We start from the raw sequence: 1,153,433 nt of genomic DNA on the forward strand, positions 1-1,153,433 counted from the left end.
AGGTCAGGGTGCAGAGGAGGAGAAGAGCACCGAAGAACACAGATGAAGAAAAAGAAGAAAAGAACACGCAGGTCGGGGTGCAGATGAGAAAAGAACACAGAGGAAGAGCAAAGCAGGAAGAAAACGCAGTGAGGAAGAGGAGCAGAAAAAGATGGCTACCAGAAGCAGGAAGGAGTCGCAGAAAGCGAAGGGAAATGGACAGCAGAGGTGCGGAGAGAGGTTGGAGGAGAGAGCGGAAGGCAGAAGACAGAAGTCCAGGGAAAGAGAGGTGAGTGGCGCGGGGCTGGGCGAGGGGCTGGGCGGGGGTAGTACTTACGGTTTAGCTGGTCTTGCTGGGAGGTGTCAGGAGCCTGGGCAGGTGGAACTGCAGCAGCGGGGATGTGACCTACCCTAGGGTCAAGGGTCGCTAACTCTGCTGCGCAGCGGCCGCCATAAGAGGGACGAGGGGGGAGGAGGGGTCAGCTGGTGGATGGAGGGGGGGGCCACGAATGGGAGCAGGGGGGGCAGGGCCAAGCAGGAGGTGGCGGCGGGAAAGCGGAGGGCGGGGGGTTCAGGTAGAGGGGAAGGGGAAAAAAGATAGGGAAGGGGGATTACAGAGGGGGAGAGGAGTCAGGAAGAACAGAAGAGAGGAGTAGAAGAGTCAGGAGAGAAGAGTCAAGAAGAGGAGAGAAGAGTGAAGAGTCAAGAGAGAAGAGTAAAGAAGAAGAGGAGAGAGAAGAGTCAAGAAGAAGAGTAAAGAAGAAGAGGAGAGAGAAGAGTCAGGAGAGAAGAGTCAAGAGAGAAGAGTAAAGAAGAAGAGGAGAGAGAAGAGTCACGAAGAAGAGTCAAGAAGAAGAGGAGAGAAGAGTCAAGAAGAGAAGAGACCAGAGAAGCAGAGGAGGGAACCGTCCAGAAGATGACGAGAAGGCCACAAAAGAAGAAAAGGAACACGCAGGTCAGGGTGCAGAGGAGTTGAAGAGCACCGAAGAACACAGATGAAGAAAAAGGAGAAAAGAACACGCAGGTCGAGGTGCAGAGGAGGAGAAGAGCACCGAAGAACACAGATGAAGAAAAAGAAGAACAGAACACGCAGGTCGGGGTGCAGAGGAGGAGAAGAGCACCGAAGAACACAGATGAAGAAAAAGAAGAAAAGAACACGCAGGTCGGGGTGCAGAGGAGGAGAAGAACACAGATGAAGAAAAAGAAGAAAAGAACACACAGGACGGGTTGCAGAGGAGGAGAAGAGCTCCGAAGAACACAGATGAAGAAAAAGAAGAAAAGAACCCGCAGGACGGGGTGCAGAGGAGGAGAAGAGCACCGAAGAACACAGATGAAGAAAAAGAAGAAAAGAACACGCAGGTCAGGGTGCAAAGGAGGAGAAGAGCACCGAAGAACACAGATGAAGAAAAAGAAGAAAAGAACACGCAGGGCGGGGTGCAGAGGAGGAGAAGAGCACCGAAGAACACAGATGAAGAAAAAAGAAGAAAAGAACACGCAGGTCAGGGTGCAGAGGAGGAGAAGAGCACCTAGAAACACAGATGAAGAAAAAGAAGAAAAGAACACGCAGGTCGGGGTGCAGATGAGAAAAGACGAACACAGAGGAAGAGCAAAGCAGGAAGAAAACGTGGTGAGGAAGAGGAGCAGAAAAAGATGGCTACCACAGGAAGGAGTCGCAGAAAGCGAAGGGAAATGGACAGCAGAGGTACAGAGAGAGATTGGAGGAGAGAGTGGAAGGCAGAAGACAGAAGTCCAGGGAAAGAGAGGTGAGTGGCGCGGGGCTGGGCGCGGGGCTGGGCGGGGGGAGTATTTACGGTTTAGCTGGTCTTGCTGGGAGGTGTCAGGAGCCTGGGCAGGTGGAGCTGCAGCAGTGGGGGAAGCGACCTACCCTAGGGTCAAGGGTCGCTAACTCTGCCGCGCAGCGGCCGCCATAAGAGGGAGGAGGAGGGAGGAAGGGTCAGCTAGGGGCGGGAGGCAGGAGGCAGGAGGGGGGGCGACGAATGGGAGCAGGGGGGGCGGGCCGAGCAGGAGGTGGCGGCGGGAAAGCAGAGGGCGGGGGGGTCAGGTAGAGGGGAAGGGAAAAAAAGATAGGGAAGGGGGATTACAGAGGGGGAGAGGAGTCAGGAAGAACAGAAGAGAGGAGTAGAAGAGTCAGGAGAGAAGAGTCAAGAAGAGGAGAGAAGAGTGAAGAGTCAAGAGAGAAGAGTAAAGAAGAAGAGGAGAGAGAAGAGTCAAGAAGAAGAGTAAAGAAGAAGAGGAGAGAGAAGAGTCAGGAGAGAAGAGTGAAGAGTCAAGAGAGAAGAGAGAAGAGTAAAGAAGAAGAGGAGAGAGAAGAGTCACGAAGAAGAGTCAAGAAGAAGAGGAGAGAAGAGTCAAGAAGAAGAGGAGAGACCAGAGAAGCAGAGGAGGGAATGCGTCCAGAAGATGAGGAGAAGGCCACAGAAGAAGAAAAGGAACACGCAGGTCAGGGTGCAGAGGAGGAGAAGAGCACCGAAGAACACAGATGAAGAAAAAGAAGAAAAGAACACGCAGGTCGGGGTGCAGATGAGAAAAGAACACAGAGGAAGAGCAAAGCAGGAAGAAAACGCAGTGAGGAAGAGGAGCAGAAAAAGATGGCTACCAGAAGCAGGAAGGAGTCGCAGAAAGCGAAGGGAAATGGACAGCAGAGGTGCGGAGAGAGGTTGGAGGAGAGAGCGGAAGGCAGAAGACAGAAGTCCAGGGAAAGAGAGGTGAGTGGCGCGGGGCTGGGCGAGGGGCTGGGCGGGGGTAGTACTTACAGTTTAGCTGGTCTTGCTGGGAGGTGTCAGGAGCCTGGGCAGGTGGAACTGCAGCAGCGGGGATGTGACCTACCCTAGGGTCAAGGGTCGCTAACTCTGCTGCGCAGCGGCCGCCATAAGAGGGACGAGGGGGGAGGAGGGGTCAGCTGGTGGATGGAGGGGGGGGCCACGAATGGGAGCAGGGGGGGCAGGGCCGAGCAGGAGGTGGCGGCGGGAAAGCGGAGGGCGGGGGGGTCAGGTAGAGGGGAAGGGGAAAAAAGATAGGGAAGGGGGATTACAGAGGGGGAGAGGAGTCAGGAAGAACAGAAGAGAGGAGTAGAAGAGTCAGGAGAGAAGAGTCAAGAAGAGGAGAGAAGAGTGAAGAGTCAAGAGAGAAGAGTAAAGAAGAAGAGGAAAGAGAAGAGTCAAGAAGAAGAGTAAAGAAGAAGAGGAGAGAGAAGAGTCAGGAGAGAAGAGTCAAGAGAGAAGAGTAAAGAAGAAGAGGAGAGAGAAGAGTCACGAAGAAGAGTCAAGAAGAAGAGGAGAGAAGAGTCAAGAAGAGAAGAGACCAGAGAAGCAGAGGAGGGAACCGTCCAGAAGATGACGAGAAGGCCACAGAAGAAGAAAAGGAACACGCAGGTCAGGGTGCAGAGGAGTTGAAGAGCACCGAAGAACACAGATGAAGAAAAAGGAGAAAAGAACACGCAGGTCGAGGTGCAGAGGAGGAGAAGAGCACCGAAGAACACAGATGAAGAAAAAGAAGAACAGAACACGCAGGTCGGGGTGCAGAGGAGGAGAAGAGCACCGAAGAACACAGATGAAGAAAAAGAAGAAAAGAACACGCAGGTCGGGGTGCAGAGGAGGAGAAGAGCACCGAAGAACACAGATGAAGAAAAAGAAGAAAAGAACACACAGTACGGGTTGCAGAGGAGGAGAAGAGCTCCGAAGAACACAGATGAAGAAAAAGAAGAAAAGAATCCGCAGGACGGGGTGCAGAGGAGGAGAAGAGCACCGAAGAACACAGATGAAGAAAAAGAAGAAAAGAACACGCAGGTCAGGGTGCAGAGGAGGAGAAGAGCACCGAAGAACACAGATGAAGAAAAAGAAGAAAAGAACACGCAGGGCGGGGTGCAGAGGAGGAGAAGAGCACCGAAGAACACAGATGAAGAAAAAAGAAGAAAAGAACACGCAGGTCAGGGTGCAGAGGAGGAGAAGAGCACCTAGAAACACAGATGAAGAAAAAGAAGAAAAGAACACGCAGGTCGGGGTGCAGATGAGAAAAGACGAACACAGAGGAAGAGCAAAGCAGGAAGAAAACGTGGTGAGGAAGAGGAGCAGAAAAAGATGGCTACCACAGGAAGGAGTCGCAGAAAGCGAAGGGAAATGGACAGCAGAGGTGCAGAGAGAGATTGGAGGAGAGAGTGGAAGGCAGAAGACAGAAGTCCAGGGAAAGAGAGGTGAGTGCGCGGGGCTGGGCGAGGGGTTGGGCGGGGGGAGTATTTACGGTTTAGCTGGTCTTGCTGGGAGATGTCAGGAGCCTGGGCAGGTGGATCTGCAGCAGTGGGAGAAGCGACCTACCCTAGGGTCAAGGGTCGCTAACTCTGCCGCGCAGCGGCCGCCATAAGAGGGAGGAGGAGGAAGGAAGGGTCAGCTAGGGGCGGGAGGCAGGAGGGGGGGGGCGACGAATGGGAGCAGGGGGGGCGGGGCCGAGCAGGAGGTGGCGGCGGGAAAGCGGAGGGCGGGGGGGTCAGGTAGAGGGGAAGGGAAAAAAGATAGGGAAGGGGGATTACAGAGGGGGAGAGGAGTCAGGAAGAACAGAAGAGAGGAGTAGAAGAGTCTGGAGAGAAGAGTCAAGAAGAGGAGAGAAGAGTGAAGAGTCAAGAGAGAAGAGTAAAGAAGAAGAGGAGAGAGAAGAGTCAAGAAGAAGAGTAAAGAAGAAGAGGAGAGAGAAGAGTCAGGAGAGAAGAGTGAAGAGTCAAGAGAGAAGAGTAAAGAAGAAGAGGAGAGAGAAGAGTCAAGAAGAAGAGGAGAGAAGAGTCAAGAAGAAGAGGAGAGACCAGAGAAGCAGAGGAGGGAATGCGTCCAGAAGATGAGGAGAAGGCCACAGAAGAAGAAAAGGAACACGCAGGTCAGGGTGCAGAGGAGGAGAAGAGCACCGAAGAACACAGATGAAGAAAAAGAAGAAAAGAACACGCAGGTCGGGGTGCAAAGGAGGAGAAGAGCACTGAAGAACACAGATGAAGAAAAAGGTCTGGCTCCAGCTGGGCACACAGTTCCTGGATTGTGGCACGGTCAAACCTGTAGGTGATGATCAAATGTCTTTCCTCCATTGTCGACAGGTCCACCAGCGGTCGGTACACCGGAGGGTTCCGCCATCTCCTCTCATGTCCCAGCAGACGGTGCCTAGGAATGACAACAGAGTCAAACAACTCAGAGGTATGTACCCACAGTCTACACAGAACACCATTCACACACAAAATCTGACCTGTATTTGTATTAGTGTTGTGCGACAAGGCCTAGGTCTGTGTGACGCAGTTGGTAATTAGGCCATGTGGGCCCCTGAAATGGCGGCTGCCTGACCTCTAAAGTGGGACAATGGGATGTGAGGTAACTGCGCTGGCGTTGTACACCATCGCGGTAGGCAGTCGAAGACCGCGGCGCAATGCTGCATTGGTTAACATTGGACCCTATGGGTCCCAGGAGCCAATAACGATGTACGCCGGCGGTGATGGTACGCACCGCCGCGGACGTGACCGCCGCGGACGTGACCGCCATTTTCTATCTGTTCAAACACTCAATACCTGATCTTCGACAGGAGAGGACCTACACTCCAAGTGCTGCTGTGACCTCAGTCTGGAAGAGACAATGGCTTGTGCGTCTGGGGAAAGGGCGCCTGCCTTCACTGCAGAGGAGTTGGAGAAGCTTGTGGACGGGGTCTCCCCCAGTACACGCTACTCTATGGTCCTCCAGACCAACAGGTAAGTACACAGGGAGCACGTTGTATGGGCTATGCCTGTGTAGAGAGGGCTGGTTGTAAGAATGAACGGGGCACAGTTCTGCATGCATGAAGGACTGTGAATGCATGTGCCACATGGCAAGGGTAGGGATGTGAGCCACTCACTTCGACGGTGCAGTTGGTAATGACTTCTCTTCTTCCCCTGTACATGTCATGTAGGTCAGCGCCCACCAGAAGAAGGATATTTGGCGTGCCATCGCCAAGGACGTCCGGACCCTGGGGGTCCACCACAGATGGAGCACTCACTGCCGGAAAAGATGGGAGGACATTCGCCGCTGGAGCAAGAAGATGGCAGAGGCTCAGCTGGGGATTGCCTCCCAACGTGGGAGGGGTGCCCGTCGAACCATGACCCCCTGATGTTCCGGATCCTGGCGGTGGTCTACCCTGAGTTGGATGGGCGCTTGAGGGCATCACAGCAGACACAAGGGGGTGAGTACAACATCATTCAGCGGACTTTGCGCGCAGTGAAGGTGTCTGGGTGGGGGAGGAGGGCTGTGGGTTTCCCTAGGCCAGGGCGAGTTCCGTAGGCTAGGCCCCTCTGTAATGCAGGCCATGTGGCACCCCACCCCACCTCTGTAGAGTGCCAAGTACATGTATACATGCCCCTGTGTCATCTATGTGTGCAGATGTCGACCATAGCCATGTAGGCCATATCCCAGGAATTGCATCTGTAGAGCCCAACAGCGCGAAGTAGTGCAGGGGGCTGCTGTGTCTGTATTGTCCACCAATGGTAGCAGTAAGCCATGCACTCAGCCTGTCTTTCTTCTGTCGTCCCCCCCCCTTTTTGTGGTCTCCCTGTTCTTGTGTGCATCAGCATCATCAGGCGGAGGTACAGTGGCACCGGAGCACGAGGGATCTGCAGCCCACATGGTCATGGAGGGCCACACCACGGACTCGGAATACACCAGTGGGACGGAGGGCGAGGGGAGCACCACAGCGGTCACAGGATCAGCAACCAGCGACACAGACTTGTCCTCCGATGGGAGCTCCCTTGTGGTGGTGGCAAAATCTGTGCCCCCCACTTCTACAGGTACAGCCGCCACCCCCCCTACCAGCACCGCCCTCCCAGCACCCCCTCAGCCTTCGCACCGTGCCCGCTCACCCTGGAGGGTGGGCATCACCTTCGCCCCAGGCACCTCAGCCCCTGCCCTTGTCACCTCTGCTGCCCTCAGTGAGGAGGCCATTGACCTCCTCAGGTCCCTCACTGTTGGGCAGTCTACCATTTTGAATGCCATCCAGGATGTAGAAAGGGAATTGCGCCACACAAATGCATTCCTGGAGGGCATTCATTCTGGTCAGGCTGCCCTTCATCGAACCCAGCAAACTCTGGCCTCAGCACTGATGGCAGCCATTGTCCCTGTCTCTAGCCTCCCCCCTCCAACTTCCTCCACCCAGACCCAATCCCCTGTACCCAAGCCTATCCCAAGCACACCATCAGACCAGCCTGCACACACCTCACCACACAAGGGAAGCTCAGGCAAACATAAGCACCACACATTCCACAGGCACTCACACAAGCATCACACACATACAGACACACCAACATCCACTGCGTCCACTGTGTCCCCCTCCTCGTCGTCTCCCTCCTCCCTCCCAGTCTCATCTACACTCTCACCTGCATGCACTACCAATACAGCCACTACGTCCCGCACCAGCACAACCACCACCACACCCCGCTCATGTGCAGTCACCACCCCCACTCCCATTTACACGTCCCCTGTGTCCTCTCCCAGTGTGTCTGTGACGCCCCCTCCGAAGATACACAAATGCAGGCACACACCCACCCAACAGCAAATCCACCTCACGACATCCTCCAGCCCATGCACCTTCACCCAAAGTCACCAAACGGACATCTCCTACAACCACTACCTCTTCCTCCACTCCCAGACCCCCTCCAGCTACCCATCCCAGTGTTCCTAAGAAACTTTTCCTGGCCAACCTTGACCTCTTTCCCACCCCCCCCCTCCAACTTATAGGTCCCGTACTAGCACCTCAGCCAAAAAATCGCCGGGACCAGTGGTGCCTGTTACAGGTATGTGGAGTGCACCGGCCACCAGGCCAGCCAGTGTGGCACGGAGCCACAGCACAGCCAGTCCCCCCGTGAAGCACCAGAAGTTGGACAGTGCCCGGTGGGAGAGGGGGAAGACTCCAGCCAGCAAAGCCGCTCACAAGGGTCCCGGGGGTAGTGTCGACTCAGCTGTGATTCCTCCCAAGGGGGGAAGGGGCAGAAGAAATCTCCAAAGTCTGGGAGGAGCAGCACAGCAGAGAAGACCGCCATCATCCCCGCTGGCCAGGAGGCCACCGCCTGCCCAATCATCACTGGCCAGGAGGCTACCGCCAGAGTCACTGCCCAGGAGGCCAGCCCAATCGTCACTGGCCAGGAGGCCACGGCCAGAGTCACTGCCCAGGAGGCCAGCCCAATTGTCAATGGCCAGGAGGCCACCGCCAGAGTCACTGCCCAGGAGGCCAGCCCAATCGTCACTGGCCAGGAGGCCACCGCCAGAGTCACTGCCCAGGAGGCCAGCCCCATCTTCACTGGCCAGGAGGCCATCGCCAGCCCCAGAGTCACTGGCCAGGAGGCCACCGCCAGAGTCACTACCCAGGAGGCCAGCCCCATCGTCACTGGCCAGGAGGTCACCGCCAGAGTCACTGCCCAGGAGGCCAGCCCAATCGTCACTGGCCAGGAGGCCATCACCAGCCCCAGAGTCACTGGCCAGGAGGGCCCCGCAAGCCACAGCCCAGCTGACCCATGAAGGACCGCCAGCCACAGGCCTGCTGGGCAATGAAGGACTGCCTTGGCAAGCACCGCTGAACAGGCCAGGGACCACTGAACAAGGCAAAGACCGCCATGGAATGCACAGCTGAACAGGGCAAGCACCGCTGAATAGGTCAGAAACTGCCAACTCAAGGACCGCCGAACAGGGCAAAGACCGCCATGGCAAAAACCGCTGAACAGGGCAAGCACCGCTGAACAGGTCAGAAACTGCCAACTCTAGCACCGCCGAACAGGGCAAAGACCGCCATGGCAAGCACCGCTGAACAGGGCAAGCACCGCTGAACAGGTCAGAAACTGACAACTCAAGCACCACCGAACAGGGCAAGGACCGCCATGCCAAGCACCGCTGAACAGGGCAAGCACCGCTGAACAGGTCAGAAACGGCCAACTCAAGCACCGCCGAACAGGGCAAAGACCGCCATGGCAAGCACCGCTGAACAGGGCAAGCACCGCTGAAGAGGTCAGAAACTGCCAACTCAACCACCGCCGAACAGGGCAAAGACCGCCATGGCAGGCACCGCTGAACAGGGCAAGCACCGCTGAAGAGGTCAGAAACTGCCAACTCTAGCACCGCCGAACAGGGCAAAGACCGCCATGGCAAGCACCGCTGAACAGGGCAAGCACCGCTGAACAGGTCAGAAACTGCCAACTCAAGCACCGCCGAACAGGGCAAAGACCGCCATGGCGAGCACCGCTAGCCCAATGGCGGCAGGGGCAGTGACGCAACTGGGACCGTCACGGGGTGAGTGCTGCACTCTGGGCACCAGTCCCCCTCCAGAACCAGTGGAGACATGCATCCACTCCGTCTGTCCTGCACAGGATGAAGCACTCTGGGCACCAGTCCCCTTCCAGAACCAGTGGAGACATGCATCCACTCCGTCTATCCTCCACAGGATGAAGCACTCTGGGCACCAGTCCCCCTCCAGAACCAGTGGAGACATGCATCCACTCCATCTGTCCTGCACAGGACGAAGCACTCTGGGCACCAGTCCCCCTTCAGAACCAGTGGAGACATGCATCCATCTCCGTCTGTCCTGCACAGGATGAAGCACTCTGGGCACCAGTCCCCCTCCAGAACCAGTGGAGACATGCATCCACTTGAGAGACTGTGGCTTTGCACTCCCCAGGATATGGCAGTGGGCAACCCACCCACTGTAGAGACTTGAGAGACTGGCTTTGCACTCCCCAGGATGGTACAGTGGGCAAACCACCCACTGTAGTGAGTTGAGAGACAGTGGCTTTGCACTCCCCAGGATGGTACAGTGGGCAGACCACCCCCTGTAGAGACTTGAGAGACTGTGGCTTTGCACTCCCCAGGATATGGAAGTGGGCAAGCCACCCACTGTAGAGACTTGAGAGACTGTGGCTTTGCACTCCCCAGGATATGGCAGTGGGCAAACCACCCACTGTAGAGACTTGAGAGACTGTGGCTTTGCACTCCCCACGATGGTACAGTGGGCAAACCACCCACTGTAGAGACTTGAGAGACTGTGGCTGTGCACTCCCCAGGATATGGCAGTGGGCAAACCACCCACTGTAGAGACTTGAGAGACTGTGGCTTTGCACTCCCCAGGATATGGCAGTGGGCAAGCCACCCACTGTAGAGACTTGAGAGACTGTGGCTTTGCACTCCCCAGGATATGGCAGTGGGCAAGCCACCCACTGTAGAGACTTGAGAGACTGTGGCTTTGCACTCCCCAGGATTGAACAGTGGGCAAACCACCCACTGTAGAGACTTGAGAGACTGTGGCTTTGCACTCCCCAGGATGGTACAGTGGGCAAACCACCCACTGTAGAGACTTAAGAAACTGTGGCTTTGCACTCCCCAGGATACATCAATGGGCATGGAGCCCCCTCGTGGATCTGGTGTGGTGCACTCATCCGGATGAGGTGCCCCCCCTTCCCTTCCTCCTGAGGTGCCTGTTGTATTTCTATCTGATGCCCCTGCAGTGTTCTCTCCGTTTTGATCCGGTATCTAGTGTGGGCCTCGCCCATGCCTTTTGGGCCCAGTGGTCTACAGACAATGAATGGTGCATTACCTGCTCTACTAATTGTGGTGTATATTTTGTTTAATGTGAATATATATATATATGTATATATTTGGTTACTGTATTTTGTTATATTACAATGGTTCAACTCATTTCCTTTTGTCTTTGCATTTTTCCGGGGGGGTTGGAGGTTGTTACTGTAATGTTTGGATATGCATTGGTGTGTGTTGTAGTGGGTGAGGGTCGGGGTGGGGGTTGGGATGTTGGTTGTGTGTGTCCCTGTGTTTTTCCCTCCCCCCTCCCATATGTCGTAGGTGCAGTATTCACTGTGGTCTTCGCCGCCGGCGTTGTAGATCCTCGTATGGGAGCAGGAAGACTATCGCTGGCAGAATATGGAGTTCCGGCTCCATGGTGTCGTCGTTCCTCGTTGAGTGTGTAGCGGTGAGCGTTTTCCCTTTGAAATGGCTGTTTCCGCCATGTTTTTATCCGCGGTGAATCCGCCCCGGAAAAGGTGGCGGATTGGCCTGTTGTGATACTGTGGGCGGTACATTGTCCTCCGCCTGTCTGTTGGCGGTGACCGCTGCGCTGTTTGTCTGTACCGCCGTGGCGGTCTGAGTGTTAAAGTGGCTGTCTTTGTTGGCGGTTTCCGCCACGGTCATAATTCACATTTTTTTACCACCAGCCTGTTGCCGGTTTTACCGTCGCTTTAACACCGACCGCCAGGGTTGTAATGACCACCATAGTATTTATCTATATTCTAGGTTCTGACATGTCAGTCGGGCATCTCAGCTCGTCTAATATACAGGTGCTCCTCAATCACAATCCCCCACTCGCCCAAACCCAGCCCGCCACTTGTCAAGCCATGTGCATGTAAGCCCCCCCATCATCCCCATATTTTCTCCCACTTCTTGGGGCAGCCCCTGCTCTCAGAGACTACTTTTTCAGCGTTGCACCACCAGTCCGTATCCATCTCCCATCCCAGAATACTGGGCAGAGAGTCAGCAGTACCCCACACCCGCGCTATGTTTCTTTTGGCAACAATTGCAGCCATAGCCAGCCATGGTATGTGATATTTTGGCCAATATTCCTTCCCTGCCACATTAAGCAGAAGCCGCTTCGGGTCCAAAAGGACCTCCTTCCATAGCACCCGGGACGCCACCCCGTAGATACCCGCATCACCGCAGGCCTGTGAGGTTGGCGCTCTGCCCATCTTATGCAGCACTACCCTAGAGTAGTAAGCTCGGTGTAGGATCCGCAACTGGATCAATCTGAATCGCGCTTTAATCACCACCGCCCGGTGGCCCCCTCTCGCCTCCGCCCAGTCCTCGTCATCCAGGGCCCCTACGACCACCTCCTATTTTGTGCGCAGAACAGTCATCGGGCCCGGGGAATTATTCATCAATGTCTTGTACAATAGGGAAATGGCCTTGGCCGCCAGAGGCTCCGTCAACAGACGGGTCTCCAGGGGGGCCACCTCAGGCAACTGCTCGTGCTCGGGACGTACCTGCCCAGAGCAGTGCGAAGCTGCAAGTATCTGAATCGCTCTGACCCCGCCATATCATATTTTTGCTGGAGAACATCAAATGTTACGAGTGCCTGGCCTCTCCAGACATCCCCTAAATGCTCAATCCCCGATAGAGACCACCCGCGGAATCCACCCAGAGTCTGCAGATCCCCCAATATATCGCTACACCACGAGGATGTCTGTGTTGTCAAGGTGGTACTCCAACCAAGGAACGGGTAGCGTCGCACCAAGTCTTCACCACTGTCGCTGTGTGCACTGGCAGCGCACGCTCACTCGCAGGGGCGTAAAGGGCCCACTCGTAGTCGCCCCTACCCACCATCTGTCTGTCTACTAGAAAAGCTGAGTCTCCTTGGTCTGGGAAGGCCCAGTCATTAACAGTCACCAGTTGGAATGCCCAGTAGTAACAAAGCGGGTCCGGAACAGCCAACCCGCTCTCGTACACCCTGAGTTTCAGCTTTGTCAGAACCACACAGGAACTGCCGCAGTCCCACAATAATAGCCTAATGTCACGGTCCAAACACCTCCGCCGGGACCCTGTAGGGGGTGTTCCAAAAAATATATAGGAGACGAGGCAAAGTCCTCATCTTGTAGAGGGCTGCTTCCCCACCAGGGAGAGAGGCAGGGTCCTCCAGTGGGCCACATCTCTTTGAAATCTGTAAAGCACTGGCTGCACATTTTCCTGTAGAATATATATACATATATCCCAAAGTATTTGAACCCATCTGGTGAAGTCTGAACTTCACACCCTAGGGGAAAGGTGGGGGACTCACCGCCAAAGAGAATATCAATGACTTGGCCCAGTTAATCCCAAAGCCGGAATGGTCCCCGAATATGTGAATAATCTGCATAATCCTGTCGATGGACCATCGGGGTTTGGTAACATACAGCAAAATATCATCTGCATACAGGAAGACACGTTCCTCCCATGTAGCTCCAGAATCAATGCCCAGGAATCAAAGGATCCTGCCGGACCCATTCCGCCAATGGCTCGAGTGCCAATGCGAAGAGGATCGGAGAGAGCGGACATCCCTGCTGGGTGCCCCTAGGTAAAGCGAAGGGCCTGGAGTGCATCGCATTGACCCGCACCCGAGCCACCGGATTGCAACATAGCAGTCGATTCCACTCCAAACAATCGAAGGCCATTTTTGCATCAAGGGACAGCAGCGATGCCTGCTCACTGTCCTGGTGTGCCGTCATATGCAGAACCCCATAGAGCCTCCTCAAGTTCAGACGCGTGGATCTTGACGGTATAAAGCCCGGCTGATCTGAGTGAATTAGCTTGGCGATGTATGTGCGAAGCCTGGTTGCGAGGACCTTCGCTAGGACCTTGACCTCTGCGTTCAAAAGAGAGATAGGCCCATATGAGGCGCACATGTTCGGGAGCTTTCCCTTCTTCCGGATCAGTACAATAGTCGCTGTCCGCTGATCCGCAGGCAATAACCCCACCTCCCCTGCCTCTTGAAACATGGACAGCATATGTTTAATGACCTTGCTCCCCACACACTTGAACAACTCCATAGGGAGTCCATTGGGTCCCGCCGCTTTACCCGACTGGAGCCAGAGCAACGCCTCAGTGACCTCCTCCTCCATCAGATCAGCATCTAGCACATTTCTACCTTCTACCAAGAGCTCTGGAAGCGGGATATCCGGTAAGAGGTCCACACAGTCTGCCTCAGTCATCCGAGCCACTGAGGTATAAACCTCCTCGTAGTATGCCGCAAAGGTCTCCACGATGGACTCGTCGGTCTCACACATAGCACCCTCCCTGAACCTCACCTCCCTGACCCAAGATTTCAAGATTTCTCGAGGTCCCTCCCATTTAGCCAGGCCAACAGTTTATCAGATTTGTCACCCACATCATATAACTGACGCTGAGTCGCCAACGCGTGGGCCCGCGCATATTCGGCCAAGGCGCGCAACTCATAACGCTTGAGTCGAAGTTGATGCTGCAGATCGTCCTCAGCCACCCTTCTCGTGGCAAAACAGGCCTCAGGTGTCGCTATTCCCCGCTTAAGATTCACTGCTTGCATGTTCAGTTCCTTTTTTTGCCCACCAATCATGTTCTCTGTGTGGCCCCTAATTAATGTTTTGAATGCTTCCCACAGTGTACACGCCAAGTCAAACGGATCCCAGATTCTTCAAAAAATTGATGTTTAACAACCCCCAACCAGAAACTCCCCCCACCCTGCAAAACCGCTTAGCAGGCTTCAAACTGCCCACCCCGCCCAATCTGCAGAGCGCCTGTCACCCAAAACAATTGATACTTCTGTGTGGGTGGGCTAGGGCCACCTACCCTTCCCTTCACCATCAGCAACACTAATGTTCGAGCAATACAGTCCCCCAATGTACCAGTCAAATGCTTTGCTTCCCGGCAGCACTAACAGAGCACCGGGCTTTGCGCGCCCCGGCCTGATCCATGAAACATAATCGTTCAGCCATTGTAAACACCCAAGTGCATCCAAATCGAAGCCACCAAACATTAAGGCAACGCTCTCTCTGACTACTGCCCTTGTTCCTGCCGTTGCAAGGAGAAGAGTGCCTTGCTCTGTCCTCCGCATCCTGCCATAGGGCCCTGCCACTCCGAGCGGCCTGCTGACCGGGACCCCTCCGGCCACTTCCACACCTCCTCTGGGAAGCCAAAGTGCCACGTCTTCCCTTCCACGATGACCCTCAGCCTTGCCGGAAAGAGCATCATGTATTTGAGTTCACGGTCCAGCAAAACTTTTTTGACCTCTTGAACCTTTTGAAGCTGTTGTTGGACCCTCAGCGTAAAGTGTGGGAAAAAACATACCGCAGCATCTTCGTACAGTAGATCACCATGGGATCCGGCGGCCTGCAGGATGGCGTCTCTGTCCTGAAAGTTAAAGATTTCCACAATGATGGTCCGCGGATGAGCCCCTGGCCTCGGAGAAGGAACTGGAGCCCTGTGCGCCCTCTCAACAGTGAAGAACTTCGAGAGTCTCTTAGGGCGCAGCGAGTCCGTGATCAGGGTCTCCAGAAAGAGTTCAACACTCTGACCCTCAGCTCCCTTCGGTACCCCCACAACTGTTTCTTCAGGCCCTCCCCTCCTGATCCTCCAGGCAAGCCTCCATTTTCTTGTGTTCCGTGGTGAGAAACCGTACCTGTTCCACAAGCCTCTTAGATGTAGACTATAACCGGGCAACATCCTTTTCTGCGGTGGTTACCTTCTCGGCGACTTTCTTAGGTCAGCGCGAAGAAGGGTGACATCCACTGTCACCGCGTCTAGCTTGGGCTCCAGTGAGCCCCTCAGGTCCTGACTGGCAGTCATTATTGCACCAAGCGAGGGTTCGACAAGAGGGTCTTGGTCTTTCCAGTGTCCTCCTTCTGCGCTGTCCGACACCAAGGACCCCCTTGTTTGCCGTGGCACTGTGTACTTGTCCATTTTATTCAACTGCTGCAGGGGGTGCCATTTATTTCTGACCATGCCGGAGGGGGTCCCCAACCCAGGAGGATCTAAAGCGACCCCCTCCACCAGCGGAAACCTCTCCTCTTCTCTGGTCACCACTGTCTCCTTGCAGAAAATAAACGGGCCGGGCAGTTCCCCCTTCACCAAGACACAAGGCCCTCACCAGGGTCGCACCATTCCACACAGAGGCCTGAGGCATTATCATTGGCCCATCGAAGGGGTGGTAAGTCCACGGCGCCCCCCCAAGCACTCACAAGCAGCAATTGTGCTATCGATGATGAGGGGGAGGGGGTCAATCTCCTGCCACCCAATAGTGGTGCACCGCAGGGCACTGGCACTGTCCTCATGCCACTCCCCCATCCACTGTTGTGGGCCCCAGCACCTCGTGCCTCCAACTCGTTCTGCAGCCTACCTGAAGGCTCGCCAACCCCTGGCTTCACAGCACTCTGCCATGGCGGTCGGGGCATATGGTAGGGGTGCCAGGCACCCCCTTGGATGCCCAAGACCGCATCGCCCCTCCGCAATCCTGTGCTCCTCGCTCCTGTGCCTGGCCCATGCGGCTGCCCCGGGAACCGCCCAGCCACCAAGCAAGCTCTTGTTGGCTGCTGGGGCACACGGGGTTCGTCCGCACCTCAATGGATTCCCCCATTGCCTACACCGTTCCCGCACTTGCCAGAGGGAGATAGGATAAATGGACAGATATTTCAGGGGAATTAGAGTGCCGAGAGCAGAGCTCCGCTAGAAGATGACCATCTTGGCTGGCGCCTAGCCACACCCTCCAGTACAAATCTTATGCTAGTTAGACAGCGCACACACACCTCTGCGTCATGGTGTAAGTCTGTGCATTGGGCAAGAAAACCTAATTAGAGCTATGGCGCAAGGGATAACAGCAGCAGCAGGCTGATCTTGGTGACTATTGCTCTGGACTGTTTTTTTTCCAATTGTGCTACACAATTCACATAATTTGGTTGATGCATGAAAAATTTGTAAATCTGCCTGATGATTTTGACCTATGATAAAAATGTTAGTGAAAGAGATACAGTGGATGGTAAAGCCAGTGGTAGTAGTGGGTTTGAAAAGGTGGCTGATTCAATGAAAGGCAAGTTCCTGAGATTATTCTTTTGAGGTCGTGCAAAGAAAGTCTTGTTAAAATGGAAATGTGAAGAGCAATAATTAATTTTGATATTTGCTTTACTCTATGAATCAAGGTACATATGATAACCTTAAACTATCATAATTAGAATGCAAAAAGAACAAGGACTGCGTGAAGTACAGCATGGTTTATAAAAACCTGTGCTTAAATAGTTCCATCTTTGAATATTAACATTGAAAAACTCCATAAAGTTTGCATCTGTCTTAAAGGTAGACCCCCTCTAGATCAGCAAAGTTCTACATCAGAAAAATCAGTGAAGGAGAGTTGTTTAAAAAAATCTTAGGTGTCATATTCAGATTTCACAGAGGAGGCAAAGACCTTGGAATGTGACAGATGGTCAAAATTGGCAGAGCTGTCTTACAAGAAATGTCTGCATTGGTGCCATTTGAATGTAAGCCTTCTGTAGCGACACAATCCATGCATGTCCAAATCCTTCAAGGCACTCCGGCAGGGGCTTTGAAGTTCCCATATCACCAACACATTTAATAGCTGCCACCTGATGTGTTGACAAATAATATACCAATCCTAAATATAAAATATTTCCTTCCCTGTCACTGACATGGGACTTCCACACCTACCTCTCCAGTTGCCCCCCACCCCTCCTACATCCACAACCCCTTCACACACACATACACGCATACACACACTCATTCACAAATACATACACGCCTGCATACATCCAATCACACACACATCCGCACACACTTCCAAACATACACGCAGACACGCAGACACATTGCACAACATACGCACTCACATGTCCGTACATGCACACACGCATTCAACACACAACACCCCCACCCCCCTCCCATGTCAGAGACCCGACTTACCTGGATCCAGGGAGTCCTTCGGCAGGAGACGAGACGGGGCGCAGCTACCGCCAGCAGCACCCACCAGCAGAACACCGGCAGGGCCTATTATTTTTCATACTACGGCTGGCAGCGGTCTACTGGCGTGGTGCTGCTGGTGGTAGCAGCGCAACCCTACCGCCATCCACCGGTATGGCCACAGCTGGATTTCCGACATTCTTGTGGTGTTAATCTGGCTGTGGTCATAATATGGCGGACGACTGGTAGCCGTGGCAACAGTCTTTTGGCGGCCGTCGCTGCGGCAGTAGGCGTTTTTTACCACCAATGCTATAATGAGGGCTTTAGTCTTTTACAACTGGTGTTGAAGTGGCCTACCTTGTAGTTAAGGTTCAGTTGCATAACCAAAATGATGCCACTGCATCCACAGAATGTGATGAGGGGCCCCTCTAGTGTAGTGTTGACTTGCCCTTTCAGTTCAGGTGGGTATAGTGAATTTATTTCTCATGTCTACCCTGTGGGTATCCAAGGATTAGTTCAGCCTGATGTCCGATGTATGCGGCGGAAAAAAATCAGAGATCATGTGCCAGGCATAGTCCACAACATCGAGCATTAAAATGGGCCAGTGTCCTTAATCAGAGCAGCACACCCTGGGGGCCCAAACTCTAAATTGGCGATAAGGACGTCAAGTGCCCCATGTGTCACGGAAGCCTATCTCACCTGACCTGAGCACATCTGTACAGCTGGCATGGCCCAAAACCACCACACACCCCTGCAGAAGGGCTGCCCAGTGCCACTAGACTGCAACGCCTTCCCAGTGTCCTGATGTGCAACCGAGAGATGAACCGTGCCCTCCCAATGCTTCATGAGGGCTGCCCAATGCAGCAGCGGTTCCCTTTATTCTACGCCGTTCTGCAGCCCACCTCACCCAGCGGCCGTCAGAGCAGATACAGCATGAAGAGACACATGGTATTCAGAGCCAAGAGGCCTAAGTGATGCCACCCACTGTGAGGGTAGGGGAAAGTGATTTATGCACCAGCCCTGCATCAAAGTCATTGGCTACAGCTGGGTGTCGAGACCTGACCCTAATTTCACACTGCTCACTACAGTTTTTTTTTTCAAATGTGCCATCAAAGCAAGATGAGATTCCTACGACTCCTGTTGGGCTGTTCCCCTGCACAGTAACTGGAGAGTAGTTCCCACCCCTGCACTTTCCATCCAAGGCCCATATGTCAAGCAGTGTCATCATCTCAGTGATGACACATCTACACTTAACACCTGCAGTAACCTGTGGCATTACACTATCTCCTCCCCTCTCAATTTGACTTAAAGTGATGGCATCTGTCCCAGCACAAGAGCCTTTTTCCATAACTGGACCTCCTCCACTTCAAGCAGCAAGGTGGAAGGTGTGGGTAGAGTGCCTAGAGGCCTACTTTCTGGCAGTAGACACCACTGAGGAGAGGAAAAGGCTGCTACTCCTTCACCTAGGAGGGGTGGATGTGCACAAGATCTCCAAAACAGTTGCTGAGGCTGGGCCATCTTGCACATATACTATGCTCAAAAATGCCATCACTTCCCATTTTGAACAGTTTGCAAACCCAGACTAAGAATGGTTCCTCCTCTGGCAGGAACACCAAAAAAACAGATGAATCAGTGGACATTTTCTATGCATGGCTTTGGAATCAAGCCTGCACGAGCACCCTACCTGATGAGGAAGATGAAATCAGAGCTCACAAGGGTACAAGGGTATGCCTCAGTGGAACTGTGAGAACAAGTCCTGTAGGTAGCGAAAATGTTAATGAAAAACAAACTTGCTCGGGGTGATTCAAAGGACTGTCCAAAGCATGTGCAGCACTCTTAGAAACAGTCATTCAATAACCGATCAAAGCAGAACGGTACCAAGGACATCAAAAGCCTGGCGGAAACACTGCACAGAAGTGAAAGGACTCACCATTGGAGACACTAGGAAGAACCACGCCACCATGGAGCCGGAACTGCATGTCTTCCCCATGATCTTCTAGGATCTGCTCCACCACAATCACCAACGCTGGCCAAGACGACGATGGCGAATACAGCCGCCTAGCACAGGGAGGAAGGGGGGGTGGAAAAAGAGAGTGACACACACACGCACCACACACACAACCTCCCAACACCACACACACAATCAGCTGCATTACAAAACACAATTTGACCTGGTAACTCGGATGAGTAATGCAAGGACAAAACGATTTAGAAAAAGTGAATGTAATGAGATTAACACAGCATGAAAAATAAGATAGGAAAGATAATAAATATATACATATGTACACAAAAAGGGACACAGCCCAGTCCACAATGTTCGTAGGCCTCATGGCCACAGGCCAAAGTGCAAGGCCACGCATGTCACCTGCATCAACATGGAGAGAACACTGCATTGTCATCAGTTGGTAAATAGCCAGGCACCTCAGGGGAACAGGTGGTGGGGAGGCACCTCAGCCGGGAGATGGAACAAGACCACTGGCTCCTGGAGGGGTCAACTTGCCCTGTGCCTGGGGAGTGCAAGGCCACAGTCTCTCATGTGGGTGACTTGCCCACTTGCTCTGGAGGGGGAAACATGCCCTGTGCTTGGTCCTGGGGAGTGCAAGGCCACAGTCTCTCAAGTGGGTGACTTGCCCACTTGCTCTGGAGGGGACAACATGCCCTGTGCATGGTCCTGGGAAGTGCAAGGCCACAGTCTCTCAAGTGGGTGTCTTGCCCACTGTTTCTGGAGGGGGCCTCGTGCCCTGTGATCTTGATCCTGGGGAGTGCTGGGCATGTGGGTGTCTTCCCCACTGTTTCTGGTGGGGGCCTCTTGCCCTGTGCCCTTGATCCTGGGGAGTGTTGGGCATGTGGGTATCTTACCCACTGGTTCTGGAGGGGGCATCGTGCCCTGTGTTCTTGATCCTGGGGAGTGCAAAATCACAGTCTCTCAGGTGGGTGTCATACCCACAGGATTTGCAGGGGGCAGTCCGCACAGCAGCCCATGGAGGCAGGATTACATACAGTCTGCCGTCGGTGACGGCCGCTGAGTGGTGCTGCTGGTGGGGGGAGTCTCCTGCCTATCCCCTGCAACCTCGGACGGCTGCCCAGTGGTGGTGGTGATGCTGGTGAGGGGAGGCTCCTGCCCATCCCCTGCAACCACAGACGGCTGCTCGTTGGTGGTGCTGCTGGAGGAGGAGGCTCCTGCCCATCCCTTGCAACATCGGACGGCTGCTCAGTGAAGGTGGTGGTGCTGCTGGTGGGGGAGGCTCCTGCCTATCCCCTGCAACCTCGGATGGCTGCTCAGTGGAGGTGGTGGTGCGGCTGGGGGGGAAGGCTCCTGCTCATCCTCTGCAACCTTGGACGGCTGCTCAGTGGAGGTGGTGGGCTGCTGGGGGGGAGGCTCCTGCCCATCCCCTGCAACCTCAGATGGCTGCACAACCATGGTTGGTGGTGGGGGCTCCGTCACAGTTCCTGCCCCAGACCCCTTGGTCTTCCTGCCTGCTGGTGCAGGCTCCTTTCTTCTCCTGGCAGCTGAAGCAGGCTCCTTTCCCTTCTTGCCTGCTAGGGCAGGCTCTTTGCTCTTCCTGGCAGCTGGGGCAGGCACATTTCCCTTCTTGCCTGCTGGGGCAGGCTCCTTGCTCTTTCTGGCAGCTGGGACAGGCTCCTTTCCATTGAGGCTGCCTGGTGCAGGCTCCTTCACCTTCAGGACATGTGTCCTGGATCCTTTTCCACCACGGCAAGGTGTGGTGACAACTGGACCCTGTGGACTGGGTGGCTGAGGTGCTTGGCTGGGTTCTTCATACCCTGCCCATACGTGCAGGGCGGGGAGGGTTAGGGAAGAGGTCAATGGTGGATAGGAACCAATTTTAGGGACGTTGGGGTGGGAAGAGGGAGAAGGAATGGGAGTGGAGGAAGAGGGAGTGGTTGTTGGAGGTGTCTGCTGCTTTTGGGTGCAGGTGCATGGGCAGTATGCTGTTGTGAGGTGGATGGCTGTTGGGTGTCTGAGTGCTTGCGTTTGTATACCTTAGGAGGGGGGGCACAGGGGATGTGTGCCTGGCTGTTGTGGAGGGGTCTGCCAGTGAGGTGTGTGTTCTGCTTGGTGTGGTGGTGATGCTGGTAGTGTATGATGATGTAGTGCATGCAGGTGTGAGTGTGGACGGAACTGGATGGGAGGTGGAGGAGAAGGAGGAGGGGGAGATAGTGGAAATAGTGGATGTTGGAGTGTCTGCATCTGGATGGTGTTTGTGTGAGTGTCTGTGGGTTGAAGGGTGGGGCTTGTGTTTGCCTGTACCACTCCTGTGTGTTGTCTTGTGTGCATGCTCGTATGCCTGTGTGCTTGGGATGGGGGTTGAGGAGAATGGGACTGGGAAGAGGAAGTTGGAGGGGGGTGGGGGGGAGGGTAGAAACAGGGACAATGGCTGCTATCAGAGAGGAGGCCAGAGCCTGGATTGATCTCTGTTGGGCCACCAATCCAGTGTGAATGCCCTCCAGGAATGCATTAGTCTGTTGCATCCGGGCTGCCAGCCCCTGGATGGCATTCACAAAGGTTGACTGCCCTACAGAAATGGATCTCAGAAGGTCAATAGCCTCCTCACTCTGGGCAGCAGGACTAAATGGGGCAGGGCCTGAGGTGCCTGGGGTGAAGGAGATGCCCACCCTCCTGAGTGAGCGGACATGGGCAACTCACTGAGGGGCTGCTGGGAGAGCAGTGCTGGTACAGGGTGGCGGTGGTACCTGTAGCTGGGGTGGTCACAGAAGGGTCCGCCACCACCAGGGAGTTTCCATCGGAGGAGGTATCTGTGTCTGAACTGTCCCCTCCAGTCTCCGCCATGGTGCTCCCCTCGCCCTCCATCCCACTGGTGCCCTCAGCGTCAGTTCACTCTGCCTCCTGGGTCCTGTGGGATGCAGTTCCCTCTGTCGCCGGTGTTGAAGTAAGCCTCAGCAAGGCCTACTAGTGCAAGGAGGGTTCACCTTTCTCTGCACAAAGTCCTCAGCCCATGTAGGAAGAAGTTGGCACAGGAACTGAAATAAAAGACAAAGTTTATTAACCTCATGAGGTGGTACTACAGTTCAAACAGCACCCTTAGGTAATGCTTGAAGAGCACACTGAACTGAGAGAGCATGGTCCTTTTATAGCCACGCAGGGGCTAAAAGGAGGGGGTAGCAATTATAGAAGCAAGACTTGTATACATGTAAGGTCATGTGGAAAATGCACAGTCGACAGGTAGGATGAGCTAACAGTTTTCAAGGACTAACAGCTGCAGACCTTACTGAGCATGTGCGAAAGTGGGAGATGCTAAATATAAATTGTCACTAGGCAGATTTCAAGAGTAGTTAACAGAAAAGTAGGACAGAGCACATGGTGAGCGCATGGCAGAGAAAATGGCTGCCATGAATACAAAATGGATTCCGCGAAATGTTCACAATAATTACAAAATACAGATGTCTTCTGCTAATGCTTAATCTAATCGCTGCTAAACTACAACACCGGTGCCTCTGCTCCTCCGCCAGATGATGCTGATGCACATAAGGACAGGACGACAAAACAAAAAGGGGGAAAGAGAAAAAGGATACACTTGGTCAAAGGCTGCACCAACACCCTCACATACAGGGAACAGGCCTACGCAATATGCCATAGCACTACCAGAGAAGTAGTTAGCAGGCAAGGCATGGGAGGGGCACACACCGCCAAATGCAGAACACCTGGGACCCACGCAGCCCTGACCAGTAGTGGATGCCTATGTGCTAGGTAGCAAGATTTGCCCTTCTGAACCCCAGCCACCAGGGGACCTACGTTGTCATGTCAGGCCTGGCCTAGGGGCACCCACTGACACACATCCCCCACCCAGATACCACCCCACCAGCTGTAAGTTGTCATTATGGCCACTGTACTCACCCCCTTGTGACTGCTGTGATGCCCTCAAATGCCCATCCAGCTCAGGAAAGGCCACCGCCAGTATGCGGGCCATCAGGGTGCTCTGCCTGCCATAGACCCCCAGGGTCTGCACCTCCTTGGCGATGGCACGCCATATACCCTTTTTTTGATGGGCACTGACCTGCAGAGGCAATAGACACAGGAAAATATATTTAGACAAACAGTCCTGCATGTTACAATTATGGCCCACCATTCCCCTTCACCTCGCCATTTACACGCACATGGCCCAGCACACAACCTATTCGCCGCCCAGGGGATAACCACCCACCCTCTTTACACGAGGCCTTCATACACACCACTCCATGCATTCATGCCACATGCATCATGCCCACAGTGTACTCACCTGTTGGTCTGGTGGCCCATATAGCAGTCTGTACTGGGGTAGGACCCCATCCACCAGTCTCTCCAACTCCTCCGAAGTGAAGGCTGGGGCCCTTTCCCAGTCACGCGGGCCATGGTAGGTTCCAGACACAGGTCACAGCAGCACATGCAGTGTAGGTCCTCTCCTGTGGATGATCAGGTAGCAAGTAAGGGATCAGTTAGAAAACAGTGGTCACGTCCACGGTGGTACATACAGTCACAGCCGGCGTACATCACCATTGGCCAGTGTACCCCATAGGGGCCAATGTCAACCAATGAGGAATTGCACGGCGGTTCCCGACCGCATCCCGCAATGGCGCACAACGTCAGCGGAATTACCTCAATTCCACCTGTCCCTCTACGCCATTTCGGGGGGAGGCAGGCCCTCGCAAATTGCTGTGTCACTGGTGAAATTAGGACATAATGGACAAATCACACTTACCCATTACAGGTTGACAGCACGCAAAGTACTGTTGTAGCTCCATTGTTCAGTTTGTGACCGGATCCTCACACTTTGGCCCCATAGATTGCTACCGCAGCGGATGAATAGGAGATGGAGACAAACCCTTGTGTACAGATCCCTGGTAGACTTGGCTACACTGGAGGACAGGCACATAATACTCACCTATAGACTGTACAGGGCCACAGTCACAGAGCTGTGTGCCCAATTAGAGCCTGACCTGATATCTCCTATCCGTCACCCCTCTGGGATCCTCCCCTCTTGAGCAAGTGCTCTCAGTTCTCCATTTCCTGGCAACTGGTTCTTTCCAAGTGACAGTGGGCTTGGCAGCATGAATGTCACAGCCAATGTATAGTTCTGACAAGAGAGTTGTCTGCCCTGATTAATCACATGTGCAACTACATTGTATTTCCCCAGGTTGAAGATTTGGCCACAGTAAAGGCCAAGTTCTCTGCAATGGGACATATCCCCAACATAATTGTGGCGACTGATAGAACACATATTGCATTCGTCCCCCCCCGTCAGCTTGAACAGGTGTTCAGAAATCGGAAGAGTTTCCACTCTATGAATGTACAGATGGTGTGCCTTGTGGACCAGTACATCTCCCACATCAATGTTAAGTATCCTGGGTCAGTGCATGATGCCTTTGTCCTACCGACTAGCAGCATCCCAAATGGGATGGGCCAACTACAGAGACACAGGGTGTGGCTAAAAGGTGAGCACTGGTTCCCACCCAGTAGATGTCAGTGTATGGGTATGATGTGGGCCGTAAAGGATAGTGTGTGGCTAAATGTTGTCCCTCAATATTTGCAGGTGACTCTGGTTACCCAAACCTGTCCTGGCTGCTGACCCCTGTGAGGAACGCCAGGACAAGGGCAGAAGAACGTTATAGTGAGGCACATGGGTGAACCAGAAGGATAATTGAAACAAACTTTGGCCTCCTGAAGGCCAGGTTCAGGTGCCTCCATCTAACAGGTGGATCCCTGTGCCACTCACCCAAGAAGGTCTGCCAGATAGTAGTGGCATGCTGAGTGTTGCACAACCTGGCCCTGAGACATCATGTGCCTTTTCTGGAGGAGGAGGAGGCTGAAGATGCCCATGTGCCAGCAGTGGACCCTGTGGACAGTGAGGATGAGGAGGCAGACGATGAGGATGAGGACAACAGAACATCAGGGATCAGACAATACTTCCAATGACACACAGGTAGGACAGTGTTACTTCACATTTCAATTACACTTTCTGGAATTTGTATGGCACTGGCATGCTGATATTTCCCACTTCTATGCCCACTTACTGTTCCCTCTCGCAATTCTTTTAGCAGATGTTGGTGACCTCACAAATACTCCTGGTGTGCCATTAATTTATGCTGATTTCAGTACAGATGAATTGCAATGTTTGTACCTGTTTCAATGAATACATAATTGAAAATATGACATACTCCAGACTTCTGTTTTTTTTCAAGGGTGTTTATTGAAGTGCTAAGAAATAGAGGAACAAGCACAATGGGAAGGGGTGATGATAGTGGAAAGTCCAGGGTATTGTTCCAGTATTTTTGTAGCACAGGTGCATTGTCCAAGGGGACATAGGAAGGAGATCAATGGCAGTTCAGAGTGGACAGGGTGACAGAGTGGGACACAAGGGTGACAATCAGGAGAATCTCATTTCCTGGCAGGGGTCTTAGCAAGTGTCTCTGGCTTCTGTCTGGATCGCAGGGAACGTTTGTGGCATGGTTCTCCTGCTGCAGGGGGAGGGGTGCTGGTGGCCTGTGAGTCCTGTGGTGGGGGCTTCTGGACACTAGCAGCAGTGGAGGGGGAAGGCTATTCAGATATCTGGCTAGTGGCAGGGGCCCGCTGGTGTGAGACTGCCTCCCTCATAATGTTGGCCATGTCTGCCAGTACCCCTGCTATGAAGATAAGGGCGTTGTTGATGGCTTGCAAGTCCTCCCTGATCCCCTGGTACTGTCCCTCCTGCAGCCGCCTGTTCTCCTGCACATTGTCCAGGATCTGGCCCATCGTGTCCTGGGAATGTTGATAGGCTCCCAGGATCTCTGCAAGTGCCTCCTGGAGAGTCGGTTCCCTGGGCCTGTCCTCCCCCTGGGGCATAGCACTCTTCCCAGTTTCCCTGTTGGCCTGTGCCTCTGTCCCCTGAATCGTGTGCCCATTGCCACTGATCCCAGGTCCCTGATTATCTTGGGTATGAGGTGTAGCCTAGGGTCCGTGTAGAGGTGGACACACTGCTGATTGATGTGTCCTGGAGACAGAGGTGTGGGTATGCTGGGTGGGTGCTGTGGTGGTGTTTCCTGATGGGGGAGGCTCTGTGGTGGTGTGTGACCAGGCCTGGGTAACCGGCTGTCCAGAGGTCCCTGATGAGCAAAGTTGGTCATCCAGATCCTGAAGACCAGAGTTGCTGTCATCACTGTGGGCTTCTTCAGTTGGGGGATTGGACATTGCTGGCACCTCCTCACAGCTGACATTGGCTGGGATACCTGTGGGGATGTTAATGATGTGTTATGGTTTCTGTGTCTGACATATTGTGCATCCGAGGCTTGCCCTCTTTGGTTGGATTTGCCCTGGCAACTTTCCCTTGTGTTTGTTGGTGTATGGTGGGATTGTTAGTTCTCTATGGTGTGCATGCTGTAGTGGTAAGTGTCCATGCAGGGCTGTGAGTGGTGTCCATGCATTGGTAGAGCATGCAGGGCTTGGCATTGGGATCAGTGAGATGAGATTGTGGGGTGTGTGGGAAGTGGTGCAGTGATGGGCGTGAGGGTGGGGGTATGTGATGGCATGCAGGTAGGGGGGTGATAGTGGAGAGTTGACTTACCAGAGTCCAGTCCTACTCCGACTCTGACCAGGCCCTCAGGATGCAGTGTTGCCAAGACTTGCTCCTCCCATGCTGTTAGTTGTGGGGGAGGAGGTGGGGGTCCACCGCCTGTCCTCTGTACAGCGAGCTGGTGTCTTGCTGCAATGGAACGTACCTTCCCCATAGGTCGTTCCACCTTTCCTGATGTCATCACTAGTTCTTGGGTGCTGTCCCACAGCGCTGACCCTGTCCACGATTCTCCGCCATAGCTCTATCTTCCTAGCTATCGATATCTGCTGCACCAGTGCTCCAAATAACTAAGGCTTTACCCTGATAATTTGCTCCACGATGACTCTCAGGGCCATATTTATACTTTTTGACGCAAAACTGCGCTAACGCAGTTTTGCGTCAAAAAAAAATTTGCGCCGGCTAACGCCATTCTGAAGCACCATGCGGGTGCCGTATTTAATCAATGACGTAAGCCGGCGTTAGCCGCCGGCGCTGCCTGGTGTGCGTGAAAAAAAACGACGTACACCAGGCAGCGCCGGCGTAGGGGGATATGGAGCTTGGGCGTCAAAAAATGGGGCAAGTCAGGCTGAGGCAAATTTTTGCGCCTCAACCCGATTTGCGCCATTTTTTTCGACTCCCAACCCCCATAGAAATGACTCCTGTCTTAGCAAAGACAGGAGTCATGCCCCCTTGCCCAATGGCCACGCCCAGGGGACTTCTGTCCCCTGGGCATGGTCATTGGGCATAGTCGCATGTAGGGGGGCACAAATCAGGCCCCCCTATGCCACAAAAAAATAAAAAATAAAAACTTACCTGAACTTACCTTAAGTTTCCTGGGATGGGTCCCTCCAGCCTTGGGTGTCCTCCTGGGGTGGGCAAGGGTGGCAGGGGGTGTCCCTGGGGGCTCAGGAGAGCACCTCTGGGCTCCTTCCGAGCCCACAGGTCCCTTAACGCCTGCCTTTTCCAGGCGCTAAAAAACGGCGCAAAAGCGGCCGTACGTCATTTTTTTTGACCCGCCCACTCCCGGGCGTGAATTTTGCCCGGGAGTGTAAATACGGCGCACATGCCTCGGAGTCAATTTTTTAGACGGGAACGCCTACCTTGCATCTCATTAACGCAAAGTAGGTGTCCACGCAAAAAAATGACGCAAACTCCATGGACTTTGGCGCTAGACGCGTCTAACGCCAAAGTATAAATATGGAGTTAGTTTTGCGTCGGAATTGCGTCAAAAAAAACGACGCAATTCCGGCGCAAACGGAGTATAAATATGCCCCTTAGCTCCTCCTCTGTGAAGCGGGGTTGTCTTTGTGGTGCCATGGTTGTTGTGTGAGGTGTGTAGGTGAGGGTGTGTTGGGTAAAGTTTTTAGATGTGTGATGTGGGGTGCGTGAGAGGTGTATAGGTGTGTATAGTGTGTTGCTCTGGTTGTGTCTGTGGTCTTGATATCTCTCTGCTGGTAATTGTTTGTAATGGTAAAGGGTTGTGGGTAATGTGGGTGGGTTTTTTGTGGTGGTGTGGGTGTGTGGGTGTAGTGTGTGTATGGGTGTCAGGTGTGTGTTTTTGAATTGTCCAATTTTTTGTGTGGCCATTTTGAGCCCGGAGGTATGTACCGCCAATGGTTTACTGCCATTGAATGTCCGCCGTGGTGATTCGTGGGTCATAATGTGGTGGGCGTTGTTCTGTTGGCTTAACGGTGTGGGCTTTGAGACCACCAGTTTATCACTGACCTTTGGTGTGGTGGATTTGTGTGTATGGCTGAATAGTGATGGAATGGTGTGTGTGTGTCATAATATGGTGTACGGATATCCACCGCGGCGGTGGTAAGTTGGCGGCAGTCAGCATGGCGGTAAGTGGGAGTTTTCACCAATGAAATAATGAGGGCCTATGTTCCACAGTCCGTGCCTCCCCCAAGTATTAAGTTAAAATACAGGACTGTGCAGTTACCACCCTTCTGGATACAGGGGCCTCTATCAACCTTATGGCTGCTGAGATGTATCAAGGACTAACTTTGCCTCTCAAATTGGACACCACCAAAGTAAAAGTAGATGCAAATGGCAACAAACAACCTCTCAACCATGCACAGGTGTTCCATACCATCCTTGACCACCACAACGTAAGCACAAAAGCCAAGATATCTTTTTCGCAAGAGGAAAGTGGTTTCCTGATCAGTTGTCTGACTGCCCAGGAACTGGGCTGGGTACAATTTACATTCAGCCTTCACACCAGCAAAATTGACAACCTCACACAAGACTTACCACACTGTTTGAAGGCATTGGGTGCCTGAAAGGTTCAGCTATCTAATTACACATTGACAAAACAATTTAGCCTGTAGCCCTCCACCACCAGCAGGTGGTGTTCCGCCTTCATCCCAAGATAGAACAAGAACTGCAACTCCTGGAACAAGCATGCATCATCGAAAATGGTACTAGCCCATCTCCCTGGGTGTCCCCAATCATGGTTGCCAAGAAACCAAAGTAGCCTGAAGCAGTTTGAATCTGAGTAGATATGAGGGTACTTAAGGCACCCATTAAGAGAGAGCGTCACCTAACACCCACTATTGACGACATAATAGGTGAGTTAGCTGGCTCGCAATGGTTTTCCAAAATGGATCTGTGTCAGGGTGCCACCAGATTTGCCTCTACCTGGACTCCTAGTCCATTGCAACATTCTCAACCCATGTTGGTCCCAGATGATACAACAGACTGGATTTTGGCATCTCCAGCGCAGCTGGACTATTTCAAAACATTATAAGAGACATACTAGCCGGACTACCTGCGATCCTCCATGTCAGTGATGACACTCTAGTCCATGCCTCCACTCTTGATAGTCACCTCAAGTGCATCCATGCAATGTTTCAGAGACTCAGCGATGATGACCTGATGTTACAAACAGAAAAATGTGAGTTTCTTTGGCTCTCAGTGCTCAGGTAAAGGCAGTGGGTCAGATCTGGTGAACATGCAAGATATCCAAGAAGAACCTGCCCCCACGAGGGTGTCTGGAGTCTGGGATTTTCTGGGCATGGTCACTTATCGTGGCCGGTTTATGCAAAACCTATCTGACCTCACAGAGCCACTCTGGGAACTAACAAAAGCCTCCAGCCTCTGTGTGTGGGGAGAGGAACAGGAAAAGAGATTCAAAAATACAATAGATGCTCTGACAGCCTCAACTACCTTGGAATAGTTTGATCCAAAGAAGAAGTCCGACTGGTCATGGATGCCAGTCCCACAGTGCTAGGACCAATACTGTCCCAATGGCAAGACTGTGGTGAATGGACCACAGTTGCATGTGCGAGCAGAACTATGACACCTATGAAACAGAGATGCTCTCATATTGAGATGGAGGCCATAGCGATCCAATGTGGATGTCGAAATGTTTACGTCTACCTATACGGCTACCCCTTCCTTGTGTATACAGACCATAAACCATTAGTTCCCCTTTTTAAAGGGTCAAAATTATAGAAAATGGATCCTGCAGCTGCCAGAATTAAACTTTACTCTATTCTACAGACACAGTACTTGAAATGCAGCCTATTTCCTGCTGCGCCACGCCAGACTAGCCACCCCAGCAGTACCCAGAGAAGCACAAGATACAGAGGAGTTTGTATGGTTAGTAGTAAAGAGAGCTAAACCATTATCCATGTCTATGGTGGATGTTGTGGTTGCCACTTAGTAGGACGACCACCTACAGCTGGTCATCAAGATAGCCAGTAAAAGCCAGTGACTGGAAAGAATTGCACCGCAACTCAGCTCTAATGACAGAAGAGGCCAAGTTGAAACTACAAGTGCTAAATGTGGTGGGGCAAGAACTCTCCGCAAGAGGGCTGTCTGATGAAAGGGCCCCACCATGTCTTGCCCATAAGCCTCCAGTACCAGGTAGTTCAGCTGTCTCGTGGACTGCACCAGGGATTGGTGAAGACAAAGAGCCAGTTCTGCAGAAAGGTATGGTTTCCAGCGCTGGATCAAAGGGTGGAAGCAATGGTAAAGGACTGTACACTTTGCCAAGCCAACAACCCCCTCCTAGATGGCACCTCTGCTTAAAATGATCAATGACTACTCTTGATGCCCGAAGCAGAAATTGTGGCTCCACCTCAGTGTCTGAGGTGATTCTGAAAATGGAGAAGGTCATGGCTACCAGGAGGCTCATAAAAAGCTCTGCGTGAACAATGGGCCTTCCTTCAACAGCCATGAATGTGCCTGTATCTTCAGTCTCTTAGAACCAAACACAGGAAGATCACCCTACGATGGCCTCAAGCCAAAGTAGATGTGGAAAGATTTCTGTGCATTCTGACCAAAGACTTCTGAATAGCCAAAGCTGAAGGCAAGAATGTGGAAAGTTCCCTCTATTCGTTCATGGAGGAGTACCATATGACTCCGCACTTCATCACTGGGATATCCCCCAGCAGGATGTGCCTAGGGCAGACAACCAATGATACTATTCCCCATCACCGCATGAGGCCCGAGTGCCAGGACCCTCCAAACTAATCAGACACCCGCCGAGCAAACAACAACGACTATGCTTCACAAAAAAGGGGTGCAACAAGATGCCAAATCCAGACAGGAGATTCAGTGCTAGTGAATGACCGATACCCAGCAGAAAAGTTCCATCCATCTTTTGAAGTAACCCATTGAGTTGTGACAGCAGTGAAGGGGACAATGGTCACTGCCAGCTGGGGAGTTGAAACTATTGCACAAAACAGCTCACATTTCAGGAGAGTGTCCTAATTCTCAGGACGCAAATGGCCTGATCATCGGTCATGGTGCAGCAGATAAGATTTTGAGATGCCCTCCTAGGCTGACAAGACCGAGACTGCTGCCAGGTAGAGAGATACCAAGAGCGTGATGCTAATCCCATTTAGCGTTGCACACCCTTCTTCCCAGCCATTGACATTGACCTGCATAGTAACCTCCCCCCCCCCTCACACAGACATGTTTTGGGGTAGGTTTTCACTAGGGTTGCCACATGACCCGTATTTTAATGTCACACCCAGTACAAATATGAGGAAAATCAACTAAAGCCCTTATTTTTTCCCTTATCAGTATGTACTCTTATAACCCTAGTTTCCACCTTTCCCAGAAAAAGATACCGGACATCTGCTCACATTTTAATATTCAGCATAAACCCAAGCATGATTTTATCTCAAGACCCAGAGGCCAATATTATGCAGTAAATCCCTTTATTGCCACCACTCAGCAGCCACTTTAAAGCCAATGAATTTAAAAAAACGGAGACATTCTAAATATAACAAAACCATAATCCATAATAAAACCATAGAACAAGTTATAAAGCAATATCTTCTTACATTTACTGTTTAAATTAAGTACTTGTCATAGGAAAAATACAGTCTTTATGTGACTTTTCCATTATTTGTACTGGTCGGGATTCTAAAATGTTGGCCATACCAGTATAAGACCGACAAGGTCACAATATTAGTTGGGGAGGAAGGACCTGAAGGGGTGGTGGCCCTTCTCAGGCCAAAGAAGTTTATTTTAGAAGCCATCTCACAGTAATTGGATGTTCAGCAAACTACAGTAGAAGTCATTTTGTTGTCATCTCACACCATCAATCTCTTAAAGGTCATCAGCAAAGTTTTAGGAACCAGGCCTGATGATCTTGGGATGATTTGAAGATGACTATCTGGCTTCTCCTAGGCACAGACAAAATAACACTGTTTCTGATGATTTGAAGGTGGTATGACAATTGCTTTAAGAGTCTGTCAACCATGTTGGCTTTGTTTTTGTTAGAAATGTTGAGCCTAGAGGGTGATTTCAGAATTATTTGCGGATTACTCAAAATTGAACATCATGTAGCTAATACACGAGTCTTCTCCTATATGTATATAGGCATACTGTGTGCTATAGGGAACTGTGGATAATGTCAGTCACAGCTTAACTATGCAGCATAGAAAGGCAAATAATGCTAATGTACATAATTTAACACATTTGCTGTTAAGCCACCTCTTTTAACATTTTAATTAAGAATGTATAAACTGTGAGTCCTTTTTTTCAACTTTGCGGGTTTTGTAGAATACAATACTGAAAAAGTAAAAAAGGCAGCTTAAGTGGCCCTTCGAGGTAACAAAAAACACTCAATCTACCCTGAGGTTCAGCTGGTGGGCTGGGGATACTTGATGATGATTATATAATATTTGGACAGCAAGTGATTACCCATAAAAAGGGTGGCATGGTGACACTAGAGCAGAGAGTTCACTTTCCTCAGAGACATTAAAAACCAATGGGTTTTGAGCAGTTTGAAAAACCTAGTTAGATGAGTGGCGGTGAGCTGAAAAAAGGCAATGTATTTGATCACCTTGAATGCTAGGCCACCCAACCATTTCCGTAGAAAGCATGGCCGTGCACCAGTATCAAACTGGTAGCAAATAAAATGCTTTCACATGTAACTGGCTAAACAAATATAGAGGACTTTTTGACAGAAGCACAAACCTTGAATTGGCTTCTTTTAGGAACATGTAATCAATTTAAGAAGTCAAGAAGAGTAAAACACAAGACTGTCTACAAGGCTATGGATTAGATGGGGTGCAGCAATCAGGTTATGCAACATTCCCTGCTCTATTTACCCCCTGTTGCTCCCTGGCAAAGTCAATTTCTTGACCCCCTCCCCCAAACACATTCAACACAGCTCAAACCCCATAATCCTTAACATATACTGTTGCAGGAAAACCTGCAGCTAGAAAAAGAGTTCAGTGTTCATAGGGAATCAGGACCCTATGTCCACCTTCATTGAGAGCAAAGTTTCCTGACTTTGTAAATCTTATGAATTGAAGGAAAAGCCTTCACTAGCTCTAACTTTAACACACAGAGTTATGGATATAGCATAAGCTAATGTTGAGAAAATTATACATATTGCATGGATATGTCTGTCTTTTAGTTATATTGGGTTTTATTATTGAATGTTTAAAATCTTCTGTTTCACAAATAAGACGAGTGTGGTTTTAGTTTTTTGTTCTACTTTCAAAATAGTTTCAGAACATTTTAAAAGAACAGCATCAACATCAAAACTGATGCAGGATAAAATGGTACTTAAAATGACTTCAGTTATTAGCCCCTTTTTGCAAACTATAGTTAAGGTGACTACATTTTTAAACAAAAAATCCAAGACTAGCCACAGATATGAAAACAGGATTACAACTTGCCAATGTCAATGGAATGAGGGTATGTGACCTATTCTATATTGAGAGCAACTTTTGATTTAAAAAAATACTATCCAGAACTACTATCAAATATTAACACTATTTACCCCTTTTCCTCATCACCGCAGTGGATCAAGAAAATATACCCACAGTAACTTCTTAAAAAAGCCTCATCAATATGAAATGACACCAGATGAGTACAGAAAGTAACAGCTCTAGCAGGAAGTGATCACTGGCATCTCAAAAATAACACAAACCAAAGATGCCCAAAGTATGTCAAGAATATGCATCATCATACCTTGAGCAGCCACAGGATTGGCCATGCATATCCATATTATGAAAAGGGTGTCCATGAGTATGCCAGAAGAGTCTACATCCATGCTGGAAGGGGTCATCTTAAGGCCAGGAATCCTGGCAATGTGCCAAGGATAGGCACCATTATGTAGGGGAGGACATGCTTAGGTCAAACATACAAAAATATGTCAAGAATATTCGCCATTATACAGTGGTATCCACCTTTAAACAAGGAAGGTGTTGCTGTGTCATGAGTGTGCAGGACAGTGCTCTTCACCATTTTGCCATATTGCTCTATTGGATTAGGATTCAGTTGAGTGGTACTCTTTCTTTCTGTCAGTGGCTAACCTCCTGAAGCCCCTGCTATGATATTGCTAACATTTGGTGACAGCAGATTCTAGTGCTAATGTGCAGGTCTTCATTAACCTAAACCACAATGGGGAGCAGACTACTAATTCACCCTGGTAAGTCTATGTATTAGGCCATAACTTGAAACTCATATTCCCCTTTCTCAATTAGATATGTCCATGTGTGGGCTTCTGCACATGTGAGATGGAGTTTTTGGTTGAGGTTCCTCTGGTCTGTATGGACCCTAAGTAGTAAGGCACTCCATAAGGTAACTGGTTGCCAGATGTAGATGTTTTCTCTTTCCAATGTGTCCCCCTTCTCTGTTGCTTTGCATTTCACTTTCCCTCCAGAACATGTGGCATAATGAAGTGCACTGTCTGCTTTTCAAAACTCATTACCAGAAATCATATTTTGTGCTCCAGCTGAAACTACAACCCTATTTCAACAGAACTGTTTGGATAGAGACATTTGATGATTTCATTGAAACGCTAGAAGAAAAAGATAGAAAGAAGATTGGCAAATACCTTAAGAATCTTGCTGGTGATGGTGAAAGAAGTCATAAAGAAAATGCCATAAGCTGATGGAGTTACGTACTGTCAAACTAAAGAAGCTTTGATTCTCAGGTTCAGTCCAATGCCACACATATATTATGATACATACATTTTCAGTCAAGAACAACAAAAAATTGGTGAAACCAGAGATAAATTTGTTGAAAGACTGAATAGGCTTGTCAAACACAGTAAGTTCAATTCATTTAATGATGAGAAAGTAATGTGTCTGAGTTATTGACAGAGGCCTATCAGATTCATTCAGACAATAAATGCTGAGAGAAACTCATAGTCAAGAGCGAGTTCTCGTAGCTGCCAGAGCTGAACACCACGCCGATAGACAAGGTGCTGACATGGAGTTCAGAGGTGCCTATAATCAGTCAGTCATGAGCATGAAAAGCAAAAAGAAGTGCAAGGATGAAAGACACAAAGTGATGTTTACACAGAAGAAGTTCTGTTTCAGTTGTGGATTGTCATTTCCACATGAAGGTAAATGTCCCGCCACTGGATTGATATGCAAAGGCTGTGGGAAGGAGAACTACTTTGTACCAGTTTGCAAAGTGAAGGAAAAAGTAAGTGTGTCATAACGAGAAGACAATATGGCCACTCGAATGTTTTAGAAGCAAATTTCGACGTACACCCACAAGGCCAAGTGACATCAGTTGCAACAAATTGACACCAAACAAAGTTGATCGTCATCTAAGTAATTGTCAAAAAGCTCATCAGGATCATTATCAAGTGAAAGTGAAGAAGATGATTATGCAATGTTGTTGTTTACTTCAGAAAAATGTGCACATACTGGACTGGCTGCATGTGAAGAGAAATATCAGTCAAGGAGAAGTTGACAGAAAAAAGCACTCAAGTCATTCGAACATTGTCCAAAGATTATGCTGAAAATAAATGTTTTTTCAGTACCTTTCATTATTGATTGTGGTGCATCAATAACTATTATGCCTCAGGAGAAATATAATGAATTATCTCCATTGCCACAACTGACGCCATTAGAAACTAAAGTATACACATGGGCTGATCAATGCCATTAAAAAGCAAAGGTTTGTTCAAAGTGATGATGAAACATAAGAATACTTTCAGGTGCTTCAGGGTACTACATCAAGTGCCTGTTTACTCAGTTTCTGCACAGCTTCTAATATGGTACTTATTTCAGTGAACAACAACCTGAATGCTCATCACAAAACAAAAACTCAGTTCCCTTCGCTATTTCATGAATTAGGAAGGCTTAAGACTATGAAGGTATAATTGTATATTAATGAAGATGTCCTTACCGTTGCTCAAAGACACAAAAGAATTGCTTTTCGTTTACAAGAAGCTGTTAAAAAGAAAAACAAATCATTACTTAAACATGATATCATTGATTGTCCTACTGGCCCAATGCCATGGGTTTCTTCCTTATTGGTAGTACCCAAAAAGAACAGTAAATGAGCTGTACGCATGTGCGTGGATATGCTTCAGGTGAACAAGGCAATTGAAAGAGAACGACATCCAGGTCTGCACATTGCTGACATGATAGTACAATTGAATGGTGCGAAGGTCTTCTCATGCCTTGATTTAAATAAAGGATATCATCAGTTGGGACTTGAGGAGTACTGCAGGTACTTTAGAACCTTTTCTACACATATTGTTCTGTTTCGATACAAAAGACTTAGGGTCTGATTTAGATATTGGCAGACAAGTTACTCCGTACAACAGTGACAGATATCCCATCTGCGGAAATCTAAATCCCATTATGTTCTACGGAATTTAGATTTCAGCGGGTGGGCTATCCATCACCGTTGTGACCAAGTAACTCATCTGACAATATCTAAATCAGACCGTAGGTTTCTGGGTGTCATCAAGTGCAGAGATTTTTCAAGATGTCATTTGATGTAGCAACCAGCCTGTCATGAATGCTTTAAACTATAGCAATTACATATTAGTTTTCAGAGCTACACAGAAGGAGCATGATAAATCTCTCCGGCAAGCATGTTGTTTACTTGTTGATGCAGGTTTAACGTTGAATGCTGAGAATTGGAATTCAATAAGACAAAGCTAAAATTCTTTGTCCATGTCTTTTCTGATTTGGGCACGACACCAGATAAAGTACAAGCGTTGTCAAGTGCAAGTCCCCCACAAGATGTTTCCGTGTTACGGTTGAGAGAGCGTAGCTTATATGATCTATATTAACATAAATGTTTCTGAATTAATGTAATGCTGCATAGAAAACTATAATAATAATTTTGCTTAAATATGACCACGGGGAGTGGCTGCCAATGTATACGTAAACTAATAATAATGACTAAACTGTTTATATTATGTTTAAATAAGTTTGTACTAATGATTGTGTTATTGAATCTGTGCTGATCCTCATAGGCCTTAAATTAGCATGAGCCGAAGCTTATCTGCTTGGCTCTCATATTAAATGTATTTTTCTATTTTTCAGTATGCTGACTCACAAAGGGACATGACCCTGCGTGTTCTTTTTCTTCAAATTAGAAGACAAATGTAACCATGTTAGAACCGTTCACACAGCCTTTGCAGAATAAATGTTAAAATAAACTGAAACAGTGTAGATTAATGTAATGTACAAGGTCATTCAAAATGAAGACGATGAAACTGCTGACCAAAAGATGTGCAAAGAATTACAGAAGGATGAAATCATACCGGACGTGCCACCTCTGAAGATGTCAATTATGAACACCAATCAAAGACTTGTAAAATAATATGGGGTGAAGAGTTAGGTTACCTAATGTATTCTCTGATAGGTTAAAGATAGTGGGGTATAACAGATGACCAATAGAATTTTGGGGGAATGTACAATGGAAACGGGATAAAAATCCATGTCACGGGGAGTCATTTAGGTGAGTTAGGGAATGCTATTGATTTTATCCAGAAACTCTGTCACTCTGTTTGGTGACTTGTTGGTTTACTTAAATCATCCTTGCCCTTAGCTTGTCCATTTTTACACTTTGCCTCCTTATGAGGGAAGTGCCCTTTTGCCCCAGAGCTGTGTCCTGACTGATGGCGAATTGACTGATGTCCTGAAGACGAAGACTGAACCTGTGCACTGACCTAAACCTTGGAGGGTAATTATGACAATGCATTTGTGATCTGTCTGTTTGCTTTCCTTTCTAGGTACCAACTGCTTACTTTTGACAGATACCTTAGTTAGATGTTTCCAAATTGGTGTTCTAAATTGTTTTGCATGAAGCCTAAAATGCGAATGCTAATCAGTGGTTAGGACAGGTGTTCCTTAAACTGACACAAATAGACAAACGACCGAATCGATGCTTTGTTGAACTGACGCATTATTGACACTCTGCTAAAACTTGATCTATGTTCACCACGTGTTATGTTCTGATGTTTGTGATTCTCGCTTTAATTAAATCTTATCAAAGTTGCCATATTGTGACTATGCGATTATGTTTCTTGGTTTTGAGGTTAACGCATCTGCTCTTAGATTGTAACTAATAGGGAATAAAACTCCTAAAATTCTACTAAACTGGTGTGGTTATTTATGGCTGCAAGGTTATGGTAGAGTCTTGAATTGATTAATGCCTTTGACTAAAGTGAAATATATTGTCGTGATAAATATTGATGACATTATTGACGTATTGATTGATATATTGATTAGCTATCTCGTCCTAAGGTGTCTCTCAACTGGGTCAAAAGATTCATTGGCCTAAAACGAGTCCTGATGTGTAATAAATTAACATAAAGGGACGCGTTAACACGGTCATTCCTTAGCATGGCCCGTTACTGTTCTAGATACATATGAGACTTTGCCACTGTGAGTGTTCCATTGAGAGACTTGATGAAAAAGAATATTTGATTTCATTGGTCACATGAATGCATACACAATTTTAAAAGAATCAAACAATCTCGAGAACACTACTGAAATGTCATATTTTGGTTCAAAAATACATACAGAAGTTGTTGTGGATGCTAGCCTAGTCAGGTTAGGCACAATCCTTGCACAGCGCAACAGACACCCAAATGCTCAAAGACATATTGTTGTATATGGAAACAAAAGTTTGTCCCAAACTAAACTTGCTTATACACAACCTGAAAAGGAAAGTTTAGCAGTGGTGTGGACTTGTGAACATTTCCATGTGTTCCTTTACAGAAAACCTTTTATGCTTGTGACTGATCATCAAGAATTGCTAACCATCTTTGGCAATCTAAAGGCCAAGATGCTTCCTTGCATTGTACATTAGGGTCTTCGATTATAAGAGTGCAACTAAACAATGAGCATCACCCATGGAAAGATCAAAACCCTGACAACTATTTCTCCAGAGTGGCAATACAGCGTCAAGGTATACCTTCTAAGTCAGCTGTAGCCTACATAAACTTCACTGTGAAATCAAACACACCAACTGCCATTTCGTTGGAAAGAATTGCCACTGTCATGAGTCAAGATAGTGACATGTTAAAACTGAAGGACATTATTACTCACCAATCATGGAACCAACATACTCAACCTCTTGCCCAGTGACAGTGAGTACCAGAAGTTTAAAAATGTGAAAGATGAACTGCCTATAACCTAAGAAGGCATTATTATCAGAGGTTTCAGAATTGTAATTCCAGAGAGTCTGCAACATTAGATAATTGAAATAGTCCCATGAATGACATAGTGAAATTGTTGCCACAAAATGAGCTCTCTGGGACTGAGTTGATTTTCCTCATCTCAATGAAAGAGAGTTAAAGGCCTGTCACCTATGCAACTGCCTGTCATTGATAGTCACTCAATACCCCTTAAGCATGTCAGAGTTGCCAAAGCATGCATGGGAAAGAATTGCTGTTGCCCTTTTTGGTCCTCTTGACAATGGACATCACATAATGATGATTAATGATTAATACTCCTGTTTCTCATTAATAGAAGATTTCTCATCTTTTACTCAAGAAAGAGCCATTGAGAGATTAGATGACATCTTTGCGACAATGGGCATTCCTGCAATTTTTTAATCTGACAATGGCCCACCTTTCAACACTGGAGAATTCAGAATCTTTCTCAATCATCTTAACGTGAAGCATCAGAAGAACACACCTCTTTGGCCACAGGCTAATAGTCTTGTTGAACATTTTATGAGTACATTAAAGAAAACTGTTCACGATGCTGCATTGGGAAAGCTCGACCTTAAAACTGTCTTGAATTCTACCCCACGAGCTTACCGTTCAACTCCTCACTTGACCACAGGTGAAAGCTCTCAATGTTGATGTTTGGGTGAGCAACGATGACCATGTTACCTCAATGGATTAACACGAGATCAAATACTGAGTAAGAAATCTGTACTAAAGACTTCAATCGTAAAAAGAAAATGAAGATTTATGCAGACAAGAAACGACATGCAAAAGACCTTGTCTTCACAAGAAGAGATTGAGTGCTCACCCATCAACTGAGAAAATGAAAATGTTAGTCTGGTGTTGCTTTTGATGCTGAGCCATTCAGCATCGTAGCCAGCAGAGGACACATGGTGACTGCCCAACCTCCTGGAAAATCCATTACCTAGCATTTCAGACATGTACCTCATTACTTGCCAGGTAATGATTTGGAAAGGACAATTTGAAAACCCCAGAATGCATTTGCTCCTACATCACCAATACAGGTCATTGACACTCATGTTGCCGATTCCCTGTTTCCGAAGACACAATCAGAACGAGTAATCAAAGCACCACAAAAGCTCATTGATGAGCTATGATACCCCACATGTTTGTAAAAATTATATTTTTTTATTTAACAGAGGTGGAGATGTAGTGTTTTGTGAGCATGAATGACGGAACTCTTTTGTCTCCTGAAGGACTCCGTAGAACTGTGATGTAAATATTAGAACGTGGTGAAGTGAATGCAGGACTAGAATGTTGAGTTTGCGGTTATGTGCAGACGAATGAAGACATGTAATACATAGCTCCATGTGTGGTGAAGTTATTGGCCAGTACCAAAGCTGGGAAGACGCTACACTTTCTTTCATCCCTCCGTCAAATTTATATGCAGTAGTAATCCTCCTCTCGAGTCCGCCCCCCCCACCCTTGAGAATATGTAATGGGACAAACATGTTTATTATTGTCATGGAAAGTGGGATAAATACAATATAGCATCTTACATTTAAGGATTATATCTGCTAAATAATAAAAGTCTTATTCTTTATGCATAAAAAACACAGCTTTGACCATCTTATTGTTGTGAGTGATACAGGTGTTACCTGGATCACATTTCTAACCCCTCGCCAATCGAAAAGAGGAAGCCTTGACTGCATGACTGCCACACCTCGAATAACAAGGATCAAATAAAAGAGGTCCCTGGCACTTCAGTGTGTTTGCAGTAGTACCTGGTTTAAGAAAAGTTGCGCTGCAGGGGCTTGTGTTCATGTTAATATACAGCTCAATGTTGTAATCTGCACAATAACATGAAATACAGGTCACTGTGTGCTTTGCATTCTGCGCACCATTGTAGACTCACCGGCTCTGAACCGAAAGCTATTTCAGCTGTTTGTACTTTGAACTTGAGGCGGGCTAAGTGAAAAGGCAGTGGACCGTTCTAGTTGCTGACTGGCCACCTTCTGTTCATCCTCACTGACGTTAACCAGAAGCCCACGTTCATGTATAGCCTTGACGTTTGACTGCAATCAAGGTAGTTGGAGCGCGGGCCTGTTACTCACGTCTAGCACAGGGCTTAAACTTCCAAGATGAAAATCGACATTCATAGCCATATTCTTCCGAGGGATTGGCCTGACCTTAAAGAGGTAAAAACATTTTATTTTTTTTAAACACATTTTTTACTGTAACAATCGGGTCTCTGTCGCACCGTTGTTTCTTGCACTTGACAAGGATATTACAAGTGGAAAGGCGCTGTTTCCGGTGTAATTCTGTACAAATACCTTCACTGAAGTTTTGACCTTTTGTCCGGTACAAACTAATATTTTTGCACTGATCAGTTAGTATAAATGTTGGATCATAACTGCATCAACCCCAGTGTTATTTATGCTATCCAGAATGTTAGTGTACAAGTAAATGTGTGTGCATTCTGGTCCCTGTTAGATTTCTAGTAAAAAAAATAGCTAATGTTGCAGATGGTAGAAGTTCAAATTTCTGTTCCTCAAAGTATATTCTGTTCAATTTAAAACAGGACAGAGTTTTTGTTACGTTTCTTTACGTTTGTTGTAGTAGTATTATAAACAGGTTTACTGTCAGTTAGTGCAAGATGCAGTCTGTCTATGACTGTAGCATTATGTAGTGTTAGCCTACGCAGACGCGCATGGCCTGTTATTCTAGTTTGTTACTTTTTACGGTGTGTGCATTACATGCCACAAATGAATCGTTTGTGTGCAGAGTTTTCAAATATTGGTTTCTAGCCTTCATTTTGCTATGCAAACAGATTGTGGGCTTTGTAATGTCAATCGTTGTTCTCCAGTAAATGGTAGAATAACTTTTTACGACGTCACAGCTGAGGAAGCACAATACATGTCTGCATTTCTTTGCACTTTATACATTTCTCACTGTGATCAGTGCACTTTTCTTTATAAAGTGCTACTAACTGTGGCAGATACACTTCTCATTGTAATCTGTGCTCTTCGTATTGATTGGTTCGTGGTACCTAAATCGCGCACACTGTCATAATGGTTTTGTGCTCAGTGCATGTATAACTCAGTGCACTTTGCAGTGTGTCCAATGCACTTTAAGTCCGAGTCAGTGTACTTTTCGATGCAATGAGTGCACTTTGTATTGTGATCAGTGCCTTTCCGATTACAGTACTAAATATCGAGTATAGAATATCGTTGTACCTTAATATGTAGTCAACATATTAAGGGGAAAAATATCTACAGATAATTGCACAGCGGGGGTATAGGTTTGCTCTTCCTAACTCCTCATCGAAGTACCTGGGGAACATATATATTCAATGTACATATGTGTGCTGTTAGATATAAGAAATCAATATCAACCTTTCGATATTTTCCGCCTGGATATTTTGGCTATTGGCTGATATTTGAATAGCACGATCTTTCATACTCGATATTCCAGACCACTACCGCATTTCCTATACCGACCAGTGCAATTGCTATTTCAGCCATTGCACTCCCCGTTAAAGTGAGTGCACTTTAAAATACTATCAATACATTTTTCATCAGTGCCCATCGCCGTGTAATTAATGCACATCCTGTTGTGACTGGCACGCTCTACATTGTCATTAATGTCCATCACTTTTTATTTTTCGACCTACTTCCTAAGATTTGTCCCTCTGGAGGCAATGCAGGCTAACTGCTGTCTCCTTGCAAACTTTTGGGGTGGGATTTCTGGTGGTTCACTCGGCGACCCAATGCTTCCTCGAAAACCCTAAGTAGGTAAAGGCACCTGGGACCGCTCACTGCTGGATGTGATAAGTATGGGAGGACATTGTCGGCATAGAGGCGATGCGGTCCTCCTCACCCCCCATCCACCTTCATCCCGTGAGGAAGGCATCCTGACGAATCAAATATGCCAGGGGTTCTATGGCCAGGGCGAAGAGGAGAGGGGACAGCGGACAACAGAGCTGCGTCCCCCTCCCCACGGGAAAGGACTCTGATAATACTCCATTGACAAGGACCCTGGCAGTTGGTATCTGATAAAGAAGTTGCACCATACGGCGGAAGGTGCCTCCCAGACCCTTTTTCTCGAGGACAGAGTCAAGATATCCCCAGTCTACAGATCAAACGCCTTCTCAATATCTATCAATAGTAATGCCAGTGGGGAACCAATGCTCCGTAGGTGTGCCAAAGCGACGTGTAGTTTCCTTAGACAGTGTGGAGTCCCCCGAGTGGGTATGAAGCCACACTGATCGGGGTGAACCAAGTGGCGTATGACCTTCTTAATGCGATTGGCTAAGATAGCAGCGAATATTTTAATTTTGCCATTTATTAGGAAGATGGGCCGGTATGCGCGCATGACCTGGAAGGGGGATGGGATATTTGGAGGACTACAATAAGCACAGGAGAGCCTTAGCATGGCCCCGGATAGCCGCCTTACCCCCTGCCCATAGCATTACCTAGGAGTGGACGCAACCCATGTTCTTACAAAAGTAATGTTCAATTTCAACATCGACAGCGGCCGAGTAAGTTGCATCCTGTAGAACCCAGGCATTAAGGTGCCTTATCGGTCTCCGAGAGGCATCTGGGGAGCCAGTGGTCAGGAACATTGGTGCATGGTCCGAGATACCCCGCACCAGTATCTGCCCCTGGGTGAGCAAATGAAGGTCAGTGGCCGGCATAATGAGCATGTCTATGCGAGCGTGTGTGTGATGGGCCGCTGAAGTATGGGTATACTGCTGGGAGCGAGGATGCCAAGTGTGCCAACAGTCACATAGACCAAGGTTACGTAACCATTTGTTGAGAAGAGCAGAACAATTGCATCTGGATTGTGAAGGGGGGTCCATAATGTCCACATCTAGATCAATAATGGTATTCATGTCATCCCCTATGATGGTGGGGCCTAAGGGCATCTGGGCAATTATGTCTGTCAGTGTAGTGAGGATGTTTCCAACCCTGTAGGAGGGGCGTATATACTAAGAAGGTTGATGGGCTGTCCCTATACCATTCCTGTTAGGGCAATAAACTGCCCGTGGTGATCCAGCAACGTTCAGTGTACCACCACCGGGTAGGTGCGATGGAGGAGTATTGCAACTCCCCTGGCTTCATGTGTGAAGCCAGCATGATGAACCCTGTTGAAGCCGTATCAGGCAAGGATTGGGCAGTTAGATCCCATTAGGTGTGTTTCTTGAAGGAGTAGAATCAAAGGACGTAGACGCTGGGAGTATAATAGGACAGGAGCCCTTTTGATTTGACATGCCATGATATTATGGTGTGTGGAGCCATGAGACTGAGGAATTAAAGAGTAAAGCCCAGGTGAGCCCTCAAATGAAGAGTCCCTGGGGCCTAGAGAAGGGACCTATGGTATACGTATGAGCTTGTGCCTGGATCCTGTGTGTTTGGTGCCACGTGACAACAACATAATAAACAAAAGATATCTAACTGTGCATCCCTCAACAGTCCCCCCTCCCCACACCTCACTCCCCAGCCAGAGAAGCATCTGTCACCCTTCAATAACTGCTAAAATAACTTGAAAAGAAAAGAGCAAAAACATGAGTGCTGAACCCCTCCAGGAAGCAGGATCTTTATGGCTGTTCCGTCCGCTGAGCTCAGCAGTCGTTATCTTGAGCCCCCAAATTCATTCAGATTAATGGTGATTGGTTTAGTCTTTCCCCCTCAGGCGAAGGGAGCTGGGTCGGCCGGGTCGGGCTGCAAGGTGTTTCAGCTTGGTGTGGATCCGTGGAGCCGGGGCCTGGTGAGTTAGACAGATGAGGCGGTTTCCACCCCTTCTGTGGGATCGAGTGCGGGAGCGTTCAGGGCGAACATCCTCTCATGTAGTTGTCCTAGGTCCAGGAGCCGAGGACCAGCCAGGAGGACTCATCGTCGCCGGACATGGGAGGAGCAGCCTTTCTTCAGTTGCCCATTCCCATGCTGATTCAGGCATATCAAAGAAGTGGGCCTTTCCCTCGTGCAGGACCTTAAGGGGCCCAGGAAAACGAAGCATGTATTTTAAGTGGAAGGCTTTCAGTTTCTGTTTCACTTGATCATAAGAGCGTCTTTTTGTTTGGATTTCATGAGAATAGTCTGGAAAATAGCTTCTGTCAAGATGCAGTCACGATTGCGAAAGTTAAGGAAAAAGTCTATCAGAGGCTTGGGGGCAGCACCCAGGGGTGGTCTCGCTGTAAGCACCATGTGGGCATACTCCACAGTGAACCATGGAGACAGTTTGTTGGAGGGCATCCATGTCTTAAGCCAAGTCAGAAGAAAGTCACCAGTGCAGGAGCCCTCAGTTCCTTCTGGAAAGCCAATGAAGCATAGGTTGTTGTATTGCGATCTTTTGTCTTCAATTCCTGGACTTCATCCTCCACTGTGGAGATGCATTCTTCTGTTTCAGTGATACGCATCATAGTGTTTTAATGGTCTTGTCACAGTAAAGCCATGTTGACTCTTCCTTCCCTAATTTTATGTTCAACTGCCGTTTGTGAGGACTGGAGGGCTTGTAGGATTTTTGCAGTGCCTCCTGTTGCACTGGGCCCCTCCGCCATGTTCTCACTAGCCGGTGTAGTGGATTTATCTATACAGGCCTGAGACGATGATGGCGGCATCCGTTTCTCCTTTTCCATGGCGGGTTGGTTGTGGTTGCATCAGAGTAGTTGACTGCGCAGTGGGTTCGATGTGAACCAGGGGCAGAGAAGCCATTGTCCCAGCCTCCCACTGGTTCTATTGCCCTCTCTGCAGATCTAAAACGGGCAGAATCAGAGCTCCCTGAGCTGCCCACATACCTCCCTGTGGCCCCTTCGGCCCTTATTTATCTCAGTGCACCATTACGGTATTCCCTGGTCTTAGGCAGCGGTGCGCCTGAGGTTCTTCACTGTCTCAGTCCAGGCAAGCGGAGAGGCTCTGAGTGTGCCGCGCGCATCTCACCAGTGATGGATGAGCCACCAAGTAGGTCCACTGGGTGTTCTTGTACCCCACAGTCGCTGATTAACCTCCTGTTTGTCTTCTCATTCCAAGTGCCTGGTCTCCTCAGCACCCCGGTCTCCTTTGCATCTCAGCAGCTCCAGGCCGCGCTCTCATCTTATGGCGAGCCGCTATCGGGGCAGATTAGGATGCAGTGCGGCATCTACGGAGCGAAGGGCCTTGGCTGCCTCGTCGTAGTGTTCCAGGCAGCAGGGGCCCCTTTCCAAGGCCTATAGTGCACTGTCGCGCTCCACTGGGACTACCCCCACCACTCCACAATGATTTCAGAGGCCCAGCGAGGCCTTGGAGGCTCCAGTGAGGGTGGAGGGCCGGTGATGAGGCAGCACAGAAGGCGGGCCGTCCAGTAGGATGCAGGTCAGATCCGCAAGGCTGCATCCTTGCCACCTGCCCGGCTGGACCCCCGAATACCCAGGCACACAAGGAGGTGGCCACAACACCAACCGGTCCCCGTTCGTGGGGGCAGCAGGCGGGTGATGCATCCAGCCCCGGGCCTGCTCGCTGCAAGGGTGAAGGGCCGTTGAAGAGGCAGCACAGAAAGCAGGCCATCCATCAGGCCGTGGGTCCGTTCAGTGTGGCTGCATCTTTGCCGGCTCAGCGGGATCCCCGACCCCCAGACACGCAAGGAGGGGGCCAGCACCAACTGGTCACTGTTTGTGTGGGTGAGCAGGCAGGTGATGCGGCATGATTCTGTGGCGGATGACAGAGGGGTCTGGAGCACTCTCAGAGTGCGACGGCCATCTTGACACCCCAAGCCACGCCCTATAAATCATAGTTTTAAAGTACTTTAGGATAGTAGCATTGGTGAAAGCTGGAAAGAAGCTAAATACAGCATGATAGGTGTGGGCATGGAGTCTCCTGCAGGTCATTTTTGGGAAGGTGCTTGGGGCATGGTGCATAGTGGGACAGGAACATTGGTTCCTGAGTGTATCACGCTCCGGAAGTGTTGGCTGAAGAAAAGATGGTGGCAGGCTGACGACTTTCTTGCACCGCTCCGGAGTCCTCAGCAGGATTAGATCATGAATAAGATTGACTAATGACTTTCAAACCGTTCTTACATCATATCCATCCTGAACTGTTACAAGATGCTGCCCAGTCAAATCAGTTTTAAATAAAAATTATTCTGACTCCTATACGATCCTTGGGTAGGCTGGTGTGTTTCCACTATACTTTTCGGGTCACGCAGCTTCTTTAATAGCTTTGCTCAGCAGCTTCACGTGTTTTCTCAAAACAATAACGTCCAAAGACGCCGATGCACTGCCAGGGTTTCTGTCATACAATGGGAAGTGATCCTGTTAGGAGATGGGGACAGGGATCCGTACATTATAGAGACACAGAAAACCCCCTGCACCGTAGACTCCTAGGACCTGGAATCCCCCAATGAGGCAACCCTCCCTATCCCTCAAGCCCACGATTCAATGACAGGCAACAATCGGTGTTTGGGAAGAGGCCCTTATTTATTACAAATATCCGCATAAGCATTACATTTATTACATTACCTTATCAAAACCGTAATTCAAAACATAACAAGAATACAGAATATCCTAAATCAGCTAATAGACAGTTTGAAAAATTCAAAAATTCACCTCATAATTACAGTTTTTTAGACTTCCAGTTGTACTGTTCCCTCAGATTTACATTGAACAGTGCCCACATTGTTATCAATCACACTCTTATGAAGACTTCCAGCACTAAGGTATAAGCCAAACTTCATCCATCCCTGGAAAACCACGCAGGCGCCTCCCACCTGCATCCCTTGAAGGGCGATCCCACCTCTCAGTGACCTTGTTCGCATACCTGGGGACCGCCCCTCCAATACTAGGCTGCCCACAAGGGTCCACAACTGAGACGAGAGCCTGGAGCCCCAGGCCCTCATTGTCTATTGGTGCACCCTTTGTTCCCCCAGCTGGTGTGAACATTACTCCTCAGGATTCAGATTACTGTCCTTCCTGCATCAGTGCTGCCCTCGGCCTGGCTGTTGGACTCCCACTAGGGGCAACCAGGGTCAACCGTCCCTTCTCCCCGCACTCCCACCAGAAAAGAGTTGCTGAGCGAAGGCCCAGATGCCATCAATAAACACATTGGTACCTTCATCTGACAAGTGAGCCCCGTCTTGGTGAAATAGGAGATCCCCTCTAATCAGTTTGTGAGGAACATTCCCCAGATGTCTCCACCCTGGGCACAGTTTGGCCATTTCAGCATTAAGACGCCGGACTGGGACATTCATGGCCATAGATTGTAGCTCCGGACTCCATGTATCAGGTGGGACTAGGCAATGACTGCATCAGGGAAAACCTTAACCAAACAATCAAATTCCCATAACAGGGCTTCTCTTACTGCCCTACGCCCCAAGTTCACCATGTTATTCCCACCAATATGGATGATGATCAGGTGCTGGAACTGCAGTCGCGCGCGACCCCGCATATCCCTTACGATTCGGCGTGGATGACTGATCTTGAGGCCCCCAACTCCCCACCATCGAAAATAGACATCCTCCGCCTGGCCGGCTTCTGTCTACTACGCAGTTGCACACAGTAGGCAACTCGTTGCACAAAGTAGTTACTGAGGACCAAGACAACCTTGGAAGGCATGCTGAAAGAGAAAGTAGAGAGTGAATAGCAGAGCACCATAGAGCCATACCTTTGGTTAAATTGGGGCGATTGGGCAATCACAGCAACTCAGGGGGGATGTAGTGCTTCAAGCGGGATGACAACCACAGCCCAATTCACTTGACATCAAATGACAATAAACCAGCCGTTGCCGCTACAGTTTCCACCCCAATTCTAAATGAATGGAAGGAGTAACCTTCAGGGTCAACACCAATGGTAGTAAGAGCTGAGCGAAAAAACATCACAAAATGGTACCACAACAAGCAGTCCCCATTCACATGAATTGACAGAGTGGAGGCTTGCTCCGCAGGCCTTACAGAAAGGTATGCCTCATGCTCCCTACTGGGCACAGGTCTGAGCCATGTGCCACACAGAGCTCAACTGCAGTGCCTTTGCCAGCCTAATCAGTTTTGGACCTCCTGAGCCTAAGGGTCATCCTATCAGGGTGCAGCTGTATGTCTGCCCTTTGCAAGAGCCTGAGCAAATACTTTTGGAGGAACCAACCAACTCGCCAACCCTGAAGGCCCCATAGAAGGCCACAGAGAATACAGCACGAAGCAATGCAACCTTGTAAGCTCATCCGCATACCAAATGGAGGCTATGTAACATGGCGCCTAGCACCCGTGCGTCAATGGGTCTCCTCTTATCACTAATTGCACCCTCTAACCTGGAGCAGCCAGCCAAAGCTTTCTTCACCACAAAGCAATTGCCTACATCCTAGCATCCCATCATCTTCACAAAAAAATTGATGGCCGCCAAATGAGCCCTAGCATAACACACTGGTTTGCACTGAGATCTTAGACAACCCAAGAACATGCAAACTGAAGTAGGCGAAAATGCCTCAACCACCCCTTGCCTTTCCAAAAAGGTTCTGTAAGTCCTGAAGCACTTCTGGTATGTACCTCGTGTGCGCTCGATCAAGGATGCTGCCACTAAATCTGGTAGTGCGGGGTCCAATTCTCCACAGAGACGATGGGAACTCTGTCGTCTGCTCGGCCGCATGTGGGTGACACTACCAGAATTCCTGCAACTTTGAGCGAGACAAAATATCAGCCGCCTGATTGTATACAGCCGGTACGTGCCTAGCCTTAAACACAGACGAAGCAAGACCAACTGTTTTAGTAGTCTCTAGACCTGCTGGCAAGTGGCCCCCTGTTTCTTAATTGCCTGAACCACTGTCATATTGTTCGACCAAAATACCATTGAATTTTTCTGGAAAACAGGCAACCAAATGGTGACAGCCACCACTATGTGGAACAGCTCTAGGAATGACACATTCTTTGTTAGGCCCACCTCATGCCACTAGACTGACCAGTCTGCCCTGCACCACAGATGCCCCATTTATTATGGCAGCAAAACCAATGCTTCCAGCCACATCAGTTAACAATCCCAATGACTCTCTAGACATAGGTGATGATGGCCAGACCATTGCTTAGTTAAATTGCTGAAGGAAATCCAGCCATATCATCAGGTCATCCCTTACTTCAGAGTGCAATCTGACATGGTGGTTCCTATGTGTAAGACCTGCCATTGCCCTAGCGATTGATCTAGAGAAGTGGCGCACCATGGGGATTATGCAGAGTGCAAAGTTAAGTTGGCCCACTAAAACCTGCAGTTCATGCAAGGTTACCTTTTTCTGTGAAATGGTGACATCAATAGTCTGTGTAAAGGCCCAGACCTTTTCTGGAAGCAGTCTGCACTCGCCGGCCACAGTATCGACCTCAATACCCAGGAAAGACAAACAAGTAGTTGGGCCATCTGTCTTGTCTGGTGCAAGTGGGAGCCTCAGATTGCAAAATAGCGCAATCAGTTCTCCCAAAGCCCAATGGTAGGTCTGGAAATCAGGTGGACCCTGTAGGAAGTTGGCTCTGTATATACTATCTCAAAGTAAGAGATAATGTGCACAGTGTCCAAAGGTTCCCCTTAGAGGTAAGATAGTGGCAAAGTTAGATAATTCTAATGCTCTATTTTGTGGTAGTGTGGTCAAGCAGTAGGCTTATCAGAGGGTAGTGTTAAGCATTTATTGTACACAAACAGGCAATAAATAAGGAACACACACTCAAAGACTTAACTCCAGGCCAATAGTTTTTATATAGAAAAATATATTTTCTTAATTTATTTTTAGAACCACAAGTTCAAGATTTGAAGTAAATGCATAAAATGCAAAAGTACTCCACATAGGTAAGTTAGGAACTTTGAATTAGAGAAATAACATATACAGTTTTTGTTAAAATGGCAATAAGCTATTTTAAAAGTAGACAGTGCAAAAATCAACAGTTCCTGGGGGAGGTAAGTATTGGTTAGATTGTGCGGTAAGTAAGACACTGCCAAGTCTCAGTTCTTGAGCATAGGCAGCCCACCGTTGGCGGTTCAAGGTAACCCCAAAGTTTCCATACCAGCAGCTCAGAGTCGGTCAGGTACAGAGGTCAAAGAGGTGCCCAAAACACATAGGCGCCTATGGAGAACAGGGGTGCTCCGGTTCTGGTCTGCCAGCAGGTAAGCACCTGCATCCTCGGGGGGCAGACCAGGGGTGTTTTGTAGAGCACTGGGGGGGGGACACAAGTAGGCACACAAAACACACCCTCAGTGGCACAGGGGCGGCCGGGTGCAGGGTGCAAAGCAGGCGTCAGGTTTTCGATAGAAATCAATGGAGGGATCCGGGGTCACTCTGGCGGTGCAGGCAGGGCACAGGATGGCTTCTCGGGCCAGCCACCAACTGGGCTAGGCAGAGGGTCTCCTGGTGGTCACTCCTGCACTGAGGTTCGGTTCCTTCTGGTCCTGGGGGCTGTGGGTGCAGTGCTTGTTCCAGGCATCGGGTCCCTTGTCACAGGCAGTCGCGGTCAGGGGGAGCCTCTGGATTCTCTCTGCATGCATCGCTGTGGGGGTCCAGGAGGGTCGTCTCGGGCTACTCACAAGGTCGCAGTTGCCTGGGAGTTCTCCATGTGGTGTTTGTTCTCAGGATCTCGAGCCGGGGGCATCAGGTGCAGAGGGTGAAGTCACACGCTTCCGGCACAGGAAGAGTGAGGTCTTTGAAAGTTGCAGAAAAGTTGCAAGGTTGTTACTGTTTGCTGAGCAGAGCCGCTGCTCATGGGAGTTTCTTGGTCCTTAAGTTCAGGGCAGGCCTCTGAGGCTTCAGAGGGTGCTGGTCCCTGTTGGATGCGTCACTGTTGCAGGTTTTCGAGTCAGGAGACAGGCCGGTAGGGCTGGGGCCAAAGCAGTTGTTGTCTCCATCGTCTCTGCAGGGCTTTCAGGTCAGCAGTCCTTCTTCTTAGTTCAGGTTGCAGGAATCTGATTTCCTGGGTTCTTGGGTGCCCCTAATTACTAAATTTAGGGGTGTGTTTAGGTCTGGGAGGGCAGTAGCCAATGTCTGCTGTCCTGGAGGGTGGCTGCACCATCTTTGTGCCTCCTCCCTGAGGGGAGGGGGGCACATCCCTAATCCTATTTGGGGAATCCTCCAAACTTAAGATGGAGGATTTCTAAAGGCAGGGGTCACCTCAGCTCAGGACACCTTAGAGGCTGTCCTGACTGGTGGGTGACTCCTCCTTGTTTTTCCCATTATCTCCAGCTTTGCCACCAAAAGTGGGGGCAGTGGCCAGAGGGGGGGCATCTCCACTAGCTGGGATGCCCTGTGGTGCTGTAACAAAACGGGCGATCCTTTGATGCTCACCGCCAGTTGTGACAGTTCCTGCAGGGGGAGGTCAGAAGCACCTCCACCCAGTACAGGCTTTGTTCCTGGCCACTGAGTGACAAAGGCACTCTCCCCATGTGGCCAGCAACTCGTCTGGTTGTGGCAGGCTGGCAGAAACTGGTCAGCCTAACACTAGAAGTCGGATTGGTATTCAGGAGGCATCTCTAAGATGCCCTCTGGGTGCATTTTACAATAAATTTCACACTGGCATCAGTGTGCATTTATTGTGCTGAGAAGTTTGATACCAAACTTCCCACATTTCAGTGTAGCCATTATGGAACTGTGGAGTTCGTGTTTGACAAACTCCCAGACCATCTACTCCTATGGCTATCCTGCACTTACAATGTCTAAGGTTTTGCTTAGACACTGTAGGGACATAGTGCTCATGCACATATGTCCTCACCTGTGGTATAGTGCACCCTGCCTTAGGGCTGTAAGGCCTGGTAGAGGGGTGACTTATCTATGCTACAGGCAGTGTAAGGTTGGCATGGCACTCTGAGGGGAGTGCCGTGTCGACTTAGTCCTTTTCTCCCCACCAGCACACACAAGCTGTGAGGCAGTGTGCATGTGCTGAGTGAGGGGTCCCCAGGGAGGCATAAGACATGCTGCAGCCCTTAGAGACCTTCCCTGGCATCAGGGCCCTTGGCACCAGGTGTACCACTTACAAGGGACGTATCTAAGTTCCAGGGCTGTGCCAATTGTGGAAGCAAAGGTACAGTTTAGGGAAAGAACACTGGTGCTGGGGCCTGATTAGCAGGGTCACAGCACACTTTCAATCATAACTTGGCATCAGCAAAAGGCAAAAAGTCAGGGGGTAACCATTCCAAGGAGGCATTTGCTTACAGACCCATGATCAGAAAGTCATCCAGGTAGGGCATTAGGTCCAGATAGGTCCATATAACCAGTCTTGTAAGTGAATAACCACTGCAGCATAGAGCTGAATTGTTCAAAATGATTACAAGACACTGAGCAACCCTTTGGCAAACACCTGTCATAGAAATATTTGCCACCATTTGGAAGCCCAAGAGATGGTAATCTTTGGGGTAAACCGGTAGAGCCTAAAGGTGGACTCAATATCAGCCTTCGATAATAAAGCCCCAGGGCCCAGCTTGCGTAATTTTAAGGGTTTTGTCAGCAGAGGCATAAGTCACAGAACAGAGCTCAGGGTCGATTGCATCATTGACAGAGGAGCCCTTTGGTGGTGAAAGGTTATGGATCAGACGGAACTGGCTCATCCGCTCGTCAGCCACTCACCCTGCCGCGAAGCATCAAAAGGACAATACTGTAAATGGGCTAAATACATCTGACTATAGCGATAGGGGGAGAGGCGATTGCATTATCCCCGCTGCACAATGCTCACCCTGCGTCGTCGCAAGTAAAGGTTCCGGAACTTCCTGGAACTTCTACCCCCCCAGCCTTCCGGCCAGAGAGTCACTAATGAGGGATGGGGAGGGGCTGCCCCTGCGACCTCAAGCCCTAACGCAGCACTCAGGTAAGTTGGGGCACTCTCCCATAAAAAATTGTATTGGCTACGTAATTACTCTGAGCCTTTGTATATCAACAGTGCAATTTATAATCCTCAAAAGGTTATTTCAGGTTTACCACACACATGTGAACAAGCCTAAAAACCAGACTGAAAACATTTATTTAAAAAACTAAATTAGCATAGTTGAAACACAAACATTCTGCACAATTAAAACATTATTTAGACTTTTTCTTTGGTCATATAGCACAAATAAAATAAGCTTTTTGCAATGCATATCCATGAAATTAATTCACACAACTTGGGGCCTCTTACAGGGTACCCAAACAGCAATTCAAAGGGGCTTAAGCGAACTACTTTTTTGTGGGTCCTCCCTGTAGACAAACAGTAGGCATGGTAGGAGAACTTTCTCACATGGCCAAACCAGAGGAAATGGGTAACTAACCTACATCCTGGTAGTCCTCATCGTCTGAGTGGAAAAACCACAGTAGGGTATTTAGAGTAGGGAGAGGCTGGGAGGCACTAATCTGAATCCTTCTTGGTGTCTGCGGCAATCGGTAGTAGAGGACTGGCCTTATAGTTATTTTTAACATGGTCAGTAGACGCCTCTCTGTTTCTCCTTGAACCAGGCAGAGGAGGCAGAATAACAATTCTGTTACCTTCCATCACAAGAATAGTAATGAATGTCCTACATGATGGATAAAAGGCTTGCTTGTCATGGATTTTCTCCAGAACTAGGTCCCCAAACTTGGGAACCTACCTGTCTGTAGCAATGAAACACTTTTATTCACAGGTGGCGGTTTCAGAGTGGTTTATGTTAGTTTGTCTCTGACTTCTTGAATACTCTGTAAAACAATCAAACATTTCTCCAAGTCAAATTACCTTCATCCTCCACCTTACCAGAATTATCTAAGCCAGGCACATACATAGGAATTCCAAGGAAAACCTTATTTAGAATGTGTCTTCCCAATACTCATCTAGGCAAGTTACTTAATGCTCTGCAAACTCCATACAGATCCTGGTATCAACTAAAACCTGAATTTAGCAAGTTAGCAGTCAAAACTTGTTTAATCATGCTATTAGCAGCTTTGAATGGGTTTCTGAATCGGGAGGCGTGAAACGACTCTACTTGGAGGCGGTGCTGCACAGGAGCCCATAAAATTAATCACTCGCGCTCCCGCTCTACGGGAGGCGCAAAACAACTCTACCGGGAGGCGGGGCTGCACAGGAGCCCATAAAATTCATCACTTGCGCTCCCGCTCGCGGGACGCGCCTGGGCCAAGCCCGGGCCAAGGGCGGGCCCGTCATTGCCAGGAAGAGGCAGGGCAGGGCCCCCCCCCCGATATTCCCCTCAATGTCTCCAGGTTTTCGTAATGTATAGTTATTTAGCTAGCAGGGGGCTTTTTTGTTAGTGCTTTCCCGCTTCCCTTTATTGTCTTGTTATTTGAATGTCTGAAGTCTAATTTTATGTTGTTGATTAAGTAAAGTGAACAACAAGAGTAGCATTTATTTATTGCTATTGGGGTAGGTCTAAACTTTCATACATTTGATATTGTGCTCATATTACAGAGTGTTGGTTCTTTGTTTGCAATCATTGGAAGTGGGACTAAATCCTCACAAATTTTATACTGAGTATTTGAAAGATTAGACTTTTTTTTTTCTTGGGCGTTTGGTGTGGGATTCACCTTCCACAAATTCATTTCTGTGCTCCCTTAGCTTCCTCCCACGTGCTAATCTTCCTAAAGGGTTCTTAATAATCCATCAGGATGGGGAAAAGGAAAGCCAGCGGCAATTCCACTGGGCTGGGGGGGCAAAGAAAGTACCTTGTCATGCAGCTGAGAATTGTACATTGACCCAAATTAATGACTTAATAGAGGAGGTGGAAAGCTTGTTAGCTACTAAACCCTCAAAGCCCCCCAAAAAACGGGTTGCCCCCGCTACCAACGCCATAAAATCCTTTTTACCCCTGTAAACAGAGAATCCCCGCTACCTTTACTGCAAGGATCAAACCTAGAAAACACACCATCAGAAGTTTTAATAAATACAGTAGAGAGCCCCAAACTGAGCTTGCCCAGCAAGCAGGGTAACGTACTACCTCTCATAAATTGTGACAATCGTTTTCTACCGCTTGCCTCCTTGGCAACTTCTGATTTAGAGGAAAGTGCCTCAAGGGAAACTGAGGAGCCACTAATGTATCTAGCTACCAAGAGTGAACACCCAGCTGAGGCCCAGTTAGTACAAATAAGAGCTGAAATTCTGACCCTCAGGGAGTACCTTACATCCTTTAGCCATATGATACATGAAAAGCTGGACGGCATATTCGCCGCAATTGGGGGCATAAGGAAATCTCCGTCTAAATTTTAGCACAACCCTTCACCTAGACAAATCCAACAAGTTGAGACATTTACAACAGGAATGTATAGGGGAAACAGGGCTGGAGGGGTAATACAAAATTACCATGGAGAAGGAAGTGTACCTCCTGTCGTGGTTGATTTAAAAAAAGGCGATACAAATCAGAAAAAAGGGACCAATCAGGAGGCGCACAGAAACAAACCCTTAGATAAAAGCTCTACAGGTCCTCTGCGAAGTGCCCTAGCAAGTCAGACCAATTACAGCCAGTATGAAGTATACATGATAAATGTCCTCAAGTTAAATAATGGTCTAAAAGAACAAGGAGATTCCCTGAAGAACAAATTAATCCATTGGATAAGGGGGGTAAAGAAGTGTAGATCTATTATAAGGGACGATATAGTCGCTGCCCAGAGATACTCAAGAGAATGCACAGGAACAGACCTCATAGGGTTGAAACTGAGCAGCCGGAGCCTAGTAAAGGGCCTCCTGGCCCTTGATGAAGGATCGAGACCAGGCACTTCATCCCAGGTGCCACTTGCCCAAACAATTCCCCAGTCCTTGGCAAATCTGTTCTTTAAAGAGAGATATAAAACCTTATCGTCCCCTAGTACACGTATATCAAGAAGGGACCATTGGAGTAGCCCAACCTCGACCATTGATTGACGTGAAGCCCCCATAGTGAAGGACGGGAGAGATGGTATACCAAGCAAAATGGCCTTCAATCTGTGTACAATAAGTAATCAGATATTGGGTACACCAAGGGAAGAGCCAAGAGCACATTGTAGTGATCAAGTAGAGGAAATGTATTGTGGAGTAACGCCTTACTCAAGTGAGAACAGAGAGGATTTACAAGAGTTGGGGGATGGAATCGCTCCACCAGTTAAGCTTCTATCATGGAACGTGGCAGGTTTGCACCAAAAAATAGCCAACCCTGATTGGTGTAGTCTTATAGACCAACACCATGTCATCTTATTGCAGGAGACATGGACCCCTGCCATGATTAATAGAGCAGGCTACTGGACCTTCCAGAAGCCCGCACTTCCATCACCATCTGGCAGGGCATCAGGGGGCTTGATAACTTGGTTAAAACATGACTTGTTCCCAAAGGCGAGGGAGCTAACAACCCATATCAGGGATATACTAGCTGTTGAGGTCGAATTTAGCAACCCAAGGGGGCCTGTCCGTATAGTATTTGTAAACATATATGTTAGACCTGGCCCCCAAAAGGCTCAGACCATTTTGATAAGCACACTAACAGACCTTTTGAATTGCTTACCAGGAGGGCAGGGCTTAATTCTCGCAGGAGACTATAATATGCAACTGAATTGCAGAGATGATCACCAACAAAAAGGGACCCAGTTTGCTGATTCATGGGATAGATCCGGGCCGGTTCAGACTATAATTAAGAAAAAAGGGGGAGCATTAGATTTATTGGAGGATCTAATAAAAGTAAAGGGGTTAAGAATTGCAAATGGGAACACGAAGTCAGACATCCCGGCGCAGCCTACATATAAGCGAGGCCTATATTCAAGCTACCTAGATTATGTCTTAGTAGATGACGCACTTTGGAAATCTCTCATTGATATGGTCGCTCTTCCACGTAATGACAGTGACCATCAAGCTCTGAGTACTACCTTCTCCACTACCCTGTTTGCTTGTAAAACACTGACAAAGTGGGTCAAGGGCAACGCCCTAGCGATGACGAAGGATTGCAAAAATGTAAAATGGGAATTGGTGGAAAATGATGTAAATCTCCAGTCATTAATTTATGAAATAGTTATATCTACACTTTCACCCTTGAAACATACTGATCTTGTACAGGTGGATTTGATTAACCTACACAGTATTTTAACCAATCGGTTAAAACCGCACTTTCAGATAGTAAGGAGGCGGACAGAGGCTGGGACAAGAACGCTGAGGTGGTTTTCTAACTCCTGCCGTCAGGCTAAAATACAGTTATTGGGAGCATTGAAGATAGGGAATCGTCAAGAGATAAGAGAATCAAGGGCTAAGTAGAAAGCAGTGCAAAAAAACACCAACACAGAGTGGGAAACAAAATATTGGAATGGGCTGGTAGATGCACTCCAAGAGAAGAATCTTAAATTATTCTGGAAATTAGTGACAGGCAAAAGCAGCTCCCGAACTGCGGAGAACTTCCCTGTAATTCAGCCAGAAATTTGGGTCTCACATTTCAACAACTTATATAGATTGGCTCCAACTAGCAGCACTACCGTCCCTTTATTAAAACTTAATGGGTCTCCTTCCTCCCACATACCAACTGATGAGACAGTGATACCACCAAAATTTGACCTAGATCTCTTTTCTCTAAAAGAAACAGCTTTGGCTCTCCAATCAGTACGCAAAGGGAAGGCTCCCGGGCTAGATGGCATCCCAGGCGACTTATACCTGTCACGACCAACAACTTGGTCCTTATACTTAAACGCGCTCAGCAACGAGATACTGAAGGGTGGAGGACTCCCCCCCACGTGGCAAGGATCAATCATAGTCCCTATTTTTAAGAAAGGGCCTAGGGAAGAACCAACCAATTATAAGCCAATAAGCTTAATTGATGTTAGCCAAAAAATATTTTGTAAGCAGGTACTGAACAGATTACAGGCATGGATAGAGGATTCTCACGTCCTTTCCGACTTCCAGGCAGGATTTAGGAAAGGAGTGAGCACAATTGACCAAGCGTTTAGATTTAACCTTCTCTGCTGGAAATACCTGTCACTTAATAAGAGCCACTTGTATGTGGCTTTTATTGACCTAAAAGCCGCTTTCGATATGGTCCCACGGGACTTATTGTGGAATGCTCTGAAGAGCTATCAAATAGATAGTGAACTATTAAGATTGATTAGGTTCCTACATGAGGGGACTTATGCTCAGGTACGCTGGTCTCAAAGTGGTGATTTAACAGAAGCTATACCTGTTAATAGGGGGGTTAGGCAGGGGTGTGTCCTGGCCCCCACATTGTTCAATCTTTTTATTAATGGTGCTGTGGACCCGTTGTTACACTGCAATCATGATGCTCCAAAGCTAGCAGGAGCTCCGGTTCCCACTTTAATGTTTGCTGACGACACCTTATTAATTTCAAGAACTCCAATGGGCTTACAAAATGAACTTGATGCTTTTTACAACTTTTGCTCCACTAGAGGACTTGAAATAAATCCAACCAAATCAAAGTTCATGGCTTTTAATCCACATAAATCATTTAGGGGGACAATGACCATAGCAGGCCACTTGGTAGAGAGAGTTAGCCAATTCGACTATCTGGGGCTCAGGCTAGCAGACAACCAACAGTGGTCGGCGCAGATTGAGAAGAGCCTCACAGTCCTTAGACAGAGGTCAGCAGTGATAGGGAAGGAAATCGCCAATATCTCGGAAGGGGAAATCTCACCTGCCATTACAGTCTACAAAGCAGCGGCAGTGGCAGCTTCAATTTACGGCGCCGAGCTTTGGGGGCATTCTAACTCCAGGTGTTTGACGATGGTAGAAAACCACTTTATACGTAATTTTTGGCGTCTCCCGATGAGCACTCCTCTTACACCCCTTAGATTTGATTTAGCCCTAAATGAGGTCCACAATGAAATCGCTTTAAGACCTCTTATGTACTGGGTACGTCTTTGGTCTTCTGAGTGTTTCTCCACTTTCCAAATAGCAAGAGACGAGCTCCTTATGGATGATTGTGCATCAAAAATTCCCTGGTTTAGATACATCAGAGATATGTGTAAAACTCTTAAAATGGAGGAGGTATGGAGAGATCCTCACAACTTGACCAAGGAAGCAAAAGTGCGCATAAGCAGGTGCTACTGGGAGAACATTTTGGTGCAGATCTGGACTAAACAAACTCATGGCAGTCCGACCGCGCAGTTCTTGGACCATAAATGCAGCCCTAAATTTGAGGCCTATATGAATAATATAAATCCTCCATACACTAGAACCCTTTTTATTAAATTTAGATTAGGGATTCTCCCGCTCAAGACATTTACTGCGAGATGGAGCGTAGAGGACTGTAACCTGATCTTTTGTCATCACTGTCATGAGAAACCAGAGACACTTGCACACTTCATGTTTTTCTGCCCGAGATACTTGGTGCCCAGGAAGAAGTGGATTATTCCACTATGTAGGTTAATGGGGACAGAGGAATACAAGACATCATTGCGTATCTTGACAACTGATACAACTGATAAGGTAGTCTTTTCAGCTGCGAAATACTTGCAAAGTGCATGGGCTATAAGAACCAGAGAACTGTTATAATTGTGCATCTTAACAAATGGATTTTAGAATTATTTAACGTAACAGCTGTTAAACGATTGATTTTAAGATATAGTGGCACAGTATATGTTAACATCTTAACACTTATGGATTTTAAGATTAATGTTTGCTTATGCTGTTTTAATTGTAATTGATTTTATAATTTATTCAGGGTCTTTTAACGTATTAACTTATACACTCTGTCTATTTCTTCCCTGTAATATGGTATCGCATAATCGTGATAAGTGCTCCTTATATACTTTTATGGTTTTTAGCTGAAATAAAGGTATTATTGGATTATTGGATTGGATTGGGTTTCTGAATTTTCAGAAAAGCTCCTAGAGCAGACATTGAATCCCTGTAAGCCTTAGAGGCAAAAATAGGACCATTATCCAAATTAAAGGAATGAACTGCATCCATCACTTCCAGGCACAGTAAATCTTTTGTTGCTGAAGTGCTTGCATTTCTCTGTGGCCAAACCCATAGGAATTGAGAACAGGAATCAATCGCCTACAACATGTACTTATATTGGCTTTCTGAGAGTAGTGGACTGATGTGATCCAAATAAATTAATCAGAAAGGAATATTTGAGATCATGAGAGGAGTGGCAAGGGTCGTTTGACAGTGGAGGATTTAATCTGCTGACATATTGTACTGTCTAATATAATCCCTATTCTGTTTACATAAACTAGGCCACCAGTAGCGTTGCTGTGCCATTGCTGTGGTTGTGTTTATTCCTGCGTGCGTAGATGCCAACCAGCCATGGACTCCTTTGATTGTATCTAATCTAGACAGTCTATTAAGAATTACTATGTCTCCCACTTCTGATATTGTGACTTCAGTAACGTTATCTGAATTAAGGGTGTAGGAGCTTTTTGGAGGAAAGCCTGCAGGAGGTTTTCCACCGTGCTTGATTCCATTTATGGCTGTTTAAGTATCTGTGTCGATCTTTGCATGAGATCTGGTTAGGACTGCTACTCTAACAGTCTCAATTGCAACCTTTGACACTAGGCTTGCTGCACAGTTCTCTTTGGCATGAATACCATCACACTGAGAGCTCAAAGTGTGCTCCACATGTACCAATGTAAACAGATTTTGTAAGACAGCTACTTTTCTTCAAAGATGTTTATTCTTTATAGGTTTTCCCTTCAAATCCTTTACTCTGTTCAACCACCAATGCTGCAAATCAACACTGTTACCTTGCACGTAAAATGATGAGTCAGACACAGTAAGTGTGGGAACTGATGAGCCAGTCGTTTTCAATGCAAACGACAGTGCATGTAATTCTGCATGTTGTGCAGTACTGTCACCTAAGATTTTAGTATGGGAGCACTGTGAGATGAATTCACTACCCTTCACTATACCTTGTACTGCCATGCAGCCTGTGGAGCATTTGTATTTTGTTTCCACTGCAGGTTGGGCAGAACCATAATTTTAGAAGATGCTCCGGTAAGACTCAATGAGTAAAGTGGCTTCAGTTTTAACAATATGCTGTATATATCAGAGGGAAGCTTGTGTACAAAGAGAGGGATCATACTGAAACTTTACATCCACTGCACTTAGGAAAGAGATCTACTGTACCCATTTTGGGTGTACGGCACACACATTAAGAATGCTTACCTTGGTGTCCACTTCTAGTGCTGGTAGGAGTGAAATAATGTTTTCCTTGCACCAAAAGGCTCTCCTTTAAAAAAGTTGTTTGTACAGTCGTCAGGAGTTTTTCAATGGAAGCAAAATGTGCTTCAGCTAAGCAATACAAGTGAAACTTGGAAGTAATAGGGATGGTCTGTTCTTTGTTGTATGGATACCATATATATAACCATAGTGACTGGGTATGACTGTGATAACTAGGTTGGTTTTATTGTCCCTAGTCTGTAAATGTTTAGTCTCAAGTATGACTATTGTAGCGCATGCAAGATATAAGTGTGCAAAAAACTGGAAGAAATCAGGTCATACAAGGACTTCACTCTCTCAGTATAGTGAGGCAATAGGAACGTCCAAAGTTAAGAAGTCCCGGATGTGTGGCCAGGGAGGCCAAGATGGCAGACGCAGCATAGCCAAACACCCTGAGGCTACAGCATAATCCTCAGTGACCTTTAGTCCCCTGCTGGAACACAGGGACCACTGACAGAGTTGGAGAGGCTGCAACAGTGTGCACTGTCTCTGTGACACACTCAGGCGACATATTACAGACTGTGGCCCTCACTGGGACTGTACGGCCTATCGAAGCCTGAGGACATGTGTGGCTCCGAAGTCCACTCCTGGACTCGAGGCACCTCCCTTTCTTCTCTTCGCTTCTCTTTCCTTGCTCCCCTCTCCTACCTGCTCTGAAGTGGGAAAGCTATTGGGAACTGTTTGGGGTGCTGATCCCCCTTGGAGAAGCAGCACCCGGTCAAGACTAGTGCAACTCACTGAAGAGCGCAACTCTGTGCGCTCCCACAGACTGGAAAAATTCCTGCCAGACCTGGAAATACTGACGAGCAGACCCTCCTTGCAAAAACTGCTTCTCTAGGCAAGTGGGGCATTGTCACTAAACCAAAGGCGAGCAGGAGCTGCACTTCCTTTACTCTTCTGGACCAGGTGAAGGCCTTCACAACAATTTGAGATCTACAAGGCCTGGGGGGTGAAGACCCTTGGACAATCTGACAAAATATTGGCACACAGGTGGATTGTTTCATGTGGTAAGCCTGTGCTGGGACTTGACGTCCACTACTGGAAATGACAGGAGAGGGTGAGAGAGTGCGGCCCCACGAGAGGCATATGACACACACAGTAGACACTGGAACTGGGTGTGAGACCCAATTGCTGAGAGGTGTGTGTACACCACTGGAGCCCGCTATACTTGATGTATGGGGCAGAGCTAACATCTCTGCAATCACACTGGGCCTGTGAGATGGGCCGACTTACCAGAGGAGCTCAATGGAGTCCCGCTAGCTGAGTGGATGATCTCTCCTTCCCGGTGATGCCCTCCCATGTGGATGCAGTGATTCCCCCAACTGAGGATTGCTGCTTATGCACAGAGACCCCACCCAGGGTTCGTGCACTCTAGACTACGTCTTGCAGGAAACCTATGTGGGAGAAATGCCTAGAACTACTGGAATTTCTGATCTTATCTGTGAGGAGTGCGCTGCAGCCTTCCTGAGTGATCTCTGCGGATTACCTGCCAGTCTATTTCCCAGGACCTCGAACCACATTGGGCTGCTCATGCTGCGTGTTGCTGGTGCAGTACCTGGCATGCGCAAGCAGGCCCATACCTGAGGTGTACTTCTGTGCCTCCTGGGTGAAGTCTGTGCCTCACCACCAATCATGGGGGCACCTCAGATCTGGGGCTCAGCCTTCGCACTCGCGTTCATTGATGCTGAAGCTCTGCAGTCAGTGATCTGTTGACTCTATGGAACACTCCTCCAGTCCTACATCAGTGGAAGATAAACTTGATGCTTTACTCGCAGCGATTGAACAATGTCGTGTTTCCCTGGAACACAAATAGATGCTGTAGCAAAAGATCTCATCCTATTGAGAGACGATCACTGGAAGCTCACTGACAGAGTTCACACAGTGAAACAATCAATGGCGACTATCCCACCACATACACAAGACACAGTCCCGGCTCCACACACTAAGTGAGAAGATCCGTGCCTTTGAGGAATGTGCTGAGGAGGCCAAGAGCCGGTCAAGATGAGACAATATACGACTGGTGGACTTCAAGACTCCTAGGAACCCTTTGAGGGTCCTACATGTCAATCGCCTCAAGCCCCACTTCGAGAGGTCTGAGTTGACTATGCTCCTAGCCACGGATGCTGGTGTGGAAAAGGGAAGTGAACCTTTCCCCACCTCCTTTATTCCAAGGAGCAGATGGAGGGTGTCAGCCTCTTCCCTACACTGACCCTAGACCAATAGAGATACTGCCACCAGTTGTTGAGGCAGTTTGCCTTTTTGTTCTCCCTTACCTCAGGACTCACTACATGGTGCACCCATGATATTGATACTGGGGAAAGCCCGCTTGTAAAGAATAAAGTTTACAGGTTGTCTGACATGGTGTGAGCCAGCATTAAGGAGGAGGCCTCCAAGACTAGGTCTGGGTGGTAAAATCCGCTCCGCTGGTGGAATTTGTGGAGATTTGCCTACTTCTCACTCTGCTTGGAGTGTGGAGTTTGGCAAAAACGGAAACTCACCCACATGGCGGAGTTTATCGCCCACTACCCCTCTGTCAGGATTGTCCTATTACTACTCCTGTTGGCCTTGAATGATTAATGTTGGGGGCTGTGCGTCACCCACCGTGGCACATAAGTGTAGAACAGAATCCCTGAGTCGTGGAAAACATCACCCTGAGGATACCAAAGCTGACTGGAAGGCGTGTGAGCTCCCAACTCGCAGTCACAAGCGAGAAACTGGTGACACAGGGACTGCAATAGTGCAGTTAAGATTGCTTGCGGCTGTGCCCGGGAGCAGAATGAATCAGATCTCTGTCCATCTTCAATATAGGCAGAAGCAGTTACTTTGGAAGGCAGAGAATCAATCCACAATGTATGGGCACCATAAAATGTAAATACGGACACCCTGCCAGATGAGGAGAGCTTGTTGGGGGCTGACAAGTGACAATGAGGTGCCAGGGGCTGCAAGGAGGAATGAGATGCACTGCAATAAGGCGGCCTGAGGGTCGGAGAAACATCTGAGAAACATTGTGAGTTTTGGAGTTTCTTTTAATTTTTAGGCATGTCACATGGCACCACTAACATTCCTGTATCTGGTTTCTCCACAACATATGTGTTTTGTCACATGTACACTATTACCTGATTTGATATATTATGGATGTGTTTCGGACAGGGACATGACTTGCCCACTTGCCCGACCAACATGGTGGGGGACTTTAATGAGGCAACACTACACCGTCCCATTATCCTGAAACAAACTTGCTCTAGGTCGACCATCCGGCCCTTATAAATATGACTGTAGTCTATTGAAACTGAGAGCCTTCGATCCACATGATCTGCAGACCAGGGGAGGGACGCGCTGGACCATCAGCCTTCCTCTACAAGGTAGGCCGCCCCGGTACCAGGCCAGACACGAGATGAAGCAGGCACTTCCTACTGCCGACACATTTTGCTGCCCAGGGCCAGCCGCCAAAGAGGGGAGGAAAAAGGAGGAAGAAGCACCATGACAAGTCTGACAGGCGCCATGGCGGTGGTTGGGTCATCTTACTGGGACCTCTGAGACCTGTGGGCAGGAGGGTCCCTGCTTGGAGGCCTCAAGGAGGACTGTGTTACTGGCTGAACTTGCGAGCTGCCACCACTACAGGATCAGAGGCGCACCCGCTGGATGGGGTAAGTGGCATATGTTGCCTACATGTAGAGTGGAGAGGCCGGGCCCACTACATAAGAATTATGCCCCTCTTTGAAGTGCTGAGGACTGTAAAAAACCCTCAAAAAGCAGAATCCCAGCTGTAGCCGGATGAGATGACATAGCAACGTAGTGTTGACAGACTGGCACGACAGAGAACCTGGGCCCAGTGGTAAGTGGGGGAATGGTGGTAGCTTCCTGCTGTGGCGCATGCCTTTCACACGTGTAATACCCTGTTAATGCCCTTAAGGCCTGCTAACCAATCAGAGGAGCCTGGGACAGTAAAACTCCCATGGGAGGCCCGCACGTCTGGCTCACGTAGACCTGCTGGGGTTGACCTAACACTGGGCATTCGCCTTGTGTTGAGCTGCCTCTGGTGTACGTGCCACTCCTACCTCACAGCTCTCTTGGAAACCCATTTCTACAAATGACTGTGCTGCATCAACTTTGGACTGCTTCCTGTGCCTGCCGCTGAACCTCCATCAGAGAGAACTTGCGTGGTCGACTGTCCGTAGCACTGGTAGAAGCAGTGAATTCATGCCACCCACCGAGGGGAAAGAGGGGGAAAACCTAAGACATATGCAGCTGCCCATAAGCCTTGCTTCTGGACCTATGCCGATTGCCAGAACCCTGGTGTGGGTACCTACCCAGCACTCCCATGGGTACAGAATAACTCTGCCAGCACCATAGCAACAAGGCCAGACATGAAGGCACAATCGGAGCTGATCGTGCCGCAGTGAGCTCAAAATCTTGAGTCACTGACAAGCAGACTCTGCTACATTACCCTACCTATTGTCGCTCATCCTGGTCATAAGACCTTGGAGATAAAAAGAAGGGCCATTTGCGTACCGTGGGACCCAGCACCTCCTCAAGGCCCCGAACACCTTCTGCCAAAATAACGTCTTCACCAACTGCAGGAGATCATGGTGAGCATCCCACCTCACAGGAGGATAATTTGGATGCAGTACTTCTGGCCATTAAAGAATCCAGGACCTCCTTGGAAGCTCAAATAGAGACAGTTGCATCAGACCTTACCCTCCTGCATGGAGACAAAGCTTGCAGACAAAGTTGCAACAACTGAACAAATACTTGAAATCCAGGACGCTAGGCATGGTGTCCTCTTTTCATACATTAGCGGTCCGTGTTCATACACTGGAAAGGTGAGCTGAAGATGCAGAAGGAAGATCTCAGAGAAATAATGCCCCCGTCGTGTGTCTGCCAGAAGGTATAGAGGGTAATGATCCAGTGCAGTATGTGGAAACCTGGCTATGGGAAATTCTTCCTTTGGCTTCACTCTCACATTTCTTGTCAGTTGAGACTGCCCATAGGGATCACATCTGCAGACCCCCACCTCACGTTAACCCACAGCCAATGGTGATCCGTTTCCTTCAATACTAGGACAGAGACTCAGTGCTGAGGGAAACACAACAGTTAATTGAAGTAAATGTGGACAATGCCAAAATCATGTTTTTTCTGGATTACACAGATGCTGTTCAGCAGCACTGCAATTCCTTTCTCATTGTCGAACACCGTTTGCATGAACTGGGACTAAAATACTGCCTTCTCGGCAAAACTGTGTATAGTAGCCGAGGGTGCCACATACTTTTTCACCACCACAGAAGACACAAGGAATTGGATAGAAGAATCAGGTCTTCAGCTCAACAATTCCAAATGCCCGGAAGGCAAGGGGAACCCCTTAGCCTTACACAACCAATGACACCATCATAGGACACAGCTGTAGATACACCAAGGCCCTTCAGCTACACCTGACCTGCAACAAATAATCGCAGAAGCTGCGAAGCACTAAAACAGACAGCTGCACTGATGGACGTCCATCACAGCTCCAGCCCTGACACTTTGGACTCCAGCTCCTTCGATCGGGAAAGCTCCATCACCACCTGGCCTTCCGGGCAGGAGTCCCTGGCCCCGCCATACATCACCCCAGAGATGGTGGATGACATCATATAACCTGGCCTCTGCAGATAGTTCCTTAATAACATCTGTCGACACACAGACGAGATAATATATAACGTCACTAGTAGCTAACATTACATATATGCCCCTCATGAGCACTATGAAGGGCAAATCGACCTTATACAAAATAGTCGACACAGGGTAGTCCCCACATGATGAACTACATAAACCTTCTCTAATCTTCCCTGCTAGCATTGGATTCCACCTAGACCCCACCCACCACAGCACAAATTCAATTGTTTGGGTGGGCACCTGTTTCCTTGCACTGCTCTTTTGTTATTAACCATGTTATGGTTTGTCCATAATGTTGATTGGTCCTTTTTTCAAACAATGCTTTTCCTTTGGCGACCAGAGACATCATTTACCACTGACACTTTTGCTCTTCACAGGCCAACACTTCTGCTACGCAGATAGCACATTATGTGCCACACGTCAATCACTAACATCACCCATGACCCGCATTAAGTACTGACTTGGAATGTGGGATACACATCCCTGCCACACAATTCACTATCTACTCTTGTCTTAAATGTCAAGAAGCACATATTGCCCTACTTGAGGAATCTCATCTGACGGCTTTGGAAGCTGACAGACTCAGACATGGCACAGTAAGCACAATCCCAAAACTACTCTTCCTAAGCCTGGGGGTAGTGGGGAGAACTAATATGGATTCGTCTTGGAGACCTGTTTGAAATGGAGGAGGAGGTTGTTGATGATGGGGGATGCTTTGTGTTCATTAAGGGGAGACTAGACAGCAGACATATACTTATTGGTAGCATCTATGCACCCAATACTGACCATACCCCTTCTTAGATACACTCATAATGGGGTTCTCCGGCTGGAACATTCTCCCTTGGCTACTAGAGGGTGACTTCAACAGTTGCTTTAGACACTCACCTCGACCGCTCCTTCCCACCACTGTCCTGCACTGCTGCATCCACTAATTCCCTCTCACTGACAAGTTTGTTACATCATTGGAGCCTATTAGAAGTATGGTGCTTCCGTAATGACTCCTCCAGGGTACATTCATTCTACTCGGCCCCACATGGATCCATGTACATATTGACTGACTGTTCTGCACAACAGATCTTAAACAGGGGATCACACAAACTGACTTCCTAGGCTGACCGCACTTGGATCACAATCCTCAGTACCTCTGTCTAAACTGGGATGCAGGCCACCCTCCCCCATCACCACATGATGGCTGCAACCAACGGCAATCGAAGATCCTTCATTTTGAGCATCTGCAGGCCAGATGATTAATGAGTACTATGACATGAATGAAGATTCAGCCACTACACACTCTGTAGAGTGGGGTGCCTTCAAGGTGACCCTCCATGGCCACTGCTTGGGACTGACTTGGAAAATGCACAGGCAGTTGGACGGGGAGGTGCTTGCAGTGGAAAGACAGTTGCTGCACATTGAAACCAAGGTGACCCGAGACCCAAAAGCCAGCCACTATTAAGCGAAAAGCGCAAAGAACACTCCAAACTTCTTGAAAGACTGCAATGCTTAAATTACGCAGCCCACTCTGCCAAAGAACACGCGAAAGTGGATAGAACAGGCTCCCTCCTTGCTTGGTTTATCCATCAAGATTGACCTCAACACCTTATTGTAGCACTCCACTCAGCCGCTGGCTTATCACTTTAAACCAGCAAAAGACTATGCAGCACTATATCAATCCAATATAACCTCCCCCCCGCTGCCATAGATTTGTTTCTCTCTGACACACCCCACCACTGTATCACACTAGACCAAAGGGTGGAACTTGAAGAACCCATTACACTGACTGAAATCCAAGAAGCTATACGAGCCCTCACCAATGGAAAAAACCCTAGCCCATATAGACCGCTAGACGAATGTTACAAAGCACATGCATTGCAACTTGTGCACCATCTCCACAAACTCTATGAGGAAGTCCTCACTTAAGCGCAGCTCCCCAATATACTCCAAGACACCAAGACCCGACCAACATACACTCATACAGACTGCTGGAACTGCTGAACTTGGATACACAACGTTTCTTTCAAGTCTTGAAAATGCTCCATTGGCCTCAAGCAGGATGCCTAGTGCTTGACTCAGAAAAAGCATTTCATTCCCTTGAGTGTCCTTTCTTATTTAATGTTCTGCCATGGTTTGGACTGGGGCCCTTATTCATCCGACCAATAAGACTACTATACACATTGCTGACTGACAGAATAGGAAAAGGCCCCCTTGTCTACTGCTCCACCACTACAGAGAGGCAGGCGAGGCAGGAGTGCCCTCTGTCTCCCCTCCTCTTTGCTCTAGCCCTGGAACCCCTAATTGTAGTGCTGCATATGCAGGGCTATGACTGGGAAATACCCTTAGGAGACCGGATCCACTCCGTGTCTCTCCATGCTGACTATCTCCTCATCTATTTGAAAGACATATCCTAACTCCCCACATCCTTAACAAATACACTTACCACTTAACTGTCCTTATTAGGTCCCCAAGTCAACTGGACTAAATGTTGTATCTTCCCACTGAACTCCACCACACCTGACCCTGGCCCACTCTCCTCTTCCCCACCTTACCCTGGCAGCCAGTCACATTTAGGTACCCAGATTTCTAGATCCGCCACATAGATACTGACTTAATCGACGGAACCTGTCATGCACAATTACCCTCCTCAAATCCCAGATTACATTCCAGAAGAAACTGCCCTTGTCAGTGATGGGTGGGTTGGCACTCATCAAAATGGTCGTCTTTCCCCCCTTTTCATATTACTTTGTCAACCTACCATTGTATGTCCCTACCTCATTCTACCACTCCTACGAACGTGTCATGCGCTGATTTATTTGGAACACCTCCCGCTGTAGAGTGGCCTTCTCCAAACTCTATTAGATGAAAGGGCCAAGGCGTACTGGCACTCCCGAATCTGGAACATTACTACCTGGCAGCACAGCTGCAATGGGTGGAGCGCTTGCTGTCTTCCAGGCATCTGTCAGACACTGCTACAACATCCAACCCCTGGACACCCTCTAAACTCCTCCACCCATGAGCCAAACCCCCTGCGTCTCAGCCCCTATTACCATGACTGATGTAGTGCTGCTATCGCAAATATTTATATCTCACCAGAGCAATGATTCCCTATGCTCCAGCCATCGCCCTTCTAAGGACGCCACAAGGCCCTCATATCAACACAATGACAGAACTATTACCTTGGCATGCTGCAGGAGTCCACTCACTGGGCCATCTTTATGACAATGGTATGCTCCTCCAATACGACTCCCTAATAGATGGTGCTGGACTACCCACCAGTGGCTTTCTACTCTACCGCTCCTTCATCAGCGCACTGCAACAGGCATGGGGAGGCTTAACACAATTTACCCTACAGTATTTACATGTGTTTGGCAGCGGGAGACATCTGGTATGTTAGTTGGCAGACTCACTGCAACATCAGACACCTGAACCACTTGTGGCCCTTTGCGTTCATTGGGAAACAGAGGGAGACCATTAATGGACAGAGAATGGTCAGTGCTGCTAGAAGGCCCCACACATATACCACGTAACACATGGGTTTCATTAATACAGTTTTATATCACACAGAGAGCCTACCTTACACCCGATAAAATTAACAGATACTATAACCGAACTGTTAATAAGTGCCCGCATTGTCACTTGATAAATGCAGATCTTCTGCACATGCTGTGAACATGTCCGTTCCTACATCATTAATGGACTATGGTACTACGCCATTTGTCTGACTGTGTAAACCGAACTCTACTACAAAATTGAAAGGCCTATCTCCTGGAGCTCTTCCGCAGACACATAAAACACAAAGCCACATCCTGATTATTAGACCTGGGACTGGTACTGGCTAAATGACTAATCATCAGTAGATGGTGCTCATCAAACCTGACAAACTATGAAGCATGGCTGCAATCCTTCAGTGTCTAGGCACAGCCAGAGGGAACCACCCTTTACTGAGAGGACACTCTCGGCCAGTACAAATACCTGCTCGCCGACAGTTGGGTCAAGATCATGACTGACCTTCTAACATCCATACCCACAACATCAGAACACCAGACCACATTATCGCTGAGTATCACTGCTAATATGTTGGATTCCACCCCCACCCTCTGCCTTATTAAATACACAGTGGAGAACTGGCTAAACGCCCCGCTGACTGCACGCCTGGCACATTCCATTGCTGCCATCAATGCCATAGTTACAAAGGCCTCCACTGTGCTAGTTGAGGAGAATCACCAACATTCACCTGAATTTAAACAAACCTGTTTCTGGATCTAACCGCCTACAGCCTCTCCTTTCATTTCCCCTTCCCCTCCTCATTACATCTGACCCAGCATTTCCCCTCAATAATTTCCTTTTTCTTTCTCATCAATTCCAGTTTCCTAAACTGTTTCATTTTATGATACCACAGATATAGCTTGTTTTAAAAGGTGAATCTAATGCATCATCTCTGATCCTGGAATTGCAACTATACTGTTAGGGATGCCAATCCTGACATCTACCAGCTTAAAACTACATGAATATATTTTAGAACATCTTTCAATGATTTACTCTTCAGATCCTCGCTCCAAACAACAATATGTTATAAGAAGTAAGCCTTTAGTGTACACATCATTGGATGCAAGTTGTCTATTAATGTCACTGCTTCTCTTACAGCTGCTTTTCTTCTGTAACAGCACAAATGGTGCAGTGTATGTTCAATGTATCTAAACAAAATGCAATTAAACAGATTCAAGCAAAGAAAATGGATGTGTGCCTGATGTTCTTGCTAAAAGTGTTCCAGCTGCCATGCAGTGCTGGTGCTCGGTAGAGGGGTTAGACCCTATTTATGAAAACAAACAAAAATTAATTTACTTAAAACAAGGTATGGCACACAAACATTAAACATTTGCTGTTTGACTGCCAGGCACTGTGAGGTGGAATGTAGTTGCATCAGTTTATTTATGGCCAATTTTTGTTTTTATTCTTGATGATGAATGCTCTATATTTAAAACAGAAAAAAGGTTTTCTTTTAAAACTGACTAGTCCTATTCTCCAGGAGAACTTGTTCTAGAGACATTTGCTATTTTCTAATATCACGCAGGTTACTCTTCTTGGTGCTGGGCATTGAGCAGTTATATAGTTAGAACTAAGATTAAGGTTATTTCCACTTGCTTGTTTGTTTAGGATTAACTTCAAAAGCAAGTTAATCCTTTCATGGTTCTTGCCTTTCACACTCTAGTGGAGATTTCTTGTGAGTGCATTTGTTATTTACTGTAATAATTACCTTGGGTATGAAAGTTATTCTCCTAATGCGTTTCTCCCTTCATGCTTATGCATGCAGCTATTCCCCCACCCCTTCCCTGTTTGCTTGTTTAAGGATTAACTCATACTTGTTTAGATGTGACTTGATGGGCCATCAGTGTCCTGATGGGCCCTCTTGGGCAGGATGGTAGGGGGGAGCTGGACCCAGCCTTACATACATCTGAATAGGCTGAGTACTGTCCACACGCAAAGGGCTACATACCACCCTGTAGTGAGTTTAGAGCCTGAGGAGGAAGGGCAGAACATCTGTGCACTTCAAAGGCCTGTGTTTGAAGTCTCTCCACATCAAAGGCACCACTGGGTATGGGAACTGGACGTCTGAAACCACCAACTCAGTACACTTCTGGATCTGTGGATACTGTGGAAAAAAGGACTGCTGTGCTGCTGAAGGCCTGCTGTGCCGCTGAATGCCTGCCACTCTGCTGGACTGCTGTTTGCTGGATGCCTGCTTTGCTGTGCTGACCTGTCCCTGCTGCACTCTTGCCTGGAATTGAGAAAGACCGGACTTGAATCTCTTCAACCCAGATCCCAGAGTGACTCCAATGGCTAGTTGGCTGGCTTCCCGATCTGAAGTCCCAGGGACCTAACTGACTTCCAACCACCCTGCTCCTGAACTCTTCCATTTGTGAGTCTATCCTGTCAAGTGGTGCAACCCCAGTCCTGGACCCATTGAAGTGGGCCTAGGGTGCTGGCTCCAGCAGAACTTATCAAGGGGTGAACATATCAACATATATCAAGAAAATGCATCAGCTTCGTCCAGAAATCACCAATATTTGTAATTGAATGCATATTTTTGTAATTTACATAATGTAATGTTTAATAACACTGATTATTTGAAACTGTTTATTAAAGTTTTAATTAAAAAATAAAATCAGCACGTCTTTGAGTCCTTTTTTAAAAATAGTTTTTGATCAAAATTTGTGGACTGAATAATGTTGAAAGAAAGACTCAGAGACATTCTCTTTAAAATAAAAACAACATGTTTGGAATCTTTCTTTCACAATGTTTTCAGCCTACAAGATTGGGGTTGGCAGAATGTTTCATTGGCAGAATTTTGGTCAATCCAAGTTTCTTTTTAATGCAGAGTTCTGGCCAAATTCTGCCAATCGCCAGCTGACAAGATTTTTCTCGTGCGTGGCTCCAGAAAATGTGAGATGGTGAGCGCGAGTGAGATTTGGTGTCCCCTAGTGCAATTTTCTAATGTGGGTGGTCAAGGTCCATAGGCTGCCTCTTCAGTAGATTTGCTGCCGCTTGAGTCGATTTTCTACATGAGCAGCAGTAAAATCAATTTGAATGACTGCGTGCTCTTCTGCAATGCAAGGTGCCACTTGCTCTGATTTTTCAGCGCTGCTCACACGACCTGTGCTAAATTGCAGCAACAGCTGCATAATTTTCACCTGTTGGCAGGACTTCACAGAAACTCACAGAGTTTTTGTGTATCTCCACCTACTTCCACTGAGAGAAACTCGGTGAGTTCCACCCACCCCTAAACAAAACTTTAATGATAAAAACTATAAATTTTATGTGTTTTAAGGCTGAACATGTGTCATTCTATTTTATTTTCTCCCTTTTTATCAAAACATTTTGTATTTGAATGTTGTTCTTTGCTTTTATGGTTGAAAGTAACCGAATAAAGCTATGTGAACTCGAATCACAATCACAAGAGGTGCTTGGCTTCCAGCAGAAGAGCATAGAACTCCAGCCGGGACAGATTTAAAAAATATATAGTAAGTTCTCCTGGGGTCATGGATTTCATGACAGAGGAGACATACTTTTTTGTATGTTGCTAGGGGGCTGCTGCAATTTCCTGCAACCGCCCACAACATTCATAGATTTCTCTTTTTATGGTGTTTCTTGAGATTAGGAGACAGGACTAGAGCAGATTCCAAGGGCAGGTTAGAAAACTACATATCCCATATTGTCCCAGTTCAAAGGGAAAAGATGAAAAAAGAGTATTCAGCATCATTCTTCTTGTTCCTACAGCTTCTGGAGAGTGCAACCAAATAATTTACTTAGAGAAAAACTTATTTATTATATCATTATGAATGGAGACCTTGCAGTGAATCATTTTAATTGTATCCCAGTATGCACTTAAATAGGGAAACAAAGAATCCAAATGTACACTTTAGCAAGTCTCTTAATGTGTGGTGCTTATAGAATCATTTTTGTTAGTATGAAGTAACCTCTACCTTCATGACTTAAGAAGTGTTCTTGTCAATGTCACATGGCCATTTTCCTTTGATACTTCTGTTAAGGAGATTTGCAAGTAGCTGCAAGCATTATCATGTTCTGGGTGTATGGTACTTTCATAAAGCTTCTTGTAAAGATAAAGGGGGTCATTCTGACCTCGGCGGTAAAAGGCCCTTACCGCCGGTCAGAAGTCCGCCATTCTACTGCCGCAGCCGCGGTAGACCGCCACGGTCATTCTGACCACCAACTGTGAAACCGCCAAAAATCCGACATCCAAGGAAGGCCGCCACATCAGCGGGCCGCGGAAAACTGGAGATGACCAAACCTCCACCGTCACGCCAACACAAACACGCCCATGCCATTCTGACCCACGAATCCACGCGGCGGTCTTTCAACCGCGGTATTCCATTGGCGGTACACACCGCCGCGGTCAAAATACACACACAGCTCCAAAACACTGCCACATTGGACATTTTGAAATACGCACACCTGAGACACATACAAACAACGCTCCCACACATCCAATCAACTATAAAACACACACCCACATCACCCACAAACCCCCACCAGTTGGAAATCGGAGCGAAGGCGAGAGCGAGAGAGATAGAGATAGCGAGCACAGCAATAGAAAACCCCAACACACACAGGAACACAACTTCATCACCCACACCACATCTACGCACACATCACCACATATCACCACGCACATCACCACAAACACCACCCCACACCTCATCCACACCACCCCATGGCACCCCAAAGACACCCAAGGTTTTCGGACCAAGAACTCCGGGTCATGGTGGAGGAAATCATGAGGGTTGAGCCCCAGCTCTTCGGCACACAGGTGCAGCACACCACCATAGCAAGGAAGGCTGAGCTATGGCAAAGGATCGTAGACAGGGTCAACGCTGTGGGACAGCGTCCCAGAAATCGGGAAGATATCAGAAAGCGATGGAACGACCTACGGGGGAAGGTGCGCTCGATGATCGCCAGGCACAACCTCGCTGTGCAGAAGACTGGCGGCGGACCCCCACCCACCCCACCCCAATTCACAGCATGGGATCAAGAGGTGGTAAACATCCTGCATCCTGATGGCCTCGCTGGAGTACACGGAGGAATGGACTCTGGTAAGTCGAATCTCAACTACTTCACCCCCCCCCAACCACCAGCATGCAACCCCCCCCCCTCACCCCCAATATCACCCCCCAGCACATAACCTCCCTGCCAATGTCTCACCAGCACAACCCACCCTAAACAACACCAACCCCTGAATGCCAACACAAACCATAGACAGCCACCACCAAAGCATGACCATTGCACATACCCATACACCCCCCCCAAACCCTCACAACACCTCCCACAAGGGAATGCCAGCACTGGGGGACAAGGGCACTCAAAATGCACGCCATGGCACACACAGAAACAATAACCATACTCCTTCACCCCTGCAGGGCCCGAACGCCAACACACCGCCACGGAGGGTCCAGAGATGTCCATCCCACCCCCAAAACAGGCCCCCAGCGAGGACAGCAGCTCTGTCGACCTAGAACCTGACGACCAGCCTGGACCATCGGGGACCTCTGGACAGTCGGTTCCCCACACACAGACCCAGGCCACAGCAGACCCAAACCCCTCTGGGAACACCAGCACAGCTCCCACCCAGCGGGCCCATGCCTCTGTCTCGCGGACGCGTCAATCAGCGGTGTGTCCGCCACTACAGGGCACCCAGGCTGACCCAACACCCCAACAACAACAGGGACCTGGGGGCAGTGGCAGTGGGCACACCGTCCAGGGGACAGAGGCCCGGGGAAACAGGGCAACTGGGAGGGCTGCTGTGCGACAGGGGGGGGAGGACAGGCCCAGGGAACCGACTCTCCAAGAGGCCCTCACCACCATCATGGGAGCATACCATCACTCCCAGGAGACGATGGCGACGGTACTGGCCAGGTTCACCGAGATCCAGGCACAGCAGGAGGAACGGTACATGGGGTTCAGCAATGAACTCCGGGACATCGCTACCGCAATGGGGACCATAGTCCAGGCCCTCAACCGGATAGAAACCACATTGCGGGACCATGTGGCACCGCAAAGGGCCCCTGTCACTAGCCAGGAACAGCCTACCACCTCCGCCGGTGCTAGTGGTCAGGAGGCCCCCACAGAACGACGGGCCACCAGAACCCCACCTCCTGCTGAAGAACAACCACCCCGCAAGAGGAACCTGAGATCTCAAAGGAAGACAGAGTAGGATGCCAAGACCCCCGCCAGCCTAATTTCCCCCCGGATGTCATTCCACTGTCCCACAGTGTCACCCTGTCCAACCTTGAACTGCCCCTGCTCCATCCTTCCACAGCCATATGAACAATGCACCTGTGCGACCGAGAACTGGACTCTGCCATGGACATAACTCCACCCTCACCCTTCACCGTTTTAATATCATGTACCAAAATATAGCACTAAAAATAAATCACTCATTGCACATAAATCATTCTGGAGTCAGCCTGTATTAATTACAAATGTATAACACATTACTTATCAATAATGTTCTGTTATTTATGTGTGGACATACAGCACTGAAAAGGGAAGGGAAAAGTAAACTTCAGTTTAAAAGAACTGGGGGGAAATACACAAAGTACAGATGCAGGGGGCATTCAGTAAATGTTAAATGGCGTGGGTGATTCCTACCTGTGTGCTACTGAAAATACTGTTGGATAACTCTGTCCCTGTTGTCTGGGTCGTCCTCTTCGTCTTCCTCCTCTTCACTCTCCGCAGGCTCCACAGCTGCCTCAACCCCACCATCTGGACCATCCTCCTGCAGGAAGGGCACCTGACGTCGCAATGCCAGATTGTGAAGCATACAGCAGGCCACGATGATCTGGCACACCTTCTTTGGTGAGTACATCAGGGATCCCCCTGCCATATGTAGGCACCTAAACCTGGCCTTCAGGAGGTCAAAGGTTCTTTCAATGACCCTCCTAGTTCGCCCATGGGCCTCATTGTACCATTCCTCTGCCCTGGTCCGGGGATTCCTCACTGGGGTCAATAGCCAAGGCAGGTTGGGGTAACCAGAGTCACCAATTAGCCACACACGTTGTCTCTGTAGCTGTTCCATCACATAAGGGATGCTGCTATTTCGCATCACATACGCGTCATGCACTGACCCAGGGAACATGGCATTCACATGGGAGATGTACTGGTCAGCCAAACAGACCACCTGGACGTTCATCGAATGGTAACTTTTCCTGTTTCTGTACACCTGCTCATCGTCTTTTGGGGGTACTAAAGCCACATGGGTCCCATCAATGGCACCAATTATGTTGGGGATATGTCCAAGGGCATAAAAATCACCCTTCACAGTGGCCAAATCTACCTCCTCAGGGAATACAATGTAGCGCCGCATGTGTTTCGTCAGGGCAGACAACACTCTAGACAAGATTTTTGAAAACATAGGCTGAGACATTCCAGATGACATGGCCACTGTTGTCTGGAATGAGCCACTTGCCAGAAAATGGAGGACTGACAGAACCTGCACTAGAGGGGGAATTCCTGTGGGTTGGCGGATGGGGGACATCAGGGCTGGCTCCAGCTGGGCACACAGTTCATGTATAGTGGCTCGGTCAAGTCGGTATCGTAGTATGATGTGGCGTTCTTCCATTGTCGACAGGTCCACCAGCGGTCGGTACACGCGAGGATTCATCCTTCTCCTCGCAAGTCCCAGCGGACGGTGCCTAGGAAGGACAACATGGAGCACAGAGTCAAGCAAGTCACAGGTACGTTCACCACTGCATGCATAGCACACGATTATCTATGTCTTGAAAGGCGTGTATGTGTGGCAATGCAAGGCCTAGGCCTGTGTGACGCAGTACAAATTATGCCATGTGGGCCCTTGAAATGGCGGCTGCCTGACCTGTGAAGTGGGACAATGGGATGTGAGGTCAATGCGCTGGCGTGGCACACCGTGGCGGTAGGCGGTCGAAGACCGCTATACGAAGCCGCATTGGCTAACATTGAGGCCTATGGGTTTCAGGAGCCAATGACGAGGTGCGCCGGCGGTCGCGGTACGCACCACCGCGGTACGCACCGCCGCGGGCGTGACCGCCATTTTCTATCTGCTTAATCACTCGAGACCTGATCTTCCACAGGAGAGGACCTATACTGCAAGTGCTGCTGTGACCTCGGTCTGGAAGTGACAATGGCTGCTGCGACTGGGGAAAGGGCCCCCGCCTTCAGTTCCGAAGAGTTGGAGAAGCTCGTGGACGGGGTCCTCCCCCAGTATGCGTTACTCTACGGTCCTCCAGACCAACAGGTAAGTACACTGGGTGCACATTGAATGGGCTATGCCTGTGTGGAGTGGGGTGGATGCTAAGTTGGTGGGGTGGGGGGCGAATGAGGAGTGCAACGCACGACAGATGAGAGCATGTGCCATATGGCAAGGTTGGGGAGGGGGGGCCAATCGCATCTAACATGCAGGAATATGATGATTTCTCCTTCCCACCCTGTACATGTCAAATAGGTCAGCGCCCATCAGAAAGTGGACATATGGCGTGCCATCGCCAAGGAAGTCCGGGCCCTGGGGGTCCACGTCAGACGGGGCACCCACTGCCGCAAGAGGTGGGAGGACATCCGCCGCGGGACCAGGAAGACAGCCGAGTCACTGCTGGGGATGGCCTCCCAACGTAGGAGGGGTGCCAGTCGTACCCTGACCCCCCTGATGTCCCGGATCCTGCCGGTGGCCTACCCTGATTTGGATGGGCGCTTGAGGACATCACAGCAGACACAAGGGGGTGAGTATCAGCACATTCTGCTATCTCTCTGCACAGTGGAGGCGTCTGGGTGGGGGAGGAGGGTTGGGGGTGACATTAGGCCAGGGCGCTTTCTGTAGTGTAGTCCTCTCCTTTAGGCATGCCCCTGTGCTCCCGGCCCCCACCTCTGTAGGGTGACTAGTACAGCTATCGATGGTCCAGCATCACACATGTGCGCCTTTGTCGTCTCTATACCTGTAGTCCTTGTCAGAAGTACTGAGTAGTGTACCCCGAATGCGCAGCTTAGTGGATGAGGCTCCTGAGTTTGTCCTCTCCGCCAACGGTGTTGACATTGCATGCACTCAACCTGGTCTTCGTTTTTCTCCCCCCACCCTTCTTCTTCGTCTTCTTGTGCATCTGTGCATTAGCATCATCAGGCGGAGGAGAATTGGCATCGGAGCACGAGGGAGCTGCAAGTCACAAGGCCCCGGTGGGACCAGGAACAGACAACGAGGGCACCAGTGATCTGGAGGGCGAGGGGAGCACCACAACGGGGACCGGTGGTGACACCAGCGACAGCGACACGTCCTCGGATGGGAGCTCCCTAGCGGTGGCGGCAACATCCGGGCCCCCTGCCTCTACAGGTACAGCCGCCACCCAGCGCACCAGCCCCGCCCTCCAAGCAGCCCCTCAGCCTACGCTCCGTGCCCGCTCGCCCAGGAAGGCGGGCGTCTCCTTCGCCCCAGGCACCTCAGCCCCTGCCCCTGTTACCCCTGCTGCCCTCAGTGAGGAGGTCATTGATCTCCTCAGGACACTCATTGTTGGGCAGACTACCCTTTTGAATGCCGTCCAGGGGGTAGAAAGGGAAGTGCATCGGAGCAATGCCTACCTGGAGGGCATTCATTCGGGTCAGGCTGCCCATCAACAATCGTTCAATGCTCTGGCCTCAGCACTGACGGCAGCCATTGTCCCTGTTTCCAGACTCCCTCTTCTGACTGCCTCCAGCCTGTCTCTGTCTCCTGTTCCTCAGCCTATCCCATCCACACCATCAGACCAGCCTGCACACACCTCAACACCCAAGGGCAGCTCATCCAGACACAAGCACCACAGAACCCACAAGCATTCACGCAAGCAACACCCAGATGCAGACATTCCAACAGTCACTACCACCTCTGTGTCCCCCTCCTCCTCGTCTCCCTCCTCCCTCCCTGTGACGTCTACACTCACACCTGCATGCACACCACCGTCAGCCAGTGCTTCCATCACCAGCACACCCTCCAGTCCAGTCCGCACACGTGCAGTCACCACCCCCACTACCATTTACACGTCCCCTGTGTCCTCTCCCACTGTGTCTGTCACCCCCTCTTCCAAGACACACAAACGCAGGCAGCCACCCACCCAACAGCCATCCACCTCACGACAGCCTCCAGCACATGCACCTGCACCCAAAGACAGCACACCTGACTCTCCTACAACCACATCCTCTTCCTCCACTTCCATCTCCACTTCTCCTACCTTTTACCTTGGTCCTAAGAAAGTTTTCCTTGCTAATCTTGACCTCTTTCCCTCCACTGACCCACCCCCTCCATCTGCAAAGAGTCCCAAGAGCACCTCAGCCACCACCAGCCCAGCTTCGAGTGTCACTGTGGTGCATGGGTTCTGGAGCCCACCCTTTGCCAGCAGTGACACCTCAATCAGCAGCAAGGGGACAGCCAGCCCCCCACCAGGCAAGAAGACCAGGAAGCTAAAGGGCCGCCGTGAGAGGACTGACACGGCTGCCCCCAAGGAGCCAAGTTCTCCCACTTCACCAGCCACAACAGCTAGGGGAGGCAAGGGCCCGAGAGCCCCATCTAAGGAGCGAAAGGGCAGCAGGGCGGAAAAGTCAGCCAGCAGGAGCGCGGAGCAGGAGGGGCCCACAAGCCCCATTCCGGGTGTTAGGAAGGACACCAAAGGGCCCAGGACTCCGTCACCGAAGGGTCCAGCAACAGCACGATCGGAGGGCGACTGAGCAGGGAGTCCAGGCCAGGTCTGGCTCCCTTGACCTACTGGGCGAGCACCGCTGAAGAGGGCCCCGCCGTGCAGAAGAGCACCGCTGAAGAGGGCCCCGCCGTGCAGAAGAGCACCGCTGAACAGGGCCCGCCGTGCAGAAGAGCACCGCTGAAGAGGGCCCCGCTGTGCAGAAGAGCACCGCTGAAGAGGGCCCCGCCGTGCAGAAGAGCACCGCTGAACAGGGCCCCGCCGTGCAGAAGAGCACCGCTGAAGAGGGCCCCGCCGTGCAGAAGAGCACCGCTGAACAGGGCCCCGCCGTGCAGAAGAGCACCGCTGAAGAGGGCCCTGCCGTGCAGAAGAGCACCGCTGAAGAGGGCCCCGCCGTGCAGAAGAGCACCGCTGAAGAGGGCCCCGCCGTGCAGAAGAGCACCGCTGAACAGGGCCTCGCCATCTCAAGCACCGCTCCGCTGGGCCCCGCCATCTCAAGCACCGCTCCGCTGGGCCCCGCCATCTCAAGCACCGCTCCGCTGGGCCCCGCCGTCTCAAGCACCGCTCCGCTGGGCACCGCCATCTCAAGCACCGCTCCGCTGGGCACCGCCGTCTCAAGCACCGCTCCACTGGACCCTTCATCTCAAGCACCGCTCCGCTGGGCCCTCCATCCCAAGCACCGCTCCGCTGGGCCCCGCCGTCTCAAGCACCGCTCCGCTGGGCACCGCCCTCTCAAGCACCGCTCCGCTGGGCCCTTCATGTCAAGCACCGCTCAGCTGGGCCCCGCCGTCTCAAGCACCGCTCCGCTGGGCCCTTCATCTCAAGCACCGCTCCGCTGGGCCCGCCATCTCAAGCACCGCTCTGCTGGGGCCTTCATCTCAAGCACCGCTCCGCTGGGCCCTTCCTGTCAAGCACCGCTCCGCTGGGCCCCGCCGTCTCAAGCACCGCTCCTCTGGGCCCTTCATCTCAAGCACCGCTCCGCTGGGCCCTTCATCTCAAGCACCGCTCCGCTGGGCCCTTCCTGTCAAGCACCGCTCCGCTGGGCCCGCCGTCTCAAGCACCGCTCCGCTGGGCACCGCCCTCTCAAGCACCGCTCCGCTGGGCCCTTCATCTCAAGCACCGCTCCGCTGGGCCCTTCCTGTCAAGCACCGCTCCGCTGGGCCCCGCCGTCTCAAGCACCGCTCCGCTGGGCCCTTCATCTCAAGCACCGCTCCGCTGGGCCCCGCCATCTCAAGCACCGCTCCGCTGGGCCCTTCATCTCAAGCACCGCTCCGCTGGGCCCTTCCTGTCAAGCACCGCTCCGCTGGGCCCCGCCGTCTCAAGCACCGCGCTGGGGCCTTCATCTCAAGCACCGCTCCGCTGGGCCCTTCCTGTCAAGCACCGCTCCGCTGGGCCCCGCCGTCTCAAGCACCGCTCCGCTGGGCACCGCCCTCTCAAGCACCGCTCCGCTGGGCCCTTCATCTCAAGCACCGCTCCGCTGGGCCCTTCATCTCAAGCACCGCTCCGCTGGGCCCTTCCTGTCAAGCACCGCTCCGCTGGGCCCCGCCGTCTCAAGCACCGCTCCGCTGGGCACCGCCCTCTCAAGCACCGCTCCGCTGGGCCCTTCATCTCAAGCACCGCTCCGCTGGGCCCTTCATCTCAAGCACCGCTCCGCTGGGCCCTTCCTGTCAAGCACTGTTAACGGTTCCCTGTGCCCACCATGCCTCCTCCTTGACCAGTGGAGACTGTATTCCACCTGATGGACTGTGGCTTTGCACTCCCCAGGATTGATCAGTGGGCAACCCACCCACTGTAGAGACTTGAGAGACTGTGGCTTTGCACTCCCCAGGATGGCCGAGTGGCCAAGCCACCCACTGTAGAGACTTGAGAGACTGTGGCTTTGCACTCCCCAGGATGGCCGAGTGGCCAAGCCACCCACTGTAGAGACTTGAGAGACTGTGGCTTTGCACTCCCCAGGATGGCCGAGTGGGCATGGTGGCCCCTTCGTGGATCTGGCGTCGTGGACTCATGTGGCTGTGGTGCCCCCCCCCCTTCCCTTCCCCCTGAGGTGCCTGTAGTTTTTTCATCAGATGCCCCTGCAGTGTTCTCTCCAAAGGACTCAGGTCTCCTGTGTGGGCTTTGCCCTTGTGTTGCTACACTTTGGCCCACGGACACTTCGAATCTCGTCAGTTGTGCAGGACTTATTGCCTCGGTTTTTCGTTTGCACTGGATATTGAATTTGGATTTTTGAGTTGTTATTGCTATTTGACCGTGACTTATCAGTGGTTTTTATTTCCCATAAATTTCGAGTCACTATTTAATTATGTCCTTGTTTTCTTTACGGGGGTTTGGGTGGTTTCACTGTGACTTGTTGCTCTGCATTGGTGTGTACATGGTTTGGGGGGTGGGTGTATCGCGTATGTGTGTGCACGTGACCTTTCGTCCTCCCCCCTCCCCTGTGTCGTAGGTGCAGTACTCACCGTTGTCGTCTGCGCCGGCGTTCGTACTCGTGGTAGATGAGCAGGTAGACGAGAGCAGGTAGGATGTTTAATTCGGGTTCCATGCTGTCCTCCTTCCTCGTGGAGTGCGTAGAGGTGCGCGTTTTCCCGTTCGTAGTCTGTTTCCGCCGTGTTTTTATCGGCGGTGCTCCCGCCCCGGAAAAGGTGGCGGATTGGCCGGTCATGATAGTGTGGGCGGAACATTGTCTGCCGCCTGGCTGTTGGCGGTAACCGCCGCGCTGTCTGTCGGTCCCGCCGTGGCGGTCGGAGTGTTAATGTGGCGGGCTGTGTTGGCGGTTCCCGCCAGGGTCAGAATTCCATTTTTTGGACCGCCGGCCTGTTGGCGGGTTGGCCGCCGCTTTATCACCGACCGCCAGGGTTAGAATCACCCCCAAAGACATTTAGATCTGTGTATATAAATGTAATTCATTTATTGTTATTACTTATGAACTATTTTAGTTATTATGAGATATAATAAATCTCCTTAAAAAAGGCAAACTTCTAAGCTTACCGATATTGTGAAATCACTCTCAAGCAAAATGGTAGCAGAGCAGAGAATGCCAATTAAGTTATACAATTGCCAAACATAAAAGGAGTTCCCATCCTCCTTGACTATCTGTAGTAGCTTGAAGTCCTGGTTCAAAGGAGGTGGTATGAGGGTTTAGACTAGATACAATAATATACAATTGTTGTTGATGCAAATAAAGGTATAACTTCCAGACAGAGTAGTCATTGTACTTAGAACAACACTTCAGTAACACCATTAGGCATATGAGTAAATGTGCAGTAAAACAATGTCAAACAAATTAATAGGGGGCACAATTTCATACAATACATTTACAATTATATATATGTACTGTTTGCAAACCATAACAGGAACCAACCGAGGAAGAAATCAAGAATGTAGAATGACTAAATCATATATTTCAGTGTTTTGCGGTTAAACATTGCTTGATTGGGAAACCTTGTATTTTGTCCCCTTTAGGTTTTGGCTTGTCTGTACCTTAAAACCTGACTATCTGGTGACCCACTATCACACATGTTGCCAGGTCAATGCCTCTGCCACCCTTCTGTACGGTGCAGCAGATTCTAGTGCTAGTTTATGACAGACTTGAGTTTGGATCCTCTGAGAGGTTTAGCTATGGCTTCAGAGGCATGAAGGGTTCACACAAGGATGATGCAGGACTCCTTTGAGCTTCTGGACTCAACTTGTAGTGAACATATGTTAGTCAAAGCAGGCTAAGGGAAACTGCAAGTGTGATGCTGATGTGTTTCTTCCACCATCCAGGCACTGAGGTCTGTGAACGGCTTTTTCTCATGCCACACCAGATGGAGACCTTTGGTTATCAAGAAATAGTAAGTAAGGGCTCCCACAAAGGTGAACAAAAAGGAGGCAAGTTTTGTCAAACCCAATAGGTCTTGCCTTTTTAAATGAGCATTGCCAAATCCAACAGGTCTTGCTTGTAAACGAATATGGAAGCCCCACCTATCAGCTTCAACAATACCTTTTCATAATGCATGCTCATACCCACTAAGTACTGTTTTAATACTCTACACCATCCAAAGACAGAACATTTGAATAAAGAGAAAGCCCACAAGAAAGAACCCTCCAACAAATGTGGCATTCACATGCACTCAGCATTTGGAAAGCTGCAAAAGGTACTTTCTTGATGTTCGCTGCATTTACCTAACACTTTTACTAGTCCATTGAGTCACATGCAAACCCCTTCTGTAGCAGGCAGTTGGGTCCTAGACCATTTTGAGTCAAAAACAAGTCTGTTCTGTCACAAACTGCCGTACATTAAGCCATTACTAGACACCCCTTAAATCAGACACAAATGTTTGCTTTAGCAGTCTGCAGAACCTCAAACCCTCCATAGAGGTCCCATAAGTCAGACACACGTTTCCTGTTACAGACTGCATTAGCTTACTGTTGCTATTGATCCCTTGACTCAAACACAAATACTTGCTTTAGCAGGCTGCAGTACCCCAGGCTCTGAGTAGAGGTCCACAGACATCCACTTCTGTCTCTTCAATCCCATGTTACCAACACATCATGAACAAAGCAGGAGACCTTTCATGTCTCTTTTTGTTGAAAGTGAAAAGAAAGAATGGAAAAAATCCAACTGTGCTTTTATGTTCCAAAGGATATGGCTTCAGCATTTGAATTTGCACATCCACGTTCTTAAGTCTGATGCATTTTTGCTAGTTTTCTACACCCAAAATAATTATGTCAATACGAGGCTGTTAGGATGATAGTCTTAATCAAGGTTCTGGGTGCATCCTCTTTATGTTTTCCAGGAAGTGATCCTAATATTCATTGGCATTACTAGTCACTTGTATTGAAAGAAACTACCTCTAGTCAATATCTAGACCAGCTTTCTAGCTTCTAGCTCTGTTTCAGAAGGTGTTTGTGTTCCAATAGCAGGAAGCATAAGGGAGTAGTGGAGAGAGAAATATTCTCAAAACATGGAGGCAAGATGAAGGGGAATGGAAAGGAGTCGGGGCAAGTCAGATTACATAAAGAAGGCAGGAGGGAATTATGAGGGTTTTCAACTGAACTTTGTAATTATCGGGCAACTCAAAGCAGTCAAACATGGGGGGGAAGCGATCAGGGGAGCAAGGGAGGACTGGATGGAAAGTGAAAGAAACGGGCAAGCCAGTACAGACAGAAGGAAATAATGATATGTAAATTGATAGCTGAGGAGAGGGAGGGAACGACAATGCAAATGAAAAGTCGAAGAGGAAGAGGATGGGAGAGAGAGGGAAAGTGAAAACATATGACAGGTGAAAACTAAATGAGGATTGTTAATGACGGATGTATTGATCTACTCCGTGAATTCCAATACTCAAACATAATGGGAACAATAATGGAATAATATAATCTTCCATAAAGTAGCATTAACTTAATGTACAGTTCACACAAGCATTGGAAAACCAAGAAAAACAGAGCAGCCATTGACTAAATGTGGCTAATCCAAACCCACACACTCTGTAATCTTCCTTATCTTTATAAATGTGAAGTATTAGTAAAGTGAGTTCTCCTAGACAACTAAAGCTAGCTGTAGCAAGACCTAAACATGTTAGCTAAGGGATGGAGTGTGCTCACCAGGCAGAATACCCATTCACCTGCACATGTCAGAGACTATTTTAGGGACTCCTTTACTTTGATGAGGAACAGTGGTGTCACTAAAGAGCACCGAAACTGCGATTTGAGCGGTTCCTCTGAGTTAGTAAAATAATTGAATAACAACTAGACTTCTAGTTGCACCATTACCAGCCTTGACTCATTCTCCTGGTCACTGCTGGTAATGTTGCAGCATGTGTTGCTCCTAACTGAGACGTACTGTTATTCCAGACCCACTTAAATGGCTCACATTTAGTGGTATATATGATGTATGATATGTTGGGACTTGGGAGTTCCCAATAAAGTTTTATACAAGAAGTTTTAGAAGATGGTGGATTTTAAGTGGTCAGAAGCCTTTTGCTACAGTATTTTTATTATTGCACTCCTGCTTCTGCATACGCATTTGCACTTTCCAGGTGATTACACCTATGCATGATTTAAATTTCTCCTCCAGAGGATGCTGGGAGCTCTCTGTTTGATATATGCTGACGGTTGGTGATCATATTGAAGAAGTAAAATGTATGTATGTATAATTTAATTTGAATCTAAGAATAAAATACATACCTCAAGTGTCTTGAAGAAGGTGTTTTTCACTGAATGTGACCCACTGAAAAGGATTGACCTACATGACAAGGCTCAGTTCTTGTCACATTTAGTTTTAAAAATCTTAAAAATATGTATGGATTCAATACTTGATGATGTTTGTAAGAAAGTGCCAAATACATTAGTATTTTGTATACAAATATCGTACTTCTTTCATTTAATGGAGATTCTTTGTTTGTGGTTTATGTTTCATATATTTTCATGAGTATATTTTCTATTGAGTTATTTGTGATTATATTTAATACATGATATATTTTAGTAACCACAGCACTGAGACCACCCTTCTTGCCGCCACAGACAACATCAGACGCCAAATGGACAATGGCGAAACATCAGCCCTCATCCTCCTGGACCTATCTGCCGCCCTCGACACAGTCTGCCACCGCACCCTGAAATCACACCTCCACGAAACCGGAATTCGAGGAAAAGCCCTCGACTGGATCATCTCATTCCTCTCCGGCAGAACCCAGAGAGTCCGCCTCCTCCCCTTCCACTCCAAAGCCACCGACATCATCTGCGGCGTCCCCCAAGACTCATCCCTCAGCCCGACGCTGTTCAACATCTCGCACAAGTGGCCCGACAACACAACCTCAACATTCTCACCTACGCCGACGACACCCAGCTCATCTTCTCACTCATCAAAGACCCGCGCACCGCCAAACCTAACCTCCACGAGGGAATGCATGAGAAACAGCCGTCTGAAACTGAACTCGGACAAGACGGAGGTCCTCATCCTCGGACCCACCCCCTCCGCCTGGGACGACTCCTGGTGGCCTACCGCACTAGGAACCCCACTGACACCGACCTACCACGCTCGCAACCTGGGCTTCATCCTCGACTCCTCCCTCACACTGTCTAAACAGGTCAACGCAGTTTCCTCCTCCTACTACAACACACTCCGCATGCTCCGTAGAATCTACAAGTGGATCCCAACAGAAACAAGAAGAACGGTGACACAGGCCCTCGTCAGCAGCAAGCTGGACTACGGCCACGCACCCTACACAGGCATCCCAACAAAAGACCTACTACGCCTCCAAAACGCCCCCGCCACAGCCACCTCTCCCACCACCTGAGAAACCTTCACTGGCTCCCCGTGGACAAAAGGATCACTTTCAAGCTTCTTACCCACGCTCACAAAGCGCTCCACGACACCGGACCAGCCTACCTAAACAACAGACGCAGCTTCTACACCCCCACCCGCCAGCTCTGCTCCACTAACCTCGCCCTCGCCGTCGTCCCCCGCATCTGAAGGAAGACCTCCGGCAGATCCTTTTCATACCTCGCCGCCAAAACCTGGAACACCCTCCCCACCAACCTGCGACAGACCCAAGACCTACTCACCTTCAGAAAACTCCCCAAGACCTGGCTCTTCGACCAATAACAACAGCACCCCCTCCCCCCAGCGCCTTGAAACCCTCACGGGTACGTAGCGCGCTTTATAAATCCAATGATTGATTGATTGATTGAGTATATCGTCGGTTGTGTTGCATTTTGCACAGTTTGAACTAATGTCTGTCCTTAACTTACCTAGGGGAATCGTATTTTTTGTTTTCTTGACTATCCCTTGATTTTCTCAGGACTCTCTCTCTCTTTCGTTTCTCATATGTATTTCACAGTTCAAGCAGTGGTCAGTGGGCCCGCATCCTTCCTTGCACTATGGTCCAAGACACACTGGCCAAGGCACTGGCCACGTGTGCTGTCAAACCCACTGTCACCTGATCTCTGACTGTGCTCGTCAGTGTTACAATGCTAGGAATATAATATGCAATTAGTTTAACTAGAATTGTGATTTTTGCTTTTTGCTCCATGTCCAGAACCTCCTTTTATTGCATGCATCCTTTATTTTTTCTTTTATTTACTTATTTTATATAATGGTGTCTTAACACCAGCAGGCATAAACTATTAAATTGGTTTACAGGCAGCTGGGGCAGATGGACAGAGTATGCATTTCCACCCTATGCAAAAAGAGTCATTCAAAGGAACTGCAGGATGCATCAGTACTTCGAGGAAAGCATGGTGCAGTGATCTTCTTTTATGCAAATTAATTCATCTCCATATAGGAATAAGGAGCACTAGGTTTTGGCAATGGAAGCTGAAGCAATTCTGCTATCTAGTCCTGTTTATTTTGGGAGTTTCCATAACCACCACTTCCTGGCTTCATAAGCTAATGCTGCTGTTGAGGGCTCCAGAAGGAGCACACCCCCCCCCAAAAAAACAAATATTTTGTTTTTCTTAGAAAAATAATTTTTCCTAAAACTATTAATGTTTATTGGGACATGGCAAAAAATCAACCCTGGGGCGGTTTTCCTTTTCTAGCTTGGCAGGTTGAAGGGGTGGAGAGATTTGAAAAACTCTCAGAGTTGGTCTTAGTCACCTTTGCTACGTTGTGTGATTAATACAAGTTTCACAAGTTACATGCTGGATGGAAATTCTTCATATGAACCAGCAGCCAGTGGCGTAGCGTAGGGGGTGCAGGGGGGGCCGGCCACACCGGGCGCAACATCTGGGGGGGGGCGCGCTCGCACTCGCGAGTGCTAAAATCCACGGGTTAGGGGGCGCAAATTACTTGTCTTGACCCGGGTGCTGACAACCCACGCTACGCCACTGCCAGCAGCACAATCTCTGCAGCACTTTACGGTGGGGTTGTGCCAAGTAACGTAAAACAGCACCTTCCACCTACCTTTATTGAGGGATTTTTTTATGAGAAGTAACAGCTGCTACAAAGTGGGGGTATATATTTCAGATGTTTAGTGTTTGATAAAATGTAAAAGTTAATGGCACATCTGTAGTTTAATACTGCCTCGACTTCTGGTGACCTCAAAGTTAATCTGAGACTCACAGCCCAATATACACAGGAAAATAAACACATTATGAGAACAAAACCAGAGCGGGAGACAAGTAGGGTGATGATTTTGCAGCAGGCGTTATAATGCTCAACTGCCCGCCTCAGTGAGTGTGTTAATTTAAGACTTGAATCCAGCATGTTGAAGTTAATGTGAGAGCTGAGTAACCCCCAAATTGTGATTTTATTTACCAGGGATGAGACCTGAGTACAAACGGAGGGAATAGCAGAACTGGCGCGAGCAGAATATAAAGAATCTTTTTTTTTTAGCTGCAACATTCAGATTAAAATGAAACACATACTTCAACGTGTCATGACATCAAACTTTGCATTCTCTAACTACAGTCATATGACCAAGACATTTAGGCCCATATTTATACTTTTTTGGCCCTGCATTTGCTTAATTTTTTGACGCAAAAGCGGCGCAAACTTACAAAATATAAATGTAGATTATGTTTGCGCCGCTTTTGCGTCAAAAAAAGTATAAATATGGGCCTTAATCTCTCCCCACAAAATTAACTACATGTTTACAATCACTTTATAAACACTGTTTCAATAAACAGCAAGTATATTGCTGACTACAAAACAAAAAGACTACTTTCCCATCCACTCTGCCTTCACAACACATAAGGCTACACTTCCACTCCCTCTCCAGAGCAGGAGACAGAAAGACAGAATTGGGTGAAAAGGGAAAGATTAGAGAGATGAGAAAATAGTTACACAAAGTTAAGGCCGGATGAAAAAGAACTTCGGGAGTGAGTTAAAGAGACAGAACGTTTAGGGGCATATTTATACTCCGTTTGCGCCGAATTTGCGTCGTTTTTTTCGACGCAAATTCGGCGCAAAACTAACGCCATATTTATACTTTGGCGTTAGACGCGTCTAGCGCCAAAGTATGAGGAATGAGCATCATTTTTTTGCGTGAACGCCTTCCTTGCGTTCATGAGATGCAAGGTAGGCGTTCCCGTCTAAAAAAATGACTGCAACGCAAATGCGTCGTATTCATACTCCCGGGCAAAAATCACGCCCGGGAGTGGGCGGGGCAAAATACCCCGCATTTGCGCCTCTTTTTAACGCCTGGGTCAGGGCAGGCGTTAAGGGACCTGTGGGCTCAAAATGAGCCCACAGCTGCCCTCCCATGCCCCCAGGGACCCCCCCTGCCACCCTTGCCCACCCCAGGAGGACACCCAAGGATGGAGGGACCCATCCCAGGGACATTCAGGTAAGTTCAGGTAAGTATAATTTTTTTTTTTGTAATATTTTTTTTTGGCATAGGGGGGCCTGATTTGTGCCCCCCTACATGCCACAATGCCCAATGACCATGCCCAGGGGACATAAGTCCCCTGGGCATGGCCATTGGGCAAGGGGGCAAGACTCCTGTCTTTACTAAGACAGGAGTCATGTAAATGGCGTCTGGGCGTCGTTAAAAATGGCGCAAATCGGGTGGAGGCGATTTTTTTGCCTCAACCTGACTTGCCCCATTTTAAGACGCCCTAACGCCATTTTCCCCAACGCCGGCGCTGCCTGGTGTACGTGGTTTTTTTCCACGCACACCAGGCAGCGCCGGTCTGCTAGCGCCGGCTAACGCCATTCAATAAATACGGCGCCCGCATGGCGCTTCAGAATGGCGTTAGCCGGCGCTAATCTTTTTGGCGCAAAACTGCGATAGCGCAGTTTTCCGTCAAAAAGTATAAATATGGCCCTTAATGCAGTGGAAGAAAGAAGCAAGAGGTGAAATCAAGACTAGGCAACCATTTACGGATTAATTTATGACATTTCGTGGAGACAAAGCTACTGACTGAGTAAATGTTGGTTTTGAAAGCTAAAGGTGTCCAACATGACGATGCAATTTGTCTTTAAAATCCTTCGGCTTTGCTGCAAAACCCACCAACGCTCCAATGTCAGCAAGGCACAAACAAATGCTGAATATAATAAATAGCCTGGTATCCCCTATTCTCAGATAATCGAATTCAGAATTATTAGAGAAGTCTTCAAAAATTTCATTATGTTGACCGAAGACGAATTTAAGGCAGCCAGAAGCAGACAAACTGACTTCTTTGTCTGTTTCACCAACTGCCTGATATTTGCTTCAATGCAGCTCTTTCTAGGTATTTTGAGGCAATCAGTAGCGAACGAACTACCGTGCACCGTATCTGCAGAGCCTTTCACTGCTGTTTAAAAATTAATAGGCGGGATAAGGTGACCTTCACTTCAGGGCTGAATCATGGAAGCCGAGGAGCCAAATCGATATGCCTCAGAGTTACAGTAGCTAATGATTACCGATGAAGGTCTTTGTAAGGCTGGGGACATCTGCTATCCCTAGTGCGCCTGGTCATCCGGTTCCGATTAACCAACAAGGCAGGTCTTAAAAAGGCGTAAATGCACCTGGGAGGTTCCTATAGGGCCATGTGCTGCTTCTTAAACTATTTGCAGCACCACAAAGTAAATAGTTATTCAAATTTGAAAAAACAAGGATGATGGACTGCTCCTGGCAAAGGAGAGTCTAGAAGGACTCAGCAGCCAATTAGCCATCTTCCCACACACTGCTCCCTCATCGAGTTTATAATTGCTGGGCAATCATGCCCAACTAAACCACAGTGTTTGCTGACATCACTAACCCAGCAAGCCCAGCCTGGCATGCTGTTCACAGTGATTTGTGGCTCAGCCAAGCCCTATGCCTAACGTCCACCTGCAGTGTCCAAGCTTTCTTCGCCCTGGCACCCACTCATGCAGGTGCAGCCTTTTCTATTGCAATACCTTCTCCAGAAGATACCATCCTGCATAATGAAATAGTCCCACGAGGCAAGTCGGCTAGGGACATATCACATAAAGTGAGTAGTGAATGTGCTAATTTAAGACAGGTCTCCACCAGAGTTTGAGGCTGACCGTTGTTGTAAACAGTTGAAGAGTTGGAGCACTGCTATTTTACCACTGTAAACAATACTAAATGCTGGTTTATCCCTGAAACATCCGAAGATTGTGTAACATTCAGCTGTGTATGTAGCAATATGTTTTGGCAACTCTGACAAGAGGAACAGAATATAGTATTTAGTCAAAACATAACTCAACACAGTAACAATGAAGTCACGCATAATAAAATCAAAACAGTAAAACAAAACATAAAAACACTTCATCACCACAAAAAAAGCAACATAACAATTGTGCACAAATATTCTTGTTACATACTGCAACCTCTACAAATCTGGTTTAATAATACATTTATGAAAAATGATTGCAACAAGCTGTTCCTTAACATTCTAGAAAGGATGTGTGTTAGAAATTGGGTCTTTAGTTGGCAGGGGTATGCACCCTGTCCAAGTAGGGACTACAATCCTAGTCAGGGTCAGTCACAACAGAAACCAAATTATCCTGAGCTCACCCTCCGGTAGCTAGGCACAGAGCAGGCAGGCTTAACTTATACGGCAATGTGTGAAGTATTTATGCAATAATTCATACAGTAACGCAGTGAAAAAAACACAAAAAGTACTCCACACCTGTTTAGAAAAATAGATTCGATTTATCTGAGTAAAACAAGACCAAAATGACAAATGTTCAATATGCATAAGTCAATATATCACTTTTTAGAGGTTTAAGTAAGTCTTAATCCATGGGAATCAATGGATGTATTTCTTTAGCACAAAGTACCTGGGATGCGTCTAAAATAAAGACACTGTGGTCCACAGGGGAGAGGAGGTGATGGAATGTAAAGCGTTGCATTATTTTTCCATCACGGAGGACGTGATGCAGCAATTCTTTCCTCGCAGGCAAGGTTATGCATCAATTTTCAGGCACACAGCCTCGGTTCCTTACTACGGTGCAGGGTTTGATGGCAAACTGGTGCCCAGGGCCGAAGGATTGAAAATCGTAATGCGCTGTGATATTGAAGCAGTTGATGCATCGATTCTGCAGGCACTCGGTCAGATTCTCAGATGCAAGACAGGCACTGTGTCGATTCTGCAGGTGTTTTGTTGATGTTTCTGGCGTTGTGGATTTTCTGTCTTAGGAGAAGTCTTTGATGGCCCTGATACTTTTTAACAGGAGGCAAGCTGACAAGCCTTTGGAGATGACTTGGGGGGAGCCAAAGACCTTCCACAGAGTGAGAGAGTAGAAGGCAGCAGGGCAACAAGCAGTGGAGCTGTCCTTCAAGAAAAGCAGTCCAGATGAGTCCTTTGGGTAGCACTGCAGTCTTTTTGACAGAGTCCAATTTTAAGTCCAGAAGTGTCTGATTTTAGGGAGTCACAGTCCCAGTATACCAAAATGTGCCTTTGAAGTGGAGGAGACTTCAAAGAGTGGTTTTGAAGTGACCCAGTTCCCGTTTCAGCCCAGTCCTGTCTGCCAGGAGATCTGTGGGGGGTTATCAGCCCTTTGTGTTGGTCAGGCCACTAGCCTTTGAAGTGTAAGTGAGAGCCCCTCTGACCTTCTTGCCCAGGAAGATCCATCAGTATGCAGAGAAATGCAGATGCAGCTGAGTGTCCTGTGTTTATGGCTGTCTGGGTGGAATGCACCAGGGGAGCTGTCAACCAGCACAGACCAGATGTGGATTTGAGACAGGCTGTAAGGCACAGAGAACAGTGAGTGCAGAGAAATACCTACTTTTTAAAAGTGCCATTTCTAAATTAGTAATGTTAAATCCAACTTCACCAGTAAGCACGATTTCTCACTACCTTTCCAACCATACCAAACACAACAATGCCACTACTTTCAGATCAGGAATTACCACTTAAAAGTACATAAGGGAATTTCCAATGCTGGCATATGAGAGGAGCAGGCTTCACATTAGTGAAAAATTACTTTGGGAGTTTTTCACTACCAGCACATGTATAAAAATTACAAGGACATGTCCTGCCTTTTACTTATATAGTGCCCTGCCCTATGGGTACCTAGGGCCTACATCAGGGGTGACATATGTAATAAAAGGGGGGTTTAAGGCTTGGAAATTCGTTTCCAATGCCAAGTCAAAGGGGCAGTGAATCTGTACACAAAGGCTCTGCAGTGGCAGGCCTGAGACATGGTTAATGGGCTACTTATGCGAGTGCACAATCTACTTAATACTGACTTGCCCATAGGTGTGCAGTATCAAATGAGTGAGTGAAAATCTTTGAATGCAAACTAGAACCACGTTTAGCAGCAGTACTACTCAATGTTGTAGGGGTGAGACTGAAAAAGGGCAGTGATCAGTGCTGGTGACCTTTATAAGTGTTGTTGCATATTTTCCTCGACTTGCAGTGAGTGAGTCTGACTTCTCAGTGGGGTCATGGGAGTAGAAAGACTCACTCAGTCCCACTCTGACTCACTTGTCATTCGGTCTCATTCTCACTCTGACTGTCTCACTCATTCTCATTCAGTCTAACTTGGTCTCACTCAATCTCATTCATTCTCACTCAGCCCACTCATTCCCACTCAATCACTCTGATTCACCTATCACTCAATCTTACTCTGAATTCCTCATTGTTACTAAGTCTCACTCATTTCCAGTTTGTCTAACTTATTTTGACTCACTCTCTCACTCATTCTCTGACTCACTCAGTCTCTCTCATTCTCAGTCAGTCTCACACAGTTCCACTCATTTTCACCCATTCTCAGTCAATCAATCTCACTCTGATGTAGCCAATCTCACTGACTTACCAATCATTCTCACTCATTCCTACTCAGTCCATCTCATTCAGATTCACCCTGACAAACTCAATCTCACTGACTCTCACTCTGTCTCACCCATTCTGCCTCACTTAGACTGTGACTCACTCAATCGTACACACAGTAATAGTAACAGTAACACTCACTCATTGTCCCTTACCGTTACACTCACTGTCATTTCATTTTCCTTCACAACAGCACTCACCATCACTTTCTCTCACAGAAACATTCACTGTAACACTCGCTGTCCTCTCTTATAGTTGCACTCACTGTCATTCTCCTTCTCAGTAACACTCACTGTCATTCTCCCGCACAGTTACACTCACTGTCATTTTCCCTCACTCACTATCATTCATTCTCACTCACTCTCTCCCTCCACTGAATCTCACACTTTCGCTCACATACTCATATCCCACATGCACCTGCTGTGTCTTATAGGCACACTCCTATCCATATACATAGTACACATTTAAAAGCATTAAGGCTATATTTTCTTACTTTGCTGCAGGTCCCGTTTGGCTCTTGCTCCTTTCAGCTTCTGGAACAGGTTTCAATCTCTCCTTTTCACCTCACCCTTTCCCAACTCTGTAACAAGTTTGGGAACAAGTTGGGAAAAGGTGGAGTGACAGACTGATTGGAGTGTAGCCGCGGGCACTGCAGGGCTTAAGTCTGAAGCACTCATGTCTACTTTTAGCTGTAGCTCTTAGCACATTGCGAATGCGGGAGACAAAGAGGTGTGCAAGGGCCTCAAAGCAAGGGGTGGGATTTCTCCAGCTTGCAGGATTCTTCATTCACCTACAACAGTCATCAGACAGAGACTGTTGCTGAACCAATGAAGGTCCGCATTTTTTATATAATAATAGATTATTATTCACTCTTGGTATAATAAAGATAAATGGGCAAGAAAACAAGCGTGGGCGTAACCAATTAATTCATTAAGAGGAGCTACCATTGTCAGTGATGTATACTTTGCTATTACGGAATTTTATTAATTTTCTAAATAGAAAATTTGGTTAGCCGAAAATAAAAAGAGTAGCCCTTTTATTATGAAGCACATCATCATCAAGTTTAGCCCAGGTTGTAAAATACAATGCCAATATTATTTCACAGGATAAAATCACTTACATAAGTATCAGTATATATTTTAACAATATCACCAATAGGAATAGTCATTGCACTAAAAGCATTATTATGGGAATATAGGTTTGGATCTTTGTTAAAGAAAATGTTTGGTAACAGTTGGGTGACTATATGTGTCCTTATCACCTACTGCACAATAGCACAACACTTTCTTCTCTTATTACTTTTTAAAATTAAATATTTGGATGCCACCAGGATAACATATTGCGTGGCAGCCGTTCTGTATAACCACATTGCACGCTGAAACAAATCATAAGGAAAGAATCCTTAGCACATCTCACCACAGAGGCACAACTGCACAATACTTTCTTCTCTTGTTTAACGTTTCAGTGATATATTTGGATAATTATATATGGCATATTGCAAAGATGGTGTTCTACACAATTCATTTGGATGCCACGTCACACCGAAAGAGAGATGTAGCAGTATTAGCCAAAAGACCTTTTCATAAAGGATTCCAACTGTAAAGTGCACAGCCAGAATGTAACAACATCTGAGAATGTTTCTGAAACCACAAACCCCCACAATCATAATTGGAATTCGTAATCGTTAAATTTGATTAAGCATGTGTACTGAGATGTGGAATTTTGAAAAAGTTGCCCACTTAGGTTTCAGTTAGAGGCTAGACAGAATTTAATTAACCCGTTGGATAGCCAGTTGAACAAATAAAAATACTTCTTAAGCTTGTCTTAGTGTGAGGCCAAACCAATCACAAGATGTACATTTGCTTGCACAGAAATCTATTGTGTTTGATGTTAGAATTGTTGGTATGCAATAATAAAAGCTGGACATATTTTCATTGCAAATATTTCTTTGTTCAACAATCATTGACAATGCTAACAGATTGCTTAATAAATGAAAGTGCATTTGTGTTATTGACAGGTTTAGGCACTCAATAAGTCACCATACATGAACTCTGTCACTCATCTTTGCACTCTTGCATCCATTCATCCATCTGCTGACTCATTTTTGCAATCACCCCTTAACACAATGGCAATAAAACACATACAAATTCAACAACACACGGAAGATAAATTAAAAGAATACACATAGAAAAGATAAAATATTCTACAATCTAAACACAGTTGGCATGTGCTTGCAATAACAAAACTAAACATAGCAGCAGGTGTCCTTTTTGCAAAGGTATTTTGCATAGTCTATTGTAGTATTACATTTTCCAGCCTGGCTGCCTTATTTAAAACCAGCATTTTGCCCATCTTGGAACAGTAAAACAATGATACACTATGGACTACAGTGCTCCATAATGCTCTCCTGGTTTGGAGGAAGTGGCTACATAGAATAATGCATAATGCAAATGACATGAGGGGCAGGCAAGTGTCCAGTATGGATAGTTGTAGTATCCTCTTAAAAAAAATAAAAAAGGAGAAGGAAATAAATGATAGGGCAACTATGAAAAGAGGACATTGAAAATTAAAGACTGGTCAATGAGTCATAACATGAAGTGCATTAATTTTCAGGTGGACATTCACATGTGAAAAACACCAAAACCTTAAGCATGCACAGATCATCCACTACATCATAAATTTATTGATCAAATATCAAAGTCCAATAATGTTGAGTCCAATCTTTATTAATCCTTTTCTCTCTGACAACACATGTTTCGTCAATTGGGCATCTTGCTCTATGGCTTCATCAGGACTAGAAACAGAAAAAACTTATATTTTACACAAGCCAGAAAAAAGTTTTCTGTATAAAATCTAATCATACTGTGTCATAATATAAACTTGTTTCATGCCAATACCAAACTCATAATCAAGTGGAAACCCACATACATGTAAGCAATCACTGTGATATTTATATCAATATTCGTCCATCAATGTGCATCCATAGATTCTTGTGTCACATGTCAATTGCCCTTCCACCTCATTCACAAGCCTCTATGCGGCCTGGTTAAACCAAATGAGTCAAGTAGCAATCCACTAGTTACCTTATAAGTCTGGAGTTAAACAAATTCATATATAAGTGTCCAAGACTGACTAGCACCTTATATAAAACCACCAGTCCCAGACACCAAAGCAGTGTTATACATACCTACTATTAGTTATGTTTCTCTGTGAAACCAAGGAGACAGTTTAGTGTCAAGTCAAACTATCAACAACTATTGTGTATCAATCCCAAATAAAAGACTCATACGTCATGACCACACATCCGTCAATATCTACACTGTGAAATCCACTTTTAAACCGTGCTCTGCCCTTGTCAATTAGCAGGAGCAAGAAAACCCTTTCTTCATCATGAGATTGCTGCTCTGAAAGAGGAAAGGGTGTTAGAGGTACATCAGGGACCATAATCAAAACTTCACAGTTGTGATAAATTGCTCCATTCATCTCCACCCCCTTTTGTTTTTGAGCCGCGATTCCCAATCACCAAGTAAACTGGGCAATTCAAATATAAAGGCACGCACTGCTCATATCAGTAGATAAACACAAGCATGCCTTTCTCTTATTACATCATCATATCTGTAAATAAGAAAAATAGTAGAATCAAATCAAGGACCACATCCCAACTACCGTTACCTCTATATAATTTCCCATATTGACCCGCATCCCGGCTGATGCTTAGGTACCCTCATGCATTCACTGGACAACAGCACTCTATCCGTGCTCAAACTGACAACATGTACGCTACAAATCTCAACATCCCATTTGGGCGCCACCCTTGTTGTCATATATAACAGCAGCACCAGAACAATTGATTAGAGGATGGACTGCCTATCAACTTTCTTTCTAATAGGCATGTCTGAAATACCAAAATTGTGTTCAGTGCCTAAAAATGCTCAAATACCTGAAGATCCACTAGGACTCCTAAATGAAATCTGATATTAAAAGCGGGTAAAATTTCTTTAAATCCCTCTGAGGATCAAGGGGTCAGTTTTAGCCGCAATGTTGGAAGTACTAAAACCCATGCAGTGCCCTAAATAACACAAATACCAGCTCATTTAAAGGAAAGCCATAGCTTGCAAAGAACAATATCATTATTAGTATAATGTGAAATTACTTCAAATCACTCTGGTTAAACCTGATCTCCAACTTCAATTTTTAGATCTTGGCTAAATGTATTTTCTATAAGACAGCAACCATTTATTCAATTTAGTAGTATCAATTTTAACATGTGTATTCACCACAGAGATATTCTTCTGCAATTCTAATTTCAACTTCAATTTTCATACTTGATATCCAATCACTTTTACAAGGTGCACTTGTATCATGTGTATAACAGTATATTAAGTGACATACTATATTTAGGCCATCATCCTTAGGAGAAGATAGTTATGTCCACAAAACATGCCTCCCCAACAGTCAACCATATGGTAAATATGTACATTCCAAATAGTGTCTGGAATTGCTGTCCACATGTTTATCATCCAAATAATATTTTCGATCTGTCAACCACTTATCCTCCTCAAGGGAAAAAAGTCCCCATATCATGGCAAATGTTAAATATTTGTTGTGAATGCTCTCTTTTTTAAAAAGAAGTTCCCACCAGCTCATTAATCAACTGAAATTGGATCCAGTACATTCCCTTGAATTTCCCTTATTTAAAATTACACCTCCCCAATAAGGGGTGTTAAACCAATATGATTGTAAGTCAATCACATCTCGTAGTTAACATTATTATCACAGTGGTGGAAAGGCATTTTATGCACCTGGCACATTACAAAGTACAACAAAGTTTGAAAAGGTTTAGTGTCCCAAGAAATACTGTAGTTAATTGTGACTGTTTAACCCTTTCTTTACCTCTCCTAGTGTCATTATTCACACAGCTTCTTTTAATCTTAACTCCAGTTCTCTATTTCCCCCCTGGGATTCCTGTCACCTGGTCAATTCCAAAGAATTGAAAGTGTCTGTGTTGTACCTGTGGTTTGCATTCCATGGCATAAACCTCTATCAGATACTTCATACCACCTCATTTTACTGCCCTCATGTGTTCGGCAACTGCCACCAGGAGAGTGAATAGAGTGAATACGGACTTACTGAGGAGGACCGAGTGGATGATTCCCTTTGTCATATGCTGGACATCCCAAGGTCCGCTGCTGACACTGATATTCTCTGTGTGTAACCATTCTCTGATAGTCAGGTGTGGCCGGGTGTGACGGGGGAGACCACTCCCCTTTCTTCTACTTCTGGGAGTGGAGGACAGACAAGGATTTGTGGGAGTGGACCATTGGGGAGGAGAAACAAGGAAGTGGGCCTCATAAAGAGCTGGAGAGTTTGAAAGGCACGCACGACATCTACAGAGAAGCAGAAGAAGTTGGAGAAGCAGGATAAGGTCCAAGAAGAGGGAAAGAAGAAGGGTCCAAGGACGGCAAGGACGCCAAGACTGAGATGCCAGGAGGCCACCGTCAATAAAAGTCACCCCGCCATGCTCCAGGCGGAATGTGGCTCACCAAGGTACACAATCAGCTCCTGGGTAGAAGTGGGAGGTGGGGAAAGGAACCAACTGGGTCAGAGTAAACAAATGACCCACGGAGTTCAAAGGGCTTCTCTTGGGAAGGGGGGTTATAAGTTGTGTGCACTAGACCCAACCAAGATGAATAATTGCAAAATAGCTGTGTTTATGATTTTTATTTGTTATGGTTTTGCTCTGGCATTAACATTCTAGTGGCTGAGAACTAAAAAGTAAGCTAAATTCCCCTGCACAAGGGCTCAGTCTTTTGTTTTTTTTTCACATTGTGACAGAAACACTGGATAACATTGAGCACATGGCGAAGATCCCTCACATGGGCACAAACATTGATATGGACTTCCTTAAAATAGGCACTTGCCTGAGTTCTTCTCCTTCTCCTGAGGGGTACACTCCAGAACAGTGGCCCGATGGCCAACATCGTTAAAATGAAAGAGAAGAAGGATTAACCGACGCTGGGTTCTAAACATCCCTATACTTATTTTGATTAATAAAGGAAAGGAGCTCAATGCAAAATACAATTCAGTTTCCTGTGCTCATGCCCGCATACCTGGACTTCAACCTAATTCCTGAAGGCGCTAGTTGTTCTCCACACATAAATGAGATTGCACTGACATACAATAACATACAGTTCATAGTTTATACTGCAGTTAATATTTGAGCGTATCATAAAATCATGGGTATCAGCATTCTTAAAGCTTTTAGTCCTATCAAGTGTCCATCTACACATTCCACATTCTTCAAAATTGTCAAAACCTAGTGTGTGAGGTGTCAGCCATATCTTCCGTTGTGGCTGTTTAGGAAGGCTGGGACTCAAAATAGTTTTCAAAGATCTCCCTCCACAAAAGTAGTACTTGGTGTATCTGAAATACAATCCCCTAACATTTTATTTCCTGGTACAAGGTGCCAATGTCACTGCAAACACCTTTGAAACTTATATGCAGCTCAGCTACGTTCAGCACTGAATAAGACCATCTCCGATGTATCTTTGTCCCATTTCTTCATGGTAAGGGTGCTTGGCCTGTCTACCCTCAGAATCCTATCACTGAATTTACGAATAGTATGTGTGTTGCAACCTCTTTGTGAAAATGTAATTTTCATGTCCTTTAGCCACTTTTGAAACTCCTGCTCATCGCTACAGTTGCGTCTGCCCAGCATCATTTCTCCAAACTAAATTGAATTTATGTGGCATTTAGGATGCGAGCTAGTCACATGTAAAATTGAGTTGTAAGAGGTTGACTTCCAGAATAACCCACTATATATTCAATTATCCCTGGCATCCAGCTTAACATCAAGGAAGACTATATTCTCATCATTGCTACATTGGTTTTGAATTGCATGTTGGAATCATACATATTCATATATGCACAGAAAGCTTATAGTTGCTCAACAGTTCCTGTCTAAATCATAAAACAATCATCAATAAAATGCTCCCAATATAAGATATACTCATTCCACTTAGCGCCACGCGGGCCCCAGGTTTGGCCCTCCTCAAACTACCCCATGAAGAGGTTTGCATACGGAGGAGCAAATCCGGTGTCCATCACAGTACTTGTCTGGACCATGTATTCTTAAACAGACGCACATTATTCTGCAAAATAATCTTAGCTATTGACAACAGCATTTCTGTATGCTCTAAAAGAGTAATAGGTCTAGCAGTGAGTATATGTCTTAGTGCCGTTATTCCTTCATCATGTCTTATTCTCATGTACAATGAAACTACATCAAGTGTTACCATAAACATGCCTGTCTCTCATGTTATGTCAGTCAATAGATTCATTACATGTGTCGTATCACCTATTTGGGAGGGCAAGAACACATCTACAAATTCTGATAACCTTTTGGTTGGGCCACCAATACCCGAGATGATAGGCCTCCCAGGTGGGAATTAAGGTCTTTATTTACTTTGGGGAGAGTAAAAAGACAGGGGCATCTTGGGCAATCAATCCGTAAGCAAAAATATTCATCATCATTAAGCAAACAGTCTTCATGCCATTTTTTCAGTTCATTGTTAATCTATCTGACCGATTCAAATGTTGGGTTGGTATACAATTTCTCATAACATGTAACATCATTCAATTGAGTATATATTTCTTGATCGTAATCAGAGGTGTACATAACCATAATATTCCCCCCTTTGTCAGCTTCCCTCATCATCAGGCTATCATCACATTATAAAAGTTTGAAAGCAGGACTTTCACCAGGGTGGAGGTTTTCTATACCTGTTGGAAAATACCTTGCTTATTCCATTTATCTAGATCCATGCTCACCAATTGATAAAATAAGTCAATGGTATTACCACTTGTCAATTGAGGTGTTCAACGTAACTTGCGTTTAAGCCCACTGTTGATACTAGAATCACTGCTCACATCCAAGTCCTCTAGAACCCTGATAATAATATGTCTGTATCATATATGTCCTGCATTGACAAATCAGTAGGGAACGTACTAGCAGCATGTGTCTAAGATGCTTTATGTTACCCCCTTACTAGTCTATCTTGGACACATATGATTTTGTTTAACTCCAAATATACATCTGACTTATAAGGTAACTGGTGGATTGCTACTTAACTGATTGGGTTTAGCCAGGGCACATGGAGACATGTGAATGAGGTGGAGGAGCAATTGGCATGTGACCCAAGAGTCTATGGACGCATATTGATGTGAAATATCACGGTGATTGCTTACATGTATGTGAGTTTCCATTTCATTATGAGTTGGTCTTGGCATGAAACAAGTTTATATTATGACACAGGATGATTAGTTTTTATACAGAAAATTTGTATCTGGTTTGTGTAAAACAAATGTTTTTTTAATGTTTCTAGACCTGATGAATGCGTAGTGCAAGATGCCCAGTCGATGAAACACGTGTTGGTGGAGGGCGAAGGATTGATAAAAATGATACTCTTGACATTAATGGACTTTGATATTTGATCAATATCTTTATGATCTAGTGGATGATCTGCATGTGCTTAAGGCTTTAGTGTTTGTGATGTAACTTTTTGTTTTTTTGAGGGTGTAGGAAGGGAATCCTCTCTTTTACCACCCACCGCAATTACTAAGTGAACATTTAATGATAGTCTGTACTTTATCAGTGAGCACCTGATCCCCTAAAGTTCCCCTCTTTTGGTATGTGCACATGTGAGCAGAAAATGTTGGCATTCATAGGTCAAGAAAGCAGTGGCTAATGTGGACCGAGACATTACCACATACATTAAGCTTTTATGGATGGAAGCAGGGTGTAAGTGATACCCAGACAGACCAAGGGCAGAGAGCTCACCCAGAGGCCATCTTTATTTCTATGTGTGTGTGTGTGTGTGTGCCCCCTTTCAGGCTTTTAGTGGCAAATACATTATGAAAAAAAGGAAGCAGGGAATTCTAGGTAGCTCCTAAGTTTAGGTGGATAGCAGCTCCTATATAGAGCACACTGCCACTGCAACACAAGTAATACTCTGAATCTGCTCACCTCAAATGTCTGTTTTTGTAGCCTCTTTTAATAGGAGAGGCATTTTTTCGTTTTCCTAAGACTTTGACATTGTTTAGTGAGTCTTCACAAAACTTTCTTTAAAAAAATACCATCCATGTACATTCCTTCCTGGAAAGTTTTAGGGTGAACAGTCACGCTGGGGCCAAGAAAAAGAAGGGGGTCCCAAGACATGCTTTTCCCATTCATTTTCCATTTTAGGACTCTGGGACTGAGTCCTCTGCCTAGAAATGTTTACACAATTGTGTGTGTTTGGGGAGGGGTTTACTGGGGAACCCTAGGCCAAAAACAAATTATTTTTCTTAAACTTTTACAACACATTTACTGAGGATCCATGGTAAAAATATGTTAAAAAGTGTCTGCTCCCATGCTGGTTGGTCCGGGGGTCAGGGCTGTGGACCATTGTTTTATTTTGGAGAGGGGAGTAGGAGGCCCCCCTCCCTGAGCCTCAATGTAGCCATAGGGATCCCATCCGCAGGACCATTTTGATAATAATGTGAAGAGCTGTGTGGTCCCCCTCAGTGAGCTTCTTTGAGACCCTGGAGACCCCCATCATGGGGATTATTAAAATTTTTAGGGGAAGGGGCACATGGCCCAACCTCCCCTAGCATCAACCAGGCCCGAGAACCCCTTACCCTGGGATTTTTTATTACTAGAGAGAGTTGGCAAACCACCTCTATGAGCCACTAACAGACCCTGGGGACCCCATACCCCAGGGACATTTTCAATTTTATAGTAAGGGGGCATGCAGTTCCCGCCCCAAGCCAAAGTATCGACCTAGGGACCCCATCCTCCAGGGTTACTATTTTTTTATGGGAAAGGGAGCATCAGAACACCTTCCCCGATCCTAGATAAGCCCCAGGGACCCTATCCCCCTGTACCATATCCAAAAATTGTGATAAGGACCCCATCCCTGCAACACTGCTGGAGCCGCCCATTATTATTCACTGCTCTGTTGAAGGAGCGCCACACAATGCCCTAGGGTTTTGTAATAATGTTTTGTTATTCTCATTAGTCCGCCTAGAAGGGACCTGGGCACCATCACCAAACTTTTTCAAAGCTTTGAGGGACCACATGGAGTGCAGCAGCCCCCCAGCAACATTAAATAAACATACATACAACACATACTCAGGGTCATTGAATTCATGACTCCAGGAGAGGTTATCATATTTTTTAAAGCTGTATGCACTACAGCTGGAGTGCAACCAACCCACGCTGCCCATGATGATTGATATCTTACTTTATGTTAAAAAAATACAAATTCACTGAACAAAATGAAGGTTTAAGTGACATTATAGCTAGCAATTGTAAAAATGTTACCTTACATTAAAAACATCTTTAGAAATTCACTAAAAAAAGGTTAAAGGAACATTATAATTAGGAGAAAATGTCAGTAAAAACATGCCATTGTAAATTAATAAAACCACTGAAATTCACTAGTTATGTTTATCTCAAGTAACTATAACTTACACCCTCGCCATGCACTGCTAATTACCTCATATTTTACATTACTCATGATATGTTCTATGACATCATTGATAGCTTCACTGCATAATGATATCATTGATAACAATACAGTGCACTGAGCAAAATCTACACTTGCCTTAAAGCACGCTTTTCTTAATTACTATGTCAGAGCTACTGCTCCTATCATACCCGTTTGTCATAAGAATCTGATGTATAGCCTTTGTCATAAGTGTAACAAAGTGGATTATTACTAGGGATGGGGTAACTGGTGTAATTTCCTCTAGCATAATTACTGCCAAATTACTCAAAATTATGCATAGTTGCATGAGAAGCATAATCCAGCATTTGGCGCTATTTTCTTTGCAAAATACACCCTTTCATTCAAAATGGGCCAGAGAATGAATTTTGCTCTAAGAAAATAGCACTAAATGCAACAGGCGACAGAAAGCAGTAGCCACCAGCTGCACAATCTCTCTTTTTTGTTGTTGCTGTGCTCTGGCGATAGGATTTGTGCCCCAAACTACTCTTAATTACTTAATTACTCAAACTGGTGTAATTGTATAATTTCAGTAATTTTACATCACAAGAGCAATGCGTAATTACTGAAATTGCTCTGATTACTCCAGCATTATTGAAGTTTTGCCCAGGGCTAATTGTTATTTGGAACAGTCATCACACCCACCTCAAGGAATAATGACATCAACTTGTCAGTGCAAATCCCAAAGTCACCAACTTAACTTGTGCTTAACCCCCTGGTAGCTATGGCACACAGCGGACAGGTTTAATATGGGGCAATCTGTAAAGTATTTGTGCAGTACCAAAACAGTAATAACGTCAAACACCAAACAATGCAAACATCAAGCCTATCAGACAAAGATTAAAGTTTAATAAACATACAAAACACCAAAACAACACCAAAGATGTGAATCTTTATTTAGTAAAAATAAAACCAAAAAGCACTAAGTGCTAATTGAAGATGTAGACAAGGGCTTATGCATGATTTCAGACCAACCGCAGTGCAGCGTTGTTTGGATACCACAAGTGGGTTCATCCTGGTCAGGATTTTCTGTTCTGATTTTGTATTTTTTATGTAGTTCTAAAGGGTTCTTAGGGGCCTGGACTGCAAAGGCCACTAGCAAGGTACAGTCAAAGTCCCATTGAAAAATGGTCAACTGGTCACTTCTGCAAAAAGGCCTCTTGTAGCTTGCTATGTCCCTGAAGTCACACATGAGGTCAGACAGATGACCCTTGGAGTCCACATATTTGTCCTGGACTCAGGAGGGGGCAGTCTAGTAGTTCAGGGCTCCTCTAGGGTCACAGAGAACAGATACAGCCCTCTTGTGATCTTCTGCAGTTTCAGAAAGTGTGCTGAGGAGTGTTCCTTGGGGTGCCACATTTATGGATGGCACAGGCTAGTGAGTGGGGGTGAATCCTCGATACACCAATTCGAAAAACGTTTCCTGGGGAAACCCTACATAACTTATTAGAAGTTCCTGTTTGCCCTACTGCAAACAACCCCACAGTGCCCCTCCTAAAATCCACCATGGGGAATCCCATTCTCCTTTATGCAGAGCTCTTACCTCTAACTGGAATACAGATTTTGGCGCACATTATTTAGGCTAATGGACATTTTGCCATCTGTACTGCCTAATTAACAGCAATGCAGTTGTAGAAACTGAAATGCCTATGGGCACAGTATGAATGGCAGAGGGGGAGGGCATAGAAAGAAAACTTTATTCCTGTAATGTGCACACAGTTAAAAAAAAAACGCAAACATAGGGTCCAGAAAAAGGCAAATATTCCAGGTTGACCATCCAGAAAAGGCAGATTTGCTACACAGGCCCTACCCCAAGCCAAGAACTAGGGTAATCCCTCGATGGACTTGCCTACTCAGGCAATAGAACAAGGACAAGCAACCACCTTTGCAGTGGCACATGCCTGTGTTATGCCTCTCTGAATCTACCTGTACCCTTCCATTAACATCTGTGAAAGCCACTAAACCTGCCCATGGGGAATCCCACTCCTCACCTGCAGACCCCACCCCGAAGATAACTAACCTTCTACTGGAAATACCCTGTACTAGTGCTATACTAGTCAACTCTGTAGGTGTCCACTAAAGAGAGCTTTCCTGAGACACAAGGCATCTCCCTTCATATGCCCTGGATGATGACACTCAAAGAACCTGCTGCTTTCAAAGGGCTTCTACCAACTGGGTCCCTGCCCTTCTGCTTCCATGACGTGGATTGGTACTCTCTTTCTCTTGTCAGAAGTTTGGGGCTCTAAGGGGTTTTTACTTTTTTCCTCCAGTTTGGGGTCTGACCCACTCTTCTTATGGTCACTTTTCTTAGTTACTATGGTGCTAAGCCAGAGTTTCTTTTCATTCCCAAGCTCCAGAGGGATGATGAGATTGAAATCTATTAGTTGCGGGCACAAATCTGTAAAACAATAAAGATGTGCTCCTGCATATTCAAATGATATAGTCCAACATAATCTTTTACTGTACTGCCCTTCAACCAACCATCCAGTTACTACTTGGTAGGTCCAAATATCTTCCAAAAGCTGGTGTGACTGTTTCTGGCTATCATTGAACATAAGGTGATAATTGGCTGAGATTAGACCATATTTGCATGTAAGGACCTCCTTTGTGGGGTATACCCAACCTGTTCAGCTCAATCTAAGGTCAATAGTTTATCCCACCCAATAATGTGCAAGTTGTTGCTTTGAATAATCCTCCAATCCTCATCTGGAATTCGATGCATGCACAAGGCAACCTGAAAAATGCAAACCATTTACCAACGACATCCAGCATCACACAGCTTGGTAATGGGTCTTTCAAGAGGTGACCCCTATGTTTTCCTCTCCTAGGCACTTATAAGTCGCTGTCACAATCATCACAGGACTTAGATACCTTCCAGAACCTCAGGTCCATCTTGCACAAGGTCATCCTGTCTTCTAAGAGAAAGATCAACTTTTTTACCTCAGCAACCAAGGCCACCCTTTTGCTCATAAGGGGAAGGATAGCCAGCTGCAGATTCAAGACCTTCACATTCTGCTTTTCCTTCATCCCTGTTGGGAAAAACTGTAAGAGGACACACTGCCACCTTCCCTGGACAACACAGGTCCTTGGGGAGAACCCCTCTCTGAGGATGGGGCTTCCTCAAGTTCCTCCTCATTCTCTTCAATTTCATCCTCATTTTCCTCCAGGGTAGACAGTTTCTGACAGAGCTCTTTCCAGGCTCTAATGGTAATATGATAATCCTACTTCTTGGATTCTATGTTCAAATTCAGTCCTCAGTTTTTGCACATGCTCCTCAGCTCTGCCATGCAAAGGCTCTCCACATTAGCTAGACACAACTCTATGTTCCGCAAAGACGTATGGAGCACAAATTTATTGAGGTAAAATAAAAAATGGCCCAATAAAACCAAAAACCAAATAAGAATTCCAAAGGTAATTTTTGGATGCCAATTTAGAAAGGGTAGTACTGCTAAACACAGACCTAGATTCAAAGGCTGAGCACCAACGTACAAAAAATTGATTAGTGTTTGGAATTGCTGATTGCCCACCTCAAGGAATATGACACTAACCCCAAAAGTCACTTAATTACCTCAGCCGAACCTCACTGGCAGCTGTGTCACAGATATGCTTAACTTACAGCAATATGTAAAGTATGTATATAGTACCAAAACAATAATAAAACAAACACACCAAACAATAAAAATATCAGACTGTGTTAGGAAAATAGAGTAAAACCTAATAAACAAAATGACTCCAATATAACACATATCCAATGAACGGGACATGAGATATACATTTCTAAATGTGTCAGTAAAAATATCATCAAAGAGTGCTAAGCGCCTATGGTAGTTTATGGAAGTGGATGACCAGGACCTAGGGGCAATTTCAGGCCAACCACAATGAAGCACAGGCCAGATACCCCATTCAAATTAGAATAAAACAAAGATTTTACATTCTGACTTAGTCTTTTTATGAGGCTCAGAATCCTCCAGTGTGGTATTCCTGAAACTGTATCGAGGAAAGTGCAGTGAAATCTGACATTTTTTCAGTCCCAACTTTTCAGGGTTTCTGGAGCACCTCTTCTGAGCCACTTCTAGCGCTCACAGGACCTCAGAGCCAGCATTTAGTGGCTAGAACTCACTTAAACAGAGGCAACCAGCAAGAACCAGGCCATATCATGTTCATACTGGTCACCTGATCACTTCAGGAAAAAGGCCATTTAACACTGGTTGTGTGCCTGTAACCACACAGGAGGTCAGCAAGTTGACACTTGGAGTGCTATTCTTTGTCCATGGTTCAAAAGGGAGCATGTCCAATCCTTCATGTCTCCTCTCAGGCCACAGACAGCAGGTCCATTACTCTTCTGATCTTCCACAGGTCCGGAAAGTGTTTTAAGGAGGGCTTCTTTATGATTGCCACTTGTCAATTGTTTGGTGTGACCCCGGGTACACCCTAACCCATAGGGAGAAAGTTCTTGAGGGAACATTATCCACTTTTTCAGCAATTCTCATGTGCCCTACTTCAAACAATCCCACTGTGTCCCTCAGTCCTAAAATCCAAACTAGGAAAAGCCTTTGTGTTTTGTGCAGAGCTCGTGTGTAACCCAAAGGTTGGCCATGGAAATTAGTGTGACTCCTCCCCTGTGTTCACTCCAATCTGGTTACCAGGGGAGGTTCACTCCCATCTTGTTTATTGCCAGTGTGAATCTTGTTCACAAAGGTGTTCTCTTCTCCCAGTTCCCCCCTTACACTAAACTATGAATGAGCAGACTTTACCACTGTCATGTTCCAGTTAATGAAGTTCCTTTCTCCATATCAATTGTCATCCCTGAGCTGACAGGAATCTCATGCCCCACATCAGTCCTTTATGTTAACAGGCTTAAACCCTTGTTCTGCTCTTGAAACAGTTTTCATTCTTCGTTAAGGTCAAGCACATGCTGGGCAGCTGCAACCAGGCTTTTGCAAATTAGATTCACACAGCTTTAGTCAGGAAAAAAGTAACTTTCTAAAAGTTAAATATGTATTAAAACTCTAGCTTCACCAATTAATGGATAAATATGGAAAATTGTCCTTGCATGATTATTTTAGCCGTTTCCTGTCAAAAGAAATAGATTCACATTTATAATCTATACTTTGACATTCTCTAAGATTCAGCGACAGCCCTGCCAGTGAAAATAGTTTTTGGGGGCCTATTTACTAGATGAATATGTCAATTTTCATTTTGCACAAGTGGGCAACAAGATCTATTTAGGAGTGACGTATTAATTAATAATTATCAGCAGGGTTTCCCATAATGATTATTGTGATAGGTGTGACAGCAGGATTTTGCAGGCTGCAGCCAGGATATACATGGTAGGCCTGAAGCCATGTGTTACCGCTGAATCCTGTAGATGGCACCATATACTACCGATATATAAGCAAGTTAACTATGTCAATCAGGGTAAGCCAATTTAGCCATGTTTAAAGGGAAGCACAGGCACTTTAGTCCTGTTTAGCAAAGTGTGCAGAGTTCAAAAAGCAGCAAAATAGTGTCCAGTGTTGATTTGCTCCAATGCTGACCTAATGCATGTCATACTGAAAACTCTCTACCCCTGTGGTTTGCTCAGATAGGTCACCAGCACTAAACCCTTGCCTCTGCTGTAATCTGTGAAATTCAGTGTAACAAAGTACCTTCCTAAAGACGTAAGCGCAGTTTAATAACAATCCACCCTTTTTATTTTATTTTATTTTTATTAGTACCCAAAGCAGCCATAAATAAACATATGTATAGTTACCAACAATCGCAACAATAGATCTGCAGATCATTTAGCCACATATAACATATCTAATATAATCATCACTTATTGGCAAGCCACTCACCCAAGATCCCCCATATTTCTCGCCCTTTTTGTCTCCCTCTTTTCCCTTTTAGCTCATACAGAGCCTTTTCCAACTGGTATACTGCAAGGAGACAATCTAACCAATTCTGATATGTAGGAGGTGCTTGATCAAGCCATCCAGAAGAAATACACAGTCGATATACTGACATAATCATAAAAATAAATTTTCTGACAGTAGGCTTCCTTTGCTCCGTAACTCCTAATAAAACCACCCCGGTGTTAACTCAATTTCTAATCCTACAGCATCTTTAAGAAACTTTTCCAGTTTCGCTTGAATATTCACTAATTTTATACAAGTCGCAAACATATGGATTATATCCACCCCATGATGTTGACAACTAAGGCAATCTACCCCTTGTTCCCGACCCCATTGTGCTAATTTCCTGGTTGTAATATACAAGTCGAATATTGTTTTATAATGTTGTGCCTGGAGAGATGATGACAGCAGGGAGGTACACCCTAACTCTAGAGACTCATAAAAGGCTTCCTCTTCCACATTTAGCTTAACACTCCATTTTTGACTATACTTCATTAAATCATCAGGAAGGTTGTTTGTCAATTTCACATATAATAATCGTATTGTATTCTTGTCAGTTGAGTTCATCTTATCTAGTAAAGAATTCTTAACAAACCCTACAGGTCCACCAGTCTTTCGTGAAATCAAGTCTCTTACTTGGAGCTATTTAAAAAAGCTTGGTTTGGGCTAATTCGAATTTCCCCCGTAGGCTTCCAAAAGCCATAATTGTAAGGTCCTCAAAAACATCCCCAAGCCTTTGTATGCCCTTTTGATTCCACTGCTTCATAATTCTGTCGTGATAAATCCCATGGAGGAACCTATTATCTTTAATCAAAGTATAGTAATTATACCTTCCCAATCCCATTTTCTTTCGCAGTGGACCCCAGATTTTAAAAGCTGCCTGAAGAACTTTAAACTGAGTTTTCTTAAAATAGCTTGGTTCCAAGAGCTTGAACATCGCCCCTTTTGCATCCGGGCCAATTAATAGCTCATAAATAATAGGGACATATTCCTTATCATTTACAAATTTTCCCCTTATGAACAATGATTGCATATACTGAATTGCAACTGCCATCTGGTACAATTTAAAGTTGGGGAGGGACCATCCGCCCTTTCCCCTTGAGAGTGTCATATATTTGCTTGCACTGCGTATCTTACCGTATGACCAAACAAACCGCATAATTAGTTGGTCTAATTTCCTAAACCAGGATTTCTCAATTTCCAATGGAATTACACAAAATAAATATAGTATTTTTGGTAGAAACGTCATCTTTATCAAATTACACCGCCCCATGATTGTCATGTGCAAGTTATTCCATCTACTAAAACTATATCTGGCATTTTCTATAATAGGCAAAAGGCTAGACCGGACAATCTCTTCTACCTGAGGTCGAATATCAATCCCTAAGTACACTGCGTGATCTACTTTCTGTGTATCTGACGATCTACAATACTCATTCATAACTATTTGTGTCTTATCTCTGTTGAGGAGATAGCCAGAGACCGCCCCAAAATTTTCTGCCACATCCTCGATTTCTCTCAGGGCAAGATCAGGGTTTGCGGTTATAACTGCCACGTCATCTGCATAAGCCCAAATTTTTGTTGACCACCCATGACGAATAACTGGCTGAACATTCATACTCTTTTCCAAAGCTCGTAGGAAAGGGTATAAGTAAAGCGCAAATAATAATGGTGAACATGGACATCCCTGCAGTGTACCCCGTCTAATACTAAAGGAATAGGAGCAATCTCCCCCGATCCGTATGCTAGCACCAGTGCTTTGATAGCTGTAGTGAATCTTTCCCCTAAGCGATATACCCTTAATATATCCCAAAGATACTTCCAATTAACTGTGTCAAAACCTTTCTCTGCATCCAATAAAATCATAGCCATAGGATCTGCTGCCACATGTCTAGCATCAAATAATGCTATAACCCTCCTTATGTGATCAGTTGTATCCCTACCGGGAACAAAACCATACTGGTTACAACTAACCAGCTTGCGAATGCATCCAGACAATCGTGTCGCTAATATTTTGGAGTACATTTTTGCATCACTATTCATCAAGGTGATAGGGCGATATGAGCTTAAACTATCCGGATTCCTCCCTTTCTTTAAAAATACCACAGTATTCGCGGAGCCCCAGGATGTGGGAGGATTACCACCCGTCTGCACATGAATCATCAGTTCCAACAAAACTGATAACAGCACCTTCTTAAAGTGTTTGTATAGCTCTAAAGGAATACCATCTGGCCCCACAGATTTCCCACTTGGAAGTGCCTCAAGTGCGTCTAACATTTCTTCCACTGTCACCTCCTGTTCCAAACTTTTTTGATCGTCTGCTGTAATCTGGCTACACCTAGTCGGCATCAGCCAGTGGCTAGCAATATGCTCCTGTTCCATGTTAGCTGTGTCATATAATTCTGTATAGTATTCCTGGAAGGCTTCCTTAATAGAATCAGGTCTCGTTACTGTCAGCCCAGCCTTATTTTGTACTTGCATGATTATACCTGAAGTTGCCTTCTGGCGGGTCAGCATAGCTAATATATGCCCTACTTTTCACTACATTCATAACACTCACTTCATTTTGTTGCTATTTTCTCGCTAACCTCTCAGTTGAATAGTTCCCGAAGCCCATTTTTGCGGATAGATGTATAGCATCCTCGACCCCAACATCCTTCCTAATAACCCGGATAAGCTGCTCTTCTGCTGTCTGTAATTTCCCCATATATGTCTGAAGCTGAGCTGTCGCCTGCTTCCGTCGCTTTATACTATACCCCATAGTTTCCCATTCCTTGTAGCTGTTTTGTAGCCAGCCGTGCCCTACGTCTTTCTGCTCTTGTCTCAGTTTGTAGCTCCTTTATTGAATTGTATATGCACTGTAGCATTTCAGAATCTGTATGTCGATCAGCAATTGTATGGGCTGGGCCACTTACCGATTCATCGGCCCCCTTAGTTGCATTCTGGGAGGGATGGGCCTCTACTGTGCTCATAAGATTTGTACCTGAATAATCCCATTTAAGAGCTTTCCGGGTCTGGGCTGAGGGCTCTACATTATCTCTACTGGGGTCCAACCCCTTGCTTTTCCGCCGCCACTGCCTCTTCTCCTTTCTCCCCAAGATTGCAATTGTTTTTGGGCGCCATGATAACCATAAGACTGTTAATAATTGAATCACAAGTTTTATCCAAACGTATTAGCCCAGTTTGCACGCTCAGCAACAATGCGCCAAAAGTTTTCAAGGAACATAAATTCACAAACTTCAAGTAGACTTGGCTGTATATATCCTGATGTCTAATCCAGTTCAATTTCCGAGCACAGTTGTCACTCTGAACATTTTCAAAGGACCATTACTCCTACAAGCTTAGCTTAACAGTCTATTACTTTTTAAATACTGTCCCACAGCCCCATTCAACCATGCATCATACGCTATGTAAGAGCCAACACATGAGAAAGGAAGCGAAGAGCACACCAAGTTTGTAGATTGATATTCAGTAGTCCAGCAGAAAAAGAAGGTGAGCTGAAGATAAAATAGTATGGCCCTAATGGAGCCTTCGCCTCAGACCTGGTACCTGATCACATTTGTTGCCCTGCCGCTCCTGGTTCTCCTCCTGGGGCTTTAAATCTTGTTTTCCTCACCCTCCTTTTCATCCCAGACATGGGGAAGGGAGGGGGGGCACGGGGCTCCACGTCAATGTCGATGTTCCTATGAGCGGAGCGGAGCAGAATCCAAAAAGAAGGACGCTGACATGCCGGCGCGCGCCGAGCCCCTAGGCGCCAGCTGGCCTCGGTGTGCAAGGGGACTCCAAAAATCCACAGAGAACGGCGAGGCGGCGGTGTCTCAGCGACCTCGCTCGCTCCGTGCAGAAACACGCAAGGAGCTCCGGTCGCCTAAAGCTTTAAAAAAAACTCCCTCAGATACGGGCAGAAAAAAAAGTAAGAAAAAGGGGGAACATTTTCCCGGGCTGAGGAGTGTCTTCAGCCCGCTCTCGGCCTTCGTCCGAGCCGGTGGGCGTGGCGTAGTGTTGATGAGACTACGCTGACGCCATCTGTCTCCAATAACAATCCACCCTTAAAAATGCATAACCTTTAAGAGATGCTTTTCATGCTTTCTCAATATGATGAGTCAGGTCTACTTCTTGTCATAATTTATTATAAAGACATCACTCTTGAGGAATCTGGCATACTTTTTCATTGTGAGCTGTAAGGCCTGTAACCTTTACCATTGATTTGACACTATATCCAACACAGGCCTACTGAGATTCCCATAAACTGGCAATCCTCATGTATTCAGTTATAAAACAACAAATATGTTCAAAATAACATACAGCAAAATATACAACCAATTCAGTGGGACCTAACAAGAATCATTGCAGTGAGAATCGTCTACTCCCAGGGTTTGTTAGACCCTTGCCTCCCATAGCAATCTGTGAGATTACAGTTAACAAAACAACGCTCCACAACATATAACATAGTGGGATAATGGTTCACTGTTGAAGGGCTATTATAATTTAACAAATCGTTTTTACAAAAAAGCCATGCTGTTTGCATTAGTCATACCTCTTCCTAATAAACAGATCAGACCTATGATTTCTGGCATATGTTTTCCCTGACCACAAATCAGGCATATAGCTCTTATCATTGGCTATAACCATAACCAATTCAGCATAAGCTTTCCTACAAAGCAGCCATCAGGCATGAAGTCTTAAAACTCCTAATGCTCCGAAGAGAGCCTACTATGGATAATCATGGTGCTTATTTTCTATGCCCACAGTTTATTCAGCTGGATCACTAAAACCCAAATCCTTAGCTACTACAATGATGTGTGAAATTCCATGTAGCAAAATGCATGCCTACAAACATTAGCACTATGGAATAACAGACCATCCTTAAAAGGCTATTGCTTCTGACACATGTTTTTCACAATAAGTAGCTCGGCCTACTGGCTTTTGCCATACCATTTCTTAAATAAAAGATCACCCCCATTGAATCTGTTATGGCTTTTTCCAATGAACTATGCCTGTACTACTTTCAATTGGCTGAACATCTTACCCATCAAAAGCACATAAACTTGCATATAGTTATTGAATTACAAATGATTAGAAAGTTTGCAAAACTATTTAAATCCCCTCTCAATAGGACCATACAAAGATCATCACAGTGAAAATCGTAAGGGTTTGTCTGAGTTGGTGACCAACATCAAATCATTATCTACTATGGTAATATGTGAGATTACATATAACAAAGTTCCCGGCTATAGCCTGTAAATCAGGGTGATAATAATCAACTGTTAAAGGCATATTGGCTTTAACTGATTTTTTTCACAATAAATCAGCTAGACCAACTGCCTTGTTAGAACATTTCATAATACGCATACCAGATCCTTTAAATCAGATATATTTCCCAGTGCAAGAGTCAACCCTTCAGCTGTCTTCATAACCACTTATACCTACTGTTTTGAGCATAAGCATTTCCACAAGTCAACCAACAGACAGAAACTCATAAAATTAGCCAAACAATTCGAAAGGTATACAAAACTATACTTGACAAAGCAAAAGACTATTGCACCTAAAAGGGAATGACAAGGGTTGCCACAGAGCAAATCGACTATATGCACGGATTGTCACAGGGGTAACCAACATCAAAATGGCTGGATACTAAAGTAATTGGTGAGATTCCATCTGTGAGATTCCATTCCAAAATACCTATCTGAAGGCTCTATAGAATATTAATAAATTAACCTACTGACAGTAACATATGTCAGGCCTAATGCTTTTGTTTTAACCTTTTATAATAAACAGATCAAGCCTATAACAATGATCAACTAACTGGGTCCTGCTGTATTAAATATAAGCATTGTTATAGGTTAAAAGTGCAATAAAAGCAGTTTTAGGGGAAGCACACAATGTTGGTCCAATCCTGTACTTAGGAAAACCAGTATGTGGTTGAACTTGAGTCTCTCTCTCTTTAGTACTATGAAAGCTCTTTTGTGTTGTGTGCTGCACTCCCAAGCCAACCTAAAAATCCATAATGTAGCCTTGTCCTTGGGCATCCCATACTGTTTTCTAACACACAACTGTACTCTGAAGTCTAAAGTTGATGATGAAGGGTGGGTGTTGAGACTGAAAACAGCAATGCATTCCTCTTAACTGCCCTCCTCTCATCTGTACTGCTGTCAGAGAAAAATAAACACTGTAAATTATATACTTATTGATTGCAGCACTTCACTGCCACGTGTCTCACCCAAAAGGTCAAGAAAACTGAACCTATTCTGGCTGAGGCAGTTGAATAAACAAACAAAATAATCACAGCTGTGTGAAGGGGGAACATTGTTCTCATGGAAGCACACAACGTCTGCCAAACTGAATATGTACTCTTGTCTTCCAATATATTTGTGGTGCCAAATCCCCTCTCTCTGGAACTCCTGAAAGCTCTTTTGTAGGTTTACCAAATGACAGCAATCTAAAACTGGGACAGGACTTGAACAAAGAAAACAATGCAGTTCATATGTGTGTGTCAACTTCATTACTACGTTTCCAGACACTTGTGCCCCCTGTGTTGTTTGGTCATAATGCTTCATTTTCAGAGAAGACCAAGATCTTGGTGGTTCTAGGGGTTGCTGTCCTAAGTATGAGCTCCTAGACTGGACAGTTTTTCAGGGGATTTCCTTTCACCTGTGACAGCCACACTGATATCCAAACTGATTTCTATCCACTGGTAATAGGTGTCTTACCTAATAATAGACAATTCCTATCTTATACCAGGTGGGTGGTGTGAGTACTGGCACCAGTTTCTCCTCTCCTGCAATGTGAGAGCAGCCTTTGTTCCTGGTTCCTGTCTGTGGTGGGAGTAATCTTGGTTCTCCTGAGGCCCGCGGTGGGGGTCATGGCACCCTGTCTTTGTCTTCAGCGACCAGGTGATGTGGTCCCTAGCCCCATTAAAGCTTTTATCGGCCCAAGCAAGGAGTCTCCAGGCCCAGTAAGAGTCTGGGATCGGGGTGCCACACACACAGTCTCCCTGGGCCAAAATACACAATGAATCTTGTGTCAACCCTTAGTCACTGGCCCACCGTGGGGCTATCTTTAAAAATTGCAGTAGAGAGCCACGTGCGTCACCTCTTCAAGCCAAAAGGTCAAAGGCCACAATCTTTAAATCTGTATAACTTGGTTGCTCGTTGGCGGATTATAAAAACCTTGGGATTGTGTGTTGCTCCTGATGGTCACATCTAGCCACTGGGAGTGCATTCCACAGGCTCCTGGCATCCAAAAAGGGGCACTTTCCATGGAGCTTGTTTCACTGGCTACCTGCACCAGCTTTTTTCTTTGCCTGGCTCCTGGTGTTCCTCTCCTTTTTCTGGGGAACACAAGTCCAGGTCTTCCTCAGCTGATTCTCAGACGGCATATGGGGGTCAGCGCCACTGGGCCTCTAGAGACCATTTTAGTCCTGTTGGTCAGCTGTAATTCAAAGTCCTTAGTCCATCATGCAGGTCATCAGGTGGCTTCCCCTCGCATAATATTGCTGCTGTCTCTGTCCAGGTCCAGAGACTTACTCTCTGTCTCTCTTCCCCCTTGTTTAGGCATTTTAAGTGTGGATGGAAAGTTCTATATGCCAAGCACCAAAGGCCAATCTAGGATATAACATCATCCCTCTATCCCTATTCCAAATCTCCTGCACAGCATTTTGGGACAATCCAATATGACACTGCCATGTTTTCTCTGTTCAGCGCTCCTCTAGGGGCCTCAACTTCACCACTAGCTGACTTCACTGCCAGGTACCTTCCCAACAATGCTTCAAAGGGGAGCCCCTCCTGTGTTGGCTCCAAATGTCTGGGATTTCTTCATGTGTTCAGTAGGCAAGGGCTGTCCCAACCAAGGTATAGTGTGACAGCATATCACTAGATGCAGAATCTCCTTCCCCTCCTCTTCCTTCTCGGGAACCAAGTGAAGCACTGATAGTGGCTTCTTGTGTGTGTGAAGGCCTTTGTACCCTCTGCTTGGAAGCATTTTAAAATTCAGCCTTATAATGCAGATGCTGTATTATGGCAATTCAAATCCAGAAAGCGTGCAAAGTTCATGAACAACTTGTGCCAATGTTCTTTAACTACAGTCTCTGAAAGCGTGATTAGATGCAAAATAATTCAAACATACTCTAACACTGTGCTCAATTTTAGTTGACATGCTCTGTATCTACAAAATCAAATTGCTCAGAGTTCGTAAATATAGGTTCCACACCTCACCCAAAACATTCATATGTGATTTTCAATGTTCTTTTCCACATTCCCATCTGATAATTCAAATTGCTCAACATTCACGTTCAGGATTGCTGATAAAACTTCACCTCTGTTTATAATACAGTGATACAACAAATAGTCCTGTAAACCCTACTGACTTATCTATGCGTGCCTTCTAATATTGTGAGACCTACCCCAGGTCAGCACCTACCAGTGTCCCTTCTGTGCCAGGATACCTGTGCACAATTACAAACCTGCACATGACGGCAGTCTTACAGTGCAGCACACACACATGCGTTCATGCATGTGCACACATGTTCACAAAACCAGCCCAGTGCCCCTTACTCTAGCTGCCCCACAGCAGCTTTATTTTAACTCTTTCTCTGCTATGCCTTTCCCCTGAGACTGCTAAGACCTTTTTTGTCTATTTGATGTAGTTTGCACTTAGACCTATATAACTGTTTTACAAATAATGTATTTATGCTATATTTGTGTCTTTTTTTCAATATTCTGGGGAATTTAAAGGCAGCGGGGTTGCAGATTCCCCTGAAGGGGGTCTGAGAAAATAGCCAAAATATAGCTAAATATTTGGGATTCTTGGAGAAATAGAAAACATTGGTGATCCTGGAAATTTATAGATTGCTGAAAAGTAGACAAGATTCTAATTTCAAAAAAAGGTATAATTTGCATAGATCCTTAAAGATTGTCTCAAGAAAATAAAACGTTGAAATAAAAAGGTATTGAAAATGAGTAGGAAAAAAAGCTGTTTGTTAGGATGTTTACTTCTGTAAATTATTGTCAAAATGGATGAGTTACAAAAGCAAAGCACTGCTACGTCCACTAGACCCTTCTAGTCATAGATATACATAGGGTTTGTAGGTTCTCCAAGAACTCAAGGTACCCAGAGCCAACATCTGAGCTGAACCTTGTAGTGGGTTTTCATTGTGTACCAGCTATACTGCAATTTATATAGTAAAATATAAACAGTGAAAAGCAGGTATGAAGGAAGCCTGTGTATTTCTGAGATCTACACCAGACACTGAGTTTAGAAGCAGTGGCTATTTGTACATCTCTAAATTTTTGGGCACAAAGAAATCCAGCAGGTAATAACAAATGTTCTACTATTCTGTGTTCCCACATGCCTCCTAAAAAAATGGCACCTCACCTTTGTAAGCTGGCCTAGTGGCCGCAACAGGAAAGTTCCCAAAATGCAACAGGGAGACCTAATAAATCTGCACTTTTATTTGGTAACTAGACACCCGTGGGAGCCCAAGATACTGTGCCTTTTGTGGTTCTCATGATGTTTTCTTACCTAGAACACCCTGCAGACTTCAAGCTTTGTCTAAAATCACAGATTTGCCTTGCATCTCTGCAACATAAACGTATGGAAACCACAGGAAGCTACAAAATTCCTACCATCCAGCCATCCCCCACTTGTCCCGATAACAATGCTACCTGACTTGTGTGGCAAGGGATATTGACAGGCACAGATAAAATGATGGTTAATGGGAGTTCCCTTGCAAGGACTACCACTGACCCCCGTTTCATCCAATGATAAGAAATAAATCAGTTATGGTTACAGCACACTGAAATCTTCTCTGAGGGATAGATCAGTATCAAAAGACACTGATTGCTCTGCTTGAAAGGAGAGATAGAGGAAGTACACAAAACAAAGGCAAAAAATTGGCGTCATCCAATGAGACTGACTCTTCCCCAGAGGCAAATCCAACATACAAAAGCATATTACCTGGTGTCTGAAGTTTGGCCATCCACCTTGGGACCTGATCCACTAAAAAAATGGCAGAAAACAAAGAAAGTGTATGGGCCTTGGTGAACAACCGATATCTAAGGGCCCCCCACTCTCACATACGTATAGACAAATCCCTGGTGTCTAGCACATCACCACTCCCCTGGTGGGCAGATCACCCAAACAAATGGTACATCTTCCCCCTGGAGGCACAGAAAGCACAAAAGAAAAGGAGAGAGACCCTTTCCAAGAGGCCACTCTCATACAATCACCAGAAAAAAACATTCCCTAGAGCCTAGTGGGCTTGCACCGCCCTGAAACCCACTCTCATAGAGGCATATCACTCTTAAAACAGCCAGTGTGCCCTCAGGAGGGGCAGGAAAAAAACAAAAAGAACATATCCCAAAAGGCAAGCAACCCTTTCCTAGGGGTCGCTCACCTAGAGTGTAACATATGAAGAGTCCCTGGTGTCTATTGGATTTCCTCCCCTTTCCTCCAGAGGAGCAGATTAGCCTAAAAGGGTACAGTCTGCGTCCAAGGGCTGGTGGAAACACCAGGACATATTATTGGCCATATGGGGAGTGACTTTTGCCCAAAGTGCTGCTTCACCAACCAAAAAAAAAAATCCTGATGGTCTCGTAGTGAGTATTCCTGCTGCGCAATTGCAGTCCTGCGACCTTGCAGCAGGAATATACTAAAAAGACACACTGAGGGAAAAGAGAAAATCTTCCTTTTCCCCTGGGATCTTTCTTCCTGCCTGATTTCTCCCCCAGGTGAAAGAACTTACCTTAACATCTTCCTTCACTGACACGCTGGAAACAAATGCTGATTGCTGTCAGATGCCTGGATGCTGACTTACGCGGGTGTCCTGAGCTGATCTGCGCGCAACCATGATTAGTTCGGGACTTTCTTCTTTGACACTTCATACCCATTTTTAGTACCCACTCATTTTCTCACCCAGGACAATTGCATACAGGTCTTTCCTGCCCTGATGATGACCCGCCCATCATCTCAAGTCGAAACCCTGTCTATATTCTAGGCTATAAGAACAACATTGACATGTTGTACTGGGTGTCTGATTGTTAGGGACTCACTCTTTGTACAAACTCTTATCCTCTGTTGAATGTCCATTGTTCCATGGTTGCATTCTATTATACACACTATACTTGGGGTTATGGCCTTCAACAGTGTGATCACTTCAGCACTAAGCACTGAACATTTATTTATGGAAACTGTTACTCTGTATGAATTAAATATAAGTTTCATATACTGGTCAAGATGTATTGCTGATTCTTGAATGATTTGCTGCCCTCATGGTATTCGCTATCCATCTTTACAATTCCTTTCTGGAATCCCTGTTTCCATTATTCCTCAGATGCCTCTGGTTCCAAAAGGTTATTGGTTTGCCCCTCCCCATGATTGCCATGGATCCTGGGTGAAACACAATATTCAATTTCTCTGACACGAGCGGTCAAGCTAAAGTTACTCATCACCACCACACTGGCAGTGTCAGGAAGGCTGAGGACTCCTGTCATGCAATCCAGAAGCACACTTTCATCGGGTTGCTCCACACAGGAAACCCCATGAGAACCTAGATCCCCCCCATTCTCCATAGTGAGAACATGGGCAATGTCCACCACCCTAGGAACTCTGAAATCCCTCTCAGTATTAGGAAGACTGATGTCTGCCATGGGAACCATCTGTCAACCTGGATTCCCCTGTCCTCCCTGGGTACAGGTTCCATGTACTCAGCTCAAGAATTCTCAAGCCATATAAAGTCTCAGGAGGGCTAATGCCTTTCCAATGAAGAACTGCTCAGCAGCTCCACCCACAGGAACCACCCTGGGAAAAAAGGTCTCCCTGTCCTCTACAGCAAGAACAGGGTCTATTTTCCCACTCTCGGAACACTCAAATCCCTCTCGGTCTTAGGAAGACTGATGTCTTCTAAGCAAACCATCCCAGGAACATAGAGCACCCTGTCCTCCGTAAGAATAGGGTCTAGATATAAACCAAGAATTCTCAAGCCCTATAGGGTCAATTAGCAATGCTGGAGGGCCATGGGTCTGCCTCACCCAACACCCACTGTTACAGGCAACTCCTTGGCCTCCTGGCACTTAAGCTGGAGACCAATTAAGGACCCTAAACATCCCTCTGTGAAATTTGACAGATGGCCCTGTAGGCGCACACTACCACCTTCCCCCTCATGGATATCTGCCCCACAGCTGGCACACCTAAAGTGCACCCTCTGAAGTCTGCCAGGTAAAGTCCTAAGCAGCCTGCCCTTCTGTCAGCTCAGAGCAATAGTCTTGAACAAAAGTGTCCGGCACTAACCCAGACTGATGCACAGTGTTGCTTCACTCAAGAGAGGCCTCACCTGGTTGTGCTCCTGTGGCCACACCCTCCTTCTGTACTATCTGACTGTGGGTCGTGCCCACCAGCCAAAACACTGCTTGTCAAGCCAGGACTTCAAGGGGCCTAAGGCTTTCCACACAAGGCTAGTACACCTAGAGAGCACCAGACTGAAATCTGCTAAGGAAGAGTCTTCAAAGCCTGTCCTCCTGACAGCTCTGAGCAACAATCCCTAACAGACACCGGGGGTCATTCCGACTCCCGCCGGCGGCGGTAACCGCACGCCCGGCGGGAGCCGCCAGAAGACCGTACGGCGGTCAGAAGACCGCGGCGGTCATTCTGAGTTTCCCGCTGGGCTGGCGGGCGACCGCCAGAAGGCCACCCGCCAGCCCAGCGGGAAACCCCCTTCCATGAGGATGCCGGCTCCGAATGGAGCCGGCGGAGTGGAAGGGGTGCGACGGGTGCAGTTGCACCCGTCGCGATTTTCAGTGTCTGCTTGGCAGACACTGAAAATCATAGTGGGACCCTGTTAGGGGGCCCCTGCAGTGCCCATGCCATTGGCATGGGCACTGCAGGGGCCCCCAGGGGCCCCACGACACCCGTTACTGCCATCCTGTTCCTGGCGGTAAAAACCGCCAGGAACAGGATGGCGGTAAGGGGGTCGGAATCCCCATGGCGGCGCTGCAAGCAGCGCCGCCGTGGAGGATTCCCTGGGGCAGCGGGATACTGGCGGGACACCGCCGGTTTCCCGTTTCTGACCGCGGCGGTACCGCCGCGGTCAGAATGCCCATGGAAGCACCGCCAGCCTGTTGGCGGTGCTTCCGCGGTCGGTGACCGCCAGGGTCAGAATGACCCCCACAGTTTCAGGAAAAACAATCTCTTCATTGTACTTGGGCAGTTGCCTACTCTAACCTGATATCTTAGGGTCCACTACTTCCAGAAATCTAGGATGTCCACCACCCCTTCTCAGATCTCCTCCAGCCCTCTGGAGGAAACCAGGGACTATAGCTTCACCTCTTATCTCAAGAATTATCTCCATGCTTGGCCATCCATCTCTGTCGGCCACCTTTGGACACATTGCTAAATTTGTAAAAAAACATAAGTGATAGGGCCCTTGTCAGGAGGATACAGCAGCATGCATCACCCATTGTCTCTGCCAGCTCTGCCAATGACAGTAGCAGCATAACTACTAACCATCACACTCCTACCAGTGTCACAAGTTAGACTCTTCCAGGCCCCCAAAGCTAAAGGAATGGCTTGGGAAAAAGGTATTAGTAATTTTTAAAGTATACTAAATTAAAAAACAAATGTTGTTTTCCCATCTCTAAATTAGACAGACAGCGCTACCATGTGGCAGACTGTCATAAGTGCAGGTGTCGACAATTAAGTGCTGGTGCTGAGCATCAGAAAGCACTGCTTGGACAGCTCCCCCTCCCCAATTGATGAGGTCCCTGTGAACTACAGCTTTTTCTTACACCCCCACCATGGGAAACTTTCATGGGGCCACCCCACTCTCCTTGGGGTGCCACTAACGTCTGGGTACTCTACTGCCCCATCCTTTCATTGTTTTTGGCCTGTGTCATTGGTGGGAAAATCTCTGCAAGGAGAATTACTCAATGTGGGCTTCCTCACAGATAATCAGCCCTGTCCATGGCAAACATGCCAATTTCCTTGAGCCCCCAAATCTCATTCTACAACCCAAAAAGCAGGGCCTGCCCCCTTTATCCCATAATATGATATGGTTTTCTGTTGCAGCCAATAAATCTATACAGAAGACTCCTTCTCATACAAGCCTATTGTATGTAGTATTGGGTTTCAAATGACACTATGGTTTAGAACATTCTTTTTTTTATTTTTTATTAATTTTTATTAGTACCCAAAGAAACCATAAATAAACATATGTATAGTTACCAACAATCACAACAATAAATCTGCAGATCATTTAGCCACATATAACATATCTAATACAATCGTCACTTATTGGCAAGCCACTCACCCAAGACCCCCCATATCTCTTGCCATTTTTGTCTCCCTCTTTTCCCTTTTCGCTCACACAGGGTATTTTCCAGCTGGTATACTGCAAGGAGACAATCTAACCAATTCTGATATGTAGGAGGTGTTGGATCAAGCCATACCGAAGAAATGCACAGTCGATATACTGACATAATCATAAAAAGAAATTTTCTGACAGTAGGCTTCCTTTGCTCTGTGACTCCTAATATAACCACCTGGGTGTTAATTCAATTTCTAATCCTACAACATCTTTAATAACCTTTTCCAGTTTCACTTGAATATTCACTAATTTTATACAGGTCGCAAACATATGGATTATATCCACCCCATGTTGCTGACATCTTGGGCAGTGTACCCCTTGTTCCCGACCCCATTGTGCTACTTTCCTGGGCGTAATATACAGGTCAAATATTGTTTTATAATGTTGTGCCTGGAGAGATGCTGACAACAGGGAGGTACACCCTAACTCTAGAGACTCATAAAAGGCTTTCTCTTCCACAGTTAGCTTAATACTCCATTTTTGACTATGCTTCACTAGATCATCAGGAAGATTATCTGTCAATTCCACATATAATAATCGTATTATATTCTTATCAGGTGAATTCATCTTATCTAGTAAAGAATTCTTAACAAACCCTACAGGTCCACCAGTCTTTCGTGAAATCAAGTCTCTTACTTGGAGCTATTTAAAAAAGCTTGTTTGGGCTAATTCGAATTTCCCCTGTAGGCTTCCAAAAGCCATAATTGTAGAATCCTCAAAAAAATCCCCGAGCCTTTGTATGCCCTTTTGATTCCACTGCTCCATAATACTATCGTGAAAAATCCCAGGGAGGAACATGTTATCTTTGATCAGAGTATAGTAATTATACCTTCCCAATCCCATTTTCTTTTGCAATAGACCCAGATTTTAAAAGCTGCTTGTAGAACGTTAAACCGAGTTTTCTTAAAATAGTTTGGTTCCAAAAGCTTGAACATCGCCCCTTTTGCATCCAGGCCAATTAATAGCTCATAAATACTAGGGTCATATTCCCTATCATTTACAAGTGTTCCCCTTATAAACAAAGATTCCATATACTGAATTGCAGCTGCCATCTGGTACAATTTAAAGTTGGGGAGGGACCATCCACCCTTTCCCCTTGAAAGTGTCATATATTTGCTTGCCCTGCGTATCTTACTGTATGACCAAACAAACCGCATAATTAGTTGATCTAATTTCCGAAATTTCCAATGGAATTGCACAAAATAAATATAATATTTTCGGTAGGAACGTCATCTTTATCAGATTACACCTCCCCATGATCATCATGTGCAAGTTGTTCCATCTACTAAAATTATATCTGGCATTTTCTATGATAGGCAAAAGATTATACCGGACAATCTCCTCTACCTGAGGTCGAATATCAATCCCTAGATACACTGCGTGTTCTACTTTCTGTGTATCTGACGACCTACAATACTCATTCCTAACTATTTGCCTCTTATCTCTGTTGAGGAGATAGCCAGAGACTGCCCCAAAATTTTCTGCTGCATCCTCAATTTCTCTCAGGGCAAGATCAGGGTTCGCAGTTATAACTGCCACATCATCTGTATAAGCCAAAATATTTGTTGACCACCCATAGCGAATAACTGGCTGAACATTCGTATTCTTTTCCAAAAATCGTAGGAAGGGGTCTAAGTAAAGCACAAATAATAATGGTGAGCATGGACATCCTTGCTGTGTACCTCGTCTAATCCTAAAGGGATGGGAGCATTCCCCCCCGATCCGTATACTAGCACTCAGTTCCTTATATAGCGCTTTGACAGCTGTGGTGAATCTTTCTTCTAAGCCATATACCCTTAATATATCCCAAAGATACTTCCAGTTAACTCTGTCAAATGCTTTCTCTGCATCCAATAAAATCATGGCCATAGGCTCGGCTGCCACATATGTAGCATCAAATAATGCCATAACCGTCCTTATGTGATCAGTTGAGTCCCTACCGGGAACAAAACCATGTTGGTTACAGCTAAGCAGCTTACGGATGCATCCAGACAATCGAGTCGCTAATATTTTGGAATACATTTTTGCATCACTATCCATCAGGGTAATAGGGTGGTATGAGCTTATACTATCCGGGTTCCTCCCTTTCTTTAAAAATACCACAATATTAGCAGAGCCTCAGGATGGAGGGGGATTCCCTCCCATCTGCACATGAATCATCTGTTCCAACAAAACTGATGAGAGCACCTTCTTAAAATGTTTATATAACTCTAAAGGAATGCTTTGGGAGTGCCTCAAGTGGGTCTAACATTTCCTCCACTGTCACCTCCTGTTCCAGTGCTTTTAGATCGTCTTCTGTAATCTGGCTAAATCTAGTCGGCATCAGCCGATGACTATCAACATGCTCCTGTCCCATATTAGCCGTGTCATATAATTCTGTATAATATTCCCGGAAGGCTTCCCTAATAGAGTCAGGTCTCGTTACTGTCAGGCCTGCCTTGCTTTGTACTTGCATGATTATACCTGAAGTTGCCCTCTGGCAGGTCCGCATGGCTAATATATGCCCTACTTTTTCACTGCATTCATAACACTCACTTCGTTTTGTTGCTATTTTCCCCGCTAACCTCTCGGTTGAATAGTTCCCGAAGGCCAGTTTCGCGATTGAAACCTGATGTATAGCATCCTCGACCCCAACATCATTCCTAATAGCCCGGATAAGCTGCTCTTCTGCTGTCTTTAAATTCCCCATATATATCTGAAGTTGTGTTGTCGCCTGCTTCCGTCTCTTTATACTGTACCCCATAGTTTCCCGCGTATAACTGCCTTTAATGTATCCCAAACTATTTCTATTGGGGCTGTTCCAATATTTAAATCTAAAAATTCCTTTAGCCGCACACTCATGTGCTGTATGTACAAAGGATCATTCAACAAACCACGCTCAAATGTCCAATTCCTCTGAACTCTCTGGCGTTCTCTATCCTTAATCACTAATACCAGTGGGTTATGATCCGCCATAAAGTGAGGGTATTACTTAATCTCTAATTCACCTAGGAATATTGGAGATACTAAAAAATAATCCAATCTAGCAAATTTCCTATGTGGTGCAGAGAAATAAGTATATCCTGGTTTAGGACCTTCCAGAGCTACCCATGCATCTATTAATCCAATCTCCCTTTGCATATTCTTAAGAGCATGAAAAACTCTAGACTTCCGCCCTGGATATTCATTCCTTCTAATATCTCTTAGGTTCTGTGCCCCATCCCATGACCCATTAAAGTTCAAATCACCACAGATAATATATGGTGTGGGCCATAGTATAAGTTCAGCAGATATAAAATCAAATAATGAGGGGTCGTCTTCCACTGAGCCATATAATGAGCATAACGTAAATCTAACATTACCTACTAAACATTCCATTATTACCCACCTACCAATTGTATCTACTTTCTGCCGGTTAACAATGCAGCTAGTACTAGCTGCCCTGATCGCAACGCCCTTTGTTTTAGTCATCTATTCAGTACACCCTAATAACCGCAACCCCAGGCTTCCTAACAATTTCCTATCTGCCTTTTCTACGTGTGTCTCTTGGAGGCAGTAAATATCTGCTTTTAACGTTCTCAAATCATCTGTGTTTTTTTTCCTCTTCCGGGGGGTATTTAACCCACATATATTAATGGTTGCTATCCTAATACTTGACATGTGTACAATCTTAATTGACGATTTTTGACTAACTTGGGTGGTTTAGCCTTACACCTAGCCAGTGACCATCTTACATTGGTAGAATCATACATAACACTACACATCTTTTTGGGTACAAATCTTTCCCTTTTCCCCCCCATCCCCTACCCCAAACTGAGCTTGTCCCCACACCCATCCCCCCATTTCCCCCAGATTCCCCCTGGCCCCCTACTCTTCACCCCCAAAGACTCCCCACTCCCTCTCCCTCCCCCACCCCCCTTGAGACAGTCAAACCACCGGTGGCCTGAATGTTGGTGTCGCCTAGGTGCCTCCTACCACCCACCACCATCACCCCTTAGGTGACAGGCCTCTTATGCTCCCCTCGAGGACACCAAACCCACATAGATTCTTCACATCATATTAGATTACAGCCCAAGCAAATACTCTTTAGCCTGGACTTCAGAATTAAATACTCTAGTTTTCCCATTGAACACAGTTGTAAGACGAGTCTTGAAAGAGTTTAATCAGCTGCCGCAGTCTCCACCTTCGTTTCACTGTAACATGACAGTAATCGGGTCGAGTGAAAAAGGTTGCTCCATCACCACTGCGCAGGGCATCGGGACGGGCTTTTTCATATATAGACTGTCTCAAAAGATAGTTCCCGAAATAGACCAGGATAGCTCTAGGATGTTTAGACTCCTCTCTGCTGCCTTCCCGGCGTACTAGTGGGTACCTATGTACCCTCTGGATTTCAGCTTCCCAGTCCCAGTTGGAAAGCTCTGGAAATTCTTCCTGCAATACTCTAATCACATAAGCCCTAATATTGCTGCTTTCTGCTTCTTCTTTGATGCCAAGAAAGCGCAGATTATTCCTCCTTTGCCTATTTTTCTGATCCTCTAGCTTCCACATGATGTCAGTTAATTGTCCTTCATGCGTTGTAGTTTGCGCTCTCAGAGCCTTGATCTCTCCTTCAACGACCAACATCCTCTCTTCCATTGAACTTAGTTTCCCCTCAATTTCTGTGCAGGATTTGACCACCTTGTAGCTGTTTTGTAGCCAACTATGCCCTACGTCATTATGCTCTTGTCTCAGTTTGTAGCTCCTTTATTGAATTGTATATAGACTGTACCATTTCAGAATCCGTGTGTCGATCATCTATTGTATGGGTTGGGCCACATACCGATTCATCAGCCATCTTAGTTGCATTCTGCGAAAAATGGGTCTCTAAAGTGCTCACAAGATCTGTGCCTGAATAGTCCCATTTGAGGGCTTTCCGGGTCTGGGCTGAGGGCTCTGCATTATCTCTACTACTGGGGACCAACCCCTTACTTTTCTGCCGCAGCGTGGACTCTGCGAGGGACAAAAAGCTAGAAGATTCAGAAGAAATACTATCTCTACTTTCACTTGCCCCTAGATCACTGTGAGTAGAGTCTGAGTCCTCTGTTAAAGAATACAATTTGTCCCTTCCATCTTTGGACGCTTCTGGCACCCTTGCAGACTCTTTTGATGTACAAAAAACTTCTTGTGTGACTAGGGGTAGAACACAATTTCCCTGTTCTTGGGATCCGAGTTGAGAATTCCCTTCATGGGCCGTATATATCTCTGCATCCTTTGGCCTTACGGACTCCCCTCCCCCCTTGAGCACTGCGCTCTCAGCGATTTTCAAGAACGTAGAAGTTTGCTCCCTGTCCGAAGGGAGGTCCTTCTCTTGACTTCCATCCTCAGGAAGCACTTTCACTTCTCTATCTTCCACCTGTTTCGTGCCTACTGTTGATTGCGTTCCTACTTGGGGGGGAGAGAAATGCGCAAGATTGCCCTCTTGTATGCCTCCCTTCCAAAAGCCCATAATTAAAGGCTGTGTTTTCTTTCCCCCGGGGGGAGACATTAGAGGGGCATTGCTTTTGGCTTCTCTACTTGTTCCCATAACCTGTTTCCCGCTTATTTTCCCAAGCGTTAGGGTCGGTCTTTTATTACCGGAGGCCATTTTGCCACTAGATTTTTTTGCCCGGGCAGCTCGTGTTCCTTCTCCTTTCTCCCCAAGATTTCAACTGTTTTTGGGTGCCTTGATAACCATAAGATCGCAAATAAATAAATCACAAGTTCTTTGCAAACGTACTAGCCCAGTTTGTGCACTCAACAATGCGCCAAAGGTTTTCAAGGAGCAGAAATTCACAAACTTCAAGTAGGTTTGGCTGTACATATCCTAATGTCTGATCCAGTTCAATTTCTGAGCACAGTTTTCAATCAGGATACCTCAAAAAAATAATTACTCCTACAAGCTCCTACAAGCTCTAGCTTAGCAATGAATCAATTACTACTCTTTAGCACTGTCCCATAGTCCCATTCATATAATATCCATGCATCATGCACCATGCCAGAGCCAACTCACGAAAAGAGGGGGGGGCTGGTCCCATAGAAGATAGCGTAGTGCAGTCCTTATAGAGCCTCTACCACATACCCAGTACCTGGTTACGTTTGTTGCCCAGCTGCTTCTAGATATCCTCCTGGGGGTTTGTCCTTCTGTTTTCTCACCCTCTTGCTGCTCCTTACGTCCCAGGAACGGAGAGGAGGAACACGAGGGCCCCAAACAGATGCCAATGACACTGATAATGTAAACAAAGCGGAGTCCGCTTTAATTGAGCAAAAGAAAAAAATCCAAGCAAAAACACGCCGACAGGCCCGTACACGCCAAGCACTAGGCGCATCCCGGCCTCAGGGTGCAGGGGACTCCAAACTTCATTGTGGCACTTGGATAGCTAAGCAGAGCATTCCAAGGCCTTCGCAGCAGAGGTGGTGTGGGCTACCAACAACAATTCACTGGCACCCAATGACAACATTGAATAAATGATTGTGTAACGTGCTTTTTCTATGAAATATATTTGTTACACACACACATTACTAAATACTGTGCATTTATTTACTAATATATAGACCAGGTAGATGGCATTACCTTTGGTGACATTCTGAAATCACATTTGATCCAAAATTGGACATGACCCCCAAAATCATAGTAGCTTCCCACTTATACCAGACAGAACATCACAAAATAGGGGAGTGTCATTGCAGCCTGAAGGCAATTTTAAACTGCCATGTTGACTTGGCATTTAAGCTCCCTTGCCACGCTTCAAACTCCCCTTTTATTACATATAAGTCACATCTGAGGTTGGACATGTGCTTTTATATTTTACATTTCCTGGTAGTGAAAAACTTCCAAATTCATTTTTCACCTCTGTGAGGCCTACCCCTTCCGTAGAATAACATTAAGAATTCCATATTACATTTATGAGCTGCAATTACTTGATGGGGAGCAGGTATATATGCCATGTTTGGCACCTATGACATTGTAGTTATCAATCCTTTTTAATAATAAAATTGCATTTTTCATTACAATTTTGAAAATGCCACTTTTTAAAAGTTGCCATTTTCTCCTGCCCTTTCTGCCTGTGGCCTGTCTTGGACCACATAACTAGGTGTAGCTGACAGTTGGACTTTGTGAATTACTCCCAGATAGTCACACAATGTGGGTATTGGGAGTGCCTCAATTGGCAATGTGCTGGCAGGATGGGGGCAGGGTAGAGCTGAGCACAGCCCCACCTGCAACTGAATAGCCTGTGCTCTGCCTTCACACAAAAGGTCCTAACAACAGTACATAGTCACTGCAGCCAGCATGGAGCAGGGCAGGGAAGTTAAAAAATTAAATGTGCTTCAAAAAACATTTCCAGAAGCCTCTCCCATCTTCCAGAAGAAGGGCACCAGGGTAATGAAATAGGACCTTCAAACCCACTCTGCAGTTCACTACTGGGCCTGTGGAAAGAGTCTTGGAGGACTGCCTGCTGCTGTGACCTGCTGTGCACTCTGTCAGACTGCTGCTGCACTTGGAAGCACTCCTGTGCTGCCTGGAGCCTGCCTTGGACCCTCAGAGGTCACCCCTGATACTGAGCCCGGCATTTCCACCTGCACCCAGTTCTACCAGCAGTGACTCCAAGGGCTAGTTTGCTGACCTCCTGTTCAGAGCCACAGAAACATGAGAGGTTCCCACCATCTTGAACCTGCACCTGGACCCAGCTGAATATGAGTCCTGAATCCCCGAGAGGTCCCAACAATCCTGGACCCTTACTTGCGGCACTAATGTTGTCCAGATGGCCAAATTCCAAATCTGAGGACTTTGAGAACTTTTGGCCAAAAATTGCTCTGAGAACCAGTAAGAGACTGGGACCAACCTGCTCGACTATCAGACCAAGGTGCATTGCCATTGGCTACTTTTCGCACTACAGTCTTCTCCTCAGCAGCAAATCCTTTTCAGCTCCCCCTTCGCTAAATGGGTATCACTTCTATGTTTTTTACTCTGACCATGTCTCGCATGACTAGACATCTGCAGTTGCCGCTTTGATCTTTTAGGCAATATTTTTTTCTAAAAACTTTAAAAAATTCATAACTCCAGTTCTACTAATTTGATTTTCGTAATTTTGGTGTCAAATAAATTAAAATGGACTCAATTTTTCTAAATTGATCTGCTGCTTGCTTTCCATTGCATTCCACTCAGTGTGCTTTCTCAATCAATTCCTTTTTCCTTTAAGATGGGTGCCCAGGTCTCACCCAGAACACCCAGAGCCATGTTTATAATTAAAACCAGTGCGGGGAGCCCACTTCTGCGCTGCCCAGCCAACTCCGTAGGGGTCTTCCAATAGTGGAAAGGGAGCCAGCAGCAGATTCTCCTGCTCCCATAAGGCTGGAGCAGTCTTTGTTCCTGTGTCCCGAAAGCATCCTCCTCACCTCTAAAAGGTTGTACTCTATGAGGAACTGGTTTTGCTCCCTGCACCAGTCTTCTCCTTTGCCTGGCTCCCGGTGCTCCTCTCCTCCTGTGGCACAGAAGTCCAGGTCTTTCCCTAACTGGTATTCAGGTGTTATATGTTACCTTTCAACTGTCCATGGCATTTCTACTGTTGCTGTCAAGGTCCATGGTCTTACTCTCTATCTTTCCCCTGTTCAGGGAGTTTGTAAGTGTGAATCAAAAGTTCAAAGTTCCAGGAACCCTGGGCTAGTCCTACGATGCCATATCATCCCTTCACCTCATCCCAACCCCCCTACACAGAATTCTGGGACAAGCTAATATGCTGCTGTCAAGTTTTCTCTGTGCAGAGCTCCTCTGAGGACCTCAGCTACACACCGAGCAGCCAGACACTTTCCCAACACTCTACTGTGCTGACATAATTATGAATACCATTACAATGAATGGCTTTAGAACTTTAGAACGCAAGTGTTATAACAAAAATGCCTTCACATGAATGCCTTTACCATGAAAATGTAAGTATTTAACAAGTAAGTAAAAATGCATTTTAAATGTATATATATATATATATATAAATATATATAAATATATATATATATATATATATATATATATATATATATATATATATATATATATTCACTTAAAAAAACAAATGTTACAGGGAAGTTTAGTTCTGAATTTACTCGCACAAAACCTTTGAAGTTTAGCAGCTGCAGCTGGAGTTATTTCAAGTAACAATAACTTGCACACCAAGGTAACTATAACTTGCGCCCACGCCATGCACCGTTTTTTTTCTCAATAATTTGACTGTTAATAATACCTGGGGGGCGTGGCCAGGAGCCAATGGAGTAAGACGTGACCCGTCGAGGTCCCGCCTGGCGACCCGACAACCCTGAAGATCCTGACTATCCAGGGGCCCTAACACAGCGGGGGCCACTGAAACCCCTTGCCTGAAGTTGTCAGGGCGGTGATGCTAAGTTCAAAATACAAAAAAATGCACCAGAAATGGAGACAAGCCTAGCGGTGACCCACCAAAGGGAAGCAGAGACAAAATGGTTACGCCCGGCCAGGAGAGAGACGGCCTGAGAGCAGAGGTCGGAGAGAGATTCTAGAGGCCTCGGAACAGTAAAGACTGGCCTGACCAAAACGGCGAACACTGCAGAGCGCTAGTGAAGTGCACAGGGGACAGCGCCTCCTCCACAAGATGGAGAGTCGGAGGTGAGAAGGGGAGGAGCGGGTGCACGATGAGGCCTTCGGGCAAGAACTATGGGCTCTTGCCCTGGAAATGGACCCAGGCCGTGGAGGTGAGCAGCTGTGTGGGAGGCCAGTGAGGCAAGCAGTTCAGAGAGAGGCAGAACCCCTACCGAAACCCCTGCATCTCGGGGTCCCAGGCAGATGCGGGAAGGCTGGAGGGACAGAATAGCGTCCAGGGAAAAGCAAAATGGCAGACGATGCAGAAGAGGGCATAATGGCAAAATAGACTTTCACATGGAACAGATCGATAGATTGCACCCACCCCTACCAGGGGCACAGATTGAGAGGGTGGCCCGAGTATTCACAAGATGGCAAACAGAATGGAGGCTAATAGACTCATGGAAAAAGAGACTATTCTTTCCATTCAGGTGTTTACGACTTACATCTTCATTTGGATATTATATTATGCATGATCAAGTACAGGCGACAGAATATTTGACTCACACCATTTCAGATCACAACCCACTATTACTTGGACGGAGACGGGGGAGGAGCGACCCAGTATCCCGACATGGCGCTTGCGACCCGAGATGATCCAACTTTTCGGGCGGAAATAAACACAGCTATCAATCACTATTTTGATGAAAACACAGGAACAACAGATTCCCCATTAGTGGAATGGGATGTGTTCAAGGCAGTGATTAGAGGGAGGTGTATGTCAGAGGCCATTGGAGTCCGTAGAACACTATTACAGGAGATTCGAGAAGTGGAAACATTGCGTAGGGAATGTGGAAGGAAACAAACAGGGCACCCGGAGATCCACCAGGAACTCCTCACGGCCAAGAAGGAGGTGGCCGCTAAAGTTGAAAAATTGTTTCGCTCTAACTATCAAACTATATAGTGTGAGCTCATGCGGAAGGAGGTCGCACGGGTACCCTCCTAGTCTGGTTCCTACCAAAAGAGGGTCGGTTATTATAGAGTTGGAGGCAGAGATTGGCTCGAGGCAAGCAGGAAGAGATTAATACAATATTTAAGGAATACTACGCTCAGCTTTACTGAGTGCACGCTGACCTACCAGTAACAGAGCTGGGGAGGCTGCTGGGCACCCTCCACTTACCAAAATTACCTCCAGAGCAGGTAGAGACATTGGGGGGAGGCAGCACAGTGCAGGAAGTACGGGAGGCAATTGAACTATAGCTCAAAATAGGACGCCAGGCACTGATGGGCTTCCTGTTGAATTTTATGATCAATATAAAGAAATCCTAGCTCCTAGATTGAGCAACATATTTAATGTGACAAGGGTCCTTGGCATGCTCTCTCAGACTACCAGAGACACCCTAATCATACATTTGATAAAAACCAGGCAAAGAACACCATGACATGCGAACATATAGACCGTTATCCATGTTAAATACGGACTATAAAATACTCAGCAGTCTACTAGCAACGTGCCTGTTACCACACATGACTACGCTAATTCATGTAGACCAATCAGGATTTATCCCAGGTAGCAGCACAGCACATAACACACGGCGCCTTCGCGCAGTCATGAGGCCCAGCGCAACTGGTAGACAGGAAGCAGCAGTGCTAGCAGTTGACATCGAAAAGGCCTTTGATAGTCTGGAGTGGCCTTTTTTTCTATAATGTGATGAGACATATGGGCCTGGGCGAGGCGTATGTTGCCTGGACCTGCCTGCTTTATACATACCCCATGGCTAGGGTCCGGACAAGGTAACATATATCCCCGGCTTATAGCGTAGAGAGAGGAACCAGACAGGGGTGTCTCCTATTGCCCCTGCTGTTTGTACTAGCCCTAGAACCCCTAGCATGCTGGGCCCAGGAGGGGCAGATATTTAGGGGATAGGAAATAGACCAAAGAGAGCACTGTATATCACTGTATAACATTATATGAAGATGACATGCTCCTTTTACTCCAGAATGCCCGAAGAGACCTCCTGGGAGTACAGGATATGTTGCAGCTTTATGGAGCCCTCTCGGGACTCCAGGTCAACTGGAGCAAGTCCGGCCTTTTTCCCATTCAGGCAAATAATGAGCACCCAGATGAGCTGGGGCCTTTGCCCTGGCAACCTCGCTCTATTACTTACCTGGGAGTTCACATATATCACAACACGAACGACTTACTGTAAGACAACTTGGGAAAAGCCATAAGAGGCCTGAAAACAAGTATAGGATTCTGGTCTACGCTGCCGTTCTCCATGGCAGGGAGAGTGGCCTTACTTAAAATGGTGGCACTTCCAAGATTACTATATTGCTTCACAACACTACCCCTCTGGATACCAAGGGTATACTTTAAAGAAATAGATAAGATTATACTGGTATTCATGTGGGGCAAGGGCTGCAGGCAAGTTGCTTTTGCAGTTCTACAAAGACCAACAACCGAGGGAGGAATGGCGGTTCCGGAGTTTGAGGCTTACTACTTAGCTGCCCAGTTGCAATGGGTGACACAGTGGGTGATGGGGCGGCGGATACCAGGAGCACCACTCCCTATATTGACCACAGACCTCAAGGAGCTGAGTAGGGCAATATTACAGCTCCCAGACAAAGGTAGAGAGCCTAGATCTGAATTCCAAGTCCTACAGCCCTGTTGGGCACAACACATTAGGAAGCTGAACATGAGAACGCCGTACTCCCCAGACTTACCGATGGGGTTCCTAGACGAACCTCCTCATGGGGAGTCTTGGGGGAGGGAGGGGCTGCAGGCATGGGTGAAAGCGAGAGCAACAGAAGTGGGAGCACTCTATGGCAATGGAATTCTCCCTCCTTTTGAGGACTTTAGGGAACAAAACAAATGACCTAATGCCATTTCCTATTACATAGAGCTGTAACAGACACCATTAAGAGGCACTGGCAAATGGGAGTAGAAGACCCAAACAAATCCATCAGCTGTCAATACCTGGTGATATCATCAGGAAAGCATAACGCAATAACCTTCATGTACAAGAGGTTATGCACAGAACTAATGAAACCGCTAGAGAGCCTGAGAACTAAATGGGAGGCAGACCTAGGCAAGACAATTGGGGACAAGGACTGGGAGAATATCCAATATAACGCAACAAAAGCCACAAGAAATGGCAGGTTTTAATTGATTAATTTTTATACATTGCGCAGAGCCTATCTTACACCCGAAAAACTCAATAGAATATATCACATACAGAAAGCAAGGATAGAACAGGAAAAGATCCAAACTGGTGAGACCATAGAGGTCGACTTAAATGAATAGGAACATCCTTCAGTAGCCACCTGTATCTTAGCCCTGATAATAAAGCAGTCACACACACTGTGACTAGTGACAATAGCTGAGCCATATCAACCAAACGTACATGTAAAACCATAGAAAAGCGGGGATGTGACCGAGACGCACCCACTAGGAGGGAGGAGGAAGGGTGAGGGGGGACAGTTTTGGAAGTTAAAAAATGTCATATCAATAGCGAGAACACACCGAGTGAAGCATCAAAAGGGACAATGAGACATAAAACAAGACAGATTGGACAAAGATACTAACAACCGAATAAAGAGGATACTAACCAATTCAGTAAATGCTCCTAATACAAGACAGAGTACCGTTCTAATGTTGTATGCATGTATGAATAAGAAAATGCAATAAAAATCTGTTCACAAAAAAACGAGTGCTGTAATACCTGTGGTAATTAGCAGTGTATGGCGAGAGCGCCAGTTATAACTACCTTAGGGCTCAAGTTATAGTTACTTGAAAGAACTCTAACTATAACTGCTGAATTTCTGTGATTTTGTGCAAGTAAATTTAGACCCTAACTATTGCGACCCTGTAACCTTTCATTTTTTTAAGGAAATTTCTTTGTTTTTAAAAATTCTATTTCCTAACTAAAACGCCCCCTTACCTTTGTTTTTTCAGTGAATCTCTGTTTTTTTAAACGTAAAGTAATTTTAATTGCTACACATTAATCCAGCCACCACTGTGCCTACGGCCGTGCATGGCAGGGGTCGGCAGGCTCTGCTGCCAACCCCCCTATAACCACCCAATCCTGTGGCCAAGCCCCTATATTCACCCAACCCATCGGCCATGTGCAGTGTGATTTGGCCACAAGGCCTGGCTGCGCCCTGGCCGTCGTGGCCAATCCCCTATAACTGCCCAACTCTGCACCGCCGTGCCCAGAAGGTGTTAGCCACAGAGCGTGGCCTGCGGCCACCCCCCTATAACCACACAGAGAGTTTTTCTATACTGTGATGAATAATATACTTAGAATGAAATATTTTAGGACAAATTGAAAAGAAAAATTTATTTGTTAAATAAAAAGAGTAGGATTACATTTTGGTATATATCTTAAATATTTTGATTTGAAAAGTAATTAAAGCAGGAATGTGACTACTGACACTCCTAGACTGGAACACTCAACCTTAAGGGATAGAACCTGAGACCTTAACCTCCAGGCCACAGGTGACTCTTTGCTATGTAGTCTCCAGACATGCACATGAAATTTTGATGGAAAAAACATATATTTTCTATCAGCAGGAATGTTTAACAATCAAAACACTAATAAATAAACAGACACACTGCATGAGATGCCAGGATATAAACCTTCAACCTACTGAGTGACAGTCCAATATTTTTACCAGTAGCCCAGATGTCACTTTTTTATAGTTTTCAAAATGTGAACTATAACGTTTGAACAAAACATCTTGCTAGTGTGACACTTTGTAGTTATTGTATAGAGAGACCATCGCAATAACAATCTCTTTCTCTATCTCTTCCATTCCCATTATGAGATGGAAGAGAGAGAGAGAGAGAGTGACAGGACCTCAGGGAGTGCTTGAAGGCCCCTGTAATCCTAGCTGGCCCTTTGTGTCCAGCAGGGGCTGGCTTTGCTCCCACAAGCAGGGGGCAGCTTTAATGAGCTTTTATCTGTTTCCCTGCATGCATATTTCCCCGCAGAGGGCCCGCCCGCATACATATCTTAAGTGACGAAGGGGATGGTGATCCCTGGGTCTGTGGGGGGGAGGGGCATTCAGGCCCCCACATTAATTTAAGTTGATATGTCCTGTGTGAGATGGCTGCCCCTGGGGCTGCAGGGAAGGGCATGTGGACCCCCCACATTGATTTATAAAGATTTTCCCCGGGGAGGTGGTGTCCACAGGGCTTGGTGGTGCAGCGCAGGCACCCCCTGCATGCATTAAAAGTAATGCCCTGAGGTGCTGGTGGTCCCCGAGGCTTTCATAACTCGTGCCCCTGCCGTGCACAGTTTTTTATGAATAATTTTACAACAAATGTTACAGTGATATTATCAATGATATCATAAAAGACGTCATGATTGCTGTAATAACTGGGGTAATTAGCAGAGCATAGCAAGGGTGCAAATTATAGTTACCTTAGGGCACGACTTATAGTTACTTGAAATAACTGTAAGTATACAAATAATTTCAGAACCTGACTATAACGTCCCTGTAACCCTTGTTTTTTATGTGAATTTCTATTTTTTTTCTTCTATTTTCTTCCTCTATCGTCCCTTGATCTTTGGTTTTTCAGTGAATTCCTATGGCTTTTTTATTGTAAAATAATTGTCATTACTATATGTTAATCCAACCACTGCCACGCACGGCCTTTGGCCTTTGGTTGAAATAAGACTCGCCGCGGCATTGGTGGTCCCCTGGTGGAACCGCCAATGTCGTAATTAGGCCCTTAGACTAGAGGGCAGTCCTCCGCAGGATATATTGACCAAGGTGCAAGTGACAAAAGGAAAAACTGATTCACCGTGATTATTATTGCACCTCCAGCAAAAGAATATGTCTGCCTTTAGCGATGTTTGTTAGAAAAATGCCTTCTCACATCCAAAATGAGTGTGAGAATGTATTTTGCACTAAGAAATAGAGCTAAGTGCAACAGAACATGAATATCAAGCAGCTGCTCACGTTCTCAATTGCTAAATGTGCTCCTGGAGTAGGGTTTTCCCCCAACTTATTCCCAACATTTAACACTATTTTCTTAGTGCAAAATACCCCCTTGCATACAAATTGGGCGCAAGAATGCATTTTGCACTAAGAAATAGCTCTAGATGTGCTCTTGGGGTATTTTCCTCCAACTAATTGTCCGCATTTAGTGCTATTTACATAGCTGAAAAGGAATGTAAAGAATTGTAGTTTTTAAAGGCAATAGAATTAAGCAAAATTATTTGACATAACTGAATTAATTCCCAAATTTAGATCTACTTTTATGATTAAATGTTTGTATAATTTCAAAAATAAGCATTATTTCGATCTCCCAGATTTGCTGAATGATATAGATACCAGCAACTCATACAAAAGAGTTATCATTTATCTTCAGGTACTGATTGTGCCACGGGGGCACTTCTGCTCCCATTTCTACAGTAAGTAATCTCTCACTTGCCAAATACTTTATAACAGTCTATACAATGCTTCTTTCTTTTGCGCTTCCTCTCTCAAACATCCCACCAGGGCCCAAGTAGGTTCAATATATATCATGACGTTTGCAAAATCATGTTTGCAATACACAAAATATGAATTTATTATTCTAAATTGGTTTATCCACATGTCATATAATATTGCATCAGTATGGTGTAAAATGAGGTCAAAGTAAATTTGATCACAACAAGAATTGTTGAGCTTTGAAGGGTGGAAATACTTTGCAAATTAGGTAAACAGCCACCAATGAGTTACTGTGCGGATATTCACAAATATTTGACAAGCCATTTGCACCTTAGACACGATTAGAGATGTACTTTTCACCGGGGGAACAGTAATCTACAAAAAACTAGTGGGGGTTTTCCATGGAGAATTATATTTTCCCGGTGGAGAAGATGAAAGTTAGCAAATGCACATTTACACATGTGTACATTTGCACCATTTGCATTTAGGCATGTGTAATTGCTTATGTGGCCTGTGGCTGAGAATACAATTAAATATTATTTCTAGTATTACACATTAATGGGACTATTTGTATTATTCATACTTCATAGTACTCTATGTCATCCAATTTCTTCTTCATCAAGACAAGACACTCCGTGGAACATTAATCAGCTTGAATATCACCAAGCAGTTTTGACAAATATCTTAACTAAATAGTAATAACTGAAGATCATCATATAGTTTTCAAATCCTTGGTTATATTCAAGGAGTGGAAGAAAACACAACCACATCTCCACCATGTGACCTCTAATTTTATTGTGACCTGGATTTAAATCGAGGGTCATGAAAGTGTGAATTGCTCGAACAATATGTTAACCTCCTCCGGTTGTGTCCATCACTTGCAGGAAATGAAGTTGACATTGGTGCTCTCTCAGTATGGCAGGCTGACATGAAAAATGAACTGATATTTGTTCTTCTGATGTCTGTATAAGTAGGATGTATTGATTTAATGTATTGAACCCATGATCACTTTATTAATCAAGGACATTTGAAACACACCATGGTCCTCGTTAGGTGTTGCCCTGAGTGGTATCCCAGGGTGGGGGGGCAGGTAAGGATGGGTGCACCAGGGCCGTAATTATTAGGTCTGTAAACCCCAAACCTGATTGGAGCCAGGAAACACCAGGCCTGGTCTTTACAGATGAGTTGCTGGGGTGATGGGCAGCTACTGCGACCCCCTTACCAGCCTCCTGTTTGGCAGCATGGGGAGAAGCAAACTCCCCCCCGGCTGTACCTAATCTACTGTGTGCTCGCCACACACTCCCCCACTAGAGGATTCCGGCCCTCTGGTATCCTGGTACATACATTCGGGATCTTGTAATGTGGAGCTGAGAACTGTGCACAAGCCATTTAAGCAAATAGTTGCTTACTATATTTTTCTAGATTAGCAATAATTACACAAAACTGTTTGTGGCTGTGTCGCACCCTGGTCTCATTTACAAATCTCAGCCTTTCTGGATGTCTTCTTCCTTTAATTCTAACTGTAGTCAAAAGTGCCGCTGAAAGGTAGGTTGAAGCCTGTCAGTTGGACAGATATCATAGACATTGGTTGTTCTGAGTATGAGAAGACTTAGTCAAACATTTATCAAAAAGAAAATCAATCCCTAAAATGGAATGTAAGCTACTAACATACCTTACTCCGCCATTCTTAATGCATATGTGTATATATACTGTGGACATGAAGGCCAAAATCTACTGAGTAATGTCTGTGGGTGGAGGAGGAAAGGAGCTGCTGTTCTCCAGTATGGAGTGAAATGGAGATAACCATTGAGGGGAAGTGGGAGCAAAGAGGAGAAGCAGTAGCTATGAATGCAATGAAGGAGGGGGGAGGGAAGATTTGAGCATGGGGTCATGCTTGGAAATCTCAATAACGTACCATTCCTTGGAAATTCATATTTAATATATTGTATTAATGATAATAGCCACCAATCTCTGACATCAGGCAGCGTTAAAAACACCGATTACAAGGAGCACAATAAGCTTGATATCTATACAGACAGCATTAGCAATAATGGCTGTATAGTTCAGAATTTAAAATAAAGACCGTTTACCCAGGAAAAGATATACTATATCGGTTGGAATGGTGAACTGGCACTGTCAATTGTCTTTTGCAACAATTACTATATTTGTCGGGATTAGGAAAAAATGAACACAGCAAGCATGATTTTACATAAAGATTTATCTGTAATATTGTAATGAGACCCTGAAACAGAATGCCCTGATTTATACAAAGTCCTTAATTTGCCATCCTAGTCAGGCAGAGGCATAATACATTTTATTGCAAAAATAATAAAAACTGAAGTCATGGCAAAGACAAAACCAGTTTATAAGGACGTACAGTGGCTAACCAACTCCAGAGTCGCAAAGTGCAGAGTTAAAAAACGAATTCACTAAAATCATACAGTGGTTAACAAACTGAGCTGTAATGAAATACTAAAAGGCTCGTTTATATGGTAACAAATAATACGTCCTGCGTAGTTAAGGAGAGGCAAGTGCTTTTAAAGAATTTTAAAATGTCTAAATGTTGAAAATCTATCTTACTGTACAAGAAAAGGTAAACCGAGTTTGCATTAAGAAGTACTTAAGAGACTACTATATTCAAACGCTCGATAAAATTCATCTTGCAAAATGGATTGAGCAACAGTAAGGCTCATAAAGTGCATCAGTGCTGTCAGTTACAGGATGGGCTAAAGAATTAATCATAGGTAGAAACGCAAAAAAACTATCAAACTTGAACTCAAAACTGGCTCATTTAACTTCACTTTTGGCATGTGCTGGTGTAATACAAAAGATAAATGCTCAAGGAGGCAGGTAAATTCACGATGATTTATTCCAGTTCCAACAAGATAAAAGTCCATGACGCTGCACGATCTGCCAGTCCATATCCCAACAGCAAACTGTCTTCTGCCAAGGAATACCCACTGTCAGTTCACGATGCATGTAGTAGCATACATTGAAAAACAAGCATTTACAATGCAACGGGTCTCGCGTTTGCTCATGTTAGAGCTGATCGCGTTGTAAACTCTTAACCCGACTTTTCACCTATCGGTCAAAAGTGCATTTATGTACAGAACCCGAAAAAGTGAAAACAAGTATGTAAAGCGCTCGACTTCTACCAAGCGAGATCGTGCTCGTAAATTAGAGAAAAAAAAGTCCACGAGCCCAATGGAAAACAGCGAGCCTCACATGTTTTCTGTACTTGGTCGCTGCGCTCGAGGAGGGCTTGCCACCGGAAAAGGAATGACATATGGGTGCCTTCGACTAATGAAAGCAAGCAGATTTTATTAGGGAAGCCCAAGGACCAATAAAAAACACTGACGTGAAGTTGCCAGGGCTCCGAGCCCTTTTCTAAATACAAAAGAGTCTTGCTGCATACGCATGGGCGAGCGCATGCAACGCAGGCTCGACCCTAATAACAAAGCATGGGTCAAAGCATTCGCATAGAATACATTCATCACATCACCTTCCTGCCTTTAAATTAAAAAACAGAAATATATTAATATAAACATAAAGTAACCAATGAAATGCAACCAAAAAACTAGAAAGAACACATACAGAATTAATTGAAATTGCAGACATAATTACGAGAGTACAAAGTCATCAAACTTTTTAGGATCTCTTCTAAAACAGAAACCCAGAGAACTCATGCAAGACTCCACTGAACTCATATTTTCACTTCCACTGGGAACCACATTTTTGTCAATATGCACCTGGTCGCTTATTGCACAGGTACTCATGCTATCTGATCACTTGAGGGTTGTAAATACTGTGCCTAGTCAATATTTTGTGCAGCCCCTTTCTTCTTACGCATGCTGCTTACCTGTTCTGAGGTAAGCTTTACTGGCTGCCTCTTCTTCCACCAGCCTTTACCCAAAATGAGTGCAGCACCTTTATTAACCCTGTCCACTTGAATAGGAACAGAGAACTTGGACTCACCTTTCCTAGCTCTTATGGGATTGTTAATCATAACCCAGTCACCTACCTTTAGGTCACCCTCCAGGTGACCATATTTTTAGTGACATTTTTGCTTCAGGTAAGACTGTTGTGCCAACACCTTAGAATAACTTAGAGACTATGGTGGTCATTATGACCCCGGCGGTCGGTGCAAATGTGGCGGTCGTACCGCCAACAGGCTGGCGGTACATACCTCCACATTATGACATTTGCACCGACCGCCGGGGTCATAATGACCCCCTTAATGTTGGAGCAGTAACAATTCTTTAATGTTCTCAAAAGCTTTCATTAGTTCTTCTGACCAAACATACTTTTGTCCTTTCCTTAGTAACACCCTCATAGGTTCGACAGTTTGTGCATAACCTGGGACAAAGTGAGTGTATTACTCAGTCAGACCCAGAAAATCATGAAGCATCTTTGTCCACTGGTGCACTTGCAGTCTTGATTGCCTTGATGAGAGGCATTTTAGGTTTGATACCTTTGCATGATACAGTATGACCCAAGTATTCGAGCTCATTAGTAACAAATGTGCACGCTTCAAGTCTGATCGTAATACCTCTTTGCATCAAAATAGATGAAACCTTTCTCAGAATCATGTTATGTTCTTCCAAATCTTTAGTGAAAACTAAAATGTCATCCTGGTACGCCTGTATGCCAGCAATGTCTCCAAACAAATTGTCCATGTGTTTTTGAAAAATGCTTGTGGCAGATGCCAGACTAAAAGGCAGTCTGAGATATTTGTAGACACCATAAGGCATCACAAAGGTAGTTAAATCTTGTGTCAGAGTTGTTAGAGCAATTTGATTATGTACGGACCTTAGGTAGATTATAGAAACCACTCTGCCCCGCCCAGGCTGGCTAACAGATCATGGGTCTTGGGAAGTGGGTGAAAATTCACCACAATATTTTTGTTGAGAGCACGCAACTCAGCACATAATCTGAATTCACCAGACTTTTTGTGTGCTACACCTACAAATGCCACCCATTGAGAAGAGTCACTGGATTGTATAATACCTTGAGAAGACACTTCTTTAAGTGTTTTCTTTAGCTCTTCCCTTACTCTAAATGGTGCTTGGCATACTTTAAGGGCTACTGGTTGTGAATTAGGTACCAACTTGAACAGAGGTTCAAATCCTTTGACATTGCTCGGAGTCTCAGTAGTTCATTTCATTAGCAACTGTTCTCATATACTTTAAAAAATAAAACATCATTTGTCTGGAGTACCCCTTTAAGCAAACATCCACCGCTGTTGCACAATATCAAATAGTCAGACATCTAAACTCAGTTTTACCCACCATTTTTGCATGGCTACTGTATTAAGGCAAATATAAAAAATGTGAGTTAATGACTTAGAAACTGCCCATACAAGCAACATGATTAATCCTGGCCATTCCCCAGTCTTCCCAACCAAACATCTTTTAGGCAGAAAAGCCCAAAGTGATGTCTCATCAGGGCTATTTTCTCTTCAGATGGCCAGGGTTGCTTCAGACAATGAGAGTCCACCGGTAAGTCATTAGGAGGTCGAGCGTGCTTAGGTAGATTTTTTACTGATAACAATTTTGCCTGCTTAGTCAAATTTTGTAAAAACGTTTGTCTGGAAACCCCTTGTTTTAAGAGGTCTGTGACTTCTAAGTGCTTCAAAGATCTTTCCAGATAGATCAATCAACCAGAGCTACCTTTCGTTATCACAGCCCACAGATGGGACTTCAAGGCATTGGCCTCCGCCCTTCTGGACTTGTTGCAGTACAAAAAAAATGTGGCTTGAAGGAGTAGTTTACAGTCACTGAGAACGAACTCCCATTTTAGCTGGAATTGCGAGGATGCATTTGGAAGGCAAAATGTGTTGTGTTGGCTGTTACATTGTATTGTCTTTAGTCAATATCCCATCTTGTCTTTAAAGACGATTATGTCATACAGACTAATTGGCCAAATTTTACAATTCGTAGCTTGGCTGAGTTAGCTTGTGTCTGGACAGGAGACATTCTTTGGTAAATGCCAGAATAAATTCTTGATTGATGTTTTGTGCAGCATGGTCCGTCCTCTCTCATCAAACCCTACCCTCAAGAATTGTAGCTTGTGACTCTCTTGATGTGCTCATTACCAATCAACCAGTGACCCTTCTATTTTATCCTTCTCCCAAAGGCTATAATTTTTGTTTTGGCACATTGATTTTGATCTTGTGAGCCACATAATCATTCAGCTGCCTTTGGAGTCAAATTCCAGTTTGTTCTAACAAGGCGGCATATTTTGCATACTAGAGGATGTTAATTTTTTGTTTTAGTCAGCAAGCTTAGGCAGCCAGCTTGCTATTTACAGGGGGCATTACTAATATCCACCAAATATAGATCAAAATGTAGAGACGCCAATATATAGCCATCCTTTAATCCCTTATTTGATGGAATTTTCCACAGGGTAATCCAATGGGAGGTTAATCTGATCTTCAACCCATGTGTTTAAATATAAATTGATGATTACATTTAACAGAGGCTGGGGATACCTCAGTTTTGCCCAAAGCTTATCTCTATTTGTGTGATTCAAAGAAGTAGTAAAATCTTTAAAGGCAGCACAGAGGAGATTAGTTTTGATTCCAAGATATTTTCCACCAGGGTGGACAATGTCTGCATGTTGTCATCAATACAACAGCCTTTTGTGAATCCTATTTGAAGAAAAAAAATAAGACTCTTCTCTCCTCAAGTTCTTTTAGCAGCAGTTTCCATAGATCTTGCCTTCAACATCTAACAGTGTTAGAAGGCAAAAATGCTGTGCGCCACTATTGACCCTTCTTGTGTATTGGTACCAACGGATAGCCTCTCCAGCTATTTGAGATTTTCTGGAATATTTGGCCAACTTTGTTCAAGACAAAGTAAAACTCGTCCATCACTACTGCAGGTCCAAATTACCTATCTCAGGTTATCCTGTGGCATGATATCATGTCTGAGTACCTGAAGCAGTCAACAGCAACCTTTACCTGCACAGGCAGAGGTGATTTTCAGTCAACAGTTGACAGAGTAGCAGTGAGTGCCACGAGGTCAGAAAGTGATAGCTCAGATGCATGAAGGGGTGAGGGTACTACAAGGCAGCAGAATGCTGCTTAGATGTGGGGTGGGCAGATGACACCACTCAGGATTGTTCCTGAGGGACTGGAGCATGATACATGGCAAAGAGGACTGCGGTTGAGCGGCGGCAGATCTCCAGAAAGCCTGTACAGTCCCCCACTGCAGTGGGTATGGTTTCCTGTTGCACCAAATGTGTGCTGAAGCTACTCTTCATTTATCATGAAGCTTGAGAAGTTAAAAAATATGAAGTTAAGAGCCACACAACTTTGTACACCATTAATAATGACCACCTCACAACAAATATGGATGATTATCCTACACACACATCAACCTTCCTTCAACAGTCACACTCATACCAATAAACCCAGACCTCGCCTCAGACTCACATACTCAACATGAACACAGAGGATCCCCTGGAACCAATCTCACAGATTCCCCAAACACACACAAACCTCATTGAAATGTCTATGACACACACAGTCAAATACAGACTCCTCAACAGGCACATTTGCTCTGCACACTCTCCCTCAAGTAGACTGTCCCTTGCATAGTCTCTACATGCAGACACACATACACACACACTCACACAAGATCCCAAATACTGACCTATCCCCACAAAGTGAACCCAGATCGAGCTGATGTGCACAAAGCCTCATACGCAGAGCCATATACACACAGAAACTGAAAGACTCCACACACATAGACCCCTTACATAGTTTTCGCAAACAATGACATTACCACACCTAGCCCCACAAATATGCCTACAGTCTCTATGCTTGACTCATACACAATACTAATTCCTCATTCAATGACCCCAAGCAGATTTTCACACATAACAGTTGCATATTCAGACCACCACATCCACCGACAATTACAAACATACAGACAGTCCACACACAGAAAGCTTCACTCTCAGCTCTTTCCTACACCTTCCTACCCTTACTCAACAACATTTGTTCTGAAAGGTACAGTATTGGCTCACAGAACGCTGACAAGGCCCATGCCAGAGAGCCAGGGAATCAAGTCAGAAATGGGCTCCCATTTCTACAGCTTTCTACTTGACTGCCATTCTGATGCACGGGGATGTGAAGGGGAAACAGGGACAAGGAATAGAGCTTGTGGTAGTGGTGGGCCATAGTGCAGTGTTCGGGATCAGGACTAGAGGAGCAGGTCAGAAAGGAATCAGGGTGGCATCAGAGGGAAAATAACATCAGAGGTGATTAGACCAAGGAGATTAGTTGCACCATGTAGTTGCAGCCATTAATGTGGTACCGCCCTGATGGGATTCTTAAAACAATGGAGGTTTTGATTGAACCAGGGAGACAGCTTTGCAGCACTCTCAATGTTACCCATTTGGAAGCATTAGGGGGCCACATTTAATGGAAAATGAGTGCGCACAGCACTGCGCCATCATTTTCAAACTGCAGGGATGCACCGTATTTATTAGAATACGGTGCACCCCTGTGTTTCCCCCTGCGCCAACGCTAAATCTGCTGCCGTGCCCCAACGCAGCCATCATTGCACAGTAGTGCAAGGATGGCTGCGTTGAGGGGGAGATTGTTTTTGTGAAGGAAGGAAGCACCTTCCTGCACAATAACAATCTTAAATGGCGGTTTGCTCTTTCCATGTGTGCTGCAAAATGCAGCACACATAGAAAGAGCAAAAAACGAGGAGAAATAAAAGAATTTCTCTCGTTGTGCGACTCTAAAGCCACCCTTAGGGTGGCGTTAGATTTTGGCGCTGCCTCGGGTTTAAGAATACTCGTAAATCTTAGGCAGCATCAAAATGCTATGGGTGTTGCTGTGGCATGCCCACAGCAACACCCATTGCACGCCCCTTCCACGCAAAGTGCTACGTGTGAAGGAGCCGTATTTACAAGATGGCATTAAGCCACATTTTGTGGCTTAACGTCACCTTGTAAATACGGCGCCACCAGAGCATCACGAAAAGTGACACTCCGGTGGTACTAGGGAATCTTAAATATGCCCCTAGGTGCACTCTAGAGACTGAGAGTAACTAGAGGTAGAGTGTTAGCGGGCTGGGGTCAAAAGACTTAGAACAGCAGCTTTTATGAATATGATGTCTCCTTAAATGTGTCTCATCTACAAATCTTTCACAGATCACTGGCCAGAGAGTGAGCATCTTGGGAGCAGTGGACACTCAAATAACAGTGCAAATTTGGTCTACATTGTACACTGTTAATTTATTTGAGTCTGTGTTTTCATTTACACAGCGGCACCTAAAGGGGTAAACCTTGCAGTGTACCCAAATAATAAAATCCGTAGTATACAAAACATCTATTTTTTTTTATTAATCGAGACTTGCTGTGCTTTATCCTTTCACCCAAAATGTGCTTCATTGCAACGCTTTCTCTCTCTCTCTTTACAGAAATACGGTTATGGGGGATGGATTCAGCTTCACCACAACTGCAAGGTCTGTAATGGTTCCAATTCCCTACGGCATTCTCTAGCGCTCATCCATCTGTAGCTGCTAAGGAGCTGGCTGACAGTGACATGCATTTGCAGTGTTTAATCTTTATCTTCATTAGGATGTGTAGCTGCAGGCAAATCAGAATACTAAATATACCTGCCCACATTCTGTGCTTGAATGTATAGAAAATGCAATAGTGATGCGTTGATACAATACTAGCTCAACTCTTTTTGCTTTGTTTTTAATCCATTTCCCCATATTTTTGACTTCAGCACACCTCAGTGAGAAGTTGACAAGGATATCAGCTGAGGGGGGTAAATCATGCAAGTTTACACAAAGCCGACATAAATCTGGGATTTATCTAATTGATGGTAGCACAATTACATAGTATTCATTCCAGGGAGGCAAAGTCATAGATGTTCAATCAAAATACATTGCAGGCACATTAGTGAACTGCCACATTAAAGTTGCAGTGTAGAAATATAACAGTGAAGTGGGTTCACAGCTTAAGGGCTCAAAGAAACTGGTTTCCATAGAAACAACATCCACTATAGGTGCAGTGGATAAACAAAGCCACATAGAAAAGCCGTCCATAGAGGATCTGGGGAAAGTGAGCAGTCTTCAGTGTTATATTAATGCTAAAGACTTGTCATTCATAAGCGCGACGAAAATGACAGCTGCCTCCAAGCATAAAAAAAATAAGCTGCTACCCTTCAAACATGTCCTTGGAAGCTAGTGACACACGGGCATCACCTGTGCCCAGGTACAACTTGTTAAAGTTCAAGAAGGTATTGGACCTGATTTAGATTTCGGCAGACGGGTTACTCAGTCACAATGGTGACGCATATCCCGTGTTCCGAAATATAAATCCAATTATTTCATATGCGATTTAAATGTCGGGGAACGGGATGTCCGTCACCGTTGTGACAGACTAAAACATCAGCCGAAATCTAAATCAGGTCCATTTTTATCACTCGTCCTGTAAATTGATTAAGCTATTGTGTGATGCTTCATTGTAGTATTTAGGTAACACAATTCTAGCTGAGTAACTGCAGAGTTTTTGAGACAGTGGAACCAGATATAAATGTCCAGAAGGAGTTTTTTAGCTCCTCAATAATCCAGAATAACTCTATTGAGGAACTGTGGTTTATACAGTGCATTTCGAGTAGCTCAGTGACACCCATGTGAATCAACATACATGATGTGTGCCCTGTCTCCCGGGGATAACAATGTGGAGAAGCTCAGCATGATGTCTGCTATGTGCGAGCAGGGCTGGGGTCTAATCTCTGACACTCCTACCAGTTCCAGCTGGGTGAGAGGATATCACCAAAAGAAAGCAAGACCATCTGCCCCGGGCCCTGGAGAACCAGTGCTTGCCTGCCAGTACAGGCCAGGGGACACAGTGAGGAGGAGAGTGACTGGAGGGGGTGAGATCCAGTGGGAATCTTGGAGAGTGGATCTGTGGGGTGAGGTGTGAGATAACTTCCAGAGGGGGACCAAGGAAGATGTCGCTGCTGTTGAACTGATCGACCAATCGCCTCAGTGCGCACCCAAAGTCATCTCCCATATATGCCAGAAGGGACTGGCATGAAGATATCAATGCAGTTTCACCAATTGGGCTTTACGCCTTTGTGCTGACCAATAGTTGGTAACCCCATATGCCAGAAGGGGCAACCATAAAGATATCCTCCTATCATACTTATCGGCTTGTCCACCTGCCTGCTGATCAAAAGTTGGTAACCCCATAGGCCACAGGTGGCTAGTGTGATGACATCGCAGCTGTTGCAAGGATCGGGCCAGCTGCCTGAGTGCTGAGAAAAGTCGGCGGCCCACTATGCCACAGGGGACTGCAGTGAAGATATTGCTGGTGTTGGACAGAACAGCTGTCTGCCTTTGTGCTGAAAAAAGTCAGTGACCCCGTATGCCAGAGAGGGCCGCTGTGAAGATTCTGGTGCTGTTGGTCTTGTTGGGCTGTCCAGCTATCAGCTGAAAAAAGTCAGCAACACCATATGCCAGAGTGGGCCACTGTGAACATATTGCTGATGTTACCCTGATCGGGCCATCCCCCCATGTGCTGACCAAAGCCAGTAACTTCTTAGGCTATGCTAGAGGTGACCACCATAAAGAGATTGCTGTTGTCGCACCAATAGGGCTGTCCACCAGTGTACTGATCAAAGGCCAGTGACCCCATATGTCATAAAGTGGCCACGTTGAAGAGCAGGGGCCATCCCCCTAGTGCATCGCATGCTATGAGGGAGAGCTGTTGCTGGCTGCAGCATTTACCATGAAGTGCAGTGTGTGCTGACTCAAGTGCCCTGAGTGATTACTGAAGCAATGGAAGCCGATTGAATGTTCCAGATCCACCAGGAGGATCAGAGAAAGTTACTGCATCCTCTGAGGAGCCCAACAGATGACCAGCCACCATGCCTGCAGCAACTAGGCTACTGCTCATCCTCAGTAACTGCTCCAGTCTGCCATTTCAGTCCTGGTTTCAAGCTACTGCATGAGTACCTGATGATAATAAACGCAGTACAATCATTGAGTGTGAAGTGCCCTGCGACTCTCCTCAGGAGGGGATTCTCACAGATCTGGACTGCCCCTCATGTGTATAGAATAATCCCTGCTAGTCCCAGTCCTCAATGAGCTCCTAAGCCTGTGCCAGAAGTTGTGTCATTCTCGTATACCTGTCAGTCTGATCAGTTAAAGTCTGAGGACCAATCCATCTCATTATTACAGAGACAATCTTCAGCAGTGTGCTTTGTTCTGTTCTGTTGGTCTACCCCATTCTTGGGCAGTGTCTGTGCTTACATTTTGGAGGATGGTAGTGTTTTTCAAGCACGCCACTAAAGAATGTTTTGTTCGGGTTTTCCCCTGGTTGTGTTCTGAATTTTGATATTGTTCTTTTGATGCAGCCAGGTAAACAGATCGGCTGTCAGACCATGCAACAGCACTTCCTGGTCATGCTGTCTGCTAATCATGTGTTAGTGTGGGTGCTACGGCCATGCTGGACTGATAATTCTACAGGCGGTAGAAGTCAACTTCAGATGAGTAGTATGGATGCTCCACATCTGCTTGTGAGCAGCTGTTTTGATAATGGGATGCACTGGTGGCTGGGATTATTGTGTGCAGTGGGCGTCACCCTACTATCTTAACCCCTTAGCTGCTGGGCCTTTCCCCCCCCAGTGCTGAGCCCTTTTTTGGCTATTTGGGGTAGTTCGCGCTTAGGGCTTCATAACTTTTTGTCCACATAAGCTAACCACACCAAATTTGCGTCCTTTTTTTCCAACATCCTAGGGATTCTAATGGTACACAGAGTTGGTGGTTTCCCCTGGAGGAGACCAAGAAAATAGCCAAAATACAGTGAAAATTTATTTTTTTCCAAAAAAATGGGAAAAAAGGGCTGCCGAAGAAGGCTTGTGGTTTTTTCCCTGAAAATGCCATCAACAAGGAGTTTCTGGTGCTGAAATCACTATCTTCCCACCTTTCAGGAACGGGCAGACTTGAATCAGAAAACCAAATTTTTCGACACAAATTTGGCATTTTACTGGGACATACCCCATTTCTACTATATTTGGTGCTTTCAGCCTCCTTCCAGTTAGTGACAGGAATGGGTGTGAAACCAATGCTGGATCCCGGAATGCTAAACATTTCTGAAAACTAGATAAAATTCTGAATTCATCAAGGGGTCATTTGTGTAGATCCTAAAAGGTTTTCCTACAGAAAATAACAGCTGAAATAAAAAAACTATTGAAATTTAGCTGAAAACAACAGCCATTTTTCTTTATGTTTTACTCTGTAACTTTTTCCTGCGATGTCAGATTTCTGAAAGCAATATACCGTTTTGTCTGCTGGACTCTTCTGGTTGCGGGGATATAAAGGGCTTGTAGGTTCATCAAGAACCCTAGGTACCCAGAGCCAATAAATGAGCTGCACCCTGCAGTTGGTTTTCATTCTATACTGGGTATACAGCAATTCATTTGCTGAAATATGAAGAGTGAAAAAGAGGTATCAAGAAAACCTTTGCATTTCCAAAATGGGATCAAGATAAGGTTTTGAGGAGCAGTGGTTATTTGCACATCGCAGAATTCCGAGGTGCCCATACTAGCATGTGAATTGCCGGGCATTTCTCAAATAGACGTCTTTTTTACACACTCTCTTGTATTTGGAAGGAAAAAATGTAGAGAAAGATAAGGGGCAATAACACTTGTTTTGCTATTCTGTGTTCCCCCAAGTCTCCCGATAAAAATGATACCTCACTTGTGTGGGTAGGCCTAGCGCCCGCGACAGGAAACGCCCCAAAGCGCAACGTGGACACATCCACATTTTTGGAAGAAAACAGAGGTGTTTTTTGAGAAGTGCCTACCTGTAGATTTTGGCCTCTAGCTCAGCCGGCACCTAGGGAAACCTACCAAACCTGTGCATTTCTGAAAACTAGAGACCTAGGGCAATCCAAGGAGGGGTGACTCGCGGGGCTCGGACCAGGTTCTGTTACCCAGAATCCTTTGCAAACCTCAAAAAGTGGCTAAAAAAACAAGTTTTCCTCACATTTCGGTGACAGAAAGTTCTGGAATCTGAGAGGAGCCACAAATTTTCTTCCACCCGGCGTTCCCCCAAGTCTCCCGATAAAAATGATACCTCACTTGTGTGGGTAGGCCTAGCGCCCGCGACAGGAAACGCCCCAAAGCGCAACGTGGACACATCCAAATTTTTGGAAGAAAACAGAGGTGTTTTTTGAGAAGTGCCTACCTGTAGATTTTGGCCTCTAGCTCAGCCGGCACATAGGAAAACCTACCAAACCTGTGCATTTCTGAAAACTAGAGACCTAGGGGAATCCAAGGAGGGGTGACTTGCGGGGCTCGGACCAGGTTCTGTTACCCAGAATCCTTTGCAAACCTCAAAAAGTGGCTAAAAAAACAAGTTTTCCTCACATTTCGGTGACAGAAAGTTCTGGAATCTGAGAGGAGCCACAAATTTCCTTCCACCCGGCGTTCCCCCAAGTCTCCCGATAAAAATGATACCTCACTTGTGTGGGTAGGCCTAGCGCCCGCGACAGGAAACGCCCCAAAGCGCAACGTGGACACATCCAAATTTTTGGAAGAAAACAGAGGTGTTTTTTGAGAAGTGCCTACCTGTAGATTTTGGCCTCTAGCTCAGCCGGCACCTAGGGAAACCTACCAAACCTGTGCATTTCTGAAAACTAGAGACCTAGGGGAATCCAAGGAGGGGTGACTCGCGGGGCTCGGACCAGGTTCTGTTACCCAGAATCCTTTGCAAGCCTCAAAAAGTGGCTAAAAAAACAAGTTTTCCTCACATTTCGGTGACAGAAAGTTCTGGAATCTGAGAGGAGCCACACATTTTCTTCCACCCGGCGTTCCCCCAAGTCTCCCGATAAAAATGATACCTCACTTGTGTGGGTAGGCCTAGCGCCTGCGACAGGAAACGCCCCAAAGCGCAACGTGGACACATCCAAATTTTTGGAAGAAAACAGAGGTGTTTTTTGAGAAGTGCCTACCTGTAGATTTTGGCCTCTAGCTCAGCCGGCACATAGGGAAACCTACCAAACCTGTGCATTTCTGAAAACTAGAGACCTAGGGCAATCCAAGGAGGGGTGACTTGCGGGGCTCGGACCAGGTTCTGTTACCCAGAATCCTTTGCAAACCTCAAAAAGTGGCTAAAAAAACAAGTTTTCCTCACATTTCGGTGACAGAAAGTTCTGGAATCTGAGAGGAGCCACAAATTTCCTTCCACCCAGCGTTCGCCCAAGTCTCCCGATAAAAATGATACCTCACTTGTGTGGGTAGGCCTAGCGCCCGCGACAGGAAACGCCCCAAAGCGCAACGTGGACACATCCAAATTTTTGGAAGAAAACAGAGGTGTTTTTTGAGAAGTGCCTACCTGTAGATTTTGGCCTCTAGCTCAGCCGGCACCTAGGGAAACCTACCAAACCTGTGCATTTCTGAAACCTAGAGACCTAGGGGAATCCAAGGAGGGGTGACTTGCGGGGCTCGGACCAGGTTCTGTTACCCAGAATCCTTTGCAAACCTCAAAAAGTAGCTAAAAAACAAGTTTTCCTCACATTTCGGTGACAGAAAGTTCTGGAATCTGAGAGGAGCCACAAATTTCCTTCCACCCGGCGTTCCCCTAAGTCTCCCGATAAAAATGATACCTCACTTGTGTGGGTAGGCCTAGCGCCCGCGACAGGAAATGCCCCAAAACAGAACGTGGACACATCACATTTTTTCATAGAAAACAGTGCCTACCTGTGGATTTTGGCCTCTAGCTCAGCCGGCACCTGGGGAAACCTAGCAAACCAGCACATTTTTGAAAACTAGAAACCCAGGGAATCCAAGATGAGGTGACTTGTGGGGCTCGGACCAGGTTCTGTTACCCAGAATCCTTTGCAAACCTCAAAATGTGGCTAAAATACCACGTTTTCCTCACATTTCGGTGACAGAAAGTTCTGGAATCTGAGAGGAGCCACAAATTTCCTTCCACCCAGCGTTCCCCCAAGTCTCCCGATAAAGATGATACCTCACTTGTGTGGTTAGGCCTGGTGCCTGCGACAGGAATAGATCACACAACGGTCAATGTTGGTCCTTACGTGAGGCAGCTGTTGACCCTGGGGTGATCCATTCCTGACACAGGCACTAGGTGTAGGCACTCAAGTGGGGTAGTGTTTTTATCAGGACAGGTGAGGAGTCAGTGGGTGGTAGGAATGTTGTGGATCCCAGCATATTCCTGTAGTTTGTGTGACAGAAATGCAAGAAAAATAGAGTTTTTTTTCAACATTTCAGCTTTGCAGGGTATTCTGGGTAAGAAAACTTTGGGGAATCCACACAAGTCACACCTCTGTGGACTCCCCCGAATGTCTAGTTTCCAGAAATGTTTGGGTTTAGTGTGTTTCTCTATATGGCCGCCGAATCCAGGACCAAAAACACAGGTGCCTGCCTTACAAAACCAGTTTGTTTTGCCATAGACAATTTTGATGTCTCCACAATTTGATTTGGGTGGTGGAATTTGGGGCTGAACTAAATTGGTGAGCTCCCAAGAGAGCACTCTCTCTCTGCTTGCCGCCGCATTCACCTGCTCTCTGGGTTGGCCTAACCCACTATTACCCAGTTGCACGAACAGCTTGCGAAGGGACAGCAGGACTGTCCTCATCACCTCCCTCATAATGTACTGGAAGAGGAGTTTTCGAATGGGACTCCTCTGACTGAAAAATCACTCCCAGAGTCTGCGCCATTGTCCTATCCCTCAGATGCTGTCTCAGTATCTGATGTCTCAGTCTCTGATCCTATGTCAGAGCGGTCCTCTATAACCCAAGTGCAGGCAGCAGTCATCCATCAAGATGCCATCTCTGCTATTGGCTAAACTGTTGCTCTAAAACACTAGCCTACGTAGACAGTCACAAAATCGATGGTGTGTGTGAGATACGTGCAACAGTAGAGGCCACCTTACCTGCGCTTCTTCCCTCAATCAGCACGTACTTTCAAGACACTCAAAAAACACCTTGTCACATACCATTCGTCACAGTCTTTAGCACCTCCTGCGCCCAGTCCAACAATCATTATTGGTGCTCCCACTCCCTCCTCCTCGGATTCCCTCATTACCACCCAGCAAAAGTTCCCTTCATCTCTCCATAGACTTTACTAATGTACTCAGCTATTTACATAAAATACAGATGTGCTCTTTGCAGTAGGCATATAAACCTTCTGCGCTTCTTTATGGCACTAAAACTGCCACTAGACAAGTCGGACCCTTTTCCCCCCAGGGAAACCACACACATATTGACAAAAGTGATGTATATATGACAGCCAACCACCTGAAACTCAACTCAAGCAAAACCGAAATAATCCTCTTTGGCCCTCACCAAAAAAACCTGGGACCCCCCATGGTGGCCCACCACGCTAGGCCCTGCACCCACCCCCGCCAACTACGCACGCAACCTCAGCATCATCCTAGACTCCTCCCTCTCTATGACCCAACAAATCAACGCTCTTACCTCCTCTTGCTTCAACAAACTCCGTATACTGAAAAACATTCAAATGGATCCCCACAGAGACCAGAAAAACTGTCACTCACGCACTCATCAGCAGCAGGCTTGATTACAGAAACGCCCTCTACGCCGGCACCACTCTAAAACTCAAGTGCAAACTACACGCATCCAGAACTCAGCAGCACGACTCATCCTCGACCTCCGCCGACACGAACACATCTCTCCACACCTCAAATCCCTCCACTGGCTCCCCATTGACAAAAGGATCACCTTCAAGATCCTCATCCTCGCACACAAATCACTCCACAACACAGGCCCTGCCTACCTCAACGAGAGTCACCTTCCACACCCCCACACGAAACGTCCGCTCAGCTGACCTCTCTCTCGCCTCTGTCCCCCGCATCAAACACACCACCACCGGGGGCCGATCCTTCTCCTACATTGCACCCAAAACATGGAACGCACTCACAACCCACATTCGCAAGACCCAAAACCTACTTCTTTTCAGGAAGGGCCTCAAAACCTGGCTTTTGAACAGTGAACCTCCTTTCCCTCCCCCCGTCACCCCCCCAGCGCCTTGAGACCCTCACAGGTGAGTAGCGCGCTTTATAAATCTCTTTGATACAGATCTACCTATATATATATATATATATACATATATATATATATATATATATATATATATCTACATAGATATATCTATAGATATATCCATGTACCTAGATATATCTATCTACATAGATATATATATATAGATATATACATATTTTTTTTTTTAGTTGCTGTATGGTTTCCTTGGGGGCCAAAATGCCCCCCAGGGCAACCCTACAACATCTAAAAAAAAAATTGCCCCCACAGGGGGTCACCCTGCCCACGGGCGACCCCCTGTCATTTAATTGTTTTTGTTATTTTATTTTTTTTTGAAAAAAAAAATCCCCTGGGGGGCACCTACCTTTTTTTTTATAAAAAAAAATTATGCCGGGGGGGGGGCGGCCCGTTTTCCGGGGGGGGGCCGCCCCCCAAAAGTGAAATCCCTGGTGTCTAGTGGGGTTTCCTGGCCCCCAATCGCAGCTGTGCTGCGATCGGGGGCCAGGAAACACTTTCAGGAAGGCCTCGTAAGAAAGGGGAGACACTCCCCTTTCTTACAAGGCCTTCCCGAACGTGTAAAAGGCCGTTTTCCCCCATGAAAGCAGGAAGCGGCCGCAAGGCTGCTTCCTGCTTTCATGGGGAAAACACCTTTGCAACGTCAGCGTGCCTCGCGGCGCGCTGACGTCACAAAGGGGCGGGTGGGGGGTGGGGGGAGACACAGTAGCTTCCGTGTCTCCCGGGGTGAGTAAAAAAAAAAAAACAAATCCTCGGGTGCGACGCACCCGAGGATTTATTAGTGCCCTTCCTGGTGTCGGACACTGGTCGTGACCCGCACCAGGGAGGGTGTGTGGGCGTCGGCCAGTGGCGGACGCCCGCACTTAAGAGGTTAAGGGGAGAGACAAAAAGAGGAGACAACACACTGATCAGCTGGATAATAATAGCTACCCACTGCTCGGTGACGTGTTTCTCTGAATCTATGATTTTTTTCTAATGGGAAAGGGGGTTGGGCTTTGATTGTGGCTTGATGTGTATGTACTGGGCTGGGAGAGGTCTTCTGCAGCCCAGAGGCACAAGCCACACCAGATAATGTGTTAGATTACAATGCAGGTGTTTACATTGGGGTGTTTATTTCTATGACCTAGGGCAGAGTAAATGGAGCGCCATTCATTTAAATTTTCAGAGGCAGGGCAGACCAGTGTAAAGAATGTATGAGTGGGTGGCAACCATTGTTTGGCATCATGAGGGAAGAGGCAGAACGAAGACTGAGAAAGTAGCACTTGAGGTGATTTTTCAGTTCCTCAGCTCAGCGTTGCATTTAGGGGGCCGTATTGCAGAGATAAAGCTCAACCTGGTCTTTGTGAGTGTATTCGAATCATAGGCAGGACAAAAAGTGGATCCACAATGGGAAAAATAACATGCTGGTACAAGAAAGACATGTGTGCAATCTCTTCACAACCTGGCTAGCCAAAGGATGAAGAAATATCAGCCCATGACCAGAACAGTTACAGTAACCTCCTGCGTAATATAATGACATTGTCAGGAGCAGAGAAATATCCTGTGAAAATCACCAAAGTCCAGGGACATGAGATAAAAATGTCAGGTTGTGAGGTGGTTAACTTCTCCTTTGAGAAAATGCAAAGTAAGGGGCACAATCGAGCAGATGGGTGGAATACATAGACCCCAGGCACTACAATCTATTTTAGCTAGAGGTAGGCAAGCCACGGAAACCATGAGCCAAATGTATGTCTGGCTCACCTCAAGGTGCTCTTGACAAACCCAAGACAAGTCAAGTTTTCACAGGGGTCAATGTAGTCTACGAGTTACTACTGCTGACCATGTTACATGGGAGTATTAGGTTTCTAATCCCAGCCTGCCCTCTCAGCAACTTGTGCGTCATGCCAAATCAATGCAATTGTGTAACATATTATGTGCTTGGGTGAACCATTTATGTCCCTGGCAAAGGTCACATTATGTAAACCTATCAAAACTTAGATGTGGATTCTGCCTCTCCACTGCTCTCCTTTCTGCCTCCAAACATTAAGGACAAAAGAAAAACCCTCTTGCGTTTAGTGGCCAATATGTTGTCCCGTCTATAAAAATACACAGAATACACATTGGATACCCCTGACCCCTGACATCACTTAAATCACTAGTAGCATTATCATTAGGATGAGGGCAGAAGTGTTTTTCAGTTCATGGTTAAAAACTCACTTACAAAAAATACTGCCCAAACAATCTGATGCACTAACGTGACATGCTACTAAGTGGTAAAAAAGTAAAATTTTGAGAATTTTGAGGAGAAGTTATTCTTTTTACCATGATACTTGTTGCATGATTTACTTTCCAAGTGTTTTCAAGGGTTGGTTAGAGCAAAGCCTCTCCCTGTTAATTTACTGGTTCACCTATTCCTATTTTTATTCACTGCTTATTTATGGAAGACTATGGCCCATATTTATACTTTTTTAGCGCCACATTTGCGTCATTTTGTTTTACGCAAAAGCGGCGCAAACTCACAGAATACAATTGCATTTAGTAAGTTTGCACCGCTTCTGCGTCAAAAAGCGGCGCAAATGCAGTGCTAAAAAAGTATAAATATGTGCCTATGGTGGTCATTCTGACCCCGGCGGTAAAATGCACTTACCGCCGGTCAGAAGACCGCCATAACACCGCCGCGGCCGCGGAAACCCGCCACGGTCATTCTGACCCGCAGAAGGCAAACCTCCGAAAATCCGACAGCCACAACCGACCGCCAGACCAGCGGTCGGCGGAAAGGTGGAGGTGACAAAACCTCCACCGCCACGCCAACAGAAATACGCCCATGCCATTACGACCCACGAATCCACGCGGCGGTCATTCAAACGCGGTATTCCATTGGCGGGACACACCGCCGCGGTCAGAATACACACAAACTAACAAAACTCAGCCACATTGGACGATTTGAATCCCACACACCTGATACACATACACACACCACTCCCACACACACAATACAATATAAAACACACACCCACATCACCCACAAACCCCTACGCCAAAAAATTCTGAAAGAAGGCCAGAGCGAGACACCAGCATCCACAAACTAGCAGCCACAGCCACTCAACACCATCACCCACACACTATCCACACACAAAACAACACACACCACCACACTCAACACACTTAACTACACATACTCCACCCCACACATCATACACACCACCCCATGGCACCCCAAAGACAACCCGCTTCACAGACGAAGAACTCAGGGTCATGGTGGAGGAAATCGTTCGGGTAGAGCCCCAGCTGTTCGGCACACAGATACAATACACCAGCATTGCCCGGAGGACGGAGCTATGGCAGAGGATTGTCGACAGGGTCAACGCTGTGGGACAGCACCCCAGAAATCGGGAAGACATCAGGAAGCGATGAAACGACCTACGGGGGAAGGTGCGTTCCATGGTATCCAGGCACAACATCGCCGTGCAGAAGACTGGGGGAGGACCCCCACCTCAACCCCCACAATTCACATCATGGGAGGAGGAAGTCTTGAACATCCTGCATCCTGACGGCCTCGCAGGAGTCGGCGGAGGAATGGATACTGGTAAGTTGAAGCTTCACTACTGCTTCCCCCCCACCTGCATGCCAAATCATACCCCAACCCTCACCCCCATCCTCGAACCCCACCCTCACCCCCACCCCCACCACCATCCTCACCCCCACCACCATCCTCACCCCCACCCCCAGCACACCTATTCCCCGCCAATGTCTCACCATCACAACCCACACATCCCAAAACCTAGGCCTGCATGCGTCCACTAAGCATGGACACCCATCACCAAAGCATGCCCAATGCATATACACATCCCCCCCACAAGCCACCCTCACCAAAGCCCCCACACACGAATGCCAGCACTTGGGGACACGAGAACCCATAGATACACCCATATGCCACACATTGAAACTATAACCATACCTCTATACCCCTGCAGGACCCGACCGTCAACACACCGCGGCGGAGGGGCCAGAATTCTCCACACCCCCCACCCAAGAGGCAGTCAGCGATGACAGCAGCTCTGTCGACCTGGACACCGATGACCAGCCCGGACCATCGGGGACCTCTGGACAGTCGGTTCCCCTCACACAGGCCCAGGCCACTACAGACCCAAACCCCTCTGGAAACACAAGCACAGCTCCCACCCAGCGGGCCCATGCCTCTGTCTCCAGGGCGCGTCAATCTGCGGTGTGTCTACCACTACAGGGCACCCAGGATAACCCACCACCCCAACAACAACAGGGACCTGGGGGCAGTGGTAGTGGGCACACCGGCCAGGGGGCAGAGGCCCAGGGAAACAGGGCAACTCGGAGGGCAGCTGTGCGACAGGGGGGGGGACGGGCCCAGGGAACCCACTCTCCACGAGGTCCTCACCACCATCATGGGAGCATACAACCGCTCCCAGGAGACGATGGCGACGGTACTGGCCCGGTTCCAGGAGATCCAGGTACTGCAGGAGGAACACTATCGGGGGTACAGGGAGGACATCAGAGCCCTCAACACCACCCTGGTTACCATGGTAGGGCTGCTGCAGGACCTCGTCAACACCAGGGCGGACACTCAACAACACCCAAGGGCCCCTGCCACTAGCCTGGACCAAGAACAGCCAACCACCTCCGCCGGCGCTAGTGGACAGGAGGCCCCCGCACAGCAGCAGCCCACCAGACCCCCACCTCCTGCAGGAGAAGAACCACCCCGCAAGAGGGCCCTGAGATCTCGCAAGAAGACAGAGTAGGATGTCAAGACCCCCGCCAGCAATGGATACCACCTGATGTCATCCCACTGTCCCACATTGTCACCCTGTCCATCCTTGAACTGCCCATGCTCCATCTCTCCACAGGCCTCTGGACAATGCACCTGTGTGACTGTTACTCTGGACTCTGCCATGGACATTCCTTCACCATAGCCCCCACCCACTTGAAACCACCCATCCCATTTTGAGCACTTAAATAAACACCTATTTTGCACAAAACTATCTGGAGTCTGGCTGTGATTTCAATATATTGTAATTGACATGACAGTGCAAATATGTCCTTGTACATGGTGAAGTCAACAAACAGCTGCCACAAAGCTGTAGTCCATGGGGAAACGAAGCACAGGACTCGTAGTGGGGACCCCAGATCTGAAATAGGGAGGGAAAAGCCACAACTCAGTCATCATACACTGGGGCAAATAGACAGGCAGCAGAGATGCAGGAGAGTAGTTCACATTTACTAAATTATCTTTGAAATGTTACCTGTGTCCTATTGGAAGTACTGTTCAATAATTCTGTCCCTGTTGTCTGTTTCAGCCCCGTCGTCTTCCTCCTCGTCACTCTCCTCAGGTTCCACAGCTGCCACAACACCACCGTCTCGACCATCCTCCTGCAGGAAAGGCACCTGGCGGCGCAAAGCCAGGTTGTGAAGCATGCAGCAGGCCACGATGATGTGACACACCTTCTTAGGTGAGTACATTAGGGATCCACCTGTCATTGCAGGCACCGAAACCTGGCCTTTAGGAGGCCAAAGGTGCGTTCGATCACCCTCCTAGTACGCCCATGGGCCTCATTGTACCGTTCCTCTGCCCTGGTCCGGGGATTCCTTACTGGGGTCAGTAGCCACGACAGGTTGGGGTACCCAGAGTCCCCCACTAGCCATACACGGTGTCTCTGTAGCTGTTCCATCACGTAAGGGATGCTGCTATTCCTTAGGATGTAGGCGTCATGCACTGACCCTGGGAATTTGGCATTTACATGCGAGATGTACTGGTCAGCCAAACACACCACCTGGATGTTCATTGAATGGTAACTTTTTCTGTTCCTGTACACCTGCTCCCTGTCTCTTGGGGGAACCAAAGCCACATGGGTCCCATCAATGGCACCAATGACGTTGGGAATATGTCCAAGGGCGTAGAAATCACCCTTCACTGTAGCCAATTCGCCCACCTCAGGGAAAATGATGTAGCTCCTCACGGATTTCATCAGGGCAGACAACACTCTGGATAACACCTTCGAAAACATGGGCTGAGACATCCCAGAAGCAATTCCCACTGTTGTCTGAAATGACCCACTTGCCAAGAAATGGAGTACTGACATGACCTGCACCAGAGGGGGAATCCCTGTGGGTTGGCGGATGGGGGACATCAGGTCGGGCTCCAGCTGGGCACACAGTTCATGGATAGTGGCACGGTTAAGACGGTAGGTCAGGATAATGTGGCGTTCTTCCATTGTCGACAGGTCCACCAGCGGTCGGTACACGGGAGGATTCATCCGTCTCCTCGCCCAACCCAGCGGACGGTGCCTAGGAAGGACAACATGGAGCACACAGTCAAGCAACCCACAGGTACGTACTCACAGCTTGCACAGTAAACGATTCTCTATGCAGTGAATGGCATGTCTGAGTGGCTATGCAAGGCCTAGGCCTGTGTGACGCAGTTGAAATTGAGCCATGTGGGCCCTGGAAATGGCGGCTGCCTGACCTGTGAAGTGTGACAATGGGATGTGAGGTCAATGCGCTGGCGTGGCACACCGCGGCGGGCGGCGGGCGAAGACCGCGGCGCGAAGCCGCATTGGTTAACATTGAAGCCTATGGGTTTCAGGAGCCAATGGCGAAGGGCGCCGGAGGTGGCGGGACGCACCGCCGCGGTACGCACCGCCGCGGACGTGACCGGCATTTTCTATCTACTTATCCACTTGCGACTTGAACTTTCACAGGAGAGGACCTATACTGCAAGTGTTGCTGTGACCTCGGTCTGGAAGGGACAATGGCTGCTGCGCCTGGGGAAAGGGCCCCTGCCTTCACTGGAGAGGAGTTGGAGAAACTTGTGGATGGGGTCCTCCCCCAGTATGCGCTACTCTACGGTCCTCCAGACCAACAAGTGAGTTTAATTCAATCTGGATTTGGGGCCACTGGCTGGCTTGGGGGCCTGGCGGGGATGGGGGGCATGTTGGGCCTGGCGGGGGGCATGGCGGGGGGCCTGGCGGGGATGGGGGGCATGTTGGGCCTGGCGGGGGGCATGGCGGGGGGCCTGGCGGGGATGGGGGGCATGTTGGGCCTGGCGGGGGGCATGGCGGGGGGCATGGCGGGGATGGGGGGCATGTTGGGCCTGGCGGGGGGCCTGGCGGGGATGGGGGGCATGTTGGGCCTGGCGGGGGGCATGGCGGGGGGCATGGCGGGGATGGGGGGCATGTTGGGCCTGGTGGGGGGCCTGGCGGGGGGCATGGCGGGGATGGGGGGCATGTTGGGCCTGGCGGGGGCATGGCGGGGGGCCTGGCGGGGATGGGGGGCATGTTGGGCCTGGCGGGGGCATGGCGGGGGGCCTGGCGGGGATGGGGGGCATGTTGGGCCTGGCGGGGGCATGGCGGGGGGCCTGGCGGGGATGGGGGGCGTTGGGCCACTGGCAAGGAAAATGCTGACAAACTTGAACGTGGTATTTCTCCCTCCCTGTACGTGTCACATAGGTCCGCGCCCATGAGAAGATCGGGATTTGGCGTGCCATCGCCAAGGAAGTCCGGACCCTGGGGGTCCACCATCGACGGGGCACCCACTGCCGCAAGAGGTGGGAGGACATCCGCCGCGGGACCAAGAAGACCGCCGAGTCTCTGCTGGGGATGGCCTCCCAACGTAGGCGGGGTGCCTGCCGTCAACTGAGCCCCCTGATGTTCCGGATCCTGGCGGTGGCCTACCCTGATTTGGATGGGCGCGTGAGGGCAGCACAGCAGACACAAGGGGGTGAGTACAAGCATTATCTACTCTGTTGTCGCGCAGTGGAGGTGTCTGGGTGGGGGAGGAGGGCTGGGGGTCCCCCTAGGCCAGGGCGATATCTGTAGGCTGGGCACCCCCGTAAGCCCCTGTGTCCCCAGCCACCACCCTCAGTAGTTTGTCAGTACAGCCATCCCTGGGCCGTGTCATCCATGGGTGCAGTTGTCAACTCTAGGCGTGTAGGGCATGTTCCACGGAATGCGTAGCGGACCACAAGTGCGCAACTTAGTGCAGGGGGCATCTGTGTCTGTCATGTCCGCTAACTGTACCGGAGATCCATGTACTCAATATCCCTTTATTTCTCTCTGCCCCCCCCTTTTTGTTTGTCTTTCTGTACTTGTGTGCATCAGCATCATCAGGCGGAGGAGAAGTGGCATCGGGGCAGGAGGGAGCTGCATCTCACATGGCCCAGGAGGGCCATGCCACAGAGTCAGACTGGACCAGTGAGACGGAGGGCGAGGGGAGCTCCACGACGGGGACGACTGGACCCTGCAGCGACACGGACACGTCCTCAGAAGGGGGCTCCCTTGCGGGGGTGGCACCATCCGTGCCCCCCGCCATTACAGGTACAGCCGCCACCCAGCGCACCATCTCCGCCCTCCCAGCAGCCCCTCAGCGTTCGCCCCGTGCCCGCTCTGCCTGGAAGCCGGGCATCTCCTTCGCCCAGGCACCTCAGGCCCTGCCCCTGTTACCCCCGCTGCCCTCAGTGAGGAGGTCATTGACCTCCTCCGAACGCTCATTGTTGGGCAGACTACCCTTTTGAATGCCATCCAGGGGGTGGAGAGGGAGGTTCATCGCAGCAATGCGTACCTGGAGGGCATTCATTCGGGTCAGGCTGCCCATCAGCGATCGTTCCAGGCTCTGGCCTCAGCACTGACGGCAGCCATTGTCCCTGTCTCCTGCCTCCCTCTACTAACTCCCTCCTCCCAGTCTCCTGTTCCTCTGCCTGTCCCACCCACACCATCAGACCAGCCTGCACACACCTCAACACCCAAGAGAAGCTCATCCAAACATAAGCACCACAGATCACGCAGACATTCACACACGCAACATTCCGATGCAGACATGCCAACAGTCACTACCACCTCTGTGACCCCCACCTCCTCGTCTCCCTCCTCCCTCCCTGTGACGTCTACACTCACACCTCCATTCACCTCACCATCAGCCAGTGTTTCCATCACCAGCACACCCTCCAGTCCAGTCCGCACACGTGCAGTCACCACCCCCACTGCCATTTACACGTCCCCTGTGTCCTCTCCCACTGTGTCTGTCACCCCCTCTTCCACACCACACAAACGCAACCACCCACCCACCCAACAGCCATCCACCTCACGACAACCTATCCCTCCTGCACCTGCACCCAAAGACAGCAAACGTGACTCACCTACAACCACATCCTCTCCCTCCACTCCCATTCCCACTGTACCTACCACTCTCCATTGTCCCAAGAAACTCTTCCTCGCCACTACTAACTTCTTTCCTGACCCTGAGCCCCCCCCTCCTTCTCGTCGGGGTAAGAAGAGCACCTCAGCCACCACCAGCCCTGCAGCCCCCTTGACAAGGGTGCAGGGGTATTGGAGCCCGCCAGCCCGCATGTCTGGATCTTCGCCCAGCAGCAAGGGGACAGCCAGCCCACCCCCTGGGAAGAGGAGCAGAAGGCGGAAGGGGCGCCGCAGGAGCCCGCCTTCTACATCCCCCCCGGACACCACCCAGAGACAGTCACCAGCCACAGCTCCAAAGGGAGGAAAGGGCCACAGGCCCACGACTAAGGAGGGCAAGGGCAGCAAGTCGGAGAGGTCAGGCAGCAGGCCTGCTGCCCAGGAGGAGCCCACAACCCCCATAGCCGCTGCCCCGGGAGGAACCGGCACAGCTGCCCCGGGAGAGCCCACCACCCCCATAGCCGCTGCCCAGGGAGGACCCAGCCCAGCTGGCCAGGAGGGCCCCACCACCCACAGCCCAGGTGGGCATTGAAGGAGCACCATCCCCGCTGCCCAGGAGGGCACCACCAGGCAATGAGCAGTTGGCCATAGACCGGCCGCCGTCTCCAGAACCGCTGAACTGGGCCCCGCCGTCTCAAGCACCGCTCCGCTGGGCCCCGCCGTCTCAAGAACCGCTGAACTGGGCCCTTCAAGGCAAGGACCGCTGAACTGGGCCCGCCGTCTCAAGAACCGCTGAACTGGGCCCTTCAAGGCAAGGACCGCTGAACTGGGCCCCGCCGTCTCAAGCACCGCTCCGCTGGGCCCCGCCGTCTCAAGAACCGCTCCGCTGGGCCCCGCCGTCTCAAGAACCGCTCCGCTGGGCCCCGCGTCTCAAGAACCGCTGAACTGGGCCCCGCCGTCTCAAGCACCGCTCCGCTGGGCCCCGCCGTCTCAAGAACCGCTGAACTGGGCCCTTAAAGGCAAGGACCGCTGAACTGGGCCCCGCCGTCTCAAGAACCGCTGAACTGGGCCCCGCCGTCTCAAGCACCGCTCCGCTGGGCCCCGCCGTCTCAAGAACCGCTGAACTGGGCCCTTCAAGGCAAGGACCGCTGAACTGGGCCCCGCCGTCTCAAGAACCGCTGAACTGGGCCCGCCGTCTCAAGCACCGCTCCGCTGGGCCCCGCCGTCTCAAGAACCGCTGAACTGGGCCCTTCAAGGCAAGGACCGCTGAACTGGGCGCCGCCGTCTCAAGAACCGCTGAACTGGGCCCCGCCGTCTCAAGAACCGCTGAACTGGGCCCGCCATCTCAAGCACCGCTCCGCTGGGCCCCGCCGTCTCAAGAACCGCTGAACTGGGCCCTTCAAGGCAAGAACCGCTGGCCCTTTGGCAGACGTGGCAGGGCAGGATCTATCTCGGGCAGGGCTGCAGGATGTCCTCTGGCCAACTTGCCTCCTCCAGTGGCAGTGGGGTCTGTTATGGACTGTATGGACCGTGGCTTTGCACTCCCCAGGATGGCCCAGTGGGCAGGCCACCCACTGTATGGACTGTTTGGACTGTGGCTTTGCACTCCCCAGGATGGCCCAGTGGGCAGGCCACCCACTGTATGGACTGTATGGACAGTGGCTTTGCACTCCCCAGGATGGCCCAGTGGGCAGGCCACCCACTGTATGGACTGTATGGACAGTGGCTTTGCACTCCCCAGGATGGCCCAGTGGGCAGGCCACCCACTGTATGGACTGTATGGACTGTGGCTTTGCACTCCCCAGAATGGCCCAGTGGGCAGGCCACCCACTGTATGGACTGTATGGACTGTGGCTTTGCACTCCCCAGGATGGCCCAGTGGGCAGGCCACCCACTGTATGGACTGTTTGGACTGTGGCTTAGCACTCCCCAGGATGGCCCAGTGGTCATGGAGCCCCCTCGTGGATCTGGCGTCGTGTACTCAAGTGGCTGAGGTGCCCCCCCTTCCCTTCCCCCTGAGGTGCCTGTCCTATTTTCTTTCTGATGCCCCTGCAGTGTTCTCTCCGTGGAGTTCTTGTCGTGGGACTGGGCCTTGCCCCTTTGCACAGGACCCCTGTGATCCACGGACAGTGGTTGGACTACATTTAGTAGCTGTGTATATTTTGTACATAGTTTATTTATTTATTGGGATTACTGGTGTACATATTTCAATATATCTGCCCGTTTATGATCTCTTCTTTTGGTCTTTGCATTATTTCGGAGGGGGGGGGTTTGTGGGTTGTGACAGTGATCTGTGGGAATGCATTGATGTGTGTGTTGTAGTGGGTGTGGGTGGGTGGGTGTGTGCCGGTAATCTTTTCCCTCCCCTGTGTCGTAGGTGCAGTACTCACCGATGTCTTCCGCGCCGCCGGGCGTGCTCCTGGTATATGAGCAGGTATAGGAGTGCGGGATGACCTGCAACTCTGGTTCCATACTGCCGGAATCTCGCGTGGAGTGCGTAGAGGTGAGCGTTTTCCCGTTCGTAGTCTGTTTCCGCCGTGTTCTTATCGGCGGTGCTCCCGCCCCGGAAAAGGTGGTGGATTGGTGGGTCGTGATAGGGTGGGCGGTACATTGTCTGCCGCCTGGCTGTTGGCGGGGACCGCCGCGCTGTTTGTTTGTACCGCCGTGGCGGGCGGAGTGTTAATACGGCGGGCTGTGGTGGCGGTTCCCGCCAGGGTCAGAATTGCATATTTTAGACCGCCGGCCTGTTGGCGGCTTGGCCGCCGCTTTATCACCGACCGCCAGGGTCAGAATGAGGGCCTATGTGTCTCAGTGTGGGGCTGGGAGGCGTGGCCATGAGATGGCCACTTGGAGAGCAGTGGTGTATGAAAATGGGCCATTAATTGTTTGGTCTGCCTATATAATGGGTCTACATCTGTCCTTCACTGGGAAGTAAACACCCAATTGTAGCATTGTTACACAATAATATCATTCAATAAATTAATGTCTAGTCTGTGGTTTTTCTTTTGAAAAAGGAAAAAATACATTTATTACATACACACTACTCAATAATATGCAGCAATTTACAAACATACATACATTGATAGAAATACTTCTTGATCACATTGTGTAATCAGTCCTCCCCCTTCCAAAAAGGGGGGGGGTTCTATTTTAACAAATCACATGACAAAACATAAACATGTATTAAAATGCAATAACTGAATATAATTATGAATGGCTGCACCTAATACTGGCAATAAAGCATGTATACTTTGCACATGAGTGGTTGTCAGCATCATCACATTCATTAAAACATTCAAGAGAAGAAATGTCAATACAAGTCTGGGTGATTTCTGTACTCAGCATAACTGTTAGCATGAATAACACAACTAAAACATAGCCCCTAGAGAGCATCACATGTATAATCACAACACATGCAATTACAGAATTCCTTACAGAATTTCACCACTAGAGGGTGCTGCACAGCACAAAAACATATGTTCAACACCTTCAGGCCACAGAGACTGCAGCCATAGACTTTGCCCCTAGAGGGTACAACACTCATAGCTGAAGATCACATGCTCCAGCCTAGGGAGTGCTTGGAAATTTTGAAAATGCCTAGAAACTCCAGGGAGGTTATCTTTTTAGAGTACCACCCAACATAAGGTGAGGACTCTGGAAATCCTTATGGGGGAGGCTGTTCTGTTCCTGCAGCTCCCCCATACTCCTGGCGAGAGCTGGTGGTGACCCCACCTTCCTAGGGACACTACACACCTCAAATTAGTGTTTTTCCTTTTAGAATATGGGCGAGACCCACAGGGCAAAATAGGGTGCTCCTCGGCGAGCGTGTGCATTTTTATAAGTGGCTGTGCCATCGAGCCGGGGAGAGCCATCCCTTGGTTTCTTTTCCTTTATGTGGCCTCCTACCTTTTTTTCACTTCGTGGGTGCCTGGTCCCATCCGGGCAGCCTATGTAGTTCCACACAGGGGGACAGATTAGGAAACCCACACCTGGCTGTTCCCTCCGACTCCCCGCATGGACAACCGCCACTGTGCTAACACGGGAGCTAGCAGCACTCTTCTTTCCTGCCCCCTCCTGTGGGCAGATGCGTTGCTTGTGGCTGGCCCCAACTGCCCTGTCACAGGCAAGGGGGCTGAGTTGGCCGGTAACTCAGAGGAGCATGGCAGTGCTCCTGCCATCGGGGGCCCAGGGATGGGGTCATGGGCCCCTTCCAGAGACAGCGCTCCTTCACCAGTGTCATTTCTTGGGGTCAAGGGATGGGGTCCTGGCCCCCTTAATCCTTAAGTGGGGGAGTGCATTGGCATCCCTCACATTAGTCTTCTCTTCAGGGTCCAGGGATGGGGTCCTGGGCCTCTTCCTGCCTCATAAGGAAAGGACCATGGCACTTCCCCATAGTTTTCATGATTTCTTGGTGGCATCGGGGGCCTGGAGATGGGGTCCCCAAAGATAAAACCGGCCAGGGAGTTGGGGTTCCCAGGCTCTTGGGATGCCCTCTCCCAGCCTCCCTTTTCTCTTAGCCACATGCTCCAAACATGAGCTTGGGGGAACAAAGGTTGCCATCCTTCTGGTCGTAACATCTCAGGCCCTGGTCCAATTTCCTTGGTTTTTGCCTTATTTTGCTCCTGATGGTGAGCCACTGGGAGCATGTTCTTTAGGCCTCTTGGCCTTGAAGGTGACCAACCTCGCTGGGCGGTGGTTTCACTGGCTCCCTCCACCAAACTTTTTCTTTGTTTTCCCCTGAACCTCTTGCCTCCTTGATGCAGTTCCCAGCCCTTCGCACAACCAGTCCTGTGGAGTGTAAGAGGACCCACTTCCCTGGTCTTGGGGAGTGCCCCAGTGGTTCTAGTCCAGATGGCCATCAGGTGGTTCTTCCTTCCATTTGCCATTGCTGCTGTCTCCAGCTCCAGTGTCCAGCAGAAAAGCACACCCAAGAGAGAGCTCTCTCCCTTGCACTGAACCTTTTAAGTGGAGACGGGAGGTTCCAGCAGGGATGCACCTCTGGGCTACCCTGAAGTTCCACATCACCTCTCTGCCCTTTTCCAGCCTTCCTGCACAGCCTGCTGGGGTACTTCAAAATAATATCACTCAGACGTCACAGGCCAAAGCTGCTCTGGGGGGTCTCAATTCCACCCTTTGCAGACATCAGTGCCAGGGCCTTCCCCAGCAAAACTTCAAAGGAGGCCCCCTCCTGGTTTGGCTCCAGAGGTCTGGGCTCCAGCCTTTGTTGAGTGGGCTTAAGCAGACCCTCTTTCTGGAACAGGTGTCAGCTCATGATTGATGTAGAGCAGTCCGCCCCACGTCTTCCCTTCACAAGAACTGACATAAGCACTGTTAATTGCTTCCTTTGTAGGGGGGGGGTGTCTTTCTTCCTGCAGCTAGTGAGAAATGTAATTAACCCAGCCCAGCCGGGTGACATAAGGCCCCAGCTCTGATCAAGAGCTGAGCCAGAGAAATATGACACTCCAGAATGACCCAGAAGCTGTACAGGTATGTCTTTGGACTTTGCAGAATTGATCTTTTCACACAGGTTATGCTGTAAAACTATATGCCTCTCATGTCTGTAGACCAAGGGGAGCAGAGCTGCACGCTAAGGCAGCCTTCCCCATATGTGTAGAATGGAGTGTTACTGAAGACAAAACAGTGAACCCCACTGACTTTCCCTAAATGTCTATACCATCATTATATGGCCTACCCCAGGCCAATATCCAACCCTGCAGAGTCCCTTTTGCACCAGGATATCTGTATGCAGTTTCTGGGTTGTACGTGACAAGAGTCTCCCATGCACAGCCCCCTCACACGTGCACCTGCGTGTGCACATGTTCATGTGTAACCAACCAAGTGTCTCTTACCTTTGCTGTACCACAGGTGCCTTATCATAAAAGACGGACCCTCGCGGTAGACAATCAGAGTCCATTTACCAGGAGTTAACTGTGGGTAAGTCACAGGTTATGAGGCTCCACCATAGTAAAAGGTCTAAAGCCAGGCGATCAAAAAGTGAAAAATTCATTAGGTGGGCAGAACCCATCTTCCTTCAAGTGGTTCCCGGTAGCCGGTATTAATTATTTGAAAATTCTGCTTCAGCAGTGCTGTATTTAAGTCATATGGGGCTAGATGTATCAAGATTTCGGTTAGCGATTTCCAAATTGCGATTTTTAAGTAATCGCAATTTTAGAAATGCAAAAAGCGATGAATCAAAAATCAAAATCGCAAATAGCGATTTCTTAAAATTTGCAAACGCTATTTGCGAGATGCAAATACAGAATCGCAAAAAAATTTGAGATTCAGTAAATTAAATTCACAAATAGCAAAAATGGCAAACCGGAACAGCCTGATGACATCACAAGCAGAAAGTGAGTCAGTCCATGCTGTTTCCAGGAGCCACACCCAAAGGAGCAGTGAGAGAGACACAGCCCAGCACCAGGGAGTCAAACTGTAACATGGCCAATGCTGGCAATGGGAAGGAGAAGGGAGACAGGAAGAGGAAGCTGAAATTTAGTGAGAAATGTTAGAAATGGGGTCTTTGGCTGGCAGTCAGGTTACCCCCTGTCCAAGCAAGGACCCTCACTCTAGTCAGCGTAAGTCACACACAATCCAAATTATCCTGTGCCCACCCTCTGGCAGCTTGGCACTGAGCAGTCAGGCTTAACTTGGAAGGCAATGTGTAAAGTAGTTGTGCAATTAATCATACAATAACACAATATAACACCACAAAAATACACCACACAGTGTTTAGAAAAATATATAATATTTATCTGGATATTTGCAGGTCAAAACGATGAAAGATGCAATAAGAAAATGTAAGGATACCACTGAAAAGTGATGTAAAGTGTCTTAAGTCTTTTAAAAGCAAACAAAGTCTCTTTCAAGCACAAAATACCTGGTTTGTGTGAAAAATCTCCGCAAAGGGCCGCAGGGGAGGAGAAGCGGGAAAACAAAGGGGTGTGCATCGGTAACTCAGGCCGCACACGGTTGATGCATCGTATAGTTTCTACACAGGGACGGCTCTGCGTCGATTTCCGGCGCTCGGTCGTGGATCCTTTTCGGATTGTGGGGGTTTCAGACGCCCCGGGGTCTGTGCGCGGAATCCTGGGCTTGTGACAAGCTCTGCGTCGTTCCGGTGGGCGGTGCAGGGAAATTTCTCCCGCACGGCAGGCGCCATGTCGATTTCTCCTCTGGAAGTCGGGCTGCGTTGTCCCAGGTCGGTTGTGCGTCATTCTGGTGGGCCGTGCGTCGAAGTTCCGCTCGCACCGCAGGTGCCACGTTGATCTTTTCCTTGCGAAGTCAAGCGGCATCGTTCTGGTTCAGTGTGCAGTGAATTTTTCACTGCGGGACAGGCTGTGTGTTGTTTTTGGCAAGCTGTGTGTCGAATTTTCGCCGCACAAGGAGTCCAGTTGCAAGAGAGAAGTCTTTTTGGTCCTGAGACTTCAGGGAACAGGAGGCAAGCTCTATCCAAGCCCTTGGAGAGTACTTCTTCACCACAGCCAGGGAGCAGCAAGACAGCAGGGCAACAGCAAGGCAGCAGTCCTTCACAGAAAGCACTCAGGTGAGTCCTTTGGGCAGCCAGGCAGTTCTTCTTGGCAGGATGCAGGTTCTGGTTACAAGTTTCTTCTCCAGGAAGTGTCTGAGGTGGTAGGGCAGAGGCCCTGATTTTATACCCAAATGTGCCTTTGAAGTTGGGGAGACTTCAAAGAGTGGCTTAGAAGTGCACCAGGTCCCCTTTCAGTTCAATCCTGTCTGCCAGGGTCCCAGTAGTGGGCGTGGCAGTCCTTTGTGTGAGAGCAGGCCCTCCACCCTCTCAGCCCAGGAAGACCCATTCAAAATGCAGATGTATGGAAGTAAAATCCTGCTGACTGGTGAAGTCGGATTTAAAATTACTATTCTAGAAATGCCACTTTTAGAAAGTGAGCCTTTCTTTGCACTTAAATCTTTCTGTGCCTTACAATCCACGTCTGGCTAGGTTTAGTTGACAGCTCCTTGTGCATTCACTCAGACACACCCCAAACACAGGATACTCAGCCTCACTTGCATACATCTGCATTTTGAATGGGTCTTCCTGGGCTGGGAGGGTGGAGGGCCTGCCCTCACACAAAGGACTGCCACACCCCCTACTGGGACCCTGGCAGACAGGATTGAACTGAAAGGGGACCTGGTGCACTTCTTAGCCACTCTTTGAAGTCACCCCCACTTCAAAGGCACAATTTAGTATAAAACAGGGCCTCTGCCCTACCACCTCAGACACTTGCTGGAGAAGAAACCTGAAGCAGAACCTGCATCCTGCCAAGAAGAACTGCCTGGCTGCCTAAAGGACTCACCTGACTGCTTTCTACAAAGGACTGCTGCCTTGCTGTTGGCCTGCTGCCTTGCTGAACTCTTGTCTGGCTGCAAAAGTGCTGTCCTAGGGCTTGGATAGAGCTTGCTTCCTGTTCCCTGAAGTCTCAGGACCAAAAAGACTTCTCTTTTTCAACTGGACGCTGTGTGCGCTGAAAAATTCGACACGCAGCTTGCTCCGTGGTGAAAAATTCACTGCACACCGATCCGGAAAGACGGCACGCGATGCCTGCGCTGCGACCGTAACTTCGACGCACGGCCTCGCATGAGCAACGCCGCCCGACTTCCAGAGAGGAAATGGACTAAACGTCTGCTGTGAGAAAGAAAATTCCACGCACAGCCTCACGGAACGACGCCAAGCCGGATAAAAAGCAGAGGAATCCACGCACAGACCCTGGGACATCTGGTCATCCTGCTATCCATAGAAGGAGACGGTCCGCGTGCCAAAAAACGACACACGTCTTCCCCGAGTGAAAAATAACGACGCAAGTCCATGTGTGAAGGGGCGAAACCGACGCACACACCATTTTTCTTCCCGTAGAACGACGCGCGTCTCCCCGCGTGAAAAATAACGACGCAAGTCTGTATGTGAAGGGGCGTAACCGACGCACACACCATTTTTCCACGCATCTACACTTCTGCGGCCCTCTGTGGAGATTTTCCACTCCAAACCAGGTACTTTGTGCTTGAAAGAGACTTTGTTTACTTTTTAAAGACTTAAGACACTTCATATCACTTTTCAGTGATATCTTTACAAATTCATATTGCATCTTTGATCGTTTTGACCTACAAATATCCAGATAAATATTATATATTTTTTTAAACACTGTGTGGTGTATTTTTGTGGTGCTATATTGTGTTATTGTATGATTTATTGCACAAATACTTTACACATTGCCTTCTAAGTTAAGCCTGACTGCTCAGTGCCAAGCTACCAGAGGGTGTGCACATGATAATTTGGATTGTGTGTGACTTACTCTGACTAGAGTGAGGGTTCTTGCTTGGACAGAGGGTAACCTGACTGCCAACCAAAAAAAACATTTCTAACATTGGTGATCAGCTGTGAGGATAGGACTTGTATTTGTGCAGTGACATACAGTAGCTAAGTATTTCACTACCTACCCACAGTTGAAGGTCAACTTGATTTTTCATCTTTTTGCTTTTGGTTCTCTGATGTCCTCCTGGATATATTATTGATATTTTGGACTTTGGATTTTGGTTTTGACTGTGATACCTTGTCAGAATGGGAATGGGTACCTACCGTGTGTCATACGTTGTGCCTACTGAATCCCTCACCAAGGCTGAGCTAAGGGAGCTTTGCAGAAAATGGGGACTTCCTATATCAAGGAGATCCACTAAGATGGAACTGCTAGATATCTACATAGCCTGGGGGGAAGAAAGATGGGCAGAGGAACAGGCAGCAAAAAACCAAATGACTGAGGACTCCTCAGATGAGGAGGAGGACTGCTCAGGTGAGGAATAGGACTACTCATATGAGGAAAGAGAACCAGTGAGAGATGAATGGCTCCTAGAGGCAGAGCGGTGGAGATCGGAGCTAGATGACTTTATTGAAAGGGTTGAGGCAGCAAGAGCCTTAGCCCTGGAAAAAGAAAGGATTGCAGCTCAAGAGCTGAGCTGTGAACAGCTGAAACTGGAAGCTGAAAGGTCTGAGTCCAGTTCAGATGGTGGCAGCAAAAATCTTGCATCCAGTGCTGCTGAAGAAGTGCACAAGCCCAGAGATGTGGTGCCCAACTTGAAGAAGGGAGTTGACACACCCTAGAAGTTTCAAGAGTATGAGGTAGTTCCCGTTATGCACAGAGTCCCTGAGAAGGATTGGGGAACTGGCACAGGGAGTCATATTCCTACTGGGGGGAGGGACACTTTATTGGCTCTAGAAGAGAGTGACAGGGAAAAGGGTTCCCTCCTGGTGGACGTCCTGGATATAGAATGTGGAGACATCCCAGAAGAGTATGGGTTGAGTGTCAGGGACAGTCAGATACTGTCTCACCAGTCTCAGGAGGGTGAGGTAGAGTGCTTTTTCAAGGCTGAGTCACTGGATGGTTGGGTGAAGGGTACTGTGGTTAATACATGTGAAGGGTAGAGTGATGTAATTGCTGGAGAGCATATGTCTGGTCCTTGTTCTCCAAAGCTATGCCAACAACAGGTGGAGTGTGAGTTCTCTGACCCCAGGGAGCTTACAATGGAGGCAGACTTCTGGGTGAATACCAGAGAGTCTGAAGAGGCATTTGAGGGTGCTCCTGAAGGGAGTGGTCTAGGGGTTTCCCAACCAAGTGAGGTGGGAGAGGATTGTAGTGTCCCAGGTAGGTCCCAGGTCCTAGAGGGTTCCATGAGGGAACACCAGGAGGGAAGCCTAACCTATACTGTAGGGCCACCTGTTGAGGGAGGCCCTGCAGTGTCAGAAGAACTTGGGGGGGGGGGGTGACTGTAGCCAGCATCCCACCAGTACTGGTGTCTGGCAGTACCACTCCTAGTGAGGGGGTGCAGAAGTCCAGACAGAGGGTTGAGAGGGGGTTGCGGACCCCAGTAGAGGACCTGGAGAGTCAGGGGTCAGCTCTGAGAGCAGAGCCCCCAGGAATGACCCAGGTGAAACCGTTTCTGGTTTGGGGGAGATCCAGACTCTGCCAGATGGGCAGAGGTCAGGAGACCTGCACCAGCCAGACTCTTGTGTAGCCCTTGGGAACGGTGTGTCCCTTCTGGGGGGGTGAGCATGCCCCCTAGGAAGTCCTGGCATACCAGGCAAATGTTCAACCTCAGGGTGGTGACTCTGGCTTGAATGACCAGTTTCAGGGGTTAAGCTCTGGCCTGGTGGGGGGTCAGTGTGCCCCCAAAGAAGTCCTGGTGTGCCAGGCAATTGTTCAGCCTCAGGGTGGTGACTCTGGGATGGATGGCCAGGTTCAGAGGTTAAACTCTGACCTGGTGGGGGGTAGGTGTGCCCCCCCCAGAAAGTCCTGGGTTGCCAGGCAGTGATCCAGTCTGAGGGCACAGACCCTGGGCTGGAAGACCAGGTTCAGGGTGTCCCCCCGGACCTGGAGGGAGGCGCTACTGATAACAGTGCCCCTACCATGTTGTCTTCTGAGGAGGCCACTCCTAGTTGGAGGGGGCTGGACCCCAGAAGGGAGGGCAGAGGGAGGGAAGCCTCACCCGGGCCCTAGTCCAACCTGAAGGTACAGACCCCAGGTTGGAGGGCCAGTTGCAGTTTAACAGCCCTGCACTGGTGGAGGAATGGTGCAGGGCGGCTTCTATAAGCACCCTGACCATATTGGACTCTGGGGGTACCGCTCCAGGAGGAAGGTTACAGAGCTCCAGAGAGGAGGACCAGTTACAGGCTGTCATCCCTGACCCGGTAGAAGGGAGAGTGGTTAAAGGGTGCCCAGCACCTGGGGCTACAGCCCCCCACTCTCCACAGCCACTGTGGTTGGAGAGCTTTGAGAGGCCTGGGGCCTGGCTCTCATACCTGACAGCTGTCAGTTACCACTGTGGCTTGCTGTCCGGGTGGACAGAGGTATACCTGGGGAGGGGACAAGTGTCACACCCCAGGAGCAGAGTGGGCAACACCACTGTGTTGGTCCTGGTGGTACTATCCTGCTCCTGGTATACGTCTGTGAGCAAAGTAAGGTTAGGTGCTGCACAGATGGTATCTGCAGGTAAGGAGAGAGGTTCCCCATGGGTTGGCTTAGTGGGCCCTGAGAGTATGGACAGAGGGATCCAATTGGAGTCAGGAAGGCAAAGAACTGGAGCATGCCCCTGCTGTTGTGGGCCTGGGTCCTTGTTCTATCGCCTCAAACAGGGAAGTACATCAGGATAGTGATTTTTCTCCCCTGGCATTAGGCTGATGGGGGGTCATGTTGGACCTGGCTTTTTGACAGGGTCATCCCCAAACCTTTTTTGCCTCCTTCCTCCTATTTATTCTGACCTGTTGTTGTTGGCTTTTGAACTCTGGGCACTTTACCACTGCTAACCAGTGCTAAAGTGCATATGCTCTCTGTGTAAATTGTACTGTTGATTGGTTTATCCATGATTGGCTATTTGATTTACTTCTAAGACCCTAGTAGAGTGCACTTTATGTGCCTAGGGCCTGTAGATTAAATGCTACTAATGGGCCTGCAGCACTAGTTGTGCCACCCACTTAAGTAGCCCCCTCACCTTGTCTCAGGCCTGCCATTGCAAGGCCTGTGTGTGCAGTTTCACTGCCACTTCGACTGGGCATTTAAAAGTACTTGCCAAGTCTAAAACTCCCCTTTTTCTACATATAAGTCACCCCTAATGTGTGCCCTAGGTAACCCCTAGAGCAGGGTGCTGTGTGGGTAAAAGGCAGGACATGTACCTGTGTAGTTTATATGTCCTGGTAGGGTAAAACTTCTAAATTCATTTTTACACTACTGCTCCCTTCATAGGCTAACGATGGGGCTGCCCTCCTACAGTGTTGAAGTGGCAGCTGCTGATCTGAAAGGAGCAGGAAGGTCATATTTAGTATGGCCAGAATGGTAATACAAAATCCTGCTGACTGGTGAAGTCGGATTTAATATTACTATTCTAGAAATGCCACTTTTAGAAAGTGAGCATTTCTTTGCACTTAAATCTTTCTGTGCTTTACAATCCACGTCTGGCTAGGTTTAGTTGACAGCTCCTTGTGCATTCACTCAGACACACCCCAACACTACTCAGCCTCACTTGCATACATCTGCATTTTGAATGGGTCTTCCTGGGCTGGGAGGGTGGAGGGCCTGCCCTCACACAAAGAACTGCCACACCCCCTACTGGGACCCAGGCAGACAGGATTGAACTGAAAGGGGACCTGGAGCACTTCTTAGCCACTCTTTTAAGTCACCCCCACTTCAAAGGCACAATTTAGTATAAAACAGGGCCTCTGCCCTACCACCTCAGACACTTGCTGGAGAAGAAACCTGAACCAGAACCTGCATCCTGCCAAGAAGAACTGCCTGGCTGCCTAAAGGACTCACCTGACTGCTTTCTACAAAGGACTGCTGCCTTGCTGTTGGCCTGCTGCCTTGCTGAACTCTTGTCTGGCTGCAAAAGTGCTCTCCAAGGGCTTGGATAGAGCTTGCCTCCTGTTCCCTGAAGTCTCAGGACCAAAAAAACTTCTTTTTTTCAACTGGACGGCATGTGTGCCGAAAAATTGGACGCACAGCTTGCTCTGCGGTGAAAAATTCACCGCACGTCGATCCGGAAAGACGGCGCTCGACGCGACGCCTGCGGTGCGACCGGAACTTCGACGCACGGCCTCGCATGGACAACGCCGCCCGACTTCCAGAGAGGAAATCGCCGAGACGCCTGACGTGAGAAAGAAAATTCCACGCACAGCCTCCCGGAACGACACCCAACCGGATAACAAGCCGAGGAATCCACACACAGACCCTGGGACACCTCGTAACCCCGCGATCCATAGAAGGAGACGGTCTGCGTGCCGAAAAACGACGCACGTCTTCCCCGAGTGAAACATAACGGCGCAAGTCCGTGTGTGAAGGGGCGAAACCGACGGACACACCATTTTTCTTCCCGTAGAACGACACACGTCTCCCCGCGTGAAAAATAACGACGCAAGTCCGTATGTGAAGGGCGTAACAGACGCTCACACCATTTTTCCACGCATCTACTCTTCTGCGGCCCTCTGTGGAGATTTTCCACTCCAAACCAGGTACTTTGTGCTTGAAAGAGACTTTGTTTACTTTTTAAATACTTAAGACACTTCATATCACTTTTCAGTGATATCTTTGCAAATTCATATTGCATCTTTGATCATTTTGACCTACAAATATCCAGATGAATATTATATATTTTTCTAAACACTGGGTGGTGTATTTTTGTGGTGCTATATTGTGTTATTGTATGATTTATTGTACAAATACTTTACACATTGCCTTCTAAGTTAAGCATGACTGCTCAGTGCCAAGCTACCAGAGGGTGGGCACAGGATAATTTGGATTGTGTGTGACTTACCCTGACTAGAGTGAGGGTTCTTGCTTGGACAGAGGTTAACCTGACTGCCAACCAAAAACCCAATTTCTAACACTACTCCTTTCAGATCAGCAGCTACCACTCCAACAATGTATGAGGGCAGCCCCAATGTTATCCTATGAAGGGAGCAGGCCTCACTGTAGTGTAAAAATGAATTTAGGAGTTTTACACTACCAGGACATGTAAACTACACAGGTACATGTCCTACCTTTTACCCACACAGCACCCTGTCCTAGGGGTTACCTAGGTCACACCTCAGGGGTGACTTATATGTAGAAAAAGGGGAGTTTTAGGCTTGGCAAGTACTTTTAAATGCCAAGTCGAATTGGCAGTGAAACTGCACACACAGGCCTTGCAAAGGCAGGCCTGAGACAAGGTTAAGGGGCTACTTAAGTGGGTGGCACAATCAGTGCTGCAGGCCCACTAGTAGCATTTAATCTACAAGCCCTGGGCACATGTAGTGCCTTCTACTAGGGACTTATACGTAAATTAAATTGTCCAATTGGGTATGATCCAATGTTACCCTGTTTAAAGAGAGAGAGCATATGCACTTTAGCACTGGTTGGCAGTGGTAAAGTGCGCATAGTCTAAAAACCAGCAAAAACAGTGTCCAAAAAGTGGAGGGAGGCAGACAAAAAGTTAGGGGTGGCCACCCTAAGGCTTTCAGGTCTAACATGTGTCCCCCCTAGCCGAAAGTGGGGAGAGCTACCCAACCTCCTGGGAGCTCTCATCGCTAAGGCGGAAGTATCTGGAGAGACCATCAGCGTTGGCGTGGTCAATCCCCGGGCGATGCTCCACGTAAAGTCCATCCCCTGTAGGGAAATGGACTACCTCAAGAGTTTTGGATTCTCACCCCTCATCTGCATGAGCCACCTGAGGGGCCTGTGGTCTGTCTGAACCCGGAAGTGAGTCCCAAACAGGTATAGTCTCAGCCTCTTCAGTGCCCAGACCACAGCAAATGCTTCTCTTTCAAAAGCACTCCACCTCTGTTCCCCTGGCAATAGCCTTCTGCTAATAAAGGCTACTGGTTGGTCTGAGCCCTCCTCATTTAGCTGTGCTAGAACAGCCCCTATGCCATGCTCTGAAGCGTCTGTCTGCACAATAAATTCCTGGGAGTAGTCAGGGGCCTTAAGCACTTGGCCGTGCACATGGCTTCCTTCAGACAATCAAAGGCTTTCTGACAAGCCTCTGTCCAATTCACCAACCTAGGTTGTTTCTTGGAAGTGAGTTCTGTCAAGGGTGACACAATGGTACCATAGCCCTTGACGAATCTGCGGTAGTATCCAGTGAGGCCTAAAAAGGCTCTCACCTCAGTCTGTGTTCTAGGTGGTTGCCAGGCCTTGATAGTTTCAATCTTGGCCTGGAGTGGCTGCACCTTGCCACCACCTACTAGGTGTCCCAAGTACAGCACAGAACCCTGTCCAATCTGGCACTTACTAGCCTTGATGGTCAGGCCTGCCTGTTGCAGAGCCTGAAGCACCTCCTTGAGGTGGAGCAGGTGTTTCTCCCAGATGGAACTGTAGACAGCTATGTCGTCCAGGTAGGCTGCACAGTAGGCATCCTTGCCAGCTAGGACCCCGTTAACCAACCGTTGGAAGGTAGCTGTGGCATTTTTCAACCCAAATGGCATCACCGAAACTGGTAATGGCCATCAGGTGTGGAAAATGCTGATCTCTCTTTAGCCCCCTCAGTCAGGGCGATCTGCCAGTACCCTGAAGTAAGGTCAAAAGTACTCAGGAACTTGGCAGCGCCTAGGCTGTCAACGAGCTCATCAGCTCGGGGGATGGGGTGAGCATCAGTCCGTGTGACTGAGTTGAGACCCTGGTAGTCCACACAGAACCTGAGTTCTGGCTTCGCACCGGGGGCAGTAGCCTTAGGGACCAGCACCACAGGGCTGGCCCAGGGACTACTGGATTTCTCAATAACCCTTAAAGTGAACATCTTGGAGACCTCCTCCTTGATGCTGGCCTTCACCATATCGGATAACCTGTAAATTTTGTTCTTTACAGGGGGACTGTCACCTGTGTCAATGTCATGAACACATAAGTGGGTCAGTCCAGGAGTAAGGGAGAACAGGGAAGAGAACTGCTTCAACAGCTCATAGCAGTTTCCTCTCTGATTCAGAGTCAGTGAGTCAGAGAGAATGACACCCTCCACTGACCCATCACCTTCTTTGGTAGAGAGGAGGTCGGGGAGAGGTTCACTCTCCTCTTCCATGCCCTCATCTGTGACCAGAAGCATACTAATCTCAGACCTCTCAAAGTGAGGTTTGAGCCGGTTGTGATGGAGGACCCTTAGGGGGTGCCTAAGGGTCTTGAGGTCCACTAGGTAAGTGGCCTCCCCTTTACTCTCCTTGATCTCAAAGGGGCCAGTGTAGCGGTCCTGGAGAACCCTGGGCTCTACTGGCTCCATCACCCAAACCTTGTCTCCAGGTGAGAACTCAACCAGAATGGTCTCCCGGTCATACCACTCCTTCATCACCTCTTGACTGGCCTCGAGGTTACTCATGGCCTACTTCCAGAAGCGTTGGGTTTGGTTGCGGAGGGTCAGCATGTAGCTGACCACATCTTGGGGAGGTGTCTTGGGAGCTTTCTCCCAGCCCTCTTTAACAATGCTTGTGGTCCCCTGACAGGGTGACCATAGAGAAGCTCAAAGGGGTTGAACCCCACCCCTTTCTGGGGCACCTCTCTGTAAGCAAACAGCAGGCATGGTAAGAGGATGTCCCCCTTACGCCTCATGGCTTCAGTCAGGCCATTAATCATGCCCTTCAGGGTTTTGTTGAATCTCTCAACAAGCCCATTGGATTGAGGATGATAAGGGGTGGTAAACCGGTAGGTCACCCCACACTCATCCCACATGGACTTCATGTACGCAGACATGAAGGGCCATATTTATACTTTTTGATGCAAAACTGCGCTAACGCAGTTTTGCGCCAAAAAAATTAGCGCCGGCTAACGCCATTCTGAAGCGCCATGCGGGCGCCGTATTTATTGAATGGCGTTAGCCGGCGTTAGCCGACCGGCGCTGCCTGGTGTGCGTGAAAAAAACCCACGTACACCAGGCAGCGCCGGCGTAGGGAAAAATGGCGTTTGGGCGTCCAAAAATGGGGCAAGTCAGGCTGAGGCAAAAAAATCGTCTGAACCCGATTTGCGCCATTTTTTTTTGGCGCCCAGACGCCATTAACATGACTCCTGTCTTAGCAAAGACAGGAGTCATGCCCCCTTGCCCAATGGCCATGCCCAGGGGACTTCTGTCCCCTGGGCATGGTCATTGGGCATAGTGGCATGTAGGGGGGCACAAATCAGGCCCCCCAATGCCACAATTTTTTTTTTTTTTAAATACTTACCACAACTTACCTTTTCTTCCCTGGGATGGGTCCCTCCAGCCTTGGGTGTCCTCCTGGGGTGGGCAAGGGTGGCAGGGGGTGTCCCTGGGGGCTTGGGAGGGCACCTCTGGGCTCATTCTGAGCCCACAGGTCCCTTAACGCCTGCCCTGACCCAGGCGCTAAAATGCGGCGCAAATGTGGGTTTTTTAGTCCCGCCCACTCCCGGGCGTCATTTTTGCCCGGGAGTATAAATACGACGCATATGCATCGCAGTCATTTTTTAAGACGGGAACGCCTACCTTGCATATCATTAACGCAAGGAAGGTGTTCACGCAAAAAATTACGCTAACTCCATGAACTTTGGTGCTAGACGCGTCTAACGCCAAAGTATAAATATGGAATTAGTTTTGCGTCGAATTTGCGTAAAAAAAAACAACGCAAATTCGGCGCGAACGGAGTATAAATATGCCCCGAAGTTTGTGCCCCTGTCAGACACAACCTCCCCAGGGAATCCCACACGGGTAAATATTCCCAATAGGGCTCTGGTCACCACCGGTGCAGTCACTGTTCTCAGAGGGATTGTCTCTGGATACTGGGTGGCGTGGTCCACCAAAACCAGGATAAACCTGTTTCCCAAGGCAGTTTTGGGGTCCAAGGGACCAACAATGTTGATGCCCACCCTTTCAAAGGGGGTGCCAACGACCGGGAGTGAGAGCAGGGGCGCCTTAATCTGTTTCCCTGTCTTCCCACTAGCCTGGCAGGTGGGGCAAGCTCTGCAGAAATTATCTGAGGGTATCTCATTCTGGGCCAATGGAAGTGGGTGACAAGCCTGTTAAAGGTCTTGTCTTGGCCCAGGTGTCCTGCCAGGGGGATGTCGTGAGCCAGACCCAGTAGGAAGGCCCGGTAACACTGGGGGACCACCAGCACACGAGCTGCCCCAGGACCTGGAACCTTAGGCTCACTGTAAAGGAGATCATTCTCCAAGTAAATATGGTGAGTGCCGGAGGCGTCACCTGCTGCTTGGGCTGTGACCTGTCACCTCAGACCCTCAAGGGTTGGGCATTCCTTCTGCGCCTTGCAGAATTCTGCCCTAGTTGGCCCAAACTCTACTTGCGCACCAGCAAGTTCAGGTAGGTTACCCAGGTCAGCTATGTCCTCCCCAGTTGGCTCAGGGGCCTCCTCCTCCTCAGGGGCATCGTCCACCACCGTGGGAACATTTGAGGCGGGTTTCCCGTGCCTCTTGCCCTTCCTCTTTGCAGCTGTCTGGGCCATTGTTCCAGGCTCCAGACGCCCTTGACTCCCTTCCCGGGCAGCCATGGACTGTGTGGTCATGCAGACCCACACAGGCAAACCTAACATCTCCAGGTGAGATCTGAGCTCTACCTCTTTCCAGGCAGTATGGTCAAGATCATTGCCTAACAGACAATCTACTGGCATGGCATGGCATGGCAGGACTCACAGCTACTTTCAGAGTACCAGAGACCCCCCCCACTCAAAGGGAGCCAGAGCCACTGGTAGGTGACTCTCACGATTGTCAATGACTATGACCTGGTGGAATGTATTTGGGACTATCTGCTCTGATGACACCAGCTGACCCTTGACAGTAGTCATACTGGCTCCTGTGTCACGCAGAGCCTTCACCCTTTGCCCATCAATGGTGGCCCACTCCCTATACTTTGAAGTATTTTCTGGCATGTAGGCTTTAGGCACCATCTCTCTTTCTCCCAGGGACACTAGGGAAACCTCTGCCTGCTCCCCAAAGCTAACTGGGACTGTCTCCCCCCGAGCGCTACACTAGCCAACCCAGGTGTCTGTCCAGTGGTGGACTGTGCCCTCTTGAGGCTCTGGGAGTCGCCCTTAGAGTGTCCAAACTGGTAGCACTCTCAGCATTTGGGGATAACCTATCTAATGCATTATCAAAATACCCTGGCTTCTTTGCATACCTAGAAGAGGAATGGCATCCACCCCCCCTTGGGAATTCTTTTGGGGGCCTCTTGAGAACTCCTTATCTTTAAGTTTTTCTCTGCCCTCTTTCTTCTGTTGGGAACCCTGACCACCTTTGTGGAAGTCCCCCTCAGATGCCTTTTTGGACACTCTGGTGCTAACCCAGAGGTCTGCCTCCTCAGCAAGCTTCCTGGGGTCAGTCAGCTTACTATCTACCAAGTGCTGGCGCAACTTTGTAAAAGAAATATTGAGTATATGCTCTCTCACAATCAAGTCATATAACCCTTTATAATCATCTACTTTTCTGCCCCGCACCTAACCATTCAGTGCCTTACTGGAAAAGTCAAAGAAATCTACCCATGTTTGTGTGGACTGTTTGGTGCTGGCCCTGAACCTCTGACGGTATCCCTCAGGGTCAGCCCAAACTTGGCAAGTAAAATGGCTTTCTGAAGTGGGTATGTGTTTCGATCCTTTGGATCCAGTGTGAGAAGTGTGTCCCTCCCCAGTGCTGGCACATAACTCCACATAGCTGTACCCCAATGCCCTTCAGGAACCTCATGAGCCCCTAGTGCAACTTCATAAGCAGCTAGCCACTTATCTATGTCATCTCCCACCACAAAACTGGGCACCAAATTTTTGGGTATACGAACCTTCATTTCTCCAGCAGGTCCTGTTTGTATGCTGCCACCATTACTGCTGGACTCAGACTGTCTCGGCTTGATCTCCAGCTCCTTGAGACTCAGTTCATGAGCCAACAATAGTTTCTTCTCAGCCAAGGCTCTCTCAGCTGCAGCTTGAGCTCTTTCAGCTTCAATCTGTTTGGCTGCTCTTTCAGCCTCAGCTTGCTTGGCTTCTCTCTCTACCCTCCTTTCCGCCTGTTGAGCCTTAATTTTTAGCCTTGCCATTTGCAACTGAAACTCTCTATCCTCTCTCCTTTCCTCTGCAGTCAGGCTTTGATCAGAGACACTGCTCCCCGGTTTTGCAGGGGGCACAGTTGCAGTGGTAACATCCACTGGTGGAAAAAAATACTCTGGGGAGCATTCTTCTGGCTCCTCCTCCTCAGCACCCTCCTCTGAATGGGCTCCTGCCCAAGCCCTCAGCGCCTTTTGAAATTCCTCCTTTCTGGAGGCACCTTGGGTAGGTACTCCCATATCCCTGCAGAATCCTTTCAGCTGTTTGACAGTGTATGTCTCCTGCAGGGCTAGGTCAAAATCTCCTGCTTGAGACCCAGCCTGAGACATGTTGAGTGAGGATTTTGGTCAAAACATTGACAGGAAAAAAGAAATTGCAGAAAAAAATATAAAACAATCAAGTTGACCTTCAACTGTGGGTAGGTAGTGAAATACTTAGCTACTGTATGTCACAGCACAAATACAAGTACTATCCTCACCGCTGATCACCAATGTTAGAAATGGGGTCTTTGGTTGGCAGTCAGGCTACACCCTGTCGAAGCAAGGACCCTCACTCCAGTCAGGGTAAGTCACAGACAATCCAAATTTTCCTGTGCCTGCCCTCTGGTAGCTTGGCATTGAGCAGTCAGGCTTAACTTAGAAGGCAATGTGTAAAGTATTTGTGCAATAAATCACACAATAGCACAATATAGCACCACAAAAATACACAATACAGTGTTTAGAAAAATATATAATATTTATCTGGATATTTGCAGGTCAAAACGATCAAAGATACAATAAGAAAATGTAAGGATATCACTGAAAAGTGATATAAAGGGAGTCATTACAACCCTGGCGGACAGTGTTAAAGCGGCGGTAAGACCGCAAACAGGCCAGCGGAAAAAAAATGGGAATTATGACAGTGGCGGAAACTGCCAACAAAGACAGCCACTTTAACACTCCGACCGCCACGGTGGTACAGATAAACAGCGGGCGGTCACCGCCAACAGACAGGCGGAAGACAAAGTACCGCCCACAGTATCACAACCTACCAATCCGCCACCTTTTCCGGGGCGGATTCACTGTGGATAAAAACACAGCGGAAACAGCCATTTAATGGGAAAACGCTCACCTCTACACACTCCACGAGGAAGGAGGACACCATGGAACCGGAACTCCAAATACTCCCTGCGATAGTCTTCCTGCTCCTGTACAACCATCATCAACGCCGGCGCCGAAGACAACAGTGAGTACTGCACCTACGACTTAGGGGAGGCAAAAGTCAGGGACACACACATGCAACACCCCCACCCCCACCCCGACCCTCACCCACTACAACACACACACCAATGCATATCCAAACATTACAGTAACAACCCCCAAAGCCCCGGAAGAATGCAAAGACAAAAGGAAATGAATTCAACCATTGTAATATATCAAAATACAGTAACCAAATATATACAGATATAATTTCACATTCAACAAAATATACATCACGATTAGTAGTGCAGGTAATGCACCATTCAATGTCCGTGGACCACTGAGCCCAAAATATATGGGCGAGGCCCACACACGGTACCTGAGCAAAACGGAGAGAACACTGCTGGGGCATCAGATAGAAATACAATAGGCACCTCAGGAGGAAGGGAAGGGGGGGCACCTCAGCCGGATGAGTGCAGCACGCCAGATCCACGAGGGGGCTCCATGCCCATTGATGTATCCTGGGGAGTGCAAAGCCACAGTCTCTTAAGTCTCTACAGTGGGTGGGTTGCCCACTATTCAATCCTGGGGAGTGCAAAGCCACAGTCTCTCATGTCTCTACAGTGGGTGGGTTGCCCACTGTTCAATCCTGGGGAGTGCAAAGCCACAGTCTCTCAAGTCTCTACAGTGGGTGGGTTGCCCACTGTTCAATCCTGGGGAGTGCAAGCCACAGTCTCTCATGTCTCTACAGTGGGTGGGTTGCCCACTGTTCAATCCTGGGGAGTGCAAAGCCACAGTCTGTCAAGTCTCTACAGTGGGTGGGTTGCCCACTGTTCAATCCTGGGGAGTGCAAACCCACACTCTCTCATGTCTCTACAGTGGGTGGGTTGCCCACTGTTCAATCCTGGGGAGTGCAAAGCCACAGTCTCTCAAGTCTCTACAGTGGGTGGGTTGCCCACTGTTCAATCCTGGGGAGTGCAAAGCCACAGTCTCTCAAGTCTCTACAGTGGGTTGGTTGCCCACTGTACCATCCTGGGAAGTGCAAAGCCACAGTCTCTCAAGTCTCTACAGTGGGTGGGTTGCCCACTGTTCAATCCTGGGGACTGCAAAGCCACAGTCTCTCAAGTCTCTGAAGTGGGTGGGTTGCCCACTGTACCATCCTGGGGAGTGCAAAGCCACAGTCTCTCAAGTCGATAACAGTCTCCACTAGTTCTGGAGGGGGACTGGTGCCCACAGTGCATCACTCTCCCTGTGACGGTCCCAGTTCCGTCACTGCCCCTGCCGCACATGGGCTAGCGGTGCTTGAGTTGGCGGTGCTTGCCCTGTTCAGCGGTGCTTACCATGGCGGTCTTTGCCCTGTTCAGCGGTGCTTGCCATGGCGGTCTTTGCCCTGTTCAGCTGTGCTTCCCCTGTTCAGCGGTGCTTGACTTTGCTGTCTTTGCCCTGTTCAGCGGTGCTTGCCCTGTTCAGCGGTGCTTGCCATGGCAGTCTTTGCCCTGTTCAGCGGTGCTTGCCCTGTTCAGCGGTGCTTGACTTTGCTGTCTATGACCTGTTCAGCGGTGCTTGCCATGGCGGTCTGTGCCCTGTTCAGCAGTGCTTGCCCTGTTCAGCGGTGCTTGCCATCGCCGTCTTTGCCCTGTTCAGGGGTGCTTGCCCTGTTCAGCGGTGCTTGCCATGGCAGTCTTTGCCCTGTTCAGCGGTGCTTGCCATGGCGGTCTTTGCCCTGTTCAGCGGTGCTTGCCATGGCGGTCTTTGCCTTGTTCAGCAGTGCTTGCCATGGCGGTCTTTGCCCTGTTCAGCGGTGCTTGCCCTGTTCAGCGGTGCTTGCCATGGCGGTCTTTGCCCTGTTCAGTGGTGCTTGCCCTGTTCAGCGGTGCTTTACTTTGCTGTCTATGACCTGTTCAGCGGTGTTTGCCATGGCGGTCCTTCATTGCCCAGCGGGGCTGTGGCTGCCGGGGCCCTCCTGGGCACTGACTCTGGCGGTGGCCTCCTGGCCAGTGACGATGGGGCTGCCCTCCTCGGCACTGACTCTGGTGGTGGCCTCCTGGCCAGTGACGATGGGGCTGTTGGTGGCCTCCTGGGCAGTGGGGATGATGGCGGTCTTCTCCGCTGTGTTGCTCTTCCCAGACTTTGGCGATTTCTTCTGCCCCTTCCCCACCTTGGGAGGATTCACAGCTGAGTGGACACTACCCCCGGGACCCTTGTGAGCGGCTTTGCTGGCTGGAGTCTTCCCCCTCTCCCGTCGGGCACTGTCCAACGTCTGGTGCTTCACAGGGGGGGGACTGGCTGTGCTGTGGCTCCATGTCACACTGGCTGCCCTGGTGCCTGGTGCACTCCACATACCTCTAACAGGCACCACTGGTACCGGCGATATTTTGGCTGAGGTGCTAGTACGGGACCTATGAATTGGAGGGGGGGTGGTGGGAAAGAGGTCAAGGTTGCTCAGGAAAAGTTTCTTACGAACACTGGGACGGGTAGCTGGAGGGGGTCTGGGAGTGGAGGAAGAGGAGGTGGTTGTAGGAGGTGTAACTTTTGTTGATTTGGGTGCAGGTGCATGCGCTGGAGACTGTTGTGAGGTGGATGGCTGTTGGGTGGGTGTGTGCCTGCGTTTGTGTACTTTGGGAGGGGGCGTCACAGACACACTGGGAGAGGACACAGGGGACGTGTAAATGGTAGTGGGGTGGTGAGTACAGGTGAGCGGGGTGTGATGGTGGGTGTGCTGGTGCGGGACCTAGTGGCTGTAGTGGTAGTGCATGCAGGTGAGAGTGTAGACGACACTGGGAGGGAGGAGGGAGATGACGAGGAGGGGGACACAGTGGAGGCAGTGGATGTTGCTGTGTCTGTATGTGTGTGATGCTTGCGTGAGTGCCTGTGGGATGTGTGGTGCTTATGTTTGCCTGAGCTTCCCTTGTGTGTTGAGCTGTGTGCAGGCTGGTCTGATGATGAGCTTGGGATAGGCTGGGGTACAGGGGATTGGGTCTGGGTGGAGGAATTTGGAGGGGGAAGGCCAGAGACAGGGACAATGGCTGCCATCAGTGCTGAGGCCAGAGATTGCAGGGTTCGATGAAGGGCAGCCTAACCAGAATGAATGCCCTGCAGGAATGCATTTGTGTGTTGCAATTCCCTTTCTACACCCTGGATGGCATTCAAAATGGTAGACTGCCCAACAGTGAGTGACCTGAGGAGGTCAATGGCCTCCTCACTGAGGGCAGCAGAGGTGACAGGGGCAGGGGCTGAGGTGCCTGGGGCGAAGGTGATGCCCACCCTCCTGGGTGAGCGGGCACGGGCGAAAGCTGAGGGGCTTCTGTGAGGGCAGTGCTGGTAGGGGGGGTGGCGGCTGTACCTGTAGAAGTGGGGGGCACAGATTTTGCCACCACCACAAGGGAGCTCCCATCGGAGGACGAGTCCGTGTCGCTGGTTGCTGATCCTGTGACCGCCGTGAAGCTCCCCTCACCCTCCGTCCCACTGGTGTATTCAGAGTCCGTGGTGTGGCCCTCCATGGCCATGTGGGATGCAGCTCCCTCGTGCTCCGGTGCCACTGTACCTCTGCCTGATGATGCTGATGTACACAGGAACAGGGAGAGCACAAAAGGGGGGGGGAACGACAGAAGAAAGACAGGTTGAGTGCATGGCTTACCACTACCGTTGGCCGACAATACAGACACAGCAGCCCCCTGCACTATGCCGCGCTGTTGGGCTCTACTGATGCAGTTCCTGGGATATGGCCTACATGGCTATGGTGGACTTCACCACACATAGATGACACAGGGGCATGCATAACTGTACTTGGCACTCTACAGAGGTGGGGTGGAGTGCCACATGGCCTGCATTACGGAGGGGCCTAGCCTACGGAACTCGCCCTGGCCTAGGGAAACCCACAGCCCTCCTCCCCCACCCAGACACCGTCACTGCATGCAAAGTCCGCTGAATGAGAGTGTACTCACCCCCTTGTGTCTGCTGTGATGCCCTCAAGCGCCCATCCAACTCAGGGTAGGCCACCGCCAGGATCCTGAACATCAGGGGGGTCATGGTGCGACGGGCACCCCTCCCACGTTGGGAGGCCATCCCCAGCTGAGGCTCCGCCGTCTTCTTGCTCCAGCGGCAAATGTCCTCCCATCTTTTACAGCAGTGGGTGCTCCGTCTCTGGTGGACCCCCAGGGTCCGGACGTCCTTGGCGATGGCACGACAAATATCCTTCTTCTGGTGGGCGCTGACCTACATGACATGTACAGGGGAAGAAGAGAAGTCATTACCAACTGCACCATCAAAGTGAGTGGCCCACTTCCCTACCCTTGCCATGTGGCACATGCATTCACAGTCCTTCATGCTCGCAGAACTCTGCCCCCTTCCTTCTTACAACCAGCCCTCTCCACCCAGGCATAGCCCATACAACTTGCTCCCTGTGTACTCACCTGTTGGTCTGGAGGACCGTAGAGTAGCGTGTACTGGGGGAGGACCCCGTCCACGAGCTTCTCCAACTCCTGTGCAGTGAAAGCAGGGGCCCTTTCCCCAGACACACCAGCCATTGTCTCTTCCAGACCGAGGTCACAGCAGCACTTGCAGTGTAAGTCCTCTCCTGTCGAAGATCAGGTATCGAGTGATTCAACAGATAGAAAATGGCGGTCATGTCCCCGGCGGTGACGTCCGCGGCGGTGCGCATCATCACCGCCGGCGCACTTCGTCATTGGCTCCTGGGACCCATAGGGTCCAATGTTAACCAATGCAGCATTGTGCAGCGGTCTTCGACCGCCTACCGCGACGGTGTACAACGCCAGCGCAGTTCCCTCACATCCCACTGTCCCAGTTTAGAGGTCAGGCAACCGCCATTTCAAGGGCCCACATGGCTTCATTTTCAACTGCGTCACACACACCTAGGCCTGGACTCAACACACATACAGACAGCTTTTTGAATTATGTTTCGTGTTCTGTGTAGACTGTGGTTACATACCTCTGTGTTGCTTGACTCTGTGGTCGCTGTTGTCCTTCCTAGGCACCGTCAGCTGGGACATGTGAGGAGATGGCAGAATCCTCTGGTGTGCCAACCACTGGTGGACCTGTTGACAATGGAGGAGCGACATTTAGTCATCACCTGCAGGTTTGACCGTGCCACAATCCAGGAACTGTGTACCCAGTTGGAGCCTGACCTGATGTCAGCTTTCCGCCATCCCACAGGGATCCCCCCTCAAGTGCAGGTGCTATCAGTGCTCCATTTCCTTGCAAGTGGGTCTTTTCAAACAACAGTGGCCATGGCATCAGGGATGTCCCAGCCTATGTTTTCCAACGTGTTGTCCAGAGTGTTGTCTGCCCTGCTGAAACACATGAGGAGCTACATCATTTTCCCTCAGTTGGAGGATTTGGCTACTGTTAAGGGTGACTTCTATGCCCTTGGACATATCCCCAACATCATAGGTGCCATTGATGGGACCCATGTGGCTTTGGTCCCCCCCCACAGGAGTGAACAGGTGTACAGGAACCGGAAGATTTATAATTCTATGAATGTACAGATGGTATGTTTGGCAGACCAGTACATCTCACAGGTAAATGCTATGTTCCCTGGCTCAGTGCATGACGCCTACATCCTGCGGAATAGCAGCATCCCTTATGTTATGGGGCAACTCCAGAGGCACCATGTGTGGCTATTAGGGGACTCTGGTTACCCCAACCTGTCATGGCTACTGACCCCAGTGAGGAATCCCAGGACCAGGGCAGGGGAACGCTACAATGAGGCCCATGGGCGGACTAGGAGGGTGATCGAACGCACCTTCGGCCTCCTGAAGGCCAGGTTCAGGTGCCTCCATATGACAGGTGGTTCCCTATTCTACTCACCAAAGAAGGTGTGCCAGATCATCATTGCCTGCTGTATGCTTCACAATCTGGCTTTGCGACACCAGGTGCCTTTTCTGCAGGACGATGGTCCAGATGACGGTGTTGTGGCAGCTGTGGAGCCTGTGGACAGTGATGAGGAGGAGGCAGAGGAAGAAGACATTGACAACAGGGACTCAGTCATCCAGCAATATTTCCAGTGACACAGAGGTGAGAACACATTCTTGCCTACTGCAAGTACATTCACACTTCTACCTCTATCCTGTCTGTCAATTTCAAGCAGTATATGGTAACTGAGTTGTACATTTCCATTACGGTTTCACAGGTGTGGTTACCAACGTGTGTCATATGCTTACATTCTTTATGGACTTGTGATGTGTGACATAGGTATGTTGACATTACATTTGAGAACGGATTTTGTCACTGTCATTGCTAATACACATTTTCAAAATCACAGACTGACTCCAGATTGTTTTGTGCTTCAAGGGTGTTTATTGAAGTGCTAAATATTGGAGGGGGGTGGTAAAATGGTGAGGGGTGATGGTGGAGGAATGTCCATGGCAGAGTCCAGTCTATTAGTCTCACAGGTGCACTGCCCATATGGGCATAGGAAGTGGAGCTGGGGCAGTTCCAATATGGACAGGGTGACAAAGTGGGACAGTGGGATGACAATCAGGGTGGTCTCATTTCTTGGCGGGGGTCTTGCCATCGTGCTCTGTCCTGTTCCTGGATCTCAGGGACCGCTTTTGAGGTGGTTTTCCGTCTGCAGGGGGTGGGGTGCTGGTGTGGTGGTCCTGTGGCAGTGCCTCCTGTCCACTAGCACCAGCAGAGGTGGTGGGCAGTTCATCGTCCATGCTAGTGTCAGGGGCCCCTTGGAGTGCCACGGTGTCCCTCCTGGTGTTCAGTATCTCCTTCAGCACCCCTACAATGGTGCCCAGGGCGGAGCTGATGGTTCTGAGTTCCTCCCTGAACCCCTAATACTGTTCCTCCTGCATGCGCTGGGTCTCCTGAAACTTGGCCAGGACCGTAGCCATCGTCTCCTGGGAGTGGTGGTATGCTCCCATGATGGAGGAGAGGGCCTTGTGGAGAGTGGGTTCCCTTGGCCTGTCCGCCCCCTGTCGCACAGCAGCCCTCCCAGTTCCCCTGTGTTCCTGGGCCTCCGTCCCCTGGACCGTGTGCCCACTACCACTGCCCCCAGGTCCCTGTTGTTGTTGGGGTGGTGGGTTATCATGGGTTGCCTGTAGTGGTGGACACACAGCTGATTGACGTGTCCTGGGGACGGAGGTATGGGCCCGCTGGGTGGGTGCTGTGCTGGTGTTACCAGAGGGTGGAAGGTCTGTGGTGGGCTGTGCCTGTGCGAGGGGAACCGACTGTCCCGAGGCCCACGATGGTCCGGGCTGGTCATCTGGATCCAGTTGGCCAGAGCTGCTGTCATCACTGTGGGCCTCTTCTGTGGGTGGGGTAGAGATATCTGGACCCTCCTGTCTGGTGACGTTGGGTAGTGGTCCTGCAGGGGTGTAAAAGCATGATTATTGCATGTGTGTGTGTCATGGTGTGCAATGGGTGGGTGAGCGTGTACCCCGGTGCTAGCATTCCTGTGTGGGGGCTTGTGTGATGATGGTTGGGGGGGTGTTATGGGTATGTGCAGTGGGCATGCTTTAGTGAGGGGTGTCCATGCTTTGTTTTGTCATGCAGGGCTTGGTGTTGGGATGGGTGGTTTGTGTTATTAGTACATTAGTGAGGAGTTGGAGTGATAGGGGAGGGGGTGAGGGTGGGGGTCTGTGATAGCATGCAGGTAGGGTGGGGGATATGATAGTTAAGGTTTGACTTACCAGAGTCCATTCCTCCACCGACTCCTCTGAGGCCCTCAGGATGCATAATGGTCAAGACCTGCTCCTCCCATGTTGTTAGTTGTGGGGGAGGAGGTGGGGGTCCGCCGCTAGTCCGCTGTACCGCGATGTTGTGTCTTGAGACCACGGAACGCACCTTCCCCCGTAGGTCGTTCCACCTCTTCCTGATGTCCTCCCGATTTCTTGGGTGTTGTCCCACTGCGTTGACCCTGTCCACTATTCTTCGCCATAGCTCCATCTTCCTAGCTATGGCGGTGTGCTGCACCTGTGATCCAAATAGCTGTGGCTCTACCCGGACGATTTCCTCCACCATGACCCTGAGCTCCTCCTCGGAAAACCTGGGGTGTCTTTGCCGTGCCATGGGGTGGTGTAGGTGATGTGTGGGGTGGTGTATGTGGTGATGAGTGTGGTGATGTGTAGTGGTGTGTGGTGTTTTGTGCGTGGATGTTGTGTGGGTGATGGTGTTGTGTGCCTCTGTGTGGTGGGGTTGTCTATGCTGTGCAGTCTCTCTGGCCTTTGTCAAAATCTTTTGTCGTAGGGGTTTGTGGGTGATGTGGGTGTGTGTTTTATATAGTGTTGGGTGTGTGGGAGTGGTGTTTGTATGTGTATCAGGTGTGTGTATTTCGAATTGTCCAATGTGGCGGTGTTTTGGAGATGTGTGTGTATTTTGAGCGCGGGGTGTGTACCGCCAATGGAATACCGCGGTTGAAAGACTGCCGCGTGGATTCGTGGGTCGTGATAGCATGGGCGTGTTTCTGTTGGCGTGACGGTGGAGGATTTGTTTTCGCCAGTTTATCACTGACCTTTGGTGTGGCGGACTTGTGTGGGTGTCTGAATTTCGGCGGATTCCGAGATGTGGGTCATAATAGCTGTGGTGGATTTCCACGGCCGCGGCGGTGTATTGGCGGTCTTCTGCACGGCGGTAAGCGGCTTTTACCGCCAATGTTGTAATGACCCCCAAAGTGTCTCAAGTCTTTTAAAAGCAAACAAAGTCTCTTTCAAGCACAAAATACCTGGTTCGCATGAAAAATCTCCGCAAAGGGCCGCAGGGGAGGAGAAGCGGGGAAACAAAGGGGTGTGCGTTGATTTCTCGGGCCGCACACAGTCGATGCGTCATTTAGTTTCCATGCAGGGATGGCTGTGCATCGATTTCCGGCGCTCGGTCGTGGATTCTCTTCGGGTTGCGGGGTTTTCAGGCACCCCAGACGTCTGTGCGTGGAATCCTGAGCTTATGACAAGCTCTGCGTCATTCCGGTGGGTGGTGTGGGGAAATTTCTCCTGCACGGCAGGCGCCATGTCGATTTCTCCTCTGGAAGTCGGGCAGCATTGTCCCAGGTCAGCTGTGCTTCGATCTGGTGGCCCGTGCGTCGTAGTTCCGGTCGCACCGCAGGCGCCGCGTCGATATTTTCCTTGCTATGTCGAGCAGTGTCGTTCTGGTTTGGCGTGCGGTGAATTTTTCCCTGCGAGGCAGGCTGGGCGTCGTTTTTGGCAAGCTGTGCGTTGAATTTTCGCCACATAAGGAGTCCAGTTGCAAGAGAGAAGTCTTTTTGGTCCTGAGTCTTCAGGGAACAGGAGGCAAGCTCTATCCAAGCCCTTGGAGATCACTTCTTCACCACAGCCAGGGAGCAGCAAGGCAGCAGGGCAACAGCAAGGCAGCAGTCCTTCACAGAAAGCAGTCAGGTGAGTCCTTTGGGCAGGCAGGCAGTTCTTCCTGGCAGGATGCAGGTTCTGGTTACAAGTTTCTTCTCCAGGAAGTGTCTGAGGTGGTAGGGCAGAGGCCCTGATTGTATACCCAAATGTGCCTTTGAAGTTGGGGAGACTTCAAAGAGTGGTTTAGAAGTGCACCAAGGTCCCCTTTCAGTTCAATCCTGTCTGCCAAGGTCCCAGTAGGGGGTGTGGCAGTCCTTTGTGTGAGAGCAGGCCCTCCACCCACCCAGCCCAGGAAGACCCAATCAAAATGCAGATGTATGCAAGTGAGGCTGAGTATCCTGTGTTTGGGGTGTGTCTGAGTGAATGCACAAGGAGCTGTCAACTAAACCCAGCCAGACGTGGATTGTAAGGCACAGAAAGATTTAAGTGCAGAGAAATGCTCCCTTTCTAAAAGTGGCATTTCTAAAATAGTAATATTAAATCCAACTTCACCAGTCAGCAGGATTTTGTATTACCATTCTGGCCATACTAAATGTGACCTTCCTACTCCTTTCAGAACAGCAGCTACCACTCCAACAATGTATGAGGGCAGCCCCAATGTTAGCCTATGAAGGGAGCAGGCCTCACAGTAATGTAAAAATGAATTTAGGAGTTTTACACTACCAGGACATGTAAACTACACAGGTACATGTCCTGCCTTTTACCCACACAGCACCCTGCCCTAGGGGTTATCTATGTCACACCTTAGGGGTGACTTACATGTAGAAAAAGGGGGGTTTTAGGCTTGGCAAGTACTTTTAAATGCCAAGTCGAATTGGTAGTGAAACTGCACACACAGGCCTTGCAATGGCAGGCCTGAGACAAGGTTAAGGGGCTACATAAGTGGGTGGCACAATCAGTGCTGCAGGCCCACTATAAGTATTTAATCTACAAGTCCTGGGAACATAGTGCCTTCTACTAGGGACTTATAAGTACATTAAATAGTTCAATTGGGTATGATACAATGTTACCATGTTTAAAGGGAGAGAGCATATGCACTTAAGCACTGGTTAGCAGTGGTAAAGTGCACAGAATCTAAAAACCAGCAAAAACAGTGTCCAAAAAGTGGAGGGAGGCAGACAAAAAGTTAGGGGTGACCACCCTAAGGGTGTCAGGTCTAATAAGAAAGAATTGGAGGTGCTCATTGAGGAGGTTCTTGTGAACCATGACAGACTCTTTGGCAAGAGCTCACTCCAAGTACCTGAGAGTGAGAAGCGGAAACTCTGGTCTGACATCCAGACAAAAATATGCGCAGTGGGTGTTGCGCAGCGCTCTGTGGAGGAAATATACAAGTGATGGTACGTCTTGCGGTCCGGTGCCAAGGAGAGGGTGGCCAGCAGGCTTAGGGAGGCAAGGAGCACCTGAGGCGGACCATCCACCCACACACCCTCCACCCCTATAGAAGACCTGGTGGAGTCCACATTGCTGCCAGAAGCTGTCAGTAGTGTAATTGACATCAACACCTCAGGGACACCCAGCACCAGCAAAGGTAAGGCCAGTGATTATGTGTATCCCCACATCTGCATGTACACATGCCCCTTAGGAAATAGAACCTAGCTTGATGCACAATGAAAAGTTGTCCATGTCACATCTTACATGCAACACAACAGTGTCTTCTGGGAGTGGTAGTATACAACCCTAAGGTGAAAACACCACATAAATAGCAAGATAGTGGGCAGCCACATAAAGAAACCCCACAAATGATTCAGGGTGACACAATTTATGTGTACATATAAAGCAACACTGTGGAAATCTGTGACAAATGCTAGAACTGACATGCGGCACATTATCCTTGCAGATGACTCGGTCCCTGCTGCTGCAGGATCAGAAAACGTGGGGGAAGCAGAAACATATCCACAGTCAGACTCAAATACAAGTGATTCCTACAGTATTATTCCAACTAGACGCAGGGCAAGGGTGTTACCACTGCCAGAGTACAACCTGGACTCACATGAGATGCCAGAACATAACCCCACACCACCACCAAAGCGAGGTCCTACAGGAAGACAGCAGTCCATGCACCAGTGCCAGCACCAGTCTACTCCCCTCAGGAGGCGTCACGATGCAGGCAGACAGGGCACAGAAGAAGGAGTGGGCCCATCAATCTTTGACGGCCTGGAAGCTTCCATGCTGAAGGTGCAATGTCTGCAATGCTAACATTTGAAGTCACTGCACAGACAGTTTGTGTCTCACAATAACAATATGGGGTTACAAAACAAGCACTTGGAGACCCTGATTGAGGAACAGCAAAGAGTTGCTGAGAACACCAAGGAGTTGACACAGGCCATTGGGGAACTATGCTCAGAGAAACGGCAGGAACATGTCAGCCAGCGCAGGCGCCAGCACCAATATTTGGCTAAGTTTGACAGCTTCTGTAGATCAGTCAATCGGCTTGCAAGTTCAACAGCCCTGATATCACGGCGTGCTGTTGCCACACAGGTGGAGATGGAACATTGCAGTAGTGACATTGCACAGGGACTGGTGCAAATTACCAACGTAGTGGATGCCATGCAAACAGCACGCAGTGCCACAACCAGCGAACTAGGTGTTGGTGACAGTGAGGAGTCCTCCAGCCTCAGCTGTCTGACAGTCCCTGTGATTGATCCGAGGCGTCGCAGTGCCAGACACAGTACTGCAGGTGAACCTGCTACTAGAGGTGCCAGCAAGGGCACTGAGCACTCGAGTGGAGTGCGTGGACGAAAGAAATGATGTTGAGGGCTACAGGGGACCACCTCAACATGTGTAATTAAGTCATGCTATGATGATAATAGTGTGACACTGTTAATAGATCATGTCTGCCCATTGTGAATAGCTATGTCCAACTGACACAATGTTTACCTGAAGTCAAGGTAATAAAGATGCTAACTACTGAAAAACATATTATTGAAGTGTATTTGTCATTACTCACGTAAAAAATGGTTGCGTGTGATGTCAGCCCGTCTTTGCCTGCCTTCTGCTGCACTGGTCCTGTCTGCTGGTAGAAGGGGTGGTAAGGGATCATCATCTTCATCTGAGTCTGGCTCCGTGAGTTCCACTGGTATGCCCCTGATGGTTGCTATGTTGTGCAGGATAGCACATGTGGCCACAATTTTGCATGTTGTCTCAGGGCCGTACTGTAGTGCACCTCCACTCCTCTGGATGCACCTGAAATGGCTCTTCAGCAGCCCAAAAGGGCGCTCCACCACATTGCGGGTAGCCCTATGTGCAGCATTGTACCTCCTCTCTGCTGGGGTGGCAGGGCTCAGACAGGGCGTTAGCATATAGGTGCTCACTGCGTAGGCACTGTCTCCTGAATGCACAGAGAGTACAATGAGTACATTTGCTGTGTGACGTTATGCTTACATCAATGCATTATTGTGAAGTATCAAATTACCTAGTAGATATCCTTCCCCAAACTCCCCAGCTAGCAGTCTTGTGTGTATCCCGCTGTGGCGAAAGATGTAGGAGTCATGTGTTCTCCCTGGGTAACTGGCCACAAGATCGGTAATGATGTAGGAGGCATTGCATATCACCTGTATGTTCATGGAATGATGTTTTTTACGGTTGCGATACACATACTCACTGGCCGATGGTGGACAGATTGCTACATGTGTTCCCATCAATGGCACCTAGCACATGTGGGAACTGTACTATCTGGTAAAAATTAACTTTGGTTTGTTGTACTGCCTGTGGGGTGCTGGGGAATCTGATGTATAGTTGTATTCTACTCAGCATGGCATTGAGAAATTCATTGAAAAATCTAGAGAGGGCACTCTGTGATACCCCTCCAGCTGTTGCTATGACCCCTTGATAGCTCCCGGAGGCTAGTAGGTGAAGGGAGCATAATACCTGCACATGAGGGTATGTTATTGGTCCTGTGTGTTGTGCGCTGCAGCATGGGTTGCAGCTCAGCTATTAGGTCAAGTATCATGGCTGAGCTTAACCTGTACTTATCATAAATTTCCTCCTCAGTATGGTCAAAAAGGGTTATGCGCACTCTGAAAATGCACTCCTGTCTCCTCCTCTCTCTCCTCAAATTTGCCAAGATCCTCATTCTCCTCGCCATGACGTAGAGTGAAGCCATTGTGGAAGAGGGGCTGAGGCATTTTGGGCCTCTTTATATAGGTTGCACCTTGTTACCACCTGGTTTCAGTTTGTGGTAACTTGCATGTGCAAACGGCCATTCTGCGAATAATCGCAAATTGTGACTTTTTGCTACATCGCATTGCGAATCCATTTTTGCTTGTCGCAATCTGCATCTCGCAAATAGCGGCACGATTTTGGAAATCGCTATCTGCGATTCGCATATCTGTATTGCAATTAGCGCTTCGCTAACAGCGATTCGGTAAATCATGTCGCTATTTGCGATACGCTTCTTGCGACATGCAAAATCGTCTCTCATTTTAAAAAATTCGCAGTTTTTGCGATTTCTAAAAATCACACTGCGAATGCGTTTCATACATTGTGAAACACATTTTTGCATTCGCAAACAGACATTTGCACCGTTTGCGAATGCAAAAACCTTTGATACATCTAGCCCATGGTGTTTAAAGAAACAATAAACTCACCAGAATGTCCTCTTCCTTGATCTTCAACTTCAGTTTTATCAGATGTTTTCTGTTGAAAATATCTTTGCAAGTTTTTTGGGCTTATTTCTTTTTCACCTTGTATGCTATGGAGGAGAATGGTAAGCAGAGCCAGCCCCATAAGGAGTTGAAATATCTGACCCAACACACTTCTCTACAGTAAGCACATTACCCCTATGGGCTACCTCTTTTGTGGCCCCTGGTGGTGGTGAAATACTATCCCTCTAAAAAGCCAAGGGTTTATTTGTCACAGTGCTTTGGGGAGGTAGCAATTGACTCACTAAATACATTTTATTTGAGCCCTTTGTAGTGGGTATTTCTTTCCTGCATTCTGTGAAATGCATGCATAAACACAGTCGGACCAATTATGCATTATACTTTGCATATTTTTCGGCTTGCTTTTAATTTGATCTTGTGCTTTAAAATAATTAATTAGGACAGCTTTTTTCCAAATTATTTATAAAATGTTTGCTGTAAATTCCACCATTTCAATTCCTTTTTTTTCAAAATGTTCTTGTAGGACACTCCCCATGCACCCACTCTTTCAGTTTGGGCTTGCACGCTATGCTTGCTTGCACATTATATTGGGGTCTATAATATCCTTAGCCCCACCACTTTTAAAATCGGCCAGCCGTCACTGATGGGACGGCACTCATCAGTGGCTGAAGCTGGCAGGAAGCATGAGCGGGAAGAGGACATGGGGAGTGAGATAAGGAAAGCATTCAGTAGTTCAGATATAGACCATCTTTGATTGGGGGTACGGTGAGAATCCTCTCCATGTGAAGCCGGAATCGATTGCACCCACACAAAGACTAGGGTTTTGTGTTTTTGGGGAAGTAGATTCTGCACAGATCAAATTCTAAGGTCTTTATGAAGTTATGATAATTCTTTTGGAACAAAGATAAATGTAACGTACCTTTAGTAAAGATTTGTTTTCATTGAGTATACATACACAAAAAATACCCAGCAGCTTTCTTACAAATGCCTTTTATTTGATGCTTGTTTTTCATGTTTCATAATTATAACCTCTATAAAGATTGTATAGCCCATGCCCTGCATAACACTCATCACTTCTAAGCCCCTGTAAATGTTCCTGACCCAATTTCAGTTTCTAACAACTCCTACAGCATTTTTCCTGTTAATATCTCTAACAAGTCGCTTTCCCAAGTGTCATTTCACAGTCTTTTCTCGCAGTCAGACTACGTGCTGGATTTAAGGCGATTTCCAGGCTCCACCGTCAGTTGATTTCCCATTCTCTTATTTTCATCGGCCCTCGTGGTCCATGACAGTGTCTAAAGCAAAACCTGCAACATAGCAAAAATGTAGATTAATCTTCTTTTTGCGTGAAATGGCGACAAAGGTGTATAAGGTTTCATTCACAAACGAGGGGGGAGATGTGAAGCATAAATGTGTGTACTACTTTTATGGCATGGATGCGTAGAGCCTTTTACACGGTTTCTAAAACATATTCGCGCATTGTTTCAAAACACCTATTCGCAGAACCATGCTTTTTTTTACTTTTGAGATAATTAAATGCCTATCGGAAAACATCTGTTGTAAGGTTCCATGCTCGCATATTTGAGCTCTGGCCGTCTTCTTGCTCAGGATTTCTGTAACTGTCATCGGAAGCCATGGATGGCATTGAAGGACATTGAAGGGCCATATTGCATAAAAGCCTACAGGACATCACTATAATATTTTATGCATAAACTGTGTTCTTTTAACCCTCTATTGTAAATGTACATTACTCATGCATTATTTAAAATATTATTCTAAATATACAAGTCATCAGAGCATTGACGTATTTGTCAATACATATTATACATATTGGGCCAGATGTAGGTAGGAAAAAAATTGCGACTGGGAAATAGCGACTCTATGCGAATTGCTATTTCGGACTCACAAAACCAAATGCCAGAAAGACTCACCATTCCAAATAGCGAGTCGCAGAGGTGTCGCACCGCATTTTGCAACCTCTGTTTTTAGCGAGGTCGCAAATTGCATGAAGGGTGTGGTCTGGTGTCGCAAATTGCGACTGACTCGCAAATTGCCTGCAGGTGGAACAAAACAGTTGGGATACCCACTTCCTGGCTCTCGGTGATGACATCAGAACCAGGAAGTAACCAAATAGAACTGGGGGGAGGGAGGAGCCCACCCAGCCCAAACTGCAGAGCCACACCCAGGTGAGAGGAGCTGCAGTGACAATGGAGAAGGAGACACCCAGTGCTGGCAGGAAGAGAAAAATCAAGTTCTCTGACAAGGAGTTGGAGGTACTAACTGAGGAGTGCTGCCTGCACCATAAATAACTCTTTGGCAAGGCAGCAATGAGTGTCCCTGACACCCAAAAAAAAAAGATATGGCAAGACATCCAGGACAAAATCAATGCCATTGGGGTAAGCCACCACACCCTGGATGAAATAAGGAAAAGGTGGTATGACCTTCACTCTAGGACCAAGGAGAGGGTTGCAGAGCGCATGACGGAGATGCAGGACACTGGAGGAGGCCCATCCACTGTTCCACCACCTACAGCAATTGAAACCATGGTGGAGACAACACTGGAGCCGGAGGCTGTACTGGGCATAGGAGATGTGGACAGTTCGGCACCTGGAACATCAAAAGGTAAGTACCAAAATATATGCTTTCACACCCACAAATGCACTATACACACAATCCCAGTACACATCAGCAGGCACCTCCAGACTAGCTCCATTCCAGTCTAGCAACCTCTAGAATAGTGCATTATGGGCAATGTAGTACAGTAGTCCAAATATAGGCAAATGTTTATTGTGAGGCAAAAAACATATGTGCGACACTGACAGTGTATCCCCTATGTCCCACAGGTCTCCCACAAGGCCCCCCCATCAGCGGCAACTTGCAGGGAGAGAAACACGGAACAGACCCACTGGAGGAGGCTGACACTGACACAACAGGGGAGTGCAGGACAACACCACCTGTGGAATTGGCACTGGAGTCCATGGACGATCCTGCGCTGGATATGGAGGCAGCAGTGGTAACACCAGGGCCAATGCCTACGGAAAGGCACACACAGCCATCATCAGGCGCAGTGCGTAGACGCCGCCGCAGATTGCAGTCTGTGCACAGTGAGGATGTCGCAGATGTCAAGTTTGCGGGACTTGAGGCATCCTTATTGCAGGGTCAGCGCCTGCAAAATAGACAGTTGAGGTTATTGAATCGGAACCTCACAAGAATGCAGACCACTGTGACCTATGGGCTGGCTAATTTGGACAATCAGTTCACAACAATGAACACGCATCTGGGGAACCTGGCACACTCCATTGAATTTTTGGTCAGGGAACTGTTGGCTGACAGGGCACAGGCACGGCGCAGGGAGCGCAACACTGCAGCCTGTTTAGACAGACTTGCTGCATCCATAGGGCGCCTGGCAACTAACACTACCTGCCTGTCAAGGCGCACTGTCAGCCTCCAAATAGAACTGGGGCATTTTGCTGGAGATGTGGCATGGGGACTTGGCCGCATCAGCCATGTGGTTGATATCCTGGAGACCAGACAGGCTGCAAGGGGCACAGGGGATACCCCGCAGGACAGTGAGGAGGGCTCAACAATCAGCAGTGTGTCTGCCACTGATGCACGTGTGCTGCGGAGTAGCAGTGCATGGCAGGGCTCAGGGGACCAAGCTGGAGTGAGCCATGGTGGCCGCAGTTGTAGGAGGCTGTGAGCTACTGACATGTACTGGTACTGAGGCACATGAAAATAATCTGTCTGATTTGACTGTATCCATACCAGACTGTTGCATACTGCACAGTTATATCAATGGTATAGTTTAGCAATAAAAAGGTTTTGTTTGTTTGACTAACCAACTGGGCTGTGTGTGGCTGACATTACTGAGTGTGGTCACGTTTGCCACGTAACTACCAAAGTATTGGGTTGCAATGAGGTTCCGTCTCTGTCTGCCCTCATTTGCGATGCTTCTATCCCCAGGCTGTTGGTGTGGTAGCTCTTGCTCCTCATCCTCTGTGTCTGTGTCTTCGGGGTGAGATGTAGCCTACGTCTGGTGGCAATGTTGTGTAGGATGGCACAGGTGGGAACTATCTTGCATACTGTTTCTGGGGCATACTGGAGTGCTCCTCCACTTTTTTGGAGGCATCAGAATCTTGCCTTTAACAAGCCAAAGGTCTTCTCGACTACAGTTCTGGTCTGCCGATGCGCAATGTTGTATCGCCTCTCGTTCTGATTGCCAGGTGTTAGGTATGGGGTGAGTATCCATGGTCTCAGGGCATATGCACTGTCACCTGTTTGACAAAAGAGGCAAATTTAGCAGGGCATCACAGGGTTACACAGTGACCTGTATGTAAGGCTTCAGAGTGTAGTCACCAATACCTAATAAATATCCTTTTCCAAACTCCCCACGTGCTAGGTGTTGGTATATCCCACTGTGCCTGAATATGTATGAGTCATGTGTACTCCATGGATATTTAGCTACAATGTCAGTAATGACATTATGGGCGTCACATACCACCTGGATGTTTAGTGAGTGGGTACATTTCCTATTGCTGAACACATGTTCCAGATTTGCAGGTGGGCAAATTTGTATATATGTCCTGTCCACACACCCTATTACATGGGGGAAGTTGGCAATTCTGTAGAAGTCCAACCTGGTGCTGTTCATTTCTGCCTCATTTCTGGGTAGGTAGATGTATCTGGACATGTGTGTGAGTATGGCATCTAGAAAACATCTGAAGAATCTTGAGAGTGCACTTTGGGATACCCCACCTGCCACTGCAATCACCCCCTGATAGCTACCCGAGGCCAAGAGGTGCAGTGAGCATAGCACTTGCACATTTGTGGGGATGGCGCTGCCGCGCATTGTCTATCGTCAAGCTGAGGTTTCAGCAGTTCAATAATCGCTAAGATTACAACACTGCTCAGTCTGTATTTGTCATAAATCTCCTCCTCAGTTTGTTGAAATAGTGTCTGCCTGGTTCGGTATATCCTCTCCTGTCACTGCCTCCTCCTCCTCTGCTGGGCAGCCTGGACTCTCCTCCTCCATGCAATCACGTACAGTGCAGCCATTTTGAGTAGCCCAGATGCCTTCTGGTTCTCCTTTCATACTTTGGTACTGGTTACCACCTGCTCTGAATCAGTGGTAATCTGGATGTGCAAAACGGGCTTTTTTGTGAGTTGCTTTTGCATATGGTTTTCAACTCGCAATTTGCGACTTCCTGCTTGCGGGTCGCAAAATCAGATCGCAAATTTTGCAAGTCGGTGATGTGTTGCATCGCTATTTGGTGATCGGAAATGGGATTTTTACATCCCATTTCGGATTTTGCGGGGTCATAAATAGCGTTGCAAGCCATTTGCGACTTGCAAAACTTTGCTACATCTGGCCCCAAATCTCTAGCCGAGCGTAGAGACCCTTAGGTTGAACTGTTCAGTCCAGCTCCCAACACCATGATTCTCATTCGACTCACTGTGTACTGCCCATCCCTCACATTAGTCGCAGGAACACTTTATAAACGTACACTACATCCGGACTTCCCCCCTCAGCTTAATTTTCCTGCTGGAACCGCCCTCCCCCACACTATACCATGCTTGTCTCACCCGTCCCCCTACCAAGGATTTCTTCCAATCTGCCTTCTGGTGAAGGGGCAGTGATACACAGTCACAGCTTGTTTGGGATCATCTTAGATTCTCATGAGGGCTATTGTGTACCAAGCAACAAATTGGGGGACTATTTAGTTTAACTCACACGGGGCAAACCCTAAAGTGTGGTTTATAGCCTTTCATTCCAAATTGTTTGCATATTAACACATTGGCTCCGGTCCCGCACTGAAAACAATCTCTCTGTTGCAGAAGGTAATTTCACAACGTGTCTACACAATTCTATTGCGTGCAGCATGAAAAAAATCTGATTTCCTCCCAAATAAAAGCAAATTCGCATAGCGCAACAAAAAAATGCATTATAAATATTCCGACTTGAACTAATGTTACATTTTTTTCAAAACTAAAATTAGCATTGCAACATTTCCAAAACTATTTGTTGCAAAACAACACCAACAATATTCTGTTGTGATTATTTAAGAGTATTAGGTGCTGTTGCCCTCAGCATGTTTGTGCTCAAGCAAGTACAGAAGACCAAGGGGCATATTTATACTCCATTTGTGCCGAATTCGCATAATTTTTTAACGCAAATTCTCTGCAAAACTAACTCCTAATTTTTATTTTTACGTTAGACACATTGAACGTCAAAATATTGAGGTTTGCACCATTTTTAGATGTGTTACGCACTGGTGGGAGGAGGGGCTAAATAATGGCACCATTATTTAATGCCTGGGTCAGACCAGGCATTAGGGGATCTTTGGACCCATTTCAGTGGTTCAACAGCATGGAATGGGTCCACAGGTGCCCTCGTCAAGTCCCAGGAACACCCCCACCACCACCTGAGGGGCACTGGATGATAGGGGACCCCATCCCAGGTGAGTAGGGTAAGTATAGGTAAGTATTTAAAAAAAAAATTAAAGTGCAATCAGGAGCCCAACTTGGGGTCCCTTGCAGGGCACAGGGTGCAATGGCCATTCCCAGGGGACACTGGTCCCCTTTGCTGACCATTGGAGTGGTGGGCATGACTCCTCTCTTTTCTAAGATAAGAATCATGTGTTATGGATTGTTTTGTGTCAGAAAATGATGTTAGGCTAGTTAGAGGCTTTTTTTTTTGCCTCTAACCAGCCTTGTGTCAATGTTTGCTGCAAAACTCCCTGCTCCCATACTTCCACCCCCACCCGGCTCACGTCTTTTTTTTTACATTAGCCCACCCTTTGCACTGGCTTGCGCCATTCCATAAATATGGTGCCGGGCTGGTGCAAGCCGGTGCTAAAACTTTTGATGCAAAACTGCGTTAATGCAGTTTTGCATTAAAAAGTATGAATATGCCCCAAAGTGCACCTCCACAGTGCTCAGGGGACACAGAGATCTTTGCTAGCGCAGTCATCATAACAACTGATGTATCCAGCGCAGCATGGCAGGTGATCGCTTTGCATTTGAAAAGTTACAATCATTTTTATTTCATCAAAAGACACTCAGGGGCAGATTTAAGAAAAGTGGTGCTGCATCCAATGAAGAGCCACTTTTTTTTCACCCCCTAATGCTACCATGTGTGCGCTGTATCCACGATACAGCACACCATGGTAGTAGTTAACGAACTAACGTCAACATTTTTACGCTAGTTTGGTGCTTTGCAGGATTAGCGTAAAAAATTGTGATGCCAATCCTGCAAAGCAAATTGAGTCCCATTATAAATACTGGTGTGCCTCCTTTTAACACCTTCTCTGTGCAGGCGTTAAAAATGCCTCAAAAAATGCTGCAAAGAAATCTTTTAGATATCTTTGCATCATTTTTCCAGGCCCGCTAATGGGGGAACGTCCCCCTTGAATACGTTATGCCTGGCGCAGGCGGAATGTGGCTCAGCGGGTAACAAAGTGGTGCAATGCATGCATTGTACTATTTTGTAAATCTGGCATGGTGATTTTTGAAGCCTAACTCACATTAGCATTAAAAAAATTACACTAATGTGGGGCTGGAGCTTCATAAATCTGGGCCTGAGTGTCTATTCATTTGAATATCGCAAGGAAACTTGGCTGATTGAGGCAGATACATCATATTGTGTATGTGTTTTTTCTGCAAGGGAGCCACGGATATCAGCAAGGAAACCATAAGCCATTCATAAACCACCCCTATTAATGCAATAAGAAAAATAAGAACGTAAATGATTCTCTGGTATCGACATTTCAGCATTGTCCTTGTCTGAGCTTCTTAGCATTTTCCATAATAATCTCCCAAAAAAACCTTGAAAAAATCACAGATAGCTTATTAACATAGAAAGTCAATGGTCTGTTCACAAACTGCACTTTGAAGTACGATTATTAGCACTACTATACTATTGCTCATGTTGTACAAAATGCTATTCATAAGCCTATATGCAGAGCCCTTTGACTCTTCTATCTTCTCTACGCTCAGTTGCTTGCCCCATTTGCAGAGCTCTCCACTACATAGGTGTACGTTTTAGAACAGAATGTGGAAGGAAACTGGGAAAGTTGCATGAAAATGGTGGAATACTTACTGCTAAATGGGAGGGGATTAATGAGGGTTATTGAACTGAAGGAGAACTTTCGGGAAGGACATGCAAGTGCAAACACCCACCCATGACAGAGTAAGCCCATTAAAATTCACTAACTACACTACTTACTTTACTAGAGCCATTAAAGAACCTGAATAGTCAAAAATTTACTCTAGCCAGGCGTTGGTGTAAGTCCAGCACTACACATGGTGACACACAGCTAAGGAAACACAATCCCATAACAACAATGGATACAGGGGCTTAAAATAACACAACAGGGGACATAATATTATAATAAGGTACATTATTTTGAAACCTAAATAACATAAATGTACACATAATTTTAGGTGTTAAAAGTTAAAATCAATTTAAAATATTTTTAATTAAATAATTTCTTATTTACATGTTTGTTTTTACATAATTAAAAAAAGCCATTTAAACTTTTCATAAAACAGTTATATAATTAAAATCAAATAAACAAATGTGATTTAATAAAATGTTCTAAATTATAAATATAGAAATGATAGCGAGGGTGGATCGATTTCTTTTATGTAATTGTTTCTAATTCTGCATATAATTATTATATTTAAGTTGCTTGATTTTTGTATTAAAAAACTAATTTATATCATTAAAATTGCATCTTATTTTACATTAAATTATGTTTGATTAAATATTAAACATTTTTATTTTTCTCTGTACTTTACCTGGTGGAGACATGTAAGACTGCATCTAGTAGTAAATTTACATTGCAAAATAGCTCAATAAAGTTCATCATGCAGAGCCCACAATACACACCAGCAACTGAGAGCCACATTAGGCTAGAGGCCTCAGCTGCACCTTCATTAAGATGCAGCCCCACCTGTCTGTCCAGAGGGACATGGTGGGGTTCAAACTGGGTAGCGTTGTGGGCTAGCAGTTACCCAGGTCTAGATTGAGCTCACTATTCACCAACATCTGCTACAATGTGGCATCCTTTTTGCACATTGTGGGAGCAGTAGCACCTCAAAAGATTGTGTTGCAATGGCTATCACCTCTTTATATGTGCAGGAGACTCCTTGGAATGACAGCAGGGGGGTTTGTGGCAGTGAGTGCTGCAGGAGAACCATTGCTAGCAGCTTCCCATTGACTGAGTGATTTTCCTCCATTCTTTTTTCCTGTACTGCATATGCCAGCTGTAGGGATTGTTTTCTTCATTTGCAATTGCATCAATTTTTTTTTTAATTGCCCTGCATTGCAATGCTCCTTGGTTTTCCCTTCATTTCTGACAAAATTGACATAATGTTTAATTTCAGTTATTTGAAACAGTGAGCACTATCGCCATCTTTGAAATCAAGTTACGTGAACAATCTCAATAGTCTTCTGTTCTGGGACAAATTATGGATATGTACAAGTTCTCTGCATCATCGGAGCTCCGTTTTGGGCAATACCGCCTCCCTTCTAGGTTGAACTGTGAGACTTTAGATCGCACATGGAAGAATCTGTTTATAGTGAAGAAATCAGTGTTTGTAATTGTAGTTGCTTTCATCGCTGTAGTGAGTTAGTAGAGAGTTGCCAATTTTTTAACAGACTAGGATTGGCATGTTCCTATCCCACACCTTCTATGCTAGCTGCACGTTGGTTTTGCAATGCTTAATAACATCTTGTATAATAGGGTTTTCGGTTTTACTGACCTAGATATCCTTGAGGTTTTGAAAGTCTGCACTCTCAAACATTCAGTTTCTTGGCCCAAGCATGTACCTACAGGTCCTTGAACATTTAGAATGAGTGTACATTTAGACATGTCCATACCTTTAAGGTTTTAATGATCCAGTATCTGCTAGGTTTCACAGAACCTTGATTTTAACCAGTTGGAGCAGCACACTGTTAACACGTTTTTTCAGTCTTTCACAGGAATCAAGTGCTTCACTGAGGTCAATGAACTTTTTGACCAAGTAAGAAAAGTGGTTAACCATACAAATTACTTCAACCTAACCCCTACAATTTAGACACCATGACCAATGTGGCCAAGGAAGGAAAAATCCAATCAATGAAAAGTTTTGAAGCTTTATTTTACATCCACAAAGCTAATGTCATGAAGACTGCATAAAATGAAATTATAAAAATGTATCATCACCATTGGCTACCCAAATCAGTGAAACAAGTTTAATCGAAGAATAATACATATCATTAAGGAGATTATCTGAGAAACAGAATCATATCTCAGGTCAGACTGTTTTCAGCATTTGTCAAGCTCAATTAAGCAGAGTAAACAATTCAGGGCTGGGCATGGGTAGTCCCTGCAGCAAATCAAATTAGGCTTTGCATGTGTTGAGATGGGATAACACATGCGGGCAAATCACAAAAGAGTCAAAAGTAATTTGAAAGAGAATATATCTATGGTTACAGAATACTAACTGGGAAAATAAAGTAGATGAGTGTCAGCATATTAACTTCTATTCTAGAAAAAGAAGAACATGTTAAAAGAAATGGCAATTGGCAGAGAGATATGCCTCTCCAAGGTTCGGCATTCAAGAGTTCTTCATCAGCAAAGCAAGTTGATAAGCAGCAAATCTAGTCCAAAGAATCATTAGGAAAGTGCAGAGGGAGCTGCACAGAGTCAAAGAACGACTGACTAAAACTTACAAAGTGCATCCCTAATCAAAAAGAATATTTTACTCTGATACGCAGAAGGGGCAATGTTCAATCAAATTAATGATGTGTTTTCAGCTTGCATCAGTCCGTTTAATTCTCAGGCCTAGCCTGAGATCATCTCCTCTTTCCGTGTGACTCCAAGTAGTTTTGCACCAATTTATTTTCATTTGCAAAAATCCCATTTCTTTCCAGGGTGTACAATGTTTTTGTCTCAGTTCCATGCGAATCTGTACGCCAATCAACATTTTTTTATTTCACGTCCCCAGGCCTAAATATTCTGGACCAAGGTCATTAAACTAAAAGTCTCTGTGCAATTGAACAAAGAACCTATTGCTACGCATGGGAACAAATCCTAATGGAAAAATTGACGTTAGAAAGAACAATGATTCATCACTTTACATGACTGCGCATATGACCTCTACAGGCTTAGTTATGCTAGCAGAAGAAATATATAAATGCATTAATATACTTGTTTATAAATGCACTTAATATGGAAACTTATACATTTAACATTAATAATGTATCATCAAAAAGAAAAAAACATTTAATTATAAATTGCAAACTTTGTTAATGCACTTATTTCTATGCAAATGTCTAGTTAAAATCATAAATCACAAATTAAACATAAAAGATACTAATTTGTTTTAATGCTAGAAGTTAATCTAGTGTCTAACATATGATTTGGCATTATTTAAATCTTATCAGCATATTGTTATATCCGGAAGGCGCAGTTATGACCGCACAAATGAAAGCATGAACACTTTTAAAATACGTGTCAGTACAGCTTTCTATGATAGGCTGTTAAAAATGAGGCATACTTTGTCATCTTCTGCTGACTTCTGGGTCACTAAAAGCATTATTAGAATTCATGCTTCAACAGTTCCTCCTCTGATGGCAATCCATGACATCACAAAAAGGACACTCTCTCATTTCTATGAGACAACTCAAAGTTTTGATGTCTTTTGACGTTTTGGTCTGCTGTAATTCACAATTTTGTTGAGGTTTGAATACTAAACACTTCTCACCTTCTCTATTCCAATCTCTTCCCTCTTCTGTCTACTCTTTTCTCTTTCCATAGTTTGTATAGTTTGTATGATCCAAGTGCAACCAAGGCACACAAAGCCACAATCAACACAAGTCTCATGATCATTCATACTACTCCCTTTCCCAGGTTTCCAAACCACTTTCCAATGGTTGAAAATCCATAACCTATTGCCTCCCAGGCACTAGTGGCTTCTAATCCTTTCAGGTTATTGTTTAGTTTTGTGATGTTAAAGATAAACTTCCTTATCTCCTTACTATTGTCTGGTGTGTAAGTGCAACAATGTTGTTCATGCAAAACTTTACAAACTCCACACTCCCAGACAATTCTACAAAACCATTGATCTCACAGCAACCATTTCCATACCCATTCAAAGCATAGCTTGAGCATAGTCAGTAGATATTGTATCTACTATTGTTGACAATTTTCTAATCTTGATATCTTTCAAGATTACCCTAGCTGAATGATGGCACCAAATATGTCTCCTGTAATCTCTGCTGCACTAGCTTCTCTCTTCAATCTGGAATTTGGTTTCTCTCTCTAGACTGGATTGTCAACATTTCAGAAAATACTACTCCCAGGTAACATGCACCATAACAGCCTTTCTGTAGCTTGTGATAGGCATTCTTTCCACAAATGAAATAAACACCTTGTATGGCGGGATCTTTTCCATTCAGCATAAAAGTCCAAGCACTCTTAAACAAAAACACATGTCTGCATTCACTAGTACCTACAAAATGTGAGTTTGTCTGTGATGTAATTCTATATATACATAGTTCTCCTACATGTTGCCAGTCTAAAGCTTAGTGTCCTTGTGTGTAGAATGTGCAGGGTCTCTTTGCCAGTCTTGCAAAACTATTTTTTTGTTTTCATTGCTTTTCTTCTATCATTGACTTGTCCAATGAACTCCTTTCTACCAGTGTAAGAATGCAGGTAAAACTGTTTTGGTGTGCATATGCAGTTCCAAAACTTGCGGTCGGTTCAAGGAAACCTCCCACAATGTCAATGGTTTTCACTTTAGCAATACTACTCAAGTGCTGATTTATAAGCATGAAAGGAAACACAAGATCATAGGTTGAATAGAAATATTAGATATACTCCTGGTCATACAACCATGTTAGTAACAGACTGCAAGAAATTCCATATGTTAGTGGCAATCTGTGAAATGTGATTCCTTATGGAACCGATGAAGGGATCTGCGTACAAACATAACAATCACTCAACTCCATAGTTTCAATGTATTCATACAATAGCTTGTTTATACATTGGATGACAAATCTCCCTTACACTGGCCAGTGTGAAACATGCTCTCTTCCTCGTACAGGAGTTCTTGTTCTATATTTGAATCTCCTAACATTGGTGTGATTGTGCTCTCAACCTTTCCTTTCTCTTGCAGACTCAATCCAACTATCAATAAAATGCTCACAATCACACACACATACCTGCATTTACTCCATTTACTTTGACCAGATTTCAAAATATCAAATTCAAAAATAATTTTTAAAAAAAGCACAAAAGCAACTCTCTTATTCTACAGACTCTTTTCTTTTCCGTCTGCGAGCAAAGCAAAAACAAAAATCAAAAATCTTTTCAAACCTTTGCACTTTTTTAGAAGATTCCTGATCGTCTAGAAAGTTCATCAAGATTTTCACTTCTAAAAGTTCAGATGTATCTAATAATAAACCATCTGATAATCAATGATTAGCACTTCCAGCAAATAATGGCTCATCAAGCAGTAATGAAATTTCAAAGTTCCAAGATATTCAGCTGAATCTGAATTGTCAACACAAAAGGCAATTAATTTCTTCTCCCATTTATTAGCTACATAATAAGTCCATTTAGGAGCTGAGCATTTTCGACTGGGTACTCCTTTTCTTTTTGACCTACTGCTGTATGACCTTCACTACCACTTCGATCTAATTTTTCAGTTACTTCAGCAATAGCAAAAGGGACATATACTAGTGGGTCTGAACATTCCGCGGGCCACTGGTGTCCAACCACAATTCTTCAGGCATAACTGGGATTTCAGCATTCTCTGAGCTAGCAGGAGTCGACTGACTTTGACTTGACCCTCCTGCACCTTTGATTGCCTTTGATACACTCAGATTTTCACCAGACTGTACATGTTCTGCAATAGCCACTCGTCCAGTCCTCACAGCTTGGCTAACCTGGACCTCTTCTCTCACTGTATTCGACCCTGGAGGAACAGGCTCTGTATCATCAAGAGAACTTGGAACTTTGCGTTTGTGGCTCACATGAACCCAGTTCGGCAAACCAGCACATTTCACAGCAGTCATGGTAACTTGAATAACTTGAAACAGCCCTTTCCAGTGCAGCTCTAAGCGTGATTTATTGACGTGCTTCTTCACCAGATCCCAATTTCCAGGACACAAGTTGTGGTACTGTCCTTGTAGTGGTTGAGCAGTTGCTTTTTCAACCTGATGAGACAAAGAGCGAACCACATCAGCTAGTCCTTTGCAATAATCCAGTACCAAGCCATCTGTAATGTTCACAAGTGCATTGGCAGGCACAGCTAGCAACCTTATAGCATGCCTCATAATGATCTCATGAGGGGACAATCCTATCTTTCTGTCGGGTGTGCTGCGCATGCTCATCAGAACAAGAGGCAAGGCATCCGGCCATTTCAACCTTGTAGATGCACACACTTTTGCCAGTCAAGACTTTAAAGTTCCATTCATCTGCTCAACTGATCTTGAGGCTTCTGGTCTGTAACTGCAGTGCTATCTTTACTCAGTCTGTAAATCCGCACACAACAATTTTATAATCTCATTATTGACATGAGTTCCTTGATCTGATTCCAGAGAAGTCAGAAATCCAAATCGAGGAATAAATTCCCTCAAAAGTAGTTTTGCAACTGTAAGTGTGTCATTTCTGCAAGTTTGGTAAGCCCCCATCCAATGTGAGAAGACATGCACCACCACGAAAACACACCTCAATCCATTGCACACAGGCATTTCAATGAATTCAAGTTGCGTTCTGTTGAAATGACCTCCTGCCCTACTCGTGTGAGACAGGTTAACCACAGTGCGTTTCCCTACATTCATTTGTTAACATGTTGCAGATCTGTGACACACTGCTTCTGAAACCAATCTGAATCGGGGGTTGTACCAGGTTTGTGTGAATGTTCTGATTATTGCATATCTGCCTACGTGTGCTTGTCTGTGATCATACCTAGCTGTCGGAGGCAACAAACTATTTAGCAACACTGCTTTTGATTTACTGGAAACCCAAACATCATTTTCATCTCTCTGAACACAACCTCTTCATTGTTCTTCTGTCACTTCTTCCTGCAACCTTTTGACTTCCTCCCAAGTATCAATTGCTTTCATAAAGAAGATTTGGTTTGTCTCACTGGTGCTGCTTTCATCACTCCATTCCTCATTAAAGGACGTGCCATGGAGAGCACAATAACGTGCCACTTGCCCAACATAGGCATTGCCTAATGAGGTGTAATCATTTGACTTTGGATGTGCTACACATTTATCAACTGCAATTTTCACAGGTAACTGTGATGCTTTCAATAGTTGTCACCGTTTCGGATAGGTGATCCAGAAGAGGTCATAAACCCTCTCTGGGACCGCAACTGTCTGAAATCATGAGGAACACCAAAAGTATACTGGCTGTGAGAATGGTCAATTTGAGTTATTCTGAAGTCCAGGACACTCTAGTAAGAGCAACCAATTCAGGTTCTTGGGCAGAAAAGACTCCTTGAAGCCATGAAGCTTCTATCACTCCCGAGACTGTGCAAACTGCATAACCAGCTCTCAGAGTTCCATCAGTTTCTTTTTTTAAACAGGAGCCATCAGCGAACATAACATAGTCACTAGAGGGGTAGCTTGAATACCAAGTCTTGGTTTGGTGCAAAGTTCAGTCACATTGAGACAGTCATGCTCTACCTCACTCTTGGGGTCCTTTACATTTTCAGCAGTAATTGGTAGAAGTGTTTAATGTTAACATTGGGGGATCCCAAAATAAGCTTCTCATTATCGGTTAATCGGACATAGGTCAGGTACTGGGCCTTCGTCAAAAGAACTTCTACAGCGTGGGGTACACAAACATTCAGGGGCTAACCCATGACAATGCCTTTGCATTGTCCAGTGCTGGCACCCACTGCAGCTACAGCTTTTAAACAGCCAGGCTTTGCAGCAGCTACAGGATCAAGTGTGGCTTAAGAATAAGCCATATGCTTGGTGGCACTTACATGTAACTTCGTCAAAGCTGAAAGCGCACAACTATCTCTTTTGTAACAAAACAAAGAAAGACATTTGTTGTAATCAGGCATTCCCAGAGCTGGGGCTTGGCACAGGTTTCCTCTCAGGTCAGAGAAGGCTTTCATGCATGTGTCATCACATGGTACCGAATTAGACACATCTTTGTGTGTCAGCTTCAATAAAGACTTGGACAGAAAGGAACAATTAGGAATCCACTGGCAGCAGTAGCCAATCATTCCCAAAAACAATTTGACATCTCTCTCTATGTCACTGGTGGGTTCATCTGCATGATTACTGAAATTCTTGCGTCAGACACCTTTGTTGTACCCTTTTCTTTGTGGTCCTAGATTTTTCACTCCTTTGTGACTGTACTGCAACTTTACTGGGGAAACTTTATGTCTACTTTCTCCTAAAAGATTTAACACGGCAATTGTATCTCTTATACAGGCTCACATGAGTTTGATGCAAAAATCAAATTGTCAATGGATTACACCAAAACTGAATGAAAAGTCATTTTAAGATGCTCCAAATACTTTTTCAAAACCTGATTAAAAATTGATGGTGACTCCATATAATCTTGAGGCATACAACACCATGAGAAAACACGGCTTCCGAATTTAAAAGCAAATAAGAACTGGCTGTCCTCATGAAGAAGAATGGAGAAAAATGCATGACACAAGTCAGTGACTGAAAACCATTCCACCTCACAAGGAATCTGGAACAAAATCGCTGCTGGATTCCGTACCACAAGACAACATGAAACAGCTATCTTGTTCACTTTTCTCAAATCCTGGACTATGCATTTTTTTCCATCGGGCTTCTGCAGTACTAAAATAGGGGAATTACAAGGGCTTCCAAAGATTTCTTTTAGAACACCTTGTTCAATTAAGTTTTCAATTACTGGAGTTATTCCTGCAATTACTTCTGGGGCCATGTAATAAGGCAGTATGCCCAGATACACTTCTTTTATCTTCACTGTTATTTTTACTGGCTTAACTCGTTTTATGAGTCCTATCTCTTTTCCTAAAAACTCTCATCAAAACTGTCCTTTGCAACCCATCAGGCTAATCTTTAACTGTCAATATTGGGAACAATGTGATAAATATGCACTGTTCTTCAATTTTACAGGGTACTTCTTCATCATCATTTGTTTGAATTTCAAATCCATTGGATGTGCAGCTAATGGAACGATTTAGCTTGTGCAATGGATCACAACCAAACAGGCTAACAGGACTTGAATTGCAATACAGAAATTGGTGCCAATCCTCAAATTACCCTATTTTAACTGGGACATGTTCTGTAATTGGATTTGTTAATTGTTGATTTGCTACTCCTACCACCTAAATCTTTCTTCCTGACAAGGGGGCATTTGGTACTTCTGTGGTTCTGACAGTGGAACGTGTAGCTCCAGTGTTAACCAGAAATGAAACATTGTGTCCCATAACGCTGGCATTTACATAGGGACCACGTTGATCTACCTTCTAGGAAGCTGCTAGCATAAAATCCTCAGCATCAGAACTTTCACTATTAAATGTTTCTGAAAACCTAAATCAACCAGGAAAACTGTGTCACCAACATATTTACATTTGCATGTGCTCTCTGATTCATGTTTTGCTGAGGAACATTCACTTGCTGCAGTGTCATCGGAGCTTGTGGAATCTGCATTTGTTGAGGGACCTGTATCTGTTGTGGGACCTGCATCTGCTGTGCTCCTGTAGGAACAGCCACATTTTGGACTCTGGGTCTTTGAATTCCCTGAATTTGAACTTGATCACTTCTAACAGTCGGAGCAACACCACCATTCTGCACAAAATTATTCATATTATTATAAGGACACTCCCATCTCCAGTGTCCAAATTTTCCGCATGTGTGACATGGATACATTTCAATCAAATTACTACTCTATTTATCCAAACACCACAACCTCTATCTCTACTGTATATGGCGGAGCGTTGTTAATCTGCTGTTGCCCACATTGCATTCTGCTAGTGTTCACCATCATTTGTGGTCTCTGGTTTCCTGTCTGCGCAGATTTCAATTTCATCACCAACAATTTCTCTTTCAACTTTTTCTGCTTCAATCCAATCTTGTCATTAGAGTACCTTGCGTACTGTAGTACTTCATCAATAGGCTTGTTGTGCCAACAAATTAAATTCGGCTATCCTCAGGCTTCAGTCCTTGCACAAATCTAAATACAAAATGCCTCATGTCTTTTGACTCAATAGTTTGGGAACCACTGTGCTGGTTGTAAGCTTGCAACAATCTCTCCTAATAGGTATGAATCAACTCTTTTGCTTCCTATGCTTTCCTATGAATCTTTGCCAATCAACATCTTTTGGTGAAACTTTGTTTTCCAGGAATTCAATCACTTTATAATGCCCTTTCATCACCTCTTCAGATTGCGTACCTATTACTGGATCTCTCGGTGGTTCATGATTAGGCCAATCAACACTATGCTTGCACTCAACCCACAAATCAACTGGAACCACAATATCAAACAAAGTGTTCAAATCCTCCCATAGTTATTTTGAAAGCTTCACAAACCTCTCTGTTTGCTTATACCACTCCACCGGCTTTTCTCCCAGTCTCAGGTAATCATTTGTGAATGACAGTATGTTACTTGTGCTCAACAGGACATGTGATAACCTCCAGCTGGATTTTCTCTCATTGTCATCATTTTTACATGATCATCAGCTTGATTTGCTCCAGTCAGAGTCAAATTCTTCTTTGCTTTCTTCTGATCTCTTTTCTTTGCCCATTTGCCTTCCCATGTATCTAATGCACCCCATGTTTGGATCTTTGTAAATAATTCCTTAATGTGAATTCTCATTCCAAGTGGTCTCACGTTTGCTATGTCTTTGGTACCTGTAACTCCTATAGTGTTTTGATTTTTCTAAAACTACTTCGTATTTCTCGGCTAATTCTGTTAATTTCTCATAAGTCAGTTCTGCACCTTATGTAGCATCTTTGCACATAAAGCACAAATTTGTCCTCTGTGTATGTTTCTAATTGCTCCATTTCAAGCATTCCCACAATCAACTAATTTAATTCTAATTTTAATCTGGGCACATTTACTGTTCAACCTTTATTGGTCTCTCTGCTGTTCTAACATTATCATGTGTTGCACCTGTTGCTCCTTTTGGGCTCAAATTATCTAACCACTCAGTTAAATGCTGTGCTGAAAAACCTTGCAAACTGTTAATATTTCTCTGGGACATGTTTAACGGGGTAATGTACTGTACTGTATTGACAGCTGGAATTGGTGGATAACCACAGACACTTGGGTCACTGAATCCACAGTTGTACTTGGAACTATCTGAATTGGGCTCTGTGTAACTAGAGCAGTTGGCACATTTGAGGCTATATTCTGTACTGCTTCCTCAACTGTATGATGTGGCGGGGGACAATTCATTAAAAGCTGATTTATATACTCATCTTCTGAATCACTCTTATGTGTAGCTATCTTTTTACCCCTTTCTGTTGTCTGTTCTACCTTAGCTGTCTATTTCTTTCTTGTTTTAGCTTTTGTACTTCCATCGTATTCTTCTGTGATAGCTGGAAACATTCTCACTCCATCTACTACCTCAGCTCTCTGCATTTTCTGGGGCAGGATATTGTGGCAGGTGATTACAATTGCTCACTGGAGGTCAATTTAAAATCCACAAATTTATCAAATAAAAAGAAATTAGCAAAAGAAATTCTGCTTATAACATTTGGGATGCAATTAGCATAACCTGTGTAACAGTTGGCCATCGTATTGCAACCAGCAACCAAATGCCCCATCAATAATGGATTTCCACTGATGATTCCCCCCCTGCAAAGACATTAATATTGTAGTGTAGCTGAAGATGTGCTTAAGATAAATATATTTACATTACCTTATTTGAGCTGCAATGGTGGAATACGACTTTGTGACATGAAAGGAGTTACATGCATGAAGAGCCAACATAATATCTGTATTTTTATTACCATGCAGTGTGTAAACACAAAGCTCATTATGTTTTGATGAGAAGTATCCAATGTTGTGCCAATAGGAGAAAAGTTACAAGATAATTGGTCCATAAAAAGCCTTCATGAAGCAATATAGTTAGTGACCTAGTGGAGTTAATTGAAGTAATAATTGATCTCTCAATGATGAACAAAGCTGCGATTTGGAAGTATACTTCGATCTCTTACAAAACTTGCAAGAAAGGTAGACTAAGGCAGGGACACACATAGTTTAATTGTAACTTTAATGCAACAAAGTCACACTCCACAGGTGTGTGGCAAATGTGGATCTGTCACGACTTACTCGTTGTTTGTGCCTGGAGTCCGCTGGACGTGTGGCGAGGTTCTTGTTCTTGCAGGTTCTGCCTTGACCCAGATAGGGGGTGACTTTTTCTGGTACCCACAGTGCTGCAGGGGATGGGAACGCCAAGGGCAGTCCGTGTCCTTCAGAAGGAGTGCCAGAGGGAAAAAAAAACTTAAAAAGGGGAAAGAAAATCAAAAAGGACCTCCTGAAATAAGAGCAAAGGATCAATAATTTCAGAACACATGGCAAAATGAACAGGAAAAAACTGGAACAAGAGCGGAATCAGTATCTGATGCAAAGGAGAAGGAGCAAAGATCACCATCCAAAAGGAAGTGTTGCAGCGCAAGAAGAAAAGGAATCACAGCCCTTAAATACCCACAAAACAGGAAGTAAAAGGACACCATATGGGATAGGAAACAATACACAGAAGGCAATAGACAAGGCAGCATTGTGAATAGGGAACCAAGGCATGCTGGGAAAGAGAGGGGAATCATGGGTAAAGGAAAACATAAAAATGGAGAGAAAACGAGGGCGACACCAAAAGAAAGGGAGCAAAACAGAAGGTAAGTGGGGAGAAACGCAGGAGTTAATGGGGGCGCGCTGCACCAGTACAGAAGCGAGGCCCCATGCCTAATTTGGGGCCTCAATTAAGATAGGAAAGGATGGGGAAGCGGCGTGTTCTACGGCTGCGCACCGCGTCCCGAGCCGAATGTTCGGCTCGCCCCGCGTGCCGCTGTGCGAAAGTTAGTCCACCCCCAGAGTCCCAGGTTTGTGTGGAAACAAGCGGAAAAATTGACGAATGAGAAGAGGGGCGTGAACAGAAGAGGCATCTTCCCAAGAACATTCACTAAGAGGATAGCCCTTCCAATGGATCAGATACTGAAGATGTTTTCGGAAGAAACAAGAGTCACAAATCTCCTGTACCTCATATTCTGGTTCATCATCCACCAACAAGAGAGGAGGACACGGAAACTGCTGGAAGAAAGGATCAGGCGTATAGGGTTTCAACTGAGAAACATGAAAGACCGGATAGATCTTCCAGGTTGGAGGTAAGCGGAGACGGGAAGTGACAGGATTAATTATCTGAAGAATACAAAAGGGACCGTAGTAACGAGGTTTAAACTTATTCTGAGAGAGTCGCAGGGGCAGAAATTTCAAAGAAAGCCATACCTTATCCTGGATGTGATATACTGGGGTCTCACTGCGTTTTTTATCTTCCACTCTTTTCATGTATCTCTCTGTGTCCTGTAGATTAGATCGAATCAGTCTGTGGATTTCCTGTAGTCATCTGGAAAAAGAGGTGATAGCAGGTAGAGAAGAGGTAGACTTAGTGGTATTAGGAAAAGAGGTAGTGTGATAGCCGTAGGAACAGAAAAAGGGGGTAACCTTGGAGGCACTATGGACTGTGTTGTTGTAAGAGAATTCTGCGAAAGGAAGATAAGTGCTCCAGTTACTCTGAGTGGAGTTACAGAGGCAACAAAGATACTGCTCTAGTCCTTGGTTGAGACGTTCGGTCTGGCCATTGGTCTGGGGATGAAATCCAGATGACAATGCTTCATTGATGTTCAGGGTTCCTCAGAAATGTTTCCAGAACTGTGAGATGTATTGAGGTCCCCTGTCTGACACAATGCTGTGGGGGAGTCCATGGAGACTAAAAATATGTTAGATGAAAATCTGAATTAATTCTTGTGAGGTAGGTAATTTCTTCAGGGCAGTGAAGTGAGCCATTTTCATAAAGGAATCTACCTTTACCATGATAACCCAATTTCCTGCTGATGGAGGTAGTGAACACATGAAATCGGTTGAAATCCTGTGCCAAAGAGCTGGTGGGACTGGTAATGGTTGCAGTAATCCTGCTGGCCTGGTATGGGGTATTTTCACTTGGGCACATATCGGACATGCGTTTACATAACTTTCGACGTCCGGCTTCAACGTAGGCCACCAAAAGGATCACAAGAGTAATTCCTGCGTGGCTTTGATACCCCTATGACCAGCGATTGGAGAGTCATGACACATCTGAAGCGCCCTTTCTTGCACTCTTTTTGTGGGGTGGAACAAAAGGTCCTTATAGTAATAATATCCTTTCTGTTTGTGTTTCTGGGGGCATAAATCCTTAAGTTCTTGTTCAGAAAGGTTTGAGTATTCCAGCTGTACTTCATCTAGGAATGATTGAACTACACCAATGATTTTGCTAGGTTCAAGTAGATACTGTGACGTGGTAGGAGTACAATCAGGATAACGGCGAGATAGGGCATCGGCCAGAATATTTTGGGACCTGGGAATATAGGTGACATAGAAGTCATACTGACTAAAGAAAAAGGCCCAATGAGCCTGATGACTGTTTTGGAACTGAAAACTGCGTAAACATTGCAGATTACGATGGTCTGTTCTCACTTCAAAAGGCTCTTTGAAACCCATGAGGAATTGTCTCCACTCCTGGCAGGCAGTTTTAAGGGCTAATAATTCCCTTTCAAGTACTGAATAATGCTGTTCAGACACAGAGTACATGGGACAGATAAAAAACTGGGTGTTCTAAACCATCGTCGTCTTGTTGTTGTAGTCATGCTGCTCCAATGGCTCTTTCGGACGCGTCAGTAATTACAACAAATTGTTTATTGGTGTCCAGATGTCTCAGTATAGGTGCTTGAGTGAAGGCCTGTTTTAGGTTTTGAAAAGCTGTTTCAGCTGCGTCTGTCCAGGTACATCCATTTTGCAGACTCTCCTTTTTGAGTGTTTGTGTGATTTGACTGGTCTGTCCCGCAAAGTCCAAGATAAATTGACGGTAGAAGTTGGCCAGCCCTAGGAAACATTGAGTTTCCTTGATCGATGAAGGAGAAGGCCAGTCTAGGATGGCTTGAACCTTCTCCGGATCCATAGATATACCAGTGGGACTGATATGATAGCCTAAGTATTTAACCTCGGTTTTATCAAACTCGCATTTCTCCGGTTTACAGTAGAGTTGATGTTGCCTGAGTCTCTGTAGGACTTGTTTAACGTGTGTAGAAGGAAGTTCAGGACGTCTGGAATATATGAGAATATCGTCTAAGTATATCACAACTGTGTGGTTGAACAAATCAGAGATCACAGAGTCCATAAATCTTTGGAATATTGAAGGGGCGTTAGTTAGGCCAAAGGGCATAACCCTGTATTCATAATGCCCAAAAGGAGTTCAAAAAGCAGTCTCCACTCATCTCCCTTCTTGATGCCAAAATGTGGTAGGCTCCGCGAAGATCTAATTTGGTAAACCGTTGCGCCCCTCTGACTGCTTCCAGAATGTCTTTAATTAGAGGTAACGGATAACGATCTTTTATAGTGATTTTATTTAAACCACGAAAGTCCAAACAGGGGTGAAGATCTTTTGTCTTCTTGGGTACAAAAAAAACGGAAGCCCCCGCCGGGGATGGAGACGGTACAATAAGACCACTGTGAAGATTTTCTTGGAGGTAGTCTTTAAGAATTTCCCTTTCAGGTTCAGTGAGAGAATACTTTCTCCCAAAGGGAACAATCGCCCCAGGTTCCAGGGGGATTGCACAATCATAATCTCAATGTGGAGGCAAAACAGTCCTGGATGGTTTTTTAACTACATCTTGAAAATACAAATAGTGGTTGGGGACCCCCTGGACTGTATTTATGGAACAACCTGCAGTAGGTTCAGAGGGTATCATTTTCTTGGGTGACCAGTAAGTGTCTGAGGCATAACAATGATCGTGACAAAACTGCGAAGACAAAGAAACAGTCCTGGTTTCCCAGTTTACGTAAGGATTGTGTCTTATGAACCATGGAATCCCTAGGATTATAGAATGACTGGGAGAAGATATTAAATCAAAGGAGTCGTGTTCTTGGTGGTTCCCAAATTGTAGACCTAGAATCAAGGTAGTAGTAACAACTGGGCCAGAGAATATTAAGGACCCATCTACAGTGTGTACTCTTTCCGGGACATCCTTAAGCTGTGTTGATATTTCTTGTGTTTTAGCCCAGGTCATATCCATATAAATGCCATTAGCTCCACAATCCAATAGTGCCACAGTTCAGGACCTCCTGAAATGAGAGCAAAGGATCAATAATTTCAGAACACATTGCAAAATGAACAGGAAAAAACTGGAACAAGAGCGGAATCAGTACATGATGCAAAGGAGAAGAAGCGAAGATCACCATCCAAAAGGAAGTGTTACAGCGCAAGAAGAAAAGGAATCACAGCCCTTAAATACCCACAAAACAGGAAGTGACCGGCAGGAAGTAAAAGGACACCATATTGGATAGGGAACAATACACAGAAGGCAATAGACAAGGCACCATTGTGAATAGGGAACCAAGACATGCTGGGAAAGAGAGGGGAATCGTGGGTAAAGGAAAACAGAAAAATGCAGAGAAAATGAGGGTGACAGCAAAAGAAAGGGAGCAAAACAGAAGGTAAGTGGGGGGAAACGCAGGAGTCAATGGGGGCGCGCCGCGCCAGTACAGAAGCGAGGCCCCATGCCTAATTTGGGGCCTCGATTAAGATAGGAAAGGCTGGGGGTGCGGCGCGTTCTACCACTGCACGCCACGTCCCGAGCCGAATGTTCGCCTCGCGCGGCGTGCCGCTGCACGACAGGATCAGGGCAAAGGAAGATAGAGGTGTCTAACTTATACTCAATAGCAGCATAAGATATTGGTGAGGGATTAAAAGTGTGATTTTGGATATAGCAAATGGGAGTAGATCAACAGAAATGCTTCATAGGAAGGCAATCCAGGGCGAATCCTCTGCAGACGTTTTGCATGTGGCCTGTTTAAAGAGATAACACTGAACTCAGAGATTCTCCAGGCTAGTAAATGAAACACAGAAGGCATCAGTCAAGCACAATTCAAATCTGAGAAGGCCCTGACACCATAAGGAATGGTCTAACCCAGTCTGCTAGGTCACGTCACCACTGAGAGGAAAGACAAGCTTCCCAGTACTGGTTTTGTTCTTATTTCCCAGCTAATCTCTAGTTGGCATGCCAATCTGTTTATGTATCTTCCCAAACTGGTCCCTACCTAACATACGAAGGGCTGCTAACCAAAAGGGATCTTTTTATAATTTCTAGGAATACCATTATCATTACCCTCATCAAACAACCTTCCTCTCATTTCACGGGCCACAGTCACCACATACATAGATGTTTTAATGCCAATAGAATATCATTTGGGAAGTAACTGAAAAAGAGTGAGTAATATGAATCCATAATTAGCTGAACTAGGTTAGAAGAACATAAGGTATAATTCTCCTCCCAGTTCAAGATGGCTCAACCACAGCAGCTTTGTCTACCTCTTATGAAGCAGGTGAGAAGAGACCCCAATTCTGTGTTGTTCTGAGTACCTACGTTGGGAGTACCATTCACCACACGAAAAAGCTAATTTAATGTCCTTCCATTTATTTTGGTTAATCATTAGGTATTTGTTCTACCTCAAATGATAATAGCAAGACCAAGTCCCACAATATCATACTACAGTTCACTTATTTAAATTTGTTCGGACCCATCCTACACCATGATGCAGTGATGTTGTAAATGACTTATAACTAACATTTTTATGTTCATAATTTAAAGTGGATCAAAATCGACCTTCAATAGACAGGTGTTTAATGGGGAATAGGGCTTTTATGTATTAGAAATTATTACTGAACATCACATTTAAAAGTGATTAACAAATGGCTTTTCTTACCATCTATGGATCACTCAGGATACCCCGAAAGAGAGATGATAGGTAGTATAACTTCCATTCATATTTTGGGATAAGCTTCTGGGGAAGTAATCAATATCTAGAGGAACAACACATCAGTAATAGTGTGGAAAAAAAGATAAACAAAGAAGAGCCGAGTCTTGGTTGCAATAGCCCTTTCTCATGTAACTGAGCTAGAAAGTTTCAAGTGATGAGACCTATTGGGGTATCCAAAATGGTAGATATCCTTCACCAAGACTCACTACTGACACTTGCGAAGCCTAAGGAGGTATATAGGCTACATAACCTGATCTCTGCAGTGGTTGGCATTGAGGCATGTCCTAGAAAAACTGGGGAGTACAGGACTGGAATTTTTTGCAGTCCAGGTTGAGTTGCCCAGAAGCAGACATGAAATGAAACAATATCCATTATATACGTAATGCTCTAACATAACACAGCAATCACTCTGGCTAAACCCCAAGAAAAATGGGACAGAGACAGAGATGAAAACTAGCTTTTATCTCAAATAATTGACAAAGCTTCACAGAACATGCAAAACCACGCCCAAGCCTGTGCATAATAAGATGAAACAACTGTACACTCTGCTTGAAGAGACAGTAAGAAACATTGAAGTGAAATGAGCACCATAGTGGCTGGGTGGCAAGGGTGGACTTTATACAGGAACCAAAACTATTGCTGCTGGGAAGTTATGACAAAAACCCGTAACCATTTGGTATGGTAGTGGCAAAGTATTCTACAATGGAAATAACATGCCTTTTCAATGGAAAATTACTTATGGAAAGGAACAAGTGTATACTCAACAAAACAAAGGATGCATAATTGGGTGCCAAAATATTCAGGGTAATCTGGGAACCATGGAAGAGATACCATCATTTAGATTTAATGCCAGAGGGCAAACACTAGGTTTAGTAGAACATAGGGAAGCACCCCTGCCAGAAAATATTCTGCAAGATCACACAATGAATCGACAAAGACCAAAATGAAATACATCATCCTAGTTAATGGAATGTGTAAAATTTTGCTCTGTCAGGGCTTAATTTGATCCAGTGATTTTCAGTGCTTGGCATCTGCACTTAAGTTTCGACACTGGCATTAATTCCAGTCCACCACATAGTGACATTGTCTGTCTAATTTTGAGATGAGCATGCAACAGTGTTTAACTATTCAAAATACATTACAAATTAAAATTCAGACTATTCCAAGCCATTCTTATAGCTTTGGGTGGCCTGGAAAAGACTGAATTGTCACAATTGTAGCAATGCAATGGGTAGTGTTAAACCTGGCCTTCTTGGTGTTGTCTCCCCTGTCTTTTTGCTTTCCATGTTTTGACTGTGCTGGTCTGATTTTGGTACTCTGGGTACTTTATCACTGCTGACCAGTGCTAAAGTGCAAGTGCTCACTGTGAAAATTGTAGGTGTAATTGGCTTTTCCATGATTAGCATATTTTATTTACCAGTAAGACTCTAGTAAAGTGCACTAGAGGTGCCCAGGGCCTGTAAATCAAATGCTACTAGTGGGGCTGCAGCACTGAGTGTGCCACCCACATGAGTAGCCCTATAAACATGGCTCAGATCTGTCACTACAGTGTCTATGTGTGCAGTTTAAAACTGGCAATTCCACTTGGCACGCGTAGCCACTTGCCAGGTGCAAACCTTCCCTTTTCCTACATGTAGGCACCCCTAAGTTAGGCCCTAGGTAGCCCATGGGCAGGGTGCAGTGTATGTTAAAGATACAACATGTACTGATGTGTTTTACATGTCCTAACAGTGAAATACTGTCATAATTGTTTTTCACTGATGCAGGGACTATCACTTGCATAGGTTAACACGGGGGCTGCCTTTAAATAGTTTTTAAATGTAGTTTCCCTTTGGGAGCAGATAGAGCTATTGTGTTTGGGGTCTCTGAACTCACAATTAAAAAATACATAATTTGGAAAGTTGGTTTTTAGATTGTCCATTTGAAAATGCCATTTTCATGCGTAAGCCATTCTGTGATTCTGTCTGCTTCTGTATTCCCTGTTGAGGTTAGACTGACAGTTGGGCTATTTTAGTATCTCCAAAAGTCAGTGACACAAAAGGAGCTGGGGTATAGCCTGCGTATCCTGATAGGTGATCTGGGCTACAGTGGCGGGAGGAGCTGACACTTAAACCTAAATGGGCTGTGCCTGCCTTCACACAATGCAGTCTCCAAACCCCTGGTGTGTGTCTGGAGCCAGGCCTGGGCAAGGCAGGATCTTGCGAACAAGAGAGACTTTCTTTTGAAGCTTTCCAACTTTAAAGGCAGAAGGGGGTATAAGTAGTGGACCCAAAACACCAGATTTTTAGATTACTTCTGGACTCAAGAGGAACCTCTTCCAAGGAGAAGAGCTGAATAGCTAGAGGAGGAGTACTGCCCCTTTGCCTGTGTTTGTGCTTTGCTGGATTGGCCTGCAGTTGCTGCTTCTGCCTGAAAGAGGACAAAGACTGGACTTTGTGGTATAATGCTACTTGTGAAGTGTCGCCAAGGGCTTGGACTGAGCTTGCCTCCTGTTTTAAAGTCTCAGGGCCATCAAAGACTTCCTCTGCCAGCACCTGGACTCTCTGCTGAGACTCCTACCCTGCCAAGTGGTGCCCACTCCAGTCCCTCGGCCCTTGAAAAGTGAAGCTGGTGGAACCAAGGTGGAAATCCACACAAAGGAGCTGTGCGGGGAAAAAGTTTATGCACCTCCTGCAACGCGGCTAGAAAAATGATACACCATCTGCATCGCGGTTGAGAAATTGACACACCACCTGCATGGTTGCTGGGAAATTGACGCATCACCTGCATTGCGGCTGAAGAAACGATGCTTCACCTGCTTGCGACTGCTGAAACCGAAGGCAAGCCCCACGCAGAGCGGTTCCTCATCACCGTGCAGCCAGATTTCGCACACATCATAGCTGGCCATCAGCATCAACGTGAACCTGCCTGGACCCGAGGTGCCCGACCAGAAATAGATGAATTGCTCGCTTGCGGGAGAGAAAAATGATGCATCGCCTACCCGACTGGAAAAGAACATGATGCATGACCTCACTTTCGAGTTAAGAATCAACGCATAGCTGACTTTTCCAAGCACGATCACCCATGCAGCTTTATTTCTGACGCAAACTAGGTTCTTTGTGTAGCTTCAACGCATCCTTTGTTTTCTATGAAGTAAGACTCTTTTTAATTTAACAATTCATAACTTTACTTATGTATGTTGGATGTTTGTCATTTTGGTCTTGTTTGATTTAGACAAATATTGGCTACTTTCAAAACCTGTGTGGTGTCCATTTTATGATGTTTTCACTGATTCCTGTGTGTGTTGGTACAAATACTTTACATGTTGCCTTTGAGATAAGCCTGACTGCTTGTGCGAAGCTACCAAGGGTGTGAGCAGGGGTTATCCTAAGTGTGTATCTCCCTTACCCTGACTAGAGTTAGGGTCCCTGCTTGGAGAGAGTGCAAACTGACTGCCAATAGGTAGTAATTGTGTTGGTACTGTCACTGGAAGCAGGCAGGGGAGATGTGTGGTGCAGACTGCAGTGGCCTCCTGAAAAGGCCCGGTACACTTATTTCTTACAAATTAAGCACTGCCTCTGTCACATATTTTTTGGCCTTATCATAAAGTAATAAAAATATGTATTTTAAAATAATAATCCATCTGCAGCAAGAAGATAATATCACTCCACTATAATATGTTTTTTTAAATTTGAGTAGTGATTTCACAGTGCCTCAAACCAATGCTAGCGGTCACTTTTAATGGAAGATTAATAATCAGAATTACAACAGCTACTTAAACATTTCAATGTACAACTCAGCTTTCAAATTATTCTAAAGCATTTGTTCCTGAAAATTCACAGTCATTAGTTTACGTGGAGGATTTCTTAGCATATATATTTCTCTGGTTTGGTGTTTGTAGCTGTTAAAATGCTATTTTGATGGACTAAAGCCAGTTTATGAGTCAGAAAGCTTTTACCAATTTCTAAGATGGCTTTTAAAATGGATACTGATTCTCAATTTGAAAAGGTGTGTTGTAGATGTCCATCCCACAGTGTAAATTGGTGTCTCAATGTTTTGCAACCGTAATCTAATCGCAAACATTGAAAAATTTCCGACTTCCAATTTTGATAGGTAACGGTTTTGCAAAATGGAAAAAAAACCTTTTTGTTTTTGTGAATCTTTTAAAAAGTTTGTTTGCTAGTAGGCAGTGGTCCAAACGCAGCCCCATTGCCTTTTAGGAAAACTAGCTTCAACTTAAAAAAAGTTTCTTTATTGGGAGCCAATCACAAACATTGTAGTCTGCTGACCCTAGCAGGCTACCATTCCAAGTATGGCCTCAGCAGAGTGAGCTGTAGTTGGAAACCTGTCTCATGAATATTTATGGACTAGGATGCAGTGCAACTCGCTCCAAATCCTTTCTTTGCAAACAGACCTCTTTTTACAAAGCCCGATTCCCAAAAACATGTTCTGCAAACTGCAATCAGTATTTGCAACCAGAAAGAATGTGAATCTAGCCCGAAGTGATATCGGACCTGATTTAGAATCTAGCGGACAAGTTACTCAGTCACAACTGTGACAGATATCCCATTCACCAAAATATAAATCCTAAAGGATATAATGGGATTTATATTTTGGATATCAATCACCGTTGTAACGGAGTAAATCGTCCGTCAGATTCCAAATCAGGCACAAAGTATTAATGCACTTTAAATGTGTTAATCCTGCATTAGTAACATAGTAATACATTAAAGCATGGGAATTTTTGCTTCTGATCAATAGATTGATGTTTACTTTACACCCATACGTGTAGAAAAATAGTCTTTATAAAACGTATTGCCAATTTGCAGCTAAAAGTGCAGTAATACCTTGCATACTACGTGTGGTAATGCAATTACAATTCTTTGATTTATTGCATATTTCTAACTGCGGGTTTAAGGACCTCAAAGACTGCTTGCAGGATGCATGATGTTGTGGCCATATATTGTAAGGCACAAGATATTTCCTACTGTGTGTTTCAAGGACATTATGATTCATCTTGGAATCATAATGCCCTATTAACGCAGTGATCTTCTAACTTTTTAATTCCTTGTCCCTCAGAAAAAAACCATTATTTGGGAATTTCACCACCTTCCTTCTCCCAGGAAAGTAAAGTATTAAAACTTTTAACAACATTGATCGTTCCTGCCAGATATGTTATGTTAAGGGGTATTATGGGCTAAACTCAAAGATAGCAAAACTGCCATGACATTCAGTAGGGTATACGGTCACATCTGCCCTATAAGCAAGAGATGCAGGATATAAGTAAGCTACATCTTACTTCATCCTAAATCAGTTGTCGTAGTTGGACTCTTGCTCTAGGCAAGACTGCTGGTTTAAGGAGGACAGCACTTATGTTTGCAGGCAACTATGCCAATCCTACAACAAAACACAACTGTCGTCCCAACCCTTCCGGCTCACAAGCAGAACCTCGCCGAAACTCTAAATAGTCAAAGGTGATTTGTGGCAGCGTTTAGGCATGGACTCAAAAACATAACAACTCAGGGAGCGTCGTGGTTAAACGGAGATTACCCCTTTCTCACATTAACAACATGTCTAAAACACACAGGCAATGAGGAAGATGCAGTAAAAGGTTCAATAATATTTATTTCATCAAAACTGCAATCTACGATAAGTTGCATGGGCTGCAATGATTAAGATAATGAACAGTGCAAGAAACAGAATGGTAAAGACAAGAGTCATTAATACAAAGACCCCCACCATCTTGCAATATCACTAGATTTCATGAAGTGCGTCCTAATACCATAGCCTGTAGGCCTAACCTCTAACCCAGAAGAGAGCTAGGTATGTTAAACCTCAATCTACCAATGCCGTGTTCATGAGAAGAGCCCCCCAACCCTCATTACCTTGGAATGAGGTCTCAAGCTCAGGTTCCACAGGAGCACGAAGACTGGATCAGTCTCATGGCGACGTGCTGCAGCGATATCCGCGATGGCATCTGTTCGGAATCCCTCTACCTATCTGATAAAGTGAGGAGTATATATACAGATCTGCCTGGACCCCTGACGTGGGTTAGTTCCCAAACAGTAGATAACAAGGCGTACTTGGGACGATAATTAGTATAAACAATTCCCTCGAAAGTGTGAAGAGGGAAGGTACCTAACGTGGACACTTTTAGTTTGTTTGTATTTGTCGCCTGATTTTGACGCCTTAGCGCAATGGCAATGATAAGGAAAATCAAAACATGGGCCTGAGTCAAAACAAGGCAGCCATCTTAAAAGAATTAATTAAATAAATGTGCTAAAACAGAGCAGGCTAAGTAGGGTAAAAGTCACTAGAAACGGGGGCACGAGCCTGCAAGCCAACGGCTAAGCTAACTCCTGTATCCCTATTTATACAAACCAGGATTCACTACACCCTCCAAACAATGAAATGCTCTGGACTAAAAGCATTAAAACAAGCTAAAAAATTTGTTTGAAAATGTGTAAAAACAATAGCTAAAAAACATATCAAGAGACATAGGCGGTCATTATGAACACAGCGGTAAACACCACTGACCGCCGTGGCGACGGTGAACAGAAGACCGCCATTGGCGGTGAATAGAAACCCGCCTTATAATGAACCAAAAATCTGATTCTGACAAAAATCACCAGTCCACCAGTCTGCGCCAGGACCTTGTCGGCTGAAATGCTGGACCTCCCACCCCGCCACTGCCGAGCACACCCACATCCCGCCCTCCAAATAATGATGCACAAATCACCTTGACGGTCATTGGAAGCCGAACGACCATTGGTGGTGCAGACCGCCACGAGCGGCAAGTGGACCCAACAATAAGAAATGCACACATTGGATAAGTTAGAAACCCACACATCTGGCACACATCCACAACACCGTAAAGCACTCACAGACACACCCACAATCCTTTGCAACAAAAGTAGGCCAACGAAGACAGAGATCACCAGAAGCAGACACCGAACACCACAATCCACGAATCTTACACCCAACCACAGAAGAGCACCCTCACCGAGATCCACACCAGACACCATTCACAACACTCACCATGGCACCCCCCCAAACACCCATGCTTCACAGAAAGGGAGCTAAGGACCATGGTGGACGAGATCCTGAAGGTCAAGCCACAACTATTCGGGGCTCAGGGGCAGCACGCGCCCATCACCAGGAAGATGGAGCTATGGCAGACGATTGTCAACAGGGTCAATGCAGTGGGACACTATCCACGCACCAGGGACGATATCCGCAAGAGATGGAACGACCTGCGGGGGAAGGTCAGGGCCATGGCATCCAGGCACCACATTGCAGTCCAGATGACTGGGGGAGGACCTCCACCAACACCACCCAACTACATTGACTGGGAGGAAAAGGCACTGGCCATCCTGCACCCTGAGGGCCTCACTGGACTCATTGGAGGAATGGACTCGGGTAAGTCATCTACATTTACCCCATATCCATCACACCTGTAATGCATGCACCACCCCACCCCTCCAACACCCACCAGGACCACTGCCCCACCCAGCCCACAGGCACTGAATCCACTAGCCCTGCATGCCCACAAACCCACTAACAGGCCCAAATCCCACCCCCTGTGCACAGCCACACACCCCTGCAAGGAAACACAATGGCCTATAACACCCACAATGCACCTCCACATCCTAAGCTAAAAGCGATGCTAACCCCACTAAAGCATCCTGCATGGCCCCAAAGTGTGTAAGCTGCACAAACCCGCCCAGGCGCTCGCTCCCCATCCGACCATGCAAATGTAACAGACATGTCCATTTACCCCAACAGGCACCACCATCCGTGCCACCCTGACAGACAGGACAATGAGTGGCAGTGGCCCCCACGGAGACAGAGGCACCTCACAGGACACTGGGGATGGAACCCTGGACACTGATGAGCAGGCTGGCCCCTCACACAGTCCTGGACTGTCACCATCCAGCAGCCCCACCCAAGATACCACTGACACCCATACCACCCAGCCAATCACATCAGCCCAGGGCAACCGTCCCCACACCTGTGTGTCCAGGCCACAGACTGATGGAACACAGGTACAGAGGCCACAGTCACCCCCTACCAACAGGCAGGAAGACGATTGCCCCAGTACAAGTGGTACCACCAGACCTGTGCAGGGGACACAGGCACAGGGGGCTAGGCCCAGTTGGAGGGCATCACTGGCCCAGGCGGGAGGCCACAGGATGCATGCTGCAGCCCAGGACATGATCTCTGAGGTCCTGGGAGCCTACCACATCACCCAGGACAGATTGGCCCAGATCTTATCCACCCTGGAGCAGAGTCAGACAATGTAGCAAGCACACCACCAAGAGGCCATGGAGCAGTGGAAACTGCACAATGCCACAATAGCCAGCATAGCATGTGCACTGCAGCAGCTTTTCCAAACACAGCCTTAGGCCCACACAGAACGGGAAGCCCCCACTACAGCACAGGAGACAGACCGGACAATAAGAGCATCAGCAGCAACTTCACATGTACTACCCTCTGAGGAAACACAGGGGACATCCATCTCTTCCCCTACAACCTGACAACAGGTGCACAAACTGACCCTCAGGCCAAGATATCGGACAGGATCACCTGCCAAGAACAAGGCCCCCTCTAAGAAGTGACTCTGCAAAAAACTTTCCACCAACTATCCCACTCAATCAACCACCAAACAGTGCTACCAATAATTAAAAACTCATGTAAGCATTGATGGACTTAACAATACTGACAAAAATGCTGCCACCATGTTGCCATTTTGGATAACCACCATTGACCCACTGCCATCACTGTAATTTGCACAATTGTATCCCTGCATCAAATAAAACACATATCACACCGGTTACAATGTCCCCTGTCATTATGTGTGAATAAAGTGAAGTATGGATGCAACTGGTTGATAACTCCTTTATTTGTACCTGCATAGCATGAAATGCACCACTCACCTTACATGTTGTTGTGCGTAAATATGTTTAGAAAAAATACACTAAATTGTATTCTGTCCTATGCAGACCTGGACACAGTGGCAATTAGTATATTCCAACCCCCCTAGATGACAAGGCACACTGACAGTATGATGCACAGACACCAATCTCATCCAATTATCCCACATAGTTACTGGAAGTGGAGTTGTATCAGTTGGGTCCTGGAATTTACATCTTCCCCTTCCTCATCATCACCATCACTCTCGTCCCCTCTCTGAGGAAGCTGGTCTGGGTATACAGCACCCTCCTCCTCCAAGAGGGGGATAGAATTTCTCACAGCTACGTTGTGCAGCATGCAGCAGGCCACCACTATTCTACACACCTTTTCAGGCCCATTGGCCAGGGAACCGCCAGAGATATGTAGACAAAGAAATCGAGCCTTCAGGAGACCTATTGTGCGCTCTATCACCCTCCTAGTACGTCCATGGGCCTCATTGTAGTTCCTCTTTGCATCTGTTCCAGGATTCCTCACTGGTGTCAGGAGCCAATACAAGTTGGGATAGCCAGAATCACCTAGAAAAAGGTTAACAACACAACTTAAAATGACAAGCCTCAGAGACAGACAGGCTGGCTGTCTGCAGGGTGGCAATAAGTGACAGAAACACCTACCTATGATCCACTCTCTGTCCTCTTGTAGTTGATCCATCTTCTGTGGCACACTACTGTTCCTCACCACAAAAGAATCATGGACTGGACCAGGGAACATGGCATTCACATGTGTGATGTACTGGTCTGCAGTACACACCAATTGAATGTTCATGGAGTGAAAGTTCTTCCGGTTTCTGTACACCTGTTCACTTACTATTGGGGGGATTATAGGTTTGTGGGTGCCATCGATGGCACCTATCACATGGGGTATGTTGGCAAAGGCATAGAAGTCTGACTTGATGGCAGGGAGGTCAATACTTTGGGGAACCTCACTTAGGACTGCAGGTGTCGTACCAATGCATTCAGAAATCTTGTCAGTATAATGCTAACCATTGGCTGTGAAACACCTGCAGCCATGCCCACTGTCACTTGAAATGAGCCCGTGGCCAGGAAATGGAGCGCAGAAAGCACCTGCACTTCAGTAGGGATGGCATGCTGATTACGATTTGCCAGAGTCAGTGCAGGATCCAGTAATGCCCAAAGTTCAAGATTAGTTGCACGGGTGAGTCTGTAATTGATAATGATGTTACGCTCCACTATGGTCCGCAAATCCACAAGTGGTCTGTACACCGATGGGGCCCTTCCTCGCCACAAGGGTCTGTACCTAGGAGGAGTTGGAAATACGTGTGAGGAACGCACATACATGGGCACACATTGTCAGTCATTGAGCACTGCTGGCTTTATTGTTGGGACACAAATGCATGATGTGTATGACATAACATCAACTTGACCACAATGATGGATCATGGCTTGTCAGGTGAGGTAATGTTAATTGGCACATACCTATGTGTGTTTGGGGAACAGTAGGGCCTGCATTGTGCAGATGGGAGTTTTATAAATGCCTAGTTTTTGCCAAAATGTCTGCCCCATGTAATGCAGATCTGTCCTTGTGGAAGTGACCTCATACCGCTAGCAGTTGACGTAACAGCGTAAGGGGGTGTATACCGCTGTGCACAAATTCATTGGTTAACATGGATATCAATGGGGAATCCTAGCGTATCATTATTGCCGCCGGCGGTGATGGTGCACACCGCCGTGGTGCGTACGTGTACTCCTCACCCCAACTTCACTTGACTCCCTGATCTCGTGCAAGTAGGTACTCCACTGAGTGTACTGCTCTGTCCTGCCTCTGGTCATGGAAGTGGCACGTGTTGCAGGGGAAAGGTCCCGGGCCTTCACCCAAGAGGAATTGGAGAGGCTCGTGGACTGGGTCCTGCCCCTGTACACCAAGGTCTATGAACGCCAGAGGTACAGGTGAGTAGGAGGATTGGGGACCATGGATGTGTGTAATGCTTGGTGTTGGCAGCATACATGTGTGCATCTCTGACCCTGGATGGGCCAGGGTTCCTGACATGCTGCGTGTGTATGTGCTGTTAGTCCGTTTGTACTATCCGTCCCATAGTGGACATATAGCCAGCTGTATATGATTGCCCAGTGCCTGACCTCTGTGTTACATTTATGTGTGTCCCTTTTAGGTAAGCGCCCACCAGAAGAGGGCACTTTGGCATGCCATCGCCAAGGAGGTGCGGTCCCTGGGGGTCTACAACCGGCGGAGCACCCACTTCAGGAAGAGGTGGGAGGACCTGCTGTGCTGGGCTCGAAAAATCTGCGAGGCCCAGCTGGGGAAGTCCTCCAAACGGGGAAGAGGTGCCCGTTGGGCACTGACCCCCCCTTATGCTACGCATCCTGGCAGTGGCGTACTCAGACCTGGAAGGGCGATTGAAGGCTGCACAGCAGTCACAAGGGGGTGAGCACACATACCACATATTTGACCCTTGATGGATGTCTGTGTGTGCATTTGGGTTTATGCTGCTTAGTTGCAGGGACTCTGACCGATGTCCATCTACATTATGGCCCCTGTGGGGAGTAGGGGTGTTTTGGTCAGGTCTCCTACACTTCGGGTCCTTAAGTTGTTTGGGGAATGGCTGTAGAGCAGGGTTCTGGGCACTAGTAAGGGGCATAGGCATCGGTATAGCGGTAGGTGCTGCCTGTTGGAGGGTCTTCTGGGTGGGTGTATGTATGAACCACTATGTTCACTCCATTCAGCTATTTACAAATGTCTCTGCTTTTTTGTCTCCCCATCCCTGTTCTCTTGTGTTGTCTGTGTACATCAGCATCATCTGGTGAGGGAGCTGAGGCACCGGCAAGTGGGGATGCAGTGGCCCACATATCCTCGGAGGCAGAGTCGTCTGACGCCAAGGGGACCAGTGGGTTGGATGGTGAGGGGAGTACCACGGGGGAGGCAACTACCACTGGAGGTAGTGACTCCGATACCTCCTCCGATGGGGGCTCCCTGGCAGTGGCAGACCCACACCTACTGTGTCATCTTTTGCCATCCCCCATACCATCACCGCCCTCCCATTTGCTCCCCACTGAGTTGCCCGTGCCCACTCACCCAGAAGGATGGGGGTCTCCTTCGCCCCAGTAACCTCTTCCCCTGCCCCAGTCAGCACTGCTGCCCTCACGGAGGAGGCTATTGACCTCCTGAGAACCATCTCTGTAGGGCAGACAACCATCATTAATGCCATCAGGGACTAGCATCAGAGATGCAGCAGACCAGTGCCTATCTGGATGGCATTCACGGTGCCGTGTCTGGCCTACAGAGATCTTTTCAGGCTCTGGCCTCCTCTTTGACAGCAGCCAGTGACCCTGGTCATTCTGTCCCCACTCCAACCTCCTCTACCCCTTCCAGCACCCCACACCCTTCACCCGTCCAAAGCACACATTCTGACACGCAGGCACACACCTCAACACACAAGAAGCACACTTCAAAACACAAGCACCACACCTCCCACCACAAGCATTCACACAGCCAACATACACAGGCACACACAGCAACATCCACTTCCCCAGTGTGCCCACCTCTTCCGCCTTCCTGTCTGTCCCCTCTACATACACACCCCTGGGCACTGCACCTTCATTCACTGTTGCTGACACTATTCCTGCAGTCACCACAATAGCACACATCCATACATGCACCCCAGACACCACACCTGCACTCACCACAACTACTTTAGTTGACACATGCAGCACACTCACCAGACTTGCAGACACCTAAACAACATACATTCACACTGTAAGCCTGTCTTGTCCCACTGTGTCCACCCCCCTCCTCCAAAAACATACAAACGCACCAAAACACCCACCCATCACACATCCACCACTCCTCAGTACACTGTTCAGTCACCTGCACCCACAACACGCACACTTCCACCACATACGACCACACCCTCTACCTCCACTCCCATGCCTTTCTCCAGGCTCAACCCAATTGCACCAAAGAAACTTTTCCTCACCCGTGCTGACCTATTCCAACCCACTGGCCCACCCCGTCTCGTCCCTAAACGTGCACACCTCCTTCCCCTTTTCACTCCTTCCACGTCACAGCCTGTCCCTGTCCGCCCTTCACATTCCCGTGCCCCTTCCCCAGAGAGGAAGAAGCCCCATGCTGAGCCTATTCCATTTGGCTCCACCCGGTCCAAGCACCTTCCAAGGCTCAACCCAAACCCCCTCCACCTTCCGAATGCAAATCCAAGCCCCACCCCTGTCGTAAATCCCCACCCCCACCACTTCCTGCCCCTGTTCCCTGAGGTGCCTGCATGCCCCATTGTTGCCCCTATGAGGCGGAGTACCGTAGCACTTGTGGGAGTCAGGTTGGGGCCATTGTGGCCCATGGGACTTCTAGCACTATGGACTGGCCATTGGCCTTATTTACAATTCGTTTGCTCAGAGATCTAAATTACAAGTTAATGTGTGGCCTGTGTTTTGGTGGCGCACTCTGGATCCCTGGTCCCTCCTTTCATTGATTGTGGGTGTGGGGCACATGTATGTACTCTGGACAGCTTGGATTTGCCTTGTGTCGGGTAAGTCCCTCTTGCTGTGGGGTGTATGGCTTGTGCTGCTGTGAAGGGTTGTGGGTGCGTTGCGGGGTGGGTGGAGTGGGTGGTTATGTAACTGTGCCTTTTCTTCCCTTGTTTTGTAGGTTGCGGTACTTACCGTCATTGTCTTCATCTGCGGTCTCGGTCATGGAGGTATATGGCAAGGAGAAGGGCTGGCATGATCTGCAGCTCTCTATCCATGTCTGCTTCGGTGTGTTGTTTTAGCCTCCGATGAGTGTTTCCTTATATTTGGTTTGTTTCCGCCTGGCTTTGCGTGGTGGTGGTTCCCGCCCCAGAACTGATGGCAGTCTAGTGGTTCATTATTTGATGGGCGGGTTGGGCCTTTCCGTCAGCCTTTGGGTGGGCTCTGCCGGCGGTGTCGGCACTCCTCTGCTGGAGGTGGGTGGTTTTCAGGATGCCTGTGTTTCAGTTGGTTCATTATTTGGCTGTCCGGACCGCTCCTTTGTTGGCGGTTTTTACCGCCGGCGGTGCGGTTTTTACTGCTGTGTTCATAATGAAGGCCATAACATGACATCAGACAACAAATGGACAACGGCGAAACCTCATCCCTGATCCTCTTAGACCTATCAGCCACTTTTGATACAGTCTACCACCGCACCCTACTAAACCGTCTCCACGAGGCCGGCATCCAAGACAAAGCCCTCAACTGGATCTCATCCTTTCTCGCCGACAGAACTCAGAGAGTCCGACTCTCACCCTTCCGCTCCAAAGCCACCAACCTCATCTCCGGCGTCCCCCAAGGCTCCTCACTCAGCCCAACGTTGTTCAACGTCTACATGGCCCCCCTCGCACAACTGGCCCGCCAACACAACCTCAGCATTATCTCCTACGCCGACGACACCCAACTCGTCCTCTCCCTGACCAAAGATCCTCTCACCGCCAAAACCAACCTCCACGAGGGACTGAAATCCATCGCCGAGTGGATGAGCAACAGCTGCCTGAAACTCAACTCCGACAAGACGTAAGTCCTCATCCTCGGACGCACCCCTTCGGCCTGGAACGACTCCTGGTGGCCCACCGCCCTCGGCCCGCCACCCACCCCTGCCAGCCATGCACAAAACCTGGGCTTCATCCTCGACTCCGCTCTCACCATGTCCAAACAGGTCAACGCTGTCTCCTCTTCCTGTTTCAACACCCTCCGCATGCTCCGCAGGATTTTCAAGTGGATTCCAACAGGAACCAGAAAGACGGTGACCCAAGCCCTCGTCAGTAGCAGACTCGACTACGGCAACGCACTCTACACAGGCATCCCAACGAAAGACATCAAACAACTCCAACGCATCCAGAACGCAGCCGCCCGCCTGATCCTCGACATACCCCGCCGAGGTCACATCTCCCCCCACCTGAAGAACCTCCACTGGCTCCCCGTGGAAAAGAGGATCACCTTTAAACTCCTCACCCACGCACACAAGGCACTCCACAACACCGGACCCACCTACCTGAACTCCAGACTCAACTTCTACGTTCCCTCACGTCAACTATGCTCTGCCAAACTCGCCATCGTCCCCCGAATCCAGCGCAAGACCTCTGGCGCCAGATCCTTCTCCTACCTCGCCACCAAGACCTGGAACTCTCTCCCCACCTCTCTTCGCCAGACCAAGGACCTCGTCACCTTCAGGAGACTCCTCAAGACATGGCTCTTCGAACGTTAGCAGCACCCCCACCCCCCCCAGCGCCTCGAAACCCTAACGGGTACATAGCGCGCTTTATAAATCTTTGATTGATTGATTGATTGATTGAATGTCGACCATCACAAGCAAGGCAGGCCAAAGTAAGAACAATAGAGCTATACTCTGAATTTTAAATCAAAGCCAATCATCAAATTATTTACAATAGTCATGATCTAGAAGAGCATCCCCGGAGTCATTAAACGGAAAAGACCCCAAGAAAGAGGCCACATCATCAGATGTTAAATCGATCACGGGATAGGCAATGGGTCCACAGAGCAGTAGTGCATAGAAGTCTCTTGTGCAGGTGCGCCCGTAGTAGTATCATACTCCATGGTGTATCAAGCCAACTCTGTGAGCATGGAAGGCTCATAGGAGGCCTCGCGAATCAGCCTTAGTCTCAAGGGGCACGACTGTAAATCAACCCTCATTGGGGACATCAGCAGTTCTTGGTCCACAGGAGGCACCGGCGTAACAGCAAGGCACACTGTCAGCAAGTGTTCGAAGAGGCACCATGTGCAGTGAAAGACTGGTTGCACGCACCATAGGAGTGGTCGAAATGGCCATGTCCAGTGACGCTCCAATTCCATCAGCAAGGAAGCATCGAAGATCTGAACCATATGTTCACGGCACAGTTGAGCTGGTGGCAGCGGCTCCATTGCTGTGTGTAGCTGAAAAGACACAACCACTGTGAATCAGAAGAAACAGCAGCAGTATCCCACCAATCAATGTCAAAATAAGTGGAAAGCCGCCAAACACACTTGAAAAGATTGAATGGATGGCCGATGGGATGACTCCTAAGATAGTCTGGAAGATGGACACAAATCCATACCCTACAGCCTTAAAGAAATGTGCAATCCCAACTGTGCTCGAGGCGTTACAAAGTCTGGAAAGCAGTTCTCCAAAGTGCTTGGGGAAGTTGGTATTTAATAGGGATTGTATCTCGGCTGATGATCTTGCAATGTGCAGAGCATACGTCTCTCTGGCTGATGTCAACGGGACCTGTTTTTGAAACAGTAGCACCTTTAGTCTGCTCAGCTTGTTATAATTTACATTAATAGTATCAATGTGAGGCCACATGTCTGATACCTTTATCTCTCGTGGTGGGGGGGAATGAAACATGTCCACAACATGTAACAACTTTAGAGACTGAAATTGCGTAGGCCATTCCTTGTCGCATACCGAAACAACTTTGGTCGCTCAGCACAACATAACTTCCATTCCAAAGTACATAAAATGGCAGATGAATCAAAGGGACGGGAGTACCCTTCAGAAAACAAGCCAAGTTTGCGACCCCGGCATTGCAAAGGCCGTGAAGGGACACCTGTTTGAAATCATGGAATGACTAACAGTAGTCTCACATTCGCTTCCGCTAATAAAGACCTCTGTTTTCCCTTTCAGACATTTGTAATCAAAGGGCAACTCCCATTCTTCCTTAATATAGCTATCGCCCAGTCACTCGTACCTGCCCACTGAAAGATGTTTCATGCATTTCGAAAAGCGAAAAGTAGAAATGGGCAGATTAATGATGCCATGTAGGAGACATACTGTTGAGGACTCTCTGTAACTGTAAAATGCAGCTTTTCTAACTTTTCTACATGGAGCATGGTGAAACTCACTTCCCTTTTAGCCATTGTCTGCTGTTCCTCTGATAAATTAAAAGCAGTGAACAATTCACTATCATTATTAAACTTCCATGGAATTCGGCCATTTTTCAAAGTCTGTAACGTCCAACCTAACCGCACGATGGAACGCAGTTGACTTTGCCCATGATAGAAATGAGACATGTTTGTCTGAATTATATCTATTGTAGATGACACTATATTTGTCAGTGAATAAATTCTGTTGGACAATGTATTCAAGCCATTATCGACAACAGCTAAAGCCTTCTCTAAGTTTTCCTTATCTATTTGCCTTAAACGTGCAGCAGCTTTCATTTGAGAAAGCTTCCAGATCTTGTTGTACATAGCAAAGAAGAATCTTTTAGAGCGTGGCTTCCTAGGACCTATAAAAAGTCCTGCAAGTCTACATCTTCAGAAAGAGTGTTAAGAGGTTCTTTAACTACGGCTAACGTGTTAGACGGTACCCATTGTTGGCACAGCTTACCCACACTATGGCCCTCATTACAACCCTGGCGGTCAGGGGTCAAAGCGGCGGTAACAAAAAAAATGGGATCACGACCACAGCAGAAACCATCAACATAGACAGCCACTTTAACACTCAGACCGCTACGGCCATAGCAACAAACACCGCGGCGGTCACCGCCAACAGACAGGTGGAAGACAATGTACCGCCCACCGTATTACAAGGCACCAATCCGCCAGTTTTCCGGGGTAGTAACAACGCCATTAAAAGCACAGTGGAAACTGAACAACAAAGGGGAACCACTCACCTCTCGACACTCCACAAAGAACCAGGACGCCATGGAGCCCGAATTGCAGATCCTCCCCATGTTGGTGTATTTACTAACACACCACGAAGTAGAAAGAAGGCGGCGACGATGACGGTGAGTACTGCATCTAGCACACAGGAGAGGGGAGGAGGGAAAAGAGAGTGACACACACACACGGCACGCAACACCCCCACCCACCACCCTCACCCACAACAACATACACACAATCACATCCAACAACAATACAGATACACCCTGTCACCCCCTGGAAGAACGCAAGGACAAAAGGAAATTAGTCTAACCAGTGTTATATTGGAACATTCAGATATATCAAGAGAAAAGCAAATAATCAGTAAATACAAATACTTACATTATGTACACAAGGCCGTACGCTGTCCATTGTAAATGTCCGTGGACCAGTGGTCCCAAAAAGCATGGGTGAAGCCCACACATGACACTTGCCTCAAAACGGAGAGAACACTGCAGGGGCATCAGGTCGAAAAAACACAGGCACCTCAGGGGGAAGGGGAGGGGAGCACCTCAGCCGGAAGATGGTACGACGCCACTGCTCCTCAAGGGGGCTCCATGCCCACTGCTAGGTCTTGGGGAGTGCAAAGCCACAGTCTCTCAAGTCTCTCAAGTGGGTGGGTTGCCCACTGCTTGGTCCTGGGGAGTGCAAAGCCACAGTCTCTCAAGTCTCACAAGTGGGTGGTTTGCCCACTGCTTGCTCCTGGGAAGTGCAAAGCCACAGTCTCAAGTGGATGACATGTTCCACTGGTTCTGGAGGGGGCTTTGTGCCCAGAGTGCTTCATCCTGCCAAGGATTGGGTGAGTGGATGCCTTTCTCCACTGGTTCTGGAGGGGGATTTGTGCCCAGAGTGCTTCATACTGCTAAGGATTGGATGAGTGGATGCCTTTCTCCACTGGTTCTGGAGGGGGCTTTGTGCCCAGAGTGCTTCATCCTTCCAAGGATTGGGTGAGTGGATGTATATCTCCACTGGTTCTGGAGGGGGCTTTGTGGCAGTGATGCTGCACCTGGGGAGTGGCAGTTAACATCCGCTCACCTGGGTGTCTGAGCCACGTGATGTACCTGGAAGAGGTAGCATGATACTCCATGGAGGCAGAGCCACACTCCATCCTGCGGGGACTTAGGCTGCCAACTGCTGGTCGTGCCAGTGCTGGAGGTGGTGCCTCAAGTGCGTTGTCCAGGGTCCAGGATGTCACCTGCAGACTCGGACGGCTGCCCACTGGTGATGCTGCTGACGTCCGACAGAGTGGTACCGGCTGGGCACGTGGTGGTGCAGATGATGGTGCAGGTGGCGGTGGCTGCGGCGGAGATGCTGACGGTGCTGGCTGTGGTGCAAGTGTCTGTTGTGGTGGAGGGAGACACCATACCGTCTCCGGCAGCCTCGGATGGCTGATCCTTGGGGAGGATGCTGCAGCCTGATGTTGTAGCAGCGGCGGTGCAGGTGGCGGTGCAGGTGGCAATGTAGGTGGCGGGTCAGTTAGCAGTGCAGGTGGCGGTCGTTGCGGCGGTGGTGACTGTGGTACAGTTCGCTGGCATTCCTGACAAAATGGTGGTCACCAGCCCCTCACCAGGAGGCATCGTGCCCTGAGGTGACTTGCCCTTTGTTTTGTGGCCCTTCCCTACCTTGACAGTCGCTGCTGGGACCTTGGCACTGTCCTCTCTGTGTTTGGGTGAGGCCTTGCTGGGTGGTTGGTGCGACTTTCCCCTGCTGGAAGCCGGCCCCTTTTTTACCTTTGCAGGTGGCGGAATAGGGTGGTCCTTCAAATCTGTAGGTGGCATACTGGCAGCTCTGACGGGTGCCCCCTTCGATCCACCCCGACTTGCACGGATCACAGCAGACGCAGATATGGTGGCTAAGGCGCTGGGCTGGGCTTTAGACATCCTGGCCCTAGGGGACGGATGTGGGAGGTGTAGGGAAGGGGTTCAAGTTAGCTAGGAAAAGTTTTTTAGACACATTGGGACGGGAAGATGGAGGGTGAGTGGGAGTGGAGGAAGAGCTGAGTTTGGGTGAAGGTGCATGGGCTGGAGGCTATTGTGAGGTGGATGGCTGTTGAGTGGGTGTGTGCCTGCGTTTGTGTACTTTGGGAGGAGGGCTCACAGACACACTGGGAGAGGACACAGGGGACGTGTGAATGGTAGTGGGGGTAGTGACTACACATGAGCGGTATGTTGTAATGGGCGTGCTGGTGATGGAGGCAGTGGCTGATGATGCAGAGCATACAGGTGTGAGTGGAGATGAGATTGGGAGGGAGGTGGAGGACGTGGAGGAGGGGGACACAGTGGAGGAAGTGGATGTTGGTATGTGTGCATGGGTATGGTGCTTGTGTGAGTGCCTGTGTGATGTGTGGTGCTTATATTTTCCTGAGCCACTTTTGTCTGTTGATGTGTGTGCATGCTGGTCTGATGGTGTGCTTGGCATAGGCTGAGGTAGAGGGGATTGAGTCTGGGTAGTGGAAGTTGGAGGGGGGAGGCTCGACACAGGGACATTGGCTTCCATCAGTGCTGAGGCCAGAGCCTGAAATGCTCTCTGTTGGGCCACCATGCCAGAATGAATGCCCTCCAGGTATGCATTTGTTTGCTGCAAATGCCTCTCGACACCCTGGATGGCATTCAGAATGGTTGACTGCCCAACAGTGAAGGATCGCAGGAGGCCAATAGCCTCCTCACTGAGGGCAGCAGGGCTGACTGGGGCAGGGCCTGAGGTGCCTGGGGCGAAGGAGATGCCCACCCTCCTGGGTGAGCGGGCACGGGAAACACGCTGAGGGGCTGCTGGGAGGAAGGTGCTGGTAGGGGGATGGCGGCTGTACCTGTTGTTTCCATCAGAGGAGGAGTCGCTGTCACTGGAATTCCCTCCTGTCCCCGTCATGGAGCTCCCCTGGCCCTCGTTCCCCCTTGTGCCTTCACCCTCCGTGGATTCACCCTCCTGGGCCATGTGGGATTCAGCTCCCTCCGTTGCTGGTGCCTCTGCTCCTCCGCCAGATGATGCTAATGCACACAAGGACAGGGTGACAAAACAAGAAGGGGGGGAGACAGAGGACACACGGTCAATGCCAGCAACACCACTACCATTGGTGGGCACAACACACACAGAGTTGCCCTGTGGACTAGGCCTTGCCCAACCAGTCACTATGGTAGTCACCACCCCATGGGGTACAATGCCTAACGCCAACATATGCACACCTGCCACCCACAGGACCCTGCACACTAGTAGCTGTCCAATTGTACCATTGGGGTAGGGGTGCTTCTGAGCCTGCAAACAAGGGAGCTACCCTGGCATGACCGCCCTGGCCTAGGGGCACCTACAGCCCACACCCCCCACCCAGATCCCTCCTAAACCACGCAGAGTCAGCTTTATGACACTGTACTCACCCCCTTGTGGCTGCTGTGATGCCCTCAAATGCCCATCCAACTCCGGATAGGCCACTGCCAGGATGCGGAACATCAGGGGGGTCATGGTGCGACAGGCACCCCTTCCACGTTGGGAGGCCAGCCCCAGCTGGGCCTCTGCCGTCTTCTTGCTCCAGTGGTGCAGGTCCTCCCATCCTTGTGGCAGTGGGTGCTCTGTCTGTGATAGACCCCCAGGGTCCGCACTTCCTTGGCGATGGCACGCCAAATACCCTGCTTCTGGTGGGCGCTGACCAAGAGGAAAAGTAGAGGAGGAAAGGAAATTACTCACCCGTCTGGCCCATCATACTCATTGCCCACCAGTTCCCACCCATGCCCTGACGCACATACACTGACAATCCTCACAGGCAGCCCTCAGCCCCCCCACAGCATGTGGCTTCCATCCACACCACTCCAAACAGGCATTGCCCACGCATTATGCTCACAGTGTGCTCAGCTGTTTGTCTGGAGGACCATAGAGTAGCGTGTACTGGGGGAGGACCCCATCCACCAGTTGTCCAACTCCTCTGCAGTGAAGGCAGGGGCCCTTTCTCCAGACAAATGAGCCATTGTCGCTTCCAGACTCAGGTCACAGCAGCACTTGCAGTGCAGGTCCTCTCCTGTTGATGGTCAGGTATCAAATGAGTGGACAGATAGAAAATGGCGGTCACGTCCACGGCGGTGCATACCGTCACCGCCAGTGTACATGGCCATTGGCTCCTGGAACCCATAGGGCCCAATGATAACCAATGGTGAGTTGTGCGGCGGTCTTTGACCGCCTACCACGACACTGCACAACGCCGGCACAGTTACCTCATTTCCCCTTGTCCCTCCTCAAAAGTCAGGCAACCGCCATTTCAGGGGTGCACATGCCATGGCACCTAACTGCATCACAGCACATATTGGCACATATACTGACTAACTATTTCACACACGGATCTACTAACATGACTTCTGACACAGTTGTGCTACCTATGTGGTAAATGACCCTCTGCTCACCGTTCTCCCCCATAGGCTACAACCGCTGGGGCAGATGATGAGATGGTGACATCCTCCAGTGTACATACCCCTAGTGGACCTGTCGACAATGGAAGACAGACACGTCATAATCACATACAGACTTGATCGTGCCACAATCCAAGACCTGTGTGCCCAATTGGAGCCAGACCTGATGTCATCTATCCGCCAGCCCACAGGTATTGCCCCTCTAGATCAGGTCCTGTCAGTGCTCCATTTTCTGGCAAGGGGCTCCTTTCAAACTACAGTGGCCATGTCATCTGGGATGTCTCAGCCAATGTTTTCTAGTGTGTTGACCAGAGTTTTGTCTGCCCTGCTGAAACACATGCGCAGCAACATCGTGTTCCCCCAGGTGGAAGATTTGCCCACAGTGTAAACTGACTTCTGTGCCCTGGGACATATCCCCAAAATCATTGGTGCCATTGATGGTACACATGTGGCATTTGTCCCCCCACACAGAAATGAACAAGTTAACAGAAATAGAAAAAGCTACCATTCGATGAATGTGCAAATGGTGTGTTTGGCGGACCAGTACATCCTCCATGTGAATGCCAAGTATCCTGGCTCTGTGCATGACGCCTATATCTTGCGGAAAAGCAGTATCCCTTATGTGATGGGCCAACTCCAGAGGCACCGGGTGTGGCTAATAGGTGAGCCCAAGGTCCCTACACAGTATGAGTAGGTGTATGGGTATGGGGTAGCCCCTAAGGGTTAGTGTGTGCCTAACAGATATCCCTCGAAATTTGAAGGTGACTCTGGGTACCCCAACCTCTCATGGCTACTGACCCCAGTGAGGAATGCCAGGACAAGGGCAGAGGATCGCTACAATGAGGTACATGGCCGAACTAGGCGTATTATTGAGAGGACATTTGGCCTCCTGAAGGCCAGATTCCGGTGCCTCCATCTAACAGGTGGCTCCCTATACTACTCACCGAAGAAGGTGTGCCAGATAATCGTGACATGCTGCATGTTGCACAACCTGGCATTGAGATGGCAGGTGCCTTCTCTGCAGGAGGATAAGCCTGGTGATGGTCGTGTGGCAGCGGTGAAGCCTGTGGACAGTGAGGAAGAAGAGGCAGAGGAAGAAGATATTGACAACAGAACAAACATCATCATGCAGTACTTCCAGTGACACACAGGTAAGAGAATGTAACTCCTCCTCACATTTCAGAATACTGTAGGACATTGTACATGTCAGCCTCTTCATCTCTGTCTATGGACACTGACTGTTCCCTTTGGATTTACTTTTTGCAGATCTGGGTGCCACATTCTGCCTTCTGCTATATGTACTGCTGCCCAACAACTGTTATACATTGGTATGAGCAAATGAACATTTACATTGCTATTTGTTTCTTATGTTGTAATAATACATTTGTGAAAGATCAGACTGACTCCAGATTGGTTTGTGATTAAAGGGTGTTTATTTAGGGGCTAATGAGTGTAGGGGTATATGAAAGGGGCTGGGATGATGGTGGAGGAAAGTCCAGGGTAGAGTCCAGTCTCTTGGTATCACAGGTGCAGTGTCCAAGGGGGCATAGGAAGGGGAATAATGGCAGTTCAAGTTGGACAGGGTGACATAGTGGGACAGAAGGGTGACAATCAGGAGAGTCTTATTTCCTGGCGGGGGTCTTAGCAATGTTCTCTGTCTTCTGCCTGGATCGCAGGGACCGTTTGCAGGGAGGTTCTCCTTCTGCAGAGGGTGGGGTGCTCGTGGCCTGGTCCTCCTGTGGCGGTGCCTCCTGTCCACTTGCGCCAGCAGGGGGGGAAGGCTGTTCCTTGGTTTGGCTAGTGTCAGGGGCCCTTTGTTGTGCCACTGCCTCCCTCATGGTCTTGCCCATGTCAGCCTGCACCCCTGCTATGGTGACCAGGATGGTGTAGATTTTGGTGAGGTCATCCCTGATCCCCATGTACTGTCCCTCCTGCAGCCGCTGGGTCTCCTGAAACTTGGCCAGTACCGTGCCCATGGTCTCCCGGGAATGGTGGTATGCTCCCATGATGTTGGAGAGTGCCTCCTGGAGAGTGGATTCCCTGGGCCTGTCCTCCACCTGTCGCACAGCAGTCCTCCCAGCTTTTCTGTTGTCCTGTGCCTCTGTCCTCTGAACCCTGTGTCCACTGCCACTGACCCCAGGTCCCTGACCGTCCTGGGTTAGTGGGGTTGCCTGTGGTCCCTGTAGTGGTGGACACACTGCTGATTGACGTGTCCTGGGGACAGTGGAATGGGCCCGCAGTGTGGGTGCTGTGCTGGTGTTTCCTGAGGGGGGAGGTTGTGTGGTGGTTTGGGACTGTGGCAGGGGAACCGACTGTCCAGAGGTCCCAGATGGGCCAGGCTGGTCATAGTGATCCAGGCGTGCAGAGCTGCTGTCATCACTGTGGGACTCTTCTGTGGGGGGGCTGGATATAGCTGGCACATCCTGTCTGGTGACATTGGGCTGGGGTCATGTTGGGATGTAAATGCATTGTTATTGTATCTGTGTGTGCCATCTTGTGCAATGGGTGTGTTCCCCTGTATTAATGTGCTTGTACTGTCTCCTTGGCCTTGTGTGATTGGTGATTATGTGGGTTTGGTGAGTTTCTCTACTGGGCATGCTGTGGTGATGGGTGTCCATACAGGTCTGTGATGGGTGCCCATGCATTGTTGTTGCATGCAGGGCTTGGTATTGGGATGTGTGGGTTGTGATAGTGGGGTATATGTGAGGTGTTGGAGTGATGGGGGTGAGGGTAGGGGTAGGAGTTTGTGATGGCTTTCAGGTAGGCTGGGGGGATAAAGTAGTTAAGATTTGACTTATCAGAGTCCAATCCTGCTACTCCTGCGAGGCCCTCAGGATGCATGATTGCCAAGACTTGCTCCTCCCATGTTGTTAGTTGTGGGGGAGGAGGCTGGGGTCCACCGCCAGTCCTCTTTACAGCAATCTGGTGTCTTGAAACCACAGTACCTTCCCCGTAGGTTGTTCCACCTCTTCCTGATGTCATCTCTGGTTCTGGGATGCTGTCCTACTGCGTTGACCCTGTCGGCGATTCTCCGCCATAGCTCCATCTTACTTGCAATGGAGGTCTGCTGCACCTGTTATCCGAATAGCTGTGGCTCTACCCGGATGATTTCCTCCACCATGACCCTCAGCTCCTCCTCAGATAACCTGGGGTGTCTTAGAGGTGCCATGATGTGGTGTGAGTGATGTGTGAGGCGAAATGTGGGGTGATGTGTTGGGTTGTGTGCTGTGAGGTGCGTAGATGATGTATTTGTGATGGTGTTCTGTGCCTCTGGATGATGGTGTGCTCTTTGCTTTTCTCTCTTTGTGCTTGTTCAAACTTTTTCGCTGTAAGGGGTTGTGGGTAATGTGGGAGTGTGTTTTATATTAGATAGGGTGTGTGGGTGTGTGGGTGTGGTGTCTGTATGTGTGTCAGGTGTGTGTATTTTGAATTGTCCAATGTGGTAGTGTTTTGTAAGTGTGTGTGTATTTTGAGCGCAGCAGTGTGTACCACCAATGGTTTACCGCGGTTGAAAGACCGTCGCGTTGATTCATGGGTCGTGATACTATGGGCGCATTCCTGTTAGCGTGACTGTGTGAGTTTTGCTATCACCAGTTTATCACTGACCTTTGGTCTGGCGGACTTGTGTGGGTGTCTGCATTGTGGCGGATTTCTCTATGTGGGTCAAAATACCTGTAGCGGAATCCCGCCATGGTCACTGTATGTTGGCCATCTGCACGGCAGTAAGCAAATTTTCCCCCAGGGTTGTAATGAGAGCCTATATGTTTTAACTATACCAGTGTGTTGACCTGAGATAATGCGAGGGTCTGGCCAGCTAATCTTGAAACCCCTTGAGGAATTCAAAAAACGTGCCTGTATATCCATTGGTGTCAATTGGACAAATTAACCACCCACTGGGACTGGAAAGTGAAGAATTATAAGTACCAGCCTGAGCCTTTGCATCTAGCTCTTCCTCTGTGACATTCAGGAAGGAGTGCCACTCGATAAACTTCACAGTTGTGGGGATACTGGGCAAGTTCATTTCATAACCTTTTGCTAACCCCAGACAGGATGTCTGTTGAATGATGTAATTTAAAAAGATCATTTGGACAGGAATCAGGCATTCTCTAAACAAGGCTTCCCTACCCTGTATCTGCCAATCTTATGTTCCCCATACACTCTTTAAGTCAACAGTGTTCTTCCAGTATTCGTAACCTTCAACTGTAAGACGGGAAACCAAGGACCTTCAATAAATCAGTTTAGTATTGGTTAGCAAAAGTTTCCTAATTTTCGAAGGAGGCAATTTAAAATATTATGTTGCTGAATTTTTGGTGTCATGCCCAGTGAAGTAAGTGATTTTGTGTAAATAGTGTTTAGGGCTTCCTACTGATGGTGTAGAACAGTGGTCCCACTGTGTGAAGTTAAATACTGGTCTGTGCCTAGTAGCGCGGTGCAGGTAGTAATGTCCCCAGTTGTTATAACAGAACATTTCCCCATAATTCCTTGTATTCCTATATACATCATCACTTTCAAACACTGAATAGTCCTTCATTTCAGTTAACATAGAATCAAGTGTCTGGACATCCCAATCATCAGACACAACACCAGGTCTAATGACATCTGTCATAGATTTTTTTAGCACATATGGAATTTGAATGACCTCAGTAGGCCCGTATATATCAAATGGAACATTGTCCAATACAATACTACCAGGAATCGGTACAGCTGAAATATTCACAAGGGACAAGTCTCTTTGGACCTTATGTGGTCCGAAGTTCAACCGAGGAGCGGTCAGGAAGGTAATGACCATTTATGAGTAAAAAGAAAACAGTCACAAACCTAATCCATAGGAACAATGCAACAAATTTCAAACAGAGCCAAAAGTAGTTCCATGGGCGAATAAAATAGTTATTTTTAAACCACAGGTATAGCTTACGTGTGTTTGATACATTTTCAATTGCTGGAGTGGATGAGTCTGAAGAAAAGGCATCAATGTCAATGACATAACCAGAAGCAGTCTCTGCAAAAACCGGAGCAGGTGCATTACTGGTCGATTGATCCACGTCACATAGAAGCTCATGGTAGATGGTGTCATCAGTCTGTGTAGTGTTGGTGTAAAAAACAGCCAAATCCTGGATAGGTGCTGTCATTGATGCGGGACTGGAATCAGCAAGAGCTCATTTTCCGCCCTCCCCATGGTCGAGGAGGTGTTTGAAACATCATGGGACATTGTTACGTAGTCTGAAGTAGTGTTGTTAATTGTACTTTAAAGAGGTATGTCCTGTTGGGTAGTGAGAGGGAATCGAGGACTACCCAAGGGACCTCTGGATCTACTGTGCAGGATTGGCCACATGGTGAACTTTGACATCATCAATGGAAATTAATCTGTTTGTTCTCGAACCAGGCATGGGTGGTAAGATGACAGCTCTAGTACCTTGTATTCCCAAGACTAAGATGACCGAATTCCTTTTTCATAGCGATCTTCTCACATACCAGATCCCCGACTTTAGGAATCCAGCCAGTGGAAGTTGTTGGTGAATCCCTTATCCCTAAAGTGGCAGTACTGGCAGATGATTTATCATCACAAAATTGCTGAAGCTCCTGTAAGACAGTGAGACGTTCATTTATGTCAAACGGTGTGTCTGCTGCCACCAAACCAGGCCATCAAGATCTTGGACATACATAGGTATCCCAAAGAGAACCTCATAAGGAGTGCATTCCCCCAAGGACCGTCTTGGCAGATTGTTTAGTGCTCTCTGGACCCCACATAGGTGATGAAGCCATCTGCGTCCAGAACCTAATATTCTGGCTGTCAAGGACTGCTTTAGATCACGGTTGCGCCTCTCCACAACCGAATTTCCCTCGGAATGGTATAGTGAGGAGTAATGGAGTTCAACAGCCATCGTCCCCATGGTGTCCCTGAATGCCTTTGAGCAAATGCAGGGCCCTAGTCCGAATGGAATGCTGCAACCGCATATGTACCGATAAAGATCAGCAAGTCTTTTATAACAGTTTGAGCGTCAGCCGACGGCTGCAGCCATACCCACAAGAATCTAGAACAAGAATCTACAGTGACTAAGATGTATCTGTATGCACCATCAGGTTGTAGTTGGACACTAAGAGGGATATCTGCGGTGGGCGTTTCATATTAGAGGCCTTTATTTGCTGGCAGATGTCACAACAAAGGACGTATTGCTTTGTCTAGACCTGGCCACCAGAAGCATTTCTGTAAGAGTGTTACTGTGGCAGAAATGCCAGCATGTGCAGAAGCGACACCCTCATGCGCTGCTTTTATTAGACCTAGGCCCTCATTCTGACCCTGGCGGTTTGTAACCGCCAGGGCAGAGGGCAGAGGAAGCACCGCCAACAGGCTGGCGGTGCTTCCGGGGCAATTCTGACCGCGGCGGTAAAGCCGCGGTCAGAAAGGGGAACCAGCGATTTCCCGCCGGTTTTCCCCTGCCCCAGGGAATCCTCCATGGCGGCGATGCATGTAGCGCCGCCATGGGGATTCCGACCCCCTTCCCGCCAGCCTGTTCCTGGCGGTTTACATCACCAGGAAGAGGCTGGCGGGAACGGGTGTCGTGGGGCCCCTGGGGGCCCCTGCAGTGCCCATGCCACTGGCATGGGCACTGCAGGGGCCCCCTAACAGGGCCCCATTAAGATTTTCAGTGTCTGCAAAGCAGACACTGAAAATCGCGACGGGTGCCACTGCACCCATCGCACCCCAGCAAATCCGCCGGCTCCATTCGGAGCCGGCTTCATCTTTGCTGGGGCTTTCCCGCTGGGCCGGCGGGCGATCTGCTTGAGATCGCCCGCCGGCCCAGCGGGAAAGTTGTGATCACCACCGCGGTCATTTGACCGCAGTGCGGTGTTTGGGCGGTTTCCGCCCGGTGGGCGGCACCCGCCGCCCGCCGGGGTCAGACTGACCCCCCTAGTCTCTGGTCTTCGTTGGGGATCGCTCGATCTCCAACCCCTGGAATTGTTGCGTAAGCAACATTCTGTGCACTGATGTAGTAAGAATATTTTGCAGGGTATGCTTTTGGGAGGGACTTGCCTTCAGCTGAAGCCTTCACGGAAGTCTGTATTTCATTATCCAATCTCATCTGAGAACGAGTCACTGCAGCCACAGAAGCCGTAGCTACTGCAGATTTGGCTGCTTCATCAGCCAAAGTGTTACAGATAACCTGTACTCCTACACGTTGGTAGCCCAATGTATGTACTACATGGACACACAGTAGTTTATCCTTAAGATCAGCCACCCTCCCCCACTAAGTTTTGTGTTTTATGGTGTTCCCTTTAGAATCTCTAAACCGTTCAGTTTCCAATGGTTAAGGTAATCTGGATACTGGATGCAGTAGTGTGAATCACAGACAATCAAAGTCAGCAATCCTGGCTCTGTGTGTTCTAGCACTAAAAGGAGGACTTTAAGTTCAGCCAGCTGAGCTGTGCAGTTCCCTAGGGTCTGCGTGTGGGTATTTTGAGGGTAGAAAACTCCATCCTTCATCACTCCACTCACGGCTGCGCAAGCTGCTGATTATTGATGTTTGGTACCTAATGCTGGTTGTGCTGAACCATCCGTGTAAATGACAGTATGGTATCTGTCAAGTGGTAATATATCTAGAGGAGTGGGGTACTCCTGTTCATATTGGAGATATTCTTGTGTCTGAAGTTTTGGGTCAAAGATGTAATCAACATCATTGGCGGTCAAGGAGATAGCCCACTGAATCCATTGTCGATGCAGTGCTTTAGCGTTCGGAACTCTTGCTTTAGAAACAGCCTCCAAGACTGGCACTGGGGTAACGACAATAATGCATTTACCTTGGGCTAATGGCCTCTCCTTTATGACTGCCATTTGAATAGCAGTTAGAATGTTTTCTGTAGGTGCAAAGCAATGTTCTGCATTAGAGTATAAATGGGATTTATACGCCCTGGGCACTGTGTCACCCTAGTTGAAGGTGACATAAGTAAAGCCAATGGCACCAGCAATTATTCTGATGACTAAATCTGTTTTGATGTCACATGTGTGCAAGTGTTTTGCTTCTAGCATGTCCTGTTGCAATTCCCTAACGATGCATGTGTGTTCAACTGACCAGTGTTTGCTAGAAAAATCTGGACATATTAAGTCATAAAGAGGCTTGATACGTTGTGCATAGTCAGGAATGTTTGTTCTGCCGAAATTAAAAAAGCCAAGTAGCGACTGTAGCTTCTTGAGCGTGTTAGGTGGGTGCAACTGTGCACATTTCTCTAGAAAGTGCGGGCCAGGCTCTTCCCCTCGTTTGACTGTTCATATCTCAGGAACAATACACTGAGAAAGGCTATCTTACTTTTCTTAAAGTTAAATTTGTAACTGAGGTCTGAAAATCCTAAAATGATTCGATAGACCCTGACAAGATGAATTGTGAGGTCGCCGTCTGTGAGATAGATGTCATCCACATAGGATAGCGCCTCTAGATCAAGATCATGTAATATTGACGTTACACGGGCAAAGAACAGTCCTGGACTATTCTTATAGCCTTGGGGCAAACGGCAAAAGTATTTCTGTGAGGCAAATGAGAATGCACTCAGGTCCCTACTTTCTTGTGCTAAGTTTTGGCAGAAAAACCTGTTGGAAATATTCAACGTTGTTTTGTACTTTTTGCGCACTATATTGTTAATAAGTGCTGTGCTATGAGAATTTTGTATAGCTTATGTGCGTGTATGACTGTTTAAGTGTCAATAATCTAAGGCTATTCTATAGGAATGGTCAGGGTTTGCAACTGGGAATAGCGGGTTAATCATTGCAGAGGCACAGGGTTCAATTACTCCCTAGTACTTTAGCTGAGTGAGGATCTCCCTCACTGGAGCTTTTGCTTCGTGTTTAACAGGATATTGTGGCTGAGGTTTGGGTGTGGACCTAATAGGTATTATATGAGAAGGAGACCCCTTGTCCCAACCTACATGATTGCAGTATAGTGCAGGAGGCTACACTAAAGCCCAATCGACAGCGTAGGCTTGTTTTACCACCTCTGGAACAAGATCAGAGAAAGAAGGCAAAATGACATCTTCCCCATGTGGGAGCTTAAGGACGTGCTCAGGTCGCCAGTCTTTTTCGGCCAATAGGATATCACAATTAAGTTCATCCCACAATATCACTTGAATAGTGCGTTCTATGTCTCCCTGTATTTGAATTTTTAAATCATAAACCCTATCGGGTGGGAGGACGCACCTGTCCGCTGTTTCAACTGCAATAAAATCGCTAATTGCTGTCGCATCCAGATGATCTATCACACTCTGGCGACATATCGTGACCTCTTCTGCGCTGTCTAACAGTGTCACTGCCCATGTTTTATTCTTCAGCAACGCTCTTAAGTGTACTTTCATTTTTGATTGACAGTGCTGCCACCTTTTTCTTTTTAAACTGTGTTTTTGTTGTGGGGACTTATCTTCTTTTTTGTCCGAAGACTGCAGCAAGTCTTTCTTTTGTTTCACGTACTCAGGATGTCGATCAGAACGCCCCCCTCTCTCGCTACGTCTATCCGGTGCGTCCTGAAAGGAACAAGAGGGACGTGAATCAGTATATCTGTCAGGAGTTTCTATAATTTCTCTGGTTCTGAGAGTGTATCTCCTTTCGGTGGTCTCCGGATGTGGAGAATCTGCGCTCTTATTTCATCTATCATGAAATTGTTTTTGTTTATCCCAGCACTTCTTGGTATTTTCTTGTTTTTGTTTAGCACCATCCTTTGGGGTGCTACTTTGTATTTCAAGCTTTTTCGGTTTGGTTCCCAAACTATCCCGTCCTATACCAGTATAGGAGTCGGAAATGACTCTCAGTAACTCTCTCTCTTGCTCCAAATGTGGAATCTCTCGGAGACGCTGGCATTTAGCCAATGCTACCGCTTCCCTTTTAGTATTGCTGAGTATTATTGAGGAGACTGCATCAAAGTTACGCATTAGTTTCCTCCCAAAATCTAGGGCTGGTGCAGCCCCGTGCTCATTCTGTATTTGTTTTAAAACTTCTGGTAAATTAGCAAGTGGCGGGGTACCATGTGTGGTAGAGTATATTGCAGTGAAGACTGTACCCCATGTGGTACAGTCATCCACTGAGGGGACCATCCCGAAGGGCAAGCATGTAGTGAGAATTATATTTTTCTTCTGTGGTCCCATATGGGGAAACACAACTTCCAGCTGATTTGTTTTCTGGGCTATTCAGAAAGGTATTTTCTCCCGTTCCGTGGGTACTTTACCCATAATGGTATGTACTGTTTGTGGATTAATCCCAGTGGCCAATTGGTATCCAGCAGGTGCTGGTGCTACTGGACGCGCTGGTGTTGTATTCAAAGTTCGCATTACAAACTGAACTAGTCGTCTGTATAGCATTACTAATTCAAGATATAACTCTCGCAGGTCTGCTGCCTGCATGTTTTGTATACCTGGGTGAGGTGTGTAGGTGGCAAACATAGGCCATGTTGGTCCATCATTACCAAAAGAACTTAATTTCACTCATTGTATTACATGTGGTAAGGCGCCTTCAAACCATTTCTGAGGCTCTTGGTGAGTGGTATGTAATGATACTTGTATGCTTGGTATCGTGGAGGTACGTTTGCAATTCTATATGTGTGAAATGTGACTGACCTGGGATCTTCTGCAGGAAAGGTGACCCAGGAGTAGAATGTTTCTGTTTGGTAAGCTTCATTAGCTTCTAATATAAATGTAACATCCCCGCCCTCTTCTGTTAAGCCACGCGACACTAGGTGTAAAGTTAATGCTTGTCTAGCATTCTCAGGAATGTCTATGGCATTAGACATATTGTAAAATGAGTGAAGAGATGTAACACCAAGTGGTGAGTAAAGTCCTTTTATGAGTTAGAGCTGGAACAACCTACAGCCTAATTAGGTAATCCCTGTTCAGCTGAGGAGGATCTTCCCCAAGACCACAGACGTCTCCGTTTAGTGGTACCTAGGGTACCTGTAGTATGTGAGACTGTGATAATTGGGGTATCCATAAATTAGTGCCTAAACACCATCGTTGGTGGCGCCATGTCATAGTTGGACTCTTGCTCTAGGCAAGACTGCTGGTTTAAGGATGACAGCACTTATGTTTGTAGGCGACTATGCCAATCCCACAACAAAACGCAACTGTCATCCCAACCCTTCTGGCTCACAAGCAGTACCTCACCAAAACTCTAAATAGTCAAAGGTGATTTGTGGCAGCCTTTATGCATGGACTCAAAAACATGACATCTGAGGGAGCGTCGTGGTTAAACAGAGATTACCCCTTTCTCACATTAACAACATGTCTCAATTACACACAGGCAATGAAGAAGATGTAGTAAAAGGTTCAACAATATTTATTTCATCAAACCGCAATCTACAATAAGTTGCATGGGCTGCAATGATTAAGATAATGAACAGTGCAAGAAACAGAATGGTAAAGACAAGAATCATTAATACAAAGACCCCCACCATCTTTCAATATCACTCGATTTCATGAAGTCTGTGATATGTCCTAATACCCTAACCTGTAGGCCTAACCTCTAACCAAGAAGACAGATAGGTATGTTAAACCTCAATCTACCAATGCAGTGTCCATGAGAAGAGCCCCCCAACCCTTGTTACCTTGGAATGAGGTCTCAAGCTCAGACTCCACAGGAGTACGAAGACTGGGTCAGTCTCAAGACGACATGCCACATCGATAGCAGTGATGGCATCTGGTCGGAATCCCTCTATCTGATAAAGTGAGGAGTATATATACAGATCTGCCTGGACCCCTGAAGTGGGTTTGTTCCCAAACAATAGAGTACAAGGCATGCTTGGGATGGTAATTAGTATAAACAATTCCCTCGAAAGCGTGAAGAGGGAAAGTACCTAACGCTGACACCTTCAGTTTGATTGTATTTGTCGCCTGATCTTGAAGGCTTAGTGCTGTGGCAATGATTAGGAAAATCAAAACATGGGCCTAAATAAAAAAAAGGCAGCCATCTTAAAAGAATTAACAAAAATAAATGTGCTAAAACAGAGCAGGCTAAGTAGGGTAAAAGTCACTAGGTGACAGGGGCACGAGTCTGCAAGCCAATGGCTAAGCTATCTCCTGTATCCCTATTAAAACAAACTAGGATTCACTGTACAGTAAAATACATTAATTTCCCCCACTGCATCTCACATGCAAATAATGATGCCTCTTAACAAAATGGCTTCCTCAATAACCATCACAGTACAATTCTACGGGGCAGGTAGATCTTCTGTAATCAAACATGGTACCAACAAACTACTTGAATCTGGTGCATGACAATCACAGAACTGACAAGGACACGAAGACTCCAAAAGTGCAACAGCAAAGTACAAATGTTAAAAGCGTGCATTTCAAGTGCCTGTTCGTGTACCATTACAGAAAAAAGCAAAACATAATGTAACATAATGTCACAGAACGTAGAGTATAGATTTGCAACATAAAATGGTGCAACAAGGGGTTAGCGCCTCGCCATAGGGTACAGAGCACCTTGTTTTTCTGGAAAGAGTTCTTCAACTGCCACACACACAGAAACCCGCCTATATTCTAATTCTGCAATACTCTGCACACTCCACATTGCAACCATTTTACTCCACCAGCCCCCACACGTTCTCCCTCACTCTGAAGCCATCACAACAGTGAGGGTGAGCTGAAATAGAAAAGGGCACAGAGAGGTGAGGGAACAAGAGGCGGTAATGATGAAGCACAAGAAGTAGAAGTAGAGAAAGAGCGGTAGTGAGAAAGAAGTAAGGTAGTGAAGGAGACAATGGAGTGAAAAAAATGGCAGAGAGAAGTGGAGGGGTGAATTATCGCGATGAGGTAAATTGAGAAGCTATGTAGAGATCAAAAGGTAGGTGGGTTACAGCTTTGGGATGAAGATAAATGTGAGGTAGAGAAATGGTGTAGAGCAAGAGGTGAGGTACAGAGACAGCTGAGGGAGAGGTAAAGAGAGGCATTGACGAAAGAAAGGAAGAAAGAGAGAACGGCTTGAGAGGTAAATAGTGATGAGACTGAGAGAGTGGTGAAGCAGAAGGAGGAGCGTTACTTGGCGTTGAGATTGAAAAAGAGCAGTGAGGTTCAGAGAGAGTGATGAGTTAGGGGACGTAAAGAGTGGGGTAGAGAAGGACTGAAGTAGAAAAAGGTAGGGTATTGAATAGTTTACTTAGAGAGAGGTGAGGTGGTTAGAGATGAGTTTAGGTGAAAATGAACTGATATGCAGAGATCAAGATATAAGCAGAGAGAGAAGGAGAGCAGTGAGAGCAAGAGGTGGGGTGGATTATGGACACAGACAGAAATTGTCTGAAAGAGTGGGGGTTAAGGTTGGACAAACCAGGCATGCGCCCTAAGGCCTCTGTGAAATGCGCATGACCAGCCGTCACATTAAACAGAATCCATTTTTATCCGCAAGTTAATGAAGCAGGAATCCTGACTGCCTTGATCTGATCGTTCTACAAGAGAGGCGCTTGTAAGGTCGAAGCCCAGGGCAATTGCTTTGGACTCATGACACCTCCTCCAGTGCATTAACGAGCAGGGTAGATGCATCCCTCATTGTTCCACTAATCTCTGCTCTGCTTTACAGCATTAAGCTGGGCCTGTAACATGGCAGCGGGAGCTGTGTGCAGTGCACAAAGCAGTGTTTTTGCAGAGGGCTCCGCGCCGCCCCTCTGACATGATACCATGCACCCGGTGTGGCTGGGCTGGGGAGAGGTGGGTGAGTCGCGCCCCACATTTTGAAGACTGTTATAAAGGAACTTAGCCTCCGGACTCGTTCCTAGGGCCATATTTATACTTTTTGACGCAAAACTGCGCTAACGCAGTTTTGCATCAAAAAAATTAGCGCCGGCTAACGCCATTCTGAAGCGCCATGCGGGCGCCGTATTTAATCAATGACGTTAGCCGGCGTTAGCCGCCGGCGCTGCCTTGTGTGCGTGGAAAAAACGACGTACACCAGGCAGCCCGGCGTAGGGGGATATGGGGCTTGGGTGTCAAGAAATGGGGCAAGTCAGGTTGAGGCAATTTTTTCGCCTCAACCCGATTTGCGCCATTTTTTTTCACTCCCAACCCCCATAGAAATGACTCCTGTCTTAGCAAATACAGGAGTCATGCCCCCTTGCCCAATGGCCATGCCCATGGGACTTATGTCCCCTGGGCATGGTCATTGGGCATAGTGGCATGTAATGGGGCACAAATCAGGCCCCCCTATGCCACAAAAAAAAAAGAAAAAAAACACTTACCTGAACTTACCTTAATGTCCCTGGGATGGGTCCCTCCAGCCTTGGGTGTCCTCCTGGGGTGGGCAAGGGTGACAGGGGGTGTCCCTGGGGGCATGGGAGGGCACCTCTGGGCTCCTTCAGAGCCCACAGGTCCCTTAACGCCTGCCTTTTGCAGCGGCCGTACGTCATTTTTTTTGACCCGCCCACTCCCGGGCGTGAATTTTGCCCGGGAGTATAAATCCGACGCACATGCCTCGGAGTCGATTTTTTAGACGGGAACGCCTACCTTGCATATAATTAACGCAAAGTAGGTGTCCATGTTAAAAAATGACGCTAACTCCATGGACTTTGGTGCTAGACGCGTCTAACGCCAAAGTATAAATATGGAGTTAGTTTTGCGTCGAAATTGCGTAAAAAAAAACGACGCAATTCCGGCGCAAACGGAGTATAAATATGCCCCTTAGTCTCCATGATTGTGTATTTATGTGGCGACATAACTTCTCAGTAAGTTCCAATAACTTAATAAGCGACAGTAGGGCTTACTATATCTCGCATACAAGATAATAAGTTACTAAAGAACTGAAAACATGAAGTTGAATTTTGAGGACATCACCATCTGGTGACCATTATTTCAAACAATCTTGCAACTGTCAGACATCCAGATATGCCCATTACGTTATATTAAGGCAATCTACAAATATTTATCAAGGAAATGTATTACTTTTGAATGATGCATGACACTCATAACAAATTCAAGTTAAAAAAAATACTAGACCTTGGTAGGCTGAAAACATACAGAGATCATCTGTGACAGAAGTGAAGAAAAAAAATTCTGATTACACGTGCATGGCTGAAATTAAATTTCCAGCACTTTACATATCCAATGACAGTATGCTCTTCAGAAACTGTCACAACAGTTCAAATATGCCCATTATAACCCACTAATATCACTTTCTGCTGAAGTGTTTTTATCATCTATGGACATTGTTGGCATACTACGCAAGTACGTACTCTGAGGTTGTCTCAAGATATGCAAGTGTATTTTTAATAATCCCTAGGCAACACTGAAATATATGAATAACACAGCACCTATATAGGTAGCAGGAATGATCCGCCACGCTCATACCAGCAGTCGCTCCTTCACCTGTTTTACCCAAAGCTCTGGACCAATCTTTCTTCTAACCTTAAGATTACAGAGAAAGATACCTGCAGTTTGCAACCTAAGGCCAGATGTACAAAACCGTGTTTCTGTCGTAAATGCTCTGTTTCTGAGTTTCTGAATAAAAACTGCTTTTCGCACCGTACTTATTCCATTTTAGGAGCCTGTACCTTTTTACTGATTTCAAAAATGGGTTTGGAAATGAATAAGGAATTGCTATTTGAATGAGAGCATTGTAGGCAGCTCTTCCAGATAGCGATTCGTATCCATACATATCAAAGCCGTAGGACAGAAATTCTATGTCAGGAGGCTCCGATTATGCTTTCTCTTTCTTTACTGACTTAAACAGCAGCCAATGTAATACAAGTAACAGAAAAAACTACAATACCCAGGACACCCAATATCCTGTCACATGGTCCAATCACCATCCGTGTCCTTTGCTATAAGTCCTTTGAACTATGAAGTCACTTGCTCTTTCTTTGCTGCTTCGCAGCAGATAAGTACATGTTTATTTTCTCTCCGACATATCGATGTGATTGGAATGGTATTTTTATGTATATTGATGTTAGTCAAGCGTCGCGATTCAGCGCGCTTTTATTGTTATTAGCTTTAGCGCTCTCGCGCTTCGGATTATTGGCGTTTTGACAATTTTAGTAGGCCGTTTTTCATGTGGAGCAGGAGCTGGGCTGCCCTCGGGCAGTCTTTTCTCTATTTTTAGCGCGTACACGCACGTGCACGCATTCGAGCCGATTTCCTTTAGTTTTTTAAATCGATCGGCTCGAGTGTGCTGTGTGCTCGTCTTGGTCTCCCTCCTTGCAGTAACAAATTGCTCCTTGACGCCCAGCAGGCTGAAAACTGACTGGGTTGTAAAATATATAACAGGTTATTGCCTAGAGTGCCCTTCAGGTTGCTCCCTCCACACTTTAATTCAAGGGCTCTTTTGATTGTTTCCTAACCTGAAATTGGGGTTTTTGCACTCCCCCACTAGGTATCTTCATTGAATCAGATTAAACATATTTTTCTTATAAGATTTTATTACTATCTTGCATCATGTCTCAATGGTAAGAACAGGAAACTGAATACTACCCAGAGGAGCTGGGCAATCAACTTGAAGTTGATCTGGTGGAGGCCCTTGATACCAGGGTCCAACAATCAGTCAATGATGCTCTAGTGAGAGCTCTAGGCCCATTCTCTGGGCAAATATTTGATATCGCTCGATCACAGGTTTGGTCTCAGAGGCCCAAAAAGGTAAAAGACAAAGCAAAAAATCTGGAACCCAGTGCAGAGGTCAGCGCTATCCACGCGGATGCTTTTGAGAAACTGCTGAAAAAACACAGTGGCGAACATAATTATAGTTCGAGAAAAGGAACTCCCATTTCTACCTCCTCCTCTGATAAAACCTCTTCCTCAGACGACTCAGATGACTCTGATGTCCCGGTTCCGAGTAAGAAAAGTAAGAAAATGCCCCCTCCGTCCCAAGTCCTGGACTTTGATCCTACAGAAATTATTCACCCCAGATCTTCTAATTGGCTCCCTCCTCCAGAAGTAGCACAGTATGTCCAATCCAACTTACGTAAGAGTTTTGATAAAGAGGTTAGATCACGTCTGAAAGCGGAATGCCCCAGGCCTGATCTGGAGGGTAAAGTTTCTGAGACCCCAGAGATAGACCCCACCATGGTCACTTTTATGAAGAAGTTCGCTAAGGATCCTAAAAAAGGATTAGACCGTTCATGGCGTAGCTGCCAAGACAAACTACTGGACCTTTCCGGTCCCTTGACCAAGATCCTCGAACTAGCATATGTAGCCAAGGGATCTGGTACTCCGGTAGACACCGATGTCCTCATCGGGTGGGCACAAAGGGCTGTGTGTCTATTAGGAAATTCTAACTGTGCCATTTCAGCAGAACGAAGGAAATCAGTGCTTATGCGCATTGATCCCAAGTTATCGGATCTTGCGTCCTCAGAGGCGGGACCTTCGGCTGAAGGATTACTTTTTGGATCCTCATTCATCAAGGACTTAGCCAAGTTCTTCTCCACCTTCTCTTCCCTTGACAAAGCACAAATGCCACTCAAGAAGGTTTTCAAACGAGGCCTTTTTGGCAGGGCCGGTCGTTTCGGAGGACGTATGCCCGGATGTAGCTCCTTTAACAGTCCCCAAAACTACTACCCTAGAGGCAGAGGGGGTTGGTTCGGAGATCAGGACTCCACCTTCTACCCCACAAGACACAGAGGGGGTCGTCCCTGCTTCCGCAGAGGTCACCGCAGGGGACAACAAGGAGCCATCCAAGACTCAAGTTTCTCAGGTGAGCATTATTGATTTTTCTCAGGTGAAAACTTGGGGGCAGAATTGCATCTTGTTTAAAAAATTGGAAACGGATATCCGGAGATCCGTGGATTCTTCAAACAGTAGAAGGATTTTGTCTAGAGTTTGTCAGTACCCCCAAACAACTCTCTCCCCCCTTACAAATGTGTTTTTCCCAAACAAATCAAGATTTTATAGACAAAGAAGTACAAGCTCTCTTAGACAAAGGAGCCGTACAATTTGCTTCCCCTTATCCTTTCGGTTTCCTCAGCCCTATTTTTGTAGTAGACAAAAAGGGAGGAGGTCACCGTCTAGTCTTGAACCTAAAGGATTTCAACCAGTGGATCCTGTACAGGCATTTCAAGATAGAGTGTATTCACATGTTAAGAGACATCCTATTAGAAGGGGATTGGATGGTGCGTCTGGATCTAAAAGATGCCTATCTATCAATTCCAATATTTCCTCCACACCGGAGGTTTCTACAATTTCTATGGAAAGATCAATGTCTAGAATTCCTAGCACTCCCATTCGGCCTATCGTCAGCCCCTTGGTGCTTCACGAAGTTGCTGAGACCTGTGATGGAATATCTCAGAACCAAAGGAGTCAGATTGATTATATATCTGGACAATATCCTGCTGAAGGCTCAGTCACCTCAAGTCCTAATCTCACACTTGGATGGGACCATCAGTCTCCTACAAGATTTAGGTGTCCTGATCAATGTACAGAAGTCATTGTTGAAACCTTCTCAGATAATAGAGTTTCTGGGCTTCCAGATAAATTCCACTTTATGCGAACTTCGTCTTCCCTCTCAGAAGATACGCAACATCAAGAGGGAATTGAGGTGAGTACTGACATACCAAACCGTATCATTGAGGACCATAGCCAGGATAGTGGGCTTATTAGCTTCATCTATTCAGGCGATTTTTCCTGCACCCCTACATTATCGAGCACTTCAAAGGCTCAAGATCAGACACTTACAACAGGGTCTGAGTTACTCAGAACTAATCCCACTAACTTCCGAAGTAAGATCCGAAATTCAATGGTGGCTGCACCACATGGAGGCATGGAATGGCAGAGCGATTTTCGGCTCTCGCCCGGAAGTAGTGATAGAATCCGATGCCAGCAGATGGGGTTGGGGAGCTCGCTGCAAATCCCTAGTGACGGGGGGCAGATGGTCAGAATGGGAACAATCCCTTCACATCAATTGTTTGGAGCTTCTAGCGGGCTCATTTGCTATAAAGAGCCTCTGCCCGCAGAAAACAGATTGTTGCATACTATTACGGATAGACAATATATCGGCAGTAAGGTATGTCAACAAGTTAGGGGGCACGAAGTCCAGGAATCTAGCGGAGATTGCCAAGGATTTCTGGCATTTTTGCCTAATGCAGCATTTAGTGGTCATAGCGGAATATCTGCCTGGAGACCAGAATGTCATAGCAGACTGGAACTCCAGATACCTATCAGACTCCAGCGACTGGAAGCTGGATCCTCTGATTTTTGCCCAGATAGTGCAGGAATGGGGCAATTGCGAAGTGGACCTTTTTGCCTCTTGTCTCAATTGCCAGATTAATTTTTTTTTACAGTTGGCGTCCAGACCCTTATGCTCTAAAGACAGATGCCTTTCTTCAGGACTGGTCCCAGTTTTGGGGTTATGCCTTCCCTCCTTTTCTGATGATTGCCAGAGTCCTGGCTCAAGTGCGGAGACAGAAAACAGAGATTGTTTTGGTGACTCCGTTCTGGAGAGCACAGCCTTGGTTCCCCAGTGCTCTACATTTAGCTTGTGCCTCTCCTCTTCTGATTCCGCCTCGTCCGAATCTTCTCTTGAGTCCAGAGGGCCTTCAACATCCTCTAATCTTGTCAGGGAAGCTAACACTTCTAGCCTGGTTAATTTCAGGTCGAGATGGAATGCCTCAGATGTTTCGCAACAAGCTGCGTAATTCATTAATCAGGCCTGGGCCAGTAGTACACATAAGAGATATGATTCAGCCTGGCGCAGATGGTCTAGTTGGTGTGATGGAAGGGGTGCCAATCCAGTGGAAGCACATATTAGTTTGATTGTTAATTTTAGCAGAACTAGCCAGTTCCGGGTTAGCTTACCGGACGGTCAATAATTTTAGGTCTGCCATTTCAGCAGGGCATTCACAAGTAGAAGGTAAGCCCATTGGTGAACATCCATTAATTTGCAAGCTTTTGAGGGGTATACGTCTTTCTAAACCACCTCAGGCAAAATATACTGTTTTATGGGATGTTAATATCATATTAAAATTCCTTGATTCATGGCCTGCCAATAGATATTTGTCCCGCAAACAGCTTTCAGCTAAGCTAACCATGCTTTTATGCCTTGTCTCTTGTAAAAGAGTATCGGACGTCAGGGCTTTAGATTTAGCAGTCAGAACTTTTTCACCAGAAGGAGTCTCCTTTTCGGTGACAAGAAGAACCAAAACAAATTGCAGGTCAGTATCTTATCCGGTTTATAAGGAAAATTCAAAATTATGTGTGGTTCAATGTTTGAAGGATTATGAAATTGTCACAGAGGAATTTCGACAGAATTCTAAGGGTCAATTGTTAATTGCTTTGCAAAAACCTTTTAAACCAGTATCATCAGCTACTTTAGCTAGATCGATGAGATGGTTGATGAATGAAGCAGGTATTGATACCTCTGTATTTGGGGCCCATTCTGCGAGAGGGGCTATGGCTTCAAAATCATTTGCCTTAGGTTCTAGGTTAGAAGACATAATGAAAGCTGCAGATTGGTCATCAGAAAATACTTTTCGTAAGTTTGATCATAAACCTGTATTGGATGTAGCCAGTGTGGTGATGGAACAGCTTTAAACTAGCATAATCGGAGCCTCCGGTCCTGACATAGAATAAAAACAATTCTAGCTATCGCGTCAAGAATTTTCAATTCTATTAAGGACACGGAGGCGAGGATTATCCCTCCCTGGTTATATTTATACAATATTTATACAATATTATCATTTAGGATTTATATCTGATGTGATATTGTCATTTAACCCTCCCATTATTTGCAATCATAAAGTTTGAGACACATATATTTTATGAGATATTACCTACCTGTTTATTGTTACAGCTTCTGATCAGAGAACACCTGAAGGAAGTAACTTCAAGGGAAGTTTGAGATATATGTTTTACCGGTTGTTTCTCCGGCATGGAGTCTCCAAGTTTCAGTTCTTCAGTATGGAGAAGAGGTTATGACTCCGGATTCAGGATGGCGTAAGAAGTTTGCGTTTTCAAGTTGACATTATCTTTGAACAAAGAAAGAGGAAGTGACTTCATAGGTCAAAGGACTTATAGCAAAGGACATGGATGGTGATTGGACCATGTGACAGGATATTGGGTGTCCTGGGTATTGTAGTTTTTTCTGTTACTCTTATTTCATTGGCTGCTGTTTAAGTCAGTAAAGAAAGAGAAAGCATAATCCCCGCCTCCGTGTCCTTAATAGAATTGAACATTCTTGACGCAATAGTTAGAAAATGTTTTATTACGTTCGTAAACCATTGTAAAATTTTCGACACCGATGGTAATGTATTCACAAAAGGGAAGGGGTCCCTTGAGGCTCCCGTCCCCTTTGTGAAGGTTAAAAACATTTGTTTGAGAGTAAGCAGTAATCTTCAGGACCACTGCAAACTTTCAGACAAACTAAAAAAAGGAATATCCCTCAAAAAAACAGACTGTATTTAAAAAAAAGTTTATTGAAGCGCTCACAAACATGGTGGTCTCCTGACCCTGGTAGGCCTCCATCGTCATGATACCATCCTATCGCAGTGAGTCACAATTTAGACTAACTACATTGATAATTATGAAATAGGTCAATTTCCGACCAACTATGATATTTATTTTTAAAAAGCAACATTTTTGTATATAGGTCGACTCTTAAAAAGCTTTGCGTGGTCGCAAAACTACTAGTCACAGTTTGCAACCAGTATTTAGCGACAAGATATTCGGACATCTGGCCCCTTAGCTCTTTAAATCTTAATCCAGAGGCTCTTTCCTCAGATCTCAGTCTAGTTAGTACTTGGACAGCCTTTCAGGCAATAGTGCACTTTGTGAACCACACATGCATTCATTATTAATTATCCATTAATGTATATGCAGGAGAAACCTAATATATGTACACACATTGAGATATACACTCATCTCCTTCAGTTCTGAAAGAGTATTTTACACTGTACTGAAAATCAGAATGTCCTTCAAAAAGGACGAAACAGGTATGTTTTAGTACAGTTTTGAAAAGCAAGTGAAACTTAAGCCATCATATTTATTTTTATTATTGTGAAAGAGTAATTTCATATTGCCATTTGACACTTTGGACCAGATTTACAAGGCCCTAGTTCCTCCTTGTGCCATATAGCATAATTTTTTTACGCTAATGTTGCTCAAGGAGGCAATTTTCGCCAAGCCATATTTACACAGTTGTGCAATACATGAATTGCAGTACTTTGAGATCCCTTGCGCCACATTGTGTCTGCGTCGGGCATAATGTATGCAAAGGGGGCATTCTGATATTAGGAGGCCCGTAAAAATGGCACAGTGAAATCTAGAAGATTTCACTGTGACATTTTTTGCCGTCATTTTTAACACCTGCTCAGAGCAGGCGTTAAAAGACGCACCCATTGAAATCAATGGGCCTCCTTGTACTTTGCTACACTAGCGTCAACATTTTATATGCTAGTGTAGCAAAACACCAGAACTGCATAAAAAATGTTCATGCTATTGTTCTAACAACTGCCATGTGTGCTGTAATATAAATGCGGTGTACACATGGTGTCATTAGGTGGGGCAAGGGCGATGCAAGAAAAATGGCTCATCAGTACTGATGCACTACTTTCTTGTAAATGTGGCCCTCTGAACTTTGAAAGTATAGGCTTACGGTTTTGAAAACAACATTTGTATGCATGTCATATATGGAATACAAGGGGAGGATCTGCGTATGTAAGTGAAAGAGTGGATTTGTAGTCAAAGAGACTGTAATTCTCCTGAGACTCCAAAGCATTGACCGCTTCACCTATGGGTACTATTTTGTTTGTATTAGGTTAAAGATTTGTTTTTGTGTCTCACAAGTGTCTTTCTGCCCCTACTCAAATCTCTTCTGTATTGTTTGATTGACTCCCTATGCAGAGTGCTAAACTGCTTTGCATCATAAACCTGCAGTGAACTTTTTGCAGGCACTCACTGATACGCAGTAGGATTTCTGAACCTCTTTTGCCGCCTGGATTGATTGCTGTGCTGTGGTTGTTATCGAGAAACTGTTAACTCTCTTCTCAATTGATGTTTGCTGTCCTTAATTTTGTAAAGTATGGTGAAATGGCAAAACTCTCAGCATATGTTCCCTGTTCGTGCACACCACCCATTTCTGGAAGTGGATTTTTATATGTTTGCTGGAACTTCTTAGGTCTGGCCTGACAGCACAGCTGTCTTCCATAGCCTTTGTAACTACTCTCCTAAAAATTTACATACAGTGGGCTATAGAAGCGTAAACATATTTCACAACATGCTACAGGCATCGTTCTACTTCCTAGCTAGAGTTGCATTGTTTTCACCATGCGACAGAAATTATTTGAACACATAAACCATCTTGGAATTTAGGCTTTTCCAAATAAAAAACAAACACTATACAAGAACGCCTGTTTTGATATCTCTCCAGTTTCCTGTAGACTACTAAACCACAACTTTTAAAACATAGTTTCTACTGCATAAAACACATCACCAGACAGTCCCTACCTTCACTGCTCTACTGAATTAGGCAGTGGAGCATGTACAAGTAGGAAAGTATTAGGCTTGAGAAGCAATGGCACCAGGGTTAAACGAAATAAGCAGAGGAATAGAAACCAGAATCCCATGAAGGGAAAAAGAACAGCAAGGAATACAGGCCTCACAGCTAATATAATACAAACTCACAACAACAAAGGGTTAAACTGCAGAAGTAGATCACAGATATTCATCCAGATCGTCACCCACCACTCCAGCCTCCCAAACCAGAGAGCCACTCTAACCGGGAAAAATAAGCCTTCAGGATAGGGATGGTACAATAAAAAAAAAAGGTATGCACAGAGGGTTAGGAAAGGGGGTAAACAAAGTGGCAATATCTCAGAAGGATAATCACCAGTATAGAGTGAGAATGGGTGAATTTCCAATGAAAAAAGTTCTGGAACCTCCAAACATATGTTATGTACTCTGTTAGAAATTGTGGTTGACTGGGGTGGGAACCAAAGTCAAAAATCAACCAAAATCCTAATCAGGGTAAGTGTCAGGCAAACCCAATGTTAGCCTTTGCTCGCTCTCAGGTAGCATGACACAGAGCATTCAGGCTTAACTTAGAGTCAGTGTGGAAAGCATGTGTGCAACATTTCAATCATTAAAACAGTGAAAACACCACACAAAACATTCCACACTATGTTAGAAAAATAGATCTGACATTAATAAATAAAACAAGACCAAAACAAAAAAAATCCAATACATAGAGCTTGAGAGATTGATTTTTAATGGTTTTAGGTAAAAATAGCACTAAGAAGCATAAAGCTCTAAAAGGGGTCATTCATTCACACCGGCCAGGGACAATGTTAAAAGTTCAGGCTGACTGCGACGGAGTAAAGGCCGACTACAGGGACCCAGTTAGGCCCACTGGACAAAAGTACCTTAATCCGAGGTTGTGGAGCATTACATGGATTTGGATCAAAGGTGCGTCGCGCATCAGTAACAATGCAGTGGTTTCAAAATGCGGCGAGGCTGAAGTGTAAGATCCCAATGTATCAACGCCAAAGATCCTATTGCCAGGGCTTGTGATACATCAAGGATGTGTCGCGCAGTCGAAGCGGTGTGTTGGTTATGATGAGCGGTGAAGCTATGATTCAGAGTTTTGGCATTTGATGCTGCCATTGACAGGGATGCGAGGACCTTGTGCAAGGAGAAAGCAACGTGCAGTGGCGGTTCTGAAGATGATGTATCAGGTCCAGTCTGCGCAGCAGCTGTGATTCATCGGTTCTGCTTGAAAATGCACTGCTCAGCCAAGGCGGTGCATAAGATCGACTCAGAGTTGCACTGCTCAGCAGGGGATACATCAGTTCCTTTGGAGCAAATACTTAAGGCCCACTTCCAAGGGTACAGGACTGGAGTGGAACCACCTGGAAGGGTGGACTCACAGAGGGCAGAGTCCAAGTTCAGACGCAGGGTGGTTGGAAGTCTTTTATGCCCCTGAGACTTCAGACCAGGAGGCCAACCAGCTACCCCTTGGAGTCACTATGGGTTAAAGTGATACAGGTCCAGTCCTTCTCACCCAGGTTGGCAAAAAATAGGCAGCAGGGCAGTACAGGAAAGCAGGAGTCCAGCAAAGCAGCAATCTAGCAGAGTGGCAGTCCTTCATCAGCACAGCAGTCCTACTTCCTTGCAGGGTATTCTCAGGTCCAGAATTGTACTGAAGCTGTGGTGTCAGAGGTCTATACCCAGTTCGGCCTTTGAAGTGGGGGAGACTTCAAAGACAGGCCTTGGAAGTCCACAAAGGTCTTGGTCTTCCTGCCTGGGCTTCAGACTCACTACAGGATGCTATGCAGCCCTTTCTGTGGGTACAGGACACAGCCTATTCAGGTGTAAGTGAGGCTGGATCCAGCTCATCCCTCCTATCCTACTATGATGGCTTGTCAAATCACACCTAAGCTGAGACATGGTGAGAGGGCCACTTAAGTGGGAGGCACAATCAGTGCTGCAAGCCCACAAATAGCATTTAATTTACAGGCCCTGGGCACATGTAGTGCACTTTACCAGGGACTTATAAGTAAGTTATATATGTCAATTGGAAAGAAGCCAATACTACCATTTTTAGAGGAAAGAGCACAAGCACTTTAACTCTATTAACAGTGGTAAAGTGCACAGAGTCCTAAGGCTAACAAAAATAATGTCAGACAAAATAGGAGCATTGAGGCACAATGTTTGGGGGTAACTCTGTAGAAAGAGCCCGATTCAACATTCTCTTCCAAGTGGTACAGTGTAAAATAAAGAACATTAAATATAATGTTTTACAGAATTTCATAACAGTGATAAATTACATTATTTGTGGAGAAAAGCTGACAAAGCTATAGAAAGTCTGTTATGTTTTGTCTGACATTTATTTTCTCAGATGCCAATAAAATATCCCTGAGGGTTATAGCATAACACTTACACTTTGGCTGCTGCTTTGTTTGAGGAGGGTCAGATTATAAGAAGGGGCATCATAGATTCAGTCAACCTATATTGGTATACGGTCTACGTATCATAGTCGCTATCAGTCATTTGTGTTGTCTCTTTCAAGAGGACATCATTACTTCTCTAGCAGGTTTGCAGCATGCTTTTTTGACCTGTCAACACCTTAAATAAATAAAATAAAGGCACTTTTTAAATACTAGGGTCTATTGACATTAATACATATTAGGGTTTCTTCACCTGCTTCTTCAAACCATACAAGAGGTGCACTGAGAGTCGTAAGAATGCTTTTTTAGACTTTTGAAGGGAGTCAAAACATCTACAAATCTAGTTGCTGAAGACGATCCCGCTTTATAATCTGTCCTGCTTTAAAGCACTGTCAGGTATTTCTCTATTAGTCCATTCCACTGTCAACAAAATGAGTCAAAGGGTTCTGTTTTGTTGATAATTCTCTAACAACCTAAGCATGAGGGGGAAATGGGGGTTATTTTAATTGGGGATAACTCCTTTGGACTCTAGTAATGGCCAAAGTTACTGCTGCCTGTTAGAGCAAGAAAGTGTTCTGACTTAAAACTGTTCCTTTGTGAAAGGCTTAAGAATTTGTGATTGCCTCGAGAACGGCATCTGGGTACTAGCTCCCGGTACTGCAGTTTGGAGAAAAAATCTTCAAGCACTTCTGTCTGACTGAAGAGGAACATCTGCTAATGGCTTCCTCTGATGCGCCTTAGTGATTTGTCCTCAAGGACTTGGCACCTAACTCATCTAATAATTCCGGGTGGCACTGCCTCCTTGTAAAAGAAGTCACACAATGTCTCAGTACCTTTGGCATACATTGTTTGGCTAGCAATGTAGTCTCCACCTTGAGTGGGCGTGGCTTAGCCGCCACTTTGTGAGGCTCCGCTGGGCAGGAGCAATTATCCAGCATTTCTCCTGCTGGGACCGCCTGCCAGTCTTGGTAGTGGTTGCCCCTGGTGCGGGGGCGGCGGGCTGCGGCAGAGGATGGGGACGTGGGGGGTTCCTCTGCTGGCAAGGTGAACAGCACGCAGCTCGTGGGCGTGGCGCTGGGCCTGGTGCTGTCCCCATTGGATTTGCGCGGGAGCTGTCTGGAGTAGAGGCGATGCCTTGGTCGGAAGTGTGGTGCAGCCGCCCCCTCCCCGTCTTTCCCTACTTGCTTTCAGCCCGAGGCTTCCAGGCAGCGCTCCGGGGACCATTGGTGGTGAAACCCGAGGGGCCGCATTGGTGGGTTAGTCGGTCCGCAGGCACCTCGGGTGTTGGAGTGCGGGCGCTGACGGCCTAGGCGGGCTGGTGGGGCTACACTAGTGCTCTGCTCCACCGTGAGGCCTAGAGGGAGAGCCCTGCGCTCCCCTTGAAGGCCCCCCTGCTGCAGCCTGCAGAAACTACGCCTGCGGCTAGCGACGCATGGCTGCAACTGTGGTGGCTACTGCCGGGACCATGAGTTGGCGCCTACATCGGAGGACCTTGGCGCTGCGTGCCAGGGACCATCCAGCCTCATTTCCGCTGAGACTTGCTGCGGAGTGGGCGCGGTCAGCTGGCAGCCCGCCACTATTTTTGGTGGTGTATTTCGGGGCCCCTGCCTGAAGCCTCGAAAGTGGGCCTCCTGCTGCAGCCTGCAGGAATGACGTCTGCAGCTGGTGACCCATGGCTGTTGCTTTGGTGGCCGCAGCTAGGACTGAGAGGCGGTGCCGCCATTGGAGGAACTTGGTGCTGAGGGCCGGGGCCCATCCCGCCTCCTTTTAGCTGCGACGTGCTGGAGTCGACTGGGGTCTACAGGTGAGGCTGCTCGGCCCCGGACCTGTAGGGTAACTGCTGACGCCTCCTTCCCTGCTTCTCGCCTAGGTGGCTGCCCCTGCTGACGTGCTTCGGGGTGCTCGCCTGAGTCACGCAAAAAGTGCTGTTCAGCATGGGTAAGGCGGATCAAAAGCAGCCCAAACTTACCTTTGAGGGCAAGAGGAAGAGCAGCCAGGCTGGTCGGTCGTCTGACAACCTACCTCAAGAGGAGGAAGTTCAATCGCCCTCTGTGAATGTTTGTGGTCCTTAAACACAGCCTGGCTAGCATTGATGGGAAGCTGGATCACCTGACTGAACAGATGGACCGTTTGAAGGAGAGGGTGTATGGCCATGCCACCGTCTTGAGCACGTGGAGTCTCGCACATCAGATCTAGAGGATGGCCGTCGTGAAGATGAACAGAAGCTACTGCGGATGGAGCGGGTATTAGAACTTATCCGTAATAAAAACAAGGAACTTGAGGCCCGGTCCCGTCGCAATAATGTGCGCATTTTAGGTCTGCTGGAGTTGACGGCTATGGGACGTATGGAGGATTACATGGAGACTATGGGGGTCATTCCAACCCTGGCGGTCGGTGTTAAAGCGGCGGCCAACCCGCCAACAGGAAGGCGGTAAAAAAAATGGAATTCTGACCCTGGCGGGAACCACCAACACAGCCCGCCACTTTAACACTCCGACCGCCACGGCGGGGCAAACAAACAGCGTGGCGGTCACCGCCAACAGACAGGCGGCAGACAATGTACCGCCCACCCTATCACGACCCACCAATCCGCCACCTTTTCCGGGGCGGGAGCCCCGCCGATAAAAACACGGCGGAAACAGACCACGAACGGGAAAACGCTCACCTCTATACACTCCACGAGGAATCTGGACAGCATGGAACCCGAATTAAACATCCTACCAGCTATTGTCTACCTGCTCCTCTACCAGGAGCACGAACGCCGCAGCAGGAGACAACGGTGAGTACTGCACCTACGACACAGGGGAGGGGGGAGGAGAAAAGATTACGGGCACACACATACGCAACACACACACCCCCCACCCCCAAATCCCCACACACCAATGCAGAGCAACAAGTCAGAGTGACACCCCCCAAACCCCCGCAATAATGCAAAGACAAAATAAAATGATCATTAAAATTGAAGTATATTAAAGCATATTTGAACTTAAGTGAAATATGAAATTTATAAAATAAATACATTACAACATGAACAATGTATACATAGTCCAAAAGTCCGGCACATATCGGCTACATGCCATTGTTCGTGGGCCAATGTGCATAAACACATGGGCAAAGTCCACACACGAGACCTGATTCCATTGGAGAGAACACTGCTGGGGCATCAGATAATAAAACCACAGGCACCTCAGGGGGAAGGGAAGGGGGGGCAGCTCAGCCACATGAGTCCACAACGCCAGATCCACGAGGGGCCTCCATGCCCACTGTACCATCCTGGGGAGTGCAAAGCCACAGTCTCTCAAGTCCATACAGTGGGTGGTTTGCCACTGTTACATCCTGGGGATTGCAAAGCCACAGTCTCTCAAGTCTCTACAGTGGGTGGATTGCCCACTGTACCATCCTGGGGAGTGCAAAGCCACAGTCTCTCAAGTCTCTACAGTGGGTGGATTGCCCACTGTACCATCCTGGGGAGTGCAAAGCCACAGTCCATCAGGTGGATTACAGACTCCACTGGTTATGGAGGAGGCATGGTTCCCAGAGTGCTTCGTGAAGCCCTCCCCGACACAGATCCGGCCCTGCCCCTTCTGCCAATGGGCCAGCGGTGCTTGAGATGAAGGGCCCAACGGAGCGGTGCTTGAGATGAAGGGCCCAGCGGAGCGGTGCTTGAGATGAAGGGCCCAGCGGAGCGGTGCTTGACAGGAAGGGCCCAGCGGAGCGGTGCAGAGACTGCGGGGCCCAGCGGAGCGGTGCTTGAGATGAAGGGCCCAGCGGAGCGGTGCTTGAGATGAAGGGCCCAGCGGAGTGGTGCTTGACATGAAGGGCCCAGCGGAGCGGTGCTTGAGATGAAGGGCCCAGCAGAGCGGTGCTTGACAGGAAGGGCCCAGCGGAGCGGTGCTTGAAATGAAGGGCCCAGCGGAGCGGTGCTTGAGATGAAGGGCCCAGCGGAGCGGTGCTTGAGATGAAGGGCCCAGCGGAGCGGTGCTTGACAGGAAGGGCCCAGCGGAGTGGTGCTTGAGATGAAGGGCCCACCGGAGCGGTGCTTGACAGGAAGGGCCCAGCGGAGCGGTGCTTGACAGGAAGGGCCCAGCGGAGCGGTGCTTGAGATGAAGGGCCCAGCGGAGCGGTGCTTGAGATGAAGGGCCCAGCGGAGCGGTGCTTGACAGGAAGGGCCCAGCGGAGCAGTGCTTGACAGGAAGGGCCCAGCGGAGCGGTGCTTGAGATGAAGGGCCCAGCGGAGCGGTGCTTGACAGGAAGGGCCCAGCGGAGCGGTGCAGAGACGGCGGGGCCCAACGGAGCGGTGCTTGAGATGAAGGGCCCAGCGGAGCGGTGCTTGAGATGAAGGGCCCAGCGGAGTGGTGCTTGACATGAAGGGCCCAGCGGAGCAGTGCTTGAGATGAAGGGCCCAGCAGAGCGGTGCTTGAGATGAAGGGCCCAGCGGAGCGGTGCTTGACAGGAAGGGCCCAGCGGAGCGGTGCTTGAGATGAAGGGCCCAGCGGAGCGGTGCTTGAGATGAAGGGCCCAGCGGAGCGGTGCTTGAGATGAAGGGCCCAGCGGAGCGGTGCTTGACAGGAAGGGCCCAGCGGAGCGGTGCTTGAGATGAAGGGCCCACCGGAGAGGTGCTTGACAGGAAGGGCCCAGCGGAGCGGTGCTTGACAGGAAGGGCCCAGCGGAGCGGTGCTTGACAGGAAGGGCCCAGCGGAGCGGTGCTTGAGATGAAGGGCCCAGCGGAGCGGTGCTTGAGATGAAGGGCCCAGCGGAGCGGTGCTTGAGATGAAGGGCCCAGCGGAGCGGTGCTTGACAGGAAGGGCCCAGCGGAGCAGTGCTTGACAGGATGGGCCCAGCGGAGCGGTGCTTGAGATGAAGGGCCCAGCGGAGCGGTGCTTGACAGGAAGGGCCCAGCGGAGCGGTGCTTGAGATGAAGGGCCCAGCGGAGCGGTGCTTGAGATGAAGGGCCCAGCGGAGCGGTGCTTGACAGGAAGGGCCCAGCGGAGCGGTGCAGAGACGGCGGGCCCAGCGGAGCGGTGCTTGAGATGAAGGGCCCAGCGGAGCAGTGCTTGAGATGAAGGGCCCAGCGGAGCGGTGCTTGAGATGAAGGGCCCAGCGGAGCGGTGCTTCTCACGGCGGGGCCCTGTTCAGCGGTGCTTCTCACGGCGGGGCCCTATTCAGCGGTGCTTCTCACGGCAGGGCCCTGTTCAGCGGTGCTTCTCTTGGCGGGGCCCTGTTCAGCGGTGCTTCTCACGGCGGGGCCCTGTTCAGCGGTGCTTCTCACAGCGGGCCCTGTTCAGCGGTGCTTCTCACAGCGGGGCCCTGTTCAGCGGTGCTTCTCACGGCGGGGCCCTGTTCAGCGGTGCTTCTCTTGGCGGGGCCCTGTTCAGCGGTGCTTCTCACGACGGGGCCCTGTTCAGCGGTGCTTGTCTTGTGTTCCTATGGAACCAGATCTGGGCAATGATTCCCGCTCAGTCGCCATCCGACCTATCGCTTGCGGGGCCCTCCTGTGCTGGAGTCCTGGGTCCGTGGGTGTCCTCCGTCACACCCCAAATGGGGCTGGTAGGGCCCTCCTGGGCAGCTTGCCTGCTGCCAGACTTGTCCGCCCTGCTGCCCTTGCCCCCCTTGGCCGAATCTCTGGGGCCCTTGCCTCCCTTTGTGGATGGGCCAGGTGACGGTGCAAGGGTGGTGTCCTTGGGGGCAGCCGTCTCAGGCCTGTCGCGCCGGCCCTTCCCTTTTTTGGTTCTTTTCCCAGGGGGTGGGCTGGCTGTCCCCTTGCTGCTGGCCGATGTTCCTGCCCTAGGAGCTGGTGGACTCCAATAGCCCTGAACGATGGTCCTAGTAGGTGCAGGGCTTGTGGTGGCTGAGGTGATGTTTGGACTCTTACGAGATGGAGGGGGTGGGTCAGGTGATGCAAAGAGGTTAATTTTGGAGAGGAACAACTTTTTAGGAGCAATGGGAAGGGTAGGTGCAGTGGGTATGGGAGTGGAGGATGTGGTTGTAGGTGAGTCAAGTGTGCTGTCTTTGGGTGCAGGTGCTTGTGCTGGAGGCTGTGGTGAGGTGGATGGCTGTTGGGTGGGTGGCTGCCGGCGTTTGTGTGGCTTGGAAGAGGGAGTGACAGACACACTGGGAGAGGACACAGGGGACGTGTAAATGGCAGTGGGGGTGGTGACTGCACGTGTGCGGACTGTTCTGGTGGGTGTGGTGGTGATGGACGTAGTGGCTGATGGTGGTGTGCATGCAGGTGTGAGTGGAGACGTCACAGGGAGGGAGGAGGGAGACGAGGAGGAGGGGGACACAGAGGAGGCAGTGGCTGTTGGCATGTCTGGATGTGGATGTTGCTTGGGTGAATGTTTGTGTGATCTGTGGTGCTTATGTCTGGATGAGCTGCCCTTGGGTGTTGAGGTGTGTGCAGGCTCGTCTGTAGGTGTGTCTGGGATAGGCAGAGGAACAGGGGAGTGGGACTGGGTTGAGGAAGTTGTAGGGGGGAGGCTAGACACAGGGACAATTGCTGCTGTCAGTTCTGAGGCCAGAGCGTTGAACGATCGCTGATGGGCAGCCTGACCCGAATGAATGCCCTCCAGGTATGCATTGCTCCGATGCACCTCCCTTTCTACCCCCTGGATGGCATTCAAAAGGGTAGACTGCCCAACAATGAGCGTCTGGAGGAGGTCAATGATCTCCGCACTGAGGGCAGCAGGGGTAACTGGGGCAGGACCTGAGGTGCCAGGGGCGAAGGAGATGGAAGGCTTCCTGGCTGAGCGGGCACGGGGCAGAAGCTGAGGGGCTGCTGGGAGGGCGGAGCTGGTGCGCTGGGTGGCGGCTGTACCTGTTGTTGCGGTGGGCATGGATGTTGCCGCCACCACAAGGGAGCTCCCTTCCGAGGACGTGTCGGTGTCGCTGACGTCTCCACGGGTCCCCGTTGTGGAGCCCCCCTCGCCCTCCGTCTCACTGGTTAACTCCGAGTCGGTTGCAGGGCCCTCCGGGGCCATGTGAGATGCAGCTCCCTCGTGCGCCGATGCCACTTCTCCTCCGCCTGATGATGCTAATGCACACATGAACAGGAAAACCAAAAAAAAGGGGGGGGGGAGAAGAAAGAAAGACATGTTGAGTGCATGCATTGGCAGCACCGTTGGCGGAGAGGACAGACACAGAAGCCCCCTGCACTACGCCGCGCACTCGGGTACACTACTCAATTATAGTGACTTGGCCTACAAGTCTATGGACGACAAATGCACACATAGGTGAGCCCGGGACATGGATAGCTGTACTTAGCACCCTACAGAGGTGGGGGGCGGGGGCACAGGGCCATGTCTAACGGAGGGGCCTAGCCTACAGAAACCGCCCTGGCCTAGAGATAGCCACAGCCCTCCTCCCCCATCCAGACACCTCCACTGTGCGCTAATATAGCGGAATGTGCTGATACTCACCCCCTTGTCTCTGCTGTGATGTCCTCACGCGCCCATCCAAATCGGGATAGGCCACCGCCAGGATCCGGGACATCAGGGGGGTCAATTGATGACTGGCACCCCTCCTACGTTGGGAGGCCATCCCCAGCAGAGCCTCAGCGGTCTTTCTGCTCCCGCGGCGGATGTCCTCCCACCTCTTGCGGCAGTGGGTGCCCCGTCTGTCGTGGACCCCCAGGACCCGGACGTCACAGCAGCACTTGCAGTATAGGTCCTCTCCTGTGGATGATCAGGTCTCGAGTGATTAAGCAGTTAGAAAATGGCGGTCACGCCCGCGGCGGTGCGTACTGCGGTGGTGCGTACCGCGACCGCCGGCGCACATCGTCATTGGCTCCTGAGACCCATAGGGTTCAATGTTAACCAATGCTGCTTTGCGCCGCGGTCTTCGACCGCCTACCGCCACGGTGTGCCACACCAGCGCATTGACCTCACATCCCATTGTCACACTTCACAGGTCAGGCAGCCGCCATTTCAAGGGCCCACATGGCTGCATTTCTACTGCGTCACACAGGCCTAGGCCTTGCATTGCCACTCATACAAGCCATTCAATGTATAGCGAATCGTGTACTGTGCATGCTGTGGTTACGTATCTGTGGGTTACTTGACTCTGTGCTCCATGTTGTCCTTCCTAGGCACCGTCCGCTGGGACTTGCGAGGAGATGGAGGAATCCTCCCGTGTACAGACCGCTGGTGGACCTGTCGACAATGGAAGAAAGACATGTCATACTGACATACAGACTTGACCGAGCCACTATACAGGAACTGTGTGCCCAGCTGGAGCCAGACCTGATGTCCCCCATTTGCCAACCCACAGGGATTCCCCCTCTGGTGCAGGTTCTGTCAGTACTCCATTTTTTGGCAAGTGGATCATTCCAAACAACAGTGGCCATATCATCAGGGATGTCTCAGCCTATGTTTTCTAAGGTTTTGTCCAGAGTGTTGTCTGCCCTGATGAAATACATGCGGAGCTACATTGTTTTCCCTGAGGTGGGCGATTTGGCTACAGTGAAGGGTGATGTCTATGCCCTTGGACATATTCCCAACATCATAGGTGCCATTGATGGGACCCATGTGGCCTTGGTTCCCCCCAGTGGAAGTGAGCAGGTGTACAGGAACAGAAAAAGTTATCATTCTATGAATGTCCAGGTGGTCTGTTTGGCTGACCAGTACATCTCCCATGTAAATGCCAAGTTCCCTGGGTCAGTGCATGACGCGTACATCATGCGAAATAGCAGCATCCCTTATGTGATGGAACAGCTACAGAGACACCGTGTGTGGCTAATAGGTGACTCTGGTTACCCCAACCTGTCGTGGCTACTTACCCCAGTGAGAAATCCCAGGACAAGGGCAGAGGAACGCTACAATGAGGCCCATGGGCGAACTAGGAGGATTATAGAAAGAACCTTCGGCCTCCTGAAGTCCAGGTTTAGGTGCCTGCATATGACAGGGGGATCCCTAATGTACTCACCAAAGAAGGTGTGCCATATCACCGTGGCCTGCTGTATGCTTCACAACCTGGCTTTGCGACGCCAGGTGCCTTTCCTGCAGGAAGATGGTCCAGATGGTGGTGTTGTAGCAGCTGTGGAGCCTGTGGAGATTGAAGAGGAGGAGGACGACGGGGACGACACAGACAACAGGGACACAGTGATACAACAGTATTTTCAGTAGCACACAGGTACGAATCAACCACGCCATTTTACATTTACTTAAAGTCTCCTGCCTCTCTACTGTCTGAGTTCCCCCCCAGTTCCTGTTAACTGAGTTGTGACTTTCCCTTCCGTTTTCAGAGCTGTGGGCCCCACTGCGTGACCTCTGCTTTGTTTGCCCATGGACTACAGCTGTGTGACAGTGGTATGTTGTCATCACAATGTAACTGAACATTTTGGCACCGTTATGTCTAATACATTTGTTCAAAATACAAGCAGACTCCAGATTTTTTTAGTGCAATAAGTGATTTAATTAAAGTGCTAAATTTAGGAACATGATTGTAAAACGGTGATGGGTGATGGTGGAGTAATGTCCATGGCAGAGTCCAGTTCTCAGTCGCACAGGTGCATTGTCCATATGCCTGTGGAAGGATGGATCAGGGGCAGTTCAAGGTTGGACAGGGTGACAATGTGGGACAGTGGGATGACATCAGGGGGTATTGTTTGCTGGCGGGGGTCTTGGCATCCTACTCTGTCTTCTTGTGAGATCTCAGGTTCCGCTTGCGGGGTGGTTCTTCTTCTGCAGGAGGTGGGGTTCTGGTGGCCTGTCGTTGTGTTGGGGCCTCCTGTCCACTAGCGCCGGCGGAGGTGGTAAGCTGTTCCTGGTCCAGGCTAGTGACAGGGGCCCTTTGTGGTGCCACATGGTCCCGCAATGTGGTGACTATCTGGTTGAGGGCCACTACGATGGTCCCCATTGCGGAACTAATGCTCCTCAGTTCCTCTCTGAACCCCATTTACTGTTCCTCCTGCAGTACCTGGATCTCCTGGAACCTGGCCAGTACCGCAGCCATCGTCTCCTGGGAGCGGTGGTATGCTCCCATGATGGAGGAGAGGGCCTCTTGGAGAGTCGGTTCCCTGGGCCTGTCCCCACCCTGTCGCACAGCAGCCCTCCCAGCTCCCATGTGTTCCTGGGCCTCTGTCCCCTGGACGGTGTGCCCACTACCACTGACCCCAGGTCCCTGTTGTTGTTGGGGTGGTGGGTCAACCTGGGTGCCCTGTAGTGGTGGACACACCGCTGATTGACGTGTCCTGGAGACAGAGGCATGGGCCCGCTGGGTGGGAGCTGTGCTGGTGTTCCCAGAGGGGGTTAGGTCTGGTGTAGCCTGTGGCTGTCTGAGGGGAACCGACTGTCCAGAGGTCCCCGATGGGCCGGGCTGGTCATCTGGGTCCAGGGAGACAGAGCTGCTGTCATCACTGGGGGCCTCTTCTGGGGGTGGGATGGACATCTCTGGACCCTCCGTGGCGGTGTGGTGGCGTTCGGGTCCTGCAGGGGTATAAGAGTATGGTTATTGCTTCTGTGTGTGGCATTTTGTGTAATGGGTGGGTGGCCGTGTACCCCAGTGCTGGCATTCCCTTGTGGGGGCTTTTGTGACGGTGGCTTGTGGGGGTGATGGGTGTGTGCAGTGGGCATGCTTTGGGGATGGGTGTCCATGCTTTGGGGACGCACGCAGGGCTAGGTTTTGGGATGGGTGGGATGTGATGGTGAGGCATTTGCAAGGAGTTGGTGTGATGGGGGTGGGGGTATGATTTGGCATGCAGGTGGGGTGGGGGGAATGAAGTAGTGAAGATTTGACTTACCAGAGTCCATTCCTCCGCCTACTCCTGCGAGGCCCTCAGGATGCAGGATGTGCAAGACTTCCTCCTCCCATGCTGTGAATTCTGGGGGAGTAGGTGGGGGTCCGCCGCCAGTCTTCTGCACCGCAATGTTGTGCCTTGATACCATGGAACGCACCTTCCCCCGTAGGTCGTTCCACCGCTTCCTGATGTCGTCCCGATTGCGTGGATGCTGTCCGACAGCATTGACCCTGTCCACTATTCTTTGCCATAGCTCCATCTTCCTGGCAATGGTGGTGTGCTGCACCTGTGCCCCGAAGAGCTGGGGCTCTACAAAAACTATTTCCTCCACCATGACCCTGAGTTCTGCGTCAGAGAACCTGGGGTGTCTTTGGGGTGCCATGGGGTGGTGTGGATGAGGTGAGGGGTGGTGTATGTGTTGTAGAGTGTGGTGAGTGTGGTGGTGTGTGGTGTTTTGTGCGTGGAAATTGTGTGGGTGATGTTGTGATTTGCCTCTGTGTGATGGTCTACTCTATGCTGTGCTCTCTCTCTCTGTCCTTCACTCGCAATTGTGGTCGTAAGGGTTTGTGGGTGATGTGGGTGTGTGTTTTATATTTAATTGGGTGTGTGGGAGTGGTGTGTGTATGTGTCTCAGGTGTGTGTATTTTGAATTATCCAATGTGGTAGTGTTTTGTAAAGGTGTGTGTATTTTGACCGTGGCGGTGTGTACCGCCAATGATATACCGCGGTTGAAAGACCGCTGCGGGGATTTGTGGGTCGTAATGGTATGGGCGTATTTCTGTTGGCGTGACGGTGGAGGTTTGGTCATCGCCAGTTTCCCGCTGACCTTTGGTGTGGCGGACTTTTGTTGATGTCGGGTTTTTGGCGGTTTGCCAGTTGCGGGTCAGAATGACCGTGGCGGGATTACCGCGACCGCGGCGGTGTTATGGCGGCCTTCTGACCGGCGGTAAGCGCCTTTTACCGCCGAGGTCAGAATGACCACCTATATTTGCATCTCTATTCCCTGGTGAGTTATCTCAGGTGCTGGTGGTGGAGCGGGCACACCGGTTGCTTGGTCCCCAACCTCCTCCAGGAGCGCCGGCACGGCCCATTATTGTGCACTTATTGAACTACCGAGATAGAGACACAATACTCCGGTTGGCTCGTGAACGGCGCCCATTGATATACAATAACATGGAGCTCAACATTTTTCCGGACTACACTTCTGGGGTGCAGGCTGCTCGCAAGGCGTTTCTCCCAGTTAAGTGCACCTTGAGTCAGACGGATGCCAAGTTTTCTCTCATTTATCCTGCTAAGCTGCGAGTATTGCATAAGGGCAAATTGCACTTCTTTACAGACTCAAAACTGGCCGCCAGATATGTCAAGACTATCCCTAAAAAAACACCTCCGACCAGTGTGCAGGCGGAGAGGGTGGAGGTGGAGCCCCCTGCTGGTAGTGACACTGATTGACCTTGGCTCTGCTACTGCGGTCTGGGGTGCCCCTCTGCTTGGGTGATGGATCTGATCCAGATTGGCTCCGACTGACCTTGCAGTGTTTGGTCCCAGACTCTTCACATTATTTTGATGCTCCAGCCCATCCACCCCACTTGGGGAGGTTCCTGGATGGCCTTGCTGATGCTCTCTTGGATGAGTCCCATTAAATTGAGCATTGAGTTGTACTGGGTTTTGAGTTTGGGTGAGGGTGGGCTCGTCAGACTGGCCAGATTGGGGGGCCAGCATGGGTGGGATTGTAAGCTACTGGTTGAAGGGATTGTTGGTGCTATACCTTTTTCCTCTCTTTTTCTTCCTCTTTCCTTAGCAGCTGCTGCTTAGTGCAGAATGGTTGAGGAAGGCATGCGACTAGATGGTTGTTGGGGCGGTGAATACCAGTGCAACAGCTGTTAGGTGCCTCACTTGGAATGTCAGGGGGCTAAATGATGGCCACAAGATGAGCTTGGTGTCGGCTTGTGTGCAGCACCATGCGATTGATATCTGCATGCTGCAGGAGACCCACTTGCATGAGGGCACGAGAGTGTGATCTGGCTAAATAGGCAAGAGTCATATGGCGATGTACTTGGGCTATGCACGAGAAGTGGCGATTTTGATTCGAAGGGCTTGATGTGGTGCACCGGTGGGGTGGTGGCTGACCCGGGGGGACGATATGTCATGCTCACCGTTCTGTTTGATATCTCTTTATGGGCTTAATGTCGATGACCCTGATTTTTTTGGGGAAGTTGGGTGTCTGATTTGTTTGCTCGGCCCTGGCTCCATTTTGTGGGGCGGTGACTTCAATGTGGTCTTGGATCCGGTGGCGGATAGTGAGAGCTGGGCCAGACCTCAACATATGGCGGCTGTGAGGGCATTGGCGAACATCATGGCTCAGGGCACTTTGGTGGATTTGTGGAGGGCCCGACATGGTGGAAACAGGCAAGGTACGTGTGTTAATTCTGCGCATGGCAGCTGGTCTAGATTAGATAGGTGGCTGGGTACCAGAGACGTGGAACTATAAACAACGTCCATTGAACATATGCCTGCACTCCTACGGATCACTCCCCAGTTTTGTTGGAGCTCCATGTGCCTGGTGAGCCTGGCCGCGTGTTTATGTGGCGGCTGCCTAATAGAGCGCTGAGAGACCGCGTTTTTCGGGAAGAGTTTTGTACTGCGATCGAGGACTATTTCTGGATTAATCAGGGCACGGTGTCGTCTACTGGCACTCTCTGGGAAGCCTTCAAGGTCATGATCCATGGTGTCTGTCTGGCTAAGCAACATGGTGTGCTGAAGGCAATTCGCCGGGAGTTGTCAGCGCTGGAGATGCACCTTGCCGTGTTGGAGAGGCAGCTGGCTTCCGACCGGTTGACAGATCTTTTGGCTGAGGCTCGGGAGGCGCTGTCCTGCTATGAGACGGCGGCGCTTCGCGAGGTGTGCTTCCTGGGTAAGGAGGCGCGAGCGCGTCAGTATGGCGAAGGTGAGCGGGCCGAGCGGGCATTGGTGACCATGCTTCGCAGGCCGTGGGTTAGGAATTACATTGTAGAGCTGACTTTCTCAACTGGGACACTTTGGACGGGTGCTGCAGAGGTTCAGCGTGTCATGTCCCACTTCTATTCGGATTTATACATTGAGCAGCCAGGGATGAGTGGTTTGGATACTACTGCTTACTTGAAGAGATTAGCCCACTTTGGCTTGAGAACTCTGACAGGCAGTACCTGGATATCCCTTTTTCAGTTTAAGATGTGATCCAGGCTATACGTAGTTTGCCAGGTGATAAGGCTCCGGGGCTGGATGGTTTGATGCCGGCCTTCTACAAGGAATATGCAGATGTCTTGGTGCCGCACCTTCTCGAGGTCTATGCTGAGGTCCTTGAGAGGGGTGTCTTTTCGGCTTCGCTGCTGGAGGCTCTTATAGTGACAATTCTGAGACCAGGGAAGGACCCTAGTAGCTGTGACTGGTATCGGCCGCTCTTGTTGATAAACATTGATAACAAGATCTTGGCAAAGCTTATTGCAACGCGCCTGCAGCCCTTGCTTGCAACCTTGGTTTTGCCGGACCAATCCGGCTTTGTGCCTGGGTGTTCGACACTGTATAACTTGCGTACCTTTTTTGCAATTTCTAGTATGATCGGGCCTGATGATCATGCGGCAGCAGTCTTTGTGGACGCGGCAAAGGCGTTTGATTCGCTGGACTGGTCGTATATGTTTGCTCTACTGGCCAGAGTGGGTTTAAGTGTCAACTGATTCGCCTATTGTATACTCAGAGGTCTGCTCGAATAGGAACCAACAGGATGTTGTTGGCTCCTTTTTCGATTGCTAGGGGGCACTCCTCAATTTTTGCGATGGCCATGGAGCCCCTAGCGGCACGACTGCGACAACACCATAATCATAGGGGGCTGGCATTTTGGCAGTGGCCTGTTCCAATCTCTCTATATGCGGCTGACGTTGCGCTGTATATCCATTATCCGCAGGCGCATCTGGATGTTTTGCTAGATGAGGTTGTTCAATTCGTCCGGCTCTCTGGGATAAGGATTAACTGGTCCAAGCCAGTGGTACTGGTCAGTGGTACTGCCTTTGTCTGATGCCACTGTGCAGTGCCGATCTAGGTGTCCCCTATCCTGGGCGGACGGGCCAGTGCGCTATTTTGGAATTTCGTTCAGCCGGAAGGTGGATGAGCTGTGGTCGGCTAACTACGGCACAGCGGTTACATGGCTGGAGGATAAGGTGACTGTTTGGAGCTCGCTGCCATTGTCGCTGACTGTGCGCATCACGATAGCAAAGATGGTGGTATTTCCCAAGTTCTTGTATCTGTTTGTTAACCTGACTCTGTCGCTTATGATGGGTTTCTAGAGACGGCTGCAGTCCTTGCTGGTGGCTCTTGTGTGGGCAGCGGGACCTGCCAGAATTGCATGGGAGAATCTGACTCCACCGTTTGAGCAGGGAGGACTTGTGGCCCCGGATTTGGAACTGTATTATTACTGCGCGCAGTCCCACGTTACACATTTCTGGTTGCACTGCATACGCTATTTGCCGCATTTGGCAGCGGAACATGACTCGGTTTGGCCGGATAGGCTGGATGGGGTAATTGGAAGACCATCTGTGCCCTGTCAACAGGATGTGGACACCGTGAGATGTTCAGTGCGAGCTTGGACGTGTCTTCTGAAACGGGCAGGAGTGCGCAAGGTCTTTGCGCCTTCGATGCCGGTGCGTGTTGCGGTGGACTTCCCCCTGCTGGAAGATGGCCAAATATCTGAACGTCTCCGGGAGCTAGATATGGTTACTTTGGGGTCTTGGTTCTCGGCGGGGATATTTATCTCCTTGGAGGATGCGCTGGGTGTGCGTGGTGACGCTGCATTATATTGCTTGCTCTTTTTTAGGTTCTGGGCTCTGCTGCGGGCGTGGTATACCTGCTTTCCTGCGGAGCCCCCTCTTTGCCGTGCGCTGGAATTATTGTACAAGGCACCGACTGCTCACCGTCTCATTACGAGCCTGTATACTTGCTTGCAGACTACGGAGCCCCTGGCTGATTCCAAGGCCAGGGTACACTGGGAGGTGGACTTGGGTGCATCTATCTTGGAGGAGCAGTGACGCTATTGTTGTGCTCAGATGCGGGCGCTCTCATCTAATTACAGATTGAGCCTAATCAATTTTAATTCACTGCATTAACTGTACCACTGAAGAAAATGGGTCTTATAGCGGATGCTAATAGTGCATGCTGCTCGGCCTTGGAGGTGGATTTCATGCATTTGGCGTGGGACTGCGGAGCGTTGTGCAATTATTGGTCTGAGGTGCTGCATGCAATTGATGAGATGACTGGGTTTCCGTTGCCGCGTTCTCCCATGCTGGCACTTCTGGGCTATGTGGAGGAGATACCTCTGCATCCAGACAACTGGTGGGTCTGTTGCTGCTACTGGCTAAGCGCTGGGTGGCGATGTGCTGGGACAGAAGCAGGTGCCTCGCTGTGATGAATGGCTGAGAGATGCTTCATACTGTCAGTAGCAGCTGGCAGTGTACAGGGAGTTGATGCCGGAGGGTTCCCGACCAAGGGATATATGGGCCCCCTTGGTGATGTTTCTTGCAGCTCGTGCACATGGAGATGACTAACTTTCTGAGCCTCCTCTTGTTGGTTCAGCTGTGGCGGTTCTACTTTATACGCTACAAACGTGTGCCCCTTTTCTTTGAGGGTGATATGTTGGCAGCGCTGCATTCTTTTTTTTCCCTCCTCTTGCTACGTTCTCTTTTTCCTCCTCCTTTCTGTTTCTCAAGTTCACCTGCGATAATGAATGGAGGTGCCCATGTATGGGATAAGTCTCTCCTGATGTTTCCTTTGCAATTCAGACACGTTAGCGTTTCTGTGAGCCCTCCCAGCAGAATCTGTTCTATGTACACTATATGTGAATGCTGGTTTGTGTTGTTTGATGATGTTTGCTTTTTTTAAATGCAAAAATAAATTTAAAAAAATGTAGTCTCTACCTTAAACATGTTATAGTTTCAGCAAAAAGTGTAACCTACTCATAACTTGCTTCTTGAGCTGTATGTAACTCCAAACAGATATAGAGCTATTAATGTACAGAATAAATACACTTTCAAAGTGCCAATCACTGGTAACACCCATACATAACGGGATGTCTTCACCTGCTCCTTCTTGCATACACAACATATGCAGTCAGTTGATATAATGACCTACACCACCGCAATCCATCATTGAGCATACTTACTTAGCCCATAGAGAAAAAGTAAGAAGCATTAGATAAGCAAAAATAAGCATGCAGGTGTATGCATTGAACCCTATTCTTTTCTATGAAGTTTGTCGACTTGATAGTCTCTTTGAGAACTTCCACCTGGCTCAAAAGGAACCTCTAGTAACAGTCTGTGGTGCTGCATTTTGTAAAAGAGTCACTACAGACACGCTCCTGCCTCAGAGACATGTGACATTTTTTCAGGGACTTCTTCCTGGCTCAAAGGAACGTCTACTCACAGCTTGTGGTATTGTATCATTGTGAGATAATTATCACATACTGTTTCTCACTACATTTTAAAGGTGTCTTGGTTACCAATGTCATGTTTATGGGAGGCATGATACATTGTGATCTAAGAATGAGAACTCCCAATCTATTTTTTGAGCTCCTAGGAGCTTTAAAAATAGAAAGAGTTCCTCATATGCAGAATAAAGACACTTTCTAGGTACCAATAACTCGTAATATGTACACAAAGTAAGACATTTTTGCGTTTTCTGTCATATACAGGGGTGCATTTAGAGCCCCTAGAATGATTAACACTATCACAACTCAGAATTCACCTATTTATTTAGCCCATACAAAAGAAGCAAACATCATTAGACTAGTGGAAGTGAGTATGAAGTAATATGTGTTGAATCCACACCCTCTCCTTTAGGCTACTCAAAAGGACAATCAAATGTTTACCATTGTTCTGCTCAACTTTTAACAAAAGGAGTCGTACAAGTGATCTTGCTCTCTTCATGTTTCTCTAGTACTGGCTTAAGGTAATGCGGCCTAGTATAGAAAGGACTTGTGTCTGACTCAAGAGTGGCATCTAGCATCTGTAGTAACACATGTTCTTTCAATGTGTTACCTAGTATCCTTTGTTTCATTTCACCTTACACTGTGGGGAAAAGGGGAGGCTCAGGGTAGTACTTGTGGCTCTGTCACTGGATCCCTTAGGGGCCCTAGTTTTGGATACAGGACCTGATCTGAGTAACTTATCTGATGTAATGTAATGTAATTCGAGATTTATAAAGCGCGTTCCTACTCAAAGAGCATCGAAGCGCTGGGAAGAAAGCACGTAGTAAAAAATAGACAGAGGATAAGAAAAATAACAGAAATAATGAAGATAGAAAAACATCCAATAGAAGAAACTGAAACAAACTAAATCAAAGACCCTGATCTTGATGTACCAAAAAATTAACGAGGAAAGAGCCAAGTTTTCACCATTTTCCTAAATTTCATGTAACCTGATTCTTGCCTAATATTCTGTGGGAGAGAGTTCCATCCTCTGGCTGCAGCTACTGTAAAAGCTTTGTCTCCCCATTTGGCTTTATGTGTGCTAGGGACCTGAATCAACTGAGCTTGGGAAGACCTCAAGCTTCTTTTAGGTACATGCAGGAGGAGTCTGGAAGTCAGGTACCATGGTCCTATTCCATGAACTGCCTTAAAAGTAAGACAGAGTGACTTAAACTGGATACGCTGCGCCACTGGTAACCAATGTAATTTCCTAACACTCTCTCTAACTGATATACATCATGGGAGATTAAGAACCGCTCTGACAGCGGAATTCTGAACTAATTGGAGTCTTTTTATCAGCCCCTTATCCAGATTAAGGAACAGTGCATTACAGTAGTCTATCTTGGACATTACCAATGCCAGGATAGCAGATACTCTCCATTCATGTAACAGATAGGGGAAGATTTTTCTGAGCATTTTAATGATGATTCCTAGACTGTCCCCCTGCTTCCCGATTCCCTAGATATTGCTTATATATGACACACACTGATTTACACTTTGCAAAAAATTGTTTGGGATATTCATACTTGAATCATTGTGGAGCACTTGCTAGGCCAAAAGACCATTGTGACAGAAGGCACATGGTAACGGCCCAGAACATCTGACTAAAAAGGCAAAAGCATCTTCCTGTGCAGAGCTTTACCTAGATCACCCCAAGCATGCAAGTCATCTATGAACAATATTTGTTCTTATCAGGCCTTAAAATTAATTCTTCAGGAGAAGCTGCAAAGGCCAGTGTTAAAGGAGCTGAACACAACTCCAAGTACCTTTTAGTGTCTTCCTTTGAGGGGATTTACTGATCTAACATGACATCAAGCTATACATTAATTGTTAGACATGTTGTGACCGAAATGTGTCCCCACTTGTGTCTCATAAACATATGTGGGCCACTGATTGCTCCTGATTGTTCAGCTTCTACTCTGACTAAGGGAGAGCCACACCCATTCTTCATGGAAGTAATACCTAAAGATGTAACGTAACTACCATAAGCGGGGAGCCAGTAATCTTGTCACCTTGTGATGGCTTGCTGATGACATTTGGTTTGGATACAAATGCTTTGATTGCACTCGCATTGGGTGATATCCCCATGATGAGGCAGGTATTCCCAGCTTAGGGTCTGTTGGAAATATCATTGGCAGAAAGGTATGCTGCTGAAGGCCTTTTCCATACAAGTAATTATGTACTGTGTGAGCATGTGAAGCTTTTGCTAAACTTAGATTCCATGAATCAACTCAGAACTGCACAATGAGGGCACGTTAAGGGAGGTTATTTTACCGTATCTACCTTTGAGTACGTCTGGAGGCCAGGCCCTTTTAACATACTGCCTCCTGGCTCATGATTCTGGTATCTTAGCAAGCCCCATCATCAGCTCATTGGTTCATGTGTCTACTCCCAAAGAGGGGTGGCTGAATTTTTCCCTAGGGATGAGCTCTCTAAAATGTCATAGTCTTCTGTTGTTTATGAGTGCTGTTTCCTTAGAAAAAATAAAAGCCCAAGTGTAGAAACGCAGATTGGTGGTGTGGGTCATTCAGCACGTGGTAATATTTATACTACATCAAATGGTGAAAATATAATCCTGACCCAGCAAACACTGTAGTCACTCCAGGCAGTACCCAGACGCCAAGGGTGGATAATGCATTCATGCATGTTGATGGGGGAAGGTTCTACTCCCATTGCTAATGCTGTTGCTCATTAATATGAAATAGTTGATGACAAATGTGTTGTGGCTTAACAAATAGATCACTGAGCATTGGTTCAATGTGGGTTGCCGTTGTTGTCCAGGACCCTAATGTGTATTGCAATTCACCTGTCACTGAGTTCTTACATTGGTTCCTTTCTTGTGACAAGGGGAGGAAGGGGAATGGTAAGAGGAAAACTGCTGAGAAAGACCCTCGTCCAAGAGGGGTCACCTTCTTCTGACTTGTGTTGTTTTTAAGTAGTGAAGAGGAGAAGAGTCCCAATACAAGTGATGAAAGATTTTATTAGATGATTGAGAAGAGTAACAAGAGTAATAAGACAATTCTCTCTAGTCAATATCATATTCATAGAGTCACCATAGTTTCAACTAAGGTTCTCTACAGAGCTACACACATATGTGGCAAAAACAATAATAGTGTTTACTCAAATTGCATAAAAAATAAATATATAACAGAAAATATCCAAATTAGCATGTCTGTATAGTACTTCGAGCTAAAACCAGCCTCAGAGGAGGAGGGGAGCAGCTGCCTCCTCACAGCAATTCCGTAATGCTGAAATAACTATATTCCAGTCTTCCATTAGATATTTTACAAGGCAATCCTATCATGTCCTTAATTATTTATAGACAATCAAGGCTTTCTGTAGATTATTACACCACACTCCCTTAATGAATAATACTTTGTTTGAAATAATAAATTCTCCAAACATCCAACAAGCAACTGAAGACAAGCAGTGCCTCGTTATAGGGTTCTTGAGGCTCTGAAATAACTTCTGCAGAAATCTGTGGAAGACGGAGATTCCATATAAAGCGATTGGGAAGCACTGACAAGCTGCTGGACGCTTCCTTATATACTCATTAAATCTTGCAAGACTACCAAATCTCACAAGATTATGGCTGCCATCTTGGTTATGGAATAAGACATCCTAATAGCATATGCATATAAAAGAGTGGTCTCCGTTTATACGTCTTCCGTCGCCTTTGGTACTGAGTCCTGCTATCTACAAGTAAAGGAAAAATAGTAGTACATATACTGTAAATAGCTGCTAATGCAATGTACCCATATAAACCACCGTAACCCACCCTCTTCTATGTGTAATAGTTCATGTCTTTACATTGTGCTGGTGCCTGACATGACAGCTGAAAGCCAAGGGCAGAAAAAGTAAGAAAAGGAGAAGAAAAAAGAAAGACTGGTCTTTGAAGGCACAAAATAAAGTCTTAGAAAGGTTGTTTTAAGAAAGGGGGTCACTAAGGTTAACATTTTGCAGTCGATGTGGCCACATTTGGGAGGTTGGGGATCAGAGATGTGTGAGATTGTGACTAGTGAAATACCACTGAGCGAGGTGTGGTCTGCAGCATTTGTAAATATGGGTGACTCCTTAAGTGTTGAACATGGCCTTGAAAGCAAGAATGTTGACTTAAGCAAAAAAAACTATTAGGGTGGAGAGGTCTAAACCTTTAGAGACAAACCCTTAATTGGAATACAGATGTGTTAAGAATTAGAAGAACTAAAGACTATTTGGTTTTGGCACCTCTGGGTGAGCACATAATACACTATCTTTTTATTTTTCACTTTTTTATTGGCAACAGGATATGGGAAGCCTTATAAGAGAGCAAGTATTCAATCATGTCCCACAATAAACGATTACTAACTCTAACAATTTTGAGCTGGTCTGCTTTGTGGCTCACTCACAAACAATGAATCTGGTCTGAAAAGAAGGAATAATGAAGGTTATTCTTGAATGCATTGAGAAAATGTGTATATTAGAGGTGCATATTTTTCCATTGACTGGCAAAATCTCGATAGCCTAATGAAGACAAAAATAAGGAATAGATTATGTGTCAAGATGCTGGCCCTGAAGCACATGCACTAGCCTCACATCCTGTCATTGAGGGTGCAAACATCCTTTGAATGATGTCAAATCTGAAAGCTATCCAGTGTGAGTTGATGGCTCTCTACCAAAATGTTGAGTTTAAATTCAGGAGTAGTCCTGAAGTTGTTTGAGGGTGATAAAGAATTGGAGGGAAACATGCCACTTATAAACAACATGAACACTGCTAGTAAGAAACAAGCTGTTCCTGTATTGATAAGGCAATTAAGAGGGACATATGGTTGCCATAGCAAGAGAGAGAGAAAGAGCGATTTGAATGTAATACATTGTACACTACTCAGGTAATTACCATTTGTTAGATTCTTTTCTTGTTTACCAATTTTAGGCATATGTGATATTTTCCTAGTACACAAAACATGGGGAGTTAATCTCTCATATTTTGACACTATATTGTGGTTGCTAGAGATGTACTTCCATCCTAAATGATAAACCTAAAGGCGGTTTTTGGACTGCCTTTAGGAATTGCAGGGATAAAAGCCAGTGACAGCTCCTCCACAATGGCGGAGGAGCATCGTCCTATTGGCTGAGAGCCAGCAGCTGAAAAAATAAAACAATATTTTGTTTTAATTTTCAGCTGCTGGCTCAGCTGAGCCCGCTTGTGAAGGGAAGGTGGGGCGGGTCCATGAGGGGAGGGAGGAGGAGGAGTGAAGTGCACTTAAGTACGTCTTAGGCTAGCCAAACTGACATGCGCACTTAGGTTTCTCCAACCCGGCTGTGTTACATACCTGGGCTGGAGAAACTGCACAGGCTCCAATACAGTGTCTGAGTGGCAGACCAAGCTGCTTAGACCAATCCTGGCACTACTCTCATGCTAGGTAAAGCATGAGAGGAGTGCCAGGATTGTGTGGGGAGCCCATGCTGGTGTCCTAGGGACTGCTGGGACACCATCAGAAGAGGATCGCGAGGCGGCCGGCAATGTTGGGATAGGTAAGTTTATTTTTATTTACCAGCCCTACTCCACCCCTGCTCCCCCATTTGAGATTTGCTGTGGCCGCTCCTAATAAAAGTTTAATTAATCAGTAAGCAATTCTTTGTTTGTCGGATTTTCTACCTAGCCCAATGGAACTGGATCAATAGATCTTGTGTTGGTGAATGTAATTGAAAAATTCAAGGGGAAGAGATATAATTTTAGTTGGTGGGACCCAAACAAGCTCCAAGTGTAGTCATAAACGGATGCTGGAGTTAGAGTATGGAAACTGATCATAAGTAAAGTTGTAGTGGCTAGACAAAGTGCTCTGCCGAAAAAGGACTAATTGGGCTGATGAGACCTTTTTCAATACAGCTTTCTTCTTTCAATTGCATGTCTTTATTCTGACCAAGACTGCAAATGTTAGCTTTGAAGAAGTTCCTTCAGGAGCAAAACTTATGTTTCCAACTTTGAACCATATGACTAACAATATTTTCTATTGTTTTGTTTTGTATCTCTGGACATATTGTGCTATGGATTTCTTAGGTGGTCCAACACTTGCTATTGTCATATGATGAATTCTGTTCATTAATAACCCCCCTGGCTGGTTGCTAACCCCCTCAGTGTTACCTTAAGGCATTCCATACTATTGTCTGAATTGCACTATTTCTTGAGAGTTGGGGTTTAACTTTGTCTTTTTTATCTTCAAATCATCCAGTTCTAATTGGTGGAAAGTAAACACTAATTATGCCAGTGGCTTAATCTCCAGATTCGTACAATGATTAGCACCCCCTTGACTATGTAACTTTATAATATTACATACTATATTTAAAGAAGAAAGTAGATGTTAGCTGTGAATGTGTCTGCTGATGTCACAATCACCCAATTGTAATTAGTTGCTTCTCAACATTGCTTAAACTTAAAACCCTGTGCTTCTGCAGCCAAGACTAATACTCTTCATGTGAGTCTTAGGTTTCTCTGGGTGTGGGTGGTGCTGGTCCTTGAACCCTTGCTTCATTTTGTGACATATGTATTGCTTACTGCCAGACAGTGCCTACATCTTTTATCCTTTAACGCATCTTGTGCAGACAGTGCACATTCCGAATGTGTTAGTGTGTGACGGCATTGGCCTCAGCACCCTGAAGGCAGCGAAGGTCAATGCCGCCGCACTGTTTCCACTGGGCTGACCAGCGGAAACGTCACAATACAACATTTCTGTTGGTCAGCCCGGTGGAAACAAAGTAATATGACAGGGGGTGAGGCCGCCAGGTTGACCATGGCCTCATGCCAGTGGCTTTGGACCGCCAAAGTTGTAATGAGGCCCTAAGTAACCACAGTCATTTCTCATCACCAAGTATCCTTATTTTTCATGGTTGTATGATTCAATCTGTTAGTCAGAAAAATAAATTTTGCTTATGAGAACACTCACCTCTAATCCTCTATTTAACCGTTATTACATTCTTGCAATACATTGTATAACTTTGCAGCTAGTTTTCATCATTCACTTGGTTCAGGAGTTTGCATTAAAATTAACATTCTTCACTTGACAGCAAAGTGCAACTTCAGCTATTCAAGCTAAATATGTGTAACTATGGCTGTCTTGCACATGATTTTTTTCTTCTGCAGTTTAAAGCATTTGTTTTTGTTACGAGGCCTACATGTTAATTCTGCATGTTATCAATGTTAAATGCATTTCTTTCGTAGTTTTATAAAATCTGCTCCTTCAAAACAAAGTCATGCAATATGTTATTACTTCACATGTACTTAAGAGAAAATAGGACTTGAAGGCACGTTTTTAACATTCGGTGGCCCCCTGTGGAAGGTGTGCTTGCACTGTAAGAATGTCAAATGTATTTGTGAGTAATTACACAAATACCAATTTAAATGGCACTTACCAGGGATGTCTATCCCAATGTATGGTGTGAGAGTGCTTTACCTCACACATAAAAAGGTAATAAATCATACAAGAGTGTAAGTCATTGTACAGGAAATGTTACATAAGACAATGAGGGTTAGAAGGTGTAGTAGTCATATACCATCCATACTTGTAGACTCTATATGTCGAGTACAATGTCGGGAGAATCACAAAGTTAGGATTTAAAATGCAATACAGTGGTTGAGGTTGTTTGTACTAACAAGACTTTATCACTAACCAAAGGAACCCTTTTTTTTACAAATGTAGAATAGTAACAGATTGAGAAGAAAAAACAATGTGGATCTAACCCCATTACTTGTAGTTTGCATGCAGCTCCTTGATGCCAGTTAGTAGCACACTGGGTCATATTAAAAGGACTGCAACTTATGAACTGGAAGTAACAAAATCATCTCTCTGTCAAAAGCAGTAACCCACTTACCTATCTACAAACAATGCAAATCAGTGATCTGCTTGTTAAACAATGTGCCTTGCAGCAGGCACATTAACCTTATTGCTACTTTATTAATCAAAACTGTAACTAGACCAGTGTTTTTCAAATTATTTAATGCCGTGCCCCCCCAGGTCGAAAAAGAAAATCATTGGGCCCCACTCAGAATGTTTTTACAATTATTCTACTAAGTTGTCAATGTTTAAACATGTCTAGACCTATTTAAACATTGCAGTTAAGTTGTTTTACCATTTAAATAATTTAATAAATTATTTTCTGTTGAAAACAAAGCACTGTCATTTGCATAATACATTCTTGGGCCAGATTCTGGCACCCCCCCAACCTGGAATCACTTGAGGCCCACTGAGGGGGGCCCACCCCCCAGTTTGAAGACCCCCCTGAACTAGACAAAACACAGATTTTTCAAGTAAGTACATTAACCAGCAGAGTCTGCATATGATTGTTATTAGCCCTTAAAATCTGCTAGACACACAAGGATCTCTGCAGCTAATGCCTTAACTCATAAGATACTTTAAAGTCCAAACTCTTTGTGACCAATTACTTAAGCAGAACAAATTTACAGTTACATTTGTCCTTTTGCCAATTTCTTTGTGACACATTTAAAAAACTTAAATGCACACCGTCATTGTTCTTTTCATCGCTCGGCTCTTCGTGACGTCTCCCTCTTTACTCTGCCACACCTTGAGTGCCAATTTATGAGTATTTTCTCCAGTACCAACACTGATCACATCTGTTTTGCTGTTACATTAACATAGTAGTTCCTTGCCGATGCTTTATTGCAAAAGTGTTTTGAGTGCAATACTGTATTTCGTCTGAAACTTTAAATAAGTAGATACTTGAATGTTTAAAAAGTAAATAAAAGGCAGTGTGGCTATATTATGTCCATTGTATCTCCTATTATTGAATAATGGATCTGGGTGTTTATTGTGAATGCTGCTGTACACGTTCTATGTTCTACACCTAGAGTGCAGAGAATGGGTATTTATAACTGTAAATGCTAGTAATACATAAATAAATATAACGTTTTTATTATTTTCAAAAAACATATGTTTTCATTTATGTCTTAGTAATTAGTATCTGTTCTAATGCACTATATAATAGCAAACCATTTTTTTTTGTATTATTTTACAATTATGAAGGACTTTGGTGATCCACACCAGCTGTATGTCAACAGGAATGCGTGAGATTTACACTAAAAAGATGATTTTTTTTATTGGTCCGTAGGGCGAAGCAAACATGATAAAGGATGGCAACATCTTTAGAGTTGTGCAAGAGAACTGCTGGGATCCGGAGGTTCGCATAAAGGAGATGGATCTGACAGGTCTGTATAAGAAAAGGCATTGACGTTTTATAGGAAAGGGTACAGTCTCTCAAATTTCCTGTGAAAAGAAAACAACATGTGTAACTGTTTTTAGACTATAATGTCCATATAGTAATGATGTAATGATGTTAATGGCTGATTACCCAGTTTGGGAGAATGGGTTGTATCGGACTACAAGACCAAGCATTGGTACAGAATGAAGCGCTCCTCAAATATGCCTCTAGGCTGAGACATGCACAACTGGATACACTAAAATCACTGATGTGAGAACAAATAGGAATGCACTTTCCGGCAGTTGTAAATCCATGGGCTAAGAGAATCACCTTAGCAGTAAAGCACTTGCAGGCAGAAGACCTATGGCTAAAACCCCTACCACAAACTTTTCAAGCAATTATTAAATAAGCAAATCAAGTGACTTTCGTGGAGCACGGATAAAGATAAATTTCAAACACGATTGCATGCATGGATGACAATTAACACTTACAAGGCCCTACATGGCAGAAATATTGACAAAGATGCTAAAAACAAAGCTGCTCCAAATCCGACTTGGACTACTCACCGCTTTGGACTCTGCTCCAAAATGGCGCATAACTCCAAGCAGTGGGAGATGCAGGCTTTGTGCTTATCACCGGATAGAATTTCTTCACATTCATTGTATATGTCTTGCACTCTTACCTCGGTGGAAGCTGTACCTCACAAGTATCTTCAACTCTAATGGTATTAGATTGTGCCGGCAGGCAATTCTGTTTTTGTCTCAAAGAACTGATGACGCAATACATGGCATGCTTGGCCAAATACATCTTAAAAGCTGAACACCTCCTACAGCAGGCACCAAACAACCAAGAATTATCCAAGCTATCAGCCCCTGTCGAAATTGAACACTGCCAGCCCTCATTGCACAAAGACCTGACACAGCCCTTCTTCCTTAGCTGTAATTCCTCACCCAGTCTCTATGCTGAGTAAACTATATTTTATTAAGCTCTTTATACAGGTAACCAACGCAGCACCCCATTAGGTACTGTCTGCCAGTCATCCTCTGAGTTGCCACTAAAGACACTTGTAACTTGACGCAGTTTTGAAAATGTTAGTGCTTCCTTTGGGTGGCCAAATATGTTATCACGGTTTTATTCGGTTTTTAGCAATTTGTGTGAAATATGGTTTTTATCCACACTTTTGAAAGCTGCATTCTTTTATATGGAAATGTGCTATGATTTTTATTATTTATGAAAATAAAGTATTCATTCACTTTATATTAATATAAAGTTTACATTGAGAAACCATAACGCATTCACTATCACACAATATACAAGAAAAAATAAAAATAACTTTTGAGAAAATGACAAGGGAATTTTACCCAAAATGCAGGCCCTTAACTATTACAGGTCACTAATACATGTTCAAAATACTTAAAACAGCATTAAGAAGCCCATTAAAAGCACAACATATTCCCAATCTCAAACTCTGTCAGTTTTTTATTCCTGGAAGTTGTGATTAATAAATTTAGTGGTACAAGAGATCATTGATGATTTGGTCTCAAATATGAGGTTCCCTAATTACTTTTCTTCAATGAGATTGCATATGTTGGCATTTGATTGCTACCTTTAATGTTGTAACCCCTAATTACTAGCAAATTCTATATTGTTTATTCCCTCAGAATCATAGTATGTCATTGCAATGATACAAACTATTACATTATTAGCCACACTGTACCCTAGTTGAGTGTGGTCCTTAATTATCCCATCATTTGCAAAGAATGGCAGTAATTTCCTCTCTCTGAATCCTTTGTGTTATTTCTCACCCTATTCCTTTCTGCCCACCTCATTTCACCAACAAGTCACTTATGTAGATCTTAACACAAAAGAGATTGTAGATTCAGACTCTAGGACCCCAGCACTGCTGGCTGTAAAGGGAGATGAGGTACCTAAAACCCGGGGGAAACAGGTAGGCAAGACCTGAAGGAGAGGCAGGGGATAGAACATCCAGGACAGGGAGAATACAGGTTGTAGCAATGTGCCGGCACAAAATAAAAAATGCTGTTCACCCCAGTTCCTGTTGTTCAGGGCTGTAATTTTCCTTTGGCCATCTTGGATTGGGAAAGTCACCTGAGACAGAATTCAACCAGTGGCAGCCACTTTGGATTGGGCAAGTCAGCTCCATAGAGCGACCATCTTATGCTGGCCTCTAGCCACCTGATAGTGGGAGACACACACCAAACTGCACACCCAGAAACTCACTTCAACACTGCCACTTAACAACTCCTGATGAACTAACAATCATCTTGTCTCATGATAGGAGAACCTCATATGATGCTGCAGATTTCTTGAAACCATCACTCTCATATGACACAACAAAAAAAAAACAACAGAGGTGCAAGATGGGCTGACTGAATAGAAATGTTTGATGACTTCATAGGGACACTAGAAAAACAAGACAATGCTAAGGTGACCCAGTATCTCAAGCACCCAGCAGGAGAAGGTATCAAGCAGATCCTGAAGAAAATCCCACAAGAGGGCGTCAACATGTACAAAAAGGTGAAAGACGCACTTGCTAAGAAATTCGACCCAGCTATGAACGTACACTATGGGAGATACACAACGAGGCCTGCCAGTAACCAAGTAAAACAATGGATGAATTTGTGGACACCCATGAAGATCTCCTTAAGGACTTCAATTTCAATGAATTCCACAATGAATTGATCAGGATCTTTAACAGATGCCAGTCAGAGGTTTTCTGAAGATGCACACTCAGAGAAACTCACTCACTTAAAAATATGCTAGCAAGAACAAGAAAGTAGGTACGAGCTGAGAAACAAGCAGGAGCAATGGAAGCAGGGATGACTCTCACTTCCACCTGTTGGGCTCAGGACAGGCAAAAGACTTCTGAAAGATGCAGACCCAGGGCTGAAAGAGCAGGCGCTGTCTCAGGTCCAAAGGCAAAGCAAGGCATCAGGTGCAGAGCATGTCATCATCGCCCAGATGTTAACAATCCACCTCATCCTCCTCCCAGCCGATCACACGACAACCAGTGATAGTAAAGATACATCTTCTGGTGGTGGTGCAGTACGAGGTCAGGAGTGCAAGAGGTCCACAGTCAACTTCCTCATGGGAGGCACAGTAGCAGACTTCATTGATATTGGTGCATCAATAAATGTAGTAGGCATGCATGATATAGAGAACGTACCAGACCACCCACATCTCACTGAGACTCGGAAGAAGATCTACTTGTGGGCTGAGGAAAAAGTGCTGAACTGCCTGGGGAAGTTCATCACAGTCCTCAAGCATAAGGAACGAAAGGAGACTGACAAATTCTATCTACTAGAATAATGGACGTCTGAACCCAGAGTTCTGTGCCTGACCACTGCACTAAACTGGGGTTCTAGATGTAGGGCTGGGGTGCAGAGATACTGCAAGCGAAGCACAAAGAAGGTACCAACAAATGGGCAGTTGTACATCTGAGAGTGAATAACCACACCATACCATTCATAATTGACAGTGGGGACTCCATCAATGTGATGACCCTATATTGATTCAAAGAATACACACCTATCCCAACCCTAAAACAATCTGACATTCAAATCTACATGTGGACCACATTCAAATCCCTACACAGCCAAGGATCATTTACAGCAACTGTGAAACACTGTAAGACAGCCATCAAAGCAACCATACATGTACTGCAAGGCCAAACAACCGGTGCATGTCTCCTCAGCTTTGCCACAGCTGCAAAAATGGGTCTGCTGTTTATCAACTACACATACAGGCCAGAGACGCAATCATAAAACAATACCCGGCACTCTTCAGTGAAAGGAGTTTTTGTCTAGCTTCAAGTTAAAGATGATGTGTGCCCTATACCACAGAGACACAGGCAAGTGATGTTCCATCTGCAAGAAGCAGTAGCGAAAAGATCCAAGAACTTCCTTCAAACTAGACATCATCGAGCCATCTACAGGCCCCACCCTTAATGTGTCCCCAAATGTTTTGGTGCCAAAGAAGGACAGACCAGGCGAAATCAGGGTTTGTGTTGACATGCGCCAGCCTAATAAAGCCTAATAAAGCAATCGAGCATGAACGTCACCAGGCCCACACATTGTGGACCTGATGACTTAGCTGAACAGAGTGAAAATCTTCTCCAAGATCGACCTAAATGAAGGGTATCAGCAGATGGAACTTGAAGAATGCTGCCAATACACTGCAGATTTCTCCACATTCCTGGGTCTCTTCTGATATAAACACCTAAACTTCAGCATCTCGTCGGCAGCTAAGATCTTCCAAGATGTTATTCTCAGGGTCATCAGCCAGTGACCAATGCACTCATCTACAGCATTGGCATTCTGCTATTCGGGACCACGCATGTGACACATGATGTGGCACTTGAAAAATTCTGTCAACTGCCAACTGAAGCTAGGCTCACTCTCAATTCCTAGAAATGTGTGTTCTGCAATACCAGACTAATGATCTTCTGAGGCATATTATCAGAAAAGGGGACCATACCCAGAAAACGTTCTAGCCCTCACAGCAGCTAGTCCGCTACATGATGCAAACATGCTCTGATCCTTCCTAGGGATGGTGAGGTACTGTGCCAGATAGATACATGACTACACCTCCATCAGTGCCACACTCTGCCACCTAATGGGATAAAACGTAACCTTCCAAAGTTACACAGATGTGTGAAAGAAGGGGACCCAGAGTCCCAGCACTACATTGTAGCATATGCCAGCAGAAGCCTATCAGAGACTGAGAGAGCATACTCCTAACCTGGAAAAGAGAATCCGGAAGTATTCTGGGCCTGTGAGCATTTCCACATCTTCCTATTTGGTAAACAGTTCACCATCATAACCAACCAACCACTAGGCCCTCCTGACAATTCTCACAAGCCAAAATGCCACCCAGCATTGAAAGGTGAGGCATTAGCCTCCAAGAATATGACTATGTTATCATCGACAAGCCTGGCAAAGAACATAACCCCTCTGACTATTTTACAAGACACCCAATACCACAGTCCAGGCAGCACACACCCACTGCTGAAGAGTACCTCCACTTTACAGTCAACACAAGCATCCCCCAGTACTCTTGGTTCCCCAGCTAGACATCGCCACACAGGAGTAAGGGAACCTCGCACTCGTCAATCATCTGATCAACACCAAAACTGGAAGCCCCGCAAGGACTAGGAGCTGCTCATGGTAAAACAAGAAGGACTCATTTTGAGAGGCTTGCATATCATACTCCTCAAAAACCTACATAAATGAGCCACTGAACTGGCACATGAAGGACACAGAGGAATAGCCACCATCAAACGAGCCCAGAGAGAGAGACTGTGGTTCCCTAAATTAGATGCCATGGTGGAGGCTGAACTGTGAGCGTGTCACATGTGTACATGCCTATCATCTGCTGCGAGATAACTGCCACTAGACATATGCAAGCTGCTCGTCAGTGTGTGGGATCATGGCAGTTGACTTGTTTGGCCCACTAACCACCAGCAAGTACAGCCTAGAAGTGCTAAATGAATATTCGCAATTCCCACTGGTTCCCAGTGGTCAAATTGATCTCATGATACAGCGCTGTCAAGGTAACCTGGACACTAGGTGACATCTTCGCTACGTGGGGACTCTTGAAAGTCCTGAAGTCAGACAATGGGACCCCGGTCACCATTAGAGAATTCAAAGACTTTCTAGACCTTTTGACCATTGAACATCACAGGATAACTCCACTGTGACCCCAAGCCAATGGAGCAGTGGAACGACTCATGGGCACCCTCAGATGAATTGTGCAGATGGCCACTGAGAAGGGTGGGGTGCTTGAGAAAGAGCTGTGCCAAGCCCTACATGTTTATCACGGCACCCCTAACTCGATGATAGGAGAAAGTCCAGCCATGCTCATGTTCAGGTGATATGTCAGAACCAAGCTCCCACAATGGACACCATCTTGCCCTGTAGATGCTGACAAGTACAGGATCAATGACAGGGTGAAGAAGGAGAAAATGAAGGCGTAGCTGATGCCAAACAGTGAGTGCACAATGGTTGAGACCTGTCTTGAGCCCGGTGAGTGGGTGGTAGTAAAAACAAAGACAGAGAAGAAAAGCAGACATCCTTTATGATATCGAGCCTCTCCAAGGGACAGCCCAGAAAGAGAGCATGGTCACGGCGACCCGCACTGGGCAGTCCATCACACGGAATGCATTGTAGTTCAAATCGATCACCCCTCTGCTCAAGGAAGACAAACAGGTTGAAGAATCAGTGAAGCAAGAAGTGTCCACAAACCTTTCATGTCAACTGGGAACAGAAGAAACACTCCTCACAAACAATGGCAGTCATTCTGGCCGCCAGGTTACTCGACCTTGACTCATTGAGGAGATGTAAGCACAACAGATACTGAAGTCCATGTTTAAGGGAGGTGTGGAGTTGGACTCTACGATCCCAGGGCTGCTCAGGACTGTAAGGGAAGCTGACATATCTACCTCCCAGGGGAACAGGGAGGCAGCACCTGAGGGAGAGGAAGAGGCCAGAACATCCGAGACAAGGAAAATACAGTTTGTAGTAACGTGTGCGGGATAAAAAAAAGATACAGTTCACCCTAGTCCCTGTTTTGTCATTCTTGGTCTGGAGGAACGGGGACATAACAAATGTATGTCAGTTCCCTTGTGTCTCTTTATCTTTGCGTATTCATATTTTATGCTGAACACGGGACTCTGTGTTCAGTTGTAAGCTTCTGTGTAAACTTTCTATGTACATTTAAAAAAATAAGTTCTTGAATTGTAATTGTGTATTGGGTTAACACGCTGGGAGATTTGTTTGTTATTTGGGATATGTTTGGTGTGTGTATGTGTGTGTTAGACCTGACATCTTTAGCCTGGTTTCCCCTGTCTTTTTGCCTCCTGTATTTTTTAATGTGTGGTAGATTTTGTTTTTGCTGGTGTTGGTACTATGGGAACTTTACCACTGTGGCGCAGTGATAAAGTGCAAGCTCTCTCTCTCTAAATTGCAATTATGATTGATTTATCCATGATTGGCATATTTGATTCACTGGTAAGTCCCTAGTAAAGTGTGCTATGTGTGCCCAGGGCCTGAATAACAAATTATGCTAGTGGGCCTGCAGCACTACCTGTGCCACCCACATGAGTAGCCCTGTAAACCTGTCTCAGACCTGCCACTTCAGTGTCTCTGTGGGCTGTTTTAAACTGCCATGTTCACCTGGCAAGTGCACCCCCTTGACAGGCCCAAATCTTCCCTTTTAGTACATGTAATACAACCCTAAAATAGGCCCTCAATAGCCCCAGGGGCAGGGTGCAGTGTATTTAGAAAGTAGGACATGTACTGATGTGTTTCACATGTCCTAATAGTAAAATACTGCCAAATTTGTTTTTCACTATTGCAAAGCCTGTCTCTCCCCTAGGTTAACATGGGGATTGCCTTTAAATATATTATAAGTACAGTTCTGCATTGGGAGCGGATAAAGATATGGAGTTTGGGATCTTTGATCTTACAATTTAAAAATACATCTTTTGGTAAATTTAATTTTTAGATTGTCTGTTTGAAAATGCCACTTTTAGAAAGGGGGCATTTTCTTGCTTAACCATTCTGTGCATCTGCCGCTGACAGTTGGGCTGTTTATGAATTCACTTTAGACAATGACACAAAGGGAGCTGAAGTGTGTCCTGCATACCATGATGAGTCATCCTGGGCTAGAGTGGGAGGGAGGAGCTGACACCTGCACTTGAAAGGGCGGTGCCTGACCTCATACAATACAGCCTCTGACCGCCTAGAATGTGGCTGGTCCAGGGTAAGGAAGATGCAGGATCTTGTGCACTACAAAGTCTTTCCTTTGAGGTTTGCCTTCTTCAAAGGCAGAAATGAGTGTCAGTATTGTAATGCTGACCCAACAACATTAGAACACTTCTGGGTCAAGAGGAACCTCTGCCAAGGAGAAGAGCCGAAGAGCTGTGAGGAGTAGTACTGCCCCTGTGCTGTGTGTGTTTTGCTGGGTTGGCCAGCAGTTTCAGCTTCTGCCTGAAAGAAGACAAAGACTGTATATCCTGCTAGTGAAGTTTCTCCAAGGGTTTGGACTGAGCTTGCCTCCTGTTAAGAAGTCTCAGGGACATCAAATACTTCATCTGCCAGCACCTGGGCTCTCTTGCTGAGTCCCCCTGACTTGCCAAGTGGTGCCACATCTAGTCCCTGGGCCCCTGGAAGGAGAAGCTGACAGACCCCACGCACTGGAGCCAATCAGCAGAAAAATCAACACAGCACCCACCTCGTGACTGTAAAATCGAAGAAGCACTTGCCTCACAACTGCAGAAATCGATGCATCGCCAGCTCAGCGTGGATTCATCATTGCCATGCGTCCAGATTTTCAGCACATCATTCCTGGGCGTTAAATCTACAGTATCACCGCACAGACCCGAGGCTGCTTGCCCAGAAATCGATGCATCCCTTACCTGCAAGGAGAGAATCAATGCACCACTTACCCGGCGAGGAAGGAATCAATGCACAGCCTCATTTGCGAGTCAAGAATCTACGCATCGCTTGCTTTTCTGATGCACCCTCCCCCCTGCAGCTTTATTTTTTATGCATACCAGGGACTTTGTGCTAAAACAGCACATTCATGGATTCTTAGGATTAAGACTCTTCTTTAACCTTAAAACGTAGTATCTTAACTTGTGGATTTAGAATTTTTGTCATTTTAATCCTGTTTGATTTAGATAAATATTTTTGTGGTGTGGAGTTCTTTTGTGGCGTTTTCACTGTGTTACTGCATGTGTTTATGCAAATACTTTACACATTGCCTCTGAGATAGGCCTGACTGCTTCTGCCAAGCTACCAAGAGGCTGAGCAGTGGTTATCTGAGCTGGGTATGTGCCTTACTTTGGCTAGAGTGATGGTCCCTACTTGGACAGGGTGTAAACTGACTGCCACTAGAGACCCCATTTCTAACAGTGTGGGTATTTGTGTGTGTGCATGTATGTGTGTGTGTACACGCACTTGTGTTGGGAATGTTCTATGTGTGCATTTCATGTAGGCATTTAGACATGGACATCTGTAAATGCACATGCACATGTTTGGCTGTGTGTTTATGTTATGATTCTCCTTGGAGCTTATATAGTGGAGATAGCAGTCTCTTCACAGATTTAGTCTATGCTACGTTCTGATACTTCCCTTTCTAATGCATGCATGTGAAAAGTCTTCTCTGCAGTGTTTTTGCACTTGCGTGGAGACAGATCCATCACCCAGGCTCTTGAACATAGGATTGGCACTGATTATGTCACTTGAACTATTTTGAATACTCACACTCGCTTACTCACTCACACAGACAAGCAAATAGACCCCCCCACACACACACTGTAATATTATGGAACAGTGGAACACACATGCATTTATGTGGGGCTTTTAGACAGATCACACTTGCTTTCTCGCTTCTTTTTGGTGATAGTATCCTTGGGGCTATTCGTACTTGAGCTCCTGTCATCTGTGCAGTGGTGTAGAGGACCCAGAAATACAATGAGATTATCCTAGTTTTATACAATCATGTTACTCCCTTTGGGGTTCTCTAAATGAATCCTTGATCAGTCTGATGTTGGAGCGTATGCTGAGAAGACACTGTGTAATTTTCTGTAGGGTGTGATGGATGCCTTGACTTATGTTACCAGTTTTAAGCTGCAGAGTGTAGAGGTCTTCACGATCAGATTAAGAATACATTACACAATTTCCTTGCCCTGAATCTTTAGCTGGAGTGACTGAATTGTCTGACAGATGAATAATTGTTTATGGGAAGACAGAAGGAGAAGAAAAGGGAAAGAACCATTCTATATTTGATGCTCGAATCGGATTGGGTTTGCTTTGTTCTTACCATTCTCCTTTCAAAGGGCAGGGGAAATTATCAGAGCCTTCTAATGTGTTTGAGTGCTCCCTTGATTTTTGGACATTGCTATATATTTATTAGACATTTTTCTGTTTTCCGGCTCCATTTCATGCTATAATGTGCTTTGACTGTACCTTTTTTATTTTTTAGGTATTTTAATTGTTTAATAGCAAATAGCTTGATCTCGAGCCTTCAGATTAGTTGATGCCCCCTTGCATTTTTGCACAGCATGAAGCTAGGGTGAACCATCATTCTGTCCCCCCTCGCTTTCAGTGTGCACGGAAAAGTAATTCTGCGGAGAGGGTGGTGTATGTCTCAGCCCTTTCAAAGATATCCTGACTGAGACATCCTCTTAATCACAGTCAAAAGCAGAGAAGGAATGGTCCTTTGAGACAAGTGGCGGCTATCTATCATGACAGCGCACATCTGTACATCTGTCACTCCTGACGGGCTGTAAACACATGACCAGGACCCAAGCCAGGAGCTTGCAGCAAAACTACCTGCAACACAGCAGCAGGAAAGTTGTTGGAGACGTAAAATGCCTGTGTGTTTATATGTGTGTATGTGCCTTGGGGATAGCCATGTGTCTCTGTGCTTGATTGAATGGATGGATGTGAGTGAATAGGTACATGTATATAAACATATGATTTCTGTCTGGCATCATATTAGGTCTGGGGTCAAGTGTGTGCACTTTTCTGACATTCTCCATCGTACATCCAATGAAACAAGCTTAAGCAGAGCCAATCGTTCTCATCTATAAAACTCTGCCTCAGGTCTGTTGGCTTTGCCAACGCTTGTTTGTTTTGTCAAAACTCAGAGTTTATCATTAGTTTATCTATTGAAAATGGGCCAAGAAGCTTGAAGAAAAAATATCGACTACAAAAATATTGATCTACGAAAATATCGATGTCAAAATATTGATTGGAAAGAAATTGTGAAACAGCTGCTGTAAACTCTTGATTGTTGCGAACTCTTCATAATAGCATGAACAGTTTATTTAGAATAAAAATTAATGTTATGCATACATAATTAACATTTAATCCTTGTGCTTATGTGTTGTGCATTAAACAAGTCAGTGTATTAGCCAGCCACGTTAACACATTACTGAGTGGTGGGAATATTTGTTTTGGGCGTCAGAAATGAAAATAATCCAGGGAACCTTTTCTATGGGTTCAAAAGGCTCTGGCTCTCGTCCAAGCCCACTAAAGCTGTGAGAGCCTAGGACATCAGCCAATGTTTTGGAAGGTGTACTTTCAGAAACACACGCAGATCGAAGACCTTCAGGGTGAAGGGATTTGTATGATTCTGGACGCGTTCTAAGAGTTTATCTCAGTCCGGTTCAAGGTACAGACAGCTACAGTGGGAGCATTGGAAAAGGGAATGTAGTGCCAGTTCGAAAGGGACTGTGACCAGATTGTGACCAGATTTGACCTTAAGAGGTCTCCATCGGTCAGAGAGGAAAATATGCATTCACAGGCCCATACCATTGACCTGTCTTCATTTTGATTTTCTAAAGACGATATCTTATAATTACATTCAAGCCAGTCTCATGCGTGTAGTTCATTTTATTAACGAGGTGTGTTTTCGATCTCCTAAACTCTTGTTTTGGAGCTAAGGGCGAAAGGTTTTAGGGCTGCACGGGATGCTGTGAATACTTCTGGACTGATGCCAAAACCAGTCAAGAAAGCCTGCGTCTGTCTCTAGTGCGTCGTTTTTTCTCATATATACCCATATCCGATGTACATGCTTGATTCATAAACGTGTGACAGAAGATATGTCTCTTTGCTTTTCTCATTGGTCAAATGACCGACTATTTATTATACTGGGTTAAGAAATCTGGCGGTGATATGCCCTGTCTCCTAATACAGATATTCAGAGTCATGGTTCACAACACTATAATCATAATTAAACCAATAAAAATCTTGATTCCGTTATAAGGTTCTACAAAATATTTTTTTTTAAGAACAATCTACTACAAAAAAAAATACAAAATTATTGAGTTTTAACAATAGTGTTAATAAAAAAATATTTAATACGAATATTCATCGTAAAAATAGTGTGATTTAAGTATATTAAACATTATATTAAAATGAATTTAAAATTTAACATGGAGTAACTTAAAAAAGTGTATTGCGTATGTATGTATATACAGTTATGTGGGTGTATATGTATATATACATATATATATATATATATATGTATAAAATGAATTTAATTAGTAATTATTCTTTATAAAGTATTTATTTGATATTTTACCTGCCAAAAAATAAAAGATCAGTCAACATTAGGTAAGTACAAAAAATGGAAAAGGTTTGTAAATATCTATTTATCAAAACATAGTATTAAATAAATTAAAACATATTAAAAATGAGAAAATAGAGATCAGCAAATAGAAAAAAACGACCTTTAAATACATTTTATTTTTTAATAAGTTTACATATATAAAGAAACACATACCATAAAGTAAAAAATTTGAATAAATATTTATGGAACTATTTGCAAATAATAAATTAATAACACAAATAAAATAACTAATTTTAAAACTCAAAACACAACAATCAATGTAAACATAAAACAACATGAGCTAAATAGGTATTTATTAAATGCCAGTGGGAATTGCATGTGCAATTCTTACTGCGACACTAGAGAAAATGTATATATTTGGGGGGAACAGATTTGTTATTGTACACACAATCCAAATTACATTTGGGAGAGTGCATAAATACATAGATCTATTTAGTATTATAACTCATTCCAAATAACATTGTGGAAAGTGCATGGTTTTAGAGGGCCAGATTTACTATTCTATGATCGGACAAAGTGCACTTATTTATGAGGGTCTGCTTTTTTTATTCTAACTCTAATCAACATTGGGAAAAGTGCAAACATTAGTGGCGTTGGGCTTAGGGCCTGATTACGAATGCTATGGTGGCTGTCAGACTGCCACGGTTATGGCGGTCCGACCACCACATTACGAGGTTGGTGGGCATACCCGCCAACTTCCCGCCATCTCTGCCATGGTCGTAGACCCCGACAGGCTGACAGCAGTGCAGGTTGCAATGAGCCAGTGCAGCACTAAACTCAGCTCCGCCCTGATGATTACAACCTAGTTGTCTGCCAGCCTTTTCATGGTGGTTCCACCGCCATGAAAAGGCTGGCGGAGAACAAGTGCAGCGGGCCAAAGGGGGCCCCCTGCACTGCCCATGCCTGTGGTAGACAAGGAATTACAGGACAAATGTATACCCAAAAAATCAACTATTTGGATTTATTTTAACCAAAATGATTATGAGCAAAGCCCATTGGCCAGTCCATCTTAAAGTCTTTGCACAGTACTGTGCCCTCACTTGACTCTTATTACTGCCAGAGAACCTCCATAGGAAGGGGCCTCAAGTGGGCAGGCAGTCACCTCAGGGATCATCCAGGGTCGGATTTGGGATGGGTGGGTTTGGAATTGGTAGGGGTGGACTCTTTCTTAGGAGGGGTAGGTTTCTTCTTGAGGAGATGGGCATGGGTGCTTGAAGGGGGCAGATGTGACAGAAGAGCGCTTGGCTATGAAAGGTATGGGTTGGAATGTGGGTCGGGCCTCTTGGATTTAGGAAGGGTGGTGGAAGGAGCAGGGGACAGGGCAATCTAAAATAGGAAACTCTCCCTCAGAACACAGGGAGGCTTATCAGAAGGGGTTGGGGATTTGGAGGTTGAGTGAGTGATCATCTGGTGTGTGGGTGTAGATGTCTTGGGTGTTTGCATGTTTGAGGGATTCTTATTTTTGGGTGTGTCTGTCGTGTGTGTGTGGGTGCTTATGTGTCTTGGGGCTGGGAGTTGGAGGTGCTGGCTGATGCAGTGGTGGAGGTGTGTGTGTCTGTTGAGGTGGTGTCTGCAGGTATGTTAATAGTGGTAAACATTTGTCTGTTGGGGTGGTGTCTGCAGGTATGATGATGTGGTGGATGTCTGTGTGTCTGTTGGGGTGGTGCCTGCGGGTATATTGGGTGTGTTGGATATGTCACTGGTTGTTGTGGTTGTGCCTGTGGGTATGCTTGATGTGGTGTGTGGGTCGGTAGGGGCTGTGGGGATGTCTGCTAAAGTGGTGGGCTGATGTTGTGTCTGTGGATGTATGTTGAGTGCCAGTGTGTCTTGTGGTGTTTATGTGTGCTACTTGTGTGTGTTGAGGTGGGTGTGTGTGGATGTATCTGTGTGCTTAGGATAGGTAGGGAAATGGGGATTTGGATTGAGGAGAAGTAGGTGGAGGGGAGACTGGAAGTGGGGGGTGACTGGTTGCCATCAGTGAGGAAGTCAGAGCCTGAAAATATCTCTGTAGGCCAGACATGGCACTATGACCGCCTTCCAGGAAAGCATTGGTCTGCTGAAGTTGGCTGGCCAACCACTAGATGGCATTCAAAATGCCAGTCTGACCGACAGAGATGTTCCTCAGGAGGCCAATAGCCTCCTCACTCAGGGCAGCAGGGGTAACAGGGGCTGGGGCGGAGGTGCCTGTTGCAAAGAAGACTTTCACCATCTTGGATGAGCGGGCATGGTCAACTGGGTGGGTGGGGAGCAACATGGAGGGTGGCAATAGAACTGGGGTGGTCGACGAAGATGGTACAGGAGTATGTCCTTATGGGCCCACCACCACTAGGGAGTGGCCATTGGAGGGTGAATCTGATGATGAGGATGTAGATCTGCTCTCCTCTTTGGCAATCCCCTCACCCTCAGGGGCACTGGGTCCCTCTGTGTCGGTGGTGTCTTGACAGGAGGCACCATGGCCAGATGCTTCCCCACTTGCTTGTGCCTTGTCTCTTTTGCTTGCCTGGGCTGATGCTGTGAATATAAAGAGAAAAAAGGTCACCACATGTTCCTGATCACACTTGAACAACAGCTGTGATTAGCAAACATTACCAGAATGTCAAGTAGGCCCTAGCAACACACTCCACCGAAGTAGCCCCTAAATGTACCATACCATATGCATGCATGCAATCTGAACTGTTGAAAGTTGTCCACAGAAAAATCAGGATCTCAGACAACTACAATTGCATGGCTGACACAGAATTACTAATGTCACATCGGAAGCATATCAACAATGCACACTTCACCAAGTGAAATTTGTCCCAATGGAGTCATAGAGGTAGTTCCAATGTTGCTCTGATATGCAACATATTTGCCATGCAAATGTACACTGTAGACATCATGTGCAAATTGACAGGGAGATATGTCCCTAAAATCCTCCACACAATGAATCAGCAAGCCCCAGGGAAATTACCACTAATGCCTGGCACCCTTAGAATTACATACTCTGATTGCATCAGTAGAAGCCATTAGTGCTTTGTCTGTTGTAGAGGCCCAGGAATTTGCAAGTACTTTTAGAAGGCCCTCAACATTGCCCAATGGGAAGTTAAATCACCGTCTCCATTTTGGTCCTGCAAACCCAGATGTCTGTGGATGAATGGAGTGCCCAACCATATGTGATTTCAACATAACTGCAAGTTACTCCATGAGGCATGCCAACAGTCAGGTTACAAACCTTCCCCATTGCACATGTGCAGTGCACTTTGCTACATGATGCCACATCAATGGCATGGAAATGTACATTGTAGCTAAAAAATCCAGTCATACACATCTTGCCCCTCATTGCTACTGCAGTTATACATGCCAAATGACATGCGATGACGGTTGAGGGTATGTGTCAGCCAACAATCAATGGTGACACACTCCTATCTGTGGCACCACATGAAATGTACCCCTATTGCAAATGTCCTATTCCACACACGGGTTGGCATGCACATATTTGTGAGGGAATACAGGAATCATCCCATGAACACAGGTAGACCATGCATGAAACAGCAGCCTACACATTATGTCAAAAGAGAAAAGGGACACATGCTAGCATGTAGACACAAGGAATGTTGGTAACAGTGATGGCGCTCAAGTCATGTCAATGGACAGTCCCCACTTAAGGGAAAGTTTTGATATGTAGCTGACTCAAAGATCAATTTATGCTCTGTCACATGTATGATGGCCATCTTCACACTCCAGATACTAGTAAGGCACAAGCACCAATCACACTCTGAAGGCAGGTAGCCTCTGGGTGACAGATGCCAATATACTCATTTGACCAGACACATGGCTGAGGTCAGTGATTGATCACTTTCTTTCCTTTGGCCTGTTACACTGAGGAGCAGTGGTCTGTTGCATAGAATTCACACCCACTACAGCAACAAACAATACTTTATTGATCAATGTACATATCCATATGTTGTCCCTGGAAAGCAAATTGTTTGTGGATTGTACACAGTTGTGCCCTATGTGCCTGGGCCAATAGGCAAGGTACATCAGTATGCACCACATGACATATCTACACAGTCACTCATATACTGTGCCACACATGGCACATTCCTAATCGTCAGGAGGAGATGTCAGAACGTAACACATTATCTTGGCAATGTGACAGGCAAGATTTTTGCCCAGCACTCACCCCCATGTAGCTGCTGTGCTCCCCTCAAATAATGCCCATCAAGGTCTGGGGAAGCCACTGCAAGAATGCAGGCCATTAGGGGGTCATGGTCTGAAGTACGTTCTGCCCACTTTTGGAGGGACAGCCCAGTCCAGACCTCTGCAATCTTCTAGGCCCAGCATCTCAGGTCATCCCACCTCTTGCGACAGTGGCCACTCCACTAGTTCTGGACCACAAGGGTCTGCACCTTCCAAGCCATAATTCTCCATATCTCCTTTTTCTGATGGGCATTTACCTGCATGGATGCAAAAGACATATCTAAAGAATACAGCCACAAATTTTGTCACAAATGGTTGACTCACACACGTCAGAAACACCAAGCTAGAAATGTACAATTTGTTAACACTCCACAAGTGTAAAGCACACAAGCCAATAAATACAGGGACATGATGACAGACATACATATCCATCTGCAGACTAACCCACTACCCTGCTCAGGTCCTACAATAACTAAGCAGGTTTACTGACATCAGGTAGCCCATGCTCCAGCAACATGTACTGTGATGTGAGCCACAATGAAACACTATACACATATGTGGCTTCTGAAGTAGTAAACTCCTTAGGCCTGAATGGAACAACACATTCACGCTCTGCAAGATTGACTCACTGCATCCAGTCCCTACAGACAAGTGTCATAGTACAGACTTCACCCTTACACTTGATTGACAATAAAGGGGCTGGCATGGTGGGTACAAAAAGTGTCTTCCTTGGGCATGCGTGGACAGGTGGCTTACCAAATTCAGACTCATGCCACTGAAGGGGGGAGGTTCTGTGGGATGTGCCTGTAGCACAGAACACTCCTTTGGACATGTGTCTGTCCTACAGAGATCGCTTCCAACATACAAAGGTATGCATTGTACAATTTCTGATATGTGACCAAGGTACTGACTCACATATCTTGGCCTCCCAGAAATCAACACACTGTCTGCCTTGTGGACCTGTCATTAGTGCAATAAGCGTGTACAAGACAAATATGACTTATGTGAATGTGACAATGGAGCTTTCGGAGTAACGGACCTATCATGAGTCAAAGAAACACATTGACAATGATGCATAATTCGGATAGGGACTACTTCTGGGATGTACCCCAGTACCCATTCCTGATGTAGTCAATGGACTGAGGCATTCAGGGCTTTTTGCCACTACAGTATCATATTGTCCACATGCCAGGATCTGCTGGTGTACAGGGAGTGAGCACAGTGCCACAGTTGCATAGCCATAGTGACTCTTCCCCAGCCTGGAAAATGTCCCATACAGGGAGATCCATTTCTTAGACCCTGGTATCTGCAGGCTGAGGATACAGAACCTACATGCCACTCCATTTCCATCACTTCCATGGATGACAGTACATCATATGGCTGTCAGCATTTTGGCATGTGGTGTGTGTGGCAACCTGAAGGGCACAGTGAGTCAGGCTACTGAATCCAGACTACAGTCTGGCAAGGCCAGATATGTGTTCAAAGATCTGTGGCACTATACACATTGCTTACACGACCCTCAAATGACTTATACAAGATGCTGATACTGTTAGGCACATACATGCTGTCCAACATTTACATTAATCATGAAGAAAGAGATGTCATTGGATGGCAGTAAAGTATCCTTACCTAGTCATGTGCATCCAACTCAAGGAGGACCTAGGAGCCCAAAAACCTCACACTACACAATGTGCCTGAACTTAAGATATAGTACTGGCCACCAATGCCTGCGCAATGTACATCCCGTTAGTGCCACACAGATTGCAACAATGAACACACAAGAATTCTAACTGGTACACAAGGCCACATTGTAGCCTGTGAGGAGGGAAAGGATGGTGTAGAACAGAATCAATTGTGACTCTGAGATTCTTACCTGCTCCTCTGGTGAGCCATAGAGATGCTCATACAGGGGTAGGACCTAATTAACAAGCCTCCTCTGGAGAGAAGGTAGGAGCTCTATCACCTGCTGGACATGACATGATTGTGCCAGAGGCAGCACACAACAGCTCAGGTAGTGGAGGTGTTGCTGACAGCATTGTCAGGAGTTAAGGGAGTGAATGTGCACAACATGGCAGTCACTTCTGCCATGTACCTGTCATCGCTGCCAACGAACACATCCATTGGGCCACGACTGCCACAGGCAACAACGTTAGCCAGTGGCTGTGTCTGCAGCGGTCTCCACCTACTGTCCTGATGACTTTCTGTGGTGGTCTTGGCGATTCCTAATTTCTGGTGGCGTAGGTCAGGCATCCGCCATATTGGTGACCTGAAATGCTATATTTGGCTCTGTAAACTGTGTCACACATACAATATATGTGTTGTAGCATCACAAACATCTGTCTTGTAATGTAGGTCTTCTATGTAACCACCAGTGTAGTGTGTTGCAGGGCACAGATGGCATTTGACAGTGCTGCATGGTCCACCACCGCCAACGGTCATTTTGGAGGTCGGAATATACAGTCAGATTTGAGGGGCAATTTTATAGCACATCTTTGAGTTTTGTCCGAACCTATGTTGTGGACGCATGTGTTAACAACCATGGGGGTCACATGTGACCCAAGTGTACTTGCCAGCTGTGGTGTATACTATGTGGCATGTCTATCCAGTCAGAAATGCTTTGTCCCATGATATTTATGGCATGCATCATATATGTTGCTGTGGACACACTGACTAATGCTCCAAATCATGTCTTGTCACATACAGGTACCCTGGGAGAGGGAGGATGCAACAACCTCCTGTCTACCGTTTACAGACAGACCTTCAGAAAAAGGAGCAATAGCATATTATTATGTTATACCACCTGGATAGGAAACAATAGTGGACGTATGCTGTCAGTAAGAGCCAGATATGATGCCAGTTATTAGTTATCCAACCTGCATACCACTCATTGTACACGTCATGTCAGTATTGCACTTTCATGCCCCAGCCTATGTTCAGTCTGGTGTTGAAGAATTTCCTCTCAGCAATGTTGGAACACATAGACAGGTATATCATGTTCCCTCGAGGTGAGGATTTAGCCAATGTGAAGGCTGACTTTTATTGTTTTGCCCGCCTCCCACCTGTGGTGGAGGCCATTGATGGTACACATGTTGGCTTGGTTCCACCACAGGCCACTGACCAAGTCTATCGCACCAAAAAGAACTTCCATTCCATCAATATGCAAGTTGTCTGTTTGACAGATCTCTACATCTCAAATGTATGTGCCCCCTAATCAAGGACCACCCCATGATTCCTTCATAATGCAGAACAGCCCCATACCCCAGTTGATGTCACAACTGCACCCAGAAAGAGCCTGGCTGGTTGGTAAGTCATGTCTGTCCTGATTGTATGTGTGCAATGTCAGGTGCTACAATCATAGAGTGAGTGACTCATTGTTGCACTTATGTCCTATTCCTTGATTGGAGACTCCGCCTATCCAAGCTGTCCTTGGTTGTTGATGCCGCTTAGGAATCCAACTACGCCAGGGGAAGTCAGCTTCACTGAGGCCCATGGAAGAACAGGGAGGCCAGTGGAGCGGGCTTGTGGGCTCCTGAAGGCCAGATTTAGGTGTCTGGACAGGAATGGTGTAGACCTCCTCTACTCACCTGGAAAAGTGTGTCAAGTCACTGTTGCATGCTGCATGCTCCACAACATCACCCTGCAGAGGAATATCCTGTACATCCCAGAGGAGGGTGAGCCTGCAGTACCATCGGGTGAGACTCCTGAAATGTCATGTGAGGATGACTTGCAAGAAGATCTCATTAACAGCTACTTTTCATGAGTGTAAGGATGTCATGTGATGTAACGACTGTGCCTGGACAATGAACTGCAGTTGTAAGAATGTGTGGAGTTGAGTGTTTGAGAAACAGATAGGGAGCTGATACTCTGTAATATTCAGCCAAAGGCTGTTTGGTAAGATAGTAATTGACACATCCCCACTTCGATTATGTTGCTTTGTTTGTGTCAGTTTCCTTGAAGTATACTTTGTTTTCCTTGTGTGATAGGTATGGTTTCCAGCCTTTACTCCTTGTTTTTTTCTTTGTGCATGTACCTTCACCATGGCATCTTCATGTGGGCATTTCGGAGTTCTGACATTGGAAGGTATCTGATGCTATTCTGGCATACAAAGTGGGCATGGACTGTTCCAAGTAATATAGGCCACAGAGTTTGGATGCATGAGACCTGTACCAAGACAGTTTGCACAGTGTTTTGGTGGAGGTACCGAAGTACACATTGCACTTGTTTTGTTTGTGGTCTGAAAATATGTAGTCCTAGCTTTTGACCAAGTCATTTTTCCTTCACAATGGCTAAACACTGTTTTTATATGACCTGTATATAGCTTTTGTATGTGTTTCATTGTTGCAGGCCACAGCACCCGTACCACAACACTGACATATGTTTGTGTCATACCACCAGGTGCATGGGAATTGGATTGTGATGTCCCTGTGATCAGTGACTGTTGTCCTGCCATCTGTCTGTATCTTGGATAATGTAATGTTGGATTACTTTAGTGTGGTATGTGATAAGGCTCAAGCTTCTGACATCAACCATGTTATTGTGGTCCTCCATCTGTTCCCGCATGTCTCTGTGCATGTCGCTCTGTAGCTGCTTGATCATGGCTGATGGTGTCCTGGCTGACATCAGCTCCAGTGGCCTTATCCTGCTGGCCCACAGCATCCTTCCCACACCCCCTCCCCAAGCCCTGTGCCCTTGCCACAGAATGCCCTTTCCAACTTGTTCCTATACCCTCATTGTAGGAAGTGTTGAGCTGCAACTCAGGATCCAGGATTTGCAGGCACAAGATGGTAGACACTGTGCTAGGGACACAGGCTGGGGACAAATGCTTGTCTGTGATGTTGGTTGAGGTGTTAATGTGTGCACAGTGAGACTCACTGTTGCCATCTGACGAGGTTGCCCAGATGGGTCAGAATCGTCCTCCATATCCAGATGTCCAAGAGTGTCTTCTTCACTGAAGGCTTCATCCAGTTGTTTGGTGGCCTCTGTTCTGTGGCCTCTATGCGCCCAGCAGCAGCTCAACATATTGATGTAAAACATACAATATTACTGGTTGTATTTTGACATCTACCTCCAACAGTTTAGAGTTACAGTAAGCAGAGACCTTCTACAAAGTTAAGTTGCAGTTAATTCTATTGTGGCAAGTAACCATGGTTTGGATGTATTGGCATGACATGTGAAGCATGCTACTTCATTCACTTAGGCAGCTGCTGAAAAGTGCAAATCATTAACGCTTGAGAGGATGGCCTGAAAATTACATCTTGCCACCAGTGCAGGCAAAACATGGGCTTTAGCAAGATATGGCTTTGCCCATTTGGAAGCCTAGTTGAGTGCGATGCAGGCAAACCAAGGGCTTTGTTGTATATATGATTGGAGTCATCATGTGCACAGTGCAATATGAATTGGTCTGCTGCCAGTACAAACCTAGTGAGGCATCTTGAGGCCTTATGAATACTTGTTATACACACTGGGTAAGGTGTCATTCATGTCCTCAAATATTTCATCTTGGGTTAGCAAGTAAAGGTAGAGCTATGTTGACAGATATATCTCTGATTTGGGCATGATCTGTTTTTGATCACTCACAGTTGAGTATACTTCATTTGAGAGTTGACAAACAAGGGGCCTGATTTATCAAAAGTTAGCGCCGCCTTTATGCCATTTTTTTACGCAAAAGCGGGGCAAACTTACAAAATATAATTGTCAAAAAATGACGCAAAGGCAGCGCTATATTTTCATAATTCAGGCCCAAGGTTTTCAGACAAGTGGCCACTGTGCTGGTGGTTGGAGTTGGAGTAACAAGGTCCATTGGGCTTTGCAGTCTTGTCACTCCCTCTACTTCTCAACACTTAGCAAATAGTATCCTCCCAGGTGAGTACACTTCAATTGAGAGTTGCCAAAAAGAATTCTTTGGACAAGTAAACACTGGTCTGGTGTTTGCAGTTAGAGAAACAGTGCCTCCTGGGAGTTGCAGTCATCTAACTCTACTTCACCCCTTTGACAAATAGTATCCTCTTAAGTGAGTACACCTTATTTCAGTGTTACCAAACATGGGTCTTTGAACAAGTGTACCCTGGCCTGGTGTTTGGAGTTAGAGATACAAGGCCTCCTAGGAGTTGCAGTCATGTCACTATCTCTACTACACATATAAACACACATATTATACACATGGTATCCTCCCAGGAGAGTACACAAGTGCACAGTGGTCTGGTGAGTGGAGTAACAGTAACAGAGCCTCCTGGCCTTAGCAGTCATGTCACTCCCTGTACTACACACATTGTACAAATGTTATCCTACCAGGTGAGTACACTTCATTTATGAGTTACCAAACAATGGAATTTGGACAAGAGAACACTGGGATGGTGAGTGGAGTAACACTAACAGAGCCTCCTGGCCTTATCAGCCATGTCACTCCCCTACCACACACACTATACAAATGTTACTCCCCAGGTGAGTCCACTCCAATTGAGAGATTAAAAAAGGGTATTTGACAAGTGACCACTAGTCTGGTATTTGGAGTTTCAGTAACAGTGCCTCCTGGGAGTTACAGTAAGGTCACCCCTATATTACACACTATATACAAATGTTATCCTCCCAGGTGAGTCCACTTCAACTGAGATTTCAGAAACAGATGTATTGGGGCATGTGACCACTGTGTTGTTGGTTGGAGTGACAGTAAATGGCATGCAGGGAGTTGCAGTCATGTCAATCCCTGTACTACATACACTATATAAATGTTATCTCCCCAGGTGAAGACACTTCGCTTGAGAGTTAACAAACAGAGATATTTGAACAAGTGTACACTGGGCTGGTGGTCAGAATTACAGAAACAGGGCCTCCTGGGAATTCCCTCTAATTTCCACACTTGAGAAACCGAACCCTCCCAGGTGAGTAAACGTCAAATGAGAATTACAGAACAGGGTTATGTGGACAAGTGAATACTGGTCTGGTGTTTGGAGTTAGTGAAACGTGGCCTCCTGGGAGTGCAGTCAAGTAACTCTCACTACTACATACACTATACAACTATTGGGTATTACATATGTGCATGCAGAGTGCGTTTAGGTTTGGGCCTATGTTTGCCTTTTGAGACATACCATGAGTCCTGGGACTATTTTCGTATGTTGAAAGACCTACAGGCCCCATGTGAACCAATGGCATGGGATGGTCCTTATGAGCTGTGATGGTGGGTCCAACAATACAGATTGACAGTTTCAACACCCAGATACTCTGGGTATTGAATGTTGGTGGGGTACATGACCAAGACAATGGCAAAAGGTGAGTTATGAGCATGCATGACATAGTATTTTTGTGACATATTTTTGTGTTGTGACTTACCAGGCTCCACTCCCCCAGGTATTCCTGTCACACTCTTAGGCTGCAGGATGACCAAGACCTTCTCCTCCCAGGGAAAGAGACCTAATGGGGCTCTGGGAGGGCCATCGTCAGTCTTCTTGGCCTGCAGCTGGTGCCTAGACACCAGGGAATGGACCTTGTCCCTGAGGTTATTCCAACTCTTCCTGATGTCCTTCTTTGCGCGCAGGGTGGTGCTTACATCATTCAATGTGTCAACAGTCCTGTCCCACATTTCAGTTTTCCTACTGAGAGGAGTATGCTGGACCTGTGCTCCAAACAATTTTGGCTTTACTCTTATGATTTCATCCACCATGACTCTTAACTCATATTCAGAAAAACAGGGAATTTTGTGATGTGATATGGTGGGAAAAAAACAGGTGACAGTGACTTACTAAACAGGGGAGTTCAAAAGTGTGTGAATGGACACAAATGTGTGCAGGGTGTTCTATGGGATGGTGAAAAAAAAGGGGTGCCTAATATGTGCATTCTGTTGATAAAAGGCGCTCTGGCTGTCTTACTGTGTCAATGCAAAGGACTGTGGTAAGTAAAGAGGTGTGTTTTACAGTGTACTTTGCAGGTGTGTCCACTGTGGCAATGTGTCAGTTATGTTGTTTTCAAATTCATCCAATGTGCATTTGTCTATTACCTTGCTGACCGCAAACCGCTGGGATTTGGACTGCCATTGGTTGACCACCATTCAGGTGCAGCCACGGCAACTGTGTGCTTGTAATATGTTAAGTGGTTGGTCTCGATGCTGTCGGCATTGGCGGTCATGCCGCCTATTTCCAGGCCACCGCGCCCCTGGCGGTCTGCCATTTTTGCTTGGCAGTCGGCAGTCCTGCCAGTGTAACTCATAATAGGACAGTATAAAAGACCACCAACATGGCAGGACCACCAAACATGTAATGAGGCCCTAAATATTTTGCCGTTCTTGAATCTGTTTTTTAATTGTCAACTTTTTAAGATTTTGTAACTTTAAAATGTATTTGGCACTTTCACTTTTAAGCATTGAACTCTGGGAAACTAGGTTGGGTCAGGTGGCTGAGGATTAATACTTCCTGACTCTTTCGCTTGCTACACATAGAGGTGCCATTTTGGAAGGGCTAGGCTCCTGTGTTTCAGCAGATTTTTGAACGAGATGAACAATTCCTATAAAAATAAGACCGTCAGCCACTATACCGTTTCAGTCCACAGGGCAGCTTGCAACTGGTCTATACTGCTGCAGAGCTTCGGGAGCTTGGTAGACGTAATGTTTGTAAGTCGATTCTAGTTAACTGTGTGGGTCCTATTTCTTGTGTTACTTGTAAGGTCTCCCTGCAATCATGGTGCTATAGGAAGCTAGTCTACATTAAAAGCAGTCATTATAAATATATGATCTCTTCACCGATATTCCTTAGATATTTTTTATCTCTTAGAAGAGTCTCAGTTCGATGTTCTCTTCATGACTGACATATGGATGAGGGAGGATTTATGCCCTGACTTACAACTAGTGCTTCCTGAGACTTATGTGTGAGTGCATTTGGATAGAGTTGGCAAACAAAGTGGAGGACTGGCCACTGCTTTCAGAAATAAACACAAATGTTCCACATTTCAGTTGGAAGTTTTGAAAGGTGTGGAAGCTTTGGCCTTCTGCATAGCCTGCTCTACACAATTTTCATATTCTGTTGTTCTACTGTATCGGCCACAAGGCTATACAGGGAAATGTAATAATTCCCTAGAATAGACTCTAGTACCCACAATTTTAAAATATGTTGATGATGGAAATGATTCTCTGGCCAATTCCTTGGTGGAGATCTTGACCTCTCCCAATCTTACATTGATACCCCCTGGATCCACCCACAGGGTGGGCCACACTATTGTTGTGGCTTTGTCAAATTTCCCCATTTTAATAGAAGCCCCTGTAAAGGTAGTTTGGTCTGACCATTGTCTTATGCCTTTTCCTGCCTTTTTTTCTTGGCCTCTTTCTACGCAGGGTGTGGGTAAACTTGGAGCAATAGCCTTCTTAGCTAGATCCTGTAATAAGGTTGTGTCTTCTGACATGCGGGATGCCTTAAAGTCTTCTACTCCTCTGGAGATTTCATGAAGGATGCTCTGGCAATGAGCCAGTGGCTATTTGCTGCTGCTGATGTCCTGGCCCTAGAAAAAATCCTTATGAAACAGAGCCACACTCCGTCTGCCCTTTGGTTTTCCGATGAGCTCTCCATAGAAGGAAGACTTTGTAAAAGGTTGGAAAGAACATGGAGAAGACATTACAAGGATCACAATAGGTTGCCATATGAACAAGCTTTAAGCGAATATATAAGGAATCTAAAACTTGTTCAGAGCACGCTTTATACCAAGTACATAAATGAGGCAACTAATAGTCCTAGGGAGAGCTTTACTTATTTATTTAGGTGTTTTATGAAGCACTGGCATGACTTGAGGGCATTACATCAGTGCATGTTCATTACAAATAAAGAGTAGAATCACACATTTCGGATAAGATCAAAATAAGTCAATAGCTGAGCATACAAAATAACAGGGAAGAGTTATAGAGAGAACAAAGGGTTAGGGTTATGTCTTGATGGCTGATTGACATTCTGCTAGTAGAGATGTTGGTTAAGGAGGACGTCCATTAGGGGTCTCTTGAAACTCAAAATGGAGCATTTGTCCTGATATGTACTGGAATGGAGTGCCAAGTTTTATGGCATTGCTCGAGAAGGAGCGTGTTAAGACTTTAAAATTGTATCACATATTATGGACCTTAAAACCTTTGCTCCTGAAGCTACCCTGAAGTTATGTTCTGGGCTGAGTAACTTTTTTAAAGATAAAATTGTGAGGATCCTGGTTCAGTTTTTGTCTTTAAACTCTGTCTGAATTATCGAAAGGCCGTTTAATTTTCTGACACTTCCTTCAGAAGGTAATCTTTTAATGCTGAAACCACCTGACTGAGAGGAACTAAAAGTTATTTTTTTGCATTGTAAATCTTACTCCCTATTAGATCCATGTCCCCCCCTGCATTTTATGAGACAGGTTGTTGATATTAATTCCCTAGTATGTCTTAGCTTGTTTAGTTCCTCCCTGCAGTCAGGCATTGTTCCCAAGGCCTGCAAGAGGGCTATGGTTCTCCCTCTCCTAAAATATCCTAATGCAGAATTTTTAGTTTTTTTCAATTCTTTCCTACCAGCTGCATCAAAGATACTAGAAAAATTGCCAATACTCAACTCTCAGAGTTCTTGAAGACATTCAAACTTCTACATCCCTCTCAGTTTGGTTTTTGATTACATTATAGTATGGAATCTGCCTTGCTGGAAGGAAGATACTCTATTAAGGTGACAATAGATCTTGATTATATTGGTGCCTTGATCTTATTAAATCTTGTGGTGGCTTTCAAAGCTGAATCTCCTGATATTTTACTCCAACACTTGGCAGCGCTTGGGTGGGAGGGTCAGTATTAATGTGGTTTAGCTCTTTTCTGAAACAGACAGCAAGTACTTTAGATGAAGCCTTTTTTATGTTAAGATAATTAGGTGTGGAGTGCAGCAGGGTTCTGCACTGATCCCTACTTTATTTAATATTTACATGTCCCCACTTGCCTCTTTAGTAGAATCCTATTGCATTAATATCATCTCTTATGCAGATGATACTAAGTTACTGCTCTTTTATGAGAGTGACCCTGCCTCAACTAAAGAGACCTTTTCAGCATGAATGGGGGGAAGTCATGAGCTGACTGAGATTAAATAATCTGCAATACAACTCAGACAAGATTGAAATTCTGTTCTTCTGACCCAATCCTCTACTTGAATGGAGTGGGTTCTGGCTGAGGGAGGATCCAGCTCCCCATTTTCCTATGAAGGTGATTAGGAATTTTTGGGTGCTGTTTGGTGGCCAACTCTCATTCATGGCTCAGTTTTCTTCTATAGTGAAGAAGCATTTTTGGCTAAATAAAGCATTGAAAAAGGTTTTGGCCTTTCTTCCTTGGGCAGCTCGGAGAATAGATGTCTAAGCTCTGCTATTATCTAGATTGGACTATTCACATGTTTTAGTCTTGGGCTTACTATAATTTTTAATTCAGCGCCTGCAAGTTGTGCAGAATATGGCACCCTTTCTTACATTTGAGCTTAGTAAGTAGGCCACCACACCCTTGTATCTAAGACAGCTTCACTGACTTCCAGTGGGTAAGAGAATTGTATTCAAAGCTTTTATGGCTTTCATGGATAGAGGGATCAATATCTTAATACCAGGATACAACAAATTGTCCCACCAAGGTTTTGCGCTCAAGGGACACACGGCTAATAGTGTCTCTCATTTTAAAAGTCTGAGACGAAGAGAATCTTTCTTCCCGGTCTGTGCTTCCTCGTTTTGGAATCACCTAATATCCCAACTTAGACATATGTCTAATGAAGCTACCTTTTGTAAACTGCTAAAAACTCACCTGTTTAACATGAGTCTGTATTTTGCCGTACTGCCAAGACACTCACTGAATAGCCATGTGCTTTACTAGTATGGTCATTCATTAATTCATTCATGAGGTCAAGGGTTTATTCCTGCCAAGGGAAAGCATAAATTCCTTCCCATGGTTGCATTGGAACACTCCTAAGCCTAGTGGGCATGTAGGGTAGGGGCTTTTGCATGCAGGACTATAGTTCTCCTGTGAAGCAAACAACATATGCAAATGCACAAAAGATTTGGGATTTCAAACTAAGGACATTATTGACAAATATTAACTTACACTTTTGGAGTTAGTTTACTTTATTTGCTATTTAAATACTGCAAATGTAGTTTTATGTGGAGTGTTTTTAAGAGGGCAGAGATTGTCCTATCTTCTAATGTTCGCAGTTATTCACAGTCGTAAAGACTCTACACATAAAACTACACTCATAGTTTGTGAATATGAAAACAAAAGTAAACTTACATTAAAAGTGTAAGTTTACCTTTGTGAATAAAGCCCTGTGCTTTTGCATAATTTATATAATTTCTCGCTGTTAAAACCCTCACAAAAAATAAAAATGCAATTTGCAAAACCAGGATTATATCTGAAAGCTGAGACTTGTGCAGGTTTTCAGTCACAATTTGGATAATTTTGATGAATTCCAGAAAGTCATAAACCTACATCCATCTGATGTAGTAGACACATAGGTGCAGATTACAACTTTCTTTTATGAGGGTGTGTGTGTCTGCGTGTGTGTCTGTGTGTGTCTGTGTGACATTTAATGGGATATTATTGAGCCAACTGGTCACAATGTGTAATGTCTATTTTTGCTTTTTTATGCCCTGTGCTATATGAGAAGGGGAGTCAATAGTTTAAACCAGCAAAATCAAATTTCATGGGCCATGATACTGTTTTTCGAGTGCTTTAGATTGCAGAAGAAACACAACATAAGTGCCCAATTATAGCACCAACCGAAGATTGTATTATTAGAGTCATGTGACAACTCACACCCCACTACTTTCAGAAAACAACAAGCAAGAAATAGTACAAACCTGGCTGAATTGAATACATTTTGACAACTTCAAACCCCAACTTTCAATGACAGCTAGGTCACTTGGATTTACCCTGGACATCACCCTTGAGGAACACTTTGCCAAACAAAACACAAAGATGTCATAACCAGCTCTCTCTTCCAAAGAAAGTGAAACCATTTATTCCAGAAAGAAGCTTCAGAAATGCTGTTCAAGTGCCAATCCTCCTATGTCTGGATGCTGGTAATGCCTTTGCTCCATTACTTTTAAAACTCAACATTTCACCCGATAATGGACATCAAACACACTAGGGCATGTCTCATCTAGAGAGATCCTGAACAAATATAGTCACATCCTGATGGAACTTCATTGGCTGCCCTTGGTTTCCTGCACCATCTTCAAAATCCGCTGTTCAATTTACAAAGACATCACTATCAATATACCTACTTATCTTAAAGACAAGCTAACCATCTATCTCTGTTGGCTGTCGACTTGTCTGTTGATGGAAACCCTCAAACTGGAGACTAAGATATGAAAAAAAGAAAAACCAAAGCAGCTGGCTCTTTATATCTATGCACCCAAGATCTGGAACAGTATCTCTGTTTCCACCAGTACTACCCGAATACTTCTTCAAGTTCGGAAAGTGTTGAAGATGCACCTTTTTAAGGAACAATACATCACAGTCCGGCTACCTCACCTATCACTGGTTGACTGTATGCTTCTATTTGACACAAAACACTGCACTGCTATATTTAGGCTTCCGTTGCTCTGTACAAATACCACATACATGCATGAATACAAGACACTACCTATCCGGTGGGTGTTGTCCTCTACGTGCAATTAGATTTCACCAGGATTCTCCATGGATAATTTCTTAAAAATCAAAGTAAATAGAAGGTGGTGAAGCAGAAGTGTCAACCTAGAGCTCTGGAATGTCTGTTCCTGCTCCAGGACCTATAGGCAGCGGAGGAGCAGACAGAAAGCAACTTACCTGGCAGTAGGGGCCATTTATGTGCTACTGGCTTTTAGTGGCATTCTTTTACCTGTTCCTCACATGCCCGTATCAGTTATATTGGGGACCCTTTAATCCAGGGGCACTTCATAATGGTGGTGACTGCACTGCTAGAATCTAGCTCTGAGAGGGCTAGCCTGTGAGAGGACATCTGACAGAATCTCGAGAGAGGGCTCTCTTTTTCTTTGACTATCCTGCACCAAACCTTTGGAGATCTTACGATAATGCCACCATGATGGAGTTCCAACAGGAACTAAATAACATTGTGACATGGACCCGAAGGAGGGAAGGTGGCCAAGAGAATCTGCTGTGGCTAAGGTGTAAGAGGGGCCGGGAGTTGGTCGCCACTTCATGACTGCTGAATGTGAGGATCCTAGTGAACCAGTGAATATTGCCTCTAACAAATGGTAGCTATTAACATGTCCTTCTCATGAATATTACTGCAACGGTTTCCAAACTCTAAGCAGCCTCCTAAGAAGAACAAAATGAAAGGCAAGAAAAAGAAGAAATACTTATTTTTCTCAGTCAGTGTAGTGAATGACCAAAATATTACATTAAACATATTGTGTGACTTGAATATAGGCTTACAAAATTGTCAATACCAACATATCATAGAACAGAATATTTCAGATGAGTATCATTTTTTGTATGTAATGTAATTTTTAAGACTATTGTTGTACTTAATATTGTTTACTTAAGGATAGCTGTAATAGAAATATTGTTTGTCAATATTTTAATATATATATAGATTGCTTAGTAGATTTATATTAATTCTTACTTTTGTTACCATAATTTTTATTAATTGTTAAAATACGGTTTGTAATTTTAAATCTGTAATTTCTTTATGTAATTAGTCATTTATAATGTTGTAGTAGGTTGTTGGGTTTGTAGGATAATGGGTGGGAAGTTAATTGAATGATAATTAATTTAATTTTACTGTTAATTTCTGTAAAGTGTAAATTACATACTTAATTGGTTCTTAATTATATATATTGTTTAATTGTGATATTATTTGCACAAGATTACTTTTTAAATTATAATGTATATTTAAATGTTTATAGTTTTGATAGCAATTTATATTTTAGTACTAAGTTTCCGGATTTGTAGGGGAATAGGGTGAAAAGTCATTCAAAATATATATTTTCAAATTAATTGTTAGTCTTATTTATTACTTTATGGATATTTAATTAAGTGTATTTGTAATTATTTTTTTTAATGATTACACAATTTTTATTTGATATATATATATGTGTATATATATATATATATAAATATATATATATATACATGTATTGGTAGGCTTTTCTAATATTAATATCTGTAACAGGTAGTATTTTGTTTTTTAAAGTAATGTTTTCATATAAATATTTTTTACACTTTTTTTGGATTTTTTGGTTCATAGGGAGGGAAGTGAATTTAACTCTAATAAATATATATATTTTTTTATATTCATGTAAAATATGATTTAAAAATGTGTACACCAAAGAGAACGGCAGCAGACTAGAAGTAACCATACCTGTGTCCCTAAACACTGAATACATCAATTCCATACATATTTGTTTGTAGTCACTAAGAGCACTTTCTGCCAAGATGCAATCCTCAGAACCAGGATATTACAATTAACCAAAATAAAGGTGCACCACAAACAAAAATTGTTCAAGAATATGTTCAGTCCATTACTTTATATTCTTGTGGCATTCCTTTAAAAACTTCACACATTCACAATGAAAACAGTCAACTCATTTTGTCTAAGATTGGACTTCTTCAGGCCTGTACTACAATCCATATAAACAATACATAAATATTAATGCAACAAAAAAACACAATATACCTTAGCATGATAAAAATACATATGAACACATATGAACACAGTTAAACTCGTTAGAAGACAGACAAGGAGACAATGAATTAAACCACTTTGTGCACAAAACAGACTACTAAAATTAATAACCCCGTACATACCACATTAGTAGCGCTAAATGGCACTTAACAATATATTCCATAAACATAATCAATCAATGTTAAAACCACATCTCCAGACGTTTGTGGCTCATACTGAATATCGAAAACCATCCCCTGTGACCAACTTTGTCATCAATTGTAATCACATCATATTCCAGTAAGTGCAATTATATCATCACCACATATAATAATAATGTGGAGAAAATTGCAGAAATATGGGAAAAAGAAGAAACACATTGATCATTCTTTCACAATACACACTCATATTGTAACAAAGATATATGTACAAAATATATTTTAATACGATATGGAGGCTATTGAGACAAGGATTCTGCATGGGAAATGTGTACTACATAATAATTACATTGAGATAGGTGGTACCAATGAGGTAATGCATGATTGGACTGAAGAGCATCAGTATCTCCAACCCAAGATCACATAAAATCAATATTACACATCATCCCCAATGTCAGTACCCGCTATCACTGCCAATAAAATGGATTTCAGTATTTAATACCTACCACAAAAAGTTAAATGTCCATGTTTCTAATTTGAGTTCCCCAAAGCAACACATTGAGTATTGACAATGTTATTTAATGGCCAATGGGGATTAGTCCAGCCTGCACTTTCAAATTGTTTGTGGTGCACCTCTATTTGGTTAATGATTTAAAATATATAGTTAGATATGTCAATGTTTTGTATAAAAGAATTATGATTTGGAATGGTAAATGTAATTCTTATGAAGTTCAACACTTTCTGTACTAAATATAACCCCTCAAAAGTCTACCACTTCCCTACTGTTTCACAGACTAGAGAGGAAATAGTAAATATAATACCTACAAGATCAAACAGTTTCCCTACTGCTGCTTAAACTGGAGTGGGAATTCTAAATCTAACCCCTCAATACACCAACACTTCTGTACCTTTGCTTAGGTTGGACTGGGAAAAGTAAATCTAACCTCTCCAAATGCAAACACTTTTCCTAGACTGGAGTGGTAATAGTAGATCTAGCCCCTCTGAAGTCCAATGCTTTGCCTAATGATACAATTAGTTACCCGTAATCTTCATTCATGCCCTTAGACAGGTCTAAACCCCAAGGAACTGGCGTAGAAGTTGAGGAATCCTTTTTTGGAGTCTTTTGTCATGAATTTCATCATCTCTATCTCTTGAACAATGACAATGCTTGGAAGAGTGCTTCTGTGCTCATGAAGAATACCACAAGATTGAGCCAAAACAGATTTTGAATAGGAAATGAGAAGGACCCTGCATTCCACTTATTACATTTATATTTTCTCACATATGTTTTTTTAAACAATAAATAAATCCCCAACGATATATGTAACAACAGGCCTCAATACTGCAAGAGGACACAGGAGGTCAATAAGATAACAAATTTAAAAGTTCCTCTAAGAAACTTCTGACAATGAAACATTATTGCAACAGTGAACAGGCCCTGTCATACGGGAGCCGCAGTAACAAGCCTGAAGTGCTTTAACTTACCAGAGCATAAAGGCAAAATCCACAGCCACATAAAAGGACAGATATCAGGATCAGCAAAGTGCTTGCTATCCCACATGCCATGCCTGCATGAAACCCCGAAATACATCTTGCCGTCCCGAAAAATAAATAATCCTAGCCTCGACCGCATACTAAACACACGTGAGGAGGGGGTAGGAATACTGAAGCCTGCATAATTCTCAGAGGCACATCCCCTTAAATATCTGTCACATAAGGACAAGTCTTAAATCCACCTTTTCTCCCTATAAAAGCACAAAAGCCCAGCAATGTGATATACTCACCTAAGACATAGGAAAGGGCATGCACACAACATACACCCCAAGCAACCCAGCCTCCCATGGCCTACCTTAATGTTTTCAGAGGCTCCAGGCTCCAAAGTGATGCATAGAGCAGACAAAAAACGAGGAAGTGTTGTGGCCCTCTTTCCTTTTATAACTACTTTCGTCGGAGGGATGTGAGATGGGGGAGAAGTGGTTTCAAGTCATACCTTTTTTGATTGGCTTCAGCTAAGTCATGTGATGCCTGTGGGATGCTAAAACACCTCCTACAGAAAATATTTGTATGAGAAGAGCTTTGAGGAGCTAATGTTACAGTGGAGTGGGAACAGTAAATGTAATCCTCTACGTCCAGCACTTTCCCTACTGTTGCATATATTGGAGTGGGTATAGTAAATCTAACCCCTGTGAAGTCCAACACCTTCCCAACTGTTGCTTGGACTGGAGTTGGAATAGTAAATTGAACTCCTCTGACATCCACAACTTCCCCTACTCTTGCATGCCTTGGAGTGGAAATAGTAAATCCAACTCTTTCAAAGTCCAACACTTTCCATAGTGTTGCTTAGACAGGTGTGGTACTAGTAAATCTAACCCCTCTGAAGTCTAACACCATCCCAACTGAGGCTTAGACTCAGTGGGAATAGTAAATCTAACCCTTCCAAAGTCCAACATTTCCTGTACTATTGTATAAATTGGAGTCGGAATATTAAATCAATCTAACCTGAACTCCAATAGTCCTAATGTTGTTTGGAGTGCATTTATATTATTTTTATTATTGTTGTTCCTTTTAAAAAAAATAAGTTTTATTGTTTTTACAAAATGTTTTTTATATTTATTTTATTGCTTTCATTATTTATATACATATATATAATTCATGATTTTCTGTTTCTGCTAATGTTATTTTTATTTATTTTTTAAATTACTAAATGATTCCTATTTATTTAATACATGTGTATAATATTTCTATACTGTGTACCATAGTAAATAAAACTATTATTATATGATTATTTCATTATTTAAACAGATCACATTTTATTCAATTTTACATTTGTTTGCTAAGTTTCACTTAATTGTACTGTTAATATTTGAAATTCAATGTATTTAAAAAAATGTTCTGTGTTGATATATATATTTATTCGATATACATACATATATATGTGTGTGTGTGTGTATATATATATGTATATATATATATATATATATATATATATATATATATATATATATATATATATATATATATATATATATATACACATATGTATATATATTTCTTAGAGGCCAGGAGGGATGGCCACAGAAACTCATGGGGCCTCATGTGCTAAAGTCTATTTGTAACAACATTAATTTGCAGTAACATATTTAAAAGATATGGTTAACTTTGTGACATTCATGCATTGGACATATGCTATGATTACTAACACATTTTGTGCCTCATTTTGAGTTTGGTGGACGGGAAAGCCTGTCCACCAAACTCCTGACAGGTTGCTGCTGCCGTAGTGACGACCACCCCACCAGACCTATTAGGTGTTCCCAGCTAGGCAAGGTTCTGCCTGTCAGCCTAGAGGGAAACAGGCAGCAGCATTGTCTCCGACTCAAAATCAAGCCGGCAGCAATGCTGTCACCTGCAAGGTGCACCAGCACCATTGCAATGTTCACTGTCTGCATAGCAGGCAGTGAAGATTGCGTGATGTTCACTGTCTGCACAGCAGGCAGTGAAGATTGCGAGGGTGCTGGGCAGAGAGACCCCTGCACTGCCCATGCCAAATGAATGGGCATTGCAGGGGGACCCCTGTGCCCCCCTGCACCTGTTCTCCACCAGTCTTTTCATGGCAGTGAAACCGCCATGAAAAGGCTGGCAAAGAACTAGGTCATAATCTGTGGGGCATCACTGCATGCACACTGCTGCCCTGGCAGATTATGACCTCCACCCGCTGTCAACCTGTCAGGATCATCGATCCCATCAGAGACAGCGGAACCTTGGTAGTATGACTCCAGGGTCTTCATGTGTTATCCGACCGCCTCAGCAGCAGCAGTCCTGACCGCCACCACGAGGCTGGCAATCTTAAGACCGCCAGCCTCATAATGAGGCCCCTTGTGTGGTAGGGTCATTTAGTTTCTTCATATATACTATGAGTAATCACAAATGTATTTAATGAAATAAATGAAATAGGTATTCATGATGTGGACTGATCATTGTAATATGTTTTATTTACATTCAAATTGTTTAATTAGATATTTATATACCATGAATATTCTCAATTTATTTTATATGGAATGCCCATCAGGATGGCTGTTTATAATCAGTACACAATTAATTATTAACAAATGTTCGTTATATTGTTTCTCCACACATTCCAACATTACAATACAGCTTCTGCTATTACCAGCTAAACAGCTCAGTGATCTTTGTCCATTGTTTATTTCGTTTGCCACACAGTATATGTAATTTGAAATGAGCTTAAACTGACCTGTGAGAAAGTCTTCGGTTGAAACACATTGAAGTGTGTTGCCATATTTTAATCAAATCACCATTTGCAGAGAGATAGAGTGTCAGTGACTTTTTTTTTGTGACCCGTGAGGTATTGCTGTTATATGTATATTGTAAACTTAAAAAAATATATATATATATATATTTATACATACATATATTAAGTAAATGATTTCAATTAATAATTCACATTATAATTACAACTAATTAACTAGTTTAAATAAATTACTTCAAAGTTTACAAAAAATATTTGTCCCTATTTCTGGTTAAATTCTCTTTCATGATATTTTTTCCACAATATTTTGTTTATTTCCATTATTAGTCTTTTCATCAGGATGATAATAACATGGCATGGATGTGCCCAACCAAGGTGGATAGAGCGAACATATCCAGTAGTAAAAAGATGATTCTGTTAGCCTTGAGACATTGACAATGCACCACCACATACATTGTGGGAAAGTTACTTCAATTGAGGCTGCTACAGCTTTCCTTAAAGAATGGCTTTTCAAAACAGAAGCTTGTTTGCAGAATTAGGAGACAAATATTGCCATTCCAGTTACCTCTGTATGAAGACTGCAAGAAGGTAGCAAGATATAGAATGACCTTAAAGAATGCACTGTACCAGCATTAATCCACATAGAATCACAACTAAACACTTTGAAGTCCCAATGCATGAAGTTTGTAGACAATATCTGTCTATTCGTGGTACCATTTTTTTTGATGAGGGACAACGTTTAGTTGTGTGATTGAGATATTCTTGAATACAGAGATTCACAGTTTAATACATATATCCTTACTGGGAATAACTCCCCAAAAAGGAAGAAGCAACAGCAAAGACTCTAGGTGCACGATCTTTGCTGGAATGGGCTCTGTAACTCAAACAAAATAGACATCAGAGGAGACAGCTACATACTGCATAGCATCCATTGAAGTGAAACACCTTCAGATTTTTCCAGATTATAGCCATATTACTCAGAACAGCTCATTAAACATGTAGGTCATTAAAAAAAGCAAATGCTAAAACTGGACTGGTTACGTCCCTTTGGTATTTAGTCAAGTTGAAGGTTGCTTATGAAGGCAGGCCCCATGTTATCACCTAGGTTTTATCAAGGTAGAGGGAGAATATAACTTTCGAAAGGGGAGACAGACGAAGAGGAGTAGTTGTTATTTAGCTGATGTTGGGTGTCAGCTTGCTGGCCTATTTTGGAGCCCTTTGTGAGTCATGCACATAGATGTTTTTTCAAATACTGAGGTAGAAAGTTGGGTGTTTAAGGACTTTTTGGTTGTGTGAATCTTTATGTCTTAAGAGGTGAGTTTATATGCCACTACATTAGCATGAGTCAGCAATGGTTCATATTTTGATTTTAAAAGGGTACTTGGTTATTTGTCTGTGTCTCGTTTTAAATCAGTGATATGAAATAAGATGACGAAGAGAAGCAAAAATAACTAAATAAATCGAAATAATCTGCTTTTTCAAAAAAATAGAATTCTGGCAGGAAAAGATGACAGATGCCTTAACTAAAATCAAATCATATATTTTGAGTCATATTTATTCTTTCCCCATACCTGTAGTAATATGGACAGGTATTTATTGATGTCCCTTGAGAAAAGACCCCCAAAGCCCACACTGGCCCCAACACACCCATGCCACTGACAAGAACACAAATTAAGTTCTTTGGGCTAGAGTGCATGAGACCCATGGCCATATTAATTTACACAAAAATGCAAAAACACATTTCATCACTTTATGCACAGTAACCCACAAATTTACATTTGGTTTACAGAATTAAGCCCTAGCATTAACAGAGAAGATAGTACACAGGAGTTACCTAACCATAACTAAGATTGTTCCTGTGCATCCATCAAAACATACTTTTATGAGTGAGATTCTGACTGGTTCCGGGACCCTTCTTCTTAAAATTCCTTTCCCAATAAAAGGACATAGATGAGTCCATCTTTATGGAAGGTCCCCATCCACCAACCTCCCATGCTGGGAGTTCTGGTGCAAGGGACCTATCTGCCCACTAGGATACCTACCCCGGGTTCCCCCTACACCCATCTTCCTTCCCCCAAGAGCCTATGTTAGCTTGCACCAATTGTGCCTGCATGGGTGGTTGCCAGCTAAGGACGTTGTGTCAGCGATTGCCATCAACCCTACGACCTGCTGCCAGCAGCCCTTCGGAAGATCCACCGATGCTGTTATTTTGGTCTAAAAGGAGGCCTTACATGGAGTAGAATGTCCCACCAATCATGACATCACCCACCAACCAATATAAATACGAGATGCTAATATGACCTGAAAGAGAAAAGGGGGTGTTAGACATGATACTAACCATTACAGTAGCTTTAGGGCCAATTCTAGTTGAAGCTTACCAAGTAAAATTGCATACCCTTACATCTCCGGCTTCTGTTATGCAACAACACCGAGCACTCCCCCCAGTTGGTGCCTTAGCTCTGGGTATGGTGGGTGGGGAAAAACAAGCTCACTAATCTGTGTGGCTTCTGGGGGCACCTTCTGCTGTGAGGAAGGCTGTGGCTGTAGAGTTGCGGCAGCAGAGCATGCCGTTGCTGGAAGGAGGTCAGGGAGAGTAGCGAGGAGTATTCCCTCTTGGTGAGGTGTCGTCTGAGGCGGCGAGTGGGAAAGAGATCCATTCGCCGCATTTTGGTGCTGGGAATGAACCCAGAAGCACTTTAGTGCTTCCAGGTGCTGCACCCTGGACAGTCAATCCAGCCCCCATCATCAAAAACTGCGGCAGCTTGCGCTGTGACCCTGATTTGGGCCCAGATTCCCTGTCATATGCATGGCGCCCCCTGAGTTGGGGGACCCTCTGCAAGAATATCTGCCTCAGTGTATCCTTGGAAGATGAATAGCTGTACCACACCAGCCTTTCACCATTTTTCCTCTGTGTTTGTTTGCTTTAGTCAGACCTTCAGATCTTCTTCTCATCACCACAGACCACTCTGGAATCACCGAGTGATGACCTGATGATGAGGAAAGCCTTTTTGCACATGACCCAATAAAGCTCTATGCTAGCAGAAGAAGTGCACCAGAGAGAGTTGAGAGGAGTGTAAATTTAGTGTGTGCTTACTAATTCCATAGATTGCACCTAAGTTTGGAGGGTCATATGAAGAGTGGGGAGAGAATCGGAGGTATTACGACTCATGTACTCATGTATCTGCCTCAGTGTATCCTTGGAAGATGAATAGCTGTACCACACCAGCCTTTCACCATTTTTCCTCTGTGTTTGTTTGCTTTAGTCAGACCTTCAGATCTTCTTCTCATCACCACAGACCACTCTGGAATCACCGAGTGATGACCTGATGATGAGAAAAGCATTTTTGCACATAACCCAATAAAGCTCTATGCTAGCAGAAGAAGTGCACCAGAGAGAGTTGAGAGGGGTGTACATTTAGTGTGTGCTTACTAATTCCATAGATTGCACCTAAGTTTGGAGGGTCATATGAAGAGTGGGGAGAGAATCAGAGGTATTACGACTCATGTACTCATGTATCTGCCTCAGTGTATCCTTGGAAGATGAATAGCTGTACCACACCAGCCTTTCACCATTTTTCCTCTGTGTTTGTTTGCTTTAGTCAGACCTTCAGATCTTCTTCTCATCACCACAGACGACTCTGGAATCACCGAGTGATGACCTGATGATGAGGAAAGCATTTTTGCACATGACCCAATAAAGCTCTATGCTAGCAGAAGAAGTGCACCAGAGAGAGTTGAGAGGGGTGTAAATTTAGTGTGTGCTTACTAATTCCATAGATTGCACCTAAGTTTGGAGGGTCATATGAAGAGTGGGGAGAGAATCAGAGGTATTACGACGCATGTACAGCAGCAGTGATGACGATAACGGGAGAGCAAAGACTTGTGAGACTGATGATAGAAAATATAGGCCAATATATTAACAATTGGAGACAGTCTTATAATGCATACCAACTGCAGACAAGGGAGGTAGGGAGAAAGAGAGCAGAGCACCGGAAAAAAATTAACAAAAATGAAATCGGAGTGCATTGAAGAGAAGAATGAAGAGACAGAGATATACAGAGAACAATAATTATTCATAAATAATTACAGCAAAGGAAGGGGAACATGAATGGTCAGAAAAGGAAACCAAAAGCTAGATAATGGCAAAAATCTTTGAATGTTACATACATGATTCAGAGAAACGCGACTCGACAGAGGGGAGCATCAACAGAATTTTTTTCTATTTGGAGAAAAAAGTTGTACACTAAAATGAAAATGAAAAGTGTCTAGTTGGAGACAAAACATTTTACAGCTTTACGGGGATTAGATTTTACAGCCTGTGTTTGGGGCCATACTGGATGTGTTCTGATATTATAGATAAATCTATTATACGAATCATAATTAATGCTGAGGTGAAGTCACTTACTGCATTTGTCATTTCATCTGTAGCATAAGGCACTTGCTGCTGTTTGGTTGCAGTCTCAACCATTACATCCTCTTCACAAGTAAAACTTTTCATGGCATTAGCATCAATACTACTCTTTAGAGAAGAAACTAGCATATTGGAGCAACCTTTTGGGATATGTCTATTTTGTGATCCTGTAAAGTCTCTGTAACCCGAACAATAACTATACTATTTATTCTGTGAGCTCTGCAAAATGCAATGCTTGGCTACATATATCTATTATTAAATAATCTCTTCTGATGGCACATCTCCAATCCTTTCTGAAATCAGCTGGTCCTTTTATCCTTTCCCTGAAATCTTTCAGCATCGGTACATACCATCTCACTATCCACCTTTGTGAACAGAGCTCTACTAAGAGCAGTGGGCGTGCAGTTTTTATCATGACACCAATTGCACCATGGTAGTAATCTGGGCTTTGCCTTGCGGTAGCTTTAAAACAGCAATATTGGTTCTTAACTTCTGGAAATTCTGCAGACCCCTCCCCCCCACTTAATTATTACTAGACACTCACTGAGTCATTTTTGGAATCTGGGGACCCCAACTGTTAGATTACAGGAACTAGAAACCCCAGCCTGATAATCAGAACTGAAAAACAAAACACAAAAAGTACAGAAACAAGCATCCATCCATGAAATCTAAAAAATAATGAAATATATTAGTACAATTCACAAACTACTATAGAAAAAATCAAAATGTTGACTTTATTAGAACCTTTAGAGGATATCCTATTTCAATTCAGGCAACCCATCACTCATACTATACTCGGTTTGGCCAACTGTGCCCATAAATAAATCTTAGGATCATCACCTCATTTTTAGCCTCCAATTGCGAATTCCCTCACATTTACGGAACGTGTTAGAATTTTCTATTTTCAATTTTTCTTTTTTATTGCACCGTGGCTATCTTTTAACATTATTTAATTTTCTAAGCAGTCATTGAGAGAATGCTTCAGCAACGTCTAGACGTCCTATGTATAGCAGGAGCTGTACTGGACTAAATGAAGTTATTACTCATGCATTGTAGCTTAGCACATCATTAAATCAAAACATTGTTATCTACCACGTCACCAGAGGATTCCATCCCTTTTTTAGTTACCGCATAAATTCAGAGAAGTAGACGAGTCAATAAGGAGCCCTAAAAATGTGTTAATCAACAGTGAAACAAACTATAAAACCAGAACAATGTTGGGAAGGTAGTATCTTTGTTACTTGACAATTTCATCGAAACCTACATGCCATAGAACGGGCTCACAAACATTTATAATAAGAATCCAAAGACTCACTTGTTTACACAGGATTTTTGTCTAATAAAGACACGATTGATGTGTCTAACAAGGTTAAAAGGTTCAAATTCAGACAACCTTGGTTTCCGCCGGTCAGCCCAGCAGGAATGTCTTAATGGGGCTGGCAGGGAGTTTGTCGGACTGGTGTTCCAGTCTACCGAACTTGTAATAGGGCCAACTCGTAATAGGGCCAAAGTCACCTTGCTTCTGTGTGCACTCTGGCCTTCAAAGACCCCATCTGCAGAACTTTTTAAATGCCCTATTTTCAACTGAGCCTTCTGCAATCTAAAATTCTGATCAACCATTTAAGTCCTCCTACTTTTGACAATGTCAAAGCAGTGCTCACTGGCTTCTTGAATTTCACATTAATGCTATTGAAGACTGCCTTTACCGTAGTCATCGCCTTATATGGGCTATAGTAAATATCTCCAGCCTACGAAAAAGCTGTAGTCTTCCAATCCCACCCTGCATCTAATTGAAGAATTAGCGCATCTATAAGGTGACTTCTATAAGGTAACTTTGGACAAAATGATAATATCTGCTACTATCTGCATGCCACAGATTTGCCTTCTCTGCAATACACAAGACAATGGGTGTGATTTAGAAGTCGGCGGAGGTGCATACTCAATCACAAACATGATGGATATCCTGTCTATCATATTACATTCCTATTCTAGAATATGGGAATCGTAATACAGCAGTTGGGATATCCATCATGGTTGTGACAGAATATTCCTTCCACTGACATCTAAATCAGGTGAAAAATCTTGGGGTAACATAGAAGTACTGCAAACAAAATAAGACAAGCACCCTTTAATTCTGATCTCAGACATTGAAACGAATTCTGCATGACATCAAGATTGATCTCTGCTTTGCATAATTCAGCAGAGGGGGCTTATGTGTGGACAAAACCGGTATCTCTTTTATTAGTGTTGGTAAGAACATGGGTTTTTAGTTGGGGAGGATGCGATCCCCGCCCAAGTAATGTTATAAAATGCTGCTATGTTAAACACACAAGTTCAACAATTTTTAAACCTGGGCTTAACCCTTGGTAGCCATGGAACAGAGCAGACAAGCTTAATTTAGGAAAATGTGCTACGTATTTAGCAAGAGTAAACAGTCAAAAAGTAAAAATAAAATCCAATCAAAATTCCACAACCAATTTCTAAAAATTAAGAAAAATGTAATAAGATACATGACACCAAAACAACTAAAATCCAATAGGTAGAACCAAAGATAATAATTTTCAAAATTTTAATCTTGATCGGGACATAGTAGCTAATTCAAGCCAAACACAATAGACGGAGGTCAAATACACCAAGTAAGTCAACATTTTAACCTTCTGATTTAATCTTTTTTAAGGAAGCCCAAATTCTCCACCTGGGAAAGTTTAAAGGCTGTATCTGACTACATGCTCTTTAACCTGGAAAGCCACTGGAAGAGGTCACTGAAGCCCTTGGATTTCCTGGAAAAAGCTCTGAGTGTGAAAATTCCTCTTGTTCGGCAGATACTTTTTTCACCTTTGCCTTTTTGCACCTTCGTCAAGATTTCTACCTGTGGACTAACTGTCTTTTTTTAGAGCTCAAGATTTTCAAGCAGAACAAGCCTGACGCTGTATCCAATGAAAAGTTTCTGAAATCCAGACATCTTTGTACTGAGGTGCCACTGAAGCTTTGAAGGTCGTGAAGTCCAAACATATTCTGAGTTACACATTTTTAGGCTTCCTGTGGCAGCTGCTCTTGGCCACTTCTAAGGCTTCAAAAAACTATAAAGGGGTGAGAGGAAATTCCTGTCTGAGCTCCCTAAACCAATTATATTCTCACAAAAAAGGACAAGGAATAATGTCTGGTATAAAGACCAGACTAGTTCAAACATCTATATGTGGAAAAAACGGCCCTCACCCACAATTTGTGGCATGCTTCATCATAGGGCCCTGCTAACACACTCCGAGATATAAATCCCCTTCAGAGTGGAGCAGTAAAGGTGAGGGGACATAGAAGCACATAAGACAAGACCAACAATAATGGCACAGGGACCAGAGACGGACAACAGAAAAAACAGAAAACTGACTCGGGCTGACCACTTGTCCTATTTTATTCTAGTGCAGCCTGGACAGGATTAAAATATGTTATTGGTGGTGTTTTCAGGAATTAATTACCTGTACACCCCAATCTCTGTAGAGGGTCAACATGTTTCGGCCTATTCAAAATACCAACTTGGGTCATGCGGCCTTTGTCAGGACCTTCGTCCTGTCCCCGTATTTATAAATGTCCCTACCTGTCATTCAATCAGGAGGTCCACTGATTAGGTACACTTTTGTTTGTCAGCACACTCAGTTGTCTGTGGGAAGAAATGTGGTATCTAATAATATAAATTATCCCCAGACCTTCACCTTTATGTGTAGGGAAAAATAGTTATTAAACTTGTGTATTCAGATCCCCAGGTTTTTATCTAAACCCCTTGTGGAAGAGATAAAGCTTTACCAAATCCACCCGTGTTTGTTAATTATCATAAATATATATATATATATATATACCCAGGTCCATCGACAGATATAGAAGGCATGTGTGTGTGCACTTACCGAGTTTCATTATCACTCGCTTTCATCAAAGCCGGGTGGGAGCACCACCCTGTAGCCACACACTGTATAAAAATAGACCACCATTAATATCATGATCGGGAGTAGCTGTACATTTATGTATGGTATATTTACCCTTCAAGTGCTTTCAACCCAAAACGGGTTCTAAACTATGAATAGTCTTTTTTAGTAAGCACCTATTACAGCCGTGATTCAATGTTTCCGCCCGCCGGCCCATTAATATTCACTTCTTAACATTGCGGACGCCTAGTTGTATGTCATCACTATCCAGTCCTCGGCTTTACAATGTAGGCATTATGGTTTCTAAATAATCATTCCGCCCGCCGGCCCCCTCATACTGATATTCAAAAGGCCCATGTTTTTCATTTCCGAGTGAACGGGGCGGTCCACCCGGAGAACCGTGTGATCGTATCATAATTGTAAATATGGTCAGTGAGAGAATCCCCCTTCCACGGCCCCAGCCCCCCTACAACTCCTCACTTCGTCAAGGGTCCGGTGCTGCCGTTCACTGCTGCTCCCCGGCTCCGCGTGGATGCAGAAACGCAGAGTCGGGGGTCCGTAGAAGAAAGCTTCCGGGTATGACGGCATTTTCATCGCACCAGAAGCTGAAATGTAAAGTTTTAGGATGTGGCGCCATCTTGGGTAGGATTGTAATACCGATCCTACCCAAGGTAAAGAAACTGCCCTAACCAAAGGTGGCAAAGGGGCGGGGAGGGAAAATGTTGGGGGGGGGGGGGGTAAGGGGGGAAGGAAAGGGGACGCTTTCAATATTAGAGATACTGAATATGCATTCTCTAAGTCCAAGCCAATAAGAAGAATTATCAGTTCTAATGATCACTAAAAGGTGTGTATGTTTTACAAGGGTTTTTTTTTGTTTATATAAGAACCCCTTCTAAAGGAAAGGGAGAGGGGAGCAATTGAAATAATTATGGTTCCTTCTATTGCATCGTAAATCCTAATGAGCCTTCCCCAGTATATTTTGTCTCATCAGGTTATATTCAAAATGGAACAATTATTGATTAAGCAATTGGGACCACTGTACATCGTCATTAAGTCCTTGACTGTTGCTCTTAGTACGGTAGATGCACCGTTGTTCATGGTAGAATAGGAAGTCCCCTATATTAATGCCGTTGTTTGATGGGGTTGGTTTGTCAAGTATAGTCCAAGTCATGTCATCTAGCCCATGGGCCTTCTCAAAGTAATGTGCTGTCATTTTGTATTTGTTCTTTTACATCTGATGTTACTTCTGTGTTCCATAATCCTAGTTTTTACCTTTCGAGTGGTCATTCCTATATAGAGAAGTCCGCAGGGACACCATATCCCATATATGACATTCTCCGTATTACAATTAGTGTGTTTCATCTGAACCCAAGGATTTTCCAAACCCACATTGACCATCTTTGTATTTTTTGTGAGGTGACATACACTGCAAGATCCACATTTTCTGTGTCCTCTAACAAGTGAGAAATTGCCTTGTGTCCGCGAGTTATTTACAGTTTTCTGTGGTGGTCGAGTGTGTATTAGAAGATTTCGAGGTTTGCACTTTTCTTAAAAGAAAACATAGGTCTCTCTATACTTAGACCATCACTGTTGAGGATTCGCCAGTTCTTATTAATGATCCCTTTTACTCGGTTAGAAAGTGTATTAAAAGTAGTGATACAGATAACTCGTTGGTTTGGTATTCTACGCCTTTCTTCCAAGAGGGCTTCCCTATTACAATTCTTGGCTCTTTTTTGGGCCTGTTGGATTATTCTCAATGGATAATCTCGTTGTATTAATTTCTCTGTTAGGATCTCTGATTCCCTCTTGTAATCTCTTATCTCTGAGCAGTTCCTCCGAATCTGGAGAAATTGTCCATAAGGTAAGTTTTCCCGTAGTGTTTTTGGGTGGAAACTTTTGAAAGAAAGTAAACTGTTCCTATCTGTAGGTTTATGACAAACCTTAGTGATCAGTCGGCCATCACCAGGTACAATCTCCAAGTCAAGGAAAGGTAGTCTATCTTTTGTGATTGTCGCCGTGAACAATAATAGTGGATCCCGTTCATTGAACCACTGAATAAATCTGTCAATTGACTGTCTGTACCCTCTCCAAACTAGAAGGACGTCATCTATAAAACGGGGCCACAATCTGATGTGTTTTTGCCAAGGATGATTATTCTGAAAAATATGTTTATGTTCAAAATCTGGCACGTATAAGCATGCCAAACTAGGTGCAAATGTGCTACCCATCGATGTACCATGGGTCGATAGATAGAATGTGCCTTCATATTCGAAAAAGTTCTTCGTAAGGGATAGGCGTGCTCAGTCAAGAATGAAAGCCCTAGGTGTGTTATGGTGCCAATTCTGTTGATACAAAATCTTCTCAATCACCCTTAATGTCTGTATCTGAGGAATATTAGTATATAGAGATTCTATATCTAGACCCACCAAAAAGTCTTGTTCTTCATGAAAATCCAGATTTTTTATCAAGTTCAATACATCTTGTGTGTCTTTCACATAGGAGGGTTTAAAAGAGAAATCACAAAATTGTGATAGAGGTTCAAGTACCGATCCAATCACGGATACTGTGGGACTTCTAAGGCTCCCAGGACCTCAAGGACATCACTTAGGTACCAGGACACACTCCAGCAGAGGCCACAAGTAAGGTCCAGTTCAGGTCCACTTGTAACCGGTCAACTGGTCACTCCAGGGAAAATAGCCAGCATTTCCTACTCCAGAGTTCATGTTGGAGAAATGCTAGCCCTTCAGTTTCCACACAGGCTACAGACAGCAGGACTAATACTCTTCTGTTTTGCTACATGCTCAGAGGGTGTTCTGAGGAGCAGAGGGTGAGATGTTACTTGTGTTCAGCTCACTAGGCAATGGATGAGGATGACTCAATGACACTTCCTAATCAATGGGCAAAAAGTTTCCAAGGATAAACCTTCCCACTTTATTAGCACATCCTGTTTGCCTCACTATATACTATCCTACAGTTCATTATTCTGAGTAACATCCAGCATGCAAAATACTTCTGTCCCTAGAGAGGTTTTACTGACATCTACAGGTTTGTTTAAGGTACTGAGCAGTCCCATTCCACTCAGTCACTGCAAACTGGTTCTGGGGCCAGTTCCTTCATCCACTGAGACTAAAGCCAGGAGGCTAAAGTGTGTTTTGGCACCAAAAGTTCCTTCTTCTGCAGGCTTCACACATCACTAATTGTAAATGTATAGGTCTTCCCTCAGTCCCTTTGAGTTAGTGAAGTTCGTGAACACTCCTAAACTTCCCTCTTTGAGTTAGGAATGGTCACATTCTTGCACCAACCCATCCTTCCAGACCCAAGCAATTGTCTCTGCTCTGTAGGCAGTATTTTATACCTCATCAAAGCTATACTGACAGGCCAGCTGCAGGTAAGCTAATGCTAATTAACCAAAGTGAGCTCCAGAGAGGAAAAGTAAAACTTTTTTAAAATAAAGTTTTCCTATATATGTCTAGTAAATATTAAACGTGGTTGAACCATCTCTGTAGTTGATTCCAAACCAAAGATACAGAAGTAACTCATTACTGTAGCTAAGCTTTTTCTTCATAGAACCAGCTACCACCTTAACAATAAAAATAACACTTAAGGTATACTCACGGTACAATACACCCTGCCTTGTGGGATACAAGGCCAACTTAAGTGTAACTTATTTAATACATAAAAGCAGAGTTTATATCTGACAAAAAGGGTTAATTTGACAGATGTGCATGCAAATTTGCACTGGTCGCAATCCACATGTAGGCCAAAAAGCCATATTACTCTTGTCAGCCTAGTGAATGGCACAATAGATGTTTCAGTCCAGATGTGGCATTTTGTCAGAGTCACCAGATCCTCGGGGTCTGTGCACATTCCCAACATGTCCACCACTGAACAGCTCCAAGACTCTGATAGATAAATCACAGAGACTGAGAGAGTTCAAGAGGGGAAGAGGGGATGAGGAATGGAACAGCTGGGAAGGAGACCTGTAGTAAGAAAAAGGTTAGAACACACAATATGAAAATGATATCTCCTGAAATCAATACTGGACTATGATTCTAAGCCTAGTCACTCTGAAAACATGAACAATCTAAGAGTTAAGTTTAAAATGACTAAGTTTCAAGATGTCCGGATACCTGTAAGGGAATCAAGATAAATTAAATGAAAACTTTCTTATTCAAGTACTTTCCTTTACATGAGAATCAGAAAAAACATTCTGACTAAATTTTAAACCAGTCATATAAATCCTGTTTTGAGAATGTATACTAGGACCATACAATATTGCATCTAGAAACTCTGGCCTTCTGTGTACTCTTAAAATGTTTCAACACAAATTGCGCATATTGCAGATATATATATATATATATATATATATATATATATATATATATATATGTATATATATATATATATATACATAGTAAACACCATAAAAGGATTGTGCACCATGAATAACACAATATGGATTCAGGAAACAAATCACATAACCTGTCCACTCGAATATTACATAATAAATATCTTAGAATAGTGGCATGCAATAAACAACATGAAATAAACTCGAGGAGAGAATTGTGCGTCTTGCCGATTCGAGTGTCACCATGTAAAATACCAAAAAATGGTAGCACGCAATGAATATCAAAGTCAAATCATCATTAATCGAATCGCGCGTCTTTCTGATTCATAAAACACAATGTAAATGTCAAGAAATAACAGCTCACAATAAATAACAAGATCAAAGTACAATGAAATGAATCACGCTTCTTTTGCCGATTCTTAAGCCACCATGTAAATGTCAAGAAATGGTAGTGCGCAATGAACAACAAAGTTAAATCCTCATGAAACGAGTTGCGCGTCTTGCCAATTCGTAAAACATCATGTAAATGTCAAGAAATAGTAGCGCGCAATGGACAACAATGTTTAAACACCATATAACGAATCGCGCGTCTTGCCGATTCTTAAGCCACCATGCCAATGTCAAGAAATGGTAGCACGCAATGAATAACAAAGTCAACCATTTATGAAACAAATCGCACGTCTTGCCTATTTGTAAACTACCATATAAATGTCAAGAAATGGTAGCGCGCAAGTAATCTGTTACTCATTTAAGAATTAAACCTAGAATATGAAAATTCTCAATGACGGTGTTGGAACAGTCCAACCACCGTCTTACCGCCTGGAACAATGATCACCAATGAAGGATGAAGGGCAGAAGACTGGAAGATCCAAATAGGCCGCCGGGACAGGAGCTCAGGAAGAAGCTGCTGCTCTGCACCGGGACCTCTGATTAGTGAGCATTGGGAGTCGGGCTGGCTCTCTTTTATAGAGTCTTGGCCCAGCCCAGAACCACGCCAAGGCATGATGCAGGGAAAGTCTCTGGAAGGCCCTGGAAAGGGGCCACACCCTAACACTCTCTGAAAACCTGCATACATTGCAAAGGAACAGTATTTGTAAGCATATTAAAAATAAGTTTTCAGGATTGAACTCTGCAATGCAAAAGGTTAAATCACAACATATCAGCACAATGCATAAATGACGTTGTTTTGAGAGTGCTGGGTTTTTGCATTTTTGTCGCCAATAGAGCGCGTACTGCTCTGGTGTTGACAGTACTCCCCTCTCCCAGACGCGCTCTAGGGCCTGGTTTGCTTGGATTAAGACGATGAAAGCGTCTCACAAGTACTGGAGCATGAACATCAGATGCGGAAACCCATGAGTTACTTTCAGAACCATAACCTTTCCATGAGATTAAGTACCATGGATTACGCCCTCTCAGTTTAGAATCCAACACTTTCTTGACTTCGTATTCTTCTTCCCCTTGTACTAGAATAGGAGCTGGATGAGGGTGGACCTTTTGGACTGCCTTTTTCAAGAGGGAAGTGTGGAACACTGGATGAATCTGTAAGGATCTGGGCAATTGTAGTTTATAGGTCACCGGATTGATTTGCTGAAGGACAGTTTAAGGACCTATGAATTTGGGGTTAAACGTGTGCTTCTTCTTAAAGTCTATATGTTTTGTGGAAAGCCACACTTTGTCACCTGGTTGATATTGCGGTCCCTCACAATGTTTCTTGTCATAATGCCTTTTATATTTTTGTTTGGCTTTTTCTAAATGCTGTTGAATCAGTTTCTGGGTTTGATGTAAATGCTGAATGGTTTCTGACACAGCTGGAGTAACAGAACTTTCTTGAGGAATTGTAATGGGCAAGGTGTCAGGATGATATCCAAATAAACCAAAAAAGGGTGTAACGCCAATAGAAGTGTGGAATGAGTTATTGTAAGATAACTCAGCTAACCAGAGCATAGATGTCCAAGAATGAAGTTCCTTTTCAGCGTAGGCACGTAGGTATTGTTTCAAAGTCTGATTTAGTCTCTCCGTTTGACATCTGTTTGAGGATGGTGACTAGTACATAGCGTAGATGTCACTTGGAGTGTTTTACACCATGTCTTCCAGAAATTGGAGGAAAATTGTGACCCCCGATCGGAGAGGATAACCTTCGGCAGTCCATGATAACGAACCACTCTGTTCAGTAAAATAGTTGCCAATTCACTAGAAGTGGGCAATTTTTTACAGGCGATGAAATGTCCATATTTCGTGAGACTATGTACTACCACCAGAATTACTGAATGCTGTTGAACCACTGGCAGACCGGTAATAAAGTCTAAAGAAATGTGCTACCATGGACGACTTGGGATTGGAAGTGGATGTAACAACCCTTTTGGTTTTGAATGACTTGTTTTAATGCGAGCACAAACTTCACAGTTGTTTACCATTGCTTTTATAACTTTTGTTAGGGTAGGCCACCAAAAATAGCGTTGGATCAGTTCAAGAGTTTTAGGAGTACCTGGGTGACCTGCCGTAGGTAGAACATGCAACCAATGAAACACTATCTTGCGAAGTTTGGTAGTGGGAACAAACAAATGAGCGTCATGAAAGGGTAAACCTTGCTTGATTGACCTTTTGGGATCTGCTTGGGCCCAAGTTTGCCATTTGTCAACAGTGAAAGAATTGTAAATTTCTTCAAAGAAATCTTCAGTTTTTATGATACATAAAACCTTGTCAGGAGCAATGATAGCTCTGGAGGCTTGAAATGCAGGCAATGTGGTAGACTCTTGACGGGACAAGACGTCAGCCTTGCGATTATCTTTATCAGGCCGGAAGGTTACTACAAAATCAAATTTGGCAAAAAAAAGCATCCAGCTTGATTGCCGAGGGGTCAAAAGTCTGGCGGAACTCATGAATTGAAGATTACGATGATCAGTATATACTGTGACAGTGTATTTGGCACCCAACAAATGATGTCTCCATTCTTTAAAGGCGTCACGAATCGCCAGAAGCTCTTTTTCAGCAATGACATAGTTATCTTCGGTTTTGTTCAACTTCCGAGACATATAAGCTACATGATGAAGTTGACCAGTGTCTTTATTTCGTTGTGATAAGACGGCTCCTATTGCTACATCTGAAGCATCAGCTTCCACTATGAAAGGTTGATTCGCATCAGGATGAGTCAAGACTGGGGCAGTGGAGAAAGCTCCCTTCAAAGTCGAGATTGCTTGAACAGCTTCTGGGGATCATACAAACTTTTCTTTTTTTCTTAGTAGCTTAGTGATTGGAGCCACTGTCTGGGAGAAATGATTTATGAACCTCCGGTAAAAATTTCCAAACCCCCGGGAACATTGTACATCACAAACAGTCTTTGGGGTGGGCCAATCAGATACGGCTTTTACTTTCTTTTCTGCCATCACCATACCTTGAGGGGTAAGAATAACCCCTAAAAAATCAACTGTGGAAACATGAAACTCACACTTGGTTAGTTTGCAATATAAGTGGTGTTTTCGAAGGGCTGCAAGAATTTTCTTGACATGTTGGACATGTTCGTTTTCATTGTCTGAGTAGATCAAAATGTCATTGATGTAGACTATGGCAAATATGTCGAGGTACTCTCTAAGAACGTCATTCAAGAAAAATTGAAATGCTGCTGGAACATTACACAGACCAAAAGGCATGACAGTGTATTCAAAAAGGCCATATCTTGTCTTGAACGCTGTTTTCCATTCGTCACCCTCTCTCATTCTGACCAAATGATAAGCACCTCGAAGGTCAAGCTTCATGAAGATTTTTGCTCTCTTTTCTTGTTCCAATAAGACCGGAATTAGGGGTAAAGGATATTTATTCTTGATGGTGACTTTGTTCAAACCCCTATAGTCGATGCACGTTCGAAGTTCTCCATTAGCTTTTGGAACAAAAAACAAAGGCCAAGCTGCAGGAGACTTAGATGGGCGAATGAAGCCATTCTCCAAAAATTGATCTAGGTATTTTCGTAAATGTTGATTTTCATGTTCTGACAGGGCATATACACAACAGTTGGGAAGTATCGCACCTGGGGCTAGATCAATTTGACAGTCATAAGATCTATGAGGAGGTAGAGTCTCTGCTCCTTTCTCATCAAATACATCTTTGTAAGATGAATACTGTTTGGGCAGCTGAATTTCTTTCTCCGCGGCAGTAGCTATGTAAGAGTTGCAAACTTTTGGTACTTGAATCTTTTGGCGACATTGTTCAATACATAGCGCAGATGAGAACACAATTTTTCGTGGGAGATTATGGGAGACTTTCCTCGAATGACTTTTAGAAGAGCACCAAATTTGCGGGACAGAATCACGAAAAGTCACTTTAGCTCACAGAAAAGGGGCAACTGGCTCAAAAAACCAGGTTTCTGGAAATGTGGCAATTGCAAGGCTTGCAAAATTGCGAAATATACTAAGGAATACACCATTGGTAATGGTGTCACAAAAAGCATTAAACAACATATCACTTGTAAGAGCCGGTTCACAGTATATATTATTGAATGCCACTGCGGTTTAAAGTATGTTGGGAGCACCATATGTGAAACAAAGAAAAGGATCCTTGAACATATTCGTGCCATCGTCAACACAGATTGAAGTTATGCCACGGCCAAGCATATGGAGTTGGCACATGATAGCCAATGGGAAACAATGACTTTTTATGCGATTGACCATGTCCCCCTAAGTGAACGAGGAGGGGACAGAGAAAAGAGACTACGACAATTGGAGTCTAAACACATCTTGGAGATTCGAACCTTGATCCCTCTGGGGATGAATCAGGACGAGGAGTTATTTGTACATTTGTAATTTTACATGGCAGCCATTGCAAATAATCATGAAACACCATTTTTTCTATTTTCCATTCTGTAACACTTTCAGCTAATATTTAGTTTGGTTAATATTTTAGTTTTTTTATTATGGGGGAGACACAGACAGTATGTCACGCATGCACATTTATGAGGTGTATCAACATATTGTTTAAATTGGTTTTGTTTTGCGGTAACTACAACTCCCAGAATGCAGCATTATAAGTTTATAGTGCACTAGTTAATAATTGAAGTTATTTGGAAATTATGGGTGAGTTTTAGTTGTGCAGACTGAAGTTATTAAACTTAACAAGCAGAGAGAAGTAGTTTCAAAGTGCATTTAGAAATATGTTGGGTCTTAATGAGTTGTTATCTGTAGATATAAATGTGGAAACAGAAACCCCCTACCGGAAATGCCCGTGATCAAGGTCTCTCAGACCGAAACGCGTTGGGCAGGTGATTGTTGAGCTGTAAACGAAGCTAACAGAGCCTGAATAAATGAATTTTGTGAAATAAGAGATCCCGGAGTGTGGTCGTTTGTGAAGTATTTCATGAATGTTGTTGATAAATTACGGAGTGTCCTGCCGTCACCAGCACCACCGCTGAATTAAGCACGCTAGTACATGCCAAACAGGGACAGTCTTTGATATATATATATATATATATATATATATATATATATATATATATTAAACACCATAAAAGGATTGTGCACCATGAATAACACAATATGGATTCAGGAAACAAATCACATAACTTGTAAACTCGAATATTACATAATCAATATCTTAGAATAGTGGCATACAATAAACAACCTGAAATAAACTTGAGGAGAGAATCGTGCGTCTTGCCGATTCGGGTGTCACCATGTAAAATACCAAGAAATGGTAGCACGCAATGAATATCAAAGTCAAATCATCATTAATCGAATCGCACGTCTTGCCGATTTGTAAAACACGATGTAAAGGTCAAGAAATAACAGCTCACAATAAATAACAAGATCAAAGTACAATTAAATGAATCGCGCTTCTTTTGCTGATTCTTAAGCCACCAGGTAAATGTCAAGAAATGGTAGCCCGCAATGAACAACAAAGTTAAATCCTCATGAAACGAGTTGCGCGTCTTGCCAATTCGTAAAACATCATGTAAATGTCAAGAAATAGTAGCGCGCAATGGGCAACAATGTTTAAAAACCATAAAACAAATTGCGCGTCTTGCCGATTCTTAAGCCACCATGCCAATGTCAAGAAATGGTAGCACGCAATGAATAACAAAGTCAAACCTTTATGAAACAAATTGCGCGTCTTGCCTATTTGTAAACTACCATATAAATGTCAAGAAATGGTAGCGCGCAAGTAATCTTTTACTCATTTAAGAATTAAACCAAGAATATGAAAATTCTCAATAACGGTGTCGGAACAGTCCAACCACCGTCTTACCACCTGGAACAATGATCACCAATGAAGGATGAAGGGCAGAAGACTGGAAGATCCAAATAGGCCACCGGGACAGGAGCTGAGGAAGAAACTGCTGCTCTGCACTGGGACAATTGAATAGTGAGCACTGGGAGTTGGGCTGGCTCTCTTTTATAGAGTCTTGGCCCAGCCCAGAACCACGCCCAGGCATGTTGCAGGGAAAGTCTCTGGAAGGCCCTGGAAAGGGCCACACCCTAACACACTCTGAAAACCTGCAGCAATACGTTGCAAAGGAACAGTATTTGTAAGCATATTAAAAATAAGTTTTCAGGATTGAACTCTGCAATGCAAAAGGTTAAACCACAACATATCAGCACAATGCATAAATTACATTGTTTTGAGAGTGCTGGGTTTTTGCATTTTTGTCGCCAATAGAGCGCGTACTGCTCTGGTGTTGACACATTTCACTTTATATCCCATTGGTGTATTATCTTGCACTATATACTATGTCCTTACTGGAAAGTTAAATATACATAACGAGGATTATCCAGTCTTACCATGTACTAGGGATCAGAGCACATACACCGAAGAGTGGAGAGCTTTACCCGAGTGTTCAAAGTTCACAAATGAGCAGCATCAGTCTACAAAAAATGGGTGTGTATAATCACCTCCATTTCTCTAATTTACTATATAATCAAGTTGTTTTGCTTCCAACCTCTACACTATATTTATAAACAACCCTTCAATAACGTATTTAACTATCATGCTCGTTCTTCCCATTCCATGTGACGCTCCCATCATTCAGAGCTAGGCCTCTGCTGTGCTACCACAGCAACACAGAATCAACATAGCCCTGCACTCACAGAAAAAAATGAAAAGAAAGAAGGGAGTCACTATTAGTGGAAATATATTACTATTTTTGATGATACTGTATTGAAACTTTGTACTCATAAATGTATGGCTATCAGAATGCATACTAAAATGGAATTCCATATTTAGGGCCGAAGGACTTTGGCGGGCTGACCGCCGGACCCCCAATACAGTTGTGGGGAGGACGCTGCTAAGCTGGGGCCTCCCCACTGCCAAAGACGATAGAGACAGTTCAGCAGCATTGGCTTAGGCTCTAAGGGAGAACTTGGGCCAAATCCGCTGCACTGTCTGTGCCACCAGCACAGTTGGAATGTGCACTTTTGCCATTGTTGACAGTGTGCATTCTCTCTGTGCTGACAAGGAGTCTCTGCACTACCCATGACTTGGGCATGGGTGTGCAGGGGCCCCTCTTGGACTTGTCTATGCCCTTTCCCCATCCATTTCATGGCAGTGTCCCCCCATGCAGAGTTTATTGGCAGTGTAAAAAAGTCTGCAGAAAGTGAATATTTACACACTTAACTCTCCTAAACAGAGAAAAGTGGTATTGCCACAAGAATATGTAACCTAATACTAAATCACTGCAGATTAAATTAATCCTCAAAACAGCATATATCTGTACTCTTTATAAGGGAAGAAATAAGCCAAAACTAATTTTTCATGTTATTCGGCAAGTATATGTAAATTATCATTAGTATCACAATTAATAGTTGTGCTAACACACAAGAATTGTGTTATTACCACTAATGGTTGGATAATTTCCTAAGAAAGACATAAATGAGACATATGTTGATTTCCCTAATATACAGTGCTCTTGTTTAATTTCTATAGTTTATTGAATTATTTGTTATATCCATCTGATAAAAACACTGAATACAGTCTAAGCTGTGATCATCTGAAATGCTGTCCACTGTATTGAGCCAGTTTCTATACTACAATATTACAATTTTTAGTTTCTGATTTCTTTATCTGTATACTTATATTTAGGGGTTACAGTACAAGCACTTTCTACAGTTCCTGTAATGTTCAACTACTGGGTAAGTTGTATACACTATTATGCCAGAATTTTCCATGATTTTTTCACAATAACTACAATGTCTCTGTGATTATCATGTGTAAGTATTGATGCCAATCCTTTACTAGTCCTTTATGAGAATCTCAAAATGTAAGAACATCTATTCACACATTATGCATAAAAGGCTATGCATTGCAAAACCCTCAAATGATGCCAGTGTTTTAATTGTACTGTAAAATTCAAACTTATAGAGTGCCGCTGCTTGCTAGTACTAAGATTTTGCTGAACATGTATTGAGGACAATATGTGTAGTTTCTTTTCCTATTTATATCCGATGGTGTATTACACTGAAAAGAGCAGTATGACATGATATCGAAAACAATTATATTGTGACATGAAATTTATGTAAAAAATGTCATCTACAAACGATTGAGTTTAAAGACGTTGGTGCTCATTCTGAGTTTGGCGGGCGGTGGAGGCCGCCCATCAAACTCAACCCGCCACATAACCGCTGGTGCTATCAGGACACCATCGGCCGTATTCCGACTTCACCACAGGGCCTTAACATTGACGCTGGCTCGGAATCAAGCCGGAGCCAAAGTGGCAGTGCAGCGGGTGCAGCAGCACCCAACGTGCTTTTCACTGGCCATAATTCGGGCAGTTAAATGCGCAACAGGGCTGTGTATGGGGGCCCCTGCTCTGCCCAGGCCATGGAAAGGCTGGTGAAATGGAACTCGTAATCCGGCAGGCAGTGCTGCTTGCAGTGCTGTCCTGGCGGATTACAACCGCCGGGACCGCCAGGCTGGAGGGTGTCTCTGGTGTGACTGTGGTGGCGGTATCACAGCGGTGTTTCAGTCGCGGTTGGAATGTGGCAGATCGGACCGCCACTACCGCGGCGGTCCGATGGCCACCCCGAGTCTGGCGGTTTCAAGACCGCCAGACTCAGAATGGGCACCTTCGTATGGAAAGGACCAAAATATTGTGTTAAGGATACCGCACAATAGAATTTTGTCGAAAAAGTAAGCATATTAAAAAAACAATACAGATATTATTATAAATATTTAATTTACAATATTAAACTAAAGAATAATAATATAGCTAAAACAAAATAGTTCTAATAATACATTTAAATCTACACGCATATTTCTTTAAATATAAGAACAAAAATTCACCAGTTGTTAAATATGTGAAATTAATTACATATAATAAAAATGTAAAAGCAAAAAAAAGAACAAACATACATATACAACTATAAGATATATATATATAAAACCTAATTTAAATGTTAAAGTTATCATAAAATATAATACTTCCATTATTACTGTAAACAAAATATCTCAATAAAATATACAAATATATATATATATGAATATATATATATATATATATATATATATATATATATATACATATTTGTATAATTAAATATCAATTAATACATATCAATACTGTATATCTGTATACATTTGAACATGAAAATGAAAATGTGGTAATGCGTCAATCCAGAGATGGTGTAGTCATTGATGCAAAGTCCTCATCCTCGGCGGCAGCGGCAATGAGTCGGAGTCGAGGAGGGATGCAGCAATTCCGATTAGTGCAACAGTGGCGATTTGATGATTTTTGTAGAATAACAGCTGCAAAGCCCACTTTTAAAGGCCAGGACTGGTTTGGCACCTCTTGGCAGGGCAAGACTCACAGTTGGCAGAATACAGCAGCTGAAGCAGGCTTGAAGAAAGTCTTTGATGACCCTGAGATTTCAAAACAGGAGGCAAACCGGCAAGTCTTGGAGTCATTAAGGTTCTTGGTGGATGTAGAGAGGTAAGTCCAGTCCTTCTCACTCCCAGGAAAGAGTCAGCAGGCAACAGGCCAACACAGCAAAACAGTTCGGCAGAGTGGCAGGTCCTCTTGGCAGTACAGCAGTCCTTCTTCCTTGCAGAATGTCCTCAGATCTAGAAGTGTACTGATTTGGTCCGGTTTGGGGTCCAGTACTTAAAGCCATTTGTACCTTTGAAGTGGTGGTGACTTTAAAGAGAGGACTTTGAAGTGCACCTGATCCCTGCCCTTCTTTCCATGGCTCTAAGCACTATACAGGGGTTATGCAGCTCTTTGTGTGGGGACAGGCGCAAGAATCAGCTCCTCCCACCCATCCAGCCCAGGAAGATCCATCTTAAGTCCATCAGCTTGGTGATGGGCTATCACGATGTAAGTGGCGCTCCTCAGTTCCCTTTGTGTGTGACTGTCTAGAGGAAATGCACAAAGCCCAGCTGTCACCCACCCCAGACGTGTATTCAGAGACAGGCAGATGCATGGTATGTTTACAGCAAGAAAATGACAACTTTCTAAAAGTAAACAAACACAAATGATAGAGGGAATGCAGAACCAATCAAACATTCACCCCCAGTCACAGATCTGAGTTTGATCCATCAATTATTTTTCTCACCATGCCACACTAGTTTGGACCCAGGCATGTGCAAATCAGTCTTGACCCTGTTCCTCATGGTAACAGTCCAGCCCGAACTGCCAGGCCAGGTCCTCCCTGGACCTGAAACAAGCTTCCCGGGACCAGTTTCAGGGTATCATCCTTCATCAGGACCCTGAAACGGGTCCTAGGATGCTTGTTTCTGTAGGGTGGAAGGACAGATAGGTGATGCCTTTTGAGCATTATGTCTAATTAATTAGTTGATGATACTAATAATTATAACGATAATATATTATTATTAATAATAATACTAATAATAATAATTATTATAATAATTATTTTTATAATTATAATATTAATAATTTAACTTGTTGTACTTCCAAACTTTAGACAACCAAAAATGGAGGTATATGGGTTTAGAGGGGCATGCCTCAGAGTCCAGTTGGAATGTAAAATGAAAGATACTTTCTAAATGGAAATAAGTACTAAATTGCATATGAAATGGAAACTTTGAATTTCAACCATCTATTAAAATGCAGGCTTCTTATTATGAATGATCTGGTATTACTGAAATAAATCAAATGCACAAGCATAAGAATACGAATAACCCCCTATGAAAAAGAAATAGATCAGCACAGAGGTCGCCTTTACCACCTCTTCAATAGAATGAACTGAAAGAAACAGCAGCAAAAGCTGAAGATCGGTGGGTAAAGAGCAGCAGGAGAGAGAGCCTCACTGCAAGTGGCTGCCACATACTGAGGCTCTGCGGACCCGAATGCCAAATCTGTCATTAATCCTCATGAAATTAAGGCATTGGAGGGGCCATTTGCCTCTTGCCCTGCTGCAGTGGGGAAGCACAGAATTTGGCATTAAGACATGAATGCTGAGCTACTAGAGGCAGGGAAGCGAACTGAGACCTGTGCCAGGCCTTCCTTGTGGTTGCAGCATGCAACTGAATTGAAGGAGCCAGAGCACTCTGCGGGGCTAGAGGCGTGTGGCGGCTGGTCAAAGGTGGAGCCAGTGCCCTGACTGAAGATGTGCCCTTAGGTTGTAGCTGCTGACTTGCCTGTGGACTGATCGAGGTGCAGCTGGGTTCTTCTGGTAAGAGGGGAGGTGTAGTGTGGGGCTAATTGGGGAGCCCTGTGAGTACAGAGCTGGGTGGGAGAGGCCCTGTGCCAGTGTTTACCTTCAGCAACGATCGATTCCCTGTAGGGTGTCTCACTGTGGTGTTTACAGAGGGAGATGCGGCTGGCCCCGTTGAATTGTTGCAGAGCATGGAGAGAGGGGGCCTGAAGCAGCAAAGACCACTGGAGGACCTCCATCGGCTCGCTTGGGGCAACAATGACCTTGCAAAGGATCGCCTGTAGGCACTGGACAGGGCTCTCTCTGCGAGAGAGTGCTTCAGGAGAGGGCCCCTTGGCTGCTTAGCAGCAGACCATGAGGTGAGATATTGCCTGCGCTGCAGGAACTCAGTGGGAAGGCCTGGGCCGGAGAGGAAGCGGAGGCACCCTCTGAGGCACTTAAGCAGTACGTGCTCAATTGTTGCACGCCTCACTGGGGATCTGTACGAGCCCCTGGTGGTGTGGGGGGACCCTGTTGAGGAGGAGAACAGGGCCTTGACTTTAGACCACACAGGCTCAGCTGAGAACTTATCCTGCCTCCTGTTTCTGCCTATGATAAATTGTGGGTGTGTCAGTTGCCCCTTAGTCACTCAGCTGCTGAACATTAGGAGATAGACTACAATCTGGCCTGCTGGTGTCCCCCTGGGCTTATCTACCTGAAGTGGGTTATGGTATTGCGTCTGGACTCTTGAGGATCCCTGGTATTTGCTTGCTGGCCCTGAGATCTGTGCACACTGCGAGGGCGTGATGAACTGCTGATTATCTGCACGGCCACCCTGTACAGAGGATGTGTCTGAATAAGTGGGGTCGGCTTGTGTCCCCCCAGCTGTCTCATGTGGTGGGGGTGAGGCAGGAACCCCTAGCAGACAACAAACAGATGTGGACACCCCTGCTTTGAGTGCCTTTCTTTGCTCTCTGGTTAGCGCTGTAGACCTCATCACAGACAAAATGGGAAAATCCAATACAAGGCAATCCAAACTTTGTTTTAACACCACAGACAGATATGAATGGTAGACTTGCCACCTGAAGAACTGCAGATGCGTCAAGTAGGCACCCCTGCTCATCCAATCATAGCCCTACTGCTGAATTACAGCTATCGGGATACGGCCCTCCACTTGGCAAGGGAGCACAAAACCTTGCATCACTAGGGAAACTAAAAATCCGTCTTTCCAGATTTTACTATTGTGATACAGGCAGCAAGATGAGAACTTCTGCTGATTAATCGCTCACTCCAGAAAACTAATGCAAAATATTCCCTGGTCTACCCTGCCAAGCTGCGAATACTACACTTAGGGAAAACCTATTATTTCAAAGACCTGAAGGCTGCTGGCAAATTTGTTAAAACCATCCTGCTGTCTGATGCTAGATCACCCTCCACGGCCCCTCTGAATAGGGTCAGCTTAGTGATAATGATTAAGGACCAGTGAGACCCACAGGAGGGAAAATGAAACATATGGCCCAAAGATGCAAAGTAATGCTAACTGTGAGATCTTCCCTAGTGACGAACGCTATAACGCTACACACAAGCTGTGAACATGGCTGCATAGGTGATTGGTGGACGGGCGGGTGGGCTTCTTCCAGGGCGGTCGCAAGCCTCTAAACTGTTGCCCACCCCAACCACCCACCAGTACTCTGGCTGGGCTCACCCCACCAGATGATTCCCTTGTTGTGCTATTGTGCTTACTGCTTCCTGTTCTGGGGCTGCATGATGGGTAGAATTGCACAATTTGGCCTGACTGGGAGGTCAAGGTGGCTTGGGTCTGGGTTGTTTTTACTCTGAGCTTGGATTCTTAGAGAATGGGAGGGTGGGTGTGCTGGATTAACTTGCTTGTTAAAGCCAAAGTGGGTGGTGGGTGGACTGTTGGGGCACTGTTGATGTTTGCAGTCTCCCGGTTGCTGGATGTTGTTTTTGTTCCCCCTTCCATGGCCCCTCAGCTTCCCATTGTACGCACATGATCAGATGCTGTCTCCATGCACGACAGGTGTTTTATTTTTCTTCCTCCCATGCTCTCTCTTAAGTGCTTGACCTGGAATATATATAGGCTAAATGACAGACACAAGGTGTGACATGTACTGGCCTACCTGCAGCATCACCAAATTGACATATGTCTGCTGCAAGAGCTACATCTTACTAAAACCACTCTACAGTGCTGTTCGAGGGATAGTTGGGCGAGTGCCACGTAGCCTTCTATTCAAGCTGTGCCTGGGGTGTGGCTATATTACTCCATAAGGGGCTGCCTTGGTGCACCTGGAGGACCCTCTGTGTCGCTCAGGGCCAATATGTACTGATATCAGGCACACTCCAGGGTCTCCACTGCGGCTGATGGCGGTGTATTACTCCAATGTGGTTGGCCCCACTTCTTTTCAAAGGTCTGGAGGCTGGCAGGCATACTTGGTCCAGGTGTGGTATTATGGGGAACCAACTTTAATGTGGTCCTGGACCACAGAGTGTATCACTCCAGTGAGTCCCACCATCCACAACCAAATGGGGCTGCACAGCTTCACCTCCTCATGTCTGACAATCACCTCATCGACCTCTGGCGTGCTAGACAGACTGATAGCTTGGAAGGAACTTCTATTTTATTAACACTCACCACGCGATGTAGATACCTAGACCAGTAGCACTGAGCCTTTACCACGGACGATGTCTGATCAAGCTCCAGTACTGCTGCAGGTGAGCCTGCCAGATTGTACTCCCTGCACTTTCTTGTAGTGACTCCATCCTGGGGGCATGCAAGATCGGGTGTTTAAGGAGGATGTCAGATGCGCCATTGTAGATTACTTCAAGTACAACAAACACTCTGGGAGTCATTCTGACCCCGGCGGGCGGCGGGCACCGCCATTTGCCCGCTCCGTGGTCAAAAGACCGCGGCAGCCATTCCGACCTTCCCGCTGGGCCGGTGGGCGCTAACAACGTTAGCGCCCGCCGGCCCAGAGGGAAGGGGGCCTGGAACACTGAACCCGGCTCCGAATGGAGCCGGCGGTGTTGCAGGTGTGCGACGGGTGCAGTTGCACCCGTCGCGCTTTTCACTGTCTGCCAGGCAGACAGTGAAAAGCAGGCTGGGGCCCTGTTAGGGGACCCCTGCACTGCCCATGCCAGTGGCATGGGGAGTGAAGGGGCCCCCAGGGGCCCCAGGACACCCGTTCCCGCCAGCCTCTTCCTGGCAGTGAAAACCGCCAGAAACAGGCTGGCGGGAAGGGGGTCAGAATCCCCAAGACAGCGCTGCACTGGAGGATTCTCCCAGCTGGGGGAAATCCGGCGGGAAACCGCCGGACCCGGCTGGGCGACCGCGGCTGTACCGCCGCGGTCGGAATGACGAATGAAGCACCGCCAGCCTGTTGGCGGTGCTTCCGTCATTCGCGACCCTGGCGGTCTGTGCCCACCAGGGTCGGAATGAGGGCCTCTGTGTCTTCTTGTTCCCTGCTGTGGGAGGCCTTCAAGGGGGGAACATCCTTTTTTACGACTTTTTTTTCCCAAAAGTCGTGGTTAACGAAAGCGCAACAACGCTTTTTTTAACCACGACTCCGGTTTTTGGTGCCTTAACTACGTATGTTCTGAACAACGAACATGCGTGGTTAAGGTACAAAGAAGTGAGTTGGCGAAGGTAAGTGGTGGGTTTAGGTTTTGGGGAGGGGGTGGGGGGTCAGGGGGTTTTAGGTTTTGGGGTGGGGTTGGGGGGTGGGGTGTTTTTGGTTTTGGGGAGTGGGTGGGGGGTCAGGGGGTTTTAGGTTTTAGGGTGGGGTTGGGGGGTGGGGCGTTTTTGGTTTTGGGGAGTGGGTGGGGGGTCAGGGGGTTTTAGGTTTTAGGGTGGGGTTGGGGGGGTGGGGCGTTTTTGGTTTTGGGGAGTGGGTGGGGGTCAGGGTGTTTTAGGTTTTGGGGTGGGGTTGGGGGGTGGGGCATTTTTGGTTTTGGGGAGTGGGTGGGGGTCAGGGGGTTTTTAGGTTTTGGGGTGGGGTTGGGGGGGTGGGGCGTTTTTGGTTTTGGGGAGTGGGTGGGGGGTCAGAGGGTTTTAGGTTTTGGGGTGGGGTTGGGGGGGGTGGGGTGAGGGATGTAGGGTGAATGGTGCCTATTGCTAATGATTTTATCAGGAATACCTTTACAACGAAATATCGTTGTTAAGGCATTCGTGGTAAAATCATTAGTAGTAGCAACGAGGTCGGTGTTCCGACCTCGTTGTTAAAGCAGTAGTTGTTTTTGAAGTCGTTGTTTCGTCGTACAGTCCTTCAAGGATGTAGGGTGGGGGGTTGCATAGCTAAGAAGGCAGGGTTGCTGAGGGCCCTGGGGGAGAGCTGGTGTGCATTGAGGTGTAGAGCCCCACGGTGTAGAGCCAGTACTTCAAATATTGCTTGCCATACACTCTGGTGGACATCTGGGGTAAGCTAGCGGAGTATGAGGAGGATGTACAGAAGGAAGCCCACTTCCTAGGGAAAGAGGCATGCACCCAGAGATATGTGGAGGGGGAGCAGAGCTGGCAAGACCCAAGCTAATATGGTGCGCAAGCCCTGGGCCAGCGATTACATAGTCAAATTGCAGGATGACCAGCACTGTGAATATGTTGGCGCAGCAGCAGGGGAGATGACAGCCTTCTTCTTCTCTCTTTACTCATCCAAACAATGTAAGACCCCCCAAGATCTCATTCCTTATCTTGACTTGATACAGATGGTGTGGGTTGAGGATAGCCACATGTGAAACTTGGACAAGCAATTCACGCGGGAGGAGATCATCCAGATTATCAATGCGCTGCCAGATGACAAGCCTCCCAGTTTGGATGGCCTGACCACAAACTTCTATAAAACATATGCACAGCTCCTAGCCCGCACCTCCTTGCGATGTATGAGAAGTCTCTTGTTGCCCTGCTGTCCACTTCACTGCACAAGTTCTTAATTGTAATGATTCTTATGCCTGACAATAACCCCCAGCACTGTATTATCATCCTTGATCTACGATTAACATGGATAATAAGATACTTGCCAAGCTTAAAGCTTCCTGATTGCTTTCCCTGTTACTGCATATTATGCGCCCTGGCCAGGCGGGTTTTGGCCCTGGGAGATCAAAATCCCACAACCTGCATACTTGCTTCACCCTTCATTGAGCCTGCCCTTTGTGTAGCTGGGGTGTTCCTACACACCACCAAGGCATTCAATTCCTTTGAATAGCCCTACCTATATGTGCTGCTGAGCTTAAAGTTCATCTGCTTAGCTGTGTAATAATGTTTTGGTCCCTCCCCCCTTCCCAGTGACAAGAGGCACTCACCAGGAGTGTCCGCTGTCGCCAATACCTTTTGAAATTTGCTGTGGAGCCCTTAGGGGCATGGCAGAAGACAGCATCCCTCCCATAGTGGACTGGGGTTTACACCATGTGGGATCATTTGGTGCATGTATGCATGTGACTTTGTACAACCTGGACCCACTGATACCGGGATTTACCAGATTCAGAGGGCTGTCACTATAAATTGGGCTAAGTCTATTTTGTTCCCTCTGACGGATGTGATGGACGAACTGACCTCAGAGTTTCCTCGCCAATGGGCCAGATAATCAGTGAAATAATTAAAGATTTGACTTAGCAGGAATACAGATGATCTGTGGAGGGACAATTATGGGCGCCTTATGAACTGATTGGAAGAGCATGTAGATTGCTGGCTTAAACATCTGCTGTCTTTAACTGGAAGGCTATCCATCACTAAGATGATGATGGTCCTTAGCTCCCATACCTGTTCATTACTTTGCCGCTCCCACTGGACTCCGGTCGCACTTGGTGGGTGGGTAGACAACACCAAATTGCTTGGGAGGTGCGGACACTATGGTTTGAGCAGGGAGCACTGGGGGCCCCTGATATGGATCTGTACATCACTGGCTTTTCCCCACACAGTTTATGGTGCACACTGCACCTGAGCATGACCACGCTGCCCCTTGCCCATTTCAGACAGCACTCTATATGAGTGGTTTTCAATCTTTTGTCTCCTGAGGATTACTACTGGAAGCCAGAGACCCCCCAATCAATTTTATGATTTAAATTTCAAACATTAAAACAGTAATTCGCAAAAAATACACAAACAAGTACACACCAAACAAATACTTGAATTACTTTAGATATAATTATTTTGTATTGAAAAAATATATAAAAAACAAAAACATTTAATGTGAAGGTTGATGCTGCAGCTCAGCCACTAACTTTTCAAAGTTTGGTTTTAGTTAGGAACGCTGAATCCTCAGGTCAGAGTCTACGTTTCCTAAGAGATTTCTATTTTTTATTTTTTTAGATACATGAGATCTGGGAAAGCTTTTCCATATAAATATGTTGTGGGGAAAGGAATTAAAACCATAAAGGCCTCTCATCTCTCCTAGCCTCTCTGTCACATGCAATTGATTTGTGTTATAGCATCTCTCATATCAGTGTAGGGTGTCATAGCACTTTACAGGGGACTTCAAGGTGTAAGATTCACGTCATCAACACTGGTAGGCATTTTCTAAGAGTGCTTGGTCTGGAAAAGCACAAACGCAGAATTCAGAACATAACACAATGGTTAACTTGACTTTACTAACAAGAATGTATTTCTAAGCAAGCAAACCTTTTTTAGAAGCATGGGGAATATGAAAGGCGTTCTAATTTGTGCCATGCAGGCTGCATGCAGCTCTTTGATGACAGGTCATAGCTCACTGAGCTAGATTACAATTCTAACTTATGAACTGTACAATAATAAAATAATCTTTGTGACGAAAGCAGTAACCCACTGTGCTATGCACATTAAATACTGTTCTTTGCTTGATACACGTTCTTTGCAGCAGGAATATTAACCGCCTGCGCTACCGTGGATGAGTCAAAACTGCCACTAGACAAAACTCCCATCTCTCTCCAGCAGGAACATTAATCACCAGTTATCCCTAGTTACCTGAAAGCTGCTGAAGTACAATGAACGTTGCAGCGCTTTTAAAATTGCTGACAAATGAGGTAATAAATATAAAAACATGCATATGTTTCTGTCAGAGACACCCAGCTGGAGAAGTGTCTTCCTGCCGGCCCTGGCCTGCGGACCCACAGGAAATGTGTCATGTACCCCTGGGGGGCTGCGGACCACAGGTTGGGAAGTGCTGAGCTAAATCATCCATAGACAACACCCAAAAATGATCTTGAACAAGCATTTATGATATGGTGGTGTAATAAAGGACAGTTAATGACAGATTACAACAGCAATATTCAATGTGTAACAATCTGCAAATTAATTCATATTAACATTGTAAAAGAAAGTTATTTCTCATTTGCACCTTGGTTCAATAATCTTTGGAGTTTTATAATTTTGACATTTTTATTTAACGCTTTTTTGGGGAGCTGATTCTTTTAGATATCACACATCCTGCTTTTTCTTAGTATGTCCTACAATGTGCTGGGTTATCATTCTGTACTTTTCATTGAATAATACATATTTGGAACGGAAAGAGCTTAATTATCAACACTGGAATTATTATCCCCATTAAAAGTATTTCTCATTTGACATTTGTGCAGCAATAAAAGGTTCAGAACAACAATAGTATCTTTTAATTTTGAGCATATTTTGTAACCAGAGAACTACGCATATTATGTTTATGGATTTCCTAAATATATTTCCTTTTCTTGGGGGTCTATGGGAAGCTGTTCCTGTCAAAATTACAGGGAAGCTGCTCATGTCAAAATTACAGCTCCCCCATAGGACATCTCCTGAAATGCATAGCATATTGCAAAATGAACACGACACACACTAGAATAAATGTACTATGTGTCAAAATAGCAATGATACCTTGTAAAGTGAATCTGAATTGAGCTAAAACAAATATGAAACCCGGCAGAGTGAATATGCTACTTAGTGATTAATATGAATAACACACACTCCGAATTGAATATGAAATATTCTGAAATATATATAAATCATACTGAAATTAATATAGCTCTCACTGTAAACGATAAAGCAATCACTGCAACAAATTCAATATTCATCAAAAAGAATGGGACATTTCTTGAAATGACTGACATATGCCAAGAGAATTATGACATACATTGAAACGAATATGACAGATTGAAATGACTATAAGGTAATGAAATGAATATATCATATTCTATAAAGAAAACAATGCACATTGAAAATAATATAATGTACACTGCCATAAACATTTAACATGTTACAATGAATTTGATTAGCATTTAAATTAATATTACTCAGATGGCAATGAATATGAGACTTATAGAAATGAATAGGAGATGACTCAAAATTAATATGGCTTGTGTTGAAATTAATATAACCCCACTGAATTGAAGTTGACATGCCTTCAAATGAGTATGACCAAAGCTGAAATACTCATGACATTTGTTAAAATGAATATGGCATGCCTTGAAATTAATATGACACATATTCAAATTAATATGACATATGTTAAAATGGATAAGTTGCATCTTAAAATTAATGTGACAAGTGTTAATATGAATATGACATCCATTGAAATAAAAATAACATTGATTGAGAGGACTATAACACATGTTAAAATGAATATGACATGAGTTTAAATGAATATGACCTTCATTTAAATTAAGTGGACGTTTTAAAATGAATACGAGTAACATTAAAATGAACATGTTATTTATCACAATGAATATGGCTTGATTTGAAAGTAATATGATATACATTGACATGATTATGATATGTGTTGCAATCGATATGATTCATGTTAAAATTAAGATGTGTTAATATGAATGATGCATTCATTGAAAGGAATATGATACATGCTAAGATGAATATGACATGCTTTGAAAGAAATATGAGCCTCACTGTAATGAATTCAACATGTCTCACACTGAATATGACCAGTGCTAAAATTAAAATTAAACTTGTCAAAATGACTATGTTATGCTTGGAAATTGATATGATACACAGCAAAATAAATATTGCATATATTGAAATGAATATGACCTATGTTGAAATGGATATGACCAATGTTAAAATTATTATGACAGGTGTTAAGGTAAATGTGACAGCCATTGAAATTAATGACATTCATGAAATGAATATGATACTTGTTAAGATGAATGTGAGCCACTTTGAAATCAATATGACACCTAGTGAAATTAATATGGCCCACATCAAAATTAGTATGACATCCTGTAACATGAATATCACACTTTTTGAAATGAATATGAAACTGTAGCATGCTTTGTAATGAATTAAGCACATATCGAAATGAATACAAGTCACGTTTAAATGAGTATGACCCCTATTTAAATGAATATGGCTTGCACTGAACTGATGTTGATTTGCTTTCAAATTAATATTACATATTGAAATTTATATTGCATAATCTGAAAGGGTATGATATTGACTAAAAAGAATTAGCTAAAATGAAAATACCACACATTTAACATAAAATAAAACAAGAACCAGCCTCTACCACACATCCATTACATGCATCCATTTACAATGCAGGAAAGTATTTCTGCATTTGTCACACAGTACTTTATCATGCAGGTAAGTGTTTTTGTTGTAGATAACATATTTTTTATATGTGCATAGAGGTAAAGGGAGGTGTTAAAATTGGGGTCTATAGTTGGCACTGGTTTGCACCCTGTCCAAGTAGGGACCCTCACTCTAGTCAGGGTAAGGGAGTCACACAGCTAAGATAACCCCTCCTCACCCCCTTGGCAGCTTGGTACGAGCAGTCAGGCTTATCTCAGGTGCAATCTGAAAAGTATTTGTACACACACACACACACAGTAACACAGTGAAAACACCACAAAAGTACTCCACATCAGTTTAGAAAAATGGCCAATACTTATCTGAGTAAAACAAGACCGAAATGACAAAAAATCCACCATACACAAGCAAAGATATGAATTTTCAAAGAGCAAGGCCTCATTACAAGTTACTACCACATCCTCGCAGGTGAAAATAAGGAGCCTAAAGGAAGCAACTCACCTCAGGCAGTGTTATCTGTTCTGTGCCACCATGGAGCCCATCACACATGTCCTGCTGAAGGAGCTGCTCATCGATGGACCCACATTGCAACACAATGGATGGTCAATAGGATGCACAGAATTTTGTGAAACAAATATTCAAAGCTCACAATGCAAACAATACCTGCACAATAGGGATGGCGGCATCAGGAGCATTAATGGAAGGATGCTGCCCTGAGACACACTTTACTTTTTACATGCCTCTGAGACAGCATTAGCACATGAACTGGCCCTTCATGTATCTCAGCGACAAACAATATTTGTGCCAAATGACATGCCTATCTGCCAGATGTCTAAGTGCAAGTCGAGAATGCACATACAACAGCAACAGCATTGGCCATACATCTAGATGAAGTAGCTGTAGGTTACACACATCAAAATGAACACATGGGCACTCAAATGCAAAGCACAATAGCACAATTGAACACCCTCATATGTGGACAAAAAAAAACTCTAACGCTCACACATTTGATGAATATACAATCCATATCAGGGGGACAAATCTAACACCATACATGGTGACATTGGCCAACCAAGATGAAATACTTATCCTAGCAAAGATAACACAATGCAATTACACCCCAATTGGATGAACACTCACATATCCATACAGTGAACATCTACCCTTATCTTGGATTACACCAGCACTGCCCACAAAGTCTGATTTTGCTAACAAAATCAAATGGATCAGCTATCAGGGTGAAACACACATAACTGTAGGCATACACAAGTCACTCAGGAACAACATGAAGGTGGAAAAGTATTGGCAGGACAAATGTGTACCCAGCAAAACAACAACTTGGGTTTATTAATTTCAAATGCTGAAGAGCAAAGGCCATTGGCTAGTCCATATGAGTCTATGCATATTACTGTGCCCAACCTTGACTCCAATCACTGCCTGGGAACCTCCACAGGAATGGTCATCCTTGGGTGAGGTGTGGTCGGATTTCGAATGGGAAGATTTGGGGGCTTTTTTCTCAAAGGAGTGGGCTTCTTCTTGGTGGGGAGGGGTGTGGGTGCTTGCATGTAGGACAGGTGTGACAGGGGAGGACTTGGATGTGGAAGGGATGGGTTGGGATGAGGGTGAGGGCCTCTTGGGTTGGGGAGTGGGGTTGGGGATAATAGGGAAAAGGGCTTTATTGAAAAGGAAAGTCTCCTTGGGAAAATGGCTAGGTTCATTTGAAGAGGTTGGGGATTTGGAGGTTGAGGGAGTGGTGTGCTTGTCTGTGGGTATAGATGCCTTGGGTGTGTGCATGGGTGAGGTATGCTTGTGTTTGGGTGGTGTCTGTTCTGTGTGAGTGTGGGCATTTGCATGTCTTTGGGTGCTAGGAGGTGGAGGTGCTGGGTGATGTGGGAGTGGTGGATGTGTGTGTGTCTGTTGGAGTTGTGTCTGTGAGTATGGTGGATGTTATGGATGTATCTGTGTGTGTTGGTGGATGTCCATGATTATAATTGATGTGGTGGATGTGTCTCTGAGTGCTGGGGTGATGTCTGTGGCTATAGTTGATGTGGTGGATGTGCCGCTGGGTGTTGTGGTGCTGTCTGGGGGTATGGTGTCTGAGGTGTGTGGGTCTCTTGGTTGTGAGCTGTTGTCTGGGTGAATAGTTGGTATGGTGTGTGGGTCAGTGGGGTGGTTGGGGTGTCTGGTGAAATGGTGAAATGGTGACTGATGTGGTATCTGTGGGTGAATGTTGAGTGCCTGCGTGCCTGTGTGTCTTGTGGTGTTTCTGTTGATGTGTGCTGCTTGTGTGTGTTGAGGTGGGTGGGTGCTTATGTGTGTGTTTGTATGTGCTTGGGACAGGTAGGGAAAAAGGGAATTTGGATGAGAAGAGGGAGGTGGTGGGAGGGAGGATTGGGGGTGGATGGCAACCATCAGTAAGGAAGCCAGAGCCTGAAAAGATCTTTGTATGTCAGATATGTCACTATGAATGCCTTCCAAGAAAGCATTTGTCTCCTGAAGTTGGCTTGCCAACCCCTGGATGGCATTCACAGTGGCAGACGTCCCCACATAGATACTCCTCAAAAGGGCAATAGACTTTTCACTCAGGACAGCAGGGGTAACAGGGGCTAGGGCTGAGGTGCCTGGGGCAAAGGAGACTCCCCCAGACTCTTGGGTGAGTGAGCAAGGCCAGCTGGGTGGGGAGCAACTGGGAAGGTGCAATAGAACTAGGGTGGGGTATAAGGATAATATAGGAGCAAGTCCTGATGGGTCTGCCACCACTAGGGTGTGGCCACTGGAAGTAGAATCTGAAGATGACGAGGTTGATCCTGTGTCCTCTGTGGCACTCCCCTCACTCTCCGGGCCACTGGGTCTCTCTGTGTCCATGATGACATGACTGGAGGTAGGATGGCCAGATGCATCCCTACGTGGTTGCACCCTGTCTCCTTCACTTGTCTGAGATGATGCTGCAAATACAAAGGGGAAAAGAGTCACCATATGTTCCTGATAACACATGAACAACAGTTGTGATTAGCAAACATTACCATGATGTCAAGTAGGTCCCAGCAACAGACTGCATCAGAGTGGCCCCTACATGTACCATACCATATGCATGCATTCCACATGAACTGTCAACAGTTGCCAACAGGAAAATAAGGATCTCAGACATCTCCAGTTGGATGGGTGAAGTTGTGCAATCACAGTAACCATTGAACAAGTAGGAGGCCATATCACCTTCAATGCTTTGCCTTATCAAGCCTACCTCAGTTATCTGTTGTCATACAACAGTAGGCTAATGCCAAGTTCATTCCCACAGACCCCACACAAGGTCATGCAGTCACCTATTTGTAACATACACAATAACACAACAATAAGAAATGGTGCTCCAAAATCCTGCCATGTTGCTGACAGCAGTACAGTTTTCTGAAGAAGGTGACATGGAAATACTGATGTCACACTGGAAACATATCAACAATGCACACTTCACCATCTGTAAATTGTCCTAATGGAGTCATGGGGGTGGTACTAATATTGCTCGTATATACTACACATTTGGCATGAAAATGTACACTGAAGAAAAAATATGCGAAACGTCAGGACAATATGACTCCACAATCAACAACACAATGAATCATCTAGCCCCAGGGAAATCACCACTATTGTATGGCACCCCTTACAATGACATACTCTGATTGCATCAGTAAAAGTCATTAGTCCTTTGTGTGTTGAAGATGCCCAGGAATTTGCAAGTACTTGTAGAAGGCCCTCAACATGTTGCCTCACTGTCTTCATTTTGCTCCTGCAAACTCAGATGTCAATGGATGAATGGTTGTACCCAACCACATATAACTCCAACATAACTGCATTTCACTCCATGATGCATGCCAATAGTCAGGTAATACATCCTCCCCATTTCACATGCGCAGGGCACTTTGCCACATGATGCCATATCAATGGAAAGAAAATGCATATTGTGTGTTAAAACTCTGGTCCTACCTGTCATGTCCCTCATTGCTACTGTAGCTATACATGCCAAATGACATGCAATGATAGGTGAGGGTATGTGTGAGTCGACAATCAATGGTGACACACTCCTGTCTGTGAAATGAAACACCATTGCAAATGTTCAATTCCAAAGACAGGTTGGCATGCAAATACATTTGAGGGAATACAGAAATCATCCCATGAACACAGGTAGATGATGCATGAAACAGCAGTGTATACATTTTGTCAAAAGAGAACAGGACACATGCTAACATGTCAGCAGGAGGAATGTTGCCAATAGTGATAGGCCACAAATCATGTCAATGGACATTCCCCACTTACCAATGGGAAGTTCTGAACTGTAGCTCCACCCAAAGAACAATGTATGCTCTGTCACATGTATGATGGCCACCTTCACATGACAGACAGTAGTGAGGCACCAGCACTTGTCACACAGTGAAAACAAGTGGCCTCTGGGGAGCAGATGCCAATTTACTCACTTGACCAGACACATGACTAAGGACAGTGATCCATCCCTACTTTTCCTTTGGGCTGTAACACTGATGAGTAGTGGTCTGTTGTGTAGAATGTAGACCCACTACAACAACTAACATTACTTGATTGTCCTAGGTCCCTAGGCTAGTAAGCAAGGCACATCAGTATGCACCAAATTACATATCTACACAAACAGTTACTCATCTTGTGTGTCACATATGGCCCATCCCCAATCATCCGGAGGAGATGTCAGAAACTAACACATCAACTTGGCTATGTGGCAGGCAGGAATATACCTTGTACTCAACCCTTGTGTCAGCTGTGCTCCCCAGAAACGCTCATCAACTTCACGGTATGCCACTTGCAGAGCGCCGGCTATTAGGGTGGTCATGCTCCAACGTGCGCCTCACCCACATTAGGAGGACAGCCCCAGCTGGACTTCAGTGATCTTCCGGGCCCAACGTCTCGAGTCCTCACACCTCTGGCAACAGTGGGTGCTCTGCCAGCGACAGACCCCCAGAGTCTGCACCTTTCGGGCAATGGCTCTCCAAATCTCCTTCTTCTAATAGGTGAATAGCTGTATGGATGCAAGAGACAAATCAAGCAATTACACACACAAGTTTTTGCCCAAATAGTTGTCACACATGTCAGAAACACGAAACACAAGTATGAAGCACACATGCCAATAAGTACAGGGATATGACTACACACTTTTGGATTCATCTGCAGACTAACCAACTACCCTGCTCAAGCATACAGAACCTTCATGACATTCCCATTTCTATCACTTCCATGCACGACAGTCCATCATGTGGCCATCGGCAATATGACTTCTGGGGTAAACTGAAGGGCACAGTGAGTCATGATATGCCTTCCAGACAACAGTTTAGCAAGTCCAGGTTTGGGGTGAAAGATCTGTAGCACAATACACATTGCTTACAAGATCCTCAATGACTTGGACAAGATGAATGCACAGCTCATGTTGTCATGACCATACATACTGTCTAATATTTACAACCATCAAAAACAAAGAAATGTCATTGGATGACAGTAAAGTCTTTGTGCCTAGTTATGTGCATCCAAGACAAGGAGGATCTAGGGCCCCAGAAAACATCACGCAACACTATGTGAATGAACACAACATATAGTACTGGTCTCCAAAACCTGCACAGTGTACATCCCATTGTGCCACACAGACTGCAACAACAGGCCCAAAAGATGTCTAACTGGCATACAGGGGCACATTATAGCCTGTGAGGAGCGAAAGGATGGCGTTGAACAGAGTCCTATATGAGGTTCTTACCTACTCCTCTGGTAAGCAATAGAGCTGACCATACTGGGGAAAGACCTAGCTCACAAGCCTCTCCAGCTCCTCTGGAGAGTAGGTAGGGGCCCTTTCACCTGCTGGATGTGGCATGATTGCTCCCAGAGGTGGCACACAGCTGCTGAAGTGGTGGAGGTGTTGCTCGCAGCAGTGTCAGGAGTCAAGTGACTGATATTCCACAATGCAGCATACACTTACGCCATGTACGGGGTCATCACCACTGACAGACACAGCCATTGGGACGCGACCGTCACAGGCAACGTTAGCCTATGGCTCTGTTCACCGCAGTTGAAACCACTTACCGCACGGATGACATCCACCACAGGCCTTAGGCAGTTCCTGGTGTCCAGTGGAGTAGGTCAGGCATCCACCATTTTGGCGGCTCGAAAGACTGTATAAGGCCCTGTTATTTGTGTCACAAAAACAATATTAGTTTAATGTCATCTCAAACATCCTCAATCTGTCTTGTTGTGTAGGCCCGACTACACAACCACCAGTGTAGAGGGTTGTAGGGCACAGATGGTACTTGACGGCAGTGTATGGGCCACCACGGCTGGTGGTATATTTTGCGGTCAGAAAAAAATACAGTCACATTTCAAAGGGCAACTGTGTAGCAGATAGTTGGGTGTTTCCCAATTCCATGTTGTGGACACATGCTGTCACAACCATGGGGGTCACATTTGACCCTTGTGTAGTTGCCAGCTGTGATGTGTACTGGGTGTCATGTATGTCCAGTCAGAAATGCTTTGTCACATGATATTGTTGGCATGCATTATGTATATTGCTGTGACACAGTGGCTAATGTTCCAAATCATGTCTTTTCACACATAGGTACCCTGGGAGAGGGAGGATGCGACAACCTCCTGTCTACGGTCCATAGCCAGACCTTCATAACATGAAGGTACGCCACTTCATCCATTTTTTCCATCTGATTAGGTAAACAATAGTGGATTTATGTAATCAGTTGGAGCCAGATCTGATGTTAGCTAACACTAATCCATACTGCATACCACCCATTGTACAAGTCATTTCAGCATTGCACTTCCTGGCCACAGGGTCCTTCCAGCATACAGTAGCCCTATCTGGTGGTATGTCCCAATCTATGTTCAGTCTAGTGTTTAAAGATTTCCCATCAGCAATGTTGAAACACATTGACAGCTATGTCAGGTTCCCCCAACATGAAGATTTAGCCAATGTGAAGGCTGACTTCTATGGTTTGCCCACATGTGGTGGTGGTATTGATGGTGCACATGCTGCCTTGGTGCCACCACAGGTAATTGAACAAGTCTACTGCAACAAAAAACACTTCCATTCCATCAATGTGTAAGTTGTCTGTTTGGCAGGTCTCTACATCATAAATGTGTGTGCCCGTTTTCCTGGATCAGCCCATGATTCCTTTGTAATGCGGAGCAGCACCATACCCCAGCTGATGTCACAACCACAACCAGAGAGGGCCTGGCTGGTTGGTAAGTCACATCTGTATTGATTGTGTGTGAGGAATGTCATGTGCTTCAATCATGAAGTATGTGACTCATTGTTGCATTTATGTTGCGTTCCTTAACAGGAGACTCAGAATATCCAAACTGTCCTTGGTTATTGACTCCACTGAGGAATCCAACTACACCAGGGGAAGTTCACTTCAGTGAGGCCCATGGAAGAACACAGTGGGCAGTGGAGCAGGCTTTTGGGCTCCTGAAGGCCAGATTCTGCTGTCTGGATAGGACTGTTGGAGCCCTCCTCTACTCACCTGGGAAAGTGTGCCACATCACTGTGGCATCCTGAATGCTCTACAACATCGCCCTGCAGAGAAATATCCTGTACATCTCAGAGGAGGGGGAGCCTACAGGGCTACTGGACGAGAATCCTAAAAAGCCAAATGAAGATGACAGTGGTAAAGAGGAAGGAGCTGACTAGCGAAAAGATCTCATCCACAGATACTTCTCATGAGTGTCAGTATGTCATGTGATGTCATAACTGTGAGTGTACAATGAACTGTAGTTGTGAAAATGTGTGGAGTTTAGTGTTTTTGAAACAGTTAGGAAGCTAATACTCCACAAATATCAACTATCAAAGATAGCTTTCGAAACATCCTCACCTTGATGATGTTGCTTTGTTTGTGTTATTTTCTTTGTAATGTAACCTGTTTCCAGATGCTTGCTCTGTGACTTGTGTCATATGTATGGCATATACTCTTTGTTTTGTTCTTTATACAGTTACCTTCACCATGATATCTTTATGTGGGCATTTCAGAGTTGTTACACTGGCAGGTATGTGATGCTGTTCTGACATACAAAGTGGGCATGGATTATTCCAGACAATGTAGGTCACAGAGTCTGGGTGTATGAGACCTGTACTAAGACAGTTTGCAAGGTGCTTGCATGGTTCACATGGTCTGACATATCTACATGGCTAAATATGGAAGCAAAATCAGCAGACACAGCAGTGTTAAGTGATTTTATTATGAAGCTACGACTAACAGAAAACATATGTGACATGAATCAACCAAAAAATAAGACATGTCAAGGGGTAAGTCATGGTGAATAAACTCATTGGAGTAGATGCCTCACCATTGGAAGTCAAAAGTCTAGAGTACGCCTCCCATTGGAAATGAAAGGTGGATCTGGATCAGTTCACAAAGTGAATGTGTAACACACAAAGAAGGACCATAAGCAAGAGGGTTATTGCTGGCAGTGGTGGGTGCCTTGCCATCTGCATCTCCTGGATTCTTTGCTCGACATCCCTATTTGCAGTGGGTCGTGGGGGGTCAGGCCTCCCTTCCTATGTCTGTCACCAGTGTTGATAGGCCTGCTGTTGCTGAACCAAAGGAAGGGGAAGATTGATTTTGAAAAGCTCTGCTCAGGGTTGTGTGTATGCCCCTCAACACCCCTGTTAGGTAAGCCATGTTGGAATTGTGGGACTCCATCTGTTCACGAATGTACCTATGTATGTCCCTCTGTAGCTCCCTAATTTCCTGTAGTTTGCTCAACACCTAGTCCATCATACCTTAGGGCTCCTGATAGACCCCTAAGACGTGGCTGAAGGTGTCCTGGCCAAGAGCAGCCCCACTGGCCTCACCCCACTGACCTACAGCACCCCTCCCATGAACCTTACCTTGCCATAGGGTGCCCTCTCCAACTTGTTCATGGACCCTTATTGTCTGAAGTGTAGCGTTACAAATGAGGATCCAGGACTGGGGGGGCACAAGATGGTGAAAACTGTGCTAGGTACACAGGTTGGAGGGCAAACAGTTTCGTGTGATGTCGAAGGAACTGGGCTGGGAGGTGACATTGTGGACACAGTGAGACTCACAGTTGCCATCTGACCAGGTTGCCCAGATGGGCCAGAACCGTCCGCCACGTCCACAAGTCCAGGAGTATTGTTGTCACTGACGGCTTCATCCAGGGGGGTAGTAGTAGTCAGATATGTGGGCACCCTGCCCAGCTACAGATCCACCTGCTGATGAAAAACATACATTGTTACTCGTTTAGTTGTGACATTTACCTCCAAAGGTTTTGTGTTACAATAAACAAAGAACTTGGACAAAGTTAAGTTGTAGGTAATCCAGTTGTGCTAAGTAACTCTGGTATTAGGTCATTTGACATGACATGTGTGAAGCACGGCAACGCAATTTGACTCAAGCAGTTGATGAGATGTACAAATCAGTTTCACTTTGGAAGATGGCCTAAAAATGACATTTTACCACCAGTGCAGCCAACACAGTGGAGAAGCAAGTTATGGCTTTGACAATTTGGAGGCCCAGTTGAGTGTGATGCAAGCAAACCCAGGACTTTGTTGTATGTGTTACTGGAATCATTATGTGCACAGAGCTGTGTCAATGTGTGTGCCGCCAATACCAGTCTTGTGATGCATCTTGAGGCCTCAGGAAATACTTATTGTACACTCCGGGTAAAGTGCCATTCCTATCCTCAATAGTTTCATCTTGGATTACCAAGACAAGATGGAGCTGGGTAGACAGACACATCTCTGATTTGAGCATGATCAGTATCTTGATCACTCCTAGGTTACCCTTTCATTGAGAGTTCACAAACCAGGGTATTTGGACAAGTGACCACTGGTCATGTGTTTGGAGTTACTGAAACAGGGCCTATTGTGCTTTGAAGTCAGATCACTCTCTACACTACACACACTATACAAATGGTATCCCCCCCAGGTGAGTACTCTTGAATTGAGAGTTCACACACAGGGGTATTCGGGAAAGTGATCAATTGGTTGGTGTTTGGAGTTACTGAAACAGTGCCTCCTAGGAGTTGCAGTTAGGTCACTCCATCTACTACACACACTTGATATAAGGTATCCCCGCAGGTGAGTACACTTCAATTGAGAGTTCACAAACAAGAGCATTTGGACAAGTGACCCCGGGTTGGTGTTTGGAGTTACTAAAACAGTGCCTCCTGGGAGTTGCAGTCAAGTCACTCCTTCTACTACACACACTTGACAAATGATATCCCCACAGGTGAGTACACTTCAATTGAGTGTTCACAAACAAGAGTATTTGGACAAGTGACCACTGGGCTGGTGTTTGAAATTACTGAAACAGTGCCTCCTGGGAGTTGCACTCGGGTCACTCCTTATACTACACACACTTGACAAATGGTATCCTCTCAGGTGAGTACACTTCAATTGAGAGTTCACACACAGGGGTATTTGGACAAGTAACCACTGGGCTGGTGTTTAGCATTACCAAAACAGTGCCTCATGGGAGTTACAGTCCGGTCATTCCTCCTGTTATGCCTACTTGACAAATGTTATCCTCCCAGGTGAGTACACTTTAAGTGAGAGTTCACAAACAAGGGTATCTAGATACGCAACCACTGGGCTGGTGTTTGCACTTACTGGAACAGGGCCTATTGTACTTTGCAGTCAGATCACTCTCTACACTACAAACATTATACAAATGGTATCCTCCCAGGTAAGAACATTTCAATTGAGAGTTCACAACAGGGGTATTTGGGCAAGTGACCCCTGGGATGGGCTACATTGGGCCTAGGTTAGGGGTGATTTACATATGGTAAAAGGGAAGGTTTAGGCCTAGAAAGTGGGTGCATTTACCAGGTCGAAATGGCAGTTTAAAACTGCCCACACAGACACTGCAGTGGCAGGTCTGAGACATGTTTACAGAACTACTCATGTAGGTGGCACAATAAGTGCTGAAGGCCCACTACTAGCATTTGATTAACATGCTACACATGGTGCACTATACTAGCGACTTACCAGTAACTCAAATATGCCAATCATGGATAAACCAATCATTAATACAATTTAGACAGAGAGCACTTGCCCTTTAGCACTAGCCAGCAGTGGTGATGTGCCCAGATTCCTAAAGCCAGCAAAAATGAAATGCAGCATATGGTCAAAAACCTATATTATTTTTGTTAATTCATTTTTGTTCATTTCATACCTTTCAAAATATGTAATATTAATTTCAATATGTAATATTAATTTTAAAGCAAACCAACATCAGTTCAGTGCAAACCATATTCATTTAAACAGGGATCATATTTATTTGAATATGGCTTATGTTTATTTCGATATGTGCTTTATTCATTTGAAAGCAAGCTGCGTTTATCTCACATAGTTTCATATTCATTTAAAAAAGTGTCATATTAATTTTAATGAATGTCATATTAATTTTGATGTGGGTCATATTAACTTCACCAGATGTCATATTAATTTCGAAGAGGTTCATGGTCATCTTAACATGTGCCATATTGCTTTCAATGAATTTCATATTCATTTCAATGGATGTTATATTCACTGTAACACCTGACATATTAATTTTAACACAGGCCACATCCATTTCAACATAGGTCATATTCATTTCAATATATGCAATATCCATTTTAATGGTTATCATTAATTTCAAAGCATAACATATTAATTTTGACAAGTTTCATTTTAGTTTCAGCATTATTCATATTTAGTTTAAGGCATGTTGAATTAATTTAAAATGGGCTCATATTAATTTCAATGCATGTCACATCCATCTTAGCATGTGTCATATTAATTTCATTGTATGTCTCATTGATATTAACACATCATATTAACTTTATCATGAATCATACCCATTACGACACATATCATAATCAAGTCGATCGGTATCATATTACTTTCAATGTAAACCATATTCATTTTGATAAATGTAATGTTCATTGCACATTATGGGCCTCATTCTGACCTGGCGGTTTGTAACCGCCAGGGCAGAGGGCAGAGGAAGCACTGACAACGGGCTGGCGGTGCTTCCGGGGCAATTCTGACCGCGGCGGTAAAGCCGCGGTCAGAAAAGGGGAACCAGCGGTTTCCCGCCGGTTTTCCCCTGCCCAGGGAATCCTCCATGGCGGCGCTGCATGCAGCGCCGCCATGGGGATTCCGACCCCCTTCCCGCCAGCCTGTTCCTGGCGGTTTACACCGCCAGGAAGAGGCTGGCGGGAACGGGTGTCGTTGGGCCCCTGGGGGGCCTTGCAGTGCCCATGCCGCTGGCATGAGCACTGCAGGGGCCCCCTAACAGGGCCCCATTAAGATTTTCAGTGTCTGCAAAGCAGACACTGAAAATCACGACGGGTGCCACTGCACCCGTCGCACCCCAGCAAATCCGCCGGCTCCATTCGGAGACAGCTTCATCTTTGCTGGGGCTTTCCCGCTGGGCCGGAATGACCCCCTATATACTTTCCAGAATAATACATTTTAATGTCAGAACCTTATATTCATTTCAATCTGGTATATTAATTCAAATGTATGGCATATTCCTCTTGGCATATGCCAGTCATTTCAAGAAATGTCTAATTATTTTTTATGAAGATTGTATCTGTTTCAGGGATTGCTTTATTGTTTATAGTGAGGGCCATAATTATTTCAGTATGAGTTATATACATTTCAGTATATCTCTTATTCAATTCAGAGGGTGTGCTATTCATATTAATCACTAAGTAGCATATTCAATGTGCTTGGTTTCATATTTGTTTTGGTTCAAGTCAGATTCACTCTGCCTGGTATCATTTATTTTGACACAGAGTACATTCATTCTGGTGTGTGCCATATTCATTTTGCAACATGCTATGCATTTCAGGAGGTGTCCTATATGGGGAGCTGTAATTTTGACATTAACGGCACATGGGTCCAACTCAGAATAAACATAGTTGGAATGTGTATCCAGAAAATGGGCAAAGTTTGAGAACTTTTGCTTGGCAGGAATTCTATTGAAAAATTTGTATTCTTCCGGATTGCAGCAGTAAGTACTGAGAGCACCCATAGTCTACCTAATGACACCAGTTCTCTCCTTCATGAAGCTGGACAAACTGCCTGTCGTTGACAGCCAACAGCCTGGAGCAGGGCTAGCTTTAGGGCAGTGCAATTGGATCAGCCACACTGGTTGCTGATGTAGGGGGGAAGACACTGATATCAGGGGGGTGCTGTTTTAGCAGTAACATGTTTTAAAAAACATCTGTTACAAAGTTCCTTGTGAGTCCCGCTTTTAGGCAGCAATATGACGTGATTAATGTTTCTGCTAGATAAAGAGAGAGATTGGGACTTTGTCTAGTAGCAGTTTTGACTCGCCATAAAGTAGCACAGAGGGTTACTGTGCCTGCTGCAAAGAGCAGAACTGTATTTATGTGGATAACGGAGTGGTTTAATGAAGCCCACCTTTACCAGCGCTTCAAAATAAATGAAATGTATGTGAAAGGGGGAATATGGAGAGATATATGACACTTTTGCCGGGTGGCAGTGAGGGAATCTGAGAAGGAGGTCATGGGGGGCGGTTACCAAAAACAAAACAAAAAATGCTGCACCGGGTGCTACTGATTCTAAAGTTGGCCCTGGCATGGGGGGATTGGGATCAGGGAGAGAGGTTCCATCTTGGCCTGGGGAAGAATATTTCTGCAGCAGCAGGTATATAAAAGTAGAAGGCTTCCCTCTCTCAACCATACAATTTCATAGATGCCTCTTGGCACTGGAAAATTCTCTGATTGCGTTGTAAGTGGTAAATCTGGATGAGGATGCACTAGTGATTTGTTTATTTCTTTCACCACATAGTGAAAGAAAATCTGCAGGAGGATTTCACACTTCCTTGATATAGCATAGATGTTTCCCTGGACACATAGGGCCCCATTACGAGTCCGGCAGTCCAAGAACCACCAGACTGGTGACGGTCACACTACTGCACTCCAAGCAGTTAGACTGCCACAGTACGACCCTGGCAGTCAGACTGCCAGGGGACCATCATGCCCACCAGGAACATGGTTCCCGACAGCCGACGGCAGTCGGACTCATGGTCAGCCACTGCAGCACTAAACTCAGAGCTGCTGTGCTGATCACAACTCCTGATTCCGCCAGCCTTTCCATTGTGGGGACCATGGTGGGAACCCTGTCCCCGTCATGGAAAGACTGGGAGAAACACAGTGCAGTGGGCTACGGATGGGGGCTCCTGCACTGCCCCTACACATGGCATGGGCATTGCAGGGTCCACCCCTGGCCAGCACCCTCAGAATGCACATTTCCAGGGTGCTGGTGTGCTGCGGTATTGGCCTCTGCTCCCTTAAGGGAGCCAAGACCAATACTGTAGCACTGTTCCCCCTGATCAGCCCGGCGGGAACATCATAATACAAAGTTCCCGCTGGTTAGCCAGATGGGAAAATTGTAATACGATGGGGGTGACGTCGCTGGCATGATGGTGCCATTCTCCCTGGGGCTTTGGGGGGCCCGTGATGTGACCGCCAAAGTCGTAATGAGGCCCATAGTCCCAAACCAGGGGTGAAGACCCACCAAAAAGTAGATAAATGTCCCATAAGAAGTGTGGAATACATGCAGTTTTCTAACACTGCATCTTCTATTACAAATTGAAAGAATATTCCCACTTAAGAGATCTTTAGATCAGCTCTCATTGGAGAGGAGCTCTTCTTGGCTTTGGTACCTCTATTTTAACGTCTCTTTGCACATGTTTGTGGTTAATTCTAATGGACATACATCCAAAGAAAGTTTTCAAGCTCAGTGATCTGAAATTTTAAAATAGAGATATTTCACCTTCACAACTGATGCAGAGTATTTAATCATCGAACATATCACTTTATTTACTTTTTGAGCATAAGTATAGGAGATTTGGATTGAAATAATTCAGATTTAAATATGTGTTGTATCCTTTTCTTACCAGGCCAACCCTCAGGACACCCTGGACCTATGCCAGTTTTTAAATGATGACCTGGCAGCTACTGTGCGAAAGTACCCCAAGCGGTTCACAGGTCTTGGCACATTACCCATGCAGGCACCAAACCTTGCAGTAGAAGAAATGCATCGATGTATGAAAGAGCTGGGCTTCCCAGGAGTCCAGATAGGGTCCCATGTCAACAACTGGGATCTGAACTCACCAGAATTGTATCCTGTTTTTGCTGTAAGAAATGTCCTTTTGATCTAGAAAAAGTGATTCAATTCTGTGAAATCCAGTAACCAATGTTAAATGTGATGTGTTATCTTTCTTTTTTTCTTTCCCTTTTCTCCTTTTTCTTCCTCTCTTTCCTTCTTTTTCAAGTTTAATCTTTTTAAGTATAAATTTAAAGCATAACAATGTCATCATATGTCTACATAGTATTCCAGAGATAATGATATACTACAACAAATATTAGTTTTGCAGCAACAATTCTGTACAAATGTATACCGGAACAGGTAATTAACAGGTTATCTAAAAATGCATGCTGTAATATTATATGTAAATGGAAAAAATAAGGAAGAAGGAGGAATTAGAAGAAGGTTTCTTGGTCATATAGAAATTATTAAGTAGGGGGTGAAGCATCTTTTATTAACTTGTACTAACAACATGTCAAAAATAGAGTAAAGCATCCACCGCAAAATCTAAAACTAAAAAAATATTTAACATGACTTAAACAAAGCATGTCAACGACTACTCATTCTCTTAGTCTTCTGATTTTAGCACAGGCTGTTCTATCAGGCTTCAAAAATTGATTCTTAGCATATTTCTAGTTGGTAGGTATCTATTGGATGGCAACTCCTACTAATAGATCAATTATTGTATATTTTTTAGAAATGTTGCCCAGCCCTATATGAAACATCCTACAAATATATTTTTGAAAGGAGAAGATACATTTATGTTTGTGATATCATTGACTTGTTCCATACTACGGACCACAACTGATGAACTCTAGGACTCCAGTATCATATGGATAGTATTCGTCATGTGAATGGGACAATACCAATATTAAATAGATTAGTTTCAATCTGAATTGCTCAAGAATTGTAGAGTGATCTGTTATATAGATAAACTGAGTTTGAATACCATTAGTCACTCAAGAGGTAGACTAGATCTTGTCACAGATGTTATCTCAAACATTAATAAACTATGTTATGTCTAAATCCCTTTCCAAGTCTTCTTCAGTTTTTGTTTTTTGTCTAGGTATACCCGGGGCTATACCTAGACAAAATAACATATGTGTGCGTGTTTGTGCATGCAATACTTATGGAGAAAAAGCCTGTGTGAGGACCAATGTTACACTTCCCTTAGAGGTAACCTCGCATCTATCTGACTAAGGTCTGCAAAACATCTCAAAACTTTTCAGGCTTTCTAATCATGAATGCTAATTCAATCATTTTAATGAGGAAAGGATAAGGGAGATTCAATTTAATTCATGCTTGAGGAAAAGAGACCATGGAAAAGCCATAAACAATTTGATTTGTATATTAATTTATTTGCTTCTCTACTACAACAATATGTCTAATTTTTATTTTAACATTACTATTCATTCATATTGGTCATATTTCTTTCATAGAAATTCTGTCAAAACTCACACCAGCATTCAGTATGCTTTGTTAATGACAGGGCGATAACAAGGACAATGTTTCTGAGACACTAAAATGACTTTTTTGAAAGAGAAAATATATGATTTTTCAATTTTAATTCATATGGGCTGTTCAGTATCCTTTCTTATAACCATAGTTGCCACAAGTAAAAAGTGCAGAGGTTTAAGTAAAAATCTTTAGATTTAACTCAAGCATTGTGTTTTAATCTTAACAGTAAAATTCTTGTTTTTTTGTGATTCCACAAAATTAAGATAAAATAGTTGATACATCTATTTATAATTAATTATGGTACATTCACTAACAAGGTTGATAATGCAAAATATGGGTATAGCTATCATCTTAAGTATGCTAATCTACCCCGCTGGGACTGATATAATGGATACCTTTTAGCAATAAGGTTGATAATTTTCTGTGCAATGTACCACAAATATAATCCCATTGTTTCTTTAGCTGGGTTGGAGAAGCATGTCCCAAATACTTAGGTATATTCAATTATAAAATAAATTAAACTCCATACAAAATACAGGCATATTAGCTACAAGGTGGGAATCGTCTTTGTAAATCTATGTAACTCTATGATCTCTGTTTTTATTCAATAATGTCCTACCATTATCGTACAATGATCTCCCTTTGATGAGCCCTGAATAAAATTGACTGAGAGCTTAAATGTTGCCCAAAATGTTGCAATCTTATTTAATAAGAGTTATTGGTCTAAAATGTTTGTACAAAGATGCCTCTACCTTTTCTTTGGAATGAGACTCAAAAATGCCTCATCAAAAGACCCAAATTCAACTGAAAATATATCCAGGAGTCTTACTTTGCAAAGTAACAGCTTTGGTAATTTGTTCAGTAGACAAATAGTGTTCTCATTCTTGTTAAGAAGGAACCATTTTGGGTTGTATATAAACATTTCTAACATTTCTAACATTTGGTAAAACAAGCAGTAATGACAGCGTTAGTAGCCATAGCCTAATGCATTTCAGCAAGCATTGCTTTCAGAAATGTGCCTTTCATTTTATTCTTTGAGCATTTGTCTGGAAACTTTCCCAATTTATATCAATATGTTCCTTATGCTTTGAAGAGAAAACCACACTAACTGTCAGTAGATTTTGTTGTTGCACCATGGCTGTTTGGAAAAATTCATCTTGGTGGTTCTGTACCGTTATATAAAAGTATTTATGTTACAAAATAGTATTCAGTTTAAGATGTCTCTAAAAACATTCTCTAATACTTTTCTCTTGGTATACTGTAGATATCCCTTCATTAACCTCAGTCTCCATGGGACATCATGCAGACTGATATTATCCACCTGTAAACTTCAATTTGGGGCAGTTACCTCCCACTGTTGCAAAGTACTGCCTAAGGGGTCCAGTGTTGTATAGATTTCTACTTGAGTGTTACACTGTACTAAGTCCATTTACAATCAGATACCTTAGGGTCTGCACCAAGTTAACAGATGTATAATAAACTCTGAGTAAAAATTAGAATATATTAGTCTATATTAACATTTGATAAAATATCATTGGTATGCTGACAATACAACTATGTTGAATCAAAAAGAACCCCCACCTCTGGTTTCACTCATTTTGCACGAGTGCTGTTCCTAATTTCTTTCATGCAGATGAGTCCTGCATTATACATTCTAGTGATCAGTATCTTTGTGGAAGGGATTGTTATGATCACAGTTAATAATTTCCACTCTTGCAGTTCTGCCAGTAAATTACCAAATAGCTCTTGTACTGTGCTTGCCTATAGTACAACAGAGCCCCTTGCCAGACCCCTTGCTTTATATTGTTGCAAAGTAATGAAACTACTATTTGTAAATAGGTCCCTCAGAGTACGCAATTTGTTTCACTTAAAACCTACACATTCTCAGCGGTTCACATGTCACACTTATGTGGGGACTTTCTTTAGTGCAAACCCCATAGAGTACATTGTTTCAATGTTACAGTTGGTGATTTGTCATGTCCATGCCCTTACTATGCAATCTGCTGTGTGTATTTCTCCTTGCAACCTATGTCCTCATAGTCACTTTTCACCAAGCCCTTTTTAAATTTGAATTTGTTATAAGGCAATTTCCTAATATCGTGGAACCAATGGTGCACAAATTTGGTCTGGGAACCCAAGTTCTATATATTTCATAGCTATTGGCAGTGAACTCCCCAGCATCTTAAGATAGTTGGAAGTTTGGAGAATAACCCGGTTAATTCCAGGTTGTTTGTCCGTCCAGGCCAATTTTATAATCAATGATTTTAGTTTGTCAAAGACAGCCTAACTCCTCTGTATTGAAACATTTTGTAGTAAACACGTGATTTTGAGTAGTACAACCATATTCATGAGAGCTACTCTGCTCAACATTAACATTTTTACCCTGTTCCATTTGTCAGTTTGCCCTGTTATCTTGCTCAGACATTTATCTTAGTTTTCTTGTATGATTGTCTCCATGACATTGTGATGTTGGCTACCCAAATATTTTACAGAGGTCTCGGTGCAAATTATTGAGTAGTCTAGTACTCGGTGCAGGTAGGCTCTGGTCAATGGAATCCCCATTGATTTAGCCCAATTAACAGCTAAACCAGACTACCTTCAAAACTGTATAATTTAACTTATTATAGGATTGAGCTCGGTTTCCAGGATTTCAATTAGCAGGAGCAAATGGTCTGCATATAACAATGGTAGGAGTCTATGAGAGCCAAATACTATGCCATGCATATGTCGATGTTTTCGTGGCACATGCAAAAAGGATCCTTGAAAGAAGGAAACCACCCTACCTTGTACCTCTTTCTGTGTTTATTGGAACGGATATTTGCCCATTGATTCTCATCCTTTGCAACTAGTTGTGTATGTTGTAATTCAATCTACTCTAGAAGTCCCTTACCCAAACCCCTTCTCTAAGGTCTTCTGCCACCACTGTGCATTTGTTTCTCCATTCAAAATATCGGGCCATCACTTTGGGTCTGATTTAGTGTTCAGCAGACATGTAACTCCACCATAAACATAAGGGGTATCCCATCTGCTGTATCACAAGTGCCATTGGATATAATACACTTGAATTATGGCAGACCAGATAGTTGGTACATTTGTGATGGAGTAACACATCCGCCTAACTCTAAATTAGACCCTTCTTTTGTGGTTTTAGTTATTTTGTCGAACACCAGATCTCCTATATCGAACTTGGGAGAGTCACCAAGTGTTCTTGCAATATGTGTAGCCCGTTCCAGTGGCTTTATGGCCTTCCCCGTAGTGATTGATGTTTAAATGTTTAGTGTCCATATTTGTAGGAGGCTGGCCTGGCTTGTAGTGGGTACCAAGGGGTACTTACACTTTGTACCAGGTCCAGTTATCCCTTATTAGTGTAGAAGAGGTGTCTAGCAGCTTAGGCTGATAGAAAAGGTAGCTTAGCAGAGCAGCTTAGGCTGAACTAGGAGACGTGTATAGCTCCTACTATACCACTGGTGTCATATGCACAATATCATAAGAAAACACAATACACAGATATACTAAAAATAAAGGTACTTTATTTTTGTGACAATATGCCAAAAGTATCTCAGTGAGTACCCTCAGTATGAGGATAGCACATATACACAAGATATATGTACACAATACCAAAAATATGCAGTAATAGCAATAGAAAGCAATGCAAGCAATGTATAGTCACAATAGATTGCAATGGGAGCACATAGGTATAGGGGCAACACAAACCATATACTCCAAAAGTGGAATGCGAATAACGTATGGACCCCAAACCTATGTGAGCTTGTAGAAGGTCGCTGGGACTGTAAGAAAACAGTGAGGGTTAGAAAAATAGCCCACCCCAAGACCCTGAAAAGTAGGTGTAAAGTGCACCTAAGTTCCCCAGAGAGCACAGAAGTTATGATAGGGGAATTCTGCAAGGAAGACCAACACCAGCAATGCAACAACGATGGATTTCCAGACGAGAGTACCTGTGGAATAAGGAGACCAAGTCCAAGAGTCACACTCAAGTCGTGAGTGGGCAGATGCCCAAGAAATGCCAGCTGAGGGTGCAAAGAAGCTGCCACTGGATGGTAGAAGCTGTGGATTCTGCAAGAACGAAGAGGACTAGGAACTTTCCCTTTGGAGGATGGATGTCCCACGTCATGAAGAAGCTTGCAGAGGTATTCCCACGCAGAAAGACCGCAAACAAGCCTTGCTAGCTGCAAGGGTCGCGGTTAGGGTTTTTGGATGCTGCTGTGGCCCAGGAGGGACCAGGATGTCGCCAATTGTGTGAGGAGACAGAGGAGGCGCCCAGCAAGACAAGGAGCCCACTCAGAAGCAGGCAGCACCCACAGAAGTGCTGGAACAGGCACTACGAAGAAGAGTGAACCAGAGCTCACCCGAAGTCACAAAAGAAGGTCCCACGACGCCAGAGGACAACTCAGGAGGTCGTGCACCGCAGGTTAGAGTGTCGGGGACCCAGGTTTGGCTGTGCACATAGGAAATCCTGGAAGAGTGCACAGGAGCCGGAGCAGCTGCAAATCATGTGGTACCCAGCAATGCAGTCTAGCGTGGGGAGGCAAGGACTTACCTCCACCAAACTTGGACTGAAGAGTCACTGGACTGTGGGAGTCACTTGGACAGAGTTGCTGAGTTCCAGTGACCACGCTCACCGTGCTGAGAGGGGACCCAGAGGACCGGTGATGCAGTCTTTTGGTGCCTGCGGTTGCAGGGGGACAATTCCGTCAGCCCACAGGAGATTTCTTCGGAGCTTCTAGTGCAGAGAGGAGGCAGACTACCCCCACAGCATGCACCACCAGGAAAACAGTCGAGAAGGCCGCAGGATCAGCGATACAAGGTTGCAGTAGTCGTCTTTGCTACTTTGTTGCGGTTTTGCAGGCGTCCAGAGCAGTCAGCGGTCGATTCCTTGGCAGAAGGTGAAGAGAGAGACGCAGAGGAACTCTGATGAGCTCTTGCATTCGTTATCTAAAGAATTCCCCAAAGCAGAGACCCTAAATAGCCAGAAAAGGTTTGGCTACTTAGGAAGGAGGATAGGCTAGCAACACAGGTAAGAGCCTATCAGAAGGAGTCTCTGATGTCACCTGCTGGCCCTGGCCACTCAGAGCAGTCCAGTGTGCCAGCAGCACCTCTGTTTCCAAGATGGCAGAGGTCTGGAGCACACTGGAGGAGCTCTGGGCACCTCCCAGGGGAGGTGCAGGTCAGAGGAGTGGTCACTCCCTTTTCCTTTGTCCAGTTTCGTGCCAGAGCAGGGCTGGGGGATCCCTGAACCGGTGTAGACTGGCTTATGCAGAGATGGGCACCATCTGCGCCCATCAAAGCATTTCCAGAGGCTGGGGGAGGCTACTCCTCCCCAGCCCTGACACCTTTTTCCAAAGGGAGAGGGTGTAACACCCTCTCTCTGAGGAAGTCCTTTGTTCTGCCCTCCTGGGCCAAGCCTGGCTGGACCCCAGGAGGGCAGAAACCTGTCTGAGGGGTTGGCAGCAGCAGCAGCTTCAGTGAAACCCCAGGAAAGGTAGTTTGGCAGTACCCGGGTCTGTGCTAGAGACTCGGGGGATCATTGAATTGTCTCCCCAATGCCAGAATGGCATTGGGGTGACAATTCCATGATCTTAGACATGTTACATGGCCATGTTCAGAGTTACCATTGTGACGCTATACATATGTAGTGACATATGTATAGTGCACGCGTGTAATGGTGTCCCCGCACTCACAAAGTCCGGGGAATTTGCCCTGAACAATCTGGGGGCACCTTGGCTAGTGCCAGGGTGCCCACACACTAAGTAACTTAGCACCCAACCTTTACCAGGTAAATGTTAGACATATAGGTGACTTGTAAGTTACTTAAGTGCAGTGGTAAATGGCTGTGAAATAACGTGGACGTTATTTCACTCAGGCTGCAGTGGCAGGCCTGTGTAAGAATTGTCAGAGCTCCCTATGGGTGGCAAAATAAATGCTGCAGCCCATAGGGATCTCCTGGAACCCCAATACCCTGGGTACCTCAGTACCATATACTAGGGAATTATAAGGGTGTTCCAGTATGCCAATGTGAATTGGTGAAATTGGTCACTAGCCTATTAGTGACAATTTGGAAAGCAGAGAGAGCATAACCACTGAGGTTCTGGTTAGCAGAGCCTCAGTGAGACAGTTAGTCATCACACAGGGAACACATACAGGGCACACTTATGAGCACTGGGGCCCAGGCTGGCAGGGTCCCAGTGACACATACAACTAAAACAACATATATACATTGAAATATGGGGGTAACATGCCAGGCAAGATGGTACTTTCCTACACAACCCCCCTCAAACGAAGGGCAATAAGACTAGCCATGACCTGATGAGTCTTCATTGTCTAAGTGGAAATATCTGGAGAGTCCATCTGCATTGGAGTGGGTACTCCCAGGTCTATGTTCCTCTGTATAGTCCATTCCCTGTAGAGATATGGACCACCTCAACAATTTAGGGTTTTCACCTTTCATTTGTTTTAGCCAAAGTAGAGGTTTGTGGTCTGTCTGAACAATGAAGTGAGTGCAAAACAGGTATGGCCTCAACTTCTTCAGTGCCCAGACCACAGCAAAGGCCTCCCTCTCTATGGCAGACCAACGCTTTTCTCTAGGGGTCAACCTCCTGCTGATAAGAGCAACAGGTTGATCCTGGCCCTCAGAATTAAGTTGTGATAAGACTGCCCTTATCCCTACCCCTAATTCAGATGCATCAGTTTGGACAATTAATTTTTTGGAGTAACGGGGGCTTTTCAGGACAGGTGCAGAGCACATGGCCTGCTTCAGCTCCTCAAAAGCTTTTTGACAGTTAGCTGTCCACAATACCTTTTTAGGCATTTTCTTTGAAGTGAGGTCATTAAGAGGTGCTGCTATGGAGCCATAGTTCTTTATGAACCTCCTGTAGTACCCAGTGAGGCCTAAGAAGGCTCTCACTTGAGTCTGAGTTGTAGGGGGGACCCAATCAATGATAGTTTGGATTTTCCCCTGAAGTGGTGCAATCTGTTCTCCACCTACCAGGTGTCCCAGATAAACCACTTTCCCCTGCCCTATCTGGCACTTTGAAGCCTTGATAGTGAGGCCTGCCTTTTACAGGGCCTCCAAAACTTTCCACAGGTGGACCAGGTGATCATCCCAGGTGGAGCTAAAGACAGCTATATCGTCTAGATATGCTGCACTAAAAGCCTCCAACCCTTGCAGGACTGTATTCACCAACCTCTGAAAAGTGGCAGGTGCATTTTTCAAACCAAAGGGCATTACTGTGAATTGGTAGTGCCCTCCAATGGTAGAAAATGCAGTTTTTGCTTTAGCATCCTCTGATAACTTGATCTGCCAATATCCTGCAGTCAAATCAAAGGTGCTTAGATACTTGATAGATGCCAGTGTATCTATTAGCTCATCTGCCCTGGGTATAGGGTGAGCATCAGTTTTAGTTACCTGGTTGAGACCTCTGTAGTCTACACAAAATCTCATTTCCCTTTTCCCATCTTTGGAATGAGGTTTTGGTACAAGTACCACAGGAGAGGCCCATGGACTTTCAAAGTGCTCAACCACTTCCAGTTCAAGCATTTTCTAAACCTCTTGTTTTATGCAGTCTCTGACATGGTTAGGCTGCCTATAGATCTTACTTGTGACAGGCAAGCTGTCTCCAGTATCTATAGTGTGCTCACACCAAGAAGTGGTGCCTGGCACAGTAGAAAAGAGTTCAGAAAACTGACCCAGGAGATTTATGCAGTGGTCTTTCTGCTCAGCAGTAAGACAATCTGCTAGAACTACACCTTCCACTAGAGCATCTTGTTCTGTGGAAGAGAAGGGATCAGGGAGAGGGTCACTCTCTTCTTCCTGTCCTTCATCTGTTGCCATGAGCAGGGTGAGATCAGCCCTGTCATAGTAGGGTTTCAGGCGATTGACATGGAGCACCCTAAGGGGACTCCTGGCAGTGTCTAAGTCAACCAAGTAGGTGACTTCTCCCTTTTTCTCAACAATAATGTGGGGACCACTCCATTTGTCTTGGAGTGCTCTTGGGGCCACAGGCTCCAAGACCCACACTTTCTGCCCTGGTTGGTACTGAATCAGAACAGCCTTCTGGTCATGCCATTGCATTTGGAGCTCTTGGCTGGCCTGAAGGTTTTTACTGGCCTTTTTCATGTACTCAGCCATTCTGGATCTCAGGCCAAGTACATAGTCCACTATGTCTTGCTTAGGAGCTTTTAAAGGTTGTTCCCAACCCTCCTTCACAAGTGTTAGAGGACCTCTTACAGGGTGTCCAAATAGGAGTTCAAAGGGGCTGAAGCCCATTCCTTTTTGGGGTACCTCCCTGTAAGCAAAAAGGAGGCAAGGTAACAGGACATCCCATCTCCTCAGGAGTTTTTCAGGGAGTCCCATTATCATTCCTTTGAGAGTTTTATTAAACCTCTCAACCAGTCTATTTGTTTGTGGATGATAGGGTGTGGTGAACTTGTATGTCACACCACATTCCTTCCACATGGCCTTTAAGTAAGCAGACATGAAGTTGCTACCCCTGTCTGATAACACCTCTTTTGGGAAGCCCACCCTGGAAAAGATTCCCAGGAGGGCCTTTGCCACTGCAGGAGCTGTAGTGGTCCTTAGAGGAATTGCTTCAGGGTATCTGGTGGCATGGTCCACTACCACCAAGATAAACCTATTGCCTGAAGTAGTAGGAGGGTCAAGGGGGCCAACTATGTCAACCCCTACCCTTTCAAAGGGAACCCCAACCACAGGCAGTGGAATAAGGGGTGCCTTTGGGGTGCCACCTGTTTTGCCACTGGCTTGACAGGTGACACAGGACTTACAAAATTCCTTTGTGTCCTCTGACATTCTAGGCTAATGAAACAAGGGAACAAGCCTGTCCCAAGTTTTCATTTGTCCCAAATGTCCAGCCAAGGGAATGTCGTGGGCTAGAGTTAGGAGGAACTGTCTGTATTGCAAGGGAATGACCAATCTCCTGGCTGTTCCAGGTTTAGGGTCCCTTGCCTCTGTATACAAGAGGTTGTACTCCCAGTAAACTCTGTGAGAGTCACTGACATCCCCATTTTGCTGTTTGACAGGTTGCTGTCTTAGACCCTCTAGTGTGGGACAGGTCTGCTGTGCCACACTCAGCTCCTCCCTGGCAGGCCCCCCTCCACCCAAAAGCTCAGCAGTGTCTGCTTCCAGCTCCTCTGGTGTAGGTTCTGCACAGGGTGGAAATTCTTCTTCCTCAGAAGTTGAATCTACTGTAGAGGGAGGGATAGTAGGTAGTGGTTTACCTTTACTAACCCTAGCTTTAGGGAGCACTTGGTCCATTGTTCCAGGATCCAAGTCACCCTCTCCTTTTTGCTTTTTGACCTGAGCCCTTGTCAAAGCAAAAATATGCCCAGGAATGCCCAGCATTGCTGCATGAGCCTCCAACTCCACTTCTGCCCAAGCTGATGTCTCTAAATCGTTCCCTAGTAGACAGTCTACAGGTAAATCTGAGGCAACCAAAACTTTCTTTGGACCAGTACCCCCCACCCCCCCCACCCCCAGTTGAGATTCACAACAGCCATGGGGTGGCTAAGAGTGTTGTTATGAGCATCAGTCACTTGGTACTGGTGACCAAGTAGGTGTTGTTCAGGGTGGACCAGTTTCTCTATTACCATGGTAACACTGGCACCTGTGTCCCTGAATGCCTGAACCTCAACACCATTTATTAGGGGAAGTTGCTTGTACTTATCCATATTAAGGGGACAAGCAGCCAAGGTGGCCAAATCAATGGCACCTTCAGAGACTAAGACAGCCTCTGTGGTCTCCCTAACAAGACCAACCCTAACTAAATTACCAAAAGTGAGCCCAGCTACTCCCTTGGATTGGCTATTAGTAGGTTTGCTCCCACCACCACTGCTATTACTAGGGGCACTAGGTGTAGCAGTAGGGGTTGTGGTAGTGGGAGGCTTGGTGCTTTTCTTTGGACAACTGGGATCAGTTGTCCAATGGCCTTTTACTTTACATAAATAGCACCATGGTTTCTTTATTTGATTAGAAGAGTATTTGGGACCACCACCCCCACCAGAGTGTTTTTGTGGGCCTGATGAAGACTAATTTTTAGATTTGTCCCCACCCTTGTCTGAAGACTTACCATCCTTCTTCTTGCCATCCTTGTCACCCCCTGTATGAACTTTTCTGTTCACTCTTGTTCTGACCCATTTGTCTGCCTTCTTTCCCAATTCTTGGGGAGAGGTCAGATCTGAGTCGACTAGATACTGGTGCAACAAATCATACACACAATTATTAAGAATATGCTCTCTCAGGATTAAGTTATACAGGCTTTCATAGTCAGAAACTTTACTGCCATGTAACCACCCCTTCAAGGCCTTCACTGAATGGTCAACAAAGTCTACCCAGTCCTGTGAAGACTCCTTTTTGGTTTCTCTGAACTTGATCCTGTACTGTTCAGTGGTTAAGCCATAACCATCTAGGAGTGCATTGTTAAGAACTGTAAAATTATTGGCATCACTTTCCTTCACAGTAGGGAGCCTATCCCTACCCTTTCCACTGAAAGATAGCCATAGGATAGCAGCCCACTGCCTTTGAAGGACCCCCTGTACCACACAGGCCCTCTCAAGTGCAGAAAACCCCTCTTAATGTCATCCCCCTCCTTATAAGGGGGAACTGTCTTGTGCAGATTCCTAGAATCATGCTCTTTTACAGGATTACTATCTGTAATACTGCTGCTGCCACCATGGGGTCCAAACGCCAACCTCTGCCTTTCTTTTTCTAAGTCAAATGCTTCCCTGTCTAGATCTTGCTGTTGCTTTTTAAGCTTCAGCCTGGACTCTTCCACTCTCAATCTATTGAGTTCCCTTTCTAACACTCTGTCATCAGGGTGGGTGGGTTGGGCATGCTTAGACACAGAAGAATGGTGTGAATGGACAGAGGGAGACCTGTCCCTAACAGATGTCAATCTAACAACCTGGCCTAAAGGAGTAACCTCCCTACTGTGATGAGAACTCACATCAGTACCAGCCCTGTTAGGTGGCCTGCTAAGGGGCAGGCTGGGAAGATTTTCAAATAACACTTTAACTGGGGCTACCCCAGAATCAGAGTGTGAACCATCAGCTAATCTGTCACCTGATGTGCCAGCTAAGGCCTTATCATTTTCTATGAGCATATTAACTAACAATTCTCTAGAGGGATTCTTCCCTACCCCTAAACCTCTATCAATGCAGAGACTCCATACACCTTTCCAGTTAAGGTGGTCATAAGCTGTGCTGGTCAGATCCAGAGTTTGACCTGTACCAGACATGATAGAAAAGGGTTTATGGGACAGAAAAAGAAAGAAAAAGTTTCAGAACTTTTTAAGGAACAGAAAAAAAAACTTTTTCAACTTTTAAGAAACTTTTTGAAAGTTTTAGAGGTACTTTTCAGCACTTAGCAATAGAGTAAGAGAGATAAAGCAAAACTTTTTGGTTAGGTGTACATACACTGAACTTGTTTTGTATATTTTTCTCTTATGAAAAGTACAAAATGACAAAGTGGTAAGTAGTTGCAAGTACTTATCCCACCGCTGCACAACCAATGTAGGAGGCTGGCCTGGCTTGTAGTGGGTACCAAGGGGTACTTACACTTTGTACCAGGTCGAGTTATCCCTTATTAGTGTAGAAGAGGTGTCTAGCAGCTTAGACTGATAGAAAAGATAGCTTAGCAGAGCAGCTTAGGCTGAACTAGGAGACGTGTAAAGCTCCTACTATACCACTGGTGTCATATGCACAATATCATAAGAAAACACAATACACAGATATACTAAAAATAAAGGTACTTTATTTTTATGACAATATGCCAAAAGTATCTCAGTGAGTACCCTCAGTATGAGGATAGCAAATATACACAAGATATATGTACACAATACCAAAAATATGCAGTAATAGCAATAGAAAGCAATGCAAGCAATGTATAGTCACAATAGATTGCAACGGGAGCACATAGGTATAGGGGCAACACAAACCATATATTCCAAAAGTGGAATGCGAATAACGTATGGACCCCAAACCTATGTGAGCTTGTAGAGGGTTGCTGGGACTGTAAAAAAACAGTGAGGGTTAGAAAAATAGCCCACCCCAAGACCCTGAAAAGTAGGTGTAATGTGCACCTAAGTTCCCCAGAGAGCACAGAAGTCGTGATAGGGGAATTCTGCAAGGAAGACCAACACCAGCAATGCAACAACGATGGATTTCCAGACGAGAGTACCTGTGGAACAAGGGGACCAAGTCCAAGAGTCACACTCAAGTCGTGAGTGGGCAGATGCCCAAGAAATGCCAGCTGAGGGTGCAAAGAAGCTGCCACCGGATGGTAGAAGCTGTAGATTCTACAAGAACGAAGAGGACTAGGAACTTCCACTTTGGAGGATGGATGTCCCATGTCGTGAAGAAGCTTGCAGAGGTGTTCCCACGCAGAAAGACCACAAACAAGCCTTGCTAGCTGCAAGGATCGCGGTTAGGGTTTTTGGATGCTGCTGTGGCCTAGGAGGGACCAGGATGTCGCCAATTGCATGAGGAGACAGAGGGGGCACCCAGCAAGACAAGGAGCCCACTCAGAAGCAGGCAGCACCCACAGAAGTGCCAGAACAGGTGTCCATGCCCTGCAGCCAACCCCCACAACCACACAACCCTGTGCTGCGCAGCGGGGGTTGGCCACCAAACCTGGCCTGTGGCCCTCCTCAACAGGCTGATCTCGGGCCCCTGTGACCCCCATCCCCCAGGGCTTGCCCTAAATACTTATTTTTTTTTGGAAGAGGGAGCAATGCCCCCCCCCCACTGTAGACCGGCATTGGTCCCAGGGACCCCATCCCCTGGGGCCTGAGCTAATAATTTTTGGCCCCCTCCCCAGGCCGATCTCAGCCCCGGGGACTCCACCCCATGGCCCGGCCTATTTGGTTTTTTTGGGGGGATGAGGGCTGCATGGCCTCCCTTCCCAGGCCGATATCGGTCCCGGTGCGCCATTCCCTGGGGCCTGGACTAATTATTTTTATTTATGGGGGGCTGCATGCCCCCCTCCTCAGGGTCGACATCCAAACCAGGGATCCCATCTCCCAGGGTCTGGTCTAATTACTTTAATTTTTTGGGTGGGACAGGGCTGTGCGGCCGCCCTCCCTAGGGCTCATATCAGCCCTGGGGACCCCATCTTCTGGGACCCAGCCTAAATGTTGATTTTTTGGGGGGGAGCCACATGGCCCCCGCCTGAGTCCGATCCTGACCCGGGGACTCCATCCCCAGGGCCCACCCTATTTGGGGAGTTTCTTGGGGGGGGGGGGAGAAGGGCTGCATGGCCTCCTGACCGTGGCCAATATCAGCCCTGGGCACCCTATCCTCCGAAGCCCAACCTAATTATTTTTGGGGGGTAGAGGGGTCATGTGGCCCCCTTCCTCAGGGCTGATCATAGCCCCAGGGACCCTATCCCCTGGGGCTCGGCCTAATTAGTAGATTGCTTTTTTTGGAAGGCGGGCATGTGACTCCACAAGGGTGATCTTGGCCCCGGGGACCCCATTCATGGGGACTGGCCAAGCTATTAAATTTTTGGGGGGAAGGGGCCTGCATGGCCCACTGCCCAGGGCCAATCTCAGCCCTAGAGGCCCCATCCCCCAGGACCCTGCTAAAGCAGCTCCCTCTCTGTGAGAGAAGTTTCCTCTGTATCCCTGTCTGCATCTCTGTGGGCAGGGAAATAGAGGAAACCCCTGCTCACAGTGAGGGAGAGGTGTTTGACACTCCCAGCAGAGTGTTTGTTCTGACTTGGTGGGAGCTGTCAAAGCTACCTCCAAGTCAAAGCAAACAGCTTTGTCCCAGGGTTGGGCTCTACAGGACATAGCAGGAGGCGGTCCTGGGGATGTGACGGTCTCCGGGGCAATCAGTGGCTCCAAGGGGGGGCCATGTGGCTCCAAGGGGGGGCCATGTGGCCCCCCCAACTAAAATAGCCCCTGGGAGGTGGCTGTCCTCTGGGCCCAGGTGTCTGCAACTGACCTCATTCAATGTTTTATTAAAGCCCAGGGGTGGTGGTCCCTGGGGTAGTGGGGGTGCCATGCGTCCCCTGTGTTTTGTTTGAAGCCCCTTGGAGGTTGCAGTCCCTGGGTCTGCGGTGGGGCCAGGCATTTTCCCTGGAATATATTTGTTAAATCCCCTGGGAGGTGATGGTCCCTGGGGCTGTGGTTGTTGGAGGGAATGGGTGCCCCCCCCCACGTTACATTACTTTAAAGCCCCAGCTGAGGGAGGTGGTAGTCCCCATGGCTGGGGGAGGGCAAACACCCCCCTCGTTTAATGAGTTTTAAGCCCCTTGGAGGTGGCGGTCCCTGGGGCTTTGGCAAGTCCAGGAGGGAGGCCCCATGCATCCCCTCCTTATTTCTTGCATGCCCCCAGGACTAGGCCAAACCAGGGGCTTCATGAAAAGGGTGGGAAGCCTCCCATTTTTTAAAACAAAATGTAGAGAAATCTGCAGATCTGGATTAGCTGATTTTTCTGTTTTACAAACAAATGCTCTTAAGCCCTGGCTGGGTCCCTTCTGGGACCCCAGCAGTAGAACTGAGGGGTCAGGGTGTCCCCTATCCTGGCCCCTTTTCTTTTTTTTTGTTTTAAACTTTTTTCTGGTACTTGTCTGAAGCTGGGTCCTGAGATGGCTGCCAACACTTCCTGCTTTAAGTGTTAGCAGCCAATAAGATATCTGCACGGGGACAGTCGGAGCCACAGAGGATCGGCATCCCTATATATCTATATTTATTAGACTCTAATTTCTCCAAAACTAAAATTAGTTGTAATTACGTTCAGCAGTTGGGCTGTATTCATGTTCAAAATCTTGAAAAATCCCATTGACATGTACTAGGGAAAAAGTGTTTTGGGACCCCTCTTTTTTTCAGTCCCTGCCTGACAGATCACTCTAAAACTTTCTAGAAAGCAGCTTAACTGACCAAAATATTAATTTTGAAAATTTCGTGAAGATTCATCAAGTGTCACCAAAGGTATTGGCAAAACAAAAAACACTAGGTCTATGGTAAAGAAATTCTAACTATAACTACCTAGTGGCGACATGCTACACAGCTAATCAATCCAAATGTTATATAATTGATGGCATATTCTATGCCATCTTTCACAGTCTCACTGCAACATTTGCAATAAAATTATTGATGAGATAACTGTGCATGGTGAGGGTGAGAGTTAGAAATACCTTAGGTTGTGAATTTTAGTTACTTGAAAGAACTCTAACTATAACTGCTGAATTTCTATGGTTTTGTACGGGTAACTTCAGAACTATAACCTCCTTGGAACCTCTGTTTTTTCAGAGAATATATATAATTAAAACAGCAATAAATGATTTTCTTTCACCTTATTTTCTATGGGGCATTATTTTAAGCTCCCACCTACATTATTTTCTATGGGCGTGTGTTTCAATACCTATGAGTGCCCACGTGTAGTATTGGAGTTACACCATGGCTGGTCTTGGGTACATTTATGGCAGTTTTGTTGGTCCTTTTTGGCTCTAGTAACTTTAGAAGTGCAGTTTGTGAACAGCAACGGAGTTGCTCTTTAGTAGGTGGGTTTTTTATTTGCACGTGTTTCACAAAACACATCCTTACCCCTCACTAAATCCCTCCTTAATCCCATCCCATTTAGTGGAAAGGATTCCCCATTTTCCAAGCCATTCCCCTGGTTTTTCCCACATTTGCTACTAAAACATTTACTTGTGTGTGTGGAGACCTCCACAACTGGGGTGGAAAACTGTGCATTGAAAAGATCGGAGATGTAGAGAAAGATCGCTGCACGTTAGTTTATTCATTGCATTTTGTAGTTCATGAGTAGCAATATTGAAGTACTACTAAAAGTACTAGAAAGAGCAGTTTGTGCATAGGCATCAATGAGCTCAATTTTCAAAACAAAATGCAATTTTTTAAATAGATCAGGTAATTTGCAAAATGCATAAAATTTATACATTCACATGAAAAAAAAACTTGGCACTGACATGGGTGCATTTATGGTCATGTGCTGAATCTGGAAGTAACCCTGAAGCAGCTATGAAACTGCCACTTGGAATTCCCTCGAGATTTGCTCAAATAAATGGGACATACATTGCACTTTAATTTATTTTCATTGAACTTTTAGTTTTTTGTGATAATGACGTGACACATTTTCAGGTCTTTGAAGGTAATACTGTACCTGGCACAAACTAATATCACAGTGTTTGTATTTACTAGGTGTGTCATTATTCTTTTGAGTTCTGCACCTCCGAATTAGAGATATCAAAGTAATACCCACATGTTTTTCCTTCTGTTGAGTTTAAAAACCCAGAATATTGCAGTTTTCCGCACACAAGTGTGTGGGTAAAGCACAGTATTTTCAAGCTACGTGTACTCCCAGTTTGTGTACAAACTCCTTTTTGCACCCACGTCAAGATAATGCAACCCCTGCAATAAGACCCTTGAGACCCGCACGGGTGAGTAGCACGCTTTATAAATAAGAGCTAGAATTACCATGCAGTGATTTTACTGCCTCACTGATGCAGTTTCGAGATGGATAATGTGTGGTATTCAGTGAACTATGCATTTTTTCCTTTTATGCACAGCTTTAAACGACCTCCATCATGATCTAAAACTGGAATCATACGTCTCAGTCTTACTCTGAACTTTAATTAATTTTTGGTCATAGATTGGTCTATCTCATTATCAAGATTCCCATGACCCTGATTAGTTATAGGTATAGTATAGATAAAGTTTGACAGACGGAGTAGCATCAGTTGGACAGCAAAGAAAACTATGCACACAATCCAATCGTACTCTTTCAGGTTTAGAGATAACCAGTAGTTATCTCCGAACCGTGAAAGGACCAGCCAACCCTGCAGTTTCCTTCAAGGTCCAAAACGTTTGGTGAATACCTGCTGTAGGTTTTGACAACCGTTCGCCAAACTTTAAACTTTTTTGTATTTCACAAACATACTTCCAAGGCTGGGGTTTCGTCTGGAAAAAAAACTAGTGATGTTATGAGGTCATATTTTTTTTTTCTTTCTCTCAGTGATGTAATTACTAGGGGTAACGATTAGAAAACAAATCACACAGTCAGCTCTCAGAAGAGTGGGCAGTGTGTTGCTTTAATCTGATGGCACCTGCTGCGGTAGGTCATTGGAGTAAGCTTTCCATCCACAGACCCAACCGGGGTTTCACCAACGGAGAGCTTACTGTCCGCTCATCTTTAAATAAGGTGGGTGGACCGAGAGGTCCAGTGTCCACAAAATGTAAATCTGACCCTATGTCTTTAATGCAGTATATAGGGGGTCATTCTGACTTTGGCGGGCGGCGGAGGCCGCCCACCAAAGTCCCGCCGGCAGAATACCGCTGCGCGGTCAAAAGACCGCCGCAGTAATTCTGAGTTTCCCGCTGGGCTGGCGGGCGACCGCCAGAAGGCCGCCCGCCAGCCCAGCGGGAAACCCCCTTCCATGAGGATGCCGGCTCCGAATGGAGCCGGCGGAGTGGAAGGGGTGCGACGGGTGCAGTTGCACCCGTCGCGATTTTCAGTGTCTGCGTGGCAGACACTGAAAATCTTGGTGGGGCCCTGTTAGGGGGCCCCTGCACTGCCCATGCCATTGGCATGGGCACTGCAGGGGCCCCCAGGGGCCCCACGACACCCGTTACCGCCAGCCAGGTTCTGGGTAAGGGGGTCGGAATCCCCATGGCGGCGCTGCTTGCAGCGCCGCCATGGAGGATTCCCTTGGGCAGCGGGAAACCGGTGGTACACCGCCGGTTTCCCGTATCTGACCGCGGCTGTACCGCCACGGTCAGAATGCCATGGGAGCACCGCCAGCCTGTTGGCGGTGCTCCCGCGGTCGTTGGCCCTGGCGGTCCATGACCGCCAGGGTCAGAATGACCCCCATAGGCTTGTTCTTTGGCTGCAGGTTGGGGGTTTGTGTCTGCTGTCACTGTAGCTTTCCCATCTTCAACTGTTTCTTTCGTTGTTATATCATATTCTTGAGTCAGAAGACAATTTACCTAGTAAGACATAATAGATTTCAGAAACAGTTTTGCTGATGGTTGTACTAGAAGTGATTCTGTATTCTTTTCCTTGTTTGTTTGTTTTTAGGCTGCAGAAGAGCTGAACTGTTCTATCTTTGTTCATCCCTGGGACATGCAAACGGAAGGACGGATGTCTAAATATTGGCTTCCATGGCTAGTAGGTTAGTGCACCGTTCTCATATCAACTTAAATATATTATTTGAAACTTTAAAAACACATCTAGATTGTACTGTTGTATTTGCGACAGAATGCATCTTTCTCCCTCATCTAATCAGTATAAAAACATTGTGTGTTACAACTGTCAATTTATGGCAGGCAAAGAAATACGTGTCTGCAATACACTTGTACAAATATACAAATGTGTATCTTCCTATTTAAAAATAGTAACTGTGGTCCAGATTCACAATAATGACTGTAAATGTAATTCTTTTGATTTGCATCAACATTAGGGGTAAATGTAATTTTTTTGAAAATCCTCAAAAACACCAAGGCGTACTTCAGCAAAGGATATACACACTTATGTATGTGGCATTGCTTTGCAAAGGTGCATTTACACTTGCTAACTTCCTTTCTTTTCTCCCCAGGTAAATCATTTTTCCTACAGATAAAGCATTTTCACATGCTCACCAATGTTGAGAGAGTTCACATTGTTCTCTCTATGGATAGGCATTCACTCCTCTTCCTGACAAGTGTATATATCATGTCATATCCAGGATAGGGATGAGCCAGGAAGAAAATGGCGAATACCTACAAATGCACAACATGGAATGACCACTCTCCACCCACTAGACAAGATTTACTCCCAAGTAAAAAGTAATCAACCAGATGTAATTATGCATGTGACTAGATCATCTAACAAGTGTAGATTCACAATTTCAGAATTCCAAACTTGAATTTCCACTTGCAAGTCACTCCATTTGTGCAGTTAATTTGAATATTGTGCAGAAATGGTTTTGTGAATCTTGCTCTGCTAGGTTCCTTCATATTGTGAAAGGCAATCCTAGTAAAAACAAACAAGTTGTACATTTGTAACTCAGAGTGTCACCTGTGTATAGAAGTGCATACTGACTCATGAATAGTACCACAAATATGCATGATAAAGAAAGCTTAACTACTGCGAGGAGCAATATTTGTGCTATTTACTAAGTGTATATCTAACTTTAAATATCCATTAGTTTTGGGGATTATTGATTTAGCTGAGAATCTTCACCAACCTGTGGTGGTGTGCTTTCTTGATGTCAAAAAGGCTATCGACCTACTGCAGTGGTAATATACAGGAATGCTATTAGAGGAAATAACTTTCCCTTTTAATTCCAGAGTGATAACATTTCTGTACCAATGCTCAGCTCACTCTGAATGGGAAGCTGATGGGCAATACTCCAATAGAGTGTGGCACCTGAAAAGGTTGCTCTCTATCCCCTTTGCTATTTTCTTTTTGCTATTGGTTACTGGCTACAGGACTTAGCGGTATTATTAAAATAGTGACATTAACTCAATATTTATTTTTGTTTGAGACACTTCCATGCTACATTTAGCCATCTTTTTAAAAACACAAATAATAATGAGATAATATCATCATTTGTTTCGGTATACAAACGACTGAGGGGAGCAAGGAAAGAACTCTGTGTTGCATTGGAGAAAGGGTGGTGCTTTTTGATTTACATTTTTAAAGTACTATCACTTAGTAGAAGGAAGTCAGCACGGAAAGACTACAAAAAAACACTATGGAAGATGAAGGTTAAAGAAACGGAAGAATGCTGGAAACATCTGGTAACATTGCTCCGTCTCACAAAAGCAGAGAATTTTGGGATTTCATCAGTACATTGCTCCTCGACTCTGAAACAAGTACTAACGTGATCTCTGCTAGTGTTTGGGAAAGGCATGTGGGAAATCTCTATGCAGACACGAAATATTCAGGGGATCAAGCTCACAATGCTGGTCTCAATGAATCGGATTAATTAGCCAGTAAAATTGGCCCTATCACCATTAAAACTGTTCAAACTATCCTTGGCAAAACAAGGCGGGATGGGGCCCCCGGCTCTAATGGCCTACCAGGGAGTATCTTCAGAGACGATCAAGCTTACTGGGGCGCACCCCTGACCGCTCTGTTCAATGATTGCTTATACTTTTCGGTCGTTCCGGCAGCTTGGAAGGGATCAGTACTTCAACCCCCCATTTATAAAAAAGGGAACACTACCTGCGATGAAAACTATAGGCTGATGGCAAAGCATATGCAAAGGTCTTACTACAAGAGTTAGAAGAATGGATCTCAGCAAATGGCATAATTCCACCTTATCAAACAGGTTTTAGACCCAGCTCCTCCATGCTAGACGATGTCCTGGCACTCTCATATCTTGGACAACATGCACTAAAACCAACACCTCCATCGCTCTTTGCATGTTTTAATGACTATAGCGCGGCTTTCGACGGGGTGGAGTGCACATCCTGTGGAAAAAACTAGCATCCTGGGGGTGTCCAAGGAAATTGCTAGCTTCAGTAATGGCCCTATACTCGGATATCTGGGCGAGAATAAAAATCACAAAATCATGCGTGGCAAGGAAGAGTTTTACCAACAAAGCCCTAAAACATGGCTGCATTATTGCCCCCAATCCCTTTAATTTATACACAGCTGACTGGGTGCTGAGTTGCTCAGAGGAAATACGTTTCCTCCGAGGCTGGGGCAATTGGTGCTCCCCATATTACAATACGCGGACGACATAGTCTTACTTGTCCAAACTCGGATTGGGCTTGTGAGGGGCCTGGACATACTTAATTACAATTACTTAATTACAAAGAAGTAGAGTAAATTGAAGGTTATGGAAGTCTCAGCCCTTGAGAAAGGCTTACAATTTTGGGGCCTGGATTTTTAGACCAATTTTTGGAAGGCGAATGGGAGAGCATCAACATGCAAATTCATCTCCCACTTTGTTGTCATCTTCAACTAATACAATATAACTGTTTATACCAGCTGTAGCTCATCTTAGAAATAATAAACAATCTCTGTCAGTCTCACCATTATGTCTGAAATGTATGTTGGCTGGGTGACATTGAAAGCAGTTGTTATGGGACTGCTCTGAAGTCAGTATTTAGCTAGATGAGGGACAAGTGATAAGGAGGAATAATTTGGATCTTTGCATAGGTGGCCTCGGCAGGTGGCTAAGGACCTATAATGGGGGAAGAAGGAGATATTCATTACAACACAGGAATGGAGATCTAAAGAGACCCCCTATATTATTAGAATAGATTTTCAAATTTAAAAGAACAATAGTGTTGGGAGAATTTCATCATATTAGAAATGGGCTACAGAAAAGATTGAGAAAAGGTGGGCTAGAACAGAATTAAATATTTGTCTCTCTTGACCGGATTACTGTTTATCTCTTACGGAGCATTTCAGGAATACTCTAAACGAGGTCAACAGGGAATAAGAGATATTAACATGACATGAATCAACATGTAATCAACATTTAATTTACACTATGACCAATTTGGTCACAAAATAAAAATTCAAATTAGAAATGAAGTTAAAGGGTTTTATTACAAAACAATACTCAGGTTAATCTAAACAATTCTCAGAAACAAGCTCTAGAGGTAAAGTAACACCATTGGGTGTCCAAACCTCTGGAAAAATTGCAGTCTCATTAACATCAAACAAACTAAACCTTCAGTCATTGCTATACAAAATAACAATACCAATACTTGGTGCTCAGAAAGTAAACTTTGACCAACAAGTCTAAGCATTAGTCCAAACTAAAATAATCTAAATAGCTAGCTAAAATAAAAGGAATCTTCCAAAGTCAGCATGTCACTAATTAGCATTGGATGGGCTACAAAACATATGGGAAAAAAGTAGAATGGAAATAAAGGACAAAAAAATTTTGGAAAAATGACATCTGGGGCAAAATGAAGCTAACTGAGTTTGTCAAAAAATAAGTAAAAAAGGAAGGTGTCAGCATTTCAAAGGCTTGGTCAGGAGTCTTCTTGTAGGTCAAGGAAAATCTAAAATCTCCCAGCAAACCATTTGGAAAAAAGCGGGACAAGGGAAAAGATGTCTGTACCTCTCAAAGTCTAAAGGATTCTACTCCTATCAGATAACTAAAATCGATTAAATCCTAAGTAAACAGTGATTTGCCCACTGGAAACGCATGTGGATCAGAAGATTTAATTGTTGAGTCCTCTCGCATCATACAACAGACATCTGCAACATACAGACAAGTTTGCAAGACCATCATGGGAAGGTATCCATTCTTCCTCTCCTGTCCAACTTTTGCAACAATTATGAATAGAACCAGTCTTCACATTCTCAGTCTCTCCATGTACCATCTCCAAGGTTAATTTCTCAGGCTCCCTAGAATAGCACATCCATTTCAAAACTAACATTGCATAGAAATGACATCTGTAAAGAAATTACATGTTAACAGAAAAGAAAAACAGTTTTCCCACATTCTATGAAACTAGGGCCTAGCAGGCCTCGCAGGCTAAACTAAAGTAGAATTAAAACGGCACACTTTATTCAAATATTCAGAACTTATAATCTTTCAAATATAAACCTGTCATTAATAATTCTTTTAAACTTCAAGTTGCAGTAAAATAGAAAGTGAAATAACTTGATAAATCATGTCAGTAAATATGATGGAGAACTACATTTTTCAACATTAACCTATGACATCTGGTGCACATGGGTTATGAAATTAATTATTGTTTCAATGATAACTATTCTCTAATAACATAAGGAAACATAGGAATTCAAAATAAAGAATTATATTTCAATTAATATGGTTATACCAAAAACATTTAAATTCTACACTATAGTGAATGCACCTCGAAGAGGACTTTTGGTGCACCACTTTTCAAATAGCTTCTTATCAATCCACACAATATAATATCAGTATTGTCACGTTTAGATCAACGTTGTGACGTAAAGGGTGCCAGCCAAATCTCAGCTGTGCCATTTCTTTTTCTTATGTTTATTGTTTTTTTTGCAATGTTTGTTACCCCTATTGACACACCTTGTCTTGTGTCCTAGTCAGAACCTTCCCAGCTTGGGTGTATCATTTGATCTTCTGGTAGAAGTACTCTGGATCTGCTACTTATGTACATCTAGGATGTACTGTTGATCTTAAATCAGTGATAATGTACCCAGGCCTCAATCTCACACCTGCCCAGGTCCATAACCTGACATCCCATGGTGTTCTTTAACAACTGAAGCTTTGACATTTATTTTCTGTGAGACCCAAATGCAAGACATTGCAGTAGTTAATACATAAATTAATTCAGTGTCCTACAACAGCTAAGGACCTCATTATTTAACTGGCTTTACCCAGCATTGCAGGTAAGAGTTAAGATGGGAGAACTCATATTGGGTCTAATTTCGATTCTGTGGGGGACCCAACAGGGATGCCAGCTTTCTCCTCTCATTATTGCTCTTGTGGTGAAGCCTTTATCTATTAAGTTACAGTCTGATGGCAAGGAATGGGGCATTCTGCTAGGAGATCGTACCCAGCCAGTGTCCTTATTCTCTGATGATATGTTGGTGTATCTGAGAGACATTACTGAGATACCTGCTGTTATTGCATCAGCTCTGAACATATTAGTTAGCATATCTGGTCTCAGACTAAATTGACATAAATCATGCTTGTTTTCTTTTATCTCGTACACATGAGGTACAGATGACCATTAGTAAGGAGTTGCTGTAATATCAGAGAGACATGTTTAGCTATTTAAGAATATACCTCTACCATCAGGAACAAGATTTACTAGACGGTGACGTCACCAAGATGGGAGCAACCCTCTACAGGCCTTCTGTTTGGCATTGCCACTATCAGCATCAGGCTGTATTGCTCTTTCCAAAATGGTTGTCCTGCATGGTTACTGGACTGTGTTAGCTATCTCCCATTTTATCTCTGAGAAAAATTATTTCGCACCTTAGACATCATGTTAAGGCAATTGATTTGGCACAATAGATGCTGTAGAGTGGCCCCGGCGAAGTTACAGCTCGAAACAGAGGTTTGGGAGCCTAACACATGAACTATTTACCAGGTAGCTCAGTTACAGTGGGTGCATTTTTGGCTGTCTGAAAGTCAATTTGAGGATATGACCAAGACGGGGCTAGTGCAGATAATATGCTTTTTCTCCATGCTAACAAATGCATCCCCTTCTCCCTTGCAACTACTGCATACGTCCCATGAGTGCTATCAAAAGGCTTTGTGTCTTACTGCTAAAGATGTTCCATAAATACCATATATGCCACTACACACGTGTTGACCTAAAGGACTGGAAAACAGCTGGTGCCTACATACCAGGGGCCCTATTATGTATATGGAACACTTTCTCAGTTTGCTTCACAGTTCACCATTCAAAAGGTGCACTGGGTGGAAACAGAAATTGTGCACTGTATTGCAAAGAATGCACTGTCCCCAGGGAAGCACTGAACATGTGATGCCCTTGGGATGCGACATTGAAGTGAAATACAAAGTTGCTTTGAAGCAGCCACTCTGTGATTCACTGCACAGGTAGTGGTGCCTGCACTTTGAGGAAGGGACAATGATCCCCTTGCAGGCAGGTGTAGTGAGTTACTGCACCCACCTGCAGGGGGATGTCTGGTGGGACCATGGAACCCTCTTTCTCCCCTCCAGAGGTCTGCCTTTAGGAGGTGCACTGAAATTCCACCTGTTGTTTGTGGCCCACGTTCAGTGCACTTTCTAAGGGTGTGTTTGCCTCTGTGCATGCGTCCATAATCGAGCCCAGGTGCAGGGGCAAAGTCATTCCCTCATTTGTATGGGACAACGCTCCCATCTGAATAAGGAAACACCCTTTCATAATAGCAATGGCACTACATATGCACAGTGCAGGCAGCATTACAGAAAAGATGCACAAATATCTGTAGAACCTTCTGTAATACCTTTGTGCCCCAGGGGCACACAAAGCAGGCACATACTCCTATTGTGGCCCCAAGGCACAATCTATAATATGGCCACAGGTGATCTCTCTTGTGAGAGACACCTTCTATTTAATATATAAAAATACATTGAGATCAGTTGGCAACTTACACAACTCTGGCTCACTCCCTCATTGTCCACTGGAACATCGGGGCTACGGAACCATAAACACACACCCTCATACAATGTCTCTGTACCATGGGCCAGTGTGTTCCATGGGAATGGGCGTAGACTTATTAGTTGGCTTGACAAGGCTATAGGTGAACATACACATACTTCTCTCACGACCCTACAGGTGGGAGACATAGAATCCCCGGGTGTTCCACAATAAATAAAGAGTCTGAGAAAATCCTGGCACAACATTCAGCAATATCCAGGAACTCTAGGTTCCAGTTCATGCAGCTCAGTATTCTATACAGGCCTTACCAGTCATCATCTAATATAAAGGATTTCTCAAACGCAAATGCCTGCTGTCTGCGTTGTAAAACTGAATGGCAAATATTGTGGTCATGTCCTTCTTTGTCACATTACTTGTGGACAGCTCAGCTTACACAGCTTACTGGATGATCAGCATTAAACACATGGGAGATATGAGGGCTGGGAGTTTCCCTCCGCAGTGGGAAAGTAGATCAAGGGGAATTTCTTGGGGCCTGATTTAGATCCCGGCAGATGGAATACTCCGTCACAAAGGTGACAGATATTCCATCCGCCGTATTACAATCTCCATAGGATATAAAGGGATCCTAATACAGGGGATGTGATATCCGTCACAATTGTGACGGAGTATTCCCCTCTGCCAAGGTCTAAATTAGGCCCTTGGTCTGATGTCAGTAGTTGCAAAGCATGCCATCAGATGCTGCTGGAAGGCCTAATACCTCCCTAGTATACATGAATTCTGCATCAAAAGTGCATGTTGTGGGTGGGATACACTGCTGATTGAATTTCAGTCTATTATTAAGGATGATACTCTCCAACCTTAATTGACACTATGGCCCTCATTGCGACCCTGGCGGTCGGTGATAAAGTGGAGGTAATACCATCAACAGACTGGCAGTAACTACCGCCAAATTATGACCATGGCGGTGATATCTCCGAAAGACAGCCAATGTACCACACCGACCACCAGGGCGGAAACAACAGTCACCACGGCGGTAGCCGCCTACAGCCAGGCGGAAGACGAAGTTCCGCCCACCATATTATGACATGCGAAACTGCCACCTTTTCGGGGGCGGTACCAATGCCATCAAATGCCTGGAGGAAACAGACCTCAGAAGTGAAAGGACTCATCATTGGAGACACAGGGAAGAACCACGGCGCCATGGAACCAGAACTGCAAGTCTTTACAATGATCTTCTACGTTATGCTCCACCACAAACACCAACGCCGGCGAAGCCAACAACGGTGAGTACAGCCGCCTAGCACACAAGGGAGGGGGGAGGAAAATAAGAGAGACACACACACACGCACCACACACACCCCATACACAGACACACCATACACACAACCAGGTGCACCCCAAAAACAATTTATCCCTGTAAATCAGCTGAATCATGCAAGGACAACAGGAATTGATTAAAGTGATTGTAATAGGATCAACACCAAAATTATTAAGTCGATATGGCAATGCAACATATATTTACAAATGTACAAAAATGGGACACTGCCCAGTCCACATTTCACAGGGGCCACATGGCCACAGTGCAAAGTCCAAGGCCCCACTCGATTCCTGCACCAATACGGAGAGAACACTGCAGGGGCATTAGTTGGCAAATAAGCAGGCATCTCAGGGGGAGGGCAACTCAGCCGGATGCAGAAACAAGACCACGGGTTCTGGCGGGGGCAACACGCCCATTACTCTGTCCTGGAGAGTGCAAGGCCACAGTCTATCAGGTGGGTGACTTGCCCACTGGTTCTGGAGGGGGCAACATGCCCATTACTCTGTCCTGGGGAGTGCAAGGCCACAGTCTCTCAGGTGGGAGATTTGCCCACTGGTTCTGGAGGGGGTAACATGCCCTGTGCCTGGTCCTGGGGAGTGCAAAGCCACAGTCTCTCAGGTGGGTGACTTGCCCACTTATCTTGGAGGTGGCAACATGCCCTGTGCTTTGTCCTGGGGAGTGCAAGCCCACAGTTTCTCAGGTGACTGTCTCTCCCACTGGTATTAGAGGGGGCAACATGCCCTGTGCTTGGTCCTGGGGAGTGCAAGGCCACAGTCTCTCAGGTGGGAGACTCGCCCACTGGTTCTGGAGGGGGCAACATGCCCTGTGCTTGGTCCTGGGGAGTGCAAGGCCACAGTCTCTCAGGTGGTTGACTTGCCCACTGTCTCTGGAGGGGGCAACATGCCCTGTGCTTTGTCCTGGGAGTGCAAGACCACAGTCTCTCAGGTGGGTGTCTCTCCCACTGGTTCTGGAGGAGACAACTTGCCCTGTGCTTGGCCCTGGGAAGTGCAAGGCCACAGTCTCTCAGGCGGGTGTCTTTCCCACTGGCTCTGGAGGGAACAACATGTCCTGTGCTTGGTCCTGGGGAGTAATGGGCCACAGTCTCTGGAGTGGGTCACTTGCCACTGGTTCTGGTGAGGCCACACAGCAGCCCATGGAGGCAGGATCATATGGAGTCCACCGGCAGTGATGGCAGCACTCTGGTGGTAGTTGTGGGAGGCTCCTGCTCAGCCCCTGCACCCTCTGTTGGCTACACTGTGGTGGTGGTGGTTGTGGGAGGCTCCTGCTCAGCCCCTGCACCCTCCGATAGCTGCACTGTGGTGGCTGTGGGAAGCTCCTGCTCAGCTCCTTCACCCTCCATTGGCTGCACTGTGGCGGTGGTGGTTGTGGGAGGCTCCTGCTCAGCCCCTGCACTCACTGATGACTGCACAAACACAGCTGGCGGTGGGGTCTCTGTGACAGCTGCTGGTGCAGGCTCCTTCCCCTTCTTGCTGATTGGTGCAGGCTCCTTCCCCTTTTTGCTGGCTGGAGCAGGCTCCTTCCCCTTTTTGCTGGCTGGTGCAGGCTCCTTCCCCTTTTTGCTGGCTGATGCAGGCTCCTTCCCCTTCTTGCTGACTGGTGCAGACTCCTTCCCCTTTTTGCTGGCTGGTGTAGGCTCCTTCCCCTTTTTGCTGGCTGGTGCAGGCTCCTTCTCCTTCTTGCTGACTGGTGCAGGCTCCTTCCCCTTCTTGCTGGCTGGTGCAGGCTCCGTCCCTTTCAGTATTTGTGGCCTAGAATCCTTTCCACCACAAGTAGGTGCTGATAAAACTGGGCCTGTGGACTGCTTGGCTGAGGTGCTTGGCTGGGTTCTTGATACCCTGGCCATATGTGCAGGATGAGGGGTGGAGGGGTAAGGAAAAGGTAAATGGTGGAAAGGAAAAGCTTTTTAGGGACATTGGGGTGGGAAGAGGGAGAAGACATGGGAGTGGAGGATGAGGGAGTGGTTGTTGGAGGTGCTTGCCTGCTGGATTTGGGTCCAGGTGCATGGGTTGTATGCTGTTGTGAGGTGGATGGCTGTTGGGTGTCCGAGTGCTTGCGTTTGTGTACTTTAGGAGGGGGGACAGACATGGTGGGAGAGGACACATGGGAGGTGTGCATGGATGTTGTGGAGGTGTCTGCCAGTGAGGTGTGTGTTCTGCTTGGTGTGGTGATGATGCAGGTACTGGATGATGATGTAGTGCATGCAGGTGTGAGTGTGGACGTAACAGGGTGGGAGGTGGAGGAGGAGGAGGAGGGAGAGACAGTGGAAATAGTGGATGTTGTTGTGTCTGCAAATGAATGGTGAAGTGTGGTGCTTGTGTTTGCCTATGACACTAGATGTTCTCCTTTGTGCATGCTCACCTGGCTGTGTGCTTGGGATGGGCTGGGGTTGAGGAGAATGGGACTAGGAAGTGGAAGTTGGAGCGGGAAAGGTTGAAACAGGGGCAATGGCTGCCATCAGAGAAGAGGCCGGAGCCTGGATCGATCTCTGTTGGGCCGCCAATCCAGTGTGAATGCCCTCCAGGAATGCATTAGATTGCTGCATCTGGGCTGCCAGCCCCTGGATGGAATTCACAATGGTTGAGATGGATCTCAGGAAGTCAATAGCCGCCTCACTCAGGGCAGCAGCGCTCACTGGGGCAGGGCCTGAGGTGACTGGGGTGAAGGAGATGCCCACCCTCCTGGGTGAGCGGGCACGGGCAACTCACTGAGGAGCTGCTGGGAGGGCAGTGCTGGTACGGGGGTGGCGGCTGTAGCTGGGGTGGTCACAGAGGTGTCGGCCACCAACAGGGAGCTCCCATCGGAGGAGGTATCAGAGTCTGTAATGTCCCCTCCAGTCTCCGCTGTGGTGCTCCCCTCGCCCTCTGTCCCACTGATGCCCTCAGCGTCGGTGGACTCTGCCTCCAGGGTCCTGTGGGATGCAGCTCCCTCCATCCCCAGTGCCTCTGCTCCTCCGCCAGATTATGCTAATGCACATAAAGACAGGATGACAAAACATAAAGGGGGGAGAGAGACAAAGGATACACTGGGCCAATGACTGCACCAACACTACTGTTGGTGTACACAGCACCCTCACACATAGGGAACAGGCGTACGCACTATGCATTGCACTACCAGTGATATTGCTAGCCACCAAGGCATGAGGAGGAGCACACACCACCAACTGCAGCCCTGACCCGTAGTGGATGCTAACAAGCTAGGAAGGCAGTATTTCCCCTTCGGACCCTTAGCCACCAGAGGACCTACACTGCTATGTCTGGCCTGTCCTAGGGGCACCCACTGACACACACCCACCACCCTGATACCACCCCTCCAGCCGTTTTCTTCAATGATGGCCACTGTACTCACCCCCTTGTGGCTGTTGTAATGCCCTCAAGCGCCTTTCCAGCTCTGGATAGGCCACCACCAGTATGCAGGCCATCAGGGGGGTCAGGGTTCAACGGGCACCCCTTCTTCATTGGGAGGCCATCCCCAGTTGGGCCTCCGCGGTCTTCCGTGCCCAGCATCCCAGGTCCTCCCACCATTTGCGACAGTGGGTGCTCCGCCTGCCATAGACCCCCAGGGTCCGCACCTCCTTGGCGATGGCATGCCATATACCCTTCTTTTGATGGGCGCTGACCTGCAGAGGCAGTAAATACAGGAGAACACCATTAGCCAAACAGCCTAGCCTGTAGCACGAATGACCCACCATACCCATTTCATCACTATTGGCACACACGTAGCCCAGCACTCAGTTGTACCCAGCCAAGAGGACATCCCTCCCTCTTACACAATGCCTTTACTCACACCTCCATACATTCATGACACATGCATTGTGCACACTGTGTACTCACCTGTTCGTCTAGAGGCCCATACAGCAGTCGCACTGGAAAGGCTGGGGCTCTTTCCCCGGTCACACAAGCCATGGTAGGTTCCAGACACAGGTCACAGCAACACATGCAGGGTAGGTCCTCTTCTATGGAAGGTCAGGAAACAAGTGAGAAATCAGCTAGAAAATGGCATTTACATCTGCGGCGGTGCATACCGTCACCACCGGCGTAGATCACCATTGGCCACTGTACCCCATAGGGCCCAATATTAATCAATGAGGAATTGCACAGCGGTTCCCGACCGCCTCCTACCATGGTGCACAGTGTCAGTGGCACCACCTCACTTCCACCTGTCCCTCCACACAGGACAGGCGGATGCCATTTTAGGGGAGGGGGCAGGCCTATAGCATAAAGCTACGTCACAGGAGAAATAGGCACATACTTGCCAAATCTTGGCAAGTGTCTCTGGCTTCTGTCTCGATCACAGGGAACGTTTGCAAGATGGGTCACCTTCTGCAGGGAGAGGGGTGCTGGTGGACTGTGAGTCCTGTGGCAGGCCTCCTGGCCACTAGCGAGAGCAGAAGTGAAAGGCTGTCCAGATGACTGGCTAGTGGCATGGGCCCGCTGGTGTGACACTGCTTCCCTCATAATGTTGGTATGTCTTCCAGCACCCCTGCTATAGAGATCAGGGTGTTGTTGATGACCTGCAAGTCCTCCCTGATCCCGTGGCACTGTCCCTCCTGCAACCGCCTGTCCTCTTGCACTTGTCCCATCGTGTCCTGGGAGTGTTGATAGGCTCCCAGGATCTCGGAGAATGCCTCCTGGAGAGTTGATTCCCTGGTCCTGTCCTCCCCCTGGGGTACTGCAGTCCTCCCAGTGTCCATGTTGGCCTGTGCCTCTGTCCCCTGAACCGTGTGTCCACTGCCACTGACCCCAGGTCCCTGATTGTCTTGTGTGCGAGGTGTGGCCTGGGGTCCCTATACAGGTGGGCACACTGCTGATTGACGTGTCCTGGGGACAGAGGTTTGGAGATGCTGGGTGGGTGCTGTGATGTTGTTGCCTGACAGGGGAGGCTCTGTGGTGGCCTGTGACTGGGCTTGGGTAACCGGCTGTCCAGTGGTCCCTGTTGGGCCAGGTAGATCGTCCAGATCCTGAAGACCAGAGTTACTGTCATCACTGTGGGCCTCTTCAGTTGGGGGACTGGATAGTGCTGGGACCTCCTTTCCAGTGATTTTGGCTGGGGTACCTGTGGGGATGTAAATGATGTGTTATGGTTAATGTGTATGACATATTGTACATCCCTGGCTTCCCCTCTATGGTTGGTGTTGCCCGGCCAACTTTTACTTGTGTACGTTGGTGTATGATGGGATTGTTAGTTCTCTATGCTGTGCATGCTTTAGTGATGAGTGTCCATGCAGGGCTGTGAGGGGTGTCCATGCACTGGTACAGCATGCAAAGCTTGGCATTGGGATTGAAGAGATTTGATGGTGGAGTGTGTGGAATTTAGTGCAATGATGGGAGTGTGGGTGAAGGTATGTGATGGCATGCAGGTAGGGGGGTGATAATAGTAGAGAGTTGACATACCAGCGTCCAGTCCTCCGACTCCGGCCAGGCCCTCAGAATGCAGATTTGCCAAGACTTGTTCCTCCCATGCTGTGAGTTGTGGGGTAGAATGTGTGGGTCCACCACCAGTCCTTTGGATAGCGAGCTGGTGTCTTGCTGCAATGGAACATACCTTCCCCCGTAGGTCATTCCACCTCTTCCTGATGTCATCCCTTGTTCTTGGGTGCTGTCCCACGATGTTGACCCCGTCCAGGATTCTCCACCATACCTCCATCTTCCTTTCTATTGATATCTACTGAACCTGTGCTCCAAATAGCAGTGGCTCTACCCAGACGATTTCCTCCACCATGACCCTTAACTCCTCCTCAGTGAAATGGGGGTGCCTTGTGGTGCCATGGGTGTAATGTGATGTGTGTTGGTGAGGGTGTGTTGGGTAATGTGTTGGGGTGTGTGAAGTGAGGTGTGTGAGGGATGTATGGGTGTATGTGGTGTGTGTATGTAGTTGTCACAGTGGTCTTGGTGTCAGTCTGGTGGCAATGATTTGTATTCGTAAAGGTTTGTGGGTACTGTTGGTGTGTGTTTTATAGTGGCGTGGGTGTGTGTATGGATGTCAGGTGTGTGACTTTAGTATTGGCCAATGTAGTGGTGTTTTGTATGTGGGTGTCCATTGTGAGCGCAGCGGTATGTACAGCCAATGTTTTACTGCCGTTGAATGTCCGCTGTGGTGATTCGTGGGTCATAATGTGGTGGGTGTTGTTCTGTTGGCGTAACGGTGTGGGTTTTGATACCACCAGTTTATCACTGACCTTTGGTCTAGGGGATCTGTGTCTGTGGCTGAATTCTGTCAGATTGGTGTGGGTGTGTCATAATATGGTGAACGGATATCCACTGCGGTAAGTTGGCGGACGTCATCATGGTGGTAATCAGGATTTACCACGAGGGTCATAATGAGGGCCTATGTTCCCACTTCATAAAGAGTGTGACTGATAAGTACAATCTGCCACGGCATGGTTTTTGCACTTCAGCGCATTCTACCCTATAATGTTCCCCCCCATATTTGCATAGATGAATGCTTATTTATATGTGTGCTAAACCTTATATTGATTCACAATGCTTGCAGACATGAGCTAATTGGTGTTGACCTCCTTCTCTTAAAAAACTGACAATTGATGTCTATGTTAACTATTACTGTCTATGTTTGTGCGTTATACACAACAGCATCACCATAATTTAAATCGCACTATGTAATCCCATTCTTCTTAAATTGTAGTCTGATATCCTGTTCAAATTAAAATATATAAAATCTATCCTTCATGACCAATAATATGGAATGTTGCTGAATATGTAATAGCCAGTATGCAATATCACGCTGAAAGCTGTTTAGTTTTGAACAATGCAATACGAAACATTATTTTTAAAACAACAACAATAAAAACAAAGGGCCTCGTTCTGCCTGCCACTGCTACATTGCCACTGGTAAATCTGCATGCAGCTATTTTACCTAGGGACAATTTTATTTCTATATTTCGAGCCTCACAATTCCAAGTGGAGTTGTCATTTCACCACGTGCTTTAAACATACCTTTTTCCCAATACTCAAAAGTCGGAATGGAAAAGAAACACTCCTCAGAAGGAATTTCTCCTTGGGTGATATCACAGGTGCAAAAAATACAGACCTAATATTAAATATTTGATGCAAAAAGCATTTGTGCCACATTTTTTAAACTCTGAGTGAGGGTCTCAGTATTCTTGAATTGAATGAGTTGCAGATTTCTGCTCAAAATTCAAATATTTTAGTAAACAATGGCTCAATCGAGATGGAACAAGATCCATGTCAATAAAATCTTCTTCTTCCAATATTTTAAACTAAAAGTGTCATGGCTTCCTCATTAATAAGAGAAAGTACCAGCTTTCGCTGTCTTACCGACGTAGCCACTTCTGGCTCAAAGGGAATAACTACAATTTGGGTTTTGAGAATCTAAATTAATCTTAATACCCTAAACTAAACTAAAAGGAAATCCTAATTCAGTCTCAGGAAATATAGGAAATTGACCGCATAACAGAAACCTCACTAGAAGTTCTGATAGTGAGGTGTTGCATAACATAATTCCACCCAAATGAATAAAGGGTGTGAAGTCTGTGCCCCTCAAAGTTGCTGGAGAATCTGCTCTCATCTAACTAGATGAATACCAATTAAACTTACAGACTCTTCGAGAAAGCTACATCATCCACGTCAGTAGTTTTCCATTTTCTTTCCATAGGTGAATTTGGAACCCCCTATAAGTTCTCATCCCACGAATAGAACATCAGGGTGACCTTGAATGTTTCCTGTTGTCTGTTACACAAACAGGAGTCTTTTCTTCTCAGTTCATTAGCATTCCTTGTCTTGCCAAAGTATTCTCCCATACCCCACTATCTTCAACACACTATGGGGGTCATTCCAAACCTGGCGGTCCGTGTTAAAGCGGCGGTCAAACCGCCAACAGGCTGGCGGTAAAAAAAATGCAATTCCGACCCTGGCGGAAACCCCCAACAGAGACCGCCACTTTAACACACAGCCCGCCACGGCGGGACAAACAAACAGCGCGGCGGTCACCGCCAACAGACAGGCGGGAGACAATGTACCCCCCACCCTATCACAACCCACCAATCCGCCACCTTTTCCGGGGCGGTAGCCCCGCCGATAAAAACACGGCGGAAACAGACATTTCAAATGGAAAACGCTCACCTCCATACACCCCATGAGGAATCTGGACAGCATGGAACCCGAACTACACATCCTACCAGCCATTGTCTTCCTGCTCCTCTACCAGGAGCACGAACGCCGGCACAGAAGACAACGGTGAGTACTGCACCTACGACACAGGGGAGGGGGAGGCAAAAAATTACGGGGACACACATATGCGACACACCCACCCTCACCCTCAACCACTACAACACACACATCAATGCATAGCAACACATCACAGTTACACCCCCAAACCCCCCGGAAGAATGCAAAGGCAAAAGGAAATGATTATAAATATAGAATTATATTGTAAGACTGAGTATAAAATATATCACACATCTATAACTTTATATACATAAATTGTCCAGTCCGATATGTTTATCAGCCATTGTTCGTGGGCCACTGGGCCAAAACATAGGGCAAAGCCCACACAGGATACCTGCCTCCAACGGAGAGAACACTGCAGGGGCATCAGATAGGAAAACTACAGGCACCTCAGAGAGAAGGGAAGGGGGGGCACCTCAGCCAGATGAGTCCACGACGCCAGATCCACGAGGGGCCTCCATGGCCACTGTGCCATCCTGGGAGTGCAAAGCCACAGTCTCACAAGTCTCTACAGTGGGTGGGTTGCCCACTGTGCCATCCTGGGGAGTGCAAAGCCACAGTCTCTCAAGTCTCTACAGTGGGTGGCGTGCCCACTGTGCCATCCTGGGGAGTGCAAAGCCACAGTCTCTCAAGTCTCTACAGTGGGTGGGTTGCCCACTGTGCCATCCTGGGGAGTGCAAAGCCACAGTCTCTCAAGTCTCTACAGTGGGTGGTTTGCCCACTGTTCAATCCTGGGGAGTGCAAAGCCACAGTCTCTCAAGTGGATAACAGTCTCCACTGGTACTGGAGGGGGACTAGTGCCCAGAGTGCTTCGTGCAGGCCTGCCCAACACAGATGCGGGCCTGCCCCTTCCGCCAATGGGCCAGCGGTGCTTGAGATGAAGGGCCCAGTTCAGCGGTTCTTGAGACGGCAGTGCCCAGCGGAGCGGTGCTTGAGATGAAGGGCCCAGTACAGCGGTGCTTGAGATGAAGGGCCCAGTTCAGCGGTTCTTGAGACGGCGGTGCCCAGCGGAGCGGTGCTTGAGATGAAGGGCCCGGTACAGCGGTGCTTGAGATGAAGGGCCCAGTTCAGCGGTGCTTGAGACGGCGGTGCCCAGCGGAGCGGTGCTTGAGATGAAGGGCCCAGTTCAGTGGTGCTTGAGACAGCGGTGGCCAGCGGAGCGGTGCTTGAGATGAAGGGCCCAGTTCAGCGGTGCTTGAGATGAAGGGCCCAGTTCAGCGTTTCTTGAGACGGTGGTGCCCAGCGGAGCGGTGCTTGAGATGAAGGGCCCAGTTCAGCGGTTCTTGAGACGGCGGTGCCCAGCGGAGCGGTGCTTGAGATGAAGGGCCCAGTTCAGCGGTTCTTGAGACGGCGGTGCCCAGCGGAGCCGTGCTTGAGATGAAGGGCCCAGTACAGCGGTGCTTGAGATGAAGGGCCCAGTTCAGCGGTTCTTGAGACGGCGGTGCCCAGCGGAGCGGTGCTTGAGATGAAGGGCCCAGTTCAGCGGTGCTTGAGATGAAGGGCCCAGTTCAGCGGTGCTTGAGATGAAGCGCCCAGTTCAGCGGTGCTTGAGACGGCGGTGCCCAGCGGAGCGGTGCTTGAGATGAGTGTCCTGGTCAGCGGATCCGGCCCAGGCATGGATGTCACTCGCCACCTGACCTGTGGCTGGCGGGGCCTTCCTGCCCATCTGTCTGGTGGCTTGCGGGGCCCTCCTGGGCTGCAGTTCTCGGCCTGTGGGTGTCCTCCTGCCCACCTGGGATGGGGCTGGTGGGGCCCTCCTGGCCAGCTGGCCTGCTGCCGGACTTGTCGGGCGTGCTGCCCTTCCCACCCTTCCCTGCACGCTTGTGGCCCTTTCCCACCTTTGGCGGTGTGCCAGGTGGCACCCCACTTCCTGACGGAGCCAATGTAGGGATTTTGGTGCCTGGGGTCTTTGGTCGCTCGTGCCGGGCACTGGCAATCTTAGGATGCTTTTCCGGTGGTGGGCTGGCCGTGCCTTGGCTCCTAGCTGAACTGGATGCCCTTGAGTGTGGGGGACTCCACAGTCCATGGACAACAGTCTTCACAGGTCCCGGTTTTGTGTTGGCTGAGGTGCTGATTGGAGTCTTATGAGATGGAGGGGGTGGGGGAGTTGTTGGAAAGAGGTTAAGGTTGGCAAGGAAAAGCAATTTGGAAAGAGAGGGACGGGTAGGTGTAGTGGGTATGGGAGTGGAGGAAGAGGATGTGGTTGTAGGAGTGTGAAGTCTGGTGTCTTTGGGTGCAGGTGCTTGGGCTGGAGGCTGTCGTGAGGTGGATGGCTGTTGGGAGGGTGGCTGCCTGCGTTTGTGTAGTTTGGAGGAGGGGGTGACAGACACACTTAGAGAGGACACAGGGGACGTGTAAATGGTAGTGGGGGTGGTGACTGCACGTGTGCGGAGTGTTCTGGTGGGTGTGCTGGTGATGGACGTAGTGGCTGAAGATGTTGTGCATGCAAGTGTGAGTGGAGACGTCACAGGGAGGGTGGAGGGAGACGAGGAGGAGGGGGACACAGTGGAGGCAGTGGCTGTTGGTATGTCTGCATGTGGATGTTGCTTGTGTGAATGCTTGTGTGATGTGTGGTGCTTATGTCTGGATGAGCTTCCCTTGGGTGTTGAGGTGTGTGCAGGCTGGTCTGTAGGTGTGTCTGGGATAGGCAGAGGTACAGGGGATTGGGTCTGGGTGGAGGAAGTTGGAGGGGGGAGGCTAGAGACAGGGACAATTGCTGCCGTCAGTGCTGAGGCCAGAGCGTTGAACGATCGCTGATGGGCAGCCTGACCCGAATGAATGCCCTCCAGGTATGCATTACTCTGGTGCACCTCTCTTTGTACACCCTGGATGGCATTCAAAAGGGTAGACTGCCCAACAATGATGGTCCATAGGAGGTCAATGACCTCCTCACTGAGGGCAGCAGGGGTGACAGGGGCAGGGCCTGAGGTGCCTGGGGCGAAGGAGATGCCCACCTTCCTGGGTGAGCGGGCAGGGGGCAAACGCTGTGGGGCTGCTGGGAGGCCGGTGCTGGTGCGCTGGGTGGCGGCTGTACCTGTTGTTGCGGGGGGCACGGGTGTTGCCGCCACCACAAGGGAGCTCCCTTCAGAGGACGAGTCGCTGTCACTGACATCAGCACGAGTCCCCGCTGTGGAGCTCCCCTCGCCCTCCGTCTCACTGGTGAAATCCGAGTCAGTTTCATGGCCCGCCATGGCCATGTGAGATGCAGCTCCCTCGTGCTCCGATGCCACTTCTCCTCCGCCTGATGATGCTAATGCACACATGAACAGGAAGACCACAAAAAAGGGGGGGAGGAGAAATAAAGACATGTTGAGTGCATGGATTACCGCTACCGTTGGCGGACAAGACAGACACAGAAGCCCCCTGCACTACGCCGCGCACTTGGGGTCCACTACGCAATCCGTGGGACATGGCCTACAAGCCTATGGACGACAACTGCACACATAGATGACACAGGGCCATGGATACCTGTACTTGGCACCCTACAGAGGTGGGGGGAGGGGCACAGGGCCATGCCTTACGGAGGGGCCTAGCCTACAGAAATCGCCCTGGCCTAGGGATACCCACAGCCCTCCTCCCCCACCCAGACACCTCCACTGCGCGCAAAGTCAGCAGAATGTATTTGTACTCACCCCCTTGTGTCTGCTGTGATGTCCTCACGCACCCATCCAAATCGGGGTAGGCCACTGCCAGGATCCGGGACATCAGGGGGGTCAATTGATGACTGGCACCCCTCCTACGTTGGGAGGCCATCCCCAGCAGAGCCTCTGCCGTCTTCCTGCTCCCGCGTCGAATGTCCTCCCACCTCTTCCGGCAGTGGGTGCCCCGTCTGTTGTGGACCCCCAGGGTCCGGACGTCCTTGGCGATGGCACGCCAAATCGCGACTTTCTGGTGGGCTCTGACCTATGTGACATGTACAGGGAGAGAAAAATTGTCATCACCTTCTGCATGCTCGATGTGAGTGGCCCCCCATCCCCACCCTTGCCATGTGGCACATGCTCTCATCTGTCGTTTGATGCATGCCTCAATCGCTCCCCTCCCCACCATCTTTCATCCACCCGACTCAACCCAGGCATTGCCCACTAAGCATGGTCCCAGTGTACTTACCTGTTGGTCTGGAGGACCGTAGAGTAGCGCATACTGGGGGAGGACCCCATCCACAAGTTTCTCCAACTCCTCCGCAGTGAAGGCAGGGGCCCTTTCCCCAGTCGCATGAGCCATTGTCTCTTCCAGACCAAGGTCACAGCAGCACTTGCAGTGTAGGTCCTCTCCTGTCGAAGATCAGGTATCGAGTGATTAAGCAGATAGAAAATGGCAGTCACGCCCGCGGCGGTGTGCCACGCCAGCGCATTGACCTCACATCCCACTGTCGCACTTCATAGGTCAGGCAGCCGCCATTTCAAGGGCCCACATGGCCTAATTACCAACTGCGTCACACATACCTAGGCCATGCACCAACACTCATACAAGCCATTCAATGCATTGGGAATCGTGCTATGTGCAAGCTGTGATTACGTACCTGTGGGTTGCTTGATTCTGTGCTCGCTGTTGTCCTTCATAGGCACCGTCCGCTGGGACATGCGAGGAGATGGAGGAATCTTCCCGTGTACAGACCGCTGTTGGATCTGTTGACAATGGAGGAACGACATGTCATACTGACATACAGGCTTGACCGAGCCACTATACAGGAACTCTGTGCCCAGCTGGAGCCAGACCTGATGTCACCCATCCGCCAACCCACAGGGATCCCCCTCTAGTGCAGGTGCTGCCAGTACTCCATTTCTTAGCAAGTGGGTCATTTCAAACAACAGTGGCCATATCATCAGGGATGTCCCAGCCTATGTTTTCCAAGGTGTTGTCCAGGGTGTTGTCTGCCCTGCTGAAACACATGCGGAGCTACATCGTTTTCCCTGAGGTGGGGGATTTGCCTACAGTGAAGGGTGATTTCTATGCCCTTGGACATATCCCCAACATCATAGGTGCCATTGATGGGACACATGTTGCTTTGGTCCCCCCCAGCAGGAGTGAACAGGTGTACAGGAACCGGAAGAGTTATCATTCGATGAATGTACAGATGGTGTGTTTGGCTGACCAGTACATCTCCCATGTTAATGCCAAGTTCCCTGGGTCAGTGCATGACGCCTACATCCTGCGGAATAGCAGCATCCCGTATGTGATGGGTCAACTCCAGAGGCACCGGGTGTGGCTATTAGGGGACTCTGGTTACCCCAACCTGTCCTGGCTACTGACCCCAGTGAGGAATCCCAGGACAAGGGCAGAGGAACAGTACAATGAGGCCCATGGGCGGACTAGGAGGGTGATCGAGCGAACCTTTGGCCACCTGAAGGCCAGGTTCAGGTGCCTCCATATGACAGGTGGATCCCTAATGTACTCACCAAAGAAGGTGTGCCAGATCATCGTGGCCTGCTGTATGCTTCACAACCTGGCTTTGCGCCGCCAGGTGCCTTTTCTGCAGGAGGATGGTCCAGATGGTGGTGTTGTAGCAGCTGTGGAGCCTGTGGAGAGTGAAGAGGAGGAAGCCGAAGAGGACGACATAGAGAACAGGAACACAGTAATACAGCAGTATTTTCAGTGACACACAGGTAAGAGTAGACACCGGCATATTACATTTACTTAAAGACTCCTACCTCTCTACTGTCTGACTTTTTCCCCCAGTGTATGCTAACTGTGTTGTGACTTTCCCTTCCGTTTTCAGAGCTGTGGGTCCCACTGCGTGACATCTGCTTTGTTTCCCCATGGACAACAGCTGTATGACAGCGGTTTGTTACCATCACAATGTGAATGAACATTTTGGCACGGTCATGTCTAATACATTTGTTCTAAATCACAGCCAGACTCCAGATTGTTTTGTGCAATAAGTGTTTTTATTCAAGTGCTCTAAATTGGATGGGTGGGTGCAAATCGGTGAGGGGTGATGGTGGAGGATTGTCCTTGGCAGAGTCCAGACTATCAGTTTCACAGGTGCATTGTCCAAATGCCTGTGGGAAGTGGAGCAGGGGCAGTTTAAGGTTGGACAGGGTGACAATGTGGGACAGTGGGTTGACAATCAGGGCGGTATCCTTTGCTGGCGGGGGTCTTAACATCTTACTCTGTCTTCTTCCTGGATCTGAGGGCCAGCTTGCGGGGTGGTTCTCCTTCTGCAGGGGGTGGGGTTCTGGTGGCCTGTTGGTCTTGTGTCGGGGCCTCCTGTCCACTAGCGCCGGCGGAGGTGGTAGGCAATTCTTGGTGCATGCTAGTGTCAGGGGCCCTTTGAGGTGCCACAGTGTCCCGCAATGTTGTGACTACCTCATTCAGGGCCACTACGATGGTACCCATGGCGGAACTGATGTTTCTTAGTTCCTCCCTGAACCCCATATACTGTTCCTCCTGCAGAAGCTGGATCTCCTGAAACCTGGCCAGGACCGTCGCCATCGTCTCCTGGGAGCGGTGGTATGCTCCCATGATGGAGGAGAGGGCCTTGTGGAGAGTGGGTTCCCTGGGCCTGTCCCCGCCGTCGCACAGCAGCCCTCCCAGTTCCCCTGTTTCCCTGGGCCTCTGTCCCCTGGACCGTGTGCCCACTACCACTGCCCCCAGGTCCCTGTTGTTGTTGGGGTGGTGGGTTAGCCTGGGTTCCCTGTAGTGGTGGACACACCGCTGATTGACGTGTCCTGGGGACAGAGGTATGGGCCCGCTGGGTGGGTGCTGTGCTGGTGTTCCCAGAGGGGGGAAGGTCTACTGTGGCCTGTGGCTGTGTGAGGGGAACCGACTGTCCCGAGGTCCCCGATGGACCGGGCTGGTCATCTAGATCCAGGGAGACAGAGCTGCTGTCCTCACTGTGGGCCTCTTCTGGGGGTGGAGGGGACATTTGTGGACCCCCTTGCGCGGTGACGTGGCGTTCGGGTCCTGCAGGGGTATAAAAGCATGGTTATTGCTTCTGTGTGTGTCTTCGCGTGCAATGGGTGGGTGCCCGTGTACCCCAGTGCTGGCATTCCTTTGTGGGGGCTGTTGTGACGATGGTTGGGGGGGGTTTGTATGTGTATGTGCAGTGGGCATGCTTAGGTGATGGGTGTCCAAGCTTTGTGGACGCATGCAGGGCTAGGTGTTGGGATGGGTGGGTTGTGATGGTGAGACAGTTGCAAGGAGTAGGATGTGATGGGGGTGAGGGTGGAGGTATGAGTTGGCATGCAGGTGGGGTGGGGGGGAGAAGTAGTTAAGATTTGCCTTACCAGAGTCCATTCCTCCGCCTACTCCTGCGAGGCCCTCAGGATGCAGGATGTTCAAGACTTGCTCCTCCCATGTTGTAAATTCTGGGGGAGGAGGTGGGGGTCCGCCGCCAGTCTTCTGCACTGCGATGTTGTGCCTGGATACCATGGAACGCACCTTCCCCCGTAGGTCGTTCCACCTCTTCCTGATGTCGTCCCGATTTCTTGGGTGCTGTCCCACAGCGTTGACCCTTTCAACTATTCTGCTCCATAGCTCCATCTTCCTGGCAATGGTGGTGTGCTGCACCTGTGCCCCGAACAGCTGTGGCTCTACTCGTACAATTTCCTCCACCATGACCCTGAGTTCATCATCAGAGAACCTGGGGTGTCTTTGCGGTGCCATGGGGTGGTGTGGGTGATGTGTAGGGTAGATTGTGTGGTGCTCAGTGTGGTGATGTGTATTGTTGTGTTGTGTGAAGTGCGTGCAAATATTGCTGGGTGACAGTGAATTGGGCATCTGGGTGCTCGGATGTCTTTTCTCGGTGCGTGTTCACGAATCTCTAGGAGTGGAGGTTTGTGGGTGATGTGGGTGTGTGTTTTATATTTAATTGGGTGTGTGGGAGTGGTGTGTGTATGTGTCTCAGGTATGTGTATTTTGAATTGTCCAATGTGGTTGTATTTTGTAAGTGTGTGTGTATTTTGAGCGCGGCGGTGTGTACCGCCAATGGAATACCGCGGTTGAAAGACCGCCGCGTGGATTCGTGTGTCATGATAGTGTGGGCGTATTTCTGTTGGCGTGACGGTGGAGGTTTGGTCATCGCCAGTTTCTCGCTGCCCTTTGGTGTGGCGGACTTTTGTGGATGTCTGTATTTTGGCGGTTTGCCTGTTGTGGGTCAGAATGACCGTGTCGGTTTACCGCGGCCGCGGCGGTGTTATGGCGGTCTTCTGAACGGCGGTACGCACCTTTTACCGCCGAGGTTGGAATGACCCCCTATATGCTTTTCATTAACGGTAGACTTGCACAAGCACACCTGCAAAGAAAGAATATTACAACGCGAGCAAAACTCCATGTTGAAGGTAAGGTTAAACAAAAGAAACCAAATGTTTTATTTAGGCCTTTGGTTATGCTAACCTAATAAAACATCCAAATGCACATACATGAAATACATGACTATAAGTGCATCTTGCAATTACAAATGAGAACAATGAAGTGTGAATATATGCAGTTACACCATAGTACCATAATCAGAATACATGAATATAAATGTGCATAAGTACTACAATTCAGCTTTTCAAAATCAAACATTAGAACACACATATACATGTACTACCAATCCTTTACTCTGAATGCGACTTTAATAATATGATTTAGATGCTCCACTTTACATTAGTAACGTTAAGGAACATGATAAATGTTTGTTGATTACATTGTTATGTATCTTCTGTAACGCATGATGATGCAACCAAAATTATGCGTCACCAGTGTTGATAGACACATTAGCCATTGAAAAACCAATCCACCTTTGCTGTACTCCATCAAGTAGGTCCCTGTTTCCCACTCCGACAGAGGATAACTATAAATATGGCAGATAAATGTCCAGTATCATGATGGTGACGGATGTCTGCCTGTGAACGGGGGAACTGACAAAGGATGACTGAAGCAGACAGTCCTGCTTTCATAAGCCCAAATCCTAAATACAGCATGCCTAAATTCTAAATATGGCAGATAACTAACCATCAGCCTGCCGGACCAATCATTCCCACCATAACGGAGGAATGGCAGTCCATCCGCCAAACTCTAGATCTGGCCAGAATTATGAATTATCATTGTTTATCTTCACCCAGTGTACAGCTTTCAGTGTGGGCGTAATGTTTCATCTGGGCAGTCTCAGGATGAGGCTGCTTTCCATCCCAATTTTCATGGGACAAAGCCATTAAACTGCTTGATTCCAATTTAGAATACAATTCATGTGGTGTATTCCTGTGTATGACATCATGCACAAGGTTTCAGCACAGAGAGTGGTGAAAAAAGTAAGTTTTAATAAACAGATATGCACAGTTACTAACACTGCTGGTTGAGTCTCTTTTCAGTCCTTAAATCACATATATATATAGACGTCTTGCCATAGCAACCTAAAAGGATTGTGGTATGATTCTAGAAAATATATTAGTGACATAAACCACTGGATAATCTAACTGTCAGAAAATAACACTATGGCCTTGTTCAAAGTTAAACAGTCATCAAGAGAAAAATGGTTAGATTAGTGTTTGAATTTTCACCCATCATGCACAGACCACTTACTTATGAGGAAGCCAGGATTTGTAAATGGAGGCAGGTGCCTATGAAAGGCTAGTAGGGCTGTTTCAGAGCAAATCTCATAAACGTCATGTGCTTTTAAAAAACATAATATGGGGTATATATCTACTTTTGTATTAATGTTACTGATCGCAAATGTTCACAATGTGTAACAGCAAGGACTTAACAATGGATTCTAATTTATTTCTCCAGACTTTATCACCCTTGGTCCACCCAACTCCTGTCTACCAGAAGTACCACACAATGAGACACCTAAGGATGTCTTCTTTATACCTGTTTCCCACCAAACCTGACACATTTAAGCAAGTCAGATGCAATGCGTTTACTCTCAAGGCCCCATTTCCTTCCAAATCTCCAGAGAGTGTGGAAGGAGTCATAACCAACTTGTTGCTCATGCATTAGGCCACAGCATACCACAAAACACTTGAAGTTACCCTGTCATCTTCATCTCACTTGTTTGTGTCTGCTCCTGGAACAAATATTTATTTAACTGTTCCTTTACCAGTCATATTTGGCTGCATGATGTGCAGATCCCTTTTTGATCAACACTGATCTGAAAACTAGAAAAATGTATAACAAATCCAGATGAGCATCACAAATTATGAACTACTTTATTGACTCACTACTCACATATATCATCCAACCAGGAGTATCATTTGTCTGTTTTTATTATAGGTTTGAGACACTCAGGTGGAAATCAGCTAAACACCCTACTGGTAGTGGGGCGTACAACATCATTGTAATACCTGTTCACTCTTCTTAAATTAAAGGTGATTCCACAAAGAAACCTTACTATATAGCCTATAATGTGCGATAAACCTTAAACTAACATCTACTTTCCTTTTGCTTTGATGATTATTATGAGGTACATAGCCCTGCAAACAATCCTACCCATGGTCATTAAAAAAATGTGGATTAGTCATTTTATTTGATATGAAAAATAATATGAAATATCATCAAATGGATACTGCTCCAAGACACCTCCAATGCATTAAACTGTAATTGGACAATCTTTTCTTTTTAACATATATATTCCTCTTGGAATTGTAAATGACTATGATGAGATGCTGGTATCATTAATGACAAAAATAGACAGATTCTCTCAAGAGAAGAAGCTATTGATATTGCACTAGTAAGTGGCTTTAATGAAGAAATCTCAATTTCATCTACTTTGTATGTGGTATATATCCGTAAGACCTATGAGTCCATCTTAAAATATTTATGTGATGAAAAGTTAATGAATAGAGACCTAATTGCATTAATTAGTTCAAAGATTCCAAATCCTAGGAACATTGGAGGCTTGCAAATGCAAAATTGGGAAAAAATGTTGTTGCATGCAGCATGTCATCAAAGAATTAGGAGAAGCAGAGGATTGGTTGTTGATATCTGAGGCCACATTCAAATATAAATCATTTAATTTCTGGGATTGGTTGCTATATTTTCTGGTTCAACATTTTTAAGGGCTAGAATATTAATCTCTTCAGATTTCTGAATAAAGTATGAAACACATATATTTCTCCAACAAGGTTCTTCCAATAATCACAAAAGATTTTGAAAAGTTTCACTCACCTCCTTGCACTCCCCCTACACCCGTGGAGATTAGAAGGATTAATAGTCAAGCAAGAGTGTCTAAGATTCAAGGCCTAGACAGCCTTCACCTTTCTGCATTCAAACATAGCTACCAATTTAGGGTGGAGGGTTTAAGTTCCCTTTTTGTGGCTATTATAAAAAGGAGAATGTTCAAAGTTTTTGGAATGTGAATTCTGCTTCTGCTATATAAGAAGGGTACTGCTGGTTTCCCTAGAACCATTGACAAAGTTCAATTTAGTATGCAGTAGGCAAGTTGTTTGTCTCATAATTTTTCGAACACTTACAAACATGGGTATGAGAGAGAAACATCATGCCAATGGAATAAGTGAGTGTCATGGAAAACAATCTTGTCTGGCCAAAATCAAAAGTAGCACCATCTCTGTCGAAATAATGTATTTTGAATATTAAATTAAGTGATGTGGAGAACTTTATCTATGTTCTGCAAACTCATTTCTCAAATCAATCGCCTGCACAATGTTGACTTTGGAGTCTTACTACTGGATGACAAAAAAAAGCCCAATTACAACATCTGCTCAGTTATATGTACCTATGATGACAGCTCCATAAAGATTTAATCACCATTTTTCTTCTGTTGAACGTATAAAACTATTAAAATACATGTGCGCACCTGAAATCTCATGTTATTCAAATGCTGAAGAGCCAAAAGAGCTCTTTAGCTTAGTATAGTTATCAATATACCCAATGCCTGGTATGTTAATATGACATTCAAATCTATCAATCAAACATGATTGAGACAGTGTGCAGCTATGCAACAAAGTTCTATTGACAGCACATTATTTGGTGATCTTACAAGTCATACTATGACTTTGAATAATTGCTTTGACAGTTATAAAATGGCAGAAGATATGTTGCTGGTTATCTATCTTTTTAACAGTATGGTATATTACACTGTTTATTTACACTTTAACCATACTGATCCCTCAAATATGACCTTTAAATTTTAAAGGGATTCTTTGCAGATGTTTTCTCCTATCATACATCATACTACTTCTCACTTCTAACATCAAAGAATGCGAGACAGCAACTATGAGAACTATTCTTCGAAGATCGGTGCTCATTGTTATCTGAACAACAGTTGGTTTAAATAAATCCACAAACGAATCAGCAATGTTTACTTGAACATTTGATAAGGCATATTTATTAACTTTCGAGCTTTTGTTTTTGTGATTTCTACAATGCATAGGTATATATGTGTCAGACTTTCCTTTGCATTGGGCACACCATAATATGATAACCTGCTGAATACAATTCTATCTCTTGTATATTTTTAGCTGTGAGTTACTTGATGTATCAATTTTGATGTGTCCTTAATTGGTAGGTGTGTTTCCATATAATTACGGGCCTGATTTAGACGTTGGCGGTAACGGTCCCGTCCTCAACTTTTCGACAGAAAACCCGTCCACTGCAGCAATGGTCTGCCAGCCGTATTTAGATGTTGGCGGTTACATAGACGCAAGCTCACATTCGAACCACCATCTCTACCAAGAAAGACCACCCATGTTGGCAGCTCAATAGGGAAAAGTGGCTGACGGCGGAACCCCAGACACCCTTCCCCCTGTGCAGATTTGGATGTGCCTTACCGCCAAGAAAAAAGTGGTGGTCCGACCTCCATGTTTAAGTTGGGGGTTTGGAGAGGAAAGGGGATGAAAACTCACCTTTTTCACCATTCCACCTCTGTCTTTGACTGGACACAACTGGACAACACCTGCCACCACTGCTGCCAACAACCCACAGAAAGATCTCAACCATCCCATCGCTTGACTCGAAGGTAGGGATGCCACAATGCCAGAGAACTTTGGGTGGGCCGTCCACATGTCTCAGTAATTTTTTTTTATTCACTGTGATATGCATATGCCAGGCGCAAGAGTGGGTTGGACACATATGTGGACATATTGGTACATAACACATATCGCACACATACACAACTGTCATTATGGTGCCAGTATTCATGGCAAATGAATGCCGACACCGCAATGACGGTACATTAACAACTGTCAACTGTGTCCCGGTGCGCACATTGCCAGGGGACCTGTACCTGTCATGATGTGCTGCGAGTTGTGTGTGAGTTAGTACGTGTGTGTGTGTGTGTGTGCGTGCAATGTGATTGGCTAGTTGAGATGGAGGGAGCTGGAGTGTGTGATGCAGTTGGAATGGATTTCTCCACTCCAATTTATCATCATTTTTGTTTTGTTTTTAATAAAAATCAATCCGTTTTTTACTTGCTTCTTATAATGTGCTCTACAGCAACAAATGCAAATCTGATTAGGGATTTCAGCAATTGATTCTTGAACTTCAAGAACAGCCATTTTGTAATTAACTAAGTCTATTAATTGGATTGTCTGAATCATTGTGACTGAAGGCAAAGTCTGGACACCTTTTTTTTTTTTGATAAACCATTTTTATTAGTTTTATATAGAATGGCTTAAAAGCCCAACAGGTCACTGGTACAATCAGCGCAGGTAAAATAATGCACCGTATAGATCCAACGCGCAACACACTGATGCGCACAAAAGAACCACTGCCCCACTTGTTAGACTGCACACACACCCCTATGATAAAACTAGGCTCCTTGCCCCATTCCAACTCCGCCACACCTTTGTATACTTGGCTGGGCACCCCCGTGCTTCATAGACCACTTTCTCCTGCTGAGCACAGCAGTCCACCCCACAACGCCACTTTACAATCGCAGGAGCGGCCTCGGCCTTCCAGTTCACTGCAATGTCTCTTTTGGCCACCAAGCAGGCTGCCCCCACGAATGTCCAATGTGCTCTGCTGGAACCCACCCCATCAAGCACCCGTAGGATAACTAGTAGTGGGCAACTTCAACTTCCACCTGTATAAGGACCCGTATTGTTCTCACAGAGTGGTTCTTATTATGTAGATAGGATATGGTCCGTAATTCTGTTGACCTGTGCTAGATTAGAGTGAAGTAGAGCATAATTTAGTCCTTTCAATTGTAATGATAGTGTTTTTACAAAGTATAATGTTGGCACAAGTTTTCTTAACATTGAATGATGTGGAGAGCATTTTGACATGGCGGAATGTGGTATCACACATGTGATTTCTCAAACAACCTAAAGAATCTACTTGGAGATTAGTAATGGTAAAATATGAGCAGATTTCTAAGCTTTAGAGAAGTCTGATTTTTTTAAATAAATAGTGATGACATTTTATGTGTCATTAGAAATCCATTAGAATGGATGGGTCTCTCATATCTCATATTACAAATAGAAGTGCATTTCCATTCATATATGGGGTTGTTTTCTTTTTTGCTTTTCGGGGTATTGTTTTTAGGCATTGTGTTCAATGCGGGAAAATGTGTTTTGGAAAAGACATAAAGAAGTAATGGTTGAAGTAGTAATTGTCCCAGTATAGCTATTACGTTTTTATGTTATTTCCGTTTCTAACAGTAATCCATATAGAATTGTACCTGCTGTATGTAGAAATATATAGATGGAGCTGGTGAGGTGTAATTTTCTATTTCTTAATTATGTCTCTGAAGAACAAATAGAGCTGTATTGCTTTCCAACAGTCAGTTGGTTGTTGTTGGTATTTAGCAGTACTGGGCTGTGTTTACAGTGCACTTTGCGTTATTAACCAGTTATATAATGCTTTACTTCTTAAATTTATTTTGTATCTAGTTTCTATTCGTTTTCATTTGCATGTGATCAGAAACATGTACCTTTCTAATACGTGTTAGACATACTTGTTGCACACTAGTATATTTTCTCACCTCATTTTAGGTTTTGGTAGTATTGTGCTACATTTGTAGCCCAATTTGCATTCAAGCCAATAATTCTCCTCTCACAATTAAGTTGTTGGTATGATGTAGTTTTCTATTAGCCAATCATTTAACTCTCTATATATTTATTTGTTATCCTATCCATTCATTATTTATGTATGTCAGTGTATGTGCAAGATGGTTAGGGTTCGGTTTGTTGAGCACAGTTTAATTTTTTAGGCAAGACAGCTTCCTAACAAAGTAGGTATTGAAAATGATTTATGTTTGAAAGAAGCTGACCTAACATGGATTGGTGAAAGAGATTTAAAATTGAATTAGTTCCTCCCTCTACTTTTCTCTGTCAGTAATTCTGACAATCCCCAATTTATGGTTATCCACTGTGGGGGGAATGATAGAGGACACTTAATTGGAGTTAATTTGTAAATTGACATGAAGGAGTCATGTCTATCCTAATGTCTAAGATTCCATACACAAATTTTGTGTTCCTCAAATATTTGTCAGAGTCAAAAGTGAAAGTGGTCTAATGTAGATGTTGCTAAGTTTGAAAAGACTCAAAGATGTGTGAACAAGGCAGTGTCAGTAATCCTTCATGATCCTAGAATGTCTTGTATGGCAATGCAGTACTATATCGTCCTGATGGTGTACATTTTGAAACCTATGAAAAACATATTTTCATTTCAAACCTCAAAACCTGGCTTGACAAACATATTTTATGTTTTATTAAAAAGTGCTTTTTTAAGAGCCACCCTATATTATATCAAATTATATTCTATCATATATATTTATTTTTGATAGATTTCAATAACTGCTGCAGTACTTTCTAGGTACTTTCGAGGAAGTACTGCAGAACATAGTAAACTTTAAAAAATATATATATATTCATTAAATGAAAATACTTTTCCCTAACTCTGCAGACTTTGCTAAGTTTCCTTCTTTCTTCCTATGCATATACATAATAAAAAGAGTATAACAGAGACCAAAGACAAAGGTCGTAATTAAGACTTTGGCAGATGGAAAAGGCCATCCGCCAAAGTCCTGCAGTCAGAATACTGCCAGTGCGGTCCCCTTCCCATGGCCCCTATTACGAGTTTCCAGCTGGGTCAAAGTTTCCATCCACTGGCCCAGCGGGAAACAACCCACAACATTGACGCCAGCTCATAATTGAGCCAGTGGCAATGTTGCGGTGTGTAGGGTGCACCAGCACCCGTCGTGCTTTTCACTGTCTGCTAATCAGACATTGCTAACAGTGAAAAGAGTGACGGGGCATGACGGGGCTGGCCATAGGGGCCCCCGGTGCCCTGTCTCCACCAGCCTTTACATGGCGGTGCTACTGCCATGTAAAAGCTGGCGGAAGGGAGTCGTAATCCCCAGGGCAGCTCTGCCCTGGCGGATCAGGACTGCCACCACCGCCAGCCCCTCCAGTGGAGAAGACATGGCGGTGCTGGCGGTCCGACCGTGGCACAACTGCCACGGTCGTAATTGTGGATGTCAGCCCACCACATTGGCAGAGGTACGACCGCCACAGCAGCCCTGGCGGTCTTAAGACTGCTAGGGTCATAATGAGGGCCAAAATGTAGTCATCATTGACATGTACCACAGAATGCCGCAAAGGTATTGTGGTATTCCATGGCCCAAAATATCACTAAGGTTTTGTCACTCAATGCTTAAAAAACTGAACAAATTAAAATCCAATAAAAAAGACCCTCTCACACCATAATCTATATTCCTGTAGAATTTCATGTAAATCCGTTCAGCCATTTTGGGGGTCATTCTGACCGCGGCGGACGGCGGTCGCCGCCCGCCACGCGGTTCCCGCCGAAAGACCGCGGCGGTCATTCTGGCTTTCCCACTGGGCTGGCGGGCGACCGCCGAAGTCCGCCCACCAGCCCAGCGGGAAACACCCTTCCCACGAGGACGCCGGCTCAGAATTGAGCCGGCGGTGTGGGAAGGTGCGACGGGTGCAGTTGCACCCGTCGCGAATTTCAGTGTCTGCTAGGCAGACACTGAAATTCTTTTTGGGGCCCTCTTACGGGGGCCCCGCGGCACCCCCTACCGCCATCCTGTTCCCGGCGGGAGAACCGCCAGGAACTGGATGGCGGTAGGGGGTGTCAGAATCCCCATGGCGGCGGAGCGCGCTCCGCCGCCATGGAGGATTCTCAAGGGCAGCGGAAAGTCGGCGGGACACCGCCGACTTTCCGTTTCTGGCCGCGGCTGAACCGCCGCGGTCAGAATGCCCAGCGGTGCACCGCCAGCCTGTTGGCGGTGCTACCGCCGACCTCCGCCATGGCGGTAATTACCGCCAGGGTCAGAATGACCCCCTTTGTCACTACATCTGTTTAAAAGTCTATCGAAAATGCTTTCGGGAAAATATGTGTTTTGGGATAATCCCCTTTTTTCTTCCCACTCTCTTAACTAATCACCACAATATCTGGCATTGTCAGCCAATGTAAAAACATAATACACCTGAAAAGTTTTCTGGGGATTCATCAAACAATTACAAAGTTATTAGCAAGCATAAATATGAGGAACTGACATCTCTCCAAACCCCAACTAAGTTTAAGGTTTTCTTGTTCTAATTAATAGTAGTGGTAATATAATTTATTTTTATGAATTGTTGAATTTTAAATAAAAAAAACATAAAGTATATATGTTTTATTTTTTATTTTATGATCTATTTTTCATGCTTTTATTTATTTATATAAAGACATATCTGTTTTTTGACAATATTCTGGTCCACCATATTTTTGTTTCAATATTTTTGTACACACAATAATTTGTTTCCCAATATTTGTTCCCGAAATTTGGCTATTGGAATATTTTGTTTCCCAATATTTTGGTATACAAGCAGTCCAACTCAATCGTGGCTGTCAGAGAAAGGGCTTTACACCACCCTATTTAGGGTGGATGTTGTGATGTCCATTTTTATGTCCTTCAAGGCCACCAGCTGGGGCATTCATTGTATCTCAGTTAAATAGTTTTGGAAGAGCATTCTCATACATTAACATTTATGTGAGGAAATATATGAAGAAATATGACTGGGACTTCCTTAAATGTAGACCATTGTTTCCTTATCTTAAGTAGGAAAATAGTATGTAATAATGTGGAGACAGGAAGAGAGTGCGTACTCTGTTGTGGCCTGCACAAGATGGAAAAAGACACTTCACGAACATTCCATGAAGACAACAGAATTTAGTTTCCCAACATCATCCTTTGTTATTAGGGGCAGACCAAGCCTGCCAGTGACTTGTAGAAGGGGGAGAATGGGCATATCCTTCAAGCCTTTGATGAGTTTCAGCTTCCCATAAAACATGAAGAAAGCAAATCACAGGCCGTACAAGGGGTAGTAAAGGTGTGAAAAAGAAGTGACATTTCAAGAACTTTGTGAGGTGTTTGACCAAGAATGTATCTATGTAGATTTCAAAATAAGTCTGCCAACACAGGCTAGCAATAACACACTACAAGCACAGAGCTCCTCTCAAGTCAAGGATCACGTCTGAAGAATCCTTTCACACAGAAGACCAAGCTTAGCTTGCCTTATTCAGGCTTTAATTGCCACTAAACAACAATATAGATATGTGTGACAACGGATGCTCGCGCACCAATAGAATAAAGTGACAAGTCTTCAGGTTTATTCATTTACACACCCCATCCTCGTCCATTCCCATGCAGGGTCTTCTCCAATTGTTTTCAACATCATATGACTCATGAAATTCTACAACCGGACACATAATAATTGTCATAATATTCTTCCCCACGGTCCAGCAGCGCACTGATTTGCACCAGATACAACAAACTGACCCCTTAATATATTACAATTTATTTTCAACATATGAATAAGTTTCAGTGGCATCAAAAATATTTTCCTTCAGAAAGATATTGCCTATAGACAACATAATCTTGAAACCTATTGGGCCTCTGGTTAACAGGGCTACTAATCGTCTTCATTTCTGAAAACGTATGCTCCTTGTTATCTATGCATCTATACCACTAAAACTTTCTTTTTACACATTACAGACGGTCCTGTTTCAATTCCAAATATAAGCCCTCAGTTTTAGCAACTTTCCTGAAGACCTTCATTACTTTCATTAGTTCACTGAACTTTAAACATTTATGATTACTCAATGGAGTGTTCATTTTGACCAAATCCCATACACTTATAGGTAACCTTTTTAGAGACATCAGTATATCTATTTCTCTCAAGGCATTTGCTTTCTTCCCTCTGTCTCCTATGACTTTCTTTGTCTTCAATCATTTTCCCTCATTCATCCACAACAGACACAACATGGTGTTCACTTTCCTTCCTTTAAGAAATTCAAATAGAGTGCAACCTATTGTACTATTCTGTATGACTCTTTACGCATCCATGCATATTTTTATTTCCACGTTCTATTCTTTACCAAAGCACTTGACTGTTTGAATTGACTATTTCAGTGTTTTGTGGAGCTTGCTGACCATTCCATTCCATTAGCTTCAAGATAATAATCTGAGTGCTTTCTTTGTATTATAACCTTCTCGTTTAGAAAACTCAGCATTTCTCTGCATATCTATTATATTCCATTGTCTGTAAGCAATAACCTAGAAAACACTTCCTTACTAAGGCCCTCATTTTGAGATTGGCAGTCTTTTCCAAATACGCCGTGGTGACGGCCGCCAACAGACTGCCGCAGAGGTGACAACCCACCGCCAGATAATGACACACAAACACAAAACCGACAGAAAACAGCCAAAACAACAATCCCACCAGACACAACAAAGGTGAAAAACAGTCAGTCCCACCACCCTCCCCACTATGCCTGCAACACATCGGCCTCCAAATTCAGAACCACGAATCACCACAGCGGACACTCAACAGCAGTCACTTATTGGCGGTGCGGACCACCGTGGCCGATTAGGCTACTCCACACCAACAGAAGTCAACATTGGCCCAATTGAAAAACCTACACCTGACACATATACACACATCGTACCACCCACCAACAGCATTATAAAAGACATCCCCACACAACCCACAATTCTTTGCAAACTCGACAATTCTGCTACACGTTGCCTGCACATACATTGACAGACCTGCACACACACACCAAAACCACCTATACACCCATCACACATCACAAACCGCACACTGTACCTCAAAACCTAACACCCTCTGCACAACACACACACTACACAATAGGCATGTCCCCGCAAAGGAACCCCCATTTTAATGATGAGGAGTTGTCGGTGATGGGAGAAGAAATCGTCAGGGTGGAGCCACAGCTGTTTGGTGCACAGGCCCGGCAGACATCCATTGCCAGGAAGAAGGAGGTATGGTGGAGGATCGTGGACAAGGTGAACTCTGTGGGAACCTATCCACGCACAAGCGAGGACATTCGACAGAGGTGGAATGACCTACGGGGAAGGTGCATGCAGTGGCCTAACATGTAACTGATAATGACTGTAACAAATCTTATACATGTCCACAGGTACCCCAGCCAATGTCAGCCAGAAGCATGTGCCACAGCAACCCAGTCCTCCACCAGAAGACGGTTCCACTGATGACAGCAACCCTGGATGTCTGGATCTGGATAATCTCCCTGGCCCATCTGGGACAACTCGTCAGTCGGACACCACAGCCAACACCCAGTCCACCACAGGGTCTCCACATCAGACTCCAATACCACAGCAGCCACCCAAAGTCCCCAAACCTCTGTCCCCAGGACACGACAATCAACAGTGTGCCAACCTGTACAGGGACCTGAGTCGACACCACCCAGGCAAGATGATGAAGGTCCTGGTGTTAGTGGGAGTGGGCACACAGTTCAGGGGACACAGGCACAGGGGGTCAGGGCCAGTGGGAGGTTAACTGTGTGGCAAGGAGGGGGTCAGGGCCAGTGGAATGGGCCTGTGTGGCCCATCCCAGGGAACCGACTGCCCAGGAGGCACTCACAATTATCCTGGGAGCCTACAAGAAATCACATGACAGGATCGGCCAGGTGATTACCATCTTGCAAGAGAACCAGCGCATGCAGTGGGAACACCACCAGTAGGTCATGCAGCAGTTGCAGGGCTTAAATGCCAACATGGCCTCCATTTTTGGGGTGCTGGGTAACATGGTGAACATCATGCATGAGTACTCAACACAGTCACTCGCCAGCCTTCCACATCTGTTGCAGCTAGTGGACAGGACGACCTGCCACAAGACTCACAGGCCGCCAGCACCCCTCTGTCTGCAGCAGAAGAACCACCCCACAAATGTTTCCTGAGACCCAGACAGACACCAGATACTGTAGTAAAGACCCAAACCACCACTAGGAAATGAACCCCTCCTGAATGTCTCCCTTGTGTGCCACTAAGAAACATTGTTTACTTTGGACTGCCATTGCTCTTGTTCCTATGGCCCCATGGATACTGGACCTGTGCTACAGGCCAAGTGGGCCACTACACTGAAAATGTCATCCACCATCACCCCACTCTATTTCACTATCCCTTCCTTTTTGTCACTTCAATAAACACACCTAAACACAACTGAAGGTGTTGTGCTTTCAATTACAACAATATGCAGTGTCTTGATCTTTATTATCATGTGCAAATGTCATGTAAAGTGTGAATACATCCAATGGACAGGTATTTTAGGGTACATATAACCAGTGTGAGAGCATGCCACAAGTCACCATCCACCAAACTGTGTGAAAGCAGTCTGTAGGCATCACATGAGTTCACAGTTGTGACCACATCAGCATCTGTAAAAAGGGAAACTATTATTGACATTCAATTGAGAAGTGAAGGAAGTAGAGCAACATGAGCCCCTGTAACATAACAGCCTACATTCAGCTGGTCATTACTACTCAGTAATTTGTAGAGGAATTGACTCCACATACCATAAGTGAGGATAAACAACTCATTTCAGGACCTCACACAAGAAACCACAGTATTAGCTATGCCATGTTGTCAGTATGCCAACCCCTCCTATGGACCACCTAGTCTGGCCCACACTGTCAGAGAAATTGGAGTTACAGAGCTGTTATGTAAGCACATTATAAGTCACATGACATTCCTAGCAACATATGCTAAATACTGTATGGGATGAGGACACAGTTTGCAGTGGCCATGTATTTGAGAAAGCTAAACTACTGACACATTGCATGGGCTGAATAAGCTTGTTCACTATCACCAGAACACTGGCACAACTTACCACAGATTAAACAGTGTCAGGTCACATAATGCACACATTTGTGCTTGGCACAACACAGCAGCCATACAGCACTTAATTATAATGGAGGTATGAACAGAAGTACAGTCTTACCTGAGTGTCATTGGAAGTACTGCTATATCAGATGTGTCCTATTGTCCACATCCTCCTCCTCCCCATCCTCATCACTGTCTTCAGTGTCCTCTGCTGCCACAGGTGCACTGTCTCCCTCCTCCTCCTGCAGGAATGGCACGTGGCATCTGAGGGCCAAATTGCGCAGCATGCAGCAGGCCACCACTATCTGGTAGGCCTTCCCAGGGGCCTAGAGTAGGGATCCACCAGATACATGGAGGCACCGGAACCTGGCTTTCAGTAGCCAAAAGTCCTTTCAATTACCCTTCTGGTTCAACCATGTGCTTCATTGTACCGATTCTCTGCCCCTGTCCTCGGATTCCTCAATGGTGTCAACAGCCAGCATAGGTATGGGTAGCCAGAGTCACCTGGAAGTAGTCAGAGACACACATTACTCATGGACAATAGCACAGAGTACAACTTGAGGTGACATACAGTGACGCACATTGGGTGAAACCTCAAGCTCACCTATGAGCCACACTTTCTCTCTCTCTGTAGTCGTGCCATCATCTGTGGGATGCTGATATTCCCCATTACATAGGCATCATGCACATATCCAAGAAACCTAACAGTAATGTTGGAAATGTACTGATCCACAAGGCATACCATCTGGACATGTATTCAATGGTAGTCCTGTTCATTTGTCCTGGGAGGGGCCAAGGCACTATGGGTCCCGTCAATGGCCCCCATCACATGTGGTATGTGTCCCATGATGTAGAATGCAGCCTTCAAAGTGGGCAATTCATCACTGTTGGGGAACGAGATATAGCTGCTCATGTGTTTGATCAAGGCAGCCAAAAATCTTCACAGCACATTTGAAAACGTTGCCTGTGACATACCTGCAGCCAAGCCCACAGTCACCTAGAAATAATCACTGGCCAGGAAGTGTACCACAGGGATTATTGCTGTAGTGCTACGAATAGCAGGAATCAGATCAGGCTCCAATTGTTGACACAGTTCAGTAATTGTCGCCCTGTCCAGACAATGGGTGAATATAATGTGGCGTTCCTCCACTGTAGCCAAGTCAACTAAGGGTCTGTACATGGGTCCTTGCCTCCTCCTCATTGGTTGGTATCTAAGTAAACCAAACATCAGAAGTGTGTGACTACAGGAAGGATGGACACACAATATCACAGAACATAGAGCAGTTGCATCCAATTTATGCAAACAATGATTGTAATTTGCACTGGTGTCCTGTACATGCAAACAGACTTCCTCAAAAATACCAATACTTTTCATTAGCCATTGTGTCTCACAGATGTAGCCGGAGTCGTGTGTCGTGATTAGTAGCATCCCATTTTAAATGTTCTGTCAACTACTCATCTGCAAGCAGTGCACTGGTATGAGATCTAATTTGAGTACCAGAGTCCACAACCAAACCAAAGTATGTAGCGGGCTGGAATTGTCTTGTTGTCTACCATCGGTACCTATGACGCACATAAAATTGACCACCATGAGTACCAGCATCAGGAAATGGCAACCACCTGTCCTGCATGCAGGGACAGGTGGAAGTGACCTCACTCCGCCGGCGTTTGGCGTCATGACGGAAGGCGTTCTGCACCACCGTGCAACTTCTCATTGGTTAACATTGAAGTCCATAGAGCACAGGAACCAATGATGATCACTGCCGGCAGGGATAGTGTTCACCGGTGCGGATGTGACTGCCATTTAATGTATCCCATTTCACTTGATTCCTGACTCACCACATCAACACCTCCACTGCGTGTGCTGCTGTGTCCTGTGTCTGGAACCCGCGATGGCCCGTGCTATGGGGGATAGGGCCCCAGCATTCACATCTGAGGAACTTGAGAAGCTTGTGGATGGGGCCCTTCCCCTGTATGGACAGTTGTATGGGCCTCCAGATCAACAGATGAGCACCTTTTGGGTACTTTGGATGTGACATGGCTGTATGTAGATGTATTTGTGTGCTGGCAGTGTGTCATTTCGGGAGTGTATGCTGCATGCCATGTGTACACAGAGGTACAAGTAATGTGTGAGGTTACTGTGGGATCTATGGAGTATGTGACCCATTGCTGTAACTGAATGTAGTGTGGAGTTCATGATATCCTTTCGTCTGTGTTCCTATGCAGGTCAGCGCCCATCAAAAGAAAGGGTCATGGCATGCCATCACCAAGTACGTGTGGACCCTGGAGGTACATATCCGGCAGAGCACCCACAGCAGAAAGAGGTAGAAGTACCTGCGACGCTGGGCCTGGATGACCACGGAGGCCCAGCTTGGGACATCCTCCCAATAAGGGAGGGGTGCCCATCGACCCTGACCCCCCTAATGGCCCACATACTGGCAGTGGCCAATCTGGAGTTGGATGGGCACTTGAGGGCAGCACAGCAGCCACAAGGGGGTGAGTACACACTGCGTGGAATTCTTTCTTGATTCATGCCATGTTGTATGGGTTCAAGGTTCTAGTCAATGGATGGCCCAATATGCCTGTTTACCTAATCTTGTAGAGTCCTGCTTAGCAAGGATGAATGGTATATACATTTGGTATTGGCAAATAGCGGGCATGCCATGGCAGACCTGGCTTAGTGAGTCCCAGTAGGTGTGCAGATGGTAGTGTTTGAGTTAATTTCTGCTGTTGTTCCCAGGTAATCGTTTGATATTGTGGTTCATACTTCACAGTGTTAGTCCAAGTGAGTCATTGTGATGTGTATACCGTATGTGCTGCTGTTGCTGTAATTGACCCTGTGCTCCCTTTCTTTCTCCCCCAACCTCTCTCCTTTTCTCATCCTGTCCTTGTGTGCATCAGCATCATCTTGTGAAGGACCGGAGGCACAGGCGAGTGGGGGAGCTGCAGCCCACAAGACCAAGGAGGCAGAGTCCAATGATGCCGAGGGGACCAGTGGATTGGAGGGTGAGGGGAGCACCACGGGGGAGACAAGAGCTGCAACAACAGACTCTGCTTCCTGCTCCAAAAGAAGCTCTGTGGTGGTGGCGGACCCCTCTGGGACCACCCCAGCTACATCATCTTCTGCCACCCCAGTTCCAGCACCGCCCTTCCAGTAGCCCCCCACCAAGTTGCCCAAGCCCGCTCACCCAGGAGGGTGGGCATCTCCTTCACCCCAGGCACCTCAGGCCCTGCCCCAGTCAGCCCTGTTGCCCTAACTGAGGAGGCTATAGACCTCCTGAGATCCATCTCTGTAGGGCAGTCACCCATAGTGAATGCCATCAAGGGGCTGGCATCTCAGATGCAGCAATGCAATGCCTACCTGGAGGGTATTCACGGTGGCTTGGCTGTCCTACAGAGATCGTTTCAGGCTCTGACCTCCTCTTTGACTACAGTCAGTGTCTGTATTTCTTCCATCCCCGTTCCAACTACCTGTTCCCAGTCCCAAAGTCATCTTCCCCCACCCATCCCAAGCACACAATCAGACCAGCATGCACCCAAGACAACAGACAGGGCTCTCAAAAACAAGCGCAGGCACCACAGATCACACCGCGAGCACACACACAGCCAACACCCAGGTGCACACACAACAACAGTCACTGCTTCCACTATCTCCCCCCTCCTCCTCCCTCACGGTCACATCAGCACTCACACCTGCAAGCACTGCATCTTTAGTCACATATCCTGCCACCTGTACAGCCTTGCCCACAGTCACCACAGCAGCAGACATGCAGACTAGCACCCCATTCACCACATGTGCAGTCACCACCACCACCACCACCATCACAACCACATGCAGCACACCCAACTTACTTGTAGACATGCAGACAACCTGTTTTTCCTCTCATACCCTATCTGTTCCCCTCCAAAAACACATAAACGCCCCCACTCAGACACTCAGCAGCCATCCACCTCACACACGCACACTGTACGTGCAACCCAGTCCACTACACCTACTCCTCCTACAATCACTCCCACTACCTTCACTCCCAAACCTCCTCCCACACTCCACCCCACTGTACCCCAAAAACTTTTCCTTGCCCGCCTTGACCTCTTCCCTCCTCCTCCCCCATCCCGTATTGTCTGTAAAAGGAAGGTCCCGCTCCCCCAACTGAGAACCTGCAGCTCCCAGTGCTCTCATGGCCCCCTTGGTGTTGCCTACCTCCCAAGAAAGCCCCCCTTACACTGCACCCCACCATGCCCCCTGAGGAGACTGCCTTGCATTATGATGTCCCTGCCCAGTGGAGTGACTTGGGCTGTCAAGAGTCAAGTTAGGCCTACTTCGTTGCCCTGTGGGTTGCCATGGACAATTGGACTGGCCAATGGCCATTTGTATATATTGTTCATTAATATTTTGGTTTCTGTCATTTCCACCGGATTATAGTGGTTTGACGAAACTTATTTGTCCTGGCTTTTTTTACTGCTTGCTCCTATTGTTGTTCTATTCAGCAGATTGTTCTCCGTGTGTAGTATGTGTGTGTGGTGTGTGTTGTGCATGTGGGTGTGTCACCCTCCCCTCCCTCCCATCTGTGCTAGGCGGCTGTACTCACTGTCGTCGATGGCGTTGCTGCTCCTGGACTGCCATTGTGTGGTACAGCATCGGCAGGGCTTCCAGGTCAGGTTCCATGGCAGCCTCTGACGCCTCTGTGTGACTGGAGGTGGGTGTCTCCTTTTATATGATTCGTTCCCACCAGGCTTTTTGTGGCGGTGGTCCCGCCCCGGAAATCCTGGTGGTCTGCTATGTCATAATATGGTGGGCGGGGAATGGTGTTCTGCCAGCCTGAAGATGGCAACCACCGTGGTCAGGGGCCGGACCGCACTGGCGGTTCAGGTGGTTCATTGGCTGTATATGGGAGGGATCACTGCCATGGTCATAATTTGGCGGTCTTCGCTGCCAGCCTGACAGTGGGACTACCGCCATCGCTAGCATGGCGGTCAGCTGACCGCCAATGTCATTATGAGGGCCTAAATAATTCATGGCATGGCAATCTTTTATCCTGTTAGAACTAATTTTATTTCATTGAACTTCAGCCATCTGTAAAATTATCTACTGATGCCAATATGTATCTAACCCTGACCTAAAAAATGTATCTATTCAACAATAATGGTAGCATCGTCCGAAGGTCTTTCTGACATGCGCTTAAAGATCATGCTTTGTTCTATTGTCTTAAACACTTTATCAATTTGCACACATTCCAAACATTCTCTCACAGCACTCTCAACTTGCTTGTTCATTCCAGGCCACCGATAATCTATCCACAATATTTCCTTTGTCTGACAAATAATTGCTACTATGCTTCATCCTTAACAATTTCAAACATGACTCAGGGGAAATTAATCTTGTACCCCTATATGTTATACCTTGACTCGCCGAAAATGTATCTTTAACATTCCAATAAAGTGTTGTGCCCTTGTCAGATGACTGTTTTGATAACCAACCCTCACATCAACTTTTTTGACTTCTTGCAGAACAATATCATCATGTAAACTTTTTCTACTTTGTGAGATTAAGTACCTTCTCTTATAACATACATCGCGTCTCAAATCTCTATGAAATTTATATTTTTCAACATTCATCGTTAAACCCTTTTTATTCCATGTGCTCAATTTCTCCCTCATTTTTTCTGAAATGTACTTCATTAGAACAGCCATGGAATTAAATATCACCTGGATACACTTAGACTCCTTGTATATCTTCCATCAAATTGTTCACCACTCTGAAACATTGGGGTGGCAGAGATTATCCCAAATTACACTGAACTGAATTTAAAGGTCTCCTCTGGGGTTATGAAGGGTGTGTAAACCACTGAGCGTACATGCAAACAAGCGTGCTGGTAAGCTGATGTTAAATCAAACACGGAAAACCAATTGGGTCACTCAACGTGTTTAACAAATAATTTATGGCTGGTATGGGAAATCTATCTACCACTGCACATTTGTTCAAAACCCCTCAGAATTACTGCTGTCTGGTATCATTTTACTTATTTAAAATGTATTATTTTAAAAAATTTACACTATTTTACTAAATTGGTTTGGGATTCTTCTTATGTTGTGTTTGTACTCTATTACTGTTCGTGTCCCGCATAAATATTTTACATATTGCTTCAAGTTAAGCCTGACTGCTTTTGTGCCAAGCTGACAGAAGGTTAAACACAGATCAATTTGGTGACTTTTGAGGTTCTGAGTGGGGCTTCTATTTACTTCCTGGAAGTAAATACACCACAAAGCACTGCAAAGACAATATAGGCCTGATTCACAAAGGTATCTTACACTTTTGATTAACTAACACTTTTGAGTACTTTCTTTGGCTTTTCGCAAAATCTGAGTGTAAATTTACTCCAAAAGTGTAACTTACATGTCTCCACCTAATTGGAGGGTAGGGGGGCTGTTCAGACACTGCAGGGTCTATTTAGGGGCTGTCCACAAAGGTAACATACACTTTTGAGTAATATACATGTGTAATTTACTCTTAAATGTTTTAGCAACTTTACACTTGGATTTTGTGAGAGGCCAAAAGTAGTAAACTTTCTTAAAAGGGTAAGACTAAGTTGCACCTGTAAATTACCCAATAACTGGTTTGTTGAGAGCTCTATAAATATTCAATTAATTCACTTTCATTCTTTTATGCATCATTTATTTCATCACCTTTCAATCTTGAAGACTTAACCTACATCATCAAAACGTCCTAGTCTAGCTTGTAGTATAGTCACACAGGTGACCCACTTTTGAAAGGAACTACATGTGATAATACAAAGTATGTATTAATACACACACAGTCTCATAGATTCCTCTCAACCTCATTGTCCATGATTATGAGATTATGACATAGCTACTTGTTATATTCTTCCTAATATATATAGCAAGGATGTCTAACTGTTTTGGGTCTTCTTTCTATTACTAGAGAAATGCTATAAGGTCCTCGTGGATGAGTTTCCTTCTATAACATGTTCCATCTATATGTCCTTCTAAAGCACCATGTTATCTACATTTCTATGCAATGTTTATCTATGCATTGGCGCTGAAACCTTCTTTCATAAAGTCTTCTCTTTCCAAACCAGCATACTATACCTTTGATCATCATCATAGCAACTGTAATATGATCTCACTCTCCTTTCTGCATCTTACATATTAAGTAAGGATCATATTTAAAAAAGAAAAAAACAGGAATGTTGGGGGATCAGGAGAAAGGAAGAATATTAAAGACACTAGTGCTATAGAGGACATCTCATTAGATTGTACTTTGTTCTGATGAAATAGGCTGAGCCTAAAGAAGAGATAACATACTGTTAAGTTTGACAAATTCATGCAACACTAATGCCTCCAATTGGTTTCCTCTACTACATGGTTGAATGCCAATAAACAAAGAATCTTTACTCAACTCCAAAAGAAGCAAAACCGTATGAAAAGCTCTTTATCTAAATTGCAATCATGCGATGTTCGGTGATCTTATCAAATCAAATCAAATCATTAACATTTATAAAGCGCGCTACTCACCCGTGCGGGTCTCAAGGCGCTAAATGGCATCTTATGGCCAAACTCCTTTGTGGTATTTTTCACATATAGAGAAAAAAGCAGACAGATAAAGTTGTAAAATAGGGATTCTTTTTGCAGTGTTTTTTTGAAAAGCACCCTTATTTTTGCCCCGTCTCCAAAGTCTGTTAGTCTATGTAATGTGCAACCACGGTGATACAACATCAAGAATTATTGAACACTTCCGTTCATCTTATGTGATAGGGAACACACAACACTTTTCTAAGATCAATTAACAATCTTCAATCAGGAACAGAATCCAATCAACACTTTCTTTGTTCATAAGAGAGTACTTTGCTGTGGACTCCGAATTGCTAAGGAACCTGTTAAGATCATGTACATCACCTGAGATTGCAAGCCATTTAAGTTAAAAGAACAATTTGTTACATGTGGGTTATAAAGTGCAACATCTGTAATTCACATAGCCTCTTTGTGCTGGCAGCTGTGTCCATTAGCAGAGAATCGCCTCCAAGGGTTGTCTGTAATTACATTGACGTTTAAAATAACAACTATGTAAAGTTTGAGGTGAAACTGTAGTAATAATGTGCCCTTCATTATTATCAATGGCAATTCCAAAAATGCTGAATTTTAAAAGTTCGTTTCTAGGTCCGGCCTGAAGACTTGCAAGCCTCATGTTTTCTCAAAATAAATAATTCAAACTGCATGCATATTTCGAAGCTCTCAATCATCACTTTTTCACCATTGGTCTGTTCAAGTGACAATGAAATACTGCTCCCTCCCACCACAACACAAAGGGGGTCATTCCGACCCTGGCGGTCCATGACCGCCAGGGCGGAGGGCAGCGGAAGCACCGCCAACAGGCTGACGGTGCTTACTGGGCGATTCTGACCGCAGCGGTAAAGCCGCGGTCGGAAAAGGGGAGCCGGCGGTTTCCCGCCGGTTTCCCGTTGGCCCAGGGAATCCGCCATGGCGGCGCTGCTTGCAGCACCGCCATGGGGATTCCGACCCCCTTCCCGCCAGCCTGTTTCTGGCGGTGTCCACCGCCAGAACCAGGATGCCGGGAACGGGTGACGTGGGGCCCCTGGGGGCCCCTGCACTGCCAATGCCACTGGCATGGGCAGTGCAGGGGCCCCCTAACAGGGCCCCACAAAGATTTTCACTGTCTGCTTTGCAGACAGTGAAAATCGCGACGGGTGCCACTGCACCCGTCGCACCCCTGCAACTCCGCCGGCTCCATTCGGAGCCGGCTTCCTCGTTGCAGGGGCTTTCCCGCTGGGCCGGCCGGCGGTCTTCTGGCGGTCGCCCGCCGGCCCAGCGGGAAAGCCGGAATGGCCGCCGCGGTCTTTTGACCGCGGAGCGGTCTTTCGGTGGGAACCGCTTGGCGGGCGGCGACCGCCGACCGCCGCGGTCAGAATGACAGCCAAAGTCTACATCAGTAGACCAGTCCTCTTCAATTGCACATGTAATCAGACACCTAGAACAACAAACAGAATTCTTTATACACTTGTACTTCCCAGTGACTGTTAGTCTCGATGTAATATAGACTGGGAGCAACTATACACCTGCCACTGAAGACATGTATTGTAAGCCGTCTGCTACCAAATCGTATTTTCCATTTTGAATATTACGAAAATAATTTTTCCAGTCCCAAATGGCCCGGTTTTGTGAATGGAGCCATGACTGGAAAAATGCTTTGTACATCCGGCCCATATTCCCTCTAGGATGCACGCGTGTGCGTACCCTTATCTTTCCCAGGGCCTCTGCTATAGCACATATCAATTGAAAGATTTCCTGATCTCTTAAAATCAGTAGGAGAATGGACGCTTTCTCTTGGTGAGCGTGGTAGAGGGACTATTAAGTGGCACATACGCACACACAGGGAAAGTATGTCACCTTAGGCCAGCGCTGCCAAATTTGTAACTGGGAACTCTGAGTTCTGGCATTGACTTAACATCCTGTGTTTCTAATCTTCCTTCTCTAAAAAATGAATCTCACTTTGTGTAATGTAACAGGTGATGATGTAAACTGCCCCACTGCTCTTGAGCCAAGTTCGTGTTTTATAACCTTAAAAAAAAAAACAAGTGGGGAAAACTTTAAGGGACCTCAAGGGAAGATTTTAAGAGACAGGGCACCAAAGGGGCGAAGTACACAACATTTCTTTTTAAATGTCTTTATTCATTCAACAATAACAGATGACAGTACAATGGATTGGTGCCTTTACTGCTCCGCTGTGTTTTCAACAAATACATTTGCCTGATAGATCACATAAAATGATGTTGAACATGATTGGCTGACTAGTCACTGGCTTTCAACATATGACCCATATATGTTATGTTTTTTGCATGTAGGGGAATACCACCTGTGGTGTTCCCAAATGAGTATGTAAGTGTGGCCCATGGGATAGGCACGCACAGCACGGGCTTCTGGGGGGATACAGTTTTGTATCGAGTCACAGTTGAGGGACCTACCATATAGACGGCTGTTCATATGCCTTGTAGCCTTCAGGTGATCCCCCCCCAGCTACCCGTTCAGCTCATACCAACCACTCATGGTGGTCCTGTCATATCCTTTTGCTTCCAATTTCGAGAGATATTCATCCCATATTGCGCAGTCTGGCCCTTCCCTCCTATCAACTGGTGTCTGATTCTGCACCGGCCTATTGAAGTCCCAGAGCCAGTCTTGTGATGTTGGGGACTGGCTAGCCTTCTATGCCATCACTATCTACCTCTTAAATAGCAACATAGCTAAGTCGACAAATCTGTGTACATATTTAACTTTAAATGGTTGTGGTATTAATTCAAGCAGACATAGATGAGGAGTGCTTGGTATTAGCCATCCAACTATGTCTGATACTATCCCAGTCACTCTCTGTAATTTTGCCATTCAAGCCCGACATGCAGGCCCGATCCTTCCGCTGGGCCCCGATGGGTCTCATAGAGAACAGGCCCAACTTTTTACAACTCACCTGATGCTGCTCCAAATTACCCCAGTGACACAATCACGGCCAACAGAAACTTACTGGCATGTTGTAGATCGATCAGCGCCTCATCCACATATAAGGATATCACATGGTGTCTCCAGAATGCATGCACCACCCAGTCTCCTTCCAGCATACAAAGTTGGTATGCCAGTGGTTCTGTTGCTGATGCAAAAATCAGAGGCTACAGTTGGCAACCCTGCCTCATTCTTCTCTATATACTGCATAGGGATGAGATCGTCTGACCTATTTTAACTCTGGCCGATGGCTGATAATATAATAGCCATTCAAGTAATATTGGTCCAAATCCCATGACCGATAGGACCTCAAGGAGATATGACCAGACCAACACAACAAATTACTTTTCGATTTTCAGGGACATTGCTAGGCAGTCCTCCGCCACAACCTTGCCATCACTCATCAAACTCCAGAGACAACAGACGTTGAAGCAAGTGCTCCTACCTGGTATAAATCTATTTTAGTCCTTGTGAACCAATGTCTCCATTAAAGGCTGCAGCTTATTCACCAGTAACTTACCCAACAGCTTCTAATCTATATTGAGAAGGGAGAGTTGGTGATAAGATGACACATCTGTGGAGGCCCACCCTGGTTTTGATACTACTGATGTTAGTGCTTCCCACATGGAGTCCAGCAAGATACCCTTTGCCCTAGCCTCCTCATAATCTTTTAGTAGTTTTGGCACCACCACTGTACTGTACGTGGCATAAAATTCCACTGACTGCTCATCTGAACCAGGTCTCTTATTGCACACCAGCTGTCAAATTGCAGTATTGATCTCATACGCCTGTGGTGGCTGTTCGAGTTCCTGCTTTTGAAGTAAGTTAAGTTTGGGCAGCCTGGTCCCGTAGACATAAGGTCTTGCGCATGTACTATCACTAGTGCGAAGTCCTTGTATAGCATGGCCTAATAGTAAAAGCTGTGTTAATGCCTTCTTGCGTGTATTCCACCCCCCCCCCCCGGGTTACAATGGCTTCTATTGGTGATCTCACTATTTTACCCCTCCGGAGCCAAGCCAGTAAGGTACCGGTCCTATCGCCCTCACCATGTTGTCTGGTCACATGTTCACTGTAGCCTCTGTTACCAAGTCTAATGCTCAAATCTATATATTGTTTGCATAGCTCTTGTAGCCACTCTGTGTGGGCAGGCTGTGTAGGTGTTGCCTTTCCTGTTGTGTGCATAGCCAGTTCCATGTCTAGTATCTCCTTCCACAATGTGGCTTTTACACCTATATCATATTAATGCAATAGCTTTTTGCCACTACCTTAAATGTTTCCACTCCTTCGCTCTGGTGGTGGTTGGCCCCTCACTCAGCAAAATATTGCTTTATGTGTGTACCTATCATGTTGTGAAACACACAACATAACATTCTTAAGTTGGGGTGCCACCTCTTAAGCGAGCCAGACCAAAAATGATGCTTGTGAGTTTTTGCTGCACCATAACATCCTATAGGCCACCACAAGACATGTGTTTGTCTGACTGAAACAATGATGTATCCACCTAGTGAGGCCTGTCAGAGGAGAATGAGGCACACTAAGAATGTGCTAATCCATATTTTGGGCATGCACACCCCACACACCCTCACACAGTCTTTGTCTTTTATGCTATGTCACCCACAACAACTCCTCACCTGAATCCTATCTGAAATTTTAGCCCTGTATGACTCATCACCTGAGGGCTCAAATTCAAGTTACACAGAGATAGTCTGTCAAATTATTTTCTGTCCCTGACGAAAAAAAGACTGCAGTAAAGCGCTCTCTCTTGCTTCCCTTTGGTGATATTAGGCAATGTCTGAAACTTTATGTGCACGACACAATGATAAAAATTGTCCTCCAGGGGCTACCCTAAGTGGCATTTTATCCTTAAACTTGATAATGATGATGAATATTTTGTGCACTGGCAAGCTGAATGATCTTATACACCACAATAAATAAGCTTACCAGCACAGACATGCCACGTAATCTGGTGAAAAAGGAACGCTAGTGTGTCATGGGCCCATTCCTAGAGCAAGGAAGGAGTTGAGGCCCCTAGCCAATGTTTGAACAGTGAAATACAGCAATATTATTGGTTCAGTGGATCCCCCAGGCCTCTGGCCCTGGTACACTGCACCTGCTGCGCATATGGAGGACACACCCCCCTTAGCCTGGTATATCCTCTACAGTATCTTTGACCTGTGGGGAAGTTACATGTCATCTGGTGTTGGTGCTACACATTCAGTCTGCTCTGACTTCAGAGAAAGAACCATTAGGCACTAAAGACGAAATTCTGGTGAAATCATCTCAGAGTTAGGTGCAAAGAATAAGACAGTTAGGCCATAGGGCATGCAAATTCTGAATGTAGTAACTGTGTGTAGGAAGTTGGCTCTGTATGTACTATTTCAAAGTAAGAATTAGCATGCACAGAGTCCAAGGGTTCACCTTAGAGGTAAGATAGTGGCAAAAAGAGATAATTCTAATGCTCTATTTTGTGGTAGTGTGGTCGAGCAGTAGGCTTATCAGAGGGTAGTGTTAAGCATTTGTTGTACACACACAGGCAATAAATGAGGAACACACACTCGAAAGACAATTCCAGGCCAATAGGTTTTTATATAGAAAAATATATTTTCTTAGTTTAAGAACCACAGGTTCAAGATTTACAATCAATACTTTAAATGAAAGGTACTTCACTCAGGTATCATAGGAACTTTGAATCAGCAAAATAGTATGTACAGTTTTGGCAAAAATAGTAATAAGCTATTTTATAACTAGACAGTGCAAATTTCAACAGTTCCTGGGGGAGGTAAGTATTGGTTAGTTTTGCAGGTAAGTAAACCACCTACAGGGTTCAAAGTTGGGTCCAAGGTAGCCCACCGTTGGGGGTTCAAGGCAACCCAAAAGTTACCACACCAGCAGCTCAGGGCCGGTCAGGTGCAGAGGTCAAAGTGGTGCCCAAAACGCCTAGGCTTCAATAGAGAAGGGGGTGCCCTGGTTCCAGTCTGCCAGCAGATGAGTACCCACGACTTCGGAGGGCAGACCAGAGGGGTTTTGTAGGGCACCGGGGGGGACACAAGTCAGCACAAAAAGTACACCCTCAGTGGCACAGGGGCGGCCGGGTGCAGAGTGCAAACAGGTGTCGGGTTTGCAATAGGTTTCAATGGGAGACCCAGGGGTCTTTTCAGCGAAGCAGGCAGGCAAGTGGGGGGGCTCCTCGGGGTAGCCACCACCTGGGCAAGGGAGAGGGCCACCTGGGGGTCGCTTCTGCACTGGAGGTCGGATCCTTCAGGTCCTGGGGCTGCGGGTGCAGTGTCTTTACCAGGCGTCGGGTTCTTTAAAGCAGGCAGTCGCGGGCAGGGGGAGCCTCTGGATTCCCTCTGCAGGCGTTGCTGGTGGGGCTCAGGGGGGTCAACTCTGGCTGCTTACAGGGTCGCAGTCGCCGGGGAGTCCTCCCTGTAGTGTTGTTTCTCTGCAGGTTGAGCCGGGGGCGTCGGGTGCAGAGTGGAAAGTCTCACGCTTCCGGCGGGAAACGTGGAGTCCTTTTAAAGTTGTTTCTTTGTTGCAAGTTTTGGTTTCTTTGGAACAGGGCCGCTGTCCTCTGGAGTTCTTGGTCCTTTTAGATGCAGGGTAGTTCTCTGAGGCTTCGGAGGTCGCTGGAACCTGGGGGACGCGTCGCTGTTGCAGTTTTTCTTGAAGTGGGGAGACAGGCCGGTAGGGCTGGGGCCAAAGCAGTTGGTGTCTCCGTCTTCTCTGCAGGGCTTCAGGTCAGCAGTCCTTCTTCGTCTTCAGGTTGCAGGAATCTAGTTTCCTAGGTTCTGGGGGCCCCTAAATACTCAATTTAGGGGTGTGTTTAGGTCTGATGGGTTAGTAGCCAATGGCTACTAGCCCTGAGGGTGGCTACACCCTCTTTGTGCCTCCTCCCTGAGGGGAGGGGGGCACATCCCTAATTCTATTGGGGGAATCCTCCATCTGCAAGATGGAGGATTTCTAAAAGTCAGAGTCACCTCAGCTCAGGACACCTTAGGGGTTGTCCTGACTGGCCAGTGACTCCTCCTTGTTTTTCTCATTATCTCCTCCGGCCTTGCCGCCAAAAGTGGGGCCGTGGTCGGAGGGGGCAGGCATCTCCACTAGCTGGAATGCCCTGTGGCGCTGTAACAAAGGGGGTGAGCCTTTGAGGCTCACCGCCAGGTTTTACAGCTCCTGCAGGGGTAGGTGAGAAGCACCTCCACCCAGTACAGGCTTTGTTACTAGCCACAGAGTGACAAAGGCACTCTCCCTATCTGGACAGCAACATGTCTGATGTGTGGCAGGCTGGCAAAACTAGTCAGCCCTCACTGGAAGTCGGGTATGTTGTCAGGGGGCATCTCTAAGATGCCCTCTGTGGTGTATTTCAGAATAAAATGTACACTGGCATCAGTTTGCATTTATTGTGCTGAGAAGTTTGATACCAAACTTCCCAGTTTTCAGTGTAGCCATTATGGTGCTGTGGAGTTCGTGTATGACAGGCTCCCAGACCATATACTCTTATGGCTACCCTGCACTTACAATGTCTAAGGATTTGCTTGGACACTGTAGGGGCATAGTGCTCATGCACCTATGCCGTCACCTATGGTATAGTGCACCCTGCCTTAGGGCTGTAAGGCCTGCTAGAGGGGTGACTTATCCATGCCATGGGCAGTGTGAGGTTGGCATGGCACCCTGAGGGGAGTGCCATGTCGACTTAGTCGTTTTCTCCCCACCAGCACACACAAGCTGGCAAGCAGTGTGTCTGTGCTGAGTGAGGGTCCCCACGGTGGCATAAGACATGCTGCAGCCCTTAGAGACCTTCCCTGGCATCAGGGCACGTGGTACCAGGGGTACCAGTTACAAGGCACTTACCTGGATGCCAGGGTGTGCCAATTGTGAAAACAAAGGTACAGTTTTAGGGAAAGAACACTGGTGCTGGGGCCTGGTTAGCAGGCCTCAGCACACTTTCAAATCATAACTTGGCATCAGCAAAGGCAAAAAGTCAGGGGGTAACCATGCCAAGGAGGCATTTCCTTACACTGTGGTAGAGAGTTGCCTATCATGGATCTTGCCTAGTCAGGTGTCATGAGTATTTTTGTGTGGGGACATAAATCACCCTTCTAGGATGTGCCGAACATTCAGCTTGACATTGCTTTGATTGAGGCTGAGCCTAAACACGCACACCTAAATGAACCAAATGTTGACAGAAGAAACTAAAGAGCATTCCTTGTGCTCAAATGAAAGTGACGCAGAGAATGTCTTCACCATTTCTCTGGTGTAGAGTGAAGACAACGGAGTTTGAACACAAACACAACTGCATAGTGCAGTGCAAGTGCTGGAAGTCATCGACCACATGACCTAGATGCAGTGGTTGAAGCGCATACAAAATGAAGGGACCTTGAGCACCTCAAGGTCAGCAATAACCATTCAAGGAGAGTTATTTTTCACACACAAGTATGGATACTCTCTGTCTAAAATTAAAATCAATGGGCATGTTATTGCTTCTAGATCCCGCCAATTTCAGCATGCCCAGAGGCATCAGTCTAGTAATCGCCAATGAATATTCACTCAAGCCCAAAACAACTGAAATACATAAATGTTTAGCATTCTGTAGTCTAGTTTTCTATATGAAAAGAATGAGGTTACAGTCCCCTAATTTTCGACTGAGGCAGGAACACTTTAAAATTACAAAACTGATCAAGCGTTACAACTTGCTTCACATTCGACCTCTCATATTCGCATGTGTGCTGAATAGCATCCTAAAAAGACTGCAATCTTTTCACAATGGTAGCTTGTCTTGACATCAGACAAATACAGCTTAACACCAGAGTCAGCTGAGGCCCCTGCATTCGCTTCTACATTTAGTCAAAATAATTGAGAATGTAACGTCCCAGTCACATGAATGTCCACAATAATAACTGCTGAGTAGGAGATGCAACCAGGAGTACTTTTCATTGACGTGGACTGGAGACCTCTGCAGCCGACAAAGGTGGAGTAGCACATAGTTTCAACTCATAAAACAGGGCACAAGGGTCTGTGCTTTTGGGTGTCTGTTCTCTACAGACAAACTATCACACAACATCATTGATGAAGTGCTGGCAGACCTCACCAAAATGCAGAATGTTTGCAGTTATATTCATATTCAGACGGAGAACTCTTCAGAGGCTGTAAGCAGTACTTCAGAGATGGAAAGACAACAGTTTGAGGCTGCTTCAGAGAAAATGCAAATTCCTCAAATGAAGCATAGAATTCTTCATCTTCTTGTACATGGCTGAGACTTTGTGAAATATGCTGGATATTAAAATAGTCTCAGTCCTCCAGTGGAGTCAACCTGACACTTTAAGACCTTGGTTGTAGTGTTCTAGTTTCATTCCTAGAATGCTCGTGATGCTGACTTGGGGAGATTCCACGTTCTATGTCGTGTAGTCTCCTGAAGTCAGTTGAGCCAGAGCCTTTCCCTGAACGGACCTGTTCTTCCGTCCTTACTTCTAAATAAAGGATTGTACCTACCTGGCTTGCGAGTAGCAGTTACTTCAACTTGGTGATAGTGGCTAAGTGCATATTTCTGCAGACATTGCATTAACTTGTGGGGCTCTTTTCCGGGCTAACCGCAGTAAATATATATGACTCTGGGAGAGCAGTGGCTGCAGCTAACTTTCACTTGGCAGGCCATGTTCTAAATTGTATCCTTCCTGTTCCATGTTTTCCATGGGCTTCTATTTAAAGGCTGTAAAATTCTTATACCGCATAAGATGGTGACTTCTCAAGCAGAGTTTACATAATTGCAATGTATACAATGCCAGCAGCCCCACTTCATTGCTGAGAAGTTCAACTAAAGTAAGTGTTCTCTCCAAACAAAGTCCATGTAATCAGGGGCAGCTACTGATCAGAAGTAACATGAAGAATTTCTTCATAGGAGAGTTGATAACGCAAAAAGCGTTTGCCTCTTCACTCACAGTATACAGGTAGCACAAGTACTTGCACAGGCCCATGTAAATGAGTTTACTCCTAGTAGAAGAAATTACATCTTTTACACCAATTGTCCTCTGCATGCATTGCTCCTTTCCCCACTTGAGCCCTGTGGTAGATTGGACTTCTGCTGTCTTTCTCAGGCTCCTTCGGAAACATTCTTTGTCCAGAGCTGCGTTTCTCAAAGCTGGAAGCAATGGGGCTGCTGTCTCCAAGCTGTAACACCCACTACATGGGCACAAAGTAGCATGAGATCTCACCTTCCTTTCATCTTCCTTCCTGAAGCAGCATTCCGAGAATGACAAATGACAGACCTGACATAGAAACATTCTCAAGTTAAAAAACAAACCACAGCTACACCACTTCTCCCTGCCAACCACCAAATAGCAGTGCTCAGGTAGACTAATCTGTAGCTTGTTGTGAAACGAAAGGTGTCATTAGAATTTTTGAGGTAGCCTGGTCTCTCCCTCCTCACTTTAGTGTCTAGGTCTCCTCCCTCCTCTTCAGCTACAGGAAAGCAGACTATACACTTCCGCTGTCTGGGATGTTGTACTCTATCCTGTGCCAAGACAAACCAGGGGCATCCAAATATTTTACTTTGGTATTTGCACAAAGGCAAAGCATTTTTGAGGCAATTTTAAGGGTAAAAACGTGGCTTATTTGCAGAATCTCATTTCAGTGTTTGGATTACATGTTTGCGTTATTTACCCAGTATATTCTCCCACATTGTTTTAATCATTAGAATAAGCTGTCAATCTACAGCATAAAGCTCTAGATGCTTCTCTATTTATGCATCCAGCCATTACTTCATGTTACCAACCCCTCAGCTTATCAGCTGTCTATGTGGAAGCAGTGGTCTTGCAATAGAATAGCAGTGGACTGACTGTTCACTTGATTCTGGGGCCTATCAAAAGTGCCTAATATAGCACTATCGTACATGACAATACTGATATTTCTTTCTACAGTTTTGCACCCTCGAAATGCATGCTGTCTCCAACGTCTATTCTATGTGCCTAAAACACTGCATAAAAATATTGACCTTGACTTAAAATCTCTGATTATCTACTCTCCTTTTTGATTCAATGATCATCTCTGTATGCCACCTCTCTGAGTACAGTTGACTCCAAATCATGTGCACATTTGCTAGAATCTCTATAACTGTATTGTGCAAATTTCCCACACCTTATCTCAAAGATCACAGCCTCATCTTCTTAGGAAGTCATGTCATGTAACCTAGCAATATCTAATCTGTTCTGGCTCATCTACTAAGCCCACACCATCTGAATGAGCATAGCCCTCACTAATGATCGAACCTAAGTGATACTAATTTTAAATAATCTCAAAGACACTGGACTAAATGCATGAAAGTCTCCTTGACAGCAGAAGGCTGAACTCAAAACCAACAATAACCAGTAACCACTACATTAACCATTTACTGTGCATTCTGGAGCAGTGTGCTGCGTGACAAAAAGTGTTTCAACACCTCCTTAAGGGTAGTAAATGCTACATAAATATCATTGCAATACAGTATGTACTAAGTGATCTATTAAGTTTCTGTAGTGTCCACTCTTGGTCCTTCCTTACCTTATTGACTCATCAGTAGGTGTCTGTTGAGGGGGTAAGGGTCAGACAAGGGGTCAATCCTGTGGTGTCACCTTGGGTTAGAGGATGAGTGATCTCACCTCTGGTAAATATCTCTGATTCTTGTTGCTCACTCGCTTGCTTAGTGAGTTGTCACATGTGTTTGACACACTTGGTCTTAGATGCAGTGCACAAAGACAATTTACTGCTGGCTGCAAATTGGAGGGAACATTTTCTAGGGCCAGGGGTAACAATAGTTTGCAGTAATGCACTGATCTGTGTTGCTAGGTATCCGTTTACTCACCCTATCCTAGCGCACCTCCTCCTGCAGTGTGCTGAACCAAGATGAGGTGGCACTGCCTCAAAAGAGGCTTCTTACAGGTGACAAGAGCCTCCGCCACTTTGGGCTGTGCTACCCACTTCATGTCAGCATCGTGATGCAGTGTGAGCACTGAACTCAAAGTTCTGTGCACTGAGGTCCCTTCCAGCCGAGGAGCTCAGGTGTATTATTCTTTTGTAAGCAATTGGGCTATTTCGGTGTTGATTGATCACTCCCTCCATTTCTAACCATTGGCAGTTGTACTTTCTACACAGTGCACATATAAATGTTCACCATAATGTATACAAATGTTTTCAGAGACCAAGCACACATTTACAACCACACACAAACAAGCACCTACAAAGCTAACAGGTGTAGTTAAGCCTGGAAATGCAAGTCGGGCATGTTGTCTTTGCAAATGCCTGGTTATAAATTCTACTGGAACCGGCTCTAGCCCCAAAGATGAACACCATTTCACAAGACAAATAAAAGTCACTCTAAATAAGTCGTTATCACAGTAAAGTCTCAGTAATTTACCTTTGAAACTGAGGTGGTTTAATTACCTACTAGCTAAAAAATATAAGAAACTACATGCATAGAACAACAATGCAACGTGTCTGGTACTGCTACTGAGAACACATAGAAAAACAATATATGGAGTGTGAGATCGAGACACGTGCGAATGGCAGTGGGGCCCCTGCACTGCTCATGCCATGGGCAGTGCAGGAGCCCCACAGTTGCCCCCTGCACTGTGTTTCCACCAGTCTTTCCATGTCGGGTCCCGCCATGGAAAGGCTGGCGAAAACAGGAGTCATGATCAGCAAGACGGCGCTGTTTTCAGCACCACCTTGGCTGACCAAGAGTATGACCGCCAGGGTCATTACGTGGCAGTCCGACCGCCTGGGATGCGGCAGTCTGACTGTCACCGTGAGTCTGGCAGTCCTTGAACCACCAGACTCTTAATGAGGCCCTAAAGCTGTCTCCGAGCCACACATCAATAATAGGAAGGTTGTATGTGAATTAAACACCTGCCTTAATTTCCACCTTTACTAGCCTCTGAGATGTTTCATAAACTGAATAAATGTAGCAGGTAAGAATAATGGAAATTTCTAATCTCCAAAAATCATTCACTGTTTTATTAGACTAATCACTTTGTGTTTTTACTAGGAATGCCATCAGAAACAACTACTGCCATATGCTCTATGATCTTTGGAGGAATTTTTGAAAAATTCCCCAAACTAAAGGTGTGTTTTGCACATGGAGGTAAGCTGCTCTTTAAATAATATTTGCTAAATTCAATCAATGCTTGAAAACTGGTGTTGCTGATACTACGTTTTTGTAGGTTGGGATTTGTGATTCCTACCCCTTTCTTGTTGATATGAATCGTTTCATATTACGTTAAACCTTTTGTTATAACTTGGATAAACTTGATACGTCAACGTTTAAAAAAATGTGTAGAACAATTTCAAATATTGCTATGATATTTGTGTAGCTAAAGATTAATCCCAGCCTTTGTTTATTCTGAAATTTGAAAGTCACAGAGAACACTCTCTCAGAGTAACACTAGTGTAGAAAATCTGTAAATATTTGGAATGGTGGAAATTACATTATCAGACAAGAGAATTCAAATTCCAGATGTCAATTTCAGCTTTACTACGTCTTTGTATATTTTTGTAACAGTAAGAGTAATAAAATCGTGCTACATATACAAATGATTTAAAAGTATTTTTGAGTGTTTTTTACATTTCGTTTTATTTTCTGTTTGTTTATATAAAAAAATATGTTCCTCAGAGACATGTAAAATCGTGCATGCCAGAATTTCTGTGAAATTTGAATGCCAGCCTCTTCGGTTGCAGCAAATGTTTGAAGTATTTCCTTAATCTGTATTGGAAGCTAAACAAATGAGAATGAATAGCTCATTTACTGAGCGAAAAGGGGACGCCCACCTCTCGATCCATCCGCCTCATTTAGAGGTGGGGCAACTACTGTGTTTCTGAAAGCGATGATTTCCAGATTTGTTACTGAAAGCACTGAAAACACCCTCACAGTGGAGCAGCTGCTGTTACACCACTGACTCCAGGATATCGGAAGGCTCTCTCTGCTTAGGACACGTGTTTGATGCTACATCCGTTATGCAGGGGCGGCTCCTCCGCAACGGCGGAGGAGCGCCACCCCACTGGCTAAGAGCCAGCACCAGAATATAATTTTATTTTTGTGCTGCTGGCTCAGCTAACAGGTGCAGGCAGGGCCATGGAAGGTGGGGGGGGGGGGGATGAGGAATTGTGTGCACTAAGTGCGCCTGTGTGTTTGGACTGCCTAAGACGGCTGTCCAAACATAACAGTTTCTTCACCAGTGGTATCTTCTCCAGAAGTGTCCGAGGTGGAAGGGTCAGAGGCTCTGTTTAAAAAACCAAATGTGCCTTTGAAGTGGGGGAAACTTCAAAGAGTGGCTTAGAAGTGCACCTGGTCCCCTTTCAGTTCCATCCTGTCTGCTAGGGTCCCAGTATGGGGTTTGGGAGTCCATTGTGTGAGGGCAGGCCACTGTCCTTTCAAATGTAAGTGTCAGGCCCTCCACCCTCCCAGTCCAGGAAGACCCATTCAGTATGCAGATGTGTGCAGGTGTGACAGAGCATCCTGTGTTTGGGGATGACTGAGTGAAATGCAGAAGAGAGCTGTCAAGTAACCTAGCCTGACGTGGATTGTAAGGCACAGAAGGATTTAAGTGCAGAGAAATGCTCACTTTCTAAAAGTGGTATTTCCAAAATAGTAATATTAAATCCAACTTTACCAGTCAGCAGGACTAAATATGAGCATGTTACTCCTTTCAGATCAGAATCTACCACCCAAACAGTATATGTTAGCCTATGAAAGGAGCAGGCCTCACAGCAGTGTAAAAACAAATTTAGGTGTTTCACACCATCAGGACATATAAACTGCATATGTACATGTCCTGCCTCTTATCTAAATAGCACCCTGTCCTAGGGGTTACCTAGGGCCTAACTTAGGGGTGACTTTTATGTAGAAAAAGGGGAGTTTAAGGATTGGCAAGTACTTTAAATGCCAAGTCGAAATGGCAGTGAAACTGCACACACAGGCCTTGCAATGGTAGGCCAGAGGCATGGTTAAGAGGCTACTTATGAGGGTGGCACAATCAGTGCTGCAGGCCCACTAGTAGCATTTAATCTAAAGGCCCTAGGCACATGTAGTGCACTTTTCTGGGGTCTTACAAGTAGATTAAATAAGCGAATTGGGTATGAACCAATGTCACCATTTTTTAAGGGAGAGAGCATATGCACTTTAACACTGGTTAGCAGGGGTAAAGTGCGCAGAGTCCTAAAAACAGTGTCCAAAAAGTGGAGGGAGGGAGGGAGGCAGGTAAAACGTTAGGAGTGACCATCCTAAGGCTGTCACTTCTAACACACACATTCTCAGATATCTACAGACTGACATGCTTGAAGCAAAATACTGTCTCACGTATGAAAACGAAACACATTTGGTAATCCAGGTAATTCTGGGTGCCATTGGATTTACATATGTCACATTTGATGATGGCAACACAGTACCAATAGCATACAAATCACACTTATATTCTAATGCAGAAATGCATTTCGCACCAATAGAAAAAATACTCGCTGCAGTTCAGATGGCCGTCATCAAAGAGAAACCTCTAGCCCAGGGTAAACTCATTACTGTCATTACCCTGATCCCAACCCTTGAGGCTGTTACCAAAGCCAGGCCAGTGTTCCAAACCCAAAAGCTTTGCATCCAGGTTGGATACAATGGGATATCTCCTTGACTGCAACTGATGTTGATTTTATTTTTAATACAAAACTACAGAACAAAGAATTTCTCCAGTGTAAACTTGAGTACACCCATGCTCGCTAATCCCATATCTCTTGATCATTACAGAATTATAATTTACACCAATGTTTCAGTTCAACCAGCTGTAGGTACCAAACACCAGTACTTCATGGCTTGCATACACGTCTGTGCATTTATGATGGACGGTTACTTCCATCATCTACAAACCTACACGCATTCCCTATGGGATTGCACAGCATAAACTACTGAGCTCAAAGCATTGCTTTTGACACTGGAACATATGTATCTAGAAATCCCTACAATTAGTGTGTGTGATTTGTATAACTGTGTCCAGTCCTTCAATGAAAACTTACACTACTGGCTCCTTAATGGTTCAGAGATTAAAAAGGAAACACCATATATACATATTTTTGTAGCGTAAAATGGGAGGTCTTAAGGACAAACTGCCACGGCCTCATGTAATACATACATTGGGTCACCAACATGTTGGAATACATGTTGTAGGGAACTCGTTGATTGATTAAGCTGCCAAATATGCAGTTACTACAGCATCTGTTGCTGCAGTAACCCGCTCTCATACGAGGGTGGATGATGACATTCTGGCTGCTTTAAATGCCTCGGCTGATGGCATGCCTTTACCAAAAACAATGAAATATTCCTACCACTTAAGCACCCAAATAATTGCATCTGTAACATTACCAGGGGTAGGTGATCCCCAACCAACATCATAGGCTAGAACTGATCAAAGCAGCTCATGAGGGTGTTGCTTCTGCCCATGCTGGTGTGGTGGCTACCATCTCTCTCCTACAAAACACTATTGGTGGTACTCTCTATACAAATAGGCCAAACAGTATGTCCCTAGCTGTGACATCTGTCAAAATATTAAAGGCTTCACTATCAAGAGCCCACCTCAGACACCTCTCCTAATATCAAACAAGCTTTTGGAAGGTGTGTACTGGATCACTGCAGTCCCCTAAATTCCAATGATGCATACAAATACATTCTACTTGCAATAGACTCGTGCTCCAGATTCCTATGGGGGTGGCCCCATGATCGTCTGACGCTCAAAACGTTATTAAAGATTTGCAAGTCTTTATTGGGTCATGAGCAGTCGCAGCATTCCCCTCGAACCAGGGCCCTGCTTTTGCCTCAAGGGCAAATGGGGACGTCTTGGGAACGATGGGTGTTACAGTGCATTATTCTAGTCCATATGATCCTGAGGGAAATTCAGTTGTGGAAAGGAAAAAATGTGACTTAAAGCAAACATTAAAAGCTAGAGAATTAGGCTCAGGGCTTAGTTGGATCCATCACTTGTACAGAGTCCAGAGAGCATTAAATAGTCTGCCAAGAAGATTTTTTCGAAGGCCGTTCCCATTAGGAAGTCTTAATCGGCATTCCTATGTACGTCCCAGATCCTGATGGTCCTGATGCAGTGGTGGCAGAAACATCTTTTGACATAAATGAGTGTGTCACTGTCGTGCAGGAATTACAGCAGTTCCGAGATGAACATTGCTCAGCACATGCTGCCACTTTGGGAATGAGGGATTTAAAAACATCTACAGGGTGGGTTCATCAAATTGGAGATCTAGTTCGAGAAAGATACTGTGAAGAAGTAGTTTGGCTCATCCTTCCAGGCACAGTGCTGGTTCTTGGAATAGAAGGTAAAATAACTTATTTTACCACAGCCTCCTTTCTCCAAAGACAACCGCTTTGTCTCCATTGATCACATAAAATTGCATCATGTGGCCGATCCTGCACAGTAGACCACAGGGATTTCTGGGTAGCTCCCTTGCCCCTCTCAATACCATATAGAAGATATCTTCCAAAGCATTACATAACTGTGAAATTATTTCCCTGAGGTTGGGGAGGGCAGAGAATGAACTTTTTTTATTTCAGTCAAGGCAACAAGAATATGAAATGTCCAAAATGTTAATCTGCAATTTACAAATGCAACACAAATGGATGCGATTGTCTACCACGAACCCCCTATAGATATATCTACCAGTTCTGTTTCACTAGCACCAGCTCTAGTTTTTGCACAGACTGCTTCTGGTTATTTTGCTGACATTGATGATTTTTCTTCAACTTCTTCAGCATCACCTGTTGCTTCAGCACATGGTGTGTGTAAGCTTTTAACTGGCCTAACCACAGCTATTTGATTTATCAGTAGTACTACCTGTGGATTATATTGGCATTGCTTGCTTTCTTTATAGGGATTGGAAGTGTTATCATCTTCTTTCTGCTTATACATGGCCAATATCTTCCTGAACTCTCTGCTGTTGAACTGGTAGATGAGGTTTTAAAACCTTATTTGTCTTCCCACAAAGTGCAAAGAGACTTGCCCCTTGTGAACATTTCTGCTGTTCCAGTTCCTGATGGGATTGCTTGGGATAAAGTTCCCTTTGATATATTTGGCTCAACTGAAATGATACAGATACCATATGTTTTTACAATATCAATGAATTACATTATTACACCTGGGGTTGTTTCTGATGACTGGGATGTTAACACAGTGGATTTTATGCTTTCTGAGCTTGGATATTATACTGTGTTTGAACGTGAGGATGTGTAGCTGAGCACTGCAAATTATTGGGAATTTTCTGTTACCATTATTATGGATATCACTATTTACATCAGGCTAGTACTCCCAGTATAGTATTAAATTGCACAAAATGGGAAAATTGTCAGACTTCACTAGTGAGGAGTTCCAAAACATAGATAGAGAAATTCACCTATTTTTCTAGGCATGATGTCACAAATGCTAAGTCATATTATTTCATACTTCCAACATCAAAACTGCTAACCAACACTAAATTCATTTAGTTGGATTCATTTGTTTCCCAGTTGGCCATACAATTATTTGATTATTGGAGAAAGCCTATTGACTTAAAAACGGTTTGGGGAACGAAAGATTGGAAGATTCAAGGCATGGAAGCTTTATTTAGAGCATGTTTCATTCTGTTATAAAAAGACTTCTTGAACGACACTGTTCAGCAAACAATTTGCCTTGGGTTAGCAAAATTAAAGAAATGAATGTGCCCAGTATTCCTTCCATGGCTAAATTTGCACAAATTGGCTGAAAATTGTGAACTATGCAGAAGAACAGCTCAATAGTATGGTTAATTCATCACTTTCAGGTCCCAACTGGAGGTTTTTGTGGCCAGTGGATACAAATCGTTGACAATCACGTTTTATCAACTCCACGCAGGGTGTTAGAGTGCGCAGACCTGACCCTTGTTACATTATCAGACAACACTCAGATATCGTCACCACATACAGCACGGGTGAATTATGTCAGCAATGGTCGCAGTCCTCCAAGATAACAGCTGTAAAAGCATGCCTCTCTCTCCTTTCTGAAGACATAGACTTACAAGATTTCTTGTTAAGTCCTTGAAAACCATGTCCCAAAAGATTTCTATATGCAATATGTGACAGAACTTGGATACTTTCACAAATGCTGCTCCTTAAAGGCAAATAGATAAAGAAAACTTAGAGAAAGCATTGCCCATTGTCAACAATGTTATGAACACACTGTCCACTCATATATACACACTAAACAACATTGTGTCCTCTGCTATTGACATTATTCAAAACAACATGTCATTTTTACAACAGTAAAGTCAGCATAGGACCATTATGCAGTTGAGTTGGACTTTACAAGTTCTGAAAGCAAGTTACGTGCATTTGAAGCATGTTAACTCTAAAGAGTTATGTGCTGCAGTCAACCTTCCACATAAACAACAGAAAATGGTGAAAAAGTAAGCTAGCATCAGAAAAGCTAAAAAAAAAAAAAGATTTTACAGTTGCTGAAACACTGTCATCAGTGTGGTTCATATATTGGATGATATCCCTGCCGATATCCACATTCCTATTCATTGTGGGTTTGAAACACTTTCCTGTTGGCAGGTTTGAAAATTTGAGATTTAGCTACAGTCATGAGGGGTGTGAGCTCCCCTTTGATTTCAAATTCTTGAGTAGTGAAAAAAAGGTCCCTTCTTAGTGGAAGTGAATGTGAGACTTCTGTAAGCTACTCAACGATTTGCAAAGAGGTGGCATTGCACGGCACATGTGATGCGTCAGCGCCTAACTTAACCTGCTACTTGAAAGGTATTCCTCTCACTCTGGTCTGCCCAATATTTCAGTTATTCTCGAATGGGAGTTACTTGATGCTGAGTGATCAAGGCTGTTATTGGATGAGAGCAGGTGTCCCATATGTGGTTTCTGTTTCTCAAATAGTGACCTGCTGTGGAAAAGTACTTTCACCCCCAATGAAAGAGATAAAAGTAGCAAATTTTTGGCCTCACATTGCTACTTATATTGTCTATTTTGACAAGCTCAGTAGACTAAGGGGGTCATTACAACCCTGGCGGACGGTGTAAAAGGTGGGGTAATACCGCAAACAGGCGGCGAAAAAAAAAAGGGAATTACGACCCTGGCGGTAACCGCCAACAAAGACAGCCACTTTAACACTTCGCCCGCCACGGCGGTACAATCAAACAGCGTGGCGGTCACCGCCAACAGACAGGCGGGAGACAAAGTACCACCCACACTATTACAACACACCAATCCGCCACCTTTTCCGGGGCGGATTCACCGTGGATAAAAACACGGCGGAAACAGCCTTTGCTATGGGAAAACGCTCACCTCAACACACTCCACAAGGAACGACGACTCCATGGAGCCGGAACTCCAAATACTACCTGCCCTTGTCTTTCTGCTCCTGTACGAACAACAGCGACGTAGGCGCAGAACATACCGGTGAGTACTGTATCTACGACACGGGGGAGGGGAGGAGGCAAAAGTTAGGGGGACACCCACCAAACACCCCCACCCCCACCCTCGCATATTACAACATACACACCAATGCAGTCAAAAATATCACATTAACAACCCACAATGCCCCCGGAAGAATGCAAAGACAAAGCGAGATCCGTTCAAATATTGTAATGTGCCAATATACATGTCATATAAAAATATACTGAATCATATCTCGAAATCTGTCATATTTATATATACAATACAAGAAGTAGTGCAGATATGCACACAACAATGTCCGTGCACCAACAGTCCAAAAATGCATGGGTGAGGCCCACAATAGATACCTGACCAAAATCCGAGAGAACACTGCCGGGACATCAGATTGAAACACTACAGGCACCTCAGGGGGAAGGGAAGGGGGGGCACCTCAGCCACATGACTGCAAAGCCAGATCCACGACGGGGATCCATGCCCATTGATGTATCCTGGGGAGTGCAAAGCCACAGTCTCTCAAGTCGTTACAGTGGGTGGGTTGCCCACTGGACCATCCTGGGGAGTGCAAAGCCACAGTCTCTCAAGTCTCTACAGTGGGTGGCTTGCTCACTGTACCATCCTGGGGAGTGCAAAGCCACAGTCTCTCAAGTCTCTACAGTGGGTGGCTTGCCCACTGTGCCATCCTGGGGAGGGCAAAGCCACAGTCTCTCAAGTCTCTACAGTGGGTGGTTTGCCCACTGGACCATCCTGGGGAGTGCAAAGCCACATTGACACAAGTAGATGCAGTTCTCAACTGGTACTGGGTGGGACTGGTGGCCAGACTGGATGAGTCTCCCCGTGAAAGTTCCTGTCCTGTCACTGTCCCAGCTGCACATGGGAGAAGGATGCCTGATGTGGCGGCCTATTCATACCCACACGGTGTTTGCCCTGATCAGCGGTCTTCACCATGGCGGTCTTGGCCTTGTTCAGCAGTGCTTTGCCATGGCTGGCTATGGACTGTTCAGCGGTCTTCACCATGGCGGTCTTGGCTTTGTTCAGCGGTGCTTTGCCATGGCTGGCTATGGACTGTTCAGCGGTCTTCACCATGGCGGTCTTGGCCTTGTTCAGCGGTCTTGGCTTTGTTCAGCGGTGCTTTGCCATGGCTGGCTATGTACTGTTCAGTGGTCTTCACCATGGCGGTCTTGGCCTCGTTCAGCGGTGCTTTGCCATGGCTGGCTATGGACTGTTCAGCGGTCTTCACCATGGCGGTATTGGCCTTGTTCAGCTGTGCTTTGCCATGGCGGTCTTGGCCTTGTTCAGCGGTGCTTTGCCATAGCTGGCTATGGACTGTTCAGCGGTAGCCTGAGATGGCGGTTCAGATACTGACATTGGTGTGTGGCATGACGAACTCCACACTGGACATTGGGGTGTGGCATGACGAACTCCACACTGGACATTGGGGTGTGGCATGACGAACTCCACACTGGACATTGGGGTGTGGCATGATGAACTTCACACTGGACATTGGGGTGTGGCATGACGTTCCATCATCGCCCAGCGGGGCTGTGGGATCCTGGTCCCTCCTGGGCACTGACTCTGGCGGTGGTCTCCTGACCAGTAACGATACTTGGGCCCTCCTGGGCACTGACTCTGGCGGTGGTCTCCTGACCCTCCTGGGCACTGACTCTGGCGGTTGTCTCCTGACCAGTAACGATACTTGGGCCCTCCTGGGCACTGACTCTGGCAGTGGTCTCCTGACCAGTAACGATACTTGGGCCCTCCTGGGCACTGACTCTGGCGGTGGTCTCCTGACCAGTGACGATAGTTGGGCCCTCCTGGGCACTGACTCTGGCGGTGGTCTCCTGACCAGTGACGGTACTCGGGCCCTCCTGGGCAATGACGCTGGCGGTGGTCTCCTGACCAGTGACGATAGTTGGGCCCTCCTGGGCACTGACTCTGGCGGTGGTCTCCTGACCAGTAACGACGGTGCTGGTGGTTGTGTCTGGACTGCCGGAAATGATGGCGCACTTCTCTGCCGTGATGCTCACAACAGGCTGGGCAGACTTCCTCGGAATCTTCCCTGCCTTCTTTGGAGTTACAGCTGACTCACCAATCGCCTTCGATCCCATTTCACTTGTTGTCCCACCAGGAGTCTTGACACGGTCCCGTCGTCCACTCTCCAATTTCGGTGCCTTTACAGGGGGTGGGCTGACAGTGCCTTGGCTCCGGGTCCTACTGCCTGCCCTGTTGGACGGTGCACTCCAAAAACCTAGAACACGCACCACTGGTACTGGAGGCTTTTTGGCTGAGGCGCTACGACGGGGCTGATGAACTGGAGGGGAGTGGCGGGGGCAAACAGGTCAATTTGACAGAGGGACAGTTTCTGACGGACACTGGGATGGGTAGTTGGAGGGGGTCTGGGAGTGGAGGTAGAGGAGGTGGTTGTAGGAGGTGTCACTTTAGGTGTTTTGGGTGCAGGTGCAGGTACTGGAGGCTGTCGTGAGGTGGATGGATGTTGGGTGAGTGATTGCCGGCGTTTGTGTACTTTGGGAGGGGGCATCACAGACACACTGGGAGAGGACACAGGGGACGTGTAAATGGCAGTGGAGGTGGTGAGTGCAGGTGAGCGGCTTGTGGTGCTGGGTGTTCTGGTGCGAGTCTTAGTGCCTGTAGATGTGGTGCATGCAGGTGTGTGTGTAGACGACACTGGGAGGGAGGAGCGAGAAGAGGAGGAGGGGGACACAGTGGAGACAGTGGACGTTGCTGTGTCTGTATGGGTGTGATGCTTGTGTGAGTGCCTGTGGTGTGTGTGGTGCCTATGTTTGCTTGAGCTACTTGTGTGTGTTGACTTGTGTGCCTGCTGGTCTGTAGGTGTGCTTGGGATGGGCTGGGGTACAGGGGATTGGGTCTGGGTGGAGGAGGTTGGAGGGGGGAGGCTGGACAAAGGGACAATGGCTGTCATCAGTGCTGAAACCAGAGATTGCAGGGTTCGCTGAAGGACAGCCTGACCAGAATGAATGCCTTCCAGGAATGCATTACCGTGTTTCAACTCTCGTTATACACCCTGGATGGCATTCACAATGGTAGACTGCCCAACAGTGAGTGACCTGAGGAGGTCAATGGCCTCCTCACTGAGGGCAGCAGGGGTGACTGGGGCAGGGCCTGAGGTGCCTGGGGCGAAGGTGATGCCCACCCTCCTGGGTGAGCGGGCACGGGACACACGCTGAGGGGCTGCTGGAAGGGCGGTGCTGGTAGGGGAAGTGGTGGCTGTACCTGTAGAAGTGGGGCGCACAGATGGTGCTGCCACCACAGTGGAGCTCCCATCGGCGGACGAGTCCGTGTCGCTGGATGGTGATCTGGTGGCCGACGTGAAGCTCCCCTCGCCCTCCGTCCCACTGGTGAATTCAGAGTCTGTGGTGTGGCCCTCCATGGCCATGTGGGATGAAGCTCCCTCGTGCTCCCGTGCCACTGTACCTCCGCCTGTTGATGCTGATGTACAAAAGGACAGGGAGAGCAGGAAAAGGGGGGAGACAGAAGAAAGAGAGTTTTAGTGCATGGCATACCGCTACCGTTGGCGGACAAGACAGACGCAGCAGCCCCATGCATTACGCCGTGCTCCTGACCTCTGCACATGCTATTTCTGGGAAATGGCCTACATGGCAATGGTAGTAATCTGCCCACATGGATGGCAAAGGGGCAACTATACATCAACTTCCCTCTGTTTTGAGCTGGGGTAGAGTGCCACATGGCCTACATAACGGAGGGGCATTGCCTACCTAACTCGCCCTTGCCCAGGGACACCCACAACCCCCACCCAGACACCTCCACTGCACGCAAAGTCCATATGATGAGGTAGTACTCACCCCCTTGTGTCTGCTGTGATGTCCTTAAGCGCCCATCCAACTCCGAGTAGGCCACCGCCATGATCCGGAACATCAGGGGGGTCATGGTGCGATGGGCACCCCTCCCACGTTGGGAGGCCATCCCCAGCTGAGCCTCCGCCATCTTCTTGCTGCAGCGGCGAATGTCCTCCCATCTCTTACAGCAGTGGGTGCCCCGTCTCTGGTGGGCCCCCAGGGTCCGGACTTCCTTGGTGATGGCACGCCAAATGTCCCTTTTCTGGTGGGCGCTGACCTACATGACATGCACAAGGAAAGAGGACAGTCATTACCTACTGCACCGTTGTTGTGATTGGCCCCCTCCCAACTCTATCCCTGTGGCCCATTCATCCCCATGCATAACTGTTCTATGTACTCTGCCCCCTTCCCTTATCCACCCAGCCCTCTCCACCCAAGCCTAGCCCATCCAACGTGCTCCCTGTGTACTAACCTGTTGGTCTGGAGGACCGTAGAGTAGCGTGTACTGGGGGAGGACCCCATCCACAAGTTTCTCCAACTCCTGTGCAGTGAAGGCAGGGGCCCTTTCCCCAGACGCAGCAGCCATCGTCGCTTCCAGACCGAGGTCACATCAGCACTAGCAGTGTAGGTCCTCTCCTGTCGAAGGTCAGGTATCTAGTGATTGAAGAGATAGAAAATGGTGGTGACGTCCGCGGCGGTGCGCATCATCACCGGCGGCGCACCTGTTCATTGGCTCCTAGGACCCATAGGGTCCAATGTTAACCAATTCAGCATTGCGCCGCGCTCTACAACCGCCTACCGCGACTGTGTCCAACGCCAGCGCAGTTACCCCACAATCCCATTGTCCCTGTCTAGAGGTCAGGCAGCCGCCATTTCAGGGGCCCACATGGCTTCAATTACTACTGCGTCACACATACCGAGGCCTACACTCAAAACCTTTCCCGGTTGGGTTAATTGTCTGTTGTAGTCTTGTGTGTGACTGTGGGTACATACCTGGAGGAATGGTGACAGTTTCTTCGCTGTTGTCCTTCTTAGGCACCGTCAGTTGGGACATATGGGAAGATGGCGGAATCCGCCGGTGTACCGACCGCTGGTGGACCTGTTGACAATGGAAGAGCGACATGTCATCGTGACCTACCGGTTTGACCGTGCCACAATCCAGGAACTATGTACCCAGTTGGAGCCAGACCTGATGTCACCAATCCGCCATCCGACTGGAATCCCCCCTGACGTGCAGGTGCTGTCAGTGCTGCATTTCCTTGCAAGTGGGTCTTTTCAGACAACAGTGGCCATGGCATCAGGGATGTCCCAGCCTAAGTTTTCCAACGTGTTGTCCAGAGTGTTGTCTGTCCTGCTGAAACACGTAAGGAGATACATCATTTTCCCTGAGGTGGAGGATTTGCCTACAGTGAAAGGTGATTTCTATGCCCTTGGACATATCCCCAACGTCATAGGTGCCATTGATGGGACCCATGTATCTCTCTTCCCCCCCGCAGGAATGAACAGGTGTACAGGAACAGGAAGAGTTATCATTCCATGAATGTCCAGATGGTCTGTTTGGCAGACCAGTACATCTTGCAGGTAAATGCTATGTTCCCTGGCTCAGTGCATGACGCCTACATCCTGCGGAATAGCAGCATCCCTGATATGATGGGTCAACTCCAGAGGCACCGTGTATGGCTATTGGGGGACTCTGGTTATCCCAACCTGTCCTGGCTATTGACCCCAGTGAGGAATCCCAGGACCAGGGCAGAGGAACGGTACAATGAGGCCCATGGGCGGACTAGGAGGGTGATCGAGCGGACCTTCGGCCTCCTGAAGGCTAGGTTCAGGTGCCTCCATATGACTGGTGGATCCCTATTCTACTCACCGAAGAAGGTGTGCGACATCATCATCACCTGCTCCATGCTCCATAATTTGGCATTGCGACGCCAGGTGCCTTTTCTGCAGGAGGATGATCCAGATGACGGTGTTGTTGCAGCGGGGGAGCCTGTGGAGCCTGTGACCAGTGATGAGGAGGAAGCTGATGAAGATGAAAACGACAACAGGGAGTCAGTCATACAGCAATATTTTCAGTGAGACACAGGTGAGTACATTTTCATGTTTCACATATTAACTTTCACACGTCTACCTCTATCCTGTACCTACATTTCACTCCCTATTTGTTAACTGAGTTGTCCCCTTCCATTTCAGTGTCACTATTGTGGTAACCTACGTGTCAACAGCTTGCACCCTTGAAAGGCTTGCGATGTGTGACATTGGTATGTTGGCCTTCCAATAGGTAACCTTTTTTAGCACTGTAATTGACAATACAAAGTTCACAATCATTGACTGACTCCAGTTTTATTAGTGTTTCAAGGGTGTTTATTTAAGTGCATAACAATGAAGGGGGGTTGTGAAATGGAGATGGGTGATGGTGGAGGAATGTCCATGGCAGAATCCAGTCTATTAGTCTCACAGGTACATTGCACATCTGGCCATTGGAAGTGGAGCTGGGGCAGTTACGATTTGGACAGGGTAACAAAGTGGGACAGTGGGAGGACGATCAAGGTGGTCTTATTTCCTGGCGGGGGTCTTGCCATCTTGCTCTGTCCTGTTCCTGGATCTCAGGGCCCGCTTGCGTGGTGGTGGTCCATCTGCAGGGGATGGGGTGCTGGTGTGTTGGTCCTGTGGCGGTGCCTCCTGTCCACTAGCGCCGGCGGAGGTGGTGGGCATCTCATCGTGGTGGCTAGTGTCAGGGGCCCCTTGGAGTGCCACGGTGTCCTTCAAGGTCTTTTGAATGTCCGTCAGCACCCCTACAATGGTGCCCAGGGCGGAGCCGATGGTCCTGAGCTCCTACCTGAACCCCAAATACTGTTACTCCTGCAGACGCAGGGTCTCCTGCAACTTGGCCAGTACCGTTGCCATCGTCTCCTGGGAGTGGTGGTATGCTCCCATGATGGAGGAGAGGGCCTCGTTGAGAGTAGGTTCCCTTGGCCTGTCCTCCCTCTGTCGCACAGCAGCCCTCCCAGTTCCCCAGTGTTCCTGTGCCTCCCCTGGACCGTGTGCCCACTACCACTGCCCCCAGGTCCCTGTTGTTGTTGGGGTGGTGGGTTCGCCTGGGTGCCCTGTAGTGGTAGACACACCGCTGATTGACCTGTCCTGGGTAGGGAGGTTTGGGCCCGCTGGGTGGGTGCTGTGCTGGTGTTCCCAGAGGGTGGCAGTTCGGTGTTGGGCTGTGGCTGGGCAAGGGGAACCGACTGTCCTGAGGCCCACGATAGTCCGGGCTGGTCATCAAGATCCAGTGGGGCAGAGCTGCTGTCGTCACTGTGGGCCTCTTCTGGGGGTGGAGCGGTGTTGTCTGGACCCTCTGGTGTGGTGACGTTCCTTCGGGTTCCTGCGGGGGTATGAGTACATGATTATTGCATGTGTGTGTTTCATGATGTGCAATGTTTGGGTGTGCGTGTACCCCAGTGCAGGCATTCCTGTGTGGGGGCTTGTGTGGGGAGAGTTGGGGGTGTTGTGGGTCTGTGCAGTGGACATGCTTTAGTGATAGGTATCCATGCTTAGTTAGGTCATGCAGGTTTTGGGGTTGGGATGGGTGGTTGGTGTCATGGGTAGATAGGTGAGGATTTGGAGTGATAGGGGAGTGTATGAGGGTGGGGGGGTGTGATAGCATGCAGGTAGGGTGGGGGATATGATAAGTTGAAATTTGACTTACCAGTGTCCGTTCCTCCAACGACTCCTGCGAGGCCCTCAGGATGCAAGATGGACAAGACTTGCTCCTCCCATGTTGTTAGTTGTGGGGGAGGAGGTGGGGGTCCGCCGCCAGTCCGCTGTACCGCGATGTGGTGCCTGGATACCGTGGAACGCACCTTCCCCCGTAGGTCGTTCCACCTCTTCCTGATGTCCTCCCTATTTCTTGGGTGCTGCCCCACAGCGTTGACCCTGTCGACTATTCTTTGCCATAGCTCCATCTTCCTGGCTATTGATGTGTGCTGTACCTGTGAGCCAAATAGCTGTGGCTCTACCCGTAGTATTTCCTCGACCATGACCCTGAGCTCCTCCTCGGAGAAGCGGGGGTGTCTTTGGTGTGCCATGGGGTGGTGTGTGTGATGTGTGGGGTGGTTTATGTGTTGATGAGTGTGGGGAGTGTAGTGGTATGTGGTGTTTTGTGCGTGGGTGTTGTGTGGGTGATGGTGTAGTGTGCCTCTGTGCTGTCTCTCTCTGGCCTTCTCTCAGAAATTCCGGTCGTAGGGGTTTGTGTGTGATGTGGGTGTGTGTTTTATATTGTGTTGGGTGTGTGGGAGTGGTGTGTGTATGTGTATCAGGTGTGTGTATTTCAAAATGTCCAATGTGGCTGTGTTTTGTAAGTGTGTGTGTATTTTGAGCGCGGCGGTGTGTACCGCCAATGAAATACCGCGTTTGAAAGACCGCCGCGTGGATTCGTGGGTCGTAATAGCATGGGCGTGTTTCTGTTGGCGTGGAGGTGGAGGATATGTTTCCGCATGTTTCTCGCTGACCTTTGGGTTGGCGGTGTTGTGTGGGTGTCTGAATTTCGGCGGATTCCGAGATGTGTGTCATAATAGCTGTGGCGGTCTACCACGGCTGCGGCGGTGTATTGGCGGTCTTCTGCACGGTGGTAAGCACCTTATAGCGCCAAGGTCGTAATGACCCCCTAAAGGCTCTATTGTTTCAAAAACACGTGGCACTTATCTGCACCTGTGATACTTATGACCTGCAAGTGGCAAGCTCTTCAGCTGAGATACAGTCCCTTTTAAATACAAACTTTCCAAGACACTTCAGTGAATTGGTTAGTTGCATTTTTAAGGCATCTAATACTGCAAGGGTTGTACACATTTTTAAGGCTGTTGGGTCTGGAATTGTAAGTACATTCCAGACCGTCTTTGGAGTAATACCTTCAGCCATTCACTCACTTTTGTTGAGGGTTTTTGGTTTTATCCCAATAGTATCGGCACTAATTGACGGTATCTTGCTGTTCCTATTCTTAATTTGCAATGGCTACCCCCATCTCAACTAAGAAGAATGATGGTGCTCCCACCAGCCCAACTGTGTTGTGAACGCATGATGCAGTACTTTGGAGTTACACCTTTGGAAGAACTTGATAAGGACAGTCATTGTAATTTTGACAACTATTCTGCTGTGTGCAGCCTGTTTCCTTTGCTTATGGTGGCCTTTTGAACATGCATTGGAACTGTGTCTTGTCCAGCAACAGGTACTGTTAGACCTGACAGCCTTAGGATGGTCTTCCCCCAACTTCTTTTCCTGCCTCCCTCCATTTTTCTGATTTAGTTTTTGCTGGTTTTAGGACTCTCTGCACTTTACCACTGCTGACCGGAGATAAAGTGCTTGTGCTCTCTTCCCTAAACATGGTAACATTGGTTCCTACCCAACTGTCATATTTAATTTACCTATGAGTCTCTAATAAAGTGCACTATATGTGCCCAGGGCCGGTAATTTAATGCTACTAGTGGGCCTGCAGCAGTGATTGTGCCACCCACATAAGTAGGCCCTTTACCATGTCTCAGGCCTGCCATTGCAAGGTCTTTGTATGCAGTTTTACTGCCGCCTTGACTTGGCATTTAAAACCCTTTGCCAAGCCTTAAAATATTGTTTTATTATATATAAGTAAGCCCTAGTGTAGGCCTTATGTGACCCACAGGGCTTGGTACAGTGAACTTAAAAGGCAGGATATGTACTTTTAAGTTTTACACGCCCTGAAAGTGAAAAAACTCACAAAGTCGTTTTTCACTATTGTGAAGCCTGCTCCTTTCACATGATAGCATTGGGAATTCTACAATATACGTTTAAGCTGCAATTCCTGATCAGAAAGAAGTAGCTGCATCATGTTTCATATATTTGGAATAGTAATGATAATTCCTCTTTATTGGTAAAGTTGGATTTAACATTACTATTTTAGAAATGCCACTTTTAGAAAGTAGGCATTTCTCTGCTCTTACTGCTCTATGTGTCATACAGCCTGTCTCCAATCCATGTCTGGTCTGTGCTTGGTGAAAGCTCCCCTTGTGCATTCCATTCAGACAGCCATAAACACAGGACACTCAACAGCATCTGCATTCACCTCAATATTGATGGGCAGGAAGAGTGGAGGGGCTCACGCTTACACTTCAACGGGTAGTGGCTAAGCCCTTAAACAAAAGATTGATAATCCCACACACATCTCTTGGAGACTAGACTAGGCTTAAAAGAGAACTGGTGTACTTCAAAACCACTCTTTGAAGTCTCCCTTACTTCAAAGGCACATTTGGGTATAAGTACTGGCTCTCTGACCCCTTCAAATCAGACACTTCTGGACTTGGAACTGAACCTCTATCAGAAAGACTGTTGTAGTTCTGAAAGGACTCAACTGGACTGCTTTCCTGGAAGGATTGCTCTTCTGCTTATTAACCTGCTGCTCTCTGACCCTGCTGAAAGGACTCTGCCTTCCCACCAGAGTGACCTCCAAGGGCTTGCTGGCTTAACCCCTGTTCTCCTGTTGTCTCAGGGACATCAAATACTGCTCACAACTCTCCTACTGCTGCTGGACTCTGCCTTTTGTGAGTCTCACTCTTGCCTGAAGTGTCCCCTTTAACCTTTGGGCCTCAAAAGTGGGCTCTGTAGCTGAGTTCTACAAACATTGACACCACCCCAAATGCAGCTGAAAAATCTGCAAATCGCATCTCCAACTAAGTAAGCAGTGTTACAGCATGGGTGACTCGTCAATGATGCTCTTTGCACCCTGACGACAACACACTGCATTTACCTCAACGGAGCCTGCCGACGACTCAGTGACCCAACTGCATGGAAAATATTGACACATTGTGTCCTCAGCCATCACTGCATCGCACCAACAAACATACTTTTTAAGCAGGCCTTACATGGGTTTTGTAGCCAGCCTACCCTCCAACGCAGTCGGCCTGGATTTTGGATTTGCACTTGTCCCTTGCGACCTCAAGTAATCTTTTGACTGCTGGTGACTTCTAAGCACTGTTTTCACATTTACTCTATAAAAATTCATCTATAACCTTTCATTGGATGGATGTTTGGCATTTTGGTCTTGTTTTACTCAGATAAATATTCTCTATTTTCCTAACCTGGTATGGAGTCTTTTTACTGTGTTACAGTATGAATTTATGCAAAAATACTTTGCGCATTGCCTTCTAAGTTAAGCCTGCCTGCGCTGTGCTAAGCTACATGAGGGTGGGCCCAGGATAATTTAGGTTGTGTTGTGACTTACCCTGACTAGAATTGTGGTCTCTACTTGGAAAAGCTGCACACCTCTGCTGACTAGAGACCTAATTTCTAACAAGTACTTTCTGGGGACAGTGATCTGCTGATATTCTTGATAAGGATTACTTTCCTGAGTTGTCCCATGAGATTTTGGTTGTTCCATGATGCCTTCCATGAGCCAGACTTTATGCATCAAGTCCCTTTGGCTCCTGGTGCCCCAAAATCTGGCACAGCACAGAATGCAGACTGCTCGGCTATGGCTATGGGTGAGGCTAGGAATCATATGTGCTCCTTTGACTTTGTGAATGAGGCTCTGGTGGTTTTATCTTCTCATGAAGTGATGTCTATCCTGGATTCCATCTCTACTGCTATGTTTTATGAACTGATGTGGGATTGGACTGACTTTTAATTTGGCATTATTTCTCAAAAAGATTTTTATTTTGGCCTTGTTCCTTTAGGTTGTTCTGCAAGTCGACTTGGGCACTGATTTTTTAATGCTATTTTATTCAGATACTAGACTTTGCACTACTCTTCCGGCAAGGGGAGGATGTTGTAGGACTCCTTTGGCACCTAGAGTGGACACCCATATTTTAGCATTAGGCCCACAGCCTGTGCTATGTACACTCATATCCATTTTATTAACTTTCATATTTTTTAGCACAGCCTGCTTTTAGCTAGTTGTTTTATATTTTAATCAGCCTCCTCTTCCTAAGAAGACAGAATTCACGCTCTACATCTTATCAGCCATTGTACAACATGCACTCTGCACCTTGTCCAAGGCTGCCATGTACTGTACATGATATACTAACTTGTATTACCAGCCCAGGTGCCAGTCCCTATCCACCAGACACATTAGTTCATCAAGCCTGTTCTTCAAACTCTCTATAAGTTATTATATAAACAATGCATAGGTCTATGGAGGGTAGAGGCGATTCCAGTAATAACTCTCCTGGGACGTGCACCACACTACAGACAGCTTTGTTAGATCCTGACACTAACCCTTCAGATTTCCGAGAGGATGGCCATTGAGACACCAGGCAGACCACTGCTATCATATTCAGGTATGGGGTCAGGGTTACTCCCTTAGATCAGGACAGGCAGAAGGGTTACAATCACAATCTCTCAGGTCTAGACATGCGGGTTTAGGCAGGAATAGCTAGGCTTTCTAGAATCATAGAAAATGGTGGGTTGTTTATCTTCTTTAACTTGGTTGTAATGATGATTACCGTATTGTGTTTCAACTGCATTATTATCGCAGCCACGCGTTTTACACTGGGATGCAATTGCTTCAATAAATGCATTGAAATCCAGTTTGCATCTTGTGTCCTGCCTTGGCATGTATGAGTCACTGAAGAACTGAGTGAAAGGGTATGATCTCTTTTCACGACTTCCCTGAGGAGTCAGAGTGTCAGGTTTAGGTTGCCACACATCACTTCTCTTCCAGGGTTGGATGAGGCACTGCAGGCTAGCTATGAGTTAGGCTGACAGCTTCCAAGTGATGTGGGGTTGGCCCAGTCTTCCACCCTCGGTGGTGCAGCCACCTTAAACATGCAGTCTCATTACCAAAATAGGAACCACGCGACAATGCCACTGCTGCTGCCTTGCTTCCTGAGGCGGAAGGCTGGTCCTGCACCCTTCATGACAGGCTGAAGTGACTCCAATGGTCAGCTGACTGACTTCCTGTTCTGGGCTGCAGGGGCATAATAAGCTCCAGAGGCCTCTCTACATCCGCCCAGCTGACCTGCAACTGGACCTGGCGGAGCCCTGCTGGCCTCTGCTGGAGTGTGTTCCTGATTCCTAAGGGGGGACCCCTCAGGTCAGGGACATTTCGTGTAGCATCAGCTGAGCTCTCTTGCCAAGAAAGGGGAAATCCTGAAGTTTTGGGCTCTTTGCGACCATGAACAGGCCTGTTCACAGCAAGATCTTACCGCTCACTCTGCCTGTCAACATGAAGCTCCAGCAGTGCAAGAGCTGCTCTTCGTGCTACAGTACCGATAGCCTGAGATGACTGCCAACACGAATCTCCAGCAATGACAGTACCCAACGCCCAACAGGATCTTCACACTACAGCAATGTTCATCCATGAAGCCTGGCCTGCTCATTGCACTACAGTGCCAACCATCCATAATGATCTCCCTACTTCTCGCAGCCCCCTTCACCACAAACAGAACTCTTTACGCTGGACTTTTGAAGGTAACTCTTTCAGTGGGACTAATGTGGTCCCTGTATCCGGCCCTGCTCTATCGTATTCCGCTTGAACTTGTGACTTTCACCTGGTCTTGCTAGACCAGATAGCCGTGAGTGCTGTTTTGTGCTTTTAGGTGCTATACTTACCTCAAATATTTAAAATTCAATATCTCCGGTTCTACTGATTGAATTTTTTACATTTTGGTGTCAAATAATTTTATACATTTTACTCTATTTTTCTAAATTGGTGTGTGAGTTTTTTATGTTGTTTTTTCACTATATTACTGTTTTTAAATAATGTATAAATGTTTTACACATTGCCTCTAAGTTAAGCCCCACAGCTTTTGTGCCAAGCTAGAGGGTTAAGCACAGGGTAATTTTGGGTTACTTGTGACTTCACTCTGACAGGAATTGTGGTTGCTGCTTAAGTAGGGTTTCACCCCACACATCCCAACCAGTAACCCAATTTCCAACACAATACAAGCTATCAGAATGTGTACTGAAACCGAACTTCCAGCATGAACTAATGAGTTAAACTTAAAAGTGAGCTTTGAACTTCACTGGAAGATGCTGATGCAAGAAGTTGTGGCTAGAAATATTTGCATTTGTGTAGTTTAGTTATAAGGCACGCAAACTTCTCTTCAATGTTATTGAACACGAGGCAAAACTTGTCTGACACGCCAGTTTGGAGCACATTGTCAGGGCGCAACCTGAAGCCCAGAACGTCGGTAATGCGGTAGCAAAGAAGCATGAAAACAAAACCATAAATCGCGTTTATATCTGAAGTGTCAGCAGAAAAGAGGACCGGTCGATGGATTCTGTATTTCTCGAAGTATTCCAAAATTGATTAGTCCTAATTATGTCTTAACTTATTCTTTTCTACTACCAATCCCCAGTCTCTCCTCCAATTTGTATGTAAGAGAGTTTACGTTTTACACTTTACAGTCACAATCTAGATTAGTCATTTATCTACCTATTTAACTGTTTGGTGATGCACTGACATGACCCTTTCTGGTCACTTTTCAACATTTAAAGTTGTTTGAATCCTGGCCACAAGCAGAATAAGGTGGTAATGGAGATTGCCGATTTTGAGTTTTCTTGTGGCATACCTCCAGCAAGGGTTCTGAGGGGAGGGTGAACATATGTCAGAGATGCCTGGCTCATTCTTACTGGGGGGAATTTCTGAAATTGCCTAGCTGCATGTTTAATGCCGTCTTAAAACCCTATGGGCTAAAGGCTGAGTATGTCCTTCTATGGCAAGCACTAAGGCTCTGAGAGTTGTAAGCTTCACACTCTTCTTCTTCTGCAGTCAAGTTCTTGCAATTGACTTTAATCACACAGTGAATGATACCACAGTAGAGCATAAACCCTCAACTGACATCATCTAACAAAGCCACGTTCTAGAATGCTCATCGGCGGTGACTGCTAATGGTGCAAGACTGGGTAAAGATTTGTTTTTCCTCCATCAGAGGGACTATTTAACGCTGCTTCGTAGTGGCCTATTGTAGTCAAAGTCACAGAAAGCAGTTTAGGGACAACTACACATTTTAGTTGGTCTTTTTCCTAAAAAGCTTTAAAAACATACATAATGCTTTGAATTAAATTTTTGGTAGGGCGGTGAGAACGTTTAAAGACGTGCACATGTGGTCACATTTCTTCTGAATCTCTTTTTTCAGTGCCCCAAGCTGCCTTATATATGGGATAAAATACCCCCACCCATATTGTATTTCAATAAGAAGTTAAGTGACCACATAGAGCATGAGACCACATTTTGATACATAGGTTGGTCTGTGTTAGAGGGAGATACTTGGTCGAACCATGAATGAGTAGTTTTGAGGGCTGTGACCTACTATGGGAAGGATTGCTGTTGACCAAAGGGCCAAGTTTCGTTAGAGCTTCTGAGGTAACAAGAACTAAACAAGGCGTTTAGTTTGACTCCTCTTCACTAGGGTCAAGTTGTTGATGTAGCCAAGCACGGATAGCACTTCTATAATATCAGTGTCTTAAGAAGTTTGTGAACTTGTGACATTAGTCTGCATTTTTCCCCAGCCAGAGATGAAGCTGCACATCTTCCATATAGATTTAGAAGTATGGCACTGTGAGACTTCCCAAAACACAGCTGCTATATAGATTATAAACATTACAAGTGGTAGCAGAGAGCTTTTGTAAATACCAGAAGGGTCATATTTAGTCCAGGAGTGTTTGAGATACCAATCCATTGGTTTTGGACCCATAGGTACAGTTACAATGCATTGTCAGAGATCTCAGCATGCGTTTCAAGATGTTCCACCTATATTTCAGAAAAATAAAATCATGATGGGTTAATTGGTTGTTGTCAGTCACTCAATTATCAATTAGTATTTGCATAATGGGGCACTGTCACCCCTAGGGGCATCTGGGTGCTGTGGGTGTGACGTTCCTGTGAAAAGCCAGGTCTTGAGTTTCTTCCTGAAATCCACCAGGGAGGGTGCTGTACAAAGATGGAGGGGTAAGTCGTTCCAGGTTTTGGCAGCAACGTAGGAGAAGGAGCTACCCCTGCTGCGGGTGATATGGATACAGGGGGTATATGCATGGGCTCCTGAGGCGGAGCTCTGGTGTCTTTCAGGTAGGTGGAAGTTAAGTCAATGATTGATGTAGGCCGGTCTTTGATCATGCAGAGCTTTGTAGGGATTTGCTAGGATCTTGAACAGGCATCTTTTCTGGGTGGGGAGTCAGTGGAGGTTTCTGATGTGGCTGGGTGATGGGGGTCAGTTTGGGGAGCTCCAGGATCAGTGTGACTTCAGCTGTATGGTCTAGAGTCTTTTGAGGAGCTGACTGGATATGCCAGCATAGAGAGTGTTGGTGTAGTCAAGGCAGCTGGTGTTGAGGACCTGATTGACTGTCTTTCTGGAGTTCACTGGGATCTATCTAAAGTTGAATCTGGTGGTGGAGGACTCTTTGGTGAGCAAGAGGATGAGTTGAGTGTCGTCTGCATAAGAAATTATGTTGAGGTCGTGGGATCTGACGATGTCTGGTAGGGGGTCATGTAGGTGTTGAACAAGGTGTGGCTGAGGGATGATCCTTGGGGTACACTGCATAAGGTGTCCTTGGGTTCGGAGGTGAAGGGAGGCATCTGGATGCTCTGTGTGAATCCTGTAAGGAAGAAGGCGATCCACTTGCAGGTGTTTTGCTGAATGCCGACGTTGTCGAGTTTGTTGATGAGGGTGTGGTGAGAAGCAGTGTCGAAAGCAATAGAGGTCGAGCAGGATCAGGGCCACAATCTCCCCACAGTTGAGGAGGGTTCTGATGTAGTCTCCGGCAGCGATTATGGCAGTTTCAGTGCTGTGAGTGCCACGGAATCCTGATTGGGAGGTGTCAAGTAGGAGATTTTGTTCCAGATATTCTGTAAACTGTTTGTTGATGTCCTTCTCAAGTACTTTGGCCACGTCAGGGAGCAGTGAGATTGGTCGATAATTTGTGAGTTAGCTGGGGGCAGTGGAGGGTTTCTTTAAGAGAGGTCTGACCTCTGCATGTTTTTTTTTTTTAGATATGTTTTTATTTTATTTAAATCAACAAGTGAACATAGTGAAAATATACAAGTACACGTGATACAATGCAGTGATATGCACATAACCCTCAAACCTTATTAGAGCAATCGTTTGACCAAAAGTAACCACGTTCGCAGGTGGCCAAGGTGTTAAACCGGGCAACGGCAGGCACTTAATCGGTGAGGCAAGGTCCGGGGGAAGCGCTTTTAGAAAAATTTTAAGGGGGTGGGATACTACAGAGAGAAAGAGGAAAAAAAAAAAAAAAAAAGGGGAGGGGGAGAGTGGGAGGGCCAAGAAAGGGGGGAGTTGGCGGGAGCTCAGTTAGTGTGGTCCTGTGGTGGGGGGGGAGCCGTCCAGAGGTGCGCCGAGCCAGCAGTGCACGAGTTCTTGACCACTCTCCACTCAGGCTGTGCCTAACCTGTCAATTGTGATAATGTAGTCTGATACATTTGCGGAGGGTCGCTATGGCGTATCTGGGGGTGTTCGATAATGTTAACCGGTGTTGCTATTTTAGTGCCTGGGATGTAGAGGTGTTCATGGCGGGCGATCATCGTCTTTGTTTTCGATTTTTGTGATAAAGGAATTCCATGTCTTCAATCCCTTGATCGGGATTCCCTTAGTCAACAGGAGCTGCAACGTCCGTGCCTCGGCTCTGGCCCATCGCAGCAGCTCTGCGCGCCACAAATCTATTCCAGGGGCGGCCGGGGCCTTCCAGTGCATGGCTATAAGGCGCCTATACATCACCAGTGCCAAGGCTATGCATCTTAGTGAGTGCTTCCGGTTTTTGATACCGAGCAAGCACAATTCCGGAGTGAGAGGGAGTGCAATGGCCGTCCACTCTGACAACTGGGTTATGATATCTTGCCATATTGTATGGACTGGGAGGCAGTCCCAGGTCATATGAAAGAAATTGACGCATCTAGGGCAGACCTGGGGCGATTGGGGGAACATACGTGTAATGCGGTGGGGTGATTGGTAGGTTTGGTGTACATAATTGAACTGGGTGTAACGAAATCGTGGGTTGCGTGACACTTCTTTTACCATGTTCAGAGCTTGGGACCAAGCGCGCTGTGTTAGGGGTTCAGATAGCACACCGTCCCATCTATTTTTTGCCTGGTCTTGATTGTGCTCTAAGTGAGAGGCGAGGATCGTGTATATTCTGGAAACATTTAGTGGGGCGGTTATGCTGCTGAGTATGTCGTGAAGCGTAGGGGAGATGTCAGGCTCATCGTTGCCGGAATTCCAGCAGACCCGAAGCACCTGTCGTACTGCACCAAATGTTACGAAGCCGCCTTGCCCCAAGTTATATTTAGTGGAGAGAGCGTTGAACTTTAGGAGGTGGCCGTCATTGTATAGTTCTCCAATTGTGCCTATGCCTTTATCAACCCATCCATTCAGGCCCACCCTAGAAGCTATACATGCAAGTTTTGAGTTTGCCAGTAGGGGGATCCTGGGGGAGTACGGCGGAGATTGAGCATCTGATACTACGTAGCGCCCCCATATCCTGTGCGCTGTTTTCAATAGTATATTATGTGGGTGATTGGGGTGCTCGCGATTCATAAGGTACTGGAGTACTCCTGTGTTACCTAAGGAGGAGAGGATCTGCTGTGATTCCGCTTTGTCAGGGCTACCGAGTCAAGCGGATATCCATTGTAACTGGGCGGCCGCGTAGTATAGTTCCAATCTGGGAACTCCCATGCCGCCCCTAGCCAAAGATTGATGTATTTTAGTTAATGCTACACGTCGCCTTCCGTTGCCCCAAATTAAGGCAGTTAGTTGACTATTCAGTGGTTTAAAGAATGAGGCTGGTATTTTCAGCGGTAGAGCCATGAAAAAATAGAGGAGTCGGGGAAGGATTATCATTTTGGCAATTGCCACTCTTCCCATAGGTGAGAGCGGGAGTGAGCTCCAGAAGGGTAAGGAGCCTCTGATGGATCTGATCGCCTGCCCTAGATTCCCGTCCCTGAGATCTTGTGCATCATGATATATATTTATGCCGAGGTATTTAAAAGTTGTGAAGCACCACTTCAAGTCGCCAGGGTTGGAGAGTGACCTGTGAACCTCAGGAACCGGCTGCATGGGGTATATGCACGATTTTGTCCAGTTCACCTCCAATCTGGCGAGTGAGCCGAATTCACGCAATAGCTTCAGTAAGTCAGGCAGAGAGTCATTATAGTTGCGAAGAAAGATAAGGGCATCGTCTGCGTACAAAGAAACTATGCGGTATGTGTGGTCATCTTGGATGCCCCAGATAGGGGCTACCAACCGTAAGCGGGCCGCTAGGGGTTCGATGGCGAGGGCGAACAGGAGAGGAGATAATGGACATCCTTGCCTAGTTCCCCTTTCAATATTAAATGATTGGGAGATCGTGTAACCTGTTTTGACCCGTGCGGTTGGGTTAGTGTAAAGCACTCTCACCCATGCAATATATGCCCGTCCGACGCCCATGCGATGGAGGGTTTCCATCAGAAAGGGCCAACCCAGCGTGTCAAAAGCTTTTTCTATGTCTAGAGATACCGCTACTCGGAAGTAATCGTCCGCTGGGGAGTTCGCCATTAATCGCAATAAGTTTCTGATATTGCCATGGGTGCTGCGGCCAGGGATAAAACCGGACTGATCTGGATGGATCAAGTCCGCCATATATGGGAGCAATCGGTTGGCCAGGAGTTTACCTAGTAGTTTACAGTCTGTGTTCAGAAGTGATAGTGGTCTGTATGAGCGTACATCCAGAGGGTCGCGGCCTGGTTTAGGGAGTACTGCTATTAAAGCTTCCCAGCTAGTGTCGGGTAGTTGGCCCCGTTCTTTAGCTTCGGATAACATCGTGAAATATGGGGTTAAAATCTGCGGTGAGAACGTGGTGTAATACTCCGGAGGAAGACCATCGCTGCCAGGTGCTTTATTTTGCGCTAGTTGTTGCAGTGCCTGTTGTATTTCTTTTATGTCTATAGGCCTGTCCAGTTCAGCTGTTTGTTCAGTGGTCAGGCAGTTTATGGTGATGTCTTTGAAGAACTCGTCAATATTAGTTGTGGGGGGAGGAGGGGGAGCTTTGTATAGTGTGCAATAGTATTCTCTGAAGGCATTATTAATGTCTGGTTGGGTATTTACAATTAAACCTGTGCTTAGGCAAATGGCGCCTATAGGAGAATTCAGCGGATTAGTTCTTGTTAGCCATGATAGAAGTTCCCCTGGTCTGTCCCCCTCAGAGTGCATGCGGGCCATGTGGTGTCGATAGGCGAAGAGGCTTAGTCGTTTGTCTGTTTCATACCAATTTGCTCTTACTTCAGATAGCTCAGCTTGGCCAATCGTGCCGCTTGCTAGTTTATTCTCAGAGAGGTGGACTTCCGCTTCTAGATTGCGAAGTTCGCGTGCTAATGTTTGCCTTTCTCCTACTGTCTTTGATATGCAAGCCCCTCTTATCACTGCTTTGTGAGCATCCCACTCGATTGCTCTGGAGTTCGATGTCCCGTCATTTTGAGTGAAGTAGGAGGAGAGATGTTCGGATAAGTCCGTTCTGAGTGGCGGGTCCTGTAGTAGCTGGTTTTGCAGCCGCCATGTTGGGATGCAGGCACGTGGCCTACCCCGTCTAATGTGGGCTATAAGTGGGGAGTGGTCTGAGATTACCCTGGCAGTGTATTCAGCACTCGTGATTTTGTGTATCAGATCCGGCGTTGTAAGTATGAGGTCTATGCGGGTATGAAGAAGGTGTACTGGGGAATAATAGGAGAACTCCCGGTCTTGTGGATGTAAGTGCCTCCAGGTGTCTATTAGGCGGTGATCCGACATCCATTTCCGTAACAATTGCGAGTTTTTGGTGACTGGGGTGGCGGTTATAGGGGGATGTGATCTATCTATATCTATTTGTGGTACACAGTTCATGTCCCCACCCCAGATGCATGCTGTGAGTGAGTCATTAGATATGTGGGATATAGTATTGTGTAGAAAGTCTCCTTGCCCTACGTTAGGGGTGTATAATCCGTTAATCACCAATATCTCACCGTCTAATTGGCCCATTAGATGTATATACCTGCCATCTTTGTCAGTAACACTGCGTTGTACTATGTAGGGAACCCCGGGGGCTATCCACACGAGGACCCCTCTGGCGAAGGATGAATTACCTGAGCCATATTCCTGTCCCGCCCAACCCTTCATTAGCCGAGGGATCTCCGCTGAGGGAATGTGTGTTTCTTGGAGGATAGCTATATGGATGCAGTGTCTTTTCAGGTGTGCGTGTACTCTGCTGCCTTTTTTGGTGCCCGCCATGCCCTTAACGTTCCAGGTCATTATATTGTATGTAGGTGTTTTATTCATTATATTGGGATGGGGTTTAGCGCATTGAAGTTATATTCCCGGGATCCCATCCCCAGGGTCCAGCATGAGTTATCATCCTCCCAGCGCGTGTGCACCTCGCGCATGCAGCGCGGCCGCCTCGCCCCCGCCTGACATCCTGCCCTGGCCCAGAGAAGGGGAGATGGCGCCAAACAACAATAAGAAAACAGGAAGGAGAAAGAGACAATAATATACCACGATAAAGGATATATCGGGAGAGGCCCGATTTGAAACAAATTGGCACAACCGGTGCCTAAGCAGCAGTTCAAACGATAAGGTTCCATTTGGGGAATTTTCAGTTGAGGGGGAGCGTGGGTTAGGAGAGGTTGGACACCACGTAGTCCAACTCCAGGATAATTCTGCCCCTTTGCGCCTTGTATTGTGGTCTAGCCCTCCGGTACGTCTCGGCGAGCAGTCAACATGGCCGCCGCGGCCTCAGCTCGCATGATTTTGATCTAGTCCAAATGGGGAGTAGGGAGTCTCCCAGCCCCAGTTCGGCACTCGGGGGAGCGCGGCAGCGGCGCGTAGGTTAACACTAAAGTTCGTCAGCACAGCGCGGGGTAAGGTCGGGTCCGACCAGGAGCTGAGAGAGGGGAGAGCCAGATTCCCCCCCAGGAGAGCTACTGTCTGAGATGCACGCCACGCTACTATTATCAGTTTGGGATCCAGTGAATGTGCTGGTTTCTTTTAAGCTTTGCGCCTGATCGGCCTCTATTTGTGATCTCGACGGACGAGATATTATCTTAGTTTTCTTTTTCTTGTTGTGTGCTGGCGTGGTCCATTTTTCAGTTGCGTCTTTGCTTTTAGGGGAGTCGGCCATTCCTTTTGCATTGATCCATGTCCAGGCATCCTCTGGAGTAGAGAACATGAGTGTTTTTTCGTCTATGATTACACGGAGCCGGGCGGGGAACACTAGTGAGTAGGTGATATTGTGTTCCCGCAGTAGTTGCTTTATTTTGATATATGTGGCACGTTTACGTTGCACTTCCATCGTGTAATCTGGGTAGGCAGATATGTTGCTGTTTTCCAAGCGAATGGGGTTGGATTTTCGGAAGTGTTGGAGGACTGAGTCTCTCTCCCTGTAATTCAGGAAGCGGGCTATCAGCGGGCGTGGCGGTGCACCAGGTCGTGGGGGTCTGCTTGGGATTCTGTGGGCTCTTTCTATTACTGGCCCATTTGTGGTGCTTTGTATGTTCATTATTTCCTTTAGCCATTTCTCTATGAAGTCTTCAGCTGTAGGTAGTTCTATGCGCTCCGGGATGCCGACAAATCTTATGTTGTTGCGTCTCGATCGACCCTCTGCTTCTTCTGTCCTGCGTTGCAGCTGTGCTAGTTCTGTTTCTAGATGTTGGATTTTGCTTTTCATGATTGTTACTTCTGGTTGGATTTGTTCGATTGAGAGTTCTGTGGTTTGCACTTTGTCTTTTAATTTGCGGTGGTCCGCGTGGAGCTGTGAGACTTCCAATGCCGCAGCATCAATTTTACTTTCCAGTGATGTTTTCGTCTCCATTATTGCTTGCATGATTTTGTCGAATTGGTGGGAGTGCGTTTGAAGTGTCTCGCTCAATTGGAGCAGTGTGGCGTCCTGAACGGCTGAGCGCCCCATGACGAGGGAGGGGTCCCCTTCCGAAGGGGCCCCCAGTTTGGGATGTTTAGGTTTAACCATGGCGCGGATTTTGCCGCAGAGGTAGGTGGAGTGAGCCAACTTCCTAGGTGGATCCTGGAGGGGGAAGCCAGTGGCCTAGTCTGTTCTGGCTATTGCTGCTATGCTTACTGCACGAAATGGCCGCGTGGATGTCTTTGTTACTTCTGTTAGTGTTATCTCTGGAGGCACGGTGCACGATCCGCAGTTGCTACCCAGATCCTCTTTTTATTGTTTGGCAGCTCTCTTCCTGTTTTTTGTTTTTTTTTTGTCTTTTTTGTGCCCTTCCCGTTCCTCAAGCAGTCTCCACTCCTTACAGAGTTCAGCGCCGCTGGGTTTTACTATGCTGGGGGGAGGGGCGGGCGGGCACCAACAATGGATCACTGTCCTTGTCTTTGTCTTTGTTCCCGGCCGCGTCGTCGCGGACCAGGAAGCTCTCTTTGGGCCAGGGGTAGATGCAGTGAGCGAGCGGCACCTAACCTAGGCGTCCGCTCGCAACGTTCACCGCGCTCCCAGACAGTCCAGCAATCAAGTTCGATCTCCCCGCAGGCAGCCGCTCACCTTCCGGGATGTCACCCCGCTCGCCGATCGCTCACAGGGCCTCGGCCGCGCGGGTAGAGCGCAGTCGGTACAAAGGGGGGAAGGACTCCCCCGCCGACTCCGGCTGAGCGACTCCCAGCCCTTCGGGCAGCGGCTGGGCGTCAGTTTTCCCGCGCCGGTCGGAGTGGAGTCATAGAATTCAGCCCGGTTCCTTCGTAGGTGAGGGGACGATGTTCTGCGGAGCTGAGGCCACAGCCACGCCTGCTCCTCGATACGGGTCCGGGCCACCGCCGAAGTGGTCCGGCCGGCCGTTGTATGCTCAGGGCTAGCTCAAGGAGCCGCGGGGGAGTCCCGGTTACTGATGGCACTTCAGGGGCCAGGATATTTTTGCTCCGAGCTCCAGCGTCTGCTCCGGCTGCCATCTTAGCCACACCCCCCCTCTACATGTTTCTAGCTGTCCAGGAAGGCTGCTGTGGTGATGGAGGTGTTGATAATGCTGGTGAGTTCAATGCTGATAGGGTCAGTTCTGAGGTGGGAAAGCCGGTGGGGGCAGGGGTCGGTGGCTGTCATAGAGTGAATGAAATGATATGATAGCCATGGTGGTCTTAGAGGTGATCGGGGACAAATTGGTGATTATTCAGCTGGCATGAGCTGGTTGTTCTAGGTTGCCGAGTTTGAGAGCCATGGGTTGGGGGTCAAAGTTGTAGATGGTGGTAATCTTGTTGTGGAAGTAATACGAGAGTGTGTTGCAGAGTTTTTGCAAGTGGTGGATGGTGTTCTTTGTGTCTGCTGGGTTAGATGAATCCTTGACTATTCTGAAGAGTTCTCTCAGATGGTTCACTGCTGCTTGGATACGGGCTGTGATGGCTGTTATCTTGGGTTCCTTGATGCGCCGGTGGTAGTTACTGAGGGCTACTTTGTAAGCAGTTCTGTCAGAGGGGTTTCTTGTGGCTTCCCATTGTTTTTCTAGTCAGTAATATTTGATGATTCTGAGCTTTGGGGTGTACCAGCTGGCTTGTTGTGAGGCTTTGTTGGTTTTTGTTGGTTTCATCGGAGCAACTTTGTCTGCGAATTTGGTGATCCACAAGGAGATGTTCTGGACAGCCTGGTCGAGACCTGACGAAGCTTCAGGTTGGATGGCACTGAGGTGGCGCTGAGAGCCTGCGTCCATTGTTTCTCTGTTCCCTGCCCCAGCTGCAGTGGAGGGAGCTATGATGCTTGAGGTTGGTGTGCTGAGGCTGGCAGCCCTGATAATTACTCTTGTGGAACAATGGAAGCCGATAGCTTGGGAATGAAAAGAACTTGCAGTTGTTTTGTGCCAGGAGATGGAAGCATATCTTTCCTAATGGATATGAAGATGGCGTTGGTGTCCTTGAGCATAAACTCAGATGTAGGTCATGCATGGTATAAGGGGCTTCAGCATAGTAATGGAGCTGACACATAATGTCTCCCTCCAAAATCTATTTGGAGGAAGGGATTTACAGAAATAGGCAGTCCTTTGTCGGTGCTGTGGAGCATTTTGTCAGTGTCATCAAGAACAGTGCTTTCAAGCTCAAGAAACTATGCCCCATTGGATAAACTCAATGACCTTCAAATAGATGTCAGGTACATTGTGTTGATTGTTTGTGTTGTTTAATGCTTAGCATGGCTCTTTTGAGAGGTTGAATTAATTAATGGGTTCAACAATGGGTGGAACTCTGATATGAGAAGGATTGTATGGTTGTCTATGTCCTTCATGGTCTTTTAGGGATGGTAGGGGATATGTTTGTGATGTTTCAGATGTTCATGTGGATATTTTGAATCTTAACATTGTATAAAACTAAAACATTTCAAAGTGATGAGGGTCGGTGAAAAGGTTTTTTTCTGGTACCGGTTCTGTCGTCTCTTGGAAGACATCAAGCTGTTCACTAGTTTGAGTAGTATTCTTAACAGTTTGTGTTCCATGGGTTATGTTTTTAGGATTTTAAACCACACCCTGAGACCAATTTACCCAGGCCTTACACTGGCTTTGTAAGATAAATACATAGCCCTTTAGTAACACTGCCCTAGGTTGCGTCCTAGACCTTTATGATTCCCTCATTTTTATCAAACTACTTATTAACAATAGCATTGACTGTTTTCAGTCTTGTTAAGAAGAGTGAAGGTACAGCAATGATAATACAGTTGACATTGTGGTGTATGATGTTGGTGCAGGGTCTTCTCTTTAAGATCTGTCTCATCAAATGTTGGAGCATTAAGTGTGGTGGAATAGTCTCAAAATGTAGCAGATGATACTTTTCTTCTGCTTTGGGTAGGAGCCAGTGGGTCAGCATCGTTTTGGTTGGGTGGGATCAATGACTGGTCCATCCTGCATTTGTGTTGCAGCAACATATCTACTATATTAAGGCCTACAGACACATGCTAATGACAAAGTGAGCCTGACTCTATGAGTCCAAGTGGAAATAATCTGAAAAAACCCTAATAGCTTAGGGTCATTTCGGAATCTTTTTTGTGTGATTTACCCACCCAGAGATTTTAAAAGGATTGGCTGGACAATGTTAGGTTACATGTCTTAGAAATGTTGTTTATGATACATGAATGCTATCATGAAAGATAAATCTGGCGTGGCTTGGTGCTCAAGAGGGCAGTCCAAACCTAAGGAGGCTCCATAACGCAGAATAGGAGGAATATCATTTATCCTCTGTAAAGCGCCCAGAGGCTTGTTGGTGCCGAACAAAGTGAACAGGACGATACCTGGGGGACACTCATGACTCCATGACTCTGGCTGACAAGGCCATTCCCATGATCGTGGTTCCTGCCATGCTGTGGACAGAGGGCGGAGGCCCGCATCAAGCTGTTGCAGCGAGCCCTCTTGGTCAATGAATGGACACATAGATTGTTGAGAGGAGCGTCCTGCATAGCTGACATTGGAGCGGGCAGAGCCTCGTGTGTCAATCAGAGGCTTGGGGCCTGGTGCAGCCCTCGTTTGACATTCTTTACCGGGTCCCCCGTGACCGGGGAGGGCCGATGGATTGTAGGGTCCTGATCTACTGGGCTGTCAAGAAATGCCCTGGACACGAGGACAGCACAGGTCAACTCTGCCCTAGCCAGGCATGCATGGGCCAGTGAGGCAGTGCAGGGGGGTGAACTGGCAGGCCACTTATTGCCTGATGGGAGGGCCCCTGGAGACTCAGCCAAATTGGAGGTCACGACCAGGGGTGACAAGGCCTTTTAGACTCAGGAGGGGGAGAGGTACTAAACAGCTACACCCCATGGCTTGTGATGTGGTAACTGACTGCAGCACTGCCCCATCTCATGTCCATCCAGGCCGCAGGAGCCAGTGAGGAGAACCTTGACTACATCTGCTGTGCAGCCGGGGCCAATGTCTGCATTTCAATCATCATAACCTCCCACCCGGCCTAATGGATTATGGTGAATACGGTGTCCCCCTCAGCATACTATTGAACTGGAATGAGGGTTCAGGGGGAGATCAGCTCCCAAACCAGTGAGGTGGCCTACGGCACAGAAACCCAGACCACCCCGAAATCCTGGGGAACCCCAGAGAGGAGCGTGGTAGCCCTACTGTACACTCGTAGGTGCTTTGTCCTTCCATAGTGAGAGACCTAGAGCACCACCTCTAATTGGAAATGAGTCGAGAGAGACCAGCGCGGGGTCCCTCTTGACATTCCTCCCCAACAACCCAGCTCCGGGGACATGATGATGCCAACCCTGCACAGACAGCACAATACCCGTAAACCGAAGGCAAGTTGAACATTATCTTGCAGACTATTGTGGCATCCTGGTCCTCTGTAGAAATGAAACTCGAGGAGCCCTGCCCAGAGTTAGGCCTCCTTTGCGATGATCAACAGAAGCTGACCACAAGAGTGTCAGAAACAGAACACACTTTGCAAGACACCATGCCCCACTGTTCAACTGTGCTCTCAACCTTGAAGATGGGGTTAAAAGACTTGGAGATTGAGTAGACAATGCAGAGGGACGAGCGTGCTGGAATAATATACATGCAGTGGAGCTTCTGGAGCAAGCAGAAGACCTCTTCCCGCCTTTACCTTTTGAGTGATAGTTTGACCATGGTTTACAGTTTGTCTTAATGTTTTTAGTTGCTATAGTTATCTCTCCTCACGGCGCAGGAGTTTACACGATGCTTAACCTACTGCCTGTGGTTGGTTGGGGTGGATGGCAGATGACGTGGGTGGGAATGCCAAAATCCAGTCTGTTCCATCATTGATATATGACACATCATCCACAAATGCTCTTAGTCACCCTAAATGTAGGAGAATGCATACTGCGTGCGGGAAATACTCAATTTACTTGTACCTTAAGTGACAGCACACAGATTTGTTTCCTCCAGTAAACACATACTGTCAGCAAGGAACTGCAGAGATTGTGGGAGCACTGCAGGGGGGCGCCATTTCAATCACTCACCACAGTAGTAGATAGTGAAGGGAGATATGTCTTCACAGAGGGCCGTTTAGCCGGCGCCAACATACCACTGGGTTGCATCTCTGCACCTAACTCAGATCAGGCTGAGTTCTGGACAGCCCTCTCAGGGGCCCGAGTCTGGTAGATGGGAATCCCATGGATACTAGGGGATCACAATAACAAACTGGACGTTAACTTAGAAAGACACATCCTCTCCTCAACCGTGTCCCTGCCCACCTCAATTCCACACAGTTTGCCAAACGGACACAGCATTGGTCCTTGTTGGAGGCCTAGAGAGCCCATAATCCACATCCTAAGCTATATTCACATTACTCAGCAACACATGACTTGTACTTCAAACATTTTAGATTCCTTTGTTCCACAACCCTCCTACCACTAATCAAACATTCCGACTATCCGGGGTGCATCATATTAGACCACAAGATACACATCAGAGACATAGGCTGGAGTGCGCAGCCTCCACCAGTCCCCACGTGGCATCTGCTGAAAGAAGTCTTAGAAGACCTGGCCTTTTAAGAAGCACAACTCACACATATAAAACACTACTTTACTGAAAACCATGAAACAGCTGCTATGCATGCCACATAATGGAATTCCTTTAAGGCAGTTAACAGGGCCTCTGTATTCACAAGATAGTGGGACTGCACCACAAAATAGACAGGGAGCTCGTGAAGACGGAGGTGGCATTGGCAGATTTCGAACGACAGGCCCCTCATGAAGCCGACTCACGTGCAACCATAGCAGCAACCAAAAAACATCACACCTCCCTCTTAGAGCACCTCCACTGCTATAACCCAGCAGCCCACACTGCTTGATTACTCCATATGGTATAAGCCTGAATGCCTACTGGCACTGCTGACATGGCAAGACGCCAGTGGTCCTCTCATTACAGAGATACATTCAGAACATGGACTCCCTTGCACTTCCAACAGGCTATGCTTTTGTGCATTTTATGATTACTACTCCAACCTCTACAGGGCCCTCCCCGCCCCATTCCCAAACACAGTGGAGGCTTTCCTTGCAGACACCCCTCTTCCCAGTATTTCTGCTCCTGAGGAACTGGACAATTGAAAACCAATACATGACTTGACAAGGAATTAAACACCAGGCATGGATGGCATGCCAGCTGAGTATTATGACTGTTTCATGGTCCCCGTGGCACTTAGATTAGCCGACGTTTGCAATGATACACTTGAAATTGGGATGCTTCCACCCCCCATACAGGAGTCTCTTCTTCTTTCCCTTCTCAAACACCTTAGAGACCTCAGCTGCATATCTTTCTACCGACACATCACCTTACTGGCCACTGCTCACAAAATACTTGGTAAAATACTTGCAGATAGTTATCTTCAGATACTGCCCAACAACATACACCAAGACCAGAATGGGTGTGTTCCCCTAACAGTATACCCCCTGCGATCCTTCTTCTGTGAACTAGACTCATTGCTGGGAGAACTATACTGCAATGACAAATGATGCCACATCTCTCTCAGCAGTCTCCAACTACCGTTGAAGAAAGGTGGACTAGTGGCTCCATCCCTTGAGTCCTACTTCGTTGCTGCCCGACTTCAATGGGTGTCTCATTGGTTGGCTGGTATCAACTTTTACGAGACCATTACTGGAGACTGGCCTCTACCAGTTCCTCTAAGTGTCTGTAAGCTAAAACATTCATGGTCCCTACATGTCTGGGTGGCACACAGGTGCTTTGGACAAATCTTCCAACTGGCACGCAATGTCTTACCCTATGCATCCAGTATTCCCCTTGAAGGCCTGCCATGATTTCCTGGGTTCTTTACAGCTGGGGACTTAGGGGGTCATTATGACCCCGGCAGTGAATGTTAATGTTGTGGTAGTACCGCCAACAAGCTGGCAGTACATACCGCCACATTATGAGAATGGCGGGTTTGACTTCTCCACTCATACCGCCATGGCGGTATCAGCCACCGGGCCGGAGATGTCAATCTCCAGCCTGGCGACCGGCACAGTACCGCCAGCGGCATTATGAGCCAGCCTACCACTATGGTTTTCGTGCCGCTAGCAACGCCACAAAAACTATGCTGGTAGGCCCTACTGGTGACAGGGAATTCCTTCCCTGTCACCGGGAGGTGGCTCCCCCACTCCCCCAACACACACCTGACACCCTGCAGGCCCCCCATCCAAAGCCCCCTCAACCCCAATACACACACAAACCACCCCACCACTCGACATTCAAATACTCCCCCACCCCGATCCAAACACACACATCCCCCCACCCCTCCAATCACGACACTCGCCCATACATGCACACACCGGCAGACACGCACCACGCATACACCCAATCACTCACAGTGGCATCCACGCATTCATACACGCATACTTCCAGACATGCTCGCACACATTCTTGCAACAATCACACTGACATGCAGACATGCATTCACTTCACTATTCTAACACGCATTCACTCACACGCATACAACCACGCAAACAACACAACACACACAAACGCATTCACACTCTCACTCACATATTCATGCACACTCTCAGACACACACAGCACCCCCCATCCTCCCAGCCCGTTCCCCGTCGGAAGCCTGACTTACCTTGGACAAGGAGGTCTTCCGGGAGGGAACAGGAAGGGGCACTGCTACCACCAGCAGCGCCCCGCCAGCAGATCACCGCCAGGCGGTATTACTTGTCATAATACACTGTCCACCACCATGAACACTGTCAGATTTCTGCCCTTCTTGTGGCGGAAGTCCGGCAGTGCTAATAATAACTGGATGGATAGTAGCTCCGGTGGCAGTATTTTGGCAGCCGTTACCGCGGCGGTAGGTGGTTTTTACCTCCGATGCAAAATGACCACCTTAGACACCTCACATTACAGGTCCGTTGACACAGTGGAAGACGTATTCATAGACCAACACTTGCTAACCTTCGACCAGCTACATCAAGACCATGGAATTCCCCCTGGCCAATTTCTGGTCCATGGCCAATTGCTGGCCACATTCCTTCAACTGTGGCGCATGGCACATGAAGAACCCCCATCTCATGCTGTCATACACACTTTATTCACTATGGGCGCTGGGCGGCACTTGATAACATGGCTAAACAAGGCCATCCAGGAACATACAGGAGTCCCCCTTGTTGTCCCTATGACAGAAATTCGAAGAAGACATTGGGTGCCCCCTTCATGACTCTGAGTGGGCAATGGCACTCGAATCCCCACATACCATATCTCAAAATGCATTGTTCAAAATTATATAACACATGACACTACACAGAGCCTACTTAACTTCATCCAAACCAAATTGCATATTTCCCACAGCGCAGCTCCCCTGTCCAAGACTCCAGCCTAATGAGGTGGACTTTTAACACACGTTGGGGCCTGTCCCACCCTGGCAAACTATTGGTGGGCTGTCCACGAGACCTTTGCTACGGTCTCTAAACTCCCACACTTGAATGACCGCCCACCAACTTAGGGATACTCAAGCAAAGGATGACACAGGTAATACAAATTTGATTTGCGAACCTGGCTATCTTACTGGCCAAGCACACCCTTATGCCGTGCTGAAGAGCTCCCCAGGCTTACCTAATGGCACATGGCAATGCTGCTTTGGGGTGAGGCCGTAAGCACTAATCGCTACTATGAAGAGGCACGACGCATCCGCAAGAAACCCATAATAGCTGTACTGGGGCACAATTCTCACGCAACTCCAGGAATAATCATGAGAGGGCGAACCTCCTTGTGACAGTCAGACATAGCAATGTATGCAGCACCACCACTAACCTAGCCTGCCCTGGTACAGAGCATTAATTACATTCACGACCCCTCTACAACACACTCGTATGCAATGCCACATCTCCGCATGGACGTGTGATGAACCCAGTTGTTACTTCACAGCCTCGCTGCCTCCTCTTGTCTCACTCGGGTGCCTTTGACCTGTTCCGGTCACCCAGACACTCTTGATAGTAACTCCTGTGCTGCCGTTCAGCTACTCCCTTAGCCCCAGTTTTTTTGTAGAGGTATAAACACTGAGATAAGGCAAAAGTTTGATTCTATAGGGGACGTGACCCTACTATACTTGGATCACATACCTCACTATGCACCCCACAAGGGTCCAAGGACACAGCTCTACTGACATGACCCAAATTACTCCCATAATGTTGTTATGTTTAGTTCTGAGTAACCATATTCACCAGATATTGTAATTGAATCTATCAATAATCTTGCTTGTTTGTAACCGTGCCAGAAGTATAAATGTTAAAAAACAAAAACCTTAATAAAATGAGTTTTAAAAAAATGTAAGATGAATCTGGGCTAGTGAAGGATTGCAAGGGCATTTGAAGGACGGATAGTGATGATGTCTTCCACACAGACTAGGTTCTCTCAGACTCCATCAGTACCACTTGTTCCAAAGCCTATATTCTTGAAGATGCTGTGTGATGCATTGGGGAGTCCTAATGAGCATGTCAGGGGATCTAACCTTATGCCTACTGGTGCTCAACATGCCTAGGAAATGACAACTCTTATCTCGGATTTCAAGATATGTTTTAATGCAGATTCCACATTAACGAGTACATTGTTAAGGTTCCTGAGAATAGATCTATTTAGAGCCACTGATAGAATTATTGATGTGGTTGTTAGTCTGCGCCTGACTCAGATAAGACAGAATGTTTATTTTATTACCGCTGTTGCAAGGGGGCAAACTAGGTTTTAGGGTTAGCACATTGGTTTTGCATATTCCCTTGTGTATTCCCAGGTTAATTAATTGGTTTCGGTTATGGTTTAGGTTCAGCAAGGGTGTTATCTTTTGTAAGTACAGGCTGGGTTCAACTCTTCAGAGTCGCACCCATCGTGAGGGAGGCTGGGACAGAAATCGGGGCCTTGCATTTATAGGTCTTCTCATACATGTGGGACTGGTACGCATATTATGTTCAACCATTCCATCTGGTTTTCCTTCATGTGGTGGGAGAATGAATTCTAGACCAAATGTTGTTTGCTTTCAGCTTGTATAACAGCGTCTCTGTCCTGAAGGCTAACTGCGATGTAATTTTATAAGAATATGTTTACCTTTATATGTTGGCCTCCTTTCAGGGTAAGCTTAAAACTCATCTTCATTCGTTTTTTTTTTGTTGTCTCAGGCTCTTCGGGGTAAAATTGGTTGCTGTTAAGATCTGTGTAGACTTGTCATGGACTGTATTGTTCCCGCGAAACGTATTTGGCTAAAAAGCTAGAGAAGCAAATTAAAGAAGGAAACAAAAGATGAAGGGGCATATTTATACTCCGTTTGCGCCGAATTTGCGTCGTTTTTTTCGACGCAAATTAGACGCAAAACTAACTCCATATTTATACTTTGGCGTTAGACGCGTCTAGCGCCAAAGTTCATGGAGTTAGCGTCATTTTTTTGCGTGAACACCTTCCTTGCGTTAATGATATGCAAGGTAGGCGTTCCCGTCTAAAAAAATGACTCCAATGCTATTGCGTCGGATTTATACTCCCGGGCAAAAATGACGCCCGGGAGTGGGCGGGACTAAAAAACCCGCATTTGCGCCGGATTTAGCGCCTGGGTCAGGGCAGGCGTTAAGGGACCTGTGGGCTCAGAATGAGCCCAGAGGTGCCCTCCCAAGCCCCCAGGGACACCCCCTGCCACCCTTGCCCACCCCAGGAGGACACCCAAGGATGGAGGGACCCACCCCAGGGAAGAAAAGGTAAGTTGTGGTAAGTATTTCTTTTTTTTTTTTTGGCATAGGGCTGCCTGATTTGTGCCCCCCTACATGCCACTATGCCCAATGACCATGCCCAGAGGACAGAAGTCCCCTGGGCATGGCCATTGGGCAAGGGGGCATGACTCCTGTCTTTGCTAAGACAGGAGTCATGTTAATGGCGTCTGGGCGCCAAAAAAAAATGGCGCAAATCGGGTTAAGACGTTTTTTTTTGCCTCAGACCACAAAAAGAGGGATAGAGGGGTGTTATGGTCCAGTGTATGTCCCCAGATAAAGCTATAAAAAGTATTGTGATACACTGTTCCAGGAGGAAAAAATGAAATGAAAACACACAAGAGGGTCCTCAATTGTAGGAGCAATTAACCTCACACATCCAAAGGATGTCATGCTTCATCATTGGTACAGCTCCTCGTCAGACCGGCGCTGCAATGTCTGACGGGCTCCACCCCAATTGGGGGGGCTCTTTGCCGGAGATCTTTTATGATGATGGTGCCATGCCCCAGAGTTGAGTGGGGGGAGGACAGAGTGTGTAGGAGATCAAAAAAGTGAAAGAGATAAAATTGGCTCTCACAACCCCCAATGGTTAAATACTTTATTGAGCCAGTTGGAAGGTAGGGACCAAGATTAAAAACGTGAAGTCAGACGAGTGAAGTAGAAACAATGATCAATCACTCTAATGAGATCTATGAATCAACGGGAGGTTTTTACACAATTTGCGAACCAACCCTTTTCATCGGTCAACATGTTTCGCATCCTAGTGGCCCATACGGGTCCATTGATGCTTCGTCAGGACCAAAATTGACTTGCTATATCTCCTAGTCAAGCAGAACTAATGTGTCTTCTAAATCGGAGTACCAGTAATTACAGGTAACTACACAGATCTATATAGAACAGGTATCAAATTACTTACATAAGTCAGGTAAATATGTTTCCTAACTAGAGCCCACCCGCATTAGGGAAAAGTGCTCCATAGGACTACGTGGACCAATGGTCGACCACAATTGCAAGTTACAAATGCTGCCGTGACCGGTAAGTAAACCTGCCCGTGTCCGCGGGTCCTGCATGTTTTTTTTGCCTCAGCCTGACTTGCCCCATTTTTGGACACCCAAACGCCATTTTTCCCTACGCCGGCGCTGCCTGGTGTACGTGGTTTTTTTTCACGCACACCAGGCAGCGCCGGTCGGCTAACGCCGGCTAACGCCATTCAATAAATATGGCGCCCGCATGGTGCTTCAGAATGGCGTTAGCCGGCGCTAATTTTTTTGGCGCTAAACTGCGTTAGCGCAGTTTTGCGTCAAAAAGTATAAATATGGGCCGAAATGAGGTATCAATTTACACGTCACACAGCACTGGCGAGAGGACATTATCACCAGTCACAAAACATTCTCTAAAATGTCTTTCTGCCTTGCAGATCTGGATAGTAACTCTAATATGGACATCTACAGACGCTGTTTTCACCCTTGCTGTTTACAGTGAACCAAAGTCATCCACAAAAAACATATCATGAACGCTTGCATAGAGCTATTTTCTACAGTCTGGTGTACAAATACATCAGCGACTGGGTCAGACAGAAGCCAGGAGATTGCTTTTCTTTTTGCTTCTGTAGACACAGCAGTCAACAGATGGCCTGCAGTCCACAGGGACAGCAGGACCACTTCTGCAGAATTAACTACAGAGCCAATGCTTACTGGCCCTTGCAATTTCCCATCACTGATGAACAACAGGGCTATGGTTAACTAAATCCACAAATGCTAGCCATTGAATGTTCTTGATGTTTAAAAAACGTGGATATAGATAGAAGAGACCTTCATGTCTGTGTGTCACTTAACAATAAAAACCAAAAATAGAAGAGACATTCATGTCTGTGTGTCACTTAACAAAAACAAAAAAATATATCATATAACACAATAATATTTAAATTACACCATATAATTTAAATATGAAGCAATACACATTTACATTTTAACATGAATACAACATACATCATCCAGAGGTAACAAAAGACTAAAAAATGTAGCAATTTTAGAAATATTCTTCGAAAACGGGGGAAAACGTTGGGGCAAAAATATATATTTTACTGTGCATGCACACATATACAAGGTAGACGATTTAATACTAGAAATTGGTAAAACAGTTCAGAGTAAAAGATTATGGAATAATGTGAAAAGGGGGCTAAAAAAGCAAAAGACACAGGAGACAAGCCCGTCTCCATAGGAGAGAGGTGAGAGGGATTTTTTTGCTTTAGGTTTTTTTTGTTCACGCTGCCCTACCCCACCACCCCCGTTCAGTGGCAGCTGCCACTGCTCTATTTGTATTGTTAGAAACAGGTCCGTTTGACAAAAACCTGACCTAAAAACGGCTTGAGCAGGGTGAAAATAGAAATATCAATATGGTTCAGAAGAAACTGCTTTTAGGTTTGTCACTTCCTGCAACCACGAAAGTGACACCACTGAAATCGCTTGCAGCACATAGGTGCCCCCGAAGTCCTGGTCTGGAGCCCTCGGTTATTACGTTAAAGTTTATGTATTTAGTAAAACGTTCTCTGCGCTTTTTGGCGATCTAGGATGAACATAATCACTAGTGTGGAAAATAATGAAAATAAGAAATTCTGAGGGCAAAATGGCAACTTTTCAAGAGTTCCTGAACTTTATAAAGTAGTTCTCTGTCCAAAAAATGACTGGTAGGAAGTTTCATGCTTTAACTGCTTTAACAGCCACTACCGAGAAAGCTCTGCTACCAAGTCGTACATATTTGGTTTATGGTGCAGCAAGAAGTACTCACCTGGTGGATGTGAGTATTCAGCCAGGAGAGTGTCAGTGAAATTTAGAGGCCTGGAAGATGGTTGGTAGACTGCTCTATAAACTATGTCATAGCTTTAAATGCAGAGGCATAGCTACAAGTACTGCAGCAGATGTTGTTGCAGTGGGTCCCCAGGGCCTTAAGGGCTCAGTGACCCTAATTATGGCTATAATTTAATACCCAAGCAGTGGGCGTGGGTGTCAATTCTTTCTTCTTGTACCAGGGCCTTTAGCACCTTGTATGCCACTGTTCAGACATTATATATTTTCGGATGGGGAGCCAGTGAAGCATTTTGAGTGTAGTATCTGTAAGTGGTTTCTACTATCCCTAAATGGTTGCAACCCCATTAAAATGCCGTCATGTAGATGAAATTAGCATAATCAAGGTCTACCTATATGACGGAATGAAAGATACAATTCTCCTCAGCAATTTAAGATGAAATAGTACATTCTTGCCTCTTTTGTCACTTGTTTAGTAAGAAAAAGATATTGGTTCATGTAGATTCCTAAGTTATTTGGCGACTTGGATGGTCAGGGGCATAGCCCCAAAGTTGAGGACTAAGCTGCAATACCCTTTGTGGTGAGAGTCTTGTTAATGATTGATCTCACTATTTTGTCAGGAATGAGTTTTAGAAGAATCTCTACCATCCACCAACTAATCAATGTTACTGTGTTGTCCAATTAATGATGTTTCTATTTTTCTGATACCTGTCTGTGTGCTTTGGGGAGGTCGGAAATATGCTAGCTAGAATTGAAGTCGACATACAGATTGGTTCCTGCTCGATGGGGAGGGTAAGCAAAGGGTCAAAAACAAAAGTTGACCAACAGAGTGAACAAAATATGACCTTGAGGTACACCACAGATAAATGGCTGGAGGGCCTGAGTCAAAAGAACCAAGACAATCTGAGAGCTTTGGTCAAAAAGGACTGCAGCCAGTTGATCACCTGGCCTGAGGCTGACTGCTTTGTGACATTTAATTAGGACAGCATGGTTGATAGAACTGAAGGCTGCTAACCAGTTCAGAAATGACAATGCTCTGAACCACCTTTGTCTACTTTATGTCCAAGATTCTCATTCAGAGCCAGTACCACCGGTTCTCTACTATTGCATGGTGTAAGGTCAGCCTGAAAAGGATCCAGATGTGCTCCTCCATACATTTCTGAATCTTAACACACCTCATCATGGTTTGGAATATATTAATGCATTAAAAAGCAGTCACACCCCCATCTCATAATAGCCATCCTGCTTACTGCAGGGCTATGGCTGCAGCCTAAGTAGGCATACTTAGTTTTTGTGAGAAAAAAAAATGACAAGAGCAGATTGTTTCCCAGCATTCAAGCCCTCGTTGTGGGCAGCAGTATCCCCCTGGAGTGTTAGCTGTGATGGCAGGGGAAATATTGTCCCAGGGCTTCTCTTAGGCCTACAAACTTCTGTGAGATAAAATGGGGTGGAAAGTGTGCACCCCGCTCATATTCAAAGGTCCCAAGACCATACATGTACACATTATGGGTCATCCAGAATTGTCATATTTCTCTGGCTAAATTCAGGATCACAGCCCAGGCCTTTTGTCCCCCTGTTGGGTCAAGTTAACCACATTTCCACCCAGCAGAGGAAAAAAGGTCATCCCACACAAAAATGACTAATTAACAGTGGTTCCCTCAGCTCCTGAACAGGAATGGGAGGAGAAGAAAATCTGCATCTGTTAATAATTTGCCACTCTGTACCACGGCTGTGGTCAGCCCAGGCCTACTGAACAAATGAGGAAGCCCAGACTCCTGGAGCTAACACAGGAGGGGGCTCCCCTTTGAAGGTTTTGTAGAAGGTCCATGGAAATGATATCAGCAGGGGTTGGAGCTGAGGCTTCCCAGAGCAGACGTGACCAGTGTCTCCTAGATGACACCATTTTGAACTTTCCCAGCATGCTGTGCAGTAGGATTTCGACAGGGGGAGAGGTAATGTAGCACCCTAGGATTGGAAGGTGTGCCTGGCTTCTAAAACCGTGCACCCACTTTTAAAACTCTTGCACAAGGGAGAGAAAGGGCTGTTGGTGCTGTTTGTGCTTTTTTCTGCTGGACCCTGGTCTTGTGGCAGCCATAGACAGCTGGTTAAAGAAAGCACCTGATGCCCAAAAGGACCAAGGACTCCTCCCCAGTTGACCACAGAAGACCACACATTTCTCAAAGGGCCAGTGAGGCTGGCACCGTTACATTCCATGAGGACCAGATGAGGGAAGATCTGAACTTCCAAGACTGGAGCTTTCGCTCTACAACCGTGATTACAGCGCCCTGTAAGGGTTGGTTCTAAGGTTGCATTTTATGTGACCTCAAGGTGTATGAAGAAGGCATATAGAGTGAAGTTTGATGGATGTATTTTATGTTGCCTGAATGTGGCGCCCTCTAGGAGCATTTTTTATAGTTGTATTTTATGTGGCCTGAGTGTATGAAAAGGCACGCAGCACATGTTATGTTAATTTTTAAATGCTTTACTTATATAATAATATTGACAGTTTATATGTTTTATTGATATTAATAATGGCATTTACACATGTTTATTATTGATCATTGCACAAATGATGGATTCTTTAAAATGTAGTTTATTCTTCTTGTATGATGGTGAACCCTTCATAAAGCCAATAGGCCTGTTTTATCTAAAGTGATACCCCCACACTGTGATGTGTTGTCTGGTAGAGGTGAGGGGCACTGTGATTTTAAGGTCCAGGGCCCTTTGAGCTCCAATGTGATTTCATAACATCCAAAGTATTTTTGATCTGACTTATGTATATATTTGTAAATTAATATGTAGTAAATATTAGTGTGTGTATGTGTGCATGTGTAATACATTTATTTTTCCTTTTGTAAAGAAAAAACACTGACTGGACAATCATTTGTTGAGCATTATAATTGTGTGCAGGCAAATTGTGATTACTAGTCCATACCACCTCCTCTGAGTGGGCCTCTGACTACTCTTCTTCATTAACCTGAGTCAAGCACTACAATGAGGTGCTTGGTTCCTAGTAAGAGGAAATTGTGGACCTATTACTTGCACAAGCCTCACATCCTGCAAAACTAAATACTCAATTTCCTGCACCCCTGCTTTCCTTACCCTCTCCCAACTCTCACTGTATCTATGCACCAAAATTCAGCCTGCTTGTACTGAGGGCTTAAATAGTGATACTTGAGAATGTGCAAAAGATACTGAAATCTGAATTCTAGAAAATATAATTTACTCAGTTACACTTTATGAGCATCTGTAGAAGCATTTTACATGAAATGACAGAAGTCTATCTTGCCTCTGCTAGTTTTAACCTTTGTGCTTTACGGGGGATGAACGGTGAGTTTTTTTTCATAGCTCTAGAGTGGTTCATGTTGGAAATTGACCTCATGTTCTCTAAGTTAATTTATGGTTGGAGATTAATTATTCAGACCTGATCACAGCTATGTTTAACCTAAAAAGACAGTGTAAAACAAGGTGTTTAGATCTCTGACTACATCCTGTGGGAGAAACAAAGCATCACCTTCTGTCCTCTAACACTTATTTTGCGGTTAAGTCGAGGTGGTTACCAAGTGCCCAGTTACAAGTGTTTAAGTCACAGCCTGGCATCTTAGGTGGACACTTGCAAGTGAATGCTGCAAAGAACATTATTTCTATTGGAACTGACGATAAATCATGCAGGAACCTGGATATTACTCTGAGGATGAATGATTGAGTTAGGAAAAAATGGAGAGATTTACTCAAATACTTAACAGACATACTTGAGGATTTCGTTGTCAAGCCATAATGAATGGATTGAGATGAATTTCTCCATCACACCTTGATACAGCACCTCAACATAAAACATCACTACTCATCAATAACAAACTACTCCAGTTGCACCCTGCCCTTACCCAGGACACATTAGATATCCCATTACACGTGATCACAACATGACTCACAACAGTAACTCCATAAAACTCCATGTATGACTGCATTAATCTAAAGCAACTCCTCGCGATGTGTAACTCCAAACCACACCCCAGCATATGCTAACAAATCACACCACATTGCCCAACAAGCACATGCCAAAATAAAGTTGCACTCTGCAACACACTAAGCAACACCAAATATCCCTACAACAAATAACACCCCACCATAAGGCACCTCTTCTTACCTCATTTCACATTCCACAATTTTCAGCACATTTCAAACCAGGCCACCTAACCTGAAAGCGAGGCTCCCACACTGCAACACACATTTTCAGTACCAAGTCCACATATAACTCATTGCCTGCACTCACTTCAGGCTCATGGGCCACAACACCCCTTTCACGGGTTCACCTTCCCACTCCCATAGAAGACACATCCTTTACAAGACACTAAAAATCGTCTAACCTTACTAGATCAAACCAGACCGGACCAGTGCACATAAAGCAAATCAAACACTACCAGACAGCCCCAGAACATAACACTTATACGATTGGACACCACCATGCTAAAGGCTGAAAATACCAGACTCTTGTATAAAGGAACAGAGTACCAGAACCAGTTAGAAAGGGCAACAGAGGGCAATGCGTATCGACATACAAAGAAACAGAAACAGATCGTTAAATTGGCGTGGGTTCACCAGCTCCTATGAATGGAACAAAAACACTCTAGACAATAACCACTGAGTCTCATACTGAGTACGATAACGAAGAAGTACTCACATGAATAGAAGGCAAAGAGAACAGTCCTGCTAGCATGTATAGGTCCACCAGGATGCCATGATGAAAGATAAAATAATCCTATTGACCATCACTAGGAGGAGAGCTATACAACCCAGTAGTCCACTGAGAGAAAATATGCAGACAACCCCGGAAGTACACCACATCTGCGTTTATTTGGTTTGCAGATTCCTAGATCCAGTCATTTTACATAGCACAATCTATCGTCTCACAACAAACACACTGGAAACAAACTGTAGTTTTAAGTCGATCCACAATGTGCATGTGTTCTGCTGAAATGTGCATAACGGAACTGCTGAACCACAGTATAATTTATTGAAAGGTGTCAGTCCTCTTTCTTTCCCTCTCTCTCACTCGCTCATTCTTTCTCTTTTTCTTCTACCTCTCTCAATCTTTTGTCTCACACAGACACACACACAAACACGCAGAAAAGTACTAAACGCAATCTATAAATAAAATGTGAACCAAAAAACCGACTTGTTTGAAAACGAACTAAGACTGTGGGGGTGATTCTGACTGTGGCGGGCGGCCGAGGCCGCCCGCCACAGTCCCGCCGACAAATGACCGCACCGCGGTCAAAAGACCGCGGCGGGCATTCTTACATTTCCGCTGGGCCGGCGGGCGCTCTCCAAAAGAGCGCCCGCCGGCCCAGTGGAAATGTCCCTGCAACGAGGATGCCGGCTCCGAATGGAGCCGGCGGAGTTGCAGGGGTGCGACGGGTGCAGTGGCACCCGTCGCGTATTTCAGTGTCTGCTTTGCAGACACTGAAATACTTTGCGGGGCCCTCTTACGGGGGCCCCTGCAGTGCCCATGCCATTGGCATTGGCATGGGCACTGCAGGGGCCCCCAGGGGCCCCGCAGCACCCCCTACCACCATCCTGTTCCTGGCGGGAGACCCGCCAGGAACAGGATGGCGGTAGGGGGTGTCAGAATCCCCATGGCGGCGGAGCGCGCTCCGCCGCCATGGAGGATTCTCCCGAGCAGCGGAAAGTCGGCGGGAGACCGCCGACTTTCCGTTTCTGACCGCGGCTGAACCGCTGCGGTCAGAATGCTCGAGGGAGCACCGCCAGCCTGTTGGCGGTGCTCCGGTGGTCGGTGACCCTGGCGGTCACCGGCCGCCAGGGTCAGAATGACCCCCTTTATGTCCATTAATCCACCGCTATATCGTCCACACATATCCGTAACACCTATCACACGATCAGACCTTAAATATGACCACTTGTGAAATGTCTCCCAACTTTTTAAAATAATTTGACTCCGGGGTCTGGTAGCTTGCCAAGTGCCAGTAATTAACTCGCATACGTGGGTACCGCTCTGGAGATCATCAAGAGGATCCGAAGCTGAGGTTTGTTGCCTCGTGCACCCTGCAGAAGATGGTCACTCTCTGCTAAAGATCCTCTTCCGGCGGCCAGAGAAATCAGTAACAGGCTGGTGCTCCTCCAAACAGAGGGTGCATGACATAATGGGAGCCTAGAACAAAACCCAACCTTTATCCTGCTGAAGTCTCCCACCCTGATGGTCGCACCACGTCTGTGAGCACAGAGCCAAGAAAGAAGAGTGTCATTACGTAGAGCAGCTAGACTGAGGGATAGTAGGAGTGGATGTGTGCAAAATGAATGTGGGAGTAGCTGAGGAGTAGAGAAGAGGATAGGCAAGAGTTGGTGCAGAATCGGGTACGTTTCTCACTTGCTATGGGGGTTCGCATGGAGTGCACACACATTTATACCTGTGGATATGTTTGCACATTTTGGACTTGCCTGTTTGTGTGAGCAGATTCAGTAGATTTATATGCAGTGTGTGTGTGTGTGAGAGAGAGAGAGCGAGAGAGAGAGAGACAGAGAGAGAAAGATAGAGAGAGAGATTGAGGTTGGTGTGATGATCATTCCTAGCAGTGTCCTTCCCTGCTAGCAATGCCTGCCATCTAGGTCCACCAGAGACATCTGGGCGTCGCTGCATATCGGTTTCACGTCTGGCACAAAAAGTGGCCATTCCTGGGATAATGTTGGCTATGTCAAATACAGCAGTGGTTCTGTTATTATGGTGATCTTTCTTGACAAATTTTGAGCGTCCACATTATCACTCTGGCTTCCCCCAGCATAATGATAATTATTGCCATATTTAGGTCATCCTTGGTCTAACTAAAGATACCCTGAGCTCAGTGGTGATCTTCTTTGCATTATGAGGAAAATATTTCGAGTATTGTGGATATCTCTGGTTTTATGGTCTTTTGTTGAGCCTTAGCATACTGGTTTCCATAGTGTAATGGTGGCCATCACTAGAATATTTCTGCCAGCCTTTGAAATTTGGTGTCAACCCCTGGCATAATGGCTGTTCTGGCACAATGGGGGCCATCTATGGGATTTTTTGTGCATTGTTGACATTATGGAGGACAGCCCTGCACTTGAACGTAATACATGGACATGAGAAGTAGGATCGGTTCATTTGAGGCAGTTGTACTTGAGAACTTGATAAAAATGGCAAACTGATGTTTGGTGGTCTAAAGTACAATTTGTTTGAAAATTTGAATTTTTTTTTGAGAGAATTGCCTTTGTTTCCAAAATGAAATGTTAATATTTTATTTTTTAAAATGTGTATTTAAGAAACTGATTTTTTCCATAACATATGTAAAAAAAAGTCAGATGAATGATAATTCATGCGGAGTTACTGAAACACGCCTTTCATGTTATTTATTGGCCGGCCATGTGTGACGGGTTAGCCGTTCAACAGCATCCTTCAGAAGTCCCATCAACGCCTTGCAGTGTGTTGTGCTCCTCCATACATCAAACTGATACATCAAACTGATAATCCCACATGAGCACCCGACAGCAAACGCTTCAGCCCGAGGACAAAAAGGTCAGCGCTCCGAGCAAATGGAAACCATTAGGCTCCATCTAGGCTCTGGCGCCTTTTGAAGAATGCAGGAAAGAGCAAGTGTCTTTGTAGCCCAGGGTGAGGAAGGAGCAGCCAGCAGCTTCTGAGGTCGGCCAGACCCTTCTTCTAAGGAGAATGCTGCGACTGCTCGACGTGAACTGCTTAAGAATTCATTTCTCGAGCTCATTATGTCAGAGACGGGAACAAAACGAGAACCAACAAAGAAACCTCAGGAAGAGGCAATTTAAAAAGAATATATATATTTATATGAACCGAGACAGGAGAAAGATGAAGGGAGACGCGGGAAACCTGCCTATGGCAGAGCAGTGGAAATAAAGATGACAGGTGTTCCACTTTGTCAAGAGACTACGCGGTTCATTGTCAGGTGGGTGAACCAACATGAGACAGATTTCGTTTTTGGTTGCATTTCCTACTGCTTTTCCTTAACATTCCAGTTCACACTATAGGTCAAAAGCGAATTGAGGCACCATAAAAACCTATCAGTAGTAATATCCGCTTCCTACTGAGTTTCTCTTTTCCCCTTCTTCTGAAAGAGTTTATAGAACTCTAAATTATCTTTAAAAGAGTGAAGGCCTGATCACAATCAGGTCAGTATTTCTCAGGTGCAAACTACGCACACGCAAATTTGGGATAGCGCAGGATTTCCAAATTGGCAGATGCGCAATTTTCTCGCAGTTACGCGAGGATGGAGCATAACACTCCCATAGTGCATGTTTCTCCCAATTCTTGCTTATGCCAACCAACGTGTGTGCAAATTTTAATTCCGGCCCCCTGATATAGCTCCTGTTAGAAATGGTATCTCCAGTTGACAGTCAGTTTACACCCTGTCCAAGTAGGGACCCCACTCTAGTCGGGGTAAGGGAGATACACAGCTCAGATAACCTCTGCTCACCCCCTTGGTAGGTTGCACAAGCAGCCAGGCTTATCTGAAAGGCGATGCGTAAAGTATTTGTACCTACGCACACATTAATGCAGTGAAAACACCACAAAAGGACTCCACACCGGTTTAGAAAAATAGCCAATATTTATCTAAATCAAACAAGACCAAAATTACAAAAATCCAACATACACAAGCAAAGATCTGATATTTGAAAGTAAAAAGAGTCTTAATCCATAGAAATCAATGGATGCATTGTTTTAGCACAGACTACCTGGTATGCGTCAAAAATAAAGCCGCACGTGCTAGCGTGCATCGGTAAAGCAAGAGATGCATTGATTCCTTATTCACAAGTGAGGCAGTGCGTCAATTCTTTCTCTGCTAGGCAAGCAATGCGTTGATTCCTCCTGGGGAAGGGATGCATCGCTTTTCCAGACAAGAGATCTCAGGTTGGTGCGGTGATGTTGCAAGTTTTGACGTCCAAGGACGATGCGTGGAAGATCCAGACACACGGCAGTGATAAGTCCGCGGTGAGCTGGCGATGCGTCAATTCTACCAGCAATGCGTTGATTTGTCAGCCACGGTGCTGGCTTGGCATTGATTTTTCTGCCACTCGTGCTGGTGCGTGGATTTTCACCTTGGGTTCACAGCTTCTCCTTTCAATGGCACAGGGACTGGATGTGGCACCACTTGGCAAGGTAGGGGGCTCAGCAAAAGAGCCCAAGTGCTGGGAGATGAAGTCTTTGATGGCCCGAGACTTTAGAACAGGGAGCAAGTATAGTCCAAGCCCTTGGAGAATCTCTACAAGCAGGATATACAGCAAAGTCAAGTCTGTCCTCTTTAAAGCAGAAGCAGCAACTGAAGGCCAACCCAGCAAAGCACACACAGCAAAGGGGCAGTACCCCTCCTCCAGCTCTTCAGCTCTTCTCCTCTGCAGAGGTTCCTCCTAATCCAGAAGAATCCTAAAAATCTGGGGGTTTGGGTCCACTACTTATACTCATTTCTGCCTTTGGGCTAGACAAATTTCAAGGGAAAGTCTATGTTGTCGCCTTGCCCAGGCCTGGCCCCAGACACACACCCGGAGGTTGGAGACTGCATTGTGTGAGGACAGGCACAGCCCTTTCAGGTGCAAGTGTCAGCTCCTCCCTCCCCACTCTAGTCCAGGAGACTCATCAGGATATGCAGGACACTCCTCAGCACCCTTTGTGTCACTGTCTAGAGGGAATTCACAAACATCCCAACTGTCAGTCAGACCCAGACTCGGATTCCAGAGGCAGGCAGAGGCACAGAATGGTTAAGCAAAAAAATGCCCACGTTCTAAAAGTGGCATTATCAAACAATCTGAAAACCAACTCTACCCAAAGATGTTTTTTTTAATTATGAGTTCAGAGACCTTAAACTCCATTTCTCCCAATGGGAAACTGCAGTTAAAAGATATTTAAAGGCATTCCCCATGTTAACCTATGGGAGAGATATCCATGCAATAGTGAACACCGACTTTGGCAGTATTTCACTATCAGGGCATGTAAAACACACCAGTACACATCCTACCTTTTAAATACACTGCACCCTGCTCATGGGGCTACCTAAGGCCTACCTTAGGGGTGACTTATATATAGTAAAGGGAAGGTTTGGGCCTGGCAAGTGGCAGTACAAAACTGCACACACAGACACTGAAGTGGCAGGTCTGAGACGTTTACAGGGCTACTCATGTGTGTGGCACAATCAGTGCTGCAGGCCCATTAGTAGCATTTTATTTACAGGCCCTGGGCACCTCTAGTGCACTTTACTAGGGACTTACTAGTAAATCAAAAATGCCAATCAGGGATAACCAATCATAACTACAATTTATACAGGGAACACTTGCACCTTAGCACTGGTCAGCAGTTGTATAGTGCCTAGAGTACCAAAAACCAGCAAAAATGAAGTCCAGCACACAGTCAAAAATAAAGGAAGCAGAGGCAAAAAGACAGGGGAATCCACATCAGGGATGCCAGGTCTAATACCTGCCCCTCTCCCCCACCCCCAGCTGAAAGTGGGGAGAACTAGCCAGCCTCATGGGAGTTCTCATCACTAAGGCAATATAATCTGGACAGTCCATCAGTATTTGCGTGTTCTGCACCAGGGCGGAGTTCCACCATATAGTCCATTCCCTGTAAGGAGATGGACCACTTCAACAGTTTTGGGTTCTCACCCCTCATCTTCATTAACCATCTGAGGGGTCTGTCTGAACCCGGAAGTGAGTCCCAGACAAGTAGAGTCTTAGATTCTTCAGTGCCCAGACCACAGCAAAAGCTTCTCTCTCAATTGCACTCCGCTTTTGTTCTCTGGGAAGTAGCCTCCTACTAATGAAGGCTCAAGGCTGATCTAGGCCCTCTTTGTTTAGCTGTGCTAGAACTGCCCCCACATCATGCTCTGAAGCATCAGTCTCCACCACAAATTCCTTGGAGAAGTCGGGTGCCTTCAGCAAGGGTGCTGTGAACATTGCTGCCTTCAGGACATCAAAAGCGGCATGACAAGCCTCAGTCCAGATCACTTTCTTGGGCTGCTTCCTGGATGTCAGCTCTGTCAAGGAGGCAGCAATGGTGCCATACCCCTTGACAAACCTCCTGTTGTAACCGGTGAGACCTAACAAGGCTCTCACCTCTGTCTGAGTCTTAGGGGGTTCCCAAGCCAGAATGGCATCAATTTTGGGTTGTTGACGGGGGCACCTGGCCACTCCCTACCTGGTGTCCAAGAGAAACCACAGATCCCTGTCCTGTTTGGCACTTACTAGGCTTAATAATGAGGCCTGCCTTTTGCAAGGCCGTCAACACTTCACAGAGGTGCTGCAGGTGTTCCTCCTAGCTGGAGGTGAACACTACAATGTCATCCGGGTAGGTGGTTCTGAAATCCTACCAGCTCAGCCAAAACCTGGTTCACCAGCCTCTGAAGGTGGCAGCGGCATTTTTCAACCCAAAGGGCATGACCCTGAACTGTTACTGTCCATCTGGTGCTGAAAATGCTGACCTCTCTTTAGCCCCATCGGTCAAGGCAATGTGCCAGTATCCAGGCATTAAGTCAAATGTGCTGAGGAACTGGGCAGCTTCTAGCTGATCTATGAGCTCATCAGCTTGGGGGATAGGGTTAGCGTAAGTCTTAGTGATGGTGTTGAGTCCACAGTAGTCCACACACAACCTAAGTTCAGGAGTGGAAACTGGGGCAGCAGCCTTTGGAAGCAAGAGCACTGGGCTGGACCAAGGACTGCTGGAGAATATCACCCCTATCACTAGAATCTTTGAAACCTCTTCTTTGATATTGGCTCTAAGCTTGTCAGTCACCTGGTAGCTCTTAGGCTTTACAGTTGGACTGTCCTCAGTGTCCACATCATGCGTACACAACTGAGTGACCCGTGGGGTCAAGGAAAACAGAGAGGCAAACTGTCCCAGCAACTGTTCCAGGGTAAGAGTTAGGGAGAGGTTCACACCCTCCCCAGACCCATCTTTGCCTTGGGCAGACAGGAGGTCAGGAAGAGGTTCACTCTCCTCCGCCACCCCATCATCTGTTGCCAAGAGCATGGTCAGTTCAGGCCTCTTAAAATGTGGTTTGAGGTGGTTCACATGAAGGACCCTCAAAGGGTTCCTGGGAGTCTGCAAGTTCACTAGATAGGTGACATTACTCTTGTGCTCTACCAGCTTAAAAGGGCCAGTTCACTTATCCTGGAGAGCGTGAGACTCCACTGGAGCCATGACCCACACTTTCTCGCCAGGCTGAAACTGAACGAGAGTGGCATTCTGGTTGTACAATTGTTTCATGTCCTCCTGGCTGGCTTCTAGGTTCACCTGAGCGAGTTTCTTGAAGTGGACAGTCTGGTTTCTAAAGGCCAGCATTTAGCTAAACACATCTTGGGGAGGTCTACTGAGAGCTTTCTCTCAGCCCTCCTTCACCAGACTCAGAGGTCCCTTCACAGGGTGGCCATACAGCAGTTCAAAAGGGCTAAAACCAAGTCCCTTCTGTGGTACCTCCCCTTTTGCAAAGAGAAGGCATGCCAAGAGGACATCCCACTTATGCCACATGGGTTTTGACAGACCCATAATCATGCCTTTCAGGGTGCGGTTGAACTTTCAACCAACCCATTTCCTTGGGGGTGGTAAGGAGTGGTGAATGTGTACACTCCTTCCACAGAGACTTCATATAGGTAGATATAAAGTTGGTACCTGGTCAGATACCACCTCCTTGAGGAACCCTGTGCTAGTAAAAATTCCCATCAATGCCCGGCCCACCACAGGGGCTTTCACTGACCTCTGAGGGATACTGTACGGGTACCAGGTGCCCTGGTCCACCAAGACCAGGATAAACTTGCTGCCCATGGCTGTCTTGGGGTCCAGAGGCCCCACAATGTAATTTCCCAAATGATCAAAAGGGGTACTGACAACAGGGGATGGTTGGAGGGGAGCCTTAAATCTCCCTCCACTCTTGCCACTTGCCTGGCAAGTCTGGCAAGACCTACAATAGGTGTCAGAGTGCCTTAGCATTTGGGGGCAGTAAAAGTGGGTTATAATCCTCTCAAAAGTATTGTCCTGCCCCAAATGTCCTACCAAAGGCACATCATGGGCCAGCCCCAGTAGGAAGGTTCTGAAGCATTCGGGTACCACCAGAATATGTGCTGCCCCAGGCTCAGCAACCTTAGGCTCACTATATAGGAGGCCATCCTCCCAGTAAATCTGATGTGATCCAGAATCGTTGACAAATGCCTGGTCTGCAGCCTGTTGCCACAGACCCTCAAGAGAAGTGCATGACTTCTGTGCCTCACAGAACTCTTCCATGGTGGGGCCCCCTTCCTGCTGCTAATGGGTCAGCTTGGACACATCCCCCAGTTCAGCCACTTGTTCCCCTGTAGGTTCCGGGCCGTGCCCCTCAGGTTCAGCCTCCTCCCAGACCTTGTGAACTGCTTGGGTGGGTTTCCTGTGCCCTTTGCCCTTCCTCTTCCTGGTAGGCACCTGAGCCAGTCTTTCAGGCTCCAGGGCCTCCTGATCATCCTGACTGATTGCCATAGACTGGGTGATCGTGCATGCCCAACCAGGCAGACCCAACATCTCCAAGTGTGACAGGCATTCAAGGGGAATCCTCCAGGTCATTACCTAGCAGACAATCAACAGGCCTGGTTGGACTCACAGCTACCATCAAGGAACCTGAGACCCCACCCACCATTCAAAGTGAACTTGCGCCACTTTACATAGGCGCTCTGAGTTGTCTATAGCAACTACTTGGTGAAGTACATTAGAGACCACCTGCTCTTCAGACACCAGGTGACAGCTGGCAGTAGTCACACTGGCTCCAGTGTCTCTCAGAACCTCCATCCTCTGTCTATTGATGTTCACCCACTGCCTGTATTTCTTAGTGTTTTTGGGCTCGAGGGTCCTCTGGACCATCTTACTGTCCCCTAGTGAGACAGGGGTCATCTCAACTGGCTCACACTCTTCTCCTGGAACCAACTTCTCTCCAAGTGCTACACCGGCCAAACTCTGTGACTGTTCACCAGTGGGCGCTTGGGACACTTGGGATCCCCCCTCATGTGACCCGATTGATCTCATGCATAGTACTCACGGGGACCCCTTTCTGCAAACTTCCCTGTAGAGATCCATGGCTTGTTCTCACCTGGGGGCTGGGACTCCTGACCCTGGGAACTAAGTTATTGCCAATTGGTGAATGTCCCCTGTTTACCCTTAGCCCCACACTTCTTATGATGGGGACCCTGCCCACCCTTGGCATAGCGTCCCATATACCTCTTTTGGACCCTGGGCAAGTCCACTTCCCAGGCAAGCTTTCTGGGGTCAGTCAGCTTGCTGTTAATCAGGTGTTAGCACAGCTCTTGAAAACAGAGACTATACAAGTGCTCCCACGTAATCAAATCGTACAGCCCCTCATAATTTGTTACCTTACTGCCCTTCACCCAACCATCTAGTGCTCTGCAAAAAGAATCAACACATTCTAACCAAGTTTGAAAATCCTCCTTCTTGTAAGACCTGAACTTCTCCTTGTACTGCTGCGGAGTGAGACCATACCTAGTGAGTAGGGCGTCCTTCCTGGTAGAGTCGTTGAGCCCCTGAGGATCCCCCAGGGCTGTCAAGGTGTCCCTCCCCACTACCTCAAAGTGCTTTCACAGACCCGCACCCCATTGTACCACAGGGGCCAGGTTCACGTGAAGTGCTAACTCATACCCCTTAAACCACAAGTATATGTCATCCTCCCTCTTTTAATCCTTTACCAGATCATTAGGAATGTGCACTCTATTTTCGGGTTGCTCTGTGGTTCTTCTGCCACCATCTGTGCTGGAATTGCCCTTCAGATCCAGCTCCTTTAAACTCAGTTCATAAGCCAACAACATTTTTCTCTCCTCCATGGCCAGTGCCATTTTCTTTGCTTCTGCCTCTCAGCTCAGTCTAGCCAATTCCACCTTGAACTTCTCAAGCTCCAAATGATGTTGCCTCTCTGCTTGTCTTTCCCTCAGTTCCTCTGGGGTCAGGCTTTTAGAAGAAACACTGCTGACTGCCCTGGAGGCCCGCCCTCCAGACAGATCCAGATTGTCCACCAAATCACCTCCTCATTCACGGCCATATTCTTTTCTGCTGTGTGCCCTTCAGCCTGCTTTGCTGCCAACCAGGTCCTCAGCGCCCTTTGCAGCTTATCTTTCTGGGGTCAGTCAGCTTGCTGTTAATCAGGTGTTAGCACAGCTCTTGAAAACAGAGACTATACAAGTGCTCCCACGTAATCAAATCGTACAGCCCCTCATAATTTGTTACCTTACTGCCCTTCACCCAACCATCTAGTGCTCTGCAAAAAGAATCAACACATTCTAACCAAGTTTGAAAATCCTCCATCTTGTAAGACCTGAACTTCTCCTTGTACTGCTGCGGAGTGAGACCATACCTAGTGAGTAGGGCGTCCTTCCTGGTAGAGTCGTTGAGCCCCTGAGGATCCCCCAGGGCTGTCAAGGTGTCCCTCCCCACTACCTCAAAGTGCTTTCACAGACCCGCACCCCATTGTACCACAGGGGCCAGGTTCACGTGAAGTGCTAACTCATACCCCTTAAACCACAAGTATATGTCATCCTCCCTCTTTTAATCCTTTACCAGATCATTAGGAATGTGCACTCTATTTTCGGGTTGCACTGTGGTTCTTCTGCCACCATCTGTGCTGGAATTGCCCTTCAGATCCAGCTCCTTTAAACTCAGTTCATAAGCCAACAACATTTTTCTCTCCTCCATGGCCAGTGCCATTTTCTTTGCTTCTGCCTCTCAGCTCAGTCTAGCCAATTCCACCTTGAACTTCTCAAGCTCCAAACGATGTTGCCTCTCTGCTTGTCTTTCCCTCAGTTCCTCTGGGGTCAGGCCTTTAGAAGAAACACTGCTGACTGCCCTGGAGGCCCGCCCTCCAGACAGATCCAGATTGTCCACCAAATCACCTCCTCATTCACCGCCATATTCTTTTCTGCTGTGTGCCCTTCAGCCTGCTTTGCTGCCAACCAGGTCCTCAGCGCCCTTTGCAGCTTATCCTTCTTGGTGGAGCTTTTGATTGGGCATTGAAACTCCTTACACAATTACTTGAGCTGGGCCATTGTGTAACCCTCCAAATTCTCCAGCTCAAACACCACTTTTGCAACAACTGCTGATGGCTTCCCAGACTGAGACATATTTGTGTCACTAAAGGTGCAAAGCCTCAGAGGCAGAGAGATCCCAAAAAGGTCCAAAAGGAAAGCAAAATAAATCCAAGAGACAAGAACAGTATGTGGCTGTGTAATGGTCTGCAATAACACGGTAGTGTACACCAGTCACTGTATGTCAAGTAAAAATACAAGTCCTAATCTCACTGCTGATCCCCAATGTTAGAAATGGAGTCTCTAGTTGGCAGTCAGTTTATACCCTGTCCAAGTAGGGACCCTTACTCTAGTCAGCGAAAGGGAGATACACAGCTCAGATAACCCCTGCTCACCCCCTTGGTAGCTTGGCACAAGCAGTCAGACTTATCTCAGAGGCAATGTGTAAAGTATTTGTGCCAACACACACAGTAACACCATGAAAACACCACAAAAGGACTCCACACCAGTTTAGAAAAATAGCCAATATTTATCTAAATCAAACAAGACCAAAATTACAAAAATCACACATACACAAGCAAAGAATTGTTTTTTAAAGTAAAAAGAGTCTTAATCCAAAGACATCAATGGATGTCTTGTTTTAGCACAAAGTATCTGGTATGCATAAAAAATGAGGCCGCACGGGTGAGCGTGGATCAGAAGAGCAAGCGATGAGTCAATTCTTTACTCCAAGTAAGGCAGTTCGTCAATTCTTTCTCTGCCAGGCAAGCAATGCATAGATTCTTTCCTCACAGGGAAGGGATGTGTCGATTTCCAGACAAGCAGCTTCAGGTCAGTGTAGGGATGTTGCAGGTTTTGGCATGATGATGCGTGGAATATCTGGACGCATGGCAGCAATGAGTCTGCGCTAAGCTGACAATGCGTCTATTTTGCTGGCGATGCATCGATTTTTCAGCCACGGTGCAGGCCATGTGCTGATGATTCTGTGGCTCCGGTGCGTTGATTTTCACCTTGGGTTCACCAGCTTTTCCTTTCAAGGGACTGGATGTGGCAGGGTAGGGGTCTCAGCAAGAGAGTACAGGTGCTGGCAGATGAAGTCTTTGATGACCCTCAGACTTCAGGACGGGGGCAAGCTCAGTCCAAGCCCTTGGAGAATCTTCACAAGCATGATATACATCAAAGTCCAGTAGTTGTCATCTTTAAGGCAGAAGCAGCAACTGCAGGCCAACCCAGCAAAGCACACACAGCAAAGGGACAGGTCTTCTCCTCCAACTCTTCAGCTCTTTTCCTTGGCAGGGGTTCCTCTTTATCCAGAAGTAATCTTAAAATCTGGGGTTCTGGGTCCACTACTTATACTCCTTTCTGCCTTTCAAGTAGGCAAACTTCAAAGGAAAGTCTCCGTTGTTCACAAGATACTGCCTTTACCAGGCCTGGCCTCAGACACACACCAGGGGGTTGGAGACTGCATTGTGTGAGGATAGGGGCAGCCCTTTCAGGTGCAGGTGTCAGCTGCTCCCTCCGCACTCTAACCTAGGAGACTCATCAGGATATGCAGGACACTGGAAAACGCCATATTTGTGAGGCAGAGGTGTTTGAAAAACACTCTAGGGTACCACTGACACTCCATTTGGAAGTGCTGTCCATCTCAAGAATTTAATCTGAAGTGCTGAGACATATAATAAAGAATCATGCACTGTTCAACACTGTAAATAAATAAAAAAACATTATACCCAGACAAAGGAAATTTGACAAAATATGAGGGTTTGTTAGCAAGAATTCACTCAAATATTATGAAAATAAAAACAATACAACTACCTCCACCAGGCAAAAAAAAGGTTTCAACACCCCAACAGAAAATAGAAAATTAGGGCTGTGAGACAATTAGGACTATAGCCTTATCATAAATGTTGACTACAGGGTTCAAGAAAGGCCATCAGTAGTAGAATCTGCACCAAGGGCCTTCTATGAGGATCTTAGCTGTTATGTGATACAATGCTGGCCCACCGAAGAAATAATTAAGGACCTTGGTTCATTCAAAAAGGAAGACTTTGGAGGACAATCTGATGATGTCATCATGTCGTCAGATTGATTTCATGGGGGTGACAGTAAAGAAGTATTGAACTAAAGAATATACACCAGATACAATGTAAGAAACCGGTGACACAACAGAAGCACCTGGTCATTATGTGCCTGTGAATCACAGAGAGAGATTATATGACAAACTGCTGTGGTGTTATTGAAGGAAAACACACTGCCTCTTACAGGTGCTCAACGGCCATTGGGCTGAAAGGGCTTCAGCCCCCACCCCCATCAGGTGCCATGGACTAGGCTGGAGCTGCCACTGGTAACCCAGGTATTGAACTGGCTGTCCTAAACTCCTAGCATTCACAGCGCAGAAAACAAGCGTTGTTTGTTTTTTTTTCTTTCTTTTAACAGCTTTTCTTTCTGAGCCCTTTCGTGGATTAATCGCACATCTCTGCATGACAACAGTGATGAGATGGGCTCAAAGATAGGCAGTGGGTGTGAAGTTAAGGCAGACATCGCCATCCAGGAATGCACAATAGGGTGCCCTGCAAAGCGCACAACAACCCAAAGAAAGGGAATAAGCTCCATCCATAATGGGCATTGCTTCATTTGCACAGACTGAAGGGTGGGGGGGCAGGTGAATTTAAAGTGGAGCAATGATCGATGTATATAGAGTTACCACTTTTTCATATCAAATCTGAACCCTGAGCTTGTATTTGAATATGAGTTTGTGGAGACATCTGACATCTGCTGTGAGAAAACATGCTTTTTGCAGGTTTCCCCAAGCTTTTTTGCTCCATCTTTGGACTACTAGCTGCTGGTATTTTTACTTTGAGAGTGCACAGAGGCCTGCTGTTCAGTCCTCAGTGCAGTGTTCTTTCCCTTTCTAAAGTGTTCCTTTAAATTGAGCAGTAGCGGCTAGTGATCTTTGATCCTGGTAGAGCATAATACAAAAACTGAATTCCAGTGAGTGAATAATTCTGATGGATACAAACTACCTGTGGATTCCTCACCTTATGAATTCACCCTTGCGCCAGCATCCGACGGAAAATCTTCTTCCCAGCTCTCCACGTCGATGAGGACGTCACAATTGCATGGCAACGTGACTCCGTCTGACGTCACTGTGCCAATAAGAGGTCCTCGTTGGTGTGCTGACGTCAGTTTCACCCATTTTTTATGTGCCTTTGAGGCGAACAGGTGAGAACCGACTCCACAATGACTCCAATAAATACATATATACATAAAGCCTTCATGATGCACCTTCATAAGGTGAGGAATCCACAGGTAGCTACTGTATCCCCCCAGAAAAAGCATTAACGAAGGTAAGTAACTTGTTCTTCTAGGCTCTTATTCTCATAACACTCATTCTCACTCACTCGCCGTACTCATTCTCAATCACTCATGGTTATTCTCACTCACCCATTACTCACACTCATGCACATGCTCTCCCATACACACTATCTCCTCACCTGTGAAGCTACATTTTCTTTTCCTTCACAACTGTCAATATTTTACTTGCTGTGTATATCTCTTTTATACTGACACATCAAATGGTAATTACTATTAGCACATATGTGACAATTGACCTGTGTGCTCGGCAGAGAAGCCATACCAGGGACTGGAAGAGCATATAGTTTGCGCACCTTATGACCCACTGGAATGCACAGTGAGGATCTCCATCTACCATCTGTCTCAATTCTAGAACTCTCAATTGTATCTCATCATGACTATCTATCTTCCCGCAACTTGAACTCACCCAGACACCTAGAGTTTGTCCAGTGCACAGTAACCACCAACCAAGACTTATATTTTGATTGAAAAAAACTTATAGAAGCACAATATTTAGAACAACCATTGGCTAAGTCAAGAGGTCTGGCCCTAATGTGCTCATTTGTACACACACAGACATTCACAGATGTTGTTTGCCTGCATTAGCACATATATGGCAGCTGCATTGGTGTCAGTGCTGAGATCCTAGAGTTTGAGTTAACTCTTTCTAAACTTCGGCATTAACTTGCAACTGCTTTGTGAGTGTTCACAGGTAATGTGATGAGGCCATTGTCTACACAATACGAGCAATTAGAGAACATTATGGTGATTGTTTTTGTAACTATTGAGTTCTCAGTTGGCCTGTAGGCACACCGCACACCGGTTGTGGCAGGAAGGGCTGGGTCATGTGTAAAACCGCACATCTTGATTCAGTCAAAGGGTACTTATAGGATGATGGCCCGAGGCAAGATGACATGCAGAGTCTCCAGCATGGCATGCATGCAGCAGGCCCTGATGATGGATATAGCACTGAGAGAGTAGACAGCAGTGGTGGGCAGGAGCTACCTGAGGACATAGCGACTAGAGCTGGGTGATCCAGAAGCAATCAGCTGAAGTCATTGGCAGTAGGACTGAGGTAGCTGTACCTATTATAGCTCTCACTGCTTAACAGAATGTGCCAAAAATGCTCCTTAAGCTTAGAAATTGGATCTATATGTATGATCTATGTGGAAAAGTGTATTCTGTAGGTTTTGACATTTTATAAACTGATTAATACAAAGGGTTTTAGTAAAAGAGTAAAAATTAGCATTCTAAAGGTAAAACAATAACTCACTAGGTGTGATTCATTATTTAGTAGCCCTATTTTATGTGTGAAACCTTCAATCAGGCGTGACTTTATAGCCAACAGCATTTTGCATGCTGGGAATTAGCAGCCTAGGCAATTTTCTCTGAAAAGTCTTAGGAGTGTTGGAGTGTACTATCTCAAACCCAGATCGAACAATGGCAGCTCTTAACTTTTTACCTGTTATATATCTGCCCAAAACAACTTTGTATATTTACATTACAGTGTCTATTGGGCCTGTATCTCGGACATTTTTCTCCCTTTTTAGGGTCGAGCCTGCGTCGCATGTGCTTGCGCATGCATATCGCTAGCGAGATGCTTTAGGAATTAGAAAAGGGCTCGGAGCCCCGTCAGTGTCTTTCATTGGTTTGTGGGCTTGCCAATTAGAATCTGCTTGCTTTCATTAGTGGAAGGCATGCACACGTCATGCCTTTTCCGGTGGTTAGCCCTCCTTGAGTGCAGCAACCAAGTACAGAAAACATGCGAAGCTCGCTGTTTCCCGTCAGGTTTGTGGACTACTTGTTCTCTATTTTCGCAGCGTGATCTAGCTTGGCAGAAGTCGAGCGCTTCGCATAATATCGACCCTGTTACACAGTTAATTGCACTTTTGCCGGTTGCCTACATAATTACACTTTTGCCGATAGATTTCATTACGAGTGAACTGTAGCAGCGCGATCGCGCAGTTTTTTTCTTTTGAGGTGGCAAGAAAAATCCGGTTGGGAGTTTACAACTGGTCACGCACTGATTACCATAACAGGAAACTGATTTTTTTTTCTTTTCTGTATCTGGTGTCTGTGTTTATTTGCAGTGTTTTCTATAGCACCGTCTTGTACTGTGAGCTGTTTCCCACAGCGCAACAAACACTTGATACGAAGTGAGTGCACATACGTGTACGGGGATACAGGCTAATCAGCCGCTAGTGGAAATAACAGAGGACGTGTTCTTTGGCACGGCTAAATCGGCTGCTATGGTGAGGTTCTTGGCAGTGGGCAGGATAGTACATGATATTGAGGGCAGGAGAAGAAAAGCTCCATCTGCATTGGCAGTGCTACTAATCTGGCGAAGTCAACGTTATTCAGTCACATCATAAACCAAAGTGAAAGTGGACAGGCGTTATCTACTTACATTTATTAAAGTGGACCGTATTGGTAATTTGCAACGTGTGTAGTCAGTGTAGTCATTCCAGTGAATCTCACGACAATTGTATTACGTTTTTAGGGGGTTTAATCCGCCACTCTACTTTATTAGGAGATTGAGAAAGTTAGAAAAAATCGGAGTTTAGAGGGGATTGGCCAGAAGACCAAGAGATGTGAGAGAAGAGAAAGGTCAATGCACCTTCCAAGGAGAGTTATCTGTTGACGTCAGTTTGTCTTCTTCCGGTGACTGAAAGGAATGACCCAATGTTCCTGCCCTGGATGACACAGGACATGACATTCCCGACCCTGGGCTCACATCCTGCTGAATGTGGGTTTCATCTGCTCCTGTTTGTCTGTTCTTGGATGGAAAAACCCTGTGGTGATAAGGAAGTCTGAAGTCCAAGTTTACCTTCAGCACCTAGGCTTTTATGAACGGGATCGCTCCCAGTCTCATTAATTCATCCTTTCCAGGCTCCCCCAGACGATCGATCCTCGGCTCCAGAAGAATAAAGATCTAAAGCAGGCAAGAACATTTCTCCCCTCCACCCTCCCCCCCGCCCAAACTGCATTTCGGATCTACACCTTTCCTTTCCTCTGCAAAAGTACTTTCCAACTTGTCCTTTTAAATTGCAGACTTTCCTTTTAGAGCATGTTCTTTTGCAAGATTTTCCGTCTCTGCATTTCCCTCCATTACTAATACCAGAGAGGCTACGTGTTGAACAAGCATTTGCAGTGGTTGAAAGCCCAGATACATACCAACACTGCCATGATCAACCTAAAAATTGTGTCAGAACAATGAAGTTAGGAATCTACCCACGCAGGTGGATTAGTAAGAAGTAGCAGCTTTGTTTACTTCAGGCAGACTTTACTGGACCTGCTGGCAGTCTTTTCTCCCAAGGACAATATTATTTTTATGCAATTTGCTTATGTGTTTAAAACTATTGTATATGATTATAAAGCCTTTCATACAGAATACTCAATAGTGCCAGGTTGGGTGTGAATAACCTAGTCAGTAGTTGTATTTTCTCTGTGCATCCTGGTACTTGCAGATTTGCTTTCTCTCTGTTTTAAATAGAAAACCGAGAACCACCAACAACATGTGAGCCAGAGCTGTAGTGCCAGGTCATATACCTGGTAAAAGGAGACTGAGATGTTGTTTGGCATGCAGACAAAGAAGGACCTAATGTGATACCAGCGCATTGACTGTAACTATTGCTTTCGGCGTTGAAACTACCTCTTTCTCTCTATATTTGAAACAGTAAGAGTTTGGGGTCGTTGATCTGATGGAGACATTCACCTTCCTCAACGTAATAACCAGAATGCAAGTGTACAGTTTTTTACTGTGAAAACCAGAGATCAAAGCACAACTCTGGAGGTGGTAGGCTCAGCAGTCAAGACCAAAATTAGAATATAATTTTCAAAGGCTGTTTTGTCTGTGACATTATCAATCGGTCAGTCACTGATTGATGCCTATCATTAATAAGCTGCCTCTTCATAACTACAATCCCTTCATTTGCTTTACCTAAATCTGTTTTGTGGCTCTATTTATGAGAGACCAAATATTTGGCAGCAGAAATCCATCTGCATTTATCCCTCACCCAATGTTTTCTTTGAACAAGCATGTTTTGTTTTTAAGGTTGAGCGTGCAAGTGCTTTGACCTGTCGTAAGTATTGTGGGCTTTTAACCACGCCCACTGCACGCCCATCACTTTCACTCGTCTGTGGGCTTGCCTTTCAAAACTCCATTGTTATCATTAGTAAATGCTTTACATTTGTCCCTCGTTGGGGAGGTTTTGTTACCACCTTGCAGACTGACCATATTACATGGATAATTGCATGATTATTGATCTGTTTGACTGTGAGTGAACTTCTTTTTCCTTTTGTGTCTCTCCTTCTTGCTCATGCTCATGGCGGCCAGGGCTCTTTGAATTGGCTCACTTATGTCAACTAATGTTTTATTTTTCATTTTCAATTTATAGGGCCAGAAAAGTCCAGTTTGGAATTTACAACACCAATAGCTCTAGCTGAAGCAAATGTGAGACCCATTGCATTGCAGATGCTTTTTTCATTTGCAGCACAGAACGTGGAACATATGCTGAAAAAAGTGCCTCTTAGCTGACACTAACCATAGGACACACCCCAATCACATTCAAAGTTCTAAAGGCATCAGCTCTGATCTGCGTTGCCCAGTTGCTATTTTCATCAGCCAATGTTTTCTTGCAAAATTGAACCCTTCTGTGAGGTATCAACATATAATCAACAGTTAATATGTAAATTGCTATTGCTGTTGTAGGGCTTTGTAGCAAATATGAGAAAAGGCACCGCTTCCCAGGAATCACTCTCAAACTTCAGTGAAAATAGATTGTTTATTCAGACAAAGCTGCAGCCTGCTGTTCATAGAAACGGTTTGTAAACGATAATGAGACAAGAACAGCAGCAATAATTAAAACATACCTGGCATTGTTAGTGTCACTGAGGAAATCTTGAAGACCTGGTTGTTTTCTTCTTAGCTGCCTCCTGGCACTTTGCGATAGGTCTGTCTTTCTGCAGTGTGCTTTTTCATTGCAGGACTTGCACTGGGATGCCTCGTTGCTGAGGCAGCTATGCACTCTGTAAATCTTATTACATAACTTAACATAAAATAAAATAAAATAAAATACAATAAAATAACACAACTGAGAAGTCACAGGTGTTGTGAAAGTATTAAAAGGAGAACCCTTTTTCATCTGAAGAATATTCAAAGATGTGTAACTGTGGGTAAAAACAAAATTAACTAAAAATGCAGAGTCTGTCCTGTTGTGAATATTCTGTTGTTTTACAAGCATCAGGAAAAGTTGGTCGCAACCAATTTAAGCAGACGATCAGAAAATAGAAAATGGCTACACTTTGTATACACAATTAACAAAACTGACTCTCTATACACTCATAGCAGAATGTGGGATCAACCAGTCAGCACCTTCTGAGACCCCTGTGGGCAGACAGATCTCAGCCCTTTCACCTGTGATGACCCACTTACTGGAAGTCACTTTCCACTATCAGAATGGCTGGCCACTCGCCACAGGAGCTCAAAACTACTAAAACATCACTCGCTAAATGATATCAACACAAGGTAACTGTTTTGCATGCCTTAGTCATCCAGTGTGACACATACACTGAAATGATGCCCGAGTAAAGTTGTAAATGATGTAAAATATGATGTCGCTCGTAAGGTAGAGTGCTCGTAATCCCTTCGGTCTTGCTGGGCACACCCCTGTAAACCATGGCGTTTGCTTTATTTAAATTGCCATACCCCAACAATGTTCTATGTGCATTGAAAACAAAATGTGTAGAGCTACTTGAAATGTGTGATTTGTTACTATAAACAAAACACTGAGGGGGGGTCATTCCGAACCTGGTGGTCTTTGGCTGCCAGGGCCGTGGTGGTGATACAGACCGCCGCAGACAAAGCGGTCTGACCACCCCATTCTGACCGTGGTGGAGCCACCACAGTCTAACCGCCGGCTCCGTCGGGCTGCAGCCAGCCAGTTGTAATCCGCCAGGGCAGCGCTGCAAGCAGTGCTGCCCTCCGGATTACGAGTCCCCATCCACCAGCCTTTCTATGGTGGTGAACACCAAATTACGGGCAGTGAAATGCAAGACCCGTGCTGTCGCACCCGATGCACCACATCATTTCCGCCGGCTCAATATGAACCGGCGTCAATGTTGTGGTGAGTGTTCCGCTGGGCCAGCTGGCAGAAATGCTGTTTTCGCCCGCTGGTCCAGTGGAACACTCCTATTATGGTGGGCAAAAGACCTCCAGTACTGGAGGTCCTTTGCCTGCAGCGACTTCAGCAGTCCTGTGAAAGGAACGCCAAAGTCGGAATGAGTCTCTCCATATTACAGTTACGTCTGAGGCTACAAGTTGCACTCAAAAGTCTACAGCAGACTCTTTTGCGGATTGAGATTTACCTTTTAATATTGGTCTTATTTCAAACTTGGATATTTTTAATGTTCTCTTGGCTCTTTACCCAGAATACTGGGTAACCACTGGGCATACTGGATACCAGCATACAGATCACGAACCAAGCCCACCCTGGCCATAACTTTAGGAGGTTGACAGAACTGTGTCTATTGCCTAATGCTACAGTTAGCTGGTACCCTGACCTGCCAAGGGTGGCAATGTGCCCTAAACAGACCTTTATTCTTCCAGGTCTGGCACTAACAATCAGTTGAAAATGTGGTGTAGTGGTTCCTTCAGACCTCTGAGCCCCGGTGGCAATGTACCTGCTGCACCTACATCCCCAAAGCAGGTAGCTCACTACTCGACAATTCTGCCTTTTAGTTTAGTGATCATTTTGCAACTTTCATTGCCAGACAGTGTAATTGCAGGGTGACAGGTTGTCCAGGCACAAAAAACAGACGCAGGTACTCTAAAAGAAAGAATGGCCCTCATTACAACCCTGGCGCTAAATCCCGCTTTCTGCCGTGCAGAAGACCGGCAACATACCGCTGCAGCAGCGGAATTCCGCTTCAGGTATTACGACCCACAGCTCGGAATCTGCCACAATACAGACACCCACACAAGTCCGCCACACCAAAGGTCAGTGATAAACTGGTGATACCAAAACCCACACCGTCACGCCAACAGGAATACACCCACACTATCACGACCCACGAATCAACGTGGCGGTCATTCAACCGCGGTAATCCATTGGCGGTTACACACCGCTGCGCTCAAAATACACACACACTTACAAAACACAACCAGATTGGACAAATCGAAATACTCACACCTGATTCACATACACACACCACACCCACACACCCAATCCAATATAAAGCACACACCCACATCACCCACAAACCCTTACTAGCAATATTTTGAAAGAAGGCCAGAGAGAGAGACTACCTAAAACAACACCAGCATCCACAGACACACAACACCATCACTTACACAACATCCACGCATCTCAAACAACACACACCAACACATACCCTCACACATCACAACAGACACCACCTCACACATTACCCACACCACGTCATGGCACCCCAAAGATGCCCCAGGTTCTCTGAGGAGGAGCTCAGGGTCATGGTGGAGGAAATCATCCGGGTAGAGCCACAGCTATTCGGATCACAGGTGCAGCAGACATCCATTGCAAGGAAGATGGAGCTAAGGTGCAGAATTGTCGACAGGGCTAATGCAATGGGTCAGCATCCATGAAAACGGGATGTCATCAGGAAGAGGTGGAACGGCCTATGGGAAAAGGTGCGTTCCGTGGTATCCAGACACCAGATTGCTGTACAGAGGACTGGCGGTGGACCCCTACCTCCTCCCCCACAACTAACAACATGGGAGGAGGAAGTCTTGGCAATTATGCATCCTGAGGGCCTCGCAGGAGTAGCAGGAGGACTGGACTCTGGTAAGACATATCTTTACTAATTTATCCCCCACACCCCACCTGCATGCCATCACATACCGCCACCCTTACCCTCACACCCATCACCCCAACAACCCACAGATACCCCACTAACACAACCCACACATCCCAAAACCAAGCCCTGCATGTAACACCAATGCATGGACACCCATCACCAAAGCATGTCCAGTACAGAGACTCACTCATGCCCCAAAATCACCAATCACACAAGGACCAAGCCAATAATGCAAGCACAGGAGTACAGGGTCACTCACCCATTGCACAAGATGGCACACACAGATACAATAACTATGCATTTACACTCCAACAGGACCCCTACCCAAAGTAACCGGACGGGAGGTGCCAGACATATCCAGTCCCCCCACAGAAGAGACCCACAGTGATGACAGCAGCTCTGCACGCCTGGATAAAGATGACCAGCCTGGCCCATCAGGGACCTGGGGACAGTTGGTTCCCCTGACACAGTCACAAACCACCATAGACCCTCCCCCCTCAGGAAACACCAGCACAGCACCCACCCAGCAGGCCCATCCCTCTGTCCCCAGGACACGTCAATCAGCAGTGTGTCCACCACTACAGGGAACCCAGGCAACCCCACTAACACAGGATGATCAGGGACCTGGGGGCAGCAGCAGTGGGCACACAGTTCAGGGGACAGAGGCACAGGATAACAGGGAAGCTGGGAGGACTGCTGTGCGACAGGGGGAGGACAGGCCCAGGGAACCCACTCTCCACGAGGCACTCTCCAACATCATGGGAGCTTACCACCATTCCCAGGAGACCATGGGCATGATACTGGCCAAGTTATAGGAGACCCAGCGGCTGCAGGAGGAACACTACCTAGGGATCAGGGAGGACTTGAAGTCCATCAACACCACCCTGGTCACCATTGCAGGGGTGCTGGCAGACCTTGTCAACACCATGAGGGACACAGTGGCACACCAACGGGCCCCTGACACTAGCCTGGACGATGAACAGCCCTCCACCTCCGCGGGCGATAGTGGACAGGAGGCACCACCACAGGAACAACAGGCCACCAGCACCCCACCCCCTGCAGATGGAGAACCACCCGCAAGCGGGTAGCTCACTACTCGACAATTCTGCCTTTTAGTTTAGTGATCATTTTGCAACTTTCATTGCCAGAGAGTGTAATTGCAGGGTGACAGGTTGTCCAGGCACACAAAACAGACGCAGGCACTCTAAAAGAAAGAATGGCCCTCATTACAACCCTGGCGCTAAATCCCACTTTCCGCCATGCAGAAGACCGGCAACATACCGCTGCGGCCGCGGAATTCCGCTACAGGTATTACGACCCACAGCTCGGAATCTGCCACAATACAGACACCAACACAAGTCCGCCACACCAAAGGTCAGTGATAAACTGGCGATACCAAAACCCACACCGTCACGCCAACAGGAATACACCCACACTATCACGACCCACAAATCAACGCGACCGTCATTCAACCGCGGTAATCCATTGGCGGTTACACACCGCCGCGCTCAAAATACACACACACTTACAAAACACAACCACATTGGACAAATCAAAATACACACACCTGATACACATACACACACCACACCCACACACCTAATCCAATATAAAGCACACACCCACATCACCCACAAACCCTTACTACCAAAATTTTGAAAGAAGGCCAGAGAGAGAGACTACCTAAAACAACACCAGCATCCACAGACACACAACACCATCACTTACACAACATCCATGCACCTCAAACAACACACACCAACACATACCCTCACACATAACAACAGACACCACCTCCCACATCACCCACACCACATCATGGCACCCCAAAGATGCCCCAGGTTCTCTGAGGAGGAGCTCAGGGTCATGGTGGAGGAAATCGTCCGGGTAGAGCCATAGCTATTCGGATCACAGGTGCAGCAGACATCCATTGCAAGGAAGATGGAGCTAAGGCGCAGAATTGTCGACAGGGTTAATGCAGTGGGTCAGCATCCATGAACAGGGGATGACATCAGGAAGAGGTGGAACGAACTATGGGAGAAGCTGCGTTCTGTTGTATCCAGACACCAGATTGCTGTACAGAGGACTGGCGGTATACCCCTACCTCCTCCCCCACAACTAACAACATGGGAGGAGCAAGTCTTGGCAATTATGCATCCTGAGGGCCTCGCAGGAGTAGCAGGAGGACTGGACTCTGGTAAGACATATCTTTACTACTTTATCCCCCACACCCCACCTGCATGCCATCACATACCGCCACCCTTACCCTCACACCCATCACCCCAACAACCCACAGATACCCCACTAACACAACCCACACATCCCAAAACCAAGCCCTGCATGTAACACAAATGTATGGACACCCATCACCAAAGCATGTCCAGTACAGAGACTCACTCATGCCCCAAAATCACCAATCACAGAAGGACCAAGCCAATATTGCAAGCACAGGAGTACAGGGTCACTCACCCATTGCACAAGATGGCACACACAGATACAATAACTATGCATTTACACTCCAACAGGACCCCCACCCAATGTCACTGGACAGGAGGTGCCAGACATATCCAGTGCCCCCACAGAAGAGACCCACAGTGATGACAGCAGCTCTGCACGCCTGGATCAAGATGACCAGCCCGGCCCATCAGGGACCTGGGGACAGTTGGTTCCCCTGACACAGTCACAAACCACCATACAGCCTCCCCCTCAGGAAACACCAGCACAGCACCCACCCAGCAGGCCCATCACTCTGTCCCCAGGACACGTCAAGCAGCAGTGTGTCCACCACTACAGGGAACCCAGGCAACCCCACTAACACAGGACGATCAGGGACCTGGGGGCAGTGGCAGTGGGCACACAGTTCAGGGGACAGAGGCACAGGATAACAGGGAAGCTGGGAGGACTGCTGTGCGACAGGGGGAGGACAGGCCCAGGGAACCCACTCTCCACGAGGCACTCTCCAACATCATGGGAGCTTACCACCATTCCCAGGAGACCATGGGCACGGTACTGGCCAAGTTTCAGGAGACCCAGCGGCTGCTGGAGGAACACTACCTGGGGATCAGGGAGGACTTGAAGTCCAATAATACCACCCTGGTCACCATTGCAGGGGTGCTGGCAGACCTTGTCAACACCATGAGGGACACAGTGGCACACCAACGGGCCCCTGACACAAGCCTGGACGATGAACAGCCCTCCACCTCCGCCGGCGCTAGTGGACAGGAGGCACCGCCACAGGAACAACAGGCCACCAGCACCCCACCCCCTGCAGATGGAGAACCACCCCGCAAGTGGTCCCTGAGATCAAGGAACAAGACAGAGAACATTGCCAAGACCCAGCCAGCAAATAAGACCCCCCTGAATGTCACCCTTCTGTCCCACTATGTTACCCTGTCCATCATTAAACTGCCATTGCTCCACTTCCTATGCCCCTTTGGACAATGCACCTGTGAAACAAATAGACTGGACTCTGCCATGGACATACCTCCACCATCACCCCAGCCCATTTTACAACACCCTCCACTTATTTGCACAGTAATAAACACACTTCAATCACAAAACAATCTGGAGTCATTCTGTGCTTTCATAAATGTGTAATTGCAATATCTATGGAATATAGCAATGTCAATTTACTTGTTCACATACCAATGTAACACGGCTGTAGGCCAGGAATAAACATAGCAGAGGGCACAAAGTGGGACCCAGATCTGTGAAATGGAAAGTCAAAGTGACAAGTCAGGGTCCATACACTGAGTGAAAATGACAGACTTATGCTAGCTCCAACAATAGTATGAGATGTGGGAAGCAGTGACATCTTCTTACCTGTGTCTCACTGGAAGTATTGCATGATGATGTTGTTTCGGTTGTCGATATCCTCTTCTTCTGCCTCCTCTTCTTCACTGTCCACTGGCTCCACAGCTGCCACAAGACCACCATCTGGCCCATCCTCCTGCAGAAAAGGCACCTGGCGTCGCAAAGCCAGGCTGTGCAGCATACAGCAGGCCACAATTATCTGGCACACCTTCTTTGGTGAGTAGTATAGAGAACCACCTGTCAGATGGAGGCACCGGAAGCTGGCCTTCAGGAGGCTGAAGGTGCGTTATATTATCCTCCTAGTTCGCCCATGTGCCTCATTGTAGCGTTCCTCTGCCCTTGTCCTGGGATTCCTTACTGGGGTCAGTAGCCATGACAGGTTGGGGTAACCAGAGTCACCTGCAAATATTGAGGGACAACTGTTAGACATCCTCCAAACGTTAGGGAATCTCCCATATCCAGACACAAAATGGAACTGTGTGGGGACTTTAGGCTCACCTATTAGCCACACACGGTGCCTCTGGAGTAGCCCCTTCACATAAGGGATGCTGCTATTTCTCAAAATGTAAGCGTCATGCAGTGAGCCAGGATACTTAGCATTCACATGGGAGATGTACTGGTCTGCCAAACACACCATCTGCACATTCATGGAATGGTGGCTCTTCCGGTTTCTGTACACCTGTTCATTCCTGCGGGGGGGACAAATGCCACATGTGTACCATCAATGACACCAATGATGTTGGGGATATGTGCCAGGGCATAGAAGTCACCTTTCACTGTGGGCAAATCCTCCACTTGAGGGAAAACGATGTAGCTGCACATGTGTTTCAGCAGAGCAGACAACACTCTGGACAACACGTTAGAGAAAATTGGCTGGGACATCCCTGATGCCATGGCCACTGTTGTTTGAAAAGACCCACTGGCCAGGAAATGGAGTAGAGACGGGACCTACACTAAGGGGTATCCAGGTGGGATGGCAGATAGCTGACATCAGGTCTGGCTCCAACTGGGCACACAGTTCCTGGATTGTTGCACGATCAAGTCTGTATGTGATTATGATGTGTCTCTCTTCCATTGTCGACAGGTCCACCAGGGGTCTGTACACCGGAGGATGCCGCCATCTCATCACCTGCCCCAGCAGATGTGCCCTATGGAGGAGAACAGCGAGCAGAGAGTCATCCAACACTGAGGTATCACAATGTGTTATTTGCAGAAACATTATTAATCCGCAATGTGCCAGTACCTGTCTGTATTCCCGGCCTAGATGGGTGTGACAGTTTTTATCCATCCCATGTGGCCCCCTGAAATGGCGGTTGCCTAACCTGTAAGGTGGGACAAGGGAATATGAAGTAACTGAGCTGGCGTTGTACACTGTTGCGGTGGGCGGTCGCAGACTGCGGCACAATTCTGCATTGGTTAACATTGAGCCCTATGGGTCCCAGGAGCAAATGACGATGTACGCCGGAGGTGACGGCACGCCATTTTCTGTCTGTTCACTCACTTGATACCTGACCTTCAACAGGAGAGGACCTACACTGCAAGAGCTGCTGTGACCTGTGTCTGGAAGCGACAATGGCTACAGTGTCTGGGGAAAGGGCCCCTGCCTTCACTTCGGAGAAGTTGTAGAAACTAGTGGATGGGGTCCTCCCCCAGTACACGCAACTGTACGGTCCTCCAGACAAACAAGTGAGTACACTGTGAGCATGCTGAATGGGCAATGCCTGCTTTGAGTGGTGTTGATGGAAGATGCATGGGGGGGAGACTGAGGCCTGCATGTGCGCATGGTGAGTGTATGTGCATCAGGGCATGGGTGGGAACTGGTGGGCAATAAGTATGACGGTCCGGATGGGTGAGTAATTTCCTTTCCCCCTGTACCATTCCTCTAGGTCAGTGCACACCAGAAGAAGGGTATTTGGCGTGCCATCACCAAGGACGTCCGGACCCTCGGGGTCTACCACAGACGGAGCACCCACTGACGTAAAAGATGGGAGGACCTGCGCCGCTGGAGCAAGAAGACGGCAGAGGCCCAGCTGGGGATGGCCTCCCAACGTGGAAGGGGTGGCCGTCGCACCATTACCCCCCTGATGTCCCAGATCCTGACGGCAGCCACAAGGGGGTGAGTACACTCTCATTCAGCTGACTCTGCGTGCATAATGAGGTGTCTGGGTGGGGTAGATGGGCAGTGGGCTCCCCTAGGCCAGGGCGAACTTGGTAGGCAAGGTACCTTGTGAGGCAGGCTCTGTGGCACCCCAACCCCACTCATGGTAATACCCATCTACACCTAGTCAGGCTCCTGTGACTTCCAGGTGTGCAGCAATTGGGCTTAGGCCTCGTACCCCATGGTCATGTGAATTTTCTAGGAACTGTTAGTGCATGGCGTAGCGCTGAGGGCTGCTCCCTGTGTGTTGTGTCTGCCAACGGTAGTGGTGTTGCATGCACTGAACATGTTTTTCTTCTCTCTTACCCCCTCTTTTTGTGGTCTACCTGTTCTTGTGTGCAATAGCATCATCAGGCGGAGGAGCATTGGCACCGGAGCAGGAGGGAGCTGCAACCCACTTGGCCCTGGAGGGTGAAGCTACGGATTTAAAGCCACCACTGGGACGAAGGCAAGGGGAGCTCCACGGCGGGGAGAGGAGCTGATACCAGTGACAGTGACTCCTCCTCTGATGGGAGCTCCCTTATGGTGGCAGGCACCTCCGTGCCCACCGCATCAACAGGTACAGCTGCCACCCCCCTACCAGCACCGCCCTCCCAGCAGCCGCTCAGCCTGTGTCCCGTGCCCGCTCACCCAGGAGGGTGGGCATCTCATTCGCCCCAGGCACCTCAGGCCCTGCCCCAGTCAGCGCTGCTGCCCTCAGTGAGGAGGCTATTGACCTCCTGAGATCCCTCACTGTTGGGCAATCTACCTCTTTGAATGCCATCCAGGGTGTTGAGAGGCATTTGCAACAAACAAATGCATACCTGGAGGGCATTCATTCTGGGCAGGCGGCCCAACAGAGAGCATTTCAGGCTCTGGCCTCAGCACTGATGGCAGCCATTGTCCCTGTGTTCAGCCTCCCCCTCCAACTTCCTCCACCCAGACCAAATCCCCTGTACCTCAGCCTATCTCAAGCACAGCATCAGACCAGCATGCACACACATCAACACACAAGAGTGGACATGGCAAACATAAGCACCACACATCCCAAAGGCACTCACACAAGCACCACCCCCATGCAGACAAAGCAACATCCACTGCCTCTACTGTGTCCCCCTCCTCCACGTTGTCCTCCTCCTTCCCTGCCTCATCTCCACTCAGACCTGCATGCACTACATCCTCAGCCACTAACTCCATCACCAGCACGCCCATCACCACACATCGCTCACGTGCATTCACCACCCCCACTACCATTCACACATCCCCTGTGTCCTCTCCCAGTGTGTCTGTGAGCCCTCCTCCCAAAGTACACAAACGCAGGCACACACCCACCCAACAGCCATCCACCTCACAACAGCCTCCGGCCCATGCACCTTCACCCAAATTCAGCAAACGTACACCTCCTACAACAACTACCTCTTCCTCCACTCCCAAACCCCCTCCATCTTCCCATCCCAGTGTGTCTAAAAAACCTTTCCTGGCCACCCTTGACCTCTTCCCTTCACCCCCTGTCCTTCCCCCAGGGCCAGGCTTTCCAGGCCCCAGCCTATCACCTCAGCCACCAAATCCCCAGGCACAGTGGTGCCAGCAACTGCGGGGTCATCAAGTGCACCACCCATCAGGGCTGCCAGTGTGCCACGTAGCCAGGGCAAGGACATTCGGCCACTTGCCAAGGTGAAAAGGTGCCCACATCCCGGAGGTAGAAGCCAAAACTACCAGCCACCAAGGGCTCAGCAAAAACAAAAGGGGATAGTGGGAAGACAACTGCGGCACCATTAAAGGTGGGGAAGGGACAAAAGCAGAAGAGCAGGTCAGGAGAGGGCATGGTGGCACCGATTGAGGGACCAGTGTCACACCTTCTGTCCACAACCACACCAACCTGTACGGCGGCGAACACCCGCTAGCTGCCCCGCCACCACAACCGCCACATGCACCGCCACCTGCACCGCCACCTGCACCGCCACCTGCACCGCCACCTGCACAGCCACCTGCACCGCCACCTGCACAGCCACCTGCACAGCCACCAGCACATATACAGCCTCAGCGACAGTCCCCAGCCTCTTCCCCTGTGGGAAGCCGTCCGAGGCTGCAGGAGACATCCTGCTGTGTCCCTCAGCAGGTGCTGACCCATGCACCACCTCCAGCACCGCCGCCACAGACTCCGCCGCAAGCACCACCACCAGCCCTGCGACAGTGGCACCACCGCTGACATGGCTACCATCTCCAGTGGTCAGTCATCCGAGGCTGGAGGAGAGTTCCTGGACCCTCCATCACTGTTTGCATCTGCATGTGGAAGTCGAAGCCTGCTGCGGGGTATGTCGCTGCCTCCATGGCGTATCATGCTACATGTACCTCAGCAATCTCGTGGCACACACACCCAGGTGAGGGAATTGGACCGGCCACACTGCACGTGGTGCACTCTGGGCACCATGCCCCCTCCAGAACCAGTGGAGAGATACATCCACAACCTCATTCCTTGGTAGGATGAAGCACTCTGGGCACCAGGCCCCCTCCAGAATCAGTGGAGAATGACATCCACTACCTCAGTGCTTGGCAGGATGAAGCACTCTGGGCACCAGGCCCCCTCCAGAACCAGTGGAGAGATACATCCACTACCTCAGTCCTTGGCAGGATGAAGCACTCTGGGCACCAGGCCCCCTCCAGAACCAGTGGAGAATGACATCCACTTGAGAGACTGTGGCTTTGCACTCCCCAGGATAAAGCAGTGGGCAAACCACCCACTGGAGAGTCTGTGGCTTTGCACTCCCCAGGATAAAGCAGTGGGCAAACCACCCACTGGAGAGACTTGAGAGACTGTGGCTTTGCACTCCCCAGGATAAAGCAGTGGGCAAACCGCCCACTAGAGAGACTTGAGAGACTGTGGCTTTGCACTCCCCAGGATGAAGCAGTTGGCAAACCACCCACTGGAGAGACTTGAGAGACTGTGGCTTTGCACTCCCCAGGATGAAGCAATGGGCAAACCACCCACTGGAGAGACTTGAGAGACTGTGGCTTTGCACTCCCCAGGATAAAGCAGTGGGCAAACCACCCACTGGAGAGACTTGAGAGACTGTGGCTTTGCACTCCCCAGGATACAGCATTGGGCATGGAGCCCGATCGTGCAGCAGTGGCGTCGTGCGTTCATCTGGCTGAGGTGCCCCCCTCCCCCTGAGGTGCCTGTATATTTTCGACCTGATGCCCCAGCAGTGTTCTCTCCATTTCCAGTCAGGTATCTAGTGTGGGCTTCACCCATGCATTTTGGGCCCAGTGGTCCACGGACAATGGTTGCTACACTATCCGGACTTGTGTAATTGGTGTACATATTTGTATATACTGATATTTGAACATTCACTATCTGATTATTCATGATTACAATTGTTACAAACATTTCCTTTTGTCCTTGCATTCTTCCAGGGGGTGGTGGGTGTATATGTAATGTTGCTGCATGTATTTGTGTGTATGGTGTTGTGGGTGGGGGTGGGGGTATTGCATGTTGTGTGTGTCTGTCACTCCCTTCCCCCCCCTCCCCTGTGTTGTAGGTGCAGTACTCACCGTGGTCGTCGACGGCATCTGTCCTGCTCCTGATACAGAAGGAGGAAGAGCAGCATTGATAACACCTGTAGTTCGGGCTCCATGGCGTCCTGGTACCTCGTTGGGTGTTGAGAGGTGAGTGTTTTCCCTTCTGTGTACTGTTTCCGCCGTGCTTTTGATAGCGTTGGTTCCGCCCCGGAAAAGGTGGCGGATAGGCGTATTGAAATACAGTGGGCGGTACTTTGTCTTCTGCCTTTCTGTTGCCAGTTACCGCCGAGGTGTTTGTTTCTACCGCTGTGGCGGTCTGAGTGTAAAAGTGGCTGTCTGTGTTGGCGGTTTCCGCCATGGTTGTGATTCAATTTTTTTTCCGCTGGCCTGTTGGCGGTATTACCGCCGCATTAACACCGACCGCCAGGGTTGTAATGAGGGCCAATGTCTTCTGAAACAGGGAATGGACACAAGAATCCCCATGATACACAACCAGGCAAGTGTGTACAACACTCAGCAGTATGTTGCTAAACGTGTTGTCACAGAGACGCTATAATGACAAACCTCCACACAGATCTTCCTGATGTATCTATGCCACATGACCCATAGCCATCCCCTGCAGTTCCAATTTGAAGGGGACACGAGGCTATATAACTCCTCACACAGCAGAGCTGTTCTCAGACACACAATGGAACTTCCTCTATTGCGCTTGGTGTGCTTTGTGCTGTGATGTGCCTAGATGATGTAAGTCTATTCCTATTTTAGTACTGAGGATGTAAATGTAATGAAACGTGCATAAGCATGTTAGTTAATGTTGTTTTTCTTTCTATTCATATTCTGAATTATCCGTTTGAAATGTTTTAGTTATATGCACGCAACACTGTGCAGTGTTGCTATAGCTGGTTGCCATGCACATATACCCACACTGGCGCATTCATTTGTAGCTGTTGTATTATTGTCTCAACGCTACAACATGCTGCTCACAGCCTAACACTTGCGATCCAATATATGCATGTTTTGCTAATGCCACACAGTGCCCTTATTTGTCTCTCTATGCCCGCAACATCTTCCACATCGTTTTAGCTCACCACTGAACAGGGCAAGCATGTCAAATTGCAAGATTCCACTGTATGATACAACTATGACTGTAAGTAAGATTCTCTACTAAAAGCAACAATAAACAGATTTACACAAAAAATTGTGTTGTCTCGGAGGCGCAGCTCACTTAGTGCATCTGCTGTGACACGGGATCATACTGACACCACTCTTCACCTAAGAAGGGTGGGTTAGGGTTTCGCTCACCTTTTCACATAGTTTTTGTCTGGAATGTGTTATGATTATCCAAAGTCTCTTAGAGAGCGCCAGTTTGCTTGGTTTCGTTCTTTGAGGCTCTTTTCTACTCTCTGTATTTGACCGTTTAGAATGCTTTTTCATTAGAATGTTTTGAAAGTGTCTCAAGTTTACTTACACTGCTCATTACACCACTACACAAGTCGAGAGCCTAGATATGCTTCCCATGCCTTTTTTAAAATGCGACTGTTTTTTGTGCTGACATGGCCTCTTTACTTATTTTAATTAGTCCATGTTACTGCTCTTGGTTATGCCTTTGCCTCTGCTGTAGGTAGCAGAGGGCATGGAGGACACTGGAGACCTGGAAAAAGGCTAGCAGGACAGGAGAGGCGACTTACCCTTGATAGAAGGCACGGCAGGCTTCTCGAACTCCAGGTCTCTGACAAAGGAGAAAGTGATAGTAAACAGATACAATCTGCATTCACAGCTAAAGCATGCTCAGCATATCTGTTTACCGCATGTGACCCGATGTCACAGAATCATTAGAGCTTCTGATGACACCAGGTCATGTGGTAAAGGCCTGATCCACCCTCCTCTCCCCCACACGGGCAGCCTTTTCCACCCGAGCCCTTGATGCTAGACACGTAGCCCCAGACGGGTCAGGGCTGGAACACACAACGCCCGGGGCTACCTTAAAGAGTGAAGCCTTGCAGTGTGTCAAAAAGGGAGTGCCCAGGGGAACCTGAAGATTTTATTACAAGACCGGAGGCTCATATTATGCCTAACTTTTCTTACTTTATTAAATAGCAGCCAAGAACTACAAATCCCAGAAACCCTGGGAAAGAAACTACAAAACAACATCACAATGGGGCTGAGTAATCCCATAACGAGCCCCCACATAGCAATCTTGACTTAGAGCACCAATCCCTCTTTTCTTGTCATAGTCAGTCCAAAGTAGAATCCGGGAGGAACCACAAAACCACATAGAAAGTCATGACAGCGGAGAAGAAATCCTTGCAGAGATCCATGAGGAACTGAGAGGAACCAACTGGAGGGTAAGAACTTCCACACAAAGCTTTCAGGCTAGGAGAAACTGGAAGAAGATCAACCGGAAGCGGTGGAATTGGTTGAAGACATGGCCACTGTGGAAAAGAACAGGGAGGGTTAAAGAAGTGTGGTGGGATAATACTCGCCTCCGTGTCTTTAATAAAATCTAGCCTTTCTGACAACAAGGCTAGGAAAATCTAAATTTTATTACAAGACCTGAGGCTCATATTATGCTTGTTTACAGCAAAGAAATAACAGTGTCGAGAGGATGAACAACAGGTTTACAATAAAAGGTTCTAAACGTACTAATGTTTGACCAATCTGCAGATCTGAGGATATCCTCTAAACTAGCCCCTGTCTAGAAGGCTTGAGAAGCCGTAGCTCCTCTCACCGAATGAACACCATAAGAGAGCGTAGGAACACCAGCCAAGGACATGAGCCATTTCACCCAACGAGCCAAGGAGGGCGCTGAGACAGGTTTGTGTGGTTTCTGAAAGGAAATAAGCAATTGAGACGAGGAGTGAACCCTGAGATCTGCAGTTCGAGAAATGTACGTTTTCAAACAATTACCTACGCACAATTTAGGTTGTGAACGAAAAATAGGGATAAAGGACAGAAGACAAATTAGTCTTGGTACTTGAAAATAAACACCTAAAGCAGAAAAATGAAAGAGGAAACATCCAGAGCTTTAACATCTGAAATACATTTGATAGAGACTAAACACAGGAGCATATTCCTTCCGATTCCCCCCCCCCCATCTGTTACAAGTGCTGCCAGCTAACTGTCTCTTTGTTTATGACAAAGATACAAAATATTGAAATAAAAATTTGTATTTTGGATTGTTTCATTTGAGCACACTAGATTACTTTATTGCACTTAGTGGCGTTCATTGGATTTGACAACTCCCCTTTCAAAGTGACAAATCTATTAATGACTCAAGAACAAAGTCAGCCGTCTTATTCCTTCTTCATAAACCTTTAGTGTTATAGAATAAACAATATTCTCTGCTAAGCAATATACAATTGAAATATTTGTACAGGATAAACCCTAAACTGATTTTTTTATGGTGCCCTCAAATAGTATTCTGCTTATGAAAAAGGAGGTATAAAGATAAACACCAATTGCCTAGGGTGACGTAGTGTGGTCAAGCTGCGAAGTTGGGATTGAAACCTGTTTTCGTTATTGCACATTGTGCAGGTATGACACTACATGGCAATCACATTTTTTAATCTTCTGCTTTGATTATGTTATTATTATTGACCCAGGAGGCAAGTCAGTTGGCTTCTGCTTCCTCTACAAGGTCTTTATTGCTGTTATAGCTGGAGCAACATTATGGTATATTAAACCATATATAAGAAAGGGTTTTGTACATTTTGCATCCTGAATTGAATTATCTCAAGGTGCTCTTAAGAGTGGTGACATTGGAAAAGGAGTAACAAAGAAGAAAAGTAGTTTTCAGGGTCACACAGGTTAGTCAAGCTGGGAAACCAGACTCTGTTGGTCAAGGCACCACAACTAATTTATGTCTTTATCCCCACAAAAGCTTCTGACTAGTCTAGATTGCTTACACAGTTGGTGATGCAGAAGTACCGATTTTTCCTGATAACTATCTGGTGGTGCAACAACACAAGAGAATGTTTCTAGAAGTTAAGAAACTACTTTCCTTATTCACACCTCAAATACATGTTATAATTCCCAGCTGACCTGAAAGTCATTCACAACAGAAAATTTAGGGCCTGATTTAGAGTTTGGCAGATGGGGTTACTCCTTCACAAATGTGACGGATATCCTGTCCACCATATTACGATTCCATTGTGTCCTATGGAAATTGTAATACGGCAAACAGGATATCCGTCACATTAAAATTGGATATTTACTAGAGGCCCAGTGTGCATTAAAATTCTCTTTCTGCCATGTATTGGCCACAAAATGGCCCTTATACACATTACTACTACAGTAACTATAACAAGGAGAGGATGTGGCATTAAGGCCAGAAATGCAACTCAGGTATTGGGGAACCAGGTTCGAGTCGCAGCATCGCTCAACATCCAGTAATTTTGGGCAAATCAAGTTATCTCCCTGTGCCTCAAAAAAAATGAATGTGACCTTGTCTAATGTAACTAGTGATCATATAAACCACTTCAGTACCATCAGATCGAGTTTGCGCTACATAAAACTACAAAATAAATAACTGGATCACCCACAACATATTTTAAGCCTGAGACAGAATTTGGCTTCACCTACAGCATTGGAGAAGTCAGGCCTCTCACCCCACCCCTCTGAAATTAGGGTCTAGTTGCACCCCTGGCCTCTTAGCCATTCTGTAAAGGGCATTGCTGACGTCTTTGTAGATCAAGCCTACTATACAGCACATACTCTGTCTGTTTCGAGAGATATATTGGCTTACCAAGAACATAGAGGGTCTGTGAGCCTGTCTATTGCTACCATTTGTTGGGTTTCCTTTTCGCTCTAATTCACCTGCCTCTAATTTGTGTACCAGCTTGTCAATCTTGTGTTTGCCCCTCCAATGAGTCACTATCTCTTTACAATTTCATGGCTGACATCTGTGTTACTACTGCTTGCTTTTCAAGCACTACTTTTTTGTTTTGAAATAAGCACTCCATCAAAGTGTGTGTGTTTTCGAGCCATCTTCCTAATGCACACTTTTTCGCCCTGCACTTCATGTTGCTCTGCTACAGCTTCTCCCCACTGCTTCACCCCAACTGTGCCCTCCATGTTGTTTTTTTCCCAACTCTCCTTTAGCTTGCATGTCCCCCCTTGACACTTCCCATTCCCCACCTCTCCCTGTGTTATTTGTGTGTTTTCCCCACCCACCCCTGTTTTGCTACTGCATTCCATTTATCCTCCCCTGTCTTAAGCCCACTCCACCTGCCTATGCGCTAAAAAAACACTTTTGTGTGTTTTCTTATCTTTTTAGTTACTGATCCAAAATTGGATTAGTAACTAAAAAGTGACAAAAAAAATCACATATTATTTTATAGATGGTGCATGTGCGGTTGCTGCACCTATAAAATAACTCAGGCAAACCCATTAAACCTTTTTTAACCTTAGCCATACTGCAGTTCATCACAGATGCTTTGCAACATGGTTAAAACCATTAACAGAAGCAACTGGTCTCAAATTGAGACCTGTTGGTTTTACCGATGCTTGTTTCAGTGATGCTCCAGCAGAGAGCAGTTGCCAGAGTGTGGACTCCAAATATCCTTTAACATCTCATCTTCTGATTTCAGATAAAATATCACGCTGTGGATACTTTTAGCTTGACAGGCCTGCCAATATTATGTTGACAATCATTTTAACATTTTGAAAAGTTATGACTGAACAAAATTATAATGTTATTTGACAACGCCAGCCGGGCACCGTATTAATAGAATGGCGCAAGCTGGCGCTAAACTTGGGCTAGCGTCTTAAAAAAAGACACTAGCTGGGTGGGGGTGGTGGTAGGGAAGGAGGGGCTTGTGCTTCAACAAATGGCTCTAGCCTGGTTAGAGGCAAAAAAATGCCTCTAACTAGACTAGCACCATTTCCTGGCGAAAACGACCACAAATATGACTCCTGTCTTAGGAAAAACAGGAGTCATGCCCACCACATCAATGGCCAGCACAGGGGACAAGTGTCCCCTGGGCATGGCCATTGCACCCTGTGCCATGCAGGGGACCCAAAGTAAGGGCCCCCAATGGCAAATAAAAAATATTTAAAAAATACTTACCTGTACTTACCTGGGATGGGGTCCCCCATCATCCGTGTCCCGCTGGTGGGGGTGGGGGTATTCCTGTGGCTTGGGGAGGGCACCTGTTGACCCATTCCATGGTGTTTAACCATGGAAATGGGCTCACAGGTTCCATAACCCCTGGTCTGACCCAGGTGTTAAATAATGGTGCTAAGCCATCTTAGCACCATTATTCGGCCCCTCCTCCCACATGTGCATCATTTTAGCACAGGGGATAAATATGGGGCTATAGGGATAGTACCATTTTTGGATGGGAACACCTACCTTGCATCTCATTGACGCAATGTAGGTTCACTCACCCAAAAAATGGTGCAAACTCTTATATTTTGGCATTAAACTTGTCTAATGTCAAAATATAAATATGGAGTTAAGTTTGCGCCGAATTTGCGTTAAAAAAAATGGCGCATATTCAGCACAAAAGGTTTATAAATATGGGCCTAAGTGTTTTGTTTTCAGACAGCACAGCTCAGAAACAGAGAGGCACACCTTGTTCACTCTTTCTGAGCGGTGATATCTGAAAATAAGAGTTAACTTTGAAAAACAATAGGTTAAATGAATTCACTTTGTACCATGCAGGTGCATAAAACAGATGGTTAACTTAGCAATGCACCAGAAGAGCCCATCATGATGTGGCCCATGAGTAGCTGGATGTGTCACACAAGACATGGGACCAATTGCCTGCTACTTATGATATTGTGGTAAAATAAAAAGCCTGAATAAACATCAATGTTTTTCAAAATGTCTTTTGACGCCAGGTTTAGTCACCTGTATATATTGGCTCCTTTGCTGAGAATAACTTTTCAGGTATGACATTTGTTGTAAGAAAAGTAAGATAAAATGTTGCTTCTGAACAATTGTTTTAATACGTCAATGAATCTCGCCGTCTCACCTGAAACATTTGGCTTGCTTGCTATGCTTTACCCTGCCTATGTGTATTGTGATAAATTGAAAACCACCACTTGTTATGCAGTTTTCTCTATATTTGTTGAACGATGTGCAGGGGTGCTCAATGTATAACGTTTTATAAAATAATTATGAGAAGTATGTGTTTGGGGATCCCTGATGAAATTATTTTTATATGTGGGTGAAATTGCATTAAAAAGGTTGGAAAAACATTGCCTTAGCCACACTGTGTGTTTCTGTGTGAGTTTGTGTGTTCATATCTGCATGGGTTTATATATGTATGTGTATGTATGCGTATGTGTGTATGTGTGTATGTGTGTGTGTGTGTGTGTGTGTGTGAGTTTGTGTTGTGTGTGTATAGCTTCTTTCCCAGAGATAGAACCAGGGATGACACTCCCAAAGGTAGGACTGCAAACCATTAGGAAAAAAGGGTGAATCTCCACATTTCAGAGCTTCAACCAACTTCAAGAAATACTCATCAGCCCTCTAGTCACTGCATGCAGGATTCAATGTGTCGATGGGACTCATGGGATCGGTTTAAACACATTTAGTAGGCTTCCCATCAAGGTGCGGAGGGAGCATTTCACAAACCAGGTGATAGCCCTCACTTTCCCCTTTAATATAAAAAATCCAAGGCCCTTTGAACTTCAGTTAGATTTCCAAGATAGAGTATAGTGAGGTAAGAAGATTGATAGTTGGATTTTAGTAGAGCCAAGAAGGGGAGTTGATGCATAATCTAGAAAAGAGAAGTGAGTAATAGTTCATAGTTTCAAATAAATTTGGCAAATAACCGAGAAAATACTACCTTCCTGGAGGTGTCACAGAGCCGGTTCTGGGAACCTCTGAGCTTTTCTCCATAGCTGAGGATGTCTCTGAGGGCCTTCCTGGCTTTGACAGAACACAACTGCATGCTGCCAGCCCAAGACTCATGTGAGTGGGACTGCCTCGACCCAGGAGGACAGTGCTGAACTGGCTGCTATAGGGAAGGGGCAAATTGGCTCATATATGTGACTATCCCGAGATGTGGCTGCGGATACCAATCTACCAGGAGGCTCAGCTGTTGTGGGTAATGTTTAGCATGCATCAAGGCATATTTGGACCCCGCAGTAGAAAGATGATTTTAGGCGGAGTTTCGCATTATAAAATAGCACTATGATGAGTTGTTACAAGGTTCTGTAGAACGTCCAGTTTCAAAGAGGTTCATAAAACCAGGGGCGGGTCCTCCGCAATGGCAAAGGAGAGTCGCAACACTGGCTCAGAGCCAGTAGCTGAAAAATCAAACAATATTTAATTATTGTTTTATTTTTCAGCTGCTGGCTGAGCCAGCATGTGCAGGGAGGGACGGGGCTGGACCATGGGATGGGGAGTAGGTGGAGTGGAGTGAGTGCACTTTAGTGCGCATGTCAGTTTGGACGGCTATCTTAGAGAAGCCTAGAAAGACTGTGCTCATATAATCCAGACAGTATCGCCAAGCTTCCCCCTTGATCTCATAGGCAAGAAAGAATTTTCCTTACGGTCTTCAAAATGGATTATGTGGAACACTAAATTGAAACCTCTCCTTTAGAGACTTCGCAGTTTAACCAGCGTGCAAATCATATAACTACAGAAATATCACAGTGGGCAAATAACCCAGGTAAAAGCCATCAATGCTGCTATATGGGCTCGTTGGAAAACATGAGGATTCTCACAAAAGAAATGATGTCTATGTGTTCTGTCAAGTTGTTTACAATGTAAAAGAAGAGTGGTACTACTTCTGTCACTACATGTAATAATAAATAAAGCAAGCCTAATGGTTTTAATGTGGAAATAAATTAACATAGTCATGAGGTCTCTCCCTAGAGAGACCCACCAACTATTTTAAAAGACTCAGAATATTAATTGACATGTACCTTAAATCTGCCTTTGAAGATATCAGTTAACTTATGGTGCCCAACCAAGAAAAGGGTTATATGCACTAAATTCCTTCTTTTTGTGTTTGTCCGAGGTTTCACAATGTCTGATCCCTTTCTGTTGTATTTTTTCCAGACAGTACAAAATGAAGCCCAGTTCTCTGATGTTTGTCCTGGGATCCACACTGTAGAATAAAATCCTGTCCTACTGTATTTGCCAGAGATTTCACCATGTAAAATCACTTTCTATTGCATTTGTCAGCTTTCTCAATGTAATAACGTTCTTATTGTATTTATCGGAGTGTTCAAATGAAAAATCCCTTCCTATTGAAGTTATGCTAGAGTCTTCATTATGAGAACTTCCTATTGTATTTGTCAGCGCTGACAAACCCCATCTTATGCCTATTCTATGTGTCAGAGATTTTCCTTTATAAAACTGCTTCCTCTGTTCTTTGGCAAGGAGTTGCTAAAGTGAAAATAATTCCTGTTTATTTAATAGAGTTCAGAAAGCAAAAACCTTTTCTATTGTGTTTGAGAATTTGGGTTGAGATTCTCAGGGCAGTTGTTAGCTACTGGGACCCAATTGTATCATTGAGAATCGTTATCTTTTGTGTCCTGTGGTCTCCATACTTTGGGCACTCAAAATGATGATGATGATGAGGGAACTTATAGCACACACAGGTACTCGTACAAGTGTCCTGGGGCGTACCAACAGATCAGTTAAGTAGGCATAACCAGCCCTAACTCTGAACAAATAGGCAGGTTTTAAGCTTATTTTTTAATGTTGCGGTATTACTACAACCTCAAAGCTCCAATGGGAGCTTGTTCCATGCTAGAGCACCTTAGTGAGCCAGGGACCTGCCACTGGCCCTGGCACAGCAAATTTGGGTAATGGTAGCTAATAGTTTGTTTGCCAGTTTGTTCAGATCCGTGTTCTGAATGGCAGGTTCAGCCAGTTGCGGGATGTAGTGTTTTGGGTTACTTGGAGTCTATTTAGTTGTTGCTCTGCTACTTCAAGATACAGGTCATTACTATAGTCCAATCTAGCGGTAATCTACTCCTGGATCACTAACTTTTTTTCAGGAACATATAGGAAGTGTTCAAATTTTCGCAGTGAGTGCAGTAGCCCAGTGCACCTCTCAACTGCAGCATTTATTTGATATTTGAAGGATAGCCTGTCATCAAATTTGAAGCCTAAGTTCTTTACTGCAACGTCTTGGCGGCCCGAGAAGGGTGTATCATCTGGCCAAAAGGTTTTCCAGAGTGCTGGCGCGTTGTCACCAAAAAACAAAATTTTGGTTTTGTCCACATTGGATTTAAGCTGGTGGCTAACCAGGCACTGGAAAACGGTAGACAGATAGCATTTAATTTGCTCCACTGATAGTTCTTCTCCCTTATCCCAAGAGAACAGCAGTTGTGTATCGTCGGCATAAGAAATGATTTCTGCACCAAGGGCTTCAGCCATCCAAGCCAAAGGAGTAGGATACAGGTTTAACAGGGTGGGACTCAAAGCCGGGCCCTGGGGAAGTCAAACAGTTAGTTTGCATTGTTTAGACGAATAAGGCAGGATCCAAATTTGTTGTGACCAAGAAGGAGGCAAACCAATCCAAGGCTAATGCCGTCACCCCAATAGCATGGAGATTCTGTAGGAGTCTTGAATGGGGGACAGTGTCAAAGGCGGCCAACAGATCTAACATTATTAGCACTACCCCATCAAGGGTGCTTTTGATGTATTCTGACACATCCATTAACGCAGTATTTGTGCTAAAACCAGGCCTAAAGCCCATTTGGCTTGGATGCAATAAATTATTAGCATCCAGGTAGTTTGAGAGATGATGGTTTACACGCTTTTCCAGAATATTAGCAAGGGCTGGGTGAAGGGAGACAAGCCTATAATTAGAGGGGCTGCAAGGATTAGCAGAAGGATTTTTAAAAGGGGCAAGATCTTAGCTTGTTTCCAGGAAAAGGGTACTATTGCAGTAGTTAAGGACCTTTTGAGTACCCTATTGACCAGCAGATTAATTATGATTACCCTCTTCACTAGTAATTTGCGGGTACCAGGGTCCGCAGGTGACCCAGATTTTAAAGTGCATAGAGCTAGAAGCCAGCTCTCCATGTTTAAAGGCTCAAAATTGAATAGCGTAGCCAAGGTTAAATGGCCCGCAATTTTTCAACAATTTCAACATCTGCCCTAGAACCACTAGACAGACTGGTTTGAATATTCATAATTTTCGACAGGAAATATGTGGACAGTTGTTCACACCACTATGCAGAAGCATGGTGGGCCCTGGTACTTGCTGATGGAGATGTGAAATTTTTTACAATAGCAAAGATTTCTTTAGATTTATTCTTAAAATGTTTAAGTTTCTTTTCCCAGAAAGCCTTTTCTGCTGAGATATCAGCATGGCATTTCTTTAGGGCTGATTTATACCTTTCCTTAGCATCCATCTTATACTGTCTTTGCCACTGTCTTTCTAGAATCTTGCATTTTTTTCAGCCTTCAGATTATCTGAAATCCAAGAGCATTAATGCCTACTTCTGCTAACTCTGAAGTGGAGAGGAGGGACTGCAGTATCAATGGCACACTTAATCTAATTGTCCAGCAGCTGTACACTCTTCTCTAGCTCATCCAACCGACAAAGCGAGCTAGCTTCCAAGGAATAATTAAATTCCTACGGTTGAACTTCTTGCTGTGCTCGATCAGATTCTACGCCCTTAGCAACAGAGCTAAAGGTTTTGGTTAACACCTGCCATGAAAATTGGATCACATAGTGATCAGTCCAAACCATAGGTATAGGATCCTCAACTAGTAATGACCGATTGGAGAATGCTTGATCTAATATTTGTCCCGCCTGGTGTGTAAGTTTGAACATAGATTTGCTGAGATCCAAAAGAACCATAATATCTTTGAGCTCTCTTTTCTCACTGCCTTCCATTTTGTCAATGTGTATATTTAGGTCTCCTAGGACTAGGAAGTGAGCATATGTCGCTACTAAGTGCGTTAGTGCTGCCACAAGTGATTTAATGAAAGGCCCCGCTGGTCCTGGCGGTCTATAGATTAGCACACCCAATACCTATTGATGATGGGACAAAGTGATACAGAAACCCATTGTCTCTGCTTCGCCCAAGCCCTCAATATCAGAAGTTTGGCATTCCCAAGGTTACTTTACGACAAGAGCTAATCCTCCTCCTTTTCCAGAGGGACGGTCTTTTGATAGATCTTAAAACCCTTAGGGATGGCAATGGCCAGGTACTCCAAAGACTCTCCTTCTAATAGGACAAAAATTTGGTCTGCGTTTTTGGCAGTGAGGGTGCATTAATTATTGCTTCCGAAAACTGCGTCCTACCCTCCTTGTGTATTTTTATGGGCTCACCTTTCAGTAGATGAGAAGTAGACCTGTGCAGATTACATAGAGGACAAGTATAATAGGGCATGTCTGAGATTCTAATCAGTGGAGCCACACATTTAGCAGCTGGAGCAAGACTGCAAAAAGTATCTTTGATATAATATAGGAGCTTATTATCTGCTCTGGAGGGACGGCCAACATGGCTGGTGCTGGATGCTTCCGTGACGCTGATGGGCGCAGGCGGGCTTGCCTTTGGTGTGCCTTTCGCGTGCTAGCAGCGCTTCCGTGCAGTGTACCCCTTTTTAAACATCCTCCCTGGAAGCACTAGATCGCTCACTACCCAAAAATGGCGGCCTTGGATGTCCAATTGGAGGAAAAATGTCTGCACCTCTTTTTGAATACCAGATTATTAAGGCAAATTAGTCCAAGGCAGACACAGGGAGGTGAGCTAGAAAATGAAAGCTCAGCAAAACATAAAAATAGTAATAATTCAGTGTCTCTAATGCTTATTTAAAAAGGAAAAGTAAGGTAATTAACTCATGACTGAATTCTATGTACAAAACCACATACATTTAAAAAATTTCAGATGCGATCACCAATACAAATTTCTCCCATAGGTGTCTCACAGAACAGCTTAGTGCAAAGTCTGTACCCCAAAGAAATATCACAGGGAGCAAATAACGTAGTCTAGTCTGTTACCGATATCATGCGATAATTTGTGCATGTTTTGGCCCTAAAAATTAGCAATGCCCCTATGTGGGCCTATTGCAATACATAACGCTTTTCATGCTCAGCAAGTTTATTCCTGCAGACTTTGGAACTGGGGAACTAGGTCTGCATCTCAGCATCTGCTCAACGTCCAGTAATTCTAGATAAATCACTTAGGCGGTCATTCCAACCGCGGCCGGCAGGCGACCGCCAAAAGGCCGCCCGCCGGCCCAGCGGGAAAGCCCCAGCAACGATGAAGCCGGCTCCGAATGGAGCCGGCGGAGTTGCTGGTGTGCGACGGGTGCAGTGGCACCCGTCGCGATTTTCAGTGTCTGCTTAGCAGACACTGTAAATCATTATGGGGCCCTGTGAGGGGGCCCCTGCACTGCCCATGCCAGTGGCATGGGCAGTGCAGGGGACCCCAGGGGCCCCACGACACCCGTTCCCGCCATCCTGTTCCTGGCAGTATTTACCGCCAGGACCAGGATGGCGGGAAGGGGGTCGGAATCCCCATGGCGGTGCTGCAAGCAGCGGCACCATGGCGGATTCCTTGGGCCAGGGGTAAACCGGCGGGAAACCGCCGGTTGCCCTTTTCTGACCGCGGCTTTACCGCCGCGGTCAGAATGGCCCTGGAAGCACCGCCAGCCTGTTGGCGGTGCTTCTGCGGTCCCCGGCCCTGGCGGTCATGGACCGCCAGGGTCGGAATGACCCCCTTAATCTCCCCAAGGCTAACAAATGAAAAATTGAATGTAACCTTGTGTAATGTAACTGGTTCATGAAAATACCTTTGGGCACTATAATAAAAAGTGAAAAAATAAATAAGAAAATCACAGCATTAAATGAGAAGTCTACTTCCTTTTTTGGCACATAAAAAAATCTATAGAGTAAGGCTATTGGCTTTAACGTAGAACACAAATCTGACCATATGGGCTCTGCCTAAAGAGACACATCAAGCATATTTGGCAGACTATTGTATATTTGACATAGACATACATTTCCTATAAAATACCAAGCATTTACTTTGGCTAAGCCTAAAAATGGGCCTATGTGGTAAATACCTTTCTATTGAATTTTTCATTGAGTCAACATTGTAAAACCCCTTCCTATTGTATTTGCCACATCGTTCAAAATGAAAAGCCCCTTCCAATGATGTTTGTCATGGTGTTCACAATGTAAACCCTCCTCCTATTATATTTGACAGAGGACTGAACATGTAAAACCGTCTGCTATAGCTTTTGTCAGAGAGCTCACAATTTACCCTTCCTATTGCATTTGTCAGAGAGATCGAAATGTAAACCCCTTCCTATAGCGGTTAGCAATTGAGTTCACAATGAAAACTCGACAAATCAATGTCCAGCCAGTGCTTTTTCTTAAAATGGTAGAGTTCTGTAAGGCACACACAACTAAATATTATAATCAGAGAACAAATATTTACAAGATTGCAGGTGGAATTACAAATTGAAACCCCTCTGTTAGACCTGGCATCCTTGGCATGATTTTGTCCCTAACCTTTTGCCTTCAACCCTCCTGTTTTGCTGGCTACGTTTTTACCAGTCCTTGGTAAAGTGGTTCTACATGTATCAAGGGCCTGTAAATTAAATGTTACTAGTGGGCCCGCAGCGCTGATTGTGCCACCCACTTAAGTAGCCCTTTAAACATGTTTCAGGTCTGCCATTGCAGATTGTGCTGCAGTTTTAAAGTTGTCATTTACACCAGGCAAAATAAACCTCTTATTTTTCTATTTTTCAACACATGTAAGTTACCCCTAGGGTACACACTGGACAGCCCAGAGGGCAAGGTGCAGTGTATTTACAAAGCTGGACATGTACTTTTAAGTTTGACATGTCCTGGTAGTGAAAAACTTTTACATTTGTTTTCCACTAATGCAAGGCCTATCTCACATGGGATAACATTGGAGTTAACTCTTATATAGAGTAAACTGTAACTTCCAAACTGGTAATCCATTCATGCTTGGTGCCTTTGGTGCTGTAATGAAAAATCCCCTCTTATGGTAAAGTCAGATTTTACACTGCAATTATGAAAATACCAATTTTCAGAAAGATGGAATGTTCCTGCTTTAGCCATTTAGTGCATATAGGGCCTGATTTATACTTTTTTAGCACCACATTTGCATCATTTTTTGACACAAAAGCGGTGCAAACTTACAAAATATAACTGAATTTTGTAAGTTTGCAACGCTTTCGCGTAAAAAAGTATGCAAATGTGGCGCTACAAAAGTATAAATCAGGCCCTTAGTGCCTGAAGCCTGTCTCTGGGTCACATGACTCGGTGTAGCTGACAGTTGAATTTTGTGTATTCCTCTTTGACAGGCACATACAATAAAAAGCTCAGGTGTGCCTGGATGGGCCATCACTGGCAGGATAGGAGCGCTGAGGTGGGCACAACCCTGTTTACATTTGAATAGGCTGTGTCCTGCCTCCACACAAAGGGTGGCACACCCCCTGTAGTTAATCTGGAGCCAGGGCAGGCTAGGCACGAAACCTGTGCACTTCAAAGGGAAACTTCCAGAAGATTCTCCTACTTCAAAGGAGGCACCCAGTATAAAAATTAGACCTCAGACACCAACTCTTCTGTACACTTCTGGACATGTGCAGACTTTTCCCAGAAGAGGCTGTGCTGCTGAAAGGACTGTCGCTCTGCTGTACTGCTTCCCTGCTGGACTACTGCCTTGCTAGACTGCTGTCTTGCTGAACTGCTGCTCTGCTGCACTCCTACCTGAGTCCGAGGAATGGGACCTGCACCTTAACTCAGAGTGAGGCCAAGGGCCAGTCTAATGGCCTCATGTTCAGAGTCACAAGAACATAACAGGCTCACAAACATAGGATCCGGCACCCAGATCAAGCTGTAGTCAGTCCCAGGCTCCCAAATGGTGCCCCTCAGATCCTGAACCTTTAGTGTTGGCTCAGAGAGGCTGAATTGAAGTTTTTGGGTTCTTCGCAACTGCAAACTGGCCCGTTGTTGCTGAAACCTTAAGACTCGCACAGCCCACCAACTTGAAGTTCTGTCATCCCGACTCTTCATGCTACAGTACTGACCTCAGGAAACCCTCCCTCTTGTGATGACAACCAAACTTTCATGGTACAGTGGCGACTGTCCACGTTGTGAGGCCTGTGCTGCACGCTACAGCGACAACTGTCTGTGGCACTTCTCTACTCCTCAAGGCTTCCTCCACCACAAACTGGCCTCTTTGAGTTAGACTGAGAAGGTAACTTTTCAGCAGGACTAACCAGGTCCCTGTATCTGGCCCATGCTCCATCGTGGTCGGCCTGAACTTGTTAATTTCCCCGGTCTCACACGACCAGATACCCGCAAGTGGCGCACTGGCCTTTTTGGCTCTAATTTCTCTTACATTTTTGTAATTGCATATCTCTGTTTCTGCTGATTAGATTTTTGTTGTTTTGGTTTTGATATATTTATTAAATTTTGCTCTATTTTTCAAAATTGGTGTAGGATCTTTCTTGTGTTGTGTGTACACTTTAATACGGTTTGAAGTGCTGCACAAATACTTTACATATTGGCTCTAAGTTAAGCCTGACTGCTCTGTGCCAAGCTACCAGTGGGTTGAGCACAGGTTATTTTGGGGTTTGCTTGTGCCTCACCCTGCGAGGATTGTGGCTGCTGCTTGAGTAGACTTTCACCCCCCTGGACCAATGACCCAATTTCTCACATTTTCCTACATGGCCTTTGCGGATTAATGATAGAGCAAATCCTTTACCCTAAACAAATATCACAAAGGGCAACTAACCCTGAAAATGTAGTCTGCTCCCATTATTTGTCAGGTACCATATGACACGCTGTGCTCCAGTAAGCTCTACCCTAAAAATCAGCAAGGCTCCTATATGGGCCTGTTGCAAAAATTAAAGCTTTTCAGGATCAGCAAGGTTTGGCCCACTGTCTTTTTCAAGTCTTTCACAATGTAAAACACATTAAAAAATCTAATCAGTTAATGTATGCTTATAGAGATTTATGGAGCGAGACCCAACAAACATTTTAGGTAGATCCAAAGTATACACTGACATGAACATTAAGGGCCTCATTCCGACCCGGACGGGCGGCGGACGCCACCCGCCGGGCGGAAACTGCCCAAACACCGCCCCGCGGTCAGAAGACCGCGGGGGGCATTTCAACTTTCCCGCTGGGCCGGCGGGCGATCTGCAAAAGATCGCCCGCCGGCCCAGCGGGAAAGCGCCTTCCACGAGGATGCCGGCTCCGAATGGAGCCGGCGGAGTGGAAGGTGTGCGACGGGTGCTGTGGCACCCGTCGCGCTTTTCAGTGTCTGCTAAGCAGACACTGAAAAGCAATGTGGGGCCCTGTTAGGGGGCCCCTGCAGAGCCCATGCCATTGGCATGGGCACTGCAGGGGCCCCCAGGGGCCCCACGACACCCGTTCCCGCCAGCCAGGTTCTGGCGGTGTAAACCGCCAGAACCAGGCTGGCGGGAAGTGGGTCGGAATCCCCATGGCGGCGCAGCTTGCTGCGCCGCCATGGAGGATTCCCATGGGCAGCGGGAAACCGGCGGGAGACCGCTGGTTTCCCGTTTCTGACCGCGGCGTTACCGCCGCGGTCAGAATGCCCATGAATGCACCGCCAGCCTGTTGGCGGTGCATTCGCTGCCCTCGGCCCTGAGGGCCTAAGTCTCCCTCCCAACACAACACGTATTTAAAAAGGTTGAACCCAAAAGGGATGTATATACTAAATCCCTTCCTCTTGAGTTGGTCAGAGACTTGATAATGAAAATTCCACTACTGCTGTATTTGTCAGGTTGCTCAAAATATAAAGCATCTTCCTATGGTGTCTGCCGTGAAGTTCACAGATTAACAGCCCTCTCTAATACATTTGTCAAGGAGTTCACAATGTAAAATCCCTTTCTATTACGTTTGTTATATGATTCACAATGTACATTCATTGCCTATGGTGTTTGGCAAGGAGTTCCAAATGTAAAACCCTTTTCTATTTTATTTGTCAGAGTTCACAATGTAAAGCTCTTTGCATGATGTTTGGCAAGCAGCTCAATATAAAACCCCTTCCAATAATATTTGTCAGTATTTATAATGTGAAATGTTTTCCTACGGTATTGTTTAAGGGGTAGCTCCATGCAAAGCGCCTTCCTACTGTATATGACTTGGGGTCTTTGTTAACATGACCCTATCAGTTATGAGCAATGAAACTATTTCTTCGACCGCCTAACATGACTACATTTAAAAAAAAATGATTTCAGATAAATCCTTTATTGGTATTACTTTTTGCCGTGATACCTCTCCTGAAGCGCACTTCCATGGAACTCAATGAGGATATTGGATCATCAGCCCCTATTCCTCCCCCTCCTACCAACAACCTTCACTTCCCCTAAATTCACACATTAGAGCGATCCCTGTATTACTTTGACTGTTTTAATTCCCTCAGCATTCCGCACATATCACATGCTGTAATTTTTGTGTGTATTTTTTTTCTGTAGCTTTGAGTTACGTTACTAATAGAGGCTTGCCTTGAGCAACTGCCATAGTTGAGACACTCTGAGACAGATTTATGCTGGCCTTGCGCCATACCAACACCACATTAGCGTCCTATTTTGTACACTAATGTGGCGTTGGAAGGGGAAAAACGCAGTGCCATATTGCGCCACTTTGTACCCCTTGCACCACAATATGTCTGCGCTAGCCATAATGTATGCAAGGGAAGCATTCTGGCACTAGGGGGGGGCGTAGAAATGGTGCAAAGGAATCTATGAGATTCCTTTGTGCCATTTTTATCAGCATTGTTTAACGTCGAAGGGAGAACCAAAATTATTGCCTACTATGGTAATCTGTGGGAATCTATGTAAGAAAACACTTGCCTACAGTCTTTAACACTGTGTAATAATACACTCATAAAGACCTATGACTTTAACATATGCTTTTCATAATAAACAATTCAGGCCTACTGCCTTTGTCGTAACATTTCATAATAAAGAGATTAGGCCTATGGCTGCTGACATATCTTTTTCCAATGAGCCAAACAGGCTTACAACCTTAATCATTGTCTTTTAACCGTAAACAACTCAGGCCTACGATATTGAACATAATCTGTGCAATACATGGAGACTTTTTCACCTGAATGTACACAACTACTACCCATTCACATCCAGTAGGGAGGAAGGTCAATGTGTGGGTAGGACCAAAGCCTCTCTCTCCGTAGTGCTCTTTTGATCCCTTTTTCTGTCGATCACAGAAGGCTTGGCGACAGCTGCACTGTCAAATCAGACTTTAAAAGACTCAATAGCTAACACACCAGCTCAGTAGACTCCCTATCACAAAACTACAGTTCCAACCCTCCCCCAAACCAGTCAGACGTCACCATATGTCTGCTCCAAAACTTGCACTGACAAAACCCCACTTTTCTGGTCTAAGCAATACAATTTGTTGTGTAACATTGTCCATCTGAAAGTGGATACATCAGAGCCAGCCTTAAACATCAAGTGCAGTGCTTAATTTTGGGGGCTCAAAGTTTTGTTCATAAGCTTCTGGTGGTGCAATCAAATGTTGTGGGGTGCAGAATAAGAAGGCTGCATTGTATTGATTCCCCTTCATGCCTCTTTAATCCCCCACCAGACACTTTTGGCCTCCTTATCTCACTTTTTCAAGTTATTTTTCTGTTTCATCTTTTGGCACTGTTTTTCTGTCTTTCTCTCCTACCTTCTTTCTCCCTTTTATGTTTTTCTTTCTCTTGCTGTGGTTCAAAGTCTGACGAGAAAAAGTAAGTGCTGGTCCGCAAAAATGAGTGCTAGTGGTCTCCACCTGAAGCACCAGCTCAAATTAAGCACTGTAGTAAGGCCTACTCCTAATAGGATGAAACCAACTAGATGACAATCGCAATACAGGTGCTCAGCATGATGATCTCACAGTATTAGCAGCTAAGGAACAGTGAATTAGTGTCTAAGGACAAAATGAGATGGCACTCAAAACTTAGTGTGCTTCTTGCCTAAACATAAAGTACAGATGATGGACTGAATGTGGAACAAAACAAAATGTAATCTCCAGTCACAGATCTGAGTTTAATCCATCGTTTTTTTGCTCACCACACCACGCCACCCAAGTTTGGACCTAGTCATATGCAAATCAGTCTTGAATCTGCTGCTTATGGGAACAGTCCACTCCAGACTGCCAGGGCAGGTCCTCCCTGGACCGGAAACAAGCATCCTGGGATCGGTTTCAGGGTATTACCCTTTATCAGCCAAGCTAGCTTGAATCCAGTGGAACAGTAAGCACTGAACGCACGTCTGGGAATACCCTTCCCACTTAGGGTACCAAAAGCAAAAAGAACAGATGATGGACAGAATGCAGAATATATCAAACATTCACCCTCAGTCACAGATCTGGGCTTAATCCATTGTTTTCTTCCTCACCATGCCACCCATGCTTGGACCCAGTCATACACAAATAAGTCTTGATCCTGCTCCCCATGGGAACAGTCCAGCTCAAACTGCTACACCAGGTCCTTTCTAGACCATAGACAAGCATCCTAGGACCGTTTTCATGGTATCACCCCTCATCAACCAGGCTAGCTTGAATCCACTAACACACTGAGCACTGGACCCATGTCTGGGCATACCCTTCCCACTTAGGGTAGCAAAAACAAAAAGAACAGATGATGAATGGAATGCTGAATAAATCAAACATTCACCACCAGTCACAGATCTGTGTTTAGTCCATAATTATTTTGCCCACCGCCCCACCCCTGTTTGGACCCAGCCATATGCAAATCACTCTTGACCCTGCTTCCCATGGGAACAGTCCAGCCAGAACTGCCAGGCCAGGTCCTCCCTGGAAATACGCATCCTGGGACCAGTTTCGGGGTATCACACCTCAGGGGCCCAGGTCCCAGGATGTTTGATTTGCATATGGCTGGGTCCAAACTAGTGTGGCATGGTGAGCAAAAAAATGATGGATTAAACCCAGATCTGTGACTGGGGGTGAGTGTTTCCACATTCTATCCATCATCTGTTCTTTTTGCTCTTGCCTAATTATAGCTTGGTTATTCCCTTAGAGGGCTAGATAAAAAAATTGCTAAAATTTGGACATGAAAATTGTGTATATATAGTGTGAATTCATTTATGCCTTAGAAGCTAGTAGAGGATGTAAACCGTCATAACCCAGGTAGCTAATCTTATTGTCCTTCCACAAGCACATGAAACTAAGGTCCAGATTTATAAAAAGTGGCGCTGTACCTGGTGCACCTAGTGCAGCGCCACTTTTCTTGCACCCCTAGTGGTCCCCTAAAACACATCACACCATAGCAGTAGTCAGGGGAACTAGCATCATAATTATTTACGCTAGTCCGGTGCTTTGCAGGACTAGCGTAAAAAATGTTGATGCTAATCCTGCAATGCACCCAGAGGCCCTTTGAACACAATGAGAGCATCTTTTTAATGCCTGCACTTAGCAGGCGTTAAAAAATGCTGATAAAAAAGATTTCTTTGCTCCATTTTTACCGCCCTCCCGAGCCCGGGAACGCTCCCCTTGCATTCATTATGCCCAGCGCCGGCATAATGTGGCCCAACGGGTTGCAAAGTGACGCAAGGCAAGCTTGTGCCCCTTTGTAAATATTGCACAGTTTTTGACCCTCCAACGTCACATTAGCGTCAAAAGAATTTCGCTAATGTGGCTTTGGAATGGCGCTAAGCCACCATAAATCTGGGCCTAGTTGTCCCCAGTTGAATCTGCATAATTAAGGAAGCTGGAACACGTTGTTAGGATATACCTCCCCTCCTCCCCCCCATGTCACTCATATTTTCTGTAGATTTCTTTTCCTTACTGTATGTTTTGCTGGATGCTACCCCATCTCATCAGACTCATCCAACTCCTGTACTTCACAGCGGGAAATCTGACTTTTTGAAAGACTCTTAAACTTTTCAATCCACTCCATAACCTGCCTCCTACAGCAGATTATACACGTTTGCCTACTGTTATGTACGGTTACTATAAGGTTTGCAACCGTATTACAAGATATGATAGCTGCAGTTGCAATCTCAATGTTATGATCTGCCTATCATGTAACGGATGTTCGAAAATCTCATCACACTCCCCTTTTGTGTCTGTACATGACTGTTTTAGTTGTTTAGTTTTTTTTTCTTTGCTTATTAAATAACAATCAATCGTTGTGAACACAAAAGAAGCTAATAGTGAAAAAAACTTGCCTGACCATTTGTAAGATGCAGTTACACCCCTTTCTTGCTCTTAAATTGCCAACAGTGATTAGATCAAAGATGTAAACCATGTGATTGTCCTGTGTCAGGTTTATAAGCAGATTGGCATTTGACAGATAATGGATAGCAATATAAGGAGATGTAATTGTGTCATGAACACGAATCTAGACCTACCCAAGACATTGTTTTAGGGATATAGAAGTATATGGATTTATGTGCAAGATTAATTAAACCCGTCATTCTCAGGAAAGGGATTTAGAGTAAATATTATGCGCTGAAATTACTTTGCTCGTGCCGTAATCCGCGTTTTAGGCAACAGAGGAAATGAGTATACGTGTAGTATATGTATCTTAATGTTTATTTGAGATTGGCATTTGGCAGTGGCTGTTAAAAGGGCCTTCTAGATTGGTTGTTTTTAAAGCACAAAGCTCTCGTATGTAACCGCACTTTTAAGGTTTCTCTATTAGCTGGAGCCATTGGAGCAGCCGCGGTCTGTCCTTAGGGCAGAGGGGTCACGCTCCCTCACCATTTGCCCCTCATGACGAGTGGCTGTCAGGTTGAGCAAAGGTCAGCCTGACGAACACTCTTCATGTTCAGCTCAGGCAGCCAGGAGCGAGACATGCGTGATTTGCTCAGACGCCTGGTTGCCTGAGCTGAACTTTGCTGGGCTGAAGAGGTCACAGCTCCTATGGGCGTGACCCCCTCGGCTCAGCAAAGGTGCCACGAGGCCCTCCCCGTCGGGGACAAGGGGAAGCATCACCCATTGACTCCGACATGGGCGCTTCAGGTTTAAGCCCTGAAGCGCCCAGGGCGAGTGTCAATCAGTGACACCTCGTCCCAGAGTGGGATGGGGTCAGAAGTCTCACTGACCCCATCCCACTCTGTGACGAAGTTGGGACTGCTGCCTTCCCTCATTGGCTGACCTAAGGTCAGCCGGAGAGGGAAGGCAGCAGTCCCAACCTTCCTGGGACCTCCGAGTTGAAGGTAAGTGTGTGTGTTTTTTAAATGAATGTTTGGTGCTTGCGTGTATGTTTGAATGTTGATGCGTGTTGTGAATGGATGTGCGTGCGTGTGTGAATGAATGTGTGTGAGTGTGCTTCCCGCCCGCCCCCCTCCCTCCTAAAATTACCGGCCGCCACTGCATTGGAGGCAGGTTTTAAGTCAGGAGGCCGCTGTTGGCACCTCTACAACTTTCTGCTGGTTTTCCAGGAAATTACAGCAGCAACAGTGGATGGATTAGTGGGGCACTTCACGAGAGGGAGAGGGAGTGGTAGGGAGAGAGAGAGAAGGGCAGAGCTTGTTTGAAAATGTTTACAAGCGCCAAATGTATGAGATACCCACTTTGTGATTTCCTAATAGCGAATCTTAGTGATTCGCTTTTAGGAAATCACAAACTGCGATTTATAACAGTGTGTTTAACACTGTTCGCGATCCCCAAATGGGCCGCAGGAGACCTGCCCCATTAATATTCATGAGCCGGGTCGCAATTTGCGACCCATTTGGGAATGGCTACAGTCACAGGGATGATGGCCTGCTGAGGACAGCAGACCACCATGTCTGTGACTGCTTTTCACTAAAGCAATCTTTTTTTAGGGTCGAGACTGCGAGTGCATGCGCTGGTGCATGTGTCTCGCATGTGAGACATTGTTGTGTTCGGTCAAGGGCTATGAGCCTGCCTGTCACTCATCATTCGTTGGTTTGTGTGGCACTCTTCTTTACAGCCTCGTAATTTGTCAAGGCATGTCTAGCATCATTTCCGTTCCTCTGTGTGGCGCAGGGATCACGCACTAATTGATTTGAACTTAATTAGTGTCCTTCAGCTGCTCCAGACGTGATCAAAGTACTATTTTGTCCTGAATTCCAGTGCCCCGCAAACAGAAGGCTTGTGACTGGCAAAAACGTGCCCAGCAGGACAAACAAAATTGCAAAGTTTTATTTTTTAAAGCTAACTCTCTTTTATTTTGTTAAGTCGTCTTTTCTCAGTTTCCACTCATGTTTTTTTATGTTTGCGCGTGGGCGCTGTTTTCAAAAGCTAACAATTAACTGGTCCGAAACATGCGAGACCCATTGGATTGCAAATGTTCATTTTGTAATGCAGCCTCTTTTCCCTAGAGGAAAACGGGATGTATGCAAAAGAAAACTGAGAAGTTTTCTTTTCATTTTTTACGAGTAGGCAGTGGTCTTAAAAAAGTTTTGCACCTCTATTCACAAATGGGAAAGGACCTCCAAGGGACCTCTTCCCCTTTGCGAAAGGCTAAACACCAACTTGAAGTTGGTGCTAATTGTGAATGTTTTGCGACCGCATTCCTGGTCACAAAACATCCTTACATCCCTATGCGACTCACTATGAGGAAGGGACGCCCTTGGCACCCCCCTTCCTATTAGCAACAAGTTACTGACTCGCAGAATAGGATTGTTACATGGGGAAAAGACTAGTAAAAGGCTTTCATACAACTGGCCCTTGATTTCCAGTGCGGCTGTGATACAGGTGCTACCCATGTCAGTGTTGCCCTTATTCTCTTCTAGATGTTCATGATCTAGGGCCAGCAAGACCAACAATTAGCAGTTTTTAGAATGAGCCTTCACAAACAGTTACACCTAGAAGAGGCTGAACATTGTGGTCTTTCAGAGGAGTCCAATGTCTGGCACCACAGCCTCCCATGAGAGGTACCTCGTGATGAGGGATGTCTGTGCTGAAGCGCCACTCTGCTACCTGCCTGTCCGTGACACTGCATATATTACGCAGGATTGCTGCCCATCATTCGTTACTTCCGCGTCGGATTGTAGTGTGCGGGTGAATCTAGACTTCCTCTAAAAAGCTCCACACAAATTGATTAGTGAGGAAAAAGAGAGGCTTTGAGGAGGGTGAAAGGGGACAGTAACGGGACTTGCCTTTTGAATAAAATAGGTTGTAAGGCTTATGTTTCAGCTATTAGGTTTTTGTATTCTGGTTGAGCTGTAAATCAGTAGCTGGTTTGTGATTACCTCTGAGTTTAAAGCGGATTGACGTCGCGACTGCTAAACCAGCCTGTCTGCAGGTGGAGGCATTGCATGGGAACATTTGTAAATGTTGAAAGATATCTAAAACTATTGAACCCAAAAGATGGTTGTTATTTGTCACGTTGTTCTGAATCTATGTGTGATGGGAGTATAGCGCTGAAGGAGCACACATATCTAAGTTTCGAGGATGTTTGCTGTTTTGAACTCTAGTATGTTGTGACGTGCAGGTCTACTAATATAAAATGAAAGGCCTGGCTTTCCACATTTGCCTTGCTATGTTGATTCATCTTGTAATTTAACTGTATACATGTATTCTTCAGTGCTTTAGTGGGCCGAAAAAGGAAGGGGTCTCTGAAAGGGATGTGGCCTATGTATGTATTCTATATATATAGCCTGCGTAAGTATGTGCGTGACATAATGTGAAATAGAATCCTGTGCTTGACAAATTCACAAACAGCTTTACTGGTGTCACAATCTTTTCCAGAGTGCCACGAGACATGCAGGGACTACTGGGCCGAAATATGGGGGTTGGGGCAAGGCCTTTAACGCCTGCTGTCCCGCGGTCACACCTACTATGGATCGTGAACAGCTGGGCTAAGTACTGCCTTCAGCACTTGACTCTCAGTGGTAGTGCTGGTTGAACAGTCCAAGGCTTTTCGGTTGGGAGTTGGTGCAATATAAGCAAATGTGCAACAGTTAACATACAAACACTGACTCCAATAAAACTGAATATCCAGTATGAAAAGAAGTATTGGTAAGAAACACTTTGGGTAAGAAACAAAGTATTTATTACACATCCAAAGTAAAATCGAGGACACTATACAACACACACTAAAATCTCTCAGGGTTAGCTCTGTAATCCTTTCCTAGGAAGTTCCAATCGGGTTCTCTCTTTTTCTCCTCTACGCTATCAACCTCAACGGTGCTGCCCACACTGACAATGGACAATAAAGTCTTACTTTGGCCCTGATAGCTTATTTTGCTATGGAACTAATAAACTGTCACAGGCAGGGGCAGCACTTCTCCTCAGCTCTTCAGCTCTTCTCCCTGGCAGAGGTTCCTCTTAGTTCCAGAAACAAATCTTGAAGATATCTAAAGTCTGGCGTTTTGGGTCCAATGCTTATCCCACTTTCTGCCTTTGAAGTTGTCCAACTTACAGGATCCTGCCTTGCCCAGGCCAGGGCCCAGACACACACCAGGGGGTTGGAGACTGCATTGTGTGAGGGCAGGCACAGCCCATTCAGGTATAAGTGACCACTCCTCCCTCCACTCTAGCCCAGATGGCTCGTTGCGATATGCAGCTACACTCCAGCTCACTTTGTGTCACTGTCTAGAGGAGATTCACAAATAGTCCAACTGTCAGTATGACCCAGAGAGTGACTCCACAAACAGTCACAGAATGGTTTAAGAAAGAAAACGCCTACTTTCTAAAAGTGGCATTTTCAAACTAACAATCTAAAAACCACTTTCACTAAAAGATGTATTTTTAATTTGTGAGTTCAGAGGCCCCAAACTCCACATCTCTAACTGCTCTCAAAGGGAAACTGCACTTTAAGAATATTTAAAGGCAGCCCTCATGTTATCCTATGACAGCCTTGCAACAGTGAAAATCAAATGTGGCAGTATTTCACTGCTAGGACATGTAAACCACATCAGTACATGTCCCACCTTTAACATACACTGCACCCTGCCCCTGGGGCTACCTAAGGCCTACCTCAGGGGTGCCTTATATGTATAAAAAGAGAAGGTTTGGGCTTGGCAAGTGGGTACACTTGCCAAGTAGAATTGGCAGTTTAAAACTGCACACACAGACATTGCAGTGGCAGGTCTGAGCCATGTTTACAGGGCTACTTATGTGGGTGGCACAATCAGGGATGCAGGCCTACTAGTAGCATTTGATTCACAGGCCCTAGGCACGTCTAGTGAACTTTACTAGGGACTTATTAGTAAATAAAATATGCCAATTACACATACAATTTCACATAGGGAGCACTTGCACTTTAGCACTGGTCAGGATTGGAAAAGTGCCCAGAGTAACAAAAACAGCAAAAACAGAGTCCAGCACACAGCCACAACCTGGGAAGTAGAGGCAAATGTTAGGGGAGACCACGCCAAGGATGCCAGGCCTAACAGTTATTATTCTCAATTTTCCAGCCAGTATATTAGAACTGGTGGAAATACTCAAATCACATGCTTGGGTGACCATTCAACTGTTGTGGCAGTTCAGCATCTGTGGCACATAATCCAGTGTAGTAACAACCGGAGGATGTCAGAAGTAACAAACTTTGATGTTTCAGGGAGAAACTTGCAATATGGGAGCACCTCGCTTGTTTTAATAATGATTTTAGAATGTGACACTCTCCTGTGACCTGAGGAACGTGCTTTTTAAAGCATGATGAGCTATTAGGTGGAGTGCAGTCTCCCATTCCTCCCACTCACAAGGACGGAACCTGAATTGACAGTGTGGGTGAACGTTTCAGCCCAGATTTACAAAAGTGTCATGCAACGCACGTGACAGGTAGAGAGCAGACGACTGCCATATCTACAGATACATGGCACTGTCCTGCTCTCTCCCTGGCGCAGATGCAGAATTTTGCTTCCAAGTGACACCTACACACCATTGCGCTATAGTGCAAGGATATGTGCCTGAGCGTAGCATAGGTTTTGTAATTAAAGCATACCCTTCCAGTAACAAATACTATTAGTATACAAGTCTTAAAACATTCCCTACTTTGTATGTGTGCTGTACAGTGCAGCACACATGCAAAGTTGGAAAAGAAAGGAGAAATTAAAAAATTTCTACTTTTAATGCCTGCTTTCCAGCAGTGTTATTTTTTGGCACAAAACCCTGTCTACTATTATTAGTAGATAGGATTTTGTATCAGGAAGCATGGGTGGTTGCATGGAAACTCCCATGTACCACTCACGTAACACCCTATTGACGCTAAGTAACACAAAGCACGGCTTTGCCCTGGTTTACATTACTTTTCCTTACACACCAATGAAAATACCAATTTGCGTTGGTTTGTAAATCCCCAAAAAGATTTTGCTTTGGGTTTGCATAAAAAGTAACACAAAAACCTTTGTAAATCTTGGCCTTCGTTCCTTGTTGCCTCAAAGACTGCTTCAGCAATAGTGTTGTGTGGCATTTGCATTTACAGTGGTGCTGATACCAGGAGGGTGGCAGGTACTGCAGCACACCATGATGGCCCTTGATGAACATCAGCAGACCAATAAGGCAAGGGGCACAGGTTTAAGGAGAGTAGTTGCAATTATATTGTATTAATGCATTTATATAGCACTTACTACACCTGTGTGGGGCGCAAAAGTGCTTGCCTACATAGCAGCACGCTCCACCGTGTAGGTTGTGTGGTTAGAAGGTTGTTGTCTTTGTTTTATCCTATGTGGCAAGTGCTTCCATGTTATGCATTGTTCCTAAAAACTTCTGCTTAGTTTGTCATTATGCAGAGCTGTCTATCCACTAATCTTTCTGTAAGGTATGGACCTTATGCTTAAGAGACCTTATTGATACTCATGCCTGAGTTTAGGAAAGGTAGAAAGGAGGAGCCTCTGGCTATGTTTATAAGCACTATCCTATAAGACACGAAGGGGTATATTTATACTCTGCCAGCACAATGTTAGCGTAAAAAATGTTGACGCTAAAACGGCACCAACTTAAATCCATATTTATATTTTGAAGCTAGACCCGTCTAGCATCAAAATATAGGAGATAGCGCCATGTTGTGGATGCGGCAAACTACCTTGCGCTAATTAGATGCAAAGTAGGTGTTCCCATCCACAACATGATGCTAACCCCCTACCGCCATATTTATACTCTGGCACAGAAACGACACACATGGAGTAGGCGGACTGAAATAATGGCACTAAGCTTGCTTAGCACCATTATTTAACACCTGGGTCTGACCAGGCATTAGGGGACCTGTGGACCCATTTCCATGGCCAAACACCATGGAATGGGACCACAGATGCCCACCCCAAGCCCCAGGAACACCCCCACCCATACCAGAGGAACGCCATAGGATGGGGGACCCCATCCTGGGTAAGTATTAGTAAGTATAATATTATTTATGGGGACCCCTGTCTGGCATTGGGTGTTATGGCCTTGCTCAGGCGACACTGGTCCCTTGGGCTGGCCATTGGAATGGTGGGCATGACTCCTGCCTTTAATAAGACATGAGTCATGTTTGGGTGGTAGTGCGTTACAATATGACGGTAGGCTGGTTAGCGGCACATTTATTGCTAGCGTCATTTCCCCTCTCTCCATCCTCCTTCCCGGCCACCATCTTTTCTTTAGATGCTAGCCTGTCCTTTGCACCACCGAGTGCTATTGCAGAGATATGGCGCCCCGCTCGCACTATGGAATGGCACTACAAGTGCTATGGATTTTGCTGCAAAACTGTGTTAGCTCAGTTTTGGAGCAAAATCTATAAATATGGGCCAAACCTTTGCTATTTTACGTTCTACAGCATACAAAGGTGCACTGCAGTTTTGCATTAGGTACATTTCCCCTCTAAATAAGACATTTCTTGTAATGTCAAAAAATTAAACCAAATTGTCCTTACTTTGAAATACACTAGACAAACAAAGCGTTTTCAATTCCATTGTTTTGTGGCATTTGACGTTATAACACATCCTCATTTTGAATTCACTGGCCAACTCCGAAAATTGTTCCAAAACCACGGTGCGTTTATAGAGCACTTCATTGCCCGGTGTGAGGTGCCTAAACACATTTAGGGAGGTTCAGCATGCTTGGTTGGAAGTGTGTTACACTTGCAAATGAGGCCCATGAGGGAATCATTTTGGTGTTTTGTGTGAGTGACCAACGTGGTGTACTTATGCTGCATTGGGTCATAGCGTGTGAATGGTTTACATGATAGATACAGCAGTGAAAATGGCCACTTAGTGGATGTGGGGTTTAGTGAGAAGAGAACGGAGATCCAGCTGAATGGTCTCTATCACAGTCAGTCATTTTTAGGAAAAAGTATGTATGCAGAGACAAATATAACTCTTTAGATTGTCCAAGCCGGAGCCTGGATAAAGAGGACGAGTGGAACCTGAATGGATGCATTATTTTTAAAGTTATCAGTAGTGATACCCGTTATGTGACAGATCTCTTCATGCGTACAGTGCATGTCCTCATTTGCACTGAGAGGCTTAGTTTAGGTTGTCTAATGGCACCTATCTGAAAGTATTGGTGTATTATTTGGATTTATGCCACACTTGAGATCTAGGGGCAGCCTCCATTCTGCTCTTGTTACAAGCAGATATTGAAAGTATTTTATCAGGAATGGCAAGAGAGAAGTCGTCCAAAGCAGTGGTTCCCAACCTGTGGTCCGGGGACACCTGGGGGTCCGCGAAGCCTTCTCAGGGTGTCCGCGAGAGCCTAGAAAATTAAAAAATATTAATAAATATTGACAAATTAGGTCCCCAGCTTCCAGTAATGACTCAGGCGAGGGTCCCCGGATTCCCATGATGATTCAGTGGGGGTCCCTGGGTTCCATTAATGTTAAAGTGGGGGTCCACAGAAATCAAAAGGTTGGGAACCACTGGTCCAAGGCCTGCACTGATTAACATTGGCCAAGTTAGTGCCCTGTATGGTCATTTCCTGTGCTTTGAATGGAGCCTGGGATTAGTGTTCTTTTCTAACCCTGAATTTTGTTTGATTTTGTGGTGGCAGCGCTTTACCTTGATTCTGTGTCTTATTTCAGGAGCCTGCATTTTACTCCTTTCTTGAATTTCAAAAGGTGGTTCTATACACTGTATCTGGATTACCAATGAGTTCCAGAGTTTTGTTGCCTGTACTGACAAAGCTGTTCCCCTAGCGGTCTTTTTGTGGCAGGGGGGAATATCTACCTACGAAAGCTTCTAACCTTGAGCAAAGTGTCCTGTTCTGGAGGCACTGTTGGTATGATGGTTATAGAAACCACAACCATTTCCCTTGGATGACACTCTACGTGATGCAAAGAGCCATGAAGGATGAGCATCAGTCTATCAGTAGCCTGTGTAATGCCCAAAGCACCAGTGCCATGCGGCTTCTTTGATTGCTGTGCAGTAGCAGTCTTGTTTGATATCCTTTGTGGTCCACTTGCTAGGAAACAAGGAGCTTGTAGGTACAGAGGATTTACTTAGTCAACCTGTGACATCACAAGGGTGAGGATGGCCTGTGGTTTCATGTGTATCACATATAAGAAAAGATGTATGATAGTTTCTGCACAGTATAGAGGGCACTCCTTGTGATTTTTACAACAAGGTGGTCAGGGATGGGTCGGAGTCCATTGTAATTCTGAAATTTCCTACCTCTTATGATGTTTCCAGAGATGTTTATAGTTCTTTTGGCCAGGTTATTGTAGGTTGGTAGTTGCTTCTATGTCCTTAAAGTTTTCCGGTTTTAAGATGATCTTCATGTAATACATGCAATTGTAACATGTAAGGTTCAAAGAACAGATGCAGCATGGCACACAATAAAGCTAAACAGAAGTGGATAAATAATCATGCCTTCCAGGAGTCTGCAGTGGTGTGCATGAGGAGGTGAAGTAAATGGTGGTATTTATACTAGACTATGCCTATCTTTGAGGCTGGAGAAGATCCATTTCAGAATATTCCCTCATAAGCAGAGACATCCAACAGAGTGGTTCAGATGAAGGCCTGTCTTATTTGCGCAGACATACTGTAATCCAATTAGTTCACTCTGTAGAGAGCTACAGTCATCTTTATTTATCGTTCAACAGTTATATCATAGGTTTGCTCTGAATAGTAATCATTCATGTAGTCAGTCTTGACTCAGAACTTCATCTTGTCATGTAAAGGTTTGCAACAGTACTGCAATGAGATTTCATTCAATGTCAAAAGCATGTCTTGTGTAGGTAACTATTGAAAGATACCTTGATGCCAATATAGATGAGGCCTACACTTTTGCTCACCTGTTGCCTCTCCAAAGGTGTTGCGTAGGTTCTCATTCTGTTAATGAGGCTACTGGATTTGGGAGACAGGATCACATGGATGGTGGGTACTAAGTATGATTCCACACCACATGACGCCTGTCATCCTAATCTGGGTTCTCCAGCTAACTAGCAGCGCCTCATCTCTGACCGAAATGATTGTGGCAACCGGGCTCACGACAAGGAAGACTCCTCAGGGGAATCATGGTCGATCAGATCCGATCCCTTTTTCTCAGTTACCGAAAGTCTCAAATAGGCAAAGACAACAGAGGCAGAATATAGTTCGATAAGGATTTATTGAAGTAACTGCATCTTATATAAAAAGGCATGTATTGCAATAACTAGGACGATAAATACTGTCCTACCATACTGTCACTGGGAGTGATATATATTTCTCCTACCTACACTATGTTTGAGCACAGCATAATAAGCCTAATCTGCCCTTTGGGTTTCCCCCCCTGGCGGTACATCATCCCTCATACCTGGAGGAAGAAGCCTGTAGTCTAAAGAGACACCGTCCCCGTGTGGATCAGGGGTCCGGCCGTCTAAGCAAGTAGTCGCAGCGAAGCAATCAGCATACAGTTGTGGTCATCTGGCTGGAATCTCCCTCTAACGTGTCTAGGACAAAGGGGTGTTTTTATAATAAAACAACTGACATTCTAAGAAATGGTCCCCACATATGAGTGTGTATTTTTCTGTGAATGTTGGAGACACAGTGTACCACGTTTGTCTGAACCCTATCTGACTGTAGCCCTGAAGGAAGCACAAAGTGAAATAAATGTCTAACTAAGAACGGGATGCTTTTCTAGGCAAAAGTACAATAAGATAAAGAAAATAAAACAGCACCGCAAATGAGGCTTATTGCTAGGAAAATAAAGCAATGCTGAATACAAATGTAACTGAATTGAAGTGCATAGCAGCAGGCCTAGTTAGCTAAAACAACGTGTCTAAAACATGGCTAAAATAGCTATACAAGAAAGGCAGGCCCACTGGTCAGAAAAATAGGACTTGAGATCCTCAACTAAAGAAAACAGGATTAATGATCAACAACAATCTACATCACAGTTACAGTAACATTTCCAATATGTGATTTTAGGGAATATTATGCACACATAGGAAGCCTGTCCAAGATGTGTTTCCTTGGGTTCAGTGTGCAACACATGACAAAATGTAGCTGTTTGTGCCACAGATTATCTCTTTTTGACATTGCTCATGGACTGTTTAGCCCTTGTCAGATGTACACACTTTTAATAATGCAGTACAGTTTCAGTGTTTGTAGGGTTGTTCTGACAAAAGGAGGGACTGGCTTAAGGTTGAGTTGCTCATCCCAACAGGAAACAGCTTAACCAGTGACCAGTAGCCATTTGAATCACCTAATAGTTTATCCATTTCTTGAAAGCTGCATGGGCCTTAGGCCCATATTTATACTTTTTGGGCACTGGTTTGCGTCAAAATATTTTCCGCCCGCTAACGCCATTCCTACGCACCATGCGGGCGCCTTATTTAAGAATTGACGTTAGCCCGCGCTGCGGGCTGATCAGAGTTTAAAAAAATTACTCAAACCAGGCAGCGCCGGCGTAGGGGAAAATGGGGGTTGTGCGTCAAAAAATGGTGCAAGTCAGGTTTGAGGCAAAAATCATGCCTCAAACAGGACTTGCGTCATTTTTTGACGCACAACCCCCATTGAAAAGACTCCTGTCTTAGCAAAGACAGGAGTCATGCCCCCTTGCCCAATGGCCATGCCCAGGGGACTTCTATCCCCTGGGCATGGTCATTGGGCACAGTGGCATGTAGGGGAGGCCAAATTAGGCCCTCCATGCCACTTTACAAAATAAGAAAATAATACTTACCTCAACTTACCTGTACTTACCTGGGATGGGTCCCCCCATCCATGGGTGTCCTCCTGGGGTGGGCGAGGGTGGCAGGGGGTGTCCCTGGGGGCAGGGAAGGGCACCTCTGGACTGCTTCCATGGTCAGAGACCATGGAGGTGAGCCCACAGGTCCCTTAACGCCTGCCCTCACCCAGGCGTTAAAAAAACAGCGCACATCAGGCTGTGCGCCGTTTTTTAAAGCCAGTCCCTCCTATGCGTCAAAATGACATGGGAGTCTAAATAAGGTGCACAGGCCTTAAAGTCATTTTTTGGACGGGAACGCCTACCTTGCATGTCATTAACGCAAGGCGGTTTCCCACATCCAAAAATTGACGCACACAGAGGTTTTTTGACGTCCGCAGGGTCGGGTGTCATAGTTTAAATATGGGGCAAGGTTTGTCCCGAATGTGCATCGCACATTCGGCGCAAACAGAGTATAAATATGCCCCTTAATGTGTAGTGCAGTGCATACAATAAATATGTAAGAGCACAGGGGTGAACAGTCTGTAGACTCCACTATCACTGTGCTCACGGATTGCAGCTTTTTCTGCAAAAGATAAACACTGGCTGAAACCTATGGGCAAGAAGGTTAAAATAATGATATTTGTGATGTGAGGCCTAACACTCTGCAAATCTTTTTTGCCCAAGTCATTATTTGTAGAAATAATATTTAAGGCAATTTTTAGTTTTCGGAGTAGTTTATTGCTCCACAGAGCAGCCGAAGTATTTCACTCTGCCCTCATATGCCTTGAAGTTTTGCAAGGGAATATTTGATGTTGGCAAGGTCTGAGGTACACAGTTCTTTGTTCTGGTTTGCACCCATGATTGGGATCCTGATTACACCGTTTCAGTGTTAAGTTGTATTGCGGTTTGAGTTGCTGTTGCCATTCAAACAAGCCTGTACTAGACCACTCATCACAATCACCATTTGTTCAAATCATGGCTGGGAGGTCAAAACAGCAGAGGCCAGTGTTTTAGAAACCCTACAATAAAAAGCAGCTCCAAATAGAAGTTTTCAACAAACCTCCTTTGCCTAAAAAAATAATAATCACAGCTTGGTGATCCTGAGGTGTTTAGGTCTCGTGTACAGTCAGATTTAGCAGCCCAATAACAGACCTATTGCATCTTATACTTTAACACATGCTAGGTGTGGGCTTTGGGTCATCCCACTTCAAACTGTTGGATTTTTGTGTTATTCCTCCTCCTGCCATTTATGTAGAACATCGTCAGTCACACATTAGATTAACCCATTTGTGCTTATCCTTCTCACTTCATGGGCTGTTTCTGTGCCTTCCACCTCCACCCCCAACATCCCATCATCAGACGTCTCGTACTCTCCTCAACCCACCCATTGCATCCCTGCTCTCTCATCCCTTTTTTCAGATTTAAAAGTTATTTTCTTTTCTAGAGGGCCTGGCAGCTCCACATTGCTACCTTCTTGTTTGCTTGTATTTATGTGTTGGGCATCCTGCTCATACTCACTTACTACTTTACTTTTCCAAATCGTCACAGTGGTCACCTTGGATTTTGTGACAAAGTATAACAAGAACCATTGAAAGATGGCCATCACGCTTGCATGCACACATGGTGGCCATCTTTCAATAGTTTTGCCTTAAACACGGCAAAACAAGCAAGTTTTGAAAAAGCTAATAGCCTTGCCGTCCAGTCCCACAGGCAAGACCAATTGTCTGCCAATGCTTTTTTTCATATTACAGGGTGTAAAATACTCCGCCCCCAAAACACATGGGTGGTCATTCTGACCTCGGCGGTAAAAGGCGCCTACCGCCGGTCAGAAATCCTCCATAATCCCGCCGCGGTCGCGGAAACCCGCCACGGTCATTCTGACCCGCAGAAGGCAAACCTCCGAAAATCCGACCGCCACAACAGACCGCCAGACCAGCGGTCGGCGGAAAGGTGGAGGTGACCAAACCTCCACCGCCACGCCAACAGAAATACGCCCATCCCATTACGACCCACGAATCCACGCGGCGGTCATTCAAACGCGGTATTCCATTGGCGGGACACACCGGCGCGGTCAGAATACACACAAACGAACAAAACTCACCCACATTGGACGATTTGAATCCCACACACCTGATACACATACACACACCACTCCCACACACACAATACAATATAAAACACCCACCCACATCACCCACAAACCCCTACGCTAAAAAATTCTGAACGAAGGCCAGAGCGAGACACCAGCATCCACAAACTAACAGCCACAGCCACTCAACACCATCACCCACACACTATTCACACACAAAACAACACACACCACCACACTCAACTCACTTAAATACACATACTCCACCCCACACATCATACACACCACCCCATGGCACCCCAAAGACAACCCCGCTTCACAGACGAAGAACTCAGGGTTATGGTGGAGGAAATCGTTCGTGTAGAGCCCCAGCTGTTCGGCACACAGGTCCAATACACCAGCATTGCCCGGAGGACGGAGCTATGGCAGAGGATTGTCGACAGGGTGAACGCAGTGGGACAGCACCCCAGAAATCGGGAAGACATCAGGAAGCGATGGAACGACCTACGGGGGAAGGTGCGTTCCATGGTATCCAGGCACAACATCGCCGTGCAGAAGACTGGCGGAGGACCCCCACCTCAACCCCCACAATTCACATCATGGGAGGAGGAAGTCTTGAACATCCTGCATCCTGACGGCCTCGCAGGAGTCGGCGGAGGAATGGATACTGGTAAGTTGAAGCTTCAATACTGCTTCCCCCCCACCTGCATGCCAAATCAGACCCCAACCCTCACCCCCATCCTCGAACCCCACCCTCACCCCCACCCCCATCCTCACCCCCACCCTCACCCCCACCACCATCCTCACCCCCACCACCATCCTCACCCCCACCCCCAGCACACCTATTCCCTGCCAATGTCTCACCATCACAACCCACACATCCCAAAACCTAGGCCTGCATGCGTCCACTAAGCATGGACACCCATCACCAAAGCATGCCCAATGCATATACACATCCCCCCCACAAGCCACCCTCACCAAAGCCCCCACACACGAATGCCAGCACTTGGGGACACGGGAACCCACAGATACACCCATATGCCACACATTGAAACTATAACCATACCTCTATACCCCTGCAGGACCCGACCGTCAACACACCGCGGCGGAGGGGCCAGAATTCTCCACACCCCCCACCCAAGAGGCCGTCAGCGATGACAGCAGCTCTGTCGATCTGGACACCGATGACCAGCCCGGACCATCGGGGACCTCTGGACAGTCGGTTCCCCTCACACAGCACAGGCCACTATAGACCCTAACCCCTCTGGGAACACCAGCACAGCTCCCACCCAGCGGGCCCATGCCTCTGTCTCCAGGGCGCGTCAATCTGCGGTGTGTCTACCACTACAGGGCACCCAGGATAACCCACCACCCCAACAACAACAGGGACCTGGGGGCAGTGGTAGTGGGCACACCGGCCAGGGGGCAGAGGCCCAGGGAAACAGGGCAACTCGGCGGGCAGCTGTGCGACAGGGGGGGGAGGAGAGGCCCAGGGAACCCACTCTCCACGAGGTCCTCACCACCATCATGGGAGCATACAACCGCTCCCAGGAGACGATGGCGACGGTACTGGCCCGGTTCCAGGAGATCCAGGTGCTGCAGGAGGAACACTATCGGGGGTACAGGGAGGACATCCGAGCCATCAACACCACCCTGGTTACCATGGTAGGGCTGCTGCAGGACCTCGTAAACAGCAGGGCGGACACTGAACAACACCCAAGGGCCCCTGCCACTAGCCGGGACCAAGAACAGCCATCCACCTCCGCCGGCGCTAGTGGACAGGAGGCCCCTGCACAGCAGCAGCCCACCAGACCCCCACCTCCTGCAGGAGAAGAACCACCCCGCAAGAGGGCCCTGAGATCTCGCAAGACAGAGTAGGATGTCAAGACCCCCGCCAGCAATGGATACCACCTGATGTCATCCCACTGTCCCACATTGTCACCCTGTCCATCCTCGAACTGCCCATGCTCCATCTCTCCACAGGCCTCTGGACAATGCACCTGTGTGACTGTTACTCTGGACTCTGCCATGGACATTCCTTCACCATAGCCCCCACCCACTTGAAACCACCCATCCCATTTTGAGCACTTCAATAAACACCTATTTTGCACCAAAATATCAGGAGTCTGGCTGTGATTTCAATAGATTGTAATTGACATGACAGTGCAAATATGTCCTTGTACATGGTGAAGTCAACAAACAGCTGCCACAAAGCTGTAGTCCATGGGGAAACAAAGCACAGGACTCGTAGTGGGGACCCCAGATCTGAAATAGGGAGGGAAAAGCCAAAACTCAGTCATCATACACTGGGGCAAATAGACAGGCAGCAGAGATGCTGCAGAGTAGTTAACTTTTACTAAATTATCTTTGAAATGTTACCTGTGTCCTATTGGAAGTACTGTTCAATGATTCTGTCCCTGTTGTCTGTTTCAGCCCCGTCGTCTTCCTCCTCGTCACTCTCCTCAGGTTCCACCGCTGCCACAACACCACCGTCTCGACCATCCTCCTGCAGGAGAGGCACCTGGCGGCGCAAAGCCAGGTTGTGAAGCATGCAGCAGGCCACGATGATGTGACACACCTTCTTAGGTGAGTACATTAGGGATCCACCGGTCATATGCAGGCAGCGAAACCTGGCCTTTAGGAGGCCAAAGGTGCGTTCGATCACCCTCCTAGTACGCCCATGGGCCTCATTGTACCGTTCCTCTGCCCTGGTCCGGGGATTCCTTACTGGGGTCAGTAGCCACGACAGGTTGGAGTACCCAGAGTCCCCCACTAGCCATACACGGTGTCTCTGTAGCTGTTCCATCACGTAAGGGATGCTGCTATTCCTCAGGATGTAGGCGTCATGCACTGACCCTGGGAATTTGGCATTTACATGCGAGATGTACTGGTCAGCCAAACACACCACCTGGATGTTCATTGAATGGTAACTTTTTCTGTTCCTGTACACCTGCTCCCTGTCTCTTGGGGGAACCAAAGCCACATGGGTCCCATCAATGGCACCAATTACGTTGGGAATATGTCCAAGGGCGTAGAAATCACCCTTCACTGTAGCCAGTTCGCCCACCTCAGGGAAAATGATGTAGTTCCTCACGGATTTCATCAGGGCAGACAACACTCTGGATAACACCTTTGAAAACATGGGCTGAGACATCCCAGAAGCAATTCCCACGGTTGTCTGAAATGACCCACTTGCCAAGAAATGGAGTACTGACATGACCTGCACCAGAGGGGGAATCCCTGTGGGTTGGCGGATGGGGGACATCAGGTCGGGCTCCAGCCGGGCACACAGTTCATGGATAGTGGCACGGTTAAGACGGTAGGTCAGGATAATGTGGCGTTCTTCCATTGTCGACAGGTCCACCAGCGGTCGGTACACGGGAGGATTCATCCGTCTCCTCGCCCAACCCAGCGGACGGTGCCTAGGAAGGACAACATGGAGCACACAGTCAGGCAACCCACAGGTACGTACTCACAGCTAGCACAGTATACGATTCTCTATGCAGTGAATGGCGTGTATGAGTGGCTATGCAAGGCCTAGGCCTGTGTGACGCAGTTGAAATTGAGCCATGTGGGCCCTGGAAATGGCGGCTGCCTGACCTGTGAAGTGTGACAATGGGATGTGAGGTCAATGCGCTGGCGTGGCACACCACGGCGGGCGGCGGGCCAAGACCGCGGCGCGAAGCCGCATTGGTTAATTTGAAGCCTATGGGTTTCAGGAGCCAATGGCGAAGGGCGCCGGCGGTGGCGGGACGCACCGCCGCGGTACGCACCGCCGCGGACGTGACCGCCATTTTCTATCTACTTATCCACTTGCGACTTGAACTTTCACAGGAGAGGACCTATACTGCAAGTGTTGCTGTGACCTCGGTCTGGAAGGGACAATGGCTGCTGCGACTGGGGAAAGGGCCCCTGCCTTCACTGGAGAGGAGTTGGAGAAACTTGTGGATGGGGTCCTCCCCCAGTATGCGCTACTCTACGGTCCTCCAGACCAACAAGTGAGTTTAATTCTATCTGGATTTGGGGCCACTGGCTGGCTTGGGGGCCTGGCGGGGATGGGGGGCATGTTGGGCCTGGCGGGGGGCCTGGCGGGGGGCCTGGCGGGGATGGGGGGCATGTTGGGCATGGCGGGGGGCCTGGCGGGGGGCCTGGCGGGGATGGGGGGCATGTTGGGGCTGGCGGGGGGCCTGGCGGGGATGGGGGGCATGTTGGGCATGGCGGGGGGCCTGGCGGGGGGCCTGGCGGGGATGGGGGGCATGTTGGGGCTGGCGGGGGGCCTGGCGGGGGGCCTGGCGGGGATGGGGGGCATGTTGGGCCTGGCGGGGGGCCTGGCGGGGATGGGGGGCATGTTGGGCATGGCGGGGGGCCTGGCGGGGGGCCTGGCGGGGATGGGGGGCATGTTGGGGCTGGCGGGGGGCCTGGCGGGGATGGGGGGCATGTTGGGCATGGCGGGGGGCCTGGCGGGGGGCCTGGCGGGGATGGGGGGCATGTTGGGGCTGGCGGGGGGCCTGGCGGGGATGGGGGGCGTTGGGCCACTGGAAAGGAAAATGCTGAGTAACTTGAACGTGGTATTTCTCCCTCCCTGTACGTGTCACATAGGTCCGCGCCCATGAGAAGATCGGGATTTGGCGTGCCATCGCCAAGGAAGTCCGGGCCCTGGGGGTCCACCATCGACGGGGCACCCACTGCCGCAAGAGGTGGGAGGACATCCGCCGCGGGACCAAGAAGACCGCCGAGTCTCTGCTGGGGATGGCCTCCCAACGTAGGCGGGGTGCCTGCCGTCAACTGAGCCCCCTGATGTTCCGGATCCTGGCGGTGGCCTACCCTGATTTGGATGGGCGCGTGAGGGCAGCACAGCAGACACAAGGGGGTGAGTACAAGCATCATCTACTCTGTTGTCGTGCAGTGGAGGTGTCTGGGTGGGGGAGGAGGGCTGTGGGTCCCCCTAGGCCAGGGCGATATCTGTAGGCTGGGCACCCCCGTAAGCCCCTGTGTCCCCAGCCACCACCCTCAGTAGTGTGTCAGTACAGCCATCCCTGGGCCGTGTCATCCATGGGTGCAGTTGACAACTCTAGGCGTGTAGGGCATGTTCCACGGAATGCGTAGCGGACCCCAAGTGCGCAACTTAGTGCAGGGGGCATCTGTGTCTGTCATGTCCGCTAACTGTACCGGAGATCCATGTACTCAATATCCCTTTATTTCTCTCTCCCCCCCCCTTTTTGTTTGTCTTTCTGTGCTTGTGTGCATCAGCATCATCAGGCGGAGGAGAAGTGGCATCGGGGCAGGAGGGAGCTGCATCTCACATGGCCCAGGAGGGCCATGCCACAGAGTCAGACTGGACCAGTGAGACGGAGGGCGAGGGGAGCTCCACGACGGGGACGACTGGAGCCTGCAGCGACACGGACACGTCCTCGGAAGGGGGCTCCCTTGCGGGGGTGGCACCATCCGTGCCCCCCGCCATTACAGGTACAGCCGCCACCCAGCGCACCATCTCCGCCCTCCCAGCAGCCCCTCCGCGTTCGCCCCGTGCCCGCTCTGCCAGGAAGCCGGGCATCTCCTTCGCCCCAGGCACCTCAGGCCCTGCCCCTGTTACCCCCGCTGCCCTCAGTGAGGAGGTCATTGACCTCCTCCGAACGCTCATTGTTGGGCAGACTACCCTTTTGAATGCCATCCAGGGGGTGGAGAGGGAGGTTCATCGCAGCAATGCGTACCTGGAGGGCATTCATTCGGGTCAGGCTGCCCATCAGCGATCGTTCCAGGCTCTGGCCTCAGCACTGACGGCAGCCATTGTCCCTGTCTCCTGCCTGCCTCTACTAACTCCCTCCTCCCAGTCTCCTGTTCCTCTGCCTGTCCCACCCACACCATCAGACCAGCCTGCACACACCTCAACACCCAAGAGAAGCTCATCCCAACATAAGCACCACAGATCACGCAGACATTCACACACGCAACATTCCGATGCAGACATGCCAACAGTCACTACCACCTCTGTGACCCCCACCTCCTCGTCTCCCTCCTCCCTCCCTGTGACGTCTACACTCACACCTCCATTCACCTCACCATCAGCCAGTGTTTCCATCACCAGCACACCCTCCACTCCAGTCCGCACACGTGCAGTCACCATCCCCACTGCCATTTACACGTCCCCTGTGTCCTCTCCCACTGTGTCTGTCACCCCCTCTTCCACACCACACAAACGCAGCCACCCACCCACCCAACAGCCATCCACCTCACGACAGCCTATCCCTCCTGCACCTGCACCCAAAGACAGCAAACGTGACTCACCTACAACCACATCCTCTCCCTCCACTCCCATTCCCACTGTACCTACCACTCTCCATTGTCCCAAGAAGCTCTTCCTCGCCACTACTAACTTCTTTCCTGACCCTGAGCCCCCCCCTCCTTCTCGTCGGGGTAAGAAGAGCACCTCAGCCACCACCAGCCCTGCAGCCCCCTTGACAAGGGTGCAGGGGTATTGGAGCCCGCCAGCCCGCATGTCTGGATCTTCGCCCAGCAGCAAGGGGACAGCCAGCCCACCCCCTGGGAAGAGGAGCAGAAGGCGGAAGGGGCGCCGCAGGAGCCCGCCTTCTACATCCCCCCCGGACACCACCCAGAGACAGTCACCTGCCACAGCTCCAAAGGGAGGAAAGGGCCACAGGCCGACGACTAAGGAGGGCAAGGGCAGCAAGTTGGAGAGGTCAGGCAGCAGGCCTGCTGCCCAGGAGGAGCCCACAACCCCCATAGCCGCTGCCCCGGGAGGAACCGGCACAGCTGCCCCGGGAGAGCCCACCAGCCCCATAGCCGCTGCCCAGGGAGGACCCAGCCCAGCTGGCCAGGAGGGCCCCACCACCCACAGCCCAGGTGGGCAGTGAAGGAGCACCATCCCCGCTGCCCAGGAGGGCACCACCAGGCATTTAGCAGTTGGCCATAGACCGTCCGCCGTCTCAAGAACCGCTGAACTGGGCCCTTCAAGGCAAGAACCGCTGAACTGGGCCCTTCAAGGCAAGAACCGCTGAACTGGGCCCTTCAAGGCAAGAACCGCTGAACTGGGCCCCACCGTCTCAAGAACCGCTGAACTGGGCCCTTCAAGGCAAGAACCGCTGAACTGGGCCCTTCAAGGCAAGAACCGCTGAACTGGGCCCCGCCGTCTCAAGAACCGCTGAACTGGGCCCTTCAAGGCAAGAACCGCTGAACTGGGCCCTTCAAGGCAAGAACCGCTGAACTGGGCCCTTCAAGGCAAGAACCGCTGAACTGGGCCCCGCCGTCTCAAGAACCGCTGAACTGGGCCCTTCAAGGCAAGAACCGCTGAACTGGGCCCTTCAAGGCAAGAACCGCTGAACTGGGCCCTTCAAGGCAAGAACCGCTGAACTGGGCCCCGCCGTCTCAAGAACCGCTGAACTGGGCCCTTCAAGGCAAGAACCGCTGAACTGGGCCCTTCAAGGCAAGAACCGCTGAACTGGGCCCTTCAAGGCAAGAACCGCTGAACTGGGCCCTTCAAGGCAAGAACCGCTGAACTGGGCCCTTCAAGGCAAGAACCGCTGAACTGGGCCCTTCAAGGCAAGAACCGCTGAACTGGGCCCCGCCGTCTCAAGAACCGCTGAACTGGGCCCTTCAAGGCAAGAACCGCTGAACTGGGCCCTTCAAGGCAAGAACCGCTGAACTGGGCCCTTCAAGGCAAGAACCGCTGAACTGGGCCCCGCCGTCTCAAGAACCGCTGAACTGGGCCCTTCAAGGCAAGAACCGCTGAACTGGGCCCTTCAAGGCAAGAACCGCTGAACTGGGCCCTTCAAGGCAAGAACCGCTGAACTGGGCCCCGCCGTCTCAAGAACCGCTGAACTGGGCCCTTCAAGGCAAGAACCGCTGGCCCTTTGGCAGACGTGGCAGGGCAGGATCTATCTCGGGCAGGGCTGCAGGATGTCCTCTGGCCAACTTGCCTCCTCCAGTGGCAGTGGGGTCTGTTATGGACTGTTTGGACTGTGGCTTTGCTCTCCCCAGGATGGCCCAGTGGGCAGGCCACCCACTGTATGGACTGTTTGGACTGTGGCTTTGCTCTCCCCAGGATGGCCCAGTGGGCAGGCCACCCACTGTATGGACTGTATGGACTGTGGCTTTGCTCTCCCCAGGATGGCCCAGTGGGCAGGCCACCCACTGTATGGACTGTTTGGACTGTGGCTTTGCTCTCCCCAGGATGGCCCAGTGGGCAGGCCACCCACTGTATGGACTGTATGGACTGTGGCTTTGCTCTCCCCAGGATGGCCCAGTGGGCAGGCCACCCACTGTATGGACTGTTTGGACTGTGGCTTTGCTCTCCCCAGGATGGCCCAGTGGGCAGGCCACCCACTGTATGGACTGTATGGACTGTGGCTTTGCTCTCCCCAGGATGGCCCAGTGGGCAGGCCACCCACTGTATGGACTGTTTGGACTGTGGCTTTGCTCTCCCCAGGATGGCCCAGTGGGCAGGCCACCCACTGTATGGACTGTATGGACTGTGGCTTTGCTCTCCCCAGGATGGGCCAGTGGTCATGGAGTCCCCTCGTGGATCTGGCGTCGTGTACTCAAGTGGCTGAGGTGCCCCCCCTTCCCTTCCCCCTGAGGTGCCTGTCCTATTTTCTTTCTGATGCCCCTGCAGTGTTCTCTCCGTGGAGTTCTTGTCGTGGGACTGGGCCTTGCCCCTTTGCACAGGACCCCTGTGATCCACGGACAGTGGTTGGACTACATTTAGTAGCTGTATATATTTTGTACATAGTTTATTTCAATATATCTGCCCGTTTATGATCTCTTCTTTTGGTCTTTGCATTATTTCGGAGGGGGGTGGTTTGTGGGTTGTGACAGTGATCTGTGGGAATGCATTGATGTGTGTGTTGTAGTGGGTGTGGGTGGGTGGGTGTGTGCCGGTAATCTTTTCCCTCCCCTGTGTCGTAGGTGCAGTACTCACCGATGTCTTCCGCGCCGCCGGGCGTGCTCCTGGTATATGAGGAGGAATAGGAGTGCGGGGATGACCTGTAACTCTGGCTCCATACTGCCGGAATCTCGCGTGGAGTGCGTAGAGGTGAGCGTTTTCCCGTTCGTAGTCTGTTTCCGCCGTGTTCTTATCGGCGGTGCTCCCGCCCCGGAAAAGGTGGCAGATTGGTGGGTCGTAATAGGGTGGGCGGTACTTTGTCTGCCGCCGGGCTGTTGGCGGGAACCGCCGCGCTGTTTGTTTGTACCGCTGTGGCGGTCGGAGTGTTAAGTTGGCGGGCTGTGTTGGCGGTTCCCGCCAGGGTCAGAATGCCATTTTTAATACCGCCGGTCTGTTCGCGGTCCGACCGCCGCCTCTCCGCCGACCGCCAAGGTCAGAATGAGGGCCATGATCTACAGTCCGCTTAGGCCTCCTTCCCTGAAGGGGCTAACTAGGCTGCCCTGTCCCTTCCCTTGATGCCAGACACTGGCAGCAGATCAGAACCCTCACAGTAATTAAAACTGATGGCCCAGTCACTGGAAGCAACGCAGCACTACACTGCCTTTGAAACATTGGAACACTGGAAATGAAGTATTTGGGGTGGCTAGGTTTTAGTTCAATAATAAAGCCATGGTTGGTGTGAACCTCAGGGGTCTTTCAGGATATGTTGTATGGGAGCTCATGATTTAAAGTTACATCAAAAATCATGGGACTCCTTGTCTCCCTTCCCTGCACCATTGTCCTTGATCTACAGTGGCTTCTGATGAGATTCTACACGCAATACAAGTTGTCTTTAATGACCCTGAAAAGTGTTTTACTATGCACAGTCAGTTTATGTGCAAGCCAAATTTGGCCATCAGTGGATCTAGCAGACATGAGTTATGATATTGAAAGGGGCTCTCCAGCAAAGGGCTGGCTGCCTTCTGTAGTAATGAGGCCTTGTCATCACTTTTGCATTGAAAATTTGGAAGGCAATGTTGGTGGCTTATACAATGACCTGATTTCCGAGAGCTCTTACTTTTGTTGCCTCTTTGCGATATTCTGAAGAGTTGCTCTTGTTTTACATCTTTTATTTACCTATTGTTACGCGCAGAAAACCTAGATGTCATGCCCTGCTTGAGTGAGAGAAAGTGCATGTGTTTGAGATTTTCTCAGTGCAGAAGAGTCTGTTTTTAATTTGAAGGCTGAGGGCTAGTGAGGCACTTTTGTCAAAGTCAGCATAGACATTGATGTATGGAAAGCTTGCAAGTGTGTTTTTAAGTATTGATTGAACTTAGCTTATGTTACTGAGACAAAGTATGAGAATGCAAAGGTGTGAGTGGATCAATTTAGCATGGGCACGGCAGGGGCCCCCAGGGGCCCCGCGACCCCCCCTACCGCCATCCTGTTCATGGCGGCTTTCCCGCCATGAACTGGATGGCGGTAGGGGGGGTCAGAATCCTCATGGCTGCGGAGCGCGCTCCGCAGCCATGGAGGATTCCAATGAGCAGCGGAAAGTCAGCGGGAGACCGCTGACTTTCCGCTTCTGACCGCGGCTGAACCGCCGCGGTCAGAATGCTCATTGGAGCACCGCCAGCCTGTCGGCGGTGCTCCCGTGGTCGGTGGCCCTGGCGGCCACCGGCCGCCAGGGTCAGAATGACCCTCTTAGAACTTAGTCGTGGGTAAATCAAGCACACTCTGTTAACGCTTTTGAGGGTTCATAGTTCAAAATGTATGCCTCGTTTAAAAAGGCAGCTTTTATTTTGCAATTATGGCTCATCTCTATCATCTCACTTAGTGTTGCAGGGAAGACTGTGATGATGACCAGTATGTTCCAAAAGGGTATTTTATTCTATTGTGTTTCTGAACTAAGATGAATATAGTAGACCGTCTACAACTTTGTGTTGAAATCTAGACAGTCAGTCAAATCTGTGTATGTAGTTTAAATGCGGACTGGAATATTTGAGCCAAATGTTGAATGTGTGTACTTTATCAACATCACTTGCCCAGATCATAAATATGTCATGTACGCATTTTGTTTTCATATATGTATATTGAATTTAAACAGTTGCATTTACTTGATCTTAAATGCATACGCAAAAAGGTTCACAAAATTATGTACAAAGCACACCCTGAAATAGTTCTGAGTGCTAGCGTCAAAAGGTCTGTGCTTGTTTGACTGGACCCTAGCTGCAGGGTCTCCCCGGATTTATGCCTTCCCTGCTGAACCCGATTTTGGCCAGCTTTTAGGACACTGTGGCCCTCATTCTGACCTTGGCGGGCGGCGGAGGCCGCCCGCCAAAGTCCCGCCGTCAGGTTACCGTTCCGCGGTCGAAAGACCGCGGCGGTAATTCTGACTTTCCCGCTGGGCTGGCGGGCGGTCGCCTTCAGACCGCCAGCCAGCCCAGCGGGAAAGAGGCTTCCACGAGGAAGCCGGCTCGGAATCGAGCCGGCGGAGTGGAAGCTGTGCGACGGGTGCAGTTGCACCCGTCGCGTATTTCACTGTCTGCACAGCAGACAGTGAAATACATGTAGGGGCCCTCTTACGGGGGCCCCTGCAATGCCCATGCCAGTGGCATGGGCACTGCAGGGGCCCCCAGGGGCCCCGCGACCCCCCCTACCGCCATCCGGATCTCGGCGGTCCGACCGCCGGGATCTGGATGGCGGTAGGGGGGGTCGGAATCCCCGCGGCGGTGCAGCAAGCTGCGCCGCCGCGGAGGATTCAATGGGGCCGCGGTACACTGGCGGGACCCCGCCAGTGGTGCCGGTCCGACCGCGGCTTTACCGCCGCGGTCGGAATCCCCATTGGAGCACCGCCGGCCTGTCGGCGGTGCTCCCGCGGTCCTCCGCCCTGGCGGTCAAAGACCGCCAGGGTCAGAATGACCACCTGTATACTTTATCCTTGCTAATCAGCAGTAAAGTGCTTGTGCCCTCCCTTCTAAACATGGTAAAATTGGTATACACCCTATTGGTGCTTTTAATTTCTTTAAAAGCCCCCTATAAATGGTACTGCCTGTACCTAGAGCCTGTGAAAAAAATTTTCCTAGTGGGCAGCAGCACTCATTGTAGCACCCATTAAAGTAGCCCTGTAAAACATGTCTAGGCCTGACAATACAGCCTGTAGTGCGGTTTTTAAATGCCATATCGACTTGGCAAAATAAACCTTTTGCCAGGCCTAAACCTTTCTTTTTAATACTTCACACCTAACTTAGGTCCTATAGGCCCATAGGGCAGGGTGCATGGCATTGAAAAAGTAGGACGTATATTTAAGTTTTACATGTCCTGACCATGAAAAACTCTTAAAGCCACTTCTCACTGTAGCAAGACTATCTCTCCCATATATTAACACTGGGTGTCCTTATTACACTTAAAAAGTGATACCTTTAGATTGGGAACAAAAAGAGAAATGCTTATCCCACTTATTTGAAGTGCAATTGAAAATCCTAATTAGTGGTAAAGTCAGATTTTAAGTCTGAAAATGCCACTTCTAGAAAGTTGGGATTTTTCTGCCTAAACCAAATTTCCCTTTCTGCCAATGTCCAGGGTCACATGACTGTGAACAACTCCTCTCTGCTGTGCATGCCTTCCAGAAATGGGGATGAAAGAGGCCTAGGTGTGGAGAGGGTGGGTCATCCTGACATGATGGCTGGGGAGGAGATGAGCCATGCCCTAATTACACTTCAAAGGACCCTGTCTGCAGTACACACAAAGGAACCTAAAACCAGGGGGCATATTTCTACTCTGTTTGCGCCGAATGTGCGTCCAAAATTTGGACGCACATTTGGCACAAACCGTGCCCCATATTTATACTTTGGCGCCCGACCCCGCGGACGTCAAATTTCCACCATGTGCGTAATTTTTGGGAAATGGGAAACTGCCTTGCGTTAATAATATGCAAGGTAGGCGTTCCCTTCCAAAAAATGACTTTAAGGCCTGTGCGCCTTATTTATCCCCCAGCGTCATTTTGACGCACAGGAGGGGGTGGGCCTTAAAAAACGGTGCACAGCCTGATGTGTGCTGTTTTTTAACGCCTGGGTCAGGGCAGGCGTTAAGGGATCTGTGGGACTGGAAGGAGTCCAGAGGTGCCCTCCCCTGCCCCCAGGGACACCCCCTGCCACACTCGCCCACCCCTGGAGGACACCCAAGGATGGGGGGACCCTTCCCAGGGAAGTAAAGGTAAGTTCAGGTACGTATTTTTTACGTTTTTTTTAAGTGGCATATGGGGGCCTGATTTGGGCCCCCCTACATGCCGCTATGCCCCATGACAATGCCCAGGGGACCAAGTCCCCTGGGCATGGCCATTGGGCAAGGGGGCATGACTCCTGTCTTTGCTAAGACAGGAGTCATGTCAATGGGGATAGTGCGTCAAAACAAAATGGCGCAAGTCCGGTTTGAGGCCTGATTTTTGCCTCAGACCTGACTTGCACCATTTTTTGACGCACAACCCCCATTTTCCCATACGCCGGCGCTGCCTGGTGTGAGTCATTTTTTTGACTCAGACCAGTCCACAGCGCAGGCTAATGTAATTCCATAAATAAGGCGCCCGCATGGTGTGTTGGAATGGCATTAGCCGGCGGTGAAATTTTTGACGCACAACTGTGTTGGCGCAGTTGTGTGTCAAAAAGTATAAATATGGCCCCAGGTGTGCTGTTGCTTTTGTTGCCCTAGACAGTTTGAAGCCAAACCCAGGAGATGAACTGACCAGAACCAGTTTGGGAGTATGCCAGTGATTGCCCTTTACACAAAGGCTTGCACTAGGTATACACGTGTCACCTTCAGCAATCTCAGCAGAAAACTCCTGGACTTTTCTGTGAAAAATTCAAAAGGACTATCCTGCTGTCTGAAGAAGACTGGACCTACTTGCCTTAACCGCAGTCTCTGTAGACATGACTCCAAGGGTCAGTTGGCTGACCTAGTTGAGCTACAGGGACACAACCAGCTTCCAGAGACCTCCCTGCAAATTCCCAGCTGACCAGCACACCTGGACCAGCCCGAGTCCTGCGCTGACCTCTGCTGGAGTGAGTCTTGACCCCAAAAAGTTGCCCCCAGGTCCTGTGTATTACATATTACTCTATTTTTCCAGAGTGTTTTAGGATTTGTATGTGTTTTCACTTTGTTAGAGGGCAGCATAAACTCTTTACACTTTGCCTTTATTTTAAGCCTGACTGGTTTTGTGCCAAGCTACCACAAGATTAAGCACAGGCTTATTTACTGACTTTTGTGCTTCACTCTGGCAAGGATTGTGGTTATTATTTGGGACTTCCACCTCTCTCCACTAATAACCGAAATGCCTACAGTGCTAATGACAAAAGATCTATCAGAAAATCAATTGAAACCTGTTTGAGTAGAAGGTGGTAGTCCAGGTAATATTTAGTCACTTTTGATTGCTTCATTCAGAGGAATAGTAACGTAAAAAGATTCAGGCCCATATTTATACTTTTTTAGCGCCGCATTTGCGCCACTTTTTGATGCAAAAGCGGCGCAAACTTACAATCTACAATTGTATTTTGTTAGTTTGTGCCGCTTTTGCGTCAAAAAGCGGCGCAAATACGGCGCTAAAAAAGTATAAATATGGGCCTCAGTATCAAAAGTGTCCATGAGTTCACTACTTGAATCAAAAGTCACTGATACTCATCAAATCATCACTGTTAGTGCACAAATGACTAACTATTGCAAAATACCTAATTAAGAAATCAGTGCATTTCCAAGTGTTTTGAAGACTAAACTTCATCCAAACACTATTGACTTTCAAAGACATTGGGTATGGTTCTTGTGCACCTAAATGATGGTATGTATAACTAATGCAATATGGCATTTGGGGGCATATTTATACTCTGTTTGCGCTGAATTAGCATCATTTTTATTGACGCTAATTCAGCGCAAACTCAACGCCATATTTATATTTTGATGCTAGACCCATCTAGCATCAAAATATTGTTGTTAACGTTATTTTTCGGATGCGTGAAACCTTCTTGCATCAATGAGATGCAAGGTAGGCATTCCTGTCCAAATAATGACTCTAACCCCCTAGCGCCATATTTATCCACCTGGGCAAAAAAGATACACGGGTGGGAGGCGGAGCCAAAAAATGGCGTTAACCCCGATTAGCGTCAAAATGTAATGTTTGGGTCAGGGCAGGCGTTAAAATGAGGCAAACACATAACTACTTAAGGAAAACACACAGAAGCAACATTACCAACCCACAGAGAGAAAATGGAGGTGATACTGATCCAGCTTGTGAGACGACGTAGAGAACAGCAACAACTACAGCAATCACCACCACCACAACGCGGCCTACAAAGGCAACACGGAAGGCAGGAGAGACTCTTCAGAACCAGGGCTACCCTCCTTGCCTCAGGGAGCAGGACATCATTAGGACCTACAGACTGAACCGACAAGCCATAATACACCTGCTGCACCACATTGCGCCACAAATCACAGCTAGCCTGCAGACCCCACAAAACATACCACCTGTGACAAAGCTGATAGTTGTCATGCACATGCTGGCAAGTGACTCATTCCAAACAACGGGTGCCCAGAATGCTGGTGTCTCACAGTTGTCATTCTCTGCTTTTTTGCCAAAGGTGTTAGACGCTTGTGAGAAAACAGGGCTGATTGCAGAGGCCCCCTAACTTTTTGCCCCCATTTTCCACTTTTTGCTGGTGTTTTCCTGACTCTGATGGTGCCCTGGGTACTGCTAACCAGTCCCAGGGCCTGTGCTCTGTGTAAAATCAATATGCAAATTAGGCTAATTATAATTGGCTAAGTTAACCTACCTATAAGTCCCTAGTATATGGTAGGGCATGTAGGTTTAGGGACCACAGCATAGGTAGTGCACTGCTGAGGTGCCCAGTGTCATTTTAAAGGCAGGCCTGCCTTGCTGGCTGCTTTTAAATTAAAGTTATATGCAAATTCGACTTTGGAATTAAAAGTAGTTCCAAAGTCTTAAACTACCTTATTTGTACATATAAGTCACCCCTAAGGTGTGCCCTATGTGCCCCTAGGGCTGGGTGCCATGTAACTATAAGCAGGGACTTTATAAAAATAGTTTTATAAGCCCTGGTGAGGTAAAAACAGCCAAATTTGTTTTTCCCTCATAGTAGTAAATGGCCTTCATAGGCTAGAATGGGGAGACTTTATTTTAAATTTTAAAGTCTCCTTAAATGTTGCATACCAAGAATTTGGTATCAAATTAATTGTTGTAATTAATCCCACAACTTCCAGTTGTTGGATTTAATATAACTTGTTCATGTAAAAAGTTTTAGACTTTACCTAAAAAGTTGCCAATTTCAGCCCTGCATTGTTTTTGCTGCTGTGCTCTGATTGGCCAGCCTGCAGCAGCTTAGCCAAGCTGCCTTGATGAGGTGTGAAGTGGCCTGGCTTCACACAAAGGAATGTGCTTGTGGGAGAGAATCTCCCCTCAGCAGATGGTGAGGCAGGAAGGGGGAGGGCTGCCAAACTGGTCTTCAAAGGCAGAGAAAGACATTTGGAGCAACCAGCAACACCCCCACATCCTGCAACCCCAGACAACTAGGTGCCCCCTTGATTAGATTAGGAGAGGGCAGGAGAGGGGTGTGTTTATGATTTTTAGCCACACCAGTGGGTGGGCTCAGCCAGATGTAACCTCCAAAAATCAGATTCAGCCATGTTGGATTTTTAGAGAATGTTGCCTTCTGGGATGGATTTTTGCCACACTTCCCAGGAAGTGGTCATCACAGGGGGACGGCCCTGTACCTGATTGGAGAACCAGGACCCCCCTGCTTTTCACCCAGGAGCAAGGATAAAACTGGCAGACCTGCACCCACACCTCAGATCCCCACCAGATTTCAACAAGAAAAGAACTAAAGGAGAAGAAGGACTACCCTGCTGGACCCCTGGCCTGCACCTGGAACCTGCACTCAGAAGGACTGCACCAGCTGCACACTTGGGCTTCACCACAAGAAGGACTTTGCCTGGCTTCAACTGGTTCAAGGAGGGACTCCCTGTTTGCTACAGGTGAAAAATTGCTAACCAGAGTCCCCTGCACCAACTCCTAAAGAAAGCGACCAGCTGACCACTGCCCAGTGGCCAAAAAGGAGTTTGCGCCAGGTGCATTCTGGGAGTTGTAGTCCGCACCCCCCAAGGACCATCTCAGAACTTCTGGACCCTTGGGGTGAGCTGTGGACCCCAAAATAACCTTAAAAGAACATCTGGGTGAAGCCCCAGAAGTTTGGAGAAGATTTGAGAATTTTTGTAAAAAAGCTCCATAGAGGGACCAACCCGCCGCGGAAATTCTAGCCGGCTTGCCTCAACCGCGACCCGGCCTGATTTGGTGGTTCGTCCCGGTAAAGAAAAATCTCCGAAAAAGAGACTAAGGTGGTCATTCTGACCCTGGCGGTCTTTGACCGCCAGGGCGGAGGACCGCGGGAGCACCGCCGACAGGCCGGCGGTGCTCCAATGGGGATTCCGACCGCGGCGGTAAAGCCGCGGTCGGACCGGCACCACTGGCGGGGTCCCGCCAGTGTACCGCCGCCCCATTGAATCCTCCGCGGCGGCGCAGCTTGCTGCACCGCCGCGGGGATTCCGACCCCCCCTACCGCCATCCAGATCCCGGCGGTCGGACCGCCGGGATCCGGATGGCGGTAGGGGGGGTCGCGGGGCCCCTGGGGGCCCCTGCAGTGCCCATGCCACTGGCATGGGCATTGCAGGGGCCCCCGTAAGAGGGCCCCTACATGTATTTCACTGTCTGCTGCGCAGACAGTGAAATACGCGACGGGTGCAACTGCACCCGTCGCACAGCTTCCACTCCGCCGGCTCGATTCCGAGCCGGCTTCATCGTGGAAGCCTCTTTCCCGCTGGGCTGGCGGGCGGTCTGAAGGCGACCGCCCGCCAGCCCAGCGGGAAAGTCAGAATTACCGCCGCGGTCTTTCGACCGCGGAACGGTAATCTGACGGCGGGACTTTGACGGGCGGCCTCCGCCGCCCGCCAAGGTCAGAATGAGGGCCTAAGTCCGAAGGTAAAAAGTTGACCGGGACCTCCCAGCCATCGTATCCGAGAAGGGCTCCATGGACGTCGGATAAAGATCCAGGTTTACCCCGGTCGAAGGATTTTCACCTCGAAAAAACGACTAAGGTGGTCATTCTGACCTCGGCGGTAAAAGGCGCCTACCGCCGGTCAGAAATCCTCCATAATCCCGCCGCGGTCGCGGAAACCCGCCACGGTCATTCTGACCCGCAGAAGGCAAACCTCCGAAAATCCGACCGCCACAACAGACCGCCAGACCAGCGGTCGGCGGAAAGGTGGAGGTGACCAAACCTCCACCGCCACGCCAACAGAAATACGCCCATCCCATTACGACCCACGAATCCACGCGGCGGTCATTCAAACGCGGTATTCCATTGGCGGGACACACCGGCGCGGTCAGAATACACACCAACGAACAAAACTCACCCACATTGGACGATTTGAATCCCACACACCTGATACACATACACACACCACTCCCACACACACAATACAATATAAAACACCCACCCACATCACCCACAAACCCCTACGCTTACAAAATCGTAAAGAAGGCAAGAGCGAGACACCAGCATCCAAAACATAACAGCCACAGCCACTCAACACCATCACCCACACACTATCCACACACAAAACAACACACACCACCACACTCAACTCACTTAAATACACATACTCCACCCCACACATCATACACACCACCCCATGGCACCCCAAAGACAACCCCGCTTCACAGACGAAGAACTCAGGGTTATGGTGGAGGAAATCGTTCGTGTAGAGCCTCAGCTGTTCGGCACACAGATACAATACACCAGCATTGCCCGGAGGACGGAGCTATGGCAGAGGATTGTCGACAGGGTGAACGCAGTGGGACAGCACCCCAGAAATCGGGAAGACATCAGGAAGCGATGGAACGACCTACGGGGGAAGGTGCGTTCCATGGTATCCAGGCACAACATCGCCGTGCAGAAGACTGGCGGAGGACCCCCACCTCAACCCCCACAATTCACATCATGGGAGGAGGAAGTCTTGAACATCCTGCATCCTGACGGCCTCGCAGGAGTCGGCGGAGGAATGGATACTGGTAAGTTGAAGCTTCAATACTGCTTCCCCCCCACCTGCATGCCAAATCAGACCCCAACCCTCACCCCCATCCTCGAACCCCACCCTCACCCCCACCCCCATCCTCACCCCCACCCTCACCCCCACCACCATCCTCACCCCCACCACCATCCTCACCCCCACCCCCAGCACACCTATTCCCCGCCAATGTCTCACCATCACAACCCACACATCCCAAAACCTAGGCCTGCATGCGTCCACTAAGCATGGACACCCATCACCAAAGCATGCCCAATGCATATACACATCCCCCCCACAAGCCACCCTCACCAAAGCCCCCACACACGAATGCCAGCACTTGGGGACACGGGAACCCACAGATACACCCATATGCGACACATTGAAACTATAACCATACCTCTATACCCCTGCAGGACCCGACCGTCAACACACCGCGGCGGAGGGGCCAGAATTCTCCACACCCCCCACCCAAGAGGCCGTCTGCGATGACAGCAGCTCTGTCGATTTGGACACCGATGACCAGCCCGGACCATCGGGGACCTCTGGACAGTCGGTTCCCCTCACACAGGCACAGGCCACTATAGACCCTAACCCCTCTGGGAACACCAGCACAGCTCCCACCCAGCGGGCCCATGCCTCTGTCTCCAGGGCGCGTCAATCTGCGGTGTGTCTACCACTACAGGGCACCCAGGATAACCCACCACCCCAACAACAACAGGGACCTGGGGGCAGTGGTAGTGGGCACACCGGCCAGGGGGCAGAGGCCCAGGGAAACAGGGCAACTCGGCGGGCAGCTGTGCGACAGGGGGGGGAGGAGAGGCCCAGGGAACCCACTCTCCACGAGGTCCTCACCACCATCATGGGAGCATACAACCGCTCCCAGGAGACGATGGCGACGGTACTGGCCCGGTTCCAGGAGATCCAGGTGCTGCAGGAGGAACACTATCGGGGGTACAGGGAGGACATCCGAGCCATCAACACCACCCTGGTTACCATGGTAGGGCTGCTGCAGGACCTCGTAAACAGCAGGGCGGACACTGAACAACACCCAAGGGCCCCTGCCACTAGCCGGGACCAAGAACAGCCATCCACCTCCGCCGGCGCTAGTGGACAGGAGGCCCCCGCACAGCAGCAGCCCACCAGACCCCCACCTCCTGCAGGAGAAGAACCACCCCGCAAGAGGGCCCTGAGATCTCGCAAGACAGAGTAGGATGTCAAGACCCCCGCCAGCAATGGATACCACCTGATGTCATCCCACTGTCCCACATTGTCACCCTGTCCATCCTCGAACTGCCCATGCTCCATCTCTCCACAGGCCTCTGGACAATGCACCTGTGTGACTGTAACTCTGGACTCTGCCATGGACATTCCTTCACCATAGCCCCCACCCACTTGAAACCACCCATCCCATTTTGAGCACTTCAATAAACACCTATTTTGCACCAAAATATCAGGAGTCTGGCTGTGATTTCAATAGATTGTAATTGACATGACAGTGCAAATATGTCCTTGTACATGGTGAAGTCAACAAACAGCTGCCACAAAGCTGTAGCCCATGGGGAAACGAAGCACAGGACTCGTAGTGGGGACCCCAGATCTGAAATAGGGAGGGAAAAGCCAAAACTCAGTCATCATACACTGGGGCAAATAGACAGGCAGCAGAGATGCTGCAGAGTAGTTAACTTTTACTAAATTATCTTTGAAATGTTACCTGTGTCCTATTGGAAGTACTGTTCAATGATTCTGTCCCTGTTGTCTGTTTCAGCCCCGTCGTCTTCCTCCTCGTCACTCTCCTCAGGTTCCACCGCTGCCACAACACCACCGTCTCGACCATCCTCCTGCAGGAAAGGCACCTGGCGGCGCAAAGCCAGGTTGTGAAGCATGCAGCAGGCCACGATGATGTGACACACCTTCTTAGGTGAGTACATTAGGGATCCACCGGTCATATGCAGGCAGCGAAACCTGGCCTTCAGGAGGCCAAAGGTGCGTTCGATCACCCTCCTAGTACGCCCATGGGCCTCATTGTACCGTTCCTCTGCCCTGGTCCGGGGATTCCTTACTGGGGTCAGTAGCCACGACAGGTTGGGGTACCCAGAGTCCCCCACTAGCCATACACGGTGTCTCTGTAGCTGTTCCATCACGTAAGGGATGCTGCTATTCCTGAGGATGTAGGCGTCATGCACTGACCCTGGGAATTTGGCATTTACATGCGAGATGTACTGGTCAGCCAAACACACCACCTGGATGTTCATTGAATGGTAACTTTTTCTGTTCCTGTACACCTGCTCCCTGTCTCTTGGGGGAACCAAAGCCACATGGGTCCCATCAATGGCACCAATTACGTTGGGAATATGTCCAAGGGCGTAGAAATCACCCTTCACTGTAGCCAGTTCGCCCACCTCAGGGAAAATGATGTAGTTCCTCACGGATTTCATCAGGGCAGACAACACTCTGGATAACACCTTTGAAAACATGGGCTGAGACATCCCAGAAGCAATTCCCACGGTTGTCTGAAATGACCCACTTGCCAAGAAATGGAGTACTGACATGACCTGCACCAGAGGGGGAATCCCTGTGGGTTGGCGGATGGGGGACATCAGGTCGGGCTCCAGCCGGCCACACAGTTCATGGATAGTGGCACGGTTAAGACGGTAGGTCAGGATAATGTGGCGTTCTTCCATTGTCGACAGGTCCACCAGCGGTCGGTACACGGGAGGATTCATCCGTCTCCTCGCCAAACCCAGCGGACGGTGCCTAGGAAGGACAACATGGAGCACACAGTCAGGCAACCCACAGGTACGTACTCACAGCTAGCACAGTATACGATTCTCTATGCAGTGAATGGCGTGTATGAGTGGCTATGCAAGGCCTAGGCCTGTGTGACGCAGTTGAAATTGAGCCATGTGGGCCCTGGAAATGGCGGCTGCCTGACCTGTGAAGTGTGACAATGGGATGTGAGGTCAATGCGCTGGCGTGGCACACCGCGGCGGGCGGCGGGCCAAGACCGCGGCGCGAAGCCGCATTGGTTAACATTGAAGCCTATGGGTTTCAGGAGCCAATGGCGAAGGGCGCCGGCGGTGGCGGGACACACCGCCGCGGTACGCACCGCCGCGGACGTGACCGCCATTTTCTATCTACTTATCCACTTGCGACTTGAACTTTCACAGGAGAGGACCTATACTGCAAGTGTTGCTGTGACCTCGGTCTGGAAGGGACAATGGCTGCTGCGACTGGGGAAAGGGCCCCTGCCTTCACTGGAGAGGAGTTGGAGAAACTTGTGGATGGGGTCCTCCCCCAGTATGCGCTACTCTACGGTCCTCCAGACCAACAAGTGAGTTTAATTCTATCTGGATTTGGGGCCACTGGCTGGCTTGGGGGCCTGGCGGGGATGGGGGGCATGTTGGGGCTGGCGGGGGGCCTGGCGGGGGGCCTGGCGGGGATGGGGGGCATGTTGGGCATGGCGGGGGGCCTGGCGGGGGGCCTGGCGGGGGGCCTGGCGGGGATGGGGTGCATGTTGGGGCTGGCGGGGGGCCTGGCGGGGATGGGGTGCATGTTGGGCATGGCGGGGGGCCTGGCGGGGGGCCTGGCGGGGATGGGGGGCATGTTGGGGCTGGCGGGGGGCCTGGCGGGGATGGGGGGCACGTTGGGCATGGCGGGGGGCCTGGCGGGGGGCCTGGCGGGGATGGGGTGCATGTTGGGGCTGGCGGGGGGCCTGGCGGGGATGGGGTGCATGTTGGGCATGGCGGGGGGCCTGGCGGGGGGCCTGGCGGGGATGGGGGGCATGTTGGGGCTGGCGGGGGGCCTGGCGGGGGGCCTGGCGGGGATGGGGGGCATGTTGGGCATGGCGGGGGGCCTGGCGGGGGGCCTGGCGGGGATGGGGTGCATGTTGGGGCTGGCGGGGGGCCTGGCGGGGATGGGGTGCATGTTGGGCATGGCGGGGGGCCTGGCGGGGGGCCTGGCGGGGATGGGGGGCATGTTGGGGCTGGCGGGGGGCCTGGCGGGGGGCCTGGCGGGGATGGGGGGCATGTTGGGCATGGCGGGGGGCCTGGCGGGGATGGGGTGCATGTTGGGGCTGGCGGGGGGCCTGGCGGGGATGGGGTGCATGTTGGGCATGGCGGGGGGCCTGGCGGGGGGCCTGGCGGGGATGGGGGGCATGTTGGGGCTGGCGGGGGGCCTGGCGGGGGGCCTGGCGGGGATGGGGGGCATGTTGGGCATGGCGGGGGGCCTGGCGGGGGGCCTGGCGGGGATGGGGGGCATGTTGGGCATGGCGGGGGGCCTGGCGGGGGGCCTGGCGGGGATGGGGTGCATGTTGGGGCTGGCGGGGGGCCTGGCGGGGATGGGGTGCATGTTGGGCATGGCGGGGGGCCTGGCGGGGGGCCTGGCAGGGATGGGGGGCATGTTGGGGCTGGCGGGGGGCCTGGCGGGGGGCCTGGCGGGGATGGGGTGCATGTTGGGGCTGGCGGGGGGCCTGGCGGGGGGCCTGGCGGGGATGGGGGGCATGTTGGGCATGGCGGGGGGCCTGGCGGGGATGGGGGGCATGTTGGGCATGGCGGGGGGCCTGGCGGGGGGCCTGGCGGGGATGGGGGCATGTTGGGGCTGGCGGGGGGCCTGGCGGGGATGGGGGGCGTTGGGCCACTGGAAAGGAAAATGCTGAGTAACTTGAACGTGGTATTTCTCCCTCCCTGTACGTGTCACATAGGTCCGCGCCCATGAGAAGATCGGGATTTGGCGTGCCATCGCCAAGGAAGTCCGGGGCCTGGGGGTCCACCATCGACGGGGCACCCACTGCCGCAAGAGGTGGGAGGACATCCGCCGCGGGACCAAGAAGACCGCCGAGTCTCTGCTGGGGATGGCCTCCCAACGTAGGCGGGGTGCCTGCCGTCAACTGAGCCCCCTGATGTTCCGGATCCTGGCGGTGGCCTACCCTGATTTGGATGGGCGCGTTAGGGCAGCACAGCAGACACAAGGGGGTGAGTACAAGCATCATCTACTCTGTTGTCGTGCAGTGGAGGTGTCTGGGTGGGGGAGGAGGGCTGTGGGTCCCCCTAGGCCAGGGCGATATCTGTAGGCTGGGCACCCCCGTAAGCCCCTGTGTCCCCAGCCACCACCCTCAGTAGTGTGTCAGTACAGCCATCCCTGGGCCGTGTCATCCATGGGTGCAGTTGACAACTCTAGGCGTGTAGGGCATGTTCCACGGAATGCGTAGCGGACCCCAAGTGCGCAACATAGTGCAGGGGGCATCTGTGTCTGTCATGTCCGCTAACTGTACCGGAGATCCATGTACTCAATATCCCTTTATTTCTCTCTCCCCCACCCTTTTTGTTTGTCTTTCTGTGCTTGTGTGCATCAGCATCATCAGGCGGAGGAGAAGTGGCATCGGGGCAGGAGGGAGCTGCATCTCACATGGCCCAGGAGGGCCATGCCACAGAGTCAGACTGGACCAGTGAGACGGAGGGCGAGGGGAGCTCCACGACGGGGACGACTGGAGCCTGCAGCGACACGGACACGTCCTCGGAAGGGGGCTCCCTTGCGGGGGTGGCACCATCCGTGCCCCCCGCCATTACAGGTACAGCCGCCACCCAGCGCACCATCTCCGCCCTCCCAGCAGCCCCTCCGCGTTCGCCCCGTGCCCGCTCTGCCAGGAAGCCGGGCATCTCCTTCGCCCCAGGCACCTCAGGCCCTGCCCCTGTTACCCCCGCTGCCCTCAGTGAGGAGGTCATTGACCTCCTCCGAACGCTCATTGTTGGGCAGACTACCCTTTTGAATGCCATCCAGGGGGTGGAGAGGGAGGTTCATCGCAGCAATGCGTACCTGGAGGGCATTCATTCGGGTCAGGCTGCCCATCAGCGATCGTTCCAGGCTCTGGCCTCAGCACTGACGGCAGCCATTGTCCCTGTCTCCTGCCTGCCTCTACTAACTCCCTCCTCCCAGTCTCCTGTTCCTCTGCCTGTCCCACCCACACCATCAGACCAGCCTGCACACACCTCAACACCCAAGAGAAGCTCATCCCAACATAAGCACCACAGATCACGCAGACATTCACACACGCAACATTCCGATGCAGACATGCCAACAGTCACTACCACCTCTGTGACCCCCACCTCCTCGTCTCCCTCCTCCCTCCCTGTGACGTCTACACTCACACCTCCATTCACCTCACCATCAGCCAGTGTTTCCATCACCAGCACACCCTCCACTCCAGTCCGCACACGTGCAGTCACCATCCCCACTGCCATTTACACGTCCCCTGTGTCCTCTCCCACTGTGTCTGTCACCCCCTCTTCCACACCACACAAACGCAGCCACCCACCCACCCAACAGCCATCCACCTCACGACAGCCTATCCCTCCTGCACCTGCACCCAAAGACAGCAAACGTGACTCACCTACAACCACATCCTCTCCCTCCACTCCCATTCCCACTGTACCTACCACTCTCCATTGTCCCAAGAAGCTCTTCCTCGCCACTACTAACTTCTTTCCTGACCCTGAGCCCCCCCCTCCTTCTCGTCGGGGTAAGAAGAGCACCTCAGCCACCACCAGCCCTGCAGCCCCCTTGACAAGGGTGCAGGGGTATTGGAGCCCGCCAGCCCGCATGTCTGGATCTTCGCCCAGCAGCAAGGGGACAGCCAGCCCACCCCCTGGGAAGAGGAGCAGAAGGCGGAAGGGGCGCCGCAGGAGCCCGCCTTCTACATCCCCCCCGGACACCACCCAGAGACAGTCACCTGCCACAGCTCCAAAGGGAGGAAAGGGCCACAGGCCGACGACTAAGGAGGGCAAGGGCAGCAAGTTGGAGAGGTCAGGCAGCAGGCCTGCTGCCCAGGAGGAGCCCACAACCCCCATAGCCGCTGCCCCGGGAGGAACCGGCACAGCTGCCCCGGGAGAGCCCACCAGCCCCATAGCCGCTGCCCAGGGAGGACCCAGCCCAGCTGGCCAGGAGGGCCCCACCACCCACAGCCCAGGTGGGCAGTGAAGGAGCACCATCCCCGCTGCCCAGGAGGGCACCACCAGGCATTTAGCAGTTGGCCATAGACCGTCCGCCGTCTCAAGAACCGCTGAACTGGGCCCTTCAAGGCAAGAACCGCTGAACTGGGCCCTTCAAGGCAAGAACCGCTGAACTGGGCCCTTCAAGGCAAGAACCGCTGAACTGGGCCCCGCCGTCTCAAGAACCGCTGAACTGGGCCCTTCAAGGCAAGAACCGCTGAACTGGGCCCTTCAAGGCAAGAACCGCTGAACTGGGCCCCGCCGTCTCAAGAACCGCTGAACTGGGCCCTTCAAGGCAAGAACCGCTGAACTGGGCCCTTCAAGGCAAGAACCGCTGAACTGGGCCCCGCCGTCTCAAGAACCGCTGAACTGGGCCCTTCAAGGCAAGAACCGCTGAACTGGGCCCTTCAAGGCAAGAACCGCTGAACTGGGCCCTTCAAGGCAAGAACCGCTGAACTGGGCCCCGCCGTCTCCAGAACCGCTGAACTGGGCCCCGCCGTCTCAAGAACCGCTGAACTGGGCCCTTCAGGGCAAGAACCGCTGAACTGGGCCCCGCCGTCTCAAGAACCGCTGAACTGGGCCCTTCAGGGCAAGAACCGCTGGCCCTTTGGCAGACGTGGCAGGGCAGGATCTATCTCGGGCAGGGCTGCAGGATGTCCTCTGGCCAACTTGCCTCCTCCAGTGGCAGTGGGGTCTGTTATGGACTGTATGGACTGTGGCTTTGCTCTCCCCAGGATGGCCCAGTGGGCAGGCCACCCACTGTATGGACTGTATGGACTGTGGCTTTGCTCTCCCCAGGATGGCCCAGTGGGCAGGCCACCCACTGTATGGACTGTATGGACTGTGGCTTTGCTCTCCCCAGGATGGCCCAGTGGGCAGGCCACCCACTGTATGGACTGTATGGACTGTGGCTTTGCTCTCCCCAGGATGGCCCAGTGGGCAGGCCACCCACTGTATGGACTGTATGGACTGTGGCTTTGCTCTCCCCAGGATGGCCCAGTGGGCAGGCCACCCACTGTATGGACTGTATGGACTGTGGCTTTGCTCTCCCCAGGATGGCCCAGTGGGCAGGCCACCCACTGTATGGACTGTATGGACTGTGGCTTTGCTCTCCCCAGGATGGCCCAGTGGGCAGGCCACCCACTGTATTGACTGTATGGACTGTGGCATTGCACTCCCCAGGATGGCCCAGTGGGCAGGCCACCCACTGTATGGACTGTATGGACTGTGGCTTTGCTCTCCCCAGGATGGCCCAGTGGGCAGGCCACCCACTGTATGGACTGTATGGACTGTGGCTTTGCACTCCCCAGGATGGCCCAGTGGGCAGGCCACCCACTGTATGGACTGTTTGGACTGTGGCTTTGCTCTCCCCAGGATGGGCCAGTGGTCATGGAGTCCCCTCGTGGATCTGGCGTCGTGTACTCAAGTGGCTGAGGTGCCCCCCCTTCCCTTCCCCCTGAGGTGCCTGTCCTATTTTCTTTCTGATGCCCCTGCAGTGTTCTCTCCGTGGAGTTCTTGTCGTGGGACTGGGCCTTGCCCCTTTGCACAGGACCCCTGTGATCCACGGACAGTGGTTGGACTACATTTAGTAACTGTATATATTTTGTACATAGTTTATTTATTTATTTGGATTACTGGTGTCCATATTTCAATATATCTGCCCGTTTATGATCTCTTCTTTTGGTCTTTGCATTATTTCGGAGGGGGGTGGTTTGTGGGTTGTGACAGTGATCTGTGGGAATGCATTGATGTGTGTGTTGTAGTGGGTGTGGCTGGGTGGGTGTGTGCCGGTAATCTTTTCCCTCCCCTGTGTCGTAGGTGCAGTACTCACCGATGTCTTCCGCGCCGCCGGGCGTGCTCCTGGTATATGAGGAGGAATAGGAGTGCGGGGATGACCTGTAACTCTGGCTCCATACTGCCGGAATCTCGCGTGGAGTGCGTAGAGGTGAGCGTTTTCCCGTTCGTAGTCTGTTTCCGCCGTGTTCTTATCGGCGGTGCTCCCGCCCCGGAAAAGGTGGCAGATTGGTGGGTCGTAATAGGGTGGGCGGTACTTTGTCTGCCGCCGGGCTGTTGGCGGGAACCGCCGCGCTGTTTGTTTGTACCGCTGTGGCGGTCGGAGTGTTAAGTTGGCGGGCTGTGTTGGCGGTTCCCGCCAGGGTCAGAATGCCATTTTTAATACCGCCGGTCTGTTCGCGGTCCGACCGCCGCCTCTCCGCCGACCGCCAAGGTCAGAATGAGGGCCTAAGTCCGAAGGTAAAAATCTCCACCGAGGAATCCAGCATTGCGCATCCGAAGAAGGGCTCCAGGAGGTCGGATAGGACTGGCAGGTTCGTCCCGCTGAAGAAAATCTTCAAAATAAAGACTAAGGGCCTGATTCTAACTTTGGAGGACGGTGTTAAACCGTCCCAAAAGTGGCGGATATACCACCTACCGTATTACGAGTCCATTATATCCTATGGAACTCGTAATACGGTAGGTGGTATATCCGCCACTTTTGGGACGGTTTAACACCGTCCTCCAAAGTTAGAATCAGGCCCTAAGTCAGAAGGTAACTTTTTAACCGAGGCCTCCCGCGACCTGTAGCCGAGCAGGGCTCCATCGCGGTCGGCCTGAAAGTTTGACTTTGCCCCGGTCGAGGTGCAACCAGATGACCCGATTGGCGCTTTTTGTTTCTAAGCGCTAGAAAAATAATAATTCTTTAAAAATTCACATCTCCGGTTCCCTTAATCCGATTTTATTCGTTTTTGTGTCATTTTAAAGATAAAAATATAAACTATTTTTATAAATTGGTTTTGGATTTTTAAACTGTTTCCTGTGTTTTATTTAATTACTGTTTTGTGATATTTGAATGCTTTACACAATGGCGGTCATTCTGACCCTGGCGGTCTTTGACCGCCAGGGCGGAGGACCGCGGGAGCACCGCCGACAGGCCGGCGGTGCTCCAATGGGGATTCCGACCGCGGCGGTAAAGCCGCGGTCGGACCGGCACCACTGGCGGGCTCCCGCCAGTGTACCGCCGCCCCATTGAATCCTCCACGGCGGCGCAGCTTGCTGCACCGCCGCGGGGATTCCGACCCCCCCTACCGCCATCCAGATCCCGGCGGTCCGACCGCCGGGATCCGGATGGCGGTAGGGGGGGTCGCGGGGCCCCTGGGGGCCCCTGCAGTGCCCATGCCACTGGCATGGGCATTGCAGGGGCCCCCGTAAGAGGGCCCCTACATGTATTTCACTGTCTGCTGCGCAGACAGTGAAATACGCGACGGGTGCAACTGCACCCGTCGCACAGCTTCCACTCCGCCGGCTCGATTCCGAGCCGGCTTCATCATGGAAGCCTCTTTCCCGCTGGGCTGGCGGGCGGTCTGAAGGTGACCGCCCGCCAGCCCAGCGGGAAAGTCAGAATTACCGCCGCGGTCTTTCGACCGCGGAACGGTAATCTGACGGCAGGACTTTGGCAGGCGGCCTCCGCCGCCCGCCAAGGTCAGAATGAGGGCCAATGTCTCCTAAGTTAAGCCTTGACGCTCGTTGCCAAGCTACCAAGGGTTGAGCTGGGGTTAATTTACTGAGACCTAACTGGACCTAAGTGGAGGTTAGTGGCTTGTTGCTAGGTGTAGGTACCTACCTGCCCTTACCAATAACCCATTTTCCAACAACGCTATAATCTCCCTGACACCCCGCCACATCAGCTTCCCCAGCACCTAGCAAAAGCAACAGGAGACCAAACAGGGATTCTACCAAATCCATGGCTTCCAGCATGTGCTCGGTTCAATTCACTGCACCCATGTTCGGCTCGTACCACCTGCAGCAACAGAGCACTTATACCGGAATCACAAGCACACGTATTCCAATAATGTGCAGGCCATAGTGGACCACCGGCGACTATTCATAAACATTTTGGCCAAGTATTCTGGGAGTGTCCATGATGCCTTTATATTCCGGCACAGCAGGTTCAATGAACAATTCCAGGATGGACAATATGGAAATGGCCTTCTTGTGGGTAAGTCAACAAATCTAGCAATATGCACACAACACAACAAGCCTTTAGGACACACAAGACATACACCACTACATTAACACATGGCTAGGGTAACACAGATGTGCAGGTAACAACACATATGCACCATGCTGGAGTAAAGCACAATCAGTGCACACCACAAAAACATACACTCACATGTACGTAACACACCCACTACTTGACAGGCACACCACGTGAAGGATGGGTGCAGACATGTACACTTTGCTAACAGAAGAACTACACAGACCACCACAGGTGCCCACAGGTTGCCTACTATGTACTCTTCACACACAGTACACAAAACAAAGAACAGCACAGCCATGTCAATGGCATACACCATGCCCATGTCATGTACGTTCCATATTGGCACAGATCCCTCAAGTCATGCCGTGCAAATCACTGCCAGAACAAACATCAAATACCAGACAACTGCTGCTTATACCAACTACATCTCATCAACACATACCTGACTTACCTGTAGTGTGCAGAGACATCTGCCAGATGCATTGGCTCACCCACATAGGAATACAAGAACAATGCCCATCACATACCATGTGCCAGATTTGTGATAAGTGGTACCACACCGACTATAGTGCCACCTCACCTGCACCACTTACTGACACACAATACCATCATGTCTGTACCAGATACAATGAGTGGCCCACCATGGGGCAGAGTCACTGTCAGACAGTGTAGATCATGGATGCCATAGTGGGACCCTGTAGGAGAATACAGGACATCCCTGACCTCACATGCACTGTGCCAAGAGACACATTTGCTAAGTAGCTAAGCTACATCCCATAGCCTGCACTGTGCATGTGTTGACAGTATAAATGCTGAGTCATGTGTTTGAAGATAGGAGAGACACTGGTAGTTATGTTGATCATCCTATAACAATGGGATACACACCCTTGGACAACTCATGTTTGCCACAAACAGTAGCTGCCACTCTGGATCACCAAGGGTCCTATGTAAAAGCCCACAGTGCCATTGCCATGGCCTACACTGTATGTGCAACCTTGCACATCACTATTTCTTAATGACTTGAAGCCACATTGTAAATCGGCCACCCTCCCATGCAGTATGTACAGTGGAAGCGGCGTGCAATGTGTGTTGTTGCAGGTCTGTCACCACAAGATACATAGCATGATGATGCTGACTCAGATGTAGGTGTCACCTAAAACCTGGGGCAGTGCCAACAACAACCACCACTCAGGGGTGCTGTTTGCAGGTTGCAATAAGGAAGTAGACTGTGCTTTGAACTCAGATGATTGTGCCACCAATGTATGATGCATACTGCTGCACACACAAAAAGAGCGAATTGGCCATCAAAACAGTATATGTATAGGGCGGTGTCCCTTCCTGCACAGATACATCCACCTCCACAGAGCAGCTAGCCAAGTACACTGGTGCAAGGTAGGTAGTGTAGTTGCACGGCTGCATATGAGTAACTGGTGAAGGGGACAACAAAGGGTAGCCTAGTAACATGTCACACATGGGGCATTCTTGCACAGTCTAAATGTAATGGGACAGTGCAGCCAATTTTGGAGACGTGTTGGGCATTGTCACATACCCATTTCAAAGGCCCTAAGTGTCGCACATCATCTGCAATGACACATGTCAAAATGGATGGGAAGTTCAGGCTCTGTAGTGCTACCATGTTGCCACCACATCTGACCCAATTGTGTTGTGAGGATGTGTTATGTCCCTTCTAGTGATAGCACACTGATACAAAGGTGCATTACACAACGCATGGTACATACATACTGTCCATCAGTCAGGAATCCAAATTAAATGTCCCAGGTCCTTGAGCCAAACACAAGAACAACCCAGTGCTGAGGAGACCTTACACAAGGCCAGGAACTCATACCAGACCACAAACACATATGAGTCACAACCAACTCAAAATATCAACTGCCATGCTACATGACAAACCTATTGCAAGCCTTAACAACAACTTACTCCTTTAATCTTTTGAAGTGGATCAGGGTTATGGCATACAGCCATGGATAATGACCCCATTTCCCAACCCAAGCACAGCAGCAGAGCGTGCATATAATGAGGGACATCAGAGGACACAGACTATTGTGAAGAGGGCATTTGGCATCCTGAAGTCAAGATTCAGGTGCCTGGACATCACAGGAGGCAGCCTTCTATATGCCCCACACATCGTCTGCAAGATCATAATGACATGTGCGGATGAACGTCCCCTTTTAGGAGTAGGTTGATGACCTGCCTGAGGAGGAGGAGGAGGATGGTGGTGAAGAAAATGAGGGGGAACAGCACAACACAGCTGCTGGGATACGCCACAGACTGCGCATAGTTAAGAACTTCTTAACTTAATAATCACTTAACTCACCTTGTGCATTTTGTCAATAAATACCTCACTCATTCACACAATCCGGCTTTGGTCTCTTCAATCCCCACAACTTATACCTCAGGACTGTGAGTCTAACCTCAGGAAGCATGTTACAGTCACTCATCTGAAAAGTACTTTAGATACATCACATGTGATGCGTGAGATTGTCCTTCTAGTAATAACACACATCACAAATTGCCTCATCACTTGAATGTGACAACTGAAGGACACAATCTATGGACCACAACATATGAATGACATCCACGTTGGCAACTTGTACAACAATAGTTCAACACACACAACTGCAACATGTCCAAATAGGAGGTAAACAAGGGCCCCACACATGAGGCAGTGGATGTAAAAATTTGGTAAGCCAGTAATGTTTGAACAGACCACTGTCATAACTCAGCGTGAGAGTTGCAATGGCCTCATGGAGCATGTGTGAAAAGGGGGGGACATAATCGGTAACAATGGTCATCATGATTAGCCCAGGTTTGACAAGCAATGGAAGAAATTGGGCCTGTGCAGTACATCCATGGTAATCAGTCCTGCCACTGCCATGGGTCCCAATCCTGACACAGGGTACACATGAGCTCACATTTTGCATGGACACGTCTGTGGAATGCACATCTGAATGGATGAGAACATATGCAGCTAGGGCTGCAGGTCCACCACACACAAATAACAACCATTGCTAAATGTAATGAGTTTAATCAAACATTTGTGGACAAAACATAATATGGGTGGAATGTAGGCAGAGTGTGTCAATCACAGTATGTACCAAATATGTACACAATTCAGACATATGTGTAGTCCACACACATCACCATAAACTCACAATCTACATATGGAGACAGTTGTTGGGTAACATTACCTAGGGATAATTAATTAGCCATCATCAACAATGCCTGAGCTGTGTATCATAAGTAAACACAATTCACAATCACATACCAGAACTGTTGCATAGTACTGGCTGCCATTCATATGTGGATACACTCTTGTCACACATGCATGCATATGCAGGACGTGCAAATATTTGCATGCTGTTGGCTCTGTAACACACCGAAATCACAATCTTGCATGGACTACCACATGTGGCCAAACGCAATGGCCCTCATTACGACCCTGGCGGACGGCAGTATTTTGGAAAAAGGTACTGCCAACAGGCTGGCGGTACCTTTCCCTAAAATATGACATTGGCCAAACCGCCAATGTACCACTCCGTCCACCAAGGCTGATTTTCTGTTAATTCGACACATGAAGATAATGCGCCACAAAAAAAGACGCGCATAGGTCATGCTTCTAAAATACTCACTCAAATATCACGTGTCACCTAAATACACGCATAACAGAAAACGTGACGCACGGGGACAGGAAGTGGTGTAATAGAAAATCCTGCTTACAGGCATGGTACAGTGGGTGTACTTTCATTTTCTCTTTACAGTCTGTGCCTCTTTTGGCTGTGTGGTTGGGTCCTGGAGTTGGTGGTGTATTTTTGCTCAGTATTGTGTCCCTCCTGTTGTGTTTTTCATATCTTTTACTGTACTTTGTCCCAGTGTCATTACATTTGTGTGTGATTTTGTGCCTATCATTTTACTTGTACTGTGGGGTGTCTGTCTGGGATAGTTGATAAGTTGGGTTAGTTGGGATTAATTTTTGGGCGTTAAGTTTCCTTTCTAATCATTTTTTTTTTTCTTTTTTTTTGTCAACCTGTCTGATAGGGGGAGGTTGACAAGGATGGGAGAGGAGGAGCTGCGAGGCTCCGGGTGGCTGTTAGCCCACTACCTGCCATTAATGTTGGACATGGGGGGCCGTGTAATCCAAGGTTACCGGACGGAGGCGAGGCGGCTGCGGTGGGGCAAGGTGCTCCACCACCTGAAGAGGGTGCTTTGCAGCACCCACAACGAGCACCAGCTCAAGCATCGCTGGACAGATCTGGTTGCCAGGGAGTAGGATCGGCTTGACTATCTTAGTGTGGTCATCGGTGGCCCTGTTGGTGAGTCTCCCATTGGCATACTACTTACTGTTCACTGCTCTTGAATGACAAGAGCAGATGTGTTGGAGTGCTGCATGCAATGCTTGTGGACAGGCTGCATGCAACCAGAATGAAGTGTAACTGCGCCAGTCTAGACATGGAGTTCACATGTCCTACCATTTTACCCATGCAGGTCAGATGTTTGGTGAGTCATGCACAACCATCACAATGTCACACATTTCAGGGACCATAGCAACACCTGTGCCCCGGCATAGTGTCATGTATGATACGCCAACACACCGTCAGCATACCATATTCAACTGGATTGTGTCAACAAAGAAGGACAATCCCTGTATAGTGCTACATTGTCATCATTTCACACACATGATCCCTGCCTTTATGTTAGCAAAGGGGTCTTACCCGCCTTATGGGGCACTGGCAATGGGGCATTTGATACCATCACACAACTTTGCACATCAGTCATGGATTACTCAACGCATGATCATTGCAGACTAATAATTGAGCCACATGTCCATCACAAAGTGCATCTGGGTGCCTTGAAGGACAAGCCAGAATACCTGAGTCAATTGTCTTGCAGAGCACCAGGGTAGTGTCATGTATTTGTCACCCAACTCCCCCTCATACCATGGAGTTCCATCTTCTATAGATCGGCCACATATGGTTGTTGCAGGGTGTAGCACTACATGAGTTTCAGGCCCAGTGTAAGTGTGCAGATGTGTGGCTGTCACTCACCTCAGTGTCAGTGTCTTCATGAGTTTTCAGTGGTATGTCTGTTGCACTTTTTTTCACCAGGATAACTAGTTCACTCCTCTAAAATAGTACACACTGTAATATGTTGTACACTAGTAGTGACAGTGATATGACACTAAACATGTTTTTCATTCCATATCTTACAGGTGGACCTTCCCCCTACACCATTGGCAAAGTGACAAGATTTGTGGACCCAGACATCTCCAGTAAATGTGATAATGTCTGTCCTGTGTAGTAATTGAGGGTTTGGTGTGAGTGAGTCATGTGTGTTGCACACAATGCTGGAAGTGATGAGCTGTCAAATGATCAGATATCAACATGGGCTGGATGGTGGCATTGTGTCCCATTTAAGGGTTCCTCTTGCACGAGCAGAAAGTCATATCTTGTGAGGCTTGTGATGCTCAATGGGCAGCACCGCATAAACAAGGTGATGACAAGCCACATGTAGGCCCAAATGTGACTAAGAAGTCCACCGCTGTGAGAATATTGGCACTGGGACACACCGTCATTCTCACAACACAGTGATGCACTATTTTGAACACAATTTGGTGCATCCCTGTATTGTAATGTGGAATGTAATGGGTATGCATGCAGCTCAAGGCCAGACATGTGCTGGCATGGAAATAGGTGTGTAAGGAATAGTATTGGCAGATCAGGTATTGATGGGTGTCTACACCTGGTCACATGAAAGTAGATGTGAAAGGCCAATGGATACCAGCATCCTAGTTAGCAGCCCTCCTAACATATGGTCCACTTTCTGACTCCATGTTTGAGTGGGCATGCCTTGACAGTTGAGATGATGGCTTGCATGGCCATCTCCCCTGAGGCACGGGGGTGAGGAACAACACATTTATAGGTAGATGTGATGCTCACAGTGTAGGTGACAGTCATACTGATCAGGCGTGCATGTGTACCTATCAACACTGATCCCTTATGGTTACCAACTGCATCCCAAACTCCCAATAACATATTCAAGTTACCGGTGATGTATGGTTGAAAATTGACACAGATGATGAGTAATATTGGCCCTGGTCTATGTGAAGTTGATGCTGCCTTTGCATTGTTACACATGGCACAAAATCAATGCTCACATAATTTAGTTTGGTTCCAAATCTTGTTGTGCGCCGCTTTTGTGTCAAAGAAATGATGCTAAGGCAGCGTTCTCATTGTATTTATCTGGGCCTTTGTTTTATCTGGAATGTGAGTTGAATGTGCAATTAGATGTAGAGTGTAAGCTAATAATCTGTACAAACTCCACACAATGCTGACACTGATGGTTGCCTGTCTCAATTTAACAGCTGTCAAACATGAACAATGAGGAACTGCAGGCATTTCAGAAGAGGGCAGTCCGCTATAGGCATATCCTGGCAGTGGAATCTGGGTTCTGGAGGATGACATGCCGCTATCGCAGGGAGTGATCTACCGGGGAATGGCAGGCATTCATCCAAGGGGGACCCACACTGGACACACAGAGAGGACCAAGCTCCCCAGCTGTGCAGAGGGGCATAGCTGCCGCCATCGCTACAGCCCCAGCTGCTACACCATCAACATCTGTGCCACAGCCCACCCCACCTGCTGCCATGGACATAAAGGAGCTACAGAGAGATGTACACTGGTCCTTAAAAAGTTGAAAGAACAAGTGATGGACGGAATGCTGAACAATGTCAAACATTCACCCCCAGTACAGAGATCTGGACCGAAATCCATTGTTTTTTTGTTGCCTATGACATTCCAGTTTGGACCCAGCCATATGCAAATCAGTTTTGATCCTGTTCCCCATGGGAACAGTCCAGCCTGAACTGCCAGGCCCGGTCTTCCCTGGACTGGAAACAAGCATCCTGGGACTGGTTTCAGGGTTTCACCCCTCATCAGCCAGGTTAGCTTGAATCCAGTAGCATGGGAAGCACAGGACCCACGTCTGGGCATACACTTCCTACTGACGACGACAAATGCAAAAAGAACAAGTGATGGACGGAATGCTGAACAATGTCAAATATTCACCCCCAGTACAGAGATCTGGGCCTAAATCCATCATTTTTTTGCTGCCCATACATTCCAGTTTGGACCCAGCCATATGCAAATCAGTCTTGACCCTGTTCCCCATGGAAACAGTCCAGCAGGAACTGCTAGGCCAGGTCTTCCCTGGACTGGAAACAAGCATCCTGGGACCGGTTTTGGGGTTTCACCCCTCATCAGCCAGGCTAGCTTGAATCCAGTGGCATGGGAAGCTTAAAAAGTTAGGCAGTCTGGAGAAGGAGGGAGAGAAAAACACTAAGAGACTGAAATTCATAAAAAACCCTCAAGAGGGCCAATCTGTAATTGGCTTGATGACTGTCACCCCCAGTTCTGTCCCCTCCCTCCTCAATTTGTTTTCGTTTTATAGTGGGGTTTAGGGGGTTAGTGTCAGGTTGGATTAGGTTAGTAGTTTAGTTAGGATGAGTAGGCTTGGGGGGTGGGTTTTCTACTTTTTACATGTTACTTTGTGGGTTTTGTGGGTGGGTGGGTTGGGGTAATGTTGGAGCATGCATGTGTGTGTATTAAAAAAAGAAATGTTAAAAACAAATACCAAAAATATATATATTTGTTTAGATATAGGTAGTATATGTGTAGTTTAGTATATGTTGTCTTGCATGTGTCTCATAATATAAGAGGGTTGGGGGACCAATGTTTAGAGTGTGTTGTTAAATGTGTTAGGTAAGTGTAGCATAGGGTAGTTGGGGTGAGTTGTTGGTTATGTATAGTTAGGATAGGTCATCATTCTTTTTAGTTTAGTTTACTTCTAATTTAAAATCTTTGGGTACTCCCTTACTTCATGTGACATATGCTGGGTCTCAGGGTCTTCCCATGAGTGTACAGTGAAAATTGCGTGCTGTCCTGCCTCCAAATACCTCTCTTGACATGTTCATCACCTTCTCACAACTGAGCAGCTACAATACATCTATTTGTCTATGCATCTGCCATCCAGTGTACCCACCACTCAAGTTGACTATGTTAACTTTGTATTGTACAGGTAAGTGTGGTAATTCAGCTGTCATTGTTTGGGTCCTGTGTAGGAATTGTGGGCACTGTGGGACATCTGACAACAGCCTATATTTCATATCTACCCTGCTAAACTGACCAGTGCCAATCACAGATGAGGTTAAGTACCTCTGTTTCACACCAATGTGTTCTAGTGGTTCTCCAAGCTGACAATATTGCCCGAGAACTGTTTCACAGCCATTCCTGCCATATGTAGTGGGTGAAGCATATATGTGTTCAACTGTTTTTTACATACTCAGTGAATTGCTTGTAGGGGATGAGACCAGCATTGATGTTCATCATGTAGGTATCTTGTGCGTAGATATGTGCCCCCATATTCCTGCACTCTTGTACTGACACTCTGTGACTAAAGACATGTCACACACATCACAATTCCTAAGCATAGTAGATGTGTCACAATACACAAAGACATGCTGGTTGTATAGGTGGTGTTTATTTATAAGTGTCATAGTGCACATTTTTAAAAAGTCCATGTCTGTGACCCCATCAATGAAATCCATCCAAATGTGACACAACACAAGTCCAGGGTTGGGGACATGTCATGGGACATCCTTGGGTAAAGTGTTGTTCAGTGCAGGGGAACATGAATAGCCAATTGAAAAGTGAGAGACAATTGCAGTCCATAGCAGAAATGTCAACAGTGTGTCGCAGAAGAGTGCATATCTCCAATTGTGCTAACACTGGCATGGTGTCAAGCACAGGACAAAGGAAAATCACTGCCCATGTGGCATGGACTGGTGCTATCGGGAACTCCTACAGGTGAAGATGATCTGTTCCACATCTTCATCCTCTTAAGTGTGTAGTGTCTCCTCTGCCCTTGATGGTGGTGGTGGGGAGGTAGAGGGGGCCACACACACTTCAGTGGTTTTGAGATGTGGACTCCCAATTCCCAGCAGCTGCCATCTGTGGAACTACATATAGCATCACTGCAGCAAGGAGGAGCTGTTGATTTTTGAGGATAGCAGCAACATCCCTGTGGTGGGCAGCCATGTCTGCCCTGAGGGAGGCCACTTCCGGGTGCACAGAGTCCAGCTTGTCCTCAATCCCGCTGCTGCCAGTTTGGGAGTGCAGTTGTTGTGGTCTCTCCCTCATGGCAGCAGCTATGTACCTCAGACACTGCTGGACTCCATGCATTGGGGAGTGTGTGCCTTGTTTGGCTGCTGTCTGTTCAGTGGCCGTAACGATGCACGTGTGCATACCCTCTAGGCTGGCTGCCAAAGTTTGCATCCCCACCTGAACCTCCTTGGCCAGCTCCCGCTGGACTTCTACCACTGTCCTCTCAAAGCTGGTCCCTAGGTCCTCGGAGTCCTCAGCTGTGTCAGTGCTGGCAGGTCGTACAATTGGGGTGTTGGGTGGGGCCTCTGGGATGGCTGCTACATCAGTACTCCTCCTTGTGCCTGGAGGTGGTATCTGGAGGGATACGAGGACTTCTTGGGGGGTTTCTAGGCTAATGGTTGTCAGCTGGTCATCCAGGTCATCGGGGTACTCCAGGACAGGCAGATCCGCAGGAGAGCCTTCATCCTCTGCAATAGGATGATGTAAAATCAGCCTATCTGTGTTGTGGAAGTTGATATGTCACGTCACTGACTTGCTATTGGAGGCTCATTGTAATCTTTGTACCCAAACATTGTTCCTGTACATAATGGTTGCAGTCTATCAGCCCTATGCCCCACCTGCGTGTCACATGAAGGGAAGCCCAGTTGGCACTAATGGCTGAGTCATATCTTCTAGGTGTGATGTATATCCTTTTTTGTGGCTTAACACCATCTTGTCATTGTCAATCCTCCCTATGCATCCATTTGCTTGGTGAAGCCTTGCAATGGGTGTTTCTGTGCTCATGCCACAGCACCACAATTTTCCCCTGTCCCAGTCTTACATGTTTCACATACACCCTTGCTTTTCTCAGACCTTGCACCACCCCAGGAATGGCATTGCCAGGACACTATGCTCTTGTTACCATTGATAGCTCCTCATGTTGATGTTTGTGTATGTGTGCTACATTGCATAGCACTCATGGACCTGGCAGAGTTCAATTTCACATTTGGTCTGTGCACATGGGTTTGCCTTCCTACACACCTAGGTCCTCCCCCTCTATGCAGCCCTCCTTGCACTATGATACATGAGATGCAGCATGGTGGCAGTGCAGCTAATTTGACACAGGCACAAGGGTTGACCCAGGGATAGCCAGCATGGGCATTAGATTTTTGCTGTGTACATCATTATGTATGTGACAATGCTGTATGGTAAATGAGTCTATGGGCATAGCCAATTAACAGGAGTTGAACTAGCCTGAAGCTAGTTTGATGGTGATTCTGCAGGTAGTCATACTGGTCCCTCATTTCAAGTGCGTCAGTCCTATGGCCACCTGACTGCCATTGTCTATTTGACCAGCCTCAACAGCACAGGTGGTAGTCGGAACTGTTGTCAATGTGGAATGTCCCATGGGCCAATGGCCTGGCACTGGCAGGTTTCCAGCAGCTTACAGACTGGAAATGCCAGCTGTCCTGTGACAACAGACCAGTATTACGTTCAACGCTAACCTCCAGGTCTGTTTCTGCATTTCCACCAGCCTTTGCAAGGCGGTGAAACTCCCATGCAAAGGTTGGTGGTGATGTGGTGTGGTGTGCCTGTGCACACCCTTTGCACCTGGCATGGGCAGTGCAGGGGGTCCCATGTCCTGTCCCTTTGCCCTTTCAACTGCCTGATTTGCATGGCTAAGTGCAGTGTGTCCTGTCATACCCATTGCACCCCAAAACTGTCACTGACTTTATTTGATCCATCGACAATGGTGTACTAAGTGCCCCACAGAGCTACCACGAGCAGACAGATTTCCAGCCGCCATCCCAACATGTGACTCATACTGCCAACCGCAAAGGATACACTTTACTGGCAGTCTTACCAACACCAGGCTTGCCCATGCACCATCCCCGCCCGTCAATGTGGAATTATATGTCATTATGTTCACAGTCATACCCCATGTGTTGTATCTGTGTGTCATTTCCCATTCATATGTGTCCCACATGGTTGTGTCAGAGTAGTTGTGGGTTCTGCCAATGACTGTTGTGACCCACTGTTTGCTATCTGTGGTACATATTTTATGTAGTGGCACATTTCTGTTCAGCATCGATATGTGTGGTTCAACACTACAGCAGTTTAGTTGGTCAGGGTAGAGGCATGTTACCAATGAAACAGGACTAGCCTGCTATTCCCCCAGCGCCTGTTCAGTTAATTGTTCCCTGCACCCAGGGGGCATCCTGACTCCATGATGGAGTGGTGGCTGCCTTATGTGGATGTGTTGTCAATGTGCGGGGTGGTGGTGCTACCGGCACGTCTGGGTACTGCTGGGACAGTTGCAGTGACTTGTGTGCTGTGAGATGCAGCACACATGTTATTGGGCAATGAGGCAAGGGACACCACTATGACGTTACCCCAGGAATGGTATTGACTGATTACCTAGTCTCTGGAGTCTTTGGTCGTGTTGGTAGGGTTGATATGACCATATTCAAGGGATGTTGTGATGACACAACCAGAGGCACAGATCATACATGCCATCCATCCCCAGTGCTGCATATGTACATGTAAGTATCTAGGACTGGTGTTCAACATATGTCCAGGTTCTGTGTATGTTATGGTGCATGGCACTACCAAGGCGTAGGTACGTGTAGCTTACGTCAGCATGGTGCAACTTGTTTCATGTGCAATGTGTCCCTCTGCACTCCTTTGATATGCATTGTGTGTGTCCTATGTGCCTCCCCCTTCTTGCACTTGGCATTTTAGCATAAATTTCCCCCATGCAACTTACCCTGCATTTGTGGTGTTTTCTGGTAGTCTGCGCTGTCCTTCAATTCCTGTGACAAGTTCCTCCGGGATGACCGCTGCAACCATCTCCTCCATCTCGTCCAAGTCCTCTTGTGGTGCTGGACTCCCTCCTCCAGTTTGCAGTGCTGCCTTTCTGTTCCTTGCCATTGTTTCCTTTGTCCTTCGCTTGTATTCATGCCAGAATTTCTTGCACTCTGTTACTGTTCTCCTGACCTCTGCCACACTGTTGATCTTGTCTACTATCTGCTGCCAAATTTCCTCTCTCATTCTAATTAGGAATTTGGAGGTGACAAAGAGTTGATTTTGATGCTCCGTCACCTCTCTCACCAGTATTTCATGCTCCTCCACACTGAAACAACACGTGCTCTTCTTCTGCTCCCTCCCCTGGGTCTTGTCTGTGTCCTCCTGGCTGGTTCCTGGCTGGCTGCTTCCTGCTTGATTGGGGTCTCTTCTGGCTTCATGGGTCCATTTTGGCTCTCCTTTGCACTGTTTTCTCCTTTAGCGTCTGTATTTGATTTGTATTTGGTGCATTTCGATTTTTTACGACCTGTTTACATGTCGTAAAACGGATTAGAGTAATTTTTCCAGCGTTAACGTCATTTTGCCTTACGACAAGGCGCAATGGTTAATATCAAGAAAAATGACTCTAAACTGTTTAGCGCCACCAAGCGTCATAGTATAAATATGACGCCTGTGTTGACTAGGCTCACAGGTTTAGCCTGTTCAGTTAGTGTCTTTTTGGTCTGATAAAGGGGCCCTCCTGTGATCTCTGATAGTGAGTCAGATGATTGGTTAGAGAATTTCTGCATTGTTAACTTGTGTATTCTTTTCCACAATGTCTACTCTTTTACATCCAGTTTTATAAATAATGGAAGGATCATTTTGTAAGAAATTCTAGCAATGCCTACGTTTCTGGTCAAGTGTTGTTATAACATTTATAGTATCTTGCTCTCCCTATTTGTTTAGTCTCCCTCAACACTGCTTCTTCAATAGTGACTATTTCTACAAGTAAGGCCAATATCAAACTTCACAGAATTCTCCCACAAACCGTTATTTATATCTGTAACTCTCTTTGCTGAGTAGCAATGTTTTCCCTCCAGAATTATATAAAACAAATACAGCAGTGTTGGCAGAATTGATTCCTAAGTTACTCCAGATATATAGGAACCAAAATGTGCCAGAAGCTACCACACACAAGTACAGAAACATTATAGTGCCCTTCATTGAAGTCATATCATTATACTTTAAAAGTCATATCATATCACACCCCCTCAACCATATATTATGATTTTAAATTATTAAGGAAAATGGTGGCAAACATGATTATGCCATACTTACAAGAACTAATATACCCTAATCAGTTGAGATTTGTCCCACATAGAAATACCACATTAATATAATGGGCAGGAGTGATGGCATTCCATTGGTGGTGGCAACTGACATGAGCAATGCATTTAGTTTTCTAAATTGAGATTATCTGTTTACAGAGCTGACAGCAGTAGGGAGCTGGCCTGGTGTGTGGTTGGTAAGGTACTTACACCTTATACCAGGTCTAGGTATCCTCTATTAGTGTAGTGTAGGCAGTGTCTAGAAGCCAGGCCTTCTAGAGGTAGGATGAGTAGCCAAGGCTTATCTCGGAGACATGCAAAGCTCATGCAATACCACTGTAGTCACGCAGCACTTACACACATGAAAGAAAGCACTCAGTGTTATGAAAATAAAAGTACTTTATTTTAGTAACACAATTACCAAAAAGTACTAGAAAGGCAACCCTCCAATAGGACGCAAGTAACACACTAGATATGTACACTAGTAATCAGAAATATGCATAGAAAGCAATAGAAAACAGTGCAAATGCAAATAGACAATAGTGACCCTAGGGGAAGCCCAAACCATTAACTAAAAAAATGGAATGCGAATGCAGGACCCCCACAAAGGTAATTGGAATGTGGAGAGGGGAGCTGGGGGAACTAGGAAACCCCAAAGGTAAGTACCACAGAGCAGCCCCCCAGCGACCAGGAAAAAAGGACTAACTTACTGGATTTTCCCCAAACCACCTAAAAGGACGAAAAAGAAGATAATGCAACACCCAGACAAGACTGCAAGAAACCAGCAGTAGATTCCTGAAGAGGAAGACCTGTGGAAGAAGGGAATCAAGTCCAGAAGTCTCAGAAGTGTCCAGTGGGGGCAGGAGCCACTACCCACCCGTCTATGGTTGCTGGAGTTGGTTGACAGTTGGACGAAGATGGTCAGCAATGCAGCCCTGGAGTCAGTGAAGAGTTCCTGGAGGATGCAGTTGACGTCCCACGCCGAATGTATGATTGCAGTTCGTCAGTGGCATGGAGAAGCCAGCAACAAGCATTGGCAAAGGCAGGAGACGCTGTGAAGCAAAAGTGGAGCTGCCGGGGACCAGCAAGGTGTAGGTAGACTCAAACCATGGGGGGAGCCCTTGGTAGACCCTCAGCAACGCAGAGAGTCCACAGATGAAAAGGCAGACTCACTGGACGATCCTACGCAGCCCAACTAGAGAAGGGTCCCAAGCCGCAGAAGAAGCAAGCAGGGGGCTGTGCGTCACAGGAAGGAGTGCTGGGGCTACATGAAGCCTGAAGATCCCTATGAGGGGATGCCAACAAGCCTTGGTAGCTTCAAGAGATGCGATGCATGGGGGTACTGTCCTTCTTGAGAAGGCAAGGACTTACTGGCAGAGAGGACAAAGAGGACTACTGTGGACTACTGCCTGTGATGCAGGATCCAAGCAGCTCACGATGAGAGGAGATCCACGCAGCTGGTTGTTGTTGTAGTTGGTGCCTGCGGATGCAGGGGACCGACACCTTCACTCCAAGGGAGATTACTTCTTCCTTCTCATGCAGACCGAAGACTTGCTGCTCTCAGAGGATGCACAACTGGGGAAATGTTGCAGAAGCTGGAAGGAGCTGTGGAAATAATGTTGCAAGCAGAGTCTTCATTGTGAATGCAGATTGTCGGTTCCTGTGGGTCTAATCATGGTTCCAGTGGCCATAAGTCGAAGTAGAGGTTGCAGAGGAGTCCTGTTGGAATCCTGCAAGCCGAATCAGAGGGCCCACCCAAGAGAGAGATCCTAAATAGCCCTGAAAGGGAGATTGGTCACCTAGGCAGGTGACCACCTATCAGGAGGGGGCTCTGACATCACCAGCCTGACCTAGCCACTTAGATACTCCCAGAGGTCCCTGCCAACCTTGGATTCAAGAATGCAGAACCCAGGGACCCCCCTCTCCCAAGGGAAATCATTTGGTCTACCTCCCTGGGCTTGAGCTGTTTAAGCAGCAGGAGGGCAGAAACCTGTCTGAGGGGTGGCAGCAGCTTGGGAGTATAGTCACTGGGGTCCTGGTTAGTAGGTTCCCAGTGAACACATTCAAACACACTGACAAACAGGCAAATAGTGGAGGCAACCATGCTAAAAAAGAGGCTACTTTACTACAACAGCTATGCGTTTTGGGCTAGAGATTCAAAGTGAGATAAACACATTATACCCAAACCCGGTTGTCAAGGTAAAAACGGGGAGAATGGTCTTGGAACCGATTAGAATAGAAAGGAGTAAATATTGAGGGTGCCCACTTTTCCCACTTTCATTTGTCATTGAAATGGAACCCTTGACTGTGAGATTTAAAGTAATGGAGAGGACACTGGGTATCTGAATTGGCACCACAATATACACCATATCCCTCTGTGGAGATATTATTCTACTATTTTTCCATGATATGAAACAGGACCATAGCAGAATCTGTAAAGACATTTGGAAACCTATCAGTTCTGTGAGACAATAAAAAAATCATACCTTCTTCTGCTAAAGCTAGAGGCCGAACTTAACGCTAAGGACATTCACAGCCTTCCACTTCAATGGGAACTAGCCACTTTTATAGGCTGTATTTTGCACACTTCCCAAACAGGCGTTCACACCCACTTTGTGAGCCCCAGAGGCACTTTGGTTTTAAAGAAGAGGCCACAGACACTTGTGCGGCCACTTTTGTAATACTGATGTCGTAGTTGGACTCTTGCTGTAGACATGACTGTTGGTTTAGGGATGACAGCATTTTTGTTTGCAGGCGACTAGGCCAATCCTACAACAAGTCGCAACTGTTGGCCCAACCCTCCCAGTTCACAAGCAGTTCACCAGAAACCCAAACAATAAAAGGTGAGTTGTGGCATGGACTCAAGAGTGCGACATCTCAGGGGAGTCGTGGTTAAACAGAGATTACTCTTTTCTCACATAAACAACAAGTCTCAGTTACACGCAGGCAATGAAGGAGATTCACCAAAGTTTTCAATAGGTTTTATTAACAAGACTGCAGTCTACTGTAAAATGCATGGGGTGCAATGATTAGGATAATGAACAATGCAGGAAACAGAATTGTAAAAACGCGAGTCATGAATATAAAGACCCCAACCATCTTGCAACAACATGAAATGTGAAATAGGTCCCAGTACCCTAGCATGATGAACCTAATCTCTAACCTAAAGGGAGCTAGGTGTGTTAAACCTAATCTGCCAGTACCATGTCCATGAGAAGAGCCCCCTACTCCTCATTACCTTGGGATGAGGTCTCTAGATCAGACTCCGTGGGGACACGAAGGCTGGGTCCGCATCAAGGCGACATGTAGAATAGAGCTGACGACATCTGGTAGGAATCCCTCTGATAACCTAGTCTGCATGAGATGTATTTATTCAGATCTTGTAGGACCCCTGACGCAGGTATGTTCCCAAACAATAGATAAGAAGGCATGCTTGGGGCGGCAATTACTTAAACAATTCCCTCCAAAAGTACATTATGTTCCTGTCACACATAAGTTGGAAAGAACATGATGTGAATACCTACGTATATCACTTGTCGCCTTCACAGAGTGGCACTGATAACGTGAAACCAAAACATCTTCCTAACTATAAACATAGCAGCCACCTTGAGAGAAATCATTAAATAAATGCACTAAAACAAAGCAAGCTAAGTAGGTTAAAAGTCACTAGGTGACGGGGGCACAGGTCTGCAGGGCAGAAGGCTAAGCTATCTCCTGATTGCCAATAAAACCAAATAGGATCCACTACACTGATAGCTCTGGCACACATGTAGCTCCAGCCATATCTTGACAGGCCATTCCCTCATTTGCATGGGATTGTGGCCCCATGCAAATGAGGGGATCACTTTGACTCTGGGCCCACACCCCATTACCAACATGGGCACGAAGGTTATGAGGTGCAATGACAGTGCACCACAAAAAGTGACAACTTGTTAGTGCACTACCTGAGGGCAGCCCCCTGGAGAAAGCAGAGGGGGGTCCCATGAACCCCCCTCAGATATTCCTTTGCAGGTAGGTGCAGTCACTCACTGCACCTACCTGCAGAAGGATCTCTGCCTTCTCTTTAAAGTGCAGGCGGCTGCTGCATGCACTGTGAAACAATGAACCGCTTGTAACCAGCCACTCCGAGTTTCACTGAATGTGCTACCCCATAGGGCATGTGCGCATTCATGGCTGCACTGGACCGGGGCATTCATGATAATTTGGCGAACTGTCCCTGGCTGCATCAGGCACACCTTTTGAAAGGCAAAGTTCAGGGCAGAGTGCTTGTTCTGTAATCGGCACACTGATATCTATCAGGCTATATCACCAGAAAAAAAGATGTAATTAGGGCCAACCTGGTCAAGACCCTTATGGTAAAAATGATTGTGTTGCCCCGGCTACTGTATTTGTTTGCCACCTTGTTTGCCACCATGGCTTTGCTTCCACAGCGTACCTTCTTTAGGAAGGCTAATATGCTCCTGAAAGATCTGAACACGGCACAGGAATAAAGTGGCATTGACCAAGCTACTAGGTCCTTTGGTGGGTTGGTTGGCCTTAGCCAATATTGAAAACTGTTTTTAGCAGCACAACTGTAGTGTGTGGCTTGATGGGTAGCAGAACCACCTCCTTTAGAAGCAAATTACCTCCAGGAACAATTGGTGAATATCCCCATGCTGACCAAAACCTTTCCACTTCTATCTCAGAACTGTAAAAATAAATTAATTGGTAGAAGTGGCAAGCTGGTGCTGGCAAATGGTGTCGGACAAAACTAAAGAAATGCCTCCATACCCCCTGACACTCCTGTTTGGTAAATGCCAGAGTCCAGACGAATTGTATGCAATATAGGTGTGCAGGTTTGAACCAACGCATGCATCACAATACTAGTGGCATATTCGATGACAAAACCCTGCATGTGTTTCAAAGCCTGCAGCAAGAGTACAAAATCCCAACAGGATAATTATAATCCTTAATGCATTACTCAAACAGTTAGTAAATCAAGGCCTCACGTTGAAATCCCCCCACCTTCACATGATGGCAACGATACTATTACTGGGTATTGCAAGAAAAGTCGTGACCAAGATTTATTGGGCCTTACAGTCCATGCCCATCCTAAACTTGCAGCCCTTAGAGTGAGATGAAAAGCAGATATGGCTGACTATGAATGCAAACGACTCCTGGCATAACCATAGTGAAGTCAATAAATGTCAGATTTAAACTGCAATTATGTTGTACCTCCTAGGAACAAAGTATCAAAACTACCTAGGAGGTTGTTAATATTATGTTGGCGAAGAAACTAAAAACATTTTTGGTAGGGCTAATACCCGTACAAAAACATCAAATACTAAAGTAAATGTAATGCCCTCGCATTTATGCAAAGTGAGAGACTGATCATGCAGAACTGGAAATAAAACGCCACACCATTATTGAAATACGTGATGTCCGTGCAACGTAAAAACGACAAAACAAAGCAATAGCCGAAACCAGCTGGGACACCATGTTGGAAGAACTAAATCAAAATAATGACCATATACCCCTTCTGAAATCAGACTGCATATGATAGATTTATACAAGAATAAGTGTAATACAGAGAACACAAACCGGTGCTCAGCCACATGTTCTATCTCCTTCAAAAACACACCCCACTGACCATAAGAGCAATCACCAACATACGAAGCAAACGGCAATGTATATGATGAGATCTTAGCACCTTTTTGGTATGGAGACCTGGGATGTGTGCCTGGGAGAAGTAGTACCTCGAACAAGATGTATAAATGTCAGGATGCGATGCTTCAGATTGACCTATTTGTACACAATATAGAAGGCAGTGTTCTCCACTGCTTTAAGGGTTACAAAGTTTAGCAACAGATGACGATGATATAGCATAATCAAAATTGAAATTGATGGCATCAGAAATTTGAAAAACTACCTGTAGTTCGCAGAATTCTCAGCATGTGGATTTGGGCTTTAAACTTTAAACCAACTGTAGCATGTTGCTAGAAAAAAAGGATCACCAACATTATACCATTTTCAAGGTCGCAAACACAACGCTGTTCAAATTAATTGGCGGTAACACTGCATACATTTTCAGCGCCAGCTTCATTTTGCGAGGAAATAGTTCCACTCGCAAGAAAATATAAAGCAAGTGCATAGGAAAATACAGAAACAGCTCAAGCTACAGCTTGGCCAATTACCTGGACCTGGACCTGTGGCTGACAGTGCTCGTCTAAAATTGCGCACCCCTAAACCATGGTGTTAGTGGGGGGGTCAACCTTCAAAGTTGGCAGTGGTAGGGGGAAACGAATGCACTTTTGTGTTACACACAGCAAACAACAATGTGCACCTGTTGCATTTACCTCTGTGATGCTGGGTGGATAATTGATTGTTCTGACAGCCTTTGTCTCCGTGATGGTACTGGCTTGCATTTGGTTTGCACTATACTGGCAGCTCATGGCAATAGCGACTAATGCACTAAATGAATGTAGATTTCGTGACATTGTAAAGGCCTTCGGTGCCCCTGTAACAGCATCGGGTGGTGCTGTCATTTAAGAGGGCTAGCACAGCAAGTAGTAGGTAAGCCAGGATTCCAATGACGTTTTTTTTCTCTAGTGAAGAGATTCTTTGCATTTGCTTAGTTTGCCATGCCATTTTATGCCACTAAGAAACAGTGATTTATTCCAATACTTGGCACTGGTGAGAAAAGAGCAGCATTGCCTGTTCTTTTTCTGGTGTTGGTAGGAGACATGCATAGGCAATGGGTGGTATGGACCCAGATCCCAGGTGGCACTGGAAAGCATTGTTGACATTTGATAAAAATGGACGCAATAGGTAGCCTTTGTGTCATTAGTATTCATTTTGGACATGGAGGGCACTTTTTGGAACTGTTTAGCCGGGCCTGTGTTAGCATGTCTGACCTTAATAAGTAAACTTACAAGGGGACGCAAATAGGTCGATGAACCTTTTGACTCGCAATTAAGATGATCGCACCATACCTCCAGTACATGCAGATGAATAATAAAATAATCAATCAGTAACATCAATAATCAATGACATTAATAATCAACATGAGTCAGAAATTGTCACACACCCCGACTTTTCAGTCATGAAGAACCACACCTTTAGTAAAAGTTAGAATATTTATTTCTCTATGTTAACAATGCGAAGGTCACGTAAGTTAATCTCAAAATCAAATGATAAACATACCGAAACAAAATACTGACTGTCCAAAGCGACGGAAGAAACGCAGTCTAATCAAAGCTTGAACTGTTACATATTCTAACGGTACAGTACAAATTAATAACAATAGTAACTGAGCAAATGATATCACATACATTTAAATTCAACAAAGAAAAGCTTCAACCGTTATTCCCTATTAGCAAAGTAAGAAACCTTAACTAACACCAGATTAGCATTGGCATGTTGGGCTTCATGCAAAACAATTTAGTAAACACAAATTTGGAAAAATCTATCTATGGCACTATCAAAACAGTGCGGTTGGTACCTAGAAAGAAAAAGCAAATAGGCATAACAAACACATGGGCACATGGGTACAAGAATACTTCTCCTCAATCAGATCGGCAAGCTAAGATAGTCTTCTTCATGAGGACATCAGTTCGGTCTGCAAGGCATCAGGATTCAGCATCAAAGTTCTGAAAAGGCAAAGTCGTTAAGCAATAAAGTTAAGCATGTCTCTTGTCAAAACGGCCAGCAATAAATTGAGCAAATGTCTCTCTTCCCTTGGTGCAGTCCGGCTAAGTTAGATTTCCTAAAACTACTTCCCAAATCCTGATTTGTCAAGGGATTGCATGTTCACACTTTGTCCAATAAAACTAAAACTTCAAATCTATGAATTCTACCACTACTCCATTCACATGTCGCTGATTGGCTTCTCCTGCAATGTTCTCATCATCCGGCTCGTCAGGTAACAATATTGTTGCAGCTTATACTCCAGTCAGTGTCTTCATTGTTCTCCTCCTGAGAAAGTCAGTCTCACACATATTACATTCATAATGTTACATTTAGCAAGAACAGCATCTTCTAGCAATCGGTTCTCATGAGAAACACTTGTAGGTGCAAGCACATTTAAACAGTACATTGGAAAATCACAGTTTACCTTCTAGGACAGCCATTTTATTAAACATTAAGAAATACAGCTAGACATGAGGCCCGGCAACGAGGCCAAGAACTCGCAAAGTTAAGGCCTACAATTAATAAAGCTAATACATGATACATAACCCTTAATATGACATATTACTACATTAATCTAACATATACTTAACATTTCATGATAATAAACTAGTAATAAGTATACTTCGTGAACATTGGCGGCCCTCATCGTGAGCACATTTTCAAATGCATGCATTATTTTCCTACGTTATTACATTTTCTACACAAATCCATTATTCATAGTACAAGAACACTCATTAATAAATTTTATTAAAACACATGCACTAGCAGTCCCATCTCTGATGACTAAATGTGTCATCACACCAAACTATCACTCACAAATTTTCGCATCAGCTAACATTCTGTCAATACGATTCCTTCATACTTTTGTTCCCTTTTTGAATTTTCCCTGAACAATTCTTCCCTTTTCTTTTATTCCCTCCTCTGATAATTCCTTGACCTTTTCAATTTAATCCTTTCACACAATTTGCATATTCCCCATATTCCAGTTAGGCAAACCATAATAATTAATATCCCCTGTATAATTTTCAGCAAAATCCCTTTTCCAAGGTGGCTGACCTAATTTCCCTCTGAAGCAAAACCTTTGCCAACCTTTCCCCAAACACCTGGTTCTTTTAATTCTTTCAAATCAGCACTTTCATTACTCAGATTAGTAAGTAAGCGCCACATGTACAAATATTTGGAATTGCAATTCCCTAATTGCGATTCGATGCAAATCGCAATTAGGAAATCACAATGCCAAATGTAAGAAACTCCACTGAGTTTCTTCTGCGATTCCCGGTGGGTCGCAAATAGACCTGCCTCATTAATATTAATGAAGTAGGTCGCAATTTGCGACCCACCAGGAATCGCAAAAATCACAGGAACGGTGGCCTGCTGGTGTCAGCAGACCACCATGTCTGTGATTGCTTTTAAATAAAGCAATCTTTTTTTTTAAATGCAGCACATTTTCCTTAAAGGAAAACAGGCTGTGTTTAAAAAGAAAGAAAATGAAACGTTTCAGTTTCATTTTTGAAGAGTAGGCAGTGGTCTGTGGGACCACTACCTGCTCTTCAAAAATGTTTTCGCATGCATTCACAAAGGGGAAGGGGTCCCTTAGGGACCCCTTCCCCTTTGCGAAAGGGTTAGCACCAATTTGAAATTGGTGCTAACTGAGATTGTTTTGCGACCACATTCACGGTCACAAAACAATCATACATACCATTTAGATTCTGTATTAGGAAGGGACGTCCTGAACACGCCCCTTCCTAATGCCGAATCACGAAACCCAAATTGCGATTCGGTAACAAGTTACCAAATCGCAGTTTGGACCTTGTACATCCCAAAAAGCATTTTTCTAGTCGCAAACGGGACGATTCTGCCAATCAGCCCTATTGCAACTTGAAAAATGCTTTGTACATGTGGCCCTTAGTCTCTAATTTCTTTACTATTATTAGGAATGAACGAGCAACAATGCCTAGAATTAATCATTCTACAAACTCCGCCATCATTCGCTACAAGAATGTCTAAAGCAAAGCGATTTTGAAGAGTCATAGCTCTTTCAGCAGCTAATTCAGTATCTATCAAGAGTATGGCTCCTCAAAAATTTGTCAGCATGTTATCCACAATAGTAGACAACTTTCTAATCTTTATGAAATTCAGAACAACTCCTATTGAAGGAGTCATTGCTCCAAATATATCTCTCACTATACCAGTAGGAGACTCCCTCCTCTGTCTCATGTGATGTAATTCAGTCACTTTGGGAAATTTCTTCAAACCATTAATTTGAAAAATCTTTGGAAAAACTATTCCCAAATAACATGTCCAATACCATCCTCTTAGAAGACGGTAATAAGCATTAAGACCACAGATGTAATATATCCCAGGAATTGCCGGGTTCTGTCCATTCAACATAAATGTCCACTAACTCTGAAACAAAAACACATGTCTGTATTCACTTGTTCCCACAAACCATGTATCAACGCATGATTTCGGCCTGTATATGCAAAGTTTCCCTACATATTACGCATCTAGAGCTAATTTCCCTTGTGTTTTAATTGCACTATAAGCATAATCAATATTGTAAGTCCTTTTCTTTAAGCCTTTTTCTAACTTCTCCTTCAACGCCTTTCTCCTGTAATCTGTGTGATTTAAAAAGCTCTTCTCTAAGGGTGTAAGTAAGCATGTTAGATTATTGCAGTGTGCGTAAGCTGTGCCAAATGTCAATGTAGGCTCAAAGAAACCTCTAACAAATACTATGTCATTATCCTTCTCTACCCTACTAAAATACCTAATTATAGGGACAAACGAAAACACCACATCCGAATTGGAGTAGAAATCCTGAATGTACTCTTGGTTATAAAATCTTGTTAGTAGCAGACTACAACTTATTCCATATGTTAGAGACAGACTATGATAAATAACTCCTTCTTCAACTGATGAAGGAATCTGTGTACACACATAACAATTTCTTGTATCCATCGTCTCAACATACTCACTCAGCAAGTGATAGAAGACATTAGAAGAAACTTCTCCTTGCTTCAGAACTCCAGTGCACTCCACAGCTGTGGTAGTTGTCAGAACTACCTAGAACAGTCCTTTCCAACGAGGCTCCAAACACGTTTCTCTCACGTGTTCCCGGACCACAACCTAGTCACCGGCTCTCAGGTTTTCCCCTGGGTCATGGATCAGTGGCAGTGTAGTAGCCTCTACTTGCTGAGAGAAAGAGCGAACCACATCAGCCAGACCTTTGCAATAGTCTAACACCATTTCATCTGTAATGTTGACAAGTGCATTTGCAGGCACCGCTGGCAACCTCATGGCTCGGCCCATAACGACCTCATGCAGCGATAACCCTGTCTTCCTGTTGGGTGTGTTTCTCATTGTCATCAGAACTAAAGGCAATGTGTCAGACCATTTCAAATTTGTGGATGCACACATCTTTGCAACTCTTGACTTCAAAGAACCATTCATTTGTTCCACTAGTCCTGATGCTTCAGGGCAGTAACTACAATGCAACTACTGCTCGATGTTCAATGCTGCACACAGTAATTTAATTACTTCATTGTTGAAGTGACTTCCCCTATCTGATTCTCAAGAGATCGGAAACCCAAAGCGTGGTATTAGTTCCCTAAGCATTAGTTTTGCTACTGTGAGGCTGTCATTTCTTTGTGTAGGGTAAGCTTCAATTCAGCGACAAAAAATGCAAACAATCTCAAACCTCCACACACAGGCATCTCAATAAAATCCATCTGCTTTCTGCTGAATGGACCTCCTGCTCTTCCAATGTGGCTCATATTAACCACTGTCCCTTTCCTCGCATTCATTTGCTGGCAAATTACACAATGATAGCAAACTGCTTCAGCAACCTGTCTAAACATTGAGTTAAACCAATCATGTTTGAACAACCAAATCATGGCATCTCTCCCCTAACATGTGCTTGACCATGATAATACCAAGCCATTTGAGACAACAGATTATTTGGCAAAACCAATTGACCCTCTTCTGAAACACACAATCCATCTTGTCTATGCATACATTTCATTTTACTCCACGAACGTTTTTCCTCCCTGCCAGCATTATTCTGCAACATTTTCAATTCCTCCAAGGTGTCAATTACTTTCGATGCAAAACTTGGACATGTTCTGTCTTCTTCAGGTAACAGTTCCCACTTATCTTTGAACGATATACAGTTCAATGCGCAGAACCTTTGCGACTTGACTTCCCAATGACACGAAGTCCTGCAACTTCAGATGTGCACTGCATTTCACCACGGCAATCTTTTCAGGCATTTGAATAGCATGCTACAGTTCATTAATCCTCTCACCATTTCTCACTAGTGAACCAGAAGAGGTCATGAAACCTATCTGTGGCCACAACTGGCTAAAATCATGGACTATTCCAAATCCATACTGGCTATCCGTATAGATTGTAACTTTCAGCTGAGCAGAAACATGAAACGCTCTAGTAAGGGCTACCAGTTCCTCTACTTGGGCAGAATATACTCCTCAAAGCCAAGAAGCTTCCAGAATACCAGTAATTGTGCACACAGCATATCCTGCTCTCAATGTCCCTGTATTGTCCCTCAGACAAGAACCATCAACAAAGACAATTTGGTCATTTTCTTCCAATCGAGTATCTCTAATATCAGGTCTCGGTTTTGTGCACAAGTCAGTTACTTCAAGACAATCATGTTCAATGTCTTCCAACTTTTCGATTTCAACATTTTCATTTGGAAGAAAGGTTGCCGGGTTCAGCACTGTACATCTTTTCAATGACACATTTGGTGACCCTAGAAAACTCGTTTCATATCTGGTCAATCTCGCACCAGTCACATATTGGGTTTTCATCCTTGTACGTAGAATCTCAATGAAGTGAAGGAGCATTATAGTCAAAGGATATCCCATCACAATGCCCTCACACTGTGTAAGTCTCTGACCAACCGCTGCAACTTCACACAAACAACCTGGTAAGGCTGCTGCAACTGGGTCTAAAGTAGCTGAAAAATATGCTACTGGGCGGTTTACACCTCCATGGACCTACGTCAAGACAGACAAAGAACATGCATCACGTTCATGACAAAACAATGTGAAAGGTTTTGTGTAGTCATGCATACCCAAAGCCGGAGCCTTGCATAGACTCTATCTCAATTCCGTGAATGCTTTTATTCCAGCCTGATCTAACACTATGGGATCAGTGACTTCTTTATGAGTCAGCTTCTGCAATGGTCTCGAAATGACTGAAAAATTTGGAATCCATTGGCAACAGTGACCTACCATCCCTAAAAACATCCTGACATCTCTCTGTTTAGTCGGGGGATTCATCTGCAATATGTCTGTAACCCTTTCTCTGGATATTTCTCTCAATCCCCTCTCAATCTGGTGACCAAAGTATTTCACTTCTTTCTGACAGTATTGCAATTTAAGCGGAGACAATTTATGGCCATTCTTTCCCAAATGGTTCAATAAAGCAATTGCGTCATACTTGCATTCGTCCCTGGTTTTGGACGCAATCAGCAAGTCACCAATATACTGTACCAAGGGCGATTGGAAAGCTAATGCCAATGACTCAAAATTATCTTTCAAGATGTGATTGAATATGGAAGGTGACTCTGAAAACCCTTGAGGAATTCTGCACCAGCAGTAAACTAGGTCCACAAATTTGAAACAAAAGAAAAATTGGCTGTCCTCATGAAGAGCCACAGAAAAGAAGGCTTGTGACAAATCAATGACAGTGAACCACTTACCATCACACAGAATCTGAAACACTATCACAGCTGGATTTGGTATCACGGGACAACATTTGACCACAAACTCATTTATTTTTCTTAAATCTTGAACAATTCGAACTTTCCCACAGGGCTTTTGCAAACCCATTATCGGTGAATTACATGGGCTGCTCAATACTTCCTTTAAAACCCCTTGTTTTACAAAGTCTGCAATTATCTGGGCGACCTTCATAAGAACATCTTGTGGAATGTGGTACTGGAGAATTTGAGGAAAAACTGCATTTGGCTTTACAGTAACTTTAACTGGCTCAACTCCCTTTATCAGACCTATCTCTTTTCTTGTCAGATCCCACACTTTCTCCTTAACCGTTCCCTGCAAATCAGGATGACGCTCCTTCACTGTGAACATAGGGAAAAATTCAATTAGGGGATATTCTTCTTTTGTAGTTTCACACTCTATCTCTGGCTTGGTCATCTTCATTATCGCTATTTGTCTGAGTCTCAATTCCATCATTTGAACAAGTAATTGAGCATTTGGTTTTATACAGCAAGTTTCTTCCCATAAGGCATACTGGACTTGAATCACAGATTACGAAATTTGCAATCCCTGGAAGTTGCCAATTTTAACCTGGACTTGTTCTGTAATCAGGTTAGTCAAATACTGATTCGCTACTCCTACAATCTGAACTGTTTTATCTGAAAGGCAAGTTTGGAACTTCTGCACTTCTCACTGTAGAGGGTGTCGCTCCAGTGCCAACCAAAAATGAAACTCTGTGACCCATGACTTTTCCCTTCACTTAGGGACCTCTCTGATCTACTTCTAAGGAGGTTGCAAACCCACATGGCTCCTCAGCTGAACTTTTACTCACCTAATCATCGTTTATTCCATTCTCACTGTGTAGCAGGAATTGGTGTACACATGGCATTTGCACCTGCTACATTGGTTGAAAATTCTGCACTTGATTCACATTATTTTGAAAATTTGGGTTAGGACCTCTCACTCACGGTCCTCTCATGTTCTGGAACAAATTGATGTAATTACTTTGATGAACAACACCTTCCTGCACCATCAACGGACCCGTTTCCAATGTCCAACGGCTCCGCAAATGTGACAAGGCAGTAATTTCTTCATTCCCTGCACATCATTCTGAACCAATACAGTACCCAAGTCTGGACCGCGATTCACATTACCTCCACAACCTCTACCTCTCATCTGGGACTGAAACATCATGTTTTCCTGCTGCTGATGTGGTCACTGTTGTGGAAAATGTCCTTGCATACTTGTCTGAGCAGCTTTTATCTGCATCACCATTGCCTTCTCTTTCAGCTTCCTTTGCTTCAACTCAATTTCGTCACTACAGTACTTTGCATACTGCAACACCTCATCAATCGGCTTTGCTTGCCAGCAAATCAAATGACTCCTAATCATCTGGCTAATTTCAGATCTCAATCCTTCCACAAATCTGAAAACACAATTAATCATGTCCTTCGCCTCAGTTGTCTCTGTCCCACTGTAATGCTTGAACGCTTCTAACAACCTCTCATGATATGCAAATATCGACTCCTTTGCTTCATGAGCCATCCTATCAATCCTCTCCCAATCAATATTCTTGGGAAAAATTCTCATTTAAAAAAATTAAATCACCTTATAGTAATATTTAATTACCTCGAGAGACCGTACACCTGTATTCTTGTCTCTCTCTGGTTCGCTTGTTGGCCAATCTGCACTCCTCTCACACTCTATCCACAGATGAGCTGGTTACTACTATCTCTACTAAAGTGTTCAAGTCTTCCCACAGGCATTTTGCAAGTTTCACAAAATTGTCAGTCTGCTGGTACCACTCTACTGGCTTCTCTCTCAATTTTGGATAATCATTTGTAAACAATAGAATATCACTTCTGCTCCAAGGGACATGAACAAAATTGCCTCCTGGAATCTCTCTCATTGGTACAGTCTTCACTGGATCTTGGCCCTGCTGCACATTTGCAGTCAGCTCCACATAATCCCTTTTCCTTTTGTCTCCTTTCTTTACCCATCTGCCTTCCCATTTGTTTATTGCTCCTCAGTTCTGGGTACTTTGAAGCAATTCCTTAGGGTGTGCCTTCATTCCGGCAGATCTCACGTGTTCAAAATCTTTAGTCTCAAAATCTAATCTGTAACTCCTTTTCAAATCCTTTGTTTTCTCCATTTCTATGCCGACTAAGGTTCGGAGAGACTGCTTGAGTATTTTTGTCATGTCCTCCCACCATTACATTCTGTGTCATGACACCCTGTTCACCTACACTAGGTTTCTTTTGTGCGAATAGGGGTATGGCTGGACCATCTGTAATAGGTAAAGATATAGCATCTGGGGTTGGTCTGGTACTTAAGTTCTGTGGGAGAGTAACTCCCATGTTCTGATTCATCACAGAAGACATATCTGACTGTTTCTCTGTTACTGGAGTGAACCTCGGCATGACTTGTGGCTGCACTTGGGGCAGTAGAAGTGTAGTTGGTTCTGTCTGACCCAACATCGGTCTCGGGTAAATCTGTTCCACAGGCACCATTAAGTTCGAAGTCGTTTCCATAATGGGCACATCAGGATATAGGCCCTCATTCTGACCTTGGCGGGCGGCGGAGGCCGCCCGCCAAAGTCCCGCCGTCAGGTTACCGTTCCGCGGTCGAAAGACCGCGGCGGTAATTCTGACTTTCCCGCTGGGCTGGCGGGCGGTCGCCTTCAGACCGCCCGCCAGCCCAGCGGGAAAGAGGCTTCCACGATGAAGCCGGCTCGGAATCGAGCCGGCGGAGTGGAAGCTGTGCGACGGGTGCAGTTGCACCCGTCGCGTATTTCACTGTCTGCACAGCAGACAGTGAAATACATGTAGGGGCCCTCTTACGGGGGCCCCTGCAATGCCCATGCCAGTGGCATGGGCACTGCAGGGGCCCCCAGGGGCCCCGCGACCCCCCCTACCGCCATCCGGATCCCGGCGGTCGGACCGCCGGGATCTGGATGGCGGTAGGGGGGGTCGGAATCCCCGCGGCGGTGCAGCAAGCTGCGCCGCCGTGGAGGATTCAATGGGGCGGTGGTACACTGGCGGGAGCCCGCCAGTGGTGCCGGTCCGACCGCGGCTTTACCGCCGCGGTCGGAATCCCCATTGGAGCACCGCCGGCCTGTCGGCGGTGCTCCCGCGGTCCTCCGCCCTGGCGGTCTTTGACCGCCAGGGTCAGAATGAGGGCCATAGTCTCTGAACTTGTGGCACTTGCACCTGATTTTGTACTAACGGAGTAGTAGGTGCATTATAACTACCCCTCATCAAACTATGTGTCAGGCCATAATCAACCTGCATCGGACTCACTGTCCTATTAACCTGTGTCAGAGCTGTAGGATCAGCACTGATGCTCGGATCACTTTCATGTGATGCATATGGTGGTGGGCGATTTCTCAATAACTGCTAAATGAACTCATCATCATCTGATTCTTACTCCACTGTTGAAGACTTCTCAGCCTCCCTATTTTCAGACGGGCTTCTTTTAGTTTTTCTATTAGCTTTCCTTCCTTCCTTCTCATTATTCTATGTTATCGCTGGAAACAACTTAATTCTGTGCAAAGTCTCTGTTCTCCAAACTCCCTGAGCACTGTCCCACCTAGCCCCTGTTAATGTCTTTTTTGCCTTTCTCATTCTCCTCTTGAATTTCTGTTGCTGCTGCTGTCTGGCTACTAGCACCCAGATCGCTAATGCCTCAAACTGTGCTGGTCTCAAAAGGGGCTTCAATTCATATAGCACCATTGTCAAATGCTCTAAAACTCTCAAATTGAACGTCCCATTTGTATGAAATGCTAAATTTCCATCCTTCTCTCTCACTTTGCACTATTGCTTTAGCCAAAGACATGGTGCAACACCCTTCTCTTCCATTACAATATAAGCTGGTGTATTTTCTGGCGGTGTAGCTTCACCTATACTCACTGTAATATACGTATCTCCCCATAAAGCACCCTTTAAAGCTTTGAAAAATGTCATCTTTTTGACCTTTTGTTATTCAAAATCAAATCAGGAAGGTACTTTCAATCCCAGAATTCTCTTCACCCACTTTCTCAACCAATTGTCTCTCATGGACGGCGTCCAATCCGTGCATGACCCTTCTCACTAACCGATCTATTCCAGCACGGCTCCAATTACATCACACTCACACGTACTGCAGCTGACAAAGTCTTGTGGCTTGTCCTCCGAAACTCCGAATCACACAAAACTAATACAAAATTGTGAGCACTACACCCAAAATCAAAAAACAAATCTGCTGGTTTACTACAGGAAAGGTAACACAATCGCTTCAGAAACTTTACGGATTTTTCACTGACGGCTCTCACTCCTGCAGCTACTCCTTCTTTCTCAGTTGCCCTGATTCGCAAGCAAAATCCGACCTGCAAATTTTACTCTCAACTGATCAGTGGGTCTGTCCTGGTGCAGATAGGACTCGCCAGATGTCAGTTGAAAAATTCTTTCACTCACTTTGACTCACACTCTGACTTGTCGACCACGCCCGATTGACCTACTAAATCAGACAAATTACAAATTAAAACTAAGTGTCTCATACACTTTTAAATATACTCCACCGGAGTCTTAGACCACTCTGGGTCCGTACATCAACAACCACGTGACAATTTTTTAGCACAAAGCGCCACACACATGTGAAGTTCAACGACTTCCCTACACCCTCACAAACCTCACAATTCACCTGCGATTTGCATAAGCTGTGCAAGCGTAAAACCCTACTTCATTCACTCTATCACTAGACCGCTGAGAACATCCTCAAACAACCATTGGCAAGATCCGAGATTCTGGGAAGGTCATTTCTGAACTTAAGGAAACATTTTCTCTCCAATTGACATCATCGAAAATTAAAATCCAAATCTCAGTAATAATGAACCCTCAAAAGACAAAAGCATTCAAGATACTACCATCTTCGTTGATCTTTATGTCTTCCTGCTATGCTCTGGGACCATCAATCTTACTCCTATCTCTGTTAATACCTGTTATTCTATTCTAGACGTCTATGATGGGCTCTTAAAGAGACAAGCCATCAGTCTCTGCTATTGTCCTGTTAGTACCTGTTACTCTCTACCGGACGTCTATGATGGGCTCTTAAGGAGACAAACCATCTGTCTCTGAAAACATCTCTGTTAGGGCATCTGACCTTAATAAGTAAACTTACAAGGGGACGCGAATAGGTCGATTAACTTTTTGACTTGCAATTAAGATGATCCCACCATACCTCCAGTAGATGCAGATCAATAATAAAATAATCAATCAGCAACGTCAATAATCAATGACATTAATAATCAACAGGCGTCAGAAATTGTCACACACCATGACTTTTCAATCATCAAGGACCACACCTTTAGTAAAAGTTAGAATATTTATTTCCCTATATTAACAATGTTAAGGTCACGTAAGTAAACAACACTGGCTGTCCAAAGCGACAGAAGAAACGTAATCTAATCAAAGCTTGAACTATTACACATTCTAATGTTACGGTACAAATTAATAACAATAGTAATTGCGCAAATGATATCACATACATTTAAATTCAGCAAAGAAAAGCATCAACCGTTATTCTCTATTAGCAGAGTAAGAAACCTTAACTAACACCAAATTAGCGTGTTGGGCTTCGTGCAAAACAATTTAGTAAACACAAATTTGGAAAATGTCTAACTGTGGCACTATCAAAACAGTGCGGTTGGTACCTAGAAAGAAAAAGTAAATAGGTATAACAAACACATGGGTACAAGAATACCTCTCCTCAATTGAATCGGCAAGCTAAGATAGTCTTCGTCATCAGGACATTAGTTCGGCCCCAAGGCATCAGGATTCAGCATCAAAGTTCAGAAAAGGCAAAGTCTTTAAGCAATAAAGTTAAGCACATCTCTTGTCAAGACACTCAAGAAAGTAACGACCTTTCAGCCAGAAAGAAATTGAGCAAATGTCTCTCTTCCCTTGGTGCAGTCCGGCTAAGTTAGATTTCCTAAAACTAGTTCCCAAATTCCGATTGGTCAAGAGATCGCATGTTCACACTTTGTCCAGTAAAACGAAAACTTCAAATCTATGAATTCTACTACTACTCTATTCACATGTCGTTGATTGGCTTCTCATGCAATGTTCTCATCATCCGGCTTATCAGGTTACAATATTGTTGCAGTTTATACTCCAGTCAGTGTCTTCATTGTTCTCCTCCTGAGAAAGTCAGTCTCACACATATTACACTGATAATGTTACATTTAGCAAGAACAGTGTGTTCTTGACATGAGGCCAGGCAACTAGGCCAAGACCTCCGCTAAGTTAAGGCCTACAATTAATAAAGCTAATACATGATGCAAACCCTTCATATAACATATTACTACATTAATCTAACATATAAGCAACATTTCATATTAATAAACTAGTAATAAGTATACTTCGTGAACATTGGAGGCCACTCATCATGATCACATTTTCAAATGTGTGTGTTCTTTTTCTACGTTATTACATTTTCTACACAATTCCATTATTCATAGTACAAGAACACTCATCAATAATTTATATTTAAAAACCTGCGCCAGCATCTGCACTGAGCTAGGCTTGGACAGTATAACACAAATTACTTCATATTTCTTCTTAATGAAAGAAAGTGCTTGTGTTTTAGCAGTGTTTTCTGTAAATTGCACTAAATTTGACAAATATACTGCGAACTTTACTTGAGGTGGATGCCAGCATGAAGACCTAAAAACAAAGACAAATTTACTTACGCACTATGCCTGCAATCTTTTGCACGCTTTCTAGTAATTAGGATCAACCTAAATGTATGCAGAAACTGAAAATGCAATTCATTCACAGTTAACTAGCACTGCATGGCTGTGGATCATGGTCTTCCATCATGCTTGCACAGCTCTACAGACCATCTGTCTTTCCTGCTCATTACCCAATCCAGTTCCCTGTCACAGTTCTTAAAAATGTAAAGTGTGTGCACCACGTTCGCAAGCACCAGACTGGCTATCTAAAAATTAATTCATCTGGATGCTGACAGAGAGGGGCTCCACCCTATTTCTGGGCCTAAAACGCATATTCATTCCAAATCCAAGCTCTATTTTCTAGCATGTCTGTGACAGCCTCCCCACTGTGCCCTCATCACGTGGCCTACCATTTATTATGTGTGTTGTTTCCAGTAAGCTCCTTGGGCTAGGGGCCATGGCCATGTACTGCTGCTGGCTGGTGTGATGCACGTAGAGGTGGCTTTGACCTCCCTCCTCCTTCCTGTTGCCCTTTATCCCCACTTTGGTAAGGGGGTGTGGGTGTCTGGACCAGAATCAACTGCTTGTCCCTCTCTGGAGTCTAGGGTTGGGTGTGCTGCTGGGACCTGAGTTTTACATGTGTACTGGCCTTTGTAATCCGGATCATGGTTGCTGTACAGTGGACCATCGGAAATCACTTTCTGGCTTCTTTTCGGTTCCCATTTATCAAATGCTAATTTTGTCCTTAACTCCCACAACTGCTAATTGTCACATTAGATGTGTAGTCTTGATTCCACCCCATGCCTCTTTAAACCAATACCCAACGATTCCTGCCTCTTTATTTCATTGTAGGAAGTTGACTCTGTATATACTATCTCAAAGTGAGAGATAGTGTGCACAGAGTCCAAGGATTCCCCTTAGAGGTTGATAATACTAATGCTCTATTTTGTGGTAGTGTGGTCGAGCAGTAGGCTTATCAGAGGTTAGTGTTAAGCATTTGTTGTACACGCATAGGCAATAAATGAGGAACACACACTCAAAGACTTAACTCCAGGCCAATAGTTTTTTATATAGAAAAATATATTTTCTTAATTTATTTTAGAACTACAAGATTCAAGATTTGAGGTAAGTACATAAAATGCAAGGTACTTCACACAGGTAAATATAGTACAGTAGTACATACAGTTTTGGTTAAAATGGCAAATGGCTATTTTAAAAGTGGACAATGCAAAAACCAACAGTTCCTGGGGAGGTGAGTTTGGTTAGGTTTCTCAGGTAAGTAAAACACTTACACAGTCAGTCTCCTGGGCATAGGCAGCTCACCGTTGGGGGTTCAAGGCAACCCCAAAGCCACAGCACCAGCAACACAGGGCCAGTCAGGTGCAGAGGTCAAAGGAGGGCCCATACCACATAGGTGTCTATGAAGAACAGGGGTGCTCCGTCCTAGTCTGCTTACAGGTAAGTACCTGCGTCCTCGGGGAGCAGACCAGGGGGGTTTTGTAGAGCACTGGGGGGACACACACAATCCCACAAAACACACCCTCAGCGGCACAGGGGACACCAGGTGCAGTAGGCAAAGTAGGCTTCGGGTTTGCTATTGAAAGCAATGGAGGGACCCGGGGGTCTCTCTTAGGCGATGCAGACAGGGCACAGGGGGCTTCTCGGGCCAACCACTGACTGGGCTAGGAGGAGGGCCACCTGCTGGTCACTCCTGCACTGGTAGGTGGTTCCTCTCGGTCCTGGGGGCAGCAAGTGCAGTGTGTAGGTCCTGGCGTTGGGTTCCTTTGTTAGCAGGCAGTCACGGTCAGGGGGCCCCTCTGGTTCCTCTCTGCAGGAGTCGCTGTGTGGGTGCAGGGGGTTCAACTCAGGGTGTCCACGTCGTTGGAGTCACCTGGGAGTCCTCTCTGCGGTGTTGGTTGTCCTAAACTCGAGCCGGGAGCATCGGGTGCAGAGTGTGAAGACTCACGCTTCTGGCAGAAAGGGAGAGTCTCTTTAAAGTTGTTTCAAAGTTGCAAAGTTGTTGCTGTTTCTGAACAGTGCCGCTATTCTCTGGAGCTTCTTGGTCCTTTAGGTGCAGGGCAGTCCTACGAGTTCTCAGGTGTCACTGGTCCCGCTGGATGCGTCGCTGTGCAGGTTCTTTGAGTCTGGAGACAGGCTGGTAGGGCTGGGGCCAAGTCAGTTGGTGTCTCCGTCATCTCTGCAGGGCTTTCAGGTCAACAGTCCTTCTTCTTGTTGTAGGTTGCAGGAATCTCTGTTCCTGGGTTCAGGGTCACCCCTGAATATTGAATTTAGGGGTGTGTTTAGGTCTGTGGCTACTGCCCTTGAGGGTGGCTACACCCTCCTTGTGCCTCCTCCCTAAAGGAAGGGGGACACATCCCTACTCCTATTGGGAGAATCCTCCAAAACCAAGATGGAGGATTTCTAGAGGCAGGGGTCACCTCAGCTCAGGGCACCTTAGGGGCTGTCCTGACTGGTAGGTGACTCCTCCTTGTTTTTCTCATTATCTCCTCTGGACTTGCTGCCAAAAGTGGGGGCTGTGTCCAGGGGGCAGGCATCTCCACTAACTGGAGTGCCCTGGGGCATTATAACATGAAGCCTGAGCCTTTGAGGCTCACTATTAGGTGTTACTGTTCCTGCAGGGGGGAGGTGTTAAGCACCTCCACCCAGTGCAGTCTTTGTATCTGGCCTCAGAGAGCACGAAGGCTCTCGCCCCAGGGGGTCAGAAACTCATCTCAGTGGCAGGCTGGCACAGACCAGTCAGTCCTGCACTGAGGGATTGGGTAAACTACAGGGGGCATCTTCTAAGATGCCCTCTGTGTGTATTTTGTAATAAATCCTACACTGGCATCAGTGTTGGTTTATTATTCTGAGATGTTTGATACCAAACTCCCAGACCATACACTTCATATTGCCACACTGTACTTACAATGTCTAAGAATAGACTTAGACACTGTAGGGGCATATTGTTAATGCAGCTATGCCCTCACCTGTTGTATAGTGCACCCTCACTTAGGGCTCTAAGGCCTGCTAGAGGGGTGACTTACCTATGCAACAGGTAGTATTTTGTGTGTATGGGATCCTGAGGGGGATGCCATGTCGACTTTGCCTTTTTCTCCCCACCAGCACACACAATCTGCAATGGCAGTGTGCATGTGTTAGGTGAGGGGTCTCTTAGGGTGGCACAACACATGCTGCAGCCCTTAGGGACCCTCCCTGGTCACATGACCCTTGGTACCACTGGTACCTTTTACAAGGGACTTATCTGTGTGCCTGGGTGTGCCAATTGTGGAAACAATGGTACATTTTTAGTGAAAGAACACCGGGGCTGGGGCCTTGTTAGCAGGGTCCCAGCACACTTCTCATTCAAGTCAGCATCAATATCAGGCAAAAAGTGGGGGGTAGCTGCAACAGAGAGCCATTTTCCTACATTCACTCTTGCAGTTCTTTGTTCCTCCTTCCTCCTCTTCTCATTGCAAGGTAGTTTGCAAATTGTGGTTGCATTAAAGGTTTGTGTTACTAACGCCATCAATCTTACCAACCAGTTTTCTGAAACTAAAATCAAGAGGTCACTAACATAAGCAGTAGTTAGAGGGCATCGAAATATCACAAAATCCATCATTTCTGTGGGAGATTTTTAATTGGCGCTACACAGAAAATATTCTGGCATACGTGCATGTGCGTGTGTGCTGGTCAATTTTTCATTCTCCCCTAGCGTACTTAATCTGGTACATGAGGATTCATGTAACAACATAACATCTTATTGAGCATAAAATCCTGATAGATGAATTTTTGTTTAAGGTAAAGCTGTCTTTTTAATGCTAATACATTACATTTGACATGTCCAGTTTATTCATAATATTAAATTACATACATAACGAAAACATTTTGCTACTCAGTCTAACTTATTTCTGCATAGTGAAAAGTATAACTGTGCTGCATTACAAGCTTGCTTCTTGAAGTATGAATATACAACACCCGTGAACTTCATCTGAAATAACTCAAAAATAAAATCTAAAAGTTTCTTAAATTAGACTTGTGATTTTTAAAGTTGGTTATGGATAGAAAGCTTTACGGCCAGCATTGAGGAAAAATAGGAGCACTCGAGAATGAGAAGGGAATGCAGTTGTCTTTCGGTCTCACTGGTTGTTTCCATAGTTTTTTCATGTTGATAGAGGTGGATGTTGTATCGCGTGCGCATCCACCTCACAGAAGTAGTCTATGTCTACAACAGCATTCTGTATGAAACATGACCCACAATGTCTTCTTGGCTTGGGAAAGAGTTATGCATTACTTTTGAATTCATGGCAGTATTTTATTTTAATGACCTATGTGCTTAGTGTTGAAGAAATGTGAGTTTGATGGTACTAATATCCCAGACTGTGACAGAATCACTGGTGAATAAAGTAGTTCCTTCAGAACAGATCAATAAAACCCCAAAGGCAGTGGGACATTCAAAAACAGCTGGTAAAATGATCTATACCACCTCCAAGACATAGAATGGGGGGAAGCATTGATGTACTTGAGATAGTGCTTAGTTTGTAAAAGAATATGCATGTGCCAAAAACTCTGCTCACAAGCCCGCAGCCGGTGCTATTAAATGTTGGTGTGTTAAATGAGTAGTTTTGAATCTACCTCTTGCCTCTTTAATCTATTGCCAGGTAGTCCTTCCCCATTTATCTCACTCTTGGAGGTTCCTGCTTTTTCCTTTCTTGGTGATTTTTCCATCTATCTCTTCCTTCTTCTTTCCCATTTGTGTGCTTTTTGCTCTCTTGGTAAATGTCTGATGGGGAATAATAAGTGCTGGTCCCAAAAAATAAGTGTTAGTGGCCCCCACCAGAAACCACAAGTTCAAATTAAGCAGTGTCCTTAGACTGGCAGTAATGCTACCTGGTTTGACACAAATGAAGATCCTCCGTAGCATATACTGCATGTGCAAACAGTTGCATAAATTTGGGAGGGCAAGTGACAACAGATCTTTGAGCAGCTGCAGTTAGTTTAGCACCTTTTACCCAGTGCCTAATTTTAGCTGTTAGTTGCCGGTGAGGGACACCAGCACTTATTCTTTTACATCAGACATGTACGGCGAGCAAATGACAAAAAATCACAAGACGGAGGGAGAGAAAGACGGAAAAGCGTCACAAAGGGAGAAAGGGAGAAAGGGAGAAAGCAGAAAGCTGCCAGGGTGAGCTGAAGGGGCATATGGTGGCTGTAAATGGATTAAAGAAGCCTGAGATGGGTTTAGGATTATGCTGCCTCAGCATTCGGTACTTGTAAATTTAATTGCAGCAGCCCCATGTTTCAGAGGAGAGCTTTTGGCACTGGCACGTTTTTATTTACAAATTAACCACTGCCTTTACCATATAATATGACAATATGATAGATTACAAAAGTTCTGGAGTAGTGTGGGAAAGCAATTGAAAAATATATCGAGGATCACAAAAGCTCTCCAATCTAGAGTTCTGCTGTTGGGGATTAGGAATTAACAAATTCCACTGAAGAATGATAAAGTACTATGTGGTACAGGGCTCTCAGTGACATTTTGGAATATCATCAGGTTGTGGGGCAGTCATAACACCATGTATATTGGGACCTGGACTTCAAGTATGGACTGGTGTATGGATGCAGTGAGATAGGTTTATTTGAATCCTAAAAAAGCTTATAAAGTGTTGGATTCCTGGAGTGTTCATCATGGGCATAAAAGGACCATGATTGTGTCTTGACTTAGCATTTGGGATTGACTACTATGTTAGTATCCGGTTTTCGCAACGTTTGTGTTTCTCTATTTAATCAAATGTTTTGTTTCTTTGTGGTGTTTAGTGTTCATTGCAGTAAGAACAAAATTGTGATGGAAGGAATGCTTGAATTAATCTGAGCCATTGGTGATTGTTTGTGACATTTCCCATCATTTTTTGCCAACTGTGCTATTCTAGACAGATAAAACACCTCAAGCAAATCAATTGTGGTCCGGGTTCCAATAGGAACAGTGCAGCCGGAACTGCCAGGTGAGGTCACACAAACACAAGTCAGTGTTCATTGCAGCCACGCATCATGTATTTTCAGTGACATATTGAAATGTTTTTAATGTTTAATGCAGGCAAAACACCTTTCACACTGAATAGCTTCCTACACTGTTCCTTTATTTATATTTCTATTGTACAAAATTACTTTAGTGCATAAGTATATTCTCTTCATAATTCTTTTGCATCTTCTCATTTGAATCTGAAAAAATGTTTGTGACTTACCCTGACTAGGATTGTGGTTCCTGCTTGGAAAGGGTGCATACCTCTGCCAATCAGAAACCCAATTTCTAACAGGTGGATAGACAAATAGGCTGATCCTGGTCTCCTCTTGGTTCTCAGAGCAGTTTGTAGCCCAAAAAGAGAGCAGTTTGTAGCCAAAAAAGTATAAGTATCAAGTTTTGGATTTTGGTTATCTGGGCATCTATAGCCCCACTCTGTAGGGTCCAGGGCTGTAGATACATCACTTGAAAGGTCAGGACTAACTTAGTCTTGGTCCAGGTGCTGGTTCAAGATAGAGGGAGCCTCTTCTGTCCTTGAGGCTCTGAAGAGGAAGCCATCTAACTAGCCTTCGGAATCACTCTGGTAGTCCTGGGTTGAAGCAGTGAAATGGGGCTCAGCATGATGGGCCTCTGAGGGTTCGAAGCAGGCTTCAGGCAGTAGAGCAGTCCTTCCAGGTGCAGCAAAGCAGTCCTTTGAAGTACACCGCAGACCACAGCAGCAGGCAGTCCTCTGAGAGTCCTTCCGCAGGTCCAGAAAGTGAACTGAAGAGTTCATTTGAGGGTCCTTTTTAGTTCAAGTGCAAGCGATTTGACCTGTTATAAGTATTGTGGGCTTTTAGCCACACCCACCTCACACCCATCACTTTCACTTGTTCATGGGCTTGCCTTTCAAAAATCACTTGATGTCATTGATAATTGATTTATGTTTGTCCTGCCTTGAGAATGATTTTGTCACACCTTGCAGACTGCCCCTGTTAAAATGGAATATTGCTTGATTGTCGATATACTTCAGCATGGGAGAACTATTTATTTTGTCTCTCTCCCCCTGTGCTCCATGGCAGCCATGGCACTCAAAGCATAAACAGACACAACAGCATGAACTCGATCGTCAGTATTAGATCGCTGATCATATTGCTCACAGTTATCTAATCAGAGTCATTAATTGTGGCTCTCCCCTTAAAACACTTGAAATTAGTGAATGCTTAACTAAACCAGAAATCCTCAAAGTGAAAGTGGCTCTCCCTGCACAGTGGGAGAGCCAGCACTACAATACTCACTGCACTCGGGAAAACGTGTACCCTTATGCTTCACAAGTATTCTTTTTCACAACATGTTTGTTCATAACTCAGCCTGTGGTGGTCCTAGGCAATGGGGGCACCACCAAAACATTCACAACGACGTACTCTTTCTGTCTACAACATCTTTGGGTCCACACACTAGGTTAGTGGGGACCCTAAAATAATAACCCCCTCACCATTTAGTGTCTCTTTAATTATTCTCATAGCTGGAACTTTTGTTTTACAGCTGAGATTAGGTTGTGATTTAATGTCCTTTTAAAAAAAATAATGTCATTGTTATAGGGCTGTGAACCCTGAATATGTGTAGTGTACTGTGCTCTCTAGGAGCTAAATATATGGTTGCACTGCAATATTTTCTGCCAATTATTTTGTGTGGTTATGTCTTCTAAGGGCTAACTATACAGTTACATGAACATGTTTCTTACAAATGCTATTTTTATTGTAGGTCCTCTAGGGGCTTTTCTAAGCATTACAGTCAAATCAATATATTTAAATATTTGTGGCACGGAAACTTGTCCCATAATGCTTTGCAGGGCATTACTTTTACAAAACATGTTTGCTCATAACTGAGCATGTGGTAGTGCTAGGACGATGGGATCACCACCAAAATGTTCACTATGTGCTCTTTTTGTCTACATCAGCTTTGGGTCTCTACACTAGGTTAGTACGGACCCCAAAATAAAATAATAACCCTTCTCACCAGTCAGTGTTTGTTTACTTATTTTCATGGTTGGCACTTTTGTTTTATAGATGAGAGTAAGTTATTTTTTTTGTTTCAATAATTTCATTGTTACAGGCTTGATAGTCGTAAAGATGTACAATGTACTGTGTTCTCTAGAAGCTAAATACATGGTTCTACTGTGTTATATTTTGTTATTTATTTTGTGTGGTTATGCCTTTGAAGGGCTAACTATACAGTTACATGAACATGTTTCTTACAGATGCTATTTTCATTGTGGTGTTCTCTAGGGACTGTTTCAAGCATTACAGTCTTTTCAACATGTTAAAATAGTGGTGGCATGGAAACGTGTCCCATAATGCTTTGCAGGGCATTACTTTTACAAAACATTTTTGCTCATAACTGAGCCTGTGGTAGTCCTAGGACAATGGGACCACCACCAAAATGTTCACTATGTGCTCTTTCTGTCTACATCATCTTTGGGTCCCTACACTAGGTTAGTGAGGACCCCAAAATAATAACCCTTCCCACCAGGGCACTTCGGTTTAATTTTTCTCACGGCTACAACTTTTGCTTTAGAATGTCAAGTAGGATGTGTTTTAAGAGCCATCTTTGTAATTTCGGTTTTATAGGTCTGTTGTTCCTGAATATGTGTTATCTATTATTCACTCACTGCATGTGAGGAGTGGTGGTGGGGGTGGTTATGCTTTCTCGGGCTAACAGGACAATTACATGACCCAAAATTGTATTTTCACTGCAGGGTCCTCTAGGGGCTGTTCCAAGCATTTCAGTCATAGCAACATTTTAAAATATTTGGGGCATGGAAACTTGTCCCATAATGCTTTGCAGGACATTACTTTTACAAAACATGTTTTCTCATAACTCAGTCAACAGTGGTTCTAGGACAATGGGACCACCACCAAAATGTTCACAGCATGCGCTTTCTGTCTACATTACATTATCTTTGGGTCCCCACACTACATTAGTAGGGACCCTAAAATAGTAACCCCTCCTACCATGCAATGTCTGTTTAGCTTTTTTCACAATATGAGTTTTTGTTTTACATCTGGGAGTAAGTTGTGTTTTATGTGTTTTCTTTGTAGTATCATAGTAATAGGTTTGTTAGACCTGAGTATTTGCAATGTGCTATACTTTCTAGAGGTTAAATGTGTAGTTGCTCTGTATTGTTTTTTTGTGTGGTTATTTCCACTAGAGGCTAACTGTACACTTATAGGAACATGTTTCTTACAAATGCTATTTTCATTGTAGGGTTCTCTTGGGCTGTTCTAAACATTACTGTCATATCAACATATTAAAATATTTGTGGCAGGAAACTTATCCCATAATGCTTTGAGGGCATTATTTTTGCAAAATATTTTTGCTCATAACTCAACCTGTGGTGGTAACCCCTCCCACCATTCAGTGTCTGTTTAACCTTTCTCATAGCTGGAACTTCTGTTTTACAGATGAGAGTAGGTTTTGTTTTAAAGGCCTTCTTTGTAATATTAATGATATAGGCCTGTTAGCCCTGAATATGTGTAATGTACTTTGCCCTCTAGGTGCTAAATGTATGGTTGCACTGCATTACTTTCTGCCATTTGTTTGTGTGGTTACATGACCATGTTTCTTATAAAAGCTATTTTCACTGAGCGATCCTCTAGGGGCTGTTTTAAGCATTACAGTCATATCAACATGTTAAAATATCCATGGCACAGAAACGTGTCCCATAATGCTTTGCAGGGCATTACTTTTACAAAACATGTTTGCTGATAATCCAACCTATGGTGGTCCTAGGACACTGAGACTACCGTCAAAACATTGACCACAATGCGATCTTTCAGTCTACTTCATTTTTGGGTCCCTACACTATGTTAGTGGGGACTACAAGATAATAACCCCCTACCACCATGCATTATCTTTTGAGGTTTCTTATGGTTAGATGATTATTATTATTATTTTTTTTTAAATGTATATCGTTGAGAGCAGTTATGTTGTGCGGGTATTGTTTATAATGTAATAGTTTAGTTGTTCTTAAAAATGTGTAATGTACTGTGTTCTCTAAGATCTAAATATATAGCTATACTGCATTATTTTTTCATTTTTTTTTTTCATGTGATTATGTTGTCTAAGGGCTGACTGTATGGTCACCTGACCATATTTCTTCTAAATGCTATTTTTACTGTGGTGTTTTCTAGGGTTGTTTTTGTGAGTATTACAGTCAACATACTATAATATTTGCAGCATGAAAAGTCCCCCCATAATTCTTTGCAGGGCATTACTTCTACAAACATTTTTGCTCATAACCTAACCGGTGGCGGTTCTAGGACAGTGTGACCACCTTCAAAATGCTCTTTCTGTTTGGGGTCCCCACTGACCCACTAGGTTAGTGAGGACCCCAAAATAATAAACCCTTCCACCATTTGCTGTCTTTTAAGCTTTTTCATGGCTACAGCTTCTGTTTTACAGCTGAGCGAAGTTTTGTTTTAAAGGTCTTGATTGTAATATTATTGCAGTAGGTCTGCTAACCTTAAAAACATCCTCTATAGGCTGAGTATATGGTTACACTGCATTACTTTCTCCTGTTCTTTTCATGGGGTTATTCCCTCTTGGGACTAACAATATGGTTACATTACCATGTTTTTTACAAATTATGTTTTGGTATGGTGCTCTCTAGGGGCTGTTTTGGGCATTACAGTCTAATGCCCAAAGTTTATTTCTGATAAAGGCTTATATGGTAATTGTACGTTTTAATACTCTCCCTTTACTACAATTATGACCATAATTCAGGCCAACGTAACAGCCTTATTACACCATGACTGTTTGAACACTATTGATATGCCTGGGTGACCCTTCTAGTTTATTTCTCTCATTACTTCTCTGTGGCTGTCTTGTGTCTTTTTTAGGGAGTTGTGTTAGCCATCTAGCAACTCTGATGGCGGGGTGGTGAAAGTGGTATTCTATTGGAATTAGCATGGCAGATTTAAATTAGGATGCTGAATGGCAACATTTTCATTTTTGCAGCAGATATAGGAAGAAGGTAAATGCTTAGTTATATGCAGTTATGTGCAGGGGCACTGGAATTATATGGCAGGAAAAGACTAAATTATAAGGCAGGGGTGACCAATTTATGTTGCAAGAAAAGTCCAGTTATGAATTTACAATGCAAATGGCCCTAACTCTAGCAAATGCAAGACCTATTGCATTGCAAATTCTTGTTTATACCTGGTGCCTTCTTTAAAATAGGGAGCAGTTTCTTGATATTCCCTTTTAAGTTCTTGGAATTTTCTGCCTCTCCTACCCTGGCTCAAGACTGGCTGCAGGCACAATGCAATGGTGACAAGTGTGAAGGCTGGGCTCAAGCTATTGATATGCAAGTAGGGCTCTGCCCAACTCCAACACACCCTTCCCCCATCCTACCAGTGATGGCCCAATCAGGCACACCTGATCCACTTATTATGTGGATGTCTTGGGGGAATAAAGAAACTGCCCACAGTCATGTGACCCAGGAACAGGCTGCATGCACCAAATAGTTAGGGCAAGAAAATGCCAACATTCTAAAAGTGGCATCTTCAAAATTCTAGCTTAAAATCCAACTTTACAATTAAAGAGAGATTTAAATTACAATTTATTAGACCCCAGGCATACAATGTTGACCTATTCCCAATCAAAGGCCAGCACTTATTAAATGTAATAAGGCAACCCAAGGTTATCCTATGGGAGAGGTAGGCTTCACAGTAGTGAAAATGAATTTAGGAGTTTTTCAATACCTGGACAAGTAAAACTTAAAAGCACATCTCTAACCCTCTAATTACAAAGCACCCTGCCCCATGAGCTACCTAGGACCTACATTAGTGGTAACATATATACTATAGAAGTGGAGTTGAAGGCTTGGCAAGGGAGATAAGTTGCCAAGCCGAGTTGGCAGTTTAAGACTGCATGCAGGCTTCAATGACAGACCTCGGGCATGTTTTAAAGGGGTACATATAAGTGCTGCAGGCCCACTAGTAGCATTCAATTTATGGGCGCTGCGTATATGGTATACCAATTTACTAGGGACTTATAAGTAAGATAAATATGCCATTTAGGTGTAGGACAATTTTATCATGGTTAGGGAGTGAGCAAAAGCACTTAAGCACTGGTGAGCAGTAGTAAAGAGCACAGAGTGCTAATGTCAACAAAAATAAATTTAGCAAAAAAGGATGAAGGCAAAAAGTTTGGAAGAGGATCACCCTATGGCTAACGGATCTAACATATAGGCTTATGCATGTGTATTTTCACTTCGGTAGGGAAGAAATATTTGTTCAACTTTTCAGTAAATAGTGCTGTTGGTCACTTTGTAAAGGGAATACATGCCCTTTTACCCACAAGCATGCAGTATACAAGGGACATGATATTGAGTTATAGGTAGGGATACCTATAAACGAAAGCAAACACATCTCCTTAAGCCCTGTTTGTGTTCTGGCCCTGCTTTTGCTAATTTTAAGGTCAAGGGTCACAAGGACAGTGGCAAGGGCCTGCAAAGGGCAAACCAGGAATGGCAGATGCTGCCCCTGGCAACCCCCAGTTAACATCCATAGCCGTATCCACCCACAGGTCTTCCAGTATTTGGACGCAAACTTAGCTCTACCATACTCATGATTATTGACATGTAATACCCACTGTTTGGCCAGTAATTTGGATCACTAGCTGGTGTACAGTACACCTCAATCCTAGCCTGCAGCACCTCTTCCATTATGCCATTGCTTCTTGAACCCACACACATAAATACAGCATAACAGACCTGTAGCACCCTCTCAGGACAACCCACTCACAGCGCTAACTGGTATTTCAGGCAATTTGGCATTGCCAGATGGGTCAGCTTGGAAGGGCCAATGTGAGGGTCATTTTTTCGTCCTGTGACAGGACCAAAAACACTAGCCCACTTATTAACCTGTCTTCAAATCTGGCCCCTCTGGCAGTTCTAGACAGCCCAACGGGCATTCCAGTACTTGCCAGTATAGTATTGCTACTCCATTACTAGGAACTACTAGCTGCTCTGCCACAACTTTCAATCCTGACCATCAGTAACCACCTCTGTACTCTAGTACTAGCACCAATATGCAGCTCCATACACTACAGAGCTGACATACAGCACCCATGCACTAATGTATGAGTACCAGGGCCTCATGCACCTCTGTCATCTAAACTGTTACTTGTAGCACCTACCTACTGCTTCTCTCGTACAGGTACATAAATGCAGATATACCATGCACCATAATTCTACGATTGGTATTTCAATGCTGGGAGCCACATCAGTGCTCCAATGCTCTTAGTTACTGACATGTGACCAGTACTGGATTGCACCAGCAGTGTTACAACACACCTCAGTCCTGACATGCAGCCTTCACCCACTGCTCTTCCTGTGTTAGGCCCCACACACAGCTATGTCATCACCTCCATCCCAACATGCAGCCCCAACCAACTGCGCTTTCATTAATGGGACACACATGTAGGTCTATTATGCTCCTAACACGCACCAACTAACAGCAGCAGTGAGAGATACACACAGCTCTTCCATACACCTCATCCATACACATACATCAAACCTGGCTTACAGCCCCCAAACAATCTTGTTGGTCTCTAAAAATTCCACTCCTCCCTTTCGCCCAAACTTGAATAAAAAGGCTAACATTTCTTTTTTTTGTGTGGTAGATATATGCAAATAATGTCACCATCTTAAATGAAAGTGAAATGACTAAAATATCAGAAATAAGGTATTTAAAGAACGTAAGGTGAAGTAACTAAAACCTCTTGCAACAGAGTGCAACAACCAAAGTTACTGCTTTGTGTTGTGTGAATTGGTGAGAGCAGGAAAGTGTCATAGGTAGTAAGATATGATGCTGTCCTGCTAACCCCTTAGCTCTGGCGCACAATACGCATGCCTAGTGCTGCATTTGCTGGTGTCTGTCTCATGTCTCGCATAGGGTTTGTACTGGAAGGTTTACCTTCCAGAATTCTCCCTTTGCATGTGTGCTGCACAGTGCAGCATCCATGCACAGTAGAAAAAGATTCCTGAAATAAAAGTGTTTCTCCTTGATAACGCAAGTGCTAATGTCAACCTTAAGATGGTTGCACAGGAATGCCCACGCACCACCAGTGGTACACCCCCTCAATGCAAAATACTGCAAAGCAGCACCCGCACCTCTTTCCATTATTTTCAAGCAACTTTCCAGCGAAAACAAGTTTTGCACTAGGAAGTAAAATTGAATAAACATTTAGCACTGATTTGCATCACTTTTGTAATGCAAATCCGGCGCAAAATGTTAGTGTATAAAACCAGAAAAATACCTCTCTGACTGTATGCAAGAAAGTGTGTCATTGCAACAGGTTGACCACACGAAAAAATGTTTTTTGGGCAGCAATAGAACACTTCATGACATTATGGTCCGGACTTACAAACATCTGGCACATCAGTACTGATACGCCACAATTCCATGGCACCTAGCAACACCATGGGTGCGCCATATTTAAAATACGGCACACCATTGCGCACTTTAGACCAATAGCATCAACATCATTGACGCTATTGTGGCGCTTTTCTGCACTAGCGTAAAATACTTGATGCTAGTGCAGCAAAGTGCAAGGAGGCCCATTGATTTCAATGGGTGCATCCTTTTAACGACTGCTTTAAGCAGGTGTTAAGAATGACACCAAAAATGGCACAATTAAATCTTGTAGTTTTAAATGTGCCATTTTTGCCAACCTCCTAATGCCGGAACACCCCCCTTACATATAGTATGCCTGGAGCTGTCATAATGTGGCGCGAGGGGCCTCAAAGTGGGGCAATGCATGCATTGCGCCACTTTGTAAATATGGCTTGGTGATCTTTGCCTCATTGAGCCACATTAGTGTAAAACAAATTACGCTGATGTGGTGCAAGGAGGCACTGGGGCCTTGTAAATCTGGCCCCGTGTTTTCTCCAGTGAAGTCAGAGTGGACTTCCATACCAATACTGGAAACCTTTAGTTGAGGCAAATTTATGATCTAAGCTGCGCAAGGCCTGGAAGTCTCTAATAGTGACTGTGTGCTAGGAGACACATTGGATGGTCAGGCTGTATTGTAACAGTTGCAAGCAGTCGCTGTTGCAATCTCTAACAGTGCTGCCACCAGCAGTAGCTGTTTTCTGAAACTCTGTAGCATTTTGCACAGCGAAGAGTCCCTTTTACTTTCTTTCTGGTGCTGCCTTCTGATGATAGGGGCTTCGAGAGCAGCGCAAGTGGCCACATAGGCAGTGCTAGGATCCATGAAAGAGGAAAATTTCCCTCCAGGTCCTCACCAGAGTCAAGTGCGAAGCAAAGCCCTAGTTCTTTTTTTTTTAATTCTGTGACTGCGAGTTCTTATGCAATAAGGCACCTGGAAGTTTTGTATTTTATTTAGATTACCTGTACCACTAACGTGCTCAGGGCCCTATCAAACACGAGATGCCTATGGCTTACCTATGTGCTGATATTCATAGTTTGTTTGAAATTTCCAGCAGGGCCATCAATACAATAATTATCAAGAGGGTTCCATTTTGTAATCTGCCATCTTGCAGACCCCTCCAGCGCTTACAATAACAGTTTACATGGGTTTGCATGCCTACGTAGGGCCTAGACAGAAGATTGGAACAGGCAAGGTGAGCGGATGAAGAAGTATATATATGCTTGATTGTGTGAGTAATAGTAAGTATATGTCTTTGGGTTTGTGTATGTATGCATGAGTGGTGTGTGTGCATGTGCGTCCTATCTGTTGTGTGTGTAGTATGTGTGTGCAGATTGTATGTGTAGCATCATGACTCTGGTGTCCTGCCTAGACGTGTCTCTGATGGGCCTGATCCCAGCATCTCAGCCCACCCTCAGTGTAAACATGCCTCTTCTTCCATCATCACTCCCATTGTTAAGGTCTGCTGTTGCTGGTTTTTTGACTGTGTGCACTGGGACTCTGATAAAAAGGCCCCAGTGAATGTGATTTGACCCCCAAAACATGTTGAAATTGGTTACACTTTTAATTGACACATTTAACTTATTAAAATATGGTGCTAAATGTACACAGGGCCTGCAAGTTAATTGTAACTAGTGGACTGCAGCACATATTGTGCCATCACTAATGTGAAAATGAAAAACATGCACAACATGACTGCAGCCTGCCACCAGTAAGCTTTAACTTGTAAATTCGACCTGCCAAATAGCCCCTTTTGATAGGTCTAAAGCCTCCTTTAAATATGAATGTCACCCCTAACTAAATCCTAAATCTCATCAAATAGGCTACATGGTACTTAAAACCAAGACATGTAAAGGCCTAATGTTAAACATGTCCTTATAGTGAAAATACCTAAAAGCAATGCTCTCTGTAGTGGGGTCAGCTCTCCCATAGGAAAGAATTGGGGTACGTTATTAAAGTTATCTCCACCTAGGAACCAGATAAAAAGTTTCTTTTAAAACTTTTTAAAATTGTAGCCGAAGACCAATTCACTGGCAAAGTCAGATTTGTACTAAGTATTGTTTTAAAAAAGTCACCTTTTAAAATCCCCCTTTATCCTGTCTAAAACCTCTAGAAGCCTAGCCCCCCTTCCATTTCTTCACAGGACGCCTAATCTGTCACTAGTAGATGTAGCTCACACTTGAACCTGCCTACCTTTTGTCCTCTTAAACTACAATCCCAATTGAAGACAGGCTGCCTTCAGACTCGGTTTTAAGTGACCACAGATGAGGGGTTGCTCATTTCCCTGGCTACACTTCTAGGTTGAGCACAAGGGCTCTGCACAAGGGAAGTAGGTTCTGCCATCTTAATTTTAGATAAAGAGGAACACTGTGGTTCTGCTTGCGGTAGGATACACAGGAAATACTGCAAAAAGGGATAGTTTTAGGTCAAATCACCTTCTACCCACAGGCTTGTGCCAGACATAAAGGTGGCATCCCTGGGAACCCTCTTCAGAATACTACCAGACCTGTGGAAGACAGAAGGACTGCACTTGTTATTGAGAGCTGTTGGACCTGCTCCTACTTGTATCCAAAACAAAGAAGTGGACTCCTGGGATTAGTTGGCTGACTTCCTTTTAATCTACAAGAACACAAAAGGTGCAAGAAGCACACTTTCCTGAAGGAGCCCAGTTGACCAGTTTCAACTTGACCTGCCCTGCTGGTGGCTTCTCCTGAAATGAGTGCTAACCTCCAAATGCCCTCTCACACGCACACACACAGATCCTAGACCCTTGGCTGGTGTTAGAGTGTACTACTCCTATCTCCAAACTACAAGAAGGGGGGCCTAAAAACTGTTTGTCAACTTTCTGTCTGGAGACGTTGAGACCTTCTGGGCAGGCTCTTAGAACTTTACCCACTTGGTGCTTCCCCCCTTCATCAACAACAGCACGGAGTGCCCACTTTATGGCTAGTTGACATTTTCAAGCCCAACTTTGGATCCAGTTTGCAACTCTCGCTGCCAACAAGTCATCTATGACTATTTTTGTGCCATAAATGTTTCCAAGTCAGAAGGTAAACTTTTCACTGGGAGGAAGCTGGTCCCTGTGTCCGGCTGGCAATCCATCGTGGTCAGTCTTTACTTTTGACTTTGGCCCAGTCTAGCATGACCAGGTACCTGCGGTTGGTGCATTATGCTTTATGACGCTATTTTTATTTAGAAATATTTGAAAATCATTCATCCAATTACCCCTTTTGAAGTTTTTTTGCTTTAGTGTCATTTTGTTCATTAAAATATTCTCTGTCTATTTGCAGTGGGGTTTCTACAATGTTGTGTTTTTGAATTTTGAACTTCTACATGCTTCACATATTTTCTATCTTCTGGTAGATATACTCTCTGCATATCTACCAGAAGATGGGCTCATGTTTAAATTACTGAAAACTTTACTGCACCAAACAAGAACAGCAACATTGTTACTGATGATGGCCTACCATCCACCCCAAATAATCGTTAACTTTCTCACACTCAGCATATGATATTCAACCCCGGCATGTGATGTGATATACAAGCTTGTATGGAGGAATCCATTCATATTTAGCAGTAGAAAGAGCCAATGAATATTGGCACCAACAATATTATTGTGCAAGGGTGAATATTAAGAGTCAAAATATCGAAAGGTAAGTGCATATAGGGAAGTATAGATTTACTATTCCCAACTCCACATCTGCACACCTCAAAGATATATTTACTATGTAAGTAGATATAGAAAATCAAGACTTACTTACATATCAATATATTATTTTCAATATTCTGGCTTCAATATTGTGTCCTATTGATGTTGTGATTTTGATATTCAGGGGGCACATTGTGGCAGTATCAGTTATATTTACTTTGGCTTGTATCTCATGACTGGAAGTGAGGCAATTCAGCATTTAAGTTATTGAAGTTTTTATGGCACTATTCAACATCCGTACTATTGGTGTGGCCTGCCCTTCCTCTGAATTTGTAAGATTTTTGTAGAAATACTTGTTGCACTGAGTTTCCAATGTTTATCTCTGCTGACTATGTTTTGAAACATTGGTCTCTTGAACTTGGAAAAACTTTTCCACGCAACTACAACAAACATGGCACCCAATCAGCAAATGTCAGCGACGCAGTGGAGCCACTGCACCAGCAGCTCAGCGGAAGTCACAGAGATCGCTACCTGCTAGGCATCCTCCAACCTGGTGGCCCCACGCTAGGGTCTAAATGACCCAGTAAGATTCCTAGACGATCCCTTTACGAATGTGTTGCTCCATGACCCCACCTGTTCTAAGTGCCCCATGGCCTGTAGTCGCTCCTCCATGTTTTTTAAACCATTTTAATAATTTTGTATAGAGATGCAGAATTACAGAGAAACATCAAGTCCCGTATTTATACTTTTTTTAGCGCCGCATTTGTGCCGCTTTTTGACGCAAAACGGCGCAAACCTACAAAATACAATGGCATTTTGCAAGTTTGCGCCGTTTTTGCGTCAAAAAACGACGCAAATGCGGCGCAAAAAAAGTATAAATACGGGCCCAAAAGTGGAGACAAATAAGACTTGCAGACCCACTTAGGCTGGGCATTCCACTGCCTCCTGCACCGCCACACACTATATGCAGATTCCATGCTGTTATTTAAGGTCAGTTGTTATGCATTGACATTCAGATTCACAGACGAATGGGTTTTGAAAGCAGACTAGAAAGGATGGATTTTGACTTGCATTTTTATATTTTTGCCTGCATTATTTTTTTAACTGTGCTGATCGATAGTTGGATAAATATCAAGTGCACGAATGTAAATTCTGATCGGCACAGTAACAGTTGCAATTGTAAGATCGTAATGTGCCCATAGTAAATGTCAGCGTTTTCAGAGAAATTTAAAATTTGAATCGATTGGCTTTGCTTTGTAGTTCAGCCATATGTAATAAGATTGCAAAGAGACTAAAATCAAAGATACTAACTGGGAACAGCTCGTGAAATGGCTGCAACTGATAAGTTAGTTAAGAATTAGCAAGATATATATGATATTTCCAAAGTGTCAATAATCGCTAACGGTTTAATGAATGTCGTTTGAGAACTTGAATGATTGGGGAGTTTGGAAAATCCTCCCACACTCCTCCCCAGGATGCCTGAATTTGAAAACCTCCAGCCGTTTGTCTTCTTTCACTAGCTGGGCAGAGTGGGACGAATGACCTGTAGAAGAAAGATAGAAAGGAACCACGGTTTGCTGTTGATGGGGCAATAAGCTTTAAATTGGGCTCTCTGTTATAGGGAGTTTCAGCCAGTGTCGCTTTGGACCTAGTTGTGCCAAGTGACATTATAAACCCAGATTTGCAGAAATATTGGGGCATATTCAAGAAAAGTGGCACTGCACAGATGCTGCACCACTTTTCTTACGCCTTTTACTGCCACTCTACTGCCACCATGTGTGTGCCGTATTTAAAATACGGGGCACCATGACGCAGGGTAGGGGGGCAATAGCGTTATTTTTCATTACACTATTGATGTACTCTGCAGGAATAGCGCCAAAATATTGGTGCTACTCCTGCACAGTAGTTAGGGGCATGTTATAAATAATGGTAGCCTCCACTTAAACTCTGCTTTGAGCAGGCATTAAAATGACTCACCCATTTTAATCATTGGGCCTCCTTGTGCTTTGCTGCACTGACGTAATTTTTTTTTATGCCAGTGCAGCAAAGCAACACAATAGCATCAAAAATGTTGATGCTGTTGTCCTAATGACCACCATGGTGCACTGTATTGTAAATATGGCTCAACCATGGTGTCATTTGGTAGGCAAGGGTGACGCAAGAAAAGTGACCTTTTACTATGATCAAATTTATAGTGACATAAAGGAGAGTTTTCAGTTTTTCTGGGCACCCCAGTCAGTGTCCTGAGTGCACTCATTATGAGTTAAGCGCCTTTATGTGTGCTACTTGGAACTCTAGAGGCTGCATCAGGGAGAGAGGCTCTGGCAGCGACTTGAACTCTAGAACCTCAGCAGAACGAGGAGGGTATTAATTTATGTTTTCTTTAATGTTCATTTAAAAAAAATATTTGTTGCTTTCTGCGTTTGCCAAGTTTTTGACCGTCTTCATTTTTTATTTTTTGTTTATTTATTTTTTTGCAGGTGGTGCTTTTCCTTTTACCATTGGTCGAATTTCTCATGGGTTCCATGTACGTCCAGACTTGTGTGCTGTGGACAATAAAGTTGACCCAATGAACTACCGTGGTCTATTTTACACGGATTCTTTAGTCCATGACCCTCGAGCTTTAAAGCTGCTGGTGGACATAATAGGAGAGGTGAGATTATACATGTGATATTCCTTGTCATTGTTTATGAAGTAGCAGTTGTAAAGTGCCAGCTTTCAAAGGTACAGGAGATCCACATGGCATGAAACCAGGGACTGTATTAGAGTAAGGGTGCACTGTCCTTGAAAGTACTGAGGCTCACCTTTAACTAGGTGTGCTAGTCGCAAACAGGGACACTGCTCCCTATTACTGATAATGCACTGTTCCTCCCCCTCACCCAAACATCCGTTGCCCTGGGGTTAGCACATTCATGAAAGAAGGACCGTTTGTTTAAAACAGTTGGTCTGCCTTTCACAGTGCAGGGGACACCAAGCTGCTCTTTCAAGGGTGAGAGAGATCCCACTGTAGGCAGGTGCACTGAGTGACTGCACCTGCCTGCAGGAGGATGCAGGAGGTTCATGGAACTCTCTTTACCTCCTCCAGATGTGGGCCGTCCAGGGGTGCCCTGTTCTGCTCAGATCTTTATGCATCCAAATTACCTCTTTTAATCTGTCCCTGCTTTCATAATAAAGCTCAGGCAGACTGGCACAGTGTTTCCCTCATTTGCCAGGGACCATACCCCTATGCAGTTACATGTACAGCAGCACTATCCTTATAACAGAAGGAGCCAAACAAGCATTTAAAGTGCCCATAGGAACAGAAAGCAAGCGCACAATCCTGTTGCTTTTCCAGGGCACTTTACATAATGTGGCCCCAGCTGTTAAATTAATGGGGTGAGCGGTTGTTGAACTGGGACTGAGGTCTCATAAAGTTAAAACATTTTGGTTCTTATTAGAGTAAACATTTTCTATTAGAAATCCCAAGCTCACCTTTTGTAGCGTGGTCAAACAGCAAGGCTTTCGTCAGAGAAAAATGCATGTGGTGTTGGAACACCAAAACCAAAACAGTTGAGAAATTAACAAGACAATATACTCCACTTTAGTGGAAAGGGACCCTGTTTACTGGTTAAAATGGCACACATAGTGTAAATATACTCCTGCTGTTTTCCTTACCTTCAGAACTGCTTTGCCAGGTCCATAGAATTGAAGGAAAGCATGGATTTGTAATATTCATTCTACCACAAAGACATGACTTCTTCCAAGCAAGTCACCTTCTTCCTTCTCATTTCAGTCTTTCTGCCTGCTCTGAGAGGAGTTATAACAGTCCTTGTAGAACGAACATAGCAGTAATTGCTGAATTTGTCTGAGCAAATCAGGTTAAAGTTCCAGCTGATTATTCCCATATCTTCTCTGGCTTTGTTGCCTAAGCAAGTCCACAATGTGTCGTTTTCCAGTTTTACAAAGAGTCCAGCACTGACCTTGGCCTACAATTCCATCACTTTTTTTCCCTTCATTCTTTGCAAAAGTAAGCAAGTTCCACCACACAGGCTCCATGAAAAAGTCTAGCCTTCCTGGGCACATCTGCTCTTGCACTATGGTCTGTGACTCTTTAAGATCTGCCGTGTCATGCCTTTATCCTCAAAGAATGGGGCGGAAGGGAACATTGTGGTGTGCATATGAGGTCGGGAAGGGACAGGAATACCTTTGTCCAGATCAGTGGCAGTTAGTCTGTTGTGGTTTGCACTAGATCACTTGGCTGGAATGCGATGACAATCACTTTGAGGTCACAGCATTCCAGGGAGTGTGAAGCTTCTGGCAGAGGTTTGAATGTGGTCAGTTGCAATCAGTTCGCTGCCTGAGGAGGTGGAATAAATATACTACAAATCTAATGATGGTTTATAAAGAACCTTTGAAGTGAAAAGCGTATTCTTAATACAGGCAACGAGGGAGAAACTGTCGCCAACCTCCTAGATGAATCAGAACCCACGCCACCTATATTAAGCATCTTTTGAAGTGATATTGTGGACACCGATGTGAGTGGGGAACCACCAAGAGAGAGAGGATCTCTGTGTATGTTTTTGCTGGCCCGAGGTGTGGGCGGAACTTTGGTGCATTTTGCGACTAGTTGAAGGCACTGACCTGGGAGAGAGGTGTGCTCTTGTTGCTGTCTGCGAGCAAAATTATGATGTTGTGAGCACCTGATGTTCCGTCCAGCGTGATTGACATTGTGAGCATGTGCCGTTCCATCCAGCGTGACTGGATAAAGCTGGGGAACATGAGTACTGGAGAACAAGAAGTTTTGTTGCAACAATGTTGCTTCTTACGTACATGGGAAAACTTGATTGTAAATGACTACACCCATTTTTGATGAATCCTCACGTGGGTCACTCGGCAACAATCGGTAATCCTCACACCATTAATATTTAATTATTTATTCAATCAATCAGTCAATCAATTTATAAGGTGCACTACATACCCGTGAGGGTTTCAAGGCGCTGGGGGGAGAGGGTGCTGCTACTGCTTGAAGAGCCAGGTCTTAAGGTGTCTTCTGAAGGTGAGCAGGTCCTGGATCTGTCTTAGGTCAGACGGGAGGGTGTTCCAGGTCTAGGCGGCGAGGTAGGAGAAAGATCTGCCGCCGGAGGATCTGCGCCGGATGCGGGGGATGGAGGCGAGGGCAAGGTTGGCGGAGCGGAGTTGCCGGGTGGGGGTGTAGAATCAGAGTCTGTTGTTCAGGTAGGCTGGTCCTGTGTGGTGAAGTGCTTTGTGTGCGTGGGTGAGGAGTTTGAAGGTGATCCTCTTGTCGACGGGGAGCCAGTGTAGGTCTCTCAGGTGGGGGGTGATGTAGATGAGTCGGGCGGAGGCGTTTTGGATGCGTTGGAGTCGTTGCAGGTGTTTGGACGGGATGCCTGCGTAGGGTACGTTGCCGTAGTCGAGCCTGCTGCTGACGAGGGCCTGAGTTACTGTTTTTTTTCTTGTTTTGGTTGGGATCCATTTGTAGATTCTGCAAAGCATGCGGAGGGTGTTGTAGCAGGAGGAGGAGATGGCGTTGACTTATTTTGACATGGAGAGGGATGAGTCGAGGATGAAGGCGAGGTTACGTGCGTGGTCTGTTGGTGTCGGGGGGTACCCAGCGAGGCTGGTCACCACGAGTTGTCCCAGGCGGAGGGGGTGGGCCCAAGGATGAGAACCTCCATTTTGTCCAAGTTCAGTTTCAGCCAGCTACTTCTCATCCACTTGGCGACGGCCTTCATGCCCTCGTGGAGGTTGGTTTTGGCGGTGTGTGGATCACTCTGCAACAAGCAGTGATCCACACACCTTTGAGATTAATCGGTTGTCTGCACCCAACTGATACCTAATTCTATATTGACACGTGGATCACTCTGCAACAAACAGTGATCTGCACACCATTGATATTAATTATTTGTAGACAATAAACAAGGAAGAAATTATTATTTTTTCTATACCTATATATATATATATATATATATATGTATATATATATATATATAAATATACACGTTATTTGCTGGTCTTCGTTTCAATGATCAGCACACTGGAGTCCTTTTGAACAACTGAGAAGCAGGTTGTTAGCCCAAAATGTTTATATTGTTACTAACAATTCAAATATTTAGACATTATGGCGGGCACTAATATGTCTCAACCTCCTCATTTCCTTTCAGATAAGGGCGATCCTATTTTGCCATGGAAAAGATGGAAACATATTTGATTCATACTTACTTGCAATTGGAGGAGAACATTTTTCAACAGTTCGCAAACAAGCTGTATTATTACATAATTTAGGAATAGAAGGGAGAGATGTGTATGAGAGTTTGGAGGAAATCATCATTGGTCATATGTAGGATGAACCAGATCATGTTTTTGACATGTCGGTAATGATGTTGGAGAACCATTTAGGTGCACAGATTAATGTGGTCCTGGAAACGCACAAATTTTTCACAAGAGTGCAGGGGAAACAGGAGAAAATTGGCACGTATGTTGTGGCCCTGAAAACGTTGGCTCCTCCATGCAAATTTGAACAACTGGCTGATTCTCTTGTCAGAGACTAGATTGTCAGGTGCACGAACAATGTAAAAGTACAAGAAAAATGATTAGCAAAAAATCCCACTTTGAAAGAGACAATAGCTATAGCTGAAGGTATAGAGAAGACTAGTATGTAGGTGGTGAAATGTGTGGTGAAAAAGAAAAAGGCATCATGCTTATGGATGAGTCAGTGAATGAAGTAAGAGGAGTTGGTAGAAATGCAGAGAAGGAAGTAGACAAACTGCACACTGCTGCCACGGAAAGCCTGGCGGTGTGCAACCTCGTAATCCAGACAGCGGCCTGAGGCCTGCTGCCGGATTGGAGGAGGTCACCGCCGGCCGCGGCGGTGCAACCGATTTGGTGGGCCAGGCAGAGTACTCATAATACGGCCGTCTTCACCCCCGGCTCTAAGGCGGTGAGACCGTCACGGCGAGTCTGGCGGTCTAAAGACCGCCATACTCATAATGAGGGCCTCAGTCAGTTGTTCAAAATACGCATGTACGAGCTGAAGTTGCCAAGGCTGCAACATACGTGCCAATTTTCTCCTGTTTCCCCTGCACTCTCATGAAAAATTTGTGAGTTTCCAGTACCATATTAATCTGTGCACCAAAATTGTTCTCCAACATCAATACAGACATGTCAAAAACATTATCTGGTTCATCTTCCCCATGACCATTGATGATTTCCTCCAAACTCTCATACACTTTTCTTCCTTCTAGTCCTAAATTATGTAATAATATAGCTTGTTTGCGAATTGCCGAAAATGTTTCTCCCCCAATCGCAATTAAGTATGAATCAACATCTACTTCCATCTTTTCCATGCAAAATAGGATCGTCCTTATCTGAGGAAAATGAGGAAGTTCAGACATATTAGTGCCTGCCACAATGTCTGAATATTTGAATTGTTAGTAACACTAGAAGTACTTTGGGCTAAAAACCTGCTTCTCAGTTGCTTAAAAAGACTGCAGTGTGCTGATCACTGAAACGAAGAACAGCAAAGAACTTGCATATATATATATATAGAAACAAAATTAAACTCTGCCTCATTTATTGTCAGCAAACAATTAATATCAATGGTGTGCAGATCACTGTTTGTTGCAGAGTGATCCACATGTCAAAAAATAATTAAATACTAATGATGTACGGATCACCGCTTGTTGCCGAGTGACCCACGTGAGAAGGATTCATCAAAAATGGGTGTAGGCATTTACAATCATGTTTTCCCTTGTACGTGAGAAGAAAAGGTTGTTGCAACAAAACTGCTTGTTCTTCAGTTCTCCCGTTCCCCAGCTTTATCCAATCACGCTGGACAGAATGTCACATACTCACGATGTCTCATTTTGCTCGGAGACAGCAATGCGAGCACACCTCTCTTCTGATTCAGGGGCACATTTATAGGCCCCTAGCGCCACCTTGTGCCACATTAATGCCACTTATTTTGATGTTAATATGGCCCAACAAGGCCAAAATCCCCACGCCGTATTTAAAGAGTGGCTCAATGCATGCATGCATTGGGCCACTCTGTAACCCTTTGCGCTACATTATGCCTGCTTGAGGCATAATGTATGCAAAGAAGGGGTTCTCCCGTTAGGGGAGCTGGAAAAATAGCACAAGGAAATCTATGAGATTTCCTTGCGCCATTTATTAGAGCACTTTCAACGCCTGCTCAAAAGCAGGCCTTAAAAGGGGGCTTCCATTCTTTAGAATGGGCCCCTAAGTACTCTGCAGGAGTAGAGCCAATATTTTGGCCCTACTCCTGCAGAGTACATCAATAGCGTCATAAACAATGACACTATTGCCCCCCATGCCTGCTCTATGGTGTGCCGTATTTTAAATACGGCGCACATATGGTGGCGGTAGAGGAGTGCTAAGGGGTGCAGGGAAAGTGGTACTGCACTCAGTGCAGTGTCACTTTCCATAAATCTGCCTCCCAGTGCCTTCAACCAGTCACACACACGTGCCAAGGTTCCACTCACACCTGGGCTTGGTTCACTGGTTTCAACCGATCGCAAAACGCGCTAAAGTTCCATCCATACCTTGGGTCAGCAAAAACATACACAGTGGTTCCACTCTCTCTTGGCAGCTCCCCTCTCACCTCGGTGTCCACAATATCACTTCAAAAGATGCTTAAAATAGGAGGTATGAGTTCTGATTCATCTAGGAGGTTGGCAACAGTTTCTCCCTCATCGCCAGGATTAAGAATACGCTTTTCACTTCAAAGATTCTTTCATAAACCTTTATTAGATTCACAGCATGTTTATCCAACCTCCTCAGGTAGCAAACCGACCGTAACTGTCACATTCAAATCTCCCTCAGAAGCTTGACACCCGCTGGAATGCTGTGACCTCAAAGTGATTGTCACCGCATTCCAGCCCAGTGATCTAGTGCAAACCACAACACATCTCTCTTCCTTATAATATCATATCAGAACACTACGATTAAAAATCAATATTAAAATAATAAGCTTCTAATGGAACAAATCACATCATGGAAATCATATGTATACAAAAAGAAAATGAAACATATTATATACTTACATTCACTTTATGTAAAACAGTAAAAGGTTCCCTTATTTAATAAAATTCTTCCATTTCATGACCTAATGATGTCTGTAGTTTGTAACTTTCCCCATTACGTAGTCCTTGTGCTAAGCTGGTTCATATAGGTGCCTTGGCCTAAAGGGAAATTGTATTCTTACCTCAGTAGGACTGAGTACATTTAAGATAATCATTCCCCTTTTACCACCAAGTTATTACTTCCTGGATTGAAACTCAGCCTACAAAGCTCTCCCTGCCCTACCCCTACTCTGTGTCTCATTTTCTTACATTATTCGTTGTGCACAGCCACTCTTGTTCCTTTTTCAGCATTTAAATGTAGATTGTTTCTGTGTTTGTGCTAGAATCCTATGGAAAGACACGTATTTGAAAAAGTATTTTATAACGTACAGGGAAATTCAGCCTTTATACTCAAAATGCATTATAGGGAATGAGAGGGACAGAGGCCAGATCCTACTTTCATTAAGAAAGTATTTTGATTGAAAAATGAAAATATTAAACAAGAGACAACTACAACATGCATTTGCAATGCACTGGGTCTCGCGTTAGCTCGAGTTAGAGCTATTAGCGTTGTAAATTCCTAATTCAACTTTTCTTACCACATAAATTGAAACGAAAAAGTAAAACAGTTGACATAAATGAGCCGATTCAAAGTGCCACAGCCACCATGTGCGTGAAGGAGAGACACAAAAGGAAAAAGAAGTTTGATCTCAGTCAAATGTATCGGCAATCGTGCAATTATCCATGTAACAAGGTCAATGATAAAGGCGTAACAAAACTGTCTCAAGGAGGGACAAACGTAAAGCATTTACCAATGATAACAAAGGATTTTTGAAAGGCAAGCCCACGAACGAGTGATAGTGATGGACGTGCAGTGGACGTGGTTAAAAGGCCACAGATAGATTACAAAACGTAATAGCGTTTGTGCGCTCGACCTAAAAATAGATAGTGAGGCTGAGGTGGAATAAAAAGGTCAGACAATTAAAAAGTATTTATACTTTTTTCGGCCAAAGTGAAAATGAAATACGCACACCGCAACTATGGGTCTTAGATATCCTTCCCACCATTCTTTTGCGCAGCTGTCTAGCTCCTTTCATCAGATCAATATAAAACAATCCCAGTACTTTGAGGTGGTGATAGAGAAACATGTCTAGACTGGAACCCAATACTGTAAGCATTTTCTCCCATGGAGCCCGGACTGAGAGGTAACAAGCAGCGCTCCTGATTGCATACAGTGAACCTGATGAAGCAGTCTGACCCTTTCCAACAGGATTTGTAGAAAGAGAGGATCATCCTGCAAATAACTAGTTTTAAAATAAGCCCAGATTATTTATTTCACAACACAATTTTCACAAACTAAATTGCATAGGTTTTTCTAGCAGCACTAAAGTCTAAAGACAAACTCACAAATTAGTTCAGTACTTCTGGCACAGTATCCAGAAGCATTTCTCCAATCATGTACGGGTTTGCAAGAAAATTGTGTGCTGCGTCCTCAGTGTAATTTTTAGGGGTGGAGAACCTGGGGATCCCAGGCCATTCAACCTTGATGCGCAAGGCAACGGTCCTCAGGCCTACCATGGGGTTTCTCTACGCCCCATTCGACTAGATTTGCTGTGATAAAGAAACGCACGCAAAATCTAACTCTTATCAGAAAGATCATGACTTGAGCCCCCATCACAAACTGCAGAAACAGTTTGAGTGAAATAAATAAATAAGGAGACTTAGAAAGAAAGGGAAACATATGTGCAGGAGACGTGTGATTGGGGGGATATTGTGCACCCAAATTATGTAATATCATTCCGAAGAAGGCAGATGATAAAGGGGGTGAAGCAATTGAAAAAGTGGGGCATCGATATCAGACTGACAGGTTTCAAGTAACATAGAGTGTCAATGCAGGCATCACACGCCTGCACTGGCGTCCACGATGTGTTCCCAATAATGCTACACTATAAGATTCATTGTTCGTGCGACATATTTTATTTAATTGTATTCATTTATTTTGTTTCATGTAGGCATAAAATGCCGCCTTTTTTGCCAATGTGGCCTTCCATGCATGAAGATGAGTAAACAAGTGTTGGCAAGTGTGATTGGGTTACAGTGAGACACATGTGAGGTCTACTATGGGTTACAGCCCCCCAGGCTGCAGCTAAGGTTCGGGAACTAGTTTGGCTGCGCCAGTACGTCGAGGATCTGACTAGAAGATACTGTGTGGACACGGAAAGTTTCTACCACACACTCAGCAATGCAGCCTTGTGGGTCAGTTCTTTACTGTGTCCATGAAGTATGGATTTTAATCATACAACTCGGTCTACAGGTACATTTTGAATAGTTTTCTCTACAGTATGTGAAGAAGACGTTTGATAGTGAGAAAGCAGGAGAAATGAACTTGATAGAAATGAGTGTAATCAGAACCTCCTTTAAGCGGTGGTGACAGCGCCACTCCTCTATGTCACAAACTGCCCACCTCCAGAGCAGACGAGAGAGGCAAAAGCCAAGAGATGAAAGAAAGCTACAGCAACATCAATTGTATTATTTTGGGCCGCCAGAGGTTATACTTGTGGCCTCTGTCCTTTGGTTTCCTACCCTGGAAGGAATTCCTTACCCTATGAATTCAGCCTCTCTAGAGGCATACGTGGTTGTGGTACAAGGCATACTTATGGCATCCCAAATGTAGATGTACCTTTCTGAAAAGCACTCTGTCACCACTCTTTTGTGTCTAGTTTGTGCTGTTTGAACACAAATGAATAGCACTTGCTATTGCTAAGTACACAGTCTGAGAAATCCAAGTCCTAATCTGCTTGAAAAGTGAAATATTAGAGGTGAGTCTCTAACTCGTTTTTTATATGTTCGTTTATAATGTATGTATGTGCACGAGAGCAAGAGTTCTCGAATCGCTTCTTATAATGATTACATGTATAGCTTAATGCAGTATTGTACAACAAACTTACTTCATCAAAAGCCAACCAAGAATACTTTCAATTTAACGCTGTTTTAACAGGTGCATTTACTGATAACGGTAACAAGTAGATGTATTGTTCCAGTTTATAGTATAGTGTATTCAACATTAATTAAGACAAACCACAGCAGTTCTCAATTCCTTTCCACACAATAAACGGCAGTACTCACCAGAATCCTCCTCCCTCTTCTCCCGGCACATAGCTCTTAAGTGCCTAGTGCTTAACTACAGCAGTTGGCATTCCAAAATACCTCTCGGATAGTCAGATTGCCTGCAAGGTTCTCTCCTGTTAAGTACTTAAGGGGCTCCAGCAGGGGAACGAAGTCTCGAAAAATGACAGTGTACATTGGCCGCAATGTGTACTGGATTTAGCACATACTGTAGTATGATAAACGCAGTCTATTCTTTGAGACGGACTTGAAAAAGTTTATATAAAAGTCCATAAAATGTAAATCTTGCAGTGTGAAAAACAGCGAAATGGTTTTCAAATGTTTCCTTCCTTGAGTTGAGAACATTCAAAAAGTTAGAAAAAAACGATTGTATACGTTTTTTGAGCTTGAGTGTGTTTTTTTCAGCAGTGCACTGGTAGCTGAACCAGCAGTCTTGGGCCCATATTTATGCTTTTTTAGCGCTGCATTTGCGTCATTTTTTATGCAAAAGCGGCGCAAACTTACAAAATCCAATCGTGACCCATATTTATCCTTTTTTAGTGCTGCATTTGCGTCATTTTTTTGGCGCAAAAACAGCGCAAACTTGCAAAATACAATTGGGGCATATTTATACTCCGTTTGCGCCGAATTTGCGTCGTTTTTTTTTACGCAAATTCGGCGCAAAACTAACGCCATATTTATACTTTGGCGTTAGACGCGTCTAGCGCCAAAGTATGAGGAAAGAGCGTCATATTTTTGCGTGAACGCCTTCCTTGCGTTAATGAGATGCAAGGTAGGCGTTCCCGTCTAAAAAAATGACTGCGACGCAAATGCGTCGTATTTATACTCCCGGGCAAAAATCACGCCCGGGAGTAAGCGGGGCAAAAAAATCCGCATTTGTGCCGGATTTTAGCGCCTGGGTCAGGGCAGGCGTTAAGGGACCTGTGGGCTCAAAATGAGCCCACAGCTGCCCTCCCATGCCCCCAGGGACCCCCCCTGCCACCCTTGCCCACCCCAGGAGGACACCCAAGGATGGAGGGACCCATCCCAGGGACATTCAGGTAAGTTCAGGTAAGTATAATTTTTTAATTTTTTAATATTTTTTTTTGGCATAGGGGGGCCTGATTTGTGCCCCCCTACATGCCTCAATGCCCAATGACCATGCCCAGGGGACATAAGTCCCCTGGGCATGGCCATTGGGCAAGGGGGCATGACTCCTGTCTTTACTAAGACAGGAGTCATGTAAATGGCGTCTGGGCGTCGTTAAAAATGGCGCAAATCGGGTGGAGGCGATTTTTTGGCGTCAACCTGACTTGCACCATTTTAAGACGCCCTAACGCCATTTTCCCCAACGCCGGCGCTGCCTGGTGTACGTGTTTTTTTTCCACGCACACCAGGCAGCGCCGGTCTGTTAGCGCCGGCTAACGCCATTCAATAAATACGGCGCCCGCATGGCGCTTCAGAATGGCGTTAGCCGGCGCCAAACTTTTTGACGCTAAACTGCGTTAGCGCAGTTTAGCGTCAAAAAGTATAAATACGGGCCAATTGTATTTTGTAAGTTTGCGCCGTTTTTGCGTCAAAAAGAGGCGCAAATGCGGTGTTATAAAAGTGCGAATATGGGCCTTGGTTCCCTAAATACACGTATTAGAGTAGGCTTTTTACACCTTTGTGCTATAGCTTCTGCGTCATTTTTCAGTAAAAATTAATTATTCCTGAAGAGTGCACAGAACGCTTTTACTAAAGACTTCAAATTGCGTGGATGAGATTTATATTGTTGAAATACGTTGGTCTTGCACTATTGTGACCGGAAGGTAAGGGCAGTGTGAAATGACTGGAAAGCAGCATTTCCCAGAAGTCGTACCTTGTCTTGGATAACCCTAAATTGTTTAAAGTACCCAAGATTTACAGCTTCTCTTTGAGGTACTTTGGTTTGTTTTTGATGAATGCTGTGAAAACAATGTGAGATTTCTTGAAAAGAAAACTAGCAGATACAGACAGCCCCTGTAATTCTTTAGCATATTAGTTATGTCCTCAAACTAGAGATATTTAGGCATATTAAGAGTTGGGAAATTCTCAACAGGCCCCTGTCCCTGAAATATTGGGGACTTTCTGAATTAAGTAAATGGCAGCTGTGGTTAGAGAGAATTCATCTCTTTATAGTAGGTCTTATTTTTTGCGCTACTGTCAGAAGGTGCATGTTACATCATGTTATGTTGAGTGCATTTCCATTTGGCGTTTCCACCTTTTGTATGGTCACCCAGTGCTTTCAGAAACTAGGGTGTCTTACACAGCTCTTTATGGTTTTTGGATTCTCCTTGAACTGAGTCAGAATGTTTGTTTATATTTTATTTGTTTGTATTTGCTGTAGTTAACATGCAAGCCACGTTGACCAGAGTGAGTCTGATCAGGTAAATGTTGATTGATGTTTCATTTATAATGTTTCACACTATTGTACAGTGTCTTAGGACATTCCCGTTTTTGATGTGTTGCCTTATAGAGTTGTCCGTTGCCTTCCTTTAGGTGGTGGTTATTTTATGTCATGCATCAGAAATATTTCTCTATTATGTGGCTTTGAACCCATTGTATGTCGGTGTCAGTTTATCTGAATGGATGTGGTATTGAGGTAGCAAATGCTTTGTCAACTAAATGGCTTTGTTGTGTGCATGAAGGTGCCAGAAATCATCTAATGTGCTCAGTAGGAGGTTGTGTTAGTGTTAAGTGCTGTTTGGTGCTCCATGACCTCCATTTAAGGTAAAGCTAAGCTGTATTGGGTACGTGTTCCGCTGGGTTCCAGGTGAACATTTGACTTAACCAGTGGGTGCAACATATTGATACAGGAAACCTTGGGTTCAGCCCACCTTTCAATCCTAGACCTGTTACTTACACATACCGAGTGCCCAGGTCCCGAACAGTCTTTCCAGGTCTGGAGTGTTGTCATACAGATAATAGTGAATGCAGGAGTAAGACAATCTGTTCTTCATGGCTGTTGCCACACAAATAAATGTTGTGTTATCACATTCTTGTAGCATCTTAAACCACTAGCAGGGCAAGTAAGCATTTTGTTGATCTGGGTACCCCTTTCGTGTAGTTGGTATGCTGATGTTGCGAGTGACAGATTGTGTGTCTGTGTTCATACTTTTTACCTCTGCATCCCACAAGCTGAAGTGAGAGATAGAAGTTAGACCTGAAGCAGATTATTTACACTTCCTTTCATTTCCCTTGGCTGTCTGACTTTTGGGAGGGAAGATGTGTCCGTGTTTGAGGAGGAATGCTGGAAGGCCCTGTCCTGGACTGCACCTAGTTTTTGGGTGGCCCCGGTTAGGATAAGAATGTAGGATCTCTCTTAGTAGCTCCTGTAGAGAAGCCCTTAAACTCTTTGCCTGATGAAGCAATGCTTTGGCTTGGGTGCATTGGGGACATGTGGGAGGCTGCAGGACACACACTAGTTCTGTCTAGGGGTTGAGGAGCCCGGACTGCTATGAAGAGAGATTGAGTGTGTGTGAGTGATTGTAGAGCTGAGCAGTCGTAGAATATCTGTTGGATGGAAGGACTCTGAGTGTAGACCACTGCTATATACATTTTGGGGCATATTTATACTCTGTTTGCACCGGAATTGCGTCGTATTTTTTTACGCAATTCCGACGCAAAACCAATATTTATACTTTGGCGTTAGATGCGTCTAGCGCCAAAGTCCATGGAGTTTGCGTCATTTTTTAGCGTGGACACCTACTTTGCGTTAATGATATGCAAGGTAGGCGTTCCCGTCTAAAAAATTTACTCCGAGACATGTGCGCCGTATTTACACTCCCGGGCAAAATTCACACCCGGGAGTGGGCGGGTCAAAAAAAATGACGTCCAGCCGGTTTTGCGCCGTTTAGGGACCTGTGGGCTCGGAAGAAGCTGAGAGGTGCCCTCCCAGGCCCCCAGGGACACCCCCTGCCACCCTTACCCACCCCAGGAGGACACCCAAGGCTGGAGGGACCCATCCCAGGGACATTAAGGTAAGTTCAGGTAAGTATTTTTTTTTTTTGTGTGGCATTGGGGGGCCTGATTTGTGCCCCCCTACATGCCACTATGCCCAATGACCATGCCCAGGGGACAGAAGTCCCCTGGGCATGGCCATTGGGCAAGGGGGCTTGACTCCTGTCTTTGCTAAGACAGGAGTCATTTCAATGGGGGTTGGGAGTCGGAAAAAATGGCGCAAATCGGGTTGAGGCGAAAAATTTGCCTCAGCCTGACTTGCCCCATTTTTTGGCGCCCAAGCTCCATTTTCCCCTACACCGGCACTGCCTGGTGTACGTCATTTTTTTTCACGCACACCAGGCAGCGCCGGCGGCTAACGCCGGCTAACGTCATTGAATAAACACGGCGCCCGCATGGCGCTTCAGAATGGCGTTAGCCGGCGCTAATTTTTTTGACGCAAAACTGCGTTAGCGCAGTTTTGTGTCAAAAAGTATAAATATGGCCCTAAGTGATTTGAGAATCTTGGACAGCTAGAATAGGGTGACTACAGTGCAGTTTTGCAGAGCCGTGGGTTACAGCGAGCATTGAACCATGCCCCTGCTACATCTATTGTTTGGTTACTTTTCGATTACAATGCCACTTCAATTTTTTCAAAGGCAAATGTTTGATTTGTACAACCTTAAAAATATATAAAGCAACACAAAAATTGCAACAAATGTTTGAATTGTTTTTATTGGGATGAACACAACCAATCAGAAAAACCCTGACCTCTGGACATTTCTTCCACACCGTATGCAGCTGTGAAATTGGAGCTTTTTCACTCATTCTTGCCAACACTTTGTCTCCCTGTTTCAACTTCTGTCTGGCAAGCTGTTTACTCATCCGTTTTGTTGTATTTTTTTCTTTTTTGTAAAGCCCACCCCATCCATGCTGTTGTGGATGTGTTAATATTTTGCGATGGGTGTGATGAGGATTATAATTTGCCGAAGTGCTTCTGAGGTTGGTACACTTGGCAAGTCGAATTGGCAGTTTACAACTGCACACACAGACACTGCAGTGGCAGGTCTGAGCCACGTTTACAGAGCTACTATTGTGGGTGACACAACCAGTGCTGCAGGCCCACTAGTAGCATTTGATTTACAGGCCCTGGGCACCTCTAGTGCACTGTACTAGGGTCTTACCAGTAAATCAAATATGTCAATCATGGATGAACCAATTTACATACACATTTTGTATAGGAGCACTTGCACTTTAGCACTGGTTAGCAGTGGTAAAGTGCCCAGAGTAACAAAAACAGCAAAACAGAGTCCAGCACACATCAACAACCTGGGAAAACAGAGGCAAAAAGTTAAGGGAGACCACACCAAGGATGAAAAGTCTAACAATTATAATTTGCCGAAGTGCTTCTGTTTGTTCCGATATCGAAAATTATAGCACACTGTAGAGGTAGCCAGGTGTGTTGGAAAGGTATAATAAAAAGAAAAATCAAATGTGTGCCGTATTCTTGCAGATGCTTGGAGTATAATGTGCTATTTATTACTATTACTATCTGTAAGAAGAGGCCATGAATCGTGAGATGTGAAGCTTCAGGTGGATCATGACGTCTCTTCACTCTTTCAACAGTGCTGATAAGGATCATATTGCTTCCTATATACCTGCATGGTTTATGCCATGCTTTTCTTTCATGGGTATTACTCAGGTAATTTTCACTAATTCACAACTGATTCGTATTATCACCCAGTGACATGCCTTCTCACCCAATTCGCCATAAAGGCATTAGAGCTGCGTTAACTGCTGAAAAGGTCCACCACCATGTACAAGCAGGTTCTGTGTTGGGGGTTATGAGTGATGCATGAGAAACATATGTGGCTAGTTGTATGTACTCTGCAGTTTTGTGGCCTAACAGTATACCTCTATACTCGTTTTCAGTTGATATGAAAGGACTCAACAACACACTGTTAAAAAATGAAGTTGGTTCAAAGCTGTTAGATCCAAAGACAAACCACTAAAAACATTGTAGTTGAAGTGGTTCTAAGATATCGATCTAGACACTCAAAAGTTGTACATTTTGGCAGTTAGCTATTCCACAATATTTAAATCAAGGTTCATTGCATTCCTGGTGACATCACAAATTACATTATTGGTCACATCATGTGTGATTACACCTCTGCATCTTATTCTTTGAAGGCCTAAAAGTTCCACAGAGCAGCAGACCTTTGTATTCTCAATCCACTGGTGATGGGTGTCACAGGAACAGAGGCGCTGCAGGATCTGCCGTTAGAGCGACACATCTATTTTCTAAGAGAGACCACCTTCAGATACCCCCTACAAAACAGCTGCTTTGTGGTAGCAATAAAAGGCACATGTATTCTCAATTTCTTTAATGGATTTGATCAGAGTGAATATGCTGTAAATCCTTTCCTTCCTCACTATGTACAGTATCAAAGGATAGAGAGCTCCTATTGCATTGACACTCACTGAGTGGCATCAAAGCTTCTCCCAGTATAGGTGGTTAAAGTAGGGCTATTGGGTTAAAATTATCTTTTCATGGTCCATCTTGCTTGTTGAAACAGTACAAGTGAGAGTCCACTATGTGGATTCTTGTGTCTGCAGGACTCTGTTAGTGGAAAATTAAGAGTGACACAACTGGAATGTTGACAACCATCTGGATCTCAGATGCTAAAATATTGAAATTCTGTTTCGCTCAAAAGATGCCCTTATTTCATATATACCTATAATTATCATTTTATATTGATGTCATTGTTACCATTGCTGATATTCCTATTGTCATACATTGCATCATGTGTGATGTCATCAACTTATTGTAGGAGCCATGTAAAGCTGTATCTTGACCTCATTGACCCATTTTCACAACTTATTTCCATTTTGACAAAATACTGCAAGGTATTTATTAATAAACCACGCTGTCTGTGCCCTGTTTTAACCTCAATGGATCTCACTGAATCAATGGATTGCTGAATGAGATTCTATAAAGCGTAGCCATGTTCTCAAACAGCATCCTTGCACGAGAGATTAGGATTGTAATGGCTAATGAAAACAGACAGAGATTAGCTTGGAATATGTTTATAACTTTTATAAAGACAAGATGACTGGCTTCCCTTCCTGAGTTTAAAACAAGGATCTCCTTCTTATGGTGGATAAAAAAAACATTGTCAAAGTCAGTGGGTTACACATTTGGAGCTTATTGGCCTATGGGAGAAATACATCAATCTTTTTTTCTTTACTAACTCCAAAACTACTTCACAGAAATTACAAAGAGGTCTTTCTGGACCAAGCTGCAGCTTTATGCAAATTTGATGTAATTCCATTCAGCGTTTTGAATTGTAATCATGTATAAAATCCCAATGGAAAACTGCATTGGGAAAACGTGTTTTAAGACCCCCCTTTTTCTCGGCCCTCGCTTGACGAATCACCCCAAAACTTTTCAGACAGCAGATGAAGTGACTGGCACACTAGTTTTGAAAACTCTGTGATGATTCATCATACGGCGCCAAATATACTAGCAAAGCAAAAAATGCTTTTCTTATGGAATGTAGGTCCCAACTATAACTACCTACTGGTGATTCCCCCCAATTTTTTTTGTTTTATCTATCTATCTTTGTTTCTATCTATCTATCTATCTATCTATCTATCTATCTATCTATCTATCTATCTATCTATCTATCTATCTATCTATCTATCCCTGGAAGTCGCCAGTATAGTTAGGACCTACTTTCCATAGGAAAAGTGTTTTTTGACTTGCCTGTAAGTTATGTGCCGTTTGACAAATCTTCAAAATATTTTCCAAAAAGAGTGTCCTCCTGCTGTGTCTTTATTGTGCACAGTAAGTTTTGGGGTGATTCATCAAGCGGGGGTTGAGAAAAAGTGGGGTCGAAAAAAGTGAGTTCACCATGTTAATTCCCAAGGGGGATTTTCAACACGCCTAGAACTCGAACCGATGAAAAGGACTATATCAAATTTGGCACAAAGCTCGCTGTTGGTACATAAAGCATGCTTTTTAGGTTGAGCGTGCAAGCGATTGACCTGTTGTAAGTATTGTAGGCTTTTAACCACACCCATTTCACACCCTACACCTTCATTCGTTCCAGAGCTTGACATTAAAAAAACACTTGATGTCATTGGGAAATGGTTTATATTATACTTTATATATACTGATTATACTTCAGTGTGGGCAAACTATTTTTTTTCTTCTTTTTTCTCTCCCCTTCGTGCTGCATGGCAGCCATGGTGCTCACAGTGAGAAATCGATCAGCAGTATTGGAGTGCTGGTCACATTGTTCACGGTTATCTAATCAAAGTCATTTCTTGTGGCTGTCCCCTTAAAACACTTGAAATGCTGTATGTAAAACAGAAATCATCAAAGCGAAAGCAGCTTTCCCGGCACTATACTACAATATTCACTGCACTCGGGAAACTTGCCCCATAATGCTTTGCAGGGTATTACTTTCACAAAACATTTTGGCTCATAGCTCAGCCTGTGGTTGTCCTAGGACACTGGGACCACCAAATAAAAGGTTCTGCACAACATGCTCTTTCTGTCTACATCATCTCTGAGTCCCCATTCTAAGTTAGTTGGGACCCCAGAATATTAACTCCTCCCAACATTCAGTGTCTTTTTAAGTGTTCCCATGGCTGGAACCTTTGTTTTATAGCTGTGAATTGCTTGCAAGTGAAAGGTCTACAGAAACTTGCCCCGTTATGCTGTGTACGGTATTACTTTTACAATACATTTTTTCTCATAACTCAGCCTGTGGTGTTCCTAAACCAATGGGACTACCTTCAAAACATTGACCACAATGCACTCTTTGTGTATACATCATCTATGGGTCTCCACACACAGTGTTAGTGGGGACTCCAAAATAATTTCCCCTACAGCCATTCATTATCTTCTTAAGCTCTCTCATGGCTGGAAAGTTTGTTTTACAGCTGGATGAAGTTATATTTTATGGGCCTTGTTCGCAATATCATTGCAGTAGGTCTTCTAGTCTTGAAAATAATGTGTAGTGTACTACGCTATTTAGGCTAAATAAATAATTACACTGCATTACTTTTTTCTAATCTTTTATCATGTGGTTATGCTTTCTAAGGGCTGACTGTATGGTTACATGACCATGTTTCTTCCAAATGTTATTTGTATTGTGATGTCCTCTAGGTGCTGATCTGAGCATTGCAGTCAACATACTATAATATTTGCAGCACAAAAACTTGCCACATAATGCTTTGTAGGGCATTACTTTTACAAAACATTTTTGCCTGTGGTGGTCTTAGACCACCTTCATAACACTCTTTCTGTCTACATCATCTCTGAGTCCCCACACGAGGTTATTGGTGACCCCAAAAAAATAACCTCTCCACCATTCAGTGTCTTTTAAGTTTTTTCATGGTTAGAACTTTTTTTTTGCAGCTGGGAGATGTTTTGTTTTAAAAGCCTTGTTTGTAATATTATTGCAGTAGGTCTGCTAGCCCTAAAAACATCCTCCAGAGGCTGGGTATATGGTTACACTGCATTACTTTCTCCTGTTCTTTTCATTGGGTTATGCCCTTTAGGGGCTAACAATATGGTTAAATGATGATGTTTCTTGCAAATGATATTTTTGTTATGGTGCCCTCTAGGGGGCTTTTTTGAGCATAACAGTCTAATGCCAAACATTTATTTGTGATAAAGATTTATATGATAATTGCATATGTTTCAATAATCTCTCCTTCTTACAATTATGACCATGATCCAGGCCAACTAAACATCCTTATTACACAATAACTGTTTGAGCACTCTTGATATGTTTGGGTGACACTTCTAGTTTATTCCTCCTCTGTGTCTGTCTTGTGTCTTTTATTGGCGAATTGTTAGCCAGCCAGCACCTCTGATGGTGGGGTGGTGAAAGTGGTATTCTATTGGAATTAGCATGGCAGATTTAAATTAGGATGATAAACGGCAACATTTTCATTCATTGCTGCAGATAGAGCAAGAAGGTAAATGGAAGTGCTTTAGTTATATGCAGGGCAACTGGAATTATAAGGCAGCAAAAACACAATTATGAGGCAGGGTTGCCTAATTTATGTGGCAATAAAAGTCCAGTTATGAATTTACAATGCCAATACCACTTACTGAAGCACATGCGAGACCTATTGCATTGCAAATGCTTGGCAAATGCTTGTTGTATTTTGAATGCACTTGTGTGTGTCTGACTGGTGCCACTGTTCGCTAGTTTAAGTCGTTCTCACAGCTATTCATCGGGGCTGCTGGGCTTAGAGTGGCTACTGCTGTGCTGCTCACTGCTACAAAACACCACTGCTCGTCTTTCCCCCATTATCTGTCACCAATACCTACTTTCATCTGTTAGTGATATACATGAGCCACGCCAGGTGAATGATTGTGACAAGATATCCGGCAGCCATGGAAGAGCAGTGGAACAGAAATTCTGTCTGCCACCATTCTTCAGATTTGCTCACTTCTGGTTCCAAAGAAGGAAAGACTGCTGGTGAGGGACAGCAAAGTCACCTATCCTCCCATCCCAATGCCTTACACATTAGTCCAGATGTTTCTGCCAGACAGTGCGTCTGCACAATGGCATAGTGAAACTAGCAGTCAGGGCAATGTGCTGAGGGGCCCCCTGATGCTCACCCCCGTACCACTGGTCTGAGGGAGCCAATGTTATGGCACTGCAACTGATCCATGACTAACTCCCAGGCACAAACCTGCTGATGTCTGTGTCTCGCCCACTGTCCTGCTTATCCATACCATGTTTGTGTGCGAGAATGACAATTAATGATTGTAGTCAGCTGGCACAAAGACAAGTGAACTGGCTATACAAGGATGTGGTGCAGTGCCAACATTTGGCTTGCTCTATGTAATCTCAAAGCAGCAGAGCTCTGCAGGGGCTGCCTCTATTCCTTACAGTTCCCACGGTTTATGTTGCTTACTGATCCAAACCTGAATGCAGGAAATTATTGGACAATAAAGTGTACATATAAAAAAAACCTCAGGACACATACAGAAGAAGGCCGTGACATTCTGTTGACTGCAGCTATAGACACATGCCACTCATGAATACATTGACATTGACCACACTTACATTCACATATGCAGACAAAGAAAGACGCCTATGGACACCCAATCTTACATAAACTAACACACCTACAAACACCATGACTCAACACCTACACGCACATGCATACACTCAAGCATAAACCCACTACAGCACAAAACAACATACATACATGTACCCAGGCACACAGACTAGCATAAAGAGCTTGACACGCCAACACAAGTAAAGATCCTCAAAGAATCCCACACAACTTGCATACAATCATACTGCACACAGATAGGCATGTATATAGTTATAGGGGTTGTGCAGACTAAAACAGTGGGGACTGGAGAGGTGGAGAGATGGACAGATGGTTGGTTGGTGCTAGGGACATACAGAATCGAGGTTCACTTACTATTTAGCCTTTCTGTGCCTTCTGTGGAAGACATCGAACCTGATGTCCAAAACCCAAGCGTGAACACCCATTCAGTTCTAGTTTTTCCTTTGGAAAATGCCTTTTACTTAGTAATACCACTTGATGTAACATGCCCACTCAATATTTGTATTCTGTGCAATGAACAACAACATGTAACAATACATTATACCTTATGCCTAAACTATTTTTGAGCTCTTTGGTATATTTAAGCATTTACAGCAGACCATTCAGCACCCCTCCTTCTCTAAGGCAGTGTTTCCCAAACCGTGATTCGCAATCCACTGGTGGGTCCCAATCTAACTTTTGGTGGGTCACCGAATTCCAGGCAATATATAGAGATGCCTTCAAATTCTGTATTTATTGTGTCACATTTGGTGTGCTTCGAAGACAGAGATCAAAAGTCAGGCCATGTCTTCTGCTTATTTTTTAACATTAGACCAGTGTTCACAAACTCCTCTCACATTGAAGTCATAAAAAGAAAAGTAACAAAGATTGTAGCAGGGTTAGAACAAATCAAAACACTTTATTTGGTGAGCACAAATATTAAACATTCATTGAAACCACATTATCATTTTTGTGCTATATAGTTGTATGTATAAAACTGTATATCTGTGCACATTTTATTACCATTTTGATGGAAAATATGCTGCCTCAAATAACAATCCTGCACTACGACAGGATGCTTGTTACATTACAAATTTGCCCACCTTATAGCCATTAAAGCTAGATGGGTCACAAAGGTTTGTTGTACTAAAAGTGTGTTGTGGTTCTAAAATGTTCGGGAAGCACTGCTCTAAAGGTTGTCTGATCGCTTCATGTGAACTACACAAATTATATTCAGTTCTGGTCATTTAGCAAATCTCTGTTGTGGAGCGTATTAGTCCTAGTGGATCAAGTGAAACATACGAGACTAAAAACCCAGAATGCACTGATTTCTTAAAAGAAATCCTGGGACTGGAAACATGCAGTTATATTCACAAAAAAAAACTAAAAGTGTGTGTAAAGATTTGCATCTCTGTCCGAGCGTACCTCTACAGGTGTTTCCTACTCACAAGCATTCCAGAAGTGCTCCTAGAAGGCTGCCCCAGGCGCAGGTTCGCACACATACTTCATGGACTGTCAGGCAACAAATCCTACAGGGTTCTATTTACTCTTCTACATAGCATATAATTCTGCAGAATGGGAATGGAGCTTCCTGTGGAAATGCATATTTTCTCTGAGATTAAAGCCCTTTTCATAAACCCACAGCATACCTGCAAGTGGGACGTTCCGGTCCTGAAAAGGAAGTTGCTGAAGACGTTGATTAGAATAAATCTTCGACTATTTCCACAGTAGAAAGGAGCTGCATAGAAATTTGGGATTGCGCACTTACATGCATATCTGTGGGTGTTCTAAAACTTCCAAGAGAAAAACAATGCCTTAAAATGCCCAAATCCCAACCTTTGAGGGGGATTTACCACTGCAGATTTCTCTGCAATATTTTACAGATTAGATACTGAAGTATTGTTTACATTCCCTTCACAAACTGCCCCTCCTTTGTGCCCTTGTAGGAAAATGGAATGGTGTTTTTTGTGTTCCTGTGTCCTCTCTGCTGTTGGGGCTCACAGGTGTGGTTGACCCAGTGCTTAATTTGTACTTGTTGTTTCCGGTGCTGAGCACCGGCATTTATTTGTGAGGGCTGGTGCTTATTCGTATACGGAAGAAGGAAAAACTAAAAAGCGTCATAAAGGGAGAAAGTAGAAAGTTGCCGATGAGCTGAAGGGGCAGGGGTGGCCGTAAATGGATTGAAGAGGCCCGAGATGGCTGCAGGATTACACCGCCTCAGTATTCAGTGCTGGCAGATTTAATTACAGCAGCCTCGTGTTTAAGAGAAGGGCTTTGAGCACCGGCTACAAATTAAGCACTGGGTTGACCCCCCTTTCAAGCCTACAAATGCTGCAGTACCTGTTGCAGGAGCCAACCAGAATCAGTCCTGCCGGCATGAGGCCGTTGTCTGTGTTGGGAACACTGACATGCAATGGCGTTTAAGCCTATTGTACTTCAGCTCGTCATCCTCTCCATCTCCGATAAGGGTAGCACTCTCAGGACATTGGAGAAAAAGAAGCGTGTCCTTTCTACTGCTCCCAACTCCCCCTCTGTAAAATGGCAATCCTATGTGTGTGTCTATTTTGCTCTTCAGTTCTCCCCAGATGACGGTCTTACCTTTAACATAACCCAGCTTTATTAAACGTTTCTCATATTTCACTCGAAGTCCACCCTCCCCTATATTACCTTGAACGGGGATGCCAGTAGCTGGTGGGTGTGGAGTTAACAGGGATTATTGATGAAACTTTGAGGTTTCAAAAGAGAAATAAAGAATTACTGGGTAACTCGGTAATTCAGAATTCAGTATTCTTGCTGTTTCCGTGCTGTTTTCCTCTAGAGAGTTCAAATGCTTCTAGCAGCCAAAATCTCTAGGTGAAACCGAAATGACCCATAGTGCTCCCACGAAATTCATAATATCGATGGGGCCAATAACTGGTATTAGTGGCCTCATCGTAATTAACACATCAACCACAATGAAGATACAGTTATTCTTATCTCGCATGTGTTTACTATTTCAAACCTTTCTTTGTCCAGCTTTTCAATTATTCCGATAATTACTTACATTGTGCAAATTTGTTTCTTGTGGTCTTTATTTCTCACGCACCTCTGACAGATTAAAGCGTTACTTCAGACGAGACGAGCAACTAAATGAAAAATCAGAAGATATCTCCTTTAAGTAATCTCTTTTTGGGAAAAGTTGGATTTGGTGCTGTAGAGGCTTTTTTAACAGCAGATTATAATTTCTCGTCAACTCTACCCTTTAAATAAATTTGTATCAACCAATCTAATTGTAAAGGGATTATTCCTACATTCTGTTCCCCACCTACCACTCCCATACACAGATTATAAAGAAATTAGTTTGTCCACAATCCTTTTTACAAAAACCATGAATTTCACGGGCTTTTCTCGGACCAAGCTCTGACTTTTTCCAACCTTGCCTCCAAAATACAGGACATTACTAAAGGACACGCCAGCATTTCAGATTGTGCCCAAGTATGCACCTTTCACTGTCAGTACCTTTCATCAGCCTCCTTTAACTTCTTCATGACCCTCACTCTCCAACACATAATCTAATGTCTTCCGCTCTTCTGACAAGAATGTAAAACCCCCTAGTTAACTAATCCAAATAATGGAATACCACCATAAAATTATGCTGAAATAAACATGAAGAATCAATATGTCCCTTGCCCCAGGGACCTTACCCAACAAACGGGAAAGAGGAATAGTCAATCTATTGCTAAACAAGGATTGACACAGCAAATAGGTCTCAGTGATGCAAGAGCTATTGTCTTTGTCAATATTAATGTATTTTAGCACTGCAAACCAGGCAAGGAAATGATTGCACCCTAGAGCCAGCACATTACATTTTTAATTATTTTAAATCCTTAAAAAAAGTATTTTTATACATTTAATTTGGTTGTATTTTGTGTGTGTTTTTTACTACGGGACATGGGAACTGTACTATATTGCTGCTATCACGTAACACTTTTCTGCAACTATTTCCCCTCTGCAGTCCACTGTGGGCTTTGCCGTTTGTCACAGAGAGAGCTGGCTTTTATTCCTGAGCATCTTCTCTTCTTGTGAGCAACTGGACCACTGCCTTTTTAGGGCAAGTTGGTGGTCCAGATGGGTATGCCTGACAGGGAGGTCCATTATTAAAGCAGCTACAGAGTGCAGAGGTGCAGCGGACACGTGCAGCAGGCGCACCACTGGCATGCCAAAGGAGCGCCATAAGCAAGCCAGTCTGTGCTTGTCCATGCCCGGATGACGCAAGATGCCAGGACCCCTGCCCATTTCACCATTTAGTACCTTTGGTTATATGGCCAGCACAATGGCTCATAAGTACTGTTGTAAAGTGCCCATTTTTGCTGTTGTTTTTGATCTGCAAGTGCACTGAGGCCTGCTAACCAGACCCCAGTGCCAGTGCTCATTCCCTTAAACTGTAACTCTGATGGGTAAACCCAATTGGCAAGGACTCTACCACCCCTGTAAGGTCCTCGTAAATGGTACCAGTGGTACTTTAGGCAGGGATGGTAAACGGGGCCCTAGGGCTGTAGCACTAATAGTGCCACCCTGAATGACCCAAGTAAAAGCAAAGCCTGCAGGGCTGCCATGTCAGCCTGCACGAGCAGCTCGCCTGCTCGAGTTCAACTCTGCCCATCAAGGTGCAGGCAGAATCCCCTCATTGCCCTTATAGTAAGTCAGTCACCCCTTCTCTTGGCCTTCTATAGCCCAGGAGGCAGGGTTCATTGTGTTATGAGTATGAGCATATATGTGCAAGCATATAAGGTCCTGTAGTAGCACTTAAAACCTGATACTACTGCAAGTGACCTATGGTCAATAGCATAACATGGGCTGGAACCTGGGCAAACCCAAGCAGTCGAGCTCCTCGATAACCCAACAAAAATTCCCTTGTGACTGGTGTCAAAGACACTGTTTTTTAGCCCTCATGCCCAGGTTTACCTAGCATGTACCCGGGTCAATCCTCAGCCGTTGCCCATTGAGTTGCCAGCTTTTTTGGAAAGCCTTGGAAGGCTTTCCAGAGTGTTTGCTGCCAAGACAGAGTATTGGCCTCATGCTGGGGAGTGTATGCTGCTCTCAGAGGTCAGAACAAAGGCCTATGCAGGAAGGAGGTTCCTCCGCTCTATCAGGATGGCTAGTGATTAGACCCATCACGGCGGTGAGCTTTAAAGGCTACACCTCCGCTGCTGGACAAAAGATTGTGTGTCCCCCACTCGAGGACAAAAGCCTCTCCCTGTCCCAGGCACCTTCTGAGGTGGGCAGGCAGGATAATTAGCTAATCAGGAGGCACACACTTCCCTAAGGCTGACCACACATCTAGGGTGGGCAAGCTGGAGTGTACCATGGAGGATGGTCCATTCCATCTTGAAAAGGCTTAGGAATAGTGGGTTCTGGGTAGTTTAGTGACACATTCCCACCGGATGTGGTCACATCAGGGGCAGATTAGCCACAAGACTAGAAGCCCACTGGCCACAAGTCCTCACACCCTTTAACATCCCCTAAATCTAGGATTTAAGGGGCACCCTTGACAGCAGAACCTCAGATCTGTTGTGAAACAAGAAGAGACCCGACTCCATGACAAGGCAGGACTCCTGGAACAGAGGTGCACCGTCTGCACCTGAGATAGCCACTCTGCACACTGCAGCACGTCAAGTCATCCCGGACCAGAGATGGGGTCTAAAAGGAAGGTCAAGCCCTCTGCAACCAGGTCCCTTCACAAGGACTCCTTGGGACTAGAGGGACTAGTCCCTTGACAAAGGCAGGACCAGACCCCACTTCCACAACCACAGAAGAACTGTCTACAAGGCTTGGAAGCATGACTGCCTGTAAGTAACTCATCAGGAGCCTTCAGAGAGCTGCAGACCCGACCCCCAGCGAGGCTCAGCTTTCTGCAGTGTACCCCTGGTCCTCTAGGGGAGGATTTCTCAAACCGCTGTGCTTGCCGACATCAAGGCTTGTTGGTAGTCAACTCCACTACTACCTGCTCTACTCAACACTCCTGGTCCAAGGAACCAACCTCATCATGCAACAACCCACCTCAGTAGCTCCATTGTCCAGTCTTTGCATCTACTTTTAGCGTGCAATGTTATACCTGGTAAAACCAGCACCTGCGGATCTCCTTAAGCACTCTGGAAAGCCAGGAGCACTTCTCTACCCAAGTCACCCGAGTGTCACCGAGCTGCTCTGCCTAGTGATTCCTGATCTGAAGCCAACTCCCAGATTAAGAACCAAAGGGATTCGCTGAGCTCCACCTGCAAGGCATCTTCTGCTAAGGTGCCCACTCCGCAACTGCGAGTCCCGTTCAGCACCAAGGACAGCAAGCACCTTTCTGCATCCTGGCCCCTCGAGCCAGGTAAAACTATAATGACTTTTTCTAGCTTGGTCCGTGGGTCCACCAAACCTTAACCCCAGGTGGATTCCACAAAAATCACCCCACAAGTGACCAATTTCGTACTGTTTTTTCTCCTATGGACCTCAATGATAGAATTTGCAAAGTACACTGCAAAGTACTGATTTATTTAATGCTCTAAAATTGATAACTCCGGTTATCCTCAGTGTACTGATAACATACTGCTGCCTAAAATAATATAAACATCATCTTCATTTTTATTACTTGGTGTTGGACTTCTTTCAAGTCATGTCAATTACTTATCATGCATGTTGTTGCTGTGAAATGCTTAACATATGTTCCTCTAAGTAACCTGACTGTTTTTGCCACTCTACCAGGACTGAGCTAAGATTTACCTGTGTGAATCTGAGGTCCACTTCTGGCTATCATGTTAATATTACATGGTAAACCCACTTCAGTCATACCACATAATACTGCCACCTTGCTACAACTACTCCTCATCAGGATTATTACTACTGTATGAGGTCTCAATCAGTAATCATATTTTTGCTCTTTGCTGTAACGAACAGCTCTCACTCCTAGAAGGACCTGTGAGCTGCAAAAATTGCTGCCTTTCAAGTTCTGACCCTTTGCTGTACCATATGTAAGGAACCTGCCAGCACATATCATTATGCTCTCCGGGCCAAATATAACCTCTGCTGTAAAGACTTCTGCTCAAGTTAATTCTTTACACATACCTGCTCAAGCTGATAATATTTCACAGATACATAAGGCCAGCAAAGTAAAGCTAGTTGGACTATACTGTAGTGTCAGGTCCATGGTAAAACACTCAATACAGATTTGGGATCTTATCTCCTCCCACCATCCCAAATTATGCTTCCTTACAGAGACATGGTTATGTGATACTGCTCTCCCCAACATCTCATTAGCAATACCAGAACAATATTCTTTGGGAAAACTAAAGAGAGAGAAACGTTTGGGTGGGGTGCTGCCATCACCTTTCACAACTCTGTACAAGTCACAATAATTGACTCATTGCTGTCCCTAACAGCCACCTTTAATCAAATATCCCTTTTAAGAAATATTCACCTTCCTCGTCTTGCAGGAATTAGGCACCCTGGTACTTGTAGAGAGGTACACTAGGAAACATTTAAATGTAAACACCTAGGCCCATATTTATATTTTTTTAGCGCCGCATTTGCACCGCTTTGTGACACAAAAGCAGCGCAAAACTACAAAATACGATTGTATTTTGTAGGTTTGCGCTGCTTTGGCATCAAAAAATGACGCAAATGCTGCGCTAAAAAAGTATAAATATGGGCCCTAGAGCAGTGCTGACGATCCACTAAATCATCTACGGATAAAGCAGAGTACAGGGACAGTCTTCAGATCTACAATAGTCACATTAAAATAGCCAGGAAAACCTATATCACTTCTACAATTACCCTATCTGGTAACTCTACAAAGGAGCTATATAAAGCATTAAATAGCTTTGAGAAACCTTGTGCTTGTGCCACCTCTACCCAGGCATCTCAGAATCTCTGTGACTCTCTTGACAACGTTTTTGGAAGTAAAATCAACACTATATATAAGAGCTTTCAGTTTTGTCCAACACTTTCTGACATGACACTGGATTTGAGTCAACCACATCCGGCTGCCGTAGCTACTCTGGAAGCATTTGAACTCTGTTCAGTAGAATAGATGCAGAAGATACTAACCTTGGCAAAATCAGGGTCCCCTTTAGACCTTTGCACACCCAGGATAACGTCCAGTTTACCTAATTGTTTGTCTCCTTCAGTAAAAACTCTGATTGATCTCTCGCTAACTTCTGCCAAAGTACCAGTTGATTGGAAGTGTGCACAAATAATGGCACTTCTTAAAAAGCCCTCTGCTAATCCTGAGGAACATGAAAATTACAGACATATATTGCTACTACCTCTGCTCATGAAAACTTTAGAAAGCCATATTAATAAACATCTAACATCTTTTTTAGAGTAGAATAAGATCTTAGATCCCTCACAAACAGGCTTCTGATCATTACATAGTATGGAAACTAAATAGACGGTATCCAATTGTCGCTTGATGCAGCAACTCCAGTTATGTTGGTCTTATTGGACCTGTCTGTGGCACTTGACATGGTCTCCCATTCCATTCTCCTCTGCAGACTACACGAAGCAGGTTTCTATGGCAGGGCATTACTGTTGCTAAGGCACTTTCTTGAGAATGGCTCCCAACAAGTTCGTCTGGGCCCATTTTAATCTAGAAAGATACCTGTTAATAAAGGAGTTCCTCAGAGCTCTTGTTTGAGCCCAACCCTATTTAACATCTATGTTGACCCATGCCAAAGGCTCTGCACTGGTTTTCCATAAAAACCTAGCAATTTCCAAACTCTGCTACTTGATGCACATGGCCTTGTATCAGGTTCAGTCCGTGTATCTGCATCAAAAACTGAAGTTCTATCTGCCTCTCAGACAGCTCAAATCCTCAAACAAAGCATTCCTGCAGATACTAACCTTGGCAAAATCAGGCTCCCCGTTAGACCTTTGCTCACCCAGGATAACGTCCAGTTTACCTAATTGTTTGTCTCCTTCAGTAAAAACTCTGTTTGATCTCTCGCTAACTTCTGCCAAAGTACCAGTTGATTGGAAGTGTGCACAAATAATAGCACTTCTTAAAAAGCCCTCTGCTAATCCTGAGGAACTTACAGACCTATATCGCTACTACCTCTGCTCATGAAAACTTTAGAAAGCCATGCTAATAAACATCTAACATCTTTTTTAGAGTAGAATAAGATCTTAGACCCCTCACAAACAGGCTTCTGATCATTACATAGTTTGGAAACTGCATAGATGGAATACAATTTTCGCTTGACGCAGGGACCCCAGTTATGTTGGTCTTATTGGACCTGTCTGTGGCATTTGACGTGGTCTACCATTCCATTCTCCTCTGCAGACTACTATTTGTACTGCCAAATTTGCTGACAAAGCCTTTTCTTACTTAGCCCCTTACCATTGGAATGCCTTCCCTCTTCATATTCGCACCTGCCTCAATTTTAGGAACTTCAAGAAATTGCTGAAAACATGGTTGTTCTAGTCAGCTCTTCCTCTACCTAAACAGTGCAGTGGTGAGATACTCCTTTGGATTGAGTCTTGTGCGATATCAAGTAGAGTAGAGTAGAGTTAGCCCTAGCACCACACTCTGCCTGAGGTGTTCCTTTGCAGCTGAAAATAAATCATGGGCTAAAGCACTGCATCATCAAAGGGTAAAGCCATATGTGCCTCCCTCCCACACACGTCCGCAGGATATTGCAAACACGAGCACTGGGGGAAGGTAATACTTAACTTGCTTACCGGCAATAGCATTACTCTGAGTCCTTCTCTTGCAGTGATGACTCACATAGTGAGGCCTCTGTGCCTCCAATCGTAAACATTTCCCCCACATAAAATTCCCTCCCTCTCCTTATTTCCTGCTGCATTCCAAGCCCAAACATCACACAGTTGGACTGGCCAAAAAGGGTTGGACGGAAGGCCTGAGTCTTCATGGCGAGAGAAGGACATAGAGTAATGCTATTACTTGTAAGTAAATGTAGCATTACCCCTTCATTCCTCTAGCCATGATGACTCAAATAGTGAGATGTACCCAAGCCAATAACAAGACCAGGACAACTGCACAGAATATGCAAACACAGGTTTAACCAGAGGCAACAAAGAAAACTGGTTACAACACAGAGGTCAGCACCTTGGAACCCAACAACTTCGGAACCTCAAGACCCTGGACCACCAAATAATGCAACACAAATTTAGAAGAAACTGCTCTAGTGGCTACCCAACAGATCTCCTGCAAAAAAGCACCCTGCACATCTGTCATGGGAACAGCCACTGCCCTAGTAGACCTCCCCTGCATCTCCAGAGGAGAATACAGACTAAATTGCTTATTTGCAAACAGAATCACATACTTTATCCACCTGCATAATGTCTGAGTAAAAGGATTACCCCCCTTCCGAGCAGGCCAAAGTTAACAAATAAAGCAGAAGAGACCTTAAACTCCTTCACCAATTCCAGGTAGACCAGAACCACTCTACGCACATCCACTGAATGAAGCTCCACCTCCTCAGGAGCCGTAGGGTCTGGACAAAATAATGAAAGAATCACTTCCTGCTGCTGAGGAAACAAAGAATTTTCCTTGGGCATAAAGTCAGGGCTTACCCAAAGAACCAGCCTGTCCTTAAACACACGCAAGAAAGGAGACAAACAAGACAACAAGTCAAACTCCCCCAGCTGATGAACAGATGTGACAGCCACCAGAAAAAACACCTTCAAGGTCAGAAGGCATAACCCCGTAGATGACAGAGGCCCAAATGGGGGATACTGAAAAGCCTGCAATACAAGCTGTAAATCCTAAGATGGACACACCACCTGGGAGACTGGATGGAGATTGGAAAATCCCTGAAAGATCCTGGAAACCAGACCCTGATCGTCCACCAGCCCCTCCCCCCCCCCAGGGAGACTGAAAAGCCTTGATTGCGGCTCATTGCACCTTAAGAAGAGCAGGACTCAGACCCAATTGAATACTATCCTGGAGAAATTCCGGCACCTGAGGCAGAGAAACAGAAACAGGAGGCACCTGCCATCAATCACACTACGCCTGAAATGTCTTCCAATGCCTACGAGTTGGAAGACCGGGAACTCTGGCACTCCTGCCACAGGGAGGTCCAGTCACATTTGTGGTGGATGCCCATGCAGCTTATAGAACAAAACTCTTCTATTCTTGGGTCACATTTCCAGCAGTGTATGGGAACACAAACACATTTCATCACTATACACTTGCAAACGTACCTGAACAATACAGAGCATACGCATATTTAGCAATACCATTATCTTATCAAGAACATGATAATTGACTTGATGGCGCCCTACCCCACACGATTTTACCTGTTAGGTTAGGTCCTCTAAGTAACGATGGTCCTACCTGGCCTTTATTGGCCGCTTATACACCTCACCCTGCTGTAGCAAACTTAGCAGTAGCTGACGCCTGTCGCTTATATACTGAGCTGACGGCAATATACAGATGTATAGTACAGTTTGTAATGCAAACATTAAATACAAACTGCAGCATAACCACATGCAGTGGCGCCAGGCTTTAAACCTGCGACTGTACATTCGATTATGGGTAAAGTACCCACCAAACGAGAAGAAATTCAATTTTGGTTAGCTCAAAAAATAAATGCACTGGAAGCAGTATTTCCCCATACGGGACCTCAGGAGAAACATAGAATACTAACAATGTGCTTGCCATTTGCGATGGTTTCCACAATAGATAACTGTAATACATGGGGCACGGTATTTGCTGCACTCTATACTACTGCACATGGTACACCAACACTTACCAGTTAATCCAGAAGAGTTAAAACAGATTCAAGATTAATACGCGGCTGCTCCGGCCCTGGATTTGGGGATGCAATTAATGGGCAATTTTGCCACAGTGTCCTCAATTATTTTAAGTAACCTTCAATCAATCAATCAATCAATAATTTATTAAGCGCGCTATGTACCCGTTAGGGTTTCGAGGCGCTAGGGGGGGGGGGTGCTGCTATCGTTCGAAGAGCCATGTCTTGAGGAGTCTCCTGAAGGTGAGGAGGTCCTGGGTCTGGCTAGTGAGGTTGGGAGTGCGTTCCAGGTCTTGGCGGCGAGGTAGGAGAAGGATCTGCCGCCAGAGGTCTTGCGCTGGATTCGGGGGACGATGGCGAGGGCAAGGTTGGCAGAGCGTAGTTGACGTGAGGGAACGTAGAAGTCTGGTGTTCAGGTAGGTGGGTCCGGTGTCGTGTAGAGCCTTGTGTGCGTGGGTGAGGAGTTTAAAGGTGATCCTCTTGTCCACGGGGAGCCAGTGGAGGTCCCTCAGGTGAGAGGGAGATGTGACATCGGTGGGGTATGTTGAGGATCAGGCGGGCGGATGCGTTCTGGGGAAAGGGGAAGCGGTCACACTAAAAGGGCGCATGCGGCTCCGTGATGTTCTTCAACAGGATCAAGAATGTGAGCTGCCAAAGATTATCGCAGAGATCTATTCTAGTATTGGTCGAGATAGTCTGAGGCCAGACCAACCAAACCACAACTTCAGGGTATATCTAATAAAGATTTTACCAAACAAACTTCTGAGGGTAATAAGAAACACTGGGATAAAAAACAACAAACTCCTAAAAAAGAAAGTGGAGAATCTCCATGTATGGAGACCCCGCAGAATAGATATAATCTCAGAAATAGAGATTATATAAAAATGCCTGACAGATATCAATATACTGATACATGCCAATCTCGTTCCTTACAGGACTCATCAGAAAAACGCAGTGAGAGAGGTGGGGGGTCAGACATAAGAACAGAGTACGTGAAACCGAGACAGGAATCACAACGCTCAACAGAGGTTTCTGTTAAAAAGGAAGAGAAACCTCCCCAATAAGAACCCCAATTTAAAAAGAAAATGGTGGCAGCAGTTGCAGTTCGACATGCCACTCAAGAAGAGGGCTCACTTGAAGAACAAGAAGTGGGCACTAGCACTATTAGACAGCGCAGCAGAGGTCACAATAGTTCGCCGGAATCTTCTAGAGCATCTGGAGGTGAAAGCAACTGATGACTTTCTACAAGTGGAAACTGTGTACATGCGTGTCTCCACACCTGATAGGATGTACAAAGTAACGCCACAGTTAGAAGGAGACATTAAATGCACAATAGATGTAATCTTTTGGGATTGCGTAGTAAATATATATGATATTTTGTTGGCCGAACAAAACTGGCCACCTGAATTTGTCTGTACTTGCTTATGTGGGGAAGATGTTGTTAAACCTTCTTTCTCACCTCTTGTTCCCAAAGAGCTCGCAGAATCCTACACCATAGATTGGGCATTGGCACAGGCACCCGCGTTATATCGAAACCATGTAGGATGGGACAAAGATTCCTTCTACCATGTAATTCCCATAAAAAATCAACCCCAACCTCAAACTCAGTATCCAATAAAACATGATGCTAGTGCACCCGCAAGGGAAATCCTCACACAGCTGGAGTACCAGGGCATAATTGAACCCTGTGTCTCCCCAGTGAATAATCCTTCATTCCCAGTAACCAAACCGGACCATTCATACAGAATAGTTTTAGACTACAGACACTTAAACAGTCATACCCACACATATGCGATACAAAACTAACATAGCACAGCACTGATGAACATCACAGTGCGTACAAAATACAAAACAACACTGGACATTTCCAATGGTTTCTTCTGCCAAAATGTAGCACTTGAGAGTAGAGACTTAACATGTTTCAGCGCAGTAGGCTCCCCGAAAAAATTCTGTCATTTACCCCAGGGGTACAGGAACAGTCCAGGACTGTTCGCGGCTCGTGTGACTTCAATCTTGCACGACATTGATCCTGAAGCATTGTCCTATGTAGATGATATCTATCTCATGGATGATGAACTGCTACAACATTTAAGATGGGTAGCTCGCATTGTTGTGGGATTTGCTGAATTTGGCTACAAATTCAATTTAAAAAAAACAAAATAGCCTTCCTCAGCATCCTGTTTCTGGGATACGAGCTATTGAGTGAAGGAAAGAGCCTAGTGCCACAATTCTTAGAAAAATGAGCAAAATTACAACCTCTAAATACAATTTAAAAACTCCAATCTTTATTGGGTTTCTTAAACTTTGGCAGAACTTACATTCCTGATTACGCAACGTGCATAGAACCTTTAGATGACTTAATACGTCCTGACTTTTCAAGTAAATTTTGGACAGTCTAATACACACGCATCCTCAGAGACCTGCAAACAGACACAAGGAAAAACAAAACACATTTGGTCATTGATTTCACCTGTGTCACTTTCAGGGAGGGTGAGACAGTCCTGATTGCATACAAATCACATTTGTACTCAGCAGCAGAACAATGCTTTGCTCCCACTGGAAAAATACTCACTGCTGTTCAGATGGCTGTCATTAAAGAAAGACCTCTAGCCCAGGGCAAACGCATTATTGTCGTCTCTCCAATTCCAGGCATTGAGGCTGTCACCAAAGCCAGAGTTCCTAACACCAAAGCATTACATCCACTTTGGATACAATGGGCCACGTCTTTGACAGCCACTGATGTAAATTATATTTTTGCAATATGAAATAGAATACCCAGTTCATGCAAACACACTGCCTATGGATCAGTATCAAAGAGTCATGTACACTGATGGCTCCGTGCAACCTGCAATTGGCACAAAGCATCAATACTCAGCTGCTTGCGCAGTCGTAAGTGCCTACATGGAGAATAATACATTTTGTCCCCAACATACATTCACGCAAACCCTAGGGGATTGCACAGCAGAGCTAGCAGAGCTAAAGACTCTGGTGATGGCACTAGAACATACGGATCCTGCACAGTTAACACTGATTGTTTGTGATTCGAATTATTGTGTCCAGTCCTTTAGTGAATACCTGCATTACTGGCGCCAAAATGGGATCAGAGATTCTAAAGGCAACACCATTAAACACAGACTTCTGTGGGGGAAAGTATAGGATCTGAAGGAAATGCTACCAAATGTCCATGTTGTACATACACTTGGACACCAGAGCATTGGAATACACATTGCTGGGAATACACTGGCTGAGGAAGCCGCAAAGTCAGCAGTCGCTACGGCCACTGTTGCTGCAGTAACCCCCTCAAGTGCGAAACCGGACAAAGACATATGCGCTGCCGTGAAAGCTACGGCTGATGGTACGCCCTATCCAAAAGCATATCCTGCTAAATATTCCTACCGAACGGGAGGCTGCCTAAAAGCTGAGGTTAAGATGCCAGGCATAGGGGTTCGAGAAATTCCCAACAAAGATATAAGACCAGAATTGATTAAAGCAGCGCATGAGGGGTAGCATCTGCCCATGCTGGTGTGGCGGCTACAATATCATTGTTACAAGCCCGTTATTGGTGGCCAGGCCTTTACAAAGAGGCCAAGCAGTATGTCCTTTGTTGTGACATCTGCCAACAAATTAAAGTCTCTACTGCTAAATGCCCACCACAGACACCCCTCCTAATTTCCAACAAACCTTTACAATGTGTGTACTTGGACCATTGTGGTCCCCTAACACCGGACAGTGCATACAAATACATCTTAGTCACTGTTGACTCCTGCTCCAGATTTCTATGGGTGTGGCCACAACGCTCGGCTGACGCTCGGACTTTTATTAAAGATTTGCGAGTCTTTATCGGTACATATGCAGTTGCGGCTTTCAACTCGGACCAGGGCCCTACTTTCGCCTCAAGGGCATTCAGGGACGCCATGGCTTCATTGGGGGTCCAACTCCAGTACTCCTCTCCATTTCATCCTGAGGGAAATAGTGTTGTGGAGCGATTAAGCCGTGATTGAAAGCAATCCTTAACAGCCAGAGTCTTAGGTACGGGTCTTAGTTGGCTTAACCACCTGTATGGAGTCGAGAGAGCATTTAACAATCTGCCTAGAAGGTCCCTGGGGGGTCATACTTCATATGAGTGCCTGTTCGGAACTCAAATGTATGTTCCAGATCTAGATGGTCCTGGCATGGAGGCGGCAGAAACACCCTTTAACATAAATGAACGTGTTACTGTCTTACAGGAATTGCAACAGTTCTGCGACAACAACGCCTCTGCCAGTGCTGCCTCCACAGGAATTAGGGATGTACCTGTAGTGCCTACAGGCTGGATTCCTAAAGTTGGGGATCTAGTACGTGAAAAGGTTGCTGTGAAAAAGGAGTTTGGCCCTTCTTATCGTGCTCCAGTCCCAGTCATTGGAATACACAGCACCAGAACTGTCATACTACCATTGTTGGCAGGTGCCAAAGAAAACCGTTTTGTGTCTATCGACAATGTCAAGTTAGACCATGTGGCCGATCCTGCACAGCCGACCAAAAGGAAAAGCCAGTAGTTCCCGAATCCCTCTCACTACTGGTCAAGACGTTCCTCTACAAGTTGTAAGCAGCAACACTGACACCTCTCCGAGCTTGGAGAGGGTGTAAAATGATCTTGCATTGGTTCCACTGACATCAAATAATACAGAAATAACAGATCAATTTGACACAATTTCAACACAGACGGATGGCGTTATTTACTCTGAGCCACCGCAGGAAACACCCACTCCACCTATACACACAGCTCCAGCCTTTGCACGAACTGCTTCTGGATTCTTTGCCAACATCAACGACAACATTTCGGACTCATCCGCCTCTTCGACATCTGAACTGTCAAAAACACGAAAGCTGATAAATTGGCTTAAAACAACTTAACTTATTCTTCCGTGGAACTATCTGTGGCTTTCTTTGACTGTACTGGCTTTCCTGCTTTGGATTAGGTTTATTATAACATTCTTTTTATTAATACATGGTACTTTTCTTCTTGAAAAATCAACCATTGAACTGGTGGATGAGGTCCTAAAACCACATTTTTCTTCTCACAAGGTCCACAGAGACTTATCTTTTGTGAACATTTATGTCATACCAATTCCTCATGGGATTGTTCGGGATAAAGTAACATTTGATATATAGGGCCCCACAGAGATCATTCAAATACCATATGTGTTTAAACTTTCAATGAACGATATAATAATACCCGGATTTGTTTCTCATGATTGGGATGTGAAAACAGTTGATTCTATGATGACTGAATTGCAGCATTATAGTGTATTTGAAAACAAAGATGTTTATCAATCTAAAGAGAATTATGGTGATATGTTTTGCTATAATTATTATGGGCACCATTTCATCCACAGGGCAAGTACCCCAAAAACTGTTTTAATTACACACAATGGGAACAATGTCCAAATCCACCTAAAGGGAGTTATAAAACATACTTTGAAAAGTTTACATATTTTTCTGGTAACGATGTTAAAAATGCTGAGTCATATTATTTTAAATTACCACCGATAGAAAATGTACGCATATTATTGACAGATATGAAATGTATTTATTCAGATTCCTTTGTTTCCCGGTTGACTATAGAAGGCTGTGAATATTGGCTGAAGTCGATTGACTTAAAAAGTGTGTGGGGAACTAGACATTGGCAAATACGGGGGAAGGATGCCTTATTTTAGAGCATGCCTGATACCTGTTCAAATGATATTTTTAAATGAATCTGTACAACAAACAAGTTGTTTGGGCTTAGCAAAGATTAAGGAACTGCACCTGCAAAATTTCATAAATGGCAAAGATATATAAATGCAACTTAAGATCAGCTTGATGAATGGGCCCAGAATGGCACGTTTAATGCTTCACTGTCACGTCCTGGCGGGTGGTTATTGTGGCCAACAGATACCAATGGGTGTCATAAGCATTTTATATACTCCACAGAGAACTAGTAGGCCAGACCCTCGCTACATATCATCCGAGCATGTGGGTATAGTAACAACATACAGTGTACGGAAACTATGCCAGCAATGGTTAAAGAGTTCCTCACTAGATGCGGTTAGAGACCACCTCAGTCTCCTGTCTAATAACACCGACTTACAGGACTTCCTGTTAGGCTCCAGAAAACAACGCAGAAAGCGCTTCTTATATGATGTATATAGTATATAATGAAATTTGGAAGCTTTCTCAACAAGAAGCTGCTACCCGGTTAAGGCAAATAGACCAAGAAAACCTACAGAAGGCATTAGCTGTTGTAGATAATGGGATTCATACCCTGTCTGACCGGATATACACCTTAAATAACATTGCCTCTTCTGCTATAGCCATCATACATACAGATATGTCTTCCTTACACCATGGACAGAGTCAACTAAGGTCCATTATGCAGTTGAGTTGGACACTTCAAACACTGAAGGCAGGTCACGTTCCCTGGCAACACGTCAGCACAAGGGAAATATTTTCAACATTTAATTTAACGCGACAACAACAACTAATGGCTAAGAAAGAAGCGACTTATGTCATGCTAAACATCGAAAAGCTAGAAAAGTTGCCTTTTACTGTGGCTGAAATACCATCTGCTGAATGGGTAATACACGGGGTCATTAATCTGCCTACTTCCACACTACAATTCACGTCCTGTTTAAAACACATTCCGATAGGCAGATATGAAAGGCTGGGAGATTGTTACATCCATGAAGTGTGGGAGCTGCCCTTCTCGTACAAATGTCTCAGTGGCATGAAAGAAGTCTTTCTTAGCGGTAGTGAATGCGAGACTTCTGTCAGCCATTCAATGGTTTGTAAACAGCTGTCCTTGCATGGGGCATGTAACGTGTCTGCAGCAAACTTGGCTTCTTATCTGAAGGGAGTTCTTTCCCCTTGATTAGACCCACATTCCAGGTGCTTTCAAACGACCGCTATGTTCTCCTCAATGGTGAAGAGTGTTGTGGGATGCCGGACGGAATAGTTTATGTTGTTTCACTCTCTAAGATTGTTACATGCTGCGGGAACATACTTTTTCCTCCCACTATAATAAAAGAGGTAGCTGATATTTGGCCCCATATTGCTACTCCTGATGTGAATTTTGACGAGTTGAGCAGACTCCAGGCTTAATTGTTTCAAAAACATGTGGCTCTCACATCTGCACGCGCGACCTATGCTGTCTCTTGAAATTTGGCCCTTTTTGTGCCACATGTTAACATTTTAAATTGTCCTTTCTTATGCTCATGTGTCCTTTTAACTTGTCATTATTGAAATTTTTTACATTTATATCTTAGGGTGAGTCCTAGTAGCTTTTATGTATATTTAAGCTTCGAACCACCCTCAACCGACAAGGGGAGGGTATTGTGTAGCCATTTTAGCTATAGCACCATGCACGTTATTTTAGCATACTATGCCTGCTGCTTATTATTCTTACAATAGCCACTTTTGCGGTCTTGTTTTATTTCTCTCTATTTTTTTTTTTTTGCCTAGGCCAGCACTACCTTCTCAAACAACACATTCTTGCTCACTCTGTGCTTCTTTCAAAGCTGCAGTAAGACAGGTTGCAGGTGAACGTGGTACATGGTTTGGCTCTGGCATTCATAGAAAAACACACATCCTTACGTACGGACATTTTTTTCTGAACATCAGCTGTTTTATTATAAAAACACTTCCCTGTTGGACGGAGATTCCAGCCAGAGAACCACGACCGTATGCTGATTGCTGAACACTTTGCTACAGCTGCTTATGCAGACTTCAGGCCTTTGCTCAGGTATGGGGGATGATATCTTCCCAAGGGAACCTGAAGGGCAGAATTAGAGCTTAACACGCCGGGCTCTAATATAGCCTAGGTAGGAATTAGTCTGTTGACTCTAGTGACAATATGGTAGCGTTACTTCTATGCTTTACTCTCCTTGTCACAATTGTAATCTTGTCATACTGTATCGTCCTGGTTATTGCAGCACATGCTTTGCTATCTAAGATGCAGTTGCTTCATTAAAACCTTATTGAAACATATACTGCCTCTGTTTGTCATTGTGTATGTGAGACTAATGTAACTGAGAGAAACGGATTGGACCTGAGTGACCACGGTTTCCCTGAGAAATCAATTATGTAATGCGCTCGGCTGCCCGATCATCCATGCCCTTGGGTGGAGAAGAGGCACTGCTAGTTAGCCGGAGCAAATCCCAGGATTAGGGCGAAAGGTGTCACCTGTAGTGGGTCAGACTCAGTCTCCCACACCGCAGGTGATTCTGCCACTCAAAATCCAGTAGGCTCATTAGAATAATGAGAGTCTATGCGACAGACTGACACATCCGGAAGGAACTTAGCTTTTTGGTCCATATGCACAAAGACATCCTCACCCTGGAACTCTCCTGCATGGCCTCCTCCAAGGCCTCAAAACCCTTCATCAAAGACTGAGGTGTTAATGTCCCATATGATGCTGCCCTGAGCATCAGATTAGAGGCTGAGAATTACTTTTTAAGCCACCATCCACTTTTGCGATCAACATGTTCCAAAGGCAAACAGTCATCAGGATTCAGAGAGGAACGGCAAATAAGAGAAGCCAGGATGGAATCTACTTTGATGGAATGTGGCAACAGCTTATCTCCTTCTTCCAAGGCATAGGACCTTTGGAGGGAGCGGGGAATCTGGCTATGTTCAGGCTCATCCCAGGACCTGAAAATTGCCACCTTGATCTGCAGTTGCAAAGACAAAGTCAGCATTGCAGGCATGGTTAATTGGGGAAGCAGATCCTCAGCAGCCCCCTACAGCCCAGATTGTCTGTGATATGGGAGAGAACATCTGCCATCTCTTTCCTGAATATGAACTGTCCAATAGGTACCACATGACTCTCTGGCTCAGAAATATCCGCATAATCAGAATCCTCATCTTCATGAAGCAGGGCCAAAGGACATGTAACCTTATGCCTGTATGACAAGGTTTTGGCGACTGCTGCACCAATCATGTCCTGAACTTCCAAAGCCATCAGTGATACTGAAGCCCCAGCTTGGAATCTACCAGAACCACTTGCTGGCACATCCTGATGAAAATCACTCCCCTCCTCAGAATCAGGAGAATGAGACCTTTTCTGCTTCGCACTGCATTTCTCCATTGCACAACAATAGTAATACACAGGCAAGAAATTCTAAAACTGAGTAGGAATTAAAATACCACCATTGGAGAAAAGCTTCCTCCAAAATCCACCAGCCTGTAAAAACAGAAAACATATGGCCCAGTCACTTCCATGTGAGAGCCCGTGACTGGGCCATACATGAGGCAATAGTGACCCTACAATGCCAAAAGAGATCTCTTGAAAAACCAAACTGTTGTAAAAACTTGCCATAAAGCAGCATACTGTTGATTGGAGGAGGGCAAACCCAAAAGGGAGTTGCCAACGAGTACCTGTCTTTCCAGCAATCAGGACAAACCCTCAAATCTGGCTGGAGGAAAGCACCAGAGACCTCCAGTCCGGCCTCACAAGAAGGGGGAAGACGATTATCCCGAAGTGCCACACCATAGGCAGACATGAATCTCCTTCCCTGCCGGCTCCTTCTGCACGTCGCATGTCTTCAGATGATCAAGACTTACAGCAGAATCACTGCATCCTTGCATACCAAACCGTAAAATAGGTCCGCGCTGCCTTCCAAACCCGCCGTCACTGCGTGGCAGGGAAAGGAGCTGGTGAAAGTCACTGGATCACACGTACCTCACTTGCCCATAGATCTGGGGACACAAAAGAGGAACATGAAGGAGTGGGGGTGGATTTTATGTGTGGAAAATGTTTGGGGATGGAGGCACAAGGGACTCACTATGTAAGTCATCACGGGGAGAGGGACGAGGGGGTAATAAACCTTTCTGAAAGCCATGTGAAAGAAGAATAAAAGGAAGGAGCCCGGCCAGTGCACAAATTCACTCTAGGCTACTCCCTTAACCAACACAACATGAGATAACCACAAGCCTCAGGGAAACAATAAAGTTCTCCTGAGGCCATGAGAAAAATAGACAATGGCAGTGTCCCGCCCACATCCAATGAAATCAACTTTACATCTGCTCTGACAGTAAGACTTGTGGAGCATAACAGCACCCAAAGCTAATGTGTATTGTCTCTTAGTAGGCTATGAAACCTGACTCTGGTAACCTAACTCCCTCAGTCCAAGCACTACACACCTCACTATGGATAGCTGTAAGTAACCTGTGATGTGCTACAGGGCCCAGTCACCAATTTTCGCCCTGTGAAGTATTTTTTTCCGTAGAAACTACGGCCCATATTTATACTTTTTGACGCTAAACTGCGCTAACGCAGTTTAGCGTCAAAAAATTTAGCGCCGTCTAACGCCATTCTGAAGCGCCATGCGGGCGCCGTATTTATGGAATGGCGTTAGCCGGCGCAAGCAGACCGGCGCTGCCTGGTTTGCGTGGAAAAAAAACACGTACACCAGACAGCGCCGGCGTAGGGGGAAAATGGCGTATGGGCGTCTTAAAATGGGGCAAGTCAGGTTACGTCGAAAAAATCGTCGTAACCCGACTTGCGCCATTTTTTTTCGACGCCCATCCCCCATCAACATGACTCCTATCATTGTAAAGATAGGAGTCATGCCCCCTTGCCCAATGGCCATGCCCAGGGGACTTCTGTCCCCTGGGCATGGTCATTGGGCATAGTGGCATGTAGGGGGGCACAAATCAGGCCCCCCATGCCACAAAAAATAAAAAATAAAATACTTACCTGAACTTACCTTAATGTCCATGGGATGGGTCCCTCCGTCCTTGGGTGTCCTCCTGGGGTGGGCAAGGGTGGCAGGGGGGGTCCCTGGGGGCAGGGGAGGGCACTCTGGGCTCATTTTTAGCCCACTTGTCCCTTAATGCCATCCCTGACCCAGGCGTTAAAAAGCGGCGCAAATGCGCCGTTTTTGGCCACGCCCACTCCCGGGCGTCTCTTTTGCCCGGGAGTATAAATACCACGTAAAGGCCTGGGAGTCATTTTTTAAGACGGGAACGCCTCCCTTGCATATCATTAACGCAAGGAAGGGGTTCACGCTAAAAAATGACGCACACTCCGGGCACTTTGGCGCCCGAAGCGTCTAACGCCAGAGTATAAATATGGCGTTAGTTGGCGTTAGTTCTGCGTCGAATTTGCGTCGAAAAAAACGACGCAAATTCGGCGCAACCAGAGTATAAATATGGCCCTACGAGCGCAGATTCCCCATTTACGCCTTCATTAGGTGAAAAATACAGACTGAATTAAAGGCGTGACTGCCAAGTGAACCCAGGGCATGCTTAACACATTCAGGCCCATATTTATACTTTTTGACGCTAAACTGCGCTAACGCAGTTTAGCGTCAAAAAATTTAGCGCCGTCTAACGCCATTCTGAAGCGCCATGCGGGCGCCGTTTTTATGGAATGGCGTTAGTCGGCGCAAGCAGACCGGCGCTGCCTGGTTTGCGTGGAAAAAACCACGTACACCAGACAGCGCCGGCGTAGGGGGAAAATGGCGTATGGGCGTCTTAAAATGGGGCAAGTCAGGTTACGTCGAAAAAATCGTCGTAACCCGACTTGCGCCATTTTTTTTCGACGCCCATCCCCCATCAACATGACTCCTATCATTGTAAAGATAGGAGTCATGCCCCCTTGCCCAATGGCCATGCCCAGGGGACTTCTGTCCCCTGGGCATGGTCATTGGGCATAGTGGCATGTAGGGGGGCACAAATCAGGCCCCCCTATGCCACAAAAAATAAAAAATAAAATACTTACCTGAACTTACCTTAATGTCCATGGGATGGGTCCCTCCGTCCTTGGGTGTCCTCCTGGGGTGGGCAAGGGTGGCAGGGGGGGTCCCTGGGAGCAGGGGAGGGCACTCTGGGCTCATTTTTAGCCCACTTGTCCCTTAACGCCATCCCTGACCCAGGCGTTAAAAAGCGGCGCAAATGCGCCGTTTTTGGCCACGCCCACTCCCGGGCGTCTCTTTTGCCCGGGAGTATAAATACCACGTAAAGGCCTGGGAGTCATTTTTTAAGACGGGAACGCCTCCCTTGCATATCATTAACGCAAGGAAGGGGTTCACGCTAAAAAATGACGCACACTCCGGGCACTTTGGCGCCCGAAGCGTCTAACGCCAGAGTATAAATATGGCGTTAGTTGGCGTTAGTTCTGCGTCGAATTTGCGTCGAAAAAAACGACGCAAATTCGGCGCAACCAGAGTATAAATATGGCCCTCAGTCATTACTTTTTAAATAGTGCTTTGCATTCTGGGACTTGTAGTTTCACATTTGCACCATTGTAATATGGCCTCAGTTTTCTTGGAGGACTGCCTGGGGGGTGTAGAGCAGCTAAGGATGGGGTAGCATTATATAGCAAAATCCGTAACTGCAAACCTTAAAAGTCACAATTACAGCAGATGGCATGGTAGGCATCTTATTATATCCTTTTACAAGCACATCTCTAAATGATTGGTTATGCGCCATGAACGCTAAATAAATCATGAAACATTAATGGTCCAAGTAGACAGTACACGTATTATAACAAGTCTGCCATAGAATTGGGTGCCATGTTTTCCAGCGGAAGCATTTTACAAAATTAGTTGTTTTGACTCACAGATTTGCTTGCATCCTACCAATTTATACACAATCCGACCTGCTCCTTAATACGACACGTTGTGCATGTAAGGGCAATAGCACTGCAAACAAACATCGAAAACCTGTTACCAAATAGCGATAATTGCTGAAGGGCCATTACTTTTTAGGTAAACTATGATTTTGCTCAGTCTTCAAACTTCGAACCCCATTAAAACACACCTTTTGCTGGATGCAGCCTCTTGGCAGCCTCCTTTCTGTGAAAATGCTTATGTGGTGCTGCCTCCCCAATGGAGCTACACTGGGGTGGGAAAGCAGCACAATAGAGGGCTCGGCACAAAAGACCGCCCTCCTCGGATTCCTCCAGCTGAGCCCTAGCTTTAAACAAAAAAGACTCTAAAACACACAGACATACTAAAAACATCACCACAAACCCAGCAGCCAACAAAGCTCGCAAAAATGAGACAAAAAACCATATGCTAACAAGCAAGCCTGAAAACACAAACGCAGTGTGCATCTAAACTAACAAAGCATATGCAGCAGATGGCATGTTCCTTCTTGCTGCTGGACATGTAGCACTGCCGATGCTCAGTCAGTGCAGTTATAATTCCGGCATCTCCAGCCTCCTCCACAGTAGCCACATCACTGTGGATGTGGACCTGCACAACAGCTCCAGGGAAAAAGGAACGGACGGGGGAAGGGAGTTGAAAGGCAAAGAAAGCAACAGGAACGGGGACATGGGCGAGGGCCTGAAAACACAAGCACTCATATGGAGTGCTCAAAAACAAAGTAAAAAGTAGCTCCTAAAACGAGACTACTCGGATCATGTTCGGGGAGAGGGCTAAACACAAGAAGAGATGCATGAATGGCATGGACAAATAGGAACAAAGGATACAAGAGTGACAATGGAATGAGCAAATGGTATGCCTATGGGTGGGCTGAAGCCCAAAGACCGAAAACAAGGGGAATATTCACAAGCCCTTAGCGCCACCGGCATGTCACTTTTTGTGCCCTGCACCATTTTTACAAGACAGCATTAATCCACTTTTTGTGGCTTAATGCAGCATTGTAAAAATGGGCCCCGCAACACAGTTTTCAGCGGCACAGGGGCGTGCAATGGGTGTTACTGTGGGCATTCCACTGCAACACACATTGCTTTTGACGCTGCCCCAGAATTACAAGGGATCGTAAAATTGACGCAGCGCCAAAATCTAACGTCAACCCAGGGGTGACTTTAGCATGGCACAACGAGGGGAAATACTTTTATTTCTCCTCGTTTTGCTCTTTCTATATGTGAGAGCAAAACGCCATGAATGATGGTTTATGTGTAGGAAGGTGTTCCTTCCTGCACATAAATCATCAATCAATAAAGATGATTTGCTACTTCTATAGTGCCAAATCGCCATTGTAGATTGTTTATGTGCAAGAAGGGACACCTTCCTGCACATACACAATTATTCCCTTCAGCGTAGACACCCTTGCACTATGGTGCAAGGATGCCTGCATTGGCACTGGCAGATAAATTTATCGCCAATGCTAGGGGAAACACAGGGGTGCAGCATATTCTTGTTAATACGGTGCATCCCTGCATTTCAGAACTGATGCAGCGCGGCGCTGCCAATTTTTGCACTAGTTCCTTGTAAATGTGCACCAAGACTCTTTGAGACAGCAAATGGGCTGTCTAGCCGAGAACTATAAAGGACAACTAAGATAAATTATGGACCTATTACACTCTTCTTTACCTTGAGCAGAATCATTGAAAATTTTTTAGCCAAAAAAACTATCTAATCACCAGGAAGATTAACATTATATGGTCCCATGGCAATTGTTTTTTGCACTTGTAGAACCAAGATCTTCCATTGACCAGGGAGGCTCCATCTCACTTCTTTTGCTTGATTTATCTGCGGCATTTAGCACTATACGTAGCTCATGGCATTCTGTTAACTCGGCTTGCAGATCTGGTCTCAAGGGCCAGGTACAGACATGGTTTGCCTCCTTTTTGGAAAACCGTTTTTAGCCTGTAGCACTTCCAGAGTCTTGTTCCCCTGTGAAGAGGGTCACCTGTTGGGCTGCCCAAGACTCATATCCTTGCATGTGCTGTTTTCCACTCATGTTTGCTATCTGATTCTTTTATCGAGTCGTTTTGGCAGTTCGGTCATCTCATATTCAGATGACTTCCATGTAATCATAGGTCTGGACCACCGATCGCCACAGTCCGCCAAATAAATCAGATCAAACTTGTTGGGTTTTCTTGTTTTCTTCAACTCACTCTAAGCAGTAAAGTGCTTTCCTTCCTCCCTAAACATCTACACGTGTAGGATATTGTAGTCTGTATCCTCTACGGGGCTGTGCACTGTAATCTTCTCTTTCTTGATCTTCCTGATTCCTCTTTAGGCCAGTTAGGGAGAATTCAAAACATTGCGGTGCGTGAAACATGTTTTAAAGAAATGCGATCTTATAACACAAGCATGTACGCAATAACATTGTGTCCTTGTGATGCAAAGGATTGTGTTCAAGAACCTGTTATTTATGCATATGGGGGCATATTTAAGAAAAGGGGCGCTGCACTGTGTGCAGTGCCACTTTTTTGCGCCCTTTACCGCCCCCCATACCGCCACCATAAGGACGCAGGGTAGGGGGCAATAGTGTTGTTTTTCATAATGCTATTGATGTACTCTGCAGGAGCAGTGCCAACATATTGGAGCTATTCCTGCAGAGTATACAGGTGCCCAATATCAATAATGGAAGCCCCCTTTTAGCGACTGCTCTGAGCAGGGGTTAAAAGTGGCATAAAAAATTACGCGAGGAAATTTGTTAGATTTCCTTGTACCATTTTTTCGGCTCCCCTGACAGGGGAATGCCCCCTTTACATACATTATGCCTGGTGCAGGCATAATGTGTTGCAAAGGGTTACAAAGTGCCGCAGTGCATGCATTGCGCCACTTTGTAAATTTGGTGCGAGGATTGTGGCCTCGTTGCCCACATTAACGTAAAAAAAAGTCATACTAATGTGGCGCAAGGTGGCGCAAGGGTCTTATAAATACGCCCCATGGTGTTCTATGTTAACCGAGAAATGTCCACTTCTGTCTCACCTCAGGATGCATAATTCGCAAAAAAAGCACATTGTTACTCCCAGTTACTCTCGCAAATCCTTGAGTCAGGAAAGCCAGGGCCAGTGGGCATGTTCTTTCCGTTCTCGCGCCCTGTCTGCTGAATGCTGTCCCACATTGGGGATTAAAGCCATCCTTCAAGAAGGCTTTGAAAATAATGTATTCCTTTAGCCCAGCCTTTCTGCTACTCTCTTCACTGTCTTTCTCTATTTCGGTCCTAGTGCCCTTTACGGTGCACGCTGCAATGTATAAATGTTTTTCCATTCCATTCGATGAGTCAGCTGCCATAATGTTATTCACTTTACAATCAATATTTCTGCTCATCATTGGAGTCACCTCTAGACACATACAGAGTATTTTAACAAAACTCATGTTCTCCACTCTAATCTGTATTCTACCTGGTTCTACTGCGTCTTTGTGTGAATAGAAAATTATAGCACCACCCAACCAATAACAACAACAGATATCCTAAAAGGTTCCTCTAAACAACAAATTAAACTGGCTTGTTTTCTGCCAGCCCATTACCTGCCTTAAAGAGTCATCGGGGCGCTCTAACCCCTCACAAATACTTACTGCCTCAGTTACTCAACACTGTTGTGATCAACACTGTAGGCAACTGATTAGTAACACCTTTATCATGATGTGATCTTTCAACCTTAATACTACTGCCAGCAACCCTAGCAGCTCTGAGAGATAGCAATCCATGGACCACCTCCTCCTGTAAGGCAAAAGACTTTAATGTCTCACTACGACTCAGGTCTAGAATTGCATAAAACCTGATCACGGCGTGTCAGTCCTCACCATTCTATCTGCTGCCACCCATTTCTTTGTGAATGGTTACACATGTCACTCAGACTAATATTCTCTGTTTTCATTATAATACCTAGTTTTAATCCCTACTGTATCAGAGCAGTCATGAAGTCTGATATTGATGTTGGCAGCCAGGACGAATTCTAGGTTAAGTCAATTCTTGTTAGTCTCTTAAGACGTCTCCTAAAGAGAGGCGCACGTTTACAACAAAAGGAGCAAATGTGACCCTAATACTAGAGGAAATACATGGAGAGAAATTCTTGCAGTATCACTGCTCGTTTCATTCCTCGTTGCCCTTCTGTGAGTAAATCCTGCAAAGTCATAGTACGGGGGAACAGAATGTCATGCCATCTCAACAGTTACAAATAAAACTGAATACACTCAGGGGCATATTTATACTCTGTTTGCGCCGAATGTGCGTCATAAATTTTGACACACATTCGGAGCAAACCGTGCACCATGTTTAAACTTTGATGCCCGAGGACGTCAAAATTCCTCAGTGTGCTTCATTTTTTGGATGCGGGAAACTGCCTTGCGTTAATGACATGCAAGGTAGTAGTTCCCGCCCAAAAAATGACTTTAAGGCCTGTCCGCCTTATTTATACTCCAGTGTCATTTTGACGCACAGGAGGGGTTAGGCCTTAAAAAACAGTGCACAGCCTGATGTGCGCCGTTTTTTAACACCTGGGTGAGGGCAGGCGTTAAGGGACCTGTGGGCTCACTTCCATGGTCTCTGATAATGGAAGGAGTCCAGAGGTGCCCTTCCCTGCCCCCCCAGGGACACCCCCTGCCACCCTCGCCCACCCCTGGAGGACACCCATGGCCCATCACAGGTAAGTATAGGTAAGTTGAGGTAAGTATTTTTTTTACATTTTTTAAAGTGGCAGGGGGGCCTAATTTGGGCCCCCCTACATGCCACTGTGCCCAATGACCATGCCCAGGGGACAGAAGTCATTTCAATGGGGGTTGTGCGTAAAAAAATGGCGCAGGTCCGGTTTGAGGCATGATTTTTGCCTCAAACCTGACTTGCACAGTTTTTTGACGCACAACCCCCATTTCCCCAACGCTGGCGCTGCCTGGTTTGAGTAATTTTTTTTTTACTCTGACCAGTCCGCAGCGCCGGCTAACGTCATTCCTTAAATAAGGCGCCTGCATGGCGCGTAGGAATGGCGTTAGCTGGCGGTAACATTTTTGACGCATACCAGCGCTGGTGCTGGTTTGCTTCAAAAAGTATAAATATGGGCCTCAGTCACTTATTGACATTTCAACATGAGGAAAAGCTCCTAGTGGGTGCTATGTGGTTGCCCCTCCTTAATCTATCGAAGATGAGGCCTCAACACATATCATAATTTAGCAAACAGCCTTGACCTAGCTCATGGGAAACGCGGGCTTCACTAAGTCGAATGTAATCTTTAAGCAGGACATGGCTCTATCTTCGTCTTTCTTCCTGTACGAGTAGTCAATTCCTTATTTTTATGGTCACTTCTATGATAGTGAGTAATTTCCCCAAAGGCACCCGTTGTCTTTGAGTATGTCTGTTTGGCTTCAACTCATTAGTCTTGCATCTACAAAAGGGTATTTCCAGCTGTAATAACCCTTTCCCTGCCAACACTATCAACTGTTTTGATTTGATTACATACAACATAAGTGGTTCATAAAACAGGAAGCAAGACTACATGATTACTCTTAATTTTTTAAAAGAGGGGTAACTATTACATCTTTACATTAAATGTATTCAAATCAATTAAGTTACAAGCATACAATTACATAATCCTTATGTTTCATGGTGGGAAGTTGACTAACCAGTGGCCCCGCACGAAGAAAGATTCTAGAGTTATTTCCTTTGGAATTAGTTGCCCTGATTTAATCGGCACATGGGGCAAGTTACATAGTCACCCATGACACAAAAATTCACAGTATTTTCATTGGTAAATAGATAGCTTTAGCTGCCTGTCTTTTTGGGGTAACCAAAGATATAGTGGACACTTTAAGTTTAGGCCCATCACCACCATCACTGTGGTGCCCCCTCTACCACATTTTAATATTCCCCACCACGTTGGTGGCCAATTTCACCAAAAGTTACATTTTGGGCAGACTTCCATGGAATGCTGGCACAATCCGTACTTTTTTGTCTTGCAGAAGTAGCCTAGTAAAACTGTTGGTGGCTTCAATCTCTTAAAACATGTTTCTGACATGCATGGAGTTTTCTCTCTGAGATTTTGTTTTTTTCCTGTTCGCCTCCAATCATGGTGTACAGAAATTGAAAACAAGCATTTTCAATGCAACGGGTCTCGCATTTGCTCGAGTTAGAGCTATTAGTGGTGCAATTGCACTATGTAAAATGCAGCACGATGGCGCTGTGTGAAAAATAAACAGATAAAGTAGTCCGGACCCCAGGCTCAAAACATCGAGCCTTGTATGTTTCTAGTAGTTTTCCGGTGCTGTGTAGGGGGGCTAAACACTGGAAAAGGCATGATGTACGCATGCCTTTCACAAATGAAAGCAAGCGGATTTTAAAAGGCAAGCCCATGAACCAATGTAAGTGACTGACGTGGCATGGGCGTGGTTTGAAGCCCAAAGAGAGATTACTGAATGGATTGAGAGCTTTGCGCTCACCCATAAAAATCAGTTTCTGAAGGCCCCACCAAAGCTGGCTGTTTTGAGTCAGATCAGCCATCAGATAAAAACTTCTGAAGTGGACCCATCTGTGGCCCTGCCATTAGAAATGCAGCTGCTCTCCCTTCTTCTTCTAAAGGAGACAGGGGAACCGTGACTGTGGCGAAGGAGCATGTCCGTCACTTTATAGACAATGTTTTGTTTCACCACGCTTTAAATGAGGCTCCCTGTAAACAGTCGACAAACCATGCATGGTCATTTCTGTGGGTGCTTCAGGCGGGACAGGTGTTTGGTGCAAAATAATTATTTAATCCTTTTATGCCTCTTTACCAGCATCGGGCAGACAAAGCAGTAATTATATACATTGAAAAAAAACAGGTTTTGCTATTGTTATGGTACAGAGGAAGCATACTATTGCACGCCTCAAAAAATTACATATGCACACCTACAAACACATATAGAAACAGGGCAACAGAACCACAGGCATCGCAGCACACAGAGCATATATAATTGGGCCTCATGTACAACAACCAACTACATATAGGCACAGATGCACAATACCTATGTAGTGATGCACATAAATGCACACCTACAAAGGGTATATAAATGCACCCCTGCATTGAAAAACTTGTCTATAGGGAAGACAAATATACAGACGCACTGCTACCTACATTCATGCAAACAGAATCGCAGAGTTCCCAAATGTAGGACTGAGTTATTATGGAAGTGGATGAATAGACAATGGAAGGCATAAATGAGTAAGCACATTCATAGTTTGGTAGACATGTATGAATAGATGTTTAACTTGATGTGCACAAGAACTGTTTCCCGCATTCCAGCATATCCCAATATCTCTCACACCTACCAGAGGTTCATTGGCACAATATTATGGCAAAAAATATAGTTGACATTTTTTTGCGTTGAAAACATTGTTTACCACAATATCGTGCTCCTCTACTTATCATGGTAAATATCAAAATATCAGAAAAACATATCATTGACACTAATACCGTCCAAAATTATACATGAATATTGAGTAAAAAAAAATACAAATAGAGGTAATGTTAAATATTTTAATGTACAAACGTAATATAATGTACATACATTCCAATAATATTTAATTCTATGTAAATATATATATATATATATATATGTATAACTACACATACATTTATATGTGTGTTAGTGTTTTTATATATATATATTTTAACACATTGCTATAAATATTGTATATATGTAGAGTAGATATCATTATGTAATAAATAAATATCATTATATATAAGATATTTTAAAATGAATGCAATGTAAAATAAATATGTTTATCAATTATGTTACACTACATGCACATATATGTTTGAATACATACACAACAAAACTTAAAATATATATAAACATTTCAATTAGAAAAATATATTAATTAATTCCTGCAGATAGTTAATAAAGTATTACAAATATAAAGCCCCCAAAAACATATTTACAAAAAAGTAGTTTAAATATATTTAAAAATAAAAGCAAATAATATAAAATGTAAAAAACAAAATATTACCGCCATAAAATCTATGAAATTATTGGAGTCTAAGAATATTAAATATACTATTCTCACTCTGCTACATGCAACACTAAGGAAAGTTTTGGACTACAAAGGCATTAGATTTACTATTCCTACTCCGGTCACCACAATAGTAGTGAAGGTGTTGGACTTCAGAGAGGTTAAGTTTACTATTCCTACTCCAGTCAGTGAAACAGTAAGGAGAGAGTTGGAGTTCAGAGGGGTTGAACTTATTACTCCCACTCTAGTCTAAGCAACAGTAGGGAAAGTGTTGGACTTCGGAGAGGTGAACTTTGCTAATTCCTACTTTAGTCTAAAGAACAGAAGGGAAAGTGTTGGATTTTGTAGGGATCAAATTTACCATTCCCACTTCAAACAGAGCATCATTAGGGAAAGTGTTGGACTTGGAAGAGGTTAATTTTACTATTTGCCCTGCAGTCTAAGCAAGAGAAGAGAAAGCACTTCAGTTGAAACACATTTCATATATAAGTAATCCCATGAATGTAGAAATAAAATAAACTTTTTATAAAACTTAATAATTAGCATAACAATATATGCATTAAAAAACCTGAAAACAATTAATCAATTTACAGTATTACTTTTCAGGAATTATCAATTCATGCATAATTGTTCTTTGATTATTCATTTCCTTCACACCTTATGCTCCTACAAATCTAGCAGTCCACAACAAAAAATCTTAAAAAATGGTATGCCATAATTTGCTAATTTGAAATCAATGAAAAAATTAATTAGCAATTAACAATAAATTGTTAAGCAACCAATACTTAACTGCTCAGCCTATACCACTACAAACCTAGCAGCCCACAAAAAACAAATAATAACAATGAATTAGTATTTAATAATTTACATAATAAATATCAGTCATATAAATAAAAAAAATAATTCCTAATTAAATATTACCTAATTAAGTTTCCACCCTATCCTCCTAAAAACCCAACAACCCAATATGACTTTATAAATTATTATTAAAAATAAATAAAACAATTTTAAATCACATAAATTTACATCCCATATTTAAAAAAATGAATAACATATGTAACAATAGTAACTCAAAAAAATAACAAATTAACTAAAACATATTAAAATAATTATAAAATGGTAGATATCCACTAGAATACTGAAAATAATATTAAAACATTGATATTATTTAAAACAATATTACTTACCTCAATAGAAGATACCCTTGTCAAAAATATTCTTACATCACAATATTTATGTATCACAATATTTTATATCCGCTATTTCTGTCTATTGATATTTGCACTCAATATTTTGTCCAAACAGTCTACCAGATAAGCATGACGCAAATTGAATAGAGTGAGAAAATGGAATTCCCTGTTTACTCTGTTGCTGGGTATCTGGAATACATAGCATATTGCTAGACAGCATTCATTATCATGGGATTCAGGTTGTGGACCAACAACAGATGTAGGACACAAGATAAGACTCTGTTAGATTTATTATACTTTCTAAAATATAGATGTATGTTATAAAATAAATAAATACATGAAAAGTGACACAGAATAATCAATACAATATAGCCTTTAGCTAAATGATGAATCAGCATGAGATGAAGAGGACATCTGACGTCTAACTCCTTCTAACTTACTATACACTCTAACAAGACTATCAAATAAACATTCTAACAAGAGGATACAAAGCATGCAATAAAAAATGTTTCCAAGTCCAGCATACGTCTAAACCTTTCTTTTGACAGAGAGAGAGTAGATTTATTCCTTAGAAAATCAGCAAATAATGATCAGCACTTCTCTTGACCCACTCTTCTCTCTCAAAAAACGCCCCTCACAAAATACTAAGGGGCATATTTACAAGCCCTTAGCTCCACCTTCCGTCACCCTTGTGTTGTTTTTTTTACGCTAAGGTGGCATTAAGGAGGCCTTTCTCCCACTCAGTATTTACAAAGTGGTGTGCAATACTTGCATTGTGCCACTTTGTAAACCCTTGCGCCACATTATTTCTGTGCCAGGCATAATGTGTGCAATGGGGAGTGTTCCGACGCTAGGAGGTCCGAAAAAATGGCTCAGTGAAATTTACAACATTTCACTACACCATTTGTCTGGCATTTTTAATGCCTGCTCAGAGCAGGCGTTAAAATGACACACCCATTTTAATCAATGGGCCTCCCTGTGCTTTTGATGCTAATGCAGCAAAGCGCCACAATAACATCAAAAAGTTTGACGCTATTGTCCTAAAGACCACCATGCTGTGCCATATTGTAAATACGGCACTACCATAGTGTCGTTGGGTAGGGCAGGAGCGATGCCAGAAACGTAGCGCTTCAGGACTGATGCACCACTTTCTCGAAAATATGCTCTGAAGGGGCTTATTTATGAGAGGCTTGCGCCACACAGTGTCACTTTTTATGACGCTCCAGCAGTGCAAACCTTACAACCATATTTATGAGACCAAAAAAAGCTCCTTCGTCAGACTTTGAATGGTCTCATAGATATGGAGTAAGACAATGCATTGCAAGTCGCTGCGTTGCCTTACTCTGGCCAGGGAGACATTCCATTGGCTTTGCAGCGGGCTTCCCCATGCAACACCCATAGATTTTGACGCTGCTCAGATTTATTTAATCATGTAAACCTGGGAAGCGCCAAAACCTTACGTCTTCCCAGGGGAGGCAAGACAAGGAGAAATATTTGTATTTCGCCTAATTGTTTCCTCATTCTGCAGCACACATAGAAAGGGGAAAAAGCCTCTTGGGATTGCCCTTGTGCTCCTTCCTTCACAAAAACAGTCCTGCGTGCAAAGCAGACATCCATCCACCATGATGCAAGGGTGCCTGATTTGGTGCTAGGCAGCCAATTGTGAGCCAGCACAGGGGGAAAGTACAGAAACGAACTGTATTGCGTTAATACGTTGCATTCGTGCCTTTCACTTTGACGTAGGGCAGCTCATCAAGAAGACTTGCAGCACTGCCCCATACCAATTTCCCATGAATAAGCCCCTCAAGGCATATTATTAGGCCCCTAGCGCCACCGTACGCCACATTAAGGTCATTTATTTTGACGTGACTGTGGCCCAACGAGGTCAAAATCCCCGCGCCATATTTACAGGGTGATGCAATGCATGCAGTGCGCCACCCTGTAACCTTTTGAGCTACATTATGCCTGCACCAGGCATAATGTATGCAAAGGGGGCGTTCCCCATTAGGGGAGCCGGTAAAAAGGTACAAGGAAATCTATTGGATTTCCTTGCGCCATTTATTACGACACTTTTAACACCTGCTCAAGAGCAAGTGTTAAAAGGGGGCTTCCATTCTTTAGAATGGGCCCCTATGTACTCTTCAGGAAAAGCAACAACAGTTTGGAGCAACTCCTGCAGAGTACATCAGTAGCGTCTTAAAAAGTGACACTATTGCCCCCTACCCTGCGCCATGGTGCGCCATATTTTAAATACGGCGCACACATGGTGGCGGTAGGGAGGTGCTAACGGGCGCAGGGAAAGTGGCGCTGCACTTGGTGCAGCGTCACTTTCCATAAATCTGCCCCTAAGTGCTTCTGTATTGGCACTGCTCCAAATGTTGTGGTTATATCTTGAGATCTCATTGGTTATCTCGAGTGTGTGCATGAATGTGTCCCATAGAACCTCAGAGGAAAAACGGGGGACAATACTGGGTTAAATGTTTGCACTAATGTAGAAGTAGATTTGCACAGGAAACGTGGTCCATTATAAATTAGAATGCTTACATGAATGTATCCTATAGAATGGTGGGAAAAAACTTGAAACTCTGTTAGTCAGAAAGGTGACATGAATATATCCTATACATTTGCAGAGGAAAATGTTTTCCTGTGCAAGCTGTGAGCAGTTTGTCAAAGTCATTTCTCTGCAAGCTGTGCCAAGAAAAAATATAGACATGCTGCTTGCCAAGCCCTATTTCTACACTGCGTACCTAAGCAATAAAACATCTCTAAATCACTTTAGGTGGAGCTGCATGATCCCCTAGTACATTATAAAATAAGCTTATGGCGCTGTTCCTCAAAGGCAAGTGAATTTGTAACTAAACAGAGAATGCTTCTCAAAGTAACCCTGCTGAATGGCAAAGGTAAGCATCATAGAAGACGAATGAACATGTGCACTAATAATAACACCAGACTAACATTACAAGGACACGCAGGAAACCATTATCTTTTAAACTGGTCTTTATAAAACGGTTTTCTAGCTATTTGTAATGATACCAAAAATGTAATTAACAAGAATTTGCATATTCCCAACACCGGAAGAGTGTCCCTAGATAAACCTCTGTCCTCTTTTAAACGGAGTCATAACTTTTAAGATTTTCTAACCCAACCCAGACCTAAAAATACACCTTCAGTCCCCAAACAGAACTGTGGAACTTTCTCAGAGTCACAGCACAGGCTGTCATGCGTGTGGCCAGTGCTGAGGTAGGAAAGTGTTCTGAGTATAACACATAACTTCACCTAAGACTGACCACAGCCTGGGAACTGACAGATTTACCAGCTGCAACAGTGAGGAAGTCATTTACTTGCTCAGCTGCCCTTGTGATTTGCAATATACAGTATAGATATGACGCATAGGAAATTCAGAACACAGATAACTCAAAACAGGAGCAATATTAGATGTTCCACCACATTTATTTCCAGCTGTGACATCAAAGAGATGACATTAGATAGACTATTAATAAATAACATTGGTTCTCATTTCCCTGGAATGAGAAATCCCACTTTCTTTGTCAAAAAGTCAGTCTTGTATCAGGAAAAAATCACCACCCATTTAACATTCTGGCATTTTTGAAAAATTTAACTGTGACCCTTCCTTACAATGTTGATACAGACTAGATGTTGGTAGGTTTTTCGAGTACATCTTCACTAGCCAACGGTTTTATCATGCCTCTGTGACATTTCTATACCATACTGCTTAGCAGTGCTTAATTTGTAAAAAAAAAAAAAAAGAAGGCCCTTGTCATGAGGCTTTTGCAGCCTGTGCCACCCTGTTGCCTATGTCTGCCCTGCCAATGACATCACCAACATAACTACTAGCCATCACACTCCTGCAAGTGTGACAAGTGAGACTTTTTCAAGTCTCCATATCTGCAAGAGGGACTTCGACCTCAGGTAGTAGTCATTTTTAATGTATATTGAATTAATAAACAACTGTTATTGTGCTGATTTCTATATTATACAGACAGAACTACAATGCGGCAGACTGTCATAAGTGGCAGTGTTAACAATTAAAATGCCAGTGCTGAGCACCAGAAACCACCGGCTCACATTAAGCACTGCCTCTAAGCACCTGTGACACCCATTACTTCCAGACTTCTGCAGCAGTGACTGCTTCATTCAAGGGCATCTTTTGTGTCCATTGTACCATTCTAGATAGAGACCTGTCTTATGCAAATCAGTCTTCATCCTGCTCCAATAGGAACAGTTCAGTCTGAAGTGCCAGACCATGTCTCCTCCAGATGGGAACACTAGCAACTGCTGACTGGTTTCAACATACTAAGGGCCAGATTTAAGTGAAAATGACGGTGCGTGTCTCTGCACCAAATTTGGCAGCGTCGCGCACCGTTATTTTCAAAATGCAGGGATGCGCCATATTTACAATAATGCGGCACACCCATGTGTTTCCCCCTGAGCCGGCACAAAATTTGCTGCAGTGCCAACACAACCACCGTTGTACCATAGAGCAAGGATGGCTGCATTGAGGGGGAGATTGTTTTTGTGCAAGAAGAGACACCTTCCTCCACAAAAACAATCTTCAATGGTGATGTGTTCGTTTCTAAGTGTGCTGCCAAATGCAGCACACACAGAAAGAGCAAAGAATGAGGAAAAATTAAAGCATTTCTCCTTGTTGTTCCACTCTAACGCCACCCATCGGGTGGTGTTAGATTTTGGCGCTGCCTCAGGTTTACGAAAAACTCATAAATCTGGGGCAGCATCAAAATGCAATGGGTGTTGCTGCGGAACACCTGCAGCAACACCCATTGCACTCCCCTTCCACGCAAAATATTGCGTGTGAAGGGGCCGTATTTACAATGTGCGTTAAGTCACAAAAAAGTGGCTTAACACCACCTTGTAAATATGGTGCAGTGCATAGCACCACCGAAGCGTCACTAAAAGTTACACTCCGGTGGCACTGGAAGCACCTAAATATGCCCCTAACTTTGCATGAGTTGGTATACCTTGAGTCTTGTGGCTGAGTGAGCACAGGAGCACAGGCATATGCTTGAATCCCACTCCGTCCCACACCCTCTCTTGTCTGCAATCCTAAATGCATTACTGGACACCAAGGGCTCAAATTAAGCACTGCTGCTTCGAAACTAGCTGACAAGGTCTGTACCTGTGGCTTCATCTTATGTCGCTCCCACAAATGAATAGACACACAGATCCTTTATGGCAGTATGCAATTTAATTCCCTGACTGTATGTTCTTCGAAATGTTTTTTGGGAGACATCACATACATCACATACTCAGCACCTATTGAATCCCTGCCCTGTCTAGGAATTGAAGTCTGCCTCTGATAGGACCATTATCATACTGCAATCTTTTTTTTTGTTTGTACCTTAAGCCCGATATCACCCCTAACTTTTTCTGCCACATCTTGGATGGAACATGTTTAGAGGACTATAAATCCCACCACCCCTACAGCCCCCAATGCTCACACATTGGTGACGTAATGATGTGCTATGTCATGGAGCTCCCAGCATTGTTTATAATGCTGCGTCAGAGTTGATCCCTGCAGCAGGGATGATGCGCCAGTTCCGATCATGCAATTGGGGTGATATGCTGGTTCTGATGCATTCAGCAATGGCGGGTTTCCAGAGGATGCGTCAGTTCTGCTGCAGCAAGCACCTTAGGCCTACTTCTAGGGGTCCAGGAGTGGGGTGGCACCACTTGGCAGGGCAGACTCACAGATGGCAGAGTTTAGGTGCAGAGGTAGGCTAGTTGGTTGGAAGTGTTTTATGTCCTTGAGTCTTAAGATCAGGACACCAGTCAGCTGGCCCTTAGAGTCACTCTGGGTTCATGTGATGTAGGATGCAGGTCTAGTGCATCTCACCCAGGCAGGGGAACAGCAGGCAGCAGGGCAGCAATACAAGGCAGGAGTCCAACAAAGCAGCAGTCCATCAGAGTGTCAGTCATTCAGCAGCACCTCAGTCCTTCTTCCTAGCAGAGTATTCACAGGCCAAGACGTGTACTGAGTTGGTGGTGTCAGAGGTCCAGTACTTATACCCAGCTGGGTCTTTGAAATGAGGGAGACTTCAAAGACAGGTCTTTGAAGTGCCCAGAGGTCCTACCTTTCCTGCCCTTTCTCCAGATTTACTATAGGGGGTATGGAGCCCTTTATGCAGGGACAGGACACAGCCTACACAGATGCAAGTGAGGCTTTGGCCAACTTCTTCCTTCAATTCTCCCAAGATGGCCTATCAAATCACACCTAAGCTCCCATTGTGTGTGGCTATCCAGGGAGAATACACAAAGCCCAGCTGTCACCCACCCCAGACAAGTGATCAGAGACAGGCAGTAGGCACCCTAAGGGCTAAGGTAAGAAACTGACAACTTTATAAAAGTAGCATTTTCAGAAGAACCCTTTAAAATCTGACTTCACCATAAGTTGAGATTTTAAATTGCAATTCCAGAAATATCAAACTCGAGAATGGTATCTCTTCTACGTTTTGAATTACCCCCTATGGGGGAGGATAGGCTTTGCTGTGTTGAAAAACGATTTGGGGAGTTTTTCACTACTACGACATGTAAACCTTTAAAGTACATGCCCTGCCTTTTAAATACATTGCACCCTGCCCTCTGGGTTGTCCAGGGCCTACCTTGGGGAGGCTTGTAAGTATAAAAAGGGAAGGTTTGGGCCTAGCAAAAGGGTTCCTTTGCCAGGTCAACATGGAAGTGTAAAATTGCACCTACAGGTTTTGCAATGGCAGGCTTGAGACTAGGTTAAAGGGCTACTTAAGTGGGTGCTGCAAGCCCATGAGTAGCAGTTAATTTGCAGGCCCTTGGCATGTGTAGTGCATGGTACTAGGGGCTTATTAGTAAATTAAATATGACAATCAGACATAATCCAATGTTACTATGTGTAGGGGAGACAGCACAAGCACTTTAGCACTAGTTAGCAGTGGTAATGTGCACATAATCTTAAAGTCTTAAAGCCAGCAAAAACAAGCTCAGAAAAGTGGCAGAGGTAGGTACAAATTTGGGGGGAAGACCACCCTAAGGCTGTCAGGACTAAATCCAATGTTATGAAATATTGGTGTGAAGAAGGTTTAGAAGTAAACTCCATTTGTGAACTCATGCCAAGAAGATGAAGCACTGAATAGCAAACAGGTGACAGAATACTATCAATGGTGGCTTTAAGTTCTTTCAACCATCTGTTAAATGAGCTGTGATTATATTTTGAGCAGCTGGCGCAATTAAACTAAGGTACTGGGTATTTGTCTTTTGACTGCTCTAAAATCTATATGGAATTTAATTGCTAATGAAGGGATTAAGGGGCATATTTATGAAAAGTGGAGCTACACCTACTGTAGCACGTCTTTTCTTGCACCCCTTAGCGCCCCACTAATGCCACCATGTGTGCACTGTATTTAAAATACAGAACACCAGGGTGGTAGTCAGGGGTACTAGTGTCATAATTTTTTACGCTAGTGCTGCGCTTTGCACGATTATTGTTAAAAATGTTGATGCTAATCCTGCAATGCACCCAGAGGCCCATTGATAAAAATGAGAGCTCCCTTTAACGCCTGCTCTTAGCAGGCACTGAAAATTACGCAATCTTTCAGCCCCCTTAGCGCTGGAACAGTCCCCTTGAATACATTATGCCTGCCGCAGTCATAATGTGGCACAAAGAGTTGCAAAGGGTTACAAAGGGGTGCAGTGCAAGCATTGCACCACTTTGTAAGTATGGCACATCGCTTTTGGCCTTCCAACGCCACATTAGGGTTAAAAAATGACACTAATGTGGCATTGGAATGGCACTAGGTCCTCTTAAATCTGGGCCTATGTTTAATTTTTGAAAAATGAATTGTGTTTCAGAAATACTTTAATCTTTACAGAGGATTTAACATCTCTCTATGATACTAAATATAGATCCCTCAAGACAAAAGTTATGGGTCCGATGACCAGAAGAGGGCCAGGGGAATGTGTAGGCAAAAGTCTGTGTCTTTCTGAGTTCTTTTTGAAGCACATCTTTGCTATTTTTTATTTTGTACACTTTTATTAAAGCAGACTGAATTTCAGATGGTCACCAGCTTGATAAGCACATGAGAACTAATGTTCAAAAAGATTATCAATCGTAATTGTAAAATAAAAAGCTATTTTTATGACACATTGATTGTTGTGTAATTCCATCCATTGCACATTTGAACCTATGAATATATGGTTACACCAAATTATATACAAGGTCATTTTGTTTTGATTTTGCTAGTCCTCTGGTTTGTGATTTTCCTGTCCTGTACCGCAGTGCTGCGGCAGATTCCCATGTTACTTTTGTCTCCCTTATGGGAGGCTCAGGCTCCCTTCACAGCTACGCCGTACAGAAGTGAGTTTGGTTGGTTTTTATACCACTGTTCAGTGTTGTAGAGAACTGGTTTTGTTGAGAAGATGCTGTCTCATGTGAATTGTGTTTTACTATTGTTATTTTTTAACAGACTTTTAATATCATTAGTTCTACTTTATTATAAAACATGTTACTATAACTATTAGCACTGCACGTTTGTATAATGGGAATGTCAATGCCTGTCGAGTTTTCATCCTGTGTCCAAGGCCACCATATGTTTACTGTTATGCTGTTAGGTTTCTTGCCATCACCATTAGTTGGTGGCCATTTTGAGTGGAAATTTGACCTTTTCTTTTTACATTCGTATTATAGACATTACTAGACACCAGTCATTTATACGTCCGCTCATCTATTTCAATGCCAATGTAGACAAGTCTGCACAGTGGGTGTGCTGGCAGTTCACTGACAGTACACCAAAGGCAAGCCTGGCTTTGCCCATCGGGACCATCAGAGACCAATGCTAGACACGGACAAAATCTCTCTAATTTCTTCTAAGGTTACAAATTGGCAGCACTACTCCGTGAGCGACCTTATAACACTTGGCGGCCCAGCTTCTGTCTGAGACACCCAGGAGACAGGGATTTGAGGGATTCCCAGCTGCTGCGTTGTTATCAAGCCTCTCAAATATAATTTATATTTGAATGGCTGAAGGAGACACAGACAAACTGTGGTGCTTTATTGACCAGAACTGGGTGTCAGACCATTGGGCGAAACATTGCGGATTTCTACGTGCATGCGATGTCTTCTTTTACATATCTCTCCGATAACTAGAGCTATAAAAGCGTGTGGGATTCTGCTGCTCCTAAGGAGGCCTCATTTTCATCCCCTCTAGTTGGAAACTCAGATTTGACGCCAGGGATGGAGAAGCATGAGTTTCAAATCTGGAAGCGGACGGAATGTTTTAGGGTCCAGGGTGTCTACTGAACTGGTACACTGAAATTATTTGCGGTAATTAGGCAGCAGTGTGGGATCCCTGAGGCTGGCCGTTTTCATTATCTATACATTTTCTGAGCGGTTTCATAGATTCACAGCCAGACCATAGATGAATTGCCCAAGCTCCCCTCTCTCCCTGCGCCGATACACTTACAGCAGCCATGCGTCACAGCAGACAGCCTTCCGCCATAGTGCAAGGGCGTCTGCGTTGGGGTCAGCATATTTTTGTGCAGGAAGGGGCCCTCCTGCACAACAAAACTATGCTGAAAGACAATTCCTCTGTTTAAGTGTTCTGCAAAATTCAGCACCCTGCAAAGCAGAAAAACAAGGAGAAATTAAAGTATTTCTATTCGTTATGTTCCAAAATTTTTTACAGTGCAAGTAATTGGAGGACATCCGCTCTACAAAAACTGCCTAACATAAAATAGCAGAAACTGACTCACTGGGGCAACTTTACTAATATTTCACGCAATGCAGCAAGGTAACTTGTGTTGCATGAAAGGGACAAAGCAGAAATGCACCATATATACTAAGATATGGTTCACTTTTCCTCTCTCCTAGTGCAAGCGCACTGTGTGCTGCCTAGTGCCAATGCAGGCACCTTTACTGCATGCTGCAAGCGTGTCTGCATTACAAGCAGGGTTTTTTTTGTGCAGGAAAAGCTACTTTCGCGCAGAATAGCAATCCTACCAGGTATTTTCCTTTTTCTATGTGTGTTTCAGAATGCACAGAAAGATGAAGTAACTAGGAGATATGAAGATTTTTAGATATTTCTCCTCGTTACACATCCCTCAGGTAGGTGCACCACTTTGGAGCAATCCCAAGTTTACTAAATCTGGGATTAATAAAATCAATTATTTCCCTTTTTTGAGCACAGGACAAATACTATATAGATCCATCCAGGGGCTGTCAAACTACAGATACAAGAACAAAATGTCGAATAATATGTTATCTTAATCTGGTAAAATACATTTATTGTTATTATCCCTAAGTGCTGCTTCCAGAAGTACAGAACCATATTGCACCTCTGGAGCTGTAGCACAGCTGCCACTGCTTAGGAAACAATGAATGCTTGTGGCTACGTTGTCTGACCAGTAGATGGCAGCCGACGCAAACGTTTAAGAAAGATGGGTGCCATGGTAGAGACTGGTCAGAAAATAAAATCATAGTAAACCCAGTATGAGACTCACGCAGGTTGGGTGTCAGGATAGTTTCACTATTTTCTGGGAGCTAAGAAGCATGAAAGTGGTATGGAGACGTGCTTTTTCCATGCACCACTTTCATACTTTAAAGGAGGGATAACTCATCGAGATCGTTCTTGGAGACAGCTCAAAATAATCAGACCTTCGTCGTAAGAGATGTATTTGCGGAAGGTTGTTTACAATTTGTGTTAAGTTATCATACTATAGGAGGCACTAAGCAACATTTGTCGTTTCTTTTCACTTCTATAGTGTCACTAGTGTGCTATACTATTAAGTGTGTTTAGTTCAAGGACCCCTGTATCTTGAAATAGATATGATATGGTCTGAGCAGCACTGTATTGCAAATAAATAAGTGGGATTGCCCATGCCCTTTTCCTCGATGGGCCTGTTTGAATCCGACCAGCGGTGCTGGAAAGTGTTTCAGAGTGGGGGTGCAGCCATCATCAACGTTACATCACTGAAGTCATGACAAATCCAAGCGTCCCACAAATAAACAAGCATAGCAAGTGAGTCACCCAGTCAGCAGGAGAGTGTTAAGTGTTTGGTATACAGCCTGCGGGGCATTTCGCATACATGTTAACTGACCTGATTCAGGCAGGAGACTCCCATTTTCTGAGAGCTGATAATTGCTTTTTAGGGTCGAGCCTGCGTTGCATGCGCTCACGCATGCGTATCGCAGCGAGACGCTTTAGTTATTAGAAAAGGGCTCGGAGCCCTGTCGACGTCACGTCAGTGTGTTTGATTGGTTCGTGGGCTTGCCTACTAAAATCTGCTTGCTTTCATTAGTGGAAGGCATGCACACATCATGCCTTTTCCGGTGGTTAGCAGTCCTCGAGCGCAGCGACCAAGTACAGTAAACATGCGAGGCTCGCTGTTTTCTGTCAGATCGTGGACTACTTTTTCTCTATTTTCCTAGCGGTTTTTCGCTTGGCAGAAGTTGAGCGCTTACACAGTTAATTTCACTTTTTTACGTACATAAAAGCACTTTTGCAGATAGATGAAAAGTCGGGTTAGGAGTTTACAACGCGATCAGCTCTAACATGAGCAAACGCGAGACCCGTTACATTGCAAATGCTTGTTGTTTTTGCAGTCTCCCTCCTGAAATTGCATCTGCCTCAGTGTAAGTGTATGGGCAAAATACAGTCCCCAGATTTTGTTTCAAACTCTCCCTTTTCAAAATGCTAACATGTTGCAAACATATTCAAAACATGGTGTGGGAGCACAGCATAATTTACCTCCAGCACATTTTCCATTCAAATGGCAACAAAAGTCGCATTGACATGCATTTTTATTGATAAAAGTTTATAGTACACAAATGATAATTTGTAGAGATTGACTGCCCGCAAATATTTACAATTTGCACATCGCTTAGTAAAATATTTTGATTTTTTTGATTATATAAAATCTTTGTTTCCATCACACATCAACATTACAAAAAAAGGGTAATTTGTGGTTTCCTAACTGCTTTGTATATTTCGAAATATTTGTAAAGATCATTTGGCCGCTGTCTATAAATAGAAAGCAAATGTGATAGGATAAAAATAATAATCAAAGGCATCTTCATTGCACATTCACCTTTTGAACTCCAGATTGGTTATTTTGGTAGTGCTGCAGCACCCTCGGCACCCATACACCCATACTTCCAGTGCTCATGAATCCGACGCTTATATCTGCATCATTCTTAATTTAAGGACCTGATATAATAACTTTCTAAGACAAAAATTATATCAGGTAAAGTTGAAGACAGTGTCTCAGGGAAATCGGTCATTAATGTCTCTAAAAACTCATACTTGCCTTTTCCTTAGTCTGACATTCCAACACTGAACTCATCAGCATTGGTGAAGCTGTCATTTCAATATTCCTTCTTTTCTCCAAATCAATATGAAATTCCTCTTTTACTAATGCTTCCTGTCATTCGAAGATACTTCCCCTACCTGCTCTCCTCCCGGAAGACACCATCTCAGAGTGTGACCTTACTGGCAGAGCCCCGCCCCCGCAGTAAACAGCAGCAAGGCTTGGCAACAGCAGCCCGAGGACACGAGGGCAAAATGGCGGAGCAAATAGCAGCAGCCACCAAGCCCCCAGGATAGACCGGAAATGGGGGGGGTGGCACAAGACAAGGCGCCAAGAAAACCCCTGCCAATGGGGAGACCATGCAAATTTTGAACCTTGCCCCCAGGGCATTTGTGCCCTATAAGTGACCGGGGCCCGCAAGGTCAGGGCACTGGCACTCTCGGGACCAGCAGTGCCGGAAACAGGAAGTCCAACCCGCCCACACCTTAACAAACACAGCCTGTCTCAGCTTCCGTCATCAGCGAGCGTGATGATGGGAACTTGAACAAGCTCACGGAGTTGGGAAGGCCACTGCGGGGTGGCATACCGGTCCCTTGCCTTGGAATGCCTCACAGAAAAGTAAGGCGGTCAAAGTGGAAAAGGGGTCAGGACACGGCACTCACAGCCCTGCCCGCCAGCTGGCGGAGCACAACAGACTATGCAAGGTAGCGAGTTGGGCCTAAGATTATGAGATAATGCATCACTGCTCCTCTCAATACAGACAGTAAACTCCAGCTCAAGGACCAATCAGCAACAGTAAACGCCGAACCGGCACAGGCGCTAAGCTGAGAGTTACCTACAAAAGGTAGCTATGGCATTGTCAGCTAATAATGCCATGGGGGAATGACGGACGGTTTAATGACCAGGAGTCAGTGACACTGATTGATTTATGGCATGTAAGATTATTTAGGACCTATCTACAGTGATTTATTTCCAATGGTATGATTTATGACCTATGACAAGATAATGTGTTTCGGTTGGGCTCATCGAGCAGTGCTACTGTGACAACTGCAAATAAAGCAGCGGCCAAAATGCTTCCACATACAATATGTTTAGCTTTGAATTGCATGTCATGTGAAGAGAGAGTGGCCGCGTGCGAGGTTTATTGCATCTCCTTTGCCATTCAAACGCATGTCATTGATATGGACAGAATACTGCTGCATTCCGTCTCCACCTTCACTCTGCCTCTCACAGTCACATCCAACCCCCAAAACAATCCAGTCTTTCCTTGCATAAATGCCCTGCTCATCTCTACTTCTCAGATTTCCAGATGGCTACTCCCAAGTGAATTACCTACCACTACAACTCCTCCCCCCTTCACATACCCGTTTTCACAAGTCACTCGTCATGGCCAAAAAAATATATATGTTTCCTCTAAAATGCAGGATTCTACATTTGAATGTACCAGCCTAAAACTGTTGACCTCAATCACATTAATTAATGCTCTGACATCAGATATTAAAGCCCAAACCCTGCTTTCCTTCTTCAGAAGACTTACATTCCCATCCTGTTATCCCAGACATCTGCTTCAAACTAAGGCCCATATTTATGGATGGTTAGCGTCAACCTAGCGCCATTTATTTTTGCGCTAAAACAGCACTAACCTAACCCAATATTTATATTTTGATGCTAGACCCATCCAGCATCAAAATTTTGGAGTCAGCGCCATGTTTAGGATGCGCAAATCCACCTTGCGTCAATGAGATGCAAGGTAGATGTTCCCGTCCTAAATACGACGCTAACCCCCTAGTGCCATATTTACTTCCCGACGCAGAAGCGACGCACAAGGAGGAGGTGAACCTAAATAATGGATGCCCACCCCAAGCCCCAGCAACATCACCACCCACATGGGCTGATGGGCATGACTCCTGTCTAAACTTTGCTGCTTGTGCATCAAAAAATTACATTAGGCTGATTAGCGGCAGGAATTTTGCTGCTAACCAGCCTAACGTTATTTCTGACCCACTAGCACCATTCCCCCTAACGCCATCACCCCATAGCACACGGATGGCTTTAAGGAATGGCGTTAGCACACATTAAGAAAAATGACGCTGAGCCATTTTTCATTAATATGGGTGCAAATGCTAAAGCCATTCAAAAGAGCATTAATATCTTGCACACCAGCCTGCAACACAACACCAGGTCTGGCCACTACTCCCTCATTTTTTGCTTTACTGGCACCAATCCTATACACACCACACATTTTGCTCTGCACTCTGAAACCCCAGGTGGTCCCTGTTGGAAACTGTCCTTTTTGCAGGGTTATCCCTAAACTTTTTGCTTTTTTACTCCTATGTTTTTCTAATCTGTTTTTGTTGGTTTATTGTCTCTGCACACTTTACTAGTGCAAATCAGTGCTAAAGTGCAAGTGCTCCCTGTGTAAATTGTATTGGTGATTGGTTTATACTTGATTGGCATATTTGGTTTACTCGCAAGTCCCTAGTAAAGTGTACTATGTGTGCCCAGGGCCTGTAAGTCAAATGCTACTAGTGGGCTTGCAGCACTGATTGTACCACCCACATGAGTAGCCCTGCAAACATGTCTCAGACCTGCCACTACAGTGTCTGTGTGTGTGGTGTTGCATTGCCAATTCTACCTGGCAAGTTTACCCACTTGCCAGGCCCAAACCTTCCTTTTTACTACATGCAAGTCACTCCTAAGGTAGGACCTAGGTAGCTCCATGGGCAGGGTACAGTGTATTTAAAAGGTAGGACATGTACTATTGTGTTTTCTATGTCCTGATAGTGAAATACTGCCAAATTCAGTTTTCACTATTGCAAGGCCTATCTCTCCCATAGGTTAACATGGGGACTGCCTTTAAATAACTTTTAAGTGCAGTTTGCCTTTGGGAGCAGATAGAGATCTGGAGTTTGGGGTCTCTGAACTCACAATTTAAAAATACCTCTTTTGGTATAATTGGTTTTTAGATTGTCTGTTTGAAAATGCCACTTTTAGAAAGTGGACTTTTTCTTGCTTAACCATTCTATGCCTCTGCCTGCCTGTGGAATCCATGTCTGGGTCAGACTGACAGATGGGCTGTTTGTGAATTCCCTTTAGACAGTGACACAGAGGAAGCTGAGGTGTGTCCTGCATATCCTGATGAGTCTTCCTGGATTAGAGTGGAGAGGGAGGAGCTGACACCTGCACCTGAAATGGCTGTGCCTCTCCTCACACAATGTAGTCTCCAACCCCCTTGGAGTGTGTCGGGAGCCAAGCCTGGACAAGGCAGGATTTTGTGAACAACAGAGACTTTCCTTTGAAGTTTGCCTACCTCAAAGGCAGAAATGAGTATAAGTAGTGGACCCAAAACAGAAGACTTTTAGAACACTTCTGGATCAAGAGGAACCTCTGCCAAGGAGATGAGCTGAAGGGCTGGAGAAGGAGTACTGACCCTTTGCTGTGTGTGCTTTGTTGGGTTGGCCTGAAGTTTCTGCTTCTGCCTTAAAGGGGGCAAAGGCTGGACTTTGCTGTGTATCCTGCTTGTGACGTTTCTCCAAGGGCTTGAAGTAGAGCTTTCCTCCTGTTGGAAGTCTCAGGGATATCAATGACTTCAGGTTCATCCGCTTACAGCACTGGGAACTGTGGGCCTGATTTATGAAAAGTAGCGCTGTAGTTAGTGCAGTACCACTTTTCTAGCACCCCTTAGCGCTCCATGTGTGTGCCGTATTTAATATATGACGCACCACGGTGATAGTTAGGGCACTAATGTCATAATTATTTATGATAGTTTGGCGCTTTGCAAGATTAGCATCAAAAATTGTGAAGCTAATCCTGCAAAGCACCCAGAAGCCCTTTGAAAACATTGGTGTGCCTCCTTTTAACACCTGCTCTGAGCAGGTGTTAAAAGTGCCAAAAAAATGACGCAAAGTAATCTCTTAGATTTCTTTGCAGTTTTTTTCCGGCCCTCCCCTAACGGGGGAACACCACGATTGCATTCATTATGTCTGGTGCAGGCATAATGTAGCGTAAAGGGTTACAAAGTGGCACAATGCATGCATTGCACCATTTTGTGAATTTAGTGTGGAAATTTTGGCCTCATTGGGCCATATTAGTATACAAAATGGCGCTGATGTGGCGCAAGGAGGCGCTAGGGACTCGTAAGTCAGACCCTGTGTGTTTTGTGCTGCAACAGAAGAAAAATCACCACTAATCCGTCAACGACACCACTGTCTGCACCGTGACCTGACGACTCAAGGAGCTGTGCCCCGCTTTGCACCACAACCCTGCTCTCACTAACACTGCCACCTGACGCCGTCCCGAGCCGCTACTTGCACCGTGACCTGTGGGCCTCGCACCCGCATCACCCTGCTCACACTACAGCATTGGTATCATTGACGCCGCCACTCTGAGTTGACACCGATGCTGCTGCCTGCACGGTGGCCTGAAAACAAAGATCGCGATGTACACAAAGCAACATCCTGTCCCGCACTGTAGCCCTGATCCACCGATGCCAGCGCCATCAACTCCAGAATCATCAACAGACGCTTCTGTCTGCACTGCGACTCGTGTGCGCTGTATAGAGCTCACCCCACATCGGACAGCCACCTTGGCCCTACGGATGACAGCGCTTCAGCAATGACAATGCTGCTGCCTGCACTGCGACCTGGAGACATAGCATGTCCCACAGCCCCGCTTCGCACCACAGCCTCAACGCCATCCACGCCAAAGCTCCTGACTCCTTCGTCTGCCCGGAGTATGATCTGCAACACATAAAGGGCCTGACAACACCTGCACTGACCTCCGGAGCTGATTCCCACCGATGCCAGTGACGCCACTCTCCAGATCTCATTGCGAGGATCACGACGCCCTACATTTCCAAGGTACTGTTTGCTGGTTTTCCCGACACGGTAGCTGGCCCGCGATCCCGTGATCAGCCTAAACTGTTGGATTTGTTGATCACGATGCCGTGATAGCCTCAGACAGCTATCAACTTCAAGGAAATGTGGGGCAGATTTAAGAGCCACGTTAGTGCTACCATAGCATCATTTTTTTATTTTATGCTAATGCGGCGCTAAAGTGGTATTTTCCCCACGCCATATTTACAAAATGGCGCAATGCATGCCTTGTGCTACTTTGTGAACCCTTTTACCACATTATGCCTGCGCACAGCATAATGTATGCAAGGGGGCATTCCCCTGTCATTGGGGCTGAAAAAATGGCGCAAGGTAATCTGAGAGATTTCCTTGTGCCATTTATTTTGGCACTTTTAACGCCTGCCTAGATCAGGCTTTAAAAGGGGGCTTCCATTATTTATGATGGGTCCCTGTGTACTCTGCAGGACTAGCACCAACATTTTGGAGCTACTCCTGCAGGGTACATCAATAGAGTAAAAAAAACGACGTTATTGCCCTCTACCCTGCGCCATGGTGCGCCATTTTTTAAATACACCACACATATGGTGATGGTGGGGGGGGCACTAAGGGGTGCAAAGATAAGTGGCGCTGCAATAGGTTCATCGCCACTTTTCTGAAATCTGTCCCTGTATTTTTAGGTAATTCTTTCAAAATTCATATCTTTATTACTGTATGCTGTATTTTTCTTGTTTTGGTCTTGTTTTATACAAATATATTTTGGCTATGTTTCTAAAACTAGTGTTGTGTCCTTTTGTGGTGTTTTTACTGTATTACTGTGTGTTACGTGCACATGCAAATGCTTTACACATTGCTTCTGAGATAAGCCTGACTGCTCGAGCCAAGCTACCAATGGGGTGAGTAGGGGGTTTCTGAGCTGGGTATCTCCCTTACCCTGACTAGAGTGAGGGTCCCTACTTGGACAGGGTGTAAACTGACTGCCAACTAGAGACCCCATTTCTAACAGACCCTCTTCCTTATCCTTGTCCAGCGATTGTACCTCCAATACTTGTGCTTCCCATGACTGGCACCTTCAATATCTCTTACTCACAATGGCATCATGTGGATTTAATATCAACCAAAAATATGATAGCCAGAATGTCAAGTATCAAAATATCATCCAGGTAAGTATATATTTATAAGCCTAGGTTTATTATACTTAATTCCACAGATATGAACTTTGACAATATACATATTTAAAGTACTTAGGGGCAGATTTATACACTCTGTGCAGCGCCACTTTTCCTGCGCCTCTTAGCACCCCCCCTACCGCCACCATGTGTGTGCTGTATTTAAAATACGGCGCACCATGGCGCAGGGTAGGGGGCAATAGTGTCATTTTTTATGACAGTATTTATGTACTCTGCAGGAGTAGCGCCATAATATTGGTGCTACTCCTGCAGAGTACATAGGGGCCCATTCTAAGGAATTGAAACACCTTTTAATGCCTGCTCTTGAGCAAGTGTTAAAAGTACCATAATAAGTGATGCAAGGAAATCTCACAGATTTCCTTGCACCATTTTTCTGGCTCCCCTAACAGGGGAACGCCCCCTTTGCGTACATTATGCCTGACGCACGCATAATGTAGCTCAAAAGGTTACAGAGTGGCGAATGCAGGCATTGTGCTACTCTGTAAATACAGCGCAGGGATTTGGCCTCGTTGGGCCACAAAATGTCAAAATAAATGACGGTAATGTGGCGCAAGGTGGCTCTAGGGGCCCATAAATATGCCCTTTAGAATTAAGAATGGTAATTCTTTACTTACATAAACATTTAACTAGGCAATATTTGGTAGTCAATATTTAGGCTGCAAAATGTTTGTAGGATGGCATTAATGTGTATGATATTTCAACTTGCAGCCATAGGATGGGTACAGTCCCACTCTGAAAAAATCCACAATTCATCCTACTGTTGACCCTGATTCTGCAGCATCCATTGGCTGCCCTGTGATCTCGAAAGTGGTGCTAGTTAGAAACAAAGACCAATATTTATATTCGCGCTGAAGCGTCATTTTTTTAATGCAAATTCGGTGCAAAACTAACTCCATATTTATACTTTGGCGCTAGACCCGCCTAGCGCCAAAGTTATGGAGTTAAAGTAATTTTTTGGATGTGGAAACTTACCTTGCGTCAATGAGATGCAAGGTAGGTGTTCCCTTGCAAAAAATGACTCTATGGCCTTAGCGGAATATTTATCCCCCCATGCTAAAATCACACACGGTGGAGGAGGGGTCAAATAATGGTGCAAAGCTTGCTTTGCACCATTATTTGATGCCTGGGTCAGGGCAGGCATTAGGGGACCTGTGGGCCTATTTCCACAGTGAAACACCATGGAATAACCACACAGGTGCCCTCCCTAGGCCCCAGGTACATCCCCACCCACACCAGAGGGACAGCGAAGGATGGGGACCCCATCCCAGGTAAGTATAGGTAAGTATTTTTTTTTGTGCCATTGGGGGCCCTGAAATGGGCCCCACCCTACAGGGCACTGGGTGCAATGGCCATGCCCAGGGGACCCTGGTCCCCTGTGCTGGCCACTGGGGTGTTGGGCATGACTCCTGTTGACAGGAGTCATGTGATATGGATGGTTTTGCGTCAGAAAACGACAATAGGCTGGTTAGATTCATTTTTTTTACTCTAACCTGACTAGCGTCATTTTTTGGTGCAAACCCCCCTTCTCCCATACCGCCATCCCCACCCCGCTAACGTCATTTTTAAAAATGCTAGCCTACCCTTTGCGCCGGCTTGCACCATTCCATAAATATGGTGCCCATCTGCCACTCAAGAATGGTGCAAGTCGGTGCAAAACATTTTGATGCAAAACTGCGTTAGTGCAGTTTTGCACCACAAAGTATAAATATGCCCCTAGGGGGCATATTTAGGAAAAGTGGCTCTGCACTGCGTGCAGAACCACTTTTCTTGCGCCCTTTACTGCCATCCCTATTGCCACCTTGTGTGTTAAAATATGATGCACCATGGCACAGGATTGAGTGCAGTAGCGTAATTTTTCTAGACGCTATTGATGTATCTGCAGGAGTATCGCCAAACTAATGGTGCTACTCCTGCAGAGTACATCGGGGCCCATAATAAATAATGGAAACGCCCTTTTAACGCCTGCTCAGAGCAGGCGTTAAAAGTGCCGTAAAAGATGACGCAAGGAAATCTGTTAGATTTCCTTGCACCATTTTATCTGCCCCTCTAACAGAGGAATGCCTCCTTTGCATTCATTATGCTTGATGCAGGCATAATGTAGCACAAAGAGTTAAAAAATGGCGCAATTAATGAAATGTGGCAGAAGGATTTTGGCCTTATTGGGACACAGCGGAAAAAAAAATGACACTAATGTTTGCGCAAGGTGGCACTAGGGACTTATAAATATGCTCCAAAGCTACTGTAAATAACTTGCCCTAAAATGTTAATTTTAAAGGGATTGTAAGATGACAAATTTGCCCATTTGTTGCTCCATGATGGACTGATCAGAGTATGCATATTGATCATCCTGGGGATAGCACTTTGTGCTTTCTAGGTGAACTCCTCAGGGCCAGAACAAGGCTGGTAATACAATGCTCTGCTGGTTGGTCTGTGTCAATATGTTGCTCCCTGAGGCTCCTCAGGGGCCCCTTCAGACATGTACTGTGTGTGACAACTTAACATAGTCTCCTCTGTGGCTCTAGGGTGAACCATTAGAGAAAATACTTTTGTTAGTTGTTTAATACTTCGTCTCATGGGTTACCATCTGCCGCATTTGTGTGGACTACCCTGACATATACTATGGCTTGGTTGTATAGTAGCTCCTATGAGTTTGTCTGTGTGGAAACCAGCGCAGGTGTTAGATGATGCAAGATTACACCCCAGCCCGCTACCCCCAACATAGCTCTCTTTCACTTCTGGGCTCTTCCTAGGGCCATATTCAAGTTGTTTTAACTTGTATGGCACAAACCAATCTAAAACTGGGAGATATCAATATTACATTTTTCTACTGCATACATGCTTCTGCACAGTTATTAATTTGCTGCATACACAACACTGAAATCCTTCCCAAACAGGCCAGAAAGTATTCTTACACTTTTAACCATGTACACTCTAGCATCTAATACTAATAATAGTGCCCTCTTTGTTGCCTTAAATTCATACATAGGTGCAGTGACAAAACAAGAGAGCACAGCGCTTAATTTGTAAAACAAGTAAGTAATAGGGCCCTTGGCAGGAGACCACTGCAGCCTGCACTGCCCATTGTCCTTGCAAGTGCTGCCATTGACAGTACCAACTCTACTAACCAACATACTCCGACAACTGTGATAATTCAGACAATTCCAGGCTCCTAAAGCTATAAGAAAGGCTTGGTTGGCAGGTATTAGTATTTTTGATGTATAGTGAATCAATATAAAAATAAATTGTGCTCGTCTCTAAAACTAATGCAGAAAGAACAGATGATGGACGGGATGTTGAACAATGCAAACATTCACCCCCAGTCACAAAGATCTGGTTTTTATCCATCATTTTTCTACCCACCACGCCACCCCAGTTTGCATCCAGACATATACAAATCAGTCTTGACTCTGTTCCCCACGGGAACAGTCCAGCCTGAACAGAATCAATCATCCTGGGACGGGGTTCGGGGTATCACCCCTCATCAGCCAGGCTAGCATGAATCCTGTGGTGCAGTGAGCACAGGATGCACGTCGGGGCATACCCTTCCCGCTTAAGGCGACAAAAGCAAAAAGGACAGAAAAAGGACGGAATGGTGAACAATGCAAACATTCATCCCCAGTCACAAAGATATGGGTTTATTCCATCATTTTTTTGCCCACCATGCCTGTTTTTTTGCCCACCACAACACCCTAGTATGGACCCAGCCATATGCAAATCAGTCTTTATCCTGTTGCCCGTGGGAACAGTCCAGCCGGAACTGCCAGGCCAAGTTCTCACTGCACCGGAATCAAGCATCCTGGTACAGATTTCAGGGACCTAGCCTTGCAGTATGGGCTGAACTGTTCCCATGGGGAGCAGGGTCAAGACTCATTTGCATAAGGCTAGGTCCAAAATGGTGGTGTGGTGAGTCTAAAAAACAATGGATTTAACCCAGATCTGTGACTGGGGTTGAATGTTTGATTTGGTTCAGATTCTATCCATCATCAGTTCTTTTTCCTTTTGTTGCTCTTAGTGGGAAGCATATGCCCAGATGTGGGTCCCGTGCTCACTGTGCCACTGGGTTCAAGCTAGCCTGGCTAGAGAGGGGGTGATACCACAAAACTGGTCCCAGGATGCTTGTTTCCAGTCCAGAGAGGACCTGGCTTGGCAGTTCGGACTGGCTGTTTCCATGCGGCGTAGAGTCAATACTGATGTTCATATGGCTGGGTCCAAACTGGAATGGCATGGGCAGCAAAAACGATGGATTTAAACCCAGATTTCTGTACTGGAGTGAATGTTTGACATTGTTCAGCATTCAGTCCATCACTTGCTCTTTTTGCGTTTGTTGCCCTAAGTGGTACTGGTATGGCCCGACGTGGGTCCCATGATCACTGTGCCACAGGATTCAATCTAGCCTAGCTAATGAGGATTGATAACTTGATCCAGTCCCAGGATGCTTGCTTCCAGGCCAGGGAGGACTGGCTTGGCAGTTCGAGCTGGACTGTTATCATGGGGAGCAGAGTCAAGACTGATTTGCATATGGCTGGGTCCAAACTGAAGTGTCATGGGTATCAAAAATACAATGGATCTAGGCCCATTACGCTGTATTGGGCTGAATGTTTGACATTGTTCAGCATTCCGCCGATCACTTGTTCTTTTTGCATTTGTTGCCCTAAGTGGGATGCCATTAAAATCAAGCTGGTTTGGCTGCTGAGGTGTAATATGATAAAACTGGTGGTAGGATGCTTGTTTCTGGTTCAGGGTGGACCTGACCTGGCAGTTCAGTCCGGACTGTTCCTATGGGGAGCAGGGTAACACGGATTTTCATATGGCTGGGTCCAACCTGGAATGGTAGGGGCAGCAAAAAAGTGATGGATTTTGGCAGAGATCTCTGTGATGGGGGTGAATATTTGACATTGTTTATCATTCCAACCATCACTTGTTCTTTTTGCATTTGTCTCCCTAAGTGGGATGGGTATGCACAGATGTGGGTCCCAAGCTATCCATGACACTGAATTCAAGCTAGCCTGATTGATGAGGGGTGATACCCTGAAGCTCGTCCTAGGATGGTTGTTTCTGGACCAGGGAGGATCTAGCTTGGTAGTTTAAGCTGGACTGTTCCCATAGGGAGCAAGGTAAGATTGATTTGCGTAGGGTGGGTCCAAACTGGAATGGCACGGGTAACAAAAAAAAAAAGATTTAGGCCCTGATCTCTGTACTGAGGGCGAATATTTGACATTGTTCAGCATTCCGTCCATCACTTGTTCTACTTGCATTCATCACTTGTTCTACTTGCATTCATCTCTAAAACTAGGCCGACAGCACCACCAAATGGCAGACTGTCATGAATGCTGGTGTTGTCAATTGAGTGCCGGTGCTGAGCACTGGAAACATTGGTTTATTTTAAGCACTGAAGAGCACCAATATATGCCTCAAACTGCATCAAAACACTCCCCATAAACGCAGTATGTCAGACACACACTCTTTGATTCATAGGGGCATATTTATACTCTGTTTGCGCCGGAATTGCGTTGTTTTTTTTAACGCAATTTCGACGCAAAACTAACTCCATATTTATACTTTGGCGTTAGACGCGTCTAGCGCTAAAGTCCATGGAGTTAGCGTCATTTTTTAGCGTGGACACCTACTTTGCGTTAATTATATGCAAGGTAGGCGTTCCCGTCTAAAAAATCGACTCCGAGGCATGTGCGTCGGATTTATACTCCCGGGCAAAATTCACACCCGGGAGTGGGCGGGTCCAAAAAAATGACGTACGGCCGCTTTTGCGCAGTTTTTTAGCGCCTGCAAAAGGCAGGCGTTAAGGGACCTGTGGGCTCTGAAGGAGCCCAGAGGTGCCCTCCCATGCCCCCAGGGACACCCCCTGTCACCCTTGCCCACCCCAGGAGGACACCCAAGACTGGAGGGACCCATCCCAGGGACACTAAGCTAAGTTCAGGTAAGTGGTTTTTTTTATTTTTTTTTGTGGCATAGGGGGGCCTGATTTGTGCCCCCCTACATGCCACTATGCCCAATGACCATGCCCAGGGGACATAAGTCCCCTGGGCATGGCCATTGGGCAAGGGGGCATGACTCCTGTCTTTGCTAAGACAGGAGTCATTTCTATGGGGGTTGGGAGTGAAAAAAAATGGCGCAAATCGGGTTGAGGCGAAAAAATTGCCTCAACCTGACTTGCCCCATTTCTTGACGCCCAAGCCCCATATCCCCCTACGCCGGCGCTGCCTGGTGTACGTCGTTTTTTTTAACGCACACCAGACGGCGCCGGCGGCTAACGCCGGCTAACGTCATTCAATAAATACGGCGCCCGCATGGTGCTTCAGAATGGCGTTAGCCGGCGCAAATTTTTTTGCCGCAAAACTGCGTTAGCGCAGTTTTGCGTCAAAAAGTATAAATATGGGCCATAGTACTCTCAAGGAGTAGCCTACTATCTGCAAATGTGTTTTTTCTCCTCATCTGGGGTGCAAAGCGCTACATAAATGCAACTACAATACATAAAATTTAGATATGCTTCCCTAAATAACTGTATTTGAAACAATTCCTTTCTAATGGTTTTTCATAATTTTGACATTGTATAAAATGTTTACAATAAGTTTTGGTTTTGTTACAGATTCATTTAAAGAGTTATTTAATTTCTATTTTCATGATGAGCAAGATCTCAAACATTTTAAGAAATTAGGCCCATATTTATGAAATGTTTACACCACCTTAGCGACATTTTTTTTATGCTAAAGCGGTGCAAACCTAACTCCAAATTTATATTTTGACGATAGACCCGTCTAACGTCAAAATATCGAAGTTAGCGTAATTTTTCGGGAGCACCAATCCACCTTGTGTCTCATTGTTACAAAGAGATGCAAGGTAGGCGTTCTGTTCCTAAAAATGACGCTAGCCCACTAGCACCATATTTAACCTCCTACCCTAAAACCACGCACACCTAGAAAGGGGACCCAAAACATTACGCTATGGCCGATTGGCGTCAAAATTTAATGCCTGGTCAGACCAGGCGTTAAAGTGCAGTTAGGCACATTTCTTTGGAGAAACATCTTGGGATTCCACCATTGTGTCCCTATTTTGGGCACACAGATGCCGACCACAACCCCAAGCATCACCCCCACCCACACTACAGGGACACTACAGGTGGAGGGAGCCTATCCCAGATAAGTTAAGGTAAGTATATATGGTCTAATATTATGATCCACTGGGGGCCGCTTACATGTGGCCCACTGGCTGGCACTGGGTATGTTGGGGTTGCCCTGGGGACACTGGTCCCCAGTGTGGGCATTTGAGTTGTGGTAATGACTCCTGTCTATACCTAGACAGGAGAGATATTTTGGCTGCTTGTGCATGAAAAAATGACGTTAGGCTGACCAGCGGCCTTTATTTTGCTGCTAACCTGCCTAGCTCAATTTTTTCTACCGCCGTCCAGCCCTGTCTAGCATAATTTTTCATGACACTAGCCATTCCTTAGTGTCATTGTGTGTCATTTTATAAATATGGCACACAGATGACTCTAAGGAATGGCATTAGCTGACATTAAGGCCCATATTTATACTTTTTGACGCAAACCAGCGCCGGCGCTGATTTGCGTCAAAAAATTTACCAACGGTTAACGCCATTCCTACGCACCATGCGGGCACCTTATTTAAGGATTGACATTAGCCGGCGCTGCGGGCTGGTCAGAGTAAAAAACAAGCATTTTCAATGCAATGGGTCTCGCATTGGTTCGAGTTAGAGCTATTAGCATTGTAAAGCAAAAAAACGCAGCGCGATCGCGCTATGTAAAATGCAGAGCGATCGCGCTGCTGGAAAATAAACAGACAAAGTACTCCGGACTCCAGGCTGAAAACATTGAGCCTCGTATGTTTTTGGTACTTTACCGGTGCTGTGTAGGTGGGCTAAACACCGTAAAAGGCATGACATATGCATGCCTTTCACAAATGAAAGCAAGCGGATTTTAAAAGGCAAGCCCATGAACCAATGTAAGTGACTGACGTGGCATGGGCGTGGTTTTAAGCCCAAAGAGAGATAACAGAATGGACGGAGCACTTTGTGCTCACCCATGAAAATGACTCAAACCAGGCAGCACCGGCGTAGGGGAAATTGGGGGTTGTGCATCAAAAAATGGTGCAAGTCAGGTTTGAGTAAAAAATCATGGCTCAAACCGGACTTGCGCCATTTTTTGACGCACAACCCCCATTGAAATGACTCCTGTCTTAGGAAAGATAGGAGTCATGCCCCCTTGCCCAATGGCCATGCACAGGGGACTTCTGGTATACAGAGTATATAAATATGCCCCAAAGTTTTTTGACGAACAACTGCGCTAGCACAGTCATTTTTTATAAATATGGGCCTAAGAGTATGAAAGGGCATTCTGCTGGACCCTTTCAAACAGAAAGCGTGGTCCCGGGACACTGAAATTGATAATCACTGAGTCAGAAGGGTGCAGCATGTCCTGAATGTATGTACAAGAAGGCGGTGGTTGGTCGAGCATGGCTGAATGTGTCTCAATGTAGCAGTGGGCAACAGAAACATAGAAGAAAAAATTGTGTTGTTATCCTGCGAAATGATTATTGTTCATGTGAGGTTTGAATCTTCAAAAATCAATAAAATGTGTTCTGAAAAAGAAAGAGAATCACCTGAATCTTCATCGCTTCTGCTGCGTTCCTCAGTTGGCATTGCGTTGCTCAAATACATTTAATACATCTCAATCCATTGCTCTCATGAGCCACATCACAGTTCCTTGCTTTCAGCACGGGCATCCATGAGCAAGTTGTATCTCAGCAAACTCATACTCCTTGCACCAAAACCCAATGCAATCTGAAGATGACAAGGTCCTTGGGAGGAAGGAATCCATCAGCATTGCAGTAATCCCACCTCAGGGGCACTGATGCTGCCAGCTGCACCTGCCAGGGCAGAACTGACTGATTCCCAAAGGAGAAGAAAGCGAGTAGCTGATGAACCTGCCTTGTTTCCCTGGAATTACTTCAGAGGATTTCCCTGAAATGACCCTAAGAAATTACTAAATGTAGTAAGTGTTCTGCACCAGCTTGACGTCCCAGGACCTGATGGCTGAGGCAGCTGGCAGGCAACTACTTGGTCTGATGTTCCCACTTCATAGCCTTTGAAGAAAGACTGTGCAGTCCCCACCTTCAGCTGCTAATGCCGCCTGACACATGACGCAGCCTCAGGAGAGAAGGCTAGCACCCCATTAAGGCCCATATGTATACCTTTTGACGCAAACCAGTGCGGGCGCTGGTTTGCGCTAACATTTTTACCGCCGGCTAACGCCATTCCTACGCGCCATGCGGGTGCCTTATTTAAGGAATGACGTTAGCCGGCGCTGCGGACTGGTCAGAGTAAAAAAAGATGACTCAAACCAGGCAGCGCCGGCATAGGGGAAAAGGGGGTTGTGCGTAAAAAAATGGTGCAAGTCATGATTGAGGCAAAAATCATGCCTCAAACCAGACTTGTGCCATTTTTTGACGCACAACCCCCATTGAAATGACTCTTGTCTTAGAAAAGACAGGAGTCATGCCCCCTTGCCCAATGGCCATGTCCAGGGGACTTCTGTCCCCTGGGCATGGTCATTGGGCACAGTGGCATGCAGGGGGCCCAAATTATGCCCCCCTATGCCACTTTAAAAAACAAAATACTTACCTGTACTTACCTGGGATGGGTCCCCCCATCCATGGGTGTCCTCCAGGGGTGGGTGAGGGTGGCAGGGGGTGTCCCTGGGGGCAGGGAAGGGCACCTCTGGACTCCTTCCATGGTCAGAGATACCCAAGATTTACACTAATGTGGCTCAAGGAGCAAATTTTTGCTGTGCCATATTTACAAAATGGTTCATTGCATGCCTTGTACCACTATGCAGTCCCTTGCGGCACATTATGCCTGAACCAGGGATAATGTATGCAAGGGGGGGCGTTCTGGTGTTAGGAGGCCCCAAAAAATGGTGCAGTGAAATCTACAAGATTTCACTGCACCATTTTTGGCGTCATTTCTAACGCCTCCACAAAGCAGGCATCAAGGTGATGAACCCATTTTAATCAAGGGGCCTCCTTGCACACTGCTAAACTAGAGTGAACATTTTTGACGCTAGTGCAGCAAGGCGCCTCAGTCGCGTCAAAAATGTTGACGCTATTATACAGCACACCCATGGTGTTGTTAGGTGGGGCAGGGGTGATGCAAGAAAACTGCTGCATTAGCACCGATGTGCCAGTTTCTTGTAAATATGCCCCAAAGTCCCTCCTGCAAGTATCGCCCAAACTACCAGCAGGGCAACACAGTTATCCAGAAGTGGCAGCACAATCTTCCCACTCAAAACAAGAATGCCTGACACCAGTAGGAAGACCTACACAAATCTTTGGACACGTCATCAACAGCAACTACAGTTTTAAGAAAGTTACAAAACTTGCAATCGCCGTATCACCACTGGCATGCACGTCAAAGACATTGAGGTCCAAGCCAAGAAAGATGCCCAGATACTCGTTCGTTATGAATGGCACCATGTCTACAATGGACTTCCAAGGGATGACTATCATTGAGTTAGTTTGTAAGTAATTTGTTAACATGGACTTTAACAGTCAGATTAGAAGGCAATTCTCATTCTTAGGGAACCACTGACAGAACAGTAACAGTAGTGAATTTGGTTCTGCTCGTTTGAGGAGTGCACAAAACATCAAGGTGACCACACAACAGACAATGAAGCTTGACACCTGTCATCATGTCCCACGACCTATCTCCCCTGTCTTTGGAATTGCCAGTCAAAAATGCATGAATGACTTATGTGATATTGGTCAGAAGTGGCTGATTCTATACTGTCACCTCTGGGGATTATTTAGAGCAAAGTCATAATATTGCGCCTACATGGCTCTTGTAGTTTTATGCACAATCTGTGCATGTAAGGTTAAGTGTAGTAGCTTTAAATTCGTAGTTTCAGGAATATGTGTACTCTGCCGCAGATTTGCATAGTTGCAAGGGAGCATGCCATGTGTGCCTGAACTGTGACATAAATCAACATTTGTTTTTTGTGAACAGCATATGGTGATAAACATAACCACAATTTTTTATATATTTCCACTTGTGCCTTTTTCCCAAATGTGTTTTACCGTTTCTTAATTGGAACTATTACATTTGCTATTGTGCACTGCTCTCAAATGGGGTGTACATGGATGAGGATGCAACACTGTTTCGGTAATTCCTTCCTCACCTACTGTAGTGCTCTCTTCTTCACCTGCCTAGATACACATTGGGCTGAAAAGACAAGGATCTCCCATCCTGATATGTCCATGTCGTGCTTTAGTTTCACCGCTTGCCTCAGAATCGGATTGCGGAAATCTTCATCCCTAAGTGTCACAATAAATGTGCCACCATCACTAGCACCTGTGGAGCCAGAGAACCTAGACCATGCCAGTTGTAGCATAAGCGGGGAGAATCCCCTGTTCTCCACTTAGGCACTGTGTGTGTGTGCTTCCACAGTACTTCCACGGAGACCTTAAGGCCCATATTTATACTTTTTGACGCTAAACTGCGCTAACGCAGTTTAGCGTCAAAAAATTTAGCGCCGTCTAACGCCATTCTGAAGCGCCATGCGGGCGCCGTATTTATGGAATGGCGTTAGCCGGCGCTAGCAGACCGGCGCTGCCTGGTGTGCGTGGAAAAAAACCACGTAGACCAGGCAGCGCCGGCGTAGGGGGAAAATGGCGTTAGGGCGTCTTAAAATGGGGCAAGTCAGGTTGAGGCAAAAAAATCGCCTCAACCCGAATTGCGCCATTTTTTTCGACGCCCAGACGCCATTTAAATGACTCCTGTCTTAGTAAAGACAGGAGTCATGCCCCCTTGCCCAATGGCCATGCCCAGGGGACTTATGTCCCCTGGGCATGGTCATTGGGCATAGTGGCATGTAGGGGGGCACAAATAAGGCCCCCCTATGCCACCAAAAAAAAATAAAAAATATAAAAAATTATACTTACCTGAACTTACCTGAATGTCCCTGGGGTGGGTCCCTCCATCCTTGGGTGTCCTCCTGGGGTGGGCAGGGGTGGCAGGGGGGGTCCCTGGGGGCAGGGGAGGGCACCTGTGGGCTCATTTTGAGCCCACAGGCCCCTTAACGCCTACCCTGACCCAGGCGTTAAAAAGTGGCGCAAATGCGGGGTTTTTTGACCCGCCAACTCCCGGGCGTGATTTTTGCCCGGGAGTATAAATACGACGCATTTGCGTCGCCGTCATTTTTTTAGACGGGAACGCCTTCCTTGCATCTCATTAACGCAAGGAAGGCGTTCACGCAAAAAAATGACGCTATTTGCCCATACTTTGGCGCTAGACGCGTCTAACGCCAAAGTATAAATATGGCGTTAGTTTTGCGCCGAATTTGCGTCGAAAAAAACGACGCTAATTTGGCGCAAACGGAGTATAAATACGGGCCTAAGTATTTCAGTATATCAGGTCACGGTTTGAGTTTTATAACTGTAACAATGTGCAAACATTTTCTGTTACCCCCTCATTTGGACGTGTTCATATTGGACAGATATATTTAAGGATTTTCATTTGCCATTCATTACCCCAACACTCTATGTTGCATCCTTTTTACTAAAGTGTTGGAGAATTACCAATCGTTAGGCAGTTACGATGGTGAGAGTGAATAATGTGTAATTCGGCAGGTCATTCAATCAAGCAGTCATTATTCTTTGTTATGCTTTACTTAAGCTACTAGAATAAGTTTATTAAGAAAAAAGTAGTCACAGCTATCACCATTTGACAGAAGTAGCTTTATGACAAGGTGGGAACAGTGGCTGGAGTCTATTACCACTTGAGAAGACGCAGAACCCAGCAACTTGCTGAAGTACGCAGCCTGGACCAGGACTACCGCAAAGAAGGAGAATATTTTTTTTTGAGAAGCAGCAGATATGTCCAGTATGACTAGTGAACAAGCGATGAAGATTTGCTGGTTGGATAAGTGGCCCAAAAGACACATTCTGGACTGCATCCAGAGAACACTGGAGCGGCAAACAAGTATCCATACAGCGGTGTCCCCATTGCCATTGGCTGTTCTTCATTATTGCTCAATTGGCTGTTGCTGTCCCACTGGAATTTCCCAACCATCCTTCTCTATGAACTTCAAGCTAGTTCTCCAAGTCATGTTATATAATATGCCTCACTATCTCTGATTTCCTAAGATACAGATTGTTTGACCTTTGCCAAAACTAGTTGCGACATGCTTGCTTCGTTTCCCCATGTGATGATTGCTATTGTTTACACGCACATATAAATGTCTATGTCCAACACGTGGTATGTCTTCTCCATTCTTGTGCTGTATCATGCTGTGATTCTTTAGTTTTATTCTTGGGAGATCTCACACTGTACCAGCACCGTGTTCATTATCGCCTGCCTTGTCCATGCAGGTGATGGTGCCAACCCATTAAAGCAGTGACTGTTCCCGCCTATACCCCAGCCACACAAGTCGAAGAATTATAACACAGCTGATATAAAAACAATGCTGACTTTCACAGGGCTTTTGAATTTCTAAAACATTGATATCACTGTTTTCATGTGTTAGAGGGGGGCTTTCAGTACCCACAAGAAAAGATCTGCTGCATCATCGTGTTGAGCTGCATTTTTCACAATGCGGCAACCAGATGCAACCTGCCTCTAAGTAATGAACGAACCACTGCTCAAAGGTAATGGAAGTGGTGATGACACAGTAGAACTGCAAATAGACATTGGACGCAGGGAAGGTACAGATGTATGCAACAGACTCATTAGAAACCTCTATAAATAACGTTTATTTTATAGGAATACGTATATAGTTTGAACTGGTCAAACTCCTCTCTGTAATGTTACTATTCCTTTTGTTGAACCTGACATTGCACAGAAAACAGTGTGCATTTGTGTTGGCGCATGTGATCACTCTGTACCGTGTTCTCAGCAATTGAGACATTTTGTAATAATTGTGTTTTAACAAATCGTTTCTCTTATTAACATATTAGAATACAAAAGCTCACACAAGAAAATGAAATAACATGAATAAAGAGCAAACAGATCGCTGTCGTGAGCATAAAACTTAGCAGAACACTCCAAACGTTCTAAAGAAGTTGTGATGATCTAACAAACTGCACTAGTTTCCAGGTTTTTACTGGTAACAGGACTATGGGTTTAAGGCACACAACGTGTACTCCGCGTTGAAGCAGCTGTGAGAACAGGCATTTGATCTTCATATGAGGATTTAGTAACCAGTAAGCCTTCATCAACATATATTACAATTTACTGACCTGGTCATATATTGTATTTAAGGCCTCAATGTTGCTTTAGCATCATGCATGCATGGATTTGTGCTAACTGTTTGGAGTGCATTTTGTCTGTAGAGTCTTGATTTTTCTATTATTAATAGTGTAGAGTATTTTTATTTCAGTCTTCATGCCAATCATTTTTTATCAGTGCAGTGTGGAACTTGAGGCTCCTATTTAATGGCAGAACATATTTTCTTGCAATTTTGTCTTGCTAAGGTGCTGCATCACATTAGCAGACACTGTGTATGCATAGGTATCTTTCAAAGGAATTGCTCTGGTGTCTTAGGCAATACCCTCACACATTGGGTACAGAATAATATGTTCCTGTTTGTGTCCTGTGGACTTGTTAGCTGGACTGCTGTGGATTTACTCTGCAATGGTGTCTTTGAAGCATCGGGTGGACCACTTACCATAGTAAGAGCCTCAAACTGGGTTTGCGTTCTTGCAATGTCCGAGTGAGGCTTGTCTGCACCTTGCTTTTTCTCAAATTGTCTTATGAGTCCACATTGGTTGTGGTTTTTACTTCCACGTCCTCAGTAACGACGCCTGTAATGGGGCAGTCGTGAAATAACAAGTGAAATCCTTACATGGTTAACACAATTTACAATCCAATGGTGATTGATTTTACATTTGGCAAACTAGTTAGTGTAAGTAGGTGAAAGTACAACACTTAAGTTAGGGAGAAGAAGGATATTATGCATGTTCTCCGTGGACAAAAGTGATAATAGTGTAGTAATACATAGTGCCAGCATAGTTTTCACACGTGTCCACCTGTATACCCCCTGATGTCCACGGTAGTCACTACTCTCTCCTGAACAGTGGCGAGGCTGAGACCCTCTGTGGAGCCACAACCCAGTCCTGTACATTGCAGATCGCGCCATCTTTTCCTACAGTGCTCTGCATATCATTTCACTACTCTCACTGCCTTCACTGGAGGCAAATCCAGAGTCAGTGAAAGAGAGGTGCAGAATAGGACTTAATATAAATCACAGAGAAACTGAAAGCGAAGTACAGATGGGGATGAAGAAAATGCAAAGCAGCATGCAGATTCTGAAAGAGACAAGGATAGAAATATCAAGACAAGCACAGATGGAGTGAAAGAGAAAGGCGCAGAGACAAGGAGAAACACTCCACCTGGAGGTCGGATTCCATTTACCCTCTATTTGCTCATTTAGGGACAGATGTAGGAAAGTTTTTGCACTTCGCAAACAGCGAATTTCGATGTTTTGAGACGTGCAAAAACCACATTGTGATGCCCAATCTCAGTTTTGCGAATCGGTAACCTGGTTACGGACTCGCAAAACGGGACTGCGAGTCGCAATTAGGAACGGGTGTTCTCCTTCCAAATTGCGAGTCCCAGCGCGATGCTGCATTGCTTTGTGTCCCACTGGTGGTAACCCATTCACAAAAGGGAAGGGGTCCCCAGGGGACCCCTTCCCCTTTGTGAATGGCATGGAAAACATTTTTTCAGAGCAGGCAGTGGTCCTAAACGTTGAATTTTTTCATTTTGTAATGCATCTCGTTTTCCTTTATGGATTTAAAAAAAAAAAATATTAATGAGGTGGGCCTTTGCCTTGCGAGTTGCAGATGGTGTCAGGGACACCATCCTGTATCCTGAATTGCGACTCGCTAGGGCCTGGAATTTCGTACATCTGGCCCTAAATTCCTCTCGCCAAATCTTACTAGACACCTGACAGAAACTTATTTTTGATGCTCTTTGTTTCTTCGTCTATAGTAGAATGCTGTTTCACTCCTGGGGGTGAATTTTTAATTTGTGGAAGATGGTGACATCAAAAAGTTAAAGGTGTTTTCATACTTTTTAATACATTTTAAATACGTCAAAGATCCACATAGAGATTTGGAAAAAATAAAGCTAAAAAGCGGTTATGTTAATAACATATCTAAAATTAATCAAACTACATTTTAATAATACACCTTGCTAAAATGTAACTCATGAATATAAGACTATGTCTAAAGAGATTATACTTTAAAACTTGTCTGACCCCTAATATATATTTTTTTAATTTCTAGGATAATGTAATTCTAGGCACAGATTACCCTTTCCCTCTAGGGGAGCAAGAACCTGGAAAACTGATTGATTCAATGGATGCATTTGACAAAAGACAAAAGGTATGTATGCTTTCACTGCTCTCAAAAAGATATGGCTATGTCTTATTGTCACTCTACAAAAGAACTTTACATGGATTGTTTAGACATTTCAAAAATGGAAAGTATCTATAGCTAACGAGTTACAGTGAAACATTAGGGGCACACAAAGTGCAGTGCCACTTTTCTTGCACTCCTCAGCAACCCACTAACACCACTGTGTGCACGCTCTACTTAAAATAAAGTGCACCATGGCAATAGTTACGGGACTAGCGTCAGAATTTTTTACGCTAGTCCAGCACTTTGCAGGATTAGTGTTAAAAATTCTGACACTAATTCTGCAAAGCATCCAGAGGCCCATTGTAACCAATGGAAGTCTAATTTTAATGCCTGCTCTGAGCAAGCGTTAGAAGTGCCAAAAAATGCCACAAGGAAATCTCTTGGATTTCTTAGCACCATTTTTTCAGCCCCCCTAACGGGGGAACGCCCCCATTGTATACATTATGCCTGGCGCAGGCATAATGTAGCACAAAGGGTTAAAAAATTGTACAATGCATGCATTTCGTCACTTTGTAAATATGGTGCTGCGTTTTTTGCCTTCTAGCGCCTACTAAAAATGACGCTAATGTGATGTTCAAATGGCGCTAGGGGGTCTTAAATATGCCCCTAATTTTGTTAATTCTTGCAAGTTTTTCAAGTATAGTCAAATGAGGTGAGCTTGTCATAAAGCAGTGCAAAGCTGGAACAAGTTTTGTCTCGATGCGTATCCTAAAGCCTTCTAGGAATTCCATCAGAAATACATTAAAACGGTTTTAATGACAAATAATTTGCTGATATGATGGTTCAGCACAACAAGGAATCATCCTGGTTTACTCTTTACAATGATAGATGGCTAAATCTACACAGAGGGTACTGGTGTTAGTAGCTGCTAAGGAAAAATAACCTACTTCACAGAGAAGACATGATTGTGCAAATTGGTAACCCAGAAGGCAACTTTGATATTCAGTCACCTTAGGATGAGAAAAAACATTATTTAATTTTGTCTTCTTGCACCATTCATCTTTTGCTGACATATATTGAATTGCAATTTTTAAGGCCTTTTAAATTTACAGTAGATTTACATGTGTCGATTTAGGGTATGCCAACCTTTCAGGAGATACACTAGTCATTTTGGGGCATATTTATACTCTGTTTGCGCCAGAATTGCGTAGTTTTTTTGACGCAAATCCGACGCAAAACTAACTCCATATTTATACTTTGGCGTTAGACCCGTCTAGCGCCAAAGATCTTGGAGTTTGCGTCATTTTTTAGCCTGGACACCTACCTTGCGTTAATGATATGCAAGGTAGGCGTTCCCGTCTAAAAAATGACTCCGAGGCATGTGCGCCGTATTTACACTCCCGGGCAAAAATGACGCCCGGGAGTGGGCGGGTCAAAAAAGAATGATGTCCAGACATTTTAGCGTCATTTTTTAACGCCTGGTCAGGGCAGGCGTTAAGGGACCTGTGGGCTCGGAAGGAGCCCAGAGGTGCCCTCCCATGCCCCCAGGGACACCCCCTGCCACCCTTGCCCACCCCAGGAGGACACCCAAGGATGGAGGGACCCATCCCAGGGAACTTAAGGTAAGTTCAGGTAAGTATTTTTTTTTTTTTTTTGGGTGGCATCGGGGGGCCTGATTTGTGCCCCCCTACATGCCACTATGCCCAATGACCATGCCCAGGGGACATAAGTCCCCTGGGCATGGCCATTGGGCAAGGGGGCATGACTCCTGTCTTTGCTAAGACAGGAGTCATTTAAATGGGGGTTGGGAGTAAAAAAAAATGGCGCAAATCGGGTTGAGGCGAAAATTTTGCCTCAGCCTGACTTGCCCCATTTTTTGACGCCCAAGCTCCATTTTCCCCTACGCCGGCGCTGCCTGGTGTAAGTCATTTTTTTTGACGCACACCAGGCAGCTCCGCCGGCTAACTACATTCAATAAATAAGGGGCCCGCATGGCACTTTCGAATGGCGTTAGCCGGCGTTAAATTTTTTGACGCACAACTGCGTTGGCGCAGTTGTGTGCCAAAAAGTATAAATACGGCCCTTAGGCCCGTATTTATACTTTTTTTAGCGCCGCATTTGCGCCGCTTTTTGACGCAAAACGGCATAAACCTACAAAATACAATGGTATTTTGCAAGTTTGCGCCGTTTTTGCGTCAAAAAACGACGCAAATGCGGCGCAAAAAAAGTATAGATACGGGCCTTTGTGTTTACCTCTGGACCACTGTGTTTGTAAGATCAGTAAAATATAGCATACCTATGCACAATCCGAATGAACACTGAGAAAAATACTGATAACACAGCTACATGTCTCTTTCTAAGGTACATCTGCTGCAGAAGTGATAATGACAGAAGTGAAGTAAATATTTATTGTTCTTTCTAATCTTACAATACGTAATTGAACCGTAGAATGGGTCTATACAACAATAGTGACGGCTAAATATGCATGATTAAATATAAATCTACTTGCTAACTTCATATACTTGGTTAAAAGTACTACTAAGAACAAAGTAATAATGTCACAGAAGCAGTTTATTGGCCTATGGTAAAAAGAGCAGGCACCCAACAATACACATTTCTTTAGCCGGCACAGCTTAGCCCAGAGCACATAATAAAAACCATTAAGCATGCAGACATATGAGTTACTTTATGAGGCTGGTTAAAAGGGAATATGCATAGTGTTGAAGACAGAACCTAAAACGCAAAGCAGATCTACAAAATATAGTGAAAAGGGCAAGTGATGGGCTATGCAAGAATCTGAAAGGATCATGGTTTGACCCCAAAGAACGTAGACATCAGATCAGAATAAAATAAAGTGGTCTGGTTGAATAAGACAATGTAACGCGCAGCTCGTTATTCTCTTAACGAACCGAGCAGTTGTCTGGATTTTGATTATTTTTTGCATTTGACTACTGTGAGATATATGGCAAAAAGTGCAAGCGCAGTGCTCTGCAAGTATATTACAGGAAATTCGTTTCACCCCAAAGAGCCTAGAAAGCAAATCGGATTAAAATGACAGATGTGTGTCTCTGTCAATCTGTTTGCACGAGTCTGACCTCTACACAGAAGAAAGCTTGTTGAATCCTAAACATGATAAACGTGCTGTCAACTGCAACACATCTCGAGATGAATGTTAATTCTGCAAACATCTCCGTTGTAATGTGTTAAAAATGATAAATGCATTATCAAAGAATTAATGGTAGTTTGGACAAAAAGAGCACAGGTACTTATTGATTACCTATCGTTCAATTACAATCTGCTTTACTTTGTTCAAAGTGCAACAATGAAGTGCCTTTTTGACAACAGTCAACTTCATGAAGCATTGACGATCATAACTGCGGTCCACAAGCTATCACCAATTCCATCTGGCACTGGATATTTGTTTTATTTTTTTACAAAACTGTCTGTTATGCTTGTGTTAACCAGTAGTCCAGTAGAGTGTGTATGTGTGTGTGTGTGTATATACATATATATACACACATATATACATATGCAACAAAAATATCCTCACTGCTCACAGTAAGATTAGCTAGCTACTCCAGATTCAGCCCAATTGCAATAAAGTTTTATTTTCTTGGCAGAACAACAGACAGACGTGTTTCGACCTCACGCAGGGTCTTGATCACCTGACCATAGGTCCGTTTTCCATGTATTTTAAAGCAGCATGTCACACAGGACGCGACCATAGAAAAAAACAGTGAAAAGACTTACAATTGTGCCAATAACTCTACTACCTATTATTGATCTCACTCAAAAAGAGAAGAGATTTTCTTGCAACACATGTCTTCTCTCCCGTTCAGTGTAACTGTTTATATGTGACTATTCTTAAACTCTCACCTGTTCCACCCAGTAATCCTATAAGGAAATAAATACATTAATTTATTAGTAACACATTCAACTGGTGAAACCGATAAACAAACATCCAATAGATAAGTGTACCTACAAAGAGTCATTTATGAATCATTAATTCACAATTTTCCCCTTTCTTTCAATTTTCAATAATCATGCTTATAAAAGTGTCTTTCCTTTACTTTAAAAACAAAATCAATCCTACAATAAAAATGTTCATCAGATCCAAGACAGGAGAATACATTTCAGCGTAAATTAAAGATGTGAATGCAACTCCTGATCATTGTTCATCCCTTGTGGGATTATACACCCAGCCTGCAAAATGAAATGAGACTCCAATCTGCATAATGCAGAAATGCGATTCCCACTTCTGGAATGTTTAGGAACTGCATCAATGCCAAAATATGTGGCTCATGTCCAGTCTCCATTATGTGCTTCCTGAAAATGCTTTGCTGTACCATAGCTTTGATCATTATTGGTGATGGCCTTTCAATGCTCTAATATATGCTTCTTCACTGGAAAGGTAGTAGATCCTGTGTACCACTTCCCACATGGGCAAACAATGACAAATACTACAAAGTCAATACCACAGTTTATCAATCTAGGGATATGCTTTGATGTTGACGCTCTGTTAGGTGACCTCCTGAATACTATGATTGTGTCTACAGGTATTACACTGACCACATCGGCGAAAGCCTTTCACTTGTTCTAACCAGTTAGCCTTCAGTGGGGAAAGATGACTGTGTACCAACCTATCCATTAGAGAAAGATTTGTTTGATATGTCACCATCGGGGTTCTCCCTAATTTCTTTTTCAGAACAGGGTCTTGTCTGTGGCGACTCCTCCCTTGGGGTGCAGGAGCGTCGCCCCCCACCAGCAGTGCAGCTGCAAAACCTTTATCAGAAAACCATCATAAACCCTGTTTATGATGGTTTTCTGGTAAGGGGCGGGGCCAAGGGGTGACATGCACTGAGGGGGAGTGCAAACTTCCCCCTCAGAGTGCATGTGTGTGTAGGCTCTCTCCAGCCCAGCGACAGATCCCACACAGGCTCCCAGTCTGCCTGGGAGCGTCCACCCTGGGCACTCCCAGCCAGTCCTGATGCTGCTCTGAGCAGCATCAAGATTGGCGCAGGGCAAGCTGGGAGCCTGTGCCTGCAGCGCCAGCAAGGAAGCAGCATTGGAGAAGGTAAGTGTGTGTTTTTTTAATGTAATATATATTTCCTCCGGGCCGCCCCCCCCGCGCGCCACCCCATCCCTTCCGAGCCTGCTAGCCACTACTGGGTCTTGTGTCAAGATACTCCATCTGTTCTTAAGAATGTGTCTGAACTTCCCTGGTTGGATGTTGTACTTGATTATTATCAAAAAAAGAGAGGGATTGGGAGAATCATGGTCCAGTGTACAGTCTCCCATAACTCATATACATAAATGAAGGTGGTACACTGTTCCAAAAACAATGAATTCATACAGGGCAGAGGAAAGTCAGTAGATTCTGGAGAGCCCTCACACACCCAATAGGATGTCAAGGACGAGGAGACTGCCCAGTGATGAAGCTTTTGGAACAGTGTACCACCTTCATTTATGTACTTGATTATTAACCTTACTGGGTCATCCCCTTCTGGTTCTTCTTTTCCAGGGCGAGGGGGTTGGAACAGAGCATCTTGCCTTCTTACATTATATGCCTTTAAACTAGCCTGTTTCAAGGCTTTGTTGGGATAATTTTTTGCTTGTAGTCTTTTTCACATCTCACCCTTGTTATTTTGAGTTGTTCCTTTCAGCCCAAAGGTACTCTCTATAGGGGATGCTCCGCCTGAAACTCAGAGGATGACAACTAGCAGCATCCAAGACAGAATTCCCTTCTGTTTGCTTTCTGAATAATTCAATATTTATTAGTCCATCTAAAACAGTGAGTTCTAAATCAAGAAATTACATACTGGCGTTCACCAATAGGTAGTTATAGTTAGGACCTAATTTCCACAGAAAGAGCATTTTTTGTTTTGCCAATTTTGCCAATAACTTTTGCACCGCATTTTCACAAAAGTTTCAAACTTATAGTTTTATCAGCTCAGCTGCTGTCTTGAAGGTTTTGGTGTGATTGGCGCGGGGTTCGAGAAAAATGGGGGGTTCCAAAACATGTTTTCCCCATTCATTTTTTCATGGGTTCTTTAGACACGTCTACAGCCCAAACCGCTGAATGGAATTATACCACTTGCACCAAATTTTGCAGAAATCTGTTCTGCAGATTGTGCTTTTTGTGATTTGGTATAAATCTGTTCAGTAGTTTTGGAGAAATAAGAGTTTCAAAAATATAAATATCTAGGGACACTGATCCTCTGTGGATCCAACTGTTCCTGTGCTGATATCTGATTGGCTGCCAACACTCAAACAAATATTTTAAAAAAGCAAAATGGCCAAGGCAGGGACTCCCTGAGCCCCAGCCTTGGTGCAGGAGTCTCCAAGACCCCACCATGGCTAAAAATATTTTTTTTAAAAGCATGGCCTCCCACACTTATCCTTTTGTTTGCCCCTGGGTCAGCCAGTTCCCGGGGGCATTGTGAGGTGCAAAAAGGGAAGGACGGCCCCCTAGTAGGGCTTCTCAAAGCCCTTGGCACTGCCACCTCACTGGGGTACATTAAAATAAGCATGTGAGGAGCCACATGCCCCTTTCCTCCCCAAGACCACCACCTCCCAGGGGCAAAAGAGTAGTTTTAAGGGGGGCAGGCCCATACAGCCTCATCCTCTGGAGCAGGGAGCATCACCTTCCCGGGGATAAATATAAAATTAATGCAGGGGGCCTGTATGCCCCCCCGGAACCCTGGGGACCACCACCTCTACAGGACTAAGTCAAACATTGGATGGGGGATGCGCAGCCCCCCGGTAAAGCCATATATGCCCCCTGGGGACTGCCACACTCCAGGGCCGGCTCCTGCTATGTCCCAAGGTGCCCACCCCTGGGACATAGCTGTTAGCTCTGACTTGGTGGTAGCTTTGACACTTCTTGCCAAGTCAGAGCAAAACTCCGGTTCCAGTGGGCAAGAGCTGTCAAAGTGCTCCTGCCCGATAGAAGCAGAGGTTTTATCTCTTTCCCTGCCCGCAGAGATGTGGGCAGTGGAAGTGATTAAACTGTTGCTGTTGCACATAGGGAGCTGCATGTTTTGCAGCTCCCTGTGTACATGAGCAATGCTGGCTCCCGCAAAAGGCTGGGAGCCAGTTGGGACTCCTGGGTCCTTGAGGCTCCCCCGTGGTCCCTTTGCACAATGGGTGCCCTGAGGGGCACCCTGAAGACATGGCTAAACCCTGCGGGATGGGGCCCCCTTCTCCATTTGTTTCTTCTGCTCTACCTGTGAGAGCAGAATCTATGGTTCTGCCTTTAAATTGCTACAAGTATTCAAATGTGCAAATCACCTGGAAGCTCTGCCCGCTTTGCCCCACACCGGCCACCTTAGTACTAAGTAAAAGTCTGCCCACATTTTGTGCCAGGATGATGGACAGCTTACCAAAGGCCCCCCCCCCCCCGGTGCGTTTGTCTCTGATTTTGGTGGTGTGTTCTTGATGCCGAGATATATGAGGACATCTCAACAAAACAAAGAAGCACTTACGGCATATACATAGGAGGTCTTTGTAGCCTTGTTGGCATCTCTATAGGAAGATTCATGTTATCACATATTTCTACAAAAAGAAGAACCCAGCACAATCATATTGCCAAAAGGCACACAAGGTCACTGATGACATTTCCCTCCATTACGCAGCTGTAGTGTAGAATAAGTACTGGATATTAAGCCAAGGAGGCAGAAAGAACTCCACTTGGGTAGACATTTTGTGCAAAGCTATGGACTCTTTTTGTATAAAAGGGCAGATGGAGTTCCTTTGTGGCAGAGTCACTCACACATCTACTGACATACCCACACATCTAGAGGGACAGGCCCTGTGGCAGCCATGCACAGTGTGGGATTGGATGGTTATGGGGATTGGTCGCAGGGCCGGGCCATCAGCCATGCGCAGGTTCAGTGGTTTTAGGTTGGTTGAAGGGCCTGCCCGCAGGCCAGGTCCTGTGGCCACACCTAGCTGCGCACAGCTGTAGCCATGTGCAGTGTTGGTTGGATTAACGTACAGTAATTGAAATTACTTTATCTAAAAAAAGAAAACGCAATTCACTGAAAAAAAACAAAAGTTACAGGGTCATTATAGTTAGGAAATAAAATTAAAATAACATAGAAGTTCACTTATAAAAACAAAGGTTCCACAGACGTTATAGTTAGGTACTGCATTTACTTGCACAAAACCATAGAAATTTAACAGTTATAGGTAGAGTTATTTCAAGTAACTATAACTTCCGCCCTAAGGTAACTATAACTCACGCCATCACCATGCACTGCTACTTACCCAAAATACTATAGCACTCATGACAACATTTATAACATCAGTAAGAATATCTATGAAACATTAGCAGTCAAATTATTGAACAAAAAACTGTGCATGGTGGGGGCGCAAGTTCTATATATATAAAAAAACATTAGCTGTAGCAGAACCTCCACACTGAGCCCCCCCTTTGATTGATTTTCCTTCATAGTATGCCTCTCCTCTGCTGGGAAAACGCACCGGACATTAGATAACTTTCTTTAATTATTTGAGGCTTCAGAGAAGCATGTGAAAGAAGAGCATACCCCTCAATCCTGTCCAGGGAAATCCAGGACTTCTGGCCTCCCTACGACAGGATCACAGCTTTATCATTCTACCAGAGATGCAAGCATGTCAGATGCACTGTCAGACCCAAGTGGCTCAATGTCACTGCGCCAGGTTTGGGTAGAAGTAAGCTGCACAGCTCAGCATCTGCCTACCTGTGCGATCACAAAGGAACAGCTGTATTATCCAGAAATATAGTCCAATACAACCGCCACACTGGAACGCAAGCAGCGTGTGATGTTCCTGTGCTGGAATGCAGTGAATAGGTCACCATTGCAATAACAGACAGTTTCAACCTCCTGCCTACACCCAGCTGTGCTGCCACAAATCACCTGGCTTTAAAATGGTTAATGTAGCTGCCATTTTTGAAGTCTGAAAAAAGCTGTTGAGTCAGAGCGGAAGCACTATGAAGAAGTCGATAGCTTCAGTAAGTTTTTATGGTGAAGGTTACATGATTCTGACCCAAGTTAGTATTGAAACAAAATGCAATCCCTGTCAAACACAAACTTAGAAGTGTGCCCATGATTGCAAGAGATGATTTGGCTAGTATGCTTCAGGATATGTGTCTATCTGGAGGGATTTAGCCAATTGATACATCTGATTGGTTTTCACTCATATCTTTGGCTTAAAGGAAATTTTCTAAATGGAAGATTTTACGTCATTCTGGTGGACTTGCATCCACTTCCTGTTTGAAACTAAGGTCCTAGACTGTCGGTTGACTTATTTTTTAAACTGGATAAAGGGGGTGAAGGTCTGATCCAAGCCTGATATTGTCCAGTGAAGTTTCAATCTGCTTGGCCAAGAAGTCAATTGTAACCTTATATTTACTACTAACTTCTGGCCAGATCAGAGATTTAAGGCTGTCCCGAGTTGTTCACTTACATTTGTACTAAATGAAGCATGGGCTACCAAAGTATGTCCCAAGAGGCTAAAGGGAAAGCGTTTCTGAGCTGGTGAATTATACTGAGATAAAAGTAAGATAGTGCAATATGCCTTACACTGAACCAGGATCAGCCAAGCTCTTTATTTAAAAGGAAAGGCCCAATGCCATAACTTGCAGTGGCAGGAGCTTAGCCTTAACAATCCGATTGGTGAATAAAATATTGTCCTTTTAATATTTCGGCAATGCGACGAAGATCGAAAATCAACAAATCAGACGTACTTTCCAGGTAAATTAGATGCGTCAAAAGAGCTTCCCTCGACTCGAATCAAAGATATTTGCACAGCTGGAGTGACTCGGACTACGATCCACAAAATTCCCATGTTCTTGTCTCTTTTTTTTACCAGCCGAAAAACATTTGTTTTAGAAACATTGAGAAATCTAAGTTTAATCAGAGACTGAGAACTCAAATCAAGTGTTCCTGTGACGCCCAAACCAGGTTTGTCCTGCAGTACAGGGTCAACTGCGTAATGAAGGCATGACATTCCTTGACCTCACAGATTAACCACAAAGCCTTCTGCTTTTTGCAAGGTTGCTCCCATGTCTGCCTCATGAAGATTAAACAGTAGCTAACCTCGGACAAATCCCTACATAAAGCCTCTATTTGAAGAAAAACATATGCTACAGACCAATTGTCAGCATTTTTTATTCTAACACAGATGGTATGATGCTTTTGATTTTCGCATAAAAAGCCCCATGGCAATTTTTACTTAGCTTTAACCAAAGGAGACCTTCAACGACTCAATCAAAGTAAGTCCTAAAATGTATAAAGCATGCGTAGATGGCCGACTCCAGATTGATAAAAAATGTATCAATTAGCCAAAACTGATATTGGAAGTAAGCTGTCCATTGTCCTACGCCCCAAATGAAAGCCACTCAGATAGTTTTTTTTTTTAGTTTTTTATGTATTTATTTGTTGTTATATAAAAGAAACATACAACAGAAGCCAGCAAAAGACAAGCCCACTGAACAGGAAAACAGAAGTAGTAGAGCATTGGTTCCCAGCCGAGTCCCCGGGCCCGAGCCGTGGACCAGAAGCACCCACAGTGATTCCAGCCAGTGAGCAACATCAGAGTGTTCCAGTACTACTAGAAGAGCCCCATCCACGGCAATGTAGACATGCAAAACATAAATTCAGGAACTTATATCATGAGACTAAGCATTCATTGGGCTAGAAACTAGCACAGAACCAACAGGGTCAGAGAGAGATGAAGTGAGGGCAGACAGAGAAGGGACGCTGGAGCGCACAACATCCAATCAGCTTCATATTGTGGCCACAGCACAGGGGAAGAATGATGGCAATCAGGACCACTCTGCGTGTGGGCACACATATGATGCATACACATCTGCACTATAGAGGCTCCAGAAAAGAGCACAGCGGAGCCCATATATCCAGAGGCCGTGACCCCTCAGGAGCCAACTCCCAGAAAATCATCAATTGCTCTTGGAAATAGGAGGCTTCGCGCAACCAATCAGATCCACGAGTGGCCTGACCCCAACCCCAGCACATTGCAACCCTGCGCTTAGCCATCAGAAGAAGCAGGCCCACCAATCTTGTATGTGTCTGCCGCACCTCATCCACACATCCAAGCAGCGCCAATCTGTAAACCAGAAACCAGAAAACCTTTTTATATACCAGACTTAATAGTTTATCCAAAAAAAGGAACCAATCTTGCTCGGGTAGGACATCAGGCCACAGGTTAAAGCACGTAAAAATTAAAGGGCAGATTTCCAAAATGGGTTTTCTGAGTAGCTTATCAATCTTCTGCACAAGTGCTGAAAGGCAAAGAAGAAAGCGGAGGATTTAGTTTTAATGTAGCAACATATATCTGGGAGAACCACTGTTATTTATCCAAAAAGTAAGGTGTACAGAAATGCCTCTTTTTTGCATGATCACCCCCACAATTCTAGACTTGTGCTGCTGGTTTTTCGACTCTGAGAGTGCACTGAGGCCTGCTAACCAGACTTCAATGCCAGCGTTATACCCTATTACAAAATGTATGTTGAATTGGCTATCTACATTTGGCATAAATTGACTTATGTATAAGTCCCTAGTATACAGTACCGAGGGCACGTTACGGAGAAGAAAATGGCTCCCAGCCTGCCTGTAGCCTGGAAAAGCAGTTTGCTAGTTCGACTTTGCCATTTAAACTAATGGCAAAGGCCCCACTTCCCTCAGCAATATATGTAAGTCTCCCTTAAGGAAGACCTACAGAGTAAGTAGGACATATATTCTTAATTTGCCCTCACAGCAAAACTTCAAAATTGTTGTTTTTGCTGTGTAAGAATTAGTAGCCCCATCAGCTTACACACAGTTACCATGTGACCCCTCAATCCGGCTAACTTCTGAATGGGACTACTAAAATGGGTACTTCGAGGTATCAAATGAATTGTGGCATTAAATCTGACTTGATGCCCAAGTAAAATCTATTGTCATTTTTAATGAAAGGCAACTTTTAGAAAGTTTCCACTCAGTTACACAGTTTGTCCAGTGGCCCCACATAGCTGTTGGCCACGAGACAGCCTTCTGCCGTTTTGGGGAGTAGGGTGAATGACTCTCAGGCTCAGGAACAATACCAGCCTGCTACAGGGAGAGATGTTATTTCCTCCTTGCAGGAAGTCACTCAGGGTGTTGTCCCAAAAGGCAAGCTTCAAAGGTGAAGCCACCTTTGGTGGGCTAATGGTGATCACACTTGTGAAGGTTGGCTCTTTGTTTAGGTATCAACAAAGAAAAGAGGGACCAGGAGTGTTCATGGTCCAGTGCTTTCATTTTTCTTTGGAACAGTGTACCTTTATTCAGTGAGTCTTTGTTTAGGTAGACAGGTTGGCTGCAGGAGCAAAGAGAGGACACCAGTGCTCAAACTGGTTTTCCTGTGGGCATCTAGCCCACAGGTAGGCACATTTGTAGGGTAGGCTACCAAGCTCCTAACATCCAAGTGAGGGTTCCAACATCTTGGGAGTGGGCAGAATAGTGCACCCTAGTATTGTTAGATGCACCCATAACCAGAAGTCATCATAGGCCGGGAGGGATACTGGTAACACAGTGGCTAGTGACTGAATCATCCCCTCCCAGTGCACCTTCTGGGCATGAATATGGCACTTGCACATCGAACCCCAGATCTCAATGCAGTGGGAGAAAGGAATGAAGAATGACTATCCTGCTGACCCTGGACTTGGCAACGAGAGGCTGCACTGTCTGCTTGACTGCAGTTGGCACATCTTGGGCTAGCTAAGAGAGGACAGGCAAACGTCGCTCCGAAGCCCCAGACCAAAGAAGTGACTCCAAGGGTCAGTCTGATGACCCCCTGGAAGCAGCACCAGGGCCATCAAAGCTGAAGTAGCCCAATTATGCAAGTCAGTCAAGCCATTTCTGGAGAATCGCAGCCGACTGCCGCTGGCCAAAAGTTGCACCCCTGTCTGTTGGGCCCAGGAGTGTCATCTGAGTCCAGACTTGTCACCCAAGAGGGACACTAGCCTCCACAAAATAATACCAGTGGACCCGCTGTGGAACGCGACTGGTAGCTCAGCTGCAGCTGGCCTTCTACTGGCTGAAAGAGAACTTTGAGGAACCCTGATCTCTGTGGCCAAAGACACCCTACCTGACCGGTAGACTGAGGAGTAGCCGCAAGTACAGCCCCGTCGACAACACAGCACTCAGAGCATCTGTGAGCATCCTCCATCTCCTGCATCCCCAGCTTTGCGGTCATGAGGTAAAGTTCAGAACTTGATAGGAGAATGGTTTGGTGACGAGGTAACTATCCAAATGCCCCTTGGAGGACCTCCTGACCTTCCTGACTAATTTGTTTGCCCTAGTGGAACACAACTTTTACAAACTTTTTAAAACATTCCAAACTTTACAGTGACCAATACTTGTTTGGGGTTGTGCTTAAAAGTACTGAGATTTACATTTCCTTTGAAAATCAATATCTCTGCAACACTCTGTTGGATTTTGTTTATCTGGACCTCTAGAAATAAATAAAAATATAATCTACTTTAATAAATTGTTGTTGGATTTCATTTGCATTGTGTGACTTTCTTTTTTCTTTGTTTGGTGCTTCTGACTCTCAGGCAAGCGGTGATTTTGTTACTTTGTGATTTTAAGTTGTTTACAATATACTTTAAACATACTGTGATTATTTCCTTTACCTTTTTTTGCACTTATCTTGCTCTCCAGTCCACCATGGTCTTTACCGTTTGTTGTGGAGAGAGCTTACACTTTCAGCTGGCGTTGAGTGTTAGCAGTCTAGCTGCCTGTTTCCAGCCACTATAAAAATCGGATGCTGACACTAATGTGCAGCAGAGGCACCAAAGGCAAAGCAAAGGCAAGCCTGTATGTGCCTGTCTGCATCCGACTGTCAGCAGGATCTAGGACCCCTCCCTTTTTGAAACCAGAAATCAGCTATTCCATCAGAACTACTTATGTCGCTGCTGAATTGTATTCACTCGCAATGCCTGCTGAGGCTCACTGCAGCACTGTATTTCCAAACTAATTAAAAGGTCTAGGTGCTTGCTCACGCTGTAAATTTCACTGTTCCCTTGATGCCCCCAGAGTTGTATATGCAGATACTTGGCTGGAGATTAGCCATCAGGGTGATCTTGTAACTACTTCTCCTGCCTTACCTGGTATCGCTACCTGCTCCTTTCGACCTCAGACGGCAAACTGTTTTAACTGTTTCCTGTCTAATGTCAGGTCCTTACCTGAACACACGACAGAACTCTGGGACTTGTTTTGCACCATATCGGCCGAGATTGGCTTTCTCACTGAAACCTGGTTAAGCCCCACTGCACCACCCACTGTTCCTATCATTTGCTTAGACTAGACAGAGAGGGAAGACCAGGTGGTGGGATAGTCCTCACTTTTACACAGTTAAACTCTCACTAATAGATTTGCTTATCACTAACTGGGTTGAGATATTTGTTTTTAATTTTGAACTCTCCCCAAATGAATACGGGCAAGGAGCTTTAGTGTATTGTCTGCCAGGACCTAAAAAACTGTTCTGTCAGCAGCTTATTGAATTTATCGCGACACATGTTTTGGCATCCCAGCAGTTTCTTTTTCTGGGTGACTTCAACTATCATGGGGAAGACTCCCAAGACATGGAAGTTACACAGCTCATTGCTGACCTAGTGACTATTGGATTAAACCAAAAAGTTACAGGCCCCACCCATGGAGCGGGACATACTTTAGATTTATTTACTAATTCTATTTCCCTGACCTGTGATGTCCCTCAACCTTTGCTCTGGACTGATCATTTCTTTATCAGTTTTCAGTAATCAAATATAAGTGGGTCTAGAACCACAAACAGGTTGAGACTAAGACAACTAGGCATTGGAGGTAAATCCCACCTGATTCCTTTGCTAAGACCCTCAATCCCCCTACAATGTCGATAGTTTCTGACATCTGCCCTCTCAAGATTTCGGCATCTCTATCTAACCAGCTCACCCCTGCAGTCTGCGCCATGTTTAATTTATCCATTAAATATGGGAAAATTCCATCAACCTGGAAAGCGTCGCAGGTCATACCGATCCGAAAGAAAATTAATTTGTCGCTGACCGATCTTTCCAACTACTGACCTATCTCCATGCTCCCCTTACTGGGTAAGCTTTTGGGAGGCCTGATGAATTAGCAACTTATGGTGTACTTAGAAGTGAATAAGCTTCTGGACCCATCACAATCGGGGTTCCAGCCTTTTCATACCACGGAGCCAGCCCTAGTGACTGTCACAGAATACGTAAGAAGCTCCCTTGATGCAAACAGTCCAGTTTTGCTCGTGTTGCTAGAACTGTTCGCAGCATTCAACATTGTGTCGCATCCCAGATTGCTTCAAAGGTTCAGGGAGGTTGGAATCCATGTTACAGCCCTACAATGGTTTGAGGATTTTCTCACCAATAGAACACAGCGCATCACCCTTGGTTATTTTAACTCCCACACCATCCGGCTTGACAAAGTGTCTCAAGGGTTGTGCCTCCACCCTACGCTGTTTAACATCTATGTGGCACCCCTTGCCAAGACTGTTAAAGCATTTGGCTTTGAATTACACTCTGATGCAGGCAACAGACAGTTATTATTCTCGTTTGATAAAGATTTGAGTGATTTGAGGACTGAGAGCCATTACCGCTTGGATGACCAACAATTGTCTCCAGTTGAAAGCTGGCAAAACCAAGATTATGTTATTTGAGAAGGCTCAACAGCTTTGGGCTCCAGACTGGTGGCCTCCTGAACTTGGTACTGCTCCAATCCCCAAATAGGTTGTTAAGAACCTAGGTATTCGCTTGGACCAGTCCCTCACAATGAAAGAACAAGCTAGTACCGCTGATATCTATTTTCACGTTACCATTGCTTGGAAGGGTTTTCCCTCGCCTTCTACTGTCGCGTAGGTTCTCATTATCCTAATGAAACTACTGATTTTGGGCAGTAGAATCACTTGCGCTGTGGGGGACTGAGTCTGAACCCACTACAGGTGACACCTGTCAGCCCAATCCAGGTTTGTTCCGGCTAATGGGCAGTGCCTCATCTCCACCCAAGAGTAGGGATGATTGGGGAACCGAGAGCACGACACAATTGACTCCTCAGGGAAATCGTGGTCACTCAGATCTCATCCGTTTCTCTCAGTTACATTAGTCTCACATATGTAAGGACAATCAGAGGCAGAATATAGTTCAATAAGGTTTTATTGAAGTAACTGCATCTTAGATAAGAAAGCATGTAATGCAATAACTAGGACAATGAAACATGACAGGATTAAAATTGTGACAAGGAGAGTAAAGCATAAAAAATAGCGCTACCATATTGTCACTATGATCGTTAAGAATAGTCCTACCTAGGCAACGTTAGAGCACATCATGTTAAGCTCTAATTCTGCCCTTCAGGTTCCCCTGGGAAGACATCATACCTCATACCTGAGCAAGAGGACTGTAGTATCAGCAATCAGCATACCATTGTGGTCATCTGGCTGGAATCTCTTTGTACATGGGTCGAAGTAGTGTTTTTATAATAATGCAGCTGATGTTCAAAGAAAGGATCCCCACGTAAGAGTGTGCATGTTTCTGTGAACATTAGGGACAAAGCGTACCACTTTTGTCGGCAACCTATCTTACTGCAGCCTTGAGAAAAGCACAGAGTGAAAGAAATGTCTTATTTAAGAATGCAGTGCTAGCCTAGGCAAAGAACAGCTAGATAGAGAAAATTAAACAAGACCGCATATGTGGCTATTGTTAAAATAATAAAACGAAGCTGAATAAAATATGTCTAGATTAAAGTGCACAGCGGCAAGCCTAGTTTGCTAAAATAACGTGTATGAAGCTATAACTAAAATGGCTACACAACACTGCTGTCAGTAAGAAAATACTAGTTCAAGCACTGGGTATAAGCCATTTGGATAATGGAAATGCATTACTGGTTTCCATAAATTAGACTTTACTATCTAAACTACAAGTTGACAGAATACTACTGTGTGCCTCATTTGTAATTTTCCCGCAAGGACAGCATCCACTCCCCTGCTACACTCTCTTCACTGGTTGCCTATCCGAAAGTGGATTATTTTCAAAATTTGGTGGATCGCACAAAAGTCACTTATTGGGAAAGGGTTGGGTTATTTATCCTCTAAGCTTACTCTCTATCATCCAGTAAGAGTTTTATGCTCCAGTGATAAAACTTTGCATACTATTCCCCAGATCAAAATGTTTTGAAGGGGGCAGGTCCTGCTCTTACCTAGCCCCCTTGCATTGGAATGCCCTTCCTGCACATATTCTCCAGTGCCTGACCACATCAAATTTAGGAAATTGCTGAAGACTGTATTGTTTTAATTTTCACAGTATTTTTCTGTATTTGCAGCCAGTGGTCTGTATGAGAAACAGCGCAAGATACCCCTCCCAGGGTGATTTGTGCATGATATAAGCTAAACATTAAAATTCTAAATGCTTTAAACTAGTTCCTTTTTTAAGCCCTGCTGCTTGAAGCCACAGTTACCCAGGGTTGAGCTAAAGGTTTTGCAAAGGAGCCTGACTGAACCCAAGACAGTTTCTGTGAGAGTATTACACAGAAAGGTCGCACAGCCATGCCATATAATACACCCAAATGTTCACACTCGACAGTTGTACTTAGGTGTAATAGAAAGCACTGGCCCCCAGCCTTGCAACACCCTCTTTTTCGAAGACCGCTGCCATAAATCATCTCATAGTTTTCATTTCCTTCACAATTGCAAGTTAAGCCTGACTGCTCTTTGCCAAGCTACCAGGGGGTTGAGCTCAGGTTTATTAAGTGGCTATAGTGGTTCACCCGGGCAAGGACTGTGATTAATATTTTTATGTTTTCTCCCCTCTAAACATACATTATTTCTTACAATTATAAAATCTGTATATCATGGGCAACCAAGTGAAAGTTTCCTATATTTCACAATTGCTTGTGAAATATGGGTTTTCACCACTATGGCTTGTGTACTAAAAGCACCAAAATACCTTAATCGTCTATATTATCCAGTGGCGGTCGCCACAAGGTAGTTATAGTTAGGACCTAGTTTCTGTAGAAAAAGCAGTTTTTTGCTTGCTTATCTCTTTGGTGCAGCTTGATGATCTTCACAAAATGTTCCCAAACAAATTGTCAGTCACCTGAGCTGCTGTCTTGAAAGTTTCAGGGTAGTCTGTCAAGCGGGAGCTGAGATAAAGGGCGGAGGTGAAATTGAGAGTCTTTCCAATGGTAATTCTCATAGGAAAAATTGAACAGCGATAACGCAAAAATCACTGGACAGAATTACACCAAATTTGGCAGAAAGGTAGCTCTTGGTCCAGAAAGAGTCCTGTTTGTTATTTTGTGTAAATTTGTTCAGTAGTTTTTGAAAAATTTAAGGAAATCCAAATTTGTATATCTAGGGACACAAAGGATTGACGACCCCTTCCAAGAGCCTGCCAACACTTCAACAAAGAAGTGTTGGCAGCCATCTTGGGATTCGGATAAATCTGAGTCCCAGAAAAAAGAATAAAAAATACAAAAGGGGCCAGGGTATGAACACCCTGAACCCTTAGCTCTGGTGCTGGGGTCCCAAAGAAACCCTCCCAGGGCTAAAAAGAATGGGGGGGTCACAAATCTGCGGTAAAAATACAAAAAAACAAGTGTAGGCTTCAGCGCTTGTTTTTAAGTAAGCCTCCGGGTTGGCCAGGTCCTGCGGCACTGTTTTCGTTTTAATACCTCCGGACCCTGAACAGTCCTAGGAACCACCACCTCCCTGCAGTGAAATGCTTTTATGATGTGGGGGAGGCCTGATGACCTCCATTACAGCCCCTGGGACCACCCCCTTCCCCGGGACATTATAGGAATTGAGTGCCAGGTGCATGTGGCCTCCTCGCAGCCCGGGGGACCACCACCTCCCCGGGGCTATATTAGAAATAATTCTAGGGGGTCTGTTTCAGACCACCATTAGCCCTGGGGGACTACCATCTCCCGGAGGCTATACATGTTGAATAGGGGCACCCTCGCAGATCTGTTGATGGCCCTGGGGACTGCCACCCCCCAGGACCAGCTCCTGCTATGTCCCTGGGTGCCCACCCTGGGACATAGCTGTGTGCTGTGGCTTTGCTGCAGTTTTAACAGCTGCAGCCAAGCCACAGCAAACATTCCAATTTTTGACAGTGGGACCAGTCAAACAGATCCCGCAGTTAAAAAGAAGAGTTTTCATCTCTGTTTCCTGCATGCAGGATTGTGTGCAGGGCACAGAGATGAAGCTTTGCTTCAGCAAGAAGGGAGTTGCTGTTAAAAGCAGCTCCTTGCTTGCTGAAGCAATAGGACCACAGGGGAGTCCCCCCTCACTGTACCAGATAGCCCATAAAGGGCTTATTAAAAAAAAAAAAAAAAAAACAGGGACCACTAGGGAGGCCTTGGGGCTTCCCCTGCGGTCCCAGATAGCCTGTAAAGGGCTTAGTAAAAAATACATTTTTTTAAAAAGTCAAAGACCACGGGGAAGCCTTGAGGCTTCCCTCATGGTCTAAGATAGCCTGTAAAGGCTTAGTATAAAATAAATTAAAACAAAAAGTCAGGGAGGCTTCCCCATAGTCCCAGGTAGTCCATAAAAGGCTAAAAAGAATTAATGGATTTTCTTTTTAAATAGCTCAGTGTGAAGGTCACAGACCTTCACACTGAGCATTGAGGGTTCAAATCCAGAAGTGTCCCTGGTGGTTTCTCCCTTTTTTTTATTCACATGTTTAAGGCTCATACTGAAAGGTGATCTTACTCTTTTTAATCAACAAATACATTTCACCTTTTTACATGAATCTATGTTGTATAAATAATCATTTGAGTTGCATTGCCCACTTAGGTGGGATAACGAGGTCATTTCTCACAGCATTTAGGTGTTAGCTGGTTAATGGTGTGTTAATATTTTTAATTGTCTCATATATTCACTTGGTCTATGCCCATTTGGGCTGGATGAGAGCATTTATGGGATTTCTTCAATGAACCAATATTGTATGGCAATTGGGAAATCATAAATATGTGTTTCATGTTTTTTTCACAAAATGTTCTATAACGTAATTGCACTAGCTATGGAACAACAAGATAAAGTCAAGAGTTTGCGACCAGTATTATTGTATGATCAAATTTCATAAGTGTTGTGATATTTCAGCCTGTTCTTCATGACCAATTTTATTTACTATTTTGTTAATAGTGTTATAGTCTTTCTTTGAATTTAATGAGTGACTTGTATTTAAATTAATGGGGCTTCTTAATTGTTTCTATACATTCTTTACAAAGGCTCTGATGGAAGAACTAAAACACTTAGAAGATCTCTGTCTATTCTTGAATAACATATGTAAGCATTCACTCACCTGAGGAGTGCCAGTTTTTTATATGAAATAATGACTGTAATTTGTTTTAGGGTGACTGCCCAAACTCCACGCACCCAACCTGTTTTGTGTGTTTGTGTGTGTGTGTATGTGTGTCTGTGTGTGTGTGTGTGTGTGTGTGTGTGTACTATGCAAGCTTCTATAAAATCACAAGTCCGCAAATATTAACTACATAAAGAAATGATGCAAAAATCTATATTATGGTATCTCACCAAAGGCCCAGAGATAAAGGTCATAGGTCAGAATGCAGCAGAGGTTGAACTACAGCATTCTAAATTATAACTGAGTGCAGCAAAAGAGCACTGCAGCCAATTTCACTTAGGAGGTTAAAGTGAACTATATTTATTTTTCAAATAAAATATACTTTCTGTTTTTTACAGGATAAGCTGAAGGCTGAAAATGCACTGTCATTTTTGAATTTGGAAAGAAAATCATTTGAATGACCAAAGCTACCTTAGCAAAACAAAACAAATGTACAAGGACTGACTCTACATACCCCACAGTAATGAGACTTGAAGGCGACAAATGTACACAAAGAAAGTTAAATACTAGACTAGTTCATCAAAAGTATGCTTCATGGCTATTGATTTGGTGAACCTAAAAATTTTTTACAACCTTGAGAAAGTCACAGTCTCAGCAGCATAGATGCAAAACATGTGTTGTCTGTTTTTCAAAATTATTCTATTGCAGGTAAAGTAAACAGGTTCATGTACATAAGAATATAACTATTACCAAAATAAAATATATCCTTTTTCAAACAACTGAATCCTTGATTCATTTGACAAAATATTAATAATGAACCTTTAAAAACCCATATGAACTTTATGATGTTTAATTATATTTTTAATTAATTTTATCAATTCACAAATTGTATATATTTGGTGCTAACATAACATCATGTGTTGCCACAGCTGTGCTAATGAAAGTACTCTGGGACATATACATTACTTGAGGGTGGTGTTTGTAGTGGGCATTCAGATTCTCAGTAAGTGTATGAACAGACTGTTGTCACAAAGACAGGCAAGTCCTTCACACACATGCAGGTTTTGCTTAAGGTTGGTTCCATAAAGTACAGAAAGTGTAATAGAAGATACTTACAAATTTGAATGCCAGGCATGAGTCAGGAATCTACACCTCGCAGGAAACATTTCTGGCACCAAGATTGCAAAAATAAAAGGCCACAATATATGCCTAATTTTGACTTTGGAAGATGGGATACTCCTTCACAAACATGCCAGAACATACAAACACCATAATGCATGTGCATTAAAGCATATGGCACTTGTAATATCATGAACCAAATTTCTTTCACATTTGTGAAGGAGTGTCCTTTCCGTCAAACACCATAGATTGGTCACAGTGTTTTTGATTAGCAAGCAATTCTGCATATATTGTAAATACTAGCTTTCCTTTAAATGTGTACATGAACAAATATTGGACTTGATTTACAGATGGGTACTCAGTCACAAAAGTGACAGATATCCCGTCTGCCTTATAATAAGTGCAATAGGAAATAATGCATTTCTAATAAAGCAAATCTGATATCCATTGGCGTTTGTGATGGAATTAAAGATTTGCCAAATTCTAAATCAGACCCTTTGTGATGTCATACTGGGTGCCCTTTGAATAGAATATAATTTTTCAGTGTATAGATTGAGGAACTATTAGATGTGTGTACATTTTGTTAACTAACTTTGTAGTGTGTAGATGTCTGCTTTCAGGTTTCTCTGGCCACACTTCGGGGGATGATCAATAGGCCCCCTGGGAGTCAGGAGATGGAGCTACTGACACTGAAAGACCCAGTGGCACTGAGAATGAGGGGGCTGGCCAGGAGGCCACTTCCCCTCCTGATTCTGAGGCTTCCTACTCTGGCCACACAGGCCACTGCATCTATTCCTGTGGTTGCCACCACCGCCACTATCAGCACCACCCTCACTCTGGTTCCCCCAGTTCTGAGCCAGCAACTGGTCCAGACAGGGGTTTCCTTCACCTTGGGCACATTTCCCCCTATTCTTACCCTGCAAGCACTGGCTCAGACTAGGCACTGAAGAACCTCTCTGTGGGACAAACAACATTGTTGTATGTCACCCAGGGTGTCAGTCTGCAACTGGCTCAAGTCATTGACATCCTGGATGACCTGTGCTATGTTCTGTCTGCCACACAAAGAGGTCCTATCACTGGTAGTGCCTCCTCTGACATAAATGCTTCTGGCACACCTGTTCTTCCCTAATTCAATCCCATTACCCCATTGTACTATCCGACCCAATTTCAACAACTGACACATTCCAAAGGGCACCTCAATTCCTCCTCCTCCCTCCACTATTCCACCTGTCCCTAAATCATCTCATACCTCGAAAAACTCCCATAGTGGTGAACCTGATGATTCCAATAAACATTCCTTCCTAGAGTCCCCCGGTCCCTGTTTCCCCTAAAAAAATCCCCACCCTTTCCCAAAAGTAGCTGACCAGGAATATTACCTGCATCAGAAGGACGGACAGTCACCTAAGGAGGACAGGCTGGGATTCAGGCACTTTTCTTGCAGCCCTTAGCGCCCCCCCTAATGCCACCATGTGTGAGCTGGATCGAAGATAACGCTAGTTTGGAGCTTTGCAGGATTTGCGTAAACATTTTTAATGCTAATCTTGCAAAGCCCATTGAGTCCCATTGTAAACAATGGTGTACCTCCTTTTAACACCTGCTCTCAGCAGGCGCTAAAAGCACCCAAAACAATGACGCAAAAAAACTTTTAGATTTCTTTGCACAATTTTTTCACCCCCCCCTAACGGGGGAACGCCCCCTTTGATTACATTATGCCTGGCACAGGCATAATGCAGCACAAAGAGTTACAAAGTGGAGCAATGCATGCATTGCACCACTTTCTAAATTTGGTGCAGATTTAGGCCTCGTTGAGCCGCATTAGCATAAAATATAACGCTAATGTGGCGCAAGGAGGCGCTATGGGCTTTTAAATCTGCCACTAGATTTTCAGGCTCAACCTTTCATTTTCATTCACTTTCAAAAAATACATTTATTGACCCAAAGGATGAATATTTTTGTTGTCCTTTTTTAAATATCATAGTACGTTACATAGAACATTTTGTGTCTATTGTTTACTTGTAGATATTGGTTGTTATAGAAAATGATAGAATGCTTACTATATGTGATTGCTCATTTCAATATGTTGCTTATGTTAACCACTTACTCCCATTTTCAGGAATTGTGATTTACTATGTGTTGCATTCTAGGCGATATGGTTCATCTTCACCTGTAAGTTAAAGGAACGGGGAGTAGTGTAGTGAGGGGCTGTTAATTGAGGCATTCTACTTTATGTTTTTTGCAGTTAAAATATAAGACTGTTTTCCTGCATTGGGGATCACACATAGTACATGCCATGTATTAAGTATGGCTACACCTATACTGGGTATATGTATAGCATGTAAGTGTGTGCCCTCCTTGTGACATTAGATGCACAATTTGAAAAAACGTAACATAGCAGTGATTTGGTTGTAGTAAGAGCTTTCTGGGGTACAAGACTGAATCATGATTGTGAAATGTGAAGGAAGTAGATTACGAGTGGCCTCTACTAGTTGTATTTTTTATTCTTACCACTTCAGTTTAGAGTTATACTTGTGTACATACATTTTACAAACATTTTGCATTATATGTTTGTCTGAGCATGCATATGTACAAACAAAGGTGCATTTCATTACTAATTTGAGAGAGGGGAGTACAATTGTATTAGGTGATTATTTTTATAAGGGTATATCGCATTTTTGTTGGAAATGTGGAGGGTCAGGCAAAGACAGGGTTATCTTTTAGTTTAGTAACTGAACCAGATAATTCTGTGGCACAAAGCTTCTAAAATCCATAATGTGTGTTCCTAGCAATAGCTTGATTTTGCTGCATGTTTATTGTTTGGGAACATTGTAGCATTGTGCTCTTCTTGAATCCCTTTTTTTGGGTGGAAACTTGAGTGCTGCTAATGTTTTTTATTGATGTTTTTATAGTCTTCTTCTTGTTATTAATAGTTTTATCTTTTTAATTGGTGGGTTTGTGTATGTATAGTGTTTTTAATTCTGTACTTCTATGGCGGAATGCAGAAATAAAGGCCCAGATTTAAGAAGAGCCTAGCGGCACATTAGCGTTATTTTTTTCGCTAATGTGGCGTTAGATGGCAAAAAACGCCACTCCATAATTACAAAGTGTCATAATGCATACATTGTGTCACTTTGTAACCCCTTTCTTCACATTATACATATGCCAGGCATAATGAATGCAAGGGGGGTGGTCCCACATTAAGGGGGGGCGCCTAGAAAATGGTGCAATAAAATCTAACAGATTTCTTTGCTCCATTTTTTCAGCCCCACTAATGGGGGAACACCCCCTTGCATACACTATGCCTAGGGCAGGCATAATGCTGCGCAAGGGGTTACAAATGCACACATTCATTGCTCCACATTGTAAATCTGGCAGAGCAAGTTTGGCATTGTTGAAGCACATTAGCGTAAAAAAATTATGCTGATGTGGCACAAGGAGGCGCTAGGCTCTCTTAAATCTGGGCCCAAGTGTCCCACCTACATTGAACGTGTTGGCATGCATTCAGCTTGTAGAAGGTTTTCTCTTTATCTGAAACCATTACGGCTGTGAACACTTTGTAGAGGAAAGGTATGGAGTTATCTCTACGTCCCTCGTCCCAATCATTACTTGTGAGGTGAATACCTCCTCCAAGACAGGAAACATAGAGAGTGCTGAAAATACAAGCACCCCCTTACCCAAAGTTAGGAGCCAGAACACAGATGGCATTTCCAGCATCCTCGTGTTTCTTTCCTGTCCTGACTAAGACAAGTAAATTGGGAGTATATAGGTCCCTGTTGGGCTTGGACCTTTGTTTTGATTTCTGGATTCTTCTTCTGCCAGGTTTGGAAAGAACCAGAAGTCCATTGCAGCAGACGTGTGGAACATTTGAATTGAAACCTAGGCCACTTTGTGAACAATGGTGTAGGGAGACACTGAGGGGCATATTTATACTCTGTTTGCGCCGAATGTGCGTCAACATTTTTGACGCACAATCGGCGCAAACCCTGGCCCATATTTATACTTTGACGTCCGACCCCGCAGGCGTCAAAGTTCCACCATGTGCGGCATTTTTTGGAAGGGGGAACCAGCCTTGCGTTAATTATATGCAAGGTAGGCGTTCCCTTCCAAAAAATGACTTGAAGGCCTGTGCCCCATATTTATACTCTGACGTCATTTTGACGCACAGGAGGGGGCAGGCCTTAAAAAACAGCGCCCAGCCTGATGGGCGCCGTTTTTTAATGCCTGGGTCAGGGCAGGCGTTAAGGGACCTGTGGGCTCAGAAGGAGCCCAGAGGTGCCCTCCCATGCCCCCAGGGACACCCCCTGCCACCCTTGCCCACCCCAGGAGGACACCCAAGGATGGAGGGACCCATCCCAGGGAAGTTGAGATAAGTTGGGGTAAATATTTTTTTTCGTTTTTTTTGTGGCATAGGGGGGCCTGATTTGGGCCCCCCTACATACCACTATGCCCAATGACCATGCCCAGGGGACATAAGTGCCCTGGGCATGGCCATTGGGCAAGGGGGCATGATTCCTGTCTTTGATAAGACAGGAGTCATGTCAATGGAGGTTGGGCGTAAAAAAAAATGGCGCAAATCGTGTTGAGGTCTGAATTTTGCCTCAGACCTGACTTGCCCCATTTTTTGACGCCCAACCTCCATTTTCCCCTACGCTGGCGCTGCCTGGTGTGAGTCATTTTTTTGGACGCACACCAGTCCGCAGCGCCGGCTAACGTCATTCAATAAATAAGGCGCCCGCATGGCGCTTTGGAATGGCGTTAGCCGGCGGTAAAATTTTTGACGCACAACTGCATTGGCGCAGTTGTGCATCAAAAAGTATAAATATGGGCCTGAACTTTTAGGGGACGACCATATGGACAACCTTGGTGAGAGCAGAACCATGGGTCTGGATTTGCTATAAGAGCCAAAGCCTGAGCCACAGTATCAAAAGATGCAAATCAGGCAACCCATGTCATAAACAATGGGCTAAAATGAAAAACATGTCTACATTTATTTGTCTTAGTTAAGTACATACAAATATATCACTGACTGGAATGACTTTTATCAAAAGTAATATTTTTAAACATGAAATATTCAAGAATATCCCCATGACATCATTTTGCTATGAGGTAGACAAAATGTGTTGGCTTGTCATGTTTTCTATTTATGCCATGTATGTTATTATTAGATGTGAAGTAAAATTATTTTACATTAACCATAAATAAGTGAGGTTTTTGAAGAGTGCTGAATTACTTCAATGTGCCCTCAGACTGGGTGGTTAAAGAAAATGATACATAGTGATATAAAGCAATGGACCGTGGATCACACAATTTGGTCAATTGAGGAAACCAGGATTTGAGTTAAGGATTGCATGTTGTGCAGATCAGAGACTTTAGGATTACATCCTTCTCTCTCCTCTTTAACACTACAGGTCAGTGGTTTGAGTTCAGTTACTCAATAATTGTTATTCAGTTAGTGTTACCACATGGAGTTTAAAAAAAAAAACCTGACAGTATACACACACATATATAGTTATGCATAGTCCTTACTTTTAAATGTATGTTTTTCTGTTTGTAATGTTTCAATAGTCATAAGAAACAAACCTGTCTATCTGAAATCATGCTACACTTCTCAAGCCTCTCCTTAAAGAGCTGGGTTAAAAGATAAAGGGCCAGATGTATCAAGATTCCAGTTAGCGAAACTCAAATTGCGATTTTTAAGAAATCGCAATTTAAGAAATGCAAAAAGTGATGTATCAAATTTGAAAATCGCTAATAGCAATTTCTTGATATTCGCAAACACAATTTACGAGATGCAAATACCGAATCGTAAAAAATATTTGCGATTCCGTAATTGAAAATCGCAAATTGTGAAAACAGCAAACCGGAACAGCCTGATGACATCACAACCAGGAAGTGAGTCAGCCCATGCTGTTTTCAGGAGCCACACCCACAGGAGCAGGGAGAGAGACACAGCCCAGCACTAGGGAGTCAGCATTGTGAGTAAGTCGGGACCAAACTGCAACATGGCCAATGCTGGAAATGGGAAGGAGAAGGGAGACAGGAAGAGGAAGCTAAAATGTAGTGAGGCAGAATTGGAGGTGCTCATTGAGGAGGTTGTAGGGAACCATGATAGAATATATGGGAAAAAATCACTCCAAGTACCTGAGAGTGAGAAGCGGAAACTCTGGTCTGACATGCAGACAAAAATATGCACAGTGGGTGTTGCGCAGCTCTCTTTGGAGGAGATACGCAAGCGATGGTACGACTTGCGGTCTCGTGCCAAGGAGAGGGTGGCCAGCAGGCTTATGGAGGCAAGGAGCACCAGAGGCGGATCCTCGACCCAGACACCGTCCACCCCTGTGGAAGACCTGGTGGAGTCTACATTGCTGCCAGAAGCTGTCAGTGGTATAACTGACATTGACACCTCAGAGACACCCAGCACCAGCAAAGGTAAGGCCAGTAATTATGTGTATCCCCACATGTGCATGTACAAAATGCCCCTTAGGAAATAGAACATAGCTTGATGCACAGTGAAAAGTAGTCCATGTCAAATCTTACATACAACACAACAGTGCCTTATGGGAGTGGTAGTACACAACCCTAAGGTGAATACACAACATAAGTAGCAAGATAGTGGTCAGCCACATACAGAAACACCACAAACGACTCAGGGTGACACAATTTTATTGTACATTTAAAGCAACACTGTGGAAATCTGGGAAAACTGCTAGAACTGACATGCTGCACATTGTCCTTGCAGATGACTCGGTCCCTGCTGCTGCAGGATCTGAACAAGTGGGGGAAGCAGAAACACAGACATAGTCTGACTCAGATACCAGTAAGTCATACAGTATTATTCTGACTAAACACAGGGCAAGGGTGTTACCGCTGCCAGAGTATAACCTGGACTTAGATGAGATGCCAGAACACGAACCCACACCACCACCAGAGGCGAGTCCCACAGGAAGACAGCAGTCCCTGCACCAGTGCCAGTCAACTCCCCTCAGGAGGCACCACGATGCAGGCAGACAGTGCACAGAAGAAGGAGTGGGCCCATCAATCTTTGGCGGCCTTGAAGCTTCCATGCTGAAGGTGCAGCGCCTGCAATGCAAACAATTGAAGTCACTGCACAGACAGTTTGTGTCTCACAATAGCAATATGGGGTTACAAAACAAGCACTTGGAGACTCTGATTGAGGGACAGCAAACAGCTGCTGAAAACACCAAGGAGTTGACACAGGCCATTGGGGAACTCTGCACTGAGATACGGCAGAAGTGCGTCAGCCAGCGCAGGCGCCATCACCAATATTTGGGAAGGTTGGATAGCTTCTGTAGATCCATCAATCAGCTTGCAAGTTCTACAGCCCTGATATCACGGCGTGCCGTTGCCACACAGGTAGAGATGGCACATTGCAGTCGGGACATTGCACAGGGATTGGTGCAAATTACCAATGTACTGGATGGCATGCAAACAGCACGCAGTGCCACAACCAGCGAACTGGGTGTTGGGGACAGTGAGGAGTCCTCTAGCCTCAGCAGTCTGACAGCCCTGTGATTGATCCGAGGCGTCGCAGTGCCAGAAACAGTACTGCATGTGAACCTGCTACTAGAGGTGCCAGCGAGGGCACAGAGCACTCAAGTGGAGTGCGTGGACGTAAGAAGTGATGTTGAGGGCTACAGGGGACCACCTAAACATGTAGAAATACAGTCATGCTATGATGCTAATAGTGTGACACTGTGAATTGTTCATGTCTGCCTATTGTGAATAGCTATGTCCTAATGACACATTGTTTACCTGAAGTCAAGGTAAAAAAGATGGTAACTACAGAAATACATTTCATTTAAGTGGGTTTGGCATTACTTACATTAAAAATGGTTGTGCGTTATGTCAGCACATCTTTGCCTACTCTCTGCTGCACTGGTCCTGTCTGCTGGTAGAAGGGGTGGTAAGGGATCATCATCCTCATCTGAGTCTGGCTCCGTGAGTTCCACTGGTATGCCCCTGGTGGTTGCTATGTTGTGTAAGATAGCACATGTGGCCACAATTTTGCATGTCATCTCTGACCTGTACTGTAGTGCACCTCCACGCTTATGGACGCATCTGAAGCGGCTCTTCATCAGCCCTACGTGCAACATTGTACCTACTCTCTGCTGGAGTTGCAGGACTCTGGTGGGGCGTTAGCATATAGGTGCGCACAGCGTAGGCACTGTCTCCTGAGTGCACAGAGAGTAAAATGAGTACTTGTGCTGTCTGATGTCACACTTACATCAATGCATTACTCTGAACTATAAAATTACCTAGTAGGTATCCTTCACCAAACTCCCCAGCTAGCAGTCTTGTGTGTATCCTGCTGTGGCGAAAGATGTAGGAGTCATGTGTGCTTCCTAGGTATCTGGGCACGAGATCGGTAATGATGTAGGAGGCATTGCACATCACCTGTATGTTCATAGAATGATGTTTTTACGGTTGCGATACACATACTCTCTGGCCAATGGTGGACAGATTGCTACATGTGTCCCATCGATGGCAACTAGGACATGTGGGAACTGTGCTATCTGGTAGAAATTAACTTTAGTTTGTTGTAATGCCTGTGGGGTGTTGGGGAATCTGATGTACAGTTGTATTCTGCTCAGCATTTCATTGAGAAATGCGTTGAAAAATCTAGAGAGGGCACTCTGTGATACCCCTCCAGCTGCTGCTATGACCCCTTGATAGCTCCCTGAGGCTAGTAGGTGCAGGGAGCATAATACCTGCACATGGGTGGGTATGCTATTGGTCCTGTGTGTGTTTCGCTGCAGCATGGGTTGTAGCTCAGCTATCAGGTCAAGTATCATGGCTGAGCTTAACCTGTACTTCTCATAAATTTCCTCCTCAGTCTGGTCAAAAAGGGTTATGCACACTCTGAAAATGCGCTCCTGTCTCCGCCTCTCTCTCTCCTCAAACCTGCCAAGATCCTCATTCTAGTGCAGCCATTGTAGAAGAGGAGCTGAGGCATTCTGGGCCTCTTTATATAGGTTACACCTGGTTACCACCTGGTTTCAGTTTGCGGTAAGTTGCATGTGCAAACGGCCATTCTGCGAATAATCGCAAATTGCGATTTTTTGATGCATCATTATGTGAATCCATTTTTGCGTGTCGCAATCTGTGTATAGCAAATTGCGTCACAATTTAGCAGACTGCTATCTGCGATTCGCTTATCTGTATTGCAATAAGCATTTCGGAAATTGCGATTCAGTAAATCATATTGCTATTTGTGATACGCTGTTTGCAACACGCTAATTCATGTTTCGTTCGCAAGAATTTGCTATTTTTGCGATTTCTTATTTTCGCACTGCGAATGCCTTTCATACATCTGAAAACACATTTTTGCATTCGCAAACGGACATTCGGCCCAAGACAGCCAGCCAAACATACATGTCCATACTCGTCACAACCCATTGCCTGCCTCTTTTCTTGCGGCCCCCTCACGTCCCCGTGGCGCAAAGGGTTTACAAGGTGGCACAAACCTAGTTTGCGCCGCCATGTAAATATGGCTAAATGGTAGTGCTCGGTTAGCGTCACATTTGCTGCTAAGGGGAGCAAGGGCCTTGTAAATCTGGCCCTTAGTTTATTATTGTTTTATTGTAAAAGTTTTGCAGCTGCTGCTGCTCGTGGGGGCGACGCTCTTCCACCATAGCGGAGGTGCCGCCCCTGTGTTCCTGTTTTCTCTTCCTGTGATAGCAGAAGGATGTTTCTTGGTTATGCAGAGAAAATAATTTGTGTACATGTGACAGCTTTCATTTTGGCTCAGAAGAGCGAGGAGATGTGTTGGCGTTCCAGTGGGGCTCTACATATATCGCAAACAAATGAGGTAGGTATATTGGTTGGTTGCAGTGAAAAGTGTGAGCAGAAGAACTGTATGGCTACTTTGTGGACATTCCTTTCAGCCTGTATTCTTTTGAAGCTAGGAATTGTTGCAGTTTGCCAGCTGTCTCCTACACTGCCAGCATGGGGAAACAATCTGAGAAAAGGAGACATGTGACCAAATCATTTTTCTCCTGAAGATCTCCTAAACCAAAAATGTCCAGTCATCTCAGAAGAATAGATGATGAAGAAAGAAAAAGAAAGATCAAATTTGAGACTGTGTAATCACTAAAAAAGAGGCCAGCTTCTTCAAGCACAAAGTCCACAGATCATGAACAGGTTTCTAATAAAAGTGATGGGCAAGGGCCTCCAGACGAACAGAAAGGGAACTATGTATCCAGATATATCATCTCACATCTTCTGGTACACATGAGAGAAGAAATGGTTTTCCCACTTTTCAGAACCCTAGAATTTCCAAAGATGCACTTCTCTGGAAGGTTCAGAAAATGCCTAACTTAGGACTGCCCACTCATCAGCATGTAGTGAATGTACTGCATAAGGAGTGGAAAGGTCCTGACAGTATTAATTTATCCCTTCATGTGTCATATCTCTTGGAGGATACGGAGACCTGGTAGCCTGATAAGGAGTATGTTGATTCTGTGGTGGCCAGTGTGGGTGATCGATCCATTGTGGAGGCGGAGAATATTTTAAAGGTCCAGCCCTGAAAAATGTTGACTCCGTCCTGGAGGATGGAGTAAGTAGGCTCATGCTTACCCTTCATGTGAGCATTTATGAGTCTTACATTTCTCAGACTGTAATTTCAGAATTCAAAGCATTGTTTAAAGCTGTAATAAATGGGACTCCATGCTCTGACTTACTAACAGGTATTTAGTGGGAAGTGTCACTTTCCCATTTTTTTTTTTTCCTCTGGGACTCCTTCTGGAGGGTACGGTCTGCTTTGGCGTTTTCCTGTCAAGCAGCATCATGGCTGCTAGAAAGGGTCGTCCCTATCTTGGTCTATCCAGGACCAGCAGAAGACCAGGTGCTCTTTCAAACCCTTCAGTCAAAGGTGAGAAGCATTGTGCAGACTGTGACAGATTGCAACGTCCAAAGAATCCGCGTTGCGAGACCATGGAAGGACCAGAGGGAGACATAGTAGAAAATACACAAGCCATGCTGCAGACCGTCCAACAACAAGCACAAGAGTTACCACAATTGCGGGCTGAAAATACTGCACTAAGACAAGTTCTGTCTTCCCGGTCAATGGATGTGCCACCCGTATCTGCTGCTACACCTCGATATTCTGGGGATCCTCAGAAGATAAAGGAGTTTCTGGATGCCCTAATGGTCTTTTTTGCTTTCCGTCTGCTACAATTTTCTTCCGATAAGGCTAAGGTGGGTTATCTGATCAGTGCCTTGTCTTGCCCTGCACTGGCAGCTCCCATTGTTTCAGCAGAAGATCCCGTCCTGAATAACTATCCTGCCTTCTTTAAACTTTTCAAGCAGATGTTTGAAAGGCCTGGGTTAGAAGCAGCGGCAGAGGAGGCCTTATGTGATATACAGCAGGGAAATCAGGACGTTTTGCAGTATATAACCCACTTTAAACAGTCGGCAGCCGGAAAGCATCTTTGTGACTTTGTTCCCCTGAGGACTGCTTGAAGAAATCAAGGATGAGTTAGTACATTCTACTCCAACCCGTTCCTTAAAGGAATTAATGGACCAAGCCATGAACATTGAATATAGATTATGAGAGCGTAAGATGGAAAGAAGAAGAATGCGAGTATCATATCAGCCTGGAGTTAACCGTACCATCAGTCGACGAACTGATGAGGTACATTCTGAAGCTTCTCCATCCTTTACAGAAGAACCCATGCATATTGATCTCGTCTGTGGTCCGTTATCTGAGTCTGAAAAGGAGGATAGAAGATGAAATGGTCTTTGCCTTTACTGTGCAAGGCTGGCCATCTGATTCGTTGTTGCCCTGTTCACCCTTCCAGACCTTCAGGAAACGCTAACTCCCGTCCCGTGTAAGGCGAAAGGAGACGTGAGGAGCTGAGGTACCATCAATATGTTCCTCCAGAGAAAGTATGTCCATCTTGTTTATTCTTTCGGTCACATTACAATGTTCACAAGGTCAGGAAGAACAACTCTTTGCTCTTGTAGACTGTGGAGATAGTGGTATCTATTTAGACGAGACCTTGGTTAAGAATAAGGGTGTTCCACGTATTCCTAAGGAAACCCCTGAGCAAGTGCACACGGTAGATGGCTACCCTTTAACCTCTGGGCCTGTGGTTGCTTCTACTCCTACACTCTGTTTGAATTTTGGAAGGCACCAAGAACATGCTGCTTTTGATCTTATATCCTCGCCTAATCACACAATGATTTTAAGAATACCTTGGTTAACCCGGCACAACCCCTGTATCAAATGGGAAACAAGAACAATATCCTTAACCTCTCGGTTTTGTCAGCAAAATTGCTATTCTACCAACCTCATATTGGTTTCCCAAAAGATTCTATCAGTCCTCTCAGAATTCCAATAACACTATAAATATGATTCGAGGAGTATCAAATTGTTACCAGGAATATTTTGACATCTTTCAGAAACCTAGTCATCCCATCTTACCGCCTCATCAAATCTATGACTGTGCTATTCCTTTGGTTCCAAACGAGATAGTTCCATTTGGTCAAATGTATTCTTTGACAGATCAAGAAAAAAAGGTACTCAACGGATACCAGGATGACAAATTAAAGAATGGGTTAATTACTCCTTCTTCATGTCCTGCAGGGGCTCTTCTTTTCTTCATTCCCAAAAAGACGAAAGATCTGCGTCCATGTGTCGACTTTCGCAGACTCAATAAGATAACAATCAAAGATCGTTATCCCTTACCTTTAATTTGGGATATACCGGACGCCATACAAGGAGCCAAGATGTTCACTAAATTGGATTTAAGAGGTGCCTATCATCTTTTGTGTATCAAGGAAAGAGATGAATAGAAAACAGCCTTCCATACTCCATTCGGACACTATGAATATCGTGTTATGCCTTTTGGATTAACCATGCACCTTCTGTTTTCCAACGATTCATGGATTCTGTGTTTTCTGACTTGTTAAACTACAATGAAGTAATCTATCTGGATGACATATTGATATACTCCCGTAATCCTGAGCAACATACTGAACATGTACTACAGGTTTTGGAAAGACTCAAAAAGAACCAATTGTATTGCAAACCAGAGAAATGTGAATTCCACAAGACCGAAGTGAAGTATTTGGGGTTCAGTATTAATCAAACAGGAATATCCATGGACCCAGACAAAGTGAGAGACATCCTTGACTGGCCTTCTCCCTGTTCTATAAAGAAAACTCAATGTTTTCTTGGGCTTTCAAACTTCTACGGACAATTGATTCAGGATTTTGCCCACCAACAAAGTTTCATCACCCAGACTATTAAAAAAGAAAATCTGAAGAAGGGGTTTGTCTGGACCGAAGGTGCTGAGCAGGCCTTTCAGGAGCTAAAGAAGTCCTTTACCCAAGCACCCATTTTGCGACATCCTGATACTACAAAATTTTTTATAGTAGTGACTGATGCGTCTGAAAGAGCCATAGGAGCGGTTCTACTTCAAAAACAAGACGATGATGGATTAAAACACTATGGCCCTCATTACAACCCTGGCGGTAAATCCCGCTTACCGCCGTGCAGAAGACCGCCAACACACCGCTGCTGCGGTGGAATACCGCTACAGCTATTACAACCCACAGCTCGAAATCTGCCAAAATCCAGAAACCCTCACAAGTCAGCCACACCAAAGGTCAGTGATAAACTGGCGATAACAAAACCGGCACCGTCACGCCAACAGGAATACGCCCACACTATCACAACACACGAATCCACGCGGCGGTCTTTCAACCGCGGTATCCCATTGGCGGTACACACTGCTGCGTTCAAAATACACATACATTTACAAAACACTACCACATTGGACAATTCGAAATACACACACCTGATACACATACACACACCACTCCCACACACCCAATCCAATATAAAACACACACCCACATCACCCACAAACCTTCACGACCAGAATTGCGATAGAAGGCCAGAGAGAGATACCACCAGAAACAACACTAGCATCCACAGGCACACAACATCATCACTCACACAACATCCACGCGCCTCAGACAACACACACAAACACATTGACTCACACATCACAACCAACACCACCTCACACATCACCCACACCACATCATGGCACCTCAACGACACCCCAGGTTCTCGGAGGAGGAGCTCAGGGTCATGGTGGAGGAAATCGTCTGGGTAGAGCCACAGCTATTCGGATCACAGGTGCAGCACACCTCCATTGTTAGGAAGATGGAGCTATGGTGCAGAATCGTCGACAGGGTCTACGTAGTGGGACAGCACCCCAGAACGCTGGATGACATCAGTAAGAGGTGGAATGGCCTACGGGGAAAGGTGCGTTCCGTGGTCTCAAGACACCAGATTGCAGTACAGAGGACTGGCGGTGGACCCCCACCTCCCCCACCCACAAATAACAACATGGGAGGAGCAATTCTTGGCAATACTGCATCCTGAGGGCCTCGCAGGAGTAGCAGGAGGAATGTACTCTGGTAAGGCAACTCTTAACTATAATATCCCCCACCCTACCTCATTGCCATCACATACCCCCACTCTCACCCTCACCCCCATCACTCCAACATCTCACATATGTCCCACTATCACAACCCCCACATCCCAACACCAAGCTCTGTATGCAACACCAAAGCATGGACATCCATCACCAAAGCATGTCCACAACAGATACCCACACAGACCCCAAACCAAATATCACACAAGGACCTAGACAAGAATGCAAGCACTGGAGTACAGGGTCACTCACCCATTGCACACAATGGCACACACAGATGCAATAATCATGACCTAGGGACAGTCGGTTCCCCTGACACAGGCACAAGCCACCACAGAGCCTCCCCCCTCAGGAAACACCAGCACAGCACCCACCCAGCGGGCCCATCCCTCTGTCCCCAGGACATGTCAAGCAGCAGTGTGTCCACCACTACAGGGAACCCAGGCAAACCCACCACCCCAAGAAAATCAGGGACCTGGGGGCATTGGCAGTGGGCACACGGTTCAGGGGACAGAGGAACAGGAAAACAGGGGAACTGGGAGGACTGCTGTGCAACAGGGGAGGACAGGCCCAGGAAACCCACTCTCCACAAGGCCCTCTCCAACATCATGGGAGCGTACCATCATTCCCAGGAGACGATGGCAATGGTACTGGCCAACATTCAGGAGACCCAGCGGCTGCAGGAGGAACACTATCTGGGGATCAGGGAGGAACTCAAGTCCATCAACACCACCCTGGTCACCATTGTAGGGGTGCTGCAAGACCTTGTCAACACCAGGAGGGACACTGTGGCACAACAAGGGGCCCCTGACACTAGCCTGGATGATGAACAGCCCACCACCTCCGCCAGCGCTAGTGGACAGGAGGCACCGCCACAGGACCACAACACCAGTACCCACCCCCTGCAGATGAAGAGCCATCCCGCAAACGGTCCCTGAGATCCAGGAACAAGACAGAGAACATTGCCGAGACCCCCGCCAGGAAATGAGACCCCCCTGCATGTCATCCTTCTGTCCCACTTTGTCACCCTGTCCATCCTTCAACTGCCCTTGCTCCACTTCCTATGCCCCTTTGGACAATGCACCTGTGAAACAAATAGACTGGACTCTGTCATGGACATTCCTCCACCATCACCCCTGACCATTTTACAACCCCCTCCACTTATTTGTACAAAAATAAACACACATCAATCACAAAACATTCTGGAGTCAGTCTGTGCTTTCACAAATGTGTAATTGCAATAACTATGGAATATAGCAATGTCAATTTAAATGTCAACATACCGATGTAACACAGCTCTAGTCCATGAGGAAATATAGCAGAGGTCACAAAGTGGGACCCACATCTGTTAAATGGAAAGGCAAAGTGACAAGTCAGGGTCCATACACTGGGTGAAAATGACAGACTAATGATAGGTCAAACAATAGTATGAGATGTGGGAGGCAGTGATATCTTCTTACCTGTGTCTCACTGGAAGTATTGCTGGATAACGTTGTTTCTGTTGTCAATATCCTCTTCTTCTGCCTCCTCTTCTTCACTGTCCACAGGCTCCACAGCTGCCACAAGACCTCCAGCTGGACCATCCTCCTGCAGAAAAGGCACCTGTCGTCCCAAAGCCAGGTTGTGCAGCATGCAGCAGGCCACGATGATCTGGCACACCTTCTTCCGCTGCGCAATCCTGCATTGGTTAACATTGGACCCTATGGTCCCAGGAGCCAATGACGACGTACGCCGGCGGTGACGGTACGCACCGCCGCGGACGTGACCGCCATTTTCTGTCTGTTCACTCACTTGATACCTGACCTTCGACAGGAGAGGACCTACACTGCAAGTGCTGCTGTGGCCTGGGTCTGTAAGCAACAATGGCTCATGTGTCTGGGGAAAGGGCCCCTGCCTTCACTTCGGAGGAGTTGGAGAAGTTAGTGGATGGAGTCCTCCCCCAGTACACGCTAGTCTACAGTCCTCCAGACAAACAGGTGAAGTCACTGTGAGCATGCTGCATGGGCAATGCCTGTTTGGAGTGGTGTGGATGGAAGATACATGGGGTGGGGGGACTGAGGCATGCCTGAGCGGACAGTGATTGTATGTGCGTCAGGGCAAGGGTGGGAACGTGGGCCAATGAGTATGACGGTCCGGACGGGTAAAGATTATCCTTTTCCCCTGTACTATTCCTCTAGGTCAGCTCCCACCAGAAGAAGGATATTTGGCGTGCCATCGCCAAGGGCATCCAGACCCTGGGGGTCCACCACAGACGGAGCATCCACTGCCGGAAAAGATGGGAGGACATTCGCCGCTGGAGCAAGAAGACGGCGGAAGCCCAGCTGGGGATGGCCTCCCAACGTTGGAGGGGTGCCCGTTGCACCATGACTCCCCTGATGGTCTGGATCCTGACGGTGGCGTATCCGGAGTTGGATGGGCGCTTGAGGGCATCACAGCAGCCACAAGGGGGTGAGTACAGTCACAATCATCTGACTCTGCGCGCATTACGAGGTGTCTGGGTAGGGGAGGTGGTCAGTGGGTTCCCCGAGGCCAGGGTGAGCTTGGTAGGCAAGGTCCCTTGTGAGGCAGGCTCAGTGGCACCCGAACCCCACTAGTGGTTAGTGCCATCTACACCTAGTCAGGCTCCTGTGACTTCCATGTGTGCAGCAAGCGAGCATAGGCCTTGTACCCCATGGCCCTGTGAATAATCTAGGAACTGTAAGTGCATGGCGTAGTGCAGAGGTCTGCTGTGTCTGTAGTGTCCACCAACGGTAGTGGTGTTGCATGCAATTAACATGTCTTTCTTCTGTCTTCCCCCCCCCCTTTTTGTGGTCTCCCTGTTCTTGTGTGCAATAGCATAATCAGGCAGAGGAGCAATGGCACCGGGGCAGGAGGGAGCTGCATCCCACTTGGCCCTGGAGGGCGAAACAATGGAGTCTGAAGCCACCAGTGGAACAGAGGGCGAGGGGAGCTCCACGGCGGGGACACGAGGTGACAGCAATGACAGCGACTCCTCCTCTGATGGGAGCTCCCTTGCGGTGGCGGGCCCCTCTGTTCCCCCTGCATCAACAGGTACAGCCGCCACCCCCCCTACCAGCACCGCCCTCCCAGCAGCCCCTCAGCATGTGTCCCCTGCCCACTCACCCAGGAGGGTGGGCATCTCCTTCGCCCCAGGCACCTCAGGCCCTGCCCCAGTCAGCCCTGCTGCTCTCAGTGAGGAGTCTATTGACCTCCTGAGATCCCTCACTGTTGGGCAGTCTACCATTCGGAATGCCATCCAGGGTATTGAGAGGCATTTGCAACAAACAAATGCATACCTGGAGGGCATTCATTCTGGCCAGGCAGCCCAACAGAGAGCATTTCAGGCTCTGGCCTCAGCACTGATGGCCGCCATTGTTCCTGTGTCCAGCCTACCCCCTCCAACTTCCTCCACCCAGACCCAATCCCCTGTACCTCAGCCTATCCCAAGCACACCATCTGACCAGCATGCACACACCTCAACACACAAGGGTGGCTCAGGCAAACATAAGCACCACACATCCCACAGGCACTCACACAAGCACCATACCCATGGAGCCATACCAACATCCACACTGCCTCCACTGTGTCCCCCTCCTCCACGTCTCCCTCCTCCCTCCCAGTCTCATCTTCACTTACACCTGCATGCACTACATCTTCAGCCACTACCTTCATCGCCAGCACGCCCATCACCACACACCACTCACGTGCACTCACCACCCCCACTACCATTCACACATCCCCTGTGTCCTCTACCAGTGTGTCTGTAAGCCCTCCTCCCAAACTACACAAATGCAGTCACACACCCACCCAACAGCCATCCAACTCACAACAGCCTCCAGCCCATGCACCTTCACCCAAATTCAGCAGATGTGCACCTCCTACAACCACTACCTCTTCCTCCACTCCCAAACCCCCTCCATCTTCCCATCCCAGTGTGTCTAAAAAACTTTTCCTGGCTAATATTGACCTCTTCCCTACACCTCCGCCCCCGTCCGTCCCAAGGGCCAGGCTTTCCAGGTCCCAACCCAGCACCTCAGCCACCACATCCCCAGGCACAGTGGTGCCAGCAACTGCGGGCTATTGGAGTGCGCCAACCATCAGGGCTGCCAGTGTGCCACGGAGCAAGGGCAAGGACATTCCGCCACCTGCAAAACTAAAAAAGTTGCCCACATCCCAGAGGGAGTAGCAGAAAACACCTGCCACCAAGGACTCAGGGAAAACAAAAGGCGATAGTGGCAAGACAGCTGTGCCACCATCCAGGGTGGGGAAGGGCCAGAAACTAAAGGGCAGGTCAGGAAAGGGCATGGTGGCACCGACTGAGGGACCAGTGTCACACCTTCTGTCCACGTCGACGGCAACCTGTACGGCGGAGAAGACCGCCACCTGCACCGCCACCTGCACCGCCACAGAGCCCACCACCAGCACCGCCGCCACAGAGTCCGCAGCCAGCACCGTCACCACAGAGCCCGCAGCCAGCACCGCTGCCACAGAGCCCGCAGCCAGCACCGCCGCCACAGAGCCCGCAGCCAGCACCGCTGCCACAGAGCCCGCCGCCAGCACCGCCGCCACAGAGCCCGCAGCCAGCACCGCCGCGACTACCACCGCCGCAAGCACCGCCAGCGGACCCGCGACATCCTGAGCCAGTGGCACCACCGCAGACATGGCTGCCATCCCCAGTGGCCATTCATCCAATGAAGCACTCTGGGCACCAAGCCCCCTCCAGAACCAGTGGAGAGATACATCCACTACCTCTGTCCTTGGCAGGATGAAGCACTCTGGGAACAAAGCCCACTCCAGAACCAGTGGAGAAAGGCATCCACTTGTGATACTGTGGCTTTGCACTCCCCAGGATAAAGCAGTGGGCAACCCACCCACTGAAAAGACTTGAGAGACTGTGGCTTTGCACTCCCCAGGATAAAGCAGTGGGCAACCCACCCACTTGAGACACTTGTGAGACTGTGGCTTTGCACTCCCCAGGATAAAGCAGTGGGCAACCCACAACTGAAAAAACTTGAGACTGTGGCGTTGCACTCCCCAGGATAAAGCAGTGGGCAACCCACCCACTTGAGACACTTGAGAGACTGTGGCTTTGCACTCCCCAGGATAAAGCAGTGGGCAACCCACCCACTGAAAAGACTTGAGAGACTGTGGCTTTGCACTCCCCAAGATACAGCAATGGGCATGGAGCCCCCTCGTGGAGCAGTGGCATCGTGCGTTCATCAGGCTGAGGTGCCCACCTCCCCCTCCCCCGGAGGTGACTGTTTATTTTCCATCTGATGCCCCTCCAGTGTTCTCTCCATTTGGAGTCAGGTATCATGTGTGGGCCTCGCCCATACATTTTTAGCCCAGTGGTCCACAGACAATGATTGGTGCACTATCCGGACTTGTGTAGTTGGTGTACATAATTGTATATACTGTATTTAGAGTTTTGAGTACTGGATTTTTATTGATTACAATTGTTCAAATCAATTCCTTTTGTCCTTGCGTTATTCAAGGGGGGTTGGGGTGGTGTATATGTAATGTTGCAGCATGTATTTGTGTGTATGGTGTTGTGGGTGAGGGTGGGGGTGGGAGTGTTGCGTGTTGCGTGTGTGTGTCACTCTCTTTTGCCTCCCCCCCTCCCCTGTGTTGTAGGTGCAGTACTCACCGTGGTCGTTGCCGCCGTCTCTGGAGCTCCTGATAGAGGAGCAGGAAGACCATCGCCGGCAGGATCTGCAGTTCTGGCTCCATGGCGTCCTGTTTCCTTGTGGGGTGTGGAGAGGTGAGTGATTTCCCCTTCTGTGTACTGTTTCCGCCGTGTTTTTGTTCGCGTTGGTTCCGCCCTGGAAAAGGTGGCGGATTGGCATCTTGTGATAGGGTGGGCGGTACATTGTCTTCCGCCTGTCTGTTGGCGATTACCGCCGCACTGTTTGTTTGTACCGCCGTGGCAGTCGGAGTGTTAAAGTGGCTGTCTATGTTGGCAATTTCCGCCGTGGTCGTAATCCCATTTGTTTTCCGCCGGCCTGTTGGTGGTATTACCGCCGCTTTAACGCTGACCGCCAGGGTTGTAATGAGGGCCTATATCTTCTATCTCTCTCACACAATTTGTCAGAAGCAAAACGCAATTACTCAGTACTGGAACGGGAATTACTTGCTCTCAAAGTAGCATGTAAAGAATGAAGACATTTCTTGATGGGCACTAGAGAGCCTTTTGAAGCCAGGACTGATTACCCAATTTACAATGTCTTTGAAGCTTCCAGTACCGTAATAGTCGGCAAGCAAGATGGAGTTTCTTTTTTAGCCAATATGATTTTGTGATAACTTATATACCTGGGTCCCAGAATCTGTTGGCAGATGCATTATCCCGTCGATACCTAGACATCTCCAATGCCTCCTCTCCACACATCATTGACTACAGTAGAATCATAGGAGTTACTCAATTTTTTCTGGATCGTGTCAAATCGGAGTACCAGATTGTAGCCGGTTGTCTTTCGACACGGCTCCTGCATCCGAGTGGCGCTGTTCGCACGGCCGCGCGATCAGCGTTACTCGTTGCCTTGACAACCGGGGGGCCGACGTCAGTGACGTGAACCCGGATTTCTGTGTTCGGAGAGAAAAAAAAAGAGAGGACGGACGGGAGAGCGCGTCGGAAGAGCCGGACACGGTCGACTTCGAACCGGACGGTATCACGGAGACGGGAAGAAAAGACCAGGAGGAGCCCAGGACAAGGGCAGAAACCACAGACGGTGTGAGGGACGCCGGAGGCACGGAGAACCAGGAACCGAGGGAGGACACGCTGAAAAGCCGCCACGTCCCAGGAGGGACGTGGCTCACCAAGGTACGGTCCTTTCTGAGGGACAGCCAGTTCTTTAAACGGGAGAAGGGTGGCAGGAGGGGAGAGGGTAGAGACGTGGAGAAAGGAGTTGGAGAGGGAAGCAGCTGGAAGGGGATAGGGAGAGGAAGAAGCAAGGAAGGACTGAGATAGAAGAACAGTTCTATTGTGGGGTATAGCCATAATAATAAAAGACATTACGTTTTGACATTGCTCGGGTCAGACACTGCGGGTGACTATCATCACGACCTAACATTCATTCCTGTCCACATCCGCACCGGGATTACTCTCTCTCTCTCTCTCTCTCTCTCTCTCTCTCTCTTTCTCTCTCCCCTTCTTAACTATCATTTATACGCTCCCTATAAATACCTATTCTGACTTACCTTCCCTTTTGTTCCTTTCCGGTACGTCGGGAGACGCGTCAGAGGATCTCCGCCAGTCAAACAGGGAGCTGGGAGAAAGACAAAGAGAGAATACGGACTAAGAGGACACCGATACACTGTGACAATTATAAGAACCTTTAAATAAATACACCTTATCACTCAGTCCCTTCTATCACCTGCCCACTGTAACACAGATCCTTCCTCTTGAAGAGTGGAATAAAGTGACACCTCTCTTACGAAAAGAAAAAGACTATTTCTATCATCAAAAAAAACCTTTTCTTACCTACTAAAAAGGTACAGACCGAGGCATTGCAAATGTGTCATGATTCCCTGGTGGCTGGGCATAGAGGAATCAAGAAGACCCAGGAACTGCTTCAACAATCTTTTTGGTGGCCTAACCTTAAGAACGATACGGAAACCTATGTTTCAGCATGCCCTGTATGTACCCAGATCAAGATACCCAGAACCAAGGTTTATTGATGCCTTTACCCGTTTCCTCAGCTCCTTGGGTTACCCTTTCCACAGATTTCATTTGTTCCCTCCCATCTTCTTCGTGTAACCATGTCATCATGGTAACTGTTGATTCCTCCACGAAGATGGTGCTTTTTACAGCCCTAAACAAATTACCAACAGCCCCTGAAATGAGTCACATATTCATGCAAGGCATTTTTCGTCTCCATGGTCTTCCGCAAGAAGTTATTTTTGATAGAGGGCCACAATATGTGTCACGATTTTGGACAGCTTTTTGTGTTTTATTAAACATTGATGTGTCCTTGTCCTCTGGTTTTCATCCACAAACCAATGGTCAGACTGAACGTGTGAGTCAGGAACTCCAACAATATCTGAGATGTTATTGTAATGCCTCTCAAAGTAATTGGTCAGATTTTCTTGCCCTTCCTGAATTCTCCTATAACAATACAGTTCATAGTGCAACCGGAGCAACACCTTTTTATTGCACCTGTGGATTCCATCCTAGGGCCATGTGCGCTATTCCTAGTAAGACTTCGCTTGTTCCTGAAGTCACTTCTTTTGCACGGCAAATCCACCAAATCCAAGGCCTAATCCATGCCACTCTTTTGCCATCTAAACAATGAAACGAAAGGTGGATCGTCAACGTCAGAAGGCACCCTCTTATCAAGTAGGACACAAGGTGTGGCTTTCCTCCAGATTTTTGCCCTCTCGGCTTTCCCTAAACAAATTCAAACCTCGTTTTTTTGGACCCTTTCGGATCCTGCAAGTATTGAATCCTGTCGCTGTTCGACTAAGGTTCCCTCATAACTGGAGAGTTCATCCTGTTTTTCACGTATCCCAGTTAAAACCTTTAGTTTCTGATCCGTTCAACTGACATTTTCAATGACCTCCTCCTCTTTCGGTGGACGGCCACCCTGAATATGAAGTACAGGAAATCTGTGATTCTCGATATTCTCGGAACAAACTGCAGTTTTTGATCCACTGGAAGGGTTATCCCCTCAGTTAATTCTCTTGGGGGGATGCATCCTCCAATTGGTTTGCCTTTTTTATTCCTGTTACCCTGACAAGCCTGGGGCCTCGGGGAGGGGACCAACTGTGACGCCACGCTCAACTGCAGCGGTTCTGTGTACAACCACGGTCGGACCCCGACTCCTATTATCAGAGCGCCGTTCTCTGGGTTTTTGCCCAGTTCTTGCGACACGTGCCAGGAAGCATTTTTCATGCTCCCGGTCGCGTCGTCTTTACCTGTCTTTGTAATATTTTTTATCTTCTGTCGGTGGTGGACTCCTTTCCTTTTTCTTTTTCTTCTTTTCTTCTGTTTTTCCGTGCTCTTGTCATTTTCTTCTTTCTGGTCTCCATGCTGTCTTCTTGCAGGTTCCCATGTTGTCTTCTTCTGTTCCTTTTTCCCAGCACGCCCTTTTTCTCTTATACTGCTACTTTTTTCCCATTCTCTTCTATGGGCCTTTTCCCAATCCAAGATGGTGTTGTTTCTTTTTCCTGTGTTGTTCCTTCTTGTTTTCCAGAATATAAGTCACTCAGTCCTGATCTGCCTTGCGTTGCAAACACTTCTTCTTGGTGGTGATCTTCACTCCTGTTCGTCATTTATTTTCCAGTTACTGTTCCTCTGATTGTGAATTTTTCCTCTTTTTTCCAGTTGCCATTCCTGTTTTTTCCTCTTTTTCAGGAGTTCCAGTTTTTGAGGTTATTCCCATTTTTTGTTTTTTGTTCCTCTGGGACTCCTTCTGAAGGGTATGGTCTGCTTTGGCGTTTTCCTATCAAGCAGCATCATGGCTACTAGAAAGGGTCACCCCTATCTTGGTCCAACCAGAACCAGCAGAAGAATGGGTGCTCTTTCAAACCCTTCAGTCAAAGGTGAGAAGCATCATGCAGACAGTGATAAGAAGAGTGTGGGTTTTGTGTCAGGGACAGTCAGGTGCTGTCTCACCAGACTTACGAGGGTGATGTGGGGTACTTTTTCAAGGCTGAAGCTCTGGATGCTTGGGTGGAGTGTAGTTTGGTTAACTCATGTGAGGGGCTGCGTGATGTGATTACTGGAGAGCATATGTCCTGTCCTTGTTTTCCAGAGCTATGCTAACACCAGGTGGAGTGTGAGTTCTCTGACCCCAGGGAACTTGCACTGGAGGCAGACCTCTTGGAAAGTACCAGAGGATCTGAAGAGGCATTTGGGGGTGCTCCTAAAGGGAGTGGTCTAAGTACTTCCCAACCAGGTGATTTGGGAAAGGCTTGCAGTGTCCCAGGTAGGTCCCAGTGTCGTGAGATGGGTGAAGTATCCAATGTCCAGCCTCAAAGGAGAGGGAATGGGGGTGGGCTGAGTCCCAGGATGCCCGAGATCCAGTCCCAGAACCTGGAGGGTTCCATGAGTGAACTCCAGGAGGGGAGTCTAGCCTGTAGGGGCGCAGAAGTCCAGACAGGGGGTTGAGATGGGGATGTGGGCCCCAGTGGAGAACCTGGAGGGTCAGGGGTCAGCTCTGAGGTCAGCGCCCCCAGGAATGACTTTGGTGGTACCATTTCTGGGCTGGGGGAATCCAGGCTCTGCCAGGTGGGCAGAGGTCAGGGGACCGGCTGCCAGCCAGACTCTCATGTGGCCTTTAGGGAAGGTGAGGAAGGTGAGGTGAGGTGAGGAAGGCCTGGCTTGCCAGGCAGTGGTCCAGCATGAGGGTGGTGACTCTGGGTTGGATGGTCAGGTTCAGGGGGTGAGCTCTGACCTGATGGGGAGCAGGTGTGCTCCCCAGGAAGCCCTGGATTGGCAGGCAATGGTCCAGTCTGAGGGTACAGACCCTAGGCTGGGGGGATCAGGTGCAGGGGATAAACTCTCACCTGATTGGGGGGGGGGGGTTTGCCCAATCACCCTCCCCGTTGTGTGACTTCTAGGAGCACTCTCCATGGTGGGGAGATGCAGAACCCTGGGAGTAGGGGCAGGGGAGGGAGAGACTCACCCCTGACCCCAGTTCACGACAAGGGTACCAACCCTGGGTTGAAGGGCCAGGTTCAGGGTGTCCCCCTGACCTTGAGGGAGGGACTACTGCTAACAGTGCCCCTATCATGCTGGATTCTGAGGGGGGTAATCCTAGTGGTGGTGCAGGACCCCAGAAGCAAGGGTAGGGGGAGGGAAGCCTCACCCCTGACCCTGGTCCAACCTGAGGTACAAACCCCAGGTTGAAAGACCAGTTGCAGGTTAACATCCCTGCACTGGTGGGAGAATTGTGCAGGACTGCTTCTCAAGCAGCCCGACAATTCTGGACTCTGGGGATGCAGCTCCTTGGGGGGTACAGGGCCCCAGAGAGGAAGACCAGTGTGAGGCTGTCATCCCTGACCTGGTGGAAGGGAGAGTGGGCAAAGGGTGCCTGGCACCTATGGCTACTGCCCCCCACTTTCCACAGTCACAGTGGTTGGAGAGCCTTGAGAGGCCTAAAGCCTGTATCAACACCAAAGCGGTGTGCACTCTGGGACCTGCCCCTACCTGGTGCTCATCATTATGCAGAAGGGAAATTCCTTCTATATGCCATCACGCTGGAACACCAGCTACCTGTTGTGGCAAAGTGCATGTCATAAAGTCAGAGCGTTGGTGGCTATTTTTCCTTTAGTTCAGGGCTCACCTTCTGCATGATCGCTCTCTGCGTGATCAATAAAACGTCAGGGATTAATTCCTGGACTCGTGCTTCTTGCGCGCACAATCTAGCCCTGTGTTCTCCCTATATTATTATACGATTTCCAGTCCAGTTGTCCTGGTGGCGGCCACCTTGGGTGGGGCACTTTGGGCAGGGCACTTCTATTTAAGCAGCCCCGCCCAGATCCCGGTGCTCACTATTCTGGCATCCATGCTGTGAACAAGAGCTCTGGTTTGGTGCTCTTTGGTTCGGCTCCAGACACACGGTTCCTTCTTTTCTGAAGCCGTCCTGTGGCCCGCTTGATTGGAGGTCGAGGCAGAGTTCATTTGACATCTTGGGCGGTAAGACAGATGGTGGGTTTTGGTTCCCAACATCCGTCTCTCTTGTTGCTTTGTAATCGCTCATTCCCGTTTCTTTACTGCAAGTATATCGCTAGCAGTAATTTCTTTGCTAAATGGTAATTGCTCACAGGTGGCGGAGTAAAACTAGATACATTGTACTAAGCGCTCACAAGTGGCAGAGCAAAACAAAACACATTGGATTGCACTCGATTCCAAGTTGCTAGAGTGCCTTTTTTGAGGAGTGATTCTTGGACAGTGTTAAACAATTCTTATGTTTGTGAAAGAAGGTATCTATGGAATAACACTACTTAATGAGGCAAAATGAATAGGTGGGCCTATTGACAACGATGTGTACACCCTGAAGATTGGCCTCGCTGACAGTCTGGTTCTCATTCCTGACAGCGGTCAGTGGCCGCTGTGGCTTGCTGTCCTGTTGGACAGAGTTGCCCCTGGGGGGGGGGCAGGAGTCACACCTCGGGGGTAGAGTGGGCCACACCACTGTGTTGGCCATCGTGGTGCTGTCTGCCTACTGGGATACATCTGAAAGCAAGGTAAGGTTAGGTGCTGCAGAGATGGTATCTGCAGATGAGGAGAAGTGTTCCCCATGGGTTAGCTTAGTGGGCCCTGAGAGCATGTGTCAGAGGGATCCAACTGGAGTCAGGAAGGCATAGAACTGGACATACCCCTGCTGTTGTGGGCCAGAGTCCCTGTTCCATCACCTCCATCAGGGAAGTTCATCAAGGTATTGATTGGTCACCCCTGGCTTTAGGCTCGGGTTGTGTTGGCCCTTTTTGCAGGGTCATTCCCAATCTTTTTTGCCTACTTCCTCCTATTGTTTCTGACCTGTTTTTGTTGGCTTTAGAACTCTGGGCACTTTACCGCTGCTAATCAGTGCTAAAGTGCATATACTCTCTGTGTAAATTGTATTGATGTTTGGCTTTTCCATTACTGGCATATTTGATTTACTAGTAAGTCTCTAGTAAAGAGCACTAGAGGTGCCCAGGGCCTGTAGATCAAATGCTACTAGTGGGCCTGCAGCACTGATTTTACCACCCACATGAGCAGACCTGTAAACATGTCTCAGACCTGCCACTGCAGTATCTGTGTGTGCAGACTTGCATTGCCAATTTGACCTGGAAAGTGTACCCACTTGCCAGGCCTAAACCTTCCCGTTTTATACATGTAAGGCACCCCTAAGGTAGGCCATAAGTAGCACCATGGGCAGGGTGCAGTGTATGTTAAAGTTGGACATGTACTGATGTGCTTAACATGTCCTAACAGTGAAATACTGCCAAATTCAGTTTTCACTGTCGAAAGGCCTATCTCTCTCATAGGATAACATGGGGGCTGCCTCTAAATATTCTTAAAGTGTAGATTCCCTTTGAGAGCAGATCAAAATATGGAGTTTTGTGTCTTTAAACTCACAATTTAAAAATACATCTTTTAGTGAAGTTGGTTTTTAGATTGTTAGTTTGAAAATGCCACTTTTTCAAAGTAGGCATTTTCTTGCTTTAAACATTCTGTGACTCTGCCTGTTTGTGGATTCCCTGTCTGGGTCAGACTGACAGTTGGGCTGTTTGTGAATCCCCTCTAGACAGTGACACAAAGGGAGTTGGGGTGTAGCCTGCAGATCCTGATGAACCATCTGGGCTAGAGTGGAGTTAGGAGTGGTCACTTACACCTGAATGGGCTGTGCCTGCCCTCACACAATGCAGTCTCCAACCCCCTGGTGTGTGTCTGTGGCTTGGCCTGGGCAAGGGAGGATCTTGTGAACAACAGAGACTTTCCTTTGAAGTTTGCCTACATCAAAGGCAGAAAGGGGTATAGGTAGTGGACCCAAAACCCCAAACTTTAGATCTCAAGATCACTTCTGGAACCAAGAGGAACCTCTGCCAAGGAGAACAGCTGAGGAGAAGTGCTCACCCTGTCTGTGACTGTGCTTTGTTGGGCAATCCTGCAGTTGCTGCTTCTGCCTGTGAAAGTGGACAAAGACTGGACTTCTTTGTGCATTCCTGCTTGAAGAAGAATCTCCAAGGGCTTGAACTGAGCTTGTCTCCTGTTTTGAAGTCTCGGGCCATCAAAGACTTCTTCTGCCAGCACATGGACTCTCTGTTGAGGCTCCTGCCCTGCCAAGTCGTGCCCTATCCAGTCTCTGGGCCCTTGAAAGGTGAAGTTGACAGAACAAGAGCTGAAATCCATGGACAGAACACCGTGTGGGAAAATGTTCGACGCAACATCTTCCACACGGCTGATAAACGACACGCTACCTGGGTCGTGGCTGTAATCTGCGCTCCACCTGCATTGCAGATGGGAGATTGACCCACCGCAGCTGGAGAAATGACATAAGACCCGCTTGCTAACGATGCAAACCCCCAGGCATCATGGTTTTCTAACACTGTGCCACCGGATTTCTTACGCATCGTCCCTGGGTGTCAAAGTCATTGTGAATCAGCGCAGATCCGAGGTGCCCTGTCTGGAAATCGATGCATCACTCTCTTGTGAGGGAGAAAAACAATGCATCGCCTACCTGACTGGAGAAGGAACGATGCACAGCCTCACTTGCGAGTAAGGAATCAATGCATTGATTACTTTTCTGACACACACTCACCCGTGCGGCTTTATTTTTGACACAAGCCAGGTACTTTGTATAAAATCAACATTTACATTGAGTCCCATTCCTTTGAAAATTCATTTCTTGACTTGTTTCTGTTGGATTCTTTTCGTTTTGGACTTGTTTGATATAAATAAATATTACTTATTTTTCTAAACTGGTGTGGTGTCCATTTTGTAGTTTTTTCACTGTAGTACTGTGTGTGTTTGTATAAATACTTTACACATTACCTTTGAGATAGGCCTGACTGCTTGTGCCAAGCTATCAAGAGGGTGAGCAGAAGTTATCTAAATGTGTATCTCCATTGCCCTGATTAGATTGAGGGACCCTGCTTGGACAGAGTGCAAACCGACTGCCAACCAGAGTCCCCTTTTCTAACACCCACCTTCTTGTGCTATCAGCATCGCACATCTGGGGGGCTGGACAATGTGAGCACAGATCAGCTAAGCATGTTATTCCCATCTTCCCACAACCTGTCCCTATCCCCAGCAACATTTTAGAAGGTGTGCATGAGGTACAACACCTTTCCGCTTCCATCAGCAATGCTCTTCTACCCAGAGGAAGGATGCCCTCCAGGTGAAGTGGTCCATGAGAGTACTATATGCTTTGTTTCCCTCCATTTTTTCTAATACCACGCCTCCTCTTCAAAATTCAAGACGATGCAGGGAATGTGATAGTTATAGTAACCTTTTGGTGGTGCAGATTTTGGTTCCCCTGCTTCAGTCTGTGAGAAAAGGTCTATTTTGTCATGATTAGCCCCCTACTTTTTGCCTGGAATTTGAGGTGGTCATTAGTGCCCAGGGCCCCTGCTAACCAAGTTTCCATGGGCAAGATCTCTTTCCCAAAACTGTTGTGATACATTGACATAATTGACAACACCTTCGGCTGCCTCTGTAAGTCCCTAGTAAATGGTACTTAGGAACCCAGGGCATGGGGTAGTAAGGGTAGGCCCCTGAGGGCAGCAGCACAGATTGTAATAACATCAAGGGCCATGCACCCAGATATACCCAGAACTGTCATTCCAGGCTGAGTGTCCTGGTGCATCCTAAAAAGCAAACTCGACATGGCACATAGCATGTGTGCCCTGTCCACTGTACACTGCATACAATATAGATATGTCACCCCTCTGGCAGGCCTTCCAGCCCTAAGCCAGAGTGCACTATACTGTATGTGTGGGCATAGATACATGCAAATTATGCCCCTACACTGTCCTTGTCAAACCTGGGATATAGTAAGTGAACATAGAAGCCATTTTAATGCATGTGCTGGATACTGGTCAGTACAGGTTTCACAGCTACATGATGCTACTCGGAAACCTGGGTTGCTTGGTATCAAACAACTCAGAATGATAAATTTAATCTGGCACCAGTATTTGATTTATCCAAAACTGTACCCAGGGGTCACCTTACAGGTGCACCCTGAAAATGCAAACTACTTGGCATGGTTGCTGACTGGTCACAACCTACCTGACACCAACAGACAAGACTGTGGAACCCTGGTGTGAGATATCCTGTTCTCTGGGTACTAGAACAAAGCCCTTCCAGGGTGGAGGTGTAAACACCCACTCCCTCAGGAATGTGCACTGCCCTGGTAGCGAGCTTCAAAGGGCTTACTGCCCTTGAATTGCAATCCCCAAGCCTACTGCTAGCAGCAGATGACCACCCCCATTGCAAACCCTCACTTTTGGTGGGAGCAATGGCGGGAAATCACACAAAGGACAGAAGGAGTGGTCATCCTCAGCTTGCACCACCCTGGAGGTTCTGCATGTGATATGACCCATCCATTTTCTTTTCCTCCATCTTGCATGGAAGGAAAGTAGCCAATCAGGTGTAGGGAAGTGACCTCTGCCCACAGAAAGTGGTCACTTAGTGGGTGTAGCAACCCTAAGGTAGATGGCCCTTTGGTCACTACCAGGTACTCATCTAAACAGCCACTAAATACAGTATTTAGTGGGCATCCCTAGACCAAGAATTCAGATTTTAAGGACAAAAGAAGACTAGCAACAAAGAAGACCCAAGGCTTGAGAACTGAAGTCCTGCTGCACTAAGGAAAGGCGACAATCCCTGCCTGCTGCACCTAGGACTCGACAATCACTGCTGAGGGTTTGCTTGGACACTGCATGGACACCACAAACTCCCAGAGGATCTTTACACTTTGACATCACCAAAGATCTCCCTCTAGAGTGAAGGCATCACTCTACTGCAACCAAACACCCAGTGAAGTCACCTTCACTGACTGGTTGCTGACCAAGGAACCAGATGCCGCAGCTGAACCAAACTCCACCTTATAGACCATGAGGTCAAACCCTGTGCCAAGGTTGGTAGCACTGTGCCCTCCAGCAGCTGAAACACACCATTGCCCCAGGAAGTGGTCACCTAACGCCGTACATCTAGAAGGACAGTCCACTCTGGACGGTAAAAGTGCCAGGAGGAATCCCCAGTTGAGGGACTGCAGAAACCACCAAGTACTCCCACCAGAGTGCCCCTGCTGACCTGCAAGCGACCCTCAAACTGACCTACCTCCTGCTTCCAAGGGCACCTTTGTGCACAGCTTTTGGCTCACTGATTTGCTCTGCACCCAGCCGCACTGTGCCCTGCACCGAAGACCCAGCTGTGCCCTAAGGGTCCCTGACAAGACCATGTCCACTCACCTGAATTCCACGTTCTGCGGGAGCGAAGAGAATAAAACCCTCACCCTTAAACACTATTCTCTCGTATCTGAACTGAACAGGGAACGAGCGAATAGTCTCTGGGGGAAAGGGAGAGGGAACTGGGATTTGGGAAGGGAAGAGAAACAAAAACACTGGTTCACAAAGGAGCGTCACTGTTGTTCTAGGAAAGTTGATTCAGGGTTTAGGGCCAGAATGTCTAAGACCAAAAACAAATCAAAAACAAAAGAACTACAAATATCAGAGTCTTTCAGCAAAATAACAATAATTATTATCATTTGATTGAGCAATCAGCGAGCCTTTCAGCAAAATCACAATAATTATTAGCACTTGAATGCTCAACTATTAAACACGCTTTTGTAACTCACAACAAAATCATTATAAAATCAAACTTTTGAATTTTTCTTTTGTTATTCGTTTTCACACAATAGACTTGCTCCAAAAATAACCAGACGAAATGTCTAATTTTGCATAGATATCGAGCGATGCTTTCAGGAGTTCACAACACTGAACTTCAATGCTGCCTTTAAAAATGCTTCTCAAGCTGTCTTTGGAAAATAGTCTTGTATCACAGGTTTCTCAGCATCAACAAATGTTTTTCATATTGCATCAAAAGATCACTAACCTCAAGAAGGTTGAAAACAGGGGAACGAGAGGGGGATTACTCACCAACCGACTTCTACTAGTATGTTTTCGATTATTTGAGGGAGATGGAATACTGTTCGTACATTCTCCAGCTGGTGCCGCTCCAGAGAGAGAAGCTCTGATGAAGCCTTGCACTGAAATGACAACTCCAGAAAGAGTCATGGAAACTCTACGTGAACTGGGAACAGCAGGGAGCGAAGGAAGTCTCGAAGCCAAGCACAGGAAACACCTTAGCAGTTCTATTTATAGACTGGTGATAGGTCATCAGACACATGCTGGTGATCAGTCATCAAACACTTCTGATGATTCATATGAAGGAATTTGATGTCTCCATAAACCATTTGGCACACACTTCACAAATGGAACAACACTTGCTTTTATCAATATAAACAAACATGCAATGTAGTTTTCCTCCGAAGTTACAGGGAAGTGTTGTGCTGTAAACACATTCATGACGTTTCATCATTCTTCATACATGCTGATTTATTTTGTGAGGGTGCAGAAAGAAGCGTGCAAGTGTGAGTGCGAGTCCTAACAGTCCCCCACCCCTTGCAACCTTACCCCTCCTAGGGGGAACCGCTGAACTTACCTTCAAGTCCACCTGTTCAGTGCTTTTTCAAGTGGTCCCTCGCAGTGGCCTTGCACTAGCTCCAACAACTTTCTGCAGCTGCTCCCGCCAAACCAGAAACCGCCCAAACTTCTCCAGCTGGTCCATAGTGTCCACCAACAACCCCAACATACCTGCGGAAGAAGACATTGGTAAACACATTGCCTCATTTTATATGTACTTTTAAAGTATTTCTCCATTGATTCCTATGGTACGTAATTCCGCACAAAAATACTATTTTTATTAAACTTCAAAAATGCATATCTTAAAAAGTACAGATTTTGATGATCTTGGTCTTAAAATCTTAGGTATTTTTGTAAAATGGTCTTGAGTTATTCGTTTGAGTGTGTGTCTTCATTTATTGATACTGTGAGTATAAAAAATGCTTTGCACTTCTTCAAAGATTAGCCTAACTGCTTGACTAAGCTACCACAAAAATTAGAGCATTAGGTGGTCTAGTTTTTACCTTTGTCAACCAACGTGTGGTTGCCTGGACTCTCTGCACATTGTGCCTAACTTTGCACGCTACACGGAGAGCCAGCCTTCTTCACAGTCTCCAGCTATCCTTCCTCCTTGGAGTCTTCCATTATCTCCATGTCCTCTCAGGGCCTCAGCTCTGCCTCTACCTCTTGCATATTATCTTGTGCTAATGATCAAATAAGTCTAAGAGGCCTTCTACTTTGAAGTTAAATTCCAGTCACCAGGCCTCTTTCTACAAGTAGTGTTCTCTATATTAGGCATCTGCTATCTTATGTCCTATTCCTTCTGTTTGAGGTAGCATGCCAACCCATTGTTTCTTTGCCCACTATGCCATCTTGGATTAGAAGCATATGGCTGTGTCTAATCAAAGGCTTCTTTCTACAAGTGGTGCTCTCTGTATTGGGTGTCTGCTATCTTATGTCCTATTCCTTCTGTTTGAGGTGGTATTCCAACCCATTGTTTCCTTGCCCACTGTGCCATCTCGGATTAGAAGCATATGGTTGGGTCTAATCGAAGACCGCATGGTGGAAAGAAAACAATGGGTTGGAATGCCTCCCCCAATGTATACTATTGGTTACATCCTTAGCAAACATTCCTCCCATCATGTTTTGTGTGTTTGAGGTAACCTAAGTGGCCTAGGGTATGCCCAAATGTGGGTCCTGTGCTTTCTGTGCCATTGGAACCAAGCTGTACCCAACAGGAGAGTCCCAAGTAGGCCAAAACTAGCCTTGGTTTGATATGTTTGAGTTAAGAGAAGACCAGGCTTGCCAATTTGGGCTGGAATGTTCCTAATGGAGGAGGACCAAATCTGATTTATATAAAGGTGGTCAAACTCAAAAAACGGGAGAGAGAAAATAATAGGAAAGATACCATAATTTCCCAAGTGACTCTTTCAAATGATTAGGAGGAGGCTCTCTGCTGGAAATTTGACATCAAACCTATTTCCTAACACAAATGCAGAAGTACTCCTTATTTTTAAAAGGGGTGTCACCCACACAAATGTGTGCCATGTTTCAGCGTTGAGTCCTATTACCAACAGAGCTGGTATTGCCAGGTGGGCTCAACCCTACTTTTGGAGGCAACACTTTGATGGTAGTAGTAAGGAACTGGGAGGGATCTGATAGAATCTTTTTTAAATGCCCTCCAGGTGAACCCCAACCATCTTTAATTGTAGAGTTTCTTTGGTGAATTAAAAACAGAGCTCAATATATACAATTTTCAGAACTTCCTTAACAGAACTCGAACAGTAGTTCAGCACATTGTGGCTGTCCCTTTGATCTCCCAGTTTGGGTGAGTGTCAACTCGCTGGTTCCTCCCAAGTGAATGCTTCATGTTTAAATCAGTGGTGGCTGAACACCCAGAATGCTACACATATGTTCTGATTAGAGTGTGCAGTGGATCACACAGAATACAACAATGCAATTTGGTATGAATAATGATCTGCAACATGTATTACCTATTTCCACAGATTTGGACATCTGGTAATACCCAGGTCATTTACGATGTAGCAGGCCAGAATTTGATGATAATGCAATTGGATGTCTGTAGATAGTGTGTGCTAGTGGCTTACACAAGATTAGATTAGCATCTGTCACAACCCCTTTCAGAGGGTCATGGGGGCATGCACAAGTTACTGGACCCAACCATGGTGTTCCAGGGCTCAATCTAGTATTGACCCCCCTCAACTAGGTCAAGTACCCCTTCTGCATTTGACTCTAAGTGGTAGCTGTGGTCGAGCAGTCAACGCTCTCTCGGGAGGGATGTCAATACTGGTCAGTGAACATGATTTGTAACTCAAAGTTCAAACAGTAAGAATAATAAATCAATGTCCAGCCAAATACTTGCTTTTATAAGAAAAGGTAGTATTTTATTTCTGTTTCTACATATGCAAAGAAATGTGACATTCAGAAGCAATAACTCAATCTCTTTTAGGTCAAGACTCTAGTAATTGTCAGAAGAATTCCTGTCCCAATCTCCTTTGTGCAACATGTTTGGGTTATTTCCCATTCACTTGTGTCCACATCCAGGGACTGCACACTATTGTTGAACTGAAAAGTTTCCTTTGACTATTCATGATTTTAGTCAAATGTTTCTATGGGGCCACAGCACATTCAGCAGCGAATCCTCCTGCGCCCACATGCCCAGTTAAAGTCTTATCTGTTCCTGCAGCACAGGAGCATTCGATGTTACTGGAGTGCCATGAGCATGAGCATTGGCAAGATCAGATCAGAGAAGTAGGGCTGCTCACAGTACATGTGCCAGCAACAGGCAGGAGCAGGATAACTCTCTGAAATAGCTTGCCTGACTTTTCTCAGCGATCAGAGCAGCTTCCAACTTCCAAAGACATGGTACGTTAAGTTCTTCCCTGCGAGGGAATTCAGTCCTTCAGCTCCCAACTGGAGTCTCGCGAGGGCACTTCATCCTTCTCAGTGTCCTCCTAGTCCCTGGGTGTGGGCCAGGGCAGATCTCACACTGTGGCTAGAACTGCTGGATGCAGTATCACTCTAGTTTGGGGTGATGGCTCAAAGTCTTTGGTGATTTGGTCTCAGCACCACTTTCTGTCACACAGGGTTGCTGCAGTAACTTCTAGACGCTATGTAGGCTTCTAAGGTGCAATCGCCTATATCACTGTGGCCCTTCTTGACATACAGGGTCGCTGCAAAGGCACTCATGAACCGTGGCACACTGGTCACACAACTACTTCAACAGTGGCCCCATCTGGCATGTGGGGTCACCACAATGAGGACATGTGAGCTTGGTGCCCTTCATACAGTGCTCAGTACTTGACTCAGTCAACAGCGGTCCTCTCTTGGCATATGGGAAATACCAAAAACAGTTCTAAATAATGGGCTTCAGCCTGCTGGTGCACAGACTAATTCTCACACCTCGCACAGGGAGTCCTTAAAGTAGGGCTCCACACTAGACCTCGCTCTCTTCAATGCTCTCCTCTTCCTCACAGGGCACACTGGTCTTGGCAAGCAGGAAGGCACTTATGCTCCACCCTCCAGTTTTCTGAACCCTTTTTTGTTGGCTTTTAGGATTCAGCACACTTTACCGCTGCTAACCAGTGCTAAAATGCAAGAGCTCTCTTCTTAAAACACAGTCAAATTGGTTTATAACTAATTGCCATATTTAATGTACTTGTGAGTCCTGAGTAAAGTGGTACTACCTGTGCCCAAGGCGTATAAGTGAAATGCTCCTAGTGGGCCTGCAGCACTGTTTGTGCCACCCACCCACCTACCTAAGTAGCACTTTAAACATGTCCCAGACATGCCATTGCAGCCTGTATGTGTGCAGCTTTAAACTGCCATTTTCAACTTGGCAAAGTACACCTTTTGAATGCAATGTACAATGACACTGTGCACTCCAAGTTACTCCTATGGATCGTGAATAAACAACTTTGTGATTGTACACATGCTGTCTGGGTAACAGAACATGCCTAAGTCCATGGAAACCTTTGAATCCACTAGAGAACCCAATAGGTAATCTGGAGCCCAGATGCACTGTGACTGGCCTGTAGACTCAAACACGTAAATAATTTATGAACAAGTTTTAACAATGTAACCATGTAATTTCAACAAATATCAATAATTGTTTATTCAAAACACTCTGAACAATCGTTGCCAGTGTATTATTGGTTAACATTAAGCATAGTATGCAAAAGTTTTAATCCACTTGTCTTTCAACATTCATAAACAACAAATGTCAAAAATCATCAATGCAATCTTCTTGTAGGAAGTACACATTTTGCCAGCTCCAAACCATTGTGGTTTTATATGTCCTGGTGGTGAAAAACTCTTACATTTGTTTTTCGCTACTGGAAGGCCAAAAAACAACATTGGGGTTAAGTTATTACATTGTAAAAGTGTAATTTCCAAATAGGAACAGGTGACCATTTCATGTTTGTTGTCTCTGGAATTGTGATGAAAAATCCTAACTTATGATGAAGTCAGATTTTAAATTACAATTTTGAAAATACCACTTTTAGACAGTTGGCATTTTCCTACCTTAGCCATTTGGTGCAGGGGCTCTGGGTCACATGACTGGGTGTATTTGACAGTTGAGCTTTGTGTATTCCTCCTAGATAGCCACACACAATAGGAGCATAGGTGTGACTGAGAGGGCAATCACTGGCAGGATGGGAGGATGGAGCTGGGCCCAGCCCCACTTATACTTATATAGGCTGTGTTCAGCCTCCACATAAAGGGCTGTATACCCCCTGTAATTAGTCTGAAGCCAGGGCCAGGTATGCAGGGCACCTGTGCACTTCAAAGGCATGCATCTAAACGTCTTACCCCACTTTAAAGGCACAACTAGGCATAAATAAATCTTCAGTACACGTCTGGACCTATGGATACTTTGCCAGGAAGAAGACCCGTTGTGCTTCTGAAAGGGCTGCCATTATGTTGGACTGCTGCTCTGAAGGATGTAGGAAAGTACCCTCTTTTTGCCCTGGTTACCCCCATTTTCAGCCTGATGTCAGTGTGCTTGACTGTGTTCACTGGGATCCTGCTAACCAGGACCCCAGTGATTATGCTCTTTCTCCTCTAAAGTTGGTTGTTGCATACTGGTAACCCAGTACTTCACCGTCAATTGGCATACTGGGGCCCCCTTATGAGTCCCTAGTATATGGTACTTTAGTACCCAGAGCATTGGGGTTCCAGGGGGTCCCTATTGGCTGCAGCACATCTTTTGTCACCCATAGGGAGCCCATGCAAAGGCTTCTGCAGTACTGCCATTGCAGCCTGTGTGAAAAGGTGCATGCACCCTTTCACTGCCATTTACACTGCACTAGGTCACTTGTAAGTAACCCCTTGAGGGCAGGGTGCAAAGTACCTGTGTGTGAGGGCATCCCTGCACTAGCAGAGGTGCCCCAATGACCTCCATGACCATTTTCCCCGCCTTTGTGAGTGCGGGTACACCATTTTACGCGTGTACTGGACATAGGTCACTACCTATGTCCAGCTACATAACGGTAACACTGAGCATAGGTATGTTTGGTATCAAACATGTAGGAATCATACCCCCATGCCTTTGCAAGCATTAGTTGTATGATGCACTTTGGGGGCTCCTTAGAGGAACCCCAGTACTGCCATTACAACCTTCTGAGGTTTTTCTAGGCAGCCACAGCTGCTGCCAACTTACAGACACGTTTGAGAAGCTCAAGCCCAGGAAGGCAGAACAAAGGATTTCCTTTGGGAGAGGGGTGTTACACCCTCTCCCTTTGGAAATAGGTGTTACAAGCTTGGGAGGTGTGGCCTCCCCAAGCTACTGGAAATGCTTTGAAGGGCACATATGGTGCCCTCCTTGCATAATCCAGTATACACCGGTTCAGGGACCCCAGTCCCTCCTCTGGTGTGATACTGGACAAAGAAAAGGGAAGTGACCACCCCCCTGTCCATCACCACCCCCAGGGGTGGTGCTCAGAGCTCCTCCAGAGGGTCCCTGGGTTTTGCCATCTTGGATTTTAAGTTAACAGGGAACTCTGAGAGCATCAGAGTGCCCAGTGCCAGCAAGTGACGTCAGAACCCACCCCTGATAGGTGCCTAGCTGTGTAGCTGACTAATCCCCCTTTCTGGGCTATTTAGGGTTTCTCCTTTGGGTGGTTCTTCAGATTCCGATTGCAAGACTCCAGCAGGAATCCTCTGCATCCTACATTTCAACTTCTCACCGAAGAAACTGCATCTGGACCCTCCAGGAACGCTACAAACTGCAACAAAGAATCAAAACTCCTTCTGAAATATTGTACCTTCAGCTCCTGCCAGCAACTGCAACTGTTTCCCGGTTGTGCATCCTCTGAGGACAGTCCGTCTTCAGCCTGCACCAGAAGAGCGAAGGAATCTCCCTTGGGTTGAAGGAGTCACGCCCCTGCTTCAGCAAGCACCTACTGCAACGACGACTGACTGCGTGGATCCTCTCTCCTGCTGAGCTGCGTGGATCCTGCATCACGGGTGGTGGACTGAAGTTGTCCAGACAGTCCTGACGTCCTACTGTCCAACTTTGGTGGAGGTAAGAGCTTGCTTCCCCACGCAAGACAGTACCCCCATGCACCACATGTTTTGCAGTTGCCAAGGCTTGCTGACATCCTTACATGAAGTTCTTTGTGCATCTTTCTGCTCTGGCCCCCAGCACTCTATCCTACGATGCACAGCTTCCTGAGTGGTTCTCCGGTGGCGTGGGAGCATTTGTTGTAGTGCTGCATTGGCCTCTTTTGCACCTTCCTTTGTCCCCATGCTGTGGGACTCCTGTGCATGATGCCTGGTCTTCTGTGGGCTCTCTGAGTTGCTGAGAGCTCTCTTCAGCTCCCACTCCTGGGTAGAGTCCACCTGGTCCTTCCCGGTCCCGGGCAGCTCCATTTTCCGCTAACCACGAGCTTTGCGTGTGCCCAGGCTTGTTGGCAGACTCCAGCGACGCAAACCAGACCGCAATCCTCCATCTGGTGTGAGACATCACTTGCACCAACCAGAAACCCAAATCCATCTTCATGGGTGCAGTACTGACTGTTCTTCTTCACAGGTGGTTCTTCTTTTGTACCTTTATCTGGGTTAGCAGGAGGTCCTGTTCTCTCTGGACACTTCTGTGCTTCTTGGACTTGGTCCCCTTCTTCCACAGGTCCTCAGGTCCAGGAATCCAATGTTGGTGTCTTGCAGTCTCCTCTGGTTCTTGCATATTTTTCTTTCTTGTGTTTCCGTGTGTTCTGGGAAAGTTACTGTGTTTTACTCCTGCTTTCCTGGGCAATGGGGTGGGCTATTGTAGTTATGGGGGTTTCTAGTGCTCCCTGCAACCCTCTACACACTACACTTGCCTAGGTGGGAAACCAACATTCACATTCCACTTTCTTAGTATATGGTTTGTGTTTCCCCAGGCCCATTTAAAACTATTGTGATTTTCACTAATTGCACTGTTTTCTAACTGTTTTTATGCCTATTTCTGCATAATAGTATATATAATTTGTGTATTACTTACCTCCTAAGGGAGTATAGCCTCTATGGTTTTTTGGTATTTGTGACACCAAAATAAAGTACCTTTATTTTTGTAACACTGAGTATTTTCTTTCATGTGTGTGAGTACTGTGTGACTACAGTGGTATTGCATGCGCTTTGCATGTCTCCTAGATAAGCCTTGGCTGCTCAGCTACAGCTACCTCTAGAGGGCCTGGCTTCTAGACACTGCCTACATTTCACTAATAAGGGATAACTGGACCTGGTATAAGGTGTAAAGTACTATTTGTACCCACTACAAACCAGGCCAGCCTCCTACAAAGGACTGCTGCCCTGCTGTGCTGACCCGCTGCCCTCATGCCTGGATTAGAAGGACTGGGCCTGCATCACTTGAACCCAGGGCTCACAGTGACTCCAAGGGGTAGTTGGCTGGCTTCTTGATCGTATGCCTCACAGACACATCAGGCTTCCAAAAACCTTGCACCTGCACCTGGACTCTGCCATCTGTAAGCCTCCCCTGCCAAGTGGTGCCACCCCAGTCATGGACCCTTGTAAGTAGGCTTAAGGTGCTCTGCCTGCCTTTGTGAATTCAGTATATTAAGAAAAACAATGGTTAACAGGGGCATCACTCCCAATAGAAAAGCAACATGTCTTCAGTAATTGAAGTCAAAACATTACCAATTCACTAAGGCAAGGAAGAAACATGCAGGTAATCAATACTGTATTGCGATGTATTCATTCATTACATATGTTTATCAATCTAATGCTTTTTTGAGTGTTTTAATAAAGATTCAGTACTCACACTTAAGTGAAGAGTGGTGCAGTGATAGGTGATGGAGGAGGGATCAAAAATGATGCATCACACATAAAAAGACACATGACTCCTTAAGATTATTTTATACTAAATAAGGGGAGTCTACATAGGTCTATTGTCGATGGAGTATCGACCTCTGGCAATGTGAGGTCATCATCAGGATGGGGTGTGAGCAGCCAATACCTGGGGGGGGGGGGAAGGGGCAGGGAATTGGGAGTCAATCCACCCCCTTCAGCAAATTGGAAGTGGATGCGATAGCTTTTGAGTTAGCCCTTGAGGCATGTGGACCCGTGTCCAAATGGCCTCACAAGGAAGAAACACATTGGGGTACCACCCACTACAGACCAAAGTACTGAAGGTCTGCAGTGTGCAGTTTCTTGTCAGTGTGTGAACCCAAGGACAATTGGCCTAGTGGGGTGAGCAGCACATGGGGGCACAGCACATGGAGGTACCAACCAAGCATCCAGCGTAGATTCTGGTGATGACATCCCAATAACTCAAGGGCTGCAGTGTGCAGTTTCTTGTCAGTGTGTGAACCTGTGACCCGATGGCCAAGCAGAGGGACCAGCAAATGGTGGGATGGTACAAAAAAGTGCTGATCAGGAAGCCGGAGTAGATTCTGGTGATGACATTGCAGGTGAATATGACTCTTTTCTTGTCAGAGGCCTTCGGCTGTGGTATAGCTCACAAATAAATACTGGGATGAGAACAAGGGACATAGATGTAATGGTCCCATTACTTACAGGTAGTTTTAATTACTCTTAGACCTACACATCCTTGCCCTGATGATTACAGCCCACCCTGTCTTCACACTTTTAGGCCTTTGTCTATGCTTGGAAGTGACAGGATGATGTTTGGGAATGCCAGTCAATTTATGGCAACCAATGTAGGGTAGGTGGAGTTTGCATTTTGAGCACTTTTGATGTTTTTTGTTTCAAAGGCAGGATTCAACTCAAACATAATGACTGAAACAAGGACAAATAGGTCTGACATATGAAACTTTAGGGGCAGATTTAAGAGTTAGTAATGCCACCTTAGCGCTGCCATAGCATAATTTTTTTTACGCTAAAGGGGTGCTAACGTGGCATTTTCCCCGGACCAGATTTATAAAGTGGCGCAATGCATGCATTGCGCCACTTTATAAACCCTTGTGCCACATTATGGCTGCGCCAGGCATAATGTATGTAAGGGGGGCATTCCCCCCGTTAGGGGGGCCACAAAAATGGCACAAGGAAATCTAAGAGATAATTTTTTTGGAACTTTTAACACCTGCTCAGAGCAGGCATTAAAAGGGGGCGTCCATTATTTATAATGGTCCCCTATATACTCTGCAGGAGTAGCACCAAAATGTTGGCACTACTCCTGCAGCGTACATCAATAGTGTCAAAAAAATGACGCTATTGCCCACTATCCTGTGCCATGGTGCCCCTTATTTTAAATACAACACACACATGGTAGCAGTAGGGGGGTGCTAAGGGGTGCAAGGAAAGTGCAGTGCCACTTCTCATAAATCTGCCCCTTGGTGTTTGGGAAAATCTTTTAGCCGTGCTGACCAAGTTGTGAGGGACAACAGTCTTATATTGTCTCTTAGAGGGAATAACAATTTCTAATCTGTGCTGAATCCCCCTCCATCCCCTCAAAAGAGGGGAGAACCTGGGAGTTTCCTACCTTGCCATGTCTCAAACACAAGGGTTAGGGGCACTGTAGAGGGAGGGAATGGGGAATCCCTGTGTGCAAGTGTCTCCAATCCAGCTAAAACAAACAGTGAAGTCTGAAATATTCCAACAGGTCACACACACACACCCCTTTCCTCCTCCGTCTGAGCTAAAACAAGAAGTGTAATTATGAAATAAATTGGACAAGAACAAGGCTAGCGGCAGAATGTGGAATAACTTCACAGATTAGACAAACAGGGGAAATGGGGATTAAAGCTATACATTCTATTCTGAAACCCATAAATTATGGACAAATGTTGTCCATAACAAATCATCAAATATTCTACAGAGAGCAACACTAAATAATGGAGCGTCAGTGAAAAATACAGATAGGGTGTCTGACTTGTCCCTATATTTCGGAAGTAAAGTGGGCTTTAAATACTGAACTCCTTTTCCATAGTCTTCATCATGACAAGTATCAGGATGGTTCTGGAAAGACTGGAATAATTTATGCTTGCTTCTCCTGCTTAGTACAGCAGGTGGGATCTGTGTTTTTTAATTCTCTGTTGTCTCCCCAGAGACTCTAAAGAGGTTATTCGGGCAGCCACTTGCTATCTTCTATCTGTAGCAGTTGTCCCTGAGCTGCCAGTGCTCTGTATGCCATTCGTGAGCAACCTCCTACTTTGCCAGGGTAGGGGAATTAATTATGTGTGCAAGTAATGTACGCAAGTGTGGCACAGGATGTGTTTCCCATCGTCAATGGCACCTCAGGCTTGGAGACCTCACGGGGACAATTGGCCTCACTGGCATCATACATTATCACCAGTCATTCTGATGGATAAAGGACTTTTCACACAAATTGCCAGTTCCAGATGTAACAAGCTGCATGCCTGTCACGGATGTCTATGTGTGTGATACCGGTGCTCTTGTATACAGGGCACAAGTCCTAAAAAAAGAAGTGGTGGGACTAACCAAGTTAGGCAGTATGCAAGTGACATCACAATGTGTGACAAGCCATGATAGGAAAGTGACATCACAAGCTATGACTTTCCAGGAAGTGACATCACAAAAGGTGACATCAGATCTTAAGACCTCAAAAATATATTTAGCAGCTCTATAATGAGTACATTTGAGCCCGTTACAAGTATATATGCAAGCACTACCTATTTAGGTGGAAGGCTCACACTTTTGTAAGCTACACATAAAACAATGTTACCTTTTGTTAACATAAACCTTCCTTTACCCAAGGACTGAATAAACTCAGCCGCCAGCATATTCCACCTGGAATAATATTCCATATGTAGCCTATTTCCATACAGATGTGAATGCTTTAGCTGCCTGAGCTCGCCAGAGGTGAGACTGCTCTTCTATGCAAAGTATACTTACTAAGCCCACTCACCACTTGGGGCATATTTGAGAAAAGTGGCGCTGCACACAGTGCAGCACCACTTTTCTTTCACTCCTTAGCGCCCCCCTAATGCCATCATGTGTGCACCGTATTTAAAATGTGGCACATCATGGCGGTAATTAGGGGACTAGCATCTGAATTGTTGACCCTAGTCCGGCGCTTTGCAGGATTAGCATAAAAAATTCTGATGCTCATCCTGGAAAGCACCCAGAGGCCCATTCTAAGTAAATGGAAGCCTCCTTTTAATGCCTGCTCTCAGCAGGCGTTAAAAGTGTAAAAAAAAATGGCAAAAGGAAATCTCTTAGATTTCATTGTACCAGTTTTTGATTCCCCCCCCCCCCCCCAACGAAGGAATGTCCCCTTTACATACATTATGCCTGGTGCAGGCATATTGTAGCGCAAAGGGATGCAAGTGGCGCAATGCATGCATTAAGGCACTTTGTAAATATGGCACGCCATTTTTGGCCTTCTAACCCTACATTAGCATCAAAACAATGATGCCAATGTGATGTTGGAATGGTGCTAGGGGCTTTTAAATATGCCCCTTAACGTGTCTGTGGTGGGCACCTGCACTTATTTTAGGAGATTGGGGTTCATTTTTCACCAACAGACCACAGCCTAAAAGAACATAGAAAGACAGAAAGGGAACAAATGAGAAAGAGAGATAGGAAACAATGATGAAGGCAGCAAAGGTGGTGAAAAAAGAACCTGCAAGAATAAAAAGTATAGAGCAGTGAAAGAAAAATGTTATGGCATCCTTGGCATTCAGAACTAGGACCCTAAGAAAAGGTTTGGGGCTGTGCATTCATGTTTTACCAAATTACCTGCTGCTCCCGTCCAAAAGGTCTCCTTCACATTTAGCAGCTGACATCTCTCAAGTTCTTGTAATTGGCATAACTATATATAAGCCACCCTCACATTCACAAATGCAACCTGACAGCTCTCCCTGAAATCAGTACAATCAGAACACTCACACAAAGAATGGACCATAAACATCAAATATATCAGATCCACATTAAAAAAAAATTAAGCAACCCAGTATAGAAAAATGAGAAGGAAATGGTGACAAAGGTAATTCATAAAAAATGCACATGCAATTCCAGTCCCAGCTAGCACTTTCAAGAAAATATTGCCCTTTAGAAGGAAGTGTTGTTCGTTTGCATGGAAAACCTACCTAAGTGGAAAGATGTAGGAACAGTGAGAGACACCAAAAACTATGGGCAGCAATCAGACTCTACACTAGACTCGGCTCACTAATAAGAAATGTTCATATCCTAGGCATGTTACACTGCCAAAACGGTGTCCTTGAGACAGTCTACTTGACCGACCTGTTTACAGTAGCACTGACCTGTGGGATCTCCTATTCACTGTAACTGAAGGAGCCAGCCCTACGTAAGCACACATGCTTTTTCATTTCATACATAGCATAACCATGAAATACATCAGTCTCCCAGACCCCAGACCATGATAACAACAAATCCACACTCTGTTAGGTGTTATAATGAAGTACGTCACAAACTCTACAGCATCGCTGCAGTATATAGGTGTGAGAAGGGCAAAAAATAACACCACCCATATCCCGGCAAGGCAACAACTTGGCAAAATTGAATAAAAAGCTGAGAATGGTTATGGAATATGCCTCACCCCAAGTCGTTCAACAACACATGTGCTAGGCTCCCTGGGCTAAAAGTTCAGAAAAACCCAAATATCACAGGAAAAATATACAAAATATGGGAGAGGCACTCCGTAAATGCTAGCACAACTCTCACATTGTCTAAGCAGAAGCTAAATGTTCCATATGTGAACTCCAAGCCAATTTCTATGTGATTGCAGTTAATGGTATTTTAATTTTTGTTTATTGTGTTTTATATGTTTTTCATCAGTCTTGAAGAATTCCCAGTGCCTTTGGGACAAAATGTGCTGGCTGTTTTTGCCACTCACATATGCGCTTATGATTGCCATCTATATTACAAGAAAGAAACAAAGTATATCACTTTCAACTATGAATGAGTACCTGTCTATTTGAAGTATTGATTAATTGGCTTCAGCTTAACAAACAGAACATTTAGCTTCTTCTTGGATAGTTTGAGAGTTGTGCTATCATTTACAGAGTGCCTCTCCAATATTATTAGCAAAACTTAAAATGACCATATTCAATGCTCTTGAATCTTCAGAGCTACAAAAAAACAACTTGTGTTCCTTTCAAGGAAAACAGCTCTTCAACATTTAGTGATTGGAACTGGTAAATAAAGCACATCATTTCAAATGTTTAGAAATCATTTTTGTTACATTGTGACAGATTTAAATACTTCAACACAAAACTGAAATACTTCGGCTATGGAGGAGCAAGCAGAATTATACAAGGCAGTCCTTATTTCAAGTGAAAAATGCATGGGTGGGTAATCTGCCTGCCACCCACGCTCTAACCTAATGGGCCAAGAATTAAACACAAAGATTTAACCTTTGATGTAAAACAGGAGAAATAGGAGAAATCAAGAGATGTCTATCTAAGGACTGAAAATGGCAATGTGAAAGCAGAAAACCTGGGATCAATCCTGGCTTCACAGCTTGACCAAATTTTGTGATCTTAGGCAAATCTCTCTCTTGTGTTTGATTTAATAGGGTATAATGTTGCACCGTGTATAATAATAATATAGGCTACATATAGGATGCACTTGACTTTCATGTGGCTTCTGTCTGTCAGTCTCACTCTACAATCCTGCACCAAGAACTAAATACAAATCATTAACTTTTGATGTGAAAAAGAAAACATAAAGAGATGTCCATTTAGTGGCTGAATTGCACAAAGTGAATACAGAAAACCTGTGTGCTGCCAATGATCTATTTCTGCCAGGTGGGAGCTGAGGTGATTGATAGCTGTCCCCCTGGTGTATTGCTCTAACGAGAAGAGGGTTATCGCCTTGTGCAATGCTGTGACCTGAAGAGGCCATATCCCTCTGTGTGCTGTTATGAACCCCATATGCCAGGAGGGGGCAGTGGTGAAGTGAAAGGGTTGTTCCCCTGGAGCAGCGTGCAGCTGTGAAGGAGAAGCAAGATATTATCCGCAGAAGAAGAAGAATGATTCAACTACCCAACAGTCCAGCAGGACGCAAGACCTGCCATTGGATTCAGGGGCATTTACCACGTAGGCAGTGGAGTACTACTACTGTAGCATCCAGACTTCGGTTCACCACCAGGGTGTAGACGCGTGGCAGGGCACTCCAAACCTCCACTCCAGAGAGCAGGTAAGACTGAATACTGGCCTGCCAGGCTTGGGGCAACCTACTCAACTTTCTCCAGCTGACATGCTGCAGCAGAGAGGAACTTTGACTTTCGCAAAGCAATCATGGAACTTCTAAGACTTAAACTCTTAAGTGGTGGGAGGCTAGCTGGAATGTCACCTCACATAAATGGGGAATAACCACAGTCCTTTGACAGGGAAGTGGGACTGGGAAGATAACCCAGGGAAAGCTAGTGTGCCCACCCTAGGAAGACTGTGCATATCATTTATACACAAATACATGGATGGATGTACAGGAACACCCATGCACCACCATTTAATGCCCACCTGACGCATGGTAAACAGGATTTGTGTGTAGTACTGTAAATCCCAAGACAGACTTTGTGTCAGGAAAACGACAAAACCCATTCGCAAAATCTGGGTCTCAACTTATACATTTTTGTTTTTAACTATGCCACAGAAAAAATGGGCAACGAGGAGAAACGTGCCAGAAAATCTGTTCTGCTAAGTTGGTTGCAAAGTGTGAATTTTAAAATATCTTATGGGTTTAAGTCACCTGCTGTAGAGATCTTGCTGTTCCCAGCAAGTCTAAGGGAATAACAATAATGGTAAGATAACTGTGGTTGATGTGTTTGCTGGAAAGATCTGTGTTTTGTCTAGTCCCAGTTTTGTCTCAAAGTAGGATAGGGGGTTAATGTGTCACCTGCAACTCACATCATGTAATATGCAAATTACAGATTTATATATTATGTAGCTAGGTAAATAGGTAACTGCTTTTAGCACAGAGACATTTTTGTTACTTGCAGTTGCATTGTAAACCTTCTAATATGGCACAGTGACCTATAAACAATGATATGTGACTCCTACACCTTGTAACCCTCACTCCCATATGTAACATATCCTGTACATTGATTTACAAACGTGTATAGTTTGTTGTCAATGTAATGTCTACGTGTGATGTGAAGTGCTATGACACCCTTCACTGGGACGAATAGTGCTACAAAAGAAATACAAAATAGTTGTATTTAAATTGTTATTGTTAGAAATGGGGTCTTTGGTTGGCAGTCCAGTTACCCCCTGTCCAAGCAAGGACCCTCACTCTAGTCAGACACAATCCAAATGATCCTGTGCCCACCCTCTGGTAGCTTGGCACTGAGCAGTCAGGCTTAACTTAAAAGGCAATGTGTAAAGTATTTGTGCAATAAACCATGCAATAACATAGTATAAACACCACAAAAATACACCACACAGGTTTAGAAAAATATTCATCTGAGTAGAATAAGGTCAAAACAATTAAGATTTGATAAGTACATGCTGAAATATCACTTTAGAGAATGATAAAAAAAAAGAGCCTTAAGTTCTTAAAAGCAATAAGTGTCTCTTGCAAGCACAAAGTACCTGGTTTGCGTCTAAATTATCTGCAAGGGACCGCAGAGGAGGAGAAGCGTGGAAAACAGGGAGGTGTTCGTCGGTTTCTCCGGGCGCACACAGACGTATCAATATTTTTCACGCAGCCAGGGTCTTGTGTCGATTTCCAGCATGCGGACTTGGATTCTCTTCGGGTTGCGGGGTTTTTGGATGCCCTGGGGATGATGCGGAGAAATCCTGGGCGTGCAGGCAAAGTCACAGGAGCTGCGTCGATCCAGTGAGCGAAGCGGGCACATTTCTCTCGCACAGCAGGTGTGCGTCGATTCTTCTTGCAGGAAGTCGGGCTGCGTCGTCCCAGCTCGGCTAAGCGTCGATCCAGTGGCCCGTGCGTTAAAGTTCCGGTTGCAACGCTGGTGCTGCGTCGATCTCCACTCAGGGAGCCGGGCTGCATCGTTCCGGTTTGGCATGTGGTGATTTCCTCACCACGATGCAGGCTGTGCGTCGTTTCTGGCAGGCTGTGTGTCGAAATTTTGCTGCACAAGCAGTTCTTTGCAGAGATGAAGTCGTTTTGGCCCTGAGACTTCAGAGAACAGGAGGCAAGCTCAATCCAAGCTCTTGGAGAGCACTTCTCAGCAGAACCAGAGGGCAGCAAGGAAGTAGAGCAACAGCAAGGTGGCAGTCCTTTTCAGCTAAGCAGTCAGGTGAGTCCTTTGGGCAGCCAGGCAGCTTCTCTTGGCAGATTGCAGGCTCTGGTTCAGAGTTTCTTCCCAAGTGGTATCTTGTCCAGAAGAGTCCGAGTTGGTAGGGTCAGAGGCCCTGTTTAAATACCCCAATGTGCTGTTGAAGTGGGGAGACTTCAAAGAGTGGCTAGAAGTGCACAAGATCCACTTTCAGTTCCATCCTGTCTGCCAGGGTCCCAGTAGGGGGTTTGGCAGTCGATTGTGTGGGGGCAGGCCACTGTCCTTTGACATGTAAGTGTCAGGCCCTCCACCCTCCCAGCCCAGGAAGACCTATTCAGTATGCAGATGTTTGCAGGTGTGACTGAGCATCCTATGTTTGGGGTTGTCTGAGTGAAATGCACAAAGAAGCTGTCAACTAACTCAGCCAGGCGTGGATTGTAAGGCACAGATGGATTTAAGTGCAGAGAAATGCTCACTTTCTAAAAGTGTCATTTCTAAAATAGTAATATTAAATCCAACTTCACCAGTCAGCAGGATTTTGTATTACCATTCTGGCCATACTAAATATGACCTTGATACTCCTTTCAGATCAGAATCTACCACTCAAACCGTATATGAGGGTAGCCCAGTTGTTAGTCTATGAAAGTAGCAGGCCTTACAGCAGTGTAAAACGAATTTAGGAGTTTTACACTACCAGGACATATAAACTACACAGGTACATGTCCTGCCTTCTCCCTACACAGCACCCTGCCCCATGGGTTATCTAGGGCCTAACTTAGGGGTGACATATATGTAGAAAAAGGGGAGTTTAAGGCTTGGCAAGCACTTTTAAATGCCAAGTCAAATTGGCAGTGAAACTGCACACACAGGCCTTGCAATGGCAGGCCTGAGACATGGTTAAGGGGCTACTTATGTGGGTGGCACAATCAGTGCTGCTGGCCCACTAGTAGCATTTAATCTACAGGCCCTGGACACATGCAATGCACTTTTACTAGGGACTTATAAGCAAATTAAATAAGCCAATTGGGTATGAGCCAAGGTCACCATGTTTAAGGGAGAGAGCATATGCATTTTAGCACTGGTTAGCAGTGGTAAAGTGTGCAGAGTCCTAAAACCATCAAAAACAGTGTCCAAAAAGTGGAGGGAGACAAGAAAAAAGTTAGTGGTAACCACCCTAAGGCTGTCAGGTCTAACAGTTATTTTGTGTAAATAAAGGAACAGAGCAACATGTCTGACATTCTTACAGATCATGCACAGCTCTAATATACAGGGACTGAGCAAAGTCAAAATCGTGCCTCTCCTAAGTGTGAAGTGCTACAAGCTGTGTGCTTTTGTTTTCCTTCCGCTGCATTTACATTTAGGTGTTAGGCTCCAGATAGCTCCCAGACAGGATACTCAAACAAAAGGCGGCCTGATGACCCCTTAAATTCAGCCTTTGTTATTGGCCTAGCTGGAGTTTGAAATAAGAAAAGCCCCCTCCTTGCCTGCACATTGTTGCTCAGATCAAAAGCAGACCACGTACAGCTGCTGCAGAATGTGTCCCAGTGTTTGAAAATTACACCTGGACAAATTCAGCATTTTTCAAAGTGGAGCACAACTTCTTCACAGGGTGGACGTTGTCCATCCTGTGAAGATAGAGGGTGGGCGCCGACCACCCGCATGTACCCCTGACTTGTGCCCTGCTTGTAGTCGCAAGCGCAGACAAGGAACACGGATGTCATTAGCAACATGTCCCAGAACCACTAGTGCTGACACCAGTATGTGTGCACTCCTCTTCGTGAATCAGACGTGAGGGATATGTAGGTTTGCCACCTGACCAGTATTTTACTGGCATGGTCCGTAATTTTATGCAAAGCCACTAAAAAAAACAGGAAGATTGTCAAAACCCATTATGTCTAATAAATCAAAAACCTAAAACAGCACATCCAAGAAGTGCCTTTAAAATGTACTCTTTCTAAAGTATTAGCTCAAATCTGTCCAGTATCACAAAACCTGGGCAATGGGTGTGATTGTTCGAAGACAGAGCAGCCTTGGGATACAGTTGCCATGGCTAGTAATTTCACATCATTGAAAACACTGGAAAATGAGCAAAAGGCATTACTTCTTACCATTTTACTATACCTGTAGAGCATCAAATGCAAAAATAAAAATAATCCAAGTATTTAAGAGCTCTGTAGAATAATCAAAAACAATTATAACCATGAAAAGAATAAGAAATTTAGGGCCAGATGTATGAAAATGTTTTGCACTCGCAAACGGTGCAAATCGCAAAATCCGGCCGTTTGCGAGTGCAAAACAGTGGTCTGCAATGCATGACAGGCATTCGCAGGCACACAAAGCAGAAATCGCTAAAATGTCGATTTCTTGCGTTGCGACCTGGGTTTTGCGAATCGCAATTTGCGATTCGCAAAATCCACATCACAAGGCGATGCTGCAAAAAATAGCAAATTGCGATTTTTCACAGAATGGCATTTTGCACATGCCAAATACTATGGACTGCAACCAGGTGGTAACCTGGTGCAAAATTTAAAAATGTATTTAAAATGCATTTTTAAATTGAACATGTAAAGCACACATGCCCTTTTGGCATGTGTGCACCTTACATGCCCCCAAAACATTTTTGGGGTGCAGCAGAGGGGTCCATAGGCCCCCAGCACCCTGGGGATTTGCATTTCCAAAATTGCGATTTCTAGTTCATAGTCCATATGGTCCACAGCTGCGAATGGGGCCGGTATCGCAATTTGCGATTCGGTAATAGCATTTGCGATTTTTAAGAAATCGCTATTACCGAATCGCAAATGTGATACATGGCACTTTGCGAGTCGGTAATAGCGATTTCTTAAAAATCGCTATTACCGAATCGCAAAGGGCCGTGATGATACATCTGGCCCATAATGTTATAAACTAAGAATTTTAGCGAAAATCTTAATAAAGTATCTCCTCCTGTCCGATAATTAATTCTCAAAACTTAAACATATAGCCAGCACGTATGCCTGAAAAAAGGTGACAACCCTAGTATACCAGGGCCATCCAAATTATGCAGAACTACTGGGTATAGCAGATGTGTTCTCTTCTACTTCTCTATCACACAAGGTCATGTATGCCAACTCTCTTAAGTTAAGTGAGTGTAAGTGAGAATGAAGTATAAGAAAGGCCTAATAAGCGCCAGCGGTGTGATGCACAACTGACTGCCAGTCACATGGTGAATTTTTCTTTCTTTGACCGCAAAGCTTCATTATAAACGTCACTTAAACTGATATAGAAAAATCATGATACTGTTGTACGGTGGAGGATATTGCGGAACTTGGCTTAAGCTTGGCTCACTCAGATGCCCTGAACCTTAAACTCCTAGGGCCGTATTATAGATTGGAGTGTGCTCCCCCTATGTGGGCCCTTGGAGAAAAATGGTAGTACAAAAGGATTCACAGACACTTGTGCATCCCCTTCTGTAATACTGATAGTGCTAGAATCCATGAGGCGCTAGAGCTATCATGAGAGGATGTTCCCTCATTTGCATGTTAGCATGGCCCAAAGCAAATGAGGGAATCACTTTGCCTCTGTGCTCCCACCTTGTTACCCACGTCAACAGAGAGGTAAACATGCCTTTAAGAGGCGAACTGAAAGTGCTCCATAAAAAAGTAGCACATTTTAAATGAGCCTCCTAATGGCAGCCCTCTTGAGGGGAGAAAGGAGGTCCCATTGACTCAACAGACATCCCCCTGCTGTAAGGTGCAGCCACTCACTGCATCCTCTTGCAAAGGAATCTCTAATCCTACTTGAAAGTGCAGGCAGGTTGCCGCCTGCACTGTGAAACATGGAGCAGCTTTTGAACAGCTGCTCCATATTTCACTTGAATGAGTTGACCCAAGGGCAGCATAAGTTTGCAGCTGCCCTGGGTACAGTGCATTCTTTGTAATGTGGTGCACTTTCCCAGTTCACACACGGCACACCTTTCAAAAGGTGCTTCATGGCGCAAGCAAGGAAAGTGTGCCAAATTCATAATACAGCCCATGGAGCCATATTTCTTAGAGTGCCTTGGGGCGCAACGGGAATGTGCATGTTGGTAGTACAGAACAGGCTGTAGATGTTTGTGCAGCCCCAGTTTGTAACATTGATAGTGCTGGGGTACATGTAGCTCCAGCGCTATTTCAGGAGGGCGTTCCCCATGCAAATTAGGAAATCTCTTTGCCTCTGCGCCCGCGCTGCATTATGGACCTGGATGCAAGGGCAAAGATGCTGTCAGGAGGGGTACTGAAAGTGAGCTACAAAAAGGTGGCACACTGTCAGTGCGCACCATGAGGGCAGCACTCTTGAGGGACGAAAGGGAAGTCCCATGGACCCAACCCCCAGACATCCTCTTGCAGGTGGGTGTAGTCACTCAGTGCACCTGCCTTCAAAGGGATCTAATCCTTTTTTAAAGTGCTGGTGGGTGCTGTTTGAAGATGCACTGTGGTGCAAACAGGAAAAGTGGGACCTATTTGCAGTAGGGCCCTGGTGGCACACACATTGGGGTTCACACAGGGTCCTGAACTTGTGCCTTGATGGAAACACACAGGAGGACAAAGTCTGCAGCCTATATGTTGCTTTCCTTCTCCTGTTTCGTGACACTTATTTGATCATTTAGTACCTTGCTATGTTTCTGAATGACATTAGAACCTTATACAATTGATTTCCAGGTGTGATGGGTTGGAACGGTGTTTTCGGGCATCCAATAATATTTCTGCAGGGATTTCTATCCCATTAAGAAGTTGCAGCCGGCGCACTCTACACTGTCATGTTCGACATCTGCTGCTATGCTTACTATTGCGGAGTGTTCTGATGAATTGCTCAATCTCGCCGTTTGGTTGTAACTACCTAGGTATTGTTTTTCAGCAGATTTCTCCTTCTATTGGGGGTACTGTACAACTGCTGGTAATTTCCGACTTTGTTATCGCTGATGTTGATTGTATCTGTTAAAATTCATGGTGTTTATTGCCATTGTTTACAACCAGAAATAAATTATAAAAGTCAGTCAGGCTTGCAAAATCGGAAATAATGTGGGACCATGGAACTGCAGGAATTTCAACTGTTATAATCGTAGCAGGCCATTCACTCTGTCAAGCAATTTGGCGAAGTTGGGAAACAACAATTAATCAACTGTTCCACTTGTTGATCTGCAGCATGGTACCATAGTTTCTGGTACATTCTTCTATTTGACTTTACCATTCCTTGATGCCCTGCATTGGGCAATCTCGAAATCTATGCCACCAGGACGACGCAACCACAATGCTAATTTGAATGTACAGCACAAGAAAAGTGGTAAAGAAGTTTATGTTTTGGAATCATTAATTGTAAATGTATATATAAAAATGGTGACATCTCTACAGAATCGCTAATACCTCTTTTTCTATGTGAAAACAACGTGCACAATCTCAAAATGTGCCTATTGTTTGTTGTCTTGTCTTTGAAAATGTAATGCTCTAACGCCAGTTCGTTTTTGGATAGTGATAGAGAGCTCTTTGAGCTACTTCCATGAGACATCTGCCCTTAGCAGGTCGCGCAATGGCTTTCTTAGGGAGGTCAGATTGTGAAATAAGCATCAAGGATCATTGAGTTCTACGGAGTCATGACTGGCATGATGCCCAAGGGGGAAAGCTACTCTTTCAAAGGCTTTGAAAAGCAAGTTCAGAAATGATTTCATGATGCAGGGGAATTATTACAAAGAACCCTTAATAATCAGAATGAATAGCACCTTCAAGTATGGGAGCAACTTTAAGATGAGTCTAATAGAGATTCTGGCTGAGTCTTCTGGAAGATTGTTACTGATGGGGCTAGAAAAACCCGTACAACCCCGAGGTAGCTATTGAGGAGCATAGGTGGTTTGTATACTTATGCTAGTATACCATCACAACTGCCTAGTTATGATACCTGTATTATTATGGAATTCTCTGGTTATGAAGTAATGAGTGAGGCTCTTTTTGAACCATTCACTATTCAAGAAGCAAGGAGACTCATTGAATTCCCAAAAAGCTGGAAAATTCCCCGGATTAGACCAAATTCCATCTGATCTTTTAAAGTCAGAGTTCATAAAGTGGACCGCCAGCATAACAATTTAAGCTAAGGGATTCGTGTATTTCATGGCATTGTCGCCCTTAGTGGTTCCTGCAGAGTTCTTCAAAAAGGTTGCAAAATTGATGGAATGAATTACAGTTCTAAAAGCCTGATATGTAAAAGAATATTTGGCACATGATACTGCTCCACTTTGAAGACTGGGCTACCACAAACAATGTATTATCCCCGTGTCAGGTGAGGTTTCAAAGGGGTACTGGCACAATTGACCAAGTATTCAAATTGTACCTCTTAATTGATATGTATGTTAAATTGAAGCAAGATCGTCTGGATTTCGTCTTTATAGACCTGAAATCTGCCTTTGACAGTACTTCCCAGGACTAGCTGTGAGCTGCTGTGCCAACCCTTGGTATCCCTCTGGACCTCCTTAGTGTATTGATTTGGCTATATACAGACAACTTTGCCAGAGCCTGAAGGGTTAGAAATGATGAAACATCAAAGCGCTTTCCAGTAAATCAAGGAGTGCAGCGAGGGTGTATCCTAGCTCCAACTTTATTTACTTTACTTATTAACAGTGTGGAGAGCTGTCTTCATATTTGTATAAAGAATACTCCCTTTCTTGGCAGACAGAAGATATTTATGCTTCTGTTTGCTGATGACTTCGTGTTACTGCCCTATACCCCAGTGGGGACGGCACCCTACTATATCATTTTAATCTTATGGTAACATTGGGATTTTAATGGTCAAATAAGCAAAAGCAAAATTGACGATTTTTAATCCACATAAAGTTAAACTGAATAGTTTGGCACCGCCAACCATTGCCTCTCTCGATTTCCTGGCTGTCAGATTTTGTTCTGAAGGGAAGTGCAATGACCAAGTATGTATAGTAAAGCTAACTTGGTGCAGAGATCGGGTTCTGTAATGTCTTTACCAAGGAAACCTGCCAGTAGTGCTTTTTCTCCAGCCATAGCTGTTTATGAAGCCCTAGCACTAATGATAGCTTAATAAGCCGGGCGGGGGAGGTCTGGAAGTGTTTAAATATTTGTGTAGAATTGGCAACCAGGAGTTTTTGAAAGTATTTGGCTTTCTAGAAAGTACTTTGAGCTTCCTTGTATACTTTAATTTAAAGCTAAAACCTCCCTCTGGATGTTACATTATGCTTAAACCATTATTTTACTATGGGCCAATGTCAATTCTGCTGTATATAGGAAACCTCTAAGGGATGTTCTTTCTATCAAAGGTAGTAGTAAATTGGGTTGGTTCACGTTTATATGTAGATAGCTACAACATCTGCATAACATCTGCATGTTTGGATTGCCTGATAGACAACTATCTCATGTTCAAGGATGAACCCAGGCATGAAGTTTATCTTTGTTTTATGGAACCGGAATACACCCAAAAAATACTTGTACGATTTTGTGTTTGCACACCACAAGCTGGGTTCACAAAATAGTTGTGGGACATTTCTAATTTGAGAGGGTATTGCCGTTTTTGTCATCACAGCCCCAAAACCAAGAGAACCTTTCTATTCTTGTGTCGCTTGTATATTCAATGCAGGAAAAGGTGTTGATTCCATAGTTGAAGCACATAAGGATTAGGCGCTATGAGACCACTTAGAATATGTGAATCTGAAACAAATTAAGTTCGAATCTTAGCCGTCTGTCAATAATTTTTGATTTTTAAGATCGAAGAAAGAAATTAATTAGTATGAATTAAATTGGCAGAAGGTACTTGCACTTTTGCTTTAACGTTTGTTTTGCTGCTAATTAAACTAATTTCCTACTAGGCTTTTTACATTTTTGATACCATATTTTTTAGGTGCTTCTCTTTTGAGAGCTTAATTGATCCTTTAGGTATTGTAAATATATGCATAACAAACTATTGATTGATTGATTCATATATTGAATTAAGCATCCACAATACCTTACTATCCCTAAAAAGCTGCAAATTTGAGCGACGTTTGGCGGAGAGGAAGCAATCTTGTTGTCATGGACCACTTTGGGTCGTGGAAGAGAATTGCTGTCCAAAGACTTCCGTTTCGTGCTTGTGAATTTCTCACTTCATTGGGTACAGTGTTAGTCCATTGTCTCCAAGTCTAGTAAGACAACCTCTCAAAAGAGAATGGTATTGGTCAATGGTGGCCAGGTGCACCAAGATTTCATTGATAACAATAATAATGATGTCTGGCAGTTCTGTCTGCACCTCGCCTATATAGTTCTAAAATGCTTCAGTGGCGCTTGATATGCCAATATTTAGGCATTTGTAGGGATCCAGGCCTTTGCGAGTGGAACATGTTTACTTCCTAACAACTCATCAAGAATCAGTTTGTAGTACCCAGCATTCACGTTGATCTTCAAAAAGCACCCTGCTAAATTTACTTTTGCTGCAAGGTTGATAATGGTGGAGGTGATTTGTCTCTCACATGTTATTGTGTGGTGCAGCATTTTCATGTCTACGCAAATTTTCACTTCTTCCAGTTGCTTCAGCATGTGGGCTACTAAAATTCGTACATCTCAGATGGTAGGGCCCTTGGCAACATCAATGATTCAGAGTGCCTCAAATATGGCTAGCTTTGCCAACGACATACACCTGTCTAGTTGCTTAAAATAAATGTAAATCATGTTTCTATCAAATGGTGCTTTAGTTCTCCAAACCTGAATTGATCATTGCAGGGCTTCTTCGTGGATGCAAGTCCCAGCTCTTACTTTTTAAAAGGTAGGTGCAGAAATGCCAAATTGTTGGCAATTGAGGAGACGATCAGGAAGAGGAAAGAGGGTGCAGAGGATGGCTTTTAAGGGGAGGAGTAATGGAAGAGCAGAGGCAGTTTAGAGACATAATGGAGGGAGAGTTGGAAGGATGGAGGGGAAGAGGAATCCCTTCTCCTCCATCCTGCTGTTTGATCATCTGTGCTTTCTCTCTTTTCTAAATCCCTTTTAAAGTCCACTCTTAAAGAAAATACATTTTTATCGAGTTAGAAAAACTAAAGGGCGGCAAGTAGATCCATCTTCTATTCCTCTCCACATTAACAATTTATTTCCAGAGGAGGGCTCGAGATTAAACGTTCCATTGGACAGCTCTTTCCTGTTTGAATTATCTCATTCTAGTCCATCACTTTTTAATAAAAATAGGGAGTGTGAAGATGGTGCAAGAGTTAAAACCTGCAGACACACTTAGTTTCCTTACAGTATCATATATCAATCTTGTCTCACCACTAAAAGGAAATCTGATCATGGCTAATGTGCACCCTAAATGTATCAATTGCTTAATTTCCTACCTTGAAAGTCACTGAATCAGTACCTCCTCTTGGGCTCCTCATCCTATATTTGAGAACTACCTCTTCAAGTGGATGCTTACTATGGCAACACAACTGACAACATGATCTGATAGAAGCAAGAAAATGAAGAACACCATAGCATGGGCATCAGGCAATTTGAAAACTGCTGATTTCTCGGCATGGCTCCTAGCAGTGCTGAATGGCAACAGAGAAATACAGGACTTCATTGTGCCTCCGGTAAACGATTATAGTGACATTGCAAGTTGGGACATTGCATGTAAGGCAAACCTCCAAGAAAAAGTGGAAACTTTAAATCACCTAAATCCAATTGACGTATGTATTTAAGAAACATGGATAGGATATATCACTATCACTAGAGCAGCCAACAGGATAACAAGTGGGCAAGTAAGTGGAGGTTTAATCATACTGCCCAGAACATACTATGGGGGTGATTATAACCTTGGCGGACGGCGGAGGCCGTCCGCCAAGGTACCGCCGCCAAATGACCGCACCGCGGTCAAAAGACCGCGGCGGCCATTCAAACATTTCCTCTGGGCCGGCGGGCGCTCTCCAAAAGAGCGCCCGCCGGCCCAGAGGAAATGCCCCTGCAACGAGGACGCCGGCTCAGAATTGAGCCGGCGTAGTTGCAGGGGTGCGACGGGTGCAGTTTGCACCCGTCGCGTATTTCAGTGTCTGCATTGCAGACACTGAAATACACAGTGGGGCCCTCTTATGGGCACTGCAGGGGCCCCCAGGGGCCCCGCGGCACCCCCTACCGCCATCCTGTTCCTGGTGGGAGACCCGCCAGGAACAGGATGGCGGTAGGGGGTGTCAGAATCCCCATGGCGGCGGAGCGCGCTCCGCCGCCATGGAGGACTCCCCCGAGCAGCGGGAAGTCGGCGGGAGACCGCCGACTTTCCACTTCTGACCGCGGCTGAACCGCCGCGGTCAGAATGCTCGTGGGAGCACCGCCAGCCTGTTGGCGGTGCTCCCGTGGTCGGTGGCCCTGGCGGCCACCGGCCGCCAGGGTCAGAATGACCCCCTATGTTCGGTGATATGATGTTCTGCCTTTTGTGAGTACATATCTTCAAGGAATAATAATGTTCAACTAAAGCTTCACTTAAGAAAGTTCTGTGCAATCTACATATCCTTCTTGGTGGTCAAAAGACACAATCAGTACTGTAGGAAATCAGGGAGGTTTCAGTAGGGAAAGAATATTACCAATTTTTGCATTGTGGGGAAGCAATATGCTAAGATCTCATATAATGCAGTACCCTTACTGAGCAATGCTGAACAGCAACATGCCTTGCACATGCCAGAGAAAACATTCAAAGTAACTGAATTGGCCCAAGTGGGACACGTCTTTTGTGTGTATAGATGGAAAATGATAGTGGCACTCCTGTAGGTTTTACTCGTTGTGGTCCGAATATTTCTTCATCATTTGACAATATCATTATCTCCTATGAACTATATGGCAAATAGAATGACTCGAGAGTCAGCGCAGCTGAATGACCGTTCTCTTCCGCAGATATTGTTAGTTCCTTCTGTTAAACGTGCAAAATGGAACCTGTGAGATGGTGTAATGTTAGTGGACAATAATAAGACAAGGATCCATTAGTTGCCCAAATCAATACCCATTTTCGATATTTTTCCATAAATGTTAATTTGGGATTAGGTAAACTTTCCCGATTCACGTACCATTGTGTGGTTTGAACACTTACGTATAAATTGGCCAACATGAGGAAATGACAATTGTTTGTATTCACTAATGCAAGAAACCGGAAACTCTCTACACATGAAAGCCACTTCAGAAAATATGTTGACATATGTACGCACTCAGAGAAGGTTGTAATCAAACAAATGAATAAGCCAATAAATGCATATCATAAGACACTACTAAAACACATCAAACAGCCATTTCCTTGTTAAAACATCACTATGCAAGGTTAGAAGGTGGCAAAGAAAACCCACGGATTTTAAGATGTAGTGTTCCTTAATGGGAGCATCACATGAGAAAAAATCATGCAGCTATTAGCAAATAATAGAAAAGATCACTTGTTCTCAAGCAGAGAGGCAAAAAAATCCTATTCACGAAAAAACTTAGGAAGACTATGGTATTAAGTTATATGCATTAAACATACATTCAACAAATGTAAATTAGATATCTTCATCAAAAACCTACAATCTAATTATTCATCCAAAAATGATAGATATTATAAAGCAAATTTAGCATTTGAGATATTCATCGGCCTAGAGCCCAGGTAGAATTCCCATTTCTATCATAAACAGAGACCCCAATGCCTGGGAATATGCTTCCTTTCCCTTTTATAAAAAGGTGTTAGTGTGTGAAGAGGCAGTATACTCCTTACAACACCTAAAAAGAGGACAAAAGAAACACTCAGAACAATTGTGAAATAGCTTTGTAGGGACCTCTAAGAATGGATTTTGGACCATCTCTAAAAATGAGTTGTCGAAATGAAATGTTACCTCAAGTGCAATCTGGTTTCAGAAGAAACTCCTCTTACATAGTTAACATCACTATACTCAACATGATGTGCTGCTTAACGTCTGGTGAAGGTGGAAGCCTTCCTCCCTTATGAAAGTAGGGCTTTAGGTGCTACTCCCGGTCCAACTAGATAGTAGTCCACGAGACAGGCCTATGTTATGGAGTACATACATGATCCATGTTCTCTTATGACAAAAAAACACCTTTAGGGATCCAGACAACAGTACAGTTGTGCACTAGGGGCAGGGGTACATGTCTGTACCGTGCAGAAGACATTTCTATCCCTACGGCTTCAAATCTTTTAGGTTAGTAATGACAGATTGAAAAATATTGACATGCGGATGTCAGAGTCAAGAGAATTTCCCTATACATTCTGCTCTATTTTTACTTCCTTCAACAAAGGTGGTTGGGGCTTACGTGCAGGACATTTTAAAACCATTCCATCAGATCCAGTTCCTTATAACTGCCATCAAAGGGCTCCCTGTAAAGGGGGGGCTGAGCTCAAGAGCCAATATTAGATATGGCATGCTTCAGTGATTATGTTGTCCACAGATTTATATATATATCTCAATCTAGCGTGAGGTTTCATGTCAGGCAAAACATAATGAGTTTGGATGGTACCCTGAGCTATTTCCAATGTTTATGCAATTCCGAAGCACTCTTCTTCTTACCCTTTGCGCATTTCAATGCAACGTCCAAAGGGACCAAGGGTTTTCCAGACGTCGGTCTTGTGCTCATTGTGCCATTGGAACTAAACTGCACATAACTGAAGAGACTCAAATAGGCTAAAACTGGTTGTGAGGTGCTTATGTTTGAGTTTACAGATGACCTGGCTCACCAGTTCAGTCTGGACTGCTCCTACTGGAGCATGACTATGTAATATTTGCATATGGCTGCGTCTAATCTGGGAAGGCATGGTGGGCAAAAGAATGGTGACTTGGAATGCTACCTGTGGGGCTTAGCCCTTTTCTTCAGGGTCAGACCCAAACTTTTTGCCTTCACCCTCCAGTTTTCTCAACCCATTTTCGTTGGCTTTTAGGATGCAACATGCTTTACCACTGCTAACCAGTGCTAAAATATGTGTGCTCTCTTCTTACAACATGGTTGAATTGGCTTATATCCAATTAGCATATTTAATTTATTTGTAGGTCCTACCTGGGCCCAAGGCCTGTAAATGACATGCTACTAGTGGGCCTACATCACTGATTGTTCTACCCACTTAAGTACTATTTTAAACATTCTCAAGCCTGCCATAGCAGCCTTTATGTGTGAAGCTTTAAATTGCCATCTTCGACCTGGCAAAGTACACCTTTTGCCAGCCCCAAACCGTCCATTTTAATACAAATAAGTCACCTCTAGGTTAGGCCCTACACAGCCCAGAGGGCAGAGTGCAAATTGTTTAAAAAGTAGGACATATAGGGGGTTATTCTAACTTTGGAGGAGGTGTTAATCCGTCCCAAAAGTGACGGAAAAGTGACGGATTTACCACCAGCCGTATTACGAGTCCATTATATCCTATGGAACTCGTAATACGGCTGGTGGTATATCCGTCACTTTACCATCACTTTTGGGACGGATTAACACTGCTCCAAAGTTAGAATAACCCCCATACTTTCCAATTTTACATGTCCAGGTAGTGCAATATCCGTACATTTGTTTTTCACCACTGCAAGGCCTACCTCTCCCATAGGATAACATTGGAGTTACCTTATTACATTTTTAAGGGTAATTTCCAAATGAGGACAGGTGACCATTTCATGTTTGGTGTCTCTGGAACTGTAATGAGAAATCATACCGTATGGTGAAGTTAGATTTTAAATTACAATTTTGAAAATGCCACTTTCATACAGTTGGCATTTTCCTGTCTCAGCCATTTGGTGCCTGCAGCTTGTTTTTTCGGTCACATGACTGGGTATATTTGACAGTGGGCCTTGTGTATTCCTCCTAGATATCCACACACTATAGGGGCTGACTGAATGGGCCATTAATGGCAGTATGGAAGGATGGAGCTGAGCCCAGCTACACTTACATTTGAATCGGCTGTGTCCTGCCTCCACACAAAGGGCTACATAACCCCTGTAGTTGGCAAGGCACCTGTGCACTACAGAGGCATGCCCCTAGAAGCTTCACCCCACTTCAAAAGCACAAATGGGCATAAATACTGGACATCAGACACCAAATCTTCAGTACACTTCTAGACTTGTGGATATGCTGCCAGGAAGAAGGACTGTTCTGCTATTCAAAGGACAACCAGTATGTTGGACTACTACGGTGAAGGACTGCTGCCCTGCTGTGCTAACCTGCTGCCCTCTTGCCTGGGTTTCAAGGATTAGACCTGCATTACTTGAAAACAGGACCCAAAGTGAATCTAAGGGCCAGTGAGTGGTACATGAACCTGAGAGGACTTTTGGCAGCATTTCCAGCAACCCCACAGACAAAGCTGCTCTCTGCTGATGAAGGGCCGAACCCAGAAACACGTGTCCAGAGATTTACAGCACTTGCTGCACCTATTCAGTTGAAAATCTACAGTTTACTTTATGGATATAAAACAAACTTTGACTGCACTTACCATGATGCGTTGGGGCTGACTGCATGCTGGAGTGTGAGGCAGGGGCTCCCTTTCTGGTTTTCCTGTTTAAGAAGGCTCCCTTGAGCCAACCAGCTGACGAGCTCTGGTTGAGCACCTGCATGCCAGTGAGTGGTACATAAACCTGAGAGGACTTTTGGCAGCATTTCCAGCAATCCCACAGACAAAGCTGCTCTCTGCTGGTGAAGGGCTGAACCCAGAAACACGTGTCCAGAGATTTACAGCACCTGCTGTGCCTACAAAGGTGAAAATCTACAGTTTACTTTGTGGCTATAAACCGAACTTTGACTGCATTTACCATGGTGCACTGGGGCTAGCTGCATGCTGGAGTGTGAGGCAGAGTGCTCCCTCTCTAGTTTTCCTGTTTAAGAAGGCTCCCTTGAGCCAACCAGCTGACGAGCTCTGGTTGAGCACCTGCGTGCCAGACAGTGGTACATAAACCTGAGAGGACTTTTGGCAGCATTTCCAGCAACCCCACAGACAAAGCTGCTCTCTGCTAATGAAGGGCTGAACCCAAAAACACGTGTCCAGAGATTTACAGCACTTGCTGCGCCTACTAAGGTGAAAATCTACAGATTACTTTATGGATATAAAACGAACTTTGACTGCATTTGCCATGATGCATTGGGGCTGACTGCATGCTGGAGTGTGAGGCAGGGTGGTCCCTTTCTGGTTTTCCTGACTCTAAGGGCTAGTTGGCAGGCCTTATGATCAGAAGCTTCAGGGACACAAACGGCTTCCAACAACCTTGCAGCTGTACCTTGACTCTGCCATCTGTGAGTCTACCTTGCTAAGGGGTGTCTTCCCAGACTTGGACCCTTGTAAGTGGGGTTCAGCTGCTCTGCCAGCCTCTGTGACTCCACTAATTAGGGAAAACAATGGTTCACTTGGGCACCACTCACAATAGAAAAGCAATATGTATTTTTTGATTGAAGACAAAACATTTACCAATTCACCAAGGCAAGGAAGAAACCTGAAGGTAATCAATAGTGTATTGCAATGTATTCATTCATTGCATACTTTTATCAATCTAATACTTTTTTGAGTACTTAATGAAGATTCAGGCCCATATTTATACTTTTTGACGCAAAACTACACTAACGCAGTTTTGCGCCAAAAAAATTAGCGCCGGGTAACGCCATTCTGAAGCGCCATGCGGGCGCCGTATTTATTGAATGGCGTTAGCCGGCGTTAGCCGACCGGCGCTGCCTGGTGTGCGTGAAAAAAAAACACGTACACCAGGCAGCGCCGGCGTAGGGAAAAATGGCGTTTGGGCGTCCAAAAATGAGGCAAGTCAGGCTGAGGCAAAAAAATCGTCTTAACCCGATTTGCGCCATTTTTGCTGGGCGCCCAGACGCCATTAACATGACTCCTGTCTTAGCAAAGACAGAAGTCATGCCCCCTTGCCCAATGACCATGCCCAGGGGACTTCTGTCCCCTGGGCATGGTCATTGGGCATAGTGGCATGTAGGGGGGCACAAATCAGGCCCCCCTATGGCAAAAAAAAAAATTAAAAAAATACTTACCCAACTTACCTTTTCTTCCCTGGGATGGGTGCCTCCATCCTTGGGTGTCCTCCTGGGGTGGGCAAGGGTGGCAGGGGGTCTCCCTGGGGGCTTGGGAGGGCACCTCTGGGCTCATTCTGAGCCCACAGGTCCCTTAACGCCTGCCCTGACCCAGGCGCTAAAATCCGTCCACTCCCAGGCGTCATTTTTGCCCGGGAGTATAAATACGACGCATATGCATCGCAGTCATTTTTTAAGACGGGAACGCCTACCTTGCATCTCATTAACGCAAGGAAGGTGTTCACGCAAAAAAATGACGCTAACTCCATGAACTTTGGCGCTAGACGCGTCTAACGCCAAAGTATAAATATGGAGTTAGTTTTGCGTCGAATTTGCGTCGAAAAAAACGACGCAAATTCGGCGCAAACGGAGTATAAATATGCCCCTCAGTGCTCACACTTACGTGACGAGGGGTGCAGTGATATAGGAGTGAGAAGAAAACGTGCATCACAAATAAAAAGACACATGACTCCTTAAGGTTATTTTATACAATATAGGAGGAGTCTACTAGGGCTTTTGTTGACTGGGTTTTGACTTTAGGCAATGGGAGGTCATCATCAGGATGTGGTGTGAGCAACCAATATCTGTGGGAGGATGGCAGGGTATTAGGAGTCAATTCAGGAGGGGTGCTCCCTTCAGTGATTTTGAAGGGGAGTCAAGGGCATCTGTGTTAGCTGCTGAGGCATGTGGACCCATGGCCAAATGGTCTAACAAGGAAGAAACGCATCAGGGTATCAGCCACTACAGACCTCATTACTCAAGAGCTGCATTATGCAGTTTTTTGTCAATGTGTGAAATCAGGCTCGTTGGCCTAGCGTGGGTGACCATCAAATGGTGGGACAGTACACAAAGGTACTGATTGGGAAGCTAGAGTAGATGCTGGCGGTGACATCGCCAGTAGAATATGATTCTTTTATTGTAGAGGACTTAGGCCCTCATTATGACTTTGGCAGTCTTTTGGCAAGACCGTCACGATGGTGACTGCCAAAAGACCTCCATCTTGGCAGTTATCCGACCACCATATTAAGACTCACACAATGAAGACCCTCAAAATCCAGCCAAATTTCTGAAACCACCAAGACACTGGAGGGTGGGAAAGAGGCAGTCCCATCACCAGCACTGCCAGCATGACAAAAAAGCTCCGACCATATTACAATCCACAAATCACGATAGCGGTTTGTCCATGGTGGAAAACCAATGGTGGTGCGAACTGCAGTTGTGGGCAGTCTCATCAGTAATACACCACAACACACTGGATAGTTTGAAAAGACCACACCTGACACATATCCACACACCCAACACACCTACACACTGCACTTTAAAACACACCTCTTCACACCCCACAATCTTTTGCAGCAAAAACACTAAACCCAGCCAGATAGAAGCCCCTAAAAAAATTACAAAGCATACAATAGGCACCCCTACAAATTTCACCTAGCACCCATACCACACCTGCACAACACACGACACACAAATTAGTATCCCACACAATAGAAGCCAACCGTCACCCGCTCACATCACAGCACCCACACCTCGTCACCAATTTATTTTCCTTTCAATTTCTTCTACCTCACCGTCTCATCCACCACTACCATGTCCCCACAAAAACCTTCACATTTCACTAATAAGTTGAAGGCCATGGTGGACGAAATCATCAGAGTAGAGCCATACCTATTTGGAGCACAAGTCCGGCAAACATCAATAGCCAGGAAATTGAAGTTGTGGCAAAGGATAGTCGACAGGGTGAATTCTGTAGGCAGCCATCCATGCATAAGGGAGGACATCAGGAAGAGGTGGAATGACCTCAGGGGGAAGGTCCGTTCCCTGGCCACCAGGCACCAGCTGGCAGCCCTCAAGACTGGCGGTGGCCCCCACCTCCTCCCCCAACTTTCACATCATGGGAGGAGAAGGTCTTGGACATCCTGCATCATGAGGGCCTGACAGGAATACCCGGGGGAGCTGAGTCTGGTAAGTCACCACACCATTAATGTCCGCAAAAAGGTTGTTTTGTCTTGCATGCTCACTGATCCCCTTTGGCCACCTCAACAACCAACTCACCCACTACCCCTGTGTGCAAATGTCCAAATACCCCTCTCTGGCATGCCTCATGTCAACTACACGCACCTAGGGACACACCGACTGTGTATGACATGGGTAGTAAAGGGACTGACAGCACTACATCTCCCAGCAGGCTGTGTTCCACCTTTAAGAAAACCAAAACAGTGTATTACAATTAAAATAGCCTTGCAAGTGAAACTAACAATCAATTCAACACACCTGAATGCTCCACTATTGTGCAGCCTATGGCAATTACATCAATGCTATGGCCTACTACCAGTACTATTAGATTCAACACACAGCTACAGCTGTGTTCCCTACTAAACTGGCCCTTAAAATTACCATCCAAACAATGTCATGTACTCACCTAGTGGGTAAAACTATACAGGAAGCTGGATGCACTTGCAGTTCACCCATACAGAGGCCCATATTAAATCATAACTCTCATACTGTAGGCCAGTTCTGTTACCATAGTACATTGTGCAGCTTTTTGTTGCATCAATGATGCTTTACACCTTACTAGGAGATAACCTTATATTGTCATGTCTTTACTCAGACAAGATATGTGTCATCTAACCACCAAGATACTTTAAGATCTTGGAGCATGGTGTATGCAATAGGAAATCTCTGTGTCCCACATAGCTCTAACCCAGATTTGGAAGCAGGAGTCATTGTCATATAAGGGGATCATGTAAAGGCTTTGTGTGCATGTCACATAGCATGTCTAGCAGGAAAACTTTGATATAACTTTTTGCATTACTTTCAACAACTGTGTGTTCCACTTCTCCTACAGGTACCCCTGCCATTGTAACCATGGAGAGGACACCAGACACTGACAATACCCCTCTAGATGAAGGCCCCAGTGAGGAAAATACCCCTGGATGTGTGGACATTGAGGACGACGCTGGCCCATCTGGGACACCTGGTCAGTCAATAACTGTGAGCCTCACACTGCCCACATCAACTCCTCCCAGCCCTGTTGCATCAGGATCACAGGCAACCAATCACCCCAAACATGTGTCCCAGGGGCAGTGTCTTCCATCTTGTGCCTCCCAATATAGGTTCCTTCGTCTCCTCTTGTGAACCCAGACAATGATGGACCTGCCACCAGTGGGAGTGGGAAAACTGTGCCAGGGGCACAGGCACATGGGGATAGGGTGCATGAGAGGGATGGTATGGGCCAGAGGATGGAGGCTCCTAAGGACACAACTGACCAGGACACCTTCTCCCAAGTCATGGGAGCTTACCAAAAATCCCAAGGCGTGATGGGCCAGGTACTTACCATGATGTGAAGATCTGACAGCTGCAGAGGGACAACCACCAGGAAGTCATTCAGTGGTGGCAGGCCCAAAATGCCCACTTGGCTTCCGTTGCAGGGGTGCTAAGAGACAGAAATACCACCCAACATCTGGCCTCTTCCACTAACAATGAAACATCAGGCCCTTCTGCATCTGTGGCAGCTAGTGTAATGGAGGCCCTGCCAGGGGAAGGGTAGGCCTCAGACACCCCAGCCTCTGTAGCTGTAGAATCCCCTCCCCCCTTAAATGTGGACTTCCCTCCAAACATCCAGGAGGAGCAGATGCAGGACCAAAACCATTGCCAGGAAGAGATCCTCTACTGATTGGTTCCCATTGTGTAGCACAGACATATCTCCATTTTCCTGCGGTACAAGGACACTGGACTTGTGTTTCCAAATGTTGTAGCAGCTACGCTGATGATTTCATCAATTCACTTATTTTGCTGTGCATTCCCAGATAAATACCACTTAATCAAAGATCATGTGTTAGAGTCATTTATCCACCATATACAACTGTCATGTATAACACCTCTTGCACAAAAACGTTTCTCTCAAATGTAAAACCTTTGTTATGTTCCACACACATGTACTGTATGACCAGACTAGATTTTGCATTGCCTAATAATGACAGACATAACTCAAATCACTTGTAATTCACTTTCCCACATAGAGGTAGGGAGAATGCCAAGGATCACACAATGAAGTACAGCTGCCAACTTCAGAGTTTCAGCATAGGTGTCATACATTACCAACCCACAGACTTCTGAAGTTAAGGACATGTCAGTCTCAAACTATTCCAGGAGGCAAACATATTGGTTCAATGTATCATCAGCAAAAGCCTTATCACATATCGATACTGTAACTCCCAAATGACCATACCCCATGAAACAGATAGAGGTCAGTACAAATGTTCCCAATCATGGAACCTACCACTAACCATGGTCAGGTGTCTGTAGGATTGCCATTCACCTGTCAGTCTTCAGACACATGCACATTGATCTGCAATGAGGAAACACTAACAGGTACATACACGTTTTTTTTGTTTTGTTTTTACCAACAAACCATTATGATGTTAGAGGCAGCATATGATGACATGTTTCAGAAACAAACGAACACACACATGGCACCAATAGCCACACATCCACTGCCAAACAAGTCTTTAGTGTGGAATAGGACACTACCATCCCACTGTTCTGACAGTCTGGGCACCAAACTCACACACAACAAATCTCATGCCTGACAGTACCTGGTTCAATCCATGACCATCTCAATTGTCAGTCTGTAAATCCCATCTGCCTGTGACACTGTCTGATATTGCCAAATGAGGATGAGCCTGTTGATTAATCTGCAATTTGTAAATGACAAACATAAGGTATAGGCCACATCGATAGATAAACATTACAGAGCCAATTCATACATACAAATGTGACTCTGATCGTGCATTGTGAAAAACTTAGGCCATATTGATCAAATGGCTGGACACTACACCATGTAACAATCTGCATGCATATCTGAGTCATGGGCTTTGGAGCTACTTATGACGTCTCTGATGGTCATACTAAGACCCTTGTCAAGCATTCCCAACCCCACCAATTCCCCACTCAATCAATTTATTACATTACATTACATCACATACCGAAATTCAGGTGAAGTACTGATTGATTAGATCATCCCTGATGTATCCAGCTACATCCTCATCATTCTCATCCTCACTTGGCAAATCTGCATTCTCACCTACTGGAACTGCTGGCTCTCCCTCATCTGGTATAAATGAGATTTGATGTCTCAAGGCAAGGTTGTGGAACATACAGCAGGCAACAATAATTTGACATACTTAGGTGGGTGAGTAGAGGAGGGCTCCTCCAGACTTAGCAATGCAGCAGGATCTTGCTTTCAGGAGCCCAAAAGTCTGCTCCACGACATGCCTTGTCCTTCCATGTGCCTCATTGAAGCAGACTTCCCCTGGCATGGTTGGGTACCTCGCTAGTGTCAACAACCAAGGACGATTTGGGTAGCCAGAGTCCCCTGTAAGAAATAGTTACAACAAGCCAAACATAACTCTTGGACATCCACATATCTGGTAGCAGATATAAGTTACAGACACACATGACATATGTGAGTTCCCACCAGCCAGAACCTCTTTGTGTATTGTGTCAGCAGCAGTGGGATATTGCTGTTTCGCATAATGTAGTAATCATGGACTGACCTGGGTACCTTGCACAAACTTGTGAAATGTAAAGGTCAGACAAACATACCACTTGGACATTAATCAAGTGGTAGTTGTTCCTGTTCCTATACACCTGTTTATTGACATTTGGTGGAACCAAGGCTATATGGGTGCCATCTATGGCTCCAAACAAATGTGGAATGTATCGCAAAGCATAAAAATCAGCCTTTCCATGGCCCAAATCTTCACACTGTGGAAATCGGATGTAGCTGTCCAAGTATTTTTAACAATGCAGACAGTACAACCTTCAAGACCAGACTGAACATAGGCTTAGACATCCCTGCAGGTAGGGCCACAGCACCTTGAAAGGAGCCTGTGACCAGGAAGTGCAGCACTGACATTACTTGTACAATGGGAGATTTGCTATGACGATTAGGAATGGCAGGCATCAGATCTGGCTCCAACTGACGACAGAGGTCCATAATTGTATGCCTATCCAGTGGGTAGATCTGAATCACATGTCGCTCCTTCATGGTATGCAGGTCTGCTAGTGGACAGTATACTGGAGGTTGTCTCGCTTTTCTCATGTCAGGGTAACTATGTGGGAGAAAATCAGAAGGTATGTGTATCACTCAATCTGTACAGCATAAGTATGATCACACCTAAGTCACATATGATGCTAAATATTGAAACATGAAACTGTGCATATATTGCACACAGCACTTACCTAGGCAAATATTGACTTATAACTGCATTCACATCCCCTAGACCCTATCATGTTTTTAAAATGGAGAAACATGTCACTGACAGTCTATGTGAAATAAACTTTCTAACCATGTTGCACATATTCGGTACACCTATACCATTTTCAGAGTGTCATTATTCTGCGGACAATACTATTACATGTACATAACTTAGGATGCATCAATTTTACATGCACATTTCTACAGGTTTGCTTAAAGCCAGCAGTGAGAACAATGTCGTAGATATGTTTCACAGCTTGGACACGACTTTTAAAACTTTTCGTTCATATATGAACCTTAAAATGGCAGCTGCCCAACCTTCTGTACCGGACATTAGGAAGTGACCTAACTCTGCGGCGGAAGTCATAATGGTGGTAGGAGGATACAACTGCAGTGCACATTGCCATTGGAACACATTGCTGCCTTTGGCGGTCTTGAGCCAATGGCGATGTCCGCCATCGGTGACGGTCTTGTATGTAGCGGACGTGACAGCCATCTCATACTTCATCTCTCACTTGAATCCTGACACTGCTGCCAACAAGCCCTCCATGACACATCCTAAAGGTGATAGAGCCCCTGCCTTCTCACCAGTAGAGCTGGACAAGCTTGTGGAGGAGGTCCCACCCATGTATGGACATCTCTATGGTGCATCAGAGGAGCAATGCAATACCAATATTTGAATTGTTGACTGTATCATGATGTTCAGGAAATGTGGTTGAATGAAGAATTGAGGTAATATGTGTGGGTAGATGGACATGTGCACATGTGCATAGATAGATTTTGAGTCCTGAGACATAGAGAGTGCACAATGTATGTACTCTGACCTATCTACATACTGTATTACTTGATAATTGAAGGTAGTGTGACAAATATTTGTATCGATATACCATGTTTAGAGATATGCTTGTGGTCTGATCCTATGATTCAAGCTGACACCTGGGGCTGGATATGCATGTTGTATGCCTTTCTCAACGTCACACATGGACTGACTGCAGATGGTCATTCCTCATTGAAAGGGATGTTGTAGGCAGTCTGTGTATGGCTACTTGCACTAACTTACATTTTCACCCTGCTTATTTTGGTATAGTGCATGTGGACATGACATTCTCTTCTTGTCTGTGTCATCCATTCAGGTCAACGCCCATCAGATAAAGGGGATTTGGCGGGCCATTGACAAGAAAGTGTGACCCTGGGGGTCCACAGCTTGCGGAGCACCCACTGTAGAAAGCGGGAGGAGGACCTGAGATGCTGGGCCTGGAAGGCCGCAGAGGCCCAGGTGGGAATGCATTCCTGGAGGGCATTCACAGAGCACTGGCTGGCCTACAGAGATCATTTCAGGCTCTGGCCTCCACACTGACGGCAGCCTGTCACTCTTTGTTTTCCATCCACCTTCCTCTTCCCAATCCCAATCCCCTCTTTCCCCGACCAGCCAAAACACACAAACAGAGAGGCACGTATACACCTCAACCTCCAAGTGTACTGCAGACAAACCAGAGCATCACAGGACACACCACTGGCATTCACACAAGCAACATACAGATGCAGACACAGCAACAGTCACAACCTGCCCTAACACCCCCACCACCCCTAGCATCACTGACACTACACATGACACACCTGCAGACACATCAATATTCTCAGATCCAGCCACCCCACCCATCCTACCTGCAGACAGCACCCAGCAGACCCTCAGAAATCCACCATATATGCCGTCACCGCCCAAACAGACAGACAGCCACCACAGCATCCCCCAACACCTCCACCTCCTTCACACAAACACGTACCGATGACATCCACACCAACATCTCATACAACCACTCCCTTGACCTTTCTCTAGTCCTCCCCGTGACATCCCTAATTCAATTTCCCTACCCAAGGCCATCCCTTCCACATCCAAGGCTTCCCCTACCCCTCCTGCCAGTACCTGTGTCCTTCCCATGCCAAGAAGTTGACCCCTCCCAAGAAAAGCCAACCCTCCCCCAAGCCTAAACCAAATGCTCCCAAACCACGCCAAAGCCCACCCTCCTCTCCCAAGCCTAAGCTCAAACCTCCCACCTCCTCTACATCATCCCTGGGGTGATTGCCTGCCCCCTTGATGCCCTTACCTATGAAGGTGACATGGCAGTCAGGAGACAAATTGGGGCACTATTATGTGCCTTTGGTGCACAATCTGTGGACTATAGCCTGGCCTATGGCCTTTGACTTCAATCTTATTTATTAACAAAATTAATTCAGACCAACCAGTTGTTGGTTTTCTGGTTACATCTTTGTCCTGCATTTCCTTTCCTATGTTTGAGTTGTTCCTGGCTGACAATGGTTGTGTGTGAGTATTTGTGTGTGTGTGTGTGTGTATGGTGCTTGTGCTTCCTGTATTGTGTGGGCAGTAAGTGAGGGTGTGTGCAATGTTTTTGTACCCCAGCGATAGTGTGTGTGTTGTGTGATGGGCATTTGTATGTGGCAGATATGTTGTTGTCATGTCACTGTGTGGTGTTTGTGTTGACATGTGTTTGTTGTTGTGATGTGTGGCTTTGTGTGCTTTGATTGTTTGAGTGTGTGTGTATTGTGCATGGTTTGATAGATACGATGTGTTGTGTGTGTGTGATGTGTCTGTCGAATGGTAAGTTGTATGATTGTGTAATTGTGTGTGATTGTTCCCTGTTGGTTGGACATTGTGTTGTATGGGTGATGTGCCCCTAGCTAGTGTAGGTTGTGAGTGCTTGCCAATGTGTTTATGATGGTATGGTTGTGGTGTTATTGTGACATATTGTTATGTTGTATGGTATTGTGTGAGACTGGGCCTGTACTGTGCTGTGTTGCCGTGCGCAAGTGTGTGTTCTTGACGTGTGGTGTTTGTATGTGGTGGCTGCAGTGTGTGTGCTGTGTATGTGTGGGTGTCTTTGTAGTTGTATGTGGGTCTGCATGTCAGTGTACTTTTACGTGTGAGTGTTGCCCTTGCACCCCCTTCCCTATGCTATGTTATGCAACTGTCCAAAATTGAACAATATACGACGTTAATAGGTGAGTGTGTGTACTTACGGTTGTTGTTGTTGTCATCGTTAGCAAAGATTCAGTTGTCTTTCGGTGAGCAGGAGCAGCAGGATGATATCTATTTCTGGTTCCATAGCGGCTCCGGACGAGTGTGGCTTCCTGAACTTGAGTGTCTCCTTTTATGCAGTTTGTTTCTGCCTGGGTTTCCATGGTGGTCCAACCGCAAAGGAAATCTTGGCGATGTGCAACCTCGTTATGGGTTCGACGGAAAGATGGTCTCTGCCGCCTACTGGTGGCTCCAATCGTCCACGGCGGTCTGACTGCACCGACGGGGCCGGCGGTGTTTTGGCTGTAGTTCGTTGGGATCACCGCCAAAGTCATAATTTGGCAGTCTTCTCCGCTAGCTTGCTGGCAGTCTGACCACCACTGCCAACATGACAATCACATGAACACCAAACTCCTAATAATGCCTTTAGGCTTTTGTATAGCTCACAAGTAAAAACTGGGATGAGAACAAAGGACACAGAGATAATGTCCTCATCACTTACAGGTAATTTTCCTTACTCTTAGACCTACATGTCCTTGTTCTTATGATTACAGCCCACCCTGCCTTCCCACTTCTAGACGTTTGTCTATGATTGAAGTTGCAGGATGATTTTTGGGAATGCCAGTTAAATTATGGAAACGAGCTCAGGGTGGATGGAGCTTGCATTTTCTAATGCTTCCTGTTTCAGCTGAAACAAACAGTGAGGTGGAAAATAACCTACCAGGTAATGCGCACACACTTTCCTCCTCCGTCTGAGCTAAAACAGGAAGAAGTTTATTTATGAAATAAACTGGACAAGAACAAGGCTAACAGCAGAATTGGGAAAAACCTCACAGACTAGACACGCAGTTAACAGCAGAAATGGGGTTTAATGTCATAAATTCTCTAATGAAGCCCATAAACTATGGACAAATAGTGTCCATAACAAATTATAAAATATTCTACAGGCAGCAACACTAAATAATGGAGCGTCACGGAAAAATACCAATACGTTATCTGGCCTGTCCTTATATTCGGAAATGAAGTGGGATTTAAATATTGAACTCCTTTACCATAGTTTTTGTCATGCCAAGTATCAGGATGGTTCTGGAAAACTGGAATAATTTATACTTGCTTCTCCCGGTTAGTACAGCAGCAGCGATCTGTGTTTTCTAATTCTACGTTGTTTTCCTAGTAGCTTTAAAAAGGATTCCAACAGCCAATCACTATTTTCTATATATAGCAGTTGTCACTGGGCTGCCGGTGCACTGAATGTCTTTTGTGGGCAACCAGTTTGGCGGGGCAGGGGAATTGTGTGTATGTGTCATTGCAAATATTGTAGGCGGTGTGGCACAGGATGCTTCCCATCATCACTGTCAATGTTAAGTCAGGGACAACTGGCCTCACTGGAATCATGCATTACCAGCAGTCATTCTAACACAGAAAGGACTTTTCACACAGATTGCTAGTTCCAGATGGGGCACGCCGCACTCCTAAAGATTTTTTATTGTTCTATTTGCACAGCCTCGCCCTCTCACAGAAGTCTCTGTACGTGATACTGGTGCCCTTGTAGACACAAGCGCAAATACAGAGCATAGACGCCACTAGCAACACATCCCAGAGCCACTAGTGCTGACATTCACACCAATGTGTGTGCACTCCTCTGCATGGGTCAGACCTGAGGGGCATGTAGGTTTGCCACCTGACTAATATTTTACCGGCATGGCCCATATTTTTATTCAAAGCTAGTAAAAATTTTAAAAAAACAGGAAATTTGTCAAACCCCATTTTTCCTAATAAATCAAAAACTCAAAACAGCAAATACAAGAAGAAAGGGCTTCAACAAGCACTCTCTCTGAAGTATTAGCTCAAATCTGTCCACAATCATAACTGTACAGCAACAAATGCAAAAATAAAAAATAAAAAAAGTATTTTAGAGTTTTGTAGGATAGTCGAATAAGGTTATAACTGTGAAAAGGTTGAGAAATATAGGCCCATATTTATACTTTTTGACGCTAAACTGCGCTAACGCAGTTTAGCGTCAAAAAATTTAGCGCCGTCTAACGCCATTCTGAAGCGCCATGCGGGCGCCGTATTTATGGAATGGCGTTAGCCGGCGCTAGCAGACCGGCGCTGCCTGGTGTGCGTGGAAAAAAACCACATAGACCAGGCAGCGCCGGCGTAGGGGGAAAATGGCGTTAGGGTGTCTTAAAATGGGGCAAGTCAGGTTGAGGCAAAAAAATCGCCTCAACCCGATTTGCGCCATTTTTTTCGACGCCCAGACGCCATTTAAATTACTCCTGTCTTAGTAAAGACAGGAGTCATGCCCCCTTGCCCAATGGCCATGCCCAGGGGACTTATGTCCCCTGGGCATGGTCATTGGGCATAGTGGCATGTAGGGGGGCACAAATAAGGCCCCCCTATGCCACCCAAAAAAATTAAAAATAATAAAAAATTATACTTACCTGAACTTACCTGAATGTCCCTGGGGTGGGTCCCTCCATCCTTGGGTGTCCACCTGGGGTGGGCAGGGGTGGCAGGGGGGGTCCCTGGGGGCAGGGGAGGGCACCTGTGGGCTCATTTTGAGCCCACAGGCCCCTTAACGCCTACCCTGACCCAGGCGTTAAATAGTGGCGCAAATGCAGGGTTTTTTGACCCGCCAACTCCCGGGCGTGATTTTTGCCCGGGAGTATAAATACGACGCATTTGCGTCGCCGTCATTTTTTTCGACGGGAACACCTTCCTTGCATCTCATTAACGCAAGGAAGGCGTTCACGCCAAAAAATTACGCTATTTGCCCATACTTTGGCGCTAGACGCGTCTAACGCCAAAGTATAAATATGGCGTTAGTTTTGCGCCGAATTTGCGTCGAAAAAAACGACGCTAATTCGGCGCAAACGGAGTATAAATACGGGCCATAATGTTAAAACAAAGGATTTAAAAAAAAAAATCTCATTAAAGTATATCCTTCTGTATGATAATTCATTCTCAAACCTTTAACAAATAGTCGGAGTATTTACCTGAAAAAAAGTGACAACCCTAATATACCAGGGCCATCCAAAATTATGCAGCGCCACCAGGCACAGCTGATATGTTCTCTTCTGCTGCGCTATCACACAAAGTCATGTATGCTAACTCTCCTAATTTAAGTGAGTGTCCAGTAATGCGGTACGGCAAAGGACTAACAAGCACGAGCAGTGTGATGCACAACTGACCGCCACTCACATGGTGAATTTTTATTGCGGTGAGTACAAAGGTTCATTATAAACGTTACTGAAACTTATGCAGGGAAATCATGATACTGTTGGAAGGCTAGATTATTTGACATAAGCAGATATTTTGATTTTGTGCCTCTAATTGCACGACCTGGCTTAAGCTTGGCTGGCTCAGATGACCTCAATCAGAAATTCCTAGGGTCGTTTCATACATTCTGCCCCAGGGGCACAACAGGAATGTGCGCCCTCTTTGTGTGCCCCCGGGGCAAAATGCCATTACAGAAAGGGCCACAGATGCTTGTGCGTCCCCTTCTATAATACTGATAGTGATGGAATCCATGTGGCGCCAGCTCTATCATGAGAGGACATGCCCTCATTTGCATGTTAGCGCTGCCCCAAGCAAATAAGGGAATCACTTTGCCGCTCTGCCTGCGCCTTGTTATCCGCGTCGGTGCAGAGGCAAGCATGCCTTTAAGAGGCGCACTGAAAGTGTGTCATAAAAAGGTGGCACACCTTCAATGCACTTCCTAAAGGCAGTCCTCTTGAGGGGAGAAAGAAGGTCCCATGGACCAAACAGACATCCTCCTGCAGGCAGGATGGAGCCACTCATGGCACCCTTCTGCAAAGAGACCTGTAATCCCACTTGAAAGTGCAGGCCGGTTGCTGCCGGCACTGTGCAGCATGGAGCAGCTTTTGTAAAAGACCTTCCATATTTCACTTGAATACGCTGACCCCAGGGCAGCACGAGTACATGGGTGCTCTGGGGGCAGCACATTCCTTTTAATGTAGTAAATTTTCCTTGTTAGCACACAGCACACCTTTTAAAAGGAGCGCCGTAGCACAAACAAGGAAAGGGTGCCATATTCCTAATGCAGCCCATAAAGCAATACTATAAAGAGTGCCTTGGCAGCACAACAGTAATGTGCACCCCCTCTTTGCACTCCTGGGGCAGTTTGGCATTACAGGACAGGCCGCTGATGCTAATGTGGCCTCTTTTGTAATACAGATAGTGCTGGCGCCACAGCCCGATTTCAAGAGGGTGTTCCCCCATGCAAATGAGGGAATCTCTTTGCTTCTGTGCCCATGTTGTATTATGATCGCGGTGGCGAAAGCAAAGAATCTGTCAGCAGGGGCACTGAAAGTGCACCACAAATAATTGCCGCTCTGTTAGTGAGCCCCCTGAGGGCAGCACTCTCCGATGAAAGGGAGGTCCCAATGACCCACCCCCTAGTCAGCGAATGACTGCACCCACCTGCAAGGGGATCTCTACTCCCATTTGATAGTGCAGGTGGGTCCTGCAGCACTATAAAACAGAGTGGCTTTGAGGAAGCTGCTCCATATTTCACATGAACATGCTACCCCCAGGGAGGCACGAGTTCTCAGCTTCCCTGAGGACAGCTCATTAAACAAAATAGGACACATTTTCCCTGTAGCTCACTGTGCACCTGTTTGAAGATGCGCTGTGGCGAAAACAGGAAATTTGGGCCCTCTTTGTCATAGGGCCTCTGGTGGCAAACATACCGGAGTTCGAACACAGTCCTGAACTTGTGCTTTGATGGTGACACACAGGAGGGCACAGTCTGCAGCCTTTATGTTGCGTTCCTTCGCCAGGCTCATGACACATATGATCTGATTTCCAGGTGTGATGGGTGGGAATGGTGTCATCGGGCATCCAATCCGATTTCTGCAGCAATTTATTTCTCTTCAGAACTTGTAGCCGGTCGACTCTACACTGTCATGTTCAACATCTGTTGCTGTGCTTACTACTTTTCGGAGTGTTCTGATGAATTGCTCCATCTTGCCGTTTGGTTGTAACTAGCTAGGTATTTTTCAGCAGACTACTCCTTAGACTGGGGCCATTGTACAACTGTAGGTAATTTTCGACTTTGGTATCGTTGCATCAGTGGATGTTGATAGTATCTGTTGAAAATCATGGTATTTACTGCCATTGTTTACAACCACAAATACATGATAACTGTCAGTCCGGCTTGCAAAATCTGTAATAATGAGGGACCATGGAACTGCAGGGATTTCATCTGCGACAATAGTAGCAGGAAATTCACCCTGTCAAGTAATCTGGCGAAGTTGGGAAACACAATTTGATCAATTGTTCCACTTGCTGATCTGCATCATGGTACCATACTTTCTGGTCTATTCTCCTATTTGACGTTACCATTCCTTGATGCCTTGCATTGAGCAATCTCGAAATCTGTGCCACCAGGACGATGCAACCACAATGTAATTGTTTTTGAGCAGTAGACCTTGTTTGGTGACTGACAGTTCTTCACATACGTGGCATTGGGCTCTCAATAACTTCTTTGCTTTTCTGCATGGAAGAAATGTTTGCTCAGAATGGAACATCACTTGTAGCAGTCTTCATAATGAGGAGGCATTTGTCATGAAGGATGGCATCAGCCATATTTTCCAAGGCAAGTAGACAGCCTAGTTTCTCCATACGCGGTCCTCACGAATTCCGCAGTCAGTCGCCTGGACAGTTTCTTCTCCATTCACTTCTCTACGGTGGCATAACAGGTAACACACAGGACTCTGATGAGCTGATAGACCACTTCAGAAGTTTATCTTTGCAGTTGCAAAATCCACTTGTCTTTGAGAGGTGCTAATTTGGATGTACAGCACAAGAAAAGTGGTAAAGAAGTTCATGTTTTCGAATCATTAATTGTAAATGTATACATAAAAATGGTGACATCTCTACAGAATCGCTAATACCTCTTTCTCTATGCGAAAATAACGTGCACAATCTCAAAATGTGCCTATTGTTTGTTGTCTTGTCTATGAAAATGTAATGCTCTAACGCCAGTTCGTTTTTGAATAGTGGTAGAGAGCTCTTTGGGCTACTGCCATGAGACATTTTCAGGGGGGATCAGATTTTGAAATAAGCATCAAGAATCAGAGGAGCTCTACGGATTCATAACTGGTATGATGCAGAATGCAGAATCGGGAAAGCTACTCTCCCAAAGGCTTTGAAAAGCAACTTCAGAAGTGATTTCATCATGAAGTGAAAATATTACAAAGAACCTTTATTATTAATAAGAATGAATAGCTCCTTCAAGTATGGGAACAACTTGAAGATGAGTCTAATAGAAATTCTGGCAGAGTCTTCTGGAAGATTGCTCCGCAAGGGGCTAGAATAACCTGTGAAACCCCGAGGTAGACATTGAGGAAGACAGGTGGTTTGTATACTTTTTGGAACCTTATGCTAGTATAGCCACACATCTGCCTAGTTATGATGCCTTTATTATTATGAAATTATCTGGTTATGAAGTAAGAGGAGAGGCTCCTTTTGATTTATTCACAATTCAAGAAGCAAGGTGACTCATTGAATTTTAAAAAACGAGTAAATTCCCTGGATTAGACAAAATTTCATATGATCTTTTTAAGTCAGACCCCATACGGTGGGCCCCTGGATAACAATTGTATCTGATAGAATTATATATTTCACAGTATTGCCTCCATTAGTGCTTGGGCAGAGTCCGTCCTGGTCTATAAAAAAAGGTTGCAAAATTGATCTAATGAATTATAGTCCTAAAAGTCTGATAAATAAAAGAATATTTGGAAATACAATAATACCTCACCTTGAAGACTAGGCTACTACAAACAATGTAATATCACACTGCCAGGTGAGGTTTGAAATGAGCATTAGCACATTTGACCAATATTAAAATTATACCTATTAATTGTTATATATGTTAAATTGAAGAGAGATTGTCGGTATTTGGTCTTTGTAAACCTTAAATCCGCCTTTGACAGTCTTCCACATGACTAGCTGTGAGCTGCTGTGCCTGCCCTTGGTATCCGTAAGGGATGTCCTTTCCATCAAAGGTAGTAGTGAATTGGGTTGCTTCAAGTTTATATGTAGATAGCTACAGCATTTGCATAACATCTGCATGTTTGGATTGCCTGATGGACAACTATCTCATGTTCAAGGATGAACCCATGAAGGAAGTTTATCTTTATTTTGTAGAACCCCAATACACAAACAAATTACTCACACAATGTTGTGTTTTGTACATCACTAGTTGCGTTCTCAAAATAGTTGTGAAACTGTTCAAATTTGAGAGGCTGTTGTCCTTTTTGTCATCATAGCCCCGAAACCAAGGGGATCTTTCTATTATTTAGCCGTTTGTATATTCAATGCAGGAGAAAGTGTTGATTTCATGGTTGAAGAACACAGAGATTAGGAATTTTGAGATACCACTTAGATTATGTAAACCTGCAGCAACTGAAGTGGGAATCTTAGCCATCTCTAAATACCTTTTTATGCTTAGGATCGACGAAAGAAATGAATTAGCATGAACTGAATTGGCAGAAGGTACTTGCACTTTACCTTTGATTTTTTGCTGATTGATTATTGCATGGTGATAAAACTGATTTCCTATCATGCTTTTAAAACTTTTAACACAATATTTTTAGCATGCTTTTCTTTTCTGAGCTGAATTGGTGTTTTACTTATTGTAAATACATGTATAACAAACTATTGATTGTTTTATATATCGAAATAAGCATACGCAATACCTTACCATGCATAAAAAGCTGTGAATCCCAGTGAATTTAGGTGGAGAGGAAGCAAACTTGTTGTCATGGACCACTTTGGGTCGTGGATGAGAATTGCTGTCCAAAGACTTCTCTTACATGCTTGTGAAATTCTCACTTCATTGGGCACAGTGTTAGTCCAGTATCCTTGCGTCTAGTAAGTTCAGCTCTCAGAAGACAATGGCACTGGTCAATGGTGGCCGGGCGCACCAAGATTTCATTGATAACAATGCCTGTACCTCGCTTATACAGTTCCAAAATGCTTCTGTGGTGCTTGATATGCCAAATGTAGACATTTGTAGGGATGCAGGCCTTTCTGAGTCGAACATATAGTACTTCGTAACAATTCAGCAAGAATCAGTTTGTGGTTCCCAGCATCCACGTCAATCTTCGAAAAGTACCCTCACAATTTTACTCTTGCTGCAAGATTGTTAACAGTGGAGGTGATTTGTCTCTAACATGTTATTGTGTGGTGCAGCATTTTCATATCTACATACATTTTCACTTCTTCCAGTTGCTTCGGCATGTGGGCCACTACAATTGGTGAGACGAAGTTGGTAGGGCCCTTGCCAATATCAATGATTACGACTACCTCAAATATGACTAGCTTGGCAAACGACATACCATTGTCTAGTTCCTTTAAATACATGTAAATCATGTTTCCATCAAGTGGTGCTTTAGTTCTCCAAACCTAAATTAATGTTTTGCAGGGCTTCTTGTTGAAAGCAAGGTCAAGCTCTCTGAATTTAAAAAGTAGCTACAGAAATGCCAACATTGTTGGCAGTTGAGGAGACGATGAGGAAGAGGAAAGAGGGTCCTATGCATGGCTCTTAGCAGTGCTGAATGGTAGCAAATGAATACATGACTTCATTTTGCCTCCATTAAACGATTATATGGGCATTGCAAGTTGTGACATTGCATGCAAGGCAAACCTCCAACTCAAATTGTAAAATTTAAATTACCTAAATCCAATTGGCCCATGTATTTAAGAAATATGGCAAGATTATATCATTATCACAAGAGCAGCCAACAAGATAACAAGTGGGCAAGTAAGTGGAGGTTTAATCATACTGCCTAGAACAGACTGTGCTCGGTCATATGATGTTCTACCTTTTGTGAGTACATATCTTCAAGGAATAATAATGTTCAACTGAGGGAAGGGGGATTGTAAAGCATCACTTCAGCTAATGCTGTGCAATCTATCTCCTTCTTGCTCATCGAAACAAACATGCAGTACCTGTAGGAAATCAGGGAGGTTTCAGTAGGGAAAGAATATTACCAATATTTGCATTGTGGGGGAGCAATATGCTAAGATCTCATATAATGCAGCACCCTTACTAAGCAATGCTGAACAGCAACATGCCTTGCACATGCCAGAGATAACATTCGAAATAACTGAACTGACCCAAGAGGGAAAGTACTTTTGGGTATATAGATGGAAAAAGGATACTGGCATTCCTGCAGGTTTCACTCATTGTGGTCCGAATATTTCTTCATCAGTTGACTATATCATTCTCTCCTATGAACTAATCGGCATATTTAAAAGAAAGGGGTGCATCAAAGATGAAGCACCTAACACTGGTACCAAACTGGCACCGTATTTACAATAGGTTGTTAGCACAATAGCATCAAAGTTTTAGACGCTATTGTGGCGCTTTGCTACACTAGCATAAAAAAATGCTGACACTAGTGCAACAAAGCACAGGGAGGCCCATTAAATATATTGGGTGCGTCATTTTAACATGTGCTCTGAGCAGGTGTTAAAATTGATGGAAAAAATGGTGCAGGGAAATGTTGTAAATTTCACTGTGCCATTTGTTTGGGTCTCCCTGTGCCAGAATCCTCCCCTTGCATTATGAGTGGTGCAGTCACAAGGTTGTACAAAGTACTGCAATGCATGCATTCCATCACTTTGTAAACATGGCGCAGGGAAATTGCCTCCTTAACTCCACATCAGCACAAAAACAAATCACGCTAGAGTGGATAAAGGAGCTTGTAAATATGCCCCTAAGTGTCAGTACAGCTAAGTGACCATTCCCTACTGTAGGTAAAGTTATTTCTTTCAGTTAAACATGCAAAATGGAACCTGTGAAATGGTGTAATGATAGCGGACAATAAGAACACAAGGATCCATTAGTTGCCCATTTCAATATTTTTCCATAAAAGTCAATTTAAGGTGAGGTAAACATTCCCCATTCACGTACCATTGAGTGGTTTGAGCAGTTATGTATAAATTGGCCAACATAAGAGATTGAAAATTGTTTGTATTCACTAATGCAAGAAACCGGAAATTGTCTGCACATGAAAGCCTCTTCAGTAAATATGATGACATACGTACGCATTCAGAGAAGCCTTGAACCAAACAAATGAATAGGACGAAAAATCATATCATAAGACTCTGCTAAAAGACATAAAACAGCCATTTCCTTGTTAAAAACTCACTATGGAAGGTTAGAAAGGTGCCAAGAAAAAAACATGGATTTTAAGATGTAGTGTTCCTTAATGAATGCATCACAGGAGAAACAAGCATTTGCAATGCAATGGGTCCACGTTTGCTCGAGTTAGAGCTATTAGCGTTGTAAATTCCTTGTACTTTTCTTGCCACATAAATTGTAAAACAGTTGACATAAGCAAGCCAGTTCAAAGCACCACAGCCACCATGAGCATGAGCACAGAGGAGAGACACAAAAGGAAAAAGAAGTTCACTCACAGTCAAACGCATCGGCAAAAGTGCAATTATCCATGTAACAGGGTCAATGGCCAAAGCTGTAACAAAACTGCCTCAAGGAAGGACAAAAGTGAAACATTTATTAACAATAACTAAGGATTTTTAAAAGGCAAGCCCATGAATGAGTGATTGTGATGGGTGTGCGGTGGGCGTGGTTAAAATCCCACCGATAGATCACAACATGTCAGAGCGCTTTTGCGCTCGACCTAAATATCATGCAGCTATTAGCAAAGAATGGAAAAGATTGCTCATTCTCAAGCAAAGGGGCAAGAAATCCCTACTCCCAAGAAAGTTTAGGAAGAATATGGTTTTAAGTTATATGCATTAAACACACATTAAACAAATGGCAGTTAGGTATCTTCATAAAAAACGTACAATCCAATTAGTCATCCAAAAATGATACATATAATAAACCAAATTAAGCGTTTGAGATATTCATCGGCCTAGACCCCAGATAGAATTCCCATTTCTAGCATTAAACGAGACCCTAATGTCTAGGGTTCTGCTTCCTTTCCCTTTTATAAAAAAAGGTGTTAGTGTGCGAGGAGGCAGTATATTCCTTATATGCCAAAAAGGGGGCAAAAGACACCCTCAGAACAACTGTCAAATAGCCTTGTTGGGCGCTCTGGGGAAAATGTTATACAAATGTATTTTGGACTATCTTTAAAATGGGTTGTCAAAATGAAATTTTACCTTAAGAGCAATCTGGTTTCAGTAGAAACTCCTCTTCCATAGTTAACATCACTATGCTTAACATGATGTGCTACTTAAATTCTGGTGATGGTGGCAGCCTTCCACTAATATGAGGGTAGTGCTTTGGGCACCCCATCTGGTCCAACAAGACTGTAGTCCATGAGACAGGCCTATTTTAGGGAACACATGCATGATCCATGTTTGTCTATGACAAAAAAACTGCTTGCTTATGGATCCAGACAACAGTACAATTTCGCACTTATGGCAGGGGTACACATCTTTACAGTGCAGAGGACATTTCCATCCCAGTAGCTTCTATTCTAACAGATTAGTAATGACATTCTGAAAAATGTTGACATGTGGATGTCGGAGTCAAGAGAATCTCCCTATACATTCCGCTCTATTTTTACATCACCAAAGGTGGTTCGGGTTCATGTGCAGGACATTTTAAAACTATTCCATCAGGTTCAGTTCCTTACAACTACTATCAAATGGCTTCCTCTAACAGTGGGGTTGAGCCCAACAGCCAGTGCTAGATATGGCATGCTTCAGTGATAAAACATGCCACAGATTTATATTCAACTCAGTCTAATCTAAGGTATTGTGTCAGGCAAAAAATGATGGGTTGGGATGCTACCCTGAGTGATTTCCAATAGTTATACAATTTGCAACCATTCCTCCCTTTACCCTTTGTGTGCTTCAATGTAACGCCCTAAGTGGGCCTGGGTATTCCAGACGTGGATCTTGTGCTCACTGTGCCACCAAAACTAAACTGGACACGACTGAAGAGACTCAAAGAGGCTAAAACTGGTTCTGAGGTGCTAATGTTTCAGTTCAGAGACTGCCTGGCTCAGCCTGGACTGCTCCTACTGGTGCAGGACCATGTAATATTTGCCAACGGCTGCATCTAATCTAGGAAGGCATGGTGGACAAAAAAATGGTGAGTTGTAATGCTACCTGTGTGGCTTGGCCCTTTTCTTCAGGGTCATCTCCAAACGTTTTGCTTTCACCCTCCAATTTTCTGAACCCATTTTAGCTGGCTTATAGGACTCTGTGTACTTTACCAATGTTAACCATCGCTAAAATGCTTGTGCTCTCTTCCTACAACATGGTCGAATGGGCTTATATCCAATTAGCATATTTAATTTACTCATAGTACCAGAGTAAAGTAATACTACCTTTGTCCCTGGCCTGTAATGACATGCTACTAGTGGGCCTGCAGCACTGATAGTGCCACCCCCTTAGGTAGCACTTTAAACGTGTCTCAGGTCTGCCATAGCAGCCTGTATGCAGCTTTAAATTGCCATTTTCGACATGCCAAAGTACACCAAACCATCCATTTTAACACATATGTCATCCCTTGGTTACGCCATACACAGTCCAGAGGACAGAGTGCAATGGACTTAAAAAGTGGGATATGTAATTAGTCTGGAGCCAGGGACAGGTAGGCAGGGCACCTCTGCACTTCAAAGGCATGCCTCTAGAAGATTCACCCAATTTCAAAGGCACAACTGGTCATAAATACTGGACCTTAGACACCAAGGCCCATATTTATACTTTTTGACGCAAACCAGCACCTGCACTGGTTTGAATAAAAAAATATATAGCCGGCTAATGCCATTCATAAGCGCCAGGCGGGCGCCTTACTTAAGGATTGACGTTAGCCGGCGCTGCAATGGTGCAAGTCTGGTTAGATTAAAAAATCATGGCTCTAACCGGACTTGCGCCAATTTTTGACGCACAACCCCAATTGAAATGACTCCTGTCTTAGCAAAGACAAGAGTCATGCCCCCTTGCCCAATGGCCATGCCCAGGAGACTTCTGTCCCCTGGGCATGGCCATTGGGAACAGTGGCATGTAGGGGGGCCCAAGTTAGGCCCACCTGTTCCACTTAAAAAAAAATACACAAATTATACTTACCTCTACTTACCTGTACTTACCTGGGATGGGTCCCCCCATTCATGGGTGTCCTCCAGGGGTGGGCGAGGGTGGCAGGGGGTGTCCCTGGGGGCAGGGAAGGGCACCTCTGGACTGCTTCCATGGTCAGAGACCATGGAAGTGAGCCCACAGGCCCCTTAACACCTGCCCTCACCCAGGCGTCAAAAAACGGCGCACATCAGGCTGTGCGCCGTTTTTTAAGGCCCGCCCCCTCCTGTGCGTCAAAATGACGTGGGAGTATAAATAAGGCGCACAGGCCTTAAAGTCATTTTTTGGACGGGAACGCCTACCTTGCATGTCATTAACGCAAGGTGGTTTCCCGCATCCAGAAAATGACGCACACAGAGGAATTTTGAGGTTCGCGGGTACGGGTGTCATAGTATAAATATGGTGTTAGGTTTGCGCCGAATTTGCGTCAACATTTTTGACGCAAATCTGGCGCAAACAGAGTATAAATATGTCCCCAAATCTTCAGTACACTTCTACACCTATGGATACTCTGCCAGGAAGGACTGTTCTACTGCTCAAAGGAATACCACTATGTTGGACAGCTGCTCTGAAGGACTGCTGCCCTGCTGTGCTAACCTGCTGCTCTTGTGTCTTGGTTAGAAGGACTGCACCTGAATTTCTTGAACCCAGGGCCCAAAATGGCTCTAAAGGCTAGTTGGCTGGCCTTCTGATCTGAAGCCTCAGGGACACAACAGGCTTCCAACTGCCTTGCACCTGCACCTGGACTCTGCCATCTGTGAGTCTATCCTACCAAGTGGTGCCACCCCAGTTCTGGACTGTCAGTGTGTTGTCAGTGTGTTTAAGGTGTTCAGCCAGCCTTTGTGAATCCAGTAAATTGAGAGAAATAATGGTTCACTCAGGCATCACTCCCAATAGAAAAGCAATATGTCTTCAGTAAATGGAGACAAAACATTAGCAATTTAGCAAGGTAAGGAAGAATCAGGCAGGTAATCTATACCGTATTTAAATGTATTCATTCATTGCATGTTTTTATCAATCTAATGCTTTTTTGAGTGTTTTAATGAAGATTCAGTGCTCACACGTACGTGAAGAGGGGTGCAGTGATAGAGGAGTGAGAAGAAAACGTACATTATACGTAAAAAGATACATGACTCCTTAAGGTTATTTTATACAATATAAGAGGGGTCTAGATGGATCTTTTGTTGACTGAGTTTCGATATCTGGCAATGTGAGGTCATCATCAGGATGGAGTGTGAGCACCCAATATCTGAGGGGGGGGGCAATGAATGAGGAGTCAATCCAGGAGGGGTGCTCCCTTCAGCAATTTGGAAGAGGAGGCAAAGGCGTCTCAGTTAACCTTTGAGGCAGGTGGACCTGTGGCCAAATGGTCTACCAACGAAGAAACACATCAGGGTAGCAGCCACTACAGGCCTGATTACCCACGGGCTGCATTGTGCGGTTTCTTGTCACCGTGTCAACCCAGGACTTTCGGTCTAGCGGGGTGACCAGCAAATGGTGAGACATACACAAAGGTACTGATTGGGAAGCCAGAATAGATGCTGGCAATTGCATCGCAGGTGAATATGATTCTTTTATTGTCAGAGGACTAAGGCTTTGGTATATCTCACAAGTAAATACTGGGATGAGAACAAGGGACACAGAGGTAATGGCCCCATCACTTACAGGTATTATTCATTACCCATAGACCTACATGTCCCTGTCCTAATGGTTACAGCTCTACCAGCCTTCCACTCTTCTAGCCCTTAGTCTATGCCTGGAAGTGACATGATGATTTTTGGGAATTCCAGTCAATTAATGGCAACCAGTGCTCAGGGTGGGTGGAGCTTGCATTTTGAGCACTTTTGATGTTGCCTGTTTCAGCTAAAACAATCAGTGAAATGTGAAATAACCCAACAGGTCAGAAATACACAGCGTTCCTGCTCCATAAGAGCTAAAACAGGAAGTATTGTAATTATGAAATAAGTTGGATAAGAAAACCGGCTAGTGGAAGAATGTGGAATAACCTCACAGTCTAGACACGCAGCTAACAATGGAAATGGGACTAAAGCTATCTATTCCCTTCTGAGGCCCATAAATTATGGATAAATGTTGTCCATAACAAATCATCAAATATTCTACAGACAGCAACACTAAATAATGAAGCGTCAGTGAAAAATATAGATGGGTTGTCTGACGTGTCCCAATTTTATGAAATGAAGTGGGCTTTCAATGCTGAACTCCTTTTCCATAGTTTTCGTCATGCCAAGAATCAGGATGGTTCTGAAAAATTGAAATAATTTGTACTTGCTTCTCCTGGTTAGTATAGCAGGAGGGATCTGCGTTTTTAGGTCAAGCGTTAACGTTCGGCCTGCTGTATACTAAAGTATACAATAGAGTGAGTTCCAGCGTTCTGATTTGTTAGTTGCAGTGTCCTTCAAAAATCCTTGTTTGCTAGTGGTCAGTTCTGCCTCTTTGTCGTGCCTTTTTTCACTTTGGGAGCAGCACAAAGTACTGTGTAATTACGTTATGTCCTGTTTATCTCTTCTGTAGGGGACTTTTTTTTGGCATTTGCCTGTTTCACCTCAACAGTGTGGGTGCTTGTTCAGTTACTCCTCCCCACCAGCTCCCTCTGTACACATAAACCAACAGCAGAGAGGGGCTTTTCCAGGGCCAGCTCACCCTCGCTCTACTCCTTTTTTATTATTTTCAGTCTGTGTGGCAATAAAAGTCCAGTCAGTAATTTACAACACTATGATCTCTAACTCGAGCAAACACGAGACTATTGCATTCCAAATGCTTGTTTCATTAGCCTGTGTAGGCAGCGCATCTGGAGGGGAGGGCGAGTTTCTGACATGCCGTAAATACAGAACTCAAACTACCACTGCGTACAAACGTTTAAGCACGTCCCAGCTCTATGAGAAGAATGCAAATAAAATGAAACACTTCTAGTTTTCGCAATCGTCTTTCCTTTTACTGTCACGAGTTTGCTGCAGCATTATCAGCATTTCATAGAAGCTACAAGCTAAGTGATAGAAAATTCACTCTATACATTAAACACGCCCACAGCCACCATAGTAAATCGGACATGGAAGACATTCTGTGGTGAACACAGCACACATGATAAACTGCTCTTAGGCGTTGCACAGCTGATCTCCGTTTTTCCGCTTACAGAATGACGTTCGATTTTTGTAACGTGCTCCAACTTATTAAAAAAAAAAGGTGAGTTAGCCCCGCTACAGTGTGTCGGTTAATTTATTTGTCTTTTGATCTGTGCAAAAAATCGAGTTGAGACCACTTTGTGTAAGTTGGGTTGTGCTTTTGAAGAAAGATACGTAACTGGTGTCCTTACAAACAACATATATATCATGTTTTTTTTATTAAAACGCTACAGCAAAATACAAATGTTATTTAAATTATAAAAATATGAGTTATCTAAACAACTAAATCAAAAAGGTACTTATGTTCGGCGTGTGCTCCACAAAAAGAGCATTGAGTGCTTTATCTGCAGCTTTTTCTCTTCTAGAGTTCCCAAAGGTGAAAGGAAACAGGTCATTGTTTGATTACGATGATGAGAGGCTACGTGACGATTTCACTTTGCATGAGGACCTAGCATGGCTACATGACTATTTCACTTCACATGAGGACATAGCATGCAAAATATCTTCGATCTAGCAATGCATTTGTTTAACCTTTAAATCGGTGTTATTTATTTGCTTGAATTGCAAGAAAGACTTAGCAACATAACTATTGTTATAAATACATACCGTAATGCATACCAGCTTACCATAGAGGATTGCTTTAACACAATTGAATACCTGTCTAGGTTTTTCCCCAAATCTCAGGCATTTTGTTCAAATCTTATGGGCAAAGGCAGTTTGAAGGGACGCCCACATTCTTCTAAACATATTAGAAAACCCTTGCATTTGTGCCTGTTGCTCTTTAAATCCGTTAACGAGGTTTCCCTTTGCCAGGCATGAATATGTCAGAAACATTGTAATAAATTGCATGCTTTTGTTTTTAGGTACGCATTATTCCTGACTAGATACATATTATGTCTGTAGTGTCGGCGACGGCCGGCACTACTTAATGAAAGAAAACACTGAGCCGCCGTTGTTCTTTATGTGCGAACGCTAGGCCGGTTGCGAGTTCAGCAGCGCCGCGTGTAGACACTGTTCTTACTCGTGTCTGCCGCGGCTGGCTTAGTGCACGCCCCCGGCCAGCCACACCTTTTATTACCCGAGGCCGCATGACCTCGGGTTATTACAACAAGAGCCCCTGTGAAGGGGAGAACACCACAAGGTGCTGGGGGGGAGCACACCCCTTCCGCACCACAGCAACATGGTTGTGTCGGGCGCCCAGTTTTGTCACTGGCGCGACACTACAATGTCCAGTTGACCAGCCCAATCTGGACATATTTTTTGCTAACATGATTAGCCACCAAAATCGTATGGTGAAGTGAATGCAAAATGTACTTCCATTCGCTCACCATAACTACTCAAGTTGTGCTTCAAGCCCTTTTTGAGAAGCATTGCTCTTTTTCATAGAGATGTTCACTCAATTTTTAAAAGTTTTGCTGCACACTTTTAATTGTTTCTAGCTTGTCATGGGCAAACATGGCTTTCTTGTTGAATCAGCATACTCTATTGAAGCCAATCATGAGACTTTCCTGAGATTAGTGTAATTCTGACAAGTAATATTTGATATTATATTGTGTGCAGCATGTTTTGTTTATGTTCTCTTTGTAAATGCTTTACGTTTGTCCTGCTTTGGGGCGGTTTTGTTACCACCTTGCAAACTGACCCTGTTACATGGATTAGTGCACAATTTTCAATATGTTTTATTGTGAGCAAACTAATTTTTCTTTTGTGTCTCTCCTTCACGCTCATTCTCATGGTGGCCATGGTGCTTGGAATCGGCTCGCATTGCCGTCCATTGATAATTTTACACACATACAGGTGCTTATAAACTTTTTATTTTAGTTACATTTTTAATTTATTTCTTTTGTCTCTCCTTCGCGCTCATGCTAATGGCGGCCATGGGGTTTTGAGTCGGCGTACACTGCCGTCCTCCAGCAACTCAAGCCCTCTTGTTTGTGGGCTTGCCTTGCATCTGGGAGTAGTTTGTAATTTAAGGGCTTTGTTTTAAAAATATTCCAGTAAGACTGTTAGACATTTAATTATATGCAGGGCCACTGGAATTATGTGGAAGAAAGGACCAAAATATGAGGCAGGTTTGACCAATTAATGTGACAAAAGAAGTCCAGTTAAAAATTTACAATGCCCATTGCTTCAACTCAAGTAAATGCGAGACCTATTGCATTGCAAATGTTTGTTTAACTCTCTTGTTTCCCTAGTAGCTCTAAAAAAAGGTTATTCAGCAGACAATCACTATCTTTTATCGCTGGCAGTTGTCGTTGGGCGGCCAGTGCACTGAATGCCATCCGTAGGCAACCGCCTAGTTTGGCGGGTCAGGGAAATTGTGTGTGTTGTGGTGCAATTAATGTACGTGGGTGTGACACAGGATGTGTTTCCCTTCGTCACTGTTAATGTTAAGTCAGGTGTGGAGCCCTCGCGGAAATCATTCTGACACAGAAAGGACTTTTCAGTTTCAGATGGAGCACGTTGCACTCCTAAAGAATTTTTATTGTTCTATTTACACAGCCTCGCCCTCTCACAGAAGTCTCTGTACTTGATACTGGTGACCTTGTAGACACAAGCGCAAATACAGAACATAGATGCCACTAGCAACACATCCCAGAGCCACTAGTGCTGACTTTTACACCAATATGTGTTCACTCCTCTGCATGGGTCAGACCTGAGAGGTATGTAGGTTTGCCACCTGACTGTTTTTTTACTGGCATGGCCTGCATTCGTATTTAAAGCCAATAAAAAAGCAGGAAACTTGTCAAACTCCCAATTTTCCTAATAAATCAAAAGCTCAAAACATCAAATACAAGAAGAAAAGGCTTCAACATGCACTCTTTCTAAAGTATTAGCTCAAACCTTTCCACAATCACAAAACCTGAGCAATGGCTGTGATTTTTCGCGGAGAAATGTGGCAGCCCTGGGATACGGTCGCCATGGCTAGCAGTAGCGGCTCGAGGGGGCGCTGAAGGGGTGGTGTGATGCACACGGGTGTGAGAGAGGGAATAAACACTTATTTTATTAAATAAAAAGAATAAAACACTTACCTTTCTTTGCCGCCGCATCGCCCCTTGCTGTCGCTGGATGCTGCATGCAAAGGCTCCCTGCCTGCCCTGCGCCAATCCTGATGCTGCTCAGATCAGCATCAGGATTGTCTGGGATCGCCCAGCCAGGGCACTCTCAGGCAAACTGGGAGCCTGTGCAGGCTCTCTCATGCCCGGCAACTGTGATGCCGGGCTTGAGAGAGCCTACCGCGCTGTGTGTATGGCCGGCCCGAGACAGCTGGCCAAACATACATGCGCAGTGCTGGGCACTCCCCCTCGCTGCTCTTCACCCCTGTGGCCCTGCTCCTTTACCAGAAAATGATCATAAACAAAGTTTATGGTTGTTTTTTGGTAAAGGTTTGGTAGCTGCCACTCAAACAGAGGAGTTGCCACTAATGGCTAGTAATTTCACATCATAGTCAATTAAAACATAGGAAGATGAGCAAAAGGAAATACTTTTTCCCTTCCGCTATAACTACATAACAACAAAGGCAAAAATAAAAACAAACAAAAGTATTTTAGAGTTCTGTAGAATAATCTAAAAATATTATTTCTGTGAAAAGGTTGAGAAATATAATGTTAAAAACAAAGGATTTTTGAGAAAATCTTATTAAAGTATTTCCTCCTGTCTGACGATTCATTCTCAAAACTTGTACAAATAGTTGGTACAGTTGCCTGAAAAAAGGTGACAATTCTAATATACCAGGGACATCCAAAATTATGCAGAACCACCAGGCACAGCTGATATGTTCTCTTCTGCTGCGCTATCATACAAGAGTCATGTATTCCAACTCTCCTAATTTAAGTGAGTGTTCAGTAATGCGGTACGGCAAAGGACTAACAAGCACGAGCAGTGTGATGCACAACTGACTGCCATTCACATGGTGAATTTTTATTGCGGTAAGTACAAACGTTTATTATAAACGTCACTGGAGCATTTGACCAAAGCAGATATTTTGATTTTGTGTCTCTAATTTCAGAACTTGGCTTAAGCTTGGCTCGCTCAGATGCCCCCAGCCATAAAATACTGGGGCCGTATTATACATTGTGCCCCAGGGGCGCAAGAGGAGTGTGCGCCCCCTCTGTGAGCGCCCAGGGCAAAATGGTATTACAGAAGGGACCACAGACGCTTGTGCGTCCCCGTCTATAATACTGATAGTGCTGAAAGCCATGTAGCACTAGCGATATCATGAGAGGACATTTCCTCATTTGCATGTTAGCGCTGCCCCAAGCAAATGAGAAAATCAGTTTGCCTCTGTGCCCACGGTTGTTACCCACATTGGCGGAGAGGCAAACCTGCCTTTCAGAGGCTCACTGAAAATGCGCCATATAAAGGCAGAACATTTCAAATGTGTCTCCTAAAGGCAGCCCTCTTGCCCTCTTGGATGAAGAAAAAAGGTCTCACGGACACAACAGACACCCCACTGCAGGCAAGATGGAGTCACTCACTGCACACTCCTGCAAACAAATCTGTAATCCCACTTGAAAGTGCAGGCCGATTGCCACCTGCACTGTGCAACATGGCGCAGCTTTTGTAACAGATGTTCCATATTTCGCTTGAATATGCAGACACCAGAGCAGCCCGAGTTTTTGGGTGCCCTAGGTGCAGCGCATTCTTTGTAATGCAGAATACGTTTCTTGTTTGCACACGGCACACCTTTTGAAAGTTACTCCGTGGCACAAACAAGGAAAGTGTTCCATGTTCATAATACAACCCAGAAGTCATATTGCAGTGAGTGCCCCAGGGGGGCAACACTAACGTGCATCCCGTTTGTGCATGCCCTGAGCAGTTTGGCATTACAGGACAGGCCATAGATGCTCATGCAGCCCCTTTTGTAATACAGATAGTGCTGGCGTACATGTAGCACGAGTGCTATCTCAAGAGGGCCGTCCCCATGCAAATGAGGGAATCTCTTTGCCTCTGTGCCCACGCTGTATAATGGACGTGGATAAAAAAGCAAAGAAGCTGTTGGGTGGGGCACTGAAAGTGTACCACTAAAAGGTGGCGCTTTATCAGTGCGCCCCCTGAGGCCTGCACTCTCGAGGGATGAAAGGGAGGTCCCATGGACCCACCCCCCACATATCCCCTTTCAAGTGGGTGCAGTCACTCACTACACCCGCCTACAAGGGGATCTCTAACCCCTTTTGAAAGTCCAGGTGGGTCCTGCCTGCACTGTGAAAAAGGGTGCAGCTTTGAAGAAGTTCTCAGCTGCCCTGAGGACAGTGCACTAAATAAAATAGGGTGCATTTTCCCTACTTGCTCACTGTGTACCTGTTTGAAGGTGCGCTGTGGGGCAAACATTAAAAGTGGCACCCATATGTAATAGGGTCCCTGGTGGCACACACATCTGGGTTCGAAAATGATCCTGAACGTGTGGCTTGATGGTGACACACAGGTGAACACAGTCTGCAAGCTTTATGTTGCTTTTCTTCACCCCATTTCATCTGATTTCTTGGTGTGATGGGTGGGAATGGTGTCAACAAGCATCCAATATTATTTCTGCAGAAATGTATATTAACTTAAAACTTGTAGCAGGCCCACTCCACATTCTCATGTTCATCATCTGTTGCTGTGGTTACTACTTTACGGAGTGTACTGAGGAATTGTGCAATATTGCCGTTTGGTTGTATACACCTAGGTGTTGTTTTTCAGCAGACTACTCCTTAGATTGGGGCCATTGCACAAATGTTGTTCATTTCGACTTTGGTATCACTTCATCAGCGGATGTTGATAGTATCTGTTAAAATTCATGGCATTTACTGCCATCGTTTACCACCACAAATAAATGGTAACTGTCAGTCAGGCTTGCAAAATCGGAAACAATGTGGGCCCGTGGAACTGCAGGGATTTAATCTGTGATAATCGTAGCAGGCCATTCACTCCGCCAAGCAATTTGGCGAAGTTGGGAAACAACACTTGATCAACTACTCCACTTCATCTGCAGCATAGTACCAAACTTTCTGGTATATTCTCCTATTTGAATTTACCATTCCTTGGTGCCCTGCAATGGGCTTTCTCAAAATCTGTGCCACCAAAACGATTCTTCACTTAAGTGTAAAAATAACATTGACCAATCTCTAAGTGTGCCTATTGGTTATTGTCTTTTCTTTGAAAATGTAATGCACCAATGCCAGTTCGTTTTTGAATAATGGTAGAGGGCTCTTTGGACTACTGCCATGAGGCATCTGCTTTTAGCAAGCCCCGCATTGGCTTTCTCAGGGGTCAGGGAGATCAGATTGTGAACTAAGCATCAAGGGTCAGTTAAGGTCCACAAATTCAAAACTGGAACAATGCAGGATGCAGAAGATGGAAAGATACTTTCCCAGAGGCTTTAAAAAGCAATTTCAGAAATGATTTCATCATGCAGCGGAAATATTACAAGGAACCCTTAATAAGAAGATTGAATAGCTCCTTCAAGTATGGGAACAACTTCAAGATTAGTCTAATAGAAATTCTGGCTGCGTCTTCTGGAAGATTATTACCTATGGGGCTAGACTAACCTGTGCAACCCCAAGGTACACATTCAGGAGGACAGGGGGGTTATATACTTTTTGGCACCTTATGCTAGTAGAGCCTCACCTCTGCCTAGTTATGATGCCTTTATTATTATGAAATCATCTGGTTATGAAGTAACAAGTGAGGATCCCTTTAAACCATTCACAATTCAAGAAGCAAGGAGACTCATTGAATTAAAAAAACAACAGTAATGTCCCTTGATTAAGCAGCATTCCATCTGATCTTTTTAAGTCAGCCCATAAGGTGGACCCCCTGTATAACAATTTTAGCTAATAGAATCATGTATTCGCAGCACTACCTTCCTTACTGTTTGGGGCAGAGTCCGTCCTGGTCTATAAAAAAAAGTTGCAAAATTGACCTAATTAATAGTAGTCCTAAAAGCCTAAAAAATAAAAGAATATTTGGACACATAATATTACCTCACCTTAAAGACTGGGCTACCACAAACAATGTAATATTCCTCTGCCGGGTGAGGTTTGAAAGGGGCATTAGCACAATTGACCATGTATTCAAACTATACCTATTAATTGATATATATGTTAAATTGAAGAGAGATTGTCGTTATTTGACAGTATTCCACGTGACTAGCTGTGAGCTACTGTGCCTGCCCTTGGATTGGGTCGGTTCAAGTTTATATGTAGATAGCTACAACATTTGCATAACATCTGCATGCCTGGATTGCCTGATGGACAACTATCTCATGTTCAAGAATGAATCCAAGTACGATCTTGAGGAACCCCAATACACCAAAAAATATTCATAGGATTTTGTGTTTGTACGCCACTAGCAGGGTTCGAAAAATAGTTGTGAAACAATTCCAATTTGAGAGGCTATTATCCTTTGTGTCATCATAGCCCAACAAATGAAGTGGGAATCTTAGCCTTCTCTAAATACCTTTTTATGCTTAGGATCTAAGAAAGAAATTAAGTAGCATGAATTAAATTAGCAAAAGGTACTTGCACTTTTGTTTTAATCTTTCATTTTTGCTGATGAATTATGCATGGTAATGAAACTACTAAGCTTTTAAAATATTTGATGCCATATTCTTGACGCCCATCTCATTTGAGAGCTTAATCAGTGTTTTACTTATTGTAAATATATGCATAACAAACTATTGGTTATGATGGGGATGTGGCCAACCGCCGAAGATGGCGACACCTGATTGCGGAGCTCCCAATCCGGACTCGCCAACAGTAAATTATCTGTGTATAAACAGGGCCCTCTACCACTGAGAGGAGCGCCCTGTGAATGGGACCAGGGTGGATGGCAGACAAAGTAAAAACTGGACCCGGCTGCGCCCAGTGACAGTAGAAATGAGAGGAGTGGTGAGCCAGGCCCAGAAGCGGGCCAGGCTTGTCTGGAGGTGGTGGATCCCTTAATCTTGTGGTGGGCCAAGGCACTATGGTGGTTCAACACTGACCGGGGGTGGCCCTGTGCAGTCTCTGCCCGGGTCGGCGGTGATCGAGAGAAGTGTGGGCCGGGAGCCACCCCCCGGGACGAGGAGCAGTATGGCACAGTGACCTTGGCCCAAAGATGAGCCACCAAGCTGGGCATCGAAGATCCCTGATGTCTGCGCCTGCCTGCGGTTCCGAAACAGGGCGACTCCGGCGTGCTCACACAATGGAGGAGGAGGTCTGCAACTAGAAGCAGGTGGAAACATCGAAAGACATACCGGGAGGCCCTGAACATCCGACGGCCTCTACCTTTGGATCCTTTCACCAGAGCATGGTGATCGGGTTGAGCAGAGGAAGAAACTGTTGAGCATACAGACAAATTACCTTACCCCCCCATCAGATAATGGTCACCGGGGGGCCATGCTGAATGGTTCCAACCTCTGGGTCAGCAGGAGAGTCACTGAGACTGGAGGTTGCCCTGGAAGAGCAACCCACCTCGGACTAAATATTGGGCCCTGAATAATAACTGGATCATACCACGGAGGAGTAGTGACTGTGGGTGGCTGAGTGGGGGAAGTTGCAGAACCCCCTTATCGGGGTCCCACAGCCTACATTAAGACAGGTTCACTCTTGACTAAGCAAACACACAATAATGGGCTGCACGAAGGGGAAACACCTGGACAGCGTGGGAGCATCAGTGTCTGAAAACTGTGTACCGGCCACACCAGCGGACCCCCCAATGGACAAATTGCATGCTATCCTGAAAGAAATTCGGGAATCACGGCTGGCAATAGAGCAAAGACTGAGGTCCATCACCACTGAACATGGCATTCTTAAAGATGATCACAGGAAATTGGTAAACAGAGTAAAACAAACTGAACAGATGTCGCCGCCCTCCTGCCTGGACATAAAGACAGTGAAAGTGAGATCCAGCAACTACAAAAACAGGTGGAGACCCTACAGGAGAGAAATGAAGATGCGGAAGGAAGATCATGCCGCAATAACGTCCGTATATTTGGCTTCCTGGAGGATACAGAAGGGCGGGATGCCACACAATACGTAGAGACATGGCTGAAAACTATAGCCACCACCGGACTTATGGCCTATTTTAACACAATCCTCAAACTGCAACGTAATGCTAAAAACGTAGTACTAGAGATTCCGTATCTGAATAAAGACTACCAGCTAATGCGGGTCGAGTAAACCGAGCGAGTACGCTCTCAAATGTTAAAGCCGAGGCTCTGTAGCACAGATCTGTTTAAGCGCCCCTATTCCAAACAAAACAGAAAACGGACTGAACAGACTCACGTCCGTATTTTGCAGTTGCAGTTAGAGGATTGTGTTAAGAGAAAAGATTGCTTAATTTGATATTTCTGAATGTTCTTCATAGGAATAGAGTGGTTACTAATACTTACCTGAATGCAAGTTAAGGAAACTGATAACTGGTGAGTTAATTGATTGAGATATATGACCATAATACCCCGAAGAAGGTAATTGGGGGAATTTAATATTTATGAATATTTACCTTTGTTTCAGCTGGGTACATAGAAGGTTCTTGGAATTACAGGGAGGGTTAATAAGTATATAAACAACTTGATTCTATTTGGAAGGTATGATTTATTTGACACATTTGATTACACATTTAGGTTTTTAATGGAGATTATTTGGGTGTTTGGGAATATATCACAGTTGTGGTGATCTGTTCTTGGAATGTGCATGTTTAAACACACAGCTTAAATAACTACACAGTATTTTCTGTCTTTTCTCTGGATCGATAATATGGTATGTTTCATGAACAATGGTAATACAAAGTATCATTAGAAAACAGTTTGGTATGGTTCCCACTGTCTAATAGTGTATTATAAGAATAATTAATATTAATGAAATCAGGAATGTAATTCATTAGTTGTATACTGAAGCAGTATTTATGGAAATATTATTTTAGGAGGTCCTGAGGAAATCCAGGGGCACTCCCCGGATGAAACACGTGTTGACGACGGATGGACTAATAAGTGGCAACTTTTGGGATGAACCAATTTTGAAAGGACTATTTTGGATTTGTGGAATAAGTTTGGATCATCAAGTGGAACTTGCAGCTGACATGAGTTACGTTGGAACATAGACTATATAACTTGGAACTTTAATATTAGGAGGACATAAATTTTGGAACTTTGTGTTTTGGTCTACTGTATTATTGTGATGTTTGGATTTAAGAATTGTTACTATTTTGGAGATAAATATGAGATTTGAGCAACTTACTATTATTACACTTATTAGAATTCAATTTGTTCACATGTGCGAATACTTATCCCAAACAGGAGACCTCCGCCAGGGGCACCACCCTGATCCATAGTGGCTAGTGTATTGAACTACAGGGATCGCGATGCCCTTCTGCGTGCAGCACGGGAGGCGGACCCTATCACTGTGGACAATGCTCAGGAGTCCCTGTATCCAGATTACATGCTGGCGGTCCAGAGGTGGAGGGCCTCCTTCCAGGCCATAAACAACTCCGAGAGGAGGAACTATCCTACACGCTGCTGTTTCCAGCCCGACTACGTATCACGCGCAACCATAAAAAACACTTTTTTTATACACCTGAACTGGTACGTGACTGGTTAGACCAGACCTTCCCGCACTCAGAACACAAGGAACACTTTGACACCCTGCCACCAACACAGCCCGACTCCCAAACAGGGAGAGACAAACTCGGCGGCGTCCAGCACGAGGGAATACTGGACCAACAATCTTGCAAGTCTTGGAGAGTCAGAGAGCAGCAATACAAACAGCATACTCAATTCAGAGAGATAGGTCTTCTCCTCCTAGCATTGCTTCCTCCGCAGATAGCATTGTGGTTTCCGACTCGGAGGGAAGTATAGCCTCATTGCATTAGATCACACCCCAGACAGCACGTGATTTGTAATTTGACCGATGCGTTGACATGAGTGCCCAACTGGCTGCTATAAGCAGGCAAATGGAGAGTTGCGCTGGCCATCGAAGGTCACCTGCCCAGACCAGAGCATGCTGCAGTGCGAAAGGGACATGGCATGAAACACTGCTTCCTTGTGGGGGCGATATGTAACTAGCAAAAAGAGGTAGAACCGGCTGAGAAAATTATGCATCACTGTTAACTGTATTTTGTGGACCCCTCCGCTGGAAACTGGGGCCCTATTTCCTATGGAGGATGTATTCCCTTTTTTGAGTGGTGGGCTTGGACGGGCTCTGTGATCAGTACACTAAGCTAGATAAGATAAGAATCACAAGAGAGATGCATATCGCTTCCATCCCTTATAACCCCCATTAGGGAATGCTTGTTTTGTATAATGGTTCCAAAAGGTATTCCTTATTGCTATGTAATGGTTTGGCTGAGCAAGCTCCTCCTCAGCCTAGAATTGAAAACAGTTTGGGGAAATGTTTACTGTATCACTATTAAGACATCTGCACCTTTATTGCAAGCAGCACACATGGTGTACGTCAGAAATGCATGGGACGAGACAGATAGTTGTACGCTAGTAACATACAGTGTCGTCCACACGTAATTACAATATTATCAATTGGAATGTGCGTGGAATGGGCTCTATCCATAAAAGGCACAAAATATTAGCTCAATTGAACCATCGTGAAGCACATATAGGCCCTGATTACAACTCTGGCGGTCAGTGTTAAAGCGGCGGTAACACCGCCAACAAGCCGGCAAATTTTTTTTTGAATCATGACCATGGTGGAAACCGCCAACATAGACAGCCACTTTAACACTCCGACCGCCACAGCAGAGAAACAAACACTGCAGCGGTCACCGCCAACAGACAGGCGGAAGACAATGTACCGCCCACTGTATTACAACAGGCCTATCCACCACCTTTTCTGGGGCGGAACCAACGTGAACAAAAACACAGCGGAAACACGACTTGGAAGGGAAAACACTCACCTCTACACATTCCACGAGGAACCAGGACGCCATGGAGCCAGAACTCCAAATACTCCCTGTGATGGCATTCCTGCTCCTCTACCAGGTGCACGAAAGACGGCGGCGACCACGGTGAGTACTGCACCTACAACACAGGGGGGGAGGGAAAAGAAAGTGACACACACATGCAACACCCCCACCCCCACCCTCACCCACAACACCATATACACAAATACATGCTGCAACATTACATTTACACCCCCCACCCCCCTTTCAAGAATGCAAAGACAAAAGGAAATGAGTTGAACGATTGTAATAAATAAAAATCCATTAGCCAAAACTTGAAATACAGTATAAACAATTATGTACACCAACTACACAGGTCCGGATAGTGCACCATTCATAGTCCATGGACTACTGGGCCCAAAATGCATAGGCGAGGCCCACACTCGAAACCAGACTCCAAACGGAGAGAACACTGCAGGGGCATTAGATCGAAATGAAACAGGCACCTCACGGGGAAGGGAAGGGGGTACACCTCAGCCAGATGAGTGCACGACGCCAGCTCCACGAGGGGGCCCCATGCCCACTGCTGTATCCTGGGGAGTGCAAAGCCACAGTCTCTCAAGTCTCTCGAGTGGGTGGTTTGTCCACTGCATTATCCTGGGGAGTGCAAAGCCACAGTCTCTCAAGTACCTCCAGTGGGTGGTTTGCCCACTGCATTATCCTGGGGAGTGCAAAGCCACAGTCTCTCAAGTCTCTCCAGTGGGTGGTTTGCCCACTGCATTATCCTGGGGAGTGCAAAGCCAGTCTCTCAAGTCTCTCCAGTGGGTGGCTTGCCCACTGCATTATCCTGGAGAGTGTAAAGCCACAGTCTCTCAAGTCTCTCCAGTGGGTGGCTTGCCCAATGCATTATCCTGGGGTGCAAAGCCACAGTCTCTTAAGTCTCTCCAGTGGGTGGGTTGCCCACTGCATTATCCTGAGGAGTGCAAAGCCACAGTCTCTCAAGTGGATAACAGTCTCCACTGGTTCTGGAGGGGGCTTGGTGCCCAGAGTGCTTCATCCTGCCAAGGATTGAGGTAGTGGATGCCTTCCTCCACTGGTTCTGGAGGGGGCTTGGTGCCCAGAGTGCTTCATCCTGCCAAGGACAGAGGTAGTGGATGTGATACTCCACTGACGGTGGTGCAACATGCAAGCTGCCCAGACTCCTGGAACTGACCACCCGCCTCGTACGACTGGCCACTGGGGATGGCAGCCATGTCTGTGGTGGTGCCACTCGCTCAGGATGTTGGTGCCGCTGGCGGCGGTGTCAGTGGCATCGGTGCTTGCAGCAGACTCTGTGGCATCAGTGCTGGCGGCGGCCTATGAAGCATCGGTGCTGGTGGCGGCCTCTGTGGCATCGGTGCTGGCGGCGGACTCTGTGGCATCGGTGCTGGTGGCGGGCTCTGTGGCGGCGGTGCTGGTGGCGGTCTTTGTGGCAGCAGTGCTGTTGGCGGGCTCAGTGACTGCGGTGCTGGCAGCGGGCTCTGTGGCGGCGGTGCTTGCGGCGGGCTCAGTGACTGCGGTGCTGGTGGTGGGCTCAGTGACTGCGGTGCTGGTGGCGGTGCAGGTGGCGGTGCTGGTGGCGGTCTTGTCCGCCGTGCAGGTTGGCGTCGACATGGACCTGCCCTTGATTTTCTGGCCCTTCCCCACCTTGGATGGTGGCGCAGCTGTCTTGCCACTATCCACTTTTGTTTTGCCTGAGCCCATGGTGGCAGGTGTTTTCGCCTTCTCCCTCCGGGATGTGGGCAACTTTTTTACTTTTGGAGGTGGCGGAATGTCCTTGGCCTCGCTCCGTGGAACACTGGCAGCCCTGTTGCTTGGCGCACTCCAAAAGCCTGCAGTTGCTGGCACCACTGTGCCCGGTGATGTGGTGGCTGAGGTGCTGGGTTGGGACCTGGAAAGACGGGCCCTAGGGGACGGACGGGGGGAGGTGCAGGGAAGATGTCAATATTAGACAGGAAAAGCTTTTTCAGACACACTGGGATGGGTAGATGGAGGGGGTTTGGGAGTGGAGGAAGAGGTAGTGTTTGTAGGAGGTGCACGTTTGCTGACTTTGGGTGAAGATGCATGGGCTGAAGGCTGTTGTGAGGTGGATGGCTGTTGGGTGGGTGTGTGGCTGCGTTTGTGTAGTTTGGGAGGAGGGCTCACAGACACACTGGTAGAGGACACAGGGGATGTGTGAATGGTAGTGGGGGTGGTGAGTGCACGTGAGCGGTGTGTGGTGATGGGCGTGCTGGTAATGGAGGCAGTGGCTGAAGATGTAGTGCATGCAGGTGTGAGTGGAGCTGAGACAGGGAGGGAGGAGGGAGACGTGGAGGAGGGGGACACAGTGGAGGCAGTGGATGTTAGTATGTGTGCATGAATATGATGCTTTTGTGAGTGCCTGTGCGATATGTGGTGCTTATGTTTGCCAGAGCCACCCTTGTATGTTGAGGTGTGTGCATGCTGGTCTGATGGTGTGCTTGGGATAGGCTGAGGTACAGGGGATTGGGTCTGGGTGGAGGAAGTTGGAGGGGGGAGGCTGGACACAGGGACAATGGCTGCCATCAGTGCTGAGGCCAGAGCCTGAAATGCTCTCTGTTGGGCTGCCTGGCCAGAATGAATGCCCTCCAGGTATGCATTTGTTTGTTGCAAATGCCTCTCTACACCCTGGATGGAATTCAGAATGGTAGACTGCCCAACAGTGAGGGATCTCGGGAGGTCAATATCCTCCTCACTGAGGGCAGCAGGGCTGACTGGGGCAGGGCCTGAAGCGCCTGGGGCGAAGGAGATGCCCACCCTCCTGGGTGAGCGGCCAAGGGACACACGCTGAGGGGCTGCTGGGAGGGCGGTGCTGGTAGGGGGGGTGGCGGCTGTACCTGTTGATGCGGGGGGTACAGAGGGGCCTGCCACCGCAAGGGAGCTCCCATTAGAGGAAGAGTCTCTGTCGCTGATGTCACTTCCTGTCCCCGCCGTGGAGCTCCCCTCGCCCTCTGTCCCACTGGTGGCTTCAAACTCCATTGTCTCCACCTCCAGGGCCATGTGGGATGCAGCTCCCTCCTGCTTCAGTGCCACTGCTCCTCCGCCTGATGATGCTAATGCACACAAGAACAGGGAGACCACAAAAAGGGGGGGGGGACAGAAGAAAGACATGTTCAGTGCATGTAATACCACTGCCTTTGGCAGACACTACAAACACAGCAGCCCTCTGCACTACGCCATGCACCTCCCTAATTAATCACAGGGACATGGGGTACAAGGCCTGTGCTTGGTGCTGCACACATGGAAGTCACAGGAGCCTGACTAGGTGTAGTTGGCTCTTACCACTGGTGGGGTTGGGGTGCCACATAGCCTGCCTCACGAAGGGACCTTGCCTACAAAACCCACCCTGGCCTAGGAGAACCCACAGCCCACCTCCCTCACCCAGACACCTCGTAATGCATGCAAAGTCAGCTGAATGAGAGTGTACTCACCTCCTTGTGGCTGCTGTGATGCCCCCAAGCGCCCATCCAACTCCGGATAGGCCACCGCCAGGATCCAGAACATCAGGGGGGGCATGTTGCGACGGGCACCCCTCCCATGTTGGGAGGCCATCCCCAGCTGGCCCTCCGCCGTCTTCTTGCTCCAGCGGCGAATGTCCTCCCATCTTTTACGGCAGTGGGTGCACTGTCTGTGGTGGACCCCCAGGGTCCGGACGTCCTTGGCGATGGCACGCCAAATATCCTTCTTCTGGTGGGCGCTGACCTAGAGGAATAGTACAGGGGAAAAGGAAAATCTTTACCCATCCGGACCGTCACAGTCATTGACCCACGTTCCCACCCTTGCACTGACGCACATACACTCACCGTCCGCTCATGCAGGCCTCAGTCCCCCCCTGTATCTTCCATCCACACCACTCCAAATAGGCATTGCCCATACAGCATGCTCACAGTGTACTCACCTGTTTGTCTGGAGGACCGTAGAGTAGCATGTACTGGGGGAAGACCCAATCCACTAACTTCTCCAACTCCTCTGAAGTGAAGGCAGGGGCCCTTTCCCCAGACACATGAGCCAGCGTCGCTTCCAGACTGAGGTCAAAGCAGCACTTGCAGTGTAGGTCCTCTCCTGTCGAAGGTCAGGTATCAAGTGAGTGAACAGACAGAAAATGGCGGTCACGTCCGCGGCGGTGCGTACCGTCACCGCCAGCGTACATCGTTATTGGCTCCTGGGTCCCATAGGGTCCAATGTTAACCAATGCAGGATTGCGCCGCGGTCTTTGACCGCCTACCGCGACGGTGTAGAATGCCAGCGCAGTTACCTCATATCCCCTTGTCCCACCTTACAGGTCAGGCAGCCACTATTTCAGGGGGCCACATGGCATTATTTTTAAATGTGTCACACCTATCTAGGCATCCATACACACAGTGACAGGCACATTGTGGATTGACAAATGTGTGCAATAATTATTTTTTTAATACCTCAGTGTTGGCTGACTCTCTGCTCGATGTTCTCGTCCATAGGGCACGTCCGCTGGTGCAGGTGAGGAGATGGCGGCATCCTCCGGTGTACAGACCGCTGGTGGACCTGTCGACAATGGAAGAGAGACACGTAATAGTCACCTACAGACTTGATCGTGCAACAATCCATGAACTGTGTGCCCAGTTGGAGCCAGACCTGATGTCAGCTATCCGCCATCCAACAGGAATCCTCCCTATAGTGCAAGTCCTGTCAGTACTCAATTTCCTAGCAAGTGGGTCTTTTCTAACTACAGTGGCCATTGCATCAGGGATGTCCTAGCCAATGTTCTCAAACGTGTTGTCAAGAGTGTTGTCTGCCCTGCTGAAACACATGCGCAGCTACATCGTTTTCCCTCAGGTGGAGGATTTGCCCACAGTTAAAGGTGACTTCCATGCCCTGGGACATATCCCCAACATCATTGGTGCCATTGATGGGACACATGTGGCATTGGTACCCCCCTGCAGGAGTGAACAGGTGTACAGAAACCGGAAGAGCTACCATTCAATGAATGTGCAGATGGTGTGTTTGTCCGACCAGTACATCTCCCATGTGAATGCCAAGTTTCCAGGCTCAGTGCATGACACTTACATTTTAAGGAATAGCAGCATCCCTTATGTGATGGGGCAACTCCAGAGGCACTGTGTGTGGCTAATAGGTGAGGACAAGGACCCTATACCGTGTGAATAGTTGTCTGGGATTGTCCCTAAGGGTTAGTGTGTGTCTAACAGTAGTCCCTCAAAATTTGCAGATGACTCTGGGTACCCCAACCTGTCATGGCTACTGACCCCAGTGAGAAATCCCAGGACAAGGGCAGAGGAACACTACAATGAGGCACATGGGCGAACTAGGAGAGTGATTGAAAGGACCTTCAGCCTCCTGAATGCCAGGTTCCGGTGCCTCCATATGACAGGTGGTTCTCTCTACTACTCACCAAAGAAGGTGTGCCAGATATTCGTGGCCTGCTGTATGCTGCATAACCTGGCTTTGCGACGACAGGTGCCTTTTCTGCAGGAGGATGGTCCAGAAGGAGGTCTTGTGGCAGCTGTGGTGCCTGTGGACAGTGAAGAAGAGGAGGCAGAAGAAGAGGATATCGACAACAGAAACGTTATCCAGCAATACTTCCAGTGAGACACAGGTAAGAAGATGTCACTGGCTCACACATCTCATACAATTGTTAGACCTATCATATGTCTGTCACTTTTACCCAGTGTATGGACCCTGACTTGTCACTTTGCCTTTCCATTTCACAGATGTGGGTCCCACTGTGTGACCTCTGCTATATTACCTCATGGACTAGAGCTGTGTGATATAGGTATGTTGACAATACAATCGACATTGCTATTTTCCTTAGTTATTGCAAATACACATTTGTGAAAGCACAGACTGACTCCAGATTGTTTTGTGATTCAAGGGTGTTTATTTCAGTGCAAAATAGTGGAGGGGGTTGTAAAATGGGCAGGGGTGATGGTGGAGGATTGTCCATGGCAGAGTCCAGTCTATTTGTTTCACAGGTGCATTGTCCAAAGGGGCATAGGAAGTGGAGCTAGGGCAGTTGATGGATGGACAGGGTGACGAAGTGGGACACAAGGATGACATTCAGGGTGGTCCAATTTCCTGGTGGGGTTCTTGGCATTGTTCTCTGTCTTTGTCCTGGATCTCAGGGACCGTTTGCGGGGTGGTTCTCCATCTGCAGGGGGTGGGGTGCTGGTGTCGTGCTCCTGTGGCGGTGCCTCCTGTCCACTAGCGCCGGCGGAGGTGGTGGGCTGTTCTTCATCCAGGCTAGTGTCAGGGGCCCCTTGTTGTGCCACAGTGTCCCTCCTGGTGTTCACAAGGTCCTTCAGCACCCCTACAATGGTGACCAGGGTGGTGTTGATTGACTTGAGTCCCTCCCTGATCCCCAAATACTGTTCCTCCTGCAGCCGCTGTGTCTCCTGAAATTTGGCCAGTACCGTTGCCATTGTCTCCTGGGAATGATGGTACGCTCCCATGATGTTGGAGAGGGCCTCGTGGAGAGTGGGTTCCCTGGGCTTGTCCTTCCCCTGTCGCACAGCAGTCCTCCCAGTTCCCCTGTTTTCCTGTTCCTCTGTCCCCTGGACCGTGTGCCCACTGCCACTGCCCCCAGGTCCCTGATTTTCTTGGGGTGGTGGGTTTGCCTGGGTTCCCTGTAGTGGTGGACACACTGCTGCTTGACGTGTCCTGGGGACAGAGGGATGGGCCCGCTGGGTGGGTGTTGTGCTGGTGTTTCCTGAGGGGGGAGGCTCTGTGGTGGCATGTCCCGAGGTCCCAGATGGGCCAGGCTGGTCATCTTCATCCAGTTGGACAGAGCTGCTGTCATCACTGTGGGCCTCTTCTGTGGGGGGAGTGGACATGTCTGGAACCTCCTGTCCAGTGACGTTGGGTAAGGGTCCTGCAGGGTTGTAAAGGAATGATTATTGCATCTGTGTGTGCCATCGTGTGCAATGGGTGGGTGACCCTGTACTCCAGTGCTTGCATTCTTGCGTAGGACCTTGTGTGATAATTGGTTTGGGGTCTGTGTAGGTATCTGTAGTGGACATGCTTTGGTGATGGGTGTCCATGCTTTGTTGTTGCATGCAGGGCTTGGTATTGGGATGTGTGGGTTGTGATAGTGGGGCATATGTGAGGTGTTGGAGTGATGGGGGTGAGGGCGGTGATAGCATGCAGGTAGGGTGGGGGATGTAATAGTTAAGATTTGACTTACCAGAGTCCATTCCTCCTGCTACTCCTGGGAGGCCCTCAGGATGCAGTATAGCCAAGACCTGTTCCTCCCATGTTGTTAGTTGTGGGGGAGGAGGTGGGGGTCTGCCGCCAGTCCTCTGAACTGCAATCTGGTGTCTTGAGACCACGGAACGCACCTTCCCTCGTAGGTCGTTCCACCTCTTCCTGATGTCATCCCGTGTTCTTGGATGCTGTCCCACTGCGTTGACCCTGTCGACGATTCTGCGCCATAGCTCCATCTTCCTAGCTATGGAGGTGTGCTGCACCTGTGATCCAAATAGCTATGGCTCTACCCTGATGATTTCCTCCACCATGACCCTGAGCTCCTCCTCAGAGAACCTAGGGTGTCTTTGAGGGGGCATGGTGTGGTATGGGTGATGTGTGGGGTGGTGTGTGTTGTGATGTGTGAGGGGATGTGTTTGTGTGTGTTGTCTGAGGTGCGTGGATGTTGTGTGAGTGATGGTGTTGTGTGCCTGTGGATGCTAGTATTGTTTAGGGTGGTGTCTCTCTCTGTTCTTCTTTCTCAATTGTTGTCGTAGGGGTTTGTGGGTGATGCGGGTATGTGTTTTATATTGGATTGGGTGTGTGGGAGTGGTGTGTGTATGTGTATCAGGTGTGTGTATTTTGAATTGTCCAATGTGGTTGTGTTTTGTATATGTGTGTGTATTTTGAGCGCAGCAGTGTGTATCGCCAATGGAAAACCGCAGATGAAAGACCGCCGCGTGGATTCGTGGGTCGTGATAGTGTGGGCGTATTCCTGTTGGCGTGACGGTGGAGGTTTTGTTATTGCCAGTTTATCACTGACCTTTGGTGTGGCGTACTTGTGTGGGTGTCTGGATTTTGGCGGATTCCAGCCTGTGGATCGTAATAGCTGTAGCGGAATTCCGCCACGGAAGTGGTTTGTTGGCGATCTTCTTGAGGGCGGTAAGCGGGATTTACCGGCAATGTTGTAATGAGGGCCATAGTGTACCTACAGGAAACACAACTGACCATTCATGAGGCAGTTAAATTATGCAGAAAAAGGGGGGGACAATTATTCCACACTTCATACTCTGCATTTGCCCGGGGAGCGGCCATATGGATACGCTCTGGAATCCCTTTCGAAGTAATAGACACAAGAGTGGATAAAGATGGCAGGTACGGTTTGCTTGGGGGTAATTTGGATGGAGAGCCTGTGGTGCTGGGAAGCATTTATGTCCCAAAAACTGACCAAGACATCTTTTGAACACACACTTTGAACGTCCTGTCACACTGGGCACAACTACTCTGGCTACTAGGGGGTGATTATAATGCAGTACTTTGACCACTCCACTCGCCGTTGTCTGACACAAATACACAGAGACAGGCAGAAGCGTTACGGGGGTGGATACAGGGCTGGGCACTCACTGACATATGGCAGGCAAGAAACGAGGGGCTACGGAAAATTTCCTTTTACTCTTATCCACATGAAGTACAAATAAGACTTGATCGTATACTATGCAATACTACACTGCAGACCCAAATAACCCACACCACCTACCTAGGGAAAACATTATCTGACATAACCCACTAGAACTGACAATAACATGGAAAAAGACACCCACACCAATCCCTACGTGGCGACTACAACCACTACTCCTTGAGGACGCAGTACTGAAGGATGAGATGGCTAAAGCAATAACAAACTTCTTCACTGACAATGCGGGGACTGCCTCCTCCTTGATAGTAGTTTGGGAAGCATTCAAGGTGGTGATCAGGGAGACAATAATGGGAGCAGCTGTAGGCACCCGATCTGCCACAGCAAAGGAGTTGAAATGTGTAGAGGACAGATTAGGTCCACTGGAGACAGAAACTGTGCTCCATGCCCCCCAAGTCCAGATGTTGCAGGATGCCCGGGCTGAGCATGTGGAACTCCTTAAGAGGATGCAGATGGTGGATTATAAAAAATACAGGGAACAAGCACATAGTGAATGAGATAAGGCAGGCACACTTCTAGCATGTCTTATAAGGATGAGCCATCTCCCACTCCTATTTTACACATCCTCACTCTGCAATTAACTAACATCAGCACTCAGGCAGAGATCAACGCTGCATTCCACCACTAGATCAGACGCAGCTTAGATCATTTCTGTATAATATTACCCTGCCGGAGCTCAGCAATGCTGCCAGGCAAGCCATGGGAGCGCTGATCACAAAAGGGGAAATTCGAGAAGCCATTAAGAACATGGCTTGTAATGAATCGCCATGGTCGGATGGCCTCCCAGCCAAATTTTACTCCATGTACAGCACAAAACGGATTCCTCATTTAGAAAAATTATACCAAGCTTCGCTGGCCGCTGGGTCCCTCCCCGATATGACAAAGCAAGCAATAGTAACCTCGCGACTAAAACCTGGTAAACCCGAAACAAATATGTCTTTCCACAGGCAACTTTTATTATTAAATACCGAATATAAAATACTAGCGAAAGTGTTAGCACAGAGACTCCCCTCACTAATAACTAAATTGATACATACAGATCAATGTGAATTTGTACCTACCCGTAATACATCTCTAAATATACGCCTCTTGTACCATATTATGGACTATGCAGGAGAAGGATATCCCCGAGTGGGTCGCATTTCCCCAGATCTCTGCCAGGCATTTGATACATTAAAATGGGACTACATGTTCGTGGTTCTTAAATGATTTGGGCTCCCTAAGGAATACATATGCTGGGTGTGACTGTTATATTCCTGTCCCACCACAAGGACACGTACCGGACAATGTATATAGGAATCCTATCCCATATTTTGGGGAACTCGAGAGGGGTGCCCACTGTCTCCCCTGCTATTCATCCTGGCACTAGAACCTCTGGTGCAGCGACTTCGGCGAGACACTGAGAAATGGGGTATTGCGATAGGCACCACAGTACACTCTGTGTCCTTGTATGCCAACGACATTGTGTTATACACGAGAGATCTGGGCCAGAACGTAAAGACAGCTGCACAGATATTTGCAAATTTCACACCCCTGTCTGGACTCGAAATCAATTACAGCAAATCCATAGAATTCTTATTCCGTAAGACGGTTATAGGGGATACAAATAATTTTGGTAATAAAACATTGCAAGTAGCCACTGACAACTTCCGGTATTTAGGAATACACATATATAGAACCCCAGTAGATCTGCTGGAGGGCACCTTACATAGAGCAATAACCTCTCTCAGGCTCAGGTTGCAGGTCTGGTTCAGGATAATGCTGCCGCTGTCCATTGTAGGTCAGCTGGCACTAGCAGAGATAGTAATGCTACCTCGCATAATGTACTATTTCGTGAACCTGCCGGTAATGGTCCCTACTGCCTATTTCAAATCACTACATTCTATCCTGTTAGAACTTATCTGGGGGGCTGGTAGATGCTGGATATGTTTTGCGAAACTGCAGATGCCCGCAGACCAGGGAGGCATGGGAGCACCAGATTTCAAAGCCTACAGTATAACGGGTCAGCTTCAGTGACTGGCATATTGGCTAGCCGGACGCAATTTACAAGAGACAGAATTTATGCAATATATGCTTTGCAGAGGCCGACTCCATTATCTGATCTGTCCTGGGTATCGATCCCCAGGCAGGCTGACGCTCCTGCTACAGGTGGCCCACCAATACCAGAAGCTTACCTTAAGGTACACTACTGACACAGTACCATATGCCTCAAATTTTCTGTTGCTGGGACTCCCCACGAAAGTTGGAATACTGATCCAAGGCAGGATACAGGTGTGGACACAGGAAAGAGTGTACTCCATTGAGGCGTTGTTCAAGGACTGACTATTGCTCACACATAAAGACTTTGCTCATGAACATAACTTGCCTATCTCACTATTTCTGCTATATGCAAACATAGTACTCTACATCAGGAACTACTGGGCCCCGGCTGGAATTGAACCACCAACACATGATTTCATTCGAGCAATACACACCATGGGACATGGGAGACACTTAATTAGATGGCGGTATAAGGGTCTCAGCGTGCACTTACTGCAGCCCCTGACACCCTTGAGAATCAGATGATGGGGAGATATTTGTAGGTATATCTTGGACAAAGATGGTCTTCCATACTGGCATACTCAAAACAAGTACCTTGTAATACCAGATTTAAATTCATACAATACACTATATTGCATAGAGCATATCTTACACCACACAAGCTACAAATCTTATTCCCGGTGATATTACCGATATGCCCAAGAAGCAAGGGGGAGGATGCAACGCTGCTTCATATGCTCTGGAGCTGCTCTAGTATCACCCAATATTGGTATTGTATCGGTACCATCCTGGAGGAGGTGACGGGAAGAGGTAACTGGCGGACGGCAGAAGCGTGCCTGCTCGGTCTCTTCCCACATACCAAGAACAGGAAGGTGACGTTGTGATTTGCTGACTTAGCCCTACTGTTGTCAAAGCGCCTATTGACTAGGCACTGGAAGGCAACAACAGCACCCTCAGTGGCACAATGGAGTGCGGAGGTGAGAGAGTGAGGCTTGGCTGAGAGTATTGCCCCGACAGGAGGAAAGCAGAGGGTTGAGAAGATGCCTCATGGCACTAGAATGGTATGCACTTCTAGAAGCCTTCAAGACTACCTTTGTGAATGAAATGGGGAATGGGTGAAGCAGCTGGTGTCGTCCACAACACAATACTGGGCTTATTAGGACCTTCCTGCATGAAACAGATATTGTAGAAAAGGGGTATAGAAAAAAAAGCGTAATTTCTACAAGCTTTTACCAGGGATAAACTACTAGTCCATCATCCACCATACATTCCTACCACAACCGCCCGTCACACAACAGAGACTTAACAATAGAAGATACAACAGCTGTGCCCAATACACGAGTATTTGAGGTCAGGTTTCAGGGGGAAGGAGAATGTAATTGGTTGTTAGAGAAGACATAAGTAATTATCGAATCTGTGTAAGTCAAGAAAATATAATCAACCTGTATGCCAGATCGGAAAGTATTTCATAGTTGCATGTCTTAAAGCAGTCGGCTAGTGCATCTAAATGTAACAAATGTAACCTACTCTGATAATGCTCCTGGCACAGGAGACAAGTTATATTGTTATGCAGAGAACAAGATTTATTGTACACTCTGATGAAAAAAATTAAAATATGTTTAAAAAAAGAAAAACTATTGATTGATTGATTGATATATCGAATTAAGCATCCAGGATATCTTACCATCCTTAAACAGCTGTGAATTTCAGTGAATTGTGGTGTAGAGGAAGCAATTTTATTGTTATGGACCACTTTGGGTAGTGTCTGAGAATTGCTGTCCAAAGACTTCTTTTTCATGCTTGTGACATTCTCACTTCATTGGGTACAGTGTTAGTCCATTGTCCCTGAGTCTAGTAAGTACAGCTCTCAGAAGAGAATAGTATTGGTCAATGGTGGCCGAGTGCACCAAGATTTCATTGCTACCATTAATGAAGCCTGGCAGTTCTGCCCGCATCTCACTTATACAGTTCTAAAATGCTTCTCTGGTGCTGTACTATGCCAAAATGTAGACATCTGTAGGGATGCAGGCCTTTTCTGAGTAAAACATCTGGTACTTCCTAACAATTCATCAAGAATCAGTTTGTGGTACCAAGCATTCATGTCGAACTTCGAAAAGCACCATGCCAAATTGACTTTTGCTGCAAGATTGATAACGGTGGAGGTGATTTGTCTGTCACATATTATTGTGTGGTGCATCATTTTCATGTCTATGCAAATTTTCACTTCCTCCAGTTGCTTCAGCATGTGGGCTCTTACAATTGGTGCGATGCAGATGGCAGGGCCCATGGCAATATCAATAATTATGAGTACATCAAGTATGACTAGCTTTGCAAACCACATACACTTGTCTAGTTGCTCTAAATACATGTTAATCATGTTTCTATCAAATACAGGTGCAGCTTTTCCATAATAGTGGAGGAACGTAGCCCCCTGCTCAGTCAGGCACTAAAAAAATATTATTTGTCACTGTCTGAATGAGCCATGGGAGACTAGGGCGGGGCCATGGCAGGGAGGAGAAGTGTTGGGCACTTGGAAGTGTGCATGTCAGTTTTGTCGGCCATCTTAGGCCTGCCAAACTGACATGCACACTTACCCGGGTTTGAGAAATGGCACAAGCTTCCTGAGCCTGAGCGCACATCAAACCATCCCTCTTAGGCAAATCCCAGAGCTGCTCTCATACCCCCACCTCAGCCCCAGACATCGCCACCGCCATCCCAGACGGCTAAAAAAATCATCCACAAAGACAGCGTCAACCAACCGGGAGAAGGCATCGCTATCATCTAGAGGAACGCACTCCACCTTATGACCATCACCAAGGTCTAGACCTAGACAACCGCCGTCAAACACCTTCACTTCCAAAACCAGACCGACTCAAATACCTCTCTCCACAGTACCCTCATCTACAGACCTCCCAGGCCCTGACCGCAGTTCAGCAAAGCCATTGCCGAGATGGTTCACAACTGATCTTAAAGATTTTAAACGCACCTGACTCAAATGAAAGTAGAGAAACAGCAAAAAACATGGCAGAACACACAGCATACAAAGACACACTCACCGCGCACCACCAATGCATCAGAGCCTCAAAAAAGGCCACCATCCAGACAAACAGCAAGGAGCTTATCAATATAGTCAAGGAATTCACAAACCCAAACACAGACACCACAGACATCCCCCCTCTCAAGACCTCTGCAACAACCTTGCCACCTTTTTCCACCGTACAATCCAGGATATATACAAAGGGTTTAAGAGCCAAATCCCACCTCCACCACTCCTCAGCACCACCACAGACCCCACCCGCAGTCGACGCTGAGCCAATGGATCCCCATTTCCATGCTCCATGGAAGACACCTGAAATCTCATGAACTCTATCCACTCAGGGGCACCCTCGGACCCGCGCCCACACCACATCTTCAATCAAGCCAGCACCACAATTGCCCCTGAACTATGCCGGATTATTAACCACTCCATCAAAACAGCCACCTTCTGGAATGACTGGAAGCACGCAGAGATCAAACCACTACTAAGGAAACCCTCTGCCAATCCTAGATTTGTGAACAACTAGAGACCCATCTTTTTTCTCCCCTTCCCAGCCAAGATAATCGTAAAAGCCATCAACACACAGCTTACGAAATTCCTCGAGTCAAACCACATCCTAGACCCCCCCCAATCCAGTTTTAGGAGCAACCACAGTACTGAAACTGCCCTCCTTGTAGCCACGGGTGACATCACACCATATTAAACCACAGAGACACGGCTGCCCTCATCCTCCTCAACCTCTCCACCACTTTCGATACCGTATCCCACACCACCCTATGCAACAGAATTCACAACACCAGCATCTGAGCTAAGGCCTTGAAGTGTATCCGCTCCTTCTTCACTGGGAGGACCCAGAGAGTCAGACTCCTGTCGTTCTTCTTGGAACCAACAGGAACCTGCTGTGGAGTACCCCAGGGCTCCTCACTGAGCCCAACCCTCTTCAACATCTACATGGCTCCACTCACCAAAATCGTCAGACAGCATGACCTCAACACCAAAATTTCACCACTTAATTTTGTTTGTTTTCATCCCCAATTTCAAAATTTCCATGCACCCCCCTTTGGATCCACCCTACAAACTTGTGCGTCCTTTGGGCTTGACTTTGTACTTGCTTCTGTAGATTTATGTCTGTTTCATCAGTTGACTCTTCCACTGCTTCTGACGCTTTCACTCACTTTGTCTGAGCAGCTTGGATCCACTGTGGCACTCCAGCCTATTTGACTGCAGTATTCATCGTCAGAATTACTAAAAGGGTCTGCGTCACCTATCCTCAAGGCAGCTTTTTAAGAAATGCTTCTGCACTACTCTCCAATCTCCTTGGTTTAGGTTGTGACAAGGAATGCCCCTTGTGCCTTCTGTTGCCAAATTCACCGGATCAGTGACAGATTTCCCCATATCAGCCAAACCTTTGCAGTAATTCAGCAAAATGCCATCAGTTATTGAAACTAGTGCAGCTGAAGGAACCGATTTTTCCGTCAGGAGTACCTCTCATGCTCATCAAAACGAGAAAAGGTGCATCTGGCCATTTTAAACCAGTGGAGAAACAAACGTTTGTCCATTTAATTATTGAGAGTTCCATTCACCCTTTCGACAAAGATTGCGTACGATAAATACACAGGTACCTCTGATTGATCTAAAATAGTAAGCAGATTATTTGCAGTGGCGGCTGGCTCGTATTTACAACAGAGTTGGGTGAGGGGACTACAATAGTAATAATTTTTTTTTTAAATGGCACTTCTTGTCATCTCCCCTCTCCTGGCTCCAACGTGCAAAGGGACCCATGGCAACCAGCATGAAAGCAGCATCAGTATTGGTGGGAGCGGGATGTCTCAGTGCTCACAAGAGCACTGGAGGCCTGTGCTTTTTCTAACCCCGCTGTCTTAAGATAGCTGTGTTAGAGATGTTTAAAGTGCACAAGTCTGGCTGGCCATCGCAAGACGGCGCCAAAGGCACATGCACACTTTAAACAAGTGCACAGCTCCCTGCTTGACACTCGGCTTAGGACAAGATGCTGAAAGATAAAATGGTAATAAAGGAAAACTAGGACGATAAAGCACAACAAGATTAAAATTGTGACAAGGAGAGTAAAACACAAAAATAATGCTACCATATTGTCACTAGAGTTAGAAGAGATAGTTCCTACCTAGTCTATGTTAGATCACACCATGTTCAGCTCTAATCTTTTCTTCACGGGGAAGACATCATCTCTCATACCTGAGCAAGAACCTGTAGTCTACATTAACAGCTTCAGCGAAGCAATCAGCAATCAGCATACAGTTGTGGTCATCTGGCTGGAATCTCCCTCTAACGTACATAGGTCAAAGTAGTGTTTTTATAATAAAACATCTCATGTTCCAAGAAAGGATCCCCACGTAAGAGTGTGTTTATCTCTGTGAACATTGGAGACAAAGTGTACCACTTTTGCCAGCAACCTTTCTTATTGTAGCCTTGAGAAAAGCACAGAGTGAAAGAAATGTCTTGTTTAAGAACGCAGTGCTGACCTAGGCAAAGAACAGCTAGATAGAGAAAATAAAACAAGACCGCAAATGTGGCTAATGTTAAAATAATAAAACAAAGCTGAATAAAATGTATCTAGGTTAAAGTGCACAGCGGCAGGCCTAGTTTGCTAAAAAAAACATGTATAAAACTATAGCTAAAATGGCTACACAACACTATCACTATCTCTTTAACCTTTGCCCCTCCCTGAAGGGTAGGAAAGGTAATGTCAATAGGTTGGGTATTGGTTGCAAACAGTGACCTGTGGGCTGGATACCGTTTCTTTTCTTCTCCCTCCTCCCACTTCTTTAAGAGATTGATGTGGTAGATCCGACCCTTCTCTTGGGGGTGGGGCTTGGCTAAATGATAGGCTACTGAGGTAATGCATGCTGTTATGGGAAAGGGTCCCTGCCATTGTGCCAGTACTTTGTTGTCTGATGATGGGAGTAATATCAGGACCTTGTCTCCAACCTGCAGCTGTCTAAGTTTACTGTTTTGGTTGTATACTGCTTTTAGTTTTTCTTGAGCTTTTTCCATATGAACCCTAATGTCCTCCCATAGGGTATTCATTTGGTCTTTGAGGGTATCAGTATAATCCATGTTCCTTCATCCTCCTCTTTCCTCCCACTGTTCCACTGCCATGTCAAGGATAATATGGAGCTGTCTCCAAAACACCAGTTCAAAAGGACTGTGTCCTGTGGTTGACTGGGTATGACACTGGATGGCGTACAATACCAGGGGCAGTTTCCTGTCCCAATCTCGACCATATTCAGAGATGGGTTTCTTCAATACTGTCTTGATGGTCCAGTTATACCTTTCTACAAGACCGTCCACCCGGGGGTGGTATACTGAGGTCCTGATTTGTTTTACCCCCAATAGCTGACAAATTTGTGCCATGAAGCAGGACATAAAAGGAGTGCCCTGGTTGATAAGGAGTTCCTTAAGGAATCCTAACCTGGAAAAAAGTTTGATCATGGCCTGTGCAATTGTTTTTGTTGTCATACTGGTCAAGGGTATTGCCTCCGTATATCTTGTGGCATAATCGGCTAGGACTAATATATATTGGTACCCTCGACCTGAAGCCATTAGGAGTCCCACCAGATCTATCCCCGCTCTAGAAAAGGGTATGTCTATAATAGGTAAAGTTCTCAATGGAGCCTTAACTGTGTGAAGGGAGTTAACCCATTGCAGGCAGGCAGCACAAAATCTGCATATGTCAGAGAATATCCTTGGCCAATAAATTCGCCGTAACAAATATTCTTCTGTTTTTTTCTCTCCCATAGTGACCCCCTCCAGTCTGATTATGAGCCAAATGGAGTACCTGTTGTCTAAATGGTGCGGGGAGTACTACACGTTGTGTGTGTATATCTCTTCTCCTTGTGTCACATTTCTATACAACAAGGCCCTTTTTATACTACAGAATATTCCTACCTGCCCTTTTCCGTCAGGTATTGCATTGGCCCATGCCTGTTGGAGAGATGGATCCTCTCTCTGGGCAGCCCGTAAACTGCCAGGTTCTATGTCGGTGGCTGGGGAAGAAACAGGAGATGGATTAGACTCACCTGCTACAACATATTTCCTGTTGTGCTCATGCTTCTCCCTACAGTGGCCTCTTTTCCTCCCCCTTCTATGGGTTTCTGGTGGAAGGCTGCGTATTTAAGCCATCCAGGGTGGCTCTCCGTGGGGCTAGCTGTGTCCAAAAACTGGGGAAACTGGGTGCAATCTGTACCAATAATAATTTCTTCCACCAAGTTTGGAATACCCCAGGCCCTTAAATTTTTGTTCAGCCCTTGCCAATTGATTTCTACCTCTGCTACTGGGTACACTTTACTATCTTCGTGGACACAAGTAATCACTACCGTTTCTCCCTTTTTCCATTGTTTGGATGATACCTGATCTGTATTAATGACGGAGTGTCTTGACTCAGAATCAACGAACACAGAAGTGACACGTGTGTTGACAGTCATGATTTTCATATAGTAGGGTTTACCATCTCCTGCCCACAAAACCCTTTCTCAGGCATACCCCACCTCCATGACTTCTGGGGCCTGTGTTTTCTGGGGGAAATTCCTTGTTATTTGACCCCATGCGGCCCCTGGCTATAGTCCTTTCCCAGAGGTCAAGGCATTGGGTGCATCTCCATTTGCACTTTTTGGGGGAAGTTTGGGTACAGGTAAATTTCTCGATCTTGGAGTCGTAAAAGAGTGTTTCCAGGGATTTGTCAACTTCAAATTGGAGGACCTATGAAAGGCACAGGCTAAATCAATGGCTAATGGTACAGTGACATCAGGGTGTTGTTTAATCCAATTCCAAGTGGGACCAGGCAGTGACTTAAGGAACCGCTGTAATAGTACTTTATTCACTATCACCTCTTTTTTCGTGGCTTCCATGGGTCTTAACCACCGAAGACTTAAATGCTGGATGTGGTAAAACAAGGCTCTAGGGTTAATCTGGGTATTCCATTTCTCATTTCTAAACTTGGTGAGATAGTGTTCGCTGTTATAACCCAGGTGTTCCAAGACTGCTTTTTCACTTCTGCAAAAAGAGTAGTACCAGCCGAGTTGGCTGCCTGAGAAGCTGTTTGGAGTTCCTCTGTTAACAATAGGGCTACATACTGACCCCATCGTTCCTGGTGCCATGTTGCAGAGGGAGCTACTCTCTCAAAGTATGTAAAGAATGCATCTGGATCCTCTCCAGACTACTTTTTTGCAGCACTGGGCTAGGCACATTAGGATAAACTTTGGTGCTATCAATGGTCTCAGTCAATTTCTATATTGCTATCTCATGCACCAATTGGTTGTTAACCAGAACCATGGCTTGTGACTTAAGGGCAGTCTGTAGATTCTCACTAAGTTGTTGAGCCGCCTTGGCCTGTCCTTCCACGACCAATTGTAAATGCTTTTGGCCCTCAGCCTGATAATTTAATCAAGAGTCACGGGTGGTTCCATCCCTAACCCCGTCAGCTACTACAAATCCCACTTCTGACACCACTGTGACGGGCCAGGGTACTGGGTAGCCCTGTTTATGACTTTAAGATAGGACAGACGCAGGTAAGTATGCTGTTTTATTTGTAGATGTTGTTTTTTCGGTTTTGCCTCAATGTCATACAGTTTATGAATTATAGATATCAAGTGGCAGAGAAATTGAAATCTTTTGAGTTATATGTACATATTTCGACTTCAAACTCGATAGAACCTTATTTTATCTGGTTTCCGTTTCCCTCCCTGTATTCTTTACTTGTACTTTTTAGATTTAATATGATTCATTTCAGAGTGGCATTTCCAACAAAATGCATGTGGAAAAAAATATTACCGCCATGCCCCTTGACAATTTTTCTAAACAAAGCACTTGTCACTTTGTCTTATTCTGCTCACTTTACTCAGCTCCAAGGAAAACTTTTATATTGCCAATTTTGCGTAATTTACATACTTCTTCTCACAAGGAAGCATTGATTGATATTCAAAGACTTTCATCTAAACAAATGTGCAGCTCAATTTTAAGTTTTATCAAATTAGCTATTACCATCAGAAATCGATATGAACTAGTTGACGTGACTGTTTGCTAATGTAATTTTTATTGTTGCTTTTACTGTTGTTTAGGATTTTATAAGTATTAAATATTATTTATTGATTTAGAAGGGCTAAAGGATATGTTTAGATTTTTAGTTCTGTGATATTAGTAGATTGAAGAAACTGGCCTTCTGAAGTAAGTAATAAGGATTGTATTTTTATGGTGATATATATGTATGCATGTGCACTTTTATGGCATTATGCCGAATAAAGATTTTTGACTGACTGACTGACATACAGTTTATGTTATTTGGGCTGAGTTCATTTTAGCTTCAACATTTCTTCTGTTTGTCTCTTTCTCTTCTTTTCTTCTTTTAGGTGCACCACTTAGGCTCTCTCAGGATGTCTTCATGTCAGGGTTTGCCATGGAGCAAGATAGAGAAAACAGTACTGCGGGTAAGTCTTTAGAAGTAGACCGATTTGTAGGTAAACAGGAAAGGGGCGAGAATGAGGAGTTTGAAACGAAAAGACTAAGGGAGTGTTTGACACGCGTGCTACCGTCACCTTGTTTGGTTAATGTGTCAGTTTCCCATCGTGCTTTTGCCCAGACCTCACATGCAGTCAAAACCATCTATTTAGTGATGGATGTCTCCCATGTCCATCTAACTCAACCCCCTCTCCCTCCAACCACAATGCTTGTGTAGGTGAGCCCGTATCTTCTTAAGCCACACTCCTCCATGAACGTGGCTGGGCACCTGGGTCCCTGGGTAACCTCCAGACATACAGACGTCTTGTGACTTGCCGCTCTGTGGTCTCCCAAGCCTCCTCCCTGCCAGGTCCCCCATGATTCCTCTGAATCGTTCTGGCCAATGTATTCTGCTTCTCCAGTTTGTTGTGCACCTTCTTCCTGCTCCACACCAATCGCCTCCTCTATATCTGGGCTCAGCCTCCTATTTGACCGTTCACTCCACCTACTAGTGGTCATTCCCGTGATAAAGGGTGTAGCCCCCGGGGAACTATTCTTGTAGCTCAGTCGCTCCTCCTGCAGTCTCGCTGTTACAATGTCATATAACCATTTTGTGACTACAGTTGCCTGAAGTCATGCACAACCCCAAAACCATACTGGTGGTCTTTATAAGTTGTCAGATTTGAATTCTCTGACAAGCAGTAAGCCCATGTCAATACATCAAATTCTGCCACTTGTGCTGAAGTTACATTTGCCACAAAAGATGCTTTCAAGGTTAATGGAATGGAACATACTGTGGAGGCAGCTCTCAATGCTCCACATTGATCTCTTAAAACAAGAACCATCAACAAACAATGCCAGATCGGCTATTTCAAAAGGTGTTTCTTTAATGTCTGGCCTTGGTTGTGTACATAACTCAGTAAACTCACTGTAGTAGTGGTCAGGTTCATCATCAATCACATAATTTTGTCTGTCTTCACAAATCTTGTCTGAAATAGGAAGCAGTATTCTAAAGAAGTTTGACTGAATATTGGACATATACAATTAAAGTATGACTCATCACTATTGCTTCACTTTGTTCAATGGTGATGCATACAACTGCAACTGATTTCAAACAACCTGGAGGACATACAGCTACTGGATCCAATACAGCTCACAAGGAAGCCACTGGGCTCATGAGACCACCATGCCTCTGTGTAAGGATCAAATGTGCACATTTACCCTCTAAAGGCAAAATAGAAAAAAACATTAACCTGTAATCAACCATCCCGAGTGCAGATACATGACAGAAGCTCTCTTTAAATTTCTCTAATGAATCAGAGCATTCTTTGTCAAAGTGTACTAGAACTTGCACGTCACTACATGTCAACCTTACTAAAGGCTAGGCAATCAAGCAAAGGTTTGTAATCCACTGACAATAGTATCCGACTATTTCAATAAACAACCACACTTCCACTGGGTCGGTGGGCTTATTTTCAGAACTGCAGAAATGCTTTCCTTTGAGACTTTCCTCACACAATTGTCAATATAGAGTCCAAGATAGGTAACTTCATTTTTACAATACTGCATTTTAGTGGGCCTGGGAAGAGCTCCAAGAGTTTCACTCCGCGTAATTCCAGAGTTCCCATAAACTTCCACAAGATTCCACAGAGTTCAAAAAGATGATCCTTTTGGTTCTAGAAATAAAGTAACAAAGTGTATTTTTGATACACATAACATTGGACTGGAGTTAGTAATTGAGTGTGGGCCTCATTTCTTTACTGTGTGTGTATAACAAATGCTTAGCACTACCCGCTAATAAGCCTAACTGCTCAACCACACTGCCACAAAAGAGAGCATTGGTATTATCTACTTTAGCCTCTATAAAGCCTCTCGGTATCCACTGGACTCTGTGCACACCATACATTACTTTGGTATAGTATATACAGAGCCAGCTTCCTACATTGGTGGATCAATGGTGGGGTCTACGACTTTGCATTTGCTCGACTACTCAGCCAACAGCTGATCCCACAACTAAGTTCCAAAATTGCCTTCAGATTCAAAAGATTTTTGAATTGACAATTTTTCAAAATTCTTAAAAGTCCTGCGAGGGCCTTGGTTAAGTTTTTGGCATTTTCTTTTAAAGTTTGAAAAAAGCTACTATAGTTAGGGGTAAAGTACCTAGAAGTAGTTTTAGTTTCTAAAAGAACTCTCTAACTTTAGTACAATAATGAGTGACTTAGAGAAGAGGGTTGTGGAGCTGAACCTGACCCCTTAACTCCATCTCAAGATGGGAGAGCTAAGGTCTCCCTGCAGACTCAGAAGAATTAAAACTCGCCCCTACCCTACCAAGGTCCAGCTCCAGAAGCTCTTGGAAACGTACGCAAAGGTACACCCTTCTGGGAAGGATGACCTCCCCTCAGAAGAGGTAGTTAGGGAAGACGATAACTCCCCACTTCCTACCCTAATGAGGACAGGGCCTCTGAACCCCACCCCAAGGATAGTACTCACAGCACCTAGGCCTCACACAGCATGTTCTATTGAGTCCACTGAGGACAGCCTCAGTGAAGAGGACAGCCTTTTAGCAAGGTTGGCCAAAAGAATAGCTTTGGAGGATAGACTCCTAGCTATAGAAAGAGAGAAAGCAGAATTGGGTTTAGCACCCATTAATGAATGCAGCATCTTAATAACTAGGAACAGAGAGCACTCTGGTGATCCTAAAATCCCTAAAGGGATTGTCCCTAGTGGATCATGCTACCAGGTATCCTGAAGCAATTTCCCTTTGGTCCACTACAACCCCTGCAGTAGCTAAAGCCCCCATTGGTATCTTTACCAGGATAGGGTTTCCTAAGGAGGTTCCAGCTTCATGTTAGCTTACCTGAAACCTATGTGGAATGAGTGTGAAGTTCACCACACCTTACCATCCACAAACCAATGGACTTGTTGAAAGGTTCAACATGACATTAAAGGGCATGATCATGGGACTCCCTGAAAAGCTCAAAAGGAGATTATGGGCCTCATTCTAAGTCTGGCGCCCGTCAGACTTCCTCCCTCCAGAATACCGCACCGCGGTCGGAAGACCGCTGAGGCTATTCTTAGTTTTACACTGGGCTGGCGGAGCGACCGCCAAAAGGCCGCCCGCCAGCCCAGTGTAAAACTCCCTTCCCACGAGGACGCCGGCTCAGAATTGAGCCGGCGGAGTGGGAAGGTGCGACGGGTGCAGTTGCACCTGTCGCGAATTTCACTGTCTGCAATGCAGACAGTGAAATTCTTTGTGGGGCCCAGGGGCCCCACGACAACCCATACCGCCATCCTGTTCCTGGCGGGAGAACCGCCAGGAACAGGATGGCGGCATGGGTTGTCAGAATCTAATGGGAGGATTCTAATCTAATGGGCAGCGGGAGACCGCCGGTTTTCCACTTCTGACCGCGGCAAAACCGCCGCAGTCAGAATGCCCTGCGGGGCACCGCCAGCCTGTTGGCGGTGCTCCCGGCGGTAAGGAACCGCCGGGGTCAGAATCAGGCCCTATATGTCCTTTTGCCATGCCTGCTTTCGCCTATAGAAACATACTTCAGAAGGGAGTAGGGTTTTCCCCTTTGAACTTCTGTTTGGCCATCCTGTTAGGGGACCGCTTGCTCTTGTGAAGGAGGGTTGGGAGAGATCTCTCTGAGAATCTAAGCAAGATGTGATAGACTATGTTCCAGGCCTACGTTCCAGGATGGCAGAGTACATGGAGAAAGCATCCGAAAACCTTGAGGCCAGACAACAGCTCCCAAAGCAGTGCTCTAACCAAAAGGCAACAATGGTGGTGTTCAAATCAGGGCAGATGGTGTGGGTTCTAGAACCTGTGGCTCAAAAGGCACTTCCATACAGGTGGAGTGGCCCTTACCCTAACCTGGAAAAGAAAAGTGAGGCCACCTACTTGGTATACCTGGGCAATAGCAGAACACTCAAGAAGGTGATCCGCCTTATGCTTTTCTGCAACAGGCCTGATGTTCCCATGCTGATGGTTACTGATGAGGAGCAGGAGACAGAGAGTGAACCTCTCCCTGATTTCCTCTTTTGCAGTCCTAAAGATGGGTCAGTTGATGAAGTTGTCTACACAGACATCCTCACTGCCCAACAGCAGGCTGACTTCAGGCAAGTCCCGCAGCAGTATGCAGGGCTCTTCTCCTTAATCCCTGGACAGACACACTGATATACCCATGATGTGGACACTGAAGACAGCTTGCCTATCAAATTTAAGAATTATCAGCAGTCTGACCACGTTAAGGAGAACATCAAAGTTAAAATCAACAAGATGCTGGTTTTAGGGGTTATTGAACCCTCTGACTGCCCCTGGGCTAGCCCAGTGGTCTTACTCCCCAAGCCTCATCCCCAGGGTGGAAAAAAAGAAACTAGGTTTTATGTGGACTATAGAGGTCTCAACTCTGTCACCAAGACAGATGCCCATTGCATACCATGGGCTGATGAGCTGATAGACAAGTTAGGTGCAGCAATTTGACTCAGTACTTTTGACTTGCCTGCAAGTTACTGGCAAATTCATATGGCACCAGGAGCGAAAGAAAAGACAGCATTCTCCACACCTGATGGGCATTATCAGTTCACTGTTATGTCCTCTGGTTTAAAGAATGCCCCTGAACTTTATTAAGGTTGATGAATCACAACCTTTCTGGATTTGAGACCTTTAATGCAGCATATCTAGATGATATTCCTCCCTTTAGCTCTACCTGGCAGGACCACCTGCTCCACTTTGGGAAGATTTTGTAGGCCCTGCAATATGGAGGCCTCACTATTAAGGCATCCAAATTCCTTCCAGTAGGGCAGGACACTGTTGTATACTTGGGCCACCTTGTATGTGGAGGTCAAGTGTAACCCTTACAGCCCAAGATCCAGACAGTTCTGGACTGAGAAGATCCTGCCATCCAGACTCAAGTCAGTTCATTCCTTGCCTTGACTGGATATTACAGGAGGTTTGTGAAGGGATATGGGTCCATTGTGACTCCCCTCAAAGAACTCATCTCAAAGAAGATGCCCAGAAAAGTAAACTGGATGGTTAATTATCAAACGGTTTTTGACACCCTGAAGGAGGCACTGTGCCCAGCACCAGTTCTCAAAGCTCCAGACTACTCTAAGCAGTTCATTCTGCAGACAGATGCCTCTGAACATGGGATAGGAGCAGTCCTGTCCCAAACCAATGATGATGGCCCTGACCAGCCTGTTGCTTTTATTAGCAGGAGGTTACTCCCCAGAGAACAGCGCTGGAGTGCCATTGAGAGGGAGGTCTTTGCTGTGGTTTTGTCTCTAAAGAAGTTGAGAGCATACCTGTTTGGTTCTCATTTAATTGTTGAAACTGACTACACATCTCTCAGATGGCTAATGCAAATGTTGGTGTAATCAGGAGGTATAAAATGCTGGTTCATTTTGATCATAGTCAATCTCTCCACATTTTGAGGTAAGAGACAGGTCTTTCTCACTGTAACAACTGCACCAGCTGTAGACACCCTGGCTACAGGGCAAGCCAGAAACTTTATTGGCAGCCTGCTGAGCTCTGGCCATTGGTGCATCTTCCCATACCAATACACCAATGGGTTTTGATCCACATACACCTCTTTCGAGTCATCCAGATACTCCTGGAACATCCTTTGAATGGTCATTGGTGCTGCCACCTGCTCGACCCCTTTTTTTCTTTGCCTCTGTACTGGTCTTAAGACCTGCCACTTGAAACCAAGCCAATGCAGAGGTTGGATCAGATTCTTCTGTTGCTGTTGTTGCCAGTTTTCTTGTTGGTGGGGTTGGCAGATGTGAGACAAGGCTGCCCTCTCTGAAAGTTGAAGGTGGCACCTCAGAACTGCGTAGTGGCACTCTAAGTACCAGCCATTCTTCTTCCAGTTCTCCGGCTTGGTCAACAATCCACCTCTTGTATTGTGAAACATCTCCTTCAGAAAAAGGAATGATAGCGGAAATACTTTTTTTGTAGCGTGGATCAAGTAGGCTGGCACAGATGTACTCCTTGGGCGAGATGATGTCATTTTGCAGCCTTGTATCACAAGTCAAGCGATAGCTTCGGCTATTAACCAAAGCATGCGCTTCTGGGTTTTCGTGTGCATCCCGAATGCAAACCTTTCGGACACCTTTTTTACCTGCTCCTGTAGCAGATACAATAACAGGATAACTTGGCTCATTGTACAGCCCTCCTTGATAACTTCCCGCATGAAAACCACAAAAGGGAGCAGCATCTGTAGGGGGCATTTGACTAGGCCCCATTTGTCCACAACCATGGTCATAGCTTTTCAATTGCATCAGCTTCTCTTTCAATGACATAGTCATCGATCTGTTTCTACTGGTCAAACAGACGTTGCAATATATAATAGGTTGAGTTCCAACATGTTGGCATCTCCTGTATCAGGGCTTAACTGGTACTCTGTTATCATGCTGAATAATTTGCAACTGTTTTGGGGGCGTAAAATAATGGCTGAAATGAGTGCAGATGCGCCTGCAGGTGGTCAGTATGTTGCCGACTATGGGGGTCATTACGAGTATGGCAGTCTTTTGGCAAGAACGCAGGAGTGGCGGCCGCCAAAAGACCGCCTTATTAGGAGCCACACTGTAAAGGCCGCTAAAAAACAACCACAATCCCAAACCCACCAGGACACTGGAGGATGGAAAAGAGGTGGTCCCAGCACCGCCAGCCCAACAAAAAATCCTCCCATCAGATTACAATCCACAAATCATGACAGCAATTTTTGGCGGCCTGAACTCACATCACACTGAACACCACATTGGATAGTTTGACTATCCCACATCTGACACACATCCAAACACTCATCACACCTACATACTCCACTATATGACACATCCCTTTGCAACCCACAATCCTTTGTAAACAGAAAACCACTCACAGCCACAGAGGAGGAATAACTATCACAGATTTATCGTTAAATACTTTTGTCACCAATACACATTTCACCCTGCATACATCCCACACCTGCACAACGTTCACAACACACAACTGACAATCAGATACAATACACAACAACCGTCACCCACTCACATCACAGCACCTACACTTCATCACTAAAGTTTTTCAACCTTTTTTTTAACACTACCTCACTGTTTATACCACCACTACCATGTCCCCACAAAAACACCTATGTTACACAGATGATGAGTTGAGGGTCATGGTGGACAAAATTGTCAGGGTAGAGCCACACCTGTTCGGAGCACAGATCCAGCAAACATCAAATAGCCAGGAAAATTGAGTTGTGGCAAAGAATAGGTGACAGCGTGAATTCTGTAGGCACCTATCCACACACAAGGTAGGACATCAGGAAGAGGTGGAACGACCTCAAGGGGCAGGTATGTTCCATGGCATCCAGGCACCAGATGGCGCTAATCAAAACTGGCGGTGGGACCCACCTCCACTCCCTACTTTCACATCTTGGGAGGAGAGGGTCTTGGACATACTGCATCCTGAAGGCCTGACTGGAATACCTGGGGGAGTGGAGTCTGGTAAGTCCCCACAACATCTGTGTTATCAAAATGTTTTGTCTTGCATGCTCCCTCACCACCTTACCCCACCTCAATTACCAAACCACCCAACACCCCTCTGTGTCAAGTGTACAAATACCCCTCTCTTGCATGCCACATGTCCACTAAACACACCTGGGTCCACAGCCCATGAGAATGGGATGTAAGGTCCTGGGAACTGATAGCACTAAAATTCCCAGAAGGCAATATTCCACCATAAAGAAAACCAGAACAGTGCACTAATTTGAGATGTCATGCATGTGAAAATAACAACCAAAGTAACTCATCATGAAGTTTCACTGTGAAACAGTTCATGGCAATGCCATCAATGCAAGGGCCCGCTCCCACTACCATTACAAGCAAAACACAGCTACAGGTGAGTGCCCAATCAAAAATGATTCCTAAAATAGAAATTGACTCACGGGGCAGAGGTTATATTGATGCCCGAATGGATGCACCTGCAGTACATCCAGATAGAGGTCAATGCCTGCTGCCTACTACCATACTGTGTTCCTACTCTGACACAATTTTGCGTTGTGCAGGGTTTTGAGCCATGTATCATGCTATGCACTTCACTAAGCCCAAAAAGGTTATCATCCATGTTAATAGTCAGACAACATAAGAGGGTATCAGCAGTTAAATAACTACCAACATAGCTTAACATCTTTGAAATATCAGAGTCTCATGTTGTATGAAGTAAGAATTGGTAGCAGCTATCACTGTCATTTCTGGGGATCATGTTAAGTGACTGTGTGCATCTCACACAACATCACTAATTGTAAAACTTAAATATAACTTGTTGTATCACTTACAGCAAATGTGTGTTCCACTTCTCCCACAGGTAACCTTGCCATTGTCACCATGAAGAGGATAGCAGAGACTGCCCGAACCCCTCTGGATAAAGGCCACAGTGAGGACAACACCCCTAGATGTTTGGACACTGATGACGAAGCTGGCCCATCAGGGATATCTGGTCAGTCAACAACTCTCAGCCTCACCATGCCCACATTGACTCCTCCAAGCCCTATTGTATCGACACCACAGGCAACCATTTGCCCCCAAACCTGTGTCCCAAGGACTGTTTCATCCATTGTGTGCACCCCAGTACAGGCACCTGAGTCGCCTCTTGTCACCCCTGACAATGTAGGACCTACCACCACCGGGAGTGGCCACACTGTGCCAGGGGCACAGGCACGTTGGGGTAGAGTGCCTGGAAGGGATGGTGTCGGCCAGAGGATGGGGGCTTAAAGGGACAATACTGACCAGGAAACCATCTCCCAAGTCTTGGGAGTTTACCAAAATTCCCAAGGTCTGATGGACCAGGTACCCACCTTGATGGGGGAAATCCAACACCTGCAGAGGGACAACTACCAGAAAGCCATGCAGCAGTGGCTGGCACAAAATCCATTGTAATATGTCCCTCTGTATTGTACAACCTTTGTTAGGGACACTACACATATACAGTATCACCAGGAGACCCATTACATTGGGATTGTAACATAGGCATAAGCCAAAACAGCTGTATTGTACATCTTCACACACTTATTTGTAGATATGCACCCAACATATAGAATAGTACTGCTGGTGACTTCAGAATGTCAGCTTAGGTGTCATACACTGCTAACCCACAGGATACTGAAGTTAGGGACATGTCAGTCTTCCTTCAAGCCAGGAGGCATACATATTGGTCCTTTGTATCATAAGGTAAAGCCTTATCAAATACCCATACCTTAGCTTCCCTAATATTCATACCCCATGATACAGACAGAGATATGTACTGATGTCCCCAGTCCTGGAACCTTTCACTTACCATGGTCAGGTACCTGCAGGTTTGTCACTCACCTATGTCAGTCCTCACAGACATGTACATTGGTCTGCAAAGTAGTAACACACTGACAGCTATGTGCAAGGTACGTCACATACATCAGACACTATTAAGATGGTAGAGGCTCTGGTTCTACATTTTCACATACATCAGACACATATGGACACACACATGGTACCATTTGACCGCCTCTAGTACCATGCAGGTCTTCTTGATAGGATAACACACTTCCATCCCAGTGTCCTGACAGTCTGGCCATATAAGTGACACTCCACATACTCATGCTAATCAGTATCTGGTTTCATCCATGTCAGTTTCTCATGTCTGCCTGCAAATCCGATCTGCCTCTGACACTGTCTGTGACTTGCCAATGAGGAACAGCCAAACTGAATTCCTGAAAATCTGTGATTGTCAAAGATAAGGGATAAGACATAATTGTCAACATGCATACACCATTTCGGACAAGTCATTTTTACAAGTGTCACTTTGCTTGTGCAGTAACAGATCATGACACTATATATCACACTGTTCAGTACACAATACCAACTCACAGTCTTCATGTATATCTGACTCATTGGCATTGGAGCTACCTAATACCTCACAGATTATGGTAAATTGGAGGTGAGATGTCAGCCATCATTTGTATATTACAAAATGGAATCTCACTGTTGGCAACACATCAGATACCTTTAGTCAGTTGAAGTATTGATTGATGAGATTTGCCCTGATGTCTCCAGCTTCATCTTCATCTTCATCTGTCTCATCCTCAATTGGCAAATCTGCATTTATACCCACAGGTACTGCTGGCTCCCCCTCATCTGGTATGAAGGGTATCTGACATCTCAGGGCAAGGTTGTGGAGCATGCAGCAGGGAATAATAATCTGAAATACCTTGTTAGGTTAGTAGAGGAGGGCTCCTCCAGATTAGTCCAGACTGCGAAATCTTGCCTTCCGAAGCCCAAAAGTCCGCTCCACGACATGCCTTGTCCTTCCATGGGCCTCATCGAAGCGGACTTCCCCCGGCATGGTTGGGTACATCATTGTTGTCAATACCAATGACGGTTGGGATACCCAGCGTCACTTATAAGAATAGGTATAACAACACACACATATATCTCGGACATGCACATTTGTGATAGCAGGAGAAAAACGTTGCAGACACACCTGTCGTATGTGACTTACCAACCAGCGAGGCCCTATCTGTGTAGAGTTTTGTCATCAGCAGTGGGATATTGCTGTTGCACATGATGAATGAATAATGGACTGATCCAGGATACTTGACACATACTCGTGAAATGTACTGGTCTGCCAAACAAACCACTTGGACGTTGATGGAATGGTAATTTTTCCTGTTCCTATATACCTGTTCATTGGCACTGGAGGGAATCAAGGCTACATGGGTGCCATTTATGGCTCCAATCACATGTGGAATGTGCCCCAAAGCATAATACTCTGCCTTCACGTAGACCAAATCCGCAAGTTGTGGAACCCTGATGTATCTGTCCAGATGTTTCAACAATGCAGACAGTACAGTCTTCAAAATCAGACTGAACATGGACTGAGACATCCCTGCAGTTAGGCCCACTGTATTCAGAAAGGACCCAGTGGCCAGGAAGTGTAGCACTGACATGACTTGAACAATGGGAGATATGTTACTAGGATTACGAATGGCAGGCATTAGATCTGGCTCCAACTGATCACAGAGATATTACTCTCCACATGCCAAGGTAACTATGTGGGACCAAAATAGAATGTAGTTGAATGTACACATAATGAATCTGTTCATATACAAGTCACACATATATCCATATGATGTCAGATGCAACATATGACATCTGATGTGCAGCATATTGCTATGCATCCTAAGACAGTCCCCTTGGTACAGATTCCCTAAACACTCTGATGTACTTTACATGCATATATATAGCTGTGACTGCCGCCAGTGTTTGATAGTCCTACCTGATTTACATGAGAAACATATTTGTTGAATCTGTACTCTATTGACGTATCACATAGGATGTTGAGAATCGATTATCATTTCATTACCACCCATACCTCTGTTACACAGCTTTTACAACTCACACGCACAAGGAGACTACTAACCGTGAAGGCAGTACTTCAAATATTTATCGCACTATACAGGTAATCCTAAATGATGCACCTTCCATCACTGTCCCATACATATAATTGCCTCAAAATGGCAGCTGCCTGACTCACTGTGCTGGGCACGAGGACGTGACCTAACTCCGCCAGCGGATCTCATCATGGCAGTGGGCAGTCACAACCATAGTGCATATTGCCATTGGAACACATTGCTGCCTTTGATGGACCTGGGCAATCGCGATGTCCGCCGGCGGTGATGGTTATGTACATGGCGGAGGTGACCGCCATTTTCTGCAGTATCTTCTACAACACGTTAGCCGACTACCCCAGACGGAAGAAAACAGAGACAAGCACGAGGCTTATCATGGCCTGTGCGAATTGAACTCAATTGATATATCAACAAACTTACCCTTATGAGGACATATCTCTCATACTTTACATCGCACTGACCATTGGACTGGCAGAATCTCTCTTTTTGGAGCATAATACATTTTGACCGGACTTGCTGAATAGAGATGTGCCAGTTTCTGAAATTTTACTAGTTCCATTGCATATTTTTGGAACACTTATTGCCTTGACAAAGTCACATCTGTGATGAAACACAAGTTGGGTGTCCTTGTAAGAAACATCTGGACTGAAGAAATATATAAAATACATGAACCGAAAACTTAATTTTTCTGAATAAAACAAGACCTGAAATACATGAACTGAAAACATAAAAGAAGACCTGGCGACATCATTGGGATGGGTCTGAGAGACACATATTTTGGACTCATTTCTTCATGTTCTCAACTAATAGAGTGCTATGGTTGTATTGTTTTGAAATCTTCTGCAGTATTGCTCACTTTTCTCCTGATACTGCTGCCATCAAGACCTCCACTACCTGAGCTGCTGTATACTGCCTCTGAGAGTTATCATGCCATGTCCTGCAGGTGATAGGTCCCCAGACTTCACTCCAGAAGAACTGGACAACCTCGTGAATGAGGTCCTACCCCTGTATGAACAGCTATATGGTGTACCAGAGGAGCAGGTGAGTCCAATGGTATACCAATGTGTGAAAGGTGGAGTGTATGATGGTGTACATGAAATGTGAGGTAGTGAGTGCTTGGGCAATCATGTCTGGGTGTATGGAAATGTGTACATGTGCATAGGCAGACATACAGTAGTGATACATGGCAGTGTGTAATCTAACTTCCTTTATACACAACATGGATTGCAGCATGTACAATAATAATGGTGTGAGAAATGTTTAAAGAGAAATATCATTTCATGGATAATCATGTGGCCTGGTCATTTGTGTCTAGTCAATACCAGGTATTGTTCATGACTGTTGTATGGGATATTCCACTTCACACATGGGCTAGCTGCAGATGGTAAATTGTGAATGAGTTTGGACTGTGAGGAAGTGTTTGCCTCCTTACTGTGCCTAAAGTGTTCTGACCACTAGTGTTGGGATGGCGCAGGTGAACATAACTTTCTCATTTTGCCTGTGTCATTCATGCAGGTCAAAGCCCATCAAAAGAAGGAACTCTGGTGGGCCATCGCCAAGTAAGTGCCGACCCTGGGGGTCCACAGCTGACAGAGCACCCACTGTAGGAAGTGGAGGGGGGACCTGAGACGCTGGGTCCGGAAGACTGCAGAGACCCAGCTGCGGATATCCTTCCAACGAGGGAGGTGAGCCCGTCAGGCCTTGACCCCCCCAATGGTCTGCATTTTGGCAGGACCTACCATGATTTGGATGGACATTTGAGGGCAGCATACTAGTCAGAAGGAGTTAAGTACTGACTACACACATGTACATCCCTCTGCCAGTTCAGTGTATAATGTGTAAGTACTTAAGCTGTGACAATGTGGTAAGTGGTAAAGGCAAAGGGTCCCCCAGGTACATCTAGGTGTACAGGTTATAACATTGATATACAGGTGTGGAGATTCTATTGTGTATAGGGACATAAAACTCACCAATGTGAACTATACTGCATTGAAGCATGTCATGATGCACATGTGACTGTGTCATATGTGTACCACTATACTGCTCTATATGTAACCTGCTGGGTCATCCTTCCCACCTACTGATCCATACTCCAGATATCCTGTTGCTAAGTTTTTAATGTTTTTGGTCTCTGTCCATTCCTATTCCACTGGGTCTAGCTCAATGTGCAACATAGGGTCTGACAGGAGAGAAACAGGCCAATTATTCATGAGTTGTGAACTAGATGTAAAGTTGATGTGAGTGTGTGATCTCAATATGAAATGTCACATGGCATACTTGCTACACTTACTCGGAGGTGTGAGGAGGTGTCCCCATTGTTAATTGCCTGACTGTACACTGGAAAATGTGATGTATAATCAGGGTGGACATCCTACATGATGAAAAGCATGGTGGTATTTCTATACTCCTAGTGCAAGACATATCATTGAAAAATGAGTTCAGACTATTTGTACCATGTGTATGTTTTTGGAAAGGTAAGTGGCTAGTCTGCTGTTCCCTTAGCCAGTGTATTGTGGGCATGCTACATGGGGCAGGATATCTCCTAAGTGGTACAATATACACTGTTTTTTCCCAACATCATGTGTACAATGGCAATTCCTGCCATTTTCAAGATTTGTGATCCCAGTTTGGGATACTTACTTTAGACAGTCTTAATACGTTTAGATGGATGTTTCTATGGCTAAGCTCTATTCGCACTGACTTCATTGTGTTGCTGGTTTTGAGGCTGACATTCACATGTTGGTGGAATGGTATATGTTATCAGTCAATTTGCTGGACTCTAGGTGTATGTCTCAATCATGGTCACTTAAGAAGGTGTTTATGTCAGTCTAACTTTACTCCAAAGATGTAAGGTCACTCATGTCTGAAGTGCTGATAGTGATGTTGGCATTTTGATATTGTTGATCTGAGGTTGTAAAATCATGAGGATTAGTAGAACTGTATGTGGTCTTCATGTACATGGCAGGTGTCCCTTATATTGAAAGTGTTGGTATGGTCCCAGGCGTTGTCTGTGGGTAAGTCATGTGTGCTGATTAGGCCCCTATTGCTGTACATGACTTTGTTCACTATGTGAGAAAGACTAATATGAGTAGGTCCACAAAGTATGTAGTAACCTTTGCAAAAACACTCTTGATACATGTGTTGTTGAAATGGATTTGAAATCTATTATACTCCAACTTTGGATATGCCAAATAGAGTAGGTTTCTTTGGTTTTTGCCTTTGTGAATGTGGTAGACACAGTTACAAGTTATCATTGTGATTGCTAAACCACATGCTGTGTTGTAATTGGAATGTGATGAGCTAACTTTCATAGGTCATGACATCTGACAATGCACAGAGCAAGTGTTGGCTTGGAGTTTGTATGAATGTCATATCAACGTCAACACTAATTCCCATTGACCAATTGTTGTTTCTCAGTGATGCTCTGTATTGGGACACACTTTTTATGTTGACAAATCATCTTGTGCAGGTATAGTTTGTGTTGTAGCTGTACTGATAGGATGGTTATGTAGTGGTGAGATAGTTGGCTTATGTTGTGTGTGGCATTCTTGTCATATAGGGTTGTGGAAAGTATGTTGCTGTAAAATGATTTTGGCTCAAAATGGTTCCTACCTGGGGGTGTTTTACACATAGATGTGATGTTGCGGTTGTGTATGGTGTAATGTATATGTATGTAAAGAAAGTGATGATCCTACCTCTCTCTCCGTTTCTCAGCATCAGCATCAGCAGGTGAAGGAGACCGGGCATAGCAGATTGGGGAAGATATTGGCCACGGGCCTGAAGTCATGATACCACAGACACCAATGGGCCCAGTGGCCGGACGGCGAGGGAAGTGCCATGGGGAAGACAGGATCTAGTTCTTCTTCTTCTTCATCTTTGGAATCCTCCTCATGTGGACACTCCCTGGAGGTGGTGGACCCATCTGGGTCCACCCCAGTACCATCTAATTCTGCCACCCCCATACTACCACTACCCTCCCTGTAGCTCTCCAACCAGTTGGCCGTGCTCTCTCACCCAAGAAGGTGGGCGTCTACTTTGTCGCAGGCACCTCTGCCTCTGCCCTTGTCAGCACTGCTGCCCTCAGTAAGGAGGCTAATGACCTCCTGACATCGATCTCTGTGGTTCAGTCAACCATTGTGAATGCCATCCAGGGACTGCCAACTCAAGTCCAACAGAGTAATGCGTTCCTGAAGGGCACTCACGGTGCACTGGCTCGCCTACAGAGATCCTTTCAGGCTCTGGCCTCCACACTGAAGGCAGCCAGTTACACTTTGCCTACTGTCCCCCTCCACTTTCCTCTTCCCAAACCCAAACCCCTCTACCCAGACCCCGCCAAAGCACACAGACATACAGGCATGCATCCACCTCAACATCCAACAGTAGCTCAGACACACATAGACACCACAAGACACACCACAGGCATTCACACAAGCAACATACAAATGCAGACATGGCAACAGTAACAACCTGCCCTGACAACCCCACCATCCCAGCATCACTTACACTATACCTGAAAAACCTGTAGACACCACATCAACATTCACAGATAAAGCCACTTCACCTATCCTACCCACAGTCAGCCCATTAGCAGACCCTCAGATATGCACCATAGTCGCCAGACCTGCAGACACCACAACCAATGACACTGCAATATCCAGCACATTCACCATACCTGCAGTCACCACCCCAACAGACAGTCAAACCATGGCATCCCCCAGCACCTCCACCCCCCTCAGTCCCATATGCATAAACACCTTCACTCACCTACCCAACAGACACCCACCAGCCACAAGCATACCTCCTACAAATATGCACCCAGGACACCCACACATACACATCAGACAACCACTCCCTCACCCTCCACACCCAAACCCCTTCTGGCTGCCCATGTGTGCCAAAAAAAGTGTTCCTTTAATGTTTTTACCTTTTTCCTACTCCTCTTCCCCCGTGAGACCCCTAAACACTCTGTTTCCCTCCCCAGGCCTGTCCCTTCCACCTCCACTCCCCGTGCAAGTACCCATACCCCTCCCGCACCAAGAAGTCCAACCCTCCCAAGAGAACCCAACCCTCACCTAAGCCTAGACCTAACCCCCTTCCAAGCCCAATCCCAAAGCACCCCCTCCAAAGCCTAGGCCCAAACCACCCCCCCTTCCGCTCCCCTGGTAATCCCTGAGGGTCTTTCCTGCCTGCCCACATGATGCCCCTACCTGTGGAGGTTACATGACAGTCAGGAGTCAAATTCAGGGCACATTTTCAAATTGGACTGGCCTATGGCCTTGGATATTTCTTTACTATTTATATTTGTTAGTACATAACTGGACCAATCAGTTGTTGGTTTTGACATTACATATTTGGCCTGTATTTCATTTTTTAGGACAGATATGTTCATGTCTGGCATTGTTTGTGTGTGAGTATTTGTGTTTAAGTGGTGCTTGTGCTACCTGTTTTATTTGGGTAGCATGTGAGTTGGCGTGCAGTGCTTTTGTCCCCCAGTGATAGGTATGTGTTGTGTGATGGGCACATGTATGTTGGGGACATGTTGTCATGGTATTGAGTGGTGTTTGTGTTGACATGTGTTTGTTGCAGTGTTGTGTGGCTTGGTGTGTTTTGACTATGTGCGTGTTTGGTGCATGGTATGTCAGATATAGGCCCTCATTCTGACCTTGGCGGGCGGCGGAGGCCGCCCGCCAAAGTCCCGCCGTCAGGTTACCGTTCCGCGGTCGAAAGACCGCGGCGGTAATTCTGACTTTCCCGCTGGGCTGGCGGGCGGTCGCCTTCAGACCGCCAGCCAGCCCAGCGGGAAAGAGGCTTCCACGATGAAGCCGGCTCGGAATCGAGCCGGCGGAGTGGAAGCTGTGCGACGGGTGCAGTTGCACCCGTCGCGTATTTCACTGTCTGCGCAGCAGACAGTGAAATACATGTAGGGCCCCTCTTACGGGGGCCCCTGCAATGCCCATGCCAGTGGCATGGGCACTGCAGGGGCCCCCAGGGGCCCCGCGACCCCCCCCTACCGCCATCCGGATCTCGGCGGTCCGACCGCCGGGATCTGGATGGCGGTAGGGGGGGTCAGAATCCCCGCGGCGGTGCAGCAAGCTGCGCCGCCGCGGAGGATTCAATGGGGCCGCGGTACACTGGCGGGACCCCGCCAGTGGTGCCGGTCCGACCGCGGCTTTACCGCCGCGGTCGGAATCCCCATTGGAGCACCGCCGGCTTGTCGGCGGTGCTCCCGCGGTCCTCCGCCCTGGCGGTCAAAGACCGCCAGGGTCAGAATGAGGGCCATAATGTGATGTGTGTTTGCTGTGTATGCCGATTGATGCGTGGTATAGCTGTGTGACTAGTGCGTGTTAGTTCCCTGTTGGTGGTACTTTTTGTTATATGTGTGATTTGTCACTGGGTGGTGTCTATTGTGGTTACCAATGTATTGATGGTGTTGCGGTTTTGGTGGTGTTGTGACGTGTTGTGTTATAGTGTGTGACTGGGCCGGTGCTGTGTTTCCGGGAGTCGGTGTGTGTTTTGACGTGTGTATGTGTGTGATGGTGTTAGACTTGGCATCATTGGCACAGTCTCCTCTAACTTTTTGCCTCTACTTCCCAGGTTGTTTCTGTGTGCTGGACTCTGTTTTTGCTGTTTTGTTTGCTCTGGACACTTTAATATTGCTAACCAGTGTTAAAGTCTAAGTGTTTCCTTTATAAATTGTAGGTGTACATTGGCTTATCCATGATTGGCATATTTGATTTACCAGTAAGTCTCTAGTAAAGTGCATTAGAGGCGCCGAGGACCTGTAAATCAAATGCTACTAGTGGGCCTGCAGCACTGGTTGTGCTACCCACCTTAGTAGCCCTGTAAACATGGCTCAGACCTGCCTCTGCAGTGTCTGTGTGTGCAGTTTTAAACTGCCAATTCGACTTGGCAAGTGTACCCACTTGCTAGGCCTAAACCTTCCCTTTTTATACATGTAAGACACCCCTAAGGTAGGCCCTAGGTAGCCCCATGGGCAGGGTGCAGTGTGTGTTAAAGGTGGGATATGTACTCATTTGTTTTACATGTCCTGACAGTGAAATACTGCCGCATTTGTTTTTCACTGTTGCAAGGCCTATCTCTCATAGGTTAACATGGGGCTGCCTTTAAATATTATTAAAGTGCAGATTCCCTTTGGGAGCAGATAGACATCTGGAGTTTGGGGTCTCTGAACTCACAATTTAAAAACACATCTTTTAGTGAAGTGAGTTTTTAGATTGTGTTTTTAAAAATGGCACTTTTAGAAAGTAGGCATTTTTTTGCTTAAACCATTCTGTGACTCTGCTTGTTTGTGGATTCCCTGTCTAGGTCAGTTTGACCGTTGGGCTGTTTACACCTCTCCTCTAGACAGGGACACAAAAAGAGCTGGGGTGTAGCCTGCATATCCTGATTGGCCATCTGGGCTGAGGGGAGGGGAGGAGTGGTCACTTACACCTGAAAGGGCTGTTCCTGCCGTCACACAATGTAGTCTCCAACCCCCTGGTGTGTGTCTTCGGTCTGGCCTGGGTAAGGCAGGATCTTGAAAACAACAGTAGGCCTACTTCAAAGGCAAAAAGGGGTATAAGAAGAACACCCAAAACTCCTGAAAATCAGATTACTTCTGGAACCGAGAGGAACCTCTGCCAAGGAGAAGAGCTGGAGAAGCTGGAGGACGAGTACTGTCCCTTTGAAAATGACTGTGCTTTTCTGGGTTGGTCTGCAGTAGCTGCTTGTGCATGAGAGAGGACAAAGACTGACTTCTGTGTGTCTTCCCACTAGTGCAGAATCTCCAAGGGCTTGAAATGATCTTGCCTTCTGTTGTTGAAGTCTCAGGGACATCAACTACTACTCTCTGCCAGCAGTTGGGCTTTCTGCTGACAGACCTGCCTGCCAAGTGGTGTCCTAACCTGTCTCTGGGTGCAGCTGGTGGAAAAGGTCAGAAATCCACGCAAAAACCGCAGTGTGGGGAAACTTTCGACACACCACCCGCCTTGCGGCTGAAAAACGACATGCTGCTGGCCTTCCGGCTAACATCGACGCTCCACCTGCATCGCGGTTAGAAGATCGACCCAACGCGGCTGGAGAAACGACGCGCAAAAGCCGCAGCGGCTGCTGTTAGCGTCACAAGCCCTCACACAGCACGGTTTCTTGACATCATGTGATCGGATTTAGACGCAATATCCCTGCATGCGGAAAATCAACGCAAAGCCTGCCCAGACCCGTGGTACCTGCTGGGATCGACGCATCGCTTTCTTGCGGGAGAGAAGTAACGACACACACCGACCTGACCAGAGGAGGAACGACGGACACCATTGCTTGCGAGTGAGGAATCCACGCATCGCTGGTCTTTTCCGATGCACACTTGCCTGCGCGGCTTTATTTTGACGCTACCCAGGTATTTTTGTGCGCTAACAGCAGTCTCACTGTTTTCTAAAGAATTTAGGACTCTTTTGCTTTTTAATTCATAACTTGACTTGTGTATGTGGGATTTTTGTCATTTTTGTTTAGATAAATATCTATTTTTCGAAACCTGCGTTATGTTATTTTGTAGTGTTTTCACTGACTTACTGTGTGTGTTGGTACAAATGCTTTACAATTTGCTTCTGAAGTTAAGCCTGCCTGCTCGTGCCAAGCTACCAAAGGGGTGAGCGGGGGTTAACTGAGGGTGATTCTCCTTTACCCTGACTAGAGTAAGGGTTCTTGATTGGACAGGGATTAACCTGACTGCCAACCAAAGACCCCATTTCTAAAAGATGGCCATTGTGTGTACTGTGTATGTGAGGGTATGTATGTGGCTGTCTGTGAGTGTGCATGTTAGTGTAAGGGTACGTGTATGTATGTCACCCACACCCCCCGTTCCTGATGGTATGTTTTGTGAGAGTACGAACTTTGGCAATAAACAACAGTGACAGGTAAATGTGTGTACTTACGGTTGCTGTCGTAGTCTTCAGCGTTGATTCCGGAATCCCTGGCGTGTAAGAGCAACGGGATGACGTGTAGTTCTGGTTCCATAGTGGCTTCGGATGAGTATGGCTTCCTGAAGGTGAGTGTCTCCTTTTATGCAGTTTGTTTCCGCCTGGGTTTCTGTGGTGGTGTGACTGCAGCAAAAACCTTGGCAGTGTGGAACCTTGAAATCTGTCCGGCGGACACATGGGCCCTCATTCCGACCCTGGCGGTTTCAAACCGCCAGGGTGGAGGACCGCGGGAGCACCGCCGACAGGCCGGCGGTGCTCCAATGGGCATTCCGACCGCGGCGGTAAAGCCGCGGTCGGACCGGCAACACTGGCGGTCTCCCGCCAGTGTACCGCTGCCCATAGGAATCCTCCAAGGCGGCGCAGCTAGCTGCGCCGCCGAGGGGATTCCGACCCCCCCTACCGCCATCCAGTTCTGTCGCGGGGACCCTGGGGGCCCCTGCAGTGCCCATGCCAGTGGCATGGGCACTGCAGGGGCCCCCGTAAGAGGGCCCCTAAATGTATTTCACTGTCTGCTTTGCAGACAGTGAAATACGCGACGGGTGCAACTGCACCCGTCGCACAGCTTCCACTCCGCCGGCTCGATTCCGAGCCGGCTTCATCGTGGAAGCCTCTTTCCCGCTGGGCTGGCGGGCGGCCTGAAGGCGGCCGCCCGCCAGCCCAGCGGGAAAGTCAGAATCACCGCCGCGGTCTTTCGACCGCGGAACGGTATTCTGCCGGCCCCCGACAGGCCGGCGGCGACCGCCGCCGGCCAATGTCGGAATGAGGGCCTTGGTCTCTGCCAGCCTGCAGGTGGCTACTGTTGTCCATGGCGGCCAGACTGCTGTGGTGGTGCCTGTGGTGCGTTGGCTGTATTCTGTTCTGTCATATTTTGGCGGTCTTCTCCGCCAGCATGTTGGCGGTATGACCGTCACTGCCAACATGGAGGTCCTGAGACCGCCAAACTCGTAATGAGGCCCTATGCCTTCTTTTTTAAGAAAGTCTTGCACAACCAGGTTGATGCAGTGCGCCAAACACAGAACCCTGAAATAGCCGCTATCTGCCATGGCCTTGACTGTGTTATTGCCATTGTCCGTTGCAACAAATCCAACTTGAAGACCTCTGGATTGCAGCCATTTCAACACCTTGCTATTAAATTCCTCCAAGATGTTTGCCGCTTGTGTGATTTCTCCATTTCGAACACGGCTACTGTTGCATGCCACCAAATGCTCTTACATTTTTTTTCAGGGCGAAGGCCTCTAAATAGCTTTTTCTTTAGCCCCTGAAAAGAGATCCAGTATGCAGTGATGCATATTTATTCAGTCACCTAACAACTAGTCCATATGTCTGTCGTCAGGTGGATAGTATCGACAACATTTTGCTGCAAAGCTTGTCTAACCAATGCAGCACATCATGATGCAGCGCTGGAACAGCAACTCTGGCAAAATAGGCCTGTCTCGGAACCTTCCATTCTGGGCAGAGGGCTGCCACAAACTTTAAGAATCCAACTCCTTGCACGAAAGAAAAAGGGAGGAGGTCCAGTGCTAAAATTTTTGCCAGCTTCCCAATGTACAAACATGTCATTGGGTCATTGAGGTCGTAGGGCCACTTCTGCCTAAACATGCCCGTAATTATAGCCTGGATTTTCTTCTTTTGTGGGGCCAATGACATAGGTGACTTTTGAGATGTAGGTGGTGTTAGACTCAAAGCGCGTCGTGGTGCAGTCACTTTATGCTGTGTTGTTTCCTTCTGATTCTGAAACTTCCTGTGCCATTGTGAGGTTGAAAAGGCAGCTGATTCTGGCACACTTCTGGGGACAGGGTTGCTTTGCATGAGGATATCACCCTCTTCTTCCTTACCTTCCACCATGATTTGACCAGTTGTAGCTGATGTTTCCTGGCTCTCCTCCCTTTCACCGCCACAACCACGTTGAGACGTTTTTAAGGTGCTCCTCCCACTGGATTGGGTGATGTTTTTTCATATGGGTCGTCTGGCCTCCAGGAACCATATTGTGATCCTGGCTTACCTCGATGAACACTTGTGTGGCAAATGGAGCATATGGCAATGTTCTCCTCCTGTTTGCTAACTTTAAAAAAGTCCCAAACTGGGAAGAAGTTGTTTCTCATTGGGCCAATGCCTGAAAAATAACTGGATATAGGGGGGGGTGTTGACTGCCTCTCTGCAGTGCATACTTCTGCTGAGGTATAGGTTGGTACAGGTCTCTTCTGGGGCCTTACAAATATGGGGAGCTGGTGGTGCTGCCTGTGACACATCCCTCAGAGCAGGTTGGATAGTAATTTCAGAATCCTCTGTGCCACCTTCCACAATGTCTGGCTTGTCGTCATCATCCTCCTCATCGTCATCCCCTTCCATGATTCTAAGGCTTTCTCGAGCTTTTCTTTTCCCTTGCCTCTTCTGGCGTTTCTCAGAGTCTGTCGGGGTCCACTCCATGTCTCTATCATCATCATCAGAAGTGGTGCTTGGGAAAGATGGTGAAGTAATATCCTTCCATTTTCTTGCTGGAGATCTGGGAGCCATTGATTCTAAAAGAAAAGGGTTCTTGCTCAGTAGGAATCTCGATCTCCTGTTCTGCTCCAAATTGGGGAAAATCTGGCTGCGGCTGATGTCCACTCTGCTCTGTTTCCTGAGACGGTTGGTACTACTTTGCAAAAGGGACAAATGCAATTCAATATTACTGATCGTTGGCATCGCCATGATTGCAGTGGCTGCCTCACTGACATGGTCTTGGGCTTGGGTTAGGGTGATGCTGTTGATGCTGCTTCCAGGTTCTTCCCTGGAGGCCGGTGTGGCAGGCACACATCTCCTGAAAAAGGCTGTGGTTGGCATGCCACTGGCGGAAAGCTGCTTCTTCTCACTGGCCACTTTCCAGGGAGCAACTTTCTTTGGGGCCTTCTTAACTCTAGGTCAGCAGTGGCACTAAGATGCACAAGCGAAAGAGTTTGGTACCTCTGGACCGAAGTAACTGTAAAGCCTTCTCTTTGGCAGTACTGCGGATGATGTGGGATCTCTTGTGCATCTAAAAACAACCAAGCAAGAAAAACATGAAGTTAGTGAAAAGTGGCATTGTTGCAGGTTGCAAATAGTACAGAGAAATGCAATATTGATGCGGTTGGTTTCTTATGTAATATACCTATTTAATCTAACATTGTAAAGGCACACCACAACCCCACGCCATGAAAAACATACATTTCAACTCAAACAGCAGAACAGGCAGATCTAGCTCTTTGCATTATCTGTTTTAAATGAGACACCCGAGGTAGTCAGAGAAAGGTGAGTGGGCAAATGGAATATTCCTTTAAATAACCTATGGTGGCAAGTGGTCCAGGGGAAATGGAATAAGCATTAACAAAGTGAATCATGCTGTTTATTTGTCTGCTCTGCTCCACAGCCAGGGTGTTCTGGAGGAAATGGAATTACACTTAAGAAACTGAGGGCCAGATGTATCAAACTATTTTACATTCGCAAGTGGTGTGAACCACAAAATTCCACTGTTTGCGCATGCAAAATAGCCTTTTACAATGTATGAAAGGCCCTGCAATCCCATTTTAGGGATTTAGCGATTCCTTAAAATTGTGACTCTGATTAGGGAATCGCAATTTCAAGTCTCTAAATAGGACATTGCAAATAGGGAATTCCTATTTGCGATTCCCTATGCACATATATTAATCATTTCCTAAATGCGAACTGGGCATTTAGGAAATGCAATTACCACCAACTCCAAGTTGGTGGTAACCATGTGCAATTTTAAAAAATGCATTAAAAATGCATTTTTAAAAGTGCTATGTAGCTTATACATGCCCCAACGCATGTATGCACTTCACATTTGCACAATTAAATTTTGGCATACCTCAAAGGTGGCCTTAGGCCACTTGGTTTTGCATTTCCTAATTTGTGATTCCCTAATAAAGAATCACATATTAGGAAATGCAAAAACATTCGCGCCTATGAGTCTGGGAATGAAAGGAGTTGCATTTCTTAATAGCAATTCCCTAACAGCGATTGCGACTCTGTGGGAATCGCTATTAGGGAAAAGCTATTTCTTAAATAGCGATTTCTTAAAATTAGCTATTTAAGACATGAAAAATAGTACTTTGATACATCTGGTCCTGAATGCTGTAGTTCAGCTCTGTGTCTTTGGTGGATAGATGGATGGAGGAATGGATCGGATGGATATGGATGGATGGATCAAAGCAAAATGCAGAATTAAATACAAATAAAAATGAAAATAAAAAATGAAATAAAATATAAACATTGCAATTTAAAAGAAATTTAGAAAAACTTATATAAAAAATATTTTTAAAAACTAAAATATACAAATTAAAATAAAGAAATGAAATAAGGGCATAAAAGTTTTGAACTAAAAATAAAAAAATTAAAATCAAATTAAACAAAAATATAAATAAAAACTTAAATGATCAATAATTAATAATGTTTGTATGTAAGCCTGTGTCAAAGACACACTGGCTGCACACACAAAATCGCTGCCAGCCTGCCACATAGTCAAACAACAACAACAAGGAGCAAATAGAAGGCATGGAGAATAAGGAACACATGGAAGCCTATGGCAAGGGACACTGGCTTGATGGACACAATAGCTGCCAGTCAGCCACATGGTCAAACAATAACAATGAGGAGAAAAGAGGCATGGCCAACATAGAACACACGCAAGCCTATGGCAATGGGACACTGGCTGCATGCACAAAATGGCTGCCAGCTACATGATCAAACAACAATAAGAAGGAGCAAGGAGGCATGGCAAACAAAGAACACATGCAAGCCTAGGGCACAGGGACACTGGCTGCATGTACAAAATGGCTGCCAGCCACATGGTCAAATAACATCCTCCTATGCCATAAAATGTTATTACCCCACATCATATACACTTTTCGCAAAAAAAAAAAAAAAATTAAATGCAAACACTAGCCAACATTTTCAATGTAATTTAAAGCCACCGCTCCCTAAATGAAGTTTTAAAAACATATACCACTGAAACATTTATTTCATGCACTGATGGCTACAGGTGCTGGGCCTACAGGTTAAATGGCCCTTTTAAAATCTAGGCCACATACTAAAATAATATTGCAAATGTTAAAAACATGTAGAAAAGGCACTGAGCTGTGCCACAATTTTTCTTTACAAAAGGTGAAAATCAATGAAATGCAAAATAAATAATAGCTAGACCCATACTTAAACTCCAGCTAACCTGACACTATAACATTTATTTTGAAAATCAAATATCAAATTAAAGAGCTAAGAAATACTGGTCAATGCCCAAGCAAACACAACACCCTTATGCAAAACATTTTTAACTTACTTGTTTGATTCAACAAAAACAAAGTTCTTATCCAAAGGTGTACACAGGAGGCAAAAAGAGTGATCCTTCCACCTCAAAATTGTTTTGAAAAGTGAAGTGACCAGGAGCTGGACAAAGCACTGGGAGGAGCCTGCTGGACAGGAACAGGACGTTGGAGTCTCTGATTCACTTCCTTCCCGTTTGAGAAAAAAAAGGCTTTTCAACCTGAAATCAAATTGCAATTGGAGAAGAAATTTCTAGTAAAAAAAAAATCTCTTTTTTTACTAGATTTACTGGCTCTGGAATAGAAAATCTACTTCAGAAGTGAGTGCTCGCTCACGAGTGGCCCTGTTTTGGCCTCCAGCGCAGCTGAAAGCAACGCAAGCGAACATGAAGTCTTGCACATGCTCACTAGTGGTCTGGGAGTCTCATCACATCCAAAATCCAATCTCACGAACACGAACAAACTCCACTCTGGGGCAGAGTGTGGAATTTGGGAACTCCACAACACTCCACTTAGTGAGAAGTGCCCGAATTCAGCACACTCCGACGACGGAGCAGAGTTCTATGCCCAGGCCTAGTAAATTGACATTCAAGCAACATGTTGGCAAGCCAGCCAGGAGCTGATTGGTTCCTGGGACCAGACTGCGACTGAAGGAAGGGGAACCCGCCTGGATAGATTCACATTTGCGCAACAAGAAGGTTGAGCAGACACGGCAATTGATTGGAAGTTCTTCTGAATCCGCAGGGTGGAGGTCCATCATGAAGCCGTTGTCAGAAGGGTAAGAGACTACATCAGAGCCTTAGTCCTAGCATTTGGTATATAGAAAACTAGGAAGAAACATAACCTGCGGAAGTCACTTTTTTTTATAGTCAGCACACTAGTAAAGGTGAGATGTTGTTTGGAATATTGTTTTGTTGCTTGGACCGCTTGGCATGACACAAATGGTACACAGTGGCCCTGAGTGTGATGTAAGGCTAGCACCTCTGTTTTAAGAGGTGTCCTTCACTTGGACCACTGGGCATGACCCAGATGGTAAGCATAGGCCCTGGGTGCGATATAGGGCTGAGACCTCAACACTTTGGCCGCTGGGCATGACACAGCTGGTATGCATAGGCCCAGGATGTGATATAGGGTCCGTACCTCAATCTTGCCATCTAGCCTAAAACGGTTTCTCAGTAACACCGGTTTCTTAATATTGTTGTTATCTGAAAGAAGAGAGAGGTGTTGTAGTTTGCTTGGACTGCTGGGCATGACACAAATGGTACGCAAAGTAAATCTCACTATTTTGATGCCAAATTCCATAAGTTTCAAATAACAACTGCACTTTCTGTTAGGTTGTGACCCTTCATATGCATTGTTAGTAGTTTGTTAAGTGTTTATTTTGATGCATCTGTTAATAACTCTGAGCTCATTAGATCTAGCAATCCCCATGTATATATTCCCCCACTACCAGAGTACAACTAGTCATCCCTATGTACATAAATCCCTAAAACCAGAGTAAAAGCTAAAAACCAGAAAAGTTAGACATGTATAACTTGAAATTCCCTAAAATCATAAAAGCTAGAAGAGTAAATGTCCCCCAAACTACCCAAATTTAGCATGGAATTGCTGCTAAAGCATATGCAAACCAGGTTCACCACTCAGGCTAAAAGCTTAACGCCTTTTGACAGAAATGGCATACACACCAAGCACAGGTATTTCCCTGGCCAATGGAAGGAAACTTTGACACTAACGTAATGGAACATAAAGGAACACACATAAGGACAAAATACACAGGGCAAAATAAGAGCAAGAGAGAAGCATTATTAGAATTATGGGCCATCCTCAAGGAGGCCCATATCGATAACACTACCTCATATTCAGCAAAGAAAACATTCACACCTCCCCTGCCATATGCAGGATTGGAGCTGCTCTCCCCAATGCCTGCTATCCTCATATTGGGTTGCACCCAATCCACCAGTCGAGGGAGCTGGAGGGGCCCCTACCGAACAATGAACCGTTAAATTCAGGCATGACAGACTAACAGGCCAACAGACACAGCAAAACTCAGTGACACCCCAGTCCAGCACTACAGCTCCCAGAAGGTTGACCCCCCGTCTGTTGCGTTCAACCCACTGAACCTCATCAGCATGGACAACTTGCACTCTCACTGGTTCCAGTGAACATACTTGAGTGACCAGGAGATTCATAGCAGTTCTGGAAAGTGAGACAACTAGTGGGGGTAAGGAAAGGGGTCCGAGTCCTCCGGGATTGGATGACAAGGGAGGAGCTGCAGAGTATGCTCAGGTAGCCAAGGAAACGACAGAGTGCGAGTTTGAGGGCAGGTCCCGACCAGAAAGAACAGCGCATAGCTCAGAACAAAGGAGACAATCTAGGTGGAATGTAGAGGAAAGGCACAAATTAAGGAGAGAAAAAGAGAGGAGCTCGCACCTTGGAAGCACAATGAGAGCAGCACTCCCGCCTCCTAAAGAGAGCAGGGGTAGATACAGTTCCTGACTTGAGGCAGAATTAGAGGAGAGGCTTTTGGCTTGGTTCCAAGCCTCACCAATTGACAACATAGGAGAGGGGCTGATCAGGATGTAAGAGACCAAGGTAGCCTGGTGCAAACTCAGCTTAGACGCAGAAGAATAAATATGGCACCTTTGCATGCGCATGAGGAGAGCAGCAACAAAGACGTCTGCTGCTCCTCCCGAATGCCCAGGGCAGACACGATAACCCAAAGAGAGATAGTATCTTGAGAAGAAGGATAGATCTTTGTGCGTCCATTTATGTCACCTGCTAGCCCGCTGGACTAAAGGAAGTGACTAGCACAATAGACCCTGGCCTGAGGAAAGATTCTTTGAAACAGAGGACATATTTGTTGCAGAAGACTGGATCTGGCACAGAGTGGGAGATCCCAAGTGGAACTTCCCCTACATGCAGGTTTGTCTAAGGAGATGCGAACACTATCTTAGGGAGAAACCAGTGGATCCACCAACAGTCAAAATGTACCTGCTATTGCAGAAGGGCAGTGAGGGACCAGTTGTGTACCATGGGCACAGATGGATAAAGGGCGAAGGCACAAATTGCCACCATTGTTGGGTGGGGCGGGAAAATCAATCTCATGCTTTGAGAGGAACACCGTAGGAATAAACCTAGCGATAAGTGATGTCAAAAATATGCTAAGAAGTCTTATCAGAGAGCAGACTAACACAGTGTTCACCAGAGCCCGCATCCCAGCAATCACGCTGAAAAAGACTGAGCATGACAGGGCCACATTCAATTCATACAGGCATCGAATATGGATGGTCCTGAGGGAAATGTTACCCGACTTCCAAGATGTAGGAGGGTTAATGGCAGAAACCATATGACCTGGGAGACCATAACTGATTTTCTAGATATACAAAGAGGATTAGACAGCCTAGTGGGGTAGACACCAAACCATGGCAGGAGATAGACACCCACATATTACACTATTACAAAAAGAAACAAGAAAAAAACTGGGAAGAGCAGGACTAAGCCCGCAGAGACACCGCTATCTTCGTCCAACACAAATCGAAAAAGACTATCCTCAAGGGGGAAGTATTGGCTGTAAGCATGCAAATGGCAACAGCTCTAAAGGGACCTCCACTGCAAAACCCCAGAGGGTTTCAAACTAGCTACAGCAGCAGAAACCAGGAAGGTTGGCAGCAGCCAGACCTTATAGAATGTCACTATTGTCACAGAATAGGCCCCATGAGTGGCAGATGCTGGCTAAAAGTATATCATGAGCAGAGGAAGATGAGTCGGGCCAGGCCCGCAAAATTTCCATCCACAAAACCAGGCCCAGGGAAACCTGAATGTGTCTTATACTCAACCACAGGGAAGCCAGTCCACTGCAACAGAGGTCAGACAGCTGGACGAACACAGGGCAACAGCTACCACAGACAGGTAACCCAGCCCAACAAGGACCAGGGGCACAACCAAGGCAGGGAGGGGCAACTTTTTCATGAAGCAATGCCTTAACACACCAGCAGAACCCAAGTATGTAGTAAAATGTTACAGCCCCAATGCAAAACATCTATTTTTACCATATCTTAAAGTTCACTGCACGGAAATTCAAAAGAAGGACAAATGAGACAACATTAGAAATTCAAACCTTTACTTGCATTCAGGAAAACTCAGGGCTGCTCTACGTGTTTTGTTGTTCGGGTATCCTTACTAGAGTTCTCCATTCAAGGTGCCGGCTAGAGCATAGGCCCCAATCTGCTGCTGATCCCCCAGGGTGGAGTTGGCTCGCCACACCCCAGGAGGAGGGAAGTCAGACAAAGGGGGGCAGGGCACCTCCCCAATCAGTGATTAAAAGCAGGTACCCCAGGTCCTCACACGACAAGTCAAATGGGGCGCGTTCTAATCACCAAGTCAGATGTTCCACATTCTTGGGCACCCAGCCTGGACCGAAAGTTCCTTTTGGTGTATAGTCCCAACAGCAATGGTGTCTCAGAAAGTTAACCACCTCCAGCAAAATGGAGGCCCCTTTATGTTCCAAAAGAAAGCTGTCCTCCAGTGTTGGGAGCCAGACTTCTTGTACACTTGGAGAAGTAAAGACCCCATAACCTCCTGAGCACACACATGAAATTCACAGATTGCAAAGCTCTACGTGGCGCTGAGTCATTAGAGAGGGGATGTCTGATCAGAACCGCAAGCCATCCCAGTCCATTACCATCATTTGCACAAATTTTGGCGAGTTCTTGGCCTTCCACAGGACTCTCCATGCAGCACTTTATTGCCTCTTTCTATCCCACAAAGTTTTCCAGTAAACGCCAGGAACTGCGGATCCCCAAAAAAAAAATTACCCAAGGGAGAGGGGGGTGCCTGGGGAAAAGGAGTCAGAAAAGCTGCATCAAAGCTCCAGCAAAGCTCCATCACAGCAGAACACAGAGATATGCTCACCCACATATCAGGCCTAGCAATAAGCTAACACAAGGCCTTGCATACACCGTCTGGAGGAAGCAATAATTCCAATTTCATACATCACAATATCAAAGGCACATGGAGGCCATGTTACGACTCTCTGACCCACTCAAGTTCACGACAATTAAGAATAACAGGTAATGAAATAAGGTACTGAAGTGCCCAAATACAAATAAAAAGAAGTCTAGGGGGCGTGGCTAAGATGGCCACCGTGTAGGAGCCTTCCTTCGTAGCTCCGGCGCGGGCCGCTCTGCACACCAGCCTGTGAACCCCCATCGAGTCCCCGGTGGGCTTGTGTGTTGCCTTCTGGGTCCGTGGGGGCCCCCGGACCTGGCTGCAGTGTGTGATTGCACCCTGTTAGCCTGCGAGGTGTGGGACGGAGGCGAGGCCCCATGGGCGTGCGTAGCGCCAGGACCTCCCTGGAGCAGGCTGTGGAGGTCCGTGGAAGACGCCGGAACTATGGTGGGCATTTGCGGCCCCCCATGGATGAGGTGTGGTGATTTGCTGGACCCCCCACCTCCGCTTGACTGGCTCGGAGAGAGAGGAGCTGAGGCGGCGTGGCCTGGGGCACCCTGGGCGGGCCTTGGGGGGTGACGGCCCCAGGGCACTGGTGCGGCTCTGGACAGCTCGGAGTGGAGGAGCAAGGAGAGCGTGACCGGGTGGGCCGTGCCACGGCACCGGCCCTGGGCCGCCTGGAGACACCAGGGCCCCTTGGGGGACGCGAGCCAGGATCGTCTGAATTGCACTGACTAGGGAGCAGACCTGACCCCCTGGGGAACTGGAGCAGCCTGTCGCCCTGAACGGCTGCGAGAAGACGCAGGGAGAGCAGACTCGCCGCCCTCGCATCGAGGAACTACGCACTTGACCCGCTGGGGCACCAGCTGTGGGCTGAGTATCGGCAGCTGCCATCTCTGGACACCCCAGGCCCACTGTGGGCCCTGTGATGTGGGTTGGAGGGGAGACTTATCTGGGCATGGGGAATACAGGAGCCTGCATGTCCTGGGGACCCACCTGAGGGCCATTTCCAGTCCTGCTGGGTCGCGCGTCGGCAACGGGGCGGAGGTGCCACAGAAGCTGTCGGTTTACATCGCTGGCAGAGACAACACCTACACACGGGAAGGCGGCGATGACGTCCCAAAGGCACAGCAAAAAAGAGGGCTCCCTTAAGGACCTTTTTGCCAAACCCCCCACCAAGAAGACAATGCCGGGTGAGTCCCCAGTAGTGGAGGGTGGTGACGTCGGGGATAAGGGGGAGCGAGGAGAGGGAGAAGCACCCCTAACCAGGTCCTTCATGGAACAGCTATTTGGGGCCCTACGTGGAGACTTTGCTACCCTGAAACAAGAAATAGCAGCGGAGGGCAGAGAGCTGAAATGAGATGTCGTTGAGCTGGGGCAATGGGCGGACCACTGGAGCAAGCCCAGGATGCCCGGGAGGAGGAGCTGGACTGCCACAGGAGGGAGCTTCTTACTCTGCATGACAAGAACCAAGAATTGTAGTACCAAATTAAGGTCTTGCAAAATAGGTCATGGCGCTCCAACATCCGAATTAAGGGGGTTCCATCGCAGGCTGTGACAGGAAAACTGGAGGATTTTGTGGAGCGCCTCTTCCGCCACGTGGCACCGGACCTTAAAGATCAGACTGTGGTGCTTGACAGAACACACAGGGTAGGCTGCTCTGCTCGCTCGCCAGGCCAGGCTCAAGACATATTGACCTGCCTGCACCATTACAAGCAAAGGGAAATCATAATGGCAGCGGTACGGGACCAACCAATAATTGACTTTGAGGGCCTTCATGTTGGCTTATTCCAGGACTTATCAATGCTGACGTTGCAACGCCGCAGAATGCTCAGACCTGTAACGGACCTCCTGAGAGAAAATGATATCAGATATAAGTGGGGCCATCCTTTCCACCTCAAATTCGTCTTGCGTCTCCGCACGGTAGAGGAGGCACAGGCGTTGGAGGGTATGCCGCCCCGCTTCGGGGACAGGCTACCGTCTCTTGGGGACCGTAAGTGGCGACCACGTATTCACGGGGTCGCTCGAAAAACCAGGACAGACGAACCAAACAGAATAAACCCTCAACAGCAGAGAGCCAAAAAGAGAGAGCAGTGTTGCTTAGACGTCTACGCAGCCAGGACAATATCTCAGATGTGGACTCTGACCAATGAGGCCCTGCAGGCCCTTTAAACTACCCCTCACAGATAGAGACCTGCGGCTCGATGGCCAGTTAGAGCAATGGAACTCAGGCTGGTGTAGGTAAAGAGACAATTGCTTGAGGCTGCGGCGTGGCGGATCTCCGAACCCCTCCCGGAGTGGCGATCACCTTGCGACAGCATGGAGACGGGACTCTCCCCCAGTTTTTTTCTACGTTTGTTCCCAGGCAAGGGACACCTTTCATGTGTATACCTCACTGTCTGTTTATTCCTCCCCTGTTCTCTATCCTTCTGTCCTGGCTCTGCTGGGGCTACACCTTACCCTGTCTCCAACCATGGGTACACATGTCAGGGCCCTCTTGTGGATGGCTGGGAGCTCCCATCGACACGTTAGCTGGAGGCCTTATCCTCTCCATGACTACTGTTCTTAGCCTAAATGTCCGGGCCTCAATGCCGCTGTAAAGCTTCAGGCATTACTGATACAGCTTAGAGACACACAGGTTTATCTTTGCCTTTTACAGGAAACTCACTTAGTTCGCTGGGACTGGAAAGGGCTGAGATCACGATGGTTCGACAGACAATTCCACTCCTCAGGCCCTGGGAGGCGGGCAGGCGTAATGGCCACCAGCTTCCCAGGACGGGTCCTTGGTGTGCAGGCGAGATTCCTGGGAGACTTCATATAGACCTTCGAGGACATAGGCTGACGTTAGCTAGCATTTACGGCCCAAGCGAACAGCAGGAATGATTCCTAAGAGACGCCCTGGGGAGGGTTATGGCGACCCCGGATGAGGACATAGTGGTGGGGGTACAATTTTGTACCGGACACTCTGCTAGACAGATCAGCACAGAGATACGGCCAGACTGGTGCTTTCCCAAAGGACTTCGGGAACTGGGTAAGGGCAGCAGGACTCTCAGATATCTGGCTCAGACAACACCCGACAGAGAGGGCATACTCTTTCTTTTCTGCAGCACACCAGACCTATGCACGCATTGATCTTTTCCTCACCTCACCGCACGTTACCAATCGAGTGACCAAGACTACGATTGGTGTGGCGTCCCTGTCAGATCACACCCCGCTTACTTTGTCGCTAGCCCTACCGCCGCATGCTCCTGTTGCTAAATGTTGGCGCCTTAATGCGAGACTCCTAACCTACAAAGATATCTTAGCAGAAATTTGGGTTATGATAAGACAATACCTGGAAGCAAATGATACCCCCGAGGTTAGCGTTGCCACTTTATAGGAAGCCAAACAAGCAGTCGTTATGGGGGAGTTCATACCGACAGCTGCAAGATTAAACAAGGCCCGGCGGACAAAACGCCAACAACTAGAGGATGACATAAGGACCTTGGAAGCCACCTAAGGTCGGTCTGGGTCATTGGTGATGTGGAGACAGATTGCTACTGTGCGTAAACAACTGCATGCCCTGGACGGCGACAGGGCAGAATACGCCCTGCTGCAGACCAAGCAGAAATACTACGCGGGGATGATCGGACTGGTCACCTATTGGCTCACCAGCTTCGGGTGCAGGCGGCGGGACGGAGGGTGGCGGAGATCCAACTGCCTGATGGCATGCAGACCTGCCGGGAGGAGCAAATCATCGCCCAGTTTGAGCAGCTCTACTCTGACCTGTATGTGGAGGAGGGGCTCGACGAGGAGGGGGTGGAGGGTTCTCTGACCTCCGTCCCACTGACTTGAGTCTCCTCAGCTGCCAGTGAAATGCTGGATGGAGACATCACTATAGCTGAGGTCCTAGCGGCTATACAGAGGCTGCCGGCGGGTAAGGCACCTGGTGCTGATGGTTTCAGTGCGGAGTTCTAAAAATCTTTTGGCTCTCTGCTGGCGCTGGTGCTGGCCCGACTATATAACAGACTGGGGGCTGCTGCTCCCCTTCCTCCTACGATGCAGCTAGGGATAGTGACCATAATCCCTAAGCCTGGGAAAGACCCACCCCTATGCGCCTCTTATCGCCCTATCACGTTACTGAACGTGGACGCCAAGATCTTTCCAGGAATCTTAGCCCACAGATTGAAACCGTACATGCAGAGCCTGATCGACCCGGACCAAACCGGCTTTATCCCTGAGCGCTCCTGTAGTGACAACACTAAAATGTTATGCAATCTACTGACCAAAGTGCAGCTAGCTCAAATCCCAGCCCTTCTCCTCTCTATTCAACGCGGAAAAGGCCTTGGACAGGGTCCACTGGCGATACCTTCATGAGGTCCTGCGGCATACTGGGCTTGGCCCTATATTCCGCGACTGGGCATGCTGTTCCTATGATAAGTCTAGAGGTATGGTGTCTGTAAATGGCAGATTGGCTCAGCAGTTTCCTATTTCTAGAGGCACGCAGCAGGGTTGCCCCCTCTCACCCCTACTATTTGCCCTATATATGGAGCCCTTTGCTGAACGTACACGTAATAATCCTGACATAACTGGCCTTCCAATGGGGGGCAGATCACATAAATTGGCTCTTTATGCGGATGATGTGCTACTCCAGCTCTCCCGGCCTCAATCCTCCCTGGTGGGGATTATGACAGAATTGGTGACATTTGGTGCGGTATCTGGCTTCAAAACTCACCTTGCTAAGTCATCAGTCTTGAACTTGACCATCCCAGAAGCGGAGAGGTGCACTCTGGAGGCTGGGCTCCCCTTCCCTTGGGCCGCACAAGACATTACGGGCCATATTTATACTCCGTTTGCGCCGAAATTGCGTCGTTTTTTTTTACGCAATTTCGACGCAAAACTAACGCCAACTAACGCCATATTTATACTATGGCGTTAGAGGCGAATAGCGCCAAAGTTCCCGGAATGTGCGTCATTTTTTAGCGTGAACCCCTTCCTTGCGTTAATGATATGCAAGGGAGGCGTTCCCGTCTAAAAAATGACTCCCAGGCCTTTACGTGGTATTTATACTCCCGGGCAAAAGAGACGCCCGGGAGTTGGCGTGGCAAAAAACGGCGCATTTGCGCCACTTTTTAACGCCTGCTCAGGGCAGGCGTTAAGGGGCCTGTGGGCTCAAAATGAGCCCACAGGTGCCCTCCCATGCCACCAGGGACCCCCCCTGCCACCCTTGCCCACCCCAGGAGGACACCCAAGGCTGGAGGGACCCACCCCAGGGACATTCAGGTAAGTTCAGGTAAGTTTTTTTTTTTTTTTTTCCAATAATATTTTGTGGCATAGGGGGGCCTGATTTGTGCCCCCCTACATGCCACTATGCCCAATGACCATGCCCAGGGGACACAAGTCCCCTGGGCATGGCCATTGGGCAAGGGGGCATGACTCCTATCTTTCCAATGATAGGAGTCATGTTGATGGGGGATGGGCGTCGTTAAAAAATGGCGCAAGTCGGGTTAAGACGATTTTTTCGACGTAACCTGACTTGCCCCATTTTAAGACGCCCATGCGCCATTTTCCCCCTACGCCGGCGCTGTCTGGTCTACGTGGTTTTTTCCCACGCAAACCAGGCAGCGCCGGTCTGATTGCGCCGTCTAACGCCATTCCATAAATACGGCGCCCGCATGGCGCTTCAGAATGGCGTTAGACGGCGCAAAACTTTTTGACGCTAAACTGCGTTAGCGCAGTTTAGCGTCAAAAAGTATAAATATGGGCCTACATATCTAGACTTGAAAATACACCCTACGCCTGAAGCAACCGTGGCATGTAACTATACGAGGATGTTAGACTCTGCCCGCACTGAACTGATGAAGTGGAGTGCTTACGGCTTCTCCTGGCTGGGCCGTACAGTGGAGATCAAGATCACTCTCCTGCCTAGAATACTCTATCTCATGCAGACTCTGCCACTGCAGCCGCCACCCCATCTCCTAAACAAATTACAGGCTCTTATATGGGAGTATATTTGGAACAGTAATAGAGCTAGAATGTCAAAGAGCAAGGCCTATCTACCTCAGGCGGAGGGCGGCTTGGGTATCCCACACTTGCTTAGCTACTACTATGCTGTGTAACTGAGGTACATGGTTGAATGGGCTTGCCCGCAGATGGAAAAATACTGGTGCTTTATCGACCAGGCCATAGCGGGAATGCAAATATGGAAAGTGCCATGACTCCCCAGAAAACACCGCCCACCCGGAGTGTATGTTTCCCCAGTCCTGCAGGCCACACTGGGAGCATGGGAAAGGGTGCAGACGGCAAAGGGATTGTCCACCCCCATTTCCCAAGACACCGCTCCTCGGTAATCCTGACTTCCCTCCTGCGGTCAGGGAACCAGCGTATCTAGCGTGGCAGGATGCACAATGCAAAATAATCGATGACCTTTTTGATGAGAAAGGGATAATGACTTTCACCAGGCTACAGGCGGTGTATGGTCTCCCTGTCAGTGCCTACTGGCAATATCGGGCTGTCCACCATTGTGTAGCCTCCCCTGCAATATGTCCCCATGCGAGCAGACTCCTGATCCGCTTCAAACAGTGGCTCCTAACTAGGGATATGGACAAGCGACTCCTGTCCGCTATCTATCCTTTCTAGGTTAAGCCGCATCAGCTTCTCGACACATCAGCCAAACGCAGATGGGAATCCAAATGCGGACGCACCTTTACAGACCGCGAGTGGAGGGATATCCTCCACAGGGCACGGGTGACGGCTCACGCCATGAACACCAAACAAATGTTCCTAAAAATAGCCCACTATATGTACTATACACCTGCCAGGTTGGCTGCATGGGGAAGGCGGGGCGATGGTGGATTTTGGTGTAAATTTGGGGGAGAGGGCACACTCACTCACTTACTATGGCATTGTCCGAGGGTCGCTCCCTTTTGGGGCCCGATCCTCCGGGCGGTTGATGATACCTACAACACCAGCATTCCTCCGTTTCCCAGTTATATTCTGTTGGGCCTCCCTAATCCCCTGTCGTACCTGCTCAGTTCTCCAAGGGGCCGGGCTATTACTTGGGGGCAGCTAATCAGCTTCTGCTGGCCCGCTGGGGCTCAGAGTCCATTCCCACTCACACTGACTGGTTACATAAATTGTGGGCACTCATGGGCATGGAAAAGCTGACGGCTGCGGCGACTGGTACACTCCCCCTTTTTGACAAAACATGGGGTCTGGCTCTTAGGTATTTGTCGGCAGAGTTTAGGGAACTGTCCTGTCCCTCATACCTCCGTATATTGCGGCTGACCAGGGCAGAAGACTCTCAGAAATAAACAGTGGACTTGCCCCCTCCATACCACTTGGGGAGACCATTTATACTCAGGGTAGTCCCACTGGCTGACAATAGCATACCACTGAATAAGGTGTCCCCCTCCTCTCTACACCCTTTCGCTTCTTTCTTCCCTCTGTTCCCTCCTCACGGGCCTCTGGTTGTAGATGGGAGATGTTGTAATGTTTCAAAATCAATAAAAGTGATCTTGAACCTAAAAAGAAGCCCAGGGCTAGCCAAGTGGAATCCTCTAGAAAAAGGGCAGTGTCAAGACACCTCGTGCCACTAGGGTGGGTCACGTTGCACGTCACGTGCCAGAACTCATGGAGTATACACATGACCTCAAGGCATGTTGCGATTGGCAAACAACTTTCAGTTGTGAAACACTTCCCCTTTTTACATCACCCTGCGCACGTTTAAGTCAAAGGAAACCAACCGCACCAATTACAACACCATGCACAGACTAGAATATTGGAGGGCTGGCAGCGCCCACAGAGTGCCAGTTAGTAACTCAAATCACCCCAAAAAAATATTTTACCACCATACATCTTGTCAGGCACAGAGAAAGGGGAGGCCAAACAGCCAATCAAAATTAATGCTAAGGTGTCCATGAAGAAACACCCACTTTTTGTGTAATAAATACTCCGAGGGGGGCCACCCTCCAATTGCGCAATTACAAAAGAATGGCAAATGAACCCCAAATAATTTATTGGCAACAATACATGCAAGGATGCAATGATTTTTCTTTAATAACAATTCAAACCTAGCTCTTATGAAACAGGTCTGCAATCGTGCCACCAAGAACACCACCTCTACTGTGGGCCATCACTTTTTCAGCAGCCACACCCATACTGCTAGCAGGATCAAGAGCTAGAGCCTGATCCAAGAACTTTTCACATCAATACCCCCAAAAGGATTGAGAGCTACAAACTGATCCAAGAACCTTCTACATCAATACTCCCAACAGGATCAAAAGCTACAGACTGCTCCAAGAACATTTTTCGAAATGTCACAACAGTAAGAAACCCCCATCACCAGAGGACTGCAGGCACCCCTGGATCCATCTCAAAGACCTGCAATGTTCACAAAGTTATATATTGTTGTACATTTGTATACTCTCTGTTTATGATGGCCAAAGCCACATCCACTCATTTTTGAAGAGCATTCTAGTCTATTGGAGTCCACTCAGCATCTGAGTAGGGATCTCTTCCATGTCACTTACAATTACACTGTACATAACACTAGCATCTCACATGTACTACTCAGTGCCCTCTTACACAACACATGGTATCATCACATGACTGTTGTGGTCTCCAGGACAACAGCTGAGTCATGTCATATCTGTCCACTGATACCCCCATGCAGTAGGCACAGATAGACTTTAATTGTCCCAAGAGGTAGCCCCTGAGAAAGCAAAATTACTTCTCCAGCTATACCTATGAAGGATTAGGGCCAAGATACGACCCGATAGAGTTGATCCCCACAGGGTATTAGTAAATCTAACCCACTACAAGACCAATCCCGCAGCACTGTAGCTTCTCACCGAGCATTAGGGCGATCCAAATTGAGATGGATAGGATGTGCAGTAAGGGCACCTAGGGGAGGATACTGTTTGGTCCCAAGATTTTACAAAAAAGAGATTCTTGGAGGTAGCTTACCCGTCAAATCAGTGCACCAACACATCTGCTTACGCTTCCATCTGTGGACCACAGACATGGAGCTTCAGTACAGGGTCATCCACCTCGATTATATGAAGGGTTTCGTAGGCGAGGGTTGAAAAACAGCATAGATACCCCGTGTAAGGAAGTCTGGGATTCTGAGATAGATAGGTATAGGTGGATAGAAAGGAAGGGGCAACCCCTAATTGTACGGAAACTCGCACTGTATTCCTTATGCTTCAGAGGCAAAGGAAGGAATAATTCGGCTGGGCACGAATGAAAACTGTGGCACATTCCTGCACATTCCAGACATGCAATGGGGAATCTCCATGCTGATGGACACTTACTGCAAATGAGACCTGTTTGCATACACTCAGCTCATCCCTGGATGGCATGGCCTCTGCTCTCTCATCACCATACATACCCCAACCCTGGTCATTCCTGGAGAATATCTGTCAGAACTGCACCAACATCAGCTAAGGAAGGAAACAACTCCATTGCATCAGCCTCAAGAGAAAAGACCAGCTGATTATTTTGGCTGGGCTCAGCACAAGGCCATTCCTGAGGAATTCAGATTGTTCACTGACGTAAAAGTATCAGCCGGAGGGTCCATACCCTCCTTTATCTTGCAGGCAAAAGCAAACGCCCACTGGTTGCAAATAATCAGGTGAGAAATGCTCAGAATGATGAACAGCACTGAGCTCGGCCTTAATACAATCAAGGAAGAACTAAGGGTCAGATGTAGAAAGCATTTTGCATGGCGCAAACTGCGAAAATCTCAGTTTGCGCCATGCAAAATGCTGTTTGCGATGCATATTCACAATCTGCGAGTCGGTACCGACTCGCAAATTGCATAATGCGACTCGCAAATAGGAAGGGGTGTTCCCTTCCTATTAGCAACTCGCATCACTATGCTAAATTGCTTTGTGACCGCGAATGCAGTCGCAAAGCAATTCGCAGTTACCACCAGTGTCACACTGGTGGTAACCCATTCGCAAAAGGGAGGGGGTCCCCATGGGACCCCTTCCCCTTTGTGAATATTGCCAATAAGGGTTTTTCAGAGCAGGCAGTGGTCCAATGGACCGCTGCCTACTCTGAAAAACCGAAACCAAAAGGTTTCGTTATTTTTTTTATTTTGCAACTCATTTTCCTTTAAGGAAAACGGGCTGCAAAATAAAATAAAAAAACCGCTTTATTTAAAAAGCAGTCACAGACATGGAGGTCTGCTGACTTCAGCAGGCTACCATCCCTGTGAGTGCCGGGACTCGCTATGGGGTCGCAAAATGCGACCCACCTCATTAATATTAATGAGGTGGGTCTTTGCGACCCCATAGCGACTCGCAGAAGGTGTCTGTGACACCATTCTGCATATGGTTTTGCGACTCGGAAAATGCGAGTCGCTCTGAGTCGCAATTTCCGAGTCGCAAAACCTAGTTTTGCTATATCTGGCCCTAAGAGCCTTCCGCCTCATGGTGATGCAACATCAATATGTGTTGGACTTGATGACCGCAATGAAGGGTGGTGTATGTACAAAGATCGGTGCACCTTGCTGTACGTTCATACCTGGCAATGACATTGACAATAGGACTCTGACTCTTGCCATTTAAGCATTGTACCAACTACAAAAAGACATGTGTGAAGAGGGAGGTGCCCCTGAGCAGGAATGGTTCACAAACTGGTTCTTCTGGCTCCCCAGTGGCAGGGCAGTCTGTGCATGTCATTGTTGCCCATTTTCATCATGTTACTGTTTTTGTGTGGTTTCCTGCAAATGGGGGGTTTTCCTGCTATAAAAACACAGTACTCAAATTGGGTAGAATGCAAGTAACTAGGGAAGTAGTAGTAAGCAAAACCAAAGCCCCCAATAATGTGACTCTTATGAAGCATGGCTTAGATGGTGTAGTTGAAAATTCAACTAGAGTTGGGAAAGTCGATAGTGATGTACTCCATGACATGATCACATACACCAGCAAAATCGCATCACTATTAGCTAATCCCCCGACACAAACTCTCTAATATCCCCGACTCCAAGATACATGGTCAGGGAGGCTCTAAAACCTAGACCTGAGGTTACTGACTGACAGGTCACAGGTGAGGCAGCACGTAGCCAGCAAATAAATACACAAACAGGAAACTCAGGATTAGTTCCACAGATAGGCGCAGCAACACCACAAAGGTCCCAGGGGATTGGCACCCATAAAATGCACATGGCCAGAGGGATGCATGCATTCCCAAACACCATAAAGTCAGACGTCACACGTAGTTAGGAATACTTAGCCAATCATAACACAACACACACAGTACGCACAGTGATCATACACCTCTCGGGCCAGACATCTGGACACATTACCCACTGGCCCTCTTTGTGTTCAGGCCAGGTAGAGGCCCACAAGCATATTTTATCAGGACCTTATTTATGAGTCCAAGACAACTGTTCACATTCTTACCTCAAAAGAAATGTTGTACTTACTTTATAACACTCAGAGAAATATATAAAAAACACTCAGATTGATTGTACAATGAGAAAAAGTCTACAGACCCTGTTTCTGTAACTGCTCTCTCGGCCATAATTTTCAATTAAATGAACTGTTGTTTTTTTGCCAAACGCATCTTGTCTTCTCTTTTTTACAGTAAATTCACATTTGAGAAACAAACCCTTGTCTGCTTACCCTAGATAGGAAAATAAATCAGTAAACCAAGTAGAACAATTCAATTGCAAATCCTAAAAACAAAGCAATAAGGAAACAAAGGCACTAAACAAAATAAACTACAGAAAGCATCATTTAAATCACAACCTAGAATAGGAAAGCTCCCTTCCAGTGGCAGTCTACCCTGGCCAGTGTTCCCATTCCCTTGCTCTTAGAAGCAGAGCACACCAATCCAAACTAAGCACAGGACCGGGAAAGAAAGACTTGTCAGTTCACAATCCCTGTCTGTGCGTATGTACTGCTTTGCACTAAACACCACCTTCTGAACACAAAGAATACCACAATATCTGAAGATATTGGATTTCAACTAATTGAATAACCAAACCAAAACCAACAGAAACTAAATGAAGTTTATAGATATGTATAACGTATCACCAGTACAGTAATCAGTCCACCATTTGATTCCATAATCAACATCACATACCCAAGCAACTCATAACAGAAACAGAGATCCATTCCTCAAACATGGGGGTGGAGCCAACCTCCATGCCGTGAGGCTACGGATGGTCTAAGCTCCTCTCTAGCTGTGAACCCCCAACCTCCATAAGCCACTACACTTCAGATCTTGAGCCTCCCGGCATGCACTAGGCTGTTGGAAGTCCAGTGGGTGCCGCGGGTGCAGATACAGGTGTGCTGCTGGCACTAATTTACGGATATCCTGAGTATCTCTGTCTCACACACAACAGGTACCCTAAGTACCTTTATACAGAGATGTCTGTGATCTTAGGGATAATCCTCCTCAGCTGAATAGGGAATACCTAACTGGTCTGTAGGGTGTTCAAGCTTGAACTGTTAAAAGGACTTTTTCCTCATTTGGTATTTCATTTCTGTATCCATTAGTTAACATGGCTAACGCTATAGACATTTCAGAAAATATCAGGCACACAATAAAACAACACTTATAAGCCCATGGCTTGACAAATGAGGGTGGGGATGTCACATATATCGTGGAAGCTCATGGGGCTTACCAAACAGAAATATTCTATTCCTGGGTCATCTTTCCTGAAGAAGATGACAGAACACATACATTACACACATAAAATAGCGAACGTACAGCAGTGATACCAGTCATACCGGTATATAGAAATACCGCTTTCCTATAAGGACATCAAAATTGGTTCAATGGCGCCCTAACACATGTAATACAACCAGTGAGGTCACGTCCCTTAAGTAATGATGGTCCAACGTTGCCTATGTTTGCCACATATTCAGAACATCCTGGCATACAGGCAATGCAAATAGCACACTTTAAAATGATATAGTACATCTTTACAGATGATTAGTACAATTCGCTATGCAGACCTTTAACACCGCTCCAGCACGAACTGCACCAGCTGGTCACCAATTGGCTGTTACTGGTATTAATCCACAAACAGTACATTCTATCAGTGGGAAAGCGCCCACTAAACGTAAGAAGATTCAGTTCTGGATAGCACAAAAGACTACCAACTGGAAGCGGTGGTTCCCCATGCAGGAGCCCAAGATAAACATAGAATTCTTACAATGTGCTTGCCATTTGGAATGGTTCCCTTAGTGGACGACTGCACCACATGGGGTACATTCTTCCCTGCAATTTACATCACCACGCATGGTACTCTGACATTTGCCAATTTACCAGAAGTGTTAAAACAAATTCAAAATGAGCACTGGATGCATAATTTCAACACAGTCTCCTCAATAATACTCAGCAACATTAATGGTGAAGCAGTAGCTCTGGCTCTACGCCATTGGCTCCGGGAGATGCCACAGTTGGAAAAGGAGTGTCAACTACAGAAAATTATTTCCAACACCAATGCTAGTATAGAAAGGGATAATTTGGGAGTCAAGCTGAAGAAGCCTGAAATTCAGAGTAGCACCCCTAATGACAGTACTAAACAAGCACAAGAGGGGTCTAAAAAACACTGGGATATACAAAAACAAAATAAAGACAAAGTCAGAAAACAGACTCTCCACATCCAGAGAGCTCCAAAAGGAGATATAATCTCAGAAATAGAGAAACTTTCAAAGCTCCTGACATATATACTGATTCATGCCCCTCTCGTCTCTTTCAGGACACACCAAATAGATGGAGTGAGAGAGTGGGCCAGTCAGAGCAATGTCCTGACTACATCAAACAGTGATCTTCAAACAAGAAAGAAGACAAGTCCCCTGAGCAAAAGCCACAATTTAAAAAGAAAAAGGTGTGAGCAATTTCAATAAAACCTGCCAGCAAACTTGAGAACATTAATGAAGAACAAGACATGGGCAGTGACCCTGCTTGACAGCATGGCAGAAGTCATGATCTTTTGCCAGAGTCTGAAAGATCATCTGTATGCGGCAGCAACTAATGAATTTCTTGCAGTCAAGACTGCGGACGGGCAAGTTCTCCAACCCGACAGGGTTTATGATTTAAACATCCAAATGGATGGAGACATAGAGCCCACCATTAGTGTAATTTTTGGGCAGAACTTAATTGTGATATCCTATTGGCAGAAAGAGACTAGCCACTCAAACACATCCGTAAGCTCCCACATGGGTAAGTTGTCATTTTGCCTTATTTCTCAGATCTTGTTCCGGAAGCAGTAAAAGAAGTCTACACTGCTAACTGAGCTTTAGCTCAGGCACCCACGTTATACGACAACCACACAGGGTGGTATAAGGATTCGCCCTACCATGTAATACCTATTAGGTCTACACCCCAGCCTCAGCCTCAATATCCAGTTGAACACCAGGCTAAAACTCCAGTGAGAGAGAGCCTCACTCAACTCGAGTACCAGGGAGTTATAGAGTCCAGTGTCTCTGCAATGAATAACTCGTTATTCCCTGTTGCAAAACCAGATCATTCATATAGAATAGTCTTAGATTACAGGCACTTTAATAACTATATATGCACATACGCAATACAAAATTCACACAGCATTGCACTAATTAACAAAACAGTGTGTAAAAAATACAAAACAACCTTGGATATTTCCAACTTTTTTCTGCCAAAACTTAGCACATGAAAGGCAGGACCTGAGTGCATTCTCATTTGGCTCACAAAAACGGTTTTGTCATTTGCCCCAGGGCTACAAGAAAAGTCCAGGGTTGTTCTCTGCCATTGTAATATACATTTCTCATGATATTGATCCAGAGGTGTTGTCCTATGTGAATGACATCTATCTCACAGATGAAGACCTCATCTTGCCAGGGTCGATTGGATCCTTCTAGGATTTGCAGCCCTTGGCTACAAATTCAATTTTAGAAAAACTAAAATAGCCTTTCTCAGTGTATTGTTTCTAGGATACAAGCTATCAAATGAAGACAAGAGCCTGGCCACGCACTTTGTTAGAAAATAAGCTCAACTTTAACCACCAAATACCATCAAGAAACTGCAATCTTTACTTGGTTTCTTTAACTTTGGCAGAACTTACATTCCAGGTTATGCCCAATGCACTCTATGAATCAATACACCCAGATTTCTCTCGCAGATACTGGACAGTTAAACACAATACATCCTTAGAGGATTGCAGCAAGACATGCTGGAAGCAATACACTAACACACGTAACAACAAAACACATTTGGTCACCAAAATAATTGCTAGTGCCATTGGGTTTACCTATGTCACCTTTAATGAGGACGACACGGTCTCCAGAGCATATGAATCACATTTATACTCCAATGCAGAACAATGCTTTGCATCCACAGAAAAGATTCTGACTGCTGTGCAGATGGCTGTCGTAAAGGAGAGGCCATTTGCCCAAAGAGAAACACATTATTGTCATTACCCCAGTGCCAGCCTTAGCGGCTGTCCCCAAAGCAATTGTTCCTAACACTAAAGCATTACATCCAGATGGATTCAATGGGCATTGTCCCTGACTGCCACTGAAGTTGATTACATCTTTGACACAAAACTTCAAACACAAGAATCTCTCCAATACGAACAGGAGTACCCCGCACCTCTTAACATATTGCCACTTGACAGATACCAGACTGTCATTTACACTGATGGCTCATCACAACTAGCTGTAGGTACAAAACATCAATACTCAGTTGCTTGCGCCATCGTGAGCGGAGTGATGAAGTACCTACAGAATACCTACACGCAGACCATGGGGGACTGAGCTGCTCAGCTGGCTGAGCTTAAAGCTCTTATCCTGGCACTGGAACATACAGATTTAGGACACCTCACATTGATTGTGTGTGATTCGTATTATTGTGTCCAGTCCTACAATGATTATCTCAATCATTGGCGGTTAAATGGGTTTAGAGACTCAAAAGGGAACACCATAAAACACAGAACTCTGTGGGGGAGGGTGACTGATCTTAAGGATAAGCTACCAGATGCTCATGTAGTACATACATTGGGCCATCAACGTGTAGGAGTACACATTATTGGAAGCACTTTGGCTGATGAAGCGGCCAAATCCGCAGTAGCTACAGCTTCTGTTGCTGCAGTGACTTGTTCTCACGCGAGAATGGATAATGAAATTCATGCTGCCGTGAAATTTTGGCTAAGGGCAAGCCTCTTCCTAAAGCATACCCTACAAAATATTCTTATCATATCAGTGCGCAGAATGAAGCCTTTGCAACAATTCCAGGGTTGAGAGATTGAGCGATCCCCAACCAAGACCAGAGATTAGATCTCATCAAAGCAGCATATGAGGGTGTTGCCTCTGCTCATGCTGGTGTCGCTGGCACAATAACACTCTTACAGAAGCGCTTCTGGTGGCCGGGCCTATACAAACAAACCAAGCAATATTTTATTTTCTGTGATATTTGTCAGCAAATAAAGGGCTCAAATATCAACCGCCCACCACAGACATCTCTCTTAATGTCCAATAGGCCACTACAATGTGAGTACCTGGACCAATGAGGTCTCTTACAACCTGATCGTCCTTACAAATACATCTTAGCCGATGTTGATTCTTGTTCTAGATTCCTATGGTTATAGCCACAGCGGTCGGCTGACGCTGGTACTGTTATAAAAGACTTACTGATCTTTTTCAGTACATATGTGATTGCAGCACTCCACTCGGACCAGGGCCTTGCTTTTGCTTCTAGGACATTCAGGGACACAATGAGACCTATGGGTGTTGAACGCCATTACTCTTACCCATATCATCCCAAGGGTAATTCTGTTGTGGAGAGAAGGAGCCGTGACCTAAAGCAGTCCTTAACAGCTAGAGTATTAGGTTCAGGCCGCAGTTGGCTTCATCGCCTATATGGGGTCCGAACAACACTGAAAAATCTGCCAAGACAGTCCTTGGGAGGACGCACTTCTTACGAGATCCTCTTTGGGATACCTATGTATTTCCCAGATATAGATGACCCTGGTATAGTGGCAGCAGACACACCTTTTCACATAAATGAACGTCTCACTGTCTTACAGGAGCTTCAACAATTTTGTGATGATAATTCATCTGCCAGGGCTGCCACTTTAGGAATAAGGGATTTGCCAACAACGTCTATAGGCTGGATTCCTAAAGTTGGGAATCTGGTTTGTGAGAAGATTGCTGTGAAAAAGGAATTCAGCCCATCTTACAGAGCACCGCTTCTAATCCTGGGAATACCAGGCACCAGAACTGTCATACCACCACTGCCAAGTTCCACAAGGAACAGATTTGTTTCCTATCGACAACATCAAATTACTTCATATGGTCGATCCTGCAGAGTAGACTACCTGTTCACAGAAGAAATAAAAACACATCTGAATATACCAGCATGTACAATGCTGCTACAAATGTCTCCTCAAGCATGAGGAGGGAGGAGAATGAGCTTCTTCTGATTACTGTTACCACTTCACCAACAAGAACTGTCCAAGATGTGGCTGTTCTTTATTCCAATACAACGTTGACTGACAACACCATCTACTATGAACCTCCATGCAAAGTTGATCCATCCACCAGTAATGCACTGGCTCCTCTGTTCACAGAGACTGCTTCTGGTAACTTCATTGACCTTGTATGCTTTTCTACAACTTCATCTACATCTGCAACTGAAACTGTTTCAAAGATATGTAAGCTGTACATATGGCTTAAAAATAACTATTTGGTTTATCCATCGAATTATCTGTAGATACTACTGACACTGCTAGCCTTTCTGTTATGGATTGGTTTTGTGACTGTTATCTTTCTCTTGATAAATGGTCATTATCTTCCTGAACGCTCTTCTGTCAAGCCAGTGGATTAGGTTTTAACACCATCTTTCCTTACATAAGGTCCAAAGAGACTTGTCCCTTGTGAATATTTCAGCAGTAAAGATTCCAGATAGTATTGTTTGGGATGATGTTCTTTTTGATATATACAGGCCTACTGAGGTTATCCAAATTCCATTTGCATTCACAATTTCAGAGACTGATGTAAGTATACCTGATGTTGTTTCTGATGACTGGGATGTTAAAGCAGTTAATTTATGATTGCTGTGCTGCAGGATTACACTGTATTTTAAAGTGATGATGTGTGCATGAAAACAGCAAATTATGTGGAAATGTTCTGTTATAATAATTAGGGACAGTACTTTCTGCACCAAGCAACTAGACATAGATCAGTATTTAATTACACACAGTAGGAACATTGTTCAACACCACCTGTGGGGAGTCCCAAAAATATGTAGACAAATTTGCATACTTTTCTGGGCATGACACTACAAATGTAGAGTCATAATATTTCAAATTGCCACCTTTGAAAATGAGGAAGATTTTGCTACTGACATCAAATTAATCTATTCAGATTCCTTTGTTTCCAGACTTGCAGTTGAAGGTTATGAATACTAGAAGAGCACTATTGATGTGAAAAGGGTATGGGGAACACAAGATCAGCAAATTCAGGGCATGGAAGCCTTGTCTAGAGCATGCCTTATTCCTGTTCAAATTATATTTTTAAATGACACGGTTCAACAAACATCCTGCCTAAGGTTAGCTAATATAAAAGAAATGAAAGCGCCCAGTATCCCCACACCAGCCAAATTTACCAATTGCCAAACATTCCTAAATGTCACTGAGGAAGAACTGAATGCTTGGGTTCCGGATGGTTCCTATAATTCCATATTTTTAAGTCTTGGCGGGTGGTTATTGTGGCCAATAGACACAACTGAGTGTCAGGTGCATTTTAGTAGTTCCTCAGAGGGTTTCAACATTAGGCAGCCAGACTCTCACTATGTTTCGGGTCAACATGCGGGTATACTTACCACATACAGTGTGGGTAAACTGTGCCAACAATGGTTATGCACTAACACCTTAGCAGCAGTTAAAGAACACCTTAGTCTCCTATCAGAGGAAGTAGACTTGCTAGGCCCAAGAAAACCATGCTCTAAGCGATTCCTGTATGCCATATATAACGAGATATGGAAGCTTTCTCAAATGGAAGCAGCTGCACGCTTACGGCAGATAGATAAGGAAAATATGGAAAAGGCTTTAGCTGTTGTTGATAATGGCATGAATACTCTGTCCAACAGAATATACATACTTAATAATAGTGTGTCTTCTGTAATTGATATTATTCAGAATTACATGTCCTTTTTACATATTGGGCAAATTAAACTGCGTTTCATCATACAGTTGGGTTGCAGATTCTGAAAAATGGCTCCATGCCTTGGAAATACATAAACAGTAGTGACTTGTTCGCTGCATTTAATTTGTCCAGGAAGCAACAGATAAAGGCCTAAAAGTAAGTGCGTTACATCATTCTCAACATAGGAAAGTTAGAAAAGCCGCCTTTACCCATAGCGGAAAGTCCCTCAACAGTATGGCTCATACATAGCGTTATAACTCTGCCAATTTCCACCTTTCGTTTAACAAAATGTTTGAAACATTTTGCTGTGGGCAGATATCAGCAGCTAGGAGATAGCTACATAAAAGAAGAGTGGGAGTTGCCTGTTGGTTGAGTTCAAATGTCTGAACAGTGAAAAGAATAGGAGACTTGTGTTAGTCATTCAATGATTTGCAAGCAGGTGTTATTTCACGGCTTCTGCAATGCGGCGGTCGCAAACTTGGCATGCTTTCTGAAGGGTAACCGCGCAAGATCAGGGGAAACCCTATAACCCTAACTTGCCTAGGGTAAATACACAATCAAAACAGGGAAGAATGACAGGTAGGGACAAATTCAATCCTAAGTTGTAAGAACAGTCTTTAATTCTGTTACTTCTGGGTTTATTTCTTTCTCATATTTATTTCAAAGATTTTTTAATGTAGCAAAAAGGATCTATGGTAAACAAATATAAGATTTAGTACAAATCACATAAATAAGTATAAACAAAAATGTAACTCACAATACATACACAATCGACCACATATAAGATTTAACAATAAAAAACCATCCTAAGATGGTGCCCTGCGCATTTAAATAGTGGTCACTATAGTGTCACTCCACATGTGATCCACTGCTCTTTGCTCAGGTACTGGGCTTTTCGTACACTTGACTATCAACGTGTTGTGTATTTCTTTCACACAAGCGTGATATCGTGCATCCCAAATCTTTACAATCTAGTCCATTATTTGACAAGCCCAATACACCTGCAATACAATGAAGTCAACGCGTTTCGGCCTACTGACTTATTGCCTCATCAGGACTGGAAAAGGGCAAAAGTGGTTCTAGAAAAACAATCAGAAAGAAGACGCTTTCAGGAGTGCATTCATACATGTGAAAAATAAATCATTAAAAAGGTGTATGTTGCATGCCAACAGAATATTCTATCTTCCAAAAAGCTTTTTAAGCCATATTAGCTTAATTTAAGAATGTTTTCAACTATACAAACAACCATAGAGTGATTTGGTATCTAATTTAATGTCAACCTGTGCTGAAATGCTTTACTACTCTTAGAGTTGTGATAGTTGACTTTCGCTATGTATACTTAATTTTTGGTCCAAAAAGCCAATGTCTTTACCTTAGTTGTAGGAAAAAACCAGAGGAAACACATCCTGTATATCCTCATCGAGAAATTAAAGCGGTGAACCAAATTGCTTGTATCTGTTCATTCGAAGTCAAACGTTACGACTCGTCTCGGCACCTTAGCGGGGGAACAAAACTAGGGTCAGAGCTCTACCCGTCCTTATTGCTACCTATCCACTCAAAGTAATAGCCAATAACCCTAATCTTCCGTGAATAATTACCGTCTTATTGAGTCCGGCGCGTTCCAATGTTGCTGGCACTGCAGCGAGACTCGATCAGAGCGCATCTTTCGTCTACGCGTTGTTGCTAAGAGACGTCGCACACTGAAAGCGTGCTGGCGTCTCAAATCGCAAGGTCTACCGGTTTTAGAAACAAGTGGCATAGTGGATCATCTATCAAAAAATGTCAGAAAATGACGGCCCGCGTCGGTAACACCGCGGCCATCTTAAAGCTGGTTAAACAGCCTTCACTCTGCCATTTTGCAGGTGTCTATTTAGTACTGTAATTTGGAGGTTTAATAAGATATAATATTTAGTCAAAAAGGATGCAATTGGTTGGTTATTGGGTGTCTTGCCACAGATAATTAATAAAGGACAAAACGTTGTTCCTTGTATACTAAATAGATAATATGTCAGATCACCAAACAGTCTGCTATACTGAGGAACAAATTTCGAAGCTATTGGAACTACCTTCACTCCTAAGTGGAGAATCTCCACCGTGTGAGACTCCGAAATTAGATAAAGTAGAGAGATTAAAACAACTCAAGAAGAAAAATACAAGAACCCAATTACATGCACAGGTACTACTTGAACATCTAAAAAATAGTACAATCCCACTAGGGTTACAAGTCAAAAATATTCCTGTGATTTTCACCGGCGACCCCAAATATTTGACACAATTTAGTGGGGTAGGGACCAAATGTTCTCGTGATTGGTTAGCCTTACCGGTTGAAACAGCTCTAAGGATTAGTGAGTGTGAGCTAAAAGAAATAGCCGCCCTTGAACAAGAGATATCGGCAGATAACCATACAAAATGCCCAGCAACTGTTGGATGCAGTTAATAAAACTATAGCAGACTTCAAAACTAATACCATCAGTCAAAAAACAACTAAATTAGCTCGAGATATAAAGAATTTTGATATTCTACATACCTACCCCTACTTAAGAGAAGACTTCTATAAAAACAATAATCCTAATAATCTTAACTTGCAATTTCAAACAAGGTCACTTAAAAAATGTATCACTTTCTCTGATACATCTTCTGAATTCGAGCCAGAGACACAAGGCGCTTACTCTACGGCACAACCTTTTTTAGGCAGAGGCAGCCGCAGAGGGTCGAGAGGGGATGGCAACTCCAGAGGCCAATTTCAAGATCACAACTTTTTTCGAACCAGAAGGAGGGCTTACCGACGACAATAATGAGATCAGAAGACCCAATTCCCATCTATAATTTGTCGTCACATCCCTTAACGCAAATAGAAAGACATGTGCTGAGTAAAGGGTTATCATTTGTTCCTATTAGGAACCAAGATCCTGTGGAAAGTAAAATAGAAATTCTGAAATTTCTTCGTAAGGTTAGACTGAGAGCTTTCTTCAGTGCATCTCCAACACAAGATGGTAACGAGGATAGTAGCCTTAGACCTAGGTCCAGTTTCCTACCAGAGAGAAATGATCTACCTGAGGAAATTAAAATATTTGAAAATTTGGTGTTGAAAGAAGTAGATTTACTCAACTCTAAGAGAATCTATTTCAATGACAATTGCTCTAGAATAGAAAAAGAAGCCATCAATGATTTGGCTGAAAACCAAGAAATCATTATAAAACCGGCAGATAAAGGAGGAGGGATTGTGATCTGGGGTAAAGAACAGTATAACCTAGAAGCTATGAGACAATTGAGCAACTCACTTCATTACCGAGAGATACAAGGCGATATACCTAAACAGGTTAAGAACAAAATCGAAACACTTACAGGGAGAGCAAAAGAACAGGGGTGGATAAGCAAAAAAGAATACGATTTTTTAAACCAGACTGATGAAAGAATTCCTTGTTTTTACATTCTACCTAAAATTCATAAAAACTTAGAGCATCCACCGGGCAGGCCAATAGTATCAGCTTGTGGCTCTATCTTAGAACCTCTTGCTCAACTTGTTGATGTATTTATAAAACCGGCGGTAGCCAAAACATCAGCTTATGTAAGAGACTCAAAGGATATCATCAACAAGTTAGAAAATCTAACATATGAAGAGAACAACCAGCTTTTGGTAACTTTTGATATTGAGTCACTGTATACTAATATCCTGCAAGACGAGGCAATTGAGATCATTAGAGAGACTTTGAATAATAACATTCAACCTCATTCTCCTCCTACAGAATTCCTAGTGGAATTAGCTACACTTTGTTTGAAAAACAACTTCTTCAAATATAATGACACTTTATACCGCCAAGTCAAAGGCGTTGCAATGGGCTGCAGCTTTGCCCCAGAGATCGCTAACTTGGTAATGGACCACTTTGAACATAAATGGGTCTATTCACAAACCAATCCTTTTAAACAACACATTAATCATTGGTTCCGGTATATCGATGATATACTGATGGTTTGGCAAGGGACGGAAGAGACTCTAGAAGGATTTCATGACTGGCTTAACCATCGCACAGTTGATTTTAAATTTACTATGAACAAAGACAAAACCAAAATCAATTTTCTTGACTTATGGATATGGAACAAAAATGGTAAACTAGCAGTCAGTCTATATAAAAAATCCACAGATCATAACACCTTGTTACACTTTTCAAGCGGACATCAACGTACACTTAAGCAAAATTTACCTTATGGTCAATTTTTAAGAATCAGGAGGAATTGTACAGAAAAAACTGACTATTTCGATAATGCAGAGGAATTGACTAAGAAACTTATCTATAGAGGATACCCTAGAAAATTGGTTAAAAATGCAGTTAAAAGAGCTTGGTTTACTCCGAGAGAAACACTGCTGGTTCCGAAAGGAAAAACAAAAGATGTCCCCTTAACATGTGTAATCACCTTTAGCCGTAAGGCAAATAAAATACGGTCTATTATTGAACGCAATTGGAAAATTATCAGTGAGTTAAATATAGAAAAACCACTTACTATGTTACAACTACCAGCTATCCAAGGGCATTATAGATGTGGAAAATGCTTAGAATGCCAATATACACAAGACACCAAAGAGGTTAAAATAGATGGTAGAATACATGTACAGAATGACTTTACTAATTGTGACACTAAAAATTTGATTTATTGCATTTTGTGCCCATGCGGCAAAGCGTACATTGGACAGACTTCACAACCAATAAAAACCAGGATCCTTCAACATCGATCTAGAATCAAATGTGGAGTCAAAGGAGCACCATTAGTCGAGCACTTTCAGGACTACAATCACACAGCAGAAGATATCTGGTGGACAGTACTATTGGCAATACAACCTAAACCAGACGGACTAACTACAACAAAGAAACTACTAAAAATGGAAGCAAGATTCATTGAGCGATTCCATACAGCCAGAACCGGACTAAATGATGATGATGAAATGTGGGCTTTAATCAAGTGAGACTTTGGACCCACTTCAAGAAATTTTTAAAAATTTGACTGTGTATCTTGAACTACAATATATCATGTTCAATAATTTATATAGTTTCAGATAAAGTGGGTGATTCTTGAAAATGATATATATATATTTGTACCATCCAACTCAGTAGAAAAAGCATACACATAGTTTATTGTTGGTCTTTCTTCTATAATATTCATAATATGACCTAGAGTTGGAAGATGATTCTCCCTAAGATTGGCTGAGACAGAAAATATGGTTAAGGAAGGGACATTAAAGATGGCCGAAACAATAGTATTAGGAGGCCAATTGGTTAAGCACTGAGTCTGCAATTGTTACAGACAAGTAAGGTAGAAAGCAAGCTGACCTATGCACCAGCGCATTAACAACATTTCTGGTACATTTGTTGTTCAAATATTTTACATCGATATCGGGGATGATTCTTGTTGTGTAAATTACAGTACTAAATAGACACCTGCAAAATGGCAGAGTGAAGGCTGTTTAACCAGCTTTAAGATGGCCGCGGTGTTATCGACGTGGACCGTCATTTTCTGACATTTTTTGATAGATGATCCACTATGCCACTTGTTTCTAAAACCGGTAGACCTTGCGATTTGAGACGCCAGCACGCTTTCAGTGTGCGACGTCTCTTAGCAACAACGCGTAGATGAAAGACGCGCTCTGATCGAGTCTCGCTGCAGTGCCAGCAACATTGGAACGCGCCGGACTCAATAAGACGGTAATTATTCACGGAAGATTAGGGTTATTGGCTATTACTTTGAGTGGATAGGTAGCAATAAGGACGGGTAGAGCTCTGACCCTAGTTTTGTTCCCCCGCTAAGGTGCCGAGACGAGTCGTAACGTTTGACTTCGAATGAACAGATACAAGCAATTTGGTTCACCGCTTTAATTTCTCGATGAGGATATACAGGATGTGTTTCCTCCGGTTTTTTCCTACAACTAAGGTAAAGACATTGGCTTTTTGGACCAAAAATTAAGTATACATAGCGAAAGTCAACTATCACAACTCTGAGAGTAGTAAAGCATTTCAGCACAGGTTGACATTAAATTAGATACCAAATCACTCTATGGTTGTTTGTATAGTTGAAAACATTCTTAAATTAAGCTAATATGGCTTAAAAAGCTTTTTGTAAGATAGAATATTCTGTTGGCATGCAACATACACCTTTTTAATGATTTATTTTTCACATGTATGAATGCACTCCTGAAAGCGTCTTCTTTCTGATTGTTTTTCTAGAACCACTTTTGCCCTTTTCCAGTCCTGATGAGGCCCTAAGTCAGTAGGCCGAAACGCGTTGACTTCATTGTATTGCAGGTGTATTGGGCTTGTCAAATAATGGACTAGATTGTAAAGATTTGGGATGCACGATATCACGCTTGTGTGAAAGAAATACACAACACGTTGATAGTCAAGTGTACGAAAAGCCCAGTACCTGAGCAAAGAGCAGTGGATCACATGTGGAGTGACACTATAGTGACCACTATTTAAATGCGCAGGGCACCATCTTAGGATGGTTTTTTATTGTTAAATCTTATATGTGGTCGATTGTGTATGTATTGTGAGTTACATTTTTGTTTATACTTATTTATGTGATTTGTACTAAATCTTATATTTGTTTACCATAGATCCTTTTTGCTACATTAAAAAATCTTTGAAATAAATATGAGAAAGAAATAAACCCAGAAGTAACAGAATTAAAGACTGTTCTTACAACTTAGGATTGAATTTGTCCCTACCTGTCATTCTTCCCTGTTTTGATTCTGAAGGGTAACCAGCATCACTTTAATTTGTCCAGCATTTCACATACTTTTGAATGGAAATTATGTGGTCTTGAGCGATCAGAGCTGCTACGGAATGAGACCAGAGTAACTTGTTGTGGACATATTTTACTCCACACAAATGATAAGAGTAGCAGAAATGTGGCCTCACATTGATACTACTAATGTAAATTATGACAAGCTGAGCAGATGAAAGGCGCTACTGTTTAAAAAACAAGTGCCGCTGACATTGACCAGAGAGACGTGTGCTTCCCAGATAGTGAGTTCATCAGCCGAGACACAATCCCCATTAAATACCAACTTCCCCGAGCACTTTGGAGAGCCGGTCTTCAGAATTATGATCGCCTGAAGCACTGCGTAGATTTACAGTTCTTTAAGGGTGTTGGGTCTGGATTTGTTTCCATTTTCCAGACTATCTTCGAAGTCATTCCATAAGCTATCCATTCACTCTTTTCAAGGTTTTTTGGTGGCTTTCCTGTGACTTTGGCACTGATTGGCAGAGTACTGTTGCTGCTGATCCTAAAATGCATTGGTTTTACTTTCTCAGCTAAGTGGAGTGATGGAGCTACTACCACCAGCCCAGCTGTACCATGATCACATGGTACAGTTCTTTGGTGCTCAGTTTCTGGAGAAATTGAAGCATGATTGGCCATTGTCATTCTGACCAGTCCTATGGTGCGTGCAACCTGACTTTAATTGCACCTGGTGCCTCTTTGGGTGCCTACCATCGGTGTGTCTTGCTATTCAGCCAGTGTCTCCTGTGGACAAGGAACTGCTGATGTTCCCGATGAGGGTTAATTTACAGTCGTGCCCCATGAGACTGCAGTTGATTCGCGAAGCCACTCAAGTATGAGCCACCTCTTGTGAACTGTTTGACTCCATCAGGAACTATGGATGGTGCTGCCTTCACGGGTGGTCCTGAGCTTGAGACCTCTGGGCACTTCTGCTCCGTGGATCTGTCTGCCAATCCTGTGATCGATCTGGCATCTGACAATGTGGAGTCCTTCCTGGACGCACTCCTATTTGATGACTTTGGGGGCATTCTTCAAGATCACAATTATTATTAAATGATTTGACCTTTCGCCTTATTCAAAAGATTTAAAGTTTAATGACAAATGGCCTTATTAATTTGATTTGCATTTGGACTGCTGTGCTTGTCATGGTTGACATTTTGGTGGTCATTCTGACCCTGGCGGTCTTTGACCGCCAGGGCGGAGGACCGCGGGAGCACCGCCGACAGGCCGGCGGTGCTCCAATGGGGATTCCGACCGCGGCGGTAAAGCCGCGGTCGGACCGGCACCACTGGCGGGGTCCCGCCAGTGTACCGCGGCCCCATTGAATCCTCCGCGGCAGTGCAGCTTGCTGCACCGCCGCGGGGATTCCGACCCCCCCTACCGCCATCCAGATCCCGGCGGTCGGACCGCCGAGATCCAGATGGCGGTAGGGGGGGGTCGCGGGGCCCCTGGGGGCCCCTGCAGTGCCCATGCCACTGGCATGGGCATTGCAGGGGCCCCCGTAAGAGGGCCCCTACATGTATTTCACTGTCTGCTGCGCAGACAGTGAAATACGCGACGGGTGCAACTGCACCCGTCGCACAGCTTCCACTCCGCCGGCTCGATTCCGAGCCGGCTTCATCGTGGAAGCCTCTTTCCCGCTGGGCTGGCTGGCGGTCTGAAGGCGACCGCCCGCCAGCCCAGCGGGAAAGTCAGAATTACCGCCGCGGTCTTTCGACCGCGGAACGGTAACCTGACGGCGGGACTTTGGCGGGCGGCCTCCGCCGCCCGCCAAGGTCAGAATGAGGGCCTTTATCTCTTTGTATATTTGTAGCCTACTTTTTACTTAGATTTTGACCTGCTTTTAGCTCAGAGCATTTTAACTTGGACTCATGCATCCTCTATAGCGTGCTAGCATCCTTGTTCGGGCAATGGGGAGGATGTTGTGAATCCAATTTAGGGCCTGATTCTAACTTTGGAGGACGGTGTTAAACCGTCCCAAAAGTGGCGGATATACCACCTACCGTATTACGAGTCCATTATATCCTATGGAACTCGTAATACGGTAGGTGGTATATCCGCCACTTTTGGGACGGTTTAACACCGTCCTCCAAAGTTAGAATCAGGCCCTTAGCCTTTATTGGGACTCAGGAGATTAGCTTAGCCCTTTGGCTTACAGGCTTGTGCCCCGTCACCTAGTGACTTTTAACCTACTTATCTTGCTCTGTTCTAATCCATTTAATTTATTATTTCTTTTAAGATGGCTGCCGTTGTTTATATACATTACAAAGATGTTTTGATTTGCATTATCAGTGCTGCTCTGTGAAGGCGTCACTACCAGAGTCATACTCAAGTCATGTATGTAGGTATTAACATCATGTCCCTTTCCCACTTACGTGCCACAGGAACATGCTTACATAATTGCCACCACACGTCTGCCTTCTTATCAGTTGTTTTGGAACAGACCTGCATCGGGGGTCCCACATGATCTGACCTAGAGACCGCCTTTCCAAGGTAATGAGGGTTGTGGGGGTGCTTCTCATGGTCATGGTACTGGCAGATTAGATTTATCGTACCTAGCTCTCATTGAGTTAGAGATGAGGTTCTCTTTGCTGGGAATTTTACATTTCATGTTTATTGCAAAATGGTGGGAGTCTTTGTATTCACGACTCTCATCTTCACAAGTATGCCTCTTTCATTGTCATTATCCTAATCTTTGCAGCTCATGCATTTTACCGTAGATTGTAGCCCTTTCAATAAATATATTAAAAACGTCCATGCATCTCCTTTATTGCCTGTGTGTGACTGAGACTTGTTGCTAACGTGAGAAACGAATGACTTCCGTTCCACCACGACTTTCCTGAGGTGTTGCAGAGTCCACGCGTAAGACTGCCAGAAATCAGCTTTTACTGTCTGGGTTATTGGTGAGGTACTGCTTGTGAGCCGGAAGGGTTGGGCCAACAGCTGTGACTTGTTGTAGGAGTGGCTTAGTGACCTACAAACAAAAGTGCTGTCATCCCTAAACCAGCAGTCTCGCCTAGGAGTGAGAGTCCAACTACGACACCACTGTCTAAAGGAATCCTTCACCTGCTCTTTCATTTTCATTCTCTCATTTCTCATAGTCATTCTATCCATTTTATTTAGCGCCTCAAACTGTGGAGCCCTAGGCATTGACTTCTTGTCATACATGGTTTGTCTAAGAATATCTAACTTTTTAGTATCAAATGTATCCTCTAAATTAAACTGCAAATCTTGAGTAGAAACAACAGAATCATGCCATTCAGAAATTCAGAATTCAGGTACATGTGTAAAACCCAAGGTCAGTCTTCATTTCGTATGTAGACATCCCCTCTGCAGGTATTTTCTAACTCTCTATAACAGATACAACAGAAACATTTGGCTTTTCAATACTTTTCCCATTATTTTTTCTTAAAACGATCTCAGAATCACCTTAAAATCACAATAAATGAACTAGCAAACAACAACCAAACACAGCGCAACTCTGTCAAAAGTTAAACCATCCTACCACAGCTTTGTCAGCAACTAGCCAATGACAGCATAGCTTTGTGGTGACGTCTCACCAATCTTAGTGGAGGTTTCTGGCTGACTTACCAATCACAGCACTACATCTCAGTAAACAAGAAGACAGTTGCAAAACCTCTTTAAACCAAATAAACTAAATAAATCCTTGCATGCCTACCCTAGATAGGAAAGGAAATCAGTAAACCAAGTAGAACAATTCAATTGAAAACCCTAAAAACAAAGTAATAAGGAAACAACAGCACTAAACAAAACAGAATACAGAAAACATAATTTAAATCACAATTTAAAACAGGTAAACTCTCATACAGTGGCACTCTGCCCTGGCCAATTGGCCCGCTCCCATGCATTTAGAAGTACACCAACCCAAATTAAGCACAGAACCGGGAAAGACAAATTTGTAAATTCACAATCCCTTTCCGTGTGTACGCACTGCCTCACACTACACACCACTTTATGCAGACAAGTAATACCACAATATCTCAAGATCTTGGATTTTGACAAATCCAATAACTAAACCAAAATCTATAGAAACCCAATACTGTTTACAAATATGAATAATACACCACCAGTACAGTAATCAGTCCACCATTTGAGTTCATAATCATATATCCAAACAACTAATAAAAGAAACAGTAATCCATTCCTCAAATACAGAGGGAGACAACCTCCATGCCATGAGGGCGCGGGCAGCGTAAGCTCCTCTCTAGCTGTGAACCCCAGCCTCTGTAAGCCAAAGCACTCAAGATATTGAGCCCTTGGCATGCCCCAGACCACTGGGAGCCCAGTGAGGGCAGCAGACACCGAGACAGGCGAGCCACTGCAGAAGGGAGTGGTGAGCCTGCATCGGAGCAGCACCTGGAGCACACAAGATGGCAGCCCCACTCTGGAAGTGGAGTGCATGAAGAATGCAGGAACTGTGCCCGGCAGGCACAAGGGCCTGTATTAGATGTGCTCGGCCCTTGCAGCTCTCCCCTTCCTACAGGCCACTGGAGATTCTTGGAGGCTGACAAGGGCAGTACATGTAACCCATGCTGACGTCGGCCCCACTGAGACACCCTTTGAGGCACCAGGTGAGGGGACTGTGGTGGACCAAAAGAGGTCCCACATTGGGGTAGGTATACCCCTGTTGATTTCTCCCTCTCTCCTTTTCTGTTGGGCCTAGAGATTACACTGTGTGGGGCCTCAAGACTCCAGGTGATTGCTACTTGCACTGAGAGAGGTGGGGGCCTAGTGTGGACCATGCGTGGATCCCCCCTAGGATACTAGTTTCTACTCTGCAATGGGACATGGAGACCTATGGCAATTCTGCAATCCAGACTCCTGACTTGCTCCTAGACAATGGGTTGCTGGTGCCCGAACTGGTGGCTTTATCCTGCTGCTGGATGTCTTGGACCTTGGAGTACAGGTGCCACTCTGGATGGGCCTTGGGGGCTTGCTAACCAGAGCTTTTCCTTGACCACGAGTGGGAACCTCATTTTTGTCAGTGCCACTCTAGTTCTTTGTCATGGCAATTGTGACTGCCTGACCAGCGATTTTGGGCCCAAATATTGTTGGTTTTGGCTACTGCTTTTTACTCGATCTTGGCACCACATACCTGAATCAAGGGAGGACACCCTGGCAAATGTCCCCCAGGAGGGGATCAAGTAGGGTGTGAGCGGCGAGGATACCTCCCACATCGACAGTAAGTTTGATAAGCTCTTGGCTGCTAATGATGCCTCTAGGGACCACCTGTAGGGTAAGATTGACTGTATTGAGGTGAAGCTGGACCTCATCCAATAGGACTCTAGAAACTTTCAGAAAGAGTCACCATTTTGGAGGTGTCAGTGCAAACGCTAGCTCCTGAGGCCCAGAAAACAGAACTCTGCCTCGCAGAGCTGGAGACTCATACGCAATGGCAAGCAGCCAGGCTAGATGATCAGGAGGGAAGGGCCTGTGGTAACAACATCAGGGTTGTGGGTGTACCGGCTAGGAATTAGGGTGACTCCATGCTGGGCTTTCTGGAGGAATACCTCCTAGAGGTGGTGGCCCTGGAGGGTCTGTCCAAATTTTACACCATGGACTGGGCCCACAGAGTCCCTGCATATCAGTCTCAGCCAGGGCCCCCTCCTTGCCCAGTAGTGGCCCGCCTACTGCACTTCTGCATTAAGGATTTCCTGTTATAGCAGGCTCGCAGCCATGGCCCATTTGTAATGGAAAAGCAAGTGTTACCCTTGATCCTGATTTCACATTCCAGGTGCAGACAGAGAGGGCTTTGTTTTTCCCAGTCAAGAAGAGGCTCTGTGAGCTGCAGCCAGACTGAGGATCCAGGGGGAGGATCAGGTTAAATTCTTCACAGAACCGGCTGGAGAATGGCACTGATTAGAACTGTATGATAAGGACGACAGTGCTTTTTTCACAGAGGACCACACTGACCTACTAAGTTGCAGGCAGACCTGCAACAGATGCTGGCAGTGGAGATGGCAGCATCATTGGGGGCTGGCAAGTGTTCCCCACAAGGCGTGTCTCCTATCCGCCAGAGTTTTACTACCAGCTGGGAAGACTTAACAGTGCCAAGATTGGAGCATACCTTCAGAGGGTTCTCGTGAGCATGGTCGATGGCCTCATTTGACTCCTGCCTGCCCAATGCAGTGCCTGTTGACTCCCTCCAAGCAGTATGTCATTACATACTTAAAACGTAGTGCATTTTATAGGAGAACCAACAGACTGAACCCGAGGACCGGACCCTCTGTAAGCAGTGGAAAGGCGATTGTATAACACCACTTAGGGCCAGATGTAGCAAGCCTTTTGCGCCTCGCAAACTGAAAAAACGCAGTTTGCGAGGCGCAAAAGGCCAAACGCGATGCACAACCGCAAATTGTGAGTCGGTACCAACTCGCAATTTGTGGCTGCGACTCGCAAATAGAAAGGGGTGTTCCCTTCCTATTTGCGACCTAATCGCCATGCAGAGTTGCTTTGGGACTGCGAATGCGGTCGCAAACCAACTCGCAGTTACCATCCACTTGAAGTGGATGGTAACGCATTCGCAAAAGGGAAGAGGTCCCCATGGGACCCCTTCCCCTTTGTGAATGTCAATAAAAATATTTTTTCAGAGCAGGCAGTGGTCCTATGGACCAATGCCTACTCTGAAAAAAACTAAACCAAATGGTTTCGGTATTTTTTCTTTTTGCAGCTTGTTTTCCTTTAAGGAAAACGGGCTGCAAAAAGAAAAAAAAAACTGCTTTATTCAAAAAGCATTCACGGACATGGTGGTCTGCTGTCTCCAGCAGGCCACCATCCCTGTGAGTGCCTAGACTCGCTATGGGGTCGCAAACTGCGCCCCACCTCATTAATAATCATGAGGTGGGTCTTTGCGACCCCATAGCGAGTCGCAGAAGGTGTCTGAGACACCTTTCTGCATGTCGTATTGCGAGTTGCAATTTGCGAGTCGCTATGACTCGCAAATTGCAAGTCACAATTGTATACCTACCTACATCTGTCCCTTAATCTTCTACTGCAAGGGATGCCATCATTTGGTTTAGACCTGAGGTGCCCTCTCAGGTTCATGGGGCAGTGATTGACTATGAAGGCCATTATGTGTTGGTGTTGGGATAGCTGGGTGGTAAAGATGTTGCTTTGCTTAATTTATACACTCCAAACATAGATGAATATTCTTTCTTGTCTGCCCTGGCGCCCCTTCTCCTGCTGATGCTGCCTTACTGAGGATAGTGGGGGATGATTTCAACCGTGTGGCGGACCTCTTCTTGGATAGGTCACATCCCCCACTACACACTGTCCAGGCACATAAACTGGCGGAGGGTTTTCACACAGACTGCCGAATGGTGCCTTCATGATTATTAAAGATTGCAGAACCCAGAGGCTCAGGTGTACTCCTTTCGGTCCAGCATACAGGACTTGGAAGTGCAAATGGATGGGGTACTCTGCTGCAAGGCAACGTGTGCAAGAATGATAGACACTGAGGCCCATATTTATACTTTTTGACGCTAAACTGCGCTAACGCAGTTTAGCGTCAAAAAATTTAGCGCCGTCTAACGCCATTCTGAAGCGCCATGCGGGCGCCGTATTTATGGAATGGCGTTAGCCGGCGCTAGCAGACCGGCGCTGCCTGGTGTGCGTGGAAAAAAACCACGTAGACCAGGCAGCGCCGGCGTAGGGGGAAAATGGCGTTAGGGTGTCTTAAAATGGGGCAAGTCAGGTTGAGGCAAAAAAATCGCCTCAACCCGATTTGCGCCATTTTTTTCGACGCCCAGACGCCATTTAAATGACTCCTGTCTTAGTAAAGACAGGAGTCATGCCCCCTTGCCCAATGGCCATGCCCAGGGGACTTATGTCCCCTGGGCATGGTCATTGGGCATAGTGGCATGTAGGGGGGCACAAATAAGGCCCCCCTATGCCACCAAAAAAAATTAAAAAATATAAAAAATTATACTTACCTGAACTTACCTGAATGTCCCTGGGATGGGTCCCTCCATCCTTGGGTGTCCTCCTGGGGTGGTCAAGGGTGGCAGGGGGGGGTCCCTGGGGGCAGGGGAGGGCACCTGTGGGCTCATTTTGAGCCCACAGGCCCCTTAACGCCTACCCTGACCCAGGCGTTAAAAAGTGGCGCAAATGCAGGGTTTTTTGACCCGACCACTCCCGGGCGTGATTTTTGCCCGGGAGTATAAATACGACGCTTTTGCGTCGCCGTCATTTTTTTAGACGGGAACGCCTTCCTTGCATCTCATTAACGCAAGGAAGGCGTTCACGCAAAAAAATGACGCTATTTGCCCATACTTTGGCGCTAGACGCGTCTAACGCCAAAGTATAAATATGCCGTTAGTTTTGCGCCGAATTTGCGTCGAAAAAAACGACGCTAATTAGGCGCAAACGGAGTATAAATACGGGCCTGAGTACTTTGCGAGATCTTACTCCGTCACTCCCCCCTGCTATACTCCTTTCGGTGGTCACCACGTAGACCTGGCGTCCCCAGCTGGTATTTGGACCCAGCTCTGCTGGATGACCAGGCCTTCCGGCCTCTCTGGATGAGCAAATTGCTCGTTATTGTCTTGACAGCTCGGGTTCGGCCTCCTTAGTGGAGATTGAGTGGAAAGTTATGAATGTGATGTTGCAAAGTTATTGCATTTCTACCAAGATAGGGGAGCGCGTCCAGTTACACAGACATAAGCTGTCAGGAGGCAGTGCTGAATGGGCTTCCTTGTGACCTAGAAGAGGCACCAGACACCATGGAACGGATTCACGATAAACGGGAGAAATTGCTTACCAAGGTTGAGTGCCTGTGGCAGCATGAATATAGAAAGTATATTACTCAGGCCCATGTGGAGCAAGGCAAAGCAGGGAGCTTGTTGGCTTGGGTCCTACAGGAAGAAGCGAGGGGACATACTATCCATTTGGTCTGTAATGCAGCGAGTTGAGAATATTTACTCAGGAGGAAATCAATATCTTGTTCTTCCATTATTACTGAGACCTGTACGCTGCAAGGATTTCGGTCTGGTAGGAGGGTGTTTTAAATTACATTTAGGATTCTATCCCATTGGTTCTAGAGACTGCTGTGGCGGATCAACTGGGAACAGACATCACAATGCAGAAGGTGCTGGTGCAATTAAAGAGATGGCAAGAGGGAAGGCCCTGGGTTTGATGAGCTGCCCATAGAATTTTATGCTGTTTGTCACTGATCGCATCCCTAAATGGATCCCGGAGATGTGGAGTTCTCCCACTGACTCTGTGTGAGGCTACAACTGTGTCACTGCCCAAGAAGGATAACAATCCAGTTTACATTAATTTTACTGCTCCCTCTCGATGCTCAATATGGATGATAAAATCCTTTGTAAGGTGCTAGCAAACCAGATTCTTTTCACGTATGTCTTGGTGGATCCCAACCAAACAGGCTTTATACCTACCCGTATCACCCTACCTAATTTTTGTCAATTGTTTCACATCAGCGTGATCAGCTCCCTCCGGAATCCTTGGTTATATCCATAGATATTCAGGAGGCATTTGACCCACTCCACTTGGAGTTTTTGTATGCCACCCTACTTGGTATGGGTTTTGGGTTGCCTCTTGTGAAGTGGACAAAGCTACTGTATACTAAACTGATGGCCCGGGACCAGAATGGCTCAGTGATCTCTGAGACATGCTTGGTGGAGCTAGGCACCAGGAAGGGCTGCACCTTGTCCCCTCTGTTATTTGCTTTACCTTTGGAGCCATTCATGCGGACGATCCGACAGTCTGGTCATCTCAGAGGTTTACAGATAGTGGGTGATCGTCTGCAGCTCTCTCTGTATGCAGATGACATGCTGTTATATATGAGCGGTGGCAAAACTGATCTGGAGGGGACTTCAGCAGTTTTTATGGAATTAGCCATTTATCTGGCCTGGAAGTAAACTGGAATAAATCTTGCATATACTCCCTATGAAGTGATCGGAGGGGTTAGCCCCTCACAGCCTCCCCGACTTTATGATGGGAACATGTCACCATGCGCTAATTAGGGGCTGCCATTTATGGCTCTGCAGACTTGTTATGTGAGGGTAACTTTGGCTGGGCCATTGCTGACCTGAGGAACTTGACAGCATTTTGGAGTACTCTGCCGCTAGCAGTGGGTGGGCGGATAGCGCCCTCTAAGTTGCAGGTTTTGCAACAGCTACTCCGTTTGTGGCTCTGCTGGGTTTCTTTCGTGAGTAGGATGGAATCCTTGTAACTTAATACTATGGTACCTCATGGTGTTGGTGCCACAACGAAAATTGCATTCGCAGGTAGATGAGGGCAAACTAGCAACACTGGGCTTCGAACTTTATTACCTGGTGGCCCAGCTACAACGGGTGGCTCAGTAGTGTCGGTGCTCTGGGATAAGGTGGGCCACAAAGAACGTGGATTGCCATCAAAAGAACTCCTGACTAGCATATTGTCTCATGGAAAGGAAAGTCATTTGGTTCACTCCCCAAAATCAAGGGGTTCTCCTAAACAATTCTTGCAAAAAATAGCTAAACCATAGCTAAACCACAGATTCTGTATGGTATGATCTCATGTATCATTTCTTTTCACAAATCTGAGAAAATCATATCAGTAAGAGTTGAGCATCTTCAGCATGACGTTATCATATGCAATTCAACTAATATGAAACATTTCTGAACAATAGACTATACACTGGCAGAAGAGTGCCAAACCCAGTGAAATAAAAGAAGAACCTTGAAAAGTTACAACAGTTAGGAACACTAGAATGTCCATTCACAATATATGCACATTAAGAAAATGACAATTACATTAGCCTGTCTTTTGCTCTGTGGAGCAGGGGGAGAACAGACAAATAGGGGAACAGGATGGAAGGGGTAAAGTGCAGGAGTAAAATGAGCAGCGTTAAACAGCATCCATATTCACTAATGTTGCTATTTTATTAAAAGTTGGCACAGCTAAGCTACATTAATAAAAACATTTCTGCACATCATATTACACCTGTTTTAGCTACAATCATATTAGTTCAGTAACTGTATTAAATCCCACATAAAAAAACATTATTTATTCACAAAAAAATATATGTCTGCAAAACTCTATAACATTCCCATGACATCTGGATGCTTCAGGAGCTTTAATTTATCCAAAATTGCTTTACCAATCCTTATTCGCTGATTGGGCAACTATTTTTCTTGATGAGTAACTACATTCGTGCAAATATCAGAAATCATTTGGACAAAACAGTGAAAGATAGATTACAATTGATATATATAAAAAATATCAATGACCAACTGTCAAAACAGGAAGCATGCACAGGGAGAAATAGAGGTACACAACCTACCTGAAATTATTCACTGAGCATCACTGCCAACGACACCTAAAAGGGAAGAAAAGGAAAGATCTGGCTGAGTCCACTAGGGAAGAGCAGAAAGAAGTGGAAACAAAAGAGGAACTTTTAATTTTACAGGGGCTGGAGGAGGTGGAAGAGAAGAAGGACAAGAGAAACCCTTCAAATGGAAGGTGATAGGAAGGTGTTCGTGGAACAGAAGAAAATGGAGGCGGACGTCGAACAGAGAGGAAGATGGACACTGAGAGAAACACAACTTACAGCAAAGCATGAGACCAGAGAATTAACCCCTTCACTGCCAGGTCTTTTCCCCCTCAGGTGCCAAGCCTTTTTTTGGCTATTTGGGGAAGTTTGCGCTTAGGCCCTCATAACCTTTTGTCCACATAAGCTAACCACGCCAAATTTGCGTCCTTTTTTTCCAACATCCTAGGGATTCTAGAGGTACCCAGGCTTTGTGGGTTCCCTTGAAGGAGACCAAGAAATTAGACAAAATACAGTGGAAAATTTCGTTTTTAAAAAAAAAATAGAAAAAAAGGGCTGCAGAAGGCGGCTTGTGGTTTTTCCCCTGAAAATGGCATCAACAAAGGGTTTGCGGTGCTAAAATCACCATCTTCCCAGCTTTCAGGAACAAGCAGACTTGAATCAGAAAACCAAATTTTTCAACACAATTTTGGCATTTTACTGGGGCATACCCCATTTTTACTATTTTTTGCGCTTTCAGCCTCCTTCCAGTTAGTGACAGAAATGGTTGTGAAAGCTAAACATTTCTGGAAAGTAGACACAATTCTGAATTCAGCAAGGGGTCATTTGTGTAGATCCTACAAGGGTTTCATACAGAAAACAACAGCTGAAATAAAACAATATTGAAATTGAGCTGAAAAAAACAGCCATTTTTCTCCACGTTTTACTCTGTAACTTTTTCCTGCGATGTCAGATTTTTTAAAGCAATATACCGTTACGTCAGCTGGACTCTTCTGGTTGCGGGATATATAGGGCTTGTAGATAAATCAAGAAACCTAGGTACCCCGAGCCAATAAATGAGCTGCACCTTGCAATGGGTTTTCATTCTATACCTGGTATACAGCAATTCATTTTCTGAAATATAAAAAGTGAAAAATAGGTATCAAGAATACCTTTGTATTTCCAAAAAGGCCACAAGATAAGGTGTTGAGGAGCAGTGGTTATTTGCACATCTCTGAATTCTGGGGTCCCCATACTAGCATATGAATTACAGGGCATTTCTCAAATAGACGTCTTTTTTACACACTGTCTTACATTTGGAAGGAAAAAATGTAGAGAAAGACAAGGGACAATAACACTTGTTTTGCTGTTCTGTGTTCCCCCAAGTCTCCCAATAAAAATGGTACATCACTTGCGTGGGTACACCTAGCGCCCACGACAGGATATGCCCCAAAACACAACGTGGACACATCACATTTTCAGAAAGAAAACAGAGGTGTTTTTTACAAAGTGCCTAGCTGTGGATTTTGGCCTCTAGCTCAGCCGGCACCTGGGGAAACCTAGCAAACCTGCGCATTTTTGAAAACTAGACACCTAGGGGAATTCAAGATGGGGGGACTTGTGGGGCTCTGACCAGGTTCTGTTACCCAGAATCCTTTGAAAACCTCAAAATTTGGCTAAAAAAACACATTTTCCTCACATTTTGGTGACAGTAAGTTCTGGAATTAGAGAGGAGCCACAAATTTCCTTCCACCCAGCGTTCACGCAAGTCTCCCGATAAAAACGATACCTCACTTGTGTGGGTAGGCCTAGCGCCCGCGACAGGATATGCCCCAAAACACAACGTGGACACATCACATTTTCAGAAAGAAAACAGAGCTGTTTTTTACAAAGAGCCTAGCTGTGGATTTTGGCCTCTAGCTCAGCCGGCTCCTGGGGAAACCTAGCAAACCTGCGCATTTTTTAAAACTAGACACCTACGGGAATCCAAGATGGGGTGACTTGTGGGGCTCGGACCAGGTTCTGTTACCCAGAATCCTTTGCAAACCTCTAAATTTGGCCAAAAAAACACTTTCTCCTGTCATTTCGGAGACAGAAAGTTCTGGAATCTGAGAGGAGCCACAAATTTCCTTCCACCCAGCGTTCCCCCAAGCCTCCCGATAAAAATGTTACCTCACTTGTGTGGGTAGGAATATCGCCCGCGACAGGATATGCCCCAAAACACGACGTGGACACATCACATTTTCAGAAAGAAAACAGAGCTGTTTTTTACAAAGTGCCTAGCTGTGGATTTTGGCCTCTAGCTCAGCCGGCACCTGGGGAAACCTAGCAAACCTGCGCATTTTTTAAAACTAGACACCTAGGGGAATTCAAGATGGGGGGACTTGTGGGGCTCTGACCAGGTTCTGTTACCCAGAATCCTTTGAAAACCTCAAAATTTGGCTAAAAAAACACATTTTCCTCACATTTTGGTGACAGTAAGTTCTGGAATTAGAGAGGAGCCACAAATTTCCTTCCACCCAGCGTTCACTCAAGTCTCCCGATAAAAACGATACCTCACTTGTGTGGGTAGGCCTAGCGCCCGCGACAGGATATGCCCCAAAACACAACGTGGACACATCACATTTTCAGAAAGAAAACAGAGCTGTTTTTTACAAAGAGCCTAGCTGTGGATTTTGGCCTCTAGCTCAGCCGGCTCCTGGGGAAACCTAGCAAACCTGCGCATTTTTTAAAACTAGACACCTACGGGAATCCAAGATGGGGTGACTTGTGGGGCTCGGACCAGGTTCTGTTACCCAGAATCCTTTGCAAACCTCTAAATTTGGCCAAAAAAACACTTTTTCCTGTCATTTCGGTGACAGAAAGTTCTGGAATCTGAGAGGAGCCACAAATTTCCTTCCACCCAGCGTTCCCCCAAGCCTCCCGATAAAAAGGTTACCTCACTTGTGTGGGTAGGCCTATCGCCCGCGACAGGATATGCCCCAAAACACGACATGGACACATCACATTTTCAGAAAGAAAACAGAGCTGTTTTTTACAAAGTGCCTAGCTGTGGATTTTGGCCTCTAGCTCAGCGGGCACCTGGGGAAACCTAGCAAACCTGTGCATTTGTGAAAACTAGACACCTAGGGGAATTCAAGATGGGGTGACTTGTGGGGCTCTGACCAGGTTCTGTTACCCAGAATCCTTTGCAAACCTCAAAATTTGGCTAAAAAAACACATTTTCCTCACATTTTGGTGACAGAAAGTTCTGGAATCAGAGAGGAGCCACAAATTTCCTTCCACCCAGCGTACCCCCAAGTCTCCCGATAAAAATGATACCTCACTTGTGTGGGTAGGCCTAGTGCCCGCAACAGGAAATGCCCCAAAACGCAACGTGGACACATCACATTTTTTTAAAGAAAACAGAGGTGTTTTTTGCAAAGTGCCTACCTGTAGATTTTGGCCTCTAGCTCAGCCGGCACCTAGGGAAACCTACCAAACCTGTGCATTTTTGAAAACTAGAGACCTCTGGGAATCCAAGATGGGGTGACTTGTGGGGCTCTGACCAGGTTCTGTTACCCAGAATCCTTTGCAAACCTCAAAATTTGGCTAAAAAAACACATTTTCCTCACATTTTGGTGACAGAAAGTTCTGGAATCAGAGAGGAGCCACAAATGTCCTTCCACCCAGCATTCCCCCAAGTCTCCCGATAAAAATGATACCTCACTTGTGTGGGTGGGCCAGGTGCCTGCAACAGAATAAGGCCAAAAGCTTGTAGAGATAGAGGGGATAGCACAGCGAGTTGATAAGGACATATTCTTCTTTTATACATCTTTAGGCTGACTCTGCTTTGGGGACCCACACAAGTGAGGCGTCATTTTACTTGGGAGACTGAGGGGAATGCTGGGGAGTAGGAATTTTGTGCTGGAGCGGTGATCGTACAAACAAATGTCAGGAAAATATGCTTTTTTAAGCAAATTTTGCGGTTTGCAGAGGCGTCTGGGTAAGAAAATGTTGGGGGATCCACGCAAGCCACATCTTCCTGCACTCCTTGGGGTGTCTAGTTTAAAAAAATGTCTGGGTTTGGTAGGTTTCCCTAGATGAAGGCCGCACCCAGGACCAAAAACACAGGTGGCCCCTCCCCCCAAACACAGGTAGTTTTGTAATATATCATTTTGATGTGTCCACATACGTCTGTGATGTGCCAAACACTAAAATTGTGAAAAGAAACGTACTTAGGTTATGTGAAAAAGACCCCTCACCCACCAACCAAGTTGGTGGCATGCTTCATCATCGGGGTCCCACCTGAGACACCTAGCGTGTCTCAAGTGTGCTCCGACGCCTGATTACAGCGGAGCAGGTTTTGTCATTTGTACCACTCATACTGGTTGGATTTGGCACGAGGGTGAGTGATGGTTCAGTAGATCAAATTTTATTAACAAGAGATTTCACAAAAGTGAAATGCACTGGTAATAACTGAAAGGCCAAAAAACTGAACCAATGACTCACAGCTCGTGAGCTGTAAAGCCTGGACAAGGCACCAAGCGCTTTACAGTCCATTCACACACCTTTCATACATGACATGCATAAGACCATTCACGCCATCAGCCACGGGCCCAGCACATTACAAGACTTGCATTGACAGACAGCGCCAGTCAAGGGCCCATCACTTTCATATGCCCACATGCCTGATACAGCAATCACACCAGCTGATGAGTTTGTGGACTGGCATTTGGCTGGCACCGCCAGCCAAGCGCCACCCCACCCACACCGCCAGCCAAGCCCCACCCCACGCACACTGCCAGCCAAGCCCCACCCCAGGCACACCGCCAGCCAAGCGCCACCCCACCCACACCGCCAGCCAAGCGCCACCCCACGCACACCGCCAGCCAATCGCCACCCCACGCACACCGCCAGCCAAGCCCCACCCCACGCTCACCGCCAGCCAAGCCCCACCCCACGCACACCGCCAGACAAGCGCCACCCCACGCACACCGCCAGCCAAGCGCCACCCCACGCACACCGGCAGCCAAGCGCCACCCCACACATACCATCCCTTTTTTTTTTTAAACAACAAAGAAACCACTAATCATAAATAAGTACAAAACTACAAACACAAAAGCTCTAACTGAATACATGACTAATGCCAACCGTGAAATTGAACATATAAAAATATAAAACAGCAGTTTATGCTCACGGAATTTCCCAATAATTCTTCTGTGTGTGGCAGCTCCTGAAACAGCCACCTACACACAGCCCAGGCTTTGAAGGACAATCAGGGCAGTACATCATAGTCTCCTTCCTGATACCTTTTCGAGCACAGACTCTCCATCTCTTAGCAGGAAAGTTTTTTTGGGCCGTGGGAGGAATGTGCTCAGCAAAGTGACGATCTTTCAATCTAGCCATATCCTCCACCACTGCTTCTCTAGGAACTCTTGCCTGTTCTAACACAACAAGGCTAGCTATGATAGACTCCTGAAATTTCACAAATGTCATCCTTGACTCTGGAGAACTATCTTTGAACGCAACAAAAGCATTAAAAGTTGCCAAGTGGAACAAGTGAACCGCTAATTTCTTATACCACACATAAGACTTACGAGCAGCAGTGTAAGGTTCTAACCTCTGATCTACTCTATCAACACCACCCATGTGCTTATTATAGTCTAAGATGCACACAGGTTTGCACACTTCGGCAACCTGACCCCAAACAGCCACAGGTGAAGTACTCTCATCATGGATGGTGCTTAGCATGTATACATCCCTCTTGTCTACAAATTTCAGAGCTAGCAGCTCATCATTCCACAAGGCACTGCACTGTCCCTTCTCAAGTTTTTTACAGACAAGCTCTTTTGGATAGCCTTTCCGATTAGAGCGGATTGTGCCACAAGCAACAGTGTCCACTCTGAACAACTCCTTGAACAACTGAACTCCAGTGTAGAAGTTATCTACATATAAATGGTGACCTTTGTTAAACAGTCGTCTACCAAGTTCCCACACAATTTTCGTACTAACTCCAAAAGTGGGTGGACAACCAAGGAGGTCAATATTGGAATCCCTACCAGTGTAGACCCTGAAATTATACACATATCCTGTACTACTTTCAGACAGCATATACAATTTAATTCCATACCGTGCCCTCTTGCTAGGAATGTACTGCCTAAAAACAAAACGACCCTTGAACAGGACCAAAGACTCATTTACAGATATTTCTTTCCCTGGAACATAGATCTCTGAAAACCGATCTACCAAATGATCAAGGACAGGTCTAATCTTAAAAAGACGGTCAGAATCAGGATGATCTTGTGGCAAGGCTAAAGCATTATCTACAAAATGCAACATCCGAAGAAGAAGCTCATACCGGTTACGACTCATGATGGCAGGAAATGTAGCAGTTGCCATCAAGGGACTAGTAGACCAATATGAAGACAGCGATGGCTTCCTTATCAGCCCCATCAAAAAAGTTAAACCCAAGAACTTTTTCAACTCTTCCAGATTTGTGGGAATCCACCGGCTAGCTCTAGAGTGTGGCCTAAGTCTGGCAGCGTTGTCCCTCAAAAACTTCTCTGCATACAAATTAGTCTGCTCAACAATCTCTTCCAAAAATATATCGTCCATAAACAACTCAAAAAAGTTGACGGGCAAAAAGTTTTCCGTATTAACTCAACACCCTGGAAAACCAGTAAACGCAGGCAACTGTGGCTGCTCCATGTTTGGTGCAACCCACGTGTCAGGTCTTCCAATGTGAAGCCTTTCAGCCGCTGGCTCCTGCACCATCAGGACATCACTGTCCTCCTCTAAAACAGGCCCTTCATCAGCACTGAGAGTGGCTTCATCATCAGATGATTCATCTCTGACAGAAAATTCACTTCCAGAATCCTGCACTTCCTCCTCTGCCTCAGATGCAGAGTCAGTCTCATATTCATGGTCAGAAGATGACTCAAAAAGCACACTAACAACCTGCTGAGCGGTCATCCTACGGCTAGCCATGATCCTTCCTACAAAAATTAACTGGACAAATACACCACCAACAACCAGCACTGTGTAAGATAAGTAACAAAGTGTTGCTTTATCACTAAGAGTTATAAACTCAAAAACTATACTGCTCACTTGCCTGAAAAAGCTTGACTCACCAGCAACTACTCTGCACAGCCACAGCAATCACCAATGATATCCCACTAAAAAGAGAGAAAAAAAAAAGCAAATTAGACATAAGACAACACAATAATCATTGTGCATAAATCTAAGGACAATTTCACACACAATCCTGCATTCAGTACACCACCTACAAACATGTCATTTATGCATGACAACAATACTCACTTGGAGTACATTTATTTACTTACCTAAAACATGCAACTATGCAAACCGCAGGACAACTACTGCCAAAACTGCAACACGCCACAGCAAAGTCAGCAAAAGTTTTGAACTAGAACAAAAAGGAGAAAAACTGTTATTATCATAAAAGCAAATACTTCGCCAGTTGACAAACACTCCGCCACCAACCATTTTTTAATTTTCCATTGTGTCTAGTGTTCTCTGCTTGGGGAAAGATGGGCCTAAAAAAAATAGGCCAATCTACCCCCAAGGGGGGGGGGGCAGAAATCGCCCAGATTACATTGCCACCTTTGGGGGGGCAACCCTTGCCCAAGGGGCCACACCCCCATACAAAGCACACACACACACATATAGTATCCCTGGCGCTATGGGGATTCTGCCCCCCTTGGGGGCAGAAAGGCCTAAAAAAAATAGGCCTATCTGCCCCCAAGTACCCAATAATACATACGGGCCCCTGGGGGCGACCCTTGCCCAAGGGGCCGCCCCCCAATAAAAAAAAAAAAACAACAATAAAATCCCTGGTGTCTAGTGGCTTTCTGCCCCCCTTGGGGGCAGATCGGCCTAAAAATAAGGCCAGTCTGCCCCCAAGGGGGGCAGAAACGGTGATAAATACATTGGCCCCCCAAGGGGAGGGACCCTTGCCCAAGGGGCCACACCCCCCACACAAAGCACACATACACACATAGTATCCCTGGCGCTATGGGGATTCTGCCCCCCCTTGGGGGCAGAAAGGCCTAAAAAAAATAGGCCTATCTGCCCCCAAGAGGGGGCAGAACTACCCAATAATACATACAGGCCCCTGGGGGCGACTCTTGCCCAAGGGGCCGCCCCCAACACAAAAAAAAAACAATAAAATCCCTGGTGTCTAGTGGCTTTCTGCCCCCCTTGGGGGCAGATCGGCCTAAAAATAAGGCCAATCTGCCCCCAAGGGGGGCAGAAACGGCGATAAATACATTGGCCCCCCAGGGGAAGCGACCCTTGCCCAAGGGGCCACCCCCCGACATAAAGCACACATACACACATATAATATCCCTGGCGCTATTGGGATTCTGCGCCCCTTGGGGGCAGAAAGGCCTAAAAAAAATAGGCCTATCTGCCCCCAAGGGGGGAAGAACTGCCCAAAAATACATGTGGGCCCCTGGGGGCGACCCTTGCCCAAGGGGCCGCCCCCAACACAAAAAAAAAAACAACAATAAAATCCCTGGTGTCTAGTGGCTTTCTGCCCCGCAGATCGGCCTAAAAATAAGGCCAATCTGCCCCCAAGGGGGGCAGAAATGATGAAAAATAAATTTCCCCCCAAAGGGGAGTGACCCTTGCCCAAGGGGTCGCTCCCCCACACTAATAAACACACACATAGAGAAATCCCAGGTGTCTAGTGGGCATTCCTGCTGCCCGATCGCATCGCAACAGGTAGACTTAAATCAGAAAACCCAAGTTCTCAACACAAATTTGGCATTTTACTGGGACATACCCCATTTTTACGATTTTTTGTGCTTTCAGCCTCCTTCCAGTCAGTGACAGAAATGGGTGTGAAACCAATGCTGGATCCCAGAAACCTAAACATTTCTGAAAAGTAAGCAAAATTCTGAATTCAGCAAGGGGTCATTTGTGTAGATCCAACAAGGGTTTCCTACATAAAATAACAACTGAAAAAGAAAAATATTGAAATTGAGGTAAAAAAAAACAGCTATTTTTTTCAACGTTTTACTCTGTAACTTTTTCCTGCAATGTCAGATTTTTTAAAGCAATATACCGTTACGTCTGCTGGACTCTTCCGGTTGCGGGGATATATAGGGCTTGTAGGTTCATCAAGAACCCTAGGTACCTAGAGCCAATAAATGAGCTGCACCCTGCAGTGCGTTTTCATTCTCTACCGGGTATACAGCAATTCATTTGCTGAAATATAAAGAGTGAAAAATAGCTATCAAGAAAACCCTTGTATTTCCAAAATGGGCACAAGATAAGGTGTTGAGGAGCAGTGGTTATTTGCACATCTCTGAATTCTGGGGTGACCATACTAGCATGTGAATTACAGGGCATTTCTCAAATAGACGTCTTTTTTACACACTCTCTTATATTTGGAAGGAAAAAATGTAGAGGAAGACAAGGGGCAATAACACTGCTATTCTATGTTCCCCCAAGTCTCCCGATAAAAATGATACCTCACTTGCGTGGGTAGGCCTAGCGCCCGCAACAGGAAATGCCCCAAAACACAACGTGGACACATCACATTTTTTTAAAGAAAACAGAGGTGTTTTTTGCAAAGTGCCTACCTGTAGATTTTGGCCTCTAGCTCAGCCGGCACCTGGGGAAACCTACCAAACCTGTGCATTTTGTTCAACTAGAGACCTAGGGGAATCCAGGATGGGGTGACTTGTGGGGCTCTGACCAGGTTCTGTTACCCAGAATCCTTTGCAAACCTCAAAATTTGGCTAAAAAAAACATTTTCCTCATATTTTGGTGACAGAAAGTTCTGGAATCTGTGAGGAGCCACAAATTTCCTTCCACCCAGCGTTCCCCCAAGTCTCCCGATAAAAATTGTACCTCAGTTGTGTGGGTAGGCCTAGCGCCCACGAAAGGAAATGGCCCAAAACACAACGTGGACACATCACATTTTTTCACAGAGAACAGAGGTGTTTTTTGCAAAGTGCCTACCTGTGGATTTTGGCCTCTAGCTCAGCCGGCCCGGGGGGGGGGCAGAAATGACATAAAACAAATTTGCCCCCCCACCCCCCAACCCCTCCCCGGGAGCGACCCTTGCCTACGGGGTCGCTCCCCCTGCGTGACATTGGCGGCAAAAAAAAAATCCCCGGTGCCTAGTGGTTTCTGCCCCCTTGGGGGCAGATTGACCTAAAATCGGCCGATCTCCCCCCAAGGGGGGCAGAAATGGTAAATACAATTTGCCCCCCAGGGGAGCGACCCTTGCCTAAAAAAAAAAAAAAAAATTGCCCTGGCGCCTAGAGGTTTCTGCCCCCCCCTAGGGGCAGATCGGCCTAATAACAATAGACCGATCTGCCCCCAGGGGGGACAGAAATGGCCTAAAATATATTTCCCCCCCCCAACCCCTCCCGGGAGCGACCCTTGCCTACGGGGTCGCTCCCCCTGCATGACATTGGCGCCAAAAAAAAAATCCCCGGTGCCTAGTGGTTTGACCTAAAATCGGCCAATCTGCCCCCAAGGGGGGCAGAAATGGTCTAAATACAATTTGCCCCCCCCCTCAGAGGGAGCAACCCTTGCCTAATGGGTCACTCCCCATCTCTAAAAAAAAAGAAAAAAAAAAAAAACTGGCGCCCAGAGGTTTCTGCTAATAATAGGCCGATCTGCCCTCGGGGGGGCCGGAATGGCCTAAAATAAATTTGCACTCCCACCCCCCCAAACCCCTCCCCGGGAGCGACCCTTGCCTACGGGGTCACTCCCCCTGCGTGACATTGGCGCCAAAAAAAATCCCCGGAAAATCCCCGGTGCCTAGTGGTTTCTGCCCCATTGGGGGCAGATTGACCTAAAATCAGCCGATCTGCCCCACGGGGGGCAGAAATGGTCTAAATACAATTTGCCCCCCAGGGGAGCGACCCTTGCCTAATGGGTCGCTCCCCATCTCTAAAAAAACAAACAAACAAAAACAAAAAACACAAAAAAAAAATTGCCCTGGCGCCTAGAGGTTTCTGCTCCCCCCCCCGGGGGCAGATCGGCCTAATAATAGGCCGATCTGCCCCCAGGGGAGGCAGAAATGGCCTAAAATAAATTTAACACCCCAGCCCCCCACTGGGAAGGCGATGCGCGCTGACGTCACAGGGGAGGGTGGGGGGGATCGGGGTGGAAGGGGAAGGGCTTCCCCTTTCATCCCTGTCTTGGGGGGGTGGGTGGGGAGCACATGGGGGTTCCCGGGTGCAGGACAAGGTGATCTCGTCCAAGGCACCCGGGAACCTGTGCCCTGGACGAGATCACCTCGTCCAGGGCACCGTAGGGGTTAAACTCGTTCTAAAGAAAATGCTATAAGGTGAGGTAAAAATTAGGAACAGTTATTGCCCTTATCTTTATTTGTGCTTAGGGTTCAAACCCAAAGCAGCTTGAGATATTCTCACTTTGAATTACTCTTTGAAAGGAAACCCTGTACCCTCCTCGAAATTACGAAAGAGGTTTGGGAAAAAGACGAGGAAGGAGAAGCAGGACATCTGATGGATTACACCTCACAATTACAATCTAGGCTTGGGAAATAGGAGAGCTAGCCTCTACTAGGTTAGAGAAGACCAAAAGGTGTCAGAAACAATTCTACACTTAAGGGAATTCCTGGTAGGAGACTGGGTACTAGTACTACTACCTATATCTGAGAGCAAGATGAAATCTGATTGGCAAGGACCCTTTAAAATTATTGAGAACATTTGGGAAATTGCCTGCGAACTACGGATATCCAAAAATAGAGAATAGATATACCATATCAATCTTTTAAAAAAGTGGTAAGGATCCCTCCCAATAGGAGTTCATATTTCCCTTCTCACAGAGAGGTCAGATAGTACACAAGAAAAAACTTATATAAACGAGTGCCTCTCCTTGTTCTAAAAAGGAGAGCTAGTACAAGTCCTGAGATCCTTTTCCCAGATCTTCTCCAATTTGCCCGGTAAGACACATTTAGCTATACATGGATTACATACTAAGAAGGGGTATTGATAAAACAATGTCCCGACAGAATCTCTGCAGCCATAAGAGCAGCTCTACAAGTTGCAATTGAACAAATGATAAATCTGGGTTTAATAGAACCCTTCTTTAGTGAGTGATGTTCACCTATTCTCTTAGTCCCAAAACAAGGTAGAAGTTTTCGGTTGTGTATTGACTTCAGAGATGCTAATAACTTGAAAACTCCCCTTTACCCCAAAATGAAGAAGTTGATTGAGAGACCTGGAAAAGCCAGATAAATAACTACCATGGATCTCACCAAAGAATACTGGCAAATACATATAAGAAAAACAGCATTCTCTACACCATGTGAGCTATATCAGTTGACAGTCCTCCCATTTGAATTACACAGCGCTCCTGCGATATTCCAAAGGTTAATGAATTTCCTTCTAAAAAATTAGCAACAATATGCGTTGGCAAATCTTAATAACATAGTTGTATTTAGGATTACCTGGCAGGACCATCTTGCTCATCTTCAGGCAGTATTAACCAAACTGAGGAAGGCGAGACTACATATAAATGCTACGAAATTTTATTTCGCCTATGGAAAAGTTAAATATCTGGAATTCCTAATAGGAGAACGTCTAATAGAAATTCAGATACAAAAAGTTAAAGCAATCACTGAAACTCCCTTTTCTATGAACAAAAGAGAGATGGCAGCATTGATAGGTCTCCTAAGATATTATTAGAGACTTTGACCCATATGTATGAAATTTTGCACCGCCTTAGCGTAATTTTTCTGTGCTAAAGCAGCCCAAACATAACTCCATATTTATATTTTGACCCTGGACCAATCTAGCATTAAAATTTAGGAGTTAGCGCCATTTTAAGGGCGCGCCAAACCACCTTATGTCTCATTGTGACAATGAGATGCAAGGTAGGTGCTCCCTTCTAAAAAATGACGCTAGCCCTCTAGCACCATATTTACCTACTGATGCAAAAACGATGCTAACCAAGGAAGCGGACTTAAAAAATGTCACTAAGTCTGATTAGCGTCAAATTTTAAAGTTTGGTCAGACCAAGCGTTATAAAAGTGGTCCACAGACAACTACTCAAGGGAAACACACTGAAGGAGCTCTGGAAACCTCCAGGGCAACATGGAAGTGGTACTGCTCCAGCTTGGCCCATGCCATAGACGTCAGCGAAGACAGCAGGTCCTTCCACCACCACGGCAGCAACCCCAAACACCCCCACAGCAGCCACAAATGCAGCGCAGAAGGCAGGAGAGGATCTTCAGACAGCGGAAAACCATCCTTTGACTGAGGGAACAAGATGTGATCCGTAAGTACAGACTGAACCGGGAATCCATTGTGGGCCGGCTGAACCATATTGCGCCACACATCACAGCAAGTGTGCAAACTCCCACTGACACACCACCCATGACCAAACTCTGCACTATCCTCCACATACTGGCGTCAGGATCTTTTCAGATAATGGGTGCACAAGTGTCTGGTATCTCCCAGCCATCCTTCTCGATCCTTCTCCCTAAGGTCCTGGACGCTATCATACACCTCACACTCAAACACATTTGCTTCCCAAGCACCAAGCATCTGCAGCAGGAGACCAAGCAAGGTTTCTATCAAATTGCTGGGTTTCTGAATGTGCTAGGTGCAATGGACTGCACCCAGGTGCAACTGGTGCCACCTGCAACAACGTAACACCTATATAGGAATCGCAAGCACACACATTCAATCAATGTGCAGGCCATCGCGGACCACCGTGGGCTCTTCACCAACATCCTTGCTAAATATCCTGGCAATGTCTATGGTGCATACATCTTTTGCACCATCAACGAGCGGTTCCAGGATGGCCAATATGGCAAACGTTTACTCATACGTAAGCCACCATACCATTCATAACACACAACACACCAACCATATAGGACAAACAAGGCAAACACCACACTAAATACAAATGGGCAGGCCTACATAGATGTGCAGGCAACAACACATATGCAACATGCCACACTACACTACATACATTGCACTTCACAAACACATATACCCACATGTACATAACACAGCCGCACCCTGACTGGCACACCACATGTGGACAGATGGAGCCAAGTCCCCTTTGCTGCTCACAAACCACTACAGGTGTCCACAGGTTGACAACCAAACACACACATTAAACCAAACAAAGAAGCACCCAGGCATGTCAGTGGCATAGGTCATGGTCATTTTCAGAACGTCACACATAGGCACAGTCCCAAGTAAATCATGGTGTGCAAGCCTCTGGCAGAACCTAAATCAAACGCCACCCAATTGGTGCCATAACCAACTAGATATCATCTACACATACCTGATATTCCTGTAGTGTGCACATACACATCTGCTGCATTGTGTCACACACATACAATTACAAAATTATCTGCCATTAAAGACCATGGGGCAGAATCATGAGAAATAGGGCAGCACCTACTCCAGTGCCACCTAACATGTGCCCCTACTGCCCCCTAACACCACCATGTCTGTTCCGTATACCAGAAATGGTCCACCATGGTGCAGAGTTTGTGAAAAAACTGTAACAGTCATGGATGCCCTAGTAGGACTCGGTACAAGTATAGAGGACATACCTGACCTAACATGCAGCATACTAAAGGACCCATGTGAAAAATAGCTGTGCCCCCTCCCAAAGCATGCAGTGTGCATGTGTAGAAAGTGTCTGTGAGAGATCATGTATTGGAAGCTAGGAGGTACTACTGCACCAAAATACATCATCCTAGTAATGTGTGATACACACCCTCGTACACTTGATGGCTGCCACAAGCACCTTCTGCCACAAAGGCTCACAAAGTGTCACACTGCACGCGTAGTGCCACACGGTAACAAGGATGGCACAGTCTGGCTTTGTAGGGAAACTATGGTGTCTCAACATTTGACACCACTGTGGTGCAAGGAGGTGGTAGGTTACATCTAACAATGGATACACAACACATTTTCCTAATTTATAACCATTGTTTTAGGATCAACATTATAATTCCCAGACCCTGGAGCAACTACCTAAGATTGTCAACAGGAACATACACTATACCACAAGCAAGTCTGTGTCACCACTCCAACAAAAACAACTGCCATGGTATGTTCCAAACCACTATCAAGCTTTACCAACACATCTTCTCTTTTTCCTTTGCAGCTGATCAAAGGTATGGCATACAGCCGTGGGTGATGACTCCATTTGCCAATCCTACAACGGTGGAAGAGAGAGCCTAAACTGAGGGGCACAGGAAAACTCACAATGTGGGGGAGAGGAAATCTGGGCTCCTGAAATCAAGGTTCAGGTGCCTGGCTCTGACAGGAGGAAGTCTCTTGTATGCCCCACCACTCATTTGCAAAATAATTCTGGCATGTGCAATGCTCCACAACATCTGTGTCAGAACAAATATCCCCTGGGATGACCAGGTTGATGTCCTCAATGAGGAGGAGAATGATTATGGAGCAGATAATTTGGAGGGGGAACAACAGAACACTGATGAAGGAGTTTGCAGGAGACTCCACATTGTTTAGAACCTACTAAAAACATCACATTGTAAATCCCATAAATAAAATACTTTGCACCTGATTCTCTCTGGTCTACTCATTCTCTACTACATATACCATTGGAATGTGACTCAAACCTCAGTGAGCAAGCACGAAACACAAAGGTGACAAGTATAGTAGCATCATTGTTGGAAAATGGGTTATTGGTAAGGGCAGGTAAGTACCTACACTTATCAATAGGCCGCTAACCTCCACTTAGGTCCAGTTAGGTCTCAGTAAATTAAACCCAGCTCAACCCTCGGTAGCTTGGCAACGGGCGACAAGGCTTAACTTAGGAGACAAAGCGTAAAGCATTAAAATATCACAAAACAGTAATTAAATAAAACACAGGAAACAGGTTAAACATCCAAAACCTATTCATAACAATAGGAAATAATTTTAGCTTTAAAATTACACCAAAACGAAAAAAATCAGATAAAGGGACCCGGAGATATGAAATTTTAAAGAAGTAATGCTTTTTAGCGCTTAGAAACTAATAGCGCCAATCTAGTCATCTGGTCGCACCTCAACCGGGGCAAAGTCAAAGTTTGAGGCCAACCGTGATGGAGCCTTGCTCGGCTACAGCTCGCGGGAGGCCTCGGTCAAAAGTTTACCTTCGGACTTAGGCCCGTATTTATACTTTTTTAGCGCCGCATTTGCATCATTTTTTGACGCAAAAGTGGCGTAAACGTACAAAATGCAATTGTCAAAAAGTGACGCAAAAGCAGTGCAAAAATAGTATAAATATATGGCCTTAGTTGTTTTCTTGAGGATTTTCTTCAGCGGGACCAAGTCACAGTAACCATCGGTGAAGATTTTTACCTTCAGACTTAGTCGTTTTTTAGAGATGAAAATCCTTCGACCGGGGCAAACCTGAATCTTGATCCGACATCCCTGGAGCCCTCTTCGGATACACTGCCTCGGAGGTCCCAGTCAACTTCCAACGTCCGGACTTAGTCACTTTTTCAGAGATTTTCTTCATCGGGACAAACCTGCAAGTCATGCCGGGTTGCGTTGAGGCAAACCGGCTAGAGTTGCCGCAGCAGGTCGGTCCCTTTATGGAGCTATTTTCCCAAAGTTCTCCAAAGTTCTCCAAACTTCTGGATCTTCTTCCAGATGTTCCTTTAAGGTTCTTATGAGGTCCACAGCTCGCTCCAAGGTTCCAGAAGCCCTGAGATGCTCTTTGAGGGAGTGGACTGCAACTCCCAGAATGCACCTGGCACAAAGTCCTTTTTTGGCCACTGGACAGTGGTCAGCTGGTTGGTTTCTTCAGGAGTTGGGGCAGGGGACTCTGGATAGCAAGTTTTCATCTGTAGCAAACAGGGAGTTCCTTCTTGAACCAGTTGAAGCCAGGAAAAGTCCTTCTTGTGGTGAAGACCAAGTGTGCAGCTGGTGCAGTCCTCCAGAGTGCAGTGTCCAGGTGCAGGCCAGGAGTCCAGCAGGGCAGTCCTTCTCCTGTAATTCTTCCTTGTAGGGATCTGAGGTGTGGGTGCAGGTCTGGCAGTTTTATCCTTGCCCATGGGTGAAAGGCAGGGGGGCCTGGTCCTCCAATCAGGTGCAGGGCCCTTCCCCCTGTGATGACCACTTCATGGGAAGTGTGGCAAAAATCAATCCCAGGGAGCAACATTCCTCAAAAATCCATCATGGTTGAAAATAATTTTGGGAGATTATAGCTGTCTGAGCACACCCACTGGTGTGGCTAAACATCCTAAACACACCACTCTCCTGCCCTCTCTTAATCTAATCAAGGGGGCACCTAATTGTCTGGGTTCACACCTCATCAAGGCAGCCTAGCCAGGCTGCCAGAGGCTGGCCAATCAGAGCAAAACAGCAAAAACACTGCAGGGCTGAAGTTGGCAACTTTTCAGGTAAAGTTTAAAACTCTTTATCTGAACAAGTTATATTAAATCCAACAACTGGAAGTTGTGGGATTTATTATAACAAATAATTTGATACCAAAGGTGAGGTATCTTTTACTTAAGGGGACTTTTAAAATTAAAATAAAGTCTCCCCATTCTAACCTATGGAGGCCATTCACTACAATGAGGGAAACATTAATTTGGCTGTTTTACCTCACCAGGGCTTATAAAACTATTTTTATAAGGTCCCTGCTTATAGTTACATGGCACCCAATCCTAGGGGCACATAGGGCACACCTTAGGGGTGATTTATATGTAAAAATAAGGTAGTTTAAGAATTTGGAACTACTTTTAATCCAAAGTCGAATTTGCTTGTAACTTTAATTTAAAAGCAGCCAACAAGGCAGGCCTGCCTTTAAAATGACACAGACCGCCTCAGCAGTGCACCTACGGGGGCACCACCTATGCTGTGGTCCCTAAACCTACATGCCCTACCATATACTTGGGACTTATAGGTAGGTTAATTTTGCCAAATATAATTGGCCTAATTTGCATATCCACTTTACACAGAGCACTGGCCCTGGGACAGGTAAGCAGCACCAAGGGCACAGCCAAGAGTCAGTAACCACTAGTGTTGGAAAATGGGTTATTGGTAAGGGCAGGTAAGTACCTACACTTAGCAATAGGCAACTAACCTCCACTTAGGTCCAGTTAGGTCTCAGTAAATTAAACCTAGCTCAACCCTTGGTAGTTTGGCAACAAGCGACAAGGTTTATCTTGGGAGACAAAGCGTAAAGCGTTCAAATATCAGAAAACAGTAATTAAATAAAATGCAGGAAACAGTTTAAAAATCCAAAATCAACTTATAACAATAGATTATATTTTTATCTTTAAAATGACACCAAAACAAATAAAATCGGATAAGGGGAACCGGAGATATGGATTTTTAAAGAATTAATGCTTTCTAGCACTTAGAAGAAACTAGCACTCAAACGGTTAAAAAAGGTCACACTGGAAAGGAACAAAGTCCAGAGTTCAGGCCTCCCACGGCGTAACACTGTCATACTTACTTTCAGAAGTGTTTGATTCAGGAAAGTGGTCCACAGCACCAGCCAAGGGTTCAGAGGCTCTGGTGTGCCTCTTGGGGTCTGGGACTACAACTCCCACAATGCACCTCTTCAACTTATGGGGTTGCTCCAAACATCTCCAAACTTCTAGATCTTCTTCCAGAGGTCCTTTTTGTGTCCTTGAAGTGTCCACAACTTGATCCAAGGTTCCAGAAGCTCTGAGATGCTCCTTGGGAGTTGGGACTACAATTCCCAGAATGCACCTGGTCAGAATCCTCAAATGGCCACTGCATGCTGGTCAGCTGGGCTCTGCTTGCAGGACTTGATGCAGGGGACTCTGGGCAGCTCCTTGGTACTTGTAGCAAACAGGGCGTCCCTTCTTAAAGCAGTAGAAGACAGGTAAAGTCCATTTAGTGGTGAAGCCCAAGTGTACAGCTGGTGCAGTCCTCCAGAGTGCAGGTCAGGGGTCCAGCAGGTCAGTCCTTCTTCTCCTGTAGTTCTTCCTTGTTGGAATCTGATAGGGATCTGAGGTGTGGGTGCAGATCTGCCAGTTTTATCCATGCTCCTGAGTGAAAAACAGGGGTGTCTTGGTTCTCCAATCAGGGGCAGGGTCTTTCCCCCTGTGAAGACCACTTCCTGGGAAGTGTGGCAAGAATAAAACCCAGGGAGCAACATTCCTAAAAAATCCATCATGGCTGAAAGTGATTTTTGGAGGTTACATCTGGCTGAGCCCACCCACTTGTGTGGCAAAAAATTCTAAACACACCCCTCGCCTGCCCTCTCCTAATCTAATCAAGGGGGCACCTACAAGATGTGAGGGTGTCACTGGGTTGATCCAAATGTCCTTCTCTGCCTTTGAAGACAAGTTTGGCAGCCCTCCCCCTTCCTGCTTCACCATCTGCTGAGGGGAGATCTCCTCCCCCAGGCAAATCTCTTTGTGTGGAGCCAGGCCACTTCACACCTCATCAATGGAGCCTGGCCAGGCTGCCAGAGGCTGGCCAATCAGAGCACAGCAGCAAAAACACTGCAGGGCTGAAGTTGGCAACTTTTCAGGTAACGTACAAAACTCTTTACCTGAACAAGTTATATTAAATCCAACAACTGGAAGTTGTGGGATTTATTATAACAATTAATTTGATACCAAACTTCTGGTATCTGTTGCTTAAGGGGACTTTTAAAATTGAAATAAAGTCTCCCCGTACTAAACGGAAAAATTAATTTGGCTGTTTTACCTCACCAGGGCTTATAAAACTATTTTTATAAGGTCCCTGCTTATAGTTACATGGCACCCAGCCCTAGGGGCACATAGGGCACACCTTAGGGGGCGACGTATATGTAAAAATAAGGTAGTTTAAGACTTTGGAACTACTTTTAATTCCTAAGTCAAATTTGCATGTAACTTTAATTTAAAAGCAACCAGCAAGGCAGGCCTGCCTTTAAAATGACACTGAGCACCTCAGCAGTGCATCTATGGGTGCACTACCTATGCTGGGGTCCCTAAACCTACATGTCCTACCATATACTAGGGACTTATAGGTAGGTTGACTTAGCCAATTATAATTAGCCTAATTTGCATACTGATTTTACACAGAGCACAGGCCCTGGGACTGCTTATCCAGGGCACCATCAGAGTCAGGAAAACACCAGCAAAAAGTGGACAATGGGGGAAAAAAGTGTTAGGGGGGTTCTGCAATCAGCCCTGTTCTCTCACAACCAGTATCTGTCCAAAAGGTTTGGGGGTGACCAGGGCACAAAGGAAGACTTTCCTTCAATCATCATTTGTGATGTAAGAGGGCCCACTGCCTCCATCTCACATATCAGTGACATGCAATTCACTGGCATGTGACCCCTGAAGGCCTAGATCCATGCATCCCTACATATATTGTGCCATCAAGTGGTCAAGGTGCTAATACCTAGCCGATTCGCCCCAACAACACCATGCCTAACAGGATGTATGCAAGGAGGGCACACATAAGGCAGGGGCTGTCAACAAATGGATATTAGGTAATGCAGGAAGAGAATACTGTCACAACTCATGTTGATTGCAGCTTTGTCTGCATGGTACTTGTGTGACAAGGGTGGGACATCATTGGTAACTGAGCCCGCACGGTGTACCCACGAGGTAATATCCTGGCACTGCCACTGGGCAAAACCCTGACACATGGTGGACTGTTCCTAACGTATGGCACATACACGTTGACGGTGGAGTGCTCAATGGGTTGCCAGACAAAAATAAGCGGCTAGGGGTGCAGAAATCACTATCGAAACACATGACCCATTGTCAGGATCTAAGGATTTTATTGTGACAATGCACCACCAAATATTTCTCTGGGTCGAATGTAGGCAGATTGTCTTACACTCACTATGTACGTGAGGTGTACACTTATCACACAAATCTGATGTATTGACATATGCCTAGAGCAAAGCCAGATAAACATGTGAAGACCGATGTACGGGTGTATGTCCTAGGTAGCAAACCGGATTGCCAGTATGAACAATGCTTGACATGTGTCAGCATGTTTACCTAGTATGCTCTGTATAACAACATCACACAGCACATAGCAGTGCACACCACTCATTGTCACTCACATGACAGAACAAGTGCATGGTAGCAACAGTAACAATTTATCCCATACATGTTTTGGACTCCAACATTGCAATCAGGTGTAGGATGTGCTACTATGCCCAGCATTGTTAAATAATGTCTATGACGTAAAATCAAACTGTGTGGGAGTAGACCTAGCTATATATGTTGCATTTGGCTAATGGACAGTACAGCACTGGGATGATTTCAGACCCCAACATCATTCAGTCATGGTAAGAGTTACCTAGGTTGTGGCGTGCTGGAAGATCAATGGAGGATGTGGATGGACAGCTTCAAGACACCCACAAATACTTGCAAATACAACACAGGAGGTCACTTGGAGACCACACAAGTGCTCTGGCAGGTGTAATGTCATGTGTGCATGGCACTCGTTACATCTCACAAATACTGTCAATAGAACCGTAGCTATCAAGTAGCCAGTAGTAAATGTGTACATCTACAAATTACACAAGTCACGTGTTGCATCATGTCCATGAATGACCAGACAATGTTGCTGTAGAAGATGAGTACAAAGTGAAAGCAGCCTAAAGCATGAGCCCAAGAAAGGAGACAATACATAATTTGCCAGTAATGCAGGAAAACAGGAGAAGGGCCACACATAGACCAGTATTGACTGTACAACACATAAATGTCTACATGTCAAAATTTAACATATGTACAGATGGTGGCTAGGTCAGTACATAACCCAGTCATGTTTGCCACGAGCATAGAATGGTATTTGCCCAATGCAAGCCACCATGACAGGAGGCAGTGACAGACGCCATCAGCTGTACCTTTCCAAGTTTCCAATATTGAAGTCACAACAGATATACAAGCCCTAAACAAGCTACCCATGGAAACAACTAAGGACATCAAATAATGAGACATGTCCTACATGTGCAAGCACCAGAGCTCTGGGTGTGAGAGGGGAAGGCTGACATCAAGTACCACAAAGGAATATATGATATCCTGGTCTGTATGACCACAATTGTGCATGGGTCTATCTGCTGGGGAGTGTGCATAGTTCTGCTAAGTATCAATCATGAAGAGTCTAGATCCCTGTTCAATAAACCCACACACCACTGCTCTGGCTACATCAACGTATGCCATTGTCTGGGGCCTGATGCATGTGCACAGGGCGCTAAATAAACTGGAGCACCATTAACCTGCCCCTTCACATACAACCATGGGTTTGTGTTGCCATACAAACTCACACAGTGGTGGTGATGAGTAGGCTGGCATCTATGCCAGACTGCAACACTGCTACACAGTGGTATGCCATTGTATGTGACAGTCATAACAAACATGATGTCGACAAATATGAGTGCCCAGTTCGAGGCATGCACACATATACCACATATGTCAGCACACATGTACCACTATAATGGGTCAAGCATCGTAATGTGTAAGGATTCTTAACAAAGGACAACCTAGTACAAAAATAAGGGCATAGGTATCACAAAATCAGTCACTGAAAGAAATTACTGTCACATGTGTTCCGACATACGGAAACATAGGTGGCACTGAGGTGACTACACATGCATTAGTAAAATGCCAACTTGTGTCTATGGAGGAAGATAGTAATGTGAGGTTTCACATTCCATGTACACATCCCTGTCATCATATGTTACAAATTATACAATACATGTCTTTACACATACACAACATATACCAACCTTCACTAACACGCGTGTACATAACATCTCCTACAACTAAGATGCATGGGGAGCCAAATGGCACATGTGTAGCAGAGCAACTTGAAGTAAAATCCAATAACACACCATAGAGCGAACATACATACACACGCAATTTGCCAGGTGTTACGTGATGTCAATGCAGTCCAAGTCCACTGAATACTCTGAGTACAAATTTTCATGGTTTTCACATGCCTTACCGTGTGTTGAACATAGGCCATCATGTATGTTGTGTTTTAGGGATGTGTACATTTGTATCTCAGACATAACAATGTAGTCCACCCACAAATTAGTATTCATACGCATATGTACACACATAGCACACATGTGACATGTATGTGGACACAGTGTAGCCACACATGCACATATGCACAAGGTATGAGTAATTGCTTGCAGCAGACTCATGAACAAACCTATATTTTCAACATACCAATGTCACCGTAATGACATTACTGGATAGTCACGCACATGTAGCCATACCACATATACAACATTGCAGCACAGCCCATGTGACATGTTAAGTGAATCATGGTGCACTCAAGATTTCAATGCAAAAAACCATGCGATTCCATCATGCATAAATAAAATGATGACAACGCATCAACTCCACACTGAAATGTAAGTAAAATGACGTCTCGGCCCTGAGCGGCAATTACACTTTCACACGCCGCTTAACGCACCATGGTGAAAAATCGATGCATGACCATCATGCGTCAAAATATTTCATGCATACGTATATACCATACAATTCCCCAAAGCAACAAAAATGATGCACGACTGGAAATGTGAAGCACACGCTCCGGAAGTGATGAAACAGGACATCCTGCCTGCAAACATGGTATAGTGAGTTCAGTTTCACTTCACAGTCTTTTTGTCTGTGACTGTGTGAGGGTGTGTGGAGCTGGTGCTGTATGACTTTTGGAATGTTTATTGTGTTGTGTCCTGTAAGTGTTGTGTCTTATTTGTCTTTAAACTTGTCTTTTGTATTGTAAGTGTATTGTTTCTGTGTCTGTATTGTGGGGTGTTTGTCTGGGGTAGTACAGTTGTTAGGGTAGTTGGGTTAGGTGTTAGGTATATTTATTTTGTGTTTTAGGTGAACTGCATTTGCAGTCCAGTATGTCTGGGAAAGGGGGGATGGCACGGATGCCGGCTGATGAGCTGGGGGGGTTTATATAGCTTATGCACCTCCTCATGATGCTGCATCTGGGTTGTCGTGTCATTCTTGGTACCCCACAGAGGCAGGGTGGATGCGGTGGGGCAAGGTGCTGCAACACCTAATAAGGATCTTTGGGACAGGAAGGAATGACCACCAAATCAGGCATTGCTGGGCAGATCTCGTTACAAGGGAGCAGGAACTGCTGGTTCATCTGGGCATAGAGATTGGTGGAGTAGTTGGTAAGTCTCCCATTTTCATGCAAAGTCCTTTCTTTTGTATGTGCATGACAGCTGCAGATACGGTTGAGTGCTGCCTGTAGTGGTTGCAGATATGGACATTTATGCCACCTGTATGAAGAGTCCCAGCACCAAATTAGGCCTGCAATTCAAATGTACAATAATGAAGCCGATGAAGGGCAGATGTACCATTTTCCCTGCATAACCATCACAAAGTGGTGTAATGAGCAGCACCGAATGAGGCCTGTGCCATGCAACATGTATGGAAGGGAGTCCCAAAACCTATTTGGGAGGCAAATGTATAATCAACTGAGTAAAATTAGAAATTCCTTATTTAAATCTTTCATGGCCTCTGAACGGCTGATGAGAGCAGGTGTGATATGGGGGCATATAAGTGCATGAGATGGGCCCTCATATACTCAGCAGAAGTCGTGATGATCTGTTGCAACTCCTGCTGAGTACATCGTTTACCTACACATACACAGATGCATTTGCACCCAACCTGCATCATGCTGTGCCTTAATTCTTATCAGGCACACACATGGCGGGGGTAAGGGGTGCACTAAGGGCCATAAGGACTGATCAACTGGTGCTGCACCTTTGTTGTTCTATCGGGCCCTTTGTGTCATCGGCAAAGGCCATGTAAGGGAGCTTGACCATGCACTGGGTCCAGATTACTCGCACTTCCCTGTTCCAGTTCATTGTGGAGAACATACACCCTATACTATGTCTGTTAACACACACATGTGCAGAGTCAGTTCCACAGGCCTACAGCTTCTCACTGGCAGTATGGGGCTGCCTTGCATCTGCTCCATCACTGGCACATCACTCAGTAAACTGCACCAACAAGTGCATCCTTGAACCACTGAGAAAGTGTGTCTGTGTTGAAGCATATTTCTATGCCCATGTTCTTATCCCTCCCTGGACAAATAATCACATGCCATGACAACAATAGCTGGCCACACACTATTGGCAATACATCCATGATTTCAATCAGTCAATCTGCAGGTAGGTACAACTATCTTCATATAAGTAAACTCCCATAGCATTATTTATCGTGTGTGTGCCTTGTGATGGCACATACATATTACTTACTTCACTGAAGGATGTATCACAGCATTCCTCAACACCTTGGAATACCCACTCAACCGCTGGGCAGTAGTTTGTCAGTTTGCTGTGACAATGAGGTAGATGTCTACAACATCTGAGGCAGGCTCAAATGCTATGGGTGTCACAATCGGACAGCCACTGCAACAACCAATGCATACCCCTCATATGCAATAAACAGTGTCAAGCAGTCCCACATGGTCACGGAGGTGTCGTGCTAACAGACACCTGCATGACAATGCCATGTATAAATGGTGCAGTGAGAAGCACCACAGGAGTGTCAGGGACAGTGATGGTTTGTAGGCGTGTGGGTCTACATTATCTGAGAGTATGTGTGATTGACTGATCATAGATGTTTGTCAGTTGCCCTGATAGGATATCTTGCTCACTCAGCCTAGCAAGTTTACAGTGAACAATTTTGTCCATTAACTGATATGTACAAATTACACTAAGCAATGCTTTCCATTCATGTCTTGCAGGTGGGCCTGCGCCCTACACTGTAGGAGAGGTTGCCCAATTTGAAGAAGCCGATGCATCCAGGAAGTAAGTTTCATCTAGTGCGTCCTGTGTGCTAATCCAGGGTTTGGTGTGAGTCAGTCTGAAGTGTGGAATGCAATGAACGATGGTTTTGCCTCATCAATGATATGATATCATTGGATAACGGATGGTGACATCATGTATGTTGGAATGTTGTGCAATGAGAATGGCTTGCTTGTAGTTCAAAGGGCAACGTGCTGGCATGGAATTGTGTTAAATAGGAATTGAAATGGCTGGCCACTCATTCATTGATGTTTACCATGATAGGTCTCAGGACAGCTGTTTATGTACATAGCATGCCTGTTGACAACCACTTTGTCACAGCACCATTGTTAGCACTGTGTGCCTCACATAGCTTACACTTACTGACGAGATAAGACAGCCGTGGGTATATCTGCCGAGGTCTCTAGTGGGCTTATGTAGGAGACACATGTACCACAGGTGCCTCAGTACCCTTCAGATATAATGAGTCTGTAGAACTGCAAGGAGCCATATTGTGCTGCACAACAGTCAGTAGTGTACACAATTAGTAGACATCTCAGCTCCAGATGTTTGTAGGAAAATCCTATGATTCTTCCCATGCCAGATCTCTGCAGTTTTCACAACATGGTCCTGCCACCATGATATTTGTGAGTGATGTAGGTCACATCACATATGCATAGTATGTGAATGCTGTATGCGTACCTGGTATTTTGATGATGTCTGACATGCATGTGCAAAGGATGTACAATGTTTAAGGATACTGTTGCAGCACCCAGTGCAGTGCCAAACTCCCTGTGGGCCTAAGGACACCGATACAGCCACCATGTGTGTGCCGTTTAACACATGTAGCACTACATAGAACAGGGTAGGGGGCTTCAGTTCTGTAATGTGTTGAAACTTTGATGGGGGCATTGCATCAGTCGTACATGTGGGCACATCATGGGCAATAGCGTGCCCCCTTGTAACGTATGCTCAGGCCAGGTCTTCCACCAGTACACATGAATGTTAATTTACCAAACCTAGAATAGCAGGTGGGAAGTTACTAGATCCTTATCATAAGGCCCACACCTTTCCTCCATGATGACTGGGCAAGCCTTGATGTTTCACCAGGGGTGTCGAGGTGATGGATTGCATGCACTGCCCCCCATATGCACAGGGACACAGGAAATCCAGACTAGTTGGGGCACACGATCCTAAAAAGTTAGATGACACAAATGTTGATCATGGACAATTTTGTACAATTATCTCTGGGCCCTGTTGGTTAACAATGGACTGCCATTATCCCAGTGAAATGTACATGATACTGTTGATGGCTGGTAGGAAATAGTCATAGATGAGAAGTAACTCATTGTTGAGGAATGTGTGTTGGACTGTATGTGCTATTTGCAGTTGCAGTGTACAATCTATGTATGTACAACCCCCACCCAATGCTGATACTGGTGTTTGCTTTTCCTCATATTTCAGCTGCAAACATGACACAAGAATAGAGGTGAGCTTTCCACAAGAGGTCCGAATGCTACAGCCACATAATGGAGGTTGAGACTGGATACCGCCGAAATGGAAGGAGGTTCAGAAGTGAGAAAGCATCAGGGGAATGGCGTGCGTTTGCACAGGGTGTACTTCCACATCAGCCACACATGGACACTGGAGCAATGTCATCAGGAGTGGAGGGGGCCACAGCTGGACCAAGGCCCTCATCGTCAACTGCACTAGTCATAACCCAGTCATCAGTTCAGCCACCTGCAGCACTAGTCCCGAGCCAGTTTGAACAAGACATGAGAAGGGACATTGACAAGATTTTAGCCAGACTAAAACAATTGGAGGAGGAATCAGCAGAGAACCAGAGAATGTTGCGATACATCAAGAAGAAGATTAAGAAAAGCAAGAAATTAAGGGGCATATTTATACTCCGTTTGCGCCGGAATTGCGTCGTTTTTTTTTACGCAATTTCGACGCAAAACTAACTCCATATTTATACTTTGGCGTTAGACGCGTCTAGCGCCAAAGTCCATGGAGTTTGCGTCATTTTTTAGCGTGGACACCTACTTTGCGTTAATGAGATGCAAGGTAGGCGTTCACGTCTAAAAAATCGACTCCGAGGCATGTGCGTCGGATTTATACTCCCGGGCAAAATTCAAGCCCGGGAGTCGGCGGGTCAAAAAAAATGACGTACGGCCACTTTTGCGCCGTTTTTTAGAGCCTGCAAAAGGCAGGCGTTAAGGGACCTGTGGGCTCGGAAGGAGCCCAGAGGTGCCCTCCCATGCCCCCAGGGACACCCCCTGTCACCCTTGCCCACCCCAGGAGGACACCCAAGGCTGGAGGGACCCATCCCAGGGACATCAAGGTAAGTTCAGGTAAGTGTTTTTTTATTTTTTTATTTGTGGCATAGGGGGGCCTGATTTGTGCCCCCCTACATGCCACTATGCCCAATGACCATGCCCAGGGGACATAAGTCCCCTGGCCATGGCCATTGGGCAAGGGGGCATGACTCCTGTCTTTGCTAAGACAGGAGTCATTTCTATGGGGGTTGGGAGTCGGAAAAAATGGCGCAAATCGGGTTGAGGCGAAAAATTTGCCTCAACCTGACTTGCCCCATTTTTTGACACCCAAGCCCCATATCCCCCTACGCCGGCGCTGCCTGGTGTACGTCGTTTTTTTCCACGCACACCAGGCAGCGCCGCCAGCTAACGCCGGCTAACGTCATTGATTAAATACGGCGCCCGCATGGCGCTTCAGAATGGCGTTAGCCGGCGCTAATTTTTTTGACGCAAAACTGCGTTAGCGCAGTTTTGCGTCAAAAAGTATAAATATGGCCCTAACATTTTTGTGTTCTATAACCTCCCAGCTCCTTCCCTCCCCTCTACAGTTTTACATAGTTTTATATCGGGTTTTAGATGTGCAGTTTTAGGATAGTGTAGGGTAGGCATAGGTTAGGTTAAGTATAGTGGGGGGGTCAACTTTTTTTATTGTTGGGGGTTGGGTGGGGGGTCATGTTGGGATATTTGTATATAAAAAAATATACACATATATAAAGATAATATAATAAAAATACCCAAAAATATATATTTGTTTAGACCATAGGTTAGGTTAGTACATGTGTGGTCATAGTTTATGTTGTCTTACTTGTATCTTGTCTCTTAAGGGGGAGTGGGGCAATGTTTAGAGTGTGGTGTTACATGTGTAAGATAAGTTTAGAATAGGTTAGATAGGTGCAGCTGTTAATTAAGTACATTTAGTATAAGTTAGTTTAGCATAGGGTAGGTTTTAGGTTTTCTTTTGGTTTATGGTTTTAAAATAAATCCTGTTCATCTTAGTCTAATAATTTTGTAATTTGACTAAGAGTCTGGGGCTTCTCATGAGTGCACTCACCAAGTTGGGGGAATGGCCTAGGGTATGCTTACTGTCATGATTTCCTAGATTTCCCATGTGCATCCCCTATGACCACGGAGCTATAAGAATGGCTGCTACATACTGTCTACTAGTGCATACATTTGCCATCCAGTGTCCGAGCCATTCACAATGTGTATGTATTCTTTATCTTGTACACATAAATATGGTACTTCACCTGTCATTGGGGGGGTCCTATAATTTCATTGTTGGCAAGTGTGGCGCATCTGACAACAGGCCAATCTGGAACTGTATCCTGCAACATTGACAGGTGGCCATCACTGATAAGGTTAGCTTTTCCTGTTCCACAACAAATAAGTTGTACTGCTCCCATCTGAGTAAATTACCACTTATTTGGTTGAGAGCCATACATCCCCTATGTCTATATGGGTTAAAAATCATATAGTACACAATGTAAGTTGGTTGTAGCTGACAACACCATCATTCAGCTTTCTCTTGTGTGGATCCTAGTGTGTGGCTTAGTGTCTGACAGTCATGTGCTCATGTCCTGATATTCTGCACAAATTGACATGGATTGACACAATGCTACCTTTTGGCTGAGTAGGTGGATCACAGTAGACGTAGAAATGCTACATGTGTTCAAGGTGCTTTATTTACAGGTGCAATTGTAATTGTGTTTTCTATACAATATCCATTTCACAGACCCCAGGAGTGGATGTTAGCCATATGTAGCTCAATCAGAGTCCAGGGTTGAGAGACATGTCCTAAGAATTGGTTAGGAGTAGTGTGCATTAGTGAGAAATTAAAATAATTGCAAATTGGTATGGACGAGACAATGACAGCAAATAGCAGACAATTTAACAGTGGTTAGGTGAAAAGGGCACATTTCCTACTGTCACAACACTGGCATGATCTTAAACCCTGAGCTAAGGAGAAACTGTCCAAATGGCAAAGACGGGTGATACAGGGTGCTTTTCCTTGTGAATGTTATTCCTTCGACATCTTCATCCTCTGTTGTGTGTGGTACCTCCTGTTGTAGAGGTAGAGTGGGGCACACACACGTCAGGGGATAGAGATGTGGAGTCAATGGTCCCAGAAGCTGCCATTTGTGGCAACATATAAGGCATCACTGCTGCAAGAAGGAACTGCTGGTTTTTCAACACCGCAACATCATTGTGGTGGTAGGTAGCCATGTTTTTCCTGAGGGAGGCCACTTCCCGCTGTATGGACTCCAGGGAATTCTGCATGCTGCTGACAGTTTGAGAGGGCATTTGTTGTAGCCCCTGCTTCAGGACAGCAGCTATGTCCGCCATAGACTGCTAGAGTCCACGTAGTGAGGAGTGGGTGCCCCTGATGGCAGCTGAATTGTCCTTATTTGAACTGAGGCACGTCCGCAAATCCCTCTAGGCTGCCTGCCACGGTCTCCATCCCCACCCGAACCTGCTTGGCAAGGCCCCTGCTGGACTCCTACCACTGTCCTCTGCAAGCTGATCTCTGTGTTCTTGTGCTCCAGGGCTGTGTGAGTACTGTCTGGTGGCATGAGTTGGTGGCTGGGTAGTTCACGTGGAGACCATATAACACTGTGTTTCCTCCCTGCGACTGGATGTGGTGTATGGAGTGATCCTAGGACATCCTGGAGATCTGCTCATTGATAGTTGACAGCTGCTCATCAGTGTCATCAGAAAAATCCAGGACAGGCAGGTCAGCAGGAGGTAAGCTATCATCCTCTGAAATGAGATAGTGTAACATCAATATTCAATTGTATTGGCTGTTGACATGGGACATCATGTGTTTTCCACTAGAGGCTCAGTGGCATGTCACTGGCCCAAGGTTGTGGATGTACTTGTGTGTAGCATTGTGCATCACACATTTGTCAAGCTCACTAGTAATGGAAAATGACGGAGTGCAACGCTACACTAAAAGTGGCAGCACCTCGCTGCGTTATTTTCACAACACATGGATGCGCTCTATTTATTTGCATACAGCGCACCCCTGTGTTGTCCCCTGCGCTGGTGCTAAATTGAGCTGCCTAGTTCCAATGCAGGTATCCTTGCACCATTGTGCAAGGATGCCCGCATTGTAAGGTTTGATTGTTTATGTGTGAGAAGGTGTCCCTTCCTGCACATACGCAATCACGCATGGCGATTTAGTACTTCTGTGTGTGGTGCAGAATGCAGCAAATACAGTAGTGTCAAAGCGTAATTTTGAAATTATATTTTATTTGCAGGAAAGGCCACCTTCGTGCACATTGAAAAGCATGTCTGCCATTTTGCTCTTTCTATGCGTGCTGCAGATTGCACTATGGTGCAAGGGTGGCTGCATTGGTGCACAATATCTGATTTCCACTTGCACAGAGGGGTACACAGGGGTGTGGTAAATTCTGATGTATATGGAGCATCTCTGCATTTTTAAAATGACAGTGCGTGATGCCTAATTTGGCATAGCAACACGAATCATCATTTTCTGTTTGATTTAGCCCTCTAACTTGTCAAATGGTGAGATTGCAGCCACTTTTTCAGCTGCACACATGATGTTCACATACATACACAATGTGTTGTATGCATTTTATTTTTTGTCTCTTCCCATATGATGCAAATTGTTGTGTATGTTGTTGTGGGTTCATCCTGTATGGGTGTGTTCCACAGGGTGCAAGCTTTAGGGCAGATTTTTTCTCATTTGGCATGGCTCAAGGAAGCCTCAAGATGTGTTGCAGTACCCTGCAGCAGATTAGATGCGCAGTGATGTGCTTAATTTACTTGAATACAGTACAACCCTGCGATTCCCCCTGCGCCTGCACAGATTAGTGCTCCCTGCACAAACACAGGCATTGTTGTAGCATGATGACGGGGTGCCAGCCTTGAAGTGATATTTGTTCATGTGCAGGGAGGTGGCCCTTCCTGCACATGTACAAGCTATTTTTTGCGGAGATGGCATTTCAATGTGTGCTGCAAGATGTAGCACACAAGTAAATGCAATGCAACATTTAGGATGAGAAGCATTTTTGACAGAGACACCACCCAGGGGGTGGTATTGACTTCCGTCCTAGTCCAGTCTCTGCTCGCTGACCTGTAAAGGGGTGGGGCGGATGAGCGCACCCACAGGGGGTTAACATTTAATCAAAAAATAAAATTACATTAAATTAAAACTTACCTCCTCAGTTGCTCTTCTCTCCCTTGTCATCGTTGCAGGCTGGCACAGGCTCCCAGCCTGCCCTTTTGCCAATCCTGACGCTGGTCATAGCAACATCAGTATTGGCTGGGAGCACCCTGGCTGGGTGCTCCCCGCAGACTGGGAGCCTGTGCAGGCTCTCTGCAACCCGGCAACACAGTGTCGTGCTGGAGAGAGACCTGTGCGTATGTGTGTGTTTTGGCTGGCCCGAGACGGCCAGCCAAACAACATCCGTTCTGAGGGCCCTCACTGCCCGTCATCTCCTTGGCCCCACCTCTTTCACCACAAAGGGATAATAAATATAGTTTATTATCCCTTCGTGGTGAAAGGTTTGCAGCTTCTGCTGCTGGTGAGGGCGACGCTGCTCCGCCGTAATGAAGGAGCCTTCCCATCCTGGTCTCTGATGTCTACGTTGTGTTGGTACAGGGGCTCTGACTATATGAAATGGGTGTTGTAATGGCACAGCCACACTATTTGCATGTGCCTACCAGGTGATGAGGTACCCTTTTTACATGGTGGAGTAGAGTCATAGTGAGTGGCCTATGTTAACGTTGTATATATGTTGGTGTGCATTGCACAACCAAAGCGTCAGTACATGTGTGGCTGGGTGAGCATGGTGCGTCTTGATTCAGGGCCTAGGTGTCCCGATGCAACCCTTTAGCATGCATTGAGTGCTTCCTATGTGCCTCCCCCGTATGCCATTAGTGGAGTTCCAGATATCCCCCCCCTGCAACTTACCCTGCATTTGTGGTGGTTCCTGGTAGTATGCGCTGTCCTGTCCTGCGATTCCAGTGACCAGATCCTCTGGGATGACCGCTGCAACCATCTCCTCCAGCTCATCTAGGTCCTCCTGTGGTGCAGGACTTCCACCTCCTGTCTGCAGTGCTGCCTTATGGTTCCTGGCAAGTTTCTCCTTAGTCCTGCACTTGCAATCGTGTCAGCGCTTCTTGAGTTCAGTGACAGTCCTCTTCACCTCAGCAACACTTTTGATTTTGTCTACTATTTGCTGCCATATTGCGTCTCTCCTACCAACTGGCAAATTGGAGGTGACGAAGAGCTGGTGTTGGAGCTCCGTCACCTCTCTGACCATGGTGTCATGCTCCTCCTCGCTAAAGCAACACTTCGCTTTCTCTTCTCCTTCTCCTGTGATTCCTTTCTGGACCCTCCTGGCTGGTCCTTGGGTTTTTGGGGTCTCCCTGGGGTCTCTCCTGGGCTCATGATTCCATCTTCTCTTGCAATTGAACTCTTTCCTGCTTTTGCGTTTTGTTTTGAAGCTAATGCAGTGTCAAAATGGTGCTACCCCTACTGCAACATATTTACGTGCCGCAAAACGGTGTAGTGCCACTTTTGCAGTATTAACGTAATTTTTCCTTACGACATTACACTAACCATTCCTTAACGCCATCCTACGTCACTTCATAAATACGGTGCAAGGATTACACTAAGGAATGTCACTAGCTCACATTAATAAAAATGACACACAACTGTGCTAGCGCAGTTGTGCGTCATTTTTCATAAATATGCCCCTTATTCCTCAATGTTCCAACTTAGCAGGATCTTTAACAGATCTACTTAAAAAGAATGCTAACAATACTGATTTTCAAAATTTCCCTTGGAGAACCAAGGAGGCTTTCAAAAAGCTAAAGGATTTGATTGCCACAAAACCAGTATTACAATCACATATTTTTAATAGGTAGTTCATCCACCAAACTGATGCCTCTAAGACAGGGATTGGGGCTGTTCTTTCACAAGAAACAAATTAGGGAGAAGAAAAGTCAATTTTATTTATTAGCTGTAAGTTATTTCCTACAGAAAGAGCATATCCTGTGCTAGAGGAGTGTTTGCCGATTAATTGGGCCATCGAGAAACATTGTTATTATGTAGAGGGAAGACCCCTTGTTTTATATACTGACCATGCTCCCCTAACTTGGTTAAATAGAACTAAAAGAAATAACCGTAGGGTCCTTTGATGGTTCCTATCACTTCAACCCTTCCAGTTTGAAATAAGACATAGAAAAGGGAAGGAACAGGGTTATGTTCACTTTCTTTCTAGATTCCCCCTTTTCCCCAGTCAGAAAAATCTAAGGGAGGAAATATGTCAAACTGGGAGAAATAGAATTACCCGAGAAAGAAGCCTCGTCATTTCCCTTCCTGAGGACCCGAGATATCGATGCTGAAGATCAAGAGACCGATGCCGGCCCCGGTAGAGAAGTTATCAAGCCTGCCACACTCCCGGAGTAGTGTGGCTATAACAGGTTTGTGAAAAGGCCGGGGCATTGAAAGGGAGAGGGCAGTTCTGAGGAAAATTGGAAAGTAATTGAATCCGAAAAATCGAACCCAATACTAAAGTAACCCAACCCTTCCCTACGTCCCTCATCCCAGAAGCATAGAGGTTATGTCTAACAAAGATATGTTATTTCCTTTTGGTTTCTAATTAGTGAAAGGGAGAAAACCTGATGTGTTTTTTTTTTCTTTTTCCCCCTGGCCTCCTACATACTCTATAAAAGAAAGCGAAACTATAAGAGAGGAACAACACAAAGAAAGAAACTGGTCATATTATGTATGAAGAGAAAGCTACAGTTAGGTATAGGGTTTAAATAGACCCAAACCAGACATATAAAGAAAGGATATAGAAAAACTGAGACATTAGTTACGTTTATAGTGAACAAAGTAGCAGAAAGAAAATAAAAGGAAAAAAACATAGGCCCTCATTACGACCCTGGCGGTGGGTGATAAAGGGCGGTAATACCACCAACAGGCGACGGCGAGTACAGCCACCTAGCACACAAGGGAGGGTGGGTGGAAAAAGAGAGTGACACACACACCCGACACATACACACCATACACACAACCAGATGCATTACAAAAACCATTTGACCCCAAAAAACTGCAGAATAATGCAAGGACAACAGGAAAGTGATTGTAATCAGTCCAACAATAAAATCAACAATCCGATTTGGCCATGAAACAGATATGTACACTTGTATAAAAAAGGGACACTTCCCAGTCCATAGTTCAAAGGGCCCACATGGCCACAGGGCACAGTCCAAGGCCCCACTCGAATCCTGCACCAATCCGGATAGAACACTGTAGGGGCATCAGTTGTCAAGTAGGCAGACACCTCAGGTGGAGGGGGTGGAACCTCAGCTGGATGCAGCAACAAGTCCACTGGTTCTGGAGAGGGCAACATGCCCTGTGCTTTATCCTGGAGAGTGTAAGGCCACAGTCTCTCAAGTGGGTGTCTTCCCCACTGGTTCTGGAGGGGGCAACATGCCCATTGCTCTTCGTCCTGGGGAGTGCATGGCCAGAGTCTCTCAAGTGGGTGTCTTCCCCACTGGTTCAGGAAGGGGCAACATGCCCATTGCTCTGTCCTTGGGAGTGCAAGGCCACAGTCTCTAAAGTGGGTGTCTTCCTCACTGGTTCTGGAGGGGGCAACATACCCATTGTTCTGTCCTGGGGAGTGCAAGGCCACAGTCTCTCAAGTGGGTGTCTTCCCCACTGGTTCTGGAGGGGGCAACATGCCCATTGCTCTGTTCTGGGGAGTGCAAGGCCACAGTCTCTCAAATGGTGTCTTCCCCACTGGTTCTGGAGGGGGCAACATGTCCTGTGTTCTGTCCTGGGGAGAGCAAGGCCACAGTCTCTCAAGTGGGTGTCCTCCCTACTGGTTCTGGAGGGGGCAGGCCGCACAATAGCCCTGGAGGCTGGATTGCATGGTGTCTGCCGGCGGTGACAGCTGCACTGTGGCAGTGGATGTGGGAGGCTCCTGGTCACCCCCTGCACTCTCTGATGGCTGCACTGTGGTAGTGGTTGTGTGAGGCTCCTGGTCAGCCCCTGCACTCTCTAATGGCTGCAATGTGATGGTGGATGTGTGAGGCTCCATGTCAGCCCCTGCACTCTCTGATGGCGGCCCTGTGATGGTGAATGTGTGAGGTTCCTGGTCAGCCCCTGCACTCTCTGATGGCTGCACAACCACAGCTGGCGGTGGGTGTCCTGTGACAGCTGCTGGTGGTGGCGATGTTTGCCTGACAGCTTCTGCTGGTGTAGATTCCCTCCTCTCTATCCTGGTCATGGGTTTGGGATCCCATAACCTTCCTGTCAGGGGTGGATGGGCTGTTCTCCCCTCTGCCTGATGGTGCAGGCTCCTTCCCCTTCTTTATATCTGGTGCAGGCTCCTTCCCCTTCTTTCCAGCTGGTGCAGGCTCCTTCCCCTTCTTTCCAGTTGGTGCAGGCTCCTTCCCCTTCAGTATTCTAGGTCTGGAATCCCTGCCACCATGGGTAGGTGGTGCTACCACTGACCCTGTGGACTGTTTGGCTGAGGTGCTGGGCTGGGTCCTTGCTACCCTCCCCATACGCGCAGGATGTGGGGGAGGGGTAGGGGAGAGGTCAATCGTGGAAAGGAAAAGCTTTTTAGGGACATTGGGGTGGGAGAAGGGAGGAGTAATGGGAGTGGAGGATGAGGGAGTGGTTGTTGGAGGTGTATGTCTGCTGGATTTGGGTGCAGGTGCATGGGCTGTATGCTGTTGTGAGGTGGATGGCTGTTGGGTGTCTGAGTGCTTGCGTTTGTGTCCTTTGGGGGGGGACAGACATGGTGGGAGAGGGCACAGGGGACGCGTGCATGGATGTTGTGGAGGTGTCTGCCAGTGAAGTGTGTGTTCTGCTTGGTATGGTGATGATGCTGGTAGTGGATATTGATGTAGTGCATGCAGGTGTGAGTGTAAACGTAACTGGGTGGGAGGTGAAGGAGGAGGAGGAGGGGGAGACAGTGGAGACAGTGGAGACAGTGGATGTTGTCGTGTCTGCAACTGAATGGTGTTTGTGTAAGTGCCTGTGGGATGAAGTGTGGTGCTTGTGTTTGCCTGTGCCACTCTTGACTGTTGTATTGTTTTCATGCTCATTCTAACTAAAAGGGAGAAGCAGGGTTCGGAGGGACCCTCCTTAAGGCTTCAGTAAATGTGGTATTCAGGCCCCCGGTGAGGTGAGAAGTAGGTTAATGGCGGGAGTGCTGCTTTGACGGATGTGTGACTACAAGCACACCCCCCTCCCAGAGGACCTAAGATACGATTAGCATAGACACAGAAAGTTTGCTCAGCAGGATAACATTACTGATGGGTGCTATTTAATTTATTTAATTTAGTTATATACATTGCCTTACCACATAGCGAGTAGTAACAGTACTTCTATCAGTGGCAGGCACACAAGGAGTGACACTAGGGAGTTCACTTTGGTCCTGAAGAGGAGCCTAGGGGTCGACTCCGAAACATGTAGACCACCTAGGAGGACAGGTACATAATAGATTCTCCCTCTTCATACCCCTTTTTAATGATATCACCCCTGTGAGACGTATTAAATTGGTAATATCATCCAGAGGGTAGTATTGTTAACTCACCAAGACCCCACCACTCCTATTCCTTACTAGTATGTACATTGTTGAAGCCAAACAGTGCTCCCACGTATTCCGTCGGTCGCAGAACTCCTCGTTCTGTAGCAGAACGGGAAGAAACCCAATGACGAAGCATGCCACCAAGGGGTAACCCTGCTGGGTGAGGGTTTTCAAACAAAAATATTTTATTTCTTCCTGTGGAAGTTTCTTTTCCAGGCTAGGTCTTTATGTACATTTACTTGTGTGCATGCTTGTCTGGCTGTGTGCTTGGGATGGGTTGGGGTTGAGGAGAATGAGACTGGGAAGTGGAAGTTGCAGGGGGAATGGCTGAAACAGGGACAATGACTGCCATCAGAGAGGAGGCCAGAGCCTGAAACGATGAACTGCCCACCACCTCCGCCGGCGCTAGTTGACAGGACGCCCCACCACAGGACCACCACACCAGCACCCCACCCCCTGCAGAGGGAGAACCACCCCGCAAACGGTCCCTGAGATCCAGGACAAAGACAGAGCACGATGCCAAGACCCCAGCCAAGAAATTAGACCACCCTGATTGTCATCCTACTGTACCACTTTGTCACCCTGTCCATACTTAAACTGCCCCAGCTCCACTTCCTATGCCCATTTGGGCAATGCACCTGTGAGACTAATAGACTGGACTCTGCCATGGGCATTCCTCCGCCATCACCCCTCACCATTTCACTACCCTCTCCAATATTGAGCACTTAAATTAACACACTTAAAGCACAAAACAATCTGGAGTCTGCCTGTGATTTCGAAATAGTGTATTAGCAATTACAGTGACAAAATGCTCTTTCAATTGTAATGTCAACATACCTATGTCACACAGATCTAGTCCATGAGGAATCTAAGCAGATGTCACACAGTGGCACCCACATCTGTGAAATCATAAGGGAAAGTGACAACTCAGTGACCATACACTGGGTGAAAAAGACACACACTAGAGAGGTAGTAGTGTTAAAGTACATGTAGTAGGCAGGTCTGTACTCTTACCTGTGTTTCACTGGAAATATTGCTGGATCACTGAGTCCCTGTTGTTCATGTCTTCTTCCTCTGCTTCCTCGTCTTCACTGTCCACAGGCTCCACAGCTGCAACAACACCGCCATCTGGACCATCCTCCTGCAGAAAAGGCACCTGTTGTCGCAAAGCCAAGTTATGAAGCATACAGCAGGCCACGATGATCTGGCACACCTTCTTTGGTGAGTAGAATAGGGATCCACCTGTCATATGAAGGCTCCTGAACCTGTCCTTCAGGAGGCCGAAGGTCCGCTCGATCACCCTCCTAGTTCGCCCATGGGCCTCATTGTAGCGTTCCTCTGCCCTTTTCCTGGGATTCCTCACTGGGGTCAGTAGCCATGACAGGTTGGGGTAACCAGAGTCACATGCAAATGGTAAGGAACAACTGTTAGACACGCACTAACCTGGAGGGATACCCCCAGACCCAGACAACCATTCCCACTGACTTGCCTCCAGGTGCTCACCTAATAGCCACACACGGTGCCTCTGGAGTTGACCCATCACATAAGGGATGCTGCTATTCCGCAGGATGTAGGCGTCATGCACTGAGCCAGGGAACTTGGCATTCACATGGGAGATGTACTGGTCTGCCAAACATACCATCTGTACATTCATAGAATAATAACTCTTCTGGTTTCTGTACACCTATTCACTCCTGTGGGGGGGACCAAAGCCACATGTGTCCCATCAATGGCACCTATGATGTTGGGGATGTGTCCTAGGGCATAGAAATCCCCTTTCACTGTAGGCAAATCCTCCACCTGAGGGAAAACGATGTAGCTCCGCATGTGTTTCAGAAGGGCAGACAACACTCTGGACAATACGTTGGAAAACATAGGCTGGGACATCCCTGATGCCATGGCCACTGTTGTCTGAAAGGAACCATTTGCAAGGAAATGGAGCACTGACAGCACCTGCACTTGAGGGGGGATTCCTGTGGGATGGCGGATTGCTCACATCAGGTCTGGCTCCAACTGGGTACACAGTTCCTGGATTGTGGCACGGTCAAGCCTGTATGTGATAATCAAATGTCGCTCCTCCATTGTCAACAGGTCCACCAACAGTCGGTACACCGGAGGATGCCGCCATCTCCTCACATGTCCCAGCGGACGGTGCCTATGAAGGACAACAGTGAGCACAGAGTCAAACAACTCAGAGGTACGTACCCACAGTTTACACAGAACACCTATCATACACAAAAGGTGGCCTGTATGGTGTGTGTTGAGTCTAGGCATAGGTATGAGTGACGCAGTTGGAAATGAAGCCATGTGGGCCCCTGAAATGGCGGCTGCCTGACCTATAAAGGTTGAAGACCGCGGCGCAATGCTGCATTGGTTAACATTGGACCCTATAGGTCCCAGGAGTCAATGGTGATGTACGCCGGCAGTGACGGTACGCACCGCCGCAGACGTGACTGCCATTTTCTATCACTTCAATCACTCTATCCCTGATCTTCGAGAGGACCTACACTGCAAGTGCTGCTGTGACCTCGGTCTGGAAGAGACAATGGCTCGAGTGTCTGGGAAAGGGCCCCTGCCTTCACATCGGAGGAGTTGGAGAAACTTGTGGATGGGCTCCTCCCCCAGTACACGCTACTCTACGGTCCTCCAGACAAACAGGTAAGTACACAGGGAGCATGTTGTATGGGTTATGCATGTGTGCAGAGGGCTGGATGTAAGAAGGAAGGGGGGAGAGTGCTGCGTGCATGAAAGACGGAGAATGCATGTGCCACATGGCAAGGGTAGGGATGGGGGCCAATCACTTCGACGGTGCAGTTGGTAATAACTTCTCTTTTTCCCCTGTACATTTCATGTAGGTCAGCGCCCACCAGAAGAAAGATATTTGGCGTGCCATCGCCAAGGACGTCCGGACCCTGGGGGTCTACCACAGACGGAGCACCCACTGCCGGAAAAGATGGGAGGACATTCGCCGCTGGAGCAAGAAGGCGGCGGAGGCTCAGCTGGGGGTGGCCTCCCAATGTGGGAGGGGTGGCCGTCGCACCGTGACCCCCCTGATGTTCAGGATCCTGGCGGTGGCCTACCCAGAGTTAGATGGGCACTTGAGGGCATCACAGCAGACACAAGGGGGTGAGTACACTCTCATTCTGCTGACTTTGCGCGCAGTGGAGGTGTCTGGGTGGGGAGGAGGGCTGTGGGTTTCCCTAGGCCAGGGCGAGTTCCGTAGGCAAGGCCCCTCCGTATGTCAGGCCATGTGGCACCCCAGCCCACCTCTGTAGAGTGCCAAGTACAGCTAGTCATGCCCCTGTGTCATCTATGTGTGCAGATGTCGTCCATAGCCTTGTGGGCCATTTCCCAGAAATTGAACAGTTGAGCCCAAGAGCGGGGCATAGTGCAGGGGGCTTCTGTGTCTGTGGTGTCCGCCAACGGTAGCGCTAATGCATGCACTCAACATGCCTTTCTTCTGTCTCCCCCCCCCTTTTTGTGGTCTCCCTGTTCTTGTGTGCATTAGCATCATCAGGCGGAGGAGCAGTGGCACCAGAGCACGAGGGAGCTGCATCCCACATGGCCCTGGAGGACGACACTACGGAGTCTGAATTCACCAGTGGGACGGAGGGCGAGGGGAGCTCCACGGCGGGGACAGGAGCTGACACCAGCGACACAGACTCGTATTCTGATGGGAGCTCCCTTGTGGTGGCGGCAACATCTGTGCCCCCAGCATCTACAGGTACAGCCACCACCCCACCTACCAGCACCGCCCTCCCAGCAGCCCCTCAGCCTTTGCCCCGTGCCTGCTCACCCAGGGGGGTGGGCATCACCTTCGCCCCAGACACCTCAGACCCTGCCCCAGTCACCCCTGCTGCCCTCAGTGAGAAGGCCATTGACCTCCTCAGGTCCCTCACTGTTGGGCAGTCTACCATTTTGAATGCCATCCAGGGTGTAGAGAAGCAGTTGCAACAAACCAATGCATTCCTGGAGGGCATTCATTCTGGTCAGGCGGCCTTTCACAGAGCTTTTCAGACTCTGGCCTCAGCACTGATGGCAGCCATTGTCCCCGTCTCTAGCCTCCCCCCTCCAACTTCCTCAACCCCGACCCAATCCCCTGTACCTCAGCCTATCCCAAGCACACCTACAGACCAACATGCACACACGTCAACACCCAATTGAAGCTCAGGCGAACATAAGCACCACACATCCCACAGGCACGCACGCAAGCATCACACACATGCAGACACACCAACATCCACTGCCTCCACTGTGTCCCCCTCCTCCTCGTCTCCCTCCTCCCTCCCAGTCTCGTCTACACTCACAACTGCATGCACTACCTCTACAGCCACTACGTCCCTTTCCAGCACACGCACCACCACACCCCGCTCACGTGCAGTCACCACCCCCACTACCATTCACACGTCCCCTGTGTCCTCTCCCAGTGTGTCTGTGACACCCCCTCCCAAGATACACAAACGCAGGCACACACCCACCCAACAGTCATCCACCTCACGACAGCCTCCAGCGCATGCACCTTCACCCAAAGTCACCAAACGTACACCTCCTACAACCACCACCTCTTCCTCCACTCCCAAACCCCCTACAGCTACCCATCCCAGTGTGTCCAAAAAACTTTTCCTGTCCAACCTTGACCTCTTTCCCACACCTCCCCCACCCTGTCCGTCTCACAGGTCCCGAACTAGCACCTCAGCCACAACATCTCTGGGACCAGTGGTGCCTGTAGTCACCGGAATGTGGAGTGCACCGGCCACCAGGGCAGCCAGTGTGGCACGGAGCCACAGCACAGACAGTCCCCCACCTGTGAAGCATCAGAAGTTGGCCAGTGCCCGGCGGGAGAGGGGGAAGACTCCAGCCACCAAAGCCGCTCCCAGGGGTCCCGTTGGGAGTGTGGAGTCAGCTGTGACGCCTTCCAAGGTGGGGAAGGGCCACAAGAAACCCGGCAAGTCTGGGAAGAGCTGCACGGCGGAGAAGAACGCCATCATACCCGCTGCCCAGGAGGCCACCGCCAGCACCAGCCCAGCTGCCCAGGAGACCACCGCCAGCACCAGCCCAGCCCCAGCTGCCCGGGAGGCCACCGCCAGCACCAGCCCAGCTGCCTGGGAGGCCACCGCCAGCACCAGCTCAGATGCCCAGGAGGCCACCGCCAGCACCAGCCCAGCTGCCCGGGAGGCCACCGCCAGCACCAGCCCAGCTGCCCAGGAGGCCACCACCAGCACAAGCCCAGCTGCCCAGGAGGCCACCGATAGCACAAGCCCAGATGCCCAGGAGGCCACCACCAGCACCAGCCCAGCTACCCAGGAGGCCACCGCCAGCACAAGCCCAGCTGTCCAGGAGCCCACCGCCAGCACAAGCCCAGCTGGGCCATGAAGGACTGCCAGCAAAAGGCCTGCTGGGCCATGAAGGACCGCCAGCAAAAGGCCCGTTGGGCCATGAAGGACTGCCAGTCACAGCCCCGCTGGGCCATGAAGGACCACCAGCAGCTGAGACCCTGCAATGGAGACCGCCATCTGAAGCGCCGCTGAACAGGGCACCGCCATCTGAAGCACCGCTGAACAGGGCACCGCCATCTGAAGCACCGCTGAACAGGGCACCGCCATCTCAAGCACCGCTAGCCCATGAGCGGCAGGGGCACTGACGCAACTGAGTCCGTCACTGGGTGAATGATGCACTCTGGGCACCATGCCCCCTCCAGAACCAGTGGAGACTGTCATCCACTACCTCTGTCCTTAACAGGATGAAGCACTCTGGGCACCATGCCCCCTCCAGAACCAGTGGAGACTGTCATCCACTACCTCTGTCCTTCACAGTATAAAGCACTCTGGGCACCATGCCCCCTCCCGAACAAGTGGAGACTGACATCCACCACCTCTGTCCTTAACAGGATGAAGCACTCTGGGCACAATGCCCCCTCCAGAACCAGTGGAGAATGTCATCCACCACCTCTGTCCTTAACAGGATGAAGCACTCTGGGCACCATGCCCCCTCCAGAACCAGTGGAGACTGTCATCCACCACCTCTGTCCTTAACAGGATGAAGCACTCTAGGTACCATGCCCCCTCCAGAACCAGTGGAGACTGACATCCACTACCTCTGTCCTTAACAGGATGAAGCACTCTGGGCACCATGCCCCCTCCAGAACCAGTGGAGACTGTCATCCACTTGTGAGACTGTGGCTTTGCACTCCCCAGGATTGAACAGTGGGCAGACCACCCACTGTAGAGACTTGAGAGACTGTGGCTTTGCAATCCGCAGGATTGAACAGTGGGCAGACCACCCACTGTAGAGACTTGAGAGACTGTGGCTTTGCACTCCCCAGGATGGAACAGTGGGCATGTGGCCCCCTCATGGATTTGGCGTCGTGCACTCAAGCGGCTGAGGTGCCCTCCCTTTCCCTTCCCCTGAGGTGCCTGTTTTCTTGGTATCTGATGCCCCTGCAGTGTTCTCTCCGTCATGGTCGGGGATCTTGTGTGGGCCTCGCCCATACCGTGTGGTCCCAGTGTTCCACAGACTATCTTAGTGTACTACCTGGACTAACATGCTTGGTATTTATTTTGTACATGGTGTATATATATATTTCTGCCTACTTGTTTTTAATATATTACAATGGTTACACTAATTTTCTATTGTCTTTGCATTCTTCCGGGGGGTTTGGGAGGTGTAACTGTGATGTATTGATGTGAATTTGTGTGTGTTGTAGTGGGTGAGGGTGGGGGTGTTGTGTGTGTGTGTCCCTGTTTTTTGCCTCCCCCCTCCCCTGTGTCATAAGTGCAGTACTCACCGTGGTCTTCGCCACCGGCGTTCGTGCTCCTGGTAGAGGAGCAGGAAGACTATTGCAGGGAGAATTTGGAGTTCTGGGTCCATGGTGTCCTCGTTCCTCGTGGGGTGTGTGGAGGTGAGCGTTTTCCCTTAGAAATTCCTGTTTCCGCCGTGTTTTTATCCACGGTGAATCCGCCCCGGAAAAGGTGGCGGATTGGCCTGTCATAATAGTGTGGGCACTACATTGTCTCCCGCCTGTCTGTTGGCGGTGACCGCCGCGCTGTTTGTTTGTACCGCCGTGGCGGTCGGAGTGTTAAAGTGGCTGTCTTTGTTGGCGGTTTCCGCCACAGTCGTAATTCCAATTTTTTTACCGCCTGCCTGTTGCCGGTTTTACTGCCGCTTTAACACCGTCCGCCAGGGTTGTAATGACCACCTATGTATAAGGCGAACAGCAACAGAGAACATGGGCATCCCTGCCTAGTACCTCACCCTACTTGGATACATTCAGACTGCCCTCCCATTAGTTGTATTCTCACTCCCGGAGACTTATAGATAGCTTTTATTGCCAGGATGAACTTTTCCCGAAAACCATAGTTCTCCATAACCTGCCAAAGATATTTCCAATTAACTCGATCAAATGCTTTCTCTGCATCTAACAGTGCGACAGCCATGGGCTCCTCCGCGACTTCTGTCGCGTTGAAAAGCGTGATAACTCTTCGAATATGTTGGTAGGCTCCAAGGATCTCGGAGAGTGCCTCCTGGACAGTCTGTTCCCTGGTTCTGCCCTCCCCCTGGCGCACAGCAGTCCTCCCAGTGTCCCTGTTGGCCTGTGACTCTGTCCCCTGAACGGTGTGCCCACTGCCACTGACCCCAGGTCCCTAATTGTCTTGTGTGCGCGGTGTGGCCTGGGGTCCCTGTACAGGTGGGCACACTGCTGATTGATGTGTCCTGGGGACAGAAGTGTGGGTATGCTGGGTGGGTGCTGTGGCTCGGCTTGGGAGACCGGCTGTCCAGTGGTCCCTGATGGACCAGGTAGATCGTCCAGATCCTGAAGTCCAGAGTTACTGTCATCACTGTGGGCTTCTTCTGTTGGGGGACTGGATAGTGGTGGCACCTCTTCTCCATTGACATTGGCTGGGGTACCTGTGGGGATGTAAATGATGTATTATGCTTCAGGTGTCTGGCATGTGTACTTCTGTAGCTTCCCCTCTATGGTTCTAGTTCCCTTGCCAGCTTTTGCTTGTGTATTATTGGTGTATTGTGGTTATGTTAGTTTCCCTATGCTGTGCATGCTTTGGTGATGAGTGTCCATGCAGAGCTGGGAGGGGTGTCCATGCATTGGTACAGCATGCAGGGCCCGGCATTGGGATTAGTGAGATGTTATGGTGAAGTGTGTGGAATGTGGTAGAGTGATGGAAAAGAGGGTGAGGGTGTGTGATGGCATGCAGGTATGGGGGTGGTAATTGTTAAAAGTAGACTTACCAGTGTCCAGTCCTCCTCCAACTTCGGCAAGTCCCTCAGGATGCAGTAATGCCAAGACTTGCTCCTCCCATGCTGTGAGTTGAGGGGGAGGAGGCGGGGGTCCACCGCCAGTCCTCTGGATGGTGAGCTGGTGTCTTGCTGCTATGGAACGTACCTTCCCCCGTAGGTCATTCCACCTCTTCCTGATGTCGTCCCTTGTTCTTGGATGCTGTCCTACGGCATTGACCCTGTCGATGATTCTCCACCATAGCTCTATCTTTCTTGCTATTGATATCTACTGCACCTGTGTTCCAAAGAGCTGTGGCTCTGCCCTGACGATTTCCTCCACCATGACCCTTAACTCCTCCTCAGTGAAACGGGGGAGCCTTTGTAGTGCCATGGGTGTTGTGTGATGTGTATTGGTGAGGGTGTATTGGGTAATGTGGTGGGATGTGTGATGTGGAGTGCGTGAGGGATGTATGGGTGTGAGTGGTGTGTGCGTTTAGTTGTATCTGTGCTGTTCGTGTCAATCTCCTGGCAATAATTGTTGTTGGTAAAGGGTTGTGGGTAATCTGGGTGTGTGTTTTATAGTGCTGTGGGTGTGGTGTGTGCATGGGTGTGGTGTGTGTATGGGTGTCCATTGTGTATTGTTTGAATTGTCCAATGTAGTGTTGTTTTGTATGTGGGTGTCCATTGTGAGCGCAGCAGTATGTACCGCCAATGGTTTACCGCAGTTGAATGTCCACCGTGGTGGTTCGTGGGTCATAATGTGATAGGCGCTGTTCTATTGGCGTACCGGTGTGGATTTTGGGACCGCAGTTTATCACTGACCTTTGGTCTGGCAGATTTGTGTATGTGGCTGCATTCTGGCAGATCGGGGGGTGTGTGTCATAATATGGTGAACGGATATTAGCCAGTGTGGCGGTAAGTTGGCGGCCGTCAACACATCGGTAAGCGCCATTTACCGCCAATGTCATAAAGGCAATAATGTTAAATCACCGAAAATAAATTTACCTGTGTTTTTCTTTTTCAGGGCACCAGCAGGGAACCAAGGAAGACCATCTAGAGCAAGAGAAGAGAGAACAAATTCCTGAGAAAGACATTCCCAATGTAAAAGACAACCAATCCTGAACTCTACGCTGTTAAAGTTGTATACTGAAATACCTTAACAAGGAATAAGCCCCGCTTTAAGACGTGAATTTTACCAACTTTAAAATATTGATCTACCATAAAAGAGAAGTCATTATATATTTCTACCGCTTGTAGTTAGTTTATTCATCTCAGAAATGTATAATCTGACACTAACTACATTTTAGCAATCTGAGTAATAGATGCCAAATGTGGGAAAAACCTGAAAAAATAAAACAATGGTGAATGGTCAGTCTGCCAGGATAAACTACTGGACACTATTACAAAAAAAAGTTTACAACTTTTCGGCTGAGGTGTTGTTTCTTGGACTGGCAGAAAAGATGGTTGTTCTACTGGATGAAGCCGCTTTGATACAAAGTTACAATTTTACAACAGCAGAAGACACTGGTATCAGTTCAATAGACTCACTTTTTACCCCCAAAAGGAGAAGGGAGGCAGAGACCAGTTTAGAGGGTACATCAGATAAATGTAAGGAACCTACAACACAATTAATCTGAAGAGATGGGTTACAACGCAGCTCCATCTGAAAACTAACAAAAAGTTTATAATAGAAGGCAGTGACATTCTTGTTGCATATAGTAATCCTTCTGCCGTGAAGGTGTACATCTACACCTCCTTGTTAAAAAGTTGTTTTCTTCCCCTATCTTATCTGTGGGATTGGTGTATCTTCCTCTTGGCGCATCCTTACTCACTAAAGGGCATTTGGCAAGTCTGTATATACTCCACATCCCGCCATACACCATTGTTACAACAATACATTTGACTGTAATAATAAACATTGGTTTAAAGAACATACTCCCATGAACGATTATCAGGTCTTTTGACTAATACCCAATTGTCCACTGACCAATGCTCTCATTTTTACTCCATGCTTGAAGTCATCCAACCTATGGTGTTTGTGCTAGTTCAATATAATTTTGTTTCTGCTAGCATATTTATCGATTCCTACTAGTTTCCTCCCACCAAGCCAACTGGAGCATAATTTGATGCAGGGTTTCCTTCCTCTGAGGGACATGAACAGACATACTCCTGTGACCAGATTGAGTGCCATCTGATAAGATCATAACATTTTCTGGATTGACTTTTGTATATAGTGACCGTTTAGCCATGCTAGTTAAATACATTAATTTATCATTTGGTTAGCAATCTTTACTGAACTATTAGTTGGCGGATAATATAAACAGTTTTCACATGCAATATAAACATTTTTGACAAGAAATCTCTCAAAACATGCTTGCTGAATTGGACAATGTTACTAACAAATGTGGATGGAATACCTTCAATAAAAAAAGGTGTCTTTCAAGGAATCAATCAACACATCAGTGATGGTTTGGTTCACTAACTTGGTAACCATCCAGTGTGAATGGTAATCAATTAAAACAAACAAGAATTGTTTGTGGATCCCTGGGCATTCTATATGACCTATGAGATCATGAACCAGCTTGTCCCATAGTTTTTCACGAATGGCTAAAGGTGTTAATGGGAGCTTGTAATTGAATTTGCTCTTGTCACTTATAAGACTAATAGTAAAATCCTTGATCTTCTGTTTCACTATGGAATCCATTCTAGGGAACTAATAACTATATTTGACTCTATTTTTAGGTTCTGCAAAAGACAACACATATTTAGAGATCATTTGTTAACTTGAAAAAACGTAAGGGGGCTTAGAAACCACCTATTACTTTCAGTTGGTTGACTTCACCGTCACTCTGATTTCCTTGCTTCTCACTGGTCTGCGTCTGTCAGTTTCACATCCTCTTTGGGTATCTGTACCTTCCATCAAGCAAAGTATCGATTCATGTCTTTGTTGGTGTCCTTCTGCTGCTCACACTTGTACTGAGGTTCTTTATCTTACTCTCATGCCATCAATGCTTCCCCAGTCAATGTGGAAGCATGCTCCATTGTTGCTTGTTCCCCATACTCCCTTCCCCTTCCTGCATCCTAGCTTTTCACTGTGTGCTTGACCCTCCAACCTCTCTGCTTGCCCCTTGTTTGTGTTTGTCACTCCCCCTCTCCTCTCCCATGAGCTCCATTTTTGACGTGTTTACTCCTGGAGGGGCCAGTTGTGCCTGTGCCTCTGAGTGCAGTGACAGTCACTTCCCTTTTAACTGATATGCAATGCTTTCAGTGCCCCAGTGTACAATTATAACCAATTGTTTTTCAGCAGTAATCTTCAGATCAGTTTGCATTCTTGCCAACACTCCTCAATTCGAAACCGATCACCCTCTCTGGAGGAAAGGAACATGTTAGGATGGAAAAGTCCTTTCTACCTGTATCATTGGAGTGAGGCCTTCAGGCTCACTCGTTCAAAGTTCCACTGCTGTGTGCTTCACTTCCCCCCTATCAGGTTGGTGTGTAGTGCTGCACAGTGCATGTGTGGAGTACATGTGCTGGATGTATGTGTGCTTGTGAATGGTACAATACAGGGATAATGCAATACTGTGAAGTATGTGCATGTTAAATCCAAGTGCTGGGTGTAGGTGTGTCTGCAAGTTGTATGAAACATGAAGGATATAGTGCTGTGCAGTGCGTAAATGTTAAATGCGTCTGCTGGATATATATGTGACTGTGAGTGGTAAAATACATGAAGGATGTTGTGCTGTGTAGTGTGTGCATGTTAAATGCATGTGCTGTGTGTGTGTTTGTGCCTGTGGGTGGTGCAGTACATGGAGGACACAGTACTGTGCACTGTGTGTGTGGTGAATACATGTGCTAATCGTATATGTGCCTGTGAAGGATACAATACATGGAGTACTTTGGGAGCCCCACGGCTGCATGGTGAAACATGAGAGGAGGCAGCAGAATCCCCCCGAAAAATTTGTGTATTGCTGCATTCCTGTAGGCTGTGTGGAACCCACTGGAGAAGGGGTTGCCAGGCTCCTCCAGTGCATAGTGCTCTTTGATTCTGAGAAAGGTCACAAGGAAGGTGTCTAGGCATATCTCAAGAATAAGATGGGGCTGATAAACGAACCTTTGATACACATATCACTGTGGCTGACATCCAGATTTGAACTCTACTCACTCTCATGACCTGTGTTGTGGGGCTATCAGCTTTGAAAATACTCTTGCTGTGATAGACTGCTTTCTGGGGAAGAGAGGGCAGATGTCTGGCATGCCACGTACACGGTCCTATAAGAGCGGTCCCTTTAAGAAGGTGGAGCACATAGCCTTTGAGGCTGCATGCTGGACTGACTGCTAGTCATTCAGGAAGTTTTCCATGCCTACAGTACTCACCTGTCTCCTTACTGGCACGGCGGTTCACGTCTCTGAGTTTCACCTGCACTCTGCGTCTCGTTCTCGTCAGGTTTGTCTTGTGTTCCTCTTTCCTGCTGTTCTGGCATCAGGCTCGTCTGGGTCGTGGCGGTTCCTAGTCTGCAAGCTCCTCCAGCTGGATGATTGTGTTGCGCCCAGTAAAAGAGTAGAAAAGGAACACACTGAAAAAGACAGGAATCTCTACAATTCAGTAACGAGCTGCTACCACTTTTTGGAAAACACTGTAATACTTATCAGAATTGGCATTCTTGGCATTCAAATGTGTAGCATTTCCTTTGCTTCTGCAATTACCTGTAAAATACGAGAAATGAACACTCAGTAGTGAGAAGAAACTGGTGATTATTCAATTGACAAACTAGTTATTACCTGGGAGGTATTGAAACTGTTTACATTGAACTGGCATATGAAAGTGTATACAAGGAGCATTAATTAGTACTCATGACTATGTTATTTTCTGATGGACTCTGAATGAGCCTACATATACAAGTATATACTGAGAACGGTGCATGAAACTGTGTAAACTGAAATTACACATCAAAGTGTATACAAGAAGCATTAATTAGTACTCATGACTATGTTATTTTCTGATAGGCTCTGAATGAGATGTATTTGTTCAAGTATTATTAGGACTCCTAAAGACGTCGTATTGCTCACATTTGTAGAATGTGTTTAGCTATGTGTAGTAACATTACCAGCACTGACTAATATCATTTACATGTATATCTGCTATTTGAATTGACATTGTGGGTTTATCATTATAGATCCAGTTATCAGATCCTGCATTCTGCATTACACATATCTAAACATGTAAAAGAGATATTGGGTACATTCATGAAGTAACTGTATCATGATAACCCTTACAATACAAGCAGTCAGCAGTACTAAATGTTGGTTATTATCTTGTAGAAGCTAAGAAGAGGCCAGACAATCCAGAAGTAGTGAGTGGCAGCTTGGTGTTCATCGGTTACTATCCCTTCATCCCCGTATGCCAGCCCGATTCCTTACCTTTGGGTCTACTTGGTCGTCAGGGAAGTAGGGAATCTTCATCCCTGTGAACAGGTAGGAGTCTGACAGAAGAGGAGTGGGCACTTCAAAACGAAGACCCCCAAGAAAAACTTCAAAGACTCAGACTCTACAGCCAAAATTGTATTAATATTAATAAGGGAGGCAAAAAGAGACCTACTTTACTTCTCAGGTGGTGCTCACCAACTATGACTCTAAGAATATTTTCTCAAATTTTGAAGTCCTTTTTACAACCGAAAGCCTCATCAAGAGACATTCCTACATCACAATCTCTCTCTGTGACAGGCTGTCCAATTTATTTGAAGAAAACATTTTAGCGATCCAAAAGGGCTTTATGGTTAATGGCTCTGAGTTGAGTCATGAGCAAGGGGTTAGTCTGGCTGTTCTGTCTGCAAAATCCTCTCTAGCAGTTTTTCACCCTATCTCTCTGTTGTAATAAAAAAATACTATTCTTTCCTGGAAATCTGGCTCTTCTCTTGATCGAAGTCCACCTGTCATCTTCAGTAGGGCTATTCAAATGGTGAGTCTGATCATTGATCACATATTTAATATTCACTTTCTCTGGCAGTAGTCCCAGCTCCCTGGAAAGTTGCAGTGGTTAAATCTCCCTTGAAAATAAACCACTGTCTAATCTTTTGATTGCAGCCAAATGTAGGCCTATCTCCCAACTTCCTGCTTTAAGCAAAATGTTGGAAAAGCTGGTAAATGATCAATTGAAAATGCTAAGGCTCTTTGCCCTCTTCAATCAGGATTTAGGCCCAGAACTCTATAGACTCTGCCCTGATGGAGGTTTCTGAAACAATATAGATGATGCTGGATAGTGGCCATAATGCTGCCTTGATACTTTTGGATTTATCAGCAGCTTTCAATGCCATCCCACATTCAATACTCCTTCTGTGTCTCTTTCAAATTGGAATCACTGGCAAGGCTTCATCCTGGTTTAAGTCTGTTCTTGCAGCAAGAAGACATTTTGGGCCTGATTACAACTTTGGAGGAAGGTGTTAATCCGTCCCAAATGTGACGGATATACCACCAGCCGTATTACGAGTCCATTATATCCTATGGAACTCGTAATACGGCTGGTGGTATATCCGTCACATTTGGGACAGATTAACACCTCCACCAAAGTTGTAATCAGGCCCTTTGTGTCTATTGGGCAGTTTTGTCCAGAAGAGAAATTACTAACATTTGATATTCCGCAGGGCTGTTCACTTAGCCCTTCTTTATTTAATGTTTACGTGGTCCTACTGGTTAGTGATTTGCTACTTTGGCATGTCAGCTACCTCCTATGCTTACAACACTCAATTGAATTTCTCTTTGGACAAAAACTCCTTTAGGTTAGAACACAATTGTAAGTACAGTGTAACTGACATTATTCACTGGATGGAAAGCAATTATCTGAAATACAACACAAATTAAACAGAAATATTCTTGTTTAGGAAGTTCAATTTGTTCTCCTCAATAATGTGGCAGCCTGACTTTATGCCCCCACCCCCACATCCTGTTGAAATGGCCAGAAATCTTGAAGCAAAGACTCCAGGTTCTTCAAAACTCACCTGCTAGACTTGTGCTCAGATTTCCAAGGCATAGTCTTGTTATGGTTTTAAGGTCCTTCCGTGTAATTGGTCCCAAATATTAATCAGATCTCTTTTGTCACTACAGGACACAGAGGGCCCTCACATCTTCAGGGTAAAATTTATATGAGGCAAATCTTTTGCTGCTTTGGGACCCAATGTGTAGAACAAAATTCCTGGTTCTTTTCAACTGATGACTAATGAAGCCAGTTTTACGAACAACCTGAAAAAAGTGGTAGTTCTCATCACCGAATGCAATCTGTCTCCACCTAATCTAACTCACTTTTGCTTAGGGTACTTTGTTCCTGCCATCTTCTTCATATACTTCCTTTTTAGGTGTTTCAGACTGAGGCCCTCATTACAACCCTGGTGGTCGGTGTTAAAGTGGCGGTAAGACCGCCAACAGGCCGGCAGTAAAAAAAAAGGGAATTATGACCTTGGACGAAACCGCCAACATAGACAGCCACTTTAACACTCCGACCGCCACGGCGGTTCAAACAAACAGCATGGCGGTCACCGCCAACAGACAGGCGGAAGACAATGTACCGCCCACACCATTATGAGATGCCAATCCGCCACCTTTTCCGGGGTGGATTCAACGCGAACAAAAACACGGCGGAAACAGGACTTGGAAGGGAAAACACTCACTTCTACACAACCCATGAGGAACCAGGAGGCCATGGAGCTGGAACTCCAAATTCTCCCTGCAATTGTCTTCCTGCTCCTCTACCAGGAGCACGACCGATGGCGGCGACGACCACGGTGAGTACTGCACCTACGACACGGGGAGGGAAAAGAGAGTGACACACAACACGTAACACCCCCACCCCCACCCTCACACACAACAACACACACACAAATACATGCTGAAACATTACAGTTCACACCCCCAACCCCCCCAGGAAGAACGCAAGGACAAAAGGAAATGAGTTGAACCATTGTAATCAGGAAAAATCCATTACTCAAAAATATATATACACTATTAACAAATATGTGCACCAAAAATTCAAGTCCATGTACTGCACCTACATAGTCCGTGGACCACTGGGCCCAAAATGCATGGGCGAGGCCCACACTCAATACCCAATCCAAACGGAGAGAACACTGCAGGGGCATCAGATCGAAATAAAACAGGCACCTCAGCCGGATGAGTGCACGACGCCAGCTTCACGAGGGGGCTCCATGCCCATTGAGGTATCCTGGGGAGTGCAAAGTCACAGTCTCTCAAGTCTCTCCAGTGGGTGGTTTGCCCACTGCTTTCTCCTGGGGAGTGCAAAGCCACAGTCTCTCAAGTCTCTCCAGTGGGTGGGTTGCCCACTGCTTTATCCTGGGTAGTGCAAAGCCACAGTCTCTCAAGTCTCTCCAGTGGGTGGTTTGCCCACTGCTGCATCCTGGGGAGTGCAAAGCCACAGTCTCTCAAGTCTCTCCAGTGGGTGGTTTGCCCACTGCTGCATCCTGGGGAGTGCAAAGCCACAGTCTCTCAAGTCTCTCCAGTGGGTGGGTTGCCCACTGCTTTATCCTGGGGAGTGCAAAGCCACAGTCTCTCAAGTGGATAACAGTCTCCACTGGTTCTGGAGGTGGCTTTGTGCCCAGAGTGCTTCATCCTGCCAAGGACAGAGGTAGTGGATGTGATACTCCACTGGTTCTGGAGGGGGCGTTGTGCCCAGAGTGCTTCATCCTGCCAAGGACTGAGGTAGTGGATTTGATACTCCACTGGTTCTGGAGGGGGCTTTGTGCCCAGAGTGCTTCATCCTGCAAAGGAGAGGGGTAGTGGATGTGATACTCCACTGGTTCTGGAGGGCGCTTTGTGCCCAGAGTGCTTCATCCTGCCAAGGACTGAGGTAGTGGATGTGATACTCCACTGGTTCTGGAGGGGGCTTTGTGCCCAGAGTGTTTCATCCTGCCAAGGACTGAGGTAGTGGATGCATTTCTCCACTGGTTCTGGAGGGCGCTTTGTGCCCAGAGTGCTTCATCCTGCCAAGGACAGAGGTAGTGGATGCCTTTCTCCACTGGTTCTGGAGGGGGCTTTGTGCCCAGAGTGCTTCATCCTGCCAAGGACTGATGTAGTGGATGGGATACTCCACTGGTTCGGGAGGGGGCTTTGTGCCCAGAGTGCTTCATCCTGCCAAGGACTGAGGTAGTGGATGGGATACTCCACTGGTTCTGGAGGGGGCTTTGTGCCCAGAGTGCTTCATCCTGCCAAGGACAGAGGTAGTGGATTTGACACTCCACTGACAGTGGGGCAACATGGAAGCTGTCCAGGCCCCTGGAACTGACCACCAGCCTCGTACGACTGACCACTGGGGATGGCAGCCATGTCTGCGGTGGTGCCACTGGCACAGGATGTGGCGTGGCCGCTAGCGGTGCTGGTTCCGGGCTCAGTAGCGGCGGTGCTTGCGCCGCTCATTGGGCAGCGGTGCTGGTGGGGGTCTCACTGAGCGTGCTGCTGGCGGAGGTGTCCTGTGCGGCGGTGCTGGTTGGGGGCTCACTGAGCTTGCTTCTGGTGGCGGTGTCCTGAGCGGCAGTGCTGGTGGGGGGCTCACTGAGCTTGCTGCTGGCAGCGGTGTCCTGAGCGGAGGTGCTGGTGGGGGGCTCACTGAGCTTGTTGCTGGCGGCGGTGTCCTGAGCGGCGGTGCTGGTGGGCGGCTCACTGAGCGTGCTGCTGGCGGCGGTGTCCTGAGCAGCGGTGCTGGTGGGGGGGGCTCACGGAGCTTGCTGCTGGCGGCGGTGTCCTGAGCAGCGGTGCATGTGGCAGTGCCGGTGGCCGTGTTGTCCGCCGTGCAGGTTGGCGGCGACTTCCCTTTCTTTCTCTGGCCCTTCCCCACCTTGGATGGTGGCGCAGTTGTCTTGCCACTCCCAACTGTTGTCCTGGCTGAACCCTTGGTGGCAGGTGTTTTGGCCTTCTCCCTCCGGGCTGTGGGCAACTTCTTTTGTTTTGGAGGTGGAGGAATGTCCTTGGCTTCGCTCCTGGGGACACTGGCTGCCCTGCTGCTTGGCGCACTCCAGAAGCCGGTTACTGCTGGCACTACTGTTCCCGGTGATGTGGTGGCTGAGGTGCTGGGTTGGGACCTGGAAAGGCGGGCCCTAGGGGACGGAAGGAGTGGGGGAGGTGAAGGGAAGAGGTAAAGGTTTGACAGGAAACGTTTTTTAGACACACTGGGACGGGTAGATGGAGGGGGTTTGGGAGTGGAGGAAGAGGTAGTGGTTGTAGGAGGTGTTTGTTTGCTGAAGGTGAAGGTGCATGGGCTAGAGGCTGTCGTGAGGTGGATGGCTGTTGGGTGGGTTGATTGGAGACGTGACAGGGAGGGAGGAGGGAGACGTGGAGGAGGGGGACACAGTGGAGGCAGTGGATGTTGGTATGTGTGCATGGGTATGATGCTTGTGTGAGTGCCTGTGGGATGTGTGGTGCTTATGTTTGCCAGAGCTACCCTTGTGTGTTGAGGTGTGTGCATGCTGGTCTGATGGTGTGTTTGGGATAGGCTGAGGTGCTGGGGATTGGGTCTGGGTGGAGGAAGTTGGAGGGGGGAGGCTGGACACAGGGACAATGGCTGCCATCAGTGCTGAGGCCAGAGTCTGAAATGCTGTTGGGCTGCCTGGCTAGAATGAATGCCCTCCAGGTATGCATTTGTCTGTTGCAACTGCCTCTCTACACATTGGATGGCATTCAGAATGGTAGACTGCCCAACAGTGAGGGATCTGAGGACAACAGGGCTGACTGGGGCAGGGGCTGAGGTGCCTGGGGCAAAGGAGGTGCCCACCCTCCTGGGTGAGCGGCCACGGGGCACACGCTGAGGGGCTGCTGGGAGGGCGGTGATGGTAGGGGGGGGGGGTGGCGGCTGTACCTGTAGATGCGGTGGGCACAGAGGGGCCCGCCACCGCAAGGGAGCTCCCATCAGAGGAAGAGTCGGTGTCGCTGGTCTCAGCTCCTGTCCCCGCCATGGAGCTCCCCTCACCCTCCCTCCCACTGGTGAATTCTGAGACCGTAGTCTGGCCCTCCAGGGCCATGTGGGATGCAGCTCCCTTCTGCTCCGGTGGCACAGCTCCTCCGCCTGATGATGCTAATGCACACAAGAACAGGGAGAGCACAAAGAGGGGGGAAAGAAAGTAGAAAGACATGTTCAGTGCATGCAATACCACTACCGTTGGCTGACACTACAGACACAGCAGCCCTCTGCACTACGCCATGCACTTTGAGTTCCCTAATTGATCACAGGGACATGGGGTACAAGGCCTATGCCCGATTGCTGCACACATGCAAGTCACAGGAGCCTGACTAGGTGTAGATGCCTCTTACCACTGGTGGGGATGGGGTGCCACTGAGCCTGCCTCACAAAGGGTCCTAGCCTAGGGGAACCCACAGCCCACCTCCCCCACCCAGACTCCTCCAATGCGCGCTGAATCAGATGGATGTGCATGTACTCACCCCCTTGTGGCTGCTATGATGCCCTCCAGCGCCCATCCAACTCTGGACACGCCACTGCCAGGATCCAGAACATCAGGGGGGTCATGGTGCGACAGGCACCCCTCCCACGTTGGGAGGCCATCCCCAGCTGGGCCTCCGCTGTCTTCTTGTTCCAGCGGCGAATGTCCTCCCATCTTTTCCGGCAGTGGGTGCTCCGTCTGTGGTGGACCCCCAGGGCCCGGACGTCCTGGGCGATGGCACGCCAAATATCCTTCTTCTGGTGGGCGCTGACCTACATGAATAGTACAGGGGAAAAGTAAAAACTATAACCGTCCGGACCGTCACAGTCATTGGCCCATGTTCCCACCCTTGCCCTGACGCACATGCGCTCACCATCGTTTCATGCATGCCTCATTCCCCCCCCCTATCTCCCATCCACACCACTCCAAACAGGCATTGCCCATACAGCATGCTCACAGTGTACTCACATGTTTGTCTGGAGGACCGTAGAGTAGCGTGTACTGGGGAGGACCCCATCCACTAGTTTCTCCAACTCCTCCGCAGTTAAGGCAGGGGCCCTTTCCCCAGACACTTGAGCCATTGTCGCTTCCAGACTGAGGTCACAGCAGCACTTGCAGTGTAGGTCCTCTCCTGTCGAAGATCAGGTATCAAGTGAGTGAACAGAGAGAAAATTTCGGTCACGTCCCCAGCGGTGCGTACCGTCACCGCCGGCGTACATCGTCATTGGCTCCTGGGAACCATAGGATGCAATGTTAACCAATGCAGGATTGCGCCGCGGTCTTCGACCGCCTACCGCGACGGTGTACAACGCCAGCGCAGTTACCTCATATCCCCTTGTCCCACATTACAGGTCAGGCAGACGCCATTTCAGGGGGCCACATGGCATTAATTTTAAATGCGTCACACATATCTAGGCCTTGCATACACACTAAGACAGGCACATAGCAGATTGACAAATGTGTGCAATAAAGTTGTTTATTTCGTACCTCAGTGTTGGCTGACCCTCTGATCACTGTTCTCCTCCACAGAGCACGTCCGCTGGGGCAGGTGAGGAGATGGCGGCATCCTCTGGTGTACAGACCGCTGGTGGATCTGTTGACAATAGAAGAGCGACATGTAATAGTCACCTACAGACTTGATCGTGCCACAATCCAGGAACTGTGTGCCCAGTTGGAGCCAGATCTGATGTCAGCTATCCGCCATCCCACAGAAATACCCCCTCTAGTGCAGGTCCTGTCAGTACTCCATTTCTGGGCAAGTGGGTCCTTTCAAGCAACAGTGGCCATTGCATCAGGCATGTCCCAGCCAATTTTCTCTAACGTGCTGTCCAGAGTGTTGTCTGCCCTGCTGAAACACATGCGCAGCTACATCGTTTTCCCTCAGGTGGAGGATTTGCCTACAGGGAAAGGTGACTTCTATGCCCTGGGACATATCCCCAACATCATAGGTGCCAGTGATGGGACACATGTGGCCTGGGTCAACCCCGCAGGAGTGAACAGTTGTACAGAAACCGGAAGAGTTACCATTCAATGAATGTGCAGATGGTGTGTTTGGCCGACCAGTACATCTCCCATGTGAACGCCAAGTTTCCTGGCTCAGTGCATGACGCTTACATTCTGAGGAATAGCAGCAGCCCTTATGTGATGGGGCAACTCCAGAGGCACCGTGTGTGGCTATTAGGTGAGGACATGGACCCTATACAGTGTGGATAGTTGTCTGGGTCTGGGGTTGTCCCTAAGTGTTAGTGTGTGTCTAACAGTTGTCCCTCGACATTTGCAGGTGACTCTGGCTACCCCAACCTGACATGGCTACTGACCCCAGTGAGGAATCCCAGGACAAGGGCAGAGGAACACTACAATGAGGCACATGGGCCAACCAGAAGGGTTATAGAGAGGACCTTCGGCATCCTGAAGGCCAGGTTCAGGTGCCTCCATATGACAGGTGGGTCCCTATACTACTCACCAAAGAAGGTGTGGCAGATCATCGTGGCCTGCTGTCTGCTGCACAACTTGGCTTTGCGATGACAGGTGCCTTTTCTGCAGGAGGATGGTCCTGAAGGAGGTGTTGTGGCAGCTATGGAGCCTGTAGACAGCGAAGAAGAGGAGGCAGAAGAAGAGTACATAGACAACAGAAACACCGTGATCCATCAATACTTCCAGTGAGACACAGGTAAGAAGACATCACTGCCTCCTACAACTAATAAAATTGTTCTACCTCTCATCTGTCTGTCACTTTCACCCAGTGTATGGACCCTGATTTGTCACTTTGCCTTTCCATTTCACAGATATGGGTCCCACTGTGTGACCTCTGCTATGTTACATCATGGACTAGAGCTCTGTGACATAGGTATGTTGACAATACAACAGACATTGCTATTTCCCTCAGTTATTGCAAATACACAATTGTGAAAGCACAGACTGACTCCAGATTGTTTTGTGATTTAAGAGTGTTTATTTAAGTGCTAAATAGTGGAGGGGGTTGTAAAATGCTCAGGGGTGATGGTGGAGGAATGTCCATGGCAGTGTCCAGTCTATAAGTCTCACAGGTGCATTGTCCAAAGGGGCATAGGAAGTGGAGCTAGGGCATTTTAAGGATGGACAGGGTGACAAAGTGGGACAGAAGGATGTCAATCAGGGTGGTCTCATTTCTTGACGGGGGTCTTGGCATTGTTCTCTGTCTTTGGCCTGGATCTCAGGGACCGCTTGCGGGGTGGTTCTCCATCTGCAGGGGGTGGGGTGCTGGTGTCATGGTCCTGTGGCGGTGCCTCCTGTCCACTAGCGCCGGCGGAGGTGGTGGGCAGTTCATCGTCCAGGCTAGTGTCAGGGGCCCCTTGTTGTACCACAGTGTCCCTCCTGGTGTTCATGAGGTCCTTCAGCACCCCTGCAATGGTTCCCAGGGTGGTATTGATGGATTTGAGTTCCTCCCTGAACCCCAAATACTGTTCCTCCTGCAGCCGCTGGATCTCCTGAAACTTGGCCAGTACTGTTGCCATCATCTCCTGGGAATGGTGGTAAGCTCCCATGATGTTGGAGAGGGCCTTGTGGAGAGTGGGTTCCCTGGGCCTGTCCTCCCCCTGTCGCACAGCAGCCCTCCCAGTTCCCCTGTTTTCCTGGGCCTCTGCCCCCTGAACCGTGTGCCCACTACCACTGCCCCCAGGTCCCTGCTGTTCTTGGGATGGTGGGTTAGCCTGGGTTCCCTGTAGTGGTGGACACACTGCTGCTTGACGTGTCCTGGGGACAGAGGTATGGACCCGCTGGGTGGGTGCTGTGCTGGTGTTTCCTGAAGGGGGAGGCTCTGTGGTGGCTTTGACTGTGTGAGGGGAACCGACTGTCCCAAGGTCCCAGATGGGCCGGGCTTGTCATCTAGATCCAGTTGGACAGAGCTACTGTCATCACTGTGGGCCTCTTCTGTGGGTGGAGTGGACATGTCTGGAACCTCCTGTCCAGTGACGTTGGGTAGGGGTCCTGCAGGGTTGTAAAGGCATGATTATTGCATCTGTGTGTGCCATGGTGTGCAATGGGTGGGTGACCCTGTACCCCTGGGCTTCCATTCCTGTGTAGGACCTTGTGTGATTATTCTTTAGGGGTCTGTGTGGGTATGTGTAGTGGACATGCATTGGTGATGGGTGTCCATGCTTTGTTGTTGCATGCAGTGCTTGGTGTTGGGATGTGTGGTTTGTGATAGTGGGACATATGTGAGGAGTTGGAGTGATGGGGGTGAGGGCGAGGGTGGGGGTATGTGATAGCATGCAGGTAGGGTGGGGGATGAATTAGTGAAATATTTGACTTACCAGAGTCCATTCCTCCAGCTACTCCTGCGAGGCCCTCAGGATGCAGTATAGCCAAGACCTGCTCCTCCCATGTTGTTAGTTGTAGGGGAGGAGGTGGGGGTCTGCTGCCAGTCCTCTGAACTGCAATGTGGTGTCTGGAGACCACGGAACGCACCTTCCCACGTAGGTCGTTCCACCTCTTCCTGATGTCATCCTGTATTCTTGGGTGCTGTCCCACTTCATTGACCCTGTCCACGATTCTGCGTCATAGCTCCTTCTTCCTAGCTATGGTGGTGTGCTGCACCTGTGATCCGAATAGCTGTGGCTCTACCCGGATGATTTCCTCCACCATGACCCTGAGCTCCTCCTCAGAAAACCTGGGCTGTCTTTGCAGTGCCATGGGGTGGTGTGGGTGATGTGTGAGGTGGTGTGTGTTGTGATGTGTGGGGTGATGTTTAGGGGTGTGTGGTGTTTTGTGCATGGATGTGTATGTATGATGGTGTTGTGTGCCTCTGTATGCTGGTGTTGTCTTTGCTGTGCTGTCTCTCTGGCCTTCTTTAACATTTTTGGTAGTAAGGGTCTGTGGGTAATGTGGGTGGGTGTTTTATATTGTATTGGGTGTGTGGGAGTGGTGTGTGTATGTGTATCAGGTGTGTGTATTTTGAATTGTCCAATGTGATTGTGTTTTGTAAATGTGTGTGTATTTTGAGCGCAGCGGTGTGTACCACCAATGGAATACCGTGGTTGAAAGACCGCCTCGTGGATTCGTGCGTCGTGATAGTGTGGGCGTATTCCTGTTGGCGTGATGGTGGAGGTTTTGTTATCGCCAGTTTATCACTGACCTTTGGTGTGGCTGACTTGTGTGGGTGTCTAGATTTTGGCGGATATTGAGCTGTGGGTCGTAATAGCTGTGGTGGAATTCCACGGCGGTGTGTTGGCGGTCTTCTGCACGGCGGTAAGCGGGATTTACAGCCAATGTTGTAATGAGGGCCTGAATGTTGTTTGCAATGGTTAAACTGAGGAATGGTGTTTGAGCTAGTGCCAGGATGCTCTGTTTGAGTGAATGTGCGCTTTACAAGTACCGTTTTCATTCATTCATTCAGATCACATTTGGGGGGTCATTACAACCCTGGTGGACAGTGTTAAAGGTGCGGTAATACCGCAAACAGGCCGGCGGACCAAAAAAGGGAATCGTGACCCTGGCGGAAACCGCCAACAAAGACAGCCACTTTGACACACTGCCCGCCACGGCGGTACAGACAAACAGCGCGGCGGTCACCGCCAACAGACAGGCGAAAGACAATGTACCGCCCATATTATCACAACCCGCCAATCCGCTACCTTTTCCTGGGCTGATTCACCGTGGATAAAAACAGGGCGGAAACAGCCATTTCAATGGGAAAACGCTCACCTGAATACATCCCACGAGGAAGGAGGAGTCCATGGAGCCGGAACTTCAAATACTCCCTGCGCTTGTCTTTCTGCTCCTCTACGATCACCATCTACATAGGCGCCAAAGACAATGGTGAGTACTGCACCTATGACATAGGGAAGGGGGGAGGCAAAAGTCAGGGGGACACACACGCAACACCCCCACCCCCACCCTCGCATATTACAACACACACACCAATGCATTCACAAAAATCACAGTAACAACCCACAACCCCCCCGGAAGAATGCAAAGACAAAACAAAATCAGTCCAAAAATTGTAATGTATCAATATACATGTCTCAAAAATATACACATATATTAGAAATTCATACAAAAGTATATACATTCCGAGAAGTAGTGCAGATATGCACATATCAATGTTTGTGCACCACTAGTCCAAAAATGCATGGGCGAGGCCAACAAAAGATACCTGTCCACACACGGAGAGAACACTGCCGGGGCATCAGATCGAAATACTACAGGCACCTCAGGGGGAAGGGAAGGGGGGGCACCTCAGCCGGAGGAGTGCAAAGCCAGATCCACAACGGGGTTCCATGCCCATTGATGTATCCTGGGGAGTGCAAAGCCACAGTCTCTCAAGTCTATACAGTGGGTGGGCTGCCCACTGTTCCATCCTGGGGAGTGCAAAACCACAGTCTCTCAAGTCTATACAGTGGGTGGGTTGCCCACTGTTCCATCCTGGGGAGTGCAAAGCCACAGTCTCTCAAGTCTCACAAGTGGGTGGGTTTCCCACTGTTCCATCCTGGGGAGTGCAAAGCCACAGTCTCTCAAGTCTCTACAGTGGGTGGGTTGCCCACTGCCATATCCTGGGGAGTGCAAAGCCACAGTCTCTCAAGTCTCTACAGTGGGTGGGTTGCCCACTGCCATCTCCTGGGGAGTGCAAAGCCACAGTCTTTCAAGTCTCTACAGTGGGTGGGTTGCCCACTGCCATATCCTGGGAAGTGCAAAGCCACAGTCTCTCAAGTCTCTACAGTGGGTGGGTTGCCCACTGCCATATCCTGGGGAGTGCAAAGCCACAGTCTCTCAAGTCGAAAACAGCCTCCACTGGTTCTTTAGGGGGACTGGTGCCCAGAGTGCTCCACCCTGTGAAGGACAGAGGTAGTGGATGGATCTCTCTACTGGTTCTGGAGGGGGACTGGTGCCCAGACTGGATTGGTCTCCCCGTGGAAGTTCCTGTCCCGTCACTGTCCCACCTGCACATGGGATAACGATGCTTGAAGTGGCGGCCTTTTCATTCTTCCCCGGTGCATGCCCTGTTCAGCGGTGCTTTGCCATGGCGGTGCATGCCCTGATCAGCGGTGCTTTGCCATGGCGGTGTTTGGACTGTTCAGCGGTGCTTTGCCATGGCGGTGTCTGGACTGTTCAGCGGTGCTTTGCCATGGCGGTGTCTGGACTGTTCAGCGGTGCTTTGCCATGGCGGTCTCTGGACTGTTCAGCGGTGCTTTGCCATGGTGGTCTCTGGACTGTTCAGCGGTGCTTTGCCATGGCGGTTCTGGACTGTTCAGCAGTGCTTTGCCATGGCGGTTCTGGACTGTTCAGCGGTGCTTTGCCATGGCGTTTTTGGACTGTTCAGCGGTGCTTTGCCATGGCGGTGTCTGGACTGTTCAGCGGTGCTTTGCCATGGCGGTCTCTGGACTGTTCAGCGGTGCTTTGCCATGGTGGTCTCTGGACTGTTCAGCGGTGCGTTGCCATGGCGGTTCTGGACTGTTCAGCGGTGCTTTGCCATGGCTGTTCTGGACTGTTCAGCGGTGCTTTGCCATGGCGGTTCTGGACTGTTCAGCGGTGCTTTGCCATGGCGGTCTCTGGACTGTTCAGCGGTGCGTTGCCATGGCGGTTCTGGACTGTTCAGCGGTGCTTTGCCATGGCGGTTCTGGACTGTTCAGCGGTGCTTTACCATGGCGGTTCTGGACTGTTCAGCGGTGCTTTGCCATGGCGGTGTCTGGACTGTTCAGCGGTGCTTTGCCATGGCGGTCTCTGGACTGTTCAGCGGTGCTTTGACATGGCGGTTCTGGACTCTTCAGCGGTGCTTTGCCATGGCGGTGTCTGGACTGGGCATTGGTGTGTGGCATGACGTTCTCTGGACTGGGCATTGGTGTGTGGCATGACGTTCCCTCATTGCCCAGCGGGGCTGTGGCAGCCGGGGCCCTCCTGGGCACTGACTTCGGCGGTGGCGGTGGTCTCCTGACCAGTGACGGTACTTGGGCCCTCCTGGGGACTGACTCTGGTGGTGGTCTCCTGACCAGTGACGATACTTGGGCCCTCCTGGGCACTGACTCCGGCGGTGGCGGTGGTCTCCTGACCAGTGACGATACTTGGGCCCTCCTGGGCACTGACTCTGGCGGTGGTCTCCTGACCAGTGACGATACTTGGGCCCTCCTGGGCACTGACTCCGGCGGTGGCGGTGGTCTCCTGACCAGTGATGATACTTGGGCCCTCCTGGGCACTGACTCTGGCGGTGGTCTCCTGACCAGTGACAATACTTGGGCCCTCCTGGGCACTGACTCCGGCGGTGGCGGTGGTCTCCTGACCAGTGACGATACTTGGGCCCTCCTGGGCACTGACTCTGGCGGTGGTCTCCTGACCAGTGAGGACGGTGCTGGCGGTGGCACCCGACCGCTGGGAAGGATGCCGCCCTTCTCCGCCGTGCTGCTCACACTAGGCTGTGCTTCCTCTGGCCCTTCCCCACCTTTGGAGGAGTCACAGCTGACTCTGCAATCCCCCTGGAACCCCTGTGAGTTGTTTTGCCTCCAGGAGTCTTCACAGGGTCCCGTCCCCCACTTTCCAATTTCAGAGCCTTTACTGGGGGTGGGCTGCCAGTGTCTTGGCTCCGGGTCACAATGCCTGCCCTGGTGGCCGGTGCACTCCCTACACCTTGAACAGGCACCACTGGTTTTGGAGGCTTTTTGGCTGAGGCGCTACGACGCGACTGATGAACTGGAGAGGGGGGCAAAAAGGTCAACTTTACACAGGGGCAGTTTCTGACGAACACTGGGGTGGGTAGTTGGAGGGGGTCTGGGAGTGGAGGAAGAGGAGGTGGTTGTAGGAGGTGTCACTTTAGGTGTTTTGGGTGCAGGTGCAGTTACTGGAGGCTGTTGTGAGGTGGATGGATGTTGGGTGTGTGGGTGGCCGCGTTTGTGTACTTTGGGAGGGGGCGTCACAGACACACTGGGAGAGGACACAGGGGACGTGTAAATGGGAGTGAAGGTGGTGAGTGCAGGTGAGCGGGGTGTGGTGCAGGGTGTACTGCTGCGAGTCCTAGTGCCTGTAGATGTAGTGCATGCAGGTGAGAGTGTAGACGACACTGGGAGGGAGGAGGGAGATGACGAGGAGGGGGACACAGTGGAGGCAGTGGATGTTGCTGTGTCTGCACGTGGGTGATGCTTGTGTGTGCCTGTGGGTTGTGTGGTGCCTATGTTTGCCTGAGCTACTTTTGTGTGTTGAGGTGTGTGCATGCTGGTCTGATGGTGTGCTTGGGATAGGCTGGGGTACAGGGGACTGGTTCTGGGTGGAGGAGGTTGGAGGGGGGAGGCTAGACACAGGGACAATGGCTGCCATCAGTGCTGAGGCCAGAGATTGCAGGGTTCGCTGAAGGACAGCCTGACCAGAATGAATGCCTTCCAGGAATGCATTACCATGTTACAACTCACTTTCTACACCCTGGATGGCATTCACAATGGTAGACTGCCCAACAGTGAGTGACCTGAGGAGGTCAATGGCCTCCTCACTGAGGGCAGCAGGGGTGACTGGGACAGGGCCTGAGGTGCCTGGGGCGAAGTTGATGCCCACCCTCCTGGGTGAGCGGGCACGGGGCGAATGCTGAGGGGCTGCTGGGAGGGCGGTGCTGGTAGGGGAGGTGGCGGCTGTACCTGTAGAAGTGGGGCGCACAGATGGTGCCACCACCACAAGGGAGCTCGTATCGGCGGATGAGTCCATGTCACTGCTTGGTGATCCGGTGGCCGACGTGAAGCTCCCCTTGCCCTCCGTCCCACTGGTGCATTCTGAGTCCGTGGTGTGGCCCTCCATGGCCATGTGGGATGCAGCTTCCTCGTGCCCCGGTGCCACTGTACCTCCGCCTGATGATGCTGATGCACAAAAGAACAGGGAGAGCACAAAAAGGGGGGGGGAGACAGAAGAAAGACGGGTTGAGTGAATGGCATACCGTGACCGTTGGCGGACAATACAGACACAGCAGCCCCCTGCACTACGCTGTGCTCCTGGTCTCTACAGATGCAATTCCTGGGATCTGGCCTACATGGCTATTGTGGACATCTGCACACATGGATGCCACAGGGCCATCTATACCTGTACATGGCACTCTACTGCGGTGGGGTAGGGTGCCACATGGCCTGCATTACGGAGGGGCCTAGTCTACCTATTTCTGCCTGGCCTAGGTACACCCACAGGCCTCCTCCCCCACCCAGACCCCTCCACTGTGCGCAAAGTCCGCAGAATGATGTTGCACTCACCCCCTTGTGTCTGCTGTGATGCCCTCAAGCGCCCATCCAAATCAGGGTAGGCCACCGCCAGGATCCTGAAAATCAGGGGGGTCATGGGGCAATGGGCACCCCTCCCACGTTGGGAGGCCATCCCCAGCTGAGCCTCCGCCGTCTTCTTGCTCCAGCGGCGAATGTCCTCCCATCTTTTCCGGCAGTGGGTGCCCCGTCTCTGGTGGACCCCCAGGGTCCGGACGTCCTTGGCGATGGCATGCCAAATGTTCTTCTTCTGGTGGGCGCTGACCTACATGACATGCACAAGGGAAGAAGAGAAGTCATTAACAACGGCACCGTCAATGTGCGTGGCCCCCCTCCCTACCCTAGCCATGTGGCACATTCATTCACATGCATTAATGTTCCCTGAACTCTGCCCCCTTCCCTCTTACAACCAGCCCTCTCCACCCAGGCCTAGCCCATACAACGTGCTCCCTGTGTACTAGCCTGTTGGTCTGGAGGACCGTAGAGTAGCGTGTACTGGGGGAGGACCCCGTCTACCGGTCTCTCCAACTCCTGAGCAGTGAAGGCAGGGGCCCTTTCCCCAGACGCAGCAGCCATTGTCCCTTCCAGATTGAGGTCACAGCAGCACTTGCAGTGTAGGTCCTCTCCTGTCGAAGATCAGGTATCTAGTGATTCAACAGATAGAAAATGGCGGTGACGTCAGAGGCGGTGAATTCCGCGGCGGTGACGTCCGCGGCGGTGCGTATCATCACCGCCGGCGCACTTCCTCATTGGCTCGTGGGACCCATAGGGTCCAATGTTAACCAATGCAGCATTGCGCCGCGGTCTACGACCGCCTACCGCGACGGTGTGCAACGGCAACGCAGTTACCCCACAATCCCATTGTCCCAGTTTAGAGGTCAGGCAGCCGCCATTTCAGAGGCCCACATGTCTTCATTTACTTCTGCGTCACAAATAGCTAGGCCAACACTCAACACACATACAGAAAAGGTTTTGTGTTTGGTGTCGTGTTCTGTGTAACAGTGGGTACATACCTGGAAAAAAGTTGACCCGATCCTCGCTGTTGTCTTTCCTAGGCGCCGTCAGCTTGGACATTTGAGAAGATGCCGGAATCCTCCGGTGTACCGACCGCTGGTGGACCTGTTGACAATGGAGGAGCGACATTTAATCATGACCTACAGGTTTGACCGTGCCACAATCCATGAACTATGTACCCAGTTGGAGCCAGACCTGATGTCACCAATCCGCCATCCTACTGGAATCCCCCCTGACGTGCAGGTGCTGTCAGTGCTCCATTTCCTTGCAAGTGGGTCTTTTTAGACAACAGTGGCCATGGCATCAGGGATGTCCCAGCCTATGTTTTCCAACGTGCTGTCCAGAGTGTTGACTGCCCTGCTGAAACACGTAAGGAGATACATCATTTTCTCTGAGGTGGAAGATTTGGCTACAGTCAAAGGTGACTTCTATGCTCTTGGACATATCCCCAACGTCATAGGTGCTATTGATGGGACCCATGTAGCTCTGGTCCCCCCCACAGGAGTAAACAGGTGTACAGGAACCGTAAGAGTTATAATTCGATGAATGTACAGATGGTCTGTTTGGCAGACCAGTACATCTCCCAGGTAAATGCTATGTTCCCTGGCTCAGTGCATGACGCCTACATCCTGCGGAATAGCAGCATCCCTGATATGATGGGTCAACTCCAGAGGCACCGTGTGTGGCTATTAAGGGACTCTGGTTACCCCAACCTTTCCTGGCTATTGACCCCAGTGAGGAATCCCAGGACCAGGGCAGAGGAACGCTACAATGAGGCCCATGGGCAGACTAGGAGGGTGATCGAGCGGACCTTCGGCCTCTTGAAGGCCCGGTTCAGGTGCCTCCATATGACAGGTGGTTCCCTATTCTACTCACCGAAGAAGGTGTGCCAGATCATCATCGCCTGCTCGATGCTTCACAATCTTGCTTTGCAACGCCAGGTGCCTTTTCTGCAGGAGGATGGTCCAGATGATGGTGTTGTGGCGGCTGTGGAGCCTGTGGAGCCTGTGGACAGTGATGAGGAGGAAGCTGAGGAAGAAGATAACGACAACAGGGAGTCAGTCATACAGCAATATTTCCAGTGACACACAGGTGAGAACATTTTCATTTTTTACATTACATTCACTGTCACACGTCTTACTCTATCCTGTGTGCAATTTACTGGGATTATTTGGTAACTGAATTGTTCCTTTCCATTACGGTTTCACAGGTGTGGTTACCAACGTGTGTCATCTGCATGCATCCTTCACGGACTTGTGATGTGTGACATTGGTATGTTGCCTTAACAACTATAAAAGCATTTTGACAATGTCATTGATAATACATTTTACAAGATCATAGACTGACTCCAGAATGTTTTGTGGTTCAAGGGTGTTTATTTAAGTGCTCAAAAATGGAGGGGGGTTGTAAAATGGTGATGGGTGATGGTGGAGGAATGTCCATGGCAGAGTCCAGTCTATTAGTCTCACAGGTGCACTGCCCATATGGGCATAGGAAGTGGAGCTGGGGCAGTTTAAGTATGGACAGGGTAACAAAGTGAGACAGTGGGGGGACAATCAGGGTGGTCTCATTTCCTGGCGGGGGTCTTGCCATCTTGCTCTGTCCTCTTCCTGGACCTCAGGGACCGCTTGCATGGTGGTTGTCCGTCTGCAGGGGGTGGGGTGCTGGTGTGGTGGTCCTGTGGCAGGGAGTCCTGTCCACTAGCGCCGGCGGAGGTGGTGGGCAGTTCATCATCCTGGCTAGTGTCAGGGGCCCCTTGGAGTGCCAGGGTGTCCCTCAAGGTCTGCTGTATGTCCTTCAGCACCCCTACGATGGTGCCGAAGGCGGAGCTGATGGTCCTGAGCTGCTCCCTGAACCCCAAATACAGTTCGTCCTGCATGCGCTGGGTCTCCTGAAACTTGTCCAGGACCGTTGCCATCGTCTCCTGGGAGTAGTGGTATGCTCCCATGATGGAGGAGAGGGCCTCGTGGAGTGTGGGTTCCCTTGGCCTGTCCGCCCCCTGTCGCACAGCAGCCCTCCCAGTTCCCCTGTGTTCCTGTGCCTCCGTCCCCTGGACCGTGTGCCCACTACCACTGTCCCCAGGTCCCTGTTGTTGTTGGGGTGGTGGGTTTTCCTGGGTTCCCTGTAGTGGTGGACACACAGCTGATTGACCTGTCCTGGGTAGGGAGGTTTGGGCACCCTTGGTTGGGTGCTGTGCTGGTTTTACCAGAGGGTGGAAGGTCAGTGTTGGGCTGTGCCTGTGCGAGGGGAACCGACTGTCCCGAGGCCCACGATGGTCCGGGCTGGTCATCAGGCTCCAGTAGGGCAGAGCTGCTATCGTCACTGTGGGCCTCTTCTGTGGGTGGAGTGGAGATGTGTGGACCCTCCGGTGTGGTGACGGTCCTTCGTGATCCTGCAGGGGCATAAGAGCATGATTATTGCATGTGTGTGTGTGATGGTGTGCAATAGGTGGGTGTTTGTGTACCCCAGTGCTAGCATTCCTGTGTGGGGGCTTGTGTGATGATGGTTAGGGGGTTGTTCTGGTTATGTGCATTGAGCATGCTTTGGTGAGGGGTGACCATGCTTAGTTGTGTCATGCAGGGCTTGGTGTTGGGATGAGTGGTTTGTGTTATTGGTACATTATTGAGGATTTGGGGTGATAGGGGAGGGTGTGAGGGTGGGGGGATATGATAGTTAAGATTTGTCTTACCAGTGTCCATTCCTCCACCGACTCCTCCAAGACCCTCTGGATGCATGATGGTCAAGACTTGCTCCTCCCATTTTGTTAGTTGTGGGGAGGAGGTGGGGGTCCGCCGCCAGTCCGCTGTACCGCGATGTTGTACCTGGAGACCGCTGAACGCACCTTTCCCCGTAGGTCGTTCCACCTCTTCTTGATGTCCTCCCGATATCTGGGGTGCTGTCCCACTGCGTTGACCCTGTCCACTATTCTGCGCCATAGCTCCATCTTCTTTGCTATGGAGGTGTGCTGCACCTGTGAGCCAAATAGCTGTGGCTCTACCTGGACGATTTCCTCCACCATGACCCTGAGCTCCTCCTCGTAAAAGCGGGGGTGTCTTTGGCGTGCCATGGGGTGGTGTGTGTGATGTGTGAGGTGGTGTATGTGGTGATGAGTGTAGTGATGTGTAGTGGTGTGTGGTGTTTTGTGCGTGGATGGTGTGTGGGTGATGGTGTTGTGTGCCTCTGTGTGGTGAGATTGTCTAATCAGTGCTGTCTCTCTGGCCTTCGTCTCTAATTTTTGGTCGTAGGGGTTTGTGGGTGATGTGGGTGTGTGTTTTACATTGAATTGGGTGTGTGGGGGTGGTGTGTGTATGAGTATCAGGTGTGTGTAATTCAAATTGTCCAATGTGGCGGTGTTTTGGAGATGTGTGTGTATTTTGAGCTCGGCGGTGTGTACCGCCAATGGAATACCGCGGTTGAAAGACCACCGCGTGGATTCGTGGGTCGTAATAGCATGGGCGTGTTTCTGTTGGCGTGGAGGTGGAGGTTTTGTTTTCGCCAGTTTAACACTGACCTTTGGTGTGGTGGACTTGTGTGGGTGACTGAATTTCGGCGGATTCTGAGATGTGTGTCATAATAGCTGTGGCGGAATTCCATGGCCGCGGCGGTGTATTGGCGGTCTTCTGCACGGCGGTAAGCGGGATTTACCGCCAATGTTGTAATGAGGGCCTGAATGTTGTTTGCAATGGTTGAACTGAGGAATGGTGTTTGAGCTAGTGCCAGGATGCTCTGTTTGAGTGAATGTGCGCTTTACAAGTACCGTTTTCATTCATTCATTCAGATCACATTTGGTGTCTGCAAATAGACTATATGAAAGAGAGTGCGACACCTCAAAATTGCCAACTGTCACATTGCCGGTCGGAAAGTGCAAGGAGAAGAAACTCTCCAAGACATCTGTCTGTGACCCGGACTTGTGGGCAAGCCTTACAGTCTCCTAGATGGGTGAGAAGACTTCACTCAGGTAATTCCAGACCACCTGCCCTGCAGCCTGGAGCACCAGCACCTGCTTGCTTGTCAAGACCAGTATGCCCTGTGATGAAGAGGAGAGTGCTGGAGGGAGCGAGGTCCAGTGGAGAACCCTGTCAAGTGGACTCCCTTTGTAAGGTGTGAGGAGGCCGGTGCTGCACCAATCAGGTTGTCTGTGGCAGGAAAACATTGGTGACCTTTGTATGCCAGAGGAGGGCTGTTGTGAAGCGAGCCTTTGACATCTCTGTGCTGAACGGGTCATTGTCTATGTGCAGTGAGGAGTTAGCAACCCTGTATGCCAGGAGAGGCCGCCATGAAGTGAATTGTGATCTTTATTGTGCCAATCGGGCCGGACCTGCATGCAGTGAGGGATCAGCAACCATATGTGCCCGGGGATGGCTATGGATGGATTGCCATCCAGAGTGGGTCATAGCCCTTGGGTGATGAAGAGCATGCAACCCATATGACAGGAGGGGCCACCGTGAAAAAAATCTCCTGTGCCGATTTGGTCAAAGCCATGTGCAGTACAGATACAGTAACCTTGTATGTCAGAGGGGTGACTGGGACCAGCAAGAAGTGTGACCTAATCAGGATCATCGCAGGAGGATTGATGTCGCCATGTGGACCCCTATGCACCTAAACCAAGGCAAAAGATCAGCATCAGAACTTTCTCGCTACTTTCTCCCACTGTGGGGCGGACAAAAGACTTACTCTGCTAGGAGGAGTGGTGAAGACCCTCCATTCACAGTGGTTGCACTGGTGTGTGAGAAACTCAAGGATCACGGTGCACAGCCCACGTATACCACATGCAGTGAACTCACCTGAAACAGCTGCTGTCGATCCAGCACCTGCGGAGGGGCGCGATCAGGAACTCAGGTCAAGCTGACCGTGCAGGTGCAGGTAAGACTGATTTCACACCAGTCGGCCCTGAGGGAGCTTGCTTGCTAGATAGAGCTACGTTGCCAGAATACTTTTGACTTTAATACAGAGTCATAGTGGACTCTTGAGACTGAGAGTACTAGTGGGGCTTACCCCTGGATGTTGTCTATGGTGAATTGAGAATGATCTCTAATGCCAGAGCAAGGAGGGAATGGGACATGGGGAACTGCATAAGAAACACTAGAGCCCTGACCTCAGGGGAACTGTGGAAGTGGATGTGAATGTTTTATTTCACTTTTGTGTTAGTAGCGCTAAAATAAAATACTTCTCTTTTTTCATAAAAGTGAGTATTTGGCTGGACAGTAATTTATTGTTGCAGTTGTGTGTAATTTGAGTTGTGTGTCTTTGTTCACCCCCTGTATCTGCCTTCACCTCCAAGGGAGCACTGGACTGTTTGGACCATGCTATTCCTGGGAGTCAAGAGAGGAAGGGGCACTTGGCCCATCTGCCCAGGATTCATCATCAACTGGTCCCCAGGACACCAGGAGTAAAAGCCCTCAGCCCCCACAGCTGGGCCCAGTAACTCCTTCTTCTGCCATGGCCCTCTGAGAGGGGTTCTGATGGGATGGTAATTCATTGCACAACACAGCGTGGGCTATGATTAAGCTGAGCGCTCAGTGTTCTGGAGCCTGCCAAGGGTACAGCTCCCTTTTCTGAGGGTTTGTGAAGGCTAGGCCTCAGGCCACTGCCCCTCCATGCCAAAGTCAATTCACTGCATGCATAAAACTAACGTGTAATCTGTAGACTGGCTGAGACCCTATAACTCGGTCTCCAGTACCTCTAACCTGCTGCTGCTGGTGCGAGTCGCACAAGAGCTGCATGTGGCATCGGCTTTACTCACCTAAAGCTAAAGGGCATGTAGCCATTAAGTACGCATTCATTGATGCTGAAATCAGTACATCAGACCTACTGCACAACTGTCATCCACAACTGACAGGAGCCACTGTACAAAAGTTTACGGCCTGATATTGTTTGCACTTACACAACTCTTGGTCATACACCTTGGAAAGGATGTTTGCATAGTGCTTCAAAGTGGGAATTTGAGTCTTGGGGCTCGCCATCTGAACTATGTCATCAATGGCTATGTCTTTTTACTGCAGTGTTTGTGGCCATGTTTCTCATACTGTATGTATTTCACTTGACCTTGGTTCAAATAGAAACAAACTAAGGGCCTGATTTAGATCTCAGCAGAGGGGTTACTCCATCGCAACTGTGGCGGCTCTCCCGTCTGCTGAAATCTAAATACCACAGAAAACAATGGTACTTAGATTTTGGTGAACAGGATATTCGTCACTGTTGCGACGGAGTAACACCTCCGCCAAGATCTAAATCAGACCCTAAGTTCCTGTTTCCTACTCCTGTTAGGTCTCGCCTCAGACAGCTCACCCGTTTCTTACCACTGGTTGGCTTGTCACTCTCATGTCTTTGCTTCTCATTGTTGAGGATCTGCTGATTTCACTTCATCTTCACATCCTTCCTTACTTGCCCATTCTTTTTGCTCGTCTCATGCTCCCTCCCTCTTTACTTTTCCATTTTTGTGCTTGCCTTTTGCCCCTTCCTACAACCTTACTTACCCATTGTTTTAGCTTGTCCCGTGCTCCTTCTTCCTTGCCCATTGTTTGTGCTTGCCAGTTTCTGCCACTTCCTTGCTTGCCTGTTGTTTGTGCATGCCTCAAGCCCCTCTTTCCTCCCAGTTCCAGCGTCCCTACTTATTGAACGTTGTTTGTGTATGCTTGTGCCTCTTCCTTGCTTGCCCGTGTTGTCTGTGCTTGCCCCATGCACCCTCCCTGCTCCTGCAACCTTCCTTGATCATTCCTCTCACCCAGCCTATTGTTTGGCCCTCTCCCACCTGACCTCCTCCCATCTTTCCCACTCACACCTCCTCCCCGTCCCCTCCCGCCAACAAAACTTTTACCAAAGCCAAATAATTCTCGCAAATGACACAGCAGTGTGACCACGTCATAGCTCTTTTTTTAAGCTGCTGTGCAACATGGATAAAAATTTACAAAGTCAATATAGCTTGCATAAGCGAGACCTATTGGCTTTGCAATTGCTTGTTTGTGAGGCTTCTGTCTAAATGGGCTTCGCATGCAAGGTCAATGGTTTTGTTTCTTAATTGTAGAGGGGACATAGGGGGTCATTCAACAGGCTGGCGGTGCTTCCTGGGCCATTCTGATCGCGGCGGTAAAGCCACGGTCAGAAAAGGGGAACCGGCGGTTTCCCGCCGGTTTTCCTCTGGCCCAGGGAATCCGCCATGGCGGCGCTGCTTGCAGCGCCGCCATGGGGATTCCGACCCCCAGGAACCCGCCAGGAACAGGATGGCGAGAACGGGTGTCGTGGGGCCCCTGGGGGCCCCTGCACTGCCCATGCCACTGGCATGGGCAGTGCAGGGGCCCCCTCACAGGGCCCCATAATGATTTTCAGTGTCTGCCAAGCAGACACTGAAAATCGCGACGGGTGCCACTGCACCCGTCGCACACCAGCAACTCCGCCGGCTCCATTCGGAGCCGGCTTCATCGTTGCTGGGGCTTTCCCGCTGGGCCGGCGGGCGGCCTTTTGGCGGTCGCCCGCCCGCCCAGCGGGAAAGTCAGAATGACCGCCGCGGTCATTTGACCGCGGTACGGTCTTTTGCCGGTCTCCGCCCGACGGGCGGCACCCGCCGCCCGCCGGGGTCGGAATGACCCCCATAATCTTGTTGTTCTTTAAAAATATATCATTCACAATGTTCAACTCACTTCTAAATTACCAGAAGTCTTTCAATTCTTCCTTTAAATCGCAACACTTTGAGGGCTAAGTAATCACAATATGGCCCATATTTATACTTTTTGACGCAAAACTGCGCAGATGCAGTTTTGCGCCCAAAAATTTGCTGTCGGTAACGCCATTTCTTTGCGCCGTGCGGGCGTCAATTTTATACTTTGACGCACGGCAGCGCAAACCACAGGTGTGAGTCATTTTTTTTTACTCAAACCAATACGTCACGTCGTAAAGAAAAACAACGTTAACGCAGCGAAAATGACTGTGAGACGGTTTACGACGTCGCAAACCAGATACGCACCGTTTTTTGACACAATTGAGTTAAAAAGCGGCGCAAACACAGCAAATTGTGCTAAGGAGAGCCACAATGGATCCCAGATGCTTGCACAGACCCCAGGAAGATGACAACAGACCAGGAATCAGCCAGGAGGACCCACACAGGGCCCAGGACAGGGAGAAGAAGAAAAGAAAGTGTTGCTTCAGTGCAGAGGAGCAGGAAATTATGGTGAAATAGGTGACGGAATACCAGCACCAACTGTTTGTCACCTCAAAGTTGCCAATCAGTAGGAGAGAGGCAATATGGCAACAAATTGTTGACAAGACCAACAGTGTGGCAGAAGTGCAGAGAACAGTCATCGAGTGCAAGAAACGCTGGCATGACTGCAAGCGCAGGACCAAACAAAAGATGGCCAGGAACAGGAAGGCAGCACTGCAGACTGGAGGTGGGAGTCCAGCACCGCAGGATGCCCTGGACCACATGGAGGAGATGGTTGCAGCTGTCATCCCAGAGGAGATCGTCACAGGGATTCAAGGACAGGACAGCGCAGACTACCAGGAGACAACACACATGCAGGGTAAGTTGCATGTGGAATTAAAATGTACAAATGTTAACTGTAAGCGAGGGGTGGACATACCTACTATAAAAATGCATGTAAGTTATGATATTCAGGGAGTGGCATGGGTAAAGGGGCATGGCACGGGGGCATGGGCTGTACAGAGGAAACCTGGGGCACAGTACCACACTACACCAACAACCTTTCCATGGGGGTATGCTGCCATACCAAGGATGTTGGAAAGGTAAAGCCAGGCCAGGAGGGTAGGGTACAATGTAAAACTGTCAGCCCGTCACACGTCAGCCAGTATTCTCCCTACATGAACTAGGGCCCAATTAACAACCTCTGGCCATATCTGCAAGTGGAACATAACATTGACAACAGTTGCCATTATCACCTCTGCTGTGTGTGCAGGTCAAGTAGCTAAAGTCAGTAACGTCCCCATGGATCAAACACACCCAAATTAGAGGGTTCAGGATGAAAACGTTATCAATCCCCTGAAATCAATACAAATGTCCCAATCCTCTCAAATGTGATTGTCCATAGTTGCGACAAACATCAGCCATTGTCATAAACATTAGGAGGTACACAGCACTCATGTCATACCCATGCTGCATATGTCAGGGTCCACCCTGTGCCTGGGTCACAATGCAACATCCCAAGTGTCATACAGCTCAGACAACAGCATTGAGGGGGAGGACATATGTGACTGGTTACAGAAATACACCCTCACAGTCAGAGGAGGAAATAGAACACTGCTAGGACAATCAGTGCAATCCAATGTAGCACACATTCCCCAACCTCAGCAGTACACATTACCAATGCTGACATCCGTATAGTGCCATACCAATGCTATACATAGTATATGCTAGATCTCAACAACATATAGGTGGATGTGATAGAACAGAGACTGGGGCAGTTCCAGAATGTTAAGTGTGGTGCTAGTGCCATCAGAACACTCACAGCCAGTGAAAGGCCTCACCATGAGAATGGAAGTAGACAGAGGGCTGAGTAGGACAAGAAGGTGGCAATTCACAATTTGGCCTGAATCAACACCTAGAGAATGTGATGCTGACAAGTCCACAAACTGACCAAAATACATGCGACATGCAGGTGGGGCATAGGCCTGGGAGAATGCTAATATGAAAGACAGGGACAATGAACAGGAACCAAGATCACAATGTGAAAATAATCGGAAGGCAGGCATGTCACATTACAAATGCCACAACACAGACACACTAATTGTACCATATCTCATTGCAGAGGACGATGGCTCTCCTGCGGAGATGCCTGTCCGGGACTACCCTGATGACATGGATGACGAGCTGACAAACATCAGCCACCAGACCCTCCAGGATGTCCTTGGAACCCTCCAGACCCCACCTTCAGTCACAAGGTGGAGCACAGAACTAGCAGCCATCACAGAGGACCCACCCACCACCCCAATTGTACGACCTGCCAGCTTCAACACAGCTGAGGACTCTGACGACCCTGGCACCAGCTTTGAGCGAACTGTAGTTGGAGTACAGTGGGAGCTGGCCAAAGAGGTGCGGGTGGGGATGCAAACTATGGAAGCCAGCCTAGAGGGGGTGCGTTCATGCATGATGTCAACTGAAAAACAGGCAGCAGCTATGCAAGGGCGAACAACAATCTTGCAAGAACTTGAAAAAAGGTTGAAGGAAATCAGCACAGCTGTAATAGAGTTAACCAACAATCCTGTCAACGCGTGCATGAATGCAATATTGAACCCCTCAGGGCCGACCTGGCTGCCTACCACTGTGATGTGGCTGCTATTCTTAAGAAACAGCAGCTCCTCCTTGCTGCAGTACTGCCCTTAATAGCCCCACAGTTGGCAGCTACCGGGACTTCTAACTCCACGTCTTCAAACACTGAGGTGTGTGTTGCCCCTTCACAACCACCACCACCAAGGGCAGAGGAGACAACGCACACATCAGAAGATGAAGACGTGGAACAGATCACCTTCACCCGTAAGAGTACCCGGTAGCACTAGTCCCTGCCACATGGCCACCTATTACCAAGGTCCTGTGCTTTGTAACATGTCAGTCTTGCAACAACTGTACTCAAGCACTGTTCTTCAGCCCACTGTTTATCTTGTCACCCTGCCCTTTGATTGTCTCTCACTACCTCATTGGCAAATCCTGTCCCTCTGCACTGTCTGACACTTCACCTCAGCATGTCCAATGACATGTCCTTTTGCACTTGGGTAGGATCACAATGGAAGATGTCACACTAATGGACACACAATCATGGACAATGTACATATAGCACTACAGCACTTTCAAATAAATAGCACTTACTCAACAACTTTGTCCCTGTGTAATGTGGCACATCAACCGTGATGGCCATCAGTGATGTTTACCTCAGGTCAATGATTATTGATTGTCAATACACATGATCTGAACGAATGTTGGCTGATAACTATGCACAGTGGTCTGGATTGTACCATCATCTGCTCTTTCTGAGGGTTATTTCTGAGGAAAAAAGAAACTATACACCATAATGCTGTGTTGGAAAGAATAACGCTTCCTCAAGGGATGTCTAAGCCAGAAAATAGCGCCTTCAATTTTTTCTTCAAGCCAAAACTTACGTGTGTGACATTTGCCCCAATTTTTACCTAACACACACCATACAGCATGAGTGGATGTGTATGAGTTTCCATACAAATAAGTCACGGGCTGAACATTGTAACAAATGATAGGTGTGAGTTATGTATACCATACTACATGAGAGCATACTACCACTCACCTTATAAGGATTCGCTTGGACATCAGGATGTAGGCAGACTTAACACAGTGTCCTCAATACCAAATCTAGTAGCAAAGTATGTGACATTGAAAACATACATCACAAATTAACCACACTTTGGGATCCATAGTAACCATAAGTGGTGGGTGCAATGGATAGCCGAATCTTAGCTAAGTAGCTTTGGTGTAGCTGCCAATGTAACAGCTCAGTTGGGATTTGGTTGCAGTATGGGACACAAAAGCTAATACAAAAGAGACACTGTTCACTCATGCCAAGGCCCTGAACTCCAAGCATTTGACACATACTGTAAAGGGTTACCTAAATATTTATTAAACAGTAAAAACAGAAGCTAAAACCAGGGGAAACACCTTACCTAACCTAAACTATTTTAACTACACATTACCCACAACTGGCCCTAACAAACCTAAGCTAAACTTACTTATCGCATTTAACGAAATGATCTAAACATCAACCCCCCTTATAAGACGGGACACATGGAGGACAACATATACTAACCTAAACACATACTATCTTATACTAAACAGATATATATTTTTGGGGATTATTTTTTTTTTTACACATTTTTTTAATTATAATTTGTCTTTTAAGACACCAAAACTCCAACATCGTCCCCCATCAACCCACCCACCCACATAATAAAAAAACAGATATAAAAAGGATCATACCCCCAACCCCCCACCCACTACTACTAACTAAACTACCAGCCTATACTAACCTAATACTAAGCCCCCTAACCCACTAATTAAAAGAACCAGGAAAGAGGAGGGAGGGGAGGGGATCATGGCTGAGTATAATGTCTACAAGTTGGCCCTCCGCAGGGTCTTTTTGATTGCACGCACCCTCCGATTTATTTGTGCCACCTCCTGCTGCAGCCTGATCATTTTCTGCAACATACGGTCCAAGTTCCGTTGCATCTGTAGAAAAGCTGCTGGGTCTATGACTGCAGCAGGGGTGGTCTGGGTGCCAGTGTAGGAAGTATGGGCCCTTGTCGGTGCCATGCAGGAGGAGGTGCAGGTGGTGCTGTGACAGGTCCTGGAGCTGTGGATGTTGACGGTCCAGCAAAGGTGCCTTCTAATGTTGGTGCCAACTGGGTGGTAGTGGTGGTGCTGGTGGTGGTGGCTATGGTGGACACTGAAGGGCCCCCTTGGGCAAATGCCCTCCACACTCTGGAGGTTCTTTCATGGCGATAACGCCTTGCCATGTAGCAGAACCCCGACTCCACATCCAGAATGTGGCGGTAACACATCGCCCTGCGCTGAAACTCCCGAATCTGGATGGGATTCATATTGGCAGCTGTTAAAACAAATATTAAACAAAACATTAGTTACTTCATTGTGTGATATGGCTCCAGAAGTAAATCAGACAATACATCTAATGTACCAGAAACAGCCCATATCATCATACAGATCACTGATTGTCCCTGAGGCAGTACATGCCAGAGCAGCCTATACATGTCCTGTCATCAAACAGCACAGCAAAACTCTAAAAGATGGGTAACAACTTGAATGACTTTGGCATCATTGCTCAGCCATTTATCAGGTAAAACTAATGCAGCAAGTCCTCCACCACTGACAGGCCAACAAATTACTATGGCCCTCATTATGAACATGACGGTCCGTTCCGCTCCGCTGGTAGAAACCGCCAACAGAGGAGTGGTCCGAACCACCAAATAATGATCCAAATGAAACACAGGCATCCCGTGATCCACCCACTGCCAGGAGAGGAGTGCCAACGACGACGGCAGAGTCCACCCACAGGCAGTCGGAAATGCCCAACCCGTCCATCAAATTATGAACCACCATTCCACCACCAGTTCCGGGGCAGGAACCACCGCCACACAAAGCCAGGCGGAAATTAACCAATTATAAGGAACCACGCACCAGAGTCCCACAGAACGCGTTGTGGCAGCCATGGATAGAGAGCTGCAGATCATGCCAGCCCTGCTCCTTGCCATATACCTCCACGACCTAGACCGCAGACGAAGACGACGACTGTAAGTACCGCAACCTACGACACAAGGGAGGAAAGGGTACATTTACATACCCACCCACTACACCCATCCGGCAACACCCCCTCAACCCTTCCCAGCAGCACAAGTCATACACCCCACAGCAAGAGGTACTTACCCGACACAAGGCTAATGTAACTTGACTATAGTACATACAAAAGTCCCACACCCATAAAAAAGTGAAACAAATGACCAGGGTCAACGGCGTGCAGCCGAAACACAGGCCACACAGAAACTTTAATATGAAGCGCACTGAGCCAAACAGTGCAAACAGGGCCAATGGCCAGTCTGTATATTCACAATTGTCATGGGCCACAATGGGCCCCACCTGACTCCCACAAGTGCTGGGTAATCCACATAATGGGGCACCATATTGGCATCCAGGCACCTCACGGAAGGGGGGGAAGAGGGTGGTGGGGGTGGGGATTGTCGATGGGGGTGGGCCTTTGACTTTCTTCTAGAGGGGGGTGGGCTTTTCCTTTGAAGGAGGTGGGGGCTGTTTGGCTAGGGTGGAGCTGAATGGCCTAGGCTCTCTCCGGGCCTTCTTCTTATCTGGGGATGGGGCACGGGAATGTGAAGGGCGGACCAGGGTGGGCTGTGATGTGGAAGGAGCGGAAAGGGCAAGGAGGTGGGCACGTTTGGGGACAAGACGGGGTGGGCCAGGGGGTTGGAAGAGGTCAGCACTGGACAGGAAACGTTTTTTAGGAGCAATTGGGGTGGGTGTGGATGAGGGAGTGGAAGTGGAAGTGGAGGCAAAAGAAGTGTATGTATGGGGTGTAGGGGTGCGTGTAGTGGGTGCAGGTGACTGCTCAGTATGCTGTGGTGTGGTGGATGTCTGATGGGTGGGTGTCTTGGTGCGTTTGTGTGTCTTGGGAGGTGGGGGGGTGGACACAGTGGGAGAAGACAGACAGCTAGTGTGGATGTATGTTGTGTGGGTGTCAGCAAGTCTGGTGAGTGTGCTGCATGTGTCAACTACAGTAGAGGTGGTGAGTGCAGGTGTGGTGTATGGGGTGCATGTGTGGCTGTCTGCTATTGTGGTGAGTGCAGGAAGAGGAGCAGTAACAGTGAGTGAAGGTGCAGTGCATGAGGGTGTGGATGTAGAGGGGACAGACAGGGAGGCAGAAGAGGTGGGCACACTGGGGGGAGTGGATATTGTTGTGTGTGCAGGTGTCTGTTGGCTGTGTGAATGTTTGTGGTGGGAGGTGTGGTGCTTGTGTTTTGAAGTGTGCTTCTTGTGTGTTGATGTGCCTGTCAGCGTGTCTGATTGTGTGCTTTAGACGGGTGAAGGGAGTGGGGTGCTGAAAGGGGTAGTGGAGGTTGGAGGGGGGATGGAATGGCCAGGGAAACTGGCTGCCGTCCAAGAGGAGGCCAGACCCTGAAAAGATCTCTGTAGGGTAGACACAGCACTGTGAATGCCATCCAGATAGGCATTTCTCTGCTGCATCTCTGATGCTAGCCCCTGGATGGCATTGACGATGGTTGTCTGCCCTACAGAGATGGTTCTCAGGAGGTCAATAGCCTCCTCTGTGCGGGCAGCAGGGCTGACTGGGGCAGGGGAGGAGGTGCCTGGGGCAAAGGAGATGCCCACCTTTCTGCGTGGGCAGGCACGGGCAACTCAGGGGGAGCAGAAGGGAGGGCGGTGATGGAAAGGGGGTGGCGGAAGATGTCACAGTAGTGGTGTGTGCACTAGGGTCCGCCACCGCCGGGGGACCCCCATCGGAGGAAGTCTCAGAGTCACTACCTCCTGTGGTAGTAGCCTCCCCCGTGGAAGTCCCCTCGTCCTCCCACCCACTGGTCCCCTGGGCGTCCGTTCTCTCTGCCTCGGAGGATCCGTGGGCCGCTGCCTCCCCACGTGCCGGTGCCTCAGGTCCCTCGCCTGATGTTGATGCTGTACCAAACCAACACAAGAGAACAGGGATGGAAAGACAAAACAGGAGAGACACATGTAAATAGCTGAATGCAGGTACGTAGTGGTCAGACATACACCAACCCAGAAAACACACCCAACAGCCAGCGCCGTTCACTATGCCCATGGCCATGCCCCTGATTACTGACCAGAATACTGCTCTACACGCAACCCCTGAAATACCTTAGGAGCAGAAGTAGGTGAAACCTGAAAGGGACACCCCTACACCCTTTGGGGAACATACAGTAGATGGACACCAGTCAAATTCCCTGCCTCTAAGCAGCATGAGCCCTACTGAACACCCAGACATCCTTCCAGACTGAAGTATGGTCAATGAGTACTCACCCCCTTGTGACTGCTGTGCAGCCTTCAAGCGCCCATCCAGGTCTGGGTACGCCACCGCCAGGATCTGTCGCATGAGGAGGGTCAGTGCCCGACGGGCACCCCTTCCACGTTGGAAGGACTTCCCCAGCTGGGCCTCTGTGATCTTTCGCACCCAGCGCCGCAGGTCCTCCCACCTCTTCCGACAGTGGGTGCTCTGCCGGTTGTAGACCCCCAGGGTCCGCACCTCCTTGGTGATGGCATGCCAATGTGACCTCTTCTGGTGGGCGCTGACCTAGAAGGGCGACACAGAATTGGAACACAGAGGTCAGGCACTTGCCCAATAGGAACAGCTGGCTAATCGTCCACTATGGGACGGACAGTACTCTCAGACATACAGGACAGTTGCACGCAGCATGCCATGCACCAGGGCCCATGCAGGCTCAGAGGTACACACATATGTGCAATCAACACCATGCATTACACACACACAGTGCCCTCCAAACCCAGACTCACCTGTACCTCTGGCCGTCCGTACAGTTCCGTGTACAGGAGCAGGACCCCGTCCACTAGCTTCTCCAGTTCTTCCTGGGTGAAGGCCGGGGCCCTTTCCCCTGCAACACGTGGCACATCCATAGCCAGAGGCAGTCCACAGCAGTACACAGAGTGGAGTACCTGTCCGCACGAGATCAGGGAGTCAAGTGATCAAACAATGATGAACATGCGTACTTTCCGCGGCGGTGTGCACCGTCACCGCCAGCGACAATCATGATATGCCAGGAATCCCCATTGGCACCAAGGTTAACCAATGAGGGTGCGAACAGCTGTAAACACCGCCTTGCGCTGTGACGTCAACCGCTAGCGGTATGAGGTCACTTCCACAACGAAAGGGCAGATTTTCAGTGGGCAGACATTTTGCCTTTACCTACGCATCTACAATTAATTAATACTCACAATGCAGGCCCTACTAGCCACATGATGCTCCTAGGCCTCTGTCCATTCACTATTGTAGCACACATGAAATACTCTGTTCCCTCCTTGTGATGCACATGTATATCTGTCAGGTAGCAGTTATTGTAGAGACACCGCAATGAACAATGCCGTGCACATATGATGACAAGTGTGCCTATGTATGTGTTTTCATCACTCCTTTTTGTAACCCCTCATAGGTATCGACCCTTTTGGCGAGGAAGGGCACAATCGGTGTACAGACCACTTGTGGATATGGGGACCATGGTGGAGCGTCAGATCATAATCACTTACAGACTCAAACGTGCAACTATTCAGGACCTTTGTGCATTACTGGATCCTGCACTAACTCCGGGAAATGATAATCAGCATGCCATTTCCTGGCCACGGTCTCGTTTCAAGTGACAGTGGGCATGGGTGCTGGTTTCTTACAGCCAATGTTCAGCCAGGTACTGACAATATTTCTGAATGCATTTGTACAACATCTGCAATCCTATGTGAAGTTTCCCCAAAGTACTGGCCTCCCTGCCATCAAGTCTGACTTCTATGTCTTTGCCAACATTCCCCATGTCATAAGTGCCATCAATGCCACACACATAGCTATCATACCCCCAAGAGTGAGTGAACAGGTGTACAGAAACAGGAAGAACTTTCACTCCATGAACATCCAATTGGTATGTACTGCAGACCAGTACATTTCCCATGTGAGTTCCAGGTTTCCAGGTTCAGTCCATGATTCTTTTGTGTTGAGGAACACTAGTGTGCCACAGAAGATGGAACAACTACAAGAGGACAGAGGGTGGATCATAGGTAAGTTTGCCCGTCACTAACTGACACATTGCAGGAAACCAGCCTGTCTGACTAAGGGGCATAACAATGACGAGTCTGTATTGCACCATTTTGTAGGTGATTCTGGCTATCCAAACTTGTGTTGGCTACTGAAACCAGTGAGGAATCCCAGGACGGATGCAGAGAGGAATTACAATGATGCCCATGGATGTAGTAGGAGGGTAATAGAGCGAACTATAGGTCTCCTGAAGGCTAGATTCTACATATCTCTGGGAGTTCCCTGGGCTATGGGCCTGATAAGGTGTGTAGAATAGTGGTGGCCTGCTGCATGCTGCACAACGTGGCAGTGAGACATTCTATCTCCCTCTTGGAGGTGGAGGGTGCTATAGGTCCTGATCAGCTATCTCAGAGAAGTGAGGAGAGTGATGGTGAGGATGAGGAAGGGGAAGATGTCAATTCCAGGAACCAACTCATACAACTCTACTTCCAGTAACTGTGTGGGACTTAAGCCTGTCATGGGGGTTAGTGACTAATACTGTCAGTGTGCTCTGTCATATGGGGGGTTGGTCATGATAGGCGATACATGGCCCACTTCTGCATGGTGCTGACTGAAAATATATGCATTCCCTCCTTGCCACCATTTGGGCACACAGGACTACCATCATGCACAAAATTGGCAATAAAGTTGTTCTCTGCCATTTGCATCCATACTCCACTTTGTTCACAATTTCAGACAGAGGACAGTGTTACAGGTGTAAAATGTGTTTTATTGGTAGAAGTGAGTGAATTGTGCCATAATCAGTGATAGGAGTTGTAAGGGTTGCGGGTTCTCAAAACCAACTTGGTGGCAGCCTTGTTGGATGGTATTGATGGGTCCATTTTGTCGAACAGTACTTCAAATTGCCCTCAGCTAAGTGTTGTTGGGGAATGGGTAGGATGGTTGCTTTGCATTAGTAGCAGAATCAATTGTTGGAGGGGGCCTTGTTCTTAGCTTAGTTTCCAGTGCCATATCTTGGCCTAAGAGTATGTTTGGGCGCCTGCTGTGGAGTTTCTTGGGGTGACATGGTTGGCCCTTGGGTTTCCTGGGAGGGTATTTCCTGGGATGTTTCTGCTGCTTGGGTCATCTGATGCTGGTTGTCCAGGGCAGTTGTGAGGGCCTCTTGTCCGGTGTGGGTGTCAGACTGGTTTTTGGCCAACTGCAGCAGTGCTCTAGCTATGGTGGCCATTGTGGCACTGTGCTCTTTCCACTGTTCCATTGCCTGTTGGTGTTGTTCCTGATGCATCCTCTGACTTTGCTCCAGGGTGGACACAATCTGTGCCAACCTGTCTTAGGTATGTTGATAGGCCCCCAATACCTCTGAAAAAAACGTCCTGGGCTGCTGCATCCATCCTGTGGCCTCCCCCCTGGCCCACTGAGACCCTTGAACTTGCCCTAGCCCCCTGTGCCTGTGTCCCCTGCACAGGTCTAGCAGTGCCACTTGTACTGGGGCCCTCACCTTCTTGCATGTTGGGAGTGGGAGACTGTGGCCTCTGTAGCTGTGTTCCACCAGTCTGTGCCCTGGGTACACTGGTGTGGGTACGCCTGCCCTGGACTGCTGGTCTTGACTGGGTGGTATGGGTGACAGTGGTTTCCTGGGTGGGGCTGCTGCATGATGAGAATCCAGGACTGTGTGAGAGACCTGCCTGCTCATCAGTGTCCAGGGATCCTTCACCAATGTCTTGTGAGGTGCCTCTGTCTCCCTGGAGGGCAGTGGTACTCCTTGACCCATCCGTTAGGGTTGCATGGGTGGTGGTGCCTGTTGGGGGACATAGAGATGTCTGTTACATATGCATGTAGGTTTGAGGTGTACAGGATTTGACTATTTTGTGCTGGTGTTACTTTCAGTGGCCTTCCAGGGTGCCTTTGTGAGGTTGACATTGCATTTTGTGCCAGTGTGGGGTTGCATTGTGGTGGGGGGTATTTTTCCATTGTGGGTACGTGCAGGGGTGGGTGGCTGTGCACAGTGGGAGTGATGTGGCCCTGTTAGTGGGTTTAAGGTCATGCAGGGGGGTGGATGTGGTGGGTAATGACTGGGTGGGGTGTAGGTCCAGGTGGGTATGTTTGGGGTGGGGTGGGGTGGGGTGGTGCATGCTTTGCAGCTGTGGTATATATGGGGTAATTGTAGATGACTTACCCAAGTCAATTCCTCCAGTGAGTCCTGTGAGTCCCTCTGGGTGCAGGATGGCGAGTACCTTTTCCTCCCAGTCGGTGTAGTCGGGTGGTGTTGGTGGCGGTCCTCCCCCAGTCTTCTGCACTGCAATGTGGTGCCTGGATGCCGTGCCCCTGACCTTCCCCCGCACGTCATTCCATCTCTTCCGCATGTCGTCCCTAATTCGTGGATGGTGTCCCACTGCATTCACCCTGTTTACAATGGTCTGCCACAGCTCCAATTTCCGGGCGATGGGTGTGTGCTGCACCTCGGACCCGAAGATTTGTGGCTCCACCTTCAGGATCTCGTCCATCATGGTCCTTAACTCCCTTTCAGTGAAGAGTGGATTTTTGGGGGGGGACATGGTGAGTCTGGTGGATGGTGTCTGGACTGGGGATGAGTTAAGGGTGCTCTTCTGTTGGTCGATGTGCATCTCCTGTATGCTGGCGTTCGCTGTCTGGCTCTGGTGCTCTCCGTCTTCTTGCCCTGCTTTCGTTGCAAGAGATTCTGGGGTGTGTCTGGGGGTGTTTTATGGGGTTCTGGATGTGTGTCAGGTGTGCGTGGGTGATATGCCTGTCCAATGTGTGCACTTCTTGCTGTTGAGTCCACTTGCCGCCTGTGGCGGTCGCAGCCACCAATGGTCGTCCGGCCTCCACTGTTCGTCGAGGTGATTTGTGCATCATTATTTGGAGGTCGGGATGTGGGTGTGCTTGGCGGGGGTGGGTGGGGTGGGCCGGGATTCCCACCGACAGAGTCATGGCGGGGAGTGGTGGTCTGGGAATTTTTGGCGGAGTTGGGTTTTTCGTTCATTATATGGCGGGTTTCCATTCAACGCCAACGGCGGGATTCTGTTCACGGCCGACACAGCAGTCGGTGGTCTTTCCCGCCATGTTCATAATGACCGCCTATGTTCTTGCTGAGTATCAAGGCCCACAAGATCTGCAAGTTGTAGATAGAATTGCCAGGATAGAATGCAGTTGCTAATCATGAGTGGGTTTCCTAGGTTTGGACAAGTGACTTACAGATTTACATGTCTCTGTACTAAACTTGGATCATCAGTCCTAGGTACACTATTCACAACCCTACGCCTGTGCCTGGAGGGGGTGGACAAGCAACAAATACTTTCAAACAACAAGGACACTCAAGAAGCTTTGAGCAGCTGTACATGGGTTTGGCCAGCCCACCACAGGTAAGGAGGAAGTCCAACTAGGATACACCCAAACCTTGGACAATCCCATCCACACTTATGTTTGGAAATGCAGACAATTGTCAACACCATTTCCTATCAGTAACCCATGACTTACAACAAGCAGATAGATGCAAGCACACATCTGGCCATGAGCTGCATGCACACCTAGGCCATTGTACTCAAGTGCCTCATACTCGTAGCACAACATGTGGAGCTACATGCTGCTAGGAAGTCAAACATACAGTCAAACATGTTCATTAGTGAATAAGGAAGCTGAAGTGTGTGGGTAAGACTTTTGGCATCCCTATTCTGGGAGAATCAGGGTCTGACTTGCTGACTAAATCACTAATATGGTCCACTGCTACATTTTCTGAATTCAAGTTTTATCCACATAAATCATCCCTATACACATGGCCGTGCCTACACGACTGACCTACAATCCCAAATTATGACAATACGCTAATGATTGGCCAACTCAAAGATGGGGAAAAAATGATACTCCACTCAAGGAACATATCCGATCATTGACCAGCGCATCACACCTTGCTATGTGTCCAACACACAGGAGTCAATCACACATCATCAGCAAACACAACACAGAACAGAAATATCAAAACTTACTGGAGATGTCTGGGTCCGCAAATCGAACCACCTCTCCGATAGTGTAGGGTGCAGGTCCATCTGTAAGGCATGGATGAGAGAAATGTGCTCAATGTCTGCACTGTACAACACTTCCAAATACAAATACTATGTGTAATATTAACTCAGAAAGTCAAGCCTCTCAGACATGATGATACTGCATCCTATGACAACAGGGCAACCTTGGTGTGCTGACAAAGTTAATGTATCAGGATTCTTAAACCGGGATGTGTCCTCACAACATTTGTACACAGGGTGGCCTCTAAAATTCCCACTGCATCCGGGAACATCAGTGCCTCTGTGCTGATTAATCTCACAGCTATTCGCCACGCAAGCCCCATCAATATGTGGGGGGCAATGTGAATCAGTATGTGGACTGTCAGGGTCCTACCATGTGTTGACATTTCATGCACATTATCTGATGTTGTTTGTTGTGCTGGAGGAACCATACCCAATCCATGCATACAGCCATGGTACACTGTGACTATTTGTCACTCATGCATACATGAAACCCAGACAAGGGATAGGCCATTATTTGGCTATTTGGAGAAAAGTTCCACCCCATGGTACGACAAGTAAACTGATTATGCTATACAATGTATTTGAGTATGCATTGTAGACCCACCTGACACAATACCCCAGGAGGAAAGTGAGGGCTGGGAAAGCAACTATGATACAAATGTAGCCACAGGAAACCTTTATGGTAACGCAAAGACAGGAACCAGTCAGGCTAACAGGATGCAGGGTCAATCAGGATCCAAACATTTAACAAGGCAAATACACAGTGAGCAGACTGAGACTGGTCAAAGGTGGAACAACACTGTGGAAAATGAAAACTGTGTTTCTCCTGTGTGTTGGAAGATAACACAATAACCCTAGGGCTGTGTTACACAGCTGATTCATACAGCAATGTATATAAGTGTTATAGAAAAAATGGCAGCTTCTATGCTGTTACAGGCAGCTGCAAGGGCAGTGCATGTTCAAATGGCTGGTCTCCATGGAGGTGCTCACAGGAGTCCATGCAGACAGAAGTACAATGACTATGGCATGCCATACTAAAGAGGGAAGTACACTGGATTCACATTGTGAGTCTGGGTGTGTGTAGAGGAGAGATTATCTGGGTACAAATATTCCCTTTCCAGGGACCTCTGAAGAATGGTGGGGTGAGACAGGGTACATGGGTGTGGCAGGGCTTAGGACATGGGCTGCCATGTGCAGGGGATGTCTTGTGAGCAATGCTAGTCATACCTGGGGCACTTGTGCTATCAATTTGCTGCTTATATGGAAATCTTGTCACACATAGTCCTTGCAAAGATAGGTGATGTAACACTTACTGCTGTCAAGGATCTGGTCATACCTTCTTGTCACCAATGCAATAGCACATCCACTGCCTCATGTATGAGGCATTTTTTTCCCTTATTGACTGATGGTGTCTTAGTTGTGTGCCATATGCTGCGATGAACCATGTTGCCAACATGTATGTATGAAATAGCTGTGGTCCTCTGCTATTGCACTTCAAATGTGAAATGTACAGGATATATGTCATTTACAGTGTGTGTGAATTTGGCTGTACATTCATACGCATCAAATTTGCTGTGGATTTTTCTGTATCCTAATCTGTGTTTCTGCAATGCTCCATGAGGCTACACTCTGATTCTGATAGTTAGGGATAATGTTATGCAAAAATGATTATCCAGACCATGATATAGTGATTAGTGATTAGTGATTATTGATTAGAATAGGTGTTTATTGACATATGGTAAGACATTGGTGATGGATGAGTAGAGATAAAAGAAACAAAATGTTGTCTCCGATGCAATCCTGCAGCTGTTTTGAATGGTCTCCCTCATGTTGATGGACAGCTTCCTCCTCTTCCTCCTCTTCAGGCATATAGGGGGATGTTCCTTCTAACACATATGTTGTGCAAGATGGCACAGGTCAAAATTATTTTGCACACCATTTCAGATGAGTATAGGAGGCTGCCTCCGGTGATATCGAGGCACCTGAATCTTGACTTCAGGATGCCAAAGGTCTTCTCGACTATGGTGCGTGTCCTCCTATGTGCCTCATTAAAGGCACACTCTGCTGCAGTGCTTGGGTTTGCAAATGGGGTCATGATCCATGGCTCGATCCCATACCCCTGATCAGCTGAAAGAGAAAATGAGTGAGAACATGTTGATGTAGCTTGCACCATAATTATCACTTTGCATGGCAGGTGTTCTCTTATGTTGTCTGTGACTCATCGGTGTTTGTGTTATTGTGTGGAATTCTAGGCTTCTAGGATGTACCATCAGCATTGGGTTGTTTCCTTATCTGAACGGGTGTTTGGCTGATTGACCGGATGTCAGCAGTATTTTTGTAGAGTTGCAGTACAGTGTGTACTCCCTTGCATTATGTCATGTGAAAGAGGTGTCCCTGTGTCTTAACAGGGGGTGAGATGATACTTCCATACACAGAATCAATTCCACAGTGGTGGTAACACGGTTGCATCTATTTACCCTGGACATCCCATCCAATTTCACATATGCAATAGAATTATTTAAACATCAGTGAGACCCTTAGATTTGGCTAGGTGACAATGTACAACACATCTCCGTACGTTGTCAGCACTGACATGTTGACAATTGACTACGCACTAATTTCACATGTGTGACAGGTTCACTGTAGACCTATTTCTCTGCCCTTGTCAAGTCGACTCAGGTTGTAACGTGTACCTATACTACTGAACATGTTCTAGGTCAGATGGCTAACTTGGTTGTGAGGTTGTCATTTTGAGTGTCAGAAGGTCCATACATCTGTTGTGTGTGTGTGAATTTGTCGCAATGCGTATGTGTAGGAATGTGCACTTTCAATATTGTCCCATCAATATGTGTTCTTTGCACACTCCACTTGCTTATTGGTAGTGGGCAATGAGAGAGCAGTAGTGATGTGAGATATTGGTGCACCCTCAATGATTGCATGTCACCTTCATTGTAGTCATCATCATGCTATGTGTGTCATGGTGTTTGACCTGCAGCGAAACACATTACACACCCTTTACACAGTACGTATTGGTTGGAAGGGTGTTTGATAGAGTGTTATTGATGTGATATTGAAAGATTAATCTTCCAAAATGTACCGCCAGTTGAGGCCATGTCATTGTCATTGTGTTGTTTTAAATTGTCCGCTTGTGTCTGTGGAGTGGTTCTTTCGTACTGACATTTTCCATAGGTGTGTATCTCATTGGGTGAGGATATCAAACATGCCTAGCGGTGTCACAACCTCATTGTCTTCCTGGCCACGTGTCGATGTTATGGTGTATGTGTTGTGTGTCCTAGAGTGTTGCTGTGCTGTGTGTATATAACTGGGTTTCTGTACTTACCAACAAGTAGGCCATTTCCAAATCGTCCATCCTGGAAGTGTTGATTGATGGTGCAGTGATGGAAGACGAATGAATCATGTACACTCCCAGGATACTTTGCCACAATGTTGGTGATCAATCCCCGGTGATCGACAATGGCCTGCACATTGATGGAGTGTGTGTGCTTCCTGTTGCGGTATAGATGTAGGATTGTAGCAGGTGGCACAAGGCATACATGTGTGCAGTCAATGGCACCAAGCACGTGTGGGAAGCCATGCCCAGGCGTTATATTTTTACGCAAATCGGGCCGTGCAGGATTTTTGCACTATTGGTTAATAAGGTGCACGGGTGTTTAAGACATTTTTTGGACGGGAACGCCTACCTTGCATGTCGTTAACACATGGCGGTTTCCCACATCCAGAAACTGATGCACACTGCGGAATTCTGGCATTCGCGGGCTCGGCGTCAGAGTTTAAATATGGTGCACGTTTTGCACCAAATGTGCGTAAACATTTTTGACGCACATTTGGCGCAAACAGATAAATATGCCCCTATATATCTTAATCTGAATTAGTGCACCATCCTTATTGATGCATTCCTTCAATTCATCATTACACACAGAAGATGTGGCTATTTGCAGCATGAGATGCAACCAAGTTTCATTGTCTTCAGTATTTGTTAATGGTGCTTTGGCTAATAAATATGCTGCTAAATTGTTTTGGTGCCTTGTAACGTACTCTAAAGCAATTTTTTGCCTAATACCTATTTGGCGGTGTCGGGGGGGCTAGAATGGGCGGGGGGTGCAGTGGGGAGTGCTATGTTCAGCTCATTTTATCGTGTACATATATAAGTTAGGGGTGTATGGTCAGTATGGACCATGAACTGTAAACCCACAGGAGAAATGTAAAACTTTTATGACCCAAAAACAAGTTAATGCTTCCATCTCTACTACTAAGAGGTTGCGTTTAGATTTTGCGAGGCAACGGAAAAAAAATACCTCTTTTCCTCCTGCCATTCGTGAGAATGTAGCACCCAACTCTTTGGTACTAGTAGTTAGTAAGGGTTTCCTTTTAGTATCAACGTTACTCAGAGATGGAGCTGAGAGAATAGCTTTTAAAAATAATTAAAAGACTCATGGCATTTAGTATCCCAATTAAATTGATTGCCTTGCTATAATATTTTATGCAAAGTGTTGGTAAAGTTCTTGACATATTTCGACATGTATTCAAACAATACCACAAAGGATTTGAGTTCATTGTTGTTGGTGGGATGACTAGCTCATTTAATGGAATCTAGTAAGATTATTTAAAAAAAAAATATTTTTATTTACTGTTTTCACTTTTACGTATCTTTGAACAATAAGCCGTAAACCCTAGTCAACAACATCACCGCGTTCACTTCCCTTGCCGTCCAATGTTCTTTGACAAACATGGGTCTTTCCCCTTTATTTTCTGGGTTTTACATATAATGCATCCATTTCCATTGTTCTTGGATTTACCAGAAGCCTCTCAATCCTTCAACTATCTCTATGTCTCTTCCAGTCTTTCAGTTGCCCTACCAGAGCTGTGGGTCCCATCATGGTTCCTCCACCTTCCCCATTCCCAGTGTCAGGGTATTGTGTGTCATTGTCAGTGCTCTTTGCCTGTGTTCCTGTGTGCCGAGTGCCCTCTTCTGCTTCCTGGAATGCACCCAAAACATTTTTCGGCTCTTCTGCAAACGCCCATTTGACTGTGTCTCTGTACCACAGAGATACAGAAGGGGACTGTTTCCTAGCAACCACACGGCTAAACGTCTTTTAGCAAGGACTAGTGCAAGCTGTAAAATCTTCCACTGCTTTTTCTTCGCCCGGGGTTTCCTTATTATGCCTATAAGGCATTATCATGGGTAGCTCAAATCACTGTCCCCCGTTTCATCACTACTGTCGACCAAAAAGAGCACGCACTAATGGATACAGCCACGGCATGTGTTAAAATAAGGCACCCTCCAATGCACATCTTGGGCACATTGCCCTTTTCTCCCTGTACATTCTACTAAATATATTTTGCGTCAGGGAGTTATGGTGGATATAACTGAAGTGTACCAGTATGAAGCTGGCATTGCATGATGCCTTTTTATTCAGCTTGCTTGTCGCCTTCCATTCTTTGTCCATCAATAAGTCCCTTAGTTCGTCGTTCCATGCCAGCCGGGCTTTGTGGCTCTCCTTGACCCTATCCCTTGTAAGTGCTTTGTAGAATATGGACACAAGATAGCAGGCAGGGCCTACATTCAGCACCATCTGCAGGAGTCTTCAGGAATTCTGTTCAGACTTCCCGTGCTGTTCCAGCAATTTTGCCAGACTGCAGGAACTGGCCTGTCTGTATGAACACCTCATAGGCCTCTGTGAAAGTGATGAATTGTTCCCCACAGTACAGGTCTTCCTATGTTCTACAACAGCCCTCTCTCCAACGTGCAATTGAGATATTCTCACTTATACCCTGGAATGGTAACAGTGCCCACAAGTCCAGATCTCTTGCAAAGATGGAGGGGTCGGGGGGGTCGCTTCAGAACTCCATTGGCCACCCTCTCCTACATATCATTTGTTAGTCGTATTAGGTAGGGGAAGTTTCCGATAATCTTCAAGTCTTTCATAAGCACCTCCATTAGGGAACTGTGCCCCCAGGTGCATTGCAGCAGTAGCTTCTCCCAGTTGTCACCTTCCACCATGATTTGTTCCGCGCGTTGTAGCTTAGTTGCTCAGTAATACAAATCTATGTCGGGTAGTCCCATTAAGACTAGTCAGTGCCACCTTGCTTTCCTTTTCTCCGCCACTGAGAGCTTTAGCGTGTCCCAAAAATTTCCAAACTGCGTTAGACCCTCCAGGTTCTTATTGGTCTTATGGCGGAGCTGTTCCTCTGCTGTATGTACCACCATGATTCTCAGGTATCAAAATGTATCTGTTTCCTACTGCATACCCAGACTAAGCATGTCAAGAGCGGGAATAGCATGTAGTGCAGGTCAGCCACATCTCCAGATTAGTTCAGGTTAGTTAAGAATTGTGGTAGAGAGTCCTTGGGTCTATCTGCATATAGGGATATCAGATGCATGGAGTCGTAAATTTTGATACCCAAGTCTTTCATGTCATTCCTACATTTTATGGACAGAGGTTCCAGTGTCAGTTTGAATAACGGCAGTGAGAAGGGACATCTCTGCCGCACACCACACTCTGCGACCCAGTCCACAGAGACCACTCTACTACTTCTGACTCTGGCCCAGGGGCACTATAGAGAAGGTGCACCCAACCACACAAATTCAATCCAAACCCCATTTGTCTTAGGTCCTGCATCAGGTATATCGAATGAAGCATGTCTAATGCTTTTGTGATATCTACAGAGACGAGCACAAGGTCCCCTTGACTATTGTCAACCGAGTGCAGGACATGTGACAACCTTTGCAGATTCATGGCTGTACTACAGTCTGATATGAAGCCTCATTGGTCATTGTGAACCAACACCCGCACCACCACATGCAGTCTTCCGGACAGTATCTTGCACAGTACCTTTAGGGGCCTATACGAGGAAGAGTCTGTTCGTTCTCCCCTCGTTCTCCCCTGGTTTGGGTACCATACAAACCACTCCATTTCGCAGTGTGGGGGAGGGGAGGCAGTTCATCCCATCCTCTTGGCTTCCCTGAAAACTTCCAGCTACAGCTCTGCCAATAGTGTTGACAGACTCCACAGGGAAGCCATCTCCAAATGGCAAATTCCCTCTGGCCATCTTCCTCGGGCCTCCCTTAGTTCTTACAGCGTAATTCTCACTTGAAGGTCCTCTGAGAGTATTGGCAGGATTATGGGGAGTTCTAGCTGCGCTGAGTGATGATGGAATCAGGGTCGGTCAACTGTTCCCCCTTGCACAGCCCAGTTAGGTGGTCTCTTAGCGTGCTATTGATTTCCACTTGTACTGTTGCCGATGTCCCATTAGGTCATCTCAGAGTCATAATCTACTTCTCCTTTTAGTATCCCATCTATGGGTTTGTCAACTTCTCAATGCAGTCTCTATTGGTACTCCTGCCAAGTGAACCTGTCCAGCCTATATCATGTTTCCCCAGCGCCTGTCTAGCGTTCACAAATTCTGTCTATACTTCATGTTTTTCTGTTTCTTGTCTGTATAAGTCTTTTTGTATCCTCTGAGATGTCCGATATTTCATGTTAATATATTGTATCTATTCATCCTGTAGGCCTGTGCACTATCCCTCGGAGTACTCCCCTTGATCTTCCTCCTGGGAGGGCATCTCCTCCCCTCTCTGGACATCTTGCATTGCCAACATCTAGTATCAGCTAACAGGCTGTGATTACCTCCTCGCTTTCTGCTTCCTTCAGCAATTGCTTGTTGAAACTCGCCCATCCCCACTACCCTTCCCAGATAAACATTTGGTACAACAAAACATTGTAATTGACCATACTTTATGGTCAGAATCCATTTCCTAACCCCGGTCCCACAGTATAGAAACATTTGGGTCTAGAAAACCCCAAAATAGTAACTGCTACAATGTGCAGAAGCAAGGCAATCTCCAGCAGCCCTCCAATCCTGTAGGGGTGAGGCACCATTAGGAGCTTCCTCTTAGCTGCCCTAGAAGTCCCTATCCCACATGCCCAATTATTCCCATTGTTGCATGCATAACATGGTCTAGCTTCAATGGAAGCTTCTCACCTCTCCACCCCAGCCCTCCCCACTTGTTCACTTCATCAAGTACATACAGTATTTATGGGAACATAACATTTTCCAAACCATTCAGGGGTTCATGTCACTCTGTTGTTCATCATCGCTAGCTGTTGGAGGCATAGTTGTGTTCATCAAATGCTCGTTCTCCCTGAGTACTTCAGGTTCTATTTTCAGTGTGCCAGCCTCTCGAACCACCACTGTGGGTGAGAGCCAGCCCTGCAGCTCCTTTGATCTTTGAGACAGCTCAGTTCCACTGGTTCAGGTTCTCATGCTTCTCCCATTGCATCTAGCTCGGGGCGTCCTCTTTTCATGTCATGGTACTCAATCCCACAGTTCAGCCAGGACAACACTTCCGCTGGTCTCTCCAAAAAATTGGTTTTCCCACTGGCTATCACTCAGAGTTTTGTGGGGTACATCAGCATGTACGATTAATTCCTGACTCTGAGTTTCTGTTCAAAGTCCATGTAGGATTTCCTCTGCATCTGCACTTCCCACGTGTAGGCCAAGAATGTATGAATTTTATGATTTTCATAGTGCACCTCTCCTGTCTCCTAGGTGGCATGTAGGATGCTGTCTCTGCCTCTATAGTTAAATATTCTGGCTATCATTGACCTTGGGGACCCCCGGCAGTGGCCTCACCATCAAGGCCCTAAGAGCTCACTCAACAGCAAACATGGTCAGTAAACCTTTTGGTTTCAGCGTGCACTTGATAAATTCCTCAATGCCTGTGTGGGAGCCGTGTATAACATCCAAGATAGCAGCCTGAGTCAGCTTTTCCTCCTGTTTAATTGGCTTCAACTCCGACTGTCTAGTAATCCATAGGTAGGACCCTGCAGCTTTGTATATTGCATAAGGGTGTTACCCTACTGGTTCCTGGAGGTCTTGTCTTTAACAATATTGGGGGTTCCACCTCACGTAAGGGATTGTGTGTGTCGTCCTTTTGTAGCCTATCTGCAAGGGGGTTCTCCGACTCCATCCAAAGCTGGTGTTTCAATGCACTTCCCAGCCACTGGCTATTCGGAAGGGCTCATGTGTCCAAACTTTTCTCTCAGTGAGGAGTCATTCTCAATGTCAATCTTTTCTCTCTGGATCACTTTTTGTGCTGCCTCCTCGGGGGTTAATGTGCATCAGTATTAGGTGGGTCCCCATCACCCAATCAATGTCACCAGTCTCAGGTGGATGTGAGTAGAGCAGGCGTCTTGCTGTTTTCAGCCTGCCATGAGGTTGTCTGGCTTGCACGATTTATTTTGGGGCTCCCAGCCTCGCTTACTCTATGTCACTTTTCTCTCAGTTCTCAGGATACGCCCTAAATGGCTCCTCTGGCCCCCATCATCGTCTCCCCTGCTTTTCTAGCCTTTGAGCTCACCTTCCCAATCAGTTAGCGGGCTTGCCTTCCCCAAGGGAGATCACTGCACCACCTTCCAGCTATGCCCCTCAGGATGATTGGCCTGGTTCAGGCAGTCCCAGCTAAGCTGAGGACCAAAGCAACATCTCCTATTCTCCAGCCACTGCGCCTCTACCTCAGGACAGAAGACAGGGAGGCTGGCAAAACTCAGGGCCTGATTTAGAATTTGGGGGAGGGGAATACTCCATCACAAATATGATTAATATCCTGTCCTCATTATTATGATCCCATTATATCATATGGAGATCGTAATACGGCAGACGGGATATCTATCACGTTTCTAAATCAGGCCCTCAGTCTTCACTCCATGCTGCAGAAGTCACAGCTGCTGCCCCAATTCAGCTGTGCGTCGAAGCAATTTTGCCCCACTGCCAGCCATCACAACCCTGCCACTTTTCCGTTTATAAGGAGGTAGCTAAAGTTTCGTCCTCTCTCCCAGGCCCAATGGCACTCTCAAGTAAGCCATGGCATGTAATCAGCAGTCCCAGAGCCTTTGCAGCATTCAAGTGATTCTTGGCTGGGGTGTCATTGTGCAGCGGGATCGCAGATTACTAGATGTAAAGTAATGTGAGTCTTGTTTGAGCAGGATTATAAAGGTTTATTACTTGGGCTACGGAGCACACTATCCGTGCACCCATTCATCCATCTTGCCTGGCCACGTCCACTAATAAGCTTCAATTAGGTTTAAAGCCATCTTTGGAAATAGTATGTCCAATATAGGCGATGAAGCTGACTACAACTTGTCACTTGTCCCTTCTCACATTGAAACCTGCATTCCTTAGTTTGGACAAAGCATCCCGTAAAATATAGTTATGTTCAAGGGTGGTGTCCCCATAAATAAGGATGTTATCTCAGAATCAAAGTGTTTTGGGAAAACCCTTTATATTTTGTTGCATAATTTTTTGAAGTACTGCTGCCGCAGACGATAATCCAAACAGCATTCTTTAGAACCTATAACCTCCCATAGAGGTAAAAGAAAGCAGTTAGGACAGCAGACTCTGGATGGACCTCTACTTGATGATAGACCATGTGTGAGAAAATGTGGTTTATTTTATGGTGTAATTGTGCAACCTAACTGTGTAATAAACTCACAAACCTGTCTTGGTTCCAGTCAGGCTTGTTTGTAAAATCTTAGCTTAACCTTGGGTAGCTGTGGCTTTGAGCAGTCACGCTTTAACAAAAGAACAAGAGCAAAGCATTTAGGAGTACCAAAACAATAAATAAGAAAGAAACGCAACACAAAGGAAATCCAACACCAACCTATAAACATAGACCTCTTTTTTATGAATTTTTACACCTCAAAACAAAACAATCCACCAGAGGGTTCTGGAGATATAAATTATCAAGCAAGTCATAAATTACTGCTTTTTCATTCCAATCGCAAACAAGCATTGGCAACTACCACACTTAGCCGTTACTTTGAAAACTTTTGTAAAGTATGGTTTGGTTACTCTGGCCTGTTTTGGGTGACCCACTCCAGAAGGGAGCACGTCACAAGAGTCAGTAAGGCTTAGTAAGAGAGTTACCCTGCAGTCAAAGCAGTCTCCAGTTCAATTCAAGGCTCAGTGGGAGAACCAATATAGACATCAATGGAGTGATCCTGATGCAAAGGATACAAGATATTGAAGATGCTGGGGATGCTGTTGATGCTGATCCGGTCAACAGGAATCTTCCTAGGGCCACCCCTTGGTTCACAAACACAGTGGAGTGACTTTAGCAACAGAGGTTGATATCCCTCGAAGTCTGCCGACATCCAACCAAAAAACAACTGTCACTGGTCTACTGTCCTCAGTCATGGCGAAACCAGTAGTTCCCTATAACTGAGGCTAGTGTTCAAACTGGGGGACCAAACTGCACTCTGATGACTGTCTATGGCCTATTGGACTAGGGTGCAACTTTTTAGTGTTGAGGCTCAGTTTTCTAGGCTGGGCTTCAGCAGTCAGTGGCTATCAAACAATTGCGGCTACCAACTCACCAAGGGAGTTCTTCAGCTTTTGGCCCTAAATATGTAATAGGAAGTCAGCCAACTTTTGGAGTTCATCTCATCTGTCTGGGGTTCAGTAACTGTTTTACATGAGCAGGGCACCACAGACACAGTCCTCTCTTTGTTAGCTCAAATATCAGCAGATACAGTCCAATCTTTGGTGGAGCCTCTTTTTGCTAGGTCAAGGGAACAACAGAACAGCCCTTCTTCTGTCCTCTCTCAAGTACAGCCATGATCTGAAGTCTAAGTGCAATGGGTGCCACTTTTATGCCCACAGATTGCCCTCGGGGTATGCCATGACTGTTAGCCAATGGTCTACCATGTCCCTTCCCACCTGACAATGACTTCTTGCAAAGTGTGGCATGTAGCTATCCCAGAGTGCAATATTCTGCCCACTCCCAAAATGGCAGAACCCTTCTCTCTGTGTGTGGAGCTTGGTAGCCCACCCTAGAGGTTTAGTTACTTCATACACACTTTCCCCTCTCTGTCCACAACGCCAATCAGCCTACCAGAACTAAAGGGTATGTGCCCACAATTTGTCCTTCAAAGGTGGCTTCCCATACAAAGCTCACCTTTTTTGGCTCACACAGTGTTTGGCCTTCCTGTCAGGCAGAGGTAACAACTCTTTCAACTGCATGCTCCTATTGTGTCTTTTGTTTTCCTTTCCCAGGAGGGCAAAAGTCTTCCTCATTGACAGCAACTATGAATGGCCTGTGGAAACTTTGGGCAACAGAATGGCACCTTTCTAAGGTTGCTTTTTACTTAAGCCCTTCACTGCCAGGCCTTTTCCCCTCCTGTGCAAGCCTGTTTTTTGGCTATTTGGGGCAGTTCGCTCTTAGGCCCACATAACGTTTTGTTCACATGAGCTACCCACACCAAATTTGTGTCCTTTTTTTACAACATCCTAGGGATTCTAGAGATACCCAGCCTTTGTGGGTTCTCCTGAAGGAGACCAAAGAATTAGCCAAAATACAACAAACATTTCGTTTTTTTCTAAAAACTGGGAAAAAAGGGCTGCAAAAGAAGGGTCGTGTTTTTTTCCCTGAAAATGGCATCAATAAAGGGTTTATGGTGGTAAAATCGCCATCTTCCCAGCTTTCAGGAACAGGCAGACTTGAATTAGAAAACCCCATTTTAAAACACAATTTTGACATTTTACTGGGACATACCCCATTTTTAATATTTTTTGTGCTTTCAGCCTCCATCCAGTTAGTGACCGAAATGGGTGAGAAACCAATGCTGAAACATTTCTGAAAAGTAGACAACATTCTGAATTCAGCAAGGGGTCATTTGTGTAGATCCTACAAGTGTTTCCTACAGAAAATAACAGCTGAAATAAAAGAATATTGAAATTGGGATGAAAACAACTGCCATTTTTCTCCACGTTTTACTCTGTAACTTTTTCCTGCAATGTCAGATTTTAGAAAGCAATATACTGTTATGTCAGCTGGACTGTTCTGGTTGCGGGGATATATAGGGCTTGTAGGTTCATCAAGAACCCTAGGTACCCAGAGCCAATAAATGAGCTGCACCTTGCAATGGGTTTTCATTCTATACTGGGTATACAGCAATTCATTTGTTGAAATATAAAAAGTGAAAAAAAGGTATCAAGAAAACCTTTGTATTTCCAAAATGGCTACAAGATAAGGTGTTGAGAAGCAGTGGTTATTTGCACATCTCTGAATTCCGGGGTGCCCATACTAGTATGTGAAATACAGGGCATTTCTCAAATAGATGTCTTTTTTACACACTGTCTTACATTTGGAAGGAAAAAATGTAGAGAAAGACAAGGGGCAATAACATTTGTTTTGCTATTCTGTGTTCCCCCAAGTCTCACAATAAAAATGGTACCTCATTTTTGGGGGTAAGCCTAGCGCTCGCGACAGGAAATGCCCCAAAACACAACGTGAACACATCACATTTTCACAAAGAAAACAGAGCTGTTTTTTACAAAGGGCCTAGCTGTGGATTTTGGCCTCTAGCTCTGCCGGCACCTAGGGAAACCTGGCAAACCTGTGCAGTTTTAAAAACTAGACACCTAGGGGAATCCAAGATGGGGTGACTTGAGGGGCTCCGATCAGGTTCTGTTACCCAGAATCCTTTGCAAACATCAAAATATGGCCAAAAAAACACTTTTTCCTCTCATTTCAGTGACAGAAAGTTCTGGAATCAGAGAGGAGCCACAAATTTCCTTCCACCCAACGTTTCCCCCAGTCTCCTGATAAAAATGGTACCTCACTTGTGGGGGTATGGCCAGCGCCCGCAACAGGAAATGCCCCAAAACACAACGTGGACACATCGCATTTTCTCAAAGAAAACAGAGCTGTTTTTTGCAAAGTGCCTAGCTGTGGATTTTGGCCTCTAGCTCAGCCGGCACCTAGGGAAACCTAGCAAACCTGTGCAGTTTTAAAAACAAGACACCTAGGGGAATCCAAGATGGGGTGACTTGGGGGGCTCTGATCAGGTTCTGTTACCCAGAATCCTTTGCAAACATCAAAATATGGCCAAAAAAACACTTTTTCCTCTCATTTCAGTGACAGAAAGTTTTGGAATCAGAGAGGAGCCACAAATTTCCTTCGACCCAGCGTTTCCCCAAGTCTCCTGATAAAAATGGTACCTCACTTGTGCGGGTAGGCCTAGCACCCGCAGCAGGAGATGCCACAAAACACAACACGGACACATCACATTTTCTCAAAGAAAACAGAGCTGTTTTTTACAAAGTGCCTAGCTGTGGATTTTGGCCTCTAGCTCAGCCGGCACCTAGGGAAACCTAGCAAACCTGCGCAGTTTTAAAAACTAGACACCTAGGGGAATCCAAGATGGGGTGACTTGTGGGGCCCTGATCAGGTTCTGTTACCCAGAATCCTTTGCAAACATCAACATTTGGCCAAAAAACACTTTTCCCTCTCATTTTGGTGACAGAAAGTTCTGGAATCAGAGAGGAGCCACAAATTTCCTTCCACCCAGCATTCCCCCAAGTTTTCCAATAAAAATGGTACCTCACTTGTGGGGGTAGGCCTAGCGCCCGCGACAGGAAATTCCCCAAAACACAACGTGGACACATCACATTTTCACAAAGAAAACAGAGCTGTTTTTTGCAAAGTGCCTCGCTGTGGAATTTGGCCTCTAGCTCAGCCGGCACCTAGGGAAACCTAGCAAACCTGTGCAGTTTAGATAACTAGACACCTAGGGGAATCCAAGACGGGGTGACTTGTGGGGCTCTGACCAGGTTCTGTTACCCAGAATCCTTTGCAAACCTCAAAATTTGGCCAAAAAACACTTTTTCCTCTCATTTTGGTGACTAAAGTTCTGGAATCAGAGAGGAGCCACAAATTTCCTTGCACCCAGCGTTCCCCCAAGACTCCCGATAAAAATGGTGCCTCACTTGTGGGGGTAGGCCTAGCGCCCGCGACAGGAAATGCCCCGCAACACAACGTGGACAAATCACATTTTCACAAAGAAAACAGAGCTGATATTTGCAAAGTGCCTAGCTGTGGAGTTTGGCCCGTAGCTCAGCCAACACCTAAGTAAACCTAGCAAACCTGCGCAGTTTTGAAAACTAGACACCTAGGGGAATCCAAGATGGAGAGACTTGTGGGGCTCTGACCAGGTTCTGTTACCCAGAATCCTTTACAAACCTCAAAATGTGTCCAAAAAAACACTTTTTCCTCTCATTTCGGTGACAGAAAGTTCTGGAATCAGAGAGGAGCTACAAATTTCCTTCCTTCCAGCGTTCCCCAAAGTCTCCCGATAAAAATGGTACCTCACTTTTGTGGGTAGGTCTGCTGCCCGCGAAAAGAAATCCCCCAAAACACTATCTGACACATGAAAATGATCAAATACAAAACTACCTGTTTTTGCGGGGGGCACCCGCGTTTTTGGTCCTGGGCTCAGCAGCCATCTAGGGAAACCTACCAAACCCAGACATTTCTGAAAACTAGACACCGAGGGAGTCCAGGGAGGTGTGACTTGCGTGGATCCCCCAATGTTTTCTTACCCAGAATCCTCAGTGAACCTCAAATTTAGCTAAAAAATCACATTTTTCCCACATTTCTGTGTGGGATCACTGTACTGGGACAAATTTCATACCACCCAACGTTCCCCTCAGTCTCCCTGTAAAAATGATGCCTCGTTTGGATAGGTGGGCCAAGTGGTTGTGAAAGGGAAGAGACAAAAACATGTCGATATTGAGGGTGAACAAAAGGGGGTCCAAATGGGCAGTTTGCCAAAAAAAAAAATTTAGGCTGACAAATGCAGCAGAATTTTTATTGGTATAGATGAGCCAATGCTGGGGGGTAGGAATTTTGTGGATTCCTGCAGATTCCAGAAGGTTCCATCACAAAAACGTGGGAAAAATGTGTGATTTTCAGCAAAGTTGGAGGTTTGCAGGCCATTGTGGGTACGAAAATGGTGCGGGTGCATGTGAAACACACCACCCTGGAATCACCCAGATGTTTAGTTTTCAGATGTGTCTAGGTCTTCTGGATTTTTCTTCATGGCAGTGTCCCAAAGTCCATAAAGTGCAGCCCTCGCCATTCCAAGTGGCCCAAATGTAAAACCAAAACCCAAAATAATCAAATGTCTTCTTGCTTGCTGTGGGATAAGATGTTTTAGAGTGGGGGGGGGAGCTGAAAGACTGTTACCCCCTTCAGTTCGGGTGGGGGCATAACCAGGCCCATACTGGTTGGTAGCCACCACCCCAATATTTTTTGATTTTTTATTCCCTGGCATCTAGTAGACTTTCTGCCCACTCCCCCCCCCCCCCGGGGTGTGGATCAGGGGTAATTGCCTCATCTGCCCACTGGTGGGCAGAACAACGTTGGCCCCATTTATTTGGGGTGGGGGTATGGCCCCCACCCTCTTATTTTGCAAAAAAACACTTCCCTGGTATCTGGTGGGCTTTCTGACCACCCTGGGGGGCAGATGGGCCTTCCAAAAATAGGCCCATCTTCCCCCAAGGGGGGGAGATATAGCCAACAGCCAACAGTAATGTGCCCCATGGGGAGCGACCCTTACACAAGGGGCTGCCCCCCTAAAGAAAACACACACATACACACACACCAATCCATGGTGCCTAAGTGGTTTCTCCCCCAGGGGCAGATCGGCCTAATAGAAAAACGCTGATCTGCCCCAAGGGGAGAAAAAATGGCCAAAAATACATTTGCCCCCCCCCCCCCAGGGGAGCAACCCTTGCCTAGGGGGTCGCTACCCACCTGTAAAAAACAAAACAAACAAAAAAACTGATCCCTGGCACCTAGAGGTTTCTGCCCCTCTTGGGGGCAGATCGGCCTAATAACAATAGGCTGCCCTGCCCCCGGGAGGAACAGAAATGGCCTAAAATAAATCCCCCCCCGGTGCGACTCTTGCCTAAGGGGTCGCTCCCCTGTGTGAAATTGGGGCAGATTGACCGATCAAAAATTGCCCAATATGCCCCCAAGGGGGGCAGAAATGGTCTAAATACAATTTGCCCCCCAGGGGAGTGATCCTTGCCTAAGGGGTCACTCCCCACCTCGAAAAAACACAAAAAACAAAAACTTTTTTTTTTTTTATCCCTGGTGCCTAGAGGTATCTGCCCCAGGGCCTAATAACAATAGGCCGATCTGCCCCCAGGGGGGCAGACATGGCCTAAAACAAATTTGCCCCCGCCCCCCTGGGGAGCGACCCTTGCCTAAGGGGTCGCTCCCCTTGTGTGAAATTGGCCCCCAAAAAAATCCCTGGTGCCTAGTGGTTTCTGCCCCCCTTGGAGGCAGATTGGCCTAACAAAAATTGGCCAATCTGCCCCCAAGGGGGGCAGAAATGGTCTAAATACAATTTGCCCCCAGGGGAGTGACCCTTGCCTAAGGGGTTGCTCCCCACCTCTAGAAAACTAAAAATTAAAAATAATTAAAATTAAAAAAACCCAAAATTATCCCTTGCGCCTAGAGGTTTCTGCCCCCCCCCCCGGGGGCAGATAGGCCTAATAACAACAGGCCGAGCAGCCCCCGGGGGCAGAAATGGCCTAAAATAAATCCCTCCCCCCCCTGGGAGCGACCCTTGCCTAAGGTTTCACTCCCCTTCGTGAATTTGCCATAGAAAAAAAACTCCCTGATGTCTAGTGGTTTCTGCCTCCCTTGGGGGCAGACTGGCCCAACGGGGGCAGAAATAGCCTAAATATAATTTAATAGAATTTGCCTCCCTGGCGCCTAGTGGTTTCTGCCGCCCCCCCCCCCCGGGGCAGATCGGCTTAACAACAATAGGCAGATCAGACAGAAAAGGCCTTGAAAAAAATTGCCCCCCTAGGGAGCGACCCTTGCCCAAGGGGGCCACTCCCCTTATGCCAGTTTCTGTTGAAAAATACATTCCTGGTGTCTAGTGGGCATTTCAAAAGCCAGATCGCTTTACAATTAGGCTTTTGAAATGCTCTGAGAGACTTCAAAGGGAAGGAAATTCCTTTCCTTCCCTTTGAAGCCTCTCAGGGCCTCCATCACATGATCGGAAGAGAAATGCTTTGCATTTCTCTTCCGATCGCACTGGAAGCTCGGGAAGTGGCCTCTGATGAGGTCAGTGCGCAAATGCATGCTGATGTCATCAGACGTCACTGGGGGGTCAGGGGGGGTCGGGGATGGAAGGGCAAGGGCTTCCCCTTCCATCCCTGCCTTGGGGGGGTGGGAGAGAAGCCCACAAAGGGAGCGCACAGTGCCGAGGACGCAATGGTTAAGTCGTCGGCACATGAGCACTGTGCCGTTGGACGTAACCATTACGTCCACGGCACAAAAGGGGTTGAAAGTTACATTAAATTCGACTTGGGCATCAAGTTGGTGTAATGAAAAGATTCTTTTGATACATTGAAGTAACAACTTCAGTAGTCCAATTCAGAAGTTAGCACAGCTGAGTGGACATCGTGTAAGCCTGTACTTGCCAATGGGGTTACTAGCCTTTTATAGTAAGAATGACAATGTGGGGTTTTTACTGTAGGACATATCAAAACATACATCCTACTTTTTTTTTACAGCACCCTGCCTCCGGGCTCGACTGGCCTACCTGAGGGGTGACATATCTATATATATATATATATATATATATATATATATATATATATATATATATATATATATATATAAAAATGACCTACTGGCAGTCGCCACTGGGTAGTTAGAGTTAGGACCATGTTTCCATAGAAAAAGCGTTTTTTTGACTTGCCTAGGTCTTTGGCATCATGTGACTAATCTTCACAAAATGTTCCAAAAAAAGTGGCCCGGTGATTCTTGTTGGGTACGGGAAGTTTTGGGGTGATCTGTCAAGTGGGGGCAGAGAAAAATGAGGCAAAAAGATTTTTGCATTTCCCATGTTAATTCCCATAGGACCTGTCAACATGTCTACAGACTGAACCACTGAACGAAATTACACCAAATTTGACAGAAACCTAGTGGCTTGTATGCACATTGTGCTTTTTTGTTATTTGGTGTAAATCCGTTTAGTAGTTTAGGAGATATCTAAGGTCAAATAAATGTGTTTATCTCTGGCTGCGATTAATCATGACATTCACAAATTATCCCAAATACGCATGCAAAAAGAAGCGTTGCAATTGGTTGATCTCACCCTGAGTAGAAATTTGCAATTGCCATTTTATTTCACGGAGCATGGTCCCTGGGGGTGAAAATTGAAATTGAAAGTGGTATAAGGGGTCAGGGTGAAGGTACCCTGACTCCAGGGGAGTGATACAGGTGTGTTTTAGGGGCAAATTATAAAATTAATATAATTTGCATCACAGTGTGGGATATTCACGAAAATTCAGGAATTTTCACGAATTTCCACAATCTATTTGCAAAATATTAGCACTTATGGAAAAATTCAAAAGAATAACCACAGACTCATTCATACACAAATTCATTCACTCATACATGCACTCAGAGGCTCATGCGCCCACTCACACACCCACTCAGACACTCATGCACCCACTCAGACCCACTCCTAGACTCAAACACCCACTTTCAGACCCACTTAGACCCTCACGCACCCACTCACTCATCCAATGACAGAGACAGGCCCTGTGGCCAACCTGAGCTGTGCACGGCCAAAGGCCATTTGTGGCACCGGGTTGGGTGGTTATAAGGGCATGGCTGCAAGGCCAGGGCTTGCGACCAACCCCTGCAGAGCACGACCTTTAGCTGTGCGCAGAGGGGTTGGAATAACATATAGGTGGTCATTACAACCCTGGCGGACGGCGTTAAAGCGGCGGTAAGACCTTGGTTACGACGTGGCGGAAACCGCCAACAAAGACAGCCACTTTAACACTCCGACCGCCACGGCGGTACAGACAAACAGCTTGGCGGTCACCGCCAACAGACAGGCGGAAGACAAAGTACCGCCCACAGTATCACAACCTACCAATCCTCCACGTTTTCTGGGGCGGATTCACCGCAGACAAAAACATGGCAGAAACAGGACTTTGAAGGGAAAACGCTCACCTCTACACACCCCACGAGGAATCCAGACACCATCGAAACAGAGCTGCACATCCTGCCCGCCCTCATCTTCTTGCTCCTCTACCAGGAGCACGAACGCCGGTGGCGAAGACAACAGTGAATACTGCACCTACGACACAGGGGAGGCGGGAGGGAAAAAACAGGGACACACACACGTGACACCCCCACCCCCACCCTCACCCACTACAACACACACACTAATACATATTTATAGTTTATAGTTACACCCCCCAAACCCCCCGGAAGAATGCAAAGACAAAAGAAAATGAGTGTAACCATTGTAATATATTAAAATCAAGTACGCAAAAATATATACATACACCATAAACAAAATATACACCAAGCTTAGTTGTCCAGGTAGTGCTCCAATGAAGTCCGTGGAACACTGGGCCCACACGGTATGGGGGAGGTCCACACAAAATCCCCGACCATGACGGAGAGAACACTGCAGGGGCATCAGAGAGCAAGAAAACAGGCACCTTAGGGTGAGGGAAAGGGGGGGCACCTCAGCCGGTTGAGTGCACGACGCCAAATTTCACGAGGAAGCCACATACCCACTGTTCCATCCTGGGGAGTGCAAAGCCACAGTCTCTCAAGTCTCTACAGTGGGTGGGTTGCCCACTGTTCCATCCTGGGGAGTGCAAAGCCACAGTCTCTCAAGTCTCTACAGTGGGTGGTTTGCCCACTGTTCCATCCTGGGGAGTGCAAAGCCACAGTCTCTCAAGTCTCTACAGTGGGTGGGTTGCCCACTGTTCCATCCTGGGGAGTGCAAAGCCACAGTCTCTAAATTCTCTACAGTGGGTGGGTTGCCCACTGTTTATCTTGGGGAGTGCAAAGCCACAGTCTCTCAAGTGGATGCCTTTCTCCACTGGTTCTGGAGGGGGCCTTGTGCCCAGAATGCTTCATCCTGCTAAGGACAGAGGTAGTGGATGCCTTTCTCCACTGGTTCTGGAGGGGGGCTTGTGCCCAGAGTGCTTCATCCTGCTAAGGACAGAGGTAGTGGATGTATCTTACCACTGGTTTTGGAGGGTGCTCTGTGCCCAGAGTGTTTCATCCTGCTCGTGACAGACTCAGTAGCGTCAGTGACCTTGGCGCTCATGGGCCAGCGGTGCTTGTGGCGGCAGTGTCCTGTTCAGCGGTGCTTGGAGCGGCGGTGCCCTGTTCAGCGCTGCTTGGAGCGGTGGTGCCCTGTTCAGCGGTGCTTGAGGCGGCGGTGCCCTGTTCAGCGGTGCTTGAGACGGCGGTGCCCTGTTCAGCGGTGCTTGGAGCGGCGGTGCCCCGTTCAGCGGTGCTTGAGGCGGCGGTGCCCTATTCAGCGGTGCTTGAGGCGGCGGTGCCCTGTTCAGCGGTGCTTGAGGCAGCGGTGCCCTGTTCAGCGGTGCTTGGAGCGGCGGTGCCCTGTTCAGCAGAGCTTGGAGCGGCGGTGCCCTGTTCAGCAGAGCTTGAGCGGCAGTGCCCTGTTCAGCGGTGCTTGAGGCGGCGGTGCCTTGTTCAGAGGTGCTTAAGGCGGCGGTGCCCTGTTCAGTGGTGCTTGAGGCGGCGGGCTCCTTTGCAGTGACTCAGCTGCTGGCGGTCCTCTCTGTCCCAGCGGGGCTTGTGCTGGCGATCCTCTCTGTCCCAACTGGGATGATGGCGGTGCCCTCCTGGGCAGCGGGGATGATGGCGGTTGCCTCCTGGGCAGCGGGGATGATGGCGGTGGCCTCCTGGGCAGCAGGGATGATGGCTGTGGCCTCCAGGGCAGTAGGAATGATGGCGGTGGCCTCCTGGGCAGCGGGGATGATGGCGGTCTCCTCCGCCGTGCTGCTCTTCCCAGACTTTCCTGGTTTCTTGTGGCCCTTCCCCATCGTGGAACGTGTCGCGCTGACTCCACACTCCCACCGGGACCCCTGGGAGCGGCTTTGGTGGCTGGAGTCTTCCCCCTCTCCCGCCGGGCACTGGCCAACTTCTGATGCTTGAAAGGTGGGAGACTGTCCGTGCTGTGGCTCCGTGCCACACTGGCTGCCCTGGTGGCTGGTGCACTCCAGATTCCGGTGACTACAGGCACCACTGGTCCCGGAGATGTTGTGGCTGAGGTGCTAGGTTGGGACCTGGAGAGTCGGGCCCTAGGAGATGGATGGGGTGGGGGAGGTGTGGGAAAGAGGTCAAGGTTGGATAGGAAAAGTTTTTGGGAGACACTGGGACGGGTAGCTGGAGGGGTTTTGGGAGTGGAGGAAGAGGTTGTGGTTGTAGGAGGTGTTCGTTTGGTATCTTTGGGTGAAGGTACATGCACTGGAGGCTGTAGTGAGGTGGATGGGTGTTGGGTGGGTGTGTGCCTGCGTTTGTGTATCTTGGGAGGTGGCATCACAGACACACTGGGAGAGGACACAGGGGACGTGTGAATGGTAGTGGGGGTGGTGACTGCACGTGAGCGGGGTGTGGTGGTGGGTGTGCTGGTGATGGCAGTAGTGGCTGTAGATGTAGTGCATGCAGGTGTGAGTGTAGACGAGACTGGGAGGGAGGAGGGAGACGAGGAGGAGAGGGACACAGTGGAGGCAGTGGATGTTGGTGTGTCTGCATGTGTGTGATGCTTGCGTGAGTGCCTATGGGATGTGTGGTGCTTATATTTGCCAGACCTTCCCTTGTGTGTTGAGGTGTGTGCATGCTGGTCTGAAGGTGTGCTTGGGATAGGCTGGGGTACAGGGGATTGGGTCGGGGTGGAGGAAGTTGGAGGGGGGAGGCTAGAGACAGGGACAATGGCTGCCATCAGTGCTGAGGCCAGAGTCTGAAAAGCTCGCTGAAGGGCCGCCTGACCAGAATGAATGCCCTCCAGGAATGCATTTGTTTGTTGCAACTGCCTTTCAACACCCTGGATGGCATTCAAAATGGTAGACTGCCCAACAGTGAGGGACCTGAGGAGGTCAATGGCCTCCTCACTGAGGGCAGCAGGGGTGACAGGGGCAGGGACTGAGGTGCCTGGGGCAAAGGTGATGCCCACCCTCCTGGGTGAGCGGGCACGGGGCAAAGGCTGAGGGGCTGCTGGGAGGGCGGTGCTGGTAGGGGGGTGGTGGCTGTGCCTGTAGATGCGGGGGCACAGATGTTGCCACCACCACAAGGGAGCTCCCATTAGAGGACGAGTCCGTGTCGCTGGTGTCAGCTCCTGTCCCCGCCGTGGAGCTCCACTCGCCCTCTGTCCCACTGGTGAACTCTGAGTCCGTTGTCTCACCCTCCATGGCCATGTGGGATGCAGCTCCCTCGTGCTCCGGTGCCACTGCTCCTCCGCCTGATGATGCTAATGCACACAAGAACAGGGAGACCACAAAAAGGGGGGGGCGACAGAAGAAAGACATGTTGAGTGCATCCATTACCGCTACCGTTGGCGGACACGACAGACACAGAAGCCCCCTGCACTACGCCGCGCTCTTGGGCTCCACTGTTCAATCCCTGGGAAATGGCTTACTAGGCTATGGATGACATCTGCACACATGGATGACACAGGGACATGACTAGGTGTACTTGGCACTCTACAGAGGTGGGGTGGGGTGCCACATGGCCTGCCTTACGGAGGGACCTTGCCTACTAAACTCGCCCTGGCCTAGGGAAACCCACAACCCACCTCCCCCACCCAGACCCCTCCACTGCACGCAAAATCAGCAGGATGAGAGTGTACTCACCCCCTTGTGGCTGCTGTGATGCCCTCAAGCGCCCATCCAACTCTGGGTACGCCACCGCCAGGATCCTGAACATCAAGTGGGTCATGGTGCGATGGGCACCCCTCCCACGTTGGGAGGCAATCCCCAGATGAGCCTCCGCCGTCTTCTTGCTCCAGCGGTGAATGTCCTCCCATCTTTTCCGGCAGTGGGTGCTCCGTCTGTGGTAGACCCCCAGGGTCCGGACGTCCTTGGCGATGGCACGCCAAATATCTTTTTTCTGTTGGGCGCTGACCTACATGAATTGTACAGGGGGAAGAGAAACTTATTACCAACTGCACCATCACAGTCATTGGCCCCCATCCCTACCCTTGCCATGTGGCACATGCACTCACCGTTGTTTCATGCACGCCGCACTCTCCCCCCCTTCTTACATCCACCCCACTCCACACAGGCATAGCCCATACAGCACGCTCCCAGTGTACCTACCTGTTTGTCTGGAGGACCGTAGAGTAGCGTGTACTGGGGGAGGACCCCGTCCACGAGTTTTTCCAACTCCTCCGATGTGAAGGCAGGGGCCCTTTCCCCAGACACTCAAGCCATTGTCTCTTCCAGACCGAGGTCACAGCAGCACTTGCAGTGTACGCCCTCTCCTGTCGAAGATGAGGTATTGAGTGATTGAACAGATAGAAAATGGCGTTCACGTCCGTGGCGGTGCGTACCGTCACCGCCGGCGTACATCGTCATTGGCTCCTGGGACCCATAGGGTCCAATGTTAACCAATGCAGCATTGTGCCGCGGTCTTCAACCGCCTACCGCAACAGTGTACAATGCCAGCGCAGTTACCTCACATCCAATTGTCCCACTTTAGAGGTCAGGCAGCTGCCATTTCAGGGGCCCACATGGCTTCATTTTTAACTGCGTCACACATACCTAGGCCTAGATTCAACACACATACAGGCCACTTTTTAGATTATGATTTGTGTTCTGTGTAAGCTGTGGGTATGTACCTCTGAGTTGGTTGACTCTGTGCTCGCTGTTGTCCTTCATAGGCACCGTCCTCTGGGACATGTGAGGAGATGGCGGCATCCTCCAGTATACAGACCGCTGGTGGACCTGTCGACAATGGAGGAAAGAAATGTGATCATCACATACAGGCTTGACCGTGCCACAATCCAGGAACTGTGTACCCAGCTGGAGCCAGACCTGATGTCAGCTATCCGCCATCCCACAGGAATCCCCCCTCAAGTGCAGGTGCTGTCAGTGCTCCATTTCCTTGCAAGTGGGTCATTTCAAACAACAGTGGCCATAGCATTAGGAATGTCCCAGCCTATGTTTTCCAACGTGTTGTCTAGAGTGTTGTCTGCCCTGCTGGAACACATGCAGAGCTACATTGTTTTCCCTCAGGTTGAGGATTTGCCTACAGTGAAAGGTGATTTCCATGCCCTGGGACATATCCCCAACATCATAGGTGCCATTGATGGGACACATGTGGCTTTGGTCCCCCCGCAGGAGTGAACAGGTGTACAGAAACCGGAAGGGTTATCATTCGATGAATGTGCAGATGGTATGTTTGGCAGACCAGTACATCTCCCATGTCAATGCCAAGTTCCCTGGCTCAGTGCATGACGCCTACATCCTGTGGAATAGCAGCATCCCTTATGTGAAGGGTCAACTCCAGAGGTGCTGTGTGTGGCTATTAGGTGAGCACCTGGAAGCCAGACAGTGAGAATGGTTGTCTGTGTCTGGGGTTATCCCTACAGGATAGTGTGTGTCTAACAGTTGTCCCTCGCCATTTGCAGGTGACTCTGGTTACCCCAACCTGTCATGGCTTCTGACCCCAGTGAGGAATCCCAGGACAAGGGCAGAGGAACGCTACAATGAGGCCCATGGGCGAACACGGCGGATAATCGAGCGGACCTTCGGCCTCCTGAAGGCCAGGTTCAGGTGCCTCCATATGACAGGTGGATCCCTATTCTACTCACCAAAAAGGTGTGCCATATCATCGTGGCCTGCTGTATGCTTCACAACTTAGCTTTGCGACGACAGGTGCCTTTTCTGCAGGAGGATAGTACAGATGGCGGTGTTGTTGCAGCTGTGGAGGCTGTGGACAGTGAAGACGATGAAGCAGAAGAAGAGGACATCGACAACAGGGACTCGGTGATCCTGCAATATTTCCAGTGAGACACAGGTATGAAGACAAACCTGCCTACTACATGTACTTTAACACTACTACCTCTCTACTGTCTGTTGTTTTCACCCAGTGTATGGTCACTAAGTTGTCACTTTCCCTTACGATTTCACAGATGTGGGTCCCACTGTGTGACATCTGCTTTGATTCCTCATGGACTAGAGCTGTGTGACATAGGTATGTTGACATTACAATTGAAAGAGCTTTTTGCCACAGTAATTGCTAATGCACTATTCCGAAATCACAGACTGACTCCAGATTGTTTTGTGCTTCAAGGGTGTTTATTTAAATGCTCAGTATTGGAGGGGATTGCAAAATGGTGAGGGGTGATGGTGGAGGAATGTCCATGGCAGAGTCCAGTCTATTAGTCTCACAGGTGCATTGCCCAAATGGGCATAGGAAGTGGAGCTGGGGCAGTTTAAGGATGGACAGGGTGACAAAGTGGGACAGAAGGATGACATTCAGGGTGGTCTAATTTCTTGGCTGGGGTCTTGGCATCATTCTCTGTCTTTGTCCTGAATCTCAGGGACCGTTTGCGGGGTGGTTCTTCCTCTGCAGGGGGTGGTGTGGTGGTCCTGTGGCGGTGCCTCCTGCCCACTAGCACCGGCGGAGGTGGTGGGCAGTTCATCATCCATGCTAGTGTCAGGGGCCCCTTGTTGTGCCACAGTGTCCCTCCTGGTGTTGAGTACTTCCTTCAGCACCCCTACGATGGTGCCCAGGGTGGAATTGATGGCTCTGAGTTCCTCCCTGAAGCCCAAATACTGTTCCTCCTGCAGGCGCTGGGTCTCCTGAAACTTGGCCAGTACCGTTGCCATTGTCTCCTGGGAGTGGTGGTAGGCTCCCATGATGTTGGAGAGGGCCTTGTGGAGAGTGGGTTCCCTGGGCCTGTCCTCCCCCTATCGCACAGCAGCCCTCCCAGTTCCCCTGTGTTCCTGGGCCTCCGTCCCCTGGACCGTGTGCCCACTGCCACTTCCCCGAGGTCCCTGTTGTTGTTGGGGTGGTGGGTTAGCCTGGGTTCCCTGTAGTGGGGGACACACTGCTGATTGATGTGTCCTGGGGACAGAGTATGGGTCCGCTGGGTGGGTGCTGTGCTGGTGTTTCCAGAGGGGGGAAGCTCTGTAGTGGCCTGTGACTGTGTGATGGGAACCGACTGTCCCGAGGTCCCCGATGGGCCGGGCTGTTCATCTAGATCCAGTTGAACAGAGCTGCTGTCATCATTGTGGGCCCCTTCTGTTGGTGGTGTGGACATGTGTGGACCCTCCTGTCCGGTGACGTTGGGTAGGGATCCTGCAGGGGTATAAAAGGATGTTTATTACATCTGTCTGTGCCATGGTGTGCAATGAGTGGGTGGCCGTGTACCCCAGTGCTTGCATTCCTGTGTGGGACCTTGTGTGATGATGGTTTAGGGGGGTGTATGGGTTTGTGCAGTGGGCATGCTTTGGTGATGGGTGTCCATGCTTTGGTGTTGCATGCAGGGCTTGGTGTTGGGATGTGTGGTTTGTGATGTTGGGACATTTGTGAGGAGTTGGAGTGATGGGGTGAGGGTATGTGATGGCATGCAGGTAGGGTGGGGGATGTAATAGTTAAGGCTTGACTTACCAGAGTCCATTCCTCCTGCTACTCCTGCGAGGCCCTCAAGATGCAGAATCGCCAAGACCTGCTCCTCCCATGTTGTTAGGTGTGGGGGAGGAGGTGGGGGTCTGCCGCCAGTCCGCTGAACCGCAAGGTGGTGTCTTGAGACCACGGAACGCACCTTCCCCCATAGGTCGTTCCACCTTTTTCTAATGTCATCCCGATTTCTTGGGTGCTGTCCCACTGCGTTGACCCTGTCCACTATTCTTCGCCATAGCTCCATCTTTCTTGCAATGGAGGTGTGCTGCACCTGTGATCCGAATAGCTGTGGCTCTTCCCGGATGATTTCCTCCACCATGACCCTGAGCTCATCCTCCGAGAACCTGGGGTGTCTTTGCCGTGCCATGGGGTGGTGTGGGTGATGTGTGGGGTGGTGTGTGTGGTGATAAGTGTGCCGATATGTAGTGGGGTGTTGTGTGAGGTGCATGGAAGTTATGTGGGTGATGGTCTGGTGTGCCTGTGGATGCTAGTATTGTTGATGGTGGTGTCTCTCACTGGCCTTCTGTCGCAATTGTTGGTGTAGGGGTTTGTGGGTGATGTGGGTGTGTGTTTTATATTGTATTGGGTGTGTGGGAGTGGTGTGTATATGTGTATCAGGTGTGTGTATTTTGAATTGTCCAATGTGGCTGTGTTTTGCATGTGTGTGTGTATTTTGAGCGCAGCGGTGTGTACCGCCAATGGAATACCGCGGTTGAAAGACCACCGCGTGGATTCGTGTGTCGTGATAGTGTGGGCGTATTTCTGTTGGCGTGACGGTGGAGGTTTTGTTTTCGCCAATTTATCACTGACCTTTGGTGTGGCGGACTTGTGCGGGTGTCTGAATTTTGGCGGATTCCGTGCTGTGGGTCATAATAGCTGTGGCGGATTTCCGCGGGCGCGGCCGTGTGTTGGCAGTCTTCTGCATGACGGTAAGCGGCTTTAACCGCCAATGTTGTAATGAGGGCCATAGTAATTAAAATTACTTTACGTTAAAAAACCATAGAAATTTACTGAAAAAAAACAAAGTTTACAGGGACGTTATAGTTAGGCTCTGAATTTACTCCTACAACACCATAAAAATTCTGCAGTTATAGTTATAGTTCTTTCAAGTAACTATAACTCACGCCCTAAGGTAACTATAACTCGCATATTCACCATGCACAGCTAATTACTCCACATATTATGTCAATGATGAGATCTTGTATGGTATCATTGATATCACTGCAACATTTGCAATAACATTATTGATAGGAAAACTGAGCAAGGACGCAAGTTATAGTTACCTTGGGGCGTGAGTTATAGTTACGAAGCCCTGCTTCAAACCCCCTTTAAGCTCCAAACCCTGTGCCACACATGACCTTCAGTCCCAGCACCATATGATCAGCCTGTTCCTTCTTTTGAACTCAGTTGACATTCACCTCAGGCAGAAGTACAAAAAAAGTCCTTAAGCAACAAAGTCTAGGTGGCTCCCCAGCGCTGTACTGCCATAATAAGACACCCAACTAGAAAACATTATTTTGGAGAGAAATAGCACGGGTCCCTACAGGGGAGTTTGTTCAAGCGGGGTGGGGGCAACAGATAGTGGACAGGGCAAGGCGAGGGCCTAGAAGCACATAGCAGAGATAGGCAGGGGTTCTTAGCACTATGAGCTAGGTTTGTTCTCGTGCTCACGCACCCCCTCTGGCCTGCATGCCGGAGACTTCTATGCCTTAAGCTTGGGGCCTACTAGGTTGCAGACAAAAATCTCTGAGAATGTGGGCTGCTGGTTTCAGGAAGAGACACCCCACCCAATGAGACTAGAAGCTTTTACTCTGCCCAGCACAAAATTATTGCCTGCCCTCCTTTGTTGGTGTGGAAAGGAGAGACCTCTCTGCACCTCTGTTGGTCTGTAAAGCAGAGATCTCTCCTAGCCTTTGTAGACAAGGGGCTGCTGTACTCTGAGGGGAGACTTCTCCATGTCTGAGACAGGGGCTGTTGGACTTCAGAATAGAACTGTCTTGGCTACCAGACTAGAGGAAAAAGATATGTCAGATTTTTCAGACAGGAGGCTGTTGGACTGCAAGAAATATCTTTCATCCGTATGAGACTGCAGGCTTGAGTCTGCAGACAAGAGACCTTTTCACCTTCCTGGGACCATGGGTTGCTGACGAACACATACTCACCCTTGTGAGACTGAGGTCTGCTGGTCCACAGAACCGACCTCTTGGGGCCTTCTGCGGTGGTGGACTGTTAGTCTGAAGAAGGGCAAATCTCACTCAGCCCTCTGAGGCTGGAATCTGCTGCTCGGCAGCCAAGTATGGCTCAGCTCCTCCGAAAATAGATACAGTGAGTGTATGGTGCAGAGATCTCTCAGTCCCTGAGACTGGGACTGTCCTTGGTTGGGTTGGAGATCTCTCAGCCCTTGAGACTAGGACTGTCTGTGGCTGGGTCGGGGATCTCCCTGCCCCTGCGACTGTGACTGTCCATGGGTGGGTCAGAGATCTCTCAGAACCCGTAAGACTGGGAATGTAGGTGCAACGTGTAGTGATCTCTGAGCCACAGGGACTGGGACTGAACGTGGGTGGGTCGGAGATCTCTCAGACCCTGAGACTACGATAGTCCATGGATGGGTCAGAGATCTCTCAGACCTTGAGACTGGGAGTGTCCTTCGGTGGGTCGGAGATCACTCAGACAGCCTGAGACTGTGACTGTAGGTGCATTGTTCTGAGGTCTCTTCGCCACTGAGACTGGGATTGTTGTAGGTGCATTGTTCTGAGGTCTCTTCGCCACTGAGACTGGGACTGTAGGTGTATTGTGCAGAGGTCGTCCAAAGAGTGAGACTTTGGGACAGAGATTTCTCAGAACCTGGGTGCGAGGCAGTGGTGCATGGGTCAGAGATCTCCTGTGCACCTGAGAAGGGGACTGTTCATGACTGGGACAGATATCGCTCTCCCTCCCCCTGAGACTAGGAACTGCTCCTGTTTGGAACAGATATCTGTCATCCCCTGAGACTGAGACTGGGACTGGGACTTTCAGTGGGTGGGTCAGAGAGCTTTCAGATCCCCTGAGACTGGGACTGTGATCAGCATCTCTCAGCTCCTGTGATGCCGCCCAGAAAGAATTTTTCATTCATGCTAAAGTCTCAGATGTCCACTGCTCAGTGCTTAATTTGTGCCGGTGGTTTCCGTTGCTCGGCACCGGCACTTAAGAGTCAACACCGGCTATTATGGCAGTCCGCCACATGGGGGATGCTGTTTGCTACTTTTGAAATGAGCATAAAAACAATTATTTAATCATTTAAAGTACACTAAAATTACAAATATCTGCCCCCTGAGCCATTCTTCAATCTTTTAGTGGTCTGGAATAGTCTAAGCTTTCACACTTTTCGGAGTGGGGTGGTTAGTGGTTGTACAGTTCAGCGCTGACAGTGCCAATGGGCAATGCAGCACTGGCAGGGGCAATGGGCAATGCAAGCTGCAGTGTTCTCCTGACCAGGACTTTGGTATTTCATTTTTATTTTTTTACAAATTAAGCACTACCACCGTTGCTTGACCCCACTGACCACCAGAGGCACACTCCACCTCTGGCTCCTCATCACAGAGCATTCCAAGCCAAGGCTCCCAACCTGTTTACAGGCAATGGTAAAAACACAGCACTTTGAGGTCTTCAGTGTGAGCCTGCCTGCCCTAGCCTGACAATTAAATAAAGAGTTTACAGCTGGCATGAGTTGTGTAAAAGTGCAAGGGGTTGGAAGCCGAGCCCTCTGGAAACTTCTTGCTGAACATGTTTCCCCACCTCTAAGCCTCTGCTGAGCGGGCACTCTAGCATCTGACATGGCAAGGGAGCCCATTTGGAAGGAAGCGGAGTCGCTGCTTTAAAACACATGATTAGGGAATTATAAAAAAAAAATGAAGACAAATCGGTGAGCAGGATTTTATTTTTTTGGTTACAGGAAAAGAGCCACTTACCTGGACTGAAGGGAGGGTGCTCTCAGGAAGCGGTTTATCCCCTGAGTTATGGATGGTGCACTCACTTCAACCAAGGTCTGACCCTGACAGGAGATAAGTGTCTGACGGCACCCCTTGTGCCCAACACCAGAGCACACCCTTCCAGTATGTTTTTTCTTGTGAGGTGTTCCCTGCTGCTGCAAGGTCCACAACGGTGTAGGAATTGGTACTGAGGAAGGGTGCTGGTGCCTTGTTCCAGCTTCCCTGCCTGGTGCAGCTGCTCTGGGTGTCGTGCCTGTTGGTCACCTGCCATGGCCTGGGCAGAGGCTTGCTGTCGTTGAGGGTTGCCAACGCCTCAGTACCTGTGGTGGGCAGACACGCAAGGACTTACCCCAGTTAATTACATGTGGTTTTTGAATACACTAGAAGGGGGCTTCTTGCGTCCCCTCCTTACTAAAAATACCAAGTATGCCCCCGGAACCTGGCCCACTCAGGGAAAAAATTAAAAGCAAGCGCTGGAGGCCACACAGGAAAATTCACAAATATTTGTGAAGTTCACCGTGAATTTAAAAATATTTATTTTTTGCCTTGGTGGGGTACCAAGGGTACCCCTGCACCAAAGCTCCCTACCCTGGCCCCTTTTCTTTTTTAATGTTTTTGGGGGCTACCATCACTTCCTGGTTGAAGTGTTGAATAAGATCTCTGTACGAGATTGGGAGTATTCGCGGACTCCTTGCGATCCTTATACAAATTTGGATTTCCTTCAATTTCTCTTAAGCTACTAAACAAATTTACACCAAAGAAGAAACAGGGTGACCTGTGGACCGAACGCTACCTTTCTTCCAAAATTAGTGTAATGCCATCCAGCGGTTTGGGATGCAGGTGTGTCTAAAGAGTTTATGGGAATTAACATGGGATACATACTTTTTTCGAACCCCTTTTTTTCAGCCCCTGCTTGACACATCATGCTGAAACTTTCAATGCACAACAATACCACAGAAGGCACTTTTTTGGAAAATGTAATGAAGATTCGTCAAGCGATGAGAAAGATGTAGCCAAGTCAAAAAACGCTTTTTCTATGGAAACTAGGCCCTAACTATAATTACCTACTGACGACCGCCAGTAGGATATATATATATATATATATATATATATATATATATATATATATATATAGACAACAAACAGGCTCCACTTCAGAGCCTCCCGGAGCACTCTTGGAATTTACAGCCACATTAATTTCATCTCCCCAGCATGACGCGTTTCGGCAACCTGCCTTTCTCAAATGCCAGTAGTGAAAAGGACATTTAAACACAAGTGCTAAAATACGTTTTTTTCATTGCTCTTTAATCATGGTACTTGTAAGTGAAAAAGGACTTGCGTTCCCCATTGAAAATCTAGCTAAGAGCGCCGCCATCATATTATGTCTTAGAAGTTGTTTACATAGTCCCAGTCATGATTTTACTCCAGTGGCTTATAATACCAAAGTGGTTTCTGGGCACATTCCTTCAACTTTTATATCCGGTGCACTCTCAGTTTAAACACTGTTGTTAAATATCGTGTCTTTCAAAGCATGTCAATGTCCCTTCATAAATAAATGTGCTATGCCTTTTCATCAAGCCGTATTTTTGCCCATAATTTTACTCCATGCTTGAAAGCGTTTGTTAAGTAACTTACGCTAATCCATGTAGTCATGTCCTGAATTAACAGCAAGCATATATTTTCGAGTTGGCAGGGCTACGGTGGTTCTGGTAACAACAATTATTTCATTCCACAAAAGCTGCTAATGTTACCGAACACTTTCAGATGGGTGCCTCCTTCGTGCAAGCAGCAAGCACGTGAAATACAGACAACAAACAGGCTCCACTTCAGAGCCTCCCGGAGCACTCTTGGAATTTACAGCCACATTAATTTCATCTCCCCAGCATGATGCGTTTCGGCAACCTGCCTTTCTCAAATGCCAGTAGTGAAAAGGACATTTAAACACATGTGCTTAAATACGTTTTTTTCATTGCTCTTTAATCATGGTACTTGTAAGTGAAAAAGGACTTGCGTTCCCCATTGAAAATCTAGCTAATCATATTATGTCTTAGAAGTTGTTTACATAGTCCCAGTCATGATTTTACTCCAGTGGATTATAATACCAAAGTGGTTTCTGGGCACATTCCTTCAACTTTTATATCCGGTGCACTCTCAGTTTAAACACTGTTGTTAAATATCGTGTCTTTCAAAGCATGTCAATGTCCCTTCATAAATATATATATATGTTTAGACTTGACTACAACCCCAACCACTGGACGGTATTACACCAAATTTGGCAGAAAGATAGTTCTTGGTCCAGAAAGTACCCTTTTTGTTACCTGGTGTAAATCCGTTCAGTAGTTTTGGAGATATTTAAAGAAAAACAAATTTGTATATCTAGAGGAGTGAACCCTTCACATAGCCACTTGCGGTGGATTCAGGAACCCTCGCACCACAGCAAGGCTCTGATTAGCAGGCCATAACTTGAGCAAAAAGTTGAGCTACTATTTTATCTACCAGGAAAAGGACTCTGGGACTGAAATGACGGCTGCAATTTATTTGAAGTGGTCGGAGTAGATGTTCCCTGACTCCATTTCTGTGGTATATTGGTGTCAAATGTAGTTCTAATGTTATAAAAAATGACTTCCAAACATTTTTTTTCTCATGTGCAAGATTCATGGACCCATCCCAAACTTACACAGGGGGCGGCGTGAAGTGCCTTGACAGGTCCGCGAATCCCGCCATATATTAAAAAAAAAAAAAAAAAAAAAATAATATATATATATATTATATAAACAATGTGGTATATATATATTATAAACAATGTGGTTGATTATAATCCTTGGATGGCGCACTCCACTGCCAGTGCCAGGTGACGGAGGTGACCACTCTTGTGGCTATAATTTAACAAGAAAGATAACTGCACTCCATGAAGTCCCAAATAACATGAATTTATTTCAGTTTAGAACAGCTCAACAACCACCGATGCGTTTCAACTCACTTGGACTCACGGTTAGTAAGCCTTTCTTTCTTTCGCCTTATAAAATAACTATCCATCCTGCCAATTATGATGCATTCTGGATGCTGAAGTCAAACTTCATAATTTATAATAAAAACACAACATAAATCTGTTAATGGACTTAATCCTACAATATGTATCTTCTTGAATTCTGCAGAATCCTTTTTAAACAACTTTTTGGGGGAAATCACATTCCTTGGAGAGGATCCTCAAGGAACAGACCAACAGACACTCTCTCACACCCACTCACAGATTGATGCAGACACTCAGACACCCACTCACAGACCTACTCAGACACTTACACACCCACTCAGAGACCCATGCGGACACTCACACACCACCTCACAGACCCTCTCAGGCACTCTCAAAAATACTCACAGACCCAGACAGACACTCTCAGACCCACTCACAGACACATTCTCAGACCCAATCGTAGACCCACGCAGACACCCACTCACAGACCCACTTAGACACTCTCACACATACTCACAGACCAAGAAAGACACTCTCAGACCCACTCGCAGACCTACAGACACACTCTTATAGTGATTCACAGACCTATGCAGACTCTAATAAACCACTCACAGACCTACTCACACACTCACTTACAGACCAATGCAGACACTCACACACCTACTCACATACCCGCTCAGACACTCTCACACCTAGTCACAGACCCAGACAGACACTATCAGACCCACTCAAAGACCAACAGGCACTTAGACACCCACTCACAGACCTACTCAGACACCCACTCACAGACCCAACCAGACACTCACACACCCATGTAAAAAACCACACACTCACAAACCCACTCAGCCACTTAGACATTCACTTATAGACCCACTCAGAGACACACGTACCCACTGACAGACTTACTCAGAGACTGACACACCAACTCACAGACCTACTCAGTCAGTTAAACACCCAGGCAGATGCACAGATGTCTATTGAATGTGGGAATATGTTTTGTGGATTTGTGATGGATTCCAGAATTAGAGTAAGGAATTTGAAAAAAAGGATTTAAAAAGACAATGAATCAGTGTTTGGGAAAAGGGGTGCCTCTGAAAAGAGCCTTTTTGTGTATTGTGTGTAGATTTTAACCACACATAAAGCAGGATGCAGTCTTTTAAGTTGTTTAGGAACACTCTGTCACCTTACTCTGTGAATTGAACTCCATTGATTCCTTATTTACCCTTGATGTCAAAGCATAAATTGTTCTAGATAGAACCCATGTTATAGTTTACATGTTTCCGGGCTTTGTCTATCTGTGGCCAAAGTTCATTTGACCACTTCCACTTCTGCCTTTGGCATATGTTGGAGAACACCAAGGCAGAACAAGGGGAAAGTACCATTAATTTAGCAAAGGTATCCTTCATTAGGAATTCCAGTCCGACCCTAGTAAGTGTGCCCAGGTCATTGCCACCACAGTGCACAATTATGAGGTGTGGATGTTTGCAATCTGCAGTGCTTCAACCAAAGGCAGCAATTGATGCCACTTTAACCCTCTCTGGCCAACCCAAGTAATGTCCACTTTAGGCAAATCCCAGTCCCTGTCAATGCCACTCTTTCTAGCACTCTCTCCAGCCCAACATACAAAGCATAATCCATATTCCGATCATTTTGGAGGGAAGCTGGAGAAGCACAAAGGTGAATGCTGCAAGTTAAAGGTACAGATTTCAAATGAAATGCAGTTAAAATGGAGGTTAGCAGCCAAAATGTAAATGATCAAAATTGATTGGATGGTGTAAATATGGTAGTGCTTAAAAGTAGTTAGTGACAGTAAGACAAATGTAAACACATATGTGATTAGCTTTGGAGAAATAACACAAAAGTAAAGATGTTTGGGATATGGTTATAATTTCAAACACTCAACAACACCTGCTACAGTTGGTTTACACATTAGCATGCAGCTCTCTGAAAGTGTTGTGAACTTGTGACCTACTGCTAGCAGAGAATATTTCAAACTTGGCCACCATGGTAACAGTTACAGGAGCATGGGCGAAGGGAGCTACTGCTTATGAGACAAGTATGCTTATAGAGGTAATGATGATTATGGAGTGTTTAAGTACTAATTTATTTATGTACCGCACACAGATTAGAAATGATAATGATTAGCAATACATTATTAAAAACTGTTTTCAGACTCCTGTGTGAAAATTGCAAACTCGCCACGTTTTTACACGGGGGCCACGTAAGCGCCACTGCAGCTTCACAAATTCTCTCAAAACCCAATCTGAAACTAGGCTTCTTTTGAGGGGTATTAGAAAGGGTTAATACAATTGACCGATTATAACTAGTGTGACATAGGCCAAATAGGAAAGGAAGCTTGTCATTTGATTTTTGCCTGAGTAACTATGAAAGTAAAGTTGAAAAGATTACCATTAGTGGTTACCCTGCATGAAAGTAGTGTACCATTCTTCTGCCTGGTTTTTCGCACTTTCAGCGAGAAGATTCTAACTGGTACTGAGAGTAAAAAATACAGTCCAAAAAACATATTGCACAGGTATGTGATTTAAGGTGTAGTTTGAAAGAAAAAGATGTTTTTGAAAACAAATTGTGAATGCAATAAGTGGATAAAAGTCTGAAGTATGTAGAAAACAGAGAAAGGGGAGAAAAAAGGCAGAGCATATAATGATAGTAAGGCATAGTATAATGAGTAGCAAAGAAGGAAGATACATTTCTAAAGAGCAATATGGAAATAGATGTAGAATACCTGTAAATAAGTGAGAACTAGAAAGTTACTAATAAGTATGAAACTCAAATACATATTTAAAGATCAAGTTTCAGTTTTGGGGAAGTAACTTTGATTAGCAAAGTACTATGCCAGAGAGTAAGTAACACAGTGCATTATATTAGTGTTTATTACAATCATGTGCCAACGCTAATTAAAAAAGCAGCTAAGCTATATATTACCTAGTGGCAGTGGCCGCTAGATAGTTATAGCTAGGACCTAGTTTCCATAGAAAAAGCTATTTTTTGCTTGCCTATATCTTTGGCTCCACTCGACAGTCACATGAGCTGCTGTTTTGAAAATTCTGTGGTGATCCGTCAAGCGGGGGCCAAGATAAAGGGAGGGTGAAATTTGGAGCATTTCCATTGTTAATTCCCATAGGAAAAATTGAACAGCAATATCCCAAAAACACTGAACGGAATTACACCAAATTTGGCAGAAAGGTAGTTCTTGGTCCAGAAAGAGCCCTTTTTGTTATTTGATGTGAATCCGTTCAGTAGCTTTTGAGAAATATAAGGAAATCCAAATTTGTATGTATAGGTATGAGAAGGATTCACAACCCCTCCCGATCTCGTGCTGAGATTTGATTGGCTGCCAATATTTCAAACCAGGAAGTGTTAGCAGCCATTTTGGGCCTCGGCTTGAGCCGAGTCTCAGAAAAAAAAAAAAAATACAAAAGGAGCCAGAGTAAAAACACCCTGACCCCTTAGCTCTGATGCCGAGGTCCCATACGGACTCACCCTCCACCCTCCCCGGGCTAAAAATCATTTTTTTTATGCTACAGCCGGAGTTGTGGTGGATCTGCGGATCCACCAGAAAATAATTTTAAAAAGGAAGTGCGGTCTCCTGCGCTTCGTTAGCCCATGGGTGGGCGAAGTCCCAAGGGCATTTTTAGAACAATGCGGAGGCATCCTGGCCCCTTCTCACTGCCCCGGGGACTGCCACCTCCCTGTAGCTTGTAAATATTATGTATGGGGGTCACGAGCCCCCCGTGCCCCAGGGACCACCACCCTGGGGCAAAAATGGTTTTGAGATGTGGGGGAGGCCTTATGTCCTCCCCCACAGCTCTGGGGACTACCACTCCCAGGACTACAATGAATTATGAGCAGGGGGCTGCATAGCCTCCCTCACACCCTGAGGATCACCACCCCCGGGGCTCATAATAAATAATGTAAACGGGTCAATTTTGGACCCCTTTTCACCCAGAGGATCTCTACCTCCCGTGGGCTATGATTGTTGGAGGGGGGGCCGCTCTGCACCCCTTGCAGAGCCACTGATGGTCCTACGGACCGCCACCCCCAGGGCCGGCCCCTGCTATGTCCCGGGGTGCCCGCTACTGGGACATAGCTGTTTGCTGTGGGTTGGCTGCAGCTTTGAATCTTTTTGATTTTGAGCATGGGCAAAGGCTGTGGACAGTACACGTTTGGGTGGTTATAGGGGTTTGGCCAGGCCCCGTGGCCAACCACCATTGCGCACTGCCTTTGGCGGTGGTTGGATTCACATATAGTAATGAAAATTACTATACGTTAAAAAGAACCCATAGAAATTCAGGGAAAAAAACAAAGGTTACAGGGGCGTTATAGTTAGGCTCACATTTTAAATGTACAAAACCGTAGAAATTCACCAGTTATAGTCAGAGTTACCTCAACTAACTATAACTCATGCCCTAAGGTAACTGACTCACACTCTTGTCATGCACTGCTAATTAACTCACAAATTACGGCACTCATGTAATCTTTGATAACATCACTGATAATATCAATGTAATATTTGCAGTAACATTTTTTACAAAAAAACTGTGCATGGCGAGGGCACAAGTTATGACTACCTTAGGGCACTAGTTATAGTTAGTTGAGGTAACTGAATTAGGTTCTGAATTTACTTGTATAAACCCATAGAAATTCAGCAGTTCTAGTTAAAATTCTTTTAAGTTACTATAACTTGCATCCTAAGGTAACGATAAGTCGCAACCTTGCCATGCAGAGTTGTCTTATCAATAATTTTATTGCAAATATTGCAGTGATAATACCAAAGATGTTATACAAGATCTCATCAATGATATAATATGTGGAATAATTAGCTGTGCATGGCGAAGGTGCAAGTTATAGTTAACTTAGGGCGCAAGTTATAGTTATTTAAAAGAACTCTAACTATAACTGCTGAATTTCTATGGTTTTGTACGAGTGAATTCAGAACCTAACTATAATGTCCTTGTAACCTTTGTCTATTCAGTGAATTTCTGTTTTTTTAACCAAATGCAATTTTAATCACTATAGGTTATTCCAACCCCCAACTGCCAGTAGGTAATATTATATTTATATATTTAGTACTTCACATATGTAGAAAGAGAGCAATCGCTTTACTAATACAAATAGTCAATCTCTGACATAGATACAACTCCGACACAGCTAAAGAAGAAATTATGAAGTCACTAAAAAATGTACTTAGGTAGTGATACTTCTACTCACTTGTCCTTGCAGGGTGCTTTGTGCTTAAATGTGTTTTGAAGTTTCACTAAATCACACATGCACTTACCAACCCATACGCCCAGCTATAAATCCAGTCTCCCACCCATACTGCAGCTTACAGACCTATTTACAAAAGCATAGAGCCACTCACACACCCAGCCAAACAGCGGCCCACAAAGCAGTTAGGTCGCTAGCAATATCAGAGCTAGTTGTGCGCACAGTTACATACTCCTAAACCTACTACCACAGCCTGTAAGCAATTGAGACAGCATCTTACATACACATTTAGAGACCCATATAGCAACTAAAAGAGCCAGTCATATACCATCATACTTACTTCAACGTCTGCTGGCAGGCCCATAGAGAGACTGGTACATACACTTAGATATGTAGTGAAGTGCTGACACGAACTAGTGACTTATCCAGACAAGTAGCCTTTTAAACATGCTTCAGGCCTACTGCTGCAGATCCTGTGTGTGCAGTTTTACTGCCAGGTTGACTTGGCATTTAAAATCCCTTTGCCAAGTCTTTAACTCTCCTTTTGCTACTTATAAGTAACCCCTAAGATAGGCTGTAGGTAGGCTGCAGGGCAGGGTGCTTTCTGCTTTGAAGGTAAGATACGTCCTTTTAGGTTTCACTAAGTAACATGTGCACTTACAGAGCCATATGCCCAGAGTCCATCTAGTCTCTCACCTATAGTGCAACTCACAGACCTATTTGCAAAAACGTTGACCCACTCACACAGCCAGTTAGACAGCATCAGATGCACTTATACATACACTCACAGTCTCACACAGCAGTTACATATCTAGAAGTAATAGAACCAGTTGCAAACAAAGTTACATACTTCTATACTCACTAACACAGTCAGTGAGCAATTCCTACAGCCAGCAACATCCACATTAAGAGAACTGTAGAGTTAATAAAAGTGGCAGTCATATGCCATCATACTTACTTCATACCATCATACTTACTTCAGTCTCTAGAAACATATCCATAGAGGGACTGATATACTCACTCAGAAATGTAGTTCAGTACTGATATAACCTACTCATCAATCCAAACAAGTAGCCTTTTAAACATGTCTCGGGGCTACTACTGCACAGCCTGTGTGTGCAGTTTTACTGGCAGGTTGACTTGGCATTTAAAACCCCTTTGTCACATCTCAAACTCTCCTTTTGCCACATGTAAATCACCCCTATGGTAGGCGGAAGGTAGATCAGAAGGCAGGGTGTTTTTTGCTTAGAAGCAAAGACATGTGCCCTTAAGTTTGACTAAGTTACATGGGCACTGACAGAGCCCAATTCCCAGTTATTCTTCCAGTCTCCTACCCATGCTGCAACTCACAGACCTATTTACAAAAACATAGAGCCACTCACACAGTCAGTCAGAGAGCGACAGATGCACTTATACAACCCCTTAGTCTCACACAGAAGTATTGAATTTAGCAGTATCAGAGCCAGCTGCGCACACAGTTACATACCTCTAGACCCACTAACACAGACAGTAAGCAATTCATACAGCCAATTACATACACATTTAGAGACCCAAAGAGTTACTTAAATAGCCAGTTATGTACCATCATACTTACTTCAGTCTCTGGTGGCAGACCCATAGAGGGACAGATACACTTACTCAGGTATGTAGTCAAGTACTGACACAACCTAGTCACCCATCCAGACATGTAGCCTTTTAAGCATGTCTCGGGCCTACTACTGCAGAGTCTGTATGTGCAGTTAACTACCAGGTTGACTTTGCATTTAAAACCCCTTTAACAAGCCTTTAACTCTCCTTTTGCTACAGATACGTCACCCCTATGGTAAGCTGTAGTTAGGCCGTAGGGCATGGTGCTTTCGATTAGAAGATAGGACATGTCCTTTTAAGTTTCACTGAGTTACATGTGCACTTACAGAGCTATACACCGAGTTATTCATCCAGTTTCCCACATATACTGCAACTCACAGACCTATTTACAAAAACATAAAGCCACTCACACAGCTAGTCAGACAGCAACAGACGCACTTATACATTCACTCACAGTCTCACACAGATGTTATGTATCTAGCAGTATCAGTCAGTTGCAGACACAGTTACATACCCTATACTCACTAAAACAGCCAGTAAGCAATTCATACAGCCACTTACATACATGTTTAGAGATCCAAAGAGTACTAAAATAGCCAGTCATATACCATCATATTTACTTCAACCTCTGGTGGCGGGCCCGTAGAGGGACTGATACACTTAGATATGTAGTCCATTTCTGAAACAATTTCTTCACCCATCCAGACAAGTAGCCTTTTAAACAAATCTCATGCCTACCACTGCAGAGCCTGTGTGTGCAGTTTTACACCCTTACCAAGCCTTAAACTCTCCTTTTGCTACATATAAGTCACTCATAAGGTAGGCTGTAGGTAGGCTGTAGGGCAGGGTGCTTTCTGCTTAGAAGATAACACCTGGACTTTAAGGTTTCACTGAGATACATGTGCGCTTTCAGAGCCATACCCCCAGTTACACATCCAGTCTCCCACCTATACTGCAAATCATAAACCTATTTACAAAAACATAAAGCCACTCACACAGCCGGTCAGACAGGGACAGATACACTTATACATTCACGCACAGTCTCACACAGCAGTTATGTATTGAGCAGTATCAGAGCCAGTTGCACACACAGTTGCATACCACTATGCTCACTAGCACAGTCAGTGAGCAATTCATACAACCAGCTACATACAAATTTGGAGAACCATAGAATTAATAAAAGTGTCAGTCATATTTCATCAAACTTACTTCAACCTTTGGTGGCACACCCATAGAGGAAGTGATACATTCATTTACACATGAACTTAAGTACTGACGCAACCCACTCGCCCATTCAAACTAGTACCACACTGAGGCACACATTGATGCATACCATGACACATCCAGGCAGAGACTCATATATGCACTGACACATCCATCCACACACTCTTGCATGCAGTAGGACATTCAGACACACACTGATCAATACGGTAACACAGTCAGTCACACACTAATGCATACAAGACACCCAGGCACATAGTGATGCATACACAAACACACCCAGGCACACGCTCATGCATATATTACCACACCCAGACATAGGCTGATACATACACTGAGACATCCAGGCACACACTGATCCATATGCTGACACACGGAGGAACATGCTGACAGATTCATTGATACTCCAAGGTATACACTCATACATACACTGACATGCTCAGGCAGACACAGATGCATATTCTGACACACCAAGGGACATGCTCATATGTACACTGATATACTCAGGCAGGCACTCATGCATAAATTAACACATCCAGAAACTTAGTTATCCATACAACAACACAGCCTTGGACACACTTATGCATACAGTGAGATACTCAGGCAGACACTGAAGCATACACTGTCACACCCAGGCACACAATGGTGCGTACGGTAACACACACAGGCATACAGTGATGCATCCGGTAACACACCTAGGGACACACTTATTGATACAATAACATACCCAGGTATACACTGATAGATGCATTGATAGACACAAGTATACAGTAATTCAAACATGAAAACTAACAGAGTTACAGTTGGTATATTAATATGACATACATGATGATTTAGGTACTTAAATGCTCATATTTTGTAATGTGATAGCAAATAAACAGAAGCTAAACATATTGAATTGTTTTTTTTCTTTCCAGACATCTACTTGTACTCAAAAACAGACACTTATAATGCCCAAATAAACAGAAAGAAGAAAGAAACAGAAGCAAGAATACTATTTCCTTACAATTGACAAAGAGAAGTGACATAGGCCCTCACTATGACATTGGCGGTAAATCCCACTTATCACCAGGCTGACTGCCGCCAACATACCACTGCCACGGCAGATGTCCGTTCACCATATTACGACACACACACACCAAACCGTCACTATTCAGCCACAGACACATGTCTGCCACTCCAAAGGTCAGTGATATACTGGCGGTATCAAAACCGACACCATTACGCCAACAGAACAACGCCTGCCACATTATGACCCACGAATCACCACAGCGGACATTCAATGGCGGTAAACCATTAGCGGTACATACTGCCGGGCTCAAAATACACACACATACAAAACAACACCACATTGGACAATTCAAACTACACACACCTGACACCCACACACACACCACACCCATACACCCACACCACTATAAATCCACATTACCCACAGCTCCTTATGAATACAAACCATTGGCACGAGACAGACACCACGACTACAGACAAGACCAGAGCCACACACCACCATCACCTATACACCACCCACACACCCCACATCACACACTCCTACACATCACCCTACACATCCTCACCCACACAACTCACACAATACCCATGGCACCACAAAGACACCCCAGATTCCCAGAGGAGGAGCTAGAGGTCATGGTGGAGGAAATCATCCAGGTAGAGCCACAGCTATTTGGAGCACAGGTGCAGCAGATATACATTGCAAGGAAGATGGAGATATGGCGGAGGATCATGGACAGGGTCAACGCCGTGGGACACCACCCCAGAACAAGGGACGACATCAGGAAGACGTGGAACGACCTACGGGGAAAGGTGCGTTCCAATGCAGCAAGACACAAATTTGCTGTACAGAGGACTGGCAGTGAACCTCCACCTCCTCTCCCACAACTAACAACATGGGAGGAGCAAGTTTTGGCAAAGATGCATCCTGAGGGCCTTGGCGGAGTAGCAGTTGGACTGGACTCTGGCAAGTCAACTCTATACTACTCCACCGCCTCCCACACACCCCACCATCACATCTCAATGCCAAGCCCTGCATGCTATACCAATGCATGGACACCACTCACAAACCTGCATGGACACCTATCACTAAAGCATGCACACTAGAGAGAATCAGCTAGCCCACCACTTACCAATGTACACAAGTGAAAGCTGCCAGGTCAAATACAACCAAACAGGGCATTCCACTGATGCACACTATGTCACACACAGAAACCATAACACATCCTTTACATCCCCACAGGTATCACATCCAATGTCAGCAGCGAACAGATGCCAGCACTATCCAGTCCCTCCACAGAAGAGGCCCACAGTGATGACAGCAACTCTGGTCGCCTGGATCTGGATGACCAACCTGGCACATCAGGGACCTCTGGAGAGTCGGTTACCCAGGCACAGTCACACACTACCACAGAGCCTTCCCCATCAGGAAACACCACCACAGCACCCACCCAGCGTACCCATACCTCTGTTCCCAGGACACATCAATCAGCAGTGTGTCCACCACTACAGGGACCCCAGGGCACACCTCGCACCCAAGACAATCAGAGACCTACGGTCAGTGGCAGTGGGCACACGGTTCAGAGGACAGAGGCACAGGACAACAGGGAAACTGGGAGGAGTGCTGTGTGCCAGCCGGAGGACAGGCCCAGGGCACCGACTCTCCAGGAGGCACTCACCAAGATCCTGGGAGCATACCAACATTCCCAGGATACAGAGGGCCAGATCCTGGCCAACGTGCAGGAGAACAGGCGGCTGCAGGAGGGACAGTACCAGGGGATCAGGGAGGACTTGTATCCTTTGTCTCTTCCCCCCCTTTTTGTTTTGCCACCCTGTACTTATGTGCATTAGCATCATGTGGCGGAGGAGCAGAGGCACCGGCGATGGAGGGAGCTGCATCCCACAGGACCCAGGAGGCAGAATCCACCGACTGTGAGGGCACCAGTGGGATGGAGGGCGAGGGGAGCACCACGGCGGAGACAGGAGGGGACAGTTCAGACGCAGATACCTCCTTCGATGGACGCTCCCTGGTGGTGGTGGACACTTCTGTGACCACCTCATCTACATGTATAGCACCTCCTTCCCAGCAGCCCCTCAGCGAGTTACCTGTGCCTGCTCACGCAGGAGGGTGGGCATCTCCTTCGCCTCAGGCACCTCAGGCCCTGCCCCAGTTAACCCTGCTGCGCTGAGTGAGGAGGCTATTGACCTCCTGAGATCCATCTCTGTAGGGCAGTCAACCATAGTGAATGCCATCCAGGGGCTGGCAGCCCAAATGCAACAGAGTAATGCATTCCTGGAGGGCATTCACACTGGCTTGGCGGCCCAACAGAGATCAATCCAGGCTCTGGCCTCCTCTCTGATGGCAGCCATTGTCCCTGTTTCCACCCTCCCTCCTCCAACTTCCTCTTCCCAATCCCATTCCCGTCAACCCCAACCTATCCCAAGCACACATGCAGACGAGCATGCACACAAGACAACACACAAGAGTGGCACAGGCAAACACAAGCACCACACATCATCCCACAGGCACTCACACAAATATCATCCAGATGCAGACATACCATCATCCACTGATTCCACTGTGTCCCCCTCGTCCTCCTCCTCCACTTCCCTCCCAATTGGGTCTACACTCACACCTGCATGCACTACACCATCCTCCACTAGCAGCATCACCACCACACCTAGCAGAACACACATCTCACTTGCAGACACCACTACAAAAGCCATGCGCATGTCCCCTGTGTCCTCTCCCACTATGTCTGTCCCCCCTCCCAAGGTACACAAACACAAGCACTCAGACACCCAACAGCCATCCACCTCACAACAGCATCCAGACCATGCACCTGCACCCAAGCACAGCAGACAGACACATCCTACAACCACTCCCTCTTCCTCCACTCCCAAACCTTCTCCCTCTTTCCACCCCAGTGTCCCTAAGAAGCTTTTCCTCTCCACCATTGACCTCTTCCCTACCCCTCCCCCCGTCCTTCACATCTGGCCAGTGTGCCAAAAACCCAGGCAAGCACCTCAGCCACCCAGTCCACGGAACCAATAGTCTCCACACCCACTCGTGGTAGGAAATGATCCAGGGCACCAGCCAGCCTCAAAGAAAGTGTGCCTGTCCCAAGTGCTGTCCGGAAGGGCAAGGGACCTGCTCCAAGTGCTGCCCGGAAGGGCAAGGAGCCTGCCCCAAGTGCTGCCAGGAAGGGCAAGGAGCCATCCCCAACTGCTGCCAGGAGAGGAAAAGGAGCCTGCCCCAAGTGCTGCCAGTAAGGACAAGGAACCTGTCCCAAGTGCTGCCAGTAAGGACAAGGGCCCTGCACTAGCAGGCAGGAAGAACAAGGGCCCTGGTGCAGGGACTCAGTTGGAGCTCCCACAACCAACCATGATTGTGCAGCCATCCGAGGCTGCAGGGGATGTGCTGGAGCTTCCCCCACCACCACCAGTAGCAGCAGCATCGCCACCAGCAGCACCGCCACCACCAACAGTGGGCAGCTGTACGAGGCTGCAGGGGATGGGCTGGAGCTTCCCCCCACCACTACCAGCAGCACTGCCACCACCACCAGTAAGCAGCCATCCGAGGCTGGAGGGGATGGGTTGGAGCCCCCCCCCCGTGGCCGCAGCAGCACCACTACCACCACTGAGCAGCCGTCACCTCCGGCAGACGGCCTGTAGTCCTGCCTCCATGGGCTGCTGTGCGGCCTGCCCCCTGCAAATCCTGGGGGAATGACACCCAGCTGAGAGACTGTGACCTTGCACACCCCAGGATCAGAAGCGCAGGGCACCATGCCCCCTCCAGAACCAGTGGGTAAGCCACCCACTCACCCCATCCTCCTCAGGATCTGAAACACAAGGCACGATGCCCCCTCCAGAAGCATTGGGTAAGCCACCCACCAACCCCAGCCTCCCCAGGATCAAAAGCACAGGGCACGATGCCCCCACCAGAACCAGTGGGTAAGCAACCCACCAACCAAAGCCTCCCCAGGATCAGAAGCATAGGGCACGATGCCCCCTCCAGAACCAGTGGGTAAATTACCCACCAACCCCAGCCTCCCCACGATCAGAAGCACAGGGCATTATACCCTCTCCAGAGCCAATGGGCAAGTCATCCACTTGAGAGTCTATGGCCTTGCACTCCCCAGCACCAAGTACACTTGAAAGATTTGTGAAGATATTCAGTTTTGTTTTCTTTGGTGCTGAAAATGAGTATAGAGAAAATGAAGAGTTGGTAACTGCAGGTATAGAGGAACAGGAGACAAGTGTTAGTACTAGAAAAATTTACTCAAGAGATTGAAAAGTTGAACAAGGTTTCTTCAGAGAAGCCAAACTGTGTTTGTATTTGCTGTCAACGCACTCATTACAAAAAAAAACTTGCACTGTTGTTGTATACTCAAAAACTGAGCAAGAAAACACAGATAAGTGGCAGGAGTATGGTGTATATTTCTTTGTGGAGGAACACTTTGATTGGACAATACAGTGAACTATATGTGCGTATTGTTATAATAAGTTTGAGGATAATAAAATGCCAGCTCGGACAAAATATTACAAGTTAAAATGAGTGTCAATCCCAGAAGAACTTCAACAATTAAATGTGTGTGAATCAATTCTGATCCAGTCTAAACACCCTTGTCAAGCTATAGTTTGAATGGAATTGTCGACTGGGAAATTACCACCGCCAGAGCTACAGAAAGGTCTTAAAGGAAGAGTTGTGTACTTATCTTTATATTGTAAATGGAATGTTGAGACTGTGGGTATAGACAGAGATACTGATGAACCACTCATCATTGTAGTAAATTGGGTGCCCACAAAAAACAAGAAATTCTGTCAACGGTTAGTGGATATTAGTGAAGTGAAAAAGATACATTATACTTGAAAGAAAATAATGTTTTTCACAAAAATATTGATGTTCCTGGAGATGTAAGTTGTACTGATGATGATACAGTAGCATCAAGTGCCCAGATTAAAAAAGCCAACAGATTCAAGTCAGAAGAAATATGTGAATATTATAATATCCATCCACTCCGTTCCAAGAAAGTTATTGGAGATGCTATTCATCTCTGTCAATAAAACAAGCAAAAGGAGCTCCAATAAGTGTGTTAGAATGTAGCATGTGTAGCAAAATGTTAGAAGCTCGCTGTTTTCCAAACCTATCTCCCGCTGGAGTAGGTGGCTAGTATGATGACCGGCCTGTTAAAAGAGTAGCAGCTGTGTACAGGTCAAATAGACTATATTCAGAGGACCCTTGATTTTACCAATGCATTCCCTTTATATTCCATCTATTATTTGATAGTGACTTGTCTGGACTATCTTCTTCTGTAAACCATATTCTAAATACAAAATATTTCTGCAAGAGAATTTGTCCACAAAGTTCAAGGTAAGGATGAAATGTTGGAATATAATTTGATTAATTTGATGGCATGCCAACGAATATTGGTATTGTCAACATAGAGAACATAAATGTATATTGCAGAGTTTAGGTGCACCAACTTGGTTTGTCACACTCAGTTGTACAGAGTCCATGTTGGGTGATTCCTTTTACTTTTTGAGAGATGCAAACTCAAACATTAAGGACCTCAATATAAGACAGCAGGACAACTATGCTCTTTGGACCCTGCTAATGTTTGAAGATATTTCAACCACAGGTTTCAAGCCATGCTGTCTTTTATCTGCAACAAAAGTAATCCTCCTCTTGTTGAGGTAACTGATTTCTTTTGGTGTAAAGAGTACCAAGCAAGAGGTGCTCCTCATATTTACATGCTCTTGTAGATAAAAGATGCACAGAAATTTGAAACAGACAGTGATGACTCAGTACTGGCTTTCATAGAACAGGATGTTACATGCACCATCCCAAAAGACAATGATGAAAATGGTCTAAAACAACAAGTTCTGTGGTTTCAAACACATAGATGTAGCAAGTACTGTCATTGACAAAACAGATGTAAAGGGAAAAAGGGGTCGTTTTGGATTTCCAAGACCTGTAATTTGCAAGGGAAGAACAAACAGCTTTTTGCCGATAGACAGGCCATTGACACAAAAATAATTGAAAAATACAGACAACCTCACGAGATAAGAGTACTACAAGTATATTAATGACTATAATCCAGTCATTCTGAAAATGTGGATTGAAAACATGGATATACAGTTTGTTGCAGACAACTCAATCGCTGTTGCTCATTATGTAACTTCATACATGACCAAATCCGAGAAGACAGAGATGAAGAAGATGTGGGAGGAGATTTCTGCAGCAACGTCTCTAACTAAGAAATTGTATAACTTTAGCTTGAAAATGCTTTCGCATAGGGAGACAGGTTCCTATGAATGCTGTGACAGGTTGAACTCAGCTAGTTTGTACTCAAAATCTAGGAGAATTGTTTGGGTTACCCGAGACCTTGCTAGCACGTGAAACAGAGTCTTAAAGTTTTTCCCAGAAATTCAGTACCTAGCAGAATTTGAGCCTGAAAGTACAGGTATTGTAAAAGCAAACATTTTGGACACTTACTAAGAAGGAGTTAACATTTGGAAAATCTCTCTTCATGAAATACTTCAACACTGTAGGTACAGGAACAATGTCACAGAAAGCATAGATGAAGGAAATATGCAGTAGCTGGTTGTGACGGTTGTTCAGTTTGGCACAGAAAAGGAAGTTTAATAAACCACAGAAAACTAAGGGCCTGATTTAGAACTCAGCAGATGGGTTACTCCATCACAACGGTGACAGATATCCCGTCCACCGAAACCTAAATCCCATTAAATATAATGGGATTTAGATTTCAGTGGATCGGACATCCGTCACCGTTCTGATGGAGTAACCAATTCCCCAACTTCTAAATCAGGCCCTAAGCTACCAAACATCTGATAAAAAAGAGTTTTTCTATTTAGCACTTCTACAACTATTTAGACCTTGGCGTAATGAATCAGAGTTACTTGGAGAATTTGACTGCTACGGAGATACTTTCAATGATGTGAAAGACAGCATTCAGTGTCCAGTGATGCCCAACTACATGAAAATGTTAAATGATGAAATTGAACCAGAGGAAACAATTGCTGCTGAGATAGCAAAAGACAGTTCACAAAGTATCCAAAGTTCAGGATCTCTAAGTCAAAATCCTCTTGGACAAGTAATTATTGAAAATAAAGCTGCCTCAGCCATGATCAAGGTTGAGACTGCAATGCAACAAGCAAGACAGGGAAGTGTCAATTTGGAGCAGTTAGTTCAACAACTGAATGATGAGTAGAAAGAAATATATCTGGGGGTGAAAGAGAAAATAGAGTATGGATTTGTCTACAAAAGAAACAAATGTAAATGGTCATCATTTAAGCCAATCCTATTATATGTTAGTGGTTAACCTGGCACTGGGAAATTCTTCTTAATTGAAGTTCTAAGTGCTTACCTACAGAGCATTACAGACTCAAATTTGTTGTGTGTGGTAACAGCACCAAATGGATTAGCCGCACACAACATTAAAGGAATTACTTTTCATCAACTACTTGTGCTATCTGTAGAAAATGTCAGCAAAATGGATTACCAAAAGTTATCCGGTGAAGCTTGTCATGAAGTTTCCAGAGTATTGAAGAAGTTTAAATTTTTCATCATTGATGAGGTGAGCATGGTCTCAAACTTAACGCTTGCAATTTTACACTCAAGAATGTAACAGATTCTGAAGACAGATTATGATGTACTGTTTGGAGGAAAGCATTTAATTATATTCGGTGATCTACTACAGCCTGGGTTCAAAACACTTGTACATGAAGAAACTCAAAATTCAAGAATACTCTGTCGTCCCATCTCTAGGGGGTGCTGTAAACGGACTATCTGTAGCCTGGAAATCACCATTTAAATTTACCCAGAGTCCCTTTCTGACTCCTGTTTGCTTCCCTTTTCGATATGGCATGCTATGTAAGATCTACATTTGCTTCCAAGGACCTCAGGTCCCATAATGCACTGCCTTGTAGTTGGTACGACATGTAATCTGCAGTCCATTGCTTCCTATGGGAAAAGTCCAGTTGCTCCTTTGTACTGGAGTCTCTCCTCCAGGACTTGTGAGAGACTGAAACTACACACACCTGTGACCTCTCTTGTGCAGCCCAACAATGTGACTCCACCCTGGGTTTGCTGCTGCCTGGAACTGCTTATAAGCTGCCATTCCCTGAAGCTCTTTGTCGTGCATTGGAGTTTGATTCCTTTGTGTACCAGACCCCTTGCTGGATTGTGTTCCAGTTTGTTCCTGTTCTGCTTCAGCCTGAACCTGCCCTCTGTTTCTCAGCCCTATCCCTGCTTGTTTCAGCCAGAGTCTGCTCCCTGTTTCTCAGCCCTGTTCCTGCTTGTTTCAATCAGAGCCTGCTCCTTGTTTTCCAGTCCTGTTCCTGCCTTGTTTCAGCCTAAACCCACTCTCTGTTTCCCAGTTCTGGTCCTGTTTGTTCCAGCTCCCTGTATTCCAGTCCTGTTCTTGCTTGTTCCAGCCACAGCCTGCTCTCTGTTTCCCAGTCCTATTCCCGCTTGTTCCAGCCAGAGCCTGCTCCCTGATTTCCAGTCCTGTTCCTGCCTTTGCTTCAGCCTGAGCCAGTTCCCTGTTCATGCCTTTGCCTCCTAGTTTGTTCTTTTTGTTTCCTCTTGGGTCATCGTGTCTAGCAAGTGTACTATCAGTCCTCACCTGTGTATAAGTGTTTTCCTTTGTACTGGGGTTGACTCCTGGTTTCCAGGAGGCAATTCCAGCCCTCATCCTTTATTTAGTTTTGTATGTAGGTTTTAGTGCCGAACAGTGACAGTGTGATTTTGCTGTTTTCCAGGGATTGCCACTGTGTTTCAAGCTGGACCCACAAGGGCTAGTCTTGTGCATGTAAGTACAATCCTTGTTTGTGCCCTAAGAGTCCAGAGACAGAATCACTTCTGCTGCCTCCTTTCTGTGGGGCTTGCGGGGTGAATATCTGTAAGAGTAATTTGCACAGAGGCATTGACGTTTCCTGTTGCTGTGGGAAGTTCTGAGCCCTACCCTAAGCACCTTAGTAATAACCCCAGCATGTTTGTCCATTACTGATCTGTTACTTGTTTGTTCACAATAAGGTTGCTCTGCCTTCACCTTCCTGTTTTCTGTGCCTTACCATAACTGTCCTTTCCCCATGTATGCCTTTAGCTGCTCTTCTGCTTCGATACACTACCTCCTTGGAAGATATTCTGTGACCTCAAGGGGTGCCCCAACCAGAGTCCTGACAAGACCCGCCCGAAACCGGGACAGAAACTACTTAGGAATATGCATCAAGCATCTGACATAGAACATGGAAATGTTCTGAAGGATACTGGAGTAGGAGGTCTCACAAAAGAGGGAATATGTTGCTTAGAAAGTCGGCTTATCAAGAACTCACTTCCTACAATGAGTTCAGCAGCACAGCTAATGTTCAATTTCATTGAAGAAGGGAAATCGATTGTCTGCCTAATGCCTACTGTTCAGAAGGGCTCATCTCTTAATGAACAATTACTACAACTAGAGAAAAAAGAAATTTGGATAAAATGGAGCACCAGGGGGCAATAGTACTGCTATCTAAAAAAAACTACAATCAAGACTGGATTCATTGGAGCAGTGTGTTTCCAGAACTGGAGGATCATATATTTTTTTACGTGTTTACAAAAACTCTAGGGTTGAGGAAGGATTAGGTAACAGTGCTATGGGTAAAGTATTTGATTTCATTTTGATCCTAACAGGAATCAGGTTGAATACCTAGCTATTAAATTTGATCAACTCAGATTGCAAGGGTTGTTATGCGTTTCATGCATATAAAAGACTTGTATGTTTGTAGAAAGCAGTTCCCAGTGTCTTTAGCATATGCTGTAACTATCCATAAGTCTCATGTGTAGATGCAGCATTCATTAATATTGGTAGTACTGTGTTTAAAGAATGTATGTCATATGTAGCCCTATCACAGGTTAGAACATGGTCCGGTTTGTATCTGGTAGATTTTGACAATAGTAAAGTAAATGCTGATTCAAGTTCTGGAAGAGAGTACAACTGATTGAGAAGTATTTATACTCCTCATTTAGGAGAGTGTCCAGTTGATCAAAAACCTACTATATTCCCAAAGCGAAAGCTTTCGAAAGATTGTAGTGATGTTGTTGAGAAGTGTCAGAAAGAGAAGAAGAAACTGCTTCAAAAAATACTGACAATGCCAGTGATATTGTTTTTTACCACTTGTCATACTCCTCTTGTGTCAACTGCTATGCCAATGTTGTTCTCAATGCACTTTTCTCTTTACTTGATGTTGTTCATGCAATTGAACTAAGAAAGGATGAGAGATTGTGCTCTGTACTTTTTGATTTCTTAGAACGCTTGTGCACTGATAGATCTAAAACTCCTTCTGTATCTCATACACAAGTCTTTGTGGATGAGTGCACTGGCTCAGTATACTTCACTCAAAACACTGAAGAAGATGCACAAGAATTTTTGATGGTAATCTTTGGCATCTTAGAAGAGATAGTACCAAATGATGACTTATGTGGGCTTAATCATGGACCCATGAGATTGAAAATTATTCTTTTTCATCCAAAACACAATAGATTCAGAACAATTTATTTACTCGACTCTACCAGACTGTAAAACGGTTGAATTGACAGGTTGCTTAAAGAAGCTGTAAAGAAGAACACCTGTAAAAATTGTCAATCAGATCTTCTATCAACATTGTATTTACAACAAAGTGGAAATTATGTTATCCTAATGCTACAATGATGTAGAGCAGATGGATCTAAATTGAAAACAGAAATAGCAAATTTAAAGCAGAATAAGTATCTATTACTGGAAAAACATACACTACTATGGGTATTATTTTCCATGAAGATTAAACATTACTGTGGTCATTATGACCCTAGCCGTCTTCTGACCGCCAGCGGAAAGTAGTGGTATCATTGCAAACAGGCTGGCGGTGCATACCTCCACATTATGACCGTGGCAGGTTTGCCGCTGGCAACTCGCCACAGCACCACTCATACAGCCACTGCGGTATGAACTGCCAGGCCGGAGATCTTCATCTCCGACCCAGCGGCCCCCAGAGTGCCGCCGGCAGTTTTGTGACCCGGCCTACCACCATGTTTTCCGCGGTGGTAGCCCTGTCACAAAAATCATGGCGGTAGGGCTACCGGTAACAGGAAATTCCTTCCCTGTCACCGGTAGGAATGTCCCTCGCCCTCACAGTAAGCAACTGCCCCTCCTGCCCCCATACAAGCATTAACCCCGACTCCATATACTAGCCTCCCCACCCCCCCAATCCATACACTAGCCCCCACCTCCCAATCCAAACACTAGCCGCCTCACCCCAATCCATATACTAACCCCCCCACTCCTTCATACGCACACACACCCGCAGACACACGCACACACTCACTCACATACACGTCACCTATTCATGCACCCGCAGACAGGCACACACCACACAACTGCTCCCACCCCTCAAAACCATACACCCATTCACTCATACATCCCAACACACATTCATACACGCATCAATACAGACATTCAAACACGCACTCAGGCACGCATACACACTGACATGCAGACACACACTCACACATTCGTTCACACACTCAGTCATGCACACACAACACACCCACCTCCCACCTGTCGGTCGATCACCTTACATGGTGGTCGCGGTGGTCGTCCGGGAGGGAACTGGGTCCATGGCGCTTGCCCCACCATCAGCGCCCTGCCAATACAACACCGCCAGCCCTATTACTGAGTCGTAATAGGTGTGGCGGTGTTGTGTTGACGTGGTGGTGCCAGTAGAGCAACCTCCACTGCACCGCCAATCACCAGTATGGCTGAAAACCAGGATATAAAACTGTTTTGTAGAGAATGAAATACTACTAAGGATATTATCTTTTATAAAGCAGTTACTATTACCTCTGGATACCGCACCTTGTAATTAAAACATAGAACAAGATAGACACAATAGAATGAAAAGATTGTTACAGTCAAACTGATTTTACAACATGATCTATCAAGTTCCAAGGAGAATTACAATTAGAAAAAAGAAATAATGTACTTGTAGTTCACCCATTCTCACTTTTTATGACATCATACAGCCTATCAGGGGTGATGTCTCTCTAAGACTTTCCATACCATGGTATCTTTTATAAAAAAAAAAAATTATCTTGTAAAACTGATAAGAAAAAAATATTTACCTTATCCATATGTTTATGTAAATTAATTAGTAAGTATAACTAAAACACTCAGGTAAAAATTTGTAGTAAATGCAATGCATAGTGTCACTAATTTATAATGATAAACTGTGCAGTTGTGGGGGGGTTTGTACAGTCTATGAGATTGTTTTTTCCCCACTGTTCAATGATGATTATTTACATGAGACATAATTTATTATGTAAAATTATGCAAGCTGAGAACAGTGAAAAGGGTAAAATGAAATGCTTAAATTAAATCTATAATTGATATACAGTGTTACAAATGTGTTCTGCCTTATTATTAACATGAACTTTTGCATTGCAGAAAAAACGTTTTTGTGAAAATGTACAACATGTATCATTAACTTATATTTATGTTTCTCTTTTTTTATGCAGACAAATGTAACTATTTGTTACAGTAATGTAAGAGAGTTATAACATATTTACACTTCCTAATGTCTCCAATAAGACACCCAGGCACACAGTGATGCAGACACTGACACACAGACACACACTGATGCATACACTGACAAACTCAGGCACACATTCATACATGCCCTAACACACCCAGGCACACACTGACACATACACTTACACCCAGGCACAAATTCATACATACACTGACACACCTAGACAGACTCTGATACATACGTTGACACACCCAGGAACACACTGATGCACACACAAATACATCCCGCCACACACTCATGCATACACTAACACAGCCAGACACACACTCATGCCTACACTGACACACCCAGGCACAAACTGATATATGCACTGACACACCTCAGCACACACTTATACATACACTGACACACCCACACAGACACTCATGCATACACTAACACATCCAGGCAGATACTTATACATACACTAACACACCCATGCACACATTCATGCATACACTAAGACACTCAGACACACACTCTGTGGGAGGCTGTTCCTTTATGTAGTGTGTAAAACCAGGAACACTGTATAGAGGGGCCAGGCAACCACACGTTGGTTTACAGAGGTAAAAAGTAGACCATCTAATGCTCTAATTTTTGTGGTAGCTTTGTTGGGCAGCTAGGCTAATCTTGGAGAAGTGCAAAGCATTTGTTGTACCCACAGTATCAGTAAAGCAAGATACGCACTAAAAAAATAACTCAAGACCAATTTACAAGGATACTTCAGGTTTTTATAAATTGTTTAAGACCAAGATCATCAAAATCAGGTAAGTACTTTTTAAGTTATGAATTTTTAAAATTGAGCAAAAATAGTATTTTTGTGTATAATTATGCATCATAGGAATCGATGGAGAAATACTTTAAAAATGCATATAAAATCAGCCAATGTGTTTCGCAATGTCTCCTTTTGCAGGTATGTCAAGGTGGTCGGTTGGCACTACGGACCAGCTGGAGAAGATTGGGTGGCTCCAGCGGGAGCAGCTGCAGAAAGTCTTTGGAGCTGGTGCTAGGACAATGCGGGGGACAATTTGGAAAAGCACTGCACAGGCGGACTCAAAGTTAAGTCTAATGGGTTCTTTGGAGTGTTGAGGTCGCAAGGGGTGGGGGACTCTTAGAACAAAGCTGGATCTTCGGTGCCGGGCACCGGGCAGATGGGTGCAGAGTGAAACGGTGAGTCAGGAGCTGTGCGCAAAGGTGCCCTTGTAAGCAGAAGGTAGGTCACTTTGAGGGTCGCATGCAGGTTAACAAGGGCACTCTGGCGGGAGGTCCTGGTGGTTTCTGAAGTCCCTCGGCTGGGGATTCCTCCTGGTTCTTTTGCAGTCCAGAGAGGACTGTCCTTCTGAGTGTCCGACATTAGGTGACCACTACCTGGGGCAATGGTGCGGTCTGGCCGCTGGTGTTCGCAGAGCTATCAAACTTGGCACACTTGTAGGGTTTGTCCTCACGGTCTGTGGGGTGGGGGTTGGTCTGGCTGTGGCATCAGGTTCCTTGGTCAGCAGACGGTCAGTGAAGTGGCCTTCACTGGGTCTTTGGTCTTTGTTTGCAGGAGAGTGATGCCTTTACTCTGGTGGGAGATCTTCAGCAATTTTGGAAGTGTGGAGATCCTCTGGCGGTTTGTAGAGTCCGTCCAGTCCAAGCAACCCCTCAGTGGCAAATGCTGAGTCCTGGTAGCAGCTGGCAGGGTTTGGTACCTTTTCTTGGTGCAGCAGGACTTAAGGTCTCGAGCCTTGGGCATTCTTTGTTGCTGGTCTTATTTTGCCCTTAGAATCTGATTTTCTTGGTCTAGGGGTGCCCACTATATACTGTATTTAGTGGGCATTTAGGGGAGTACCTAATAGTGACCAATGGGTCATCTACCTTAGAGTGGCTACCCACTAAGTGACAATTCCTGTGGGCAGAGGTCACTTCTCTACACCTGATTGGCTATTTTCCTTCCATGTAAGGTGGAGGGTAATGAAATGGAGGGGGTCATCTCCCATGCAACACCTTAGGGGTGGTGCAAGCTGGGGATGACCACTCTTCCTGTCCTTTGTGTGTTTTCTTGCCGTAGCTCCTGCCAAAAGTGGGGTTTGCAATGGGAGCAGCCATCTGCTGTTAGTAGCAGGCTTGCGGGTCGAGTTTCAAGGGTGGTTTACACCTCCACCCAGAAAGGGCTTTGTTCTGGGACCCAGAGGGCAGGATCTCTCACCCAGGGTTCCAAAATCTTGTCTAGTGGTGGCTGTAGTGGTAGGGCATGCAAGTGAGAGTGTAGATGAGACTGGGAGGGAGGAGGGAGATGACGAGGAGGGGGACACAGTGGAGACAGTGGATGTTGGTGTGTCTGTATGTGTGTGATGCTTGCGTGAGGGATGTGTGGTGCTTATGTTTGCCTGAGCTTCCCTTGTGTGGTGAGGTGTGTGCATGCTGGTCTGATGGTGTGCTTGGGATAGGCTGTGGTACAGGGGATTGGGTCTGGGTGGAGGAAGTTGGAGGGGGAGGCTAGAGACAGGGACAATGGCTGCCATCTGTGCTGAGGCCAGAGTTTGCAGAGTTCGATGAAGGGCAGCCTGACCAGAATGAATGCCCTCCAGGAATGCTTTTGTGTGTTGCAATTCCCTTTCTACACCGTGGATGGCATTCAAAATGGTAGATTGCCCAACAGTGAGTGACCTGAGGAGGTCGGTGGCCTCCTCACTGAGGGCAGCAGAAGTGACAGGGGCAGGGGCTGAGGTGCCTGGGGCGAAGGTGATGCCCACCCTCCTGGGTGAGCAGGCACGGGGCACACGCTGAGGGTCTGCTGGGAGGGCGGTGCTGGTAGGGCGGGTGGCGGCTGTACCTGTAGAAGTGGGGGGCACAGATTTTGCCGCCACCACTAGGGAGCTCCCATCGGAGGACGAGTCCGTGTCGCTGGTTGCTGATCCTGTCCCTGCCGTGAAGCTCCCCTCGCCCTCCGTCCCACTGGTGTATTCCGAGTCCGTGGTGTGGCCCTCCATGGCCATGTGGGATGCAGCTCCCTCGTGCTCCGGTGCCACTGTACCTCCGCCTGATGATGGTGATGCACACAAGAACAGGGAGACCACAAAAAGGGGGGGGACGACAGAAGAAAGACAGGTTGAGTGCATGGCTTACTGTTACCGTTGGCGGACAATACAGACACAGCAGCCCCCTGCACTACGTCACGCTGTTGGGCTCTACAGATGCAATTCCTGGGATATGTCCTACATGGCTATGGTCGACATCTACACACATAGTTGACACAGGGGCATGTATACCTGTACTTGGCACTCTACAGAGGTGGGGTGGGGTGCCACATGGCCTGCATTACGGAGGGGCCTAGCCTATGGAACTCGCCCTGGCCTAGGGAAACCCACAGCCCTCCTCCCCCACCCAGACACCTTCACTGCGCGCAAAGTCCGCTGAATGATGTTGTGCTCACCCCCTTGTGTCTTCTGTGATGCCCTCAAGCGCCCATCCAACTCAGGGTAGGCCACTGCCAGGATCCGGAACATCAGGGGGGTCATGGTTCGACGGGCACCCCTCCCACGTTGGGAGGCCATCCCCAGCTGAGCCTCCGCCGTCTTCTTGCTCCAGCGGCGAATGTCCTCCCATCTTTTCCGGCAGTGGGTGCTCTGTCTGTGGTGGACCCCCAGGCTCTGGACGTCCTTGGCGATGGCACGCCAAATACCCTTCTTCTGGTGGGCGCTGACCTACATGACATGTACAGGGGAAGAAGAGAAGTCATTACCAACTGCACCGTCGAAGTGAGTGGCCCACATCCCTACCCTTGCCATGTGGCACATGCATTCACAGTCCTTCATGCACGCAGAACTGTGCCCCCTTCCTTATTACAACCAGCCCTCTCCACACAGGCATAAACCATACAACGTGCTCCCTCTGTACTTACCTGTTGGTCTGAAGGACCGTAGAGTAGCGTGTACTGGGGGAGGACCCCGTCCACAAGCTTCTCCAACTCCTCTGCAGTGAAGGCAGGGTCCCTTTCCCCGGACGCACGAGCCATTGTCTCTTCCAGACCGAGGTCACAGCAGCACTTGCAGTGTAGGTCCTCTCCTGTCGAAGATCAGGTATCGAGTGATTGAACAGATAGAAAATGTCGGTCACGTCTGCGGCGGTCACGTCCGCGGCGGTGCGTATCATCACAGCCGGCGTACATCGTCATTGGCTCCTGGGACCCATAGGGTCCAATGTTAACCAATGCAGCATTGCGCCGCGGTCTTCGACCGCCTACCGCGATGATGTACAACGCCAGCGCAGTTACCTCACATCCCATTGTCCCACTTTAGAGGTCAGGCAGCCGCCATTTCAGGGGCCCACATGGCCTCATTACCAACTGCGTCACACAGACTTAGGCCTTGACGCGCAACACAAATACAGGCCAGATTTTGTGTATGAATGGTGTTCCGTGTAGACTGTGGGTACATACCTCTGAGTTGTTTGACTCTGTGGTTGCTGTTGTCATTCCTAGGCACCGTCCGCTGGGACATGTGAGGAGATGGCGGAATCCTCTGGTGTACCGACCGCTGGTGGACCTGTCGACAATGGAGGAAAGACATTTGATCATCACCTACAGGTTTGACCGTGCCACAATCCAGGAACTGTGTGCCCAGTTGGAGCCAGACCTGATGTCAGCAATCTGCCATCCCACAGGGATCCCCCTCAAGTGCAGGTGCTATCAGTGCTCCATTTCCTTGCAAGTGGGTCATTTCAAACAACAGTGGCCATGGCATCAGGGATGTCCCAGCCTATGTTTCCCAACGTGTTGTCCAGAGTGTTGTCTGCCCTGCTGAAACACATGCGGAGCTACATCGTTTTGCCTCAGGTGGAGGATTTGCCTACAGTTAAAGGTGACTTCTATGCCCTTGGACATATCCCCAACATCATAGGTGCCATTGATGGCACCCATGTATCTCTGGTCCCCCCCCCACAGGAGTGAACAGGTGTACAGGAACCGGAAGAGTTATCATTCGATGAATGTACAGATGGTATGTTTGGCAGACCAGTACATCTACCAGGTAAATGCTATGTTCCCTGGCTCTGTGCATGACGCCTACATCCTGCGGAATAGCAGCATCCCTTATGTGATGGGTCAACTCCAGAGACACCAGGTGTGGCTATTAGGGGACTCTGGTTACCCCAACCTGTCATGGCTACTGACCCTAGTGAGGACTCCCAGGACCAGGGCAGAGGAACACTACAATGTGGCCCATGGGCGGACTAGGAGGGTGATCGAACGCACCTTCGGCCTCCTGAAGGCCAGGTTCAGGTGCCTCCATTTGACAGGTGGTTCCCTATTCTACTCTCCAAGGAAGGTGTGCCAGATCATTGTGGCCTGCTGTATGCTTCACAACTTGGCTTTGCGACGACAGGTGCCTTTTCTGCAGGAGGATGGTCCAGATGACGGTGTTGTGGCAGCTGTGGAGCCTGTGGACAGTGATGAGGAGGAAGCAGAGGAAGAAGATATTGACAACAGGGACTCAGTTATCCAGCAATATTTCCAGTGACACACAGGTGAGAACACATTCCTGCCTACTACAAGTACTTTCACACTTCTACCTCTATCCTGTCTGTCGATTTCACCCAGTATATGGTAACTGAGTTGTACATTTTCCTTACGGTTTCGCAGTTGTGGTTTCCAACGTGTGTCATCTGCTTAGATTCCTCATGGACTTGAGATGTGTGACATAGGTATGTTGACATTACATTTGAAAACGCATTTTGTCACTGTCATTGCTAATACACATTTTCGAAATCACAGACTGACTCCAGATTGTTTTGTGGTTCAAGGGTGTTTATTGAAGTGCTCAATATTGGAGGGGGGTTGTAAAATGGTGAGGGGTGAAGGTGGAGGAATGTCCATGGCAGAGTCCAGTCTATTAGTCTCACAGGTGCATTGCCCATATGGGCATAGGAAGTGGAGCTGGGGCAGTTCCAATATGGACAGGGTTACAAAGTGGGACAGTAGGATGACAATCAGGGTGGTCTCATTTCTTGGCGGGGGTCTTGGCATCGTGCTCTGTCTTGTTCCTGGATCTCAGGGACCGTTTGCGGGGTGGTTCTCCGTCTGCAGGGGTGGGGTGCTGGTGTGGTGGTCCTGTGGCGGGACGTCCTGTCCACTAGCACTGGCGGAGGTGGTGGGCAGTTCATCGTCCATGCTAGTGTCAGGGGCCCCTTGGAGTGCCACAGTGTCCCTCCTGGTATTCAGTATCTCCTTCAGCACCCCTACGATGGTGCCCAGGGCGGAGCCGATGGTTCTGAGTTCCTCCCTGAACCCCAAATACTGTTCCTCCTGCAGCCGCTGGGTCTCCTGAAACTTGGCCAGTACCGTTGCCATCATCTCCTGGGAGTGGTGGTATGCTCCCATGATGGAGGAGAGGGCCTTGTGGAGAGTGGGTTCCCTAGGCCTGTCCGCCCCCTGTCGCACAGCAGCCCTTCCAGTTCCCCTGTGTTCCTGGGCCTCCGTCCCCTGAACCGTGTGCCCACTAGCACTGCCCCCAGGTCCCTGTTGTTGTTGGGGTGGTGGGTTATCCTGGGTTCCCTGTAGTGGTGGACACACAGCTGATTGACGTCTCCTGGGGATGGAGGTATGGGCCCGCTGGGTGGGTGCTGTGCTGGTGTTACCAGAGGGTGGAAGGTCTGTGGTGGACTGTGACTGGGTGTGGGGGACCGACTGTCCCGAGGCCCACAATGGTCCGGGCTGGTCATCAAGATCCAGTTGGACAGAGCTGCTGTCATCACTGTGGGCCTCTTCTGTGGGTGGGGTGGAGATGTCTGGACCCTCCTGTCTGATGACGTTGGGTAGTGGTCCTGCAGGGGTATAAAAGCATGATTATTGCATCTGTGTGTGTCATGGTGGGCAATGGGTGGGTGACCGTGTACCCCAGTGCTAGCATTCCTGTGTGGGGGCTTGTGTGATGATGGTTGAGGGTAGTGTTATGGGTATGTGCAGTGAGCATGCTTTAGTGATGGGTGTCCATGCGTTGTTGTGTCATGCAGGGCTTGGTGTTGGGATGGGTGATTTGTGATGTTGGTACATGTGTGAGGAGTTGGAGTGATAGGGGAGGGGGCGAGGGTGGGGGTCTGTGATAGCATGAAGGTAGGGTGGGGGATATGATAGTTAAAATTTGACTTACCAGAGTCCATTCCTTCACCGACTCCTGCGAGGCCCTCAGGATGCAGAATAGTCAAGACCTGCTCCTCCCATGTTGTTAGTTGTGGGGGAGGAGGTGGGGGTCCGCCGTCAGTCCGCTGTACCGCGATGTTGTGTCTTGAGACCACGGAACGCACCTTCCCCTGTAGGTCGTTCCACCTCTTCCTGATGTCGTCCCGATTTCTTGTGTGCTGTCCCACTGCGTTGACACTGTCGACAATTCTTCGCCATAGCTCCATCTTCCTAGCTATGGAGGTGTGCTGCACCTGTGATCCAAATAGCTGTGGCTCTACCCGTACGATTTCCTCCACCATGACCCTGAGCTCCTCCTCAGAGAACCTGGGGTGTCTTTGCCGTGCCATTGGGTGGTGTAGGTGATGTGTGGGGTGGTGTATGTGGTGATAAGTGTGGTGATAGGTAATGGTGTGTGGTGTTTTGTGCGTGGAAGTAGTGTGGGTGATGGTGTTGTGTGCCTGTGGCTGCTAGTTTGTGGTTGGTGGTGTCTCTCTCTGGCCTTCTTTCTGAATTTTTGGTCGTAGGGGTTTGTGGGTGATGTGGGTGTGTGTTTTATATTGTATTGGGTGTGTGGGAGTGGTGTGTGTATGTGTATCAGGTGTGTGTATTTCGAATTGTCCAATGTGGCTGTGTTTTGTAAGAGTGTGTGTATTTTGAGCGCGGCAGTGTGTACCGCCAATGGAATACCGCGGTTCAAAGACCACCGCGTGGATTCGTGGGTCGTGATAGCATGGGCGTATTTCTGTTGGCGTGACGGTGGAGGTTTTGTTTTCGCCAGTTTATCACTGACCTTTGGTGTGGCGGACTTGTGTGGGTGTCTGAATTTTGTCGGATTTCGGGATGTGGGTCGTAATAGCTGTGGCGGAATTTCACAGCCGCGGCAGTGTGTTGGCGGTCTTCTGCACGGCGGTAAGCGGCTTTTACCGCCAATGTTGTAATGACCCCCTAAGTTTCTTCTCAATAAAACCAACCAGAAAAAAAACAAATAATGTTCTCATTTGTGACAATGCTACAGATAACATTCTTTCTTTAAAAACTGTACTTCTGATATTAATAAATGCAGCACCAACACTTAAACCTTGAGAGTTGTGGATCATTAGGGCTTACGCAAAATAAACAGGAAATTGTTGTCATCGGACATACAAATCTTTCACAAGCAAAAAGTGTAAAACACATGATCCAATTTGTTTTATGCCATCAACCTGATCAAACTTTATAGCTAAAAATTGAACCTCATTAAGGTTATGAAAAGTAATGAAATCAACAACTTTACCTATGGAAGCATTTACCAATCCTTCTTCTACATTTAAATTACGTCTTAGAATTATTTTAGAGTTTTTGCAGACACGTAAACACTTCTCTAGTCAAGCAGTCCTGGATACAGATTTCTACAAAGAGTTAAATTTATCTTGTAATTTTTCATTCAGCAGTACAGTTACTCCTTGGTGTTCCATTTTGTCAATAGCAGTAATCTCCAAAATGTTTTCATTCTCAAGTTTTAGTAATTTTTTATCAAATCCAGCACAATCTTGAAGTGTAGGCATCAAAGAAACTATGGGGGTCATTCTGACCCCGGCGGTCAGAGACCGCCGGGGCCAGGGTCGGCGGGAGCACCGCCAACAGGCTGGCGGTGCCCCGCAGGGCATTCTGACCGCGGCGGTTCGGCCGCGGTCAGCTGCCCTTGTGAATCCTCCATGGCGGCGGAGCGCGCTCCGCCGCCATGGGGATTCTGACACCCCCTACCGCCATCCTGTTCCTGGCGGGTCTCCCGCCAGGAACAGGATGGCGGTAGGGGGTGCCATGGGGCCCCTGGGGGCCCCTGCAGTGCCCATGCCAGTGGCATGGGCACTGCAGGGGCCCCCGTAAGAGGGCCCCACTTTGTATTTCAGTGTCTGCTATGCAGACACTGAAATACGCGACGGGTGCCACTGCACCCGTCGCACCTTCCCACTCCGCCGGCTCAATTCTGAGCCGGCGTCCTCGTGGGAAGGATGATTTGCCCTGGGCTGGCGGGCGGCCTTTTGGCGGTCGCCCGCCACCCCAGGGCAAATCCCAAAATACCTTCAGCGGTCTTTCGACCGCGGAGCAGTATTTTGGTGGGGGAAGTCTGGCGGGTGGCCTCCGCCGCCCGCCAGACTCAGAATCACCCCCTATGTTTCCCTTCTTTACAAAAAGTTATACATCAGCTTTGCTGTTGTGTTCCTTGAAGAAAACAGTTTCCTATTAAGTCAACTTTCCAACATCAGTCTTCCTTACTCTGTCAGAACTCCTACTTTAATGTCCTTTAGAATGTTTCCACACGCCATATCAAGGGTTTGACACATATATTTAACAAGTTCCTTGTACTGATAATATTGTCAAATATTTACATTGGCAAAACTCCCCAGTGAGTTTCGAGTCTCTTCATGTGAGTTTTAAAAGCATGCTGTCTTTTTGCAGGAGTAAGTTGTAGTAGGTCTCTAAAAACAATCAAATGCTTTCCTGCAAACAAGATGTTGAGCTCCATTTTGAGTAGCTGTTGCATTCTCAGGTAAACAAAAGCAAGCATGAGATTGGAGATCATTCTCACCTCATCAATAAATAAAAGCTTCCTTTTCCTCAATACTCTTGCCACCTCATGACAAGCTTCACCAGATAACTTCTGGTGTTCCAGTTTATTGTCATGTTCAACTGGTAGCATAAGTAGTCTATGTACAGTTATTCCTTTGATAATGTGTGCAGCTTGTTCAGTAGGTGCTGTCACTACACACAATAAGTTTGAATCTGTAGTTTTTCATAGGCAAAAGAGATAACATTGATTAAAAAGTTTTTATCATTACCAGTCTGGCCACTAACATATAGTAGTATTGGCTTGAATGATAAGCAATTGCATAGTTTGTTCTCATGTCGCAATCCATGTTCTATTTTCTCTTTTACATCATTATAAATCTCATACTGTTCGTTGGTAAGTTGTCTAACTAACTGTTCCAAATCTACAGATTCCTGTCTAGCTTGTTCCATGGCAGTTTCCACTTCATTCATAGCTACTGCAGCTTCATTTTCAATAATAGGCTTTCCAATATGATCCTGACTTGAAGGTGCAGAGCTCTGGATTCTTTGAGAACTATCATTGGCTACCTCAGCAGCAATCATTTCTTCCTTTTGGATCTCACCATTTAACATTTGTATGTAGTGTCTAAACATGGGACAATGAATACTATCTTTGATAGCATTAAAACAATCTTTATAGAAGCCATTATCCCCAAGTAATTCCAATTCCCTGAGTCAAGGTTTGAATAGTTGAAGAAATGCTAAGTAGAAAAATTATCTTTTCTTAGGTGTTTGGAAGCTGCGTTTTCAGTGGTTAATTAGGTTTCTTTTCCATGTTTCACTAACCATCTGTCACATTAATGTACTGCATATTTCTCTTCTCCTCTGTTTTCAATTACATTATTTCTATATCTATAACTTTGAACAATTTACTAAAGGCACTTGCCTTCTAGATGTGGGCTTCTTCTTGGATAGTATGAATCCAACATATTTTATTTTACAATGCCTATGCTTTGTGGTTCAAAATCTACAAGGTACTGAATTTCAGGGAAAGACTGCAATACTCTCTTTCTTGTAGTAGATAGACCGATTGTGAAAACAAACTTGCAGAACTCATTCTGTAACAGGCTTTATAGAACCCTCCTATGGGAAAGCATTTTCAAACTAAAGGAATACCATTTCTTGCTAAGTGTCTTCCCTGTAGAAATCTCTTCCCACATCTCCTTCATCTCAGTTTTCTCAGACTTTGTGATGTATGATGTGACATACCGAGCCACGGCAATGGAGTTGTGTGCAAAAAATTGTATGTCCATGTTATCATACCACATTTTTAAAATCACAGGAGTGAAGTCACTAATATATATGCAATCCTGAGTTCTATTTAAATTATATCCGTTCTTTGGTGATTTCTGTGACAGAGTATGTCTGACTGGAGACAAGGAGCTGTTTACTCTTCTTTTTGCAATGACAGGTCATAGAAATCCAAATCGACATCTTGTGTAAAATGTTTCTTTGGACCTGTATGTATGATGACAGTACTTCCCACATCTATGTGTTTAGAAATGCAAAACTTGTTCTCTGAGACCTTTCTCACCAGTGAGGTTTCATATGGTACATGTGACATACTGTTCTATAAAAGACAACACAAACTCATCACTTTCTGCTCCAGAGTTTAGTGTGTTTTTTTATCCGTAGTAGCATGTGAATGTGAGTAGCACCTCTTGCCTGGTACTCTTTCTCCAAATGAAATCACTTACTTCTCCAAGAAGAGGATTGCTTTTGTTGTAGATAAAAGCCAGTGTAGCTCAGAACCTGTGCTTCAAATATCTACAAACATTAGCAGGATCTAATGAGCACAGTTCTCCAGCTGTCTTTAAATTGATATCTTTTAGGTTAGAGTTTGCTTCTCTCAGGATTTGAATCAGGTCATCCCCCACATGCTATGCACAAGTCAGCGTCACAAACCATGGTTGGTACTCCCAGGTTTCGCAGCATACACTTCAGTTCTCCATGACAACAGAACCAATATTCATTGGTGCCACGTTGGCACACCATTAAAGTAATCAAGTTCTAGTCTACGTTTCCATCCTTTTCTTGAACTTTGTTAAAGTATTCTCTGGCATATATATTTGAAAGATTAACTCCTGTTTTTAGAATATGATCTGCTGCATATGAATGTCCAGGCAAGTGCTCTCCAATAAAAGGTGAAATATGTATGGGATACACTGTCTGAATCTTGGATCTTTTTAATAGAATCGTGTTGATTGATATTCAGCTGCTGGTATTGGTATGAGCCGGTCATCATATCAATCTCCTCCTCTAGTGGGAAACAAGTGAGGAAAACAGTGAGCCTGTAAACCTTTTTCCTACACACTCATGGGGGCTCCTTTAGCCTGCTTCATTTGTAAAAGGTCAATAGCATCACCCATTACTTCTTTGGAATGTAACAGATGTATGCTGTAGTGCTCATACATTTGCTCTGATCGGGATAGATCTACTTTTTCTATTTGCCCACTTCCTGGCAACCTGTCATCATCAACATTTGGTACATCAGGTTCCACAACAAAATTTTTATAATAAACATTATTTTGTACGAGGTATAATATTGCTTGTTTAACTTTATTAACATCAACTAGCTCTTGACAAATTGTTTTATTCTTAGTCGGTACACCATTTACCAGGATAATAAGTGGCTCTCTATTGTCTTTGTCTATTCCTATAGTTTCAACGTTTAGAAAAAAAATCTAGTGGCAAATACACTACTCTTCCTTTAAGGCCTTTCAATAACTCTGTTGGATGCATTTTACCTGCTTTTGGTTGCAATCGTATAATCACTAGAATTGGATATATACATTGAATGAGGATAGATTCATATATATTTAAGTCTCGTGGGTGTTCTGGAATAGTCACAAGTTCTAACCTGTAATACACTGCTCTAGCTGGTGTTTTCTGATCCTCTAACTTATCATAGCAGTACTTACATATAACGTGATGAATGGACAAGTCAAAAAGCTCCTCTGCAAATAAATAAGCAGCAAATTCTTGCCATTCTCTCTGTTTTCCCCTTCTGTTTTGGAAAATACATGTACATTTCGTATTTGACTTTTGTAGTGAGTGCGTCCACAGCAAGTGCAAATATAGCTTTGTTTTTTCAGAACAAGTTGTAGTAAACTTTATAATCTCTTGTTCAAAGGTGTCAGTAGAAATATCTGTTCTCTTTTTCTTAATACCTGTACCTATAGATTCCTCATTCTCCCCAGATTCCTCTTCAGGACCAAAGAACCAAAATTGCACATCTGTTTTGCTTAGCTTCAAACTAAGAGGGAATGAGGCTACAAAAATGCAAATAATGCAGCACTCTTAGTCTGAGTAATTAATTTATTAAGACACTTCCCAGGTCTCAAACGAGGGCATACAAAATATCAACATGAGCACTTAACTTGAATGCAGGAAAACAGTTGTGGATACTAAAATAATCACAGCAGTTGAATAATAATAATCAGAAAAAAGTGCAATATCTCAACCATGAATATGTTTGCAGTGAATATATATATATATATATTTATGAATGCACACAGCAAAGCTAGATAATTTTTTTTTAAAAGCGTCACCATGGGGATCGAATCTACCATCATCCTTGTCCTTACCAATGTCAAGCTGCGGCACCTTGGACAGCTCAGACAGGAGAAATATTATGCAATGGGACTCTGATTTTTTGAGCAGTGCGTCCTCCCTCAAAAATGAGTTCCTTCTGCCTCAGTGCCAAATTTTGCCATTTTAGATACCTTAAACAAACCCAAGAGGAAGGTTCTCATAACCTTCCTCCTCCCTTCGAGTAAGTTGCGAAATTCAAGCACTGGCTGTACTTGGTCAGTGTTGAAAAACACACAAAAGAATTGGCCAGATCTCAATGTGCATTTCCAAGACAGAGCCGTACCCTTCTCTGCTGTAAACATTCACATCCTCGTACACTCTTATCATTGTTGCATCCCCCGTGATATGTTCCCTTCTCTGGTGAGAAAAGCGAAAACACATTCAGTGTTGAAAACAAGCTGAGCGTGGAAAAATACCTGCTCCACCGATGTGACGGCATTAGAAGCTAAGCTAAGCACACAATAGAGTCAGTGGTCAGGATGGAATCAGTGGTTAAATACAGTTAGCATTACACTCCACCCTCTAACCAGTGACTCTCATAACACATTGGTCTAAAAGTAACCCTTTTTGGTTTAAACACTGTAAGTAGACTAGGTATGCATTGTACACAATAACATAGCATTATTATAATACAAATCACTACGAGTATTTCGCCTAAAATATTGTGTAATTGCCCAAAATCGGGTAACCAGTTAAATAACCATTCCCACCATCCTTTGTCAAAATCTTGTCTTACTCCTTTCACCAATTCAGGTAAAGCATCGATATGAGACTGGGTAGATTTAGAGTGGTCTGATAGGTTGAACAGCACATTTCCTCAAACTCTGAGCATCCACGACCATACCTCAAGAGCAAGTAGTCAAATGGCTGCCCTGTTTTGCAATGCAGCTTTTCTAATGCCTCGTATATCAAAGGGAGGTTCACTCAAGGCGATGGATGTGTGATTGATGTTCTTAACCATCAAACATTCTAACTTGTTTATAACTCAAGTATTATAAACAGCTAATCCTTGAACTCTTCATATAGAAATGCTTAAACTCACTTATTCTGATTTAGATAACATCTGAATTTCAGAGTCACAGTCTTTGCTTAACTGAAATGTTTCCCTTGGATAGCGAGTATGTACAGAGCAAAATGGAAACATCATGAGTCCTAACTGCGTAAAAGCACACGGTCCACATGTTATGCTGGCAAGAATGTATATATAAGTGGTATTTCCACAAGAGAACAACCACCCCACTGGCAGTTTGACATGCTTGATGTGGCTAGCAGCAGTCACAATATGTTGGCAAGACATGCTATTGTCCATATTCTTACAGGTTTTATTGTTTCTATGCTGACACAATACTTGTTGTTCCCACGGGATCTCTTGAGGAAACCCCATTGCAGTCTCCAGGTGCATTTGAGTACACTTCCCGATTTTGGTTACCTCTGGACAAAACCTGTAATATTCATACAAGGAGAAGTGTGACAACATGTCACTTTTTTAACAGCTCCATCTTTGTTGGTGACATTACAGATTGCAGCAAAACACTGGCAGGAGTTAGTATGGCGACCAGGCATGTTGATACAACATCAACAGTACTTTTCATGTGAGACATGCAAAAATCCGATCTGTTGAGCACAGCTTGTGCCAGATGGGCCCAAACATTTTCGATCAGGTGCAGGTTCGATTGGCATGATCGGACAATCATTTCGGAGCTGAGGGATTTCGGTTCCTCCTGACCCCATACACACACACCCGAAGGGAGAGCACGTAGAACAGCCAGCACAAAGATACTTCGTAGTATGATCTGTAAAAGAGACAAGTATGATCGTTCTCGCAAATAACATTTACCCTCTGGTATATACTCCCATTTCTCATGTCCTGGATCCGTGACTAACAGGACATTGCTTTTGCCCTTTGCTATGATTTCTGCTTGTTCAGGAAGATTATTTGAGGATTCTACCGACACCTTAGCACCAGGGTTTTTGTCAGTTCAGCCAAAACCTCCCTCCCCATGCACTGTAAGAAGGGCTGGGTCAGTCCCCTTTTTCACTATTCCTCTATGCACTGAGTTAATTACAGTCTGTGCAATTCTGTCTCCAGGTTGTATTATCAATTCAATGTCTTCATTATTGAGAAGAATAGTTGTTAATTCTCCTTGGTAGTCTGCATCAATCACTCTCCCCTAGACCTGAATACCTTTGAGTGCCAACCCAGATCTGGAAACAATCAATCCGAAATACTCTGGGGGAATCTGTATTCCAACACCTGTTTCAAGAAGTGCCATGTCTCCTGTTTTCAATCGGTGGGTTTTTAAGGCATGTAGATCAAGACCTGCAGATTCTGGTGTGGCTCGGTAAGGAGCTAAGGCTCCTGGTTTTATTTCTGCATACATAATGGGGTTGTATCTGTAATGCTGGGGTCAAAATTTGCATTAAAGGGGTCTCTGCATTTGTCAATAGCTTGTTATTCAAAATTTGGAGAGCTGTATTTAAATGCTGTCTCTACTTTTTGCAAAGTTCCATCTGATAATTTTCATAATCGGGCTTTCAGCAAGCCGTTCATTCTCTCAATCAGTCCTACAGCTTGTGGATAATATGGAATATTATAAATCCACTCAATATTGTGTTGTGAGCAATAATCCTGCACCAATTTTGACCTGTTGTCACTCTGGACTTGGAGTGGGACTCCGTAATACAACATTAACAAGTCTTTATTGGTATTAAACTAAGAGGCAAGTTTGCAAGGGACGGCAATCAGGTAGCCAGAATAAATGTCCACTACTGTGAAGACGTATTGACACCCAGGACTAGTTGATAGTGGCCCAATGTAATCAATCTGTCATGTCTGCCCCAGCAACTTCCCTCTCCCCAACTGATCTTTGACAATTTGCGGGACAGATTTTTGTTGTGTGTGTTGACAAATAGGACACTGCATGATCACTGTTTTTATCAGATCTAGGGGAATGTGCATCCCTTTAATCTCTGCCCATCTGTTAGTGGCCTTCTCTCCCATATGTTGACATTTTTGGTGTGCCCACTTAGAATCCTATCTGTCATCTGCAAGGGAATTAAACCGTTTTTCTAGTGAGTTGGTGGGACAGTGGGCATCTACATGATACACAGTAACTGTACTTTGCTCTAGCATTTCCCAAATTTCTTGCCACCATACCTTGCCCCACACCTCCTAAGAACGTATTTGTGAGTTATGTGCCTGCCATGTGGAAAGCCAGGTGGCTAACCCATTGACGGTAGACCAAGAATCAGTATATATGTATATATGCATATATATATATATATATATATATATATATATATATATATATATATATATATATATATATATATATATATATTTAAATATAGTATATATGTGACAGGTCCCAGGCAATTTTTGTTTCTTTTTTTTTTTTTTTGTTTTTTTTATAGAACACACAGCGGGTTACATGTTTGCAACATAAAAGAAGAGAAACAAAAATAAAAAAAGTCGTAAGTACATCAATGTTGTCATACAGGGGAAACATGCATTCTATTCTAAATCAATAGTCATAGTTTCTGCTTTTAAAGATCTCATATAAGATTACTTATTAAATTAACATATTCTCGAGGCCCGAGAGCCATGCAGAAAAGGGTGCCCAAACTCTAGTGAGTCTTTTACCGGCCGCTGCTCCTTTTAGTTCATACAGACTATTCTCCAAGTGATACATAGATAAAAGTCGTGAAAACCATTGATTAAATCGTGGGGGATCTACATCACGCCACAGAGATGCTATGCAGCTGCGAAATACCGACATTGCTATGAACAGAAAATATCTATCTCGACTATTACAGACTGAATAATCAACTCCCAGCAAAACCATTTGAGGTGTCAGATAGATAGCCTGTTTCAAGATTTTCTTCAATATATCGGATATCCCGGTAATCAGACTTTCCAGTTTTACACATTGAAAAAACATATGACAGAGATCTGCATTCGGGCAACCACATCGTGGACACATGATTCCCATCGTTTTACCCCAGCTCGCAATCTTAGCAGGTGTTTAATATAAATTATACAATACCATAAAATGTTGAGCTTGCGGGCTCACACACAATAAAACAGTCCGTGCCATTTCCATAGATTCACAAACCTCTATCTCTTTAGCTCCAACCCGTCCTTCCCATTTTTTAACAAGTAAAACCCGGTCGTCCAATATAGCATTTAAAAGCAGCGGATAGAGGTTTTTAATGCCATAGTTAGTGGGGTGTCGTGAAACTTCCATTAGTTTAATCTTGTCTATGTACCAACCTTGGGTCATACTAGTTAGTAGAAAAGCTCTAATCTGTAAAAATGTAAAAAAGTCTGTTTTTTCCAGCGCAAATTCCACACTCAATTCCTCAAATGATTTGAGGTGGCTGCCAGAATGAAAAAGGTCCCCGACTTTATGAATACCCCGGTTACTCCACCTAAAACAATAGTGGTCTTTAAATATCGCCGGAAACATGGGAATAGTCCACAAGGGAGTGTAGTAGCAGATTCGTCCTATACCTATCTTGCGCTTAACCTGGGTCCATGCCTTAAATGCAGCATAGATTACCTTAAATTTAACCTTTTTGTAGTAGCTGGGTTCCAGAATCCGCAGAAAGACTGCATCTGCTTCTTTGCCCGAAATCAAGGTATATATCAAAGGGAGAGCATCTTGCCCGGATCTATCTGTGACATAAAGTGTCTGTGCATACTGAAGCACTGCTGCCAGATAATAAAGTTTAAAGTTGGGAAGTGCCCAACCCCCTTTCTCTCTAGGAAGAGTCATATAGTGGAAAGCCCGGCGCGGCTTTGTATAGGACCAAATGAAACTATTAACCAATCCCTCTATTAGTTTGAACCAGTCTTGCCCAATCTCTAGGGGGATTGTTCTAAAGAGAGAGTATTTTGGGTAGAAAGACCATTTTTATCACGTTGCAACGTCCCATAAGTGACAAATGTAGATTGTTAATGCGAGCGAGATCTTTCCGAGTCTTTGTTAAAATCGGGCCCATGTTTATTTTCACAACTTCGTCGAGGTTTACTGTAAGTTTAACACCTAAATATTGTACCTGTGTGAGCGCCCGCTCATCCTTAAAATCTATTGAGTCGTTCACCAACATTTGGCATTTACTTTTGTTCAGCAAATAGCCAGATCTTTTCCCAAACTGCAGGGCTTCCTGCTCTATTTCCCATATAGCAGTCCTGGGGTCCGTGGTCACCACCGCAATATCATCTGCATATGCTAAAATCTTAGTACACCCTCCTTTCAATGAGACTGGAATGATCCGATCATTCCTGATCATTCTCCTGATCAAGGGGTCAATATATAGCGCAAAAAGCAGTGGTGAACACGGGCACCCTTGTCGCGTACCTCTCTGGATACTGATTGAGGTCGACTTTAGCCCGGCAACTTGTATCGTAGCCGTTGTTATTTTTACGCAAGACAGACCATAAAAAGGGCCAGTGAACCCGATCGAAAGCTTTTTCCGCATCTAGCAAGATTACTGCCGTGGGAAGCTTGGCTGTTGCACTAACATCAAGTAGCGTGATGACTCGTCTTATATGGTCTGCCGTGCTCTTCCCCGGGATGAAGCCATGCTGCCATGGAGATACTAAACCTGAGATTACCAAACTCAGGCGACTGGCAAGTATTTTAGCATAAATTTTGGCATCGCTGTTAATTAGAGAAATTGGACGATATGAACCAGGCTGAGTGGGTTCCTTGTCCTTTTTCAAAAATACTACTATCTTAGCCTCCCCCCAGGAGGCCGGTTGAGGAGCCCCTGCTTGTACTTCAATAAATAAATTAAGCAACTGTTTACATATCTCCACAAAAAAAACTTTGTAGAATTCCAGTGGAATTAAATCCCCCCTGCCGCCTTCCCGCTTGCCAAGGCGCGAGTTGCTATCTCCAATTCTTCCAATGTCATAGGTACTTCTAAAGCTGCCTTATCTTCCTCTCTTAACTGATCTGATATCTCATTGCCCGTAGCATCGATCCATTCCTCTTCTTGGGGCTGTTCTTCCTGGGTATATAATTTTTGATAGAATCGTCTAAAAACTTCCATAATCTCTGGACCGTTGTGTACCATCCGCCCCTCTTCATTCACTAAACTTTAAATGTTCCCAAAGACCTGCTTTTGTCTTATTCTTAAGGCCAGCTGTTGGCCCACTTTCCCGCTATACTCATAGCATTTCTGGCGATATACTAAAAATTTTGCAGCAGCCTTATCCATAAAAATCTTAGTGGCCTCTGCCTTAATGATATTCCCCTCACACAGAATGTCTGCGATCTCTACTCCGCTGCGGATCACTTCCCCTAGTCGCTGCTCTGCTTTAACCAGCTTTGTCTGAACTAATTTTAACTGATCCATGCGTATTTTCTCCCTTCTTAACCCATAGCTCACGGTTTCTCCTCTGACAGCAGCTTTAAATGTATCCCAAACTGTCTGGCAAGAAGCAGAGTCCTGATTTATCTTAAAGAATTCCGGGATCCATTCCTTCATTTTTTGGATATACCCTGGATCGGCTAATAGTGCCCTATCAAATGTCCAAGATCTAGGCTGCGGGCCCTTTCTCCCAATCTCTAAAGCCAAAACCAATGGGTTGTGGTCTGATATGATTCTAGGAAGTCTGTTGATCCTTATTTGGTTTTGTAAAAAGGCTGTCACAAAAAAGTAGTCTAACCTGACTAATTTCTTATGCGGGGCAGAGAAAAAGGTGAACCCTGAGTCCTGCGGGCAACACAGCTGCCAGACGTCGATCAAGCCATGATTAATGGCCAATGATTGAAGTGCTCTAAAAACTTTATTCTTTCTACCGAGGTAGAGTGTTTGTTCCTGAATGGGTTCTTTATTGTCTAAATGTATATTGAAATCTCCACACATTATGATAGGTGTTGCCCAGGTCGCAAGTTCTAAATTAAGCCAATCCAGTATCTCTGGATCATCTGTGTTGGATCCATAAATAGAACATAGAGTGAACCTTAGCCCCTTAGCCGAACATTCCAACAGAACCAGCCTGCCGAGTTTATCAGCGAATTGTTTATGTATAACCAAATTACTGATCCGAGTTAATATCGCGACCCCTCTAGTGGTTGTGTGTTGTCGTGTAAAAACCGCTAGCTTCCAGCCATAAAACTCCATTAGTTGCTTTTGTGTAACTGGGATATGTGTTTCCTGCATACAAATAATATCGACATTCCATGACTTGAAAACCTCTCCCACAAGCTGCCGTTTTTTGTTATTATTGAGCCCACAAACATTCACTGTGGCAATACGTATTTCACTTAACTGTCCTATTTTCATGGATGTTGGTCCTTCTGGCTCCCCTGTATGCCCCATTCAAATTTGCTGCTTTCACACCCTGTCCCTTTTTCCACTGATGAGAGCTATCCCCCCTCCCCCTGCTGTGTGTCCCATAATCCTTTTTGTCCCTGTGACCCCCCCACCCTCCTTTAACCCACCCCCCAACCCTTACCCCTACAAATGGAATCGCCAGGCTCCTGAGCCTGTAAGATGGTATTTGCCAGTCCCGCTCCCGTTAGCCCACCCATACGTAAATCTATTACCAATCCTTACCCGCGGCCCCTCTTCTTCACCCTCCCGATCGAAACCCTTGACCAATAAACAATTCAAAGAGGAAAAAAAGGCCAAAAAGAGATACATGAAAAAAAAATGGGAGAGTAGAGAGCGGAGTACGGGGGGAGTTTACCTACCCCCAATCAGTATCACATACATTTACATACATTTACATATAAACGGCTATTTACGGCAAACCCTCCCCCCTTCTCCTGTACCCCCTGCATTTGACCAGTTTTCAGTTGCTGTACATATTCCCCTGCCTTAATTTCTGAGAGAAAAAATCTTATAGTTGTTTTATAGGCAACATTTAGACGTGCAGGGCTTAACAAGTAGGCTTCCGCCTCTAACTCTTGGAATTGAGCAATCATCTGCCTGAGTCGCCACCGTCTCTCTAAAGTGGCATGTGCAAAGTCTGGCATACTAAAGAATGATACATCTTCCACCATCACCTTTGAATTGGGGCGAGCTTTTTCAAACACAGCCTGTCTCAATAAAAAATTACCAAAATACACTATAATAGCCCGTGGATAGCTCTGGTCCCTACCGGCGGAGGTCAAGGCTTGTTTTTTCCTCATTAACGGAAAACAGTGTGCTCTCTGAATCTCCTTTTCCCAATCCCACCCAATCAGGTCTGGGAATGCTTTCTTAAAAAGTAAAGCTATGTAGGCCCTAGTATCCTGCCCCTCAAGGTCCTCTGCTATACCCAAAATCCTCAAGTTTTTCCGCCGCTGGCGGTTTTCCGCATCTTCCAGTTTCCATTGAATATCCGAGATCTGCTGTCCTTGTGTCGTCGTCTGTGCTGTTGCTGCTTTAACTTCGATTTCCAGCTCCTCAGTTCGAGTCTCCATGGTGGCGATGCGTGCACCAATGTCCTGGCAAGATTTACCCACTTTTGTAATGGATAATTGTAACTGTCTGTTTGCTGCTTTCATTTTCCTGCTCTCCCTCTGTACCTGTTCATGATTCTGAACCATTGTCCTGTAGATAAGATCCAACGAGGGAGGCTCTGCAGGGCCACCCATGGAAGGGGGCACTAGAGTGCTGCAGGCCGAATCACTTTTTGAAAAGGCCTGTTGGGTGGCCGTATAGTCCCACTGCATTTCACCATCCTCCTCTTGAGGCTTAAGCGGGTCTCTCCTAAGCTTGGCCCCTGAACTACTCCTAACATCAGTTTGCTCGACTGATTTTCTTCTACATGTTGAGTAATTGGATACCCAGATACTTGCTGCAGAGCTACTCTCAATATCTGAATCTGTTAAAGGGATTTCTTCGTCTAGGTCTGAGTCTCTAGACTGATCGGAGAGAGAAAAAAAGTTTTCTGCTGTATCTAATGGCCCCTGATCAATGTTTACTGGTTTTGCCTCTTTCCCCCTCTGGACTGGAGCTGGAGGGGTAGTCTCATATGTCGTTGGGGACTTGGCCATACCCTCAGCTTGTTGCGAGTTTAACTTGCAGCTTAACGTACAAGGTTGTTTTTCACATTTCTCTGGATTAGGTTCCTGAGGCCCCTGATTTGAATCTTTGAGTTCCTGCTCAGGTAATTTCTCACACCCCATTGGGGGGGGGGGCCACCACCTCCCCGCTCTTTCCTGGACTTGTACTATCAGTCTCTCGACTGGGTGGCTCCCTCACCCCTGCATTGCATATAGGAGTGAGTACTTCAAGAAATGTAGATGCAACAGGTACCTGCTCATCATTGACTCCTGGCACGTTAGATTGCGAATCACATACTGCCTTTTCCGTGGACCTTTGCTTAAGCCGCATCACGCTAGTAAACATTGTTGGAACAGAGTACCTGGTGTCTTTTTCCATGTCTGTTGTTTTATGCAGGCCCCCTTTCACTTGAGGATTGCTGTGCTCCTTCAATCCGGGGACCGGTAGCTTTTTGTCCTTTCTGGTTCCTCCTGGATCTTGGTTCTGCCGTGCCCGTAAGGAGCGAGGGGTCCTGCTTAACTTCGGCGCCATCAGGGCATCCCACACACCCCACAAGCCAGCCAATGTTGCCAAGAAACGGCGGGGGTCGCGGTCGGTCGAAAGGAACAGGAGCGCGGGTCTAGGGCGAGCGCCGCGCTCGCATCTTCTTGCGGGGCCCTCCGGTGCTTGCCGACGTAGCCCCGATCCTAGCAGGGGCCGCCAGAAAGCCGTGAAGCGCCTGCAGCGGTTCGTGCTGCAGGCGCACAGCATCCGCGGCATCCTCGGCTTTCACGGGTGAATGGAGCCGCTTGTGATCTGGAGATGGGCAAGAGCGGTAGTGGCGATCAGCCGGGAAATCCGGCCGCCATCTTGGATTCCCCCGATCGAGCCGTCTGACCGCAATTTTTGTTTCAGTGCTGATATACAGCATACAATTCTGCATATTGACTACTCTTCCCTTCTCCTGTAGTAAATAGCAACTTCTTGGTGACTGGGTTATATGCCACTGCCTTCCAATGTCTTTTGGCCCCCACATACTTGGCTGAACCATGGGTAAACCATACATGCTTCCTGTCCTCAGGGGGCAAGGATTCAAATTGCTCACCCCACTTCACTGGTGACTCTTTTGTCACTGGTACCTCCTGCACCCTCTCATCATCCTGCATGGGGGCCTGTGCCACCTGTTCATGCAGGGCTGCTGTCCCTGCTGGTCCTTCTAAGGCCCTGTCCTGGATGTACCACTTCCATTAGATTATACTGGCCTCTTGTGCATGTCCTATGCAATGAGTTTTAGGTGAACTCATCACCCACTGCATTATTGGAATCTCAGGTCTCAGAATCACATTATGAATTAGAGTCAATTGCTCAGTATCCACGAGAGCCCAGTAACACGCAAGTAACTGTTTCTCAAAGGGAGTATATCGCTCTCCAGCATCTGGTAGCTTTTTGGTCCAGAAACCCAGAGGCCCCCTCTTTTTTCACTGTTTTTGCCACATGCTCCAGTTTGCATATTGCCCCTGAATAGTTACATGTAACTCAATGTCTACTTTCTGTACTGGCCATAAATCTAAAGCCTGCTGAATTGCCTCCTTTGCGAAGTCAAACGCACACTGCTGCTGCTCTTCCCATTCAAACCCATGTTTTTTTCTTGTCACTTTGTGCAAAAGGGGCCAAACTCTGACTCAAGTGAGGAATATGCTGTCTCCATAAAACAAAAAGTCCAATGAATCGCTGAGTCTCCTACTTATTACAGGGAGTGGCAAATTCTAGCATCCTTTGTTTTGCCTGCGGCAACACCACTCTATGTCCCTGATTCCACTGGATTCCTAGAAACTTTGGGGCATATTTATACTCTGTTTGCGCCGGATTTGCGTGTTTTTTTTTTACGCAAATCCGACGCAAAGCTAACTCCATATGTATACTTTGGCGTTAGACCCATCTAGCGCCAAAGATCTTGGAGTTTGCGTCATTTTTTTGCGTGGACACCTACCTTGCGTTAATGATATGCAAGGTAGGCGTTCCCGTCTAAAAAATGACTCCAAGGCATGTGCGCCTTATTTAAACTCCCATGCAAAAATGACGCACGGGAGTGGGCGGGTCAAAAAAAATGACGTCCAGCCGCTTTTGCGTCATTTTTTAATGCCTGGTCAGGGCAGGCGTTAAGGGACCTCTGGGCTCGGAAGGAGCCCAGAGGTGCCCTCCCATGCCCCCAGGGACACCCCCTGCCACCCTTGCCTGGGATGGAGGGACCCATCCCAGGGAACTTAAGGTAAGTTCAGGTAAGTATTTTTTTATTAATTTTTTTGTGGCATAGGGGGGCCTGATTTGTGACCCCCTACATGCCACTATGCCCAATGACCATGCCCAGGGGACAGAAGTCCCCTGGGCATGGCCATTGGGCAAGGGGGCATGACTCCTGTCTGTGCTAAGACAGGAGTCATTTCAACGGGGGTTGGGAGTAAAAAAAAATGTCGCAAATTGGGTTGAGGCCAATATTTTGCCTCAGACCTGACTTGCCCCATTTTTTGACGCCCAAGCTCCATTTTCCCCTACGCCGGCGCTGCCTGGTGTGGGTCATTTTTTTTGACGCACACCAGTCAGCTGCGCCGGCTAACATCATTCCATAAATAAGGCGCCTGCATGGCGCTTTGGAATGGCGTTAGCCGGCGTTAAAGTTTTTGACGCACAACTGCGTTGGCGCAGTTGTGCGTCAAAAAGTATAAATATGGCCCTTTACATTTTGAGAGGGCCCTCGGGTCTTATCTGGATTAATCATCCACCCTTCACTCTGCAAGAGTTCCACAACCCTGTCCAACTCAGTCTGCACCTGTTCTTGTGTCTCTCCCTCAATCTTCACATCATCAATATAATGAGACAATTGCACCCCTAGAATGACAGATACTTCATACAGGTGTTCTGTCACCAGCCAGTGGCAGATGGTGGGGCTATGTACATACCCTTGGGAAAGTCTTGACATTCAGAATTGTCTGCGGCTCCATGAGAAACTGAATTGCTCCTGACTCTCAGGGGCCAATGGAATAGAAAAGAAACTATTGGCAATATCAAAGGTTGCATATCAGGTCCCTTTATGTTTTTGTATTCTCTCAAACAAAGTGATGGTGTCGGGGACTGCAGCAGTCAAAGGGAGCGTCTATTTGTTCAATTCGCAGCAATCAATAGTTATTCTATAGCAACCATCCGGTCGGCGCACAGGGTACAGAGGATTGTTCCATTCAGTGGTGACTCGAGTACCACACCTGCCTCCGTCAACTTCTGTATAGACTCACTTATATCCTCATGCCCTCCTGGAGTTCGTTTTTGTTTCAAACAAACCACCTTAGTTGCTGGGGGCACCTTTACTGGGGGTATCTTCAGATGACCCTACCTCACTGCTGCCACCGAAATGTAACGTTTTGATCCAAACTGATGACAGCCATCATTCAAGTACAAAGTCATCCCCTTCAGAATGTCATTTCCCAATATATGCTCTAGGAGAGGCACAATCAAAACAGTGTATTCTCTCTTTTTGGCGTTCTCCCTATTTTCATTTGAACAGTAGTGTGCACTGTGGGCGTTTGCATTCCACCCAACCCTGTGCTGGTGTAGTGCTGAACTGTACACTTTTTGGGATTTCCACAAATTAAAGAGGTCTCCGCTCCGGTGTCAACCCTTTGAACATTTTTGTGCTTCCAATGAATTTCTAAATCTACACGGGGTCTGTTATCTTTACGAGCCAATCCGTGTCCTGGAGCTTTGCCTGTTTCTTTTCCTGTTTCCTAATCTGATTTAAACCTGTCAACTTTTGCCCAAGTCAGGTCTGGATGTGTGCTCTCATATCTGTGAGGATATTCCTCTCCTTCCTTGATCTCACAGTTAACCAATCACTGTCCATCTCTTCCTCCTCCTTCCCTCATGAAGAAACATTTTTCTCCCACTCTTTTCCTTCCTCCTGCATCTGTGGCTGGCCCTGATTCACTCATTTATCATCCTGCTTAGTCACTTTCCTTCTGCCCTCCGTTTTTGTCCAGCCCTCGCTACAGTACATCTTCCACAAACTTTATCCATCCCATCAATCTGCTCCTTGTTGACACCATCCTTCAGTAATGCCATGAATATGTCTCTCCTAGATCCTCTGTTATTATCTGTGCGACCCAGAGACTTTGAGGCTCTCTCTGGTTTTGTCCAGTCTCCAAGCTTTCCTAACTCGCAAACTGCCACTAGTACATCTTTCAATGTCTGTCCTGTCTGATTAATTAGGAGAGTCATTATTACTTGCTTGTAAGCTGGAGGAGCAAGGCAAATAATCTCATTTCGCAGTGACACAGAGACGGTGGGCATCACCCAGGAAAATAACAGTTTTCATTCCCTACTCCTTAAGTCTCTACACTGCATCTCTTAAGGTGTACCAGGGCTTGTCATTTTGTGGCCAGTCTGATTTTGTAGGATACCTGTGGTTACACCCCACAACTGATAGCTGCAGTAGGGTGATCTGTTAATTACTCTGACAACCCCTAAACTGCTCCTGTATTATGGGGTCAATGCTAAGAGTACAAAACGTAGGAGCCTCTCCTATAACATTACTCCAGAAGCTCCTGTGTCAAATAATCGCACCATCCATGTAAGTAATGTTTTATCAGATCTCTGCTTGAATCTATGATATCATTGACTTTCTGTTGTGTATTATCTTCTAGGTAGTGCATCTCAAAGCCCTCTCCACCCCCTGGGTTTGTGGGGTGCCCTGTATTTTCCGTCTAAATATAGGCTGTGCATGAACCACTTTCTGTTTGTCTGGCTCAAGTTGGCCCCCACTTTTTTTAACTGACTCATCACTGGAATCAGAAAAAACGGTGGTGTCCCAGCATCCCAGATTTCTGGATCCCAAATTAACTTTGCTTTAGCAATAGCTAAATGAACTTTCTTTTGATAGATTCTACCCCTAGGTTTCTAATATCTGTACTGGGCAACGCGGATAGTTGCCTTTTCAGCAACAGATTGATAAGTATCTGTTTTATCTTGCTATAACTTATTCTGAAAAGACAGCATTGTTACATTATTTTTAGCTCCAACTAGCTGCCTCTCTAATTGCTAGTTTTCTTATTCCAACTGCACATATCTGTCATGCATTTTTCTATAACCAGATAACAGGATCCAGCCCTGTCTACCTAAAATAGATAAATCACATCCCCATTCTACTGGCACTTTTTGTAAAACAGACTAAAACTGTTTTTCGCTCAGCATACTTAAGACATCCGTCCCAATTTTCACATAATCCTGCTCCACAAGACCATTCATTCTCAATAACATCATAGGGTGCTTTTTCCCGCCTTGGTATGTCATTTGTAACCTGGGAAACCGCCTTTGACTTTTTGCCAAACATTTTTTACTTTTAAATCTTTCACATTGTATCCTGCAAACACTTCGCCAAATTGTTTTGCTTAGCTTCAAACTAAGAGGGAACGAGGCTAAAGAATGCAAGGAATGCAGCACTCTTAGTCTGAGTACTGAAATTATTAAGGCACTTCCAAGGTCTCAAACGAGGCCATACGTGAGCATTTAATTTGAATGCAACAAAACACGTGCACATACTAAAATAATCACAGCAGTTGAAAAATAATAAGAAGAAAAAGTGCAATATATCAATAACGAATATGTATGCAGAGAGTATATATATATATATATATATACACATATTTATGCATGCACACAGCTAGATAATTAAGAAATTAAAATGCATCACCATGGGGATCGAATCCAACATCATTGTCCTTGCCAACATCAAGCTGTGGAACCCTGGACAGCTCAGACAGGAGAAATATTCCCCAATGGGACTCTGATTTTTTAAGCAGTTCGTCCACTCTCAAAAATGAGTTCCTTCTGCCTCAGTGCCAAGTATCCCCACCTTATATACCTTCACAAAACACAATAGGAAGGTTCTGGTAACCTTCCACCTCCCTTCGAGTAAGCTGTGAAATTCAAGCGCTGTCTGTACTTGGTCTGTGTTTAAAAACACACAAAAGAATTGGCGAGATCCCAATGTGCATTTCCAAGACAGAGATGTACCCTTCTCTGCTATAAACATTCTCATCCGTGTACATTCTTATCATCGTTGCATCCCCATGATATGATCCCTTCCGGGTGAGAAGAGCAAAAACACATTCAATGTAGAAAACAAGCTGAGCATGGAAACATCGCAATACCACCAATGTGACAGCTTTTGAAGCTAAGCACAAAATGGAGTCAGTGGTCAAGATGGAATCGGTAATTAAATACAGATAGCATTACAACATCCTCAAAAACTTTCTCTACCTCTTATAATGTACCATGCAAAAGTACTCTGTTCAGCTCTCCTAAACATAATGCTGGGGGGCTTCTCGGGCCAGCCACCGACTGGACTAGGATGAGGGCCGTCTGCTGGTCACTCCTGCACTGGTAGGTTGTTCCTCTCAGCCCTGGGAGCTGCGGGTGCAGTGCTTGGTCCAAGCGTCAGGTTCCTTTTTTACCAGGTAGTCGCAGTCAGAGGGAGCCCCTGGATCCTCTATGCAGCTGTCACCATGGGGTTGCAGGGACGTCGACTCAGGGTGTCCACGTCGTTGGCGTCGCCTGGGAGTCCTCTCTGTGGTGTTGGCTGTCCTGGACTCGAGCCGGGGGTGCCGGGTGCAGAGTGTGAAGACTCACGCTTCTCATGGGGAGTGAGAGTCTCTTTAAAAGTTGTGTCAAAGTTGCAGAGTTGTTGCAGTTTCTAAACAGTGCCGCTGTTCTCGGGAGGTTTTTGGTCCTTTAGGTGCAGGGCAGTCCTCTGAGTCCTCAGAGGTCGCTGGTCCCGGTGGATGCATTGCTGTGCAGGTTCTTTGAGTCTGGAGACAGGCTGGTAGGGCTGGGGCCAAGTGAGTTGTCGTCTCCGTCGTATCTGCTGGGCTTTCAGGTCCACAGTCTTTCTTCTTTCTTCAGGTTGCAGGAATCTGATTTCCCGGGTTAAGGGTCACCCCTAAATAATAAATTTAGGGGGGTGTTTAGGTCTGGGAGGCAGTAGCCAATAGCCACTGTCCTGGAGGGTGGCTACACCCTCTTTGTGCCTCCTCCCTGAGGGAAGAGGGGCACATCCGTATTCCTATTGGGGGAATCCTCCAAAACCAAGATGGAGGATTTCTTAAGGCAGGGGTCACCTCAGCTCAGAACACCTTAGGGGCTGTCCTGATTGGTGGGTGACTCCTCCTTGTTTTTCTCATTATCTCCTCTGGACTTGCCACCAAAAGTGGGGGCTCTGTCCAGAGGGGGGGCATCTCCACTAGCTGGAGTGCCCTGGGGCATTGTAACACGAAGCCTTAGCCTTTGAGGCTCACTGCTAGGTGTTACAGTTCCTGCAGGGGGGAGGTGTAAAGCACCTCCACCCAGTGCAGGCTTTGTTTCTGGTCTCAGAGAGCACAAAGGCTTTCACCCCAGGGGGTCAGAAACTCGTCTCAGTGGCAGGCTGACACAGTCCAGTCAGTCCTACACTGAAGGATTGGATAAAATACAGGGGGCATCTTTGCATTTTGTAATAAATCCAACACTGGCATCAGTGTGGGTTTATTATTCTGAGAAGTTTGATACCAAACTTCCCAGTTTTCAGTGTAGCCATTATGGAGCTGTGGAGTTAGTTTTGACAACCTCCCAGACCATATACTTAATATGGCCACACTGTACTTACAATGTCTAAGAATGTACTTTGACACTGTAGAGGCATATTGCTCATGCAGCTATGCCCTCACCTGTGGTATAGTGAACCCTGCCTTAGGGCTGTAAGGCCTGCTAGAGGGGTGACTTACCTATGCCACAGGCAGTATTTTGCATGCATGGCATCCTGAGGGGGATGCCATGCTGACTTTGCCTTTTTCTCCCCACAAACACATACAATCTGCAATGGCAGTGTGCATGTGTTAGATGAGGGGTCCCTTAGGGTGGCACAACATATGCTGCAGCCCTTAGGGACCTTCCCTGGTCACAGGGCCCTTGGTACCACTGCCTTTTACAAGCGACTTATCTGTGTGCCACGGGAGTGCCAATTGTGGAAACAATGGTACATTTTTAGTGAAAGAACACTGGTGCTGGGGCCTGATTAGCAGGGTCTCAGCACACTTCTCAGTCAAGTCAGCATCAATATCAGGCAAAAAGTGGGGGGTAACTGCAACAGGGAGCCATTTCGCTACAACAAGTCTTTTTTTTGGCTACATCTGTTTATACCCAACACTGTTTTCTCCAATGTCCTCATTCTGTTGATAATCAAAATAAAAAGCTTCCTCTTCGAGGCAAGCACCTTGTCAACTACTGCCTCAACACATTTTTGTATCACTACTTCTCTTCTCCTTCTGCATTGCTTCATATTTTTAATAAGATTCTGAATTACCCTGGCACAATACATTTTCACTCTCATTTCTTTGAACAGTTGCTGCCTTCTGGTTAAACTTTAGGCTTTCTTCTTTAGTTTCTTGCTTCTAATCTAACAAGTTTTTTTTAACTTTCTGTGACAGGTTTAAAAGTGTCCTTTTTGTGTTCTTCATTTTGCAAACATTCCAGTTTACCACATATAGATTTTTGTTTAAAATGGTTTTCTTACCATCAGCTCCTTTCTCTTTGGTGACATTAATGTTTCTCTGTTGCAACTAGATGATATAGTTTCCTCAGTTTCTTTTTTGCTTGTATTTTATTCGGCATTTTAGATATCTCTTTTAATGAAGGAGTAGATTTCGGAAAAAAACAAAATAGTGTAATGTGTAAATTTGATTATATACTATTGAATTATATAACGTAAGCATTTAAATATAACACAAACAATTGCATCACTATGATCTCACACTCTTTGGCCCTCATTACAACCCTGGAGGTCGGTGATAAAGCGGCGGTAATACCGCCAACAAGCTGGCGGTAAAAAAAATGGAATTATGACCACAGCGGAAACCGTCAACACAGACAGCCACTGTAACACACTGACCGCCACGGCGGTAGCAACAAGCACTGCGGCGGTAACCACCAACAGCCAGACGGAAGACAATGTACCGCCGACTGTATTACAATAGGCCTTTCTGCCACCTTTTCCAGGGCGATACCAACGACAACAAAAGCATGGCGGCAACAGATCTCAAAAGTGAAAGGACTCACCTTTGGAGACTCAGGGAAGAACCATGCCACCATGGAGCCTGAACTGCAGGTGTTCCCCATGCTGGTCTACCTCCTCCTACACTAGGAATACCAACGCCGGCGATGACGACCACGGTTAGTACTGCCGCCTAGCACACAGGGAAGGGGGGGAGGAAAAAAAGAGTGACACACACACAGGCAACACGCAACACCACCACTCCCAACACCATACACACAAACAGATGCAAGAACGTTACACATCCACCCCGTGCCCCTCAGGAATAATGCAAGGACAAAAGGAAGTGATTGAAGTGAGTGTAATAAGATAAAATTCTAGAAATACATCCTCAAAATTCAAAACAGTATTTACATATATACAAATGGAGGGACACTGCCCAGTCCATAATGTCCGTGGGCCAAAGAGCCACATCACAGAGGCCAAGGCCCCAACTTACTTCTGCATCAACATGGAGAGAACACTGCTGGGGCATCAGGTCGTAAATACACAGGCACCTCAGGGGGATGAGGAATGGGGGGGCACCTCAGCCGGAAGGTGGTACAACACCACTTGTCCTGGAGGGGGTCAAAATGCCCACTGTGATGTCCTGGGGAGTGCAAAGCCACAGTCTCTCTAGTGGGTGGTCTGCTCACTGCTTGATCCTGGGGAGTGCAAAGCCACAGTCTCTCTAGTGGGTAGTTTGCCCACTGCTTGGTCCTGGGGAGTGCAAGGCCACGGTCTCTCTAGGGGATGCCTTCTTCCACTGGTTCTCGAGGGGTCATTGTGCCCAGTGTGCTTCATCCTGGCAAGGAGGGGGTGAGTGGATGCTTTCTTCCACTGGTTCTGGAGGGGGCTTTGTGCCCAGTGTGCTTCATCCTGGCAAGGAGTGGGTGAGTGGATGCCTTCTTCCATTGGTTTTGGAGGGGGCATTGTGCCTAGTGTGCTTCATCCTGGCAATTTGTGCCCAGTGTGCTTCATCCTGGCAAGGAGGGGGGTGAGTGGATGCCTTCTTCCACTGGTTCTGGAGGGGGCTTTGTGCCCAGTGTGCTTCATCCTGGCACGGGGGGTGAGTGGATGCCTTCTTCCACTGATTATGGAGGGGGCTTTGTGCCCAGTGTGCTTCATCCTGGCAAGGAGGGGGAGAGTGTATGCCTTCTTCCACTGCTTCTGGAGGGGGCTTTGTGCCCTGTGATGCAGATCTTGGGGAGTGCAAGGTCACAGTCACTCACCTGGGCATCAGACCCACACGATTTGCATTGGGTAGGATGCATTACACTCCATGGAGGCAGGACCACACACTGCCCGCCGGTGGCGAAGGCTGCTCAGTGGTGGCAGTGCTGGTGGCGGTGCTGGCAGTGGTGGGGGGAGGCTCCAGCCCATCCCCTGCAGCCTCGGACTGCTGCCCACTGGGGCTGCTGCTGCTGGCAGCGGCACTGGTGGCGGTGCTGGTGGCGGCGCAGATGGCGGTGCTGGCAGTGGTGGGGGGAGGCTCCAGCCCATCCCCTGCAACCTCGAACGGCTGCAGACTAGGGCTGCTGCTGCTGCTGGGAGTGGCGCTGGTGGCGGTGCAGGTAGTGGTGCTGATGGCGGTGCTGGTGGCAGGGCTGGCAGTAGTGGGGGGAGGCTCCAGCCCTTCCCCTGCAGCCTCGGACGGCTGAAGCACCATGGTTGGTATTGTGGGCTCAGATTCAGTCACAGCACCAGGCCTCCTGTCCCTCCTGCCTGCAGGGGCAGGCCCTTTTCCCTTGCCGTCTGGTGGTGCCTCCTTGCCCTTCCCCTTGCTGTCTGGTGGTGCCTCCTTGTCCTTCCCCTTGCCGTCTGGTGGTGCCTCCCTGCCCTTCCCCTTGTAAGCTGGTGCTGCCACCTTGCCCTTTCCCTTATAAGCTGGTGGTGCCTCCTTGCCCTTCCCCTTGTAAGCCGGTGGTGCCTCCTTGCCCTTGGCAGCTTGCGGTACATCCTTGCCCTTCCCCTTGGCAGCTGGTACAGGCACACTGCCAGTGCTGATGGGTGTTTCCTTGGAGCCTCTCACACCTGCAGTGGCTGCCGAAACTACAGTGGCTGTGGACTGGGTGGCTGAGGTGCTAGCCTGGGTTCTGCCCACCCTGGCCCGACGTGAAGGACAAGGAGAGGGGTAGGGAAGAGGTCAATAGTAGAGAGGAAAAGTTTCCTAGGCACACTGGGGCGGGAAGAGGATGAAGGTTTGGGAGTGGAGGAAGAGGGAGTGGTTGTAGGAAGTGTCTGTCTGCTGTGTTTGGGCGCAGGTGCATGGGCTGGATGCTGTTGTGAGGTGGATGACTGTTGGGTGTCTGAGTGCTTGCGTTTGTGTACTTTGGGAGGAGGGGGCTCAGACACAGTGGGAGAGGACACAGGGGATGTGTGCATGGATGTGGGGGTGGTGACTGCCAGTGAGGGACGTGTAGTGATAGGCATGATGGTGATGGAGGCAGTGGGTGTGGATGTAGTGCATGCTGGTGTGAGTGGAGACGCTACTGGGAGGGAGGTGGACGACAAGGTGGAGGGAGACACAGTGGAGGCAGTGAATGTTGTTATTGCAGCATCTGGATGATGATTGTGTGGGTGCCTGTGGGATGATGTGTGGTGCTTGTGTTTGCCTGAGCCACTCCTTTACGTTGTCTTGGGTGCATGCTGGTCTGAATGTGTGCTTGGGATAGGTTGGGGTTCAGGGGAATGTGATTGGGTAGAGGAAGTTGGCAGGGAAGGCTAGAGACAGGAACAATGGCTGCCATCAGGGAGGAGGCCAGAGCCTGGAATGATCTCTGTTGGGCCGCCACGCCAGAGTGAATGCCCTCCAGGAATCCATTTGTATGTTGCAAATGCCCTGCCAGGCCCTGGATGGCATTCACTATTGTTGACTGCCCAACAGAGATGGATCGCAGGAGGTCAATAGCCTCCTCACTCAGGGCAGCAGGGCTAACTGGGGCAGGGCCTGAGGTGCCTGGGGCGAAGGAGATGCCCACCCTCCTGGGTGAGCGGGCACGGGAATCTCACCGAGAGGCTGCTGGGAGAGCGGTGCTGGTACGGGGGTGGCGGCTGTACCTGTAGTTGGGGTGGCCACAGAGGTGCCCGCCACCTTGTAGCTTCCATCGGAGGAGGTATCACTGTCAGAACTGTCCCCTTCTGTCTCCGCCGTGGTGCTCCCCTTGCCCTCTGTCCCACTGGTGCCCTCACCGTCGGTGGATTCAGCCTCCTGGGCCATGTGGGATGCAGCTCCCTCTGTCGCCAGTGCCTCAGCTCCTCTGCCAGATGATGCTAATCCACATAAGGACAGGATGACAAAACAAAAAGGGGGGGAAGAGACAGAGGATACACTTGGTCAATGGCAGCAACAACACCACCGTTGGCGTGCACAACACACAGGGACCAGCCCTACGCACTAGGCAATGCACTACCAGTCACAATGCTAGTCACCATGCCATGGACAGTAATACTTAACGCCAGTTGCAGCATACCTGAGACCCACAGAGCCCTGCCCAGTAGTGGATGCCCACTAGCTTGGTTGAAGGTGGAGTTCATCAGCCCCTGCTCAACATGAAACCTACCCTGCAATGTCTGTCCTCGCCTTGGGGCATCAACTGGCGTTCATCCCCCACCCAGAGACCACCCCACCATGTGCAAGTAGTATATTGGGAACTGTACTCACCCCCTTGTGGCTGCTGTGATGCCCTCAAGAGCCCATCCAGCTCCGGATAGGCCACCGCCAGTATGCGGAACATCAGGGGGGTAAGGGTTTGACGGGCACCCCTTCCTACTTGGGATGCGATCCCCAGCTGGGCCTCCTCAGTCTTCCGTGCCCAGGGTCTCAGGTCCTCCCACCGTTTGCGACAGTGGGTGCTCTGCCTGCCGTAAACCCCCAGGGTCTGCACATCCTTGGCAATGGCACACAACATACCCTTTTCTGATGGGCGCCGACCTGCAGAGGAAATACTCATAGAAAAAGGGCATCAGTCATACTGTCCAGCCAGTTACACTAATGGCCCACCATATCCCTCCCATCCCCTTACGCACATACATCGCCCACCATACATTCAGCACGCAGCTCAGCACCCCTCAACCCCCCCTTACACGAGGCCCTCACATGCAGCACTCCATGCATTCATGCCCCATGCATCGTGCTCACAGTGTACTCACCTGTTGGTCTGGAGGCCCATAC

General features: G+C 46.3%; 1 protein-coding gene across 1 annotated transcript; it reads left to right on the top strand.

Annotated features, from left to right (window-relative positions):
- The first annotated feature begins 41,900 nt into the window (after nucleotides 1-41,900).
- Nucleotides 41,901-781,637, top strand: ACMSD (aminocarboxymuconate semialdehyde decarboxylase). The gene is made up of 10 exons (XM_069221357.1): nucleotides 41,901-42,055; nucleotides 153,655-153,699; nucleotides 307,176-307,272; nucleotides 364,380-364,429; nucleotides 392,327-392,563; nucleotides 412,042-412,135; nucleotides 471,143-471,238; nucleotides 671,485-671,657; nucleotides 760,469-760,567; nucleotides 781,265-781,637. The coding sequence occupies exons 1-10, from the start codon at nucleotides 41,999-42,001 to the stop codon at nucleotides 781,325-781,327; spliced, it is 1,011 nt and encodes a 336-aa protein (XP_069077458.1). The 5' UTR covers nucleotides 41,901-41,998; the 3' UTR covers nucleotides 781,328-781,637.
- The last annotated feature ends 371,796 nt before the right edge of the window (nucleotides 781,638-1,153,433 follow it).

The sequence above is a fragment of the Pleurodeles waltl genome, chromosome 3_1, assembly GCF_031143425.1.
Source record: "Pleurodeles waltl isolate 20211129_DDA chromosome 3_1, aPleWal1.hap1.20221129, whole genome shotgun sequence".
Classification (NCBI taxonomy): Eukaryota; Metazoa; Chordata; class Amphibia; order Caudata; family Salamandridae; genus Pleurodeles; species Pleurodeles waltl.

Bases quoted from the DNA above. Each gene is read 5' to 3' on its own strand.
- ACMSD (XM_069221357.1), top strand. From the start codon at position 41,999: ATGAAAATCGACATTCATAGCCATATTCTTCCGAGGGATTGGCCTGAC. The intron at 364,430-392,326 runs GTAAGTTGTATA...TTTTCTTACCAG, and splicing joins CTGTAATGTTCAACTACTGG to GCCAACCCTCAGGACACCCT. The intron at 412,136-471,142 runs GTTAGTGCACCG...TGTTTTTACTAG, and splicing joins TTGGCTTCCATGGCTAGTAG to GAATGCCATCAGAAACAACT.